General features: G+C 36.8%; 22 protein-coding genes across 57 annotated transcripts; 14 read left to right on the top strand and 8 right to left on the bottom strand.

Moving 5' to 3' along the window:
• The first annotated feature begins 35,585 nt into the window (after window positions 1-35,585).
• Window positions 35,586-91,653, top strand: LOC120778641 (protein Teyrha-meyrha). 3 transcript variants are annotated; one of them, XM_040110542.1, is made up of 9 exons: window positions 35,586-35,862; window positions 65,391-65,630; window positions 66,120-66,270; window positions 86,198-86,817; window positions 86,922-87,083; window positions 87,634-87,997; window positions 88,564-88,816; window positions 88,910-89,216; window positions 89,521-91,653. In XM_040110542.1, exons 1-9 carry the CDS (start codon window positions 35,746-35,748, stop codon window positions 89,728-89,730), a joined length of 2,424 nt encoding a protein of 807 aa, XP_039966476.1. In that variant the 5' UTR covers window positions 35,586-35,745; the 3' UTR covers window positions 89,731-91,653. The 3 variants fall into 3 exon arrangements, with proteins under 3 accessions (XP_039966476.1, XP_039966475.1, XP_039966477.1); XM_040110541.1 differs by having other exon boundaries at window positions 88,910-89,273; XM_040110543.1 differs by having other exon boundaries at window positions 88,910-89,273; window positions 89,525-89,611.
• A 14,982-nt stretch (window positions 91,654-106,635) lies between these two features.
• On the top strand, window positions 106,636-114,571 carry LOC120777950 (ornithine aminotransferase, mitochondrial). Of its 4 annotated transcripts, XM_040109564.1 has the most exons (7): window positions 106,636-106,790; window positions 106,899-107,226; window positions 112,942-113,110; window positions 113,181-113,321; window positions 113,380-113,884; window positions 113,951-114,113; window positions 114,168-114,571. In XM_040109564.1, exons 2-6 carry the CDS (start codon window positions 106,919-106,921, stop codon window positions 114,109-114,111), a joined length of 1,284 nt encoding a protein of 427 aa, XP_039965498.1. In that variant the 5' UTR covers window positions 106,636-106,790; window positions 106,899-106,918; the 3' UTR covers window positions 114,112-114,113; window positions 114,168-114,571. The 4 variants fall into 4 exon arrangements, with proteins under 4 accessions (XP_039965498.1, XP_039965496.1, XP_039965497.1 ...); XM_040109562.1 differs by having other exon boundaries at window positions 106,636-106,764; window positions 113,951-114,571; XM_040109563.1 differs by having other exon boundaries at window positions 106,636-106,786; window positions 113,951-114,571.
• Window positions 114,572-127,653: 13,082 nt separating this feature from the next.
• LOC120776975 (nuclear hormone receptor HR78) lies at window positions 127,654-131,696 on the top strand. 2 transcript variants are annotated; one of them, XM_040108071.1, is made up of 8 exons: window positions 127,654-127,950; window positions 128,016-128,106; window positions 128,174-128,311; window positions 128,397-128,570; window positions 129,100-129,363; window positions 129,422-129,493; window positions 129,553-129,960; window positions 130,175-131,696. In XM_040108071.1, the coding sequence occupies exons 2-8, from the start codon at window positions 128,079-128,081 to the stop codon at window positions 130,975-130,977; spliced, it is 1,887 nt and encodes a 628-aa protein (XP_039964005.1). In that variant the 5' UTR covers window positions 127,654-127,950; window positions 128,016-128,078; the 3' UTR covers window positions 130,978-131,696. The 2 variants fall into 2 exon arrangements, with proteins under 2 accessions (XP_039964005.1, XP_039964004.1); XM_040108070.1 differs by having other exon boundaries at window positions 128,397-128,576.
• Window positions 131,697-131,713: 17 nt separating this feature from the next.
• On the bottom strand, window positions 131,714-133,817 carry LOC120776976 (probable aminoacyl tRNA synthase complex-interacting multifunctional protein 2). 2 transcript variants are annotated; one of them, XM_040108072.1, is made up of 5 exons: window positions 133,554-133,817; window positions 133,356-133,478; window positions 132,517-132,681; window positions 132,225-132,453; window positions 131,714-132,165 (listed from the first exon to the last, which is right to left on the bottom strand). In XM_040108072.1, exons 1-5 carry the CDS (start codon window positions 133,671-133,673, stop codon window positions 131,789-131,791), a joined length of 1,014 nt encoding a protein of 337 aa, XP_039964006.1. In that variant the 5' UTR covers window positions 133,674-133,817; the 3' UTR covers window positions 131,714-131,788. The 2 variants fall into 2 exon arrangements, with proteins under 2 accessions (XP_039964006.1, XP_039964007.1); XM_040108073.1 differs by lacking the exon at window positions 133,356-133,478 and having other exon boundaries at window positions 133,554-133,814.
• An 8,898-nt stretch (window positions 133,818-142,715) lies between these two features.
• Window positions 142,716-145,463, bottom strand: LOC120778108 (U3 small nucleolar RNA-associated protein 14 homolog A). Its single transcript, XM_040109811.1, has 2 exons — window positions 144,994-145,463; window positions 142,716-144,936 (listed from the first exon to the last, which is right to left on the bottom strand). The coding sequence occupies exons 1-2, from the start codon at window positions 145,387-145,389 to the stop codon at window positions 142,879-142,881; spliced, it is 2,454 nt and encodes an 817-aa protein (XP_039965745.1). The 5' UTR covers window positions 145,390-145,463; the 3' UTR covers window positions 142,716-142,878.
• A 10,992-nt stretch (window positions 145,464-156,455) lies between these two features.
• On the top strand, window positions 156,456-158,028 carry LOC120778375 (tigger transposable element-derived protein 6-like). Its single transcript, XM_040110162.1, has 2 exons — window positions 156,456-157,734; window positions 157,808-158,028. Exons 1-2 carry the CDS (start codon window positions 156,849-156,851, stop codon window positions 158,026-158,028), a joined length of 1,107 nt encoding a protein of 368 aa, XP_039966096.1. The 5' UTR covers window positions 156,456-156,848.
• Window positions 158,029-164,170: 6,142 nt separating this feature from the next.
• LOC120778451 lies at window positions 164,171-184,745 on the bottom strand. The gene is made up of 9 exons (XM_040110244.1): window positions 184,011-184,745; window positions 183,789-183,940; window positions 183,581-183,725; window positions 170,516-170,724; window positions 170,264-170,462; window positions 170,072-170,197; window positions 164,767-164,917; window positions 164,591-164,697; window positions 164,171-164,515 (listed from the first exon to the last, which is right to left on the bottom strand). The coding sequence occupies exons 1-9, from the start codon at window positions 184,525-184,527 to the stop codon at window positions 164,220-164,222; spliced, it is 1,902 nt and encodes a 633-aa protein (XP_039966178.1). The 5' UTR covers window positions 184,528-184,745; the 3' UTR covers window positions 164,171-164,219.
• Window positions 174,074-176,271, top strand: LOC120778452. 2 transcript variants are annotated; one of them, XM_040110246.1, is made up of 4 exons: window positions 174,074-174,157; window positions 174,224-174,713; window positions 174,842-175,347; window positions 175,801-176,271. In XM_040110246.1, exons 3-4 carry the CDS (start codon window positions 174,867-174,869, stop codon window positions 176,163-176,165), a joined length of 846 nt encoding a protein of 281 aa, XP_039966180.1. In that variant the 5' UTR covers window positions 174,074-174,157; window positions 174,224-174,713; window positions 174,842-174,866; the 3' UTR covers window positions 176,166-176,271. The 2 variants fall into 2 exon arrangements, with proteins under 2 accessions (XP_039966180.1, XP_039966179.1); XM_040110245.1 differs by having other exon boundaries at window positions 174,224-175,347.
• A 5,056-nt stretch (window positions 184,746-189,801) lies between the features above and the next one.
• LOC120778115 lies at window positions 189,802-193,995 on the top strand. The gene is made up of 7 exons (XM_040109817.1): window positions 189,802-189,867; window positions 189,967-190,140; window positions 190,199-190,757; window positions 190,814-191,058; window positions 191,170-191,347; window positions 191,408-191,811; window positions 193,671-193,995. Exons 1-7 carry the CDS (start codon window positions 189,802-189,804, stop codon window positions 193,776-193,778), a joined length of 1,734 nt encoding a protein of 577 aa, XP_039965751.1. The 3' UTR covers window positions 193,779-193,995.
• Window positions 193,996-194,706: 711 nt separating this feature from the next.
• On the top strand, window positions 194,707-196,047 carry LOC120778721 (phosducin-like protein). The gene has a single exon (XM_040110683.1). It carries the CDS (start codon window positions 194,792-194,794, stop codon window positions 195,626-195,628), a length of 837 nt encoding a protein of 278 aa, XP_039966617.1. The 5' UTR covers window positions 194,707-194,791; the 3' UTR covers window positions 195,629-196,047.
• Window positions 196,048-200,432: 4,385 nt separating this feature from the next.
• LOC120779129 (rho GTPase-activating protein 20) lies at window positions 200,433-254,896 on the bottom strand. 8 transcript variants are annotated; one of them, XM_040111329.1, is made up of 7 exons: window positions 253,632-254,896; window positions 214,784-214,985; window positions 210,648-210,831; window positions 210,508-210,570; window positions 208,960-209,885; window positions 205,261-205,846; window positions 200,433-201,860 (listed from the first exon to the last, which is right to left on the bottom strand). In XM_040111329.1, the coding sequence occupies exons 1-7, from the start codon at window positions 254,069-254,071 to the stop codon at window positions 201,091-201,093; spliced, it is 3,171 nt and encodes a 1,056-aa protein (XP_039967263.1). In that variant the 5' UTR covers window positions 254,072-254,896; the 3' UTR covers window positions 200,433-201,090. The 8 variants fall into 8 exon arrangements, with proteins under 8 accessions (XP_039967263.1, XP_039967265.1, XP_039967264.1 ...); XM_040111327.1 differs by lacking the exon at window positions 200,433-201,860 and having other exon boundaries at window positions 204,059-205,846; window positions 253,632-254,521; window positions 254,820-254,896; XM_040111328.1 differs by lacking the exon at window positions 200,433-201,860 and having other exon boundaries at window positions 204,059-205,846; window positions 253,632-254,485; window positions 254,820-254,896.
• A 12,003-nt stretch (window positions 254,897-266,899) lies between these two features.
• Window positions 266,900-272,243, bottom strand: LOC120778669 (ADP-ribosylation factor 1). Of its 3 annotated transcripts, none has more exons than XM_040110603.1 (5): window positions 272,116-272,243; window positions 268,659-268,987; window positions 268,484-268,593; window positions 268,226-268,351; window positions 266,900-267,443 (listed from the first exon to the last, which is right to left on the bottom strand). In XM_040110603.1, the coding sequence occupies exons 2-5, from the start codon at window positions 268,804-268,806 to the stop codon at window positions 267,279-267,281; spliced, it is 549 nt and encodes a 182-aa protein (XP_039966537.1). In that variant the 5' UTR covers window positions 268,807-268,987; window positions 272,116-272,243; the 3' UTR covers window positions 266,900-267,278. The 3 variants fall into 3 exon arrangements, with proteins under 3 accessions (XP_039966537.1, XP_039966535.1, XP_039966536.1); XM_040110601.1 differs by lacking the exon at window positions 272,116-272,243 and adding an exon at window positions 271,440-271,549; XM_040110602.1 differs by lacking the exon at window positions 272,116-272,243 and adding an exon at window positions 270,430-270,538.
• Window positions 271,789-282,864, top strand: LOC120778668 (tRNA (cytosine(72)-C(5))-methyltransferase NSUN6). 2 transcript variants are annotated; one of them, XM_040110599.1, is made up of 3 exons: window positions 271,789-272,162; window positions 279,759-280,951; window positions 282,644-282,864. In XM_040110599.1, exons 1-3 carry the CDS (start codon window positions 272,100-272,102, stop codon window positions 282,741-282,743), a joined length of 1,356 nt encoding a protein of 451 aa, XP_039966533.1. In that variant the 5' UTR covers window positions 271,789-272,099; the 3' UTR covers window positions 282,744-282,864. The 2 variants fall into 2 exon arrangements, with proteins under 2 accessions (XP_039966533.1, XP_039966534.1); XM_040110600.1 differs by lacking the exon at window positions 271,789-272,162 and adding an exon at window positions 273,323-273,356.
• On the bottom strand, window positions 282,848-287,718 carry LOC120778667. Of its 3 annotated transcripts, none has more exons than XM_040110596.1 (9): window positions 287,634-287,718; window positions 287,165-287,251; window positions 286,696-287,100; window positions 286,431-286,641; window positions 285,606-286,359; window positions 285,383-285,547; window positions 284,387-285,104; window positions 283,639-284,319; window positions 282,848-283,577 (listed from the first exon to the last, which is right to left on the bottom strand). In XM_040110596.1, exons 2-9 carry the CDS (start codon window positions 287,220-287,222, stop codon window positions 283,480-283,482), a joined length of 3,090 nt encoding a protein of 1,029 aa, XP_039966530.1. In that variant the 5' UTR covers window positions 287,223-287,251; window positions 287,634-287,718; the 3' UTR covers window positions 282,848-283,479. The 3 variants fall into 3 exon arrangements, with proteins under 3 accessions (XP_039966530.1, XP_039966532.1, XP_039966529.1); XM_040110598.1 differs by lacking the exon at window positions 287,634-287,718 and adding an exon at window positions 287,458-287,516; XM_040110595.1 differs by lacking the exon at window positions 287,634-287,718 and having other exon boundaries at window positions 287,165-287,399.
• Window positions 287,719-288,338: 620 nt separating this feature from the next.
• Window positions 288,339-289,892, top strand: LOC120778704 (general transcription factor IIH subunit 2). Its single transcript, XM_040110664.1, has 4 exons — window positions 288,339-288,494; window positions 288,563-288,764; window positions 288,814-288,953; window positions 289,020-289,892. The coding sequence occupies exons 1-4, from the start codon at window positions 288,430-288,432 to the stop codon at window positions 289,801-289,803; spliced, it is 1,191 nt and encodes a 396-aa protein (XP_039966598.1). The 5' UTR covers window positions 288,339-288,429; the 3' UTR covers window positions 289,804-289,892.
• Window positions 289,893-328,464: 38,572 nt separating this feature from the next.
• LOC120777699 (cationic amino acid transporter 3) lies at window positions 328,465-344,805 on the top strand. Of its 4 annotated transcripts, none has more exons than XM_040109176.1 (6): window positions 328,465-329,028; window positions 340,847-341,269; window positions 341,325-341,585; window positions 341,646-341,932; window positions 342,202-342,439; window positions 342,863-343,530. In XM_040109176.1, the coding sequence occupies exons 2-6, from the start codon at window positions 340,915-340,917 to the stop codon at window positions 343,528-343,530; spliced, it is 1,809 nt and encodes a 602-aa protein (XP_039965110.1). In that variant the 5' UTR covers window positions 328,465-329,028; window positions 340,847-340,914. The 4 variants fall into 4 exon arrangements, with proteins under 4 accessions (XP_039965110.1, XP_039965108.1, XP_039965111.1 ...); XM_040109174.1 differs by having other exon boundaries at window positions 340,844-341,269; XM_040109177.1 differs by lacking the exon at window positions 328,465-329,028 and adding an exon at window positions 337,221-337,392 and having other exon boundaries at window positions 340,844-341,269.
• Window positions 344,806-365,919: 21,114 nt separating this feature from the next.
• Window positions 365,920-379,830, top strand: LOC120778374. Its single transcript, XM_040110160.1, has 4 exons — window positions 365,920-365,943; window positions 368,779-368,805; window positions 368,942-369,717; window positions 378,837-379,830. The coding sequence occupies exons 1-4, from the start codon at window positions 365,920-365,922 to the stop codon at window positions 379,828-379,830; spliced, it is 1,821 nt and encodes a 606-aa protein (XP_039966094.1).
• A 17,025-nt stretch (window positions 379,831-396,855) lies between these two features.
• On the top strand, window positions 396,856-402,892 carry LOC120778589 (putative uncharacterized protein DDB_G0291608). Of its 2 annotated transcripts, none has more exons than XM_040110456.1 (3): window positions 396,856-397,014; window positions 400,649-401,462; window positions 401,520-402,892. In XM_040110456.1, the coding sequence occupies exons 2-3, from the start codon at window positions 401,158-401,160 to the stop codon at window positions 402,646-402,648; spliced, it is 1,434 nt and encodes a 477-aa protein (XP_039966390.1). In that variant the 5' UTR covers window positions 396,856-397,014; window positions 400,649-401,157; the 3' UTR covers window positions 402,649-402,892. The 2 variants fall into 2 exon arrangements, with proteins under 2 accessions (XP_039966390.1, XP_039966391.1); XM_040110457.1 differs by lacking the exon at window positions 396,856-397,014 and adding an exon at window positions 399,745-399,929.
• Window positions 402,893-536,787: 133,895 nt separating this feature from the next.
• Window positions 536,788-555,994, top strand: LOC120777765. Of its 4 annotated transcripts, none has more exons than XM_040109271.1 (3): window positions 536,788-536,963; window positions 539,172-539,472; window positions 554,852-555,994. In XM_040109271.1, exons 1-3 carry the CDS (start codon window positions 536,894-536,896, stop codon window positions 555,786-555,788), a joined length of 1,308 nt encoding a protein of 435 aa, XP_039965205.1. In that variant the 5' UTR covers window positions 536,788-536,893; the 3' UTR covers window positions 555,789-555,994. The 4 variants fall into 4 exon arrangements, with proteins under 4 accessions (XP_039965205.1, XP_039965203.1, XP_039965206.1 ...); XM_040109272.1 differs by lacking the exon at window positions 536,788-536,963 and adding an exon at window positions 537,811-538,018; XM_040109270.1 differs by lacking the exon at window positions 536,788-536,963 and adding an exon at window positions 537,811-538,670.
• Window positions 555,995-568,137: 12,143 nt separating this feature from the next.
• On the bottom strand, window positions 568,138-569,333 carry LOC120778164. The gene has a single exon (XM_040109898.1). It carries the CDS (start codon window positions 569,185-569,187, stop codon window positions 568,303-568,305), a length of 885 nt encoding a protein of 294 aa, XP_039965832.1. The 5' UTR covers window positions 569,188-569,333; the 3' UTR covers window positions 568,138-568,302.
• Window positions 569,334-570,213: 880 nt separating this feature from the next.
• On the bottom strand, window positions 570,214-571,337 carry LOC120777988. Its single transcript, XM_040109632.1, has one exon. It carries the CDS (start codon window positions 571,225-571,227, stop codon window positions 570,511-570,513), a length of 717 nt encoding a protein of 238 aa, XP_039965566.1. The 5' UTR covers window positions 571,228-571,337; the 3' UTR covers window positions 570,214-570,510.
• An 8,731-nt stretch (window positions 571,338-580,068) lies between these two features.
• Window positions 580,069-1,112,475, top strand: LOC120778691 (hemicentin-1). 9 transcript variants are annotated; one of them, XM_040110639.1, is made up of 26 exons: window positions 900,117-900,233; window positions 940,377-941,407; window positions 1,029,921-1,030,092; window positions 1,035,518-1,035,666; window positions 1,038,418-1,038,588; window positions 1,041,653-1,041,811; window positions 1,043,336-1,043,412; window positions 1,049,050-1,049,148; window positions 1,049,370-1,049,529; window positions 1,049,639-1,049,750; window positions 1,062,408-1,062,589; window positions 1,062,970-1,063,145; window positions 1,063,263-1,063,394; window positions 1,063,533-1,063,648; window positions 1,064,216-1,064,600; window positions 1,065,008-1,065,137; window positions 1,065,336-1,065,431; window positions 1,068,528-1,068,686; window positions 1,074,781-1,074,863; window positions 1,077,156-1,077,342; window positions 1,080,120-1,080,149; window positions 1,085,728-1,085,868; window positions 1,097,033-1,097,127; window positions 1,099,997-1,102,096; window positions 1,104,614-1,105,965; window positions 1,106,005-1,107,072. In XM_040110639.1, exons 2-26 carry the CDS (start codon window positions 941,290-941,292, stop codon window positions 1,106,270-1,106,272), a joined length of 6,849 nt encoding a protein of 2,282 aa, XP_039966573.1. In that variant the 5' UTR covers window positions 900,117-900,233; window positions 940,377-941,289; the 3' UTR covers window positions 1,106,273-1,107,072. The 9 variants fall into 9 exon arrangements, with proteins under 9 accessions (XP_039966571.1, XP_039966573.1, XP_039966570.1 ...); XM_040110637.1 differs by lacking the exon at window positions 900,117-900,233 and adding an exon at window positions 580,069-580,420 and having other exon boundaries at window positions 1,104,614-1,107,072; XM_040110636.1 differs by having other exon boundaries at window positions 1,104,614-1,107,072.
• Window positions 1,112,476-1,116,331: the final 3,856 nt, after the last annotated feature.

The following is a 1,116,331-nucleotide window of genomic DNA, read 5'->3' as shown; positions in this document are numbered from 1 at the left end:
GCATAAAACTTTGTACAAAAAGTAACTGCATATAAAGATATTTCTCTGGTTTTGACTTTGCAAGTGTATAAAATGTTCGGTTGCACGCAAACTTAGCCCTTCCTTACTCGTTTATATATATTTTAAAGCTTTATAAGTATATACAGGGTTTTCCATTAAGAGTGATATGATTTCTTTAAACAAAAATAAACAAGACTAATTACACTGTGATAGCTTTAAAAAAAAAAAAGACAAGACCAAGTTCGACGGTTTCCCCCTATTTCGGGTCCTACAAATCGAACTGCATCATTACTTTTTTGAGTTACAATCATGGTTTCATACAAAAATTTGTGTTGAAGTTTTTCATCAAAGTGACCCATTGTAAGAGAAAGGCACATTTTTCTTCGGTTTCTAACTTTTTTAATGTTGACTTTTTTGGTAAACTTTCTTTGGCAAAGCTTCTCAGAATAAGTCCGTCTTTAAGTTCTTAGATGACTGTAAACCCCAAAATCAATGTTTTTTGTCTCCTTATAGCCAATATGTCGAAAAAACTGAAATTTAATCCATTTTTTAATGTTTTTTCCCTCACGTTTCGTCAATATATTAATTTACCCTTTGATACTTATACATTAAGTGACATCTTGCAATAGTAAGAAAATTAAGCAAAGACAACGTTCTGAGCAAACTAGCCATTAGAAAAAAAACTTTACAAAATTTGTATTTTTTAAAAAAGCTACACTAACTATGTTTGTGTGCTGTTTTATTTTTTTTGTAAATTATTTAAATTTAAATTTTTCCCTTTAAGGGGGTATGCTGGTCTAGATATGTGTACAAGAGGATTTTTCAAAATTTAAATTATTTTCGGAGATATAGGCATTTTTCTGACCCTACGGATGCTGGTTCGGTCGGAACTAATCGAACAAAATACTTTACGCGAAACTTTAAACGCGTTTTTCTCAAAACGATACCCACGATTTCTCAGGTTCTACTGGACCGATTTACTTCAAATTTTTATAGAGTCTTCTTTATAGGCTTGTCAATGGTTGGAACTAGCCCCATCCTCAATTTTTTTTATATATTATTTTTAAAAAAATCGAAATAGTCAGAAAAAAAGATCCAAAAAAACTTTTTTTTCAGGCAGTCGCCATTTTGTGAAAACAAAATTTCCCACTTTTCCGTAGTTCCGGCCATTGCGACATTATTCAAGATTAATAATTTTTTTTTTTTTTGGTTTCAGATAACTAGTAGGGTTGAGATCATGGGTATGGTCCCGAGGAAATTTTTAGAGCCCCCACTTCGTCAACTCATAATTTTTGAAATTGTTTACTTTTTTAGTTTTTATTTTTTTTCTGTACTCGTCTAAAATTAACAAATAACTAATAAAAAAATGGATACTAAAAATATTAATTGCCATTTTTTTACAACACTTTAAAAATTACCTGAAAGTCATCCTTCTAGACCAGAATACCTCCTTCAATTAAGTCGTATTTCACGAAAAGCTGGTTGAATATCGACTTTTATAGCTTGAAGGATGTCTTCGTAATGCTAAAGATCAATGACTTCAAATAACCTCACAAGAAAAGTCTAATGGTGTTAAATCACATCTTCTTGGAGTCCATTTAATGACACAATTTCTTGAAATAATGGAATCTCCAAACTTTTCTCGCAATAATTCAGTTGTTGCACGTGCTGTATGACACGTAGCCCCGTCTTGTTGGAACCAGATGTTGTCAACTTCTTCCAATTTTGGTCATAAAAAGTTGATTATCATCGATGGAGAGTATACCATTGGCAGTAACGATGTCACAAGGCCTAAGTTCGAAAAAAGAACGGACCGATAATTCCACCAGACCAAAAACCACACCAAACTGGCAATTTACGTGAATGTTATGGTTGTTCATGAATAATTTGGGGATTTTCTTCGCACTAGAATCGGCAGTTTTGTTTATTTACCGCACAGCTGAGATGAAAGTGAACCTCATCGGAGAAGATTATATCCTTTAAAAAATCCTTATCGTATTCACGTTGCTTCAAGGCAAAATCTGCGAATTCCCAATGTTAGCGGTGGTCCAATGGCTTCGGTTCTTGAGTGAAAACAATTTTATACGGATGCAAGCTCAAATCTTTTCTCATATCCGCCAGGTTGTGGTTTAAGACAGTCCCAATTCTTTAGATCGTGTTGGAATCAACAAATTGCTGTCTTCAGCAACACTTGCCTGAACGATAGCAGTATTTTCATTACTTCGAGCGGTTCTTTGTCCTATTGGCACATGGACATTATGTAAATAAAACGTACTCTCGAAAATTTCAACAATTGGACGACGAGCAAAGGTGAACGATTATTATGACCATAAAACGGCAACAGAGCGCGAAAAGTTGCAATTGGAGAGCGATTATATTGATAATAAAATTAAATAATTTGTAACCTTTGTTCTTCGTATATCTTCTATTGAAAAAGCCGGTATATTGTATATGGATATTTATGAAGCTCCACGCCATTACAGCTCTATGAAATAATATGATTTTCATAACGGTACGCTTTTTATATTTTTACTAGCTGACCCGGCAGCCGTTGTCCTGCCCTAAATTATGTGTTTTGAAATGAAAAGAAAGTTGAATTTATGTTGTGTTGAAACTCATTTATTTTCGATTTTTCCAAATTTTTTCAATGTAACGAAGCTTGATAAACAATATTTTTTTGTTTCTGTTTCGGTGCGTAAATGTACAGAGAAGATGGTTTTCCAACTCGTGAGCACGCCACGTATGTCCGGCCTTGTGAAAAACATAGCATTTCCAAATTTATGCCACACACTTCTAGCGACTATCCTTGTGTCCTATTGATTCTCATCTCAAATGCAATTTTCACTGGAAATGGAATGCGTTGGAACTGAAATGGCAAATCGTACATACATACTTTTTGGGAATTTTCCAATTTCCCTTAACATTTAGGAGGATAAAAAATAGATGTTGTCCGATTCTCCACCCTAGCCGATATGCACGCTAAGATTCACGAAAATCGGTCGAGCGGTTTCAGAGGAGTTCAATAACGTACACCGTGACACGAGAATTTTATATGTATATTAGAGATATAAAAAATCCAATTTTACTAGGACTTATGTGGTCACATATGAAAGTATTCAAAAAACGCCCACAAAAAATAAAACAGGGTAAGCATAGCGGGAGGAGAAATAGAGGCTTAAGTGCTGAAATTATCATCCACGAAGGTCGGCATTGATTTGGCTGCAACTACAACTGCAGCTGTGGCACTCACTAGCACAGAGGAATTTTTTTTTCAAGATCAGCACAAAACACACCCCCGCCGGTGAGCTACATAGTGTGTTAGATAATGAGTAACTAGTACACCCATAAATGTCTGCTCATACAACCGTTCGAAAAACACTCACTTGCTCTAAGTTTTTGATTTCATGTGCGAGAGGCGGAGAAACATGATTAGCCAACGCATTAACATATCAGAATGTGGTTTTTACTAATTTCTGCTGTTGCATGCTTGCCATTTTTTATTACCCCTCAACCGAGAGCACCGCTTTCCCACCACACTTGGGCATTGCGTGGCAGAAGTGGGTGCGGTGGCGTTGAGACAAGTTGAATCTGCATTTATTATGCGCATTCGAAATCCTCTGCATGTTGGGACCGCATCAAAATGCAGCAATATAAATTACAACAGCTTGTGCGAAGCGTTTAACAAGCACAGTAAAAAGTATAAAACTGGCAGAACTAACAAGTGCTACAAGCTTAGCATGAAGGCATACAGTGGTGGCCTTTTAAATAGAAACGATAGGTTAAGGAACACAAATTCGGCGTTCAGATACTTTTCAATACTTCACTGTATGACCGTTATTCATAGAGTAAGAGCTATAGGGTTTGGTTATTTAAAAATATTAATGTTATTTCCCATTTCTTCAAAATGGCAGTCATATACTACTGTAATCAAATTGAAAGGTGAATTTTTAATTTATACTTTGCGTGTTTTTGGAATCATTAAAATTTTTTTTTGTAAATTGGTAGTACTGTTAGTGACATTTGTGCATTTCACGTCAAAATATTCATTAGTATTTGAGATACGCGTCGTTTTGTGAAGCTCTAAAAGTGAATTCGATTTTTATTATATCTGAAATTATTGAACAAAGAAGTGCGATAATGCACCATCTCATACTGCATTGGTTATTCGTGATCATTTCGCCACATTTTCAACAAATATCGTTCCTCAATCACCGTATTCGCCTGATTTGGCCCAGTGTGACTTCTGGCTATTCAGCAAATTCACATAACTACTCCGAGGACACCCCTTTGACTCAATTGAGGATCAATTTGATCACAGTAGTAAGAGGGTAAATGGAAGAGTGTTACCAAAGTGAAGAGACACAATTGATAACGCTGTGCAACATTGGCTGGGTATTGGACCCAACCAATTTTTTTTCCACAGCTTGAGTCGTAATTGGTAGCAGGAACTGCGAAAAACGCTAGTCCCTTCCTCAGTTGCCTTTCATAGCTAGCAAAATGTGTCAAAAGTTGAGCCCGTAGAAATCAGCCATCCTTGTTTGGTTGCATTTGAACAATGTTGCCATTGCTCAATACGCATATATAGTTTTGTACACATCTAAGTTTTCAATTACAATGTTTCATAATATAAAATATAAAAACTGACAACAAACTATTTAAAATATTTTATATATTTATAAATAATAGCATTGGACTCTGATTTTGAGTTAGTTTAAGAAAATGTCAAACATATTGAAGACAATTTTTATAATTAATACAGTATATCGAGATTGGCAACCCTGCGTTGTGAAAGAGAAATCAGCTGACACGTTTCTACGGCAAAAATCCAAATGCCGTGGAAATCTACGGCATCCTACGGCAAAGCGGAAGGGAGTAACGTTTTTCGCTGATCACTTACATTGCGCTCCCATAAGAGAAGTCGTATCATCTGACACGGGCCACGGGTTTACGTTTTTCGCTGTTTCTGCTATGAGTAACTTCGCCGCTTTTAGAAGTTAGCCATCAAATTCGAAATATTAGCCTTTGAAGTTCCAAATTGAGCTTATTTTAAACATCATTACTAATTTTAGAATACAAGTTTCTAAAAAATTAAAAACGTAGAGATCTAACGTTTCCTCTGATTTCCATGGTGTTTAATATTATTTTGTTAGTCTTAAATATAGGAGCTATAAGCGACCAAGTAGTTATTGCCGCATTAGTGCAGTGGACCAATTTCAATAATAAAAACTTTTTGAAAATGTATTCTAAGTAATCAATTTCTTTTGAGAATATAACGATCAATTTAGGTTTCCAGCATGACTTCAAAGTTTGAAAAAAGTGATATGAAAGACATATTTACATACATATGTGCGTGCAAGCAAGATATAATGAAGCTGAAAGTTTACTGGATAGACTTCCAAAAAGCATCATTTTATATACATACATACATACATATGTATATGCATAATATTAATGAAATACCATAAATACCATCGTTTCTAATTATAAGATCAAACTGATTTGGATTTTCTTTTATGTTCAGTTTTTTTTTAATATTTATGTAGTTTTATGGATTTTTATATGCTTATAATCTGTTACCCTATTTAATCTAAGTTCTAGTTTTAATCGAGTGAATAATTTGTCAGCGTCTGCAAACAGAAATATAAGTAACTTAGTGGTTTCTAATTATGGGACCACTACTGTATTTGCTGATCTGCCGTGTACCCCTGCTGCTTACTTCCTGCACTCTTAACTAGTGAGCAAAGCGCACTGTAACAACTTTTCTTTCGTTTTTGTTGTCGCTGCTTAATTTCACGCAGAGCACAAACATATGCACACATATACATACATATGTGTATGAAACGGGTGTGTACAGCTTGTTGTGGTCATTTGCTGTTAATCCGTCAATGATAAGGTCAATTTGCCTCAACTTGCAATTCAGCTTGTTGACTGCCTGCGCTTTGTGGGCACTGGTGCTCACCGCATCCTATCTGCCGAAAATTCAGCTATTAAAGTTGTATTATAATCCCATAAAGACCAAACTTGTGTGCAGTGTGGGCGTGAGTATTAACTTTATTTTTTTTTGTGTCTCTGCGGAAGAAGGAAGTCAGCGCATGTAATAAGTCAGACAATGTACATAGACAGGATTCATGCGAACAAATCAGCTTGCATAGATTTTGTCATCCGCATGCCACTTTGATTCTTCTAGCCTTTATTAGTATTCTTTGCTAACACAAATTCATCACACATGTTCAATCTTCATGTCCCTCGCCAAAACAACAAACGTACATACATACATACATACAAAAAATGTATATGTCATGTTTAATACTAAGCGCACACATGTGTGTTATTGGCGACTTGTAAACGCCGCATGCAACAAAATGTATGCTTGGAGTAATTTAAACTTTGTTGTCATTCATCATAATCAGCTGGAGGTAAAATCACGGAGCATCAGAGTTGTCAGTCGCTTGTCGACACCATTAAGAGTGGCAAAGCCCGATTAGGCGACAGCAGTTGTTTGGACTTTATTATAAAAGTTTTTGACGCAACTTTAACGCCGACGTGTCCATTGTCTTATTCATTCGTACTAATGTGCATATTCATATTTACTTACAGCGAAAGTTTTAGTACTATGTATTTGGTAACGTTGGCCTATATTAATATATCTGAAGTCTAGAAAGTTACTTAGCAGCTTAACAACTCCTCAATAACGGAAGACGGTATATAGTGTAAGTATATATTTACATTAAAAGGTTATACTGGCCGTAACATTTAATTTCGCATTCTTATTTCAAATTATTGGGAATAACCTATATTTTTGTGTTTCGAAAATCCCTTCAAGATCCATTACCAACATTACTTGCTCAAAACATGAACAATTTGAACCGACTTTTTTTTATCAAAAATTGTTAGCAGTGCTTTCTCCTAAGGGAAATTCGATATCGAAACTGAGCGCTGCTGCTTAATATTAATATATATATATATGTTCATTAGTTCGTTAAAAAGGCCTTGACGATTACTGATTTGAACGAAACAGCGCTCAGTTTTGCGCTCCGAATCAAAATATTTAGTTCTTGCTGGTCGTCAGATGACTAATGATGGCGAATTTAACCGACCACCCTCCTCTAGATTTTTATTCCATTGATAATTTGGGAGGGTTATTTTAAAATAAAAAGGCCCTCTAGACTAGTATAGATGCCTTGGAAAATTATAAATAAGAAAGAAATTCGTTAGGTTGAAACCTATCGGAAACTAAAAAAAACAACAAGCTTTGAAGAAAAATCATCTACAGGCGATCTGATGTCGGAAAAAGGAAGGGCAGAAACGTGGTTAAATTTTTTATGGTTAAAAACGGTTCATCCTGATTTGCGACAAACGTCCCATAGAAAAAAGTTATGTGGCAACGTTGTAGGTAAAAAAAAAGATGTAAAACTCCTGTATATATTACCTCAAAAGTAAAAAATACAATTAACAAATATTATTAAACAGTTAATAATTTAAATTTGTTGATAAAGTTGATATGCAAAAACCTTAGTTGGAAGGAAACTTAACTATCTTTAAAATTTATTTTAATGAATGTAGGAGGATGGAGTCATGTGTAGAAGTTCACGCAAGTGAGGAAAGTTCTCTGATCGCCATTCACCTGGGAGTGGCCAGAAACGATTCTTTTACATATGGCTCAAGCAGCTCACTACTTCCGGTCTTTGACCAAGTATCCTCTGGGTAGCCTATGTACATCCGTTCGAAGGCGAGCTAATGTGAGAAGGCGAAACATCCCATCCGCAGGGTTGTGGGCTGGGTTTGGGACCCGCCACGTAAAAAATCTTAAAAATGAAAACCAACAATCAGCCTCTGATGAGAGACTCTCCTTTTTATGATGACCATGGCAAACGAAATAGGGATTACTATTTGAGGGCATGCACTTGGAGTGTCCAGTCACTTAATTGGGAAGGTGCCACTGCCCAGCCCAGGTGAAAATAAAGGCTGACATCACCGCCGTCCAAGAAATGCGATGGAAGGGACAAGGACAGAGACGAGTAGGTCCTTGTGCCATTTACTACAGTGGCCATATAAAGGAGCGCAAGTTCGGTGTAGGATTCGTGGTGGGAGAGAGACTCTGTCGCCGAGTACTATCATTCACTCCGGTGAATGAGCGTCTAGCCACAATCCGCATCAAAGCGAGGTTCTTCAACATATCGCTGATTTGCGCCCACGCCCCGACGGAAGAGAAGGACGATGTGACCAAAGATGCCTTCTATGAGCGCCTGGAGTGCACTTATGAGAGCTGCCCACGCCACGATGTCAAAATCGTTCTTGGCGACTTTAACGCCAGGGTGGGCAAAGAAGGTATCTTTGGCACTACGGTCGGTAAATTCAGCCTTCCCGACGAAACATCCCCAAATGGGTTGAGGCTGATCGACTTCGCCGGGGCCCGAAATATGGTTATCTGTAGTACTAGATTCCAGCATAAGAAGATTCATCAAGCTACTTAGCTGTCTCCGGATCGAAAATCCACCAACCAGATCGATCATGTTGTGATAGATGGAAGACACGTCTCAAGTGTTCTAGACGTGCGTAAGCTCCGAGGTCCTAACATCGACTCGGACCACTATCTTGTTGCAGCCAAGATTCGCACACAAAGAAAGATGCGTGAGTACGAAGAGCTTGATAAGCTGGCCGACAGGGGTAGTGCTCGAAAATTCTACCGGAGCATACTCTTGTAGAACCCCCAAAGGTGATCTAGTGGCCGATGCCCAGAGCATACTTAAATTATGGAGGGAACACTTCTCCAGCCTGCTGAATGGCAGTGAACGCACAACGCCAGAAGAAGGCGAACCCGATTCCCCAATCGATGACGATGGAGCAGACGTTCCATTACCCGACCAACGATTGGAATTTAAATGTGCTATGCCCAATCCGTAAAATAGGAGACCCCACAATCTGCGCCAACTACCGTGGGATTAGCCTGCTCAACATCGCATATAAGGTTCTATAAGGTATTGTGTGAAGGATTAAAGCCCACCGTAAACAAACTGATTGGACCTTATCAGTGTGGCTTTACACCAGGAAAATCAACAACCGACCAGATATTCACCATCCGCCAAATCTTGGAAAAGACCCGTGAAAGAAGAATCGACACACACCACCTCTTCGTCGATTTCAAAGCTGCTTTCGACAGCACGAAAAGGAGCTGCCTTTATGCCGCGATGTCTGAATTTGGTATCCCCGCAAAACTAATACGGCTGTGTAAACTGACGTTGAGCAACACGAAAAGCTCCGTCAGGATCGGGAAGGACCTCTCCGAGCAGCCTTCTTCAACCTGCTTTTGGAGAAAATAGTTCGAGCTGCAGAACTAAATAGAGAAGGTACCATCTTCTATAAGAGTGTACAGCTGCTGGCGTATGCCGATGATATCGATATCTCACGTCACTGCTGACAGTCATAACTTTGAAGTCGTAGATAATTTCGTCTATCTTGGAACCAGCGTAAACACCACCAACAATGTCAGCCTAGAAATCCAACGCAGGATAACTCTTGCCAACAGGTGCTACTTCGAACTAAGTAGGCAATTGAGAAGCAAAGTCCTCTCTCGACAAACAAAAACCAAACTCTATAAGTCACTCATAATTCCCGTCCTGCTATATGGTGCAGAGGCTTGGACGTTGTCAACAACTGATGAGTCGACGTTGCGAGTTTTCGAGAGGAAAGTTCTGCGAAGGATTTTAGGGTCCTTTGCGTATTGGCCACGGCGAATATCGCATTCGATGGAACGATGAGCTGTACGAGATATACGATGACATTGACATAGTTCAGCGAATTAAAAGACAGCGGCTACGCTGGCTAGGTCATGTTGTCCAAATGGACGAAAACACTCCAGCTCTGAAAGTATTCGACGCTGTACCCGCCGGGGGAAGCAGAGGAAGAGGAAGACCTCCACTCCGTTGGAAGGACCAAGTGGAGAAGGACCTGGCTACGCTTGGAATATCCAATTGGCGCCACGTAGCGAAAAGAAGAAACGACTGGCGCGCTGTTGTTAACTCGGCTATAATCGCGTAAGCGGTGTCTACGCCAATTAAGAAGAAGAATACCTTTTCAAGTATTTCAATAGCTAAACTCTTATTATTATTCGATAATAAATTATAATATCCAATTAATCGAACACTAATGGCCTAATCTCCTAAGTCGGTAAAGACAATCACATTGCCGTAAACTTAAAAACCCCATCACTCCTTCTCAGGGAGTATTAATTGTGCGAAAACTGAATTTATCAGAACCCAAACTCACCACTAAAGCCTGCTAATTGACACACTAATTGACAACAACATCAAAATAAACTGCGACAAGTATTTATGGCACAACTACACATCTATAACCTGAACTTAAATCCTTGCTATTTTGAGATCCTCAAGGTTTCTACACTAACGCCGCTGTGCAAATCGCATTTGGTGCCGGAATCGGCCAGCATATTATCCTTTTGCGGTAATTTATTATCATTTGTGGTCGAAGTGAAAGTTATCGAAGTCATCGTTGCTTAATAAATAGCCTCCTTTAATGTCAACAACAAACACCACACAGCACACATTCGCAATTTGCAAGCCCATTATCTCCTTCCCAACAACAAACCAACTCGCCCGAAACTATGGACTAGTGTCAGGCTCTTTGCAAAGCGTTTACGTAAGTGCCAATACACAAAATATAAGTTAAACTTTGTTTGTGTGTTGCCCCCTAACTTTCTTGAACTTTTAACCTCTGCTGGGCTTAAAATGTCACTTGCCCAAATTGTGGGTTTGCACAAATATTGGTCAAGGAGATGTGCTAACACAGCACTTCACAAAACTACAACCGCTTTACATTCATTGGAAAGCAAGTGAAAAGTTGTTGTAAAGCATATACATATGTACATATATTGCATGTTTGTACATAAGTAGTAAAGTATCCAAATTGTTTATGCAATATACATATCTATGTATAAGCTATAATAATTACATTTAGGTATATGGTATATGTGCTCACTCAGTTATTACTGGAATCAAGTGTTTTATGGAGGATCTTCCAGACTTCCTAATATCTCTCGCCCAGAATAATTTTTATACTCTCGCGACTTGTTGAAACAGAGTATTATATAAAATTTTTGTTCACCTAACGGTTGTTTCTAACACTTAAAACTAATCGAGATAGATACATATAGATTGAAATACATACATACGTACATAATGTAGCAGGATGGCAAAAGTAATTGAATTTCAGGTATTTGTCGGTCCGCCCATTACACATGTTCCTTGGCATCCAAAGGAGGTTGGCATGTAAGAGGGGCGGAATCGGTTATAATACAGAAAATATGTGAATCGTGCTACAAAAACAGCCCGTAATAACTTTATTCTGTGAGAGTAATCGACTTAATTTTTTTTATTTGGCAGGTTATTATTTAATTTTTTTAAAAATTAAAGCTTGGGATACAGGAAAGAGCATTTGGATAGCGCAGCGGTACCTTGCTTTGCAGCCCGTCATTTCCGTCCAAAAGAAATTCAGACGGGATTTTGGTGGCACTCCTCCGAGTAAATGAACCGCCATTAGGTTAGTAAACATGTTTGCCGACTCTGGAAGTATCGCCAAAAGATCATACCATCAATAACCGTATTAATTTTAATGGGATTATGTCAAGTAAGAGGTGCACAATATAAAACCCAGAAATCTGACTGAATTGAAGCAGTTCATTAAATCGATAATTGAGGCAACCCGACTTCAACCCTTCAGGCCGCAATGGACGTTTTTCTAGTAGGTGTCGCATATACTTGCCTGAGCATGGAGATCATTTACGATTCATAATTTTTAAAAATAATTAACGCTATAAAATATAATAAAATTTGCTTTACAAAAAAAAATATGTGTAATGCAAAAAAGGTATTACGGTTTGTTTTTGTAGCATGATTCGTGCACCCTGTATAGTACTTCGTACCAAGTTTTTCGTTAGTCTAGCAGACTTTACGCCCATAACGTGTGTGATTATAAAATTGCGAGAAAGTATGTATTGGTTCGTTTATACTTAAGTAATGAGAAGAGTCATTGCAATCAGTGCTGAACTTCCGCTATACCCAATAAACGTGATATAGTTTTTCCATTTGGGCTTTAAATTTTATTTCCATTCGTTTATGTTGGTCAAATGAAACTAAGAGAAGCTATGACCTATAAGCAAATAAGATATTAAATTTGCTGGCGCCTGAAATTATTTCCCAGGCATTGATCTTTGAAAATTGCCAGAGTACCAAATAATCGGTTAGATAGGAGCAAAGAGAGGCTAAGTTCAGGTCAAGAAATAACATCTTCGATATACGAGTATCCCTATTTTCGATGCTCATTCATTTTCGCCAAAAGGTTATTTATATCCAGATTAAAAGTTCACTTAATTTTGCTAAAAAATATGAAATATTTGTGAATTGTAGTGTATAGGCTACCGGAAATTCGAAAATCTTTATATTAAGTCTATGGGAGGTAGGGAGCACGGCACATTATAGTCAGGAAAAGAAGTAGTCATTGCCCGATTTTGAAATCTTAGACATAATGTGCTACATCTTGACGGCACTATTTGAGCCAGGTTCTATTCTTATTGATGTTTAATTTATGTATTATAAAGCATTAGATTAAATTTTTAATTTTATATGTGCTTAGTAGGCGTTGTCCCAGTACATTTTCACGATGTAATTTTTGGTTTCTTGATACAGATTTCAGCTAAAAGGAGTGTGCAACTTTCACCATTGTGCAATTTTTACAAAGGCCACATTCATTGTAAAATTTAATGGTATTTAGGTTTTGCATTAGATTGTAATCACACTTGTGATAGTTTTTAACATTAAATTTCTATGGATTCTTGAGCTTTTTACATCAGAGACGGGCCTAACTGCCTAACTTTTTAACTATAATTACTTTATATTTTATATGCGACTATCGACTACAGTTAAACTGAGCTCCCTTTACTTGTGTGTTTTTTTCACATTATCGTCTCGGCGATAAAGGGGTTGTTGCTCTCAGACAAAGCCTATAAAATGTCACCATTAATTCAACGCTGTGTACAGTTATATTTTCTAGCGCTGCACTTATAAATATATATGTAAATATAAATAAATGTTCTGTTTCGTGCTCACTAAAGTACTTAATGGCTCATTTAAAATCATATCATTCTAATATTCTAACCCCTTTTTCACTTAACTGTGAATAAATTGGCAATGAATTCTCTACAGTAATTTTATGTAAGTTTTGTTTAGCTAGTTGCAATAACGATACCATACTCCTCATAAAAATTACGAAATAATTTAGAATAATGATAAAATTGCTTTCAGGTTAATTTGGTAAAAAGTTTAAGAAAAAAATGGTGATGAATGCAGAATTTGAAAAAATTTTGATTATAAAATAAAAGTGTGATTATGTTATTTAGTGTGGTAGAAAACTCAACGCTAATTCTGCGATCTTTTATTTACTTGTTGTGCTAGGTACAGGTAGAGCTCACCAAATATCATTATTTAACCTCGGTTCAAAGAAAGCTGGCATTGCCAATTTGTTAGCACATATTTCTTTGTTTTATATTTTGCTTATTTTTGTATATAATCTATATACATATGTATGTATAGGACCATTTTATGGGCATATATAAGAAGCAATTTGCTTTCAGCCACTTATTGCCCGTTTCACATTTGAACAATTATTCAAATATTTAATTTTTGAAAACTTCCTCTTTTCTAACGTAACCACTATATCCATCCCGCATATATGTACATATTATTTTTACCATAAATATCAATTTTTGTTTATTTATTTAATTGAATAATATAAATTAGCATTTCTCTAATTAATAAATTTATGAAATTTTATGGGTTTTACGCTTCACTTAGCGATAACGTTGGTATTTCAATTTTAGGTACATGGGGAGGTTTCTAAATATTCATAGACATGTAAATGCGTAGGCATAAATATTTTGAGCTTCAATTTTGCTGAACTCATAAACTACCCAGTGTCCAAAAATATTCAAATTGCGGAAGCACAAGTGCCACAAATGACACGCAATTAGTTATAATTTCACCACACATCACAGATTTTTAAATAAATTGCAAAATGCCACACCCCATCAAATAATTTTTCAGACCAATGCGTTGACTTTTAACCCATTTGAATTATATTACAACATACATATATGTACACACGTATATTTTACGCATACTCATACAATAGATGAGTACCTCCCCTCTATTAGGTGTGTAGCTAATTAAAAGTAAATTATTCATTTTAATTTTAATGGCAGGCCATTTTAGCTCTGATTTATTTTTTAGTGATATTCGAAGTATGGCTGACGTAAATCGCTTTACAGTATGTTTCACCCACAGAGATGTATTCGTTATCATACGTATTAACCTGGATTCGGGGAGGTCACATAAGAGGTCAACATGTGTTACAAAACGAAAAATTTCAAGTGCGGTGCATTAATACCCCCCAAGCTACCCCAGATTTTTGCCGAGTCATCAAAGATGTGCGTTGTCCTGATGGAAGACGAGCTCTTTCAGTTCTGTGAAGAATCAATCGTTCGACCAGGCTGGAGCTAGTTCATAGTGGATGATTCCTTTTCAATCCCACCAAACACTCAGCAAGGCGTCAATCTTGGCTTTGCGACCATTTGTTGAGTTTCACCACGCTTAGACCATGATCTTTTTCGCACATTATTGTCGTATTTGATCCACTTTTCGTTTCCTGTCACCAATCGCTTCAGAAAATTTTCGATTTCATTTTGTTTCAGCAAAGAATCGCAGAATCGCAGAGGGTTTCAGACCATTAAACTTTTCACAGAAAAGTCATGTGGTACCCAAACATCGAGCTTCTTTTTGTACCCAGGCTTATTTAAATGGTTCAAAACCGTTTGATGATGAATATTAAGTTCCTTAGCGATATCATGGTTGCTAATGTGACGGTCCTGGTCAATCTTTTCCATAATTTCATCAACCTTTTCAACGATAGGCTGACCAGAGCGAAGTGCATCGTTCACATTGTTGTACTACACGAACTGATACAGCATCGTCTCCGTAAAGTACAAAAATTTCTTTTGTGGCTTGCGTGGCTTTCTTCCCTTTTTATACTCTTGCAACCAGTTGCTACAGAGTATTATAGTTTTGTGCACCTAACGGTTGTAGGTATCATCTAAAACTAATCGAGATAGATGTAGGATTATATACATATATGTATATATGTATACACGTACATAGATAAATGATCAGGATGACGAGAAAAGTTGAAATCCGGTTGATCGTCTGTCTGTCTCAGTAAAAATTGAGATATCTTGATGAAACTTGGTATGTGGGTTGCTTAGTACAAAAAAAAGTAGTTCGTAGATGGGCGCAATCGGAGCACTGCCACACCCACAAATCACCATTAACCAAAAACTTATAAAGTGCCATAACTAGTCACTAAATTAAGATATAAAGCTGTAGTTTAATACAGAGTATCGCAGTACAAAGGGCATCTGTGGACAAAAAATTTTGAAAAAGTGTGCGTGGCCTCGCCCTCTAAAAAGTTTAATGTTAATATATCCTAAACTACTTGAGCTACAACAACCACATTTGCCGAGTTTAAATATTGTAAGAACTTCTACCAATAGTGTGAAAATGGATGAAATCGGAGGATAGCTCCTCTCACTTCCCATATAACGGTATGTAAAAAAATACTAAAAGCACGATAAATCAATAACTAAATACGCCAGAGACATTAAATTTTTCCACCGATATGGTTTGAGAGAGTTTTGTCGGAGCTGGTATGAAAATTGGACGGTGGGCATGGCGCCGCTCAGTTTTTGGTAAAATCCAATATCCTGGGACCCGACCAACCGATTTCGCCTAAATTTTGTACGTGGCATTCTTCTTACATTCTAATGTCACATTGGGAAAATGGATGAAATCGGACAAAAACCACGCCTACTTACAATAAAGCACAATTTTAAATTCTACTTGATTCCAGTACACAAATCAAGGAGCAATTAATATAACAGGATAAAAATGTGCACGAATAATGCCTTTAGTATGTGCTACCTTATGACCAAAAATTTTTTAAATCCAACTGTTCAAGCACCTAGGTACCGAATATTTAGACCCCGATACTGTAGTTGATTTTTGATCGAAAACGTGATATACATAACTGAAATTAAGGGATAATCCTTCTCTAACAATGTTAGGTGTGTATGTCAACAATGGGAATCGGATCCCCATATACCTAATATAAAGATTTTCGAACTTCGGGGTGACTTTGTACCGCATATATCGGCCATTATGTGAGTTATCCCAATGCAAATAAGGGAGCGTGTTTTATTCATAACAGTGTACCTTTGTACCTAAAATAGAGCCTATATAGCTAATATCAGGAATGTTGTAAAAGTCGATAACTAAATACGACAGAGACGTTAAATTTTACCACCAAGATGGTATGAGAAGGCTTTATAGGAGCCGGTGTAAAAATTGAACTTTGGGCGCCCAAATTTTGGAGAAAACCCATATCTCGGAAACCAACTGACCGATTTCGACTAAACTTAGTATTTGGAATTTTTCTCACATTTCTATGTCAAAGTGCGAAAGTGGGCGAAATCGGGCTACAACCACCCACATAATACAATTTCAAATACCACTTGATTTTTTCACTTTCCAGTGTGTGTGTGTGTCTTCAAGAAGTAATTAATATAATGGGATACAAATTTGCACTTAAAGTATGCCACCTTATGTCCAAAAAGTTCTCAAATCTAACCAAAATTGTTGAAGCTTTCAAGTACCGAAAATGTGACTCAAGTATCAATTGTTGACTTTTGGCCGAAAATATCGGTTAATGTATCGGATATACAATTGAAATTCAGAAAGAATCTTTTCCTGGCAATAGTATTTTTGTGTATCAAAAATGGGTTGAATAGCGTCAATACTTCCCTGAGCCGGTGGGGCTATATCTTAAGTATATGGATACTTAATATAAAGACTTTCGAATTTCCAAGTGACTTTATACAGCATACATACATATGTATATCGGCCAATATTTGAGTTAACATAACAGGGTATCTTTGTACCTAAAATTAAAATGGCGCATAAACTTGACCTAACCCCATATAAGGAATATCAGGATTTTCGAACATCCGGCTGACCTTGCTCCAAGAGATTGTATGGAATTTACCATAATTAAACCCAGAGAAATGTTTTTTTAGTTGTGACATGGTAATAGTTAATAGATAAAATCTAACAAACCTTATGGGGAATATGTAGGAAAGTGTATGAGTTATACATATTATTCAATCTTGCAGGAGTACAAAATGTTCGGTTGCCCCCGAACTTAGCTCTCCCTTACTTTTTAAATAATGATGTTAAAATTTTTAAGGTATGAGTGATTTCTTGAATAAAATGACAAAAAAAATTTTCCAAAAAGTATGCTTTGTTAAATTTTGTTGTTAAAGTAAAATAGGCTAAGAACAGATGGAGAATTTGCCTATTTGCCTAGGGCACTAAATTGTCTCAGGTGAGCCCTTATTTTTTTTTTGTTGGTCGAATTTTGGTCGAAAGTAACTTACCGATAATGCATCAAGTGCATTTTAGCTATTTCGAGCGTACTTTCGTTTTCTCCCCATTCTGACTTCAGAAATGAAAATTGAAAATTTTTAGAGTAAAATTAAAATGGTTTACAAATCGGCTTTGCAAATGAAAAATATAAGTGTCAAGAAATGGTACATAAAATGAGATTACGTAGGCCTCTTCATTGTCTTGAAGCGTGCATGGTTCGACACTAAATGCGCGATGCAACGAGCACAGTGCTTTTACAGTTCCGTCAACTTCTCCACTGCTATTTGCTTTTAAATGGGTTTACAATTCACCTCGTAAATTTTAATATTTTTTACTACATACAACTTCTCGAAGAGTGCTACAGCCAACCTGACAACCCTCATAATCGAGAGGGGCATCGACACACACGAAACAAAGGTAAACGTAGGGCACGCATTCTTATCAAGAGAAGTATAAATGCATTTCTTTGTCCTAATTACAGCACAGCAGATATCACAGTGGTAAAGGTAGAACAAAATGAAAATCCCTTTTTCTTGGTCTCGGCCTACTTGGCCCATGACGAGGACATACCACCGGCACCGCTCAAAGTGCCCATACACGAGCACACAAGTGCGTTCGATCGGTATGAATTCGTTTGCCCATACCCGACACACAAATCCATTTTGCGTTCGTTCTTCACAGAGTTAACATGTGCGACAGGCAAGCGGAACATTTCTTGGAATTTATTTCTTATGTAGCATTTTTATCTATTTCTTTGCATTTCGTTAATAAGTTACTACAACTTTTATTTTTTTCAGTTTTATTTTTATATTTATCACTTTTCGTTTGCCAAATTGCTAATTCGTTTTTTATAAGATCAATAAATTCTGATACGAAATCTTTATTAAGGGGGGAGCCTGCTTTTGAAGCTTCAAACAATCGATTTTTTTTTGCTTAAGTCTCTTGAAAAATTATCTAAAAATATGTCCCAAAGTTACAGATGGGAATTCGAAATATTATCGAAGCTAGAAGGGAAATAGTGACCGAGCTTCTAGCAGATATATATATGTATGTATGAGCGCTTGGGCAAAAAGTGAAAACTTTGAATTTCTCGGTTTTTTCATTTTTATGATTATTCTTAAAAAAATATTAAGAAAAGTCAAGTTTTAACATATTTTTAAACAGCATAAAGTAAAATTTTTTTGGTCAAAAGCCACTATTTATTCAATTTTTAAAAAAATTTTAAATTTTAACCTTTTTTTGGAATTTTCTTAGTTTAACTAGAAGATAAATTCATAAAAAATATGAATATCTTTGAATTTTTTGTTTCCGATAGAAATTGCGACCTCCATCCGCCCGAAAAATGTACATGCGAGATGCATCGGGCAATTGCTTCCCAAAAGCAGAATGTCAAAGATTTCGTATCCAAAAAAGCCTGAAATTTCGCTTGAATCAATTATTTCTTCCCTCCCAAAAAAATCCTCAAAAAATCGATTTTTTGAAGCCTCGAAAGCAGGCTCTCCCCTTAACACTTGCCATTGTCCGCGATCTTCACTGTTCGGCGACACGAGAGAAATGAGATTTTGTGCGCAGACAACGCCATACACATGTTCGCGCACCAATCGTAAAAAATCAAACAATTTCGCGAACATTAATCGGTATGCGAACAAGCCCATACACGATAAACCGCAAGCGCACACATACCGATCGAATGAACTTGTGTGCTCGTGTATGGGCTCTACCACCAGACTAGTAGAGGAAAACGGGAAGAAAGGTGTCCTAATAGGGTGTGATGCAAACGCAAGGCACACTGTATGGGGTAGCTCGAGTATAAACAACAGAGGTGAGTCACTCGTGCTAAATTCTGAATAGCAATCTAAGTATATGTATGCAACAAGGGCGATAAGCTAACCTTTATTTCCCCAAGCTCTGATAGGTTTCCGGGGTGGGAGGAAGTGCTGGACCTCACGCTATCAACACACACAAACAGTCTCGTTGTGGATAACTGGAGGGTATCCGATGAGCCTTTCATGTCGGATCACTCCTGGATACTCTTCAGCATCCGCGAGAAATATAGTACTCCCCTCATATATCGGAACCCTAGAAGAACAGCGTGGTTTACCAGTATAGCAACAAAATGCCTTGAAAAGGGAGGCAATAAGAGTATTAGCAATCCTCAGGAACTAGATTCAGAAGAAGACAGTTGGAAAAAGTCCTAACCACAACTTTCAATAAATCCACACCGCTAACAGAAATTCTCTTCCTTAGTGGAACAGCGAGCTCGAGAATTTGAGAACACAACTAAGGAAAGCTTTCAATGAGAGTTTTAGAACCAAAATCTGGCAGTCATATAAATTTATAATGAAAAGATACAAAAAAGCAGTCAGGAAAGCTAAAAACGACACATGGCGATCTTTCTGCACAACGATAGAAAGTTGCAGAGGAACCGCAAGGCTGAGCAAAATGCTATCCAAAGATCATACTAATATCGCCTACATTAGGGCGGGGGGAAACGAATGGACCTCCTTGGCAAAAGAGTCTCTGGAGGTACTTATTACAACGCACTTCCCCGGTAGTCAGCAAACACCTTTAACGAGGGTTCAACCAGAACCACCGATAAACGCAGCTGATTACCGAGGCCAGATAGTAGACAAAAGCAAAATCAAATATGCCATAAATAGTTTTGCACAATTCAAAGCGGCAGGTCCTGATTTCATGGGCTTGATGGTTCAAAGGCTTGATGATATATACAAAGCTAGCATTCAACTATGTATCTTACATCCCAAGAAGTTGGAAAAGAATTAAAGTTGTGTTCCTTCCAAAACCAGGCAGAAGAACATACGAGAATGATAAGGATTTTCGACCTACTCGTATAAGCCTCACCTCCTTTATGCTGAAGGTGCTAGAAAGGCCAACAGACTTACATACTTATAAGAACAATAATGGCGGATAAGTTAACGAAGTCCCAACATGCGTACATAACGGCCGATCAACCGAAACTGCTCTTCACGAGGTGATAAGTGTAATTGAAAAATCACTACCCTACAAACATTACACCATGGCTTCTTTTCTAGACATAGAGGGCGCCTTCAATAATATAGAAGTACGTATAAATGCTATAATTAACCCTCTGACACATGGTCGCATAGATGACACTGTATGCAGATGGATACTATCGATGCTTGCGAATAGGAAGATTATAGCTTCAAACGGCGCTGCAGCGCAAACAAGTTATGTGAGTAGAGGGACGCCACAAGGAGGGGTCCTCTCCCCGCTTCTATGGGTAGTAGCGCTGAACGAAATACTGCTCCAACTAAACGGTGGAGGAGTGAAAACAGTGGCATATGCAGACGATATACATATTGTTGTGGTATCAGGCATGTTCCCTTCAACAGTCTGTGAGATTATGGAAAGAACACTAAGAAGGTTCCTATGGGCCAAGAACAATGGACTATGAGTTAACCCGAACAAAACAGAATTGATGCTATTCACAAGCAGAACCAAAATCCCTCAGTTTCAACTTCCGGTACTAAACGGTACAACACTCACTCTATCCCCCACAGCTAAATACTTGGGGGTGGAGATTGACTCCAAACTGTCCTGGAAAATAAATATAGAAAAAAGAAAAGAATCGTCAGCAAGAATTGGGGCTTCAAACCTAGGATAATCATGTGGATGTATACGGCTGTCATAAGGCCTATACTTACATATGGAGCTCTGGTATGGTGGCCAGCGCTAAAGAAACAATACAACATTAGAAATCTAAATGGAATACAAACCGCAGCATGTGCGGGTGTTACTGGTGCAATCAGGTCATGTCGGACTGACACGCTCAAAGAGGTCCTGCATCAACTACTCATGGACATTTTTATTCACAAAACAACAGCATTTGCGGCTATAAGAATAAAAGAACTGGGCGGTTGGAACCAGCAGAACTACGGACATAGTGTAATCTTAAATAAGCTCACCATCAATAAATCAGACTGCATTCTCGCAAAGCTGGATTTCTAGGAGGAGGATACTGTCTCAGTCTATACCGACGGGTCCAAAATCGACTGCGGAGTAGGCCCGGGAGTATTCTCCGCTGATCTAGGTATTTCTCTCTCTATACGTCTACCGAACTCGGCTAGCATCTTCCAAGCGGAAGTACTGGGCATAAAAAAGCCTGCGAAGTTCTATTGGAAAACCACGAGCATATACATGAAGCAACTATGTATATTTACGGATAGCTAGGCGGCGCTCCTGGCTTTGTCTTTGCCCATGACAAATTCCAGTATAGTCGACAACTGCAAGAAAGCACTAAGCTCAATAAAAGACAAGCTCCAACTAGACTTGATCTGGGTTTCCGGTAACAGGAACATTTTCGGTAACGAAAAAGCAGACGAGTTGGCAAAGGCAGGAGCTTTCCTTAACGAATCCGAGGCGGAGCTAATACCAAGAGAGATCAATGGACAATTTTCAACAAGCTGCAAATAACAGATGGAACATTACAAAATGCATCACAGCAAAATATGACAGGAAAAGATCCAACGACTTATTAAATGGGTCAAGGAAAAGTATCTACTGAGTAACAGCTACCACAACAGGGCACACTGGCCATTTGGGGAACATGCGGCCAAAATGGGTATGCCCTGCAATAACATCTGCCGAGGCTGCGGAATAGCAGGTTACAAGGAAACAATTTTCCACTTTCTCTGTGAATACAACACAAAACACTTGGAATCCATCAAGCACCAAACCTTGAATGGATTTCCACTAAAAGCATGTTAGACGTAAGTAGTTTCATCGAAACCTCAAAATGGTTTGAGGGAGAAGGTGAAACGTCATAGTAGATACAGAAGGTTCTTAGAATAGTGCATCAAAATGGCACATCAAGTGCTAATTGAGCCCGATAGACAACAGGGCTGCACTCCTACCTACCTACCTACTATAGCATATATTGCTATTGGTTTTGTAAAAAAATTTGGAAATTATAATCCATTCACTTTACGAAAAATATAATTGCATATGAAATACATTTCTCTGGAACCATATAAAATTTGAAATAATAAAATTACTTTATACATTTTTGTGTAATTGCCAGCTGTCAACTGTTCCGAGTTGTCGATTAAATGTGAACAAACAATAAGTTTACACATTTTTTTTGGTTTTACACGAGTGTAGTTGTACTGCGTGCATCGCGAGCAAACATCATAAATCACAGTGTGCCAGTTGTCGTTTAATAAACACCATTTTTGGTTACTCATCATGTTGTGATCGGTGGTCATTTTGTGTTGTACTTGTATGATGTTGTAAATAAAATAATTTTTTATCCTTTTTTCAAGTTTTTATGCGTGTATTTATATATGTATGCATTGCTTAAGCCATTTTTAATTCATGTCAACTGCGCTTTTGTATTTCGAAGCGAGCAAGCAAGCAAAGCAAGCAATCAGCCAACCATTTATTGTAGCGGTGTACTTTTGGGCATTGCCTGCAATTAAGATGACCAGACTTGTCGGCCAGACTGTGGCTAGCGGTCGATTACTGTCGGTGAACGGCTCTTATATTGTGTTTGTCAATCGAAACCAATGACCGTTTGGCCAGCTGCGTTTTTAATTTGATTCGCAGTAAGTCGCGCACATTTTTCATTTTCATTTCGCAAAAACAAAAAAAAAAGAAAACATTGCAAATAAAAATGGTTGCATGTGTTCCTACATATGAACATAAAGCCATAATTTCTGCAAATGCGCGTGTACACAACGGATTTATCGACTGAGAAAATTTATGTCAACTTAATGAAAATTTCATTGACAGCACACATACGCAAAAGTATTGGACACTTGCTTGTCAGAAGCACGCGAATTTCTGTTTTTGTCATTGGCGAAGACGTGGCTGAGGTATTTATGTATGACGATAGAAAATGAAACTGAAAATAAATTGCACTAATCAGAAATATTGGCTTAACATAAACTATATACATATGTATGTACATAGGCATATATTTGTTGCGCCAATATCCTCATTAAAAGTATTAATTTATAGACGATCAAACCCCAAATACAAATATATTTTTTAAACGGTTAAGCTTCAAACTACTTTAAATGTCGCATGCAGATTTTGGCAGATGATGTAGTGATGCGAAAATAAAGATGTAATATTATTCTTCATTTTTAACAATATTAGCCGTGTTTTATTTGACCAACACAAGCTAATAACTAAATCGTTGATAAATAAAACGCTCTTAGCTTAATTCATATTTTCGCTTAAAAATTAATTGTGTTGGCAATGTGGACAAGAACAATCAGCTGATATTGAATATAGTTTGAAATTTCAAATTTGTAAACGGGATATTAATATACAATACAATATACACATATTATTCATTTGAGGTCTAGAATACAAAAAACTGAAAACAAATGTTCACATTTGTCTTAATTTTAACTCAATACTCATCAAAAAATCTCAAATTTTGGTTTGTTTACATTTTCTTCTGTCAATATGAGGTTTTTCGCTATTGCCAACTACTTTTTTTGGAAGAAACCTAGCTATTGTGAATGAAAAAAGAGATGAACTGGCAATGCCTCTAGTTCAATATACAAGCTATGATAGCTTGATAATTATGTTGGCTAAGTCTTCCATACAAAAGAAGCTAATAGTTTAATTTGCTGGTCAAATAAAACACGCCTATTCCAAACTGTGAAATTTGATATAATGACATAATTGAGGGGTTATATACAGTTAGAAGGCCGAAAAAAGCGAATTTTCCAAATTTGTTTCTTACAAAACTTTTAAATGTATAGATCCAAAGCTTTGTGTACATATTATGGTATCTTTTAACTTAGTATCAGTAAAAATATTTATTTGGAAAGGAACTACAGCTGATCTCCGGAATTCTTAAATTTATGTACATTAAGAAAATAAAATTTAAAGAATTCGGTTTTTTGAAAATTCTAACTGTATATAACTCCTTAAAATTTGAACTATATATAACCACCTAAAACACCGTGACATCACAAAACTATATTAAACTTCTGTCTTTGAAATTTGGTTATTCTTTTTCAAGAGTATTAAGTATTGAATTCTGTTTTCTCTAACAATTAGCAGCGTTGCAATACTCTCAGGAAACAATATGCGAATATTGCTTTTAAATTACTAACCAATCTTCTTCTTCTTCTTCTTAATTGGCGTAGACACCGCTTACGCGATTATAGCCGAGTTAACAACAGCGCGCCAGTTGTTTCTTCTTTTCGCTACGTGGCGCCAATTGGATATTCCAAGCGAAGCCAGGCCCTTCTCCACTTGGTCCTTCCAACGGAGTGGAGGTCTTCCTCTTCCTCTGCTTCCCCGGGCGGGTAATGCGTCGAATACTTTCAGAGCTGGAGTGTTTTCATCCATCCGGACAACATGACCTAGCCAGCGTAGCCGCTGTCTTTTAATTCGCTGAACTATGTCAATGTCGTCGTATATCTCGTACAGCTCATCGTTCCATCGAATGCGATATTCGCCGTGGCCAATACGCAAAGGACCATAAATCTTTCGCAGAATTTTTCTCTCGAAAACTCGTAACGTCGACTCATCGGTTGTTGACAACGTCCAAGCCTCTGCACCATATAGCAGGACGGGAATTATGAGTGACTTATAGAGTTTGGTTTTTGTTTGTCGAGAGAGGACTTTGCTTCTCAATTGCCTACTCAGTCCGAAGTAGCACCTGTTGGCAAAAGTTATCCTGCGTTGGATTTCTAGGCTGACATTGTTGGTGGTGTTTACGCTGGTTCCAAGATAGACGAAATTATCTACGACTTCAAAGTTATGACTGTCAACAGGGACGTGAGAGCCTAGTCGCGAGTGCGACGACTGTTTGTTTGATGACAGGAGATATTTCGTTTTGCCCTCGTTCACTGCCAGACCCGTTTTCTGTGCTTCCTTGTCTAGCCTGGAGAAAGCAGAACTAACGGCGCGGGTGTTGAAGCCGATGACATCAACATCAATACGCCAGCAGCTGAACACTCTTATAGAAGATGGTACCTTCTCTATTTAGTTCTGCAGCTCGAACTATTTTCTCCAGAAGCAGGTTGATGAAGTCGCACGATAGGGAGTCGCCTTGTCTGAAACCTCGTTTGGTATCGAACGGCTCGGAGAGGTCCTTCCCGATTCTGACGGAGCTTTTCGTGTTGCTCAACGTCAGTTTACACAGCCGTATTAGTTTTGCGGGGATACCAAATTCAGACATCGCGGCATAAAGGCAGCTCCTTTTCGTGCTGTCAAAAGCAGCTTTGAAATCGACGAAGAGGTGGTGTGTGTCGATTCTCCTGAAGATTTTGCGCATGGTGAATATCTGGTCGGTTGTTGATTTTCCAGGTCTGAAGCCACACTGATAAGGTCCAATCAGTTTGTTGACGGTGGGCTTTAATCTTTCACACAATACGCTCGATAGAACCTTATATGCGATGTTGAGCAGGCTAATCCTACGGTAGTTGGCGCAGATTGTGCGGTCTCCTTTTTTATGGATTGGGCATAGCACACTTAAATTCCAATCGTTGGGCATGCTTTCGTCCGACCATATTTTACAAAGAAGCTGATGCATGCTCCTTATCAGTTCTTCGCCGCCGTGTTTGAATAGCTCGGCCGGCAATCCGTCGGCCCCTGCCGCTTTGTTGTTCTTCAGGCGGGCAATTGCTATTCGAACTTCTTCATGGTCGGGTAATGGAAGGTCTGCTCCATCGTCATCGATTGGGGAATCGGGTTCGCCTTCTCCTGGCGTTGTGCGTTCACTGCCATTCAGCAGGCTGGAGAAGTGTTCCCTCCATAATTTAAGTATGCTCTGGGCATCGGTCACTAGATCACCTTTGGGAGTTCTACAAGGGTATGCTCCGGTCTTGAAACCTTTTGTAAGCCGCCGCATTTTTTCGTAGAATTTTCGAGCATTACCCCTGTCGGCCAGCTTATCAAGCTCTTCGTACTCACGCATTTCAGCCTCTTTCTTTCTTTTTCTGTCTGCAAATGCCTCTCGCTTCCCTTTTCAACTCGTAACGTTGCGAGGTAGGCAGCCTGTTTTCTCTCCGCTGCGACACGGCACTCCTCGTCGTACCAGCTGTTCTTTTGCACTTTCCGAAAACCAATGGCTTTGGTTGCAGCTGTACGTAAGGAGTTTGAAATGCCGTCCAACAGTTCCCATATACCGAGTTGTTGACGAGTGCTCTCAGAGAGCAGGAGGAAAATCGTTCGGCTGTCTGTTGTGATTGCAGCTTCTCGACGTCGAACCTTCCTTGTGTTTGTTGGCGTGCGTTTTTTGCTGCACAGAGCCGGGTGCGAATCTTGGCTGCAACAAGATAGTGGTCCGAGTCGATTTTAGGACCTCGGAGCGCACGCACATCTAAAACACTGGAGACGTGTCTTCCGTCTATCACAACATGATCGATCTGGTTGGTGGTTTTTCGATCCGGGGACAGCCAGGTAGCTTGATGAATCTTTTTATGCTGGAATCTAGTACTACAGATAACCATATTTCGGGCCCCGGCGAAGTCAATCAGCCTCAACCCATTTGGGGATGTTTCGTCGTGGAGGCTGAATTTACCGTTGGTTGTGCCAAAGATACCTTCTTTGCCCACCCTGGCGTTAAAGTCGCCAAGCACGATTTTGACATCGTGGCGGGGGCAGCTCTCATAGGTGCGCTCCAAGCGCTCATAGAAGGCATCTTTGGTCACATCGTCCTTCTCTTCCGTCGGGGCGTGGGCGCCAATCAGCGATATGTTGAAGAACCTCGCTGTGATGCGGATTGTGGCTTGACGCTCATTCACCGGAGTGAATGATAGTACTCGGCGACAGAGTCTCTCTTCCACCACGAATCCTACACCAAACTTGCGCTCCTTTATATGGCCACTGTAGTAAATGTCACAAGGACCTACCCGTCTCTGTCCTTGTCCCGTCCATCGCATTTCTTGGACGGCGGTGATGTCAGCCTTTATTTTCACGAGGACATCAACCAGCTGGGCAGTGGCACCTTCCCAATTAAGGGTCCGGACATTCCAAGTGCATGCCCTCAAAGCGTAGTCCTTATTTCGTTTTCCATGGTCGTCATCAAAAGGGGGGTCTCTCATCCGAGGCTGATTGTTGGTTTTCATTTTTAAGATTTTTTACGTGGCGGGTCCCAAACCCAGCCCACAACCCTGCGGATGGGATGTTTCGCCTTCTCACATTAGCTCGCCTTCGAACGGATGTACATAGGCTACCCAGAGGATACTTGGTCAAAGACCGGAAGTAGTGAGCTGCTTGAGCCATATGTAAAAGAATCGTTTCTGGCCACTCCCAAGTGAATGGCGATCAGAGAACTTTCCTCACTTGCGTGAACTTCTACACATGACTCCATCCTCCAATCGAGGACCCAACACTTAGCTCCACCCCTTCTCTACATACAAATGTATGAATTTTATTGCTTTCTGCCGCTTTTTATTCAGAAGGTAACTTCAAACAGTTAATTTTGTCTTTCCAGTAATTGTCATTATCTCTGATTTCCAATTGACATGGTGAGGAGTTTCGCAAAGGAAAAGACAGTGATCAACTAATATTTGAAGGTATTTATAGTACGCCTCTTTTTGCAGCAGGTAATTAAGATAGCCTCGCTTTAGTTTGTTAAAATCATACGGTCTATAGTAGCTATTTTTGCGGTTGTGCAAGCCAACGTATTTACCTGAGATATTGTTTGCTTGTGGCTACTATTGAGACGTGAACTTATGTACATACATACATATATACACCAATGGTAGTATATATCGAAAGCAAAGCCCTACATACATATAGTCATATTAAGATTAGTAAATGAAATAATATTTTAAGTTTAAATCCGATTTCTTTATGGAAAAGATTCCCATTTTACCAGAATACAATCAGAAAATCAAATTTTGAGATTGAAGCTTTTCTCAACTGAAATATTTTTATCACAAAAATGCTAATTTTATATTTTTCGTTAACCGGGGAGGCTCTCTGTAGCAAAAGCCTTAAAAATTTAATATTTTACTTCTTCACATTGACATTGACATCACATTGATTTCCAGGGTTCCAGAGAACCTCTACTAATATTGCAGTATTATTTTCCCCGGTGAAATAATTTTAATTTCAAAAATTTATAAAATATTAAAATGTTATTTTCAAATCAAAATATGTTGCATTATAAAAAACTCCAATTAATAAATAAATTATCCCACCATTTAACTCGTACGCTAGTCATAAGTCAACAAAAAATCCGCAATAATCAACTTGCCTTCCTCATATTGCATGAAAAATTATGCAATCACGTTTTTTAAATTTCAAACGCATTATTTCGAGTTCGTTAACTTTCGGAATATCAAATGACGTATCATCCGAAAGTCAAATATAATCGAGAATGCAAAACTCTCAACGCCAATATGAAATGCCATGAGTAGCGGGTGGGATTTTGAGAGCGGTAGGACATTGGTGCCATCAAAGCAAACATAAATCGCAAGTGAAACAAATGCTACTGCCCAATGAGTTTGCAAACAATTCAAACAAGCGCTGACACTCTGCAATTTATGCAAATCTTTGTTGAGGGAAAATTAGTTGAGAATTTGGCTTTACAATTTGTTGCATGCGAACACATTTCGGAAGTGGCGGAAGTGGTTAGCTAAGGGAATCGATATTAATTCGAAGCATTTAGAACCATTTCTGAGAAAAAAGTGTTTATTCACTAAATTTTTTCAATACTTGTTTGAATCTGTTGAATATTAGAAACATTTTAAGCAACAAAAAATATTATCTTAACATTTTTGTTTTTAATATTTGGTTGTTATTTAGGAAATCATTTACAAAAATCAATTTAATATACCATAAGTAATATTCGTCGAAAAATTTCTCCATTGTAATCCTTCTCTTATTCTTCTCAGTCAATACTATCATTTTTAATTAGCCAAAGATCTATGCAATACTTGTATGTTACTGGGTTAGCAAAATTTGCTTAACGATTTCCGCCCAGAACCAGAAATATAGAAATATGATTTATATAGCGGGTGATCCAAGTAGGGGTATCTTTTCCGCTAGCCGTTTTTTTATAGATAACGCGTGAGTCGTGACAAGCTGTCATGTTTCTTTTGTTCAGTATTGTTTGGCATTTTGTCATGGAAACAAAGTTTACAATCATGTTTACGTCGAGATCTTATATTGATAGCGTACAAAAAGCTGTACTTGTGCAAGAACTAAAGCCGCTTGACCTTCTCAAGCGACATCACTCATCTCTATGTGCTCTTGAAAAGTTCCATGAAGATCCGACGTTTTCAGTTCAAACTTTGTTCAGTGATGAGACCCATTTCTGGCTCAGTAGGTAAAAAACAAGCAAAATTTTCCGCATTTGAGACAAAGAGCATTCATGAGCCGCCATTTCATCAAGATGGCGCAACTTCCCATACATCGAATCAATCAATGGATTTTTTGAGATTTGATGGTTAAAATAATTAACTCTTTGTTAAAACTATTCTAACTAATTTGCCAAAAATATAAAAAAAATCAATTATTCGAATATTAGTAGTAAAGCTGACCGACAGTCTTGTCAGAACTTAAGTATGCTCTCTTAATCTACTCGAATTATATTTCACCATTCCAAGGCACAGCGTTACTAAATATTTGGAATCCGAATGTCATTAAATGAATTGAATCTTAACAGTCTGACTGTAGGCCTAAGAAATTTACTACTAATCAAATCTATTCTATCTACAGTTTTTATTAGAGAAAATTGATACAGTTTTGAAAAATGTTTGAAGCAATAGTTCGACTGGCAGAACTAAAAGCAACAATACCTTTCTAAACGCATTCTGTATATAGAAGAAAAAGACGAATGGAAAGTTTGTGTTGGCAAATGAAGACATCAATATTTTAAAATAACTTCAAATACACGACTAAAAGGACTCGTTGCGCGGGTCCCGCTGTTGGGGCTGTTGACAATAATAACTTCGATGATTTAAGCTGTTTTGTCTCTTTCGAATCAACGAAAAACATCGAAAGCAAATATTTTATTGAAATCTAATGCAGAATCACTCTTCGGGACTTCACTAGTTACTTCCAAATAAAATGAAAAATAGTACGATAGCCTATCAGTTAGTGACTTTAGTTTTGTAATATAGTTTTAAATCTGTTTTTAATAAATAAACACTTAAAATAAAAGAAGAAATTTGCTCAAATTTCTCAATCTGCTGAACGAGATTTTGAAACTCAAAAAGAACCGAAGAATTTCTAACACAACTCACTGTTCTTATTAATTTGCCAACGAAATCGATCGATCTACTGTAAGTACTTTCTTCATATTGCCACGTATAGGCATATCTATGAAAGTGTCTACGTATATAAGCGTATACAATTCTTTCTGTACACTTACCGTGCGATTCTGTAACTTGAGACAGTCTCAAGTCTCTAAATTTGAGATTTTAAGTTAGAGACAATTTTTGAGACTTGAGATGATATTGCTATTCTGTAAGTGACAGTCACAAAATCTATTACATTTCATTATTCAGAGATGTTTTTACATTTGAATGAAAATAAATATGTCGGTAACAAATATTAAATTTTCTATAACATAGTCAAAAAACATAATTATCAATAAAAATAAAAATATACTTATGTTCACTTTGTTTCAAAATATTTACGAAATTTACGTAAAATTGATTAATCTTCAACCTTTTCGTGTTTGAGTTGCTTACAAAATATAAAAAAACGACAATCGATTAATATCTATGAAGATCTCTATACAGTACATTCAAAATGGCAGACAAGAGTTCTTTTTAGTTTTGTGATCTGCTAACTACCAGGTCTCAATATTTTGAGACTAACGCTAGAGACTGTTTAGAGAATAGTAACTAGTCTCAAATTGAGACTTTGCCTCAAAATGTCTCAGATAGAGACTAGAGACTGGTTACAGAATCCCGCTATTAATCTTTAAGCTGAGCAGCTGTGCACACAAACTGCCATAACGAACTCGACTTCAAAAGAACTCGGGGAACTTTTGCTCATTTCTTCACTGCGTTTTACTTTATTTTTCATCTTTTATCATTTGGCCAACTACAAGCACTCATGGACACTCCATAAATTAGCTGCCACTTTTTTGACAAACCGCATATGTGTATGTATGTATAAGTACATATGTAGATATGTATATTAGTATATTTGAACTAAGGCTTGTCCAAGGCAAATATAGAAAAGTAGTCAACGAAATAGCAGCAAAATAAATGAATACACAAGCATAAAGCACAAGCACTACAGTAATAACAAAAATATACTGAGCATATAATTTATAAAAAAGAAACTAAACAAAGCGAGTATTTAATTTGCTGATACTTACTATTCTCTGGCTGCCATAGTTACACAACACGTATACGCCATGGTGTGTCATGTACTTTATATGCGCGAGTATCCATGCATGTACAGGCTGCTAAGAATTTGTGTATGTACATTTGTGTGTGCTATTCTACAGTAGGTGGAAGCCACTGTCGGCGCTGTGTGCTTGCAACAACATAAATAAAATGAAAAATCTACTAGGAAAATGCACTGGTACATAAGCGACTTACTACCAGACTGCCTGGACAGTTCGTGAGTTACACGAAGCAAAAGCAAATAGCAAAGAAGCAGGAAGCGGTCGCGTCTACACACAAAAGTAAAGGGAATTGCGTACAGTTCACTATATACGAGCTTAGGTACATTAAAGACAGCATTTGGTGAACGGTAAATATGGAGAGAGAAACTACATATGTATATGTATGTATGTGGCAAAAAAAATAAAAATTGTAGAACTGTAATTTGTGTTGGTCATAGCTATGCAAGAAATACTTTGTAAAATTGTATGTGTGTTCTTGCTACAGAGACTGTTGATATACATATGTATAAGAATACCCGAAATTAGGGAGCATGCGCCACAATGAAAGTCGCTTTGTTTGTGCTAATAAGTAATTGCTGGAATTTGTTGTAAGAGAGAGAAAGGGCGTGAGCGTATCAGCAGGGGAACAACACACTATATACAAAACTATGTATATACATATACATACATATGTATGTATATGCATCCAACTGCAGTTGGAAAAAGTAAAACTGACAGCAAGTTATCTGCAGCGAGGGCGTTTTAAGAACAAGATTGCCACAGATGAAATGCTTTCTTCTCACAAAATTTCTTTCGGTCTTTCTTACGTCGCTACAGCAACAAGAATTATTAAGATGCGCAGTCTGTGCAATGGTTATTTGAGTCTCAGCAGCAAAGTAAACTCAACTAAGCACCACCTGGACTAGACTAGCCTAAACTCGGTCGTCATGCATGCCACAACGAAGAAAATTTACTCACTAAACCTAATTAAAAAGTAAACTGTGGCAGCTAACTAGGCGTTGTTGGCCGCTAGCCAATATTTGCACTTGCTTGTAGATACACACGTACATATGTATGCGTGTATTGTGTATACGCTCACAAGGTGTGGCAGTTGTATCACCACTTTGCTGCACATACTACGCTACATATTTCTAAAATTACTTTGCAGCCATTTTCGTTGCTACAGTTGTTGATTTCATTTAATTTACACTCAAGTATTTTTTCCAATGATCCCACTTTTTTCTTACTTTCGCTCCGCCCAAGCACTAATTTATTTATTTTTCAATATCTGTGTTTAGTAACTTTCTGGCATTCTTTCATTCTGCTTTATCGCATGACTTCCATTATTTTGTGTTTGCTGCCAGCTAAGAATATAATAAGTTGAAGTTGGTTGCATGCCTGAACAAACGTTGACGAATTGTCGCAAGCATCGAAATACTTTATTTAGTATCTTCATGTTAACAAACTTAAGCAGCTACTGAAATCAGTTCTGTGGCAAATAAACGTTATTGTTGTATATGTCGTATATTGTTGTTGGTTTTGTTTTATTGTGCGCCATTATGAATTCCCATCCATTCTTTACTTATTTCTTGCTTGCTACTTACAGTGGCGAAATACAAACTGAGTCCTTCTTCGAAAATGTTATAGCGGAGACTGACCGCGATTTTGTAACTAACGCCAATATAATTTTTATTTGTACACTGAAACACATGGAAAAGGAGAAAACGTCATCTTTAACCTTATATCTAAAATAAATTGTAATGGTAAAGTTAAGGGCTCTAGATTTTGTTCTTATTTTTTGCCAAAACATAATTTTCTTAACATCCTTGCATATAAATCATAACCAATTCCAGAGATGAAATTTTATTTAAGATAAGACGTAATTTTGTTTTCTTTAATTTACAATGCTTCTAAGTCAATAACAATAATAAATTTGTACACATATGTACATGTATATTTATCTATGTAAATAATTTTCAACATAGATACATATATATATACATACATACGTTAATCTACATATGCACATGAACATATTATAGAATAGGGCAATTCACAATCAGGTGCAAATGGTCTTGCATATTTTCTCCAAGTGATAGCAAGGTATCAAGCGAATAGTAGGTATTCAAAGGACAAGCGCTAGACAGCTAAATAAATGAGTTGAACACACTGTCAGAACAAAAGTCGAATATCTCTTCACCAACCATCCACACCTTAGTAGATAAACAGACGTGCAAATTCACATATGGACACATGTAGCTACATCTCGGAATACTGACAAACAAACATTTTGAAGAAACAACTGACAATCGGAATAAACATTAAATGCAAATTGCCAAATTTAGGGGTGAAAGAGGGCAATTTCACATATGTGTGCACGCTTCACTGAATTACAACAGCAGCAGGAACAACAAAACCAACAGCATAATTTGGAGGCAACTACAACGATAATAATAAGAAGTAAACAAACAAAAGTCTCACACATAATGCTCGTAAAATCATGAAAAGTAAATGAAGCGAAACATATGGGAACCCAACTGGTGCCTGGCGGATCTACAATCTAGTACACATGAATAAGCGCACACACCCACAAAATAAGGTCAACCATGCGCTATTAAACTGCCAACACAGCCACATATAAGCATGCATTTTTATTTATTTGTATATATGGCTATATATAAATCAGTACGAGTTGGTGCTTGCTATTGAGTATATTGGTGTGTGTATGTGCACGAAGTGAAAGCGCAATGAGTGTGAGCGAGTCGACGTGCCCAGTTGGCCTCACTGTCGTCACTTGAGCATCTATGCTCAGCCACCACACGGCAGCCAATCAGCAACGTCCGTTTCCCCGCTGCGCGAATAGGCGTTGCCGAACACCCCTGCGTTCGCTTCGCTTAAACGACTTGTAAATGGGCGCAGTGCGCAAGTATGGCCCCGGCCACATAACCAGCTACCACGGCAACAACAATAACAATGTGGCAAGGATTTGAAACAGGTTTGACTGTGCTACTGTGGCAGCAAGTGCTTAGCGGCAATTCAGTTTAGCGTTGAAATCGTGTTCACGCGGGTGTCGCAAACATTCGGAGCATACACGTACGAGCTGACGGTAAAAACGAGTTGAGTTGACAAAAACAAATTGAAATTAAAGAAACGTTAAGTAAATACCTAATATTATAGGTACACGTTAGAGGTGGGGTGAACAAAAAAGTTTGTCATAAATGCATACACACATGTACATGTGCATGAAGATGTATGTACATATATGTGTATATACTCTGGCTTATATGGAGAAAAAAAATAAATACACAAAATGAAATTAATTAACTGCGCTGCAGTAAGTTCGATGCAGTGTTTAGTAGCAGCAGCAGTTGTTCAGAAGTAATTAAATTCATGCACGTCGCCAAACTAAACGTCAACCAGCAGACACCTACGGCGACAGTTCGTTCGTGAGCGCTTCCAATTAACATAGTACGCGAATTCTATGATTGTGCCAATAAAAAATAAACAAAAAATCAAAAAAATAATTTTTAAAACTAATAACACTAAATGCAATATTTTTAGAAATCAAAGAAAAATAAATAAATTAAAATATTAGTGAAATTTTAATTAAGTTTTTATATGTGTTTATGTCAATTACCAATATTCAAATACATAATTCGTTGTGTAACAATAAATTACCAAAATGTTTGTTTACCATTTCGATCATTTTCAATTTGAATTTATGAACGCCGACAATTAATTATTATTCTACAAAATCTAATTCTTTAATTACTTTAAATACTAATTACGCTAATCAGAGTGCAAAAATAAGTGAAATAGTGTGTTTTGTATATTGTATTTGTATTGCTATTTTTGTTCGGTGCGTGCGTTTGCCGACGCCTTTAGGCGCCTAGTATGGAAAGCAACGCATTTGGTAGCAGCCATTTGCCGTCACAAGCTTTAGTCGTACTTTCGGAGGCTGCTTCCGGTTTGCATGAGGCTTTGAGGGGCCAACGGCCTTTCCCACCAAGAGTAAGAGAATGTATAATATAAATTTTAATTTTAAAATTAAACTAACACAAAATTAGGTTATGATTATGGTACATACGAACTTAAAATGACCAAACTCTTTTAGAAGTGATTATTTAATATATGTACATATGTACATAAATATGAATATAAAAACTAAATGTAAATGCGAATTAAAAAAGTAAATAAAAATAGACATTGAGAAGATAAATAAAAATAAAATATTATTAAGGCTTGTTGAAATGAATGTCAATGTTCAATGATAATTTAATGAAAACATCAAAGTTGAATCAAAACATGAAAAAGATACTGATGATAATAGTCAAATCTTTTGGAACAAATTTAAAAAAATATGCATACATATGTTATCTATTCTTGCGGATTTTAGACTTACAAATCGTTAGTAGTTCCGATCGTATTTCTTTTTTCTGAATAGTCTTATTAAGATTTATAACTGTATTACTTGAGAACTTCAGTCATAAAAGCATATAAATATATTTTAAAAGTAAAAAGTTAAATATACAAGATTTTTTGTTTTATTCATGCGGTTTGCCAAGAGATGGCGTAACTTGATTATTATTCCATTGTTCCAATATTCCAAACATGCCTTGGAAATATACTGTCCTTGTGCGCCTTTTTCAATATACATATGTCATTCATTGGAAACATAAAAAACAATATTTTTTAGTTAAATACATACGTATGTATGTATGTCGAATTTTATTGATGAAAACGTGTTATTGCTGGGATTTTTTCTTCATTTCTTTAATTGAAAGAAAATCTCAGGAGAAAATCATCATGTTTTGGTGGAAACGTATAGTGAATTTACTTCAGGCGAGCGAATGTCATATGAATTGAAGCTAAAAAAAAGTCGTGTTCGCATCTGTGACTGATGATGAAAAATTTAACCATTACAATAGCCCTTAATTCAAAAAAACATATTTGAAACATGGCCAATCAGCCAAAGCAACGGAAAGCCGAATATGCATGACCCAAAGGTAATGTTCAGTGTTTGGTAGGATCAGAAGGGCTCGCTATCATCAATGGGGAACGCTGCCGACAGCAACTTATAAATGAAGGGAGCGATTCCCGAGAGACCCCGGAATTAGAAACTAGATACGAAGCAATTTCCATCATGACAAATCTCAACTTCATCGTCAGTGACAGATCGGTTAAAAACTATTTGGAAAACAGAAGCTGGGAAGTTTTGCCTCACTCGCCTTATAGCATAAACCTTGCCTTCTGACTACCATTTATTCTGGATCTGTCTTTTTTTATCCGAACAGAGTATTCAAAATAGGCTTGATTCATTCTCGGTCACCAAGACGGCACAGTACTTTTGGAATGAAATATAAAAAATAGCTTAAAAAAGAATAATCAAACTGAGACAACTGTTAGTAATCGAATCTGGCTAAATAGTGCTTTGCTCCTCTACAACACCAAAATATTATTGTGAATTTCTAAAAACTACCAAAATCTGTTTTTTACATCGGTTAATAAGTTTCTTCGATTTTTCTTAAATCTTTGTAAAGTATGTCTATTATATTCATATGTATACACTTGTGCTCACATAATTAAGCCACTGCATAGCAAAATTACGTTTCAGAAAATAAATTTATCGAATTAGCTTTGATTTTGTTTAACGGTATGGAAAAAAGTTCCGTCATATGTTTGGAATTTACTTAGATCATATTCAGAAAAATAAGTATCGTGGTTGGCGAAAAAATTAAAATAAATTCGCAGGTGATCTAGTTAGGTGTGCTCATATAATTAAGCCAGGGTAACGAAATCTCAGCAATCACCATCTGTGTAAAAAAAAATTATTAAAAAAGTGAAAAGTTTATTGGTTCCATTTAATTTAAAAGCGTTTTTTGAAAGTTTTCTAAACAATGGATAAGAACACGAGTTCAGTTCCATGTGAGAGAAGAGGCATAAGGAAATACCAAAATTCAAAAATATTGCGAGAATAGTGGAATATTTAACATTTTCTAGGGGAAAGGTTAGGAATGCTTTACAATATTAAAAAAAAACGTAAGCCTTTAGAAAATCTGGCCCGTAAAAAACACAGAAAGACAACTCTTAACGACGACAGGCAGATATTCCTTAAATGAGCGAATTGCATGAAGGAAACCGATCGTTACAAAGAAGAACAGCAAGCGAAGGCTTGCGTTTGCTAGGGAGCACCAACAAAAGGACTCAAAATTCAATAATTTTGTGGAATGGAGTGATGAATCCAAATTTAATGTCTTTGGAAATGATGGTAGACCCTATGTCAGGCGACCACCTCTACAAGAACTGAACCCACGGAATACTAAAAAACTGTCAAATATGGTGGATCATTAGTCATGGTATGGGGGTGTTTTACTTCATGCGGAGTAGGACCACTTGTAGAAGTAGAGGGCAAAATGACTGACAGTATGTACAAAGACATTTTAGTAGAACATTTAAAGGGAAATTACGCCGAGGATTTACCAGGAAAGTAATTTTGCAAAAAAGGTTCCTAAAAAAATATTAGTTTAAATAAGGCAAGTTTTTTGATCAAAACATCGAATTCTTTTATCTGACAGTTTATTTTTGCAGGTGGCTTAATTACATATGTATGTACATACATATATGAGCACGAAAAATACATACCAATGAAGAAGAAAACAGATTTTTGATTTTACATTAAAATTTAGCTTTAAAAAACTATGAATACATAAAATGTTAAGTAATTTGTTTTACATTTGTGAAACTTTTTTTTTCTATTTATCAATAAAATTCAACATTTATGAATTTGTACACATTAACGACTGTGTGGCTTAATTATGTGAGCACCAGTATGTACAATGTATATAACTCGATATTTAAAAAGTCGAAATTAAGCCGATTGCAAATTGAAGGGTAACGATACAGCTCTTACAACGTCTTAAAAGTATTTTCCCTGTGCCTCTTATAACTTGTCGCTGGATTATCCGAATTTGAACTGTATTTGGTTCAATCGTTAGTGAATAGTTTTTCCCAGTTAAAACCGGGAGGTATTTGGAAACTTAAATTTTTAATTATTTTGGAACACTTCGATAAGAAAAATGCGACATTTTGAAAAAATCAGCTAAATAGTTATTGTAAATTGAAAGTTATTAACAAAACAGAAAATAACTCTCTGACGGTGTGCAAAGAAATAGTGTAAACAAATTCAGTCAGTGCATTAGCTTTCAAGTTATGATCACCTACTTTGAATACGTGAGTTATGGGAAAAGTTTTGAACACTAAAAAAGCGGATGTAAAACGTTCATAAGGCAGGTAAAAAAAATACTTATAATTTCGTGTTTTTGGATCCAATATTATGCTTTTAATAAAAGAAGGCAGAACAAAAACCATCATTTCAAGACGAAAAATATACAATGTCTAGTTAAGTTGTTTTACGAAATTCCTACAGTTATGCACTTTTCTATGTACATAAATATATCGCTAAAACTGGCCATGCGAACGCGCTAACAAATAATTCACAACAACAAACGGCAATCGTCGAGTTGAACATAAATTATGGCGAATGCCAGTTAACGACAGCTGCAATTCGTGCAAATTGATCGCTGATGGATCACTCCAACAATGAACCGAACATAATTACACATAAGCACACATAATATTTAGCCAACCGATTGACTTGGTAGTTTTTGTGGCCGAGGGTTCATGTGACTATTTTCTCCAGCAAACACATACTTGCAACAAGCATTTCCAAAGGAAATTAAACAGTTAAACTAAATATGGCGAGAAGTGTTGGCAAACTGGTTGATAAATTATTAATACTAATTAATGTAATTACGCGTATGCGGCAACATTTTGCACAAATTTTACCGAGATCTTAAGAAAATGCTCACAGAATACTAAACAAAGGGACAAGTACGGTAAAAAAGGTGGTACACGAAAATTTCAACATATTTATATTTATTTCGGTGCCAAGTTTACATATCACCCGCGCTGATCAGTCAATAAAAGCCTAATCCAAGAGCACGCAACAATTCCAAAGCCTGCCGGCGCGTCTGAAGATGTCTTTGCGCTACTGGACATATTGTTCACATGTTTAACATAACTTCACAAGAACGAAGTCGGAGGCGAACCCAAAACTGCGTAGTCAAAGCTGTCGAACTACTCATTTTCTTAGTATTCTGACATTCGTGTCAATACAACAAACATCAACGGCCAACAACACAGCGACACACCGTGATCAAAGCGAATATTCTTCATCATTTGTAGCATCAGCGTCAAAATCATCGCTCATGTTTACAATGACAGACTAACCGACAAACAAAGTGCACGAAAAAACGACAAACAAGCCTCAACTACCTAATATATTGAATGGAGATCCAAGTGAATATATGCGCGCACCTATCGCACCTTCTTAGCATAACTGCTGATCGAAGAACAACCAGTAGCTGGCAGCAACAACAGTAATCAAACGGCAAGCAGTTCGTAAGCAAACGGCATTGGCATTGCAGCAATCATAAATCGTCAAGCAAATCTGCACACAATGGGTCACAAATACGAAGCGGCGCGATGTGGAGCAGCAGTAGCGTCGAAATAGTAGTGGCAACAGCGTTGTTGCCAGTTGTTCTTTGCGACATCATAACAAACGCACAGTGGTGTGAGGCGTGCTAGTTAAATGGCAAAAATTATTGTTTTATAAGCAAGTCTAAGGAAACACATTAGGGCGCTCAAATCACTTTTTTTTTATAAAATTTTTTGTCAAAGGATGGAATTTAAGTAGGAACGTTACTTTTTGTAAATGTGTTAAATTTTCGGATTTTTGGAAGAACTGGCAGAAAACCGAAATTTGCATTAAAAATAATTTATTTTCAAACGATTTTTTAATATATCTGTACTCTGCAAACAAAACAGCTAGGACGATTTGCAATTGAAGTAGTTAAAATATATTTTATCTGGTTAAATGTAAATATTTTAAAATGCTTGATTTTGTAGATGATTTTAAAGATCAGTTTGACATGATTAAAACATATAGTTTTCTTGAATAATAATACGTAAAAACTATGGGTAGAGTTAAAAAACTTAAGGGAGCAAATCACATTTTAAAAATTAATTATTTTAAAAATATTGACTAAAATAAAAACAAATGATGTAAGTTATAAAAAGCTCTTTTATTCAAAAAATCATAGCTTAGATTTGAGTTAAAAACTCAATGGAAAATTAATTTTTCTTAGCGCTTTTATTCAAAATGATATAAAGTTAAAAGTCTTAACATTCTACAATCTTAGAAGAGATAAGAATGTTATGGGAAGTGCAACCGGTAAAGCTAGAATACACAGATATAATAGAAACAAAAAAACTGGCAAATTAGTGTATGTATTCATATGTAATTAAATATTATTAATAAAATGTAAAAAAATGATCATTAAACCACTGTACAGCGTTGCTAACTCACATATTAGCCCCAACTTACCGATATACGAAAAGTGCTACCAACTAAATTTTGAATTTTTTTGGTTGTGTTTTAAGAAGTACATTGTTATAGTGTTTTAAGTTTTCATCGAACTTGAATACTCAGGCGTTTTAATACATTCAATATTGAAGCGCGCGAGTCGAGCGGCTCATTGAATGGGTGTGGTGATTTATTGGGGCAAATAAACTACTGTACTTGCAACGTCTGAGGCGCATGCTACTCAGTTCGACGGTTTATGATCGCTTCAGATGAATTTATAGAAAAAATTCGACAAAGCAGAAAGCAAAAAATTAACTGTTTTGAAATAAAACTGAACCTAAACATATTTACAAAAGGAGGATTTTATGATCTTATTGCAGTTTTAATTCCTTATTCTGATTCCTATTCTGAGCCATTCAACAGCCTCTTTCGTTCCGAAACGCTCATGATCATCAAATGTGTAAATATTGGTTCCACATAAACTCATTTGTCATATAATATTATAACTCTATTTGGTCTGGGTTCAACATATTGGATACATCAAATTTGTAGATTTGAGAACTTTTAAGTTAGTTTAAATGAAAAATGAAATTAAATACAACAAACAAAAATATCTCTGAATACTCTTTAAAGTTTAGGTCTAAAGACAGACCATCAGGAGCCACATCGCGGCCTGAAGCATGGGTTTAGAAATTACCCTTTGTCGATTCTTATTAAAGTTGCATAGAAATGTTAAACCACAAAGACGAAATGAGCTTAGTCAGAGATAACACAGATCATATACATATGTTCAATATGACCGTCCGTCCATGCAAGCGATAACTTGAGTAAAAATTAAGATATATTAATGAACTAACTAAGGCAGATTTTTTTAACTACTAAAAGTGCGGCAAATCAATAACTATGTACAATGTAATTAAATTCATCGGGAAAATGATATTTCCAAACAAGTAAGGAAGGGCTAAGTTCGGGTGTCACCGAACATTTTATACTCTCGCATGGTAAAGTGATAATCGAGATTTCATAATACGTCATTTACATATTTTTCAAATACGCTATTTGTGTAAAGTTTTATTCCGCTATCATCATTGGTTCCTAATGTATATACATATTATACAGAGAAGGCATCAGATGGAATTCAAAATAGCGTTATATGGGAAGAAGGCGTGGTTGTGAACCGATTTCACCCATATTTCGTACATGTCATCAGGGTGTTAAGAAAATATTATATACCGAATTTCATTGAAATCGGTCTAGTAGCTCCTGAGATATGGTTCTTGGACCATAAGTGGGCGGCGCCCCGCCCATTTTCAATTTAAAAAAAAAAAGCCTGGTTGCAGCTTCCTTCTGCCACTTCTTCCGTAAAATTTAGTGTTTCTGACGTTTTTTATTAGTCGGTTAACGCACTTTTAGTGATTTTGAACATAACCTTTGTATGGGAGGTGGGCGTGGTTATTATCCGATTTCTTTCATTTTTGAACTGTATATGGAAATGCCTGAAGAAAATGACTCTGTAGACTTTGGTTGACATAACTATAGTAGTTTCCGAGATATGTACAAAAAACTTAGTAGGGGGCGGGGCCACGCCCACTTTTCCAAAACAATTACGTCCAAATATGCCCCTCCTTAATGCGATCCTTTGTGCCAAATTTCACTTTAATATCTTTATTTATGGCTTAGTTATGAGACTTTATAGGTTTTCGGTTTCCGCCATTTTGTGGGCGTGGCAGTGGGCCGATTTTGCCCATCTTCGAACTTAACCTTCTTATGGAGCCAAGGAATACGTGTATAAAGTTTCATCATAATATCTCAATTTTTACTCAAGTTACAGCTTGCACGGACGGACGGACGGACAGACAGACATCCGGATTTCGACTCTACTCGTCGCCTTGATCACTTTGGTATATATAACCCTATATCTGACTCTTTTAGTTTTAGGACTTACAAACAACCGTTATGTGAACAAAACTATAATACTCTCGTTAGCAACATTGTTGCGAGAGTATAAAAATATATTTAGCTAAAGTGGTACTTAATTTCTTTGCCAAATATGAGTGCGATCTGTCAATCAGTTTTTTTACAGCATCTGCTTAAGTCGGTACACCTCAGTAGTGCGTTGTGATTTTTACAATGAATAAAAATATCGAACAAAGAATTTGTCCCCATTTTTTTTATTTCTAACTAAATTTCGTGCATGTAACCGTTGTAGTTAAATGTTGAAAGAGGCTTACAGTAATTTAGTTTTATCAAGAACACAAGCCTATGATTGGTACAAAGCCTGCAATGGCGCTCGAGAGATGGTAGAATGCCTTGTTAAAGAACGACCTTCGACCTCTTCAGCTGATGAAAATATTTGATTTTTGGAAATTTTGGGTATGAAACACGTTCTTGCTCGACTCGTCCCGATAACTGAATTTTTTTCAAAAAGAGTACGATTGTGACCGAATTTAAAGCCAAAAACGCATTGAATACCATATATCAGTATTCACCAGATTTGGCTCCGTGTGATTTTTCTCTAGTTCCAAAAACTTAAATTGTCGCTCCGTGGAACCCGTTTTCAGTCGATGGATGAGATAAAACAACATATGCAGAAGGGGCTGAAAGCCATCCCAAGAAGCGCTTATTCCGCTTTGTGTTTCGAGGATTGGAGAAATCCTTCTAATAAGTGATTTACAATTAATGACAATAACTTGTGAATAATAAGGTGATAAAATAAATATTATAAAATAATTAAATATTTTGCGTTTTATTTCCAATTTCCGGGCACTTTTTCTCACCATGTACATGCGGCAGAGACGTTAGGTTTTACATCCATATATACATGGCGCGCGGAAGGGTTTCATAGGAGCAGCTGTCAAAATTGGACTATGGGCGTGACACCGCCCACTTTTAGGTGAAAATTCATATCTCGGGACATATTTCACCGTATTTAACCAAACTTTCACAAAATATAGTCCGAAAATGGATCAAATCGGACCACAGCCACGGCTTGTAACACAGTTTTTTTCCATCTGTTCCTTTCACATTCCAGTATACAAATAATGCACCAACAATTGTAGCGGGAATAAACTTTGATCGAATAGTGTCTTTAAAGTGTGCCACATCATGACTAAAAATTGTCCAATTCGGACAAAAGCTGGTCCAAGCACTAGGTACTGAATTTGAGAACCACAGAGCCATTAGTTAATTTGTTACTGAAAATATCGGAGAGATATATAATTGAACATCAGAGAGAATCATTTCCTGATAAAAGTATGTCTGAAGGGCAAAAATGGGCTGAATCAGGTCAATACTTCCCTTAGCCCCATAAACCTAACCCGCTATTTCTCGCAAAATATAATATAAATAAAAACACTCTAACAACAAGCTATACTGAGAAGAAAGTACACATATTTGCTCTCTTATGTACTCCCTCCCACATATTACCGCCAAATGCCACAAATATAGGCATAATACATATTTACTTTTGTATAAATTGATTTATTCATTTGTAAGTCGAAATAATAAAAATTAATAATAGCAAAAGTGTAACGAATGGCCTCCGACCGCTTGTTAACCGCATCTTACAACTTACACCACAAGCGTACGAAACACAAGACGAGAGGGTGGGAGTTTTGTTATTACTAGCTGTGCAACATATTAAAAATGTCAAATGACTTAATGGTGACGCGAGCATAATGTCGTCATCAATTCTCATATGCAACATGCAACTGTACAAGTAAACAACGGCAACAGCAACGCTCGGTACCTAAGGTTAAGTCAGCAACAACAATTGCGTGTAAGAAAATTCTCATCCCTTTCCGCGACAGTTTCGCAATGCCGCCACATTTGAGCTGATTTAGAGCACTTGCCAATGCTGCATATTATTTAAGCAAACTACTAAACGTGGCAAGACCAGCACTGCCACACATTTCGCAAATTAAATGAAAGTTGTAAATATTTGTGATTTACCTTTCAAGCGCCATTCTTGCCCCGAAATATAAGATGTGCATCATGTGTGTAGTTATACATACATATATACATACATACATATGTGTATGAGTTCGTATGACACTTTCGCCGTCGTCAATGCCCCAGGGGGTATTCGCCAGAAATTATGATGCCTGCGCTTCCCGCTGCACACCTATGTACATACATATGCTGTACATATGCTGTACACACCGCCCCACGCACTCACATACGTATGAAATATATGGTATATGGCAATAGCTTTTATTTTAATTTAATAACGCAACGCCGCAAAAAAAAAAAACTGCAAGTAATATTTAGAAGATTTTTGCGCACATGCAAGTTCACCTATACATACGTACATGTATGTGAAATAATTGCCTTGCTGTGCACAAAAGCATATGCGTGAGCCTCACACCTTTTACTCACACTCTGTGCTTTGTAGCAGCTTTTTGTTAATGTCTATATATGTATGTGTTTGTGTGTGTTCGGATTCCAGAGCAGCGTTTTCTACATTCCACGGCAGTGGCTCAAATTAATGCAATAACTCATTGTAATAACTTAACTCAGCCAACTGACTAACTGGCGCTCACCGAGGCAACTGTGTGTGTGTTGCTGTAAGTTAAGTGTTGCGGACGCGCTTAGTTTGCCGGGTTTAAACGCCGGGGAGTAGTTTGGTGTGGCCGGTGGCTACACTGCTGCCACTTGCTACCGGTATTCGCTGGAATACAGCAATAATATTTTCGATGAATGCGGTTTGTTGTAGTGCTTTTGTGTTATTTTGTTTATGTTACTAACTAAATTGCTCTTACTGGTGATTATTTTTCCATTTAACACACTTAAAAAATTAAATTAGCACCAGCTTGCATTATTATCGCAATTTTATACGCTTGCCAAATGTTGTTACAGAGTATAATAATTTCCCCCTAACCATTATATTTATCACCTAAAACTAATCGAGATAGATATAGGGTTATATACAATGTATAATTGATCAAGTTGATGAGGCGAGTTGAAATTTTTATGACTGTCCATTTGTGATCCTTCCGTTTGTGCAAGCGATTACTTGAGCAGAAATTGAGATCTCCTGATGAAACTTTGTTTATCGTCAAAAACGGAGGACGAGTTCGTAGAGGGGCGTTAGCGGACCGCTGTCACGCCCACAAAATGCCATTAATCGATAACCTATAAAATCCCATGAGTAAGCACTAAATTAGCACGGGCAAGGCAATTGGTTAATTGTTCATATTTCCTAAACCACCAAAGCTACACTAACCAAATTTGCTCAGGACAAATCCCCCTAGCCTTTCTATCGACACTATAAAAATCGGATGATAATCCCACCCACTCCTCATATAACGGTAAACTAAATTCGGTATATGAAATTCTTCTCTTACAGTGTAAAAAATTAGTGAAATCGGGCTACAACGACGCCTACTTCCCACATAACACAATTTTAAATTTCATTTGCTTCTTTCATTTTCCAGTATACAAAACAAGTAGCAATAAATATAACATGATAAAACTTTACACGAATAGTGCATTTGAAGTTTCTCACCTTTTTACTTAAGGTAGTCTTAATCGAGCCAAAACTGTGCAAGCTCCTATGGACCGAATATTTGTACCCCAGTGCCCATAGTTGACTCTTTAAAGAAAATATATGTATAATTGAAATTTGGAGGGAATACTTTCCTCATAATAGTATGACTATGTGTAAAAAATTAGTTGAATCAAATCAATATGGTACCATCCCCAGCCTTCATATACTTATTAGTTATAAAGATTTTCGAATTTCCGGCTGACTTTATACCGCATATATCGGTCAATATGTTAGTTTTGTTAATAGCTTTGTATATTTGTGAATTTATTAGAATGAATGAAATCGGGTGATAAATTGCCCATTTCCCCGGCTTTGAGGTCCAAAACTGAAATTAAATTGTATGTATTTTTTCATTCAACTGTCAAGGATAACAAAATTTTATCAAAGAAATATGTTCAATGGCAAAACTGTTCTGCTTTGGTTAGCTGAATAGGAATAATTGCCTTTAACGAAACAATACATAAACGACCATATAAAACTGTCATTTGTTATAATACAATGCCAGGGAAGCTAAAAGAAGCTAATGGTGCAGCTCAGTGTCAACACCTAGGCACCAAATCGAGAGCGGGAAATCACCATGATTTCGAAAAAAATAATAGTCTCTAGGAAACCAAATTGTTAGATGTTTGATATAGAATATTTTTTGGGCGCAGGATAGCTCACCAATCAACAATATGCTCGGAGGAATTCATTAAAGCTGAAGGATTGTTGCCCTCAATGCGTAAGAGTCATTTCGATCTCATCTAAATATTTTGCCTCAATGAATCACTTGCAGTGCACTTTGAAATGCAATCAACCCCAGGAATACTTGAATATGGCCTCTCTGAATATCTGCGGTGATATGTACTAGTCATCAAGCTCCTCAAATTATGAAGTTAAAAACACAAAGAGTGGTGTCAATTGGCTGTGGCCAATAAAAACAAATAAATATTTTGTGTAGTGAAGTAATTATAATGAAATAATTAATGTTCAGAAAACGTTTTATTCTCTTTTAAAGTTGTTAAATATTTGTATACCGACATAAAAGATGCTGTCCCTTATACTCGTATGTATTTTTCTCGCAATGACAGACACAGAGTATAATCTCAAAATTTTGGTAATGTTTTATTTGGATGAAAATATATCAAAATATGCCGCACTTTTGCATATATCTACATAATTGTAACCTATTATTTATATTCTCTCATTTGAGTTTTTCCAGTATACACCGAAAATATGAAGAATGAATGCGGTCTACGGCTACCCCTTTAACTTTAAGTTAAATAATAAGGCACTACTTATTTCGTTATTATCATCTCTAATATTATTAATTTTTGTATTGTTTTGAAATAGTTTTTTAAGAACAATACTTTAAATGGTCACAAATTGACTGACGCTGCCTGGTTCGCGGTGGTTCAACCGAACCTAATGGGTTAATTGTCATTAATTCACTCATAGCTTGCATTGGCTCGCATTTATTAGTTCAATATAGCTCTGAGTTGCAGCTTCTGACTCAAAAAAAAAACAGCATTTTAAACACTGGTTTTTGACACGCCCCATACATGGACAGCTCCGGGAAAAACAATGCTACGGTGGGTGTCTGGTTATGAGCAATTTCTCTATGTATAGTATTTATGCCGAATTCAAAAAAAAAAATACTACGCAGAAGAAGAAATGTTTGTGGCTAGATCGAGATTTTTCCTACGGGGTACATCTCTACATGGAAGCAAACATTGGCACGTATAACAGGATTCAAAAGTAACTCGAATATATGTATATAAGCAAGTAAATGTTTAGTACAATTGCTTTCCACTGCATTGAGTCACGCGCGTATTTAACAAATGATTTTATTAGAAGGTAATTGGTACTCGTCTCACTATCAGTGCATTGTTTCGCTGTGAATTATGGGCGCAATTATACTATACTTCCAACAGAAGTTTTATTGCTAAGGTTACAAGTGGTTATTGTTATTGGAGCCAATGCCGCCAGCTGTATTGAGAAGCTGTTGCGGAAAGATATTTACTATGTACATTTGTATCGGCTAATTGTAAACACTAGGTTTATATGAGCCTTATTACACACGGCAACTTTTGTTGCGGCAACTCTTAGTTTATAGGCGAGGGGGCGACGAGGAGAGGAGAATCGCGCCGAGTTTCCAGTGTTCAGCAACTCGCTTTGTGTTCTTATTCGTAGCAGTTCGCTGCGACGTTTTTCGGCATTCGTGTTCTTTCTTTCGTAGTACATAGTTGCATTTGCGTATATTTTTTTGAAATTAATATTTTGAATATATTTAAAAAATTTAATTTCATCTTTTGGTAAGTAATTTGCAAATATGTATACAAATATACATAATATAATATAAATATTTTAGAAAATGGAGTATGACGAAAAAATCGAATTAATTAAAGATATTGTGAAATGTATGGAGGAACAAATTGATTCAGACGATAGTAAAAATCTTTGTTTTAATAAATAAAATGTATTTCTTAAATGACAGAGCTGATTAATATATGTGATAGAGTGGCCCAAATACCTATAAGGAAAAAGAAGCGACAATGGGTTAAAGTAAAGAGTAGACAATGGGTTAAAGTAAAGTGAAAGAGAATGAGAAAAAACTCGAGCAGAGTTGCGCAACACAAGTTGCTCGTGTGAAGGTAATGGGCGACAGTAAAAGAGAATCGCCCGAGAATTAGCAACTAAAGTTGCCCCATGTAATCGCAAACTATGTAATTATATGGATGCACGCATTTATTTCTGAACACATAAATTTCGAAAACTGAGAACGTATATATGTGCTTTGTTTAATAAAAATTGCTAGAATATGTACATACATATGTCTAATATATAAGACCATTGATTCCGCATTAAAAAATCATATGTGCATAAGTATGTCCATTAGTATAAAAAAATTTCGATCTCTTCAAATCATTAAAAGCAGGAATAAAATTTAGGCTGTCAACAGATATACCTACTATAAATGACTCAAACTGAAAACTTATGCCAATCATCAGACTTTTTCTAAATCTTCGTGAGTTGTGCTTTGCTGATATACTTTTATACCCTGAACAGGGTATATTAAGATTGCAATATATCTTATAATTTGAACACGTCCTTTTTTCTCCAAGAAGCTGACGTTATCGGACCACCATAGTGACTTGGCTTATTTTCTAAAACAATAGTGAAATCCGTCAAAAAAATTTTTTAGTATGGATCACCAAAGTAGCTATAGCCATACAAACTGACCTATCGAAATCAAGGCCTTGAAAGGAATCTTTTATATTTGTGAAAGGTATTATAGCTTCGGTGCAAAGGAGGTCAACGTTTTTTATACTCTTGCAACCACGAGGTCTGTCTGTCCGTCCGTCCGTGCACGCTGTAACTTGAGTAAAAATTGAGATATTTCGATGAAACTTGGTATATGGGTTGCTTAGTACAAAAAAAGCAGTTCGTAGATGAGCATAAGCGGGCCACTGTCGCACCCACATCGCCATTAACCGAAAACTAATAAAGTGCCATAACTAACCACTAAATTAAGATATAAAGCTGCAGTTTGTTATCGCGGTAGCAAGAGGCACCTGTGGAAAAAAATTTTTCAAAAAGTGGGCATGGCCCGTCCTCTAACAAGTTAAATGTACATATCACATTTACTGAGTGCAAATCTTATAGAACAGTGTGAAAATGGATGAAATCGGAGGATAACCCCGCCCACTCCCCCATATAATGGTACTGCTAAAAACTACTAAAAGCGCGATAAATCAATAATTAAATACGCGAGAGACGATTAATTTTAACACCGAGATGGTATGAGAGAGCATTATTTTTGTTGAAATCCCATATCTTGAGACCCGAGCAACCGATTTCGACAAAATTACAAAATTTGGTGCTTGGCATTTTTTTCATATTTCTGTGTCACGTTGTAAAATGGACGAAATCGGCCAACAAGTACGTCTACTTCCCATATAGCACAATTTTGAATTCCACTTACATAATTCTTTCAGTTTTCAGTACACAAATCAAGAATCATATAATATAACGGGATAAATCTTTGCACGAATAATACCTTTAATATGTGCTACCTTATGACCAAAAATTGTTTAAATCCAATAAAAACTGACCCTAGGTACCGAATATTTAGACCCCGTTACCTATAGTTGACTTTTGATCGAAAATGTGCTATATATGTATGTATGTATAACTGAAATTAAGGGATAATCCTTCTCTAACAATGTTAGGTGTGTATTAGGATGGAGCGATTTTTATTAATTTTTGATTTCTGTTTCTGTATACCTGTAGAAAGTTGCTGTTTTAGGTAAATATTAAACACAAGAAAATCCAGTAATCTCATACTATGTTTAGAGGTGCCCCCACCGACTTGAAATTTTGAAAATTTATGCCAAATACTCTTAAATTCGCAAACATTTTATAAACGTTATTTGATTTCTAAGCGATACTATGTTAGAGTAAGATAGAAATTAATGCTCTTAAAACATAGATATAACTATCTAACCATATAATAATAACATAGCTACGTTCCGCACTTTAATTTCACACTCCAAAACTTCTCCCATTCTATATGTTATGCTAATTTTCCCAGGCACTCACTTTCCACAATACCAGGCCGACAATATCCAAATAACGGTAGATTTAAGTAAGCAACTGACTGCGCTCTGTCAATTCTGTACAGTCTTAAGTTTGAAGTCGAATAAAATGGCTTGATTTAAAAAAAGTAAAAAACCTAATACCTATACTCTTTAGTCGCGCGCTTACAGCAGTTCACTTGTTCGCCTTTCATTTATTTGTTACATCAAATTTTGGGATCGGAATATTTACTGTAAATCGTATTTTCATGTATATTTGATGCTTTTAGCTTGGCTTATAACTGTAATTAGTACTTATTACTTGTCTTGATTGTAGAAATATATCTCAAGTTAAAGCACGACAAACGACTAGATGTCCTGTCTCTGGTTTGCCGGAGAAATTACCTGTTTCTCACTTACCTACGTATAATAATCTGATGAAATGTTATCTGTTCCTAAAACATGAATTGAAGCCCGATAAAACAACAATGGAGCCAACAGTTCTTGAAATATCTGAAAGATTAGCGGATGAAGTTATAAAAATATGGCGAAAATCTTCACTGCCAACTGAAAGTGTAAAAAAAATTTTACAATTGATTCGTTCCTACCACGACATATACAGGAGCTTAATGAAACCATATCAAGGCCGTCAAACCAACATTAAATACCAAGAAAATGTTAGAACATTTATGACAGAGTCCCATACATTATTTAATATCTGCAGCTGCAAGTGCAAAGATATCAGGAATTATTGATGTTTAAAAGGGTGTCGTGTTGCCAAGGAGGAAGTAAGCTTCTTACTCGACCAAAGATCAACCAGAAAAATGATGATAGGCGGTGTCGATATAGTTTCAACTGTGAAGGAAAAGAAAAACATCGGAACCAGGAAACAACTATTTTGGTCATGTCACCTGTAAGACGGGGACTGCTAAAAATCTAAAAGACACTATATTATTATATTTGAAATCTAAGTCGGTAAATCCTTTGTTGGGTGCGTTGGAACTGTAGTGGATACAGGTTTTTAAAGGTGGTGTTATTCCTCTGATGGAGGAGGAATTCAACAGGTCATTAACAGTGGTTTATCTGTCAATTGTATTCAAATGAGTTACCACTACGTCATCTTTTATTACATTTAGACGGAAAAACTATCGGACATAAATGCTTTTAAGGCGCCATCGGATCTCAATTATAAACTTGTCAAACAATGCCAATAGTCGAATTTACCGTTATAACTACATTATTACCTCAAATAACTAGGGAAGAGTTTAATACCCACCAAAAGTATTTATACGACATAATGACCGCTATCAGCACTGGTATATTTTCTCCTGTTTAGCTTATATGGAAGCTGGAGCCCCTAACCATTCTAGATGGCTAACAACAGCTAATCGAATTCTAAAATTGTATTCCACTAAAACTGACCCAGAAGAAAAGCTAGTTGTATTAGCCAAGTACGTTATGAAAGTTTATGGACCAATGTGGTTTACAATAAAATGCAATTCTTCATACATTAACGGAGCCAAAAACATATGGCAAACCATTAATCTAAGTCGTTATTTGAATTCCGATATGAAAGCAATCGTTGACAAGGTAATCCAACGAAATGGATACTTTGGTCACCCAGAAAATCATCTCATTGCCATGCTTGGTGATGACAGAGAGATTTTAAGAGGTGTTGCATATCGAAGAATTGTAAAAGCAAGATTAGAGAAAGCTCGAAGATTTCGAACGTTTAAAGTACCTACATTCAAATTCGATGCCTATGATTACTCTGAGATTATTATGTGGCAAGACTCTGATACAACTGATCCACCTCTAACTTTAAATATGTTTGATGAAACTTTGAAAGCATTGTCAACCGTTCTTGGTACATGTAAGGATATTACAGATTTTCTATGCCACACCCAAGCTGTGGAGCGCTGCATCAAGTTGGTAACAGAAGCATCGAATCCAGTTTGTGGGGAAAATAAACGAGATAGCTTCATTAGAGCAAGACTGCTATCACGTCAACGAATGCCTCATTTTACAAAAAAAAAGAAACAGTTTGATGTTTAAATGGTATTTTAAGTAATGTAATAGAATATTTTTCGTAATAAATGCTTACAATGCCATTTTTTGGTTTTATTTAAATGTTTGACTGTGCTGGGGCACCTCAAAACATTAAGCCAGCTGTTTGATATTTTGCATGTTTGTTTTATATATTAAAAGGCGACTTTTCATAGCTATGCCATTAAAAAACAGAAAAAAATGTTTCTCCATACATTAACGCTCCACCTTAGTGTGTATGTCAAAAATGGGTTGAATCGGACTAATACTTTCCTTAGGGCTCATATACTTAACATAAAGATTTTTGATCTTCGGGTTGACTTTGTATCAGACATATCGGCCAATATGTGAGTTATCTGGAATTTCGAACATCCGGCTGACTTTAGTTTATATGATTGGCTTAACACCTTAAAGTCCACATTTTTACGTATTTCAGCTTCTTAGATGTTTTTGATTTTAGTCAAAAATCGTTGACTATTATAATGATTCTCTGCAAGGAATATTACATGTACACCCAACTCTTTTTTTACACGGTAGATACATCCCTCAGAAATCCGTGTAAAAAAAGAGGCGTTTCCTATAGTAGAAGGGGGATACGTTCCATGTAAGATTAAATAAAGAACTATATTTATTTCGAAAAACCGTGTTAAAAAATGTTGAAAACTATAAAATTTCAGATATGCATAAAAATTGTATAGTAGCTCATATGGTATTTTTTTGAGCATTAAAACTTAAAATACATAATTCATACAGGTGAAAAACTGGTAGAGCAAGCAACAAACAAAAGAAATCTGTTAGCCCAGAATTCAGAACCGAAAAATTAGAATAGGAATAAAGAAAAAATATTTACATAGCTACAATTATACGTCGCTACTTGATAACAAGCGCATTGTTTGCGACGAACTTGACTAAAGTCGGTATCAACACTGGAGATATTCATCGATAGGTCTAACGCCGTCGACTTTTTTATTAAAAAATCTTTTATAGGAAGTTGAACTGTTGCTATTTTAAGTTCTTTATACCTAGCAGTACAATTATTAATATCTCATTCGAATTTCAAGGCACGTTCCATATTAAGATCATTATTTCAGAAATGATTCACCATAATTTTACCAAATGTTAGACCGTCATCAATTAAACTAGCAGTTAGTTGACATATTTCGGTCTCCTCATCGTTTTCGCTATTATTGTTCTCTGTTTTGCCGTCGTCTGTTATTAATTCAAACAGACAATCATCATCTAGAGGTTTATCTATCATTAGTTCGTCGACTTCTTCAATTTGTAGGTCCTCAAATCCTTCTCCTCCGATGTCGTGTGCCAAAGCTATAATTTTAGAAGTCTCCATCGATGCTTGGGGCACTGAGGTACCACTCTTCACACATTCTGGCCAAAGTGCTTTCCACCAGAAACTTAACTTTTCTTTGGTCATTAAAGCATATGTAATGCAATCCAAAATAGAATATTTTTCCCAAATAGAATATTTTTCCCATAGTCCTTCTCTACTGCATCTTAAATATGTTGGAATGCTTGTTGAATATAATAAAGCTTAAACGTAGCAATTATACACTGATCTAATGGTTGAATCAAGGAAGTGGTATTGGGGCAAAATATTATATGAACATTTGGATGCTATAAAACGGGATGACTTGGCACTTTAAAATCAAGACATTGCTGTTAGATATATATTTTAAGTTCAGGAACAAAGCATTCTTCAAACCATTCCGAAACTAGACCTGCTGTCATCCAGGCCTTTTTATTCGCCCTCCAATGGACCGGCAGCTCTAGAATGTTTTGTCCTCTCGAAGCACGTGGCCTTAATGATCGGTTAATTAAAAGAGGCTTTAAAATTTTGTCACCAGAAGAGTTGCTACACTCTAAAAACCACTAGCAATTTTTTCGGATTTTGCTATAAAAGTTCTGGAAGGCATTTTTTTCCAGAACAAACGCATTTCATCGGCATTAAAAATTTGGTCGGGGGCGTAACCACCATCTTCAATAATTTTGGCTAGTTCAGCTGGAAAGGTTTTAGCTGCCTTTTCATCTGCTGATACGATTTCTCCTTTAATTTTTAAATTATGAAATGCGTTTCTTTTAAGAAATCCTGTTAGCTATCCATCACTAGCAGAATATTCCTTTCTCTTATCTTGACGACTTGTTGATGGCTCTGATATCTGCAGTTGCTTATAAATTCGTAGTGATTTCTGCTTTAAAATATTTCCATCTACAGGTATTCTCTTTTGCAATAAATCCTCAATCCAAAACACTACACATTTTTCCATTTTTACTAACACTTCATCTCTAATGTATGACGATGTTTTAGAAGTATGTTCTGATGAACTGATGACAGATTTCCATATTTCATTCTCATTTTTCTTAATGGTCCTGATAGTAGCTTCGTTTAAGCCACAAGCCTTGCCCACAGATGTTGAACCTTCACCACTTGCCAGACAGTCTAAAATTTTTAATTTTACTTCCAAAGAAATGGGTTGCCTTTTACGAATCTTTGAAAATTTGGACATTTTGTTAACTGTAGTAGGGTCAAACATTTTATTTTTTCACTTATTGAGGTCAGAAATGTTCAAATCTAATCGATAGCACGAATAATTGATAAAATATTGCGAGCTAATAAACTTTAAAAACTTTAATTAAGCAATATTTTATGTAAATATCATGCGAACAAAATGTGTAGGTAAAAGTTATCGAATAAGGGGATTTCCCAGTTACTACTATGTATGTTCATTTCAGTAATGGTGCCAAGTGTGGTAAAAACAATGTTGAAATCTTGAAAGGATATTCGAACATGCAGTGTTGCATAATGCTATTTTTGCATGAAGGAATAGGGATATTCCAACAAACAAACATACAAGTAATTACAAGACAGTGATTTTAAAACCGTACTTGATACTGATATCAGTTTCAAACTTCTATCTCTGCTGGTTTTGGCGTTATGAAATGTTGCTTATAAGTACCGTCCGTTGGAAAGAAATATAGAATTTTCAAACGCTTACTGTTTACCTTAAATTGTACTACAAAACTTTATTGAAATAATGCAAAAAATAAAACTGGGAATTGAATTATGTTGTACATTCATTGTATTTTATATTAAAAATTCAAATCTATAGTTGGTATTTCGAGGAAGCCCTTTAATTCCTCTAATGCAATGCAAATAAAGGATTTTTTATGGTTTGTTTAAGAAAAGTCTTACAGCAGATTATGATAAAGCGACAAGTTGAGTGTAAAAAGCAAACAAAGTGTTATGCAAATGCCAACTCCACCAGACGAAGTCAGTGCATCTCCAGCAACACCAACACCCCTACCAGCGCTCACACAGCTGACCCACACAAGTATCGGTTGCAGTCATCACAACGGCAAGAACTAAGTGGGTAGCTGTAAGAGATAATATTCGCTGATCAGGGGTTGGTTTTCGTTTCAATGGATGTGCACAAATCACTTGAATGCCTAATATTAAAATACACAAAGAAAAGTAGCTGATTATACACACCAGGAAAAGTGGCCGGTATTTTTTACAAGAGCAAGCTAACACAGCACGCGGGGTGGTTATCCATACAAAATCGGTGTTTATTGTTACAAATCAAAGCAATGTTCGTGTAATAAAATAAAAATTTATCTTAAACAACAATGTATTGAGCGGTTGTTGTAAGGTGGTGAGGTGGTCGAACACCTGCGTCCGTGCTTTGCGTGATGAATTATGAGTGGAATACATAACGGTAAATGTGGCATTACCACTTGTTTATTGTTAGCAAATAGATAAATGACTCTTTTGCATACATACCTACATGTATGTATTTGCAAATGTGAGCGGCAAAAATGACACTCATGACAAGCCGCGCAGTAATTAATTGTCGATTTATTGTAGAATTGTACAATTAATCAACGAATTAATAAATCACAGTGGGAGAGTGAAATGTGGCAAAAGGAAAAGGAATTGTAGAAACGGTAAAATTAGTTAGCATTATGGCTCCTATAGGTGCATATCAAAAATTTAATATTTGTTTTTACCATTTTCATTTTTCACCATTTTTACCATTTTTTTCACCATTCGAAGTAATTTAATCAAACAAATCTATAGGCAGTTCAGTTTAAAATATGAAATGTTATATAGATTAGCGACAAAATGTATCGTATTCGCACGCTTGCCTGTAGGCTTTTTGATTCAAATCATCACTACATAGTATAACATAAAGTCGATTTTTCTGTCCCATGTCCCCTTGTATGCTTAAATCTTTAAAACAACGCAACGGATTTTGATGCGGTTTTTTTTAATAGATATAGTGATTGAAGAGGAGAGGAAGGTTTATATTATACATATACATCCATGAAATAATGGAGAAATACTGTCATTTTTGAGATTTCTAATGTGAAGTCGTAAATAATTACATTTTTTCCGCTTACATTGCAAACACAGACTGAACCCTACGAGATTTATCAAAATAATTTACTAAGCAGGGTTTGAAAAGCTATGCTTTTGCTTTTAAAGAAATAGTGAATCTGTCATGAACTAACGAACAAGTAGATAAGGTAACTAAATTTATCAAATATTAATGCGCCGACGAAAATATACTACTCGGTCGATACTGTTCTCGATTTGGAACAAGCTGTTAATTTTCCTACAGAATTTCTAAACTCTTTGAACCCGTGTGGACTCCCTCCTCAAAAATGGTGTTGAAAGTAGGTAGTCCTGTTATTTTATCAAGAAAACTGAATCCACCTAAACTTTGCATAGCATGCGTTTGCTGCTAAAATCACTAAAAACTTTCATAATAGAGTGCACAATACTCACAGGATGTGGTACCGGAGAAGATGTATTGCTTCCCCGAATCCTCTGTTACCATCGGATTTACCCTTCCAATTCAAGCGTATACAGTTTCCGGTAAAGACATCTTTTGCAGTGACCATTAAGAAATCGCAGGTCAAACCTTCAATGTTACTGGCTTAGATTTGACCGTTGACTGTTTTTCACATGGCCAACGGTATGTCGCTCTTTCCAGAGTAACCTCTAGAGAAAACATGTTTGTATTGTCTAATGACAAGAAAGCTGTGAACGTTGTATATAAGGATATTCAGTAATATATTAATTGTTGTAAAAATAAAATAAATTGTTAAAAATAAAGTGTATGAGTTTAGTTATTCCAAGACAGTAGAAAATCTTCATGGTAAAGCGAAAGAGGAATTATTTTACTCCAAATTTAACGCGTGTGGTCCACAGGCAGTAAGGGACGAAAGCTCTGTGCAAAGCGGGTCCATGCAAGTTTATAATCTAACAAAAACAAAGAATTGCTCATTTTGCCTCTTTCCAACTTAGCAAATCTCTTTTCAACGGTTGATTTCGCTGGTGCAGAGCCCAAATTCTACAGTATTTTCCCTCCAAAAAGCAATGCTTTATTAACACACGAAATGCTTTATGATCCATTTTTTTGTAAACTAACACAAGTTGCTTTACAAAAATGCTACAATCTAACAAATAGAAATCATATACTCGTAGATGGTAGTAGTAGAGTAGTAGTATTATTTATGTGTCAGCCACAGTAAAGCGTGGACGGGTCCTCTAGTTTGAATATACTTTTTACCTTTCAATCAAAGAATTTCGATTTCAAGAATTCCTAATATTATACATACATATGTATGTACATACATATATAATTTTGAATAAGTGTCAACAATTTAAAAATTGTTTTCGTCTTTTTCCAGGGACAGAAAATGACAGTTATTGCATAAGTTTTGAATAAAAAACATCATTTTGAAAGAAGGGTCGAATATATATTACATAGTAATAGAATTTTTGTTTTTATTTTGAGGACTACACAAATACATATGTCAAAAGCCTTTAAAATTTGATGTTTCGAATGATCGTTATAACTTTACTTTAATTTTTATTTTTTGCTTTCAACAAAAGATATCTAATGTCTTTTTTTATTGCTCACAGAATAATAGTTATGCGGTGAGTTTTATTTCTCAGGGTGCCCACGGAGTAAACGCTCAAGCCGAGCTGTGCATAAATACGCGCATTGCGTAAATGGGAGATTGTAAACGAAAAATAAAATATAACGATTGTTTTGTGATGAAAAAATATAAATTTAAAAATGATTATTAAAGTTAATATTTCGCTCATTTCTCATATCTGTAACGTTCCCTACATTTTCTCGCATTCACCTTTTTAAAGGGTGATCCATTTCGAGGTAGAAATAAAAAAATAAAAGCTTCAAATTAATAAAATTTGTTTTTTGAAGATTATTTCTTTCAAATGTTGGTCGCGTCTACGTCTCAGATGGTTCGGTTTTGCTGGATGAAGTGGCAGCTCTTAAACTCTTCAGGCTGATCTTTTTCCAAATGTGGAAATTTTGCTTGTTTACATACCAATTGAGCCAGAAATGGGTCTCATCACTGAACAAAATTTGGCTAGAAAACGTCAGATCTCCTTGAAAATTTTCAAGAGCACATCGAGTTTTTTTTTATAGAAGGAGCATCGAAAGCCGGAGTGAGGAACTTTAATCTGCTAAACCTAACCTACTCCCAAATCTAGACTTTCCCACGGAACCACCAGATAAGGGGACTGACGCCTATTCTGCTGTAACTGTCTTAATTTAGTCATGATGGAAGTTGCCGCTTCGCGAACAGCTATCCACTTGTCAGAGGACCGACACATAAATGCAGTAAAATTTTCCACCGTTAGGCTACCACCTAGTGCAATTTCCAACTTTTCCCCAACAGGTCCCCTTGTTGTCTAGTTATCCACATATGGATGTCTGGTATAAGTTTGTGGGTCCACCGTCCTTTAGTTGAAGTTTGCCACCGTTGCTGCCATATAATTATGCTCTTGGTTCTCTCCTCTCTTTTTTTTGATTTCTGTGATTGGCGCGGATAGCTCATGTAATCTCGCGAATTCGTATCCCTGGATGTCTATGGGCGGCATACCAGCTAGTACTTCAGCTGCTTCGCTGGAAATAAGTTCGGAAAGCACTTGTTATTCTTATTGCTGTTAGTCTATGCACCGCATTTATTGATTTGGCATACGCTTTTATGTTTAGTGCCTGTATCCATTCTGGAGCTGCATATAATATAACTGAGCTCATCGCTTTTGCTATTAGAAGTCGACGGCTGGAGCGCACGCAGCCTCTGTTTGCCATCATTCTTGATAAGGCATTACGAATCTTATTCTCTTTATTTGCAATGCTCGCCAAGTGCTGCTTAAATTTCAGTTTGGAGTCCAATATTACCCCTAAATACTTCAACTGTGGCTGTGAAGTAATCACGCACTCTCCTATAGAGAGAGTTATTTTTTCTTCTATTTTCCTTTTGCTTATGAGCAATACCTCAGTTTTGTGCTCAGCCAGTGCCAAACTCATGGAAGAGAACCATTGCCACAGACCATTTATGCATTCATTACATATATTTTGGAGGTCATCGAGTTGTTTAGCTACTGCTACCACTACGTACATATGTATATAAGGTCGTCCGCGTATGCGATTAGCTTAACGTTTTTTGGTTGTGGAATTCTTAGCACCCCATCATACACGAGATTCTATAAGAGGGGGCCTAACACTGAACCTTGTGGCACTCCACTTGAAATAGGGTAGCTCTTGATGCCTTCAGTGGTGTCGTAAATCAGTCTTCTATTTTCAAAATAACTCATAACGATATTTATGAGGTACTGAGGGGCGCATATTTCATATAAGGCTTCGAATATATTGCGACGTCGTTTGGGCAGCTCTTGCACAAACTGTATTTTGTATGCTTCCAATTTAAGATCTTTACGTAAAATGCGCCAAGTCCTTCCATACGTCAGTCCAAATGGCAATACTGAAAGAAAATGTCCAAATTCTTAATGCTTTCTCACTCTTTCGGAATTTATTGAAGTTTATAATTAGTTATTTTACTAAAATAGATATATTGCATTAAAATATATTTTATAATGTATTTTTCTATTTTTTTCTTTTCACATTTGTGTTCGCAAGCGACTTCAAACAGTGGTAAGCGGTAAAAATTCAAGATCTTAACCTTCATTTTATTGTATTAATCGAATTATTTGTTATTAGAGATTTAACATACCAATTATAGATGAAGAAGCTATGGCAAAAGCTGTTACTGTTAATTTACCTCTGAAACAAAAGCAAGTTTGAAAAACTCGAGCTAAAATCATAAATGATCTTTGATTTAAAATCTGAATTCGCAGCCTTATCCCAAATTGGCATTACCAGATGTTATCAGGAGCTAACTACGTATAGACTTACACTTGAATGTAAGCAATTCCAATTTCATGAATGATATTATTTTATTGCTGGAACAAACTATTAACCCAATAAATAAGGTTTTTCTTAACTCCAAATAGACGGAATACTGTATTTTCCTTGATTTACAGTTGAATTGAATTGAAACATATACAAGAAAAATTATAAACCATGAAATATTATTTTACATAATTATACCAAAAATTCATTTATCAAGCTTATAAATATGTACAGTAATATATCTTGCTTCTAACTAAATTAAAAGTCCGTAAATAATCACCGACTCACCACGAAGACAAATTCTTGAATAATTCCTCGTTAATTAAAAATAAAACCACGCATGCGATTTAGTTTAAGCCTTTGCCAAGTAGGCGAGCCTCAGCACTTCATTAAGTTTTTGTAAGCTAAAAGTAAATAATTTCCATTGTCTTCTTGAAACTTCGGCAAGAACTTAAGAAGTACATCTTTTAAATAAGAATAGGTATAGGTAAAGTGACATTGAAATACACACCTAGTCTGAGTGCGCACTTAGTTGTAACATGTGTCTTAACGTTTTCAACAAGCGTGTATTTACGACACTGTTCGCCGTTATCTTGCAAAGTTAAGATCGTAATAATGGCAAATTCCCCTTTTTAGTGTGGGCAACACTTTTTTGTGCTGTAAGATTAGTCGCGTGATTTATATACTCGTATGAAAAGTTTTAAAAGGCTGGCTGCATCCAAGAACGATATGTGCAGCTCTTACTTGCATACATTTATTTAAAAAGGAGAGAAGAGGAAGAAGAGTGGTTGTAATCAGCTTCTGGCATTTTAAAATTTCTTACAAATTTTTCTTTGCAATTAAATACTTAGACATGTATGCAAATAGGAGTTTGACACAGAATTAGAGATTTGTATATCGGATTCCGCTCTCCAAAATATGATTTTTATGAGGATTACATTAGTTCCGCCTTTGTCTTAGATTAAGCGTACTTTTATTCACAAATTTTAGCCAGTTATGAAACAAAAAGGAAAGTATCGATATCTCTTTATAGTAAACCACAGGAACATGTTAAATTATCCTATGCGCCATCATCTTCAGTAAACCCTATAACACCTAGCAATTTACATAAAAATAGTATTTCTGGGAGGTTTTATTGAGTTTAGAACATACTTTATTTATCATCAAAAAATACCAACAACTGCATATTACTTTAATACGGTTTACATCGCCTAGAGTTTCTGCCGCAAGAAGTCCAATACGATTTTCGTTCCGAGTAATGCGGTTAATTGCAATTTGATGACACTAGTATTCACATTTTTGGGTACAGAGATTTATTTTATTTACTATACAGACAATTATTATATTGTTATCTATCCCTATCTTTATTTTCGTGAGGTGTTGCTACTACAGAGACCGTCGTATCAATAAAACAGTTACTAAACTTAACTTAGTCTAGTAATTTTTATTACTAATTCATTATCACTACTCAGATTAATTTAAGTCAAGAATAAGTCAGAGTTACTGCAGTACATTAATAAAAAGACCCTTTCCGCTAGTGAAACTTCGAAATTTGATACAATTACAACGCTGATTTCTTTTGAGATGGTTGAAATTTGTTTGTTTTAAAGTTAATTTTTAAAATTAACCGATAATGTTGTTTTTGAGATTATAAGAATAATCACTCTTAAAAAAGTAAAATAATGCGCATACTTCTTTCGTGGTATAAATTTTCAGTTACATACATACATATGAGCAAAGAAGCTGATAAGTATGAATTTGTTTTTAATCAAAGTATTTTGCCTTAGACTTAAGTTTTATCTACTTTTATAATCTATAGAAAATACCATAAAAAACATATTAATTTCTAATTATAATTCCGCATATATAAATATACTAACTGTAAATATATGCGTCATATATGTTTGTGTGTTGGCATATATTTTTGTATATCTTTACGCAAGTCATGTGTCGCGGATTTTCCAATAACCTTTAACCATTTAACGAAGTATAATCTTTGCATAATTTACGGCGCATTTATTCGGCATTTAGTCTAGCAATTTTCAAAAATGTTGTCAATGAACAAGTTTATTTAAATTTTATACTTATCACACATGCATAAATTGCGAAACCTCCGTCGTGGGGCAGTGGAGTGAGTTACAAGAGTATTACACACGTCATTTGTGTAAATGATATGTTGCAAACACACGTCACACATAATATGTACGCATGTGTGCGTGTCACAGAGACACTGCGTTAGGCTGATGACGGCGTCTGGATAACGACATTTATGCTAAATCGAAGTGGCGACAGGATAACATGTGTGGCAACAACCCTCAAGCGTGCGGCGTGAGGCTGGGTGATAGCGAGGGGTGTAAGCTATGGGGTCCACAGCTTTGTTGATTTAGTTTTAAAAGTCAAATATTTTGTTTGTCAAATTATCATACAAATTTTGTGAAAATGTGTGAGATTTGTTGCAATATATGCATTGCTGTGTTTTATACTTCAAGACAAATGAATATGTGAAGTGAAATTTAGTGGAAATATAAACAAGTAAAGCACTTTAAGAAGTAATTGAAGCGCTCAAATATTTAGAGGAATAGAAAATATGAGAGTCTCAATGTAGTATTTGGTTTTTGCTTCTTTCTTTATGGATTTAAGGCAGTCTGGGTTTTTCAAAATATCGAAACATTTTTTTGGTAAAAACTGCACTTTAGGGGCTTAAATACCTTAATAAATTTGTTAAATACTGAAATAAATATTTCCACTATAGTGCGGAACGCTTGGATTAGTTTAGCTTCAAAATATAAACTTTCCTGCCCAGAAACTGCATTTTCCTAGAAATAGTTAATACGAATACTGGCCCAGTTGCCGCCATTTTGTATCCAAGTATCAAAATGTAAATATAAAATTGTTGTCCATCCAAATAGTGTTTAATAAAGCCTTAAGAAAAATCGATTTATTTATCTTTACTACTTAAATAAATTGTCAAAGTTAGGCCCGATTTTAGAGCTCTGAACTGGCGTAAATCGTGAAATTACTTTTTTACTTTTTTTTAATTTTTTCCCTTTTATTTATTTAAACACTTTTATTCAAAACGCAATCAAATTTATTTGAAGACTGCTTGCGTAAAGCCGCAAAAAGCGCATGTATTATCCTTGCCACATTGACAGCTTTTCTACACAATTAGATTCGGCTCATAAAATGCAAAAAAAAAACTCAATTCAACTCATTCACAAGCAATAAAGTTTCCACTTGAAGCATTCACCAATGGACACAACTGGCCCACAACAAATCCTTGGCCGAAATAATAGCAGTGTAATGCTGTGTGAGACGTAGACAAGACGACTGACCCGAGCTTAACGTGTCATTACCCTGCGCAGCAGAAATGCCAATAAACAACAACACTTTATGTCATGCATACAAAAATATTTCGCTCGGATATTGTAAATATTTTCATATTTTTTCGCCAAAAAACCCAAAACATGTGCATCAAAGCTGATAGTTTATTTGCACGCCCGAGTGACCGTAACAAAAGGATAAAACTCTTTCCTCGAAAAAAGTACAACAACTTATTATACGTACATATATTACATTAGAAAGTGGCTTCAATAATACATATGCGCATATACATACATATATAGAACTTGAGCACCTTTTTATGGAGCTTATTACTTTTTCATAACATTTGTCTGCTTAGAAGAAATTTTGCTCATTTTGTGTGTTCGCTTTTCTTGCAGTTACCAGACGCCAAAGATCTACACAATATGTCACTTGTCGGTAGTTACGGCACACACCTGCTGCACAGCTTCCATCCACACCTGCTACAGACGCTCAACCATGGCATGTTGGCGGCGAATGGGGGGCCAGCGAGCTACTTTGCCAGCGACCGCGGACTCGGAAAACCATCGGTATTATCGAATTTTCAACTGCCGTCGGCGTTTTCACCACCCAAATATATAGGCATATCACTGGATCAGGTGCGTTTTGTTACACATATCAAAGCGGTATTCTTACAATGGTCGAGCGTAATGTTAATCATTGAGAAACTTACCATTAAACTCATTCAGAAACTCAAAATCGATCTGTCTTCTACTAGTAAGTAGAAGACAAACACTTATTGAAGGAATAGCATATTGCATTTTCGATTAAACCATTTAGATACCCAGTTCTATATACATAAATAGTAGAGTACGCACAGTGCATAGTGAAGTTAACAAAAGCCTTCTACTACTAAAGAGGGAGGCTATAGCTTCAGATACTTGGTCAAGCGGAAGCGACCAAATGTAATATGTATTCAAGTACATAAAATTGTTCTTCTTGTCTAGCTTAAGACAAAAAACAATAGTACAATTTTTAGCTTCTACATCTAATTATATTACACACAACAACAAGAAACTCCTTAACTTTTGTATATTTGCAAAATAAATTTTCGTCAAACATCTACCCTCTCAACTTCTCTTCGACAGAATCTCTTCAATGGCAACGATTCATTTCGCACAGACTCGGCGAGTCCCACATGCACTTCCCACGAATCGATGGAAGGATCAAACGATTACGACAACGGTGAAAAGGGTGAAAGTCCGCGCAGCAACAACTCCGATCCGAGGGATTTAAGGCGTAAGTTTGTATTACTTTCTACTCAAATGCCTTTCCTCTCACTTTGCTAATGCCCACATGAGAATTTGTGGGCGTATTTGCATTTGATTACTTATTTACTCACTTGTGAGATGAAAATGTTATAAACAGGAAAAAAACAGAAATTTGCATGTGCAAAAAATTGCGACCCAACAGACGCAGTGAGGAGAGATATTTGTAGCTTGATAAAAATCAACAGCTTGTTTGCCGTATTTCGACTTTGATTTTTGACGTTTTCCAAATAGGTACAACGCAAATTTCGAATTTATTTTTTTGATCTCCAGCATACTGAGCAATTTTAACGGTTGAATGCATTTTTAGAGTGATACGTCACTTAACATGCAATTGAGTCGCATCCCTCTGTAATTGAATATATGTACCTAAATACCTATTCTTATGTCACAAGTACGTGCATATGTAAATATATATAAACATTAAGGTATGAACACCTAAGTGAATACGACAAGCATATTTTTACATAATTTTACTAAAATTAAAAAAATAAAAATACTTTTTTTTTATACTTGATGGCACTACTTGTAAATCGGTGTATATATGAATGTATTTTTGAATATTGGAAAAAATAATTTTCCGGATATACAACGTTCTTTCTATTGTTTTTTTCCCAGTTCCTTATTAAGTTTCCGCAAAGTTATTAAAATGGTATTTGCTTGAAAGTACTGCGTAGAATACTTTCAGAGCTGAAATGTTTGCCTTCATACGGACGACATCTCTTAATTAGCTGCACTATGTGAATGTCGTCGTATATCTCGTACAGCTCATCGTTCCGTCGTATGCGATATTCGCCGTTGCCAATAGCAAAGGATCATAAATCTTCCGCAGAATCCATGCCTCTGCACCATATAGCCGGACGGGGATAATGAGTGACTTATAGAGTTTGGCTTTTGTTTTGATTTACTTCTCAATTGCTTACTCCGAAGTTAGTCCGAAGTAGCACCTGTTAGCAAGAGTTATTCTGCGTTGGATTTCGAGGCAGACGTTGTTGTTGGAGTTAATGGTTCCATGATAGACAACTGTTTATTTTATGATAGGAGATATTTTGCCCTCGTTTATTACCAGACTCATTTGCTACGCTTCCTTATCCAGTCTGGAGAAAGCAGAACTAACGGCGCGGATGTTGAGGCCTTCGTGCAGCCAAAAGCAGCTTTCAAATCGACGAAAAGGTGGTGTGTGTCGATTCTCTTTTCACGGGTCTTTTACAAGACTTGGCGCATAGTAAATATCTGGTCAGTTGTTGATTTCCCAGGCTTAAATCCTCTTAATTTCTGATAAGGTTCAATTAGTTTGTTAACGGTGGGCTTTAATCTTTCACACGATACGAACGATAGAACCTTATATGCGATGTTAAGGAGTCTTATTCCACGGTCCCCCGTTTAGTGGATTGGTCAGAGCACACTTAAAATTCAATCGTCGGACATACTTTCGTCTGACCATATTCTACAAAGAAGCTGATGCATGCTCCTTATGAGTTCTCCGCCGCCGTGTTTGAATCCATCGTCATCGATGCTTTCACTGCCATTCTGCAGGCTGGAGAAGTGTTCCTTTGATTGACTTTCCATAATTAAAATTCATTGTTGAAACAGCTGTTTGAAATTTAGATATTTCGGAACTTTTAAAATCTTAAGACTTCCTTGGGAGAAACACATACATATGTACATATGTAATGCTATTGCAAAAAAGATTAGATTCAGTTTTTGGGAAAAATCAAAAGCTTATGAATATAAATACCCACATGACGTTTATGTATAAATACATGTACTTTCTAGATATACAACATGTAATATGCAGTTAATGGCCAGCAAAAGGTTTTTATAAAAATTGAGTCCTCATTCCTGATTTTTGTGCTAATTTTGCTCGTAAATAACCACAAAAGAATCAAATATAATCGTTGTAATGTTTTAACATAAATACAAATACTATGAAATACTATTTTAATTGGCCGAATAAATTTTTTTTGCATTATTACGATTATAAGAAGTTATGACAACTATGATTATTAATTTTAACGGTTCATGCCTAAACGAGCTAAGTTTAATAGTCCTGGACATCGTATAGGAAGCAATATCAATAAATAAATGGCACTATGTATGTACATACATACGTATGTAGTTCCAAAGTCTCGTTTTAGTCAAAGTTGGTGCTTTTACCCAGATAGACGGATCGAGCTAAATTTTTGAAAAAAATTTTGTTCTAATATATTTAACTCTATACTTACATTTACGAGTATTCATATTCGCAAATTTGTGTAGTAAAGTGAGAGTTATGTGCTCTGTGACTATTCAAAAATTTGTTGACTCGTACCAAGCAAAGGACATCTAATGTTGGCAATATATTATGCTTATGTATGTGTAGACTTGAATATTCCAATCCTTTTTCATATAAATAAACATTTCCGCCACTAAAAGAGTCCCCAGTCTGCTCCGATCTCCATATGTTGCCAAATCGCATTATACGAACAGCCGCCATATTGGTTTTCCACCAGCAACCGAAGCGTTATTTTGCATACAACATTTCACTAAGCATTTGGATTATGAAAACCAGTTTGAAATTGTGTAAAAGTCCGCAATTGAATTCGCTTCCGATCAACCGGCATGCCGCGGCAGCCACAATTAGCCACGGCGTGTGCTCTGCCAACGAGCTACGAATATTTTAAATGACCGCCTATTTATTTAAATATAAATGATACGATTTTAATTAGCTTTGGTTTGGCAGCAGCAGTAATACTTTTTGGGCGTACACGACTTTGAACGACAGTTGGTACAAAGTGCCGTGCAATAAAATATTGGAAATACTTATGCATTAGTTATATGTATGCATGTATGTGTATGTAATGTTATAAGTATGTGTGCGTGCGATGAATTATGATTGTAAATGATATAGTGCATTTGCATGTGTGTGTTTGCATTTAAGCCCAAAGATTGAGCACGTTCGCAAATGTTTGGCAAACTTTTCTAATTACTCAAATAATATTTTCTGTAAAAAATGTTAGTTGAAATAAATCTGTGGCGCATGAATTGTGGATTTAACTACTTTGTGTGGAAGCTGGTAAGGTTTGAATAGTTTGGGAGTTTAACGAATTTAGAGTAAGCGAGGGAAGGTTTGGGTATAATATAAAGCTTTAAATGTGCATATGTATATCTTAATTAAGAAAAATTACTGTTTTTGCTTCGTTCCAAAATGACGTATTTAAAAAAAATCAAATGAAATTGTCACTAAGAATGATGAAAATAGAGATTACAAAAGTTTCATCCCTTTGCGTTTTTCGGAATGTATTTGACAGAAAATACATTACTTCGTGACGTCATGAAAACAAGGACGAAACCAATTAATATCAAGTTTTGGCAATGTTTAAGATAATTCAGTTTATCTCTGTTATGACCAGATTAAGCTGAGCGGAGTTGTGGCTTGTTTGGAATCAGGAAACACCTTATTCGTAAGACCATGCATGTGAAGAGGTTACACAAAGATTAAACTACCTCTAAATGGCTCACTTATGGCTTAAGTTTGCCAGAAATCATGTAATTGTAGTGTAATTTAAGGAGCTTTCCCACAATGGTTGTTCCAGCAAAAACACGATCTATTGCAACCATAAAGGTATTAAAACTGTATATGAATGAGGGTCAAACCACGTCAAGTGGTCCAAGATTTCAAATTTTGCAAAATCACCGATATCGAAAATGAGAAGTTCATAAAATGTTTCATCAAAATTATTTTTTGTTAAGTTTTGTTAGTTTTAAGTTGTTGAAGGTTGAAATTTGACCTTGACCAACATTTTGATATTATCGAGTGACCGCTGTTTTTATCAAACCTAAAAAGTAAGAAAAATTTGTGTGTTGTTGTCTAGAAAGTTATACCATTATAGCGATTAAAGCCCTAAAAAGTATAAGCGGTGAAAAATTGCAATCGTTAAAGAAATTAGAACCAAAAGGTACACTGAAGATCCGAGGGCCGTTTGCTTCCATATTTCATTTCCTCTCATTTGAGTGAAATCTTCTACCCGACACAAAAAATCTTACGTTTTAAGAATCTTTTATGATTATTTTCGGTTTTAGCAACCCACATTTAGCAAGAAACAGCATCAACATCTTCTTCTTCTTAATTGGCGAAGACACCGCTTACTCGATTATAGCCGAGTTAACAACAGCGCGCCAGTCGTTTCTTTTTTTCGCTACGTGGCGCCAATTTGATATTCCAAGCGAAGCCAGGTCCTTCTCCACTTGGTCCTTCCAACGGAGTGGAGGTCTTCCTCTTCCTCTGCTTCCCCCGGCGGGTACTGCGTCGAATACTTTCAGAGCTGGAGTGTTTTCATCCATCCGGATAACATGACCTAGCCAGCGTAGCCGCTGTCTTTTAATTCGCTGAACTATGTCAATGTCGTCGTATATCTCGTACAGCTCATCGTTCCATCGAATGCGATATTCGCCGTGGCCAATACGCAAAGGACCATAAATCTTTCGCAGAATTTTTCTCTCGAAAACTCGTAACGTCGACTCATCGGTTGTTGTCATCGCCCAAGCCTCTGCACCATAAGTATAACAGGACGGGAATTATGAGCGACTTATAGAGTTTGGTTTTTGTTCGTCGAGAGAGGACTTTGCTTCTCAATTGCCTACTCAGTCCGAAGTAGCACCTGTTGGCAAGAGTTATCCTGCGTTGGATTTCTAGGCTGACATTGTTGGTGGTGTTTACGCTGGTTCCAAGATAGACGAAATTATCTACAACTTCAAAACTATGACTGTCAACAGGGACGTGAGAGCCAAGTCGCGAGTGCGACGACTGTTTGTTTGATGACAGGAGATATTTCGTCTTGCCCTCGTTCACTGCCAGACCCATTTTCTGTGCTTCCTTGTCCAGCCTGGAGAAAGCAGAACTAACGGCGCGGGTGTTGAGGCCGATGACATCAATATCATCGGCATACGCCAGCAGCTGTACACTCTTATAGAAGATGGTACCTTCTCTATTTAGTTCTGCAGCTCGAACTATTTTCTCCAGAAGCAGGTTGAAGAAGTCGCACGATAGGGAGTCGCCTTGTCTGAAACCTCGTTTGGTATCGAACGGCTCGGAGAGGTCCTTCCCGATTCTGATGGAGCTTTTCGTGTTGCTCAACGTCAGTTTACACAGCCGTATTAGTTTTGCGGGGATACCAAATTCAGACATCGCGGCATAAAGGCAGCTCCTTTTCGTGCTGTCGAAAGCAGTTTTGAAATCGACGAAGAGATGGTGTGTGTCGATCAACATCACAGTCGCAAAATTACTGTAAATTACTGTTATTGCTACTTTTTCTTTGACAAATATCACTTTATCGTCCTTGTATAAAAAGCAGGGATTTCAGTATGATCAAAATGATAACAGGCACGGTTATTACTTTAAATATAATAAAATGATGGTATTGTGCTAGTAAATGTGTAAAATTATATTTGTAAAATTAAATGTGTAAAATTAAATGTATTAATTTATTATATGCTAACTAGAACCGTGTATTTTATAATTTTGTCATGAATGTTCTTGCTCCTCGGAGTAGTCTGTTTGAAATTTTTTTGGATCATAAACACAAAAATATCAAAATCACTGATGTACAATAAATTAACACTTTTTAAAATATCGAATTAAGTGTTATGTTTACGCTATGCCATACCGACGGCAATGTGCGACCATATGGCAACGCTCACTGAAATGAAGCACCGTAAATTATACAAATGCAAGCTGCAAACATACTGCAACTGCAACCTCAGCGCTCACAAATACACAAAGTCACAAAAAGACCACACAAAGCAGTGCCCGCCAATGACTCGGTGCATGCATGCGTGTGTGAGTGTTCGATTGCCGACCAAAAGTGTGCGGGGCGCACAAGTCACAAGTTTCAAAGTGTGGCCACACGCAGAAAGCGTCAGAAGGCAAAAGTTACACCAAAAGGGGAAAAGGTGAATGCGTGCAACTGTACATACATGTACATGTACGTATGTGTCTATGCGTTTATTTAAGCCTTTCAGCAGGCAAGCCCGGGCAACATACAAAAACGGGGGAGCGACTGTGATATACAAGTATCGCAGAGTGAAAGCATACATATTTATCTATGTGAGTGAATGTGTGGCATGAGAATGCTGTGGAAAATGCATGGACTTTTGAAATGCTTTAATTGGCTTGCCACATCAATTTCGTTGAAGGATTTACAAATATTTCACACCAATTTACATACATTTGTAGCTAAATTAGGCCATCAACTGTTTAAATGTCAACATCAAACGATTTACATATAGTAAATCGAACATAGCCATATAATTGTATACGTGCACACACACATACATTTATTATATGTATATACATATGTATGATATAAATATGATTCTGTTGTCGCACGTGCCTGTCATACTTGCATGCCGCTATGCGTCGAGCCGACATAAATAAACACTTCTTCATGGCCATTATGCATTTGGAGTGTCCTCCTGGCAATTATGTTTTGTTATTGTAGCGGCGCTTCATAACGCCACTTGCGCATTTTTGTGCTTTTTGCAAAAAAAAGACACCATGCATAGAACCCTTTGAGCTGCTCACTTTTCTTCTGCCAACCGTCAAAATTAGCCATTCATGCCGACGCTTCCAAGCACTTGACTTTTCTGGTGGATTTTAGTAACATTTAATGTTGCAAGAATAGCGCTTGTTTGAAAGCATGCCGCCAAGCCTTTTATAAAATATGACTTTTCTTTGATATTATAATTGCACTTATGCTTATTATTACAGGGTGTGTAATGTAAAGAATCTCTACAAATAATTTCAAAAATATCTTATTATTACTGCTCGTATTTGCTATCAGATATTTGAAGCTGCGAGAAAAGTAAACAGTTATTTTCATATATGCCGTTCGAAGTAAACAAAACAACAGACTATTATAAGGATTGAACTCCTGTATAGAACTTAACATATGTTTAGTGGTTTAAAAAAAATACTTTACAACTTAGAAGTATCTGTCTGCATGTAAGCCAATAAAGTTGAAGTACTGTCCTGTAATACCTAATATAGAAAAAATGTGTTTCGTACAACGTAAACGATAGGGGATAAGTTTGGGTATACGATCGCGCACAACAGAAGTATATTCTTCTATATTACAGCAATTGTGAGAAGGTGGAACTGTCATCTATAATTTTCAAGGATTTTACTAAAATCAGGAATAACAGAAGAAGTTATTAAAAAAATGTATTTGGAAAAAATATTTTTAAGCGTTACCAGTATCATGAGTGGATTTAAATGTGTTTGTTTGAAAATTTCATTTGCTAATTTTTGATTTTTGCGAATGAAAATTTATCATTTGTGTTGTTGCTTCACTTTTTTAAACGTTCATTCTTTTGTTTCTCGCTAACATATGAAAGTAAGTTAAGGTTAATACTGTTGAACATCCGTAACTCAAACTTCTATAACTCGAAGTTCTCCTTAACTTGAACTATTGAATTGACAATAGCTTTTAGAAGTCAAATTACAGAATACATGTTTCATGGAGATAAGCAAGAAACTTTATGCGAAGTATATAAATAAAACTGTGTGTAAATTTTTATTTTATGTTTTATTAAAAACTTCTATAACTCGAAGTATCCTTAACTCGAAATTTGTTTGTGGATTATGGTGATTCGGTGGTGAAAAACAACTGTATTTCTTTTTTCAATATTTATCATTTCATCAATAAAAGTATCTGTAAACGACATTAGAGATTTAATAGAACTCATCGAGACTTTACTTCTCAATTGCCTACTCAGTCCTAAGTAGCACCCGTTGTCACGAGTGATTTTGCGTTGGATTTCAAGGCTGATATTGTTGTTGGTGTTGATGCTGGTTCCAAGATTTCTTACTAAACCCAAATTATTTGAAAGCAATTGAAACTTTCAGATTCTAAAAAATAATTCCATAAGAACCGGTTCTAATATTTTAGGCAAAATGACATGTTTGACTTTTTATGATAGGACTCCAAACAGGTATGTATGTATGTACTGAAGAATTCAGTAATTTTTTTAAATATTCAAAAATTAATTAATCGTGGTATATTGCGATTAGAAGTACATAGAAATACGCCACATCTTTCTATGACTACGCTCTCAAATATTAAAAATGGGTTTTATAAATCGGTCTTGTATTAAGAAACCTTTTCAAATTTTATATTATAATCTATCAATCATCTATTGTATTGACATAAGCATAATCCACAAACACAAAAATAACATCTACCAAACTAACGAAAGAGAGAAACGGGGGATATGCTTCCTAAGTTCCATTTAACAAAGTAATAAAAATTAATCGTCTGCTCATTCAAGAGGCAAATATGCGGTAAATTTGGCATTAAAAACTTACTCCCCATCTAAGCATTTCGAGCAGCACGCAGCAAAAGCAACAAAAACAGCAATCGGAATGCCAACAAAAGTGTGCCGTTGGAATTTGAAAATTGTTTTCATTACATTTTTGAAAATCTATAAAACTCACACCCAAACTTGCGTCCCCAACGGCAGCGTTAATATGCATCGGTGGTTGCGAATGGTGAGCGATAAATAGCCGATGTGGGTATGGAATTACAGCAGGAGTAACGACTTCAGTCCAGCCATTTTCCGCTATAGAGAAATTTCTTTATTTGATTATGGGGAGAGGTAATCGTTTAGATATTTGAAAACAAAACTGATTCAACAAATATATGTATATACAGGCATATTTGTATATGTGTTCGGTGGTCATAAATTTTCTAGGTTTGACTCGCGGCGGAAAGTATTATAAGTGGCCAAATGGAATCAATGAGGCGCGAGTGATGCCGTCTCAGTCACTTTGAACACGTATTTTACATGTTTGAATTGGTGTAATTAATTGATTTGACTTTGACAATACGAAAAATTTCGCGATTTCTACTCGTGTAGATCTATATAGTTGTGTCTATAAAATGGAAAGGGGGTGTTTTCATATACATGTGTACACATGGGTGTATAATTCGAATTGAATTGAATACCAATAATCTGGATTTATTGGTTCAGCTTAGAGAAAATAAATCTTATGCTCCAATAAATATACTTTTGGTGTTTAATAAACATTTTAATTGAATTGATGAATAAGATGAAAAAAGCGAAATAATGATTACTTAATGATTTCTCTATTTGTATGGATATTTAATTTTTAGCATATATCCTATATATGTATAAGCAGAGATACAATTTGCGTTCCAAAGTAAACAGGACTTTTTGAATCTAGCGCCCCCTGGTGGCGCCATTTATATGTGGACTAGTGCGTTAGAATCTGCTATCTTTATCGATTGTGAGTGAGAAGAATTATGACATTTCATAGATTGGAGTGAAGTTATTGCATTTTAAGTGACAGCTTGTTTGTGTTATCGGTGCGAAAATGAGCTTCGAACAAAGAGAAAACATTAAATTTTGTTTTAAAATTGGTAAAACTTTTACCGAAACGTTTCAATTGATGAAACAAGAAGAGTGCACGACGTTTTCAAAGTGGTCGTGAGGACATAAATGACGATCAACATGTGAGCCAATCAAATTTCGTGATCACCGGAAATTCCATCGAATCTATGCGTGAATTCATCAAAAATTAGTCGAAATCATCATTCATGGAAATGGAGTTGAACATCTCCAAAACATCGATTTATCCCATTTTGACCGAACATTTGGGCTTACGAAAGGTGTGTGCACGGTTTTTTCCGCACAAATTGACTGACGACCAAAAATTGCTCTAATCGATCGACGCTTCGACCGATTATTTGATCAAAAATCATATTTAACCATTAACCACTCCCCGTATTTACCTGATATGGCACCGTGCGACTTCTTCCTTTCCGGAAAAATGCCCATGAAAGGAAAGCGTTATGCAGACGAAGAGGCCATTCAAAAGGCTTGCACCGGCATACTGGCGGCCATACCGGCCAACGAGCTAAACTGTTGTTGTAGTAGTTTTAACGGTTTCTCAAACCCCGTAAGGATGGCAAGGGTTATCTATGTTGTCGTTGACGTCATCTAGCGGGAAGCCCTGGAAACGCGCTGTTTCGACGGGGTCGGACCATAGAGAAAAGGGTGTTAGATGAGTAGGGTTGGCAGGGCATGCAAAGAGGTGGTCAGTGTCATGCGGAGACTCGTTGCACGCAGGACATACATTTGATATGTCAGGGTCTATTCTAGATAAGTAGGAGTTTAACCTGCTACAATATCCAGAACGAAGCTGCGCTAGGATCACTCGCGTTTCTCGCGGCAACTCGAGCTCTTCGTTTGCGATGGGTGGTGGTTTGGCTCCAAGAACGCCATTCACTGGAAGGGAGTCGGTGAAGGTGTTGATAGCTCCACTGTGAATATCGGTCAGTACCAGTCGGAAGTCAGTTGCGTCCGAAGTCCGATCGGCGTACTGTACGATGTCGTCGACGTAGTCAAGGAAAGACCTCATGATGCTCCTAAGAGGCGGTTCCGCTCCAAGCAAATGGCTTCAAGGGTGATTTATGCGAAAACATCCCAGCAGGAACTGCTTGAAGAGGAGTTCATTATGCTCCTTAACTGGGAGTATAAGCGTCACACTATGTAGGTGTTCGATGAGAGACATCAGGAGGAATCCCGTCGTGGCCCGGAGTGCAGTATTCTGACAAGTCTGGAGTTTCCTCATCTGCGTACCACTGCATTCAGGCGACCATATTGGTGCTGCGTAATTGATGACCGGTCGGCCGATTGCCTTGTATGTTGCCAACAACGTTTCTTTGTCTTTTTTCCATGTGCTGCCGGCTAGCGACTTGAGGATTTTGTTGCGGCTCTGTACCTTGGCGATAATCGCGGTCATATGGGGAGTGAAGGAGCATAGACTACCAAAAATTACACCTAAAATCTAAGGGTTATTGACAGTCCGAATTTTAACGCCATCGACTGCAATATTAAGTTCAAGTCTATACTCCTTTGTCCAGTTCGTAAAAATGGTCGCTGTGGATTTGGTGGGGGAAAGTGTGAGGTTCGTCAATATCGTGCAATCATCTGCGTACGAGGTTATGGAAACCCCCTCTGGTGGCTGTTGGAGTTTCGAGATGTAGATGTTAAACAGTAACGGGGAGAGGACACCACCCTGCGGAACCCCCTGTTAAATTCTTCTCAGTTTAGATGTTTCACCTCGAAATAGTACGGATGATTGACGACCGCTCAGGTAGTTCATGGTCCACCTCTTCAGTCTTAGAGGAAGCGTAGTTTTCTCGATGTCCTGCAGTAGCGTTGTGTGGTTGACTGTGTCCAAAGCTTTTGACAAGTCCAACGCTACGAGGATCGTTCTCTCACAGGGGGCTTCTGGTTGAGGCCACGAGGTGGTGCTGTGCACTTTTCGGTATCCATGCTGGTGGCTGGCTATGCTCAGGTGGTGAGTGACTGTCGGGAGTAGCAAGGCCTCAAGTGTCTTCACTACTGGGGAGAAGAGAGTTATCAGACGATAGGACTCCCTTTTGTTGGCGGGTTTCCCAGGTTTCAGTAGTGGGACCACTCTTCCAACTTTCCACACATCGGGTATTTGAAGATAGCTTACTCCCGTCGAGCCTAGATGCTTTAGCATAAGCATGTTGATTCCATCAGGGCCAATGGATTTAGAAGATTTCGATTTGTTGATGGCATTGTGAACCTCGTCATCGGTGAAAGTAAGTGCGCAGTCGTTTGGCATTTTACGCAGCCGTCGGTTAACACATCGCTTGGTTTTGTCTACCGAAGGCCGCAGTGTAAACTGCCGGCTAAAATAGCTCGCGCACTTCTTCGGGTCCAAAGAGGCATGACCATTGAATTGAACTTCAGCACGGTCATCATATCTCTTCGGGTTAGACAAAGCCTTGACAGTAGCCCAAAGCTTACTCATACCGGTGGAGAGGTTGCAGGACTTCAGGTGCTCTATCCATTTCGTCCGCTTATGATGGTTTACCATTCGCCGAATCTCAAAATTGAGATCCCTTATTCGGGGATCCCCGGGATCGACATGGCGAAGGTGTCGCGCTCGTTAGCTAAAACGGTGCTCTCAGTAAATTCGGTGAAGCCGACCCAGTTAGCTTTGTTAAAGTTAACGAAGGTGCGGTTGTCCACAGAAACAAAATCAGGAGGTATCTCGATCGAGAGAAATATGGGCAGATAGTCTGATGCGAGAGGTAGCATAGGTCGCCAGGTTATGCTATTTGTCAGTCCACCACTAGCAATGGTAATATCGGGCGAGCTATTAAAGGTGCCCATAACTCTGGTGGCGGCTTCGTCCTTCATTGTGCAGAATGTCGAATCGTCAATCTGTTCCGTCAGCTCCATCCCCCTACGATCGTTTGACAGGCAGGGATGCCAAAGATCGTGGTGCGCGTTAAAGTCGCCTAGTACCAGACGGTTTTCACCACGAAGTAACACTCCTATATTCGGGTGATATCCTGTAGGCCAACATGTAACTGGGGGGATATTAAATATTTCGAACTCGACATCGCCTGACCGGATAGCTATACCCTGACATTCTAGGGTAGTATCCCTGCGGTCGATGTCCTCATCGATTAGACGATACTGCACGGAGTTGTGCAATATGAAGGCTAGGCCACCACCATTATCTCGCTCGCGATCTTTACGAATTACGTTGAAACCTGCACAACTCAGAAGATCTGAGCGGCTGTTTAGCTTGGTTCCTTGGACCGCAGCTATCGATACGCGTTCCCGATTCATAAGTGCAACTATCTCCTCGATCTTACTCTGGAGTCCGTTGCAGTTAAATTGAAGAACGCGGGTGTCCGAGGGTGATCCTGGTTGGCGACGCCACTGTTGTACGTTGCGGGGGCAGACTCCTGCAGCATGGGGCAACGTACGACTCACTCCACTCACGCGTGGTGCGCAGGCCGGAAAGTGTCACCAGCCAGTGCAGGAGTTGCCCTTAACTGATGTGACGTTCCGACATATGACGGTCTGACACACGGAACAGACTGTGCGAGGAACCAAGAGTTGCTGATTGGTTCTCGCACGAGGAATGGAGCGAGATGAAGGTTGGTGAGGTACAAGTCGGAGTGAGAGCTATGTTGCCTGTTTGAGCTCCTGGGGACCGTGGAGGTCCTGTGTTGGCCACTCGGGGTGAGTGGCGGCGCGGCGCGCAAACTATGTGCAGATTGCACAGCCGTAGAGGCTTGTGTCGCAGTATTGCCTAAGCAACATGGGGTACGTAACTCGTGGTCCACTCCCTGTGGGTCTTAAAGCCTGAGCAAGTCTTAAGATGGCTCCATCCATTGCAAGTGTTACACCAGACCGAGGTGGAGTTTGGATGGAACCTTTTGCGTAAACGCAGCAGTAAAATTCCTCCGGGCCCCGGTTGGACTCAATGCCAGCACGAGTCAGGAGGATACGGAGCAACCCTGCTGCAATGCATTGCTCCAGTGAGATCAAACAAAGATTAACACTTACCGATCCAAACGAGGTTAAATCGCCGAAAAAACAGCCCTTGGTCGGATAAAATCCGAGTTAATTCCGGTGCGTATAACCGCCTGTCGTGGGAACACTCGTGCGACATGCTTTTGGACCGTTCAAAAAGCTGTATTGAAGCAGAAGGAGACTATTTTGAATAAAACAAATTGATTTTGCCAAAAAAAACCATTTATTCTGTTTTTTTTAAGTCTTGTTTACTTTGGAACTCACTTTATATAATTAGAGATTTGTAATAAATCTTGGAAACATTTGTCGTTTTATAAAATTTATTAAGATATATGTACATATTCGTCACATTATTTTACAAACCCGATACCAGATAGCTGACTATCTATCATATTAGAAGAAATTCTAGTCAAATACAAAATTTTGAAGTTTATCTTATTATTCATGTTTTTGTGGGGTAAAAAAGGGGCATGGCCCTCTTATTGGTTTAATGTAGGTCTCCAAAACCACTTAAATGTGGTGCAATAACCAACTTCCATATAACGGTATTAATGAAAACTACTTAAAGTCCGATAAATCGATAACCAAACTCACTCAAGACAAGTAGTTTAAGGATCCCTACCGGCACTGTAAAAATGGATGATTCCGTCCATTTCCGATGGAACGGTAATGTTAAAAACTACTAAAAGCGCGATAAATCAATTACTAAATACGCCAGAGACATAGAATTTTACATCCGAGATGGTATTAGATGGATTTATAGAAGCCGGGATATAAATTAAACGATGGGTGTAGCACCGCCCACTTTTAGGTAAATCCACCTTATAAGCAAAAATTGTCCAAATCCAAAATAAAAAACTGCTCAAGATTTGATGATTCCCGGTACTTATTGTTGACTTTTTACCGCAAATTTCGGTCAATATGTGAGATATATAATGCAAATTCAGGGATAGTCCTTTCCTGGCAATGGCATGTCTGTGTTTGTCAATGGCTATCGGCCGACGTGTGAGTTATCTGAAAGAAAATGAGACAGCGTTGTGCCTAATATGGAAAAACTTGGGCGAAAACTTGACCTAGCCCCCAAATAACAGACATATAACATCCGGGTGACTGTACTCCATATGATGTGATTGTACAGGTACATATGTATGTAAGCTACCTTAATGAATTCATTTTATTAGTATGTGGCATGTTAATAGCATGCATTATAGACAAAATCGAGTCGATACTACCAGCAACTTCCATTTACTACATACAATGTATGTGTAATGATTTTCATTTTGTAACAAATCTTATTTCGAATATATCGGTCAGTGTATGAGTTATATACAAGTATATGGTACTTACATATATATATATATATCTTCCGATTTCATCCATTTTTGAGCGAACTTAGTTTCTCTAGTTTAAGTGGTTGAGAAGACGGACGGACGCACGGACCGACAGGCAGTTACTCGGACTTAAACTCGTTTTTAATCCAGTTTGGAGTGATACAAACAACCGTTAGGTGAACAAAATTATTATACTCTGTAGCAACATGTTGAAAGAGTATAAAAGTGAGTTTGTGTGCTTTATTGTCTTGATTGCTTTTCGAGGAAGTGTTTTACTATGTTCCAAAGGTTCAAGCAAAATTTAAGATTGACTAAAAGACTCTCGATAACATTTCGGTAACATTGATATTGACACAATTTATTATAATGGCTTATCTTGCTATTGACTTCTTATCACACTTTCTCTATTTCTCTCATTGTCAACTCCCGATACCTGAACTATCTATGATTTGATATCTAATCAAATAAGATACTATACTCAAAAATATAAATACTCTGCTCGAAAAATTACATATACCACTTGAGCCGATTACATTTACTAATTTCAGCTAACATTTCTTATTTAAATTTGTTGCATTACATTTCAAATGGACACAATAACACGAAAATGCTATGAAATTATGTTTTGTTCGATAGCACCAAAACGGCGATTTATTTTAATAAATTTAACACCCACAAAAAAGTGTAAACTGTCACAAGCAAAGCACTGCTTTTTTGAGCTGAAAACCGCAAAGTGAAATGTCGCTGTTAAGGGCAACCAACGAGCCTGTTTGCAACTGTTCATAACAGTTGAAGCGGTTGGAAAATAAAAATAAAATAACTTTTGAACAATTATGTTTCGCCACACACACATAAACATAAAATAACAAACACCGTTATTTACTGTTTCACTTTTTGATATGTTACAATGCCATTTCGAGCTTATGAATTAGAATTAAATGCAACTCAGCCGTCAACTGCAATAAAGCGCTCTCATATTAGTTGGCTTAAATGATGAGAAAAACACATTAACCAAATTTATTTATTTTTTGTGTTTATTATTATGGTTTATGCACGACTACACCACAAAGCCTAAAATACAGACTAAGATAATTGGGTACTTACTAGTGCAGTGCTATTCCGGCAACATTGCTGGCGAAACCACAATTATATGTGGTTGTAAGCGATATAAACTCTTTCACAAAAATAATATAAAATAGTTTAATTTGCTACATTAGAGCTATCAAGGCATAAAGTTTTTCTCAAAGTAGAATTTCGAGTCACGATTGTGTTTCAATTTCTTCCATGAAGGGGTTATAAATGTATACAGCTAGAAGGCCGAAAAAAGCTTTTAAATTTATTGGTCCAAAAATTTGTACACATATTATGGTATCTTTTAACTGTATTTGAAGACTTTGTATTAGTAAAAATATTTATTTGGAAAGAAACTAAAGCTGAGCTCCGGAGCTCCTCTAAAAAAGACGATCCTGAACTGGATCCTGTGAAATGAAAAAATCATAAAGATTTCGTTAAGGTAATCTCAAATCTAAAACATCTCAATCTCTACAAAATGGCAGTTTAAAAAAATCGTTTTTTGACCAAAGTTTATCATTAAATTGTTTATAAAAAAAATTTTTTCGGTGAGAAATAGTCATGGTTTAATTACTAAAAAATATATTTAGGAAGCTCGTGTTAGAATTTGAGACTAATCGGTTTAGCCGTTTTCGAGTAATGTTGGTCACTGACTCTGAAAGCGCCCTTTTGAGAAAAACGCGTTTAAAATTTGGAATGCACTTTCAAACACTCTAAAACGCCTTCTCGAATTCGCGTATAACTTAAATATTCACCGGAGTGTGTAAAAATAAAATTTAAAAGAATAAATAAATTTCTTGAAAATTCTAACTGTATCAATCAGGCGTTATTGCCATCTTAATTGAACCAATTCAGATTTTTAGCAGACTTTAGAAAAAGAAAACAGGAGAAATAATTATCTGAATCATACATACAAGTATGTACTATATATGATTTAGTCAAGAAAATTATTAAGCAGTTATACAAAAACTATTGGAACAATTTCTATACTGATATGGTACATGGTCATACATAAGTCAGTTTTTCGAAAAAAAATATAATCATACAATTTTAAAATATAAAAAAAATTCTCTCTCAGATTACAAGAAAATATCGTGTAGATACATATGTATTTCGTGCTGAATTCATTTCGCTATAAAGTGAAATAGGAATCTCCAAAGACCGTGTGATTCTTGTCCTGCTTGGCAAGAAGACAAGCACATCCCTGTCGACCAGTTACCGGTAAGGTATTGACTACCGTTCCCCGGTCTTCAGGGTATGATGTCCACAGGCTGCATCCAGACGGGCAAAACTATCAGGGTTTTACAGTATTGTCTCTTTTATCATTAAAAATAAATAATTATTAGACCGCTGTCGTATGCCAAATGCGATAAATTCATTGCAGTGATCTGCAGTGAATAATTGGCTTATGATTATACTCTCAAATTCATGAATCACCCCCATTGTTCACTCATACTTGCTCTCACTAAAAATATTATCTTCTCACAATCACATGGCTTGCTTGTGTAATAAAGAGTGTGAATATGTGTCACAATCACTTATCGCTCACACTTAGCTTGGCTTTTTTTTTTTTTTTTTTTTTTTATAGTAGGGGGAAGCATCGAAAGCCGAAGTGCGGAACTTTAATCCGCTAAACCTAACCTACTCCCAACTCAGGACTCTCCCACGGAACCACCGGCTAGGTATTACTTAGTGGGAGGGACAAGACATTTAAGTCTCCTCTATTTCGCGGACTGACGGACGCCTAGTCTGTTGAAAAGATCTCAGTTTGGTCATTATGAACGCTGACGCTTCGCTGACAGCTTTCCATTTATCAGTCGACTGACACATGAGTGTGGTCAAGTTATCGACCGTAAACTTGACCACTTAGCTTGGCTTGCTTCTCTGTATACAATTGTTTGAGCTATTCGTTGCATACCATTAGATGAGTTTAAAGGCTTATGAATACATTCACTTATAAGTGGCACATTGTTTATTCATGAATACATTCACAAATTCCGCGCCTATTCAAAATATATTTTATACCTACGCGTGATTGAAGTGACTACAAATTTCAAGCTTCTTTGTTTCTTATCCTTTTATTCAGTTTTCTTTTAAAATAGCACAAGAAATCACATTAAAACATAGTAAAATTACTAAGAGATACTATAAATACAAGAAATGTCGGTGGGTTTTGTGTCAGGCAAGAACATGAGATGTGTGCTGTGCTACATACTTATAGTATATATCGTTGGAGTTAAATCTTATCTATGTCCATAAATCTTGAAGTAAATTTTATGTTTAGTATTTTTATTCTTAATTTTAATTCCATCGAAAGGAACTGAATTATCATTTTATAAAATAAAATGTAATATTATAAGTGATAACATAAATGTGAGTATGTATGTACATACATATATGTGATTTTTTTTAATATAGAGAAAATGAATACAAAATATGAAAACCCCGTTTTTTATTTCATTATATCTAGTTATTATTAGAATCAGTTACAAAATCCTTGTAACTATAATAATGCACTATGTATAATAGTAACTCTTAGTACTTTCTTAATGGATTTTTTAGCCTTTGGTTCATAGCGTTACGGCTCTAAAGGCTCAAGTGGCTTGCGCACAATTGAGCTTCTTCGTATATTCACAAGTGTTTTGTATTCATAATTGTCAGAGAATCCTTAGGAAAGATTCATAAGTATTGCGAACTCATAACCAAAAACTTGTGAATCTGTACATATATGTTTCGTACAAGCTAAGCAGCTCACAAGCCAAAACTCTCTCTCTCATAATTGTAAGTGAGCAGTGATCACACTTGGACTCATTCCGTGAATAATTTGCTCGCTTCATACTCAATTTTTCGCAAGTGGCTCAAAGTGTAAACACAATGGCTACGACAGACTGCAAACTACATCTGTCAAATATTAAAATACACACGTTCTTATGGGCAGTGTTATTTTGACAGCTGCACGACTACACGACTGCAGGCCGACAGTTGTCGTTCTCGCTAACTTCAATATCCTCCTATTTTTGCCAACGACAGTAGGACGACAGTAGAGTTGACAGTAGAATGGAAGATAGAAAGAGGAGGTAGAGTGGTGATGCCACTAATATGTAAAATGTAAAATTATTCACAGCTCTAACAAACTTGATGTTATTTTACAAATAAAAGCATAAAATAGCTATATTATAGCTCTATTATATCATTTGTAATAACAATTGATAGTTTAAAGCAAAAATATTGACCTATTTACTTATTTTTTGCATAAAAATTTCACTTTGAACAAAATATTAAAATTTCATTGAAGTGAAAGGTATTAGTATGGCCACAACGAAATTGTGTACATACAAAATGGACAACTGCGTTGTTTTGTGTACATGCCGGCCATTGTGTTGTTGTTGCTTCTCAAAATGTACATGTAGTAAGATGAACAACGACGTTTTCAGTTCACTGTCGTGCCGCTGCAGTCTGTCGTAGCCATTGTGTTTACACTTTCAATGTTGTGTTTAACTCATTCATTGCAGATCACTGATTCATTGCACAAAGCTCAAATATCGTATTATTGGATAAAGCTAGTTTTCTGAACAATTAATTAAGTGATTAAAAAAATAAGTTATCAAAATTAGTTGCTAGTTATATATAAAGTTTGGAATAATATCTCACTTTATTTCAGACTACATTTATTTAAAATTTAATGGCATTTCCCATTCAAAAGAACTTTTTCATACCGTCACTTATAGTTTAAGTGCCATGTATTTATGTGCATTTAGTGGGAATTTAAACTTTGCTCAGTAATATATTTTATTAAATATGTTTTCATAACTTTGCACCTCAATTTTTTTCCATTTAACTGCACTCATTCAAACATGTCGATTGGCCAATTAAATCAATTTAACACACTTTAATTAAATGCCCACACATTACTGTCCTTGCTGTCGTTTGACATGCCTCACCAACATAGCATACAAACGAGCAACGAAACCACGAAAAAATGTACCAAGTCACGCAATTCATCACTCATTGGCAACAATTCACCTACCCATTTTCCTGCCAACACTTGTAACAGACCACAAAAAAAAAACACTGCGCTGAAAAAAGATTCCTACTGATTTTTTACAAATTCCTCTTTCACCGCAGATGTACACAACAACAATGGCGGTGGTAGCAGCAGCAGTAGCAGTAGCGGTGGCATGGTGGGCATCAAAGCGTCATCAGCAACTACAACAGCAACTTCCATGGCGGCCGCCGCTGCTGCCGTAGCCGCCTCAGTGGCGTCAACCACATCCTCTCCCGCGTCAGTAAGTCATCTCGGCCATCACCATCATCACACACATCACCATCACCATCATCCGAATGGTGGTCTGTTGGCTGCGGCGAGTTTGAGCGGCATGGGCGGTCTCGGTATACCGGTAAGCTGTGCCGGTTTGCGTAGTGTGGCGAGTGGTCTCAGTGGCTTGACCACAGCTGGTGGAGTCGGTGTGGGCATTGGCAGCGGTGGCAGTTCGAGTGGCAGCAATAGTAGCGGCGGTCTGGCGAGTGCGCTCAGTCTACCGCCGGGTCATGTGCCAGATATTTGCCCAATCTGTGGTATCAAAATTTCGGCCGAAGAATGGAATTCACACTTTCTGACCGAACTAGACCGACTCTATAAGTTGAGCTCGGGTATGGAACGTACGAATTTACAGGCATCTTATATGTTTGCACCGCCGTGTCCGGCACAGGAGAACGCCATACGCACCAGCCATAATCGGTGGGAGGTGAGTGTCATGTTGCCGATGTATTAAGAACAAAGATTATGTATTTAAAATGTCTTAAGTCTAGAAAGTTAACGGTTTATTAATATTGTCAATTTTATTTCTAGACTTTTCAGCGAATACGCAATAATAGGCAAAATCGTCTGAGAATAAAGGGACGAAAACGAAAATATGGAAATGATTTATATTTCATGGAAAATCTCTTCTGCAATTCCTGCCCAATATGCAAACGAAAATATGCGATTGAAGCCGGAAAGATGCCACCTGAGGTAAGCTTCTACCAAAATCAAAACAAAATTTATCCTTACCATAGGTTTAAAAAGAATAGAGTGTGCATATTGCGACATAATGAAACGAACTGACAAACTTTCACAGTAACTATAAGAAATAATTCTTTCTCCTTCTATAATGCATGACGTTCCGAACTAATTATTTTGACCAACAAAAAGTTTCAATTCAAAAAATGAGTAAACTTTGATACTGTTGTAATATTTACTTCTAGTTTTTTGGAATAGTTTAGATAGACTTTTATTCCCAGAAGAGATCTCTGAAATTAAGACTTTTGAAAATTGTTACAAATCGGAAACCCTGTCTTAAATACATAAGTATATGTAAATGAAGTACGAAAAATCGTGAATACCTGGGAGCCTGAGGTTATGCTAAAGTACTATTCAAAATTTTGCAAGATTAGAGATGAATCCCTCTTTTTAAGAAAATTACCTATAATTTGTTCTGGTTTTGATTTACTTTGAGAACAGCAAAATATTAACGAGTATTATATTTGGACATATTTTTTACTTGTTTTAAAAATTATTGCAGGAAGATAACAAAATGCAGGAAGAAATCGAAACGGTGGACGTTGAGAGTTGTAATGATGATGTTCCGGACTCGGGCTCCGAATTGACGACGCACTCTCAACTGAGCGTGAATAGCATGAGCCACGGGCATCACAGCAACATTGTCAACACAACATTGAGCAGCAATATGCACAGTAGCAATAGCCAACCAGGAAAGCTGGATGGCATCTTATATAGAACGGCTTGTGTAATGAATAAGGACACGGCAAGTAGTGAGGATGATTTGAATGCAACCAGCACCAGTGGCGGTAATATAACGCAAACGTGGAATCAGGCGCAGCACCACTCAGCGCCCACCAATACAGCGCAACAAGGACATATCAGTGGTAAGCAACTTTTACGGGTTATAACAATTATTGGAGTTTTGTAGGCTTTTAGGATTTTGGATGAAAGCCGATGACCGAATATCTTCAGTAAAACAAATTCGGCTTAAAAGTCTGTTAAAGTAGTAAAGGTCTGCTAAATAGACAAGACTCTGTATAGAAAATGGAAATTCTTGAAGTTAGTTAACCCTGGTCCTTCAATGAGCCTAATAATCTACGTAATTATCAGAAGATGAAAAATAGTTAAAAATGGAACGGCTCAATAATGTACGAAAGTTATCAAGCATTTTGCAAAATCCTTGGTGATAGACATAATCTTTGTAGGGGTTCTCCGCCCAAGTTTTCGATGCAGACTAGAATTAGGAACTATTTCTTAATTAGTATGTCCACATTTCTTACAAACAGAGCATATGTTTACCCTAAGTTTTCAACATCCGGACATGTTTATAAAACAAAAACTTTTAGGAAACAAATAAAATTTTAAGCAAAGCAAATATACGCATCTATGCTCTTTACGTATGTACATATGTATATGATTTATTTTTACTCACTCTCACCACCAATTACAGTGAAAAATGTCAGCGAACTGTCATCGACAACCCATCACTTCTACAACGCGGACTCGTGTGGCGCCGTTGATGAGCGCTCCAGCAGTGGCGCTGCGGCCGGCGGCAATTGTAACGGCAAGGATGTTGCGATGGAAACATGCAATGCCAACGACAGCGATGAGGACGTCATTGTCGATGACGATGATTCTATTAAAATGACGAATCTCTGCAGCGGAAAAAAACGAAAGTTCGATGAAACGGTAGTTAGTAGCAGGTAAGCAGGCAATTAAAAGAATGCGCCAATTTTTTTACGCAAAATATTTACTTTTGCTACATTTATGTGTATCTTTTTGTTTTTAACTTAAAGGACTTCGGATAATCACTCGCCGATGGTCGAACAGGAGCGACCACGTTCGGAGCCGCAAGTGACCAGCACTGAGCCAAACATTGACATTTCTAATAATAATAATAACAACAACAACAATTCCAAATACAGCACCTTCGAGGAGCTGCGAGCTAAACAGCAACAGCACCAACAAGTAGAGGCAGATAATGCGCACAGCATGGGCGGTATTGGTGGAGGGGGCGGCGGTGTTAGTAACGGTGCTAGCGGTGACAATTGTGGCGCTCATACAAATTTAATGGCAACGGCACACAAGCAAATGGACTTAAAGGTGGGATTTAGTTCGGATAATAAACCGGACGATGAAAACAAATGTTTCATTTGTAAGGTACGAATAATTTGAGTTTCTGTCTTCCGTCTTGATAAAAACAAAGATTAAATATAAAAAAAACGCTGCACTAATCTCTAAAATACTCGCTGTCTCTTTACTATATTACTATTTCTATTTGCACATACAAATTCTTATATACTCACCTACATATGTACATATGTTTCTATGTTCGTATGTACATGTTTCGCTCATATTTCTTACGGAAGTAATGCAATCACAAAATTTGTCTGCTCTTCTCTTTAAGACAGGTATAAAGGATTTTGCCACGGAGTCCTTCTTCCGTGGACGGAATTTATACTTCCATCAGAGTTGTGCCAATGTGATGAGCAGCTATAGGTTGAGTAAAGACTTACAGCAGCAACAGCAGAATCTAATACACCAACAACAACAGCAGCAACAGCAACAACAAGAGGTACGCAAGTCGCCATCGCCACAACAATTGGTGAATCTTTAAGAATTTATTCAACAATCACAACACATACATACATAGTATAATATACTATATACCATTATACAAAACACACACGGAACTCGCTCGTATATTTGAAAAACTAAATGTTATTTTAACTGGAAAATACCACTGGTGGGACGAATAATAAGACGCAAAGATGTTCATGCCAACATTAGGGATGTTCTTATTTTAAAATGGATTTTTAATTGGTAGTTGTATTATGGGGCTTAACTGTGGGGAGGATGGTTTGTAAAAAAAAATACAGAAAATATTCATTTTTAACCGACTTACGAGCGTAAATTAAAAAAAATCATTACTTATAACGGAGAATGTTAAATTTAGACAGAGAATGTTATTTATTATTTTTAGCTATGCTGCAACACACTGAATAGCAATCAATATGTTCTATCCGCAAAAATGGGCCTCTTGGTTTACGATTGCAAGAGAAGATGAAGAAGATTATGTGGAATACATGCACTATGAGCCATAAAAACCATATAGAGGCCGTGGACAGAACATAAAAAGACCTTAGAAACTCCTTTGCTCTCATGGGCGGGATAACTTTTGTATTTGCTGGAGATTTCCGACAGACTCTTCCTGTGATTAACAGAGGTATCCGAGCGGATATCATCAAAGCTGCTTAAAATCGTCGCCCTTATGGATTTGGATTGAAAATATAAAATCACAGACGAATATGAGAGCTTATCTTCATGGAATCACTGATGGTGATTTTTCACAGCAACCGCTTAAACTTGGGGAAGGAATTTTTACCACTCTAAATTTAACAGTAATTTTAATATTCTTCTGGATGAGCCTTTAAGGCACATTGTCCATAGTTTAGGAATTTTAATAGATGCAGTATACCCTGACATCGAGAATTTGCATGAAAAGGAATTTTATTGGTTGTGTTCTAGGGCAATAGTGTCACCCAGGAATGATAGTACGATAAACAGTCCATTATCCCCGAAGACACAGTACATTATCCCCAGGAATTTTTAAATTCATTAAACCCTTCTGGATTGCCACCACATAAATTGGAATTCCTATTATGAATAAATTAAGTCCTCCAAGCATGTGCAACGGAACAAGGCTGCTTATTAAGGAATTGAAAGACAATTTAATTGTAGCAACCATTATCACCGGCCCAGCAGCTGGTCAACAAGCTCATATAGCGAGGATTCCGATGATCCCAAGTGATCTTCCAGCCCCATTTAAACGGCTTCAATTTCCGATGAAAACATCTTTCGCTCTAATTATAAACAAGTCCCAAGGCCAGACTTTCTAATTAGTAGGGATTAACCCCCGAAAGGAATGTTTTACTCATGGCCAACTGTATGTTGGTCTATCACAGGCCGGAGGTCCTAAAAATCAATTTATATTGTTGCCATAAAATAAATTAACATTAAATATCGGTCAGCGAAATTTTAAACAGCGAAGCGAAAGCATCTTTTAATGAATCAGTAGTTTTAGTATCCAGCAGTTTTCTAAAATTTTCGATTATTCTGACTTAGCGAGTCGTAGTTACAGAGGAGGTCAATTTCATAGATGGAACATTTAACTGTGGAGAATATTTCGCATTTTTTGGCTAGTTAGTGACCATTCGCAGGTTTAAAATTTCGTCTCTTCATTCATCTGTCCGTATACACGCGAAGTACTCCCTCAATCTTTCTGATATCGATTTAGAATTGAGTAAACGCCCTTTCCTTTGCAAGAAATTTCTAATTTGTCCGAACCAATGACATCGGACTACAATGGGATGTAGCTCAAAAAAGATCAAGACATTGTATGGAAAACTTTTGTAGTTAACAAGATTTCTTCACGAAATTTTGCTTAGCTCTTATAGCAGGAACAGCCAAAAACGCTACTCCCTTCCTTCCTTTGCCTTCCTTAGCGAGCAAAATGTGTCAAAAGTTGAGGCCGTGGTAAAAACGCAAAAATCAGCCATCTTTGTTTGTTTTCATTTGAACAATGTTGCCATTGCTGAATACGCACATATAGTTTTGTACACATCTAAGTTTTCAATAACAATTTTTCATAATATAAAATATCAAAACTGAAATTAAACTATTAAAAATAGTTTATATATTTATAAATAATAGCACTCGACTCTGATTTTGAGTTAGTTTGAGAAAATTTCAAACATATTTATAATTACTACAGTATATCGAGATTGGCAACCCTGCGTTGTGAGAGAGCAATCAGCTGACACGTTTCTACGGCAAAAGTCCAAATGCCGTGGAAATCTACGTCATCCTACGGCAAAGAGAGAAGGGAATAGCGTTTTCGCTGTTCACTTACTATGTTTTAAAAACAATATTTTACAGAGAGGATTATAGCTTTTATACAGTCGAAGTTAACATTTTTTTGTTTTCATTGTTTTCAGGATACTAAGTTACTTCTTTTCGTAAATTTTGATTTAAACAATTTACTTATCGTAAACCACACTTATTTCGAAGAGATTTAAAAATACAAATGTTCCTTCAGGAAATTTAGTATACAGTCATACATTTTTTGGCACTCGTTTTAAAACAATTCCATTGTAAAATATACGAACATCCCTAACAAATGTATGCACATAAATTCAAATAGTATATACAAATACACAGCTGATCAGCAATTCTTATAATTTCGATATTTCATTTTTTCTTAGTATTAAGTATTAATTATTAATTTCACAAATATTATCATTGTAAAAATTAGCCTCATTTTAGTTGAATAAATATTAAATACAATTTTATTTCATACATATTTAATTATAATCTACAAAATTTACTTAGAAAAAGTACGATTAATCCTTTGTTTTTCACTAATAATCTAATATTTAAATAATTGTGTGCTATAGTTGTTATATATATATATATCTGTGTACATTAGGTTAATGCAGACGACATACTTAGTTTTTAAGCAGAGAGTGTATTTAAAGAGAAAGTGTAATTACAATTTAAATTATTGAATAGTACTAAAAAAAATTAAAAAAGTAACTAACACATTAAAAATAAATTATAAATTCAAGGAAAAACGTTGTTTATTTACTCGAATATGGATGGGAAAGGTGAAATAAATACTTTGTTTTATGTACATACATTGTTTTGTATGAAACTTGAGGGTTTGCAATGATTTTTCGAATCATTTTTTTGAAGGTAGTTAACACAAAATACTTCAAAGTGGCGCTAAAATATTTGAAGTAGCCTGCAATGAAAAATTTGGAAAAATTGCGAACTATTTCTAACAATCTACGTTCCGGAGAAAACATGAATTTTGAAACCAGAATGATGTCAACATTCTTCTTAGATGCTCACTGTTTGTGGTTCGATGACAGAAACGACGTTACCAGGCTGATTACACGAACTTGCTCAACTTATTTGCAACAATGTCCAATTAATTCATGTTATTGTGCTTATCACTCTTCGGTATGGCTTTGCAGTCTGATTTTGGTCAAAAGTCATATTCTTTTAAGAAACGTATTTTGCTCCAACGCGATTAGGCCATAAAGCCCATTTTACGATCAGAAAAATATGATCTCAGAATTTCATTAATATATATTTTTAAGATTTACCGAGATTAGTGGTCGAATTTCTACCATTTTTGATTAAAATGTGGTTCCGTGGGAGAGTCTGGAGTTGGGAGTAGGTTAGGTTTAGCGGATATAAGTTCCTCACTTCGGCTTTTGAAGCTTCCCCCTACTTATAAAAACAAAAAAAAATGTGGCATACCTAAATAAAACTGTTTGTGCAAATTTTTGTTCCGATGTCCTCATGATGATTAGTTCCTGAGATATTCAAACTTAACTAAAAATTTTCACACTGAAACCTATGCAGCTCTTACGCTCCACTTCATGTGTGAAATGTAATGCTTCTGCGTATTAATTTAATGAAATATCGTAATTTTCAACACAATCGTTCTTTGAGGAGTGGGCGTGGTGTACCAATGCATAGTATTCTTATCTTAATTTGAAGTTTAGTTATAGGACTTTACGAAAGTATAAAAATAGAATATGATAACACACAATGGAAAAAATGGAGAAATTCGAACAACGCCAAACAATAAAAGAATATTATACCAAGTGGTAAAATCTAAAATCAACACCGCATATATTGAATGAAAAATTAAACAAACTGATTGGACCTTATCAGTGTGGCTTTAGGTCTAGAAAATGAACAACTCAGCAGATATTCACCAAGCGCTAAATCTAGAAAGAGACCCCTGAAAAGGTCGATATTAAAGCTGCTTTTGACAGCACGAACAGGTGCTGCCTCCATGCCGCTATGTCTGAATTTACTGTACCTGCAAAACTAATACTTCGGCGAAAACTGATGTTGAGCAATACAAAAAGGTCCAACAGAAACAGTCGTAGCATTAGTGACTTGGCTAAGATAATTTCGACTATCTTGGAAGCAGGATTAACACCAACAACAATGTCAGCATCGAAATCCAACGCGAAATAACTCTTGCCAACAGGTGCTACTTCGCACTAAGTAGGCAAAGTCCTCTCTCAACGAACAAAGACTAAACTCTCTAAGTCTCTCATTATTCCAGTACTGCTATTTAGTGTAGAGGCATGCACGATGACAACAACTGATGAGTCAACGTTACGAGTTTTCGAGAGAAAAGTTCTGCAGAAGATTTATGGCGATTACCGCAGTCGATGGAACGATGAGATATACGACAACATTGACATAGTCAGCGGATTAAGAGACAACGGCTATGCCGGCTAAGTCATGTCGTCCGAATGGATAAAATCACTCCAACCCTGAGAGTATGGAATGCAGTACCCGGGGGAAGCAGAGGAAGAGAAAGACCTGGCTACACTTGGAACCTCCAATTGACGCCAAAGAGTGAAAAGGAAGAACGACTGGCGCGCTGTTGCAAACTCGGCTATAACCACGTAAGCGCTGTCTACCCCAATAACCTAGAAGAAGAAAACGTAAAATTTGGAAAGCTTGCGTAATAAGCTATGCCTTTTCTAAAGCATTGAAAAGTTAATTATTTTCAATAATATGACGACTAAGAAGTATTATATACATAAATACAAGCTAAATCAATACAGTGATCCAAAGAACCAAGCTTTGTTGGGAAATACTTGGGTCATGTACAATTGCTTAGAAGTTACCCACACGCCGACCCATAACTTCGGCTTTAACCATTTTTAAAAATAATTGCTAAAAGGGATCCAAGAAACAAAACCAATTTGAACAATGGGAAGCGAGAAAGAATATCTCCAATTTATAACATGAGGAACTTAATTCACTCAACGACAGGACATCTACGTAATTGAATCAATCCAAAAAACGGATATGTTTAATATTATGTTATAATAATATTGCAAACTAATGAAATTTCCAAAATGCTACAGGTAGACTTTATAGGAGCCGGTGTCGAAATTGGGAAATCGGACCCCAACCTTCAAATATATATTTTAAATTTAATTTGTTTCTTTCACTTTATAAAAATTTTGAAACCCTATAGTAAATTTTCAAGCCACAATTTATGGAATATCTGGACCTCAATGGCAATCGTTGATTTTTTGCCGCAAATCTGTCTTCAATCTTTGAAATATGTATATAATGCAAATACAAGTATATAATTCAAATTCGAAGAGAAACATTTTCTCACAATAATGTACCCTTGTGTCAAAACTGGATAAAATCGGGTGAATACTTTCGACATATCTAAAATAAAGGTTTCTTTCTGCTAATACTATGTCGTAATGCGAAAAATGGATTCAATCGGGTTAATACTACACAATATAAGAATTTTCAACTTTCGCTTGGCTTTATCGATTCCCGAATTACTTCAACCCCATTTAATACATATAATGATTTTCGTAACTCTAAAAGAATTAATATCCAGTATGTATTTTATGCAATCTGTACAAACCTTGCCAAATATACCCGATTTAGTGATTTCCACCTGTCCACAAATCCGGCCGTTTACGAAGAATTGCTTTACGTAGATGACTCAAAATGCCCAAGTCGTACTCTTTATTAGCCGTTTCGCTAGATTGGTTAACAGTTTGCTGCTTGCATAAATCAAGTTTCCACCGAATGCTTTGTGCGTTTCAAATACATGTGTTCGTGATAAAGAAGACTGCCCAAACCACCTCTACAAACATTTTAGAAACTTCCGCAGCCGTCATTGAATTGAAAACATAAACTCTTCCTGCTGTAAACAAAAAGCTGCCAACCACACACTATTTGACATATGGAAAAAAATTAAAACAAGTAAGGAAGGGCTAAGTTCGGGTGTCACCGAACATTTTATACTCTCGCATGATAAAGTGATAATCGAGATTTCATTATCCGTCATTTGCATATTTTTCAAATACCGTATTCGTGTAAAGTTTTATTCCGCTATCCTCATTGGTTCCTAATGTATATATTATACAGAGAAGGTATCAGATGGAATTCAAAAGAGCGTTATATTGGAAGAAGGCGTAGTTGTGAACCGATTTCACCCATATTTCGTACATGTCATCAGGGTGTTAAGAAAATATCTTATACCGAATTTCATTGAAATCGGTAGAATAGTTCCTGAGATATGGTTTTTGGTCCATAAGTGGGCGACGCCACGCCCATTTTCAATTTAAAAAAAAAGCCGGGTTGCAGCGTTCTTCTGCCATTTCTTCCGTAAAATTTAGTGTTTGTGACGTCTTTTGTTAGTCGGTTAACGCACTTTTAGTGATTTTCAACATAACCTTTGTATGGGAGGTGGGCGTGGTTATTATCCGATTTCTTCCATTTTTGAACTGTATATGGAAATGCCTGAAGGAAACGACTCTATAGAGTTTGGTTGACATAGCTATAGTAGTTTCCGAGATATGTACAAAAAACTTTGTAGGGGGCGGGGCCACGCTCACTTTTCCAAAAAAATTACTTCCAAATATGCCCCCTAATGCGATCCTTTATGCCAAATTTTACTTTAATATCTTTATTTATGGCTTAGTTATGACACTTTATAGGTTTTCCGTTTCCGCCATTTTGTGGGCGTGGCAGTAGGCCGATTTTGACCATCTTCGAACTTAATCTTCTTATGGAGCCAAGAAATACATGTACCAAGTTTCATCATGATGTCTCAATTTTTACTCAAGTTACAGCTTGCACGGACGGAGGGACAGACAGACATCCGGATTTCAACTCTACTCGTCACCCTGATCACTTTGGTATATATAACCCTATATCTGAGTCTTTTAGTTTTAGGACTTACAAACAACCGTTATGTGAAAACTATAATACTCTCCTTAGCAACTTTGTTGCGAGAGTATAAAAACAATGAAAACTCGATATGTGTAATGAATACTTAAACATTTCAATAAATGCTGATTTGTTTATTACAATGTCAAACATTTGTTGTCCTGTCAAATGCTGTAACAAATATTTATGTGTCCGTTCAGAAGTTCGAGAAGGATGCCGCGTTAGTATGAAGCAAAGAAGGGCCTTAATTCGTGCTTCTCAAACACATGAGCAAAGAGATGCAGCCCGTGAAACGGCTAGGTTGGAAACGAAAAATCGTCGAGCTTATCATACAGATGAACAGAGGAATAATCTTCGAAGTGCAAGAAGAAATGGTTCAAGTATTGATTTGAATCGAAGCGTTTCTATATCCATTCTTGCAACCATCGACCCATCGACATGAAACGCCTGGTTTGTGCTGTTTTATTGGTAAATGCTTTGGCCATGCTTTATGGCGAAACACAAGAATCACGACATTTTCTAACGAACACTCAAAAATACAATGTCTGTTTCCAAATGACTTCATTTGGGGCGGAAATTATCGAAGAACACGGATATAATCCGACATTTAAGGTAATTTACGTTGAAACCTTTATTTTCTATTATTGTAAAAAAAAATCTGGAATGTAGTTTGTTAGATTTCTGTATTTTTCTCTGAAATTAAAATGGGATGTTAATATTTGAAAAAAAAAGTGTTTGTAAAGTAAGTTTTATAACTATGGCCTTGACTTTACAGATTCAAGGCCAGAGTTGCCATCGCATTAGATCATTACAACCAATTCTTGCAAATATATTTCATGGGCAATATGGAAAAACAACTCGACCGGCGTCAAGAGATCAACACAGCTACGAAAAGAGCAACTCTCCAAGATCTGCAGCAAATGCTTCATGAACATCATGCATTGGTCAGGCTGTTCAAGACTGCTTTAGAGCGCATGCCAAGTGATGACTTTAAGGTTGTGATCAGAGCAGATAAAAGACCAGCTGGAACACATGAACGCAAATTTAATACTCCAACAATCGATGAAGTGGCAATCCTGGTTGTTGGTGAAAACTTGGAAACACGTGATATTGTACTTACACGAGGCAATACTGGGCAACTACAAAAAGTACTATATGAAACACACCGTTCATATGACGCGTTACAATACCCGCTGATGTTTTGGCAAGGAGACGATGGATATCACTTTAATATCAAAATGATTAATCCATTGAATGGTAAGATCAATATTATTGTTTTCATTTTAACTTGATTACATTTTATTCTGTTTACTTTTGGTAACCAAAAAAGTTGTCATTTCTAATTTAGTAGAGAGTAGCTGTAAGAGTCGTTAACCTATTAGGGGTTCTAAAATACAAATCTTACTGTATTTGTTTCAGGTGAGGAAACTACCAAGAAGGTTAGGTCGATGAATTATTACGCATATCGTTTGATGATTCGTGAAAATTGTGACAATTATTTGTTGGGATTTCGTCGACAGCTTCAACAATATTGCGTTGACATGTACGTTAAAATCGAAACGGAGCGCCTGAATTTCATTCGGCTGAATCAAGCTAAATTGCGTTCGGAAGAGTATATGCATTTACGCGATGCAATTAGCACAGAAGGAGATTCAGAAAATATTGGTCGATTGACCAATTTACCGACATACACAGGTAGCCCGCGTCATTTGCATGAATATGCGCAAGATGCAATGACATATGTTCGTCATTATGGTCGGCCAGAGCTATTCATTACATTTACATGTAATCCAAAATGGACGGAAATTATTCAATTGCTGCTTCCCGGACAAACATCAAGTGATCGACACGACATCACCGCACGTGTTTTCAGGCAAAAAATTCGGTCACTAATGAATTACATTGTTAAGCAACACGTCTTTGGGATTACTCGATGCTGGATGTACTCAGTTGAATGGCAAAAACGAGGCCTACCGCATGCTCACATTCTAATTTGGTTAGTTGAAAGAATTCGGCCAGATCAAATAGATGCCATCATATGTGCGGAGATTCCTGCTCCTGAAACCGTTCCAGACCTACATGATGTTGTAATCACGAATATGATTTATGGACCGTGTGGCACTATCAACCGCCAATCACCGTGCATGGTCGACGGCAAGTGTTCCAAACGGTATCCACGAAAATTTACGGCAGAGACCATTACAGGCAACGATGGTTATCCATTGTATCGGCGTAGATCGCCCGATGATAATGGTAGTACTATCACAACTAAAGTGAAAGGAAACGGTTTCGTAGTTGACAACAGTTGGATTGTTCCATATTCGCCACTTCTTTCCAAAACATTCAAGGCACATTGTAATGTTTAGTATTGCAATTCGGTCAAGTCAATGAAACACATTTGCAAATATGTCCCGAAAGGGAGCGACATGGCGGTTTTTGGTATCCAAACATCCAATATCAACGTTGAAATCACGCGCTATCAAGTTGGTAGATATGTGAACTGCAATGAAGCAATTTGGCGTTTATTTTCATTCCCTATTCACGAACGTCTTCCACTGTTGTACATTTGGGGGTGCATCTAGAGAACGGTCGAATGCTGCTCAACGTGCCGAAACACCTCCAGCGACCAGCTTCTTTGCCATTTGTCAAAGCGATCCGTTCGCACTAACGTTGTTTTACTCAGAAATGCCACGTTATTACACTTGGAACGTTACATAGAAAAAATTTCAACGTCGTAAGCAAGGCGATGCAGTTCCTGGTCATTCAGACATGCGTTCTACTAATGCTCTTGGTGGTATTTACACAGTTAATCCGAAGAATGATGAATGTTTCTATTTGCGATTGGTCGAGAGCCAACATCATTTGAATCACTACGAGCTGTTAATGGTATAGTATGCCCCACATTTCGTGCAGCATGTCAAGAGCTGAATTTGCTTGAAAACGATACTCATTGGGACACGACAATCGCTGAAGCAATTATTTCTGCATCTCCAAGTCAGATACGCACATTATTTGCTATCATCATTTCGACATGCTTCCCATCAAACCCACGTGATCTATGGAACAAATACAAAGATAACATGTCGGAAGATATTTTACATCGAATTCCTGTCAGCTCCGATCTTGAGGTGAATGAGGAAATGCATAACCAGACTTTGCTCTTGATCGAAAATATGTATTACCTCATGTGCGGTAGTTTGTTAGTTAGGTTAGGAATGCCAGCGCCAGATCGCGGAATGAATGGCGCATTTAATACATAAATAGAACGTGAACGTGAATATGATCCACATGAACTAATCCAATCAGTTCAATCGAATGTACCGCTATTGAATCCTAAGCAGAAGGAAGTCTATGATACACTGATTAATGCAATTGATGATGGCAACGGTGGCTTATTTTTTTTAGATGCCCCCGGTGGAACTGGGAAGACGTTCCTCATGTCATTAATTTTGGCCACTGTACATGCGAGATCCGAAATTGCGGTAGCAATTGCTTCTTCTGGAATAGCGGCCACATTGTTAGATGGATGCCGTACGGCTCGCTCAGCGTTAAAATCGCCATTAAACCTTCAAACTACTGAACAGCCGACATGTAACATTTCGAAACACTCCGCAATGGCTAAAGTTTTAGTAGAATCAAAAATAATCATATGGGACGAATGCACAATAGCGCACAAACGCGCATTGGAAGCACTAGACCGAACATTAAAAGATCTGCCCAATGACTCGAGATATTTTGGTGGTGCAATGATTTTGTTATCTGGAGATTACCGACAAACACTACCAGTCATTCCAGGATCTACTGCTGCCGACGAAATAAACGCTTACCTCAAAGCATCAAATCTGTTGCGATATGTAAAGAAACTTCAACTGCCTGTAAATATGAGAGTTGCATTGTTGAACGATCTAGCTGCTGACGATTTCTCGAAACAATTGCTGACTATCGGTAATGGCCGTGTTCCTGTTGACGAATCGGGCGGTTTGATTTCATTTCCTTCAAATTTTTGCAATTTCGTCTCATCAAAGGACGAGCTTATCAACAAGATGTCGTTGCTAACCAAAAAAATACTAAATGGTTAAGTGAGCGAGAAATTTTGGCCAGTAAAAATAAAGATGCAGATGATCTCAATTTTATAATTCAAAATCAAATCGTAGGTACTCTGTATTCATTCAAATCTATCGACTGTGTAACCAACGAAGAAGAAGCCACTAATTATCCAACTGAATTTTTAAACTCCTTCGAAGTGCCTGGTTTACCACCGCACAATTTACAACTGAAGGTTGGCTCGGTAGTTATCATGTTTAGAAATGTAAACCAATCAAAACTGTGCAACGGAACGCGTTTGGTAATAAAAAAACTGATGAGCAATGTGATTCACGCGTCGATACTTAAAGAAAAATTTAAAGATGAGGAAGTTCTTACTCCAAGGATTCCGACGATCCCAACGGATATTCCCTTTGAGTTTAAACGAATTCAATCCCCGATTCGTCTTGCTTTCGCCATGACGATCAACAAATCACAGGGCCAATCCTTGACTCTTTGTGGCCTCAATCTAGAAAATGCATGTTTTTCTCATGGTCAATTGTACGTGGCATGCTCACGTGTCGGCAAACCATCCGCTTTATTTGTTCTTGCGCCTGTTCAAAAAACAAAGAATATCGTTTACCACAAAGTGCAAAATGAATTAATCCGAGTGTATCCCAATCTACACAACATAGTTTTCAATATTTTTTTCTGACATGTGTTTGAAGTACTTTATTATTATTATTTCTTCTGTTGTATTCATCATCATTCATCATAATAAAATACTTTCATATTTCTATCTATATTAAAATTATTTTGTATCATTGTATTACGTTCATCAAAGCCTAAATTAGTTCAACTAAAAGGTAACACGACATTCATTAAGTATTAGGCGGTACGAGCTTCGCCGGGTCAGCTAGTATTGAATATATGTATATATTAAAATAAAATGATAAAATAAAATTACGGATATAATAAAAAAATAATAATTCCTCCGTGTGTGTTGTTACAAAGCCTCTTCTGATTCATCAGAATGTTCAGGCAACCCTGTTTCAGTGTCGACGTGGACCTCTGGTTCCTGTGACTCGAAGAGCTTTATAGTTTCACTCAAGAAGGGTTGGCTTTTGCTTCGTTGACGTTTTCGCTGGCAACTTAAAAATGGATCAGATGTGAGAAGAAGCCTGTTTAAAACATCTTGGTTGCACTGAACCCGTGAAAATTGTCGTGCAAAGTCTTGTCGATATAGACGGTAATGCTTGTTTCGAGCCTCCGCTGGCTCTTCTGATAGCTGACCGATAGGTAAGAAGCGTATTTTATGATTGTTGGGCCATGTGCATGTATTTTATGAAGAGTGGGCGTCATTGGATGCCAGGAGTAATTCTCCACGTACATTTTTGCTGTATCTTTGCAAAATATTTGAAATTTCATTACATCCATTTTATGGCCAGATGACATTGCTTCTAGAATGACCTTAAGTTTGATTATGAAATCGTTTTTTATTCCTGTAATTTCAGCAGCTAAATCTGGATCGCTGAAGAATCTTCGAGATGTGTTACCCGAATTAGAATTTCCGAAACCAGCTTTTGGCAAGTCTATTAATAGTCCAGTCCTTTCCCTGTATGCTTTTTGGATTCTTTCCTTATTTTCTTTCCCAAGTTTTTTCTCTTCTGTGGTTCGGACTTGCCATTTCTTCAAAGGAAGTTTATAAGCAAGGTGTAATATGGTTTCAAATTAATGGATTCTAGCGTGCATAATTGATAAACCAAATTTTAATGACTCGGGATCTTCCTCGTTAGTACTTTCAAAGTTATTGAAACTTTTCGACGTTTTCCTACATATGTAACATCTCATGGTAAAAGTGGTATCGGTAGCCGCATTGCAAACTTTTGCGTCAACCATTTTTGGAAGGAATCTATGTCGCACGAAAATATCTCGTATTGGATTGGGTATTTTGATCACCAGCAATCGTTTTGCCTGATTCTCTACGTATAATATCTCTTCTTTTGTGACATTGACAGTTTCATACAGAAATCGAATTCGAATTGGTCGGCAGAAAGGAATAGATGAAGGTGTAGGATTTTGCCACAGAACTTTTTTGGTGTCACCTATATGTGACTGCAACCTCAAGGGAACCAATGAACTCTGAAATATGTTGGAGTCGCCATCGTCAGGAGAGCTAAAGAGCGAGTATTTTTGTTGATATACAACTTGATGTGAACCATCGCAACCCCATAAATAAGTTCAAGATTCTCTAATTCAGCTACCGTGCAGTTTTGAAGAACGTCCTCAGTTTAAAGACATAGCCTTATTGTAGTATGGTCGAGTAAATCTTGGAGCACGACTTCAGCACATCTCTCTGTAACTCGTATTGAATCTTGTTTTGGATAACAGCTTTTCTTTGCTTCTCTAATAAGCGTATAACAAGGAAAAATATCATTGTTTGATTCGTGTAATAACTCCTAGTGTTTTCTTGTAAAATCACCTTCAACAAAGATTTGTAAGTCTTCAGCAGGTGTGTACTTTTTTATTTCTGGCTTCTGAGGTTCTATTATTTTTTTGTATTTTTTGGCTCTTGTAGGTGTAGAAGTTACATGTATTATAAGTTTAGACGCAGCAGCATTACCTGACATCCTTTGACTAACGCTAGCTGCGTAAGTAAGCTTCTGAACAGGTATCTGCTCGCGAAGGTTTTTAGATCAACTCCTTTCAACGCATTTTTTTTACAGAGGGGGAAAGGCGGGGAAACTGTTTAAACTGATATGTTAAGTAGAAATCCTGTAGTTTACTAAGAAAAAAAGTCATAGCTCGTTCCATCGAATGCGGTATTCGCGGTGGCTAACGCGCAAAAGACCATAAATCTTTCGCAGAACTTTTCTCTCGAAAACTCGCAACGTCGACTCATCATTTGTTGTCATCGTCCAAGCATCTGCACCATATAGCAGGACGGGAATTATGAGTGACTTATAGAGTTTGGTTTTCGTTCGTCGAGAGAGGACTTTGCTTCTCAATTGCCTACTCAGTCCGAAGTATCTACACATGACTCCATCCTCTCCTTTTTATATTATTAATATTAAATACATACCAGGACCACATCCATAAAAAATATTTCCAAGAATTCCGTTCACGCATTAAAAAAACCACTTGCAATCTCAAGAACAATGGAGAGTTTCGCGAATAATCATGTGCGTTCTGAACGAAGTCTAGGATTCGACAACTTGTGTGGCAATATAGCTGCCTGAAGGTCATTCATTTAATCGGTTCATTGTAGACCGGTTATTTAGGTACCAAAAAAATCAATTTTGAGTACCATCGCTGAAGTTTGTTATTTTCACTTTTGTCCTGTTTTTGAGGGTAAATGCTCCTATGTGCGTCGTTTGGTTTTCGTTCGTCGAGAGAGGACTTTGCTTCTCAATTGCCTACTCAGTCCGAAGTAGCAGCTGTTGGCAAGAGTTATCCTGCGTTGGATTTCCAGGCTGACATTGTTGGTGGTGTTTACGCTGGTTCCAAGATAGACGAAATTATCTACAACTTCAAACTTATGACTGACAACAGTGACGTGAGAGCCAAGTCGCGAGTGCGACGACTGTTTGTTTGAAACCAATGGTTTCGGTTGCAGCTGTACGTAAGGAGTTTGAAATGCCGTCCCACAGTACTCTTTTACCGAGTTGTTGACGAGTGCTCTCAGAGAGCAGGAGTGCAAGCCGAGTAGCGAATAGTTCTACTGTCTGTTGTGATTGTAGTTTCTCGAGGTCGAACCTTCCTTGTGTTTGTTGACGCGCGCTTTTTGCTGCACAGAGGCGGGTGCGAATCTTGGCTGCAACAAGATAGTGGTCCGAGTCGATGTTAGGACCTCGGAGCGTACGCACGTCTAGAACACTGGAGACGTGTCTTCCGTCTATCACAACATGATCGATCTGATTGGTGGATTTTCGATCCGGAGACAGCTAGGTAGCTTGATGAATCTTCTTATGCTGAAATCTAATACTACAGATAATAATATTTCGGGCCCCGGCGAAGTCGATCAGCCTCAACCCATTTGGGGATGTTTCTTCGTGGAGGCTGAATTTATCGACCGTAGTGCCAAAGATACCTTCTTTACCCACCCCGGCGTTAAAGAAGCTAAGCACGATTTTGACATCGTGGCGAGGGCAGCCCTCATAAGTGCGCTCCAAGCATTCATAAAAGGCATCTTTGGTTACATCGTCCTTCTCTTCCGTCGGGGCGCAAATCAGCGATATGTTGAAGAACCTCGCTTTGATGCGGATTGTGGCTAGACGTTCATTCACCGCAGTGAATGATAGTACACAGCGACGGAGTTTCTCTCCCACCACGAATCCCACACCAAACTTGCGCTCCTTTATATGGCCGCTGTAGTAAATGCTACAAGGACCTACTCGTATCTATCCTTGTCCCGTCCATCGCATTTCTTGTACGGCGGTGATGTTAGCCTTTATTTTCGTGAGGACATCAACCAGCTGGGCAGTGGCACCTCCCCAATTAAGGGACCGGACATTCCAGGTGCATGACCTCAATTCGTAGTCCTTATTTCGTTTGCCATGGTCGTCATCAAAAGGGGGGTCTCTCATCCGAGGCTGGTTGCTACTTTTCATTGGGGGTGCTTTTTACGTGGCAGGTCCCAAACCCGATCAGAGAACTTTCCTCACTTGCGTGAACTTCTACACATGACTCCATCCTCCCAACTTTATATCTAACTCGATTAAATTTAGGTGAACCAACAAACAATGGTTAGGTGAAAGAAAAAAGTAAATTTGATAGATTAAAAAACTTTCAGATTAAATAAATACTGCCTAATTATATAAGTATCAATCAAAACTTAAAAATTATATATATATATATGTATGTATGAAAGAAACTAATTTTTAATAACAATATGCAGTGTTGTACGCCTTAACTTGTGATAACATTCACTCATCGGATTCTATGTATGTACATATTTAATCGTATATACATATAATATAAACACAACTGATGATTTTCGTTCGGTCAATGGAAAGTTTTCACAAGTTGATTTCAAAATCAACAACTTTAATTGATAACAAAAATTTGCAGCAACTAAGGCGCATAAATTAGAAATGCTCTCAATGGGTCTTGGACTTTCTATTTTTAGCAGAATTGTTGTTATTAATTAGATTTTTGCTTACAGATAAACGAATATTTAAAAAAAAACATATGCCACATAGCAGCGGAAAGAGAAGAAAGTCCCATTCACATACAACTTTCCTCGCTTTGCGTGAGAGTTCATACTGAAAGAACGAAAAGCAGAAAACAAACACACAATGAACGCTTCGCTTGCAGTGCTTTTCTTTAAAAAAATTGGGTTTGCTTGGCTTCGCGTCGAACACTTTTTATGTGAACGTACTCATACCAAAGCTACATACATCCAATTTTTTGTTAAATCTTATGTCTGACGCGAAGTGAAGCAGAAGTTATATGTGAATTGGCTATAAGAAAGTGCTTGAATAACAGCAAATCAAAAGGTTGTGATATTTGGGCGGTAGGACGAAAGAAAAAAGAGGCCCGGCAATATGCCAATGTCAAACAATTTATATTATCAGTTGCCATAAAGCATGCGAAATAAACAAAAAGCATAAATGACAGACACAAACAATAGAACAATACAAAAGAGAGCGCCAAATTGAGACAAAAAGCACAGTCCAGTGGAGAGATATGCGATCGTTCGAATGCTGATCAGTTTCAGTCATATGGTGGAGGCGCTGGCGCAAAGTACGATAATCGGAAAGCTGAAAACTACACCGAAATCTAAAACAAAATAAAGTATACGCAGATACTTACGAAATTTAAGGTACTTTCTTCTTTTATTAAAAGTGGGTAAGAAATATTTCATTTACAACTTTCATCAAATGCAATTGTTGTTTTTAAACACCGAAGTAATTAGTGTCAAATACGATATAAATACTTTTTTTTTCAATTTTACAGAACTTTAATTTGAATCCAATATGTTCTCAAAATTATCCATGAACGTGGCAGTGCGCTACATGAGCGCTCAACAACAAAAGCTCCAACAATCCGCTCAAAAAGTGACATCACAACAAGTGTTCGACCGAGAAAATAAGTACGGCGCACACAATTATCACCCACTACCGGTGGCGTTGACACGTGGCGAGGGTATTTTTGTCTGGGATGTGGAGGGTAAACGATATTTCGACTTTTTAAGTGCCTATTCGGCTGTCAATCAAGGTCATTGTCATCCAAAAATTGTAAATACTCTGACAGAGCAAGCCAAGAAGCTAGCGCTAACTTCCAGGTGAGTAAATATTTGTTTATTGCTGTCAGAAGTGACAACTGAGGCTATAGATTTGGACACGTAAAAGTTAAGTTTGTTTTACACATTTTCGTATGGTGATTATACTAAGGGAAAATTATAGTAACTTAAAAACTTCGCTTTTCCATCGTTCGTGTACCGTTATTAGTAGACATAAAATTACGGTATGTCAACTATTTGGTCAGATTAAATTCCAAATATATTAAATTTTGTTCTTTCTTTGTTAAAATAAACTTTTGAATAAAAAATATAAGTTTACTAAGTACTATACTACTATAACAATACTAATAAGGTGCCAGTTAGTAATAGCGCAATTACCGGAAATTGCCAGATTAAATTTGGCGTGCATGAAAAATTGGGTCAGGGTTGCCGGACAAATAGATGCCATTCCACTTGTTGACATCCTTTAACAAGGTTTATGTAGGAGGCTAGAAGTGTAAGACAATCGAACAAGAGTGAGCGTACGATTTCTGATACGCCAGGTGAGTGTCGAATCTTAACGATTCATGGCAGAAGGCTGAAAATTTCTGGAAAAATATTAGCGGGGGTCTGTGCACGAAGGTGGTCGAGTCCATGCTCAATTGTGGGGTCTGACTTTTTGCGGATTGGGCAGAGCACACTTAAGTTCCAATCGTTGAGCATGCTTTCGTCCGACCATATTCTACAAAGAAGCTGATGCATGCCTCTTATGAGTTCTTCGCCGCTCGACGGGCTATACATCGGCCACCGCCTCTTTGTTGTTCTTCAGACGGGTAATTGCTATTCGAACTTCTTCGTGGTCAGGTAATGGAACGTCTGCTCCATTGTCATCGATTAAGGAATCGGGTTCACCTTCTCCTGACGTTATACTTTCACTGTCATTCAGCGGGCGGGTGAAGTGTTCCCTTTATTATTCTAGTATGCTCTGGGCATCAGTCACTATATCAACTCTGGGGGGTTCTACAAGAGTATGCTGCAGTCTTGAAACCTTATGTTAGTCGATGCATCTTTTCGTAGAACTTTCAAGCATTACCCCAATCGCCCAGCTTATCAAACCACTAAATCTACAATAACTAAGTTTGCCAATATATATGTACATATATGAAAACGCCTATCGACATGATAGGATTGTTAAAAATCGCGATAAACCTATAACTAAATACGCCAGAGATTTTTTACCTTCGAGATGGTATAATAAACTTTTATGGGAGCCGGGGTAAAAATTAGATGATGCGCGTAACATCGCCAACTTTTTGGTGAAATCACATATCTCGTGAACTCACATACCTAACATACAGTGCAAAAATGAGCGAAATCGGACTACAACCAGGCCTACTTTTCACATATAACAATAATAGTAATAATTCCTATAAAATATGTCACCTTATGACGAAAAATTTTCCAAATCCAACCAAAACTGTTCAAGACTTTAGTTACCGAATATTTGCATATGTAGTTGACTTTTGACCGAAAATAACGATCTATGTATGGGATATACAATCGAAATTCAGAGAGAATCCTTTTCTTACAATAGTAATTCAGTGTATCAAAATTAAATTGAATCGGATCAATACTTCCCTAAGCCCCCATATACTTGATATAAAGAGTTTCGAACTTCTGGGTTACTCTATACTGCATATATCGGCTTATGCTTGAGTTATCTGAGGCACCTTAATGAAACACAGGCAAAATTTTTTAAATATGTGGCATGATAATAGTTAATAGATAAAATCGGGTCGATACTATCCCAACTCCCATTTACTACATAGTATGCATGTATGTACATATAATGATTTTCGTTTTTCTAACCAACCTTATGCCGAATATGTCGGTCAGTGTATAAGTTATATACTTACATATAGTATACATACATATATGTAGTTCTACAACGCATCGCATACTTTACTGTTTTGAACGCTTTTTCGGAGAATGGCTACTGAATGAACGATATCTCAAAGCTTACAACTGAAAAATATAGATGCAAGCTTACACAATAAAAGAGACCTTGTAATACAAAAACGGAGCGTCATAAACATTAAAATAACGAGACTTGGAAGCATATATGTATGTACAATATTATATAGGCCTATAGAGCTATAGGCAGTCTATAGAAATTAAATAACAAACGTCATTTGTTTCAATTTGATTGTCACTCAATTTGACGTAATGAATACCAAGCACTATATTGACCACTGCCTTTCATTGGTACTATTAATTGCAGAATTCTAACATTTCAAAACATTGACACCAAAGTTTTCGAGTAATTCAGGAAAGGAAATAATAAAATGTGTATACTTACTAACTGAGTTGTCTGAGTTTGCCAGTCCAAACAGCTCTCTACAATCAATCTTTGACATGGTTTTGATACCCCTTGCAATTGTAATCGAACAGAAGTGCCGCCATAACAAAGATTAGAAGCGCTCTTATCTTCCATTCGTAACATTAATTTTTTCACAGAGAATCGCGATCCGAAAACTATTTTTACCCACCCATTTGTTTCTATTCAATTTAAACACACGATCTATGACTATGATTGTAATAATCATGATGTGTTTGTTTATAGATTGATTAAATTGATGATCAATTAGATTCAGTTATATGTTAGAATTGTTCGGAAGTACATTTCTGCTTACCAATATTATCAGTAAGAATAAACATAAATTTTTAGTAATTTTTATAGAAATAGCGGTTCGAACCAGTTCAAATTAAAATATTCAATATTTATAAAGAGGAATTTTTTAGTTATTACCTTAATACGCTTGTAGTTAAAAAATACTATCACTCTTGCTAGGAGATAACGTGTATATTAACTTACAATAACTCGAATAAACATTTCGATTTTTACTAAAAATATGGTCTTACTTTTATTTCGTCGTCCGTTTGATCCTATAACGCACCGTAATATTGATAAGAAACATTGAAACTTGACATCGATGTTATGCGATGCATCAAAAGTACCACTTTTACCGGAAGTAATAATAAATTGGTTTAAAAATATTAAAACCGCGAATTAAATTTCATTTGTTTATTTGAATATGTTTACGAAATATACTCATGTAAGTGTGTGAAGAATATCATTAGAGAAACTTGCATTTTAACAGTTTTTATTAAAAGATCTAGAAATTATGGTATTCAGTACTTTAAGTTAATAAAAATAATCTATTACAAAGTACATCTACATAAATACATGTTTTTATAAATCCCAATATTCTTTTCCTAGGCTTTGCAAAAATTTAATTTTAGGTTAAATTCAAATTTTTTTTTGCTCACTGTCTGATTTCTGAATCACCGATTTGAAAATTAACAGTTCATAAGGCGACGGACCAGACGCATACCCTGTGATATCAAAATTCGTCAAAATTCATTTTTTTGTTAAAGTTATTGAGGGTTGAAATTTAGATATTGAAAAAATTGTATAATTATTTTCTCATAATGTGAAGTCAAAGAAAAATGTGAAAAGATATTTTAGATATTTTTTCAGAGTCCACTTGTTTAAATAGTAATATTTTACATAATTTTTTGTTAAACAATTGAAATGTTTCAGGTGTTCTTCACGCTAAAAAAAAACAGAAAAGTATGTTACACAACGCGGAAAACATTCACCTTTAATAATCTGCAAAACAATTTTTGTTCATTCCTGCCATTCCAAAGATATTGAATTTTTTATCCCCCCTTCCGCTCTTAAATCGTGCGGCACATTCATCGATGCGCAGTGCGCTACGTAAGCTTCCGACATCTGTGCCTCAAGAAAAGCATGAAATGTATGAAGAACTTCTTTATTGGCATAGACATCGCTTACGCAGTTATAGCCGAGTTTACACTGTCTGACTAACTTTCAAAAATAAACGTTCGGATGGAATTGATATAGCAACAGTTGTTAATTATTTGAAAGCTACTTTAAGTAATTTAAGAAATTGTGTTTGTAAATCATTCCAATTTTCTAACGGACTTTCTGGTAGCCTTCCAATATATATATATATATGTATATAGCTCATCTGGCATTTTCAACACATTGTTTATATTTTTCTTCCAACTTTTTTGGACTAACTTATTATGATATCAGAACTATCTGAATAATCCGTGTTCACCCCTTCGGCTTCTGCAATAGCATTAACTTTCATAATTTCTCTATTTTTTTCTAACTGCATTCACACATGCAATGTCATCAGAAAACTATATACCCTGTAGAGTTCCTAAGATCCCTCGACTTGTGAGCGCCACCCCCCCAAAAGTTAAAACTCAAAGTTGGTGTGCTTGTCATACTGATGTATAACCTGGACGCCCCAGACTATGATACAGGTTTTGTATCATAGAGCTGAGACGGCACATCGTTCAGGCCACCAGTAACAATGGATGATCAAAAAAGAGACAGTATTAATACCAGAATCCATATAATGCCCACAAAGTTACCGTTCCAGTTCAAACGCCTGCAATTTCCTATAAAAGTGGCTTTGTTTACCACAATAAATAAAAGTCAATGACAAACTCTAAAAGTAACCACCACTCACCTGTGCAACCCTTGCTTCTCCCAAGGACAGTGTGGGTTTTTCTTAAACACAATAAATCCCGCAATGTTGATTACTGGAATCAACTGCAGCAAAATAATTTCTTACCAACTCTCCCGTTCTGTCAGACATCAAATTTTGTAAATTGATCTTTCCGATGCTCAAATTTAATGCTTAAAAATGTGAATAGTCATTTTTTTACTGTTAATACTCGTATTCAATTTATTTTCCCTAATAAACCGCGAGTAACATCGCGGGGCGAAGCTAGTGTTCTTATATTATGTTTCAATTTTTAATCCCATTTTGTCAAATTGAAATTTACGCAACATATAAAATATGAATTCACTAGGCACTAGGACCATGCGTCGGAAATAACGTACGGATTTCCGCTCCAATTTTTTTTGTAGAAATGAAAAGTGATCTTTCAAGCCACCAAAATGACAATCTACTGATAGCAACATGGAGTTGTCACTATGCATCGAAATTTTAGTGATATATGTACACATTAAAAAAACAACGATGTTTTGTGCATCTACCATACATAACTCTCAAATCGTCATAGAAACTTGTTCTTGTTGCGTTTGATCAGTACTAGATCGCCCTTTGAATCGATATTCCGTAAACGCAACACCCATCGTGTGTGACAATATATGATGTCAATAACCTTAACTAATTTAGACGCGTTTTCTCACAGTCTGCTTAGCCATCTGTCAGTTAAGTTCTGGTTACTTAACCAAGACTACTTCTTTCTGTAAAGACTTTTAATATTTTTTTTTTAATATTTTTAACCAGAACTCAACTGACTGGATATATTTGTTTTCCATTGCAAACAAAAATAGGAAAGATAGCTTGACTTTGAGAACAACAACTTCAGAAAAATGTAATGAAATAAATGATTATCGGTATGTTAGTTAAGATTACATTACGACAAGAAGAAAGATTTTTTGCTTGTGACACGATCTGATAAAAGATTTTGTCTTTGAATCTTATACATACGTCTATGATTCTGGAATAATGTTATCTGTCCAATAACTAAGTTGTATACGTAACCACCGAGAACCCTGGTAGATAATTTTCGAATATTTCGTACCTCAAAATGTTTCATACAATTTCCTTACTTTCTCTTTTATCTAAAGTATTTGGAAATTTGTATAAAATCCATCAAAATTAAATATTTTTATTAATTGCTATATAATTGTTTATCTATTTTCAGAGCCTTCTACTCCGATGTGCTTGGCGAATATGAAGAATATATAACAAGACTCTTCAATTATGACAAAGTTTTGCCAATGAACACGGGCGTGGAAGGTGGAGAAACCGCTTGTAAAATCGCACGTGCTTGGGCATACATGAAGAAACAAGTGCCAGACAACCAAGCTAAGGTTTTTATTAGAAACGCATAATTAAATTTCAAAAGAACTTATAAAATATGTATGTATATTAAACTTTTAGATTCTATTTGCCGAGAATAATTTCTGGGGACGCACTTTATCTGCTATTTCAGCATCAACTGATCCTCTGAGTTATGAAAATTTTGGTCCTTATATGCCGGGTTTCGAAATCGTCAAATATAACAACTCAGAATCTTTAGAGGTGGCTTCTAATATTTCTCGTTTATAGTTACGAATATTTAATGTTATTAACTTTTCAGAAAGCTCTACAAGATCCCAATGTTTGTGCATTCATGGTTGAGCCCATTCAAGGTGAAGCCGGTGTGGTGGTACCCGATGTTGGGTATTTAAAGAAAGTTCGGGAGCTTTGCACAAAATATAATGTACTGTGGATCGCGGATGAAGTGCAAACCGGTCTGGCGCGTACTGGACGATTGCTAGCCGTCGATTATGAAGAAGTTAAGCCCGATATCTTGATTTTGGGTAAAGCACTTTCTGGTGGTCTATATCCCGTCTCCGCTGTTTTGGCTGACGATCCAGTTATGGAGTGCATACAACCGGGTCGCCATGGCTCTACATATGGTGGCAATCCTTTGGGTTGTAAAGTGGCGCTTAGCGCATTAGAAGTGTTGTTGGAGGAACGTCTGGCGGAGAACGCAGAAAAAATGGGAAATTTACTACGCAGCGAACTCAGCACTTTGCCGAAAGATGTTGTGAGCATCGTGCGCGGCAAAGGTCTGCTCAATGCTATAGTTGTCAATAAAAGTGAGTATTTTAAAATATTTGAATTTCTTACTGTAACACAAATATTTATTACTTATTACTTATCAGAATACGATGCTTGGGACATATGCCTGAAATTACGTGATAACGGTCTACTTGCCAAACCTACACATGGCGACATCATTCGCTTCGCACCTCCACTGGTAATTACTGAGGAACAGACACGCGAGTGCGCTGAAATCATAAAGAACACAATACTGAACTTTTAAATGTATGTAATTTGAGAAATATTCCTCAAAAATGGTATTATATACCCAGTTTTTAGTAGCGTAAAAGCAGCAGTTAAGCTTTTAAGACACGAGAAGTTGTGAGAATTCGTGGATTCTATTAAGATTTAGTTTAATTATTTAACTTAAAAAAATATATATTTAATATTTACTTCATCGCGTTTTCTCAATGTTAATGCCAACTGCCAGTGAAGTTGCGGTTAAAAAAGGTTTTTTTACCGCAAGAAGGAGTCTTGGTTAAGTTAACCAGAACTTTGAGACAAATGGCTGCTCATCAGACATTGAGAAAATGACCTTTAGTCTAAGGTGTCGGGCCAAACACGAATTGTAATTAAATGAAATTTAAAGCAAATATTTGAAATTACTCATGTTGTGAAAATAGTCTGCTCAACCTTTTTTGCGCTTCAATAAATATATAAAATACTAAGTAAAGAAAAAATCATTGACTGTTTTAATCTTTTGATGTTAACCACCCGCCAGGAAGAGCCGACAAACAAATTCAATTGACCAAAGTGTGTCAAATCTCGTGAACGCAATAAAAAATTCTCCCACCAATCTCGCACGTAAAGTGTCAATGTCCGTCAGTGAAAGCAAAGAAAAAATCGTTTGAATGGCAGAAATAACAGTGCGAATGCAAACGGAAGCGAAACATTGACAAAAGATGGAAGATGTCGAGCGCCGGTCCAAACCATTAAGTTAAGCATTAAACGCTCAAGCCATAGACAATCTTCAATAAAAATGTGTAAAAAATGGGTGAAAATGCGGTGACAGAAATTAAATAATCTAATAATGCAAATACTTGAGCGCGACATTATGAAAACACACAAAGCGCTTCCATTGCAATCTGATGCCACACCGCGAAGCAAATAATTAGCGATTTCAACGTTTTAATTAAAAAGTAGAAAAGGCCGAGATATTGAAGGTTACATAAACAAGAAAGTTGCATATACGTACATACATTTATGTTTGTTATGCAGTGAATGCCTTCGCCAAGAATTATTTTGAACATCTTGAGAAGATGAGTGACAGCGAATACAACAGCCTCACAAATACTTAATAAACCACCATCGGGCTAGCATACTACATATAAGAGCATTACAGTGAGCCGTGCCTTCGCTCTTTTGCCAGCAATGTCACACGGCTACTAATAAGTACTTCTCAGACGAAAAAAATTGTTAATTAAATCAATCAAGTCATTCAAAAACAGCAAGCATTGTGATTATTCGACTCTGGTATCAGTCACACCAAGTTCAAAAAAACGTTTAATTGGTATCGAAATTGAAAACAGGTAAGGAAGAAAAGCTTTGAAAATTATTTACATACGTTCACAATGGCATTTGGTATAGGTTCCTATCCTGAGTATACTAGTGATAGGGAATGTAAAGAAACTGGAATTCTGCGAAATCGCGAACAGATCCTTCAAACCAGTTTCAAGGACGCGTGACTTATTTCTTGATAGTAAAGTCAGCTAGAACAAGTTCCTAAAGTTTTATATATAAATAGCAAAGGTGTTCCGATTATTCCGTAAATAAAAGAATATAGAAATTTTGGTTCGAGATGGCAATCACGACAGCAGTGCTCCAAATTTGTCAAAGCATAACTTGGAACAGCTTCACAATTGCATCAGCAACTTCAATTTGCATTACTTTCTACTGGACAGGTACATAGTTGCAGTTCCAAGCCTACACTCAATACAGATCGCTCATGGTTCCTTGGATCACGGTTGAAATAAAGTGTTTCGAACTGACGCCAAATTATGAGGTGGTGACAAAATTGTCGTGCTGTAATGACCTCGGCAATCTTTTAGGCCGTATGAGAATAAAACTGGTCATGACTATCACTGAAAATTGCATCCTTATATAAGTATTCGAATCCGTATAAACAGACACATACAATTTTTTAGTAACATATTTTAATAGCATTTACCTAATTTTGTGCAAATTTTGCCACTTTCACGCCTAGCACGCCAACTACCGGCAATGTTCACATAATGCGCTGACAAGTGAGGCCAAAAATTAACTTTTTCTTCTGCTGAAGTAAAAAACGCCAGCACAATCATTGGAATTTCATCAGCTCAAAACATGCCGTTAAAGTAGAAAATAACGTCTGGCTTCCGGCGCAGGACTTCCTTTTTTAATTTCAACGCTTTATTTAATTATGTTGAAGATGATGATAAGATGACGAAGACGTCGGGTTTACACAGACTAGACTACTTCAAACTGCAACTGTTTAATATAATCAAAGCAAAAAATCTGTCCGCTTTTGGGTGAAAATCTCCACCAAATAAATGGCAAGAAAAAAGAGGACGGCAGCGATTTGTTGGCATTTTCTTTACTTCGTCTTTTTTATATTTTAATAAAGACATCTTGTCGGACAACAAAAGTTCAAACAAGTGGCGATAAAACCATAAGATTATGGCACCCTCCAACCTATGTGCCGCCTCCCCAACCGCTATGCATTGCTAAGCACCTTGTGGGCTTGTAGAGCGTAATGTCCATTTGATGGCTATTTGTGTGCGCACATACAGGGGCACTTTCACACCACTGTACATAACGGCGTGCAATTGGAGGAGTTGGTAAAAGTTGGTGATAATGGCAAAGGGCGATGGCGTATGTTGATAAGCCAAAAACTGTTGAATGAAATAAATTTCTGTTAAAAAACGCTGAATAACATTCCTTTTTCTTTATTTTATTTTATAATTCCGCATTGCACACTCGCCAGCTCTGCATTTGCGCATATAGCGGAACATTTCACACTTCCCGTTCCTATAAAATTGCGGAAAGTGTTAAAAGTTGCATTCGTTACAGATTTATTCTTTTCCAGTTAGCTTTTATAACTTTAAAGATAAGATTGTGAAATATATTGCTTAAAAACTGCATTATTTATTTAGGTCCGCAGCATCAGCTTAATTAAAAGTTAGCCCACTCAGTAAAAGTTAAGTAGAATATTACACAAATAAGCAGAAAAATGTAGAAATTTAAAATACTTTCATAATTTTTTCCATCAAAGGGGCTGCGACACTTTAGAGCCCTCAAAAAACACCTCACTTCAGTTTAGAATTTCCCTCTTTCAGGATTCAGGATTTAAAAATATGTACTATGGGTCGAATCACTCATTCCGCATCGAAATCGAATTCACTACGGAAAGAATTTCCGATTGAAAATTTTCATGCACTCAGTGATACCGTAGTTAACCCGCGTTACCGTAAGTAAACCGTTTTATCAACATCGATTCGGAAAGAATAAGGTGTGTAGGGGAAACATCAGTATCTTCATTAGTTTCCATTGCTTGGTCAGGCATTAAATATAATGATTAATTTTGTATTTGGGCTGGAATGAATGCTATAAATTGATCTCTTATTACTGGTACTTTTAACAGGAATTTCATCTGAGATTTGGGTCCTACCAAAATTTTTAATGTCTTTTACTCCTTTAAAAGATGTATGTATGTACTCTGCTGACCTTCTTTTTCAGCGGACTTAAAGTTACTGTACTGACCTGTAAATGAACCGATAGTAAAAACGTGTGAATTTTTCGTACCTTTTCCATTTCCCATTTTCTCTTAAATGTGTACTTTAAATTAATCAACGAATCAATTTCAACAAAAATTCTCGATTTTACGATTGCATTGATCTCGATATTAGAGCAATTTTATTTTTTACGCGGTTTCAATAATTCATCGTAATTTATTTCGATGGATTCGGCAAGTTTTTCTATCGAAACGGATTCACTGATTAGACCCTATGAATTTCTGTATGTAGTATATATTTCTGTTCTTTTACGCGATGTTAATATAGTACACAAGACTTGCTGGAAATCAATTTCTCGTACAACGGTAAGCCTATAAAGAAAATGTTAAATATTTGAAAAATTTACCGTAAATAGTTTATAAAAAAATATATTTTTTAAGTAACAATAATGAAACAGTTATATACTTTACGAAATAATATTTCTGTGAAGTTACGGTTGAAATTTGAAGTGAATAATATGCAATACACTCCTAGTACCATCCTCGCCCGACTTAAAAAATTCCGTTTCTTGAAAAGCGTGTTTGAAATTTGACACAAACGCTTCGACACTACAGCGCGGTTTAGAAAAACAGTTTTAGAACCCCAGCATGTGTAAGTAAATAAATAATCATAAACAGACCTAACCATTTAATGCAATTTATATTAACCCAAATAGACCTTTTTAAATACTTTCGAATCGTACCAATTTTAATTTGCTTAAAAAATTACTTTTTAAACAATTATTATTATATATTCCAAACACGTTCAACATAATCTACCTCAGATTGAGTGCAGGACTTCCATTTAAATACTCCTACTCTTTCACACCCACCTGACTCAATACGTGTCAACGTGTCTTGACTTTATCACCTTATATTGCCAAATTACTTCCCACGCCATTTCAACAAATTTACTTCCGGCAATTTGTGTCTTCCCCGCAAAATTGCCGTATTGATTTCAATTGATTGTATTTACACAAATACATTACACGAAACAGCAGCAAATCAGGTAGTGATATTCGAAACAGAAAACATCCCCCATTTTTAACTAGTCGAAGAAGTCAGATGGCGAATTATACATACTGAGTATACAAATAAACAGTTCGTTATTAAAATGTTCTTCATACAGAAAGCTCACTGGATATCCAGCAGATGGTATTTAATTTTTTTTTTAATCTTAAAGGACATCCACTAACAGTGGCGTAGCTACAACTTCGGGCGCCCGGGGCCAAGGATGTTCTGCCGCCCCCCTTTATCTACCTACCAACAAGTTTCATGAGGTGGTTCGAACAAAAGTGAATTTTTACAAAATATCTTCGATATTAAGTATATAAAATTTAGGAACTAGAAGCCACGCAAATTCTTAAGTTCCAAAATTCTCACAATACGGTTTTTGAGGAAATTGATAGCAAATTTACAAGACATCTTATTAAAAGCCATAGAAAAAACCAATTTTCGCCCTATATCTTACAGTTTTGACACAATTTGCAGGAATTTTTGCTCGAATTGGAGTTTTTAAATACAATTTTTGAAAATTTGGAGAAATAAAAATATTTGTTACATTCAAAGCATAGGGTAACTGTGAGAGTGACACGTCGCTAGACGAAGCTAGAAAAGTGCATCTTTAAGTTCTATTACTATTTTTAAGAAAGATATAAGCCAAAAGATATAAGACAAATTCAACCACTGAAGAGTATTCGAGTAAAAATTAATATTTTTTATTGTTATTCGGATTATTACATTATGAGTGTACAACTCTTTATAATAAATTTAGTAAAAAAAATGTTGGAAGTATTTTTCTGAATATTAAAAAACAGCGAAGATCGTTTTGCCGTAGAGTAAAAGTAAAAATTGAGATATCTTGATGAAACTTAAAGTACGAGTTCATAAATGGGTAATCGGACCACTGTCACGCCCTCAAGACATTATTAACCGAAAACACCGCTCACTCCCCATATAACTATACTGTTCAAAAGTGATTTGACCTCATAAGCTGAGATCGACTTTAGTGCCTAAGTATAACGATAAGCTGGTTACGATAATTGCGGTGGAGATTGATTTCTGCACACTGACTTATTGCAAAGGCTTCTGCTTGAAAGTTGCTCAGAAAACGTCCCATTGGTATGGATAGTTTGGTATGCGGTCCCACAATGCCTGCTCCAATGCCTTCCGATGTTTTGCAGCCGTAAGTATACCACTGAATGGTGCTGCCCTTCGATCGTGAAATCACTCCACTCCGCCTTATTTGTAAAGTTTAACATCTTCGTATCGCCTTCCCTTTGAAGAAGTGTCAGTGGTGTGGTATGTGGTGTGTCCCATAGGGGCTTCATTTGTTGAGGCGACATTATCTACCCTTTGCCAAAACCCTCTGCTGCCATGAGAAGCATGGTATATTTGATCTCTATTTGCAGCGGTCTGATCTCCAGCATGACTTCAAGTGCTGCGGTTGGACAAGTGCGCAATGCCCCTGAAGTGCAGACACAGGCGAGCCGTTTCAGCTTCGATAGTTGAAGGCCTACCGAAGACTGCGTTGCCTTAGATACCCAAGCAGTAGGCCTTAGGATCATCATCTGCCGGCCAGGTGTCTGCATATCAGTGCATTGATGGCTTTGGACAATGTTAATTTCACATGCCTATTCCATCGTAAAGTTGAGTCTACTGTGAAGCCAAGAGATTTAACCTCTTTAGACACCTCCAACTCCCTGGCCTCAAGCCCGGAGGAGATCTTCGCTTTGTAAAAGGGAAAACGGTTGTTTTTTGACTTAAGCCCCTTTGAAATGTATACCGCAAAGAGTGTTCTGAAATTTACCTCGCGACATTATGACGATGTCATCGGCGTATCCCTGGCACCGAATCCCATTGTTAGTGAGCAACTTATGAATCCCATCTAGTACTAAGCTCCATATCAGGGTGATAGAACTCCACCCTCTGGGCAGCCCCACGTGGTACCAAAACGAATCTTACTCTCTCCCATTGTGGTTTCAGCTCTTCTAGTAGAGGTACAGCCTCTATCCATCTGCATACTGGAGCCGCCACATTCCTTTTCTCCAGTGCCTTCAGGACGCTTGCGTTAGACGCATTATCAAAAGCACCTTCGATGTCAAGAAAAGCGCATAACGCAACCTCGTAATTTACCAGCGAATTCTGAAGTTCAGCCGAAAGTGGGAGCAGTGTTAACGTGCTGACTGGCGTGTAGGGATGCGATTTTCAGTCCCTTCGATCTTATATAGTTGTCCACAATCTTTTCCATTCCATCCCATGAAGGAAATAAGACCAATTGCCCTGAACGATTTGGCCAGAGAGTAATTCTTCCATCCTACTTTGGTGATGAAGATTGCAGTCGCTATTCTCCATGGTTCTGAAATATACGAAATAGCAAGACTATCCCTCAGCGTTACAAAGTAAGCCAAAATCTTGCATACATACCTTGTTGCAAAAAAGCTGGAAAGATGGCGTCCCAACCTGGTGACTTATAGTTCGAGAAGGAGGACAATGGAGGTTAGTTCGAGCTCTATATAAAATAACCATTGTCTAACTAGATTTAGAACTGAGAACGCAACGAGTATGTGCTATAAAAAATATTATTGTAGAAAATAGTATATGATTGTAGAAACTAGTATATACTAAATAAAGGTATTTGCAGTACAAGCACAAGAACAATAATTATCCGTTTTATTGAGTATTATTTGAAGTTTAGTTTCGGGAGAAAAACTCCCTCGTTTCTAGAACACAAATTTATGCAGCAGCTTAGCGCGTGATTACTGCCACCCTTCGCACAGATGGGACCCGCAGTTCTTACTGACATATCCTACTTAGCAAACACTTTGCTTGCAAATGCGAGTAAATCACTTCTGTCGGGTGGTTGAGAATACAGAAGAACCTTATATTACAACGTCCCAATTTATACATACGTACATAAGTACATATGTACATACATTCTTGAATATGGGAAACATAACTTTCTCGGTTCTATTAGTGCACACATGATTTGCGAAAACCCAACACTCTCTTGAACGCATAAATTTAGACCCGAAGACCCCAAAACTCTATTAACATCAAATTGTGCAATGATTGTATGGTTTTAAAAAAGCGCTAGTAACAACCGCATAGTCATAAAAACATATTACAAACGCAGTAATAACAACAACAGCGAAATGATACAAAGTGTTGAATATAAGCTGGCAGCATTACCGCAAGTATTTTTGTCTTAACTGCATACTTAACAGATACCGTGCATAAACAATAAAAAAAAAAAAACATTTTTGTTGTTTTTCATAAGGGATGATCGGGAGTTACGCCATAACACGAGGGGTGGCTAAATAAACTATGTAAGTGGCATTCAGTTTGGCTTTCTTGGAGTCACACTTGCATCCAAAACAGTGATTTTTCCCTTGAATTGTCCGCTTTTTGTTATGCTAATATGCCTGAAGGCGCGGCTGCTGTGGATGGGTGCGAAACGTTTGAAGAATACCACAAAATGCGCAATATCACTGCTTTTTGGTAATTATATTTTTACGAGATACTCAACAAGGTTTACTGAAAGTTATGTTGCGCTACATTCGACTGTTTTTATTTCTAAATAAAGAGAAAGAAATAGCCTTGGTTGGAAGAAAATATTTGTTCTATGGTTGAAGAACCCTAATAGTTAGTGTACTAAACAATAAACTTGTAAGATATTTAAATATTTCCAAATCGTTGTCCTTTGATATCGTAAAATGGTTCTCGTTGAAAAAAAAAGTTTTTAGCTATCAACTATCAATAGTTAGCCAAATTTCTGCTGGAAGAACATTTCTTAATCTAAAAAGCTACTAGAAGAGATCTGGTTCAATCGGTCTTTAAAACAATTTATTCTGCAATTTTTCTTTTAATCTATTTAAATTTTATTTTTTCTCATCCAAACGTTTAAAAATTTATTTTGACGGTGTTGCTTTCTTTGAGAACACGGTAGTTATTAGTTAGCCTACGAAATGAAACCTAATTACTGGACATACATATGTACATTGTACATAAGTATCTATGTATACCAGATTGCAAATAGTATAAGCTTTGTAGTATGTGGTTTTCATATTGCGCAATATCTTTCTAAACAATTAAACTGAAATTTATTAATTATTTTTAATTAAATGATAGATTTTATACACGACAGCGTTTAATGAAGCCAGCTTTTTATAAAAACTATATTTTGTTATCAATGAGAAAATCGTGAGATAGCAAATCCTTAATATAATATAACCTCATATAATTCGACATAAAAGTATTTGAAAGCTCTCCAAAACAATAAATATTCGTTAACTAAATACTGCAAAAAACATACATTTTAATATATTCTCCATTCTCCTCATATATTTTCACGTACCTCCCAACTTACAGATCTCCAATGTCAACATATGTAATTGTAGCTCTATTCTCAAGTCGTTTATGTGCCATCAAATTTTTCATTAATTTCATCAAATGTTCATTTCACGCAAGTGGAACAAAACAGTAAAGGAGAGAGCGCGATATTATTTTTGTAATTTTCAGCAGTTTATGTGGTATAATTTGCGCCCTGAAATCGTCGTGCCACTCGAGCTTATTATAAGATAATATGCTTATGGCGAAATAAATTTGCGAGATGATAAAAAGAAACATCATGAGTATTGCTGTTCGGTTGCACACAACTTGAGCATTTGAATTGCTTGTCTCGCTGTATTTGCTTAGTACTTATAAAGGCGGGAATGTTAAGATAATTTTATTTTATTTTTTAAATTTAGTTATTGAAAAAGATTAAAAATGTTATCAACTGGTTTCAGATCAAATAATATATGAAATATTATATTGTATGTTAAAATATTGTAAACATGTGTGCTCTTCTTTTTCTAAACTATTATTGGAAATCGGAATATTTATTTAATTGTTGTGAGCAAGAGCCCAATATCTATGATAAATATTGTCCTCAAATTTTTTTTACAAAAATTTTCGATTTAATGTAAAATATTGTTTTGTTGCTATAAAGGCTTTTATATTCCTTCCTTACCATATATTTTTGAATTTTGAGTGATTAATTTTGTAATGCATAACTCTAACGTCGATGCAAACAAAGTGTTCAAAATAATATATGTACTTCCCAACTCTTATAATAATTTCCGTTGTTCTAAAAAGTTTTATGCCGAATATGTCAGTCAACGAATATTATTCATTAATAAAATTGTTTCAAAATATGTTCTCTGGTGTACATGAGCAATGTTAAAATTAATGAAATCAGCCCATCCCTTCTTATCCGACAGCATACCCCATAAAACGATTTCCACCTTTCTACCTACTACATACATATGTATGTATATTTAAACCGTTCAGGTTAATCAAAATGTGTGATATTTTAATGAAACTAAATGGCAAAGTTTTCTTAAAAATGATTTGCTTTAGCGCTGAAATATACCCAATATAATTATATCCAATCCTCTGGTCCAGTTAATATCACCATATCTCATTTAAAGATGTTTTTAATATATTTTGAGCTGTCGTTTAATTCTTTCGCAACATTTTTATTCTCTTGCAACATGTTGCCACAGAGTATAATAGTTTTGTTCACCTAACGGTTGTACGTATCACCTAAAACTAATCGTGATAGATATAAAGTTATATGTATATATGTATATAAATGATCAGGATGACGAGACGAGTTGAAATCCTGGTGACTGCCAGACTCTGTGAATATATGTATATGTTCCCTGGCAGAAAAGTGAGGACAAGTTTGAAAATGGGCATAATCTTACCACTGCCACGCCAACAAAACGCCATTAACCGAAAACATATAAATTGCCATAACTAAGCACCAAATTAATACATATGTATGTACATATATAAAACTCTAATTTGGCACAGGGGATCGTAGTGGAAAGGAACGACAGTGGGCAAAAAAGTTTGAAAAAGTATACGTGAGCTCGCCCTATAATAAGCTTCTCCTAAACCACTACAGGTGCGTTGCACCGCCCACTTTGAGGTGAAATCACATATCTCGGTATCCGCTCAACCGATTTCTATGTCACAGTTTTGACATTTCTATGTCACAGTATCAAACTAAGTGAAATAAAGCTAAAAACTTCCCAAACCGAACCAAAACTGTCAAACCCCTAGGTACTGTATACGTGGACCCATTGCATATAGTTGACCTTTTACTGAAAATATCGGTCAATGTGTGATATGTATACTATAATTGAAATTCAAAACGAACTCTTTCCTGCTAGTAGTGTGTACATATGTGTGTTACAAATGGGTTGAATCGTTTCAATACTTCCCCTAGTCCACATATGTATGTATGTACATATATGTATGTACAAGTGCTTAACAGAAAGATATAGACTTTCGAAATTCTGCGTGACTTTATACCGCATATATCGCCCCATATGTGAGATATCTTAATAAAAATGAGATTGCGTGTTTTTCTTATAACGGTAGATTGTTGTGCTTGGAATGAATAAAGCAGGTGAAAACTCTCCCTATACCCCATATAACCAGCAAGCCTTATCTACCCGAAGTACTTCCCTGGCTTTGATTCCTGCAAGTTGCACTTGTCATTTATTTAATACACAGTTTTCCACTAGCTGAAGGAATTTCCAGGACATTGATTCTTGCAAATTGCGAAAGTTTAAAATGTTCGGTTACACCCGAACTTAGCCCCTCCTGACTTGTTTTGAGTCTAGTAGACTTTTTTGTCAAATTTGAACAAAAAATGGAAGGAAAACGATGTCTTTTATTTTTTGTCCAATTAACTAACAAAAGCCAATAAAAACTGCCTCTCTATTTTTGCTTTTCTTTGCATTCTTATTATTCTGCATGACGTGATCATTACTTATCTCAGATTTCGACAGATTTTAATTTACTAAAGCTTTTGATCCAGAGTTCTAATAGCACTATACTTCTCAAGTATTTTCGTAAGTACATACATATAGTATAGCCGATAGCCGATAGCTAAAAATAGTACTTAATTGCATATTTATAACATTTATTTACTTTTTCGACGCACTTTATCTGCAAATACTTAACTAATATTACTTACAAACATTTTATTTATTATTACGTATATATAATTATGGCATATTAATAACAGTTACGAAAAAAGTTTTCAAGCAACGGGGATTTAAGAATTATATAGCGGTCAATCGGGCGGGAAAATATTACTCATATGTATGCCCCAACATGCGCGAACTGCTTCTGAGAATATGGCAGCAAGGAGCAGCATACAAAACACATTACAAATTTTGTAGAATCAAATACATACATAAATCTGCGCAATAGTAACGGCTAGAACCCGAAATTCAGACATATTCGTTAGGAATGAAATCACCTTTTATGAAAATTAATTCTTTATTACCATTATAGTCAATATCGCTATCAAGTATATTCAATTTGTACATATGTATGTATATACATATATAGTATGTATATATAATGTATTTTAGCAAATTTTGTGCCATTAAATATAATCCACTCAGAAATTTAAGTCGTACGTATGTACATACTTATGTATGTACATTAAAAAAATGCAACAGTATACAGCAATTTTATGGTAGCCAACTCGTTCAACATGATATGAATATTAATTCAGTTGGCTTGCATAAAAAAATCATGAAATTGTAATGCACAGTTTTTTCAAAAATTCGCAGTCTTTTTTTGCATAAGTTCTAGGCAGAACCGGAACTGCTCTCACCTCCGCCAATGGCGCCAGCATGTACATATGTACATTCAATATTTTCAATTTATTTACGACCTTCACAACATGAGCGGGTAGGTAAAACTAAATATGCCAAATAATTTGAATAATTAAAAACTGAGTTTTCAGTAAATATGGGGTTGATTAAAGTCCGTTAAAAATATAAATTTAAGTTGTGAAAATTTTAGATACAAACTAAAAATTGTTATTTATTTTTTTAATAATAAAGAAATAATAAATTTTTAAATTATAAGCATTAAATAACTAAATTTTGCAAAATATTTTAACTTCAGTCCTAATATTTAACATTTCAAAAAGTATTGGCATCTCATTTCGTAAAGGGTGTACATTTCTTGTCATTAACGAAATAGCCAAAATAGCGTTACTTTTTTACATTTTTTTATAAATTCATAATTGATAAAAGACGAGTTGGTGAACTCGTTTGTTGCACGTGCAATAAATAGCCAATGAAGCGGACTTCAACTGACGGCCCGTAATTTCAATGTCAATTGTACAATCAAAGAAGCGTTTGGAATATATGTACATATCCATGTACATACACACATACCAGTCATTGGGTGTCCACGGCCAAGTTGACATGTACATAAATGTGCGTATTCTTATGCATGTGTAACTTTGCGGTATATGGAACTCTGATAGGGCAATTAGGCGAAATTTTTTAATATTCAGAGTTCATCGCCAACATGCGTCGCCAGTACTTTGCCGCAGTTTGACATTTGATTGTTGCTATTAACCAATTTTTGTTTATATTTGTTCTTGTTTGCTCTATATGTACATATAAATGTGTATGTACAAAGAGCTGGATTACTCAAAACACTTAGATATTTAAATATGAATTCGTTTTTAAAGTTTCTAAAAATGAATGCCTAATTCTATCTTCATATGCTGATTTGGAGGTTTGGAAAATATATCAGAGTTTTATTGTATTACTAGAAAGAATTATTCACGAGGAAGTTTTTTGATAGATTGTTAGGTATCACAATAAAAAAATAATTGATAATACTTCTTATTCTGTCCCATGTAATCAAATAAAGCTTTTTCTGGCACAAAATAATGTAAAAAGCTTGATTAAATTTACAACAAATATCATAATAGTTGAATTTATAACATATAATACCCGGATTCAAAATGATATTATTACTTTTCCAATTTAAAAAAAATGCTTAATAATAAATTTATAATATTTCGTTAAAATTTTCAAATAATTCATTTCTTAATTAATCACCTCCATCAAATAGTTATTATTATACCTGGCAACATCAACAAGAATTTTTTGCTTTAATTTCCAATACAACCCTGCTATTCAATGACAGCAAGTGCAACAGCGGAAAGAAAAATATGTGCAGGAAGCTTATTTTAGTGATTTTGGTGGAATTATTCACATTTTTGTAATTTTTTTTACGTTCAATAAGTTTCTAATGGTCCAATTGGAAATATGTCGTGACAAAGTTAACCTTTCCTTAAGTGCTTCCATGTAAATGTGTGTTAGTTATGTTAGTATTGACCTCGAATGAACTGAAGTTGAGCGACCTCCCAAGAACATCAATGTAGCAGAAAGCAGCATAAAAGAATACAAATAAATCAGTGAGAATAATCAGTCATAGGTACCTACAGAGCTGATATAATATTAAATATATGTATATATATTAATGACACACTTTGGTTTCAGTTTTATATTAATATATAGACCAAACAAAATCTATAGCGTTAATATTAACGCATATCGTCAGATATGGGAGCAAGTGGTTTCAAAAACGAAGGTAAGCGCATACCGTTTTTCATGTTGTATGTCATTGTTTACTATTTCACTCTCCACCATATTCGTAGATAACAAAACAGCAGCAACAATTGTTCATCACGTTACTGGAAGCGGTAATGGTACAAGTGGTGGTGGAGTAGCGAACACAGCAACAGCGACCAATATGAGCATTGAAACGTGTCTGGTGTGTGGGGATCGTGCTTCAGGTACTTTATCAAAGATAATGTATATGTATAGTTGTAGTAATGTGCAATGTAATGAAATGTAATACAGCTATATGTTATCTAATAGGTCGACATTATGGAGCTATTTCATGTGAAGGTTGTAAAGGCTTTTTCAAGCGTTCAATACGCAAACAATTGGGATATCAGTGTCGAGGATCCATGAACTGTGAAGTTACCAAGCATCATCGCAATCGTTGCCAATTCTGCCGTCTCCAGAAATGTTTAGCCAGCGGAATGCGAAGTGATTGTACATAATTTTCATTTATTTCGACAACACATTTTATTTCCCAATAGATTCCTGCTAAAGATTTACCTAATAGGTCAAAAAGAGGTTTGGCAATTATTTTCTCACTATATATGAAGTCTTTATTTGGATTTTTTAATTACGTTTTTTTCTACTTAAAAATAAAAAAATACATATCTTAACAGGTTGTATATGCCTATTTATTGGGCCAAGCATTGATTTAGTCATTATAACAGTAATAAATGCCCTCCAAACTGTTTTCGGTCTCGTAGTCATTAGCACGCCCTCAATGTTGATATTTATGAAATTTTGATTTTGATGCATTGCTGAATCAGTTAAATATATATGGTATATAAATAATTAGAAAATTGTACGCACAGGAGTAATGGAGTTTGATTAAATGCTCAATATATAAGTAGTACGTTGATAGTTTACGTAGCATTTTCACGCTCATTATCACATTTATTTACAATTATTTCGCCATGTTCAATATTAAACTATTTTTTTTACAATTACTTTAACACAGCTGTTCAACATGAACGTAAGCCGATCGTTGATAAGAAGGAGTTTGCCGGAAGCTCTTCTTCTGGATCATCCAATTCAACAGTGACCAATGCTGCGGCAGCTGCCGCCGTTTTGGGTGCTAACAATGCTGCAACGGGTAGCGGGAGTTTGCTCTTCGGTCACAATCTTACTACAAACGCTGCTACTGTCAACAAGTCTGAGGCACCAACTACTTCAAAGCCTTCTATATTCTCTTATAATATGACTCTGCCGGAAATGAGACAAGGTAACATTATCTTTCTATATGTTTCCTTATTTACAGTGAGATTATTTATTATTTTCAGCATTTGTAAACAACACAGATGTTTCAGTTCCACCTTTACCTTTTCATCTAACATTTGCCGAAATGAGACAAAGTAAAATTAAAGTGTGTAGCATATGCGTAACTAAAACTAACTATTATATTTATTTTTAGTTATAGAAAATGCAAAGAACTTCCAACAAGAAAAACAGGTTCCCATTCAAAATCCACCACCACAGTCACTTTACTTTTCCCCCGACTTGCCGAAAGCTGATGATGAAGAGGACGATGATGATGAGTCCATGGACAATAGCAGCACCACGTGTTTGCAAAATTTAACTACCAATGCAAATAATAACAATACACAAAACTTAAATCTCAATATAGACGCGATACACAGTCCTGCCACAGCAGTCGGGCAAATACAAACTGCTTTGGATAGATGTATCATTGAGAAAGCATTGCAATTGCTGATCCCCATTCAAAATCAGTTGGACCGTTTGTCCTTAGCAGCTGGTAATGGTTGTCCGGGCGGCTCCCCAGCTATCAAAAATGAAATAACTGATGACGACATGGGCGAAGGTTGGTATTTGGATATCGTGCATTGATATTTGTTAACTATTAAAGTGATACAACTAACTTTAAAATTACTTGCCATTCTAAAAACTGAATGAGCATTCCTTAATTATTTCTTTATTCGACTCACGTTTATGTAAGGAACGCTACTTCTATTGTATATATCTCATATTTTCTATTTTTCGTAAAATAATTGGTTTATTTCTTCTCAAACTTGCAGATAGCAGCGCAGACGATGAATATGAAGTAGCTGAAACAATACTTGGTGTGGCAAATACAAAGGAATTCGTTGTAAATGAATGTATCTTCGAAAACGAAATATTGACCAGCGCTCAAGCTGCTTTCAATCTGCAAACCCCCACATTAATGTCCGCCTATCTCAATTTGCACTATATATGCGAAACTGGTTCTCGTGTAATTTTCCTTAGCATATATTGGATGCGTAAAATAGCAGCATTCGATCAACTCGATGGGCGTACGCAAATCAAATTGTTGCGAGCTAGCTGGCCTGGCTTGCTAGCGATAGCATTGGCACAAGTGCGAAGTCTTTCAATTACCACAATTATCACCACACTTGTGGCAAATGTACGACAATTGGCAGAGGTTGACAAAATCGAACCACAAAAAATACGAAAACTCAGTGAGCATATAGCACGCATACATTCCTACATTCAAGAGACGCTAGCATTAGATTTGGATGATATGGAATTTGCTTTTCTTCGTCTCGCTATTTTCTTCAATCCACATATGCTGTTGAGAAAGCGTGAACGCAATGTGCGAGATTTTGTGCGTCGTGTACAACTATATGTACTATCCAGTCTTCGTAAACATATTGCTAGCCAATTGGATGACGAGCAACAAGCAGAGGAACGTTTTAGTACACTAATAATCACACTTTTACCACTAGCTGCCTTGGAGTCGGACGTTATTGAGGAATTATTTTTTTCCAATTTAATAGGGCAAGTGCAAATCGACAATATGATCCCCTATATTTTAACTTTGAGCGCTAACACTTGCCTTTAACTACTACATTTGTTTAAAACCATAAAATATCATCGTGGTTTTGTCAACCATTAGCTATTGAATAATGAGCAGCAAATTTAACTAGTTTGAGTCGGAGAATTCAATCTTATTTATTAATTCAACAAGATGGACAATGCCTTCGTTTAGCTTGTATGTGTTTGGAGCCAAATGGCGTAGTACTTAACTGATTTCAGACAATCTTGGGAAGTCCTCAAATACAAATGTCTCCCTTTGCGCGAGCGCTGCTAATAATCGCCTCTGAATAATTGCGATGTTGTTAGAAAATACGTAAAGTTTAAAAGGCTGCCAGCCTAGCAACGAAATATTAAAGAGTCAAGTCTTCACCTAAGTGCAAGCAGAAATCTTAATTTCTGCTAATGTTTACTTTAAACAATATATATACATATAAGTGACAATAATAATAGACTGAAAGTAAGAAATATGAGAGATGAATATAACGCTTTTGGCTTTTATATTTGTGGGTATTTTCTGCCAATTAGAAGAAAAACCCATGAGAGTGAAATTTAAAATTTCACCTTGTTATTAAAAAAAATTTTAGTGCAAATATCAAAGATCAGATCTTTGCAATTACAATTAAATGTGACTTTTTACATTATTAAGCAACACCCTCTCTGGGTAAAGCTATGTCATAGAATTAAGTGGAACATACAAACAATGCGCATTTTTAATTTGCAATAAAAGTTAACTTTTTTACAAAAGAAAAAAAGCAGTTGAATTCATTTACTACACATACGAGTATATAATTAAGAATGTACCAAGTACAAGAATATTTAATTATTACAATCTTATTTTACAGCTGTGTAACAAGTTGTACGCGTTTTTGCCATTCAGTCAAAGTTGGTGTAAGGTCTTTAGAGGTTATAGCCGGCAAACGCTTCAATGAGCTGTGAACACCAATATCAGCAATAGTTATTTTGTCACCACCAAAATATTTTTGTTTGCCTAGCCGAAGATTAAGTGCACGTAGCATTGAGGCGCGGTTTTTGGAAGTATTACATCGCAACAATTGATAGCATATGTCCAGCACAGCATCGATTTCGTTGCAGTTGGGTAAATCTTCGTAACGGTATTCCTCTGGTCCGACACGACCCAAATACCGAATAATATTAACTTCTCCATAAATGGGAACGTACATAGTGGGTGAACTGATCATTTCCGTATGTTCGCCTTAAAATAAAAAAAGGTGTTTTAAAAAGTATCCGTATAATATCCTATTTCTTGATTACAGTTTTTCCAAATAAGTGACACTTTCACTTTCGGTTTTGATGGGTCTATCTTCACTTGTGCCAATTTCTTTTCGAATTCACTTGCATCTTTTCCAATATCAGGCATGGTTGAATGTTTAAAGGTTCTCACATCAATGGTGAAAAGATCTTTCCAAGCATTCTTCAATGCTAATAGGGCATATGGTATGAAATTAGGGTGTCCATTGATAACAATATCATGTAGAGGTTCCTAACATGTTAAAATTTCATATAAAGTGAAGCGTGTTGGGAAACGATTAAGAATAGTACTAACCTCACGTAAGCCTCCATTCCGCAAACTTGTTTGCCCAGTGTGCTGAGGTCCTTTTTGGCAGAGACCAAGAGAAGCGCGAATATTGGCCATTTGTTGTTTGAGGTCTTGTAATTGTTTTAAAACTTTTTCTTGTCGTGCGCATACGGAACCGAAATCATTAGATGACTATGATTTGAAAAATATGGTCAAATTGTTAGCTTAATGTAAAATATCACATTTGCGTTAATGTGGTGTTAAAAATTAAAAAAATATATTATTATTATAAACTCAACCTAACCTCTTGATATTCTTGCATTGTTGAAAAATACTCGAGCAAATGTGGGATCAAAATAGATTTTTGTGCACATTAGACATACATATGTATGTATTTATTTTCGAAACATGTGGATAGAAACAACAGCTCTTTAGCCACTTTAATCTTTGCAGTTTAGTATGTTAGTAAACGAAAATTTTACTATTTTAATAAAGGCAGCGTTTCACTTAAATATAACATTATGTGAATGAGTAGCATGTCGAATAATAAAATAAATGCCAAAATATATCCTTTAATCCCATAATCTTTAATGCCACGTCCGCCTCTAAATTTTTTTTATAAAAATAATAATATTTAAGAGATAAACGAAATATTAGATTTCAAATAAATGTGTTATTAACTAAGCAGTATAAACAAAATTTAACAAATAATTGAAAATTATGTAAATTGTTCTTATTAGGTGTGCAGCATGAGCATGTTCACTGCGTTTAAAAAAAACTACAAAATATAAATAAATATAAAAATATATGCAAACAAAGACAAATGGAAAATAAATTTAGTTGATAAATCAATTTTGAAAATTAACCTTGAGTAAATTCTGGATTTGTGCACTTAAATTGTCCAAATCAAGCGCACACACATTTTTCTTCGGTCCAAGAGAGTTGACAGCGGACGTGGCAAGAGGATTACCATTGCTGTTGTAAAAACCCTTTAATATGATTATTACATTTTATATCTTCTAAAACACACTTTTATTTAGTTCATCATGAAAAATTACACTTACGCTGCATGCGTCAGCTTTTATCACTTCTGAAGCTACCGAATTGTTGAGCACTTTCATTGGGTACATGCAAGTCGGCAATTGTATATCATACTCCGGTAAAAGTGTTTTAAGCTCATACATTTTGTCGATTTATATACTATCTAATAACTTTAGACAACAACAAACCACTGTTTAATTATTTTTAAGAAATATAAATTTAAAATAATGTCTAATGCTTCGAAATATTTTTCGCCGTCGTTTTCGAATTGAATTTACACAATGCAGAATTCCAATTTGACAGTACAAGGTGTGCACTCAGCAGTGTCACTTTTGGCAGAGTTGCCGTAACACACTTATTATGAAGTACTTTTAAATTATTCAAAAGAATCTTAGAACCGTGACTTGGGACTCTGTACCCAGTAATGTATCGCCTATGGAAATTTAAGCTCTTAAGAAGTTTTTTTTATAAAAAGGCCAACATTTCGCTTGTTTATGCACATAATTTAATGAAACATGTGTTCTTTGCCAGAAAAAGTGGTATTTTTATTGAAAAAAAAATAAATATCCTGACCGCAATATTTTTCTCCACAATTACCCTCAATTAGATTAGATTAGATTGATAGATGAGGAATGCACCGTGAGCTTAGGTCTATTGTGCCCTCTCCTAAATCACAAAGACTCACTTAGCCCCAGCACTGTAATGAAGTCCAATATTCTACGGGGTTCTAGTGAGGCGATGCGATCCCTATCCGGAAACATGGATCCAAGGGCCTTAATCCTGCGTCTACAGACTGCTGTGCAGTCGATCAGCAGGTGTTCCGGTGTTTCAGGCCCCCTGTCGCAGAACCGGCTGTTAGGGCAAGAGGATAGGCCCATGTTATACAAATGCCTATTCAGCTTGCAGTGGCCGGTATAAAATGCGATCAGTAGCCTGAGTTTATTCCTGGGGAGGTTAATTACAACTTTGAACCTTCTCAAGTTGTACCCTCCAATTAGCAACTTGGTGTGTCGCATACCGTGTGCTCGTTGCCAATGCTATTCCCTGCCCACTCCTACCTTGCTGAGTAGCTCCTTTAAGGTATGGGGACCCACCCCAGTAAAGGTTTCGGGTCCTACCATTTTGATGGAGACTGTGGAGCGGGCGAGCTCATCAGCCAGTTACTTACCGGCTATACATTTGTGACCAGGCACCCAGATTAGGTGCACCTGGTTGCGTTCCTGCACTATTGGCGATTTGATCTCGTAGGAGGAGATCGCTTTTAGTGCCGCTTGACTATCGCTGAGTATGGTTATCCGCTCAATGCGATAGTTGTGATGGACGTTTATCTCTATGCACGGACTTATGGCAAAGACTTCTGCCTGGAAAATGCTCGGAAACGCTCCCATAGGTATGGAGAGCTTGGTGCGTGCAGCCTCGATCCCTGCACCGATTCTCTCCGACATTTTCGGGCCGTCGGTGTACCACCTCAACGTACTATACCTCAGCATCAGCTGGAGATTGGAGTCGTTCCACTCATCCTTGCTTCCGAGGGGCCACCACCCCGTACGTGATTATCGGTCGAACAATCATGGTGTACAACCACCTAACGATCCTTGGCTTACAGCGTCAGCACTTTCCCGCCCGCCGATTGCACACCATTAATGCTTTCGTTGCTTTGATCAAGGTCAGGTTTACATGCTGCTTCCACCGCAAAGTAGAATCCAGCGTGAGACCGAGATATTTGACCATGTTGGTCATCTCTATCTCTCTACCCCCAAGTGTAAGGCTCCTGAGACCAGGTAGGGACCTGCGTCTCTTGAACGCCCACCCCTTTGCCAGGTTTAGAACTCTTTGTATTAGGTCGTAGAGAGTGTCCTCAAATTTACCTTTGGCTATAATTACAACGTCGTCCGCATACCCCTGGCAGCGGATCTCATTGTCCGTTAGCAGTGCTAAGAGGTCGTCCACGTCTAGACTCCATAGCAGGGGTAACATCCCCTGTGGAAAGCCTCTTGTTGTGCCAAGACGAATTCCTTTATCTCCTACTGTGGACTCAGCAATTCTGGTGCGCAGTACGGCTTCTATCCATCTACTCACCGGTGCTGCCACATTCCTTTTCCCCAGTGCCCTGGCTACACTCCTGTGAGACGTGTTGTCAAAGGCACCTTCGATAACCAAGAAAGCGCAAAGCATCTCATCACCATTCTCCAGTGAACTCTCTATCTCAGAGGTTAGCTGGTACAGAGCAGTATTGGTAGATCTGCCCGCTCTGTAAGCATGCTGAGCAGCATGCAGGGGTGCACTCTTCAGCGTATTCGACCTTATTTCCTGATCTACGATCTTTTCCATGGTTTTCAGTAGGAAAGAAGTTAGACTGATTGGCCTGAAGGATCTCGCCAGTGAATAGTCCTTCCTTCCGACTTTGGGTGTGAAGATCACCTTAGCCGTCCTCTATAATTCAGGGATGTACGCCATGGCGAGGCTCTCCCTCAGCATCCGAACAAGGGATGGCAGCAGAATCTGCTCCCCCTGTTGTAGTAGCGCTGGAAAGATGCCATCCACTCCCGGAGACTTGAATTTCTCAAACGACGCCATTGCCCACTTGGTCGAATCCGCGGTATACAATTGCTTAGCGATTGTCCAATCCGCGCGGGATGGCTTGTGTTCGATCACGGGTAGACACTAGTCTTCCCGAATTGTCTCCGGGAAGTGCGCTCTGTCTTCTGCACTGGTCATAAATGTCCCATCACTTCTTTTGATTGCTAGAACTGTGTCAGTCGTGCCTCTAGCCAGAGCCTTATGCAGCCGAGCCGCTTCAGGTGTGGAGGTGACATTTTGACAGAATCTCCTGAAGCTTGCCTGCTTTGCAGACCTAATCTCCTTATTATGTAGGGTGAGGTTGCCCCTATATTCTTCCCAGACCCCCGTACGTTTTGCTTTATTAAATAGACTCCGTACTTTTTTCCGGAGATCTGCAAGTTTCTATGACCACCAGGGACAGTTGCGCCTGTCTGTGGGCACTTTTAGGGGGCAACTTCTATGATACGCGTTAATTATAGACCCGTTCAGCGCGATAACCTACTCTCCATTCCTGGGCCTGTAACGCTATTGTCAGTCTGCTCCTCCCTTCTCAATTCCTGACTTAGCATCTCCCTGAAGGTATCTCAGTTTGCCTTCCGAGGGTTGCGTCTTGGGGGGAGTTGTCTGACCTCTACCCTTAGCGCGAACCTTACAATTCTGTGGTCTGACAAGGAGGGTTCCATCGAAACCCTCCATTGTGAGACTAATCCGTTCGCAGGTTCGTTGCTCAAGGTGATGTCCAGCACCTCTCTCCTGCTTATGGTTCACACCCCACATTCTCTATAGCTAAGTTACTACCTAATATGCACTCTAAAAGCGACTCACCTCTTGCGTTGCAGTTTGTACTGTCCCATTCCAAGTGGTGGGCGTTCGCGACACAGCCAATGATCAGAGGCAGCCTGTACCTTCTGCAGTACACCACCAGTCTCTCCACCACCTCTGGGGGTGCTGTGGATGCCTCCCCTGGAAAATAGGCGGATGCCAGAACGAAGTCTTTGCCTTCAAAGTCCCTGGCTTGCAGCGCCACCAGATCCTGCGTCAGGAACTCTGAAATGCAGAAGAATTCAATATTATTCCTGACCACTATGCAAGTTCCAGGTCTCTCGCTTGAGAGATCCCAGATTACCGTATTGAACTCCGTCTTGAGGCCTTTAACCTCTCCTCTGTAGACCCAAGGCTCTTGGATCAGCAGGATGCCCATCTTATCCGCTGTGAACCTGCTCGTTATGACAGCTGAAGCTGCCGCCGCGTGATGCAAGTTCACATAGGCGACTTCCGTGTTGACGGCCACTATAATAGTGGTTCGATGAGGGGCAGATCCTCATACCCGCCGTCAAATGCGCTGCCATCCAGTGGGTTTCCTAGACCATCGAGGAGTTCCTGCGTGAAGGGTAGCTCTGCTCGCTGGCTACAGGACCTCTCACCCCTGCTCTCGCTGGGTTGATTCGCAACCTCATCCTTGCTCCCGGTGGCTGCGAGCTTGTGTAGCCACATGACCACCGTGCTGAACCTGTCGTACAGGCGGAAGCTCGCTGCTCGGACGTACTTGTACCAGAGAACAGCGTGCGACACTTGTTATTATGAATGTATGTACATATGTATGTGGCTCGCATTTGCTTTCGTAAACATACAGACAAATGTGCCAAAGAAATAATATATGTATGTACATATGTATATGCCATAGAAATTCTATTGGTACAAATATGGAAATGATAACGAAATAACGCGAAAATGCATATTTCATGAAGGTCATTAATTTCTTTTAAAGAAATGGAAGGAATGAATGAAAACGACTGAATTCATGCGAGAATGAATAAAGAGAAATGTTTTGAAGAAAAATATACAAAGTCACACAGAGAATAAAAAAAAGCATTCTCTGAGTCACATGTGAGTGATTATTTTGTATCGCATGAACCATTTTTTTCCGAAAAATGGTAAAAATTCTAATTTTTTTTTACAAAATCGGGAAAAAATAAATAAAAAATAATTTTAAATAAATTATTATTTCAAAAATTATATTTATTTCAACTATTACAAAATGAATATGTGCCAAATGAACTTAAATGTGCTCATATAAACACGTCTTGGGTCATTCCTTTCATTTCTTCAAAAAAAATTAATGACCTTCATGAAATATGTATATTCGCATTATTTCGTTATCATTTCCATATTTGTACCAATAGAATTTCTATGGCATATACATACATACATATATTATTTCTTTGGCACATTTGTCTGTATGTTTACGAAAGTAAATGCGAGCCACATACATATGTACATACATTCATAATAACCAGTGTTGCACGCAGAAAATCCAAGCCGTACCGAAAAAAATAAACGAATGGCCGCCGATTGTTACCGCTTCCCTTGCTGCTCGAACAGCTTCGCCAACAAGCTAGCGTAAATATGTATGTTTTTGTATGAGCTTGCATACATATCCACGCTGCATTTTGCGAGCCACGGAAAAATATTTTAGAATTGACAAATATTGCAAATCGACAACAGCTATGTTGCCACTTTTCTCACTTCTTTCTTAGAACAAACACCAGAAAGATGTTCAATTTATGATTTTTAGCTTTTGCCATCGTCGCGAAAAGATGCTTGTTAGCAAAGGCTTGCTCGGGGAGATGTTACGGCGTCAGTTTTTATGAATAAAGCGAGGTCGCTTGTGGAATTTGCGCCTGCGTTTATGAATGAAATCGTTTTTGTTGTAAAATTTACTACATTTGGGCTTCGCCAATTTGGCTGACATATTCAGGGGTGTTGTGGAATCCAAGACAGAATTGCTTAGCTGTCAGAATTGCAAACCAATTCTGATTATCAATGATGTCACAGAATTTGATTGGATTTTCGTCTTTTCGAACATACGCAAAACCAATATTCGAACCAGCTGTTTACTAATTTTACAAAACTTGCAAACGAATACATTAGGAAGCAATCCTATTAAAGTTTTTAATCAATTCCGAATTAAAAAATTTTTAGAATTTTACAATTGTTTTTGAAATTTTCCTAGTTTAACTTGAACATAAGTTATTAACAAATTTGAATCTCTTTTTTGTTTCCGATAGAAATTGCAACCTGCATACTGCCCGCCGTCCGACAAATGCACATGCGAAATGCATCGAACAATTGCTTCCCTAAGGCAGAATATCAAAGAAATCGTATTCAAAAAATGTTTGGATGTTGTTTAAATATATAACTATGAACCCTAGAAATTTCGCTTTAATCAATTAGTTCTTTCCCTCCCAAAAAAAACCTCAAAAAAATCGATTTTTTAAGCCGCTAAAGCAGGCTCCCCCCTTAAATATCCCAATTTTTTTGTTTTTCAAAACTCAATAATTAAAATATTACGTGTTTTATTCTTATGTTTTCGCCTATAAAAATAAAAATAAATTAATTCGTAACAATAAAATAACTTGATTTCTTAACTTGCATTTCAAATCTGTGTGCGATTATCCTCTTGCTTAGTTTCTGACAGCAAAACCGATAAAATTGGTTTCCGTGACACCCAAAACCGATACAAATTCTGTTTCGAATATCAAACCAGTAATGTCTGAATTCATGACACCTACTGCTTTTTTTTGATCGGTTTCAATTCTGATACCGACAACTATCAGATTCCACAACACCCCTGATTGACTTGTGATGCTTCTGCTATTTAGACAATTGTTGTTTTTGTAGAACAATGTTTAAATTTTTTGTTGGTGACATATTCACATGTGTACGCATATGTATCTTTGTATGCTTGTGCATTATTTGTTCGGAAGTGTATGCAAGTATGTACATATAAATATATATGAATGCATGAACACATTACTATATGTAATACATTACTATATTGATAAGTGATAAAATCATGATTTGAATTTCTGAATGCGCACATGCGTATACATAATAAGATTATGATAGAAGATGGGTTTCCAACTCGTCAACACGCCACATATATCTGGAACATAGCATTTCCCGATTTCCTTGTGTCCTGTTGATTGTTAGCGCAAAGGCAATTTTGCCTGGAAATTGAAGACGTTTGAACTGAAATGGCTGTCCCCTGTATTCGCTAACTGCGTCATAATTAGTCGGGTTCCATTACATAGTTTCGGCGCATGAAGATTGTTAAACATTATAATGACAAATCCAACTTTGAGACGCAAATGTTGCTGGGGCATACCAAGCCTCTCCAAAGAATTTGGAAATTCCACTGGATAATTTACGGTTTCGTCTTCCTTGTCAAGACGATCGATCGATTTATATGAGCACAAACCTCCCGGAATTTGACTTTGAATCTTCCAGTTTAAGTTATTAACACCAGTATTTTGGCAGCTAAAATTGTGCGTGCACTTAAGGAATCGTAGTTACGATAATTTGGCCAATGTTCTGATAAATATTCGTGATGAGTTCATCTTCCGTTGAAGTGCATTGACAAAAGGGAGGTGAAATTGATATCAAACCACTGGAAGTATCAACCGGAATTTGCCAATTCTTAGCGAATACAATGTAAAATGTCATCGGCAGTGTCATTTTTTCGTATCCCATAATTAACGCACATTTGAAGGCTGATATGTCGAAATGATCTTCGACAGTTCCAGCAAATCCAATTGCTGGCATGCTTCTCAAAAAGTTGCACACACTGTACCATTCACAATATGATCTGGTGTAATCACCATCCGCATCCAAATAAAAATGTGTGCGTGCGGCAAACCTCTTTTTTGCTACTCAACAGAATACATTCAGCATTTAACAGCACCATATATACCATAGGTTGCTTCAAGATAAAGACCATCAAACATCGCAGCTATTGTTTAAAAAGTCGTGCTGTGATATCGTTACGATCGCTAGCTGATTGACCGCGATCTATAATTCCGCACGTATGTCATCGCATTTGGGAGTACTTCTTGCCTTTCTTTGGGCTGCCATACGTTGATGGCAAAAAGAACGCCGACCAATATTAGCGCGACCTCTTCGTGGCTTCGTAACAAATTTCAATATGCAATTGATCACATTGTGCTAAACACACAAGTTTTCTCTGAATAGTTTTCAATCATTTTTCCTTTGGATAGCCGGAATAAAAAAGCAAGCGACCGCAATTGAACGATTCAAATAATTTACGAATCAAAATATTGAAAAACAAAACAAAGAAAAATTTAAAAAATGTGTATGGAAATGTTACTTTTTGGAATTGTCCAATTTTCCGATATCTCCTCATGAAAAGTATAAGGTATTTTGTTTCTAAAGCTTTCCCGATCCACAACAAACAACCTTTTAAAACTTCATCAAGATTGGTTCAACCGTTCTCTTAGTGTTACTAACAAACAAACATTCATTTTTATATAACGTTTGTATGGGGAAAAGAAAAGTGCTGTTTTTAGGGGTTTTCCGGAAATTATTCGAATTTTTCTGGCCGTAAAAACCATCTTTGAACTTCAACGAACATTTAAGAAAAAGAATTGGCCAAATTGGTCCAGGTGTTATTGAATTATGAGCGTACATACAGTTTGACGATTCATTATACTCTCGCAACAATGTTGCCAAAGAGAGTATTATAGTTTTGTTCACATAACGGTTGTTTGTAAGTCCTAAAACTAAAAGAGTTAGATATAGGGTTATATATGTATACCAAAGTGATCAGGGTGACGAGTAGAGTCGAAATCCGGATGTCTGTCTGTCCGTCCGTCCGTCTGTCTGTCCGTCCGTGCAAGCTGTAACTTGAGTAAAAATTGAGATATCACGATGAAACTTGGTACACGTATTGCTTGGCTCCATAAGAAGGCTAAGTTCGAAGATGGGAAAAATCGGCCAACTGCTACGCCCACAAAATGGCGGAAACCGAAAACCTCTAAAGTATAATAACTAAGCCATAAATAAAGATATTAAAGTGGAATTTGGCACCAAGGATCGCATTAGAGAGGGGCATATTTGGACGTAATTTTTTTTGGAAAAGTGGGCGTGGCCCCGCCCCCTACTAAGTTTTTTGTACGTATCTCGGAAACTACTATAGCTATGTCAACCAAACTCTACAGAGTCGTTTTCTTCAAGCATTTCCATATACAGTTCAAAAATGGAAGAAATCGGATAATAACCACGCCCACCTCCCATACAATAGTTATGTTGAAAATCACTAAAAGTGCGTTAACGGACTAACAAAAAACGTCAGAAACACTAAATTTTACGGAAGAAATTGCAGAAGGAAGCTGCACCCAGGCTTTTTTTAAAAATTGAAAATGGGCGTGGCCTCGCCCACTTATGTACCAAAAACCATATCTCAGGAACTGCTCAACCGATTTCAATGAAATTCGGTATATAATATTTTCTTAACACCCTGATGACATGTACGAAATATAGGTGAAATCGGTTAACAACCACGCCCTCTTCCAATATAACGCTATTTTGAATTCCATCTGATGCCTTCTCTGTATAATATATAGTACATTAGGAACCAATGATGATAGCGGAATAAAAGTTTACAAAAATACGGTATTTGAAAAATATGTAAATGACGTATAATGAAATCTCGATTATCACTTTATCATGCGAGAGTATAAAATGTTCGGTGACACCCGAACTATCTTTCCTTACTTGTTTTTATTTATATACATAGATATGAATGTAAATGTTTACACGATTGCTTATATTCCTGTATTGTAATTTATTTGTATACCAATTATTTTAACAAACGAGTTTTTTCACTCAGCATCAGTTAAGCTGTATAGTCGATATGACAAAACGGCAGTTAAAGACTAAAATTTATATTAATACATACGCATTTTTTAAAATGTTTTTGTAGTATTTTTATTTTGTTTTAACCATTTTTGCTGGACGATTTTCATTCATTCTTGCTATCCTTCTATCAACTACATGTCTTAACCTGCGCTGCGGTTTTGTTATTTCACTTTGATCCATGGGTTCAATTACTTGACCCTTATGTGTTATGATCGCCGGTCGTGTTAGCATACGAAAAGCGGTTTCCGGAACACAATTTCGTCCAATAGTTGCGCGAATACTTCCTTCATAATCAGCTACAGAGGTAAATGGGAATGGCACTTCAGAAACAAGATGAGATCGTAATTGTTTACTCGCAGTTTCGTTGATATAAAGGCCACCTTTATTATCATCACGACGCTTTTCCTTTTTAGCTAACTTAAGAACTAGACGTTTGTTTTTAATAGCAGCTTGTCGCTCAGCGGAAATACCAGCGCCAGCCCATGAACCCCAACCAGGCATAAACAAATCGATTTCTGCGTCTTTTACTTCCGAGTCTTTAGCTTTATCGCGGGTGAAGTCGGCAATAATATCATCGTCTTCAAATGCTTGGCTGATTGTCATTTGTTGATCTAAGTAAACCTTATAATTGTCTTCATCGCCACTTACGTCCACGTCATCGTCTACAGCACCAATAGATTCATTCAAACCAATGAAGTTTTTTACATGTTGTTTAAGTTTCACATCAGCCAATTTGTTTGGATCAATAATTGAGGAAGGTTTTATTTCAATTGTTGGTGGTTCAGTCTGTAGAGACTGACTATCCTTTTTAAATTTTTCCATATTGATTTCAACATTGCTTTTACTCTTTCCTTCAATACCGAGCTCTTCGTCTATTATTGGCCGTTTCAATTCCTTTTTAAAGGATAAATCTTTTAAGTTCTTCAGTTCATCCTTTTTCAGGCGTTTTTTTTGTTTTGTATCCTTCAACTGAGTCTTTTTTAAAAGCTTAGCCTTTTTGGACAATTCTTTCATTTTTTTAGTCACCTTTTGTTTAATTTTGTCCTCTTGCTTATCAAAAATATCATCAATATTGGTATCATTGGAAATATTTTCCGAATTGGAAATGTTAGTCTCTTCAACTAACCATTCACCAGCTCCACTATATTTAATTTCTTTTTCGACCACTGTAGTTTTATTCTTTGCTTTTATGACCTTTTTGCTTATTTTATTAGCTTTTTTCACTTTCTGTTTAGTAGCTTTTTTTCTTGAATCAACCTCATCAACGAACTTTTCATCGTTTTTTGTTGTTTCTTTGATTTCTTGTTGTTCTTCATCAGACATATCTTCTTCAACTAAAAGCTTTTTATATTCATCCAACATTTTTTCATTTTCATTTCGATCCAGCCAATATTTTCTCCAGTTTTCACCTTCAACTTCATTAGTACCTCCGTCTTTTTGAATGCTTTCTAAACGCGTCCATGGATTGAAGGGATCAGATTCATTCAACTCTTTTTGAGTGCTGATGTGGGAAGCCTTTGTGGGATTGTCATCATCAGTGTCATCATCGCTATCGACTTTCTTTTGCGTTAATTGACGACTAATTTGCAATTGTTCAGACAAGTCCTTCCTTACGTCCTTATCATACTTTGCACGTATTTGCAAATTCTTTGCCCATGTCCCAGTGTTCTTATGGCGCAAACTAGCTCTTTCCAAAACCCTGTTCTTTTCTAACTCATTCAATTTCTCTAAAGCTGCCTCAGGATTTGTTTTTTGCAGAATCTCAAATTGTTTGATTTGGTCTTGCATTTTTTGTTTTTTAAGCAATTTGTGATATTTTTTCGATTTTATTTTGTTTTGCTTGCGTGCTTTTAATGACTTTTGGGACTCTCTAATTTTTAAGTATGCTAACTCTTTACGGCGCGCAAAAAGTTCGTCTCTTGTTAGCTTTTTCTTCAATAACTCTGCTTCTCTTTTGGCTAGTTCCTCTACATTTTCTGTGTCACCTGCTGATTCTCGCTTTGCGGCCTTTAGGCGTGCTTGTTCTGCTTCCAACGCGATAGCTAATTCAGACTTAAGCGATCGTTCCAATGGTTTACGGTATAAAGACGTATCAACATAAATAGTTTCGGACCGTAGAGGAAAAACCTTGAGTTATAAAAATAATGTATGTCAATAAAACAATTCAAATATTTATATACATACTTGAGTTTCCGCATTACGATTTTGAGACACAACGGCGTCCCAACGTCCCAAATTTTTCTTCGTTTTATCATAGCCGAGTCCTCGTTTAAGACGATTTGCTTGTGGAGTTTCTAGTGGCTTATCAAGTACTTTTTTTGAAGACTGTACAACTTTCAGTTGTTTTCCGGCTTCTACATGTTTCTTAGTTGTTTGCAATACTTTTACAATATCATGCAAGCCAACTGGATAACGTGCAGCTAATTCGTCTCCAGGTTTTACCAATTGAAACTCATCCTGCTGACGTATAGGTTCATTACGTGTTGTTTTCCTAATATGTTGAGCTTTGCCCAGGCTGCTGATGCCTTGCAATAGTTTCTTATGTGCTTTGGGATTAAATTGCTCCTCCTCGTCACTCATAGTGTTATTTTAAAAAATCTTTGAATTATACGATAAGTTAAATATAAAATAGAAACACATGCGTTCACAGTCTTAATTTTTGACAGATGTTTGTTTTCATTTGTTAGTCAGGGCGACCCTCAAAATTTTTTCGTATTACAGTGTTGTATTTGAAGGTAACTGAAATAAAAACCTTTAAGTGCTTGGGTGGTCCTAAAAAACTAAAAACAGTAAGTTTGCAGCATAGATATTTTTGAAGTTTGGAAAAAAATATAAAACTGTCAGATTGTAGGACAAATATTTTTTAACGGCACATATATTACACCTAATTCTGTTTTTATACGGTTTTGTTTTACACAATTTGACACAATTCCGATTTTTTTGACGCCGCGATCTGAAGGTACCGTTGGAAAGAATCCTCCTGATAAAAAAATGTATAGGGTTATAGGTACCGCAAACGCTTAGTTTACGAGATATTTGACTTCAAAGTTCAAAAATTCCCAAAATTTCCACACGCTATTTCACCACATTAAACACACTTTACGCACATTTTTTACTTCAAATTAATTCACGCAAGTGAGGAAAGTTCTGATCGCCATTCACTTGGGAGTGGCCAGAAACGATTCTGTTTGAACATATGACTCAAGCAGCTCACGACTTCCGGTCTTTGACCAAGTATCCTCTGGGTAGCCTAAGAACATCCGTTCGAAGGTGAGCTAAAGTGAGAAGGCGAAACATCCCCTGCATAGGGGGCCACGTAAAAAGCCTATCCCAATGAAAAGCGACAAACAGCCTCGGATGAGAAACCCCTCTTTTGATGACGACCATGGCAAAGGAAATAAGGACAACGATATCAGGGCATGCACCTGGAATGTCCGGTCCCTTAATTGGGAAGGTGCCCAGCTGGTTGATGTCCTCGTGAAAATAAAGGCTGACATCACCGCCGTCCAAGAAATGCGATGGACGGGACAAGGACAGAGACGAGTAGGTCCTTGTGACATTTACTACAGTGGCCATATAAAGGAGCGCAAGTTTGGTGTGGGATTCGTGGTGGGAGAGAGACTCCGTCGCCGAGTACTATCATTCACTCCGGTGAATGAACGTCTAGCCACAATCCGCATCAAAGCGAGGTTCTTCAACATATCGCTGATCTGCGCCCACGCTCCGACGGATGAGAAGGACGATGTGACCAAAGATGCCTTTTATGAGTGCTTGGAACGCACTTATGAGAGATGCCCCCGCCACGATGTCAAAATCGTGCTTGGCGACTTTAACGCCAGGGTGGGCAAAGAAGGTATCTTTGGCACTACGGTCGGTAAATTCAGCCTCCACGAGGAAACATCCCCAAATGGGTTGAGGCTGATCGACTTCGCCGGGGCCCGAAATATGGTTATCTGTAGTACTAGATTCCAGCACAAAAAAATTCATCAAGCTACCTGGCTGTCTCCGGATCGAAAAACTACCAACCAGATCGATCATGTTGTGATAGACGGAAGACACGTCTCCAGTGTTTTAGATGTGCGTGCGCTCCGAGGTCCTAACATCGACTCGGACCACTATCTTGTTGCAGCCAAGATTCGCACCCGCCTCTGTGCAGCAAAAAACGCACGCCAACAAACACAAGGAAGGTTCGACGTCGAAAAGCTGCAATCACAACAGACTGCCAAACGTTTTTCTACTCGGCTTGCACTCCTGCTCTCTGAGAGCACTCATCAACAACTCGGTATAAGGGAACTGTGGGACGGTATTTCAAACTCCTTACGTACAGCTGCATCCGAAACCCTTGGTTTTCGGAAAGTGCAAAAGAACAACTGGTACGACGAGGAGTGCCGCGCCGCAGCGGAGAGAAAACAGGCTGCCTACCTCGCAACGTTACGATCGACCACAACACGTGCGGGATGGGATAGATAGCGAGAGTTGAAAAGGGAAGCGAGACGCATTTGTAGACAGAAGAAGAAAGAGGCCGAAATGCGTGAGTATGAAGAGCTTGATAAGCTGGCCGACAGGGGTAATCTCGAAAATTCTACGAAAAAATGCGGCGGCTTACAGAAGGTTTCAAGGCCGGAGCATGCTATTGTAGAACCCCCAAAGATGATCTAGTGACCGATGCCCAGAGCATACTTAAATTATGGAGGGAACACTTCTCCAGCCTGCTGAATGGCAGTGAATGCACAACACCAGGAGAAGGCGAACCCGATTCCCCAATCGATGACGATGGAGCAGACGTCCCATTGCCCGACCATGAAGAAGTTCGAATAGCAATTACCCGCCTGAAGAACAAAAAAGCGGCGGGGGCCGATGGATTACCGACCGAGCTATTCAAACACGGCGGCGAAGAACTGATAAGGAGCATGCATCAGCCTCTTTGTAAAATATGGTCGGACGAAGGCATGCCCAACGATTGGAATTTAAGTGTGCTTTGCTCAATCCATAAAAAAGGAGACCCTACAATCTGCGCCAACTACCGTGGGATTAGCCTCCTCAACATCGCATATAAGGTTCTATCGAGCGTATTGTGTGAAAGATTAAAGCCCACCGTCAACAAACTGATTGGACCTTATCAGTGTGGCTTCAGACCTGGAAAATCAACAACCGACCAGATATTCACCATGCGCCAAATCTTGGAAAAGACCCGTGAAAGGAGAATCGACACACACCACCTCTTCGTCGATTTCAAAGCTGCTTTCGACAGCACGAAAAGGAACTGCCTCTATGCCGCGATGTCTGAATTTGGTATCCCCGCAAAACTAATACGGCTGTGTAAACTGACGTTGAGCAACACGAAGAGCTCCGTCAGAATCGGGAAGGACCTCTCCGAGCCGTTCGATACCAAACGAGGTTTCAGACAAGGCGATTCCCTATCGTGTGACTTTTTCAACCTGCTTCTGGAGAAAATAGTTCGAGCTGCAGAACTTAGTAGAGAAGGTACCATCTTTTATAAGAGTGTACAGCTGCTGGCGTATGCTGATGATATTGATATCATCGGCCTTAACACCCGCGCCGTTAGTTCTGCTTTCTCCAGACTAGACAAGGAAGCAAAACAAATGGGTCTGGCAGTGAACGAGGGCAAGACGAAATATCTCCTGTCATCAAACAAACAGTCGTCGCACTCGCGACTTGGCACTCACGTCACTGTTGACAGTCATAACTTTGAAGTTGTAGATAATTTCGTCTATTTAGGAACCAGTATTAACACCACCAACAATGTCAGCCTGGAAATCCAACGCAGGATCGCTCTTGCCAACAGGTGCTACTTCGGACTGAGTAGGCAATTGAAAAGTAAAGTCCTCTCTCGACGAACAAAAGCTAAACTCTATAAGTCGCTCATAATTCCCGTCCTGCTATATGGTGCAGAGGCTTGGACGATGTCAACAACTGTTGAGTCGACGTTGCGAGTTTTCGAGAGAAAAGTTCTGCGAAAGATTTATGGTCCTTTGCGCGTTAGCCACGGCGAATATCGCATTCGATGGAACGATGAGCTGTACGAGATATACGACGACATTGACATAGTTCAGCGAATTAAAAGACAGCGGCTACGCTGGCTAGGTCATGTTGTCCGAATGGACGAAAACACTCCAGCTCTGAAAATATTCGACGCTGTACCCGCCGGGGGAAGCAGAGGAAGAGGAAGATGTCCACTCCGTTGGAAGGAGCAAGTGGAGAAGGACCTGGCTACGCTTGGAATATCCAATTGGCGCCACGTAGCGAAAAGGAGAAACGACTGCCGCGCTGTTGTTAACTCGGCTATAAACGCGTAAGCGGTGTCTACGCCAATTAAGAAGAGGAAGAATTAAATTAAACTATAAACATTTAAATACATCCACATTTTACTCTTTTTGCAGGTGTTTACCTAAGAAATCTTTATTTTAAAAATTACTTTTTACACTCGTAATGAGCATAATTTATGTGCTAATGTGTCGGCTATTACACGAAGCAACTTCTGTTTGCTAATTCTCGGGCGATTCTCTTTTGCTGTCGCCCATTACCTTCACACGAGCAACTTATGTTGCGCAACTTTGTTCGAGTTTTTTTCTCATTCTCTTTTACTTTACTTTGACCCATTGTCTACTCTTTACTTTAACCCATTATCGTTTCTTTTTCCTTATATTTGGGCCACTCTATCACATATGTATATTAATCAGTTCTATCAATTAAGAAATACATTTTATTTATGATTCAAAATTAAAACAAAGAGTATATAACAGACCTTGACATATATCACCCTTTTCACTATCGTCTGAATCAGTATCTTTAATCAATTCGATTTTTTCATCATACTCCATTTTCTAAAATATTTATGTTATATTATGTATATTTGTATACATATTTGCAAATTACTTACCAAAAGATGAAATTAAATTTTTTTAAATATATTCAAAATATTAATTTCAAAAAAAGATACGCAAATGCAACTATGTACGACGAAAGAAAGAACACGAATGCCGAAAAACGTCGCAGCGAACTGTTACGAGTAAGAAGACAAAGTGTGTTGCTGAACACTGGAAACTCGGCACGATTCTCCTCTCCTCGTCGCCCCCTCGCCTATAAACCAAGAGTTGCCGCAACAAAAGTTGCTTCGTGTAATAGCCGACTAACAATTATGAGGAAATGGAGCTCTGCCATATGATAATAAGCAAATATGAGCAATTCGCTTTTTCGTTATAATTCCTCTTTCTTTATTTAGCAATCTTACCGTGCGATTCTGTACTGTGATACAGTCTCAAGTCTCTAAATTTGAGATTTTAAGTTAGAGACAATTTTTGAGACTTGAGACGATTTTGCTACTCTGTAAGTAACAGTCACAAAATCTATTACATTTCATTAATCAGAGATGTTTTTACACTTCAATGAATATATATATAGAATATAACAAATATTAAATTTTCTATAACATAGTCAAAAAACATAATTATCAGTAAAAATAAAAATATATGTTCACTTTGTTTCATAATATTTACGAAGTTTATGTAAAATTGATTTATAGATATTAATCGATTGTCGTTTTTTTATATTTTGTAAGCAACTCAAGCACGAAAGGGTTAACGTGTTTGAGTTGCTTACAAAATATAAAAAAACGACGCTAACCCTTTCGTGCTTGAGTTGCTTACAAAATATAAAAAACGACAATCGATTAATATCTATTCAGTATATTCAAAATAGCAGACAAGAGTTGTTTTTACAGCCCTATTCTCATGCCCTCACAAAAGTCACCAACCTCACTACAGTGATGTTTCTCACTATAGTGAGGGTTACCTTATTCTGGCAAAAATTCAAAAACTCAAATGCTCACTATTATCACAAATATCTGTGACGTGTGAAAGCAGCCATCATAATAAAAAACATCTGTGCTTGTTTGTTTTACATCAATATTTGACATTTTTTAAAAAATATTTGAGTGTTATGGATGTTATGTTATAGCATGGAGGAACTCATCTTTGTGTACATATGCGGAAATTGTTGAGGAGGGGAATCGGGGGTAGGAGGAAAATTTTGAAGGGTTTACGAGACAAAAGCGATCCTTTTACTATGCAAGACACAACAATTATAAATACATTTCGATTCCCAAAATCGCTATGTAAAGTACTTATAGGTGAATTGGTGCCGCATGATGTGCAGAGAGATCAGTAGTATATCTTTTGATCTCACGTTTCCTGGCGTGTTTGTATTTTTACGGGCATGGCTCTTACCAAAAATGCGTTAGTAATAGTTATATACTCTCCTATGGAGCCAGATCCTCTGTGTCTGGAGCTCTGCCGCTATTTCTGAAATTAAGTATGGATAAGGAGCAGTGAAATTTATTTCCCTTCAAGCGCATGTTTCAGCAGATGATAAATAAAAAAAAATAAATATAAATAAATAAATCAATTTTCTCGTCAAAAAGATTTAGCTTACGAAATTTGGGATCAAGGGCACAATCGGCGCAATCGATTGTACCCATATTGGGATTGTTTCACCCTCAAGCACAGACGCATACATATCTTTATTATCCATTTGTGTTTTTGTTTGTTTATTTTTATTAAAACAGCTGTTTGACAGCAAAAAGCTTTTTACCTCACGTGGTGACTTTTTTAAGCTTTTTTCTTATGAGGTTTGAGCGAGAATAGCCTCACAAAATATGCCTCACAAGAAATCTCTCAAATTTTTCCTCTCAACTCAGTTGAGAGGTTTTTTCAGAATAGGGCTGTTAGTTTTGTGACTTGCTAACTATCAGGTCTCAAATTTGAAGCAATAGTTTGAGACTAATGCTAGAGACTGTTTAGTGAATAGTAACTAGTCACAAATTGAGACTTTACCTCAAAATGTCTCAAATAGAGACTAGAGACTGGTTACAGGATCCCGCTATTAGTTCTAATAAAAACAAGCTTTTATAAATTATATTTCAAATTAAAATAAGTGTAAAAAATCTTTCCATGCATATAGATATGTTCTTATTTAAATTTAATAAACAACTTAGTAATATTAAATAATAATATTACCTAATAAAATACGTAGATAATAAAGGAGTACTACGCAAAAGTACTTCAGTCACCCTGAAGTGCTGAACATATTGAGCGCAACAGACTGCAACGACATCTGTCAAATATTAAAATACACACGTTCTTACATAGCTATTTTGACAGCTGCACGACTACACGACTGCAGGCCGACAGTTGTCGCTCTCGCTAACTTCAATATATTTTTATATTTGCCAACGACAGTAGACTTATGATATGAGATATGTAAAATGTAAAATTATTCAAAGATCTAACAAACCTGACATTATTTTACAAATAAAAGCATAAAATAGCCCTATTATATGTATCATTTGTAATAACAATTGATAATTTAAAACAAATAAATTTACCTATTTTCTTAATTTTTGCATAAAAAATTTCACTTTGGAACAAAATACTAAAATTTCATTGAAAAGAAAGGTATTAGTATGCCCACAACGAAATTATGTACCTACAAAATGGACAGCTATGTTGTCTTATGAACATGCTGGCCATTGTTATGTCGCTGCTTCTTACAAATGTTCATGTAGAAAGATTCACGACGCCATTTACAGTTCAGTGTCGTGCTGCCATGTCGTGTCGCGCTCAATGGGTTCAGCACTTCTGTATTGCTCGTGCAGGGTTATTTTTTTAAAGCGCGGCCGAAGGCCGCCAATGCAGAAAGAAATACTCCGCGAAAGTCACTTCGATATGATATAAATTTTATAATATTATCAAAGAGTTTTACTTACTTGTGTATATTAAATACGAGTATAAATCATACACTCGGCGAAAAAAACCCACGCAGTCGAAAATTTTCTAATATTCCTATTTTGAACTGGCACTATTTGCTCAAAATTCACTATTTGTCTTATTTGGCTGTTTTGTCATGTCACTACATTATTTTACCTTTATTGTTAAAACCGTTAGTGTCCGCACGTGTTTATTACAGAATTTGCGGTATTTTCTTTTGAATAAGTTGTGAAAATAAATAAAGTTGATCATGGTGGGGTCAACAAAAAAGAAATAAGAAATCGTAGATTTATACCTATGTAAAAAAAATTTGCCAAAATCCCGCCCTAAGATTTTGGCGCCCTAGGCAATTGTGTAACTTGCCTATATGTTGGTAGGAGCTCTTATAATGTTTGCTCTAGGGAATTTGATTGTTAATGTCTTCATTTTTTCTCAAGTTATCGCTTGCACAGCCTGTCGAGATGCCCCGCAATTATGAGGAAAACGAGCGTGCCACATCTTAAACACCAAATATGTAGGATTTTCTTTGTTTGTATTTTCGCGTGATTCTTTTTTCTATATAACCTATAATAAAAAATACTTTCCAACATTTTTCAATCTATAATTGGGGTGTGAACACTTTTTCCTTCTGCATACATATGTATGTATATGTATAATATACACTCGGCGAAAAAAAAAAACCCACGCACTCTACCGAGTGCTTTTATATAGCGCAAAATTTGGATTCATATTATTCTAAGTTAAACATTTTTCTTTGAGGGTCAACCACTTTTATTTAGTTTATGTTTCAAGCATTTTTATATAAAAAACTTATAGTTTAACACTTGTTATAGTGAAAAATGTAAAAACACACTATAACAAACCACAGAAGTAAATTTTGTTATGAACAATAATGTACTTTTAGAACAAGTTATTTACATATTTTATGTTTTATATGATTTTTATTTAGCATTAGAATACATAACAAATCAAAATAACATATTTTGTATAAAAAAATTCTAAGTATTTTGTAGAACACCCCCTCCTCCTAATTTAGGCATCGATTCAAAAAAGCGTTGAAGATAATTTTTATTGATTTCTTCATTCGGCACAGCTTCAATAATGTTTTCTATTTCTTTTAGACTTTTTGGACGCTTTTCTCTTATCATTTTGCCCATCATTTTGCCCAATTAATGCCAGCAGTTCTCAATAGGAATGAGATCTGGACTGTTTCCTGGCCACGTGAGAGACCCTATTCCATAAAAATCTTTTTGTTTTGAAACCTGTAAGTGTTTGTAATAAATTATTGAGAAATCTATTTAAATGTTTTTATGCTTTGGTTACCGCTTTGACTCTATGGCAAGGGGCTGAAATATCCTGAAAATAAACTTTTTTGCTGGACGTCGCGGTCGGAATCCAAGATTATTCAGCACATTTTGCATAGAACTTGTAGTTAATTTTACCCCAGTGGTTTCATAAAATGTTGCATTGATTGTTCCAGCATATTGAAAGCGATCACTAATGCACATCCGTTTAATTTGTCGTTCTTGACGAGGTTTTAGAGTTTTCGGACGTCCACTGCCCTTTTTTCGAGCTAATCAATTAAAATACGTATAATAATACGCACTTTCCAATCCCTTATGCCCATTTCACGAGCTATTTGACCTTTGGATAATTTATTTTATAGGTATTTTATTCATTTTTTGAAGTTATACTTCTTATGCGAGTTTGGAAAAGGTTGCGTTAAACGTTTAACGCTTACATATTTCGAGCAGCAAGGGAAGCGGTGACAATCGGCGATCGTTTGTTAGTTTCTTTCGGCACAGCTCGGATTTTCTACCAGCAACACAATGTTGTGACGCTTTGTCGTCGTGTCAGTGCTTCGACACATTGACTCTTTGACAAAGTGTGAGTTTCGGCCATGCGAAAGATGCGTGCGACACTTGTTATTATGAATGTATACATATATGTATATGTATGTATGTATGTATGCATATGGCTCGCATTTGCTTTCGCAAACATACAGACAAATGTGCAAAAGAAATAATATATGTATGTACTTACATACATACATATATGCCATACAAATTCTATTGGTATACATACATATATGGAAATGATAACGAATATGCATATTTCATGAAGGTCATCAATTTTCTTTGAAGAAATGAAGTTCATCTGGCACATCTTCACTTTGTAATAGTCGAAATAAATATAATTTATTTGAAATATTAATTTAGAAGTCTTAAATTTAATAAACTTATACAAGCATAAATAAAATATTATTGCTCATTTTAAATTTATCATTTTAATTGGTACAGTGGAACTTCTTTATAGTGAACTTCCCTACAATGAAGCTCTCCTTATAATGAAGTCATTTTGAAGACACAGCTTTTTGGTTCTACTTTCGGTGCATTTTTGTCTCCTTATAATGAATTTCTATATAATGAAGTTTTCTATATAATGAACAAATTTTACTGCTTGAAAATCAAGCTTCATACGTTTTTGTCTCCGTATAGTGAATTTTTTCAAATATGTTTTCGGTTACACTCAATTATTTGTAACTGCGTATTCTCAGAAATAAACGAAATGTAATACGGGGAATCCCAAAATGAAAATACATACATACATATGTACATTGTAGTAGGAGATCAGTTGTGTTAAGAACACAGTATATACAGTAGATAACCTTTTCGTGGTAGCTTTCTGAGGGGTGAATAGCGGCCATCTTGGATTTTCAGAGGTAGTAAATACTTAGCAAATTTATTCTATTAAATAATGAAAACTATAAATATTGTTGCTTAATATAAAAGGAAATAATTTATTAATGACATATATTTACTAATATTTGATTTAAACGCTATAGTGTGTCATGTTTCGCCCATAAAAATATTATTTACTGATAGTAATATATTCTTTATTTAGTGAGTTCTTATTAATAAAAAGCAGCCCTGTTTTTAGATTTCTCGGTGGTGAGTTTTCTTCTGAATGTTTTTGTTTACAATTGACAGACAAAAAACATAAAACGGTTTGTATTCGTAAGCTTTTGAAATATTATTACCAATAATTTTAATTTAGAAAGAAGATATTTAGGCATTTGAAGCTGAATTTTTAATACATCGTTCTAATTCTCATCCGTATACTATTTTTGATCATTTATTTTTGAATATTTAAGTTTTGCATTTTCCACACCTACCCAGAGGTTTGCAATAAAGCGCGTTACCGACGTTTTTTAGGTGTTCGGTTCCCCAGTAGGCCTATTTTCACCTTTACAACTTAAAATAAACATATTATAAAAAGTATTTTAAAACGTCGGGTTGTGAATTTTCGCAGCAATAAAAAGGCTCTAAAATTTTGAATATAAACTTTATTATTAACACTAATATGTATTCTTATTAAAAACTTCGACATATGTTTCATTTCAAACTCAATTTCTAATTGATGTTTTCCTATAACGGCTAACGAGTTGTCAATTTGTATATGTCAAACGACAAATTACCACCCAGGATTGTATCCCACTGCATGCAAAAATTTGGAAATACTTGAAGCGTGTTTAGAAATTGCTTAAAAAAAAACAACTGATTTAACATTAAACAACAACTAATATCGCAATAAAATTGAACATATATGCAAAGTAATTCAATATAATCACTTAAATAACGTAAACACTTGCATTATTTAATATCTTTTAAAGTCGCGGTCATCAAAATTTAAAATTTATATGTAGTTTAAATGCTAACACAACACCCTGATTACCATGAAAGTAGCAAAAAAAAGTGCAATACAACACCCTAAGATTTTCTGGAGGTGAGTATATGTATGTAAACAAAGAAAAGGTTTATTACTGTATATACTGAGGTTAAGAAATTGAAGTAAAAATGACGCATCGAAGCAGCATTTCCCTTGAAAAAAAGTTATTAATTATTAACAAAGTTAAAGAAGGGAAGGTACGAAAAAAGATATTGCTAATCAGTTTGAAATACTTCCCAGCACTTTATCAAATATTCTAAAAAATAAGGAAATGATTGAAGATGCGACAATTAGCGTAAAACGTAAAAGGCTTCGAACTTGCCAGTTTGAAGATATTCCTTTCTTCCTTTATCTGGAACAATATTGAAGCAAAAGGCCAAGGATTTTGCTGAAGCACTAGGACACCATGAATTTGAGGCAAGTACAGGTTGGTTAGATAAGTTCAAAAAACGCCATGGTATTGTTCAAAAAACGTTATGTGGAGAAAGTGCTGACGCCAACCTACAAAATCGCTAAGAATGGGTAATGAACGTTTTACCAAGATTGATTGAAAATTACAACGCAAACGACATCTTAAAGCCCGATGAGACTGGATTGTTTTTCAAATGCCTGCCAAATAAAACACTGACATTCAAAAATGAGCAATGCTTTGAAGGAAAACAAAGCAAGGAGAAAATAACTGTCATGGTGGGAAGCAATATGACTGGATCGGAAAAACTTAAATTGCTTGTAATCGGAAAGGCGAAGAATCCGAGGTGCTTTAAGGGAGTAAAATCGTTAGATGTCGATTATGAGTTTAACAAAAAAGCATGGAAGACCAGTGAGATTTTTACCAAATGGATTCTAAAGCTGGACAAAAAAATTGGTAAACAAGACAGGAAGGTTTTACTTTTTGTTGATAACTGCACTGCGCACCCTAGAGATGTAAAAGACAAGCTAAAAAACATTCAGCTTGCTTATTTTTCTCCCAACATGACTTCGTTACTGCAACCAATGGACCAAGGCATTATCTACAACATGAAACAACATTACAGAAAACGTAATTTAACGAATATATTGGCTCAGCTGGATGGGGGAACTTCTGTTTTTACCATAGACTTACTCCACGCTATTCGAAATTTAAGCTCTGTATGGGATGTCTATGTTAAACCAGAAACAATTCCCAACTGTTTTAGAAAGGCAGAATTTTCAAAAGATGCCATGCAGAATCCATCTGAGCAGTGGGATGAAGAAGACCTTTCAATAGCGGATTTGGTTGCTTTGCAGTCTTCATTTAAAAAAGTGACAAATATCGAGGCATCATTTGAGGACTATGTCAATGTTGATATTGATGTGCCGATCTCGGAAAACCCCTCCGAGGAAGATATCCTTAGCAGCGTTCTAGAAAGTCGCGGAGTTCCAGCTGTACCTGGTGAATATTTATTTTTGTTGTAACCAAACAAATATTTATGTAATAAACATAATTTCTTTTTTTTCCTTTTTAGATATCGATGAAGTCGATTTGGACACTGAAGAAGAAATGGCAGATACTGATGAGGCATTACCTACATTAGGACAAGTTTCTTCTTCCATTAACTGTATTAGAACCTTTGTGGAGATGAAAATTGACGTACCGATTAATGTTTTTAACTGTCTAAATGATTTGGAAGCTTTTGTTGAAAATGAAAAATGGAAGAATGTAATTCAAACCAAACTTAGATATTGATTATTTTAAATAAAATTACGAAAGAAAAAAATTAATTTCTATATAATGAAGTCTCCATATAGAGAAGCGATTTTCAAGTCCCCTGCGAATTCACTATAAGGAAGTTCCACTGTATATAAAATTTATGCCGCAATTATTATACAGTAGTCCAAAAATATGACTTCTTATTTTTCCCAGAAATACATTTGTGAAAAAAAGGATCCTAGGAAAGGAGCCTTGTTGGTGGGGCTGCGCTGCGCACATGCTTTTGTTTTTTTGCTTTATTTCGCATTTATTTGTTATTTTTATTAGTTTAATTTTTTAGTGATTTTTTATGTTTTGATTATCACTTTCGGCGTTATTGCCTAACGCTTGCACTTAATGCACTTTTTAGCTATTTGTTTATTTTGTTTTATTTTTTTTAAGAAATTTTTGAGATTGAAAGCTCAACATTAAATCATGACTTGATTGCACCAGTAACATCTGCACATGTTGCTCTTTGTATTCCATTTAATTTTCTAATGTTGTATTGTTTCTTTAGCGCTGGCCACCATACCAGATCTCCATATGTGAGTATAGGTCTTATGACAGCGGTATACATCCACATGATTATACTAGATTTAAGGCCCCAATTATTGCCGACGATTCTCTTGCAAGTGTAGTAGGCTATATATGCTTTTTTTATTCTTTTTTCTATATTTATTTTCTAGGACAGTTTGGAGTCAATCTCCACCCCCAAGTATTTAGCTGAGGGGGATAGAAAGAGTGTTGTACCATTTAGTACGGTAAGTTGAAACAGGTTTTGTTTGTGAATAGCATCAGTTCTGTTTTATTAGGACTAACACCTGGTCCATTGTTGTAGTGCTCTTTCCATAATCTCACTGACTGTTGAAGGGAACATGCTTGATACCACAACACTATATCGTCTGCATATGCTACTGCCTTCATCCTCCACCGTTTAGTTGGAGTAGTATTTCGTTCAGCGCTACTGCCCATAGAAGCGGGGAAAGGACCCCTCCGTGAGGAGTCCCTTTACTCACATAACTTGTTTGTTTTGCAGCGCCGTTTGATGCTATAATATTCCTATTCTTAAGCATCGATTGTATCCATCTGCACACAATGTCGTCTATGCCGCCATGTGTCAGAGAATTAATTGTAGTGCTTACTTCTATATTATTGAAGGCTCCCTCTATATCTAGAAATGCAGCCATGGTGTATTGAAGGGCAGTTTCGGTTGATCGGTCCTTTATGTATGCATGTTGGGACTTCGATAACGTATCCGCCATGGTACATATATAAGTCCATTAGCTTTTCCAGTACCTTCAGCATAAATGATGTGAGGCTTATAGGTCTAAAATCCTGTGTTCTTCTGCCTGGTTTTGGAAGGAACACCACTTTAATTCCATTCCAACTTCTTGGGATGTAAGACAGTTGAATGCTTGCTTTGTATATATTTTCAAGCCTTAGAACCATTGGTTCTTCTAGCTTTTGCAGCATTATGGGCATAATCCCGTCTGGACCTGCCGCTTTAAATGGTGAGAAACTATTTATGACGTATTTAATTTTACTTTTGTTTACTATATGACCTCGGTAATCAGCTGCGTTAGCCGGTGGTTCTGGTTGAACCCCGTTAAAGGCGTTTGCTGACTCCAGGGAAATGCGTTTTAATAAATACCTCCAGAGATTCTTTTGTAGAGGAGGTCCAAGCATTGCCTTCCGCCCTTATGTAAGCAGTATTGGTATGTTCTTTGGATAGCATTTTACTCAGCCTGGCGGTTTCTCTGCAACTTTTTCAGTTTTAGCTTTCTTGACTGCTGATATCTTTGTATGGTTGTCCGATTTTGGGTCTAAAACTCTCAATGAAAGTAGTTGTAGTTGAATATTCTGCATTTAATTATGAAAAATATTTTAATCAGTTTTTTTGTATAAATACTTAGAAATGTGAAACATTTGCTGAGCCTCTGGAGAAAAATTCCGAATCTGGGCGAGGCAAGCTAGAATTTGCAAACAGCAAATATAATATTAAGGAACTGTGGGAAATGTTTTGCTCCTCTTCAGTCATTTATTTTTTATGTACTACGCATTAAAATGATGTTCATAAAATAATAATTGGGTAGTCGTATAGCTAATCAAACTTTAACTCATTTTTTTCATACCAATAAATAAATAAACAAATATGTACCATTTTGGTCGACCACTTTTTGCCATTTTTCCGCTAGAGACATTATTTCATCAGTGTAAAACTTTCATCAGAGTAAATCGAAATTTCGAAGTGTTCAGATCGGAATCGAGTGAACCATTGTTGTGATACACGAACTGATATAGCGTTGTCTCCGTAGACTTCACAAATTTCATTGGTGGTGGGCGTGGCATTCTTCCCTTTTTTTAATAAAACTTTCAAAGTATAACGAATTTCTTCATTATTTTCACTCATTTTTGAACCGCTGTACATTTTTTCAACTTCCCCGAATTTAATTCTACTGACAAAATAGCAAAAGCCTTTTTCGACTACCTGTATAGTTGAAAATTGTAATAAAGGTGTATGTTAATCATTTAAACTTTGAATTATGAGTGTTTTTTTTTTCAAAAAAATTACCTCAATAATTTTCAAAAGTAATAAAATTTATTGTTGTGGAAGAATAGGCTTAGAAGGGGCGCAAAATTTGGTATTTGCCTATAGCGGTAAATTGTATCGGGCCGGCCCTGTCACTCCTCATCTAACGGTACTGTTAAAAAGTACAAAAAGCGCTATATGTAAATCACTAACTAAATACGCCAGCGACAATGATTTTACCTCCATATGGTATATGAGGGCTTTAAAAAGGCGAGTCAAAATTGAACAATGGGCTTGGCCTCCTACCTTAGGTGAAATCATATATCTCGGGACTTTCTTGACCGATTTCAACTAAATTTGATATACATATAAATCTTTTCAAAAATATCTATGCTACAGCGAATAAGTGAAATTGAACTACAACCACGCCTATTTCCCATGTAACACAATTTTAATTTCACTGGATTCTTTCACTTTCTAGTATACAAGTTAACCCTATTCGTACCACGTAGTGACTTTGAGTCACTTTTTAAATTTATACTGGTGTACTTTTTGTAATATTTTTTTAATTTTGGGCAAGATTTAATGTATTCGTTCAATCATAATTCACCTTTGAAAAAATTCATAATCCATAATAAAATTGTTTTTTTTAGATATTTGTTAAAATAAATTTATGTTTATAGCTGCGCACAGTACCACGTAGTGACTTACAGTCACTGTATGAAAACATTGTTTTGATATAGATATCGGATCAACATGTGCAAAAGTTGAGTTCTTCATAATTTGCAAAGCTGATGTTTTTACTACATATTTATTTCATTTCTTCTTGTATCATTCACAACAGAGAAAAAATCAGTCTTTTGTAGCAGCAGGTTGTATTATTTAGCGCAGTTTATGTTTATGTAAAGAAAATTTGGTATAGTTATATGTTACATACTTGAAATTTTTAATTACTAAAGGTTTGTGTTGCAAACTTATAGTTTGTAGTTTAACTATAAAATTATTGAAATATTTAGAAAAATGGCAAAGAGGAGAGGATTGGCAGAAATGGAAATTCGCGTAGATATATCAAATAGTGATGATGAGAATAGTGATAATAAGACAGAATGTGCAGTAATTGTTGATGATTTGGAAGATGTAGTGTCTTCTGATAGCGAAGAGGACTGCTGTGAAACTGTTTCTGAAGTGGATGATAAATGTGTGTATCAGATACTGAAGAAGTGGAGTCTCTTGTAAATGTTTTTGTTGGTAAAGACGGGACTGAGTGGAGTGAACTTCCAAATATTACCGGGAAGACACCTTCTCATAACATAGTGACAGGAAGCGTAAACAAAGTAATGTTGCCGCCAGGCAAACACATTCAGTCTCCATCGGATGGATTTACCTTATTTTTTAACAATGACGTTCTGAAAATTATTGTTGATTGCACAAATATAAATGCTACTGAACAGCTGTAACAAAAATGGAAGCAAACTGATGAAATTGAGATGCGCGCCTTCATAGGCTTACTGACTGATGCTGGAATCCGAAAAAATGGAATAAGTGACTACAAAGAGTTTTGGGATCTCGGACTTATCGCGCTACTTACGATTTGATGAAAAAGCAACAAGAAATTCTCGTAGAGCGGGTGATAAATTTGCTGCTATACGAGATATTTGGGACATCATTATAAAAAACTTCAGAAAATATTATATGCCTGGTTTTAATTTGACAATCGATGAACAGCTCCGTTCCCTTTCGAGGTCGTGTTTCATTTCGACAATATATGCCTGCAAAGCCAGACAAGTATGGAATGAAAATTTGGTGGATATGCGACAGTGAGACGAGTTATCTATTGCATGGAATACCTTATTTGGGTAAGGAAGGCGCTAATAGACAGAAAAATTTGGCGCAGAATGTCATCAAACAACTTTGCGAATTCTATGAGGGTACAAATCGAAACATTACTTTTGAAAATTTCTCTACCAGTTTTGATTTATTGCTCGATCTTTTATCAAAGCGTCTTACATGTGTTGGAACTCTTCGAAAGAACAAAGCATGTATTCCTTAAAATTTTCTGCCTTCCCGGCAACGAGAAGCAGGAAGCAACCTTTTTGGCTTTCGAAAGACCATGACTCTAGTAAGATTTGTCCCAAAAAAAAACAAATAAAGCTGTTCTCTTGTTCTCGTCGATGCACCACACTGCCGATATTGACGCAGAGACAAAAAATCGGAAATAAATTTATATTAAAATGCCACAAAAGGCGGCGTAGATACGTTTGATCAATTGTGCCATGCTTTTACAAGCAAAAGAAAAATTCGCAGACGACCTGTAGCTCATTTTTACAATTTGATAGACGCCGCTTGTATAGCAACCAAAGTAATTTGGTTGTCCTTACATCCAAAATGGGATGATTCAAAAAAAGGCACTCGCCGCAAATTACTTTTCACAGATTTGTCCCGGGAATTAATTATGCCAAACATCGAAAGAAGAAGTTTAAGCCGATTGTCAAATGCTAATAAAGCAGTTATCACTGACACTATATCAACATCATTATCTACCAATAAGTGTTTACCGCCTCCATCCAAAACAGTTCGCCGCCGACAGTTGCCCCTACAAAAAATGCAGGGTTTCTATGCAATGTTGCCAAATTTGCACCAAAAATGCTTGCAATGAACACTCGCCAAAGGCTATAATATGCGTGAGTTGTGTGCAAAATAATTAGTAGTTTAATATTAATTACGAATTCGTTTCATTTATTTATGTATGGGCCAATTTATTCACTCTCCATTACAACTTAATGCTCCATTAGAGAGAGTGAATAAATTGGCCCTAAATAACTTTGCATTTTATGTTTGTTGTAATAAATTACTTTAACCATTGAAATAAAACCAATTGAATAATACTTAAACCGCTTTATTTATACGAGTGACTCTAAGTCACTACATGGTACTCTACGTCCGCACAAGCACGTGGTACGAATAGGGTTAAGAAGCCATTAATAGAACGAAATAAAACTTTGCAAGAGTAATGCCTTTGAAGTATGTCATCTTATGACCAAAAATTGTTCAAATCGAACCAAAACGGTTAAAGCTTCTAGGTCCCGAATGCCACAGTGGCAATAGTTGACATTTTACCAAAAATATCGGAAATTTTTTTTAATTATTATTTTTTTTGAGCGAGTGTGTGAAAATGTATACCGTCACATGGAAATGCGACTGCATCATATGTCACACACATGACTCAACAACTGAGACCGATATGGTAACCCTACATATGCCTGAGAGTTGCAAATGGGTTGAATCATGTCAATACTTCCTTTAGACCTCATAAACCTAATAAAAAGATTTTCTAACTTCCGGGTCACTTTATACTACATATGTATGTATATCGGGCAATATGTGTAACAACGATCCATATTTGTACTTAGAATGGCTTTAATCCACCAAGTTGAAAGAGTAGAAAGTGTTCGATTACACACGAACTTAGCCCTTCCTTATATATAATTAGTTATTCTCACAGGTTAGATTAATATTGGGATTTGTTCGGCGGTGATATTTTATATACCCTACAGATTTGAAGACTTTTACATTGACATTTGGAAGCTTTTCGTGCTAAAGTAAGTAACGTATTTTTCATCGTTGCCTGAAGCACGATTTTTCATGAGAAATTGTTTATTTACTCTACTAGGAAACAGTAATAGTTCTTAAACATCAATGGTGCTTCCTCATCCGATATAAAGTTCCGCTCTGGCTTCTTAGAAGCAAATGGATTTAGAGTTGGTGGCATAATAACATTAATTCTTCGACTGGATTCTTGAATCAATCGTGAAATGTCGAGTGGCGCCTCATACGCCGTATAGGATGTAACGACAATGGGGCATTTTATATTCGTGGCAATACGTATAGTTTCAGGCCAAGTATCCTCCATTTGAAAACCATTGTAACGATATAAGCCAGCGTTGAAGAAGCAAACTTCAAAGACAAGTTTCAAATCAGTTTGGAAATACTTACATACATATGTATACGTGTAATTTATAGTCGACTTACTTAAATCGGGTGTCATGAATGTTGGCAAGTTGAAGTAATCATGGTACAGTTGGTTTTGAAAACGGTAACTTACCACGCGCTGTATTTTACGACATGACCTGCAACATCTAAATTTTTTGCGAACATTTTTTAAGTATTTACTTTTAAGTAACGGAAGAAATTATTTCTATATTTACTTTGTTTTCGCCAATTGTTCAAAGGGCACATTACTCTGATTTAGCTCCGGACCGACAAAAACCACATTTAATTTTTTGGTATTCGGATTAATATGTAAGAAGAATAGTTCCCACTTGTGTAAAGCATCCACTTCAAACTCGATTTCAGCACCTGTTGAAAGAAAATTAAAGTCAAAATGCCGTTGAAAAGTATTCAACATTTTAAGACGAGTGAAAAAAGCGTAGGATGACACTTAGAAGAAGTCGTGGTAATTAACCAGTTCTGATATTTTTAATGCCAATTCGCTAATAGGTTTCCATCAGAGAACTGCAACGAGTAATAAATTATTGTTTATACTTAAGTTCTGATCCGTTACTCTGTCTGATTCTGTCAGTTCAGTTCATGTACACGAACTTTGAATCACTAGCGATCAGCTTATACGAGTACCTGATTTGTTTATGAACGTTGGTATTTGTAGAAAATACTCGAAGTGACGCAAACTCATGCTTCAATGATTGAAATGATCGATAGAGTTTGGTTTGTATATCATCCCCTAAACACTGATTTACTAGTGCACTTTTGTTCTACTTCAAATACATATGTTTGTATATACATATGTTATATGTGTAATGGAAATAATCTCGTCCCAACGCATGGAAGAGCTAAGTGGCATCATACCACTGGCTCCTCTTCCAAGGGACGGCATTAACAAAAAGCTGAACTTCACTAAGAAGTTTAAGATCACCCTCGGCAGCAAGGCCGAATGGAGCGACTCCGCTCTCGAGCTGCTACTCAGGGATAGCTCGATCAGTAGGTACACCGACGGCTCGAAGACGTCGGAGGGAATTGGCGCAGGGGTCGCAGGACCACGCACGAAACTCTCCATACCTATGGGTAAGTTTCCGAGCATATTCCAAGCGGAGGTATTTGCTATAAGTCGGTGCGTAGAGTTAAACCTCCAACGCGGCTATCGCAACGAACGTATAGCTATACTAAGCGATAGCCAAGCGGCACTCAAGGCGATCTCGTCATACGAGTTAAAATCGCTATTGGTGCAGGAGTATATAGACCGGCTCAATAGTCTTGCAGAATGCAACCAGGTGCACCTTATTTGGGTGCCAGGTCACAGAGGCATCGCCGGTAATGAACTGGCCGATGAGCTTGCCCGCTCTGCAGCATCCACCAGCATGGTAGGACCCGAACCTTTCATAGCGGTGGGTCCCCACACCCTAAAGGAACAGCTCCGCAATGATGAAGCAGTGGGTAGGGAGATACATTGGCAACACCTTCCAGGCTTGCGGCACGCAAAGTTGCTGATGAATGGTTATAACCTCAAAAGGTTTAAAATCATAATCAATCTCCCAAGAGATAAAGTCAGGCTACTGATCGCCTTCTACACCGGCCATTGCAAACTCAAGAAGCACTTATTCAACATGGGCCTAGCTTCTTGTGCGAATTGCCGGTTCTGCGATTTGGAACCCGAAACTCCAGTACACCTGCTAATGGATTGTACAGCAATCTGTAGACGCAGGACCAAGGCCCTTGGATCCATGTTTCTAAATAGGGATCACATCACCTCAATACCACCTAGCAGTATATTGGAATTCATCAATTTGCTGGGGCTAGCTGAGACGCTGTGAGTCAGGAGAGGGTACAATAGACCCTAGATCGCGGTGCAATCCTCATTAATTTATCTAATCTAATGTGTAATAGAGATGGCAAATATTTGAGTACCTGTGACTTTGTCACTGCTACTTAAAAATCACTGGTCACAGCTGTGACAAGTTTCCTAAAGTAGCAGTGACAGGAATTAATGAACAAAGTAGCAGTTACAGTATCACATGAAAAATTGCGACTGTGACAAAATAGCATTCACCGTGGAATATAAAAATATGCGACTGTGATGAATTCATATTCATTAAAGCCATGAATTTTCTTTAATTTCAGATAAGTATAAATTGGTTAACATATAAAAAGTTAATTTATCTTTAAACGGGTAATATTTATGTACAATTGATTACAGAAACCTCAATGCTGTAGTAAAGCCAATTATAAAACTTTTAATCTTAAAATTGCATCAATTTATATAGTAATTTAAAAAAAAAACTTATAAAAAGTATTTTATAAGTAACGAAATATTTTAAAAAGTATGTTTTCGTTTAATTTAAATAGTTTCTATTGAGTATCCTTATATTGAAAAAACCCTTCAGAGAATATATTTATTGTGACTTTAAAAATGTGCGTCTTAAAAAAATAACGGATCATGTACATTAATTTTTGTACGAAACGGTTACAAATCAGTTTGCTTATATTTAATAAAAATTAAAGATGTCTGTGTCAAAAAGAACAAAAACGAGTTATGTGTGGCAATTTTTTAAAGAAGTGGATGCTGTTTTCGCAAAATGTGATATTTGTAAATGCAAAATATCATATAAAACGTCAACATCAAATTTAAAAAAACATATGGAACGGAGGCATCCTACTGTTCGATTGGAAATGGTAATCTAATTTTGAAGTTATTATCAAATTGGTATTGTGAAAATATTTTTGCAGACGGAAATTACGCCAGCGCCGCAAAATACGCCTGTTACTTTTGAAGACGATATTCCATCAACTTCGACTGCATTACCAAAGCCTTTAACACAAACCAAGATTTTAAATGTCGCGCGGCTAAAATCAAAAAGTGAAATAACAAGCAAGTTATTGCAGCTGTTTACGGTGGATTTGCAACCTTTCTCTATAGTTGAGGACAAAGGTTTTCGGGAATTTGTAACAGCTCTAAATCCATCTTATGACATTCCTAGCAGAAGTGTGATTTCAAAATCAATGATTCCTGCGTTGTATGAGGAATGTAAACATAAGGTGCGAGAAATGATTAGGAGCGGGGAAAAGTTTTGTATCACCACTGATTGTTGGACATCGCGGAACACGTCTAGTTTCATTGCTGTAACTGTACATTATGTGTCCGACAATTTTGAACTATCGTCAGTGCTTTTATCGTCATCCCAACTGAGGCAAAATCATAGAGCTGAAAACTTAGGTGAGGCGATACAACAAATCGTAAGTGACTGGAAAATTAACGAAAAAATATTGCTAGTTGTGTCGGATAATGCTAGTAATATAAAAAGTACTACAATTAATAAGTTAGGTTGGAAGCATTTTGGATGTATGGCTCACACAATTAATTTAATTGTAAAAGAAGGATTACGCATTCCTGAAGTAGAACAAGTAACTGATAAAGTTAAAATAACAGTTGCTCACTTCAAGAAAAGTACTTCAGCGAATGAAGCATTTGAAAATTACCAGCGCAACAGCGGTAAAGAACCTCTAAAATTAATTCAACAAGTTGAAACGAGGTGGAACTCTACACTGGCAATGTTGGAGCGTTTTTCGCAGTTGGAGGAAGCGGTGAAATGTACTCTGGTAATTATAAATAAAAATTTACCTATATTAACCAGCGACGAGTGGGCGACTGTTGCTGCTTTGTGCAAAATTTGTAAACCATTTCGAGATGCCACAGTAAGCATTAGTGGTGAAACATATTGCACAGGTTCGCTGATAATACCAATCGCAAATGGTCTATTAGATGTCTATAGACACTTGCGAACCGAAACATTTTCAAACACTGTACAAAAAGTGATAGAAATTTTTTTAAATGGAATTAGGGAACGTTTTAACAGTTTACAACACAGTAATACACTTACGTTAGCTACTTTTCTAGACCCCCGGTTCAAATTAGTGGCGTTGACTGATGAATCAGCAGCTCATAACACAAAAAAACTTATAAAACGTTATCTAATAGAAATGCAAAGAGAAGAAATAAAATTTCAGACTGAAAGAACAGAAGGAAATTTAGAACAATCAGTATCAATATAAAGTTCTTTCGATAAATACGCTAATGAACATAACCACATAGTAGTGTAGAAGCGAAAGCCATTATTGAAATCCAGCGCTATTTGGAAGATGGGTTGGTTTCCCCTAGTCGCGACCCATTTCAATGGTGGCTTGCAAATAAATACAGATACCCTAAAATGGCAGAATTAGCAAAAAAAGTTTTTATGTGTTTTAGCCTCCTCCGTTCCTTGCGAGAGAAGATTTTTCCAAAGCAGGGGCAGAATTGTATGTGATCGTCGGTCCAAGATCGTAAGCGAAAGGAATACTGAAATATTGTTGTTTTTGAATACAAATGGAGAAAATATTTACAAACATAATATTTTGGCCTTCTTTTCCATTTAATGTAAATATTTTTAACACTATTTAATTTTATCTTTTATGTATATACTTTGTATTTGGTGATTTTCTAAAAATGAATTTACTATGTTAATTTCTGTTTATTCTAATAAAATATGTACATTGTACCTAAATGAAAAAAGGAAACAATTACATGTTCTACTTTATTGGCCTATGTCTATTTACAAAGGAATTTTATTTCAGTCACAGGGTACAATAGACCCTAGATCGCGGTGCAATCCTCATTAATTTATCTAATCTAATGTGTAATGGAAATTCCATACATACATACAAGAAATGTATAGTATGTATATATGTATGTATGTAAGTACTCGATGGAATTTCCATTGTTTACGCATCGAAAATTTGTAACATGCGCACATTTTCAAAGCCACACATGATTCAAATCAGTCCAGCAGAAAATTGTTACCCATAAATTTACTCGTAGATTTACTTATAGTTTACCCAAAGTTTCACTTCAATTCAAACAATCGTCGCAACGCTATGAACTGACATGATACGATTGCAACCGAAGCCAGCCATACCGCTTACACGATCGTGATTGCCGAAGAACAGATTGTACGTGTTGCATCAGGTCAGTTGACGCTGGCGGCTACTCGAATTGATTAACAATGTTGTCTATGCTGAACTGAATTGATTTGATTGTGTTTTTGGCACGACTGTTTGTTCTGATTTTATCATACTCGTTGCAGCTCTCTGGTTTACATGTCTTGCAAGTCAACTCTCGGTTAAATCTTACGTTGACTACAAAACCACTTCCAGAGATTTCAGTTACAGTTATTAATCCCGAACTGACAAAATTACTCAATCCATTTCCTTTGTGGCTTATAAGGTGCATCGTGTGTATGTGTTAGTTTCTATGCTCAATGCATTGGAGTTTGGGTAGTCGCGACTTGCTGTGTAGATTAAGTTGTGGTATCTAACTTTAAGTGTAAGTTAAGCGTGGTTATAGTTGTTATAAGACAGTATATCGACATAAAAGGTAAAGATAAATAAAGCTAAAGCCATCAACCACTTTGGCTAAGATAGTCCAAGTAAAATAGAGATATGCATTCCAAAATAATTTATACTTACCGATGAGATGTATAGTAATTTCTTCCGACTTCTTCAAATGCCCACATAACTTCAAAGCATACCAAGCTGTCAAGGGACATGTAGATATTTGACTAAGCGCAGAAAACTCACAATCATCCTGAACGGCTAATAACGGCAATAAAAAGTTAATACTCAACAAAATACATGATTGTAAAACTTCAGTACAGTTACCACAGTCTAATTTGCTCAGAATCTGCTTAGTATTAGAACAAGCTCCCGGTATATCATGCAGTATTTTCATAGGCATTGCCGGATCGATTTTTCCACCTTTGGCCTGCATTAACTCTAGCTTCTTGAACAGTTGGTATGACTTGCACCAATCCTGATGAGATTTGTTAAAATGTTCCGGCTTATCGCGACAGTACGCGATCTTGAAAAATATTAGTAGTAATAATAATTCAAAAAAATTTACATTTCAAATACTTGTCCACAGTTTTCGCAGTCCACTAGCTTTTTGAAATCGTACTCACGGCAGCTTGTATTGCAGCAAATCCGTGGGAACAATACTACCTCCTGTTCGGTGGCTGTCAAAGGGCGATTTATTATGGACTCTATTTGCCGTATAATAACAATGCGATAGGACCGAAATTGTTCAGCGGTGAATTCACCGCACTTACGAAAAATTTGACCACCTTGAACAGAAAAAGAGAAAATTTATTTTTTATAACCGGTAAGAAACTGAAACAGTTATATTTTTTAAAATTATCTCGAAGTTACATACCATTTTATTAAAATAAATGTCTGAATATAAATGAATTCACCTAAACGTAATCGAGATAAATATAGAGTTGTATATACATTATATATGTATATGTACATGCTCAGGATGACAAGAAGGGTTGAAATGCGGGTGACTGTCGATCCGTCGGTCTGTCTGTATCAACTTTCTGAGAAGAATACTTTTTACTACTTCTTCAAACACTGCGAAAATGGATAAAATCAGATAAAAACCATGCCCACTCCCTATATAGGGAAATGTTGAAAACCACTAAATGTGCGATAATTGTATCACATGCTTTAAAGGATTTAAAGTTGGTAGGAGGCTTCACCACCTTGTCTCCAGATTCAACCCAATGAGTGAAAAGAACGTCTCAGTCCACATCAAAGCTAAATTCCATGTTGTTGTTGTTGGATGGTGAGGGTTAGCCTCATCGAGTCGTCGCCGTCATCTAACGGAAGCCCCAAGAAGCGGGGTCGGACCAAAGGGAGAGGGGTGTTAGATGAGTGGAGTTGATGGGGCATGCAAAGAGGTGGCCAATGTCATGCGGCGACTCATTGTATGCAGGACATGTATTGGATATGTCGAGGTCTATTCTGGATAAGTGGGAGTTTAACCTGCTACAGTATCCAGAACTGCGCAAAGGTCACTCGCGTTTCTCGCGACAACTCGAGGTCTTCGTTTGGGATGGGTAGTGAGTACGCCATTCAAAACTTTGTTGCGTCTGAGGTCTGGTCGGCTTACTGTCCAACGTCGTCGACGTAATTGAGGAATGACATCTTAATGTTCGGAGTGGTTCACGCACGAGGATTGGACCGGGATGAAGGAATGGGAGTCATGTTGCCTGTCGGAGCTCCCATGGACCTTAGAGGTCACTCGGGTGGAGTGGCGTCGCAGAACACGAACTATGTCAGGTTGCACAGCCGTAGAGGCTAACATGGGGACACATAACTTGTGGTCTAATCCCTATGTGTCTTAAGGCCTTGGCAGGTCTTGAGATGGCTTCATCCATTGCATGTTTTACACCTGACCGAGGTGGAGTTTGGATGGAGCCTTTTAGCGCAAACGCAGCAGAAACATTCCTCGGAGCCCGACTCAATGGCAACACTAATCAGGAGGATACGGAGAAACCCGGCTGCAAGGCAAGGAAACAAATGGCTTCAAGTCCGTGGCTGGTGGGAAAACCTGATTGCAAATACACAGAGTACACTGGAAATGTGGAGAGAACACTCGAGCCTGCTAAATGGCGGAAGCAATGCTGCGACGGATTAAGAAGAACACGTATCAACGATCTACCGCAACAACATTGTCGTTCCGCCAGTCGACCAAAACGGAGTGAATACAACTCTAAAGCGTCTAGCAACAAAGCCCCAGTGGCCGATGGATTACCGCTGGAGCTGTTTAAAGCCGGTGGCGAGAAGATGGAAAGGCGCATGTTCCAGCTGCTAAGCATGATTTGGTCGGATGAATATATGCTCAATGCTTGGAATATAAGTATACTCTGCCCTATCCACAAGAAGGGAGATCCCGCAGTCTGCACTAACTACCGCGGAATCAGCCTTCTTAATATCGCATATAAAATTCTTTCGACAGAATTGTGTGAACGACTTAAGCCCCTTGTAAATAAACTGATTGGATCTTATCAGTGTGCCTTTGAACCAGGCAAAACTCGTATAGACCAGATTTTCACAATAAGTCAAATCGTGAAAAATAGATCGACTTCCATCATCTTTTTATCGCTTTCAAGACCACTGATAGAAACTGCCTATTATTCGAGGTCATATCTAAATTTGGTGTCCATGGCAAACTCATACGTCTACGCATGACGTGGAGCACAACCAAACTCCGTTAAAATCGGGAAACATCTCTCCGATCCATTCGATACCAAACGAGGTTTTAGACAGGGTGATTCTCTCCCATGCGACTTTTTCAATAAAATGCTAGAAAAAGTGATACCTGCCGTTACTTTGAACCTCAGTGACACTGTCTTCTCTAAAAGTATAATCGGGAATAATGGGATGCCCAACTTATTGCAGTGTGAGAGCGCCTCAAAATAAGCGTTTTTTATAACATTTTCCATTGTGGCCACATCGAACAAAATAAGAATTTTTGGGCATTTAAATTAAAACGCCAAACGTTTATTACGATTGCAAATTATTATACATATATTGGACTTTTAATATATGGCGAAACCACTTAAATCCTTTTTTATGATTTTATGATATATTAAAACAACTGACTTTCGATCTTTCAATACTTAATAAGGTGAATAAAGCCTGTTAGTTGTCAATTAATGAATGTTTTTAATCATTTGTAATAGAAAATGATTTCTATTATGCATCAAATTACAAAACGTTTCATGAAATATGTTTAAATTTCGCATTTTCTTTGATTTTTATTGTTTTAAATTTTTATTAACGATCTTGAACGGCGGCAACAAATTTCTCCGTTCACATATATTTTTGGTATAATTTCAATCTGGCCGTTCCAGTCATTCCAATTGCAAAACGTCAAAACCTACCCAATCCAGTCAACTGTCAAAGTTCGGTAGGTGAGCGGCTCTCACATTTCCAGTGACAGGAGAGTTGGGCATTCCATTATTCCTGGTATAATGATACTGGAATAGACTTTGTATAACTTGGAACCATTATAAATTCCACCCAGCGTTTGAAAAACTACGCTACTCCCGTGGAATTGCATTTTGCTATTGCTACCGCTCTCACTTTGTCGGGAGCCACAGCATAACAATGTAAAAGTTTGTGCTCTGCTCTGCTCCGAGTTTTTTTAGGTAAAAAAGTATAGCTGTAGCGAGAGCAAAAACTGAAGTGCTGTGCTCTGCTCTGGCGTAGCGGTAGCAAAAAATTGGGAGCGGTAGTAGAGCAGAGCTAATGAAAATTTTCACTTGTGTTTGTTGTTTTTTTTTCTTTTTTACTATTTTCTGTCTTCTACGTATGTATATCTAATGAACCGATTTCCTCGGTTTTGCATTCGTTGGAAAGGTCTCGAGCTCCGTGAGGTTTATAGCAAAGAAAATTCAGGAAAAATTTCAACATAAAAGCGGGAAAATCTTTTTTTACATACAGCGCCATCTCTGATACATAGCATGTACTACAAGCAAATATGTATGGTTTTTAAGAAGATGGCGCAGGTGCATGATACATTGTTTATCAGCTACTCATTGTTCTCTGCTCAGTTAATTTCATGTGACAAACCGGTATTGTGTTCACTGTGAAATTGTGAAAAAAAAATAAAAAAATAAGTTATTCGTTTCCATCACTTCAATTGGAAAAAATCAAATTGTGAAAATTTTCATTTAATTTCTACAGCAGGCATTTCTCATTAAGGAGGTAAGTTGGACTGTGTAAATTATGTGGATCGTGCATTTGAGGTTGAATTCACCAATCTGTCCATAGTCCAAAATGCCTAAAGGACGACGTGCGAACATCGGCCGCCGCACAAGACATGCAAGCCAGCAACAAGTTTATTCACAGAACTTAAGCGAAGAAAGACAAAATTCAACAAGAGAAAATGCCCGATTGAGACAACGCGTGAGGACACGAAGATCATTGGCATCATACAATCGCTTGGCATTCCAATATGATCCCACTGCGAACTACAGTGATGATGAAAATTTAGATATTGGACAAATGACGACTGTATGCCGATATTGCAATGCGTTGAAGTTCAAAAGAGAAACGGCTGGATTGTGCTGCGCAAGTGGAAAAGTCAAACCATCCGGATCCATTACTTACACCACCACAGCCACTGAAACCATTGTTTGATGGAAGTGATCCCGATTCTAGCCATTTTCTTCAACACATCCTTGAATACAATAACTGCTTTCGCATGACTTCCTTTGGAGCTAATATCATTCGAAAAGACGGATTCATGCCGACTTGCAAGGTTAGCGATCACTCACACCAACAAAATGAATTGCAACCCATAACAACTACATATACACCACACACTACACCATCATACGATCAGAAGTTACACCGTATTCTTCAACAAATGATGGTTTGCAATTACAGATACAAGGACAAATATATCATTTGCATGGTTCAATGGTGCCAAGACCAGATGAACCGCATCAATTTCTGCAAATATGTATATTTCATTTCGTCGATGGTGGATCAGCTGAATGTGCGGTGCAATATACAGGGAACACAACAGTTAAAGAGGCGAATTATTGAACAGTTACAAGCATTTTTTCACACTAATAATGCTGTGATTAATATGTTCAAAACAGCATTGGAACGAATGCCATCGGATACGCACAAATTTGTCATAAGAGCGGATTGTACCCCAACAGGTGAACATGTGCGAAGATTCAATGCACCAACCGTTAATGATGTTGCTGCAGCTATTGTTAGCGATTCAACTAAATCGCGAGACATTGTCGTTCAGCGAAGAAGCAATATCATGCATCGTGGAAACGAGACACATCGTTTGTACGATGCGTTACAATATCCAATCATTAATTGGCAAGGGCAAGACGGATACGACATCACGTTGAAGATGGTCGATCCAATTACAGGTACAATATTCACACACTTATTATTGTTATTACACAGTACAACAGCGTATCTGGGGGGTGAGAAATTCCAAGGCAGGGTGATGGTACTAGGTCAGTATAGTAAAACCCTCAAAGGGTTTGGCGTTCGTATGTGTACCAAATATAGTGTGTAAAAGCTGCTACAACCGTCTAATGGATTGGAAAAATAGATAATAGTGGTTCGCGAGTTATGTTAAACTACGTTTTTGCCAAAATGTTACAACTAAGCGAAAAAACATCAAGATAAGGAAAAAATTTAAAAGGTCATAAAAAAAAACTGACACATACGAACGCCAAACCCTTTGAGGGTTTTACTATACTGACCTAGTACCATCACCCTGACTTGGAATTTCTCACCCCCCAGACAATAACCCCAAAAATGTTCCACAGTGTTATTGGTTTCCATTAGCAATTCATTTAATTTTGCATTTTCAGGCGTATCAACGAATAAAAATCTAAGCGCAATGAATAACTATGCATATCGTATGATGATTCGTACAAATGAGGAGAATGTCATTCTGGAGTGCCGTCGGCTATTCCAGCAATTCGCTGTCGACATGTATGTCAAAGTCGAGACCGAACGTTTAGCGTTCATCCGATTCAATCAGGCAAAGCTACGATCTGAGGACTATATACACTTGCGTGATGCTACTCATTCAGATGGTGATGTTCAGAATATTAAACTTACGACGATTCTCCCACCATCTTATATCGGAAGCCCACGCCACATGCACGAATACGCTCAAGTCGCTATGACGTACGTGCGAAATTATGGAACTCCGGATTTATTTATTATTTGAGTTGAACCGGGCCAAAAACCGCAAGATCTCCATGACATAAACGCAAGAGTATTTCAGCAAAAGCTAAAGGTTATGATGGATGTGCTGAAATGTAATTTTTCTTTTTCAAATATAAAACAAAAAAAAATGTTCTTTATCATTTAATCGAAACCAAAACGAAATGTTACATAAAATGATGCAATTTGGTGGCGAAATGGAGTTCGCCGGGTTTTCTAGTAGTATATAAAAGAAAGTCGTATTAGTTAAAACATTTATAACTCAAGAACCGATTTTGCTGAATATTGGTGAGGAGGTAGCTTAGAAGCAGGGTAAGGACATAGGATACTTTTTATCTCTTTATGTTAAAATTCAATACAACTCATAAATACAAAAATTATATTTCAAATCATAAGCATTTGTTCAATATTAATGTCATTTGAAAATTTTAGTAATTAAAAAATAGAAAGAAATAAGTAAAAAATTTCATATCCATACATGCTTAGTATATGAGTTATACTGATTTTGCTCCTGAACCAGGCAGTTTTTTTTAGGACGAACAAATTAATTGGGTTACGCGAATCATTGAGAACGTGCCTGTGCCTAAGCGAATTTAAAAGATGCCGGTTAAGAAAACGTCCGTTCGGGATAATGGTTTTTGTACAATAGAATTCTTTATTACCAGAATTTCATGGTTTAGCCTAAAACTTAACCTAACATCTTAAACTAGTGGTAAGTATATGCAGTTCAAATTAATCTCGAAAATTCATAGCAATTGAGTATTGTAATACATTTGTAATAGATGATGTTTTTGGTAATATAAAAATGGTAAATGTTTTACATAATATAAAAAACATTTTATAATTTATTAAATTATTATCTAATTCATTTTATTAATTTATTTCTTAAAATATTTGATTTTAGATTTATAAAGTCAATTGACGCAACAAGTGCTAAAATGATTTGCATAACATTTTTTTTGGTTGAATTATTCCATTAATTGAAATATTATGACAGAAAATTGCATAAAAGAAAAATCAACAAACACATGCGGAGCTGTAGCAAATGAAAATTTTCATTAACTTTGCTCTACTACCGCTCCCAATTTATTGCTACCGCTACGCCAGAGCAGAGCACAGCACTTCTGTTTTTGCTCTCGCTACAGCTATACTTCTTTACCTAAAAAAACTCGGAGCAGAGCAGAGCACAAACTTTTACATTGTTATGCCATGGCTCTGCTGTGGCTCCCGGCAAAGTGAAAACGGTAGCGATAGCATAGCAATAATTCTAGAAATGAAAACCCTGATCCACCAATAATTCAAGCCAGGAGATAAAGCGCAGAATAACTATTGCTAACAGGTGCTACTTAAGAATCGATAGACAGTTGAGAAGCAAATCTCTCTCTCGACGAAGATATATTACGTTCTATGTTCTCGTCCTATTATAGGGCACAGAAACATAGGCGATGACGATCCAAGATGAGAAAGCACTTGGAACATTCGAGAGAACTGTCCTTTGCAAGATCTTTGGAGCCGTCTGCGTGGGCAAAAAGTATCGAAGAAGATAAGACCGCGAACTGTATTGGCAATGCAGCGAATGGACATAATTAAGCGAATAAAAATTAAAGAATGCGCAGGTTCGGCCATGTCTTTCGACTCTAAACCTTTGGGTGAAAAATGGAAGCAAGGGCGCCCACGCATCAAACGGAAGGACCAAGTGCATAGTAATCTGTCTGAACTAGCGTGACTTCGGAAAGGATATAGGCAGTTTCATGGTTTCGGCCCAGATCGACCCACGGTCGTATAGGCTGATTTTTTAGCGAGCATATCGAAGAAGCATTAAATATTGAAATCTATTGAGATTTAGAAATAATCTCGTTTTAATAGCAGTGCGTCCTCCTGCCTAAAATATATTAAATCCGGGCAATAGTTTTTCTAGTTCTCAAATAAGTATAGTACATATAGTAAGTTAATATTCGATTTCATCGAACAATTAATGTTGAATTCTTTCGCAAACAGTTTTTAATATAAAACTGTATATAAAACTGTTAACATCTGAAGGTTTTTCCCATAGTATAAAATGTTCGATTACGCAAGAACATAGCTCTCTCTTCTTGCTTGTATATGATAACCTATAATATACCAAAAAAATAAAGTTTTCTGAAAAGTTTCGGTACATTATATTATTTAGGTGGCAGTTGATAGACTAGCAGTTTTTGAGATACGCTTTTACTTTCAAAGAAGCTTCTTATTTGTCGGAACCGTCGGTATCGGATAACTATAGCATATACATAGCTCTGATGCAAACTTCCCGATGAAAATCAAGTCCTTGTTTTGAAAACTTTTTTATTTGTGAAGGATATTTTAGCTTCGGCGAAGTTAAGGTTTTTTCTTGCTTGAACTAAATTTAGTTGAAATCTTTGAATTAGTTTGTAGGACACGTCAGTGCCACGTCTAGTTTTTAAATTTTAAATAACTCGCGTTCCCAATGAATGAAGGCTATTGTCGCCACGGGCGCAACGTCTTGGGGGGCGGCAAAACGATCTTCGCTGTTCTTTAATATTCAGAAAAATACTTCCACACATTTTTTTACAAAATTTATTATAAAAAATAAAGAGTTGTACACTCACAATGTAATAATCTGAATAACAATGAAAAATATTAATTTTTACTCGAATACTCTTCAGTCTTTGAATTTGTCTTATATCTTTCTTGAAAATAGTGATAGTTACCCTATGCTTTGAATGTAACAAATACTTTTATTTCTCCAAATTTTCAAAAATGGTATTTAAAATCTCTAAATCGGATAAAAATTGTTGCAAATTGTGGAAATGGGTTTTTTCTATGGCTTTTAATAAATGTCTTGTAAATTTACTATCAATTTCCTCAAAAACCGTATTGTGAGAATTTTGGAACTTTAGAATTTGCGTGGCTTCTAGTTCCTAAATTTTATATACTTAATATCGAAGATATTTTGTAAAAATTCACTTTTGTTCGAACCACCTCATGAAACTTGTAGGTAGGTAGATAAAGGGGGGCGGCAGATCATCCTTGGCCCCGGGCGCCCGAAGTTGTAGCTGCGCCACTGGTTTTTATAATACAAGGTTATGACAACTTGGAATTCATATGTTTGATGACGAAGTTGGTTCAAAATATTTGGTTGCTATAGTCTTTTTAATATGTTTGTGTCCTTTTATGTTTGAAACAGCTTAAAATAAGAATCATAGAAACCTATAAACTGTTTCCCAGGAGCGGTCATTTAAGTTTTCTGAATAGCCAGAAGTCGCACGGAGCTAAATCAGGCAAATATGGTGGTTGCGGCACGATAGTGGTTGAAAATTTTACGAAAAACTTACAAAGAATCAAAGCAGTATGCGATGGTAATGCTTAAAATCAAGAGTTGTCGACCCATAATTCCGGCCTATTTTTTTTTTGTTTGGTCGTAAGCATAGATCCAAGACTCTCGCCAGTAATAATACGTAATAATACATCCTGGTAGTAGGAAAGCATCGTTTCACAAACGTTAACGCAACGCTGTTTTTCGAAAAAATTTAGTGGTTTTGGAACCAATCGTGCTTTCACTTTTCTTAGGTCAAAATGATCTTTCAAAATGGTTTTCACTGATCCTTCGAATATTATTTATTGACGTGTATCGGCAAATTTGATTCCGCGCACAAAATTTAATGGAATTTCTTTGTTCAATAAATTCACTGATCGCAAAGATTCCCGAATGTACTTCATGTACTTCAGGGAGACAATATTATACTCGTACTAAACGCTAATGGTTATTTTTATTTGATATTTGGCACAGATGTAACTGAGAGTCATACCAATTTAGTAAAAAATATTTAGACGAATCCGGTTTCGCGCGAAATTTAAATTAAAAAGTTTTACTGCTTTTTGCACAACTTTGACAAACTTACGGCGGAAAAAAAGATTGTAATGTCAACTTTTCATAACACTGTTTTTGTTACAGTGTATCACAGAAATATATACATATGTTTTCCTCTAACATTTCTTAAGATTTCCAAAAACTGAAAGTTTAAAAATGCCTTGGGTTATCCTTTGCAACACAAAGAGGAGTAAAAAATCGGAATTGGGTACATAGTTGTATTTAGGTCTATATTAATAATGCAACGAAGAAGATATATGGCTGATAATGATTCCAACAAAAGCCGCAAAAAGGAAAAACAGTAATATTTATGTATAACTAATTCATCCTTCAGAGGCTATGACGACGGGGGTTTTATGGCGTCAACGGTTGTTTTAACCTTGTATTCTTTGAACGTTGACCTAATATCTTGTGAGTCGAGAACAATCACATTTCTTTAGCCTTTCTATATATATAGTTCTTAATAAGCTACGCAAGATATTAAATAATAACAATTTGATAATACGAGTATTTGGCGCACTAAACATTTTTTTGTAATTTTATGTTTTCGCTAATAAAGAATTATTACTTATAACAAGCTTTGAAAACGTTTAAAGAACCGATAATTGCCAATAAATTAATCTATTTATATTGATTAATTAGCAATACCGTGTAATGTGCATATGCAAGCCGTATATACATACATACATATGTATATGCATGTTCGCATATACATAATATAATCCCAATAGTAAGTTGATTTTAGAATTGGTGTTGTGACTAGTTGCCGTCATATGAGGATATGTACATATTAATTGGTTATTGCCGATTTTGGTGGATTGTCTTGATTAGGTGAAAACTTGAGAATCCATCAAGATTTTCAAGATAACTTGGGAGAACTGTTGGTTTTGTATACTCTTATAATACTTTATAGTGAGCATAGCATAATAGTTTTACTCACATAACAGTCATTTATAATATTCAAAACGTTTTTTGTTTAATGAAAATAGGACTATTCTATTCTTCAGCATAATCGCCAACTAGGGAAGCGTCAAAGATTCAAAATAGGCATTTCCTAGTTTGACTTTATTTAAGTTTAATTTTTTTATAACGAGTCACTTTTTCAGACTGTGAATATAAAATAGCTAAAACTGGCGAATACGGTGGGAAGCTAGTCCTAGTTGACAGCGTAATACCTTCAATTTATCAACATTTACTTGCTGAATGGCTAGAACGAAGGATTGTAGAGAGAGAAAAGCGGCGATCGCTCAAGGCGAATAAGAAACGTCTTGAATAAGGATAAAATTTAACAAGATTATAAAAATTGTATAGGCTTATCCTTTTCGTAACAATATTTTCTCGAGTATGTATAAAAAGAGTGGGCCACCCAAACCATATCTAAACAATTCCATATTTTATTTTGCAATGGATAATTTGCGAAAGATTGACAAATTGAGTTCATATCTTTCTTCCTATCCAATGTTCTTAGTGGGTGCATACCTGGGCCAAATGTGTGCATGAGCCTATGGTGTATGATTAGTTGCAAAATAAAAACAAAAACTATTTGCAGGCATCAGGCAGGTTCAACCTTTGCAGAGCAAAGCATTTGGAAGAATGCCAAGAAATAAATTTGCATGCGAAACTGGCGGCAGACAGTCACAGCATTAGTCCTTAGGTTCATGCTCACATATTCGTATATCATGCATTTGCTGTAACTATACATGGGTATGAACATTATAATTTATCATGGAGGAATAGTGATTAAACGGCTGCTTTTAAATTGAGCGTGCTAAGACTACTAAAAATATCGGCAGCATTAATGACTTTAGGCAATTTTTCTTTTACATATGTACATACATGCGCATAAATGAAATCGAACAACTGTTTACTTTTACATATGTATGTATATGTATGTGGAGAATATGTTTTGATCCAATTTGGGAAGATCAATAATTAGCCACTTCAAGTTAGCATTTTGCGACTAAATTGGATTTTGTTAACTAGATTGGATCACTAAAACAAAAAAATCTGTACATATTACAGATTTTTGTATTATAGATATGTTGTTCAACAGTAAACATGTTAGGAAAAAACTTTCCCAGGAGATAAGTTCGGAAGCCGTACAAATGATTTCAAGTAAGTATATGATAAATGTGGCATAAGGGATTGTCTCAGTGTGAAATTTTCGATATATTTTTTTAAGAAAAATGATAAACATAATGATAAACATTATCTCAAATTTTGAAATCGAAATTCAAGTTATTACGCTCGCTACAGCGTTTCTTGTAGAAAGACAACAGAGCGGGCAACGTAGCGACTCCAATGTTTAAACGAGGCCAAGCCAAAATCGATACTTTTTGTTCAAACCGGCGTCAAATTTCAGAGCAAAAAAAGCTTCAATAAACTCTTCATATGAACGTACGTGAAGTTTAATTTCAATCTATCAATTCATCTTTGTTTAGAAGCCATTTAGTGTCGCCGTGTCACAGTATTTTTTTACAATGGTAAAAATTGAATATCGTGCAGTGATAAAATTTTTATTTTTGGAAGGTGTAGCTCCAAAAGAAATACACGAACGAATGTTAAAAGTGTATAATTGTTGAGAGATTTAGTAGAGGCTCTACACATCTCATTAGTCAGTGCCATATTTTAAGTGAAATTTTGGGTTTTAGAAAGCTGTGTGCACAATGGGTGCCACATTCGGAACAAAAACACATTCGAATGCGTCTACCTCAGCAACATTTGAAGCGTTTTAAAAAGGATACAATGGATTTTGTGCGGCGATTCATCACAAAGATCCTGAATCAAAACAAGATGCTAAAGAGTGGTATGAACCTTGTTATTCGTCTTTGAAACGAGTTCGTGTCCGAAAATCGGCCAAGAAAGTTATGGCACAATTTTTTGGGATGCGAGAGGAATTTCGTTTGTGGATTACTTGCAAACTGGTAAACAATTAATTCTGAATATTATTGCAACCTTTTGGACCAGTTGAAGGAAAAAATTCGTGAAAAAAGACCCGGTGTGTAGAAGAAAAAAATCCTTTTTCATTTGGACGATGCACCGTGTCACAAGAGTATTTTGACAATGGCTACAATCCATGAACTAAAGTTCGAATTCTTGGAGTATCCACCGTATTCACCAGTTTCGGTCCCCCGCGACTTCTATTTGTTTCCAGAACTGAAAAAATTTATGCGTGACAAGTGTTTTTCATCAAATGAAGAGATCATAACGGCTTTTGAAGCGTATTTTGCAGACCTTCCGGTAAAAAATATATACTTTTTTGACAAAATCATCAGCAGCTTATAGTTGTGGCAATAAATAAGTTGTCCCTCCAGATGGCCTATTGCATTTTAAACATTGAGCGAAAATGGTTTGGGTAGTAATAAATATTAAATATAAGGGAATATTGTGTCAGGTTGAAATACTTGTATATTAAAGGCGATAAAATAAAGTTGGAATAGTTAAATGATATTTGTGAGTTTTATTGTATATTTCTGGAAAGTGTGTTTGTATGCATGTTGTATCACTGTGTATTTGTGTTGGATGCTTGTGAAATAATTCTTTTTTACCACAGTTGTCTGCCACCTGTTGCAATGCATAACAAATCTGTCGATGTTGCTGGTCACCCTTCATATGCTGGCCCGAACAGTAATATGCCAATTTGCAACGTTTGCAGACAGTTTTCGTTTCCGCTGTAAGCTCATCTTTACAAAACTGCAAAATGTATAAAGTAAGCAGTGAAACAGAAGTAAATTTATAACTATTATTAATACGTACATTGCAAAGGGCGACCAAAAAATATTGCCGCGGTCTATAAATATACTCGATGTAATCCTCCTCGTCGTCTGAGGACTCTACATCACTTATTGGTCCCTCATGCAGTAATTTTTGTAGGTTTTCCAATAAAGTATTAGGTAAGTCGGTGCTGCCTATAGACAAAAGTTACAAATGCACGACTTTTTATATAAATGGAGGGAGCTGTGAATTCTGATAACTAACCGTTTGCCACTGAACTCTCTAATTTTCTCTGCAAACTCGCAACAAATGCACTTTGCTTTTGTAAATTGTTATCTGGCGGGCTTTTGTTTGCCGCTGCCGCTTTCCCATTTGTAGTTTTACCACTTTCTTTGCCTTTGCTCAAACTAGCACTACTCTTTTGACCCTTTTTATCGATCTTTTCAGTGGCTTTTGTATCAACATTGCCTTTTTCGCTCTTTTTGCCTTGCTGTAAAAGCTTTGTGCGCATCATTTGTTGTAGTAATCTCAAACCATTGTCCGAATCTTGCGGTGTTTGCGTTGGCAATTCACTACCACTCGGCGTGGTTCTTGTTTGCGCTCCGTAATTCTCATTGACACATTCGTTAACAAGTGTTTTTTGTTGACCCACAATATTTAACGCTACGCTCTCAGTGTTATTTAATTCACTATTCGAGCTCTGACCGATGTCCTCCTTTAAACGATTTGCTTTATTTCTTGGCCGATTCCGCTGGCGCGTTTTCTTCCGTTTTCCATCCATAACGGTTAAAATATTGAAAAATATGAGAACTTATGCAATTTCTTTTTTAAATCGGTTAAACGAATGCTCACTCAAATTTCTACGTAAACCGTTCACTTTGAATTTTCGCTATCAAATGCAAATTGTGGCTGCCAAACCCAACGCATTAGGTGCCCTGCCCTCACATCTAATTTAAAATCTCTGCAAACTTCTATTGTTAGTAGGTACAATTTTTTTTAGAGAACTACAAATGCAGCGGCTATTCCTTTGAGATATCTGCTGTTCTTGTTGTTCAATAGTTGGACGTATTTTGCCTTTGTCGCTTTTGTTTATATTCGCATTGACGCAGCTACTTGTTTGCTACGTCTATATTTAAGTTAATGTATTCGTATGTATGCCCATTTATTTTATTCTCATTTCAGAAGCATACGTCTTCGTGGGCTTATGAATACTCTTTATGCTTCGGTTTTGTTGGTTTTCCCGTGATACATAAAAGAAGCTTTCTTTCCTGTTGCCAAAAAACATATTGAATTACGTCAAATATTAAATTTACACTTAACATTTAGATGAGCCCTTACAATATATTAAAGGGTGATCCATTTCGAGGTTCATTCTTTAGCATTTATTTTTTTATAATTATCTCTTCCTAATATTAGCCACGTAAAATTTTTGATGACTCGTTCGAGCATTTCGACTGGTAACTGGCATATGACACGCGTGATGTTTTGCTCCAAGACCTGAAGCGAAGCGTGATTGTCCGCATAGACTTTATATACGTATAATATATCTCCACAGGTATAATATTACATGATTTTGGTGGCCAATCGACTTGCCCAAAACGTGAAATTATCAGCTTCTCTCAATAAATCCATTGATTGATGCGATGTGTGGGAAGTGACGTCATCTTGTTGAAACCAAATTTTCCTGAGATCGTGACCTTCAATTTCAGACATCAAATAGTCGGTTACATGGCGCGATAACGGTCGCTATTGACGGTTACGTTCTCACTGGCATCATTTTTGGAGAAATATGGCCCGATGGCAACTCTTCGTCCCAAATGCGGCAATTTTGCTTGTTTACATACCCATTGAGCCAGAAATGGATATCACGTTGAACAAAATTTGCTGCGAACGGCGCCGAATCGACTCTCCACCAAAACAGTACTGAACAAAAATAGCATGACACAACTCATGCGTGATCTATCAAAAAAAGTCTACTTGGTTAACTCGTTATATACGCTTCTCTAAATCCTACATGCAGCCTGGTTTCACTACGGCCCAAAGATGGTGGTAGAAATAGAGATTACGATTGTTTTATTCTATTGCTTACCAAAAACCAAAGAAGTTCTTTGACACACAGTTCTATAGTACAGTTTGAAAATGAGTGAAATGTCATCTTAACTACGCCTACTCTCATAGAGCTCCCAGAATTATTAATGAAATAATATCCACATTTTTCCTCATTTTAATGTCGCCTGTTGTAAAATCGGTTTGATACTTCTTGCAGCCCCATATGCTTAATGTATTGATCTACAAAATTGAGGTTGAATGTGTTACATATACATCCGCCAATAAATGAGATATCTTAACAAAATTAATATAGCAATTTAGTACTTTGATACATTCACAAGTCTCAAAATTTCAGATTTTATATTAGAGACTCTTCGCTTTCTTATCCAGTCTGGAGAAAGCCAATGATATCGATGTCATCGGAGTATGCAGCTGAACACTCTAATAAAAGATTGTACCTGCTCGATTAAGTTATGCAGCTCGAATTATTTTCTCCAGCAGCAGATTGAAGAAGTCGCATGATAGGGAATGTCCTTGTCCGAAACCTCGTTTGGTATCGAACGGCTCGGAGAGGTCCTTCTTGATTCTGACGGAGCTTTTGGTGTTGCTCAGCGTCAGTTTACACAGCCGCATTAGTTTTGCGAGGATACCAAATTCAGACATCGCGGCATAAAGGCAGCTCCTTTTCGTGCTGTAGACGAAATGTGTGGTGTGTGTCGATTCTCCTTTCACGGGTCTTTTCCAAAATTTGGCGTATGGTGAATATCTGGTCGGTTGTTGATTTTCCAGGTCTAAAGCCACACTAATAAGATCCAATCAGTTTGTTAACGGTGGGCTTTAATCTTTCACACAGTGCGCTCTATATAACTTTATATGCAATGTGGAGGAAGCTTATCCCACGGTAGTTGGCGTGGATTGGGGAGAGCACACTTATTTCCAATCATCGGGCATGCTTTCGTCTGACCATCTTCTGCAAAGAAGCTGATGCATGCTCCTTATTACTTCTTCGCGGCCGTATTTTAATAGTAATAGGTTTTATGCTTTCACTGCAGGCTGGAGAAGTGTTCCCTCTTTAATTACAGTATGGTCTGGGCATTTGTCACTAGTCTGGGGGTTCTACAAGAATATGGTTTGATTTTGAAACATTCTGTTAGTTGCCGCATCTTTTCGTAAAATTTTCGAGCATTACTCCTTTCGGGCAGTTTGTCAAGCTCACGCATTTCGGGCCTATTTATTTTTTTGCCAGCAATTGCGTATTGCTTCCCTCTTCAACTCTCGGTATTTACCCCATTCCGCACGTGTTGTGGTCAATTGTAACGTTGCGAGGTAGGCAGTCTGTTTTCTCTGCACTGCGACACGGCACTCCTCATCGTACCAGCTGTTCTTTCGTCTTTTCCGAAACCAATGGTTTAATTTGCAGCTGTACGTAAGGAGTTTGAAATGCCGTCCCACAGTCCCCTTACACAGAGCAGCTGATGAGTGCTCTCAGAGAGCAGAAGTGCAAGTCGGGGGGAGAAAGGGCTGTCTGCTGTGGTGGCAGCAAAGATACATCATTATTAAAAAAACACACTTTCAATTTCATTAAAATAACTCACAAATTGACCGATATATGCCTCTTAGGTATATGGGGTTTATTGTTATTATATCGATATATGGCATCAATATTGTCGATATTTTTTGTCTTTGCTGTGATATTACCGATGAGATATTGTTTAGAAGTTAATATCACATATGGATATTTGACTCAGAAGTATCGGGAATTCATCATGAAACTTCTCAAAATTTCGAATGGCAAATCATATTGGCTAGGGTCCCCCGTAGTCGAAATTCGAAAAACAGAAAATACAATTACATGATTATTACATGAGGATTACACCGCGACCTTATTTCTATTGTGCCCTATTAACAATGTTAATAAAGAAAGTTGTAGAAAACAATTTACAAGAATAATTAAAAGTAATAATTTTAATTTATAATTCATTCTCATGCAAAATCATTTGTTCTGTTTCTAGTTTTGGCTTAAGTCTTCCTTGAATGAACAATCGAATAAATTTGAGTTTGTAGCCACGTATGCCCTGCGATAGGATGCCAAAATAATTTGTATAAAATACTGATAAATTGTTTGAATGAAATGCCGCGCTACATTTTGAAATCTTTTCAATAAAGAAATTTTCTTTTATTCTGCTGGTACATTTGTTCTTCAGGTGATATCGAAAAGTTATCGGCATAGGAATCAGCAATTTCGTAGAACAGCACCATATTCTGAAAAAATTCAATTGATCGCAGTTATTATTCAATACATCGCGTTCAATTTTCAATTGATGGCGTTCATTCCTTAATGAAGCCACAATTTCGACAATGCGATTTTGCACAATATCTTGCTCCCCTCGTAAATTGTCAAACAAATTTTCATCCTCTGCCATTAAGAAATCAAATAAGTTTTTGCAGTGAAAGCAAGAAACAAAAAACTGAAATTAGGAAATGAACGAATAAAACAATTAAAATAGTGAAAAACATTTAAGCTAAACTAAATCTAAAATGATAATAATGTGCAATAATAATTCTATATTTTATATTACAAAGTTCTCAAAACTTCAGGGTAAACAATATTTTGCGTAAGCACCTTTTTATCATTAGGTATCCTTAACAGTATTCCAACTATAACAAGTATATGCCCTTTGCTTTGCTCTGCCTCGCATTCTCATCCAATTCACTTGCTTCTTATTTAAGTTTCGGATTAACAAAACAAATGCATTAATTTTGAGCACCAACTTATGTATGTATGTATGGTCAAAGTATTCAAAAATTAAACTGGTTAGTTATCCACCTCGCTGTTATTCTCGCAAATAATTGTAAGAAAACTGTCCACGTCCATAATCTTCATTAGTTGAAGCTAGCACAACTGACTTCAACACTCTATTTTATAAAATGGGTTCATTAATATCTCACAAATAGCATGCACTACGTTAGATTCAACACCTAGCAAATTTGCTGGAATTTCATCTAAATCTTTACCAAACTGACTGACATTAGATTCACCATTGCCAATTCTTTTTAGAAATTGATCCAATTCCAACTGTTCAGGGAGTGCTCTCATATTTTGAGTTAACGTTGTATGATTAAACAAGTAAATCTTTCTCATACAATCTCGCTGGTAAAATTTAATATCTCTAATATATCTTATTGATTTATCGCGCTTTTTGTAGTTTTTAACAGTACCGTTATACTTGTATGGGAAGTGAGGGGGGTTATCCTCCGATTTCATCCATTTTCACACTGTCGAGAAAAGCCCTTATAAGATTTGTACTCAGCAAATTTGGTTTTTGTAGCTTAAACTTGTTAGAGGGCGGGGCTGCGCCCACTTTTTTTAAAACTATTTTGCCACAGGTGCCCCTTGCTACTGCAAATATCTGTAGTAAATTCCAGCTTTTATCTTAAATTAGTGCTTAGTTATGGCATTTTATATGTGTTCGGTTAATGCGAACTCGAAATTTTTTTTGTACTAAAGAACCCACATACCAAGTCATCATCAGATATCTCAAATTTTGCTCAAGTTACAGCTTGCACGGACTGACGGACGGACAGACAGACAGTCAACCAGATTTCAACTTTTCTCGTCATTCTGATCATTTATATATACTTGTATTATATATTTATATATATGTATATAACCATGTATCTATATCGCATAGTTTTAGGCGATACATTCAACCGTTAGGTGAACAAAACTATAATACTCAAGGGATCAAGGGAAACAAACGTGTATTTGGAAGGGCTCGAAGCTTCACACTGTCGACACTGTACTGTAGGACCAGTGTTGTAGGAATATAACTTTATTTTCATTCAACAAAACTTTATTTTATTTTTTCAGCCTTTGTGTATCTAGTATTATGTCTAAATACTTAATAAATTGTTATCATTCGCTTGGCAACGAGCAAAGTTTTTACTACAAACAAAATTAGTTTTGAAATTGAGGGAAACAGTTAGTTAGTCATTTGAATCAGCAATGAATACAACAAGCAGGACTGGCTTGGTACCAGCTAAAAAGAGAAACTTCGTAATAAAAGAAAAGGTAAATGAGAAAAATTTCGGTAATATGGCAGGTATTTCTATTCAACCGCCGAATTGCTCGTCATTGTATTCATATAAAATGTATCGTTTAATCAAAAAGCGGAAGAAATCTACAGAAGCTTTACCACTCAAATTTGAAGCTTCCCCTGTAGTTCTATCACTACGACCACTGGGTGGACTGTATAATCCTTTTGCCAAGGGCTGTTCGGTACTATGTAACCATCCAGCGCCACCAGATTTAAAAAATATAATAAGTCAAATGAAAACGTCACTGGTAAGCTGTGTCTTGCTTTTATGTATCTCAAGTCGGATAACTGTTATTCATATTTCAGATAGTGGATGGCAAAAGTGTGCAGCTCCAGAAAGATAAAAACGTTGCGACATCACTCCATGATACCGACAACATACCGGAAGACCTCTTTCGACGTTACACGGACACGGACTCACGTCCGCTGACACCAACTCCGACAGTTACCAGTGTGCATACTAGAAACAGCACAAGTTCATTCTTGAACAATAGACGCTGTATAACACCTGAGTTGGGTAAAAATGAGATAATCAAGAGGAAAAAGATTATATTGGATTTGCGAAGAACGCACTCTCAAGAAACGCTTTATTGGAAACCCTCATCAGATATGTCACAAAGCAACACCGACACCGGTGGGCTTAAGCCGAAAAGTGCCGGTGCAAATGAGGAGCGCAAAAGCAAGCATTTACGTGGCGAAGAACTGCGGCCTAATACCTCTTTGGGTAATGTCCAAGTTGGTGATGGGGTAAAAGATATGGAAAGCGTGGACATAAAGAAAGTAAAAACTTGTATTAATGAGCAACATATAGATGACGAGGACATACGGCGTGGCAAGAAGAGAAAAAAGTTAAAACCCACTACAAGTTTGTTATATTTAGGATTTTGTAAAGAAAACGCTTAATTAAGTACTTATTTTTAGCTACTACAGCTACATTTCACCTTAGCGAAGATCCTGAAACACAAGTTGCTGCGCTCGGTCCGGACTCACTGAACCCGAGCACACGTCCAAGTCTTATACCCAATGCGGCGAGTTTGCTGCCAAGCAAAGAAAAACGCGAGAGTGAACCAATACTTTTGAAAGGCAGTTTTCTAACGGACGAAGCTTTTCAAGCATTAAAATCGGAACTGGATATCGATGTTATCGAAAACACTTTTGGTAAATATGTAAGTCTTAGGGAAGTAGAGATTTAATTATTGCTTTACGTGAGGCTTTTAAATATTTACCAGTAGAGATTTAATTATTGAAGATTTTTATAATTTCTTCCCTAAACTCAGTTGAATCGCGCTTTACGTGAGGCTTTTAAATATTTACCAGAGAAGAAACCAAAACCAAACAAGAGAGCTGTTGAGAAATATGAAAATCCTGCATTCACTTTCAAAGCCAAATTGCCACGGAAGCTTTCAAAGTCAGCAATAAGATTTGATGTACCGTTAGATCCAAAATTACTAAGAGGTTCGCATCTATACATTACATGTCAACAAAACATATGGTTAACTGAGCACTCATTTTCAGATATGACAGTTTTAGGCTATCTAGGCAAATATGTGTGGGTCTCTGACCAACGAAAGCAGCTCTTCAAAAGAGTTTTCCTGCAATATTTGCCGACAGAAATAATTGAACATGATGAAACAACAGACAATATGGTAAAGAATGATGGCAATGCCGAAGACGACTCTTATCAGGTGCTAAACGAGTACGTAGAACGTAAAATACCACTCAGTTGCTTTCCGAAAGCATTAGAAGACGTTCTAGAATTTTATGGCACCGAGCAAAATATATCGAAAATATTACATTTAATAGAATATGAAAATGAAGAATCTTCTAAGGAAATTGATTTTCGTACTTGGTGTGGCGTTGTCTCGTTTGCAGAACGGTTGGCGATGGAAAATTCCAATGGGTCGGACTCATGTGATGAGGTATTTATTATTATTTATTTCTTACTATAATTGCATAAAAAACTTGTGAAATTAACAGAAGACTCTGGGTGTTTTAAAATGGGTTTATTCTCAATCAGCAGCTTAGAGCAATAAATTCCAAAAAACAGTTCGAGCCAATGGATTTAAATTTCTCAAAAATTATTTTGTTACGGTGATGATAAGCTCTGTTATTGAGAATGAACCTGGAGAAACATCTAGTTGTTGTTTGGAGATTTAGTGGACTGAGATATACGTGGAAGAGCATATAGACTAGAGCGGGTCGATTTACAGGGCATAAAAAAAACAGCAAAATCGCGCATTAAAAATCGCTGTGTCCATACCGGTTTTAGTCCCGAAGATCTCTTAGACAATGTTGGTCAGAACGAACGGTAGAATATTTCCCGCATATACGATTTTATAGAAAAAAACCGACTCGGTCAAGTATAGACTCGCTTTTAAGTACCCAAATTAGCTTTTGCTACTGAGGTACCTGGCGATAGGTATAAAACGCTAGGGGTAGAGATCCCCGAATCAAAAAACTCAACATTGATATCGACAACGAAAAGAAGCGGACCAAACGTCGCTGGGAGACGAGCCTGCTACCACTAGCGGGCACAACGATTCTTCAAGCTGTGTTGCCAGCAGCCACATCTCCACTGCAACGGAAGCAGGTTGTAGTGCTACTGCAAAGCCAGCTCTACAGCGCACGGGTGCCACAATCTATTAACACTCGAACCAAGAAAATGCTGCGAGTATAAACGCGGAACAGGAAAAAGAACTTCCTCACTTTCATGAGTAGGTGACCGAAATCTGATAACAAGAAAGGCCCCGATAGAAGGCAAGCAAGGATATGCAACCGACTCGAGGCTGGCGGTTACATCCAGTAGAAAGAAGTGGGCGTTAATGCTAACGCCCATCATATATTTTGGTCATCTCCGACATTATTCAGAGAGATGAGTCCCTACTCAATTTTATTTTATATAGGAGTCTAGTGGCAGCTTATCGAGGTGAGGAACCGAAAGCCAATGGAACGGGTTCAGGTGCTCGCTGCACTCTGCATAATGGAAGCTCTACGAACCACTCCAATGGCGGTTCTTAAACTAATGCTAATGCTGCGCGACAAATCGGCGGGCACCTACTGGCTGTATGAGAATTTACCTACGGAATCTTTAAAACCGGGGGGGGGCAATTGCGGTTTGGCAAGCAGCGATAGCATGCTCCCAATTTCCAATTGGCTTAAAAATGGAGGACGGAGTTGGTAACGGAAATTCTGCCCAGAGTTAGGCATAAGGCAGCCTTTTAACCTGTCGGACCACTGCACTATATTTCAAGCAGATGTCTTTGATATTGGGAAAGCCGCGGGGCTAGCCTATAATGAGTCAATAGACAACTCCGCAGTTAATATCTACAATGGCAGCCAATCAGCAGTCAAGGCAGAAACCTCTACAGTTTTGTAAGGAACAAGCGACTTCACTTCTAATGGGTGCCATGTCACAAAGGCAGCGATAGCAATGAGATGGTTGACGGGGTAACAACTGGAGAAAATATCAAAAGCATCGCACCAGGGAAACAATGGAGCATCTCTTGTGCCCTTGTTTCGCCTTCGTAATGCAATTCTTAAAACATTTTGGGGGGCCCCGTGAGACACTGGACGATGTATCGATAGTGAAACCGCAGACCTTATTGAAATTCGCGTCAAGCGATAGCATCTTGAAGAATGACTACTTCTCAGTAGTGTGTAGTTGTTTTTGATAGGTATTATATTTATTTTGACTTAACTAAATTTATACAATTTAACTGAATTATGGAAATGTAATATTTGAACTATTTTGTTATATTGATGCGTATATCTTTTACAGTTGGAAAAGGCGGACTTCGGTAGCTTAGAAGAAAGGTTACCAAATTTTTCTATTCCAGAAAAGCTATTGGAAATCTTCAGAATAATTCGATCAACACATAATGTATAACGTACGCGAGAGAACAATATGGAATCATTTCTCATGAATTTTAATTAAAAGTGAATTAACTCCATAGTGTAAATATTTTTATAAACTCAACATTCTTACATGTACACAATTGAAGCACACAACTTATATTACAAAATTGCAATAACTATGTAAGTACAAATGTATGTATGTTTCTCGTATTATATAAATAAAAGCAATAATACTAAAGCCTCACCACTTTAAACCACTGATATCATTCGACTTTTTAATTTCCTAATTTTCCTTTTGTGTTTTGGTTTAGGTTTTAAACACACATATTTTTGAAATTTTTATTTCACTAAATTAAGTTAACTACGTAACAGTGACATAAGGGGCGGTGCCGATTGGAAACCATGCGACGTTCATAGAACCCGTATCTATAAAGAGGCCCGGATAGAGATCACTTTTGTTGATATTGCTATGGAGTGCTGTACAAGTGTGAAAAGTGGATGTGCCAAGCAGCAGTCGACATTTTTGTTCGTTGTTTCAGTATACGAAATATCTATCAAAGCGAGAAAAGTTGAATGTGAATGGGTCTTAATGCTGATTTATAGTATTAACAGACGGCAGCGTTAATCCGGATTAAGGACCATATGCAGTTAATCGGGATTAACGCTGCTGTCTGTCAAGGCTATTAGACATTGATTGCGCTTTATTTTGCGTTTTTTCTAAAGTTTTCTTTGTGTATAAGACTTAAAAATCATTATATTAGTCATAATAGAAGTGATTCATAAATACGGTTACACATAACATAGCAAATTATTGAAACGAAAATAGAGCAATACTTGAATCTTTTTGACATTTTGCATGGTAAACGAAAACTAAGAAACACCCTGTACAGAACTATTTTGTGGTTCAAGTTTCACAGCTGATTTACTTAATGCAGTAGTATTGAATTAGAGAAAAAGATATACATATACCAATAAATACAGTAATTAAATTTAGAGATATTAAATTATTGTTATAAATAAAAATAATAAAATAACAAAATAAAAATGGCAACATTAGAAGATAAATTAATGGGAGAAAAGCTGGAGTACTATTGCAGCAGTAGCGAAGGTGAAGACAATGGTGATGATGGTGAAAGTAAAGAAGCGCGTTCCAGTGGTAGTAAACAAGGGGCCGCAGCCTATATCGATCCTGATATCTGTCCGCCTCCGCCAGGAGAAGGTTATCGTTCGCAAGTTTCCACTAACACTGGACCTAAAGGTGTAGTACAAGATTGGCAACGCTTTAAACAACTACAAGCGGAGAAAAGAGAGGAGTCGGAACGTCAGCGCATCGAATTGGCTAAAAAATTATCCATGACAACGGCCACTGCCAAGGAAGAGGAAGAGCGTAAGTGTCAAGAGGAGATTGATGCTGAATTGGATGAACTCATGAGTGAAGATTTCTTGCAACAATATCAAAAGCAACGTATGGCCGAAATGCTAAGACAGTGCGGTCATATAAAACAATTTGGTAAAGTTATAAATTTAACTACGCACGATGAATTTTTAGATTTTGTGGAGAAAGAAAATAAACATACTACCGTTATAATCCATATTTACGATAAGAGCATAAGCGCTTGCTCGACTTTGAATAGTTGCCTCGAGACACTAGCAACAGAGTATCCGTCTATAAAATTTGGAAAAATATGTAGTTCTGTTGCTGGCATGAGTCGAGATTTTCGTGCAAAGGGTTTACCCGCTCTTCTTGTGTATAAGGCTCAAGCATTAATTGGTAATTTTGTACGCGTTACAGATGACTTATCAGATGATTTCTTTCCATCAGACGTGGAAAGCTTTCTAATAGAAAATGGGATAGTTGTTGACAAGACATTGTATAATTAAAAAACCTTTTTTTTAAATAACTAATTAGAGTCTATATAATTAGAGATGATTTGTAATTAAATCAATGTGGAATCAATATAAATCTTGGCTTCGCAAAATGTAATACTTTTTTTTACTATGTAATACATTTTGAGCGATCTAGATCTAAATTAAAATAAATTAAGCCTACAATGTGTTCCTTTCAAATTTGTACTAAAAATTTAAAAACAGGAGGAACAAAGTTTGAAATACAAATCATTAGCTTAGGTATACTTCAGTGTTTGCATTAACGACCACTAAGCGAGCATACGATTATTTGCTCGAATTAGGTACTTAAGTGTATTTAAGTATTCAACTTTAAGTACATATTTGTAATGAGAATTTATGTAAAAGATACAGATAATCATTGTAAATGTGCGCATAAAAAATAGAGCAATCAATTACTCGGTTTTGTTGTTGTAGAATAAGTACTGCGGATCCGATTAATTAATTTTCCCGCTTATTTGAAACACCTGATTGGTCCAAAATATAATGCGTACAATAAACGTGTAAATTTTCCCACTTAGGCACACATAACTTCCAGGGTACAGCCTCTTCATCCTGGGATCGACACGGAATGTGGCGATAAAGTTTGCCATCCCTTTCCATGTAATCCGCGTACTTCTCTGGATTTGCGCGAACTTCCTCTACTCGCTTTCGCCACCATTTACACTGTGGAGCCATCGTCGTCGCTTGCCTTAGCGGCTGTCGGGACAGTGCGTCTGCTACTTGGTTGAGTTTCCCTTTACGATACTCGATGTCGAAGGTATGTTGCTGTAATTCTAAAGCCCATCGTGCTATACGACCTGAAGGGCTTTCTATGGAATTCAACCACTTCAATGACATATGATCGGTTATCACCTTAAACCGATATCCTTCTAGGTAGGGTCTCATTTTCCGAATTCCCCAGACTATGGCGAGGCCCTCCTTTTCGGTAGCTGGATAATTTTTCTCCGCCTCATTTAATTTTCGGCTGGCGTAGGCTATTACGCGTTCGCCTCCTTCTAGATTCTGTGTCAGCACAGCTCTAAGGCCGATGTTGCTAGCGTCCGTCTGCAACGTGAATGTCTGGCTGAAATCCGGACATGCCAGGACGGGAGCTGTGCTGACACAGAATCTAGAAGGAGGCGAACGCGTAATAGGCTACGCCAGCCGAAAATTAAATGAGGCGGAGAAAAATTATTCAGCTACCGAAAAGGAGTCCCTGCTCGGGCACCAATTGTAACGAAGCTTTTTTCTGCCCCTGCTTCTTACAAGTATAAATTGCTGAGGTATACCCGCCGTGTCCAGGGTTCGTAACAATAAATTTGTAAATATTGGGGCTCTTCTGCGAATCGTACTTTATTTCATTCAACTTATATTAATATATAATATATATTAATCTATGTTACAAAATTGTCTCCTGCGTTGTACTGTCGTCGCCCGAGGACGACGCTGTCAAGGTAACGGTTCTGTGTGGCCCGTTAGGGCAATACCGTTTCCCGCTCTGTTGCGCGCCTGGGTGCTAGACGACTTGCTGCTCTGTACCACGACGATCACACTCGGCTACTTCTGCCGGCGCTCGCGTTGGCTTCGCTGACACTATCCTTTGGCGTCAATATGCTGTCCTGGTATACACGTTGACGCTCGCGTCGTTGGAGGATGGAGTCATGTGTAGAAGTTCACGCAAGTGAGGAAAGTTCTCTGATCGCCATTCACTTGGCAGTGGCCAGAAACGATTCTTTTACACATGGCTCAAGCAACTCACTACTTCCGGTCTTTGACCAAGTATCCTCTGGGTAGCCTAAGAACATCCGTTCGAAGGCGAGCTAAAGTGAGAAGGCGAAACATCCCCTACATAGGGTTGTGCGCTGGGTTTGGGACCCGCCACGTAAAAAAACACCCCCAATGAAATGAAGCAACAAGCCTCGGATGAGAGACCCCCCTTTTGATGACGACCATGGCAAAAGAAATAAGGACTACGATTTGAGGGCATGCACCTGGAATGTCGGGATCCTTAATTGGGAAGGTGCCGCTGTCCAGCTGGTTGATGTCCTCGCGAAAATAAAGGCAGACATCTTCGCCGTCCAAGAAATGCGATGGACGGGACAAGGACAGAGACGAGTAGGTCCTTGTGACATTTACTACAGTGGCCATATAAAGGAGCGCAAGTTTGGTGTTGGATTCGTGGTGGGAGAGAGACTCCGTCGCCGAGTACTATCATTCACTCCGGTGAATGAACGTCTAGCCCCAATCCGCATCAAAGCGAGGTTCTACTTCGGACTGAGTAGGCAATTGAAAAGTAAAGTTCCCGTCCTGCTGTATAGTGCAGAGGCTTGGGCGATGACAACAACCGATGAGTCCACGTTACGAGTTTTCGAGAGAAAAATTCTGCGAAAGATTTATGGTCCTTTGCGAATTGGCCACGGCGAATATCGCATTCGATGGAACGATGAGCTGTACGAGATATACGCCGACATTGACATAGTTCAGCGAATTAAAAGACAGCGGCTACGCTGGCTAGGTCATGTTGTCCGGATGGATGAAAACACTCCAGCTCTGAAAGTATTCGACGCAGTACCCGCCGGGGGAAGCAGAGGAAGAGGAAGACCTCCACTCCGTTGGAAGGACCAAGTGGAGAAGGACCTGAATTCGCTTGGAATATCCAATTGGCGCCACGTAGCGAAAAGAAGAAACGACTGGCGCGCTGTTGTTAACTCGGCTATAATCGCGTAAGCGGTCTCTACGCCAATTAAGAAGAAGAAGAATTGAAACGGGTAATTGGTTTCTCCGCATAATTGGTTAAAAATATGTGTTATTGAAAAAATATACCTTTAATTTCCCCCGAACAACCGAACAATGGATGAAGTTTTTGGTTAGTGCTGATGTTGAGAAGAAAGCGAAAGAAGATGGTCCTCCGAAGCCTCCGTCAGTTCTCGAAGTTTTAAAATGCATACAAGAAAATATTTTTATACAGAAACCAAGTTTTTATGTGAACTAGGAACATGGAATCGCACATTATTTCACGTAGATTGAACAATTTAAAAAAGAATACAGAATTCTCCAAATAACATTCCAAAACTGTAAGCACCGATCTCTAGGTAAATATGGGAATGCAAGTGCTGCATATGTACATAAATACTTACTTGTAAAAGCTCACCCCACACAATTTGGTACTTAAGATTCACGCCACACTGTAGGCATTTTTTATTATTATTAAAAACAATAAAAACCTTGGAGATTAAAAGTAGACCGAAGTAGTTTTTTTATAAATGAGATATTATTAAACATATATATTATCTTTATTATCTATTTTCAGCATTTATTATTACATAACATACATTAACTTATGTGATTGATTTATACCCACAGAAATTCAGTTTTTACTGTTAGGCTTTATAACCTTAAAAGCATATATGTATATTTTTTGATATACAACCGACATACTCGTACATAAATGCTTTCATTCGGAATTTTAGATAAACTGGAAATTACAATTGGTAACGAAGTCCTCCGATATACCAAATACGTAAGTATACTATATAAAAGCGAGTATAAAACGACGTTCAAATACACATTTTGAATCTAATAAAAGGTAATGCTTAAATACATAAAAAACAAATTCAATAAATTATTAATGCAAGGTGATTGGGATTGTACATATGCGCATACATATGTATGTAATTGTATATATTTACAAACATTTCATACTAAATCTTAGCATAATATGAACATTTTCAAGTACGTGAATTATTTTATTTGAAAATAAGTAACATTAATTTATGTCTATCATTTTGTTATTATATTACTTAATTGTTTTTTTATTTTAACTATAAACACTTCACTCTTTTAGCTGCCAAAAATTTTAACTTCGATAACTGCAACCTATTACCTCTGCAATAGCTCTTATTTACCTGGCAATTTTTAACCATTAATATTTATTTGCATAAATATGTATTTCCATAGCTAAGAAAATTTATATACAAATTTCATATTTTGAATTGAACTAACATCTTTTGACAAATGTGTGGTTTGGTGGATTTTAAAAACTTATTGAAGGGAATAGGCAATTAATAAATCGTGAAAAATGATATCGGCTTAAAGTCTTTAATAGCTCAAAAGCTCTTTCTTAATGCAGAGTTTCAAGTTAAACTAAATCGTAACCTAATTTGTTTGTATGCGAGAACATGGACAATTACGATAATGCTTTGAATATTAAATATGGGAACCTGGATCGGATTATGGGATTGGACATGAACATTTTATGCTTCTCTGCTGTATTGTTTGGAGGTTCAAGCTCAACAAACACTATTTAATATTAGGTACAAACAAATTGAAAGTAGGTTCGAAAAATATTTGATTTTTCTTTGAAATGTTCGAGTTGGAGGTACATAAAATATTGACCACTTTGTTATTATTGGTTTATTTTCAAAAATTAATTATGTTTATTTACTCTAAACGCCCTATTTTATACAAAAAGAATAAATAAATATATTTCATCAAATTCAAAGCGTAAATAATTTCATATTTTTTACAGTTTCATTTAACCTTTCATTCATTTAACAAGAAACTGGTATGATAATATAGTTTAATATAGTTCGGCAGTAAGTGGCTTAGGATTTTAAACTAATATATTCGATTAATACTGAATTAAACCAACGAATTATAAACCCGTTATAATATACATATGTTATATATGTATATATAATAATGTAAGTAAAATGTCTGTGTATCAATATGCAAGTATGTACATACATACTATATATGTATAAAGTGAATAGTAGAAGACACCAAACACAAATTCGAATTAATACTTTTACACATATATGTAGATGCACACTTTTGTGCACATCAAGTGTAATATATATTATTATGTGAGCTAACGTATACATACAATCATATAAAGTATTGATATTTTATTTTATCTAGCGAATTTATTCCCAATGATTTTCTAATCAACAAAAAACTATGTATTATGTACTAATATGTTCATTTGTACATGTAAACGAATTGTTGTTTGACACAATGTTATGCTTATATATTTTTTTTAATTCTCCAACGAGTTTATGCTAATAATTATTGCTATCACTAACGTTTTTTTGAAATATTGAACCTATTCTAGTGCACGTATAACATGCAAGTTAAGCTTTTCTGTATCCTTCATACGTCAATTCTTTTCAATAGCCGTCTAGAATTTTCAAATTGCTAACATACATATGTACGTTTTTATGTTGCCTCGAAAAGCCGAACCCATATCTATAAAGTTCACATTGCTATTTTTCGACATAAATGTTTTGTACATTTTGAAATTTATAAATACAGTAAAATATGTACATACATAAACACTTCTACCAAAATATCGAAGGATATCTGATTTTCGTCTTATTAACTATACCAGCATTTTGCGATATGCTGATTATTCCTTACTCCTTATATAGTTGGGGATCCATGCTTATTTACTATTTTCATACACGCGGTGCTTTGAAGGTAATTGTCGAAACGGCCTCTTCCGTTTGAACACCATCACTGCTTGGATTTTGTGTGGATATTCTTTCTTGTTGGCCCGCCGTTGATGTACCTACGACGTTTTCCACGTTTCGCGTTGTGATTAGCGTTGGCATATTATTAATGAGACTTGTTGTCGCATATACTAAATTGTTGTTGCCGCTTACATCAACGTATGTTGGTTCCGCATTATCGCAGTCTTTCATAGTATCAGTGGTGTCCATTAGCATAGAGTTAAGGTCATTGATATCACCACTTTTGCTGTCGCACACACTTTCTGGAGCAGTTCGTTCACTACCACCATCCATGTTCAAACGCAACTGCGTTCGCTTGCGTTCCAGCGAACTTGTGCAGTCTTCTAACCGATTAAATGGAAATGCTGGTACCAGAATATGTTGACTATCATGCACGGTGCCGATATTGCTGCAGCACTCTGCAATGGAGTTGCGCACTGATGGCGGTGCTGTACCAACCGGCAACATACCGCCAGCAGCACCGACTGTGCCGACATTTGATGTGAGTAGGCTATTGCTATCCGAAACGCTATTGCCACTGCCGTTGATTGTATTACTACTGCCGACCTGCTTCTCTCTGTTGCGACGCAATGAAGAACGCATTGGATATTGCCGTGGCACGTTTACCCCGATTAATCGTCGGGTGGATGGACGTCGTGCAGTTGTGGCGGGATATTGAATTGACTCTGCGCTGTTACTCAAACGGATGTTGCCAACTATGTGTGTCCGTTGTAAGCGATAAAAATGGGAGTCGTCCCGTTTTGTATTAATAGTCAATTGGTTGGCGTTGGAAAGGTCGGTGGATTATACACAACAGTTGGGCATTTTTTTTATTTTTTGTTGGAACGGTCATTGCACGGGATATTCGCAAAATAGATAAAAATGGTAAGATAGAAGGTATTAGGATTTAATTTAAAAAAGCATGATTACATTTCTTAAAACAATTGTGCATGTTTAATTTCTCCGTTTATTTTTGTTTTTTTTTTTCTATGCAAGTGTGCATTAGCCAATGTAAGAGGTGTGTATGAGTACAAAAAAAACTAAAATAGGGTAGAAGTAAATTTTTGGTCAATGTATTAGTTTTTGACTTAAGAAAGTGTGAGGTTAAAACTTTTGAAGCACAAAAACAAGTTAATAAATTCACATCATTAAAAAATTAAACAAAAGTGGAACAAAACAAAGCTTAGTCAAGACGCCATATAAGAAATTTTAAGCTTTTTCGCAGGCTTAACAGCTTATCAGCAGATTCACTAATTACATAACCAATAAAGAATAATAAAAACACAAAACCAAATCAGGTTAAAGTTATAATTTTTATTTTGAAACAGCACACAAACAAATTATGATAATACACATATAAAAATTATACACTATTTTTAGTATTTATTAAATTTAAATTAAAACCTACTTAATGGAACTACATTTTAATGTTATATATTTGAGATATATTATTTACATGGCTATATTTATTACAAACAAATAGGTTATTATAAAAAAAAAAAACAGAAAAGACTTGGGATTTGAAAGGAAAAAAATTAATATAAAAAAAATAAAAACATAATTAAAATAAATGTACTCTAAAGGGTGTCAGGAGTTTGTTAAGTAATATATTCGCTCTTTCAGCTATTTGTTATAGAAATCCAAATTTTCAGAGAGCATTTTCTCCTATACCGCCAAATGGAAAAAAAGTTCTAAATACTTATGCTTAATTTTTGTGGTCAAAAGATAGCAAGATTTTGAAATCTCTACTTGGCAATTTATTTTGTGACAAAATTGTCTACTTGAGTCTATACAAGTACAAATTCGCACACTGCATATAAGCCCTGATATGCAGTGTGCGAATTTGTCACATCTAAAAATGCTTATTTGATTGGATGTTAGTTAAATGATTTTATAAAAATAATGTAATTGTACGGATATACATATCTCGCAGAATATTCGAATTTCGAAATTGTATCATTTAATATAAGGACACTTTTATTTTTTTTTATTTCCAATTTCAGTGCCTTCACAAAGTTGAGATCAAAGAAAATTTAACTTGCAGATTCTTACAAATATATGGTTCCCAATTAGTATAAAATTTTTTCCTAAAAAAGTAATTTCTAATAATATTAACAAATTTGGCTTCTATTTATAAAATCGAAATTCTGAAGGGGGTTTTCACGTCTACCTATAATCCGTAATTTATTTCTTTGATTTTATTTTAAAAAGGATTAAATCCTTGTATCTAGTAATCGTTCGTTTTACCGCGACAATAGATGAGGTCTAAATACATGGATCAGGGGTATCGAAAATTTAATATAAGCATTATTGTGAAGTTGAAAATGCTTTTGTCCAAAATCAATAATATGTGGAAGAATAAACGAATCTAATCAAAAGGAAGTTTCTTCCGTCGAATAAGATTATTTAGAAAATATCTAGATTCAAAAATTTGGTCTTTGCTGAAAGGTTTCACTAACATATTTTATGTTATGTTGATTTTGACTTGTTTAGGCAATATAGTGAGTTCTGTTCTTTTTTATCTAAAAATGCAAATATTTAAGATTTGAAACGATACTACGAGCTCCTTATTTTTCGATAATGTTATCAAAAAGGGTGTTTTTTAAAGGGCAGTTATTTACCATTTAAATTATATTTACTTCGTATGAAAATCATATAAAATGTTTAAGGACAATAATAACCAAATACAAAAAAACGACATAAATATTTTACACACAAACATAAATTAACACAGATGTACACAATATACATATTTACATATGTATATAAACTGTAATCTAGTAATACAACCGAAAATGTCGTTAATACCAACATATAATGCATTACATTTGAGTAAAATATATAAAATCGCCTTGTATATGGAAAATAAGCGCTAAAAGGTAAGAGTAGAGCAGTTTAATCACTTAATTTAGCATTAAAATAAAAAGTCCAATACATTAAAAATGACTGTAACGAAATTGTTGCCGCTGTCAGTGCGCGTGTTTCTGCCATTGCCACTGTCACTGCCGTTTCCGCCGTCCGCCGTCGTCATCAACAAACTACTAGCATTTGTCGAGTTCATCGAGTGATATTGCGTCGATGTGGAAGCCAAACTTTGCTGTCGTCTCAGCTGTTGCTGACGGCGTTGAACGCGTGGCGTACTCTGTCTATAGCGAGACGTGTGTATAAAATCGACTTCTTCAGCAGCGGCCAGTGGCAAGCCGCTCGTACCAATCATCTCGCTTGTTGTTGAAACAGGCGCTAGGGAGTTATCCAGCAAACTAGCATTGAAAAATTCCGACGAATCAGAGTATACCTCGCAAGACTCGACACGATTCGTGAGTATAGATGGCTCTGTAACTGTATCGAAATCTGCTCGATTTTGGTCGCTCGGTAGCGAGTATGTTAGATAATTATGATCGAGATCGCTGTTAACCTCAACATCGTCGCTCTTAATTTTATAAAGATCGTGTGTGGAATTACAACGTCTGGCAGAGAATACTTGCTTACGCGGACTATAAAATAGGCGAGATGTGTGCATAGTCGGTTCGGTTACTATTTCCACATCTAAGTCTACATCGCAGTATCGCACGGAATCGGTCGAATGGTAGTGACTGGGCAGCTTTGAACCACGTTTATATACCTGATGTTGGCGTATATGATTCGGTGATTGTGAATGTGTATACAAGTATGAAGGCGAATCAATGTTTCTGATTTGTGAGCTAAAGTGTTGATGATTGCGTTGATGAGGTTCATAATTTGTTGACACTGGTTTTGTAGCTGAATGTGAATATTTAGTGTTAGACAATTTGTAGGTATGTTGGAGATTACTTGCTAACAATGTTTGGTTAGTATTATTAATCTCTATATTATTGTTGTTACAGTTAGCATTCTCTATATAGATAGTTTCACTGTTATTGTTAGTATTGTAGTTGTAGTTGTGACTGATATCAATAGAAAATTTGGCAGAAGTAGAAATTGAATTTGTTTGCAAACTTAAAGTAGTAGTTGTTGTTGTAGAAGTAGAATTAAAAGTGGTTGCAATAGAATTTGTTGTGAAAGTAGATGCATTAGTGGTATCATTCGAATCATACAAATAATAATTGTTAGAAGATTTATGTGAGGTAACATAGCTACCGATATTTGTTGTTGTCGTATTCGGATCCAAATACATGCGACGGCCGGAGCTATTAGACGCAATCGCATACGCCGATGATGTTGGCTCCATTACGCGAAGCTCAGATGATTGTGAGTGTACGTTGGACGTATCAACTTGTAAATGCTGCTTACATTGATATGTTGGTGGACCATAGTCATAAGCATTACAGCTGTCATCCGTATCCATATGCTCTGTTTGCATTACCTGTTGAGAATTGGTATTCATTCTTTGTTGCTGTTGCAGCCGTTTCTTGTAATACAAATAGAGCGCATTGGCATTATGGCCACCACTATTGCTAACTATTAAATTGTGTACATTGTCATCCTCGTCGTTATCAAATCCGCTACAATGTGCGCGCATGTCGCGTGTGCTACCGCCTCCAAGATAGCCATGTGTTTGAAAGTGTGGGTGCTGCTGCTGCTGTAACTGTAGCTGCTGCTTTTGAACAGCAGAAAAACAACAGTTGCTGCATGTGGTTGGCAAATTCAATGCCAATTCACTATCTCTAGGACCCAAAAACCATTCTGAACGAGTGCGCATGCGTGCTGTTTGGCGCTCATGGACCTTCATTTGTGATTTTTTTGTTTTCAAATAAATTTATGTACATGTATCGAAGAAATAAGTTGTTTTGGTGATATTAAATATATAATAGACATATAATATATATTGTTTTAAAGTTGCAAATTTGTTGGTGTTCGTAAAGATTGTTGGTTGGTGAACGGTAAACGTGTGTAGCATGACATACAAATAACAATATTTCGTTTTTTTTATAAAAGTGGGGCACAAGACGTTGTCAATGATGTGAAACAAAGTATTCCATTTCCAAGTCGTGATATATCCAATTTGCATTATGATCCAGTTATTGTTGTTGTAGTACGGATATAAAGGGTTTTTGTCGGGAGAAAAAAGGGGAATTGGCAGAAAAAATTACGAGCTTAGTTTTGTAGTCGTATAATGTTTTTGTACTATTGTTTTTTATATTAATTTCATGTTTAAAATAAAAATCTTTTTTTATTTAACAAAAAATACAGCTGCAGCAATGAACCTTTTCACGAAATAAAGCAGGCTTATAAACAGCGTAAAATGTGCATATATCTAAAATTATGTGAAAAACCAAAGAGTTGCGGTGTAACACAAATATGAACTCAAAAAAGCTGTGAAATTTTTCCTGACTCCATTTTTTGGTAACAATTTCGAGCTTTACATTAACAAAATGATGTGCATACATGATTGTTAGATGTGATGGTGCTATGTTTGTGTTATATTATATATGTATATACTATAACATGTATCTGGCACAGATTTGGGCTGTCAAAACAATAAAGTGCAAAAAATAAAATAAAAAAATGCATTTAAATTCTTAAAACATTGGTCTTATAAAAAATTCATGTGTGGAAGAGTGAGAGTAAGCCTGCATGATTTAATTAATAACGGAAAAACTCTTAACGATCATTAAAACTATATAATTACAATTACTCATAAAAATTTCAATAAGATCAATTGATTACATAAAACGTTTACAACATTTTACATAGTGCATTGAAGCAGGCCAAAGAAGTACAGTGTTGCAAAAAGTCTTCGTACACGAAAAACGCAAACGTGATTTTGTAGTTTCTTGTCAAAGACCCACAGTTATAAATATTTTTGCTAAAAAGATCAAATACAATTTTATTTGTATGAATTTCACTATTTTGCTGAAATATCAAAATCATATCTGCAAGAATAGACTTTGTAATATTTTGAAATAAAAAATCTTTTTTGAACGCTTAAGTTTTAAAATTTGAAGTATTTTTTGTTTTGTTATCCAAATGTACATACATATGTATGTATATACGAGTAAAGAAGTTCACATCTTATTTCACTTAGAACTAAAAATTTTACACCCGCAATACCAATATAAATAAAACACAAAATCAAAAAAAAACTATTTTGCAACAAACATGCTGTACAAAAAAAAAAGAAAAAATACAAATTCGCACGGCCAGTATAAAATCAAGGTAAGTTTTATAAAGCTTAGTTGATCTATTTTCACAGTAATAGAGTTAAAAGAATTATAAAGGTACAAACATTAAAAAAAGAAATACACGTTGATTATATAATACAAATCAACATAAAGTAAATTAAAAAATATTTAATTTTTGAACGGAAATTTTTTGATGTATATTTCTAAACACTCTGACAAGGAATTTACAAATGTCAAAGAGCTATTTAATAATCCAATTACAATGTTACCAACAAATAAAAAATATATTTTTAGTTCATAATTTAAAAAATAAAAATATATTTACAAAATTAAAACTAAATGAAAAAGGTAAAACAAGTCAAAATTAATTTAGTAATTAAAATATACATTTATATATGTATGTATGTAAATATTTTTGACAAATCGAGCACTTATAACTAGAAGTTATAACTAGCAATACCAAGCGTTTAAAACTATGTTATGGTATGAAACCTATCTATTTATGTAGAAAGTGTTTTTGTTGTTTTTTTTTTTGCAGCAGCGATTTCCAATATATGTTTTTATGTATGTATTAAAATTGTATGTGAAAATCATTTAATTTATTGGTATTTGTTATAATTATTTGTACTTTTTTGTTGTACATTAACTTTTTCCTTTCACATCATTGATACTTCGGCTATATTTTGTTTACATTTCTTGGCAAATAAATATAGCATGTAAAATATAGAGGCTGTAAGGTCATGCTTGTTTCTATAATTTTGCTAATAAGCGCTATAGTGCAATATCAAGCAAAAATTAATTTAAAAAATTCTAGTTTTCAATCATACATAATTTTAATTAATTATATGTGCACAATTCAAGTATTGAAATTCACAATTTTCACAAAAACAAGATTTATTGACGTATGTCTTTAAGAAGTTTATTGAAATGTCTTTTAAATAATGAAATTATATACTAATACTATAATTAAAAATCTAAATTGAAAGTTATAATTGATATTAATAATATTATGAAAAACAGATATATATATATATATATATATATATAAATACATATATATTAAGGGTTTATTTATACTTCAATAATTCGGTATACTTAAAAAATGTAGTATTGTAGCAATTATGCGTTTTTTCGTGTTTATTAATATGTAGAGTAAATAGTGTTTCATCTAAACAAATTTGTTCTCATTGGCGGTAGATGGACGTTTAATGCATGCTTCACTATACATACCAATCTATTATTTAAAGTATTGTAATTATTTGTTATGGACATGTATTTCTCGTTCCATCGTAATTAAAAGGGAACATGTATGAAGTGATGTAAGCATTCATACTTTAAATGCGTTAAAAGATAAATAATTTCGATGTTGCATATTGGATAATTTACTTTTTAAACAACTATGGATCAGTTGTGAATCGAAAATGGCTATTCGAGGTACTTAACATGTACTAAATAATATGTAGATTACTGAATAATATTTAGTTTATAGAATTCTTGTGTGCGTGTAAAGCTGAGTAGTGCTTTGAAGTTAAAAATTATATTGTATAAGTAAATTCGTATTCTAATAATACAAATGCAAATGAGTTTACACACACAAAAAAAATCGAAACCGAAAATGATAATACAAATGTAAGCCAATCAAGTATGAATTAACTTATTCGTTCGAATTTATTTATACCGAAATCCTTGAACCAAGCAAGAATTCATCCCTCACCTGTGGCAAATAAGAAAGACTCTTTGTACTCTCGGCATAGCGATTGACAGCGCGTAATTCTTCCATAGTCATACCACCGCCATTTCCTACGCTGCCAGCACCTCCTCCAGAAGCTGAGGAACAAGAGGACGAGTGACGTATACCGCGATTACAACGACTGCAAGTACGTGTAGTTGCTTTAATGCCACCACTAGTTCCGCTGCTAATTTGTGTTGTCGTGGTGCTCTGTATTTTGTTGTTCTTCATTTTGTTTCTATTTTCGTTTGTCTCATTATTCAGAGGCGTTTGTGAGGAGCGATCGCCGCCATCAAGGCTCTTAGAGCCGGCTCGCAAACGTCGCTGATGTTGCATTCTAGTTTGAGTTAGTATTTTCTTTTTATTTTGACGATAGCGACGTCTTACAACCGTCACTTCGTCATCGCCATCATCATCATTAGAATCCACAACATCGTCATTGTCAATACTGACAGTGTAAGTGGTATTCAGGGCAGCGTTGCTATGTATTACATGGCGGTTATTGCCTCTGGCAGCTACTGCTCTATGTAAGCCACTTTGCACGGCCATGCGTGATGGAAAGTTGGCTTTCGGATTGTTTTCGAAATCTTCGTCGTTATTTATTTCGAGTTCAGCGGCAAAGTCTCCTACTTCGCCGCCGTCGTTGGCATCTGCATCTTCGTCGCCGAAGTTGTCCTCGTCGACGTCAGCATCATTGTCGGTGTCGCGTTGCAAATCTGGTATGTTTCGCTTCGGTATGGGCGATGATGTCATCGCAAACAGACTTGGTCCTTCTAAAGAGACAGATAGGCGAGCACATGATTCAATAAACGAATGTTCTGGTGTTACGCCCAATGAAAGCACACTGTTGTCTAAAGCTGAGCTTGAGCTTGTTAGCAAGGCAGGAGTTGAGCGGGATTCTTCCTGAGCGACTGTTTAGTTTTAGACGTTTTTGTTTTTATTCATTATCACAAAGCAGGCAGTGTCAATGTACATAAAACACGACACACAGGCAGAGTATGAGTAAGAGTGAAAGAAAAGAGAGATTTACAATTGTTTGGGTGTTTGATTAAATTAGTCTTAACATTTTATTACACTTTCGAGACACTATTGCTCAACTTAAAAAAAAACTAGCTATATAAAACGGGAAAGCGATCTGCATCAGGTACAGGTGTGAAATTAATGAAGAGAAGTTGTGATGAAGATAAAATTTGGAATTGAACAAAATACAATGACAATGATGACGTTAATGATGTTAATAAAGCAAGCTTGATTAGTATGTACAGTAAAACTAAATAATATAAATTGAATGAGAAAAGTAAGTGAAACAATGAATACAGTACGAGTACAAGAGACAAATGTTAGAATTTAGGTTGGCAAAGTACTTGAAGAAGAAAGACTTGTCACAGTTTCGTCTTTTTAAAGTATCAACTATATATTTATAAGATGTTCGTTATTATTTTGATAATTTACACTGATGATGGAAAGCAAGTAAGATACATCTCAAATTCATTAAATTAGGATAGTCTATATATTTGTGAAAAGTATACTTACGCAAACCCCACCGCTCGCACTGGCACTGTAACCATGTCTTTTCTGCCTCAAGGGAGTGTTGTACTATATGGAAAAAATTATACATTTAATAAAAAAATTAAAATATATATACTGCTTTTAAGCAGTATTTTTTAACTTACGTGCATACTTTTGCTGTGCCAATTTACCACGTGGTGGAGGTGGATACTGAAAACTACAAATCCATTCGTCCTGTACTTTGAGTATGCGTCCAGTAACTCGCGCATAGTATTCATAATTTTCACGTCCAAATAAGTCATGTGTGGCAAATTTATCGATTATTTGCTTCATAATTTTTGTAGCCACCTATAATATTTAATTGTTAGAAAGAGAACATTTATTATGTATGTACATTAATCGTAAAATGAAGGCAGCATAAACGACCTTTTGGAAATAAATCGTCGTATAAAAGAAAAAATACGTACGTGAACGTAATGCATTAATACTAAATATTGGTTTTGAATTTTTTATAATGTACCTTAATGATAAGTTCAGAGTTTTACAAAATAATTTATAATTTTCGCAGCAAAGTGCATTTAGAAAACAGCGTAATTACTATCAATGCTTTATTTATAACAAATTATAATTGTATTAATGTTACGAAGTACGATTCAAAGTAGAAGATCACATTAAATTTTATACAAATTTTACAGCAATACATACTCAGCATTTCTAATGTCATTTACTTTGCAAAATCAAGTTTGAATTTCTTTCTGTATTTTATTATAACATATACTCATATACAAGTCTACTTTTACAAAATAGTCAAGCTGAAACTAACTTAACCGTAACTTGATCTTATACTTAGTAGTTAAGTAAAGTTGTTAACGGTAAAATTGTGATCACGTTCACGATCACATCACGAGCTTGTAGCTTGTAATATGTAGCTTTCATTTCAAAAGATATAAGCAAATCTTATTATAAACGTCTATTAATGAAGAGTAAGGATATCATATGGGAGGATGGAGTCATGTGTAGAAGTTCACGCAAGTGAGGAAAGTTCTCTGATCGCCATTCACTTGGGAGTGGCCAGAAACGATTCTTTTACACATGGCTCAAGCAGCTCACTACTTCCGGTCTTTGACCAAGTATCCTCTGGGTAGCCTAAGAACATCCGTTCGAAGGCGAGCTAAAGTGAGAAGGCGAAACATTGCCTACAAGGGTTGTGCGCTGGGTTTGGGACCCGCCACGTAAAAAACACCCCAGTGAAGAGCTACAACCAGCCTCGGATGAGAGACCCCCTTTGATGACGACCATGGCAAACGAAATAAGGACTACGAATGAGGGCATGCACCTGGAATGTCCGGTCCCTTAATTGGGAAGGTGCCGCTGCCCAGCTGGTTGATGTCCTCGTAAAGACAAAGGCTGACATCACCGCCGTCCAAGAAATGCGATGGACGGGACAAGGACAGAGACGAGTAGGTCCCTCGCGCTGACATTTACTACAGTGGCCATATAAAGGAGCGCAAGTTTGGTGTAGGATTCGTGGTGGGAGAGAGACTCCGTCGCCGAGTACTATCATTCACTGCGGTGAACGTCTAGCCACAATCCGCATCAAAGCGAGGTTCTTCAACATATCGCTGATTTGCGCCCACGCCCCGACGGAAGAGAAGGACGATGTGACCAAAGATGCCTTCTATGAGCGCTTGGAGCGCGCTTATGAAGAGCTGCCCCCGCCACGATGTAAAAATCGTGCTTGGCGACTTTAACGCCAGGGTGGGCAAAGAAGGTATATTTGGCACTACGGTCGGTAAATTCAGCCTCCACGACGAAACATCCCCAAATGGGTTGAGGCTGAATGACTTCTTCGCTGGGGCCCGAAATATGGTTATCCCTAATACTAGATTCCAACATAGGAAACTTCATCAACATGGCTATCTTCGGATCGAAAATCCACCAAACCAGATCGATCATGTTGTGATGGACGGAAGACACGTCTCCAGTGTTTTAGATGTGCGTGCGCTCCGAGGTCCTAACATCGACTCGGACCACTATCTTGTTGCAGCTAAGATTCGCACCCGCCTCTGTGCAGCAAAAAACGCGCGCCACCAGACACAAGGAAGGTTCGACGTCAAGAAGCTGCAATCACAACAGACAGCCGAACGATTTTCTACTCGGCTTGCACTCCTGCTCTCTGAGAGCACTCGTCAACAACTCGGTATAAGGGAACTGTGGGACGGCATTTCAAACTCCTTACGTACAGCTGCAACCGAAACCATTGGTTTTCGGAAAGTGCAAAAGAACAGCTGGTACGACGAGGAGTGGCGTGTCGCAGCGGAGAGAAAACAGGCTGCCTACCTCGCAACGTTACGATCGACCACTACACGTGCGGGATGGGATAGATACCGAGAGTTGAAGAGGGAAGCGAGACGCATTTGTAGACAGAAGAAGAAAGAGGCTGAAATGCGTGAGTACGAAGAGCTTGATAAGCTGGCCAACAGGTGTAATGCTCGAAAATTCTACGAAAAATGCGGCGGCTTACGGAAGGTTTCAAGACCGGAGCGTATTCCTGCAGAACCCCCAAAGGTGATCTAGTCACTGATGCCCAAGAGCATACTTAAATTATGGAGGAACACTTCTCCAGCCTGCTGAATGGCAGTGAACGCACAACACCAGGAGAAGGAGAACCCGATTCCCCAATCGATGACGATGGAGCAGACGTTCCATTACCCGACCATGAAGAAGTTCGAATAGCAATTGCCCGCCTCAAGAACAACAAAGCGGCAGGGGCCGACGGATTGCCGGCCGAGCTATTCAAACACGGCGGCGAAGAACTGATAAGGTGCATGCATCAGCTTCTTTGTAAAATATGGTCGGACGAAAGCATGCCCAACGATTGGAATTTAAGTGTGCTATGCCCAATCCATAAAAAAGGAGACCCCACAATCTGCGCCTACTACCGTGGGATTAGCCTCCTCAACATCGCATATAAGGTTCTATCGAGCGTATTGTGTGAAAGATTAAAGCCCACCGTCAACAAACTGATTGGACCTTATCAGTGTGGCTTCAGACCTGGCAAATCAACAGCCGACCAGATATTCACCATGCGCCAAATCTTGGAAAAGACCCGTGAAAGGAGAATCGACACACACCACCTCTTCGTCGATTTCAAAGCTGCTTTCGACAGCACGAAAAGGAGCTGCCTTTATGCCGCGATGTCTGAATTTGGTATCCCCGCAAAACTAATACGGCTTTGTAAACTGACGTTGAGTAACACCAAAAGCTCCGTCAGGATCGGGAAGGACCTCTCCGAGCCGTTCGATACCAAACGAGGTTTCAGACAAGGCGATTCCCTATCGTGCGACTTTTTCAACCTGCTTTTGGAGAAAATAGTTCGAGCCGCAGAACTAAATAGAGAAGGTACCATCTTTTATAAGAGTGTACAGCTGTTGGCGTATGCCGATGATATTGATATCATCGGCCTCAACACCCGCGCCGTTAGTTCTGCTTTCTCCAGGCTGGACAAGGAAGCACAGAAAATGGGTCTGGCAGTGAACGAGGGCAAGACGAAATATCTCCTGTCATCAAACAAACAGTCGTCGCATTCGCGACTTGGCTCTCACGTCACTGTTGACAGTCATAACTTTGAAGTCGTAGATAATTTCGTCTATCTTGGAACCAGCATAAACACCACCAACAATGTCAGCCTAGAAATCCAACGCAGGATAACTCTTGCCAACAGGTGCTACTTCGGACTGAGTAGGCAATTGAGAAGCAAAGTCCTCTCTCGACAAACAAAAACCAAACTCTATAAGTCACTCATAATTCCCGTCCTGCTGTATGGTGCAGAGTCTTGGACGATGGCAACAACGGATGAGTCGACGTTGCGAGTTTTCGAGAGAAAAGTTCTGCGAAAGATTTATGGTCCTTTGCGCGTTAGCCACGGCGAATACCGCATTCGATAGAACGATGAGCTGTACGAGATATACGACGACATCGACATAGTTCAGCGAATTAAAAGACAGCGGCTACGCTGGCTAGGTCATGTTGTCCGGATGGACGAAAACACTCCAGCTCTGAAAATATTCGACGCAGTACCCGCCGGGGGAAGCAGAGGAAGAGGAAGACCTCCACTCCGTTGGAAGGACCAAGTGGAGAAGGACCTGGCTTCGCTTGGAATATCCAATTGGCGCCACGTAGTGAGAAGAAGAAACGACTGGCGCGCTGTTGTTAACTCGGCTATAATCGCTTAAGCGGTTTCTACGCCAATTAAGAAGAAGAAGAAGGATATCATGTACATAAGTATATATAAGCATACCTTGAATTTAAGCACATCTTCCATACGTGCTGTTTTCCCATCACTAACGCAGGATTGAAAGAAACTTGGTGCCACTGAAACTCCCAGGGCTTCGCTGGTCATGCCTGTACTGGCCTGTGTTGCATTGCTGGCAATAACACGGAATGTACCAAAGAGTAAAACTAGTAAACGTTGAGTGTATTTCGGCAGTGATGTAAATAATCTAAAATTTATAAAAAAAAATGGAATAAAATATTTATAATATTAAACAATATGTACATGAACAATTTACTTTAAACATTTAATATGGCAATTTATAAGCAAAATTTAACCTTTTGCACTCCACTGTCCCCTCTCAGGGGCATCGCAATTCTCATACCGCGCAACTTTTTACATATTCATGTTTCGATGAAGCTTGCTCTTAAAATATCACAAGAAATCACATCAAAATAAGAGATATATAGTATAGTACAAGAAATGTCGGCGGATTTTGTGTCAGACCGAGCACTTCTCGTTATCACTTGAAAAGAGTGGTAAGGGAAGTTTGTAGAAGAAATGTCGGTTTGCGAACATAGCGAACATTACACTGTATAGTGTAATTTATATTTATAAATAAACAAGTCTAAGTCTGGAGGAAAATGTTTTCAAAGCCGAACCAGCCAGCAATGCATATTGGAGAGTTTTAAAATTTTTCATACTCTGCAAAATTTTAAACACTAACATATTGACCTTTTAACAAATGAACATTCCTAAATCAATTCATATCAGTCCAATATCGTTATAATACATTACTTAGTTCTAAAATGAAGGTTAAGTTATAGGAGGGTTTGTAAATGTTTGTTTCTGCTGTAAAGTGGCGCTGAGTAGCTGATAGGCAACGTTCAAAATTGTGCGGAATGCATAGGGTTAAGATTCCATTCATTGCCTTATTTGACTACCAGAAATATTTTACGAGTACACGGTTACTTTTCAGAATAGCTCTTCACAATGTTAAATATACAAGCCACTTAAATAAAATATATATGTACATATAAAGGCAAAGTTAAAATATGTTACTGAAATTAATGACTTTGTTGTACATATCACTATGGTTGTAAATTTTTATTAAATTTGGTCTTCGCTTTGCTCACCGTCAGTATCCGATTTGAAAGTTTCTTGTAAGCTTAATCTTGAACTACATAAATAATATATGTACCTAATCTTGGTTCTATTTAATCTTCGTATATTATCGCTGGTGTAACAGTTAATATTCCTACTCATTTTAATTATTCTTAATTGGTCTCTAAGCTAACTTGACCGAAATTCGGTCTCATTGCACTAACATTATAAATAAATACATAGTAACTTCTGTAGTAAGTCATCTCCATCTTGCTTTATCTAGGCATCTTATCACTAATGTAAAATGAAAATGATTCATAAGGTTTGTATGGTATGTACAGATGTACATAAACCTTCAAAAGAAACTTCTGTGAAATTACTAATACATTGGGTATGTATGTAAATTCATATATGACCGGGTGATTCATAAATCATTTCAGTTAAGAAATGTAAAGAAATGAAATGAAGACATCAATTTTTATGATTGTTCATAATTCAACAAAACAAGATATCACATAAAAGAGACAGCATGTGAAAATGAAAAACGACAACTTGTTTCATGGCTTTATTGTTCGGTGTTAATTTGATAGCAGACGCAACGCGTACTGGTTGGATAACATGTTAAATGACATGAAAGTAAAGCAAAAGATCACTGGCTCTTATACAACCAACAGGAACTATTTAAAAATTAAATGACTTACAGTAAAAAACCAACAACAAATGCCACATACATATACGTATAAGTACAGGCTTATAACAGACAATAATTCACTACGTAATAATAAAAAAATTCACAAAAAGTGAAACCGCCATATTTAATCAAAATTATGCATGTATGTGGGTATAATATTTAGAAATCATTATAAATGAAATGAAATAAAAGGGAAACGGTAAATACTAAGTTTCTGAAACCAAATCGATTCAACAAAACATCTTAAATGGAGAATGATTAAAGCGATAGATGAATGTTAAAAGGTTTATTACGAAAATCTATTAGCATGTGAATAGGTACTAAAAACAGATATGTACATACATATCTACCTAAAATAAGTAAACATGTGGCTGTCGACACTGCCGAAAAAGGTAAAAAAGAGATCCTCAAATAATAAAAAAGAAATGATATAGGCAACAAGACAATCGAAACAGATAACAGTATTTATGAATGAACAAGTGAGTCACCCAAAGAGCGTAAATAGGTTCACGTGAATAAATACAGACAATCTGTGCTGAAAATACATTTGCGATCAATATTCGTTACGCTGCTTTCTGACTGATATTTAATCTCAAGTGGAAAAAGTAAAAAACAAATTAAATACAAAATAATTCAATTAATAATTCGAATCAAACTATAAATAAATTAAAGTAAAAAAAAATAAATAAATAAATACGGTCATGCGAGTAATTTTATGTACATCGTAATATTATGCAATATCATCAACTTTTTTACTATCACAAGGAATGAAGCAAATGTTATACAAATTCAAGCAAAGAGGTTAAATTTAATATATACGAAGTTTAGACCAATTTAAATATTTAAGTATACTTGAGAACAAGTTTCCATACAATTTTTGGAGATAATTTAGACATAGACCGACATAATGGGCATAAAGTCTGCTAGACTAGCGAAAATCATTATATGTGGTATATGGAGCTGGGGTAATTCGTAGACCATTTTTACACATGGCATTAAACCAATGGTATATCCAGTGTCATTGGCCGGTATATACTGTATAAAGCCAACCGGCCTTATATAGCATATATGAGGGATAGGGTAATATGGAACCGATTTAATCAATTTTTGGCATCAAGACATATTATTACCAGAAAAAAAATAATCTCGATATATTCGTATATATTCATATATATATACGCGAACTAGTCCCTCAGTTTTGAACAAAAAGTTAACATAAATGTCTTTTAATGTTCTGTATATAGGTTCAATTTTAGAAGTGCTATACCATAACGTCATACCCATAACCAAAATTCAATTGAAATGTATGGTATTGGTTATAACCATGGCTTTATGGTAGGGCACCACTAAAGTTGGTTCGATCAGCTGTTGTACATGTTATAGTTCTGACAATTATAATTGAACCTTATAAAATATATAAAGCTTTTTAATAACTTTATGTAAACTCTTATTGAATGCCTTTAAATGTCAATCAAAACACTTTCAAAAGATATTAAGTAGTCCTAAACAACTAATATTTTTTAGAGTTTTCACATGAATAAACGGAAGGCTTTGTTTACAATTAATATAAAAATTTAATTCAAATTGACTAACATTTTTATAAAATGTAAAATCGGAATTTTGTATCAACAATTTTTGACTTTCCAAACGACTTACCCACCCAGACCTCTGCGAATGGTAGGCACCTTGTCGTGGTGCAGGGGCTTAAGTCGCAAGGCATTCTCGGCACCCCCCAACTGGGGTGGGTGGTGTCAGCTGGGCACTGCCCATGCTAGTTGTCGGGTGCCGCATGCGTGCGGCAACCAAGAGCTACCACCTCCTAATCCAGGGCGTTAAGCGACTCCCGTGACCATTGGATGATTTGCAGCCTGGAGGTAAATTCGGCTGTATTTTAACGGAGCCTTCCCAACACCGGGCCGAATTGGGAAGTAAAGGTGGCCTTACCGCGGCATGGGGCTCTGGCGCGGCGGACCTTTGAGCTCCACTAAAAACCACATAGACCCGACAGCTCACCTCGTTGAGCCAAGAGCCAGGAACAGGATGAAGGAAACAACAACAACAACCACTAATAACACAACGACAACCATGACAAGGCAACGAACAAAGCAGACGACAATGGACAACGGCAACAACAGCGGTACTGTTGCAGACAAGGGAGGCTCAGGGGCTAAACGTAAGTTCAGCTTCCTGGACGCCCTATCGCCTGATGAGCGAGCGCTGTTTGAGGAGCATGCGAGATACGACGATGATGACATGCCCTCATGCAGCGGTACTCAACAGTCGGCATCTACTGCACCCGCCAACAACGCAGCGGACCACTCCGCAACTCCTCAAAGCAGGATCAGCCCAGAAGAGTCGCAACAACCTTGCGCAGCAGGAGGCACGCGAAAAAGGAAAAGGAGGCGCAGGGGAAGACTGCCCCCTCTACCACCATTAGGTCGTCCGGGTGGGAACGCGGGGTATGAGTGGTGCCAGCTTAAAATGGTACCTTAGGCACCTCCAGGAGGGAAGAACTCCTGAGGAGGCCTAAAAACTAGCGAGGAACAGGGTCAGAGGCAACAGTGCCTCCCCGACCTCGAAGGTGCGGAAGGGCGCAAACACCGCATCCAACAGTAAGGGGAGCAGCGGGATTCGGGGCAGCGGTCGTGTCAACACAAATCCTACCGCAAGGACTGGTAGTGTTGGGATGGCAGCCCCGGCGGCCAAACGCAAGTGCAGCCAAATTATGCCACAGGAGCCACCAAACTCCACACCGAATCCGAATCCGGATGGCTGTGCTGCCTCTGAACTACCCCGCGGAGATTCTGGAAGCAGCGGAGCTTACCGCTCTACAAAATCTCCTCATGGAAGAGGTGTACAGGGGCTGCAAGGACCCTGTAGGCTGCCATGGGGTGTACTTCAAGGGCGGATTTATGCAGCTCGACTGCAAGGATGAAGAAAGTGTCAACTGGCTAAGGGAGATCGCTCCCAAGCTGACTGGCCGGAAAGGCCCCATTCTTTGCGTCAGGAGGGGGGAGGACATCCCGATCATGCACAGTATGACGGTACTCCTCCCAAGATGCGAGGGGAAACATTTCGAGTTTGCTCTGGGGCTCCTCAGGAATCAAAACAGAGGGATCAATACCTCGGCCTGGCGAGTTGTCGACAGCAAAATGGAGGGCGCCGGATGGCGGTTGAACCTGTGCGTGGACGACGAGTCCTACAAGGTCATCCGGAAGGAGGGCTTCCGCCTGAGCTATCGGTATAGTATGGTAGTTATGAGACCCTACAAACCGAAGACAACAAGGAAAGAAGTCGAGAAGATGCAGGTGGACGAGGAGCCTACTCGTCCCAGCACCATGACAATCGAGCAGGTTGCAACTGCGAGAATCACAGCGGAAGCCCCAGCAGAGAAGCCGATCACGGAAGAGGGGGTGCTACCCTCTACGTAGGAGCTCCTGGAGGGACTTGAAGACCTTGTGTGTACTGCGGGGGACGGGGCAGATGAGGACCAGTTCCTCATTGAACCGATCCTATAGTGGTCGCAAGCATAGAAGTAGCCCAGGTGAACCTGCATTACGCGGCGTCAGCATCCGCTGTAATCGCGAGCAGGTTCTCGGCGGATAACCTGTGCATCCTGTTAATACAGGAGCCATGGGTTCACAGAGGGAGGAGAGGAGAAGTCAGAGGCCTCAATGTGGACAACAACAAGGTAATCTGGGATCTTTCCAGTGAGAGACCCCGAGCCTGCATAGTAACTAGGAGAAATATTGATGTATTATGTATTTCAGAATTCCTAACACAGGACCTAGTTGCGGTGCAGGTCAGAGATGAGGAGGGAGCGGACTTCATTTTGGCAACGGCCTATCTACCAGGTGACACATCTACTGCTCCCCCGGAGGCGGTGCAGGGCCTGGTAGACTACTGCAGGAGGAAGTACGGACTGCAATGCACGAGGTGAGTCTCTCCTAGAATTTATCATTAGCAATAATCTAAGTATTGAAAATGTTGGGTGTGAACCCACTTTCGTCACAAGCAATAGGAGGGAGGTGTTGGACATCACTCTAAGCAATGAGCTCAAGTCAGGGATGGTCTCGCAGTAGAGAGTATCGTCAGAACCTTCAATGTCAGACCACAGGATCTTGAGATTCGGGCTAGGGGTGGAGGTCATGACAATTCCCCCTAAACGCATTCCCAAAAACACCAATTGGACTGTTTATCGGGATGCGTTAGAACGAAATCTGTTAGGGGAGGGGAAGTCGGTCAGAGGTACATCAGCCCTGGGATTGGAGAGCAGGATATCTGCGCTGAACCAGGCCATCACAAACGCGTATCACTGCAGCTGCCCCCTTAAGACGATCACCAAGGGGCGTAAATGCCCCTGGTGGTCTAGTAAACTCTCGGATCTCCGATCTAATGTACGCAAGCTTTTCAATAAAGCCAAGCGTACTGGGAACTGGGAGGACTACAAAAAGCAGCCTAACTGCTTATAATAAAGAGATTAGGTCTGCAAAACAAGAAAATTTCAGGAATTTCTGTGAGAACGTCTCCTCAGTACCAGAAGCAGCTAGACTGCACAAAGCTCTGGCCAAGGGAAAGACGAACACAGAAGTAGCGATTCAAAAAGGCGATGGCACTTATACGACAAATGCGGAGGAGAGGGCTAAGGTACTCCTACGTGCGCATTTTCCGGAGACGGTTGAGGTGGACCAGTGCCTACCTGTCGTAGAGCACAAGCCGTCTCGCCTGGACTGGGTGCTCGCAAGAAAACTGTTTACTGCGGACTCAGTCAGGTGGGCCACGGCCTCGTTCGCCAAATTCAAGTCTCCGGCCGCGGACGGCATCTTTCCGGCGCTTCTGCAACAAGGTGAGCAGATCCTACTGCCACACCTTGTACAGCTGATGAGGGATAGCCTGGCGCTGGCGTATATCCCTGAACCCTGGAGGACAGCAAAGGTGATCTTTATAACGAAGGTGGAAAGGAAAGACTATTCGCTGGCTAAATCCTTTAGACCGATCAGTCTAACTTCCTTCTTACTGAAAAGTATGGAAAAGATCCTAGACCAGGAAATAAGATCGAAGGCTCTTGTAACTGCACCCCTGCATGCAAATCAGCACGCGTACAGAGCGGGCAGATCGACGAATACCGCCCTGTATCAGCTTACCTCGGAAATACAGAGCTCGCTGGATACTGGGGAGGTGACGTTATGCGCCTTCTTAGACATCATCTCACGCTGGATTCCACGTTAAGATGGAAGCAGCACATTGACCTGTCAAAGCTACTAAGGCACTGACGGTGTGCAACCGGCTGGCTGGTAGCTGAACTTCACTAAGAAGTTTAAGATTACCCTCGGCAGCAAGGCCGAATGGAGCGACTCCGCTCTCGAGCTGCTACTCAGGGATAGCTCGATCAGGTGGTACACCGACGGCTCGAAGACGTCGGAGGGAATTGGCGCAGGGGTCGCAGGACCACGCACGAAACTCTCCTTACCTATGGGTAAGTTTCCGAGCATATTCCAAGCGGAGGTATTTGCTATAAGTCGGTGCGTAGAGTTAAACCTCCAACGCGGCTATCGCAACGAACGTATAGCTATACTAAGCGATAGCCAAGCGGCACTCAAGGCGATCTCGTCATACGAGTTAAAATCGCTATTGGTGCAGGAGTATATAGACCGGCTCAATAGTCTTGCAGAATGCAACCAGGTGCACCTTATTTGGGTGCCAGGTCACAGAGGCATCGCCGGTAATGAACTGGCCGATGAGCTTGCCCGCTCTGCAGCATCCACCAGCATGGTAGGACCGGAACCTTTCATAGCGGTGGGTCCCCACACCCTAAAGGAACAGCTTCGCAATGATGAAGCAGTGGGTAGGGAGATACATTGGCAACACCTTCCAGGCTTGCGGCACGCAAAGTTGCTGATGAATGGCTATAACCTCAAAAGGTTTAAAATCATAATCAATCTCCCAAGAGATAAAGTCAGGCTACTGATCGCCTTCTACACCGGCCATTGCAAAGTCAAGAAGCACTTATTCAACATGGGCCTAGCTTCTTGTGCGAATTGCCGGTTCTACGATTTGGAACCCGAAACTCCAGTACACCTGCTAATGGATTGCACAGCAATCTGTAGACACTGGACCAAGGCCCATGGATCCATGTTTCTAAATAGGGATCACATCACCTCAATACCACCTAGCAGTATATTGGAATTCATCAATTTGCTGGGGCTAGCTGAGACGCTGTGAGTCAGGAGAGGGCACAATAGACCCTAGATCGCGGTGCAATCCTCATTAATTTATCTACTTATATCGGGTGATTTTTTAAGAGCTTGATAACTTTTTAAAAAAAAAAACGCATAAAATTTGCAAAATCTCATCGGTTCTTTATTTGAAACGTTAGATTGGTTCATGACATTTACTTTTTGAAGATAATTTCATTTAAATGTTGACTCATGTGGTTTCAACAAGATGGCGCTACATGCCACACAGCTCGCGATTCTATGGCCATTTTGAGGGAAAACTTCGGAGAACAATTCATCTCAAGAAATGGACCCGTAAGTTGGCCACCAAGATCATGCGATTTAACGCCTTTAGACTATTTTTTGTGGGGCTACGTCAAGTCTAAAGTCTACAGAAATAAGCCAGCAACTATTCCAGCTTTGGAAGACAACATTTCCGAAGAAATTCGGGCTATTCCGGCCGAAATGCTCGAAAAAGTTGCCCAAAATTGGACTTTCCGAATGGACCACCTAAGACGCAGCCGCGGTCAACATTTAAATGAAATTATCTTCAAAAAGTAAATGTCATGAACCAATCTAACGTTTCAAATAAAGAACCGATGAGATTTTGCAAATTTTATGCGTTTTTTTTTTTAAAAAAGTTATCAAGCTCTTAAAAAATCACCCGATATATCTATCTACCCACCCAGACGTAATTTTCACTGCCCCTATCTCTCCAAAGTAGCATAGAATATTGTAGCGTGTAGCATATTTACAAATCAGCACAAACTACACATTTCTGAAAAATGCTCTGTGTAAGTAAAACATTCAATATTGCAAACTTTACGAATTAAATGTAAAATTTGGCACATGTACAGTAGTGTTGCTACCTAACACTAAAATATCAACCCTATTTGTATGTTATTATTTCACCTTTAGTTTAATTTTTATTTTTAAATATATGTATGTAATTCAGTTTTAATTTTGAAAATCATGTTAAAGTAAAAACTAGTTCAATTGAAAATATTAGGTGTACAAGTACTTTTATTTTTACTGTAATTTAGCCACGGACCCAATTTATGTTTGCAGACGTTTTTAGCTAGAGCATATCATATAATGCAATACATGGGGTGAAAATCAAAATTTGCAATGCTTTTCGTTTTTGAGAACATGATAGAATATTGCAATACAAACTAACATTATTTGTATACGGCTGCAGCTTTGGCCGCTAAACACCTTAGAAATTTCCAAACGGTCGATCGATTGCAGCCATAAAGTGTGTCAGTACAGACGTCAATGACATTTGAAAAACAGGTTCAAATGCATACAAATGCTGTGTAAACCACAATATGTGTATGTGTGTAACCGATTCGTACTTCGTACGCAAACCATAATAATTTTCAAGAAAATTTAACCAAACCAAACATGCAAAAGAACAATCTAAATTGCCAATAATTAAATTTACATCCGACCCCACGTTTATTGGACTGTGAGCGAAAAGAAAAACTTGGCGTGGTCACATTAATGGTGTTAAATTTATCGATCTGAGCTTCAAAACTTGTTTACATACTGACGCTAAGATAAATTTACATGTGTAAATATACATATACCTACGTATGTACATACATATGTATATGGTTATATGCGATGTGATGTTGTTTGTCTTGATTGGTTCATTCATGAAGCGGTAAGGTGTGCATATGTGTACTTGGCAGGTTTTTCTATTTTCTTGGCGGTTCACTTATGTACATGCGTGCTGCTAATTGACTCGCAATAACAGTTTTCCGATATTACTTATCAGGTGATAAGCAGCAAAAGTAGTGTGCTATCTGTTTGCCATCCGATTTTCTTAAGTGTTTAGCTCTATTATCATACCCTGAACAGGGTATATTAAGTTTGCCACTCCGAAATGATAAATGATCAGCATAATGAGCTCAGGTGTTTAAGCCATGTCCATCTGTTTGTATATACGAAAACTAGTACCTCAGTTTTTAAGATATCGATCTGAAATGTTGCACACGTTTTTTTCTCTCCTACAAGCTGCTTTTTTGTCGGAACCGTCGATATCAGACTACTATACCATATAGAGGTCATACAAAATGATCTAATACATATCTTTGAATGAATTTTTTTTTATTTGACGAGATAATACACGAAATTTGTAAGAATGAATTAAACCAAAGCGAAGAAATTGTTCAGATCTGACCACTATAGCATATAACTGTCGAACAAAGTGATCCAGTATTTGTAAAGAAAACTTTTTTATTTGACGAGCCATCTTCACGAAACTTGGAATGGATTAATAAGGATAACGGTACAATCTCCGAAGAAATTTTTCATATCGGGCATGTAGCCACTATAAAACTGACCGATCAAAATCAATATTTTTATTATCCTTTATAGTACATACTTATAAGAATTGTAACTGTGAAGGGTACTATAGCTTTGCTTCAGCCGATGTTAACGTTTTTTCCTGTTTATCTTATTATTTGTCATCATACTTAAATAATCCATTTGTTTGTTTGTAGTTAATTATATGCCAGTCTGGTTTATGGGTAATTTTATCGCTGTAAAAACAAAAGTAATACTCTGTTTCTTTTTGCATCCAGTATTTTTAGCTGACAGTGTCTGTTATGTATCTTTAAGTTTGCTACTGTAAACGGAATAATAGCACAAAGGCAAATACAAAGTCAACACATTCTACAATAAACAACATAAACAAAAGACATTGCAAGATAAAGAAATAAGAAACAATTACTTAACACAAACACACATACACACTTACATAAAAATATGGAAGTAAGTAAAGACCGCGTATAAAAAAACTGTTTATTAGAATTTAAAATTATAAAAAAATGCATTTACACAATAAATGAATATCGGGAATTTATATAGCCGTTTTTGACAGGATTATAAAAGTTTCCAAATTTTTTGACCCACTAAGTCGATAATCCCGTTTTTTGGCTTGATTTTGAGGAAATTTGATGTTTTCGAATACGGGTTTCCAAAAAGTTCCAGATATTTTGAATAGGATTAATGTCTGGTGATTACGGGACGTATGGAGTTATTTTAATTCCGTAGCAACCATTCACGTACAAGATAAGACGTGACATTACTCCTACCGTGCTTTACCATTTGCAATACATTTTTTCCTTGCGACTCTTCACTGATCTTTTGCCATACTTTTCGTGATCTATTCGAACAAATATATTAAATTTTGATTCGTCGGTGAACACAATGTTTTCCCAAAACCAATACGGTTTGTTTAAATATTGTGTAGCAACCGCCGACCTCTTATTTATTAACCTTACTTATGTATGTATGTATGTATGTATGGCTTACGACGTGCGATTCGTCTATGAAAACCAGCACTATTCAACACATTCCCTACTGTTTGGGAATTTATTTTTTTGTATACATTTCCAAAATGGTTAAGCATATGTATCTGAACATTTTAATAAAAAAATTAAAATTTAAGCGTGCTTAAATCGGCTGTTAATAGCAGACACTTCTTTTTACAACAGGATAACTACCCAAAACACACGTCCTTTCTGGTACGTGAATGGTTGTTACGGAATTAAAATAAGTCCATAGGTCCCGTAATCACCAGACATTAATCCTATTCAAAATATCTGGAAGTTTTTGGAAAACCGTATTCGAAAACATCGAATTTCCTCAAAATAAAGCCAAAAAACGGGATTATCGACTAAGTGGGTCAAAATATCTGGATATATTACTAGAAATAGGGTGGGGAGCATACGTCGACGTCTAGGGACAATAATTGCAACAAAATGTAGGCCAAAAACCGCTAAAACTATTGTAATTACTTTTGAATTATATAAGCAATCATTGGTGTACGTAAACTTTTTTGATATGAATTAGGCGCATTTTATGCTTTAGCATTAATTTATTTTATTTGTGTAAAAAAAAAAAAATATTTTGATATGCTATATTTAATGTTAAATATATGTACATATCTTGTAATGGATACAAAAAAACCACAAAATTTATTCCTTTTAAAATAAATAAACGTGTCGTAATTGAATAGAACTAGGCCAAACAACAGCCAAAATTAACGTTTCGAAATGTTCTATCAAAATTATTTTAATCGGTATCATTTCGGGTCACTCTTCCAAGCGATAGTATTTTTGATAATTGCCAAAACGCTTACCATAGATGCTGATAAATATCTATAAGTGTAATTTTAATTTACTCTGGCTCTTGATAAATCTTTGTATAATTACTTAAGGATTATAGAATAAAATACATACTTACATATGTACATACTTATGTATATTGCGAACAACTAGTCAACCGTTACTTGATTATTATTGCAAAATGTACACCTTATAAATTTGTGTAATGAAAGCAATATAACGAGGATCGTGAACACAAATACATACATACACACATTTGTATGTTATGAATCAAAGTAAAAGACCACTGAGACCAACGAGTAGTTTTCCCTACATGTTTCATAGGGTAAATTTTAAACAACCGTTTCTTTTAAAGATAACGAAGCGATATATGATTACTAAAGAGATTACAGCTGATAAAACTAAGTGTGCTGATATTGTGAACAAAGGTGTATTACAAATCAACTACATATACTTATATGTACGGATGTATGTATAATGATGTTATGCTAGTACTGCGCAATTTATGTTTGTCAACATATGTAAGTAGGCACACACATACATATACATATGTACATATTTTAATTGGATATGTACGTACATACATAAGTACATATATTGACTAATACGACTAGTGCAATAATGTTCCAAAAAGCTTGTTATACTGTCCAGTATACAAGGAGCGTTCCAAAGTAAACAGGACTTTTTGAATCCCCCTGGTGGCGCCATCTACAATGGGCCAATAAAGTTTTCATACACCTAGTTCTACTAAATTACGACATGTTCATTTGTTTTAATATTAATAAATTTTGTGTTTTTTTTCTATCAATTTCAAAAGATGTATATTTAACATTAAATATAGCATTCCATAACAACAAATAATAGCAACAAAATGTAAACCAAAAACCGCTAAAACTACTGTAATTACTTTCGATTTATATAAATAATCATGAGTGTAGGTAAACTTTTTTGATGTAAATTATGCCCATTTTAAGCTTTAGCATTAATTTCTTTTATTTGTGTAAAAAAAAATATTTTGATATGCTATATTTAATGTTAAGTATACATCTTTCCAAATGTATAGAAAAAACACAAAATTTATTCATTTTAAAACAAATAAACATGTCGTAATTTAATAGAACTAGGTGTATGTAAACTTTATCGGTCCACTGTAGAGACCGACCGATTAATCGGCCTTGGTATCGGCATCGGCCAGTATCGGCCACAAAATTCAGGATCGGCATCGGCCGTATTCGGCCGATTCTTTGCACTGATTTCGAATGCCATTCCATGTTTAAATTTTATCTTTTTTAACTATTTTAAAGTTTAAAATATTAGTTCATGTGACGTCCCCTGTAATGAACTTATTCCATGCATCGTTCTCATTATTCCGCTGTAATAAGATATATAAGTTTTCAATTGAGTTTGAGCTTTAATTCGTTGTTGAACTTTTTTGCAGATTTTGGTAAGTAACAGATTTTAGTTTTGTTTGAAAGTATTTTAAAATAGAGTTTTGTATAGGAGAAATGGTGCGACCAAATCCTATTTGGAAATTTTTTGAAAGAAATGTTAGTACAGCCAAGTGCAACACCTGCCAAAAGACAATTTCATTAGAAAATTCCAGAAAAAAACAACAGACGGCGGTAAAAATAAAAAACATTTGCAAATTGTTCATCAAGAGTAGTGGGTATTGTACGAAAATGAACAAACAAGTTTTAACGCTTCCAACAAGAAGCAAAAGGAAGATGAGCCAAGTTGCAGCTACATTCAAACCACACCAAATCTGTTGAGGAAAAAAAAATGAATCGTTTTACCCAGATGACCATCCTATATATATATAATTAATACTCGAAGAATATAATATTACAACGAAAATCCATATTGCTGTATCTGACAATGCAGCCAACATGACAGCTGCGATGAGATTAGGAAAAGTCAAGTGGTTAGGATGCTGCGCACATACGTTACAACTAGTGATTCAAGATAGTATTTTAAAAATGGCGAACATTAAAGAATTAAATCAGAAATGTCGTAAAATTGTGGGTCATTTCAAAAGAAGTGAACAGGCTTGTCGATATTTATAACAGTTTCAGGACACCATTGGTTTGCCAAACCATACCTTAATCCAGGACATTGTTTGCAGGTGGAACAGCACATATATGATGTTAAATCGTCTATATGAACAGAAAGCTGCCTATACATTGCCGAGGGAGGTTTGGTAGATTTTCTAACAGCAAACGAATGGGATACCGTTTGCAATCTAGTTTCAATTCTAAAGCCTTTTTATCAGGCAACTCAGGATTTGTCCTATGACTCTACAAGTGCGTCTGTAATAATTCCGTTAATTGCAATGTTGCAAAAAAAGCTAGATCATTCTGATGATTATGAGGCAGAAATTTCAATGCTAAAAGATAAGTTAGCAGCCTCTTTACTACCACGATTTGGGTTTATTAAGACAAATCCTGAGTTGCTTGCTTCTACAGTTCTTGATCCTCGCTTTAAAACCAAATATTTCTCAATTGAAGAAATTAATAGGTGCGAGACGATATTGAAAGAACAAGCAGGTTCAATAAATGATGGTAATCACAGCAGAACTTTTCCATCGACTTATCACGCTAAAAGTTCCCATAATAATAACCTTTGGGACTCCCACGACTACGATATGCTAACGCAAGTGGGAGAATTGGAAGAGTTCTGCTCACCTTTTAAAAAACAGTTCGATTCATACCTCACCGAACCAATTATTCCTCGCGATAGCAATATTTTCGAATATTGGCACCAAAGTTCGCATGTGTTACTTAAAGAAATGCCCAAAAATATTTAACTGCACCTGCAACAAGCGTTGCAAGTGAACAGTTGTTTAGTGCTGCAGGATAGCTTTATAGCGATAGGCGTACCAACTTGCTTGGAGAAAACGCAAATAAACTTCTTTTTCTACATTATAACATAAAATTATTTAATTTTGATTATTAAATGTCCATATACATACTATAGTGACTCTCACCTTTGTTCTTACATATGAACTGAATTTTTTTTATGTTAACTTAAGTATTGTTCTAATCAATCATCATTCTTTCAAAATATATGGTTACTAGATATTAAAGAATTGAAAAAACAAATAAATATGTGAATCTAGTCAGCAGAAGTTACTACTATGATTTGTTTTATGTTTTACAAAATAAGAAAACTACTATGTATTAATACGTTAATATGTTTTGGGATAAATAAAAATAAATTTGATTTTGTGATGTTATTTGTTTACTAAATACATATCCTTATGATTTAATATTCAGGTATTTTTTTATGGAATTAGAATCGGCATCGGCCGATTCTTTGCTTTCTGGCCGATTAATCGGCATCGGCTAAAAATTTGGTAACGGTCGGACACTAGTCCACTGTATATGTCTCCTAGTGCGATCTGCTATGTTTATCGATTGTCCAGAGAGAATTTCATGTTATTTCATAGCTTGGAAGTGAAGTTATTGCGTTTTAAGTGTCAGTATTGTGAGAACTAAATATCTATACAGAATTTAGCCCACACAACCCATAAAGGCACACCCTAATGTTTACAACACAACGGGAAAACCACGCCACTTCTAGAAATACAAGAAGATTGAAGAACCAGACATGCAGATGATATAACAACAAGAACGCATACGCAGCGGTAAAAACACGCCACGCAAACAATGCAGCGGGATAACCACGAAGACGGAGAAATCAGACAAGCAGATAGAACAACAACAAGCATGCATACGCAGCGGTAAAACCAAGCCACTGACAGCAACATACGCCGTCCCAACAACACACGCCATCCCAACGCAACATGTTGCGAATGTTTTAGCACGCAGCACAGGCTTGCCGGGGAGTTAGGTGATGGATGATCAGAGAGTCAGCACGGGACTGTGACAGCGTACGCACGTTTGGCATCAGACTACGCAGTGAGTTTATCCTCTGGCTAGTCTTGGTACCCTGACTTGTGAACCCTGTCTGTTAAGGGCGAGCTTGGTAGTGAGTTTATCCTCTGACCAACTCAACCTTTAACATCGCGGTCGCAGTCTTCCGTGATCCGGGATTAACCAAAAGTGGTTAAAAGGACCTCTCCAGCGTAGCAGAGGAGCGTAAACGTGTATACCAGTACAACGTTATTGAAGCCTACACGAGCATCGGCAGAAGTAGCCGAACGTAGTCGTCGTAGCACGCGAGTGTCAACGTGTATATCAGGACAGCGTATTGAAGCCTACATGAGCGCCGGCAGAAGTAGCCGACCGTAGTCGTCGTAGCACGCGAGCGTCAACGTATATGCCCGGACATCATCATCGAAGTTTACAGGAGCGCTGGCAGAAATAGCCGGGCGCAGTCGTCGTAACAGAGGAGTGTCAACGTGTACGCCAGGACACCCTTATTGAAGGCTACACGAGCGCCGGCAGAAGTAGCCGAGTGTGATCGTCGTGGTACAGAGCAGCAAGTCGTCTAGCACCCAAGAGCACAACAGAGCGGGAAACGGTATTGCCCTAACGGGCCACACAGAACCGTTACCCTGACAGCGTCGTCCTCGGGCGACGACGGTACAACGCAGAAGACTATTCTGTAACATAGATTACTATATGTATATTACATTTTACATATTAATATAAGTTGAATGAAATAAAGTACGATTCGCAGAGGAGCCCCAGTATCTACAAATTTATTGTAACGAACCCTGGACACGGCGAGTATACCTCACCAATTTATACTTGTAAGAAGCAGGGGCAGAAAAAAAGCTTCGTTACAGTATGTTTGTGTTATCGGTGCGAAAATGAACGTCGAACAAAGAGCCAACATTAAATTTTGTTTTAAAATTGGTAAAACTTTTACCGAAACGTTTCAATTGATGAAACAAGTTTATGGCGATGATTGCCTATCCCGTAGCAGAGTGCAGGAGTGGTTTTAACGTTTTCAAAGTGGTCGTGCGGACATAAATGACGATCAACATGTGGGCCAATCAAAATATGCAATCACCGGAAATTCCATCGAAACTGTGCGTGAATTCATCAAAAGTCAGCCGAAATAATCATTTAAATTCATGAAAATGAAATTGAACATCTCCAAAACATCGATTTATCGCATTTTGACCGAACATTTGGGCTTACGAAAGGTGTGTGCACGGTTAGTTCCGCACAAATTGACTGACGACCAAAAATTGCCCAGAATCCAACATTCGAAGGACATCATTAAAGAGGTCAAAAAGGACAAAAACGTCTCTTACAATATTTTGACTGGTGACGAAACGTGGTGTTTCCAATATAATCCCGAAACGAAACGCCAGAGTGCTGAATGGAAGGCACTAGACGAGCCGAAATCGCGCATGGAGAAGTCAAAAGTGAAGACAATGCTGATTTGATTTTAAGGTTCCAAGGGTATACATAGTCCATAAAGAATATGTTCCACCCGGCCAAAACATTAATGCGGTATTCTACCTTGGAGTTATGAAGCGTTTGGTGCGCCGTATTCGACGTGTTCCGCCCGAATATCGCGTTTGTTGCACGATAATGCGCCGTCTCATCGATTGACACTTGTGACCGATTATTTGACCAAAAATCACATTTTAACCATTAACCACTCCCCGTATTCTCCTGATATGGCACCGTGCGACTTCTTCCTTTTTGGAAAAATGCATTTGCCCATGAAAGGAAAACGTTATGCAGACGTAGAGGCCATTCAAAAGACTTGCACCAACATACTGACGGCCATACCGGCCAACGAGCTAAAACACTCGTTCGACATGCTGTAAGCTGAATTGAAGCAGAAAGAGACTATTTTGAATAAAATAAATTAATTTTGCCAAAAAAAACCATTTGTTCTGTTTTTTTTTAAGTCCCTTTTACTTTGGAACATACCTTGTAGATGTGTCAAACTATCGATGGGACTATCGATAGTATCGATAGTTTTTTTTTTTTTTTTTGACTATCAATGAGTATTGATAGTTTTTTTTTTTAACTTTTGAAACTATCGATGGTTCGACTATCGATAGTTTGACATCTCGCTCATCACTACTCTGCATTGTGAAATAACGACATCGAGTCAGTTTGCTATTTTTCGTGTTTATTATACATATATACAAATATATTTGACTACAATATTAGTATTAGTTGCAATAAAATACTAAGCTGCAGATTTAAGTGACGGTTCCTTCCAAAATGGAAATCGGGGACAGCAAATCATCAGGTGGGTACATTTCTTAAAAATAATTTCTCATACTAAGCGCCTTTTCGTGCCCAGATGCGCCGGCGAACAAAAAACAAAAAATTTCGGATGTTTGGAAGCATTTCCAACTAAATGCTGACAAAAAATATGCAAAATGCATTAAGTGCCAAAAATTATATAAAACTAGTGGAAATACTTCCAACTTAATGGACAACCTTAAGCGTGCTCATCCTCTGCACGCCGAGCAGGCGAAGCCCGGCAGCACATTGACAAATTTTTTTAAAAAAGATGACATCTACGGCAATAATTCCACGCGGAAAGCAGACATTGATTTGGCGTTGGCAAGAATGGTTGCTATAGATGTACAACCATTTCGCATTGTCGAAGATCAAGGATTTAGAGAGCTCGTTCGGTGTCTTGATTCTCGATATGAACTACCATCTCGAAATACCATTCTGAATGTTCATATACAAAGGCTTTATGAAAATGGTAAAACTAAATTACAGGCCATTCTTAATGAAATTGAAAGCTGTGCTATAACCACTGATTTTTGGTCGTCGAAGGCAAATGAAAGCTATTTGACCGTTACGTGTCATTTCATTGATGGCGATTTCAAAATACGATCGGCAGTTTTAACGACATCAAAGCTCGCTAATGAACTCAACCATTCAGCTGCAAACATTTCAGTATCGTTGCGTGAGTGCCTGCAAAAATGGAACATATTCCAAAAAGTCAACTGCGTGGTTACAGACAACGCTGCATCAATGATTAAAGCCTGTGAGCTGCTTCAGAAGAGGCATCTACCGTGCTTTGCTCATTCCATCAATCCTGTAGTACAAGATCTTTTGTGTACTGAAAAAGTAAAAGCATTATTGTCGAATTGCAAACGCATTGTAGCATATTTCAAAAGCAGCACTATTGCATATGCAAAATTAAAGAAAGAACAGGGTAGGGAAAAACAGTATAGCCTGATTCAAGAAGTTTCAACAAGATGGAATAGCGCGTTTGCTATGGTTCAGCGAATTTTACTTATTAAGGATGCCATCTTTGCACTGCTTTTAAGAACACCAAAAGCGCCACCAGTTCTAACAGCAGGGGAAATAGAGCAACTTCAAGACGTATGTATGTTTATTGTTGGAACCATTCAACACATATATAAGCATTTTATCGGGTAATAAATATGTGACGATTTCGCATGTAATTCCCATTGCATGGGGATTGCACTCAACGTTAATGAAGCTTCAATCAAAATTGAAAACTTTTGTTGGATCGGAAGCACAGTTATACTAAAACTACTTACTTATATAAGTGCTACTAGATTAGCCACCTTGCTAGATCCGAGATTTAAAAAAGAAGGGTTTCAGTCAGGTCAAAATGCGGCCTAAGCGTCTATGTTGCTGGAAAAGGAATTGGTTGAAATCGACAGAATTGCAGCATCGTCATCGAATGACAACAGAGAGGAACCGTCGACATCAAAAAGCGTTAAAATTCCACAGATTTATGAATTTTTGACAGAGAAGCTATCCAGCAAAGTCAAATCCAACAGAGCGGATGCTATCATCACACTACGCGAAGACACTGAAAAACCCAATGAGCCGCTAGATGTAGACCCATTGGAATACTGGAAAGTAGCAATGGCATTTTTTGTAACGCTTATATAAACAAACATTTATCTCAATTTCAGACTAGATCGACTGAAATGAAGTCAATGCAAATCATGGCATGCAAATATTTGTGCATTCCGGCAACTTCAACGGAGTCTGAGCGTATGTTCAGCAAAGCTGGAGAATTAGTCTCAGACAGACGAACAAGACTGAAGGAAAAAAATGTCGATATGTTGTTATTTATCAACAAAAATCACGAAATGTGCTAATATTGATCTCTTTAAAACCACTGAGTGGCTCTTTGATCTCCGTTTTAAGCTTTCAACTTATGTTGTAAATAAATTTATTAATGTTTTTTTTTTTAATATGAAAATAAATATGAGTTATTTTGTTCTTGGAAAGACAGGTTTTTTGTATTGCAATTGATTTTTTTTCAAGATATTTTTTATGAACCTTTGAAGTACCATAGTACTATCGATAGTTTTTTTTTTTGACTATCGATGAGTATTGATAGTTTTTTTTTAACTTTTGAAACTATCGATGGTGCGACTATCGATAGTTTGACACCTCTAATACCTTGTAATATGCATAATGGATTTATGATATAGTAGAACTAAAAATAATTGGTTTAATATAGTTGACAAATGATAACATCTGATAAAATAATTAATTTTTATTTGAAATATTCATAAAAACAAAACAATAGGGAGATTCTCTTCCTGTTGCAAAAGTGAATAAATCTTATACCCAACAAGTAAGAAAGACCTAAGTTCGGGAGTAACCGGAGATTTTTGCAATTTGCAGGAATTAAAGCCGGCGAAATACCTTCAGGTGCTGGCAAAACTTTATATTAAATAAGTACGGAAGGGATAAGTTCGGGTGCACCCGAACAACTCGCAAATTGCAATATTCATATTCCCTCAGTTGCTGACAAAATTTTAAATTAAACAAGTAAGGAAGGGCTAAGTTCGGGTGTCACCGAACATTTTATACTCTCGCATGATAAAGTGACAATTGAGATTTCATTATCCGTCATTTACATATTTTTCAAATACCGTATTTTTGTAAAGTTTTATTCCGCTATCATCATTGGTTCCTAATGTACATATTATACAGAGAAGGCATCAGATGGAATTCAAAATAGCGTTATATTGGAAGAAGGCGTGGTTGTGAACCGATTTCACCCATATTTCGTACATGTCATCAGGGTGTTAAGAAAATATTATATACCGAATTTCATTGAAATCGGTTGAGCAGTTCCTGAGATATAGTTTTTGGTCCATAAGTGGGCGACGCCACGCCTATTTTCAATTTAAAAAAAAAGCCTGGGTGCAGCTTTCTTCGAAGTCAACGCGTTTTATCCAAGTCAACGCACTTTTAGTGATTTTCAACATAACCTTTGTATGGGAGGTGGGCGTGGTTATTATCCGATTTCTTCCATTTTTGAACTGTATATGGAAATGCCTGAAGGAAACGACTCTATAGAGTTTGGTTAACATAGCTATAGTAGTTTCCGAGATATGTACAAAAAACTTAGTAGGGGGCGGGGCCACGTCCACTTTTCCAAAAAAATTACGTCCAAATATGCCCCTCCCTAATGCGATCCTTTGTGCCAAGTTTTACTTTAATATCTTTATTTATGGCTTAGTTATGACACTTTATAGGTTTTCGGTTTTCGCCATTTTGTGGGCGTGGCAGTGGGCCGATTTTGCACATCTTCGAACTTAATCTTCTCATGGAGCCAAGGAATACGTGTACCAAGTTTCATCATGATATCTCAATTTTTACTCAAGTTACAGCTTGCACGGACGGACAGACAGACATCCGGATTTCAACTCTGCTATAACCCTATATCTGACTCTTTTAGTTTTAGGACTTACAAACAACCGTTATGTGAACAAAACAATAATACTCTCCTTAGCAACTTTGTTGCGAGAGTATAAAAATATAGCAGTTGGGTTGATTTTATCTATTCTCCTAATACCACATACCAAGTGAGTAAAGACAGACGGATGTTCGAAAATTCTATTATTCGTTATGTGCATATGTATGTATATACTTTCACTCGATTTTATCCAAGTCAACGATAGGTCCTGGGGTCCAAATATTCGGTACGTAGGGGATTGAAAAGTTTTGGTTGGATTGGGACAATTTTTATTCATAAGGTGGCATATTTCAAAAGCATTATTCGTGTAAAGTTTTATCTCATTATGGAATTGTTTCTTGATTTGTACACTGGAAAGTGAAAGACTCAAATGGTTGTAGTCCGATTTCATCAATTTTGTAACATAGGATTGTCAGAATAATATCACTACCGAACCGAATTTAATTGAAATCAATCATGCGGGTCCCGAAATATGTGATTTCACCTAAAAGTGGGCGGTGCCCCGCCCATCATCCAACTTTTACCCATGTTCCTATAAAACCTTCCCATACTATCTCGAGAGTTAAATTCTATACCTCTGGCTTATTTAGTTATGGTTTATTGAACTTTTAGTAGTTTTTGACTCAAATAAAAGACATTTCAATCAAGTCCAAACAGAATAACCAGTATCCAAACTTATCTTCGGTCAGCAAACACTACAACATAGTTAGTGCCAAACTGCCTGTGCCAAAGTCCCCAAATCGATTAAAAGGGTTTGTATGTCTGAAAGAGAAATTCCCCAAACTCAGCGAGGCTAAAATTAAAGAAGGAATATTTAACGGTCCACAAATACGGCAACTTATAAAGGATAAGAGCTTTGAAGAAAAACTGAATGATTAGGAAAAAATTCACAACAACAGTTTTGTGAACGTTGTCCAAAATTTTCTAGGAAACCATAAATCGGAAAATTACAAATGTTTAATAAATTAATTTATAATGTCATATATAGTAAAGCTTTGGAGTGTAATATTTATTCTTTTTTCCATGCAAAAATTGTTATGAACAAGACGAGAGATTCCATCAGGACATTTCCTATGAAGAAGCGCTATCAACAGAAATGGAGAGGAGGAATACTAGCAGATTATTATTTGCGATTTAAAAAGGCCTTTTAGAAGCCAAATATTTACGAAGATCATAGGAATTCTCTAAACTTAAAGGATGTTTATATTTTTTAAAAAAATACAGTTCAACTTCCGTAACTCAAATTCTTGAATTGGCGTAGCGAAGTTCTAAATTGGCACATGCTTCTCTAAGCGTCGTTTTCACAATGTCTGGTTAAAAGCTTAAACAGAACTTTATCTACAAAATGTTGAAAATGATTTTCCCAATATCTGATTAATAACCGTCTAAAAGTAAAGTTCTATTACAAGTTACCGAAAAAAGGAGTCGAACTTCTAACCAGAACATGAAATGACAGCTGCCAACTGTTTATTCATGACATTTAAACAAAATATAAATGGATTATAACATTTAGATTTCCGTATAAAATGTAAATACTCATTTGCTGTTGCAATCATGAACGAAATTTCAAAATAAGAAAGAATGTCAAATGGCGTAGTAGGTAGCTGCTGCAGAAAAGAACACAAAACGTGCCACCCGAGTACAAAAGGCACAGACTCTTCCAGATTGGGCGACAAAAAGAGTTCTGAATCTGAGCATGGACACGCACACATTCACTATAATCAAATACTATCTGTAGGTACGCTAAGCACAACTTCGTGAAAACGGTTCTGTCGGTTAAAGCCTTCATGCAGTTAAGCTCCCTGTCGTTAAAAATAATATTAACCAGAAATTGCTAAAAAGGCCCTGAGGCGCATTTTTCGGGGAAATACCACTTTGTAAACAGCTGCTCAAGTAGAATTCGCCGCGCGTATTTATCCCTTCAAAGTCCGTTGTGATTTACGTGAGTACCTGCCGGCGACGACCTAACCTCACGGTGCTTTCTATTTCTAGAAGCACGTATACCTTGGAGAATCAAAGTATGAATGCATTCTGCACTTATACCTTGGTTCCAATAGGTTCGGGTGGATAGGGACACCATAGCCGCCTTGGTCGGGTACGAGGCCGACCTAAAACCTCTGCCGTACTCTGGGTCCGGCACCCGGCCGCAATGTGACTCCACATTGGACAAAATGCCCTGCCTGCATTTAGATTTATACCACAGCCACCACAAATCTTCTTAAAGGGCCAAACCCAATGAGAAGATTGGAGTTACCTCCAAGGGCTAACTGCTCCCCGTGGTAACAGGTTAAAGTCTCTGGTGAGACCTTGTAGCTTTTGTTACTACCAGTTGAGTCCCCAAAAACTCAATGACTAGTTGCATTTGTCGCTGTCGCAAATGCTTTATATTATGTGAATAATATGAGGCTTAGAATGTGACTTCAAGCTGAATATTATAGCACTATTCTGACTTAGACCATGCTGACATTTAAAACAAGACCTGTTATGTCAGACACAGCGCAAGTGGATTTTAGTCGCCTCTTACGACAGGCATGCCTTACTACAGGTATATTCTTCCCCCTCCACGCAGGAGCCCCCTACCCGCAGGGCGAATTGAGGTGGACAATGAGATATTAGCCGGATTTATAATATACAAAGTGGGTTCCAAAGTAAACAGGACTTTTTGAATCTAGTGCCCCCTGGTGGTGCCATCTATATGTCAACTGGTGCGTCAGAATCTGCTATCTTTATCGATTGTCCAGAGTGAATTTCATGACATTTCATAGATTGGAAGTGAAGTTATTGCGTTTTAAATGTCAGTATGTTTGTGTTATCGGTGCGAAAATGAACTTCGAACAAAGAGCCAACATGACATTTTTTTTTAGAATTGGTAAAACTTTTACCGAAACGTTTCAATTGCTGAAACAAGTTCATGGCGGTGATTGCCTATCCCGTAGCAGAGTGCACGAGTGGTCTTAACGTTTTCAAAGTGGTCGTGAGGACATAAATGACGATCATCATTTAAATTCATGAAAATTAAATTGAACATCTTCAAAACATCGATTTATCACATTTTGACTGAACATTAGGGCTTACGAAAGGTGTGTTCACGGTTTGTTCCGCACAAATTGACTGACTGAACATTCGAAGGACGATTATTTGACCAAAAATCACATTTTAACCGTTAACGACTTCTCATATTCACCTGATATGGCAACGTGCGACTCTTCCTACAACTAACGATCACTACAAAGCACTAAAATTAGAAAGTAATTCCAACACACTCACTCACATAGTTAAATCAATAATTCTGTCAAAAATTGATTATGGGTTCCCTATATTCAGCAAAACATCAAAAAGAAACTGGTCAAAGATGGCGTCAGCATACCACACTGCAGCCCGACTTGCCATTGGGGCTTTCCGTACTACCCCTATAGAAAACATTCTAGCCGATTCTAGCCGAAGCCGGGTTACCTACCTTAGAAAACAGATTGCTTTACATCACCAAAAGCATGATTACGAAAATCATCAATGCCGAAGGCTCTCCTGTTAAAGCCGCACTAAGAAATAGGCTACACCGGAAAAGAAAAACTAGGAAAACCTCAGCCTTACAAACGCTGATCCATTCTGCAAATGAAATGAACATTCATTTAAATAACCCAGTGATCCCAAGCCTTCGCGCTCCTCCTAGGAGTCTTACAAAAACGTGCGTTATTCTGGATTTGGCTAAATTTAAAAAAGAAATTACACCACCAGACATTTATTTAAAATACTTCGCAGAAATAATAAGTTCTCACAAAAATTGGGATACACTCTACACAGACGGATCAAAGGATTACAATAATGTGGCCTTCAGTGTCGTTAAGGATAACTCAGTAATCATTTCAGCTATACTACCTCCTTTTGCCTCAATTTTCACGGCAGAAGCAACAGCCATCCTGCACGCTTGCCTAATAGCAAAAAAGAGTAGACGTAAGCACCTCATCTTCAGTGATTCATTATCGTCGCTCAAAGCCATACTAAACATCAATTATGCTGATCCAACCGTTTCTCAAATTAGAGATATCCTCATCGACAATATTAGTAAAATCAAGTTATCATGGATACCCAGCCACATTGGTATACAAGGCAATACTCTAGCCGACGCCCAAGCCAAACATGCGACAAGAGCACCCTTAAAACTTATAAATACCAACAATAAAAACGACATTAAAAATTTTGCTAAAAAATCCTATCGTGAGGCAGAAAATGAACACTGGAGCCAATACTCCCACTATTACAAAATAATAAATCCTCAACGAAGATCGCCTCTGTTCCCTACAACCATATCCAGAAGACATTGCATTGTATACACTCGCTTTCGGTTGGGTCACACCAAACTAACACACAAACATATATTGGAAAACTCACAAACACCAGTTTGCCGATATTGTAATACCGAGAATCTCACAACTCAACATCTAATACAAAACTGCACATCATTGGAACACAACCGTCTCAACTTAAACTTAACAGAATTACTAACAAACGTAACACATACTAATATAAAAGAGTTTATTAAATTTATATGTACACTAGATATCTATTTTGAAGTTTGATACTCTTAAATAACGAAACCATTGTATATTCGTTTACCGATATTTAAGAAGCTGATGGCCTTAGTCGCTAATGCTGTAAAATTTTTAGAATGTTAAGGTGTAATTGTATTATCCTTTTCAATAAAATAATAATAATAATAATACAAAGCACCAAACAGATTAGAATCTCTTTTCACCGAAACAAACAAGCAAAAAATTCCATAATACATTTTTTTATGAACATATGTAAGCCAGAAACTCTATGCGAAGTAAATAAAATAAAACTGTGTATTTTTCAATATTTTACAGCTTTTTGAAAAGTTTTTTTGAAGTTCTTTTGTGGATTATGGTGATTCGAGATAAGAAGTTTAACAGTATATGTTTTGATGTCACGAGACCGTCTGATGTTTTATTTTTTTCATTTATTTCAAATATTATTGTTTAGTACATTCAAACTTTGATATTAGTTTCCTTGTGACAAAAAAGTTAAAATTTTGTTAAGCACTTTTATTGACATGCTCTTCAAAAATTTGTCCTTATTTCTTACGAGAATTATGCTGCTTTGTCATGTTGTTTAAATGGAAAGTTGACTTTTTGTAAGGCACCAGCATTGTGAATGTTCTTTATATACACATACACACTCAAGTGTACACTTAAAATATTACGAATTTCGAAAAATATAAACAGTCATCGGCCATTCATTTATAGTTGAGCACATTTTAGTGACAATATGACCAATTTTGATAGTAGCCTACATGAAAATTTCTTTCCAAAAATTTAAACTGCAGATCTGGAAAGTTGAGACTATTTGTATTTATCAAAAAATTTTGTTTTTTTAAATTTCCTGCAGCTTTGTAGATTCTATTTTTCAAACACAAAAGTGATCAGATCTAACTCATATGTGTGACAAGATCAGATCTAACTCATAATGACAATCAACACTAGCCCAGGAATAGAGGCAGCAGAACAGCACAGTAACATGCACACATGACCAAAATTATAAACACGTGGTTAAGTTTTTATTTGATGAAGTAAATGCGATTCTGGTTCAGTTTTATTAAATTCGAAATGAAAAATGGTGAATTCCCTCATTGAAGGAAGTGTGCCAATCAATTGTTACGAGTTCGTTTATCAACTGGTCAAAATAGTAAGTATATTTTTAATTATTCTAAGATCAAATCGGACAATATATTTTAACGGTTAATATTTCCCCCACGCGGAAAAGCATGCTATAGCATATTGCATTTTCAAGGAAAGAAAGAAGAATAAATACCATCATCAGTGATCTACATATATAAAATCGGTTTTATGGATATATGTACTTACATACATATGTAAGTTTCGTACATATTTAATTAACTATTTGGTTGTAAAAAGACGAGTGGAGGTTGTTTCTATTATTTTTTCCAACACTGTATGTAATATTTTTGAATATGCTTGATTGTCTATTGAGAAAACCTTTTCTTTAAAGATTTGAGTTTACCGATCCTAAAAAATTTTAATTAAAACAAAAATTGCATTCATATTGTTGGGCTTTTCCTACAAGGAAAAACTTTTCTATTGACGTCTTAAGTGGCAATGATTACTAAGTATGTATTTACATATACAAATTCTTAAATGTACTTATGTACATATGTATCATTATTTCAACACATCAAATACGTCATTTATGGTATGATTTTTCCACGCGGCAAACGATTCTCATATGTATGTATATTTATGTAGATATGTATGTACCTAGAAAAGTTTGTTCATGAAACATTAACCCAATCTGAGACAGGAAGTCATATATACATACATACATATTTAATTTTAAAAGTTTGTGCACAATTAATTTTTAAAACTCTTTCTAATACATTAAAAGCACATAAAAGATAAATTTTTTCTGGTATATGCCCTCCCTACCCGACTTGTAGAGAGCAGTCCGAACAAGAGCGAAAAACACAATCTAATTGGTACAGTGTAGTAGACATACACTTGGAAACGTCATAAACAAAAAACGTGGCATATTTCAGCGCTCGTGGCGAGCAATAGACAGTTGGAAAGTGTCAGCGGCAAGAGACCAGAAAGCAAATCCATATACGAGCATATTAGTGAGAGCGCAATCCATTTCAAAACTTGAAGTCACTTTCGAAGTGACGTTTTGAAATACAAACAGATTTTTTTAGCATTCGAAAAAGCTATCCATTCAACAAGTTGCAGTGATATATGTACATATGTATGTATGAACATCTGTATGAATGTACATATGTATGTATATTAATTCTTGGCGGATATCGATATTTGGACGTTTCTGTTACGAAGTTTTGTGTACAAAACTATTATAATAGTATGTGTAAAGTAATCAAAACATTAAAAAAATATTCATAATTAAAATTTTCAATTATTAATTTCATGCCAATTTTGTAAAAAATGTTTGAAGACCCTCTTACTGTCGCCTCAACTTTAATAGAAGATTTAAAAACTATTTTTTTTCGTGAACAGGAGTGCATAAATTGTAAGAAAGTATACATAAATGTACTGCGTATTTAGTTGCAGTTTTATTGATATTCGTTAAAAAATTCGTGCATATAAATGTAAGGACAGTTGATACAGTATGCAAGTAAATTTATAGACTATCCAAACTATAACTTCAATAAATTGTATACGTTTGTTATAATACACGAAATTAAATATACATTTTTGGTATGTGGGGGATTATGCAAGTACGCAGGTTGCTTTTTGTGTTTCAAAATTTGACCACCCTAGTGTAACAATCTGGAAATTCATAACTTTATCCTAGAGTTTAACATTTTTGATCTTAACCATACTCAGAACCTTTTGACATACGAGCACTATTTGTGTTATTTACAGTAACTTAAAATATTCATCTCGTTCAAAAAAAGAAATTAAGTCGAGAATATTTTTGCGCGATCAATGTGCATCGATGAACAATTTTTGACGACGAAGCTTCATCAACTATATGTATTTATTGTATGGTGAATTCGAAAAAGACGAATTTCGTTAAGGTCGTTCAAAATCAGTTTTTGTCCGGAAACTATTGATGTTGTGCGCAAACTGATATTGCAATAGCCATTAATGTTACCACCATACATTCAATATTGCGAAACAAGCCTATGACACCTCCCTCTTTACCATGAGAAAGCGAGCTTTCACACTGAAGCAACTTCATTTTTAAGCACTCAAAAAATCGAATTGATGCCTCATCCCTTGTTTACTCCTGACTTGGTACCGAATGACGTCTTTTGATTTCCGAAAGAAAAAATTATGTTTTTCGACACCTGATGAGACGGTTGATGCGTTCAAAACGCATGTTTTGGAGACACATCAATCAATGTGAGTGATCCAAGTGATTCGACAATTAATTCAAAAATATAAAAGGCAACCTAAGAATGTACATACATATTATCAGTAGATATTTCATTACATTGAGGTTAATGTGGCCATCATTCTAAAGCAAAAAGCGGAAATTTTATTAATATCAGTTATGGCGCAATGGCATATGCAACAACAATATTTAATGCAATAACATCATGCATGCTTGCAGCTGGTTTCATTAAAAGCGTTAACTCGGTTCCTCAGCGATTACAAAGGGTTGTAAGCGCAACAGAATAAAGTGAAGTATATGGTATGTGTATGAACACATACATGATGTGAATGCAATAACGAATTTTCGATAAAAGAGGACGTTACGCACAACGAAGCATTTTATTTTTCAACTGCTGCAGGCAACAAATGGCAGTATGTGCATATAAAGACCAATGTTGTACATTACGGCGTTTTGTGTCGAAAAATCGTTGAACATATGTACATACACAAATAAATATTATTGGCGTGAATAAAACACAATAGTAACTTGAATATTCGTATACGATTGTATTGGAGCTGATATATATTCGAATTTGAGATAAAGCTGCGAGAGAAAGTGTTTATAGTGCATTTCTGCTGTCTGTATAGTGCAGGCAGCCCTGTTAATGAGTGTTCAAGACCTAAGGAAAACTGGGATTAAAAAGTTTTCTAACCTACTCATACCAACTTTATAAGTTTGTAATTAAATATATTATACTTATTACTTCAACAGTGATGTACAATGTAATAGAGGTAGCACCATAGATATTTTTTATATCAATAAATCGCTAGTCAGTTTTATTTTAGTTAGTTTAAACAAAGAAACAATGCATGAAGAATATTTTAAGATAATAATTAAAAGTCTTAAATCTAAAAAAATCAACAATTTTAGTGAAATAATCAATAGAAAGTTGACATAATAATAAATGTTACTTTAATATTTATTGCAATATACTTTGTTTTTTTTATAACTGCTGAGCAACGTCTGGGCGCAGAATACTCTAAATTATAGAAAATAACAACTGGAATTTTATCCCATCAGATTATTTTAATTGGATGGATTTTGGCCTCTTAGAGCCACTTTAACCTTTCGCCTTAAATTTTCTATCGGATTAAGGTCTGTCGATTTCGGGGCCAGATAAAACTTCGAAGCCATTTTGCTTATACCATTCCTCTGCTCGCCACCCATCAAAGGGGCATATTAAACTCCGCGTAAGATAACATGGTTTTACTTTTTTAAGGTTATGGATTACATTTTTTTCGTAAGAGGAAGCACTCTCCGAAGTAAAGCAACCTTATATATTTGAATTATGAGTATTAGGGAATTTTGAACAGCTTATATCTAAAAATCTAATATCATAAAAAGAACGAGGGCAAAACGAAATATCTCCTGTCATCAAACAAACAGTCGTCGCACTCGCGACTTGGCTCTCACGTCACTGTTGACAGTCATAACTTTGAAGTTGTATCGGGTGATTTTTTAAGAGCTTGATAACTTTTTTTAAAAAAAAAACGCATAAAATTTGCAAAATCTCATCGGTTCTTTATTTGAAACGTTAGATTGGTTCATGACATTTACTTTTTGAAGATAATTTCATTTAAATGTTGACCGCGGCTGCGTCTTAGGTGGTCCATTCGGAAAGTCCAATTTTGGGCAACTTTTCGAGCATTTCGGCCGGAATAGCCCGAATTTCTTCGGAAATGTTGTCTTCAAAGCTGGAATAGTTGCTGGCTTATTTCTGTAGACTTTAGACTTGACGTAGCCCCACAAAAAATAGTCTAAAGGCGTTAAATCGCATGATCTTGGTGGCCAACTTACGGGTCCATTTCTTGAGATGAATTGTTCTCCGAAGTTTTCCCTCAAAATGGCCATAGAATCGCGAGCTGTGTGGCATGTAGCGCCATCTTGTTGAAACCACATGTCAACCAAGTCGAACGATAGCGATCGCCATTCACCGTAACGGCGACGAATCGACATTTCACGGTCTTCAGCCACACTCTCAGAAACAGACGCAATATTCTCTTCTGTACGCACTGTACGCATTCGTGTGGTTGGTTTAATGTCCAATAAAGTAAACTGAGTGCGAAACTTGGTCACAATCGCATTAATTGTTTGCTCACTTGGTCGATTATGTAGACCATAAATCGGACGTAAAGCGCGAAACACATTTCGAACCGAACACTGATTTTGGTAATAAAATTCAATGATTTGTAAGCGTTGCTCGTTAGTAAGTCTATTCATGATGAAATGTCAAAGCATACTGAGCATCTTTCTCTTTGACACCATGTCTGAAATCCCACGTGATCTGTCAAATACTAATGCATGAAAATCCTAACCTCAAAAAAATCACCCGATAGATAATTTCGTCTATTTAGGAACCAGTATTAACACCACTAATAATGTCAGCCTGGAAATCCAACGCAGGATTGCTCTTGCCAACAGGTGCTACTTCGGACTGAGTAGGCACTTGAAAAGTAAAGTCCTCTCTCGACGAACAAAAACCAAACTCTATAAGTCGCTCATAATTCCCGTCCTGCTATATGGTGCAGAGGCTTGGGCGATGACAGCAACCGATGAGTCGACGTTACGAGTTTTCGAGAGAAAAATTTTGCGAAAGATTTATGGTCCTTTGCGCATTGGCCACGGCGAATATCGCATCCGATGGAACGATGAGCTGTACGAGATATATGACGACATTGACATAGTTCAGCGAATTAAAAGACAGCGGCTACGCTGGCTAGGTCATGTTGTCCGGATGGATGAAAACACTCCAGCTCTGAAAGTAATCGACGCAGTACCCGCCGGGGGAACGGGAAGAGGAAGACCTCCACTCCGTTGGAAGGACCAAGTGGAGAAGGACCTGGCTTCGCTTGGAATATCCAATTGGCGCCACGCAGCGAAAAGAAGAAACGACTGGCGCGCTGTTGTTAACTCGGCTATAACCGCGTAAGCGGTGTCTACGCCCATTAAGAAGAAGAAGAATATCTAAAAAGTCAGTATGCCAGAAATAAACCTGATAAAAGTAGCTGACAACAATGCGAAACGCACTTTCAAGGAAGGTTACTTATAATTTTGAATTGAGTGCAATTAAAGAGTCTTTTGCTACTCCTTTCGCCAGTGGCATGATTCACAAATGTTAAAAGAGGTCATTCCTCAACTTCGTCGACGAAATCAGACAATACGTCAACCAGACTTCGGACGCAGCTAACTTCCGACAAGCACTGACTGCCATTCACAGTGGAGACATCAACACCTTCATCGACTCCCTTCCAGTGAATGGCGTACTCAGAGTCAAACCACCACCCATTGCAGACGATGAGCTCCAGTTGCCGCGGGAAAGAGAGTGGCCCATACGCAGCTTCGTTCTAAATACTGTAGCAGGTTAAACTCCCACTTATCCAGAATAGACCCCGACATATCCAATATACAGTTACGAACAATAAAATAGAATCAAAGGTTTTGCTTTGAAACAATGGCAACATTTTTTTGAAATTTTTCATTTACATATTTAGTAAATTTTCTGCATAATAACAAAGGCAATCATATATACATACTTCAAAAAACAGGAAAGGAAAGCATTGTCGAGTTTTACAGTTAAGGGGGTATTCTCATGGAATCACTTCGAAAAATCGATTTTTTGTATATTTTGACAGTAAAACCTATTGAAAACATGCTGTGAAAAATTCAGACCGAAATTCATAGTATTTAATAAGTTCCAGCTCAGTTTTTTTTATGAAATTGATTATATTTGGTAGGGACGATAGCCGCAGAACTACTGAATAATAACACTGGTAAACACTGTTTTGGTCACATGAACTTTCTTATGACTTTTATTTACATTAAAAATATAATGGGTTGTCAAAAAAGTCTTGCGGTAATTTTATTAAATTTTTTTTTTTACTGAAATTGAAATGAATTTTTGATGACTCATGCCCAGTTCTTGACCGATGCTACGGCTGCTACTATGCCGGTCTCTTTCGACCAATTCAGCGATTTTATCCCAATTTTCGACGACAGGCCTTCCGGAGCGTGGCGCATCTTCGACCACGTCTACACCAGAACGAAAACGTTGAAACCATCGTTGTGCGGTGGAAATGGAAACTGTATCGGGTAGTACTGTAATATATGCCGTATTTTCTCCTTATTTTGCTCCATGTTTGGGACGCTATAACTCATGAACGACTTAAAAGAAACGACAATCAATCAAACACGTGTTAGCGCGTGAAATGAGCTTTCCAAAAAGGTATAGCATGACCCGATGCGACGGGGTTTCAGCGCCAACTAGCGAAAATACCGCAAGACTTTTTTGACAACCTAATATAACAGTTTTGGTTCTATCACATCCAGTTTTCTTGTGACAGCTACATATTCATTTCTGACCTCATATACGTTTCTTTGTTTACATAACTGCATTTAGTCGACTGTGTAACTATTGTGTATGCTAAATTACATTTTATTAACATTAGTTAGATCGTAAATATGCCACGAAAGTGTTTGAACAACCCGGACAATTTTTGTTATGTATGTGGAGAATTAACTTTTACATCTCAGCGTCGAAATTTCACATCACTAATTGAACAGTGCTATTTAGACTATTTTGGTTTTCAGGTGAGGAATCAAGACAAATCCTGGGTTCCACATAAATGTTGTGTAACGTGTGTGAGGCTCCTTTTAGGTTGGGCTAAACAAGAACCTAAACATTTGTCATTTGCTATACCAATGATTTGGACGGAGCCAAAGGATCATGTAAGTGATTGTTATTTTTGTTTGACTCAAACAAAAGGTATTACTACCAAATCCAAACACAATATCCAGTATCCAAACTTGTCTTCGGCCAAGAGACCCATCCTACATAGTGCCGAACTGCCTGTGCCGATGCCTCCAAATCGATCAAAAAGTGAGAATTCTAGTCCGGAATTTGTTCTCAGTCAGCATAATAAAGTATCTGAAGATAGTTACTCAAGTTATGAACCGTCAACTTCAAAAGAACCGCACTTATTGACACAATGTGATTTAAACGATTTAGTACATGATTTAAATCTGTTTAAAAAACTGGCTGAGCTTTTGGGGTCTAGATTAAACGACTGGAATTTACTTTCTCGTGGTACAAAGATTTCTTATTTTCGACGTCGTGACGATGAAATAAAACCTTACTTTTCTGGAGGAGGTGATTTAGTCTATTGTACTCGTAATAGCGTTCCTGTTGTGATGATTTTATTAAATTTCGAATATGATCCAAGTCACTGGCGACTGTTTATTGGCTCTTCAAAAACTAGTTTGAAAGCAGTGTTACTGCATAACGGAAACAAACTTCCTTCAGTGCCGATTGCTCATGGTTCTAATATGAAAGAGACTTACGAAAATATGAGATTTATACTTGAAAAAATTTAATACAGTAAACACGCTTGGAAAATTTGTGGTGATTTTAAAGTCATTGCACTTTTACTTGGACTACAGCTTGGTCATACGAAATTTTGCTGTTTTATTTGTGAATGAGACAGTAGAGACAGAAAAAGTCACTATACAAAGAAAGTGTGGCCCAAGCGTGAATCACTAACTCCAGGCCAAAAAAATATTTAAAATGATCCTCTAGTGAACCCTGATGACATACTTTTACCACCGTTGCACATAAAGCTTGGCCTGATAAAAAATTTTGTAAAAGCTATGCCTAAAGATGGAAATGGATTTTTATATCTAAAAGAGAAATTCCCTAAACTCAGCGAGGCGAAAATCAAAGAGGGAATATTTGTAGGCCCACAAATACGGCAATTGATGAAGGATAAGAGCTTTGAAGAAAAACTGAATGATCAGGAAAAACTCACCTGGAAATGTTTTGTGAAAGTTGTTCAAAATTTTCTAGGTAACTATAAAGTGGAAAATTACAAAGATTTAATAAATGAACTTATGATATCATTTAAAGCTTTGGGGTGAAATATGTCCTTGAAAATACATATGCTGGACTCTCATCTCATCTGGATTTCTTTCCGGCAAAATAGCAGACTATTGTTGGAGACTTAAAAGGGACCTACCGGAAGCCAAATATTCAAGAAAATCATAAGTATCTATTAGATATTAGGAAATAATTCTGTAAGTGTGGCTGAATTTTGTACTTTTTACGAAAATATATGTTTTGATGTCACAAGAAAACATGATGTGTACATATTTTTTCATTGATATATTATTATTTGGTGGCCTAGTATATTAAAAATTTGATATAAATTTTCATGTGACAAAAAAAATTATAAATTTGTTGACCAGTTTTTATTTCAGACAACATGAACAGCCGCTATCACCATGACCAGTGAACTACTTTTTTTGTTGGGGACTACTTTGATTAAAGAAAAATATATATTCAAAATGTAAAAAACAAAAAAAAATTTTTTTGTACATTTCAAAATACAAATAAAAATATATTAAAAAATTAAAATGATTGAATTTTGTTGTCGCATAAAAAAAAATTGTCCTAAAAAGTGGTAAAATGTAAGCGTTCACATGAGAGTACCCCTTAAGTGTAATTCTTAGTGACCAAATAATAGAATCAATAGCGAAATGGTCTCATAAATGAAAAATTTTCAATTTAAAAAACGTAATAAGTTGTTAGCTCTTGTGGAGAAAAATCCCTTTGGCACATTGTCCTGAAAGGTGCCAATGCTGAGAAAACTGCATCTGTGCCAGTCGTATTCAGTTTGCAAAAGGACTGATTAATTGGGGCGGAGCTGAAAATTAAACAAAAAAAAAAATGGTGTAACATTCTATGGTCTGAATGCAAAATTAATATGATAGGAAATGATATTTGGACGAGAGTCGGAATTTCAAAAAACAAAGAAATGTGAGTCCGCTATACGACTAAGTCCTTCAAAACCGTGGCGACAATATAATAATATCGGACTGTTTCTCATATTGGGGTGCGGGGCCTATTTTTAAATTAAAATTTTAGATAAGGTCATATTCTCATATGCTGAATGGATGGAAAAGAGCGACCCGAGACATACTTAAGGTCTTGAAAAAAAATGGTTTTCAGATCATGGTGTGAGCGTTATGACTTGACCAGACCAATCACCAGACCTGAATACAATCAAAAACTTGTGAAAATTGTTAAGGAAAATATTGCACCCGTTAAACCGAAAAATAAAGCAGAACTCTGAGAGAAGGTTTAAAGGTCTGGTATTCTGTTCCCCAGGACACTTTCGGTAGCCTAATTATGTCTATGTCTAGAAGATGTGCATCTGTATTAGACGATAAAGGATACACAACTAAGTACTAACACTATTAGTTCTCTGAAAAAATATATATTTTTTTATGTAAGATATTTTGATTCTATTTTTTTGTCCTCCAGAGTTTTGAATTATGACTTCTTTTTTCCAATATTTTACTGCTACCAATAACACGTGACATGAAGTAAATAATTAAAACATATTTTAGTTAAATTTAAATCAAATTCATACTTTTTTAGAACGGAAAATTAGTACTATGGTTGATTCTATTTTATTGTCGGTAACTGTATGTCCTGCGTGCAACGAGTCTCCGCTGGACACTGGCCACCTCTTTGCATGCCCCCACCAACCCCACTCATCTGACACTCCTCTTCCTTTGGTCCGACCCCTTCGAAATAGCACGTTTCTTGGGCCTTCCGTTAGATGACGTCGACGACAACTTGGCTAACCTTCACCATCCTAACGGGGACTAGGTACCCGCTATAACAACCACAAATGAATTCATAAATAACTGCACAATATTCACAGCCGATGTAATTATTCAACTACAATTATGAAATTTAGTTACAAAAAAATGTTTTTAAACGAAGTAACATCGTCATCGAGTGTGTCTTTATTTTTGTGCACAAACAGCAATCACTTCCATTGCTTCACAACTGCTCCAAACAAGCTAAACTAAACTAAAATCTTCTCCAACCACCTTGTATTATGTAACAACTGTTTTGAAGCTCTGCAATATAAAAAAGTGAATGTAGTAAATATATTATATTTGTACAGTGAAAATTCTTCCTGCGGATATATCCAATAAGCGGATCCCTCCTTTTACAAGGCAAAAATTCAATAACCAAGTTTCTCGTTAGGTTTTCAGAACAAATTTCTCTCTAACAAAATGACCGGACGTTGACATTTTTTTACTACTTTTAATTTTTGTTACCTTTCATAAGCGGACGCGGACATCTCGATACTGCATAAAATTTAAGTATAATATTTATTAAGATTGCAGGTTAACCTAGGAGGACGACATTCCCATAAACGACCTTATCGGTTTTGATAAAGTTTTAAAAAAAAATCGGCAAGATGAACATTCGAACGACTTTTTCATAATCGACGAAATTGACAGAAGATAATAATATTGACATATGTAATCACTGACAACAATATAAATGAGGAATTATCTGATAGAGAAATCGAAGATCTAAATGAAGTACATACTACTATCAGCAAAAAATAGTAAGACTTTATTCATAATTTTAAAATTCTTAATTTATTCTTCAAATCTATGTCGTCCCCCTGAAAGTCGTCTCTTTTGACCCAATGCACTTGTGCCAATGTTTTTTCCAATCCTCGAAACTGTTGTTAAGTTAATTTCCGGTATAAATCGGAGAAACATTTTAAATTGTTGATTTTTTGAACCTTAAATGCAAATATCTCCAAAACCATAAGTAAGCGGCAACTATATATATATATATTCTTGATCTGGCGGACCTCGTCTATCCGCACATACCCATTTTAACCCCGAAATCGGGGGATACTATTATAAATCATAGCCAATTTTACTATTTTTTGCACACAGTAGTATGTGCTCAAAATGCAGGTCAGATGAAATTATATTCTGATGTACTATAACAATTGAAAACTGTTTTATGATAATATAATATATATGTATATATACATATATATATATATATATATATATATTCTTGATCTGGAGAGCCTCTATCCGTATATATCCAATTTAACCACAAAATCGGGGGAAGCTATTCTAGATCCCTCCTCAATTATTGCTATAATATATAAACATCTACATACTTTAATTTAACCAGTTTATAAAAAATAATATATAAGAGGAATTAAGTATAATGACTCCTAATTATATGGCTAACGACATTTAGCTTTTAATATATTAGGGCAATTCACAATCTGGTGCAAATATGCAAGACCATTTGTTATAAAACTCACCTATGCAAGCGATCCGTCTGCTCCGACTCATTCTCCAACTCTATAATGTCAAATAATTCTTTTTCACCCGTTCGCCCAAAGATACCATTTGGTATTTTTCGTAGAAATTTCTTTAGCACACTTGCAATCGTATAAACTGAATAGTTGTCGACATTCACTAAACGACCCGACTGCAGAAAATGTATTAACTTTTTCATAGCTCCCTGGTGTCCAGGGGCACGAAAAACGTCTCTTCTATTTGGTGATTCTTTATTTAATTTAAGTATAAGAACCAAGAGTGGTCCTGGAATGTTTTCATTGTTTTTACAAACTTCCTCAAGTGGTACACCAAACTTAACTTTCTCCAATCTATAAGTATACTCTGGCGCAGAGGCGCCGGGATGCCCACAAGAAGTGACAACACTACTAATATCTGCCGCACGTCGCGCCCAGCTGGACATTTTTATTATTTATACTAGTAAATAATTAGCAATGATTGTCGCAGAACTTCTGCAATTCGAGCAAAAATACTATCTTACTTAATTACACGAAAATGCGAGCACTGCTAAACTTTAATTTTCTGGGGTTATACTATAGTAGTTTGTGGCAGCTGTTATACCGCCCTGCCCGCCACAATACGCCTTCCACTTTTCTTCTTTTCCTTTCTTCCACTTCTAAGCAGCTGCACGTTCCACGTACCACACGTTTTTTTACATATTTTTTTTTTTAATAATCGTAGATTTCCCTTTTTCATTCGCTTTCACTTTATGATAATGATTTGTTGCCTTTTCCTTTGTACAACTTTTAATTTACAGGAAAAATTTCACGCCTTTTCACTACTCTTTACATGTAAGTATATTTTGATTATTGTATGACTAATTATAAAAATGCAACAGTAAGTAACAATATTTCTGCAATATGATTTAAAAAAAAATCAACTAAATCTCTTCCGAAACTGGAAAAATTATAACACTAAATTTAATTTTCGCTTCTCCAGCATTCCATGTTGCCACTCCTGTGTGAATTTTTTTTCGTTTTTCACTACAGCCTTTATGTTTGCACTCCGTCTAACCACGAACACATGCCCCCGCAAAACCACTTTATCTACTATGATCTTTAAAACTATATGTGCATTTTCTAATTAATTTCATGTTAAACACAATTCACACTTCATTTAAATTAATTAAATTTAATCCTCTAAATTTTTACGTTTTATGTCCCGTCCCGTCATTTAACGCTATTGTTGTTGCTTCGTAGTTGTGTCAGAGAACGTATAATGTATGTAAATGTACATTCTCTGGTTGTGTACACGAGAAATGATGTGAAATGGAAGTTTCAGAGTTGTATTTGCGAATGTCTTATAGTTCTTATTAACATTGGAAATAATTGGAGCAGAGTTGCCTCTTCTCTTTCCCATACGTTCTCTGATAATTAACTAAAATATTTGTAAACACTTTCTCTAGATGCGAAAGTTATTGCTTATGTCTCGAAAGAAAACCATGGAAATGATCATATTTAAACACTCATATATACATATCATGAGATGCATATTTTTTCATTTAATAAAAAACTCAAAATATAGGGTGTGTTCAGTCAGAGTATTCGAGCAGTTAAACGCTTAAGTAAACGTTCAAAGCGGAACTGAAATCTTACAACATTTAGTTCTTGCTATTCCAAAAATATAAACTTAAATATATAGGTAACTTTGTTTATGCTATCCACATATGTATTTGATCGATCACATTTGTAGAAAGAAAACTTCCCGGAAAAAAGCCCCTGGACAACTTTAAACTTAGTTTTATTAAGATAATTCATGAAATTTGCATGTTAAGGGGCTATACCAGTGTGACACTTTCAAAAATATTTTTTTTTTTTTTATTCGCTTTTTCAATAGTTTATATTTCCAAAAATATCCTGTGAAATCGGCAAGGTAGTAACTTGAATAGTTTTTGGATGGCAGCGTTCTAAAGAGCGACCGCTCGCAGGTATACATATGTACATAATCCTATATGATGATGATATGTGAAACTTTAAACGCGTTTTTCTCGAAACGACATTTTTCTAAATTGCTGACATCATAACTCAACAAGAAATTATCCGATTGACCTTAAATTAAGTCTGAGTATTGTTGAATGCATTTACTATACAATGACCTACGGACTTTTTGATTGGTTGAAAGTTGTCAATTTGGCATAAAAAACGATCATTTTTTACCTAAAAAACGATCATTTTTTACCTAAAAAACGATAATTTTTTACCTAAAAACGACTTTTTTTTTCAAAATTACGCCTTTTTTGGTTAATTTTTGATATTTTTCAAAGATCGAAGGTCATTGTATAGGAAATATCTTTAAGTTCAATAAACTTTTTGAATTTTTTTGTTTCAGCTACTCATTCGGCCGGAATCATGTCAGCAGTTGGTGCACTTTTATTTTTGTCACCTCCGAAAACAGCCCATAACTCCGTTATTTTTCAACATTTTTGTAAAAAAAAACCTAAAATATATGTAGCTGAAAATATACCTACCTTATTTCGTTCAAAGAAGTTCCACCGCGAGCTTAGGTCTATTGTGCCCTCTCCTAAATCACAACGACTCACTTAGCCCCAGCACATTGATGAAGTCCAATATTCTACCGGGTGCTAGTGAGGCGATGCGATCCCCATCCGGAAACATGGATCCAAGGGCCTTAATCCTGCGTCTACAGACTGCTGTGCAGTCGATTAGCAGGTGTTCCGGTGTTTCAGGCTCACCATGTTATATAAATGCCTATTCAGCTTGCAGTAGACGTTATAAAATGCGACTGAGTTTATCCCTGGGGAGGTTAATTACAACTTTAAACCTGCTCAGGTTGTACCCCCCAATTAGCAACTTGGCATGTCTCATGTACTCGTTGCCCATACTTTTCTCTGCCCACTCCTTCTTCCTTGCGAAGTAGCTCCTTTAAGGTATGGGGACCCACCCCGGTAAAGGGTTCGGGTCCCACCATATTGGTGGAGGCTGCGGAGCGGGCGAACTCTTCAGCCAGTTCTTTACCGGCTATACCTCTGTGACCTGGCACCCAGATTAGGTACACCTGGTTCCGTTCCGCCGATTTGATCTCGTAGGAGGATATCGCTTTTAGTGCCGCTTGACTGTCGCTAAGTATGGTTATCCGCTCATTGCGATAGTTGTGATGGAGGTTTATCTCTATGCACCGACTTATGGCAAAGACTTCTGCCTGGAAAATGCTCGGAAACGCTCCCATAGGTATGGAGAGCTTGGTGCGTGCAGCCTCTATCCCTGCACCGATGCCCTCCGACATTTTCGAGCCGTCGGTGTACCACCTCAACGTACTATACCTCAGCATTAGCTCGAGATTGGAGTCGTTCCACTCATCCTTGCTTCCACGGGTGACCTTAAACTTCTTCGTGAAGTTAACTGTTTTGGTAGTGCTGGAGGTAGGAGGAGGGCTAATGGTATATTGCCACTTATCTTTTCCATCCTCTGGGACTAGATTACCTTGCCTTTGCCACACCCCTCTGCCGTTATTTTCAGAAGTGTGTGCTTGGTTACTTGACCGATCACTAAATGAAGCGGTGTGAGTTCAAGCAGGACCTCCAGTGCTGCCGTTGGACAAGTGCGCATTGCGCCCGTAATGCAGACACGGGCTAGCCGTTGCAGCTTCGATAGTTGGATCCCTACCGAAATCTGCGACGCTATTGAGGCCCAGGCCACCGCCTCGTACGTGATTATCGGTCGCACAATCATGGTGTACAACCACCTAACGATCCTTGGCTTACAGCCCCAGGACTTTCCCGCCAGCCGATTGCACACCATTAATGCTTTCGTTGCTTTGACCAAAGTAGAAATCAATCAGCGTGAGACCGAGATATTTGACCCAAGTGTGAGGTTCCTGAGGCTGGGTAGGGCTAGACGAACTACAGTCGTCTTGGAGGGATTGATATTCAATTCAACCCCACTACATCACCCCTTTGCCAGGTTTAGACCTCTTTGTATTAGGTCACAGAGAGTGTCCTCAAATTTACCTTTGACTATAATTACAACGTCGTCCGCATACCCCTGGCAGCGGATCTCTTTGTCCGTTAGCAGTGCTAACAGGTCGTCCATGACTAGACTCCATAGCAGGGGTAATAGCACACCCCCTGTGGACAGCCTCTTGTTGTGTCAAGACGAATTCCTTTATCTCCTACTGTGGTGTTAGCGATTCTGGTGCGCAGTACGGCTTCTATCCATCTACGCACCGGTGCCTCCACATTCCATTTCTCCAGTGCCCTGGCTACACTCTTGTGCGACGTGTTGTGAAAGGCACCTTCGATATCCAAGAAGGCGCAAAGCATTTCATCCCCACTCTCCAGTGAACTCTCTATCTCTGGTAGATCTGGCCGCTCTGTAAACATGCTGAGCAGCATGCAGGGGTGCACTCTTCAGCGTCTTCGACCTTATTTCGTGATCTACGATCTTTTCCATGGTTTTCAGTAGGAAAGAAGTTAGACTGATTGTCCTGAAGGATTTCGCCAGTGAATAGGCCTCCCTTCCTACTTTGGGTATGAATATCACCTTAGCCGTCCTACATAATTCAGGGATGTACGCCATGGCGAGGCTCTCCCTCAGCAGCCGAACAAGGGATGGCAGCAGAATCTGCTCCCCCTGTTGTAGTAGCGCTGGAAAGATGCCATCCACTCCCGGAGACTTGAATTTCTCAAACGAGGCCATTTCCCACTTGATCGAAACCGCGGTATACAATTGCTTAGCGATTATCCAATCCGCGCGGGATGACCTGTGTTCGATCACGGGTAGACACTGGTCTTCCCGAATTGTCTCCGGGAAGTGCGCCCTGTCTTCTGCGATGGTCGTAAATATCCCGTCACTTCTTTTGATTGCTAGTACTGTGTCAGTCGTGCCTCTAGCCAGAGCCTTATGCAGCCGAGCCGCTTCTGGTGCGGAGGTGACATTTTCACAGAATCTCTTGAAGCTTGCCTGCTTTGCAGACCTAATCTCCTTATTATGTAGGGTGAGGTTGCCCCTATATTCTTCCCAGACCCTCGTACGTTTCGCTTTATTAAATAGACTCCGTACTTTTTTCCGGAGATCTGCAAGTTTCTATGACCACCAGTTTGCCCTCCGAGGGTTGCCTCTAGGGGGGAGTTGTCTGACCCCTACCCTTAGCACGAACCTTACAATTCTGTGGTTTGACAAGGAGGGCTCCATCGAAACCCTCCATTGTGAGACTAATCCGTTCGCAGGCTCGTTGCTCAAGGTGATGTCCAGCACCTCTCTCCTGCTTATAGTTATGAATGTGGGTTCACACCTCACATTCTCTATAGCTAAGTTACTACCTAATATGCACTCTAAAAGAGACTCACCTCTTGCGTTGCAGTTTGTACTGCCACATTCCAAGTGGTGGGCGTTCGCGTCACAGCCAATGATCAGAGGCAGCCTGTACCTTTTGCAGTACACCACCAGTCTCTCCACCACCTCTGGGGGTGCTGTGGATGCCTCCCCTGGAAAATAGGCTGATGCCAGGACGAAGTCTTTGCATTCAAAGTCCCAGGCTTGCACCGCCACCAGATCCTGTGTCAGGAACTCTGAAATGCAGAAGAATTCAATAATATTCCTGACCACTATACAAGTTCTAGGTTTCTCGCTAGAGAGATCCCAGATTACCTTATTGAACTCTGTCTTAAGTCCTTTAACCTCTCCTCTGGATCAGCAGGATGCCCAGTTTATCCGATGTGAACCTGCTCGTTATGACAGCTGAAGCTGCCGCCGCGTGATTTGCAACCTCATCCACCTGCATCCTTTCCACCTCCGAGGCCGGGGGAGGACCATCGTCATGCTGTGCATAATCGTTAAGTCCTCCGCCTTTCTGGCACAGAGGACGGGACCCTTCCAGCTTTGGGACGAACTCCCGTAGCCAGTTGGCGGAAGTCTCGTCCTTGCAGTCTACCTGCAACATGCCTCCTTTAAACTACAAACCAAGGAAGGACGCCGCGTATTCACTCACTCTGAATACCTCAAGGTGCCACAAGTACCATTTCAGGCTGGCACCGCTCATTCCCTTTCTGCGAGGGTCATCGCACCCGCCAGGCTTACCAGCTGCTGGAAGAGGTCTCTGCCCTCTCCTTTTGCGCTTCATCCTCCTTCTGCGAGCGTTCTCTGCCCGAAGTGATTCCCCCGAGTCTGAACCGCTAAGCCTACTGAAGGGGTCTTGCTGGTACTCGTAGCTACATCAGCGGGCACAATCGCTTTCGCCTGGCGAGCGCCGCTGCATGACGGCATGTCGTCGTCATCCTCCCTGGCATGCTCCTCAAACAACACCCGCTCCTCTGGCGAGAGAGCGTTAAGGAAGCTAAACTTCCGCTTAGCTCCTTAACCCCCCTTGCCGTTGTCCGTGGCCGTAGTTCTGGATTGTTGCCTAGCTGTTGGGTTGTTTGATGTTGTTGCTGTCGGGTCTATTTTTCTATTAGGGAACTAGTGGTCCGCCACGTCAGAGCCCCTTGACGCGGTAAGGTCACAGTTACTCCCCAATTCGGCCCGGTGTTGGGGGCTCCATTAGAATACAGCCGAATTTACCTCCTGGCTGCAAATCATCCAATGGGCACGGGAGTGGCGTAACACCCTGGATTAGGAGGTGGTAGCTCTTGGACATCCTGACTGGGCAGTGCCTCTCAGCACCACCCACACCGGTTGGGGGGTGCCGAGTATGTCTTACGCCTAAGCCCCTGCACGACGGCAAGGTGCCTACCATTCGCAGATCGCATACTTTCCCTTAAAAAAATTCTCGAAAATCGCTTAATTTTTCATGCGTTACACTGGCATAGCCCCTTAAGACAGGATCATGATATTCATTCTTTTCCAAACGTCGGATACCACAATGCGGAAGTATTACAAAGGAGAAAGTACATTAGGAGTTTTCTATGTACGAGAGAATGTTTTAATTATAATTCAATGTTTCCGCTCACAATATTTAGCAAGATGCTACGGTTGTATTGACGTCACGTTAAATTGCTGGTATTAAATTATTGTACAAAGTACACTCTATGATGGGTTGTTATACTCTGAACAGAGTATATTAAGTCTGCGCGCAGCTCTTCAACATATCGTTAATTTGCGCCCACGGCGCAATGGAGGAGAAGGACAATATGATCAAAGATGTCCTCTATGAGGGTATGAAGCTATGAGAGCTGTCCCCGCAACGATGTCAAAATCGTGATTGGCGATTTTAAAAATGAGCAAAGAAAGTATCTGTGGCACAACGGTTGGTAAATTCAGTCTTCATGATGAACTATCCCCAAATGGGCTGTAGTACTGGATTCCAGCATAGGAAAATTCATGAAGCCCTGGCTGTCTCCGGATCGAAAAGCCACCAACCAGATCGATCCTGTTGTGATAGAAGGAAGACACGTCTCCAGTGTTTTAGACGTGCGTACACTCCGGTGTCTTAGCATTGTCTCGGACCACTGTCTGGTTGCAGCGAAAGATACACATCCGCCTCTGTGCACCATAAAATGCACGCCAACAAACACAATGAAGGTTCGACGTTAAGAAGCTGCAATCACAACGTACAGCCGAACGATTTTCTACTCGACACTAATGCTGCTCTTCAACAACTCGGTATAAGGGAACGGTGGGACAGCATTTCAAACTCAGCAAACGAAACCATTGGTTTTCGGAAAAGGCAAATAAACAGTTGGTGTGAAGATCACCGTTACAATTGACCACAACCCGTGCGGGATGGGATAGATACCGAGAGTTGAAGAGAAAAGCGTGAGTACGAAGAGCTGACCGACAGGGGAAATGCTCGAAAATTTTACGAAAAGATGCGGCCACTAATAGACTAGTGACAAATGCCTACTGTAATTAAGGAGGGAATACTTCTCCAGCCTTCTGAATGGCAGTGAAAGCATAACACCAGAAGATGGCAAACACGATTCCCCAATCGGGACGATGGAGCAGACGTTCCATTGCCTGACCATGAAGAAATTCGAATAGCAATTACCCGTCTGAAGAACGAAGATGGATTGCAAGCCTATTACTTAATATTCAAATAAGCCGGCGAAGAACTGATAAGGTGCACGCATCAGCTTCTTTACAGAAAATAGTCGAAGAAAAGCATGCCCTATGATTGGAATTTAAGTGTGCTCTGCCTCATCAACATTGCATATAAGGTTTTACTCGTATCGAGCGCATTATGTGAAAGATTAAAGCCCACCATCAACAAACTGATTGGACCTTATCAGTGTGGCTTCAGGCCTGGCTAAATCAAAAACTGACCAGATATTCACCATGCACCAAATCTCGGAAAAGACCCGTGAAAAGAGGATCGACACACACCCCCTTCGTTGGTTTTAAAACTGCTTTTGACACCACGAAAAGAGCTGTCTTTACTTCGCTGTGTTTGAATTTGGTATCCCCGTTAAACTAACGGTGAGAAATACCAAAAATTCCGTAAGGATATCTCCAAGAGGAGGGAGGTTTCAGATTAGGCGACTCCCTATCGTGTGACTGGAGATTTATCTCTACATACCGACTTATAACAAAGGGTTCTAATTGAAAAATTCTCGGAAAATGTCCCATTGGTAAGGTTTGGTACACGAGCTAGCGACGCCCGCACCAAATCCTTCGATGTTTTCGAGCCCTCGATGTAGCAGTTCAAAGTGCTATATCTTAGCAGTAGGTCGAACATGGTGTCACTCTATTCAACCTTACTGCTAAGGGTAACCTTGACCTTCTTAATGAAGTTTAATCTTTTGGCAGCAATGCTGCCCACTGGGAGAATAGGCAATGGTATTTCACCACTGAAAGGATATTACCTTACCTCTGACAAACCTGCTACAGTCATTCGAAGCAGTGTGTGGTTAGCTATCTGACTGATTTTTAGGTGAAGCGGGGTGAGTTCAAGTACTGCCGTCGGGCATGCAAGCAAGTCGTTCCAGCTTCTATAGTTGAAGTCCTACCGAAGTCTGCTCCATATGTGATAATCGGTCGCAAGATCATTGTGGTGTACATATACAGTGGAGGCCAAAACATTTGCAACCATATTAACTATTTTATTTAAAACCACCGAAAAGTTCATCACCATTCCGGATTATTTCACTGCCTATTTTGCGTTTAACCATCATCCACATATTCTCAATCGGGTTGAGATTGCGAGACTGTGCCGACCACACCACAGTCTTCATACGATTTTCTTCTAACCACGATTTCAAGAGCCTAGGAGTGGGTTGTTATCGTGTTGAAAAGTCCATACAAATGGCATTTCCCAATCGGCAAACGGCAGCATAACATTATTTAAAATGTCCCTGTAATTTACAGCGGTCATCGTGTCAGTTATACGATGAATTGGACCAATACCATTACCAGAGAAGCACTCCCACACCAAAATATTACCCTTCCGTGTTATACTGTGGCAGTTGTGTACCTTGTGTTATATTTTTCACCTTGGGGACGCCGAACAAGCTTTGCTATCTGAGCCTCTAATCAATTTAAGTGTGATCGAGTAAGTCCCAGCCTCACTTTTCTATTTTTTGCAGACACAAATGGTTTTACATCTGTAACTACGTAGACCAAACTCCAAGGCCCGTCTTTTGATAGTTGAGAGACTCACGTCGATATGAATTTCGATTTTAGCTTCTCTTGGAACTGCTTTGTGGTATTTTGCAAAGAAATTTTTATTTGCCGGTCTTCTCCTACGGTTGTAGCACCAGGCCTACCTCCTCTGTGAACTGTGTGGATGTTCTCAGTCCGAATAATACGGAAAGTGCATTTCTAAAATCTTCTTTTATTTTTATTTTAAGTTCCGAACTGTATTGTCTCCCATTTTCAATCAAAAATATTACAAAGGTCACAAAATACAGAAAAATAACTTGCCTTTTATTAAGTAGCAAAATAAAAACAAAAATACAACAAATATCAGTTGCAAATGTTTCCAATACTTGCATTTCATATTCTATTATACTTATATACTGGAATATTCCTTTGTTTTTGTTATAGGTTGAAATAAAAATTTTAACAGTACATACATACATACATACTTATGTACATATGTGAAACCACAATAACTAAAGCTAAAAAAAAGAAAAAGAAAGAACACAAAAATTACTTTAGCAACAAAAAATGGTAGAAACAAATATTTGATGTTGGTCGCAAATATTTTGACCACCACTGTAAGTCAACTCTACCTCTCTGCCCCCAAGGGTTAGGTTCCTGAAGCCGGGCATGGACCTAAGTCTCGTAAACCATCCTTCTTCTTAATTGGCGTAGACACCGCTTACGAGATTATAGCCGAGTTAACAACAGCGCGCCAGTCTTTTCTTCTTTTCGCTACGTGGCGCCAATTGGATATTCCAAGCGTAGCTAGGTCCTTCTCCACTTGGTCCTTGCAACGGAGTGGAGGTCTTCCTTTTCCTCTGCTTCCCCCGGCGGGTACTGCGTCGAATACTTTCAGAGCTGGAGTGTTTTCATCCATCCGGACAACATGACCTAGCCAGCGTAGCCGCTGTCTTTTAATTCGCTGAACTATGTCAATGTCGTCATATATCTCGTACAGCTCATCGTTCCATCGAATGCGATATTCGCCGTGGCCAATGCGCAAAGGACCATAAATCTTTCGCAGAATTTTTCTCTCGAAAACTCGTAACGTCGACTCATCGGTTGCTGTCATCGCCCAAGCTTCTGCACCATATAGCAGGACGGGAATTATGAGCGACTTATAGAGTTTGGTTTTTGTTCGTCGAGAGAGGACTTTACTTTTCAATTGCCTACTCAGTCCGAAGTAGCACCTGTTGGCAAGAGCAATCCTGCGTTGGATTTCCAGGCTGACATTATTGGTGGTGTTAATGCTGGTTCCTAAATAGACGAAATTATCTACAACTTCAAAGTTATGACTGTCAACAGTGACGTGAGAGCCAAGTCGCGAGTGCGACGACTGTTTGTTTGATGACAGGAGATATTTCGTTTTGCCCTCGTTCACTACCAGACCCATTTTTTGTGCTTCCTTGTCCAGCCTGGAGAAAGCAGAACTAACGGCGCGGGTGTTGAGGCCGATGATATCAATATCGTCGGCATACGCCAGCAGCTGTACTTTTTCATTGGTATTGTTTTTTACGTGGCGGGTCCCAAGCCCAGCGCACAACCCTATCTAGTGAATGTTTCGCCTTCTCACATTAGCTCGCCTTCGAACGGATGTTCTTAGGCAACCCAGAGGATACTTGGTCAAAGACCGGAAGTAGTGAGCTGCTTGAGCCATGTGTAAAAGAATCGTTTCTGGCCACTCCCAAGTGAATGGCGATCCGAGAACTTTCCTCACTTGCGTGAACTTCTATACATGAATCCTTCAGCCAGGTTAAATCCCATTTCTATTAAATCGCAGAGAGTGTCTTCGAATTTACGATCGAGTTGGTTGCCCATGATAAGGCTCCATAACAGGGAAGGATAGAACTCTATCGTGTGGGCAGCCTGTTATAACGCCAAGACGCATACTGGTATCACCTACTGTGGTTTCAGTAATTCTAGTGCCTGCGCACGGCCTCTATCTATCTGCTCACCGGTGCTACCACATTCGTTTGCTCCAGTGCTCTTGCATCGCTTCCGTGAACCTTGTAGTCACAGCACCTTCGATATCTACGAAGCCTATTGCTCACTATGAGAGCTTTTGTAGTATTGACTGTGGTCAGAACCACATGCTGCTTCCATCGAAAAGTAAAGACCAAACTGACACCAAGAGATTTGACCACATGAATAGTAACTCTCAGCTTCCAAGGGATACACATCTAGGACATGAACCTTAAACGGGGACGGACCCGTTTTCAAAGGGTTGTTATTCCAGGCCTAATCCCATTTGCATGATATCACAGAGAGTGGCAACGGACCCCATTGTTGATTATCAGTTCAGTGAATCCCGAATGTAATAAAGCTCAATTGGACAAAAGAAATATTACGAACGAACAATAATATCCGTCACATATCAACGAACTGTGCTAATTGAAAAATACTCTTTACATATTGTTGACACATTTAGGTGATATACATACATATTTACTTATTAACATACTTTTATTAGATTTTGGAGCAAGAGAAAATAACACAAAATATAACGTATTAAACAAGGAAACAAAAAATTCAAGCTGAATAAGAATGTATGATATGAAATTATTCGGGAGTGAAATAGGGAGATTTAAAATAATTTCCAAATGAACAAAAACTATTAAATATTCGCCAATTGCTTGCTGAACTTAATCGACTATAATAACTCTTAATATGCTCAAATAAGAAAGGACCCTCAACCAATTATCTTAATATTAACCGAAATATATGTAAGTTGTAAATTTCTTGGGGCGGGCATAAGACACCACAAGTCAAGGTTCCTATTTTCCGTTCCAACGACAGTAGGGTCTAAGTAACCAGAACGGCTCGGTTTTTTATCTGGCCAAGGACTGTCAACTCGTCTCCATGCCTCAAAATTACTTCAGAAACATATTCTGCCGCTACAACAAAAACTCGGTTCTTATTTTTCCCTATCACTAATACATATTAACTGCGAAGTCCTTAGCAATATTTGAGAAAGTATGTCAATGATTTGTTTACACCATCTTATTACAAAATTCACTCCGTGTAATCTTCACATGGAAGAAATTTGTGACCGTCATCAGATTTTAACTATTTTTATACTGTGATCTTAAAAAGTAGCAACAGAGTTTAGTTGCGTATGTTGCATGTATAGATTTTCACAAAACTGCACATATTACTTAAAATTTAAACACTTCATGAACGCAATTCATAAGATTGAACACATTCCTCAACTGTGTATCCATATTCATGGAACTCAAAATTGGGCATTGATTAATTTTTATATTTCACTCTTCTTTAATTGTTTCCTTTTTTATTTACGCATCATTATTAGTATTTAGATAATAATAATTTATAATATCCACTTGTCTATAGCCAGAAGAATGGGAGTAGAGCAAATACCGAACTAATCGTCTTTTATCAATCCTTATCAAAATGGTCGAATGTCTTATCTATTTTTCGGTCTTTCCATTTTTGTTACAATTTTTATTTATTTTTAGTTGTTTTTGTTTTTGTATATAAAGAGCTTGTGTGTTGTATGTGTATGTGTTTCGCCTTTGTTTATATTTTGTTGTAATTGTATCAATTAAATTTAATTAATAATCATAGAAATTACAATTAATAAAATAAAGATAGGAAATACTAAAATTATACTTAGAAGTGGATGCCATGTTTGTAGTCCTTTTTGATATTTCTTCCCTTCTTTCACAACTCATCTTATCATTTGGATACACATTGTTGATATTTGTTATTGTTGTCTTAACATTCATATACATACATATATAAGAGAATCGTTTTGAAATTGATAGTTTCATTAAATAGCGGTATTAAATTCCATTCTTTTCTTTTCTCTGTACGCTATGACCTTCTTCTTCCGGTTTCACTATTCTATTTCTTTCAACAGCCGCTAAATGAAATTCGTCGCATGTCGCTTGATTTTGTTGAAGTTGGGATAAGAGGAGAAGAAGGATCAGTAGGATGTCGTTTTTAGTTGATTTTCTTGCTTTCTTTTTCGCTTTTTGTTTGTATTTATTCAAATTTTCATTAACTTTATGTTTAAATCAAAAAGGTGTTTTTTCATTAATATATTATTATGTGTATCTAGCGATTAGCATTCTTAAGTTGGTTAGATAACCAATCCAGACCCTCATAGAGACCATCGCCGCTGGTTGCACACGTCGCCTGAATATACCAATTACGATTTCTGAGTGAGTGCAAACCGAGCTTATCAGTGATTTCGGCTGCATTCATTGCATTGGGCAGATCCTAAAAGAGAAGCATATTTTAATAAGCCGGAGGAATATCGTATCAACATATAATAAACCTAGAAATGCATATATATTGTATATATTACTTATATTGTTAAGTGATTCTTTTATCTTAAACTTGACCTTGCCGTCAACAGAGAACTCTTCATAGCAATAATCAGTTCTTATATATGAGCAAGGTAAAAATTATGGAATATATTACTTATTGGCCAATTTTCTTTTTATTTGTAATGTGCAGAGTTAAAACCTCCGATTACCAACGATACACTTGCTATGTTCTTATCAGTAAAATCTTATCTAAGCATTGAAAGCATTTTGTAGTACTATGACACTCGGTGTGATATAATGTTTATACATATGTATGTGGGTATATGTAGTCTGTACTATGCAATTGTAAATATGTATGTATTGAAACAAATTTAAAAAATAGACCGATTATGCCACAAATGAACTCAAATAAAAATTTATAGATATTTTGTTAATAATTCATCAAGTATTGAGGCAAAAATCATATTTGACACATATTATATTTGATAATTCATAAAATAACAAATGTTAACACAGATTACGTGCATACATACATACACATATGAATTTGAGTTAATAATCGACGAAAAATACATATGACTAAAATAAAAAATTACTTAAGTAGTAGTATTTTAAACACAATTTTCTACTTTTCGCTTTTTAATGTTCACATAGAGATATTAAATATTACATAATACAAATTTGCATATGTTTAATGTTATGAATGTTTATATATATAGCTTAAATACATACCTGTTTGTTAGCGAATATTAATAAAACAGCATCTCTGAGCTCATCTTCAGCCAACATGCGCATCAATTCCTCTCTCGCTTCACCGATACGTTCTCTATCGTTGCTATCAACGACGAATATAAGACCCTGTTTAAAACAGATTTTTTTTTAATAAAATACTTTGTCAATATGCATACATATACAATAACTTAATTAATCTTTTAATTTCGGTTAATAAAAACTTCATCTTTATAAGAGAGCAATATAAGCTCTACTTACTTGTGTATTTTGGAAGTAATGCCTCCACAGTGGACGGATTTTATCTTGGCCGCCCACATCCCATACTGTAAAGCTAATATTCTTGTATTCTACAGTCTCGACGTTGAAACCTAAGGAAGGGGAAAAATTTAAATATTATTATTATTTTTCAATAGCAGCTAACATTAGAACTTACCAATGGTAGGTATCGTTGTAACAATTTCGCCTAATTTGAGTTTGTACAAAATTGTGGTTTTACCAGCGGCATCTAATCCGACCATCAATATTCTCATTTCCTTTTTACCGAAAAGGCCTTTAAAAAGATTTCCAAAAACGTTCCCCATTTTGATACAAGTTATACAATTGTTGTTCTTCTTTCCTTTGTATTATTGTACACTGTATATTATGTTGCAAGTTTTACACTGCAAACTTTGAGATTAATGATACTACTAAATTGGAATTGTTCGGTACGTATAGAGTCGATCCGAGTCTGCACTTTAAAGCTGCAGATTTCAAACAAGTCGGCTATAAAAAAACGAAGACAAAAGAAATTAAATAATTTACACAAAATAGTTTTTAGTTCTATTAAAAAAAATATGAATATTTTTTTGAAGCACTTTTTTGTATGCATTTTAGCTCGTAGTGCTATTCTAAGAATTTGTAACTGACTCAAAAGATTGGTACTGGTAATCATTGGCAATTCCCTCCTATCTCACATCCACAATCTGCAGTATATTCTGAATGTGATTAGTATCAGAAGCTTAGTTAGTGTATTGATAACATTTTTACCTCTTTATGGTATATTGATATTAAAATCAGGGACCGTAATATATTTTTTTCGTCACAAAATAATCGCTATATTTTAATTTCCCTCATTCTGTAGATTTTTTACTAAAATAACGTTAGACCAGGAAACGTTCTGTCTCGACCGGATAGGAAGAGTTGTGTTAGAAGAGTGAGATTCCTTTTCTGCATATAAGTAGGAGTTTAACCTGCAACAACATCACAACGCTAGATTCTCGAGTTAACTCGAGCTCATCGCTATGCTATGGGTAGTGGTTTATCTCGAAGTACGCCATTTACGAGGGAGTGTGTGGAGTGGTTAATGACTCCATTGTGAATGGCGGTCAGTTCCTGTCTGAAGTTGTTGTGTCCGTAGTCTAGTCGGCGTACTGTTAAATGTCGTCGACATTATCAAGGAGTGATTGTGAAAATATCCCAGCAGAATTTTTCGGATAGCACTTTATTGTGTTCCTTGACTTTCCTGCATCACTATGTAGTTGTCCGACAGGAAACATGGACATCCTGTATAGTTCAGAATGCGTTGATCTGACACTTTGGACATTTTTTCGCTGCGTTTCACTACATAACAGGTCAATTTTAAAAAATTACTACTAAGTCAAAAAATATATTAGTTTTTGGAAATATGTTTATACACATTCATACATTCTGAAAGCCGTTTTTATGATATAATATCGTTTAAATATTTTATAACTATATACATTTATTTCCCAATATATAAATAAAAATAAAACTAAAAAAAATTCGATGTAACACATATGGAAAGTTTATATTAGGTATGGATTAGATATCTACTAGCCTTACACCTTTTTAAATTTTTCGAAGAGAGTAGAAAGGAAAGGGAACAAATTTTACGAGTGAGTCAGCGAAGTCACATAGAAACTTTTAACACTTAATTTTGACATTAACTGAGACAAGAAATTAATTTAGGGTACACAAAGCTGTAGAATTTAAATTTATTAACTTTAATACATTTATAAAAATGCAAATATAATTTTATGGAACTGCCATGTCATGGCTTCCACTCCATGTTGTTGTTGGTAAAGTATTCACTTCGCACACAAGTGTCTACAGTCCATTTTTCTAATATTTAAATTTTGAATCTTCACTGGCTTCATAATAAGGAAAAAAAAATCATTATTCAGAGAAGATAATTTCTTTATTACCCTATTTTTTCTTTTTTCTACCAGTACGGCGAAAGCACCACCCTACGTCAAATACGCGACAAAAACGAAAAGAAAAAGCAACTGCGAAACTCCAACAATGTGACGACTATTGAACATACAATTTCCGAAAGAGTAGAAAAGTTAAAACGAACTACAATAAAGAGTAAAAGTATAAAGATAGTAACATCGGCAATAGTAGACAGCGATAGCGATGCCGCTAATACACCACATCATTAATGATGACGGAGACGTATTTTTCCCCCGACATACGGCTTTCAATTCACCATACAAACGCAGATAAACGAGGTGAACAATATACAAAAGTTGTGACTCGACTCGTATTAAGTAAAAAACGTAACTTTTTCAACTGCAGCTATCTCTAGAGTCTAGACCCTTTCTAAACTCCTGAAAACCACAATTGCAAAGAATTTAAAACATTAATTTAAGAACAACTCTAAAAACTTTCAATTAGTAAAATCTACTTCACGCATGTAGATTTTATTTTAGAACATAAATTTAGATTAATGGCCTTTGATATAATAACTATTCCAAAATATTAAGATATCTTTATCTCGGTAAACCCAAGATATTAAACAAATGTTACTCTTAAGAACCCGATTGGGTAGAAATTACGCTTTGCATTCTACGAATGTAACCACGATGTGATAGTAGAAATAATAGGGCTCCAGGTCAAAATGAACTTTAGTTCCTACCATTGCAATTTATTACGTTTACTAAAAGACAAAATATAATCCGCTCAAAACATTTTTCTTACGTTGAATATTTGATACGTCCTATAAAATTTTACAACTTTCTACAGTATTAACTCTAACATCACACTTCATCTAATGAGATACTCAATAATTAAATGAAAAGGATAGCATGTTTTCAATTTAAAATGGAAAAATTAAGATCTAAGGAGCTATGATTACCGATTCCTATATCAAATAAAAGCTCACAGTTTATTCCTCAAACAAAACACTTATATTTTCATTAAACCATATACGCACCAATTAATTGAGATGAGTTCACGCACTTAATTACAGAAATTTTATTAATTTCTGTATGGAAATGTCAGCGAAAATCACAGAGCAATAAAACACACGAACACACCAATTTTAAGTACGCTATTTGACGTATAAAATTATTAGCTCACCACGAATAGTTTGTCACCTCACATACAGAAAGTGTTGTGAAACGAATATATGAATATTGTCTAAAATTGTCTTCCTTTCATGCTGAATATAAGAAGGGTGTAACTAGTGTCAAACAAAGTAGGAAATTACGAAAAGTTGCCACGTCGTGCGTCACCAGTGTCGTAGTCAATGCACAAGTGTGAACGAGACAACACTATTACCATCAGGATCGAAAATTGGAATTTTTGTTGAAGCCGCAAAACAGCGTTGTCATATTATCCTAACTGCTGCATTTAAAAACAAATTTAGATATATGATAGTCCACTTAATGTTGAAATCTTTTTTGATAAATGAACTGATCACCTCACTAAACGAAACCGTAAATGTACATTATAATTTATAGGTGACCAATATGCGATTCTAGATTTTTTAGAAGTTGGGCAGCACTTATATTTTACATTCTTCCACACACTTTTGTCATAGGAATTTTTCGTGATATTTTCTGCCATAAAACGGAAGTTTAATAAAAGAAAAATGTATCCAAAATCACCTTTTCTACGTAATCCTCTTGTGGAGTCACAAATTCTTCAGCGGAATGTAAGTTAACTTGTATTAATATTATATATTAATTTTCGGAGAACACTCGTTTGCAAACAATAATGTTCGAACACGCCAAATGTAGTCATATGGTCTACTCGTGTACACAAATAATGATGACAGAGACAAATAAATGTATAATTATAATTATGGTTGGGTTGCCAATACTGTTTTATTTAGTAAACATATAAGAGTACCCGGTACTCTCTTATATTAGAGAACGTTAATGAATACAGAAGCCGCAAATGTTAAAAGCTTCTAATTTGTAGTTTTCACTAGAGGCAATATCGAAAATTATAACTTCGAAAAAAATTTACCGGTTCTTCACTTTTGCTTCATCCTAGAACGCAAGAATGATAGAATACAAGATTACGACAACCGCCATTATGAAACGTCATAGTTACGTGTTGAGAAGAAGAAGAGTGAAAAAATGTCAAATGGCTTGCAAATTGTAAACAGAAAAGTAAACACTTTTGTAAATTCGCAAAATATTATTCATTCTTTCGATCTTAATAAAAAGTTTTAGTGAAGCGATTGAATATTGTTGAGTGAAAAGATTTGAATCATTTCTAAAGAAATATATCGGCCTATTGATAATAAAATTGTCTATTAAGTTGTGATTCAAATGGAGAAGACGTTTCTTGTGTTGTATATAAATATATACATATATTATAGTTCAGATGTATCAGATGTATGAAATTATGATAAAAGAATTGTGAAATTATTAAGTTAGTATTAAATATATCATTTCTTTTGCAAAATAACACCAATTTTTTGGCAACTTTTAAATCGGCCGAAAAACTGAAAAAACTCGTTTTCGATCCTTTAATTGCATAATAATTATTACAACAAGCCACTACACATTTCATTTTAAAAAATTAATATATTTATGCTTAGAAATTTAAATAAATACAACAGTACACTTACACTGGTTTTCTTCATTTGAACAATTTCCACACATGCTACTCTATTTATTGTGGATGTGCCTGAAACTAATTATATACATATTTTCTCGCAACAATATTCTAAACATTCCACTGAAATTTTTCCTGTAAATACGAATGAATTAATATTATTTTGGGAATTTCAAAAAGTGTTTACTTTTCTGTTTACAATTTGTATGCATTTCTATGCTTGTTCGTCTCAACGCATAAGTGTGACGTCACGAAATTGTTGCACAATGTATTTGTTTTTGTAAGAATTGTCAAGAGCTAAACCGAAAAAAACTAACTGTAAACTAGTGTCGTAATCTTGTATTCTATCATTCTTGCTAGAACGTTTAGAACGAAGAAATTGAACGATTAAAGTCAAGGAGTGGTCAACCTTCTTCTTCTTCTTCTTCTTAATTGGCGTAGACACCGCTTACGCGATTATAGCCGAGTTAACAACAGCGCGCCAGTCGTTTCTTCTTTTCGCTACGTGGCGCCAATTGGATATTCCAAGCGAAGCCAGGTCCTTCTCCACTTGGTCCTTCCAAAGGAGTGGAGGTCTTCCTCTTCCTCTGCTTCCCCCGGCGGGTACTGCGTCGAATACTTTCTGAGCTGGAGTGTTTTCATCCATCCGGACAACATGACCTAGCCAGCGTAGCCGCTGTCTTTTAATTCGCTGAACTATGTCAATGTCGTCGTATATCTCGTACAGCTCATCGTTCCATCGGATGCGATATTCGCCGTGGCCAATGCGCAAAGGACCATAAATCTTTCGCAGAGGAGTGGTCAACCACATAATTATTTTAGCTCTTTTTTGTTTTTTAATAAAATAAATGTTTTACTCATACAATGTGTTACAAAACTCATCTGCACTTAAGCGCAGCAAAACCATTAATCAAATCTTCGCAATCCAATTTGCTTAAAAAATCAGCTTCTTAGTTAAGCAAAACAAGATCATTTAACCTCTGCTCCGTCATTGTTGTGCGTAAATAGTTTTTCACTCTCCGCAAACAAGAAAACGATCTTTCTCCAGTACAGTTACTGGCAGGTGTAGACACACACATACGAAGAGCAATATTCACGTTTGGGTAAATGGTTTGAAGACATTCGGTTCGTAATCATTTCAACAAACTGACTGCACTCTTTCGCTCCTCATTTTTTATGCTGCAGTGAAAACGAAAATGAAGACATTCTTCTGTAAAATCGTCTTCTAAGTCAGTAGAATAAATCATTTGCAATGCCTTGGCCTTATCTTCGACTTCTGAGATGTTTAGATTCGTCAGGTTGGTAATAAAGTAAAATTTATTGTAGAGTAATTTATAAGCATCCCGACGTCTTTTCAGTTCTTCTGACAATGTATCAATTAGTACTTAAAAAGTATTTGTTCTAAAATTTTCACGCCCATTTTTTTGTTGCATCTCTTCACCTGTATTTGTCTTGCCAGGAAGCTGCTTACGCTTTCGATTGCGTCGAAAATCTTTTTCGTATTCCTGTACGAAGAAGAGTTTTTTCGAAATCATCGAAATTCTCTCTTGTTTCGCCAACAAAATGTATTAAAGCCTCGTACAGTTCTATGACAATGGTAATGTCAATTTCCACACTCTGAAGTTTTTTACAGCCATGAAGGCCGTTTCAAAACGTTCCAGTTTCAAACGAATACCTCTTGCTTCACATATAACGGGTCTCTTCTGTTGTGTGTCATGAAATGGGTTTGAAGGAGCTCCCAGGAGCCGTTATAATTGCCTGACATGTTAGCTGCGTTGTCATATGATTGCCCGCGGCAGTTTGAAATGTCAACTCCCAATTCAGTTAAAGTTGAAGTAACAGCATCTGTCATTTGTTGTGATTTGTGACCTGTGTTTGGAATAATCTTGATAAACCGTTCTACAGGTGATCCATTAGGCAGGACATATCTGATTACATAAGTGAGCTGGTCTACGTGAGATATATCCGGTGTCGAGTCAATGATCAGAGAAAAATATTTTGCTGTTAATATTTCCATTACAAGTGTTTCCAAAACTTTGTTTCCCATAAGTCGAATGAACTCTTCGCATGTTGTTAAAGAAAGATAACTCGTAAATCCTGAGCCTGGATTTCCATAACGTGTAATGTGTTCAGGTAAGACCGGATCGAACTCGGCGATAAGCTCTAAGGACATTAAATAATTTCCATTGTGGATTGATCCAAATTTTTCGTCGTGTCCTCTGAAAGGCAAACCACGTGATGCAAGTGCTTTTACGCATGCAACTACTCTTTTCAGAATGTTTTTCCAGTAATTTATTTCTTCGTCTAATTGCATTGTTAATGCGCGGACAATGCGACCTAAAACGTTGCTTCGTTCTTTCATATGCAGAAGAGATAATTTGTGAGTAGGCGAATTCTGACACTCGATGATATGAATTTTTCCAGTCATTGAAACCTTCTTTTTTGACGAACTGACTCTCCCCGCCATTAAAAAGCAAACAAGGATCACAAAAAACACATCCAGTACTTTTGGAATAAATTAGCCATTTTCGCGGAACTTTTTTACCATTTAGAAGCTGACGTTCGAATAAATGTCTCGACAACTGTCGCGCTTTATCTTTGTAAAAGCGCTCACTCTTGGGAAAATCATTCTGGATGTTTTGATTGGCTCCGTTCTTACAAATGTGATCACGCGTGAACTCGTCGATTGTCCATTTAGGTGGATCGTCGTTGATTTCGTAGAGCTCCTGGTCCGGAGGATTGGGCTGCACTCCTACTCCTGCCACTCCTGGTACGAGTGGGATATCTTCGGCTTGTTCTTTTGATATACTTGCCACATTCATCAAAGTATTTTCACTTGAAGACACTTTAGACGCTGCAGAATCATCAGTTGACGGAACGCCACTACTACTTAGAACGTCGAGTGTTGGGTCAATAATAGGATCTTGAATATCAGTATACGGTTTTCCAAAGAAATCGTCTAATTTCCGCGTTTTTTTAATTGTATCCTTTTGTTTATCATCTTTTTCTTTAGCTCGCTTGCGATACTCTGCCCCACTTCACCTTACCCGGGGTCACAGCGGCGCGACGCACCGCACGCTCGTCCGCACGAGCTTGACTGACACGCGTGTAATAACAATAGGTTACCTAAGTACCTATTCTTCCTAGATACTTTATATGTACGATGTACGAAATTATTTATACTTTGATATGCAAAAATAGTGATTTAGGAAGATTATATAAGCATACGGTTAAGATACTTTGCATTTGAGTTATTTCTTGTTAATCTTGTTGTTATCAGTGATTTTTTGGCACGATTTGCCGCCCTTAATATCTGGCCGCCCTAGGTCCGGGCCTACTGGGCCTTAGGGCAAATCCGCCACTGGGTATATGGCAGCCCATTTTTGATTCTATCTGAATCTCAATTATACAATATGTAGTACATTGACCGATATTTTTGGTAAAAAGTTAACTATTGGTTCTGAGGTCCACATATTAAGTACCTAGGGGCTTGAAAAGTTTAAGTTCGACTTGGACAGAGATTATTTTAGATTTAATCTACACCTGATATGGTATGGAGAGCTTTATGGGGGCCGAGGTAAAAATTGGACGGTGGCACCGTCCACGTTTTGGTGAAATCATATTTCGGGACCCGCACCGATTTCGACCAAATTTAGTTCGTGGCATTCTCATCTTAGTATGCTACAGTGCGAAAATGAGCGAAAATTTTAGCGACACTACTCGTCAAGAAGTCCGCGCATTTGATGACCTTGTAACCCCTAAGGGTTTCAGAAAAGTTAAACTGCGGATGCGAACTCGCCGGATTGTTAAGTTCATAGCCTAAAACTTGACTCGAAAATCTGACATCGATCTCTACCCATCTTTTCAGTATGCTTGTTGGAGCGGTGGAGTTGGCATCTATGACAACCACCTGGAGGCTGACTCTGATCACATCGTTAAAGTGCCTTGCTGCACTGCTCTGTTCCCCTCGACTTCATAACTGTGAGAAAATGGACGAAATGCTACCTCGTCTACTTTCCATATGACACAATAAATTCCATCTTCTTCTTTCCTTTCCAGTCCACAAATCAAAAAGCAATTAATATAACGGTATACAATTTTGTAGGAATAATGCCTTTCGAGTATGCCATCTTATGACCAAAAATTGTCCAAACCCCACAAAAACTGTTCAACCCTGGTACCGAATATTTGGACATCAGTACCTAAAGTTGACTCTTTATCTCAAATAACGGTCAAGGCGAGAGATACAATATATGTATAATTGAAATTGAGAGAGAAACTTTTCCTAATAAAAGTATGTAGGTGTATCAAAAATGGGTTGAATCGGGCCAATACTTCCCTTAACCCCCTAATAACTAATCCCTAATCTAATACAAAGATTTTCGAACTTCCGGGTGACTTTATACCGCATGAGATATCTTAATAAAAAAGATATAGCGTGTTTTTCTTAAAACGGTGCGTCTTTGTGCTTAGAATGAATAAAATCGGGTGAAAACTCGGCCTAGGCCCCATATAATTAACAAGCCTCATGTATCTGAAGGTACTTCCCTGGCTTTAATCCTTGCAAGTTGTATGAATATGAAATGTTCAGCTGTACCCAAACTTCCTTACTTGTTATATATATAACCCGTCACAAGCAATCTGACTGTATACTTCTGTGTTAGCACTAAAACTGGCTCAGGGTAAAATACAAGCTGATGGTTAACCAGTTCATAACCCCTAATTTTATACTAATTGATTCTTCATTTGTGTACTGGAAAGTAAAATAATCAAATAACATTTTAAATTGTGTTATATGGGAAGTAGGCGTGGTTGTAGTCCGAATTTGCACTGTAAGATAAAAATGTCAGTGGAATGTCAAATTCGAAGTTAAAAGCAGTGGAGCAGGTCCCGAGATTGTGATTTTACCTAGAAATGGGCGGAGTCACGTCCATTGTCCAATTTTGACATTGGCTCCTATAAATCCCCTTCATACCATCTCGGAATTAAAATTTAATATATTTGGCGTAATCAGTTATTGCACTGACGGATCGACAGGTGGACAGTCAACCGGATTTCAACTTTTCTATATCTATCTCGATTAGTTTTAGGTGATACGTACAACCGTTAGGTGAACAAAACACCATCTGTAGCAACTTTTAATCACCTCAAAGTAAGAAGAGAAGAGTATCGACATACACCACCTCTTCGTCGAATTCAAAGCTGCTCTCGACAGCACGAAAAGGAGCTGAGCCAAAAGCTCCGTCACGTCAACCTCTCCGAGCCGTTCGATACCAAACGAGGTTTCGGACAAGGCGATTCCCTATCGTGCGACTTCTTCAATCTGCTGCTTGAGAAAATAATTCGAGCTGCAGAACTTAATCGAGCAGGTACAATCTTTTATAAGAGTGTACAGTTGCTGGCGTATGCCGATGATATTGATATCATTGGTCTTAACAACCGCGCCGTTAGTTCTGCTTTTTGTAGAATGGATAAGGCAGCGAAGCAAATGGGTCTGGTGGAAAACGAGGGCAAGGCGAAATATCTCCTGCTATCAAACAAACAGTCGTCGCTCTCGCGATTATGCACTCACGTCATTGTTGACTGTCATAACTTCGAAGTCGTAGATAATTTCGTCTATCTTGAAACCAGCATCAACATCAACAACAACGTCAGCCTCGAAATATAACGCAGAATATCTCTTGCCAACAGGTGCTACTTCGCTAAGTGGACAATTGAGGAGTAAAGTCCTCTTTCGACAAACAAAAACCAAACTCTATAAGTCACTCATAATTCCCGTTCTATTATATGGTGCAGAGGCATGGACGATAACAACATCAGCTGTGAAAGTATTCAATGCAGTACCCGCCGGTGGAAGCAGACCTGGCTTTGCTTGGAATCTCCAATTGCCGCCAACTTCCGAAAAGAAGAAACGACTGGCGATCTGTTTTTAACTGGCCTATAACCGCATAAGCGGTTTCTATCCCAGTAGAGAAAAAGAAGAAGAAGAAAACCCCTCTACTCAATGAATGTAGGTCTCCGGATGTTCGTTGCATTACGGCAACAAATATCGTGAATATTTGCTAATATGCAGTCAAACGTTTTTATCTACATTCTTGTATACTCGTGAAAATTAATTTCATTTATTAGCAATTGTGGATACAGATAATGGAATTCGTCTTTATACATACATACATACATACATACATATGTATATTACACATGGTTTTTTTTGTTACTTTCCTTTTAACAATATCGCAATATTCTTAATTTTAATAAACTTTTTTAATTAAAAAAAATGTCTTGCCGAAAACGAGGCCATTCCCCACCGATTAATCGCCTTAACGCATAATCGCGTTGTAATTGTACCCTTCTCGTATTCTACGTTGTCGCAACCCAAAATTGGGCCCGTATTTACGCTGAAAATGCCGAAATCTTGTGGACACTATACATACATATGTATATGCACAGTTAAGGCTTACTAATTATATACATATACTATATAATAAATTTAATGATATCATAACACAATTTATATAACTAATATTATATAGATTATTTTAGGTTAAATTCACTTAGACTTAGATGTTAAGGATCTCATAATACCCTAATTAACCGATCTGTGGACTTACACCACTTTAAACCATTAACTAAAACAGTGCCAATATTGTTCATAAAGAGGATATTAATATTAACTTTCCAGCCTAGTCAGCTAGAAGAATTAATGAGTTGGTTGTGTAAAGTGCCCACAATAACAACATATCGCGTAAATTCGCTCCGAACCACTGTGCCAGCATTCAAACAGAAATTACAAGAAATATTACATGAAAGATATACACAGCCACCCAAAGTGTATGAAATACCCAGTATTCCAGAGGTACTTTGCATTTTACCAACATCATTTGGCGTTGATATGAAGCAGAAACAGTCAGACTTACAACGTGAGGTTGTAGTCGACAGCTGCTGTGGTGCGGCTTTACTACGTGGCGCTCATATCTATGCACCCGGCGTGCTTGCAATGGAGGCAGGTACAAAATTAAATGAGGAGGTTTTAGTTTACGCCGATTTGGCGGGTAAATGTAAACAAGGTACAAATATTCGATATGATTCGCTCGATAAAATTTTTTTGGGCGTGGGTGTCGTACGAATGCAACGTCATCAGATTTTTGGACCTACAATAAGTAGTACTTCTGAGTCTTTGAAAGGAGTTGCAGTAGAAATGATTGAAACTATTTCCGGCGTACCTACCATTGGTGATCTGAGCTGCAAAGAAGCGCTTCTGCAAAACCTGCCGTCTATTGTATGCGTAAGGGTACTGAATCCTCAACCAGGCGAACGTGTATTAGATATGTGTGCGGCGCCCGGAAATAAAACTACTCATATAGCAGAGTTAATGGGTGATAAAGGCGAAGTAATAGCGCTCGATAAGGTAGCCAATAAAATCTCTGGCATGTTGGCAAAAATAACGAATTCAGCCTTGAAAAGCATACGCGCCTATAATTTTGACGCCACGAAAGCTTTTAGCGCAGCTAAGGAAGCAAAAGACAATGAATGCTTGGGCATGCCACCTTTTGCCGCCAATACGTTTGATAAAATCTTACTTGATGCACCTTGTAGCGCTTTGGGCAATAGACCGTTGCTCGTGGGTCCGCCGAATATGTCCCAACGTATGCTCCAATCGTACCCAAAAGTTCAGCGAAAATTATTTTCCGCAGCAGTGCCATTGCTAAAGCCAAACGGTATTTTGGTTTATAGTACTTGCACAGTGACTGAAGAAGAAAATGAAAGCGTGGTTGCTTGGGTACTAGAGAAATTTCCACAGATGAGGCTGGTCCCTGCAACTCCCCATCTTGGCGGCATTGGTCTTGAACAAACAGCTCTTAGCAATGTTGAGAGGTATTCTTGAAATTTACATATTTTTTAAATACATAGCCACATGTAGTGATGTACAGTTGTCCACAAAATAATAGGAGTGCCAATATGTAAAATGAAATATGTGTTTGGCTGCATAAATTTTTCAAATCACATGTAAATGACGCGAAACAATAACGGTACACATAACGGGATATTAGCATCAAAAAACGAAACAAATTTTTATTGCGATGATTGCTATTCTACTTCTGCATTGCTAATTCTCGGAGACACTTGTTATTGCTTTCCACAAAATAATAGGAGTGTTAGATATTTCGTTTTCAAAATAGTCCTTAGCATAAAAAATATTTACAAAATTAGAAAAGTAAGTGTAATTCCATAATCTAGCAGCAATTTTAATTAGTTATTATTTTATTTAATCATTGGGGTTTTCTCCAGTGGGTAGAGCAAATCATTGTACAGAGGAAAAGCGGGAAACGATAAAAAAAATTGAGAAAACTAGGAAAAACTTATAAAGAGATCCAAGAAATCGTAAAATGCTCTCCTCAAATGGTAGCAAATGTCTTAAATTATAAAAACAAAAATGAAACTCGTGGACTCTTTTGTTTCAGCCAGGAGCATCCATGATAACCTAAATTTGTCAGTTAATACTGAAACTGTTCGTAGGCGTTTGGAGCAGAACAAATTATTACCCCAGAAGTCCACGAAAAGTACCGCTACTCAAAAAGAAGCGCGTGAAAGCCCGTATACAATTTGCAAAAGAGCATGGCTCCTGCCCAGTGGCTAAATGGCGAAACATATTGTGGCCAGACGAATCCAAAGTTGAGTTATTTGGTAGTACAGGCTCTAGGAACTTTGTCCGACGTCCTCTTAACTCAGAATATAATCCCTTGTTTACCACAAAAACCGTTAAACATGACGACGCCAAATCATGGTATGGGGTTGTTTTTCACATTGTGGTGTTGGTCCAATTTACTTAATTGAAGGCATCATGGACCAAAGGGGGTATGTCAAAATAATAGATTAGGTAATGTTATCACATGCTTCATGGAATATGCCATTGATAAGGGTATATCAACAGGATAATGACCCTAGACATACCAGCAAGTACACAAAATAAGGGTTTAGGGCCAACGGAGTTGAGGTTATGTGGTGACCTGCTCAGTCTCCTGACCTCAACCCCATGGAAAACCTGTGGACATATATGAAGAAGAAAGTAGCTGAAGAGAAATCAATCAATTCGAGAGATTTATGGCAAGTAGTCAAAGAGGCTTGGAAAGGAATACCAATAAAACGTTGCCAGGATCCCATAGAGTCCATGCCTCGGATATGTGATGCTGTGTTAAAAAATCGAGGTTATTCAACGAAATATTAATTATTTTAATGTTCTGTGAACCTTTGGAGGCATTATATATTAAAATTATAGAACGGTCTCTTATTACATAAAATACTCCTATTTTTTGTGGAACTAGTTTTTTAGTTTACTTTATATAAACTGCGATATAAAATTTTGCTTATGTTTAATTGAGCTGCAATCTGGAAACACTAATAGATCTTTAGCAAATTACATTGTGCAAAAATTTTGAAAAAAAAAACATTTTTGTCAATGAAAATTAACAATTCGTTTTTCTCATGTGGTCACTCCTATTTTTTGTGGACAACTGTACATACATATATGTATAAACCTATATTAATTAATTTTAATAACAATTTCAGGCAATACGTCCAACGGTTTGGTCAACAACCAAAAGAATTCGAAGGAGTTCCCATTGACACCGTCGGATTTTTTATAGCAAAGTTTATAAAGGAATATTAAATGTCATGTGCCTGGAGACTGTAATTTCTGTTTTAAAGACTATGTCTGTATCATATGTAACCTATGCATTTCTTTCACTTTAAGTAAATATTAAAATCATGCAGTACTTGCTCAAAATTAAGTTCTTTATTTTTAGAGTGTAATGACAACTTGGGTCTTTTTTAATTATAATACGTACATATATAACGAATTATTTGCCGATAGCTGTGATAATTATTGATGTCAATGAATATTGGATCTTTTACATGCACATCTCAAGGGAACCGACAATGTATTTGAATAATTTACAAAAATTAATACATTATACGGATGAGGCATTTTGAATGAATTAAATCCATAAAGAAATAAAAATACATTGATGTCTTTTAAAAAACATATTAGAGATATAAATATACTAAGTTCTTAAAGAAAAAATCATAACAAACTTTAAAGTAAACCCAGCTTCGTTATGTGCATGCTTATCGATATTTTTCATAGGTTATATTTATGTTTAGAAGTAAATATTAAACTATCATTATTGGTCTACCTTAGGTTTGCTAAAGCAGAGTGCAGACGTGAAACGATGATATTTATCGTTTAAACTTCTATAATTACAAATAATGTAAAAAATGGATGCGTATGTATCCAAGAATGTTTTTCTCGATGTAATGTTATGTCATGCACACTCCGTGTTATGGTGCAACATATGTGGGCCAGCATTACAAAAATTGTCAAATATCCTATTCAGCTACATGTTTTACGCGGCGATGTTTAATGCTTTGAATTCATCATCATGCATTTCAGTCATCATGTAAGTACCATCTTGCAATAGTAATACTACACGCCGTGTTCCTCCTACATAGAAAATAGTGTATGAAATGAAATGCTCACGTATAAAGTTTTCAATAGTATTTACCTGGAGACGGCATACCAGCCTGTATTACTTCAGCGGGTATATTAGCTTCCTGTCCGTCTGCCCCGTCAGATGTTTGTATACAAAGCTGTCCGGTAGCTCCACTACCGCTAGCGGTAACAGCAACGCCTCCACTGCCGACATCCGCTTGCTGTTGCTGTTGTGCTGCAGCTAATGCTTGGTGTTGTTGCAATTCTGCCTCACTCATTGTAACTACCTGAGTAGTGCCATCTTCGTTTGTTGTTTTGACAATATATTGGGGCTCAGACATAGAGTCTGATTGTTGTAATTCGCTGGGGTTCTGTGCAACTGCTTCTGCAACAGCGTTGTCTAGTGTGAGTACTTGATTTTCATCACCATCGGCAGCAGCAACATAAGCAAATTGCTGTTCTCCGTCAGGACCCTGCGTTACGAGAATAGTTTTTCCTTCGGCATTCTTGCCGGCCACCTGATACACTGTGCCGTCTTCTCCAGTCACTAATAGTGGAGTGCCATCTTCATTAGTAAGCATTTGATCACTTGAAAAAAGCATTCCTGGATCAATATCTTGCAATGCCTGTTGATGATGATCTTGTTGAAGAGTCAATTGCTGCTCACCACCCGTCATTAATTGGGTATGCATCACTCCACTTTGATTTTGCTGCTGCTGCGACATCACCTGGTCGTCTTGTCCCAATATTTTACCTATATTTTTTTTGTATTTGATTAGTTCATAGTAGTTTTCAAGTGCAGTGTGAAATCTTCTGCTTACCTGTTATGGGACATAATTGTGCTTGGTGTTGCTCCTCGTGCGCATATGTGCCGTCCGGTTGCTTACGTACACTAACGGCGCTCACTTGGCTCGTGCGTCCACCACCTGTTGGCGGCGTGATCTGTTGTACTTTCTGGATCTGAATTTGCGACTGTTGTTGTCTAAGGTTCTGACGTTGTGCAATGGCGTCTTCTCTTGTCATTACTTTTTTAGTGACTTTCAAATCGCCCGACTTGGACAGTTGCAGTATTTTTTGTTCCGGTGTAACAGTTTTCGTGCTACTGGCAGCAGTGGTTCGATTTACAAGTCCGGAGCTCCCCTGGCGGGGTATAATCATGCGTCCGGAAGTAGGAGAAGCATGTTGTTGAACAGATGAGCTGGTAGTGTTGGCTATGCCGGTGCGCACATGCATTGATGTGCCACCACGTTGCTGTTGTGTTGTACTAGAATTCATAATAGTTTTTCGTTGTAGCGTGGTTCCGCCCGATGTTCGTTGGATGTGTTGCTGCCGCGAAATTGTATTGATTTGAGTATTGCCCACTGTGGTAGTACCACCAGTTCCAACGCGGATTTGTGTTCGATTTACTGTTACAGAAGATGCCGTTTTGGATTCATTACCGCTATCACTACCACCGCCAACCCGTACTATACCTGTGCTGGATACAGCAGATTCTCCCTTCGAGAGTATACGTATTTGGGCCTCACTTTTTTGTGTTTTCTACAGTAATAAAGAAAGGAGAATAAATAAACAAATACGAAATATAAAGTTTTGCCTTTAGTAAATATGTTCTAAAAACTCAAACAAAAAGTGAGTACAACCAACAAAATTATATTTTATACTTTTTATTAACAAACTGTTAACAAAAAGTAAATTAGTACATTCTTCGTCTCCGAACAATTAAAAATAAATTTCAAATCATTTGTTAAACCAGATACCAGCTTAAATATATGTATATTTATTATATAAGTATATCACTTGCCAGTTAATGAACTTACATTACGGCTAGTGCCATTGAAGCCAGGCTTCTTTACCACACCGGAAGCATTTGCATCTTGGGTTATAATAACCTCTGCTGAATTCGGACCAACTGGTAACGACTCACCGCTAATTGAAGTTGGTGTACGTGTGCTGCTTGTACCATTTACTTTCACGATTTTAGACTAAGAATCATACAAATGATGAACATTTTTTGCTTCAATTTAAAAGTGACAAATTTACCTCAATTGAAATAGCATTGCCATTCTTCATTCTTTTTACTGTGTGTGATGGAATAAGATCCTCTTCTAAGTCTTCTATTGTTGCTGTTGTGCTAGGCAAATCACTTGCATTAGAATCATTAAAGTCTGAATCTTCTAATTTACGCTTTAAACCACCTACACCGACTGCCGAACTATTGCTAGTATTCATAGACCACTCTCTTTCACCATCCTGAGAGTTATTACAACTTCCGGCGACATCACTACCATTAGGAGAAGCTGCACCTGAAGGAATTTGGTTACTTCCAGAAACCCACTGTTTCACCTGATCCATGGCTTTAGTTTTGGACGTTCGAGACGGTCTTGTTGACACGTCCGCACTTGCTGCCCTATTACTTTCGCCATTATCATTGTTACTGCTACTAACACTTTGCAGTTTGCCTATACCACTTCCGTGTTTATTAGTGACTCCGGATTCAGCTTTATTATCTGTTGCAGCAGCTTTACCTGCAGCTGTCAAAGCAGCTTGCTTAGCTTGTAAAGCTGCGCGTGTCTCTTTTTGTCGCGCTAATTGTGTTTCAAATGTCTCCAGTAGGTGAGGGACATTTTCTAAGTGTGATGATGGCTCCCAAGTATTTTGTTCATGAGTTCGAGCCTCCCATTTGACTAAATATTCATGCATCTTTCGACGCGGGTTAAAACGTTTTGCAACAATTTTCTCCACATTTTCCTCAATCACCTCATCAGAGTTGGGAACAGTGCGTTTTGCACGTCGACTAAGGAGAATTTAAATGTAAGTGTTTAAAAATATAATTTATATGTATGTATAAATATTATCTGTACTAACCTTAGAGGTTTTGTTGTATTACCAATGGGAATCTTATTTTGGGTAACCCCTCCTACTGCATCACTACGTATAGTAACTGGTTTTTTTACAATCTTTTGTGCAGATGTTACTGCTCTATGAGTGGAATCATTTTCAATATCTTTATTACCATCTATAATTTTCGTTGGAGGTTTCAAATTAGCTACTTGCGGCTTGGTTTGCGTTAAAAGCTCTAAATAAGGTACGTCATTTAACTATATTAATAGACCAGAAAATATTTACTTACTTCTGCCAGGTGAAACACTTTCATTAGTGTTGTTAACGACAGTTTTAGTTATTTTTACTGGCATTTCTTGTAGACCACCTTGACCTACTTTTGCAAAAGATTGTATTGTTTTACCAGCTACAATCCATGTTTCTCGCAGACTTTCATCCATTTTCACCCATGTTTGATAAAGTGCCCAAGAATTGGGGCTCGCTGTATTTGAGTCCTTATTATTATTTAGTTGTGTGGCTTTCCACAGCAAAAAGGCCCATATTTTTGGTTTAGTGTCATTACATTCACGTACGTTGGTGTTCTCCTTTTGGCAAGGTTTTTGTTTATGATCATCAAAATCTTCAATAAAGTGGTATACATTTAGACAACGGCCACAAACAAGAACATCCATTGAAGCCATTTCCTCTTGTGCCGCTAAAAATATATTACATATAATAATAAACATGCCTCATCATAATCAGGGAAAATAAATACTTACTTTTAATTAATTTGGCATGCTTTCCAATTTCCGTAGGTGTGATATCTCTTCCGACCATGGTGAAAAGTTATAATACTTTACCAACGTCTGCAAAGTATATATTTCAATTTTATATTGCTAGAAGTGTTTATCCCTAGTCTTTGCGCCAAATATATTACAACGATCAATACATTGTTATAAATTGTCACTTGTTGAAACATAAAAATAACAAATTTATGTACTAAGTTTTCTGTTAATATATATATAATTAATTTAGAAATGCTAAAGCTATTTTGTTAGGCTTTTCTTCCTACTTTTTGAAAGTTTTCACTTGAAAATGCAGAATTCTTATACTATAAACTTTGTATTAAGTTATAAAACTATACATTAGATTTACGGTACATCATAACTATTAATTTTCTTTTCAAATTAGATATTTTGAGATCACTTCCACTTTATACTAATTTTTGCTATAAACAATTGAACCTACTGAAATTCGCTATATTGATGCCGCTGCTGTGTCCGAACTAAATGTAAAACAAGCAAACGCAAGATTTTCCGTTCGTTAGTAAAACGTAGCACTCGCGGCATACGCGTTTGACCAATCAAAATGGCGACAGCGGCAGTGCATAGGGTTTTGTTTCGAACGGAAATTTGAAAAGAGTATCAACTCTAAAATTTTCTTTAATTTTAATAAAATTTTTACTAATTGTGTTAAAATTTTGAAGGAGGCTAATGCAATCATAAATAGTGATTAGAAACTTAAACTTGAACGCAAAAAATAATTTCTTCTAAAAGTTAAAATTATTTATATACTATATTTTATATTAATGAAAAAAGGCATGATTACGATTCTTTCGGCGCCGCGATTTGATAGGACGGATGGATAGAGGAAGTCTTCAGGATTAAAAAATGTATACATATATACTGTCCTCAGACTCATAGTTTTCGAGATATTTCACTTTGAAGTTCCACAATTTTATATGCAATTCACTCTTATTTTGATTTGTTTTGTTTTTCTTTATATGTCATGACAAATACCGCCGAAAGAATCGTAATATTGCCGAAAAAAAGTACTTTTTGTTTAACGTTTTCACAGAAAAAATATATTGCAACCATATTGAAAGAACATAAAAAAAAATTCCAAATCTTGTGGCAACATCCCCATCTGAACCAATCAGTAAAATTTATGTTAATTAAACAGCTGTTTCGTTTTATTTACTGAACAGTTTCGTATATTTAATTTTGGCATATCAATTTCCAACTAGGATATCAAAGTATCAACAATGACAGATATAGATGGAGAAGATCCTAAAGAATATCGCTGGGAAACTGGCTACGAAAAAACATGGTATATAAGTAGCTATTTTACCGAGATTATTGCAAATTCCTTAATGTTATCTTATTTGTGGTTCTCAGGGAAGCTATAAAGGAAGATGATGACGGTCTTTTGGATGGCGCGATTGCAGAGATTATACAAAAGGCTAAACGCAAACGACAGGCACAAAAGACCCAGCAAAATCGTTTGGGAATGATGCGGCACCTTTATATTGTTTTAGATTGCTCTGAATCCATGATCGTTCCAGATTTGAAACCCACTCGAATGTTATGCACCATTAAGGTTAGCTTATTATCTTTAAATAAATTTTAAATTCATGTTTTTTTTTTAGCTTCTGGAAATTTTTATCGAGGAGTTCTTTGATCAGAATCCTATCAGCCAGTTGGGTCTAATCGTTCTGAAGGGCAAACGCGCCGAAAAACTCACGGAACTAACCGGCACATCAAAACTTCATTTGAAGGCCCTGGAAGGGTAAATAACTGTTGATTTTTAGATCTTAAACTTAGTATGTTAACAAATATGATTCATTTGTTTTAGCGCTAGCAAAATTCCACTTACAAGTGAGCCTTCGTTGCAAAATGGTCTTGACTTGGCTATGAAAGCGTTAAAAGTCGTGCCCAGTCATGCTTCCCGAGAAATACTCATAATTATGGGTTCCTTGACCACATGCGATCCTGTTGACATTAATAGTACTATAAATGCTCTTAAAGCAGATAACATACGATGCTCAGTGATTTCACTATCTGCTGAAATACATGTCTGCCGGCATTTAACTCAACAAACTCAGGGCTCTTATGGTGCCGTTCTTGATGATGCTCATTTCCGTGACCAGTTATTAGCACATGTAGATCCGCCACCAGCAGCACAAACCCAAGAAAATTCTTTAATAAAGATGGGTTTTCCTCATGCTAAGACGGATGGTGGCAAGGATCCACCACTTTCAATGTGTATGTGTCACATAGAAAATACAGAGGAACCGAGTAAGCTAACTTCAGGTGGTTACCATTGCCCGCAGTGCTTTAGTAAATATTGCGAATTGCCAGTTGAATGTCAGACATGTGGCTTAACATTGGTTTCAGCGCCACATTTGGCTCGATCCTATCATCATCTCTTTCCCGTGCAGCATTTCACCGAGTTGGAATTCAACGGGCAGGCGGCGAATTGTTATGCATGCCAGAAACCTCTAACGGAAGCAATGGATAAAAATGTATATCGATGTGAGAAATGCGCTCAAGTTTATTGTATTGATTGCGATATATTCATTCATGAGACTTTGCACACATGCGTCGGTTGCAACACAGGAAATTCAAATAGAAACTAGAAATTAAGTTGATAAGATACTTAATATACATATATATATGTTCATAAGTAAAATAAAATAAAAAATGGGTGGTACTTTTGATTGCTGAATTTTCTGTGAGCAAAAATTTTAAGACCAAACTTAACATAGGAATCACATTTTTTTCTGATCCTAACGACCTTTGTAGACCTTTTATTAAACATCCCGGAAAGATCCATACCTAACACATTAGGCCCTAAGGAATTAATGCGAGTACTTTGTCGAGCTTTTACTAAGAACTCATATCAATAAATGAGACTTCTCAAATCCTCTAAACTCGTGTATTGCGTAGCTCTACTAAGATTGAACCACTAGATACATATACTGAAGGTCGAGTGTCTTACGCAGTTCATCAAATTATCATTATTCCGTAGGAAGGGAAGAACGGCAAGGGGATCCCAGATGTGAAATTAGTTAAAGCCCCTAAATTAGGAGAGTCCTATTAACCAGTACTTTAGATTTTGAAGCTTGGCACAACTCTGGCTTCGTTTCATGGAATGACCATGACATCCGTCGCTTATTGTTGCATCTGAATGGCAACTGGACGAAAGGAGCGATAATAGAGTTAAATGCTGAGGTTAATTGCACCGAAACACCAAACACCAACGTGTTTAGAATAATGAGATAATATATGTAAGTATATCTGGGGTCTCCAGCGGTCGGTATCGAATAGCCGATCGCTAACGGTCCCCGATGAGGACGATGTATTCGCCTTCAATCAGCAGACGTTCAAGTGTACTACCAAAGTACCCCGGTAGTGACAGCAGCGGAAACCGCCAAATCAGGAACCAAAGTGCACTGGCAGTTAAAGGAGTCATCCAAAGAAAGAAACGCAAAATATCCCAGAATCAACTGGGGAAAAACCGTTACCAGAGGGCAGCCGAAAGATTGCCGAATATCAGGCAGCCGGTACCCCAGTTGATGAGGAGGAAATCAAGCGCCTCAAACAGACAGTGGAGAAATACGAAATCTTCCGGAAAAGGAAGCCATACGAACCTCAAGTCGAAGACACAAACCCGAGCAGTTCCCAAAAGAGGAATGGCTCAATCACCCAACCAGGCACTCTGCCCAAAAAAAGTAGACGGAGTGAAGGAGAAAAAAGCAACTCAACAACAGCAAGACATTTCTGCGATGTAGCCAGAGACAGCCTACAGGTAGCAATAGACGGCAACTCCTCCTCACCAAGCACAATGCAGGAACGATGGGTGGAGATAGACGTCAGATTGTCAAGAATGGTGCTAAGCTATGTACTCGACAGTCCTGCGGGTCCCCACCCAGAGTTTGCTTCTCTAAAACCCTTAGAGGGGCCGCCTTGGGAAGTAACGGTGACTTTACCGCGTCAAAGGGCTCTGGCGCGGCGGACCTTTGCGTTCCCCCTTTAAAAGAATAGACCAGTAGGCCCACTTATACAACATGAATAATGCAGGTAAGAGCGGCCCCAGGGCTAAACGCAAGTGCAGCTTTCTGGACGCTCTTTCGCCGGAGGAACGCGCTCTCTTCGAGGAGCATGGGCGCACACTGCGGCTTTTGCAGCTTTTGCGCACCCCGCCCCCCAAAAATCCCTCGAGCAGGATCGAGGAGAGCGAATTAAAGAGAGTGGAATCGAGGGGCGAACGGAAGAGAAAGAAGAAACGGGGAGGCAATATTCCACACACCCCAGAATCAGGAGGATCGTGACGAGCCACGTAGAGCGGGCATGAGTGGTGTTACTCTCAAGTGGAATTTGAGATACCTACAAGACGGTATGACACCAGAGGTAGCAGAGAAGCGGTCTCTGAGTAGGAGCAGGGGCAGCAACTCTTCTCCTACCACTGCCCGACGCGCAGGTGCTAACTCCGCGTCTGCTACCAGACGTTGAAATCGGAGGCGTCCCCTAGCCATCGCAACCTAGTCGGAGAGACGGAGCAGCGAAAGGTCGACACCTCAGGATGAAACAGGTCGGTCCGGAAAAAGGAAAAGCGGCCAGATAATCCCTCAGTAGCCACCAAGGTCAAAGAGGGTCAAGGAAAACAAACCACAGGCGGTCGGGGGAAGACGCTCCATGAAAATCCGCCGCCGGCGGGATTGTACAGCTCAGGTACTCGGAGGCCTTGAGAAGCATTCGGATGGCGGTGCTGCCCCGCAACTACCCGACGGAGGTCTTAAGGTCTGAAAAGCAGACGGTTCTTCAAGACTGCTTAGTAAATGCACTCTTTATGGGAGACGGATACACCGGCTCCTTCAACAGCATATACTTCAAAGGAGGTCTGCTACTGGTCGTCTGTCAAGACGAGAAGTCTGCCACCTGGCTAGCGGAGATCACTCCGAAGCTGGAGGGTTGAAAAGTTCCGGTCCTGTGAGTGAAGAGAGGTGAAGATATCCACCACTGTACAACATGACGGAGTGCAGACAAACCATACGACTCCGCGCTTGGTTTAGTTAAGAACCAAAACGAGGGCTTAAGTACCTCGGCGAGGAAGGTGGTAGCGAGCAGCGTTGAGAACACAGGGTGGAATCTCAACATCAGGATCGATGATGAGTCATATTAGTTTATTCGGTAGAAGCGGTTCTGGCTGAACTCTACGGTAAGCCAGAACCAGCGATGCGGGCGGGCGGGTTGCCGACTCATTCCGACGCCAACTCAGCTGTGCAGGTTGCGACTGCTGCTGTGGTTGCAGGAGAGCGGAACGAGTCCCCCAACGACACCATCTCGGCTATGCAGATTCGTCTTGATACTACAAGAGGCTACCCACAGGGTGGAGTACTATCCCCCTTGCAATGGAGCCTGATAGTAGATGAGCTCCTTGAGTTGCTCACTTGCAATGGAATCCGTTTGCGGACGACATTGTCATAATGGCGCGAGGTAAATTTGAGAACACTCTCTGCGACATTGTTCAAAGGGGCTTAAACCTAGCAAAGGGATGTTGTAACACGGTAGGGCTAAGTATTAACCCGGCAAAAATTAACGTGACCCCTTTTATAAAGCGAAGATCTCTTCCGAGCTTGAGGCCCCAAATAATTGGAGGCAGGTAGGTGGAGATGTCGAAATAGGTAAAATTCTTTGGCCTCACATTAGACTCATCCTTACGGTGAAGTAGGCATTTGGACTTAACGCTGTCCAAAGCCACTAAGGCACTCATGATATGTAGACGCCTGGCCGGCAGATCCTGGGGATGCAAGCCAGGTATCATTAGATGGCAGTATACCACGATTGTAAGCCCTATTGTCACCTATGGAGCGGTTGCTTGGGCTGCCAAGGCAACGTAGTCTTCGGTAAGCCTTAAACTATCAAAGCTGTAAAGGCTTGCCTGTGTCTGTGCTTCAGGGCAATGCGCACATACCACACTGCGGCGCTTGAAGTCATACTGGAGCTCACACAGCTGAATCTGATGATTAAACAGGTAGCGAAACATACCATGCTGCTATTGTCAGCAGAGGGTTTCACAAAGGGAAACTAATGTCGTCTGAACAGATAAAGGCATCAGTGGAAAGCACACCACTTGCCATTCTCCCAAGGGATGGCGTTACAAAGAAGATTCATTTCACAAAGAAATTTAGAGTTACTTTATGCAATAAGGCAGAGTGATACCAAGCTATCCATACCAATGGGACGCTTTCCAGGTATCTTTCAGGCAGAAGTTTTTACTATAAGTCAGTGCGTAGAAATTAACCTCCACCGCAACTATCGCAACCAGCGCCTCGCCATTCTTAGCGACAATCAATTGGCATTAAAAGCGTTCTCAACATATGAGATCAAATCGCTTTTAGTAGAGGAATGCAAAGGCTGAACCGCCTATCTTTGTGCAACCAGGTGCACCTAATCTGGGTGCCGGGACATAAAGGGGTAGCAGAAAATGAGATAGCCTACGTACTAGCCCACTCTGCGGCAGCGTCTAAGATGATGGGACCAGAACCATGCTTCGCGTTGGGGTTCACATTCTTAAGGAACTGCTCCGAACGGAGGAGAGAGTGGGGAGGGATCAGCACTGGCAGCAGAAATGTGCTATGTCAAGTTGCTTCTAGGAGGGTACAACCTCTCTAGGTTCAAGGAACTAATTAACATCCCCCGTGACAAATTCCGCCTCCTCGTCCCGCTCTATACAGGACTCTGCAGGCTTAGGAAGCATTTGTCGAACATGGGCATATTCTCTTGCGCTAACTGCCGGTTCTGCGACTTGGATCAGGAAACACCAGCACGCCTAATTCTGGATTGTATAGCAATTTGCAGAAGAAGGCTTAAGGCCCTGGGTTCCATCTACATATACAGGGATCACATCACCTCAGTAGCGCCCAGCAGATTCCTGGGATTATTCAGGTTGCTGGACCTTAATGAACATATGTGATAAAGGAGAGGGCACAATATACCCTAGGTCGCGGTGCAATACCTCACTAACAAGTATCTATCTACATATATCTATCTAGGGTCATCAAATGCGCGGACCAGGCCTCTCTGGATTTCCCCTCTGGTTGCCACTCTAAAGGAGCCAGGCGAAAAACTCCACAAGTGCATCAAGTTGCAAAATAAAGCTATACCAGGTATAAGTAGATGAGTGGCAGCTAATAAAGGAGGAGAAGCCAAATGAAGCAAGCAGACCAATACTAGTGGCTATTTGCAATGAGTCCATAGAGGCTCTTACGAAGGCTGACAATAAAATTAGCTTCGGCATTCGCAAGGCAAGGAAAAAGATCTTCCAAGGCGACGATGCGGCTGACGAAGACGACACGGAAGAGGTCGACGACGACAGTCAGCTGCTAAGGAAGGTGGACATCAAGGAACCCCAAGATGAACCATAGATGTGTGCCTTATATAGGAGCTCTGCTAAACAGCAGGAACTACAATAATTTTTACACACATAACGAAGGTAAACCAATGGCAAGCATTCATACAATCCTTTGACCAAATTACCGTACAGCAGATATCACGGTGGTAAAGGTGGAGCAAATTTAAAACCATTTCTTCTTGGTCTCAGCCTACATGGCTCATGACGAGAACATAGCACCGACATCTCTTATAAGGCTAATCGAGGACAACAAAAAGGGTGATGTCCTAATAGGGTGTGATGCCAACGCAAGGCACACCTTATGGGGAAGCTCCAGTATAAACACCAGAGGTGAGTCACTCTATATTTTAAATAGCAATTTAAGTATATGCAACAAGGGCGATAGGCCAACTTTTATTCTCCCAAGCTCTTAAATTTTTCCGTGTTGGGAGGAAGTGCTGGACCTCACGATATCATCAGACACAGATAGTCTCATAGTGGATGATTGGAGGGTGTCCGATGAGGCATCCATGTCGGATCACTTTTGGATACTTTTCAGCATTCGCGAAAAACTTAGTAATCTTCTCAAATATCAAAATCCTAGAAGAACAGCATGGGAAAAATTTACTAGAATAACAACAAAGGGCCTTGAAAAAGGAGGCAATAATAGTATCACCAGTCCTCAAGAACTTCATACTGAGGTAGAGAAGATAGAAATATCTTATCTTAATAAATCCACTCCGCTAACAGTTCTGAAAAAGAGAAAGTCTCCTCTTTGGTAGAGTAGTGATCTTAAGAACCTGAGAATACAACTAAAGAAGGCCTTCAATGAAATTTTCAGGACCGAAATCTGACAACCCTACAAACACGGCGATCTTTCTGAGTAAAATGCTATCCAAAGAGCATACCAATTTTGCTTACATAAAGGCGGATGGACATGCGAGCATTCAACTGTCTTACATCCCAAGAAGTTGGAAAAGAATTAAAGTGGTGTTCCTACCAAAACCAGGCAGAAGAACACGATAATGCTAAGAATTTAAGACCTATACGTCTCACATCTTTTATGCTGAAGGTACTGGAAAGGCTTGGAATGGAAAAGTTACTGGAATGGACTTACATATAAGAATTATCATGGTGGAGACGTTATCAAAGTCCCAAGATGCATCCATAAAGGGCCGATCAACCGAAACCGCCCTTCACGATGTGATAAGTGAATGAAATATTACTCTAACTAAACGGTAGAGGGGTGAAAGCAGTAGCATATGCAGATGATATAGTTTTGTTGGTATCAGTCATGTTTCCTTCAACAGTCAGTGAAATTATGGAAAGAGCACTACGCAGGTTACACCAAGGGCTAACAACAATGGACTAGGTGTTAGTTCTAATAAAACAAAACTGATGCTATTGACAAACAGAACCAGTTTCAACGTACCGCACTAAACGGTACAACACTCTCTTTATCCCACTCAGCTAAATACTTGGGGGTGGAGATTGACACCAAACTGTCCTAGAAAATTAATATAGAAAAAATAATAAATAAAGCATATATGACCTACTACACTTGCAAGAGAATCGTCGGCAATAATTGGGGCCTTAAATCCAGTATAATCATGTGGATGTATACCGCTGTCATAAGACCTATACTTACATGTGGAGCACTGGTATGGTGGTCAGCGCTAAAGGAACAATACAACATTAGAAAATTAAATGGAATACATAGAGCAGCATTGGCAGGTGTTATTGGTTCAATCAGGTCATGCACGACCGACGCGCTTAATGTGGTCCTGCATCAACTTCCCATAGACATCTTTATAAACAAAATAGCAGCATGTGCTGCAATAAGAATAAAAGAATTGGGTGGACATAATGATATCCTAAACCAACTCTGTGTAAATGTCAATAAATCCGACTACATTCTCCCAATGCTGGATTTCAATAGACGCTTCCAGGTGAGGATAACCTCTAGACGTGAATGGAGAAGGGGCATAGTAGGAGAGAAAGATACCATCTCAGTCTATACCGGTCCAAAATGGACTGCGGTGTAGGCACGGGAGTATATTCCGACGATCTGAACAATTTCTCTCTATCCATCTACCGAACTCGGCTAGCATCTTCCAAGCGGAAGTACTGGGCATAGGGAAGGTCTGCGAATTTCTATTGGATAACTAGTAACACGGAAAGCCAGGAGGCTCTGCTGGCCTTGTGTTGTGCCCATGACTAATTCCAACATAGTCCTTAACTGCAAGAAGGCAATGAGTCCACTAGAAGACAAGCTCCACTTAGATTTGATCTGGGTTCCCGGCCACAGGAAAATTTTCGGCAACTAAAAAGCAGGCGAGCTGGCAAAGGCAGGAGTTGATACCAAGTCCGCTAGAATCGATCAGGAGAGAGCTCAATATACAATTTAAACAATTAGCAAATAACAAATGGAAAAATATAAAAAAATACAATATAACTAAACAGATATGGCCAATATATGACAAGAAAATACTAATGACTTATTAAATGGGTCCAGAAAAAGTATCTACAGACTAACTGTTACTATAACAGCGCATTGGCCATTTGGAGAACATGCGTCTAAAATGCCCTACCTACAAAAACTTCTTCCGAGGCTGCGAACAAGTAGGGAAAACAATTTTCCAATTTCTCTGTGAATGCCTACGACTAGTGCCCCAAAATGGCACAGCTAATGCTAATTGAGCCCAAAATACAATTGGGCTGCACTCCTACCTACATATATCTGGATTGAATTGGATAGTGCTTCGGCGAGGTATTTTGAAATATCTTTAGTTGATTGGTATAGTTTGATTTATTGTGTGATTTTATATTAATATGAAGGAAATCTCCCTACCCTTGATGTTTGCGAAATCTTATAACGTCTCGGATGTATAATTATCGCTTTGAATTATCTCACTTCTCCGCTTTTTGCATTGTCCATTGTCCCTAGTTAATATTATACAAGATCAATCATAACCTATTCCTGACGCTATACTACACCTCCTCCGTCTATTAACTCAGACGCAAAGTTTGTGTTATAACTATAGAAGTGGTAGACTCAAACATGCAACTTGATACTTGCAAAATGAATCACTTAATTATTATGTAAATTTCCAATTTGAAAAGTTGACGGAAGTGAAATGATGAAATTTAATTAATTTAATTTCTCCTTGCAGATGCAGATGGTGAAATTAAGTCACATTAATGTCGCTAATTAAACTAATTACAAAATAAAATTTTTGTTAAATCTTCAAACAAAATATAGATTAATGCTAATAAGGTCCGAAAATTGTGGTTACAAATGTGAGCCCATTAATAAACTAAATAAAGCAATTTAATACTTGTATTAATAATTATGCTAATTAATATTCACTCATTTAAATATATAGTACTTGGATATTTAAAATTATATAACTGCAATATGAAATATAGAATGTAAATATTCAAATTTGCTTTAGTAAAAATTAACATATTATTAAATAAAGCTTTAAGTTAGTACAGGACCTAACATGTACTAAACTCTATCTAATTCAGAGTTTTGGTGTGAAGTTCGGTACTTTCTCTTTAAGAAATGTGTATCAGAAGATCTTTTTGGATAGAGATGTTCGCTCAAAGGGCTAAATGCAGGAACAGCTAAACTTTCTTATGGTGAAAGAATTAAATGAATGAAAAACATGTAGAAATATTTTCAAAAAATAGGAAAACTCATAAACAGAATAGCTTCCATTTTTATAACAAACTAGCTGCATATCAAACTAACTGCGGGGTCACAGCCGTTGTCCTGCGTGAAATTATGTGTTTTGAAATGAAAAAAAGTTGAAATTATATTGTGTCGAAAATGATTTATTTTCGATTTTTCTACATTTTCTTTAATGTAGCGCAGCTTAATAAACATAATTTTTTGATTTCTGTTCTGGTGCGTAAATATACAGAGAAGATGGGTTTCCAACTCGTCAACACGCAACATACTATATACCTGGCCGTGTAAAAACATAGTATTTCCCGGTTTCCTTGTGTCCTGTTGATTGTCAACGCAAAGGCAATTTTCCCTGGAAATTGAATACGTTTGAACTGAAATGGCTGTCCCTTGTATTCGATAACTGCGTCATAATCAGTCGGGTTCCATTACACAGTTTCGGCGCATGAAGATTGTGAAACATAATAATGACAGATCCTACTTTGAGACGCAAATAATGCTGGGGCATACCAAGCCTCTCCAAAGAATTTGGAAATTCCACTGGATAATTTACGGTTTCGTCTTCCTTGTCAAGACGATCGATCGATTTATATGAGCGCAAACCTCCCGGAATTTGACTTTGAATATTCCAGTTTAAGTCATTAACATCGGTATTTTTGGCAGCTAAAATTGCGCGTGCACTCAAGCAATTGCAGTTACGATAATTTGGCCAACGTTTGGATAAACATTCGTGATGAGTTCATCTTCCGTTGAAGTGAATTGACAAAAGGGGGGTGAAATTGATATCAAACCACTGGAAGTATCAACCGAAATTTTCCCATTTCCAATTCTTAGCGAATACAATGTAAAATGTCATCGGCAATGTCATTTTTTCGTATCCCATAATTAACGCGAATTTGAAGGCTGATATATCGCATTGTCCATCGTCTGTTTCCAGTGATTATCATGTTCCAGCAAATGCAACTGCTGGCATGCTTCTCAAAAAGTTGCACACACTGTACCATTCACAATACGCAATGACTTAAATGAAGTTGAACCGCGAGACGCACAACAGTCGGAAAACTTTCATGAATTGCAAAAGTAAATATCCTAAAAAGCGCGTTATTGCAGTTCACATATCGACCCATTTGATACTGCTGATCTCATATCGTTCAAGGCCAATAACCTCCATGTTGCTTTCTTTGGTGACGTACTTGCAAACGTATTTGATCGATTTCACCAATCTGCAATATTCAACATTGACATAAGTTTTGAATGTGAATTAGACAAAAGTGGCGAATATGGTACGATCCATGTGTTGTCAACTTCGATGTGTTGTTAACGTCGATATTCACGCCTCTAAATGCTAATTGTTCTGCCATTGTCGTCTGGTGAGCGACGCCGATACTGTGAATATCCATCACTTCCCATTTCCCTTTCCGAAAGAAAAGCACATGAGTAGTGTTTCGTGAATTTATTGTCAGACATACAAACCAAAGTGGGGTGGTAAGGTTCGCAAGGTTCATGAACCATATTGGTTTTCACCACTTCGTATAATTCTGGATCTATCTCTGAATCAGAAATTTCCGTTGAAATGATTTCATCAATTTGATCTGGTTTAATCACCATCCGCATGCAAAGAAGAATGTGTGGGTGCGGCAAACTTCTTTTTTGCTACTCAACAGAATACATTCAGCATCTAACAGCACCATATATATGTACCATATGTTGCTTCAAGATAAAGACCATCAAACCTCGCAGCTATTGTTTAAAAAGTCGTGCTGTGATATCTTTACGATCGCTAGCTGATTGACCGCGATCCATAATTCCGGACGTATGTAATCGCATTTTGGGAGTACTTCTTGCCTTTCCTTGGGCTGCCATACGTTGATGGCAAAAAGAACGCCGACCAATATTAGCGCGACCTCTTCGTGGCTTCGTAACAAATTTCAATCTGTAATTGATCACTTCGTCTGAAACACACATAAAGTTTTCACTGAATAATTTTCAATAATTTTTCCTTTGGATAGCCGGAATGAAAAAGCAAGCGACCGCAATTGAACGATTCAAATAATTTACAAATCAAAATATTGAAAAAACAAAACAAACAAAAATTGAAAAAAATGTGTATGGAAAATGTTACTTTTTGGAATTGTCCAATTTTCCGACTTCTCCTCATGAAAAGTATAAGGTATTTATTTTGTTTCAAAACTTTTCCCGATCCAGAACAAACAACCTTTAAAAATTTCATCAAGATTGGTTCAACCGTTCTCTTAGTGTTACTAACAAACAAACATTCATTTTTATATGTACATACATACATATGTATGTATGTATAACGTTTGTATGGGGAAAAGAAAAGGGCTGTTTTGAGGGGTTTTCCGGAAATTATTCGAAGTTTTCTCGCCGTAGAAACCATCTTTGAACTTCAACAAACATTTAAGAAAAAGAATTGGCCAAATTGGTCCAAGCGTTATTGAGTTATGCGCGTACATACAGTTTGACGATTCATTTTTATTTATATAGAAGATAGTTTGTGTTAATTTAGAACCAACATGCTTACCTAGATTCATTCAAATACATTTAGCTCAGGTATTAAAGAACCAGAAATAATGTTGAATATATAGGGTTTTTCAATAGGGCACTAAAAAGTAGGCCGATAGGGACAGCAAACGACGCCATCCTTTTTCTGCTCTTTTGACATTTCTCTTAAGTAAGGTTTGCCATTTCATCATGGAAAGATATGCGATTCAACAACGAGTCGAAATTGTTAAAATTTACTACCGAAATTCGGAGTTAGTGGCCTCAATTTTAAGAGCGGGTTTTTCAATAAAAGCGCTACAAAAGTTTTTTTTTAATAAAACAAAAATGGTTTGGGATATTAATGAGATTCTTTATTCATGTGAAAGTACATGGTTAAAAAGTAATTTGTTTAATTCCGTACGGACTATATCGGTATTGAAGACGACGAGCGCATTGGACCTCCAAAGAGGTTGTTATGGACGAAAAAACCTAATTTCAGGTGCAACTGAACATTTTATGCTATTGCAGCTTGCAAGGATCGAAGTTAGCAAAACTTTTTATTACACTAGGTAAAATATTTTCCTTATTTCATTAATATTTGGTTAATAAAAAGAAAATATTTCAGAATTTATTAAGATTTCTTACATATTGACCGATATATGCGGTATAAGCTCATCCGGAAGTTCGCTAATATTTATATATATAGGGACTAAGGTATGTATTGACTTGATTTTAATCATTTTTGGAACAAAGAATGCTGTCATTACAAAAATTTTCTTCCTGAATTTGAATACTAAACATTAGAGATTGACCGATATATTCGGTAAAAAATCTGCCATATCCACTGGGGTTCACATATTTTGTGCCTGGTTCGTTGAAAAATGGATGGATGAACGTCTAGCCACAATCCGCATCAAAGCGAAGTTCTTCAACATATCGCTGATCTGCGCTCATGCCCCGACGGAAAAGAAGGAGGATGTGACCAAAGTACTTTCTATGAGCGCTTGCAGCGCTCCTATGAGAGCTGCCTCCGCCACGATATCAAAATCGTGCTTGGCGACTTTAACACTAGAGTGGGCAAAAAAGATACCTTTGGTACTACGGTCGGTAAATTCAGCCTACACGATGAAACATCCCCAAATGGGTTGAGGCCGGGGCCCGAAATATGGTTATTTGTAGTACTAGATTCCAGCTTAAGGAAATTCATCAAGCTACCTGGCTGTCTCCGGATCGAAAAGACTGTGAAAGACGGAAGACACGTCTCCAGTGTTTTAGATGAGCGTGCACTCCGAGGTCCTAACATCGACTCGGACCACTATCTTTTTGCAGCCAAGATTCGCACCTCCCTCTGCGCAGCAAAAAACGCACACCAACAAACACAAGGAAGGTTCGACGTCGAGAAGTGGCAATCACAACAGAAAGCCGGACGATTTTCTACTCGACTAATACTCCTGCTCTCTGAGAGCACTGCAAAAGAACAGCTGGTACGACGAGGAGTGCCGTGTTGCAACGGAGAGAAAACTGGCTGCCTTACGTACAGCTGAAGAAGTTCGAATAGCAATTACCCGTCTGCAGAAGAACAAAGCAGCGGGGGCCGATGGATTGCCGGCCGAGCTATGCAAACACGGCGGCGAAGAACTGATAAGGAGCATGCATCAGCATCTTTGTAAAATATGGTCGGACGAAAGCATGCCCAACGATTGGAATTTAAGTGTGCTCTGCCCAATCCACAAAAAGGGAGACCCCACAATTTGTGCCAACTACCGTGAGATAAGCCTCCTCAACATCGCGTATAAGGTTCTATCGAGCATATTGTGTGAAAGATTAAAGCCCACCGTTAACAAACTGATTGAATCTTATTAGTGTGGCTTTAGACCTGGAAAATCAACAACCGACGCCATATTATATATATATTCACCATACGCCAAATTTTGGAAAAGACCCGTGAAAGGAGAATCGACACACACCACACATTTCGTCTACAGCACGAAAAGGAGCTGCCTTTATGCCGCGATGTCTGAATTTGGTATCCCCGCAAAACTAATGCGGCTGTGTAAACTGACGCTGAGCAACACCAAAAGTTCCGTCAGGATCAAGAAGGACCTCTCCGAGCCGTTCGATACCAAGGCCCTTCCCTATCGTGCGACTTCTTCAATCTGCTGCTGGAGAAAATAATTCGAGCTGCAGAACTTAATCGAGCAGGTACAATCTTTTATAAGAGTGTACAGTTGCTGGCGTATGCCGATGATATTGATATCATCGGCCTCAACACCCGCGCCATTAGTTCTGCTTTCTCTAGACTGCACAAGGAAGCAAAGCAAATGGGTCTGGCAGTGAACGAGGGCAAGACGAAATATCTCCTGTAATCAAACAAGTCGTCGCACTCGCGACTTGGCTCACACGTCACTGTTGACAATCATAACTTTGAAGTCGTAGATAATTTCTTCTATTTTGGAACCAGTGTAAACACCAGTAACAATGGCAGCCAGGAAATCCAACGCAGGATAACTCTTGCTAACAGGTGCTACTTCGGACTGAGTAGGCAATCGAAAAGTAAAGTCCTCTCTCGACGAACAAAAACCAAACTCTATAAGTTACTCACATTTCCCGTCCTGCTATATGGTGCAGAGGTTTGGATAATGACAACAACTGATAAGTCGACGTCGCGAGTCTTCGAGAGAAAAGTTCCGCGAAAGATTTATGGTCCTTTGCGCATTCCGTTGGAAGGACCAAGTGGAGAAGGACCTGGCTTCGCTTGGAAAAATGTTAAGATATCTTCAAGAACCAAGTAGTTTTTGAGATATGTATAGGTTTTCACCTAAAGGTAGCTGGTGCCATGTCCCGTGCCTATTTCTTATATTTGCTCCTAAAAAGCTCTTCCCTACCATCTTGGAAGTGAATTGAATGCTTTAATCGGTGAATTGTCGCACTTTTAGTAGTTTCAAACATAATCGGTATATAGGGAGTAGGCCTGATTATTTTTGGATTTTACACATTTTTACGTGTATGAAGAAATTCTAAAAAGCCTTCTTTGGTTGATTTACCTTCACTAGTTTGGAAGATATATATATATGCCACGCCCATGTTTAAACGTTTTTTGCCCACCACCCTTGCTACTGTGATCTTCTGTACCAAATAACAGTTTCGTATCTTAATTTAGTGCTTAGTTATGACATTTTCTAAGTTTTCGTTTAATGGGGTTTTGTAGATGTGGCCTTGGCCTTATATATAAAACTCAATAAATATTTCGATTAGTTTTAGATTTTATATGAAAAATATACCGAATAACCATAAACTGAAGCTGAAAGAGCTCAAAAGCTTCTGGCCCAACAGTGAAGGAAACTTGGTTTTTAATGTGGGGGAACTTTAAGAACTAAGTATCGGTCATATCACAAATCGAACATCCCACCCATCGTGTGAAAAGTGTTTTCTTTTATAAATATAATAGAAGTACGTACGTTATTCAAAACTATGTATTTCACGAGTTTTCAAGGCGTTATTGCTCTTGTGGCTTTCCGGAACAAAGAGCTGTGTCTTTAAAAGAAATTATCTAACGAGCCTGGTATATACTACACCCACATATTATTATTATGTCCTTGAATTTTTATCAAATTTTATTAACGATTATTGCTTTTGAGAAATATTAAAAAAGTATAATATGCTCATCATATGTCAAATGGATCAAATGTGTAAGCTAATAAAATTCTGTATAACTGCTGCCGACAAATAGTTAACGTTACTGTGATATGAAACCGATATTGTTAGAAATCTCTAATTGCAAGAAACATTGAGTTACAATATCATAAAGCATAAACAGAGTTGTTACTCTATGGTTTTGTTATTTTAAGTTATTGTTGATCATTAGAGCACCGTTTGAGCAACAAGACTCAAAAGTTATCTTTTCTTTTACTATATTCGTACATTTTCAATTTGTAGCCCGCACATAGCACCTCCTCTTTACGGTATGATCTAGTGTTTGCTGAGTTTAAAACCTTTTTCATGCGTTCTACAGTTAACTCGGTCCAGTCAACTTGTGAGCGCGTCAGTTTTTAGACATTGACTAGCTAACAGATCTCTCCGCTTTTGCATATCAGTGATCCCAATTGTTTTAGCGTTGTTCGTTTTTTAGTTTATTTGTGAAGCCTTTGTGCCGAAATTGCCGTTGTGTGTAATAAAATTTGTTCATACAATGTTTAAGTGATGTAATTAAATATTTTGGCGTATCGTTTTTAAATTTAAACAAACAAAAATTTTCGTTTTAATGTGCAAATAATTATTTTTAATAAAAAGCATTTCAATTTGCGAAAGGGTGCAATAAGCTAAAAATAAAATCTTCGGTAAAAGGTAAGCCGAAAAATGTTAAGTACATTAATGGGTGCAACAATAGCGCTAGTTATATTTTAGCGAACATATTACGTCATGACCATTTAATGATAACAAATTATATTTTGATTTCTATATTTTAAACAAAACTCTGATAAAGACGGCGAAGACAAATGTAAAAAGTGGAGAAAAGTGAATACGTTAAACAAAAAGGCGATTTATACGACAGAAAGAGATTTTGACAATTTCCTGCAGTTACCTTTTCAAATTTCGTTTCGAAACAATATACTATGTACATTGGTTCGTGACATCATGAACGAAAGAAGAGAATGCTTCGTTTACAATATATGCAATTTTTCATATCGCTGAGGACGCTGGGTGTCGCAGTCTTGCCTCTATCCTTCTTATTTAATGAAGCTTACGACTTTCCTAGATACTTGCCGAACTTATTTTCCCATTTGCCTCTTGATATTATGCGACTCCGAATGGCTAAGAGGGCTTTATGAAATTAGTTTTCAATACCAAAATACATTTGTAGGTTTGCAGGAGGCGACCGGTACTGAAACACTACTTAAAAAACTTTTCTTGGTATTAGATTAATACCTTAAGTAAAATCTTCAAAGAAAGAAAGGTAGGTCCAAATATGTGGAAAAGAATTTAATAGCCTAATTAGATTCACCAAGGGAGACAAGAATTTCCAATATTCTTAATTCATATAAAATAAAACTCTGTATGATTATTTAAATACATATGTATGTATGAATTACGTTTTAGTCTAATTGTAATTTTCGGATTCATAAGTCTGAAGTACATATTTATGTAATTATTCAATTACGAATTAATATTCTACTCACGACTAAGCTAAAATGGGTTATTGTTTTTTATGGCATTATACAATAATTAATTTAGGTGTAGATTTAGTATTTATGTTACTGGGTTTCTGGGTAGTACCGAACCTCAGTCAATATCAGTTGGAGAATTAATCTAGTTTATATTGAAAATTTAACATCCTAACTTCTGTGCTGGAGGTGACAGCCATATTCTTTTCCAATGATCCACATGTTATTTTAGTTAATTCTTTAATTACACATATGGAAATGACGAGATAAATAAGGAATGCGAATGGGTGGCTTATTACCCACTATAGGTTATGGAGAATTGTTAAGGAAAAGTGTTTTTTTATAGAACATATTTTTCTCGTATTTTTGATGTGAAAAAGAGTCGAAACAAGAATAAACGTTAACTTGTGTTGCACCGCGCTTTTATAAAAAAAAATTATTCAGATATTGTAGTATTTCTTTGGATAACAACCCATGCCAAATTTCCTGAAAAGATATGTCAAATAAAAAAGTTTTCCATAAAAGAACTTGATTTTAAACGTTTTGTTTGTTTAGCAGCCGTAAAGTCTTTCGATCTCAACAATTTGTTCGGGTATTCTAACATAGTAGCTTTGGACATTAACACATGCGAAATTTCGTGAAGATATGTTGTCAGATAAAAGTGTTTTTCATACAAGAATTTGATTCTGATCATTCAGTTCTTATGGTAGCTATATACTTAGTGATCCGATATCGTTTTCCACAAATCAGCAGCTTTTGGGGATAAAATAATGTGCGCAAAATTGCAGAGCGATATTTCGAAAACTGAGTCAGCACAGGTAGTCACGCTTATCATTTATATCTATATATTATAAAGTCTTCGACTGGGCGTTACAAGCTTTAGGATATAAATATGTATATAGTTACATAACCTCGGACAATTTTATTCTAAAATATTATATACCATATAATGAAGTCTATTTCGAGAGTATACTTGGTATTGTAACCAGTTCAGTGAAATTATTGTGTATATTTGCAGTTATGGTCGGAAAATGTTATTAACGTGCTTTTTCTTCCACTTAGTTTCAAAAAATTTTCACACATTTTGAACAAACTAAACGGTTAAAAAAGGTTTGATAGGGTATATTGGGGTAAGAAAAGTCAGGGCTGATTGCACAAACTTTTGATATTACTCAGGTTTTATCGATAACACATTTCCAAGCAATTTTATAAATATACATGTATATCAAACACTGATTGACATATTACCAGCATAAGGTGTGTTATAATAATGAAAATCATTATATTTGAATATATGGGAGCTTTGGTAATTCGTGGATATCGATCAATATATAAACCAACCATTTACCAACCGAAATTTCAAAACCTTATACTAAGTGTATGAGAGATAGGGGTAGAATTGACCCGAATTTACCTATTTTTGGCATTACTACATATTATTAACAGAAAAATATGCTCTCTTTCTTTAAGCTCCCTCCCATACCATCACCAACATTTAAAGGCTAAAGTCAACTAGAAGCTTGAAAATACTGAATATAGTTAATTAGGATGTGGAAAAATTTTTCACTTCTTTTTATCAATTTTAGGCACAAAGATCCACCGTTAGGAGCAAAACATACACTCAATTTAATTAAGAAAACTTAGTTATTTGCTGATAAAGGCGGTATAAAGACAGCTGGAAGTTCGAAAAACATTCTATTAGGTAAATGGGGGATAAGGGATTGATTGTTGATCCGATTCAATCCATTTTTTAGACACAGACATAATCAGAAAGGATTCTCTCGGAATTTTCATAATATATTTCACAGATTCCTCGATATTTTTGATAAAAAATTCGCAATACGCCCTTTGGTCCACATATTCGGTATTTAAGGGTTTGAGCAGTTGTGGTTCGATTTAGATCATTTTTGGTCATAAGATGATACACCTCAAAGGCACAATTCGTGCAGAGTTGTATCCGCATACATTGATTGCTTCCTGATTTCGATGGTGGATGGTGTTATATAGGAAGTAGGCAAGGTTTTTGTCTGATTTCTGCTTTTCGCACCGTAGTGTAGGAATGTCAGGATAATATTACTTACCGAATTTGGTTGAAATCTGTCTAGTAGGTCTTGAGATGTAAGTTTTCCCCTAAATGTGAACTGCTTTGAATTGTAATTACTAAATTATCTGATAGCATCTGATTAATTAATCCTTAGAGTCGAAATGATTTATTTTATTGTATTTTCTCTGTGACTTTTATTAGATATATTATTCACTTCTCCAATCAAACATTCAATTAAAGTGCATTAGGGGTTAGATACCTTTTTGTATTTATCATAGGTAGATGTTAAGATCAAACTGACACCGTGAGGATTTCAAGCATTTAAGTTCCGATGGAGTGTTATAGCAAATTGATAGGCAATAAAGTTAACACGAAATAAAATAAGTCAGTATTTAATCGTTAAATATATTTTATCGTAATATTTATGAAGCTATTGCTTTACAACAACATTCCATTGTAAACAAAAAATATCAGCGTTAGTGTTAATATAAAACTAATAACTTATGTACGAAAGTATAAAATGTGAGAGAACTCTGGTAGTACTCTTGTTAAGGTTGAGGTTCTTTTTCGTGGTGCAATCTTTCCGACATCCTTTGAGCCCATATAATCTTTTATTAAGGTATTTAAGATATTGGCCTATTATACCATATTGTATTGGGACAACTAAAAAACGGATATCTACATATTCTCTAGGTGGAGCGTAGTAGAATTTAACGACTAAATATGCTACCAAAGTACTCTATGTTAGTTATAACGGAAAATCTGTGAAATGTGAGGATTTCATTTTTGTATGGAGAGTAACAAAGTTCATATAAAGGTTATTAGTAATGGTATTAAAAAACAAAGATTGTTCTAAAAACTACTGTTGTTGTATCAGTATAAAAAATAGACATCGGGTTCTGATTCACTATCTGTGCACGTGTATTACGTCTCATGCGTTAAATATGGTCAGGTAAAAGTCAATCAAGTCAATTATTTACTACTTTTTGGAATAGTAAAACAAGTACGTATAGTACAGTGCATTACATTTCGTATAGTTCTCTACGTCCTCAAGTGAAGAGTATTTGAGCTATAAAAGTTATAAAAAAGAAATATTTTTTAAACAGTTTTGCGTATCTTTGAGTGAATAGGCGCGCGTGCGATACCATATATTATATATTGTGAGTAGTAACTAGTTCATACTTATGTATACACACTTCCAAGCACAGAGTGTGAATGTTTGGCGAAATTGTGAATTAGTCTCAGGCGTCATAAGCATGCTGAAATTAGACACTTGCTGTGTATTTGCAATTGCTTTTATTTATGGCAATTGTTTATTTTTTTTTGTTTTTCACTGTCTGCATTTAATTGCAGTTACTTATGAGCACTTTACCTGTTGCTCTTTGTTTTCCGACGGTGTTGATAAAATTATTCTTCACACATATATACATACATACATACATACGAGTAGGTATGGTATGTATGTATAAATAAGTAATTTTATTCTCGACATTGCTACTTTTGCCGCAAGTTATGAGTTAAATAATTAATAATTAAATAATTAAATAATTAATATCAATATACCAGATGTATCGCCGTACGTTCTCCGTTTGATGATAAGCGATGACAGTGTCCTTCTTTGGTGGTATTTCTAGCGAAACCGCTATGTGAGGTCTTATCACGAAATAAGTCGATGCAAATAATTATTAGGCTAAACATTCCTTGACTAGTCGTGCTAACAGCTTTATCATAGTAATTGTAGACAATATAAATTCCCTTCCTTCGATCCGAAAAGAGTGTGTTTAATTACGTAAGGGCCTTACATTGGGCTCGATCATGTTGAAATAAGTTTTGTATTGCATATGCGCTTAGACTAAATGAAAGCCAAATTCTGGAAATAAACTTAAAAAACTTTACTGTCTCGAATAACAAAAAATAAATATTCATTCAATGTGTACATACATACATACATATACATACAACACAAATTCTATTCTCTAGAAAGAATCGCTTTATAGTTAGTGAAAGAAAATAAATGTCAAAAAAATTTGATCTTATGATTAGGACTTATCACCATTTGAAATTTACTAAGGAATGAAAAAATGTCTTCAAAGAACTTGAAAAGTCAAAACCAACACATTTATGGAAAAAGATTTACACAGTCGCACCGCACCCTACTCGTCCCCTGCAAGGCCATTTTCCTTCAACGTTACGATTATTTTTGCTTTATTGACATTTTCATATTGCAACGCGTTGTGTTCACCTTTAAGCTACGAACAAACAAAGTTAAATAAAGATATGCACACATGTAGCATACATTGGGACAAAAAAGCATCCGGAAATTATAATTGCATTCACCAGCTAAATGATATTTCATAAATATTAATTTTGCTAAGTTGGTAGGATTGTACTTAATTACTGTGCGAAATATGAGCGCGATCTGTCAACCAGTTTGTTTGCAGCAGATGCTGAAGTCGGTACACCTCAGTAGTGCGATGCTACAAAGCTTTCAAAGACGATCCAGAGAACGCTGGATTATGTACTTCAACTGATGAAAATATTAAAAAAGTCAAGGATATAGTGCTTGAAAACCGTCAGGCAAGTGCTAGAGAGAGGGCTTGATAGTTCGACATCTCTCGCTAGTCAGTTAGAATGATTTAGAAGGATATTTGGGTTATTAAACGAGTTCTTGCTCGACTCGTCCCGATAAAGCTGAACTTTTTTTTCAAGAGTACGATTGTAACCGATTTTAAGGCCAAAAACGCAATGAATACTATCGATCAACCACCGTATTCACCATATTCGACTCCGTGTGATTATTTCTTGTTCCCCAAACTGAAAATGTCACTCCGTGAAACCCGTTTTCAGTCAATCGATGAGATAAAACAAACTTCGATAAAGAACCTGAAGGCCATCCCAAAAGATGTTTTTAAAAAAGTGTTTAGAGGACTGGAAAAGTCGTTGGCATAAGAGTATTACTTCTGGTGTGGATTAATTTGAAGGTCACAAAATAAATATTGATGAATAATTAAATATTTTGCGTTTTATTTACAATTTCCGGGTTTTTTGACACTATGTGTACTTATAATATTAAACGAGTAAAGTGCTAATTCTAAATATTTTAAAACACACGCCTGAAAATCGTGAAAGTTACTGATAACGAGGTCTATTAACAAATATAGAAGTAATAAATGGCAATGTGATGCAAAATTCTACGAACCTTAAAACAACCGTGTTTAAATATTTAATAATATCCAACGACTTTTTTCTTGTCTCTTCGAGTTTTAAAATAAATGTAAATTACAAATTGTAAAATATTTTCCGAATGCGGGATCAACTTTAAAAATATTTAGGAAAATACACTTTAAATTTATTTTATTTTCTTTTTGAATGGGTGATATATGTTATACATAGTGGTCCGATTTTCTTTATTTTTATAGTCATTGTTAAGTATGTATTAGAAAACATTTGGCAAAATTACGTACTCTCGCCTTTTTAATTAAAGGCAGGCAGCCGGAAAATAAAATAACTGCATAATCGGTTGCATGGGAGATCTGCGATCCGGCCGATTCCGACAAATCATCAATAGAATGTCAAAATGCATCTGTGTGTTAAAACTTAACTAATTAAAAATTAAAAAACACTGGCTCACACATTCTCTTAGGCAAACTTTTTTAAAATGATCAGCAAAATACTTCACGCATGCGCGATTTTTCTGTGTTTTTGGCTTCCTGTAACTCAACCCTCTCTAATAGACGTAAGTATGTGTGTATAAATTAATATAAACATATGTATTTATAGATATGTGTGTTAGATATCATTCTTTAGGCATTAGTCCTTATGTACTCGTACTGTATCTAGGATGTAGTAGCTGACAGCGGGAAAAAGGTTGAAGATATTGCTCAATACGAAAATCGTTAATTAGAAAGAAACTGCTCGTGTGTAGTACACATGTATGTACATTAGGGTATGCCATTTTGAGGCAACCTTTTTTTTCAACTGAAAAACAGGCTCAAAACTTTCGAAATGTGTAAAAAACAAGTCACTCAAAAGATGAGCTCTTAATATTAATATTAAGAGGTGCCTCTTTCAAATTTTCTGTTTTCCATATAAATTACATGAAAAAAATCGTTTTTTTTGTGGTGGTTATTCTGCGGAGTTTATTATATGTGCACGCGATGGTTGCCAGTTGGGATGGTAAACTCGATTCGGATTCTACTCGAGAATCGAGTTTTCTCGAGTTTTCTCGAATCGATTCTTAGTCGACTTCGACTACTGAAGATCAATTCCGAAAAATCGATTATTTTACGAGAAAACTAGATTTTCCAGTAGAATCGGAATCGAGTTTACCATCCCTACTGGCAACCATCGCGAGCACATATAATAACCTCCGCACAATAACCACCACAAAAAAAAATGATTTTTTTTCCATGTAATTTATATGGAAAACAGAAAAATTGAAAGAGGCACCTCTTAATGTTAATATTAAGAGCTCACCTTTTGAGTGACTTGTTTTTTACACATTTCGAAAGTTTTGAGCCTGTTTTTCAGTTAAAAAAAAGGTTGCCTCAAAATGGCACACCCTAATGTACATACATATGTATATGCAGTAAAATGATCCTAAATTATCGGGATCCGATAGAAGTTCGTTTGATCCTTAGCGTTCTTTAAACATTTTTAAACCCGGTACTTGCAAATACGTATGCGTTTAAGTCCAGATGTGTGAATTCGTAATGTAATTCATCAGATATAGCGTATCTACAAATATTTGCACAATATCTTAGCTGGCAATTAACAACAATTTATTCATTCAGACACACACCATTGGACATGTATACAAACACTCAAATATTGCATTGTGAGAATTTGCATTATTTAACCGCTCGGTGATTATAAATGCACAAACATACGCGTACAACAACAATGAACAGATATTGGCGAAACGTTTTAATGCAACAATAATTACTAAAGCAAATGAATGCGAAATGGATAGGGAAGTCAATTACCATTTACACGCACACTAACATTGTCGGTATACATGCATGTACAGAAATAGCCGTCGGCGACAAAAGGAGTTAGTGAGGTCTGAAATTAGCAATGTTTACTCACATCACATTTTTTAAACACGCGAAATTCAAAAGCTTTTAATATTCGTTTTTCATTTCAGTGCCAATCGAATCGAACAAACAGTTGGTATAAATCAAAAAGTTTGTCATAAATAGATATATTTTAAATACAATATGTTCTGTATATACATATGTATGTTCTCTTGTATTGAATCCGATAACTTTCAGATTTAACGCTTAGGGCGAAAATAACCGATATATTGTCGGTTTTATCGGTGGGGCCTTGTTATTTAGCAAAATTATTAAAATCACAAGTTTTCCTATTGACTAACTTGAATGGAATTTTATTATTGATTTCAGGTTGAAAATTGTCGTATTGTCTCTTTTTAGTTTTGGGTACTTCCTGCTTCCAATCTTACATTCTTGATGATCATTGATCACTACAACCTTTTAATTTATCATCAGACCACGTAGATAACACAGCTTTGGGTCAAATGAACGCCAAGAATAGTTCACAAAACTTTTTCATTCGGTGAAATCACTCCCAAAACCACTCCGGTTATTCGGTCCAGTCGGCTTGTATAAACTCACATTCAAAGGTCGTCGGCAGTAAAGCTAACGGATAGATTTCTAAATCAATTACCTTAGGACTTCTTACATAATTCAGCGTAAAATATAGATGCGTTCAAAAATTGCTTTAATAAATAAAAAGAGTCATTAAGTTGTTTTCACTGAATAAAATATACCGATAACAACCTGCGTATAAATTTTTTTTCTTATCCAAACAAATCGCAAAATAAACAAAACAAATTTCAATATCATATTTATTTTTGAAGATTTCCATACAATATGGTATAAAAGGCTCTTAGAATCTAAAGATAACGGTTAGTTTCCTTGGCATAAATTTATTAGAATAGAATATTTTAAGAAGGCCCACAAAATCATTTGTTATGACTCTAAAATGAAGTTGATCGAGACGGCTATCATTCAAAAGTTATTAGAGGAACGGGGCGGTCATATTTGAGCTTGGACGAGTTTCACAAATACCGAATCCTATGAAACTGAAGTGTAGAAACATTTTTCTGTACTCAAAACTCAAGATAATGCTTACTGAAAAAAAAGTTAGCAATAATGAATATCTAATCGATATGAGTTTTTTGAGGCAAAATACAAATCGTACCGCAAAAATGGAATCAAAAAGTTGATGATACATATTATAATAATGAAATATGTCCCGGTTATGTACTCTTATCTGAAATGCTTAAATTATCAGACGTCTGTTTAAGAGATACATATATGTATGTATATAAGCACTTCACTTACTTTATGCTGTAAAAAATATAAAAATAGTCAGCTTTATGTCCTCTAAAGTTATAATGTGAGAACCTTTTATAAATACGTAATTACAACACTAATCTAAAAATACAAAACAATTTGAAGAGCTAAATACTGGAGTGGCCTCAATAACTGTTGTTGCCTTTTTCGATGTCGGAAATTTTTCGTTCATTAATTTCAAGATAGAAAAATATTTTAAACTACGTTTCCGTTTAGATAATCTTAGATTCTTTTCTCTACTTAGCTGATTTTTGAGTTAAACAATGTGCTTCAAAACCGAACTGAACCATAATTCTGCTCTTTTAATTTCCTCCCGATAATTTCTTTCGAAATTACAGCAGAAAAAAAGTATTTCGTATTTCTGCTTAAAGTGATATCGATAATCATGGCAATTTATTGATTTAATAAAATGAGATGGAATCTAGAATCATATGGACAATCCTAACACGTAATAAACGTGAACAACTGTCAAACTTTCATAATAATTGTAAACAAAACCGAATGTCATAATGATAATCGAAATATTAGGTAAGATATCTTGCACTAACATCGTTCAGTCAGTATTAGAATACAAATACCTTAATCCTTTTCCACTTTAATTTTAAAGACTTTAAGAAGTCCTTAAGTGAAAAAAATAATGTTATGAAAATTCTGTAGTGATGTAACATTTTAGGTGTTTAAATTCTTTTCCGAGTTGAATGGTTCTAAAAATATATTACTAACTGGCTCAGAATTCGGAAACAGGAGCTAATTTTGTTTTATTTATCCGCAAGTTGTTAACCCATAATAATAATTTTTTGCACAAATTAAGAATTGCCACAATAATAAGTGTGAGCATTATTAAAGTGTGACACAACAGCTTACGAGTATTTACGTAAATAATGTTTTGTTTTGACGAATAGCACTATACATTTTCATTTATCTAATCTAACTTTGGCGGTGAGTGGCTAGTTAGTCTACATTCTGTGCTTTTCCGCTTCAATAGAACACTTAATAATTACCATGAATCAATTTGTTGCCTCAGTTTGTAATTTCATTTATTCTATTTTAATTATCAATTGTTCTTTACTAAATTTTTAGTGCCAATTAATTAATTATTGCAACGCAATATTTGGTTTAAAGACATGTGAACATACGTATAATAGATGTTCGTGTTATAAAAAAAATCTAAAAAGCACCACTTGTGACAATTTATATGGTCTGTGATAAATCACCAAGTGTCATTTGATAAATATGACTTTACGCATTTTATAAGATGGCAATAAAATGGGGTTTGCGTCTGGCTGCTTTTATAAGATCCTCTAATATATAGTACATGTCTACATATGTGTGTAGGGAAGTTAATATTTTAAAGATAATATTGTAACTATGTGCTTATCACAGTCTCCAGAGAGATTTTTTTTTATTGTAGAAGAGAACTTAAGTAAAGAGCAAAAAAATAAATGACTGAGAATTGAAGAAAAAATAAAAAATATAAGCAAAACATTACAACAAAATGATTTTTGACTTTAGACGCCTTGAGAGGTAGTTATTATTTTGATTATAAATGTAATATCGTATCGTATATCAATTCCAAGTATGAATAATTGAATACATTTACCAAGGGTGATAGCTTTTTGAGAGAGTGAGATAAATAAATTTTTTGTGTAATTTAAGAACAGGACGTTCGTTATTCGAATCCACAAAGCTTCGTTATTATCGGGTGAACCAATTCTTTCTCATGTTCTATGAAATCATAAACCTAACGTATAATTCGTGTTTTTCACAGTAACTGTTAGTTGCCAACCAGAGCCATAACTGTGGATTATGTACCGCATAATGTACAGATATACTTGTAGATACGATCGTAAAGTTGAATCATCGGGGAAATCCGAACAAAATTCATGATTGTGTGGACTTTGTTATACTCCCGCGTAATGTACAAGTATGGATATAATTGAGCTATCGGGAAAACCCCAACAATCAATTTTTCATTAAACTTTAGGCATAATCAACCACAAATACTACATTGAAATATTTACGAACTGAAATACATGCGGATTTAGACGAGTCATGAAAGGCAAGAGAGTTTTTTAATTGTCGAGATCTTAAACTGCTCAGTTAACTGAGCACACTGCTCTAGAAACACAAATTTCAACATCCAATATATAAAATACATTAATTGATAGAAAGCAATATAGTATTTTTAATTTCGAGAAGTGAAGTTAGACAAATCGAATGTGCAGGAATGATAATTAAAATCATGACATACGCGACAGAGTGGTTCGTTAAGTTCAAAATTTGATCAACAAGATTTTAAAAGTAAGAGTCTAAACTGCTTCGAGGAGTGAAGAGGGATATTAAATTTAACTTCAGACATGAGAAAAGAACTGCTAAATGTTCCATTCAGAATTTTTATTAAGAATATAATGCCGAACATTTCTCTACGACTGGTACAAGGGTTTAAGATTTTTAGATTTTAGTTTAACAAAATTGAGAATACCTTTTGCATTCAAGGCTATGACATCAATATTACGACTTATATTAAGCTTAGTGTTCATAGTAAATCCCAAATCAACAAAGTTAAAAATTTGAAATTTGTTGCAGTAATTAGTCTTTTATTACATAAGGAGAGGGCAAACCAGATTTACAAGAAAAGCACCACGTCTTACATTTTTTGAGATTTGAGAGCAACAAAATCGCTTAAGGCTCTTTACAACAGACGTCTTTCATCAATTGAAGTATATGATTTAAAAAGCTATAGAAGGCCGGCATATAATCAAATTTTTGAGAATTATATTACAGAACAGAATCGGATCACCAGAAGAGACATTTGAATCTGAAAGAGTGATTTACTATATCGAAAGCTTTGCTAAAGTCAGTGTATGAAACATCCCTATGCTCCTGTTCCTTAAAACTCAATGCTACATGGTTTAAAAATTTAAGTAAATTTGTTTGGATTACTCTGAATATCGGAACTCTTTTAAGGGTTATCAACGTATATTAAATCTAAGCATTTGCCAAATTTATTCCGAATTAAATTAATTTGGTTCAGGTCCAACTCGGACATTTTGCCAAAAATTCGTTAAATAATGACCGAATGCAAATCGGTACAATATAATATCAAAAGCTTTCCATGAGGAAATAAATATTGGTTTATAAAACAAAATGACATTACAAATAATTTCAAGGTGTTCCGATTTGTGGAAATCTTGTATGAAATGCAAAAAAAAAAGAATAAGAAAGGCAAAAAAGTTAAAATCTAAATAAAGGTAGTATATCAGAAAAGTAGGTCGTGTAGATCTTGCAAAATTTGTCTATTGTAGAGGAGACTTTTTAGGATTTGTAAATCTATTTTAGGGAGGTGGAGTCATGTGTAGAAGTTCACGCAAGTGAGGAGAGTTCTCTGATCGCCATTCACTTGGGAGTGGCCAGAAACGATTCTTTTACATATGACTCAAGCAGCTCACGACTTCCGGTCTTTGACCAAGTATACTCTGGGTAGCCGAAGAACACCCGTTTGAAGACGAGCTAAAGTGAGAAGACAAAATATCCCCTCCGCAGAATTGTGCGCCCGGTTTGGGACCCGACACGTAAAAAACGCACCCAATTAAAAAGAGCAACAAGCCTCGGATGAGAGACTCCCCTTTTGATGACGACCATAGCAAACGAATACTTTCTATGAGCGCTTGGAGCGCACCTAAGAGAGCTGCCCCTGCCACGATGTCAAAATCGTGCTTGGCGACTCGGACCACTATCTTGTTGCAGCCAAGATCTGCACCCGCCTCTGTGCAGCAAAAAACGCACGTCAACAAACACAAGGAAGGTTCGACGTCGAAAAACTGCAATCACAACAGACAGCAGAACGATTTTCTACTCGGCTTGCACTCCTGCTCTCCTTGAGCACTCGTCAACAACTCGGTATAAGGGAACTGTGGGATGCCCTTTCAAACATGTTACGTACAGATGCAACCTAAACCATTGCTTTTCGGAAAATGCAAAAGAACAGCTGGTACGACGAGGAGTGCTGTGTCGCAGCGGAGAGAAAACAGACTGCCTACATCGCAACGTTACGATCGACCACAACACGTGCGGGATGGGATAGTTACCGAGAGTTGAAGAGGGAAGCGAGACGCATTTGCAGACAGAAAAAGAAAGAGGCTGAAATGCGTAAGTATGAAGAGCTTGATAAGCTCGCCGACAAGGGTTATGCTCGAAAATTCTGAAAAAGTGCGGCGACTTACAGAAGGTTTCAAGACCGGAGCATACTCTTGTAGAACCCCCAAAGGTGATCTAGTCACTGATGCGCAGAGCATACTTAAATTATAGAGGGAACACTTCTCCAGCCTGCTGAATGGCAGTGAACGTACAACACCAGGAGAAGGCGAACCCGATTCCCCAATCGATGACGATGGAGCAGACGTTCCATTGCCCGACCATGAAGAAGTTCGAATAGCAATTACACGCCTGAAGAACAACAAAGCGGCGGGGGCCGATGAATTGCCGGCCGAGCTATTCAAATACGGCGGCGAAGAAAATATGGTCGGACGAAAGCATGCCCAACGATTGGAATTTAAGTGTGCTATGCCCAATCCAAAAAAAGGGAGACCCCACAATCTGCGCCAACTACCGTGGGATAAGCCTCCACAACGTCGCGTATAAGGTTCTATCGAGCATATTGTGTGAAAGATTAAAGCCCACCGTCAACAAACTGATTGGACCTTATTAGTGTGGCTTTATTCCTGGCAAATCAACAACCGACCAGATATTCACCATGCGCCAGATCTTGGAAAAGACCCGTGAAAGGAGAATCGACACACACCACCTCTTCGTCGATTTCAAAGCTGCTTTCGACAGCACGAAAAGGAGCTGTCTTTATGCCGCGATGTCTGAATTTGGTATCCCCGCAAAACTAATACGGCTATTGATATCATCGGCCTCAACACCCGCGCCGTTAGTTCTGCTTTCTCTAGACTGGACAAGGAAGCAATGCAAATGGATCTGGCATAAACGAGGGCAAGACGAAATATCTCCTGTCATCAAACAAACAGTCGTCGCACTCGCGACTTGGCTCTCACGTCACTGTTGTCAGTCATAACTTTGAAGTCGTAGATAATTTCGTCTATCTTGGAACCAGCGTAAACACCACCAACAATGTCAGCCTAGAAATCCAATTGAGAAGCAAAGTCCTCTCTCGACGAACAAAAACCAAACTCTATAAGTCACTCATAACTCCCGTCCTGCTATATGGTGAAGTGGTTTGGACAATGATAACAACTGATGAGTCGATGTTGCGAGCCTTCGAGAGAAAAGTTCTGCGAAAGATTTATGGTTCTTTGCGCGAATATCGCATTCGATGGAACGATGAGTTGTACGAGATATACGGCGACATTGACATAGTTCAGCGAATTAAAAGACAGCAGCTACGCTGGCTAGGTCATGTTGTCCGGATGGACGAAAACACTCCAGCTCTGAAAGTATTCGACGCAGTACCCGCCGGGGGAAGCAGAGGAAGGGGAAGACCTCCACTCGGTTGGAAGGACCAAGTGGAAAAGGACCTGGCTTCGCTTGGAATATTCAATTGGCGCCACATAGCGAAAAGAAGAAACGACTGTCGCGCTGTTGTTAATATAATCGCGTAAGCGGTGTCTACGCCAATAAAGAAGAAATCTAATTTATCCCTGGTCGAGACCAACGGTCTGATACACTTAGTCGAGACCAATGGTGCTTGGCTAGGACAAGTGGTGTTAACATACATTTGTATGGAAATACATACGTGTTGTATTTACGCTCATATATATACTACAATATAGATATGTACATTTTTGAAATTTCTTACCTCTCGATTTGGTTGAAATCAAAATGACTGCCTTGTTCACGCTTGGCGTGGCAATAGTGTTCACAAAAAATGTAACATTTTGAGAAAAATTACATTTTTTCTTAACCTTTAAAACGCTCTAAAGTATTTGACCTAGATAAACATACAAACCAATTTGGACATGTAACGAACATGAAAACAGATAAATCAACCGTGCGAAGTGATAGAAACATACCAAAGTTTATATATTTTCTTATATGAGGGTCTAGCCAAGCACCATTGGTGCACTAAGGTGTAATATTATAATATCCTTTTTTCGTCCTTTTCGATACGATATCCTTGAATTTTTTTTCTGAATTCTATAGACAATAAAATTCTAGGAATCTACCTGGATGCGCAAGTCTTTTGCTGCACTCTAAATATATTTGAATAACATTTAAAAACAAAGTATGCCTGGCCAGACCCGAGGGTCTCGATGAGGGTTATATTTTGTTTTTGTAAGAAATAATATATAATACAGATTTTCAGGGATGATGGTATAAAACCTTTGTAAGGGGTTGGACGTAGTTATCGTCAGATTATTTATATTATAGATTTGTTTTTAGCAAATTTGGTCGATATAGCATTATAGGTCAATGCCACCTCCATTTTTTAGGAATTGTCAGTCCACTGATACCTCCTTCTTATGTGATCCTCCATACCAAATTATATCCTTGCATTATTGTTACGCTTTACATAAGTATAATTATCTGAGGAATTTTATTGAGGAATGTGCATACAATTTCTTTTCAAAGTATCACAGTTTTTGCTCGAGTTATCGTTTGTACAAACTGACAGACTGACACGCAGACATCTGGATCTCAACTCTTTTTGTGATCCTGATACTCTGTGCAAAATATTGCCGGAGAATGTGAAATCACTTTGGTTCACTTTTTTCCCCTTCGAGGAAAAATTAAATGTATTATAAAAAAGCTGTTTTTCTAATTGCGGTCGTTCACTCCAAATATGCTTTTTAGTATTGACACAGAATTTCATACACTAGTAATACACTGTTAATAGCGACCCGCCAACTTTTCGATACCACTTTTGCAGTACTATTTGTCAGTTGCGTCAAAATAAGCTTCAGTTTCGGCGATCTCCTCTTCATTCGATAAACATTTCTTCCAAGCGAATATTTTTTTGAGACCTGAGAACCGATCCATTCCGTTTTTCCACGATTCTGAGCGGGTTCATCTTGTGCAGTTCACTTGAATGACTGTCGATTGGACTTCAGAGTGAAATGATGGAGCCACGTTTCATCCATTGTCATATCTCGACGCAAAAATTTGAACATCTCTAAACACTGCTCCGAATCATAAACTCGGCACTATTTTTGGTCACAAGCAAGCTTAGGCTGCACCCACTTGCACAGAACTTTCTGATACCCAAATATTCGTGAATGATATGATGTATGTATATGTACCTGTAGGTTCAGTTTATACCTTTAGAGTGCCTGCTATCTCGAACAACTTCATTGTACGGTCATCCAAAAATATTTTGTCGACATTTATATGGCAGGTCGGTGTTTATTATCATTTAATGCTTCTAATAGAGCCCAACTACTGAAAATGATTCTTTACGTTTTGACTACAATAACATTAAATGCTATGTACGAGTTTGTTGTTTTGATTATTAGCGTTTCGGGTAGCATCAGTCCTATTACATAATAGCCAGGGGTTTAGTGCACAAAAATGCAAATTGCTTTAATGGATATGTAATTATTTACGCGTATTGACAGTTTTGTATTTTTCCATTAGTTGGTTTGTACTATTTTCGCCGGCAAAACAAAATCTACCCGAAACGTCAGTTTTATCGTATTTCGTATCCAACAGTTTCTTATCGTCTTAATGTTATTGCCAAATTTACTCGTTTGTTCGAGTATGAAAGACGCATGACACAGTTTGGTCTACATTTTTTTAATTTTACAGCTGCCGCTTTGCCTCCGGCTAACTTATGCGGCAACACTCTTTAACATCCACACTTACACTCATACGAAGCACCTACCATGTTCACAAACGGTAGTCGCTATCGCGTATTAAGTGTGCAAATGCGGCAATTCATATACTATGTATGTATGTCTATATACATATATAATTTTGTGGCCGCTGTTTTCAAAGTCTAAAGTCAAGTCAACGTTCTTGTTGGAGGTTATTAAACAATTTTGTTGCATGGATTACTATTTTGAATGGTTGTAACTTTAACAGTCAATTAATATACAAATGACGTGAAATTTATGTGGTTAAACCATAGTGGTTAGTTTTCAACAACACGTCATATTTCATATTAATATAGGTGCATTTACATGTGTATGTATGTGTATATGTATATGTATACTATTTTTGGTCATATGATGATATTTTATGAGTATATATAAATGTGTGTTTCTTGGGCTTATAATTAACTTACTACACAAATTAAAACTAATATATATACACTGAGTCTAAAAAGTACTAACTTGTTATTAGATTTGTGCTCATTGAACACTAAATTTGCGAGAGCAATCTTGCGAGTATATAGTAAACAACAAAACAGTACTCATGAAAATAAAGCTATGGTGTTGGTATATACATAAGCGACTTTGAATGTAAAAAGACTCAGAAGATCAACCAAAGAGAGTAGATCATATCTTTGAAAGTTGAAATGTTACCCGTGATCTCTCAGGGATTTTGTTTTAATAATTCGATTTTTTTGCTCCTTTTCGTCACCATTTTGGTATAATGTAATGTATTGGACTCTTAAATATATGAATAATTTTGGAATTATGTATATAAAAACGATAAAAAGTCCCTTAAGCCACATCGATGGTAATTTGCAGTCAAATTTATGCAATTTTGCAAAATGCGTTAGAATAAAGGATGAGGAAAGAATGATTTTAAAAGTATCGGAAATATGTAGATGCACATAGTACCGTCTAATTTAATAACTTTATATCTAGAAATGTTATGTAAGGGCGATCCATTTCGAGGTTCCCTGCTTTTTTAAAGAAAAAACTGCAAGTTTAATGAGAAATGCTTATTATCATTCGAAGAATAGTTCTTTTGCATTTATTTTCTGAAGATTATCTCTTTCAAATGTTGGTCGCGCCTACGTCTCAGATGGTCCATCCGTTGAGTTTAATTATCATATTACATATCTCCACAGAAAAAAGTCTAACGGTGTGATATCACACTTGGTGGCTAATCGATCGGCCCAAAACGTGAAAACGCGAAATTATCTACTCACCGAAGTGTTCCATTAATAAACCCATTGACCAAATGTCGCCGAAATCACTAGCTTCAATTTCAGGCATCAAATAATCCGCGCGATAACGGTTGCCATTGACGCTTACGTTCTTACCGGCATAAATTTTTAAGAAATATGGACCACACCACACCGTTATTTTTTCTGAATGAAATGGCAGCCCTTGAATTTCCTCAGTTTGCTCTACATCCCAAATGGTCGTTCCAAACGTCAATCCGAGTTGCTGCGAACGGCGTCGAATCGACTTTTTACGGTCTTCGAGTACATTTTTAGCTACGGCTGCTTTATTTTCTTCACTGCGTGTTGGACATGGTTTATTTGGTCGAATATTATCCAATAATGAATGCTAACTCTCAAGATGGGTAATGGTGTTGCGAATAGTTTGCTCAGTAGGCCGTTTATGTTGACCATAAGTTGAGCGAAGCACATTCTTTACAGAACGTTACAAAGATGAATGATTTGTAAACGTTGTTCAGGCGTAAGTCTTTGAAAAAAAAATATTGAAAAAAGGCATGACAGTTTGACACGACTCATGCGTGATCTGTCACAAAAAGGTTATTTAAAAAAGTACCTATACTAGGATCAGTAGTTAGTCAAGTATAACAATATCCAGGCTTAATATAGAAATATCGAAGTAATTGTAAGTCTAGATTACGTAATTACTATACTAAACTATTAAATATTAACATTTAAATATTCTACAGCATTTTTAAATCACTCAATTTAACCAAACAAACAGTAAAAGTAATCAAAACTACTTATAAAGTAGTACAAAAATTATGTAACTTACTGTATTAATGTACATTAGCAGAGGAGGCGAAAATATTTCCATTAAAAATATAGCAAAATACAGTTAGTTACAAATATCGAAATGGGCTTAAGATTTTATTGCCTTATAGGTAAATATAATGATATTTTAATTTTGTACAAAAAAATGTAAATAACTGCTTGAAACTCGGATGAAGTTGAATAAATTTAAATATTTGACCTATTTTTGAGTTTTTACTAATTAAGATGAATAACCGATTAATGACCCGAACCTGTTTGTAACGAGGGTATAAGATAAGTCTCCAACCGTTTTAGATATTTTTAAGCTGTAATATATTTTTAAATCAAATATTTTATTTTTCAATACATTTGAAAGTCAACGGTTTTAACTCTTTGTAGGACTATAAAGTGTACTATATAAGTTTGATGAATAGCTCCTCCTTATTATTTAATAAAAAAAATCTTATTTGACATTTATAGTATATATCTATATTATGCAACATTGAATGGCTTGAATTTTCACTACAACTTAGGGTTACTTGGTGCTTCAAAGTTCCAATTGATTTGCATATCAAGAAGTCTTTCTCGTAAGCGCAATCCATCATTTTTGAGTAAAATATTTTTTAAAGGGCAATGAAACATTTATTTGAACTCAGTTATTATTTGTAATGCCAGAGAAGAGTTTAGTTGAACTAAGTTATAAACCATAAAGCGGTATTGGTCCGGATATGTTATTACTTCTTTAAGGCTGGTTCTTGATTTATAATTCGAAACCTCATTTGCGCTTATTCTAAATTTAGTGTTCCCCTTTTAAAGATTGTTATTATGGTTGTTAATTATATATAGACATAAAAAAAACATAAATACAAACATGTTGAATTGAATTCGGAATAAGGTGTCAAGCTTTGAACAATATGCAAATGATGTGTTCGTAAATCCTGATATCAAGATCAGCTATAACTCAAATATTGGCCGATATATGCAGTATAGAGTCACCCGAAGTTCAAAAATCTTTATATTAGATATATGTGGGCTCAGGGAAGTATTAACCCGATTTAACCCATTTTTGTGACAAGGAATTACTATTATAAGGAAAGGGTTCTCTCTGAATTTCAATTGTATATCCCACACATTGACCGATATTTTCGATCAAAAGTCAACTATAAATACTGGTGCCCACATATTCTGTACCTAGAGGCTTGAACAGTTTTGGTTGGATTTGGGAAATTTGGATAAATTTGGTAGAAATCGGTCCAGGGGGCCCGAGATATATGATTTCATCAAAAAGTGGGCGGTGGCAAACTCAACGTTCGATTTTCACACCCGCTCTCATAAAACCTTATCATACAATCTTCGTGGTAAAATTTTATTGCTCTGGCGTATTTAGTTTTTAATTTATTGCTCTTTTAGTAGTTTTGAACTGCACCGTTATATGGGGAGTGAGCGAGGTTATCTTCCGATTTCATCCACGATGGGAGTTCTCATAATATTTGTGCTGGGCAAATTAGGTTATTGTAGCTTTAGTGGTTTAAGAGATATATATGTACATACATATATATAAATTATTAGAGGGCAGGTCACGCCCACTTTTCTAAAAAAAAATTCCACAGGTGCCTCTTGCTACTGCTATCCCATGTGCCCAATTACATTATTATATCTTAATTTAGTGCTTAGTTATGACAGCATAACCTATAAGGTTTTCATTTAATAGCGTTTTGTGGACGTGGCAGTGGTCCGATTACGCTCATATGCGAACTTATATTTTTTTTACTAAAAAACGCGCATGCTATGTATTTAAACTGGTTGGGATTATTCTAAGACGAGAATATTAGTATTACAGACTAATTTAAGAGCACCTTTATTTCGTCGAAGAGGCTTGTGAAATATTTCGATGCTCACTTGTAAATTAAGGTTATGATCAACATATGATTTACGAAATTGAAAAACACTTCAACGTTAAGCTTTTGACTTAGTTACTAACTGTCAATTAAGCACTGGAAATTGTTACCATGAATATTTGAATGATTATGTATCTACAAATCAATGAGTTTATGAGCAAAGCTGTTAAAGCCATGTGACAGCTTTAGTAAGAGGCCTACAATTTAATGTGCCCGCTATCGTATTGTTTTTTTGTATATAGTAGTTCGTATGAACGACTTTAATAGCAAATAATTTATTTATAAAAAAAAGGGTTTATACACTTAAGTATATCAAAAGTTTTTGTTGTTGACACCTATTCCTAAGAATGTACAAGATATTACCAAAGGAAAAAGTAATAAGTCTAGACAACGAGACAGTCATGATATCTTTTTGGAGATACATTCAAGAATTCGCCAGAGTATAAGATGCAGGTCCGTTGCTGACAGTTGTTTATGTCGATTATGTCAAACTGTACAATTATATTCAAAAGTGTGCTGTGGTTTTGTTGTGTATATATAACAGCCATATATTGCTATATAAGTATGTACATATGTATATATTCTCATTATGACGCATTTTATAGCACTCTATTATACTTCTCTGTACCCATTGCAACTGGGTGTTATTCTTAATACGCATAAAAGTAGAGTGCTAACGGTAAGCAAAATATAACCGATAGCTCAACTTCTTGACTGAGTTTTGATCCGGACCCAAACTATGGAATGAAGTATCGAATGAATGTCATTTAATCTATCGGTGAATTAAACAAATGGAAATTTTGTACTAACTTTCTAATTAATAGATCTGATAAAATAATTAGCTGTCAAACATTCATAGCAGCTGTGTACACACCCCGGGCATTTTTTCATTCATGGCGTCACGAAGCAATGTCTTTGCTGTGCTTCCTTTCAATGTCACATGTGATAGAGAACACAAAATCTTGCACTAAAGTCGAAGAAATGTTACTTTTTACTAATTGGTTGTTTTTGCATTTCTCAGTACTTAGTTAATAGATATCATAACTGATAACATATTGAGATGGTACTATATAATTTTTGAACGATAAGAACAATGGTAAATGTGTATAAGCGCGCATTGCCATTATGGGGTTACATGGGATTATGGGTTGCAAAAAATTCATAAAATTTCTTATTAAATTCTACAACACCTATTAAATATTGTCCCATATTTTCTGGTTGATTCGAGTAATGGTTTCGGAGATGCTAGCCTTGTGCGCTCGAGGCTAGCTGGCAAGATTTCTCGAGAACCACTCAACCGATCTTCATGAAATTTTACATAGGTCTTTGAAATACAATTCTTAAAGACTTGGACTAAGGATTTTTTTCGATAACAACTATTTGAAAAAAATGTCGCAAATTTTTCATTGAAATTTAATTTTTTTGTAAAATTGTCTGCCAAAGTCCAATTTTTAGTTTTTTTCCTTCGTGCCAGTTATAAGTTAGGGTTTTAACTAAAACATGTATTTTTTCACTTTAAATGATCCTGTAAGGAGTTATCCTGCCAACGCGGGCGCATCTTTTTTCCGAGGAGTCACCGGAAATGGCGTCGCAATGGCTGACATTTTATTTACGATTTCGTAACAATTGCGCCACCCTTTGTTGGCGATGATGTGTCATTTACCTAATTTCCACGTAACCAACTATATTTTTCAAAGCGTGCGGTTTTACTCACTTTCGACACACTGTACGTACATATGTATGTACGCGCATGTACATATTTGTTTGTGAACCATTAAGAATATCAACGTTGCGTGTGATAACGATCGGCAATTGCGTTTAAATGCGATAATGTTGATGCTGACGCAACGCGCCGATATTGGGCAGCAATAAGATGATGAATAACGCAGCTCATTTAATGCTGCCTCAACTCACTTAAGCGTTATTTTGCTGATTGTTGTTGCTAATGGTTCTTTAACGTGCCGCGTAATCACAGAATGGCCAATTCATAAAAAAACTAAAAAATGGTAAATGAAACAAAAATAAAAGTACAACAACAGCAACAAATCCACAGTAGCTCAACTAATTGTACGTCTCGCCGATCGTTCGGTGCAATCTGGATTTATGGTGACCAAATGTGAAGCGTTAACCAATATCAACCGATAACTACCGCAATACTAATGAGCTTTAGAAGTACAACAAAAGCAACAACACTTGATTTCTTGACCAAGTTGTTGAACTTCGTCGAGAAATAAAAAAAGAGCGCTCGTTACAGCTGCGACGCCGCCAGTTAAGTTGTCGCGTGTGTTTGTGTGTGTTGTTGTTGGCAGCGCAGCTATGCGGCTAAAGCTTTTGTTGGCTTACTCCGGACACGGCGCATTCAGAACGAGTTTGGAGCGTGTCGCGCGTGGAGGTGTAGAGTGCTACATATTGCAGTGATCGTGTTCGACTCTTATTTAGTGGTAAATGTTAGCGAAGATCTGTCTACCTGCCTGTGCCCACGGTGCGGATACGTTACGGCCAAATAGCCAGAGAGTTTACCCAAACGGACTGCGCGTGTGCGATCGCTCAAACGCGGATGCAAGTGCATTGACAATAAAATCGTTGTAATTATTATAATTTTCACGTTGTTCTTAAGACACTTCGGCACATTAATTGTGTGAAAAAAATATTGAAACAGTATACATTGCATGGAACCTACAGCAGTTTCAAAATTTAAATTCGAAATTTCGCGTAAATATTACAAATGCAATTATTTATTGAATTTTAACGAGCCTTTATTGCCGTTATTGATCGTGGAGACGAAGAAAGTTTTCATGGCACGGACGTTTTGAAATAAAATATCGCGTTAATATTATTGTTTCGATTTTGTTGGAGTATTTTTTATAATTACGGCGTAAAATTCAATCCAAACGCTTAAATTAAAGCATTTAAAACAATTGAACAAAACAACCTTCTGAGCAATGTAAGTTATAAGAATACAATTTTATATTTCGAAACATGTTTTGAACGTGCTGAGAAAGTGTGTGTCGATTCGAACACCTCTGTCAATAAATTATGGATTCTTCAGATTTGCTTTAGTCCTACTCAGAATAATTTGAAAGTCCAGTTGAAATATTGATGTTTCGCTTTTGTGGTGTTTTCGTGTCGAGACAAGTGTGAGCCTGTATTTGACTTTCTGGTCAATTTGATGATTTTATATTTTACAATGATTCTTAAAAATGCCGAAAAATGAAGGTAGTCGTGATAACGCTAGTTTTGTTAAAAAATAAATTGCTATTCAAAGCAAATCTGAATATGTTTAGTATAACGCGCATAATTTTCATATTTATTTGAGACTGTAAAAAATTTGTTGTTTAATTTTTAATAATTTTTTTTTAATAAAACAAAAAAAAAAAAATAACTTTCTTAGGCAATAATTTTCTTCACTTGTGTAACCGATTTTTGAACGATTAACGATGTCTAGAAATCATATGCCGTGGACAGTTTTTAAAGCATATATACTTCACATAGGTCACTAATTTCAGATAAAAATCATTTGATCTGGCTCTTCGGTTTACGATTTCTAGGCATCGAAGTATTATTTTATGATTTCTTTTAATGCAGCTTTCTCCCATAGATATAAGCTGAGTTAAAATCTTGAAATGAAATACATACACAAATTTTGTTCATAAAAAATTTACAAAAAAAATTATATAACTTAAATTTTAGTTTTTAACTTAAATGATGCTGAACAGCAATTCGACGCGATTAGCACTTTTTAACACCCTCGGTCATGATTATCCTATACACTTAGGCTTAGAAGGTCTAGTTTGCGAAAACGTTCCCCTTCATAAGCAACTGACCATATTCAACAGCTGTTTTTACCAAGCTAAGCTTATTTATTATTTGAATGTTAATGTTGTTGAAGGTGGACTTCAAGGTAGTAATATATGTATATACTACTATATAATTTATATGCCATTTTTACACATTTCCTACTTCGTTTTAATATTGTTGAACATGCACTTGTAAATTTGCATAATCAGTTTTCAAATTATGAAATGGATTTTGCTATCTACATATGTACATTAGGATGGTTCTTAAATGTGTTTAAAAATGTGTCTTCGATTTCTTATAAACTATAAGGAGTTTCCAGGGTTTACGGGGTTCAAAAAATATAATTTTTTTTTAATCTTATTAAATTCAACAACACATCTAGAATATTGTCCTAAATTTCAAGTCTCCGAAGTCCAAGTAATAGCTTCGGAAATACAGTCTTGAGATTTTTTTTAACCCGAGGATACCTATGTAACCCCTTAACTTAATTCGATATTTATAGGCCTCAGTTAGTCCCCTCATTGCAGACGTACAAGATGTCTCACACGGAGTGTAAAATAATATCACCCTGGTCGTTCATACCCGTTATAGGTAGTATCTTCGGTGTCATCTCAGTAAATTTGCGAAGTAGACATAATCGCTGGTGTTAAGGGTTATTAGTGAAATAATACTAAAATTTTTTGAAAAATCGAACACTTCCTGTTTCACGGTTCACCTTAATGTCCACATATGTTTTAAGTGGGCGCTATACCTAATTGTTATGCTTTGGAGGTTTGCATTTGATTTGGTGTTTTACTCCAACTACAATAGACGAACCAAAAGGGGCATAAAGAAAAAGTAAAAAAATGAAGACGTTGTTATTAATTTTTCAAAGTTATCATGTCATTTAGCAACGTAATAATGTAATGCTTTCGCAAACAATTTCTTTTAAGAGAGCTTAGAGAAGAGAAATGGTAAATCAAAGACAGCTTGCTTATTTTTAGCTATATGCGAGCATATTTCTTAAAGTACTTGTATATCTACAGAAGTAACCATTTTAAATACATATTGAGATTGATAATTTTCTGTTGACATTTAATCTCTGAAATTAGACGTTTTACATTTGTGAAAGTAATAGTTTTAAAAGTTTTAATTATACAAATATACTGACTCTTAACATCGCCAATATAAAAATATTTTTTAGCAAGGATTTAACATTGAATTATTATACTATGAATCTGAAGCTAGTACCAATGAAAATTATGTCGAAATGTTGCCGCATTTACGACAACGGTTATAAGTTCTGTTGATAACTCAATAAAAAGCAGTAAAAATGTGATTATCAATGAAAACTTTACAGCCTCTTGAGTGCCACGCGGCTAATAAAAAAGTTAAAAATTTTTGGTATTTTCTACGTCCAACTCAGTCATAATCGTCAAGCGTCATAAAATGTATAAACAATTTCCTTTTCATATCAGCTGTCAAAATATTTCATACTAAATGAATTTATAACTGTTATTTATTGCTTTTCCACTATCTAAAACGGAACGTTGCTATATTGCTGATAATTGGTTCTAATTATTAGAAAGTTGGTAATGTCGTCTTCGGGACTTTTTGAAAACGTCACTGGTTTAGTTGTGTGTACATAAGTTTAGATAGAGAGCATTTGCGGTCGACGATATATACTAAGTATTAGAGAGGGCCCTATGAGTTCTAAGGCAACGTTGAACAATCTTTTGATTTTTATGAAATGCTTTTTCAAGTCGAAATCAAGTCGGAATTCTTTGAATTACGTATCAAAACAACACTTTAATAACATACTATATATTTAGTTCTGACACTGACAGCTTATTACGAAAGTCAGTAAGTCACAGATCTGCTTTTGTTGACTTTCCTGATTGTGTGTTTTTTAAGTAATATTGGCGCAGTTGTTCAATTTCGATTGAGGTTTAGACGGTGAGAACAGGGCTAATGTCGAGCATACTCTGTGCGATTAGTCAGTAAGCCAATATACTCGTAATATATTTAGCTGGCGGTGTTATTGAACAAAAAGTTAATTACTAAGAGCGCTTTGTGTCTACACATTCACGTGTTTCCTAACAATATTTTCCGTGGCGCATTAATTATATTTTACTTGTATCTGCAATAACATACACACATATGTACAAAGATATACATATATGTTAAATATGTTTTTTATTTCTTTCCAATAATGAAATTAGTAATATTAATTTCAAATGTTATATTGGACGAAAGTTAATGTTTAACAATGACACGCGTATTTTCACTAACAGTTATATTTTACTTGTGGCTAACGTTTATATGCATATTCTCCATTTAAATGAGTATAAAATTGTATGTTTGGTTGCTATTAAGGTTTCTTTATTTTAAATGACATTCCAACTTCAGTCAACAACCTTGAGCGGCTCAAGTGTTCTTCAGCTTTGTTATGGTTTTGTTCAGTTTATTCATATTCTTTCTCGGTTAATTTAGTGTACGTGTTTTATGTATAACAAATGTAGTAACCAAAACAAAACAAAAAAAACACAGTTGGATTTTTTCAACTCGGGAAAGGCATTACATACGTACATGGTATGCACATGAGTAGTTGGCTTTCTGAATTAATTTAATTTCATTGACGTATTTTCGGCTGATTAATTGCACTTGTTGCTTTTTTGATGCTTTTGTTTTAATTTTGTTTGTTTACCTACAAATTTTTTTTAGTTTATACAAGCATTATAACTCAAAAAATGCACTTAATTACTAATAAGCTCACGTTTTTATTATGTCGTAAGGTTATTGTTTCTGGCTCATTTACATTTGATTTTGATTCTTGTTACATACGTATGTACATATAGGACATTTTAAAGAGTTATATAACTTCCCAGAGAGTTAACTGTCCAGGTTGACAAATTCATTTGTCATTTCTGTTATGTTTACTTAATTTTACGGACCAAACCATTCAGAAGAAGCAAGTAAGTCCAATCTCGTATGAATTACGGATATTTTCTATTAAAATATAGTTTTAAAGGTGAGAACTACAAACTTGTTTTCCAAATTGGCCAACTATGTCAAGTGATTTAATTCCTTTAGTCTACTTTTTGGTTCTACGACATTTCAAGATTAACGTTCTTAAACTAGATACGATTGGTTAGTTTTGCAAGCCAACATTTTCTGGATTTCATTTTAAATGAAAGCACAATATTTCAGGGACATATTAGAGTCAGTGTAAACAATGTTGTAATGATATATAAACTTCAAAAGTAAGATGGGATTATAATGAAATCGACATAATTCTCGCCCACTACATATGTATATGTTTTTCTTTCCAGATTATTTTCTCAAATACCATAAGAGTCACGACATTTAATTAAGTAATCGTTTACGTTTTTGTACCATGATTTATGGAGGGGAATTATGATATGATTCACTTGTCAAGTGTTATATATCTTTTGCTTTATTCTCTGAAAGAGAATAATACCAGTGTTAAAGTGATATAAAACTCACAAACAACACAATATTTCGACTTTTAGTCCAAGATTAAAGCAAAGTGCCTTCTCTAAGCTGATCTTAAATGCTGGTTTGAAAAAAAAATCTTGTTCTTTGGTACTTTTTTTCAAATATTTTATATAGTTTTACTCACATATTATTTACTTTATTTAATTTTTTATGTCCTGCAATTTCTATACACACTTATTCGTGTAACTAAATTATAAATTAGTAACAAAGCGAACGTACGCAAATATAGTAATATATAATTTCCGGGGCTTTCCCTCCATAAAAGCTATAGGCACGGGTTATTTATTGTGTGTCTTCCAATTCAAAGGTCAAAAATGCATATAAATAAATATCTTTTTAAAGAAAACCGGTTTCACTTCGGAAACTCCGTGCGCTTGAATACTTGAGTACTTTGCATGATTATTGTACAAAAACGTACTGGGTAAATAATTTAATGTGAGATAATGTAAAAATACTTGGCCAATATACAAACGAAGCTGAATGCAATTAAAATCATTTTATTTGTTATTATCTTACTTGTATTTGCACATTTATTATGCCCTTGTTATATATAATGCTATAAATCTATATATGTACATACGAATAGTATGTATGCCAAGAGCACATATTTATCTATGTAAATATGGATAACTGTCAGTACGTGTGTTTGTGACCTTTTGCAACGAGTTTATCTTCAGAAACGGTAAAAGTTGTTTAAACACACCATACACATACATACATATGTAAATAAATTATAAAATATTATTTAAACAGACATGAGCACAACACCTGTACATATGTGTTGATTTGTAATGCCTAAGTAGGCTTCTTAATAGAATTTACTTTGTTGTTCACATTCCGATAATATAAGACGCAAGAAGTGCTTCTATCTTTGAAAGCACCCGAGTGTGTCTAGGAAAAAGTCTCGAACAATTGATTACCTTGTCGACTCCGTAAAACAATTAAACAATTTATAATTTATCTATAAATTCATAGAATAACTTGTTGCTTAGCAGTTATAAACTCAGGCAGTTATAAATGGTCCAATGAATGAAAGTATGATAGTTATATAACTTTAGGCCACTGAAGAAATAATTCCATTTAAGTCTGATGAAATTTTACATTTCTGACCCGATTCAATAGAACTCTATTTGCTACATAATGTATAAAAAGGTAGACTGAAACAAGGTTGGTTTAATACTCGGTTCCAAGAGTAGTTAGAAACGATTTTTAATGGATAATTAAATAAAAGGAACCTGAGTAAATCTCAGGGATCAACAAAGCATATGGTATGCAGGGTCAATCGTTAGAAATAAACATCATTGCAGCTATTAAACTTGTTGATAAGTGAAATGTAAGTCCAGGATCCAACTATAACATATTCCATAAAAATGTCGGCCAAAAAGATTCCACATTATGTACACCCTTATCCTGAGGAAGTCCAATAATGGTACTACCAATGCCGGAGCTTTAGTTAGGCTCAAGAGGCCACCCTTGCTCAAAAATGGATTTTTTTTTTGCAATATCTTTTTATTTACTGAATCTGCTTTTTGTTTTAAAAGCCTAACAATAAGTTATAAAATCTTAAATCTATTTAAAAATTAGACAAGCTTAACCAAGGGATTGAACTGTTTTGGTGATACGTTGATCCTTAGGCATATCTCTTCTTTTAAGGCGTGTTTGATCGCAGGAATGTACCAAAGCATTAGCCATGGGTTTGGGTGATCTCGGAATTTAGATATATATTTAATTCTGCTGTCTTCTATTTCTTTCTTTACCATAGAAATACCAAGGACTTTATTGATATTTCATTTCGCATGTACCATGGTGAACACGTGATTGTTCTAAGCATTTTTGATTGGAAATCTTGTATTATATCAATATTAGTTGCACAGGTCTTACCCCACAGTTGAATACCATGCATCCAAATCGGCTTATGACCGCATTATAGAAAAGCACTTTGTTGTCTAGGCTGAGTTTGAAGTTTTTATTTAAAAGCCAATTTAAATTTGCAGTTCTTATCTTCATGCGAGTTGTTTTACTAGATATATGTTTTCTCCACGTAAGTCTTCTATCTAGATGAATACCAAGATAAGTTATTTCATTGTTAATTTTTACTGCTGGACACATTTTTGGTCTTGGCGAAAACGTAACATGCTTACAGTTTTGTTCATTCACATTTATACGCCAGTTGGCTAACCATTCTTGGACAGACCTTAAGTGCTCGGCTAATATTCTGGATGTTATTATGTGGCATTTGTTACGGCTCACTAAAGCTATGTCATCCGCAAAAGTTGATGTTAATATATTATAAGCTGTTGGAAGATCTGCTGTATATATGATGTATAAAGTTGGGCCTAAAACACTGCCCTGTGGTACACCAGCCCTTATCTGTCGTTCATCAGATATGAAATCTCCCACTTTTACCATAAATTGTCCATTTTTTAAATAAGACTTCAATGTTTTATATAATTCTAAAGTTAGAATGTTTTTAATCTTATATAAAAGGCTTTCATGCCACACCTTATCAAACGCATGAGCCACGTGTAGAATATAGCTGAACAGTACTCTCTGTGCTCAAATTGTTTTCTTATTTCATAAGTAATTCTATTTACTTGCTCTATCGTGCTATGTTTTTCACGAAACCCGAATTGGTGCGTTGGTATTATATTATTTTCTTGGAGGAAAGGAGTCATCTTTGATAGTAAAACTTTTTAAAATATTTTAGAAAGACAGGGTAGAAGACTGATTGGTCTGTATGAAGACGACTGTGTTATCTTTCCCAGTAAGCTGGACAGCTCAAAGTTGTTCTTTGGGCAATTAAGTTGAAATGCCTTTTCTAGGTGATTTGCAAAACAATGAGCCTTTTCCTCTTCACTTTGAGACCAATTTCCACCCATGTCTCGTATAGGCATGTTGGAGTCAGTTGGTGTCTTCATGGACTTTTGGGCTTTCTAAAGGGAATTTTGCTTGCTTGAATTTGGACACAGCTTCTTTATATACATTTCAGTGTTGAATTCTTCCTCACTTTCAAGCGTTTTTTTAATTTACGTACAGCTGAGTTTAATTGAAGCTGAATGGAAGCGAAGTTGAGCGTGGCGGCCTTGCGAAAGTTTTGAAGCATATTATAAAAAAATAATTAAAATACATACTTAAAAAATAAATTTAAAAAAATATTTACACAGTTTTACGAAAAAATTAGTGAAAGAAAAAAATACAACTGAAAAAATTAGAAAATATTTTTCTATTGTACCGCTAGATTTTTTTGTTTATAAGCAACTTTGGGCGTTTAGGTCATACAAATATTAAAATGAGTAAAGCACGAAAAGGGCTGTGTAATGAAGACATACAGCAGATTTTGAAGATAGACTGGGACAAATCTTCTGACGAAGAGTGTAATGAAGACATACAGCAGATTTGCAAGATAGACTGGGAAAAATCTTCTGTCGAAGAGTGTGATGAAGACGATGAAGAGTTTTTGGAGAAGGATTTGAAAGAGCTTTTAGAAAATGGTGAAGAATTAGAAATCGATATATTAAAAAATACTGCCAACCAAGAAATTTCTAAAAAATCAGAAAATATGGATGACTTTATTATTGAAAAAGTTGATGTTTCCCAATTGAAATGGAGAAAAAGATCAATCGACTTTCAAGATGTTACTTGGAAAGAGTCAGAAGAAAACATTAACATAGTAAATAAGCCGATTCAATATTTCTACACTTGTTTTGATGTTGCTTTAATCAAATTGATTGTGGAACAGACCAATATGTATTCCCTCCAAGGGTCCTTGGAGTTTTGTTTTACACAATAATTCAAATTAACAGGAATAACAGATTCGATTCCGAGAAATAAATTTGAGAAAATAAGAAATTTATTCATTTTTCTGATAAGTCGAAACAACCATCTCAAACCGATAATAATTATGGCAAATTATACAAAAGTCGTCCACTATTATCGTTGCTCAAAGAAAAATTCACCAATCTGTCTTAAGAGGAACACCAAAGCATTGATGAGCAGGTCATAGCATATAAAGGTAAGTTCAGAGGTATGCAAATGCAATAAATAAAAGCTTTCGGTTATCAGGTTAATTGCATATTTTAGGAAGATCATCCTTCAAGCAGTACAACCCAACTAAGTTCCAACAATTGGGACTGATAATGTTCACGCGGGCAGGCTCGTCAGGAATTATTTATGACTTTGCGCTATACGTTGTACCAAAATTTAAAAATTACAAACTGTATTTTGATAATTGGTTCACTTAAGTAACCCTTGAAAAAGTTTGGCAGGGGATCCTATGAAATAAAATGTGAAGCTAATCTTGGCATTGCTGCAGTGCGCTGGCTGGTTATTGTCCACATTTGTGGGAGATAAACCAATCGCAAAACGTGTTGAAGTTCCGGGACCTGCTATTGTTTCAACATATAATAAACAGCTTATAAAGTGAAACATCGCTCTAATAAGTGGTACATGAAAATATTTCACTGGAGCCTAAGCACAGTAGTTATCAATTCCTGGCTTTTGTATCGAAACATCTCAAAATCGTTAATCCAACCATCAAGAATATGCCACTTATAAAATTCCAGATGGATATCGCAACTGAGCTCTTAAGCGCTACGCCGGTGTTTTCCAGTTCTACTCAAAAGAAGAGGGGACGCCTTAGTTAGAAACCGACTCAACTCTGGATTCACTTTCTTTCTCAGAAGCGTCTAGATCGAAACGCCGTCATGTTGTTTAAGAACCCCCCAACTCATAGCGATATGATGAAAATGGTCATTGGATAGTTTGGGGAGAGAAAAGACGATCCCGTCTTTGTAAAACCGGAACACCTCTCTCAAAATGCTTAAAATATGGTGTTCGCAATTCGCACAAGAACTGTTTTTTATCTTATCACGCTTCAAATAAAAAACAAACATACATGTATATGATAAATAAAGAGAAATCTCTTGTATATATATTTTTTCCTTTGCATGTATTTACATATATCACTCAATTACTGCCCTAAACGCCCAAAGTTGCTTATAAGCAACTTTCAATGTCTTTTGATCGGATCACGCTAGAGAGCTAAAACTTTTCATGCCAGTTAGTTGAGCCATTTTAAGTCAGAAAATCAAGAAAAAGTGCGGTCCTGAAGGGTTAAGCTTTCTTCAATATCTCTTCCTGTATTTATTTTGTGCTCAATATTAATTAAATCACGTATTTTTTATATTTTACCCAATTCTTTTTATAAGATGTTAGACCCACTTTTGGATCAACGAATATAGGTTGTTCACATATCTTTATTAGTACAGGAGAGTGATGAGGAGATAAATCAGTACATGTATCAACTGTTATGTGCGATTTATCTATCTATCTGGTATTTTGTTGCGATCACTAGGCCGCAGCGATTTTTTATAGTTATTGTTGTAGCTTGTAATTGAGCTGTGCCATAAGATTTTAATGCGTGGTGATTTAACCGTTTTCTAACCAACACTGCTGTTCCTCCATGTGCCTTTCCATCTGGGTGGTTTGTAACATAGAGTCTAAATCCCGGTATAAAGAAATTGGTTTTGTTCGTAAGATGAGTTTCTGACAAAAGCATAACATCTATATCATTTTCATCAAGAAATCTAATAATATCCAATTTATGTTGGTTAACACCGTTAGCATTCCAGAAACAAATGTTCAATACATATGATATTCAACATTTGGTTACGACGTGCTTGAATGCGCTGTGGCAACTTCGATTTCAAATCTTTATGTACAGGGCAACCCCTGTAGTTAGCAGAGTGATTTCTGCATTTTTTATTTAAATCCTTTTTTTAAAGAGTACTTTTTGAAGTAGGATGTAGATCACCACACACCACAGAGACACTTCGTAGTGTGCAATATGCTTTCGTGTGTCCATACTCTTTGCAGTTTGTACTGGACCATTTCTCTTATGTGGTTCCTCAACAGTGATTCTGCGATGGAGCAGATATTTTAAAATGTAAATCGGGTGTACTTAATTTTTCTTTGGTTGGTTAGAATTTGGCATCACTTCTATTTTGTACATTGGTTCTGGCACTTTGTTCCTGTTAAAAATATTTATTATAGATTTAATGCTAAAACCACCTTCTTCCAGTGCTTATTTAACATCTTTAGCGTCTACCGAAGACTCTATACTTTTTATGACAACAACTAGGCCTTTTGAGCTCTTAAGTTGGTAAGAGTAGTAATTCTTGTTATTTTTTTACAAGTACTTTACAATATCCATGAAACTTTTTTCAGTGTATGTTTGAATTTTTGTTTCATCTATGTTATCTTTTTTCATGGGCACAATATGAAAATTGAGCTACGCTCACGCAAATAGAATGTGGTGATACCCTTTGTATCATCGTTAGGCTCGTTGCTCAGCAAGGCAAATCTGTTGCCATTTAGGATTTTTGGCTTTTTGGGTGCTGTTTGAAATTTTTTGGTATTGACCGCTGATTTAAGTGGACTCGATTTCCTTTGTACATTCACGTAGCGGTTAATACCAATCTGAACAGATGTTCCTTTTTTGCATGGTACATTCTCACCTTGCGTTTTGTTTTCCTTCGCTGTTCATCTCAAATGCATTGCGCAGAAGCTAAGTGTTCTAGTATGCACATCTAGTTACCCTGCCAATCAGATCTTTCTACTTCACTACTGAATAATGTTATTCACCAACATACTTCAATGAAATGGTCTACCTCATCAATTCAGAACTCAAGAAATATTTTTGGAATCAAAAAAGTGATTCTTTCTTGCGGTTCATCAGTTTTTCTGAAAACAAATGTCGAAGTGGATTTCGGAAAAGAGTTCCTTGTTGAACTGCCCTGAAGCTCTTTGTTAAGTAAATATTCTTTAGGCGAACGCGATATTGGTCAATTGAAACCATAAAATGGAAAAATTCGTTATATGGCGTCTAATTTGATGTTTGAAATGAATTTGCTGCACCGGAAGTTAGAAAATATCTTATAAACCATGCAGGTTATATATGTTAGTTAAAAAATATTGACATTTAAAAATAAAAAATAAAAGCGGATAACTGTAATAGCTATATAACTGTATATAATTGAAAATAATTGTTACCATGTTTGATAATCTCTGGCTATCATTCTTTTGTAGTAGACTAATTTGTACCGAACAGGAAAGTCAGTTTCATATAATGAATAAAACTAATCCTTTATGGGCTTCATTCGAAAGATACTACAATTAAATATAACATTTTAACACAACTGGGTATACGTCAATAGCATAGAGATTGTGTTCGCTGATGTTCTTAAAATAATTACACTTAATTATCTTTCCGATAAGGCTTGGATTTGTTGATAACACGTTGCCATTGACAGAAGTGGCCTAAATTAGTTACGCTAATCAGCTAGTACCCAATTCCCAGGCTAAATGATTAGACATACATATAAGTTTTCATTATAAAGTATTCTGTAAACCACACGCGATATATATAGTATGTGTATCTAATGGAAAGCTTTTTTCATTTTTAGCAGCAACACTACCGAATAGAAAATACCAAAAACATTGAGATCAAAGAGGAAAACCGCATTTGATTGCAAAAATGTCGAAATTCTGGGCCGCCTTAACCCGACGAAAAACGGATGATGTCGTAGAAAACGAATCACAATTGGCACGTGTACTCAATCTCCTTGATCTGACTGCACTCGGTGTAGGCAGTACGCTCGGTCTGGGCGTATACGTTCTCGCCGGTTCAGTCGCCTACAACATTGCCGGTCCAGCTGTGACCATATCATTTCTCATCGCTGCGCTTGCTTCCGCTTTTGCCGGCATTTGTTATGCTGAATTTGCAGCACGTGTGCCAAAAGCGGGCTCTGCATACGTTTACAGCTATGTAACAATTGGCGAGTTCGTAGCGTTCACTATTGGTTGGAATCTGATATTGGAATATGTGATCGGTATGAGTACATGCTTATATTTGTGCATTTTTAGCATAATTTCCTTCTCGAACAGGTACCGCCAGTGTAGCTCGCGGTCTAAGCGGCTACTTTGACGCGCTTATCGATAATAGTATGTCGAAGGCGTTGACGGAGGCTATACCTATGCATGTGGACTTCTTAGCAAAGTATCCAGACTTCTTGGCTATGGGTGTAATTTTGCTGCTGGCGGCATTACTTGCCTTTGGTGTGAAAGAGTCCAGTTTCTTGAATAATATTTTCACGGCTGTAAATCTGATCACCATTGCTATAGTGTTAGTTGCTGGTGCTATAAATGGTATGTACACTGTAAATAGTTGAAAACCATCTTTTACAACTTTTTTCGTCTTATTTACAGCTAATCCCGCTAACTGGAGTATATCAAAAGATGATGTACCCGAGACTGATGATAATAAATTCGGCAGTGGCGGTTTTATGCCATTCGGTATCGCCGGTGTTATGACTGGTGCCGCGAAATGTTTTTATGGTTTTGTAGGCTTTGATTGCATAGCCACAACTGGAGAAGAGGCAATAAATCCAAAGCGCAATATTCCACTTGCCATCGTCATTTCGTTGATCATCATATTCTTGTCTTACTTCGGCATTTCGACGGTACTTACTATGATGGTGCCTTACTTCGAACTGGTGAGTTTGAAATAGAAACTTTCAGTGTGCTCTTTGAGAACACCGATAACAAGAGAGCACAAATGTATGTATATAACCTTGTCATTCGAATATGTTTTAATAACCGTGTCTCAAAGTATTTTTGGACAGTTCTCTGAAAGCCTGAAGGGCGTTGAAACTTATTTTCAAAGCTTACAAAATAATCTTTTTACAAATTATAGTTTTTGTCAATTATATTCTTCTGATGTTAATCTCTTCACAAGTCACTATCATTTTTCATTTTCTTTTAGGATAAAGATGCACCATTCCCGAAGGCTTTTGACGACATTGGTTGGTCCGCTATTAAGTGGATCGTTACAATTGGCGCAGTCTTTGCCTTGACCACAAGTTTGTTGGGTGCTATGTTTCCCTTGCCGCGTGTACTTTATGCTATGGGCAACGACGGAATTCTCTTCAAATCGTTTTCAAAAGTACATAACTACACCCAAACGCCCTTGTTGGCAACAATTATCTCGGGAATTTTCGCGGGTAAGCATCAACAAAAAGTTTAGAAACACTGGAATAAAATTAGAGTAAGAATAATATTAATTTATCTAAAAGTTACGACCTAGTTCCAGTATCGTTATGATTTCCTTTATTTGAGACTAAAAGGCAAATTTAAAATTGAATTGGAACTTGATTTTATGTCTCAAGGTGAAAGTTTTATTAATGTGTTTATTGAATAGGGTTATTCCACATAAACTATTCTAATCAAATTTACATTTGAGTCCATATTAGAAAACTTGGACCAAGCTTGCCTTTTAAGGATCAAACTTCAAAATATTGATTATAATAACTTCAAAGAGGGCTTAAGTTTGTAGACGAAGCTCAAACATTTATTTTGACTTTGATATATGTATTAGAAATGTATTGAAATTTCTAATAACAGTTCTTTTATGACGCTTTTTCTAGGTGTTATGGCGCTTATTTTCGATTTGGATCAGCTGATCGACATGATGTCCATCGGTACACTATTGGCCTACACAATTGTAGCGATATGTGTGCTCGTACTGCGCTATCAGGATGAAGATATGGATACGAAGACAATCTCCGTTAGTTGTCCCAAAGTTATACGTCAATTCTTCAATGGCAATTCGTATCGTGAACCAAATTTATTTACATCACGTATTACAAAAATAGCCGTCGTAGTATTTGCGCTGGTGTGCATCGTCTGGGATATAGTTGAGGCGATTTGTGGCTTGACTTCGACAGCCGGTGCAGTGGCGCTAGGCGTTATTGGCGTTCTGTTAATATTTATTGTGGTTATAATCGGCATGCAACCGGTCTCGACAATCGAGTTAACTTTCAAAGTGCCACTAGTGCCGTTCATACCCTGTTTAAGTGTTTTCGTGAATGTTTATTTGATGTTCCAATTGGACTTGAATACTTGGATACGTTTCCTTGTATGGGTTGCCATTGGCTATGTGATTTACTTCAGCTATGGTCTGCGTAATTCTACACAGGTGACGCGGAATCGTAACCATGCCGAAGCAGCGATAAGAATGCAACACACGAATCAGGCATTTGAACCGGACTGGAAGGTGGAGAACGGTGTTAATGGGGTTGTGGAAAAGCAGTAGTAGCACTTTATTTAAAGTAAATGAAAACTGAAATGTTGCCATAAACATTAAGCATGTCTTTTAGGGATTTATGATGTCTTGGCAACCCTTTTTATTACACGAAATTACAAATATCTAGCGTTGTCGAACTTAAATGTAGATTTAAGCGTGGCGTATATACCTCCTGCTGTTCGGAAATGTCTATACTGCAAAATGTCTATATTGTTTCAGGTTGTTTAAGAAATTAGAATTGTCCACATATAAATATTCCTTAGAGTAGTAGAATGACAATAACTTTTTAATCTAAAAATATTTTTTTTTTTAATTTTTTACTATTTTGTTAACTATTTTACAAGTAATTTATTCTATTTTATTTTATTTGTATATTCATTTTCGGGATTTCTTGCCTTTCTTCTAAATTTTACAATATTACTACTACTTGAGAAAAAATCATAATATTTTTTTAAATATTGAACTTACATAAGTGCGAGAGAGATGAATAGATTGCGCATGAAAACTAAACGTTTGCCATTGTTGTCTAGTATTTGAGCTGCAGTTTTTCCACAAAAACTGTGCAAGTGTTTTAACAATTTAAAATTAAAATTTGCATAGTAAATTGTATACAAGTAAGCCAATTTTTTAAATTGGTAACGCTCAAATATCCCTTTTGATTAACGCCTGCCACAGGCAATTACGTTGTTTTTATGTGCCCTTTGCATTGTACTACCATTACTTTCTTTTTGTTTACCTTTTTGTTGTTAACTAACAATGTTTTTAAACAATTTTGATAGAATTTATAGTTCTTCCGACAATTTGTGATATTGTAAAAATACAGTATGTATATACCTAGGTAATTGAGATTTTGGTTTTTAATTACCTGTCACAAAAACAAAAAAACAGTTTTGTAAATGAGTTAAGTCTATTTAATGATAAATGCATGTGTATTATTAGAAAAAAAAACAAGAAGAATTATAAAATTCGAAAGAATAGCTAAACAGTTTTAAACATGTATAAATTGTAATTTATTTTCCAGTAATTTTATTAGTTATGAATGTAAACAAATGTCTGTATATAATGTAAAATAAATCACCAATTTTTAAAATAGTCGAATCGTGATCTTGACGTTCCATCGGTCCAATAACTTATGATTTATCAATAACTATGGCAAGAACCATTCTCCGGGTTGTCGATTGGTTTTAAGTATGTAAAATGTATATTCATTCAACAAGTTTATATTTACAATTACAATTTACATTCAAAAAATTCTAAGCTACCTCAACCTGTGTGTGTGTAAGATCACTAATACATATATATAAAAATATAGACTTTTTATAAGAATTTTTCGACTGAATTCGGACTTCATTTTGTCTCATCATTCTGATAATTTGTATATGGTATTCACATACATATATAACTCCATATAACAGGAGATCCTTTAGAGGTACTTTTTTCAGTAGCTTTTCTTCGACAGATCACGCTGTCATGTTATTTTTGTTCAGTATTAGTTGGCATTTGATCATGGAAAGACTTACTTCTAAACAACGTTTACAAATTGCTTAACTTTATTACGAAAATTCACGTTTTGTAAAGAATGTGCTTCGCTCAACTTATGGTCAACATAATCGGCCTACTGAGCGTACTATTCGCGACACCATCACCCACCTTGAGACCCAGCATTCATTATTGTATAATATTCGACAGAATAAACCACGTCCCGCACGAAGTGAAGAAAATAAAGCAGCCGGAGCTGAGAATGTACATGATGACGTATGCAACGACTTGACGCATTTTACGTCGAGACCTTAAATTGAAAACGTACAAAGAACTGAAGTCGATCGACCTTCCCTAGCGACATCGCTTCGCTCTATGGGCTCTTGAAAAGTTCCAAGAAGATTCTACATTTCGAATGAGATTTTCTTCAACGATGAGGTCCATTTCTGCCTCAATGGGAATGAGCTTTCATTTCACCCAGTACGGTATGGTTTGTGGGCCGGATGATTCCACCGTCCATATTTCTTGAAAAATTATGCCGGCGATAACATGTGTTTGGAAGTGAACCGCGTACCATAAACAGGTGGTGATCTCTGCATAACACTGATAACATAAAAAGATTTGTCAGCCAGGTTTCGGACGTGACCGCATTCAACTACAATCAGAAACTCTTGTGCAATTGCGTTCTGAACATTGTGAAAGGTTAAACTTCGATTCAAATGTGGTTCTGGCATTATCAAAAATTTACTTGTTTGGAAAAGTCCTTCCATGATGCTGATCGCTTCTATTACGAAAACGAATGGGAATGTTTCATATGAAGCATAATCCATTTTACGTGCTACTTATCGTAAATAACATAGTTCGATATATAGTTATGAAATGACAGGTAATTAGAGTTTAAAAAACCTTTCTAATCCCATCAACGGCATTTGCACTATCATATCTTTTTGACTTCCACGTCAATTCAACTTTTCACTTATTAGTACGGGATAAACGTATATATAGCAATATAATAATATTTGTTTAAGGGTTTAGCTGAGCCAGACGTGTCTATGTTTTTATAATATGTGAATTTTCCCGCTTATTTGGTTTAAACTCTAACATCAAACGAACGAAATATATAAAAGCCATACCGACACATATCAAAAGGGCTGACGTTTGCTGTAGACAGGACCTTACAGCTTTATTACATTATGAAAATAAGAATTGTGCAGGACAAAAAGTGTTGATTTAAGTGAAATAAGAACTGAAGTGTGCAGAAAAAGTCCTCTTTTCTAGGAGAGGGGCGGTAATGTCAAATAACTCATACGACATTACATTATTTTTTCAACGGATTGAGTATGAGCTGACTATGCGACGGTGCGGCACTGACGCTAGACTTTAGCATGCGCATGTGTCAAAATTCCCATAGAGTTATTTCCATTTAAAAGACGACAATGATGAAATTATTCAAAGTAAGTAAGGACGGTTGACTTTGAACCGAATCACATATTCTTATTATGGAACTAGGAGTAGGCCAGGTATCATCAGATTTCATCCGTTTCACTCTGTCGGTAGGAGTTTTTACAATATTTTCTCCAGGAGTATTTTGTTTCTGTAGCTTTAGTTGTTTAGGAGCTATGTACATTAAACCTAATAGAGGGCAGGGCTACCCCCACTTTAAAAAAATGTGTAGCCCACAGGTGGCCTTGCTATTATGATCCCCTGTAGCAGTTGCATATCTTAATAAACAAAATTTATAAGTTTTCGTTAACTGCCGTTATCTACAAGCTCGTCTTTAATTTTTTGTCACGGAACACGTGTACCAAGTTGCATTACGATATTTCAGTTTTTACTCAAGTTACAGCTTGTACAGGCAAACAGACATCCGGATTTCAACTGGTCTCATCAATAAGGTTCAAAACTACAAACTCCCATAATCTGTACTCTCAACCAAGTTTTATTAGCAAAGCTCCGTAGGGATGTGTAGTGTTGACGTTTCTTGGACTAATGTTGAACTAGCTTGGTATATACACATTTGGTAATAAACAAACATAGTTATAGTAGGTCAATAGGACTAGAAACCATCCATATGGGTATTCATAAATAAAAAGCGAAGGCAGGCACTGGCTGCAAATCAGGGATAAAGGGATTCCCAACATATTCCAGTGTTAGAGCGCCTCAAAATAAGCGTTTTTTATAACATTTTCGATTATGGCCAGATCGAACAAAAGAAGAATTTTTGGGCATTTAAATTAAAACACCCAACATTTATTACAATTGCAAATTGTTATATATTGGACTTTTAATATATGGCGAAACTACTTAAGTCCTTTTTTAAGATTTTATGGTATATTAAAACAACTAAATTTTGATCTTTCAATACTTAATAAGGTGAATTAAGCCTGTTAGTCCTCAATTAATAAATGTTTTTAATCATTGAAAATTGATTCTACTATGCATCAAATTGCAAAACGTTTCATGAAATATAATTAAATTTCGCATTTTCTTTGATTTTCATTGTTTTAAATTTTTATTAGCGATCTTGAACGGCGGTAACAAATTCCTCTGTTCACATGTACTTTTGGTATAATTTCAATCTGGCCGTTCTAGTCATTTCAATCGAAAAAAAAAAATTGTCGAGACCTACCCAATCCAGTCAACCGTCAAAGTTCGTTAGGTGAGCGGTTCTCACATTTCCAGAGACAGGAGAGTTAGGGATCTCTTTATCTCTGCTGCAAACTAACGGTAAAGAAAAATATTATTGTGAGGCTAAAACTTTCAAGGAAACAAACTAAACAATTAAAGTAACTAAACAAATTCTTAGGGACAAATTAGGATATTTGGTACATAACTGGGTAGATTAAAGACTCAGCAGACATTTGTACTATGTCTGCATAATGGAGGAAGGCGGAAACTCCGGAATACCTTTTTTGGATTACGTAGAACTCAAAAGTAAAATCCATAAAATTCTCAGATTACCAAATCCGAGGAAGTGCCGCCTTAGCTCAATCACATTATAAGCAATACCTAAAAATTGAGCGAAAATAAGTATTGGTTGAATGTAATAAAAACAAGAAAAAACGTTAACTTCGGCTGCACCGAAGCTATTATACCCTTCACAGGTGCATTTCTTTTAGTAACTATGTGTTCAGTTTGTATGGAAGCTATATGCTATAGTAATCCGGTCTGAACAATTATTTCGGCGATTACATTGTTTCCTTAGAAAATAATCTATACCGAATTTGGTGAAGATACATAGTCAAATGTGAAAGTTTTCCATACAAGAACTTGATTCCGATCGTTCAGTTTATATGGCAGCTATATGTTATAGTGGTCCAATATCGGCCGTTCCGACAAATGAGCGGCTTCTTGAAAAGAAAATGACGTTTGCAAAATTTCAAAACGATATCTTAAAACTGAGGGACTAGTTCGTATATATACAGACGGACGGACGGACAGACAGACAGACGGACATGGTTAAATCGACTCAGCTCAACATACTGATCATTAATATATATACTTTATAGGGTCTCCGACGCTTCTTTCTGGGTGTTACAAACATCGTGACAAATTTAATATACCCTGTTCAGGGTATAAAAACAAAAATAAATTTGTTGAGCGACAAATCCCACATTGACAAAAAACAACTAAATTAAGTTTTTACTGTGTATATCTATAATTTGTCGTGCCCATTTGTATGCTTTAGTATTTCTAACAGTTCCTAAATGGTAGACAACAGCCTCACGATATCGTATGGCGCCTAAAATCATGCTAAAACGTGGCAGTCCGGGTATGTGGTATGGTTTGATTTTGTGGTTTGACGTTTGACTCTTTTAATTAAATGCAATGTTGTATATGTATACCGTATTTTGTTGTTGTTGGTCTCATTAAAACAATTATATTCAATTTGAACCTAAACATGAGTTAAAGCCTAGGCATTTAATGTAATATTAGTAAACATAAATGCTTTTCGAAGCGAGTATTACTGCTATTTGACTGTCTGCCAGACATATGGTGGAATTATAATACCAGGCAGCCAGTCGGCACTTTGTTTATAATGGTATATTTATTTTTCGCGTTATGTTGTTATTTTAAACCTTTGCGGGCTTTCATTTTAAAATTGTGGTCGCTCCTCCGTCACTATTTTCTGTTAGTTTTATTGTGGTTTTGTTTAGCTTTGGTAAATATGCAAAAATAAGCAATGACTGCAAGCAAAGTAACGGTGTTCGAATTTTTGACGTTTCGGATGATTTCAACTTTTCTCATCATCTTGATCATTTATATATATTGTATATAACCCTATATCTATCTCGCTTAGTTTACATACAACCGTTAGGTGAATAAAACTATTATACTCTGTAGCAACAGGTTGCAAGAGTATACAAATATTCGTAAAAGAAAAGTTTCCTTATACTACTTCTCCTTCTTTACTGACGTAGTCAGCCGAGTTAACAAGAGCACTCCAGTCGGTTCTCCTTTTCGCAATGTGGCGCCAATTGGAGATTCCAAGCAAAGCCAGGTACTTCTCCACCTAGTCTTTTCAACGGAGTGGAGCCCTTCCTCTTCCTCTAATTCCCCCGGCGAGTACTGCGTCGTACACTTTCAAAGCTGGAGTATAAAGTCGCAAATGCGATCACTGTTCGTTTGATGACAGAAATAATTTATTATTGTCCTTGTTCACAACCAGACCCATACGCTTCGCTTCCTTATCTAATCTGGAAAAAGCAGAGACGGTTGTTGTGGCCGCACGCCAGTAGCTGTACACTCTTATGGAAGATTTTATCCTCTCTTTCCAACTATACGGAACTTTTGCTGTTGCTCAACGTCAGCTTATACAGTCGTATTAGCTTTGTACTAGCACAATTTGTACATCGTCGCGGGGTAGTCGTCATAAGCGCGCTCCATCAACTAATAAAAGGCATCTTTGACCACATCGACCTTCTCTTTCGTTGGGGGTGGGCGCAAATTACTGTTATGTTGAAAAATTTTGCTCTGATGCGGATTATGGGTCATCCACCGGCGTGAATGACAGGACTCGACGACTAAGTCTTTCTCTCTCTACGAATTTGTGCTCCTTTATATGCCCGCTGTTGTAAATGTTACAAGGGCCTACTCGTTTTCGTCCTTGCCAGGTCCATCGTATTTTTTCGACGGCGGTGATATCAGCCTTTACTTTTACGAGGACATATACCAGCTGGGCAACGACAACTTCGCAATTTAGGGACCAGAAGCCGTTGTTACTTTTTTATTCGGAGTGGCTTCTAAATGGCGGCTCCCAAACTCAGCGCCCCATATAATAATAAAATAACATATTACAAAAACAAAATATGTAGCCAAATGTCAAAATTCGTGACGAAAGTTAAGCGTTCGAATAAGATCCAAAAATCTAAAAAGTCGGTCGATGTTATGAGATTTCGGTTGGAAGAGCAATTATTACATTTTCTGGTTTACCTGATCCAGTATCATGACTTTGTGCGCAATATTTCATTGGTCAAGATATCATTGGAAAGTTTAGAAATGAAGAATTCAATTTATTGAACTAAATTCTTTTTCATGGAATAATATTTTTTTGTTTATGCTTATATTGTTTCTTTTGTAAACTTACAGTTTTTGTCCCACTGTACATGCGAGTTTGCTAAACTGTCTGAAGTCTGCCAATATTATTGCCCACATTGGTTTGAGGTTGGTTTGTGGTTGTTGTTGGTATTTTTCGCTCAAAGTTTGTTGACTATTCATTTGTTTTCAAATTCATTAACGTGGTATACGGGAGAATATACTCATAATCAAGCTTACAAAAATTGAATACATATGTATATGCATGTAATTACTTAAATCTTTAGCGTACTGTCATATTTCAGACCGTTCTAACAATTAAGTATTTATATTTTTCTCACATGCTAATAATTTAATGATAAAACACTTTTAGGGGTTGACAAACTTTATTATTATAAAAGCAGAAAAAAAATTGGACTTCGGTTACGAAGCTCTATTATTAGATAGATACTTCGAAGTAATTACTGTCAATAGTGACGTGGAGCCAAATCGCGAGTGCGACGGTTGTTTGTTTGATGACTACTAAACTCATTTGCTTCGCTTCCTTATCCAGTCTGGTAAACGAACGGCGCGGGCGTTGAGGCCAATGATATCAATATCATCAGCGTACGCCAGCACTTGTATACTCTTATAGAAGGTGTATCTCCTCGATTCAGCTCTACAGCTCGAATTATTATCTCAAGCAGTAGATTGAAGAAGTCACGCGATAAGGAATCGCCTTGTCTGAAACGTCGTTTGGTATCGAACAGCTCGTAGAGGTCCTTCCGATCCTGACATAGCTTTTGGTATTGCTCAATGTCAGTTCACACAGCCGTATTAGCATTGCGGCGATACTAAATTCAGACATAAGTGGGCAGCTCCTTTTCGTGCTGTCAAAAGCAGCTCTGAAATCGACGAAGAGGTGGTGTGTGTCGATACCCTTTTCACGAGTCTTTTCTAAGATTTGGCGCATTGTGAATACCTAGTCAGTTGTTTATTTTTCAAGCCTAAAACTGCACTAATAAGGTCCAATCAGTTTGTTGACGATGGGCTTTAATCTTTGACACAAAGGTTCCCCGGTGCAATCGTTTGAATTTGCTGAATAGCCAGAAGTCACACGGCACGATTTTGTAAAAATCAAAAGTTCCCGCCACTTTTTATAAATAGCTTCGCGCAAACGACGCATAACACTCAAATAGTATGCCTTGCTTACAGAATGGCCAGTCGGAAAGAATACGAAGTGCACTACATCTGGATAATCGAAGAAAATTGTAACATAATCTTGATTTTTGACCTGCTTCGACGTAATTTTTTTTCCGTTTCGTCTCACCTTTGCCATGTTATTCATTCGTTCGTCATAAGCAGGGATCTAAGATTCATTGCCAATAAAAATACGTTTCATGACATCGTGGTAGTCAAAAAGGATTGTTTCACAGGCGGTGCTGTTTTTCGAAAAATTTTTTAGATTCTCACTTTTCTTAGGCCCAATTAATCTTTCCAAATGGTTTCATTGAATCTTCTGTAATTCCAAAGAAGATAGTAAAATCCCTGACTATTGATTCTGAAGCTCTAATTCCTTTATTTTATTGACGTAATGATCATCAGTCGCTGAAAGCACTTTATGTACCTTAGAAAGACAAGAGTATACTAAACACCATTGATTATTTTGATGTGACATTGGGCCAGATATCATTGGTAGTCATACATATCAACCTAATCTTTTAATTTAATTAAAATATCCATGCGCTTTTGGTCAACATATTTACTTGTTTGATTTAATAGCGATATGTGCTTTTGAAATATAAACTTTTATAAACTTTACTATAAACCCAAGGAACGATATTTAAAAGTTTGGGTATATTAGAGAGAGCAACTGGACGCGCGGATACCTTTGTATTAGAGTTTTGGGTTTAAATGGGTATGAAAACACTTCATTTCACAAAAATGTTCTACATAGTTAAATTAGTAAGGTAATCAGCTCCATGCTTAAGAGAAAACTACCGATTTTGTAAAAGGCTTATTTCTTTGCCTATTCAGCATAAATATCTTTTAGAACGTGGGTCCATAATCTGTGGTACTCCTTTATAAGGGAAAATTTCAGTTTTAAATTGCAGCATTCTGCCCGCACATAATTTGTTACATATAATAGGTGGCCACATTGCGACTAAAATGGGCACTACTACTATCCCTAAGTCGATATATGTTCCACCGTTGATTTGACGAGTAAATTTGATGTTGGCTTAAATCTAGCTTTACTTCCATTTAAATAACTAACCCGTTTTTGCCATTTATTCCGCACTTTTATAAGGATTTACAAAAATACCGTTATTCTAGTGGTCTGAGTTGGTAAGTGGTTTCCGTTGGATTTACCGTTAATTCATTATGGCGTTGCTAATGCTTCCGTTGCGTTTATTTAACACTCAGTGGCCTTAATGCGCCTTAAAATATGCTACTCAAACCATTCAAGTGGGATGTATGTATATATTCGTGTGAGTGTGTATGTGTGAATGCTCAACCCTGGCTAGGGATTTTCGTATTCAATTTTCATTATATTTAACAGTGTGATGATTGTTTTGTGGTTGTGCTCATAAGCTACACAATATATATTTCATGCACATCCACACATGCATAATTTGCCAAATGTAAGTGCGTGCATTAGTGTTGGCATCTATGGGTAAATATGTTAGCGTTGGGCGCTGATTTGATTTACACTACACTTTTTCGCGCTTCATGTATTATGCATTTGCGCACACATCCACGCATACACATGCATACATGCATATACATACATATATGTATGTAGTTCGGCAACTATTTGCATTTCATAGGTAGTTGCGCTCTGATTGGAGTTTCGGTTAAATTTTTAATGCAACACGATTACTACTCATTTGTGTCAGTATTTTTGTTAAATGAATAAGCTTGTTTCTCGTATTCCATTGAAATTTTATGTCACGGACAGGAAATAAATACGCACAATTGTAACGGGCATTTTAGTGTTGCCACTTTCATTGAAAATGTTGCATGTGTAATTTGTGGTTGGATAACACGATGCCTCTTGTGCGATCCGTTTGCGCGAAGAGCTGCCGATTTAATAATTCCAATGTGCTCGATAAAAGCTGTTGTGTACCGTTATTTGAGGACACTCAATGAGGGTGAACAAGTGAAAACTCACGCACAATCAGAAAATCGCTTCGGAAAATTTTTAAGTACACAAAAGTTGTTTTGTGGAACTAATTTGCTATATATAGTATATGACCGCAAGCCAGAAATAATTACTAGATCTTTTGTTGAGGCATTGTTAAAGCTTGGTCGTAATAAAGAAGCTCCGAGATCCGATACTTAATTTAATCGTTAATGGGTTTTTAAAACGGCCTTCAGGTAGGTAGGTAGCACTTGATGTGCCATTTTGATACACTATTCGTAGAACCTCCTGTATCTGCTATTATGTTTCACCTTCTCTCTCAAACCATTTTGAGGTTTCGATGAAACTACTTATGTCCGATATGCTTTTGGTGGAAATCCATTCAAGGTTTGGTGCTTGGTGGATTCCGAGTGTTTTGTGTCGGATCTGTGCTAGAGCTGGGCATTCGCAGAGAAAGTGGAAGATTGTTTTCTTGTTCCCTGCTACTCCGCAGCCACGGCAGATGTCGTTGTAGGGCAATCCCATTTTGGACGCATGTTCCCCAAATGGCCAGTGCCCTGTTGTGGTAGCTGTTATTCTGTAAATACTTTTTCTTGACCTATTTAATAAGTCATTGGTTCTTTTCCTGTCATATGTCGGCCATAATTGTTTAGTTATGACGCATTTTGTAATGTTTTTCCACCTGTTGTTTGCAATTTGCTGAAATTGTCTATTGATCTCTCCTTTTATCGATCCTAGCGGGCTTGGTATTAGCTCCGCCTTGGATTCATTGAGGAAAGCTCCTGCCTTTGCCAACTCGTCTGCTTTTTCGTTACCGAAAATGTTCCTGTGGCCGGGAACCCAGATCAAGTTTAGCTTGTCTTTTATTGAGCTTAGTGCTCTCTTGCCGTTGTGAACTGTACTGGAATTTGTCATGGGTGAAGACAATGCCAGAAGGGCCGCCTGGCTGTCCGTAAATATAGTTGCTTTATGTATATTCCCGTGGTTTTCTAATAGAACTTCGCAGGCTTTTTCTATGCCTAGTACTTCTGCTTGGAAGATCCTAGCCGAGTTCGGTAGACGTATAGAGAGAGATATGCCTAGATCAGCGGAGAATACCCCCGTGCCTACTCCACAGTCCATTTTGGACCCGTCGGTATAGATTGAGGTGGTATCTTCCTCTACCATTGAACCTCTTCTCCATTCTCGTCTAGATGGTATGCGTAGTTCTGCTGATTCCAACCTCCCAATTCTTTTATTCTTATCGCCGCAATAGCTGCTGTTTTGTGAATAAAAATGTCCATTGATAGTTGATGCAGGATCACATTGAGCGCATCAGTCGGACATGACCTGATTGCACCCGTAACACCCGCACTTGCTGCTCTTTGTATTCCATTTAATTTTCTAATATTGTATTGTTTGTTTAGCGCTGGCCACCATACCAGAGCTCCATATGTAAGTATAGGTCTTATGACAGCCGTATATATCCACATGATTATACTTGGTTTAAGGCCCCAATTCTTGTTGACGATTTTCTTACAAATATAGTCATGTATTCTTTGTTTATTCTTTTTTCTATATTTATTTTCCAGGACAGTTTGGTGTCAATCTCCACCCCCAAGTATTTAGCTGTGGGGGAATGGGTGAGTGTAGTACCGTTTAGTACCGGAAGTTGAAACTGAGGTATTTTGGTTTTGCTAGTGAATAGCATCAATTCTGTTTTGTTCGGGTTAACTCCTAGACCATTGTTTTTAGCCCATAGGTTCAACCTACGAAGTGCTCTTTCCATAATCTCGCTGACTGTTGAAGGAAACATGCCTGAGACCAACAACACTATATCGTCTGCATACGCTACTGCTTTCACTCCTTCACCGTTTAGTTGGAGTAGTATTTCGTTCAGCGCTACAACCCATAGAAGCGGAGAGAGGACCCCCCCTTGAGGCGTTCCTCTACTCACATAGCTTGTTTGTGTTGCAGCGCCGTTTGAAGCTATAATTTTCTCAAGCATCGATAGTATCCATCTGCACACAGTGTCGTCTATCCCACCATGTGCCAGAGAAATAATTATTACATTTACTTCTATGTTGTTGAAGGCGCCCTCTATGTCTAGAAATGCAGCCATGGTGTATTGTTTGTGATGTAGTGATTTTTCAATTACACTTATCACCTCGTGAAGGGCGGTTTCGGTTGATCGGCCCTTCATGTACGCATGTTGGGACTTCGATAACTTCTCCGCCATTATTGTTCTTACGTGTAGATCTATTAGCCTTTCTAGTACCTTCAGCATAAAGGAGGTAAGGCTTATAGGTCTAAAATCCTTGGCATTCTCGTGTGTTCTTCTGCCTGGTTTTGGGAGGAACACAACTTTACTTCTTTTCCAACTTCTTGGGATGTGAGATAGTTGTATGCTTGCTTTGTATATATTTTCTAGCCTTAGAACCATTGGTTCTACCAGTACCTGCCGCTTTATATGGTGCAAAACTATTTATGGCGTATTTGATTTTTCTTTGGTCTACTATTTGGCTTCGATAGTCAGCTGCGTTCAGCGGTGGTTCTGGTTGAACCCTCGTTGAAGGTATTTGCTGACTCCCGGGGAAGTGCGTTGTGATAAGTACCTCCAGAGACTCTTTTGCCGAGGAGGTCCAATCACTTCCCTCCGCCCTAATGTAGGCAGTATTAATATGATCTTTGGATAGCATTTTACTCAGCCTGGCGGCTTCTGTGCAACTTTCTATCGATGTACAGAAAGATCGCCATGAGTCCTTTTTAGCTTTCCTGACTGCTATTTTGTATTCTTTCATACTGTCTTTATATGGCTGCCAGATTTTGGTTCTAAAACTCTCATTGAAAGCCTTCCTTAGTTGTGTTCTCAAATTCTTGAGTTCACTGTTCCACCAAGGAAGAGACTTTCTCTTTTTCAAAACTGTTAGCGGAGTAGATTTATTAAAAGTTGTGGTGAGGATTTTTTCCAACTTCTCTACTTCTGAATCTAATTCCTCAGGATTTCTGATACTCTTATTGCCTCCCTTTTCAAGGCATTTTGTTGCTATACTGGTAAATTTTCCCCAAGCCGTTCTTCTAGGGTTCCGGTAAGTGAGAGGCGCACTGTACTTCTCGCGGATGCTGAAAAGTATCCAGGAGTGATCCGACATTGAAGGCTCATCGGATACCCTCCAGTTATCCACAACGAGACTGTCCGTGTCTGTTGATAGCGTGAGGTCAATCACTTCCTCCCACCCCGGAAACCTATCCGAGCTTGGGAAAATAAAAGTTGGCTTATCGCCCTTGTTGCAAATACTTAGATTACTATTCAAAATATACTGCAAGAGTGACTCACCTCTGGTGTTTATACTGGAGCTACCCCATACGGTGTGCCTTGCGTTTGCATCACACCCTATTAGGACATCTTCCTTTCTGTTCTCCTCTACTAGTCTGGTGAGCGGGGCCGGTGGTATGTCTTCGTCATGGGCCAAGTAGGCCGAGACCAAGAAGAAGGGCTTATCCTTCTGTTCCACCTTTACCACTGTGATATCTGCTGTGCTGTAATTGGGACAAAGAAATGCATTTATACTTTTATTGATAAGAATGCATGCCCTAGGTTTACCTCTGTTCCGTGTGTAAAACAGGTTATGGTTGCTGCTGTTTAGCCCTTTAATGGTATCTTCATTTTCCCAGGGCTCCTGTACTAGGCTGATGTCGATGCCCCCCTCGTTCACGAGGGTTGTCAGATTCGCTGTAGCACTCTTCGAGTGCTGCAGGTTTATCTGCACGCATCTTATGTTATTGGGCATCTCGGATTTCTTCGATGCCCACATTCTTTAGCAACTGGCTGGCGTCGTCGACCTCTTCCGTGTCGTCTTCGTCAGCCGCTTTGTCGCCTTGGAATATTTTTAGTCTGGCTTTGCGGATTCCGAAGCTGATTTTGTAGTCAGTCTTCTTCAGAGCCTCAATGGACTCATCACAAATGGCCGGGAACCCAAATCAAGTTTAGCTTGTCTTTTATTGAGCTTAGTGCTCTCTTGCCGTTGTGAACTGTACTGGAATTTGTCATGGGTGAAGACAATGCCAGGAGGGCCGCCTGGCTGTCCGTAAATATAGTTGCTTTATGTATATTCCCGTGGTTTTCTAATAGAACTTCGCAGGCTTTTTCTATGCCTAGTACTTCTGCTTGGAAGATGCTAGCCGAGTTCGGTAGACGTATGGAGAGAGATATGCCTAGATCAGCGGAGAATACCCCCGTGCCTACTCTAGTAGCCACTAGTATTGGCTTGCTTGCTTTATTCGGTTTTTCCTCCTTGATTAGCTGCCACTCATCTATACTAGGTATATATTTGTTCTGCAGCTTAATGCACCGCAGGAGTTTTTCGCCTGGCTCCTCTAGAGGGGGTAAGCAAATGCGAGCACGAGGTCTCTTCGGAATGTCCTTGGCGGGTATAAGCCTCAAATGGAGGCCAACAAAGGCGTTGCTAATTTTAGCCACACTACCCGTCAGGAAATCCAGCGAGGCCTGGTCCGCGCACTTGATGACCCTGTAGCCCCTGAGTGTCTCAGAAGAGTCAAACTCCGGGTGAGGACCCGCAGGATTGTCGAGTACATAGCTTAGCACCATACTCGACAATCTGACGTCGATCTTCAACCCATCTCTCCTGCATTGTGCTCGGAGAGGAGGAATTTCCGTCTATGATGGCCACCTGCAGGCTATCTCTGGCAACATCGCAAAAATGCCTTGCCGTTGTTGTGCTGCTGTGTTCACCTTCGCTTCGCCTCGGTTTTTTGGGCTGAGTTCCGGGTACTTCTGTGATGGAGCGATTTCTCTTCTGAGAAGTGCTCTCTCGCTTGCTCTCTTCTTGAGGTTGTGATTGGTTCCTTTTCAGGTAGCCTTCATATTCCTCTACGATAGATTTGAGGCGCTTTGTTTCGGCTTCATCAACTGGGGTACCGGCTGCCTGGTCTTTGGCTATCTTCCCTAGTATGAAGACTGCCCTCTGGTACCGGTTTTTCCTCAGCTGATTCTGGGATTTCTTGCGCTTCTTTCTGTTTTCTTCTTTAGCCGCCAGTGCACTTTGGTTGGTGCTCATGGCAGCCTTGGAGGTGGACGCTTCCACCTTTATATCAGGGGCTTTTACTGCTGTATCTACCGGTATACTTTGGTTGGTATGTCCGGTAGTACTCTTACTCGTCTCCTGGCTGGAGGCAAGTAGCTCGTCTTCTTCGGATTCCGTAATAGGATTCCGATAGTTCATGTCCTTAGTCGTTGCTGTTGTCGTCAATTTGGTTGTTGTAGTTGACGTTGTTGTTGTTGTTGCATTATTGTTTTCGTTCATGTTTGGTCACTCGTCCGCAGAGCCGGTATGCGGAGAGAAGGCTTTTATACCTCTGACCTCGCCCGGGCATCGGAGGGGACCGTTCGCGATCAGCTATTTATTACCCCCCGCTGACCATTCAGCCCTCGGCACGGGTACCTCGACACCTTGGCTTAGGGTGGTGTTGGTTCGGGTATCCTCATACTTCCACAATAGGAGATGGGCGTAAAACCTAGGGTTTATTCATCCATATCACTATTGTGGGAATTATGAAGTGTCCCTCTTAGTTCGTAAGATTAGAGTGCGTTTCCTTTGGGATGCACACTTTACTCTTACTTAAGCCCCTTCGCCACGACAAGGCGACCAACTTCAAAGGAGACGGCCTTCAGAGTTTAAATATGTTTCACCTCATGAAAGATATACTGAGCAGTGTTGGCACATATCGAGTAATGTAGAATATATTTTTATTCAGTCAGTGTCAATTTCCGTAGAGATTAGAAAATTAAATGAGGATTGCATCGCGACCTAAGGTCTATTGTGCCATCTTCTAAATCACAATGACTCATTTAGCCCCAGCACATTGATAAATCCAATATACGGTTAGGTGCTTTTGAGGCGATGTGATCCCTATTTGGAAAAATGGATCCAAGGGCCTTTATCCTGCGCATACAGACTGCCGTGTTATGTAAGTGTTTCTTGAGCTTGCCCTTGCAGAAAGCAACAAGTAGCCTGAGTTTGTACCTTGTGAGGTTGATTACATATAAATATTTTAAGGTTGTAACCACCCATTAGCAAAATGCCATGGCGCATGCCAAGGAGTTGTTGCCAATACCCTTCCCTACTCACTCCTTCATCCTTGCGGATCATCTCCTTTATAGTATGGGGACTAACCGCAAAGAACGGTTCGGGACCTTCCATATTGGTGGATACTGTGAAGAGGGCGTGCTCATTAGCCAGTTTATTCCCGGCATATCTTTGTGATTGGGCACCCAGCTAAGATGCACTTGGATACTATCTGATTGACTGTTCAGCCGTACTATACACTTCTGGGGATTTGATCTCATATGCGGAGATCGCATTCAGTGACGCTTGACTGTCGCTAAGTATAACTATATGTTCATTGCGATAGTTGCTTTGAAACCAACGCCAATTCCCTTCCACGTTTTCGAGCGGTTAGTGTACCATTTGATTGTACTCTCCGTAAGAAGAAGCTCGGGAATGGAATCGTTCCAATCAGCCTTAGTGCTGAAGCCCACCTTTAACTTTTTAAAGCAGTTAACACTTTTAGTAATGCCATTTAGTTTCTTTCATGCGATAGGAATAGATTACCTTAACTCTGCCAAACCCTTCTGCTGTAACTTGGAGTAGTGTGTGTTTGGCAACCTGACCGATTACTAGGTGGAGCGGTGTGAGATCCAGCAAGACTTTAAGTGCAGATAATTGAAGTCCTACCGAAGTCTGCGATGCTCTCGAGACCCAAACCATATGTAATAATCGGTCGCACGATTATGCTGTACAACTTGGCTTGCAGGCCTAGGATTTACTAGCTCACCATAAGGCCTTTAGTAGGTCAACATGTTGCTTCAACCGCAGAGTGGAATCCAGCGTGAAACCAGGGTATTTGACCATATTCTATCTCTCTGCCCCTAAGGGTCAGATTCCCGAGGCAAGGAATAGAACATCTCGTAAATGGGACGATGGTCGTCTTCGAGGGGTTGATACTCAGTCCAACGCCTCTGCACCACGCAGAGAGTATCCACAAATTTTCCTCTAGTCCAAGTTCTCCAATCACTTATAACGAATATCTGACAATTATGTGGACATGTTGGTTCATATTATATACCAATTATAATAATTTCCAACTGGTCTATTGACTTTAATATAAAATATTAATTTCCACTGCTTACATACGCGGTGGTCATATACTTGACATTTTGTTAAATCACTAAATACCATACATTTTTTGCGCTAATAAAATCGAAATACTTGCCATTTATTAGTCTGTTTATTGCTCCTTAAATGAGATGTCTCTAATGCTTTAGTTTTACTTAAAAATTTTAATATCTTTTTTGCCACCGTATTAAATTAAAATGAATTAGTTAGATAGATTTACATTTTTACTGAAACTGTTAAAATGCAGTAATTTGTATTCAGAAGCCGAGAATCACACCAATTAATGGAATTTAATTACTGAGATGAACAAAAAATCCTTAAGCAAAAGATACCAAGTACATAGTAATAAGTTACTTTACTATAAGTTAACTGTACACTTTCATTAATTGCTACCTCACTAAAATGTCAGCTGCCTTTATACCTTCGCCCAGAAAAAGTCGAAAGTTCAATGCAAATGTATGCACTTTGCTTGCTGATTATTGCTCGAGAACTCTTTCACAGCGTGTTAAGCGCAACCCTCTACTATCTATGGGAGTAATAACAACAATTTATCCGATATTTATACGCCAATTTTTTGCGCCTCATCAAAGTGACAATTTGTATTCTCTTATTCACAGTTATTTACATTTGCAGGGTTTTCGTCCAGTATTTAAGTGAATTGAGCTTTACAATATTGTAATCAAATAAAAGTAGTTACCCTCGTGGAAAAGCGCGAGATTCTAAATGTGTAAAGCCTAGGAGGATTCTTAATCAAAAAAAGAGCTTAGTATGAGCTTCCTAAATAAAGTTTTCCGAATGATTGCGGAAGTGAGGTGTAATCATATATATGGAACTGACAATGTTAGACCTAACATGGTGTTTCAGAAAGTGAAATTATTGTCTGAATTTATTGGAAAAAATTGATTTTATTATATTATGGTCATCGAGGGCAGCACCCAAATTATACGGACAGTGCAACTTTTCAATGACTTTTTATGAGTCTCATCCTCGATAACTATCCCTTCGTTGTCGACAACTTTCTTTACAGCATTCCGTTGAGATCCAAGGAAAAGGATCTGAAGCTTATGGTGGAGATCTAGTAATTGAAATTGAAATTTCACATTTACTCCCGTTTCATTGATTTGTCTTGAAAAAAACAGAACTCGCTTCTGCAAAAGATTTTGTTTTCTACGACATCGCCCTGTTGCGTGGTGCTTTGAATTCGTTTTATTTCGTACCTCTTATTCCGGTTATTGATTGCATTTTAGATTATTCCGGTTCGTTACGATTATATACAGGCATCCTTAAAGGTAAGGGTTTACTATAAAACAGATGGATTTAATACCGTCCTTTCATGAAATACTTTGATACTTTCATAAAACTTGAAAAAAGTTCAATATATCAATTAATACTGTAGCTACAAGTCTACTTCCCATCGTTATCTTGTAGACTCCCTACTTTTATATATTATAAAGAGTTGCAAGGGTTCTCTATGTTTTGTTGAAAAGCTTCTAATTGGTACAAGTTTAAACTGGAGTTAGTTTCTATTAGCAAAATATCACATAGGGTTCAAAGGCATGTAAAAAGGGTAGACCATTATAAACCAAATATATATTCTTTCTTCTATTCGCCATTGATTAGAAAGTAGCGAATTGAAATGAGAGACATTTCTTTTATGAGCCGTTAGTAATAGCATTAAGAATCTTAAATCTAAAAACATAACTTGGTATCCGCATTTATTCTTATATCGAATTCATTTCAATATAAATACTCCGATAATGACTTTGATGAAAGGCGAGAGGAGATCGATGACGGCTAATAGTAATGTCAAAGTAAATTGGCTACCGAATAAGGTCAGAAAGAATTTTTTTGACGGACGAGGGTTTTTGTTATTAAGTTCCTTGTGGGTATTTTTTTTTTCACTACGTATTTAGTTGCAGGAAATTTCCATGCTTTTCTTCTGGTTATCTACATATGTATGTTTTCTACATTGTATATTTAGTATGTCCAAAGGTACAAAAAATGTACCTGTTAACGGAATATGTAGTATTCATTTAGCAAAGTCTGAAATTGGCCATTGACGTTAATCAGAGCAGATAGGCTTTGTTGGTATTGTAATTGTTATGGTCATTGTTGATGTCACTTTTACAATGTTTGTTATTTATTTTTTATTTCGCTACATTTTTGTTAAACTATGTGTGCAAATTGCAAAATGAATGAATTTCTGATAGACAAACAAGCAATGAAGCGCAGAGGGGCAGAAACAAATAAGTATATCCGGTTAAAAGGTGACTAAGGCGCAGGATTCAGTACCAAATGTGCAGATGCAAGTATATGTAGATGCATACGCACTTGTTAAGCTTTTGAGCGCATTGTAAACAGTAAAAAATTAACAACAAAAAGCCTAACAACAACATATTGTTTAACTTTAAACCAGCCCAATCAGACATTTTTCGAAGGGGAAATAATAGCAAACAAGTTGTGTGTGTCCCGTTGGGAGTTGACTGTTGATTGGGAATTTCAACGCGGCTCTTTTTCACTCTATCTCTCTGTAGACGGCAGCGTTGATTCCCTTCACATGTAAATATGTATAAATGTACGCGTAAAACTATGGTAGATGTTTAAATGTAAATAAAGTTTCCGCAGGACAACCCCATACAAATCTATGTATTTATAAACGCTTAACCACCCATTATTACCCCGACCTTTTGGTGTTTTATTGTATTTATTTAAAGCACCGGCAGGATTTGTGGCATTGAATTGTTTACATGGTCACCACTAGGCCCGTCTGGGCGGTTTATTTGTTTGTAAGGTTCATTGTTGATAAAAATTGCAGTTGGATGGAGCCTGAAGTTTTTACATTTTCCGTATTATGAAGTACATTTCTAGGGTCAGGCCATAAGCGACGTCACAAGGAATGACCTGTTTCCAATTTTTGATTAAACTATTTTTTCTTGGTAGTTAAGTTCTAGGCATAGCCAAACATTTCCGCGTACTTTTGACATGAAAGCAAAAAGTGAAAGTGATTCTCATAAAATACATAAACCGTCCGCATCCAACTTCAAAATGAAGGAGACGTTCAGTCAAGTATCTAGTAGAGTTACCATATATATATGTATGTAATATTTCTGTACTCTCTGATTTTGCTTAAATTTCCATTGCCGCTTTGTCGAAAGGGTGAATAGAGAAATTTTCGAGCTATTAAAATAAAATCAGCAGCGTTCATATATGATATTGCTGTAATCTGCTACTGCTGACAATTGTTACAATGTCGTTTAACTGGGCTTCTCACGTTTATTTTATACTACTCAACAAATCTGAAGGAAAAATTTACGACTAATGCGCCAAGGGGTCTGTCGGATATTTGAGGTGTTCTGATTACGAATTTGAGTTCAAAAATTGCATCACCTCCAGCTATTTTTGTCGTTTTAGTAAATGATGGTGATTCGACCTCTACACATCTTGGCTACATAACAAAAATTGTTTACTATCACTTTCGGTTTTAGCAACCCAAAATTAGCAAAAAACAGGCTCTAACTTAATAGTCGCAAAATGACTATAAGCCAGTTTTATTAGATTTGAATATTTGATTCCACCAGGATCATCTCAGATTTATCTGTATCTTTTATCAATGTAAATGGATTCCCCCTTTTTGCTTTTTATAAGTATTTTAATTAATTTAATTAGTTCTTATGAGCACAGGTTGTCTAGGAGAGTTATGATGATCTCAATACATTTTGATATATCGGGAATTTTGACTCAAAGGAAACGGACCTATCCAAATACTAAGTTTACTTGAGTAAGTTGGCGTATGCTAATATCAGAATGGAAAACTACTAAAGTTTATCATCTGAGTGAAGGTAATGGCAACATTTTTCGAATCACGTACCCTTTTACTTGTATATGTATGTATATACCAAGTGGGGCATTGCTTTGGTGCTGATAGCATTTTCGAATTGTGATGAGTAATGGCATTCCTGGTTGAAAATCGCTAATAACAGCTGAATTGTAACAAAGTATGATATCGGTGCTCTGGCGGTGTTTGCCTTTCCATGCATCCCTATGCACATAACTCATAGGTAGTACACACAGGGGTAATTTACTTGGCTCGTTAACCACCAGCCGCTGGGCACGGCCCGGCCGATCACCTTCAGGTGATTTGCGTGGTTTGTTGTCGGCGAGGTGAAATTAATCTGTGAAAATATTCGCAGTTTATTAATTATGAATCATGTGCGCATTTCCAATCAATTGAACGTTTAAGCATTTGCTGCACTTGCATAAATGCTTGTTCGACATGCTTGCCCTTTTAGTTCCCATGTGTGAATGAGTGTCCACGCAATATCAGAAAATAATGCTGCATGTGGACTTTTGTTATTTTTGCTTTTTTGGCAATTTTATATGGCATAACTTTTGCTTTGATTATTGGGATAACCACAGAACATAAAAAACGCATTTACACTTTGCCGCTGCGGATTTTGTTGGTTTTGTTTGATCCGGTGTGCTTTGCTTTACTGCCCATTAAAGTTTGTTGTTCCAGATTTATGAGCTTACACCAAACGTGCACATACTCGAATATCCACATTACGTTAAGCTTATTCATTGTAATTTGGTGAGATTTGCTTAACTATGGTGGGGTGTAGGTTGATTCTAGTTGCGATGGATGCATAATTACACTTCGCGGGTCATGGGTAGGAAGACATCCAAAAGATTCAAAAATTGCACTTTATAGTTAAAAAGTCTTTTATGCTCTTGAAATATATTGCTACAGAGTACTATATAATAGTTTTGTTCAACGAATGGTTGTACGTATCACCTAAAACTAATTGAGAAAGATATAAGGTTATACTGAATAACTAAATACAACAGAGACATTAAATTTTACCTCTGAGGATGGATTTTCAAATTTCCTGGTGACTTCGTACCGCATATATAGGCCAAAATGTGAGTTATCTCAACGAAAATGAAAGGACGTATTTTAAACTTATCAGTGTATTTTTCTGCTTAAAAATAAAATCGAGAGAAAACTTGACTGGCCCCCATATAACTAACATCAGGTTTTTCGAACATCCTGTTGACTTTACCTATAGGATAGGTGATGGTATTTGAGACATGTTAATGAAACCCAGGGAACAAGTGAGTGTGTGATTTGAAAAAATTTTTGGAAATACGTTTTAAAGTATACCTGAGCAATGTCCAAATTAATTTCTTTCTCTGCTCGCAATACACCCAATCAAATGATTTCCGTTTTTCCAAATAGTCAAATGCGTGATATTTCAATGAAGCTAAGTGAACATGTTTTCCTTAAAAATTATATGGTTTAGCGCTTGGTCTAAACTCATATCCTAAATATAAAAAATTTCGAAACTATGTACGGCGTTTCCCACACTAACTCAATATATAAAATTTATCCTCTTCAGCCGAGTTAGTATCACATGGGTGTCACTCAATTGAAAATGTTTTTAATATAATTTTAGCTGACGCGAACTAAAATATAGCAATAAAACTAAGTCTAATTCTTTCGCAACACACTTTATATATAATATGAAGTTTTGCCGCCACCTGAAGGAATATTCCTTGCTTTGATTCTTGCAAGTTGTAAGAGTCTAAAATATTTGATTGCACACGAACTTAGCTCGTCTTTACTTGTTTTTCCTTATGTTTAACAAATAAATGTTGCGAGTTTTCTGCACAGATACATTGAGAGTGTTTCCAAGCTTTCGAACTTTCCTGCTTTTGAATATATTCTTTAACAGAAATAAGCGAAACTGAATCAAATGGTAGAGTTTAACCGCTTTTCACATCGGATTTGACGATACCAATTAAAGAACATCTTAAAATTTTTCAGTTTTTAAGAGAGAGATATCATTAATTAAAACTATAATACCTCTACGAACGAAACATCATTCTCTGAACGAAGATAGTAGGTCGCCAAAGTAGTATTTAGTATATTCGGTGTTTGCTACCACCTCAATAACGAGGACTAAGTCTAAGCCTTTGCTAAAGCTTTCACTCTTCATGCATTGGTTTAAATAATTTTGGACCAACAATGTCTACAAAACGTGTATTTTTGAGTTCCTAAAGTATCACAGAAAAAAATTTTTACAATTTACAATTTTTTATTGTTTTACCAGCAGTTAGGAGCTTTCTTTGGTATGTTAATTTCTTCATATATTATTTATTTTTAATTAAAAAATTGCTATCGCAGATGATATTGACAATATGTACTGAACATTTTCCATAATTTGGCTAAAATAGGTATTGTTTATTATAATTATCTAATCGAAATTTTAAATTTGTTTTCTTCTTCACGAAAACCAGATAAAACATTTCCTTGCATGAGGACTCATCTATACTTCCCTGATATACAATGCTCGGCAGTAATACACGATAGGAAAAACCTAAAATAATATCAACAAGAATGCAGTAGATTTTGATCCTAATGAGGTTTTGATTCTTTTATAATTTGGTCGGTCTATGCTACTATCTTTATCTCAGAACCCAATAGAAATATTGTGATTTTAGTTTGATCAAGCTGAGACTCACCTAGGATCATAATGAACATATTGATGACTTCAGTGTAGTCGCTTGCGTTCAGGCATTTTTACCACCTCACCTTTCAACCAATCGACTACAAGCCTTAATTTGGATTCCAATTGCGGAATTAGGCATCAAAAAAGTAAATTTGTTTGCAATGTACATGCCAAATATATCATATTTGTAATTAAACTTGATATTATAGAAATGTAATTTTAGAACATTTATGCAAAGAATTGACGGCAGTTGTAGAAGTTTGTACCTTTGCGAGCAATACACTCCAGCCAAGGTCAGTTTAGCGAAATCGAAGTAATTGTTCTTCGCTGATTACATTTCCAATGCTCCACTCTTGATTGAAATATGAATTACGTAATACAATGCCACTTAAGAACTTTGAGATCGCGTTCGCTTTGTTTCCTTTTTTTGCTAATTTATTTTATTATGAAAGCTATAACTCAATAAATAGTGCTTGATGAGCCAAACCATCAAGAAGATCTACCATACATAGAATTTGTCTTAGCAACTACCTATGTTTGTTAAGATTGTAGGGATGAGTTCAAAACAAATAAGCTGATAACATGATTTAGCATTTTATCCTCTTCTTTTTTCTGCTTTAATGCTTAATCGTTCACCAGTTTAGCGTTATTTACGTCAACAAATGATTCGTATGTGTATTCGTGAAACATTAAACCATAATGGTAGAATTCAGATCGATCAATTTGGTGGCCTAAAGTGGCATCAGGTGAACAGTAGCCAATTACAACACACAGCCAGCGGTCCAAATGAATAGCGTCGCTGTGGTTATTACTTACCATACATACTTATGCACATACATAGTAGTTGGACAGCGCTGAACCATGGGCCACTTGAAAAACCGGATCGGAAACTTATGTTTAAATGTTAATAATTCTATCAAATTTGCACAAGTACCCTTCAAAATGATAATAAATAAAGAAATTTTCATGGAGGAGTTGAAAATAGATAAATAAATTTGTAAGCCCCATTGTACTCGTAGTTGCCATAAATTGTTAGCCATAGCGTTAATACATACATACATATGTATATGTGAGTGAATGTACCATATCTACATTTAGTAATTTGGGCAGTTGATGCCCACTTCAAGCTGTTACCATTTTCAGCGCTTCTATTGCCCAACACAGATCCAGGTAAACTTACAGAAGTACCTGGAATGTGGTTATTGTCTTATTTAGGTGTTTTGTTTTTATAAATTCATAATTACTTCAGTAGGTACTTTATTTGTATTGAAGTATATGACTTGACTTGGCAACCACAATCATTTTCACTTCGCTTTGACTGATCTAGCCAACTATAAATATTCTAAATGCCTCGATAGTGTCATCATTGAGTTTAGCAACTGCTGAGTGTTCAGTTCAAAAATTCGGAAAAATATAATAAAAATTTATAACTTGACAGGCTACACATAAGGATAACAAGAAAATGGTGAGTACAAAGTATAAAACTGTTCCAACCTATCCCAATTACTTAATACCACAATACTACTTAACACCCATTCAAATAATAACTATTGTTTAAAGGTCCGTCAACTTTGAAATTTCTTAATGTCCATCATCCACAGAAACTCTTCGCAGTCGCACTCGCTGCGTGCTTTATTGCATGTGCCATCGCCCAATCAGCACCAGCTGAGCCCTCAGCCGAGTATTTGCCACCAGTCGGTGATGAATCGGCACCACTTGCCGATGATGGGTACCGTTATAAGGCAGTGCGCCGTCTGAAGTACCGTCATCGTCGTGAGTTACCTTCAGAGGAATATTTACCGCCAGTAGCTGAACCATCCTCCGAATATATACCACCGGAGGGCGCTGAGACTCGTGTAGCTGAAGACGGTTATAGATACAAAACTGTGAGACGTTTCAAAGTACACCGTCATCGCCGTGAAGCTCCTTCCGTTGAATATTTGCCACCAGTGGTCGAGCCCAGCGCTGAATATTTACCACCAGAGGGTGCTGAAACCCGTGTCGCTGACGATGGTTACCGTTATAAGACAGTACGTCGTTTGAGATTCCGTGCTCGTCATCGTCGTGATGTCTCTGAATTGCCATCTGCTGAATACTTACCTCCTGTAGAAGTTGAGTTGGCACCGGAGTTGAAGACCGTCTTAGGTGACGAGGGTTATCGTTATAAGACTGTGCGTCGTTTGAAGTACCGCCGTCATCGTCGTGAAGCTGAGGCTGCTGAAGAAGTTGCCGCCGCTGAAAGCGTTGATGCCCCCAATGGTGAATACTTGCCACCTAGTAATGATGTTGCTGAAGTACCAGAGGTGAAGAGTGCTGAATTGGCTCAAGATGGTTATCGTTATAAAACAGTGCGTCGCTTGAAGTACCGCCATCGTCAGTAGACTGTACAAACCTAATGAACCCGCATGTTAAATGATGAGTGTCAAGTAAATGGTTGTGATTGCGAAGATATGATGTGAAAATATGATATATTTGAGATATGGAATTTTAAAATGAAATAGTCCCACGTGTACGATTACACTTTACAATTAGTTTGTTATATTAAGAAATAAAATGCAAGAATAATAAAATTTATTCAAACACAAATTGTGTATGACTTATTACTTTTATCTTTACTATTTACTTCATATGAAAGATCTTGAAAGAGATTGGTGTATTTGATGCACATTTTTCAAAAACTTTCCATATGAATATAATGTTTGGGTATTACTGGAAATTACTGACACACTAAACAATCTAAAGAATAAGTAGGTTGTAGGGAATATTGGCAGGAATTGGCATATGTCAGATCATATAAGGCAATGTTAACAGTGTTATTTCAGATAGTCGTACATTAAACTAAATACTACTCAAATCCGGATAAAAAACCGATTTTCCCAACCGAATATTAAGTACTATATATGTATATGTCTGTAGTATTCGGATCAACAGCTAACTCGTATTTTTCGAATATTCGAATAGTCATTACTTATTGTTTTGAAATATATGTACATATACATTGCTCTATCTAAATATACAGAAAGGAGCAGAAATACGAATTATGTTGGTGTTCCTTGACACCCTAATACGTTGGTATTGCTGACGGGAGATCGAATTCTTGTCACATCACTAAATTCATGTTATACAATATAATATAAAGTGTTCAAGTTAGTTAGTAATTAAAAATTTTTTTCTATATGTAGTAACTGTGATATGGGGAAGGACAGAAATCATTTCGCGAACCTGGCATATGATTCGAACATAACCACGTATCACATAAGTAATTTCACTTATTGGCGAAGACTGCTTTATTAACAATTCTATGGACTATAAATATAACCAAACGGATGAAATAATGGCTTACTTATATGTGAATCGGTTCCAAATTTGGTAATGTGTATGGCTCTGATGGTTTTTAGGAGTAATATCGCAAAATGCTTTACCGATTTGAAACGAATTTTGATTGTAACCTTTGGATTGTTCTATGGCTACATATGTTTCCCATATTATTTCGTTTTAACTCCCAATTATTTATTTGCATTTATGGTAGAGAGCTCAGTGATGAACATTTTGCAAGTGTTACAGGGTTTGTCTGAAAAGTAATAGGACTGAGTAGACCTGATTGACCTTTCTTTTGAGTATCTTGAGGACTTCTACGTACAACTTGGCGTTGACGGTTTGTGCATGAGGAAAACATTCATGGTAGACAATGCCTTTGATGTCAAAAAAGACAATGAGCATAATTTTCACTATGGATTAGCTCATTCATAAGCGACCCTTTCCCAGCCCTTCAAGAAGGGCTAAAGCAACATCTGGATAAGCCTGCTTGATCATATCAAACGTTTCTGTCGCAGATTTTCATAGTAGTTAGTTTCACATAGAATTTAGTCGCTTTAACGAACGCTGCATTTTTGGCTTGCACCACTCACAGAAGCACGTCGCGTGAAAATCTTTGTTCTTACTCTCCAGGTGCTCGGAGACAACTGACCAGCCGCTCGTTCGTTAGCTAGGTACGACCTATACAGAATCCAGTCGGTGGGTGCACGCTCCGAAGCAGAGATAAAGAGATGTCACTGGAAGTGAGAGAACAACTGCTAAACTTCAAAACCTCCTGAACTTTGACAGTTGATCGAGTTCAGGGGTCGAATCGTTACATCCGTGCACGGATCGGCAAACATACGAAAGAAAATTACGTGATACGTCAATCGTATGCGGTGATTGGCATTATGACATACGATAGCAAACGGATCGTAATGTATTTTCAATTTACAATAGTTTTTAAATTCCACATTGCTTTGGATCGTATTTTTAGGTCACAATAGATGTGGAACTGTCAAAACTGTTGCGAAATTTTCAATAAACTAACAGAAGTAAATCAGAAATATCAAAATGAATCCAACTTTGTTTTTTTATTTGAGCTCTAGTGAAAGTGATGGGCATAAAAAAATAGTGCGAAGATAGCTAAGAGATCGTAGCAATAGCGTAGGTATAAAAAAAATATATGAATCCTCATTAACAAAATTTTCTTTGTAGATGTATCGTTGAACAAAGCATCGGAATCTTAAAAACACGATGGAGAATTTTAGGATTTTAGGCAAGAGAGGAAGGTATCACCCCACAAAGGTGGAAGTTTTGCCAACGTTTGTGAGGCATTACATAATATCTGCATAAAATTTACAACAAGTTGCGACCCTCAAAATTACGATTCTTATCTCACACAAGAAATGGACACTGGGGTAGCGAACCGCTTCGCCGCAATCGACCAAACGATAAGAGATCAAATAAAGTATTCTTTAATACATTTAACTAAAAAATGTATATGTCCTTAACCTTATAAATAATTTTATTTTTATTGTCAAATAAAATACAAAAATTTTGTTCATATAAATATTTTTTTTTTTAATTTTTAATGAGATATTCCATTCATTGCTTTCCTGTTTATGTCCTTTATTACTAAAAATTATAAAACACTTAAAATTTTAAAAAATTTTGCTCACATTTCCATAAATTTGGCTATTACGATTGGTAGTTCGCGTTCGAGCGACGATTCGAACGAACGGATACGTTTGTATACTCGTTCACGTATGTCATCATGCTAGATCACGATAGAAGCGTTACGACCACGTACGTCATAATACGAAATACAGGCTTTTACGTGACGAGTGATACGTTCACGGATGTAACGATTCGACCCCAGGAGGTTTTGACGTTTAGTAATTGGAAACGAGCGATGGCCAGATTGAAAACTTACCAAAAAGATATGTAAACGGAGGGATTTGTTGCATCGTTCAAGACCACTTATAAAAAATGTAGAACAATGAAAATTAAAACATTTGTGAAATTTAAAGATATTTGATGAAATGTTTCGTAATTTGAAGCATAATAATATTATATTCAATGGAAAATGATTAAAAACATTTAATGATTGAGAGCTAACAAGCTTAAACCCTTTTATTGGATATTGAAAGGTCAAAAATCAGTTGTTCTAATATACTTTAAAAAGATTTAAATAGTTTCTCCATATAATAAATAACCACTATATAGTAATTTTTATTCATACTAAATGTTGGGTGTTTTAATTTAAATGCCCAAAAATTATTATTTTGTTCAATCTGGCCATAATGGAAAATGTTATAAAAAACGCTAATTTTGAGGCGCTCTCACACTGGAATTAGTTGGACATCCCTTTATTCCTGCTCCGAAGTACAGTTACTTTCTGAACAAACCCTGTATTATATATTCTTATATAAACTAAGTACATCTGAGTTTCCAGATTTAAAAACTCTGTAGTGGTATGCAAACGAAGATATGTACTGGTCTTATAAAAACAAATGACCTACTCTATGTAGAATATACCTGTTGTTATCAAACCCAATGTTGTTAATTTTATCCAAAAATTTAAATCCTTGCTTTAGAACAACTAAAAAATACGTCAAGTTTCTAATCCCTAACCCTATGGATGACATTGGAAAATGTATCTACTTTGTATTTCTGTATATTAGATATTTATATGTACTTTGTCAATAAATTGTAAATTTGGTTCTTATAACAATTGATAGTCATTTCTGTTACAAATATATGTTTTCAATTATCAACTAAAGTGCGTGCACTGACATAGGGTTGGGATGTTCTACTTTCAACATGTTGATACAGAGTACTATAGTATAATAGTTTTGTTCACTCAACGATTGTACTTCTTTTTCTTTTTTGGCTTAGATATTGCTTGCGCGGTTATAAACGAGTTTAGAACAGCGCGCCAGTAGTTCTTCCTTCTGTTTGGCTCCAATTGGAGATTCCAAGTGTAGCCAGGTCCTTCTCCAAAAGGTCTTTCTAAGGAAATTAAGGTCTTCCTCTTCCTCTGCTTCCCCCGGCGGGAACTGTGTCGAATACTTTCAGAGCTGGAGTGTTTTCGTCCATTCGGACAACATGACCTAGCCTGCGTAGCCGCTGTCTTTTAATTTGCTGAACTATGTCAATGTCATCGTATATCTCATACAGTTCATCGATCCATCGAAAGCGATATTCGCCGTGGTCAACGCGCAAAGGACCATAAATCCTTCGCTGAACCTTTCTCTCGAAAACTCGCATCGTCGACTCATCAGTTGTTGTCATCGTCCATACCTCTGCTCCATATAGCAGGACGTGAATAATGAGAGTTTGGTTTTTGTTCGTCAAGAGAAGACTTTACTGGACAGCTGGATTTCCAGGCTGACATTGTTGGTGGTGTTTATACTGGTTCCAAGATACACGAAATTATCTACGACTTCAAAGTTATGACTGTCAACAGTGACGTGGGAGCATAGTCGTGAATGCGACGACTGTTTGTTTGATGACAGGAGATATTTCGTCTTGCCCTCTTTCACTGCCAGACCTATTTGCTTTGCTTCCTTGTCCAGTCTGTTGTAAGCAGAACTAACGCCAGCAGCTGTACACTCTTATAAAAGATGGTACCTTTTCTATTTAGTTCTGCAGCTTGAATTATTTTCTCCATGAGTAGATTGAAGAAATCGCACGAAAGGGAGTCGCCTTGTCTGAAACCTCTTTCTCGACGTCGAACTTTCCTTGTGCTTGTTGAAAGCAGAACTAACGCCAGCAGCTGTACACTCTTATAAAAGATGGTACCTTTTCTATTTAGTTCTGCAGCTTGAATTATTTTCTCCATGAGTAGATTGAAGAAATCGCACGAAAGGGAGTCGCCTTGTCTGAAACCTCTTTCTCGACGTCGAACTTTCCTTGTGCTTGCTGACGTGCGTTTTATGCAACGAGATAGTGCTCCGAGTCAATGTCTAAAAGACTGGAGACGTGCCTTCCGTGTATTACAACATTATCGATCAGGTTGGTAGGTTTTCGATCCGGAGACAGCCCGGAAGCTTGATGAATTTCCCTATGCTAGAAATTAGTACTACAAAATAACATATTTCGGGCCCTGGCGAAGCCGATCAGTCTTAACCCATTTAGGAATGTTTTATCATGGAAGCTGAATTTACCAACCGTTTTTTCCAAAGATACGTTCTTCGCTTCCGTTTCTCGTTTATGGCCACTTCCAAGTGAATGGCTCTCAGAGAACTTTCCTAACGGGCGTGAACTTCTACACATGGTTTCATCTTAACGGTTGTTTATATCACCTAAAACTGATATAGACAGATGTCAATTTTCTAATTAAGCAACAAACAACTAGTAAGGGTTTGAAAAAGGTAGATTTCATGTTTAACTTGGTATAAATTAAAAGAAAAATTGTTCATTTCAGGCAGGCATTGGAAAAATTAAAGATGAGATTTCAGCTACTGAAGCCGAAAACTATGAATGGCGCCAACTTGACTACGAATAAATTCAATGTGATAATGAGCCTGGCCTCTTTGGAACCATGTCCGACGAGGATATTGTTGCGGATGTATGACAGTCAATGAAAATTCAACTGAAGATGAGAAAGTGTTCGCGCAATCTGACACATTACAGGCTACACATTACTTTTGAAAATAGTAAAAATATAATCCTAGAAAGTTCTGAAAAACAGCCAGAAGAAAACAACATATTTTTGTAAGTAACTTTGGATGTGTACATGTGTTATTTTCTAAGGAAATGAACTGACACAATTACATACATAATTATATATTTTCTACAATACATCAATATAATATGAACTTGAAGTGAAATATTTTTAATTTTTAGTTGCTTTATGTTCTAACTAAGTTAAACTAAATACATTTTTATATTCTATTTCTTTTATACAATTTTTTGTTCGCATCGAAATAATTGCCCATATGCAGAGAGATTGCAAATACCGCCTGTACTGATTTCTTTGTTTTTATACTCTCGCAACAAAGTTGCTAAGGAGAGTATTATAGTCTTGTTTTACGGAAGAAATGATTGAAGGAAGCTACACCAAGGTTTTCTTTAAAAATTAAAAATTGGCGTGGCGCCGCCTACTTATGGTACACAAATTGATCTAATCTAATCTAATTGATTTTACAGCAAAATAAAAAAATATGTAAATTATTATCACTTTATCATGCGAGAGTATAAAATGTTCGGTGACACCCGAACTCAGCCCTTCCTTACTTGTTACATTATAAAAATTGGATATAACCGATATCTACTGGACCTACTTGGATTCCGATTCTCTGGTTAACGTTTTGCATCCTTAAGTTATTTTACTAGTTTTGACTTTTGCAAGTTGTGAGAGTACAAAATCTTCGGTCTTAACCAAACTTAGCCCTTCCTTACTGGTTAATATTATTATGCATATTACGCTTTACTCCATATTGGTGATTGTAAGTGATGTACCTTAATGAAACCCAGGGAACATTTTTCTAATATGCAGCAAGTTATGTATTACGTAATGGCAAAAATAGATAAAATGGGGTCCCAACTCTCATGTACTACTTAAAATTATTTTAGTTTTTCTAACGAACTTTATACCGAATTTGTGGGTCAGTGTATGAGTTATATATATTATATGTATACATATATAAAATTGCTTGGATTCCGATCCTTTGGTTTACGTTTCACACCTTAAGGTATTTCCCTGACTTTGATTCCTGCAAGTTGCAAGAGTATAAAATGTTCGATTACAGCCGAACTTAGCCCTTCTTTACTTGTTAATTTTGCAATACTAGTAAAAAATGTTATAAAAACAAAATAGAATCAGGGGTTTTAATCAAAAACAACCATTAAGTGGCATATCAAACAAATAGCATATCCACCTAAATTTTCTATTATTAGCGCGGGCGCTAGACCTTGGCCTAAACCTAGAATTATTAACACATAACAGAGAACAAAAGTTTTTTCGATCACAAAATTCAATGAAAAGGATTAAGTTTCAAAGTTGCTTGAGTGATTACTCGGGACAAATGACTCGATAACTAGCATATTTTTTTTACCTGTTCTGCATATAGTTAACAATTACTTGATCTGATAAAAAACCATTTTTGGCTGGGCAAAAATGACAAAATTTTTGGAAAAATGCATTTCTTTTTTAAACGCCACCGATTTGTTAGTATTATGATTTTTTTCACCGTAATTCATTAAACGAACAATATCTTCTAGGTTTCACTCACGGACAAGGTCAGAATTATCTTTATCGATTGTTCAGTGAGAACATGACATTTCATTTATTGGAAGTGAAGTTATCGGTGCGAAAATGAGCTTCGAACAAAGAGCCAACATTGAATTTTGTTTTAAAATTGGTAAAACTTTTACCGAAATGTTTCAATTGATGAAAAAAGTTTATGGCAATGATTGCCTATCCCGTAGCAGAGTGCACGAGTGGTTTGAACGTTTTCAAAGTGGTCGTGAGGACATAAATGACAATCAACATGTGGGCCAATCAAAATCCGTGATCACTGGAAATTCCATCGAAACTATGCTTGAACTCATCAAAAATCAGCCGAACTCATTATTGAAATTCATGAAAATGAAATTGAATATCTCCAAAACATCGATTTATCGCATTTTGAACGCACACTTGGTTTTACGAAAGGTGTGTGCACGGTTTGTTCCGCAGAAATTGACTGACGACCAAAAATTGCGCACCTTGTACATACATATATTTATAATGTACTTATATACAATTTTTGAACTTTAGTCACCCGCTCTGAATCTCCGAAACCATTCCTTCGCAGTTCGAAGTGATAGAGTACCATCCTCCAAAACACCATTAATCTCACGGAATGTTTCTCTAGCGGATTTGCCTTTAACGAAGGAAAACTTTCAAATAGCGCGAATTTCGGCGTTAGTGAACTTCATGTTTACACGTCTATAACTGTTGAACGCAATATCCAAACTAATCATGCATAGCGTCGTTTTGTAGGTTATGTGAAGACGTTTTAAATATGTACAGTATTGCCAGATACGACCTCTGTAGCGCTTTAAACATAGCCGCGAAATTCAAAAGACAAAAAGGTGGAAGGGAGATATTTTCCAACCAAATATAATATTACTGAAGAATTTACTTTTGTATATGTCTCTCTCCCGTGTTAATCTAAGTCAAAAAATAATGATTTTTTGGTCTTTTCAATTTATTATATGTATGTACTATAATATATTTTAAATAAGTTCAAATGGGGCACTATTCTGAAGAAAGGAGCTGAATTCTACAAAAGTCATATCAGGTTTGAAGCGATGGACGCAGTGAACGTCGAGAAATGGCTGTGACTACAAAAACATCAACAAGATTTTTAAATAATTATGGATGTAAAATGAAGTTGATGTATGCTGGTAAATATAGCAAAGGAACATATGGATATATACATATTTTCGGGCAAGTCTTCCATGACCTTACCTAAATTTTCTGGAACTTTTTCCTTCTGGAATCAAACTAAAGCTTTCGAACTAATGATAATTATAATAATTATTGTGAATATGAGGTACGTACACTTTGTAGAGAACATTTTAATATGGAAAAAAATTGGAAATCAGAATTAATTCGTGATGCAATAATTTTTGAAGAATAAGTGTTTCAATGTACAGATTAAAAAGGAGTCAAGCGAATATTTGCGAATTTCCATACATAGTAAACATAAAAACGAAATTGCTCTTAGAGTAAATTTATAAACTTCGCTTAAGTGCCTATGCCGTCATTATGCTCGAAAATGCAAAATGTTTGTGTACTCGCTAACGTCATTTAATAACTTGGACCACTCGAAGAACACTTGAAACCGCTGCCATTATCGACGTTCCTATTTTGTTATAATTTTGTTGGTTGCTTTTCTATAAATGTTCCACATACATAATTTTTTATTTTTTTTTGGTTATATCCATGTCTTCCTCCACAATTGTTGTTGCTTTTGTTCAATTACTCAATATTTTAATTAAATTTCTTACATAATCAGAGCAGCTATAAATAAATATTCTGTACCATCGAGCAACATCCTCATTGAGCTTAGCATCGGCGAAGTGTTAAGTTCTACAACAGTTTCATTTAACGAATTTTCAAATTTGTTAAAAGGGGGTTTATAACAGAAAACATAAAATGGTGAGACCAAATATTACATTACCAATAAAATAATATATCTAAAGATTTAAGTCAAATTTGCAGAAACTCTTTGTGGTGACATTCGCTGTGGGTCTGGCATCGCTGGCCTTTGCTCAATCTCTTCCTATTGACAGTGTCGAGCCGTCCGCTGAGTATTTGTCACCAGTCGGTGAAGAATCGACGCCACTTGCCGATGATGGTTACCGTTATAAGGCAGTGCGTCGTCTGAAGTACCGTCATCGTCGTGAGGTACCTTCAGAGGAATATCTACCGCCAGTAGCTGAACCATCCTCCGAATATATCCCACCGGAGGGCGCTGAGACTCGTGTAGCTGAAGATGGTTATAGATACAAAACTGTGAGACGTTTCAAAGTACACCGTCATCGTCGTGAAGCGCCTTCCGTTGAATATTTGCCACCAGTTGTCGAGCCCAGCGCTGAATATTTACCACCAGAGGGTGCTGAAACTCGAGTCGCTGACGATGGTTACCTTTACAAGACTGTACGTCGTTTGAGATACCGTGCACGTCATCGCCGTGATGTCTCTGAATTAACTTCCCTGCCATCTGCTGAATACTTACCTCCTGTAGAAGTTGAGTTGGCACCGGAGTTAAAGACTATCTTAGGTGATGATGGTTATCGTTATAAGGCCGTGCGTCGCTTGAAGTACCGTCGTCATCGTCGTGAGGCTGAGGCCGCTGAAGAAGTTGCGGCCGCTGAAAGCGTTGATGCCCCAAATGGTGAATACTTACCCCCAAGTAATGATATTGCTGAAGTGCCGGAGGTGAAAAGTACCGAGCTGGCTCAAGATGGCTACCGTTATAAAACTGTGCGTCGTTTAAAGTACCGTCGTAACCGTCGTGAAGTTGAAGCTGCAGAAGACATTGCCGCTGCTAAAAGCGTTGATGCCCCAAATGGTGAATACTTACCTCCCAGTAATGATATTGCAGAAGTGCCAGCGGCGAAAAGTGCCGAGCTAGCTCAAGATGGCTACCGTTATAAGACTGTGCGTCGCATCAGATATCGTTATCGGCACTAAATTTATGCCTTAAGATGCCAGAAGGCCTGATTAGACAAATGGACTCGTGTGTGGTTATGGTGGTTATGATTTCAAGCGACTTTGAGTTATGGGAATCTCCTAATTCTTATACGATTAATTTGGCGCTTATGTGCTTTTTATGATTTTTGTTAAAGTTTAAGTTTTTTAATGCAATGCAAGAATAAAAAATTATTCAACGAAAGAAACATTACTGCGTCAGTGTCACATTTATGGTAGACATGATTGAGCTGCTTATGATAATTGTGCCCAAAGTTCTAACAGTCCTTTACCTCCTTAAAGTGTCTCAAAGGTAAACAAGTTAGTAAAACAATGAGCAGGTCTGGTAATTTAATGGTCCAAGATAAACAAAACAAGTAAGGAGAGATAAATTCGGGTGGAACCGATTGCTTCATACTCTTACATGTTATCTACTCTCTAGGGAGTTAACAATTATAGACGGAAAGATACGATTAAATTCGTTCGGCGGAATGGAAGCTAATAAAGTATATGCAAAATATAGAATAATAGACTGACATCCCTTTTTGCGAAAGAGTTCTTTCATATAATATATGCAGTACTACATATATATTATACTATATGCCTAGTTATTAGACGATTACTTTTTGAAGCCTCACCTTTTAGTGGTTTTTTCATGTAAATTAAGTGTTGACTACTTCGACTGCTACTACATTGTATTCCCCTTAAACAACTAAATTGATAAAATTTCAGCCCAGGTTTGAAGGACTTAATGCGAAAAAAATAAAATCAGGAAACAATCACACTTTTCATTATCGAAAATTTAATTTCATTTCTTTCTTTAATCTATGAATTTACATCTTACATTTCGGATGATTATTCGGCTTCAACGATACTTGTAGGTACTGCTACCCACTTACATACATCCACAAGATATAGATTGCGAGGGATTTCTAAATATGTATCTGCAACCAATATGAATTTGTTATCTTTCTCGTTCTGTTTCAAACCAACATACTATTGCCATCAAATGTAAATACATATGTACATATATGTAGGTTAAATTGGTTACTTTGGGAATAAAATCTTCAGTTCCTTCCTTAACTTATTAAGGTTTATTTAGATCATTAAGAAGTTAACTCGAAAAAATAAGTAATTTGAGAATAATATTGACGAATCTGCAAATTGGAGATCAGTAAAATTTTTTTCGAATTTGCGCAACATTTCCAATTATTATCCACGCATACATATATATGCTTTGTTAAAAATTGTGGAAAACTGCTGGCCTTTGTGTTGAAACGTCAAATCAAATTTACCAAATTGCAGGCGAAAATAAATGTAAATAAAATAATATTATGTAGACGCAGAAAGAACAGAGTAGAGTCCACCAGAATACGCAAAAATGATTGGAAATTTGGCCAGCGGTAATGTGTGGCATGCAGCAATTGGTGCACAATGCGCACGGTGGTCTCGCACACAGTGGGACCTGCCGGGGCGGAAATGCAAATTTTCAATCGAATTTCCAGTAAATTTTCGCGAAAGCGCGAAATCCAATTTCTTCCTATCGGTCTCACAATTTGCGCTGCGAAGCGAAAACTTACGCTGCATGGACACATTGCCGAGAAAGTTTAGGCGCCTTCACTATTGGCATTAGTATTTGACCGCTCTGCCGTTGCAACGGTACGTCTGGCCTTGCCACAGTCGCGGTGGCAAAACTTTTGCAATATTTTTCGGAATTTATTTGCGCTTACTTGGGGAGCGCGCCGAGAGCGGTTGGTGTGCGGTTGGCATTGGTTTGGTTAGCAGCTATTCAAGGATCTGCGTCTCAACTTGGAAAACGGCCTAGGCACGGGCAGCGCCAACATCAATATGGTTAAATTATAATATTGGCCAAATGCGGCCAAAGTAAACAAAAAGTAAGCAAAAAAGACGAAAACTATAAATAATGAAAAAACGGTAAATAGTAAACGTTGAGGCCGAGTATAAATATGCTGAGCGCCTACTTTTTGACTAATAAAGTTAATAAGAATTAGTTCCGGAAAGTGCACTTGTGCGCATTCCAGTTGGAAGTGTTCTCTTTTCCGTTTTTCTAATGCATTTATATGGAGGCTGTTGCATTGTGATATTTAAATAATATTTTTTGGAAGCTCTTTAGTTCACTATTTATAATAAATACATTTAAACAACATTAACCAGAACCCTATTCCCATGAATATTTTAGGCAATACCCGTAATTACCATATACGAGATAATATAGACATGATACTAACAATTTATAGTTGTACTTTTGATAAAGTGGTTGTAAAGTATGGAATTTTAAGGAAATACTTATCTTTTTTTTAATCTTTCCCTAAGGAAGTACTCGTACATATGCTTAAATACTAAATAAATCGGATGAATTGTCATTTCTCAACCGAATTGAAACTGTGCGATATACAGAACACGCTTGATAGAGTCGTATCTACTTTCATAGTTTTCCATGATCTTTCTGCAGCCTCATCAATCTGTACGTTTAATGCACAAGGCCGTCTTTTTTGTGTTTATAGATGACGCTTTCTCCATAAGTTAAGTAGATTGGATCCACGTTAGGTTCATAAACCTAATTAATTGACAGATCTGGCAACTTTTGGCTCTCTGCGTACTAATATGATGATAGGCCGTCGAGAATGCATAACTTCCGGTTGACTGTAGTGCATTATAGTCATAAGGAATATATATAGAGGTAAATGAGAGTGGACTGTTAACTCCGTAGTCACTATTGTGGCTTGAAACCTATAAAGCTACTCAGGATGTTTTGACTTACAGCACTATTTATGTTATTTACAGTAATTTAAAATATTCATCTCTGCAATGATATCTCCATCAAGGAACAGTGTTTATCGATGATTTGGTAAATTCAATCGACAAATTTCAATAAAGTTGCCCAACATCAGTTAATGTTCCGGAAAAATGCAAATTGTAGAAAAATCTGTTTTACGTTGCATCCCACAATGTTAAAAAAACACGATAACGGTCTTCGAAATACGTGTAAGACAACGTGACACGTATAATTTTTACATATCATGGTTGCAGAACGCAGAACAGTAAATTCTGAGTGCTACACAACTATTTTCTTGCAGGTGTGTTTTAAGAAATCAAGAAAACCGCCCAAGATGAATCTCTCTTCACCACGACAATGCGAGCTCTAACACATCGACTGAAACAATTGCCTTTTTTAGCACTTAATCCATCGATTTGGTGAGAAATCCACCGTACTTAGTTCTGACTTGGTACCGATTGACTTATTGTTATTCCCGTACGAAAAAAATAAATGAAAATAAAAGAGGTCAACATTTTCCCAAATCTGAAGAGACGGTTTAGTGACTAAGGTTCTTCGACACTTGGTTGAAAGTGAAGGTTTTAATTGAGAATATTTTGTAAAACAATAAAGTGTTTTAGATGATTAATGCTTGTTTTTGTTTTCCCTCGAAATGTAAAAGGCAACCTAAGTAGGTTTCACAAATGATTGCCAATACTTGTATTGTAGTATCCTCTTAGGAAGTTTTACCGGCTCTACAGATGCAATTGTTTTAAAGCAATTTTGATTTCGTAAATCTCTTTATGTTCTCCATGGGATCGAATGCTACCAAAAACATGCTGATTCTATTGTCGGCACTTAGTGTAATTAATTTTTGTTCTTACATTCATTAGTTATATATTTGGAATGATAAGAATCATGTAAATTAGAATCACTTTAATTATTCTGAAAGCTATACTAAGATATATTCTTGCTAGAAAAATTGGTTTTGATACACTTATGTAGATGTCTACTTCTTTTAAATCAGTTCAGTTTCTCTAGCTAAGCCTTCTTTGTTCGTTTACTTCCTAGGACTGTAGCTTTAGATTTTAAAATTTTATCGCATTTATCTTTAAATAAAGTTTTGTTCCTATTATTTCCATTTCCTAAAGCTTTTTGGCTAATTCTTCAATAAGGTGGATGGTTATAGTGATTTTTGATTGGTATTGCTATTATAAATTGCGTCACGTATTTGAATTAATATTAAATAATGAAAATAATTTGGCAACTTGTGAATAATTATTCATATAAATTAGTAGTATACTTTTAGGCTTCGGTAAATTATCTTATTATCTTGTGCCGCTAAAGTCTTCAAACAGGTGAAGGCTTTCTTCTCTGAGACCAACAAAAGTTTATACTGGCAATTTTGGGTTTGCTCAGTTCAGTGTTGCCAACTATAGTAAAAATTAAAAAAAATGTAAATCGCAAAATCGTTATAAAGAAATTCACCAATCGTGAAAAACAATTTTCAATTTCATTTCAATTTTAAAGTGCCTAATATGAAGTTTAAACAATTATATTAAACAAGAAAGGGTTTGATGGGCATTTCTTATTTATGAGGCAGTCCATGGGCTGTTAAGAAAAAAGTTTCAAGTGAAAATATTTCTACGTGGTTGTAAAGGTTCTACGTCGTAGGGATCGTCGAAATATTTATACGGTGTTACAAATAGGTACAAACTTATTAATTGCCGAAAAGTTTGGTAGACATACCTTTAATCGCTTAATCACTTTCAGATTTTCCTCATATTTATGGTTAATATCTTGATTTTATAAGAATATTAAGAGAATAATAACGACTCTAAGCGGTTTATTTACTTTATAAGTGGTTTTCATCTACGACAGAAATAAACGTGGAGGTATGCAAACCAAAACTTGATATCTTCCACACAAGTTCCTATTGAATATAAGAAAGCGGTAAATGTAGTTACCAGTTCGTACAGGGAAACGGTTTAACAGCGGTTATCTGTGTTTGGAACCCGATTAAAAAATTAATATAAGCTTCCGCTTTTTTGTTAGTGTCAAAAATACAATATTAGGCAAATTCCACAGATGGACTATTGAATCAGAATATAGATAATTCATAAAATATTGCATAAATAAAAAAGTGAGAATTAGGATTCAATCTTAAACTGTATTTGCAATCATAACTAAGTAGGAAAGTATTAATGATTGCATAATGAGTTTGAGTTCTAACGTCAGCTGAAAAGTGAAGTAATCGCGGATGTATTGTAATGAGTTTTGTTTGCAATTGAAGAAAACTTCGAAATGTAATAAGCAACTTCGATGTGCATAATTTACTCTTAATGTAATTTTTCTTTGATTAACGATGACTTTTCTTGTGGCAGTTAGTCACCATATATTATAATGAACATAAACATAATGACATAATAATTCTCGGAAAAGTAAAAAAAAAAACGACCTAACCGGTTTGTAGCCAACTTTGTTATAATACTTTCAAAAAGCCCTCATTATATGGTTTGAATAGCGGACCGCAATTATTTATATTATAAGGTTATCTCTCATATAGATTTTATACATACATACATACATATTACTTATAACAAGTGAAAACATACATAGATCCAAAATAGTTAAAGCTGGTCCACGCTTTCCCTTATCTTGCATATGCCGATTAGGAGGATTTCCTTTATGGATGGACTGCTGATATTCTATAGAATTATGTACATATGTATGTAGTTAGTCTGGATCCAAATATTGTGGAAATTGTGGTGCATACATTGTTTTTATCCTTTGCGTGGGCTTTCGTTAGCTTCTCCAGTACTATGATGATTAACATATTAATAACTGTTAAACTAGTTTGTTTATGTATATTGCGGTTATTAACAGTAACTTATCGATTAATGAAGTCGCTTTTATAGTTGTTGTTATTGTTATCATGGTACATACGTACATATGTATTATTTCGAACAGTAAGCTCGGTACAACACGAAGTGTAGAGCGCCTTTGTGGACTAACTCGGTCTTCCAACAAATGTGGCATTAGCCTTTTCATAACAGTACACAGTGGCGAACGCAGGAAAAAAATTTGGGGGGGGGGAGGGTTTTAGGTAAAAAGACAATGTTTCATTATTTTATTCACAAATTGAAGTCTAATCTTCTTTTATTTTGGGCCATAACATTTAAAATCTCTTCCTCCGTCACGTCTATATCTCTATGGATATTCAAGAGAGCCATTCCGTTCAGGCGTGCTTCTCCAGTTTTATTTCTTAAATGTGTTTTAAGCCTGCGAAGTGAGGAAAACGAGCGTTCACTTGAAGCGACAGATATAGGGATTGTTGCTCCAATCTTTAAAAAACGATGCACTAAAAAAGTTTTGGATCTCTTTGTTTGATTTAACCAGTTCCTGAAAATATATTCCAAATTTTAGTTAGAAAATATAATCTGAAGAAAAGATTTTTAACCTTTTCCACATTCTAAATTCAGCAAATGAAAAACAAATAATAAGTAAAGTTGTGTATCTAATTCAGACCAGTTTTTTCTGGTTGGTTTTATTAAAAATATAGACATTTTAGTTAAGACACTCAAGTATTTTTTTGCAAATAGCATAATTTTTTTTAATTTAAATTTATTTTACGACAGTTTGCTCATGGAACGAAAACTGAAAGTCATAATAAATGAGTTTTTATTTTTCCTGTATTATGATTAACAATAAACTCTAAAAAAAATAATAGAAACCTTCTTGGTGACTTTTCAGTTCAGAACTAATTTTCAAAAGAAGTCCATATTCAATCCCCTTAAATCTAAAAAAATCTAGTTCAGCAGCCACAGAGTTATAAGGCAAGCTCATTACTTTGAAGCAAATTAAAAAAATGTCTCTGTCCAGTTTATATTTTTCTGGGTTTTTTAATTGGCCTAAATTCCCACAACTTTTTAATACTATCCAGATACAATAGGTTTGTTTTTAGTTTAACATGTTCATAGTTTCAAAAAATTAAATTCTATCAGCAGAAAAGTATCAAAATAGGCCGTTTGTGAACAAAAAAGTATCAAATCACAAAATTTAGAAAAAAAAGTTACAATTGTATCAAAACGGCAACGCTGTTAGTGACTAATGTATTCATTTATTTTACATATTCATACATCGTCGGCAGAAAGATTGCTTTGAAAACAACAAATTACAATTTTTCAAATGACTATGTAGAATTAAATTCTATTATTTAAACTTCAATTACTTTAACCCCCCAAAACCCCCCCTGCGTTCGCCCCTGACAGTACACTTTATAGTTTACGAGATATAATTAAAGCACATATTAATTCCTACTCCCATTGCAGCTGCATTTATGATAATTAGGCATTCCACAGTATACTCGAAGGTGAAATGATTATTCAGAGACGCTCCCCCGCTAGGTCGATGGCAGGTATTCAAGAATTTCCGATATCGGTTGCAGCTGTTATGCTCGCATCTTGCGAGCCGCTTTTCTAAAATTGCATTCAGGTGCAATACATTGCAATCAACTTAATTTGTTAGGTGAGCTGGTGCGAAGCTGCCGCTTACAGATCACAGCCCATTGCTCACCGGTCATCTGCCTTCACCGATCACCCCCGTCTCTAGTAAAGTCTTAATGCGATTATTTCCGAATTCAATTTAATGCATTACAGATAAACATAGCGCATAACGATAGCAAGAACAATAACAACAACGACAAAAACAAAGGCAGGAACAATGACAACGTGGTGATGACCAAAAAGCAACCAAATCAAATATGCAAGCGATAACAACTTTGTAAATAAACACATGCATGCGCACATTAACACCTACGCTATTGTTGTTGTTGTTGTAGCAGTTGTTCTCGCTGACGTTTGCTCGGTCATGGCATTGGTTGTATTTACTAAGAGCATACATAAATATATGTATATGTATGTACAAGTAGTTATTAATTATATGTAATTATTGCTCTTACTGTTTTGCTCTGATTGTTATTATCTTTTTCACACATTTGTATAGTTACAATGGAATAAATAGTACTGTAAAGCGTATTTATTTTCTTAAAACGTGGTATATACCTATACAGTTATAATTTGTTGAAATTAGTTCGAATTTCGGCTCCATGTCGATGCGTCAGACATTCAACTTGGTATTCTGGTTGTTATTACCGACAAAACTACAATCTTTCTACCCGTCCTATAATAGGTTTCGTATAGATATTTCCCAAGCCACTAAAGCTATCACAACCAAATTCGCCTAACACAAATATTGTAAGTATCCCTATCAACAGCGTGAGAGGACTTTAAAGGAGCCGGGGTCAAAGTTGGACGATGGGCATGGCACCGACTACCGTCAGGTGAAATCACATATCTCGTGACTTGCTCGTTTGATTTCAACCAAATTCGGCATATTACAGTGTGAAAATGAGAGAGAAGAAATGAGTGATAAAAAGCGTCTCCTGTTTCGATTTCTGTTTTCTAATGTCCTTTGGTTTTGCACTGGGTGTTGACGCAGTTGTTTTAATTGCATCATTTGTTGATGATATGGTTCTAAGATATATTTTGAACTCAATTCTCTGCCTTTTGGCACCAAAAGTATGGTTCTTTTCTATCGAAGCCCTCTTTTCTCTCAGCACTGTTTTATATCTTCCTTCACACTGGGTTGCCGTTTTTCCTCGATGTGGGTTGAAATTTTCTCTTGCCTTTTTTAGAGCCACAAGGAAATGATGAAACTCATCTTGTCATTTACTTGAACGGAAGGCTCACAAGCAAAATAACTAACATTAAATTAAGAGCGCCAAATCAAAACTCGGTTTTAAATAAAACTTCTAAATTTAGCCTTGGCAACAAAGTTTTGTTATACAGCGCGGTAATAAAGTCGATTAGGATGTATGGTATTCAACTATGGGGCACGACCTGTGCTATTAACATTGAGAGGTAAACAGAGGTTTCAGTCAAAAATGGTTTAACAATATACCTTCGTAATTAAAATATTCATAAAGATCTTGCTATTTCTATTATAAAGAAGGAAGTAGATGACAGCAGAAGGAACTGCTTAAGTCTCAGTGTGACCCTCCGAAAAAACACTGATCCTTTACGATGTTCGCGATGGCGGCCGCATTTTTGGCGTAAAATAAAAATTTAAAAAGATTATTAACCCGTAGAAAGTAGAGACTCTATTGCGCTATGGAAGCTTCCTTTGTTTTTTTTGAAATTGGACAAAATGGCGGCAATTTGAACAAAAAGTATAGACAGTTTTTCGTAGAAAAAAATAGGAAGATTTCAATAGCGCGATAACGAATGACGTTAAAAATGTTCTCTCCAAATTGGAATAAAATATCTTCAAAACTCTTCCTTTGAAAGTGGAAACCGATTTGAAAAACACCATTCTGAGAGAAATGCGTTTAAAGATTGGAGTCGCTATGTTCCGCACTCTGTTATCTTTCTACAAAAAACGCCGTAGCGACCATAAAAATTTGAATTTCGATTTCAAGATTTGAGAGAATGTGTATTCCAGCGTATAATACCCGACATTGCAAGAAAAAAATCGATTTCTCGAAAATTTCACATTGACACGATCCTTTAAACTCCATAATCATCCAAATTAATTAGCTAATTAAACTCGCTCCAAAAAGATATCTACCAACTTCCTAAAGAGAAACTTATCCAAACAGGCTCAACTAGAGCCTTGAGCTTGTATATTTTTAAATATATTTTATTACCAATTGTTAGGCTTTGAACAACAAGCAGATTCAATATATAAAAATAATTTATTTAGCACACATATGTACAGTGTACGTTGTCCAATAATATTTTGAAGGTGATTTCATAACGATACTCACACAAAACGCAGCTATTGAAATCATACACCACAACTTGGTGCCAAGCTCGGACTCTATGACGATTTTTTATATAAAGGTATATTTTCACATGGAGGAGGCATACATTAGTAGCAATTTTGGTTCACCGTGCATACACAAAATTAGCCGGTGCCACATACGTTGTGCATTTTCACGAATGAATATGATTTTAGCTTTCATCAATTTTCGACACAGTTTAGTGGATATTTGAAAGTGTGAATCTCACAAGGCGCTTAATAGCCCTGACAGACGACAGCGCTAATATGCATTAGCGGGCTTAATTTACATTTACTTGCGCATTTGACCCATGTTAATGCAAGTTTGTAATGCACAAGAATTTCGTGCATTTAGCTGAATTTACCAAATTTCAGTAGGCAGCACTGCTAAAAAATTACCGATTTTTGCTATTTTTTGACAGATGTCGCTTGAAATCTACCGCCTTGTTTGTGTTTACAGCTTCAGAGGTAAACCCTTTTTATATTGCCAATTAAATTATGTGCAAGTATATTAACAAACCCTAATTTTAATATTTTTAGATGGAAGAAAATAAACAACGCACAGTTTGCTATCCATTTTTCCAATATTCTTAAGTTTTTCGCACACCTTTATTTTACTTTTTTTTTTAATGAATAAACAAATTCCACTTTCAGCTGTCTAAATGCACAAGTCTGCCGTCTGTCACCATAAAATTGCAATGCGAATTAGCTTTGCTTAAGGCGCATTAATTTTACTCGTCTGTCAGGGCTATAAGTCTTTCTTATTTATATAACCATTTTCGGGGGGATGCCGAAGTTAATGTTGTCATGTTTTAACTGCATTTGTCTTGTTCGTGACTGTAGTATAACGAGCTGTTTTTTTTATTAGCACGAATGTGTGTGGAAGCGTAACTCTGTTTAATGGTTAATTCATATGGTGTTGGCATGCAGCTGGAGTTCCATTGCAAGCGATTATTGAAAGGCACATTCATATTTTACGATCATAAATAAATTTAGTTGACTGCTTTTCCAATGTTATTATTTGCCAAACTGATGTGCTGCTGTCAATAATCGTAATGAATACCTGTTTGCTGTTGAATATCCAATATTGATTTGCGTATTTATCTTACGCACCAGGATTTACTATTTTGATATGTTATTAATATTGTATTAATATTCATATTCACATTCGTAACCAAATTGTTATGACTAGTTAGCGTGTGCGTACATATGCATAACGGTTTTCAATATTAAATGCCAAGTTTTAATGGTTCCTGGGTTTCATTTTCGCACTGTGAGATAAGACTGTGAGTGGATTACCACGGATTAAATTTAGTCGTAATCGGTCTGGCGGGTCCCCAGATAAGTAATTTTACTTAAAAGTGAGCGGCGCCACACCCATTGCCCATTTTTACCCCGATTCCCATAAAGACCCCTCATACCATCTCGGGTGTAATTTTATTTTATGTCTCTATCGTATTAAGTTGTTGATTTATCGCACTTTTAGTAGTTTTTATACTAGTTTTAGTACCGTTGGGGATTTTTGTTGCTACACAGTGTAATAGTTTTGTTCACGAACATGTTCAATAAAGTTGTCAGAATGAAACTGTTCAGAAATAGTGCACTCAAGATTTATCAACTTATGCCCAAAACGGACTATAACTTCTCAAGTACCCAGATACAAAATACGTTGATTTATTACAATACATATCGGTCAATCTGTGTGGTCTAGTAATATATTAAGATTCAGGCACAATATTTTTATGATAGGCATACTGTCAAAAGATGCATAAAATTTGGTCGGTATTGCTCTTAGCTCCTATATTATAATATTCTCACTAATAATAGTATACTATTTTACCTAAAATGAATGAAATCAGCGCCTTACTTCCCCAAGTGTTCATATACTTGATATACAATCAATCAGGTTTCACCATGATTTGTCGTGTTCCCTAGCCACCATTTACCATATATAAGAAACATGACAAGACTTATATATGAACTTCAAACTTCCTGTTGGCTTTTTACCATATACATATACCGATCAATATGGAACATATTTTATCAAAAGTAAATGAAAGTATAACATTGAATACCTTTAATTATGCTTTCTTTCACGGTGGATTGGTTCCAGAAAAAAACACCGTGTCAAAATGTCAATCATTATTCCCATAAATTAGTGCTATTTATTATTGCTTTGACCATTAAACTTGGTTGTTTCTACAAAAAAGGAATTCCTCTAAGATTGTGATATGAACATACGATTTCGCAAAAATTAGTTTTAACAAACCAAGCTAAAGTTCAAAACTGTTTGAATAATGCTAAATGGAATAAAATCGTGCAAATAATTAAAAATTCTATTACGAATATTTAATAAACCCCACCGTTTGAAAGATATTAACGGTTGAAGTTCAATTATAATATGGAGACTTTTCAGTAGAGAATTCAATTTTCTACAAAAACTATAAAGCGATATTTGAACTTTTCTATCTGAGAATAGGAACAAAAAGAAAACTGCAGGGGTGCACCTTAAGAGCTCATACTTGGAGAGTCCTTCTTAGAGGTGTGTAAGGACCTAGTTTTCAACTCTAGAGGGTTTCCGACGTTTTCTTCTGGCTGTTATAAACTTCGGGGCAAACTAAATATATCCTGCTCAGGCGATAACTAACATTTTGACACCTTTATTATATAATTTAAGAACTTTATATTAAGACTTTAAAATAAATCGCAAAGCTAACCATGATTTAAGAAATAATAAAAATATTGTTGATTAATACAAAGCCAACGTACAAGTCAAACTTAATAAAAAAGGGAAGCCAAATGTCCTACTACTCTGAGCACGACTAAAATATGTACATACATACATATATACAAACATAGGTTCATATCATATTCAAATTCACAATAACCAGAGAAATAGCAAAATCTAACACCAAAAACCAGGCAAATAAAGTCGTATATACACACACACACACATACTTCAAAGAGGTCCAGGCAATCAGCATTTTCGTCTTCACTTGCACTTAATCAAATTCAATTGTCAACAGCATCTAACAAATAACGCAACAACAAATTAAGTGTGAACTACACAAACCAAATGGCAGCATGAGCAAAATCGAAAACAATTAAACATAAAAACTGTTATCAATAAAACGAATAATAAATATACTTATGTAAGTATACACGGGAAACACACACGACTCTTGTGTATTCGTAGAAAACGAAATTCACTTAGTCCCGAGGTGGATTATCACATTAACAATGGTAGGAATGCACCGCCTTCCGCCTAAATACCATATTATTTTCTCGTATGGATTGATAAAAGAACTACATACGAGTACAATCAGTTCGAACGAAAAGAAACAATACTCGTAGAGTTAAGCAAGTGGACAATTGAGTACAGAGGAAGTATGAGTAACTTATTGACTGAACTTGTATTAGTAAAGGAAGTATTTTTGTATCGCACTCAGAGCATAAATAACATGTTTTCAAATAATTGTACTATTATACATACATACTTCTATAGTATATTTTCGTTCACTCGCTAAATGTTACCAGTATTGTTAAAGACCTTCAAATACGAGCAAAAATATTCAAAACCGCGCGACTACTTTTTAGCCTGTTTTAGGTTCCCTCTAAAGCTCAAAACTCCTTATGCCTGGTGAAAATTAAACAATTAAAGAAAGCGGAGTAAAAATAAGCATATACATACATACATATGTACATATGTATTGCGAAGAATGCAGCGGGATATTGACCCTTTATATTGGTGCCCTATCTCGAAATAAAACTTCTGTATCCTAAATTGTCTAGTTTTAAAGCTTGACGTATTCACAATAGTTTTATTCTCTTTGAACTGTGTTTTTTATACATATTCTTTTGAATTGATATTTTTTACTGCTTTCATTTGTTGAAAAGTTAGTAGAACGGAACTTTACCACGAAACCACTAAAAGTTTAGTCTAAATACTCAATCAATATTTAGCGCTACAACAATAATGAAAATTACCACGTCATTACAATGAAAATTAGTTTGATTAAAACATTTTAATTTCACATACAGAAATCCCTAAATCTTGTAAGAGTACTTTTACTCTACCTCTATTTGCATACATTTAATCAATTTATTTACATCCCGCAATTGGTTTCTACATACATACTGTTGGTGCTATTATTAACCAACCAAGCTATTGCCATCGCTCACCATTTTTATCAGGGGTACCTACTACCAATACAATACTTCCACCGACACACATTCCTATTCAACAGTTTTCTTAATCACTCTCAATGCTCTCCTGAATAAGAGATACACATGTATCTATACGTAAATGTTTATAGGAGATGCTTGTAGGCTTATGGAGTGTTGAACGATAATGATGCTGCAACTTTTGCGCTCTCTTTTATTCTTGACGTCACAGAACTTCAAGATTTGATGCCGTAAGCGTTTTTATTTAATATTTGTAGTATTCTCAATTCGTTATCAATGTAACATTAAAATTTATTCAAACTGCGTTTGGTATGTCATGGAGGAGGTGGCTGTGGTCTAGCGAAGTTTTATCTAAAATACATAGGTAAACCTACTTATATGTATATACAGGAATATACATATGTATGTATGTATATATAGAACGATTTTTTGAAAACAATTGACAGTTTGCGTCAGTGACAAGAATTTACCCCCTCCACTTCAAAATTTGAAATAATACGGATATAATATAGCTAAAAAAGCAAAATAGTCAGTAAACTATTTTTGATCACCTAAATTCCTAAAATCGCCCTACAGGTATCTGCAGCGTATAGTTTATGCCTACTCTCTTGTATTTTTCTTTTTTTATATACAACTTTAAGCCTAGGACGGTCGCGTCTAAAAATTGTAACTCCTATATTGACCGCTTGTTTTAGATTTAAAAACGTTTTTGCTTCAAAGATAGGGTTATTTATTGTTAAATAGAGGCATTATTTGTAAAAATAAATATATTCCTTGTTGTGAACACACTCCTTATCAGCTCCAGAACCCTTTCTTTAATTGTTGTGATTTCCACTTGAATGACACTGCAGTGCTCTGGTAGACGGAATGCGATTTTGGTGTCTAATTTTGCTGAAAAGATACCACCTCCCACTCGATTATCTAGTTTGGACCCATTCGTGTAGATACTTATCCCCACGTCTTTGTCGATCTCGGAATTTTCCCACCCTTCTTTGGTATGGAAGGCAATATTGGGGACCGTATTTAAGTCGGTGGCGTTGGGTAAAAACAGGAACTTACTGAGTATATTAAAATATCGCTTATAATAAGCGACTAATGGGAAGAATTCCCTCAGCCAAAGAGCTGACTTTCCTGACAGATGCTTACAGAATAAGTCTGTTGGCACTAAATGTAAAATGACGTTCAGAGTCTGATTTGTTGTTCTAAAATGTCCATTGATGCAAATACTAGCTGCTTTCTGTATGCTTTCCATACGCCTACGCTTCCTTTTCCTTTATTCGCCACCATACCAGTGTGACATACATATGTCATAATCGGTTTACAACTGCTGTGTAGGGCCAATCAGTTAGTTAATGGTGTTAACCCCATTTTGGCCCCAACATTCTTTAAGGTGTAAAGTTCTGTAGCTGCTTTCTTTACTCTAGCGTCTATGTTTGGTTCTCATGAAAGCATCTTGTCTAAAATTAGCTCCAAGCAGCTTGTCCTATTCCCTATTTTAAGTCTGGTACTATTTATGAATGGCGGCATTATTGTGGAGTTCTGTTTTACCTAGTGAATAGTACTAGCTCTTTCTTGTTAGCATTTCAGTTCAGACCGCACCATACGGCCCTTTGATTTATGTCATTTAATATTGTTTGCATAAGGCTTGCGAGGTTATTTGCTAATTTACCCTCTTCCCATGTATCCTCTTCTTTTATACATCTAATAACATTTTATTCATAGTAAGACCCAGAGAAGTGAAGATAACACATCTCCTTGAGGTGTACCTCTTTGGACAGATCTGTACATCGCTAAAGCTCTCAGCGTTGAAATTATTGATTTGCTTATGAGCATATGTTCAATCAATTTTATCATAAGCATATGTTCAATCAATTTTCCAAAAGGTTAAGATATGCCCAAACTTTTAAGCGCAATATTAAACTTTTAACCGCAATATAAAGTCTGGAGGTCGAACTCATTCATCCGTGAATCGTTTAAATGCTAGTTCATTTTCTTATGATTTCTGAAATCGTTGACTCCGTCCACATTTGTCGTCCGAAAAGAAGTGTTCTTCATAAACTCTCCATTGAATCACCTTACTTAACAGTCCTTCTGAAATAAGTGTGATATCTAATACTCCTTTTCGGTTTCTTGTAATACACATGGGCATACTCCCTCCAGGAGATGCGAACTTCTTTTGTTTCTTATTACTTTAGTTTATATGATTAATGTTTTGGGTCCACGAGTTTAGGGGAAAGTAGGTCCGCTTGCACATAGCCCCCGCTACTCAAGTAACACCACGTTCCAGCTCTTTCATACACCGTTAACCATAGTAATACTTCTTATTTAAATGTTGTGTTACTTAGTATCAGCAAACATACGTCTAAGAAGTCAGACCTTAGCCAAATACCTCCCAACTCCAATAGGGGCGTACTGTCTCCAGTGCGTCTCCCCTATCGACGTGAGACCTGTCGGCGCCCTCAGGGAGGGTTCAGCGGGGGGATTTTTGCTGACCAAATTCTACATACATACATACATATGTGCATGATATAAGCAAATAGTGTGTATAAATTCATATTTGGAGATTAAAAATGCAATTGCCGTACCACCCCCTCCATTTGTTTACCAATCTACAAAAGCTTACTAAATAAATTGGCTTGATTTGACAACAACAACAAGAGAGCAACAAATATATGTCCAGTATACATAACTACACACATATATCTATATTTTAAATATTTATGGCTCTCGCTTGCTCAGAGCGGTCTTTGTTCGCATTGGAGAGCGCCAACGCACAGCATCCGTTGAATGCATTTAAATGCCGTTGATTAACTGTAAAAGTAGTAAAACTACGAAATTCATACGACGTATGAGATTATTTGTTTGCTTTTGTAGTTTTTGTTATTGTTGCAAATGTGATTTTGCCTCAGCTGATTTGGACTGGTGTGCTACTCTACCGTATATTTGCTATTGTTATTGTAATCTGTATCTGCAACTCTCCAACGCTGGTCTCTCCGAGTGTTGACACATCAATATTTATATGTATGTATGTGTGTGTATCCCATTCGTTGATTATGTGTATGCGATTTGTTGGTTGATTGTTTTTGCTTTCGCTTGTTGCTGTTGCTTCGGTGAAATGTTGTTGCTTTTGTTATGAACTCACGTACGTATGTGTTCGTGCATGTGTTTATGCGAATTGTGGTGGCAAATTGTAGTGGTCCCGGCGATAGTAGTTGTTGCAGGGCGTTTGCTGCGAACGAAAGTGGTGGCAGCAAATCTAAACTTACTAACAAATAACACATACTAAGTAAAGTGTGTAGTGCGACAGCCTGGCTGAGAAAGTGCAAAAATTAGTATTTCTCTGGAAGTGCATGATTAAATATTTTGTATTAACAATAAATTCAAAAGTGAGTAAATTCATAGTAATTTCAAAAGGAACTTGCTTGCAACTAAATTGCCCAACCATTCATTCTACGTGCGTTTGTTGTTGACTGTTCATATTGTTATTGTTGGTTTTTCATTTGTGCTGTTTACGGTTCTTGCTAAGCCATTTTTTGCTGGCATTTGTTGTTAATTGAAATAAATTGAATTTTATTGTTGTTAATAAAAACTTGTGGTGTTTCGCTTAGTTGAGTGGCGTCATGCGAACAAGAAAAGCAGCGGCTTATATAGTAAATACATATATTATACAGTTATGTACTACTGATACCAACAGTGGCTCCTACTGTGTTTCATCCAAAATAGAAGGCAACCTTATATAAAACATATACATATATACATAATCCTAAGATACACATATACATATTATATACATACATATATGTATGTGAATGTACGTACATATGGACATATGTATATGTAAGTATGTATACACACATTCATATGTGAAAAACGATAGCGTGCATTAACGTTTGTTAGAATATTGATAACGGTATTATACACGCAATATGATATATTTAAAAAATATTGAAATCCTACCAACATGCAGATATAATATACGTACATACCTACATAAGTATGTCTCACACATACTATCCTAATAAGCAAAAACAATAGAAAATGCACAAAAGCAAATAACAATGCATTTTTTACTTCATATTTATTTCATTCTAACGCCAGTATACATGCTCAATTCTATTTCATTCTAACACTTTCCATATATAATTACGTAATCTCCAAAAAAACCAAAAAAATACCTTTTATTTTTTGTTGCAATTCTATTTTATTCTAACTCTAACGTTAAAAAATTAGTGCAACACTGCAAGCTGAGCCAAAACAAACTTGACACAACAATTTTGCTTCGCGTTGCATTTTAGCGGCAGCTTTCGGGTATTTTTAGTCCGCCGCATTCTTACTTGCAGTTGCTAACAACAATATACCGTTGAGTGGAGCATCACCGCTAGCGTTGCCACAAGCGCAACAGGCCGCGTGCAGCGAAACATCAAATGAATTTGAACCGACACCAAAACAAAGTAGAACTTGCAGACGCAAACGTTTGCTCAGCAGTTTTGTTGGCATAAAAGTGGTAATAAGATATTGACCATTCGGTCTTCAATTCTGTTGTCCGGTTGCATATCCATCCAAAAAGCATTTATTTCATAAAAGTTGACTTATTGGCTTTGCCCAGCTTCCTCAGAATTTTAATGTAGTAATCTCCCGCTACTGGAGTCAGATTTATCAAAAAAAGTCACAGGCCACAGAATGTTGCATTAGCTGTAAGTTGTGTTATAAATAAAGAACCACGCTCCACCTATATAACGGTATTGTTTAAAACAAAATATAGAATAACTCTTCTGGTATATATTTAGAATCTTTAAATTAGTTGTGGAGTATGTTTCAGATTTTTGGGGTCTGACCAGTTTCATATTTGAACATTTCCTGACCATATTCAGGCAACGAGTTCCATGTATTTAGGCTTGCATTAAGTGCGTATTTCTCTCATAGAATGCCATTTTAGTTACTATTATCTTCTCTGCTATAGGTAAATATGTATATCAAAGCTTAGCAAACGAAATTTTCCTTCGGAAATGGGCGAAATCGGTTGAATCTTTGGTAAATTATTCTTTATACATATGTACTATATGATGAACAAGTTGATTTTTGTCTTCTGAGTAACTTTAAGGTAGTTGTTTATGCATAACAACAAATATACTTTAGTGAAATGGAAAAGATGTTACTATGTAGTTATGTAGTAGCTAGCCAATTGTTATGATAAACGTATTTATTTTCACGGTTTTGGTATTTAATTTTTGATTTGAAAATATCTCTTTAACCATTTGCACTCCGCTGCCCCCTCTCAGGGGACATCGTAATTGTAGCATATCATTCGGATATCCATTCTCAGGGACAGAGACATTCAAGTTTATTAGTGATATTAAGTTATTTCCGCGCAACTTTTGAAGACGTGCATGTTTCCCTAAAGCTTTCTCTTAAAATAGCGCAAGAAATTATATCAAAATATTGTATATTTACCAAGAGATATACAAGCATACAAGAAATGTCGGCGGCTTTTTTGTGTCAGACAAGAACATGAGACGCGGGCTTACGCGGAACTGAGCACTTCTCGAAACCACTCGAAAAGAGCAATAAAGGGAGTTTGTAGAAAAAAGGTCGGTATAAGAAAACGAGACTATGTAGTATGTTCTGACAGTAAAACATCTGGTGGCGTCCAAAATTTTCCCGAGTGCAAAGGGTTAAAATCCTTATGGATCTACAATAATAATGAAGACGTTTCTATTGAAACTGGGATTAGTTATAGTAGATTTTAAAATAGGCTTCAATTGGTTTAAAAAGCAAGAAAATACTTTTAGTATTGAGATAAGCACTTTTGAAGTTAAAAATGTTTGTGTCAATCAAAATTTAGGACGAAAATTAATCAGATTTCGATTATTTTGATTTGAATATACATATGTATTTGCAGAAAAGTCAGCTTATTTCGACCGTATGCCCTTTGCTAAGATAATCTCAGGGCGGATATATTCTTTAAGTTAATAAAATATATAAAAAAGTGTGTATAACGACTTAATATATTGATTAACTCCACCATTCGAAGTTTTCGTAATATAAATACTGAACATAATTCCACCTCTATTGGCCAAGGGATATTAAGATTTTTTCCCGCAGAGGTGCAACTTGTAGTAAGTAGATGGTGGCAAACCGCGATGGGACCAAGACCGTTTTCGCGATCTTGCGTTAATTGCGAACACCCTGTACAACGCGGGATGCATATTACCAAAAATTGGAAAAATAGAATTTTTTATAAGACCTTATAAATGATCAAAAACAATCCAGATGCAATTTACAAATATGTCTTGGATATGAGGTGAGTTGTTATAACAACATCATGATCTCTTTAAATATATGTTTAATAGCTTTTACTGAAATGTATTTCTAGAAATATTTTTTTACCTTTCACTCTTAAAATGAGTAATACCTATATATCTTGAGCCCTGGGAATGATTTTGATCCATTCAGTAAATATAAAATTTAAATTTTAGGCCAGCATTCTGTTTTAGTGGACGTAGTAACTGAGCTATAGTAGGTGAAAGTCCCATTTGCCTTCAGAGACAACTGTCACATATCATTGTCATTGCATAAGCTGGTAATAAGCTCTGTTATAATAATTTTAACAGTAGAAGCAGTAATAATACTTGTAAGGGGCTAATTTTGAATTCTTCTTCCCATGCAGGTCAATAACCCCATTATACTTATATTCAGCTGCATTGAAGCGTTTGAGGCATGTGTAGCACCTTATTTGGGTGGCATCACAAGTTAGGAGTCCTTTAGTGGTATGTGTCAAAGATGAAATGGGATATGGAATGCAAATTGGAATTCATGCTCATAAAATCACGCTGCGGCTTTGATGAATAGGAAATATTTCGAAACTATTTTGTGTGTATTAGCTTTTATTTAATTTATTTTAATCAAAAATGTGCTGTGATTATATAAATAAATGAAACTATTTTAATTTAGTTAAATAACTTGCCATCAATTGATCCCTACAATATTGTAAAACTAATTTTCGTTGCTCTCACATTGCAGCATCCACCACTGAGCAGCGCTTGCGCACTACTGCTATTGGTAGAGGTACTGCCACACTAATACCACTACAAAGTGCTTAACGGCCGCAACACCCAAAAGCTGTTACAAAAGTTAACTGCACTCATACCAAAAACGTTAAGTGAGAGAGCAGTTAGGAGAGAGCGTACAACTAGTGTTGCCAAATCGCAATACATTGAGACAATCGCATATCTGAGCATACACTTACATATATACACACATATCTAATTGCAGGTAATTGTGCTTTTGTATGCGCAAGAGTAGTGACTGAAGTATTGAAAAGGTCGCATGCAAAGCAAACAGTAAGAAATAATAAAATAGAAGCCTGATAACGGAAGTGATGCCCTTTGGTGCATTACCAGAACGGATTAATTATACATACAAGAGTGTTCTAGTTCCAGTTAGTGGAACTTTTTCTAGCCCATAATCAAAAGCTAAATAACCTCAAGATAGCAGCGGTTGAGTGTGAACCCGCAGGAAATGTGGGTGACATGGCGTTCTCACGCCACAACATCGAGAAGCGACGTCTCATCGAGTTGGTGCGCTTGAATGCGATACTGTGGGACTGTCGCCTGCCGCACTACAAGCGCTCGGATAAGAAAAAGGCGCTGAAATGGAACGAGTTGGGCCGAGTTTTTGGTGTTAGTGGCGAGCGAGTGCAGCGCACATTCACCTCGCTGCGTGAGATATTTCGCCGTGAGTTGAATCATGAGAAAATGCTGGGTACACGCTTCAAGTCCAAGTGGGAGTATTATGACGCAATGGCTTTCCTAAAGGAAGTCATAAGGGAACGCAAGTAAGTAAAACTTTCTGTCATAAATTCTTTATTTAATATTTCGAATTTGTTTCACAGATCACGTGAGCGCAATAAAATGTCGGCCGATGCACAGGCGCAACAACAAACGCAGCAACATCATAGCAATAACAATAGTAGCGCAATCGATGAGTATCAGTATTTCGCGCCGAATGATCCCAATAATCCCAACAACCAACAGCCAGCGCAGGCCAACGACCCGAAACAACAGAAACTACAACAACCACAATACCAAACATTGCCGCAGCAGCAACAACAGCAGCTCCCAGTTGGCTTGTCCTTTCCAACACAGCTACACTTGCAACAATTGGCGCCGTTAAATGAGACACCACATTCGCAGCCGCTACCAACTGCGCATGCCACGGCGCTGACTGCCGCGTCTCAACTGCCACAACTACCACAACAGCCCTTGCAGAACATGCAACCCGACGTGATCCTTAGCCTGAATACGAACGCGATCTCAACATTACAAAACTTCGGAAACGGAAATTCATCTTTCACTTGTAATTCCAGACCTCCTTCTCAGCCGCAGCAACAACCACAATTAGCATTACAACCGGCGCAGCCACAGCTGCAGATGCAGTCACAGCCGGCGCCACCGGGCACGCAATCGCTCGTAGCTATTTCGAGTTCTCGCTCGTCGGCCTCAAGTTCGCCCTCGATTTACATTAAAGAGGAGCCAGATTCGCCCGACACACTCTCACTCACCACTATCACCATTAATGAACACAACTCAGCGTATTCACCACGGCACAATGCAATACTAACCCCAGCCACAAAAAGCAAACATGCTCAACATTTAAATACTCATCCTAAAGTTGGCTTGCCACACAATAACGTCACAAACAGCAATGTCGTTTTTAAAGCTCAATCTAAAACCCATATACCCGGCTCTTCTGCCAGTCTAATAATCGACGAAGACTTCGCTGAGCCCGATGTTGAGTTAGACGATCTCGATGATCCGGACGTGGATATGCTCGACGATGGTCGGCTCTCGCCTGCGAGCACTTATACACTCGGCATGGCGGAAAAACCAAGTCACCCAACGGCGCGTGAAATACTCTATACCAAGTTCGGTGACTTTCTGGCTGCACGTCTTAATACTCTTAATGAGACTGTCGCAAATGATCTGATGAATCGCATACTGCTGCTAATCGCTGAAAAGTAGAGAGAAATTGATGTTACTGTTCCTCATTACATGGATTTTTAAAGACTCTATGAGCACTAAATGTGCTACTAACTCATATACCAAATATAGATTCCGATTCTCGTATTAGTTTATAATAAATAATTTACTATATATGTACATATATACATAGATCTGTAAAAAGTACTCTCTGATATACTGTATTTCTATAAGAAAATTCAATCTGTATGAGTCTGAATATAAATCTCTAAGTCATATCAACTGACCATAATCATAGAGTAAGAATAAAACTAAATAAATGTACCTACATATAGTATATCATATGAAACTTGCTTGAAATGCTCTCTGGATATATAAATTTTGCACAAATTGCAAGTTAGGGTCAAAATGAAATAAATGTTTATGAGTTTATCGAATTTTACAAAATGTTTTTACAAAAATTCGGATCTACATATTTAGGATACAGAAGGATTTGAAGGCATTTTACCCTCTTAATATTCAAAAACCTGTAGAGAAATTGTCCAGTGCTATACATGGTATGATATTCCATAAATAATGGATAATTACATACTATATATCGCTATTAAGTATACTACAGATCGTAATTCGAGATTGCTATATATGGCAATGGACAACTTTTGGATTGGAAATCCATTACTCAGCAGCTAAGTAAGCTCTAAGCACAGCTGTTTGTATAAACATATTTATTTTTGCAGAAACCTAATGCGGAACTAGGAGAATGGGTGTTTCATTAAAGCTGTTAAAAAATGGTTGACGTGCTGTCAAACTTCAATTTTTTGTGGTATTACGGATTTCAACTTTGTGCCAATGGAGTTGACTAGAAGCAAACAAAATGTAGTTGAAAATTGCTGTGTTTATTTAGGAAAAATATTAATGGAAAATAGAAAACGGTCAAACAAACTACTTTATATATGTATGTACATATATGGTAACTTTAAACTATTTCAAAGAGTAAATAAAATCTTTTCGGTCATTTGTATTTTCACACTGCGTCAAATGCGGTATTGATAATGTTTGAAACCCCTTTAACAACCATTGACATACTACGATTGTCTGCCTTAGCCTAAAGTTAAAACTATTTAAAACGCATTGCTGGTAACTAACCATAAGCAATGCAACCATGAAAGTTTGTGATAATGTTCCTTCATCTCATTTAATAAGACTTTACTTAAACGGAAATTACTTATGAATCTACAACACTCATTTTTAATAGCCATTTATTTGTGAATAAAACTTTTCTAGCTTGCTTGGTGTCAGAAAGTTCCACTGGATTTGAGTGATCACGAAGACTTTTTCGTATATGCAGTTTTGGTTCCAAGTTTTTTTGTAAGCCTATCCTAATCGAAACTAATGTCTATTTTAATAATTAACATATTCACCATTTCGTGATTAACTGATTTGAATTGTTTGATTTTCAGCTTTTTAAATATATATCAAATCTTCATTATTAGGTTGGCAAACCAACCAAACTTCGACGGGAAATAGTTGAAAATCGTGATACCAGAAAAGTGTTGGTTGATCTGAAGCTGAAGTGCTTGAATTTCCATTCAACTGAGTGGAGTTGAAAACCATTATAGGGGTATATATTGTGGATAGCCTTCACAAACGGCAGCGTTAAACTCCATTAACTTAATTAATCGGGATTATTTCAGGAGATTCTACAACTATCTCCGTTGCTGTATCCAAACATAACTCTCAGAACTTCAAGCTATAAGGCTGCTGGTGTGTTGTTGCCGGTCTATTTGTCCTCGCTACTGTATCAGGAGTCTAGATTGTGTATGGTTACTGATAACAGCATACTTGAAATTACAAATAAAATCACAGAGTTTACATTTAATTGGCAGCATTGCTCAAATTACTTCATGAAGTTGTAAACCGAAACTTAAAGAAATGGAAAATTTTGACTTTCGTTGAATATTAATATTGTTGCGAGTCGTTAATTGGTTTTGAGCAACTGAATGCAGATTCAGCGCCATTACGGACACGTCATTAAACTGGTTTTTGACTATCTTTCTTGCGAATAGCTAAGTGTATTTAAAGTTGCCCAAATGCGTCAGCAAGAGTTCTCACTATGTAAGGATAAAGGTGATGCAATTAGGCAATTAATAGACTTTCTATGAGGACCTCGAAGAATGTCGTTTGGGAATATAAGTTGATAGATAAACGATGTGTAATAGAATAATTGAGCTATTTTTATAAACGTGGATTTTGTTGACGAACATTAAACTAATCTTAAGGGCACATAGGTGTTATGTATTTTATTTTCTAATCTTGGCTTCAACTTCGCTACAATACACGAGTCTCAGTAAATGCCGCTTTTGCCAGAATATGTCAATTACCAGAACCACTGTCTCGCCCTCTCTACAACAACTCCAGACAATTGTGCCATAGCCAGACTCCACGCTCTGAACGTTATCTTTGAGGTAGTTCGCAGTCGGTGCACCGCAGACACAAGTGGCATTCGTTACCGGCGCCATTACGCGCTGCACGCTCCATCAGCGTCAATCAGCGTCACTCATACGCCCCAGCAAGCCAACTCTGCTCACCACTCTGTGTTTGTTTGCTATGATGCAAATCACTTCTAATTTCTTTTATGTGGCGCTATGTTTTCCCTTTGCGTCGCTGCACTCATTACACCGCTATTCTTCAGGTGCGCTATTTGCATTGTTGCAATGTATGCTGCCGCTATGCACATGCAGTTTGTTGCAAATATGGTAAATGTGCGCGGGTATCTGTATGTGTGTTGGATTTGTGGTGAATTCTCATCTATTTGCGTGCTGCCACAACGCATCAGCGTTCGCCAATTATCTCAGCGTTGAAAGACAGAGCAACAACCATATTAACAAGGGAGTTTCGCAAAGAACCCTCGCTGGCTGACTTATGTAGTTCAAGCTGGCAACTAACAACAAGCCTCGCTCTTCCCCGTACACATACCATAAGAATAGTAAATCAATGACACAGCCAAAGTTATCGACTTCGCCGCCGCTCTTGTTGCCACTTTAGTCAATAGCCATTTGCCGCGCGCTCATCTTACTGTTGTTGGGATGCAGAAGCTCGCGGAAAACTGCATCAAGCAAAACATACAAACTCTCGGGTTTTATAGGCGGCGTTATGAATGCAACGTTGCCATTAGCCGCAACTATGGCTAGTCTATAGCTCATTTAAAACAGTGGCATGCCTCGCGTGCCATGGTAGAGCTCATTAAAAGTTCACTGTCTGTTTGGATTATTGTTGGTGAGTGAGTGGGTGCGTAAAGTATCGGCAGACAGACCACAAAACCTTTGCAACACCTCAACAATTCCACCGCAATTCTACGCTGCGAATAACGGTCAACGACTAATCACTGCGCATGGTAACGGAAAGTTTTCCATAGTCAGTGACGTTGAGGTAGCTGCTTTTGATTTAGCAGCGCTGATTGTGGCTTACGGACGAAAATATTCGACTTCAAATCGACGATGAGCGCTCAAAGCGTTTGCACTTCATCACCATCAATTGTTGATAGCCGATACCGATGTATGTGTAGTATATATTTTCGCTTATAATCACAGCGAAACAGTTTTGTAATTAGCAGTAGTTTCGTGTATAGACCGGTTAACTACTTATGCATACATATGTATATAGGCTATGGCAGCCGATTAACCCTTTCAGGACTGTGAGGTAACCGACATTACGTGTATTGGCGCAGTCTACACATTTCATTAACTTTCCAGCCTTCTATCACGCACATATATTTTTGTTATTTTAGTAACTGGTGGTGATTCGAGCCCTATTCTCCTTGACTACAACACAAAAAATCCTAAGCCTTAGGAAATTTACTTATCATTTTGGGTTTCATCAACCCAAGATTAGCAAAAACATCACTGTCGCAAAATGAATGTAAACCAGTGTTTTCAAACATATTATATTTATCTCAGCCATTAAGTTTTAAACAATTATTTTTATACAATTAAAATTGTCAAGTATGTGAAATATATTATTCTAGAGGAAAGTAACATTTACTTACTGCTCGTGTTGTGCGCCTATAGAATCTTTCAAAAAGGTATATTTATGCAGTACTTGAAGGCGTTATCTTCTGGGTGATTTGTGTGTAGTCGGAGTAATCGGAGCACCGTTACGCCTACAAAACGCCATTAACCAAAAACATAAAAAGTACCACAACTAAGCACTAAATTAAGATATATAGTAGAACTGTAATTTGGCAAGAGGGATCGCAGTAGTAAGGGACACCTATGAGCAAAAAATGTAAATAAAGGGGGCGTTGGCCCCGTCCTTAAACCACTTAAGCCACAGCAACTAAATTCACTTTTTTCAATATTAGTTTCATATTGTTTACAATCTGTCATGTGGCAATAAGCAAATGTAATTATATCTAAAGATTGACATTGATGCTAATTTGATTGCAATTTGTCCATTAAATACATTAACGGAATTTGAAGTATAAGTTTTGACTATATATCACTATTCACTCAAATTAATATCATATAGTATATACTTTACAATTCAATTAATTTAGTTAAACTTTTGATCTAAATGGAAAGTCTAAGTGATGGAGCGTTTGTGGTCAACCTGAGTGTTTTCGAGAGATATCTTTGAATTAGCTCTACGTTCGATTTACTTCCAGTTCCCCATATTTGTATTCCATATGGTCAACTCGGTTTTAAAATGCTTTTATATATGTAGGATCACCTTGTTTTTAAGACTAAGTTTCGATTTAGAACCCAGAAACCAGTAATTTTTCTAGTCTTGATTTTAAGCTGATCTCGTTTAATTTTTATGTGTTGCTGCCATGTTAGTCTTCTGTCTAAGGGCATCCCCTTGGGCATTGCATTTTGGGATAATTTTTAATTAAGATTGATGCCGGGAAAATTCCCTGTATTAAATTCACTTGGCGCAAATATTATAGGAACTTCTATCGGCAGTGTGAAAATTGATGAAATCGGCCAATAAACCCACTCACTCCCCATATAACCATACTGTTAAAAACTACTTAAAGCGCGATAAATCAACAACTAAATATGCCAGAAACATAAAATTTTATTTGCGAGATGGTATGACAGGGCGTTAATGAAGTCGGTGTCAAAATTTTACGATTTACGTGGCTAATATGTGAGTTATCTTAATTAAATTGTGAGAACGTGTTAGGCATACGAGGCAATTTGCTACCAGTTTTCATCGCTAGCTATCATTTTTGCTATTACATTTTCCGTATGTAGTGGACCAAGTTTGTTTCCCAATGCTCTCTGTGTTCTTCTCATCGGTGGCATTTAAAAAAGGTATGGTTGGCGTAGCCGAGTGGTTCGACTCCGTAAATATGTACTATATATGCTGCATTTGCTGTTTACCCCATATTGTGTAGATATTTTGGAAATGCCCGTGACTGGAAAGCATGTGTTTTAGGTAGTAGTTCACCGCTCCGTGTTTTATACTATGTAAGCCACACCTCTCTTTGGTCAACTTGGTGGTCAGTTTCTGCCTTTGCCCTCCCTTGTTCACCGATCTTGCCAGAGTTCAAGGTTTGCTTCCTCGCCTGTTGTCTTGTGAACTAATGTATTTTTTTCTTCCATAATCAGAGCTTTCTTCTCTTCTTTGCGAGTAGATCTATTGGGATTGCGTCGCTTATTACTAGCACTCAGGGCTGCTGTTCTCTCCACCTTAGCGAACATCTTCCGTTTGAGTTTCACGTTCAATGTATAGGCCCATATTTCGCAGTCATATCATAACGCTGACTGTGTTGTGTCCATTGGTAACTTCCTTCTGCTTGCGAGCGGGCCCTCGGTGTTTGCGATAAGTCTTGATAGCGACATGGTTATATTTACTGACTTTTTAGTTTGTTATCCATCCTTATACCTAGATATTTTAAGGGTTTCGTCGTTTTGAGAGTTTCTGAGTGAACTTGCTTGTTGACCTCCAGCGGTATGTGCTTCCTAGTACGCAGGATCGACTCAGGTATTTCCGCGGCTACGTTAAGGTCAGGAAATAGCTCCGTATTGATTTCATTAAGTAGGGTGACATTTAATTTTTAATTCGATCATTTTGTCCTATTTCGCGCAAATGCGTTTCATATGCCAGTTGTTGCAAGGAAGACTACATGCATTATTAGCAATAAGTGTGGCCGTTCCGTGACGATTAATTTTAGTACTTCCGCTGGCATCTCGTTGGGGTCAGGGGGTTTTTCCACATCGTAGCTCTTCCCATTTACCCTTTTTTCTGTTTGTAATAGCACCTTTCAGCTAAGTTTTAGTAGCTTAATATTCCTCATGCTCTTCCGTTCCATTTCTTCCCCTTCTTCTAGCTCTTTTGTATCGTTTCCTTTTATGCAGGCATCTCTGTCACATCTGACCATCAGTAAACTGTTTCTTTTACAATAATCCTGGATGTGCTGTTTGCGCGATATTTTGGTGGGTTTTCGTCTATCACTGCAAGGAGCTTTGCTGAGTTTAGTTTCGAAGCGTCTCATTTATGTGTGCCCTTTTTTCTGTTTTGGACTTTTAACTGGGCCCACCAGGTAGGATATTTATTGGTGATCGCAACATGTGTAGTCTTCTAGACCCCGGAATGTGATCCGTTTGACTATGCTTCTACTCCGCATAGAGATAGCAGATCGGTGGGTTTTTGCAGTCTTTCAGCTTGTGTAGGCGGTGGTGAAGGAGTCAAAGACTCGGTTCTCTATTTTAGCTTTCTGCTTAGATCGCTCAGAGACGCTATACCGCGTAAATTGTTCTTACGTGTATTTTGGAGCTCTCGTTTTTGATTTTTGGTTCACCTTGACTCAGGATTTAAATCAACTGGTAGATACGTTCCTCAGAAATCCGTGTAAAAAAAGAGGCGTTTCCTATAGTAAAATGGGGGATACGACTCATTTCATCTGAAAACCGTGTAAGATGAAATAAAGAAATATATTTACTTCGAAAAACCGTATAAAAAATGTTGAAAACAATAAAATTTCAGATATACATATAAATTGTATGTTCACATGGCATTTTATTGAATCCAGAATTAAGAACAGAAAAATTAGAATAGAAATAAAAAAAAAAATCTACAAAGCTAATTATTCGTCGCTCCATCGATGCTTGGGGCACTGAGGTACCACTCTCGACGCATTCTGGTCAAGGTGCTTTCCAGCAGGATTTTAATGTTGACACCCTTTACTTTTCTTTGACCATTTTTTTAAGGGTTTTAAGATAAAATCTTGCAAAACCTGAAAATTTGTCCCTGCCATTTGAAGATTATTTATTTGAACGACATAAAAATGGCGAGACAAGTTCGGAGGCATATATTTTTCTAATCACCTGCAATTAAATACAAAATGGTGAGACTTCACTTCGGCATTACTGAAGAAACCTGTAAGAAGTCATAACGCGTTAAGCTTTTGCCTCGACAATTAGTCAGCGGAGCGTGTGTGCAACATTTAATTATCATAGTTTCACTGAAGAAATTTGCAATTTGCGATTGACACTAAACTTATTTAGTTAATGAAATAAAAATATTTGAATTTCTAACAACTTTCTTTTCAATATACACAGCAACTTGTTAGCGCACTGAAAACTTCTTGGACATGATTTTCAATCTGCGCAGGACCCCTCAAATGCCGCATCGCCATATCGCGTGTCAATTTTAACACGGCGATAACCAACCAACCTTGGCAGCCAGGCAAGGCAGCAAGAAAAATTAATAAGAAGCGGAATCATTTCAGTGCGCTGCCCCAACTTACCAGCAGCAAATACCTTGGATTTCTTCATGCACCCAACCGTTTCGAATGCGGAAGTGATGCATGAAATTTGAGTTCAGCATACCGAACCGAAGGCGTCGAACATCGCTGCTGAGCGGGTGCAAGTCCAAGTGCAACTTGATTACAACCGGGGCTTCATCTGCCACGGCAACTCTGCTGCAGCTTCCGGTGCCTGCTTGTTGGCGCTTTGTCTGCTCGTAGCTGTTGCTTGCATCTCGAATTGAATTTCTTAAATGAAACACCAGCCAGCTCAACTGTGCGCCTCTTCATTTGCACAACGAACTTCTTGTATTTGCTCAGGCTTGTTTTCTGGCCTGCATGCCGCCTGCCGGCCTGTCTATCTCTTCGCCTGTCTGCCTGTGCGTTCGTCCAACTGTTTGTGCGCTCGTGGCTCTGCTGTCACTTGCTTGTTGATACAAATATTAAATTGCAAAACATTCGCAAATAAATATTGTGCTCGCTTCTTAGTGCTCAAATCTTGGTCCTAAGTGTACAATTTGAAGTAAATCTCCAAGTTACTTCTGTTCCGTTAATATTTTGAGTTGTTGTGGAAATTGTTGTGTTGCATTTTAATTTTGCTGACATTTCAGTATATTTGCTTTTATTATACTTTGCAGATTTTATTTAATTCTCGTATTTGTCCAAGAATAATATTGCTTCAGTTTTCGGTTATTACATAGTTACTTAATGAATTGAAATACTAACTGGCAGCTGCTGAGGTTTGCTTCTTGTACAGTTAAGTGCAAGAATTTGCTATAATTTACATCCATTGAAAGGGACATATTTCCGGTAAACGGTAGATTATATTTAACTTCCTTATCCTAGATAAAACAAGCATTCTGAAAAGGACAAATTGAAAAGGACGAAAGTGGTCTACTACCCAAGATGGTGGAAACAAGTGATTGCAGGAACGAAAAAGTCTGGATTACTGGCGTTATGAAAGCTATCTCACCAAAGGTAAACACAAGGCTTTTCTTCCCTAGGAAAGAAAAATTGTCCAATAGTTATCTGTAGGACAGTTGTAATGGGAAATCTATTTATTCCCCTATGGGAAGAGTCAATCAGGAATAGGAGCAGGCTTCTTAAGTGGAAATCCATACACAAAAGACAACCTCAAACTAAACGATTACAATTCAATAAAAAGATGTGAAAAGGTATACGAGTTGGCGCGCTCGGTCATATACAATAATCAGCTCCTTCGAAGGTTGCTTGAAGCAATAAACTCAAGAGGAACATCTCATATATTGGAAGACTATCAACACGGTGGCATAGTTCAAAACACTTTCAAGATGTGTTGATAAAGGATAGACCAAAAAGCTTTTACTTTTTGGGTAGAGGGAATTTTAATACATCGGAAACCAAATCCACTGAGCTGCTGTATAATTCTTAATTGGTTACCACTTGAAGGTATTATGTTATGAATAGCCACCAAATTTGTGAATATATTTGTGGGGTATAAGCTTAACAAGTCAATTGAAAAGTTCCCGGTCTACTATAGTAAACTCATGTTTTTTGCAAGATTCGTGTTTTGTACACCACACAGTTCTCTTCAAGGGTGATACTTTGATTATAATGACCCTCCGATTTTCCGATACATTTTGTATACTCTTGCAACATGTTGCTACAGAGTATTATAGTTTTGTTCACCTAAAACTAAGCGAAATAGATATAGGGTTATATAAATTAGTAAAAATGCTTTTTTTTACTTTCACAACGATGATATTCGCTTTATTATTTATTGTTTAATGATTTCTAGCATTCGACTTCGACCTGACTTGACTTCCTTTTTACGTCCACGGAGAAACTATTCTTTGTTGTTCTTTCGAGCTGCAGATCTTGGCGGGAAAACCGAGCTATGCGGGAGTTGTTGTTTATTGGTATGACTGCACATATTCAAAATTGAGTGCAAGAATAGGCTTAGCTCAGATTATAGCATTAACTTTTGTGTTAGATTGTATTAACCCTCGTGTTTGACAACAGGTATACCTTGATTTATACATATAAACGGATAAAGAGACGTGTTGAAATCGTGGTGACTGCCTGTCTGTCCGTCCTTTCGTCCATGCAAGCTGTAATTTGAGTAAAAATTTAGATATCTTGATGAAACATGGCTCCTTAGCAAAACAAAAACAAGAGTTCGCCCACTACGCACTATATTAAGATATGGAACTTTAATTTGTCATAGGGGATCGCAGTAGCAAGGCAAAAAATTTGGAAAACTGGTGCGTGGCCATGCATTGTAACAAGTTTAATGTATATATCACCTAAACCGCTTAAAAACAACAACTAAATTAAAATTTATCACCGATATGGTATGAGAGATCTTTATGGGAGCCAGCATGAAAATTGAACGATGGGCGATTTCATGAGTCGGGACCCGACTGACCGCTTTTGGCAAAATTTAGTACGTGTCATTTCTTTTGCATTCTTACGTCACATTATGAAAATGGATTAAATTGGACAAAGGAATAAAATTTTGCGCGAATAATATCTTCAGTATGTCCCACTATAGGAAAAAAATTATGTAAATCCAATAATAATATAATATTTGAATCGCGGTACCTATAGTTGACTTTTGGTCGAAAATGTCGGTCAATGTGTGATATATTCTTGTTCTTTAATGGCGTAGACACTGCTTACTCGATTAGAGCCGAGTTTACAACAGCGCGCTTGTCGTTTCTTATTTTCGCAGCGTGGCGCCAATTGGAGATTCCAAGCGAATCCAGGTCCTCCTCCACCTGGTCTTTCCAGTGGATTGTGGGTCTTCCTCCTCTGCTTCCACCGACGAGTACTCCGTCAAATACTTTCTGAGCTGGAGTGTTTTCGTCCATTCGGACAACATGACCTGGCCAGCGTAGCCGCTGTCTTTTAATACACTGAGTTATGTCAATGACGTCTGTATATCTCGTACAGCTCAACGGTCCATCGAATGCGCCGTGGCCAACGCGCAAAGGACCATAAATCTTTCGCAGAACTTTTCTATCGAAAACTCGCAACGTCCACTCATCAGATGTTATCCTCGTCCTTGGCTCTGCACCATATAGCATGACGGGAATAATGAACGACTTATAGAGTTTGCTTTCTGTTTGTCGAGAGAGGGCTTTACTTCTCAATTGCCTAATCAGACCAAAGTAGCACCTGTTGGTAAGAGTTATTCTGTGTTGGATTTCGAGGCTGACATTGTCGTTGCTGTAAATGCTGGTTCCAAGATAGACGAAATTATCTCTATCTTCGAAGTTATGACTGTCAACAGTGACGTTTCTTCGCGTCGGTGACACTTTGTTAACGTCGTGGAGAGAGTGTGCGGGGGTTCTGTTAGGTGCGTTCTTTCCTAGGTCGGAGGTGCAGGTACCTCAAGCACAAGAGGTGCCTGTCCCTCCATTAGATGATGGGGAGTTGGGGTACGCCTTTGGCCTGGTTAGGTCTAAACGGTCCCTAGGTTTTGATGGTTTGAACGGAGAGATGTGTAAATGCTTATGGAAGTTCATTCCGGAATACCTGGAGGCCATTTATAATAAGTGCGTCCGGGAGGGATACTTTCCACGCTAGTGGAAAAGTGCAAGGGTTGTTCCTCTCCTGAAGTCCCCTGATAAGGTCAGGAGCGATCCTCGATCTTATCGGGGCATCAGTCTCCTTCCAGTATTTGGAAAAGTGTTGGAAAGAGTCATGGTGGAACGGCTTCAGAAGCTAACGCGGGGTATGTGGTCGGATAGGCAGTTTGGGTTCAGGAAAGGACGCAGTATAGTGGATGCGTGGTTCTGTGTTCAGAATGTCGTTAGGGAGAATGTCAACAAGTATGTCCTTGGCATATTTGTTGACTTCAATAGGGCGTTTGACTACCTAAGCTGGGATCGAGTGGTGCAACGGCTGGAGGAGCTTGGCTGTCCGGAAATTACTCTTTGGCGGAGTTATTTTTCAGATAGAAAGGCCTGTCTTGTCGGCATGAATGGGAGTGTGGAGACTGGAGTGGTTCGTGGCTGCCCGCAGGGTTCCATCTGTCGTCCATATATTTAGAACCTTATGATGGACACTCTGCTTGGGCAGCGCGAGCCACTCTGTAAGTGTTGTGCGTATGCGGACGACCTTCTCCTTATGGTTGAAGGTCGCTCGAGGTCTGAGTTAGAGCGGGCGGGAGGAGATCTCTTCTTCTTCTTCTTTTTCTTCTCAATTGGCGTAGACACCGCTAACGCGATTATAGCCGAGTTAACAACAGCGCGCCAGTCGTTTCTTCTTTTCGCTACGTGGCGCCAGTTGGATATTCCAAGCGAAGCCAGGTCCATCTCCACTTGGTCCTTCCAACGGAGTGGAGGTCTTCCTCTTCCTCTGCCTCCCCCGGCGGGTACTGCGTCGAATACTTTCAGAGCTGGAGTGTTTTCATCCATCCGGACAACATGACCTAGCCAGCGAAGCCGCTGCCTTTTAATTCGCTGAACTATGTCAATGTCGTCGTATATCTCGTACAGCTCATCGTTCCATCGAATGCGATATTCGCCGTGGCCAACGCGCAAAGGACCATAAATCTTTCGCAGAATTTTTCTCTCGAAAACTCGTAACGTCGACTCATCGGTTGCTGTAATCGCCCAAGCCTCTGCACCATATAGCAGGACGGGAATTATGAGCGACTTATAGAGTTTAGCTTTTGTTCGTCGAGAGAGGACTTTACTTTTCAATTGCCTACTCAGTCCGAAGTAGCACCTGTTGGCGGAATTTGTTGGTGGTGTTAATGCTGGTTCCTAAATAGACGAAATTATCTACAACTTCAAAGCTATGACTGTCAACAGTGACGTGAGAGCCAAGTCGCGAGTGCGACGACTGTTTGTTTGATGGCAGGATATTTCGTATTGCCCTCGTTCACTGCCAGACCCATTGGTTTCGCTTCCTTGTCCAGCGTGGAGAAAGCAGAACTAACGGCGCGGGTGTTGAGGCCGATGATATCAATATCGTCGGCATACGCCAGCAGCTGTACACTCTTATAGAAGATGGTACCTTCTCTGTTTAGTTCTGCAGCTCAAACTATTTTCTCCAGAAGCAGGTTGAAGAAGTCGCACGATAGGGAGTCGCCTTGTCCGAAACCTCGTTTGGTATCGAACGGCTCGGAGAGGTCCTTCCCGATCCTGACGGAGCTTTTCGTGTTGCTCAACGTCAGTTTACACAGCCGTATTAGTTTTGCGGGGATACCAAATTCAGACATCGCGGCATAAAGGCAGCTCTTTTTCGTGCTGTCGAAAGCAGCTTTGAAATCGACGAAGAGGTGGTGTGTGTCGATTCTCCTTTCACGGGTCTTTTCCAAGATTTGGCGCATGGTGAATATCTGGTCGGTTGTTGATTTTCCAGGTCTGAAGCCACACTGATAAGGTCTAATCAGTTTGTTGACGGTGGGCTTTAAACTTTCACACAATATGCTCGATAGAACCTTATATGCGATGTTGAGGAGACTAATCCCACGGTAGTTGGCGCAGATTGTGGGGTCTCCTTTTTTATGGATTGGGCATAGCACACTTAATTCCAATCGTTGGGGATGCTTTCGTCTGACGATATTTTACAAAGAAGCTGATGCATGCTCCTTACCAGTTCTTCGCCGCCGTGTTTTAATAGCTCGGCCGGCAGTCCGTCGGCCCCTGCCGCTTTGTTGTTCTTGAGGCGGGCAATTGCTATTCGAACTTCTTCATGATCAAGTAATGGAACGTCTGCTCCATCGTCATCGATTGGGGAATCGGGTTCTCCTTCTCGTGGTGTTGTGCGTTCACTGCCATTCAGCAGGCTGGAGAAGTGTTCCCTCCATAATTTAAGTATGCTCTGGGCACAGTGACTAGATCCCCTTTGGGGGTTCTACAAGAGTATGCTCCGGTCTTGAAACCTTCTGTAAGCCGCCGCATTTTTTCGTAGAATTTTTGAGCATTACCAGCTTATCAAGCTCTTCACACTCACGCATTTCAGCCTCTTTCTTTTTCTGTCTGCAAATGCGTCTCGCTTCCCTCTTCAACTCTCGGTATCTATCCCTTCCCGCACGTGTAGTGGTCGATCGTAACGTTGCGAGGTAGGCAGCCTGTTTTCTCTCCGCTGCGACACGGCACTCCTCGTCGTACTAGCTGTTCTTTTGCACTTTCCGAAAACCAATGGTTTCGGTTGCAGCTGTACGTAAGGAATTTGAAATGCCGTCCCACAGTTCCCTTATACCGAGTTGCTGACGAATGTTTTCAGAGAGCAGGAGGCAAGTCACGTAGAAAATCATTCGGCTGTCTGTTGTGATTGCAGCTTCTCGAGGCCAATCCTTCCTTGTGTTTGTTGAAGTGGCTTTTTTGCTGCACAGATGCGGGTGCGAGTTTTGGCTGCAACAAGGTAGTGTTTTGAGTCGATGTTAGGACATCGGAGTTTACGCACGTTTAAAACACTGGAGACGTGTCTTCCGTCTATCAAAACATAAACGATTTGGTTGGTGGCTTTTCCATCTGGAGACAGCCAGGTAGCTTGGTGAATTTTTCTGTGCTGGAATCTAGTACTACAAACCATATTTCGGTCCCCGGCGAAATCGACTAGCCTCAACTCATTTGGGAACGTTACCTCGTGGAAGCTGAATTTATCGACGGTTGTGCCAAATACACCTTCTTTGCCCACCCTGGCGTTAAAGTCTCCAAGCACGATTTTGATATCGTGGCGGGGGCAGCTATCATAGGGGCACTCCAAGCGCTTATAAAAGGCGTCTTTGGTCACATCGTACTTCTCTTTCGTCGGGGCGTGGCGCAAAGCAGCGATATGTTGAAGAACTTTGCTTTGATGCGGATTGTGGCCAGACGTTCATCCACCGGGGTGAATGATAGTAACCGGCGACGCAGTCTCTCTCCCACCACGAATCCCACACCGACTTTGCGTTTCTTTATATGGCCACTGTAGTAAATGCCACAAGGATCTATTTGCCTCAGTTCTTGTCCCGTCCATCGCATTTCTTGGACGGCAGTGATGTCAGCCTTTATTTTCACGAGATCATCAACCAGCTGGGCAGCGGCACCTTTCCAATTAAGGGACCGGACGTTCCAGGTGCTTGCCCTCAAATCGTAATCCGTAGTTTGTTTGCCACGGTTGTCATCAAAAGAGGGGTCTCTCATCGATTAATTTTCATTGGTAGTGTTTTTTACGTGGCGAGTTCCAAACCCAGCGCGCAACCCTATGCAGGGGATGTTTCGCTAGGCTACCCAGAGGATACTGGGTCACAGATCGGAAGTCGTGAGCTGCTTGAGCCATATGTAAAAGAATCGTTTCTGGCCACTCTCATGTAAATAGCAATCAGAGAACTTTCCTCACTTGCGTGAACTTCTACACACGACTCCATCCTCCCTGTAAGTGATATACAAAATATTACTGAAATTAACGGATAATTCTTGTCTTGGTATGTCTGTGCGTCAAAAATGGGATGAATACCATGACCAATGACCAATATATCCCTTAGCCCCCATATACTTACTATAAAGATTCACGAATTTCCGGGTGATTTTGTACAGCATATATGGGTCAATATGTAAGTTATCCCAATGGAAATAAGAGAGCGTGAAGGAGCGGAAAAGTTGCCTTAGTACCTGATTCCAATGCAACTTTTTGTTTTGAGATCGGATTGCATCTTCAACCCCAACTCCGGCCTTGAAATTTCGGAAATTCGCCTAAAATCGAGAAATTGTCTACCTAGCGCCTGAAATACGCATCTCATGGCAAAATGTATAAAACAAAAGTTATATGTGATCATGACCGTAGGTATATGTGATCATGACCGTAGGACGAACCGTTCCCGAGATACGAGCGAAAAGGTGGCGAAAATTGTTGCAGCTCTTAGCTAACCTGTATTGGTCACCCAGAATCCACCGCGTGGAGGTGGCTGCTCTTCGGGTTCCTCCCAAGCCCAACCCAACCAACCAACCATAGTATGTCAGGCTTGTTTTAGTCTGAATCTGTGTCAAATTTATTGATAAAATCAGATTTTGTACTAAACTTTGGCACTTGTTGCCTACATTTCAGTGTAAATTTCCATATCTTTTATGTGTCCCTTCCATTTACAGTGTCAGACTCTGCTTCTCTGGCTTCCAGAAGACGGTCAAGGGCCAACTTTCTGACTTCTATCCGTTCGTCAGTCATCATATTAAGGAGAATGTTTTCTGGAAGAGCAAATAAAGCATTCTGTTGAATGGATGAATCGACAATCTTGCGCAGTTTAGCAGGTAGGTATCTCGACCTTTGAATTGCAGCGCGAGCCATCTTTGATTGAACTGTTGAATCTTATTGATAACCACAGAGGTGAGTAAACTGTAAGTATGTACTTGACCAAAATCTTTATTTCCTTTGTTGGTTTGTCAGTAGAAATGTATAATCTCTGAATTCTATTTGCACAGGTGAGCCAGCGAGATTTGCACATGTTACCTGGATGCATCGACGCTAAATCTGAGGAACATTGACCGGAATTAACAGCTTCTGATATTTTATAGAGATAAGCTTGGTCTGTGCTAAGTTGGGTCGGATTAATAACCTCAGAAGGTAATTGGCAGGATGGAAAACTTTCAAATTTGACAACAGGCAACTTCTCACAACCAAGGAGCAGTTTACCCTTTGGACTCTTTGAGACACCATCTATGTGTTCGAAAAGAGCACGAAATGGAAGTTCGTTGAAATGAAGAAGACAAACAACCCACTGTAATGGCCTACCTATTCTTTCTTCTAGTTTCCGAATGATTCCACCTTTCCAACCTGTGTTCGTGTTGGTGCCATCAGCACCGACAACATCTAGATGTTCCACATCAACTGAATTGTCTTGTAAATGTTTCCATATAGCTTGCGTCTCATCCTCAGCTGACCCGGAAAGAGAGGTGACGTGGCCAAAGTAATGACAACCAGGTTCTGCTTTAAGAGAAATATGTTCCTCTTTGACAATGTCGCGGTAGTACTTTTCACCTTCGCTGACTTGTGTAAGTGTATTGTCTTTGCGGCCGTCAAAATATAGCCCATATACAGAGTCAATACTTTCGGTGTTTTGGAGCTTAACTCCAACACTTTTTTTTGCCCGACTAATCTTGCATTTGTCAGTGACAAAGCTAGCCTGATCCTCTGTTATCAAACCTGCTGTTTTGGCATCCAGAAAAGCAGATGAAACAATCAAGGCCGCTGCTCTATCACTTACTCCAAATCTTTGGGCAGCTAAAGCAGTGTGTCCTAATACTAGTGTGTTTTGTTTGGTTTCAAAGGATGGAAGAGAAAATTCATCATCAGCATCGTTTTTGGAAGAATCCATGTGCGACGCACCTACATTGTTGTCGTCTGTATGAGAGTCTGGCTGATCTGGCTGATCTGAATGGTCACGTGTTCTAGCTGATACTTTTCTGGTAAGTGTTGATGTTGAATGACGTTTTGAAAGCTTTTCTTTACTTTCATTTTTCTTTGTAATCTTTTTTGTTTCAGGTAAATCAACACTTCCAAAAAAATGGTTGTTCATTGATAGGAACTTTCCTTTCCTTTGGACAAGTGCAAGAAGAAAAATAAATGCATTTACAAGTAGCGATGTCAAATAATTTTCCGGCAGAAGAGACAAAGTCGTCTCTTTTAGAGCTCAAACCTATTGGGTTCCTTAAAAACATTTGTTTAAGAGTCAGAAATTTCTTATGGTATGTGGTGAGCATTTGTACAACTCTGATGTGTGAAACTATCGGAATAGATGACTTTTTGAAAGTATTTTCAACCTTTTTATACCCTGAACAGGGAATATTAAGTTTGTCACAAAGTTTGTAACACCCAGAAGGAATCGTCGGAGACCCTATAAAGTATATATATAAATGATCAGTATGTCGAGCTGAGTCGATTTAGCCATGTCCGTCTGTCCGTCTGTCTGTCTGTATATATACGAACTAGTCCCTCAGTTTTTAAGATATCGTTTTGCAAACGTCATTTTCTCTTCAAGAAGCTGCTCATTTGTCGGAATGGACGATATCGGAATCGGAATCAAATGCTTGTATGGTAAACTTTCACATTTGACAAGATATATTCACGAAATTTGGTATATATTATTTTCTAAGGCAACAATGTAATCTCCGAAGAAATTGATCAGATCGGTTAACTAAAGCATATAGCTTCCATACGAACTGAACACATAGTTATTAACAGAAATGCACCTGTGAAGGGTATTTAGCTTCGGTGCAATCGAAGTTAACGTTTTTTCTTGTTTGCAACTATTTCTGCAACCTCTTTACTCCTAGGTTCATAGTTGTCGCCTCGGAGTCGCCCTATACGAAATCTTTCAAACTGATAACACAAACGAACATCCTGGTAAGTAGGTAACTGGGTCTCAGAGAGATTGTACGGATATATGCCAAACACAGGACATTTCTGTCTAAATTTAAATTTAGATACAGACATTTTGAGTTCTGTGTTCTGTTGAGAGAATATAAGTAATAGCACTCGGCGAAATCAACGACAAGAGTGAAGGAACTCGATGAAAAAATATTTATGTGGAGACCAGTCCGAACGTGTCGTATGTCGCAGGGAAATGAATGTGAGTGATAGCACTCGGCGAAATCAACGTCAAGAAGTGTGGCCGCAAGCCGATTTTCACCTTGAGCTGTGGCGCGCCGCATTTTCGCTCGTATATCGGGAACAGTTCGCCCTACGGCCATGATCACATATACCATTTGTAAATGAATGTTAGAAACATCAACGAGAAGAAGAGTAGTCAGCAATCGTCGACCGACGCTGTGAAACGTACACCACGAGATAACATAATATTTTCCGTTTCTTAAAAATCAATTCTTAGAATAACATGAAAGATGTATTTATTTTTAATTTAACAATCACACACACAAACAAACATTGTTATTGAATATACTATTGAAAAATCCTGACAAACGCGTTTTTTATTTAATGTACGGCACGATACGATACGTTAAGAATACGATACGTTAAGAGTAAGTATCTCATTAACACATTTCGGTAGCAAATGACGTGACAAATAACTTTTGTTTCATACAATTTGACATGAGATGCGTATTTCAGGCGCTAGGTAGACAATTTCACGATTTTAGGCGAGTTTCCGAAATTGCAAGGCCGGAGTTGGGGGTGAAGATTCATTCCGATCTCAAAACAAAAAGTTGCATTGGAATCAGGAAGTACTAAGGCAACTTTTCCGCACTATTAGAAATCCCGAATCGAAAAAAGTCCGGAATCGACCACACCTACTATATGATTGGTTTTGCACCTTAAAATATTTCCCTGGCTTTGATTCTTGCAAGTTGAAGGAGTATAAAATGTTCGGTTGCACCCAAACTTAGCCCTTCCTTACCTTATGAGGTCAGACATTAATATGTATCTGTCACAAAAAAACCTGGACGTAATTGAAACAAAATTATTATTTTTTATTAGTGAGGGTACACCAACGCAAACATAAATCATCACAAAGTTCGTTTAGTAGGGGATTTTATGATGTTTTAGGTCAAATATCAAATACACCCTACTCTTTTTTTACACGGTTTCTGTTTACAAGGATTTGACGTTACAGGGTTGAAAAAAAAAATTTGTAAACAATTTTTAATCTAGTACAGTTTAAAAATCACTCTCTTGTAGCATTCCTACATACATATTTTAGATGCAGTCTCTACTAATCTGTCTAAAGACAACCTTTCGATCGTTGATGCATGGAAAAAGTATTATATTTTGGATTGTATTACATATGCTTCAATGGTCAAAGAAAAGTAAAGGGTATCAACATTAAAATCCTGCTGGAAAGCACCATGTCCAGAATGCGTCAAGAGTGGTACCTCAGTGTCCCAATCATCGATGGAGACTTCTGAAATTATAGGCTTGGCACACGAAATCGGAGAAGAAGGATTTGAATTGAAGATGTCGACGAATTAATGATAGATAAACCTCTAGATGATGATTGTCTGATTAAATTAATAACAGATGACGGCAAAACTGAGAACCATAATAGCGATAACGATGAGGAGACCGAAATGTGTCAGCTAAGTGTTAGTTTAATTGATGACGGTCTTACGTTTGGAAGATGTATGTTGAATCATTTCTTAAAAAATGATCCTAATATGGAACGTGCCCGGAAATTCGAAAGAGATATTATTAATTGTATTTCTGGGTATAAAGGAGTTGTATAAAGAACTTATAAAGCCAATAGTTTAACTTTCTAAAAAAGTTAAAAAAAAAATGACGGCGCAAGACCTTTCGGAAAGTAGTCCGACAGTTCAAAACTCTATTAACGGACGAAAGTCCAGTTCATCGCAAACAATTGCGTTTATTATTAAGTAGCTACAAATAATTATGTAGCTATGTAAATATTTTTTCTTTATTTCTATTCTAATTTGTCTGTTCTTAATTTTGGATTAACAGATTTCTTTTGTGCTTTGTTTGCTCTATAAATTTTTCACCTGTATGGTTTTATGTATTTTAAATTTTAATGCTCAATAAGATGCCATATGAACATACAATTTGTATGCATATCTGAAATTTTATAGTTTTCAACATTTTTTACACGGTTGTTCGTAGTAAATATAATTCTTTATTTCAATTTTAAATAAAGTATTTTTTATAATTCTTAATTATATGCTTGGAACTAAAAATTTTAATTTTAATTTTTAATCGGGTAGATGGGAGATTGTAGATGGATTATTATTATTTTTGTAAAACAAAAAAAAGTTTAAATGTTAATTGAATTATTGTTTTGATGTATTAATTGCAACCCTGGTTGTATATTTTCACACTGTGACATAAGGATGAATGTGTTAGCCTTGCCCCAAATATGGTTGAAATTTGATAAGTAATTTCAGACCTATATGACTTCACTTGGAGATGAGTACTGCCGCGACCACTGTTCTCGACCGTCTTTGAATAATTTGTACCAATCAAAAATACTTGATCGCGACAAACAATTATCCCCTTTCAACATTCTGAACGTTTCGGCACCAGAAATTTGAGTCCGCACACAAAATTTAATGAAACTTCTTTGTTGAATAATTTCACTAATCGTAGAAATCGCCGAATGCACTTTAAGTACTTCAGTAAGACATGCGTATACTCAACAATAATGATTATTTTGTTGTGACATGTGGCACAGATATCACTGATAGTCATACCAACCTAGAAAAGAAATATTTTCATGAATAGGTTTTTGCGTGAGGTTTAAATTTCATAGTCTTACTATCTTTTGCCCATAGTAGTATATGTAAAATGTAAAACTTAAATTAAAATTTGGAAAAATTTTTATGTACAAGTATCTTAGTTCTATTAGTATTTTACGTAACATCAGATACATGAATTTTGAATGAAAGCTTTTAACCACTGCCGCAATGATGGATGAGCTCAGGAACACTTTTATGCGCTGTCGTTCATAACTGACAGATAAAATTCATACACACATAAACTTACTGAAGACATTACTAATGTTTGTGCATATAGTACATTTCACTGAGTGTGTGTGTGTTCTCAGAATGGCATTGAATGTGTACTGAATACTGAAAGTGTAGGCGTTTCTAAACCGAAGCAAGACTTGTCTGCGCTGTGTAGTTGTTGCCAAAAAAGCTTTGCCACAAAATGCGCACCACAAACTAAGAAAAAAATTGACCGGAGCAAATGCTTTACTGCCGTGCCACCTGAATGACTGACCGAACTATCGGCTTAAAATTTACATGTTTTACTGGTCATCCTTATAAAATCGACGATGAGTTCTTTTCGTTTCAACACTTTGTGGCGCCACAAACAAGCCGTACGGCCGTAATGCGGTCTGGCCCATGACACTTGCTGTCAAAAGGAGCACTCTGCGGCATTTTCATCTGCACTAGTCTCGATCTGGAGTGAGTCACGTTCGAGCGTGTACGGTCGAGCCGAAAAATTAATTTGCGAAGCGCTCTAGCGTTATAAGTGGCAATTTATAGATTTTTTGGCATTTAATTTCCAATGCCTACAGCATCAGAGCTAAATGCCGACATGTGAGGCATGTAGCGTGTGTGTGGCGCCATAAAGCAGGCAAAGGAAAATTCATAAAAATTGCACAACATGTTAGAAATAAGATTGGGTCATGTTTTTGTGAAGTTTTATTGTTGTGCTGAACTGCATTGCCACATACAAAAAGGAATGTATAAACGTGCTTGAGCAGCAAACAAGGAACTTCACTTATGATGCTTAAATGAATAGAGACAAAGTGTGTGTGCCTTTATTATTAAAACTGACTGATTATGCCTATTTTCAAATGTCTAAAGAATATTTTCTTCATACTTGTTTATAAAAATAGAATTTTATTATTGTACATGGTTTCCCTCAAGATCGATGCAACAGCATGTCTTAATCGCGATAGATATAGAGTTATATATATGTATGTATACACATAGAAATGATCTGAATGACGAGACGTGCTCAATTCCGGATGGCGGTCTGTTTATTTGCCCGTCTGCACCTACGAACCTCGGATGGAATCCTATATCTCAGGATTTAGTCCACCCATTTTAGACATATTAGTGAATAATATTATCCTGACACCCATATTAAAAATGCATACTTCCCAAAAATCACTATTTTAAATTTCATATGATTGATTCACTTCGGTCTCTCGTCTTAATATTATCGAAGTTGGCTCATAAATTTTTAAACCGCCAGATGCCGGATATGTGAACTTCTGTGAATATGGATACGTTTTTATCGAGAATAACGGCAAATATTTGTGTTATAATGTTATAATTCAGAGAGAATTTTTTCCCAATAACAGAGTGGAAAATGGATCAAATCAAGTCAATACTTCCTTTAGTCCAACATATATTGGAGTAAAAAAGCAATCGAAAATTGTAATTAAATTCCACCAGGTAAATGATATTTCAAATAAAAGTATTTTGTTAGGTTGGTAGGACTGTCTACAGTGTTACTACGCTGAGTATGAGCGAGATCTGTCAACCAGTTTGCTTACAGCAGCTGCTTAAGTCGATACACCTCAATAGTGTGTTGTGGTTTTTACAATGGATAAAAAAACGAACAAGCAATTTGTCTAAAATGTTGATTTGTTAAGCAGGTTCCATGGCGTAATCGTTGCGAATGTTGAAAGAGGTTTACGGTGATTCAGTTTTATCAAGAACACAACCCTGGTGCAAATGTTCATGGTGTTCGATGTTCACTTTTTTATAAATTCGTCGCTATGACAATTCAGCCCAATCAAAAAATCGTAATACTTTTAAAGAGCATAAGTCAATTTTCAATAATAAAGCACTGCAAAATAAACAAGAGTGTCAACATTGATATCGAGAGATGTCGTTGATTCATGGAAATTTTGTCAAATTCGCGACGACGGGCACAATTCAGCGCCAATATGTATGTCTGTCGGCAAAGTTGTTCTTTGGTTTTTTGTAATGTTTTGTCATAACCGAATTTCGCCGGTACTTGAATGTACAGGGGCTTTTCGGCGGACAAGCTTTATCCTTTGCTATGTTGCTTAATTTCTGTTGAGAAATACTGATTCGTTAGATCTTTTTTTCGTAATACTTATAATAATATTCACACAAAAATGTTAACTTAAATTTATATTAATTGTAAAGTTTTTCAAATGAAATCGATTAATAAAAAAATAACTATAATAATTATGTGGCATTCCATCCCCTGATCCCATCTTGCCTACGAACGTTCAACTGCCTTTGTTTCTACTTATGGAAAGCAAAAATTTCATTAAAATTGGTCCAACGTTTTCGGAGTCTATGAGTAAAATACATTCAAAATTTCTCTTTCTTTTTATACTTTTCTAGCATGTTGCTACAGAGTATAATACTTTTGCTCACCTATCGGTTGTACGTATCACCCAAAAACAATCGAAATAGATATAGGGATCAGGCAATAAGAGATCAAATTCGTGCAAGTTGTAATTGAAGTAAAAATTGAGATATCCTTATGAAGCTTGGTATGCGCGTTCCTTGGTAACAAGAAAGGTATGAGCTCGATGATGGGCGTAATTGGACATCTGCCACAACCACAAAACGCCATTAACCGTAAACCTATAAAGTGCCACAACATCCTATCGCAGCGGCTGAGGGCACCTGTGGGATAAAACTTTTGAAACAAAGGGCGTTATCCCCTAAAGCTGCAATAGCAAAATTCGCTCCCTATATTTGACGTTCGTAAAACTTTTACCGGTTCTTTGGTCCGTAACTACTTCCACTGGGTTACTGACCTTCGGAGCTCGTGTCTCCCGTAAGTTAGAAGTAATATGTAGGATTCTTAATACATTTAGTTCTTATAATTAATTTACCAATTTGATAACATAACTGAGTAGGCGGCAGAAGCCACATTTGTATTTTCGAATACTACCGATTAAGAAATGGTTATTTCTTATTTCGAATGCATAAGAATAACATCTATTATTTTCTGACTAAGCGAAACCGTTCGCGACGGAGGTAATGCGAATCTTACTTCAGTACGGTTGACACAACGGTCGTTTGGGATGAGGAACAAAATTCTTTCGATGTATCGAAGAAATTCCTTAAACCGTTGTTGCTTAAAAATTGCTTTTTGTTTTTGACGTACTTTTTTTTTAGTAAATTCTCTGCTACATTCACTTTTCCACCCGAAACTAAATTTCTTTCAATCGAGTTGTGTTAATTGGTACGTGAATTGCTTCCAGGCAAAGGAAAATTCTAAACCGCAAAACAACGTAGAAGTTACCAATTATCTTTTGCAAAAAATATATATATTTCATGCGTCTTTATATAGTATATCTGACAAGACCGATGTAGGTGTTCTAAGCCAACAATTTCACGGGCGACTTTCTTCATACCGACAAATTCACACCTTTCGCTTGACTAGGCAAGTGCCGAACAATGATGACACATAGCCGATAGAAGAAGAAACATTAACCAAAAATAAAAAGACGAACGCAAAGAAAATCAATTTACATGCAACACTGCAAGGATAATTGCATTTAACGTTGGCTTTGCATTTTTACCTTTTTTTGCTCATCATTGTTGTTGCTTGCAACTTTGCAAATATTCTCACTTCCTATGCATTCTCAATTGCGTTGCCGGTATCTTCCCTGTCTTGCACCGTATTCGGCTTCTTCATGCAACATTTTTGTTGTTCATCCTTTAGTTGACACCAACTAACCACGTTGTTATCCTTGTTGTTATCCTTTCGGTATTTGACTTTTGTCCGCTAGCTGATGTGCTGTATTGTTATTGTTGTATTATTGGTTTGGACATTTTGCAAATTGCTTATCCAGCAGTGCGTGAAATCCACTGAGCTTGACAACTTTCGTTCACCACGAATACGCATACGAACACGAAAAGCAAATACAAGTGTGTGTATGTGTATGTATGTCTGACCAAAAAATGTTGATTGGCCTTTTGGCCTACACATGCAGGGACAGTATTTACTTTCTGCACACTTCTTATGCAACAAAATATGCCGCAAATTTCAAACCACAACGAAACTTTCAATTTTCATGGCGGCAATAACATTTTCATACATTCGTTTATGTGCGGCTGTATGCGCATCTGTGACCACAACCGAACTGCCAGCTGGTGATGTCCACCGCCGTCGTCCCACGCCATCTTTATTCCTGTCCATCTCTATCCTTCGTCCGTCCATCCTTTCGGTGTACTCCGTCTTCTGGGACCACAGGTGCAGGTGCGTCTGTCGTGACATTAACACGTTACCTGCCAGCAATTCCGCTCTCAGTCTTCCATCCTTGCGCCTAGATTTTCGCGTGAGTTGTGCGAAGCTCGAGTGTCGCCTAGTCGACCGGACAATTTGCTTACTTCACTGACTTTGTGTCATCAGCTGGCTGTAGTTGCCCACTTTTACCTTCGTCACTTTTTCCCCGCATTTGTCAGCATTTCTTACGAGTTGCCGTGCTCGCTCCCTGCTTGGCATTTAAATTGTCTATCTGGCTAACTGGTGGACTGGCTGGTGAGCTGCCCAAACCCACGACATCTGCTGGGCTCTGCTACTTCTTGCTGCCTCGCCTTCTCTTGCACAGGTTACCAAACCGAGCTGTCAGTTCGGTCGATTGTTTCATTCTGCAGAGCGCAGTGGAAGGCTTTTAATCAAGCGGTTAGTGCTGCTGGTTCATCTTGCAACTTGTCACCATCATTGCTGCAGTAAACCAACCCACTGGTCTGTCGATCATAGTACAAGGTGTAGGTGGAAAATTTATTGATTGCTTTGTCGCACTTAACCCATAAAAGTGGTTCTAATGAAAAGCGGCAGGAACCGGTGACATTTAATGACAAACAAATAAACATTTCTGAATAGAAGCATAACGTCAAAAAGTATGTTTCAAACGAAGGTATGATTAATAGTTTTATTTGAGAGTTGCGATTGGGAGGCGTCCCGTAGTGTAAAAATATAAATATACCATTGCTAAGAATTTATTTATAAGTACATTCGGACGTTTTAAAATTTGTTTTCTTAATTGAGATATCTATTGTGCATGGGTACATTAGTATAGCATAGGAATGGTATTGCAAAAAACTGTAGCCCTGGTATTTTAAACCCTTCATTTACTTCCTTGTGTTCTCTTATAATAGTACAAGTATATTTAGTCAAGAGCTCTATGTAATTGCCCCCAGATAAATTCGAAGAAGTGAACTTCTATCAGGATGTTAGGTTCAACAAGGTTTTTCTGTTACTCTCGGTTCTGTTCTGCTGTCTTTGAACGAAACCATGTGATGTTTTCAGTGTCTGATATTCGTATAACATCGCCGACTTCACGAATGACGTGCAAATGTATCCTTGTGGTTTTGAAAAGTATGTAAGTGGCCATCGCATTAAAGCATATAGTTGTGATCCTGTTACCCAAAGCTTTCGGCAAACTCAATCTTGAGATTCTGAATCCTTAAATCGGTTGTGTTGTTGCGATCGACGTTTATATTCTTCGATTTTGAGTTGGTTATCTAAAGAACATGTCAACTTGATTAAAAAGAAAAGAAATGCCATCAGTAGAGCCCAAATCATAGACTTGTCATAGGTAGTCCCATAGTATAACTGCGTAAGTCATAGTCAATTTGAAATAGTGTTATGCCATAGTTGAAAAAATTTATTAATTTTTTATTAAAAAAAGGCTGGCTTAATGCAGACCTCCCTTAATGGAGTAAAGCTGGCTTCAAGAGAAGCCTGTGAAAATTAATTGTCGCAGTTTTTCGTCGAGAAACCAGAAAGGTTTCACATTGATGGAATAATGTCTCTAGCGGAAAAATTGCAAAAAGTGGTCGATCAAAGTGGTACAATTTGGTTTATTATGATTCATTATAAATATAAAACAAAATAAGTTGAAGTTTGTTTAGAAATACGAAAATACTTTTTCGTAGCCCATATATATTGATAAGGTTTAACAAGTAATCTATGTTTTGCGTGGTATAAAAACAATCGGGTATATTGAATTAAAAGGAAAAAATATCGTAATATAAACAACTACCAATGGTCGAAAATAACGATAAAGTTAGAGAAATCTTCGAAAGCGATCAATTTTTAAGGACTATTTCGATTACCCAGCGGCTGAAGATTTCACAAAAAACGTTTTGAATTACATATATAAGTAAGACGTGATGCAAAGAAGATAGAAGCCCACGAGTTAACGCAAAAAAAATGTCATGTACCGAATTCCTATATACGAACCGCTGTTGAGTCGTTAATTTTATGAAGCAAATGGTACTTGTTCAAATAAAGTGAAGTCCAAACGTAATCGTTTGAAGATGAGGACGAAGCTGAAGATATCGACCACATTTTGGAAAGTAATGCTGAACCATATAAGAAGGAAGAGGAAGTTCAGTTAACATACAAACCAACACAATTACCGAAAAAGAGCAAGGATGTTTCAGTTGAGCCAAATCCTAAACTTACCAAAAAAGGAAAAGATTTCGTAAATTATGGAAAGCAGCCAACAGCTAGCGAAACTGCTAAAATGCAGAATCAAGCGGATCATGACTCGAATAATTTTACAACCACAACCAAACGGAAAGAACCTCAACGTTGGATTGGTGATAGACGAAGTAGATGCAGACCAACCAACGACTGCAGCAATATTGGGCACCAAAGTGAAGAAATGGATGCATCGATATTACAAGCGCAAAGGACTAAATTTAAGAAAGTTTAGTTTAAGTATCATACATATAAATATTCATATCCAGTCCACTAATTTTAAATAATCATTTCTTTCCCTCGGCAATATGTTCAAATATCATTGAACATGTTTACTTATCAGCAAAGCCGAAATTCTACTAAATATAAATATCTATTTATATATTAATATACATACATATATATATATACATAATGCATTTACATGCAATGCACACCTAATAATAATAAAAATGCATGGGGACATAAGTCATAAATTTACAGATGAAATAAGATTAAAGACACACACACACATGTATTAAATTGTACACTTGAAAACAACCCCATGTAGCATAAAACATATCAAGCGGCATAAACAATATGCTGCAATAAATACAAACATATACACCTACACATACATTTAATTATTTAAGATAGTTTTAAAAATTGTATATAAGCCAGGAAAATATCAAAATCAAATTAGAATGAAAAAAATTCTCCCTCGATATAAGACTTTTTATCTCCCCCCACCAGTGGTAAGGAATGACAAACTCGTTTTTGAGGTCAATGTTTGATGATAGATACAAATCAAACAGTACTTGTGATAAAAGTTGGTTACCCTTAACGTCCAGCGGTCTTATTGCGGTGAGCAGGTGCAGATGGTGGTAAGCAAGAACTGACGAGCACGAAGGTTTTTCTGTGTTTGGTGGGTCTGTACTGTCAACAATTGACCGTTCGAGCAAACAACTGCCCAGAAGCGACAAGTTTTGGCCAATACGAAAGGAATTGTGGTCCATAATCCATCTATAGTGGCTTGCCAAAAGCTTCAGGTCCTTATTTTGGAGGTTCTTAGGCAGGTTGACTTTTTAACAACCTTTCATTGCCATCAAAATGGCAACAAGTTGTGTATATTTGACTTACTATAAATGGATCATTCTAACTACATATTCTCAATTTAATCTTAATCTTATATATAACAAGTAAGGAAGGGCTAAGCTCGGGTGTCACCGAACATTTTATACTCTCGCATGATAAAGTGATAATCGAGATTTCATTATCCGTCATTTACATATTTTTCAAATACCGTATTTGTGTAAAGTTTTATTCCGCTATCATCATTTTTTCCTAATGTACATATATATTATACAGAGAAGGCATCAGATGGAATTCAAAATAGCGTTATATTAGAAGAAGGCTTGGTTGTCAACCATATTTCACCCATATTTCGTACATGTTATCAGGGTGTTAAGAATATATTATGTACCAAACTTCATTGAAATCGGTTGAGTAGTTCCTGAGATATGGTTTTTGGTCCATAAGTGGTCGAGGCCACGCCCATTTTCAATTTTTAAAAAAAGCCTATGTGCAGCTTCCTTCTGCAATTTCTTCCGTAAAATTTAGGGTTTCTGACGTTTTTTGTTAGTCCGTTAACGCACTTTTAGTGATTTTCACCATAACCTTTGTATGGAAGGTGGGCGTGGTTATTATCCAATTTCTTCCATTTTTGAAGTGATTATGGAAATGCCTGAAGGAAACGACTCTATAGAGTTTGGTTGACATAGCTATAGTAGTTTCTGAGATATATACAAAAAACTTAGTAGGGGGCGGGGCCACGCCCACTTTTCCAAAAAAATTACGTCCAAATATGCCCCTCCCTAATGCGATACTTTGTGCCAAATTTCACTTTAATATCTTTATTTATGGCTTAGTTATGACACTTTATAGGTTTTCGGTTTCCGCCATTTTGTGATCGTGGCAGTAGGCCGATTTTGCCCATCTGCGAACTTAACCTTCTTATGCAGCCAAGAAATACGTGTACCAAGTTTCATTATGATATCTCAATTTTTACTCAAGCTACAGCTTGCACGGACGGACGGACAGACACACATCCGGATTTCAACTCTACTCGTCACCCTGATCACTTTGGTATATATAACCCTATATCTGACTCTTTTAGTTTTAGGACTTACAAACAACCGTTATGTGAACAAAACTATAATACTCTCCTTAGCAACTTTGTTGCGAGAGTATAAAAATGAATCGCAAAATGTGTTGCTAAACGCATAACTCAACAATGCCTGGACCAATCTTGCCAATTCTTTTTTTAAATGTTCTTGGGTTTTTACGGCCCATTTCTTTTTCTGATACAAACGTTATATAAAAATGAATGTTTGTTTGTTGGTAACGCTAAGGGAATTCTTCATGAAATTTTCAGAGGTTGTTCGTTGTGGATCGAGAAATGTTTAGAAATAAAAATACCTTAAACTTTTCATGAGGAAAAGTCGGAAAATTGGATAATTCCAAAAAGTAACTTTTTTCCATACAAATTTTTTACAATTTTTGTTTCTTTTGTTTTTCAATATTTTGATTTGTAAATTATTTGAATCGTCCAATTTCGGTCGCTTGCTTTTTTATTCCGGCTATCCAAAGGAAAAATTATTGAAAATTATTCAGTGAAAACTTTACGTGTGTTTCACACAAAGAGATCAATTGCAGATTGAAATTTTTTATGAAGCCACGAAGAGGTCGCCCTAATATCGGTCGGCGTTCTTTTTAACATCAACATACATTGGCAGCCTAAGGCACATGACCGAGTACTCCCAGGTTGCGATGACATACGTGCGGAATTATAGATCGCGGTCAATCAGCAAGCGATCGTCACGATGTCATAGCACGACTTTTGAAACAACAGTTACGATATTTGATGGACTTTATCTTGAAGCAACGTAGTATATGTGGTGCTGTTAGATGCTAGATGTACTCTGTTGAGTGGCAAAAGAGAGGTTTTCCGCATTCTTCTTTTGATGATGGTTACACCAGGTCAAATTGATGAAATCACTTCTGCGGAAATTCCTGATGCAAAGAAAGATTTAGTATTATTCGAAGTGGCGAAAACCAATATGGTTCATGGACCTTGCGGACACTACAATCCCACTTCGGTTTGTATATCTGACAATAAATGCACGAAACACTACCCACGTTTTGAGAATTGCAGTTTGGTGTAATCGATGTAATTACGTCATCAAAGGAAGCAACATGACGGTTATTAGCCGTGATGAGATCAGGAAGTATCAAATGGGTCGATCGTGAACTGCAATAAAGCGCTTTGTAGGATATTTACTGTTGCAATTCAAGAACGTTTTCCGACTGTTGTGCGTCTCGCAGTTAATTTGGAGAATGCCCAAAGACTGTATTTCAACACAGGGAATACAGTACAGCCAGTGGAAACACCGCCAGCAACAAAATTAACAATTACGAGTTTTTTCTCAACTTTCGTCAGTGATCCGTTTGCGAGAACATTGCTCTATGCGGAAATACCTTGATATTATACATGGAATGCATGGTCGAAGAAATAGTTGCGTAGAAAGCAAGACCAACCAGTAGATTGACATCCAGGTGTGTACTCAACTAATGCCTTCGGACGAATTTACACAATCCACCCGAAAAACGACGATTGTTTCTACCTTCGGTTGCTATTGATTAATATACGAGGTTCAACTTTATTTGAATCATTGCTTAGTGTGAATGGTACGGGGTGTGCAACTTTTTGAGTAGCAAGCCAGCTATTACAATTGCTGGAACATGATAATCACTGGAATAAAAATGAAGTTCGCACACTTTCGCGATAATCATTTCGACATATTAGCCTTCAAATCCGCGTCAATTATGGGATACGAACAAAAATGACATTGCATTAGACATTTTACATCGCCTTCGCTAAAAATTGGAAATGGTACAATCCCGGTTGATTCTTCCGGTGGTTCGATATCAATTCCATCCGCCGTTTATCAATTCACGAAAGGTGAACTCATCACGAATGTTCGGACATTGGCCTAATTATCGTAACTACGATTCCTTAAGTGCACGCGCAATGTTAGCTGCCACAAATACCGATGTTGTTGACTTAAACTGGAAGATTCAAAGTCAAATTCCGGTAGGTTTGCGCTCATACAAATCGATCGATCGTCTTGACAATGAAGACGACATCGGGAATTATCCAGTGGAATTTCTGAATTCTTTGGAGTGGCTTGGTATGCCACCGCATCATTTGCGTCTCAAAGTAGGATCGGTCGTTATTATGTTTCGCAATCATCATGCCTCGAAACTGTGTTATGGAACCCGACTGATTGTGACGCACCTATCGAATACAACGGCAGAATGCTTGATTCTACGAATTCCTTTGAGTTCTAACGATTTGCCATTTGAGTTGAAACGTATTTAATCTTTAGTGAAAATTGCATTTGAGATGACAATCAACAGGACCGAAAGATAGTCGCATAGTGTGAGGAATAAATTTGGAAATGCTATGTTTTTCACACGGCCGTGGCGTGCTCACGAGTTGGAAAACCATCTTTTCTGAACACCGGAACAGAAACCAAAAAATGTTGTATGTCAAGCTGCGTTACATTGACAAAAAAATGAAATGATAAATTTAACTTTCTTCTCATTTCAAAACACATAATTTCACGCAGGAAAACGGCTGCGGGGTCCGCTAGTTTTATATAAAAATAATTAATTTTTTTACTCCACCTACGAATAGTACTGTTTGGAATACTTCTGGAAGAACCACTCTATTCAAGAAAATAATTTTTATTTCTCCCTTATATTTGGTCATATAATTTGAAATCTTCACTCTTCCAATCAAACAGAAATATAGAGTATAATGAATTACATATCGCGAACAACTAAAATACCAAAAATTTGGTAGCTAACTTACAACGGTAAAGACACAAAAATTAATTCAATTACCCAGCTTAAAACAATGTACAAAAGTGCAGTTAATTCGTAACGGTATTCAAATGATCACTTTTAAAATAATCCCTTTCCATTGAAACCATTACTTCCAAATAAAAGGATCTGGTAATGAGGAATTCCACTCTTTTAAAGTTGGTTAAAAGCTTCTACCGTTTAATTCATCTAAACTACCGTTATTAGATTTAAAGTGTGGTCAACGCACTTGGTCGTCAAAGACGAAAAGCCATCAGTGCGCAGAAATGGGCAGAGAGTGTAATGCATTCCTTTGAAAATACAATAATTGGCATTTGTTTTTGTTGGCTCTGTAGTCTGCACATCTCAGTCTATCCACATTGGTGCGCTGTACAAATGTTTTGTGTCTAGCCTCGCCTGGTCTGGTCTGGACTGCTCTGCTCTGCTCAGTTTTGGTCTGACGCAGTCTCGGTTTGCCCATTAAATTGCACTTTTCTCGCAAATTGACATAATGGTGTTTGTTAGCAATTCACTACTACTGGTGCTACAACAACAAAACCGAACTGTACGATGACTGCGACAAAAAAGCAGATTGTTGCTGTTAATGTTGTCAAGTGTATTGTGTGCCATTTGCATGCGGATTCGAGAGCCGTCGGGCACTGATCGTCGTTCCCTGCGGTCTCGTAATGATGTGGTAATGTGCACCACTAATGCCTGCCAGCGTTTCAGCTATTTTCTTAACAAGACGTTAGCTGTTGAATGTAATGATTAATATGTGATATATACAAATTTATTGGAATTTACGAATATTTTTATTGAAGTTGAATAACACGTAGTTTGGAAAATATTACAACTCCTACATATAATTGATATAAAGACATTAAAATCTTAGTGTGCTCTCTCTTTAGTTCAAGCGAGAAATTAAAATAAAAAAAATATACATATATTATATTAAAACTATTCTGAAGTAGTTCACTTCTCTTTATAAAAAAATTATCATCATAAACTTCTGTCGAGAGACATTTTCAAGTAAATACGATGAATTTCTGATAAAGTTGTTTTTTTTTTACAAATATAAGGTAAAATAAGAATAAGTCCATTATTTTTGCATCAAATTGAAGGTTTTATTTAGCAGAGTTAAAATTGTCAGATTTAGGCGAATAAACACCGGTTTGTTCGATAACTTGGTATATTGAAGTTAGTCTACAATGCCATTATCGTAGAACCCTTTGCCCCTACCTTTTTCCGTTAACTTCGAAGCCTACACTTCAAACTTTTTATATTCAGCCTTATTTAATGGGATATAGTCGTGCTTCTTGGTAAGCAGTTATAGTCGTAGGGTTATATCCAATTCCTTTTCTTGCGTCTTCACTGCGCACCCTGGAGCAGCTCGTTATAAAAATCTGTACAAAACAGTTTACTACTCGCCTAGCTAGGTTGTGCGCTGAGTTCGGGACCCGCCACGTAGAAATCACTCCCAATGGAAAGGAAACTACTGCTACGGATGAAAGACCTCACTATTGATGACGATCTTCTTCTTCTTAATTGGCGTAGACACCGCTTACGCGATTATAGCCGAGTTAACAACAGCGCGCCAGTCATTTCTTCTTTTCGCTACGTGGCGCCAATTGGATATTCCAAGCGTAGCCAGGTCCTTCTCCACTTGGTCTTCCAATGGAGTGGAGGTCTTCCTCTGCTTCCCCCGGCGGGTACTGCGTCGAATACTTTCAGAGCTGGAGTGTTTTCATCCATCCGGACAACATGACCTAGCCAGCGTAGCCGCTGTCTTTTAATTCGCTGAACTATGTCGATGTCGTCGTATATCTCGTACAGCTCATCGTTCCATCGAATACGATATTCACCGTGGCCAATGCGAAAGGACCATAAATCTTTCGCAGAATTTTTCTCTCGAAAACTCGTAACGTCGACTAATCGGTTGTTGTTATCGCCCAAGCCTCTGCACCATACAGCAGGACGGGAATTATGAGCGACTTATAGAGTTTAGCTTTTGTTCGTCGAGAGAGGACTTTACTTTTCAATTGCCTACTCAGTCCGAAGTAGCACCTGTTGGCAAGAGCAATCCTGCGTTGGGTTTCCAGGCTGACATTGTTGGTGGTGTTAATGCTGGTTCCGAAATAGACGAGGATGGAGTCATGTGTAGAAGTTCACGCAAGTGAGGAAAGTTCTCTGATCGCCATTCACTTGGGAGTGGCCAGAAACGATTCTTTTACACATGGCTCAAGCAGCTCACTACTTCCAGTCTTTGACCAAGTATCCTCTGGGTAGCCTAAGAACATCCGTTCGAAGGCGAGCTAATGTGAGAAGGCGAAACATCCCCTACATAGGGTTGTGCGCTGGGTTTGGGACCCGCCACGTAAAAAAACACCCCCAGTGAAAGGAATTGATGACGATCATGCAAACGTAATAAGAACTATGATTTAAGGGTATGCACCTGGAATGGCCGTTACTTAAACTGGAACTGCCCCCGTCACGATTTAAAAATTTTGCTTGGCGATTTTTTCGATTTTAACGGCAGGGTGGGTAATCTTTGGTACAACAGTCGGTAAATTCGGCCTCAATGGCGAAACTTTACTAAATGGGTTGAAGCTGATCGTCTTCGCCGCGGCTCGAAACATGGTTGTCTGGAATTCCAGTACAAGAAAATACATCAAACAACTTGGCTGTCCCCGGCTCGAAAAATTTTAAATCAGATCGAATGTGATAGATCTCCTTGTCGTGAGTAAGCTCTAAGGTCCTAATATCGATTCGGACCACTATCTTGTTGTGGCAAAGATACTCGCCCGTATATGTACAGCTAAGCACACCCATCAAAAAATACAGGGAAGGTACGATGTCGAGAAGCTACAATAACAACCGACAGCGAAACGATTTTCTACTCAACTTGCATTCCTGCTTTCTGAGAGTACTCATCAACAACTCGGTATAAGGGAACTAACTTCATTTCAAGCTCCTTACTTAAAACTGCAAACGTAGAGGTCGAAAGAAGAGCTGATACCATGAGGACTGTCGTCTTCCAGTGGAGAGAAGCGAAGAAGAGGGAAACGAAACGCATTTGGGGACAAATAAAGCAAGACACCGAAATGCGTGAGTATGAAGAGGACTGGCCCCAATGGGTAATAATTATACCCTACGATTAACCTCCTCCCTCCCAACTGACGCGAGGGAGGCATTCCGCAAAGGAAATGGCGACTAACGGAAGGTTTCAAGACCGAAGCATACACTTGAAGGATCCAAAGTGGTGATCTAGTGGCTGATGTTCAGAGCATACTGAAATTATGGAGGGAACACTTCTCCAGCCTGCTGAAATAAGCACGAAAAGGAAGTGCGTGCCTCTATGCTGCTTTGTCTTAACTTGGTATTCCCCTAAAGCTGATACTGTAATTGACGTCTAGCAACACCAAAAGATCGGTCAGGATCGGGAAAGACCTATTCCAAGGATATTCCCTAAAGTGTTACTTATTTAATCTTTTGCTGGAGAAAATCATACGAGCTGCTGAGGTAAATAGTGTAGGTACAATCTTCTAAAAGAGAGCCAAATAGAGAAGGCACAATCTTCTATAAGAGTGTACAGTTGCTTGCGCTTTCATCCTACTCCAGACTGGATAAGAAGCGAGGCAAATGGGTTTGGTTGTGAAGAAGATAAGATGTCATCAAAGAAACAGTCATATCATTCACTACTTGGCTCACACGTTACTATTGACTGTCATAACTTTGATGTCGCAGATAATTTCAACTTTCTTGGAACCAGTTTTTATACAAACAACAATATCAACCTTAAAATCCAACGCAGAATCACTATTGCAAACAGCTGCTTCTTTGAACTGAGCAGGCAATTGAAATGAAACTTCACCTTTGAATGTTTGCGATTCAGTACCCGCCGATGGAAACATATTAAGAGCTCCACCTCGTTGGGGAGATCAGGTAGAGAAGGACCTGGCTGCACTCGGTATCTCGAATTGGCACCAAATAGCGAAAAAAGGAAATGACTGGCGCGCTGTTGTTAGCTCGGTTATAACCGCGTCACACGTTTACACCATTAAAGAAGAAAAATAAACGGTTTTTGCCATCATACAAGTTCAGTAAATAATTGTTGACTTCTGTATTAGGGATATACGCGAATTAATACAACAACACTATTATTATACACTATTGTTAGTTTTTAGTCACCTTGTGCGCCTGTTTTTCTAAATACTTCCATATATATGAAGTTTAACATTGAAAATGTTGTTGTTAGAATCGTATTACGTCTACTTTTACTTTAAAACAGAAAGCTAAAATAAGGAGTTTACAATATCTCGATAATTTGCGATGGAATTCCGAATACGAAAATTGGTAAACCCTGTAATCAATTTAAAAGTTGTAACTCTTCAGTGTTGTTGTCAATATAAGGCAATATGATGATGAAACCTGTACACGAAATTATCGTCGTCACAACAAAATGTATATGTATAATATCTGAAGCTTGCGCACAGATTTAAATCAAATTCGGCTTGATTACATTTCATTAGTAGACTTTCAATGCACTAATATTAGAAACAAGATTCACAAATGATTGTCACCAATAAGAGATTTTTAAGCGCTGAATTTTAATATCAGATTTGGAGGAGTTACTGTCTGCATTTACTTTTTCGAGCTACCTCGCCTTAGGAAAAACATTGTCCTGAACTGTAAGGTGCGCGTTAGCAGAGCCATCGGGTATAACTCTTATTGTACTTTTCTTTGGATTAAAGAGCTATTTTTCAGGGATGGTATTTTTAAAGCTGATATTTGTTAGACTATCAAGGTATGCAGACTAACCAGCTCTCTGTGGTCATTCCAGAGAGCAAATGAGAATATTTAAAGAGCTGTTTTGTTGCATGTTACATATTCATTGTTGGGCTACACTAATGACATTTACCCGTGCATATCGTGGAGTCTTAGTTATTCGATTGGTCAACGGAAAATGTTAGTCCAGCTTTACTCTTGTTCTTTTGCACGCTTCTTGCTCCAACAATCACTGTAAAAATATAAATTTTTTTTATACAATTTGGAAGCTTAAAGACTTAAAGATCGACGGATGTTTACTTGAAAATTAGCGGCAAATTTCCGAATAGCTCAGTGATGCATTTCAATACCATTCCACGCCTTTAAGTTATTTGTAAATTGTTCCAACACTTTGTTGTCAACATTTTTCCGCAACGAAATTCGACGAAGCATTGTGCAAAAGGAATTTAAAGAATAATCATTTAATTACAATTAAACTGAAACGTTCCACGGAGCGTATAATGAAAGAGCAGCGCAAAGGGGTGGATCAGGTGAAATGCCAACTGATGGATGCGATTCAGTTGAGCGTTATGTATATATATGTATATTTACATACATATAAGTATAGAACATATGTATATACATTGTGGTGCATATTTTCGTGGTCGTCGCAGCTCAAGGGAATAGTTTAAGACTATGCAGCTGCTCAAGCAAAGACAATGGTAAAAGTTTCAACGTACAGCAACGCTGGGAAAAATATAAAGCAAAAATACCAACAGCTATAGTAAGCGCTTACAGAGAGTCGTCAGTGTTATTAATTTTTATTATTATTATTATTGCACGCTTCCTCCTCAGCGCACAGCTTCCGCGGCAAGGCCAACCCTTTCAAGCTAGTTTCCACCGCTTTCGCCTTCTCTCTTTGCAAGTTTCTTTCGTACACTTTCTGGCGACTTCATAAGCTGCCATGTGGTGGAATGGTTATAACCAGCAAATTAGCATAACTTTAGGCGCTGTAACCATGCCAGCTAACGATTGTAATACCGACTTTTGAGGCAACGAAATGGCTACGTTAAGAAGAATAAGCACAAGCTAAATGCAAGATACTGTAAGCACTCTTGTTGCAGAAGTTAAATGGCTGCTGTTGCCGTCCGCGTTGGGGGCGAGGCAGGTGAAAACCATTGAAGTTGGCTGATTGTTTCAAGTTGTGTTAATGAAAATCGCTGGACAGCAAATGAAATTTTAATTAACCAGCCGAATGATGGGACACAGGGGCTGCATGGCAGAGATCTACATGCGCGCACTGGTAAGGTGTATTGTCTTTCTTAGATAATATCTGAAGATTCGGCTAAGGACCATTATCTGCAACAGTCTCTTATTCAGCGACTGGTGTAAAATGATTCTAAATTGACTTGACTATTGATTTAAATTGCAATAATTCTTCTACCAAATACTTTTTGTATGATTCGGGAAAAACAATATTAACCATCGCAGCTTCAGAGAAAATGAATAATTGTTTTAATCGCAACGAATTTTATACATTTCAGTTTGGGGTAATACTTTTAATAAATATAGTCACACAGACAAATAGTTTATTTAGCAGTCTCTCTTCAACTATTTAAATACACGTCTGCCTAGCCGACCATTTGAGAAGAATTTTGTTATTTACAGGCATACCTGTTCCAATACCATCACAAAATCTTCTAAATTGGAACCTATATATGTACGTGCATAGCTAGGAATGACTACGAATCGATGGTATTTACTGAATTTGGCTTTGGATTGCTAAGATTCGGAAAGCGTCACATCGGACAAACCACTCGTATAAATAATAAATACTTCTTCTTCTTAATTGGCGTAGACACCGCTTACGCGATTATAGCCGAGTTAACAACAGCGCGCCAGTCGTTTCTCCTTTTCGCTACGTGGCGCAAATTGGATATTCCAAGCGTAGCCAGGTCCTTCTCCACTTGGTCCTTCCAACGGAGTGGAGGTCTTCCTCTTCCTCTGCTTCCCCCGGCCGGTACAGCGTCGAATACTTTCAGAGCTGGAGTGTTTTCGTCCATTCGGACAACATGACCTAGCCAGCGTAGCCGCTGTCTTTTAATTCGCTGAACTATGTCATCATGTCGTCGTATATCTCGTACAGCTCATCGTTCCATCGAATGCGATATTCGCCGTGGCCAACGCGCAAAGGACCATAAATCTTTCGCAGAACTTTTCTCTCGAAAACTCGCAACGTCGACTCATCAGTTGTTGACAACGTCCAAGCCTCTGCACCATATAGCAGGACGGGAATTATGAGCGACTTATAGAGTTTGGCTTTTGTTCGTCGAGAGAGGACTTTACTTTTCAATTGCCTACTCAGTCCGAAGTAGCATCTGTTGGCAAGAGTTATCCTGCGTTGGATTTCTAGGCTGACATTGTTGGTGGTGTTTACGCTGGTTCCAAGATATTATTATTAAGAAATTATCTACGACTTCAAAGTTATGACTGTCAACAGTGACGTGAGAGCCAAGTCGCGAGTGCGACGACTGTTTGTTTGATGACAGGAGATATTTCGTCTTGCCCTCGTTCACTGCCAGACCCATTTTCTGTGCTTCCTTGTCCAGCCTGGAGAAAGCAGAACTAACGGCGCGGGTGTTGAGGCCGATGATATCAATATCGTCGGCATACGCCAGCAGCTGTACACTCTTATAGAAGATGGTACCTTCTCTGTTTAGTTCTGCAGCTCGTACTATTTTCTCCAGAAGCAGGTTGAAGAAGTCGCACGATAGGGAGTCGCCTTGTCTGAAACCTCGTTTGGTATCGAACGGCTCGGAGAGGTCCTTCTCGATCCTGACGGAGCTTTTGGTGTTGCTCAACGTCAGCTTACACAGATGTATTAGTTTTGCGGGGATACCAAATTCAGACATCGCGGCATAAAGGCAGCTCCTTTTCGTGCTGTCGAAAGCAGCTTTGAAATCGACGAAGAGGTGGTGTGTGTCGATTCTCCTTTCACGGGTCTTTTCCAAGATTTGGCGCATGGTGAATATCTGGTCGGTTGTCGATTTTCCAGGTCTGAAGCCACACTGATAAGGTCCAATCAGTTTGTTGACGGTGGGCTTTAATCTTTCACACAATACGCTCGATAGAACCTTATATGCGATGTTGAGGAGGCTAATCCCACGGTAGTTGGCGCAGATTGTGGGGTCTCCTTTTTTATGGATTGGGCATAGCACACTTAAATTCCAATCGTTGGGCATGCTTTCGTCCGACCATATTTTACAAAGAAGCTGATGCATGCTCCTTATCAGTTCCTCGCCACCGTGTTTGAATAGCTCGTCCGGCAAGCCATCGGCCCCTGCCGCTTTGTTGTTCTTCAGGCGGGCAATTGCTATTCAAACTTCTTCATGGTGTTGTGCGTTCACTGCCATTCAGCAGGCTGGAGAAGTGTTCCCTCCATAATTTAAGTATACTCTGGGCATCAGTGACTAGATCACCTTTGGGGGTTCTACAAGGGTATGCTCCGGTCTTGAAACCTTCTGTAAGCCGCCGCATTTTTTCGTAGAATTTTCGAGCATTACCCCTGTCGGCCAGCTTATCAAGCTCTTCATACTCACGCATTTCGGCCTCTTTCTTTTTCTGTCTGCAGATGCGTCTCGCTTCCTTCTTCAATTCTCGGTATCTATCCCATCCCACACGTGTTGTGGTCGATCGTAACGTTGCGAGGTTGGCAGCCTGTTTTCTCTCCGCTGCGGCGCGGCACTCCTCGTCGTACCAGTTGTTCTTTTGCACTTTCCGAAAACCAAGGGTTTCGGATGCAGCTGTACGTAAGGAGTTTGAAATGCCGTCCCACAGTTCCCTTATACCGAGTTGTTGATGAGTGCTCTCAGAGAGCAGGAGTGCAAGCCGAGTAGAAAATCGTTCGGCTGTCTGTTGTGATTGCAGCTTTTTTTTTTGCTGCACAGAGGCGGGTGCGAATCTTGGCTGCAACATATTAGGACGCACGCACATCTAAAACACTGGAGACGTGTCTTCCGTCTATGACAACATGATCGATCTGGTTGGTAGTTTTTCGATCCAGAGACAGGCAGGTAGCTTGATGATTTTTTTGTGCTGGAATCTAGTACTACAGATAACCATATTTCGGGCCCGGCGAAGTCGATCAGCCTCAACCCATTTGGGGATGTTTCCTCGTGGAGGCTGAATTTACCGACCGTAGTGCCAAAGATACCTTCTTTTGCGTTAAAGTCGCCAAGCACGATTTTGACATCGTGGCGGGGGCATCTCTCATAAGTGCGTTCCAAGCACTCATAAAAGGCATCTTTGGTCACATCGTCCTTCTCATCCGTCGGAGCGTGGGCGCAGATCAGCGATATGTTGAAGAACCTCGCTTTGATGCGGATTGTGGCTAGACGTTCATTCACCGGAGTGAATGATAGTACTCGGCGACGGAGTCTCTCTCCCACCACGAATCCACACCAAACTTGCGCTCCTTTATATGGCCACTGTAGTAAATGTCACAAGGACCTACTCGTCTCTGTCCTTGTCCCGTCCATCGCATTTCTTGGACGGCGGTGATGTCAGCCTTTGTTTTTACGAGGACATCAACCAGCTGGGCAGCGGCACCTTCCCAATTAAGGGACCGGACATTCCAGGTGCATGCCCTTAATTCGTAGTCTTACTTTCGTTTGCCATGGTCGTCATCAAAAGGGGGGTCTCTCATCCGAGGCTGCTGTTGGTTTTTCATTGGGGTGAGCTTTTTACGTGGCGGGTCCCAAACCCAGCGCACAACCCTATGCAGGGGTGTTTCGCCTTCTCACTTTAGCTCACCATCGAACGGATGTTCTAAGGCTACCCAGAGGATACTTGGTCAAAGACCGGAAGTAGTGAGCTGCTTGAGTCATATGTAAAAGAATCGTTTCTGGCCACTCCCAAGTGAATGGCGATCAGAGAACTTTCCTCACTTGCGTGAACTTCAACACATGACCCCATCCTCCAATAATAAATACCCTCTTGTAAATATTTGAAGTTGACGTAGGTTGCTTTTTATATTTCGAGATATGGGAACTCACAACATCATCGTAAAGTTTAACATTTTTGATATTATATAGTACATACTGAGGAGATTTTGACTTAAGAGCACTGTTCTACTGCTGTTTACAGTAACTTAACAAATACATCTCGCCTTATTTAAACAATTCGTAAGCTTATTCACACGACGTGAAATCGATTCTATGGTGAATTCAATTAATGACGTAGATCACTCCAAGATGAATTTCGAAAAGGTCGTTTGTCCACGAATTCAATTCCAGGCAAATGGTTTTCTGTTTTCTTAAACAACTGAGCATGTCGTAACTGCATCATTAGAATAAAGCAGAACAGCAAATTTTTAGTGGTACATAATAATTTGTTTTCCAATTGTATGTCAGGAAATCAGAATAACCACTCTCCAAAGATGGATCACTTTTCACCACGACAAAGAGCTCTCCCACATTGACTGAAACAACTGCATTTTCATCCACCGTAAAGTCCTGACTTGACACCGAATGACTTCTTTTTATTCCCGTACGTAAATAATAAATTAAACGGTCAATGTTGTTGACACCTGTAGGAGCGCTTGATGCATTCAGAACGCATCTTTTGGAGATATCTTAAGCCGAGGGGCAAAAGTGCTTTGATAATTGATTCAAACGCATTCAAAAGTGAATTCAAATCTATACACTAGAGAATATTTTGGAAAAAAACTATAGCGACCTTCATTGATTAATATTTGTTTTTGTTCTACCATCCCGAAATATATGAGGTAACCTTTTTTTTGATAACAATAACCTTCTTTACACACGTAATATTATTTTTAAAATAGAACCACGTCAAACGAAACCTAATCTCTTCAAAAATATTTCTTTGTTCACACAGCTGTCATTGTGCTTGTTTTCAATGAAATTTAACCATATTTTACTCTGAATGGTAGCATTTAGATAGACTTATTTTCACAAAACTTATGAACATCATTGGCGTTGAAACGATATAATAATAAATAATCCACCCCCTTTTCATTCAGAAAGGCATAAATTTAGATTTTTTTTGTAAAAAACACTCTATAATTGTAGTAGTAAGAACTAGACATCAACATTTCTATAATTTTTGCGATATAAGAACTAGTTTAGGAATAAATATTTCTGATGATGGGGAAGTTTTTACTTCTTAGTGGATTTCCGAGTTCAAAACCATGTGTTTAATGTTTACATTTTGGATCTATGGTAGATATGAAAACCAGGCTGACTAGACTATGCTTGTATTAATTAATGTTCTTTCCTTAGTCTCAACCTTCCGACATCCATTTCCACTTCCATTTGATACAATCCTTCACTTTGAAAACATTTAAGCGAAATTCGTGTGAATTCAAACTTTTTGCAAAATCCGACTGCAGTTTAGATAACAAAAACACATGTGTGTATGTGAGAGTGTGCTAGTATTAACGCATTGAAGAGTGTTAAGGTGTGCAAATCAGCAGGGTTCGCTGGCTGGTGAGGTTAGGTTCGTTCCTAATAGAAAAGTTTTGCAAAATCGTTGCAAGCAGCGGGTGTTTTTACGAGCTCGAACTGCTTAGCTGGTGGCAGCGCGTCGAATGACGCATGACGAGTCATGCGATGCCGAGAGGCAAAAATGCATTGAATAAAGTGAAACGATGAGCATTTATGTAATGAAAGTTTCACCGTTTCAGCGTCTAAGGGCGTACCAACGCCGGCAGCCGGTCTGAAGATGGGTGGTATTTAGGTTAACTGCCGAGCGTTTAAAAAAACTTCTATGAACTGTTAAAATGCCAATTAGCGTAAATGAAGTATGCGAACTAATGCTGGTAATAATGACGGGTGAGTGAAACAAAAAGTTTGCAGTTTACAGTTACCATGAGTTGCTATGAGTTAAGCAGCATGGAAAAGATGCGCTGGTGTCGGCGTTGATGAGAATGTTTGTCATAATATTGTTGGTGTTGTTGATGAGCTGTTAGTTAAGCGATTAAAAGGGTTTAGCGTTTGGTTGAGGAACGCTTACGAGTGCTGAAAGTATTGAATATTGGTATATGTAAGAGTTCTTAGAGCGGAAAGATCCGTTAGCTCAAAGCGTTTTTGTTAGCTTTGAGCCAAAACTTAAAGAAAATTTATATTATATTTGAATCAAGAAGAGCTATTGAAAGTTGTACACAAGCTGTGGAGGACGATTCTTTACTGATTATTTGACATGATAACTCTTAGTCAAACTGAAAACCAACTCTTCATTTGATTATATTGATTGTATATAGAAGTGTAATTCATATCTCGGACACATCGAAAGAAAAAGTGATTAAATCCTCAGGAACATTCGTATTTGTTGCATTTATCCGTATCAGACCATAGCCCAACAGAATACAATAAATTGTACATTTCATGGGTAATCGCAATTAAAAAAATTTCAGCGTTATTATTTTCAGTGATTTTAAAAGAGATTTCAACTCTTCCAATAATACCTTCAGGCGTTTGCAAAACATTATATTAAACAAGTAAGGAAAGGCTTAGTCTGGGTGTAACCGAATATTTCAAACTGCTTCAAGTGTTTCAGTATTGGAAAATGTAGAGAAAGTGTTCAACTTCATTGTTCGGTGAAATGTGAAATTTTCGCAAAATTTAGTCACTGTTATGTTAATAGGGCCTCACATTTTCATTGAGATAACTCACACATCGGCCGATATATGCCATTGGAAATTCGAAAATATCAGGTACATATATGGGGCTAAGACAGAGCTTGAATAGTTTCGGTTCGAGTTGGAACATTTTCGGTGAGAATACGTCACACCTCAAAGGCGTTATTTATGCAAAGTTTCTTTCCGTTATATTAATTAGCGCTTTATTTGTATACGGAATATGAAATAATCAGGAGGAATTAAAAATTCTGTTATTTGGGAATTTTTTTCACTGTGACATGGCAATATCAGAAAAATCTTATGTATGGAATTTGAATGAAATCAATTGAATGTATCTGGCGTATTTAGTTTTTAATTTATTGCGATTTTAGAAGTTTTAAATAGTACCGTTATATGGCGGTGGGCGGTGTTATCATCCCATATCAATCATTTTCGCACTGTCGCACAGTGGTCGGTCTTGTATGAAATCAGCGGCCAAAAATACTTCCACTGCCTATATAAAAGTGAAACTTTTGCCAAAGCTTTCTAAAATGTCCCTCCCCCGTTTCCCACTCCGCCACCGACCGATGGTAACGAATTTTAATTAATTTGAAAAAAGTTGATAAACGAAAAAAGGAATTTTTTGAAATATATAAATATATTATATATATTATACATATATATATTATATATATTATAATATGTAGATAGAAGTTTGTCATTTCAGCTTAGTGGTTTAGGAAACATATACATATACTGAGCTTATTAGAAGGCGGATACGCCAATTTATTCAAAATTTTAAGTCCACAGGTTCCCCTTGCTACTGCGATCCCAATTTACAGTTCTCTTTCTTGTTTTAGTGCTTAGCACTTTATGAATTTCGTTTAATGGCGTTTTGTTGGCGTGACTGTGGTTCGGTTACGCTCATCTGTGAGCTCGTTCTCCAATTCTTGCAAAGGTACTCGTTTACCAAGTTTCATTAATATATCTTAATATATACTCAAGTTACATCAAGAGCATTCAGATGGACGGGCGGAGGGGCAGACAGACATACACATCTCCGGATTTCAACACGTCTCTTTATCCTAAACATTTATATAACGGGTGATCCAAGCACAAATACTTTTTTCAATAGCCATTTTTGACAGATCACGCGCGAGTCGTGTCAAACTGTCATATTATTTTTCTTCAGTATTGTTCATTTTATATTTAAACTTTATTATAAAAGTTCACGTTCTGCAAAGAATGTGTTTCGCGCGCTTCGCTCAACTTATGGTCAACATGCTCGACCTACTGAGACTCAGTATTCATTAATAGAGAATATTCGACCGAATAGACAAGGTCCAGCACGCAGGGTAAAAAATATAGCAGCCGTAACTGAGATTGTACACGAAGACCGTGGAGAGCCATTCGCAGCAACTCGGACTGCCGTATAGAACGGCTTGGCGCATTTTTCGAGATCTTAAATTGAAAGCGTACAAAATACGGCTTGAGCAAGAACTGAAGCCCTAACCAAGTTTTTTCAGTGATGGGACCCATTTCTGGCTCAATAGATATGAAAAGCAAATTTGCCGAAGAGCAACTTGTTAATTCATATAGAAAAACAATGGTTTGGTGTGGTTTGTAGACCGGTGTAATCATCGGTCCATATTTCTTCAAAAATGATGCTGGGGGGTAACCGCAAATAGCGACCGTTATCGCGCCATTATTGGCTTCCCAGGTTGTGTGATATCACACCGTTAGTATTTTTCCTGTGGGGATATGTAAAATCTAAAGTCTATGCAGACAATTCCTCTTCGATTAAGGTCTTGAAGTAAAACATTACGCGTGTAATTTGCCAGTTATCAGTCGAAATGCTCGAACGATTCATCGAATATCGGACTCAACGTATGGACCATCTGAGACGTAGCCGCGGCCAAAGTGTGAAAGAGATAATCTTTAAAAACAGAATGCCAAAAAATGTTCTTTCGGATATTAATAAACATTCCCCATTAAATTTGAAGTTTCTGTGTTTTTTCTTTACAAAAAAGTAAGTCTCGACACGAATCAGCCTGGGTTATATACCCTATATCTGTGTCGACGAGTTTTGAGTGATACAAACATGAGTTAGGTGAGAGAGCATACATATATTGCGAAAGAGTTCAACATTCATTGTTGGTCAAAATCACGAATGGCTTGCAACCAAATTTGATATCTTAATAAATTATTTTTAAAGTAATAGAGTCATTTAGTTTTATTCCATTTCATGAAATCGTCGATAGCATATTCCCGTCAAAAAAAAAAAGCATTTCATAAAGCATTGGTTTTTGGGGGGAAATACTGTTAAATTAGGGCTGTGCACCAGTGAAATAAATCGAGTCCAATCGATAGTCAGCCTAGTGGACTACATATAATGAAACGGTTCTCAAGCGTGGAAAGACAAAAAATCGGCTATCAAGTTTATGGCATCAGTCTTTTGGGATGCACGTGGTATATTATTCATCGAATGATTACTGAGTCAATTTTAATCCATTGCACTGTGTATTTGGTTGCAGTCTACTTCTGCTATTCCCAATATTTAGCAAAGTATCCGCAATGCCTTGACGACGAAAATGTCAATGCAATTTTTAGTTGTGATATTAAATACAGCTGACGGGTTCGCCCTAAAAAAACTGCCTGTTTTAGGAGCAAAATCAGTATAACTCATATTATAAGCATGTATGGATATACACATTTTTACTAATTTTTTTCTATTTTTGAATTACTAAAATTTTCAAATGATTCTTACGTGAATTTTGAACAAATGTTTATGGTTTCAAATATAATTTTTGTATTTATGAATTGTATTGAATTTTAACCACCAATTTTCAGCCAATTTAGCCGTTCTTGAGTTATAAATATATAACTAACACGAATTTCTTTTTATATATAGATTTTGGGTAACATAAATGGTTTAAAACGAGAAATCATTATATAGGGTTCAATGGGGGCACGGAAATGGATCGCATTAATTTTTGACATTGCTCAGGTATTCTTGAGAACCTATTTTTAAGCAATTTTATAAATATATAATTTAAACAGTGACCGACCTATTCGGCTTATGGTATGCTATAATAACGAATACTATTATTTGAAGCTTATGGGAGTAGGGGTAATACGTAGACCAAATTCACATATTTATTTAATTTATTTTGATAAGATACAATATATGTATTACATAGTGACCGAAATATAAAATAAACCGAAACCGAAATTTATTAAGAGAAAAATATGCTCCCTTAGTTTCATTAATGTACTGGCGTAGACACCGCTTGCGCGATTATAGCCGAGTTAACAACAGCGCGCCAGTCGTTTCTTCTTTTCGCTACGTGGCGCCAATTGGATATTCCAAGCGAAGCCAGGTCCTTCTCCACTTGGTCCTTCCACCGGAGTGGAGGTCTTTCTCTTCCTCTGCTTCCCCCGGCGGGTACTGCGTCGAATACTTTCAGAGCTGGAGTGTTTTCCTTCATCCGGACAAAATGACCTAGCCAGCGTAGCCGCTTCGTATATCGAATGCAATATTGGCCAATGCGAAAAGGACCATAAATCTTTCGCAGAACCTTTCTCTCGAAAACTCGTAACGTCGACTCATCGGTTGCTGTCATCGTCCAAGACTCTGCACCATATAGCAGGATGGGAATTATGAGCGGCTTATAGAGTTTGGCTTTTGTTCGTCGAGAGAGGACTTTACTTTTCAATTGCCTACTCAGTCCGAAGTAGCACCTGTTGGCAAGAGCAATCCTGCCTTGGATTTGCAGGCTGACATTGTTGATGGTGTTAATACTGGTTCCTAAATAGACGAAATTATCTACAACTTCAAAGTTATGACTGTCAACAGTGACGTGAGAGCCAAGCTGGGAGTGCGACGACTGTTTGTTTGATGACAGGAGATATTTCGTCTTGTCCTCGTTCACTGAAAGACCAATTTGCTTTGCTTCCTTGTCCAGTCTGGAGAAAGCAGAACTAACGGCGCGGGTGTTGAGGCCGATGATATCAATATCATCTCGGAGAGGTCCTTCCCGATCCTGACGGAGCTTTTCGTGTTGTTCAACGTCAGTTTACACAGCCGTATTAGATTTGCGGGGATATCAAATTCAGACATCGGGGCATAAAGGCAGCTCCTTTTCGTTCTGTCGAAAGCAGCTTTGAAATCGACGAAGAGGTGGTGTGTGTCGATTCTCATTTCACGTGTCTTTTCCAATATTGGGCGAATATCTGGTTGGTTGTTGATTTGCCAGGTCTAAAGCCACACTGATAAGGTTCAATCAGTTTGTTGACGGTGGGCTTTAATCTTTCACACAATACGCTCGATAGAACCTTATATGCGATGTTGAGGAGGCTAATCCCACGGTAGTTGGCGCAGATTGTGGGGTCTCCTTTTTTATGGATTGGGCATAGCACACTTAAATTCCAATCGTTGGGCATGCTTTCGTCCGACCATATTTTGCAAAGAAGCTGATGCATGCTCCTTATCAGTTCTTCGCCGCCGTGTTTGAATAGCTCGGCCGGCAATCCGTCGGCCCTTGCTGTTTTGTTGTTCTTCAGGTGGGCAATTGCTATTCAAACTTCTTCATTGTCGGGTAATGGAACGTCTTCTCCATCGTCATCGATTGCGAAATCGGGTTCTCCTTCTCCTGGTGTTGTGCGTTCACTGCCATTCAGCAGGCTGGAGAAGTGTTCCCTCCATAATTTAAGTATGCTCTGGGCATCAGTGACTAGATCACCTTTGGGGGTTCTACAAGAGTATGCTCCGGTCTTGAAACCTTCTGTAAGCCGCCGCATTCTTTCGAAGAATTTTCGAGCGTTACCTCTGTCGGCCAGCTTACCAAGCTCTTCGTACTCACGCATTTCGGCCTCTTTCCTTTTCTGTCGGCAAATGCGTCTCGCTTCTCTCTTCAACTCTCGGTATCTATCCCATCCCGCACGTATTGTGGTCGATCGTAACGTTGCGAGGTAGGCAGTCTGTTTTCTCTCCGCTGCGACACGGCACTCCTCTTCGTACCAGCTGTTCTTTTGCACCTTCCCAAAACCAATGCTTTCTGTTGCAGCTGTACGTAAGGAGTTTGAAATGCCGTCCCACAGTTCCTTTATACTGAGTCGTTGACGAGTGCTCTCAGAGAGCAGGAGTGCAAGCCGAGTAGAAAATCGTTCGGCTGTCTGGTGTGCTTGCAACTTCTCGACGTCGAACCTTCCTTGTGTTTGTTGACGTGCGTTTTTTGCTGCACAGAGGCGGGTGCGAATCTTGGCTGCAACAAGATAGTGGTCCGAGACGATGTTAGAGCGTACGCACGGCTAGAACACTGGTCTTCCGTCTATCACAACATGATCGATCTGGTTTGTGGCTTTTCGATCCGGAGACAGCCAGGTAGCTTGATGAATCTTCTTGTGCTGGAATCTAGTACCACAGATAACCATATTTCGGGCCCCGGCGAAGTCGATCAGCCTCAACCCATTTGTGGATGTTTCGGCGTGGAGGCTAAATTTACCGACCGTAGTGCCAAATATACCTTCTTTGCCCACCCTGCCGTTAAAGTCGCCAAGTAGGATTTTGACATCGTGGCGGGACAGCTCTCATAAGCGCGCTCCAAGCGCTTATAGAAGACATCTTTGGTCAATCGTCCTTCTCTTCCGTCGGGGCGTGGACTCAAATCAGCGATATGTTGAAGAACCTCACTGAGCTGAGCAGCGGCACCTTCCCAATTAAAGGTCCGGACATTCCAGGTGCATGCCCTAATATCGTAGTCCTTATTTCGTTTGCCATGGTCGTCATCAAAAGGGGGGTCTCTCATCCGAGGCAGTTTGTAATCATTCATTGGGGGGGGGGGGTTGAGGTGCTTTTTACGTGGCGGGCGCCAAACCCAGCGCACAACCCTATGTAGGGGATGTTTCGCCTTCTCACTTTAGCTTGCCTTCGAACGGATGTTCTTAGGCTACCCAGAGGATACTTGGTCAAAGACCGGAAGTTGTGAGCTGCTTGAACTCCCAAGTGAATGGCGATCAGAGAACTTTCCTCACTTGCGTCTACACATGACCTCATCCTCCTCATTAATGTACATGTGGTATCATAATCAATATATGTAACAGGTCAATTAGAAAGTAACCTTCCTGACACTTACATAAATGGCGCAACTAGAATTAATCCACTTGCTAGCCCTAAGGCGTGTGCATAAATTTAACATAATTTTGAGTGATGTTACTTTTGTTATTGTGACAAAAATGGAAAAAAAGGAATTTTGTGTGTTGATATAACTCTTCATTTCAACCATCAAGGCTTGGTATGCTAAGTTTAGACTTGGTGAATTGAGCACCGAAGACAGTGAATGCAGTGGACGAGATAGCAGGCATTCCAAAGATATCAACCAAATGAGGATGTATCTAGTACATCATATCATTCACGAAAAATTGAGATCGTTCTGTGTAAAGTTTGTGCTGCCATACCGTATTCTCCAGATCTAGTCCCAGCGAATATTTCCTGTTCTGAGATCTTAAAAGAATGCCGCTAGCAACAGAATTTCGTCGAATGAAGAGGTGATCGTGCTAAAAAATGGTATCGAAAAGTTGGAGGGCTGCTATAATCAGTGTGTTTGAAGATAAATCCTGATAATAGTTATAAAGCGACTTGGGAAACCTTTCACCCGATTATAAGCACAAAGATGAACCGGTATTAGGAAAATTCGCTTGTTAAATTTGATAAAGGTAACTCGCTAGTCCAGGGTAAATAATCTTTGAAACAAGAAAAAACGTTAACTTCGGCTACAGGTGCATTTCTTTTAGTAACTATGTGTTCAGTTTGTATGGAAGCTATATGCTATAGTAATCCGATCTGAACAATTTCTTCGGAGTTTGCATTCTTACCTTAGAAAATATCCTGTGCCAACTTTTGTGAAAATACATTGGCAAATGGGAAAGTTTTCCATAAAAGAACTTGATTCCGATCGTTCAGTTTGTATGGCAGGTATATGTTATAGTGGTACTATATCTGCAGTTCCGACAAATGAGCAGCTTCTTGAAGAGAAAATGACGTTTGCAAAATTTCAAAACGGTATCTTAAAAACTGAGGGACTAGTTCGCATATATACAGACGGACAGACAGAAGGACAGTCAGAACTATTAAGTTTTGCACCCGAGATCGTAAGAGAAATTTGAAAATGGGCGAGGCTCTGCTCGTCCTATACCTCAGGAACTACTTGACCAGTTCAAACCAAATTATGTGCAAAACACTATTTTGACTTTCCTATGTTAAATTGTGAAAATCGGATTACAACCACGCCTACTCTCATACATGTATCTCAATTTTAAATACCGCATAACTCGTTCACTTTACGGTATATAAATCGAAACGTTATCGAAATAAAACTTTGCACGCAGAATGTATTTAACATATGCAATCTTACACAAATAAATATGCGAAATCGGATTATAATTTGTAAGGGATACCTATAACCTATTCCTAAAATCCCCATGGCTGAAAATAATGGTCAATCTCTAAGGTACCTCAAAGAAAGGCCGAAAACATTTTTTTCCAGAAATAACAACCGGTTTTGATCCTTGAAAATTGCGTGAGTGTAATTATTCGTTTACACCCGAACTTTTGCCTTCCTTACTTGTTATATGAGTTGCTTTAAAAATCCTTATGTGACCTTTTTGCAACCAAAGTAATCTCACTTTACAGAAGGATTAGGGACATAGGTATATTATCAATTATTTATTAACACAACTTGTTCAAACGCAAATAATATCGTCATATGATCTGCCCAAGGTTTTTACTTGCTATGCTTGGGCAAGCTAATACCCCCAAAACTTCAAATGTTATGTTTTTTTTAATTTTTTTCCACTATAATAAGGTAGTAAGCATATCGCTAGTTAAGTGGTCTTTGTAGTGCAGTTGGTAGGAACAAATTATCCAATATGTTTTATTAGCCAAGTTCAGACAAAAATATTACGCAAAACTATCTTGAAACACCATAACATTTTACAAGTAGTTTGTATTTTCTCTTCAGTCAGCACTCTCAGCGGATTGCCACTAAAACTCGGCGTAATATTCAAGTGTATCCGATTCACAGCACAATCAAGTCCCAAACTCAATCTTATATTCCTTGCATACTTCCATACTCTCATTCGCTTGTAAAATGCTAGATAGCACATTTACCTTGAGTTAATGTGACTCTCTAAGCATAAAGTTGTCATTTGCTTAACACAGTGTGTATAGCTTTGAAAAAAAGTACTTCTTGTTATTCTTGTGCACCTGCACACCTTCTCTTCACCATTGGAACTGCCGCTGCACACACTGCTCATCCATTTATTAGCTCGCTGCAGCACACTTTTAGGCGTGCTTTGTAACAGTGATCATGCAAGTAAAAGCGACAAGCAATCGACGCTAGAGAAACACAAGTCGTCGCTAAAACAATAGCAACGGATGCTGCTGCACAATCGCACTGACGATATGGTTATGTTAGCGCAAAGTCACTGCGCCTACGGCCAATTCGCTTTTTGCCGCCTGAGTTCACTCTGCAAGTAGCGTAAATTTTATTTACGAGTATTTTAGCGTTCTACGCGCGCCTCGAAGCACCTCTTTGTTATTATTTCTTTGAACAGCACACCTTTAAAGCGAGAAAAAACGTGAAGCGAAGTAAAATTTTGTTCAAATGCGAAATGCGCAGCGGGGGATTTGCGCTTGTTGTCCTATCGCCGCACGCGAATACGCTGCTTGAATCTACTTATATGTATCTACATAAGGCTGCAGCGACGGCGGGGTCTACCTTTGTAGTTTCTCCTGATTTCCAGGGCCATTTTGTCGTGTTCTCTTCACATACCTAATAAGTTTAGTACCGTTAGCTGTAGTTGCACTTGTCTGCCGTGTGTCTCTTTGTGTCACTTATCCGACGCGTTAGTTTGTAAAATTATTACTTGCCGTCGGCGCAGCTCCTAAAATGGCGAATGAAATCAAAGCAGGCATTTTTTGTTGGCACCACTTCCTCGCCACTTCCAATTGCACTTCCTATTGCTCGGTTGACGTTAAGTGCACTTGTGCGCCATTTCTGTATTATCCTGTTTTCTACCGTTTTCTATTGTTTTCATTCAGGAGCATATTTCCGTTACCAGTTTCCTCAAGTAACTGTTAATTTTTTTCACTTTCTATTGCTTCTACGAAGGTTTTTGCGTCATCCCATTGTTTCTAAGCTCACTCGCTCGCTCGGCTAACTAAAACGTTTGTCCATTTCTACACTGTTATTTTCACCGAATCATTGGCGGCATCCTGCCGTTGTCCTTTAGGCTTCCTTCCATGTAAGATTCTTTTGTTGTGTTTAAGAAAATTTTAATTAAAAATTCTCCTGAACTGGCGCACACAGCTGTGCAAATAAGCGTAAGCAAATTGTAATAATGCTTCATAAGGAAAAGTACAAAATATTAACAAAAAACTAAATCTACGAATGAGCCAATCTGAATTCATATTCATCGCTTTGAGCGCATATCTCTAAGCAAAATGTTTGTAGTAGCTCAATAGCCAACTGCTTTAAATAATTTGGTTTACAATTTTGTGCGTCTACCTTAACCTTTAAGTTCGCGGTTGTGGTAGCGATACAATAGAAGTAAGTTTTCCTCCACATATTTTTCAACCGTTTGGGGTTAAGCTCAGACAAGCTCGTTGAAAATTATCAATCAGATAAGAATCGTATCGAGATAACTTACTTTCCGATTGTCGACCAGTTCGTACATGTGATAAATTGAGTTAAAATTTGTACAAGTGTTTTTTGGAATTCTTAGAGGTTAGTATTTCATTTGTCCCATATGCTTCACCGAAAAATTGTATATGTATATCCTTAACACATGAGGAATAATGTCAATAGTTTTACCTTTTTAGTCATTTACGTTTAATGAATGAATGATGTTTGATAAGCTCATTTTTTTTAATCCCTAGACCAGAATTTCAGATTTGGAAGATAGCTTTCGAAAATGGAGAAATTCCTCTTTTACTGACGGCTAATCTCTCACTAAAATTTGTTGAAGACAATAGCTAACCGAGTGTTACTCCTTTCATAGACAAAACAATCCGATGTTAAAAATTGATATAATGGGTTACATACTTCCCCTACCTCCATAAACCTAATTTAATGATATTTGTTTTCCCGATTGACTTTATATCCTGAGGTTAGCAGTTTGGTGTAAAATTTCTGTGTTATCATAATAGGTCTATATCTAGCCTTTTGGCACTTATTAAATCAGTTTTGGCTCTTAAATAAGGAAAAAACATTTAGAAGAAATCCTTAAAACAAAATGTAGCTACAGAGGAAAGTTCCGCAAATAGGCCTCAAGGTTCATAATAATGTATCATAAGTTATTTTGCATAATAATGGCTTTATGTGAACGGAGGAGCCTTGATGCGTCGGTCAGTGCCAAGGGCTGTTTGAATTCAAGTAAAGACAATAAATCAAACTTAATTACCATATTAAAGCGATTGAAATCAACAGATGCAAATAGGTACAATTTTTATGCATATAGTACTTCATACGTGTGTATTAAGGTGGAGCGTTAATGTATGGAGAAAATTTGTTTTTTCTGTTTTTTAACGGCATAGCTATTGTAATATTCTGCGATATCACGATTTATTATAATTTATATATATAACTAACAATTATAATATTATATTAATAACTATCGGACTTTCCGTCCGGCACAGCCGGCGTCAAATATAAATCTAATATTAAATGTCGTATTCACAGACACGTTACATCAAAGCCTCTCTTGTTGCTAAATTACGAAAGCGTATTGCCACTTTCTTTAGCAGGTACAGATCTCCAAATTCCTTCCTTTTTCTCCAGACGTAGTTTGAGGTTCTCGCTTAGCTTCTGCTGATCCTTAGATGTTGAGGTTGTTCTGGAAGTCTCGGCGTCGAGGAAAACTGGCGCTGCAGGACTCAATGTGTTTGTGGTTACAATCCTTTTCAAATGACCAACATTCCTGGTGTATGTTTTACCACCAGCGGAAATCTGCGCAACATTTCCTTCTCGCTTTACTACCTTGTACGTGGTAGTATCAAATGTGGGTGTCAACTTATGCGGAAATATTACATTCTTTAAGAGTACTGCATCTCCAACTTAGATGTCAACATCTCCCGCACTCTTGGCCTTGTCAGTCAACTGTTTCCCTTTATCTTTTTCCCGTATATCCTTATCTCTCTCTTCTGAATCTGCCATTTCCCCCACAAGGTCCTGAATGCAGGGAATTTTGTCTCTTATTACCCTGTTAAACATTAGTTCTGTCGGTAGAGCGCCCGTGGTACCATGCGGAGTAACATTGTACATCAAAACGAACTTCTGAATTTCTTTCTTGTAGTTGTCGTTATTTGCATGAGCTATCTTTAAAAGTTTCACTAAGGACCTGTTCATATTTTCTACTTCGCCGTTAGCCTGAGGCCAGTATGGGGACGTAGTCATTAGCCGAATGCCGTTGGTACTGCAAAAACTTTTAAACTCAACGCTTACAAATTGCCTTCCATTGTCAGACGTTAGTGTCTCTGGAAATCCTAATCTTGAAAAGGCAATCTTGACAAGTCTTTACGTATTTTTCAGCATCATTACATCTTGTATCTCTTCGTCTAATATAGACATCTCGGTAATCTGTGATATGGAGAGCGACTTCGGTATCAGAGTAGACACTACTCGAAAAATATGCTGCTCTCCGGCCCAATCATATGGATCAGCGTTGTTTTCTTGGGAAAGCCTTGATAGCGAATCCGCAATATTTTATTTCCCTGATTTATATATCACTCGGAAACGATATGACTGTAACCTTAGCAACCATCTTTCGATCCTCGCTGGGGGTCGTGAGGTTGGCTTAAAAATGGTTTCTAGTGGCTTGTGATCGGTTATTAGATCAAAGCGTAGCCCTGCCAAATAATAATAAAATTTTTCCACAGCCCACACCAAGGCCAAACTTTCTTTTTCGGTTTGTGAATATCTCTTTTCCACCGGTGAGAGACTCTTACTGGCAAATGAAATGATCCGCGAAATATTTGCCTTATCAAATTGCGCTAATACGGCACCCAGGGCCACCTTACTAGCATCTGCAATTAAACACGTTTTGTCCTGTGGGTTAAAGTATGAGAGTTTCGATACCGCAGCAATTTTCGCCTTTATTCCCTGAAATGCGTCGTCCTGCTCTTTGCCCCAAACAAATTTTTCCTTGCTCCTCATTAGTTTCCTTAGAGGCTCGGTGCTGCCTGCCAAGTCAATTACACACTTACCCACATATGTAGCTAAACCAAGAAAACTACGTACTTCTTCTTTATTTTTCGGCGCTCTGAATGCTGTGATCACTTTTACTTTTTCGGCTAAATTTTTCCTCATGACCTTCTTGCTACACATAAAGAAAAACAAATGAATCATTTTACCCTTGTTTCCAACATTATTAAATTTGGAATATAGTTTCTTAATACAATACCATTTCGTCCCTTTCTATTTCATTTGAAATATACAAATATGCACATATTTTCAATCATTCATTTCGCTCTTACATTTGCCTCATTCCATTTGGAATAGACTGTTTACTTATTTTTCTTTTTCGTGTTTTTTTTAAATTATTTTCCAATTTTTTTTAATTTCTCCAATCATTATCAAATTTCAATTTTTTCTTTGGAATATCTCACTCCATTTGCAAATTTCAAATTTTTCAATTTCTCAATTCATTTCAAACATTTTTATTTTCACCTTGAAATTTCCAATTTATTCCAATCTCATTCCATTTGGAATGAATTCCGTTATTCAGATAACGCTGAATAAAATTTTCTTCTTACATTTCCCTACACGCATATTCAACCAAAATACCTGTATGAATCTGTGCGTGTGTGTGTGCGCTTAACGTCGCTACTGCCGTTTGAATTCAAAATCCTATACGGCCTTTCTGATTTTATGTAAAATACTTCCCAATTATCCTCGTCGCCAATGTAATATTCTGCGATATCACGATTTATTATAATTTATATATATAACTAACAATTGTAATATTATATTAATAACTATCGGACTTTCCGTCCAGCACAGCCGGCGTCAAATATAAATCTAATATTAAATGTCGTATTCACAGACACGTTACATCAAAGCCTCCCTTGTTGCTAAATTATGAAAGCGTATTGTCACTTTCTTTAACAGGTACAGATCTCCACAGCTATGAAAAGTTGTATTTTAATAGATAAAACAAACATGAAAAATATCAAACAGCTGGCTTAATGTTTTGAGGTGCCCCAGTACAGTTAAATATTTAAATAAAACAAAAAATGGCATTCTAAGCATTTATTACGAAAAATATTCTCTTACAGTACTTAGAATACCATTTAAACATCAAACGGTTTGTTTTGTCTTGAGGCATTCGTTGACGTGATAGCAGTCTTGCTCTCATGAAACCAGCTCGTTTATTTTCCCCACAAATTGCACTCAATGCTTCTATTGCCAACTTGATGCAGCGCTCCACAGCTTGGATGTGGCATAGAAAATCTGTAATATCCTGGCATGTACCAAGAACGGTTGACAATGTCTTTCAAGGTTTCATCAAACATAATTAAAGTTAGAGGTGGATCAGTTATATCAGAGTCTTGCCATATAATAATCTCAGTGTAATCTTTGGCATCGAAGTTGAATATAGGTACTTTAAACGTTCGAAGTCTTCGAGCTTTCTTTGATCTTGCTTTTACAATTCTTCGATATACAAAATCTCTTATAATCTCTCTGTCATCACCAAGCATGCCAATGAGAAGATTTTCTGGGTGACCAAAGTATCCATTTCGTTGGATTACCTTGTCAACGATTGCTTCCATATCGGAATTCAAATAACGACTTATATTAACGGTTTGCTCCAGCTTTCATATTAGCTAAACAGGTGAAAATATACCAGTACTGATAGCGGTCATTTTGTCGTATAAATACTTTTGGTCGGTATTAAGCTTTTTCTAGTTATTTCAGGTAATAAGATAGGTATGACGGTAAATTCGACTATCGGCATTGTTTGACAAGTTTATAATTGAGATCCGATGGCGCCTTAAAAGCATTTAGGTCTTATAGTTTTTCCGTCTAAAAGTAATACAAGATGACGTAGTGGTAACTCATTTGAATGCAATTGACAGGTAAATCACTGTAATGGCCTATTGAATTCCTCCTCCATCTGACGAATAACACCACCTTTGAAACCGGTATCCACTACTGTTCCAACGCAGCCAACAAAGCTAACTCACTCACATGTACCGACTTAGATTTCAAATATAATAATATAGTGTCTTTTATATTTTTGGCAGTCCCCGACTCACATGTGACATGACCAAAATAGTTGCTTCCTGGTTCCGATGTTTTTTCTTATTATTCACCGTTGAAACTATGTTGACACCGCCTATCATGATTTTTCTGGTTGATCTTTGGTCGAGTAAGAAACTTACTGCCTCCTTGGCAACACGACACCCTTTTACGAGTAAACAGCAATAATTTCTGATATCTTTGCAGTTGCAGCTGCAGATATTAAATAATCTATGGGACTCTGTTATAAATGTTCTAATGTTTCCTTGGTATTTAATGTTAGTTTGACGGCCTTGATATGGTTTTATTAAGCTCCTGTATGTGTCGTGGTAGGAACGAATCAATTGTAAAATTTTGTTTACACTTACAGTTGGCAGTGAAGATTTTTGCCATATTTTTGGAACTTCTCCCGCTAATATTTCAGATATTTCAAGAACTGTTGGCTCCATTGCTGTTTTATCGGGCTTCAATTCAAGTTTTATGAACAGATAACATTTCATCAGATCATCATACGTAGGTAAGTGAGAAACAGGTAACTTCTTTGGAAAACCAGAGACAGGACACCTCGTCGTTTATCATGCTTTAACTTGAGCCATTATTTTACAATCAAGACAAGTAATAAGTACAAATTACAGTTATAAACTAAGTAATCCGATTCCAACTGTAAAATTTGATGTAAATGAAAGGTGAACAAGTGAACTGCTGTAAGCGCGCGACTAAAGAATATAGGTATCAATTATTTTGATTTTGTTCGCCTGGGATTATGGAAAGTGAGTGCCTGGGAAAGTTAGCATAACACATAGAATGGGGGAAGTTTTGGAGTAAGTGGGGAATTAGGAATGTGAAATTAAAGTGCGGGACGTAGCTATGTTATTATAATATGGTTAGATAGTGATATATACATATGTTGTAAGATCATAACATCGCTTAGAACATCATATAACGTTTATAAAATGTTTGCGATTTTATGAGTATTTGGCTTAAATTTTCAAAATTTCAAGTCGATGGGGGCACCTCTAAACATAGCATGAGGTTACTGATTTTTCTTGTGTTTTACATTTACCTAAAACAGCAACTTTCTACAGGTATACCGAAACAGAAATCAAAAATTAATAAAATCGCTCCACCCTAGTGTGTATATATGCTTAACCGAACGATGTCGTGACCACCGTTATTTCAGATCTGCAACGAGTTTAAGTGGTTAAGGCCACATCAGATACGAAACGAAAATCAAGTTAATTTAATGATGGAGAGTATTTGGAAAGAAGTGAAGATATCAAACGGTTAAGATGACGTGAGGTAACAGCAAAATACATTTTAATTACACTCTTGGTGAAAGGTTGGTTGAGCTGGAATTGCTGATAAATGAAAAGAAAGAAACGTTTCGGAAAGCTTCTGGATAAAATGCGATATCTTCGTTTGGGGTCTTTCATATATGTCGAATAACACCAAAGCATCCATAAAGCATAGACAAAAAAAATTAAAGACAAGCTCAAAAATTTTCGGCCAGTTTCTGCGCTGATAAATACTATATTGTACTAGATCAGATTCTGCTAAGTGAAATATTTTTGGGTAAAGCCCGTACGGTGAAGATTCAAATACACAATATACTCCTATGGACGTTAGCGGAAATTATAAACTTAGTTTTGGACTAATACACATTGACTTCAACAATATATGACCATTTATCTTATTAAGACATGTTGCACATTGAACTATAGTTACGAGTAAAACTCATTCGGTAGGATAGAGATCGTTTCATTCGGTTTACGAGAAATAGTTAGTATTGGGCCATTGATACTACTTTTTTTCGGAGTGGCTTCAAAGAAGACATTAATAAAGTGATTCTTATTTGATTTATATCGCTAAAGCTAGTACGACGGGCTTGTGAGTTATAAAATTTAAAAGTAGGTGGTCACACGCCCAGTTTTTAGGTTTTGAACTAATCTAATTTGTGAATGGAAAATTATCGTATTCTTAATAATTTTGATCTTAACGGTGGTGGGCATAGTTATTAAAGAATTTCCTTCTCTTTTATATAATTTGGTGCAAGGATGAGCTTTATAAGTTTTTAAGCATTTCAAAGTATTCTCACTTCCATTAAGCATCCTAGATGGCAGTATAACTTATACACACACTACTAAGTACCTAGGCACTTATCCCCAAACATATGCAGGCTGTAAACTTTGGTCTTGCCTTGCATGGCAAAATGAAGTAACAGGCCCAGAAGTGGAAAGCAGTTTAGTGTAACTTTCAAGAATCTGGTTCAGTTGCATCACACATAAATTGCTAGATTGCACTGCATAATTTAAATAAATATTAAGTGAATGCACTCATTGCACCCAAATGCCCATACAGGCGAAAAATGGCAACTAAAACAAAATTACAGAAATATTTCTTGAAACTTTCGCAAAGTGCTACCGACAATATGTCGCACTCGAAGAGAGGTCGAAGATCACAAATTGCTTCTAGACTCTATTAGACATAACACACTACATAATATTGCATGCCTCAGCCATTAGATCTTAGTTCTTGGCGGCCGATTGACGTACACACATGCGAGTGTGAAAGAGTGCATCCAATATTAGGGATAAGCACTATGCAACAAAATTATTGGGCTGCAGTTTCAGAAATGAATATGTGACAACAGCATTTAGAAATAGTAAATGTATATACATATATTGCATTTTAGTTAGATCATTAAAAATAAATCAAAATAATTGACAATGGATGCATGTTTCAGATATCCATCAATTCGTAGTACAAAATATTACGAGTTTTTAAATCGCAATTAATAATTAATAAATTAAGATATAAGGCTATAATTTGTTACAGGGGATTGCAGTAGCAAGGGGTACTTGTGAGCAAATTTTTTTTTAAAAAGTGGCCATAATGTTTCATGTTCTCCGCTCACTCCCCCTACACCGGTACAGTTCAAAACTACTAAAAGCGCAATAAATCAGTAACTAATTGCGCCAGAGACATTAAATTTTACCCCCGAGATGGTGTGAGAAGGCTTTATGGGAGCCGGGGTGAAAATTGGCCATGGGCGTGGCATCGCTTACTTTTCGTTGAAATAACCGCATAATTCTTATTAAATTTTAAATTTAATTTTATTTTCTTTCCTTCCAGGTCTCAAATCAAGAAGTAATTAATATAACGGTATACAATTTCGCACTAATAATTCCTTTAAGGTATGCCACCTTATGACCAAAAATTGTTCAAATCCAAGCAAAATTGTTCAAGCCCCTAAGTATATCTAATGCTGACTTTTGACCGAAAATATCGGTCAATCCCATACATTAAAATTCAGAGGGAATCTATTCCTGACAATAGTAATTTTATGTATCAAAAATGGGTTAAATAGGATCAATATTTCCCTGAGTTCCCATGTACCTAATATCAATATTATCGAACTAAGTAAATATATATCTATTATCAGTGAGTGAATGAAACCCAAGGAACATTTTTTAATATATGTGTGTGACTACTTGTTTTTTTAACAAACCTTATGCCGAATATGTTGGTCAGTGTATGAGTTATATATTTTATATTTACATATATTTACATATAAAATATATAACTAAATTCGTCAGAGATATTAAATTTTACATGCGCAATGATACAAGGGGGCTTTATCCGAGCCGATGTCAAAACTGGACGATGCGCGCGGCACCGTCCACCTTTAGATGAAATCATATGCACCTCCGGACCTACTACACCAACACTTGTTTTCGCATGGTTTAGTGCGAATAGGTGAAATCGGATAAAAACCACACCTACTCCCCACGTAACACAATTTAAATTCTTCTGATTTTTTATCTTTCTACATAGTATACAAAATAAGAACCAAATATTATATCCCGATAAAACTTTACATGAATAGAGCCTTATTCCCCCAAATCCAGAAAAGTGAGAGAGAAGAAGTGGGAGAAAATATTTTCCTAATAATAGAGGGAAGGAGTTGTAGAGAATACTTTCCTGGTAATAGTGTGTCTGTATGTCGAAAATTGAATGAATTGGGTCAATGCGTCCCTTATTTTGATCTTCGAACGATTATATCCCATATTTCTTTCCTAATGGTACACCTCTGTGCCTAAATGGATAAAATCGAGTAAAAACTCGTCCTAGCTCCCACATAACCAATATCACTATTTTCAAACTTCTTCTTGAATTTTGCCTTTATATATTTGTGGTGGTTTGGGAAATAACTTAGGGGAACTCAGAGAGCATCTGTCTCTCTTAATAATATGTACTGCATAATGGAGGATGGAGTCATGTGTAGAAATACACGCAAGTGAGGAAAGTTCTCTGATCGCCATTAACTTGAGAGTGGCCAGAAACGATTCTTTTATACATGGCACAAGCAGCTCACAACTTCCGGTCTTTGAACAAGTATCCTCTGGGTAGCCTAAGAACATCCGTTTGAAGGCGAGCTAAAGTGAGAAGGCGAAATATGCCCTCCACAGGGTTGAGCGCTGTGTTTGGGATCCGCCAGGAAAAAAACAGTACCAATGAAAACTAATCGACAGCCTCGGATGAGAGACCCTCCTTTCGATGCCGACCATGGCAACCGAAGTAAGGACTACGATTTAAGGTCATGCACCTGGAATGCCCGGTCCCATAATTGGGGAGGTGCCGCTGCTCAGCTGGTTGATGTTCTCGTTAGAATGAAGGCTGACATCACCGCCGGCCTGGAAATGCGATGGACGGGACAAGGACTGAGGCGAGTAGGTCCGTGTTGCATTTACTACAGTGGCCATATAAAGGAGCGCAAATTTGGTGTGGGATTCGTGGTGGGAGAGAGACTCCGTCTCCGAGTACTATCATTTACCCCAGTGGATGAACGTCTAGCAACAATCCGCATCAAAACGAAGAAACGACGGAAGGTAAGGACGATGTGACCAAAGATGCCTTCTATGAGCGCTTGGAGCGCGCTTATGAGAGCTGCCCCCGCCACGATATCAAAATCGTGCTTGGCGACTTTAACGCCAGGGTGGGCAAGGAATATATCATTGGCACAACCGTCGGTAAATTCAGCCTCCACGAGGAAACGTCCACAAATGAGTTAAGGGTGGTCGACTTCGCCGGGGCCCGAAATATGGTTTTTTGTAGTATTAGATTCCAGCACAAAAAATCACCAAGCTACCTGGCTGTCTCCGGATCGAAAAGCCGTGAATCAAATCAATCATGTTGCAATAGACGGAAGACACGTCTCCAGTGTTTTAGATGTGCGTACGCTCCGAGGTCCTAACATCGACTCAGACCACTATCTTTTTGCAGCCAAGACTCGCACTCGCATCTGTGCAGCAAAAAACGCACGTCAGCAAACACAAGGAAGGTTCGGCGTCGAAAAGTTACAATCAAAACAGATAACCGAAACCATTGGTTTTCGATAACTGCAAAAGAAAAGCTCGTACGTCGAGGAATGTGGAGAGAAAACAGACTACCTACCTCGCGACGATATGATCGACCTCAACACGTGCGGGATGGGACAGACAGAAAAAGAGAGAGGCCGAAATGCGTGAGTATGAAGAGCTTGACAAGCTAGCCGACAGGGGTAATGCTCGAAAATTCTACGAAAAAACGCGGCGGCTAACAGAATCGATCGATGCCGATGGAGCAGACGTTCCATTGCCCGACCATGAAGAAGTCCGAATAGCAATTACGCGTCTGAAGAACAACAAAGCGGCGGGGGACGATGGATTGCTGGACGAGCTATTCAAACACGGCGGCGAAGATCTGATAAGGATCCGCTTCTTTTAAAATATTGTCGGTTGGAATTTACGTGTGCTCTGCTCAATCCACAATCTGCGCCAACTACCGTGGGATAAGTCTATTAAACATCGCGTATAAGGTTCTATAGAGCGTATTGTGTGAAAGATTAAAACCCACCGTCAAGAAACTGATTGTAGTAGTAAAACCCTCAAAGGGTTTGGCGTTCGTAAGTGTCAGTTTTTTTTATGAACTTTTAAATTTTTTCTTATGTTATAGTGAACGCAAATTGGGTACCAAATATAGCGTGTAAAAGCTGCTACAACCGTCTAATGGATTGGGAAAAATAGATAATAGTGGTTTACGAGTTATGTTAAACTACGTTTTTGCCAAAATGTTACAACCAAGCGAAAAAACATCAAGATAAGGAAAACATTTAAAAGGTCATAAAAAAAAACTGACTTATACGAACGCCAAACCCTTTGAGGGTTTTACTATACTGACCTAGTACCATCACCCTGACTTGGAATTTCTCACCCCCCAGACAATAATCCCAAAAATGTTCCACAGTGTTATTAGAAGAGGTTACATCTACCGTTGAAACATTTTTATACTCTAAATGTCATTTTTTACACTGGTTCAGTTATAGAATTTAATACTTTGTGAATGAAGACAAATGAATATACTATATAAACAGTCAGACATTCGGAATACAATTCAAATCATCATCCTGAACAAATTAATATACCAACTGTTAGGTGAACAAAACTTTATGAATACAAAAAAATATATGAACGTATATAAAAAATATATGAACGCTCATAATAAAAAATTTGTATAATTTGTATAAAATTTGAACCGCTTGTGGTCATTTTGTGTTCGGTTCTGTAAAAACTTAGCCTTGTCCTATTTTACTAGTCGTGACATAAATTTATAAATTTAACTTCCACTCACTGACATTTTAATAAATATTGATGTGTGATTTGTTTTTGTTGCAATATCTGGGTATTATTTGTTGAAGTCAAACGGAAAATTGCTAAAAAATGTTGCCAGCTCAACTTACAACACATATACAAACCCTCACAATGCTGTGAGCGACATTCAACTTTAATATTCATGAATATCATTTGCCAGTGCTGCCATGCTGCAATTCACATACACTGTGGTATATACAAACAGGAAATTGCAAATATGCCACTTTTTCCACCAACAATATCCGGCAGCGGTGGAGCAACCGGAAAAAATTACAAACACGCCCGAAGAAGTGGGCCAAGAAAAAAGCCGCACAAATTGAAAATAGTAGCCACAAAAAAGTAGTAAAGAGTACTAAAATAGCGGTAATGGCAGACGTGGTCGTACTTGCTGAAACTGTAAATACAAGGTAAGTGATAATGAAAAATTGTACAAAAATAACAATGACTAACAATAAGATCAAGGCAGCAAAGAAAAGCACACAAGAAAGTGATACGAAGACTAAAAAGTTCGCTAAAAAAGAGTCCAAAAGTTGGAAGAAAGTGCCGTGAAAATAATAGCTGAATTTGAACTCATCAATGACACCAAAGCGCGCCTGGAGCAGAGCAGCTTGCATAGCTGGCTGCAGCAGGTGTCCCAGCGCTGGTACGTCCGTCCGACCGTTTCGAGAATTGCAGAATTGCTGGCATTCGAGGCATGCGACGTGCCACACGTGCAGCAATCCTTAGCGAACAGCAGCCGGAAATGAAGAAAAACTCAAGCCAAATTGTGAGAAAAGGCAGAGAAGGGGAGAGAAAGAGGCGAAGCAACAGACTGCGTGGCAGACAACATACCGAACCAGCACCGACGTCAGCACAAGCAGCGCGGGAGGGTTGCACTAATAGACGGCAAACTTTGGGTTAAAAACTTAAATTGTCCGCGCCGTACATCTCGTCTTAGGCTAATATGCAGCAGAGATGTTGAAGGGATGACATTTTGAGTATGGCACGAAGGTATTTATGTATCGTGTGCACTCGTACTCACAAGCCAGCATAACTTTCTGCCAGGAAAACACACACACAGCCAAGTTTTCTTTCCAAGTCTCCTATTTGCAGGAGTGTGTGTGTGTGCTGATTGTTGCATCAATTGCGCATTTTTGCGGCACACCTGATGCACTTGGAAAATGTCAGCAGGCAGCAGGCATTAGATGCACACACTGTCTTCGGTGCTATGAAATGCTACGTAGGTGGCAAGACCATGCCACAAAGTTGGGCGCATACATAAAGTGACGAGTGCGAGGCTGTGTGGCAGTGGAAACTTTTAAATTGCCAGGTTTGCGTACACGCAAAAGCAATCTTAGCCATAAAAACTGATTGGGGTGAACCACAAGAGGAAAAAAAAGCGCGGGTTGTCGCTGGCAGATCTCGCGTATGACACAGGTATCGTAATCTTCAATGTAGTCATATTTAAACGAAGTTCAACAGTGTCGGGAAATCTAAATATTAATGCATCGTAAACTTTTATGGCGCCCTTACTTGTGTGGCAGCCGAAGTTATCTTTCAAACAAACTTACGTATGAAAATGTAAATGAAATAATATTAAATCAAATACACACATATTCCTAAGGAAGTATTAGGTATATAGTATATCGTGACACTTTTTCAAGTAATTCTAAGATAAATCAACCGTTTTTGGAGAAGGCTGCCTATATACATACCAAACTACAAGGATACTAAGTTAGCGAGGTATTGTTAAAGATGTGGAACTTTCGTTTCAGTCCGGAAAATGGAAGGGCAATTAAGGCTTTTAGTGTTTTAACTGAAATTCTGTCAAAGGATTGTCTCGACTACCGGTCCGTTTATGGAGACGTATTGAGAAAAAAGTCAGTTCGAAACTAGACGCCAAAACTTATGAATAACGAAAATAAATGATGTAAAACATCTTACTTGAAGAACCGAGTTCAAATCTTCCGTGTTTACTTGCGCTCTGGGCAAAAAATAGTAAGACTTTGCACATGGTTAAATAGCTTTGTTCAAAATACAGTTAAAAACTACTAAAAGCGTAATAAATTAATAACTAATTACGTTATACGTGGCATTTTTCTTATACTCCTGCGTCACAGTGTGAAAATTAGCGAAATCCGAATACAACTACGCCTACTTCCCATAGAACACAATTTCAAATTCCATTTCATCATTTCACTTTCTAGTACCCAAATCACCATGTAATAAAAACTTTGCAATTATAATCCCTTTAAAGAATGCCACTTTATCACCAAAAATTGTCTAAATCCAAACAAAACTGTTCAAGCTCCTAGTAGTTGAATCGGGTTAATACTTCTCTGAGCCTCAATATGCCTAATATAAAGACTTTCGAACTTTTTAGTGACTTTATGCTGGTTATATCGGCCAATATTTGAGTTATCTCAATGAAAATGACAGAACATATTTTACACATAACATTTTATCTTTGTGCCTAAAATATATAGAATTGGACGAAAACTTGACCTACCCTCCATATAACTAATGTTACCAGGATTTTTGAACATACGGCCGCCTTTGTTCTATATGGTTGGCAATTGCCCCCAATTCCGATATACTACATTTGTATAATGATTTTCGTTTTTCTGACAAATCTTATGCCGAATTTGTCAGTTAGTGTATTAGTTATATAGAGTATAAGTATATGTATATAAAATTGCTTAGGTTCCGATCTTCTGGTTGACGTTTTACATCTTAAGGCATTTTCCTGGCGTTGATTCTCGAAAATTGCAGGAGCATAAAATATTCGGTTGCATCCGAACTTAGCCCTTTCTTACTTTTTACGAATAGCTTCACGCAAATGATACATAACACTCAAATAGCATTCCTTGTTGACAGTTTGGCCGGCCGGAAGGAATTCAGAGTGCACCACACCTCTATGATTGAATAAACCTTTGCCACGATATGCGTTTAGGCCCAAAATAAAAGTCGAAGAAACAAAATTTAAATTAAGGAGTATCACTATATTTTACCCATGTCAGTACTAAAATGCCACAACTACTTTAAAACGTAAGTACATCGATAAGAGAACTTTGGTAAGGAGTGCCGCTACGGAAATGTCCACAGATTCCTCGTTATTTTAAGAACTTCAATACCGAACATTTCCACCTACATAAATATTGTGGACTAACTGCAACATCCGCGACTGTTAATTCGAATTGACGTTGCAACGTATCAATTAGAGATTTGGAGTACATTCTTTCGTGTTCCTAAAAAGAAGAAACAAATCGCTCATAATTTTATGAAGGATTTTAAGGCAAGGTTGACAACATGATACATTAAGGCATTTTGTATAAATAGAAGGATTTGGGGAATGGAATCGTTTATAAGTTATGCCCTCTGCAACCAGCTTTGATTGACAGCAAATCATTTTTTTTTTAAATAAAAGGGCTTTTGTTCGCCTATAGAAAGTACAGAAAAGGTTAGCATCGTATCGGCTATTAAACTCGAATACGTTTCATACAAAGATAGGAAATTATAATAATAAAAATCAAATTTTATTTATCAGAATGCTTAAAACTCATTAAGCTCGCGTTTATTGTCCAAATATTGGGATAACATCACTAAAATAAGCATACAGTTATTTATATTACATAACTTATATTACGTAACTAATAGATATATAGCGATTAATAAGCGCTCTGAACCATATTTCCTACTAAAAATTATCCGTTTAAAGGTACGAATACATTACGGACAGAACTTGTCATGAAAAGTTAAGAAAGTTTTGAAAAATTGTAGGTGAGCTTGAGTCTTCAATCTAAAGACCACTTAGGTCGGAATAATCAAGTCTGATTGACTAATTAGTTGATAACTTTGCATGTTCCTTTGAAATACGTGATAATCCTTATATCCATTGACTTCTTTCACTGAAATGAAAAATTAAAGTACTTTGAGTAAAAAAAAATTGCGAAGTTAAGTTTTTTTGGAAACTACTAAAATTTGTCAGCCTCCTAAGTATTTGTAACTGTCTCTAATGACGACGATATATTTAAATTTATATTCCCTAGCTTCTTTACATTAGCTCCTTGTCCCACATTGACAATAATAAATGCATGAAGAAGCAGTTAGAAGACAAAAAGGCAAGTAAAAAAGTGAAAAATTGTATTTCCCAGCTTCTCGTCAATACCTTTGAGCGTATTGGTACGCCACCATTTTAGTCTTGCACCAGTTTGAAAGAGTGTTAGACACTAGTCGCAGCAGAGCTATGTCTGCCCTGATTTGTTATGCACTGAAATGCGTCACGTTTTGTCGTCTACGTTACATACATACATACTCCTTTGCGCTTCTTCACCTCTCTTATTTGCCTCATCATGTGGCAGTCACTTTGAAAGGGAATGGAGAAGGGCAAAAATTTACACTTGGCGTTTCAAAGCTCTCGTCGATTCACTTCCGTTTTCTTTTCCCAACAGACGCAGCACATGGTGACACCGAATTGCATATATTCAGGCATCTTTGTTGTCAGCTTTATCTCTTGCAATCCCCTCTCAAAAAAGCTGGTGCTTAACACCGCTTTTTAATTCGAATGCGCTGCAGAGTTTTAGGCGTTTCAGCGCATCAGTTGCTCAACTGCGCGACTGCTCAACTCGTGTCTGTGCGGTGTAGTGAATCGTATGCTCCAAGTAATTTTGCATTGCAAATTTCTGACAACGTCAGTTTTGACAGTAGTTGTGGGTTTGGCTGTCGTCGGTTAAAGGCAGCTGCTGTCAGCTGGTGCGAGCTTAAGATTTAACCATGTAAATGGTACTATATCTGACAAAATCATTTTTCGGCGTTTTGGTAAGGAGTGATTGAAAATAATTTTCGGACTCAATTTTAAGCGATGACTTGTTGGATACACTCTTCGAGGTTTACGTAATTTAAATGCAGATGAAAATGAAATTGATTTCTCTTTGTGATTCTGCGAAAGTGAATAAAACTCATTTGGTTATGGAAATTTCAGCAGAGATTTCATAAAAAGCATTTCTACGGCATGATAAATTAAATTTTTAAATTCTAAAAATGACTAATGGTAAAATAAAAATTTTTTTACAAGTTTAATAAAAAGATATAACTTTTCTTAAAGGGTTAAATACAGTTAGAAGGCCGAAAACTTTTAATTGGATTTTAAGACTTAGTAATACTTGTTCTGAACTGGATCCTCTGAGAGTAAAAACCAAACAGATTTCGTTAATGTAATGCTAAATCTAGTCAAGAAAATAGAAGGAATAAGCAAAATAAATATTTTTTGGCAAAATGGGGGTTTCCTAAAATAAAAAAAAATTGATTTTTGATCAAAATGTCAGTGAAAATTCTAACTGTGTATAACCCCTTAAATCTATGCTCGTTAATTTGCTTCCGCATTCGAGGGTTCCCTTGTCTTATATTTTCAAGCGGAGATTTTAATTAATCGGATAAAATTGTCAGTAATTGAAAATTTCAAAGTTATTCAATTCTCACGTAACGTTTGGACACTATTATGTTGATCATTTTTGTGTTAACAGTTTATAATTCATTTGGTTTGTTTTTGTTGTAATACTAGTCTTCATCGGTTCACCTTTTAAAATATGATACTATTATTTTCTCTTGACAACAGACTTATCAGTCAGGTCTCAATTTCTGGAGCATTATAAAAGACTTCTTTTAGAAAGTCGCTGTGATTTGGTAATGCAATGTCTTCACACTCAGACAGAGTTATTCCTTTGTCTCCACCTTCAATTTAATTTTTTTTCATTACTAAATGAATTTAGCTGAGTGGCTTGAGGGCCTCATGCTAGAAATGATCATGAATTCGGCAAAGCCGCTCAACTTACAAAGCTATTGGATATTCCTTCTTTAGCGCTCTGTTTCTTAATGTTGGATTTAGCTGAAACTGCCAGAGTTTTGGTTTCGGGTCTAGTTGTTTTGACTTTGGTCATGACAGCATATTTTTCCATAATTTAATGAAAATGCACGGGGACTTTTCCAGACCATCCGGGAATTTGATCTAGGCACAGTGTTGTTTCATGATGTGATTAATGGTAGTCTTTGTTGATTATATTATTCCTAACTTCTTGTTTTTGTAGCAGCTTTTAATAAGTTGATTCCCAATCCGAAGATACACTTGGGAAGCTAAAAATAAGTTCGTTATCAAGTCAAATAAGTTCGAAAGGTGGATATAAATATTCATGTGTCTCCTTTCACCCGAATAACTAAAATTCTAAAATCCCATATCTTTCAACCATGATCTTAGTAACAGTAGACGGTTGACCAGGAAATGTTGAGACGATTCGACAAAATGCTGCTATTGAAATGAATATCTATCTATCCGAACGAAGGTGTATTTCGAAGTCCATCCAGTATAATTTTGATTGTCTTGATTTAGTTGTGAGTTCAACAGTGATAAATGAATTCACTGGTCCAAACAAAGTATTCCAGTATTACGCAGTAGCAAAAATAAAGCTGCTGGACCATTCTAATAGATTTCTAAATAAATGCAAGCAGGTAGCGGTTGTTTAGAAAAATTCGACTTATCGCTAATGAGGCGAATAAAATTTAAAGTAGACTTTCACCGGTTTAATTAACTTCTAACTATTTTTGCTAATCTTGAATCACCAAACCAACGAATGTCTTGATGGGTGTTATAAAAAATGGGTTGCGAGCCAAAAGAGTGAACAGGCGACTTGCGTACAACCACCTTTAACAACTAAATAAAAGAGCAATGAAACGAAGCGGTGGAAATGGAGGCCTTTGTCTGGCCGCTTTAACACAGACGCCGCACACTCCAGCTTCCGTGATTCCACACATGGCCGTCCTCTTAATGTTTGCCAGCAGACTTGCTTGCGTTTTTCGTAGCTTTTCGTTGTTAGTACGTACTACATATGCTAATTTAATGTCATGCACAAGCACACACGTACTTATTTACATAGCTTGCGTGTAAACTAGTTAGCCAACCCTACTGTGACATTTGCCATTCGCCCGCTTCGTTCCACAGCGTCAAGTCAAGTTCAGTGTCGGCTACTTGCCTCTGTGGCAAGCTGCTGCTTTCTTTGTCCTTGTGGTTCTATTTTGGCCTTTATTGTTTGCTTGGCCTGATGTTTGTCTTTGGCATACATACATATGAAGTTGTGTGCTGGTGTGCGTCTGTGGTTTCGTATGTGACCGCCTTGTCAACCGCATGTCAAGGTTAATTGGTTCGTCCTTGAGCGAACAGCTGTAAAAGAAAATGAAATCACAAAGCGCCACACAAAATAAGAAATTGCTGACACATTGTTGGATCCCCCTTCTTATACGATTATATGAATATATCAAACGTGACCGCACTTTCTTCCAGGATATTAGAATCTAGAGAGATCACATAATTTACTTCCAATTTGTCAAAGTTAAGATAACACAGTTCTAATTGCCCGCAAGCAGCGCTGTAAAAATGGGATTACTTATACGGTTTACCCTGCGGCTCAGTTCCCTTTCAATATACGAAAGGACGAAAGGCTAGGAATATTTGTATCCAATCTATAATTTGACAATCTTCTAAAAAACTGTCATTAAACCACAAGGGTCTTATTATTATCATTGCGGGTACAGCTTGGCTTTAAGAATCCAAAGTGTGTTTTTAATTGGTTCACTTTTGTTATTCTAGCAGTTAAAACCGCAATACATATAAGTTATTTCAGCCTTTGCACCGGCCACCTTCTGGTGAAATCACATACCTCCGAACCTACTCGACCAATTTCAGCCAAATTTGGGTACATAAAACTATACTGACAATTATGTTACGTTGTAAAAATATAACACAATTTCAAATTATACAAATGAGTATATCGGGATACAACTTTGCCTGTATGATATGCCATCTCTAAAATTTCCCAAAATCGCACCATAACTCTTCCAGCTTTCAGTCACCGAAAATCTGAATCTATGGATGATTTTTTACGGAAAAGATCGGTCGGTATGTGAGATATACAATTAAAATTCGGAGAAATCTTGATAATAGTATGTCTGTGTATCAAAAATGGGTTGAATCGGGTCAATATTACCCTTAGCCCTCATTTGCCTAATAGAAAGTTTTTCAAACTTCCGGCTAACTTTATGTCTCCTCTCATGTTAACCGAGTGAATCTACAATAATTAGCCACAACCTTTGCGGTGAATTGAATTACAGATGAAACAAATCAACAGCCGAATAAGAAGACTAACTAAACTACATCTATGTTATTCAGAGGACAGAAATGCTTATGTTGGTTGTATTGTGTACGAGAGAACCGTAGAGAATGGCCAATCGAACAAACAATTAGAATAAATCACATAAATATTGCAATGCAAATTGAATATACTATAAATATGAAATGAAAAGCAAGCTATTACACGAGTAGAGTATAACGCAAACAATTTCACCTTATAATATTTTCAATTGAATAATCTTGTTGTATTTGTCTTCTTAGGGCACTTTTTTGCCAAGACAGCAAAGCTCAGATTATGTAGGTTATCAAGCGTATCCACATAATAGAAACAGAGAACGAAAGTGTTTTCAGAGACACCTAGCGCATCTAATTAGCTGCACTAGCAGGTAACGGTACACATAAACGTACGTACATATACATTGAGGTAAAAGAGATGATGACAATTTTCAACATATGCAATAAATATAACTGTAAATATGATTATACTAGTATATTAAATGAATATAAATGCGAATCCTTTGTTCCCTCTGGTGAAATGGCATGTGAATAATAATAATTAATATGCGAGCAGCAGCAAACTTTGCAGGTGGCCGCCCGCACACACCGCGACGTGACGTAATACGCGTGTGCGCAGATACCGCCAGGTCGACAGACAGGTTAACCGTGACGTTTGCACAAAAATCACTTTGCAAAGCAAACCGAGCAGAAATATGCGAAATTCCAGTGCAACAACAAAAAAAGCTCTAAAAGAATTAAAAAGGAAAACAAAATTAAATGCTTGAAAAAGGCAGCGAAATGCAATTAAAGATATTGCAACAGCAACAAAAACACGCGCCGCTTAAAACTGTTTGCGAATGCAACAATTGCAATTGTGAAGCACAAACGCACAAATGCTGATGATATCAGGTGGCAGCACCAAAGCTGTGGCGGCGCAACAATGTGCATTAACGGTAAATTATGTCAATATTATTGACAGCATTTGGCTGATTAAAGAATCGGCGTGCGAGCGGGCGGCATTTCCAAATTGCGCCGGAAGTGCATATTTTTCATATTTTTAATGTTTTCAGCGAATTCGCCATTTTTATTTACTGCCACTGACACTTATTACGTCTGCGTTTACCTCGCTTTTAATGGCTCCTGTTCGGCTGTAATTTAAAACATGCGAACATGCGTCTGTGCGCCCTTACTTTGGCAATTACATCTCTTTGAGATACACAAGCGTATGAGTTACTTAAATAAATTATTTAAATATAAATGCGCTGCACTTTTGCAGTAGTTGTATTTATTTTAACCAAGTGGTTTTACTTTAAAACATTTTGATTCAGCGAGGTATCTTTTTACACATTCACAACATTCTTCAATGAGTATTACCCAAACAACGTTGTTGTTGCACCAATTGTCGACATCGATTACCTATTACCCATATAAGCCGATCGAAATACGCTAAGGTACATGAAGTATTCTCTGGTAATTTTATCGATATATCTAACAATCGAACTAACTTGATCTACTTCAGGGAAGCGCACGCGATGGCTCACTTGGCTCCAGCGTAACTTATACTCGTAATAAGCACAAAAGTATGTATACTACAATACCCTTTACAAATACAAAAGATTTCTTACAAGAACTTGATTCCGATCGTTCAGTTTGTATGACAGCTGTATGCTACTTATAGTGATCTGGCATCGGCTATTTCGGTAAATGAGGAATTTCTTAGGGAGAAGAGAACGTGTTCCAAATTTGAGAGCGATATCTCAAAAACTGAAGCACTAGTTCGCGTGTAGTATATAGACAGACGATTGGATGGACAGGCATATGAAAATGGCTAAATTGACTCAGCTTACCACGCTTTCCTTTCCTAAAACAAATCGAGTTACACATATGTATATATGCTCAATTTCGGTTGTCTGTCTACTCGTCTGGGATGTAAATTGGGTGCAGTAGTTACTATGGATTCGCGTCGATCACCCCGGGCAACGTGAGTAACTTTGTGTGAGATGCGGTAACCACCTCGTGTGGAACTCAGAGCCACGTCTAAGAGAAAGGTGTTCGCTATACAAACGTGACCAAAAAACTTTCTCCCTAGCTGGGGTTGTGCCGCTGGACTTGGGACCCGTCATGTAAAATGTAATTCTAATGAAGGATACACGAAAGTCTCAGCTATAACCCTCTATAGGGAAGGTACCGCTATTCAGCTGGTGAATATCCTTGAATAATACAAAATCGACTTCAACGTATGCAATGAAATACGCTGGACAAGTCATAGCTGCACGAAATATGGTCGGAAGCTTCGCTACTTTGTCTCACAGTCTATATCAAGACCAAATATTATTACTTTATCACATAAGTCTAATTTGTGCGCAAGCACTGACACAAGAAAAGGACAACGGTACCAAAGAGCAATTCTAAAATCGCTTGAAGGAATCACATAACGAACTGGGTTTTGAATCTTCTAGAAAAATTCTAGATTAAAAACTCAATATTTGGTTTTTAATTCCGATGTTGTGATTAAAAATCGAATTATAAATTTAATTTTTATTGTGAGATGTTTGGGTTAAACATTGAAAATTATATTTTTTAATTTGAATGTGCGAGTTTGTCGATCCGTGCTCGAGAGTATTGAAGTTGATGGCTCTGTGCAAACTCTAATTGAAAAAAGTAGGATTATTGTGAAAGAACGATGCCGCAAGAAGACAAAGGAAGAGAAACTTCTTTTCAACAAAATGAATAGAGGCGCAAAAAGACATGAGAACAATAAGGTTCGGAATTCTGAATTCAGAATTCGGTCCGAAATGTTACCAGAAATTCAGGCAGCAAACAAATGGATTCAAGCCCGGGGATCGGCTTCTGTAAAGACAGGAATTCAAACTTGCAAAGAGACGAACAGATAACACTGAAAATTTAAAGGGAACATTTCTCGACACTGCTAAATAGTGAAAGCAGTGCTGTGACCGATGAAGAATGACTAACATCAACAATCTACCATGGCAACGTTATCGTCCCGCACATAAACCAAAACAAGGTGAAATAGCAGGGAAATCCCGCAGTGTACACTAATTACCGCGTGGTCAGACTTCTTAATATTGCATATGAGATTTTTTTGACAATATTGATCATAACAGTATGGTTTTAGACCTAGAAAATCTACAATAGGCCACATTTTTACATTACTTCAAATCCTGGAGAAAATTGGCCGACACTTTTTTGTTTTGGTCCGAGTTGGACAATTTGAGGTCATACGGTGGCCTACTTTAACCCATATGTTAGCAACCGCAGTGTATTTAATAATAATACCCAACGATTACCCTCCTCCCGCCCAACCGACGCGAGGGGCGCAATCCGCGAACGAGCGGAATTAGCCGAGTCATAAAAGGCAAGAGAGTTTTAAGCGTTGCGATCTTAAGCTGCTCAGCTACAGAAACAAAAATTTCAACAGCCGAAATTAAGAACTAGATTAAAGTTTATAATTATTAAATGCTACTTGTTAAGAGTAGATAAAATAATTTTTTTAATGGTAAAGAGTGAGTCTGTTAGATCAAATGTGCTGGAATGAAAATTGAAATCATGACATATACGGCGGAATGGTTCGTTTAACTCAAAATTTGTTCTAGAAAATTTTAAAAGTAAGGGTCTAAACTGCCTGGTAGGGCGAGCGGGAACGTTAAAATTAATATCAGATAAGAGAGATGGGCTACAGACTGACCCATTCATGAGTTTTACCAGAAATATTATACCAAGCATCTCCCTACGACTAGCGAGTGTCGGGAGATTTATAAGTTTTAAACGGTTAATGTAAGGGGGAAGATTTAAACTGGAATCCCAATGCAAATTATTTAAGGCAAAAAGTAAAAAATGTTTTTGAACGGACTCTAACTTATCCGAATGGACTTGGTAACTAGGGTTCCAAACCACAGAAGCATACTCCAATATAGGCCTCACCAGAGATGTAAAAAGAATTTTTGTGGTAAGCGGATCTCTAAATTCTTTAGACCAACGTTTAACAAAACTAAGAGCGCCTTTAGCTTTAAAAACCGTGGAAGATACGTGAAGATTAAAATTGAGTTTGTGGGTCCATAGTTACTCCCAGATCAACAAAACTGCATACTTGCTCCAACCTAAAGTTTTGTATTGCGTATGAGGTAGGGTCTACAGCTCTACGTGAAAAGCACATCGTTTTACATTTTTTAAGGTTCAATGGCATGTCATTTCTAACACACTAAGAAATTAGGTTGTTTAAGTCTGTTTGCAACTGACATCTTTCGCTGTTTGAAGTATATGTTTTAAAAAGTTTTACATCGTCAGCATATAATAAAACTTTTGAAAACTTAACAACAGATGATATGTCGTTAATAAATAACAAGAACAGAATTGGACCAAGATGGCTACCTTGAGGAACGCCTGAAGGAACATTGATTATGTCAAAAAAGGTAAAATATGATTAAATATGACTTATTGAATTCTATTACTAAGATAAGAAGCAACCCATTTTAGAAATATTGGTTGAAAACCAAGAAGATCAAGTTTATTCAAAAGAATTGAATGGTTTACTTTATCAAAAGCTTTACTAAAATCTGTATATATAACATCAGTATTCTTATTCTCCCTAAAGCCCGTTGATACACGTGATTCAAATTCAAGCAAATTAGGTGTGGTAGATTTCCCTTTACGAAAACCGTGCTGAGAACAAGAAATTAGTGGAGAGATCCGGAAGGTTATGTCGTCTGTTATAATTGCTTCAAAAAGTTTAGGTATTGCAGACAACTTTGCTATTCCCCTATAGTTTTCAATAGATGACCGAAATCCACTCTTATGTAAAGGAATTATAAATGAATTTTTCCATATGGATGGAAATAAGCCTTGCATAAGAGATGAGTTAAATAGTTTTGTTAGGGGTTGGTATATATATTTGGCACATTTCTTAAGAAAACATGAGGGAATCATATCTGGGCCGTAATTGTATGATTGTTCTACCATATTTAAGTGATTTAAGACGTCTGCTTTGGAAATGGTAGGTGCGTTAATGACAGAAATCGGACATAACTTGTGCTGATGCGGGACATTTTGTGGAGGTTTTGAAGAGTAATTGGACCTAAAGAATTCAGCGAACATATTAGAAATGGTGTGATTGTCACTGGACATACTAGACTTATATTTCATAGTGGACGGAAAATTAGAAATCCTGCGTTTGGAGTTGACGAAACCATAAAACAATTTTGGATTACGTATAATATTATTTTTTACTTTATTTATATAATTACTATAACATATTTTGTTAAGTTCAGCAAATTGTCGACGCAATTTAGAATATTTTGAATAGTTAGCAACTAAACCAGTTTTTTTAAAAAGTTTAAAAGCACGAGATCTTCTATTTTTTAATTTACATAATTCTTTCGAAAACCATAAATTAGAACTAATTTTTTGAGTAACAACACACTTCGGAACATATTTTTCAAATAAGTTTACAATAGTTTCATTAAAGTGGGAAGCACTAAATTCAATATTGCTACTGTAATCTGGCCAAGTTATTTTAGAAAGTTCGTAATTAATCTTCTTAAAATTAGCTTTCGCAAAGTTGAACCGAAAACAAAGGTCTTGTGAATTATTATAAGCAAAGTTGGCTATGATTTCGATGTTAATTTCCAAAGCAGGATGATACGTGTCCTCTGGCCGAACTAAAGGATCACATCGGACAACAGAGAACATTGAAGCGTTATCGACGTAAACTAGATCTAGGAGCTTACCAAATTCATTTGAAATTAAATTAATTTGGTTAAGACCCAACTCCGACATTTCATCTAGGAACTTGTTAAAACATGAACGAGCACTAATAGGGATGGTGTGATCGTCAATAGATTTCCATGATACGCACGGTAAGTTGAAATCTCCCAAAACAATCATGGAATCAGTATCATTAACCATTGAGAAAACATTACTTATTAATGAATTTGTGTGAATAGCTTTAAGAAATTTCAATATTTCACTTTAAACCTTCAAATCGTCGTTGAAAGATAGAAAGTTGTGAGTGAATTAAATTAATTAAGTTTTTTTTTTTTTTTTTGAAATAAGTTTAAAATTCAGTCATCGCCCCATTAGCAACCGGGTACCCGGGTATACCGTGAAAAGCATGAGAAATAAATTAAAGATAATTTCTATAAATGTATGCAATTAAATATTATTAAATAACTTCACTTGGGAGTGGCCAGAAACGATTCTTTTACACATGGCTCAAGCAGCTCACTACTTCCGGTCTTTGACCAAGTATCCTCTGGGTAGCCTAAGAACAACCGTTCGAAGGCGAGCTAATGTGAGAAGGCGAAACATCCCCTGCATAGGGTTGTGCGCTGGGTTTGGGACCTGCCACGTAAAAAACACCCCCAATGAAAAAGAAAACACAGCCTCGGATGAGAGACCCCCCTTTTGATGACGACCATGGCAAACGAAATAAGGACTACGAATTGAGGGCATGCACCTGGAATGTCCGGACCCTTAATTGGGAAGGTGCCGCTGCCCAGCTGGTTGATGTCCTCGCAAAAAAAAAGGCTGACATCACCGCCATCCAAGAAATGCGATGAACGGGACAAGGACAGAGACGAGTAGGTCCTTGTGACATTTACTACAGTAGCCATATAAAGGAGCGCAAGTTTGGTGTTGGATTCGTGGCGGGGGACAGACTCCGTCACCGAGTACTATCATTCACTCCGGTGAATGAACGTCTAGCCACAATCCGCATCAAAGCGAGGTTCTTCAACATATCGCTGATTTGCGCCCACGCCCCGACGGAAGAGAAGGACGATATGACCCAAGATGCCTTCTATGAGCGCTTGGAGCGCGCTTATGAGAGCTGCCCCCGCCACGATGTCAAAATCGTGCTTGACGACTTTAACGCCAGGGTGGGCAAAGAAGGTATATTTGGCACTACGGTCGGTAAATTCGGCCTCCACGAAGAAACATCCCCAAATGGGTTGAGGCTGATTGACTTCGCCGGGGCCCGAAATATGGTTATCTGTAGTACTAGATTCCAGCATAAGAAGATTCATCAAGCTACCTGGCTGTCTCCGGATCGAAAAACTACCAACCAGATCGATCATGTTGTGATAGACGGAAGACACGTCTCCAGTGTTTTAGATGTGCGTGCGCTCCGAGGTCCTAACATCGACTCGGACCACTATCTTGTTGCAGCCAAGATTCGCAACCGCCTCTGTGCAGCAAAAAACACACGGCAACAAACACAAGGAAGGTTCGACGTCGAGAAGCTGCAATCACAACAGACAGCCGAACGATGTTCTACTCGGCTTGCACTCCTGCTCTCTGAGAGCACTCGTCAATAACTCGGTACAAAGGAACTGTGGGACGGCATTTCAAATTCCTTACGTACAGCTGCAACCGAAACCATTGGTTTTCGGAAAGTGCAAAAGAACAGCTGGTACGACGAGGAGTGCCGTGTCGCAGCGGAGAGAAAACAGGCTGCCTACCTCGCAACGTTACGATCGACCACTACACGTGCGGGATGGGATAGATACCGAGAGTTGAAGAGGGAAGCGAGATGCATTTGCAGACAGAAGAAGAAAGAGGCCGAAATGCGTGAGTACGAAGAGCTTGATAAGCTGGCCTACAGGGGTAATGCTCAAAAATTCTACGAAAAAATGCGGCGGCTTACAGAAGGTTTCAAGACCGGAGCATACTCTTGTTGAACCCCCAAAGGTGATCTAGTCACTGATGCCCAGAGCATACTTAAATTATAGAGGAAACACTTCTCCAGCCTGCTGAATGGCAGTGAACGCACAACACCAGGAGAAGGAGAACCCGATTCCCCAATCGATGACGATGGTGCAGACGTTCCATTACCCGACCATGAAGAAGTTCGAAAAGCAATTGCCCGCCTCAAGAACAACAAAGCGGCAGGGACCGACGGATTGCCGGCCGAGCTATTCAAACACGGCGGCGAAGAACTAATAAGGAGCATGCATCAGCTTCTTTGTAAAATATGGTCGGACGAAAGCATACCCAACGATTGAAATTTAAGTGTGATATGCCCAATCCATAAAAATCTGCGCCAACTACCGTGGGATCAGCCTCCTCAACATCGCATATAAGGTTCTATCGAGCGTAATGTGTGAAAGATTAAAGCCCACCGTCAACAAACTGATTGGACCTTATCAGTGTGGCTTCAGACCTGGAAAATCAACAACCGACCAAATATTCACCATGCGCCAAATCTCGGAAAAGACCCGTGAAAGGAGAATCGATACACACCACCTCTTCGTCGATTTCAAAGCTGCTTTCGAAAGCACGAAAAGGTGCTGCCTTTATGCCGCGATGTCTGAATTTGGTATCCCCGCAAAACTAATACGGCTGTGTAAACTGACGTTGAGCAACACGAAAAGCTAAGTCAGGATCGGGAAGGACCTCTCTGAGCCGTTCGATACCAAACGAGGTTTCGGACAAAGCGACTCCCTATCGTGCGACTTTTTCAACCTGCTTCTGGAGAAAATAGTTCGAGCAGCAGAACTAAATAGAGAAGGTACCATCTTCTATAAGAGTTGCTGGCGTATGTCGATGATATTGATATCATCGGCCTCAGCACCCGCGCCGTTAGTTATGCTTTCTCCAGGCTGGACAAGGAAGCACAGAAAATGGGTCTGGCAGTGAACGAGGGCGAAACGAAATATCTCCTGTCATCAAACAATCAGTCGTCGCACTCGCGACTTGGCTCTCACGTCACTGTTGACAGTCATAACTTTGAAGTTGTAGATAATTTCGTCTATTTAGGAATCAGCATTAACACCACCAACAATGTCAGCCTGGAAATCCAACGCAGGATTGCTCTTGCCAACAGGTGCTACTTCGGACTAAGTAGGCAATTGAAAAGTAAAGTCCTCTCTCGACGAACAAAAGCTAAACTCTATAAGTCGCTCATAATTCCCGTCCTGCTATATGGTGCAGAGGCTTGGGCGATGACAGCAACCGAATGTCGACGTTACCGATGAGTCGACGTTACGAGTTTTCGAGAGCAAAATTCTGCGAAAGATTTTTGGTCCTTGGCGCATTGGCCACGGCGAATATCGCATTCGATGGAACGATGAGCTGTACGAGATATACGACGACATTGACGTAGTTCAGCGAATTAAAAGACAGCGGCTACGCTGGCTAGGTCATGTTGTCCGGATGGATGAAAACACTCCAGCTCTGAGAGTATTATAAAAATTATAACTTCTAGTTTTTGTTTAGCGTCATCACCAACTGATGTATCTGAATGCATTGTCGATAACAGAATGACAGCTTAATTTTTTTTAGGGACGTAGGAACACATGGTAACCTTTTCGTGAAATCCAAAAACTGCCGAACACTGCTCCCATGTCTTATTTGCTGCCATAACACTAGGAATGTAAGGTTTATTTTTTTACCTTGTCAACAATGGTAATATTCCACTATAACACATGTTTAGCAAGGAGTAGAGTAGTAAAGAAGTTATTCAAGCAGATGTTTCTACCACTACTTCGGAACGGAGCCGCCAATTCTTTCACTACTCTTTCACCCTGATTTTTTCTCGATTGTTTTTAGTTTTACCAGTGTACATAATCCTTTGCCAAAGGATATGCGTTTTCCGCATTACAAATCCGCCAGATTTTTATACCTGGTTTCGATGTTACATATTAGGTAAATCCAGCACGACCACGGTATTGGAATTAAACATTGTCCATACATCGCGAATTGAAGCTGCCTTGTCTACTTTTTATACCCTGAACAGGGTATATTAAGTTTGTCACGAAGTTTGGTACACCCAAAAGGAAGCGTCGGATACCCTATAAAGTACACCCAACTCTTTTTTTACACGGATTTGAAGTTACACGGTTGAGAAAATTTTTTTTTTGTAAAAAAGTTTTAATCTACTACGGTTTTAAAATCACTGTCAAGTAATTATGTTTGTTTTTACTACACTTAGCACCATTGCTGATATGAACATATATATGTACAATAGGGTGATTCAAAAAATTTTTTTTTTTTTTTTTCAATTGGTACTCGCAAAAATAGGTTCCTAGACACCTCTAAGAAAGCCTCTCCAAATATGAGTTTTTAATTGTAACGGGAAGGTCCTCCGCCTAACGGTTTTCTATTTTTGCTTATTATCAGATAGAAAAATTTATATCTCGCTTCCAACTACTTGAAAAAATATTTTGTTAATTAGGTTTTGTAGGAAATTGAATGCTCTAAAATATGGTCTCTTATGATTTTTTCGTAAACCCAACCGTTTAAAAGATATTAACGGTTGAAATTTGACTATTTTTGGAAAAATTCTTTATTTCTTATTAATTTTATAAGTCAATAAAAAAAAATTATTATGAATGATGAAACACATAGTTTTGTAGGAAATTTACTGCTCTATAAAAATGGTCTACTATGATTTTTCGATTAAGTTAAGCGTTTTCGAGATATTCATCGTCAAACATCAATGCATATTAGGGTGGATCAAATAAAATTTATTTTTTTTCCGTTTGGTACTCGGAAAAATAGGTTCCTAGACACCTCTAAGAAAACCTCTCCAAAAATCTATTCATAATAATTTTTTTTATTGAGTTATAAAATTAATAAGAAATAAAGAATTTTTCCAAAAATAGTCAAATTTCAACCGTTAATATCTTTTAAACGGTTGGGTTTACGAAAAATCATAAGAGACCATATTTTAGAGCATTCAATTTCCTACAAAACCTAATTAACAAAATATTTTTTCAAGTAGTTGGAAGCGAGATATAAATTTTTCTATCTGATAATAAGAAAAAATAGAAAACCGTTAGGCGGAGGACCTTCCCGTTACAATTAAAAACTCATATTTGGAGAGGCTTTCTTAGAGGTGTCTAGGAACCTATTTTTGCGAGTACCAATTGAAAAAAAAAAAAAAAATTTTTTTGAATCACCCTAATGAACATAGTAGTAACTGGGAAATCCCCTTATTCGATAACTCTTACCTACACATTTTGTTCGCATGATATCTACATTTCTGAAATGGTGATATCCAGCGATGAACCGGCTTTAGTCCAGTTCGTCCCACATAATTGCGCTTGTTATCAAGTAGCGACGAATAATTATGTAGCTATGTAAATATTTTTTACTTAATTTTTTCCAGTTTTTCTGTTTTTAGTTCTGGATTAACAGATTTATTTGGTTTTTTGCTTAATCTACCAATTTTTCACCTGTATGAATTATGTATTTTAAGTTTTAATGCTCAATAAAGTGCCATATGAACATACAATTTGTATGCATATCTGAAACTTTACAATTTTAAAGATTTTTTACACGGTTTTTCGAAGTAAATATACATAAGGAGTTCTTTATTTAATCTTACACGGTTTTCAGATTACATGGAACGTATCCCTCCTTTTTCTATAGGAAACGCCTCTTTTTTACACGGTTTTCATACTCTCAAAGTTGCTAAGGAGAGTATCATAGTTTTGTTCACATAACGGTTGTTTGTAAGTTCTAAAACTAAAAGAGTCAGATATAGGGTTATATATACCAAAGTGATCAGGGTGACGAGTAGAGTTGAAATCCGGATGTCTGTCTGTCCGTCCGTCCATGCAAGCTGTAACTTGAGTAAAAATTGAGATATCATGATGAAACTTGGTACACGTATTTCTTGGCACCATAAGAAGGTTAAGCTCGAAGATGGGCAAAATCGGCCTACTGCCACGCCCACAAAATGGCGGAAACCGAAAACCTATAAAGTGTCACAACTAAGCCATAAATAAAGATATTAAAGTGAAATTTGGTAATTGAACGTAATTGTTTTGGAAAAGTGGGCGTGGCCCCGCCTCTACTAAGTTTTTTGCACATATCTCGGAAACTGCTATAGCTATGTCAACCAACCTCTACAGAGTCGTTTCCTTCAAGCATTTCCATACACAGTTCAAAAATGGAAGAAATCGGATAATAACCACGCCCACCTCCCATACAAAGGTTATGTTGAAAATCACTAAAAGAGCGTTAACCGACTGAGAAAAAACGTCAGAAACACTAAATTTTACGGAAGAAACTGCAGAAGGAAGCTGCACCCAGGATTTTTTTAAAAATTGAAAATGGGTGTGGCGTCGCCCACTTATGGACCAAAAACCATATCTCAGGAACTACTAGACCGATTTCAATGAAATTCGGTATATAATATTTTCTTAACACCCTACTTATATGTACGAAATATGGGTTCACAACCACGCCTTCTTCCAATATAACGCAATTTTGAATTCCATCTGATGCCTTCTCTGTATAATATATATGTACATTAGGAAATGAAAATACAATTCAATACTCAAAGTACACAAATTGATCTAATCTAATTAATTTTACAGCAAAATAAAAAAATATGTAAATTATTATCACTTTATCAATGGAGAGTATAAAATGTTCGGTGACACCCGAACTTAGCCCTTCCCTACTTGTTTTAGACATAGCCTCATCAACAAAGGCTTTCTGCACCATCCTCAACGTATCCACAGCAGAAAATTGATTCCGTAAACAAAATTTAATGCAAATTCTTTGCTCAACAAATTTCGACATCGCAAAAAACGAAAAACTCACTTTTAGCAGCTCACAAAACGACACGTATCTCAAACATTAATGAATATTTAGACATGAAATTTGACATAAATGTGATTGACAGTACTACCAACCTAAAAAAAATAATAATTCTCCAAATCCTTCGACGCGCGCAGTTTAAATTCAAATGTCACCTTATTTTTTGGGCACAGTATAAATGATCAGTATGTTGAGCTTAGTCGATTTAGCCATGTCCGTCTGTCTGTCTGTCTGACCGTCTGTCTGTATATATACGAACTGCTGATAGCTGCCATACATACAAACTGAACGATCGGAATCAAGTTCTTGTATGGAAAACTTTCACATTTGAAAATGTATCTTCACGAAATTTGGTATAGATAATTTTCTAAGTCAACAATGTAATCTCCGAAGAAATTGCTCAGATCGGTTAACTATAGCATATAGCTGCTATACAAACCGAACGAGCGGAATCAAGAGTTTGTATGGAAAACTTTCGCATTTGACGTGATATCTTCTCGAAATTTGACATGGATTACTGCTTAAGGTAATATTATAATCTCCGAAAAAATTGTTCAGATCGGATTTCTATAACGTATAGCTTCTATACAAACTGAACACATAATCTTAAAAAACACAAAATATTATGGAATCTCCTCAATCCCATCGTCGCGCGATACAGCCGATGAATTGGAGTGCCACATATTAAAGCATGACCTATATTTGATTTATTTGCGCCAGCACAAATCAATATACCGAAGAATGAATAAATTTCGGATGTTGTAACGGGCTTTAATTGATGCTGAGAGCTTGGATGTTCAGAATTATATTCTTGAAAAATAGTTTCGGCTTTCTTGTTTGTGTGACGGACGATTATATCAACAATTTGTTTGTGCGTACCCGAGCAACCGGGTCTGAAAGACGTCGGTAAATTTGGTTATTAACATAAGGGTTAAGCGCACTATTTGTTTAATTGCGATACATTTATTGTTGCTTGATCTGCATACTGGAAAGTTAAAGAATCAGATGGAATTAAAAATTCGGTTATATCGGAAATAAGATCGATTGTACTTGTAGTCTGTTTTCATTTATTTTCGCACTAGAATAATATAGGAATGTCAACATAACATTATGTACCAAATTTACTCGATATCGGGTAAGTTCCGAGGTACGTCAGGTGTAAAATTTTATGCCTCTTGCGTATTTATTTTAACCGAGCCGTTCTATAGATTTCACCCGTTTTTACAGTGTCGGTTATTTGTCCTGAACGAATTTGGTATTGTATCTGAATTGATTTAAGAGATATGTGCACTATACCTTTTAGGGGCCCACAAGTGCAAGGAGCTGCGCACCCATTTGACAAATCTCGGGTTTATATGTTAATTTAGTGCTTAGTTATGGCATTTTTTATGTTGAATGTAGAAGTAATAACCCAGAAAATTTCGCTTACAAAGCTATATTTATATATTTATAGTCGATTCGCATGTACAATTTAAACTTACTCCCTCCTGTAGTTTAAATAGTGTACTACCTTCCGAGTGGGGCACACATTCAATTTTACATACAACTCCTTAATAAATTGCCGCAGTTTCTTTCCAGGCTCGTAATCGAAATTTAACTCGAACACAAGAACAGTAACAATATGTTCACTCATCGCGTGCTATGAGCTTTTCATTACAAAACTTTTTAAATGTGCAGACAGATTTACAACCATATATATATGTATCTTCGAAGGATAGTACATGTGTACAAGTAAGGTGTACATATACACGCTACGCATTTACGCAATCAGCCTTCCACACATGAATTTTCCCCGAAGGCCCCAAAAGTTAGAAAGTAAAAACTTTATGCGGGGCAAAAACACACATGTGTGCACGCGTATCCACAGTTATGGGTCCGAACAAGTGCAGTCGCGTACGACTAACGAAACGTATACGATTTTGAACTTCATAAATACGCAATTTAGCTGGTGGATATCATATGAATGAAGTTGGTGACACACGAGGGCAGCTATCTTAGCTTTTCGATCTTTTCTTTTTCGTTTTTTTTTTGGAATTTAGTAGTGGAAAGATTTGGTCGGTGGGAAAAGTTTCGCTTTAGCCTCGGGCGAGTTGTAGTGAAACTTATCAAATATTAGCAGCAGCTGAGTGCAAAAAGGGGTAAAGTAAATCTTTTAGCATTTTAGTGCAAGATTTTCGAAACGGAAAACATTTATGACTACACATCTACATAGACACAGACATACTTACGCATGTATTCTAGTCATAAGTTCCATATGTATCCCTGGATGTGTGTACCTTTGAATGTGCGACTTCACATCTGGGAGCTATCAAAAATCCTTTTCAATGGCTCGTGACAACTGCAAAGTTTGCAATATATTTGCTAAGTGACGGGCTGAAAACAAGCGGTGAACATTATCGCTGCAAATTTCTCCGAGTTTTTCCCAATTGTATTCAACGAAAGTGCAAAATGATTGCATTTAAAGTGGACGTAACTGACCCTACGCAAAGAGCGTTTGAGAACGGTTTACTTGTGTGTCCATTCATTTACTTTTTATATGATCAAAAAGCAAAGTTTCTTTTGCAATATTGAAGTTTGAGGTACTTCCCCTTTCGGCATATTTCAGTCAAATAATACGTGTATTCATGCCATTTCCAATCTATTTCCTTTTCCAATGTCAATCTATCCTATTTTATATTATCTGACTGCAAGACTTTTAGTTGTTCATGCCTAACATCTAAACCTATTTCATAACCTTGCAGGTGAGTACTGATTGCTCAGGGAGCATACATGTACTAAGTAATATACGCGAATCTTTTCGAATGCATGCATGTTATGAAAAAAATCGGCATTTACTAAAATATAGCGTGGGTGAGACATTTATCGGCGAGAAAATGTAAATGATGATATTGAAAGTAGCTGCTTGATTGTTATACTCTCGCAACAAAGTTGCCAAGGAGAGTATTATAGTTTTGTTCACATAACGGTTGTTTGTAAGTCCTAAAACTAAAAGAGTCAGAAATAGGGTTATATATACCAAAGTGATCAGGGTGACGAGTAGAGTTGAAATCCGGATGTCTGTCTGTCCGTCCGTCCGTCCGTCCGTGCAAGCTGTAACTTGAGTAAAAATTGAGATATCATGATGAAACCTGGTACACGTATTTCTTAGCTCCATAAGAAGGTTAAGTTCGAAGATGGGCAAAATCGGCTTCCTGCCACGCCCACAAAATGGCGGAAACCGAAAACCTATAAAGTGTCACAACTAAACCATAAATAAAGATATTAAAGTGAAATTTGGCACAAAGTATCGCATTAGGGAGGGACATATTTTGACGTAATTTCTTTGGAAAAAGGGGCGGGGCCTCGCCCACCACTAGCTATGTCAACCAATCTCTACAGAGTCGTTTCCTTCAGGCATTTCCATACACAGTTCAAAAATGGAAGAAATCGGATAATAACCGCGGTCGCCTCCCATACCAAGGTTATGTTGAAAATCACTAAAAGTGCGTTAACCGACTAACAAAAAACGTCAGAAACACTATGTTTTACGGAAGAAATGGCAGAAGGAAGCTGCACCCAGGCTTTTCTTAAAAATTGAAAATGGGTGTGGCGTCGCCCACTTATGGACCAAAAACCATATCTCAGGACTTACTCAACCGATTTCAATGAAATTCGGTATATAATATTTTCTTAACACCCTGATGACATGTACGAAATATGGGTGAAATCGGTTCACAACCACGCCTTCTTCCAATATAACGCTATTTTTAATTCCATCTGATGCCTTCTCTGTATAATATATACATTAGGAACCAAAGATGATAGCGGAATAAAACTTTACACAAATACGGTATTTGAAAGATATGTAAATGACGGATAATGTAATCTCGATTATCACTTTATCATGCGAGAGTATAAAATGTTCGGTGACAGCCGAACTTAGCCCTTCCTTACTTGTTTTATCTTAACATCAATCTGAAGGCGTAATAAGAAAATGTCTGCCGCTTGAAACGCCATTGTATGACATACATGAAAGTGCTCCATCACCATCACTGGGCCCTATAAGAAAGAAATAGTTATTGAAAATTGATATTCGACTCTCAAAATGACTTATTTTGTTTGTGCAGCTGTGACAGACTCGACTACATGTCAGTTACTAATTAACAACAATAGTTGGAAAAGTAATTTAATTAGCTAATTAATTTCAGAAGAAGAGAAAGGAAAAACTATGGCATATCACGAATAGGGTTTGTCAAACCGAGAAAATTCAACACGATTGAATAGGAACAATTTTGGAAAAAATAATAGTAGTAATAAAAGTGGTAGGCCTCTAAAAAGTAAATGAAATGCAGAAACATATCACTAAACGGATTATTCTTCTTCTTATTTACTGGCTTAGGCACCGCTTACGCCGTCATAGCCGAGTTTACTACAGTGCGCCAGTCGTTTCTTATTTTCGCAAGGTGGCGCTAATTGGAGATTCCAAGCGGAACCAGGTCCTTCTCCACCTAGTCTTTCCAACGGAGTGGATGTCTTATTTTTCCTCTGCTTCCCCCGGCGGATACTAAGTCGAGTATTTTAAGAGCGAGCGTGAGTGTTTTCGTCCATACGTATGACATGACCTAGCCAGCGCAGCCGCTTTGTTGTTGTTCTTGTTTTAACGGATTTACTAATCCCCGTTAGGGTGGGAGGGTTATCTATGTTGTCATCGACGTCTTCTAACGGGAGGCGCAGAACGGAGTCGGACCAAAAGGAAAAGGGTGTCAGATGAATGGGGTTGGCGGGGCATGCAAAGGTGGCCAGTGTCATGCGGAGAGTCATTGCACACAGAACATATGTTGGATATGTCGGGGTCCATTCTGGACAAGTGGGAATTTAACCTGCTACAGTATCTAGAACGAAAGACAGCGGCCTTTTAATTCGCTTAACTATGTCAATGTCCTCGTATATCTCGTACAGCTTATTGCTCCATCATCTGCGGTATTGCCTCTGCACCATATAGCAAGACGGGAATAATGAGTGTCTTATAGAATTTGGTTTTTGTTCGTCGAGAGAGGACTTTACTTCTCAATTTCCTACTTAGTTCAAAGCAGTACCTTTTGGAAAGCGTTAATCTGCGTCGGATTTCGAGGCTGACATTGTCCTTGGTGATCAGGATAGACGAAATTATAGACGACTTTAAAGTTAGACTGTCAACATTCTAACTTGAGGGCCATGTCGCGAGTGCGATGACTGTTTGATTGATGACAGACGATATTCTGCTGGTTCTTCCCTACCCGAACGAAGCTTTTGGAATTGCCTAGCGTTAGTTTGCACAGTCAGACATTCAGACATCGCGACATAAAATCAGCTCCTTTTCGTGATATCAAAAGCAGCTTTGAAATCGACGAAGAGATGGTGTGTGTCAATTCTCTTTTCACGGATCTTGTCCAAGATTTGGCGCATTGCGAGTATCCGGTCAGCTCTTGATTTCCCAGGTCTAAAACCAATCTAATCGCCGGGCATGCTTTCTTTCGACCATATTTTACAAAGAAGCTGATGCATGCCCCTTTCAGTTCTTCGCTGTCGTATTTGTATAGCTCGGTCGGCAATTCATGGGCCCCGCCGCTTTGTTGTTCTTCAAACGCATTATTGTAACTCATTATTGGAACGACTGCTCCATTGGCATCGTTTGGGGAACCGGGTTCGCCATCTCCTGGTGTTATGTTTTCATTGCCATTCAGAAGTCTGAAGAAGTGTTCCCTCCATAATTTTAGTATGCTCTGGGCCTCAGTCACTAGATCCTCTTTGGGGTTCTGCAAAAGTACGCACTGGTTTTGAAACCTTCTGTTAGTCGCCGCATATTTTCGTAGAATTTTCGAGTATAACACCTGTCGGCCAGCTTGTTAACCATACTCACGCATTTCGGTCTCTCTCATTTTTTGTCTGCAAATGCGTCACGCATTGCGAGGTAGGCAGTCTGTTTTCTCTCAGTTGCGACACGGCAATCCCCATCGTACCAGCTGATTTTTTGCATTTTCCGAAAACTAATAGTTTCCGACAATTCCCTTATACCGAGTTGCTGATGAATGCTTTCAGAGAGCAGGAGGCAAGTCACGTAGAAAACTCTGCAGTCTGTTGTGATTGCAGCTTCTCAACGTCGAATCTTCCTTGTGCTTGTTGACGTGTATTTTTTGTATTTTTTATACCGAGGCGGGTGCGTATCTTGGCTGCAACAAGAAAGTGGTCCGAATAGATGTTATTACTTCGGAGCGCATGCACGTCTAAAACATTGGATATGTGTCTTCCGACCATTGTGTCAAAGGTACTTTCTTTGCCCATCCTAGCGTTAAAGTCGCCAAGCACGATCTTGTCATCGTGGGCGGGCAGCTCTCATAGGTGCGCTCCAAGCGCTTATAGAAGGCATCTTTGGTCACATCCACCTTGGATCGTGGGAGCAAATCAGCGATGTGTTGAAGAACTTCGCTTTGATGAATTGTAGCAAGACATTCATACATCGGTAGTAAATGCCACAAGGACCTACTCGTTTCATTCCTTGTCCCGTCCATCGCATTTTTTGCACGGCGGTGATATCAGCCTTTATTTTCACGATTGCGTCAACCAGCTGGGCACACGCATCTTCTCAATCAGAAATCTTTCCTTACTTCTGCAAACTTTCCTTACTTCTGGAGTCTACACATGACTCCATCTTATTATGCAGCAAAAAAAAAAAATTGCTAGACAAAGGAAACTATAAGTTCATTTGGCGATAGGAGTACAACGAGTGCAACAAATGCCTAGATGCGAATTAGATAATACCTATTATGAGAAAAGGTGCGCCAAACCATCATTTGCCGACAAAAACAAATTGCCCAGGCTTCACTTCGCCTAAAAATATCGCTTTTAGTATGACGAGTGGAAAACTGTTGTTTTCAAGATGAAAAAAATGTAATTTAGATGGCCCAGATAGTTTTCAGAAATATTAGAGGCATAAAGCGTTACAATTGCAGAAATGTAAGCAACGAAATTTTGGAGGCGGATCACTCATGGTTTTTCTTCGATTCCACATGTCACTCATCATACCCGTCCTGTTATACGATGCAGAGGCATGGACGATTTCAATATATGATGAATCGGCGTTACGAGTTTTCGAGAGAAAGGTTCCGAGGATGATTTATGATCCTTTGCGCATTGGCAACGGCGAATACTGGCGAATATGGAGCGATGAGTTGGGCGAGATATATTACGACATTGACATAGTTCAAAGAATTAAGAGACAGCGACTACGCTGGCTTGGTCATGTCGTCCGAATAGACGAAAACACTCCAGCTCTTAAAGTATTCGACGCAGTACCCGTCGAGGAAAGCTGAGGAAGAGGAGAGGAAGACTTCAAGCCGTTGGAAAGACCAGATGAAGAAGGACCTGGCTACACTGGGAATCTCCAATTGTCGCCAAACAGCTAAAAGGAAGAACGATTGGCGCGCTGTTGCAAGCTCGACTATAACCGCGTAACGGTGACTATGAAAATAAAGAATAAGAGGAGTAAAATTTTTTTCACGACAAGCGAAACTTTTTGGAAAGGGTTGCCTGTGTTCATCTATAATAATAGTACCCTTTTAAGTTTTTGGATTTCAGCAAATTTTAAGCAAGGAAATCTCCCTCCGAGGTCCTCCTGGAGATCGGCTATGGCCACAAGGGAATCCAAAATAAAAAAAATTCTGAGTATTAATGTCAATGAAATTCTGTAAATACATTTTTTTAATTAGTAGGTTTTGACTTGTAAGTAGATACAAGTATAACCGTTTAATTTAATATCAGCTACATTTTTGTTTCATTATATGATTCATTATTTCCTCTTTAATGTAAGCAAAATATAAAATTTAATTTTGCTTTCGGCAGGAAACATGATTACATATATTGATGTATATTACTTGATTGCCTAAGAAATCTCATAAAAATTACATTGATTTGAATCAGAAAATTACATGGCATTTACGACACTTTACTGAATAGCAAATAATAATGGTTGTTAAAATTTATAGCGATTGCATTATTTATTCGACAACGTATATTGATAGTTACGCAAAGGGAAAACCAGACAGGAAATAAACAAGCAGTAAAAATTTGACTTTAAAGGATTGTACTTATCAAACTTAATAGTAAAAGAAGAGAAAATAAAAATTAACTTTGGCTGCACCGAAGCTATAATACTCTTCACAAAAACAAAATATTTCTTACAGGAACTGTTGTAATTCGATCTAAATACTTTCTTTGGAAATTGCACCATTGCCTTAGCAATAATCCGTGCCAATGCCGTGCCGTTTTTAAGATATCTCGTCAAATGAGACATCTTTTCATATTCCATATGTACAGTTTGTGTGGCAGCTATATGCTATAATTTCCCGTTTGGGTATTAAAAATACCATGGGAATCTTAATATACTCGATTCAGGATAAAGTTATTATAAGTGTACACCCGAACATTGAGCGAGTTGCAAAGGCGAACCTTGGACTTTAAAAAAATAAAATTATCTGAATAACAGTTTAAGTAAAATTGTTCTTGCCAACAGGTTTTACTTCGTTCTGAGAAGGCCACGTAGAATATACTCTTTTATGAAAAGAATTGCTAAAATATTCCATTCCAAAAATGACCAAAAAATTTAACACTTCGGGCACACGATAGCAAGTACCGAAGAACTAAATTTCAATGTTACCGAGTACTTCATGCACTTGTAACTCGCAATGATCAAAGCTTTCAAATATTGACAACATTTTAAATAAGTAAGGAGAACAAAGTTCGCATCTTGCAAGGATCAAAGTCAGGAAAATACTTTCAGGTGTTGACAAAATTTTATATTAAATACCATATGTTGCGAAAGAATCAAGCATCCATTATTCGATAAAATCATAAATAAATTACGATCAAATTAGGTATCGTCTTGAGCAAAAGGCCATAAACTTAGACTTCGTTTTTTTATCTATATTTTAGTTTGCGTCAGCTAAAATTATATTAAAAACATCTTCAAATGAGCATAGTTATAATGTGATATCAACTCGACTGAAGAGGCCAAGTTTAATATATTGAGTTAATGTAGAAAACGTCAACCAGAAGATCGGAAGTTGTGTATAATTGACTCTATTTTGCCTGGTGCCTCACATACAATCAATAAGACAGGTCAACACGATTTTTGGGTCTGACATCTACATGTTAAATTTTAGTTTCTCCTATGACAAAAATAAGGAAACAATTTTTTTTCCAGTTAAAGTTTGCTTTTGTAGAAATTAGAGCAATTTTTCGATTTTTAAGCAGAAATGACTGATTTTTATATTTTTTCTACAATTTCACTATAAATTATAATTAGAAAACTTTTTTTTTAGATACAAGAGTCGTTTTTATTCAAGATGTGTGAAAAAAAAAATAATATATAGAAACGATGTTGAACTTTTACTCCTTTCAAGTGTCTTTATTCAACAAACTTTTTACAAAAATTCTTATTAGCTAAAACCTTAACTATTTTAAAGTAATATTAATGAGTGTAGGAGAGAGTAGAGGTAATAATGTATGTTCGGGAATATGTTGTATGTATGTTTAGTGTGGGGGCGAACGTGTGAGTGTAGAGTGGGAGAAAGTATGTAAAGTGTGAGTGGGAGTAGTTTAAATAAGAGCAAGCATAGGTAATTAAATATAAGAGTAAGACTACGTTAGAATCAAGAGTACGATTAGAATAAGAATAGGTAAAGTATATAGGGCTATTATATAACTATATAAATGTAAAATAACAAGAAATTACTGTCTAAAAGTGAATATTTTTTGTATTTCTTTTATGCGAATATGAGTTCTCTCGTATTAAACCCCAAATATACTTATCGATGCAGATCAGCCCAAAGCAATCTTAAAGAACTAAAGATTAATATTGAAGTGTTTTTCAATGTCTAGGATCAGAATTCAAACATGAGAACAGAAACCCAAAAAAAATATTTTTTTTTGTTGACCTGTGTAATCATATGGGGCAAAGTCAGTCGGATATTCGAAAATCCTAATATTAGGTTGTCAAATATCCTTTCCTCCTTTTTGTGTTTTGAATTCGCGGCTATGTATAATATCAATCCATATACATAGGAGATTGCGTCAAGTTTTCGTGCAATTTTATTCACTTTAAGCACAAAGATACACTGTTAAGTTTCATTTTCATCTCTCTGAATTTCAATTATATTTGTATATCTCACGCATTAACCGATATTTTCGGTAAAAAAGTAAATATAGGTACTGAGATATATTCAGTACCTAGGGGGTTGAACAAGTTTTGTTAGATTTGGACAGTTTTTGGTCAAAATGTAGCATATTTCAAAGGCAGTATTCGAGCAAAATTGTATCGTTATATTAATTGCTTCTTTATTTGTGTTATATATGATATTTAAATTAATGGTGTTACATGGGAAGAAGACGGGCTTGTAGTACGATTTCACCAATTTTCACACTGTAAGATAAGAATTGGAGGATGGAGTCACGTGTAGAAGTTCACGCAAGTGAGGAAAGTTCTCTGACCGCCATTCACTTGGGAATGGCCAGAAACGATTCTTTTACACATGGCTCAAGCAGCTCACTACTTCCGGTCTTTGACCAAGTATCCTCTGGGCAGCCTAAGAACATCCGTTCGAAGGCGAGCTAAAGTGAGAAGGCTAACCTTCCCTACAAGGGTTGTGCGCTGGGTTTGGGACCCGCCACGTAAAAAAAAACACCCCCAGTGAAGAGCTATAACCCGCCTCGGATGAGAGACCCCCCTTTTGATGACGACCATGGCAAACGAAATAAGGACTACAAATTGAGGGCATGCACCTGGAATGTCCGGTCCCTTAATTGAGAAGGTGCCGCTGCCCAGCTGGTTGATGTCCTCGTAAAAACAAAGGCTGACATCACCGCCGTCCAAGAAATGCGATGGACGGGACAAGGACAGAGACGAGTAGGTCCTTGTGACATTTACTACAGTGGCCATATAAAGGAGCGCAAGTTTGGTGTAGGATTCGTGGTGGGAGAGAGACTCCGTCGCCGAGTACTATCATTCACTGCGGTGAATGAACGTCTAGCCACAATCCGCATCAAAGCGAGGTTCTTCAACATATCGCCGATCTGCGCCCACGCCCCGACGGAAGAGAAGGACGATGTGACCAAAGATGCCTTTTATGAGTGCTTGGAGCGCACTTATGAAGGCTGCCCCCGCCACGATGTCAAAATCGTGCTTGGCGACTTTAACGCCAGGGTGGGCAAAGAAGGTGTCTTTGGCACTACGGTCGGTAAATTCGGCCTCCACGACGAAACATCCCCTAATGGGTTGCGGCTGATTGACTTCGCCGGGGCCCGAAATATGGTTATCTGTAGTACTAGATTCCAGCATAAGAAGATTCATCAAGCTACCTGGCTGTCTCCGGATCGAAAAACTACCAACCAGATCGATCATGTTGTGATAGACGAAAGACACGTCTCCAGTGTTTTAGATGTGCTCCGAGGTCCTAACATCGACTCGGACCACTATCTTGTTGCAGCTAAGATTCGCACCCGCCTCTGTGCAGCAAAAAACGCACGCCACCAAACACAAGGAAGGTTCGACGTCGAGAAGCTGCAATCACAACAGACAGCCGAACGATTTTCTACTCGGCTTGCACTCCTGCTCTCTGAGAGCACTCGTCAACAACTCGGTATAAGGGAACTGTGGGACGGAATTTCAAACTCCTTACGTGCAGCTGCAACCGAAACCATTGGTTTTCGGAAAGTGCAAAAGAACAGCTGGTACGACGAGGAGTGCCGTGTCGCAGCGGAGAGAAAACAGGCTGTCTACCTCGCAACGTTACGATCGACCACTACACGTGCGGGATGGGATAGATACCGAGAGTTGAAGAGGGAAGCGAGATGCATTTGCAGACAGAAGAAGAAAGAGGCTGAAATGCGTGAGTACGAAGAGCTCGATAAGCTGGCCGACAGGGGTAATGCTCGAAAATTCTACGGAAAAATGCGGCGACTTACAGAAGGTTTCAAGACCGGAGCATACTCTTGTAGAACACTCAAAGGTGATCTAGTCACTGATGCCCAGAGCATACTTAAATTATAGAGGGAACACTTCTCCAGCCTGCTGAATGGCAGTGAACGCACAACACCAGGAGAAGGAGAACCCGATTCCCTAATCGATGACGATGGAGCAGACGTTCCATTACCCGACCATGAAGAAGTTCGGATAGCAATTGCCCGCCTGAAGAACAACAAAGCGACAGGGGCCGACGGATTGCCGGCCGAGCTATTCAAACACGGCGGCGAAGAACTGATAAGGTGCATGCATCAGCTTCTTTTTAAAATATGGTCGGACGAAAGCATGCCCAACGATTGGAATTTAAGTGTGCTATGCCCAATCCATAAAAAAGGAGACCCCACAATCTGCGCCAACTACCGTGGGATTAGCCTCCTCAACATCGCATATAAGGTTCTATCGAGCGTATTGTGTGAAAGATTAAAGCCCACCGTCAACAAACTGATTGGACCTTATCAGTGTGGCTTTAGACCTGGCAAATCAACAACCGACCAGATATTCACCATGCGCCAAATCTCGGAAAAGTCCCGTGAAAGGAGAATCGAAACACAACACCTCTTCGTCGATTTCAAAGCTGCTTTCGACAGCACGAAAAGGAGCTGCCTTTATGCCGCGATGTCTGAATTTGGTATCCCCGCAAAACTAATACGGCTGTGTAAACTGACGTTGAGTAACACCAAAAGCTCCGTCAGGATCGGGAAGGACCTCTCCGAGCCGTTCGATACCAAACGAGGTTTCAGACAAGGCGATTCCCTATCGTGCGACTTTTTCAACCTGCTTTTGGAGAAAATAGCTCGAGCCGCAGAACTCGTCAGCCTAGAAATTCAACGCAGGATAACTCTTGCCAATAGGTGCTACTTTGGACTGAGTAGGCAATTGAGAAGCAAAGTCGTCTCTCGACAAACAAAAACCAAACTCTATAAGTTACTCATAATTCCCGTCCTGCTGTATGGTGCAGAGTCTTGGACGATGTCAACAACGGATGAGTCGACGTGGCGAGTTTTCGAGAGAAAAGTTCTGCGAAAGATTTATGGTCCTTTGCGCGTTAGCCACGGCGAATACCGCATTCGATGGAACGATGAGCTGTACGAGATATATGACGACATCGACATAGTTCAGCGAATTAAAAGACAGCGGCTTCGCTGGCTAGGTCATGTTGTCCGGATGGACGAAAACACTCCAGCTCTGAAAGTATTCGACGCAGTACCCGCCGGGGGAAGCAGAGGAAGAGGAAGACCTCCACTCCGTTGGAAGGACCAAGTGGAGAAGGACCTGGCTTCGCTTGGAATATCCAATTGGCGCCAGGTAGCGAGAAGAAGAAACGACTGGCGCGCTGTTGTTAACTCGGCAATAATCGCTTAAGCGGTTTCTACGCCAATTAAGAAGAAGAAGAAGAAGATAAGAATTTTAATAAAATCGGCTCATAAAAATTTGATGGATTATACATAGTTTTATTACTACATTTTGCAGGTCCGAAATATTAATATATATGTATATCACATAGGTGATATAAATTGATACAAAAGTAAATTTTATATATAGCGTATGTGAAGAAAACCTTAAGCAAATCCCAATTTCATTCTTGACTATCGAAAAGTATTTTATGCAGTATATAGAGCGGAGGTTCGAAAATATTTATATTGGATATGTAGGGGCTAGGGGAAATATTGACCCAATTTTTTCTTATTTTCGGTAAAAATTATTCTTGTACTTTGGTACTAAGATTAAACAGCTTCAGAGCACTATTTCTGTAAAGTTTTGCCTTGATAACTTCATGGATGTTTCATTTGAATACTGTAAAATGAAAGAGTCAGATGGAATTTAGAAGTTTGTTATATAGTAAGCGTGGTGTCAACCGATCACCAGCCACAGTGTATGATAGGAATATTTGTATATAACGCACCATTTGGTTCATATTGATCAAGTAGTACCCGACTTAGGCGACCTCACCCACTGAAAAAAGAAAATTTAACTTTAAATTGTTCCTTGCTACTGCAGTTTTCTATCTTACATGTATTAGTGCTTAGATGTGACACTTGTGACAGTGGTCCGATTACGCCTATCTACGAGCTCGTCCTTACTTTTTTGGCACGGAACATATTTACCTAGTTTTTTCAAGATATCTAAATTTTTACTCAAGTTAACGCTTGCACGGTGAAATGAACGGGCAGACAGTAAATCGGATTTCAACTCATCTTGTAAACATAGTTATTATACTTGGACGGCGGTGATGACAATCTTTTCTCTCACGAGGTGCCAGCTGGGCTGCGGCACCTTCCCAATTAAAGGACCAGGTGCATATCCTTGAATCGTAATCCCTAATATGTTTGCAGTGATCGTCATCAAAAGGGGGGTCCCTCCTCCGAGGCTGGTTTCTTCTTTTCATTGAGGGAGTTTTTTCGTGGCGGGTCCAAACTCAGCCCAAAACCTTGTGGGGGGATGAGTCGTCTTCTCACTTTAGCTCGCCTTCAAACGGATGCTTTTTGGCTACCCAGACGATATTTGCTCTAAGACCGAAAGTAGTGAGCTGCTTGAGCCATATGTAAAATAATCGTTTTTGACCACTCCCAAGTGAATGACGCTCATAGAACTTTCCTCACTTTCGCGAACTTCTACACTTGACTCCATCCAGCATCACACAAACGTTAGGAAAACAAAACTATTAATCTACTATAATCTGTATGTTGCGAGAGTATAAAAAGTATCAAACCTGCCTTGCTATTACGTATGTAAGTACCAAATTGTGTGCACATTTTTAATTAGCAAAATTAGGTGCACCGCTGCTTTAATTATATCCTTGCCAATTTACCACGCGCTGAGGTCGAGTAAAGGTCAGTTGAGGATGTAAAAATAGAAATGTAAAAAATTCAACAACGACTATATAAAAGCTGAACAGTTATGCTTATACATCAAGACAACGCGTTCCAAGCTTATTGCAAGTTGTTGGATGAGTTGATCTTTTTGTTCGGAAAATTGTTGATACAAAATCTAAATCCCTAATTTTCTTTATATTTACAAATATACGTACGTACTGCGGTGCAGGTCATTAATTAAAATACATTAATTCATATAAAAAACAGTAAATATATACAAGGTAGAGACAAAAAAATTCTATCCATAGATGGTTTTATACTTTCACCTTAATGTAAAGCGGACGAAGTAACAGATACCCCTACCGTCAACTTTCTTTCGATTCCTCCTTTCGTATCCCTGAACAGCTTTATAACGTTCATCCGAAAATAAGAAAATTTATTTTTATTAACAATAAGAGAGTACAGTGACACTCTTGTTCAGCAGTTATATTTAATTTAATGTCCGATTTATAAGGTCATTACTGCGTGTTCTGTTCTACACATTTCTTGCATAAACTATTTCGCAGTGAATACCCTGTTCAGCTAAAACGGCAGACAAATGGATTCTTGACAATTTATACCGCTATTTTTGTAGCATCTATAATAGCTCTGGAAACCTATTGCCACATTGAATTAAAAGCTATTAATTTTAAGCATGACCATCTTTAGTTTCATATAGATATATTCTTCCGGTTTTGTCGTAAATTAAATTTCGGATTCAGGAGGCTTTCAGAAGGTAAATTAGCGCCTGGAAGAGCAGTTCTTCTTCTTTAAATTAGGGAATTATCTAATGGTGGATGGGGTCATGTGTAGAAGTTCACGTAAGTGAGGAAAGTTCTCTGATCGCCATTCATTTGGGAGTGGCCAGAAACGATTCTTTTACATATGGCTCAAGCAGCTCACGACTTCCGATCTTTGACCAAGTATCCTCTGGGTAGCCTCAGAATATCCGTTTGAAGGCGAGCTAAAGTGAGAAGGCGAAACATCCCCTACATAGGCTTGTGCGCTGGGTTTGGGACCCGCCACGTAAAAATCCACGCCCAATGAAAAGAAACAACAAGCCTCGGATGAGAGACCCGCTTTTGATGACGAATATGGCAAACAAAAAAAGGACTACGAATTGAGGGCATGCACCTTTAATGTCCGGTCCCTTAATTGGGAAGGTGCCGCTGGCCAGCTGGTTGATGTCCTCGTTAGAGTGAAGGCTGACATCATCGCCGTTCAAGAAATGCGAAGGAGGGGTCAAGGGCTGAGGCGAGTAGGTCCTTGCGGCATTTACTACAGTGTCCATATAAAGGAGCGCAAATTTGGTGTGGGATTCGTGGTGGGAGAGAGACTCCGTCTCCGAATACTGTCATTCACCCTAGTGGATGAACGTCTAGCAACAATCCGCATCAAAACGAAGTCTTCAACATATCACTAATTCGCGCCCACACCCCGACGGAAGAGAAGAACGATGTGACCAAAGATGCCTTCTATGAGCGCTTGGAGCGCACCTATGAGAGCTGCCAAGCTACCTGGCTGTCTCCGGATCGAAAAGCCACCACCAAATAGATCATGTTGTGAGAGACGGAAGACATGTCTCCAGTGATTTAGTTGTGCGTACGCTCCGAGGTCCTAACATCGACTCAGACCACCATCTTGTTGCAGTCAAGAGTCGCACTCGCATCTATGCAGCACACAAGGCACGTCAACAAACACAAAGAAGGTTCGGCCGAATAATTTTCTACGTGACTTGTCTCTTATTCTATTAAATCCTTCTTCAGCAACTTCTTATAAGGGAACTGTCGGACGGTAACCGAAATATTGGCTTTTGATAAATGCAAAAGAAAAGCTCGTATGACGAGGAGTGCCATTTAGCAGTGGAACGATATGATCGACTACAACACGTGCGGGATGGGACAGACAGAAAAAGAGAGAGGCCGAATTGCGTGAGTATGAAGAGCTTGACAAGCTAGCCGAATGCTCGAAAAATTCTACGAAAAAACGCGGCGACTAACAGAATCGATCGATGCCGATGGAGCAGATGTTCCATTGCCCGGCCATGAAGAAGTTCGAATAGCAATTGGCCGTCTGAAGAACAACAAAGCGGGGGGGGACGATGGATTGCCGGACGAACTATTCAGACACGGCGGCGAAGATCTGATAAGGAGCATGCATCCGCTTCTTTGTAAAATATTGTCGGATGAAAGCATGACCAACGATTGGAATTTACGTGTGCTCTACCCAATTCACAAAAAGGGAGATCCCACAGTCTACGCCAACCACCGGGATAATGGGATAAGTCTAGTAAACATCGCATATAAGTTTCTATCGTGCGTATTGTGAAAGATTAGTACCCACCGCCAACAAACTGATTAGACTTTATCAGTGTGGCTTTAGACCTGAAAAATCAACAACCGACCAGATATTCACCATGCGCCAAATATTGGAAAAGACCCGTGAAAAGAGAATCAACACACATCACCTCTTCGTCGATTTCAAAGATGCTTTCGACAGCACAAAAAGGAGCTGTCTTTATGCCGCGATGTCTGAATTTGATATCCCCGTAAAACTAATACGCCTGTGTAAACTGACGTTGAGCAACACTAAAATCTCCATTAGGATCGGGAAGGATCCCTCCGAGCCGTTCGATACCAAACGAGGTTTCAGACAAGGCGACTCCCTGTCGTTCGACTGCTTCAATCTTTTGCTGGAGAAAATAATTCGAGCTGCAGAACTTAATCGAGCAGGTACAATCTTTTATAAGAGTGTACAGCTGCTGGCGTTTGCCGATGATATTGATATCATTATCATAAAATTAAGTAGAGAAGTGGGATAATTTATGGAATCAGGGACATATTACTTAGATCGGGATCATATTTAGACTTACTATATAAATGGTAACATTAGTTCGGAGTATAAAAAGTGGAAAGAATTCTTGGAACTTCAAAATTTTTTTTTTTTATCTTTATGGGTTCAGCGAGTTCTGTAATGTTTGTCTTTACAACAGGTCTTCAGATTCGAGAATTCATTAGATTTCCTACACAGAACACACAAACATTCTGAAAGGTTTATACCCAATTTCCTGCCATGAATTATCACAAAAAGAGAGAGCGTTGAAATAAACTCGATGAAAAAGTGAGCGGCTATGTTAATCTTGTTTGGATTTTTATTTATTTATTTTTGTTATTTTTGCTACTTTGCAACATTGTAGCAGCAAAAAGTTGCTTTTGTTGGGACCGGGGGAGAATAGTGAAAGCGAAACTTAATTAGCTCTGTTTTTTGTTGCTGTCTTATATTTATCTTTTTTGTTTGGCGGATATCGCAAAGCCGAAATGTAATTGTGCTCCAAAAAAGGCAACATTTTCAAAAACACAAAAACTCGCGAAACGAAATAAAGCAAATAGCAGGGTAACAGCGTCTATTTTATAAAAATACCGTAATGCTACAAACAAGCTGCCAGCATTTTTATAAGCATTTGGCGGCGCTGGCACAGAACAATGCGCTCCTGCTTTGCTCCTAATGAGTTTTATGTTTTTGCGTTTGCTTTGTAATTCTCAAAAGATTTCCTCTTGCTATTTGTTAATGACTTGATTGTTATTGCTGTTGTTGTCCATGTTTTTGTAATCTCAAGAAAGCAACTACCGAAGTTAGTATAAAGCCAATGCGAGCACAACAATGCAACGCTGAATCCTGTGGCTTCTCAATTGCGTTTCAAAAGAGTCAGGCGTTGCTCGGGAGATGTAATATATACACGTTCATACAAACGGAGTCCCCAAGGATTATGCATCTTCAGCGCCAGCACTTCACTGCGTTCTCATCACTCATCCACATGCTCCTTTATAGAATGCGCTTAACTCTTGCTGTCATTTCATTATGAGCTGACCGCAGGAGTAGAGGAACAGTACAGTTAACACTCCGCTTTTTTTAACACCCTCACACATGCACAATTTTAATTGGCAATTACATTTGAGATAAGCGTGTGTGCGTTTGTGTGGTGGTGTGTGGCGGTTACAAGTCAAAATCGCCTGCAGAAACAACATTCGCCAGCAGCATTCCCATGTTGCATGTTGCATGTTTACTCTAAATTCCATTTTATATTTTAACCAAAACAATTTAGACACATAGGAATTACAAATGCCACCCACACACATATCCACCGCTGCTGCTGTGGTGCATGTGTTGGAAATGAAATAATTAAATTTTATTTTCTATTCGTTTTTACTCTAATTTAGTTCTCACATTTTGTTGCCACCGCTTAAATGTGTGTGCATGTGGTATATGACACTGCAAATTGCTGAAAGTACCAGCGATCATGTCTTGGCTACACTGTCAAAACTGACCGCATTCATTTGCCCTAACATTTTATGCTTATATGTATCTATACACTAGGGTGAGGCTTTTGTTAAATAATTTAAAGACATATGTATGTAACTTTGTGTAATTTGAAAATTTCTTTATTAGGTCCTTAAGAATGCAAAACACATATGCATAAAATCTCCGATAAAAAGTATATCATTTCTAATTCCTCATAAATGTATTAGAAACAAGTAAGGAAGGGCTAAGTTTGGGTGCAACCGAACATTTTATACTCTCACAAATTGAAAAGATCAAATCCGCGAAATACATTCAGCTGTTGTATATTATAACTTAGATACTATATATTGAAGGTTGACCCACTTTGTCTTATTATTTTACTTTTCTCGCATCAGTTTCGCATAAGTTTCGTCATGTTACGATCGTCCTTAAATTAGAAATATTTTCTAAATACTTTTAAGCCCTCAAGTGTACCTAATTACAGTTTTTTATCTACAATACCAAACATTTTATAAAACCATGTACTAAGTTTCATGAAAATATCTTAATTTTTACTGAAGTTACAGCCTACACGGACGGAAAGACACAGGATCGAAAAGCCACCAACCAGATCGATCATATTGTGATAAACGGAAGACACGTCTCCAGTGTTTCAGACGAGCGTACGCTCTGATATCCTAACATCGACTCGGACTGCCATCTTGTTGCCGCCAAGATACGCACCCGCGTCTGTGCAGCAAAAAACGCTCGTCAACAAACACAAAGAAGATTCGACGTCGAGAAGCTGCAATCGCAACAGACTAGCCGAACGATTTTCGGCTCGCCTTGCACTCCTACTCTCTGAGAGCACTCGTCAACAACTCGGTATAAGGGAACTGTGGGATGACATTTCAAGCTCCTTACGTACAGCAGCAACCAGAACCATTGGTTTTCGGAAAATGCAAAAAACCAGCTGATACGATGAGGAATGTCGCAGCGGAGAGAAAGCAGACTGCCTACCTCGCAATGTTACAATCGACCAAAACACGCGCGGGAGGATGGGATAAATACCGAGAGTTGAAGAGGGAAGCAAGATGCATTTGGAGACAAAAAACGAGAGAGACCGAAATTTGTGAGTACGAAGAGCTTGACAAGCTGGCCGACAGGGGTAATGATCGAAAATTCTACGAAAAGATGCGGCGACTAACATAATGTTTCCAGACCGGAGTATACTTTTGTAGAACGCCTAGAGGTGGTTTAGTGAATGATGCCCAGAGAATACTAAAACTATGGAGGGAACATTTCTCCAGCCTGCTGAATGGCAGTGGAAGTATAAGGCCAGGAGAACGCGAACCCGATTCCCCAATCGATGACGATGGATCAGATGTTCCATTACCCGACCATGAAGAAGTTCGATTAGCAATTACCCGTCTGAAGAACAACAAAGCGGTGGGGTCCGTTGGATTGCCGGCCGAGCTATTCAAATACGGATAAGGACCATGCAACAGTTTCTTTGTAGAATATGATCGGACGAAAACATGCGGAACGGTTGGAATTTAAGTAAGCTCTGCCCAATTCACAAAAAGGGAGATCCCACAATCTGCGCCTACTTCCGGGATAATGGGATAAGTCTCTTAAACATCACATATAAGGTTCTATCGAGCATATTGTATGAAAGATTAAAGCCCACGTCAACAAACTGATTGGACCTTATCAGTGTGGCTTTAGACCTGGAAAATCAACAACCGACCAGATATTTATCATGCGCCAAACGTTCCGAGCTGCATGCTCTGCAAAGGGGAGCACTCAGTATTGAGCACGATTTGCCCAAAGTATCTCGAGATGATGAAGTCTCTAAGTAAATGAGGATACTACAGTTAAACCTTAACCATTGTGCAGCGGCCCAGGATTTGCTAGAACAGACAGTCATAGAAGAGAACATTGATGTCGCCATACTAAGTGAACAATACTCCTAGCGTCCGGAAAGCACTTGGATTGCAGGCAAATCTGGCAAAGCATCGATATGGTCCTGCAGAGGTCAACCTTTTAAGACCTGCTCCAGAGAAGCTCATAACTGCTTCACATGGGCGAATATACATGGGATATATGTATTTTGTAAGTTGTTATGCTCGTCCCAGCGTAGCAATCACCGAATTCCAAGATTTCCTTTTAAGACTTCCATAAGAAACCAGAGGCAAAACCCCGAAAATAATAGCGGGTGATTTTAATGCTTGGTCAACTGCATGGGGCAGCAGATGCACAAACCATCGAGGGCGGTTAATTCAAGAATACCTGAGTCAAACGCACCTAACAATCTTGAACACCGGAACACAAAATTCGTACCAAAAATGGAATAAAGGATCAATTATTGACATTATGTTTGCAAATGCTTCGCTTAGTAGGCACATTAAGTGGGCGGTGTCAAATATATACACAAACAGCGATCTTATGGCAATTATAGCACAAATCTCGTACTCCCGAGAGCCGGAACTTCTTAGCAGAAACACTTTCCGAAAGCGAAGCTGGAAGCTACAGGAGTTCGATTCAGACTTGTTTGAGCTAGTCTGGAGAGCATCAAAAGCATCAGGTGACGACGCCACCCACTTGGTATCGACAGTGCGAAAGGAACTGGTCGCAGCATGTGATGCAACAATGCGTAGAACATCACATCACAATAAGCGGCGGCCTGTGTATTGGTGGAATGAGGAAATTTCCACGCTGAGAAAGCTTTGTCACTCAGCCATACGGCGTCTACAGCGTAACCGGAGTGAAACGAACGAAAATCGCCTTAGAGATGAATATAAAAGCTACAAGAAGCTCCTAAAGTCGGCAATTACCCGGAGCAAAATATCATGTTTTGAGAAGCTCTGTGAGGAAGCAAACATTGACCCTTGGGGAACTGCTTACAAAATCTGTATGTCGAAATTAAAAAATAAGCAGCAGCAACCTAAAGATGCCTCTTTTATGGGAAAAGTCGTCAAATCACTGTTCCCGAGACACGACCGGATTTCCTATGCTAAGCGACGGAACGAAGCTGCAGTTTCACCCCCGTTAGTCACGGAAGAAGAGCTATTGGCCATAGCTAAGAAAATCAAAAACACCAAAGCGCCTGGGTTGGATGGGATACTCAACAGGGCCCTGAAGGAAGCTATAAGCTCCAAACGTCAACTATTCGCTAAAATGTACAACGCGTGCATAAAGGAAGAGGTGTCCCCCGACACGGAGAAAGTACAGCGATTGGTTCTGCTCCCAAAACCAAAGAAACCACCTGAAGAGCCCTCATCGTACTGACCACTGTGTATGCTCGACACAATGGGTAAAGTGTACGAAAATATAATAAGAAACTGCTTGGAGTTAGAATCCAGAAAGCCGGCGGATTATCAGAGAGACAATACGGCTTTATAACAAAGTGATCCACAATTAACGCACTACGAGAAGTCGTTGATACTGCGAAGTGTGCAGCAAGTGGCAAAAGATGGAAAGGCGGCTCAAAAAAGGACTGCGCGCTGATTACTCTGGATGTCAAGAATGCGTTGAACTCGGCAAAATGGGCACACATAATCAAAGCCGTGGATGAAATACGCGCCCCTGAATACCTCATAAACATTATATTGAGCTATTTTAAAAACAGAAGGCTGATACAGACGAAGTTACTAAGAGCTACTCTATCTTGAGTGGAGTACCCCAAGGGTCAGTGTTAGGCCCACTACTATGGAACCTCATGTATGACGGGGTGCTAAAAAGACAGCAATCAACAGACGTGAAACTAATAGCGTATGCGGACGATCTCATGATGGTATCAGTGGCCAAACCACCTGAATTAGCTGACCTAAGAAACGAATGCAATGAGTGCTTAAATGGTCTACGGCCTTGGTTCTTTTCTGTGAGTCTGGAACTTCTTCTTCTTAATTGGCGTAGACACCGCTTACGCGATTATAGCCGAGTTAACAACAGCGCGCCAGTCGTTTCTTCTTTTCGCTACGTGGCGCCAATTGGATATTCCAAGCGAAGCCAGGTCCTTCTCCACTTGGTCCTTCCAACGGAGTGGAGGTCTTCCTCTTCCTCTGCTTCCCCCGGCGGGTACTGCGTCGAATACTTTCAGAGCTGGAGTGTTTTCATCCATCCGGACAACATGACCTAGCCAGCGTAGCCGCTGTCTTTTCATTCGCTGAACTATGTCAATGTCGTCATATATCTCGTACAGCTCATCGTTCCATCGAATGCGATATTCGCCGTGGCCAATGCGCAAAGGACCATAAATCTTTCGCAGAATTTTTCTCTCGAAAACTTGTAACGTCGACTCATCGGTTGCTGTCATCGCCAAAGCCTCTGCACCATATAGCAGGACGGGAATTATGAGCGACTTATAGAGTTTAGCTTTTGTTCGTCGAGAGAGGACTTTACAGGACCTACTCAGTCCGAAGTAGCACCTGTTGGCAAGAGCAATCCTGCGTTGGATTTCCAGGCTGACATTATTGATGGTGTTAATGCTGGTTCCTAAATAGACGAAATTATCTACAACTTCAAAGTTATGACTGTCAACAGTGACGTGAGAGCCAAGTCGCGAGTGCGACGACTGTTTGTTTGATGACAGGAGATATTTCGTTTTGCCCTCGTTCACTACCAGACCCATTTTCTGTGCTTCCTTGTTCAGCCTGGAGAAAGCAGAACTAGAACTGGCAGAGCAAAAAACTGAAGTTTTGCTCATAAGCACCAGAAAGGTACAAGAACAAATAGAGCTCACTATAGGGGAGTGCGAGATTACTTCGCAGCCGCAGCTAAAGTATTTGGGAGTAATATTAGATTCTAAATTAAAATTTAAAGAACACCTGTAGCATTCCTCCAGTAAAGCAAACAAAATTTACAATGCTGTATCGAGAATGATGACCAATACAGGCTGTGTGCGTTCCAGCCTGCGATTCTTAATAGTGAAAGCAATGAGTTCCGTAATACTGTACGCAGTACCAGTATGGATACAGGCAATGGATATAAAAGCGTATGCTAAACAAATAATTGCAGTGCATAGGCTTTCTGCATTTCGAGTAATAAGTGCTTTCCGGACTATATCAACCGACGCTGCTGAAGTATTAGCCAGCATGCCGCCCATTGACATCCAGGGAGATGAACTCGAGCGTTTATATCATCTATCAGCGCCTAAAACAGTATCGGCAAAGACAGAGGAGAGGAACAAAAGCATTAAAATGTGGCAGGAGCGGTGGAATTCCTCATCCAAAGGGTGTTAGACCCACCGACTGATACCGGACATCCACTCGTGGATAGACAGACGACATGGGGACCTAGACTTTTATCAGACCTTTTCAGATTCCACAATGACATTAGTCCGAACTGTCCGACAGGTACAGAGCATATAGAGGACTCTGAGCATGTATCATTTTATTGCCCTCGATTTCTAAATACAAGGGAAAAACTAAAAACCACACTAGGTGGTAGTTTTACGGTCGATAATTTAACGACATTCATGTGTCAGTCGACTGATAATTGGAACGCTGTCAGCGAAGCGTCAGCATCCATAATGACAAAACTGAGACTTTTTGAACAAATTAGACGTCCGTCAGCCCGCTCAAGAGGAGACCGAAATGTTACTTCGTGGGAGGGACAACGAAGTAATACTTAATCGGTGGTTCCGTGGGAGAGCCTTGAGTTGGGAGTAGGTTAGGTTTAGCGGATTAAAGTTCCGCACTCCGGCTTTCGATGCTTCCCCCTACGATACCTAAAAAAAAACAACAAAACACATGCGCCAAATTTTGGAAAATACCCACCACACAGAACCCACACACCACCTCTTCGTCGATTTCAAAGCTGCTTTCGACAGCACTGCCTTTGAGCTGCCTTTATGCCGCGATGTCTGAATTTGGTATCCCCGCAAAACTAATAAGGCTGTGTAAACTGACGTTGAGCAAACACCAAAGGCTCCGTCAGGATCGGGAAGGACCTCTCCGAGCCGTTCAATACCGAATGAGGTTTTAGACAAGGCGACTTTCTATCGTGTAACTTCTTTAACCTAATTCTAGAGAAAATAATTCGAGCTGCAGAACTAAACAGAGAAGGTACCATCTTCTTTAAGAGTGTACAACTGCTGGCGTACGCCGATGATATTGATATCAATGGCCTTAACAAGCGAAGCAAATGGGTCTGGTGGTTAACGAAGACAAGACGAAATATCTCCTGTCATCAAACAAACAGTCGTCGCATTCGCGACTATGCTCCCGCGTCACTGTTCATAGTCATAACTTTGAAGTAGCAGTTAATTTCGTCTATCTTGGAACCAGCATCAACATCAACAACAATGTCAGCCTCAAAATCCAACGTTTAATAACTCTTGGCAATAGGTGCTACTTCGGACTAATTAGGCAATTGAGAAGTGAAATCCCCTCTCGACGAACAGAACTCTATAAGTCACTAATTATTTCCGTTCTGCTATACGGTGCAGAGGTGTGGACGATGACAACATCTGATGAGTCGACGTTACGAGTTTTCGAGAGAAAAGTTCCGCGAAAAATTCTTTGAAAGAAAGACCTTTGCGCGTTGGCCAAGGAGAGTATCGCATTCGATGGAAAAGCTCATCGTTCTATCTTATGAGATATACGACATTGACATAGTAAGCTTTTTGGTCATGTCGTCCGAATGGACGAAAACACTCCAGCCCTGAAAGTATTCGGCGCAATACCCGCAGGGGGAAGCAGAGGAAGAGGAGATCTCCAGTCTGTTGGAGGGACCAGGTGGAGAAGGACCTGGCTTCGCTTGGAAGCCTTGCTTCGAGACCTTGCGAAAATAAGAAACGACTGACGCGCTCTTTTTAACTCGGCTATAACTGCGAAAGCGGTTTCTACTAAAGAATAACTATCAAGTTTCAAGTGAATGTCAATAGGAATTTTTAAATCAAGTTTCCTTTTAAATAGTATTATAATTTTTTTTGTCAACTCTATAAACTCTATCAACTTTGAAAACTTATTCTGTTGTTTATCGTTATACTATATATAACTACTTCAATTTCTAGTATACTAGGAAACTCTGACTAACCTAATAAATTAGCATGGGTATAAATGTTGAATCAATGCGTGAAATATATGTACATTCACTGCATCTAAAACTAGGGCTGCAGCCACATTTGTTATTGAGGCTTATGTCGTAGGAGTATGGGAAAGGAAAAATGAATGTGATTCACACATAGCAGATACGCTGAACATCGTGTGAATTTTTTAAGATGGCATCACTAGAATTAAATCTATCGATTTATTTGAAAACCTTGTAAATTAACACCTTAACATCTACAGCTCGGAATGGAGCATTTATAACAAATATACGGTTATACAACGGGTAGCTGGTAGAATAATGTCAATGGACACCTTCCGTATAATTTCATATCGTATCGAGCCAAAAATAGTTTCGTTAAAAGTTCTACAGATGAGAAACCCAAAAGAGAGTGTGGATTAGCCCCTACAAACGCAGCCACGTATTACTAGTAAACGTTTCCCTGCAGGGTCACCTCCGGTCCAATAAAAGTACCAAGAGAATTATACAATTTTGGTTTTCTTCTTTTCATTAAACTACCTCGGAAACATCCGCACTCAAAAGAATACCACGTATATATATATGTACATACATATATGGTACACAAATATACTCGCATTTGTCTGTTCATGTTTAAGCCTCGTTTACATTTATCTCTAAAACGCTGAACAAAACGCAATCGCTTAGCGTCCGACAATTGTTGAGCTAACACAAAAACTCAAAAAAAGTATTAATGATAACAGTAGTTAGGAGTATGAACGCATAGCATTTGTTGCACGCCACAATGTTAACCAAATAGTGTGATAAGTAATGCCACGATAATGTTGGTATCAGCAGTTTGTGGCTGCTCCTGGGCGCAGAAAAATAAAACAAATACATGCATAGGTAGCAAAAATAGAATTGAACACTTTTATGTCATGTCAAGACACAACCGCATATTATATGAGTATATACTTACATATGTATATACATATATCTTCGTAATTGTACATACGATTTTTTGATTCTTTACGATGATACGTATATTTAGCCCTTAGATTTTAATTGGAATTAATAGATATATAGGATATTCTGCCGCCCCCCTTTATCTACCTACCTACAAGTTTCATGAGGTGGTTCGAACAAAAGTAAATTTTTACAAAATATCTTCGATATTAAGTATATAAAATTTAGGAACTAGAAGCCACGCAAATTCTGAAGTTCCAAAATTCTCACAATACGGTTTTTGAGGAAATTGATAGTAAATTTACAAGACATCTTATTAAAAGACATAGAAAAAACCCATTTTCGCCCTATATCTTGTACACTTTTGACACAATTTTCAGGAATTTTTGCCTGAATTGGAGGTTTTAAATGTCATTTTTGAAAATTTGGAGAAATAAAAGTATTTGTTACATTCAAAGCATAGGGTAACTGTGAGAGTGACACGTCGCTAGACAAAGCTAGAAAAGTGCATCTTTAAATTCTATCACTATTTTTAAGAAAGATGTAAGCCAAAAGATATAAGACAAATTCAAAGACTGAAGAGTATTCGAGTAAAAATTAATATTTTTCATTGTTATTCAGATTATTTCATTGTGAGTGTACAACTCTTTATCTTTTATAATAAATTTTGTAAAAAAATTTGTTGAAGTTTTTTTCTGAATATTAAAAAACAGCGGAGATCGTTTTGCCGCCCTCCAAAACGTTGCGCCCGGGGCGACGGCCCCCTTCGCCCCCCATAGCTACGCCACTGGCTTTGCCTTTCGAAACCACTTAGGGACATTTTCGTTCATTACACTGTCAAACATCTTGTATGTCTTCGCTGAATCAGACGAATTGTCTTGAATTAATATCAGCGGAGTCAGCATATTTTTAACAGGTTCAAAGCTCTTTTTCTATACAAGGGGGTCTCTTGATCCATACCTAGAAGTTTTAATAATCAAATTTAACAAAATTCACGTTTTAAGGGTAAATCGGATTACCGGCATCATTTTTGCAAACTGTATGTAGTACGCTTTCAATTAACGATCTCGACGTAAAATGCGCCAAGTTGTTCCATACGTCAGTCCGAGTTGCTGTGAACTGCGCCGAGGCGATTCTTCACGGTTTTCGTGTACACTCTCAGCTATGGCTGCTATATTCTCTGCACGTGGTCTATTCGGTGAAATATTATCCAATAATGAAGTATGAAGTAGTATGCTCAGTAGGCCGATTATGTTGACCATAAGTTGGGCGAAGCGCGCGAAACACATTCTTTATAGAACGTGAATTTTCGTAATAAAGTTGAACGGTTTGTAAACGCTGTTCAGACGTAAGTCTTTCCATGCTGAAATGCCACGCAATACTGAACAAAAATAACATGACGCAAATCACGCCGGATCTGTCAAAAAAAGGTTATTATAAAAAGTACCTCTACTTTGATCCCCCGTTTCCGATGTGACAAGTTATCGAGCAATATGAGTAATGAAGACAAGTTTTACACAATGTAATACTCGTTTTTGCCAGGCACGAACGATTGGTGAAAACTTAATGATAACGTTTGGTTGAGAACGAGTGAACGAGGGTACCAAATCACATTCCTACTTACGTAAGTGCATTTTGAATGAGTCAAAAACTCCTTACAAAAAAACTAAGAACTGTTTTACACGTGTAGTTAGAAAGCTGGAATATCAATTAGGCGATGTACTTTGCTCTTTCTACTCATAATACTGGCAAAATAAAAGGCAAATTCGGATTCCAAAGCATTAAATTACCCACAGACAATTATTTTAACCTGAAAACGGGGCTGGGATTGTCTAGCCATATGTCAACAGAATACTTAGATAAATGAGCCTATATTCATACACACGTTGGTTGAAAAACGCCAGACACACCGCGTAGACAATTGTGTAAGAACATTGCAAGCGTCCAAAGCGCTTCTAAATGGTGAAATTCAACGGTTCCAATACACTATTATCTTTATTTGTATTTTTTCAGTTGCCACATTTGGTGTTATGATGATTTTGACCTAAAATATTTGGGTTGGGTCAAAATTTGAATTTGATGTTTACTCGCTTCTTTTTTGCTGTTTCTTGCTGCTGGCGTTCAATAATTGAACATTTTTTTGCTGTTGTTGTTACATTTCTTGTCAACATATGGCGGCCGTTGTCGCATTTGCTTTTGCTTCTGTTTCTCAGAAATTCACAAACACACACACAAATGTTACACTCATATCTGAGAATATATTGACACATCGTTTATATAAACCAAAGGTGAATTATTGCGTTTATTTGCTTATTGACGACTGACGATTTGATTTGCATGCGATTTTGCCCGTTTCAGCGGGAATACGAAGCGTGTGACATTATTTTATGTTACACCTCAGTTGTGATGCCACCACATATGCTAATACACACACACATTCAGGGCATATGGAGCAATGGGTTTAACAAACAAACCTTCGGTTCGCCCATCGGGTGCGTTGTTGTGTGAAAAGAATTAAACAGTTACGCATGTTGACCGTTTCGCTTGCCAACGCTGAGGCGTTCGGTTTTGAAGTGAGCTGGCCGTGGATATGATCACTTCACTCGCTGTAGTTGAACGATTGTTGCCTGCGTGTGTGAGAGCTTTTAAGTCATTGAGTTATGTAAGAATTCTACATTCGAACAAAAGCAGACAGAAATATGTGACACAAGTTATGACGAAAGAGAAACATTTTATTTTGATGCTTTTAAGAAACGTGAAGGTAGACAACGATCCCCACTTTCTAGATAGCTTTTGTCAAAATTTAAACTGTTAAGATCTCGTAGCTTTATTTTTACTGTATGTAGAATCAGGAGTTTCGCGGTAGATGATGTATGCGTTCCAAGCCGATTTTTGATGAGCCACGTGACAAAATTCCAGCATCTCGGATTGACAAACTGCCGATAGTTGAAGCAGTAGTCCTATCAAAACCCCGGATAACAAGCACAAACGTTAGACCACAGCAGTGGGTTACGCAATTAAATGTCGGGCAGAAATATAAATCGAATGAGAAAGTATTGCCGCCACAGAGACAGAAAAATATAAGTCACCTTCATTTCAAAATTTTGTTTTTCCTTTCTAGACAATATTCTAGACTAAACTAGTCTCCCAGAGGCTAAACTACTTTCAAACTGTAATATAAGGTATAAAGGGTTTCAGAGAATGCTAATGAGAAACATTGACTGAAGTTAATTTACTAGTTCCTGAAGATTTCATAAATTCTTAAATTATTTTACCTACTATTCAGGGTAATAAATTTTTCCCCATGATGATATTCCAAGAGTTTATAAAAAATAGTCAAGAATTGCTTCTTGTTCGAAAGCATATGACTGAGTGCTAAATACTGACTGCCCTGCATCATACTTATTCATTCACGGGTGTTCTCATTTGTCCATCGTTTCCAATATCATCTCAATGTCATCGCATACATACATATTTGACTGTTACTTCTTGTTTACCAACAATGATCAAATTATATCACGGTAGTGATGACACCCTTGCATTTGATCGATGAGAACGAAAATTATCATGAGAATGTGCTATATTCTTATCACTATATGATTGTTGGTTTTCTATTGTTGTTATTTTCGTTAGAAACAAACAACACTTTTACTTATTACCATTTACCTAGAATCCGATAATCTGGTAATTGAGTAAATACATACTTCCATTGCTTGTCTTCACGCATTTCGTTAAGACCGTGACTGCCTTGCAATGGTTCATCGCGCATTCGTCATAACCCGCTCCGCTTCTTTAGCCTCGGTTTATAGTTCTTAGCTTATTCTGTGCTGGCTGTCCGCTGCTTTCAGTTCAATTGATTTCTTATCGCTTTTCTCATGTTTCCCTTAAAACGTTGAAGTTTATTCAGCTGAAAAAATATGGCAATAAAAATGAATAAAATCAGATAACATTAAGTAATGCTGCTATTGATATACGTTATGACGGTTTAATGAGCTCCCAAATACGTTTGTTTCCATATACTATTATGGGTTCATAGTAAAGATTTAAACATATTGGGCGGCCAAAAGGAGAGATTTTTAAGCTCTCCATTAATGAGTTGCTTAAAAAATTCTAAGTTCTAAGTCTGTTTTATACAAATAGCCGATTTAAGCTAAGGAAAACGTAGGAAAATTACTTTCTCTTATTAATAAAGGCTTAAACACTTTTCAAATGATCGCCAGCATACTTCGCTAATCTTAAAGTTACCAAATTGTCATGCTTTCCTTGGCTTTTGAAAAGTTCCATACCACACTCACTTTATCCACATTTTTAACCAAGTCGCTGACATTTAATAGCTGTATTTTATTATAAAAGTTTTTCAATTGCTTACTGATTCAATTGATACTCATTTTAGTATTTCAAAAATCTACTGTAGAACAAATTTGTTCGATAGATTTTGCTTCACAAAACTAAAGCCCTCAAATTATGTACTATTCTTCTGCCAATTCATTACTGAAACATGTTTTCTTATATTACGAGGGTTCTTGGTCGTTTGCTTGCAAAATAACCTTGCTAGACTGTAAAGAGAGGATGAAAGAAGCACTATTTGAATACCTCACATTTGTATCTACATATTTCTAAGTCTTCATTGCAGAAGTATATTATTATATTTTAGTATATTTTATAATTATGAAGATGTGCCCTGTTTATAATATGCTTGGAATATGTTGCTAGAGAGTATAATAGTTTTGTTGTTGGTATCACCTCAAACTAATCGAGATAGATATATTGTTATATACATATACATTAGTATGTGAAAGATCAGGATTACGTGCAACTTGAATTTCGAGTGACTGCCTGTCAGTCAATCCGTCCGTCCATCTGTGCAAAAGATAACTGAGAAAAAATTGAGATATCTTGATGAAACTTGGTACCCAAGAAGGGTTAGCAGATGGGCGGAATCGAATCATTGCCAAGCCCACAAAACGTAATTAATTTAAAGTGCCATTACAAAGCTCCACAATAAAATTAAAAATTGTTATTTAGGCCAACGAATTGCATTTGAAAGGAATATTTATGGCAGAACCTCATTTTTCCTTAAGGGGGCAATGACCACCGTACGTTTAATGTACATATCTCCTAAGCCATTCAAGCAAGCTATAATATCATTCCAACTCACTCTGTAAAATGGGTGAATTCGGATTATAATCCCGTCCAATCAATTTTGTTAAAAACTTCTAAAAAGGCGATAAATCTACAACTGAATGCGCCAGAGACAAACAATTTTACACCTAAAATTAATCAACAGGCCTTTCTAGAAGCCGGTGTCAAATCTGGACGACGGGCGTGACACCGCCCACATTTAGGTGAACGTGGTAGGTCCCCATATCTCGGGACCTACTGGACGGATTTAAACCAAATTAGCTGGGTATTATTATCCTGACAGACCCACATTACATATGCTGTAAAAATGGACGAAATCGAAAAAAATCACGCCTACTTCCTTTATAACATAATTTTAAATCCCTTCTGATACTTTCACTTTTCAGTATACAAATCAAGTACAAATGAATATATCAAGATAAAACTTTACACCAATAGTGCCTTTAAGGTATGCCACCTGATGACCAAATCTATATAAATATATAAAACTTTTCAAGCCCCCAAATACCGAACGACCCCAGTTCCTATTGCGGGGTTAATGGGGTGTAGTTACGCTTCTGAGTATACAATTTCAGTCGTAAGACTCAATAGTATACCCTTTTCTTACTCTTGCGTCCTCTCCGCGCACCCAGGAAACGTGAGCAACCCTTGTGTAAGGTGCGGAGCCTACGGTTATGACTTAAAGAGAGGGAGCTTCAGCGCAGTCACTCCGAGAAATGTGGTTTAAGGGATCGCTAGTGTCTAATTGCAGCGTCTGTTCACCAGAGGGACGGCTGCGAGCGGGTATCGGTCTTGAAAGAAGAAGCTCAATATACAAGTGTGTACAAAACACTATACACTTTGCCTAGCAAGGTTGCCCGCCACGCAGAAACCCCTTCCAATGAAAATTCTTTCGCAACATTTTAAAAAATGTGTTTGCGACTCAAACTATTTCTCCGTCTTTGCTCCTTGGAAGTTGGAATAGTATGAAAAGTTCGGTAACACGTGAACTTAAGTCTTCTTTACTTGTTTTTAGACTTTTTTTTCCAAATATGACTCACAATCCCTGACTGCGAGTTCCAACCTCGGCTTGGTAAATAATTCTAAACACAGACAATAACATTGCCAATGAGTAATTCGTACACATACACATGCTTACAAATAATATCAAAAAATTCTAATAAAAAAATACTGTCTCATTTTATTATTTACTCATTTGATTCAGTTTCACAATTATACTATGTTAAACACATGATAGCGATAAGAAAATAATTTGCTCACTTTTGAGAGCGAGAAATATAGGAACATTGAGAGGGAAAGTAATGCTCGCATTGTAATAGTTTAAATCGTTGACAGGTCTACCTGTACATTAAATTCTTAAAGACAGGAATCGACAAATAAACTGTTTGTTTTTTATTAGTTTTGAAACAGAGTAGGTTACTCTAATGAGAGGTAAGGTATTACTTTAAAAGTAGTACAGTAAGGGCGGTTGACATCACATTATTTTTTATCGGACAAATGCTCCAATTACCACTGAACGCAATACTTACTACTAATATATATGTACATATATAGTATCCTATCGCTGCCTTGTGAATTCCAGCGTGATTGTCTCTACGTCTCGTCGCAGAACTTGATCGAATTGAAGATATTTTCGGGTTCCGCCTTCACTTTGGTATACTTTGGTGTCGAACCATTACCGCAAAATTGAGCGCCAGGCTTTCTAAACTGAATTTGGAGTACTCTATTAAAGTAGATTCTTTTAGCTATTATATAGAGTATGTAAAATATGAAATCTACAGAATAGATTAGTAAGGCTTCCTATTCTAATGTGCGGTTCAATAACTGAATATCCCTTACTAAAAGGTATCTGAGTCTCTTGAGGGACATCTATTATTTACAAAGTCGTTATTTTGCGTTGCTAATCTTACCTATAGAATATAGACTATTTTCATTTTTAAGGCATAATCTGTATTGATAAATAAATTCTTTTATATTCTTGGAGAAACATGTTTTCGAAGAAAAAACATTCTTCGGCATTTAATCTTTAATTATCTCTTTAAAATGTTGGCCGCGCCTACGTCTCAGGTGGCCCATTCGTAGAGTTCAATTTTCGATGACTCTTTCGAGCATTTCGACTGGTAACTGGCGAAATCACGCATGATGTTTTGCTTCATGGCCTGAATAGAAGCGGAATTGCCCACAAACCACAAACTGTGGTTGTTTTCTGGATGAAATATCGGCCTTTGAATCTCCTCAAATTGCTTTTAGTCCCAAATGAACCAGAAATGGGCCTCACCGCTAAATAAAATTTGGTTCGAAAGCGTTGGAAATTTTTGGAACTTTTCAATGGCCCATAGAGCGAAGTGATGCCGATTGGGATGGTCGAGCCGCTTAGGTTCTCGCACAAGCTGTGTTTTCTTTCAATTTAAGATCTCGACGTAAAATGCGCCAAGTTGTTGCATACGTCAGTCCGAGTGGCTGCGAACGGCGCGGAATCGATTCTCCACGCTTTTCGCGTACACCATCAGCTACCGCTATTATATTTTCTTCACTGCATGCTAGAAGTGGCATATTCGGTCTAACATTATCCAATAGTAGGCCGATGTTGAAAAAAGTACCTCTACTTGGAACACCAGTTAGGTGTTTTTTGTAGTCACGAAACAATTATAAGTACTAAGTTAACGAAATTAAGACAATTGCTTGTTGTTGTCTTTTTGCACTTTTCATTCCAGTGAAAAAATGTACGTGTCTTATTATAAAGGTCTATTTTGAAAATTATTCATTGACCTCTAAAATTAGCTGCAAATCGAATTCGTCATTACGGTACCGAAGTGCAGCTGCACTTCAATATTGACTAAAATGCATTAACACAATACGTACATTCATACGTTAAAACATACATACACATATATTTATATGTACATGAAAATTTGATTCTTGGAGGTATTGACTCATCCGCGCACAAACACACCAGCACACAATTGCCACTGCGATAAGAAAATAATATGATGGCAATGGGGCGGTCAACGCTTGTAGCCAATATGCATGCATAAAGTACTTACAGCAATGTGTTCATATGTATGCAATTTTATTCAATTGGATTCAAGAAACATTTATTGACTACGGAAATGTGGCTCGAAACGGAAATCTTATCTACAGAAAATGCAAAATACGAAAACAAAACATACACATGTGTGTGGAAAAATCTTAATAGGAGACATGTACACGCATGCATATGTATGTATACATGACCAGGCCAGTAATTACTCAGAGGAACATGACATCTTTTTCCTGATTCCCTTCTGCTCAGCCATAAAAACATTTATTTGTAGTCCCGGCAATCGACCGTGTGTGCTCCAAAATTGTAACCGTTCCGCACTTCATAAATGGTCTTCTCTATCAGCGGCTTTCATTGCCAAAGTTTAACTTTTACATATTAATATGCATTCACGAATATTTACATACGCTGTCGGAACGTACCCGCTGGGGAAATTTTCACCAACGCGGTTTTCAATAATCATAGTAAAAATAATATTGTATATACATACATATGTACATATGCTTTCGTATACATACGTAAAGCAGAAAATAATAAGTAATTTAACTAAAGTAGTCAATCTTATTTTAGCCGCTGAAAATTTATTTTATTCAATTATGTGTTCTACTATTATAAAATATAATATAAATAATTTTGGTGCCATTTATAAGATTAAATAGTGGAGTATGGTAACTTTGTGACAAATACAATGTGAAATCTCTAGAAAATTTAAAATTTTGTTAAAAAAAATTTCTTCGAAATAAAAATAAACTCGTTTTTTTTATTATTTTTGTATTATTTAAGACTAAACCCTATTTTTTTAATAAGTTAATAAACCGCTTAAATTAAAAAAAATTACACCTTCTAGTAGTGAAATGCTGGTAGAGGTTAAAAAATCGAATATACGAATATACATACATAAGTGTTAACCTTTCTTTTGGCAATAGTAATTTTGACAAAATTTCTTACAGGGCAACTACCCATTAGCCAGTTAGCGTCGCTATCGCCAACGCCTTTTGACATCGCTGCCGTTCGTTTGATTTTGCTCATTTGGTTTTTAATGCATATTTACGAGTATGTAAATGCATAAATAGCAACAACAACAACGCCATACATAGTAAATGTAATAACAAACTGCAGCTATAGATAATGCCAACGGCAATACGGTGGTGACAACAATAACAAACTAAGAAGCAACAAGAGAGCGATCGATCGCGAATACGCCAGCAGTGACGGCAGGCGAAGGCAATGGCAACGACAGTGGCAAGAGTCCAACGAACGCCGCACAAATTGTATTGAATGCAGTCAACAACAACCGTATCAAGAACACGACAACGCGAGCACAACAATAGCCAAGCAACAACAATTATGCTTTGTAGACGGCCATAGACGGCGTCTCAATGAGCTGACGCACAAAAAAAGAATGCATACGACGCCTCATTTTCATGGCAGTGCATCGCAAATGACGATAATAAATGAACTTTGACATTAATTTCCAAAGCAGCAATAACAAAAAACAACAACTACAACTAATATGCATACGAATGGTGGCAATAAGCGCATGAGAATGAAGACGCTTCCATTTAGCCATTAAAGGGCGAAAAATAATTTTAATGTGATTTTTTACAAAAGTTATGCTACAAATCAATATGAAACCTTTCAGAAGTGAGGAATTTCTTAAGTTTACTGCACGCAAGTACTAGATTATAATGTAAATCTTTTAGCAAACTTTAAACGATATAATAATTCTTAATATATTTAATCAAATTTGGAATATTATTAAAAATGAGGGATAATATTGGAGAACATATTTGGCAGATGTAATATTACAGGGTTCTCGTTAGTGGCGTGTAGAGAGGAAATTGGTACGACGTGCAAATTAGCAATCGTCTTTAGGAGGTTATATTCGCATAGAATTTTCAAAAAAATGATTTTTTTATTTTATTAATGTACATATGTATACTTAAGATACAGAAAATTCCAATTCGTTCCTCTGAATATTTTCAAAGTTACAAGCAAATTTGAAAATACGTTTCAGAGTGTTTGGAAGTGCATTCCAAAATTTAAACGCTTTTTTTTCAAAATGGTGTTTTCAAAGTTGGTGTCCAAAAATTACTAGGAAACGGCTAAACCAAATAGTCTCAAATTTTAACAAGAGCTTCTTAAACATATTTTCTAGTAATTAATATAAATTTTTTATTTAATAAATAAATATTTTTTTATAAGCTATTTAAGTACGAAATCTTGGTTAAAAATCATTTTTTTAGAAACCACCATTATGTCAAAAAAATTTTATTTTGCTTATTCCTCCAATTATCTACTAGATTTAACATTACTTTAACGAAAACAGTTTTTTTTAATTTGAGAGAATAGAGTCCAGAGATACATATAGCTGTCACCGCAAATGTCTTTTTTGAGAGGAGATCTCGGAGATCAGCTGAAATTCCTTTCCAAATAAATATTTTTTCTAATACTAAGTCTTAAAATACAGTGACACGTATACAAGTTTTTCGAAAAAATTACATCTTTCGCATGCAAACGAGTTCAAATTCAAAAACAAAGATATTTTACAACTTATTTTCTAACATATAGCCGACAATTAAAATCTGCAACTCACATTCGTTACAATGTCTCATCCAGACATTGCACCTTTATAAATAGGAGGTTTGCGCTTGAGGTTAAAGGGGGTCTTTTTCAAAAATGTGATTTTGAGAACTTTACTTCTTCTATAAAAAAAGGCTATGACCATAGCTGTCTTCGATTCGCTATTTCCCTGCACGATAACCTTATGTGCTGCTCTCTTGTCAAAAAAGTACATTTAATAACAAAAATGAAGTGGTCGAGCTGAATTTTTACTAGAGATACCTTAGATACCTCATCAAAGTGGTTTAACCTCTATCTTCAATGCTAAATGCTATCAACTTTTGTTTCGCATATTTTAGATATTTTCTATTGTGTATGGCTTAAATGACAAATTATTCTCAAAAATGAAAATCGAAGATTATGTTTTTTATTTTTAGAAACTTTAGGCTAAATAAATTATAATTGTTTATAGTAAACAAAACTAAAGAGTTACTAAAACGCTTTCTGATGCTTAAAGAAAGATGGCTTCACTAAAGAGAGGAGCACAGCTGCGCATGCGTCAGAGCGTTTGTTTGAGCATCTAGTATAGTTTGTTCGATTCGTTTCTGTTCAAAATTTGTTTGTACAAATGCCTCCCAAGTCTGCATGCCCCTGTCGCCTTCGCAACAATAGTTTAGTCTGACGCTGATCTCTAGTTTCTTTCTACCTTTTCTTCATTTCAGAAGTTTTCATATATGATATCCATTGCATAGCAGGGTTCTGGCTCTAGCAGCCTAGTGGTCACAACAGAGCGGACTAATTCGTTGACCGTTTCTATCGACTAAAGTGTCAACATTTATTTAACAACGTAAAAGACTTTACTCATAATGCTTTAGTTATAGCAACTTTCCTTTTTTACATTCTTTTCAACACCATATTTATTCCAATGCTTATTGAAACTCCGATAGAGAAGTTTTCCCTTAGCAAAAATTATAACCAAATGATATATGTATACCCAGAGCGTCTGTGCTTTAAGCGTATATCTACTACGTCTTGTCACATATATTGAATATACTCTCCTCTATAACATCTGTAGAATGTCGTATATTCTAAGTTCGATCGCAGTCTTTGTCGTTATTGTATTGGAACTTTACACATTTTGGTATGTGATTTTATGTACGACTACTTTGAGATGGTTCAATGCTCATAATTATATATCAATACATATACATACATATGTATATGTATGACAATTACTGTACGTGACTCGGTATAGAAAACATTTTACTCTCTACTTTTAGTATACAGTTTCATAGACATACATACATATAAAAATACTAAAAATGATCTCGTTTAGTATAGATGTACTTATGAATTAATTATAATTAGCAGTGATATCTTTAAAAATATGGTTATTAAGCCTGCTTTTCCGTTATATACTTTTATTTAATTAGCCACACCTAACTTGGTGAACAGACGTTGACCAGAAACCGACCATTATGGGTCCGTCCCGCCTGGATTTTTTCATTATTTTATTACACAACATGTCCTTGCATTTTACGGGAGACACATATTTCAGAGGGGTGGTGTCGATTCGCCCATTTTCGCAGTAGTTTCAACGGTCATGCTGACTGTTATACCGCAACCTCCACTCCCTCCGCTTATCGTCGAGGGTTGCTTATTCGTTTAAACTTATTTCGCAACTAATCTGCTACTATAGTGCGTCCGGTTATCCCGGCCGCTCAACGACGGTGACTATTCCCACTGGGAATTTAAAGTTCCTCCGTGTGTTTTTTTAATTTTTTATGAGTTTTATATTTTTATACTCTCGCAACAAAGTTGCTAAGGAGAGTATTATAGTTTTGTTCACATAACGGTTGTTTGTAAGTCCTAAAACTAAAAGAGTCAGATATAGGGTTATATATGTATTCCAAAGTGATCAGGGTGACGAGTAGAGTTGAAATCCGGATGTCTGTCTTTCCGTCCGTCTGTCCGTCCTTCGGCTCCATAAGAAGGTTAAGTTCGAAGATGGGCAAAATCGGCCTACTACCACGCCCACAAAATGGCGAAAACCGAAAACCTATAAAGTGTCATAACTAAGCCATAAATAAAGATATTAAAGTGAAATTTGGCACAAAGGATCGCATTAGAAAGGGGCATATTTGGACGTAATTTTTTTGGAAAAGTGGGCATGGCCCCGCCCCCTACTAAGTTTTTTGTACATATCTCGGAAACTACTATAGCTATGTCAACCAAACTCTATTGAGTCGTTTCCTTCAGACATTTCCATATACAGTTCAAAAATGGAAGAAATCGGATAATAACCACGCTCGCCTCCCATACAAAGGTTATGTTGAAAATCACTAAAAGTGCGTTAACCGACTAACAAAAAACGTCAGAAACACTAAATTTTACGGAAGAAATGGCAGAAGGAAGCTGCACCCAGGCTGCTTTTTTTGAAAATTGAAAATGGGCGTGGCGTCGCCCACTTATGGACCAAAAACCATATCTCAGGAACTACCAGACCGATTTCAATGAAGTTCGGTATATAATATTTTCTCAACACCCTGATGATATGTACGAAATATGGGAGAAATCGGTTTACAACCACGCCTTCTTCCAATATAACGCAATTTTGAATTCCATCTGATGCCTTCTCTGTATAATATATGTATACATTAGGATCCAATGATGATAGCGGAATAAAACTTTACACAAATACGGTATTTGAAAAATATGTAAATGACGGATAATGAAATCTCGATTATCACTTTATCATGCGAGAGTATAAAATGTTCGGTGACACTCGAACTTAGCCCTTCCTTACTTGATTGTTTACAGTTCAAACAAATATATTTTACCCATTAAGAAAAAGGTTTACGATCTTGGACTTTCCTTCTTCTCCTTTTACAATGCAAGTAAGGAAATATCACCGACGGCGTGACCTTTACGACCGAAGCCGCAACTGGAAATGTGTCGTTCTCTTCAATGTATGTAGTTCAAGCTACCGTCACGGTGTAGGAAAGCGGTAATTTTTTTGCCGTTCTTGATCAGTTGCACTCTCACTTGCGATTAGCAGAGTTAGGCAGTTTAGCTTCAACGCCAACTTTTCCAAGTACGGTGCTCTACGCATGTGATGTTGCTCCAAAAGTATTGGCCTTACATCTGGTTCTCAAATTAGATTTTTTATAGTCAGCACAGCACAACGCTGATCATGGAGGAGTGCGGAGACCTCTTGGCTTGCTCATAATTTCCTAACTTTCTTAAACAGTGGCGGAAATAAAAGTTCTATCATTCTTTATCTGTACATATAAAATAAAAGCTAAAGCTACCCCTAAGTCAACACGCATACAAATGTTAAGCCAATTGAGAACTCTCCACCGTCGCTGCCTGTTGGATCGGGGCTCTTTGAACCAAAATGCCAACACAATAGTTACGCGACACCGTGGCTCCGCTAACTTAGCCTGGCGTGACGTGCCATTTGTGTCAATTTTAATAAAATAATTCTAACATACAAGTACATACATACATATATCACATATGTATGTACATGTGTATAAAAACCTTCATTAGTTGCATGGTATGTGCTATTGAACGGGCAGGAAAATGCGGGAATAATGGACGCAAACGAAATTCCATAAAACCATGTTAGTTGTTGATCACTCCGCTACTGCTGTACTTTATAGGTTTTGTTCTTGTAACAGTTGTTGTTCCACATAATTGTTGCTTTAGCTAATTCAGAATCTGGTTGCTTGTGAGTAGGTTTCCCCACATTTGTGCCACTCTGAGTAATTCACCACATCAAAACTGTGGCAAATGCCATCAATGTTGTTGCTTTTGGCATTGTTGCCGTTCTTGCCATTTTTTACTGAACGAAACAATCCACAAGATCCCCCCCTGCTGCCGTTGTTCAACTCTCTTCGCCTACTGACATTACACGGATGTATACACACACCCTTACCCACACGCACATGCAACGGATTTTATAATGATAATGCCAAATGTACTAAATTATAAGAATGCTGGCACTACTAAATAACAATAACAACAACAATAAGCTCACATAACAATTGCTGTACGCGCTGGCACTTAAGAAGCCACTTCCGTTAGCAATTTACAAACGACTACATCCACACACACACACAGATGTGCAGTGCGGTCGAGAATGTAGAACAAAAGCGGCTGCGGCTGTGGCAGTGGCAACGTCAACAATAAAAGCGTACAGTGAGCGAATCATCTGTCCATCAGCTCGGCCGCATTAGATGCATGGATGTGGCTTATGGGCACGAAATTTTTAGCGGTCGTTGCGAAGATGAACGACGAAGGTGGTGGCGGCAATGACGCGACCGTTTCTGCCACATTAAGATCTCTTCAATTGGCTTGATTAAACGTCGGAGGGCTGACGACTCATTCAAAAATAATTGTTAGAACTATTCGTGAACTCATTTCATTGTGGAGATTGCATTTAAATTGATGAAGCATACATTGGAATTTTATTAGCCTAAAAATATTATTGCAAAAGAGAGAATAGTAATAGTATCCATATGTACTTGTATGTATGAATATTCGGTAGTAAAAATGCATTTTCTACTTAATAATTTGATGAGAAATGGCTTGGTTGTTTCCATCATTTTATTTTCGTAGATAAACAGAGTCTCCCAAAATCAACGCAAGACTTAAAAATGCCGCCATTTCCATTAATCTTCTCAGTTAAAACACTATTCCGACCATATTTTGTTTGAAATTTCCGAACTTGGCGGTCGCTTTCATTATTTTTGAAATATTGTTAATAATGAAGATATGTTGTTCTATAGTGTAACGCTAAATTTTCTCTAAGCCTACATTGTCAGCTGTCGATTTGTTTTTTTATACTCGCGCAACAAAGTTGCTAAGGAGGGTATTATAGTTTTGTTCACATAACGGTTGTTTGTAAGTCCTAAAACTAAAAGATTCAGATATAGGGTTATATATATAAATCCGGATATCTGTCTGTCCGTCCGTCCGTCTGTCCTTCCGTCCGTTCAAACTGTAACTTAAGTAAAAATTGAGATATCATTATGAAACTTGGTACACGTCTTTCTTGGCTTCATAAGAAGGTTAAGTTCGAAGATGGGCAAAATCGGCCTACTACCACGCCCACAAAATGGCGAAAACCGAAAACCTATAAAGTGTCATAACTAAGCCATAAATAAAGATATTAAAGTGAAATTTGGTACAAAGGATCGCATTAGAAAGGGGCATATTTGGACGTAATTTTCTTGGAAAAATGGGCGTGGCCCCGCCCCCTACTAAGTTTTTTGTACATATCTCGGAAACTACTACAGCTATGTCAAAAAAACTCTACAGAGTCGTTTCCTTTAGGCATTTCCATATACAATTCAAAAATGGAAGAAATCATATAATAACCACGCCCACCTCCCATACAAAGGTTATGTTGAAAATCACTAAAAGTGCGTTAACCGACTAACAAAAAACGTCAGAAACACTAAATTTTACGGAAGAAATGGCAGAAGGAAGCTGCACCCAGGCTGCTTTTTTTAAAAATTGAAAATGGGCGTGGCGTCGCCCACTTATGGACCAAAAACCATATCTCAGGAACTACTCAACCGATTTCAATAAAATTGTACATGTACAAAATATGGGTGAAATCGGTTTACAACCACGCCTTCTTCCAATATAACGCTATTTTGAATTCCATCTGATGCGTTCTCTGTATAATATATACATACATTAGGAACAAATGATGATAGCGGAATAAAACTTTACAAAAATACGGTATTTGAAAAATATGTAAATGACGGATAATGAAATCTCGATTATCACTTTATCATGCGAGAGTATAAAATGTTCGGTGACACCCGAACTTAGCCCTTCCTTACTTGTTTTATATGATTTCATCTAACGGTGAGCAGTGCTGCGCCCACTGTTACTTTCATACCCGATCCTATAAAGCTCTTTCCCACCATTTCGGTTGTGAAGTTTAATGCTCGTGGCGCTTTTATTCAGTGAGTTATCGTACTTTTAGCAGTTATGCACATAACAGTTATATGGGGCGTGTTCCTGGATATTATCTGATTATACCCATTTTCACTGCATATGAAGAGGTGCCAAAAAAACTTCTCAGCAAGTTTGGTTAAGTTGGCTTCACCGGTTTGGAAGATACATATGTACATAAGTAAGTACATATGTACATTAAATCATTGATGGCGGGCCGACTTCTCTTGAGAGATGGGAATATGTATGTAGACAGCTGTATGTAGATTTGCAGACAGCAGTTACATACATTTATGTGTAAATCTAACAAAAATTGCGATTTTCTATAAAATAATAAATACTGAAGAAATAATCCTAGAACTATTATTAAAAACTAGCAGTTCCTTAATATTCAATGTATGGATTTAATTTTCCTGAACTTGTTAACAACATTTTTTTTCTGTTGAAATTAACGATTCCGCACAAGCGAAAAAAATTGCTAGCTCTCTTTCGCATTTTTTCGCCGCGGCTATCAAACTAGCATCAACCCTCGACTTTATGCGCTCTTCGTTTAACGTCAGCAGCTAAATTCCTCGTTTCGCAGTATGAAATTAGGCCGGTCGATTGAAAATTCTCTACCATAAATGAAATGAGAGCAACAGCGCCAACAAGCACCAAGTTATAACTGTACATGGCAATGGAAATGAGTTTTAAATATTTACTGCAGAACATTGGACCCTCTTGCGCACAAGGCTCACAACACGTTCGTACACAGTTCAGCAATGTGTATACGAAGACGACAGAAATGGTTTTCTGTATATACATATTTATGTTAAATGTATGCGTTTTTCAGTACGTACGAAGTACTTTATATGGTTAGTTGACTGAGACGCTGCGCAGCCAAGCCAGCTATAGTGATGGCTAAGCACACATGCGCAGCAAATGTTCCGCACGAATGAGGGTTGAGAGGGCTGCAATTGCAGTAAGCCGTTGGTAATTTGGCATGTCGACAGATATGAATGTGGTGGCTTCAGAAAATTTGGTTCGCTTCTTTTAATTTATCTCCGGAGGTTTCTGGGCGCGAGAAATTCATATTCAATGCTTACTAATACTCGCGTAAATATGTACATATGTATGTATGTTTGTCTGTATAAAAAAATGGTTATATGTATGTAAGTACGGCCATATATAGTACATATTTATCTCGGTTGCAGGGATTCACTGAGTTTTTAATTTTTGTTGCTGCGAGAGAGCAGCAAGAATTGTTATTTCTGAAGTCTCATAATGAAGACTTACATACATAGATTGTCAACAAACAAATTTGTAATTTTGAATACAGCTAGTTACTTGAAGAAAAATTTATTCAAACAAATCTTTCCATAATTTTTTGAGTTACGGACAGAATGAGAGGACGAGAGAAAGATTTACTTAAAATACAATTCCAGAACAAAACAGATGCAATTGGCTTGATTTACAATTTTGAATATAAACAGTGGTTTATATTTGTAAGACATACGTATGTATGTACATACATATGTATGTATGTACATATGTACACATGTACATACATACATATATCCATCGAAGGAATTTGCATTGACAATTAGTGAAATCTGGGAAATCAATTTAGAAAGAGTCTCTTTGAGCTTTTCGAATATGTGTACGTATTCAAAGGGTATAATATTTAAGTATATCAACAGTAATACATTTTAATCGTCCTTTGGTTTTATTACACAGGGCTAACAAAAACGGTTTGGTTTGGTGCAGCTCCTTCTCCATCCTGCCTTAGATACTATAAACTTAATTGCTATTATTAGATTTTTGCTCACAGCTACAATTCTTATTTGCATTTTTTCTGGTTTTACGGTTTAATTCAAAATCCGATAATCACTTTTATTACAGAAATAGTAAAAATTAAATGTCGTAATGAAAGATCAACACACGGTATGTTAGTTCGTTTGCTTACTTTCGTATTGAAATTGGCAATCAAGATTTCTTATAAACGAGAGTTGTTGTGAAAAATATGGTTGATATTTTCATACCAACTCACAAAGATCTAAAATTTGCGGTACCAAAATGAGTCTAACGTTACTGGTATTTATTGCTTTCTAAGTCAACTTTGATGTATTATTTATATACATACATATGAACATATGTATGTAAATTCTATGAATACTTACAGGGAAGCTCATTTCGTCACTTTAATTTTATTGATTGAGATTAACTACACTATGTTAACCAGCTGGTACTTTTGGCAAACGCTTAATTCATTTGTCAAAAAAGTTATTTTTTTCTTATTCTTATCTTTATCTTAATTTAGTGTGCCACTTTATACATAAAGCCAAAATTTTTTAAAAATTTTAGCTACTTATATTGATCTGACAGTCGTGAGCCTCCCCTCTTTTTTAAGCATTTAAATCGCTACTATGTATTTACAAATGCTCTCAGATCCACAAAATGCTCAGTACATTCTCACTTTTCCTCACGCTTAGTTGAAAAGAGCCGAATGTACAGACGGCGTACTTGAAAATAACCGCACTCAGATGAACAACCCAATCAACAAATAAGCGATGTCATACGATTATTAAATTAAATGGACGAATGACGGTGTTAAAGTCGAGGTAGAAGTTTAGATTAAGGCAGCAAAGGACTTCAAAAGAACTTCAAGAGGAGAAATGACGTAAGTATCTTTTCGACGATATGTCTATCACCGATGGGATCAAGTGGATAGTAAAAGTATTACTAAAAGAAAGCTATTGTTTTGTATTTGGGATTTGATAGAAGACATTCTTTTTAAGATGCTATCAAAATATGCTTTGCGGACTTGAAAGAGAAATTTAGAATATACATACATATTTCTCTTTTTAAGGAATGCCTGTATATTCATTAGAATAGTTATATATGTACGTATATTTATAATTTGAGTAAGCAGACAATATGTTCGGATATATCCGACATAGAAAAGATATCAAGTTAAGTTATATTCGATCAACTGGGATAGTTACGGTACAACATATCTAAAATAAAAATAAAAATAAAATACAATTGAACCTTAGATGTCTTTGATTGGGCGACCGTGGAGAGTAGTGAATCGAACAAAAAATTAGCATAAATCAGTGGTTATTTCACAAAGTAAAGTTTTCACACTTTAATTTTTCTGCTAAATAGCGCACCTTAAATGAAGTGATTATATAAATTTCTGGCAGATCGGAGAAATCTGTTCATAAAGGAAATTTTGGTAAACTTTTGCAATTTTCGAACATCGATCGCAATTTTTGAAAGTTTTTGACAATAAGTTTCATAATTTGGGTTATTTTTCTTAAGCTTCGACTATTTTGTTCTTTTTTTTTATTTTAACTAATTTTTATATCACAAGTAGTTCACACTATGTAGAAAAACTTGCCTTACGTTACCTTTTAAATATTAAAATTGAAAAGTATTCATATTAATTCGAAAAATTTTAAAAATTGTTTAAATGTTCTTTTGATGTGCCATTTTTTGGTTCCTAACTACCTTTACCTTTTATGGGACTTTGTTTTTCATATTTTTAATAGTTTTGCTAACTGGGTTTTATTTCAGTGAGGGTTGCAGTAGGCGCACTCTCGCTTACACAATCGCGTTTATTCGTTTTCGCGGAGATGCGGCCAGTGACGAGCCAGCCAGCCAGCCAAGCCAGCAAGGCAGCTAAGAAATCAGTCAGCCAACGGAACTAGTGAGCCGAGTCGACGCCGTTATAGTGTGCAAAAACCGGAGCAGGCAATAAGGTGCTGAAATCGTATACGAATTGAATTGCGAGTATAACGAGCAAGATGGAACATCGCAAAAGGCGAGCCGCTGTAAGGCGACGACAGCAGCAACAACAGCGAACGCAAAGAAAATGTAAACAGGCAACACAAAAGCGATCTAGAGCCGTGTTATTTGATTGTGTTGGTAACAATTTTCGCGGTGCTATCTTTGGCCGTTTTTTTGTTTTTGGTGCTTGTATAACGTTTTTGCTATGTTTGTGTTTGTGAGCGTGAGCGTGAACGGCACTGCGACGGACGTGCACTATCGGCTGTTGTCGTGTCGGTGTACCGCGCTGCAAAGCTACGCTCTGCTGTAGATTTGCGACTTACCCAAGTCTTTCGGTCTTTGGAGACTTGACCATGATTCATTCTATTCTCCTCTGCTTGCTCCTTTGCAAATAAAGTCGAACGTTGAGTAGCGCAGCGCAAGGGAAATTAACTGCTAACAAAGATGGGGGTTTTCCGACGTCGCGAGGTCACTGCGAACGAAATTTTTTTTCTTTGTGTGCATAGAAATATACATATTTATACTTATGTATGTACAAATATATAAAGGTATGTACGCATGCATGTGCAAGCGCCGAGTATTTTTCTACGAATGTACGAGTGTGTGCGTATTTGGTGAGCGATCGTTTATGGCTGACTGGCTGGCCGTATGCTTATCCGCATGCCCTCTCTTTCTGCTCCTTGTTTTTGCTATTGTTATTATGGGTTCTTCTCTGTGCGACTTGGGATCGACTGCTGCTTCGGTTTGAAGCGTGATTTGTTGTTATTACAATGACGATTGTCGCGCTCAGCCCTAGTATTCAGTGTATTAAACGAATGCGCCTGATGTTATTGTAGTTGTAATTCTCATATATCGCAAACATTTGGTTAGCATTGCTGTTGTATTTATTGTAGTCGACACGCTGATTTTGGCTTTGACGTTGTCGTAGCCGTAGCCGCAGCCGCAGCCGCAGCCTCGGCTTGGGCTCGGGTGGATGGTTGGTTTATTAGTGTTTTGACTGGATTTTATTAGTTGGTTTTTAAACTTGGTCGTGAGAGGGTAGTGAAAAGTGAAAATCGGACAATATAAACAGAACAGTTGGAACGCATAAAGAAAGCAGCAACCCAGCAAATAAGAAAGCATTGAACTGCGCAGCGTGAAAAGTGAGTGAATGAGGAAGAATTTGTGAGACAGACGTTGAAGTGGAGTGGGGTAACAATTGAAAGTGCGTAGACAATTACTTGGAGTGGTCCACATAAAAAAGTTAACTGAGTTTATAAGAAAAAAACTTAAACTGTTGAACAGTGCACTACACTTGCGCGCCAACTTACAAAAAGTGAAATATTTCGTGAAAAGCTTTGTGAATGGATGCGCTAAGAGCTAGCATCGGTTTTGCTAATCCACTGGACGCATACTCAGCTAACAGCGCTACAAATACAAGAACGCCCAAAAAGTTGAACACTTCGGAATCCTCATTGCGATCGTCGCCAGGTTCCTCACCAAGTACTTCACCGAAAGCTGTGGCTACAGCAGCAAACATTGCGCCGCCTTCGCCTGCACACTCTTCAGGCGCTTCGTCGTGCTCTTCGCGGTCCAGACTGCGCGTAGCAACCCCCGACTCGGATACGCCTGGCGCTGGTGCTGGTGGTGGTGAAATGAGTGTGAGTGGTGGAAGTCAACTTGGCGCAGCGTTGGATATGAAGACGAAGGGCTCAGCAGTTACCTCTGTGGCTGCCGTCACCGCCGCCGCCGCCGTTAAGCTATTGCATGCGGGGGCGCCAACTTCTCAGATGCAGTCGCAGAAAATCAAAAAATGTGCGTTTAATAAACAAAATAAACCTTTTACTGAAATTGTAGATGTAAATATAAAATTCTCGAAAATTACTCGAGGCACAGCACGAGCTGTCGATGCTGCCGAAAACAATACCAACAACCATGATAAAAATAATAGCAATTTGACGGCAATTGTTGATAGTAACTTTGTGGAGCAAAATCTTTTGTCAACAACGACGATGTCTGCCCCGAAGTTACTACGAAGTTGTCGCAGCAAAAGTAGTCCTAGACTGCAGCAACTCTATCAACAACAACAACAGCTGCAACGACAACAAAAATCTATGTCATTGCAGCGGCAACAACAACTAGAAAAACATACCAAATGTTACGTACAGAAACCGAAAAACCAAAAGTATTTCAAAAAGAAATTTAGACTTGAACAAGAACGCCAATTTGCTGAAGCTGAACAGCTACAACAACAGCAACAGCAACTTTATTCGTCGACAAAAGAAAATTTTTTACTTACCCTCGATTTACTTGCAGTGGTTCGCCGTAATGCCTCCGACAAGTTGCGCCTCATCCAAATGGTTCATGACAATCCGATACTTTGGGATTCGCGTCTGCCCAATTTTAAGGGCGCCGAAGAAGAGAAGAATCGCGCTTGGGAAATGATTGGCAAGGAGTTCAATGCGCCGGGGCGGCGAGTGGCGCGCGCCTTTAAATCTCTGCGTGAATCGTATCGACGCGAGTTGGCGCATGTCAAATTAATGGGCAACGGTTTTAAGCCAAAATGGAGTCTCTATGAAGCAATGGATTTCTTGCGCGATGTCATCAGAGAGAGAAAGTGAGTATATAAATTAAATATTTACATAAAAGAGTAAATATGTTTCAATATAAGAGAGCAAATGTGTGGCATACGCACTATGGGGAAGAAAAAGTGACTCAACGCAAATTTAGTATTGAAGTTGTTAAGCGTCTTTTAAATGTAAACAACTACACCACAAATTATGGACTCACTTTTAGCGATGAAGGTTGTTAGCGAATATCCTAGAAGGTACCTAAATCATTTGATGTAAATTTTCGTGATTTTATTTCACATTGTTGCTTTCATATAACATTCTAACAAGAAATATGACGCCCCAATACAGTGCCTCCATGTTGTTACTCTCAACTCTTAGTGGGACTGGCAAAGAACTAGTAGGATAGAGTTTGGTTCAATACAATCAACGGGCTGAGTACCGTCAACTCCACTAAAATCTACAAAACAATGTGGGTAATGTTTTATGCTCCTGCAACAAACTGTAAACAATTAAGGAACATATGACTTTATACTCCTTCTGAGTTCATGTTATAACAAATCTCGCTCATCCTCGTTGTGTTTACCCCAACACCCAGGATTTGTTAAGTGCCAAAGCATATTTTTGACATACATATGTACATATACAAGGTGCGTTCCCAAGTAAACTTTTTGAATCTAGCGCCCCCTGGTGGCGCCATCAATATGTCGACTATCATCATTGCATCTCTAACATGTCTTGAACATATTGCATTTTTTAGTGTTTTGGAGCGTTTGGTGCGCCGTATTCGATGTGTTCGACCCAAATATCGCGAAGATGAAAGTTGGCGTTTGTTGCACGATAATGCGTCGTCTCATTGATCGAAGCTTGTGACCGATAATTCCACCAAAAATCACATTTTAAACATTAATCACTCCCCATATTCACCTGATATGGCACCGTGCGACTTCTTCCTTTTCAGAAAAAAGAATTTTCTCTCATGAAAGGAAAGCGATATGCAGACGTAGAGGCCATTCAAAAGGCCAACGAGCTAAAACACTTGTTCGACATGCTTTTGGACCGGTCAAAAAGCTATATTAAAGCAGAAGGAGACAATTTTGAATAAAATAAATTGATTTTGCGGAAAAAACCATTTATTCCGTTTTTTATAAAGTCCGGTTTATATGTGCTAACATGAGAATGGGGGTCGTTTGAAAGGTCGTCGGTATGAAAGAGTTCGGAGTTCTGTTCTAAACGGGTTTCTAAGTTTATCACTACATCTACAAAATCCGCATTTATTAACGGTAAATCCACATTTACAAAAATTCGCACTATGGTATATAAAGCAGATAGTCGGTTTCGTTCTTAATAGCCTTGAAGATGTTTTTGTACTTCAGGTTCACTGTATGAGAATGTCTGCATTACATTCGGGGCTAACTTTGAGTCCGATGGATTTTAGGTGCTCTTAATGATTATTGGAACCAACCCCAAGTCGGAAGTAATTTCCTTCTGAGAAGAACTAAATAACAGCTCTCTCTCTCTCTCATGTCCGGTGTACTTGCTAGGTTTTATGCGACCTCCGTGCGTTTACAGTTAGTTGTGTCTCTCTGCCTTTCTTTCCGTGAGCTTTTGATATTTTAAACAGGTTGTTAGAGGAATCCTGTCTCTATGCGATAAACTAAAGCCTCTATGGAAAACTTACCTACAGCTCTCACTTGCGGAGCATCTCGACATGCAATTTAAGATTGGTAAAAATCTGTATTGGTTGCAATATTGCTGAAACATTTTCTATATCAGCTCGAACCTACCTACCCAACGCCATTTCGAGAATGATTATTTCATGATATTAAATCCCCACACAAGAACATGGGCAACCTTAATGGCAACGCATTAGAAAGATCGTTAACAATATATGTACATTGCTTGTGGAGATGCGGGGTTATGTTCTGAATGTTGGTCGGTTTGACCGCCTTGCCTTCGGCACTCATTCCGTTTACTTCCTTATTACCTTGCGTTGAATTCGTAAAGATATGTCAACAAGGAATAATCGTCTCCAAAATTAATATGATCATGGTATGGTAGGTCATAAAGTCGGTGTACCAATTTTTTTTTTATTTTTATGAAAATTATTTTCAGAAAAACTAAAACAAAATTGACGGTTTGCCAACTCGCTGACACGACTATGGTAAAAGTTGGGAGTAAAAATTATTAAATAACAAATATGGTTGTATACAAAATATAGGATATTAAGAAAATTGCTTTATTATATGCAAACTGTTTTAAGTTATGATTGTTTGTGTTACAACATTATGAAATTCTTAGCCTGAAACTCAATATTTGCGGGTCGTATAAATATACTATTCTTGAAGCCCACACAAACAAACTCACGAACTATTTTCTCGGCAATCAGCATCATGAGGCCATTACGGCAATGAATCTGTCACGACAGAAGAACAATCTACCCCCGCAACTAACTATATGCATATACGTACGTACTCACATCTATGTACATATGTTCATATATGTATGTATGTATATGAGTATATCTCTCAATTGAGGCATAAAAAATATGAAATGAAAGCTCAGAGGCACTCCACAAGTAGCAATCACAAAGTAGAGCAAACTTGGCTCACATAGCACGCAAGATATATGAAAATAATCGAGCTTATAATATATACTAACATGTACATATGTATAATTACTTGTATGTGTTGGCAAGCACACATATACATATAAGATTTGTGTATACATATGTGGTGCTTATAAAATTCTTATGTTGCTTGATTACGTTGGCAGCGACGTGCAACAACATGCGACATCTTAAAAACAACAACGAATGATAATAAAATTAAAATATCAAGCAATTTTTTAATAAAAGCAAATTTTATGAACATTCGCGCTTATGTCGCTCGAGACGGCCCAAGTTGGAAGTATCGTTGTCAATGGAATGTGGACCAATTATGACGCGGTGCGATCCTATGTTGCTGAAATCTAAATAGCCCATATTCACATAATACATAAGGATGTATGTACATATATGTATGTATACGAGTATGTACCCTGCCAACCACGAGCGGTTAAAAAACCAGTGAAACAGTAGGTAGTAAAGTAGTAAAAATGTGGGTAGATTGCCATAGAGCGCGTGAAGATTCTACCTACTTTTCCCCTACATCCTACATCTATCTCTGTTGCGCTCATTTAGCAGTGTCAGATAAAAAAGTATATCTGTCCTGCTCTAATATCCCCTATCGACGGCTGATACAGGATTGCATTTTTTGATTCTTACTTTTAAAATTTCAATTTTTATTTTATTTAATTTTTTACATATTTACATTATTATTTTTTTTTATAATTTATATAAATAAATTTATTATAATTTATATAAATAAAAATATATTCGATTTAAAAAAATAATTAATATCTGAAAAAAGATTGAATCAAAATAAAGGTATAATTAATACCTGAAAATAAATAATAATTACATAGAGTTTGCAATATCTAAAAGAAAAGATTGATATTATCTGGAAAAATAAAATATATTAAATACAAATATAATTTACTCTGAAAGCAAAGATTAATTAAATAAAAATAGTGATAAAATCTGAAAAGAAAGAATAATTAAATAAAAATAATAATAACATCTGAAAGAAAAGATAAAGATTATTTGATCATTTAAAATATAAAACAAACATTTGTTTTCACATACTATATTGGATTGTGCAGCCCGCCTTAAACGCATAAAATACATACTTACGTACATATGTAATTATTTTTGCGTATTATATTATTACTTTTTATACCCTGAACAGGGTACATTAAGTTTGTCACGATGTTTGTAATACCCAGAAGGAAGTGTCGGAGACCCTCTAAAGTGTATATAGAAATGATCAGTATGTTGAGCTGAGTCGATTTAACCATGTCCGTCTATTGGTTTGTCCGTCAGTCTGTCCGTCTGTGTATATACGAACTAGTCCCTCAGTTTTTAAAATATCCTTTTGAAATTTTGCAAACGTCATTTTCTCTTCAAGAAGCTGCTCGTTTGTAGGAACTGCCGATATTGGACCACTTTAACATATAGCTGCCATACAAACCGAACGATCGGAATCCAGTTCTTGTATGGAAAACTTTCACATTTGACAATGTATCTTCACCAAATTTGGTATAGATTATTTTCTAAGGCAATAATGTAATCTCCGAAGAAATTGTTCAGGTCGGATTACTATAGCATATAGCTTCCATACAAACTGAACACATAGTTACTAAAAGAAATGCACCTGTGAAGGGTATATTAGCTTCGGTGCAGCCGAAGTTAACGTTTTTTCTTGTTTTCACATACTTACTTAACAATTGATATTTGCTGCTTCTGATGATATTGCTGCTGCTGCTATTTCCAATTCGTTCTGATTTCCAATGCTATAAAAACAAATGAAGTAATTATTTGCAAATTATTAAAGACAAAATCACGTAAAATTCATTTACTTACCTTCTTGTTGTACGAGCCTCCTTTACGATGGTACGATCACAAATGACATGCGTCTTTCAATCGAAAACAATTATGTTTTCTCCTTCGCACTCCTTCAAATGAATCAAGAAATAAAAGAAACTTTTTTTCATCGCATTTAGGTAAACAAAAAATAACCCGAAAATAGTTGTATTGAAATATGTGACAAAAGTGGGTAGCCGTGGCTGGCAAGGTATATGTACATATGCCTCATAATTGTTTTTGTAGGTGTGATGCATTTGTTTTGGTTACAGAGAATATGTGGTTTTGCAGCAAACGCTCGTTGAGTGCGATTGACGACTCCCAAATCGTTGTGCTACAATTCTTTGATCACTAACGTTCGGAAATCATTCTAGCATATGATGCGTGAAAAGTGGCGGTTTTATGGTCTACAAGCGTACCAATGGTGGCAACATCAACCCTTTGTCTCTCGAGATTTCTTGTATTGGTTTTATCGCTCTTGATCACTGATCGCTGTTTCTCAAATGCTTTTGATATCTCTAAGCCAGTATATACATACATAGTTGCACATTTAACGCTTAACGGTTCTGTATCTTCATGGCTTTTGTGCGACACAAGTTTCAGCTCATTTGTTTGTGAAATCGTTATTGGATCGCATCGCATACCCAAGATTGATGTACACACAGAATTTACAGAGGTTGCTTAGAAATAACTAAGATCATATAGCCTTGACGGTAGCGTTAATCCGGATTAACTGTGCACTTAATCAGATCCAAATTTGTAGGTGACAGACGGCAGCTATGCGAGTTTGAAACTCTCGTAAACAGCTGATTGTCAGTTTTATATTTTTTTCCATGAAAATGGATAGAAGATAAACATTTTCGGTTGTTAGCCGACCAATTTTTACAAAAACATATCAACACGTTAATTTTAAAACTGCATCATAACATAACATCATTACATAAAACTTCTTGTTTTATTATTGAAAATTTGAAAAAAAAAACAGCTGTCAGTGTTGCTTGTTTTTCACTCGCAATAGATTAAAATTGGCCATTTTTAACAATGATTGCCAATGAAAATGCAGCTAACTCTCTAAAATTTTGAGGATTAAATGGGAGTTAGCAACGGAGTTATCTTCAATAACTCCTGAACAAATCCGGATTAATGCTGCCGTCTGTCAATGCTTGCTTTGCACTCGGGAGCCTTTTCCCGCGGCGCACCAGCAAGCGTAGCGTATTTGGAGAATTTCTTACCTCTAACTTAATATCTAACTTAAAATGATTACACACATATAATAACACATTAGACTTTTACTCTTTGTAATTTTGAATTGTATGGTATTTGAGATAACAACTGCCGGATGCAAGGGTCACAATAATATGTTGTTTAGCTGTTTAGTCGAGGCTCGGTCGTGCGGTTGGTGGAAATCTCCAGTCAATTGCTTGATTAATATCTTCAAATATCGTAAGTGACTAAGCGGTCATTCACTTCTCTCTTCTTCAATGGTTTTATATAAAATATATAATATATAAACAAATCTCCAAACTCCCAAAAAACAGTTAACGCCACCATTTTCTTAGGAAACAGTAAATAAAAATATTAACGTAGATCTTTAAGTGAGCATTCAACTAAATTTCATTGCTATTTTTTGATTTTTAAACCCAGTAGAAAACTTTCCCTTTCACAAATTTACTACTTCAGTATTGCAACAACTTCGTCTCGGTACTACTTATGTGTAGAGTACATTTGACAGAAAAATTCCTTGAATTGTGACTTTGATGTACGAATAAAGACACAAATAAACAGTTTCTAAGCAAAACTTTTTATACCCTGAACAGGGTATATTAAGTTTGTCACGAAGTTTGTAATACCCAGAAGGAAGTGTTGGAGACCCTATAAAGTGTATATAGAAATGATCAGTATGTTGAGCTGAGTCGATTTAACCATGTCCGTCTATTGGTTTGTCCGTCAGTCTGTCCGTCTGTGTATATACGAACTAGTCCCTCAGTTTTTAAGATATCGTTTTGAAATTTTGCAAACGTCATTTTCTTTTCAAGAAGCTGCTCGTTTCCCGCAACGGCCGATATTGGACCACTTTAACATATAGCTGCCATACAAACCGAACGATCGGAATCCAGTTCTTGTATGGAAAACTTTCACATTTGACAATGTATCTTCACAAAAGTTGGCAGAAGTTATTTTCTAAGATAATAATTTAATATACGAAGAAATTGTTCAGATCGGCTTACTATAGCATATAATTGCCATACAAACCGAACGATCGCAACCAAGGGTTTGTATGAAAAATTTTCGCATTTGACGTGGTATCTTCACGAAATTTGACATGGATTACTGCTTAAGGTAATAATATAATCTCCGAAAAAAATGTTCAGATCGGATTACTATAGCATATAGCTTCCATACAAACTGAACACATAGTTACTAAAAGAAATGCATCTGTGAAGGGTATATTAGCTTCGGTGCAGCCGAAGTTAACGTTTTTTTTCTTCTTTTCAGTCAGTTTGTGTGGCAATTTTATGTTATAGTAGTGATGTACATATGTATACCCTGAATAATAATTCATGGCGAATTTCGTGAAGACATTAGTCAAATAAAGAGGTTTTTTATACAAAAACTTGATGATCGTTTAGTTTGTATGGCATATAAGTATATTCTGTAGTGGTCTGATATCGGAGGATTCGACAAGTGAGCAGCTTCTTTGAAAGAAAAGGATGAGTGAAGAATTTCAGAATGACATCTCAAAAACTGACATTGAACATTCGTAATGTGATTCAATTTAAACATTAGGTTAGGCATGACAAAACAAGTACAGTAGAGGCCCGCTAATTCGGATCAATTAAAACCGGTCCCTATCCGGAATATAAGTAAATCCGGGTTACCAAAGACATATCAGAACTATGTATTATGAAAAAATATTTATAAATTTCTGTTTGTTTATTATAACAAATAACACACATGTTCCAAAAAACAAAAAAAACTTAAACCAATAAAGCATAAAAGCGAATGTAGTGAATAATAAACATGTGATCCGGATTAGAGAATATGGATAGAGAATTTCGGTCCGGATTACAAGGGACATAATAGGAATTTTGAGTTTTTTTAACCCTCTCAAGATTACAGTGGAATCCGGATTAGGCCATGTCCAGATTAGCGCGCCTCAACTGTATACTGATATCATCAAAAACATGCAGCGAACACTCTTTAGAACAGTCAACTCAAGCTTATCAGCGTGCTAGCAATGTGTGTTCCGGATTCTGATAGCTATTATGATAGATAGATTGATAGATATACACGTATTTCAATATAAGTCTTAGTCAAAGCACTAATTTAGGACTTCTGAAATGCTAAATTAGCATTTCTGACTTTCTCGAAAAGTAAATTTTTATTGGTCCTATACTTACCAATTTGTGAACAAGCAAATTTTAGAAAAAAACTCATTCGCGTCAGCAATTCGTAAACAGTTAATCGCATGAGTACCTAGACGTAGAGTTCGCCGTTTCTCGAATTTCTACCTAGTATATTTTATTGGGGTATGTATTGAGTGTAAAATTTCACTTTCTGAATGAGCATTTGTCTGAAAATAATCTTTCTTTGATAAACATACGTTTCCAGGTATTCCCAGGAAGCACTTTAAAAACAGCTTAGGGTAATTTTGGTTCATTCGATTGAATCTGAAATAGCGGAAAGGGTAAGCTTAAGCATGAGCTTGCAGGCATTGAAAATTTATTTAGTTACTATGTCAACGTCTTTTCAAAGGTGGTGCGAATACTTCTTCAAGGTACTGTATATACGTAAACTTTAAAGTGTTTCGTTATACACGCACAATAACAATGATTGTATATAGAAATATGTATTTATACGTATGCATGTAAATGAGTTGACTTAATTTATACGTTTGATTCACTGATTTGTCGTTTTGTTCTGTTTGTGTTGTTGTTAGCCTTTTACGATCGCGTCAATGAAAGGTATGTGTTGGCTCGATGCTTTGCTCAATTCGTCAGTACAAGCAATCGCTCGAGCCATTTTTAACCCTGGCTCTTTTACTTAGCATGTCACTATACATACATACACATCCACGCGCACACGCCCATACATACGACAATACATATTGTGTATGTAAGTCTATTTCGCTTGTATGTATTTTAATTTCACTTTGCATTTCAGTCCACCATTCTGTGCGAGTGCCTTTATTCTATGTGAATGCGCGTTTATTATTGTTGTTTGAGTTGTTGCTGTTCATGTAGATATGTATTTGCCGTTTAATCGGCGTTTTTATTTCATGCTGCCACAGCGTTCATTTAAACTTGGTCCATTTTGATTGAATTGAAAAACGCATAACTGCCTCGGCGATGGCCCCAACAATACTCTACTTGAACTACGTCCATTACTTGCTTCGCCAACCGCTGATCGTGCCAGTCTTGAGTTCGCTTCGTGTGCTTTTGCCCTCACATCTGTCATGGGCATGTGTGTGTGCATGTACTTTGGGGTTTTCAAAGTTGATTGGAGACTTTATTGGCATCAGCGTAGAGGCGGTGACAATAACAAACCGCCGGGAATATCGGCTGAAAAGCATTTTATTCGAGAATGCCAAACACAATCAGGGGCTCACTACTCATCATATCAAGTATAACAACAACAAAAATAAAATTATGAAATTAAATTGCTGGCGAGTTTTATCAAGAGCCATTACGCCATTTCAGAGCCAGACTCGCACTCGATCTGGCGTCAAAGCCTGATCGCGGCCAACCACTCGGCCGCCATATGTGCGCCGGGCTCTTTCGAGGCATCGTTATCAGCTTAAATACATAAATGGTCGTAAATGTGATGACACACAGATATAAATACACACACACATCCAAATGAATTTAAGCAAGTAAAGCGTTTGCTTTAGGGTGGCAACGGCTGAGGTGGCGCTGGTGTTGGGGTACTTTCATGCCAAGCCAACTGTAATGCACGAGCACTCGGCATCAGTTTGTTCAAATGCCTTAGCACACACGCAAGAGTATGTGTGTGTATGTATTTAGAGTGCCCGCTGTTCGCAATAAGCACAATACCGTCGGTTGTAGTACAGTCAATTAAGTTAGCTGCATGGCTGGAATGTTTTGCTACTTATTGTTGTTTTTAATCTCGTCTTCCTGTGGTACTTTTCCCATTTAGACATTTAAAGCGTATTTAAATCGATTTAATTTGCGCTTCGGGTGTGTATGTACATATGTACATACATATGTAGATTATGTGAGCTCAAACTCATTGTATGAATGCTAGCGATCTCATGGAATTTTTCACCGTTAAGTAGCGGTTTAATTAGCGGTATGGTAGAATTTTCGTATTCGAACTGTACTAGAGGGCAATTCAGCTTTCCACCTAAGGCTTAAGCCCCTGTTCTGTGTACTTGTCTAATTCTACATCTTGCTAATTTGTCAATATTGACAATTTATCAAAGTTTTTCTGCGCTGTGTCGCATTTGAAAAGCTCTTTTCTTGATAAATTGATTATTGATTCATTGAGCGATAATACTTTTTTGGAAATTTTTCATTGAGGAACTGGTCCCAAATGACAACAAGAAAACTGCAAGAAACTGCTTGGCAGCTTTAAACTTCTGTGGATACGACACATTTTGGGTAGTGAAGGCAACAACAAACAAGCAGAAATCGGCTGTTTCTGTTTACAAAATTTAGTTCACCACACGTGTTGAGAAAAGCCGTGAGTTTTGAAGCTGTATACTTTATAAAGATTGCCACAGAATAACAAAAGCTTTTTACTTAACAAAAGTTTTGATAATTTGTCAAGTGTGCAGAATATAGGGGTTAGTCCAACAGTTTCACATATTGTGGAGAGGAATATGTCTCCTCGTTGTTTTGACTTTCTATGCGAAAGTATATTAATTAATTATTTCATAAGATACTTTAAAACAACCGAACATTGTGTAAATAGCAGATTTTTATGTATGTACATATGTCAAATCAATGTGAGTTCTGTACAGTCTATGGATGAAAATCGTGTTTTCTAATCAAAAGTAAATAAGAAACAATATTTTAAATAATAGACTGAAGACTTCGGTATTCACTTAAACTTCACATTCTCTAAACGCAATACCGTTATCATAATATTTGACTTTTCTTCCTGTGTCGTATAAAATATGCATTAAATGCTAAGCTCAACAGCAGTTTAGTAAAAAACATTTTTCGCCACCGCATAAAACTCATTTCCGGTTGCATCCATTAACTATTTTCGAGACCTACATAAATTAGGTAATCCGAATTGCGTTGCCTAGCTTTGTGACAGAAATGCGGCAGTTACATACATAAATGCCTTAGCATTCTTCAAAAACAACAGAATTCTATTTCCAAACGTGCATTAGAATAGTTTCTGCAGATTTGCTACACAATTCGTAATATAAAAAATAAATAAAAAATGCGGGCAGTTGGCAGAGAGTAAAAAGTGTCGCCGGAAATATGTTGCGTTGATAACATGGCAGAAACAGCAGCAAGAGCAGAGTGTCAAATAACAAATGCAAGAACAAGAATCTTAAAAAATCGTACACATAAATATATAGAAACGTCGGAAAGCGTCCGTCCAACCGCACTTACGAAGTACACACACTTTCGTCAATACATCTACAAGGGCATTTACTCGCACTTCACAAAAATGTATGTATGTAGATAAAAAAATTAGTTTAAGCAGGGTCGATTTATGACTCCGCAATCAGGCGATAAAGCATACTCTGAAGATATAAAATAAGAATAATTTCGAATACCTTTCAATTAGGGTTCCGATTGACACGATTTTATTGGTTTGATTTTGAGTTTGAGGAGCCAAAATGATCATAGTATAAAGGAAATCCGATCTTAGATCATATATTGTAAACAAGCCTAATCTCGGTCTAAGAGAAGTTAGAGGATATATTCAGATGCTGCTTGTGTGGTTGTACATTTGAACCGATTGATCGAAATGATTATTTAGTTTTGAGTTATTGCTGAGATTTGTCAGTAAAAAGTTCTTCTTTATTAGCGTAGACACCACTTATGCGGTTATAGCCGAGTTTACAACAGCGCGACTCCTTTTCCCTGTTTGGCGCCAATTGGAGATTCCAATTGTAGCCAGGTCCTTCTCTAGCTAGTCTTTTTAATGGAGTGAAAATCTTTTCATTGTTTTTTTTACTTGCCGGGTCCAAAGAGTTAGTTAGGATATGAATATAACAATTATCGATTAGTAAATTATCTGATCGGAGAATCGTTGGCAAATGAAAACTTATATTGCTTAGAATTGCAATTACTCATTTGATACCGTTAAATCAAAAACAAGTTGTGAATGGACTTTGGAACCGTAATTAACTGGATTGAAGAACTAGATAGAACTATTCATCTCAAGGTGATCGAATTGTTTTTTCGTCATCATAGACTATTTCCAGACATTTTTCTTTAACTGAGTAATTTTTTTTTTTTAGTATCGGAAAAACATCAACGAAACAAGCAAATCTTGCCTACTATGAACACTGGCAAAAGTTTCATCTGCTGAGAAGAACCTCCTTAATGTATGTATATGTATACCTTTGTGTGTGTACATGTCTAAAGTGGTAAGGCGTTTCGCGTTTTTATCACTGCACAGGCAGCCTTGCAGCGTGGTCCAGAACAGGCAGACCAAGCCAAGTTGGAAGAGATACTTGTGACGGACCGACAGTTCTTATTTGTGTATGTTTGTTGTGGTAACCGTATGCATGAATAGCTATGTATTTATATACATATGTATGTGTGTACGCCTCACACTACTAAAAATTTATGCGCATGCACTCAAGTACATCACTCCACTTGAACGCTGTAAATACAAGGCGAGAGGGCGTGCGTCAGCGCGAGCAAAATGCCACTTGGCCGAGATTAAAAATTGACAATCCCGGCAACAGCAGAAACGAATGAGCACAAGGAGAAGGGCGCAACATTTCCCTATGTCGGAGAGTATAAAGGAAATGCTGTAAAAGAGCAACGATACAAAGCACAAAGATCAGGGTGAATAGTGGCACGACAGCTTACACAATAGACGTGAGAGTACGAGATTTAAACCTTAAAAAAAGTTCCAGCGTTACAATGTATGGCTAGAATTGTGTAAAACTAATACTACGGAGTTAGGGATATATTCTTGTAAAAAGTACCCAACGACTTTCGTGGTATCTTCGACCACTCATCCTGTTTTTAAATATCATTAAATTCCAAACTTTATGTATGTCAATATTTATATCAGAATAATTTATGCAACATTAATTTCGCAGTTAGTTTATGATATTTTGTTATCCCTAATTTTATGTTTCCAAAAACTTCGAGATCGAATAAATTTTATTTCACTTTGCGTCCTTAGTAAACACAAGGACTTCAAGTTTGAAGTTCCAACTGATATTTCGGAATGAAAAACAAAACTATTTCGATTGTATTCTTCGTAAATACTTGACTGAATCGACTACAGCTACATGAATTGTACTTAACAATACGTTACTTTTGTGTTTTGAAATCACAACTTGCGCTCATTTATCAGTTATTACCACGAAATATACATATACATATATCTGTAGGTACGGATATACCGTTTTCTTGGTCTAAAAATAGAAAAAAAAATGCAGCTGTGGCAGAAGAAGGAAATTCAGTCAATATCAAAGGCAAACAGAGACGTCAACAGATAACGAACTTTAACACATGTACAACAACTGATTTGTATATATTTACATATTATACATACATATATGTTTGTACATACATATATATATACATATAGCCGTATGGCTGCTTGTGGATTCGTTTTTCAACACATGTTGTAGGACTAATGCCTGCCAGCATAGATCCTTGTATTCTGCCATTCTATCACGGGTTTCCTTGCCCAATCGATTTTCCTTAAAGGAATTTAAAGTTCACAAAAAAAACATTTGTAATATGATATTTTTCCTCGACTACATACATACAAACATTCACTCCAAACATGTCATGCCTGATTTTTAAGTGCTCCACCAAGTTCGAATTGAATATGCCCTGTAACGGCAGTTGAAAGAGGAAGTATTTGAAAATTTTCCTATTTTTAAGACCAATGCGCGAGTGGCAAGCCAGTTTGCTGACAGCTGATAGGAAATTTAAAGTCATAAACACATCTGTGAATCCATACATGTAAAATATATTTACTAATAAATAGAATAACATGCTGATATACGTATATTATATATATCTATAACAATTATTACATGGGCTTACCGCTATCTCGTGGGAATTTTCTAAACTTTTTGATAAAACTGAAGTTCCGTGGTTCTTGTGGTTTTCTAGACGCAATTGCATGTTAATACTTTCGAACTGCAATTTTTTTTTTTTCAAGTCAATGTAAATTCTTATCATTTGTGGTATGAGAACTGAGAACCAGGAATCCATGGGAACCAAAATATTTAAATGTATCTATACAAAAATTATATATATCGGGTGATTTTTTAAGAGCTTGATAACTTTTTTTAAAAAAAAAACGCATAAAATTTGCAAAATCTCATCGGTTCTTTATTTGAAACGTTAGACAATTCATCTCAAGAAATGGACCCGTAAGTTGGCCACCAAGATCATGCGATTTAACGCCTTTAGACTATTTTTTGTGGGGCTACGTCAAGTCTAAAGTCTACAGAAATAACCAGCAACTATTCCAGCTTTGGAAGACAACATTTCCGAAGAAATTCGGGCTATTCCGGCCGAAATGCTCGAAAAAGTTGCCCAAAATTGGACTTTCCGAATGGACCACCTAAGACGCAGCCGCGGTCAACATTTAAATGAAATTATCTTCAAAAAGTAAATGTCAAGAACCAATCTAACGTTTCAAATAAAGAACCGATGAGATTTTGCAAATTTTATGCGTTTTTTTTTAAAAAAAAGTTATCAAGCTCTTAAAAAATCACCCGATACATATGTATATATCATCGAAAATTGCTTTATTGTTTTTAAAAATATTCTGCCTCTCTGTTTTAGGTGTCTCCGAAATATGGGTTCTGAACTTCCTCTTACTTTAGTTTTTCTCACCGGAATGAAAAGAAGCCAGGACTTTACGGTGGATGACTCGTCAAATCGATGTTTCAGTATATGTATGAGAGCTAGCATTGTCACGGTGAAGAGTGATCCGTCTTCGGTGGTTGGTTTTCCTGATTTCTTGAAAGATAACTGGAAAAATAATGGTTGTGTATCACTCAAAAGTTACTGATATGAGTTTTCCTAGTGGTATGGTTTCGACATGTTCAGTTTTTCCATGATAAGAGACATTGCTTGGAATGCAGCTTATTTTGAAACACCCATTCAGTCGGCTGCCATTTTCTTTCGGACTCATACTCGTAAATCCACGATTCATCACCTTTCACGATGTTACAGACATGTTTCGAATCACTGTTATCGTATTTTTTAATATTTGTCTCGACCAACCGACACAAGCATTTTTATGATCAGTTGACAAATTATTTGGAAGAGATGAATATTTTAGGTTACTGTAAACAACACAAATAGCGCTCGCTAGTATGTATAGCATCACAAATGTCGAACTTTATGATAAAGTTGTGAGTTGTTAGCTTACAACGATAGGGTTTTCCAATCCCGTAATATATATTGGTTGTTTTCCCTACCGCTGATTGAGATTTCAATGCACAGGATTGCTTCTTCGACAACCCAACTACTTACCTATTTTTTTATATTCTATGGGATATAAAGGTGCCATTGAAGTTTCTCAAGATATTTTACTAAGTTCGGCCAAAGTCTTACGTCTCCCATGACTTAAGTTTATTATAAACCCTTAAACATTTTATTAAGCTCTACACATACACATATACATATGTACATACATATATACAAATTTTATGGATACATATTACGTAGTTTAAGTGGACTCTCCAAAAATGAAATTTCTAATCTTTTTTCTCCCTTTCTTCTTTTTTTCCACTTTTCTCCCACATTTTCTTCACATCTTTGCAGAGGCGGTTCGCACGCAGCTGAACAGGCGGCCATTGGCCTTAATTTGAGCGCATTCTCGCAGCACTTAAATAATAATAACAACAACAAATCGGCACTGAAACTCAACGCATTGCACTCGTCTTTCAACGAGAGTGCACTGAATTTGTCGAAATGCGCACCGGGCCTGAATATGAGCCATGAAGACTACTATTACTATGTGAAATCGGAAATGGATCTGTCAGCAGCGCATGCGGGTAGCAACGGCATTGGTGGTGGTGGCAATGTAGCTGTGCCCATACATCCACTGCCGGCGCATCAAACACAGCAACAGCAGCAACAACAATCACACAGCGCTGCGCATGACAGCCGCGTTTCGTCCACGCGCAATGACAGCACCACGCAGCACAGCAACACTTTCGACGATCTTGACGCATCATCGGTACGCAGCGGCGACGAAGCCTCCATGCGTAATGCGGACATGAGCAATCAGGGTTCCGACGAGGTGGAGGAGCTGGAAGCCATAGATGCCGATTTTCCCTATCCCCTCATACTCGACGCCAATTCCCCGCGTTCCATGAGCGCAGCAGGCGGCAATGGCAACATTGGTGGCAATGCTGTTGGTTGCAGTGGCGCTTTGAAACGTAAACGACGTGACCTCAACGGTGACGGCATGGACGATGGTGCTGCGGATGACGAGGATGACTACGAGGGCCAGATGATGCAACAGCATCGTCATTTGCGCCAACAAAATGGCGGTATGGGCGGCGGTGGTGGCGGTGGCATGAATGGCTGTATGCTGGATATGCCGCTGCCGCAGACGGTGCGTGAGGTGTTGAACTCCAAATTTTGCGGCTTCATTTCGGCGAAACTCAATAGCATGGAAGACACGGAGGCGGATAATTTAATGAACAAAATACTCATGTTGTTGGTGCAGACGCAAACGAGCGAAGTCAAATAGGCGCTGGAGTGTGATACAAGTATTGGGTAGCAGCGTGTAGCAAATGCGATGCCAACTGCTTTCCATAAATGTATGTGTGTGTGAGTATGCAGTTACTTTTACGGGAAACGTGGTGTCAGACATTTCTATAAGATATTTTTTCAAACAAGTATTGAAATTATTCAAAAGCCATATTTTTTAGTTTTATATATAAAAGTTAGCTCTCACATACAAGTATATTCTACTTTGCTGGATGTGGTTTTTTTGTAAAAATGTTGTATATTATTTAATAATGCTTCTAGGTTTAAGTTTATCCCGTTATTAGCACATTAGCTCTCTAATTAAATGCTCAAAATGAAGAAATTAAAAGCGATCGACATGCCTAACTTCGTCAGTGGGTTGAAATACAATTTGCTCAAAATGAAATTTGTGTTTATTATTTTATTCAAATAAATAAACTATATTAAATAATAATAATATGCTTAAGTTTATTATAATTTGTTCGAAACACTAAAGCAATTTCAAACTTATATCGAAATATTAGTTAAAGGTCTGAATAAATAAAATATTAAATTTTCAGTTCGTCTTCTTATTATTTATTTATTTTTAGAGAAATAGGAATATTTTATAATTTTTTAATATTTTACTTCTATTTTGAGTTCGGTTCGATTACTAATTCTCAAAATCTACCTGATCAAATGGTAATTGACAAATAAATAAATTTCGCTTTTCAAACACTTTTGTAAACATCATCGATTTCATTATGAGCTTTACTGAAAAAATTATGGTTCCTACCTCCTTTATCCGTAAAGAAGTCGAAAAATAAAACAAAATAGCAGATTTCATAAATTATTTATTGTTAAATAAAGCAACTATTGTAAGAAGCGATCAAAAATATAGTTTTAAATTAAAACTGTATCTGAATTTCAGTTCTTATTCTAGATATTTTAAAACTCAATGTCACACAAATTGTTTTCTTGAAATGATATTAAGACAATAATTTTTATCAATTAGTTACTCATTGTTTATTTAAAGATTTTAATATAAATTTCTTGGAATCATTTAAATTTCGTTTTCGATAATTTTTACTTTTTCAATTGGTAATATTTTTTTTAATTTACGGGCGAAATAGCGTACGGAGAACAATTATAGAAAAAATTATTTCTGAACAATAAGAAAATGTGGACAAAATACTAAAAAAGGAAATTATAAAACACATAACGAAACAGTAATATTAAAACAAAAACCAACTTAAAACAATAAAATTTTAAAAATTTAATGCTTTAAATTTTCAGAAAAAATTATAGTAGCTACAGTTTAAAACAAAAATCTGAATTATTAAAACTGAAATACAATTTAGTTTAATAAAAAGTAATTATGAAAAATTAACAAATTTAAACAACAACAATAAAAATGCTGTTTACAAAAATTAATAATTTGAAGTTGAGGTAAACATTTATAGTAATTATTTTTTCGAATAAGTCATTAAATCTGAAGCATTTATTTTTGTCAAAAATTATATTTATTATCATAACAAATGTGTATAAATAATTTTGCAGATTAACGAAATTGCAAGTTATACAAGTTTGAATATTTTTATAATCAAGAGATTTTCGAAATACCAAAACGAAACTTAAAAGCATTTTTTAACTCATCAATTTACAAAATATTATAAAAAAACCCATATTCCTATATGAAAAGTTATATAATTTACAAAAGTAAAATATAAAAGTAAAGAATAAATGAAACAAAATTATTAAAATATGATATACAAACATAGAGCTTCATAATTCTAAGTTCCAATAGTTATGAAACAAAAGCTATCTTTCAGAGAATGTTCATAGCATCTTAAAACAATAGAATGCTGAAAATATCAACTAAGTGTTTGAAAAGTAGAAAAGTTTAAAGTATTAGTTATAATGCTTAATTTTCTAATTAAAAAAATAAAAATCCTGTTAATATTACGGTTGTATTGAGCTTGCCATATATAATATTTACATAGTTTATTTATAAAAAAATCGTACACAAATTTACTTTGACTGTACTTTGAAACAGCGCTTGCGCCAAAGAGAGACTTCAGAAAATGTGAACTGCAATTCAATGTTGCACTGTTTTCTACAAAAATTGAGGTTTTGTATGCTCTAATGCCAAAAACTTGCCATACCAAATTGAACAACAAAACAAAAACACAAACAAAAAAAATATGACGTTAATTAATATAATTACTCTTTAAAATTTTGAAACTGAAGTAACAGTTGATTAACATTGAAATTAATTTGTTTACAGTATAAAGACCTATAAGAAATCAACTCAGCTCTTACTGCAAATATTAATTGTTAAAATTGGCTCGAGTTAGGAGAGTCATTTTGTTTTTATCAACCTGCTTTCTCTTAGAATAAAGTTATTTTAATTAAACTAATTTGAGAACATAGCTTTCTAAACTATTAAAGACATAATTAAAACAAATCTTAATATATTTTCCAACTTTTTCATTAATTCCGAAAGGAAAAAAATCCGTAAGAGAACGAAATGTGAACGAAATTGTTAATGTCTACAATCGTAACCTTAGACATGAAAATATATGTATATGTAAGCCACTATGACATTAAAAATTATAAACAAATGCCAAGTTAATTGCCATAACTATTCTAGAAAAACGACATATCAATACATTTAAAATATATTTTCTAAAATATCTAATTATGATAAAATAAAAGTTGAAATATTTTCTTTTCTAAGTTTTGTATGTTGAACAACTTTACACATAATACATATGTTATGTTATTAGTGTATAATCCCAGTAATCAAAAGTTGATAACTACTCATACATATAAGTGAAACTATTATTATATAATATGAAAATATATTAATTATTATACATTTTATAAATCTAAAAAATGCTGTTTCTATATCTGGTGAATGTGAATATGCCACATGCGGTTTCCAACTCACTTCAGTTGAAATTTTGCAATCTGATCTAACAACAGCACAAGCCAAAAATGGAAAAGTTGAGTTAATACAGTTTTACAACTTTTTGATGAGTAAACAAATACTCTAATACCAAATCGCATATTGTTGTTAAAAATAGTCTTCTTGTCGTCTTTGACTATGTGACTGCTTATGAGACTGCAAAAGAAATAGTTTTTATTGAAAAGTGTTAGTATTCTGAAAGTTTAAATTAGTTTCCCACTTATTTTATAATGCAATGAAAACTTAAACGGACGCTGCATTAAGCGGACATCTCCATTAACAGTGCACGTTGACCGCTCCTAACATTTTTTGGTGGTTATTAAGGATAATCTTTTAAGCGTACAACGATATTAACCGGATTGAAAGGCTGGTCTTGCCAGTGTCCGCTTATGGGCGAGTTTGCGATATTTGTATACAGGTATCGATAGCAAGGCGGCGTTCTTGCGCCTATGTTATAAATCTTCTACACAGCTGACCTCCCAGTGATTAATTCGGACTCCATAACCTATGAAGATGACACTGCAATACTGTTGGCGTCGAGTAGCAATTCTACTGCCGTCCCCAGAAAACTGTAAAGGTAACTGCCCGCTCTAGAACCGTGGCTCACCAATTGGAATATTGGTGTCAGGCATGAAAAATAATTTTTTCAAACAGTCATATCCATAATTCAATTAACTATACGTTTTGTTACTGTGTAGAACTGGAAAGACACTTTGCTGACTAATATTTTTGTTGAAGTTAAACACAATAACGTTTATTTAGCAAAAATATTAACAGTAAAGGATAAAAAACTATATATTTTTAATTTTAATTTATTTTAATCAGATATTTTGTATAAATACATACAAAGGAGAAATATTTGTTGAGCTTGTAGAGAAGAAGCCAGAGACTGGTCGAGGTTATGAGCAATTTGGCGCCGTAAAAATAAAATTAAAGTACCGTGGAAAGTGTTTCGTGTAAAGAGCCAATATAATCTTTGTTTCCTAGACATATATTTTTTAAGTAAAATACAATTTTTTAAAGGTTTTAGCAAAAAATAGTTGAACATCATAATACCAAAAAAGATTTGGGTTCATCTGAAGTTCAACTGATTTAATTTCAATTTTACTGAGTGGACCTGAAAACCGTAACGGTAGTATAATACATTGATGGTTTTATAATAAAACTGGGGCTCTCAAGGCGCTAGGTCAAGCTAAGTATTAAAGGAAGTAAAGGGCCATTCTCATTAAGTAAATCTAAAGACTGTCAAGACGTGGGGTCTTGTTAAAAAAAACTTATTTACTCGGAATACCAATGGGTTATATGTGTCTACTCAAAAATGGTTAACTTTACTTTAGGTAAACTACGTGGGCACGCAAAATTTCCGTCTTTCATTAATTTATAAGACATCAGAGCAAAACCAACCACTGGATAACGAAAAATCCAGATCTTTGAGAAGCATCATGACGTTTGACAATATATTATAAACCCGCCTTCACTTTTTTGAAATAAGGTTAAATTACCTCCATTGCACATCGAACTGCGAAATAGCAAGGCATTAGATAAAAACAGGTCCGTGTTTAGTAAATCTTTCAAGAAAGTTTCCCGGTTTAAGTAATGAAACACTAATAGCTGGTGTTTTTAATTACCCGTGCGAGATCTCGAAAACTATATAAGTCTAAAGTAGACTTTTTTGTTTGATCCCCATATTGTAATGATTTTTTTATCCTATCAATTTCATTTAAACATTGGGTTTTTGAAATAACATATACTTTCCCAATCTTGTTTTATATTTTTATTAATATTAAACAATTTAATAATTTTTCGACGAACATCTAAATTTTTACAACGAATTTGTTTTTACCTTTTCATGCAATGTTATTCGGCACGGCAGTTTTAGTACTGGTAGGCACCGAATTTGCGGACTTACACGATGTTTTTTCCGAAAAGAATCGGGTATGAAGTGTGATTAGATTTGAATTATTATACGAAAGAACATTCTTTGGCATTTATTTTTTGAAGATTATCTCTTTCAAATGTTGGTCGCGGCTACGTCTCAGATGTTATACCCATTGAGTCCAATTTTTGAAGTCTCGTTCGACCATTTCGATTCATAAAGAGATGCTGCTGTAATCTCTACAACGTTAATATACAAATTCTAAAGACAACAGTCTTCAAATTTCCGATAGAATGTCTGACGATTTCTTTGAATTAGGACTTCTACGATCTAAGTACTTGAAGTACGGAGTATGCGTACATATGTACATATCGTCACCTGAAATGCAAAATAACGTAACATCACTTTTCGTAGGTTTACAGGAGAAGCAAAAAAACGTATAAAAAGAAAACCACTTGAGATATTGAAACAAAATTTTCAAATCTGAATTAACATGAACCTATAAGTATATTTTAGAAAAAAAATAATGAAAAAATTAAAAAAAAATTATAGTAGGAGTCTTACGTTATTTTGAATTTTCATTTCTGAAAAAAATAACATATGATCAATCTAAATTTGTATAAAAATTAAAAATTTGAATATTAATACTTTTTTTTTAATTTTAAATAAAAACAGTTGCAAGTTTTTAATATTTCATGTTATTTTTATTATTATTATGTACATAAGTACCAGAAAAATTTAAATATTTCAAGCTAAAAAATGAGGATAATGTTTAATTATTATTTATTTAATAACTAATTATTCAAAAGGTATATTATCATAAAAGTAATAACAGTCTACTGAAATTAAAGCTTCTAGGTCCTGCAGATGTTGCCATTTCTTCTTAGTTATTGTTAAACTTTGCAATAGAATAGGCTGCTGAATTCCTAAAAAAAGCACGGGTCTGATTACTTGGATCCTGGAGTCCCTAAACCGAACTCTGGCGGCTCCTTCTCTATCCATATTCCGAGGGAGTTGTGAGTGGGAAGAAGCCGTAACGAAATCAAGCACTTGATGATACGTTTTTTTTGAATTTTTAATATAGCTTGGGTATTTTTGATCGCTGAAGCTTAAAATTTGCGACACATATGTAATATGATGTGGTGAATCGTAATCAGTAAAAAACTCAATTTTGAATTTTTTGATGATACGTTATTTTGCATTTCAGGTGACGATATATTAGAAAAGAATAAATATACTATACCCTATAAGAATAAGAGAAAATGGTAGATTACATCCGTATTTTTACAATTTGCAAAATTGCTTAAACTGGATCATAAGACCCTTAAAGATCGACAAAACTCTCTAAGCCTGTCACAAATCTGTTGAAACAGCTAATATTAGTTTCGGGAATGGTCTTTGGTTCGCCGAAGGTAAGAATCTTACAGGTTTCAGCCTCAGTCTTTCAAAATCTGGAGAATAGCGGAGAATATGCCTGAATGTTTTCGCCTTACCCTCCTCCATACAACTTTGCCAACTATCGTCTGGCAATATTTTAAGCCTTACCGCAGAATGGCTATGGGATAGTGTCCAGTAAAAACTTTGCTCAAGCGAGTAGTTTAGTATATCTTTTGCGTTTTACTCTGGGCCAGATTGACATAGCAGTCGCACAGGAACTGGTCGTCAACCAGCGCTTGCTAAGCGGGCGCGACGTCAGTGTTAGCACCCAAGACTTAACTTATTATGCAATCTGTCGAAAAAATTGGTTTTCTAATTTATTTTTTTATATAAAAACGTAATTAAAATGAAGTCCATTGAAAATCTGCGAATTTATAGAACAAATGCAACATGTTCGCCAAAAACCAATTAGATTTTGAACTAGCAAAGATTTCTGTGAATATACATACGTACATATGTATGTATACATATATGAAGACATTCAGGTTAATACACACCTTGAAGGTTCGTTGAACTCTATTGACGAAATGAAAAGGTGCAACGCTTTCAGAACTACTGTCTGAAATATTCAGGATTCACACCTGTACATCAGCAATCATTCTCGAAACCGCAAATTATTGCTGGTCATTGATTTATTGCGTATCCCAACTGCCACTGGCGTTTACCGTAATGAAGAGCGTGACAAAATCTAAATCAAGTAGTCGCCAGATGTGGCACGCAGCAAGCAGGTAGGCCACTCTTCAGCTACTCGCGCGCACACACACAGACACCAGCGATGGAGATGTTTACCCAACTAACGTCGGCGCATCAGCCAGGCAGACCGAACTGAGGACGGAATGTGACGCCTGCGCCAAAAATAGAAAAGGAACCAGGCCTACATACACCAACTTATTTCTTAAATGAAAACAAACAATGCAAACATAATGAATTGTTGTGTACAGATAAGCACTCGAAGGATGTAGGAAATGATGAAAGAGAGCGAGAAGAATACAGATGTGCGGCAAATGTGCGCCCTTTGTTTAGCCCTTGGCTGGCAGAAACAAACCACGACTAAACAAATGTTGGTAAAAATAAATTCACAAGCAGCAAAACACACTCACACAGCAACTTACAACAAAAAAGTAGCAGCCGCATTTTGACGACTGACTGCCTTGGCTCTGACTGAGTCCCTAGTGCGCGTTGGATGAGTGCACGAAGACGAGGTTAATGAATGAAGCGATAGGCAGCAGCAGAGATCCATTGATTTCAAAATAGCCACGATTGAGCGTGCAGCTGCGAAGCCACCACCAACAGCCGCAGCCAGCATCCGTGCCACATCTACCCTTAGCTCATCCGGCTGCCGCTGCACTTTATGCCGCCGTACAACTCTACACACCGCGAAGTAGTGTTTTAGCTGTATTTAATATTTGATTTTTTTTTTAATTCATCGCTGCGCACACGGCTGGCAACAGGAAATCGGGGTAGCGAAATTACTGGCTTGATCGCCGAGTATGTTAGGGGAGACGCTAAGCGCTCACCGCGCTTCACAAACTAGTTTTTCTGCCAGCTTGCCTATCCTTGCCAGCGAATATAATAATTTAGGCGTATAAAAATTTGCTTTACACAGTCGTAGCGCTTTGTGTCTGCCTTGCTTGCTTTGTTAGCGCATAAATTCGGATAAATAAAGTAGCTATTGGCCATTTGGAACAATACGATTTTCGGTTCTGGCTGCATACGCATTTTCTCAGACTCATTCTGCTCATTTTTGCCATCGTTGAGTGTTTGTATTTTTCTTGATTGGGATAGTTTGCTTTGGGGTCTACGAACTTCTTGGAGAAGGAATGTGCAAATTTGGAGTTGAGGCTAGCTGATAAAAATAAAGTTTTACTGCCGCTCGAAAATTGTTTGAAACCGATTATATAAAATAATGGCACAACGCACCGGATATTGGAGGAAGAGAGATTTTAACTTATCAAAGTTATGGACTGTATTTAGTATTGTCAAACTTAAAAAATTATGGATTTTCTCCCAGAGAAGCTGTTCATTTGTCGAAACCCCCGCTATCTAACCACAATAGCATAGAGTTGTCATACGGAACGATCGGAATCAAGCTCTTGGAAGGCATGTTTTGCATTTGTGAAGGGTGTTATAGCTTCGGTCAAACCGAAGTTAAGGATGTTAACTATGAACAGGCAAATAATTCGATATCGGGATGTGTATCTATTCATTTAGACAACGTTGTTGTTAATACTTTGAACCCATTAATGGCTAAACCAATATTACATCGCACAGTTGGCCTACAAATATTGTAACTGTAGAACGCTATTTTGCCTTCCTCTTTAACCAAAGCAGTCTGACCTACTTATATCCATCATTACTACGTCCCTAATGGGTGAGTGTAATCAGATTAAGGACAATTCTCATACTTTGATCATAATAATAATAATATACCGAACGATTACCCTTCTTCTGCCCAAAAGAGCGGAATTAGCTGAGCCATAAAAGGAAAGAGTTTTAAGCTCTGCAATCTTAAGCCGCTCAGGCTACAGGAACAAAAATTTCACCAGCCAAAATTAAGAATTAGGTTAACGAAAGTTTATTATTTCTAAATGTTACTTGTTAAAAGTAGATAAAATAATTTTTGATGGTAAATAGTGAGTCTGTTTGATCAAACGTGCTCGAATGAGTTTTGAAATTGTGACATATACGGCGGAATGGTTCGTTTAATTCAAAATTTGTTCTAGAAAATTTTAAAAGTAAAGGTATTTAAAATTAATACCAGACAACAGCGAAGGCATACAGACTGACCCATTACAAAAAATATTATAACAAGCATTTCCCTGCGATTAGCGAGTGTAGGTAGATTAATTATTTTTATACGATTAGTATATGAGATTTAACCTGGAATCCCAATTAAAATGATTTAGGGTAAAAGTAAAAATTATTTTAACTTCTCCGAATGGCTATTCATAACTAGGGTTCCAAACCACATAAGCATACTCTAGAGAATAGATCTCACCAAATATGTATAAAAATTTGTAGTAAGCGGATACCTAAATTCTTTAGACCAACGTTTAACAAAACAAGAGCGCCATTAGCTTTAAAAACCATGGAAGATGCGTGAAGATTATAATTGAGTTTGGAGTCGATAGTTACTAACAGGTCAACAAACTTACATACTTGCTCCAACCAAAGTTTTGTATTGCGTATGAAGTAGGGTCTACAGCTCTACGTGAAAAGCACATCGTTTTGCATTTTTTAAGGTTCAATGGCATGTCATTTCTAACACACTAAGAAATTAGGTTGTTTAAGTCTGTTTGCAACTGACATCTTTCGCTATTTGAAGTATATGATTTAAAAAGTTTTACATCGTCAGCGTATAATAAGACTTTTGAATACTCAATAACAGATGATATGCTATTAATAAATAACAAGAGCAGAATTGGACCAAGAGGAACGCCCGAATGAACATTGACTAAATCAGAAAAAGTATCGTTAATAAAACTTGCTGAGTTTTATTACTAAGGTAAGAAGCAACCCATTTTAGAAATATTGGTTGTAGACCAAGAAGATTTAGTTTATTTAAAATAATTGAGTGGTTTATTTTATCAAAAGCTTTACTAAAATCTTCGTACACATATAACATCAGTGTGCTTAATCCCCCTAAAGCTCGTTGATATATGTGTTACAAATTTTAGCAAATTAGTTACTCCAGATTTCTCTTTACGAAACCCGTATTGACAACAAGAAATTAGTGGAGAAATCCAGAAAGTTGTTTACTTTGTTATAATTGCTTCAAAAAGTTTAGGTATTGCTGACAACTTTGCTATTTCCCTATACTTTTCAATGGATAACCCAAATCCACTTTAATGTAAAGGATACAAATGATTTTTTCCCTATTTATGGAAATAAGCCTTGCTTAAGAGAAGAGATTAATTTGTTTGGTGTGAAAATTGGACGATGGGCGTGGCACCGCCCAATTTTTGGTGAAACCCCATATCTCGGGACCCGACTGGCCGATTTTGACACAATTTGGTATGTAATTCTACTTATATCACAGTGTGAAAATTGACGAAATCGGATAATAACCACGCCTACTGCTAATAGGTACAATTTTAAATTCCACTTGATTCGTTCAGTTTCAAGTACAGAAAGCAAGAAGCAATTAATATAACGGGATAAAAATGTGCATAAATAATATCTTTAGTGTATGCCACCTTATGACCACAAATTGTTTAAGTCCAATGAAAACTGTTCTAATCGCTAGGTACCGAATATTTAGACTCCGGTACCTATAGTTGACTTTTGATCAAAAATGTCGGTCAATATGTGATATATGTAACTGAAGTTAAGGGCTAATCTTTCTCTTATAATGGTATGTCTGTATGTCAAAAATGGGTTGAATCGGGCCAATATGTGAGTGTATCTTTGCGCCTAAAATAAATAACCTATATAACTAATATCATGTTTTTCGAACATCATCTGTTAAAGTATTTCCCTGGCTTTGATTCTTGCAAGTTGCAAGAGTGTAACATGTTCGGTTGCTCCCTTCTTTACTTGTTTACTTTGTTTATGTAATTTTTAAAACATGTGTATTTTGTTAAGTTCAGCCAATTGTCGACGAAATTTAGAATATTTTGAATAGTCAACAACTAAACCAGTTTTTTTTTAAGTTTGAAATAACGAGATTTTTAATTTTTTGATTTATTTAAATAAATTTAAAATCGTTTAATTAAAATGGGAGACACTAGATTCAATATTGCCACTGTAATCTGTTCGCAATTAATCTTCTTAAAATTAACTTTCGCAAAGTTGAACCGAGAACAAAAGTTTTGTGTATTATTATGAAGCAAGTTGGTTATTATTTCGATATTATTTTCCAAAGCAGGATGGGGACCAGAGGACTCTTGGCGGAACCGAAGGATCACATCGGACAGCAGAAAATGTTGTAGCGTTATTAACGTAAACCAGATCTAAAGACTTACCAAACTTGTTTGAAATATCAAAAATAATCAATAGATTTCCATGATACACACGGTAATTTGAAATCTCACATAACAATCATGGAATCAGTATTATTAGCCATGGAGAAAACATTATTTATTAAAGAAGCATGCAGCATATATACAGATAAGGGCGATTCAGGCGATAAATAAAAAAAAAGTTAAGTAAATATGGCCACCATTAACGTAAATTCGAACGCACTTAAATTCAATGAAGTTTGCATGAGGAAAATCAACTTCTTCAGATGCAATTGATGAATGACACCACTTCCTAACCTGCTTAGCACCTCCTATCATGCCGAATTTCTGCGCATTATAAATGACCTAAATGATTTGTGGTTAAATTTGAGTTGGACTTTAGAAAATAATATAATGGGTTGCAGTACTTCAGACGTCACTCATCGCCGCACATAATATGCGATAGCACTTACGGAAATTAGATCTGTGAACTAAAAGTAAATCTGCATTACAGTTCGATGTATTTGCTCGATTATTTGAACAAATAACAATACCAAGATCCGGAATTTTTTTTTGACTCTCATCCCATTCTCCTTTATGTCAATAACTCATTTAATAAAACACTGTTACAACATTTGACGTTCGTTATTGGCACTTCTGATATTTACAAGTAAGAATTGTCCGAAAACTATAACAGAAAACATAAGCTTATTAAAGATTATTTCCAGCCCCCTCTCGGAATGACCATATTATATCATTGTATTATACACTCAATACATACATATCTAAAGCAACTCTCACAATTGCCCACATTAATGATGTAAATGGGCTCCCAACAGAGCAGCTGAGAGAGCAGTTGACGCTTTTTTTCAAACGATTTGAACATTTCATACCATGCTTAAAGAGTATTAATTTCAGGGACATGGGGCAAAGCGTCCACGTTTTCTGATAGTCACTCAGATCCGTTATTTTTCTGGAACCCCATTGAAAGCATGAATTTGTATCTCTAAAAAACGAGTAAGTTAAAGGCGTGTCAGTTCTGAAGCAAAGGAGTTGTATAGACAAGTAAGCCCATAAATCAGTTAATTGTACTTTTATTATGACCGCCGACTGTTTTAAAATATATATTATAAATGCTTCTGAAATAAAATATTACTAAATAAAGTATATTGTTGTTATGTTAATCAAAAGAGTATAAGAATGACGACGAGAAAAGCAAAAGTCAGGCGTAAAAAATAAATTGAAATCATTTGGGTGAAATTCATGTTTCAAGAAGCATATGCCATTAGAACGTGTATGAGGATTGAATAGTTTAGCGATCCTGTCTTTGACTGATTTTTCTACACGTGCATGGCCGGGCCTGCTTAGCATTTTCATCGTTCTCCGGGCAAATGCTGACACGGGTAGTTGAAGCTCTAATGGAATAGGAAGGATCAGTATTGCATGCAAAGGCTAAGGCCTCTTCCTTAGAGATCGAGACTCTCTGTTTTGCACTTGAATTTCGCGATGGTTCCATCTCAATATCTCTATCAGTTCCCATTCCCATTTCCGTTTCACTTTGTTTTTTGCTCGAGCTTGAATACCTGGATTCTTCATTATTTACGTGTGCATTATCATTCATATCGAGAGTTTGCGGCTGTTGTGGTTGTAGCGGCGGTGGTGGTGGTTTTCGTTTCTTTCTAATACAGCAGCAAACTACTTCGTCCACAGAGCCTGGTGCCGGTGGTTCTGCATTCAATTCAGGTTCGGGTTTCCAATTCTGGGCTTCGGCCAGAGTGCAAAGTTGCCGACGCAATTGCTCGAGAATGTAATGCTGTTTGTGTCGCACTTCACCCATACTTAGGGAATCCCTTTTTATTGGCGGCATTTCGTCTTTTTCTTCGTCGGGATTAAATGCCAGATGTTCGAGTTCGAGAAGCAGATCATGGCGTTCACTAGGTTCGGCTTGAACTATTTGTCGTATGCGGAATTGCAAACGCGCAAATTGTGTGGTTAGTGTTAGGAATGCGCGTTGGAGACATGTAAACTCGCACTCCAGTCGACGGATATACTCGAGGTGATTCACACTCTCCTGATTCGGATACCAAAGATATAGTAGCTCAAACGGCTTTAGTCCGAAGTTACAGCCTTCTACGTCAGCTTGTTGAGAATCGGTCGGACTGCTACCACCCGAATTTTTGCCATCTTTGTTTTTCATTACTCTAAATAAACAACGTTATTTTCCCCTTGTTTATCTACAACAAAGAAGCAGTTAAGATCTTCTAAGTTGCCGGTCAATAACGTGGCTTAGGGTTTTTTATTGCGAAAATTAGTTGGTTTTTATGTATCGGCCAAGTATGTATAGTAAACAAACGTTTTATCCAAAAAATGAAATTTTTTTAATTTTGAATTTTGATTGAGAATAAAATTTCTCATTTTGACATCTTTTCTTAATACGTGTTTCTACACACAGTTGAAATACTTCGCAATCGATGTTGTTGAATGAGTAATTGTAGGTGATTAATTTAAATAAAATTTTTATAACTGTTATAAATTGGAGGAATAAAGAAAAACTATGGAAGTGCACCGCGTAACTCTAGCCTAGTGAAATTCCCACAAACTGTCCACATGTCACTATAAATACAAATTTTCCAGGTCCATTTTGACCCCATAGTATCCGTGTTTGAAATACCTGTGCGAGTCTCAGAATAGCCGACGTGTGTAAGAGGGATAATTCTTTAATTAAATAAATTTTTGACGGTCGCTGGGTCACTATTGATAGCTTCACAGCGCTCTCTGCTTTTGATGTTCGATTTCTTTTCCGAAAAGAATTGAATTACCAACTGATATGAAAACAAAACGATGATTTGATTCGGCTGCGATATTACTCTGTTTACGAAAATGTACTAAATGATAATAAATTTCTCTTGCAATAGTGGCATTGTTCGGGTCGCCTTCATAGTATGATCAGTACGGTAGTTTCAATATTGAGGAAAATATCAAAACTGTCCTTGTTTAAATTTTTGTAACAATTATATCCGTCCAATATCCGGAAAATCCCTCCTTATATTCTTTCGAACTGAATAGCAGTTTTCAGGCATCCTGTGTTTTACTAAATTATGGTCATGCTTCATAATAATTCCAAATGGGTAAGGGACTTCAATTATAGAGCTAAAATTCACAAAAGTTATTTTAAATTCTTTATTATATGTATACAAATAATTCAATGTTTCAATATTCTATTTTTGTTTCTTTTTGCGCTACTAAATAAAAATATTTACGGTTATATAATTCTGAACTATTGCGCAGTCTAGCTCCAATACACACAAGTTAAAATTAAAACTATATATAAGTATGTGTTTACAACTAACCCCGATTATCTGCCAATACACACTCAACTGGGTTGTTCTGCTGCTGTTTGCATAGTTTCGGATTTCAACACCCCAATACTCGTATTTTTCTTGAATAAAGTCAAAATATACAGCTGTAGCCTCCTTTGGAAAAGTACACTCAGCATTCGTGCGTTTGTATATATCAAATATTATAAGCAAAGCTCTATAAGCCCTTTGCGACTGTGACTTGAACTTCTCGTGTGATGTTTGTTACTTTCACCTTCAGTTTCTCCCCACTGGTCAGCTTTATTTCTACTCGAGTCCGAGTACTCCGAATTGGCTCCACTCGTGAATGCATTATAATCCGGCTCGGAGAAATGTGTAGTATCCGATTCTGTCGCAGAACTTCTTGTGCCTCCACGGTCGTTACGGGCAGCCTGTGCATCATCACCGAATTTCAGTACATATTTGGAACTCCGCTCATCAGCCAGGGTGGCTAGTTGTTGATGGAGGTGATCGAGTATGAAATGTTGTTTGCGGCGCACATCGCCCATATCTATAGAATCACGCTGTATGTGTGCCACCTCATCGTTTCCTCCATTTGTAGTATTGGATGCTAAATTTTCAAGATCAAGTAGCATAGCATCGCGTTCAAAGGGTTCAGCGTGGACTATTTGTCGTATGCGAAATTGCAATCGTGCGAATTGTGTGGTTAGAGTAAGCACAGCGCGTTGTAGAGATGTAAACTCGGATTCCATTCGACGCACATATTCCAGCTCTTTAATACTTACTTGTTTCGGATACCAGACATAAGTCTGATCATAGGGATTTTGTTCAGGGTTGCAACAGCACATGCCGTCGGGATTGTAGTCATTATTTGAGTTTCGCTTGCTACTCTCGGAGTCCTTCTCTTCATTGACCTTCATTGTTTTCGTAAAGTGATTTTGTAGTAAAAAGTGATTGAATCCAGATAATTGTAATCAAAAAAATGTTAATTTTTATTAAATTTTGAATTTTGACTGAAAAATAAAAATATAATTTGTTATTTATAAAAATGTTAGTTACGATGATAGTGAAGGCTATGAATGGTACTCATTTAATGTGCCATTTGACAGATGACAACTTGGGTTAAATGAGCGCTCCGGGCAAATAATGCTATACTATAAGTTAGCTGTTCTTGATTTATTTGTGATCGTTTTTAACATGTTGTTACAGATAAATTTTCGGCCAAAGTCAGCTATAGGTACCGGTGTTCACATAGTCGGCACTTAGGAGTTTGAACAGTTTTGTTTCGATTTGGACAATTGTTGATCATTAGACGTTTCAAAAGTACACGTTATATTACCATAAATACTTCTTCATTTGTGTACTGGAAAGTGAAATAATCAAATGGAGTTTACTATTGTGCTATATGGGAAATAGGCGTGGTTGTAGTCCGATTTCGCCCATTTTCGCACTGTAACATAAAAATGTCAGAATGTTACACACAGAATTTGGATTAAATCGGTCGTTTAGGTTTCGAAACATGTGATTTCACCTAAAAAAGGCGGTGTCATGCCTAATGTTCAATTTCAACTGCGGCTCTTATAAAGCCATAACGTACCGTCTCGGTACTAGTTTTTAGCAAATGTGGCTATTTTAGCTTTCATGGTTTAGGAGAGATGTACATTAAACCTTTTAGATTGCGGGACCAAACCTATTTTTCAATATTTTTAGCCTACAGGTACCGCTGGCTATTGCGATCCCCCATTCCAAATTACAGGTTTCTATCTTAAGTTATTGCTTGGTTAAGGTATCTTTTTGGTTTTCAATTACAAACGTTTTGTGAGCGTGGCAGTGATCCGATTACAGCGATATACGTTATTGGTAACTTCTACGTGTTTGCTTTTATCAAGCCGTAGAACATTAGTAGTTTTGTTTCTTTGTTGAGCTAGCCCATCCGGGGTTTTGTCGGTTTCTGGCGATTGCCAAAGTCTCAAACATAGGAATATGTCTTTGTAAGAAAGTTATGTCTCTGAGTCTAGAAGTTTTAAAGAGTAGAGGATAACTGCTCCCAGAAATTTTAAAGGACCTTATATTCAATTATAGGGATAAGATATGAAATAGAAATTTAACCTCTCTCCTTGGTAGGCAAGGGAAAGCTAGGATTTTTAGTAGACTTATGTAAATATTACTTTTTATTGTACTTTTGTTCCAAATAATCTGATTGAACTGATTGTTCAAAATAATCTTCCATACAATATTTTAGTTCACCGTATTTTGAGTAAGTCCGGCTTGTTGCATAATGCTACCAATAGTGATATCGTATTTGACAGCTCGTGACGGCGTGGTGTGTTCAGTAAGGTTTGCAATTTCAACATGATACGCTTCATTTTGGTACAACGCTTCGAAGTTGGCCAAACTTTCTACGCAAATTCAATTTGCCAAAAATTCATAAATTCGCGTTTATCGATGTCATCTTTTTAGTGAGGCTCATTTCTTGTTAATGGCTTCGTCGACGAATAAAATTGTCGCTATTGGGGAAAGTCAAATCCTTCTGTGGTTCAGGAAACGCAATTCCAATCGCGCAATTGACCGTTTGGTGCAGATTGTTGTATGGCGACATCATCGGGCCTTATATCCTTCGAAATGAGGTTTGAACAAGGACACTTTGCGTGCGTTAATTTCAAGAAATGAGGCAGTAAAATGGTCGTCAAGATCATCTGATTTAAAGGGTTGATACTGTTTTCTCTGGATCTGTGTTTACGAGAATCACCAGCAACGCTCAATGAGCTAGAAGACAACATTCAGCGCATAATAGTCGACCATTTGGCCGACATTTTGTTCAAATCGTCATTTTCTTCTTTATTGGCGTAGTCACGGCATACGCGGTTATAGCCAAGCGCCAATTGAAGATTCCAAGTGTAGTCAAGTCTTTCCCCAACTCGTCATTCACAACAAGACCCATTTGCTTTGCTTTTTTGTCCAACCTGGAGAAAGAAGAACTAACGGCGCTGTTGTTATGGCCAATGATGTCGATGTCTTCGGCGTACGCCAGATGCTCTTCTTCTTAATTTGCGTAGACACCGCTTACGCGATTATAGCCGAGTTAACAACCGCGCGCCAGTCGTTTCTTCTTTTCGCTACGTGGCGCCAATTGGAGATTCCAACTGAAGTCAGGTCCTTCTCCACTTGGTCCTTCCAACGGAGTTGAGGTCTTCCTCTTCCTCTGCTTTCCCCGGCGGGTCCTGCGTCGAATACTTTCAGAGCTGGAGAGTTTTCGTCCATCCGGACAACATGACCTAGCCAGCGTAGCCGCTGTCTTTTAATTCGCTGAACTATGTCGATGTCGTCGTATATCGAATGCGATATTCGCCGTGGCCAATGCGCAAAGGACCATAAATCTTTTGCAGAATTTTTTTCTCAAAAACTCGTAACGTCGACTCATCGGTTGCTGTTATCGCCCAAGCCTCTGCACCATATAGCAGAGGAATTATGAGTGATTTATAGAGTTTGGTTTTTGTTTGTCGAGAGAGGACCTTGCTTCTCAATTTCCTACTCAGTCCGAAGTAGCACCTGTTGGCCAGAGTTATCCTGCGTTGGATTTGAAGACTGACATTGTTGTTGTTTACGCTGGTTCCAAGATAGACGAAATTGTCTACGACTTCAAAGTTATGACTGTCAACAGTGACGTGAGTGCCAAGTCGCGAGTGCGACGACTGTTTTTTTGATGACAGGAGATATTTCGTCTTGCCCTCGTTCACTGCCAGACCCATTTGTTTCGCTTCCTTGTCCAGTCTGGCGAAAGCAGAACGTACGGCGCGGGTGTTGAGGCCGATGATATCAATATCATCGGCAGACGCCAGCAGCTGTACACTCTTATAAAAGATGGTACCTTCTCTATTTAGTTCTGCAGCTCGAACTATTTTCTCCAGAAGCAGGTTGAAGAAGTCGCACGATAGGGAATCGCCTTGTCTGAAACCTCGTTTGGTATCGAACGGCTCGGAGAGGTCCTTCCCGATCCTGACGGAGCTTTTGATGTTGCTCAACGTCAGCTTACATAGGCGTATTAGTTTTGCGGGGATACCAAATTCAGACATCGCGGCATAAAGGCAGCTCCTTTTCGTGCTGTCGAAAGCAGCTTTGAAATCGACGAAGAGTGTGTGTCGATTCTCCTTTCACGGGTCTTTTCCAAGATTTGGCGCATGGTGAATATCTGGTCGGTTGTTGATTTGTCAGGTCTAAAGCCACACTGATAAGGTCCAATCAGTTTGTTGACGGTGGGCTTTAATATTTCACACAATACGCTCGATAGAACCTTATATGCGACGTTAAGGAGGCTTATGTCACGGTAGTTGGCGCAGATTGTGGGGTCTCCTTTTTTATGGATTGGGCAGAGCACACTTAAATTCCAATCGTTGGGCGCGCTTTCATCCTACCATATTTTACAAAGAAGCTGATGCATGCTCCTTATCAGTTCTGCGCCATCGTGTTTGAATAGCTCGGCCGGCAATCCGTCGGCCTCTGCCGCTTTGTTGTTCTTCAGGCGGGCAATTGCTATTCGAACTTCTTCATGGTCGGGTAATGGAACGTCTGCTCCATCGTCATCCATTGGGGAATCGGGTTCGCCTTTTCCTGGTGTTGTGCGTTCACTGCCATGCAGCAGGCTGGAGAAATGTTTCCTCCATAATCTAAGTATGCTCTGGGCATCGGCGACTAGATCACCTTTGGGGGTTCTACAAGAGTACGCTCCGGTCTTGAAACTTTCTGTAAGCCGCCGCATTTTGTCGTAGAAGTTTCGAGCATTACCCTTGTCGGCCAGCTTATCAAGCGCTCCGTACTCACGCATTTCGGCTTCTTTCTTCTTCTGTCTGCAAATGCCTCTCGCTTCCCTCTTCAACTCTCGGAATCTATCCCATTCGGCACGTGTTGTGGTCGATCGTAACGTTGCGAGGTAGGCAGTCTGTTTTCTCTCCGCTGCGACACGGTACTCCTCGTCGTACCAGCTGTTCTTTTGCACTTTCCGAAAACCAATGGTTTCGGTTGCAGCTGTACGTAAGGAGTTTGAAATGCCGTCCCACAGTTCCCTTATACCGAGTTGTTGACGAGTGCTCTCAAAGAGCAGGAGTGCAAGCCGAGTAGAAAATCGTTCGGCTGACTGTTGTGATTGCAGATGCTCTACACTCTTATTTAATATTGTAGTTTCTCGATTAAGCTCTGAATCTCGAATTGGTTTCTCCAGCAGCAGGTTGAAAAAGTAATACGATAAGAATTCTCCTTATAAGAAACTTCTTTTGGTTCGAACAGCTCCCTTTCCCGATCCTGACGAAGTTTTTAGTGTTGTTTAACGTCAGCTTACCCAGCCTTATTAGCTTTGCGGGGATACTACGTTGAGACATAGCGGCATAAAGGCAGCTCTTTTTCGTGCTGTCAAAACCAGCTTTAAAATCGTCGAAGTGGTGGTTGGTTGTGGATTCTCTTTTCACGTGTCTTTTCCAAGATTTGGCGCATGGTGTACGGTATGTTGATTTTCCAGGCCTAAAGCCATACTGATAAGGTCCAATCAGTTTGTTGACAGGGGCTTTAATCTTTCATATAATACGCTCGATAGAACCTTATATGTGATGTTTAGGAGACTTATCCCACGGTAGTTGCCGCAGATTGTGGTGTCTCCCTTTTTGTGGATTGGCAGTGTACATTTAAATTCCAATCGTTGCGCATGCTTTCGTCCGACCATATTTTACAAAGAAGCTGCTGCATGCTTCTTATTAGTTCTCCGTTGCTGTATTTGAATAGCTCGGCCGTTAGTCCATCGCCTCCGTCGCTTTGTTGTTCTTCAGATGGGTAATTGCTATTCGAACTTCTTACATCGTCATCGATATGAAATCGGGTTCATCATCTCCTAGTGTTGTGTTACCCCTGCTAGCCAGCTTGTCTACCTCTTCGTACTCATGCAGTTGGGCCTCTCTTTTTTTTTGTCTGAAAATGCGTCTATTGGCAGCGACGCCGCACTCCTCATCGTACCAGCTTTTCTTTTGCATTTTCCGAAAACCAATGGTCGTTTGCAGCTGTACGCAAGGAACCTGAAATGTCGTTTCACAGTTCAATTATACCGAGTTGGTGGCGAACGCTCTCAGAGGGCATTAGTGCAAGACGATTAGAAAATCGTTCACCTGCCTGTCGTGGTTGGAGCTTCTCGACGTCGAACCTTCCTTGTGTTTGTTGACGTGCGTTTTTTATTACATAGAGGCAGGTGCGTACCTTTGCTGCAACAAGATAGTGGTCCGAGTCGATGTGAGGACCTCGGAGCGTAGGCACGCTTAAAACGGAGATGTGTCTTCCGTCTATCACAACAAAGATACCTTCTTTGCCAATGCTATGGTGTAAAGTCTCCAAGCACGATTTTGACATAGTGGAGGGGCAGCTCCCAGGTGCGCCCATAGATACGTTCCAAAAGCTCATAGATGGCATCGTTGGGGTGTGGACGCAAATCAGCGATGTGTAAAAGAACTTCGCTTTAATGCGGATTGTGGCTAGACGTTCATCTATCGGGGTGAACGCCAGGCGATGGCGTCTCTCTCCCACCACGAATCCCACACCGAATGTGCGGTACTTAATGGTGCCAATGTAGTAAATGCCACAAGGACCTACTCGCCTCAGTCCTTGTCCCGTTCATCGCACTTTTTGGACGACGGTGATGTGAGCCTTTATTTTTACGAAGACATCAACTAGCTGGGCAGCGGCAACTTCCAAATTAACGGGTCGGACATTCCAGGTGCAGGCTCTTAAAACGTAATCCTTAATATATTTGCACTGGTCGTCATCAAAAGGGGGTCTCTCAACCGATTTCTTTGTGATCCTATTATTTGTGGTGTTTTTGTACGTACCGGGTCCCAAACCCAGCATACAACTCTGGGGAGTGATGATTTGCCTTCTCACTCGCCTTTAACGGATGTTTTTTGGCTACCCAGAGAATATTTGGTCTAAGATCCGAACTCGTGAACTGTTTGGGCCTTATATAAAAGAATCGTTTCTGACCACTCTAAAGTGAATGGCGAGTTCCTTCCTTACTTACGTGAACTTCTACACATGGCTCCAAATATTGTTCGCATCAGAAAAATTTGTTAGTTTTATTTTTGGCCGTCAAAACTGCGCATCTCTTTTGGAATGGAATCCCCAAATTGACAGAAAGATATAACTTTACATTTGGGTACGTCATATTTTAATAGCGGTGTAAGAGCGAAAAAAAACAGTCTCAAAGAAATGAAAAATAAGGTCAGAGGAATACCTTAAAGACGTAGTTTGGAAGTAAAATTGTCAAAACAAACATCTGGCTACTTGGAGACATAAAAGTAGTCCATGGTTTCGCGTTTTCTTAAATATCCTGCAGCGCAGTTCACATTGTATTTTCACATACAGTGGTCTCGCAGACAAAAGGCAAATACAAACCAAGCATAAAGTACACACTAACATTCTCAAGCAATTTGTACAGTCATGTGCCCGCATGTGGCAAGGCAAAGCAGCATTTAGTAAATTTGTGTGGCATTCAAGGCGCCGGCCGGCATGTTAAGGTAGGTTCGTACAAAACGCTAAGCCACAAGACTCTCTTGCCCCACAATTCAAATGCTTTGTTCAACAGTGGCATTCCTCCACACGCCAAAATATGTGCGGTTGTGCATTGCATTTGACATTTAAAACGTCAGTGCTCGCGTTATTGTCGGTCAATAAATGGAGCAGCACAAAACGTGATTGTCGTGTGCGACCTGCTATCAGTGGGAGCGCTGGAAGTTAAAGTGAGCATTGGAAATTATGGCAATATGTTTTGGCTTAGAGTTTGAGCATAAAATGAATGGTAAGATAAGAATAAAAATGGGTGGAATAGAAACAGGAGATTAATATTTTTTCAAAGAGCATGCTGTAGATGTAAGAGAAATCCTGCTTACAGAATGTTTCGTGGTGCAGAGACTGTAAAAATGAATTAGTTTTGTATTTCTGGGCATAAAAACAATATATGTATTTAAAACAAAAAAGATAATTGCTTCAAAATTCAGAGCTTTGTGTTTGCATTGGTACTAGCGCATTATAATGATATATGTATTCCTATTTAGATTGAAGATGAAATTTTCAGATTTTTAATAAGGAAAATACCATTTTATAGTACTCATTGAGGGAAACCAACTGTTATGGTACATATTCCATCTAGTAATGGCTTATCAATTTAATCAACTATTATTACTACTATTTATTGATGGTGGGAGTCGAAGAATCATAATTCCATGTTAATTCCTATACTGGCTAAAACTTTGAGGGTTGATTTCTGTGTTTTCGGGCGTTTTGGACGATTTTCAGATATTAATGTGCTTTACCCCATGTTAAGAAATATTTTGGATAACTATTACAAATGTCATACCAGAGAAATCATGTCTCTTGTACTATCCGTACAGGGTCCGTAACGACTTTCTGCTAAGAGACTTTAAGACGTTACTTATCCTTAGCCATTTATTAATGAATTTTCCTATAAATCTAAGCTCATTCCATTACATTTAAATCATTTGCTAAAAACCCTAGATGTGATTACAGTTGGAAGAAATATAATAGAGGGATAATCGAAGCATTAGGTGAATCCATCGCACAGTTCAGTTAACAGGCAAAAGTAAATGCATAAGCTTTTAAAATATTTTACAATTTAAATAAATCAGAAATGTAACGGTTTTCATAAAAAAAAAAAAAAACACTATACATGCAGTGTATTAGTGCACTAATGAGTAAAAGCTTGCTTTCCAAAGCTTTTAAAGCCGACGCTCTGAGACTGTGGTTGGGAGAGAGTAATTTTCCGCTCTCAGATTATTTGCTCTACGCCAGGAGAGGATGAAATTGTTTCATTCCTTTCGCTGTAGTATTGCCATAATCGGTTGCCATATAAAGTTCTACCGAAAACGAAAACCACAGATGCAATTACGTTGTTTTGCTTCGAGAGCAGCTGATTTGCACACATGCGAGTACGTACATATAAACAAGTCAGTAAGGCAAATTTCTTTGCAATTACATTGAAGCGCTAGTGTCTCTGGAATTTAATTGTGTTCCTGTTTGGATGTATGTGTTTGGATATTTGGACCGATATACCTTATAGGACCTTACGAGCCAGGGAATACTTTAATGTTTGCCTAGATCTAGGCGTAAATCAGTGTCGTGAATTTCACTGGCTGTGCGGTGTTAAAACTTGCATTTGTATTTCCGTTCTATTTTCACTGTCTCAGCTCCTGCATTCCCAGAGGTTTACTAATCGTTTCACTTCACTACACAGTCGGGTCACTTTGGGTTGGTGCTTCAATCTCAGCCTGTCCTATTTGTTTAAGCATCGTACGAGTCCCCGAGCGCGGACTGAATGAAATGCAACAAACACCGCGTTACAGGAACCCAACTACAGCTACCGCTTCTCCACCTCTGCAAAGAGTGTTTTGGCTGTCTAACGGTAACGGAACGTCGCACTACAACAACAACTCTGCAATGCGTAGTAGTCGGGCCGTACGCGATGCGTTTTGCAACAGTGAACAAATAGTAGAAATGTTTGGCAAAAGCTCAATGTATCGGTCCACATACGACTCGTTGTCGGCACGAGCTACTGACTTTGTTGGTAGGCGGCTGGGCGGCAATGCAATTTTCGCACCGACGACGAAGCGCAGCAGTAACAGCGGCATCAGGCACTAATATTACTGATGCTTGGCGGTGTGTAGTTCTGTGCAGTTTCAGTTTCTGTTTCAGTTGCGAATAAACGACTCGAGCGTTCAGGTGTGTCGAGAAACGCAGCGCTAGCGTTCGCCTTTCGTTGCTTTCGGTTCAACCAAAACTAACAAAAAGTTGTTGTGCAAATTTCCAAATCGGTGGCTGCTAGCACCGTTGCGACGTCTAGTGCTAAGCGGCTAACTAATGTGCGATCTTTAAATTACATTTGGTTAATACTACATATTCGGGCGCGCCAAACACAATCGAACTTTCGTGCAAATCCAAACGTAGTGAAAGTAGTGAGCGGTCAAGTCAAAGCGGCGCTCGGAAAGTGCACGTATCCTCTGCCGTTTGATTAAAAGCTTTATGAAATTTGTAAAATAAAATATTGTACTGCATTGGCGAAGTGGCGAAAAGGTGCGATTGCATTGCCAACCGAGCGCTCAGGTTTTAGCTTTGCATATAGTAATGTAAATTTTGCGTGAAAATATTTATGCAAATGAAATTTTGGTTTATGCGAAGCGTAAAGTGTGCCTGAGTTTCACAGTCATTGAGTGTTCAGGTGATTATGTTTCACATGAGGTTGATTGTTTACGTTTTCCTGAACGCCTAGCATGTTGGCATTATCAGTGAACTTATTGTAGAAATATTTGTAGGTTTTCGTATCGATGCCAAGAGTACCTGAGGTAGCGCAGGATAAAAAGGGAGGGAAGAGTAATGAATGCGAAATCTAGGAAAAATTTCGTTATTTCATTATTTTGTATCACTTAAAGCAAACTCATAACTGAAGAGCGAGCTCTCAGTGAGGAACTATACTTTTAGCAAGTGAAGTTTTTCTGCTTTAAGATTATGTATCTGAAATCACATTAAAAATATAATATCGGTGCGTAATATTATAAAAAATTTGTTTGATAAATTCAGTGAACAAGGAGTATTCAAAGTATTTATTTTCATGCCTCAAACTATACACCAATGACGGAGTGAATAGACCGAAACGTGAACTTACAATTAATGCAACTAGCGCCACAGATATTTTTAATTTTCAAATTAATTAAAAATTCATAATTTTAAGTTTTAATAAAAGAAATGCATTAAAAAAAACTAATGATTCTTTATATTAATTTGTAAAAAGTTTTTGGATAATTACTTTATTTTAACACACTTTTTGAAGACCCGAACCTGCTTGTTTGTGTTTTCCTACTTCGAAAAATAATAAAATTTAATATGGTGCGCATAAAAGTATGTAACAGCTGCTGTCCATAATTTTAGAGGTGCTTAGTTTTCCAAGCAGTTCCTGCACTTTTTAGTCAGAAAAGTTAAAACTCGAGTAAAGATGTCGCAGCTACTTTGAAAAATAATAATAAAAAACAGCCCAGGTAGATTTCTTAAAGTCGTGGTGTTTCTTGAATATAATTGCATACTTTAAGACTTTTTGTTTAGTTTCCTCTTTTTCATAAAGTGAAAGTTTTTCAATTACTTAACATACACATTTTTTCCTTTAAAAGTCTGGCAATTTGTATGCAGAAATCTTTAACCGATCAATGGATTTAGACAACACTTGATACAAACCCAAGTTACTAGAAAAAAGTTTTTATATAGAGCAATTGATGCTGAATGATTTTTTTTCATTTCTGTAGTTATAGCTGAAGCGATTTAACACATCTATAAGTTGTTGTTTTTGGGCTTAGTCAAACTTTGTACATCTTTATGAAGGTATTACAATTATATAAAGTATGTAGTTCTTAGGTGCACTAATTGTGAGACAATTCGTTGGCAATTAAAATTTATTTTTATATTGTACTTTCTGGAAAATAATAATTATGTCACTTGAAATATTTTAGATTAAAAAATTTTCTGTATTTATAAAGTATTAATTAGACGAAGAGGTAAATCTATTTAATAACTAAACTCTATGTAATAGCGGAGAGGACTATCTAATTCTTTCTCGAACTAACGCTAATATAAACGAGATCATATCAGAATTTGTTGTTGGAGCAAGTTTTACGTTTGGATTTTAAGTTCTTAAATACGTTTTTTAATGTCTGTTATAAACAATTTAAGGGAACAAGACGATACCTAGAAATTATAGATATTCGGAACATACATTAATTTTAATGATTGTTTTTTACTTAAAAGAGTTTTTACTGAAACGCAATCTTAACAAGCGTGATAAAAAATATTGGGATATGTTGGTGATATTCTGTCGCCGACAGACGTAGGAGTTTCTCACAGTGTAGTCGAAAAGCAAGCTTTAATTATAAGAGTAATATAAACTTAACTACTGTGACTGTGTGACTAAAATGAAGAATTTATAAACTGCACATGCATAAATATCAACAAATCTGCGAAATTTCTAAGTGTATTTTTTAATGTGTTGGAGTGAGCGTTGGTGTTATTGCAGGTATAAATTCCGAATGAAATATGAAGGTAAGTGTCATAAAATATTTAAAATTTATTATTTTATACTTAGTTAAACAACTAATTGAGAATAAATCATAAATAATAATTATAAAAAATAATGTATTTCAAAAATATATAATATATATAATATATAATAAAAATAAATCAATTTTTGATATTCGCGTATTTTCAGTTTTGAAATTTTTTTCAAATATGATAAACTGTATGTCTCGGCAAACTTTATACCTTCTAATTAAGCTTAAAACCAACTGGTCCGACCGTTGTTGACATGCTCCTCCATTTAATATTAGCACTTTCTTTGGAGTATTTGCGATGTACTTGAATGTCCTTCCAGATTAGTCCTTTATGTAAATTTTTGTAATATTTAGAAGTTTTTGCTATTCGGCGGTGAGACAAAGTCAACAAATTTTCACAAGCGCTGCATCCCTTTGTTTCATTTAGATGACATTGCTTTGGAAAATGTTTCAAATTAATTTAAAAAATGTTTGCTAATATTAAATGTGGCTTTCTTTTTATATTCATATACTCGTATCTCTGCTTCACAGCATTCGCAAATTACTTTTTTGGTTAAGGGTACAAGTATGTCTAGTTACTTTTGTATTAAAACTTGATAAAACGTGTCTAATACTATAACGAAAATTGAAAAAAAAACGAGTACTTGCAATGTGTCTTATTTGTAGTAAATGGTGTGGTTAAGGCGCTTATGACCTTGTAAGTACGATTAACGGCAGTTTCAACAGAAAGAAAGAGCTGTGGCCGGAAAATAATTGCTAGCAAATGTTAACTAGTCAAACGACTTTTCAAATAATCAATTTAGAGCAATTTAGTTTATAATTTAATTGTTTTATACTATTTTCTCATCTTCATTGAAAAAGAAAAAAAATATTGTTAGCCTTTCATGACCAATTTTGCCATTGTATATATAATACATTGGTGGGAATTACTTTGAACGCGAATAATTTTATAAAAGATATTTTGCGTTTTATTTGCAATTTGTATGTAGTCTCGTTTATGGTGAAAGCTTGCATCAGTGTTTTCTATTGTAAGCTATTGTAAGCTTTGATATATCGTTCATTGAGTAGCCAAAAAATATAATTTCGTGAAAACAGTGTCGACAAAGAAGTGTTCAAAACATTGTAGAACCAAGTGACTAATATAAATAATAAATACAAAATTAGAAATAATAAAAAAGTAAAGAGTTTTTTATGATGAATACGTAAAGTTGCGTCCTGTATCTAGCCAAGGCCAAGGTATCTAACCAGGTTACCAATGACTTTCAAGTTTTTACCAATTAATATTTACTTCATAACTAACACGCATCAGTCCTCAAATATTTCTTAACTGCTGTCGGGCATGAGAGGGTTAAAAAATCGTTACGCTCATAAACATACGGAGCACTTAAGCTTAATTATAACGTGTAAGAACCGTTATTCCACTAGCAAATTTTAGTAATTTAAACTATTTCAATAACAATGAATGTATATCGATTAATTAAATTCTTTGGGTGGAATAAATTTGACTAGGATAAGATATTAACTTTTTAATGAAATTTAAAAAACTAGAATCACATGTTAAAGACGAAATGTAAATAGAATAGTATGCCAAGCCATAAACTAAATATAAACTTTTTAATACAAATTTAAAAATAAATTTAAAGTAGCACTTGGAAAAAGTTAACACACTCGGCTTTGTAATATTAGACCGACTGCTGTTTATTCGATTTTTGTTATATTTTTCACATTTCCATTATCTTTATTTACACAACTCCCTGCCGCCCGAACAAGCGAATTCAATGTCAGCCGGTGATAAAAGAAACTTTTCACCATAGGAAAATAATAACAAGATGTAATACAATGCGGAGGAAACACGCACACACACAAGCACACGCAAAATCAACGACCCATTTAAGTTTTAATATCAACTTTCTAATGATTTTTTTCATTTTCTGCTTTTGTGCAAGTCGATGTTGCCCCCTCCACCCCATGCGGCCATGAGGCAGAAGTATTTGTGATTTATTTTTATTTTCCGAAATCAGAGATCAATAGTATCGTCGGTTGCGGGGCATCCAGCAGCGCAAACGTGTCGAAAATAGCGCAAATGTAAACGCGGCGAACTTGCTCAGCGGGCCACGTCGACACTCTGGGGCATTTGCTTTGTGCCTCCATTTCGACACCTTTGTTTTCGGTTCGGATAGGTCGGGGTTGAAACCTTTTAATTTTCTTTTCACTTCGCTTTGTGGCGCAGGTTGGGATTCATAATATTTTTGCAACTTTTTTCAAAATTTCAGTTTTAGCTTGTGTTTTGTTTTTTTGCTGTTATATTTGTATGTTTATGAATACGTCATACTTAGTAGGAGAACAATGTTTGTGTTTAATAAAATGTTGTAATAAACCCGAAGTTTTCATGGCTATTAAACAAATGGATGAGTGTAAGTGGAACACCATTTCAACAAAACACAAAACAAAGTCATAACATGATTACTTTTAATATCATTATTAATGGTTCAATCTAATACTGGATAATTTGCACAGCAAAAAAAAAATATTATTCAAACTATAAATGTGCGTTTGTGGCCCTGAGAGAATCTGACTTAACGACAACTAACTTTTAATTTGTAGTGGATATAAACCTACAATTGACCCAGGCTAGGATTTGTCGTCTGTAGATACTCGTTTACCACCTAGCCTAGCTGCAGAAATAATTTCTACTATTCGATTAGAGCCCAGGTCAACAGTATTTTATGGAGTTTTAAATAAAAATTTAGGTACAGTTTCATTAATCGGCAATTGACAAACTTTCGTTCGTAGAGCAAGTATTATGCTGCAATGCTCTTGGTACATCATCTACCCATTTCTTGTACTCTCATGTCTTCCGCAAGTAAGTATTTTGTGATCGTTACTTTTTGATTTTGTTGATTTTATTAACATTTTGTTTTTCTTTTCCTCAGTTTTTACATTTTGTTAACCTGAATGTGACTCCTGAAATCGAGTCTCTTGTTGAAATTCTCTTTCTCGTAAGACGTATACAAAAGTATACAACACATTTTTTACAAATAATACATTAATAACATATAATTCAAATATTTCAAGAATATGCTGCTACTTTATGAGAATGACTCTGTGTCGGCGAGGTTCCACTAAACCATATACCAATATACTTGTTGGTATAATAATACTATATAAGATTACTTTATACATCAATTAATATACAGCTAGAATATTTTTCTGTCATTTCATTTGAAATACTTTCCCGTTACAAATTTCTATTGTCGCTTAATATTTTTTTTTTTTATGTTAACTACATTTTATTTGCAATCTATTTCAGTAAATAATAAGTAAATTTGATAACAAAACCATAATTTGACTTATATTTTTGGTCTCCCATGAGATCAAAAATAATATACAATATAACAATATGTTCTAAATACAAATCTTTATATAAAAAATTTAATTATACATTTAATTTCGTTGTAACATATATAATTAAACATTTACTTAATTCCTAAATGGGAGATCTAGAACATGATGTTTTTTAATTCTAATAGTTTCATTACTATCATCTAATAACATGACTGCCAAAGGATTGTCATAATAACTTATCCTGTGAAAATATGCTGGACTAAATCTTTTAATTTCATCTTTAACAAAAGGTATATTCAGATCTGAATGAATGGATTTATTTGTTATGAACCAAGGCGCGTTTGTAATTAATCTTAGAGTTTTCGATTGGTATCTTTGTAGAATTTCAATATTTGAATTACAAGCAGTGCCCCAAAGTTGCACACCGTATGTCCATATAGGTTTTAATATAGATTTATATAATAGTAATTTATTTTCAAGATATAACTGCGATGTATGCCCAAGTAGCCAATAAAGTTGTTTGGTTTTTATTTTTAATTGTTTATTTTTGGCTTGAATGTGCTGTTTCCAAGTTAATCGTTAGTCCAAGTGCATGCCGAGGTATTTAACGCAATCACTTTTAGGAATAGTATTACCATTTAAAAGCAAAGGAGGGCAGTCGCTTCGCCTTAATGTAAATAAAACGTGTACGGATTTACTCACGTTTGCTTTAATTTTCCAGCAATCTAACCAAGTCTGAATCTTGTTCAATTCTCTTTGCACTAAATTAGTTGCTTCAATTGGCGACAGGCTTGACGACAATAGAGCAGTGTCATTAGCATAAGTAGCAATTAATACATTTTCAGTTTCTGGAATGTCAGATGTAAAGATGGTGTATAGTACAGGGCCAAGAACGCTTCCCTGTGGTACTCCTGCATTAATGTATTTTATGTCAAACGTATCGTCATTTATCTTTACATAAAACGACCTGCTTGTTAAATAGGACTTGAGAATTAGATATACTTGAGAGGAGAATACTTTTTTTAATTTGTATAGTAGACCATGATGCCAAACTTTATCAAATGCTTGTTGTATGTCTAAAAACGCAACTGAACAATATTCTTTACGTTCTAAAGCATCAATAATGTGATTAATTACACGATGGCATTGTTCGGGAGTACCATGATATCGACGAAACCCAAATTGGTGTTCAGGTATCACCTTATTCTCTTTTAGTACTGGCAATAATCTTTTCAAATATTTTTCAAATATTTTGGAGAATAAAGACAACAAACTGATTGGTCTATATGAAGTGATTTCGTTCTCAGATTTAGCTGGTTTAGGCACCATCACAATTTCAGCACATTTCCACTGGGTAGGGAAACGGTTAAGCCTTAAAATAGAATTAAATATAAGTGTTAGCAACATAATTCCTTTTTTAGGTAAGCATTTAGCTACTTTGGCATCAATTTTGTCATATCCTGGGGCTTTCTTGTTAGACAATTTTTCTATTTCAGTTCGTATTTCAGCGGGTGTAATATGCTTCAGTGGTAAAGACATTTGACATACTATGTCAAGGAATTCCAATATTTCAGCATCATTGTTCCTGCCACTGTTATCAAAAGGAGAAAAAGTTGTTTCAAGGTATTTACTAAATGCATTTGCTTTACTTTTATCTGTTCCACACCAAACGTTGTTACTGTCTTTGATAGGTACATTTCTTTTTTTAGGCCGTTTTATGTATTTTGTAGCATTCCGTATCCTATGGTCTTCATTATTTCTATAATTTAAACTCGCAATATATTCGGATATCGATTTATTTTTGAAATCAGCTAAATCTTCTTTCAGCTCCTTTGTGGCTTTGTTTAGAATAGTTTTGTCAGTTGGATTTCTGCTGGTTTGCCATTTTTTTCGTAAACGTCTTTTATTCTGTATTAGTTCAGCTGAAGTTTTAATAGAGGTGTTAAGTACTATATTTTGAGTTAACCAGTTTTGAAATATGCAAATATTACTTTTGTTGCTTAAAGCAGAATATTTTCGTGGTTTAACATTGATTAATGTGTTGTAGCCGACAATAATTGGCGAGTGATCAGAGCTTAATTCTTCTGAGCTAACCGCATCTAAAAGCTGAGTTGGGATACCTTTATATACAGCAAAATCTAAGAGGTCAGGAATTTTCAATGGATCACTTGGCCAATAGGTTGGCTCACCGCTTGACAGAGTTTTTAAATTATTCTTTATAATGCATTTGTAAAGCTCTCTACCCTTTGGGTTTAGAATACGTGAGCCCCACCAGGGATGCTTAGCATTGCAATCTCCTCCTACAAAAAATCTTGGACCGAGACCACTAAAGAAGCTTTCGTACTCAGAAGCTGATATATTGTGTCTTGGTGGTGAGTACAAAGCATAAATATATACATCATTATTGTTGGTTTTAACTTTTATTCCAGCAGCTTGTATTGAAGGTGTCTGAATTGGTTCAAGAGCAACATAATTGATAGAAGTTTTAATTAAAACAGCACAACCAGCATGAGCCCTGTTACTGGGATGATTTGAAGTGACTTTATCATAATTTTTAATTCGTAAAAACGTTTTATTTGTGAAATGTCTTTCTGACACTAGCATAATGTCAATATAATTCTCATTCAAAAATATTTCAATTTCGTGAGCGTGACGGGATAAGCCATTGGCATTCCATATTGCTAATCATAACTTATTAATAAGTAGAGACATCATGTTAAGTAGAGTGTTTGTTAATTCTATTTGTTTTGCTAGTAGCTCTTCAATTTTTTTCATCGTAGTGTGTTCATTTTTCTCATTTTGTTTATCTGTAACATTACCTTTTAATACATTAGCATAAGTCTGCTCAGTGTTGTTATTTGTCACTATGTTAGTGTAATTTGGTTTAGGTAACCCTTACCTAAGCTAGGGAAGTTTTGTTGATCTATATATGTGATCTCTTTTCTAATGCTTGCAGAAAGCGGTTTATTTCGAACGAGTTGTTGGTATTCAGCGCAGGCTTTGTAATTTGCTGTATGGTTTTGTAAGCAATGTACACATATAGGTAATGTGTCTTTGGATTTAGTACATTGACTAGTAGGATGCATTAAATTACACTTAACGCATTTATACGGTTTTTTACAATAAGTTTTGGTATGCCCAAAACATAATTTTAAGTTTCATTAATTGGAAATCAGTTTTTATTTACCAATTGTGGCATTCGGTGTGTGGCTTGTGGCGCTGTCTTCATGGAATCCCATATTGTCTAAGGCTTTATCATCCAATTCGGGCCAAAAATATTCGGTTATCATTGAGCGGTAACGATTCCCATTCACAGTAAAGTGGCGGTCTTGATCATCACGGAAGAAGTACGTCCAAATGACACCGCCGGCCCACAAACAGCACCAAACCGTATTTTTTTCGGGATGAAATACTGACTTATAAATAACGTTTGGATTGCTGCCAGACCAATAACGCACATTTTGCTTATTGACGAAGCCATTCATCCAGAAACGAGCCTCGAGAACGACGTATGAGAGATTGATTTGGGTCTTCCTCAATTGATGCGCTTGTGGCAGCAATATTCTCGACACTACAGGAATTTATTTGTCTCACTGGCACAAGAACAATTTGTACTGTGCCTAAAGTCTGTCGTTTAAAGTCCCTATTGAAAACCTCTATTAAAGGGTTCATTTCTAGATTCCCTCCTTTTTTTTTTTAAGAAACACAGAAACTTCAAAATTAATTGGGAAATTTATTATCATACGAGAGAACATTCTTTGGTTTTATTTTTGAAGATTATCTTTTTTAAATGTTGGTAGCGCCATCGCCCCAGTTGACTCGTTCGAACATTTCGACTGGTAACTGTCGAATGCCATGAATGACGTTTTGCTATAAGGTCTGAATCGGTGCAATATTATCTGCATAGACCTCAAACTTTACATTTTCCCATAGAAAAATTCTTACGGTGTGATATAACAACATCCATGCGGCCAATCGACTGAACCCTGCTCACCTAAGGGTTCTCTCAATAAATCCATTGATTGAAGCGATGTGCAGGAAGTGGCGCCGTCTTGTATAAACCAAATGTCGCCTAGATCACGAGCTTAAATTTAAGGTATCAAATAGTCGTTTATCATGACGCGATAATATGTAGTCGCCATTGACGGCATCATTTTTGAAGAAATATGAACCGATGATTCCACAAGCGCACAAACCTCACCAAACCGTTTTTTTTTCTGAATGAAAAGGCAGCTCTTGAATCTTTTCAGGTTGCTATTCGTCCCAAAAATGATATGGGCCTCATTGCTGAATTAAGTCAGTTCTTCTTGAAATTTCCAAGAGCTCATAGAGCGAAGCGATGTCGCTTGTGAAGGTTGAGCGGCTTTAGTTCTTGAACAAGCTGTATTTTGTACGCTTTCAATTCTCTCGACGTCAAATGCGCCAAGTTGTTCCTTAGGTCAGTCCGAATCGCTGTGAACGGGCCGAATCGACCTTACTCCTTGTACACTTTCAGCTACGGCTGCTATATTTTTTTCACTGCGTGCTGGACGTCGACTATTCGGTCGATTATTATCTAATAATGAATGCTGGGTCTCAAAGTGGTTGATGGTGTTGCGAATAGTACATTCAGTAGGTCGATTATATTGACTATAGGTTGGGCGATGGCAAGCAATTAATAAAGCGATAGGTATGCCAATAAGTGATAATAATCGAAATATTTGTTTGTTGGATCCCGTCAGATTTACTTTTAATATTATTAATTATTTTCTAAGATTTCGAACTTCTTATTTCATTTCGCTCTACTCAAATCTGTGAAGAATGTGAAGGTTTCGACTTATTGCCGCAATGTGCAGAATGTAGGAAGGTTCTTTCAGTAATTTCTTTATCGTTAAGTTTTATAAAATATGTTTATTTCGAAATTGAATGAAGTTGAATATTTGAAGTTTTTCGAAATGCAAAATATGTAGCAGAAGAAGTGGCTTTAAATGCTATACTCCAGAAAATCTTCTGGAAAAAACATATTTCAACAATAATCATGTGTGTGTGCAAATATAAAGAAAAAACGTGAGAGATTTCTACACAAATTGGAAAAGTGCAAAAGTGGAAAAGAATGCAATGCACTTAAATTGAATAGGAAAATGGCTTAAAGCTATTTCACTCCGTAACGGTGAACAACACACATGCAAAAGCCGAGCCGATAAATTTGCAAGCGCACGCTCATTCTTTTCCTCAAATATTCATACAAACATATGTACTTATTCGAACGTGCGGCACAGCGTAAGACTCCTATGGACTTATTTACCGTTTACATTTCTTTACAGTCAGTTATTTATATTTGCACGAATACTTGGCGAAATTGATGTAGTCACAGCTTGAAACTTTGTGTGATATATTTATGTAAGAAATTAAAATTAAATGGAAATTATATAGTAGTTTTTTATATTTGCTAATTATTTACTAAAAATTATCTAATTCCAAATGAAGCGTAAGATTTGATACTTTACACCTTCTGACGAAAATACTCTTATGTCGAAACCGCCGATAGTGTATCACTCCAGCATATCGGAATCAAGTCCTTGTATGTCAAAGTTTCTTATTTGTTGAAATATCTTCCCAAATTTAGGCTCGAAATATTGCCCAAATCACTAGAGAAAATAACTTCCATTCAAACTGATCAAAACTAAGTTTTTACATGAAATCTTTTGTAATTTTGAATGGTATTATAGCTTCGGTGCAAACGAAGCTACCGTTTTTTCTTGTTGGAATCTAAGTTTTAGAATTTTTTTTAGAAATGTTATTATCTATCATATGCTAATTATAGAGAGATACGCTTATTTTGGTTTATAAAATAATACACAAAACTTATCAACTTGAAATATAAAACTGGTATACGTGCATGCTAATTATTTTACTTCAAATCTGCCAAAAAATAATTGTTATTTTTAACAATATTACGAGGTGTCAATAAGAAAGAAAAGTCATTCATACCCAGTAGAGTAGTTAATATGAATAGTGAGAGTATACTTTTTTTGGATATGTCAAAAAACTTTTAGCAATTTTATGGAATACTAATTTTTGGGGCAAAACATAATTTGTAAATATATATATATTATAGGTATATAATTAAAAAAATAATATTACTTTGCTTTCATTGATATAATTTTATCTGCATTTAGTTTCGTAGACTAATTAATTTATGAATATACAAGATGCGTTCCAAAGTAAACAGGACTTAAAAAAAAACAGAAAAAATGGTTTTTCGGCAAAATCAATTTATTTTATATAAAATAGTCTCCTTCTGTTTCAATGCAGCTTTTTGCACGGTCCAAAAGCATGTCGAACGAGTGTTTCAACTCGTTGGCCGGTATGGCCGCCAGTATGGCGGTGCAAGCCTGTTGAATGGTCCCTACGTCTGCATAACGCTTTCCTTTCATGGGCAAATGCATTTTTCCGAAAAGAACGAAGTCGCACGGTGTCATATCAGGTGAATACGGGTAATGGTTAATGGTTAAAATGTGGTTTTTGGTCAAATAATCGACCTTCGAATGTAGGATTCTGAGCAGTTTTTGGTCGTCAGTCAATTTATGCGGAACAAACCGTGCACACACCTTTCGTAAGCCCAAATGTTCGGTCAAAATGCGATAAATCGATGTTTTGGAGACATTCAGTTCTATTTCCATGAATTTCAAGTACAGTTTCGATGGAATTTCCGGTGATCACGGATTTTGATTGGCCCACATGTTGATAGTCATTTATGTCCTCACGACCACTTTGAAAACGTTGAAATCACTCGTGCACTCTGCTACGGGATAGGCAATCATCGCCATAAACTTTTTTCATCAATTGAAACGTTTCGGTAAAAGTTTTACCAATTTGAAAACAAAATTTAATGTTGGCTCTTTGTTCGAAGCTCACACCGATAACACACACGTACTGACACTTAGAACGCAATAACTTCACTTCTAATCTATGAAATGTCATGAAATTCTCACAGGAAAGTCGATAAAGATAGCAGATTCTAACGCACCAGTGGACATTTACATATATGGCTCCACCAGGGGCGCTAGATTCCAAAAGTCCTGTTTACTTTGGGAAGCTCCTTGTATATCTCGGATAGGCTCTACCTAGCTTAGCAAAGCTGATTCGGAATATAGTAATCAATTTTCATCATATATAGCCTAAGCTATTCGCAGTGCATTTAAAAAGAATGCCACTATAAAAGTCTAAAAAATTTCTTCAAATGTTATAATCGCATTGCTTAAAAAAATAATTTGGAAACTTAAATTAACTGTAGAAATACTATTTTTATAACGCGTTTGCTTTGACGATTGATCTTTCAATTTTCTTTCCGTTTTCTTGTGAAGTGAGATCTGGATGATGGTCAGATTTGGAGGATGCGGTAGAAGCAATTCAAAAACGGAAGCAGTTTGAAGACCAATGCATTTAATTTGCTATTGTTTACCCTGGGTTGTAACCGGTGAATTAGTTCGATGGGATGTCGTATGAAACTCTTTTTCCTAGGGCTTTCGCAAATTTTATATATTTTTAGAGAGTCAACTTTGAAAATCAACCTCATAACCATAAATTGTCCAAAGCTATTTTGTGGATATTTTTTTAACATTTTATTGATAGCATACAATGAATATTGACCGTAATGTGATGCTTAGGCTTATGAAATAATTAAAATTCTCAGCTAAAAGGCTTTTAAAATTAAAAAAAAACGACATTTTATAAATCACCAATAACTACTTGCAGATAAATTTTTATAAAGTATACTTTCCATAAATAAAGTGCGAGTAAGCTCATTCCTCTCACTGTATGGTATGTAACAACAACATCAAGGCAAAAATTTGCATTCCACAAAAGTATAATAAGAAAAGATGTGAACTACAATAAAGCAGACGAAAACCAACAAAGCAAACAGGTAGCAGCTAAGTAATAATAGAAAACGAGCTTAAAAAGCAAAGCAACAAGAAAAAGCGCAAAGAAAAATCTCTTGAGTTGGAATTTTTCGCTCTCCACCATACGGTACTTACCTATTTACTTGAAAAGTTATTGGCAAAAGATGGTGAGTGAAGCAGCTGCTCAAGCATTTGAAGAACATAACTGGGTATATATCGCTTCACTCCACCCAATCTCAACTACACTTACAAGAGTGCTGCTGCTGTTGTTGTTGCTGTTGCTTTGTATGCGCCGCACACCTGGTGCCGCAGGTGCTACTGATTGTCATTTATGGCATATGAGAGTGGGAGGGTGGCATAAGTTGGAAAAGAAGCGCCGCGAAGATGGATGCCGGTGCGCTGATATTGAACAGGCGCCCGTTAGCCTAGAAGCACATTCTTCAACGACTGTTTCTGAAGTGTGAATTGAAGCGCCACTTAAGCAATGCTACTGGAGCAGCAGCTGCTACGACAATAAATTTAGCGTGTGTGTGTGTTGCTGATATTGGTGGCTGCATTACTATGCGTTGTTGTTGCCATTGCAATCGATTCAGCGCTGCTCAGTTGCCTGCCACTTTCTGTTGCGTTGTCTTCTGCATTGTAAATCGTAGTAGAAACACATACACACACATACCTGCTTAGCGCCGAGCATTTTGCAAAACATTATTGTTGCTCATACGCAGTGTTGCTCTAAATCACTTTCGCTTATTGTGTGATTTAAGTGCGAATTATTGCCATGCAATTGTACATAATTTATAACAATCAATGTAATTTATTCGACATTTTTAATTAGTAGTTTTTCCCAAATCTGGTATGAACACATTTAGTTAATTCAGTGAATAGCCGTCTACTTCTCGCCAACTCAATTAAATATTCAAGTGCTTTATGAATGCTGGCAACGCGTTGGTTACAAGCTATGCAAAACACTGCAAACAGAACAAAAACATGGAAAAGGCGTACACTTTGCAAAACTGTTGGCGCATTTACCTGAAGTTATTAAAATTGATGGTACAGTGATACCTTGGTATAGAGAACATATTTCTGCAGATGATTTTGGAATTCTTAATGATTTGTTTCGAAATATTAGAGTAAAATATAATTTACTTAACGGTTGTTTGTAGCACTGGTATAAGAGATATATATATATCATATTTTCCGAGCAGTGGGTAACTTCACAATTTCATGAAACTTGACAAAAATGACATTTTCCAAAAGTTTCTAAAAAATGTATAGTTCTGTAAAATTTATGATCCCATGATAGTAATCACCGAGATATTGTGCTGAACCGAAAAAGAAGAGCCAATGTAAAGAATTTACACCAATCAATCCAAAGATCCTATCGGAAGCTCTCTTTTATGCTCAAATAGCTAAAAATCAAAAATAAGGAGTTTTGTGTTCAATCGATAAATATTATAGTGATTACTACAACTACTTGGACAGCCTACTTTAATCATAATCTCGCATTATTGTATTAATACTTTTTGGCCATTCATTTTTCTTCATACTCAATAGTGCGGTTGTGCTGATTCCTTACTTGATTTCTGAAGACTTATAGTCTTGTTCTCGACTTTCTTTAATCATGCTGAGCTTAATATTGGTCAAGAGCGAGATAGTAGAAAACAAATTTCGAAATTTTCCTCAGTATGTTATTCTTAGCGAGATTCTTGTTTTAAAGCAGTCAAAGCTAGCTGTTTTCAAAAGTGTAGAAATCGCTTTGAACGAAGTACACTATAAATTGAAATTTATTTGACACTCAGTAAGTGCTTTACTCAGATGTTGAGAGTATATCTTTTCCTCCAATTTTTAATATCCATAGGTTTTTATTAAACTTTCTACTCGTATGTATGAGGTTCCAGATTTCATAGCAGTTGCCAGCGTGGACTAGAGATTAAGTATGAAGCTTATAATACCAGAAAATCGCATACAGTGTGGCTATGGATTAATCGTACTTACTATCTATCTATCGATAAGTTCCGTTATAAACAAATTTGCTACATAACGGAGATAAATTTCAGCTTAATGGCCGCCTTTTTGTTGACGAATCTGATAGTAATCAGTACTATAGGTTCCCACTGCACTACACACTGCCACTGCACTAGCACAATGCGCTTCTATTGGTTAAGCGCAAAGCCAATATTGTTCGAGATTGAATTTATTTAAAATTCTTTTTTATATATTTCGCCGAAGTGCGCATGGTTAAATAGCCGCATATTAAATACTCGTAAGTTGGAAATGAAAGTGTAATTGTTTAATCATGAAAATGCCTTTATAATATTGCAGAATTAAGCAGCAACGCTTTGTCGCTCGGCGGAATGCACCAGTCCTGCTTAAAGCACTTGCCGCACCATTTCATTGCGACTTTAACTGCTGGTACGCTGATGATGCTCATATACACATCCACAGTATGTCCGTCTCGAAGCGTAATTATGCCACACGCATACACATATGGGTATACATATGGATGTGTATGCGTGTGTTCCAACGCCTGCGCCAGTGTGGGTGCAACGCTAACCGCAGAGTATTTATTGCTCGCAGTTTCCACCGCACTACACTGCAATTGTCCCTGAATTGCCTCTACTTGCCGCATACACGCTTTCGTTCACCAGCGGCGGATAGGCAAATTCATTAAAATCGCCTATGGAGCCGTTGCCGCCAGCGGTGACGGCGCACCGACAATGCAACCAGGTGATAGAGCTGTGCTGGGTGAGGAGGCGGCTGTTGGGGCGGTGCTGATGCATCCGTCGACTTCAGTTAAATTACTGCCTTCGTTGTGGCTGCTGTTGCTGTTGCTTTTAATCTTGCCATTGTTGTTGTTGCTCAACTGTAGAGCAGCACAAAGCACATAAGCGCATTATTACAATAACAACGCGTCGAACGTTGCGTTGCGGCTTCCACTGTGCACATATAGTGTGTGCAGGTGTGGGTGGGGCAGCAAGCCTTGTACGCTTCATATGAGTCCCGCCATTATGTGCTGAGGTGAAGCCTACTGGTTGCGCATGTGTGCTTATGTCTGCTTGTGTGCTCTGCTGCTCGACTGTTGCTGCCAATATTTACTGCTGTGGCACGCATTTTCCTCATTTCGTTGAAAACCTCAGAGATATGTACTCGCTCCTCGCGCGCATTTCACTGTCGATTATGCTAGCATACTTTTCGGCACACAATTAATTTTAAAGCACTTTAACGAATTATTTGTCGGTGTAAGTGGTTGCGTGCATGTGCGTGCTTATGCGTGTGTGGGGATGCTAATTTCTCACACAATCGGTTGAATTTTGAAAATTGTTAGCGGCTTACTGCGGATTTTCATATTTACAAAAGAAGCCGCTCATTGCCAGTTAGTTGGGAAACAAAAACGACGCGAAATCTATTTAAACAAACACATACGAATATGTGTATAGTAATGACGGAATGATTATTTGATATGCGTGAGTATATACATATATCGCACAAGCTATAGGCGCGAGAATAGGGCGCATCCCGTCCTGTAGGATATACCATATATGAATTTGTATATTTATACCCAGTGCTAATTTTTTTGCAATAGACATTCTATTAAATGTTTTTCAGAATTAGAAGACTCGCTAATTAGTAAAGTCTTTATTTGAACCAAACTGGTGTGCTTTTATTCCGCGTCTTCGGTTTCATTCATAATTTTTTAAATCGAAAGATAAAAAGTGCTTAGAGATATTTTTGCAGGAATTAGCTCATTTTTGTATGATGCAATCAGAAAAGTATTAAAGTTTTATTTAATAGTTGTTCGCGACATCTAAAACTAAAACTTGTTCATGAGCATCAACATGATCGTCAGCATTATCGGGTTATACCCATCTCCAACTTCAAGTTAGCAAAATTAAACAGTGGGCGTCGAAGTGCTCTCTTTCAATAAACATTTCAATAGCACATATTTAAGTTAGATATCACAATTTCATTACATCTAAGACATGCGACGAAATTAGATATGTGTTCTATAGTGATTTAGAAATTAATATTTAAAATAGGAAACACCGTTGAGAAAACTCTTATGACTTTTAACCTTATAACCGAAGATGTGGGTGACCAATTGCAGCGCTTCACCAGCTGCAGCACTCCAAAAACTTACTCAAAATATTAATGATATGTCATAAAAGTAGTCAAAAACTACATTTTTGAATATTTTTCTTCTTCCCTACTGTCGTAGACACCGCTTACGCGATTATAGCCGAGTTAACAACAGCGCGCCACTCGTTTCATCTAATTGGACATTGCAAGCGAAGCCAGGTTCCTAAATAGAGGAAATTATCTACAACTTCAAAGTTATGACTGTCAACAGTGACGTGAGCCAAGTCGCGAGTGCCACGACTGTTTGTTTGATGACAGGAGATATTTCGTCTTGCCCTCGTTCAATGCCCGACCCATTTTCTTTGCTTCTTTGTCCAGTCTGAAGAAAGCAGAACTAACGGCGCGGGTGTTGAGGCCGATTATATCAATATCATCGGCATACGCCAGCAGCTGTACACTCTTATAAAAGATTGTACCTGCTCGATTAATTTCTGCAGCTCGAATTATTTTCTCCTGCAGCAGATTGAAGAAGGACGATAGGGAGTCGCCTTGTCTGAAACCTCGTTGGGTATGGAACGGCTCGGGGAGGTCCTTCCCGATCCTGACGGAGCTTTTGATGTTGCTCAACTTCACTTTACACAACTGTATTACTTTTGCGGGGATACCAAATTCAAATATCGCGGCATAAAGGCAGCTCCTTTTCGTGCTGTCAAAAGCAGCTTTGAAATCGACGAAAAGGTGGTGCGTGTCTATTTTCCAAGATTTGGCTCATAGTGAAGATCTGGTCAGCTGTTGATTTGCCAGGCCAAAAGTCACACTAATAAGGTTCAATCAGTTTGTTGACGGTGGGCTTTAATCTTTCACACAATACACTCGATAGAACCTTATAGGCGATGTTAAGGAGTCTTAAGCCACGGTAGTTGGCGCAGATTGTGGGGTCTCCCTGTTTGTGGATTGCCAGAGCACACTTAAATTCCAATCGTTGGCCATGCTTTCGCCCGACCATATTTTACAAAGAAGCTGATCAGTTCTTCGCCGCCGTGTTTGAATAGCTCGGCCGGAAATCCATCGGCCTCACTGCTTTGCTGTTTTTCAGAGGGGTAATTGCTATTCGAACTTCTTCATGGTCGGGCAATGGAACAGCTACTCCATCGTCGTTGATTGGGGAATCGGGTTCGCCTTCTCCTAACGTTGTACTTTCACTGCCGTTCAGCAGGGTGGAGAAGTGTTCCCTCCACAATTTTAAAACGCTCTGGGCATCGGTCGCTAGATCACCTTTGAGGGTTCTGAGAGTATGCTTAGGTCTTGAAACATTCTGTTAGTCGCCGCATCTTTTCGTAGAATTTTCGAGCATTACCCTTGTCGGCCAGCTTATCAAGATCTTCATACTCACGCATTTCGGCTTCTTTCTTTTTCTGTTTGCAAATGCGTTTCGCTTTCCTCTTCCACGCTTGGTATCTATCCCACCCCGCACGTGTTGAGGTCGATCGTAACGTTGCGAGGTAGGCAGTCTGTTTTCTTTCCGCTGCGACACGGCACTCCTCGTCGTACCAGCTGTTCTTTTGCATTTTTCGAAAACCAATGGTGTCGGTTGCAACTGTACGTAAGGAGTTTGAAATGCCGTCCCACAGTTCCCTTATACCCGGATACCCGGAAGCCCGGAAGTCGTGAGCTGCTTGAGCCATATGTAAAAGAATCGTTTCCGACCACTTCCAAGGGAATGGCGATCATGACTCCATTGTTATTTGCAGATATAATGATAAAAAATATAACGTCGCGCACATTTTATGTTGTCCACAAAAAGCAATGCTGTCTTTAACTGCCTTTGTTCGAAAATAAATAAATAAGTTGGGCTAAAAGAGTGTCTTTATTGATAAACTCAATTCAAATTATTTAAAATAAAAAAATTAGTTAAGTCAAAATAAACAGGGCTATTCAACGTACACCGAACATAAAATAATAATCATAAGGCATTTGTTATATTCCAATCTAAAAAAAAGTAATCCAAATTTCCCACGTTTACATATGAGTCGTTGGAAATTCAGATTGCAGAGTGCCAATAACCGCAAAAATTATTAAAGACAAAATGGAAAAATATTAATTGATGGGTTTCTTATTTAGAAATGTTGCAAGAAATATTCTATAATCCTTAAAGCTGCTCTAATATGTTTCAGTATACTGTTATCGCAAAGAAGGATGTAGGATCTTAAATAATGGTTTGACGCCGTTCTTTTTATTGAAGTAATAACAAATAGTCTCTTTAGTACATAGGGGAAGAAATTTTGTAAAAGTTGGTTTTGAAGAATACGAATGGCAAAACATATATGAGAAGATGTGTGAATAACTTCTCTAAGCACACCAATATTGATGAAGATATTGAGTAACAAGCTTTTGAAAAATATGACCAAATAAAAACTTCTTGTGGCGTGTGTATTGGCAACTAATCAGTGTGATAGGTACCGATACCCGAATATAATAATTGTATATAATGATCTCATTTATTTGTGTAATGATTCAGTTCTTTTACGTTCGATTTACACTTTTGTTTCAGAATTTATATTACAGTTGTATTCGAATTCTTGTAACTAGCGGTTGCTCGATCAACGTCCGTATTAAAAATTCAAAGCCATCCAGTCCGCACGGTCGCATTTCTCCGTTCCACAACTTGGTCATTGCCGACTATTCGCCTATTCGCCTAGAAAAACACTACCACCTTTGGATTTAATTCGCAGATGTCGAAGTTACGTTAGGTTGCTCTTTCTACTCCATTTCGACCATTTCTATTTTTTATAACTATGTCTGGACTTAAGAGTTTGGGTCGTAAGTTTATCCCGGTTCCAAATTATGTCCGTCTAAATTCATCCAAGTCAAGTCAAAGAGACATCGCACGATTTGTTTATTTTAAATTAATTGAGAAAAATAAATGTTTCATTAGTTCTGTGAAAAAATGATTATATCAGGAAGAAAAATTAAGTAGAGATGTCGTTCACCACAAACTTAAATATAAATTGAAATTCAATGTAAATGTGTGCAAGAGCTTATTTAAATAAATTGAGTTAGCAATGGTCTGATTTAATTTAACAAAGTTATACTGAAAATGGTTTTTTAGTTTCGCAGCATGTTGCTAAATAGTTTTATAGTTCTGTTCAGCTTGGGGTTGTTTGTAATACCTAAAACTAATCGAGAAATAGATAGGGTTATACATATATATAAATGATTTGAATGTTGGGTGAGTGTCTGTTCCTTCGGTCATCTCAGTAAATACCATTAATAGAAATCATATAAAGTGCCATGATTGTGCTCCACATTAAGATACAAAACTGTAATTCAGCGCGATCAATCGGATTGAGCTTCTTAAATTTTCTTAGTAGTTTATTGAAAATTTTTTTCATACACATACATATACATTAATATGTGTACAAATTTTTCGATCAATAAATTTAAGAGTCTTTTCAGAAAAAAATCTGGAAATTTCGCTTTTTTACGGCCTTCTAAGTGTATATGACCCCTTAAGATTACATACTCCGAAAACCACTAAAGCTGTATAAACAAAATTTTTTCGGAGCAAATCCTTCTTTTGCCAATGTGAAAAACGGATAATAACCCCACTTCTAATAGCGGTATCATATATCGGAGATGTTGAAAGCTACTTAATAGGCAATAATTGGTCAGATGAATACGCAGAAGAACAGGGGCTTCATATGAGCTCATAACGAAATTGGACTATGACCTTGTCCCTGCCCATCTCCGTGTAAAATGCAATATCTCAGGAAGCATTGAACCAATTCCAAACAAATATTCTCGTTGGATTTCTATATAACGGTATGGAAGCGAATGAAATCTAAACGAAATTGAAGTACTTAAATCAAGCTACAAAGAAAAAATGTGGATGATAATTTTCACGTTTCTTATTAATAGTATGCTTGTCTATCTTACGACAATCGGACAGAATTATCTTAAGGGGCTATACCAGTGTGACGCATGAAAAATTAGGCGATTTTCGTGAATTTTTTTAAAAGAAAGTACTAGATTAAATATATTTTCTATACAATGGACTGCGATCTTTGAAAAATATCAAAAATTAAGAAAATGGCGCCATTTTGAAAAAAAAAATCGTTTTTTTACGAAAAAAATTTTCGTTTTTTTAGTGCCAAATTGACAATTTTCAGCCAATCAAAAAGATCGTAGTCTATTGTATAGCAAATATATTCTACTATATCCAGTTTTAATTTGAAGTCGATCGGTTAATTTCTCGTTGAGTTATAATGTCAGCAAATTTGAAAAATGTCGTTTCGAGAAAAACGCGTTTAAAGTTTCACTTATATATGTTTGCACCTCTGAGCGGTCGCTATTTAGAACGCTGCCATTCAAAAACTATTTAAAATACGACCTCGCCGATTTCACAGGATATTTTTGAATATATAAGCTATCGCAAAAAGCAAAAAAAAAAAAAATTTTTTTTTGAAAGTGTCACACTGGTATAGCCCCTTAAAGTTAATTAAAATTATGTAAGATATCTTAATAAAATTAAGTGATGCTATTATACTGGATATGCTATAGAAAACGTGTGTAATCGATCCACGAATTACAGAAATATACTGCTTATAATGATCTTGGTTATTATAGTAGACTTTTTACCCAATACGTCGGTCTATATGTATGTATGTTATTTTCATAAAATTACTTAGAAACATATACTTGAGTATACTTTAGTAATGAAAAAGATTTATACAATCAGTCCGGACTATCCCTTATCCTATTATACTTGATATAGTGAGTTTGATTCATTGACGCGTTTATTTTGGTTAAAATGATATTTCAAATGAATTTCAAGAAATGAAAATGTATTGAAAATTATAATGTTTAGCGTTTAATATCAAAGAAACTGGTCTAGATCTTGGTCCAAAGTACATATTACTAATATTCTGATTACTGCTTTCTGGTTGATGTTTTCTTCATAAACCCTATATACCAAATTCGTTAGTTGAGTTGACATCACATATATCTCATTTGATTTATATTTTAATATAAATATCTTGGACATAAAGATATAAAGATAAATGTATACAATTGTAATGAAACTGAGTGAGCTTACGACCTATAGATACCAAATACGATTGCAACACATTGATAGTCTAAGTAGTCGTTAATATAAAATTTTGACGTTAGTAATGTTTTGTTTAATTGAGAGATGTAAAACAATCACAGTTTTGTTAAAAACATTAATTTTTTAGTTATTATTGACGTTAGACTGTGTGAGTTGAGGACAGCACCGATATCAAGGTTGGTGCACGCTGCATTAATTTTTGAGTCAGCACTACATTATCCTTATTAGGTAATTCCTAGTCTAAGATTACCTGCCAAATCCTTATTTTAGAACTATGTAATTAGAACTATGTAATTCTTATTTTTTTTTTAATTTTAAAATATATGAAGGACTGTATAAGTTTCGGTTTCTTCTTGAATGGGAGCCACGGAAATTTCAAGGATACATTTATAGCAACGCTTAAAAGCAGTGTAGTATTGATTGGTGAAAAGCTTTCACTAGTTCTTAATTTATTAATGCAAGCTTGAACAACTTGCGTTTCCGCCTGAAAATATGCAAATTTCATACGCGTTCGCTAAAATCTACTAGCAAATAAATAACTTTAAGGGCGGAAGACGAAAAGCAAAAAAAAAAAAAAATACCAACAAAAAGCTAAAAACTTGGACAAGTGGTTTAAACCAAATTCATGTCGGTGTATGCAGTTGTAAAGTCTGTATGTGCGCACCAATTCATTTTAGGGTAATCGTTTAAGCGCTTAAAAGTATGCTATAACATTGTTGTCAGAGGCAAGTTTGTTAAAGAGGCGAAACAGAATAGGATGGGAAAAGGGGAGCACGTGCAGTTGTCGATCGGCGAGCGCTATAAGCACAAAGCCGACGCACATTTGAGGCTTTCACGCGTGATTAAGCGCACAAATTCGTAAATATTGTATACAAACAACAACAAAAACAAAAAAGCTCAATGCAACAACAAAGACAATGGTCACAATAACAAATGATGTAAAGGAAAAAACATTGCAACAAAAATATAATGGCATTGTATGCCGGTGCTGGCGGGGCACCGGCCAGAAAGCGCGCTAAAGGCATTTAATTATATTGAAAGCACTCGAACTGCGCCGCAAAGCTGTCTCGCCGCCAAAAATAACAAAAACAAAGACTGGCACTGGTGTTGGAAGTTTGCTTGCAGCAAAAAAATTTATAAAACTTAAATACACTCCGCCACTTAAATACGTATAAACATATATACACACATATAAATGCATATATGCATACCGTTATACGCCCACTATTACCGCGCTGGAACGCCCATGAGTTTAAACACAAACAAGCGCAAAAGGCAAGCCGATTTCTGCGCTTACAAAAACATTAATAACAACAACAACAACAATTGTCCCACACGCTTTGGCACAAGTAATGCAAATAACCGCAGCCGACAAACAAAAACAAAAGCATTCGCACACACACTCGCAAAAACGTGTATGGAAAAGTGCTTCACAAATACACACACAAACGTGCATAAGCACTTCAAAGGACATACACAAATATCCACACATATATACATACATACATATATATACGTAGATAAGCAGCGCCGAGTTTTGTGTACAAATTAGAGCGGCAGCAAAAGTTTTTCCACAAAGCTAAATTGCATTGCATGCCAATGCAAAATATTCAAAGCTAAAAGTTTTATTTACTCGAAAAATACACGGTACAGCAATAGCAACAACAGCAACACTAAACATCGAGGTAATCAAAAAGGGGGAAAAAAAACAGAAACACCGCAAGAAAACACGAAGTGAAATAAACAGAAAACACCTAAAAAGTAAAAACAACAAAGATGGGCAACAAAAACAAAATAGCGGTGAACAAAACTGGAAAATAAAAACTTATCGAACTAACGAATGAACAGAACTGCAATTGAATTGAAAAACGAACGAGTGAGTTAAATTGCTTCAAATTGTCGAAACGAAGCCGCGACGCGGAGTGGGTTAAGTACAACTGGAGCATGGAATGGACGTAGCGGAACGAACATGCAAAGTTTTTGTCGATTGTTGGCAACCGCAGTTAATTGAACCAACCGACAGGTCGGCCACCCCCCGCCAACCCCCACCAGTCTGGGACGCTCATCATACTCAACCGTTTTGACTATACGGTAGTTGCAACGCCTACGAAATGGGAACAATCGAATAATTAGGGATTAGGCAATAAATATTTCCAGACAAATAAGCTCAGAGTTCTTCAAAGGAATGTGAAAGATATCATGTAAATTTGAAGCGGTACGAAAGGCTAATCTGCGGATAAAGGACGGAGATGAATATCTAAGCATACTTAGGTATATTTTCAGTTAAAAACTTCTGTTACTCAATTAAAAAATTATAATATTTAAAAATTGAATGAATGTTTACAAATATGTAGATAAATATTAGAATGAGTTATCAATTTTAATTATTCTACAATAAAGAAATTGTTGAGCTCAAACCTGGTGTATAACGCCTACGAAAAATATGTGATAAGCAATGCAATTTTATATTTTTTTTGACATGATCCGTTGTAAAATTTCAACTGAAGAATCGAAGTAAGGGAAAGTTGTAAAGAGTTTACTTATTTGTTAAAATTTGTGGTATTCATGCCTTTCTGTAAATCGTTTTTTTAATATTATTTTATTTTAAGTAGTGTAAACCCATTAAGTTCTAAGTCTTTTAAGCATTCCGAATGTTGTTCCAGCTATATTTCAGAAACTTGAATTTAATTTAAAAATACGCCTTCGCCTTACAGAAATTCAAAATACTAATGTGCTTTCTTACAGCTCCTTGTTAGGTGCTTGGTAATTGTACCTTAAATAAAATATAAAACTTTTTTTGTCATTTAGCCAATAAAATATCCGCCGTGTGGCACCCTTTAGAAAATATTTGACTGGATTTTATAACATCATTTGGAAGCGACTAAAACTCCAGCCAAGTAAAGAGCTAGCAAATCTAACAACAAGTGACAAGTAATTGGTGAAATCGATGCCGCAAAATTGCCGCCAGCATGCGAGACAACAAACCATCGCTAGCTTTTAGGTACTTGAAACAGTGTGCGAAGTCAACTATGCATTGAATCCAAGTACTACATAATCCATTCAAATAATCATAATAATTGACTATCAACATAAGTGTATACGAGGCCAGACAAATGTTTAGGTATTGGAAACGATGACGTCTGCACAAATGAAAATGCTCCTTTCCAATCACATTAAAATGTACATACACTTGGCAACAAAAAAACCTGCTACTGTGGCAAAACGAGTAATGATGTCGAGTGGAATGATAGAACATTTATTTATCGAAAATTGCAACGATTATTATCGAATTGTCGTGCCTTTGTCGCATTCACGTTGCATACATTTAGGCACACCGCATGCATGTGGGCGAAAACATACATACATAAACAGTCCTTGTTGTGTCACAATGTGGAGAGAAACATAATAGAAATAAAGGTCGTTTTGAGTGGTTAATAAAACCATCAATTGCATCAAGTGCCACAAAGTCGGTGAAGGGGTTACGTATCCCATACTCACGTATTGTTTTTTGTGTTGTTTGGTTCCTAGAGGTATTGTATTTGACATCAGTGATGTATCCGTAAAAAATATCATTATGCTTGCCGTCTACATGCAAACAACTCATCTGAGCGGTGAACATCATATACGTGCAAGTTAATGCTAATTTGGAGGACTTGCTAATTTGAGAATTTAAGTTGATCTGTATGACAAGTTAAATAAACATTAAAAAAGGAGGAACGTATTTTCCAAAACGAAAAGATTATTATACCACCGCCATTTGCCAGAAGCTCTCACTAAAATATTATAAACGAGAAGCACAAAAGTTGGCCTCAGTTCAGCCCCATTTTCTTAAATTTGGAAGGAGGCAGAGGCCTCCCGCTCCTTTTGAATATCTTCCTTTTGGCGTTAGTCTCAGTTAAATTGAGTTTCAACTTGTTCTTCTAAAAGAATATATAAATAAAAAGGATAAAGCGGATTTTTATTCAATTCTGTTAAAAATGATGCCCTCTGATTGCAAGTAAAGTGGAGACCACAAACACGTCTCTTTCCTTTATTATGGCAGCAACTAGCAGTTAACTTGATTTTTTAATATATAACTTTAAAATGAAACAAGTAACGAAAGGAATGGTCCGGGTACAACCGAGCATTAAGTATATACTCCGGCAACATGCAAGGTTGCCGCCAACATGAATTTGGTCATTTTGGACATCTGAAAAACAATTTTAATATGTAAACAATTTCTTTAACGTGTATATCATAGAAACATTCACTGCAAATAACTTAACCCCTAAAAGATGGATCGTATTATTTCTGTCAACTGATATTATTATGTAACCAACCAAAATTTCAAATTGAAAACCTGTATATCTAACTATCTCTGGTAACATTTTCGAGAGATATTTATTCCAATTACTTCGGTGGAAATCGTAGTTAGATATCTGTTGCCATATATTATATTGATATTTCACACCTGATTAAAATTTGTTTGTTGAAATGAAAAGTTAGCTTTTTCACCATATGTTAGATTTAATAAAAAAATTCCAATAGATGGCTTTAGTGATCAATATCTTGTGCTGAACAAGTGAGATCAGGTTACGTTCCTGGTGTTAGAAAGATGAGTTGTCGTGCTAAAAACTTTTCAGACAGCTTTGAGATTCCTTAACTCTTTATTGTTTGAGCATGCCTAAAAGATGGATAGAATATTTTAGATTTTTGGGCGATACAGATAAAAGAGTAAGCAACCCTCCTAAAAATATTATTAATATGTGTGATCCTAATACTGAAACAGCCAATTCGTTTCGAAATTTGTAATGTCAAAGATTCATCGCGCTCTAGAAGCCAAGTTATGCTCCGGTCTTGAAACCTTCTGTAAGTCGCCGCATTTGTTCATAGAATTTTCCAGCATTACCCCTGTCGGCCAGCTTATCAAGCTCTTCGTACGCACGCATTTCGGCCTCTTTCTTCTTCTGTCTGCAAATGCGTCTCGCTTCCCTCTTAAACTCTCGGTATCAATCCCATCCCGCACGTGTAGTGGTCGATCGTAACGTTGCGAAGTAGGCAGCCTGTTTTCTTTCCGCTGCGACACGGTACTCCTCATCGTCCCAGCTGTTCTTTTGCATTTTAAGAAAACTAATGGCTTCGGTTCCAGCTGCACGTAAAGAGTTTGAAATGCCGTCCCACAGTTCCCTTATACCGAGTTGTTGAGAGAGAGCAGGAGTGCAAGTCGGGTCGAAAATCGTTCGGCTGTCTGTTGTGATTGATTGCAGCTTCTCGACGTCGAACCTTTCGTGTGTTTGTTGACGTGCGTATTTTGCTGCACAGAGGCAGGTGCGTATCTTGGCTGCAATACGTTTGTGGTCCGAGTCGATGTTAGGACCTCGGAGCGCACGCACATCTAAAACACTGGAGACGTGTCTTCCGTCTATCACAACATGTTCGATCTGGTTGGTAGTTTTTCGATCCGGAGACAGCCAGGTGGCTTGATGTATCTTCTTATGCTGGAATCTAGTACTACAGATAACCATATTTCGGGCCCTGGCGAAGTCGATCAGCCTCAACCCATTTGGGGATGTTTCCTCGTGGAGGCTGAATGTACCGACCGTAGTGCCAAAGATACCTTCTTTACCCACCCTGGCGTTAAAGTCGCCAAGCACGATTTTGACATCGTGGCGGGGGCAGCATTCATAAGTGCGCTCTAAGCACTCATAAAAGGCATTTTTGGTCACATCGTCCTTCTCTTCCATCGGGGAGTGAAACTTCGCTTTGATGCGGATTGTGGCTAGACGTTCATTCACCGCAGTGAATGATAGTACTCGGCGACGGAGTCTCTCTCCCACCACGAATCCCACACCAAACTTAAGCTCCTTTATATGGGCACTGTAGTAAATGCCACAAGGACCTACTCGTCTCTGTCCCTGTCCCGTCCATCGCATTTCTTGGACGGCGGTAATGTCAGCCTTTATTTTTACGAGTACAGCGGCACCTTCCCAATTAAGGGACCGGACATTCCAGGTGCATGCCCTCAATTCGTAGTCCTTATTTCGTTTGCCATGCTCGTCATCAAAAGGGGGGTCTCTCATCCGAGGCTTGTTGCTTCCTTTCATTGGGGGTGCTGTTTCGCCTTCTCACTTTAGCTCGCCTTCAAACGGATGTTCTTAGGCTACCCAGAGGATACTTGGTCAAAGACCGGAAGTTGTGAGCTGCTTGAGCCATATGTAAAAGAATCGTTTCTGGCCACTTCCAAGTGAATGGTGATCAGAGAACTTTCCTCACTTGCGTGAACTTCTACACATGACTCCATCCTCCTATATATCTACAAGTATAATATAGCATGAACATTTTTTTTGACTTCATAAAATTTCATCAATTTATTTCCAGTAGTTTATGAAAAAATAATTTTACAATTTTATCGAACTCTAAATTTCAACCCACAATAACTTTCACAAAAAAAAAAGAAGAATTTTGACGAAATATTTATATCATAGGGTATGCGTCTGCTCCCCCTCCAAAGAACTGCTAATTTTCAAAACCGGTGATTTTGCGAAATTTCCCTGTATCACTTGACGTGGTTTGACCCACATACATATTTGTGGCTTATATATGGTACTTAAATAAATTATGTATCTAACTCCATTTGCATAAAATCCAGCGAAACCAGTAACACCGATCGCAATTGATTTGCGGTTTATGTTGGTTTGGATGCCGTTATTGTGGCAGTGGTAAAAATTGTCATTTATTGCCAATAATAAACTAGCAGCAACAACATTAGTGTCACTCTCCTCACGTTGGTGTTGTGATAGAAATAAAAACACGTTTTGCAGTTGGATTTGAAAATTGGTCGAAGTGTAATATATTAACTGACAATTTTTCCATGTAAGCATACCAAAGTCCACTTATATACTTACACACATTCATTTGTATTTATATATACAACAAGTAAGAAAGGGTTAAGTGCGGGTGTAACCGAACAATGCTTTCAGATATTACAAAAATTTATATAATAAATGTTACGACACAATTAAAAATTCATTATTCGAAGGAACCGAAAGGATTACAATCAAATTTTGTATCTTATTAAACTATGTAAGTATATTATAAGTTGTACACTCACTTAGTTGGATTATTATATGTATGTTGCATGTTCGAAATATTAGTTTTAAAATATTTTTAGTAGATGGGAGTTGGGCTGACTCGTAGAGCAATTTCACATATTTTTGGCACTACTAGGGTATATCTTATATTATACTTTCACTTAATTTTGCTAAGATACCAGGTTGTTCAATAAGTTTTGTCGTTTAATAAGAAAAACACAATTTTATGATTCAAAATACACTTTATTTTTCAGTATAATCTCCCTGAACATTAATACACTTGCTCCAACGATCCTCTAATCTGTGGATCCCATCCCTGATGTGAGAATCCGGAAGGTTTGCAAAATCTTCACTTGATGAAATACTCTTGCCACGCATAAATGGAAGTCGCTGGAGTCCAAATCTAGAGAATACGGTGGATGCTCCAACAATTCGAACTTTAGATCATGGATTTTAGAAAATTTCAAAATGCTCTTGTGACACGGTGCATTGTCCCGATGAAAAAGGATTTTTTTCTTCTGCAAACCGGGTCTTTGTTCAAGAATTTTTTCCTTCAATTGGGCCAAAAGGTTGCAATAATATGCAGAACTAATTGTTTTACCAGCTTGCAAGTAATCCACAAACAAAACTCCTCTCGCATCCCAAAAAACAGATTCCATATCCTTCTTGGTCGATTTCCGCACACGAAATCGTTTTGAAGCCGAACAACCAGGTTCACACCACTCTTCAGCCTTTTGTTTCTATTCAGAATGATGGTGATAGACTCAAGTCTCAGCCATAGTGATGAATCGACGCATAAAATCCACTTCCTTCTCCAAATCCTCATCTTCAAGGGTTGTACGACCACGTTGTATCACTGCACGATATTAAGTTTTTCCATTGTAAAAAAATACTATGACACGGCGACACTAAATGGCTTGTAAACAAAGATTGAATTGAATAGATTGAACTGCACATATGTACGGTCATATGAATATACGGTAGAGGGCGATCCTAGCTAACGAACGAGCGGCTGGTCAGCTGTCTCCGAGTACCTGGAGAGTCAGGACAAACATTTGAAGTGTTCGTTAGAGCATAAATACAAGATTAAATTCTGTGTGAAACCCGGTAAATCTGCAACAGATACGTTTGATATGATCAGGCAGGCTTACCCAGATGTTCCTTTAGCAAGAAGTGGTGTGTTTCAGTGGCACCAGGCTTTTTGGAGAGCCGGGAAGAGGTCATTGATGAAGACCATGCTGGGAGACCTACGACTTCGACAAACACCGACAATGTGACTCGTGTGCGCAAAGCTTTGACCTCAGTCCGTCGCCTAAGTATTAGCTTAATTGCTCAGATGTTAAATTTATCAAAATATTTTGTTCATGACATTGTGACGGAGCACTTGAACATGCAAAACGTGTGCGCGAAGGTGGTTCCAAAAGTGCTCACTGACGACCAAAAATTGCGGTGAGTGGAAGTGTGCCAAGAAAGTTTGAACGTGTCTGAAAGTGACCCCCAATTTTAGAATAATGTAATCACAGGTGACGAGTCATGAATTTTTGAGTATGAAGATGAAAGGAAAGCATTTTAAGACGACAGAGGGGATCCAAGGTGCATGCACCTCGGCTCTCAAGACTATTCTGGCGAATGGTTTCCGTGACACCTTCAATGCTTGGAAATCTCGCTGCAGCGCTGCATCGACGCGTAATGATTGGTTCAATAATTTTTTTAAATCGCTCAGTCCTATTACTCTCCGGACAAACCCTGTATATATAACTCTATGTACATATATCTATCTCGATTCAGTTTGAGTGTTATAAACCACAGTTGGTTGAACTATACTATAATACTACTATGTACCAACATGTTGCGAGAGTATAAAAATGCCTGTATTTTTGGTAAATATAATTACAAAATAATATGAATTTGTTAATTTCCAAGAATTTATTTGCATGCTTTCATGGCCAATGTACATAGATATGTATATACAATATACGAGTTTATAATGTAAAAATATATATGTTTGTGTTTATGTATGAGTTAGTATCTATTAGCTAGTAATAAAAGTGTCAATTATTGCATGGAAAGTAATGCTTATTTTATATTAGTGACTTTTCAAATTAACGTTACACCGAAATGCCAACATAAATGCACACACATGCATTAATACTATATAAACTTGTACATATGATGCTTTTGAAAGCCAAGCCAAGCTTATTAGTTTGCCTGGTGTATAAAATTTTCAATTTGCTCATTACTTTATATATTTGTATATTAACAAAATAACTGTATAAATGGAAATGTGTGTGTATGGTAATTTAAATTTTTGTACGCCCGTGTAATTAGCGAAAATGTATGTGATTGTATTTGCACTAATTACAGTTATTATTACTACTATTTTGCCCTGAAGTGTGCTTTATAAAATGTGGCAATGTTTTCTCTGTTTTAATTGGATTTTACGAGACGCAAAGCTTTATACAGCACTTGCGCGCCTTTGTAGGAATATATTTTTCGTGAAATCGTTTAACGGAAATATTTTACTAATTACAATTTGGTGTTTACATCTCCATTAGAGCCTTGTGGCTGGGCCTAATTTGTGTTCCCATGTGGTGTACGCTTCGATGTTTTCCAACCAGTTTCGAATTGTACCTGGATTGTGTAATTCCTGATTGCGGTTGCAGAGTTAAAAAAATCACATTTTCTAAGGAATGTTCTGTTCATTTTGGTCAATGATGGATATAAGTCCGTTACTCACTTAATAGCTCTCATTAATGCTCACACAACCTGGTCACTGTAAGTTATTGAATCCCGATTTCTAAACAGGTTTAGTCCGCAATGATGCCATCTGGCCAATAAAAGGAAGCGAGAAGAAGAAGAGTGTATTAACAAATTTTTTTGGAATTTTTTGATGACATTTGTCGGAGAAATGGCTGTGTGAATGAGATTTGTTTCACAATTTTTGTGACAAAAATCTAATTTATTCTTAAAAAGTACGTGAATGGTTATCGTAAAAGTAATTAACGTTTTTTTTTTTCATTTTTCCCCATGGTTTTTTTTTTCATAAATTTTGTCATAACATTGTCAATAAATTATAAAAAAAATTATGAATCTAATAGGGATGATATCAAGACGTTTTGTGAACATTTAAAAAAAAAAAATTAAGCAAAGAGGTTGAGTAATGCGAACGGAATCATGTCCGCCAGTTTAAAAAGTATGTGTTTGAGAAAAACGCGTTTAAAGTGCTAGGTGTGCACTCCGAACGCTCCGAACGTCGAGCGGTAATATTATTTTTCGAAACATTCCAATGGTAAAGTAGGTTTCAACATTAATTCTAAGGGTATTAGGGAACAGAAAATGCAAACAAAACAAATTTTGAAAAAAGACCCTACTGACTCCTTCATTGAAACTTTCAAAACTCCTTAGACGGTGTGTTTTGATGACGATTACAGTTGAAAGTAGTGGGGAAATTCACACTACCCAGCTGATTGATGCCCACAAAGAGAAAATGGGGACAGCCATAAACAGGAATAAAAGGAACCTCATTTTTGGATCGTGTATGAAAAACTATTTTTTCAAAAGATTTTTTATCCGAATTAAATTTCCGTTACTAGGTGAAACTTCGAATCAAACCAATTTAACTCTTTTTGCACTTGTCCTTTCAGATTTATTAAGATTTCTTACTTACTTCAATATAATAGACTTTGTTTCATTCCAATAAAGACATTATATTTCTGCGAAATACTGAACAAATTCCGAAATGAATGCTGCCTTTTACAGCTCTAGCTCTAACAATTTCATAACAACATTCTTTTTCCAACGCTACTTTTCATATTATTGTAGGTAATAAGCGGAATGCACTGACAAGTGTATTTCATTGCTATAAAGACACTCATGCCGATCGGTGCCATTTAGAGTTATTAATTAATTTTATCAAATTGTGTTAGCTAATCGAAGAATGTCGCGCAAAAGTATACTTAACGATAAACGAAAGAGAGTACCAAATTTCTGCAACCGTTTCTACAATTTTGAGGGCCATTATACCAAGTCAATGCAAAATCGAGTATTCGTACTTATTAATAATAATGGTAGCACAATAAACTCTTAGAAAAAAGTAAAAATGTGTTTCTTTCCTTACATCGTGGTGGAAGGGATGTCTTTATAGCAATAAAACAACGTTTTCAGTGCATTCCGCTTACTACCTACAATAATGGAAAAAGTAGTGTTAAAAAAAGAATGTTTGTACTGAATTGTTAGAGTTAACATAGAGCTTTAAAATGACATCATTCGTTTTTCCAATGGAAACAAATTTGTTAGTACTTCACAAAATTATAATGTCTTTATAGGAATAATACAAAGTGTATAGGGAGGCTAGAGGAAAGTGTGGATAGATTTCAGTTTTTCAGATTGTTGTATATAATAATTTACCTCATAGTTTTATAAATATATATATATATACAATATTATGGTATAATGTCGACCGAAAAAGTTTGGAGGCTTAACACTTTTTAGTGGTTTGAAAGATAACCGTTATTCTATAGTATATTTCAACTCGATTACTTAGTATATTTAAATGAAATAAGGAGAATATAACTACTCACTTAAATTAAGTTTTTTTTATGTTTAACACTTCTGAATCAGCTATTTAAGGTTGAGGGTCCCCCAACATAAACACGGGTTAGTAACTTTTCAGTCTGCGCCGGCGAAAACGGCAGACAATCAACACCAACATGATTTCCGCTTAATTAATGAACGTTAAAATATTTCTAGCTAACACAGCTGTCTCAATAAGGAGTTCTAATAATGTGAGTGAAGGTCGCCCTCACGGCATATACTAATGTAAAGATGAATATGTATTCCGCATATACAAATTTATGCCATACTCGTATGTAAGTATAATCATATGCTGTTCCTTTATTCCATATGCATAACTCTTGCTGCAGATACATACACATATATAAATATATATATACATATATCAGATTCTTTGTGTGTATAGTCATGGCGAAAAGGCCCATAAATGTCAAAAATCAATCACGATCCCCCATTAACGAGGGTAAGGAAGGAAATTTGCCAAGTAGAAAGCAGAAAGGTTCGCGTGCACAATTTGCACAACTGTTTTTTGCTTCAGTAATTCGGTGGATTGATGGTGTATGTGTAGACAAGCATATTATATCAGTTGATGTTGCTAAAAAGGGCAGAATGAAGTTCGCCGACAGGAAACAAGCGAAAAGTTTCACCAACTACTTTAGAACTGGTTAAAAGTAGTTGAAAGCGCATTTTTGGCTTAATAAATTACTTGCAAAGGTAAAGACATACTCCATAGAGTATGCTTTAGGATCGCATATGTGATTTTATGAAATGGAAAAAATACCATAAATTAAATCTATAGAATATATATGTATGTTTCAAAATGTGATTTCATAATAACTAGTTGTTTTGTTTTCACGCCATATTCACAAAAAGTGAAAACCGGATTTATTTAAGCGAACATTCATGCTATGTCAAAATTTTTAAAATTTTCAATAAAAATATATTATGTATATGTAAATTCTATTCAAAATTTAGATATCTTGATGAAACTTGGTATGCCGGTTTATTAGTACAAAAAAAAAACGAGTTCGTAGATGGGCGTAATCGGACCACTGCCGAAAATTTTTAAAAGTGGGCATGGCTTCGCCCTCTAATAAGTTTAAGGGGTTAGTTGAGTTTCAGAGATACAAAAAAAAGGTATTTTTACGATTTTTTAGTTAGCACATATGTATATAAAACTCGTTTTTGAACGAAAGAAATAAAGACACGTTAAAATTTTTTTTTTTTCAGACCTTGAATAAAAAATCTCATTCCAGAGTTGTTAAATAAAAAAAATCCTTTTTCAATGACGTTTAAAGACGGCGCACTTAGCCTAGCTAGCCTCGAGCGCACAAGTTCTCAAAAAGCTGTATCTCCGAAACTATCACTTGGCTCAACTTGAAAATTTGAGAAAATATTCTAGAGGTTTTGCAAAATTTAATGAGACAATCAAAAAAATCTTGAAAACACATTTGTGGGTTGTGGAATCTAAGTCGTTCGGACCGATAATGTGTATTTTCGATGAGTTTTCACTGACAACTCACAAATTTATTTGTTTGTTTACATTTTGAGCAACGAGAATGGTAAGTTTTTGAAGCCTTAATATTGGCCCGCGCAGAGTACTAATTTTGTTGTGCCACAATTCAATGAGTAGGGCTTCTCCCCTATCACTCCACAATCTTTTTTTTTTTTTTTTTTTGCTTTTCCATTTTTCAATATCAATAGGGGGATTCTCTTGCTCATGCAAGATTGTACGATGACACAAAATGCAAAAATCCTATACCGAAATATGCAAGGCCAAGTGAGCACCCTTTGCAGAATCTAGTGATATATGAGCGGCTTATTCGGACAATTTATTGAAACTTACTATTATGCATGACTATTGTGAATTAGCGCACCTTCTGCATACATTCTTTACAAAAAACTGTTACAAATCTTTATAATTTAAGTAGAAATTACAAAATCTATTTAAAACTTACCTTCCTCAACAATTTAACGACGAAATAAGTCTTTATGTAAAATGGCAGGTAAAACAGGGGTGCAATTATATTTGTACGTCCATTCCATGAAAATAAATATGGGTTTTGGTCTGACTTATTTTACAGCCATTGCAAATAATTTTCTGCGTGTGTTTGTTGTTGTGCCGTTGCACCAAGAGGAAAATTCTGCAATTCGTGCATCGTGCAAGGGTTTTACAAGAGCAAGAGAATCCCCCTAATATGACAATATCAAGTGACAGCTATGTTTGTATATGGAATGTAAACAAATATCTAGTGACAATTTAGGGCCGGCAAAATATGCCTTCCAATAAAATCGATTAAACTAGAGCAGGCACCGATTAAATTGAGTGGAATATAAGTTTTCAAGTAGGTTTCAGTGAAAACTGGGTTTCAATGTGTTTTCGTTTGACAGATTTTACATGGACGAAAACACAAGTTTTAGGGCGAAAACCAGTTTTGTTAATGTACTTATTTCCTGAACTAATAAAGCTACAAAAACCAAATTCGCCCATCGCAAATATTATAAGAACTCGTACCGATAGTGTGAAAATAGATGAAATCGGATGATAATTTCGGTCACGATTTGGGACAACGGTACTGTTCAAAACTAATAAAAGCACAATAAATCAGTAACTAAAAACTAATATTTTTATTTTTATGGTACCAGACGGCTTTATTGGAACATGGGCGTGGCACCGCCCACTTATTGGTGAAATCACATATCTGGGGACCCGAAAGACCAATTTCGTTTAAATTTAGTATGTAGCATTCTTTTCATATTCCCACGTTAGGTCAATACTTCTCTGAGCCCCCATATACCTAATTAAAAGATTTTCGAACTTCCGGGTGACTTTATAGTGCAGATATCTGTCAATATTTGAATTATCTCAGTAAAAATTACGGAAAATGTTTTATTCATAACAGTATATCTTTAAACCTAAAATAGGAACACTTGACCCAGCCCCCATATAACTATTACCAGGCTTTTCGAACATCCGGCTGAATTTGTTTCATATGATTGCTGATTGTATTTGAGGTACCTTTATGAAACACAGAGAAAATTTTTTAGTATGTGCCATGACAATAGCTAATAGATTAAATCGGGTCGATACCACTTCAACTCCTATATACTACGTATAATAATATGTACGAGTATATATAAAATTGCTTAGATTCCGATTCTATGTTTGACCTTCTACATCTTAAGGTATATCCCTGGAATTTCTGAAAGTTGCAAGAAATAAAATGTTCGGTTGCCCCCGAATTTACCCCTTCCTTACTTGTTTGAATTATTTTATGTTTTAAATGCATTAAATGCCCATAATGACGGGCCGGCTCTGATTCTGCCGTATTCTTAGACTTCAAGGGAATACTGTTGGAAATTAATACTGTGACATATAGTTCATATAGTAATGGTGGAGTAAACTGAGGATATAGGGGTCGTCAATATGCCTCACTTAGAAAAAAAAGCAAATTAATTTTGTATATTAGAAGTTAAAATCACTCCTTAAGTACAATATAAATCCCATTTTTCATAATCATTCCTTTTGTGAATGTAAAGTGAATACCTAGCGGCTTGCTTATATTTATAAAAGTGTGTACCTTTGTTTCTGATAATAGAAAAATATTAAATCACATTTGCAAAAGAATTTTGACAAATCTAGATATCCAAGTTCTTCAAGAAATATTTATTATCATATCGTGGAGACAATGATTTCATTCGGTATGGGAAGTTACAGCAAAATACTACAATAAAATTAATGTTAATTACTTTTATCGGAAGAGATCTACAATTATGTTTGTTTCGTCATTCTGCTCATTTTTTGATTTTATTTTTTGTTTAATTTTTATTTGAATATAACTCTGCCCTTATCTCCAACACAATTACTAACAAATCACCATTAGATGAATGAACCGTTCTGCTCTGTTGTATTAGTATAAAATTATTATTTATTTCGAACTCCGTTCTTCTCACTTGAAGTGTGAAGCGAAAAACAATACTTTCATTAAAGATGGCTTCGTTGGAAGCAGTTTTAATTTTTAAATTTTCAGTTATTTAAACTACCAAAACAATTGAAAATGTAACATTTCTGCATTCGTGACGTGTTTATAACAGTTGTTGTTGTAATTTTGCCATTTCATTCAATTAAGATAAAAATATTTGTGCAAATATATTTGCTTTGAAACAACCAATCATCTTCGGTGCAAATAAAGAGTTTCTTCTGCCTTTGGTACGCACACATGCCTACATTTACATAGATTTATTTTTCTATGGAATATTTAAATATTTCCCAAGAACACTCTTATCGGCTACGCATTTCTATTATTCAATTAAATATATTGTTGAGTGTAGCCCAAAGAGGGCCTTTGTCCGTTTGGGCGCTGATCTTAAGCACAAATCAATGTTGGTCCGATCTCGATGAATTATTTACAACATACTTTCTTACTTTGTAGCTTCAGCACGCTTTTGGGCAATTTAATTAAAAGTTTCACTTCACTGCTATATTATTGGGCAATATCGAAAGCGGCCGGCGTTCACCAATGGTGGTGATAATTTGCAACATTTCCAATGAGTGCAGAGTGTATTTACATTCAATTAGTTGAAAGTTTATCGTAGCTTTCAAGAGGCGTTGCCACTCGGTATGTGTGTGTTTGCACATACATATATACTTCATGTTGATGTCGAAGTTCGAGAGTTTCAATAAAATTTCAAATTTCCGAATTGATTTCGCAAAAACCAACAATAGTGAGGCAAGTGCGAGTGTGTGTCTTCGAATTGAGAAATCAAATCAAATTTCATTTCAATTTCGGTTTGAAAACCCTAACTAACCGGTCAGTAACTAACCAGTGCTCAAACCCACTGCATCAATTATGCATTGCACTTATACAATTGTTAAATGTAAGTGTGTGTGCTGATAAGTGTTTTTTTCTTCGGCTTGGCTTCCAAAAGTTCATTGGCAATTTATATTCAGTGCCCACACTTGTCAGTAACATTGCGGAAAATGTGTTTTTCTGGGCTCTCTGATGCCGCTCGGGGACAGTCGACAGTCTAAGCGCCGTAGACGAGCATGTACTCTCACGCCGAGTGACTGAATATCATCGAAGAATAATAACAATGAACGAAAAAGTTGTAAATAACCAAACTTGTTTATTTAGGATACCGATAAAGTGAAGTGATGTGTGTCTGTTTGATTTTTTCCTGCTTCAGACGTCGATTTTTGCAAAAGTTTGAACCTTTGGCCTTTAAAATACCATAATATACAAATATAAACACTTACGCCCACATGAAACTACCGTTATATGCATGAAACTCTACATGTCCTTCCCATGAAGCATGCACACTCGCACATTGTTGTTGACCAGTCTGCAGCGCAGTATTCCCTCGTTGTTGATATTTTGCTTATGTTTGTCGGGCTATTTTCTGTTGTTGTTGGACTGCTGTTGCTGCTTCTGTGTTCACTCAAATATTCAATTCATATTTGATGACATTTAAATGACAATTTAAGCATTGCAAAATATTTTCACATTGTCGAAGACAGACAGTTTATCCGGCCACAGAGAAGAACACGTAGAGCGGACAAGAGAGTGCAGAGCGAAAGAGAGAGGGAGAGAGACAAGCGCTGCAACATGGGTTAACTCCGATCGGAAATTCAATGCTTTGTGCACTGCATAACGGTTATTCGTGGTTTTTTCGTCGCCTTTCTGATGAAATCAATAAGCTTTTAACATGCCAACACCAGGCAGAATGTTAATAACGCACACTTACTACATATATGTATATGTACACACAAACATATGGCTGCAACTGTTAATATATGTGTTTTACAAATGAGTAATGTGCTTATGTATTTCTTTTTGCCTTTTGAATAACCCAAATTGATTTCATTTATTGTATTAATAAATTATTAATTACTTTATTAATGACGCGCTGCTACAAACATACATACATACATACACACAGATAAATATGGTTTATTACACAAATTGGCTGCAGAATTGTGAACATGAGTATATTTTATGGCAATGGCGAAATTAATTGGAAACATCCATGGTTTAATTTTGATTTTCGTGCTATACAAAGATCTTCAGTAATTTGATGAAAAAACAGAAAAGTTGAGCTAAATTTATTACTTGCGATACTTATACCCTGAACACAGGGTATATTAAGTTTGCCATGAAGTTTGTAACACCCAAAAGGAAGCGTCGGAGACCCTATAAAGTATATATGCCGATATCAGACCACTATAACATATAGCTGCCATACAAACTGAACGATCGGAATCAAGTTCTTGTATGGAAAAGATATATCTTCACGAAATTTGGTATGAGTTATTGTTCATAGAAATATTGTAATATCGGAAGAAATTGTTCAGATCGGCTCACTATAGCATATATCTGCCATACAAACCGAACGATCGGAATCAAGGACTTGTATGGAAAACTTTTGCATTTGACGTGGTATCTTCACGAAATTTTACATGTATTACTGCTTAAGGTAATAATATAATCTCCGAAAAATTGTTCATATATAAAAGAACATATAAGCATGTTTAAAGTTGATAATTTATTACGAAAAAAGACGGATAAATTTTTATTAGAAAGCTATAAATAACTTTTGTGTCGATAACCTTATAAAAATTTTAAATTTCAACCAAATATAATTCCAAGTCAAAATTATAGGCTTTGTATAAAAATTAAGGTAAAAACTCTCAACATTTTTATATTCTTGCAGCATATTTCTACAAAATATAATATTTCGATTCCCTTAACGGTTGTTTGTATCACTTAAAAGTAATCCAGATAGTTGTAGGGTTATATACCATATATACAAATGATCAGGATGATGATATATCTATCTATAGGAATTAAACTTTGAACGAATAGTGCGCCTAAAGTAGGCTACTTTATGTTTAAAAACTTGTCAGAGTCGTAATACAACTGTTCAAGCCCCAGATAAAAAATATTTTAACCCATTTTTAAATTGTTGTAATACCACATATCTCACAGATAGACCGATATTCTCAATAAAAAGTTCACATTTGGACCTTTGATTCACATATTCAGTATCTAGGGACTTGACTAATTTAGAACCGAGTTGGGTAGTTTAGTCATAAGGTCGCCAACTTCAAGCGCACTATTCGGATAAAGTTTAATCCCGATACATTCATTGTATACAATTTAAAATTAGCCTATGTAAGTAGTAGGCGTGGTTGTAGTCCGATTTCGTCTGAAACGTAGAACTATCAAGGTCCAGTGGGTTGTGAGATATGGCTTTTCATCGAAATGTGAACGCTTTTAGTAGTTTTTCACGGAACACATATACTGGACGTGGGCGGAGTTATCACCCGATCTTATGCAATATTACAATGTCGGTGGTTCGGGTTCTGAAATGATTTGTTCTGGTTACGCCCGCTTACTAACTAATTCTTACTGTTTTGTCCAAAAAACAAGCGAACCAATTCATTCGATATCTTAATTATTACTCGTCGCGTCATTCTGATCATTTACATACCATATATAACACTACAGGGTTTGTCCGGAAAGTAATAGGACTGAGAGAATTAAAAAAAATTTATTGAACCAGCGCGATTTCCAAGCATTGAAGGGGCCACAGAAGGCATTCTCCGTAATAGCTTTGAGAGCCGAGCCAAGTTGTATGTTGCTTGGATCCCCTCTGTCGTCTCAAAATGCTTGCCTTTCGAAAGCCTTTTCAGGCAAAGGAACAAAAAGTCTGGAAGGCCACATCTTTGCTATAGGGCGGCTCAGAAAGCGTTGGGATGCCGGCCTTGATAAGGTACATAGCTGTTTACAAGAAAGGCGGTGTGAGCCGGGGTGTTGTCGTGGTGCAAATTCCAATCTGTTGCGCAATCTTGTCGGACCAGATTTTGATAAATTTAACATCTGGGCAATTAAACGAATACTTAGTCGACGGTCTGAGTTCTGCGCACATAAGTCACATTGTCGGTGTTTGTCGAAGTCGCAGGTCTCTCAGCATAATCTTCATCAGCGACCTTTTCCCGTCTCCTCCAAAAAGGCCTGGTGCCACCAAAACACACCACTTCTTGTTAAAGCAACGTCTGGGTAATAGTGCCCATACGCGAGCACACAAGTGCGTTCGATCGGTATGAATTCAAATCCATTTTGCGTTCGTTCTTCATAGAGTTAACATGAGCGACAGGTAAGCGGAACATTTCTTGGAATTGATTTCTAATGTAGCATTTTTATCTATTTCATTGTAGTTTGTTAATAAGTTATTCCAACTTTTATTTTACTTACACTATGTATATGTATGAGCGCTTAGGCAAAAAGCGAAAACTTTGAAGAGTGATTTCTCGGTTTTTCATTTTTACGATTATTCTTAATTGGCGGGCAGGATAGAAAAAAACTAAACGTCGTATGGAATTAGGGTCAAAGTTTATTATCATTGACATAAAATTATCTTATATTTAAACTAAAAAAAATATTAAGAAAAGTCAAGTTTTAACATATTTTTAAACAGCATAAAGTAAAATTCTTTTGATCAAAAGCCACTACTTATTCAATTTTTAATAAAATTTTAAATTTTAAACTTTTTTTTGGAATTTTCTTAGTTTAACTAGAAGATAAATTAATAAAAAATATGAATCTCTTTGAATTTTTTGTTTCCGATAGAAATTGCGACCTGCATCCTGCCCGCCGTCCGAAAAATGTTCATGCGAGATGCATCGGGTAATTGCTTCCCAAAGGCAGAATATCAAAGATTTCGTATCCAAAAAATTTGTGAAATATGTTCAAATATAGTACTATAAAGCATAGAAATTTCGCTTGAATCAATCATTTCTTTCCCTCCAAAAAAAATAGATTTTTTGCAGCCTCGAAAGCAGGCTCTCCCCTTAACACTTGCCATTGTCCGCGATCTTCACTCTTCGGCGACACGAGAGAAATGAGATTTTGTGCGCCGACAACGCCATACACGATAAACATGTTCGCGCACCGATCGTAAAAAATCAAACATTTTCGCGAACATGGATCGGTACGCGACCAAGCCCATACACGATAAACCGCAAGAGCACACATACCGATCGAACGCACTTGTGTGCTCGTGAATGGGCGCTTTAAGCGTGCTTGATCATATCAAACGTCTTTGTCGCATATTTACCCAGAACGCTATATTTTCGGCTTGCACCACACACAGAAACACGTCGCGCGAAAATGTTTGTCCTGACTCTCCAGGTGTTCGGAGTCAACTGACCAGCTACTCGTTCGTTAGTAAGGAACGGCCTCTACCTAATCCAGTTGGTGCGCGCACGTTCCGAAGTACGGTCGCGGCGAAAGAAAATCAGTCCTATTACTTTCACGACAAACGCTGTATTGGAATAGAATATACAAAAACTTATATACTCATATACATATGTACAGGAATACGTACATTTGTACTTACTCTGCTTAGTTGACCGTCGTAAATCATTTAAATTCAACACATCAATTTGGTTTTAATCTAAATTAATAACTGAAATTTAGTTGTTGTTTACTGCTAAAAGTGGTACAATAAAACGAAATCGTATCCCATAAATGTATATATAAAGTATACTATGCACGTTATTTTTGAAATGGTAAACAATATTTAATTCTAAGAGTAATAAAAACGTTTTCAATGCGATATATTATTTTATAGTCTGAATTGAAATTTGGAAATTCATTATAATTGCAAGGGAAAAATATAATTTCATAATCCTTCAAAACAAACAATCTTACACATATTTGATAGTAAGATTGCAAGTTTTAATTGTGTCGTAAATGCTTTGAAACAATTTAAGACTAGCTTGAAGGGAAGACTCTTGGACAACATACAACATCTATGGTCTGGATAGCTACGTGATTAGTGTGACTCCGTCAAGAGTTCAAGAAGAAGCTATGAAACGTATGTTGGCGCTGGTAAAGTTTTTACTAGCACAAAATGGCAGCTGTCAATTGAGGACAAGTGCCAATACAATGTGTAATCAAGCGATCATAGGAGCAATAATTTGATCAATTTTATGAATTTTAATATTTTTGGAATTTTTCCAGATTTTGTAAATAAATAATAATAATATACTCAATATTTTATTATAAGCGTTTGTTGAAACATTAAACTTTTAACAGGAATTTCTTTGTTTAATAATCAAGCCATGATAACCAGGAAATGCTAATTTCTGTTAGTCTTTTATATGTATATGTATACATCACACTTTCTTGTGGTGTGTTCGTTTTGTGGGCCATCTTCTTCCTTCTGCTAGTTAGTTGGCTGAACTCAAGAAACAAAGCTATTCATAACTTTCGATCACTGAATCACTCTCACTGGAATGCTCGTAGTTGAAAGAGAGAGATAGGAATTATGTATGTGGGTGTATTAGTTGAACTGTTTGAAGTGGTAATAGCGCCTATCGTACATATATACATATGTTAATTATGTTCTTCGTAATAAACTATTTTTTTCCAAACAATCAAAGCAATATAAAATCTGAGATAGAAGAAATGCGCCTGCATCCGTGAAACTAGAGTTTGAAGCAAATAATACCAAATAATTTCGGCGCTGAACTAGCTCGGAGTGCTTAGATAATTGATTTCAAAAAATTCCACTTATATTTTAGACGAACATAGGACACTGCCACGCAGCATATGCGGCAGTTCAGCGACCATTTATTAATTGTTTAATTTTTAATTTTTGTTTTTGCATTTTGTAGACTTTAAATTTTCAATTTACCGATTATTTGCGGCATTCATACGTTACGTATGCGGTTCGCAATGATCGTTGCTGCGTCATGGGTATGCTGTTATTGGTTTTAACACAGACAAGGATTAATATCATTTATATTTGCTGCGCGAATGCTCGTATGTTTTTATTTATAATTTAAATGCTTGTGCTCACGTAAGCATGGAAATGTTGGCGGTTTAATGTGCATTTTAATGCCATAATTAAATATAGGCACCATTCACAATGAAATAAAATAACACAAGCCGGATTGTGTTACAACGGTAATGCAATGGTTTACAACAAACTTATTTAAGTGCGCTAAAAAATTACAATTAAAATGATGCAAAAAATAGTATCACAAATTGCATTTAATTTTTTCCGGATTTTAATTGCTTTTTTGTTTACCCTATTTCTGTTGTTTTTTGTTGCTTCCCCTCTTTAATTACTCATTAATGATATCGGCAAGCAATATTAAAGCTCGTTTTTTCGCTTACACTTATGCGAATTCGAGGGCAATTTACGGTAGTGTTTGGTACCCCGTTGCGTATACGCAACCTATAATTTATATTGTTTTCAATGCCGACAGCGCCGGCAGTGGTGGTTAGCATTGCAGTTGTTGCTGTTTGGGCAGAATACAAATTAATTAATTTTTCTGTTTGCAAGCGGGGGTGGCGGGTCAGCTCTTGGCAGGTTCATGGTTTATATGTTTGGCGATAATTAAGCAAATTACTTGGCGCAGGTTTTACGGTAATGAAATGTGTTTAAAGGCATTATTTATGCACTAAATTATCACAACAATCTGTGTACAAAGATTGAAATACAAGAATTAAAATAATACCTTCGGACGCTTTCCATCTTACTATTTCCTATGTCATTTAGCTTGCTTGCTGTGGCTATTAATAAAAATGCTAAGTGATCCAGAAAAGTTGCGCGCACTTGACTTCATTATCCATAAAAAGAGCTTAAGCACATACTTAAATTGTTCGAAATATTCATATCCTTTCACTCCACCGCCTACAAATCATTGATGCTAGTCGCCGCCTAAATGACCCAATTTGTTACTTTACATAATTTTCCATTTGACTACTTTCATAATTTTTCTAATAAATGACAGGCCATCGCTCATGTCGGCGTGTCGGTGATTAATCAGTGGAAATAAATTTTCAACTTAGGAAATTAGTTATCAAAGGAATTCTACTACATTTCATTAACTCAAAATTGTAAGTATCAGTTTATTTGGTCTAAAATGTGGCGGATCTTGGAAGGCTAAAATTAAGCTGAATAATTTCGATTGCATGGATACTGTCTGTAAGGTTTGCCATTAAATCTGCTTTGGCGTGCAGTAATTTCCGGCACTTAACTGAAATGTATCTAAGTTCACTTAATTTTGCAAGAATATCTCACAAATTTACCGATTTTTTCAGTATAAAATCAGCCATATATAGTCATGTGTCGGCATCTGGGTTTATGAAAATTTATAGTCTAATTCCCAAAATTTTTAGAAATGATTTGCATATTGTTATGATACAAAACTCGCGTATCATATTTGTGATTAAGTTATAGAAATTTATACTTTTTCGATTAGGGAATCTTTATTAATTTGCTGCCTTGTTTTTCCAAGTACAGGCATACTTACAGGTGACACCATAAACTCGTACACTCTTACAGAATTGCTTCGAGACCAGCTTCGTCGCCGCTTGCTATTGCCGGTCGGTCGCGTATCATTGCGTACTTGTATGCTCATTAAGAGCACTTACAGTTACGATATCCATGTTGCCACATTTTAAGTGTTGCCTAATTTACTTCAATTTAGCGGGCGAGTGCCGAGTGGCGAGTAGCGTGAATGGACGCACTTCTTTCTGTCGCTTGCTGCCAGCCACTTCCTTTTGCGCTTGTCAAGCTAAATGTTTGTGGGTTTACTTAACGTTCGTTTACGTTGTAGTTTGTGTGTTTATTGTTGATTGTCTTTTTGTTGCGTTGTATGTGTTTGTTCGTGTGGCGTATTTAACTGTAATTCCTTTTTTGACCAGCGCATACTGTGTGTGGTTGTTGTTCTTGGCTGATTGCGTGCAAAGCAGATATATATGCCTGTATGTGTGTATGTGCGTTTGTATATATAGAGTAAGTACGTTGTTCTATCATTCATGGCGCACGCTTTCGAATCATTAAAAAGGCATGAAAAAAATGAGTAAACAAAAAGCAAGCGTACACTGTTGTTGTGTTTGTTGTTGTTGGGTGGTTGGGGCTATTAAAGTCGCTAGTAGAGGACATTAAATGTTCATTATTCATTTGTTGGCGTCTGGGCAAACATGCTTGCGGTTTTAGTAGGTGTGTCGCCGGAGGAAAGAGCAATGATGACTTGCCTGGAATTGAGAAAAATTGTGAAAGACATAAACGAAAGTAAGAGCCGAAAAGCCCAAAAAAATTTGGACGAATAGTAAAATCAGCTAACACACATTTATACGGCTATAAAAAATTAGTGCGGTGTTGTCGTACCGTTTTGAAAAATCGCAATAGGCTGTATGGTTAGGATCCTAAGGGGGGTCAGCATATGGCAATTGAATTGCAGATATACTATATGTGAATGATTATGGCATTGTTTATCTGTTGGTTTAGTGGTGACATACAAAATTTTAAGATTAAGGAGTTCTCTAGATTTCTTTTTTTTTAATATTTTGATGAAAATTGGGTTTCCAGCCTATGGCAGTTGAGTTATTTGTACATATAAAATATTTTTAGTAGATGTCTAGTGGTGGGTGTTTCTTTCCATGATACATAAATTTATAAGTTAAGGTTTCTTCGAAAAGGTTCGCGTGGATTCGAAAGAATTTCGAAAACATCTATTCTTTCTATTCTTCTAAAGTTCGAATTATTTATTAGGAGGGCTTGGACCGCTTGACTTTTACAGTTGAGAGCGTCTCTGTTTTTCACTACAGACTGGGAAGAACTTCTTCCTCTAATATTGCGCGTACTCCGCTGACGTCATTATCGTCCATCGCCACCCACTTTTAATGCGTACAAATTTGCGTCGATTTTTTATACTTTACCCACACCCTCATTATTTTAAAGCGAAAGACTACGTATGAACACTTGACGACTCGGTTTACTGGCATCACGTGACTCTGTTAGGTTATGCTCTCATTTTGAAGTATTTGCCAGCTGTAGTGGCAGTCGGGACCATTGTGCCGGCCTCCATTTGTTTTCCTTTACAATGCCGGGTAAAATGAGTAATTGGCAACATGTTTCGCAGCATTTATTCAGTTTATTTTTTTGTCTGCCACAAAAGGCCATTTTGCTTCCAAATTTCTGTAGTAAATACACATTATGTACATTTTTATATATTATTACGTCTATATTTCGTTGTGTATATGTTGCAGTTTGCACACTAATAATGGGTAATATTAAAGAAGTGTTTGTTGAACAAATTCATACATACACATAAACAATCATAGTTTTATATGAATGTGTGAGCATATATTCGTACATGTGCTTGGAATGCGATAAAAGGATCATTTCTTGAAACAGCAAACCAGCCTATAAAAGATAATGCTTTAATAGAAGAAAAACAGCTGGCATGTTAAGAAGCTTGTCTTTAGTCTCGGCAGTTTGTTGCAAAGGAAGACATAAGCCAGTCGTTTAGTAGAAGATATTAAGGTATAGAGAGAGGATTGTAGAAAGAAAACTCCAATATTTATAGTTACTAAGAAAAGTTTGCGGAAGTTTGAAATTTTGTTTAGTTCCAAGCTGGGATTAATTAGTTATATTATGCTTTTAAAAAATTTTATACTTGGAAAAGCAACTTATGGATTTTATTCTTTTACTCGTATATTCAAAAAAAAATTAAATTCTTTTGTGATGTAAAAATTCTGAGTTTTCTCGGATCTTTTATTTTTGTCCATATCACGCAAATACATATCAGATGATAATCGGTCATAAATCGACCAGGGCTTGCTCATTAAAATTTATATACATATACGAACTAAAAGACACTAGTTCAGAAAACCTTCCACCAAACCTCTTCAACTAAAGTTTTCAATTTTTTGAGTTCGTAGATGGGCGTAATCGGATCACTGCCACGCCCACAAATCGCCATTAACCGAAAACCTATAAAAAGCCATAACTAAGCACCTAATTAAAATATAAAATCCTTTTTTGGCACCGGGGATCGCAGTAGAAAGGGACACCTGTGAGAAAAAAATTTCAAAAAGTGGGCGTACACCCGCCCTCTAATAAGTTTAAACTGCTTAAGCTACTACAACCAAATTCGCTCAGCGCTAATACTGCAAGAAGTCCTACCTATAGTGTGAAAACGGACGAAATCGGATGAAAATACCCTTCATTCCGCGTATAACGGTACTGTTCAAAAACACCAAAAGCGCGATTATCAATAACTAAATGCGTCAGAGACGTAAAAACTTGTCGCCTGAATGGTATAAGAAAGCTTTACGGGAGCCGGTGTGAAAATTTAACGATAGGCGTGGCACCGCCCACTTTTTGGTGAAATCCCATATCTCAAAACCTGACTGACCGATTTCGACAAAATTTCGTACGTAACATTTTTTTCATATTCTTATGTCATCTTGTGAAAATGAAACGAAATCGGAGAACAACCACGCCCACTTCCCATACAGCACAATTTTAAATTCCATTTGATTCGTTCAGCTTCCAGTACGCAAATCAAGAAGCAATTAATATAACAGGACTAAACTTTGCAGAAATAATGCCCTTACTGTATGCCACCCTACGATCAAAAATTGCTCGAATCCAAGAAAAACTGTTCACGTCCCTAGGTACCGAATATTTAGACCCGGTACCTATAGCTGACTATTGTTAGAAAATATCAGTCAAAGTCTAAGATATGTAATTGAAATTCAGGGATAGTACTTCTCTGACAATGATATGTAAATTTGACCGAAAACTTCACTTAGCCTCCATATAACTAATATCAAGATTTTCGAACATTCGGTTCACTTTATTCTATAGATTAGTTTTTAGTATGTGACATGTTAACAGTATTGGTTATTCGGAAAAATAGATAAAATTTGATTGATACTACCTCAACTTCCATATACTGCATATAATGGTTTACGTTTTTCTAACAAACCTTATGTGTCTGTCATTATATGAGTTATATCTATATACTTGTAAGTATATAAAATTCCTTGGATTTCGATCCTCAGGTTGATGTTTTATATCTTAAGGTATTTCCCAAGTTTTGATTCCTGAATGTTGCAAGAGTATAAAATGTGCGGTCGCACCCGAACTTAGCCCTTCCTTATTTGTTGAACATGTTTTTATCGTACTCTGTAATTGGCAGAATCGGATTATTTCTACGCTGCAAAATCTGAGTTGTTCGAAAAATGTTTGCGAGACCCTGCCTTATCTTTAACACCCCTACACTAGGCAAACTTGACGGAGATGTTGTTCTTCTAAGTTTCCCATGAGAAGAGATGTAATTAAGTAGGTTTTAGTTTCAGTTTTAGAACTTCCCTATCTCATAAATGATCGACTGATTTGAACCAAACTTGACTGATAAAAATAGGAAATGGTATTACAATCGTATCCATTTCCCATAAAATGCCACATCGAAACCAGCTGATTTTACCTTTTAAAACATAAGTGAAACATCGAAGAGGATATCAAAAGAAAATTTTTAGTGCACTCCAATCACATGGTAACCTCAATCAAAAAAAGCGTGTACGAAATGTAAGGGGCTCAATCTTTCGATTATATCCTTCAATATCTGCTCAAATGTTCTTTTGAATATTATGTGACTTGCTATAAAAATTAATGAAAACGGTTTAAAACATGGTTTAGCCCCCATATATTCCATTGTGAACTATGAACATGTGGTTTTAAATATAACGATTTCCACCCTTTTGGGTGATTTCAAATTTCTTAGAAAAATGAATGTTTATTTCATATAAAATTTATTTTGTCTGTAATATTAAGCCAGCATTCCATTGGAAAGTGGAAGAGTACAGAATTTTCGGTCATTTCAGCTTTATTACTTGTTTATGGTGTATTCTATAATATTATTACTTATAAGTACAAGCTCGTTTGTTATCTAAGCATTGGTCATAGCTGAAAAATGGGGATCGTTTCTTTTGTGTTATGAAGTACTTTCTTTATGTCAACAACTGCTCCCTTTAGCTCAGCTTGTTCGGAAAACGGTGCCGAATTCTGATCCTGCGGAAGCATTTTCCATTTTCCATTCTCTAATCTTTAGTACATTGACCACTAAATTTTTCAGAACTGTTCAGAACTTATCTACAAAAATTAGGAGATTATATCAACTATATATTAATAAATTAACAGCTTCAGGAAAAGTGCTCACTTGCTTGAAAGCTTCCGTATGTTCAAGATAATGTCCCACGGCGATAATATAGCAGCAACCCCATATGGATTTAAAATTTTAGACCAAGGTCTTTTTGGCTGTGCATTATCCCAAGAGTTGTTCGCATAGTTCACTCTCAATTAGGACCATCCATGTCGTTTATTCATAATTTGAATAAATTCTGTGTAAAGTTGATGAAGATTGATTGGTTGGTAGTCATATACGATAAGTTGTAAATAGTGAACGGATAGGCAATTGGTTGCCGTTCGACTAAGGGAACGATCTAATATGTACGTTCTAGTCAGTGTATCTAGTAGTATGCTATCCATAAAACATTTCGATGCAATACTTTTTTTTTCTGGAAGTTTGTAAATTATTTATGTATAAAGAAATACATATGTATCAGGCTATTATTGCCAACAAAGCCTGTCAAATGAGAATCCAGAAATTAGTTTTAGCTAAAGTATACACCGCGCACTCTCATTTATGTGTCCTTCTCACCGAGTGGTTAACTGCACCTAACTGAGAATATTAACATAATAGTTTTTGAGCATTTCTCATGTCCTGCGGCGCTTTAATGGACAATACAAAGTGCTGCTAGCCGCTACCTGTTATTAATAAAGAAACGGCAGGGTTGCCAGCAACTGCTTAAACAGTCGACGGCAAGCGAACGTAATGGACGATAAAGCATAACAGGAGCAGAGCTCGCAAATACTCCAATTCCATGAAAGTTTGTGCGAATTTTATGTTTAATCATTTTGATTTGCCCCACCACCGCTACCATTGTGTTGCCACTGCGGGTGCTTACACGCATACCTATACATACGTTTGAGCTGTGCGGAGAAAAAGGGTATAGAATGGGTTCGCGTCGGCTTTCATCTCATTTCAGCAGGGCTCGCAAATAAACCAAGGTAAATGGCAAATAAAAAAACGAGACTGAACTAGATGAAACGTTGAAATGAGCGGGGAAATTGCCACAAATTGCAAAATCGTGACTGGCGTAATTTTCACAGGTTGCAAATGGTACTAGTATATAGAGTAGTGGTAACAAAGGCAGGACAAGCAGGCCATGAGCATCATAAATATTGCATTAGAGCGGATTTTATGCCGCCTGCGCCACACCCACCCACGCTGAAAGCTGGGAGAATTCTTTTGTTGAAAGAATGCTTGCAAAACGGCATTGGCGAGCAGTAATTTCAATTTAGGCACATGAAAAGGTTTAACGCCTATAGCTATGCAACAGACAATAAGAAATGCTGAAACAATAAGCATCGAAAATTAGACACTTAACCCAAAAGTTTTATTATGCCGCACACAAACACACTTACATAGCATTGTAAATGTACAAATATATAATACATGATACTTAATATCTATTTTATTGCCTCTTCAAACTGTTAATAATTTTATGCGCGAGTTTCGGTTTTCTGCTTCATTTGTTGACCCTAATTTCAACAAATATTGTGAACTTTTTAAGCTCAGTTTTCTACATTCTTTGCTGTGTATACCCGGGCATAATTAAGAAATAATGGCCCTTACAAGCTTCCGGCGACCTGCACGCTTAATTACGTGGCATGTGCATACTTTTAGGCGCACACTTTATTCGTTGGCCACCACAGGAATTCTTCTTTTTAAAAGAAACAGCTAAGAAAGAAGGTTTAGTTATATCTGCAAAAGGAAAGATTTTCATAGGGGAGACGGAGGTTAGCGGTAAGAGTTTCTAAGATTTCGTTATGCGGCACTTTAATCAATGGCATCCAGCTCAGAAATAAGCAAATATTTACACATAACTTAGTCATGCCAGCAATTTTTCTTATCCCTTTTTGTTGATGCTGATGTGAAAGCAGGTAGTTCATTCCATCCTTTATTATGTGTGATTTTTTTTCTTTTGAACAGCACCCTAATTAGCTTGAAATATTTTCTAAGTAAATAAAGTAGGCAGAAAGACTTCGATTGGTATTTAATTAAGACATGGTTTGGTGCAAATCAGTACCACCGTCTGCTTCGATAAAAAGGCGCTTGTCAAATATCTCCAATTCTTGTTTCGATTGCTTGGAATTTAAATATTTGATGATAAAGAGTAAAATCTAAAGCCTGATTGATTTTCATGGTCCGTATGGTATATTACACCAAACTTGAAGATATGGCAGTAGTTCCTTTATCAAGAGCACTTCTGAAAAGAAACGATATGTCAAAGTTTCATAATAGTTGTAAACAAAGTTTGAATTAAAAAATATAGAGAATAAAAGTATAAACGCTCCCAGTTGACAGTTGGGCCTTTTCCCGCTTTGAGTTCATTTCATCGCGCATAGTTGGAGTAACTCTCGATTTGAGACCTTGGTGGAATAATTGAGTTATTGGCTTCGTCAGGACGATTGTACAGTTTCAAACACCGCTCCGTAGCAATAATTCGTTGTTTTTGCCGATCTGAGTGTTCGCGCGGCACCTATTTGAAACAGGGCTTAATGAAGCACATACATATATTTAATTAACCCTCCCATGCCCGAAATAAAATGAGATATGCTAAAAAATATTTGAATACAGATATGTTTTAATAGCGTCCTTGATATGAACCGACCAAAATTTCAGAGTTACAATGTCGTGTTTGACAAAGAACTAAGGTCAAATTTGAATTAAGTTTTTGCCTATTTTTGTTTTATTGTAATCCCTTATCTGTATTTAGTTTCAAAAAGCACTTACTATACAACACAAATACTGTTTTATAAAACTCTTTATTTTATTAAAAAATAATTATTTTCTTTAAAAAAAAAATTTGTGATCACGTGAATTGAACAATCACAAGACTTTTTCGTTGATACTTGGTATATGCATACATAAAACCTTAGTCTACTGCACAAAAAACCGATATCGAAAATAATAAGAATAACGGAAGTTATAAACAGCATAAGTACAATGTTGCCTATAGGCAGCGTCGGCCATGAGAGGGTTAATAAACGGTATGCCCATGTACAAGCCCTATCTACAAAACAGAGGGTCATTTCCGAATTTTTCTTCTCAGTACATGCATAACCATCATTGAAATTCGAATGAAACAATTTTGATAACATAAGCCTATTTTTCACGCAACAATGGATATTCTTTCTCAATTACGAAACCATCAACTGTTTCTTTGCATAAGTACCTTATTGCTGAGAGAGAAGGAACTAATGATAAATTAAGATCATTTATCCAGGTATTGGTTAAATTGGTTAATATAATCTCTCTCTCTATCTACAGGTTCATTTTGTCATAAATCAAAGACAACTATTGCAAAATTGTTTGAATTGGACTTCAAATTGCTCCCGTATACTTTATATAATATTATTAGAGTCTGGAACCCAGTAACTTTTCAATTATCTGCATAACAAAAAGGATAGAACCTGTTTTGAGCAAATTTTAGTGCTTTGTTTAATCTTATTGACATCACGTCGTTCTTGTTGGTAGACCCTTTACGTATACATATATGCATATGTATTCCTGTTATTTCTTCAAGGAGAACAGGGCCAAAGTTTCTTATTACTTATTCTAAATGCAGACAAATTTATCAAGTAGTCACTGAGATATTGAATTTTGACTACTATGTCGGCTTATTAACTTTTGTCAAACGTTTATAACCCTCTACATATAACTATTCCCTGCCTCTTTACAGTAAAATCTATTGTGCGACTTTGTTATCAATTTCACTTATTTTCACTCATCCTCCTTTCTTGTAAATTTGGTTGATACAGCAGTAGCTTATTTGATATTTACATTAAACCTATTAGGAACTTAGTTACGTCTTTCCTCTTTAAATTATTATGCCACAGATACCCCTCCTTAGTAAGATCCATTTTATCAAACTGCAGATTTGTGTCATATGTAATCTGTGGCTTACTTAGAGCAGTTAGAGCTTATGTAACTTTATTTTATTATACTTATGTAAACATTGCAATGGATCAGTTAGGTACCCACTGTGAAATGGTGTGAGAGTATAGAAAAAGAGAGTGTATTATTCGTTCTAAAAAGGTTCAAGAATAATTATAAAAATTAATAAGCATAAAGTTGAGACCAAGCTGTGCAAATATTCACAAGTTTCCTTATGAGCGGTTGGAATATTTGTGCCTGACGTGACATATCGGGCACATAGCAGTGTCTACCGACCTGCCTTTGCTGTAGGAATGCTGTGCAGATCTATAATACCCTCCGGCTTCTTCAAGTAAACCGAAGAGAGACCTATTAACCTAGGAATGTGGTCTGCATCAAAGCCCAGGAAATGTGTGTTAGTTCGCGTAGATTGGGGCCAACCAGTTCCATGACTGCGATAAACATAATTTTATAACCTTTAAGGAACCGTGCACACATAATTTCATTAAAATTGCACATATTTTGACCAGCCTAAACGGTTTAAGCGAGGTGGACAATATTTAGGGCAAAAAGTCAGACAGGCGCACCTCTGGTCCATATATTCGGTATGAAGGGGTTTGAACAGTTAAGGTCGGTTTTGGCAATCGACTCGAGATGGCATATCTCAAAGGAACTATTTGTGCAAAGCTTTATCTGAATATATTCGTGTTAGCTTGATTTGTGCACTGTAACTTCAGGGCATACAATCGCTCAGATCAATTAGAGCTATTATGTTAATTTGAGATCTCTTTGTATCCAGAGCAACCTTGTAATTCGTATTCAGATTATCTTGTACGATATTCCGGGGAAATTTCAATTAAAGATAACTTTTTAAACATTATTAAAGCTTTCAGTTGTTTAAAATTTTACCAGGTTAACTTATCTTCTCCTTCAATTTTGCGTTTATATGCGCATTTTAATTTTAATTTACAAATCCTTTAATTTTAATTTTATTTATGATTTTGACCTGAATTAACTTTGATAAAGTTCTGACACTGTTTGCAAAGTTTTCGCTGTTGAAGTTAGTTAATGCAACTACTATATTTTAGACTAATAGAAAAATTTACTTTACAAAATTGTGCGTAAAGCAGCGGATAGCGACGATAGTGACTGTTGACTAATGATTACGACCAAGTGACGCCACAAACTAAAAGTAAAATGCAATTTAAATCGCAACCAACCACAAAAACGGAAATAAATTCGGTAGTTAGTAGCTGAAAAAGCGGAAGTTTTTGAGGTCAAATCAACCACTTCAGAAGCGGTAAAAAGGATATGTACTCCTAAGCTGTGAATTGTAGCAATGTCACTATCACTTAAGTGCATTGCATACATTTAGGGGCGTATGATTAAAAAGCAAAAACTTTGTGAAATTCATTTTTCGCGTCAAGAATTAAAGGATCGAGTGAGGTTTGAGATTGCACACAAAAGCGCTGAAGGAAATCCGGGTGTGATATAGTGTTGAAATGTATTGCGTTAAATTTAGATTTAGTGCCTTTTAATATAAAGATGACGATTGCAGCGCGACCTAAGGTCTATTGTGCCCTCACCCAAGTCACGAACTTAACCAGCATGCTGATAACTTCCAATATACTTCTAGGAGCTAATGAGGCTATGTTATCCCTATTTGAAAACATGGATCCAAGGGAATTAATCCTGCGTCTGGTGGCAGTGTAAAAGGCGACAAGTAGCCTGAGTTTGTCCCTTCGGAGGTTGATTATATTTTTAAACCGGCTGAGGTTGTAACCGCCCATTAGCAACTTCGCATAGTTCCTTGGAGTCGTTCTCAATATCTCCACCTTCCTACTCGTTCTTTCTTGTGGAGCAGCGTTTTTATGTTATGAGGACCCACCGCGATAAAGAGTTCAGGTCCTACCATGTCAGTGGGTGCTGCGGAGCGGGCGAGCTCATCAGCCAGTTCGTTTCCGGCTATACCATTCTGACTGATCACGCAGATAAGGTGCACTTGGTTATATTCTGATAGACTGTTCAGCCATTATCTACTCTCCTGAACCAGTAGCGGTTTGATCTCGTATGCAGAAATCGATTTGAGTGCCGCTTGACTGTCGCTAAGTATGGTTATACGTTCGTTGCGATAGTTGCATTGGAAGTTTGTCTTTACGCATCGATTTATGGCAGAGAAAACTCGGATGGCTCGGAAAACTTCCCATAGGTAAAGATAGTTTGGTGCGTGGTGCTACGACTCCTGCACATCACCTCTGCTAAACCCTTCTGCTGCTTTTGAAGCGGTGTATGTTTGGCTAACTGACTTCAAATGCTGCAGTTGCGCATGGCACCCGATACGCAGATGAATACAGGTCGTTGCAGTTTCGATAGTTGGAGCCCTACCGAAGTCTACGATGCTTTTGAAACTCCAGCCGCCGTTCCATACATGATAATCGGAGGCCCAAACATGGTGTACAAGTACCTGAAAATGCTGTCTCAGGATTTACCAGCTAATCGATTGCACTCCATTAGAGTTTTAGGCGCTTTAACCATGATCAGGTCAACAATCTGTTTGTATCGCAGAGTGGAATCCTGCGTGAAACCAAGATATTTGACCATATTAGTAATCTTTACCTCTCTGCAGGGACCTACGTCTGGTAAATGGGACGATAGTAGTCTTCGAGGGGTTGATATTCAGTTTAACCTCACTGCACTATCCCTTAGCCAGGCCTAATCCTTATTGTATGATATCGTAGAGAATGTTGTGGAATTTGCCTCTAGCTATAACAATAACAATATCATCGGCATATCCTTGACAGCGGATCTCATTGTTAGTTAGCAGAACTAGTAGGTCGTCCACGACAAGGCTCCATATCAGGGGACATACCATTCCACTCTGTCGGCATCCTCTTGTAGTGCCGAAACGAATCTTGGTATCTCTTACTTTGGCTTCAACTATTCTGGTGCGCTTTACGGTTCTTATCTGTCTGCTATGCTCCCGTGAGACGAGTTGTCAAAAGCACCATCAATGTCTAGTCAGGTCCCCTCCTTAAAGTAAACTCTTTCTCTCCGAAGTTAACTGGTACAGAGCAGTATTGGTTGATCTGCCTGCTCTTTAAGCATGCTGGTTAGCATGCAGGGGTGCGATTTTCAGCGCTTTCGACTTTACTTCATAACACCGGTCAACACGATTTTTGGGTCTGACATCTACATGTTAAATTTTAGTTTCTCTATGACAAAAATAAGGAAACAATTTTTTTTCCGGTTAAAGTTTGCTTTCGTAGAAATTAGAGCAATTTTTCGATTTTTAAGCAGAAATTACTGATTTTTACATTTTTTCTACAATTTCACTATAGATTATAATTAGAAAACTTTTTTTTAGACACAAGAGTTGTTTTTATTCAAGATGTGTGATAAACAATAATATACTCGTACAAATGTAAAATAACAAGAAATTACTGTCTAAAACTGAAAATTTTTTGTATTTCTTTTATGCTCATATGAGCTCTCTCGTATTAAACCCTAACATAATTTTTACACTGACTTGATGCCATTTTATATCTGCAATACCGCTGTAACTAAACTAGTAAAATCAAAAAACATTTTTATTATTTTTATTAAGTTTTACTATTAAAATAACTTACAAAAAAGTTAAAAAATTTAAAAGTGTACACTTTTACTTTTTCTTTTACGTTCATAGGTACTATCTCTTAATCTTCTCCTTCTTAATTGGCGTAGACACCGCTTACGCGATTATAGCCGAGTTAACAACAGCGCGCCAGTCGTTTCTTCTTTTCGCTACGTGGCGCCAATTGGATATTCCAAGCGAAGCCAGGTCCTTCTCCACTTGGTCCTTCCAACGGAGTGGAGGTCTTCCTCTTCCTCTGCTTCCCCCGGCGGGTACTGCGTCGAATACTTTCTGAGCTGGAGTGTTTTCATCCATCCGGACAACATGACCTAGCCAGCGTAGCCGCTGTCTTTTAATTCGCTGAACTATGTCAATGTCGTCGTATATCTCGTACAGCTCTTCGTTCCATCGAATGCGATATTCGCCGTGGCCAATACGCAAAGGAACATAAATCTTTCGCAGAATTTTTCTCTCGTAAACTCGTAACGTCGACTCATCGGTTGTTGTCATCGCCCAAGCCTCTGCACCATATAGCAGGACGGGAATCATGAGCGACTTATAGAGTTTGGTTTTTGTTCGTCGAGAGAGGACTTTGCTTCTCAATTGCCTACTCAGTCCGAAGTAGCACCTGTTGGCAAGAGTTATCCTGCGTTGGATTTCTAGGCTGACCCCCTCCGCAGGGATGTGCGCTGGGTTTGCGACCCGCCACGTAAAAAATCTTACCAATGAAAATCAACTATCTCTTAATAAACCCCAAATATAGTATTATTACTATAATTTTTTCAAAAGCAAACTTTATACGAAAAGAAGGTATTTTCTTATCGTTTTTGTTCATAATTAATCAGAAAATCATAAAATAAACTTAAGGACAAAGAACGAAAATTTTTTTGTAGAGTCGTGTAATCCATGATCTTTTCTATAATTTTTAGTAAGAAGAACATAGATTAATTGGCCTGAATGATTTTGTTGTGAATAGTCCTTCTTTCCTGCCTTGGGTATAAAGATAACCCTCGCGGTTCTCATAGCTCAGGGATATACGACAGTGCAAGGTTAGCCCCCATCAGTGGAACAAGGTGTGAAAGTAGAATCTGTTCTCCCTGTTGTAAATGTTCTAGAAGGATACCGTCCGCCCCCGGTAGACTTGAATTTTGCGAAGGAACCATATCCCACATGATTGTGTCCGTAGTAAACAGTTGTCTTGCGAATATCCAATCTGAGCGAGGTGTATTGTGTTCGTTTACGGCTAGACACTGGTCTTCCCGAATTGTTTCCTAGAAATGCGTCCGCAGAAGTTCCGTTGCTATGTCTTCCGCGCTGGTCGTATATGTTCAGCCTAGCTTTTGGTGTATGTAGAAGTGACGTTTTCACAGAAGTTCGTAAATCTTTTCTGTTTTGCAGACTTAATCTAAGTATTATACGAGGTTAGGTTGCATTAATATTCCTTCAAGATCCCCGTACATTTCGCCTTATTGAAGAGGCTACCTACTCTTTCCTAAGGTCTGAGAGTTTCCTTGACCACCAAAGACAGCTGCGTCTATAAGTGATCGTCTTTAGGGGGCAAATCAGTGGTACGCGTCTATGATGGGCTGGTTCAGTGCAGACAATCTGCTATCCAGTTCTGAAGCTGTAGCAACTCTATCAGGGAAATACGCTGCAGGCAGGACGAAGTCCGCTCCTTCGCTGTCTTTGGCTTGCACAGTAGCTAGGTCCTGTGTTAGGATAAGGGCTAAGTCTGCTAATAACAACAATCGACGGAGTGATAATATCAGTGTTTTTGTTTTTTTCAAATACCTCCTGGTAAATTTTGTCGGGATTACTTATTCCTTATAAAGAAACCCAGCTTTATAAGAATCGTTCTTTTCTTACAAGACAACCTCTACTGTATAGTATACCTAGCCAAATCTGCCAAAATCTTGGTGGAAAAGTATCTTCTCAAGAAATTAAACTTCTGCTTCGAAATAATAGACAAGGTTGAGTTTTGATGTCCTATATCAATTATATATGGACCGATGTACTCTTAGTCCCTATATTCATGCACGTAGTAAAGGCTGTCTTTATAGTAGATGGGAGAATTTTTACTTAAAATAACTTGAGAATAAGATTATCTTGTCGGTCCAATTTTGCACCACTTTTTCCAATATAGTCGGATTTATCTCGCTAATAACGCATCGAATAAAAATTTTTCCTGGCCAGACGATGCATAGATCATTAGCTTGATGTATCTCTAAGCCAAATTACCATGATTTTTTAACAAAAAAATTACTCAGCCTTCTTTCATGAACGTTTTGGAAAGATGAAGAATATAAGAGAAAGCACCATTCCTTAAAATTTTCATTGCCCATTTGGCTAAATGAGCCTCAACGCAGCAAACTACCGCTTAACACACTGCATTTCACGATTTACTTTTTATATGTCTGAGACACTACCACATTCAGCATTATATCACCAATTGTAGACATTCCAAATCACCCACAAACAAAAAGCGATTGAATCATCGCCTCAACAATTCATTCTACACAATACCGATCATGCCCACTACTCTACCTAATAAAACTACATATTTGGTTTTGTTGTTGTTTACAGCAATAATAATAACTATCATAAATCTCAGTTTTATATGCTTTTTAACGTGAAGTGAAGATATAGTATCTCAATAGTTTGTGCTTCCCAATAAAGTGGGTCCCTATTTGTTCAACATACAATTCTTCAAATTTTCAAAAAACATTTGAGATTGGATTAGAAGTTGGAATAATGTCAATAGCTAGCTTTTGAATCATTTTAGCAGTTATACATATTTTGTACATCTTCAGAACATTTTAGATCGGTTTCTTTAAAACGTGGCTGCCAAGGTTAATTCGTCAAAAACTTCGAGCCGTTATCACTCGTAGTCCAATCCGATAACTCTTAACTTGAAGTGCTTGCTTTGGGTGGTTTTCATGAAACATCAAACAACATGCAGTTACTGTTGTTAGTTTCTGGTTACGAAAGCCATTTGTCATAGTTAATGGTTCAGTCTTCTTAATAAAGTCGAGTTCGAGTAGTGATTTGAATTTTGATCATAGTTGGAGTTGTAATTTCAATGACAGCCGTAAATATGGTGCAGTCATCGTTCTATGAGGGTAGCGAAAAATAATCTGGTGGTCGATTAGACACACATATTGTTTGAAAAGGAATTTCAAAGATCATAATGAGAGAACCGTTTGAGCACATCAAGGGTAGTGAGTTCATTTGACTTTCGCGATTCCATTACAAATGGGTAGTAAGATACGGATGTCGTTTGCAGGTAATTCCGTGAATTTGCCCAATTAGGATTGTTAAAATGAGAACGATCATATGGTTATCCGTCTATAAAATTTTGTTTACTTTAGTATTAAACATTATTATGGTTTCGTTACCTGGATTTGCAGTGACTCAGAAATTATTCTCTTTATTAAGTCCATCCGGTTTCTTTAAGCTCTACAAATACATAAACTACACTACAGTTTGTTAATTGAATTTAATTGAAAGCTCTTAATTTATTGCTTTAGAAGAAAGGTAAGAAGTTTTGTATTTATTTTCAATAAAGTTCAATAATGAATATTGAAGTCAAAAAGTAAGAAATTGTTACTTCAAAATGTACTTTGAAGTTTTCAAACCCAGCGCACCATACATCATATGGTTTCATATCTTAAAAACTTCTCGTATACAACCAAAATTATTTTCCGTACAACATCACCTTTTGTGTCGGATTTAAAATCTATGCTTAAGTCACCCAGACAATATCTACGACCTGTGCCGTTTCGTACGTCTGACTGACTTTATTACTTTTTTAATGGACAATATTTTAGAAATTTCTGTGAGTAATGCATACATATAAGATAGTGGACCTGGTGATTTGGTGCCAAATGTGGATGAAATCGGTCAAGTCCATATTTAAGTCTTTTTATACCTCTCGCTATGGCTGGTTTGCCAAAGGAGGATATCATGATTTCAGAGCAATCGGCTTACCTTCAAATTACGACTGTTCAAGTACAACTTTTTATAATAACATTTCGCAGACACCTCGAAATATTTTACACTCCGCCGAACTTAGCCCTGCCCTACTTGCTCAACTTATATTTCTTGTTTGCTTTGCTGCCGCAAAATCAAAAGCAAACTTACACGCCTTCCATTGACACTTATGGTGTGCAGGTATGTGTGTGTACCATAAACAGATAAATATTATTTTGTTGAGTGTGTTTATATGCCCACAAGTTTGAAAATAACCAAATGCAATGGTAAACATTTGCGTTGCGCTTTAAAAGTCAACCTGTCAGTAGGGTTTGCCATTACAGCCGTTCGCACCTACACCTATATATGCCACACTGCAGCGCACACGGCACGAAGGACACACATGCAATTATGAAATACATGTGTGTACAAAACACCAACACCATCACACATAAAGGCACAAGCTCATTCAACAAGCGCAACCAAGCGCTTCCGTTGGCTGTCAAATTGAAAGTGGATTTGAGGCCAATGGATGTGGCCAATGATGTCCGCCCGGTGAGCAATGTCCGCCGACGACGACGACCGCTGCTGCAGTACCTGTTGACCTGATAACGCCAAGGTAAAAAATGCAATAAATCTTGGCCAAACTTGAGAAGCCGCGCAGAGTGGGTGAAAAGAACACAAAGCGGGTTAGGCGAGCGAGTTGCCGAGTGCCTCAAAAGCCACTTCAGTGTTGATTTTCATTCGAGCGGCAAGGCACACACACGAACATACATACATATACACATATATGGCACTCTTGAATGAGCATACTGTTGCAAGCTCGTATAAACCTAAACCAACTGAAGGGCGCAAAATCGGAAGGTGGGCCTGAAAGTGCGCCACAGTGTAGCTCACTTGAGAAAATGAATAATTCGCGTGGTAAAGGCGTCTCGTGTGGAGATGACGGTCAGTAAGAAGAAATGAACGTGAAATGTGTGTACGCATATGTATATGTGGAGAGTCTAAGAACCAGAATAGAGATGAGAGGAAAAGCGAAAGACGTAACTACTTTGAAAGCTGCAGTTTGCGGTTTTTTACTAATAGAAGAAAGGCGAGTTTTGCCAAGCTAAGCGAACTGAATTTGTGCAAAACGAAGTTTCTTGCTTTCGAATCGTCCCCTCCACCCAATTTCAGTGATTGCTCCAGCTAACGATTGGCGAAATAGACCAGCAGACTTAAATTCGTATCGTTTCGAAAAGAGATTTTCGACTAGGATTTATTACATATTACTATCAAATCTTCAAGATACGCGTATATCTGGCGCTCTAGGGGTATTATAGCAGCATGTGCCTCTCACATTCATGAAAATTTGGGTAAGCTTTCGCTAAGCGCGGATGCAATGGGAGGTCACAATTAATGAAAACTATGTTGAAATTGCATTAATTACGTTGAGAATAGCTTCGACATCCCCTATATTCTTCGAATATAATACTCAGCGTTTTTGTGCTATTGTTAGATCTTTACATGGTTAGTAATTGGTTTCGTCGAAGAAAGACCTTTTTTCGTCAATTTTTTTAGAAAAAATTATTGATGTTGGTTTATTTTACTTATTATTATATGAAAGTACAACACTTGAAGGAAAAAAGTTTTATCGAAAAATAGCGAGGAATAACGGATTTATAGTCGATCTCTGCAGGCACCTCGAAAAAAAGTTGTTGTGCGGTGACCAGCCTACAGCATCACTGGATCATTCGAAACCAAAAAATCAAAATGCTTTCTTTAGTTTAATAGTTTATCTTTCAATTGACGTCGAGTTTTTTTTTTTTGAATTTTTGAATTTTTCAATTTTGGTACCATTTTCAAGCAATTTTGTAAAATTCTTAGATATTAAAATTTTTGGAAAAAATCGACGTCACTCGAGAGCTATATATGTATATGTAGAATATTTGTACAAAATTTCAAAACGATCGATGCAGAAGTTTTTTCTGTAAGCTGGTCACCGACTTTAAAAATGGCATATTTGGGAAAATCGATTCAAAGTTTTGTACACTCAGCGCAGGTAGCTGGAGGTACCGTTATTCAACCTGCTGTAACTTCGTTAGTTTTTCTCCGAATGACCTAAAACACAGGCAGATTTTCTAGGTTGGTACAACTGTCCTTAATTAAGATGCCAAAAATTAGCGCGATCTGTCAACCAGTGTTTTAATAGCGGCGGTTTATGTCAGTCGACCTCAGTAGTGTTTGTCGAATTTTAAAATGACCGAAAATATTGATCAACGTATTTGTGTTGCGAACGAATTTTCGTGTGCCGATACATTAACAATATTACAGAAGACTTTTGATGAATCTGTTCTATCAAAAATGCGCACTGACGAGTGGCACAGGGCATTCAAGGAGGGTTGGGAGACCGTCGAAGACATGCCTCGTTCTGGACGGCCTTCAACGAGTATGACCGATGATAACGTTGGAACACTGAAGGAAATTGTTGCCGAAAATAACCATATGAGGTTGATAGAGAATACCCATAAATTGGAGATGTCGCACGAGAGCGTACGTACAATTATGCATGAAAAATTGGGCATGCAACGCGTTGCTGCAAGACTTGTACCGATAGAGCTGAATTTTTCATTTAATGTAATACAAGCCACCGTTATGTGAACAAAACTCAAAACTATTATAATCTGTCACAACATATTGCCAGAGGAATAATGTGCCTTTGTTCCTTATAAGTTTTCACTCACACAGATCAAGGCAAATATATATTTCAGTAATATATATATAAAATGAAATTATTGGATTATTGGACTTCATAATGCATATTTATCATTGAGCAAAAGCAATGGCTAAGTTCCACCTCTTCCACGAACTTTTCGCCGCCTTCCTTTCATTGTCCTACAAACTTTTACTACGATTTAACCACAACAAAGTCTTAAAGTCCTCGCTTGTGCGATTTCGAATTTCATTATTCATTGTTCAATAGTAATCAGCTGAAAGAAGCTGCCATGAAAATCCTTGAATTGAAATCCACAGCCAAGGCTTTGTCCATATGCAGGAGCACAAAATAAATCGGTCAAGGCACAAAAGATAGGGTAACGTATCAATACCAGAAATACGAGTGTGCGATAACAAGTAGGAAAATGATGAGCACGCATAAATTGCAAACAAAGGGAAAATTTTAAATTAAACCCTGCATACAGACAGACCATACATACATAGAAGAAGTTGAGCTTACATAGGTATGTAAATACTTGTATATGTATAAGAGCTGAATAAGTGCAAAAAGTGGAATAACAAGCTGCAGATGGAAAATGTCATCCGGCATAATCGGCAATGGCAGAACCAAGCGTGTGCGAAAGAGGGCGGCGTAAGGGGCAAAAGCAGCAACAGGGTCGGCGCCGCAAAACGGGTGTCAGATTTAAATAGATGAATGCAAGCGGAGAACTGCGGTATGATTAGTGACTGCGAGCTGCTGGGTGGCTTCGTCTTTCCTTGAGTAGTGATTGGACCGCCTCAAAGCTTATGGCTTTCATTACAGTGAAAGTGAAGCGTTGTTGGAAGTGTGCATTTGTGGCAGCACATAATTGCAATCGATTATTCGCAAGAATCGCTTTTCAAAGTATGTGGAGAACAAATGAGAATTGTGCGGGTGAAGGTTTTCAAAACGCCATTAGACGGTTTAAATGAATTCTAAATACACACATTTCGGAGTGCATATATGCGCTCACCTATATATCAGATATGTATATACATGTACATATCTCGTTTTCTAGTTTTCTTTCTTAACCGTTCGAAGTCGTTGCTCTGTGGTCTGGGGGGTGTGGAAATTTCTCGTGCTTTTGTGGACAATCAAGTATGCAGATCTCGCCACACTTTCGTATTGATTTGAAATTTGTGAAAAGTTTCTGGGAACAGTAGTTAGTGATCAGAAATTGCAATTACAAAGAAAAGTGAAAACAAAAATGAGGTGATTGCTGCGAAGCCAAATATGTTTTTATACATACACATTTAGGATTGTAGATTGCTTGTGTGTTGACATCCTTGTAATATTCCCTTATCTCGTTCGATGAGCTATTTGAATCCTAAAGTCGTTTGATTTCAAAACAATGGATTACTAGTGAATCTTTAAGTCAAACAATCAGAAGCAGAGGAAACTAAAATCATTTGTAAATTTTTATTAGAACTATAATAACAGTCTTTGTTTATTCCACCTTGTCTGTTCGAAGAAAGTGCCAAGTGTGAAAGTACAGTTTCCATAAAGTATCATCTACAGAATATAAGTATGCAACCCTTCTGGGATTGATTAGTTGGTTGAACAGATAAGTCGAAAGAACATCTGACGGTAAACGATATGGTGAACGATGTAAGCCATAATTTCGCCCACTGTGAAAGAAACCCTTGAAAAATCTGAACGGCCTTATAGTTAGTGGCATTGTTGCGTCATTAGAGAGCAAACCTAACGCTTAATGTTAAGCAAGGAGACTTTATGAGGACTTCAACAATTCACGCTTTTCTCTCTCATTGAAATTCCTTTGAACTGCCTTTCCATTAATTAATTAGTTGATATTTACCATCATTATCGGCTTACTTTTGACTTCAAAAGTATATCGAACCGTTGTAATGCATAAATAGAAGAAGGTCTAATCTTTAACTTGGTTACAGAAGCAATTATCAATAATGAGAGAATGTGGAATTATACAACTTTCGGGCGAGGACAAATTTGGTCCTAGCTTTCAACCGTAATGATAAAACCACTGATTTCGACTAAAAAGGAAAGATAATAAATAAGGTGGGGCTAAGCTCGGGTGTAACCGAACATTTTACATTCTCGAAAATAAATTAAACTTTAAATATATTGACCGATAGACCGATAGATGCGGTATAAAGTGAAGCGACAGTTTGAAAATATTTATGTTATGTAAATGAGAAGTTCAGAAATTCGGCTGTGGCTCATTTATTCAGTGAAGTTTTACATTTTTAGTAATTTTCAATATAACTGTTATATGGAGAGTGGACTGATTCTATCCATTTTAACAGTGTATGAAAGAGAGAAAGAGAAAAATACTTCTTGCACTCATCCTCACTATTTTACCAGGAAACACGTGTATCAAGTTTCTTCTTCTCAATTTTTACTCAAGTTACAGCTAGCACGGATGGACGGACAGACAGACAGTTTCAACTTTTCTCGTCATCCTGATCATATATATATATATATATATATGTATATATAACTTTATCTCGATTAGTTTTAGGTAATACAATAAACCGTTAGGTGAACAAAACTATTATACTCTGTAGTTCTGAAGCAACATGTTGCAAGAGTATTAAAATACACTCTACCCTCCTTACCCACTGCCGCCAAAGCACTTAAGTATACACTTCCTTCCAATTTAATAAGTATTTAGCAAGTCTTGCCTGCGGTTTCTCTTGGCACCATAATTGCTTCATTCTTTGGCTTCGCCTCTAGAATTTTATCATCATTGCCGTTGGAAGAACAGTTTCTTATCCAATTGCAATATAATTCACTGCCATCTAACTTTCCTCTCTTTCACCGACTTAAAGTGTATCTGTGAATGTGTGTGTGCCTCTCCTGCATTTTAGTTTTGTGATCTTAGGTTTAGCGTCTACACTTTGCACATATTATTTTTCGTCTTTTTCGCCCCGTTCTGTTGCGGCTTTCATAATTTCGCTTGTTGCAAGTCCGTAACATTTATTGCGTCAAGAAGAATGCGCTGTCGGAAAGGCGGTTACTTGGGATGTGGCGCGAAAGCATTTAAGATACCAATAATTGTATAAAATGGAGAAAAGTTAAACGATAGGGCGACTATATGTTGAGAAGGAAAAGGCGTGAAGTGAAGGAAGTTTTGGGATTTCCACCAGTTCCAATAGATGCTTCACTTCGCTAGCGGTGAAATTCGGGGTTCTTTTGTTGTTTTCATTCATTTTCGGTATAACTTTTCTAGCAAATTTATGTGAATTTTTTGGCCGAGATGAATATTTCAAGTAACTGTAAACAACATAACTAATGGCTGTATAACAAAACGTTCTGAGTATGCATTCCATCAAAAATGTCAAACTTTACGATGAATCTGTGAGCCTTGGCCATTGCAGAAAGGGACTAAGGCCTTCCTGGTCGTAAGCATGTTTCTTACTAATTCTTGAAGTGAATTAAAATCCTTTAGGAAATATGTATGTATAGTATATCGAGGGCTTATTGTTTATTTAATTTAGTTAATCTCAAAAAATTAATCTATTATGAATGACTTAGTTGGATGTAATAACAAAAAAATAAATTTAATTCAGTTTAAGTTAATTTGTACAAAAAGTTAAATGCCATATAAAAAGTGTATCACAACTAAGTATTGCAAATTTTTAATTTCTCATAACTAATTCTAAATTCAAGTTTGATAAAGCATGCAAAATCTCTTTCAAATGTTTATATGTGTTACATATATACATACGTTATATATGTATATATATACATACATAATATGTTTAAGTAAATCAAAAAGTGAATTCCCTAATGCACCCGCGTACGAACACCATTATTTACTCTTGTGTTTTGACGTCACTGATTTGTACACAAATACAAAATACTGCAAAAAAATATCAATCCAATCTCATATTTTAATGTTCACTTCATTCTCTGGGGCATACAAATCGGATGTAAGCGACATGATTAAGCCCAGGGAAATTCAGTCCATCATCTAAGTAAACGCAGCACTGAACAGCATATCCGTTTCCGTTGAACGACCAGTAATGCCTAATAACATTAGCAGTCATTCAATTGTTGGCTAAGCCAACACAATAGTCATACTAATTAACTGTACATACAATACACGATTACATGCCTAACTAAATATACAGATTCGTATATAGTACATATATGGTATACTCGTGAAATCGCCTGCAAACATATGTATCTTGGGATGCTTGCACTAGCGCAAACGGGCGTCTCCTGCTGATCTGTGGGGAATTGTGGCGATGAAATTCTGTGAACTATCAATTATGCACATTTAATGCCGGATTGACGGCTGAGGTGACGATGTAGCTGTCCCATCAGTTATCCAGGCGGTGTAGCGACGCTGAAGAGCAATTATCTCCGGTATACGAGTCAATTGGACAAAATGGCAAACGAACAAGGTGAGAAAGCGAAACGATTGCCGAAGGCTCGAATTACTAACTACTGTACTTAATATACCCATCTACTTTGGCAATTGCATACTAATTACGAGCTTTTGTTGGCCTAAAAGGTAATTGTTTGCACCGCGCGCAATGTACGTATAATTTACAGAAATATTATTTCTTTTGAAACTATCAAAAGTTGCCTGAGATAAAAAGCGGAGAGAGTAATTATGGCATTTTTTATTAAAAGAACTCATGGTAAAGTATTATTCAAGAATAAATTGAAGTAGATTAAGGAAGAATGAACCGAAAGCTATTGTATCTATAGCGATGGGTCCACAAATATATCGGGGTAATAATTGGGATATATTTTCTAGAATCTTAACATGCAACCCATTGGTAAAAGAAAAGAGCGTGTAACAAAGCAATGGTCAAGGATTCAATGCGATGGCTTAATTTGGCCCGCAAAAAAAAAAAATTAAATTTTTTTATTGATGTCACTGTGGAAAATTTTTGGGATTATTGTCTGGGGGGTGAGAAATTCCAAGTCAGGGTGATGGTACTAGGTCGGTATAGTAAAACCCTCAAAGGGTTTGGCTTTCGTATGTGTCAGTTTTTTTATGACCTTTTAAATTTTTTCCTTATCTTGATGTTTTTTCGCTTAGTTGTAACATTTTGGCAAAAACGTAGTTTAACATAACTCGATATGTTTCAACATATAAAACAAACTAAATTTCAGTACTGATTTTGTTCAAACATACGAGATGTACTTCAACCAAAATGTTATAGTGACCGAAAATTGGGTACCAAATATAGTGTGTAAAAGCTGCTACAACCGTCTAATGGATTGGAAAAATAGAAGACGTGAAAGTATGCCATTCGGTATCCCAATGACTTGGACTAATCCTGGCGAAGGTCATACTCCATTGAATTGCTATGCATGTGCGAATAAAGGAGCCGCAAAAAGGATAAGAAAAAAACTGACACATACGAACGCCAAACCCTTTGAGGGTTTTACTATACTGATCTAGTACCATCACCCTGACTTGGAATATCTTCACCCCCCCCCAGATTAGCTGTTGTACTGTGTATTAAGGGAAGATGTTGACAAACGAAAAATGCGACATGCTAGCTGAGACCAGACCTGGATTTGGACTAAGATGAAATTGAATATAAATTTCAAGAATAGCAGAATCTTAACAACGTAAAGACTGATGATATTTTGGACAAATTGTTAAGTAACCTAGAAAGGCTCACTGCCGATATTGGAAAACATTAGATCGTTCCGTCATAAAGGCATTGTTGCTGTTGTTGTAGCGATTATAATTACCCCCATTAGGAGCAAAGTTAGCGTAATTGTCATTAGAATCAATTAACGGCAGGTCAAAAAAGCAAGTTCCTTCGACGGGTTAGGATCATAAAGAAATCGGTGTTGGATGAGTGGCTTGAGCAGGAGTTGGTTTTTAGTACGTTTGTTCACCTAGGGATATTTGTATTTCCAAGAATTAATCGAGAATTGTAATTATTACTATTATAATTATTATAATTAAAAAAAATGAATTTTTCTAAGTTGGTAGGACTGTCTGTCCATACCAATGTAATTTCCATGCCAAATATGACCGCGATGTGTCAATCAGTTTGTTTACAGCAGCTACTTAAGTCGGTACACCTTAGTAGTGCGTTGCGATTTTTACTATGGATAAAAATATCGAACAAAGAATTTGTCACAAATTTTGTATTTCTAACCAAATTTTGTGTGCGGTATCCTTGCGGATGTCGACTTGATGAAGGCTTTCAGTTTTATCAAAATGATGGAAATATTATAAAAGTGAAGGATATGGTACTTGAAAATCGTCAGGCATGTGATTTAGGGATAGCAAGAGAGCTCGAAATTTTTCCCGAGTTCGTTCAAAAGATTTTTGTTGACATTTTAGGTACAAAATGCGTTCTTGCTCAACTCGTCCCGGTTAAGCAGAGTGTTTTTTCAGAAAAAGTACTGTAAACAGGTCTCTTTGGACATGCTTAATTGAGCGAATTCCGATCCCACATTTACGGAGAGCTACCGATGAGACACGGACTTATGAGTTTGACATCCAAAAAGTCAACAATGAAGGAGAAAAAGGAGCCGAAACCAAAAAAAACACGACAAAGTCGCTCAAACAGACGGTCAATGGGGAGCTCTATTTGGCCGTATTTGACGTTTGCGTGAGAACTTTCGTCGAAAACGGCCGGAATTGTGGAAGAAGAATTCTTGGATTTTACACGATGATAATTCACCATCTGACGGAATTTAAAGCCAAAAACGCAATGAATACCATCGATCAAATACAGTATTTACCAGATTTGGCTTCTTGTGACTTTTTCTTGTTCCCCAAACTGAAATTGCTGCTCAGTGGAACCCGATCGAAGGGATAAAACAAAATTCGGTAAAGGAGCTGAAGGCCATCCCAAAAAGTGCTTATGAAAAGTGTTTCGAAGACCGGAAAAATCGTTGGCGTAAGTGTATTAGATCTGGTGGGAATCGCTTTGAATAATTAAATATTTTGTGCTTTATTTACATTTTCCGGGCACTTTTTTGTCAAAATTTAAATATATTGATGAAACTAATACACATGTTGCTTGGCACCCAAGGAGGGTTGATAATGGAGATGGGCGAATTCGGACCATTGGATCGCTCAAAAAACGCCATTAATCAAACAACTATAAAAAACCATATGTAAGCTCCACAATAAGATAAGAAGCTGGTATTCAGTACAAGGAATTGCATTAGAAAGGGTTCATTTTCGAAATCAATTTCAATGTGGGAGTGGTATCGCCCTCTATTAAATTTAATGTAGACGTCTCCAAAAATATTTAAGCTATGGCAACCAAATTCCCAACTTATCCCTGAAAATGGGTTATGTCACCGCCCAAGGTTTTATAAAAAAATTACTAAAAGTGCGATAAATCGATAAATAGGTGCGCCAGAGATGTAAAATTACTCACCTTTAGGTGAAATTCCATATCTTTGGAACTTCCAATCAATTTCGGTAGGTAATATACATATGTATATATCCTAAATTTCATACATTACAAGACATTCTTACTTTTCATCAGACTCTTTTACTTTCCAGTTCACAAATCAAGGACCAATAATTATATACTGATAATACTTTGCACTACGACATATGCCACCTTGTGGCGCAAAATTTTCCAAATCGGACAATATTTAATTGTGTACCCATTTTATTGGGCTATGCAAACCCCTGTGGTATTCTCGCGTTAATTGCTTAAATCGAAATGTGCTTTAGTTCGTGGCCACGATTTTTTTTACAAAACACCAAATTGAACCTAATATGTTGAATTATGATCGAGTAACACTTACGAGAGCTGAGTCCGAATATACTTTGATTTTAAATTAAGAATAAATTAATTTTACCACGCTTAGTTATCAGGTATCTCGATGTTGCAACCGTGTTTGGTTCAATTAGGTAGAATAACTGGGTTACGAGGTCCAATTTAGGGACTATTATTAGGACACCAACAAGTTTCTTGCTATCGACTTAAGACATAGCTGAAAGCCGATGACAAACTTCTGCGTGTATCGAAGACTTTGAGAAAGTTGTAAAACGGACTCATCAACCGTTACACTGCATCTATAAGGTCAGTCTTCCGTTTAATATATGCGTAAGAAAAATCATTAACTTCGACTGTACCGAAGTTATGGTACAATACCATTCGTATAGCAATCGATCTTTTTATCAAACGATGTTGAATCAATACGTTGGAGCAGCTCAGCAGCAAAATTAATATAAAATTTTATAAGCGGTATACGGAATAGCTGCGTGTACTTTTAATTCGGAGTTTTCAAATATAAAAGCTTTCTGTACAGTAGCTGCGCATTTGCCATTGATTCTTCCAAGTATCACCATACATTAATTATAAGAAGGCACAATTGCAGACTTTGCTACCTTAACTGTTTATTTTGTACTCCAGTGTTTCTATAGCTCAATTGGTCGATGGGATTCACACGAAGATAAAAGTTGAACTAACTTATTGTCAAACCATTTTAAAAGTACACGAACTAGTTATCAAAAGATCCGAATACTCCAGTACGTAATGATTTGTTCATCAACGTTCAAATCACAGTTCAGTTCGAATTTTGTATTTTGGATTTTTATCGTTGAAGTGTACATATGTAAATATTGTTTGTTTTCTTCAAACTTTCCTCGTGCCACAGAATCTGATATAGCAGTAAGCTTTAAATCTTTTTGCCAATTTAATTTCAGTGCCAAACTATTATAAAATTCTTACATATATGCCTATTGATATGGTCATCAGCCCATGCAGCTCATACATACATATTAGTTTGTTGTCAAATTAAATATGTACATACTTTGAGATAAAAAAGGTGCAGAAAAACTCTATAAGTGTTATCACCTTATCGTTCTGGAGTTTTTAGTTTTCTTCGGAACACCTTTTGGAGTTACAAATGGCCCTTTTCTCCATTGCAGTATTAGAAGGCTCCAATCGACTTTGATGGTACCTGCAATGCTCCAAGGTTGCCCACAAGCAACTTTACAACTATAAAAATGTGTCACCTTTTTACTTAAAACAAAAAAAGAAATTTTATTTAAAGTTTGGCGTAGTTTAGCTAAATCAACGACTAACTGTTGTCTCAATTATTCTTTTAGACTTTTTATATTTATTTTATAATAAGTTTAGGACTGCCATCCTATCTATATTGCGTTGCGTTGCGTCAAGAATATCATGCTCCCATCTCAAATTACGATTGAACTTTTTCTTACTATATTTTATATAAATATGTATATCGGGATGATGAGACGAATTGAAATTCGAGTGACTGTCTGTTGCCCGGCCATCTGTGCAAGCGAGAGTTCATTGAGATATTTCAATGATCTTAGTACACGTGTTAATTGGCAAAAGAGCGAGGACGAGTTCATAGATGGACGTAATCGGACCACTGCCACGTCCACGAAACGCCATTAATCTTAAATCAATAAATTGTTATAGCTTAGCTCCGCAATAAGATCAAAGGAAGAAAGGGTCACAGGGAGTTTTGAAAATTTTTCGAAAAGTTGGTGAGGCTTTTAAAGGTTTAATGTGGATATGATGAAGCTATATAACCTAATTTCTTCAGGACAATTCATTTTAACACCTCCATCGACGGTGTAAAAATCGGTGAATCGGAAAATAATTCTGCCAACTCCCATATTTAGATTTATTTAAAAACTATGTATTAAAGTGCGATAAATACAAAAACAAATTCGTCAGACTCTTATAATTTTACACGCGAGATGATAGGATGAAGCTTCGTAGGCGTCGTTATTAAAATTGGACGATGGGCGTATCCCCAGCAACATTTAGTTGAAAATCCATATTTTGAGACCTGTTGGACCGATTTCAACGAAATTCTGCACTGCACATTACACTGACATTATTATGCTAAATCCGATTATAGCCGCGTCCATTTCCCATATAACACAATTATGAATTCATTCTGATTCTTTTACTTTTCCATATACAAATCAAATACCAATCTGAACCTGATAAAACTTTGCACGACTAGTATCTACAGCCTGTGCCACCTTACTACCAAAGTTACCCAAATCGAACCAAAACCATTCAGGCCCCCAGATGACGACTATGTGGATCAGAGTGCCAAAGTGCGAACTTTTTATCGAAAATACCGCTCAACCTGTTAGTTGTATAATAGAAATTGTCTGTATATAAAAATGTGTTCTTTAGCCCCATACACCTTATAAAAAGTTTTTAGAAGTTCCAGTTGACTTTATACCGCATATATCGACAAAAATCGGGTAAAAACTTGCTTTGGACCTTACAAACCTTTGTACGTGAAGGTTTTTCCTTTGCTTTGAACCTAGTAAGTTGCAGGAGTATAAAATGTTCTGTTACACCCGAACTTAAACCTTACTTAGTTGTTATATGTAGGAAGAATACACGTCTATTGAAAATAATTTCGTCAAATGATGTTCAAACCATAATTTGACAACTAGCACCGTACTCTCGAGGAATAAGCAAATAATAATATAGTAATACCGTTAGTCGTTAAACATTTAAAATTATCTTTAGTTAACGTTAGTGTCATCGCTTAACGATACGTAATAAGGAAAAACATTTGTTATGATAGTCTAGTCTTTCTCATCATTTTGATTGGTTAGTTTCAGTGGCTTATGCTTTACCATAGTGAACAGAACAATTTATTCGAAGATTATAGCATTTCCGTTGATAATAATCTATGCTATATTTCGTGAAGATATTTTGTCAAATAAAAAAATTAAGATTTGATTTTGATAGATAAGTTTGTATTCCGGCAAATGAGCAGTTTGTTGGTGAGAAAAGGGTGTTGGCAAAAATTTAGATCTGTCACAAAAACGGAGGGACTAGTTAATATACATATATATGGCATATGTATAAAAATTCGAATGACGGGGTCGACGTTTCCTTCTGGGTGATATGAACCTCGTGGCAAACATAAAATTCCTTTCCTAAAAAAGGGGCGACAATGGACGGTTTAGGCGTTATTTCCATACAGTATAATAAGGGTTATGCAATCGCATTTCTTGTTTTCCCATATATACGTAGGGAATGTAGTAAAATTCCTGTATATTTTTGAGCATATTTATTTATATAGAGTAAACAATGTTACATTAGTCGCATTTACAGGTAACCCCAAAAATATATGGAATTGGATTAACAATGATTAAACTATGTGCTTTGCTCTTAATAAATTCGCCAACAAATATCGGTACATGTGAGTGTATGTGTGTGGGCACCTATGCAATCACACATGTGGATATTTGTGATTTTGTATTCACAGCCGGCATGTGAATTTCAATTTCGTTCCCCACTTTTGTGGCGCAGTTTTGAATATTTCATGAGGCAAATACATGGCTGTGCCTCAAACCACAATTAGATGTTGGTGGGATTTTTAATTGTTCGCTCGGGTATTTGCCAAAGGTGAAAGGACACAACTTTCATTTGTTAAACTCGTACGTATTTGCATCTGCCTGCTTGTATATGCGTGCGTGCATGTGTCTGCATAAGCTTAATTTGAATTTACAATATTATTGTGCGCATTTGAAATTTGTGAAATTTATTTTAACCGGAAATTTAAAAGTTGCCGCTGGACAGCGTTGCCCCGGTTAGCTGTGAATTAAATGCGGCTAAAATGTATATGGCTGGCTGTGTATGCGTTTGTGTATGAGAGTGTGTGCGCAGAGTGGAAAATTGTTCAATTTTTACCGTTGGCATGTGTGAGTGCATGAGTGTCTCATATATATTTTGCAGTGCGGAGTATTTCTCCATGTCTGTTTCGAAAGTGCTGGCACACTTAATTAATTTATTACAACCAACATCCCTGTATCCGCTTGTATATGCATTTTTGACCTCGCCAAATCCCACTATGCAATTTGAACTTTGCCTTAATGTGTTTTTTATGCTTTTAGTTTTAGCCTGTTTGCAATTTTTGAGGATGTGAGAGTAAATTGGATGCCATGAGTACACTGACCAACGCTAAGTTCCGCATTGTTGTTGGAGCATATGCATATGTTTAATTTTATATTATATATTCGGAGTGAATGTTGGCACAATTTTGTTACATTATAATTTACATGGACAATTCGCCATTTAAAGCATAGTTTGTGTGAAATATGAAATAAAATTGAGTTGGACTTTCCAAAACTATTTCTCTCTTTCACAAAATTAACTAATTTTCTTTATTTAACAAGCTTTTCGATTCCATTAGAAGTTATGTGGAGCAGTTTCGGGGTGTTCGAACAATGGATAAGCAAAATATTTAAAGTTCAAAAGAGAGAATTATTCAAATTACTACAGATACTCTTTAAAGTAATAATGAATTTGACAGGTATATACTCATTTAGCTTAAGCTTATGAAATTCACTATAAGTTGAATTGGGCAAAAAGTGTTCTAAACGAAGCCGAGCCGGAAACCAAGCCAAGCAGTTGTATACTACGATTAATGTGTGAACGGAATAAGAATCTTCGAGTCTTATCGTTATTAATACGCTGTTTCGATTGCCTACGTACTAAACAATACTCGTCGTTCGGAATGAAAGAAACCTTTTGAACCGAACACTAATCTGCAAATCTCGACTGACAACAAAACCCGTACTATCGCCTTACCTCTATTGTCAAAGACTCGACTGTTTGAAGAAATCAAGCGACAGAGACTTTGGCCAAAAGGTGATAAATTCCGTTTCAACAGAACAACGCCAGGCCAGACCCATCGTTAGTGACTCCGCGAACTTGGTTGGAAGGTTCTCATGCTTCTACCTTATAGTCTGGGCCTGAACTAGGACTTTGCTGGTAAAAATTCGCCTCAAGGGAAAATTCGCTTGTATGTAAATATCAATCATCATCATTTGTTACCAATATGGGCCAGGGTTTCTATGGCAGTAGCATTGTGAAAATGGAGAGTAAAAATGACCGCAACCTATCGAAAAAATGGTGCATATTTGATCTGAAATAATGCTCAAGCAATTTTGAGGTGATATATTGTCTTTGCATGCCGATTTATTAAAGCTCCTCCATAGGAAGATCGGTTAAGTTATGAGGGGCTGGACTCATCTGGACGACTATATGTCGCTGTTTGAATAGTTTCAACATTCTATCTAATCTAAGCGTTATTTTAAAATTTTTTTAGTAGTGACGGAACGCGTTGCCGGAATCTAAATAGAACTATGAGAGAATTAGGACGATTCCTTCAACAGTTTGGTTAGATAGTAATACTTTGATCTTGATTTAAAGATTAGCGTCACATAAGAGGTGCGCGACTAAAATAAATACTAATTTTTACCCAGGACTAGTGGTTTATATAAACAATAACTTAGACCCATCTGTATGTTCGTCTTTTGCAATAAGGCCGAACGTCGTGCTATTATTATTGCGCCCGTTACTGTTGACCTGTCTTCGAAGACGCACTCCAACATGCAATGCCACATTTATAAAGATTTCTATTTGTGTAAATAAGTTTGTGGTTATGTTTGCGGAAGCGGAAGTGCGCACTTCAGATGATGTAACAAACAAGCAGAGCGCTCCATCCTAGCAATGACATTTAAAAAGTGTTTGCCAAGAGTGTGCCAAAGACGACACCAACACAACAGCATGCACTTACGCACAAGTATGCTCGCATGCAATCGTTGGACTGATGGTAGTAAACAATGGCATTGTTGCAATAGACAATGGATAAAAGCAAAGCTCTGTAGTATATAGTATATAAAACAGACGTTGGAATACACATATACAGTTAGTATATACATATACATTTTTTAATATTTAGTTAGTATAATGACTATTGCGTAATTTGCACCATCGTTTCACGATTATGTGCTTGTATAGCTGAGTCATGAGTATTTGGAAGAATGTGTGGGTTGTCGGGAACATATTCAAATTCATAATCTTTTTTTGTGACGTTAAATACTTCAAATTAGAATAGTATATACATAGATAATTGACATCTAACCAACAAATTATATATTATATAAATTATTTTAAATTTAAGTTAAATGTAGTTGAGAGTATACTCGTTTAAACAGCATTACTTTAGCTTCGGCTGAAGCAAGAGCATCCAGCCTTTTCTAAGAGTGCTGAATTAACTAATATTATTGATGGTTGTGATAAGACATTGTTTTCTGATTGGAAAATTGCCATCGATGTAAGCGATTTCTTAAAGATCTAGTACTGGCTTTCTGAATTCCATCGTTGCAGCAAAATTTATGCACCTTATTCAGAATGTCCATCAAGGGCAGCAACGCCAAAAAACACTGGGAATATTCATGACATTTTATTGGGTGTTCGTGCATCCTTAGGCTGGTCACTCATTCGGCTTGTTATATCATCGGTAAATTGAAGAAATTACACCCTCACTCATATTATTTGCCATTATTGGTCCCCAACGACAATTTCCTCTTTGCCAAACTCAAACATTGACTTAAGGGGCTATACCAGTGTAACGCATGAAAAATTATGAATTTTATAACGAAGTTATGTGCTGTCTTCGGAGGTGCCAAAAAAAAGGTGTCCCAACTGCTGACATGATTCCGGCCGAATGAATAGCTGAAACAAAAAAATTCAAAAAGTTTATTTAACCTAAAGATATTTCATATATAATGACTTACGATCTTTGAAAAATATTAAAAATTAACAAAATGGACAGATTAACTTATGTATATAATTTTATGTTTGGATCTCCGAGCGGTCGCTCTGTAGGACGCTGCCATCCAAAAACTATTTAAGATACGACCTTGCCGATTTCACAGTATATTAAATATAAACTATCGAAAAAGCAAAAAAAAAATTTTTTTTGAAAGTGTCGCACTGGTATAGCCACTTAATGGTAATAGAAAATACAACAAATACATTACTCTAGATGGAGATTAAGTGGAAGAATAAAACCATACTTTCATTCCAAAATACGTAATTTCATTGTTATAGTCTTCAGCTTTTAAAATCAATCTAAAAACTTGAACCTGAACTATACATTACTTTTTTCAGTTTTGGAAGAAGAAGAAACTCATATTTAAAGCAACTTCCGCAAATCATTTGCAAGCATTCACAAATATATACTTATATTCGTTTTCAATATTTTGGCTATATCGGTGCACCCTTGTGCACATTATGTTTGAAATTTTGTTTGATTTGGCAGGAATTGATGCGCTTCGCATTTCTATTGTTTGCGTCCTATTTGAGGGCTTGTGCTGAAGGTGCGAGTCAAGTTTTCGCTTTCATTTCAAGCTTGCCGACGGGCGTTTACACTGGCGCTTGTCTGTCAATAAGGGAGCCAAGCGCGGCTGTGTGCTACTGACAGTGCTCTTACACTTGTATACTTGCACATAAATATGTATGCTCGTGTATGCGTGTGGCGAAATTGAAAAGTACAAAATTAAAAGCACTCTAAGAAAATAGCGGGCAAGTTCTTGCATCCTTACACAATAGAAACCTGTCAAGTCGTCATACGCTGGCGCACATTGTTTGCTGCGCCTTCTCTTGGCAAACAGCGCCTGTGGCTGCCATTGACAATTTGTTGATTTTGCGCCAATACAAAGCTAGAACATGAACAATGCAGTGAAGCGATGTGGTTAAGAGATGCTCCGGCTCCAAACCGTGTGAAATTTCTGGATGTGTTGGGCGTAATATTGATATGTGCAGATATCATTCAATTCAGTGGAATTTTCATTTTTACAAATTTTTTTAATTTTAAATAAGTGTTCTTTGAATTGCTGAATGCAATTGATTTTTTTTTTTATACTTGCAATGCATATAAGTGCACTAATGTGGTTTTGATTAAGAACTGGCAAAGAGCAATCAATTTTGTTTGAATGGATGGTGTGTACACTACATTTACTCACAAAAAATTTTAGTATACGGTCAATATAAAAAGTTTAATTATCTTTTTTAAAGAAAAACAAAATATAAATCGTATATTTTAAAAACATTCTTTTAAGACGAATGACGAGTTAGTATGCATTTATTTTTGCAAAATAAATTCCGAAAAATTTGTTTTGGTGGTGCGGATGAAAAGAACAGAATATTTGAAGTTTGCCATGAAGTTTGTAACCGTTCCAGTTTGTAACAGCCAGAACGCTCTAATCTGCTAACAAATTGCTTAGATTGGATCAATCTAGTATAATCGTATAACTGCCATACAAACTTACTGTTTAAAATCAATATAAAAATCTCCAAAAAGTTTTTAATAGAGTCTTCCAAGAATTGGTCTTAAAGTTTCTTCTTCTTTATTGGCGTATTCACTGTTTGGCTCCAATTAGAGATTACAGTGCAGCCAGGTCCTTCGCTATCTGGTGTGTTTTCATTCATTCGAACGACATTATCTCCCTGGCTAGGTCTCACTGTCTCTTGATTCGCTGTACTATGTCAATGTAATCATATACCTCCATCAAATACGGTATTCGATATTGCCAAATGACCATACATAAATCTTCCGCAGAACTTTTCTCAAAAACTCCAATTCTCTTTTTATATTCAGATGTTCGAACTATTTTCCCCAGGACTAGATTGAAATAGTCGGAAAATAATGAGTCGGCTTGTCTGAAACCTCGTTTGGTATCGAACGGCACGGAGAGGTCTTTCCCGATCCTGACGGAGCTTTTGGTATTGCTCAACGTCAGTTTTCACAGCCGTATTAGCTTAAGGGGGATAACAATGATATAGGGGCATTGAAAGCAGCTTTGAAATCGACGAAGAGGTGGTGTATGTCTATTCTCTTTTCACCGGTCTTTTCCGAGATTTGGCGCATGGTGAATATGTGGACAGTAGTTGATTTTTCAGGCCTAAATTCACACTGGTAACGCGCAATTAGTTTTGTTCAGGCTTATCTTACGGTAGTTGGCGCGGATTGCTGGGTCTCCCCCTTTTGTGGACAGGGCAGAGCATACTTAAATTCCAATCATTGGGCATGCTTTCATTCGACCATATTTTACAAAGAATCTGAAGCATGCTCCTTATCAGTTCTTCGCCGCCGTATTTGAATAGCTCGGCCGGCAATCCATTTGCTCCCGCCGATTTGTTGTTCCTCAGACGGGTAATTGCTATTCGAACTTCTTCATGGTCGGGCAATGGAACGTCTGCTCCATCGTCATTGATTGGGAAATCACTGCCATTCAGTAGGTTGGGGAAGTGTTCCTTCCATAATTTTAGTATGCTCTGGGCATCAGTCACTAGATCATCTCTGGGGTTCTATAACAGTATGTTCCGGTCCTGAAACCTTCTGTTATTCGCTGCATTTTTTCGTAGAATTTTCAAGCATTATCGCTGTCGGTCAGCTTGTCATGCTCTTCGTAGTCACGAATTTAGGCCTCTCTCTATTTTTGTCCGCAAATGTGTATCACTCCTCTTCAACTCTCGGTATCTATCCCATCCTGCACGTGTTGTGGTCCCTCATCCGAGGCTGTCTGTTTTATCTCCGCTGTGACATGGTACTCCTCATCGTACCAGCTGTTCTTTTGCATTTTAAGAAAGGATCTCGAAATGCCGTCGCACAGTTCCATTATGCCGAGTTGTTGACGAGTGCTCTCAGAGAGCAGTAGTGCAAGTCGAGTCGAAAATCGTTCGGCTGTCTGTTGTGATTGATTGCAGCTTCTCGACGTCGAACCTTTCGTGTGTTTGTTGGCGTGCGTATTTTGCTGCACAGAGGCAGGTGCGTATCTTGCCTGCTATACGATTGTTGTGTGGTGTGTTTTCAACATCTAAAATACCTGAGACGTGTCTTCCGTCTATCATAACATGATCGATCTGGTTGGTGGCTTTTCGAGCCGGAGACAGTCAGGTGGCTTGATGAAGTTTCTTATGTTGGATAGTTCTACAGATACCCATATTTCAGGCTCCGGCGAAGTCGGTTAGCCTCAACCCATTTGAGGATGTTTCCTCGTGGAGGCTGTACTTACAGACCGTTTTGCTAAAGATACCTTCTTTGCCCACCCTGGCGTTAAAGTCAAGCACGATTTTGACATCGTGGTGGGAGCAGCTCTGATAGCTGCACTCCAAGCGCTCATAAACGGCATCTTTGCTCACATCGTCTTCCTCTTCCGTTGAGGCGTGGGCGCAAATCAGAGATATGTTTAAGAACTTCATTCTGATTGTGGCTAGACGTTTATTTACCGGGATGTATGACAGTACTTCGCGACGGTTTCTCTCTCGCACCACGAATGCAACACCAAATTTGCGCTCCTTTATATGGCCACTCTCGTAGATACTACAAGGACCTACTCGCCTCAGTCCTTGTCCCGTCCATGGCATTTCTTGGCTGACGGTCATGTCAGCTTTCACTCTAAGGAGGACATCAACCAGCTGAGCAGCGGCACCTTCCCAATTAAGGGATCGGACATTCTAGGTGCATGCCCTTAAAGCGGAATTCTTAATATGTGTGCCATGGTCGTCATCAAAAGCGGGGTCCTTCATCCGAGGCTGTTGTTTGGTTGTCATTCGGAAGGTTTTTTCCATGGCAGGTCCCAAACTCAGGGCACAACCCTTAGGAGAGATGGTTCGCCTTCTCGCTTTAGCTCACCTTCAAATGGATGTTCTTTGTCTACCCAGAGAATACTTGGTCTAATACCGGAAGTCGTGAGCTGATTGAGTCATATGCAAAATAATCGTTTCTGGCCATTTAGTAGTAGTAAGTGGCGCTCAGAAGACTTCTACACAGGGCTCAAAGATCCACTGGACTTAAAGTTTATATTACCATTATATTAGGAACGAGTTATTTGTAGATTGAAAAGTACTTACACAGGAATATCATCAGGCTAGCTTCTTCCTTCGAATTCTTATTGACTTTCGATCAATTACTATTCAAGTGAGTTTATACTAAACGGGACCAGTCACTAAAATTTAGCTAGCTCGATTTCAGAACTCAGGCAAAATTATATAAGAAGGAAAATATAATGTACATATTCCCTTAGCTTTCTTTTGAATAAAGACTGGCTATGCAATACAGCTAGCTAATTAAGCTTAGCTTCCGTGGCGTCCAAATATTTAAAAGCAAAATGGGTTCTCTAGTGGAAATCATCTGAACGAAAGAACAATGCTAAGTAATTCTTAATCCATCATAGCCCATCAATAATTTCTCAATTGGACTGGACTTAAGCAAGATGACTAATAATGCACTTTGTCGAAAAAGCATAGTTCGTTCGCTTTTCAATCTTACTCAATACCCAGTTGTTTTTGTTAACCCGAATATGTAACAACAAAGTTGCAGACCACCATACCCTCTTCGGAACGCGCGCTTAAATATTCCTCCGCTAAATTTGAGAAACTTTAAATATTCTGCATTCCGTTTTCGAGTGTGCAGCGGAATAATTTAAAGGACTTTGTATGCAAATTACAAAATTGCTTTGGAGATATCCACGATATTGCAAAGCAAGGGGGGGATCTAGTTGCAAAGTGCAGATAGTCAGTGACAAGAAATCGCTCGTAAGCAAGTATTAACTGTGACGCCGAAGAAACTTGGTAAAATATATTTAACTCCTTGTTGTTATTGCGCCAAGTTGAAGAAAATTTCAGTTTTCCATTTCCTAATAGCCAACAAGAAGCATAGCAACAAATTTGTGGAGCTCGGAGCTGTGGGGGCTCACTAAGTTGCTCGCGAAACTTTTAAAGTCAGTCAAAGAGTCAACGTGTCAGCCAGTTAGTCAGTTAATGAATTCGACATTTAGTCAGTCAGTGTGCTAGTTTCTTTGGTGTGTGACGGTGTGACTCGTTTGCCCCGCTTGTTGATCCCTTAAATGGTAGTTGGTCCCAGCAAAACTAAAATTGCTTTTGCTCTTACATAAGCGTGCCCGGTTTGGTTGGGTAGGCTGCTCTCTCTGAGAAATGCAGAGTGTTTCGCAATTTACATTTAATTAGTGGATTTCTTCGGGCTGTTGTTTTCTTTGCATTGAATTGCAACAAAAAAATGTCTTTACTTAATGTGCAAAAGGTGGAAAGATTAAGCGGAAAATTTGCAAGAATCAGGATGTTTAAGACGTGGAAAATGGCAAGGACGCGCAATAACTTTGTTGCAGTTGCCTAGCAAAGTATGTAATATATTTGGTTATAATTCTGCTTTATTTTATGAACATTTCGGTAGATAAGGCTATATAAATTGAATTTGACCAATTTTAAACAAATAAATTGATATTTTAGGTATTAAGTAATTGATTGCTCGACGACTAAATGCTTTTATGTACTTTGCAATAACAAATCAGGAATTTCGACATTTAAATAAATCAATATTTCTTAATACCATAATTAAATATCGATTTATTCATCGAGTTTTTGCAATATATTTATGTTCGAGATATACGACAATGTGATAAGGAAAAATACCAATTAGGTTCGATTATGTTAGTTTGTATGCTCATATGCTCATGCTCGCAATAAGTGTGAGCAACACGTAGACTGCAAAGGTCTGTCCTTTTTGTGAAAAGGTTAACACCAGGCTAGTGCCACAGCAACACGGGGATTCCAGTAACCCGAATTGACGCCTTATGATGAGAGTCGCGTTTTGAACACACTGAAGCCTCTTAGATTTTTCTAACTTTTATCTGCCCTCGCCATCATTGAAAAATCTCTAAAGAGTAATAAATAACCAAAAAATTCGTTTTGGTGATAAAGGTCATAAGGTCTCATATTTCACCAATAGCTCCTCTGTAGCAGGTATTAACAATAAAGTTAAGTTACCGTTTTTGCAGTCGGTAAGGTGCTGAGATCAGATACTCCGAAAACGGCTACCACGTAGGAAAGCGTGACAACTGTACATGATCTCGTATTCGTGAGATGACTCAGACAAAGGGTATTTCAAAAGATCATGCAGCTCATATCCCGCATGGAATACTAGGTCGTATGAAAGTTGTCGGCGCGATGAATGCCGTATATGGTAGTAATGACATTGTTTAATCGCAATTTGAAGAAATATCTTCATGGTGGTCAAGTAACAACGAAACAGTGAACTTCAGACATAAGCTGTAAAAGGAGAGATGACGATCACCGATTTCTGGAATTAACAAGGTTGGTTTAATTTCTGGGAAAAGCAGCTAGAACTATTCTTAATTACTATGCCAAATATGAGCGCGATCTGTCAACCAGTTAGTTAGTTTAAGTTGGTACGCCGTTGTGATTTTCACATTAAAAATTTAAAAATATCGTTTATAGATTTATTCTAAACTTTGCATCTCTAACCAAGTTTCGTTTGGTAAAAACGGTAAAAAGCTTTCAAAACAGTCGAGAGATCGTTGAACACATATTTACCTCATTCTGGACAATCTTCGACCTCTTCAATTGATGAAAATATTGAGAAAGTGAAGGATATGGTGCATGAATGTCGTCAGACAAGTATTAGAGAAATGGCGAGGGAGCTCAACATCTCTCGCGAGTCCGGACATTGGTGGATATTTTGGGTATGATGCGTTCTTGCTCGACAAAGATAAAGCTGATTTTTTTTTCAAAAAGAGTACCCTAAACAGGAATCTTTGGAAATGTTTTATAGTACGAATTCCGATCCCACATTCGTGAAGAGCATTACAATTGCCAAAGAGACATGGGTTTATGAGTTTGACATGCAAAAAAGTCAACAATCGTCGGAATGGAATCCGTTTTCAATCGCTCGAAAAGATAAAGCAAAATTACCTGAAGACGTTGAAGGTCATCTCAAAAAGTGCTTATGAAAAGTGTTAAGTAGACTGGAAGATTTATTGGCATAAGTGTTACATGTGGTGAGAATTATTTTGAAGGCGACGAAATAAATATTGATGAATAATTAAATATTTAGCGTTTTAATTAGAACTTCCGGGTACATTTTTGTCATTATATACACTTGCTTCCCCCTTTATGGTCATTTAGCAAAGTTATATTTGAAAATCGTCTAACAGAATATTGCTGGCACAGTTCGCTTTGAAGTGTATGTATTTAATAGCAATTAAGGGCAAAATTCAACAAAGAGTGTGTTCGTTGTAAATATTTTACAATGCACCTATGACTTGGCTGTTCCCAATTAATTGTTTTAAAATACGCGTAATAAACAAATGAAGCGGCATGGAAAGTTTTAGTCTCAAAGGAAAAGCTAGGCGACTTCACAAAATTCGAAATTAAAACCCACTTAAACGTTGAGACAAAATAAAATAATTGCGCAGAGCGTGCCGCAACAACAACAAGAAAAAAGTCATATACATTTACCAGTTAAGACAAGCCGCTGAGGCGCACTGCCAGAGACATGGCCACAAACAAGTGGTAACTTGCCGCTAAACGAGTGGAATAGTGAAATTTTCGCAACGACAAACAAAAATCGAATTTAGATTAGAGAGGTGCGCGGCGTGAAGTGGGCGGGATAATGCGCGTGCCAAACAGTTTTGACTTTGTGCGCAGACAAGAATTCGTTTATGGCGAATAAGTGAAGGTTTAGAGCATAAAGGCAAAGTGGGACACGAAAAGTTCCATAGTGGAGTGGCAGCGGGTGCACAGAGTGTAGCGACGCAAAAGCTTGGCATGCGCCAGTTCCAATTTATCTACTAAATACATAAAATGCTACTGAAAACACATAAATAAACATGAAAAGGAAAAGTTCCGTGGGAATAATGAGCATTTCGCGCTAGAGTCTCTGTATATGCGAGTACGTGGCTGTGTCAGTTGTTAAGTAGAAAATGGCATCAAAGCAATGAGTGGCAACAATACTGCCAGCAACAATGACTTTCCGGCATTTCGTGGCATGCACCCACTCGACGCTTGGCTTGTACCCCAAAGCTTTGCTTACCAAGCTGGTTCATGTTGGCGTATCTTTCACCAAACGTCACTGTGTGTGTTTGTGTGTGTGTTTTGAACTTCACGCGCGTGCTTTGGCTTACAACACGCGCCGCAAAGCTCCACGATTGCGAAGAGTCAAATGCCGAACAATTTTAAATCAAGCGCATAAGCAACATAACGGCGCACACATACATATATACATATGTGCATATGTATGCCCGCAGCGATATATGCACTTTTGTGCGCCCAAACTCCATAATTAATGTATGTACATGCATGCATAAGGTATGTTTTGCCGCCGCCAAGGCAAGTGCAGGAATGTTACTCATACGCCGTGGCCAAGCGCCGGCACAAAGAAGTCGAGTACGGCTATTGTTGCATGCCGTTGTAAACAAAGCGGAAATAACAGAAATACTAGCAACGAAAAATTTTCTGCACGCTTTCACGTACCGCTTAAATTCACCGTTACTTACCTTTGAAGATAAAGTTTCTTAGCCGCAAATGCTGGCTGTCGGAAAATAAAGAAGCAAATAAGTGGTGTTTAAAAAGCAGTAGAGTGGAAATTCATCAACTTTTGATACGGTGGTGTAAGCAGTCGTCGACCTTAGCATATAAGAGAATGCCTCGACCCTAAATTTATGTAGTGCGAGTATTCTAGTGATAGTAACTACTTGAATATGGGTATATATAAGCGTTAAGATACTGCACATACATTTATTTAATTTACTTTCTATTTAAATTTTGTAGATAAAAAATTAAATTGTAAAACCTTGAAGGAGTGTGACTGGACACCAAGTTTATTATTTATCTCTAAAAGAAATCAGTTAACCTAATTTACTGAAACGCGATATAGCACACATAAAATCAAACAAAAACTATTTGGTGTATGAGGAAAAACATTAAACAAAAAATTGGGAATCATTTTATTCATTAGGGATATGGGATTAAGATCGAGATTTAGACTAATTTCATTTATATTAAGAGGATATCTAATTGAGATTATTCCATCTCGCCGTCTTGCAGACGACTAGCGGGAATCAGACAAAATTTAATCCATTACCGCTGATATATCTTTTGCACAATAACGGTTCAGCATCTTCTATAACTAAAGTTAACGCACTTACTGAGCACTAAAAGGTTTTTGGGTGTCATGCAAAGCATACAGGCGAGAAGGACTTTGCCACCGCGAATATCTTGGATTTTGATCGACACTCACCGAACGTAAGGCAGACCCGATTGTAGCTTTAAAGAAGCCTGATCCGATTCAAAGGGTTGAAATCAGGCAACAGCTCATATTTGTTGCTTACTGTTTTAATGAAAATTCCAATTAAATATGAAAAACAAGAAAAAACGTTAGCTTCTGCTGCACCGAAGCTAATGTACTCTTCACAGGTACATTTTTTATAATAACTATGTGTTCAGTTTGTATGACAGCTTTATGCTATAGTAATTCGATCTGAACAATTTTTTCGGAGATTATATCGTTGCCTTAGAAAATAATCTATACCAAATATAAAATATATCTTGTCAAATGTAAAAGTTTTCCATAAAAGCATTTGATTGCGATCGTTAAGTTTGTATGGCAGCTATATGTTTTGGTGGTCCCTTATTGGCGCTTCCAACAAATGAGCAGCTTCTTGAAGAGAAAATGACGTTTTCAAAATTTCAACGCTATCTTAAAAACTGAGGGACTAGTTCGTATATAAGTATATGGACAGACGGACATGGCTAAATCGACTCAGCTCAACATACTGATCATTTATATACACACTTTATAGGGTCTCCGACGCTTCCTTATGTGTGTAACAAACTTCGTGACAAACCCAGTATACCCTGTTCAGGGTATAATAATTTAAGTTTTATAGTATGTAAAAGCATTCCTTTCACACCTTTTTTATACTCTCGCAACAATGTTGCTAACGAGAGTATTATAGTTTTGTTCACATAACGGTTGTTTGTAAGTCCTAAAACTAAAAGAGTCAGATATAGGGTTATATATACCAAAGTGATCAGGGTGACGAGTAGAGTCGAAATCTTGTCTGTCTGTCCGTCTGTCCGTCCGTCTGTCCGTCCGTCCGTCTGTCCGTCCGTCCGTGCAAGCTGTAACTTGAGTAAAAATTGAGATATCATGATGAAACTTGGTACACGTATTCCTTGGCTCCATAAGAAGGTTAAGTTCGAAGATGGGCCAAATCGGCCCACTGCCACGCCCACAAAATGGCGGAAACCGAAAACCTATAAAGTGTCATAACTAAGCCATAAATAAAGATATTACATTGAAATTTGGCACAAAGGATCGCATTAGGTAGGGGCATATTTGGACCTAATTGTTTTGGAAAAGTGGGCGTGGCCCCGCCCCCTACTAAGTTTTTTGTACATATCTCGGAAACTACTATAGCTATGTCAACCAAACTCTACAGAGCCGTTTTCTTCAGGCATTTCCATATACAGTTCAAAAATGGAAGAAATCGGATAATAACCACGCCCACCTCCCATACAAAGGTTATGTTCAAAATCACTAAAGTGCGATAACCGACTCATAAAAAAACGTCAGAAACACTAAATTTTACGGAAGAAGTGGCAGAAGGAAGCTGCACCCAGGCTTTTTTTAAAATTGAAAATGGGCGTGGCGCCGCCCACTTATGGACCAAGAACCATATCTCAGGAACTACTAGACTGGATTTCAATGAAATTCGGTATATAATATTTTCTTAGCACCCTGATGACATGTACGAAATATGGGTGAAATCGGTTCACAACCACGCCTTCTTCCAATATAAAGCTATTTGAATTCCATCTGATGCCTTCTCTGTATAATACGAGTATAAACATTAGGAACCAATGATGATATGGAATAAAACTTTACAAAAATACGGTATTTGAAAATATTTAAATGACGGATAATGAAATCTCGATTATCACTTTATCATGCGAGAGTATAAAATGTTCGGTGACACCCGAACTTAGCCCTTCCTTACTTGTTCATTTTGATTTTTGTTTTTAATATTTGCAGTTTCATCTGTGCGTGGCTACGGCTTTGACGATGTCTAACCCAGAACTTGAAATAAATAAAAGGTAAGCAACAAGGAAGTATTTTAAGCAATGTCAATAAAATATTTAAACGGAAATGCAAGTGTGCACATGTGTGCGTACGTATGTATGTATTCACTCGTTCTAACAAGCATAAGTAAAAACTGAAATAACGGTACGATGAAGTTGACACACTTTCAATGACAACCAATAGTAATGCAGTTCGCCCTACAATCAAAAGTGGCGCCTCGGACAAAATATTTATAAGACCTGTTGTCCCTGAGATAGTAACGGTATAAGCAGCTAGAATGCTGCGACATAAAGTTTGCACCCCCTATTCCCCCTCTACGTCTAACTAACAATGCTGCTTCCGAGTGCTGGTTGTTTGCCGTTCGGCTAAAAGCAACACAAGCACATGCTAAGCAAGTGCAGTGTGGGCGGAAAGATCGAAATCAGGAAAATGTAGTTGAAAATGTTGCACAATTTCACTCGTGTAATCAAATAACATCAAGTGCATGGGTGTGGGTGTGCATGGGGCACGCTTGTATTGAGCTAGTTTTGAATTGGAAGTGACTTTGTGTAGACATATTTGTGAATGTGTATGTATATACCGTATAAGTGTGTGTGAACTTATTCCAACTGGAATCAACTTATTTTCAATTTTAAATTAGAACTTTGTTGAAGTGCTTGGCACAAAGGCATAGACAGAATTTCACATATTCATATGTTTATATTGGTTATACATATAACTATATGAATGTATGTGTGTGTATAGCTTTTAAGTGTAGTAGCTCTATTTGTACACTCGCACACGCTTATGACCTGCTGCAAAATTCTAAGTGACCGTAAATGCAACTCGGCAAGCACACACACAAGCACGCCCTATGTTATAGCGGCAGCTGTAAAAATATTGCCCTTTCTTTGTGTGAGTGTGTTAGTGCAGCACAGCATTTGCCGCATAAACTTGAAATCGGAAGTAGGAAGCACGCCAAGCTAAAGTAACAAGTGCACTGTATTCATGCATCAGCACATACATGCATGCTGTATATATATACATATATATCTGTATATACCTGCACACGATATACAGGCACAGCAAAGCCAGAGATCTCAAGTATCTGTTTACAAGCACCTTGATGCCTTACATACACACAAATATACTTTCATCTTAACACACATGCATAGTCTATGAGTGCAATGTATAAGTATGTATGTATGCATTTTTCATATGAATAGCACATGAATAAAATGTGAAATGTGCTTGCGCTCAATTGGAATTTTCTATTAAAGAACTAAGCAAACTTTCTGCATGAAGACCAAACTACAAAAAGATAAACGCCAGGGTACAGCAACAAAAAATATGCATATTTTGTAGGTCGCTCCGCTCGAAAGTTTCCTTTCTGTAGGAAATTGCTCTTTAAGCCTGTTCGTTGTTGCTTTAATTGTTGCATGTAAAACAAATTCTTTTTAAAGTCACTTTTGTTTTCTCCTCCTTTTCTTTGCTAAGCTCAGTAGTAACCCTGTTTCTTAACAATAAGACTATTACGTTGGCATTAGGAAAAAAAACATTTAGTTAAAAGCTTTAATAGTTGAGTGAGAAGTCGAACAAAGCTAATATCGTTATCATACTAGAGTATAAGAATGAAAAGTTAAGCTCGAGAGAGAAGCAAAACACGCTAAGAATATTCCACCTTAAAATATTCTCTGATAAGGACTTAAGACACAACTTATTGCTTTTTTATACTCTCGCAACAATGTTGCTAAGGAGAGTATTATAGTTTTGTTCACATAACGGTTGTTTGTAAGTCCTAAAATTAAAAGAGTCAGATATAGGGTTATATATACCAAAGTGATCAGGGTGACGAGTAGAGTCGAAATCCGGATGTCTGTCTGTCCGTCCGTCCGTCCGTGCAAGCTGTAACTTGAGTAAAAATTGAGATATCATGATGAAACTTGGTACACGTATTCCTTGGCTCCATAAGAAGGTTAAGTTCGAAGATGGGCAAAATCGGCGTACTGCCACGCCCACAAAATGGCGGAAACCGAAAAGCTATAAAGTGTCATAACTAAGCCATAAATAAAGATATTAAAGTGAAATTTGGCACAAGGGGTCGCATTAGGGAGGGGCATATTTCGACGCATTTTTTTTGGAAAAGTGGGCGTGGCCCCGCCCCCTACTAAGTTTTTTGTACATATCTCGGAAACTACCATATCTATGTCAACCAAACTCTACAGACTCGTTTTCTTTAGGCATTCCCATATAAATTTCAAAAATGGAAGAAATCGGATAATAACCACGCCCACCTCCCATACAAAGGTTATGTTGAAAATCACTAAAAGTGCGTTAACCGACTAACAAAAAACGTCAGAAACACTAAATTTTACGGAAGAAATTGCAGAAGGAAGCTGCACCCAGGCTTTTTTTAAAAATTGAAAATGGGCGTGGTCTCGCCCACTTATGGACCAAAAACCATATCTCAGGAACTACTCAACCGATTTCAATGAAATTCGGTATATAATATTTTCTTAACACCCTGATAACATGTACGAAATATGGGTGAAATCGGTTTACAACCACGCCTTCTTCCAATATAACGCTATTTTGAATTCCATCTGATGCCTTCTCTGTATAATATATACATTAGGATCCAATGATGATAGCGGAATAAAACTTTACACAAATACGGTATTTGAAAAATATTTAAAGGACGGATAATGAGATCTCGATTATTACTTTATCATGCGAGAGTATAAAATGTTCGGTGACACCCGAACTTAGCCCTTCCTTACTTGTTAAACACTCTTTTTCATCAAAAGAATTTTTATAGTTAAAACATTATATTTCAAGCTTCAACATTCACTCCCTAATTGACTTCTTCAACATTTTTAGAAATCGAGTTACGCATCTCAAGGGGTTAGGCTAGTCTTAGACTTAATTAAGACAAGTATGAGAGATCTAAGTTTGGGTGCAGTCCCACCTTTTATACTATTGCAACTTGCTGGGATCAACGTCAGGGAAATACCTTCTGTTGTGGCAAAACTTAAGTGGTTATTCATATACAGTTAGAAAGCCGAAAAAAAGAAAAAATTTCAGAATTTTTCTGAGAAATCTTTTAAAATTATTGATCCAAAAATTTGTACACATATTACTTTTTAACTGTATTTTAAGACATAGCATTAGTGAAAATATTTATTTGGATAGGAATTACAGCCGATCTCCGGGGGCTCCTCTCAAAAAAGGCGTTTTGCGGTGACCACTATATCTCTGAACTGAATCCTCTGAAATTAAAAAAATAAACAGATTTCATTAACATAATGTTAAATCTAGTAATTAATCGAGGAATATAAAAAATAATTTTTTTTGACAAAGTGGCAGTTTCTAAAAAACAAGTTGATTTTGGACCAAAATTTCGGCCTTAAAGTTTTGTGAAAAAAATATTTAACGAGGAGAAAAAATCTTCGATTAATTATTAAAAAATATATTTAAAAAGCTTGTGTTAAAATTTAAGAGTAATCGGCTTATTCGTTTTTGAGCTATGTTGGTCACCGACTTTGGGAACATAATTTTGAGAAAAAGGCGTTTAAAGTAACTTCGAGAATATTTAATTGAACGATATGAAATTTTCTGTGTGTAGCTTTTAATATATGTATGTACATTAAGCAAATAAAATAAAAAAAAACCGATTTTTTGAAAATTTTAACAGTATACTTATTATTACTAACAAGTAAGGAAGGGTTAAGCTCGGGTGCAACCGAACATGCACCTTAAGGTGCAAAACGTCAACCCGATATAATATGTATAGGCTGTCAAAAAAGTCTTGCGGTATTTTTATTGAATTTTCAATTGTTCATAAAATTGGTTACAATAATGCGATTCAAGTTAAATATGCGCCGTTTTGTTCGATGACGCGTTCCCAACGAGATGCCAACTTCATAATGCCCCTCTCATAGAAGCTCGCTTTTGCTTTTGTCAAAAAACTCGGAGAGCCAATTTTCACAGGACTCTCTTGTGGCCAACTTCAGACTACCAAGCGCGTTCGCCATGGACAGAAACAGGTGGTAATCACTTGGTGCGAGATCCGGGCTATACGGTGGATGCAAAAGAACCTCCCATCCGAGCTCCCGGAGCTTCTGGCGCGTCACCAAAGATGTATGAGGCCTGGCGTTGTCCTGAAGGAAGACATTCGGCCTCTGTTGATCAAAGATGGCTCCTTCTGCATGAGTGCTGCCTTCAAGCGGTCCAGTTGTTGGCAGTACAGGTCCGAATTGAGCGTTTGACCATAGGGGAGCAGCTCATAGCGGATTATTCCCTGCCAATACCACCAGACACACAGAAGAACCTTCCTGGCTTCACCGCTTTTCGACCACGATCGTTTGCGCCTTACGCTTCAAAAACGGGTCGATTTTGTTGCGATTCAGAAGCGATTCGCATGCGTCGATACGGTCAAAGATGTTTTTTTGCGCAAATTCGTGTGGCACCCATACATCGAGCTTCTTAGTGACTCCAAGCTTCTTCAAATGGTTTATAATGGTTTGATGACTTATGCCCAGCTCTTGACCGATGCTACGGCTGCGACTATGCCGGTCTCTGTCGACCAATTCAGGGATTTATCGCAATTTTCGACGACAGGCCTTCCAGAGCGTGCCGCATCTTCGACCACCTCTACACCAGAACGAAAACGTTGAAACCATCGTTGTGCGGTGGAAATGGAAACTGTATCGGGTCCATAAACTGCACAAATTTTATTGGCGGCTTGAGGTGCATTTTTGCCTTTATCGTAGTAGTACTGTAAAATATGCCGTATTTTCTCTTTATTTTGCTCCATGCTCCAGCGGCGCTATAACTCACGAACGACTTAAAAGAAACGACAATCAATCAAACGCGTGTTAGCGCGTGAAATGAGCTTTCCAAACAGGTATAGCATGACCCGATGCGACGAATAAAACTAGAACTACGCGATTCCAGCGCCAACTAACGAAAATACCGCAAGACTTTTTTGACAACCCCATAAATCATACACTGAATTTCTTGTTATTCGCCACTCTCTCTCTCTCAAAAACAGAGGGAGTGCGAATAACCGCCCCACCACCCTTAATTGGTCGCACTTCGTGGATCCTCACTCTAAGTGAAGGTCCCACCTCTTTGACCACCTTATTTTTATCTTCCTTAGAGGAAGTTGCGGGTCCCTTACTCCTGACCACTACCGACCAGGTCTCCACAGGCTTCGGTGTCACCGGTGTTATTGCTTCGAGCACAGGTGCTAGAGGCGCAGACATCGGTGCCGACGGAGCCGGCATTGACCTGCTCGGCGTCGAGGAGTGTCTCCCACAACTCCCTTTAAGGGCATCGACTTGACCGCGAATATGGGCATTCGCGGTTATAACCGTCATCAAGAGCGCCTCATATTTTGAGGCAAGCTCCAGCAGCCCCTTCGCAGTCCCTACATCAAAGTTCTTCGCATCGAACACGAGCCCGTTTAATTCCCCCGTAATCTTCTTGGCAGCCTCCACATGGCTGACTGCCCCACCCCCAACAACAACCGCTCCCCGCGAAATATCCCGCTTTATCTCGCCCCTTTCCTGCCGCCTTCTTTAGCGCGCCCGACGACCGTTTCTTTACCAACCGTTTTAGACGGCTGGACAACCGCTTTCTCAGCGGTGGCCACACTGGCACTTCCACCACGACTACCGCTCCCTTCCTCTTCCACACATTACGCGGCGACCCCACACGCGCAACCGCTTTCTCGGCGGTGGCAACACTGGCACTCCCACCACAGCTCTACAGCTCTCGCTCCCTCCCTCGCTTCCGCCCTCTTGACGCGGCGACCCCAACCGCGCCCTGCTCCGCGGTGGAGACCTAACCGTCGGTCCCGTTACTTTACCCTCGCCGCCCGACGTGGAGTCATCCAAGATTGTAGAAGCGGCGGATTCTCCGCTTCCAGCGAGGGTCTTCGTCCTCCTCTTCCGTCCAGTAGGCATCTCGCTTCCCGACTCACCGTTCAGTCGAACTGATCCGCTGCGTACCATTAGCGTAGAAGGCTCACAGACAAGAAGACTCTGGAGCAGCTGCTCTACAGGTACGTGCGTCTGAACGTGCTGAAAAGTGCACCCCACGCAAAGGCCCGCTCAATAACAGCGACCACCCAAGCAGTCGATTATAGCGTGCTCGCAGTGGCACAGCCCACAACCCCAACCAGTGGTCGGATTAAGGCCACTCAATTGGCCGCCGGCCGGAAAAAGTCCCCGTAACGGTCCAGAGTCGACCGATGTGGCGCTGTACCGAATCGCACCGTGGGCTAAACGGTAACGCTGTTACGACCGTTGGTCCTTACAGGAGTCGCAATCACCTACGCTGGACAGACGCTTCCACACTTTGGGCAATCCTGTCCAGACTCTTCTGACACCGAACCAACTAACCGCCAGATGCTCAGCACAGAACTACTGGCAGGCAGTCCAGTCAGCAAGAGTGCCAACAACACGTAATGTAGTGTTGTGTAATTCTCACCCTTTTCTTTAGAGAAACATTTCTCACCTGCACGACTACTGATAAATATGTGCGGTGGCAACAGCTGAAACCCTTTCCTTAATTCTTGGGTATCCTTAGCTCGAAAGCGGCATTAATTTCTTAGAACGTCGTGCTTGCTTTGGCCATTGGACAGAAATAAGCAAACGTGTTTGTTTTCATTTTCATTCAATTATTTATGTCTGCTTATCGCATCTTTCCAATTTTTTAGTTGCTGTTGTCACCTCAAAAACACAAAACTACAAAACAGCAGCAACCACAAAAACAATGACAACAATTGAGAATAAATTGTTGTATTCATTCGGTTCATATCCAACTAGGGATCATAGCTTTGTGCTGGTGTGTTTGTGTGTGTTCGGTTGATGTTATTTTTGTCGACAACATTTTTCACTTGTCGCTTGCAACAATTGCTGGCGATAAAATGTGCTAACAACAATAAAACCAACGAAACAATCCAAAATGAAAACTACACCAATGAAGAAGCAGCCGCACAATGCCAATGAAGATGCGAACCAGCGAGGGCAAACGGGCCACCACACACAAACACACACATGCATACACACCGCAATTCTACAGAAAGAAAAACTATTAGCGTCTGCAGATGCCAACACAAGGAATGTGTGCACATTTCCTGCACCAACAGCGGCAACGACAACTACAATTACAGCAACAACAAAATAAAGTAAACAGCTGACAAAAAGTACAAAACTCTGCAACAAGACGCAATATAGCACAACATATCCTGCAGTTGTTATCCTTTAGGAATATTTTTTGGATCTTACTTAAAACAACAAAATAACCAAAAAATAAGAAAAAAGAGGTTATCTAACCTGTAGCGGATTGGTTTAATCACTGGGTGGAGCTGATTCTGTAGAATCATGTAGTTTTTGCCGCAATGGCAAAGGGCTGAACAACAACAATGACGACGACGACGTTTTCCCAATTGGCTGTCATCAACTACACTGGGCAAAAAGAAGAAAAGGGGAGCTGAAAAGAATGTAGAGGAGCTACAAGCAGACACGAGTAATAACAGCTGATGACACAGAGCACAAAAATGCTTTAATCACATCACAGCAGCAGCGACAGCAGCAATTGCGGGAAATCCATTACAACATGTGCCAACAGAGCACCACCTTGCTTTTGCTTTGCTCGAACAGCTATGCATTTTTGTAGCTTCCTCTCCTGTGGGCGCTAGAAATGGAAGGATGTGAGATTACTTATCGGTGGAATGGCTATAAAAAGCAATGCATTCTATTCTGATCGCAATGGAAGGAAGTGCGCCAATGCATTTGTAGTTACCTGAATACTTGAAATAAAAGTATTCTTTCTATTTTTTAATGAACTTATTTTTAAATGACTTTAATAATTATAAATATTTATTCATATATCTGTATCCATTTTCAGTTTAATAAGATAAGGTTCGTCTATAAATATTTTAAGGTTTCTAAAACAGAAGCATGATATGTCATGTGATTATAACTCCTTGTTTAAAAACTTTCTTTGGGAAATGTATAAAATATATGTATATGAATGTATATGTACAGATATGTATATGTAGATCTTGCAACAGTTTCTAGCAAATTTTTGTGAAGTGTATTTGATAGAAAAATACATTTGTTCGTGATTTTGAAGTTTGACTGATCGTTTCGGTCTTGTGCTACTTCTATCATTCACGGAAACAAATGAGAGTGGCAAGATAATTCTTCTCATATGTTCAAAACAGCGAGCATAGTGTATTTTGAAGTGAGGAAATTTCAACAAAACATCTTAATGGCGAAAAGCCTCAATCTTCCCGCTTAGTTTCAAAACTTGGAAAAATTTCTCTCACCTATTACATCATCACCACCAACAGACTGTATTCAGCACGTTGCATGAATTAAGCAATATATAAAAAGATAACTCTCTTTAATTTATTCCTTATTTAAGCAAAAAGAAAAATATTTCAAACTCGCCTTATCTTTTGATGGATTTTCAAATAAAATAATTGCTTATTGTACAAACAAATATTCATACACATGCAGGTGAGTATTGGAAGTAATTGAATAACTATTACTTAATGATGAGCTAAATTTAGAAATGATAATAACTAAAATTATTAGCTTTAAATTAGAAATATGACGAGAATTAAAATCCTAAGGCGTAGATGTATATAATTTTGATAGATGAGGAGCTGGAAGCATTAATGAATAAAATTGTCGCCAAACACAAGAAAAGAAGGTAAAACTGAGCATCACTCAAGTAGCTATTTCAATACGTTCAAGAGCAACCGCATACATTAAGCAAGGATACCATTTGAAGTGGAAGCCAAGAAAAGTTGAAAGACAATATAGCATGTCAGAAATCCTGCTGGACGGATACAAAAATAATTAATTTTTGCACCGGATTGTAACAATGGATGAAAAATGGATCAATTGCATAAACATTGTAAAACATTGCTCTGTATTTGTGGGATCGAAAGGGATGTTGTTATGCATTAATGGGGAATGCTACTGACAACATCATCAAATTGAAGCGAGGGGTTTGCCGGAAATTATCCGGAATTTGTGACTACACATGGGGTATCATAACAACCCTAATTCTCATGTTGCAAAACCGGTTAAAACTATATTGAAACCAGTGGTAAATTTTTACTCTTTCTGACCGCTATTTGTCCTATCGCTGAAGACACTGGAATACGATTTACATCTGGTTGCCGAGCAGTTCGGACAATTCTTTCGGATAGGAATCCACAAATTGACAGCAAGATGAGAAATATCAGATCAATTTCAATATAAGACCGAGTATTCAACTTCATGACTTTTGCAAACGGTAGAAAATCAGTTTTGTTTTACTTTAACCAACTTTACTCTTCACCAGGATAGATAATTCAAGCATCAGTGAAGATAACAAAACAAAATATCCTGGACTAATTAAAGCACATTTTAAGCAAGTGAATGAACACCTGAGTAATATATTTGACCTCTTCAATGTGGGCTCTTTAGTCGCTGGATTGTAGCATAAAGAAAGACCTAGCACTTTATAGGTCGAAAAAAATTATAATTGCTCTTATATCATATGCGGCTACATCTCAGAAAGTCGGTTAAACCTAACCGAAGATACCATATATATACGTATGTACTTATGTGAGTGTAAATTGTTTTCAAAGCAAGTCTAAAATGTGTTAGTAACGTCCTCCGGCGTTCTTTTTTAAGCAGTTTATTAACAATTTATTTTACTTGACCGCTAATCCTTTGATCTCAAATAAGGCACATACACATGCAGGATAGAGATGTATCCGTAATGCAACTTTCTTGACTTCGTGCCTTGCTTAAGTGGACAAAGAGGCAAACCGAGCACCCAACAAGCGTTGGAAGTGCAAGTGATCGGATGTGTGTTGCACACATGTTTTGTGTCTGTACAATGTCACATTTACTTGCTAAAAGTTTCTACTTTTTCTACTAGCCAAAACGGATAATATTGAGGAAGGATTGGAAAAAAGAAAGCCGAGAAAACTTTTGCCGCATTGCAAGCCACAGCAGATCTAAAGATCTATGACTTTCAGTGAATATATACTCACACAAATAAACATACACATGCGTGTGTGAGCGTTTAGTGCAAAAGATATTCATAGAGGATGGCGGGGCAAAAGGAACTACTCAAGCGACGCTGAATTAAATCGAGGAAAGCTCGGCGTAAATGCAGACACCAAGTGGGGACGATTGTTGGCGCGCAAGTGTTGTAAGTGTGTTGTAAGTGCATGACAGGCGACACATGCTGAGCTGAACTTCGTGAACTGCGTTGCAACAACTACGTGCAACACTACGGGTGCCAACAATGAAAGCGACATTAGATATGGCAAAAGCAACAATGTTCTGAACTTTTGTTATGGCTAAGTCACATCGAGAGAGGAGAGAAGAGAGAGTATGAGTAAGGCAACTAACAAAGCACATGCACCAAACAACAGCAAACACCACACCACAAACACACAGACACTAATATATAGCTGACTAACCGAAGTTGATGCGGATGAATAAAAATGCATTGACAATAGATGAATTGACTTTGAGTGGCTGGAAGTAAGAGTGTGAGAGCAAAACTTTACTCTAGAACAACCAAAAGAACAATCAAAAGAAACGAGTGGCAAAACAGAAGCAAAAATTATTCGTTCGAGAGCAATCAAGAACAACAATGCTTTTTTTTTAAATAAATTAAGTAATCAAAGTAGTAATGCCTGCTGTAACAAGCAATTATTTTCATTGATCAAATAAAATTACTAATAGGGACATTCCGCTCTATTTTGTAGAGGGTTTTTTAGTAAGAGATGTTGAAACTGAAAGTTCGCTTTCAAATACAAATACACATATTCAACATTTAAGATTGGTAGGCTTTGTCATAATTTTAAAATCCTGCAAAAGTTGTCCCAAAACTTAAGTTCTGTGCGATGAACTTTCATTTTCATTCCTTCCGTCAAATTATATTTATTGATGAGGCAAAGGCTTGGCTTGATCATAATTACAATAAGCAATATTTTCATATTGGGAGTGCAAAAGGTTCTCAAGAGACTCTTTTTCTGTAGATCGAGAAAACGTTAAAATCTTTATAGTTTGTATTACTTACTTATCAAGAACGAAAATGGAAAATTTTTTGCGGCTTGAAATTATTATTTTACATATGGCTCAAGCAGTTCACGATTTCTGGTCAAGTATCCTCTGGGTAGCCAAAGAATATCTGTTTGAAGGCGAACAATCCCTTCCCAAGGTTGTGCGCTGGATTTCGGACCCGCAACATAAAAAACGCTCCCAATGAAAGTGAAACAACAGCCCTTTTTATGACGACCACAGCAAACGTAGCAAGGACTATGATTTGAGGGTATGCGCCTGGAATGTCCAGTCTCTTAATTGGGAAGGTGCCCAGCTGGTTGATATTCTCGTTAGAGTGAAGGCTGACATCACCGCCGTCCAAGAAATGCGATAGACCTGACAAGAACTGAGGCGAGTAGGTCTTTGCAGTATTTACTACAGTGGCCATATAAAACTCGGTGTGGGATTCGTAGTGGAGGAGAGACTCCGTCGCCGTGTCCTGGCATTTACCGCGGTGGATGAACGTCAAGCCACAATCCGCATCAAGGCGAAGTTATTTAACATATCGCTGATTTGTGTCCATGCCCCGACGGAAGAGAAGGACGATGTGACCAAAGATACCTTTTATGAGCGCTTGGAGCGCTAGGAAAGCTGCCCCCGCCACGATCTCAAAGTCGTACTCGGCGACGTTAACGCCAGGGTGGGCAAGGAAGGTATCTTTGGCACAACGGTCGCTAAATACAGCCTCCATGATGAAACATCCATGGGTTTAGGCTAATTGATCGAGATAATCATTATGATTATCTATAGTACTAGATTCTAGCGAAGGAAAACTCACCAAGTTATTTGACTGTCTCGGAAACGAAAAGCCACCAATCATGTTGTGATAGACGGAAAACACGTCTCCAGTGTTTTAGATGTGCGTACGCTCCGAAGTCGTAAAATCGACTCGAAACACTATCTCGTTGCAATCAAGATACGCATCCGCCTCTGTTCAGCAAAAACGAACGTCAACAAACACAAAGAAGGTTTCACGTCGAGAAGCTGCAATCACACCAGACAGCCGAACGATTCTTTACTCGACTTGCACTCATTCTCTCTGAGAGAACTCGTCAGCAACTGACGGCATTAAAAGATCCTTACGTAAAGCTGCAACCGAAACCATTGATTTTTGGAAAAGGTAAAACAGCTGGTACGAAGAGGAGTGCCGTCTAACGGCGTATAGAAAACAAACTGCTTACATGCAATGTTTCAACCGACCACAACACGTGCGGGATGGGATAGACATCAAGAGTTGAAGAGGGAAGCGAGACGCATTTGCAGACAGAAAACGAGAGAGGCCGAAATGTGTTAGCTGGGCAAACTGGCCGACAGGGGTAATTCTAAGATTGGTGCGGCAACTAACAGTAGGTTTCAAGACCGGACCGCACTCTTTTAGAATCCCCAAAGTGATCTTGTGACATCAGCTCAGAGCATACTAAAATTATGGAAGGAACACTACTCCAGCTTGCTGAATGGCAGTGAAAACATAACACCAGGAGATGGCGAACCCGATTCCCCAATCGATGTCGATGGAGCAGTCGCTCCATTGCCCGACCATGAAGAAGTTCGAATAGCAATAGTTCGTTAGATTGGACGTTGTCAGTGTGGCTTTCTTGGAAATAACCCGTGAAAATAGTATCGACACTCACAACCTCTTTGTCGATTTCAAAACTGCTTTTGACAGCACAACAAGGAGCTCACTTTATGCCGCTGCGTCTGAATTTGGTATCCCCACAAAACGAGTACGGCTGTGTAAACTGACGTTGAGTAATAACAAAATCTCCGTCAGGATCGGAAAGACCTCTCCGAGCCGTTCGATGCCAAGCGAGGTTTTAGACAAGGTGTGCGACTTCTCCAATCTACTCCTGGAAAAAATAATTCGAACTGCAGAGCTTATACGATTCTTATTTAAGACTGTGTAATGGTGCTGGCGTGCCAATGATCTCTCAGCAAACAAACAGTTGTCGCACTCGCAACTTGGTTCCTTGTTGACAGTCATAACTTCGAATTAGTTGAAGATTCTAACTTGGAAACAGCATTAACACAACCACAACGTCAGCCTTGAAATCCGACGCAGAGTAACTCTTTCCAACATATTCTACTGACTGAGTAGGTACCTGATAAGTAAAGTTCCCTCTTGGCGAACGTATACCAACCTCTACAAGCCACTCATCATTCCCGTCCTGCCCTATGGTACAGAGGAACGGGCGTTGACAACTTCTGATGAGTCGGTGCTGCGAGTTTTTGAGAGAAAGGTTCTGCGGAAGATATATGGTCTTTTGCGCAATGGCAACGGCGAATGCCGCAGTCGATGGAACGATGAGATGTGCGAGATATACGACAACATTAACATAGTTCGGCGAATGGAGAGACAGCGGCTGTGCTAGCTTGGTCAGCATGTTCGGATGGATGAAAACACTCCGGTTCTGGGCGTGTACAATACAGTACCCGCCGGGGGGAAGCAGACGATGAGGAATACCTTCACTGCATTGGAAAGACTATTTGGAATATTTAGTTGGCGCCAAACAGCGAAGAGAAATAATGACTGGCGCGCTGTTGGAGACTTGGCTATAACCGCGAAAGCAGTGCTTACACCAATAAAGATGATAATACTTATTAGATATGAATATATTTTAAGACCGGGATTTTATTTATATACAATTATAACTATCAAATTATTTCCCTTTAAAAAGTCAGGGTATCGACATGAGTTAGTTGAATTTATATCAAAAAGCTTCCGACTTTTTAACAACCATAGACAAAGTAGTCTGCACAAGCCAAATGTTAAAGTTACTTAGGATGCTTTCTCGATACCTATCGACTGCAAGGAAACGGAAAGTTTATTGTAATGTTCCTGTTAAAATAAAATCTGAACCCTTCCTAACTTAAAGGAAAATAACCTATGAATCCGGTACAATCGTTATTTAAAAGCAATTTAACCGTCAGCAAAACTTCGGCTTAGTTGATTTTAGGGAGTTGGAATGGATTTGACTGATCATAAAGTCTTTTTCTAAACACAGCATCAGCCGCAAAATTTTAAAAAATAATGTAAGTTAAAAGTAATGACCATTTTAATAATTATTCACCTTTTCATAACAATAACTGAACTGAATTGTTTTCATTTCTCGTTTACAAATTTGAAGCTGTTTATTTAGTTGTTAAAGCAAAATGGGCTTAGAAGCGCCGCAGAATTTGATGTTTGCCTAGGACGATAAATTGTCTCGGGTCGGCTCTGCCTATTTTATATACTAAATGTGATTTAATCATGTTAGACTACTCTTTGTGGAGTTCTTTTAACGCAGAGCCCGAAATGCATATATCTTTTTGTTACATGAAGTTATAGATTATTATCCCTAAAAACACCAGTTATGTCGTAACTACCTTATTCGAATCTTTTAATAAAGCATGGATTGTTAAGCAGCTGGAACGTGTTCAAAGAACTGCAATAAGAACCATCCCAGACACGGGAGACCTATGACGGACAAGTGGGTGAGGAATCAGCATTATCTAACTCGATAGTAGATTTCAGATTCTACTCGAATTTGAAAAAATCGTGCAGCAAATATCAAATATAATCAAACTTAACCAGTACTACCAAATAATATTTTATGGTCACACCTTTGGCAAAGTTATTAAGTTTTATTACTGTGATCAAATGAAGGTGAATTTTGTTCATTTCATTACCTTCAAGGGTATACCTACAATATGTAGGTTTTGAGACAGCTTTAGGGTGTCAATATACAAGTATTTACAGACATATAAATGGGGATATCGAATCCAGTTATCATAGCACTTGGAAAAATCCTCCGTCGTCGGCCATCAGAGCCTTCTTTGATTCAGCTGTTATATCCTCACTTGAGTCAAAACGGTGTCCTTGGAGTGGTTATGTGAATTTGATGAATAGCCAGAAGTTACACGAAGGTAAATCAGGCGAATGCGGTGCTTGCGGCACGATATTATTTGAAAATGTGGCGAAATGATCACGAATAACCAATGCAGTATGAGATGGTGCATTATCGCACTTCTTTGTTCAATAAATTCAGACATAGTAAAAGTCGACTTTTCGAGCCTCACAAAACGACGCGTATCTCAAATACTAATGAATATTTTGACGAGAAACAGTACCACCAACTTACAGAAAAAAAAATTACCGATTGAAAAAACACGCAAAGTATAAATTAAAAATTCACCTTTCACTTAATCACAGTAGTAGTGTATTTGGTAGTGGAATTCATGTATTTCTAAATTTGCAGGGCTCCTAAGTGCAGCTCAAACTATTTGGTTGAATATTGAGACTTTTTGATAGCGATGCATTTTTGGCGAAGGAAAAATCGCTATTATATTTATGGCAGTTGTCACTTATTTGAATTTGAATTTGACAATAACATATAACTAGTAATGCCATGTTTTGATAGGTCAGAGCTTTTTGAGATGAATTCAACTAATTCATGTCGATACCACTGCCTTTTTATAGGGAAATAATTTGATACTTATATTAATTATAAATTAATTTCTTTGTTTTAAAATAGTATATGCATATATTATAAGTATATATATGTATGTATTAAGTTTGCCACGATGTTAGCAACACCCAAAGTAATCTTCAGAGACCCTATAAAATAGATATAGAAATGGTCAGTGTGACGAGCTAAATAGATGTAGTTATGTCAGTCTGCCTTTATATACACGAACTAGGCCCTCCTAACATTTTGCACTCTTCATTTTCTCAGCAGGAAAAATCGGATCACTATGGCAAATAGCTGGCATACAAACTGAACCATGGAAATCAAGTGATTGCATGGATACGTTTTTTTGTGCCGAGATATCTTTACGATATTAGGCATGGTATTATCCAAAGCAACGACGTAATCTCCGAAGAAATTGTTCAGATCCGATAATTATGTATTAAACCTGCCAACAAAGTAACCGATTAAAATCGAAGTGTGCGTTTATCGTGCTTTCTTTTTATTGACTTTATCTAAGATTATTTGAAATCAAATATTACCACGCGAGAATATTTTAGCAGTATTCTCCTAGTATTTAATAAAATGGTTGTTTTAAGCATTAATTTATTCACGATAAATTTGATGAAGTTTAAAGAGTTTATGTATTTTAAGGAAAAAATAAAAGAGAATTAATACTACAAATAAGATCATGTATGCAAGCATATATGTAATGTTGTGCCTGACGCTTTATCCGGTATGCCAAGAAGAAGAGAAATGAAAGTAAATATCCTGCTATCATTGGCATCCTGCTGCATTTTATCTGTCTAAATACTAAATAAATAAATAAATATGTGTATTACGTTTTTATGTGCTGTCAAAATAGGATCCAGCAATAATGCCAGAAAATTGCATACCACAAGTGCATGCAAGTTTGCATAATGGCGTCGAAAAAATGTAAAATGCCAAAACATATGCCAAAATTCACGTTGGAGCAAATGCAAACAAGAAATAATGAAAATGAAATTTCATTTCAATTTTCGAGCTTGCATGAAGCTTCTCTGGGGCCTTGCTTAGCTCGCACACACAGGCATAACCCTTACTCGGCCGCCCTCTATATTCACATCTTCACATTTATTGTTTTCGTTTACTTTTCTATTCCCATGTGTTTTTAGGATTCCGTGTGGATTTTGCGAGTTTTCTACTTAAAGGATTTCATTTTACTGTTTGCTTACTACAAAGTCGCAATTTACTTGTGGCTTTACTTCGGTTGCTGTTTTTCTGAACGTACATAAGTAGTATTAGTTTTCTTCCGAAGAGTTGTAATAATTTCTTTTAAATTATATTATTAGTGAAATTTTTATTAAAAATCTTATTGGAAGTACATAATATAATTCGGAATTGGAATTATTATACAACAATGATCAGAAATAAAAAATGTAATCTCTTCCGCAATAAAAATTTCAGAAGAAGTAAGGAGGCGCTAAGTTCGAGTATAACTGAATATGTGTATTTGAGAACTTATTTTTTACGGAGTAAATCATTTGGACGTTTCAAAATATATAGGGGCTGAAGCAAGTTTTCCCCCAATTTGATCCCCTTTATGGACTAAGAAATATTGTTATTAGTTAAATACGCAATCTCGTTTTCACTAAGCCATTCACATATTGGCTGATATATGCGGTATAAAGAAGTCGAAAATCTTTATATGGAATTTTGGCAAAATAGTATATTGTTTTCAAATAAGCATTCTCCCAAATTTTAATAACATATATCGCAGATTGACCGATATATTCGGCAAAACGTCAGTCATGCGCACAGTGGTTCATATATTCGGTATATGGGGCTTGAACAGTTATGGTTCGATTTTCATAGACTCAAGGTAGCTTACCCCAAAGGAACTATTTGTGCAAAGATTTATCCAGATATAATCTTTCGTTCTTGATTTGTGTACTGGAATTTGAATTACTTATATGGAATTCAAAATTGAGCTATGGGAAGTAGGCGTGGTTTTTTTTGACTTCGTCTGTTTTTAAACCGTTATGTCGGGATGTCAGGATATTACTACATACCAAAATTGGTTAAATTAGATTATATTAGATAAATCAATAATTAAATACATCAGAAACATAAACATTTACACCCGAGATCATAAGATTCCTATAGAAAACTGTTTATCAAAAATGCAAGTCAATTTGTGATATATGCATATTATAAAAGTTCATAGACAATGCTCACCTGGTAATATGCCCTTCCCTTATATAACTAATATCAACATTTTCAAACGACCGATTAACATTTACCCGCGTATAGTGATGATGGCAGTATACTACAACTATTATACATAAGGTACCTTAACGAATCTCGGCGCTCATCTGTTTCTGTGAATGATAACTGGCAATGGCACAAATGAATAAAAGTACCCCTATCTCTCGTACATCTAATAGTTTTAATCTTCCGGTTGGTTTTATACTCTATAAATCGGTCAATATGCAAGATATCTTATTGGATATAATATATTTTAATTTCGAAAATTTGTGAGATTACGAATTACCCAAAACCCACGTACTACATATAATTTTCGTTTTTTTAACAAACCGTATGCTGAAAATGTCGGTCAGTGACTTAGTTATATATTTATAAAATTGCTTGAAAATATTTTCTTGAATATATTTGAGCAATGTCAAAAGTCAATAAAATCAGGTCATTCCTTTCTCTGCCTCAATTGCATATACTACTGTGATAAAATTGAAAGGTGAATTTTGTCCATTTCATCTCCTTCAAAGAAATCCCCTCCCGCTGCAATACACTTATGGGCTCTTTAGGAGCCGGTGTCGATATTGGACGATGGGTGAGGCACTGCCCATATTTAGGAAAACTCATATTTTGGGACCTACTCGACCAATATACTAAACGTATAGACCAAATTTCGGAGGTAATATTATCTGGACATTCTTGTATTCTGGTGCGAAAATTGGCAAAAGTGGCACAACCACGCATACTTCCCATTAGCACAAATAAAATTCCATATTATTCTTTCACTTTTCAGTATGAAAATCATGACTCAATTAATGTATTCGTATACATTTTTGCACGAATGTTATTTTTAAGGTTTGCAAGTTGGAACCGAACTAATCAAACCCTCATATACCACATATGTGGCAGCCAGTTCCTATTGCGAACTTTTGATCGAAAATATCGATCAATCTTTCCGATATATTATTGAGAAAAAATTTTATTTGAAAAGAACTTTCCATGATTCTAAACTTTGCAGGTTGCGATAGTGTAAAATGATCGGATCCACCCGAACTTAGCCCTTACTTACTTTTTAGGGATATGTTTCTTAAACTTCTTGAAGTCCCAATTTACTTCTTAAGTTATATAAATAGGCGCGCTTTTTCGAAAAAGTTCTCATCCCGATCTTATTGACTTGTATAAAGGTTCAAATAGTGAAGTAGTAAAGAAGCTAATTACTTTATGCTATTATTTACAAAGTCATTTGAATTTTGTAAGAATTTTTTTGCATTAACTCCGTGCATAATTTAAGTGAAGATTAGACATTCCAGGGCTGAGCCTATATTTTATGTGATAGTCCTATTTTTGGCATAAGGACTCATACTTTTAGGTTCAGCTAGGACTCCTTTAGTTGGGATAAAAATTAGTTCAATAATTTTGCAAGCAACGCTCAATAAGCTTACGTGGAGCTCAGCCGTCTAATATTAATCGGATACAACGGAGGTCTGACCTATTCCTATTCTGATTATGTTGACTATTGACAGTTCATAATAATTCTGTTCAATAATGCGATGCAATGTCCTCAACACTTCGCTATAGGAGTGAATCTTCAGTTCTCTTAAAGAGGGTGAATTCCGGTGCAGTAGATCTACTACTACCTTGATCATAAAAAGTATAGATCAACAGTGGTCTGGAAGCCGGCAATACAGTTGAACTTTCGAAAGGAGACGCCAATTGATAACTAAAGACTCTATTTAAAAAGAATAGAAGCAAAATTTAAATAAGCAAAATCTTGTGACCACAATATCTAGAGTTGAAATCACTAAGAACTTTAATACAAATATACATACATATATTTCAAAGAATTCAAGGGCAAACGTGCCAAAAATTAAACAATAAATCTTCTTCACACATAGTGTAAAGAGTAGAGAATGTACTACGATTAGAGAAACAAGAAGACAGGCCATGAGCGAACACAAATTACTCAAATTTCATATGCTCTGTTTGTGGCTGACAATGTCGTTCCTCAAGTAAGGGAGACACAAAATAAATGACGGCAAAATACAAAAAAACTATGGCCAAGACTTTCATCTTTCACGCTAAGATGATTTACCCTAAAGTGTTGTAATGAAAACAAAAACAAGCGAAAAACGGAAAATCACAGAATATATGGACGGGGATGGAAGCCAGCCAAAACATCAATTTATAGTAGCGCGCTAAGCCGGGGTTATAAATGCATATGCCCACAGTGGTGTGGGCCCACGAAAACTCAAACATACACATTTTCATTTGTTTTTGTATGGGTTTTGTGATGCTTGTCAACGCTTTATATCGAATCCCTGCCTCTGTTACTTAGATTTGTATGCCTGAACATAATTTGATTTTCGCTTTTTCCCTTTACTGGGTTCGTCCGCCGAACCCGCTCCCACTCGAAAGCGCGGAAATCGAAAGCCGAATGCAGCATCATTTTTTATGTAGCTTCCAACTCTTCTTTTTGCTGTTTTTGGTTGCCTCAACCGCAGTCAAGTTGCAGACACAGCGCAAGGGTCTTTGGCGAAAGCCAAGGACTTACGCAGCGCATCCCAATTGAGAAAAAATGGTTTGTCGAATAAAAAGCGCCGAAAAAATGCGAAGGCAAATGAATATGGTTTCAATGTATCCACATACCGCTATTGCCTGCATTAAGGCGCGGGGGTGGAATGTGGAAAATTCGGAATCCTATGTAACAGCGCCCACTAAAGTCGTATTAGAGTAATAAATTAGTTTATTATGTGGAGCGTGGTGTGCTAAAATGATAGTCGTGTGCTTGAATGTGGAGCTCATTGTGTCAAATCCATATTTATGCGCTTCTTACAGCGCTCGAGAGTATACATGAATACATGGCAACTCCGCATGAGTGGGCCAATACACAAATGCATACATATGTAAGTATATCCATTCCATCATCCGTGTATGCCTCCATATACATATGTATGTATTTGGGGTCTATACTTTCCGCACTTTCATCTTGACATTTGATTGTCTCCTTGATTTTTTTAATTTTTCCGGTTTTCTTAACACTTCGTGGCATAGACGCTTGTCACTTCTCTCAGCTGAAAGATTTTGCACAGTGTATGTTTTCAGAGAATATAACAAAACGAAGCTAATGGAATGTATTTGGTATAACAAATACCGTGTTATTCAAAATGGTTCTAATTAAAGAACTAATAAATCTGAGTTATTGATAAAAAATTGCTGAAAGACTTGATCCAGTAATTTTGTAAGAATATCATATGAATCTGTCATGCCGCACCACAGTAATTTCGAATATGTCGTAACGGTATACAAATTCCCTGATTATAAGATCGAAATGGATTAGATCATACATAATGAGCGCATGGTAAATTAAGGAAGTAAATAAAGCAGGGAACTGCTGTTTGATACAAATAAGAGGATAGAGATTATCTACTTATATAAATGGTAAATTAATGAAGAAAATTTGCTGTACAAACATATAACCGCTCAAAGAATAAGGAAAATTGCCTTTATTTCTACTATACATACGACACTCACATGCTCATCTTTGTTTATCTTAATCCCCTTGCTTCTGTATTAATAAGAGACTTAAAGGCTCTAGAGCAAATGACTTATGATTCCTCGGTTTTATAAAACTTTCTCTCGTTTATTGATATTTCGTTTAAAAAATGTATCGGAGAATTCAGTAAAAAAAGTCAATAAAGTTAGCGCTCCTCTCCCTCCCCGGTTTTTCTGACAACCTCGTTCGCCACCTCCCCAGCATTCGTCTCACATTTTACAATTGTTTGTTAGTAATTTTTTACTTGCATCTTGTGGTGCCGCGCCTTCGTTACTCGTCGATGTTTATCGACCATATTTTCACTGCTTTACAGCAGCATAATTTTTGGCTTGACAGCTAATTTATTGAATATGTCTAAGAGATATTTGTGGCTGACGTCTGTCTTTGTTGCTGGCTTGCTTTTGAATAATCCGAAATTTCTTTTTGTCATTACTTTACTTTGTTTTTGTTGTTGTTGCTGATTGCTCTTGATAAAATATGGTAGATTGGAAATACTTGTCGGCTCAGCCGTTTTACATTAAGTATTTGAATTATTTGCGGTTGTGGTTGAAATTTATAGCATACTTATAGGCTTATTGAGTAAATGTTTGAGACGCGTCGCCTAATAATTTTATGATTTTATGGAAATTAGGGAGAAGCTTTAGTTCAAGTATTTTGCTTGTTGTGGTTGTGTTGTGGCAGGACTTAAAGTATTTTGTGGGGATAAAATTATACAAAATTGAAAATCCATTGGTTTTTGCTTGCATTCTTTGGAATTTTTTCACTGTTTTATATTTGCATTCCAGACAGTTTAAATTTTAAAGGTTTCCGTGACATTTAAATGCAAATATTGAAAGCTTGCGGGCGGAGCTTTTTTTTTGCAAACGCGCTAGAAATGCAAATTCGCTTGACAGCCAAATGCGACAAACAAAAGTTCATTTGGATTGCTGTCAATCTCTGCGGATATGTACAATTTTTGTTGACGCATCGAGTTTAAAATATTTGACAACGAATTTTCAACTAAACACATATACATATGCATGCGGAATAATATATGAAAATCCGAAGTGCAACTGCTCTGAAATATGCCTATGAGCGCATCAATAATAAATTTCCAATTTTATTTCATTTGGCGCGCAGATCTAACGCAATATTGCCTAGAAGCTGGAAAATACATGAAAATAATTGTTGCCAGACCCAAAAGCGAATTATTCAAAATATTTTATATTTTTAGACAATTATTTTTGGAGATACGGTAATTGCAGCAGGGATGAGAATCGGAGATTCAATGTGAATTACCTTGGACTCTATACCCGTAGTAATTTGAGGTGTGTTGAGAAAATAATAAAAAATTTGAAGTTAAGTTTTTTCTGGCTTGGATGGTTTAATTATCAAAATTTTGTTGTTGATATATATGCTCCTGAATTACTATAAAATTTAATGTTGTATTCGTTACCTAGAGCTTGGCGATTTTCGTTTATTAAAACTAATGGATCAAGTAATTTGTTGGTGAGTTCTTGGCCAAAAACAATATTTGATTACATATATGCTTCCATTGTCGCCAGACATGAGTCGTGTAACGTGTTTCTATTTCCAAACATAAAGCGAACCTCAAAAGGCTGTCTTTTTACAGGTATGGATTCCATTAAAAGCACATCGCTGAGAGAGCTAAGCCTACATACATATGTACCACAAAAAGTTTGAGATTCGGCGATTGGAAAATTTGGTGGGCTAAATGTATAATATCAAATGTGGACTATTTTATAGGCGATTGATGTAGATGTAATGTAGAAAACTAAAACTACATTATTTCTTAACCATTTCTCGTCTTAATTTAACGCGTTTCGTGAAGTTTAATGTAATTCATATTACAATCACAATGCTTCTTCTGTCACCTCTTCAATATGCATTTTATCTGTGTGACACTAGTCTCTCACAGTAGTTATAAAACAGCCCCATATGCTCTCGCAAAGCTAAAAAAAAGGGGAAAATATTTTCAGATGCTTAAATATTCGCCTTTTGATGAAACCGTGACTGGATTTCACCCTTACATATGGTTATTTGATATCATACAAACTTTTACTTTTGGTCTTAAATAAACCTATTTATATGTTGCTTTTTATTAATTTATAATTGTTATTTATATCAAAACCAATCTATATGCGATATAGACTTAACCAAAATTACGATCTCTAAGGGTTCTATCCTTTAATAAAATAATTGGCGATTCAGTTTTAAAAATTTGAATTCTTTCGTTTCCTTAGCCGCTATGAAAGGGAATCTCCGAAAAATGACGTCTGGCAGGAGACAAGTATTTCTGCATAAAATTAAGTTTTTTTTCAGAAATTTCAATTTCAGAGTTAAAAATCAAAATTTTTTTTTATTCTTTCGATAGTTATCTGACAAATATATCTAACGGAACGATAGGAAATCGATTATGTACTGTTATACTGGAAAAAGTCAATCAGAGGGTCGTATATCATCATACCCTCATAACACTGTGGAACTTTTTTGGGATTCTTGTCTCGGGGGTGAGAAATTCCAAATCAGGATGATGGGGTCATAAGGTCATAAAAAAAAACTGACACATACGAACGCCAAACCCTTTGAGGGTTTTACTATACTGACCTAGTACCATCACCCTGACTTGGAACTTCTCACGCCCCAGATTAGCTGTTGTACTGTGTAATGGGAGTCGGAAATCATTATATCGTCTATATTCGTTAAGAGAAGGTCCTAGTACATACAATCTATGACTACTTATGACCAATATATTGGGTAGTCGGAAAAGTCTTTTCGTATTTCTAATCAAAGTTCAAATAATTTTTTTATATTTATAATGAATTTTAATGAACCAAATATGTACCATTTTGGTCGACCACCTTTTGCCATTTTCCGCTAGGGACATTTTTCCATCAGTGTAAAACTTTTCTCCATTAAGAGAGGCAACTTTGCTCCATTAAAAGAGTTCTGCATTGGCCGAAACAAATGATAGTCCGATGATGCAAAATCAGGGCTATATGGTGGTGCATCAAAACTTCCCAGCTAAGTTCTTCAGTTTTTGCCGAGTCATTAAAGATGTGTGTGGTCTAGCGTTATCTTGAATCGTTCGGCCAGTCTGGGTGAGCTCACTTAGGATGATTCCTTTCCAGTCCCACCAAACACTCAGCATAACCTTTCGAGGCGTCAATCCGATAGGTCGACCAGAGCGAGGTTCATCTTTCACATCGAAATTTCCAAAACGGAATTGTTGTGCTACACGAACTGATATTGATCGTTTCCGTAAACTTCACAAATTTTATTGGTGGCATTTTTCCCTTTTTAATACAAGAATTTCAAAATATAACTAATTTCTTCTTTATTTTCACTCATTATACCCTGAACAGGGTATATTAAGTTTGCCACGAAGTTTATAACACCCAGAAGGGGAGGTCGATTTAGCCATATCCGTCTGTCTGTCTGTCCGTCCGTCCGTCTGTTTGTATATATACGAACTAGTCCCTAAGTTTTTAAGTTATCGTTTTGAAATTTGGCAAACGTCATTCTTTCTTCAAGAAGCTGCTCATTTGCCGATATCCGACCACTATATCATATAGCTGCCATATAAACAGAAAGATCTGAACTAACTTGTTGTATGGAAAGCTTTCACATTTGACAATGTACATATCTTCACAAAAGTTGGCACAGGTTATTTTCTAAGGCAACAACTTAATTTCCTAAGAAATTGTTCAGATCGGCTCACTATAGCATATAGCTGCCATACAAACCGAACGGTCGGAATCAAGAGCTTGTATGGAAAACTTTCGCATTTGACGTGGTATCTTCACGAAATTTGACATGGATTACTGCTTAAGGTAATAACATATTCTCCGAAGAAATTGTTCAGATCGGATTACTATAGTATATAGCTTCCATGTAAACTGAACACATAGTTACTAAACGAAATGCACCTGTGAAGGGTATATCAGCTTCGGTGCAGCCGAAGTCAACGTTTTTTCTTGTTTTTGAACAGCTTTAACTTTTTTCAACTTCCCCGAATTTAATTTTTTCTAACACTATATGGTATTACACAATGTGATTGGTAGCTTTTCCGACTACCCAATATTTGGCATATACTAGTCCTCGATAATGATAAACAGTATATCGTCACTTTAAATGCAAAAAACGTAACATGAATTTTCAGATGAGAAGCAGAAAACCGTATAAAAAGAAAACCACTTGAGATATTGAAACAAAATTTTCAAATCTGAATCAACATGAAATTATAAGTATATTTTAGATAAAAAATAAAGCAAATTTTATAGTAGGTGTCTTACGTTATTTTGAATTTTCATTTCTGAAACAAAATAACGTATGATCAATCTAACTGTGTTTAAAATAAAAAAAATTGATTATTTATATTTTTTTTTTGATTTTAAAATAAAAACAATTATAAGTTTTTCATATTCCATGTTATTTTTGTGTACAGAAATACTAGAAAACTATATATTCTTTCAAGCCAAAAATGAAAATAATGCTTACTTATTACTTATTAAAAACATAATTATTCAAAAGATGTGTTATCATAAAAGTAATGACAGTCTACTGAAATCAAAGCTTTTAGATCCTGCAAATGCAACATCATTTCGTTTGCCATGGTCGTCATCAAAAGGAGAATCTCTTATCCAAGGCTGTCGATTAGTTTTCATAGCAAGTCCCAAGCCCAGCGCATAACCCTGTGGAGGGGACGTTTCGCCTTCTCGCTTCAGTTTCTGGCCACTCCCAAGTGAATGGCAATCAGAGAACTTTCCTTACTTGCGTGAATTTCTACACATGACTCCATCCTCCATGCAGCAAGAAACGCACGTCAACAAACACAAGGAAGAATCGATGTCGAGAAGCTGCAATCACAACAGATAGCTGAACGATTTTCTACTCGACTTGCCAACTCGGTATAAGGAAACTGTGGGACAGTATTTCAAGCTCCTTACGTACAGTTGAAAACAAAACCATTGGTTTTCGGAATAACCAAAAGAGCAGCTAATACGATGAGGAGTGCCGTGTCGCAACGGAAAGAAAATAGACTGCCTACCTCGCAACGTTACGATCGATCACAACACGTGTCGGATGGAATAGATACCGAGAGGCCGAAATGCGTGAATAGGAAGAGGTTGACCAGCTGGCCGACAGGGGTAATGGTCGGATGGAAGCATGCCCAAAGATTGGAATTTAAGTGTAATCTGACTAATCCACAAAAAGGGAAACCTCCAATCTGCTCCAACTACTGTGGGATAAGCCTCCTCAACGTCACATATAAGGTTCCATCGAGCATATTGTGTGAAAGATTAAAATCCACCGTCAACAAACTGATTGGACCTTATCAGTGTGGCTTTGGACCTGGAAAATCCACCACCGACCAGATATTCACCATGCGCCAAATCTTGGAAAAGAACCATGAGAAGAGAATCGACACACACCATTTGCTGCCTTTATGCCGCGATGTCTGAATTTGGTATCCCCGCAAAACAAATACGGCTGTGTAAACTCACGTTGAGCAATAGCAAAAGCTCCGTCAAGATCGGGAAAGACCTTTTCTAGCCGTTCGATACCAAACGAGGTTTCAGACAAAGCGATTCCCTGCCGTGCGACCTCTTCAATCTGTTGCTGGAGAAAATAGTTCAAGTTGCAGAAATTAATAGAGCAGATACATTCTTCTGTAAAAGTGTACAGCTGCTGGCTTATGCCGATGATATTGATATCATTGGCCTCAACACCCGCGTCATTAGTTATGCTTTCTCCAGACTGGATAAGTAAGCAAATCAGATGGCTCTGGCAGTGAACGAGGGCAAGACGAAATATCTCCTGTTATCAAACAAACAGTCGTCGCACTCGCGACTTGGCTCTCGCGGCAGTGTGACAGTCATAACTTTGAAGTCGTAGATAATTTCGTCTATCTTGGAACCAGCGTAAACAATGTCAGCCTAGAAATCCAACGCAGAATAACTCTTGTCAACAGGTGCTACTTCGGACTGAGTAGGCAATTGGGAACAAAAACCAAACTCTATAAGTCACTCATAATTCCCGTCCTGCTATATGGTGCAGAGGCTTGGGCGATGACAGCAACCGATGAGTCGACGTTACGAGTTTTCGAGAGAAAAATTCTGCGAAAGATTTATGATCCTTTGCGCGTTGGCCAGGGCGAATATCGCATTCGATGGAACGATGAGCTGTATGAGATATATGACGACATTGACATAGTTCAGCGAATTAAAAGACTAGGTCATGTTGTCCGAATGGTAGAGAACACTCCAGCTCTGAAAGTATTGGACGCAGTACCCGCAGTACGCTGTTGTTAACTCGGCTATAATCGCGTAAGCGGTGTCTATAGCCAATTAAGAAGAAGAAGATGATTTTGTTTAACGAAACCAACCATTTGATGATACGATATTTCGAATTTTCAATATAACTTGGGTATTTCCGATCGCAGAAGCTTAAATTTGGGACACATGTGTAATATGATGTGGTGAATCGTAATAAATAAAAAACTCAATTTTGAATTTTTTGATGATATGTTATTTTATATTTTAGGTAAAGCTACAAATGTAGTATAAGGGAACTATGATATTCTGTACGTAATTTTCATTACTACACTGTAATTTTACGTTCCTTAAACTTTGTTAAGATCATGGCGTAGCTAGGGGAGGGCGGCAGGGGCGGCCCGCCCCGGGTGTCACCCCTAACCGGAGACCGACTATGACAATCAGGTCTACCTATAAAAAATCGTAAATCTGATGCAGAGAGCATAACCGTCACTAATCAAATAATCTAGGTAACTATAATATCGTACCACGAGCATAATAAATTGATATTTAAAAACAAAACAATGTGCACACTGTCAATCGGTTAGGAATTCCCTTGATATAGAGCTCATCAGTTGTATTATGGATTGGGCAATTTCTTTTGTTTCCGACCACATTTATTTTAATATTCTTTTACGTGAACGTGTGAAAGTTTAGTGCAAAGTGTTTGTTAATTGTTAGATATTAAAAACAACAATTTTTGTATAAAACCGAGTTAATAGTCGATTCTTGAAGAAAATAAACAAGGTAGGTAAAGTATTTTTGCTATTATTTTCTAGTCATACCTACTTAAATACATATTTACACCCAGATGCAGGATCATTAATTAATATAAAAATATATTTCACAAAGCTAGTTACGTAACGTGTACACTGAGAAAAATATATAATAAAATTTATTATAATATTCCAGAAAAATTACTATATTTAGTTAGTAATCTCAAAACAGGATTAAATTTAAGAATATTTATTAGGCCTAAACGAAAATTTATTTCCTCGGTTAAATAAATTATAATAACTAAGGTTTCGAAAAATTACTAACCAGTTTATAAAAATCAAAAACTGTATCGCAAACTGTGTTATCTGTATTTTAAATAATAATAGAATATCATTTAGTATTTTGTGTAACAAATATATAAAACCTCTTCTACGAAAATTTATATTCTTGCATAGTAAAAATTACTAACAGCGGATAGTAAAAATTAAAATAAAGCTTAGAGACATACGTCATCGGTGTAGTTTGATACCTTGTTTACAAATTTTCTTGTGGAAGCATACCGATGTGTGTTTTGATATTTGTTTTTATTTGATTATGCGTATGCTACGGACACAGCGTGTGAGTAGCTTCTTATTTCAGATAAATAAAAATGTAGAACAAGATATTGCTCTACATTCCAAAACAATTCGTCTTACGATGTTTGCAGGTTGACCTATCGCTACCGTTGAATAAGTACATATGCTCCGCAAGGGAACATGGAGTACCACGGATATTGCTAAATTGACTTATAAAATTATTTTATAACAATTCGGTTTTGAGAGATTTTTCCAATTTGGCCATATATCGAACGTTATTATACGAGAAATCGGCATTACAAAAAAATTACAGTATTGTTTATAAAAATGTTTGAATATATTATATAACAAATGCTTAACTCAAATTAAATTTTCCAAACCGTATAGTAAAATTTCGAGTTTGTATATTATTCTTTTCAGTAGAATAGATACCAATCTTTATACATAATAAAATAAAAATATTTAGAAAAACAAGAAAGTATTTTTTACTATACATATATTAAAAATTAGTATAAGTATTCTTACAGATAGTATCTGTAATATTTGTAAAGAGAATAGCAATTATTTATAAAGTGTGTAGTTATTATTAGAATTGATTAAAAAGAAATAACTATATTTGTTAGTAAAAATTTCAATGCTCACATAGCACTTATTGTATTACAGTTCATAGAATGTCTTTTTATACTTTTTAAATTCTCGTAATCAAATGGTAATAAATTAAATCGAGTCAGTACTTTTTGATGTTGTAAAATTTACTATCTCAGTTATTAATTTATTATGTCTGCTTTTAATTTTTTATAAAAAAAAATTTTATTTTTAAGAACAGATATTATTTTTTTGTATTTAGATTTTAAAATTTAATTTTTTAAATTTATTAATTCACCGCTGTTTTCTCCGTGTAGGTGTTTATTTACTGCTACAATTTCTTTATGAAATCAACGTATCACTTACTAAATAAAAATATTTTTAGGATACCCAGAACGAAATATGCCGCAGAGAATTCATACTTCGAAAAGACAAAGCGGGTTTCAGCAGAAAAAAGCCAAAAAAGCTAAAATGGATGAAATTCAGAGCATGTCTGGATCTCTTTTCAAATATGTCACAAAAGCAGATAGCGGTCAAAGTTCAAGTAAAGTACCCGAGTCTCCTGCTGACGAAAGTAATGATTCACATCTTGAAGAATCACATTCAGATAGCAACATCGACAATACAGAGTAAATGAGGACGACCGATCAAGCGCAACACTTGAGAGATGTTTCACATTGGAGTTTACCGGTTCCCAAAAATGTTCGCATTGACATAGTAAAAAAGGGCAGTGAACATTTCCAGAACAAAGAAGGACCGTTTTCTGCTGTATCTCGTCATGGTTCAAAGATTAAAGGTGATTCTCGTCATCTTTCACAGGAATGGTTTTATAAAGAAATGCCTAGTGGTGAAAAATTCTACGATCATGGATGGTATTTTCTCTTATATCAAATAACCTGTACTGTTTTTGCTATCGTTTATTTGCTGTCAGTAACATACAAAGAACATTTACAACTGGATTTCAGAAGTGCAGGAAACTAAATCCTAAAGTATTGGACCATGAACATTTAGAAAATTTCGAAAAGTGGAAAACATAGGAATTAAAATGAAAATCTCCCTCCACAATAGATGACGCAACTTTGCAATTAATGAATACGGAAAAACAGAAGTGGAAAAATCGTTTATCTAGATCAGGCCTGTCCAACATACGGCCCCCGGGCCATCATCCGGCCCGCATAGGCCCTTCATCCGGCCCGCCATCTCTTAGAGGCTTTGGGCATCCCAGTTGTATAGGCCTGAAACACGTGATGGATAAAGTAGTGCAGGCAGTTAATTTTATACGCGCAAGAGGGCTTAACCACAGACAGTTCCAGACTTTTCTGGCTGATGTCGGTTCAGATCACGAAGACATTGTATACTTCAGTCGCGTTCGCTGGCTCAGCAGAGCAGCTACACTAAAACGATTCTATTCCCTGCTGGACGACTTAAAGATTTTTCTTGACAACAAAGACCAAGAAATTACTTTCCTTACTGATGAGCAGTGGTTGGCTGATCTGGCTTTCGTGGTTGATATAACTAAATATCTTTCTGAGCTTAACTTGAAACTGCAAGGGAAAGACCAACTATGCACACAGTTATACGAACAGGTTCTAGCTTTCACAAAAAAGCTTTTGTTGTTGGAAAAGCAGCTGGAACAAAAGCAGTTGATTCATTGGGAGACCTTATCTACAAGAAAGCAAGATACCTTGGATTTTGACAAGTACGTGTTGATGATACAAAGATTAAGGAACGAGTTTGACGCAAAGCAAATCAGCTCTCATCTAAAAACAGCATATAATAATTGTCTTCCAAACTTAATTAAATTTTACAAAAAGTATATTACACCCAGTCAATAACCAAACCTTACTAAGCTGGCTATTCAACAAATTTCTTTATTTGGTAGTACATATGTTTGCGAGCAGCTGTTTTCTCGCATGAAATTTAACAAATCCAAAACCAGATCATCTTTATTAGATAGCCATCTTAGAGGCATTTTGCGCATAGCCACTTCTAAAACTCCAGCTGACATAGATGCGCTGTGCAAACAGAAAAAATGTCAGACAACTCATTAATTAGATTTTAAGAATAAGAATATCTTTATATGCTAAGGCCATGGTTACATTAATAATAATATATTAAGATTTATGTGATGTTGCTTTTTATAAATAAATAAATATACCAAAACTGAAGGTCATTTTATTTTTTTGGCCCGCTACGGTTATGAAAATGCTGAACCTGGCCCTTCACAAAATTATGTTGGACGGGCCTGATCTAGATTATTGGATATATCTTTGTTTTTGGCTAAACAAAACCTAGCATTTCGTGGTCATGATGAAACCCAAGGGTCTTCCAATAAAGGTAATTTCTTAGAACTAGTCAAAGTATGATGCTGTACTCAAAGAACATATATTATAATTGGATCAGGAAAAATCACCTAAAGTAACATATTTATCGCCAGAAATACAAAATGAGTTCATAAATGTTTTAGCTAATCACGTAAAATGTCAGCTTGTCAACGAAATTAAATCGGCCAAATATTTCGGAATCATGTTCGATAGCACACCTGACGTTTCACATGTCGATAAAATGTTTGAAGTAATTCGTTATGTAAAAATTAATAATAGAAAAGTAAAAGTCATAGAAGTATTCTTAGGATTTTTTCCCTTACATCGAAAAAAAGCAGCTGATTCAAGCGCTGAAATACTAAAGAAGCTTGAAAACGATGGCTTAGATATTATATGTCGTTCTCAAGGCTATGATAATGCTGCAGTTATGAGTGGTGTACACGGGAGAGTGCAAGCTATTATAAAAGAAAAAAACAATAAAGCAATTTTTATTGGTTGTATAGATCATTCAATTAATTTATGCGGCCAACATTCGTTTGCACAAAATGTGACTTGTGTTACATTTTTCGGAGCAGTGGAGACAATATTTAACTTTTTTTCAACTTCCACAAGTCGCTGGGAAGTGCTCCTCAATCACTGCAAAGCATCTGTTAAAAGACTTTCGACAACGCGCTGGAGTGCTCATTATGGTGCAGTAAAAGTATTGGCTGAAAATTTTAATGGGATAATATCTGCAATTGAGGAACTATGTGACCAAGACGTAAATTTAGAAACTGGAGGTGCTGCACAAAATCTTATCTCTGCTGTGTGCAATTTCTCATTTCTTTGATTTCTTTTCTTTTGGAATGATGTGCTAAGAGAAGTGAACAATGCTCAGATTGCATTGCAAAGTAAAGGTTAATGTGTTGATGAAATAATCATAAAACTAGAAGCACTTCGTCTATTCGTTGGAGAGAAACGGTTGCATCTAGCAGGAGAGGCAATAGATTTTGCTGTACAAAAATCGGAAGAATACAACATTTCGATGGAACGACGAATTCGTCGCAAGAAACGCATGCCCGGTGAGTTAGCCACCGATACTGGACTTACACTTAGAGCGGAACTTCAAAAGGACATGTTAGAATGTCTTGACAGATTCAATATTGAACTCGAAACACGAGTAAAGCCCATTAAAGACGTAGCTTCATTGTTTGAGGTTGTGCAGTCAAAATCCTTGATTTTGGCAAACACTGAACAGTTGAAATTTGCTATATCAAAATTTACTAACCTTTACGATGAAGTATCAGAAACAGAACTACTTTTAGAAATACCAAGATTGAGAAGACATTGAAGAGCGGTTAATATTACTGTCTCTAATTGCGTGACGCTGGACTATTTGAAATTCATTATGGAATGGGATTTTACAGCATCTCTTCCGAATCTACCGGTCGCACTAAAGTTATTTATGACAATATGTGCATCAGTCGCTTCATGTGAGAGAAGTTTCAGCAAATTAAAATTTATTAAAAATTACTTGCGGTCTACAATGACTGAAACCAGATTAAACAATCTTGATATTTTAACGATAGAACATGAAACAACACAAAATATAAATTTTGAAGACGTGATTTCGGAGTTTGCAAGTGTCAAAGCTAGAAGGAAGAAATTGTAATTTTTTCACATAATATACTAATATTTGTAATACTCGTGTTTTAATAAAATGTAAATGATTATTACTTTTTTTATTTTAAAAGTTTTGATTGAGTTTTGGGGTGACACCTATGCTAGCTACGCCACTGGTTAAGATATCTTATTCATCAGTCGATTAGGCCCCCTTGGCTAGGGGAAATACTGTATTCATTTTATGCATGCGGTCTTAAGTTAGTAAATTCGAATCGATCACATGCAGTTATAGGTTACCATCACCACTCTGACGGCTTTCTTTAGCAAGTTAACGTCCTATCATATTATGTGCAACATGTTGAGAGAGTATAACGGTATATGATTTTACTTATGTACGCAGAAAATATCACCAAGCTCATACAAAAGGACATTTTTGGAGGAAAACAATAACAATTTGCTTTGTGACTAAGCTTGTTAAAATAGTTCTAAAACCACTGCGTCTCTATGGCAGTTTTTCAATAAAATGCAACTAAAATTTATCATGCACCTTCACAAACAAATAATGCAAAAAGTGAATTTGAGGAATTTATAATTTTGAACTTGTTGCACACAAAATATGTCGCACACGATTTTTTATACCAGAGGGATACACTTTGACAGCGGTGTAGAAATTTTGTGCATTTAACGGTTGCTTCAAACTTTCGTAGTAAGTGGTGTTGAGTGAATACGTAGAGAAACTCGTGGAACTCTCCAACGGCATAAACTTACCACTTTGCATATATTTCAAATATCTCGCAAAATATTTCTCTATATTAATTAATATTGGGTTCTATCTGATATCGGGTCTGCCTTACTTGTTTATGTGTTGTTTATGCACACAGCATGAATTTTAATTTCAGAACTCTGTTGCACATTTTAGACTTGCCAATACACTATGCACATGCGAAATAATTTAAATATTTAAAAAATTATGCATGCATGTACGTATTTGATAAATTTGCTCTCCAGGGGATTCGTTTTTGGAAATTTTCACAGAGTTGAATATTCGGGGTGAAATATGTTTTAATTTGCGCTGCCAAATATTCAATAAGTTTTCGTGCATGTGCAACAACTTTCCCTCTCGCCACTCTATTTTGCAAATTTTCTCATTCATCATTGACATTCTGCATGTGTGGTAATGTTGTTGTATTTGTGTGCGTTGTTTCCAGCGCTGAGGTTAGAGCGTTTTTCACACATTTTTGAGGCTTTTGATAATTGGAAAAGCAAAACCAAAACAGTAGTTGACGAAGTTGAGTATGACCCACAGACTTGCGTTCCGAACATGAAGTGTTTAAATATATATTGTGTTTAAAAAATAAATATTTTTCTATTAGTTGAAGTACCATGAACCTACTTACACACATATACATATAAGAGAATATGCTATCTCAGGTTATCAACTTGATAGACTGAGTAGTTCCTCAGATTGATTAAAGTAATTTTGCAAAGAGATATATATGGATAAGTTTGGAGAAGACTTAAAAAGCACCCGCAGATTCATATTATCCCTTGGTACTTAAATGATAGGCAGAGCAATAATCCGACAGATTTCACTAAATAACTTAATTCTAGGTCATATATGGTAGATTCCAGAACACCTTGCGTTGCTTAAATATTGTGTGATACTTCAGTTTTGAAGTTAACTCAAAGAACTCGAATCAATGCACCCATTACATAGGCTATGGATTGATTCACTTCTATCATACAGTATACTGAGGCCGTACTACTCAAAACATACCTCCCAAAAAGTTCGAAGAGCTACAAAGTGCTTAGAAGTTTCGATTTTAATTTTGCATACTGCGGCTCCATCTGTGTAACATGTAACTGCAAAAGTGCAAAATTATTTTAAAATACATCTACAAACGTATTTACAATACATGTACACAAGACAGTAAGTAAGGGCTAAGCTCGGAGACTTCAAGTGTTGGAAAACTTTAGACTAAAAATTTTGCGTAAAAATCAACATTCTTGGTTCGCTGAAATCGTGGATTATAAGTAGGTCACTTTTATTTTTGTTTTGTTTCGTCCTCGAGATATTGGTATTAAAATCAACCTCGTTAACAGAAATGAGTTATAAGCTATGTGACGTACCAGGTGTACCAGTATGGAGTGCTTTTTGTGCAAATGAAATATTAATTTTGAATTGGGAAAGTAAAAAAATGTTCAAAGTATTAAATGTTGCTTTTTACACATTTTTGCCACCTTTCTGACAATCTGTGCTTACCATGCTGATAGAAATGTTCGTTTTTTAAAGCAAACAAATCAGTCAGCCAATTTTCGACTTCTGTGTAAGAATCTTAGTGTTGCTCAGGAAAGTGTGTCCTGTCGATGAAAACTAATGGTAATCGGAAGGGCCAAGTCTGGTGAATACGGAGCTCCCAGCCAAGTACTTTGATTGCAGCTTGAACCGATTTTGCCTTTTGTGCAGGTGTCGTGTATAAAAATTATTTTGCCGTATCTTCTTACCCATTGCTCAAATTGATCATTTGTTGGCTGTAGCAAGTAGTAAGAAGAGTTTCACCTGGCTTTAGAAGTTCATGATATACCACACCCACACAGAGCTTTCTTTCAATTCATGTGGCACCCATTTTCCACACTTTTGGATCTTTCCCATAGTTTTTAAACAGTCTGAAATTGTTTATTGTGCAACATTGAACATCGCTGTCATTCGTTTTTACTCAAAGTATCATCTTCATTCAATATTGCTTCCATTTCTTCAAAATTTTTTGGTGGTTTTTCACATTCTTCATTTCTCACATCAACATCGTTATCTCTGAACCGTTGAAACCATCATTTGCTTCTGATAGAGCATGATCACCATATGCCTCGACAAGCATTCGATGCGACTCTGCAGCACTTTTCAATTGGAAAGAAAAAGTAAGTAAGGGAGGGCTAAGTTCGGGTGTAACCAAACATTTTATAATATTACATCTTACAGGAATCAGAGCCAGGAAAATATCTTAAAGTGTAAAAGTTAGACGGATGTTCGAAAATCCTGATATTATTTATATGGTGTAGATAAAATTTTCCTCCAAATTTCATTTATTTTAGGCACGAAAATACACTGTTATGAGTAAAACACGTTTTGAAAGTTTCATTGAGATAACTCAAATATTGGCCGATATACATATGCAGCATCAAGTCACCCGAAAATTCGAAAATGTTTATACTAAGTATATGGGGCCTCAGGGAAGTATTGACCCGATTCCCCCAATTTTGATACACGGAATTGCTATTGTCGGGAACGCATTCTGTCTGAATTTCAATTGTATATCTCACACATATTCGATACCAATGGTCTTAAATAGTTTGGCTTGGATTTGGACAATTTTTGGTCATAAGGCTGCACACTTTAAGGGAATTATTACTGCAAAATTTTATTCCGTTATATAAATTACTTCTTAATTTGTGTACTGGAAAGTGAAGGAAACCACTGGTATTTCAAATTGTGTTTTATGTGAAGTCGCCCATTTGCTCACTGTGACCCAGGAATATTCTTGTTATTAAATTTCTTCGAAATCGGTCAGTGGTTCCCGAGATATGTGATTTCACCAAGAAGTGGGCTGGGCAACGCCCATCGCCCAATTTTTACACGTGCTCCAATAAAGTCCTGTCATACTATCTCGGAAGTAAATTTTAACATTTTGGCTTATTTACTTATTGATTCATCGGGCTTTTAGTAGTTTTTAACCGTATCGTTATATGGGGAGTGAGCGGGATTATTCACCAATTTCTTACAGTTTCACACTGTAGATAACGGTTCTTATGATATTTGAGCCGGGTATATTTGGTAGTTGTAACTTTAGTGGTTTAGGAGATGTGTACATTAAATCTATTAGGAGCGGGTGGCCACGTCCCGTTTTCCAAATTTTCAGCCCACATCGTTAACTTAATTTAGTGCTTAGTTATGGCACTTTATATGTTTTCGGTTAATGGTGTTTGTGGGCGTGGCAGTGTTCCGGTTACGCCCATCTACGAACTCGTAATTTTTTTTATACTAAGAAACTGGCATAAGAAGCTTCATAAAGATATTTAAATTTTTACTCAAGTTACATCTTCAACGGACGGAAATACAGGCAGTTACCAACAAGTTTTAACTTTTCTTGTCATCCTGATCATTTTATGACGAAAACTCATATTCTCGCTGACTTATTCGGATTAAAGTCTGCCACCTTAACGAAAACTAATATATGTATCCTATGGATAATTCTTCAACCGATTTTGTCATCGATATGTTTTGATCCGATTGCGTCCATGCTTCGACATCAAAACAAAATAACAAAATAATGTTTTTTGTGACCTAATTCAATTTGCCCATACTCAAGATACATATACCGCACTCTTAAATATTTCTTTTAGAAATGTATCAAGTTCATTTTCTTACTAGTCTTCAGTTGGAAACTAATAGCCCTGACAGACGAGCAAAATTAATGCGCCTTAAGCAACGCTAATGCGTGTTGAAATTTTATGGTGACAGACGGCAGACTTGTGCATTTAGACAGCTGATAGTGAAATTTGTTAATTTATTAAAAAAAAGTGCAATAAAAGTGTGCGCAAAAGTTAAGAATATTGGAAAAATGGATAGTAAAGTGTGCGTTGTTTATTTTCTAAAAATATTAAAATTTGTTTTTTTTTTTTATGTATACTTGCACATAATTTAATTAGCAATATAAAAACTGTTTACCTCTGAAGCTGTAAATACAAACAAGGCGGCAGATTTCAAGCGACATCTGTCAAAAAATAGCAAAAATCGGCCATTTTTGAGCGGTGTTGCCTACTCAAATTTGGTAAATTCAGCTAAATGCACGAAATTCTTGTGCATTACAAACTTGCATTAACATGGGTCAAATGCACAAGTAAATGTTAATTAAGCCCGCTAATGCATATTAGCGCTGTCGTCTGTCAGGGCTATAAAATACAACCGGTACAACACATCAAAAAACATTTCACTCATTTGCTTAAGACTCCCTTTCAGATTCATTTCTTTGTAAGTATTTTTCTGCTTTGCCCTTTTCCGTTTTACTCGGAGGCTTTCGTGCCAACATACACTATAGTTTTCACGCCCACCATTTCTTAGTTTCTCCTTACTAATTTGGTCTCGCCAGGAAAATTTGCCGCGTGACTTGGGTTACAGTTAAAAATGTAGTTTTTTCTCGTTTCCATTTTCCATTTTCCATCACATTCCACTTATTTAGGCAGCGTAGTGGCAGTACAATTTCCGTGGTCTAGGCTCAAGAGGGCTGAAAGCGGTTGAGTGTCGGCTGGCTGCAGGAGGAAGCGCATATGGAAAGCTTAACCGCATATTTTTGACGGTCTTTTTAACACAAAACCGCCGTCAAGACGTCGCCGGAGCGTGTAAGCGATAAACTGAATATGAATTGAGCGAAAGAGTGAAGAAATACTTGCGGCAAGTGCTTGATAAAAAGGCACTATAAAAGAGAGCACGAATTTAATTTCATGCGATATTAGCAAAATTATAAAACCGGCTAATTGTTCGTTTCTTTCAAACGAAGTCTTAAATTTATTAATATTTTCTACAAAATAAAATTTTCTACTTAAAAAAATTTTTGAAGAAATATGAGCAGAATGGTTTTAATCAAATAGACCGAATTATTCTAACGGGAAAAACTTATTCTATTCATTAGGGTTAGGCTTGATTTCTTCCGTAAGTGAAAAACATATTTTTTTCGCGCATGTAATAACATCTTACAAAATCAATGTTATTGCTTTCACATTTAAATTGTTTGAATCAATCCCTTTGAATTCAACTGCATCAATTTAGTTCTGTTTTCGTGGTTTTTTCTATGAGCTGAGTTTTTATTAATCCTTTCACTAAGAAAATTAGTCACTCATAAGAGTTGCTATGCTCCTGACTAAACTGGTATAAAATTTAAATTAAAATAAAAACTAACCAAAGCATTTGTATATTCTCAAAATATATTCAAAATTTAGTCAAGTGCTCATAAAAATGGTCTTATGTAAAATTTTCTTCTAATTATGTGCAATAACCCAGTCGACTTGTTTCTTGATTTGATTTATTTATAATTCCTTTATATACATATATGTATGTATTGTAGAATATCTTTACGCAGCCAAACCAAAAAGCTTTGAGTCTCACTAAAAATTGTAAGCACTGAAGAAAAAATCCAACAAGAATAGTAGAGTAGTGTAGAAAGCGCCATAGAAAAGTTAATGAATTTGCCTGAATGCATTTGTGAAAGGTAATTCGTAGCACCTTTTTATTCAAATTGCCATAAACATTTCTCCTTTCGCAGTTTTGCTTTCTCTTGTGCACTTTTAGCTTTTTGCAAGCCGTGCCAAATGAGGGAGAGCTGCTGAATTACCACATTTTGCTGGAATAAAATGGATGAATATTTAAAAAGCGAGAAAAACCTATTTACAAAACGAAAAAAAAGAATCATATAATAAATTGGTTTTAGAAAGAATTGCTGGCAATATAAATCTTTGAATAATAAATATGAAATAATACATTTATACTTTTCGCAATCCTTCCAGGTAATTATTTCTACTTAAAACAGGGAGTAAGAGTTGAATGGAATTGCTTTCAAAATTTGTCTGTCTCTCGTTACACGGTACATACATATATAAGAACAATTCGAATCAGAACAAGTAAGGAAGGGCTAAGTTCGGGTGTCACCGAACATTTTATACTCTCGCATGATAAAGTGATAATCGAGATTTCATTATCCGTCATTTACATATTTTTCAAATACCGTATTTTTGTAAAGTTTTATTCCGCTATCATCATTGGTTCCTAATGTATACATATATTATACAGAGAAGGCATCAGATGGAATTCGAAATAACGTTATATTGGAAGAAGGCGTGGTTGTAAACCGATTTCACCCATATTTCGTACGTGTCATCAGGGTGTTAAGAAAATATTATATACCGAATTTCATTGAAATCGGTCTAGTAGTTCCTGATATATGGTTTTTGGTCCATAAGTGGGCGAGGCCACGCCGATTTTCAATTTTTAAACAAATCCTGGGTGCAGCTTTCTTCTGCCATTTCTTCCGTAAAATTTAGTGTTTCTGACGTTTTTTGTTAGTCGGTTAACGGACTTTTAGTGATTTTCAACATAACCTTTGTATGGGAGGTGGGCGTGGTTATTATCCGATTTCTTCCATTTTACTGTACATATATAGAAATGCCTGAAGAAAACGACTCTGTAGAGTTTGGTTGACATAGCTAAAGTAGTTTCTGAGATATGTACAAAAATATTAGTAGGGGGCGGGGCCACGCCCACTTTTCCAAAAATACTGCGTCCAAATATGCCCCTCCCTAATGCGATTCTTTGTGCCAAATTTCACTTTAACATCTTTATTTATGGCTTAGTTATGACACTTTATAGGTTTTCGGTTTCCGCCATTTTGTGGGCGTGGCAGTTGGCCGATTTTGCCCATCTTCGAACTTAACCTTCTTATGGAGCCAAGGAATACGTGTACCAAGTTTCATCATGATATCTCAATTTTTACTCAAGCTACAGCTTGCACGGACGGACGGACAGACGGATGGACGGACGGGACAGACGGACAGACAGACAAGATTTCGACTCTACTCGTCACCCTGATCACTTTGGTATATATAACCCTATATCTGACTCTTTTAGTTTTAGGACTAACAAACAACCGTTATGTGAACAAAACTATAATACTCTCCTTAGCAACATTGTTGCGAGAGTATAAAAATATTAAAGATATTCTTGAATGCACTCACCCGACTACAGGAGTATTAGTTTAGGTTAGCTTATGTTAGCAATTTGTAAAAGTCTTGTATGATAATTTCATTCTTCATTTATTGTCAAAAAAGTAAAAGTAAATTCTCCTTGATCGGTCAGTTTGACAGAAATCGCTTTTGCTCTTCTTTTGCAATGATCAAACTATTAAAATCTTGCATACGTTTTACAGATCTTTCAGCTGTATCATTAACTGCCGTTAAAGAAAGCACTTTCCTTTTCGCCTGTGAATAGAATTTATTACTATACAAATAATCAGACATATCTTCTTTAGATGAAATATATTTAATCATACAAACAAATTCACTACAATGTTCGCTTTGGTTTGTTCATTAGCTTCATCATCAAAGAGTGATAAACCAAGCTATGGTTTTACATATAAAACCGCATTGAATAAACATTAATTTTGAACGGAGATTGCAACAAACATATCTTTAAAAAGTAAATAGCTCCAGTCATCCACCTTGCTTGATGCATCACTCCAAGAGGTCTAATTTTAAGTTTTTTTTTACTGTCTCCTCCTAAGAAAATAATAGATAGTTCAATCAGTTCTCGATAATCGTCACATATAATGGTTTTCTCAGTTCTTGATTAAAAAATTCTCTATTGTTGTATCACAAAAAGGTCGTGTGACGATATCGGTATTTGTTTAAATTTCAACAGGATTAATGGAATTAAATAATTATTTCCAGTTGTCTCCAAACTTTTTAACAGTGGGATATCAGGGCTACTTGTGACTTGGTGGACTTTTGTTTCGAAGACACATTTTAAACCAGTTCGTAAACGTGATGGCGGCAAGCAAAGATCAGTAAATCCCTGTATAGTTTTTGTTCCAAAAATACATAAGCTCCTTTCAATCGTTCTGTATTGTGTCACAGCACATTACTGTGTTCTGCATCGAGGTTCCACTCGTAAAGTGCGTTCAACACTTCTTTAGCTTGATCCTGGCCGGAAGAGCTATGTAGTTTGGGTACAGTCAGAAGTTGTTCCTTTTCTCCAAATGAAATTAGAATTGGTAGGCACTCATCTTTAGAATTTCTCTCGTCAAGTTCAGACAATAATTTATCTGATTTAATAGATTCCGCTCTATCTTGTCGACTCTGTGTGCGAATACGTTGAATAGACGATTTGTTGATCGGAAAATCATGTCAGCTAAGATCTAGTGCTTCTGCTACAGTCTGAAGTATATTGACAGAAGCCCTTATGTTTAATTGACATCTACCTAAAGCTTCAACTAACTTTGTGTGATAAAGTTTTTCCTTCCTCTTTTTGTAGTAGTTTCAGAACTTACCATTTGAGAGGTGGAGGCTAAGGGTTCCTCAAGGCTTTCACCAGAGCTGGTTAGTTGATCGTGATATCCTTGCATTTGAATAGAATCTTGCGCAGTAACATATGGCGATAAGCCTCCGAAACACATTTACTCACATCTTGTTTTCTCTTCCTTTAATTTCCCTTGTCTTGCCATTTCTTCTTTTTCGGCTAACCTTTTGTCTACACCCGCTAAACAGCCTGGACGCCCTGTTTTTTGGTTTTTGTAAAAACTTCTTCAATTTTCATCAGTTCAAACCATGAGCATGTGCTATATCAACTAAATTTTCTAAATTGTTCTTAAAATTCTTTTCACGGCGTTAGTAAATGTCTCATATTTTTTAGAATTTTTTTGCAACTCTCTCCAAGCCTAATGAAAATCCACAAGTTTTTTTTAGCTTCAGTATAGTTTCTTAATTCCACTGCCATCTTTTAAATGTATAACAATACGTGTTAATCGCGAGAATAATTGAGAAGAAATGACAAATGCCGTGGATACGCATCGCTACTGCCGCACAGCTTGTATAAACATGATTCGATGCAAGTCGGCAAATGTATTTTCGAATGTTTTAGGGACAAATTAACAAAATTAAGACCTCTGCGATAGAAATTTAAAACTGTGGAAAATAAAGGACACCCTAATGTACATACATACATAGATATATCATCATCTAAAATGCAAAATAACTTAACATTACTTTTAAAAAGCTTACAGGTGAAGGAAAACAATATAACAGAAACCACTCATATTAAAACAAAATTTGAGTTTTGGGCTTAAAATGGTTATAGAATAGTTACATCTGAGAGCTAAAGCTTAAAATTTTATGCTATGTAGTGAGTAGCACATATGTGTATGTCCATCAAAAACGGAAAACGTTCCACTAACCATGCTTATCTTTCCAAGCTCGGTACAGTTTTTGAAACAAATAGGAGATGTACATATATATTAAGAATGGAACATTCCTTTCCTATTTCATTCAGGCCGAAAACTTTACAGATATACTTCTTATTTAAGTGGAGTATTCTGAAAGTGGACAGTTTTCATAGATGAAGAAAACAAATGCAGTGATCAACTGTCACGTGATAGTATGGAAGTTAGAAGAAGCGTCTTTATATTAATTATTGTACATATATGTATATAAAGACTTCCGTCGACGCTCACACATTTATGAACACTAACCAGTAACGAATATTTACGAAAATGTCAAAACTTTCTGCTTGACTTGTTCGTTTTACTTTCCGACACTTCATATTTCATCAATTGTTATAGTCCTTGAATCCAAGCTGCACCGAATTATGCAAAGCCTGAATATATAAGGGTTAATCTTAATTTGCAGGCTACTTTTTTCGTAGCATATTTTGTTTTTAAAATTATTCAGAATTGTTAGGAAAAATTTTAGTTTACTAATTTAGGTTTAGTAACTGTGCGGGAAACTCAAAATTTGTTTTAAGAAAGAAGTCAGGGGCCTTGGAAATTTTCTCCCCAACAATTATATCTGCTAAACAGGCTTCGTATTTTTTAAGATTCGGATCGGAACTTCATTTTAACTATATGAGCGCACTAATTCAATATGGTCGATCCAGCTCACACTTGGGGTTCGCTCAAAGTAGTTAGCCATGTTACAGAATATTAGATTTCTTCACGTTTTTGGCGGTGATCTCCTGCATTTTATGCCACAAATTTGGCAGAGGCTGTTACGCTTAACCATCCTCCATTTTGAAACCCTTTCTGAGCCAGCCATATACCTATACACCAGCAAATAAAATATTGCATCCGCCCAATATAAAATATGGTGGCAGCTTTTTCGCACGTCAAGCGATGCAAACCGTTAAATGCCCACAACTTAGCTAACCTAAATCCAGCGATTGCTAATACGTGCTTTACAACGCTCAACACGCCAGTCCACGCCACAAAACACCAACCCACAAGAGGAGTGCGAGGTCCGAGTAAAACCAAAATGCCAGCAAAAGCCACTGAAGCGTGAAAATAAAATAAATATATTGCAAATTCCTCGCGCAAAAAGTGCCAACAAAAACAACAATTAGCATGCATGTTGTGCAAAGCGTTGCTATACTTTCATATCGAAATATGAAGAGTAAAAATAAAACATGGGCGCTCAGTGAGGGGTTAGGGATGGGGCCGGTTACGAACGCTAGCAAAAGCAAAAATGACAAAAACGTTAAATTCAAAGAAAAATATGATATAAAATATTTTCTTGCCAAAAATCCAGCTCACTGCCACAACAATAACCAACCGACAGCGTAGCTGCTGGCCGCAACAATAAAAACTGGGATTACAAAAGTCAACAAGGTGGCAAGTGGGCCCTGGGCGGCGGGTGTGGGCGACGTAAATGCAAGCGAAAATTGCTGTGATGGACGCAAAGCTACAACAATAGATGCAAAGAAATTATGCCATCCTCCCGGTGTTTGTTGTAGAACGCCCAGCTGTTGGCTAGTTGAAAAACATCAGAAAGTTAAAAGCGCATATTTAGTAAAATGAACAATGCAGCCGCTGAACCCCTCCCCCGACAGTGCACGGGCAAACGCTCTGCCGCCCTCTACCACTAGTCAACCGATATGAATGTAAATATATATATATACATATACGCGGCTATATATGTGGATATGACTGTGACATTTTTTCGCGCCTTTGTCCACGGTACTCTATCGCTCCAATGAATATTTATGCTTGACACTACAACAGTGCCGTTAAGCCCAACCACAAGCCAGATATGGGTAAATATATAAGTATATCTACGAAATATATATATATTCATATATAATAGAAAAATGGAGTATATAAGCATGAAAATGCATAGGCAATAAGCAAAATTCGGTTAATACCAAATATGATAATAAAATATGGCAACGAAGTGGCTTCAGCAAAGAGTAAGTTGCCAGCAACGAGAGCAAAAAATATTATTTAACTTGTGGAATGAGATTTGCTGCATTGAGTTAAAATTTTAGAAAAGATTTTTTAATTTGACCAAATTTCCAAGGAATTATGAAAAGAACTTCTAAAGAGAATTTGACCAAAGAGTACGAACCTAACAGAGCGTCCTAAAGGAACTTTCTTAAGAACCGCTTAAACGCAATAATGTTATATTGCACTGCCTAACTACCATTCTCAATATCAAATGCCATTGCCTACAGAACAGACTGAGTTATGAATTACAATAACCCGTTCACACTCGAAATGTTGAACCGAAGAACCGAACATTTTTATTTGTTAATGGTTATGTTTCGTATTCGTATTCCAAATTATTTACATTTTCATTGGAAATAATAGTAGTGTTTCAAAGGTTTAGAAACAAAACCTAAACGGTATTGGATAGATAATCAAAATAAGACTCTAGTCTATCAAGGCCTCTGAGATTAAATTGGCATTATACCCAAGAACCAATGAGAAAGATTGCGGAGTCGGGTAAGCGACAAGTTTCACTTGTGGTTTTGCCTTCTACAGTACCGTTGCTTCCTGTATTTCTTTGTAATACTAATTTATTTTTTGTATATAATTATTATATCTAAATAATAAATGGTTCTATTTTTTCCGGAATTTTGTAACTGTAGTCCTTACGAAATGAAGTGGAACCATCATTTGGAGTATTTGGAAGGCAAATAATATAAGTGAAAATTGTGATAAGGCTTTCATTAACTACAAATGCTGTTAGCAAAGGTTTTTTTATAGGAAGAATCTCAGCTTTTCTATAATATTTGATCGGCCTGTGAGTACTTGCTGCAGATAAAATTGTACATCTAAGATCCCTACGACAGTCAAAATAAAGTTCTTCAAACTCACTAGCTTTCCAAACAAATGGAACTCTGGGGGTGATGGCGAAGGGGGCCGTCGCCCCGGGCGCAACGTCTTGTGGGCGGCAAAACGATCTTCGCTGTTTTTTAATATTCAGGAAAACACTTCAACAAATTTTTTTACAAAATTTATTATTAAAGATAAAGAGTTGTATACTCACAATGTAATAATCGGAATAACAATGAAAAATATGTATTAATTTTTACTCGAATACTCTTCAGTCTTTGATTTTGTCTTATATCTTTTGGTTTATATCTTTCTTAAAAATAGTGATAGAACTTAAAGCTTCACTTTTTTAGCTTTGTCTAGCGACGAGTCACTCTCACAGTTACGCTATGCTTTGAATGTAACAAATACTTTTATTTCTCCAAATTTTCAAAAATGGTATTTAAAAACTCCAATTCGGGCAAAAATTCCTGCAAATTGTGTCAAAAGTGTACAAGATATAGGGCGAAAATGGGTTTTTTCTATAGCTTTTAATAAGATGTCTTGTAAATTTACTATCAATTTCCTCAAAAACCGTATTGTGAGAATTTGGGAACTTCAGAATTTGCGTGGCTTCTAGTTCCTAAATTTTATATACTTAATATCGAAGATATTTTGTAAAAATTCAATTTTGTTCGAACCACCTAATGAAACTGAAGGAGGGCGGCAGAACATCCTTGGCCCCGGGCGCCCGAAGTTGTAGCTACGCCATTGGTTAAGGTGCCATGTCTGTATACATATAGCAAAAACTTCGTTGGCCGGACAAAATCCTAGCTCGTTCGTGTTTTGTAGCCCCAACTGTCTGTGACTACTGACAATACTGAAAATGACAATTTGCGTATAAATATCAGATTCCGAAAATCATAGCGTTTTAAATCACTGACTTGAAATAAATAATGGATGGATTCGCATTCTAGTTAATGAACCCTTACTTAAAATCACTTTTGTCGTTAATAATTCACTCCGGTACACATTCCGCACACATGAATGCATAAAAGCTAAGGGCGTCAGCTTATTGCATGCCATAATGCTTACACATATACAGAGGGTACAATCGTAGATGGCCAGCACTGCGTATGAGTGATATATACAGTTCACTATGACAAAATAGAAAGGGCTGGACAACTATTTGAATGAATGCAAGCAATGGAGCGGAACACTGTCAAAACATGAAGGTCCACACACCGACACACACATACGTACACAATCAAATGTGCATACTTTTAAGTAGAAGCTTCACTATTTATGAAGGCCGCATTGATTTGGTGAACAGTGGGTGTTAGAGCGCACAACTTGGCTCGGACACAAGCACGCCAGCGGGTGTCGACGGCAGTGGGTCAGCAGCTGTTGTCAGTGCAACCGACAATTATACACCCACAACAATTTTGTTGCATTTTGCATGGCATATGCCTCTGCGGATTCATGCGGGCGCGGTGTAGGTGCAGTTGGTAGGACCAGGAAACGCTGCAATCCACATGTGCCTATAAGTGTGTGCGTGTGCTTGTGTATTGCTACTGCTCGCCTTCGGCAATGCTGTTTTGGTCACTCTAATAGCCGACAATTACAGTGCATTTTGTAAAACGAACCTCCACAAAAACGCACAAAAGCGATTGACGATAGTAACGCTGATGGCGATACACAAACGTGCAGCAGCAACAAAACAACAGCAGCGGACAGGGGTGGTCGGCTGTGACGATGATGGAGTGAACGGTGACGATGCCAATAACTATGGACATTGTTGATGATGGTGTCGATAAGCGCGCCATGGAGCACAAAGATGATCGCAAGTCATGCAAACTTGTGACTACAAATGCAACAACAACAACAGCAAGAAACTAGAGCTCATATGTAAGTAAGCATTCAGCAAAGTGCACTGCCAAATTGACGGGCAGTGAATCGCGTGTGACGTTTTTGCTTTTTTGTTCTATTTGTCTCCAAAGTGTGCTTGTAGGCGGCAGGGGTGCAAGGCGCTTGCCGTTGTTGTTGCAGCAACATGCCAACGTGCACAACGGATGCCATCAATGAAATTCCGACAGTAAAAGCTACAAGTTGACGCCGCACGAAATAGTGGCACTGGCACGCACGCTCACACACACCCACATGCAACCATTGAAGTTCACACACATGACTAGCACTTTTACTGACACTGTTGTTGCTATCGTGTGGCATACAATGTTTGTATGCTTAGCCTGGAGCCAATGTGGCAGCAGCATTCCTCCACCGAGCGAGGGGCTGAGGTGTGCCACTGACACTGGCTGCAACGACTAACTGACCTCCGTCACCTTGTGCTTTCTGGCAATCATTCTTCATTTCGCCTGCGCTAGTGCTGCTGTTGCTGTTGCTGTTGATGAAATTTATTTGCTTTTATTAATTGATCACCATTACATGCATGAGGGTGCAGCACTTACTTGCGAGTTGTTGCCATTTCCGTCATTGTTCTTGTTCAATCGCTTTTTGTGTTTCATTTTAATGACTTTGCGGCATTCCATTCGTTGGTACTCAGCTGCATAGTTCTTGTTGTTGCGGGTTTTGTTGCTATTGCAGCAGTTTGAGCGATTGTTGCGTTTATCGTAATAGCAGTGCCATGCATGTTGTTATTGCACTAAATTGTGCAAAGTTGTCGCTTTTATGGCCAATCATTTAATTCAATAAATGCAGCACAGATTTGCCGTTTCATTCATTGTGGCCCCAAATAGTTACCATAGCCTTACAGTGCTTTATATACAATTTTTAATTTACATGGAGGTGCCGACATTTGTCGAGTTAGTGGAAGGGGTGCGGAAAATTTATGTATTTTCGGATCGAAATTTTTTAGCAAATGAATTAAGTTTAAAGAGAATGTCATAAGTTCATGGCATGTGTGAGCTTTAAATGTTTTTAAAAGGGGGACGGACCGCACTTGAATAATTTTTCTGTAGATTACCCATTATAATTCTGTTCTCACGGTTATTTTCGGAACATTCATAGAATGTATTTCTTATTTCAGTTACTAATTGGTCGATTTCAATACACATAAGTTGTATATATGTAACAATCTCATTTCGACAAGTTGGAAATGTTTGAAAATGTATATAATTTGATAATTCGAATACCATTAGCTTGCTTTCTTAGAAATCAACCGAAATGCCAAATCAAAACTTAGCGCCATCGAACATTTGGTAACCAATGGTAGAAGGCGGTTCACATTTTCACGTCATTCTATTCGAATTTACATAAGAAATTTCCATATACCATTTACTCCGGTTGAAGCTTATGATATTTTAAAAAAGTTGTAAGAGGTTTATTATGATTTTCACTTTATAAGTTGGCAGTAAAAATAGCAAAAGTGCTGAGGGTATAAACGAACACTTGTTCTTAAAACAGATATGACCGATAGTAGCAAGATATGTATGTCGTCTGAAGCCAAATGTGGAGCACTAGGTCGCAACGAAATGTTGACTGCTCGCTTAACGCTTCTTGCTGGTTTAACGTTGAGAGATCCAGAACTTAAGTTTCCAATTAGATAACATTGTGATGTAAAATCAATCTTCTGTTATTGGTCTAAGCAGAAGTTGTCGTTTTTATATTATATACCTTTAGACAATATTTCCTTTCATTGCGGGCGTTTTTTACGTGGCGGGTCCCAAACCCAGCACACAACCCTGTGTTGGGGATATTTCGCCTTCTCACTTTAGCTCGCCTTCGAACGGATGTTCTTAGGCTACCCAGAAGATACTTGGTCTAAAACTGAAAGTCGTGAGCTGCTTGAGCCATATGTGAAAGAATCGTTTCTGGCCACTGCCAAGTGAATGGCGATGAGAGAACTTTCCTCACTTGCGTGAACTTCTACACATGACTCCATCTTCCATTTTCCATTCCATGTCTGAACTTGGTATCCCCGCAAAACTAATACGGCTGTGTAAACTGACGTTGAGCAACACCAAAAGCACCGTCAGGGATACCAAACGAGGTTTCAGACAGGGCGACTCCCTATCATGCGACTTCCTCAATCTTCTGCTGGAGAAAATAACTCGAGCTGCAGAACTTAATCGAGCAGATACACTCTTTTATAAGATGATATTGATATCATCGGCTTCAACACCCGCGCCGTTAGTTCTGCTTTCTCCAGACTGACAAGGAAGCAAAGCAAATGGGTCTGGCAGTGAACGAGGGCGAGACTAAATATCTCCTGTCATCAAACAAACAGTCGTCGCACTCCCGACTTGGCTCTCACGTCACTGTTGACAGTCATAACTTTGAAGTCGTAGATAGTTGCGTACACCTTGGAACCAGCGTAAACACCACCAACAATGTCAGCCTGGAAATCTAACGCAGGATAACTCTTGCCAACAGGTGCTACTACTGAGTAGGCAATTGAGAAGTAAAGTCCTCTCTCGACGAACAAAAACCAAACTCTATAAGTCACTCATAATTCCCGTCCTGCTATATGGTGCAAGGGCTTGAAAGATGACAACAACTGATGAGTCGACGTTTCGAAAGAAAAGTTATGCGAAAGATTTATGGTCCTTTGCGCGTTGGCCACGGCGAGTATCGCATTCGATGGAACGATGAGCTGTATGAGATATATGACGACATTGACATTAAAAGACAGCGGCTACGCTGGCTAGGTCATGTTGTCCGAATGGACGAGAACACTCCAGCTCTGAAAGTATTTGACGCAGTATCTGCCGGCGGTAAGCAGAGGAAGAGGAAGACCTCCACTCTGTTAAAAGGACCAGGACCAGGACCTGGCTTCGCTTGGAATACCCAATTGGCGCCACGTTGCGAAAAGCAGAAACGACTGGCGCGCTGTTGTTAACTCGGCTATAATCGCGTGAGCGGTGTCTACGCCAATAAAGAATAAGAAGAAGACAATATTTGCCTCTTCAAAACCGGTGTTGAACGATCGTACTGATTACTAGCCATTTGCAGTTAATATTTGAAATTTGTAAAAACTGTAATTATTAAAGATCTTCTCCCTTTGCTTAGGATTAAACTTCCCTTTAGTAATTCATCAAAAAATTTTCTGTGGTTTGGAAACAATTTGAAATCACCCTGAGGAATCCTTACGAATACAGTGGTCGACTAATAAACAAAAAGAACTTAAGACTTTGGAGCTGACTTTTCTTCGATCGATGTAGATATCAACATATTTAACCCTTAAAACTGTGGTCACCACGTATCCCGATTAGACAGTAATCGCTGTCCATCACACCATTGTTCCGTTATCTCCGTGGTAGCCGTTTAGGAGTATCTCATCAAAGCTGATATGCGACAACGGTGAAACTCGTTAAATTAAGTTCTAAGATACCTTGGCCTTCACTCAATTTTTCACCTAAAAGTAATAATAAATCAAAATAAAATCAGCGATCACATCTTTTCTTCAAAATAAAGTGAAAACTAAAAAAGGAGTCAATAGCCGTCTACGAGAAAGTACTGCATGAAACATTAATCAACCTCAGATAAGAGTTTTCTATCATGTTTGTTGTGCGAGCTACCTAAACGTTCGGTAACAAACACCCGAACAATTGCAGAAATCAATGAACTTGCGATAAATGGTTTCATTTCTTAATTTCTAAACTTTGTTCGGACGGTATTCCCTAATCCGGTAAGGATTCCAGATTCATCCTTTTGTCGGAAAGCTGGGACAAAAAGTAGAAATCTCAAACACATGTTATACAATACACATACAATCGGTAATAGTGAGTAAAATATTCTTACCTCTTACCTTTTACCCATTTTACGCAAGCCTTTCTTTATTTATAACTCCAGATTTTGCATTTTGTCCCATTATATCATTTTCCCAAATATTTAGCTGCAAACACATATGTACATACAAATATATTGCATTAATAGATTTTGAAATGAAGAGCATTATAAATACATCACCTCAGTATTTACTTATATACTAGTATTGGTTTATTACAAAATTAATACAAATTTTTTTACCAAATATGAAACTCTTTATAAAATGACAAATACGTGCTCATTTCACGATGTGTTGGATCCCCTTACCAGTGAATTATATTCCTTGTGGAAGTTTAAATAATAAATTTTACATAATCGCATTAACAACCCTCCACCTCGACCTAGACGGAAGAGACGAGGAAGGACCACATTACATCCGACTTTATTTCAAGCGCAATAACCTACATATGTACATACATATACATATTGCTCGCTTTGGTAAACAAATCTTACTGAACAATAAATTCCACATCGCTTTTAGTGTCATTCCAAATATTACTTACAATTCAGGTGATATTCGTACACTTTTACATTCGCCGTAAATTCATGCAATTATTTTCGAATTTTCCACAAATGGCGTTCAAAGAATTTATTGACGATTCTCACATTGCCGTTAAAACTCACCGGAGACGATTTCAATTGCATTGCACGCGCCGACTGCTTCCCTGTGTTGCGGGTCCAGCAGTGACACACCGATAAAAGGAAACCTAAACCGGCTTCAAAACACCACATACACATATTCACACACAGTGGCAACATTAAAATGTTAGAAGTTAGTCGGATTGTGTCAACGTTGAGCTGAATGCCAAAAACAAAAGCAGAAAGCACACAAATGCCTTTATTATCCATTCGTATAAAGTGCGAACGTGATTTGGGCGCATAGAGTTCCAATCTGTGACAGTTCGCGTACCGACGATTGTCGTTCATTCTAGACGTGGAACTCCGTTCGAATTCGGAACTTGTATAATTTACACAGTCAGGGCACTCTGGGTGTGCATTTGTATTTGGTGTCTGTGTGCGTGTCGTGTTACAGAGACCCAGGTGAGCTTAACGACAATACGTATTATTAAAATGCGGCTAACGTTGCATGCCACATAGATATTTATACAAATACATACACATATATTAATACGACATATATGTGGCACAAATATTAAGGACATTCAACCAGGCGGTGCTACGTCAGCCTGCACATTAAATTTGTTTATTGTAAATATGTTAGCTCTATTAACGCTTGGAGCTGAGCTGTCACTTGGCGGCGAAAAGTGTCTGCAAACACCATTATTCCATTATATATGCATTTATGTGTGTGGCGGCGTGAGTGTGTCTGTGCGTGCACGAGTGCAGCTCCATAAGTAGGTTATCTATAAGCAAATGGCATTCGATAGACCAAAAGATATGGGCTACTGAAAATTCGTGTGAATACAAAAGAGTAAAAATCCATTTGCCATGCTCTCACCTCGTTCAAGCCGTCACCGCTTTATCGCTTCTTTGTCGCCGCCACCATTGTATTTGTCTCATATAGCTTTTGTTGTTGTCTCAGTTGTTTTTGTTGTTGTAACTCATCCATTAACACGGATTATGCTGTGTTTAGCGTAAATCTTCTCAGGTCTTTTCTCTTAAACTTTTGCTCGATTTTACCCCATTCTCCATGCATCTCTGGAATGACGTGTGTGCTACACACATTATTTGTGTTGTTAGCTTCAAGGTACCAGTATATGGACGACAATATTTTTGTGCGGCCGGAATCGATATACTATTCAGTAACGAGAATATCCGTTTTTACTGGTTCTGGTCGAACTTTTGATTGTTCAAAGTAGCTTTGTTTGAAGCGTTATACGAACCGAACGTTGCACGAAATGACCAATTCGACACGAATTAATTAATAACTTTAGAAAGAATAATCTCCGTTCTGTTTTTTTTAATAGTTAAAAATAAGAGCAAATCTTAGTTAACCTTAAAAAAACAACAATATTATTAAAAAATAGAAAAATTAAGTAAATGTAAAAAGGTGAAAGACACACGCTGGAATCAATGTCCGAAAGTAATTGGGAGGCACTTCTCTTTACAGTCTTGTATAGACTGACGATGGCGCCATCATCAACCCTTTACAGGAATCAATAATTGCGCCTACTTTTCGGACAGCGGGCCCGTCATTTGCAGTTTTAATTTATTCATATCATCGGTTTGGTATATACGAATACCTTGACCAATAAATTCATTCAAAACATAGTTTTCAATTGCAGAAAAATTCTTTGTTGATACTTTTTCACTGCTCAAGATTAACCAAAGACAATAACTAAAGAGAGCAAAATCTTTAAATATGGAGAAAACTAGAAATTTATATTACACATTTAACATTCATAAAAGATAATATTTACAAAACAAACAATCAATAGCCCGAATCCGCTCAGAATGAGATACGAGGTGTGTTCAAAAAGTATCGCGAATTTTGTGTTTTTTTTTAATTATTTATTTATTTATTCAAGAATATCTATTTTGTCCCCTTCAAAGTAATCCCCATGAGATATTATACACTTGTGCCAACGGTTTTTCCAATCTTCGAAGCACTTCAAAAAATCAATTTTTTTATCTTCTTCAGCTCCTCCTTCGATGCCGTCTTTATCTCGTCAAGAGAAGCGTAAAGTCGTCTTTTCATGGGCCTCTTCAGTTTAGGGAACGAGAAAAAGTCACAGGGGGTCAGATCTGGGAAATACGGTGGCTGCGGCATCATTAGTGTGTTGTTTTTGGCCAAAAAGTCGCCCACAAGCAACGATGTGTGAGCAGGGGCGTTATCGTGGTGCAAAAGCTAATTTTTGTTCTTCCACAAATCCGGGCGTTTCTGGCGGATTGCTTCGCGCAAATTGCGCATAACTTGCCGATCGATATGTTTAGGTCCTCAGCAACTTCTCTAACGGTGATTCGACGATTGGCCAATACCATTATCTCCACTTCATTTTCTCGTCTGTTGTTGAAGTGCTCGGACGTCCGGCACGCTCTTCGTCGTTCACATCTTCTCGGCCTTCTGAGAACATTTTGTACCACCGATAAACGTTGCTTCGGTCCAAGGTAGCTTCTCCGTATGCCACAGTCAACATTCGGAATGCATCCGCGCACTTAATTTCGTTTTTCACACATAATTTGATACAGGTTCTTTGATCCATTCCAATCGAAGACGATCCAAAACACGTGCAAGCAATGCAGCTGTCAACAATTAAATCAACATTCAAAATGGCCGAGCTTGTCGGCATAAGTGAGAGACATGACTACCAACATAACGCCACAAAAAAATCGAAATTCGAATGTACGTAACCCGCGAAAATTCAAAATTCGCGAAACTTTTTGAACACACCTCGTATATAGTAATAGTAGTGGAAAAATTTTTCTAAGCTGAAGCATTATGGGCCAAGGAAATTTACTTATGATATACTTATGCTTATACTTATAATTATACTTATACTTATACTTATACTTATACTTATACTTATACTTATACTTATACTTATACTTATACTTATACTTATACTTATACTTATACTTATACTTATACTTATACTTATACTTATACTTATACTTATACTTATACTTATACTTATACTTATACTTATACTTATACTTATACTTATACTTATACTTATACTTTACTTATACTTATACTTATACTTATACTTATACTTATACTTTATACTTATACTTATACTTATACTTATACTTATACTTATTTATACTTATACTTCTATATTCAATTATATTATACTTATACTTATAGCTTATACTTAGCTTATACTTATACTTATACTTATACTTATACTTATACTTATACTTATTATACTTATACTTATACTTATACTTATACTTATACTTATACTTATACTTATACTTATACTTATACTTATACTTATACTTATACTTATACTTATACTTATACTTATACTTATACTTATACTTAGAGTTATACTTATACTCATACTGGAATCGGAAATACTCACATGGCATGTGGCGAAATAACTTCCGAATCCTTATTGTGATTATGCCAGGATAAAAAGCTGTTGGCCATCAATCAGTGGTGCCATTAGAAAAATAAATATTTAACCAATTGACTCTCTATTACGCCTAGTTGTAATTTTTACTCTTTTCTCGAGTCTTCTTTGTCAATGCATTTTTTAAAGGTCTTTAAGATGTTTCCAATTCTGTACGGCATATTCTCATTCACTCTACATTAAACCTATTATAAGCTTCTGAGTCCAAAACTCTGAAAATAATCTCATATATCATACACTTGTTAGAAGTGCTCAGGATGCGTCTTCAGCAAATTATAAGCATTATATACAATAATCAATCAGTCAGTCAGTCAGACCCTCCGAAACTAGTTTATGGTTATCTTAACTTGTCGAAATATTTGAGATGGGCTATTTTTAAACACACCACTAAGTAGATAAATAAGAAGGTGCAGGTGATTGACTTGTTGTAGGGATAATAAAATTAATATTTCCGTGTTTATTTTGGATGGTATATATAATACCCCCGCCGGGGGAAGCAGAGGAAGAGGAAGACCTCCACTCCGTTGGAAGGACCAAGTGGATAAGGACCTGGGTTCGCTTGGAATAGCTAATTGGTGCCACGTAGCGAAAAGAAGAAACGACTGGCGCGCTGTTGTTAACTCGGCTATAATCGCGTAAGCGGTGTCTACGCCAATTAAGAAGAAGAAGGAGATATATAATACCTCAAAGAAATAGAAAAAAACTATAAAATAAATAAAGAAATTGTAAAACCTAACGAAATTCTATAACCGTATTTGTTTTTTCTTATGGTCTGACTCACCTCCTAAATACGTTAAGCAAAATATATTGATTTGTAAAAAGTAAAATTTCTCAGCCCTAATCGTAAATGATTTTTTCAGTGTATAATTAAATAAAAGATGAAAATTATTACAAGCGCGGAAGTGGGTCGAAAGGTCGTCAGCACTAACATATACATATAAGTAACATAGCTTGGTGTGTGTGGCATTTGTGCACACAAAAGCGCCTTAGTTCAAAGTTGCGTATTAAAACATCAGATGATGTCGACGTTGACATAAGTTTGTGCGACAACGTCCTTACTTACATATTTGTATATACATAGTGTACGGCAAGCCACATTATCGATTAAGGATTATGATAATGATTGTGTGCTTAAGTTGTAATTGCACAATGCCAGTCAGACAGTCATAGAGTTAAGCATCTAGAGTTACCAGCATGAGGTCTGTTTCTCTGGCTGACTGTACACACATACAGCCATACATACTTGTATGTACGGATATAAAATACATGTGTGATTGATTTAAAGGACCGCAGATATTCCTTTATACACATCTGTGTATATTGATGTTGGATTTTTCTTACAAGTTAACAGTGAATATATGTACTATATATGTATAGTATATATAAGTATGTGTGCTAGTATTTTTGTAACACACTGATTCGTTTCTTTTTTCATGGTATTCAATGCGTGGTTTCCGAATCTTTTATCAGTAGTTATCAGGTTCAGCTTCCGAAATATCAATGTCGGTTCCACATCCGAGGCACGCGGATAAGTCGATATCATGGCTTATTAACAATAAATCCAGATTTTTTTTGAAGGCCGTGTACAATTGCTCTGAATGCTTTTATCACAGTAGTCAAATCTTATATATATTACTGTCGTGAAAAAGTTTAAATGAAAACTCGAAAAGCAATTTTTTTGTGTACATACCTTGTGCACTATTATAAGAAATAAATTTTTATATCTTGAACAGAGTATGTTTGCCACGAAGTTTCTAACACGTCGAAAAAAAATTTAAGACACAATAAAGTTTATATATAAATGACAGCAAATATGAACTGAGTACATTAATCCACGTCCCTCTGTATATGGTATATGGAAACTATCCCCACAGTTTTTGAGATATACATATTTTGCAGAAAAAGAAATTTTTTGAGTTTGTAAGGGACTTCACTGTAACCGAAGTTAACGCTTTCTTTGTTTTTTTATTAATGGAGGTCTAAGAGATTGGTATATGGAAACTATCCCCACAGTTTTTGAGATATACATATTTTGCAGAAAAAGAAATTTTTTGAGTTTGTAAGGGCCTTCACTGTAACCGAAGTTAACGCTTTCTTTGTTTTTTTATTAATGGAGGTCTAAGAGATTGAATGCGTTTTCAGTGAGAGTTATTTGTATAAGTAAACATACAAGGTCCGTTCCAAAGTAAACAGGACTTAAAAAAAACAGAACAAATGGTTTTTTCAGAAAAATCAATTTCCTTTATTCAAAATAGTCTGCTTCTGCTTCAATACAGCTTTTTGCTTTTTTCAAAAGCATGTCGAACGAGTGTTTTAGCTCGTTGGCCGGTATGGCCGCCAGTATACCGGTGCAAGCCTTTTGAATGACCTCTACGTCTGCATAACGCTTTCCTTTCATGGACAAAGGCATTTTTCCAAAAAGAAAGAAGTCGCACGGTGCCATATCAGTTGAACACGGGGAGTGATTAATATTTAAAATGTGATTTGTGGTCAAATAATCGTCCTTCGAATGTTGGATTCTGAGCAATTTTTGGTCCTCAGTCAATTTCACCTTTCGTAAGCCTAAATATTCGGTCAAAATACGATAAATCGATGTCTTGGAGATGTTCAATTCCATTTCCATGAATTATGCGACTATCCTTGTGTCCTGTTGATTGTCATCTCAAATGCAATTTTCACTGGAAACGGAATACTTTGGAACTGAAATGGTAAATCGTTAGAACTCAAAGGAATTCGTAGAATCAAGCATTCTGCCCCTTTTATTCGATAGCTGCGTCACAATCAGTCGGGTTCCATTACACAGTTTCGGCGCATGAAGATTGCGAAGCATAATAACGACCGATCCTATTTTGAGATGCAAATGATCCAATGGCATACCAAGCCTCTCCAAAGAATTAAGAAATTCCACTGGATAACTCACGGTGTAGTCTTCATTGTCAAGACGATCGATCGATTTGTATGAGCGCAGGTTTCCTGTAATTTGACTTTGAATCTTCCAGGTTAAGTCAACATCGGCATTTTTGGTGGCGTGCACTTAAATGCATGAAACACTATCCACGTGCTTTTCTTTCGGAAACACAAACTGGAAATGATGGATATCAACTCTATCGGCGTCGTTCACCAGATAACAGAACATTCAGCAATCAACTTACAAGAGTTAATATCGAAGTTGACAACACATGGATCGTACTATATTCACCATTATTGTCTAATTCACATTCAAAACTCATATCAATGTTTAATATTGCAGTTTGGTGAAATCGATAAAATACGTTTGTAATTACCAGTAGATTGACATCCAGATGTGTTCTCAACTAATGCATTAGGACGAATTTACACAATCGACCCGAAAAACGACGAGTGTTTCTACCTTCGGTTGCTATTGATTAATGTACGCGGTTCAACTTTATTTGAGTCATTGCTTACTGTGAATGGTACGGTGTGTGCAAGTTTTGGAGAAGTAAGCCAGCAATTACAATTGCTGGAACACGTTAATCCCTGGAATGAAAATGAAGTTCGCACACTTTTCGCGATAATCATTTCGACATATCAGCCTTCAAATCCGCGTTAATTATGGGATACGAACAAAAATGACATTGCCGAGGACATTTTACATCGTCTTCGCTAAAAATTGGAAATGGTAGAATTTCAGTTGATACTTCCGGTGGTTCGATATCAATTCCATCTTCCCTTTATCAATTCACGAAAGATGAACTCATCACCAATGTTCGGACATTGGCCAAATTATCGTAACTACGATTCCTTAAGTGCACGCGCAATGTTAACTGACAAAAATACCGATCTTGTTGACTTAAGACTTTAAGATTCAAAGTCAAATTCCGGGAGACTTGCGCTCATACAAATCGATCGATCGTCTTGACAATGAAGACGACATCGTGAATTATCCAGTGGAATTTCTGAATTCTTTGGAGAGGCTTGGTATGCCACCGCATCATTTGCGTCTCAAAGTAGGATCGGTCGTTACTATGTTTCGCAATCATCATGCCCCGAAACTGTGTAATGGAACCCGACTGATTGTGACGCACCTATCGAATACAACGGCAGAATGCTTGATTCTACGAATTTCTTTGACTTCTAACGATTTCCCATTTCAGTTCAAACGTATTTCGTTTCCAGTGAAAATTGCATTTGAGATGACAATCAACAGGACACCAGGATAATCGCATAGTGTGAGGCATAAATTTGGAAATGCTATGTTTATCACACGGCCAGATATACGTGGCGCGCTCACGAGTTGGAAAACCATCTTTTCTGTACACCGGAACAGAAACCCAAAAAATGCTGTTTATCAAGCTGCGTTACATTGAAAAAAAAAACAAGAATGAAATGATAGATTCAACTTTCTTTTCATTTCAAAACAAGTAATTTCACGCAGGACAACGGCTGCGGGGTCAGCTAATTTTGAACAAATTAATTTTTTTGATTAGCCGGAATAAAGAAAGCAAACGACAAATTTGAACGATTCAAATAATTAAAAACCAAAACAAAAAAATTTAAAAAGAAAATTTTGTATAAAAGATATGTAGTTACTTTTTGGAACTGTCCAATTTTCCGACTTTTACTCACGAAAATCATACGGTTTTTTTTATTTCTAAACCTTCCCCGATCCACAGCAAACAATCTCTGAAAATGTCATCAAGATTGGTTCAGCCGTTCTCGAGTCGTTACTAATAAACAAACATTCAATCGTTTGTATGGGAAAAAGAAAAGGGCTGTTTTTAGCCTCAGCGAACATTAAGAAAAAAGAATTGGCCAAATTGGTCCAGGCATTGTTGAGTTATGCGCTTAGCAACATATTTTGCGATTCATTTTTATATAAAAAATTATAGGAATTTGAAAATGGTACAATATGAACCTTAGAAGTCATGGGTTATTATTCATTTTTGACCTGTTGTGTAGGCCGTTTCGGGCTCTTATTGACGTATGAAAACTGCTATTGAGGCTCTCCGCGGCGTCGTTGTTATATATAGTTTTGTAGACTGCTGCAATGAATACATATATGTATTTAAATGAGCTACATATTACACGTAAATTTATGAGATTATTCACAAAATTAAATCTCTACAAAATTGCAACCGGAAAAAGTAAAATGACAAACGTTAAAACCGTCTGGTACTCTTTGAACAAGAGCAACACCGACTAATTCTTACCACTTGAACGAAAACGATGCTTACTTGGGACGTTACCGTCTATAATCCTCAACGCAGTAAGGAACTAAGTGCTCCAGTTAGCAATCTATTACCTTCAGAATCTCTGCAACCAAAACCAAAAAAATATTTTATTAGAAAACATTTCCTGAAACACCTAGCGTGGGTACTTAAATTAACAATTAAAATTTTTCTTTTTTTAATCCGGTAATTCGCCAACCAACTGTTTGGACGTTATCAGTGTGGCTTTAGGCCTGGAAAATCAACAACCAGCCAGATTCTCACCAATCCTTGGAAAATATCCATAAGAAGAGAATTTACACTCACCACCTCTTCGTTGATTTCAAAGCTGCTTTTGACAAAGCGAAACGAGCTGCCTTTATGCCGCGATGTCTGATTTTGGTATCCCCGCAAAACTAATACGGCTGTATAGACCGACGTTGAGCAATACCAAAAGCTCCGTCAGGATCTCTCCGAGCCCCCCAATACTAAAGAAGGTTTCAGACAAGGCGACTCCCTATCGTGGAACTTCTTCAATCTGCTGAAAACAAGAAAGCAAAGCAAGTGGGTCTGGTGGTGAACGTTGGCAAAACGAGATATCTCCTGTCATCAAACAAACAGTCGTCGCGCTCGCGACTAGGCTCCCACGCCACTGTCAAAACGAATAAAAGTTGTAGATAATTTCGTCTATCTTGGAACCAGTATTAACAGCAACAACAATGCCAGCAGTGAAATCCAACGCAGAATATGTCTTGCCAACAGGTGCTACTTTTGACTGAGTAGGCAACTGAGAAGTAAAATCCTCTCTCGAAAAACAAAGACCAAACTTTACAAGTCCCTTCTTATACTCGTCCTGCTATGTGGTTCGGAGCCATGAACAATGACATCATCTGATGAGTGGGTGTAGAAAAGGTTCTGCGGAATATTTATGGTACTTTACGCATTTGCAACGACGAATAAAGTAGTCGATGAAACGATAAACTGTACGAGATATACGGCGACATTGAAATAGTTCAAGGAATTAAAAGACAGTGGCTACGCCGGCTCGGTCATGTTATCCGAATGAAAGAAAAAGTAAAAGTATTCGATACAGTACCTGCCGGGGGAAGCAAAGGAAGACGAAGACCTTCACTCCGTTGGAAGGACCAGGTAGAGAAGGCTTCGCTTCGGACTTCCAATTGGCGCCACTTTGCGAAAAGAGAAACGATTGGCGCGCTGCTGTTAACTCGGCTATAATTGCATAAGCAGTGTCTCGATTGAGTTCTGCTCGATTAAGTTCTGCAGCTCGAATTATTTTCTCCGGCAGCAAATTGAAGGAGTCGCACGATAGAGAGTCGCCTTGCCTGAAATCTCGGTTGGTGTCGAACTGCTCGGAGAGGTCCTTCCTGATCCTGACCGAGCTTTTGGTATTGCTCAACGTCAGTCTACAATGCCGTTTTAGTTTTTCGGGGATACCAAATTTAGACATCGCCGCATAAAGGCAGCTACTTTTCACGTTGTCAAAAGCAGCTTTGAAATCGGCAAAGATTCTTTTCCAACGGGTCTTTTCCAAGAATTGGCGCATGGTGAAAATCTGGTCGGTTGCTAATGTTCATTCCTTTCCTGTCCTTAATTACTATGCCAAACATGGTGCTTGAAAATCGTCAGGAAAGTGTTAGAGAGATTGCAAGAGAGCTCGACATCTCGTCCGTTGGAAAGAGTTTGAGGGGCATTAAGGTTATTTTATTGACCTAAATTGAGTTACGATTTGGCTAGAGCCATTCTTTTAAAATTTAAGTGTATTATACATACGAAAAATGTGATTACGTTAATGAATCAGCGTAAAGTTAATTTCGTGCACATCGCCTTGCCAATTGCGGACAAAATAAGGAATCGGAATATTGTTAAGCGTTTCACAAGGATTTCCTCTATTTATGTACATTGAGTAGAGGCTACTTCTGTGAGTGCATGGGTGAACGTGCGGGCGATTTCAGTTGTTGTTAATGTGCGAAGCGTCAAATACGCCCTTCTAGCCACTACAAACAGTGCACAATGCGGGCAACAATCACGCCCATTATCATTGCCCACTTGCGTTCATTGGTGCTGCTGCAGCTCTCACTCTCTCTTTGGCATGTCCGTCCGTCTGTTTGTCTTTGAAATCGTCTATTCGACGACTGTTTGTTTATTCAACCGTTTGTCTGCTTGTTTGTCCGTCCGCCCGTCCGTCCGCGTCTGGTTGGTTGGTTAAGTCAATAATGCGGCATATGTGGCATGCAGCATGCAGTATGCACCAAGTGGCTAGTGGCAAGTGCGAGTGCCAGTGCAGAAAATAAATAAACACACGCTCGCACGGCTAGACATTTAGACATGCAATGCGCCTCGTTTAGAATTTCAAAACTATTAAAGCACCAAGCCAAACAAACAAATATTCGCCAATAGTCAGGGGCGTCAAGAGAAAAGTGTGCGGCATTGAATGAAATGTGAAAGCAAAGCGGATATGCCGTTTTAAAAGGATATGCTATGTATGTAAGGCGCTTTGCAATGCGGCCAAACATAGAATATTGCGCCTCGCGCTTCAAACAGGCACACCAATATATATGTATGTACATATAGTATATCACAAGCAAGAGCATAATTTGTGTACATGTGTCTGTAAATACTTTTGTTGGTGATTTTTTGTCTTTATTTGGAAGCTGTCCATTTTACTTTATTTCTGCTCAGCATAATATTTTTGACGCTTGTCTGACTGAGCGCTGTCTGCTGTCATTTTTAAAAGTTTTCTCTGCTCTTTTGCTGGCCTTTGTGCTCTAGTGCAAGAGGCGGTTTGTTGGTGAAGTCCTTCGCCAAAAAAGAATAAATTAGAACCGTAAATCTACTTTGAAGTTTCTTTACATAACCTTTTACTATTTTGCAAAATTTTTTTATCTTGCGTGAAATTTTTAAAATTCTTCTGTATAAGGAAACACGGGAAAAAGTCCCAGTATTATTAGTCGAATGAAAATTAGATCTTAAGATGCCTACAAGAGCAACATATAATTGTTAAACATTTTAAAGCAAAGATTTGTAATATTAATTCCGAAGACAGGTTAGGTTAATCTGGTTGGGCAATGAGCCACACATATTCCAATATTGGTTCTTTGCGATACCAGATGGAGTTCAGTTACTAGATCCTTGAGGAGTAGTCATCCCTTAGGATGCCTTCGCTTGATGCCAATTTCAACAGACTCTGTGGCCTCACTATCAATGTCACTTCCAGTGTTCCCAGGAGTCCCCAGATGCTTTCAGCGTCGTCTTCCCAATGCGGGACAAGTGCCCAAGATATGATCCATTGTTTCCCTGGTGCTTGCTTTTGACATTTTCTGCAGTCTCCTCAATGTGTCAACCCCTTTCTGCAGGCATGGGCCACCACAAAACAGTGGCCACTTGTATTCCTATCATGTTCCTTATATCGAGTGCCAGTATGAATTTGGTGTACTTCTGACATGTTTCACACATGACTTTTGCAGTGTTGCACCCAGGTAGCTCCTGTCATCGTGCTTTGAATTTCTTCACCATGTTTCTGACAATGCATAGGTTTCCCAATGTTGATCACGTGTTAGCCGTACTCCATTCTTGGTAATCTCGTCCTCGATGCCTTTTTGACGTGGCTTATCAAGACACTTCTGGCTGATATGCGATACGAGGTTACTGCTTTGATTGTTGCTTAGCTGCTTACGTAGATGTTGACTCTGGAATTGCTTCCAGGTACATTAGAGGCCAGATCTGAAGCTTTCGCAATAGCAAGGACCTCAGCTTTAAATATACTGCAGTGCAGTACTAACGGCATAATGTTTTGAATTAGTAATTGCATTAATTTTGTCCGATTTCTCAATAAAGTTTTAGCCGTCCCGCTACGCTGTTTCATATACATATGTATGTAACTACTTGAAGAGGGAATCTAAATTATGTTAAATACTTTTTTAAGAATATTATTCGAGGTAATTTATATAAATTTTTTTAAACTAAATTTCAGTAGACAGCTGCAATTGCAAAGCATCCGTCGAGTTATCCGCTTGAATAGCGATTCTTTGATGGAATCTGAGTGCAAAACGTTCGCGCTGCATTGCTATTCAGACTTTCTCTAAATTATTTCGTAAATTCGGTGAATTGGTGCGAACATACATGGTGCGTTCATACAAGGTGCGTGCACTTCCAATCGATGAAATGTCATGAAATTCAATTTGGTTCAATCGATGCAGATCTAACGCACCAGTCGACACATAGATGGCTCCACCAAGGGGCAATAGATTCAAAAAGTTCAGTTTACTTTGGAACGCACCATGTATTTCGATTTAATTCACTTTTCCGGAGATTTTATCAATCAGATTTAATAAATTCTCGACCGATATTAAACAAATCTTGTATATAAAATAGATTTTTGGCTAAGGTAATTTTAAAGTTATCTGAGTTTCCTCAAAGCAATGAATGATTTTCTTAGTTCGTAAAATCAAATTTTTCATCCACCGAACTTTTCAGAGAGTACCAATGATAATATTAAATTTAGATTATGAAGTAGTCTATCAGGATTCTTCGGATGTTCAATGATCAAAATATAAGTGTTTTGTTCGCCGAACGGCGATATCTAAATAGTCAGACATTACCCGAATTAATAAAGTGAAAAAAACCCAATGGCACCATAATCACGTCTAGTTTCAACCAAACGCTATTTTTAATCATCTCAACTTCTTTTGCCTTCTTCTCTTTTATTGGCGTAGACACCGCTTACGCGATTATAGCCGAGTTAACAACAGCGCGCCAGTCGTTTCTTCTTTTCGCTACGTGTGGCCAATTGGATATTCCAAACGAAGCCAGGTTCTTCTCCACTTGGTCCTTCCAACAGAGTGGAGGTCTTCGCCTTTCTTTGCTTCCGCCGCAGGTACTGATTCGAAAACCTTCAAAGCTTGAGTGTTCTCTACCATTCGGACAACATTACCTTACCACAGCCACTGTCTCTTGATTCGCTGAACTATTTCAATGTCGCTGTATACCTCGTACAGCTCATCGTTCCACCGAATGCGATATTCGCCGTGGCCAATGCGGAAAGGACCATAAATCTTTCGCAGAACTTTTCCCTCGAAAACTCGCAACGTCGACTCATCAGCTGTTGTCATCGTCCAAGCCTCTGCACCATATAGCAGGACGGGAATTATGAGTGACTTATAGAGTTTGGTTTTTGTTCGTCGAGAGAGGACTTTACTTTTCAATTGCGTACTCAATCCGAAGTAGCACCTGTTGGCAAGAGTTATCCAGCGTTGGATTTCCAGGCTGACATTGTTGGTGGCGTTTACGCTGGTTCCAAGATAGACGAAATTATCTAAGACTTCAATACCAAATTCAGACATCGCGACATAAAGGCAGCTCCTGTCGAAAGCAGATTTGAAATCTACGAAGAGGTGGTGTGTGTCGATTCTCCTTTCCCGGGTCTTTTCCAAAATTTGACGCATGGTGAACATCTGGTCGGTTGTTGATTTTAAAGGTCTAAAGCCAAACTAATAAGGTCCAATCAGTTTGTTGACGGTGGGCTTTAATCTTAGAACGTCTGCTCCATCGTCATCGATTGGGGAATCGGGTTCGCCCTCTCCTGGCGTTGTTCTTTCACTGCCATTCAGCAGGCTGGAGAAGTGTTCCCTCCATAATTTTCGTATGCTCTGGGCATCGGTCGCTAGATCACCTTTGAGGGTTCTACAAGAGTATTCTCCGGTCTTGAAACGTTCTGTTAGTCGGCGCATTTGAGAGCATTACCCCTGTCGGTCAGCTAGTCATGCTCTTCGTAGTCACGCATTTGGGCCTCTCTCTGTTTCTGTCTGCAAACGCGTATCGCTTCCTCTTCAACTCTCGGTATCTATCCCATCCAGCGCGTGTTGTGGTCCCTCATCCGAGGCTGTCTGTTTTCTCTCCGCTGTGACACGGTACTATTCATCGTACCAGCTGTTCTTTTGCATTTTAAGAAAACTAATGGTTTCGGTTCCAGCTGCACGTAAAGAGTTTGAAATGCCGTCCCACAGTTCCCTTGTACCGAGTTGTTGACGAGTGCTCTCAGAGAGCAGGAGTGCAAAACGAGTAGAAAAGCGTTCTGCTGTCTGTTGTGATTGCAGCTTCTCGACGTCGAACCTTCCTTGTGTTTGTTGACGTGCGTTTTTTGCTGCACAGAGGCAGGTGCGAATCTTGGCTGCAACAAGATAGTGGCCCGAGTCAATGTTAGGACCTCGGAAAGTACGCACGTCTAGAACACTGGAGACGTGTCTTCCGTCTATCACAGCATGATCGATGTGGTTGGTGGCTTTTCGATCCGAAGACAGCCAGGTAGCTTGATGTATCTTCTTGTGCTGGAATCTAGTACCACAGATAACCATATTTCGGGCCCCGGCGAAGTCGATCAGCCTCAACCCATTTGGGGATGTTTCGTCGTGGAGGCTGAATTTACCAACCGTAGTGCCAAAGATACCTTCTTTGCCCACCGTGGCGTTAAAGTCGCCAAGCACAATTTTGATATCGTGGTGGGGGCAGTTCTCATAGGTGCGCTCCAAGCGCTCATAGAGTGCATCTTTGATCACATCGTCATTCTCCTCAGTTGGTGCAAATCAGCGGTATGTTGAAGAACCTCGCTTTGATGCGGATTGTGACTAGACGTTCATCCACCGGGGTGAATGAAAGTACTCGGTGACGGAGTCTCTCTCCCACCACGAATCCCATACCAAATTTGCGCTCCTTTATATGGCCACAGTAGTAAATGCCACAGGGACCTACTCGCCTCCGTCCTTGTCCCATCCATCGCATTTCTGGGACGACGGTGATGTCAGCCTTTATTTTTACTGTGATATCAACCAGCTGGGCAGTGACACCTTCCCAATTAAGGGACCGGACATTCCAGGTGCATGTCCCCAATTCGAAGACCTTATTTCGTTTGCCATGGTCGTCATCAAAAGGGGGTCTCTCATCCGAGACTGTTGTTATTTTTCATTGGGGGTGCTTTTTTACGTGGCGAGTCCCAAACCCAGCGCACAACGCTATGTAGGGGATGTTTCGCCTTCTCACTTTAGCTCGCCTTCAAACGGATGTTCTTAGGCTACCCAGAGAATACTTGGTCAAAGACCGGAATCGTGAGCTGCGTAAGTCATATGTAAATGAATCGTTTCTGGCCACTCCCAACTGAATGGCGATCAAAAACTTTCCTCACTTGCGTGAACTTTTACACATGACTCCATTCTCATTCTTTTGCCTTACATAAGAGAATTGAACCATTCTCGAAATTATTGACAAATAAAAAATTAATTTTACTGCAACTAATTGGCAGTGAACGGCCACTGTGGTGTCTGCTGCGGTTATTTGTCAGGCGCGCTAACACGCCATTACAAATAGGCCCTTTCGCATTTGAGAAGTTAGGCTAAAGGATGAAATAGTTGGCTGACATTGTCAGCCTTAAAAAATACAATATAAATATAATAAAATTGATGCTTTACAATTCTACATACTTTGTAGTTGTTCGTGAGCTGTCATGTGAAGCGTTTAGCGAGAATTCGAAATGAACTAAAAAACTTGGAAATATGAATAATACATACCATATAATAACAAGGAATGAGTTTGCTTAAATTTGTATAGAAAATGTGCGTTAAACTTCTATTATGTCATCACAACTTCCTTACTCGACTGCAGTTTTATCTTCAAACTTTAAAAAAAAATTCTTAAACAATAAGAACGAAATATTTATCGTATAATAGTTAAAACATTTACGAGTACCTTTTGAGAAAAAAGTACCGAAACTGAAAAATTATATGTCACTTCAGAAATTTATGTACATATATTCATCGCTCAAACTAAACTAAAATTTTTCCGTTGGCGCACTTTTTACAGATGACGGGTCCCTCAAGGTGCACATTTTCTACAAACATATTTTGTACATGTAGAACAAATGTTTATCGTTTTATGTTTTTTGCAATATCCAATTTGACACGTTTTCGTCTTTCAGAAATTGTAGTGGAATCTTCAATTTTTTCTTGTTCACGTATATGGCGGTATTCGATGGGAAGTTCTCTGACAATTGAAAATAAAAATTCTTGTCGCGACATTCTTTCTCCATTGGTTTGCTTTATAAGATCCAAGTATTTATAGCAGCTAAGTCCACAATGTTGAAAAACAATTGGTCAAGCGATCTATTAGATTTAGATATTGTGTTCTGTACTTTCCAGCCATTTGATCCGTCATATTCACGTGAAATTTGGTATTATTACAAAAGCAATAGTTGCAGATCTTCATCATCTAAATGTTTAAATTTTTACATATTTATGCTTCGAGCTTAGTAAGAGAACTTTTTTGTTCGGTTAGCTCAGGCCTGTCCAACATACGGCCCCCGGGCCACCATCCGGCCCGCATAGGCCCTTCATCCGGCCCGCCATCTCTTATAGCCTTTGGGCATCCCAGTTGTATAGGCCTGAAACACGTGATGGATAAAGTAGTGCAGACAGTTAATTTTATACGCGCAAGAGGGCTTAACCACAGACAGTTCCAGGCTTTTCTGGCTGATGTCGGTTCAGATCACGAAGATATTGTATCTTCAGTCGCGTTCGCTGGCTCAGCAGAGCAGCCACACTAAAACGATTCTATTCCCTGCTGGACGACTTAAAGATTTTTCTTGGCAACAAAGACCAAGAAATTACTTTCCTTACTGATGAGGAGTGGTTGGCTGATCTGGCTTTCCTGGTTGATATAACTAAACAAAAGCAGTTGATTCATTGGGAGACCTTATCTACAAAAAAGCAAGATACCCTGGATTTTGACAAGTACGTGTTGATGTTACAAAGATTAAGGAACGTGTTTGACGACAGATTCGCAGACTTCAAATCACAAACTCCCTGCATGAAAGTACATATTTCAAAATCCTTTTGATGTTGAAATTGAAGGCGCTGCGCAGAGTTTACAGCTGGAGTTAATAGAATTGCAAAGCAGCTCTCATCTAAAAACAGCATATAATAATTGTCTTCCAAACTTAATTGAATTTTACAAAAAGTATATTACACCCAGTCAATACCCAAACCTTACTAAGCTGGCTATTCAACATATTTCTTTATTTGGTAGTACATATGTTTGCGAGCAGCTGTTTTCTTGCATGAAATTTAACAAAACAAAAACCAGATCATCTTTATTAGATAGCCATCTTAAATGCATTTTGCGCATAGACACTTCTAAAACTCCAGCTCACATAGATGCGCTGTGCAAACAGAAAAAATTTCAGACATCACATTAATTAGATTTTAAGAATAAGAATATCTTTATATGCTAAGGCCATAGTTACATTAATAATAATATATTAAGATTTATGTGATGTTGCTTATTATAAATAAATATACCAAAACTGAAGGTCATTTTATTTTTTTTTTTGGCCCGCTACGGTTATGAAAATGCTAAACCTGGCCCTTCACAAAATTATGTTGGACGGGCCTGCTAACCGTTAGCTATTTTAAATTGTTAGAGTACTATTATTTGATTTGTTTGAGTTTGTCTTTCTTTTCTTTTGCAGGGGTTTTCGCCCGAATAGTTCCCACTAAGTTAGTTTTTCCTTATAATAGATTAATTGCTAAAGATGTGCACGTTAACATTAGCGCTGGTTATGTTTCGTCCGCACCTTATGAATGGTTCAGTGAGTTTGAGAATAACAATTTCACTTAGTGGTATTGCTAATGGCCTCGTCTCATCTTTTCGCAAATACCATTTCCATTCTCAATAAATTTACTTTCAACGTCCGATGCCAAACAGAACTTGATTCCGAACTTATTAGGGTTATTGAACATATATTGTTTAAATCGGCATCTTGATTTTGTCGCAAATAGCTGTTCACCAACATAATATTTGCTCTTAGTTTACATTTTTATACTCTCGCAACAATGTTTCTAAGGAGAGTATTATAGTTTTGTTCACATAACGGTTGTTTGTTAGTCCTAAAACTAAAAGAGTCAGATATAGGGTTATATATACCAAAGTGATCAGGGTGACAAGTAGAGTCGAAATACGGATGTCTGTCCGTCCGTCTTCCCGTCCGTCTGTCCGTCCGTCCGTCCGCGCAAGCTGTAACTTGAGTAAAAATTGAGATATCATGATGAAACTTGGTACACGTATTTCTTGGCTCCATAAGAAGGTTAAGTTCGAAGATGGGCAAAATCGGCCTACTGCCACGCCCACAAAATGGCGGAAACCGAAAACCTATAAAGTGTCATAACTAAGCCATAAATAAAGATATTAAAGTGAAATTTGGCACAAAGGATCGCATTAGGGAGGGGCATATTTGTACGCAATTTTTTTGGAAAAGTGAGCGTGGCCCCGCCCCCTACTAAGTTTTTTGTACATATCTCGGAAACTACTATAGCTATGTCAACCAAACTCTACAGAATCGTTTTCTTCAGGCATTTCCATATACAGTTCGAAAATGGAATAAATCGGATAATAACCACGCTCACCTCCCATACAAAGGTTATGTTGAAAATCACTAAAAGTGCGTTAACCAACTAAAAAAAAACGTCAGAAACACTAAATTTTACGGAAGAAATGGCAGAAGGAAGCTGCACCCAGGCTTTTTTTATAAATTGAAAATAGGCGTGGCCTCGCCCACTTATGGACCAAAAACCATATCTCAGGAACTACTCAACCGATTTCAATGAAATTCGGTATATAATATTTTCTTAACACCACGCCTTCTTCCAATATAACGCTATTTTGAATTCCGTTTGATGCCTTCTCTGTATAATATATGTACATTAGGAACCAATGATGATAGCGGAATAAAACTTTACAAAAATACGGTATTTGAAAAATATGTAAATGACGTATAATGAAATCTCGATTATCACTTTATCATGCGAGAGTACAAAATGTTCGGTGACACCCGAACTTAGCCCTTCCTTACTTGTTTATAAATACATTCCTTACCTTGGAGATGAGAGCCAGTCTGCACTCGCTTCTTCTATCAAAACGAGTAAATTGCATAATTATTTCTCTTCATAAGATAGAATGGGGAACAATCTCATTATTTTTCGTTACCTTCGCGTATTTACAATGCTCTCATCCTCTATATAATTTGAATAATCCTTGCTTGCCTGAGGCAAAGGTGAGGTAACTTCGTGAATTACCAGTATCCCGTAGCTCTGTAGCTAGCATAAAGCAAACTGTAAGTACGTGGCGTTTTCCTAGAACTCGATCGGATGACATTTTCTTGGAAAACTACCGGTAGACAACGGTAGAGTACATATTATTATGAAGAAAAACGAAAGAAGAAGAGAAATACACATATATATTATAGAAAAATCCGTGCAGTAAGTTTAAGAAAAATCAATACCTAGAATTTGACAATTTTGTTTAAAGTCTAATAAAAGCTTCTAAGCACGATTTTCAGTGCTTAGTTCGTAAAAAGATAGCGGATTTAAAGCCACTGAAATACCCTTTTTTACACGGTAGAGTGTGAAAACACTTTGAACACTTCAACAACTATGTATGTGTCTCTCAGGCAAAATTAGCAGCGCCTGGTCTCTTTAAACTGAAAATAGAATTTAAAAAGCTTATTAACCGTTGTAATAGCAAAACAATAGCTTAGTGACACACCAGTCCAGCGACCTTTAAGAGCAGCAGTGTGGAAAGGGGTAAGATTTTCAAAAGTTGTTCATCATTTTTTGTGTGTTGCAAAAAGTTTTTGCAAGTTTTCACTAGTCCCGCTGTTGCTGTCAAAATGCTGTTATTGCATGTGTGGTGCACGTTTTTCTATTTTCATTTCAAGTTGCAGCTGTTGGCACGAGAGTGAGTGACAAAAGGAGCTGTCAGACTGTTAACGTTACTTCTTTGTTTTAGTTATGCACACGTACGCTGCTGAAACACTACTTTTTCTATGTATGTATATGTGTAAAATGAAGAACTTGTATAATATGAGCCGTTGTATGTGACTAATCTAAGCTGCTTGCCAACTTTTGTGATGCTGCTGCTGAGCTGAATATGTATGCTACTTATACATATGTGCATATGTATACGTGTCAGTGTTGAAGTCCTTTTTAAGTTGCCGCTACTAATGTCAGAAAAATGACAGACAACAACCCAGCAACGCAAGTGGATCCGCAGACAGATGAGCTTCACATCCAACTGAGATCCAGCTGAGCACCGACAGCCAGTCGAGTTTAAAGTTCTCTCCGCTCTCAGACGTATACCCGCATAATCCGCTTGCTGTAATGCCGCTAATTTTTTTGCACTTTAAATTTAGTTTTTGTTTGCCACTAAATGTCAAAGTGGGGTCGGTAATTAAAAGCGAACCTACAAAAGCACCAACTTGCTTCAAACTAACTAGTTTGCTGGTTATTAAGCGAAAAAATATTTGTGTGCGGCGCTTTTATGCGCTCACATGCGGTTTGAAAGGCAGCGGTGCGGCTTCGTTTGGCATGTGGCTAAAAGGCGTTGAAAAGCAATGAATTGCATGGTGGAAAAATACAAGTTTTTAATGAATTATTTTTCATTTACATATTAACTTTTCGCTTTTTTCTTTTAGCGCGTAGTAAAAGCCGATGAATTTAATTTTGAAATTACATTAAAATAACGACTGAATCAAAAGACACTTATGTGTGTTAATTTAATTTTTTCTACCTATTACTTTTTGTAAATTGCATTAAAATTGTATATTAATAGTTAAAATTTTATACATTAATTAGTGTTTTGTAAGAATTCCATTACCAGACAGTAATTTAAATTGTTCTCTTTGGAATAAAAATAAAACTCTCTAAAAACAATCTAGTTTTGACCACAAAGTTCTGTGAGCAAAAAATATTAAGGGATTCACTTTTGATGTCTTCAATTGACCCAAAACAGTTACAGCAATTCTAAAGGTAGAATGCTTTTTATCCTATATAAAAGGCCTCCATGCCACACCTTTTCAAATACCTGAACCATGTCTGGAAATATAGCTGAACGGTACTCCCTGTGCTTAAATGCTTTTCTTATTTCGTTAGTAATTCTATTTATTTGCTCTATCGTGCTATGTTTTTCACGAAACCCCAATCGGTGCGTTAGTATTATATTATTTTCGTGGACGAAAGGAGACATCTTTGATAGTAACACTTTTTCAAATATTTTAGAAAGAAACTAAGAATTGCATTGAAGAAATAATACTAAGAGAGTATCTCTACAGCTATATTTGCTAACTCAATTATCAGTTTTATATACGTTTCGGTGTTGAATTCTTCCTCGCGTTTAAAAGATCGTCTCAGTGTGAAATTTTCACAAAATATATTTTTTTGTTACATTATTGGATAGTATTCGGTGTAATAAACATTCTCTCAAATTTTTAAATTGAATTTCGAATTATTGCGGTCGCGACAGCGTTTCTTATAGAGCGGGAACAGAGTGGGGTGCGGAACGGAGTGACACCAATCTTTGAAGACGTTTTTTTTTAGAATGGTGTTTTTCAAAACGGGTTTCTCTCTCAAAGGAAGACTTTTGAAGATATCTAGTTCCACTTTGGAGGAAACATTCTCATTCATTCTTTATCGCGCTATGGAAGCTTTTTTTTTTGAAATCTTCCTATTCGTTTCTACGAAAAACTGTCGCCGCCATTTTGTCAAATTTCAAGAAAAAAAACTCTCCATAGTGCGATAGCGACATTCCTACAGATTAATAATTTTTTTGGAATTTTTTCAGAGGGCCACACTGTAACGATCCATTAAGCGCTTTTTTAATTTACGTACAGCTGATTTTAATTGAACTGAGTGGAAAAGGAGCGGTTTATCTGCCATTATCGTCTTGTACGTCTTTTTCATTTGCAAGTTTTTCTATTTCTCCATTAGTGATTTTTCTGGGATCAAGCGGCTTATAGTTTTGATTTGGTGTTGCTAATACAGATTATTATATCATTGAGTTCTCTAATGCTTTTGCCTATATCTCTTGCCGTATTTATTTTGTACTCAATATTAATATGGCTACTCGCGTTTAACCAGTTCGTTTTAAAAGCTGTTAGACTCACTTTTGGATCAATGAATATGGGTTGATCACATATCTTTATTAGTACAGGAGAGTGATCAGAAGATAGATCAGTACATGGTAGTCGGGAAGCATTGTTTCACAGACGTTAGCGCGACCGTTTTTGTCGATGTTTGGAGCAGTCAAATGTTCGTTCACGGTGTTAATGTCTTAGATCTTACACTGTTTTCCGAAACGCTCCTTTTGTTCTTTTAAGGTATTTTAGCAAATACGTATGGCTGTCATAACGTTCAAATCCTTTAAAATTACATTCATTCTGATCGCATGATGTTGTTGTTGTATTGCTGCAGCAACATTCTACGCGAGTTGTGGGGATATGATGGCCGATCCAACTATCGTGGTCAAAACCATTAATTGAATTTGAATCACTTTAGAACACTCAGGTTGTCAGTTGCGTAAAGCGATGATAACTAGAAGATTTACAGATTTTCACTAGCAACAGTTTTTTTTCTAGTACCTATGAATACAATCCCCGTGCACTTTTTACATTTTGAGTTCTCGAATAAGACCACCCTGTTATTGCCAATAGTTAGATGAATTCGAGCAGAGCATACGTTTTTTCTGGCTCAACAAATTACTAAGAGTTCTTAATGTTGGATGTAGCCCGTCATAAATTATTTCTTATTTATGTGCTTCGATTGTTCTTTTGCCGCAAAATACGCCTCATTATCGCTATACTTCCATCATTTATTCAGGAAATTTCATCATCGGTGAGCAGTTCTGAAAGATATGGTGCGGAAGATTGTTTTGACATGGTAAATCTACCGAATGTTAGCTCGTGCAGCATTCGCCTTGCACCGAACTTCCTCGAATTCCAATGTTAATCATACAACTGTTTCTTTGTTTCTGTATAATGTTCGGTCTTTCATATACCATTTATGGTACGTATTCGTCTGAAGCAGTCTCTATTAGTTTTCTTCGTCAGCAGCTGTTTCGTTACTTACACTCAGCGTATCAATTTACACTCTTCGTAAATTACCTAAGTAAATATCCTACATTACTTAAATGATATCGAAAGGAACGTAATGTAGGAAACGAAACACTTCAAATTACTAGACGCCGGTCTGGCGATATTGAGCAACCTGTCGCTGTTTCGAGGGCTCGGAGTTGACTATGAATTGATCTTGCGGATATATAGAACTTTAAGAATAGAAGCATATATGTACATATATCTAAAGTCATAAATACCTAAGACAAAGGCCGAAGGCTTAAGCGGACTCTCGAAGTGACTGAAGAAGTGATTCGTTTCCCAAAAAATATTTTTATTTTATTTTTCCTTCTTAGCTTCGCCAATACAAAGTATCCACATGCGAATATTCATATAATTTCATTTAATATCAGTCAATCATTGCACTTTATATCATGTAGATATACGACAATGTGTGTATGTGTTTACATATGTACAGCATATACTCATATATGGATATCAAAATAAATGTGAGAATTCAATTAAAAGCCGCAAATTTTTTCGTGCAATCAGTCACAGCCAAATCGCAAATGTCACGCCTCGTTAGAAAGCGGACGGCAACTACAACTACAATAAAAACACCATTGACACACAAACAGCTCAGCACTGTGTTGGAAGAAAGAGCACCCAGCTATGAAAAGTGCATAAATGACATAAATGGTATTAGCACGCACACACTCACACTCACACATGCACTAAAATGGAACGGCCCCGGCGCACAGGCATTAAACGCCTTTTGAATGTTGCATGCAACATGCGCGCTTGCACAGCCGCACTCATTTGAGGCACGTTTCCTTAATTAGCACTTCATGGCGTATGAACGGAATTTTTTTCCATTCTCCGACTTTTTGCCGTTAGTTCATTACTTTTGCACAGACGTGCCTAATGCTCGCTCAACTTTTCGATTCTGCTGCGCTGCCCTCTGCACTAAGCTGTGCTCTGTTGTTCAAACATTTAGTTTGTTTCTTCGCTAGTTTCGAGGCAACAGCTGAGTCCATTGTTTTTGTGGCTGTTGGCGTTTGCGGTGGTGCCGGCCGTTGTTGTTTGGATGCGTTCTAAATGTGCAACTACTCCGGCATGCTGCTGCTGTCACTGCCACTGATTATGATGAGCTGCCGGCGCCTTTGCCAAGTGACACGAAAACTTCGGCAACAATGGCAACAACAATTGGGGCACGGGTCGACTGCAGCAAGCCAATGCAAAGGTTGCACACTTAAACAAATGCCCGAGCAATATTCGGAGTAGTCGAGAAAAAGTAGGTAATAGGGGTGCAAGGTAGAAGTGTGAGCGCCTGCTGCTCTTGCTGTTGGCAAGATTTGGCATTGTTATGCTGCAGCAGCTTTTGCTGGCGCTTTCATTGTTGCTGTCGCGCGGTGACACTCACTGCCAGTCTGCAACAAAGTTGGCGGATATTGACAAGTGTTGCTGATTTCTTGTTGTTGCTGCCGCCTGCTGCCTGCAGGTTGCATTGTCATTTAAGGCTGCTCTTAGCCGGCATCTTGTTGTTGTTATTAAACTTGCGCGTACGTGTCATTGCGTGAGTCTCGCAGATTTCAACTTTGCGCTGCAGCAATTTAACGGTCATAAACGTCGCCTCTGCTCAGGCAGCTGCACCATTCACTGTTTACATTTTGATTTTCACGATCAGACGCGCTAACGGTAGTGTAGTTAGTAGCAACCCACTCCCCAACTTTGTTCCACACCCACCCGGTAATTCCTTTTTCACTCCTCCCTCTCTGTTCCCTCTTGTTTCCAGGCTCATTTGGCCGGCATAAAATGTAAATACCTTCACTTGACATCGTTTTATCTCCTTCATCTGTGCTGCAGTTATTTTTCACCCATTTTACGGCAGTTGGTTATGCACTTAGTTAGGCAAATGAAGGCTATGAGGGGGCGTGTGAGTCAATGTTTGGAGAAGTGTACTCGGTCAACGTCATTGAGCGCTTAAGTTGTGGCGCGTCATGACAGCCGTTGCTTTTATTACTCCAGTCTCTGCCGCGTCAACCACAATTTTCAGTGCCACTCTTCTCCGGGCTATTAGTGGCGAATAGTTGGTCCATGTCGCGTACGCTGCTGCCCTCATTAAATTTGTCTCCCATTCTTGTCAGCTTTCTGTCAGTACTTAGAATAGAATGAAATAGGCGAGTGATTTTTCACATTATTTAAAAGCGGTGCCGTGATTTGTGCAGTGTATGCTTGCCTACATACCCAGTGATTTTTTATCACATTCAACGAACACAATCTTCATTGTTCACGGTGGACCACATTTTAAATAATTACTTTTAAATTATAAATATTTCAAACTGTGCCTACTCTTACATGTTGAGTAAGGTTTACTTAAGATATTTTCCAGATTTGATAGGGAAAAGAACAAAATCCAAACTAGAAGGAAGGATCTAAATTCGGCTGTATCTATTACAGTTTCCAAGATTTAAAGATGTGAGCATTGTGCTATATGGACGGTATAAATTGAATTTATTTTGTCATTCCGAATTTCGATTTTGAAACCTTTGTACCGTTATGCACTTGTAGGCGCGGATATACTTTAATTTTCACCGTGTTCATAGATAGTATGATTTTCTCAGCTTTAGAAGTATTGGAAACACTCAAAAGTCGGAACCATACCCACTTTTCCTGATTTCTAAACATGAACATCCTTTCTCACTGTAACTCCCTTTCCCATATTTGAGTTTATGTACCTTAATTAGCACTCCAATTTTTCGTTCATTACGCCATAAGTGATATATGTATGTATTTTTCTGTCAAACGCACTCCGAAAATGATAACGGGACGAAACTCTCTTTCAGATCATTATTTCTTCATTTCCACGAACTACATTTTATGAAAGAGTTTCTAAAGTTATTGCTATAAATTAATTGTGCTATTTAAAAGCTTATCTGCTTTATAATCGGTTAAAAGTTTATCATCATTACAACGCTTATTTGAGCCGGAGAGTTTTCTTAATATTCTCTATTTTCTAATTTTTTTTCGGTATTCTTCTGATTATGTTTCTATACTCTCGCCACAAAGTTGCTAAGGAGAGTATTATAGTTTTGTTCACATAACGGTTGTTTGTAAGTCCTAAAACTAAAAGAGTCAGATAGAGGATTATATATACCAAAGTGATCAGGGTGACGAGTAGAGTTGAAATCCGGATGTCTGTCTGTCCGTCCGTCTGACCGTCCGTCCGTCTGACCGTCCGTCCGTGCAAGCTGTAACTTGAGTAAAAATTGAGATATCATGATGAAACTTGGTACACGTATTCCTTGGCTCCATAAGAAGGTTAAGTTCGAAGATGGGCAAAATCGGCCTACTGCCGCGCCCACAAAATGGCGGAAACCGAAAACCTATAAAGTGTCATAACTAAGCCATAAATAAAGATATTAAAGTGAAATTTGGCACAAAGGATCGCACTAGGGAGGGGCATATTTGGACGCAATTGTTTTGGAAAAGTGGGCGTGGCCCCGCCCCCTACTAAGTTTTTTGTACATATCTCGGAAACTACTATAGCTATGTCAACCAAAGTCTACAAGGTCGTTTTCTTCAGGCATTTCCATATACAGTTCAAAAATCGAAGAAATCGGATAATAACCACGCCCACCTCCCATGCAAAGGTTATGTTGAAAATCACTAAAAGTGCGTTAACCGACTAACAAAAAACGTCAGAAACACTAAATTTTACGGAAGATGTGGCAGAAGGAAGCTGCACCCAGCCTTTTTTTAAAAATTGAAAATGGGCGTGGCGCCGCCCACTTATGGACCAAGAACCATATCTCAGGAACTACTAAAGCGATTTCAATTAAATTCGGTATATAATATTTTCTTAACGCCCTGATTATATGTACAAAATATGGGTGAAATCGGTTCACAACCACGCCTTCTTCCAATATAACGCTATTTTGAATTCCATCTGATGCCTTCCCTAAATAATAATGTATACATTAAGAACCGGAATAAAACTTTACACAAATACGGTATTTGAAAAATATGTAAATGACGGATAATGAAATCTCGATTATCACTTTATCATGCGAGAGTACAAAATGTTAGGTCACACCCGCACTTAGCCCTTCCTTACTTGTTAGATACATATATACTATGATAAGAGCTCACCTTTGAAAGACAGCAAATAGAAGAAGTGCTTTAAGCGCAAGAGAATGTCGAGGCAAATGTGCTAAAAAAGTTTTTATATGCAGTGTGTTTGTGGATTAAACGTTAAACATTTCACATCTGCAATTTCATTCAGGATTTTGAATTCTTCAATTTCTTCTGACATTGTTGTTGGTGTTTACGCTGGTTCCAAGATAGACGAAATTATATACAGCTTCGAAGTTATGACTGTCCACAGTGACGCGGGAGCCAAGTCGCGAATGCGACGATTGTTTGTTTGATGGCAGGAGATGTTTCGTGTTGCGCTTGTTCACTACCAGACCAATTTACTTCGCTTCTGGGGAAAACAGAACTAACGACGCGGTTGTTATGGTCAATAATATCGATGTCATCGGTGTGCTCCAGCAGTTGTACACTATTGTGGAAGATTGTACCTTCTCTACTCAGCTCAACAGCTCGAATTATTTTCTCTAACGACAGAGGGTGTTATAGTTTCACGTCCATTCAGCAGGCTGGAGAAATGTTCCCTTCATAATCAAGTCACTAGGTCACCTATGGGTGTTCTACAAGAGTATGCTTCGGTTTTGTAACCTTCGTATATTCCATCTAGGGGCTTTGAAAGTCTCTAAAATGATTTTTGTTCAAAAGTTCTCTTTTTTATTCAAGGGAAATTATAAATTAAGCGAAATGAAAAATGTTCTTTTACTCCATTGCTGTAAACATAAATAATTGCTTGAAATTAGCGAAAAGGCTTCCAGATATTTGGCAGTGCTGTTTGTCATTTGCATTTTCATCTAGTCGAATCACTGAAATGTTTAAAAAACAAACAACAATTGAAAGGCGGAACAAATGGGTAACAACAAAAATCTGAGAAAAGGTGAAATAATATTTGGCGGCGACGGGGAAAAAATAACAAGGCAAGGTTTTTATTGATTTTCAATTGAAATTCATTGCCCAACTTATGCAAAACGCCAGAGCATTTTTTTTACCCCGACAACAGACTTTCATGCATTTTATGCATTCCCTTTGCAAAAATAAAAAAAAAGAAAACATGAATAAATTTACCACTGCTCAGTTGGTGGAAAAAATTAAAACGCCAATAAATAAATGGAAAATCATCGACTGAATTTGCTGAGTATTTAGTGAAATTTTATGAGGTGCACAGCCAGCATTTTCGTGGGTTAATAACAACAGGAGGCTGGCAAAATAAATATGATAAAAAAATTTGTGTTTATTTTCGTTTGTGAAGCGAATTGAAATGAGTTAGTGCAATAAATGGCAGCAGAATTCATGATTAGTTGGCCTTGGGGGGGTAGCTTTAAGGATGCGAATAATATTACAAGGCAGTAAGGATGAACCTATTTTTGCAGATTCGAATTTCGTTTTCTGCACGTGTTGACAAAGATTTCATAATATTCCAAGTAGTAAAGGTGGGTTATTTGATTGGCAAATTATTGTCGCTAATCAATCTCAGGGCAAGTTATTTTTTAAAGAGACCGTGTCATTTTTCACAATGCATTATGCGTGGTATTGGGTTGACCTAATTTAGGGGTAAGCTGAGATTTCAGTTAACTATTACATAACATCTAAACGCTCAGCTTCATAGAAATCCACGTCATTGCAGTACACTTGCTTCAGGTACGTGGTCCTAAGAAATATGCACAGTTTTCAGTCTTATCTTAGGCAGTTTTCGGTGTTTTCCTTAAAATGAATATCTTAGAAAATGACGCCTCCAAAAAAGCACCCTTTGTAAAATCATATTTATTATGGGGAGTGCGCTGACGCCTAGTTTTCTAAAGGAATGAGGAAATATACATCTGGCTTATTAAAAATTGACAGTGATGGATTGCAGAAAAGCAACATAATACTATTCTGCGTAACGCACTTGCCTAACTGGGTCATGAAGGAAAGCAATAACGTTTCATATTCATTTCTGGGGGGAAAGCTTCGTATTTCGATAAGTTATAAATTTGCCAAATATGTTGCTTCTAAAACTGACAACTTCAAGTTGTGAGGTTAAGAAATGATAAATTAAGCAATTTCATTATTAATTTTAAGAACTGAACGGTATGCTTATTTTTGAACAAGGATATCTCCGTTTGTAATTATCAGTGTAAAATGTTCTTACATGAGATGTAAACTTTATTCTAAGCTAAGCTAAGGTGACAATGATAAGAGTATTGAGTGCTTGTTTTGAGAAGTATGTAAGAACCCTTATATGTGGGGTATATCTATAGCGTATTATTTTTGCTTATTCAATCGTAGAATTCTATTATAATATTTTTATAGAAAATATTTTTATTGTTTATAGCATGGTTTGTGCTGGGTACCAAAATTCTGATTTGAACATCTTTTTTGGGACAATTTCAATTTCCATTAAAATGGTAATCTAGTACTTTTTACCGGTTTAATACAATATCTGTGGGGTAAGCACTTCCTGAATTACGAATTATATTATATTATTTTAAATAGGTTTGTGCAGGAAAAAACGCACGTCAACAAACGCAAGGAAGGTTCGACGTCGAGAAGCTGCAATCACAACAGAAAGCAGAACGATTTTCTACTCGACATGCACTCCTGCTCTCTGAGAGCATAGATACCGAGAGTTGCAGAGGGATGCGAAACACATTTGCAGACAGAAAAATAAAGAGGCAGAAATGCGTGAGTATGAAAAGCTTGACATGCTGGTCGACAGGGGTAATGCTCGAAAATTCTACGAAAAGATGCGGCAACTAACAGAAGGTTTCAAGACAGGAGCATACTCTTATAGAACCCAAGGAGCTGACCTAGTAAGCAATGCCGAAAGCATATTAAAATTGTGGAGGAAACACTTCTCCAGCCTGCTGAATGGCAGTAAATGCAAAATGCCAGGCGAAGCGAACCCGATTCCCCAATCGATTACGATGGAGCAGACGTTCCACTGCCCGACCATGAAGAAGTTCGAATAGCAATCACCCGTCTGAAGAACAATAAAGCGGCTTGGGCCGACGGATCGCCGCGCCGCCCGAACTATTCAAACACTGCGGCGAAGAACTGATAAGAAACATGCATTAAGCCTCCTCAACATCAAAAGAGAATCGATACACACCACCTCTTCGTCGATTTTAAAGCTGCTTTCGACAGCACTAAAGGAGCTGCCTTCATACCGCGATGTCTGAATTTGGTATCTCCGCAGTGTAAACTGACGATGAGCAACACCAAAAGCTCCGTCAGACCACTCCGAGACGTTCGATACCAAACGAGGTTTCAGACAAGGCGACCCTCTTTTGTGGACTTCTTCAACCTTCTTCTAGAGAAAATAATTTGAGCTGCAGAACTAAACCGAGAAGGTACAATCTTTTATAAGAGCTGTTGGCGTATGTCGATGATATTGATATCATTGGCTTCAACACCCGCGCCGTTAGTTCTGTTTTCTCCAGACTGGACAAGGAAGCAAAGCAAATGGGTCCAGCAGTAATGAAGGCAAGGCGAAATATCTTCTGTAATCCAACACGTCACTGTTGACAGAGTCCGTTGTGATTTACGTGAGTACCTGCCTGCGAAGGCCTAACCTCACGGTGCTTTCTATTTCTAGAAGCACGTAGATCAATACAATGCGTTGATCACCGCCCCAAAGCATAAATGCATTCAGCACTTATACCCTGGTAAACCAGGGCATAAATGCATTCTGCACTTATACCTTGGTTTCAATTGGTTTAGGTGGATAGGGACACCTTAGCCGCCTTGTCCGGGTACGAGGCCTACCCAAAATCTCTGCCGTACTATGCGTCCGGCACCCGGCCGCAATGCAATTCCATATTGGACTGAAATTTTTCAACCCTGCCTGCATTTAGGTTCAAACCACAGCCACCAAGAATCTCCGCAAAGGGCCAAACCCAATGAGCAGATTGGAGTTACCTCCAAGGGCTAACTGCTCCCCGTGGTTCAAGGTTAAAGTCTCTGGTGAGACTTTGTAGCTTTTGCCACTACCAGTTGAGTCCCCAAAAACTCAATGACTGGTTGCATTTGTCGCTGTCGCAAATGCTTTATATTATATGAATAATATGAAGCTTAGAATGTAACTTCAAGCTAAATATTATAGCACTATTCTGACTTAGACCATGCCGACATTTAAAACAAGACCTGTTATGTCAGACAAAGTGCATGTGGATTTTAGTCGCCTATTACGACAGACATGCCTTACCATGGGTATATTCTTTCCCCTCCATGCTGGGGCCCCCCTACCCGCAGGGGGACGTCACTGTTGACAGTTATAACTTTGAAGTCATAGACAATTTGGCCAACAATGTTAGCCTGGAAAACCAGCGCAGAAAAACTCTTGCCAACAGGCCTATTGAGAAGTAAAGTCCTCTCTCGACGAACAAAAACCAAACTCTATAAGTCACTCATTATTCCCGTCCTGCTATATGGTGCAGGGGTATGGATGATGACAACAACTGATGAGTCGACGCTGCGAGTTTTCTTTGCGCTGTTGTTAACTCGGCTATAACCACGTAAGCGGTTTCTACGCCAGTAAAGAAGAAGAAGATATTAAGCAGGATTTTAAACTTTTCGAGAAAATAAGTCTTTAATATGAAAATTTTTTAATTGAGTCTACTTAACAAAATATTGTGAAAAGCTATCTCCTTAGTCAAGAAATATTAAATATAGATTCTGTTCTTTGATGTGATTAACATAATCCATAAAGCAGTGATACAAAGTGTGCATGTTAACTTTAAGCGCATAAAAAGATTGAAAAGTTCAGACTCGGAAATACTTCAGTATTTCCGAAGAGTGAGTGCGGGTTTATCTCGTAAATATTCCGCCAAATATTTTCTATATAGTTCATGATTATTTGCATAAAAACTCAAAATATTAAATGATATAAATATTTCTATGAAGCTCAATTTGAATTTCAATTACAGAGTGGGTAGTTGGTTGTCAAGGAATTTGATACATAAGACATTAGGATATTAGCCAAGAAAGATAACGAAATTTTCCAATTTTTATCAAGTACCCGTATTTCACAAACAAATTAAGACCTTTTTAAAATAAAAAATAATAACCGATATACTACCCTAAACTACGTACATGCAATGATAATTAAATTTTTATTTATACTTGTTTAGTAGTTGGTTGACGAAAAGCTCAAAGGCTTTATGAAAACAAACAGCAGCATAACACATGTTTTTAATCTCAAAGTAACGTGATTAATTATGGTTCGTACACTCAAAAAAACTCGAACAGTGAAAAATGGCAAAAAAATATTAAATGTTTGCCTTATATGCAGATTTATGTAAAATAAAAGCAGTTGCGAAATCGCAAAATGGAATTAATTAATGGCAGCAAAAACTTTTATTTGCAGCTGAAATAGGCGCTACTTTAAAAATGTTATTTCACATTTAATTAAAAGCGATGTTTTGGCAAAATAAAAGAAAAAACAGATCGCCTATGCAAAGTACCGTGTCACAAAGTTATTAGCAAGCGATAATTAAAGTCGTTGTTGTAATATTTATACTGTCGCAACAAAGTTGCTAAGTTTTGTTCACATAACGGTTGTTTGTAAGTCCTAAACCTAAAAGGGTCTGATAAAGGGTTATATATACCAAAGTGATGAGGGTGACGAGTAGAGTTGAAATCTGGATGTCTGTCTGTCCGTCCGTCCGTCCGTCCGTGCAAGCTGTAACTTGAGTAAAAATTGAGATATCATAATGAAACTTGGTACACGTATTTCTTGGCTCCATAAGAAGGTTAAGTTCGAAGATGGGCAAAATCGGCCTACTGCCACGCTCACAAAATGGCGGAAACCGAAAACCTATAAAGTGTCATAACTAAGCCATAAATAAATATACTAAAATGAAATTTGGCTCAAAGTATCGCATTAGGGAGAGGCATATTTGGGCGTAATTTTTTTGGAAAAGTGGGCGCGGCTCCGCCCCCTACTAAGTTTTTTGTACATATTTCGGAAACTACTATAGCTATGTTAACCAAACTCCATAGAGTCGTTTCCTTCAGGCATTTCCATATACAGTTCAAAAATGGAAGAAATCGGATAATAACCACGCCCATCTCTCATACAAAGGTTATGTTGAAAATCACTAAAAGTGCGTTGACTGACTAACAAAAACGTCAGAAACACTAAATTTTACGGAAGAAATGGCAGAAGGAAGCTGCACCCAGACTTTTTTTAAAAACCCAAACCAAAAACCATATCTCAGGAACTACTCGACCGATTTCAATGAATATATAATATTTTCTTAACACCCTGATGACATGTACGAAATATGTGTGAAATTGGTTCACAACCACGCCTTCTTCCAATATAACGCTATTTTGAATTCCATCTGATGCCTTCTCTGTATAATATATACATTAGGAACCAATGATGATAGCGGAATAAAACTTTACAAAAATACGGTATTTGAAAAATATGTAAATGACGGATAAAGAAATCTCGATTATCACTTTATCATGCGAGAGTATAAAATGTTCGGTGACACCCGAACTTAGCCCTTCCTTGCTTGTTTCAAAATAGCTTTAATCGTATGCTAGGAAAATTCTATAAAATATTTTATGATCTTCTCATATCATAATTTCAATACCGGACTATTTTAGCAGCAGAAAATTCTAATTCGATTCAATATCGCAAAACGAGTTTTATACAATTGAGTACAAAATTGAAAAAATAAGTTTTTAAAAAAGAGCAATGGAAAATCGTTAATTATATCAGGGGAAGGCCTGACCTATATAACTATACTTTATGCTTAAGGGGTTATATGTATACAGTTAGAAGGCAGAAAAAACGAATTTTCCAAATTTTGTTGCTGAGAAAACTTTTAAATTTATTGATCCAAAGATCGAGGTATCTTTTGGCTGTATTTTAAGACTTAGTATTAGTAAAAATATTTATTTGGAAAGAAACTACAGCTGATCTCCGGGAGCTCTTCTCAAAAACGACGTTTTGCGGTGACCACTATAACTCTGAACTCAATCCTCTGAAATAAAAAAGCAAATGATTTCATTAAAGTAATGTTCAATCTAGTAAAGCAAATCGAAGGAATAAGCAAAATAAAATATTTGCCAAAATGGCGGCTTATAAAAAAAAATATTTTTTGACCAAAATTTCGGCTTTGTTTATAAAAAAAAAAATATTTATATTTAAGAAGCTTGTGTTAAAATTTGAGACTAATCGGTTTAGCAGTTACCGACTTTGAAAACTCCATTTGGAGAAGAACGCGTTTAAAGTTTGGTCTTGTACTTCCAAACGCTTTGGAACGCTTTTTCATATATGTGTGTAACTTCGCCAATAACCGGAACGATATCAAATTTTTGGTGTGTATTCTTAAATGCGTACTTATGTATATATTAAGAAAATAAAATAAAAATATCGATTCTTTTAAATTTCTAAATGTGTATAACCTCTTAAGAAAATACGCGAAGATAATTTCACTATATGACTAATATTATTAATCGATATAATCTTCACCGAAATTAGGAAGATCTTCAATATTAGCTTACAACATCAGCATCTGATATATTGATCAACATATATCGTTAAAAGCCTATCGGTAAGTCGAATATCCTCTCATTTGATATTGTAGGCTAGGGTGATGTAGGAACCCTTTTCAACTATTATTATATCAATGTCAAATGGTCATTATTTATGCCTAGTGTATGCTTTGTTTACTATATTTCTTTAACTTCATTGATGCTTGATGTAACTATACAGACGTGATTATAGCCAGAATTTGACCATTGTTCTGCATAAGTAGTTAATTAGATATACCCATATGTCTTATTTGAAGGATTGCCAAGGACACCAACTAGGTTCTAGTGTAACGGAATATTTTAAACTCTTATATCTTTAAAAGTTCCCAGCAGTGGAATTATTTTCATGTTTTAGTAAAAAGTCGTTAATTTTTCATGTCAGATGTATTATATTTTACATCTAATAAGCTAAATTTGTTCTATTGGATATTATAAGGAAAGATCAAAAAGATCACCAGAGCACAGGAAAAAATTGTATTATTTAAGCCTTATAAACTAAAGTCCAGAACGTTTTCAATGATAGTGTAGGGAACCAATTTCGGCATTAAGTACACCATAACTCCAATATTATAGGTTGAATTTATTTTTCTAAGCTATTGACCGATATTTACAGAATGAAGTATATATATTTTAAAGGGTAGTTAGTGTTAGTGTTAACCTAATTTTATAATATTTTGGCATCATCACTAACATAAAAAAATACTTACTGAGTTTTAATAAGATACTTCTGAGATTGACTGATGTATACGGTATAAAATCAGTGGTGTGGTATCTTACAAAAGTGTACTCGATATTTCTCACAAATCGACAATTTCGTAAACGGAGAGGACCTCCGTAAATGACGTCATTATTAGTTCAATTGAAATTGAAGAATAAGTCAAACAGTTTCTTGGACGTTATCAACAAATGGTTGGAAGACTTTATTTATAATTTCTATGCAAATTTGGCCATTATTTTGGTTTATACTGGGGCGCCTCACAAGATGCCTGTATCATTTTTCATGTACACTCAATCAATGTTCCTTTATTTCCTGATTTCTCTTCATAGGCAATTTCATACTTTACGGTCGAGTACATTCTAGAAAGAACGCTTCTTTAATGTATTGTATTACATTTTATTTAACAATCTATCTGAGCACTCAAGTTTTCATTTCATTTATTATTTTAAGAGTTTAATTTAAACAATTATCTTTTTATCTCTCTAAGCTCGGTTAGATGAATCATCAAGTCCAAATTTAGGTGTTAATTCAGTTTATTTACATACAAGAAAGCCAAGAATAAATGACTAAAATTTGTATGCCCTCTTCTACCACAGCATACAAAATTTATACTCATATTTATTTTACATAATTATTTGCCACTGTCTGGATAATTGGCAATTTCTTTTTATCAGTCGTAATTTTACAAGGTAATTAACATTTAATTGCCCCAAAATTATTTCTTGCAACACTTTACTTTTCAGTTACTTAGTATCAGCGCCAGGATGAAGGCAATAAAATCTGAGCGTTGGCAGAACGCCACAATTTTTTCGACAAACACGCTCACAGGCGCCCCAAAAGGTATGCTATTAAAAGTGTTATAAGCCTTTCATTGTTGCAACACCGACAGCGGCGGCGGCAGCATTTAAAGCCGGAATCACTGAGTGGCAATAAGAAAGCGAGGCGGCATAAAGCGTGAGTAGGGTAAGATTTACGGCTTTTGTTGATGTCAAAAAAGCGTTAAGCATCATTAAACAAGTAGACGACGAAAATAGATTTCCGAAAGCAGAAAGCAGATAAGCGCAAAAAAGTGTGAGCACAAGCGCGAATGTAATTTCAGGCATGTAGAAAAAGAAAAATGGCAAAAAAAACTTCTCAAGGTGTCTCAAGCCAGCTGCAAAGGCGACACATAAAGCGACTGACTAACAAACGCCGCCTTTCAGGGTGCCAACTGGCCTCGCTGGGAATTTTTGTGCGCGGCGTGTGTGAACGGACGCGCTGTGCAAAAGTTTGCGCAATTAAAGCGCATTTTTTATTGTCACATGGCGATTGCGCCACTGCTTTTCAATATAACATTGCTCTTTTGCTGTTTGCGCCACCAGGACACCAATGATTTCACCAAGTTCTTTGACATTTATTGTCACCGGCGTGTACGTCAGGCTTTTATTTGTTTTCACTGGTTGGCAGAAGTAAGTCCTCAATGTTATATACTAGTACATGTAAGAGTGTGGGTGCTACTCTAGCTTCAACTCGCCGCAACTTTTCTTTTGTATTTTTTCTTTTATTTCACAAGCCGGACATGTCGCCTTCATCAGCGCTTTGACACTCGCTGTGCGTTTTCCTCTCACTCCACAAATTACTTGCCTTCCATACGCTTTAACAAAAGTAATGACAACTACTACAACAACCACTGTTTACATATAGAACGGTCTTCTGTGCGCGAACCTAGAGCTGGCTTCAGCTAAGACACCTTAGCTTTCTTCCACCAGCTTCAACCTTTACTGCCAACAATGTTGATGGGTTCAGCGCCGTTTGTGTTGTTATTTGCTCGTTACTGTAGCTTGACAATGTCCATGTAAGCAATTAATTTCATTTAAGTGCTCGTTAAATGCGTCTTTGGGGCATTGTTGAGTAGAAACTTTATTAATTAAATTAGTTATATGAGTTACGAACGAGTGTAAATCGAAGCGGCTAAGTGTGATTAGCAGTATTAATAACAATGCTTGTATGCTTAGCAGAGAATGCTGAAAAGATTTGCTCCGATTAGTTGCAGCGTCCAATTTCCGGCTTTAAAACAATATAGACTTATGCTAATTAATGCGATCAAAAGGCAGCGTTTCGACATGCCCTCAGGCGTTGAAACTTCACTTTAAGCTGGTGCTCGCTCCATTTAGAGCTTTGTTTTATTGCAGTAAAAGCCCAAAAGCTTGCACAGTGTATTGTATTTATTTACATATATACGTATTGGAAGTCCCACATTACCATTTAAGGTTAGTTGAAAAGTCTCCGGCCTACCATAGTAAAACACGTTTTCTTGACTAAAAGAGTTTTTTTTATTGAACATACATGTATGTAGTTCCATTCAACGGTGATACACCGGATTATTGCGACCCTTGGACTTTTCGTCTCGTGTCGTTTCCTTAAATTAGGCCTCAGATTCTGCGATCAACTCTTCATTCGCCGAAAATTTCACCGCGAACATTCTTTAGAGATCTAAAGACAGGATATAGTCGCTAGGGGAAGATTTGGAGAATACGATGGATGCGAAAGTAATTCGAAGCCCAATTCATGTATTTCTTCCATAGTTTTTACTGATTTGTGACACGGGGCTTTGTCTCAGTGAAACAGCATTTTCTTTTTTCCACATATGGTAATTTTCGACAATTTCTCCTTTCAAATGGTCCAATAACACTAGTATTAGTCGCTGTTGACGGTCCTTCCTTTTCCAAGGTCGTCAATACAAATTTTTCCATGCGCATTCCAGAATACAGACGCCGTAATGTTGTCAGCCGAATGATGCGTTTTTTCAAGCTTTGGAGATGATTCGATTGGAATTTAGAGTAAAATGATGGAGCCGCGTTACATGCATCATTACATATCGACGCAACAACTCAGGTACGAAATTGCCATAACTACTGTTGCTATTACTTTTGTGCTCCCTTTAACATATGAGCTAAAATATTCAAACATTTCCCTGGCAGAGAGAGCTCTTAGATTTGAATAACGTTGCTACTCGCATGTGCAAAAGCAGTGTGTTCCAAGTACACAGAACTTTATGAATCTAGCGCCCCCGATGGCGCCATCTATATGTCGACTGGTGTGTTAGAATCTGCTATCTTTATCGGTTGTCCATGGCAATTCCAATTTCATGACATTTCATCTATTGGAAGTGAAGTTATTGCGTTTTAAGTGACAGTATGTTTGTGTTATCGGTGCGAAAATGAGCTTCGAATAAATACTCAACATTAAATTTTGTTTTAAAATTGTAGCAGAGTGCACGAGTGATTTCAACATTTTCAAAGTGGTCGTGAGGACATAAATGATGAGCAACATGTGGGCCAATCAAAATCCGTGATCACCGAAAACTTCATCGAAACTGTGCGCGAAATTCATGGAAATGGAATTGAACATCTCCAAAACATCGATTTATCGCATTTTGACCGAATATTTGGGCTTACCGAAGGTGTGTGCTTGGTTTGTTCCGCACAAATTGATTGATCAGAATATAACATTCGAAGGGCATCATTAAAGAGGTCAAAAAGGACAAAACGTTCCTTTACAATATTGTGACTGGTGACGAAACGTGGTGTTTCTAATATGATCCCGAAACGATCATCCGCATCGCCTCTATCTATCTATCGTTTATGGCACCAGCGTCATTTTCCTCTTCTCAGACCTCAGGTAAATTATTATTATTACGTTTCTTGAGCATATGAAACTTACTTTTTGTCAAGATCTTTCCTGTAAGAGGTTAGGCCAGTCCACGGTTTCTTAGAAATCGATTTTTTTGCTAAAATTATACTTTAAAATCTCCATTAAATCCTTTGCAAAATCGATGAGGGCGGACCATTTAATTTTAAGAGCTTTCAGCTGTACATACTTATAGAAAATGGTACCTTCTCGATTGAGTTCTGCAACTCGAATTATTTTCTCTAGTAGTAGATTGACGAAGTCTCACGATAGGGAGACGCATTGTGTGAAAACTCGTTTTGTTTCAGCTCGTAGAGGTCCTTCGCCATCTTGATGTAGTTTTTGATTTTACCCAACGTCAGCTTATACAACAGTTTAAATTTTGCCTGGAAACCAAATTCTGACATAGCAGTGCAAAGGCCGCTCCTTTACGTGCTGTCAAAAGCAGTTTTGAAATTGACGAAGAGGTAGTGTGTGTCAAGGTGAGTATCTGGTCAGTTCTTGATTGTTAGGTCTGAAGCCACACTAATAAGATCCAATCAGTTTGTTGACGGTAGGTTTTAATCTTTCACACAATACGCTCGATAGAACCTTATATGCGATGAGGAGGCATATTCTACGGTAGTTGGCGCAGCTTGTGGGTTCTACCTTTTTCGGAGTTGAACAGAGAACACTTAAATTCCAATCGTTAGGCATGATTTCGTCCGACTATATTTTACAAAGAAGCTGATGCATGCTCCTTATCAGCTCTTCGCCCTTGTATTTAAATAGTTCGGCCGGCAATCTATCGGCTCCTGCCGCTTTGTTGTTTTCAGACGGGTGATTGCTATTCGAACTTCTTCATGGTCGGGCAATGGAACGTCCGCCACATAGTAATGTCGATTGGGGAATCGGATTTACCATCTTCTGGTGTTCAGCTTTCACTGTCATTCAACAGGTTGGAGGAGTGTTCCCTCCATAATTTCAGTATGCTCTGGGCATCAGTCACTAGATCACCTCTGGGGGTTCTACAAAAGCAAGCTCTTGTCTTGAAACCTTCTGTTAGTCGCCGTATCTTTTCATAGATTTTTCGAGCATAACCTGTTGTCATGGCAGATTCTCAACGTCGAACCTTCCTTGTGTTTGTTGGCGTGAGTTTTTTGTGAACAGAGGCGGCTGCAACAAGATGGTGATCCGAGTCAATGCTAGGATCTTGGAGCGCACGCTCATCTAAACCACTACCGACAGAGTGAAATATGTCTTCCGTCGATCACACCTTGATCTAATGAATTGGTTTTGAACTGCATTTTTTAATTCAGCGACGGAGATATTAACATCCAATTCGATATTTTCTTACAAATCCGTCAATTTGCGAAAAATTTATCTGAGGCTAAAAGTTTTTCGGTTTTTGTACAAACTCTCCAATGAGCGTCTAGTTCTTGAAGCATTAAGCTTGACGTCGATTCGATATTTTTAAGAACTTAGTCGCATTTCTCGACAACACAGGATGCTCTGCATGAAATCAGGAACTTGTTGTTAGTTGTTCACTAAGAAACTTTACAAATTAGCTTGCAAATTGTGGTAATATTTTGCAAGCTATAAACTATTGAATGGACTCTGAGAAATAAAAAATCAGAAATGAGAGTTTTTCTTAATTTAAACAGATGCTCCTATACTATTAGTCCTATATAAAAACTCTAAATTTAACCGAAATTATAAGGAAGTTGTCTTCAATTCGAAATTTCTCTCCGCATCATGTCTAACTTCCTGATAACAATATCTGTAAGGGGCATGTATGAGTGGCTTATTGAGTTGGAATATACACTTCATTTTTTATCTCTATTTGGTTATACTAGTTTTGAGAATATATTAACTTTTTTAACAATTTCGAGTAAGTGTAAAATTTCGCAATGTTATAAATTCAGGGAGAGGATATGGAGTTGACCTCTTGAAATATATCTCTAATCTTTCATATAATATTTGACACAATTGTTTATATTTATGTTCAATATTTTCTCACTGTTTCTCATTATAAGAATTTTTGTATCAAGCAAGTTAACTCTTGACCCAGTGTAAACATTAAACTCTGAAACTTCCATATGTACGTATATTTAGGGACACGTGTACATACAAACACTTCGATAGTTTGAAACCCTCCAACAATGTGTACCATAAGTTAGAGTGCACACACAAATTTTCATACAATCGCTTTGGCTTCATTTGCTTATGTCAATGCAGCAATGCAATCAGCCAAACTACAATTTTCCAAACGTTTCTTTGCCTTCTGTCGATGGCGCTGTTCCATAGTCGGTCCTTGCTACTTCTGCACTATCAAAATGCATTACAAACACAAATAAATCAGTCGCGTGCCACAATGTCTTGTTATTTACATTTTGCGATAGAATTTTATAATTTATTGCAACAAAAGGTTAGGCAAATACACCGTAGGCCAAATGGCGACGCATACCGAATGGGACAGCAGTGGGCTGGGTAAATGCACATGCAATAATTGAATTTATAATTAGGTTCGTTTGATGGACGATGGCGTGTGCGGAAACGCTGCTACTCGCATGTGTGTGTGTGTGGAGAAAAAGAAATGCGGTGGAGGGCACTATTGGCATTGTGTAAATGCAGAGTTAAAAGTGCACGATTTTCAAGATTAGCTAAATTAGAGAAAAATTGCATAGGTTTAAAATGGAAACGGATATGACTGAATTATGCACTTTTGCGCAATGGGTGTTGCAGTAATAAATATGTATTGTAAGACAAGTGAAGGGGCGGATATTTCAAAGTGTATTTGTAAAAAATAAGGATAATAGCAAAAGAAATATTTTAATTTTAAAACTAAACACATCGACTACGAAAAAGTGCTCGAAATTGGGACTTCTAGACTAGAATGCCCCCTTAAATTTAAAATATGTAAGATCTGGAAGACTTCATCTTACTGAAATATTTTACAAATTCTTCAAAATATTTTACAAAGCTTCATGGTATCAATGGAATTGAACATCTCCAAAACAACGATTTATCGCAATTTGACCGAACAGTTGGGCTTACGAAAGGTATGTGCACGGTGTGTTCCGCACAAATTGACTGACGACCAAAAATTGCTCAGAATCCAACATTCGAAGGAGTATTAATATATTGCCAAAAATTACATTTATACCATTAACCGCTTCTTCCTTTTCGGAAAAATGCATTTGCCCATGAAAGGAAAGCGTTATGCAGACGTAGAGGCACCGGCATACTGGCGGCCATACCGGCCAACGAGCTAAAACACTCGTTCGACATGCTTTTGAAAAAAGCAAAAGGTTGTATTGAAGCAGAAGGAGACTATTTTGAATAAAATAAATTGATTTTGCCGAAAAAACCATTTATTCTGTTTTTTTTTAAGTCATATTTACTTTGGAAGGCACCTTGTAGTATGAAGGGTGAAAAAATGTGTGTTGTGCAAATTTGGGTAATATGCAAGGTCTGTCGCAAAAGAAACGGAACTTTTTAAATATAACTGTTTCTGGTGGCGCCACCTATTGGTGGGTATATGAAATAAAAAGTTTGATTTTTTGTTGACGTTTCGTAAAAATTTTAAGACAATTGGATGACTACAATCGATGTTATCGATCAAAAATTGACAGCAGCTTTTGGTTATCGGTCGTAAAATGCATATATGTAAATGCATATAAAGACAATGCTGATTTGTTTTTACGATTCCGAGAGTATTGTACACCGAGAGTTCGTCCCACCTGGCCAAACGATTAATGCTGTGTTTTACCTTGGTATTATGAAGCGTGTTTTGTCGCGCATTCGTCGTGCTCGACCACAATACCGTGAGGCAGGGTCCTGGCGCCTGTTACACGATAATGCACCGATCGACGCTTGTCACTGATTTTTTGACAAAAAACTCCATATTAACCATTAATCACTCACCCTACTCATCTGATCTGGCACCCTGTGATTTTTACCTATTTGGAAAACTTCATTTGCCCATGAAAGGACACTGGTTTCAGGACATTTCAGCTATCCAAGAGGCGACGACCGATATTCTCAAGAGCATTCCGAAAAATGACCTAAACACTCATTTGAAATGCTAATTGACCGGACTAAACGCTGTATCAAAGCACAAGGAAACAACTTTGAATAAAAAAATATAACTTTTGAAAAATATTAATTTTTTGTTTTTTTTTTTTTTAACAGTCCTGTCTCTTTTGCGACAGACCTTGTATATATATCAAACTTATTAGGGGGTAAGACCACGGCCACTTTTTAAATATTTCCTCATCCAAGATGCCGCTTCTTGGTATGTTACGTTGCGCCAAATTGGAGCTCTGTGTTAATTTACAACTTAGTTATGGCACTTTATACATTTTCAATGAATGTCATTTTGTGGGCGTGGCAGTGCTGCGATTACGCACATCTACAATTTACAATAGAAAACTTCTTATGGTGTAAGGAAACATGCCTACCAAGTTTCAAGACAGAAATTTCATTTATATATACAAATAAAAGTTTCTTATAGTACGTAACATTTTCAACTTTGGAAATAATTTTACTATGGAGAATATCTATAAGAAATGGTTGGTTGATATTTTAGGGATTTAAAAAAGTTTATCGCAATTTATGGGTCTATAGAAACAAGTTATGCGTCAAAGTTATAGGTAATAAGAAGATCCAAAACTTTTGCTTTTCACTTTTGAGGTTATAACTTAAGTGAAAATTAGATGTTCAAGTTTTTTGGTTTTTTATTTTTATCTTGTTGAAAATAATTTCTTTCGCGAAATTAAGATTAAACTTACTTTTTCTACCATAATATTATCGACATATTAGTAAAATCGTAAAAACCCAAACTTTGAATAAAAAACTCTCTAGTAAAAATATCATATAAAAAGTCGGTGGGCTTTATGTTTCTTGAAATTTCTATTATTTGTTGGTATAAAAAATGTATACATGTATATGTGGAAAATGCAAAAACCACCTCGCTTTGAATATGCTTTTGGGTAGTCTGATAGACCAGCTACCAGCTTTTTCATGATTCTATGCAGTGCTATTTGCATCTACGCTCACCCACAGCTAGAATAGCGGAAATAGTCCAAAATATTCCAAAGTTTCTTCTCATTTCCATGGAGTTCATCCAGTAGTTTGCATATTTTGAATAACTTTATTACAGAAAATATTAAAAATGATGAAAACTGAGCTCTTGTGGAATTACCCAGCTGCCCTTCCTCTTTTCAGCCCCGTCAACCTGCCAATAAAATAATGATTGTGCAACGTGCAAAAAATAGAAAAATTAATTAATTTCTGGTATCATACATACCATATGTAAGCATAATCATAATTTAATAGATATATAAGCTATAAAGTATAGTATAAAGAGGAGTAGAGTTGTTAACAGTAATTTTTATAGATTTATTTATGTAAACCAATTTACTGTATCAAAAGCTAATGTTGATTTCATTTACTTATTCTTACAGGTAATGCTTTAAAGTGCAGTTCATTCAAAGAAGGTAAAAAAGTAGCTAAAGTTAATAAGTATATTCTATATACATACAACTTAAGTAACATTTGAAGGTCATTTACACGAACAGTCATTTCACAAAAAACTATGTGGATTCGTAAAAAAATACAGTAAATATATTCAATGGATTATTGAATGTTGAATGGTGGAACACTAACACGCCAACGGATGGCGACGATGCTGGTGTGCGGCATCAATAATGGAGACGGGGTAATCGTCCACTGACTGTCGCCTGCAATCAGGTGAAAAATTTGATGTTTCCGTATTGTAATAAAACAAAAACGCAAAGGGGAGAAAATAATTTTTCCAGAGAAAAGTTTTCTGTTCGTTTCGCAATGCCATTGTTCCATTGTTTTTGGTTTGTTGGTTGCGTGTGTTCGATATTTCCCTTTTCTTTCCGGCAAACGCCAACGACATGCCATTAAAAGTTGTCATACACATTGACGTTTTACATAAAATGCCCAAATAAGTGGAGGAAAATACGCGAGGTCAAAGAAGCATTAACAAAAATACCATCAAGAGCCTGTCCCCGGCATCACAATGAAAAATTACTAAAATAATGGCAACAACAACTAACAACAAAAGTTGGTAAGAAACTATTTGGAAGGGCTGGTTGGTGGTAGCTATTTGAGTGACCATTATGTAATTAATAACAATAAAATAATAATGAGTACAATAAGCTATTATCGAATAAAGCGAAAACGCCGCCGTGAAAAGGAAACTCTCATGCCCATACACCCGAAGCCATTTTTTTCGGTAACGTTACACACTCACTCACATAATAAAAACTAACAGTGAACAAGTTATAGGAATAACAAGAAAAAAAGTTAATAAAGAAAGTACTTCGCCTTAGGCACTAGATAAATAAGCTTAAAAAAGCAGAAAGGTTCCGTCCAAAGCTTTATATTTAATGATATTTTGTAACATTTCATAAATTGGCTGTTTCCCAAAAGCTATCTGCTTTTATGAGCTATACAATGAAAGTTTTTTTATAACTTTTCTATACTTACGTTTCGTAAATTTTTCCCGACAATAGAATTGGAAACACCTTACGAGATAGATATTTTTGCCGACTGTTCGAATCCGATTAGTAACAAGATATCACCGAATTACAATTTAACTTTATTACTTTTTTTACCCTTTTACTTTGTAGAATTTCAACTATGGAAAATTGGAATTATTCCGTAGACCCGAGCTTTACCAAGACCTGAACCAATGTCATTTTCTCTAAACCACATTATGGTCTTTATTACCACATTTTTATTGGTGCTTGATTTATATGGTATAATACAAAAACAAAAATCTGGTGTAATATTGTGTTACATAAAAAGTGATCGTAAGTTTAGTCTGATTTGCCCCGTATTTTGCTTTTGGAAACTTTGTAACACGTCCACCTTTATTTTGTCTACAGGTGACACTCCCTACTGAAATCACCTAAATAAAATTATCCAGTCCTTAATAATTTCTAGATTAGGCTAAGATCTGGAACCCAGCATCTTATAATATCTGTTTATAATAAAATACGGAGAAATATTTCTTAATCTTGGCAAAACTTTATAAAATTAAATTAAAATCATCCTTAAGGAGATATGTGTGATATAACCTCAACCGAAGAGGCTAAATTTATAATATTGAGCTAATGCGTAAAACGTCAATCAGAGAATCGAAATTCATTATATTAGAGATAAGTATGAGGTTAAGCCAAGTTCTCAGGTATACTCGAAATACCTTCTTATATGTAGTATATGGGAGTGGAAGTAATTCGTTTGTAACATTTAGACAATAAAAAGTAAAAATAAAATTGTATATTAAAGGAAGTATTAACCAAATTGAACTATTTTTAGCAATACCACATATGCACTACTAACAGCCGCATTTTAATAATTAGCTCCCCGAGTTTCATTAAGGTACACTTATCATCAGCAATTTATATGGAATAACGTCAGCCGGTTGGTCGAAAATCATGATATTAGTCATCTGGAGGCCAGAGCAAATTTTCACCCGATTTCATCCTTTTTAAGCACAAAGATACACAGTTATTAGGAAAATAATAATAATATTGCTCGATATAACATGCCAAAGGCGGAGTCAACGGCATACCATAGAAAAACACACTTTTTGGCAAAATTTGTTGTATTTTTGTTCAGAATAGTTGCCTTCAATAAAAATATGTATGGAACATATCAAAAAATACAGACGCCGTAATCTTGCCAGCCGATTGCTGCGTTTTTCACCGTCTAGGAGCGGATTTATTGTGTGCAGTCCACTCAAATGACTGTGGATTGGACTTCCGAATAAGGTGATGGAGTAATGTTTCATACATTGTCACATATCGGCGTGGTCAAAAGTGAACTTGCGCAGCACCCACTTTACACAGGGTTTTCTTATACCCAAATATTCGTGAATGCTGCTCTCTTCAACAACTTCACTTAACGGTCATCCCAAATTATTTTGTGGGCTTTTTTGATGTTTTCATTGGTAACAACCCCTTTTGGGTGTTCATTGCTTTAACCGTCTTCGGTGCTATTCGGCCTCTAAACTTAGCAATCAGTTCTTGATAGTTTATTTTCCTGCTGCAGTGTTCAGATACTATTTATCAAACCAAGTTTTTGCTTAAGCTATAGTTTTTCCTTCAAAAAGCACTATGTTATGTTGTCAACACGCGAAATTCGTTTTTACCCATTTTTTTACATTGACAAAAGTTGCTTCACATAAATTAATGACCCGACAGCTTTCAAAATTATACACACATCTTTTGAAAGTCAGAGTAACTAACAATCATATAGATTTAATTCTAGTAGAGCCGGCTTGAAAAGTGGGAGTCCGATCTTGGCAATTGTTGGTCGCACGGTGACCTATTTTCAACGCACTATTCAGTAAAATTTTTACCCGTTATTTTGATTGTTGTTTTATTTGCATACCGAAAAATTAAAGAATCAAAATGTATATTCAATTCGTCTTGTCATTTGTCTGGATTTCAAAGAATATCAAAAATTGGAAAAACTTTAGTTTCGGCTGCACCAAAACTAATATACCCTTCACAGGTGCATTTCTTTTAGTAACTATGTGTTCAGTTTGTATGGAAGCAAACTGAACACATAGTAATGCTATAGTTAACCGATCTGAACAATTTCTTTGGAAATTACATTGTTGCCTTAGAAAATAATCTATACCAAATTTTGTGAATATATCTTGCCAAAAGCAAAAGTATTCCTTACCAGCACTAAATTCCGATTGTTCAGTTTGTATAGCAGCTATATGCTGTAGTAAGCCGATCTGAACAATTTTTTCGGATATTATAGTATTATCTTAGAAAATGACCTGTGCCAACTTTTGTGAAGATACATTGCCAAATGTGAAAGTTTTCCCTACAAGAATTTGATTCCGATTGTTCAGTTTGAATGGCAGCTATATGTTATAGTGGTCCGACATCGGCAGTTCCGACAAATGAGCAGCTTCTTGAAGAGAAAATGACGTTTGCAAAATTTCAAAACGATATCTTAAAAACTGAGGGATTAGTTCGTATATATACAGACAGACAGACAGACGGACGCACAGGCAGACGGACGGACATGGCTAAATCGACTCAGATCAACATACTGATCTTTTATATATATACTTTATAGGGTCTCCGACGCTTCCTTCTGGGTGTTACAAACTTCGCGACAAACTTAATATACCCTGTTCAGGGTATACAAATAATTGGCTAAAATTACTTATTGTGTAAATTATTTTTAGGCACTAGTGCGCTTTATTCAGGCTCGATCAGAACAAAACTCTAAAACATTCTTACTCTTAAGTCTAAGCCTAAGCCGTCCTCACTGCCGCTGCCGTCGTCGCTGCCGTCGTCACTGTCATTGCTATGTTTTGTCAGATGCAGTGTCAGCGAATACCACGATTACGCCGACTTGCGTGTAGTGTAAGTCGTCGCTTGTTTGCGCTATATTTGTGCTGCGCCAGCGGATCCCACGGCTACGGTAGCTTGTGAGTATCGTTTGCTGTTGCTTGTTGTTGGATCATAACTCGGGCCGTTGGTCATGGACTGGGGTGGTGTTAATCTTCAGCATTGCCTGAAACGGATATTAGGTAGACAATACTGACTTAGTATTTTGGTGGTTTGCGTTTCGAGTTAACTTGTACTGGAATACTTAATAGTCAGAACTGCGCAAAAGTAATTAGACGTAACTGCTTTTCAAACTATCAAAAGTCTCAGTAAATCTAGGAGCCGTTTTAGGATTATAAATTTTCCAGTTCCAAGTATTTCTTTTTCTTAGCTGCTCTGTAATTATCTACACAATTATTATTACATCTTACTTGCATTGGAAAAACAGATCCTAAAGTAAAATTAGCAACAGCAATATGGGAAAAATTTCTCAAATTAAAAAAACGCTCAATATGAATTTGAAACCATATTTGTGGCATTAAACATGTTGAAGCTAGCCTCGAAGCGCTGAGCTAAATTTTTCCGCAGTTTGCATTTCCCCTCATTACCGCAGCTGCATGTAAATATGTTTGGCACACGTACGACGCCCGCACCAATTTCATAGTCCAGCATATTTCCGCCAGCGTTGAGCTGAATACATAGTATGTATTTTGTCGAGTATACGCCCCGCCATCCAAGTTCAACCCCTCTTGGATGTTGGTGAACTGCGAATGGGTCGCACTTTGAGCGACGCTACCGCAAGCGGTAAATTGTTGAGCTCGCTCGTCGAACGGCGGCGCGTGCTGCGCCACAGTCTCCGGTGACAATGCAGCGGTATCCATTACGTTGCTTTCACTCTAATTTTCAAGCATTCACGCGCGACTAACATAATCACCGTCGAGCGATAAACGTGCAGCGGTGACCGCGAATAAGGAAACACCAACAACAATGGCCAACCGGAAGAGCTGTGGGAATAAGCGAAACAGAATGGCCGTAAAATAATGGAAGTGACGCAACTTTTTTGCAGCCACAACATCTTCTCACATTCCCGCAGCGCCTCCTCCTTCTCTCCGCCCCTTCCTGTCTGCCAGTTTGCAGTTGACCCTTAGTTAGTTAGTTTCTTTTCTGCGTTTTGTTTCCTGTTGTGCGCAAAAGTTTTAATGCTTTTTGGGCTACACAACATATTGCGCTCTTGCTGCTGTTGTTGCAGTTGTTGGTTTGCGCTAATGCACGTGATTTTCATGCTAAATGCAGAAAGCCGCGTCGTCGAAGCTTGTCGTCAGTTATGCGCCAGTCAACTTTGGCCCCGAAAGCGTCTCCACAGTGTTGGGTTTGTGCAAACAGGTATACAAATATACACCGTTATATACAAATAATATGTTTATGTGTGCCTCGGCTGACTTTTGTTTTTGTGTCTGCTTTGGTGGTGTGTTCCCGGTCATGCGGTTTTGCACATCATTAAGGATATTAAAATGAGTGCAGGAAATTTAAAAATGTAATGGCTCGTATTCATTATTGTTATAGTTGTTGTGCTTCTAACAGCAATATTATTTACCAAATTTGCACCAGGCGCACTAACTTTTCATTCTCGCACATTTAGTTCTGGTGAATAGCATAAAATTTACACGAGTTGAAGTGATGCAATCTTGTAATTCGCCTGTTGTTGTGGAGTTCGTTAAGTACTTAGGTGTTTGTTTACCTTGAATTTTGGTCGAGTTGAAATGTAAGTACGTAGGCTGCCTTTTATATTTCGGGATTCGAGAACAAAAACAAATTTTAATCATCGAAAATCGCTTTACTGTTTTTCAGAATATTCTTCATTAAGATCTAGAGCCTTTTGAATGTGTTTGAACCTATTGTCGAAGCCTGGCCCTTGATGAAGTTTCATCATAAAAAATTTTATCAGGTTCATCTATGCATTCTTGATAAGTAAATCCATGTCGTAAAATATAAAAAATAATCGCACGAAAATGTTTGCGATTCAATTTTTGGGTGAGAAAATGTTTTAAGTTACTGTAAACAACACAAATAGCCCTTGTAAGTCAAAACGTTCTGGGTATGTATACCATCAAAAATATTAAACTTTACGATAAAAATGTGAGCATTCAGCAATACCAGGGTTGTCAAACCCCGAAATATAAAAGGTAACTCACGTATAGCTGTACTTAAAAAAAGTTTATTTTAAAACTCGGTTGAGTCGCTGACAATCTCACTTTTAAACCAGATCTTTATGTATATATGTATAAACTTGAATAAAATTTGCTAAGATGGTCGTAGTTGTTATTCCAATAGACAACAAAAAAGAAAGCAGACTTTTATATTTCTTCTTTGTGGGAATGCATATTGGATTTTGATGTAAAATTAGAGAGGTATATTTAACTCATTGTTAAGTATCGAGGCAAAATTTAACTTCTTTTGCGATTGAACAGTTCCATGCAAGATATCATGTTGCTTTCGGTTGCCAAATACTATATATATGAGCATGAACAAATAATGCAATTTTTAGAGCTCTAAATTTCGACTCTTATACACAATATTATTTATATATTTAAGTGTCGAAAGAATAATTTTCTATCATAATCTGCTTAATGACTTTGGATACTTTAACGCTGAGCTTAAGCAATACGTTTTTCCTCCACTGTACACGTATGTATGCATGAAAATATGGAACACAGAAGCCTCTTACTCAGCTGGACTCGGTTTCAAGCGCATTGAAACTCATTACCATGCATTGTCAATTCTACCAATAATCTGGAATGCCGATCATGTTCGCGATGTGCCGCGTTTAGCTGAGTAGGAACGTTCTGCATATGCCCTCAGAGATTCGGCAAAGTGCGATAATAGAATGGAGGCCAAATGGAATACGAAATCACAGCGGCGCGCGGCATTAACCAACGCCTTGCTGATGAAAATGTTGATTTGCGCTTTGTTGTTCTGTTCCTTTGCTTTCATTGTTTTGTTTCGATGAAATATTTTTCTGAATTTAAGCCGCTAAGTGATTAGTATTTGGCAGGTGTTTTGGTCAACATTAGCATTGCCTCTGTCGAGGACTCTGTGCTTTCTGTTGCTTCTTTTCGTTGTAGTATGTTCACTACATATGCTTACTATATGAAAAAAGTTACCAACAATATTTTATCGTGTAAGTAATCGATTTCAGTGAAAGCATGGTTCTTTATTGTAGTCTTAACAATGCAGCAGCTTCTGTTAGCACATGTTTGTCGCGCTTAAGCTTTCTCATAAATATGAATCGTTTCTAGTGAAAAATTATGTAAGATTTATTTTCTCATTATTTTCTTGTTGTCGCTTACCAAACAAGAGATTGCGGGCATAATTCGGACAGTATTTAATTTGATGAAATGCAAATATAGTAACTTTTCTTGGAAAACGGAAGAATTGTAGTCTAGCGTATCGATTTGAGTTTGTTACTTTATTATTGGCATATTTGTTTGAAATTTCCTTTCATGGGCACAAGATACACGCAGATAATCCCTCGTAAAGGCAGAGTTCTCGAGACTACCTTAGATTTCCAATACGATTAAATGAAATTGAACGCGTGTGATGAAATGTTAGTTTTGTTATCATATACCAAGAGACCAATGTCCACTGTGAGTCACTGTGATAATTACTTGATTAAAATTACCCAGAGTTAGGACACTGTTGACATTAACTGATACGTATATATGCATTTATCTCAAATCACTTTAATTAACTTTGTTTAGTGGTAACAATCACTGCTTTCACCATTTGCTAGGTGGTTAGGAAACCGAACCACCACATCGATATACATAGACGGTTTTTAGTTACTGATCCAAGCTTCTGTTTAGAGCAAAAATGCTTCTTTTAGTGTATGCTTTTTTAATTTTGCAGCCATTACGGCTGATTTATAGTAAGCATCATAGAGTTTTTCAAAGTTCTGAGTGTAACTTTTTATTTGAATTTATAATTTATTTGGGTTTCAGTCAGTTCTCCAGAAGGTCTATGTATTTCTTAATTGCACTTTTTCACAGAGGAAGAAGTAGTGTTATTTCAAGATAGTTTTATCTTCATATTTGGAAAGTATTGAAACAAAATATTTTATTTCAGTCAATTTATCAGCTTCATATAAGCTTAAATATTTATTTTTCCGACGACGCTGGTGCTTGATTACTTAATTGAAACCAGTAGGAGCGATTAAATTGCACTTCATTAGATTGTCCTTCAAATGCTCGACGATTCCATAGCGTAGTGTGTACGCCTGAAATTATGCAAAGAAAATCCTTCTGCCTTGTATTATTCATGAGAAAACGTGCCGACACTCTGCAAACGAGGATCTAGCAAATACAAGCATCAATTCGCTTATCAGCTAGGTACTCTTGCACCCAGGTGTGTTCAATATTAGTAATTGTTTAGCAACTCTTGTACAGCTTGATAAAGGGAAAAAACGAAATTAACAAATAGCAAAAATTTTAAGAGTAGCAGTAGATCCATGCCGCACTGACGACTCACAATTAAGCGGTAAATATGCACAACAACAAAACAAGTCTGTGAAGGTGTCAACAAATAAGTGTGAATGTAGAGCTTGTAAGGAGGCCTGTGACGCATTCCCCACCTTACGTAGTCGAATTAGTACTGCCGCATCGGATTGTCATAATAACAGCACAGTTTTGTGTAAGACGGGTAAAGTGACACCAACATCTGGCCTGAAACCAATTTGAACTCCAAATTCACTACAGACACTGGAATAAAAAAATCCAAATAAAACAGAAAAAGTGATGGAGTATAATCTTTTCGTTGCATATTTTTCTGGGCTCTGTTTAATAATAGCAAGGTAAACGAGATTTGACGAAATCTCAAATGTTTCTTTACAATTCATTTGGCGCTTAAGCAAACATGGGCTCGGTCTGTGGATGAGGCGCATACACACGATTACCTCCCATCGAAAACCGTAGCTGCATCAAAAAGCGGCATAATTTTCAACGACATATTGGCATGATGTTAGCAATGTTGTGCAAAGCAAGCGAATTGGAGCATGGTGAAGCGCTGGCATTTACGCTTAAGTGTGTAGGTAGTTGAGCGGTGGCCAGGTGATGGGTGCAAGAGGAAGTGGAAGACGCCATCATAGCGCTGTGAATAATTTTTTGTAAAGCTTCAGTCTTCAGTCTAGACAGGCAATTGGGCTCTGAAGTACCTACTATGGTTGCTGTTGTTGTTGGGCAGCTGATGAGTGTAAGCGCAAATATGCAATTTGTATACTTGTGTATCCGTAAATACAATGTTTTTGAAAATTATGTTGCCTACATGCAGGCGGGTAAGAAGGAGCTAAAGAGAAAAATGCTAGTCGAAATTAATTTCGCTGCACAGCCCGACCAAGTGGAAAAACGAGTGCAAGCAAAAAAGCGAAAGCACTTTCAACGAATTAATGATAAGTGAGCATGCAATAAAAATTGCTTATTTTTATGAAAGTGACTGAGTTTAGCATGCGAATATTTTTTACGAGAAATAATTACTTATTACTATCAACCAAATAAATTGTGATAAATTAGGAACAAGCGCTGAGCACTTCCAGCCTATTAAAAGCTTATGAAAGATTGTTAAGCAACTAAAAAGTAATTTGCTAATTTGCTAATCTGCATATCTGAAACAATTGTTAAGTTGCTAATGAATGCGCTGGAGGTTAAGTTTTATAGGACAAGAAGTAATATTATTAAATTAATGAAAAGAAAGTTTTGTAGATCCTTTATGTTGCACTAACTAAGGATTGAAATTTTGACGACTGATGACTTGTTTAATAAGATCGTCTAATGTAATGCGTAATTATGCCATAACATGGCTGAAATCAATAATACTTGTATAGGTCTCGTGACAGATCAATTTCTTCTGTAGAAATAATATAAATATAACAGAAAATAATCACTTTACTCAAAATGAGCATTTCTTTTGGGTATACAAATTCTGCATCATAACCAGGTATGTATATATTGGTAACCTCTTCGAACCTATTAAAGTTTTAATCTGCTAGGGTTATAAGGTTCTAGTAAGAGTATTTTCTACTATTCTTTCTCTTCTATGTTAACCTAATCCAAAAGCTGTCGCTAATCCTTTAAGTTTAGTGCCGCCTTTGTGTCCAAGCGTACATAATAGTTGGACGTAATGTCTTTTCGTTATGTTGTTAAGGCTGAGTATGAGCTAAAAGCTATTTGCTGATTTCGTCTCTTACGTTCAGATCATCAATAAAGATGAAATATTTCACGAATAGTTGTAAAAATATTACAACCTTTTTATAGACCTTGGTTCAGAATCTGGGAGTCTCTGGACGCACATGCATTTGTAATTAATACCTAGGTGGTTAGTTTGGTTGACAAATAATACTTTAGGATGCCTTCGCTGGAAGCCTAATTTAACAGACTCTGTGACCGCACTTTCGATACTTCCCCCAGTGTATCATACCGGGGGGACCACAGATGCTTACAACCTAGTCTTGCCAATGCGAGGGAAGTGCACAAGAGATGATTCATTGTTTCTGTGGTGCTCTGCTCTAGACATTTCCTGCAGTCTTTTTTATGTGTCTCTGCGGGCGTGTGTCGCCACCAGACAGTGACCGGTTAGTGTTCTGATCGTCTTCCTACAGTCTCTTCTATGGAGTGTCAACAGGCATTTTGTGTACTTTCGATCTACCGTTTTGCATATGACTTTTGCAATCTTGCACCCAGGTGGCTCATTCCATCGTGTTTTGATTTTATTCACCATGCTTCTGTTCAAATCGTGGTATAGACAATGCATGGGTTTCCCAAAATCACGTTTTCGTGTTTTTGGCGTTCTTGGCTATCAACTCCGCTATTACATTGCCCTCAATACCTTTGTGGCAACACTTTCTACTGCTGCCCTATTTCCCAAGACACTTCTAGGCGATATGCCTTGATTGTTGTTTGGCTGTCTACATAGATATTTACTCTAGAATTGCCTGCAGGTGCTATAGTACTCCGAGTTTATGATATACACTTATTTTCATACATATTGCATACGATTCCAAGGAATTTGCAGACGGACGCTTGTACTATTATTGCTTTGTTTGCTTTTAGTATTGTATAGTTCATTCGATCCCTCCACCACAGTCCCTAAACTAATAGGTCTAGAAACTTGACCTCGTATATCGATGCTACTTACGTTTTGCCAAGATAACTACTAAGTTCACACTAGCCTATAACCCATTATCATAATGATAGCCTCACTTGTTTGTATATTATTATACAATAATATGTAGATCCAAAAACTCATCCGTCCTCCGCGCATAGTTCAAGGTGAAACTTTTCCCTGCTACCTTTAAAACCTCTGTTTTATATGAGGCAATTGAAGGAAACTGTTTGCCAAGACTGCCTATAGAAAGGGTGTTCAGTAGAGCTCTGTCCTTTAAGCTGATTTTTGGAGTTGGTAGTAGATGAATAGTCTCTTTTGTCGTTTCGACAAGAAGTGCTTAGTGCGATTTCATAGCAAGGCAGTGGTCTTTGCTATAGACCGGAACATATTGGGAAGTCGAAAAAGTCTTTTCGTATTTATAATCAAATTTCAACTTATTTATTGTATATTTATGCTAATAAATAAACAAATATGCAACATTTTGGTCGACCACTTTATGCCATTTTTCTGCTAGCGACATTATTCCATCAGTGTAAAACTTTCGTCAGTGTAAATCGAAATTTCGAAATTTCCGGAACCGAAGCGGGCGAACCATTGTTGTGCAAAATATAGGGTGTTTCTTCATTAGTCTCACTCATTTTCGAACAGATGTAACTTTTTTCAAACTTTCCCGAATTTAATTAAGACTTTTGGTTAAATAAAGATTAAAATCTCACCTTTCCACAACTATATGGTGTGACACAATGTGATTGGTAGGATTGGTAGCACTGGAGATATACGACTGCAACGACACCTATTGACAAAATACGACTTTTTCGACTAAATCATTAATCATCAAATAAAAAAATAATTTTTAAAATTTAAATTTAAATTTGGATCTTCGAATAAATAAAAACTTCCGAGCTTCAACATTAAATTTTAAGTTTACGTATTTACATTATAACTATGACGGGTTAAAAACTGTCATTGTTAGGTTTTTGAGGAATAACTGATCATGTTTTTGTATTATTTAATATTCCAGTAAATTTTTCCTCTATTCTAAATATACAATTTGCTTTAAATTTAGTTATAAAGTCTGTACCATTTGACGTCTAGTCACATATTGCTAAACACTGCTTTTATTAAATTTTCCACACAAAATTATGCCCTAAATTAAGCGCTATAAATTCCTTCTAGTAATTAATATTAATGCTAATGACATAAGTTTAGTGCTTCTGATCTAATCGAATAATAGCATTAGACGCGCCTTCATCAAGTTAGCACAGCTGAAAGACGACATTCTATTGCACAATCGTGGCGCTCACAATAAATAATTTTAATGGCTAAAATATAATGCCAACTAAGAAAGTATTAAATTTTGTACAGCTTAACTTCACCAAAAGCGTTTAGCGGTGAAGTACCCTTGCGTGCTGGCCATACATAAATAATGACTATTGAAATATGAACTTCAAGCGACACTACACGCAGGCATACTTTTAGGCGTCGGTGTAGGTAAAATTAAAAACTAAAAACGCAAATGTGTCACTCAAATTTGGACGGATGGGGAGGGCGTGCGTGTTTCATAGTATATGGTAAACATATATACATGCATCCCAATTTACATACATATACATACTACAAAACTGGAAATGTCAGAAGCGGCTAACTTTCTAAGCGCCGACGTTGACAACACTGAAAACTTTTACCACCACAGGCGATTTTCTTTCACTGTTCCCACGCTTTTAAGGCTCGCCTTTGACTTGACTTCGTTCAACATGCGGACGGTGCGCTTTTATTGAAACGAACTCGTTGCTTTTGACTCGCCTCGGGCTGCTTCAGTTGTTTTGAATGGCTTTGACGTGGCGCGACTAAATGAAGGCCCTCACTGCCACACGGCTGTTTGCCGCTTGCCTGCCTGCCAGCAAACGTAATTGGCGACGGCTATAATTTTTGATAATTCAATTAAGATAACTTTCTGATTAAACCGCAGTCAAGGCAAGTCCTTTGCGCTTCCCATCACTCTTTGACCCAAACGCTTTGATACCGATTAGTGCTCCCACCGCCTAGTGTCTCTGCAACAATCACATCTTTATACTTAATTTAACTGTTTTCTTTGTTGACTATAGCTTTCCTCAACGTCTGGACACATTTTATTCAATTAACATTCCACCAATCAATGCGTTCCACAAAACAAGAGAAACACTCAAATGGTCTAAAGTAGAATCACTGTTGTGCAGTATTTGCTAGACAAAATGCCATTCATGTTTGTTGTTGTGTTTATGTGTTGTGTGCTTCAATAGCAATTCAAATCGTCTTTGTAGAATTCGCCGAAAATATAAAATTATTTTAAAGTGTTAGCAGTTTGCTCTTTCGAAACTTCGCCTAATAAAATTTTATATAGTTTGAGTTAATAATAAAGTGCATATTGATTGACAGAACCTGGAGGTAATTGTTATTGTTGTGCAATTTTTTCATTTTTTTCCATTAACGTCTTGTTAAGAATAGACAAACGAAATTTTCAAGTTGCTTTAATGGGTTTTTAGAGCATGAAGAAATAATTAAATAATATTTTTATGTGTTAGTGTATGTGCTGGAAAATATTTGCTTTACGGTTTATAATTTTTAAAGCAAATTAGGATTATAACGATTTGTATGTAATTAAAATTATACGACAAATATTTCTCTGTTTCTTATTCATAGTTAATACACTTCAGTAGACTTCGCAAAAAAGTTGGTAACGTTTATTTTAAACTTTACCGTTGAGAACGTTAACGTTAACGTTAATTGGAATTGAGATTTTGTGACAGGTTTGGTTGTAAACATTACGGCAGGCCAGGCCATTATAAGCGAATATCACTGCAGCTGCCCCTAAAGACGATCACCAAAGGCCGCAACTGTCCTTGGTGGACGAGTAGACTATAGACCCAGGGCAAATGTGTGTAAGCTCTTTAACAAGGCCAAACATACTAGGAACTGGTACAAATTCAACCTAACTGCTTATGACAAGAAGATTAGGTCTACGAAACAGCAGAATTTCACGAATTACTGTAGAAACGTCGCGTCGACACCAGAGGCAGCAAGACTGCACAGGGCTTTGCACAGGGGCTCAGCCATTTAAAGATGTGATTCGCCCCGCGCGGAAGTGAGAGCTACGGCACTTCTTCGGGCGTACTTCCCGGAAAAAATTACGGAGGACCATTGCCTACTTGTGTTCAAATACAAACTATCTCGATTAAAATTGGTAGTCGCAAGGCAACTGTTTACTGCGGACTAAATCAAGTGGTCTGCGGCTTCGTTCGCGAAATTTTAGTCTCCGGAGGCGGACGATATGGACGGTTTCCAGTACTTTTGTAACAAGCAGAGCAGGTTCTACTACTTGATCAGAGATAGCCTTGCGGTGGCGTATATCCCTGAACTTTCCAAGAGCACTTAATCTAACTTCCTTACTAAAGAGTATGGAAGAGATCGTGAACTATGAAATAAGGTCGAAGGTGCTGAAAACGGAACCCTGCATGCTAACCAGCATACTTACAGAGTGCTCTGTACCAGTTAACCTAATAATGTGATGCGTCTTCCTAGACATCGAAGGGGCCTTTGACAATACATTGCACGTGAGCGTAATAAGAGCACTGGTGAAAAGGAATTTGACGGCACTGATGCGCAGATTGATAGAGGTAATACTGCGCAGATTATAAACAAGTGCATCTTATCTGGGTGCCCGGTCACAAAGGTATAGCCGAAAATGAAATGGATGATGAGCTCGCCTGCTCCGCAGCATCCACCAACATGGTAGGACTCGAACCTTTCGTAGCGGTTGGTCCCCATTCGGTAAAGGAGCTACTCCGTAGGGATGAAGGAGTGAGTAGGAAGGGGTGTTGGCAACATTCCAAGGCATGCGCCATGCCAAGTTGCCAATGGGCGGTTTCAACCTTAAAGGGCTTAAATATGTAATCAACATCCCAAGAGACAAATTCAGTTGCTTTATAAGCTCAATATGCACTTTTATAACATGGGCCTAGCTTGTCGTGAGAATTTCTGGCCTGGAGCTGAAACTCCAAAACACTTGCTAATTGACTGTACAGCAGTCTGTAAAAGCAAGATAAAAGCCATTGGGTTCATGCTTCCGAATAGGGCTTATGTCGACTCAATAGCTCCTAGCAGTATCTAGTCTATTTTAGGAAATGTGATAACATAAAATCCTTAGCATAATACTGAACAATTCACCTAAAAGACCTAACGTCTATCTACTATATATACTAAGTATGAAAGTAGTATAGAAGATGCTTACGAATCTATTTGTAAACACGCAAATGAATACGAGCTTTGAACTACATTACCAACTAACTACTACTGAACTTTGAGACTACAAACTACAATTTAATTTTAATTTTCATTACATTTGTGTGAGTAAAATGTATTTGCTTAAGTAAATCGGTAATTTACTAAGGCTACTGGTTACAAAAGCTCCCTATCATACTATATTCTATGAGCCGAATAACCGATGTTATGCAAACAAAGCTAATAAGTTAATTAATTAGTTTGCAAAATCTAAGGCACATTCTTCATTCAAAACAGTTTACAGTTACTTAGTATTTTATTAATATTTTCGTTATTTTACTAAAACTAATTAAAAATTCGAGACTGCACTTTGTTTGGATTTCATAAAATTAAACAAAACTATTACCATTCGGCTATTTCATAACAAACATTTCAAATTTTATACTTGAAATGCATAAACACATACTTTCAAGTTAAGACAACCGGTTTAGCACCTCAACATAGCCAAAATATCCCAAGGATATTTCACTAGCACAAACACCCACACAAAGCAAACAAATAAAGCACACATCTCGCTCTTTTCACCTGCCGCTTGCATATTTAATACCCATTTTCTATGCTCGATTAATTTTCTGAGTTTGTGTTTGCTAATTTCATTATGCTAATTACATATGCAAATTCTTAGACCGGCGACGGGGAGATTTCTCATATTAATAACCTTAATATGAGAAATACTCTCACTTTTTTTTGAGAATACTAAAAGCTTCAAATTAAAACAGTTTGAAGGATTACCGCACAAGTACGTGGATTATTTTTGAAAGCTGGAAACTAAACTAAAAACCTGCACATACCCCACTCACATATAATGTGTGTGCCGTATGCATCCGGCATGATAAGTTAATCAGGTGCAAATAAAGCGATTTTGGAAATTTCCCAGCATATGCAAAGTTTATATTTCATTACTTGTTTTACTCAAAGTGAAATACCATAATAAACCGAAATAGAAAGAGTGCTTTCAGAGTTTGCGGGCTTGAAAAATGCTCGAATATATATGTAAGCATGTTATTTAATTAATATTTTATGCATAGGAGGGGTTTTAATACCTCAGTAAAATGTTTAATACCGGTTTAATCTTTAGGGTTATGGGTTATTGTACCGTCGAAAGGCCATTGAATAAAAGCTTTACGGTTTCTAAGAAAAAATATTTTCATAATTACAATTACATTCCTACTGCTTGGAACCCCTCCTTAGTTCAATTTGAAAGCATCATTGTAATGAACGCCCATTGCCGTTGCTAGAGTTTACCGATGGTCGATCAAAGTTTTTGACCGCTCGACCGTTAAGTATATTCCCGATTCTCTCCCTCACTGCTTCTCTGCCACTTCTTATGCTCATTTAGATACTTAAGACTTTATGGGGTTATAAGTATACAGTTAGAAGACAGAAGAAAACGAATTTTCCAGAATTTATTCGGAGAAAGCTTGCACATCCAATATCATGGTATTTTTTAACTGTATTTTAAAATCTAGTATTAGTAAAAGTATTTATTTGGAAAGGAACTTTAGCTGATCTCCAGGAGATCCTCTCAAAAAAGACGTTATGCTGTGAATACTATATTTTTGAACTGAATCCTCTGAAATAAAAAAAAAAACAGATTCCATTAAAGTAATGTTAAACCTAGTAATTAATTTTTGACAAAACGGCGGACTCTAAGAAATGTTGAACCAAATTTCGGACTTAAATTGTTTATAAAAAATATTTATTAATTACAAAACAGTTATATTAATTACTAAAAAATACATTAAAGAAGATCGTGTTAAAATTTGTGACTAATCGACCTAGCCGTTTTCGACTTTAAAAACACAATCTTGTTAAAAACGCGTTTAAAGCTTGGAATGCGCTCCAAGCTCTTTGAAACGCGTTTTCAAATTAGCGTGTAACTTCGGTAATGTGCACCGGAACGATATGAAACTTTCTGTATTATTAAGTATATCGTCACCTAATATTCAAAACAACATATTGTCAAAACATTCGAAGTCTTAGTCTTTTATTGATTAGGATTCACTACTTCAAATTACATACATACAAGTAGAGTTTAAACCAGTATTTAAATTTTTTTCACTCATGTTCAATTTTATATCGTGTTTCATTTCTTCCCCTGTAAATTTCCGTAAATGTTGTTACGTTATTTTGCATTTTGGGTGGCGATATGTACATTAAGAAAAAAAAGAAAAAAACCGATTTTTGGAAAATTCTAACTGTAAGTCCTTAAAGCTTTAAACGGAGCTCTAAGCAATTTATTATAATTTTTCAAAAAATATGGTTTTGTGGTATCGTTGTAATGACATATGATTCGTCTTTTGAGTGAGATCCGAAATTATTTCAAGGATAAGGACGGCAAGGAAGCCGATAAAAATCCGGATAAATCCATTTGATATTAGCTACATTTTCCAAAACTTTTCTTTAAGCCCAATGATGTAACCGAAATTGTTTGGTAGGTCCGAGTTGCAAAGTCTTCTATCCGGAACTCCCGCTATGCTGTACAGAAATTATTGTTCATGGTGTACGACCTTCTTCAAACGAACTTATAACACAATTAATATCTAGGGTGACTGCCCAACAGTTGCAATTGTTGCGAATTTCTCCAAAATTAATTTCATCTCCCAATTTTGTATTGATATCATTGGTAGTTGCATAGCCGGCGAGCATTCAAAGAAGATCGTTCTTGATCAAAATCGCTCCTGAATTTCAGCACATCTGCAGTTTCTCTCTTTAAAAGATCTCGTAGCTTGCTTGCTGTGGAACTCATTGCAATTTCACCCAGCAAAAGTGTAAAGCGATATTTGATAAAAAAATTAAAATGAATTTTCAATTTAAGCGCTTATAAATTTTCAACACTGTGTTACAGATATTCATAGTTTATTCGCGCTTGACCTTAAGCGTTCTTACTTAATAAAGAATGAGTTAACTAAGCATTCAAGTTCATTAGACAGTTCAGTTGGTTGTGGTGCCGTCAAAAGGTCTGACGCTGGTCCTGTTTGTCTGTAATTAATGCGGCTAGCTACTCCGTTATTACGGTAAATGTGAGAATGTAATGAAGCATTCACTTTCTACGTGTCAAAAGAGTTTAGGTATTATAAATATAATGTATGCATATTTCCACCGTGTGTAGGGTTTGTTCACAAAGTTTTTGTTTATGCTTTTAGGCGTTTTAACCACACAAATCCGCACATCAAAGGCGAAGAGAGCAAAGCGTGCCGCTCCACCATCATTTATATCCATTACATAAGTAGTTGGTTATAATTATTTTTAATTACACAGCATTTACAACACATCTATAAGTACAGTTACTGGGAATATGTATTCGTCGTTGGGCTTGGGAGAATATGTCTAACTTAAGTGGAAAATTCTGGCCCAATTTATATTTTAATGAAAGTAATTTTGAATTTTATGGAATTATTTTTTAGCTTATTCGCTTCATCGTAATTATTATTTGCGCAACTAAGATGTCTTGTAACCTGATATTTTATTTGTATGTAGGTTAGCAGAAATATATGGGTGTATGCCCAAAAAATAAGGTGACATTGTATTTATTTTGAAAATTCTTTATTTATTCTTCCAAATCAATTTCATCCCCTTCAAAGTAATCCCCTCCCAATGCAATGCACTTATGCCAACGGATTTTCCAATCTTCGAAACACTGGTTGTAGTCACTTTCCGGGATGGCCTTCAGTTCCGTCTTCGCTGCGGCTTGAATCTCCTCTATCGTATAAAAACGGTGTCCCCGGAGCGGTCTTTTGAGCTTGGTGAACAGCCAGAAGTCGCACGGCGCCAGATCAGGTGAATATGGTGGTTGCGGAACGATATGGGTTGAGTTTTTGGCGAAATGATCACGAATTACGAGGGCAGTATGGGATGGTGCATTATCGTGGTGTTAAAACCAAAAATTGTCTTTCCACAATTCCGGCCTTTTTAGGCGGATAGCGTTACACAAACGACGCATAACGTCCAAATAATATTCCTTGTTGACTGTTTGACCGGTTGGAAGGAATTCATAATGCACAACACCACGATAATCGAAGAAAACAGTCAACCTGACCTTGATTTTTGAACGACTTTGGCGCGATTTTTTTGGTCTCGGCTTTCTTTTGACACGATATTCGTTCGATCGATCGGTTGTTTCGGGGTCGTAAACATAGATCCAAATCTCATCGCCAGTTATAATGCGTTTCATGACACCCTGGTAGTCGGAAAGCATCGTTCCACACACTTCAAAGCGACGCCTTTTTTCAAAAAAATTCAATGTTTTCGGTACCAGTCGAGATTTGACGCGCTTGAGGCCCAAAACATCCTTCAAAATGGTATATATGCCAACTTCATCATAATTGTTAATCTACGGTTTTCCAACACCAAATCTTTGGTTTGTTGAACGTGAGCTTCGTCGGTTGAGGTTGATAGTCGCCCTGAACGCTCTTCGTCTTCGACACGTTCACGGCCGGCTTGGAACTCACTATACCACTTGTAAACATTTTTTTTAGACATAGCCTCATCACCAAAGGCTTTCTGCACCATCCTCAACGTATCCGCAGCAGAAAATTGATTCCGTAAACAAAATTTAATGCAAACTCTTTGCTCAATAAATTTCGACATCGCAAAAAACGAAAAACTCACTTTTAGCAGCTCACAAAACGACACGTATCTCAAACACTAATGAATATTTTGACATGAAATTTGACATAAATGTGACTGACAGTACTACCAAACTAAAAAAAAAACAAGTAAGGAAGGGCTAAGTTCGAGTCTCACCGAACATTTTATACTCTCGCACGATAAAGTGATAATCGAGATTTCATTATCCGTCATTTACATATTTTTCAAATACCGTATTTGTGTAAAGTTTCATTCCGCTATCATCATTGGTTCCTAATGTATATATTATACAGAGAAGGCATCAGATGGAATTCAAAATAGCGTTATATTGGAAGAAGGCGTGGTTGTGAACCGATTTCACCCATATTTCTTACATGTCATCAGGGTGTTAAGAAAATATTATATACCTAATTTAATTGAAATCGGTTGAGTAGTTCCTGAGATATGGTTTTTGGTCCATAAGTGGGCGGCGCCACGCCAATTTTCAATTTTTAAACAAATCCTGGGTGCAGCTTTCTTCTGCCATTTCTTCCGTAAAATTTAGTGTTTCTGACGTTTTTTGTTAGTCGGTTAACGCACTTTTAGTGATTTTCAACATAACCTTTGTATGGGAGGTGGGCGTGGTTATTATCCGATTTCTTCTATTTTTGAACTTTGTATGGAAATGCCTGAAGGAAACGACTTTATAGAGCATGGTTAACATAGCTATAGTAGTTTCCGAAATATGTACAAAAAACTTAGTAGGGGGCGGGGCCACGCCCACTTTTCCAAAAAAATTACTTCCAAATATGCCCCTACCTAATGCGATCCTTTGTGCCAAATTTCACTTTAATATCTTTATTTATGGCTTAGTTATGACACTTTATAGGTTTTCGGTTTTCGCCATTTTGTGGGCGAGGCAGTAGGCCGATTTTGCCCATCTTCGAACTTAACCTTCTTATGGATCCAAGAAATACGTATACCAAGTTTCATCATGATATCTCAGTTTTTACTCAAGTTACAGCTTTCACGGGCGGACGGACGGACGGACGGACAGACAGACATCCGGATTTCAACTCTACTCGTCACCCTGATCACTTTGGTATATACATATAACCCTATATCTGACTCTTTTAGTTTTAGGACTTACAAACAACCGTTATGTGAACAAAACTATAATACTCTCCTTAGCAACTTTGTTGCGAGAGTATAAAAACGGGTCGATAAAACCCCAACTGCCATATATTACATATAATGATTTTCGTTTTTCGAACCAAAGTATGTATATATAAAATTGCTTGGATTTCAATCCTCTGATTGACGTTTTACACCTTTAGGCTTTTATTCCTCCATCTTTCAAAAATTTAAAATGTCCGATTGCACCCGATTTTAGCCCTTCCTCACTTGTTTCCTTTGTAAACAGCGTCTGATCGTTTGATCATCCCACTTCGTAAACATCTTGCAATAATTCACGGTACATTTTTGAAATTCGCTTTACATAAATCTTTTGCTATAGCTGCTATAGGTTTTACACCAATTCTATATTTTTACTTTTATGTGAGTAATTACGTAAATGGAAGAAGAAATATAAATGAATATCTCATTCGTCAAAAAGAATGTATATATTCTTCAAGAAGTTATGAAATGTATTTGAAATATTTTCTCTATTTGCTCACAAAGGTTTATTACACTGCACTGTGGCCGATTATTCTGAAAAGCTGGCCAAAATGAGATTTTTTTTTTAAATTATCAAGTTAAAGCTTAAAAATCTTCAAGGGGGCACTGTCGTGTACTGTCAAGAAAGCTGAATGAGTTTTCATGAGTATCTTCTGGGTTAGAGTCGGTCGAATTGCCGCGTCTCGGAGTTACACCGGTCTATTGTCTCGAGTCTCTAATTGCGCGCAGCTAAAAAACTGTATATCCAGTGATTAAGAAAAGATTTTTCTATATTATGTGAATCATTGCTCTGAATAAAACAAATGACTGTCAGAATCATACGTCAAATAATTGCATGTATAACCAAATTTTTTCGTTGGTATTTTTCCATTGCAGACGTTAAAAGTTATGAGATTAATGGAGATGGGACGTCACCAATGTTTTTCGTGTCGGCTACAGTATCATTTATATTTCGCAAAATCTCGTGCCACGACGCATCATTCAAAACCCAAAACCAATGAAAATTTTAAAGATACGTCTGATTCTCATAGTAGGTACTCAAATTTGATTATATTCATCTACATTCTAAATTACATTTGTGTAAATCTTGAAAGTCTGATGATTTTGTGACAAATTTAAAACAGTCTATCAATCTTTAAGAGCCTCTGATAAGGAAGCTCGAGGAAAACTGCTTTGCTTGTTTTTATAAACAAAAAAAATTAGTGTATGTAATTGAATTGCAGACGTTTTAGGACTATGATGGAAAGGATAATCTTTTTTGTAAACGACTTGAATTATTCCAGACGCCATCAATGCTTACAGTACAGTACTATATACATTGTAGCAACGGTAATTTACAACTTACATACTATTTTGTAAAATAAAAATATTTACATGAACCACATGATTTTTTTTCTCCACTTCCTTTTACCACTTACTCATGCAAATAAATTAAGCTTTAATTAAATAGCTCTTTTTATTGCGAAGCAAGATATAATAGAAATTCCCTATGGTTCATTTTATATTTTGAGAAGATATCATTTTCTTCAAATAGTCTTACGAAAAAATCACGTACGTGATGTTTGGCTTCAATTGCAACACGTACTTCAAATTTGAAGAGTACACGTCAGCCATTTTGAATTACGAAAAAATAATATCATATTTGAAATTAGCAACCAAAAAACTACTATACACGAGTTTCGAAGTGTGATCGGAGGACTTTTCGAGTTTTGGCCACCTGTTTTGGAAAATCGGCCACTGTGCACTGGTCTACTGTGGTTTTGTTGTCCTAGATATAAGATTGAGTTTGAAACCACCGTTCATCATCCCACTATCAATGGTTTTTTTAAGATTTACTCTCGTTTATTTTCAAAGCTGTATCTTCTCTTTACAACTCAAAAATTAGAAAACATGAAACTAAATATTATCTATCATGTCAATTTTGTTTCGAAAACACTACAGTACATGTAAGTAAATAGAGGGAAAGAACGTCGAAACATGTGCTACGTTTCAATAAAATGCCTTTCGATGTTTCAACCTTTTATTCACATCCATTAGTTGACTGTAACCATATTTTTATTGATTGCCCACATTTGTGTTTCTGAGTAGTTCATGCGAATTGCTATTGAAACGAAAGCGATATTACCATTGAGTAAAACTGGTCATTTTGAAGACAACAGTTCTAGATCACTCCACGTGTAATTTTTGCTAAACCGTTAAAACTTTCCGATAAGTGCAAACAAGGGGCGCAGAACCCTAATCATGACTGGAAAGATAAATTTGTATTACTAACAAGCCTATATTTATAAATATATTAGAATAGAATAAACACAAGATATTTTCTTGGATGAGATCGTAATCTGGACACTTGAAAGCAGCAAAATTGCGTAAGATAACTAAGGCAACAAAAAATGCTTGTCTTTGTAAAGCTGTTTTCCATATTTTATGATTTGTAAAATCTGTATTAATCATTTAATCGACATTTAAATCCCTCCAATGAAATCGAAAACGCACTTTAAGAGAGAGCAGAAGACGCTCATATATACAAATATGCATGAGTGTTAGTTAGTACTTACGTACTAAATTCAAATAACAGAGACATTTTTCCTAAGTAGCAGTAGTCAGTCTAAACTTCCATCATATCAGCTTATGCTTACGAGACACATACATATACCGTTCACTATATATAAGTATATGTGCCTAGATATCGGATTTCAAAGGCAATGCATACCTCGTTCAACCATTATGTAGAAATATGTACATATATATTTGCTTACACATCAGCATTTTTATAATTTTTGCATGGAAATCAGTTTTAAGGGATAAAATACAGGTATACAGCTGTTGTCTTAAGTTGCCGTCATATTTTTTTTTAAGTAAATTTGAAAAATATAATTTACTTTCGAATCGCTTGTTTGTTCATTTTAGAATAGTATTTTCTCACTGTTAAAATTTTACAACTCTCTTTCCCTTAATTACATACAAAAAGAACTCAGGTATATAATGCAGTTTTCAACTTCTGGTATCTTTAAAGGACCTAATACTTCTGGATACTGAAATTCTAGAACAATTTTTTTTACTCTCTAATTTTGACTATTTTTAAGTGAAGATCTACAGCTCATATAGGTATATATATGTATGTATATAATGGGTTGTCAAAAAAGTCTTGCAGTATATTTATTGATTTTTTTTTATTGAAATTTAAATGAATTTTTGATGACTCATGCCCAGCTCTTGACCGATGCTACGGCTGCTACTGTGCCGGCCTCTTTCGACCAATTCAGCGATTTTATCGCAATTTTCGACGACAGGCTTTCCGGAGCGTGGCGCATATTCGAGCACCTCTACACCAGAACGAAAACGTTTAAACCATCGTTGTGCGGTGGAAATGGAAACTGTATCGGGTCCATAAACTGCACAAATTTTATTGGCGGATTGAGATGCATTTTTGCCTTTATCGTAGTAGTACTGTAAAATATGCCGTATTTTCTGTTTATTTTGCTACATGTTTGCGACGCTATAACTCACGAACGACTTAAAGGAAACGACAATCAATCAAACACGTAGCGCCAACTAGCGAGAATACCGCAAGATTTTTTTGACAACCTAATATTTGAAATTTGACTTAAGATATTAAAACTAATTCGCTTTGCTTCAAAGAAAATGTGATGTAGTAAGCTTAACGAGCTATCGAAACCTATTTAGTATTGAAGAATTTCTTAACGCTACTTATTTAAAGCAAAATATTCAATATTGAATGAAAAGCATGAATAATTTTAGGGTGGGATTTCTATGAAGCGTCATTTTGAGTTAAAGACAATTTGTTATTCGAAAAAGCTGTCGAACAGAAAAATTCCTAAACGGAGTTTAGTAACTGTGAGTAAGCATCAGTTTGATAGGAACCACAATAACAAAAATATTAATTAAAATCTGTTATGAACCAACAATTACCTCGTTTAAATAATTTTGACACTCGAAAAGCTCGGTTGATAACAGTCATATCTTTCACATTTTCCCCTCCGTTTGAATATATGTCGTGCAGCGGATAATCTCAGTTAAACTCTAAGAATTCATTTCCGTTAACTGCGAAAATCCCAACATTATGCAAAATTTTTCGTACTCTTTGCTCAAATATTTTAATACGCGCAAATACTTTTAATATCAGCTAGTTTTGGTAAATGCCGTCGCTTGTAAAAACATTTCTTTGCACAATTTAACTTCGTACTTACGAAAGCGCCTAAAAGCATGCAAGCGACATATGCACGTACAATTACCGTCTGCTTCTTCTTGTTCTTTATATGCATATAAAATGCAAGCTGCAAGCCCGCACAATGTTTTGACACAGCAAAGAAAACAACGTCTGGCTGGGCACAAATTTAGAAAGACAACACCGACTTAGAAGGGGTTAAGTGCGCAGCTACTCAGCAGATGCACTGCTGTTATTTTCTTCAGTTCCTTCGGAATTGCAGTAGAGAAGCTGCAAAGAAGTTGCAGCTGTAATGCTGTGCAACAGCTTACATGGCGAACTTGTGGCATATGTTTAAACTACTTGTTATCCTTTAAGGATAAGGCGCATTACCAGCAGCGCTAACAAGTTACTTATGTGGATGTAGCAGCGAGTATATTTATGCGCCTTTGAAGAGAGAGGATGGATATATAGGATGAATATATGTATATATACGTGTGTAGTTTATGGGGGTTTGCACTCGTTAGTATCGTGTCTGCCTGGCGGCAATTTCAACACACACAATGTACATACCAAACATACGCCAGCATTAAGAGACACCGACTCACATCCATACACATAATGTTACACATACTTAGAAGCATATGTCGGTGTGTGGCACGCACGTGAGGCGTGTAAACTGACGAAGAAATGTCGAAAGATTCAAACATGCAAATGTGGAAGGACATAAACTTGTGACTATTCACTTACAAGCCAATGCAACAGGAGAATGAAATGTATAATCCGGTGGATAAGAGCGGAGTATAAGGATAGGTCCTGCGGACAAAAGGATACAACGGATTCGCTGGTTATTTGTATGCGGAAGAAAATATTTTCCTAGCGGTATTTACAGAAAAACAACGGCATGCCTGCGAACAAAACTGCAAATGTGTGTAGAATGTCAGGGTTGCCCCAAATAAGTAGACAAACAAATGTGCGGGTGTACTCGTACCAAATTCAATGTATGTTGCATACCTGCAGGCGTTTGAGTACTTTTGTAACTTGTGTGCTTTGAACTAGCTAAGAAATTTGGTTAAGATGAAGAGAACTACGAGCTACACACCATATATATATGTTATACCGATTAGAGGGGTAAGTAGGGGTGTAAGTAAATTTGCAAGAAATTTGTTATTGGAGGAAGATTGTTGCCCAAAAGTTTGTTTGAAAACAAGCAAAAGAGTTGAGCATGTATGTATCTATAAATGTATATATCGATGGATTTACATTTCCGTGTATATGGGGGCATATGTCCATTGTTTTTATGCAAATTTACAAGCGACTTTCTTTTGAGGTTAGGTATAGATATGCAAAGTTTAAGCTGAAGATTAAGCCGCCCGCTGGCAACTATAACGTCCCTTAAAAGAAGATCAAAACAAACTTGTTTGAGAGACTGAAGTTCTCGTAGACCGTGGAAAACTTTTCTCGTGCACTTTTTCTATTTTAAAGTGTTCTCCAACTTAAAGTGCACATTGTATGCCATTGCTTTGAGCAAGGAAGTACCACAAACTCTATGAAGGCTGCCAACCCGAGTATTTATATGCTTTTGATTATGTATTATAAATGTACTTGCATTACATAGACTTACATACATATATGCAAACATTAAGTGCTTCGGGAGACTGAGAAGAGATGGGGGTTGCCAGAAAGGGTAGAAAAGCAAGCAAAGCGAAACTCCAGCAATGAAACACTTAAGTGCGCGCTTCAAGTAAACTATTGCCAACTCCTCGCCAAAGCCAAGGTAAACAGCACTCGTAAAAAAATTTACAATTATGCAGCTGCATCCACGCCACAACTGAGCGTAATTTACGAGTTCAAGCTAACTGCTATTGACGAGTCTTCACACTGTAGGCGGTCATTGACTCTTTAGCCGTCAAAAATGCGTCGCGGATACTAAACCTGCGAACGAAAAATTACTCAGTTGCAAACTAAATCAAATTAAATTAGGTGTGTAATTTTTTTTTAATTATGTGATTGCATAAACATCGGAAATCATATTTCATTTGAGTGTGAGTCTTATGTGGTTTAACTTGTGTGGATGTAGGTTTTTAATTTTCTACTTTTATATTTCTGCGTTCTTAAAGCCAAATTTGATTTTCAAAGGACACAAAAACTTGGGTTACTTCATAGCTTCAATTGATAATTTTGTTATGTAATTTGCACTAAGAGTTCTATTCAGACAGACATTGTGTCTTGTAAAAACAAAAATTATAGTCAAATACTGCCATCATATTTAGGTACCAGGACCAAAAAAGTAAAAGCAAATTCCAGAGGAAGGTCTATTACCGTTTACTGAAAAAATTAGGCGATTCTCGTGAATTTTTTTAAAAGAAAGTACTAGATTGAATGTTTCGACGTTCTATGGACGTAGTAAAGTATATCATTAGCTATATTAAATTTTTTTTTTTTTACAAAAATATTGAAAAATAAGGGAGTTATGTGCTGTCTGCGGAAGTTCCGAAAAAAAGTGTCTCAACTGCTGGCATGATTCCGGTCGAATGAGTAGCTGAAACAAAAAAATTCAAAATGTTTATTAAACTTAAATATATTTTCTATACAATGTACTGCGATCTTTGAAAAATATTAAGAATTGAGAAAATGCCGTAATTTACGAAAAAAAGGTCGTTTTTTTAATGCCAAATTGACAATTTTCAACCAATCAAAGAGGTCGTAGTCCATTGTATAGCAAATGTATTCAACTATACCCAGTTTTATTTTGAAATCGATCGGTCAGTTTCTCGTTGAGTTATGATGTCAGCAATTTTGAAAATGTCGTTTAGAAAAAAACACGTTTAAAGTTTCACTTATATATGTTTGCACCTCTGAGCGGTCGCTCTTCAGAAGACTGCCATCCAAAAGCTATTCAAGATACGATCTTGCCGATTTCACAGTATATTAAATATAAACTATCGAAAAAGCAAAAAAAAAATTTATTTTGAAAGTGTCACACTGGTATAGCCCCTTGACATGTTATAACCGATTTCTAATATTTATAACTTTCAGTTATGTCACAGTCCTTTTCTTTTGATACCTCTGCAGACCATTTTTAAGCAATTGGATATTTTTTGATGATATGAGAAGGTAGTATGTCCACCTGTAATAGTTATTCTGTGACTTTCACTCCAAGAAATGTATTACGAAATTTATAAAATATCTATTTACATATATATGTGTGACAATACTTTCAAACAGCTTAAGTTCATTTGGGCCGGTCTGAGTCATTCTGGTCAGCTTATTTAAAATTATACGACAGCATATTACAATGAAATAGATGCGATAACCTTTTTCACTAATAAAAGAAACGGTTTTATTTTATATAAATTCACAAACAAATTCACTACAAACATGCGAGTTTGCAAGAAAATTCAGGATAGCTTTATTGATGGGTACAGAAAGAAACTTCGAAGATTATTTGCCTATTTTCCTATCCAAAAAAGTGTAAGTATTGAAAACTGTCTATTGAAGTAACGATTGTGTCTCAGATATTCGAAAGAAAAATTTAAAAAATCTTAAAATTCCATTCAATTCAATTTATATCATTAAATTCAAACGGTTTCTTAAAAGTAGCAATACATTTAATATTACACTACTATTGATTAGCCGAGTCCCCATCCTCCCCACATTTTTAAGACGCAATTAATTAAATTCACCACTAAACCACATCAATAAAATGAAACGATGTCACACCGCATGTCTAATATGTATTAGTAAATGTAAACAACAGTTATTATAGGCGCATTGATGCATAAGAATCTATTTAGCATAATGTTAGGTGTTAATTTACAAATTAACGCTTCAATAATATTGAGGAATTACGAAAGCCGGTGTTCAACTTTCAAGTGTCATTTGATTTAACGTATACGAATGACTGTATTAAACCATTAATTACATGACACATAAATACGCATACAAATACAACAGTATACTTTTCTTTAAAGAGATACATGTCTCATCGATACACATGAATTCATATATGTAAGTGCTTAAAAGCAAAATACCCTTAACAGTGCGGGTTTTAGATCTTTGTTTTCGCTACAAGTTAGTGTTATATAGTTTTACATTTACATATAGACAAAGTGGAGGTGTCGAGTATCTTGGCACATGAACTAACGGTGCAAAGTTATACTTATGTAATGCTGGTAGAGTTCTTGCTTAGGTTAAAGTACAGTATGTATGTTCACACGGTTACGGAAACCACTTAGCTTATGATAAAATTTAATCATACTTGTGATTTTTACCTTGTAAACTTTCTGAAAACTACTTTGTATACATCTGTTATTGCCATTAGGATTATGCGATAAGATTCGAACTTCCAAATGAGTGTATAAGAAATAGAGTTCTAGGTATATCCAAATCTAAAATTACACAATTTTGGCTGAAATCATCTAACTAACTTGCTTTAATTTAACCAAGTTCTAATTTCATTAATTTTCTTTTAATCCAAAAAAATATATTAACGGTTTAATCGGTTTATTTTGTCCTGTACTTCCGTTATCTAGAACCTCTCGAAAATCCAAAAGAAATTTGCTTACAGGCTTACATCATTTTTTCACTGAGTATATCACTTTTCACTTGGCAAATCAGGCATTAACTTCTTGCCTCATCCTCTCCACCGCTACTTATGCAACTACACACTAAGTGGTAAATTTATGTCATTGTACGTGTAAAATTTATGCTTCAAATATCTTCTCCTATCGCGCGAAATTACTGATTACATGGATAGACACGTTAATGAAGCTTTGCGAAAGGAAGCGAAAAATGCTTTAAGATGGAAAAATCAACACGTCATCGAGTGGCTGGGAGTAAGCGGCAAATGGGAGGGCGAGCGGTGCGGACAAGGTGCTCGCTGCCAATCATTACCGAAGTGTAAAACACGTGTGAACCTGGCGACAAGTGCTTTAAGCTGAGTGCCACGCGGTGAGGGTGGGGCGGAAATGAAGTTGTGAAAATACAGCTGTAGCAGACACAGAGTAAGTGACAGCACATCTGTGCTTTCCTTGAGATATCAGATATGTATGCAAGAACTCGGGAGCCAAAGTAAATAGCGCGGATTAAAAAGAAATCACACTTAAGTAGCGTTTTAGCAGTTTCTGCTTGGCTTACGTGCATGTCTCATTATCTGCGCTGCTGATGATATACCAGCAACTCAAGCAATTTCAATAAAAACTATATGTACCTGGTAGTAAAACATAAAACTAGACGGAGAACATATTAGTTTGTAACTAGTACCACATGACTAGACGTGAACTAGTCCGTAAATAGTCACAATGATATTAGAGAGTTGCTGCAAAAAAGAGACCTATGACAGGGAAAAAAAGTTTTTCAGCATAAACAAAACAAATAATCAGAACTGAATTGAATTTAAGGGGTTATACATATACAACTGTGTTGGAAATAATAGCAGTGGCATAACCCAGAATTCAAATGATAAATAAAAAAGTTTGTAAATGAAAATTTCAGCTGTGATTAATAATAGCAGTATTGTGGATTTTACATCAAAAATCAATTAATTCATTATAATAAAATAAAATAAAGTTTAAACAATTAGCTTTTCGTCGAATGACCGTTGTTGGATAGCACAGCTGCGCATCTCCTACGCATGGAGTTCACCAAACTCTTGCATTTCTCGATAGGAATGGTCTTCCACGCCTTCTTCACAGCAATCCATAATTGCTTCGTATTTGACGGATTCTCTTTCCCTATAGCTTCTTTGACCTTTGCCCAAACATTCTCAATTAGATCAAGGTCCGGTGGCTGAGCCGGCCAACCCATAACCTCGTTATCTTGTTGATAGACCCATTTTCCATTCAGCGTGTGGTAGCATAGTCGATTCCATTATTTCAACGTACAATTTGACATCCATGTTGTCTTTAATCCAAAATAACGGACCTGTACCATACTAAGAGAAGCACTCCCATACATTTATTTTGGCACCTCCATGTTTTACCGTCAATGAAACATATTTAGGATCAAATGAAGCGTTTATTTGCGGGAACCAAATAAAACATTTTTTGTTTCATCGGACCAAAATATGTTGCGCCATTTTTCGACTGACCAATCCAGGTGCTCTTCAAGCCACTGCTATTATTCACAAACCACTGCTATTATTTCGAACACAGTTGTACAGTTAGTAGGCCGAAAAAACCGAATTTTTAATAATTTTTTCTGAGAAAACTTTCAAATTTATTCATCCAAAAATTTTTACACATAGCGCCAAACGATATCTTTTAATTGTATTTTAAGACTAAGTATTAGTAAAAATATTTATTTGATCTCAAGCCATTTAGCGGTGACCACTATAACTCTGAACTGAATTCTCTGAAATAAAAAAAGCAAACTGATTTCATTAAAGTAATGTTTAAGCTAGTAATAATTTGGAGGAATAAGCAAAATACAAATTTTTGACAAAACGGCAGTTTCCTAGAGAAAAAAATCGATATTGACCAAAATTTCAGCTTTAAATTGTTTATAAAAAATATTTATCGGTATTAAAAACTCTTCGATTAATGAAAAATATATTTAAAAAGCTCGTGTTTAAATTTGAGACAAATCGGTGTTTTCGAGTAATGTTTGTCACCGACTTTGAAAACACCTTTTTGAGAAAAACGCGTTTGAAATTTGGAATGCGCTTCCAAGCACTCAGAAGGGCCTTTTCAAATAACTTCGAAAATATTCACCGGACTGATATGCAATTTTCTGTAGATATTCTTAAATATATCTGCATTAAGAACATAAAACTGGAAAACATAAAAATGGATTTTTTGAAAATTTTAACTGTATATGGTATATCCATTAAAATTTTATTTACTGAACCAGACAGTTATGGATCCGTTTTGATTGAGTACTCGTATGGGACCAGTGTTTTTATTGCCAAACTTGAGCTTAATATTTTGTAACTATTAAGCATCATGGTTCATATTAGTTGTAAAGTAACATTATGTAGTAACTAGTTGACTTCAGTGTTTACCTTTGTACTTCCTTGTAATGCAATTATAAGGAAATGCGAAGACATTTTATGAAAACATTGAAATTTATTTGTTTGGGCACATGTCTCTGTGTATGTATGTATGTACAGTGTTTGGGCTGCTGCATATTCAATCAGTTGCTGTCAATTATGCACTCATAAGGCTTATTTTTTATACTCTCGCAACAAAGTTGCTAAGGAGAGTATTATAGTTTTGTTCACATAACGGTTGTTTGTAAGTCCTAAAACTACAAGAGTCAGATATAGAGTTATATATACCAAAGTGATGAGGGTGACGAGTAGAGTTGAAATCCGGATGTCTGTCTGTCCGTCCGTCCGTCTGTCCGTGCAAGCTGTAACTTGAGTAAAAATTGAGATATCATCATGAAACTTGGTACACGTATTCCTTGGCTCCATAAGAAGGTTAAGTTCGAAGACGGGCAAAATCGGCCCACTGCCACGCCCACAAAATGGCGGAAACCGAAAACCTATAAAGTGTCATAACTAAGCCATAAATAAAGATATTAAAGTGAAATTTGGCACAAAGGATCGCATTAGGTAGGGGCATATTTGGACGTAATTTTTTTTGAAAAATTTTTTTGGCCGTGGCCCCGCCCCCTACTAAGTTTTTTGTACATATCTCGGAAACAACTATGGCTACATGTGTCAACCAAACTCTATAGAGTCGTTTCCTTCAGGCATTTCCATATACAGTTCAAAAATGGAAGAAATCGGTTAATAACCACGCCCACCTCCCATGCAAAGGTCGTGTTGAAAATCAGTAAAAGTGCGTGAACCGACTAACAAAAAACGTCAGAAACACTAAATTTTACGGCAGAAATGGCAGAAGGAAGAAGCACCCAGGATTTTTTTAAAAATTGAAAATAAGCGTGGCGTCGCCCACTTATGGACCAAAAACCATATCTCAGGAATTACTATACCGATTTCAATGAAATTCGGTATATGATATTTTCTTAACACCCTGATGACATGTACAAAATATGGGTGAAATCGGTTTACAACCACGCCTTCTTTCAATATAACGCTATTTTGAATTCCATCTGATGCCTTCTCTGTATAATATATACATTAGGAACCAATGACGGTAGCGGAATAAAATTTTACACAAATACGGTATTTGAAAAATATGTAAATGACGGATAATGAAATCTCGATTGTCACTTTATCATGCGAGAGTATAAAATGTACGATGACACCCGAACTTTGCCCTTCCTTACTTGTTTATAACTGAATCTATACATCACGTCAAGTGTTTGAATCTCTTCGAGCGTTTATTTGTTGGTGATTAATTTGCATGCCTGTAATCATTATACCTCAGAAAAAAGTGTGAAAGATAACCGTTAATGGTAAAGATGACGATTCGAATTTTTATCTCTTTTTTTATATTATACTACACCATAAAAAAGTGAATTTTTAATGACTCTAACATACGAGGAGAGTATGTAGAGCAAAAGTAGATGTTCATATGTATGTTCGAATTAATATAATATGTAAAACCCTGTAGACAAATATTATAAGCACGTAAGGAAGGGCTGGTTTGGGTGTAACCGAACGTTTTATACTCTTCCCACTTGTAAGACTCAAAGCCAGGGAAATACCTTATGGTGCAAGACGTCAACCAGAGGATCGAAATGCAAGTAATTTTCTATATATATTACTTATACATGCTATGATATGTTGAAGTAATGAGAATATTTATATGGTACTATTTGGGAATTTGGATAATTCGTAGACCAATTTTACATATTTGTAATGTTAAACTACATATAATATATTCTATTTTAAAAGTTCAGTTAATTTTGACGATAGCTTGAAGATCTTATTTTAGGAATATAGGAGAATTTGTCCATTTCTTACAATACTGCATGTAATTAACAGGCCACGGGCTAATAAAATACTCTCACGATTTCACCAGGTTCGTCATATACAATCACCAAATATATGGAGTAAAGTCACTGGGTGTTCGAAAATCTTTATATTAATCATATGGGGGCCAGGTCAAGTTTTCGCCAAATTTTATCCATGTTAGGCACACAAATATACCGTTATAAGAAAAATAAAAAATCAATTTCATTAAGATAACTAACATATTGTCCGACATATTCGGTATAAAGAAACCCGGAAGCTCGAAAATATTTATATTTGGTATATGGGGGCTAAGGGAAGTATTGACTCGACTCAACCCAGTTTTAACACACGGACATAATACTATCAGAATAAGATTCAAGATTCAGGCATTTCAATTATATATCTCAAATTTTGAACTATATTTTCGGTCAAAAGTCAACATGAGCATATTCACTGGAAGTTTCAAATGGAATTTAAAATTGTGTTTTATGGGAAGTAGGCATTGCTGTAGCCCGATTTCGCCTATTTTCACACTTTTACATATAAATGTCGGAGGCAGGTCTCTAACCAGGTTTGGTAAAAATGGGTAGGGCGGGTCCTGATATATTATGCGAGTTCTTACAATATTTTTCTAGTAAAAATTGGAATTCTACTTTCCTATCTATTTCTTTGTAATTTGATGTCTCTGCTCCGGAATAAGTACTTCAAAGTAACTGAAATGATATAAATTATTTGAAAACGACTTAAGCTACTTTAGAAATATTTTATTTTAATATTTTAAATTTGGTGTTATATTATTATGTTTATTTCATTTGATATTTAATTTCGTAATTTTGCTTATTAACTTCCTTGCACTTTTTTTTTATTTAATTTAATTTCCTTTTTTTGTTAGAGTATTATATGTGATTTCTCACAAGGATCTTCGTTTTCGTTCCATTTTCTGGCTTGTGTAATTATGTGATTTATTTAAGTGCATAAGTCTGCGTGCATACATATATCCGCAAAGCTTTATTCAATCGACGAGTTGATTTTGATGCCTGTCAGTAATGCCTGCCACCCTTCAGTTATTCGCACGCGTATATATTTTTCTGTAACTGACAGATCTCACGCCCAAAAACATGCATAATTAGCAGAAATTGAATTGCTGGGAAACTTTTTTCTTTGCGCTCATATGTAACGCGTGGGTTGAGAGCTTGCTTTCAGGTTAATTAAATTTACAATTGCTAGGAATTCTAATTAAAGCATATTTTCATTCGTGGAATAATTCCACTTCCGATTTGTGTACTTGTGGTATATGCATGAAATAAAACGTAAGAAGTGGTATAATAAATACCAAATCATATTTTCTTTCGTATATTAAAATTGGTCAGCAAATTCTATTAGTGATAACATTCCTTCTAAAGTATTTAAATTTGATTTTACTTCCATTTACCGTCGTAAATCATATTAACTATAGTTTCCAACAAATATTACTGGCACGGAATTCAGTATAGAGTAAAATATTATAATCTTAAGTAATATTATGAATAAACAAGTAAGGAAGGGCTAAGTTAGGGTGTCACCGAACATTTTATACTCTCACATGATAAAGTGATAATCGAGATTTCATTATCCATCATTTACATAGTTTTCAAATACCGTATTTGTGTAAAGTTTTATTTCGCTATGAGCATTGGTTCCTAATGTATATATTATACAGAGAAGGCACCAGATGGAATTCAAAATAGCGTTATATTGGAAGAAGGCGTGGTTGTGAACCGATTTCACCCATATTTCGTACCTAATTTAATTGAAATCGGTCTAGTAATTCCTGAGATATGGTTTTTGGTCCATAAGTGGGCGACGCCACGCTTATTTTCAATTTTTAAAAAAATCCTGGGTGCAGCTTCCTTCTGCCATTTCTTCCGTAAAATTTAGTGTTTCTGACGTTTTTTGTTAGTCGGTTAACGCACTTTTAGTGATTTTCAACATAACCTTTGTATGGGAGGTGGGCGTGGTTATTATCCGATTTCCTCCATTTTTGAACTGTATATGGAAATGCCTGAAGGAAACGACTCTACAGAGTTTGGTTGACATATGTAGCTATAGTAGTTTCCGAGATATGTACAAAAAACTTAGTAAGGGGCGGGGCCACGCCCAAAAAAATTTTTCAAAAAAAATTACTTCCAAATATGCCCCTACCTAATGCGATCCTTTGTGCCAAATTTCACTTTAATATCTTTATTTATGGCTTAGTTATGACACTTTATAGGTTTTCGGTTTTCGCCATTTTGTGGGCGAGGCAGTGGGCCGATTTTTCCCATCTTCGAGCTTAACCTTCTTATGGAAAAGAAATACGTGTACCAAGTTTCATGATGATATCTCAATTTTTACTCAAGTTACAGCTTGCACGGACAGACGGACGGACGGACAGACAGACATCCGGATTTCAACTCTACTCCCCTCATCACTTTGGTATTAATAACCCTATATCTGACTCTTTTAGTTTTAGGACTTACAAACAACCGTTATGTGAACAAAACTATATTACTCTCCTTTGCAACTTCGTTGCGAGAGTATAAAAATAACCATAGGACATTTGAATGAAATCTATGAAAGGAGTGTTTAAGGGTGGAGCTAAATTAACTGTAATATTAAGGAATTTCCTTCCTTCCTCCAACAGGTGGTTGAAGAAATCTCTTGTCTAGTAATTTAAATAGCCACTCCTTGGACGCGAGCATTCTATGCAAGTATTGATCAACATGATTATCATTGGTTTTAGCAATCGAGAATCGTGAAATGAAGTGATTTTGATACCAGCATTGCAATCAATTCCGTTTCCTATGAATAAAAGCAGTAACATAGTCGAATGCCTGTGAAAGTATTGCAAATACATTATATGTTTATCGTTTTCAAGCATAGACTACACATTGCTTGCGTCGATTCTTTATACATATACTAGCAGACCCCGCAGCCGTTGTCCTGCGTGAAATTATGTGTTTTCAAATGAAAATAAAGTTAAATTTATCATTTAATTTTTTTTCAATGTAACACTGCTTGATATACAACATTTTTTGGTTTCTGTTCCGGTGTAGAGAACATATGGTTTTCCAACTCGTGAGCACGCCACATATATCTGGCCGTGTGATAAACATAGCATTTCCAAATTTATGCCACACAATAAGCGACTATCCTTGTGTCCTGTTGATTGTTATGTCAAATGCATTTTTTACTGGAAACGGAATACGTTTGAACTGAAATGACAAATCTTTAGAACTCAAAGGAATTCGTAGAAATTCCACTGTAATAATTCACGGCGTCGTCTTCATTGTTAAGGATCGATTTGTATGAGCGCAAGTCTTGCGGAATTTAACTTTGAATCCTCCAGTTTAAGTCAACAACATCGGCATTTTTGGTAGCTTACATTGCGCGTACACTTAAGGAATCGTAGTTACGATAATTTGTCCAATGTCCGAACATTCGTGATGAGTTCATTCTTCGTGAATTGATAAAGGGAAGATGGAATTGATATCAAACCACCGGAATTGACCCATTTCCGATTCTTAGCGAATACGATACAAAATGTCTTTGGCAATGTCGTTTTTGTTCGGATCCCATAATTGACCATCGCGAAAAGTGTGCGAAGTTCATTTGCATTTGAAGTAGCTATCGCATCGTCCATCGTTTGACTACAGTAATCATCATGTTCCAGCAATTGCAATTGCTGGTATGCTTCTCAAAAAGTTGTACACACCGTGTTGCATAGCAACCGAAGGTAGAAACAATCTTCCTTTTTCGGGTGGATTGTGTAAATTCGTATTAATGCATTAGGATAACACACCTGAATTTCCATCTACTGGTTGACCTTGTTTTATGCGTAACTCTTTCTTCCACGATGCATTCCATGTATAATATCAGGGTATTTCCGAATAGAGCAATTCTTTCGCAAGCGCATCACTGACGAAAATTGAGAAAAATCTCGTCCATGTTAATTTTGTTGCTGGTGGTTTTCCACTGTATTCTTTGGTTGAAATACATTCTTTGGACATTCTCCAAATTAACTGCGAGACGTACAACAGTCGGAAAACGGTCATGAATTGCAAAAGTAAATATCTAACATAACGCATCATTGCAGTACACGTATCGACCCATTTGATATTTGCTGATCTCATTTCATTCAAGGCCAATAACCCCCATGTTGCTTCCTTTGGGGACGGACTTACAAACGTATTTGATCGATTTCCCCAAACTGCAATACTCAACATTGATATGAGTTTTGAATGTGAATTAGACAATAGTGGTGAATATATTACGATCCATGAGTTATCAACTTCGATTTTCACTCTTCTAAATTGAATGCTAAATGTTCTGCCATTGTCGTCTGGTGAGCGAAGCCGATAGAGTGGATATCCGTCGTTTCCAGTTTGTGTTTCCGAAAGAAAAGCACGTGGATAGTGTTTCGTGCATTGATTGTCAGACTTACAAACCGAAGTGGTATTGTGATGTCGGCAAGGTACATGAACCAAATTGGTTTTCACCATTTCGTACAATTCTGGATCTTTCTGCGTCAGCAATTTCCACAGAAATGATTTCATCAATTTGATCTGGTGTAACCACCATCCACCATCCAAAGAAGAATGTGTGCGTGCGGCAAACCTCTCTTTTGTCACTCAACAGAGTACATCCAGCATCTAACAGCACCATATATACCATACGTTACTTCAAGATAAAGTCCATCAAACATTGTAGGTGTTGAAAAGTCGTTCTGTGACATCATGACGATCGCTTGCTGATTGACCACGATCCATAATTCCGCACGTATGTCATCGCAACCTGGGAGTACTCGGTCATGCGCCTTAGGCTGCCAATGTATGTTGATGCCAATTTCAGTCTGTAATTGATCACTTTCTGTGAAACACACATAAAGTTCTCACTGAATAATTTTCAATAATTTTTTTTTTTTTTGATTAGCCGGAATGAAGAAAGTAAACGACAAATTTGAACGATTCAAATAATTAAAAACCAAAACAAAAATGTCAAAAAAAAAAAAAATTATGAAAAACGGTTACTTTTTTGAACTGTCCAATTTTCCGACTTTTTCTCACGAAAAGCATACGGTTTTTTATTTCTAAACCTTCCCCGATCCAGAGCGAATAACCTCTGAAAATGTCATCAAGATCGGTTCAGCTGTTCTCGAGCGTTACTAACAAACAAACATTCATTCGTTTCGTCTTTGAGCCTCAGCGAACATTAAGAAAAAAGAATTAGCCAAATTGGTGCAGGCGTTGTTGAGTTATGCGCTTAGGAACATATTTTGCGATTCATTTTTATACATATATAAGATAAGATTAGTATTTATTCGAAGATTTATTGCTTCGGAGCAAAAGAAAGCAGGCTTAACTTTTGTTGTTGGTATTTTGTAAAAATTAGTAACATCAAATAAAAGAAGAAATTTTTACTCAAAATCGGACTGAATATATGCGCAATAGGTTCGCTCTGTTAAGAGAAAATAAATATTTAGTAAGATCGGCTAAAAAATATTAATAACTATAGCTTTCGAGAATTTACGAAGTTCGAAAAATCGTCAAAATTGTATTTAATATTTATAGCTTAGAACCGATTATTGTACGATATTGACTCAACGACTTGGGAGATTTTGTCTCATATACTATATAATTTTATTTAATATATTTTCCCAATATAACAAATTTAGTCTCTTTGGTTGATATACTATATATGTATTAAGGTATTTTTTTTTAACTATTAATTTTTTTCAGTCCCATCATGAAATTTCCTTGGAAATACCCTAAAAAAATTCCCTGAAAATTTGAGCCCTTAATATTAACATTAAGGAGTGGACCAAGGTATGAAAAAATTTTTCCTTGAAAATACACGACATTCTTGATTTTTTATTTTTAAATTTCTTTAGTTTAGAGGAATTTTATGGCATCGCTTCGACTTTAGACACATATTCCCATTGCGACAAAGTCGAAACTCACACCGGCGAGGTAGTGCGGGGCTCTAAACCTGATTTTTCCACGTAATTCGCATTTTCTTTGTATAGATCTCGTAAATGACAAGATGTTCATGCCAAACTTGTAGGAAATTTTATTTGCTACAAAAGAGGCCCGAGGTCAAAACCGCTATCATTAATACTTCTCGAGATATTCGGCTTTTTAAGTAAAGCTGTGTGGAATTTTCATAGCTTTTTTATCACCTACCATTTATGAAAATTCTATAAAGCCTTACTTTAAAAGCCGATCAAATAGGGTATTTCCGAGGAAATTTCATGATGGGACTGAAAAAATGAATAGTTCAAAAAAAAAAACACCTTAATATGTACATATGCATATTTCATTTGAGTTAACTAGATTTATTTGAACTGCAATATTTCGAGTATGAACATAAATAAAATATTAAAACCGTGAGCTTACGACCTATGATATAAGTTAATAAGATACCGAACATGATTGTTATCCTTTCACTTTTCGAGAGAGTATATTGATGAAACTTGGTACGCTTGTTCCTTGGCACCCAAGGAGATGATAAAAAATGCCATTAATCGAAAACATAAAAAGTACCATAACTAAGCTCCACAATAAGATATTAGTATATGTAGTTAATATTTTCTTGACATTCCTTCATTCTAGTGCAAAAATGGGCGAAATTACACAAACTTAAGTTGTATCTGATGCTTTCACTTACCGAAAACATTTCGGACTAGATATCAAATACGTGGCCGCCAGTTCTTATTATGAAATTTTTATCGAAAATTTCGGTCATCCTGTCAGATTTATTATTCAAATTCGAAAATAATTTTCTCCGACTTTGATCCTTGCAAGTTGCCAGAGTGTAAAACTTAGGCCTGCCTTGATTGTTCTCTTTTAAGGTCATCTAATAATGATCTAAAGTAAGGGAGCATATGCCTCGGTTCTGTTTATTATTTGATTATTTGACCCCCAACAGTTTAGATTATTTAGTTCCCGAAAGCTTTTATGAGGAATAAACCAAATTTACCAAATATTATTACCTATGCCATTCATCCGTCATTAATAATCCCATATATATAATTCACCATAGCGAAATAACAACATTATCCATACATAAAGCCGTGGATAAGCTAAGCGCCTTAATGAAGACACGTCTACAATTTGTTCGCTGCTAAGCTCAGCGCTATTTACTCATTATTTATACACTGATTTGACTTGCGTGTGTGGCTCGACATATTCGCTAATTTCTAAAAGAATATATTATTTTCTCTTCAGCCGCGAACAGGCACACACGCATGTATGTATGTACCGCTGTTACTCATCGCATTTTGATGAAAGGCATTATCCTTTTAACTTTGCCAATTAACATATTCAGCAAAGCCATGTCTCACACGACGCCACACGAAAACTGACGCACGACCGCACCTCTCAACACCTGTAATGAGCTCACCGCCCAGCGTACTAATACCGGTGCAAAGGTGTTAGTAAACGCATGTATGGTATATGTGTGTGTGTCATACGTGTTTATGGCGACCGCAATGTTAGCGTTGATAGAGTGGCTATGATGACACATTTGCACATACATGCAAACATGTGCCACTGGTGCATATACACGTACATGCATACAATTGTGGAAGTATGTGTGTGTATGGCGTAAATAGTAGTAATAACAATAAATAAACAAAATTTCCTGTCACGTACGCGACCGCAAAGCCAATGCCGCCACCACCGCCACCGCCGCAACCGATTCCACTATCGTTGGCCAGCGTCAATATCACCGACACAAGTTCGCGGTCGTGTGTGCAAATTTATTGTAATACATACGTTTGTATGTATTTGTATAAGTTTGTGCATTGCTGTTGGGTTGTGGCAACTGTCAACACAAAGGTGTTGGCTAACAGAAAGGATTTGCCACAAAGTGGCAGCAATTGTGTGGCACGCCGCATGCAAGTGTCGAATGGGGAATACCCCGCCAATCGCCTAACCGACAAACCCAATGAACGACCCAGTGAACTGAAATAAACTGAGGTGACTTGACAGTTTGCAGTGAATTATTGCATTTTAATTATGTGACATTTGCGGAGCACGTACTTTGAAGGTCTCAACACATCAAAGTCTATTTGTATTTACATTTATTATGAGACAAATACATACAAACATACTCAGATGATGGCTAAATCACCAACCTTGTGCCCTTCAGTTACCCGAAAAACCGAAAGTGTGAGTTTAATAAATTAATTAGCTGTCTTCACGAAAAAATTGATGTAAAGGGAGAGCCATTTCGAGGTTCCCTAATTTTTAAGGAAAAAATAATATTTATTATCACTCGAAAAAACACTGTTTGGAATTTACTTTTTTGATTATCTCTATCAAATTTTGACCGTTGCTACGACTCAGATGGTCCATCCGTTGAGGTTAATTGTCGAGATCACGAGCAGCAATCTCAGGCATCAAATAGTTGGTTATCACAGCGCGTTAGCGGTCGCCATTGATGGTTACATTCTTCCATGTAACATTTTTGAATGAATGTGGACGGATAATTCTACTGGTCCACAAACCACACAAAACCGTTGTTTTTATGGATGAAATGACAGCTTTTGAACCCCCTCAGGTTGCTCTTCGTCCCAAATGCGGCAATGTTGCTTATTTACATACCCATTGAGCTAGAAATGGGCCTCTTCGCTGAACAAAATTTGGCTCGTCGGATCTTCTTTGAACTTTTCAAGAGCCTATAGCGTGTTCGCACAAGGTGTATTTTGTAGGCTTCCAATTCAAGATCTCGACATAAAATGCGCCAAGTCGTTCCATACGGCTGGGCGTGGTCTTTTCCGTCGAATTTTATTCAACAATGAATGCTGATCTCAAAATGGGCGATGGTTTTGCGAATAGTACACTCAGTAGCCCTATAATTTTGACCATAAGCTGAGCGTATCGTGCAAAACACATTCTTTAACGTGAATTTTCGTAATAATGTTGACCGATTTGTTAACGTTGTTTAGGCATAAGTATTTCCAAGATGAAATACCAAATAATAATTAACAAAAAGAACATGTCAGCTTGACATATCAACATCTTTAATAGATGGAATGGAGAATTTACATATCGTCACCTGAAATGCAAAATAACGTATCATCGAAAAATTCGAAATTGAGTGTCTTATTGATTACGCTTCATTACTTCAAATTACATACATAATATTACATATGTTCAACAGTTTCAGGTTCTGCACTCAGATATAAACCAGTTTTAACCAATATTAATTTTTTTTCACTCATGTTCCATTTTATTTCGTGCTTTATTCACGCCATTGTAAATTTCCGAAAATGTTGTTACGTTATTTTGCATTTTAGGTGACGATATATCGCTCATTTGCTGCAAGACCGGCATAAGTCAAAAAAATCGATTTGCCAGAAAACGCGTTAAAAGTTTTCAACTGACTCCAACCTTACACGGAAAACAGGAATCGTATTCTCTTCTAAAGCGGAGCACATAAGAGGTAATCATATGAATTTTTCACTCAACATGAAGTATGATATAACGAACAATTCTGCATCATTAACTCGTTTTTTGATTTATGCCGGTCTTGCAGCAAATGAGCGATATATAAATTGTTGTCATATAATGAGGCGATATTTTTATCGAGAGGAAAAACATTATTAGTTCATTAAAAAAATAAAACTGAGCTTTCAATTATGTTAATGTGAACACAGCCTTTTATTTCAACAGTTCATTTATTTAATGTGAATCCCATCACTGTTAAAGAGATTATCAGATCCTTAATTAGAGGCACGTGATATTTGCCATGGGATTCTAGGTTACGTTTTTGTCAATATAGAAGTGGTTTAAAAGATCTAAATCAACCTACAGTCACTAGTCGTAGTGAAAGGCTTAGTATAATATTTTTAGTTAAACCCCTGAAAGGACGAGTTTTTAGTTATTTTCTCTTGTCTAATGATAAATTTAATATTGCGGCTCACTCATTAAGACAGTTTCGAGCCTTACTGGTATGGCTTTTATAGATAAAATTTTGAACTTTAGATCTCGGCGCTGAATAAACTCTCTTGCCTTTCATGACTAGGCTAAATTCGCATATATGTATGCGGATCTCGCCCCTCTTATGATATTAATACATTGATATTGTCTTTCTGTATTAAATAGAAAAGGATTTCATCATTTATATAATCACAATGTAATGAAAATTTTAACAAAATTACAGTAGAGAATGAAGCTTACCCTAATTTAGACTCTGGAATTAAAATACCAAAAAAATAAATATTAGCTTAAGATTCTAAACGCACGAAAAATACTTCGGAATTGTATTAAATTACTTTAAAAAATGAAACAAGAAGAAATTGGTCCGATTATGCTAAAATATATTCCCATTCTCTAAATAATGCTCTACTGTTCATTCAAAAGAGCTAGTGCTCGGAAAATAATTTGTTAAAACTTTTGCGTTTTTCTTATTTTTTCCGAGCAGCATGCCTTAGCCAACGCAGGTGCTGTCTCTTGATTCGCTGAAGTATGTCAATGCCGTCGTACGAGATAGCTCATCGTTACATTGACTGCGATATTCGCCTAAGGACCATAAATCGTCCGCAAACCCTTTCTTTCGAATGCTCCTAAAGCTGACTCATCAGATGATGTTATTGGTCATGCCTCCGCACTATATAACAGGACCGGAATAATGAGGGTCTTGTAGAGTTTAGTATTTGTTCGTCGAGAGAGGACTTTATTTCTCAATTGCTTACTTAGTCCAAAATAGCACCTGTTGGCAAGAAAGATTCTGCGTGAGATTTCAAGGCTGATATTGTTTTTGGATTTGATACTGGTGCAAAAATATGAAAAATTTGATATATATGTTTGATGACACGATATATTCCGTCTTGTCTTCGTTCACAATCAGACTCACATGCTTCGCTTTCTTATTCAGTACGAAGAAAGCATAACTAACGCCGCGGTTGCTGAGTCCATCAATATCATCGGCTACGCAGGTAGTTTTACACTCTTGAAGAAGATTGCACCTTCTCTATTCAGATATGCAGTTGAAAATATTTTCTCCAGGAGTTCGATAGGGAGCCGTCTTGTCTGAAACCTTGGTTGGTATCGAACGGGTCGTAGGGGTCCTTCCCGGTCCTGACGGAGCTTTTGGTATTGCTCAACGCCAGTCACAGCCGTATTAGTTTTGCGGGGATACCAAATTCAGACATAGTGGCATACCGGAAGTTCCTTTTCTAACTGTCGAAGGCGGCTTTGGAATCGACTAAGAGGTACTGTGTGTCGATTTTCATTTCATGGGTCGTTTCCAAAAGTTGGCGCTTGATGAATTTAGATTAGACATACGATTTTTCAGTTCTAAAGCCACACTGATAAGGTCCAAATAATTTGTTGACGGTGGGCTTCAGTCTTTCACACACTAAGAGATCTCCCTGTTTGTGAATTTGGTAGAGCATAGTTAGATTGATATCATCGGCCTTGCTCTCATAAGACATTATCTCGCAAAGAAACTGATGCATGTCCTTATCAGTTCTTCGCCGACGTATTTGAATAGTTCGACCGGTAATCTTTAGACCCCTGACTTTTGGGCGGGTAATTGATATTCGAACTTCATCATAGTCAGGCAAGGAATTGGTAGAGACCAACGACTGTGACTGCTTACTCAGAAGCAAGACCATACCCTATTTTGTTCTTATCACTATAATACTAACGGTATACTAACAAGAGCTTAACAATAAATCCCTTTACAAATGCTACTAGACCAATTTAGTAATAGGAGTTGGAAACAAAACATTCTCGAAGAGTGTTGCCTTAATTTACATTTGTTTTAAACACCGAAAATTTTTCGGATCTATTAATCATCGCATAATTGTTCTGAAATAGTCTCTAAACTAACAAAACGTGTGAAATATGCTGTCGCCTTTGCACTCTTTAGAGCTTTAATATAATATTTAGGATACTATTTGATACATAGCTTCATATTCTACTGTAATCAAATTGAAAGGTGCATTTTTAATTTATACTTCGCGTGATTTTCGAATCGGTAAATTTTTTTTCTGTTAGTTGGTAGTACTTTTAGTAACACGTCACGTCAAAATATTCATTAGTATTTGAGATACGCGTCGTTATGTGAGGCTCTAAAAGTGAATGAAAATTCACATGACCACCGTTTTGACTCGATTGAGGATATAAAAGCTGAATCGAAGAAGGCGTGATGGCCATCACAAAGAAGGAGTTTTCCAATTGCTATGATGATTGGAAAATTCGTCGGCATTAGTGTATTGCAGTGGGAGAGGATTACTTTGAAGGTAATGAAATGGACAAAATTCACCTTTCAATTTGATCACAGTAGAATATGAAGCTATGTATTCAAATCCTTAAGTCGGCAAAAGTGTTAACTTTATAAAAACAATTCGGCGGCGAAAAAAATCACTTTGCAAATAAATTGAAATGTGGCCTTTGTACTCGCTCGCAGATGCCATAGTCGACGCATTAAATTTAAAATTTTCTCCATATTTCAAGCCACAAAATATTTGATATTTCAAAATGTTTGCGTTATTTATGTACTTGGCTCTCGGCTCTGTTCCGCAGCTATTTTCTATTTGCGAATTTTGCTAGAATTACAACAATTCCGTGGCATGCAACATATTCAGTGGTTGCAATATTTTTCTTAACGCTTCTTTTTGTTTTCTCTGCCTCTTTAGTTGTATGTTTTCTGTTGTTGTTTTTACTGCAGCAAAATCCAAACAAATGCCATAAGGAAATTCAACTTGAATTTATTGCGCTTTCCACTAAATATTCAGTGGCAGAATACACGAATGGCGGCAACGCAAACTTTGCTGTGCAAAATAAATAACGCAATGAACGAACACCACGCTGGTCTAGAGCGCATAAATACTGACACTAGTATGGGCTATCAAAGCAAACGTTGCCAGAATGCATGTAACAACAAAAATTCAAAACCAAAACAAACAAAAATGGCGGCAAATTCCTGTTATTGCAACAGATAGTTCGTTGTACAATCGCAAGCTACTTACCAAAGGAGGGGAGCGCGGCATAAACGGCATTTATTGACCACTTGATGTTGGTTGCGGTATACCAACGAGCTGTTAGGACCAAAGTGTCATAGCGCTGTAACCGACAGATGGTAATAAATACCCGTTTCTTAGTTATTTTGAGAGCAAACTTTTCTAGGCTTCCTAGTATAAATATTTTTACTAACGCGTGTAAAACGACAGACATGACTTTAAATTCTGAAATATATATAGACTATTTAGGATTAATGGAGCAATGAAGACTGGTTCTTTGGTCGTTATTAAAACAGCCATCATATTTTGTTATTAATATCCTGGTAAGATCATATAAGTATTTCAGAGTCCTCAAAAGAAGTAACCGTATTAGACAGATACTTATATATGTAATCGTTATGTTTTTGAGGTCTCTGAAATACGGGCATTGTAATCAAGTGCATCAGCTGACTCATCGACATGAAACAGGTTGCTAACGGCTACCAAATTGAATTAGACTATCGAATCTCACTTGGCTGCTTACGATTTATATAGTGAAAATACGTAGATCTTGGTAATAACAACTCCCATAGTCTCGTGATGAACCACAAACTTATTAAATTTAACTAATCGATATAGTTATTAGACTCCTTTTTATTTTGCATCCGTCATACAAACAACCCTAATGCCTACATATATACACTCTAGTCGGTATTCCTTAACTCGCATATAATTTAATGTGTGCTCCGTGTTCTATCAAAAAATTATATTTGAACAGTTCGTGGAGTAGAGGTTTGGAGATGGTTTGTGAATGGGGATCGTCGATTACGGTTGCTGGCTGAAGCCTCCATGACATATGTTCGGAATTTTCTTATCTGAAATTAACGTGATTTCACCGTTATTCGCTTGGTTGAGTAGACAGCTGCTGTGTGGTTCATCGGCTCAGCTTTGCCTGCTACAACATCTTGGTTATGGTGTTTATATAGATACAAATGGTTTTATCCCTGCTTTGAGTGTAGTGGTAGTTGGATGGTCGATTGCCTACCATGTTTGATTTCTTTCAAATAAATATTTCATCTATTTCATTCTATTACACATTAAAAAGTTCTGCTTCTGCGGGTTTTTAAGAAATTTTGTTTCGTTGGGACAAGTTACGAAAACTTATAGAAATATGTGAAGGATGGTGAAACTGACATCAGATTAAAAAAATTTAATTTTCAATGACTTATCATGTGACAATATTTGTTTCCAATTTAATTTGAAAACACACTATCTTACAGAAATCATTAAAAAGAAGCACAGCTTTGTAATGCAATAATTATTGGCTGATACACATAGCATGTGAATTATTAATATTAATACTATACAGTAACGTAGACACAAGTAAGTTAATCTCTGCCCCAGTTACATAAAACATATTTATATAGATATTGATTTTTTCTTAATTATTGCACTCTAAAGGAGAATGCAATAAATTAAGAATGCTGAATTAAAATACATTATCGAGTGAAATGGATTTATTGAGCAAAAAATTGTAACAGTACTGTGTGAGGCACTTACAAAGATAACTATGTGTGAACATGGAACCCTGTTAATATGCATAAATTTGTTGTCATCGATGTAAGCTTAAATAAATGTACTCATAGACATTGGATGAAACATATATGAAGCTTTTAAAGTTTAAAATTGTGTAGCGGAAAAATCACAAGCTCAACACAAATATTGCTCAATAATAATACATGGAAAGACCGAAAAAAACTGTATGCATAATAAAATGTTTCTGTTGTTGCCTTTTGAACAGTTGAAGGGCGGAAAATCAGTAAAAACGCTTTTTAGTGCCAGTCATACAATGAATTATTGGTGTGACCCTAAAAGTAGGCAACAGCGATGATAAATGCCAGCAAGCAAGTGCACAATGAATGCAAAATGCAAAAGCATTCAAAATGCATGTGTGTGCGCATATTCACAAACACTTGTATACATAGATAAACATATACAATTCACATAAATCCATACATACATATATAACGACGGAGGCGCATATGAGAATCCGGGCCACAAAACTTCACTATGTTCTCTAGAATAATGCGTTGCATATAGTATAATACAAATAAGGACAAACAATCGCCAAACCAATGTAAAAATATATAAACACTGTGACAAAAATGTACCAATAACCCATAAATGCTGATATATGATATATATATAAATTGTATATTATATGCAAGCAGGTTGGCCCGGTAGAAAAATATTGCAGCCGGTGAAAATTAATTAATAAAATTGTGTAACTATTTGTGAGCGGCCTTGATGGAAAATTAAAGAAATGTATAAATACATATTTTTTAAAACGATTCTTCTAACAAAATTTGTCCTCTAAGTATTTTGATTATCAAACATACGTTGTTCGGTATGGTCTACATTACTTTGTCCTTTCGTTATTTTAAATATTGATGAATGGCTGAACTAAATTTTAACTGCAGTTAAAGTGAATACAGTTGAGTGTTATAAAATTTCTCTTGAGGTCGCAGTTACTCATTTGCGTATGTGGAAAACACTTCCAGCCTAAAAGTGAACTGCGACTGTACAGCGAACCACAAACCTCTGCTGCACTTGTCGGATAAAAGATGTGAACCACTGCAAGTATAAATAACATATGTATGTATTTTATGTCGCGGTTTCGTTAAAACACTTGTGCGTTGCCTACTTGCCGGTCAATAAAACGCCGACTTGAAATTAAGTTCATGTAACTTTTGAACTAGTGCCCTGGAATAACAGAACCGGTTTGGAGTTCAGTGAAATTGATTTCTTTAAATATATCCATTTTGTTGTATATATGTGAAGTTAAACCTGACATGTTTACATATTTACACTTCTACCTGTAGAGCGTCTGGGCGCCTATTTGAGATGGTAAAGTCTTTATTTTCCGCACAGCCATAAAATCATATTTAATCCAACACCCACATTTCGCTTCTTTTGTTGTCAACAATATCATAATCTTCCTGTTAGGCAAAATTAATCACAGAAACATCCGTGTAAAGGTTAAAAAAGTGACCATGAAGGTCTAGCATAAAAATAATTTCCTGCAGAATGTCATGATATGACAGTGACAAGTTGACAGCCTTACGGTTGTTTTGTTTCATAGAGGTGTTCTGATTGTATTCATCCCATGACAAGTTCTACTGAAAGAGACAACATGGTCTGTCGGTTAAAAAATCTAGCTGACAAAATTGTCATTATTTAAAATGTGATCGAATTGTATTAAAATTATAAAAAAAGCAAAAAGATCTGCTGAAAATCAGGTTTGCGAAATTATGAACTCAAAAATTTTGCACTAAAAATTCAATTTTATTTTTTAATCCCGATCTTGAGATTAAAAATTAAAAACTAATTTTTAAGCCAGTATTTGGGATTACAAAATAAAAATAATTAATTCGAATGTCAATTCAATTATAATACTGTAAATACACTTCCGTAGAGTAGTTATTGCTATGATCTTGTTAAACTGATTTCGGGACTTTTTTGAAAATACTGACAATTTCCACACTTATTCCTTTCATAAAATACACCGATATTATTTCCAGTTCGGTTCTTACAAAGAGAAGATGTCATTAAAAATTGATCCAAGCCTTCCAAACTGATTTGGCAATTTTTTGTGCCGCTTTTTCTCATATATGATGCCTACAATAATTTATAACAAACAAACAAGCAGAAAGTGCTTGTAAGACTTCACGGAACTAAGACCGTTTTCAGCAAAGTATGTCAAGTTGGGAGATTTCTTCATATCAATATCTCAATCTTAGCCCAAACGCCACACTCAAGAGAAGACACTATACAAATACTGTAGTTATAGTACATTGAATAGGTAAAGGTAGGTATCCAGCTCTTAAGAAAAAATACATTATTTCTTCAAGTAATTTTGACAGTTAGTTACGCATTGTGAATGATCCACATTAGAAGAGCAAGAGAGAATAAACAAAGAAAATAAACTTTGTGTGTAATATATATGTATATATGTGTGTAGTATCATAAATACTTTCATTGCGATTTAAGGAATGTTGTTGATGATTGGTAAATTTCATACAACATTTCAAAATTAACTATACTTCATAATAATGATTTTGACTAAATTAGGATGAATTTAATGATTACTTTGAATTTCCTTCAAGAAACAATTGTTGATTAATTGTTTCTTGGCAAAACCAGGATTGCCAAAATAGGCGTTTCATTGAAAAAATTTATCAAAAATTAGTAGTACGTTTTTTCAGAGCTGCATACTAGCAAAAGAACATTTACCGCAGGAAATTTTCTTGACCATTTCTTAAGCGTTTTTTTATATGAAGTTTTTACAATACTAGAGAGCTGGATACTAAGCTTAAATGCTATAAAAGGTTTGGTTTAAATTGCATTAAGGCATATTATGCTTCAAATATGGGTTATTTTCCAACTTTTATCGCTGGTCTACTATTTAGTTAAAAAAGGAAAATGAGGTATAAACAATACCAAAGCATTTAGTATAGAAGTTGCTGATTACTTTTTACACTCTCTTAAATTTACACAAAAAATTTCCAGTAATCTTTTAAAACGGAGGATGGAGTCATGTGTAGAAGTTCACGCAAGTGAGGAAAGTTCTCTGATCGCCATTCACTTGGGAGTGGCTAGAAACGATTCTTTTACATATGGCACAAGCAGCTCACAACTTCCGGTCTTTGACCAAGTATCCTCTGGGTAGCCTAAGAACATCCGTTCGAAGGCGAGCTAAAGTGAGAAGGCGAAACATCCCCTACATAGGGTTGTGCGCTGGATTTGGGACCCGCCACGTAAAAGGCCCCCCCAATAAAAGATTACCAACTGCCTCGGATGAGAGACCCCCCTTTTGATGACGACCATGGCAAACGAAATAAGGACTACGATATGAGGGCATGCACCTGGAATGTCCGGACCCTTAATTGGGAAGGGGCCGCTGCCCAGTTGGTTGATGTCCTCGCGAAAATAAAGGCTGACATCACCGCCGTCCAAGAAATGCGATGGACGGGACAAGGACAGAGACGAGTAGGTCCTTGTGACATTTACTACAGTGGCCATATAAAGGAGCGCAAGTTTGGTGTGGATTCGTGGTGGGAGAGAGACTCCGTCGCCGAGTACTATCATTCACTCCGGTGAATGAACGTCTAGCCACAATCCGCATCAAAGCGAGGTTCTTCAACATATCGCTGATTTGCGCCCACGCCCCGACGGAAGAGAACGACGATGTGACCAAAGATGCCTTCTATGAGCGCTTGGAGCGCGGTTATGAGAGCTGTCCCCACCACGATGTCAAAATCGTGCTTGGCGACTTTAACGGCAGGGTGGGCAAAGAAGGTATCTTTGGCACAACGGTCGGTAAATTCAGCCTCCACGACGAAACATCCCCAAATGGGTTGAGGCTGATTGACTACGCCGGGGCCCGAAATATGGTTATCTGTAGTACTAGATTCCAGCACAAGAAGATACATCAAGCTACCTGGCTGTCTCCGGATCGAAAAGCCACCACCCAGATCGATCACGTTGTGATAGACGGAAGACACGTCTCCAGTGTTCTAGACGTGCGTACGTTCCGAGGTCCTAACATCGACTCGGACTACTATCTTGTTGCAGCCAAGATTCGCACCCGCCTCTGTGCAGCAAAAAACGCACGTCAACAAACACAAGGAAGGTTCGACGTCGAGAAGCTGCAATCACAACAGACAGCCGATCGATTTACTACTCGACTTGCACTCCTGCTCTCTGAGAACACTCGTCAACAACTCGGTATAAAGGAACTGTGGGACCGCATTTCAAACTCCTTACGTACAGTTGCAACCGACACCATTGGTTTTCGAAAAATGCAAAAGAACAGCTGGTACGACGAGGAGTGCCGTGTCGCAGCGGAAAGAAAACAGACTGCCTACCTCGCAACGTTACGATCGACCACAACACGTGCGGGGTGGGATAGATACCAAGCGTGAAAGAGGGAAGCGAAACGCATTTGCAGACAGGAAAAGAAAGAGGCCGAAATGCGTGAGTATGAAGAGCTTGATAAGCTGGCCGACGAGGGTAATGCTCGAAAATTCTACGAAAAAATGCGGCGGCTAACTGAAGATTTCAAGACCGAAGCATACTCTTGTAGAACCCCCAAAGGTGATCTAGTGACCGATGCCCAGATTCTCCAGCCTGCTGAATGGCAGTGAACGCACAACGCCAGGAAAAGGCGAACCCGATTCCCCAATCCATGATGATGGAGCAGACGTTCCATTGTCCGACCATGTAGAAGTTCGAATAGCAATTACCCGTCTGAAGAACAACAAAAGGCGGGGGCCGATGGATTACCGGCCGAGCTATTCAAACACGGCGGCGAAGAACTGATAAGGAGCATGCATCAGCTTATTTGTAAAATATTATCGGACGAAAGCATGCCCAACGATTGGAATTTAAGTGTGCTATGCCCAATCCATAAAAAAGGAGACCACACAATCTGCGCCAACTACCGTGGGATTAGCCTAATAAACATCGCATATAAAGTTCTATCGAGCGTATTGTGTGAAATATTAAGGCCAACCGTCAAAAAACTGATTGGACCTTATCAGTGTGGCTTTAGACCTGGAAAATCAACAACCGACCAGATATTCACCATACGTCAAATCTTGGAAAAGACCCGTGAAAGGAGAATCGACACACACAACCTCTTCGTCGATTTCAAAGCTGCTTTCGACAGAACGAAAAGGAACTGCCTCTATGCCGCGATGTCTGAATTTGGTATCCTCGCAAAACTAATACGGCTGTGTAAACTGACGTTGAGCAACACGAAAAGCTCCGTCAGGATCGGGAAGGACCTCACCGAGCCGTTCGATACCAAACGAGGTTTCAGACAAGGCAACTCCCTATCGTGCGACTTCTTCAACCTGCTTCTGGAGAAAAAAGTTCGAGCTGCAGAACAAAATAAAAAAGGTACCATCTTCTATAAGAGTGTACAGTTGCTGGCGTATGCCGATGATATTGATATCACTGTTGACAATCATAACTTTGAAGTTGTAGATAATTTCGTCTATTTAGGAACCAGTATTAACACCAGCAACAATGTCTGCCTGGAAATCCAACGCAGGATTGCTCTTGCCAACAGGTGCTACTTCGGACTGAGTAGGCAATTGAAAAGTAAAGTCTTCTCCCGACGAACGAAAGCCAAACTCTATAAGTCGCTCATAATTCCCGTCCAGCTATATGGTACAGAGGCTTGGACGATGACAGCAACCGATGAGTCGACGTTACGGGTTTTCAAGAGAAAAGTTCTGCGAAAGATTTATGGTCCTTTGCGCATTGGCCACGGCGAATATCGCATTCGATGGAACGATGAGCTGTACGAGATATACGACGACATTGACATAGTTCAGCGAATTAAAGGACAGCGGCTAGAAAGGTTGCAATGCCTAACCGGTAAACCTTTTACTCATACTTGTACATGTAACGTTTTCTTTTCAACTATTTTATTTAGTACACATTAGTTTTCTTCGATTCGCCAGTTTTCTGTTCGCTATCCCTATTTAGTCTAAAAGAGTGCTTGTGAGAGCAACAACGAAAATAGCGAACTGCATTTGACACAATTGACTACAAGGATACTTCATCACATTATAGTATAATCGCTTATCGATTTACTCAAAGCTACAAAATTTTGTTATTGTGGTATTGTGGATGGTCCAGGAGTCAAATATGACAATAGACAATTATATATTATTACAAATATAATGCTTTTCCTCTCGAAGAAAAGAGCGGAACGAAAATACACATGCGTAAGTGCAGGGAGCCCGTACTTTGGTTTGTTAGGCCCAACGTTTGATGAATGAAAAGTAGTTTTTGAACACAGCAGAATGCATAAGCTCTACGAGTATAAGTCCATTTTGCTCAACGTCTTCAATTTTTACAAAGTGCAGAGTATATATTATTCGACTATGGTGATGAGTGTTTTGTGCTTTTTTCTTCTTTGTTACGCGTTCATATGTATGTCTATAAAGAATGTTTTGCGCTCTCAGTAAATTTTAATTGCAGTCACAATGCATTTAGCGTTTGTCGGTAATTAAAGTTTTACCCAATGTACGTATATAATAGCAAATATGCACTTAGAATAAATGTATCGTAAAGTTTTAACAATAACTGTCAATGGTCTCAACCTTGTCCTTTTCAATTTATTTGTTCCGAACACTTCCATTTCGGCAGACAGCAAAATTTTACGTATGAAAACAAAGTCGTTGACATTGACTTGTTGACGTTTCGCTGTTCGCTTGACTTTGGTGCTATGTATCTAAGCGGTAGCTACCTTGCCTCTTTATTTACATAAGTTTTTATAAGTGCTTCTTGGCAAGTGGCCAATACAAGTGTCTCATTGTACAAGTAGTATATTTTCACTTAGAGTTTAGGCTTTTGACTTGATTTTTTTCTTAAATTTAGTTCTTTCCGCTATAACATTAAGAAACATTAGATTTGTAAATTTTTGCTTCGGCTTGCTCTCAGATTTATAGTCAATATAAATATTTTTTGTTTCAGTTCAACATAAAGTGCTTTGGGGCTTTATACTTCACTAAAATTTCTCAAATTATTTTCTGCTAATAAGGATAACTCAGAGCCGGGTACATACAAACGTAAAGTAAATGAATTCGAAAACGGAGAATACGAAATAAGTCACCAAGGACACAATAAGAAATTGTTGCGGTTCATAACTGACTCTATAAGGATCTTTACGAATCTCTATTCGTAAAGTTGACTTATTGTATAAGCCACTGACGGTGTATAATGTCCTAATGAAATGAGATAGGCTTATATATATTATAGAGCAGAGTTATCATTAGATCGTTTTTCCAACAGACGTGATTGCCAATACCTTCGAGGTCCTTCTGAACCAGTTCGAAAAGTAGGAGATACACCAAAATACTCGCTCGAAACAAGGCCGTTTAAGCAAATTTGTTACCGATCAATAGTTAGGAGTACTTAGTGGGATTCCTTTTTAATCGACCCTTTAACCTTACCTAACCTTTATTGACTTCTAACAGCAATTTCTATGACTGGGATATATAGAAAAATATAATAATTCAACTGACCTAGTACTGACATAGTAAACACGTTGCCTGAAATAAGGAAAATCATTCTTTAACAGAGTTTTTGGAGTGGTTGAATAAACTGAATCTGCTCTCAAATGTAAGCAAACTTTCTCTTATCGGTTTGTACCTCAGTGGAATTTAACATGACCTAAGTGGGTTAGAATCATACAAACCTTTAAGTAATGCTTCGAAGTACAGTTAAGATATGAAAGTAAACTCTGTCTATCATCTACACATTTCTTTAGTTTACTTAGTCTTCCTCTTAAACAGTCGCTAAAGTTGGTTTTTATTTAATATACAAAATAATTTTCGTCATTGCAGAATAACACTTAATAATAAAAATTGCTGAGTACACAATTTTCCTCCCACAATTTCTACACGCTTCCAATCACTGTGCTTCAACATAATTTTGCATACCTCCCTTTTACTGTTACTTATTTATTATACTAATTATAAATCACAAACGCATTTAATCTGCTTCTCTTATTTGCCTTTTCTCTTCCGAGCGTCTGCCGCGCGCTGAAAAGTAGGCTAACATATTTCAACACCTGTCTTGAATTGCCTGAAACGCGCACGCCAAATCACATACTCTCTCACGCGCTTTCAACACGCATATGCCCCACCGTCACTCTGCGTTTATTTTGCATGTTAAATGGCCGTCACATTGCGCACCTCATCCGCGCCCTTACAAGTAGAAAGTACATCAGCGCTTCCGCCACAAAACATCGCGATTCCTCCCACTGAGTCTCTAATGTTTCCGCTGCTGTGTTTTTACTGTTGTAATTCTCAATGGTTTTTCGACTCGCCCATCAGCTGCGGCCATAAGGCTGGTTCGTTTTTTGCTCAGCTGCTTCACCGGCGCTTCGGTGGTGTGTTTTTGCATCTTCAACTTTGTTTTGTTTTTCTATATAACGGTTCTTTCTTAAATGTTGCTGAAAATTCTGAACAAATTGTTGTACATTTATGTTCATTACTATAGTTGATTTTATTTTTCTGCTTTATGTTCATGCGTGTGGTTGTGGTTGTTGTGGCACATCGCTTTGTCGACGCCTCTAATGAGTTTTATGTTGTACTAAATTTTTACGTGACCAGGGAAAACAGATTCTGCCCTCTGCCGTTTTTCTACAAGTGTAAACATGTGCAAATTTCTTAAATGCGATTTAAAATATCGCATTTATGTTGTTTGGCCTTGGGTAATTTTTATTCAAATGAATTTTGAGGAGACATTAAAGTTTTGGTCTATAGCTTTGTTCACTTAACTTTTATTTGTAACATCTAAAACTAATTAGATAGATACAGAGTTAACATATACCTATATAAAAGTTTAGAATGACGTGACAAGTTGAATTCTGCGTGAGTCTCTCTCCGTCTCTGGCTGCTATAACTTATAGTAAACAAAACGTAATATCGGTCTTCCAAACCTACACAAAGACATAACTAAATCTATAATTAAGGTAGAAAAATGAAATCTGGTACAGACGATCGTCGTATGAAAGGCGATATCTAGGAAAATGGGAGTGGTTTCGCCCGCTAGTAATCTTAGTGTACATATACCAAAAATCAGTAAGGCAATTCAACCAAATGCGCCCTGGACGAAATCCTCTGGCACCTCTTTCTACACAGAAAATTGGTAAAATCAGCATATAGGCCCGCTCACTTGTATTGAAAACTAAATAAGTCAGAAACATTAAATTTCCCAATAATAGCAGTTGGTATCTCAATTGGACAACGGGAATGTTACCTCTCACTTTATGGGAAGCCCGTTACCGTCATTGGAATCAACTAGTTCATTTAAAGTGGGTCATTTCACACAGTTTCTTTTCAAGGCCCCAGTTATGAATATGTGGACCCAAGAGTTTATGGCTGACTCTTTACTGAAATCTTCTGTGAAATCTGTTATTGAAATTCGAAGAGAATACTTTTAGGACAATGAAATGGAAAAATCGGAGTAATACGTGTGCTGGCCCTATAATAATGGGTTTGTCAATAGATGTCGTTGCAGTCGTATATCTCCAGTGCTACCAATCACATTGTGCCATACCATATAGTATTGGAAAGGTGAGAACTTGATTTTAATTTAATTAAAACAAATTCAATTCTGTGAAGTTGAAAAAAGGTTACCGCTGTTCAAAAATGAGTGAAAACAATGAAGAAATTCGCTATATTTTGAAATTTTTGTACAAAAAAGGGAAGAATTCCACGCAAATCATCAATGAAATTTATGAAGTTTTTGGAGCCGATGCTGTATCAGTTCGTGTAGCACAACGATTCTGGAAATTTCGGTGTGACAGTTGCACCTCGCTCTGGTCCACCTATCGCTGAAAAAGTCGATGAATTGCCGTGACAACGCAAAGGAACTTAACACTCATCATCAAAGGGTTGTGAACCAATTAAAAAAGACTGGCTATAAAAAGAAGCTCGATGTTTGGGTACCACATGAATTGTCTGTGAATAATTTAATGGCCCGAATTAACATCTGCGATTCTTCGCTGAAACGAAATGAAATCGAACCATTTCTGAAGCGAATGGTAACTGGAGACAAAAAGTGGATCAAATACGACAATAATGTGCGAAAGAGGTCATGGTCCAAACATGGTGAAGCTCAAACAATGGTCGCAAAGCCATGATTGACGCCTCGAAAGGTTATGCTGAGTGTTTGGTAGGATTGGTAAAAAGTCATTTACTAACGGCCAGAACTGATCAACAGTAAGGGCTTCGTCTTCCATCAGGACAACGCTAGACCACACACATCTTTGATAACTCGGCAAAAACTGGGAAACCATATAGCCATGTACCATGCACCATCGGACTACCATTTGTTTCAGTCAATGCAGAACTCCCTTAATGGGTTAAAGTAGGCTTCAAGAGAAGCCTGTGAAAATTACTTCTCACAGTTTTTCGCCGAAAAACCAGAAAAGTTATAACAATTTGAAGTTTTCAAAAACTAAAACAAGTGGTTTTAAAGCACTTAAATAAAGAAGAAGTTAACTAATTCTCAACGTAATCTAACAATAATAATGAACGAAATATACTTTATTTCTTATGAGCAAAGGGTAGGGTACTTTGTGTCGTATTTTTCCTATATCGACCACTCTCACGCGCATAGAATCCAATGCTTTTCTCATGATAAAACAAGTGCTCTTCGTGTGCTATTACTATAAGTGTATATTTTAGATTTTTATCCTCTTCCATCATATTGCTATAGAGTATAATAGTTTTGTTTGCCTAAAACTAATCGAGGGTTATATACATAATAATGATCAGAATGACGAGACGAGTTGAAATCCAGGTGACTGTCTGCCTGTCCGTCCGTTCATCTGTGCAAGCTGTAACTTGAGTAAAAATTAAGTTACTTAATCTTTCTAAACTAATTTTCAAAACCTCTGAAGCTAATTCAACCAGAATTGCTGAGAAGAAGTCTTATTAGCATTCTTTTATACGCTGTGAAAAGGAAAATGAGACAATAACCACGATCTCTCGATAACGGTTATGTTGAAAATTGCTGAAACTATAAATGAACCCGAAGCATTAAATTTCAGAACTAGGATGTCAGGGAAGGACTTTATTGGAGATGATGTACAAATTGGACAATAGGCGTACCAGCGCCCTGTTCTTAGTAAAATTCTGTATCTCAGGAACTACTGCATTAAATTTGGTGTGGGTAAAGTCCTACTTCCCATATATGTAATAAACTTTTAAATTTCGTCTGATTCTTTCACTTTGTAGTACATCAAACTTCAATGAAGTTGTTCGAGTGAAATTTTCGTATGGCTGATTTTTCGATCACTCTATGAGTTCTTATAATGAAATTCGGGCAGAATATTTTAGTGATAACAGCGTGTCCTTATATCAAAAATGGGTATAATCGGGACAGTACTTAGTCTTAGCTCCCATATACCTAATTTAAGTATTATCGAACTTCCGGTTGCCTTTTTATCGCATCTTTCGGTCAATATGTAAAAAATCTTTCCGAAAGAATCTCTTTATAACATCGGTGTGTCTCTTGCCTGCAATTGCAAATAATGGATGCAACTCTTATACTTTTAATTAAAAAATATTCGAAATTTATTATTATAACTCTATACTTTCTATGTAAATGGCTTTACATCTTTTTGGTACACAAGAGCGTATACGCAACCACTAATACAATTTCGCATATCGACTAAACAGGCAAAATCCAAAAATGCAAGTCACAATTTAGTACGCAACTGACAGCAAAAATAAGTTATGTATATGTGCCCTGGTCTACGGAAAGAGGGCTTAGGTGTCAAAAAAATGAGATAACGAGAAACTGACGAAACGAGTTGTTTATTTTTAACAGCTGTTTCCCAGAGAACTAGTTTTCGCACGTTAGCTCCCTCTTCATAGACCAGGTCACATATGTATGATGAAAAGTTTTGGTTTCTAGAAACAAACGGGTTTTCCAAGTGGAAAGCATAGTTCCGAGTTGTCGATGTCTTATTAGATCAAGTGTAGCATATTTCGTTCAAAATTCAAACGAATTAATAAGCTTAATGAACCTTTCGTCCCCAATGTTTTTTCTTTCATTATTGGACCACAGATATTACCCAGATATTACAGAGCACATTAATAACAAGAAAAACAGTTAAATTTGGTTGCACCAATGCTATGAGACCCTCCAATAATTCAAATCAAAATACAAAAAATTCCTTACAAAGGCTTTGATGGGTCAGTTGGAATGAACTAATGTCTCGATCGAAACAATCATTTCCTCAATCAATAATCCTTTGGGATTTTCGTGAAAATATCTCGTCAAAATAGTCAAAAAATAGTTCGGAGATTGCATCACTGCCTCAGGCAGTAGTGTAATGGCTCATTCCGCCAAATGAGCAGATTTTTGATGAGAAAAGATTATTTTAATATAGGGTCCTCAGCCCTTCTTGCAAACTTAATGACAAACTTAATATATCCTGCTCAGAATATAAAGAGGGTTATGTCTTAATAGTGCTACCCGTTTGTAACTTATCAAAAAAGTATACTAAAAGCACAAAGGTCCTAATTGTTAAAAGAAATGAAGAAGTCCCAACAAGTTTACTAACAAGAATATATGTACATACATAAGTTTGGTTTCTGATGCATGGATGCTATGGTGCTGAGATAAAAAGAAACATATTTTTTGGACAAAATGCACATAATAGCGATATCCCAATTATAGCGGTGTTTCAAATTTTCGAAGCAATTTTTATGGCGTAATTTATATGCTCATTCAATGTGAAATTTATCTCAGTGATTGTAGCTTCATTCGGGTTTTTGGACAGGAAAAATTCGTTGAGCTGACAGTGATAGTGAACCAGTGCAAGTGCGCTCGAGAGGCACCCACTTTGGACAAATGCCTCGAAAGACATGTTCAATACATTGCTTTAATATCTCAGAAAACTTAGCTTTCTTTATTTTAGTTAATTTGAGTTTTTGAGGTTTTCATAGCAGTGTCTTGGACGTTCGTAGAATTCTTATTGGGACGTTCATAGAATACTTGTCTTACGCTGTAGATATATACATCTTGAAAGAAAAGTTTCGACTTAAGAAGCCATTCATAGGAAATTGTAACTTAAAACTCGTAGGCATCCTAGTATTATTAATCCTACTTCAGCAAGTATTAAAAGTTTTAAACATTTAAGGACAATAGTTTCTAGGAAATCTAGAATTGGTGCGCTTCGCGAACCAAAAGGGAAACTTTTCACTCATTAGGGCAAAGGGAAAATGTTGCTTTTAATTAGCGTGAGTTGCAATTGCCAGCGACCTCAAGAGCAACGTCATAAACAACCACATTAACAAGTTCACAAACAGTGACAGTAAACTAAAAAAACAACAAAAAATAGACAAAGAAACAACAATTGCTGAAATAACAGTGCCAACTTCCGGCGAGAAAAGCATGTGAAGGCAAAAAAACTGAAATTGAAGCAGCTCAAGCGGCATAAACTGCGCGACAACCGCGACGATGCCCCAGCGATTGTCAAAGCCCAGTCCAAAGACCGAGGACGAACGCGTCAAATGCCGAGTGAAACGAACGAGGCGAAAGCGCGAGCGCGCAATGCAAATATCCTTAAATGAATTTACGAGCAGCCACAAAGTGGCAACGGTTGCATTAAAAAATAAAAGGCACATAATGAAATACAACAAAAACGTTGGGAAAAACATTTGCATTGAGGCGAGTGGCTACGCAATGTTCTTTTGTCTTTGGCGAAAACAGAAAATTGAGAACTTGCGATGTGAAATGACTGCTGCAGGCGCAACAAAAGCAAAAATAACAGCGCGGATAACTGCGCCGAATTGCCACTGACTTTCCGCTGATGCGCTGTGCAGTGCAATAACAACAACAGCAAAGCCATCTATAAATAACACCTTTGTTGCCAGCAGAGAAATTTTCTTTTACGCTGTCAATATATTTCGATTTGTTGTTGCTGCTGTCCTGCAGCGCTTACCAGTTTATTTTGATGTTGTTGTGCGAGAGATGTGAGATCCGCAAAAAATGACTGCGACCACAAGTTAACCCGCAGCAAGCGCAATTTTAAATAACGCTCCGTTGGCAACTTTTTGCAACACTCACCAGGCGTTGCCGACGGCGCACTTCCTCTGATACGCTTTGAAGTGCGCGCAAAAAAGTGCAACACAAACTGGCGTTATATGAAAGGAAATATTAAAAAAGCACAACAGCCAAAGTAAAAAAAACTATCAAGCGCGTGTTGCTTACAGCGCGTGGCACGTTTCCTCTAAACTGACAAAGCCTGCAACGGAAACATTGCGGCCACAAAGCGCCAAGCAACGGAAGCGACTGCAGTCCGCTGGTCCAGTTGTATGGTCAAAGTGGTCGCTAGAGCTGTGCTTTCGCGGTAGCATATTAGTTGCGTTGATGTCTCATGTGCAAATGTGTCCGTCTTGCATGTTCCTCGGAGTGATATATGCTCGTTTTTCTAACTCTGGAAAGGACCAATGCTAACGGGCTAGCAGGCAGATTAAACTAAATATACATACAAGGTGGTACATATGGTGGAAGTTGTTAAGGCAAAACACATAAATCAATTTTGCGGTTATTTATTCTCATTCTCTATGAAGCACAAACACAATTATATAGCTGCATCGACTAATTCCGTTAAGCTGTCTGTTATTAAACCAATTCTTCAAAGATTTTAAGTGTTTGGCACTGTCTAACTTCCTTCAATCTTTAGTCCTACTGAAAACAATATATCGTATCATATTTGAAAAGATAATCGACTAAATATTAGAATACTTGTTAAGGAATTTTAGTCAGATGTGCACTTAACCCATAAGTGTTACCAGGGTTCTGCGTCAAGCAAGCAAGTCATTCATTAGCGAGGAACACCGGTCGGACCGGTTTTTGAAAAAAATTGCCCAATAATTTGGGATAGTAGAGCCTTTTGACCGTTTTTCCTTTATCCCGGTAATACAAACAAATTACATCTTGTGAATCCCAGAAAACAATGAACCTTAACTTTCCGGACGATAGAACATCGCTGGGTGTAGTCCACTATTTCCAATATTCTTTGGAATCTGGCAATTGAGTTGACCACTATGGTGGTTGAATTGTAGATCGAAGTAAAGGAGAGGAGGGCGATGAGTTGTGTTGTCATGTTTTAGTGTGGTGTTCTGAGGTGTGATTTGTTGTAATACGGTGGGGCGGTTTTCCATCGGTAGAGTGATGTAGGGAGGCTTAGCTTATTTACACAATTCGAGACAAATGTCAGTGAAACTATATAGTATTTATAATCCGAGCTCTCTTTTACTTTCTCTACGTGTTACGTCTTTTCGAAATTAAATTACCCGTGAATGTATTATGTTATGAACAAAGATAAAAAGCAGCAAATTGACTTAAGATAACTGGGAAATGATATTATTCAAGATAGCTGAAACATTAAATATGGATGTTTTAAAATCTCCTAATCAAGAAAGTGTAGAATTGCTCTAGCATACCCTGTATGTTGTACCAAGTGTCTGGTGTCTGGTGTCAACTATGTCAGATAAGAAAATCGCATTTGTAAAAAACATACTTTATCTATAAAAATATTTGATTAATTCGTAGCACAAAGATGGCTTGAACTGCTTTCAGTATTTTCAGCAAGAGAGACCGCCAAAATGACCAGTGAACCACCTTTTACATATGTGCATGTGTATTTCGGCGCAATGATGAACGACTCGCTCATTGTGCTAAGGTCTGGCCTATGTGACAACGCCACTGTTTGGGTTAGGGGCGAGATCTCTTCAGCCGCCAGCCTTAATTCGGGCATTCGGACAAGGACCCCGTGCAAGTGCACAATATTTTATACTTATTTAGTGTCGTTTCCATTGTTCCCATAGCAATTGGCTGGCGTGGCAACCGGCAACTTCATTCATGCTATTATATGCACAGAAAAACGCACAAACACATGCGAACAAAATGACAATGACACCACACACATACGTACAATAGGGTGTATGTAGTTGTGGTTGAGCTTACATACAAACGACATGAATTTGTATAAAGTTTCCAGCGGTAAACTTTGCTAATTACAAGGCGAAATTTTTGTGATAATTAATTTTCGCAATTTTTGTTGAATTTCCGCCTTCCACCAACCCCGCTGAGATGTAGATATTGGGGCCTCTGACTCCAGCATGCAGCTGTTGTTACATTTAAATTTGCATTTCCTCTCCGCTGGCTTGCTTTCACGCTCCAGTCGTAGATATTCCAGTTTTGCATTATCTTTTATTATTTTGATTGTTCGCATTTAATTTCGTTGTACCCTTTCTCTTCGCCTTCTTGGAAGCATTAGGTCCATTCTGATCGCTTGGCGGGTTTGGTGGGGGTTGTTCAGAACTCGGCTGTATAATTATAATAAACAGTGAGATGTATATGTGTGGAACATTATAGTTTGGCGGCATTGTCTCTGCAGTGAACTTTGTTGGATAAATTCAATTTGAATATGATATGCGAAGCTGTGTAAGAGTTTAGGGAGCGATTGTGGTGAGCCACTTTATGTAGAAAACACTTAAATTTAATTTACTGACATAAAGTACTGAAATTAACACACTAGGGTGACTCATAATATAAATGTTGTGAATACAACCTCGTTTTTGCCATAGAGGATTTAAGTGAGTTTTCGCTGAAACTATCATAACGTTTAGACACCTTTTATTGGAGATTATAAATATTAAATTTCACTTTCAGGGCTTAATTTCTTTATTTAAATTCTTACAGAAATGCTTACGTTTAGGGAGACATGTTTTGAAATTAATTATTTTTCCGACAATTTTTGTTTTTACTGAAACATAATTGAATTTATGTTAAATTTTCTATATCACGATACATCAAACAAGACAAAAAATAATATTTCGAGCTAAATCGAACCAGCAACTGGTAGAGATACCTGCAAAAATAATGTAACTACGGAGTCTCTTGTCTTCAAATAAATTGGCAAATTTGTCGACTCTTCGGAAAGCTACCTCTTAGTGCACTACCCCTTTATTTTTCTTCTTCGCCAGTTGCCTCTATTCTTCGCGAGTTTACGGCAGTTGTGCATACTAAATGTAGACAGGTCGCTACGAACTTGTTCCTTCCATTAGATGCGTGGGCGCCCTTGCTGCCGTTGTCCATCCATGGGTGTAAAATTGTTAATTTTGTTGCGCTTAACTATATCTATGTCGCCTTAGGTCATACAATTCGTGGTTCCATCTTCTTCGATACTCATCGTTCACGCGGATGGCACCAAAGGTCTTGCGAAAAACAGTTCTTTCGAATGCTTCAAGTGATTTCTCATCTCGGTCGTTATCATCCATGCTTCTTCGCTGTATAATAGGACTGAAAGACTTATGAAGCGTAATTTTTGTTGGTCGAGAGAGAGAGATCTACTTCCTAATTGCCTACCTATCCCAAAGTAGCACCTGTTGGCAAGAGTTTTTCTGCGCTTGATCTCCAGGCTTAGATTATTGGTGGAATTTATGGTGGTACATAAAGTTCTTAACTTTTCAAAATTATAGACTGCGTTTGCGGCTGTTGTTAAGCCTTATGCTGTCAATATCATCTGAGGTCCCAGTAGCATTGTAGACTAGAATAGACTGCGGTTCAGATTGGGTAATATTTTTTCCATCGTTATATAGAAAAAGACGTACAAGAGAAAATCACTATGTTATGTATTAAATATCTATAACCTCATTTGGTATCGAACGGCTCTGAGATATCCTGTCCTATAGCCGTATGAGTTTCGTAGGGACCCCAAATTTAGACATGTCAGCCTCTATCGGCTTTGAAATCGACAAAAGGGTGATGGGTGTCGATCTGTTGTCAAGAGTCTTCTCCAGGATTTAACATATTGTGAAAATTTGCTATGTCTAAAGCCACACTAATAAGTCCAATAAGATTATTTATAATGGACTTAAGTCTTTCGCACAAAACTGTCGAAATGACCTTACACGCGAAATTAATAAGAATTAAAAAGTCGACCATTCGACTAGATCATGCTTAGTAGCTGGAACATACGCTTTTCCAGCACCTCGCCACCGGCTTTAATCAGCTCCGCCGGTAAACCATCAGTCCCAGGGACTTTGTTATTCCTAAGCAGCTGTATGGCTGTGTGTCTATTATCAGGTTTCTATTCCACTCTTTACAGAAGCCGGCCCGGACTTAAAATCATTTGTTTACTGCTTTCACCTGTCATAAACTCTCGAACTCTTGCTAGTCAACATTTCATCCCGTACTCATGTCTCTCTTTTCTTTATGTTAAAAGGTCTCTTCTTATCGCACTAGTCATCTGAAGTATTGTAGCATTATTTCCTCTGAAAATAACAAGTTATCTTAGTAAACATATTGCTGGAAGTGAATTGTACAGACTTGGCTAATATGCTAATTATTCTTTCCGAATTCCAATAACATATCTCGGAGATTCTCCTCCATTTTTTATATTTTTCACATTTTTTTTTTGTGCAAAAAATTAATTAAAATCACTAACTTTGATTTTAAGTAGATTCTAATTAATATTTTATAGAGTAATTGAAACAAATTATTAAAAAAAAATTATATTAAATCATTGAAATAAGTTTTAGATACATAAATTTCATTATTAACTATATTATTTTTATTTTAATTATTAAATGAATTAAAAATAAAAATTATTTTAGAAATTTACTTTCCTACAAGTTTTTTTTAGAAGATTTTGTACAGTATAAAAAAGGCTGTTCACTACATTATTTCAAAATTATGTGAAAAGCGGGAAAAATCAGAAAGGGAGAACTTGGAATTAAAATCAATTCCCGAGAGGAAATAAAAAAAGTTGTAAATGAGACAACCTAATATGTACCAAGTTCCACCAATGTATCTCAATTTTTATTCAAGTTACCGCTTGCATGGATGGACGGACAGACAGTTAACCGGAATTCAACTCTTTTTGCCGTCCTGAACCATAAGTAGTTCAATATCTTCCTGTAATAATTTTAGGTGTTACAAGCAACCGTTAAAGTAACAAAACTAACATTTTCAGTAGCAACAAGTGGCCGGGGTATAAAAACTAAAAGACAAGGTTAAGGCGGCTCAGCTCATCACACTGATCAATTATATATATTTTTAATTTGGTCTCCGATATTTCTTTCTGAGTGTAACAAACTTCGTAGCAAAGTTAATTTTCCCTGTTCAGAGTATAATTGTCCAATGTGACTAAACTTTTGTAATACTTGTTCGCATTAAAACATGATGTTGCTATTAATACCTACAATAATATAGCTTAAAACTATTTGTTAGCAACTTATTATAACATAACTTCTGAAATCTCCAGAATTCTACTATATTTCTATGTCATCTTGCAAAGTATTATCAGATTACCATACACAAATTTCTTCATACAACTTTTAACTTTAACAAAACGTTTTCTATTTCTCTTTCAGGTAAATGTGCACATTTATATACATACATATATATATACATATATGTATATATATATAGAAATCAAGTGATCACCGCATCTTAAGTCCATGTAAGTCTTCACTTAATTACACAAATCTGGCCATCGCCATTCACTTATTGAATTGAAAATTGGATTAAGTGGCGGATTTCAAATAAAATTGCGGAGTTAGCAAACAATGCAGTTAAGTTACGGACTTCTCAATTTACTCTAGGCGGAATAAATATCGATTATTTTGGGACTTTTATGAAATATTTTGGGATGAAATGACAGATTCAAAGTTAACATTATGAAATGCAAACTAAGCTCATAAGAATTATAAACATAGAAAGTGCTGGACAAATATTTGTATAAAGATATTCGCAAGACGTACATTGTTTCACCCAGAGAGCAGACAAAGAGAAGTAGCGTCCCGAACGCAAAGGGAGCTGTCTTCAGACATGTTGCATCTCAGTTGCGACTCGAGTAGCTAAGAGTTAATATCAGGAAAGAAGTACAAGTGGAAAATTCAACCCGTTGGAGCTAATGCCATAGGGTTAAGTCTGATAAAAAAAGTAGCACAAAGTTTATTGTAAACCCTCTGTGAAGAGCGGCAAAAATGAGGAAGTAAAAAATAAAATCAGTGCCTCAATTTCTTTTTTCTGCTTACCTTCTTATGGACATGATATCTTCACCAGTTGATTCTTGTGATTTCCCACTCTTAAGATCCGTTTCACTGCGTGCCATCCACTCCGATAAATGTTGATTTGACTGTAAAGGGAGATTATGGACCTAAGTATGTTTCATCTACTAGTTACAAAAAATAAATCCCTACAAACACTGTGCCGAGCCATTAATGTGTAGCTGAGCACATATCTTTCGACTAACCAAATAGTCATGAGCAATATATCCAAGAGGTACTTTTGAGTGAGTGAGTTTAGAGAGTCAGCTATCTCGTAGTCTTTCGCAATCGTTTTAGGCATTTCAAATTCCAAAAATAATTTAATCACAAATAAATTTCATTTGAGCAAGCTGCAATGTACCGTAAAATATATTTCAATTGGAACCTTAAACTATCCCGTTTAATAGTGTAGTGTTGTTTTTCTGTAAAAGCTTCACGCGCTACCCGAAAAAAGCTTCGTTTGTGGCAATTAAAGGATAGGTGAAAAACCCTTATAATAAACACATTGTTTGCGAAAAAATTACCAAATATTGGCGATTCACGGATGATTGAATGTGTAAGTGGTAATTAATCAAATTAAATGCGTGTGTGTCGGTGGGCGTGTATGTGGGGGCCCTATCAGAGTGTGTGCTATTGACACGCTGTGATTTGGTGCGGTATGCGTGCACAATACAACAAGCAAAGCGCCGGTTACTATGTATAAGCGAGAAATCAAGCATAATTGATGGAGCAAACAGGAACAACAACAGTAAAAACAGCAATTACCACTGCAATATCAATAGTGTTAAGTGGAGAAAAAGTCAGAAATCAGCTAAACGAGTGAAAACCGTTGAAAAAGTATGAGCAAAAAGGGTATCGGCAACAATAACAACAAATTGTGCACGACGATGAAATTAAATACGGGAAGAGATTATGCTCCGAAAGGGATTTTCAACTTTTCCACAGCTTTTAAAGTTTTTTCTAGTGCTACCAGTATTTGTTGTTTGGCCGCACATTCATATATATACACACACACTCTTCTGTGCATGCGAGCACAATAACAAACCCTTTCAGTTGCTTTATTGGATTTCAGTGGGCTCTCATCCTCTCAACGAAAGGGGATTATCGCTGGCAATTAATGTCTGCTTTTGAATGGGGTTAAATTGAAATCAATTTCATTTAATTAAATTAAAATGCTTTGCATACAACTTTGCGCGTTATTCCGCCGAAGCGAAATGGGAACAATCGTTGGCGAAACGGGTGAACGCACGAATGCTTTGGCTACTCATCAATTGCTCCAATTTTTGTTGGTTTCTGTGTTTTGCAATTTCTCTTCCATGTTGCTATGTAAACGGTTTGCAATGAGCTATTTCTCTTTGTTGTTGTGTTTTATGTGCATATCTGTGCAGTTTTGCTACAAACTTAACTAAACAATTTGAAAAGCTAACAATTCGGCCGATTTTGTTTATTGGTTAAGCAAAATACCCACATCCATTGTGATCAATTATTAGGTGTTAGTTAGTTCCATTGTAATGAAAATTCTTGCAACGCGCTCACATCTGCCCTTATATGTATTTGTAATACTGTAACAGGTGTAAATACCGCTATTTACTGCTGGAACGATTGCTCCAAATATGTTGTTAGATTTTCTGAAGGCACAGGGACTGAATATAGTAATGGTAATGACACAGATTAAACCATCATAATCTCTTTATTTGTAGATTAAAAATTTGAACTCAGCTTCTGAGCATGGTATTATTAAAAGCAGAGCTAGCTTTAGAAATCATTTATCAGTTTAACGTATAATACATTACAGTTTCTCCCAAACAGTAAATTACGGAGCAACAGTTTGCGGAATCAAATTTTAGTATTAATCCCATAGAAACCCTTATTATTTAAAACGCATTTCTCCGCCAATACAAAGCGATATTTGAATAGCGGTTTGAAGCACATAGTGAAAATAAATATTATATGTTTCACCATTTCTAAGTCAATCTCGATATGTCTGCTTTTAGTTGGGACAATTAAAGTACATGCCACGCTGAAGTAAACCTCATTGAAAGCATCAGATAATAAATAATATTTGAAGTTACCTTTTTTAGAAGCCAATATTTACGTCCAAAGTCAAGTCTGACCTATTTGACCGCGAACACACAAAGAGAGGGAATTCAAAAGAAATGTTTTGTTTGAAATGAAAACAAATATCCTCATGTTAAGTATGAAATTTAGCAGTTTTAGAAAAACCATAATGCCCGAAACCAATTTTCATGAACTCCAAGAATATGTTTTAAGGATATTGAAAAATTTCCTTGGCGATCTTACGAAGTATTCCACATTGCAGCAATTAAAATAATTTTTGTCTCGATGTACCACTTCGAATTCAGGGGGTCTAGCTCTAAGTGTGTACGAAGACTCACGCTCACTTTTAAAACTTTTGAAATAAACGTATCACTTTTTGTTTGGAGTAGCATTCCTTATTTTTTACGGCTTTACTGGTTGCTGACTAGAAGACTTTTGCGCGAACAGATGATCAGACGGACAAACTTCCGTAAAAGGCTAATTTTAAGTACTTACTACAAAGCAAACCTATGGTGATCAAGAAATTTCTGATGTTTCCAAACACAACCTAATCGCGTTATACATGGTATGTATGTATGTAAGGATATAAAAACAGACGGTCAGTCAGTTAAATTAATTTTTTCCTTCATACCAACTATTTCATAACATATACCATTTTCTTGAAGGAAATGTACGAGAAAAAAAATATAATACCCTGGAAAAAGATTTTCTCTGGTTAAAATCCCATTCTGTTGTGGTATTATCAGATAATTGAATGTATACTCAAAATATAAGCGTTTATATTGTAGGTATGTCAAGGGATGTTATTGTCTTCTCTTATTTGCTGCCTCACTGACATTTGGCTGCTTTGAATGACGCAATTTCCGTGATGAAACCATAAACGCACATATTTGTACCGATACTATGTACGTCAACACCGCACCAGTGACCTCCCAGCCACTGCAACTATTCTCTGCCCTTGCACTGCCGCCAGCCGCGCGTTTTCTTCACGCTCCACATATTTTTCACCGCCGAAAAGGCGTCATCATGCCGGCGCGTTCAATCGTACCCAAAAAATAAATGAAATTTATTTATCTCTGTGTGCGAATGTGCAAGAAATTAAAAAAAAATAAACAACATTTATACATACATATTTGCCGACAAAAAAGGCAGAGCGTGCAGTTTGCACTGGCGGATAAATAAAATCTGCATTTACCTACGCTCTGCAAATAGCCACCAACGCATACACCTTGACATATGTATGTATGTATGTGTGATTGTGCGGATGTGTCAATGTGTGCAGTGACAACAGTTTGCATGTGAAAACAGGATAACAGCTGTCAAGGTGCCGGCGGGCAGGATGGCGAGGTGCTGATTGGTAGCACCCAAAATGGCAGGCTGCAGCTCACAGCCTCACACACAGACACTAATAAAAAATGAATAAACGCAAAGTGATGAGCCTTGCAGTCAGCAGAGCGGAACCCACAATTTTTGCGCTGGAAACGTGTAATAAAAATAAACAGTCTGCCATATACCTATGTATGTATGTATATGAGCTTTATGTGCTTATGCATATATGTTTGCAAATATATACTTATGAAACCAACTATGAAAAGCTGAAAATGTCAAACACGCGCATGCAAATATTCCACTTGTCTGTCTGTTTTAGATATACTCTTGTCCAAGAATGCAGGAAATTGGTTGCGGTCCGCTACGCTGGCACTGCTTCAGCTCTGCTAACGTGGTCGCCATTTCGTTATATTTTCACGTGCAAAAAATATTATCGACTACTTTTGCACAATGACAAACATCTGCGGCGGTGATATTTTCACGTATACGAGTACCTACAAGCACAGTCGCAAGAACGAAACCTATTTCGGTTTTCCTATTGTATTTATGTATGTAATAAAATATGCCATTAGTATGAAATGGACGTGCGAAAAGCATCACCTCTAGCGGACGAGTTTTTGAAAACCTTGGAAATATTTTATTATATTTATGTTATAAACGATATACTAAATTAAAGGAAGGCTTTTCAATTGCCAATCTTGTTTTTGAAGGATTAAAAACTATATAATTTTTTGGTTAATGTAAATTTACAAAACTCAAATAAAATATAAAAATAAAACGTGCAATGAAACGTTGATTGCAGCTATCTAAAAATTGTATCTCTGAAATATGAATATGTATGCACATATATGTATGTAATCTAATAAATTTAATTTTTACGAAAAGCCCTTTGAATTTTCACTTACATTTCACGTATTTCTACGCACACATTCTACTTTTTATGATCCTTAATTTTATCTAAGATTGTTATATGTAATATAGCTTTTTTTTTGATAAATAATAATTCTACAAGATTACTTTTCTAAAGTATAATGAAAGAAAAATTTTTATATGGTAGGAGCGTCATGACCAAAGCAAAAAATTATAAGGAGCTTAGCTACAGAAATTTTATTAATTTTACATTCGAAAACAATAAATTGGTAATATAATCCTGTTTAAAAATCTGGGCTATCATTAACGCCAAGTGATGACGTGAATGTAAATCGAGATATCTTGAGGGAACTTTCAACATATGAGGTTTGTACAAAAAGTTTCACGAATTTTGAATTTTCGATCGACTACGTGTATTGCTGACAAGGTCGGCCATTTGACAGCCACTAGACGGCTGCTTTTCTTGGGTGCGTTTTGGTTGGTTTCTTATTTCAAAAAATGGATCAATAGACGCTACCAAATGTTGGCTGTAATGGAACTACGATGAACTAAACTAACGTTTATCGGTGGTACAAATTGTTCTTTCAGAGTTGAGAAGATGTGAGCGACGAAGAGCATGTCGGACGCCCAAGCATGTCTAGAAAATACGAAATCATTAATGGAGTGAAGAAAAAGTATTGGCCAATCGTCAAATCCTCATTAAAGAAATTGCTGGGGAACATATCGATTGGCTCATGCCATTTGATTTTATCCAATGATTTTAATAAAATCGCGTTGACATTGTTTAGCGTTGACATTGTTTAGGAGATGTTGCACTCAGTCCACGATGACACAAATCTGCTCTAAATGGTCATAACTGGTGACGATTCATGGATTTATGGTTATGATGTAAAAACCAAAACTCAATCAACCTAATGGAAGCTATTGCACTAGCCAAGACCTAAAAAGTAAGGTTAGATATGAAGGTTTTGCAAACAATTCTCTTTGATTGCAGGGGCGTCGTATATCTTGAGTTCTTGCCAAAGGGTCGTACCAGAGAATGCAAATTAATAGATGATAATAATAATAATTCACGCTTACGACCAAAGCTAACTACTGTACCCACTGTTTTATAGTTTTTCTTGGTCTATTAGATATTGCTAAAACAAGGCACGTACTAAAATGTGTTAACAAATTTACTATGTACGTAAAAGTACTTTTTAACAGTTGCATCTTCTCTATTTATTAACACTAGTAATAACCCCCGATAATCGGGGGACTCCGTTAAAATGAAAAAAGTAAAAAACAAGATTTTTATAAAAACTCAATTTATTCAAGTACTTCATGGGAAACTACATTCGTAGTGGTTTTATTTTGGTCGTAAGTCTTAACTTTGATATCTTGAGAAGATCGTACTCGACTCAATGCGACATACAGCTGGCCATGCGTAAAACAATCCTCCTTGAGGAAAACACCAACTCTTGCTAGAGTCTGCCCTTGAGATTTGTTTATTGTTATTGCGAATGCTACAATTATTGGAAATTGGCGACGCTTTAAAATAAAAGGAAGTGTTGATTCGCTGGGCTGTAAATTTATACGGGGCAATAAAATTTGTTTCCCTTGTGATTCACCGGTTAAAATTCCGACCTCCAAACAATTACAATGTAGTGCTTTTACTATCAAGCGAGTCCCATTGACCAACCCTTCGTATGTATTAAGATTGCGGATTAACATCACAACTGTTCCAACCTTTAGCCTTAACTCATGAGGTGCTACTCCACTGAAATTAAGGGAGTTTAGAAATTCAGTAGGGAATCCGATATGCTCTTTAGGATCTTCAGAAACGACAGTATCCACGCTATAATATACCCTTTCTTCACCGGGCAACATATTAACTATTTCGCTATTTATTATCGTACAGTGATCATTTTTTGGACACAAAATTGCCCGATCCTTCAAATGGTTTTGACTAATAACACCAGACTGAGGCTGAAATACCCAATCCACTAAATTTTCATTTAGCAAAATTATCTCTTCTGGCATATTGATTTTCGACTCTGGAGAGAGCTCTCGACCTTCTCCAACACGCAAAAAAAAACTGTTGTATAAGGATTCTTTAGAACGCATATTCGTTGAGAGTTTGAGACACCTAAAAAATTTCCAAAGTGAGCACCGTTTCAAACAATTACCAACTATAGCGGCGCGTGAGCTATTGGGCACCACAGGAAGAACTTGCCTGAAATCACCACCTAATAAAATAACCTTTCCACCAAAAGGTATTTCATTTTGGGGAATATCACGTAATAATCGATCTAAGCAAAAGTAGCATGCTAATTCGGCGAGCATTGCGATTTTTTTCTCTGGCCCTCTGTTCCTCTTCGCGTTCAACCTGCGCCATATGCTTATACTCATTTGCCAAGGGGTTAATATTTGAAAGCATTTCGTGGATTTCTCTCAGCAAATACCTATCGCAGTTTGAATTATGTTGTGCCCTTATATCAGTTGCTTGATCCGTGTCAAGAAAAAACAGCTGGGCGTAGGAGGATTCTGAAGGATGATCTGCATGCAATGGACCTAACCTATGATATATTGATCCATGTAATCGGAAGCAATATGGTCCGCGCCCTGTAGGCTCCGCAATTTTCGCTTCGAATGATGCAAAAGCAAACGAACTATTTAGCTGCCGAATATTCTCCAAATAGTGTCCCCGCCAAGAGCTCAAATCCTTTTCTAACACAGCTTTCAAAAACTCAGGTACACGTAATTCTTGAAGTTTAACTTTTCCGCCATGACAACATGTCGTAAAGCCATTTCTTACCTAGTAGCAATTTCAACCAAATATAAAGACAATAAGTATGTATATACATATATTACGAATATAAAACAATGAAAAGTACAGGTACCTTTTCACTTCCGAAATGTTTTGCTTTACAGTGTAAACATATATTAGTCAAACCCCCAAGAACTATACTCCAGAAGAACTACGGAGTTTAGGGCAGCTTTGAAATAACTTGCCATAGATCCTGCATGACTACGGCTCTAATAAAACAGGCCAATTCATATACATACATACATTAACAATTAAAAATTCCTTTTTATCCATAACATTCACCTCTTCTGTTCGACCTGTTAAACTCCTTTTTCGTCTAATTCGCCTTTGGTTTGGCATTTTATTTTTAATAATTAATCTGAATCTGAACTGAAATTCGATTTAGTATATATGTATTCGCTGGTAATAGCCGCCTTGACTTTTGGAAGAAAACTGAACTGACTCAAAGCTTACCTAACGCAATAACACTTCTAATCAAAATAACGCCGACAACAATATTTCTGTTAGATTTTGCACTTGCGTCTTCGCGCATACATGTGTATATACATACATATGTTTGTAAGTATGTATGTGTGAATATAAAACAAAGTAGAGTGCGCATGTCAAGGCGCAATGTTCCTTAGCTCGTACATACATATTCGTGCAACATAAAAGAGAGCGCATGTCAAATCGTAGATAGCGCCTTAGCGCATGCATATGTATGTATGTACCAGTGCACATGCCAAAGCAAACATTTGTAATTTGAAATATTCGTCATTCTCTTATTGTCATAGATAACTTGATTAGAATCTCTTTTCTTGCTCTCTCGCTTGCAGCTGATCTGTTTTCTGAGCTGGCAACAAAACACAATCAGGGTGCCGTCAACCAGCAGTTAGTGAAAAAGGCGGGATGCCAGAAAAGCAGTGCTATAATTACTTGACGAAATTAGTGTGAACTGAAACTGTGCGAACATATTTTGGCAAAATAAATGTTTATGTAAATTAATTAATGATTTTGCAATTTAGCATTTATGCATTTTCAAAGTGTTTAATTTAGTGTTTCGTATAATTTATTGAATACCCAAGTTAATATTTTTCAGCAGTGGCATCATTGGCAAATGTTATAAAAAATGCGAGTTTTGACAGCTCTCTCTCGAACCAAAGAGTCTCGTATCAAGTTATCTATTCTTATTGTCATTTTGCTACCGAGCAGACAACATTGTTGTTGTTAGATTTCGCACTTGCGCCTTCGCGTATGTGGGTATGTGTGTAACGAAAGCAAATGACAGAAACATTTTTAATTATTCATTCTCTTACACATATGCTCTTTTCTGTAGAAGCGCTGCTTATATTAGCTTAATGTAAAAATTGAAGAACTTAAACGCAAATATATCAAAAGTGGTTCAATGAATTTAAAATCTGTAAAATTTGTGCAAAGTTTCAGATCGCACACTTTAATTTGATGTATTATTTGTCTCTGTACGTTTTGTAGATCTCTGGAAATAAGCGCCTTGTCTTGGAATAATATATAGCTTATATAGTCCTACGGTCAATTAAGCATATTACCTCGAAGTTATGCGAAATTCACGCGAAGCAATCAGCCAGAAACAAAATATTAACGGTACCGCAGGCACCGTATTCCTCGCCCCTTTCGAGTATTTTGTTCCCAAAACTGAAGTGACCTATGAAAGGACGACTATGATTGAGGAGATAAAAACTTTATCGGAGGAGGAGCTTTGAGGATTAGAAAAATGTTGGCAGAAGTGTAATATATCTAGGAGTGATTTCTTTGAAGAGGACAAATAGATAACACTCGTAAACAAAAATCCACTTGTTTTTTTGTGGCATAAACAGAACAAAGTGTTTATTATGTAAAAATAGGTACAAATTTTTTTATCACCTATAGTTTTTTTACTATAAGGATTTTTGTTGAAAAAACAAATAACAACAGAGATAGATATATTATTGTTATATTATTCGATAGTACCTTAAAATGTTACTGTCGATATTTTTCGGCGATATTTTGTTTTTGGAATGTCCCTTAACAATACCCAGCAGTAATCGGCAAGCAAACTGGCACTCCACTTGCTTTGGTATCGTTTCTCCATAGCAGAAATGTCTTGGTGGAACCGTTCCCCATGTTCACCAATTACGGCCCCTAAATTTTCGGGGAAAAATGCGGATGGGACTCCAGAAATTAAATTTTAAGGGACATGTTGCAACCCATTTTTTTATAGACAGCAAGTAGTTCAGTCACAAGACTCTTGAAATTTTTGTTTCAGATACAGGAACCCTCTTCCATTTCTGTTCATTGCCTTAACAAAATTCTTCATTAACCCCAATTTAATATGCACAGCTGGTAGTAATACCTTTTTGGGATCATTGATAACGTTTTTTAGTTCCGGAGTGAGTACCTGACATACGGCCACTGCTCGGAGTGGTCATGTGATTTGCTGAATAGCCGGAAGATACACGAACGTAAATCAGGCGAATGCGGTGATTGCGGTACGATATTAATTGAAAATGTGGCAAAATGATGACGAATAACCAATGCAGTATGAGATGGTGCATTATCGCACTTCTTTGCTCAATAAATTAAGACAGAGTAAGAATCGAAGAATTCACTTTTAGAGCCTCACAGAACGACGCGTATCTCAAATACTAATCAATATTTTGACGTGAAATTTAGCATAGATGTCATTAACAGTACTATCAACTTACAAGAAAAAAATACGCGAAGTATAAATTATTTTAAATTAACTCACCTTTCAATTTGACAGTAGGAGTATTGTAAAATCTAAAGCCGCAGGTTACAGAATATCTGTGGGTGATAGAAAAATTCTGTTTTCAGATTTGACTTCAGGGTATCAAACTGCATTAGAGGCACCTAAAAATTTTCATGTCACAAATTATGTGTCTACCAGTGTAATCATTAATAAATAAACACTTTCTAAACAAATACAAAATTCGCTGCACTCTTTGAACAAATCTCGTATACCTCAGCATCCAGAGGAGGTTGATATTGGACATCACAGCGTTAATTGAAAAATTATCCAGAAATGAAGCAATATGGTTAAAATTTAATACAAGGATAAAATAGCATGTCTGATTTTAAAATAATTCTGAATTGGGAAGGTCAGGTCTCTGCAGTATCTGCAATTGAAACATTACGATTTAATTAATAACGAAACAATCCGTCAAATTGTCAATTTTTTATGTTGGCGTCGTCGATACAAATGGAAGTGAAATTTTAAATGCAACAGAGATGTTTGTTATTTTAAAGTTAAGTTCAATTAATATCGTGTTTAGTAGTAAATCGTAAGAGGAATTTGTTTTTCTTTTTATTTCCAAATTTAATTGGACAGATAAAAAAGCAGAAATATAAGAAAGCTGAAAAGTAAAAAAAGAAGCTTTCGAAACACTTCCGAAATGTTGTGAAGTGGTCATTTAAATGCTCTATTTACGGGCAATTTATTGAATCTGGCAATCAAGTATTCAACTGGCTTTCTTTTCATTAATTTTGTAAATCCCCTCTTCACAGTTATTAGTGACATGCGTCAGCCATGCCTCTTGTGGTCACCGAATTGCCGTCATCCGTTGCCATAGCAAATTCTTCTTTACTTAATTTTCATTTCCACTTTGCCTACCAATCTGCGATTTCACTGCAATCATTTATAATTTTTTCCATTTACAGCGAAAATAACTGCGATTTCTTTTTCGATTTTCTTATTGCCATCGAGTTGCTCATTTGGTTTTACTCTCTGTTTTTCCAAAATTTCGAGCTTGTTACAACTATAAATTTTATATGGTCGGCCTTCTTCGATTGCTTGGCAGACCTGGAAGCGACAATTTCGAGGTTGTTTGATGGCTAGTGTTGCCACCATTTTTAAACTAACTCTAAACTATCATCATTCCTCTGATATTTGTAAGTTTTTGCTCATTTTATATTTATATTATTGATAAAGTTTTTTCTTTGTCTTCTTATTTATTTTATAGCTCTATTGTACTTATTGTGTGAACCAAAAAATAACGGCCACTTATGAAAAATTTGATTTAAAACCTGTAATTTACATTTAACAATGTTGAGTATTAAAATTTGAATTCCAAAGCTTTAATATGTGACCAATCATTTTACTAAGAGCTTTGAGTACTAAGAACATCTGTACTAAAAAATTTATATTTTTTTTGATTGAAAGTTTTGAAAATGCAGTTGGAAATAATACCTTAGAAGACATTTATCAAAGAGAAGAGCAGATGATGACAATAAACTAAATTGTTGATGGATTCACTTTCACAAAAGGATTAACAGTTTCTGAATAGAAATCAGTTGACGCTCATCGGAAGTGGTTAGAAACTGAATGCTGTAATCGAATTCTTAGGGCAAAACCTTCAGGACTCAAACTACGAGGGATCTGTAATCCATTCAAGAATGACTGTAATTTTTTAAAGAAAATCATCTGAAATATTAGTAGGTCTCCTAAGAAAGTTTTACCCAATTTTACAGCGAGTTACAGACATGATTCTCAGAACTTTAAGGCAGTCGGTTGTAACAGTTATGAACTTGTATTTCCTGGTATTATTTTTAATACCTCTTGCGGTCTTAAGAATTTTGAACATAACCTTTATATATGAAAAATTACAATGACTTCAGTATGAGCTTGTTTTTGAATATTAGATTGTTTATAGTTAAATGATATGATTAAATGAGTTAGAATGATGGAAATTTACCATCGTATCGCTCTGTAAATCTTTTGAAGTGAGTATGATGAACAAATCTATTAAATTGATACAACATAAATTCTCGTTTATTTATTGTCGCAATCCTGGAATCCATCATTCTTGCGCACAACACATTGAATGAAATACTAAACTAAACAAAACTAGTGCAACCCTGTATTGTTGCAATAGCTGAAAACTGCTGCATAATTTGGATTTCCTGAAAATAATTAACAAGATACATATATCTACAAATTACTAAAGATTTTAGATATTCTCGTAAAATAAAGTACACAATTTATTATTTTTGAAAAATATTATTTATTCAAAATAGGTTCCACTAGACTCAATACAATGCTTTGGTTTTTTATGCCATTTATAAGAATGTACTTCAGTACCTTATTTACGACTGCTTGGATGGTTTATCATCACAAAATGCTCCTTTGAGGTTTGTTTTCATTTTTGGTAATGGAAAATAGTCACATGATGATAGATTGCGCATATTGAGCGAGGTTGGTAAAGAAAATCCGTATTTTTATTATAATCCAGTTCACTTTTATTAAACACCAATAATTTCAAGGAAACTTTTCACCAATCTTTCTCATTTGCTACAATGGCTGTCACTTTAACATCTGTTTGAAGGAGAATGAATGTGTACAAGTATATTTAATGCTGCTAACTTTCAAAAGAAAAAGCTGTATGTTGTTTATGTACACTAAATGTTTATTTCCAGCTGTGAAAACTACAAAATCTAATATTTCTAAAATTGAAAAATTATTAACAACATGGAAGGAAAATATTTTCGCAGGCATTTTCAATTAAGAAAAACAACATACTGACCATTTGTATGACCATTTTCTGCACTCAGCTGAACTTTGTCCACAAAGCATTGCCTAGAGCTAATTTTGCAAAGCTTCGCCCAGTCCACGTTTTATATTTCTTTGCTGCGAGCGAAGACTAAAAAGAAAATCCCAAGAGCCCCACGCAAACTGAAAGCAAAACAGGGGAAGTCGGTATCCAAAGTCGCCGCTGCTCTCCCGACACTGACGGTCACCAGCGTTTTTTTCTGCTAAAAGCCTTCGAGCGAAAATGAAACTGCGCGCAAAAGTATGCCCAAAAGAGAAATATAAATAAAAGCGATGTGACGAAAGAAGCAGAAATAAAAAGCTGCGAGGAAAATTGTGCGAAGCGTGCAGCGACGCCCACAAAAGAGCACGCGGAGTTGTTTTAATGTAATTAAGCATCATCATAATTCCCCAGGGCTGATTAACAACAACAACAACAATAAAAATAACGGTAAAAGCAATAAAAACAACGACTTGCAACAAACACAATGGTCATTGCCCATTAACACGCTTTTACAACAACAATAACAAAAACAACACGACCGATGGAAAAAAATGTAAGAGTATCCACAACAATAGCTGACGGTAGAACAAAATGCCAACTCAACGGGATTACCAACAAGGCAAAAGATGCAACACAAAGTAAGAAAGCAAATCGCACAAAAAACGTGAAAATATCGAAGCGAACAAAAGATAGCGTGGAGCGTGCAGCGTTGACGTCAGAGAGGTGGAAACTGTGCGAAAGCTGTGAAAAGCACAACAAAAACGTGGAAAAATGTTAATCAAAGCGTTCATTCGGTCGCTCATTGTGTGTAGCTTGCTTTTGGGCGCTCCAATTGAAGTATGCGGGAGAAGAAGTACGGAAGGTTTAGCGAAATGATGGAAGTGCGGAGGAAGCTATCAGCAGATTGAACACTGACCTCTTCACAGTGCTAAAAGTTCTGCAATGTGGCGAAAAAGCAAAATAGAGAGATTGGAGGCGATGTAAAGCGATTTTACAGAACCGTTTGCTCGCTTTTTCGAAATTTAAATAAAAAATATCAACAATACGCAAGTATTAGTAAGTTAAATAATTCTTCGCGTGATGCACTGTACTTTGCTGAAGACAGCGCTTTGTGAAATCCAAAAAACAAATGTTTAGTTCGATCCCATGTATTGACAAAACCTACACAAATTTGCCTACTTTACTTGGATATCTGAAGGTGCTTAGCTTTATTCACGTAAAGACGAGGCAGCCAAGAAAGAAGCCTTAAGCAGCTTGATCCAATTCGAGGATCCTTACTATTTTAAAGAAAAAACAAAGAAATTTCAAATTTTATTGGGAATGTTTATTATCATTCGAAAGATCATTCTTCGGCATTTATTTTTTGAATATTCTCTTTTTCAAATATTAGCCGCGGCTAACGGGCTTCAATTTCAAGTAGACGGTTATCACGGCGCGATAACGGTCGGGTTAAGTTCTCACTGACATCACACACCATACTAAACCGTTGTTTTTTTCTGGACAAAATGGCAGTTCGTCCCAAACGCGGAAATTATGCTTATTTACATAGCCATTGAGCCAGAAATGCGCCTTCTCCGCTGAAAAAATTTGGCTCGAAATCGTCGGATCCTTTTGGAACTTTTCGGTCATGGTCCAAAAGCATGTCGAACGAGTGTTTTAGCTCGTTCTCCGGGATGGCGGCCAGTATGCCGGTGGAAGCTTTTTGAATGGCCTCTACGTCTGCATAACGCTTTCCTTTCAAGGGCAAATGCATTTTTCGAAAAGGAAGAAGTCGCACGGTTGTAGTTAATGGTCAAAATGTGATTTTTGGTCAAATAATCGTCCTTCGAATGTTGGATTCAGAGCAATTATTGGTTATCAGTTCATTTGTGCGGAACAAACCGGGCACAAACCTTTCGTAAGCCCAAATGTTCGGTCAAAATGCGATAAATCGATGTTTTGGAGTTGTTCAATTCCATTTCCATGAATTCCAATGATGATTTCGGCTGATTTTTGATGAATTCAAGCATAGTTTCGATGGAATTTCTGGTGATCACGGATTTTGATTGGCCCACATATTGATCGTCATATATGTCTTCACGACCACTTTGAAAAGTTTGAAACCACTCGTGCTACGGAATAGGCAATCATCATCGCCATAAACTTATTTCATCAATTGAAACGTGTCGGTAAAAGTTTCCCAATTTTAAAACAAAATTTAATGTTGGGTCTTTGTTTGAAGCTCATTTTCGCACCGATAACACAAACATACTGACACTTAAAACGCAATATCTTCACTTCCAATCAATGAAATGTCATGAAATTCTCACTGGACTATCGATAAAAACAGCAGATTCTAACGCACCGATCCACATATAGATGGCGCCACCAGGGGGCGCTAGACTCAAAAAGTCCTGTTTACTTTGGAAAACACCTTGTATAATGAATGCTGGGTCACAAAATGGGTGATGCGAATAATACGGATAGTTCCCTACAGTAGTCTTTCATCAACCATCATTGGCACGTGGCGTGGTCTTCGAAATTAATCTTTATACACCCGGTTGAATGTTTGGCCAAAATTTAAAACAAATATGTTAAAAAATTTTCTAAAATTCGACAAACACCACTGAGATCGACTGACATATACAGCTGCTGTAAATACATTGGTTTACAGATCGCACTAATTTTTGTCATCATAATTAAGGACAGTTGTACAAGCCAAGCAAAGCTCTAGCTAGACCGATCTGGCTAATTTTAATCTTGAATTATTTGTGAAAGTCCAGAAAAGGTTTAAACGGTGAATGCATATGAAATGTTCGGATGCTTTTGTTTTTCCTCTGTGGTTCAGAAATCATATTGAAATTGTAGCTTAATAGAATTGTTCTATCTTTCACACTACATACATATGTATTCTCAACTAGCTGACTCCGCAGCCATTGTCCTGCCTGAAATTATGTGTTTTGAGATGAAAAGAAAGTTAAATTTATCATTTCATTTATTTTTTCAATGTAACGCAACATTTTTGGTTTCTGTTCCGGTGTACAGAAAAGATGGTTTTCTAACTCATGAGCACGCCACGTATATCTGGCCGTGTGAAAAACATACCATTTCCAAATTTATGCCACACGCGATGCGACTATCCTTGTGTCCTGTTGATTGTCATCTCAAATGCAATTTTCGCTGGAAACGGAATACGTTTGAACTGAAATGACAAATCGTTAGAACTCAAAGGAATTCTTAGAATCAAGCAATCTACCCCCTTGTATTCGATAGCGCAGATTGCGGAACATAATAACGACAGATCCAACTTTGACACGCAAATGATGCGGTGGCATTCCAAGCCTGTCCAAAGAATTTAGAAATTCCGCTAGATAATTCGCGGCTCGTCTTCATTGTCAAGACGATCGATCGATTTGTATGAGCGTAAGTCCCCCGGAATTTGACTTTGAATCTTCCAGTTTAAGTCAACAACATCGGTATTTTTGGCAGCTAAGATTGCGCGTGCACTTAAGGATCCGATCATTCGTGATGAGTTCACCTTGATTGATAATGGGAAGATGGAATTGATATGAAACCACCGCAATTGACCCATTTCCAATTTTTAGCGAAGACGATGTAAAATGTCTTCGGAAATGTTTTTTTTTGTTCGTATCCCATAAATGACGTGGATTTGAAGGCTGATATGTCGAAATGTTTATTGCGAAAAGTGTGCGAACTATATTTTCTTTCCAGTGATTAACATGTTCCAGCAAATGTAATTGCTGGCTCACTTCTCCAAAACTTGCACACACCGTACCGTATTCACATTAAGCAATGACTCAAACAAAGTTGAATCGCGTACATTAATCAATAGCAACCGAAGGTAGAAACAATCGTAGTTTTTCGGGTGGATTGTGTGGCCTTGCTTTCTGCGTAACTATTTTTCGACGATGCATTCCATGTATAATATCAAGGCATTTCCGAATAGAGCAATGTCTCGCAAATTTCGTTCTTGAATTGCAAATGTAAATATCCTACAAAGCGCTTTATTGCAGTTCATGTGTCGACCGTATCGCTCAAGACCGTATTTTATCGATTTCACTAAACTGCACTACTCAACATTGATATGAGTTTTGAATGTGAATGTACAATAATGGTGAGTATAGTACGATCCATGTGTTGTCAACTTCGATATTCACTCTTCTAAATTGAATGCTAAATGTTCTGCCATTGTCGTCTGGTGAGTGACGCCGATAGAGTGGATACCCATCATTTTCAGTTTGTGTTTCCGAAAGAAAAGCACCTGGATAATGTTTCGTGCATTTATTGTCAGACATAAAAACCTAAGTGGGATTGTGATGTCCGCAAGGCCCATGAACCATATTAGTTTTCATCACATCGTATTAGACTGGATCTTTCTCTGCATCAGGAATTTCCGCAGAAATGATTTCATCAATGTGATCAGGTGTAACCACCATCCAAAAAGGAATGTGTGCGTGCGGCGAAACTCTCTTTTGCCACTCAATAGAGAACATCTAGCAACTAACAGCACCACATATACGTTGCTTCAAGATAAAGTCTATCAAACGTTGGAGGTGTTGTTTGAAAAGTCGTGTTGTGACATCGTGACGATCGCTTGCTGATTGACCGCGATCCATAATTCCACACGTATGACATCGCATCCTGGGAGTACTCATTCATGCGTCTTGGGCTGCAATACGTCGATGGCAAAAAGAAAGTCGACCGATATTAGTGCGACCTCTTTGTGGCTTCGTAACAAATTTCAACCTGTAACTGATCACTTTGTGTGAAGCACACATAAAGTTTTCACTGAATAATTTTCAATAATTTGAAAAACAAATCAAACAAAAATTTAAAAAAAATTTGTATGGAAAAAAGTTACTTTTTAGAATAATCCAAATTTCCGACTTTTCCTCATGAAAAGTGTAATATTCTACGATTTCCACGATTTATTATTATATAATTTCATATAAATAACTAACAATTATAATATTATATTAATAACTGCCGGACTTCCCGTCCGGCACGGTCAGCGTCAAATATACATATATCTAATATCTTCTTCTTTTTGATTGGCGTAGACACCGCTTACGCGATTATAGCCGAGTTAACAACAGCGCGCCAGTCGTTTCTTCTTTTCGCTACGTGGCACCAATTGGCTATTCCAAGCGAAGCCAGGTCCTTCTCCACTTGGTCCTTCCAACGGAGTGGAGGTCTTCCTCTTTCTCTGCTTCTATGTCGATATCGTCGTATATCTCGTACAGCTCATCGTTCCATCGAATGCGGTATTCGCCGTGGCTAACGCGCAAAGGACCATAAATCTTTCACAGAACTTTTCTCTCGAAAACTCGCAACGTCAACTCGATTCGGACGGAGCTTTTGGTGTTGCTCAACGTCAGCTTACACAGTCGTATTAGTTTTTCGGGAATACCAAATTCAGACATCGCGGCATAAAGCAGCTCCTTTGCTGTCGAAAGCAGCTTTGAAATCGACGAAGAGGTGGTGTGTGTCGATTCTCCTTTCACGGGTCTTTTCCAAGATTTGGCGCATGGTGAATATCTGGTCGGTTGTTGATCTGCCAGGTCTAAAGCCACACTGATAAGATCCAATCAGTTTGTTGACGGTGGGCTTTAATATTTCACACAACACGCTCGATAGAACCTTATATGCGATGTTGAGGAGGCTAATCCCAAGGTAGTTGGCGCAGATTGTGGGGTATCCTTTTTTATGGATTGGGCAGAGCACACTTAAATTCCAATCGTTGGGCATGCTTTCGTCCAATAATATTTTACAAAGAAGCTGATGCATGCTCCTTATCAGTTCTTTGCCGCCGTGTTTGAATAGCTCGGCCGGTAATCCATCGGCCCCTGCCGCTTTGTTGCTCTTCAGGCGGGCAATTGCTATTCGAACTTCTTCATGGTCGGGTAATGGAACATCTGCTCCATCGTCATCGATTGGGGAATCGGGTTCTCCTTTTCCTGGTGTTGTGCGTTCACTGCCATTCAGCAGGCTGGAGAAGTGTTCCCTCCATAATTTAAGTATGTTCTGGGCATCAGTGACTAGATTACCTTTGGGGGTTCTACAAGAGTATGCTCCGGTCTTGAAACCTTCTGTAAACCGTCGCATTTTTTCGTAGAATTTTCGAGCATTACCCCTGTCGGCCAGCTTATCAAGCTCTTCGTACTCTCGTATTTATGCCTCTTTCTTTTTCTGCCTACAAATGCGTCTCGCTTCCCTCTTCAACTCTCGGTATCTATCCCATCCCGTACGTGTAGTGGTCGATCGTAACGTTGCGAGGTAGGCAGCCTGTTTTCTCTCCGCTGCGACACGGCGCTCCTCGTCGTACCAGCTGTTCTCTTGCACTTTCCGAAAACCAATGGTTGCGGTTGCAGCTGTGCGTAAGGAGTTTGAAATGCCGTCCCACAGTTCCCTTATACCGAGTTGTTGACGAGTGCTCTCAGAGAGCAGGAGTGCAAGCCGAGTAGAAAATCGTTCGGCTGTCTAATATCAAATGTCATATTTACAGACACGTTACATCAAAGCCTTCCTTGTTGCCAAATTATGAGAGCGTATTGTCACTTTCTTTAACAGGTACAGATCTCGACATCCCTTCCTTTTTTTCCAGACGTAGTGTGAGGTTTTCGCTTAGCTTCTGCTGATCCTCAGATGTTGAGGTAGTTCGGGAAAAGACTCGGCATCGAGGAAAACTGGCGCTGCAGGACTCAATGGGTTTGTGGTTACAATCTTTTTCAAATGACCGACATTCCTGGTGTATGTTTTACCACCAGCGGAAATCTGCGCAACATTTCTTTCTCACTTTACTACCTTATACGTGGTAGTATCAAATGTGGGTGTCAACCTATGCGGAAATATTATGTTCTTTAAGAGTACTGTATCTACAACTTGGATGTCAACATCTCCCTCACTCCTGGCCTTGTCAGTCAACTGTTTCCCTTTATCTTTTTCCCGCCAATCGTTATCTTTCTCTTCTGAGTCTGCAATTTCCCCCACAAGATTCTGAGCGCAGGGAATTTTGTCTCTTACCATTACTCTGTTAAACATTAGTTCTGTCGGTGGAGCGCCCGAGGTACCATGCGGAGTAACATTGTAAATCAAAACGAAATTCTGAATTTCTTTTTTGTAGTTTTCATTGTTTGCATGAGCTATTTTTAAACGTTTCACTAGGGACCTGTTCATATTTTTTTACTTCGCCGTTAGCCTGAAGCCAGTAAGGGGGCGTAGTCATTAGCGAAATGCCGTTGGTACTGCAAAAACTTTTAAACTCAACGCTTACGAATTGCCTTTCATTGTCAGACGTTAGTGTCTCTGGAAATCCCAATCTCGAAAATAGCTCTTTCATTTCATCAATAATGATTTTAGATGTTATAGACTTAAACACTTTGATCTCCATATATCTGGAGTAGTAATCAATTAGTACCAATATAATATGACCATTAGGTAAAGAACTCAAAATATCGGTTGCTATTTTTGTAGGGTCCATTCGGGAAAAGGGTGCCTCTCCATCGGAGCTGGTTTTGGTGGCATTGACACTACAAGGCAATCTTGACAAGTCTTGAAGTATTTTTCAGCATCTTTGTCCACACAAGGCCACCAAACTTTGGAGCATCACCTCCGTTTGCACTTCCGTTTTCACTTATTCCTGGATGTCTCTCATGTGCGAGGTCCAGAATTTTTTCTAGCAACTTTCATGGGATTAGTAATTTCAAACGAAATGGATAATATGGGCTTACATATTCGCTTTCCAGGAGTTCTGACTATATAGTCCTAATATAGATATCTCGGTAATCTGTGATATGGAGAGCGACTTCAGTATCAAAGTAGACACTACTCGAAAAATATGCTGCTCTCCGGCCCAATCATATGGATCAGCGTTGTTTTCTTGGGAAAAGCCTTGATAGCGAATCCGCAATATTTTCTTACCCTGGTTTATATATCACTCGGAAACGATATGACTGTAACCTTAGCAACCATCTTTCGATCCTCGCTGGGGGTCGTGAGGTTGGCTTAAATATGGTTTCTAGTGGCTTGTGATCGGTTATTGGATCAAAGTGTAGCCCTGCCAAGTAATAATAAAACTTTTTCACAGCCCACACCAAGGCCAGACTTTTTTTTCGGTTTGGGAATATCTCTTTTACACCGGTGAGATACTTACTGGCAAATGAAATGATCCGCGAAGTTTTTGCCTTATCATATTGCACTGATACGGCACCCAGGGTCATCGGACTAGCATCTGCAATTATACACGTTTTGTCCTGCGGGTTAAAGTATGAGAGTTTCGATAGCGCGGCAATACTTAGCTCCCCTTAGTTTGGTCATAAAGTTGCCAAAAATCGGTAAAGGGTAATTTTCTCTGCGTATTGCTTTATTTGTCCGGCGCATATTCATACATACCCGAATATCGCCATAATTTTTAAAGGCAATCTCCACCGGCGATATCCAGGCACTTGGGCCAGTTACTGGTTCGATAATGTCCAACTTTAAAGCCTCTTCTAGTTTCTCAGTTATTTTGCCCTCCAACGCCGTCGGCACACGTCTCATGGGTTGTCGCACGGGGACCACAGATTCGTTAATTGACAGCTTGACAGAAACATCACGCCACACATTGGTATTTCCGTGGCTGAAATTCAAAAATGGCATGTTGTCTGATTTGAATGAAAATTTCACAGTTTGTTACCAACTATCTATACATTATTTTCCTAAAGTATTAGGATTCTATCTGCATTAGTTTTTTGTCCAGAACTGCCCAAAGTTGGTGAATGTGGAAAACATCAAAATTAGCAAAAAATTTACTCAAAAGTCAAATCATTGATACAATAAAACAACTATTGAAATTCAACTTTATTATTATTTTTCATTTATAATATGTATCAAAGAAAAAATTTGCATCAAAATCCATTAAAAAAATAATGCATAAAAAATATTATGGAACAACATAATTTGGACGTCAAAATTTCAATGTTCTTCAAATTCAAAGTGGTGCATCTTTTTAGCGCTGTCTACCGCTGTCGACATACATACACCGAATTAAAGCCTGAAGTCTCAGCTAAATGATAAAAAAAAAGAAATTCAGCTGCCCCAAATTGCCCCCTTTGAAAAAAACAATGAGATACTCTAAAATGGCAAGTTACCGCCCAAAAGTATGCAATATATACATAACAAGGATTACAGGAACTATAGGATGTATCATTCCAGAAGAATTGGACGCATATCCACTAACGAAGATGTGATGCATCACTTATTAATGTCTTCGGGTCCGTACATAAACATTTTTCTACTACTAAAATAAAATTAAAAAAATTAGAATGTCACGAAGATGTAAAAAAGTTGCTAAAAGAGAATTTAGTTTGTATGGGAGGTGGGCGTAAAAGTGGGCGGATATTATAGAAATTTAACACCAACATATATATTGTCATAAAAATGCTATGTACCAAAAATCAGTGCTGTAGGTCAAAAATTAAGTTTCACCTTATATGGGAGGTGGGCGTAAAAAGGGGGGCGTGATTTTGATTTTTTCATTTTTTTCTTGATTGGAATCCAAAACAATGATGTACCAAATGTCATTGTCCTGCGACAACTCCTTATATTTTTAGCCGCAGTATGCACTAGCAGAAACCTATGTGCGCCATTTGGCAAACGGTTCCGCTTCCTCAACTCTACGCACGTCCAAACCCACTCTTTAAACGTTGAGTTCGATAGCTGTGTCCCGTCCTAATAGAAATTGTTTACCATTTTCGATTACATAAAATGTATTAATCAGTTCCGGATCGTTTTGTACCGAAATTGGAGCCTCAAAAACTTGTAATGCCTTGAGTAGACGATCTGAAGCATATGACCGAAAATGATACGCTGATACAGCACGTGAGTTAAACATAACAACCTTTTCCTCGCATAACCATTGCCAATCTGAATGGCTGATCAGGTTCAATTTAGAGCCCGAATCGATGATCATAGTAATTATGTAATCTCATATTTTACACGGGATCTCCCCCTCTTGTGACGACTCATCCTCCACTCTAAATAACCCAGTTCCCTTCGAACCGTCGAGTACATTTCCAATTTCGCTACTTATGGACTGTACCACCGTATCTCTTCGTCTCCAGCGTTTTCTATCCGGTTCATCAACTTTGAAGTTGGGCTTCCGATAAAAATGTCCAATTCTATCGCATTTCCTGCATTTCATATTTCTGGCAGGATACTCCATACTATTTTCGCGATGTCCTCTTTTACCACATCTGCCACACTCGCTTTCTATACTTTGCTGTACAATTTTGTTGATGCCGCTTGGATTACCTTGGGGTGTCATAGACTGTGTTTGTTTGTTGACTTGTTCATCAATACTACATGTTTTCATGATCTCACCCAAAGTTAGCTCGTTTTCAAGTAACCTTTTTTTAAACCTAACGGTGCCCAGACATCGATGATTTTATCTTTTAAACATATTTCTTCAATCTGTTTTTTGGTCTCGCCAAACGAACATTTTGCTATCTGGCGGCGTAATCTCATCAAAAACTCCGTAAAACATTCTCCTTCCAGTGGTGTTATAGAACGAAACAAGTGCCTCTCAAAACCGGAATTCCGTTGTGGTGAAAAATACTCATTGAGTTTTGATATCAAAGGTGTAAACACATCGTTTTCGCTTGCTCATCATATGGTACTAAACCACCATGCATGCTATATACCACTGCCTGGAGCTGGGATCCTCCCAAATGTAGGAGTTTATTTATTTTCTTATATATAAATGTTATCTCCTCTGCATATATATATATATATATAAAACGAACGCAACCACGTCTCCCACTCCGTACGCCATAACGCCTTGTCCATTCCCTGATATAGAAATAGTTTCAGTTCCGTCATGTCTATTTCTTGCTGAAAAGATTACCATAAAACAACATTTTATTTTATAAAAAAAACAAAAATCATATCAATTAATTTCGATTACATTTGTAAAACTGTGTTTTCTTATCTTTCATTGATTGAGAAAAAAACTCATCAGCTAAAATTTTCCTCATGGCCTTGTTGTTACACATAAAGAAAAACAAATGAATCACTTTACCCTTGTTTTCAACGTTATTAAATTTGGAATATACAGCCCTATTCTGAAAAAACCTCTCAACTGAGTTGAGAGGAAAAATTTGAGAGAGATTTCTTGTGAGGCATATATTGTGAGGCTATTCTTGCTCAAACCTCATAAGAAAAAAGCTTAAAAAAGTCACCACGTGAGGTAAAAAGCTTTTTGCTGTCAAACAGCTGTTTTAATAATAATAAACAAACAAAAACACAAATGGATAATAAAGATATGTATGCGTCTGTGCTTGAGGGTGAAACATTCCCAATATGGGTACAATCGATTGCGCCGATTGTGCCCTTGATCCCAAATTTCGTGCAAAATCTTTAAGAGAAAATTTGTTTATTTATTTGTATTTATTTTTATTTATTTATCTTACCCCTTCTTTGTATCTGAAACATCCTGCGCGCTTGAAGGGAAATAAATTTCACTGCCATAATTAATTTCGAAATAAAGTGCAAAACTCTGGACACAGAGAACTGGCTCATAGAGAGCAGATAACTATTACCAACGAATTTTTGGTAAGAGCCATGCCCGTAAAATTACAAACACGCCAGGAAACGCAGATCAAAAGATATACTCGACTTCTGCACATCATGCGGCACCAATTCACCTATAAGTACTTTACATAGCGATTTTGGGAATCGAAATGTATTTACAATTGTTGTGTCTTGCATAGTAAAAGGATCGCTTTTGTCTCGTAAACCCTTCAAAATTTTCTTCCTACCCCCCGAATCCCCCTCCTCAACAATTGCCGCATACACAAAGAACAGTTCCTCCATGCTAGTTATAACACTCAAATATTTAAAAAAAATGTCAAATATTGATGTAAAACAAAACAAACACAGATGTTTTGTATTATGATGCCTGCTTTCACACGTCACAGATATTTGTGATAATAGTGAGCATTTGGGCTTTTGAATTTTCGCCAGAATAACGTAACCCTCACTATAGTGAGAAACATCACTGTAGTGAGGTTGGTGACTTTTGTGAGGGCATGAGAATAGGGCTGATAGTCTCTTAATGCAATACCTAATTACATTTCGTCCCTTTCTGTATTTCATCTGAAATATACAAATATACACATATTCTCAATCATTCATTTCCCTCTAACATTTGTCTCATTCCATTTGGAATAACTCTTTACATATTTTTTCTTTTCGTGTTTTTTTTTAATTATTTTTCAATTTTTTAAATTTCTGGATTCATTATCAAATTTTTCATCTTTTTTTTTGTTTTTTTTGGAATATCCCACTCCATTTGCAAATTTCAAATTCTTTTTTTCAAATTCTCAATTCATTTTAAACATTTTTATTTTCACCTTGAAATTTCCAATTTATTTCAATCTCATTCCATTTGAAACGAATTCCGTTATTCAGGTAACGCTGAATAAAACTTTCTTCTTACATTCCCCTACACGCATATTCAACCAAAATACCTGTATAAATCTGTGCGTGTGTGTATGCGCTTAGCGTCGCTATTCCCGTTCGAATTCAAAATCGTATACGGTCTTTCTGATTTTATGTAAAATACTTCCCAATTATCCTCGTCGCCAATTTAATATTCTGCGATTTCTACGATTTATTATAATTTATATAATTTTATATAAATAATTAACAATTATAATATTATATTAATAACTATCGGACTTCCCGTCCGGCACGGTCGGCGTCAAATATGTACATATGTATGTATCTAATATCAAATGCCATATTTACAGACACGTTACAGCAAAGCCTTCCTTTTGTTAAATTATGACAGCGTATTGTCACTTTCTTCAACAGGTACAGATCTCCACAAAAAGTATAAGATATTTTTATTTCTAAACCTTTCCCGATCCACAACCAACAACGTCTGAAAATTTCATCAAGATTGGTGCAGCCGTTCTCTTAGCGTTACCAATAAACATTCATTCGTTTGTATGGGAAAAACAAATTGTCTGTTTTTAGAAGTTTTCCGGTAATTATTCGAAAAAATTGGCAAAATTGGTCCAGGCGTTGTTGAGTTATGCGCTTAGCAACACATTTGCGATTCATTTTATGTATACTTAAGCTTATGTAGATTCATAAAGTTAAAGTTTTGTCACAAATGAAGAACGCAACCATAATATTTATGATTCGACATCCTTCGAATCAGTAGGTTATTGTGTGGACAAATGGATAACAATTGGGAAAATGGCAATAATTTGTAAATATCGTAAAGCGTTAAAGTACCTAAAGATTATGTTGTGCTGAAGGCAAAGTAAAATTGCTACAATTGGTCTGCCCACCTGAACTTTTAGGCTCTCAAAGAGTGCCAAGATTGCGAAACGTTTAAACGCCTATTTATCTAGATACTCAGATTCACCTAAAGATCGATCGAGAACGATGCTAAGTACGTTTGCCTTTTTTTATACCGACTTTAACAAAACCTGTCAGTATCATCTCGGGTGTAAAATTGAATTTCTCTGACACAATTATTTTTTAAGTTGTCGTCCATAAGGTCATATACATTCTGTAAGTGGAGATACATTTTTATTCATTTGCAACATGTTGCTACAGAGTATAATAGTTTTGTTAACCTAACTTGTACGTATCACCTAAAAATAATCGAGATAGATATAGTTATGTATATACTATATATAAATGATTAAGATGACGAGAAAAGTTGAAATCCGGGTCGGTCTGTCTGTCCGACCGTGCACGCTGTAACTTGAGTAAACTTCAGATATTTTGTTGAAACTTGGTATGCGAGTTCTTTAGTACAGAAACAATCACAATCGCCTAGCACAGGGTATCACGGATCGCTAAATCACCGATTTTGAAAATTAGCACATCATTAGGTGAGGAATCATGAGCATACCTCGTTATATAAATATTTCGTCAAAATTCAGTTTTTTGTTGATGTTATTGAATATTGAATTTTAGAGCACGATAAAACTGTAAAATTATTTTTTCATAAACTATTGCAGCTAAATCGGCGAATCAGTCAATTTGTTTAAAATAATACAAGGTGCGTTCCAAAGTAAACAGGACTTTTTGAATCTAGCGACCCCTGGTAACGCCATCTATATGTGGCCTGGTGTTAGAATCTGCTATCTTCTCCGATTGTGTGGTGAGAATTTCGTCCATTGGAAGTGAAGTTATTGTGTTTTAAGTGTCAGTATGTTTGTGTTACCGGTGCGAAAATGAGCTTCGAACAAGGAGCCAACATTAAATTTTGTTTCAAAATTGGTAAAACTTTTACCGAAACATTTCAATTGATTAAACAAGCTTATGGCGATGATTGGCTATTCCGTAGCAGAGTGCAAGAGTGGTTGTAACGTTTTCAAAGCGGTCGTGAGAACATAAATGACGATCAGCATTTGGGCCAATCAAAATCTGTGATCACCGGAAATTCCATCGAAACTGTGCGTGAATTCATCAAAAATCAGCCGAAATCATCATTGAAATTCATGGAAATGAAATTGAACATCTCCAATACATCGTTTTATCGCATTTTGACCGAAGGACAAAAACTTATTTTACAATATTGTGACTGGTAACGAAACATGGTGCTTCCAATATGATCTCGAAACGAAACGCCAGAGTGCTGAATGGGAGGCAGCGGACGAGCCGAAACCCAAACAAGAAGAACCGTTAACTCCGGCTGCACCGAAGCTAATATACCCTTCACAGGTGCATTCCTTTTAGTAACTATGTGTCCTGTTTGTATGGAAGCATATGCTATAGTAATCCGATTTGAACAATTTTTTCGGAGATTGTGTTATTATCTTAAGATAACAAATGCAAAAGTTTTCCATACAAGAACTTGATTCCGATCGTTCGGTTTGTATGGCAGGTACATCTATTCTATTGTAAGCCGATCTGAACAATTTCTTCGGAGATTAAATTGTTGTCTTAGAAAATAATCTATTCCAAATTTCGTGAATACATCTTGTCAAATGTGAAAGTTTTCCATAAAAGAACTTGATTCCGATCGTTCAGTTTGTATGGCAGCTTTATGTTATAGTGGTTCGATATCGGTAGTTCCGACAAGTGAGCAGCTTCTTGAAGAGAAATGACGTTTACAAAATTTCAAAACGATATCTTAAAAACTGATGGATTAGTTCATATATATACAGACAGACGAACGGACAGACGGACGGAAAGACGAACAGACAGACAGACGGACATGGCTAAATCGACTAAGTTCAACATACTGATCATATATATATACCTAATAGGGTCTCCGACGGTTCCTTCTCGGTGTTACAAATTTCGTGACAAACTTAATATACCCTGTTAAGCCCTGTTAATGCATTTTCCCATGAAAGGAAAGCGTTATGCAGACGTAGAGGCCATTCAAAAGGCTTGCACCAGCATACTGGCTGCCATAGCCGCCGTTCGACATGCTTTTGGACCGTGCAAAAAGCTGTATTGAAGCAGAAGGTGACTATTTTGAATAAAATAAATTGGTTTGCCAAAAAAACCATTTGTTCTGTTTTTTTTTTAAAGTCTTATTTACTTTGGAACACTACTTGTATTTTACATAAATTCTTTTAACCAATTGAAAATGTGTATGCCTTCTTCACGTTAAAAAAATTGGAAACAATGTGACTCAATGCGGAAAACGTTCACCTTTAATAATCTAAAAAAAAAAATTGTTCAGTCTCGCCATTCCGAAGATATTGAATTTTTGTCCCCGTTGCGCTATCAGTGCAGCCCGACCGACGCCCGGTGCTGAAGGACAGTTCGCGTACATTGGTACATTTGTCATTCATGTCGTATGAAGGTGTATAGAGATTCAAATATTCACCAAAGTATAGATATTTATATTTCGTTATCATATTATATTAACTTTCATAGTTTTATGTTTGAAAACAACTATGTTTATATTTGTTTTTAAGCCTAAAAGACTACGAAAGAAGGACGCAGTTGTCTTAACTTTTTCAAACGCTTTAAGTTTCAAGAAGAATCTAGGCATATGAAAAAAAAATGCAGGACAAAAAGTTTAAGACAACTACAAAAACAACAGAAAAGTTAATAAAATCACAAGCTGCCAACTGCCTGTTGACGTTCATTTGCTGCCTGCCAGCCAGCCTTCAAATGGCGCGCCAGTATTTCTGCAACCAATTTGCCGTTATCCATTTTATTTCCGTTGCACACGAACACATACACACTAACATAGCTATTTTTGTGTATAAAATGTTTGCAACTTGTCTATAAGCTTTGCCGGCAGCACACGACCATATATATAATTGTCGAGAAGAGGTTCGGAGCTTTGAGTGAGCTCTTGTTAAGGGTTTCTGTTTTTTGTTTTCAATTGCAGTTTCCCAATTACATACAAATAAATTTACTTGTGCACTTGGTGCCCTCCAAAGCTACCATCGACCACTTGGCTATTAAGAGCAACGCAACGGCAGCTCATGTAAACAACGCTTACGGATATGAGCAGACAACAAGAAACCACTTAAAGTCGAAACGCAAACACAAACGCACACATGCACGCTGCTTTGCATTTACTTGCAGCGAAATGCTTTTGACTGTGTGTGTGCTGTGCTTGTTTGGGTATAATTGCAAAATAATAAAAAGCAGACAGACACCCTTGTCTTAAAACACAATGATACCGCCATCATGGTGTGTAAATACATATATTATTGATTCATACATAAAGACATTTAAGGAATTATATGCATTGCTACTCACTTAAATTCGAGTTATAAGTACACATCTTATGCTAATATTTGAATTTATAGCGTGTTATTTTCTGATGTATGGAGCTTTTATTTTAAACAGAAGGCAGAAAATTTAAGGAATTGGTGAATTTAAGGCGCTGATTGGTTCGAAATTGCCCTTTTTGTCAGTTTTACAACACAATCGTTACGTCTACAAATTTCCTCCGCCAAACACAACTACTAGAATCAAGTTAGACAAAGTAAAAAAGTTTTGTTCTAATAGATTAGTGCAGATGCCTTTAAAAAAGAAATAGTAGATTAAAACTTATTGGAAACAATATATGTGACCTGGCCTACGGAAAGGAGGCTTAGATGTCAAAAAATCAATTTTCACTTTTTAGTTGATTCGGATGGAAGATGAGATGCTTTTTCACGTGATAAAATCCAAAAAGTCATAACTTGTTTGAAAGTTCCCTAAAAATGTAGAGAAAGAAGAGTAAAAATACGAAAAAGTATACTTTTTTTGTAATGAACAAAATAGTACATTGAATTATAAGCTATAAAGACATGATTATACACTAGAAAAACGTATTATGGGCCAAAAATAATAATGCTGAGTAGCTTATGTATTTTTCTTTGTTGTCGTTTTCCTTAAGATCTTTTTACGTTTTGATCCTGAGGAAGATGGACCTGGTTCCTCGTCTGGTTTGAGAACATCTTCACTAGTTTTTGCCTTCCGTTTCTTCGATGGCAAATCTTTCAGCAATGGAGCCACAATATCTACTTTAGATATATCCGAAACTAAGCTGCGAAGATTGTGATATATGTATCACTGACGTTCCAAAGATAAGCCGACTGGTTGTATAACTTTCGGCATTTCAGGATCGATAGGTTTTAACAGAAGCTTAAAGGACTGCACTTCTTCACGGTCTTCTGCCTGAGATACACATACTTCGTCTTCATCATAATCGTTCTCTTCGAGTATACGGCACTGAAGTCCTTATCAACACTCATGTTTCATTTCATGCGAAATGCGAAGACGATAATCAACAGAAACACTTACACAAATGTGATAACAGAACATCCGGAAAGAGAGACGAATGAAAACAAGACAACAGCAGCTGCGCGGTATTAGAGTAAACGTCACTTCTTCAGTGTTACTTTTTTAAATGTTCCACACTAGCAACTTACACGATGAACTATAATAATATTCCGACTAAAAACAACACTTACTGGACGTCCTTGAAGCCTCTGGAAAGGAGAACAATTAATGAGATAACGAGAAACTGACGAAACGTGTTGTTTATTTTTAACAGCTGTTTCCCAGAAAACTAGTTTTCGCGTGATAGTGGCTGAAGCTATCGGGGAGGACCTGTCCGATCCGTTCGATACCAAACGAGGTTTCAGACAAGGCGACTCCATTTTGTGCGACTTCTTCAATCTACTCTTGCAGAAAATGATTTGATCTGCGGAACAAAATAGAGAAGGTACCATCTTAGAGTGTACATCTGCTGGCGTACGCCGTTGATATTGATGCCATTGGACTCAATAACCGCGTCATTAGTTCTGCTTTCTTCAGAATGGAAGAAGCGAAGCAAATGGTTCTGTTAGTGAACGAGGACAAGACTAAATATCTCATGTCAACAAACAAACAGTCATCGCTTCGCGACTTGGCTCCCACGCCACTGTTGGCAGTCATAACTTCGAAGTCGTAGATAATTTCGTCTATCCTGGAACCAGTATTAACACTAACAATAATGCCAGTATCGAAGTATATTGCAGAATAACTCTTGCCAACAGGTGTTACTTGGGACTGGGTAGGCAATTGAAAAGAAAAGTCCTCTCTCGACAAACAAAGGCCAAAATTTATAAGTCCCTTTTTATACTTGTCCTGCTATGTGGTGCGGAGCCATGGACAATGACTTCTTCTGATGGTGTTACGAATTTTCGAAAAGGTTCAGCGGAAGATTTATGATACTTTACGCATTGGCAACGACGAATAAAGCAGTCGATGGAACGATGAGCTGTACGAGGTATACAGCGACATTGAAATAGTTCAGCGAATCAAGAGACAGCGGCTGTGCTAACTAGGAAATGTTGTCCGAATGGTAGAGAACACTCCAGCTTTGAAGGTTTTCGAATTAGTACCCGCGGTGGAAGCAGAGGAAGGGGAACACCTCCAATCATTTGGAGAGCGCAGATAGAGAAGACATGGCTGCATTTGGTACCTCGAATTAGCACCTAATAGCGAAAATAAGAAACGACTGGCGCACTGTTGTTAACTCTGCTGTGTTTGTTACTAAGTAAGTGTGTTTGTTCATTTACGGAAACATTTCGAAAAGTAAATACAAAAATAATAACAACAATAAAACATCGGCAATGACAATCGCACGGCGCAAGTGCATTGCTGTCTTGTTGTTCTTGTTGATATTGTTTTTATTGTTTCAGTTGATGATGTGAAACTTTCAATGTTAGCAACATTGCGTTATTTTCATTTTTAATTAAATAAACAACCTCGGAGTCGGGGGACATAGAGCAGAGGGCTCTCCGGCGCAAAGACAATACCCTGTTGTGGCTTGGCGGATTTGCTTGTTTCCGCGCATTTTTCCGTCACTGTTATTTCATTTTATTAAAAACAAATGTGAAGTTATGTTTGAGTTGTAAAAGCAGCATCAACAACCGTAGTGCAAAAACAACAACCGTAAAGCAGCATTAACATTTAAAAAAATACCGGAAAACTTCCTGTGTTCGCAAAGTCACAAAGCAGGAAAGTTGGTGAAATATAATGTGGATAGAAAACAAAACGACACAGAGAGCAGCCAACGAACGGAGCGGGAAAACAACGATGAATGAGATTCAATGCTGTAATACGACAATAGCAAGTTCAAATAATGGGAGATGTATAATTATCTGAAATCCAAATAAGTAGCAATAAAAAAACTACCACAGATTTCATTAATTAAGAGAATTCTTCTTGATATACATATGTACATAAGAGTAGAAAAATCTTGTTTTCAATTCGGCAAAGCTCAACAATAGATTAAACTCTCATTTAATGCTTTGTGAAGTTACTAATTTTTCAGAATAATGGATATATCTTTTAAGTATCTCTCTTTCTTATTTTCCGAGATATCTAATTTAAAGTCAAACGAATAGCCTGGAAAGTATTTTTTATATTGCGCAAAACGATTTCTCCCAAAGTACTGCAGACTTAATTTTATAATTTTCAATTTTTTTTCGGAAGATACATACCTTCAGACAATTAGGGGTTTCACATAGTCTCATAAAACTATAACGATCCGAAAACATTGCGTTCAGAGTTGTATTTGCGTAAACGTATTTTAGTATGCAATCCAACAAAAAATTTTTGAAACTAGTATAAAAATTTATTATTTTAGGATGCTTTATGACACGTTGTGAGTACCCCAAATGTGATTTTTTACACTGTACCGTGGAGTAACCCCATGTTAATACTGAATTTCATATTCTGTGTTGTTATATTCCGCATCTATACTTCGTTTGTCCTATTGAGATCAACGAGAATTACTTAGCTACGTATTACAACATTAATTCCATTGCTTTCGAATCGCTGCAAAAGTGTGTGAAGTCCCTCGAGAAAAGTAAATAAATATTTCTGCTTACGTCCTGTCAGCTGTTGAAGGCTTAAGCCGGGTAGATGAGGAAAAATGCTTAATTGACAAGCTGTTACGTTTTGTACAATTATTACTGTGTGTTGTTCTCACGTGGATAATTTATAATATAAGTAGTTGTTGTTATTGTTTCGTTTATCTTTTTAATTGTAATTTATTTATTTATAGAAACTTATAGATTTCTGCTAGAAATATAGTATATTCCTGTATATGTGCCGCTTCGCACACGCGCTAGTTCATTTTTACATGCAGTAAAAATTAGTCAAAAGAATATACATATATTCCTCTTTTATGTTCCTTTTCATAACACATTCCCAAAATCTTGAGCGCGATGCGAAAAGAATGTTCATTACATAATTCTTAACTTTATTCACATTTTTCTAAAATATTTATGTTATAATACATAAAAAAATAAATAATGAAATTAAAATTTTCGAACATATTGTAACTATTGATTTTAAACCGGAACGAATTTTAAAATGAAAGATAATGTCGAATTACGTAGCTACAAGCAATTAAGAACAAGAACACAGAACTACACCTTTCGTCATTGGCCTCCCACCTAAGTAAAATCGATTTGGAAAACAAAAGAGTTGTACCCAGTGCTTATAGTTGTATTTTTTACCGAAAATGTGTGAGATACACTATAAGTATAAATATAATTGAAATTCAGAGATAATAGTTTTCAGATGACTTTATACCGCATATATCGGCCAATATGTGAGTTATGTTACCTGATTTTATCTTTTGTTATACCCGAACTTAGCTCTTCCTTACTTGTTACCATATTCGAAGGTCAGTATGTGATACAAATAAATGAATTAAAGATTTTTAAATGATCTCTTACGATCTGTTATCTAATGCTTCTGTACACGCTCTCTGCTTACAAATGCATCTATATTTTTATTTTAGTCCATATAGCCTAACTTAACGTCAATTCTTGTTTGTACGACTTTTCAATAACTCACTCGCAGCATTTCCGCTATCATTAGTCTTTCCATTGAATTTAAATAAATTGAATTCAACTCAGTTTGACTTAACGCCGCGTGACTCAATTGAAACTGACACTGAATGGCAGTGGAAGCTAACGTGAACTCGAATCCAAGTGTGAGAATGCGAGTTGAACGGAATTGCATTAAGAGGAATTGAGTTGTTTTAAATTGTTTCGACATTCCGCTGCCTGCTCACTCACTCGCTCTCCGTGGGTTGCTGGCGGTCGTTATGTCGCAGCACCGCATTAATGTGACGGCGCATAACGGAGGCGATGACAGCGCTGCAAAATGGACGATATAATGCAAATAAATACACAGCCTGACATACATATATTCGCGCCAAATACACAAACACACATGCGCACAGATAGTCAAATCGCTGAACCGATGAAGCGCATTCAAATGGCGCATTCAATTGCTGTGCTTTATCCTTTCTGCAGTGCACATTAACCTCCTCGTGATTACCGTTTCGGTAGCTTTATGTCCCTCCACACACACACACACACACACACACACAAAAAAAAAAAAACACACACACACACACAAGTTCTCCCTGTCAACGCGCAGCGATCATTTCATATTGATTGCACGAATGTATGTGTTTGCGGCATTGTTTTATATTCAACGGACTTGCTCCTTTTTGCAAAAGCAGCTTTTATTTGCGCTTTTCCATTTCAATTAGTTGAGTTCTTTACGCTTGTCTGTCTGTCTGAATGCCATTCTCTTGTAGCCATTCTTTTTTTTTGTTTTTGCATTCTTGTTTTTGTCAATGTGTAACAATGCGCTCATTTGTTTTACCATATAAATGAGTGAAAGAATTGAATTGAAATTTGACGAAGAAAGAAGGCAAGCAGGCAGACAGACAGACAGTCTAACGGTGCAGACAGTGGCACAATGGAGTCGCATGTGTGCAAGTTCATTTCTAAATATTTGCTCACCCACAAACACACATACAAGCGCTGAAAATCGTATCATTGTGCCGCACTCTTTTCTATAATTAAACCCGTTCTTTACCGTTAGTCTGGGGTTTCACCCACTACTTTATACTACTTTTCTTTTACTAACTTCTGCCTGCTCTTCTCTCCTCTTTCATTTGCATATGTCATCCAGTGCCCTCTTCAGCACTTCCTGCACGCCAGCAAGGATGTGCATATATATGTACATACATATGTATATGTATATACGTATGTGGTAGTATTCTTTTACATATGCGCTGTCAATTAATTTGACATTTCAATAAGAAAAAAAAACGGCAAAAATTCTTGGAATTTTTCATGATTTGGCTACTTGACTTAGCACAAATACTCCTAAACATACAATGTACACATACACCCATATAAGCATTCATATATGTACATATGTATATATGCAAATAAGTCTTGTCTCTTCAATAACTAATGAATTTGTTTGTTACTGTGTTAATTTGCCGGAATTTTTCAGATAAGTTCTCATTAATCATGCACAGCTCGAAACAAAAATAACAATGCCGTTTTTTGATGAAACGAGGTCATATTACACGGATATATATACATATGGACAAACATTTATGTAAGTATTTGTGCACGTAGGTTGTAGGTGGGCGCTTAATAGGGAACATATGTATGTAATCGAATGCTCATCGAAATGTGTTCATCTAAATCTACAATAGGAATTAGACGCAAAGGCGCAAACAAAACGAAGAAATATTTTTCAATATTGCAATCAAAAACTTGTGTTCAAAGCTTTATTTTTATACTCTTGCATACTTATTGCTACAGAGTATAATAGTTTTGCTAACCTAACGGTTTTTGGTATTACCTAAAACTAATTGAAATATATATAGAATAATATACATACATGCAAATGATAAGGATGACGAGATGAGTTAAACTCCGAGGGACTGTCTGTCCGTCCGCGCATGCAATAACTGGAGTAGAAATTATAATAAATTGATGAGACTTCATTCACATGTACTTTGGCACCCAAAGAGGTTGCAGATGCTCGGAATCGGACCATTGCCACCCAACTAAAAAGCAATAATCGAAAAGATATAAAGCGCCTTAACTAAGTGAGCGTCCCTCAAATAAGTTTAATGTACTTATCTCTTAAACCCTTCCAGATTTATAATGGAAATCACTGAAGTCAAATCTCTTTTGAATTCAAACCCCGTCAACTCCCCATATGCCGGTTTTGTCAAAAACTACTAAAATTACCATAAATAAATACGCCAGAGATATAAAATTTTACACTAGAGATGAAATGAAAGGGCTTGAAGATCAAATGTAGACGATGAAAACCTCTATCTCGGGATCTACTCGACTAATTTTAACCAAATTCCGTAAGTAATATTATCCTTACATTCATCCATTACATTGTGAAAATAGGTCAGGCTTCAACCACGTCTACTTTTCTTATAGTACAAATTTAAATTCCATCTGATTCTTTCACTTTCCAGTTTATAAACACAAAGCAATCAATGTATCCAGATGTGTATATTCTCATGACCAAACATTTTCCAGTCAAGCCTCTAGGTACCGAACGTGGACGTCAGTTCCTATTGCGAAATTTTTATCCAAAATATCGATCAACCGGTCTGATATATTATTGAAATTTTAATAAAATTTTTCCCGAATTTAATTCTTGCAGGTTACAAGAAAATAAAAAGGTGTTACACCAAACTTACCCTTCTCTACTTTTTTAAAGATATGTACATATATCGCTTAAGAGCAAGGATATTATAGTCGGGTCTATGTAAATGAAGCGGAAACGCAGTTTTATCCATCTAAGGACTGTTGAAAGATAAATTATGATATGTATACTTATGAAAATCAGAGAGAGAGACTTCTTCTAGCCTTCATAAATCAAATATAAGTAAATATCTTCAAAACCAAGAATTATACGACATCACTGTCTGATTACCGTCTGACAACTAGAAACTAGCTTGAAGTCAATAGATACAAACGACTTTTTCACGCGGTACGCAGTCAACGGCCAAGAAAGTATTATTCTTATGGCTGAAGAAATTTTCAACGTTGAAGAAGTTGTAAACCAGCAAAACAACAGAATCTACGCCAAAACTTCCAATGACGCCAAAAATGTTATTTCTAGAGTTCAAAGGCGGTCACCATCCAGCTGCTGTAATGGTTTGTGGGGAGTATACTGTAAAGGCGTTAGACCTTTTCACTTCTGTAGGAAATGTGCTAAAATTGAGTATTACAACAGCATGCTCTAAAAAGAAGACGTGGTAAGTCACTTTAGCAATACTCTCTTCGATGGAGAGCATTTGATTTTCCGGATTTTCATCCACCATACACAGCAATATTCCTGGTTCCGTAGTTGCAAATGATTGGCCGTCAGGTAGTCGAGATATGAATCCATTGAACTACATCATCGCTCAGTGCTGGAGAAAGTGGCCTGTTGAATGCCTCACAGAAATTTGGAGAGCCTGAGAAATTCTTTGGAACAGTGTCCCCAATAACAATAGGTTGCCGTTTCGACTAAAAGTTTGTACATACTTCATTTAATATATGTATGTACTGTTAAATAAAATTACGTATATGTTGTTGGTTATCCATGTATATGTACATATAACTATGGGTCTTTTAAGCAATGGTTTTATGCCACAATTTCTTACTAACTATGTAAAGAAATTTTCTGATTTACTATTATTATAATCTTCAAACAACGAGCCATTAGATTAAATCCACCGTGTAAGCGTGCCGCCTTTTCCTACAAAAGGATTCAAGTTGTTACATATGGTTCAACAAGTAGCACAATTAATTATATCTTCGATTAAATGTTTTTATAAGGGTATGGACACCTCCACAGACTTGACATTGGGAAGACATACCCCTAATATTATGAAATTGCTTGTATCTTCTTCCATACCTAGAACTCCTATCTGATGTATGAAAAAAAAATGTCGTCAAAGCTTAAAAATTCAATAAATTTCCTTTCAAATGTCATCAAAGTCATCACTGAAGCCTTATAAAGGCAGCCATTTAAGGTTCTTCCCACTTCTATTGAAGCGTGTGACGTTACTAAACGTCCTTTTAAAAAGCTTTGGATATTTAATAGAGCAGTAAAATTTTTACAAAGTATCATTGGGTCACATGGGCAAATAAATATGGAATCTGGATCCTTAGTCTCCGTTTTTAGAAACGCCATGCTAGCTCTTCAACGGCGATTTCACAGAATCTCATATTTATGCGAATTGGTGCCATTCGTTCGTCGATGATTGAGGCCCTCTTACAAACCATCAAATTTGCTATCCATTACTTGCCTGGTGGTGGTGAACTTTATCTTCTTTATATAATATTCGGTTCATACTTTTCGCATTTTTGTACTTTTGTAGGTTTTGCCTGACGGTTCAATTTTAAAGCTCTACACATTAATAATGAAAATCTTGCATTTGATACTTGGTATTAATGGTTTTATGATTGAGGTTTGGATGCTGATTTAGGAATTACACAGGTTTACATGAGAGATAAAACAAGAAATTGTAAGCGAAACAATCAAAGCGCAGAAAACGAATAACTCGCCGCTTAACCTTGTAATTTCCATAGAAAACTCATTTCGCCGTAAAAACACTCAAACCACAATGCGCGGCTCAGGCTCGCGCAGGAAATGCAGTTTAACCGAAACTTCAACTTCCCACATCAGTACATTAAAACCAATTCAGGACGAATTGACATCAGTATAAATGGCAGTGAAATGTATAGCAGTTGTGTGTGTGCCATTGGGAAAAAAGCACGAGTAAAATAGCGGTAGAGTGAACGGGAATGAGCTTTAGGCGGCAGAGCCACGTGGAAGGAGGTATTCAAATATGCAAATCATACATATATATGTACAACTGAACACTGACTAATGACACGCAACACACATACATTCCTATATACAAGCATATGTAACAGTCAAAGCCACACACACCACCACACACACACGTACGTACGTCAAAGCATATGCGGCTTAAATATGCACTTGCTGAACATGATGAACGCGTGTTTCCACCACACAGCGCGCTCGCATTTATTTGCCGGCATAACAGTGTCTATTTATCCCACCGACACTCCTTTTATCCTTTTTGCTTGTCTGTCTGGCTGGCGGTCGGTCTGTCAACGCGCGCATTTGCGTTTGCAAATATGAAAATCTCACTGAATGCGCACACATTTGCCAAAACGGCGAATAGAAAAATGCGTTGGTGCACCCATACACGCGCAAAAACGCACCGTTGCTCACACACACACACACAACCTTACTGACTGGTAACGTTTTTACTCTATTTTACCCGATTTAATCCTTTTTACGCGCATAAAAGGATTTGAAATTGAAATTGTGTTGGTGTTGTTGTTTTTGTTTGTCATCAGTACGCCATAAGCGATTTATGCGCTGCTATCTCAGCGCTTACCGCTCGCTCGGCAAGCCCTCAAGTTGATGTTTTTGCCCCATCGCTCGGTTGCAGCGTTCACATCATTTTCCTCACTCTTTGAGTCTGCTCTTGTTTTCGCTTTAATTTTAAGTTGTTGATTTTTCAGCCGTGCGCTGCTGTTGTATATTTCTTCGTATATCCGTTATTTTTCTCATATGCGAGTTTGTGTCCGTCTCGCAAGCTGCCGAGTTCCCCTTGGGAACTCAACTCATCAGACCGGCATTAGACCTAACATACTCTAATGTGGCTTGAGCAGCAAATACGCTGTCATACATACAAATACTATGTAAATGAGTACACAAATTGAGACTGATTTCTCTGATTTGTTCGGTTCAGCGGCGACACAGTTGATTTGGTGACAAAACTTTCGAATGCGGATCGGCGAACATTCTGGTTTTCAGCGCTCTATATAGTATGAAATGACATGCGTGGGTTATTGCGCCACAGCGGAGAATTCAATTATAATAGGATTACGTAATGGAAATTTGGGTGTAATTACGCTTGTCAAACTGTTTGTTAGCTCTGCAAAGAAGGTTGGCTTATTACAATAATTTTCTGCCTCGGGGTGTGTACAAATGTTTTATATATGTGTATAAATATATGTTCTGGCTAAGGTCGATTTTGGATCAGAATCCGTTATAGTCATAAAGTTATAACGACACAAATATTTATTTATTTGCACAATTAATAAATATAACAAGCTTTACAGAAAGAAATTTACAAGGACTCTACAAAGACTGGCTCGAGACAAATATATATAAAGATGTTTTAAAGATAATTAACTATATGTAACCGTACATCTAAACTTATTTTATGCATGACAACCTGCTGCTTATAGGAACCTCAATAACCGATCACCTTTTATAATACTACATTTTGTTACGCTAAAAGTGTCAAGTTCTGGAGGTCAGTTTCCGTTCGCAAGTTTTGGAGTATGAAAAATGCAGTATAAGCTTATCTTCAACAATATCTGTCTAAGGATTTCCCTTTACAAAAAAAAAAACTGCTTTTCGGATCTGACTCAGTCTAGGGCTTATAGCTATTAGAAAGGTAATATGCGAAGCGGTTTCAATGCAAAGATAGTCTGGTGATGGCTTAGCTCGAAGGCAATTATTTAATTTGTAATAGAGCTCGGGCCTAATCGTTTGGGAGTTTTATGGTTAATTAGTTGAATCCGTTGACTTATTGGAATGAGATGGTTAAGCAGATGTTAATATTTCTGCATAACGAATGCACGCTATTTAACTGTTAATAACACCATTAATTCTGTTATAATATAAAAGGCGATATGCTATAACGCTAATATTTTGGCAAAAGTTGAATATTAGGTTTAAAGGTAAAAGTGACTACCGTATATCGAGCATATGTGAGGACTACTTTCGAAAGTGTGTGGTTCTTCGCCAACTTTTACTTTGTACGATTATAATTGGGAATTATTGTTGTACCAACCCTTGCTATTCCAGTCCTCCATGCCGTTTATTGTCTTGTCATTATTACAAGACGGGTAGTGGTTAAATTCGTAGCTTTTTCATTGCTAACATTTGCGGTACAGTTGACTTAAGTTGATGCTCAGTTGGATTTCTTTGAATAACCTGTTACTTCTGCCTCGGCAATGTGCAAAGGCTAAGCCTGTGCAAAGTCAATTTGCATCGTGTTTGAGCGCCAAAACCGATTTAGAAGTGAGTTTGTGTGTAATGCTCACTCGTACCGGAAAGATTATCCACGCAGGAAATCATTAAATTATGATTGGTACAGAAATCATAACAAATTATGCCGCTCAATGCGGGCATATTTGCAAAAAGAATTTTTCTGGGCAAATACAAACGGCGAGGGTCTGGGTAAGTATGCGTCATGGAACTTTCTGCGAATTTTGAAGGAAAAATGAGACAGAGGAGAGATTAAAAACAAGAATACTGTGGCGAAGGTAACGTGGCTTCACTGACTCATTACAAAGTAAGTACCACGGTGCGTATGATAAACAAATTTGCTGTCAACTCAACAGGGGAAGCTGCATTGAATTGACTGAAGCCTGGCAGGGCGCAACAAACGTGAATGGGGTGAAAGTGGCAGCGAAGGCAGCAAAGGTGAGTGGAGAATAACGAAGCGGAAACCAGGAGACGATTACTGAAAGGAATGCAGCGGGGAGTGCGCAGCACAAGTAAAAAAAGTATGGAAATAAATGAAATTTCGTGGTGATTGATAAAAGAAAAGAAAGAGTGGAGCAGAAATACAAAAGAAAAGCAAAAATGTAAATAAAAAAAGCACGAAATACTCTCACACACGTGTGTGAATTTCACCTATGTATGTGTATGCACCCACACGCACACACGGAGAGCAGCAGGCAAATCATTTGTTTGTTTTGAACTCACCCTTAGGAAAGGTTGGAGAAATATTTTTTACGGCATAACAAAATTAGATAAATTAGTAATTTGGAGCGCTTGCACTGGAATTTCAATGTAACAAATGATGGACTAAGGTCGTGCTGCCGCCTGCTTAGGGCTCATTTGCGTAATTATATTTTTGCAACTTTTCTATTTCAAAGCAAATTTTATTTTTATAATTCATGAGGAAAATTTTCTAGTAATGACATCTTTGACGTGTGTATATGAACAAGAACAATGGAAGAAACCGTTAAGTGAAATAATAACAATTTTGAAACATAAAGGAGATGCTTCATGAAATCAGGCGTGTTATATGTGTTTCAATATACGAAATATATTAGCGGTATTCAGTTGACTCTAATTCTTGGAAATTTGACATACGACAAAAAGAGAGAAAAAGCATACGCCCCATTTTGGGACATGCCGAGATCAATATAAACTAAAATTTAGAACAATATATGTATAATCAATTCTGCTGAAACAGTAACAATGTTCGATATGTATATATGCAAATATTTTCACATAGATGTTTGCCAAGCTAATATACTAGTTGATCTCGGTTTAGTTTATAATATTGGATTTACTTTTGTAAGTTCTATTGGTATCAACTGAGCGAAATTGTCGCAAGAAGCAAATTTATAGAGTATTCTTTGATTTAGAAAAGTAGCGGTGAATATGCAGAAAAAATAAAATGACAATTGGTAAAGAAAATATCCGTTAATACGTAAAATATCAAAAGCTACCCAGATATAACTGTTCATAATAAGACCCACTATTAGAAACTCATTATACATAATCTTACTAATCACACTTGGGCCATATCTGGACATAAAAAATCGTTTAAATGATATCTGTATGAACATATGTGTATGACAAAAGATACTGTTATTGAAAAAAATGGAAAAAGGGAATTCCGAGTATTTCTTTTTGATGAAGAAAATACAGTGGAAACCAAAAAAATTGATCCGGACCTTGCTTCATCATGCTTCCACTTCTTAATGTCAGTCCTAATTAAACGTGGTCGTACCAGCACAAATGATGCAGAGCGCAGTCGACGCTGAAATAAGGCTGTTATTCCAGAAAACATGAAATAAATACGCAATTTTGTTTTGAACGATTGCAAATTGAAGTTGCGCCAGTAAGCTAACATAGTGAATCTCATGAACTCACTGCCAAGGCAATGCACGGTGTCGCAAATCGATGAAAACGATGGCAAAATTTAAAGAATTCGGCTTCGCATTTTTTTCTGCCTTCAAAGGCAACCATGTTAAATAATAAAATCAAGATTTGTAAACAATTTATTTTTTTTCTTACTTATCCCAAGGCCGTATTGAACAAGGTGTTTAACAAATTAAACGTGTAATTGGTTCAAAAAGATGTTTGAAATTGTGAATTCCGGAAAATCATAATAAGAGAATAGCGAAAATTGAAACTTGATGTGTTAGGCCAGACCAGGATTTTCTAAAAATCCTTATATGCGTCCATGTCAAAAGTACCCACTTGAAATTTTAACTTACTTTTATCTACGTTTTTCATTCTCATTGCCACTTTTTAATAATTTTTTAGGTAACAAAATTTAACTGTACAGTACGACTTTTTTTTAATCAAAATGTGAATATAGTTTCCTCTCATACACGAAAATAGATGTATAATAAAGAAAAAAGCAGGAATATGACTCCTTTCCCCTTACTTCGAAAACAAATTGCTAAAACAAGAACGTCTAGACTGACTTGACAACTTATTGCATAAATTCTGACCAGTGCTCGCCTGGTCACCAGCACTGTAACGATAAAATATTTCTTTGTAGTAACTAAAACTGTAAACACAATAAATCCGCATTTTATTTCTTCACTATCACTTATATCGTTTTACACCTACTGCGAAAGCAAAATATTTTTTTGAAATTTGAATGTTTCAACCAAAAATGCACAGTAAAAATGTTTTCACTTTTATATGAAGAAATCTTTTATTGGAAGAAATCTCAAGCTGAGTTTTTCGCTGATCTCTTTTGATACTTTAGCAATGAGAGTTTAATAAATATATTTTGCGATGGCTAGGGTTATCAAGTACTATCTAATGGGACCCGGAAGCGGAATAATACAAATGCTAAAGTGTAAGGTCTTCCACCCTAATGAAGAAATACTTTATGTATACGTTCACATTAAATTAAATACAAACAGGGCGTGCAACAAATCTAGTCAAACGCACAACTGGCACCGATTTAGAGAAAGTGAGCTTCCGACGTGTCGCAAAAAGTTGTCCAACTTGTAATGAGATGCAAACAAAGTGACAGCTTAAAGTGACGCATATACTCGAACGAGTACTTGCGCGGCTGTGAATGAACTATGAAGTGGAGTACATTCCCACACCACCATGTGGCAAGCTTTATACGTCCTTAAAAGCCCCTATGCGTATATGGATATATTAATCTCTAGAAGTACCCTTGAAAACTGATAACTTGAATAAAAACTGGGGAATCTTTATGAAACTTGCTTTATATGTTTCTTGGCACACAGGGTCGGAATTGCAGATGGGCGTAATCGCCCATAAATTGCCTTTAAACGAAAATCTATAAAGTCCCATAAATAAGCAATATATATATATATATATATATATATAACTGTAATTTGATACAGGCAATCGCAGTAATAAGGGACACCTGACATGCGCATCGATAAATCATAAAAGAATATTCTTTGTACCTATTTACAGGTATACCCTTTCCGCATTTCACTCAATGCGTGGCGTATTTCCAAAGTTTCGAGGTTGTGTTTTTCGATGGTCTTTCTTGTGAAAACTAAAAATTTGTAAACTGTAACTTTTGTGCCTATGATATGCGGAAGAAAACGGTTGCATCACGCATTATTGTTTGCGCGCGAACATTTTGCCGAAAAGGAAATATTAACGGCACTGCAGCCTCCGTATTCCCCAGACTTTTGTCTCCAAACTGAAGAGACACGTGAAAGGACGACACTACGCTATGAGGAGATAAAAACTGCATCGAAGGAGAAGCTAAACAAGATCACAAACAATGTCTTTTTTAAGTACTTTAAGGATTGAAACAACGCTGGCGGAAGTACAATATACCTGAGAGCGATTACTTTGAAGAGGACAAAGTAGATATTCCTGAATAAATAAATAAACACTATAAAAATACATATATAATTCGCGATACTTTTTGAAAAAACAATTTCATATTAGTTTACGGTGTTACAAAAAACTATTAGGTAACTAGCTAAGACTAACACTATTTTTTCAAAAATAATTTCGTCATCTCTATTTAAAGTCCAAATACTGAAAGCGATTCTCCCTTGAGTGTTTAGGTCGTTTCTCTTTTTGTTGCTATTTCAGCACACAATTATTTTTCGCAGTTACTTTATTTCTTTGAAACATTCACCCATTTTCCCGTTTGCACCCTGTTGAAGGCCACTGCGTAGTTTAGTCCGGTTATTTTACGGTGAAACTTGTTTATCGTTTGCGATTTATATTTTCAGCGTTTCCCAGTTTCGCTTTGAAATTTCTTAGCAGCTCTCGCGATTTATAATATGCACTTGCAAATATTTGTTCAGACAAAAATGCGTTTTTATGATGAAAGCGAACAGCGAAAAGCTCTTCAAATATTTAACGAAGTTTCGCAGCATTCCGTTCGTTTTTTGTTTTTGGAAAATAAATTGATTTCAAATTGAGATTCCTCCAAGTGAATGCAGGTTTGAATAGTTTACTGTTCCCACTGTTGATATTATTACTGTTCTAACTTTGCTTCTCATTTCATACTTCTTTTTTTACCGAACTGTTGGCAACTTTTGCTGTTTGTTTGCTTAAATTGCATTACGAATAAAGAATCTCATTTTACAGTTAGATTTATTTGTTTGCACTACAAATTCTTGTTGACTTTCCTTTGTTAATAATTTGACTGTACTCTTTGCTTCTGATTAAATTTGAAAATCCGATGAATCGCACGTTACTACATCCGCTCCCCTATAAATTTGAAGGAAGGAAACCGTTTGTAAGTGGACAAAGGTTAGTTGTTGGGACGATTATCAAAGAACTTTTCGCTGTATTTCAAAAATAATGTATTGTGTATCTAGTGTTAATTGGTTATTTTGGTTCACAGGTGATGAATAAAGCTTTAGATCGAAGTGATTCTCATTTACTCACAAGAATATATATTGCATTGATATGAGATTATTTTTTAGAGTTTAAACAATAATACATACATACGTAATATATCGACAATATTCAACAAAAAAGTTTTAATTTCTAAATGGTTTCAGGATAATATGTTGATACTTTTTAAGGGATATCTTCATTTAATCAGTAAAAAAACGTGAGTACACAAGGGATCACTTAAAATTTATTCTTTCATAATATAAGTCGAATATGTACAAGGTTTGTCCGGAAGGTAATAGGACTGAGTCGATTTAAAAAAAATTTATTGAACCAATCGTTTCAATTCTTTTAAAATAGGCTCCTTTCTTCGATGCAGCGTTGCCAGCATTGTCAAAAATGCGCTTAATAATATGCGAAAGGTTCGAAAAAATCATTTAGTCTATATTTAAGGAATAAATTCGCAATAAATAGTAATTTTTTATCTTGAAACCCTAACCCCTCACTTAAAATCGGTTTCCATAATTAATGAGTGAAATATATTCTATTCAGGAAGAATTTAAAATATCTTTAAACATTTTGCTAAAGCCGCTATAAGTCGAACTAAATTAAGACTTGTCTGATTCACGTATAATTAGGGTGAGTATCCAATTTGATGCGGTGCATGACAGCAAGATATTCGCGCTTCGTTACACCGAATTGCCACAACTTTTTTGGCAGCATTTGACTACTTCAAAACACGACGAGGAAGCTGGTTCACTTAAGACATCTACAGTATTACAAATGTTACTCATTTAATACTGGCAATAAAAAGGTAGACAGTGGCAAGGGTGTGGGTCCAAAGCAAACAGAAGCCAATACTTTCGGCTAGAGCCAGACAGTTGAGGAAACAATGATGATAATGATGTTCTTGGTATTGATAAGGAAGATATTGGTGTTATCCATGATTATAATGGTGTTAATACGCATAACATTGAGTGTAATGCCGAGAAAATACAATAATTGCAACATAATTTAAATCTTCCACACGAATTTAAAATGACGCTACGCGCTTCCAAATCATGGCTCTCATCACTTCTGTGCTCTCGCACACACACACACGTGCGGATCCAATCCATTTGTGTGCTCGTTTGTTCATTTCCGCCGTAATGGCACCCACTTGGCGACTCACCAACGCCCGCGCGGGTGCCCGCCTGTCTTGCAATATAAAATGAAATGAAATGAAATTTTCGGAATAAACGATGCGTATAGCAGGCAACTGGCAGCCTGCACGTCTTGCTCCTTGCGCCCATGTGAAGAAATACCTGTTCAGTTTAATATTTAATGACCGACTCAAGGCAAGTGTAATTGCAAATGTTTCCTCGTTGAATGATCCCTCCCCACGCCGGCACTGTGCTGTGCCACCCCTAGCTTGTGACTTCATCTAAAATTCGTGCTGTGTCTTTATTTTCATATTTTATTTGAATTCCGTCTTGCATGTCGGTGCAAGTGGGGCAATCTTCGGCAATTCTGCAAATGGAACCCAATTGAATTTAGCTGATATATCGGAATTACTGATAAGATTTGCAAGCGTGAGCATTGAACGGACTTTCGCTCTAAATGGAGCCTGAAATTTTATTTCAATTGATTTTACGGCGTACACACGTATTTACATATGCAATATAAGGACCTATTAAGCAATTTTGACTGATTTTATAGAGCAATGAAATTGAAAATGTTTTATAGCGGAGAAGAGAGCATAAGTATGTAGGTTATATGATGATTTAAAGTGCTTGCGGAAATTTGATTAGTGAATTCAAATTTTTAAATGTAGTTTGCCAGATTTTAGAATTCAAGGAAATAAATGGAAGAACTGTGACGACTATTCAGTTTACAACGCAATATATATAATGTATATGGAATGATGGAGTCATGTGTAGAAGTTCACGCAAGTGAGGAAAGTTCTCTGATCGCCATTCACTTGGGAGTGGCCAGAAACGATTCTTTTACATTTGGCTCAAGCAGCTCACGACTTCCGGTCTTTGACCAAGTATCCTCTGGGTCGCCTATGAACATCCGTTTGAAAGCGAGCTAAAGTGAGGAGGCGAAATCACCTACATAGGGTTGTGCGCTGGGTTTGGGATCCGCCGACTTCACCGGGGCCCGAAATATGGTTAACTGTATTACTAGATTCCAGCATAAGAAAATTCGTCAAGCCACCTGGCTGTCTCCGGATCGAAAAACCACCCACCAGATCGTTCATGTTGTCCTAGGCGGAAGACACGTCTCCACTATTTTAGATATGCGTGCGGTCTGAGGTCCTAACAGACTGTCTACCTCGCAACGTTACGATCGAATAGAATATGTGCGAGATGGGATAGATACCGAGAGCTGAGAAGGGAAGCGATACGCATTTGCAGACAGAAAATGAAAGAGGCCGAAATGCGTGCTTGTAGAACCCCCAAAAGGGGCCCTAGTGACCGGTGCCCAGAGCATACTTAAATCATAGATGGAAGACTTCTCCAGCCTGCTGCATTGCAGTGAAAGTACAACGCCAAAAGAAGGCGAACCCGATTCCCCAATCGATGGCGATGGAGCAGACGTTCCATTGTCCGACCAAGAAGAAGTTCAAAAGCAATTACCCGTCTGAAGAGCAACCAAGCCGCGGGGCTGATGAATTGCCGGCCGAGCTATTCAAACACGGCGGCGAATAACTGATAAGGAGCATGCATCAGCTTCTTTGTAAAATACGGTCGAACGAAAGCATGCCCAATGACTGAAATTGAAGTGTGCTCTGCTCAATCCACAAAAAGGGACACCCCACAATCTGCGAAACTACCGTGGGATAAGCCTCCTTAACATCGCGTATAAGGTTCTAACGAGCGTATTGTGTTAAAGATTAAATCCCACCGTCAACAAACTGATTGGACCTTATCAGTGTGGCTTTAGATCTGGAAAATCAACAACCGACCAGATATTCACCATGCGCCAAATCTTGGAAAAGACCCGTGAAAGGAGAATCGACACACACAACCTCTTCGTCGATTTCAAAGCTGCTTTCGACAGCACGAAAAGGAGCTGCCTCTATCCCGCGATGTCTGAATTTGGTATCCCCGCAAAACTAATACGGCTGTGTAAACTGACGTTGAGCAACACCAAAAGCTCCGCCAGGATCAGGAAGGACCTCTCCGAGCTGTTCGTTACCAAACGAGGTTTCAGACAAGGCGACCCCCTATCGTGCGACTTCTTCAACCTATTACTGGAGGAAATAATTCGAGCTGCAGAACTTAATGGAACTGGTACAATCTTTTATAGGAGTGTACAGCTGCTGGCGTATGCCGATGATATTGATATCATCGGCCTCAACACCCGCGTCATTAGTTCTGCTTTCTCCTGGATGGGCAATGAAGCAAAACAAATGGGTCTGGCAGTGAACGAGGGCAAGACGAAATATATCCTGTCATCAAACAAACTGTCGTCGCACTCGCGACTTGGAACTCACGTCACTGTTGACAATCATATCTTTGAAGTCGCAGATAATTTCGTCTATCTTGGAATCAGTATAAACACCACCAACAATGTCAGCCTGAAAATCCAACGTACGATAACTCTTGCCAACAGGTCTACTTCGGGCTGAGTAGGCAATTTAGAATAAGGACCTGGCCTCGCTTGGAATATCAAATTGGCGCCACTTAGCGAAAAGAAGAAACGACTGGCGCGCTGTTGTTAACTCCACTATAATCGCCACAGGGGATCGCAGTATTAAAGGGCACCTGTGTGTAAAAAATTTTGAAAAGTGGATGTGGTTCCGCCTTCTAATTAATTTAATAAATATATCTCCTAAACCACTAAAACTACAACAACAAAATTTGCTAGGCTCGAATACTATAAGAGCTCCTACCGACAGTGTGAAAATTGATGAAATCGGAAGATAACCCCACTTTTACTCCCATATGACGGTACTGTAAAAAACTACTGAAAGCGCAATAAATCAATAATTAGATATGCCAAAGACATTAAATTTACCTTCGATATAGTACGGAGGGGCTTCTTCAGAGCCGGTATGAAAATTAGACGATGGGCGATACGACCGACCGATTTCGACTAAATTTAGTACGTGCCATTCTTTTAATATTCCTATGTCACAATGTGAAAATCGGACCACAACCACGCTTACTTTCCATATAACAATCAACAACCTTAAAATTCCATTTTGTTTTGACCAAAAATTGTCAAATCTAACCGAAACTGTTCAAGAGCCTAGCTACCGAGTATGTGGACCCCAGTATCTATAGTTGCTTTTTGACGGAAAATATCGGTCAATGTGTGAGATATACAATTTAAATTCAGACAAAATCCTTTCCTGACTATAATATTTCTGTGCATCAAAAATGATTTGAACCAGGTCGATACTCTCCTGAGCCCCCGTATACCAAATTTAAAGATTTTCGAACATCCAGCTGACTTTATGCTGGATATATCGGCCAATATATCAGTTATCTCAATGAAAATTACAGAACATATTTCGCTCATAACAGTACATCCTTGCAGATGCAATTGACCGAAAACTTGACCTAGCCACCATATAACCATTATGTTTTTCTAACACTCCTTATGCCGAATATGTAGGCTAGTGCATAAGTTATATATAGTGTATATATTATATATAAAAAATTGCTTGGACTACGATCCTCTGGTTGACGTTTTGCATCGTTAGATATTTCCCTGGCTTTGATTCCTGCAAGTTGTGATAGTATAAAGTGTTCGGTTGCACCCGAACTTAGCCCTTTGTGGTGAAGTTTTTGTGACCCCTCAGAAAAAATTTCTTTATTAACACCAATTATACTAAGGTACAACATTCGAAGACTGTTGTATGAAATTCTCGCGAAAATTTTTATTTAAATACGACAAAAGAAGCAATTATTCGAACGGGTCTCGAAAAAAGCTAAGTTTGTGGTGCCTTAGTGCTGAATCATCTCAAATAAAAAAAATCTAAAACCATTCGCTAGATAATAATTTTCCCCACGTTATCCCGAAATTCTTATTTTAAAAGTTTTTAGAACACTATGAAAGAAGAAGCATAAAATTTGTTAATTTGTTTTTTTTTTTAATAAAAGGTACCAACAAATTTTATAAAAGTTCTCCGGCGTTACTTTGAAAATTATGAAATAGTGTTAAAAATTTCAATAAAATGCAGTAGTTTTAAAGTTATAAGGGAAGCCGACTTTGAAATTTGGTACTTTTGCTCCAATCGACTTTGGACAAATTTGGAAATTTTTGACTTCGGACAATTTTTGGTCCATGGTTGGGCGTCATACTCTTAAGGCATTATCCGTGCAAAGCTTAGTACTGATATATCAATCGGTCGGGCGGGTCTCGAGATATGTGTTTTCACCTAAAAGTGAAAATTGAAATTGTCCAATTTTGACCCGGCTTCTTTAATGTCATGTCATAACATCTCGCGATTTAAATTTAATGTTTTTGGTGTATTTAGTTATATATTTATGGCGCTTTAAGTAGTTTTCAACAGTATCATTATATGTGGAATGAGCGGGATTATCATACGATTAATTAATCAACTTTCTTTCCGTCTGCAGGAGTTTGCATTATTTTTACGCCAGGTGAATTTGATTCTTTTATCTTTAGTGGTTTATGCGACATGTACATTGAACTTATTAGAGAGCAGGTCGTGTTCACTTTTTCAACATTTTTTTCCCCACATGTGTCTCTATTGCAATTGCTATTGCAAATAATTTTTTTTATCTCACGAAACTCGCGCAAAAGGTCACACCTAATCAATTGCAGTGGCTCTAAGAATATTTGTGTAATTCGTAGCTTTGATTTCGGTTAAATTTTCTCCTTTGTTATCAATGACACTGTTATTAATATTTATATTTATTTAAAGTCAAATAGGGTTTCTAAAGTCGAGAATATTTGAAAACTCTTGGAGATCACGAGTTGATGTTTGAGACATATACAAATTATTACCCAGGCAAGGTTGTAGGGATTTCTGACCGAAAATAATTACTAGTAAGAATACTTGCTGGCTACTATCTTTATGGAAATTTCATCATAATGAATCATCTAAGAATTCATTTCATTACCCTAATAAAGAATTGTTGCTCTCTTGTTTTTTGTTACTTAACGGACTACACTGGAAACAAGTCTTATAATGTTACAAAGGAACCAATTCAAAACGTACCAATAAATGTAACTATGTATATTCTTTTATGCACCGGGCGAATCGTAAATTGAGTTATGAAGTTCTTAATTTTTCATTGCAACTCACTTATTATCTCTCAAACCCCATATCAAATAAAGCTGAGGTCTAGGATCATCAGCTTTAATATTGTGAAGTGAGTTGAAATAGTGAAATTGTGTGCGTATCTAAAGTTAATTTAAGCATAAATATACATATATACACATATTTTATCCGATGGCCTCCCATGCGCAGCCAGCATAAGTATAGTAAGAAAGAATAATAATAACATAGATAATTGCAAAATACATAAGTTAGCGAAACCATAAAAATCCATAACAGCTCAAATGAATGTGTAAGCAATAACAACATAAAAAGGAAACAATAACCAAATCATTAACGGAATGATATTTGAGCAACTGTAATACAATAACAGCAATGTAAGCAACAGCCACCACTGCTCTTCTTCATGTTGTCATTTATTCTACAACTACCGCATGTTGCGAACAGCAGAACAAGAATCCATACAATTAGCAGCCGAAAGGCTCGTTGCAGACAGACATTTGTGGCGCGTAGAATCAGGTGTAATACTCACCTGCCCGGTTAGTTGCACCAGTACATGCGTTGTTTTATATATAGATCGCTCTTCTGCACATCCTACAACTCACCCTTACCCTCCAAAAATAATGAAATAGACAAAGGTCAGTGTGTCGATATAGAAATACTTATGTATATATATATATAAGTCTAGATATGTATGCGAATGAGTTTGTGTACGGAATTATGAATAACTAGCAACTGCAAGAAAAAGGGTATATGCTAGTAAAGATACACTTGTCGCAGGAGGCAACTTGCCGCATAATTATACAATGCAGTTATTATATTACAGAGAAAATTCCCATTACGGACAGTCCTCATAGCCGGACATCTCTCATAACTGGACGGATTTCATGAACACAACGTTTTCATTGTTAATTCCATAAAAACGAAATTCCTATAACCAGAAATGAGTACCTTCCAATGACCGAACACGGACACCATTCTGATAATATTTCTTAATTCTTATTATTTTTTGTGTTTTGAGAGAGTTTTTTTTTATGAACAATACGTAAAACGGTTACAGCAGATCTATTATCTTGCGCTGGTGCCATCTGGTTCGCGGTGATGAAAACTAATGGAATAATTTGCTTCACTCCTGGCTACCATTGTCTCGCATTTATTAGTTCAATAGAAATATAGTTCTGAGTTGCAGCTTTTGATTCTAATATGTGGACATCCCTTTCAGCCGGACAAAAATACTGCGATGAAGAGTGTATATGTATATGTGTATATGCTGCAGTGATCTGATCCGACCAATGTGTTCGAGAAGTGTATCATTACGTGGGAGAGTAATCCAAGTATGAAAATATTATGCCAAATAAAAAGAACTTAACCGATCAAAAGCCATTTTGTATGGCAGCTATATTCTTTAGTGGTTCCGACAAATTATCAGTTTCTTTGAAAAACTGAGTGACTAAATCGCGTATACATATTTTATAGGATCTCCAAAGTTTCATTCTGTGTGTCACTAACTGTTGGGGGTATAAAAGGGAATGTTTGGAAATGAATCTGTTTAATACAGAATGCTTAGGTTGAGGCTTGTTTTCCAACTATAATAAGTTCCTCGAACTTGTTGCAATTTTCACTCAGGCATACATATAAAACATTTCTTGTTTTAAATATTTTTTGTCACATCGTTTTTATTAAAAAAAATCATTTCTCAGAGGGTATGTCCTCTTTCTTTTCCGCCTTTCTCTGGTTTGATCCTTGCTGATATGAAAATGCATCATGATTATATCGCCTGAGCGGTGTCTGAAAGAATCAGCTACACCTGTTCGAAGGAGCATCATAACATTTGTATTATTTTTTCTTCACTTTAACCACTCGTTTCTTACCTACGTTGTCTGTTGCATAATTAACCGACGTAGAGCACTTAAAAAATTAAGGCACGAGCGAACAGCTGTTAAGCTACTATTGTCCGAATGGGCAGCTGTTGTGGTATTTCTAAGCAGCAGGTGAAAGAGTTTGAAGAGATGAATTTATAATAAGAGAGAATTATAATAGGTTATATGAAATATGCTTTACATGCACATAAAAGTATACGTATTTTTATATAACATCTTATAGATAAAATATATAACAACTTATACCATATACCAATAATAACACTTTGAACAAATGACTTAACATTATCGGTATGTTTGTTTTGCTAAGCTGATTCGTCTTTTTGACCCGCAACTGCTACCGTATATTCCCTTTAACAGCTGGCTCGAAGTATGTCTATGTTTGTGTGTGTATGTGGATTTAGCGCAACCAAACAGCAGCTGCCGCTCAGCAGATTTCCGGCATTATGCTCTCACTCTCAATTATGTTCTCATTTTATTCCACACAAGCAGAGTTTGCTATAATTTTTCCGCCTTTGTGGAGACTTTTCTTTCAACGGATGATTTCGTGGTATTTTCCTAGCTGTAAGCCGTAAGCGTTTTCAGCAGCGGACTTCTACTTTTAGCGACTATTTTCTTATTTATTTTTGTCGTTTTTGCTCTCGCTTCTTTTTGCTTCTACGTTAGACGCGCGTTTGTTTTGGCTTTGGGCCAAATGGCCAGCGAAACGGCAAAATATTCAGGTTGTCCGTCAAACAAACAACCACCGCACCGAATTCACTGGCAGCTCGCACGAACGGGCAAAACATTCGGTGTGGCAGTTAGTCAGCTTTCCATGAGAATGGCGAATGTCGCGGCAGTTGTCTTCTTGGTCAGCGCCTCTGACGCTTTTAACGATTTCCACGTTTGCGGTGGTTGATATTTATTTGCCTTCCAATATTGCTAAAAATAAGAATGAGATCGCACATAAATTAAAACAAAATACTCAATAAGTCTCTAGTTTATTTTAATTTTATTTCGCAGAATGTTTCAGTGAATGCTCTTAGTTTTCATTTTAGTTCAGTTACTTTTTGAAATGGCTTTGCCATATGTTTCAGTGTTTTCCCTGTCTACATGTTTATATATATGTGTATGTATGTAACATAAACAATATGTGCATGTAGTCTCTCTAACTATATGAATAGGCAAACGATAGTGGTAGCTGCATATGTTAACTGTATTTATTTAAAGCTTTCGCGCATGCGAAATATTTGTAAGACCAAACAGGGTTATGTAACGTTAAAACCTTGAAAATCTGACTTCCGTAAAATTTTTTTTTTCATTTGCTTGTATACAATTATAATTAATATCTTAGATAAAATATACAATGCAATAATCGGTTTTTGTGTGAAATATTTGTAAAAATCATTCCGGTACCTCTTTAAACGAATGAGAGCAAGGAAGAATTTTAGTGTTAAAAAAGAAAGGTGTCCTATTTCCGAAGAGCGTCTAAATTGCGTATTGAAGAAAACCCCCAACTTGATGCAGGGAAGTCCAATTGTATTCCTTATTGACAGCCTGGCCGGTCCGAAAGAATTAGGAGTTCATCACACTTCTACAATCGCAGATAACTGTCAACATAACCTCGACGTTTGACCTGCTTGTACGTGGTTTATTCTGCACTTTTTTCGAACAACTTGAATGATTTTGAAACTTAGAGTGCTTTCACTATTCTTAGACCCAAATGATCTTTCAAAATGGTTTTAACTAATCCGTGCGATATTCCAACGAATCAGTAATATCATCTATTCTCAAGCACCAATTCCTCTGTTGTATTGACATGTTGATCATCAGTTGATGTTGATGGTGAAATTTAAATTAAAATGCCTTACTATTTTTTACCTACAGTATATAAATATGTAGATAAGGAGAACACTGAGTTCCACAAGAATAATAACGGTATACAGATTTTTGGTTAAAAAATTGTCATTGTACTTTTCGCTCTTTCTAATAAATCTAATCTAATTAGAAACAAGTAAGAAAGAGCTAAGTTCGGGAGCGACCGAAAATTTTGTACTCTTGCAACTTGCAAGGCGTTATCAAGAGAATCGGAATCTAATAAATTTATTGAATATTTATACCCTATATAACTCATACATTGACCGACAAATTCGGCATAAGATTTGTTCGAAAACCGAAAATCATTACAGAATATGGAAGTTGGAGTAGTATCGACTCGATTTTATCTACTAACCATGTATTAAAAAATGTTCCCTGAATTCAATTAAGGTTCCCCGCATAGAATTACAATTCATATGGAAAAAATTGCGAAAATCCTAGTAATAGTCATAAGAGGAGTAGGTCAAGTTTTCGCCCAATTACACTTATTTAAGGCACAAAGATATACTGTTATGGGTAAAACTCGCTCTGTAAATTTCAGTGAGATAGCTCAAATACTGGCTGATATAACTGGCATAAAGTAATCTAGAAGTTTGAAGATCTTTATATTAGGTATTGACCTGATTCAAGCCATTTCGACACACAGAAATACTGTTGTCAAGAAAGGATTCGATCTGAATTCCAATCTCCCACATTGACCGATATTTTCGGTCAAAAGTCATCTGTAGAGACTGAGGTCCACATATTCGGAGCCTAAAATAGCCAGTTTAGTTCGGTTTGGACAATTTTTGGTCATAAGAAAGCTAACTTTAAAGAAATTATGAGTGCAAAGTGTAAGCCCATTATGTCAATTACTTCCCGATTTATGTATTGGAAAGTAAAATAATCAAATGCAATTTAAAAATTGTATTATATGGGAAGTAGGCGTGTTTGAAGTCCGATTTCGCCCATTTTCATACTCTTACATAGAAATATGAGAAAAACGCCACGTACTAAGTTCAGTCGGGTCCCGACATAAGTGATTTCACCAAAAAGTGGGCGGTGTCCATCGTTCAATTTTCACACCACATTCACACCATTTCTCATACCATCTCCGAGGTATGTATAATTAAATTTCTCTGGCGTAATTAGTTATCGATTTATTATTAATTATAACGGACGGGGCCACGTCCACTTTTCCAAAATTTGTTTTCCACACCTGCTCCTATCTACTGCGATCAAAACTATGAGTGATGATTTATGGCCGTGGCAGTGGTCCGATTACGCCCATCGCGTATTTCTTTATACTAAGCAACTCGCATACCAAGTTTCATCAAGATATCTCAATTTTTACATAAGTTACAGCTTGCACGGACGGACAGACAGACAGTCACACGAATTTCAACTTTTCTGTCATGCGGATCATTTATATACTCGTATATATATAACCCTATATCTATCTCGGTTAGTTTTAGGTCATACATACAACCGTTGAAGGTGAACAAAACTATTCCACTCTGTGACAATTAGTTACAAAAATACAAAAACATAATTTCAAGGAATTATATTTTCACAAAATATTGGAAATTATAGTAAGTTATTAAAACCTGGCTCTGATTTCGTTTTATTATTTGTATACAAAATTTATAGATAGTATTGGAAAATGAGGAAGAATAAATATGAAAACAAGTATGAGAAAGCTTGTGGCTGAACAAAACTAAAACTGACGTCAACTGAAGGTTGAAATTAAATATAGTGATGTAACCCACTACGGTCAGTCCTAATAGCCGGACACCTCCAACCACAGGACAAATTTCATGAACAGAATGTGTTCATTAATATTTTTATACAAAAAACCAATTCTTTAACCGACAAATGAACGGCAATATTTCAGAAAGTGTGTCAAGAAAAGTGTTAAATTCTTAAATTATTTTGGTGTTTTACGACAATTCAGCGATTTTATCGCAATTTTCGACGACAGGCCTTCCGGAGCGTGGCGCATCTACGAACACCTCTACACCAGAACGTAATCGTTGAAACCATCGTTGTGCGGTGGAAATGGAAACTGTATCGGGTCCATAAACTGCACAAATTTTATTGGCGGCTTGAGATGGATTTTTGCCTTTATCGTAGTAGTACTGTAAAATATGCCGTATTTTCTCTTTATTTGCTCCATGTTTGCGACGCCTTAACTCACGAACGACTTAAAAGAAACGACAATCAATCAAACACGTGTTAGCGCGTGAAATGAGCTTTCCAAAAAGGTATAGCATGACCGCAGGACTTTTTTGACAACCTAATATTAAGGAGAAATATACGATTTATTCCACTACATTCTTCACTGACTCATGTAATGGTTAGATGTAAGTATGTATAAGTAAATGATAAACCTACTATAAAATAATATGCAAGATATAAAAATATTAGATAAAGAGTGTTTATTTCATTGGAGCAACTTGTTTATTTTGTTCTGTGTGATCCACTTTCGCATGGTTAGAACTGGATATATGAAAAGTACTCACATTAGACTCTCAACTAAAGATTGCTCTATGTAATTATTCCGTACATTTGACTTACCCAAATTCAAGTGCTATAAATTATCGTTAAGTGGCAGACTTATTACTCGATTCGTTCATTTTCCCAATAACAACATATTACATTCATCTAAAGTGACAGTTTGGTTTTTGATCTGGTGGAATCATCGGTCCGCATTTCTTTCGTAATGAAGCTGGTGACACCGGTACTGTCAATGCAGAGCGGTATAAATCGATGATAACCATGGCCGCAATTCCAAGAAATTGATTTTGATAAAAGCTGGTACGAACAAGACGGGGCTATGCGCAACAACCAAATTACTGCGACAAAAGTTTGGAGATTCGATTATAACAATGAATGGTAACATTTCAAGAAGTTTTGAGTTAACAACATTAGACTACTTCTTGTGCGGTTATTTGAAGTCATTGGTCTTTAACAAAATAAACCAGACTACCTTTAAGTTTTGGAAGTCAATATTGATCTTGTTGTTCATGGCATACAACTTGATTTAGTGGGAAAAGGACTCGAAAATTATTTTCTTAGAATGCATTCGTTCAAAAGAAGTCGTGGAGGTCATTTGCATGACGTGATATTCCAAACTTAATTCCATCGACTGTATTTCGCGTTTAATAAAAAGAAATTTAAATTTTTTTCTGAAAAAAATCATATCGCTCTTATTGGAAAACCTTGTGTGTTAGTAGTATGTGATAGTAAGAATCAATATTGGCTGAATAATGTATTTTGGGTTTGCTCTCATTTATGTTACTTAAAAAAATTCTTCATATCATTTACGTTAATAAATCATCAATATTTACGCAGTTTATTGTAGAACATGTTAGAGATTTATCAAAAGACGTAAAATTGCGACGTGACAACTGAAAGCTGTAAATTATCCAAAGTAATTTGGCATATTTTTCTAGTTTTAATTGCATATGTGCCTACAGCATACATACATATATAAATATGTATACCATGAACAACCACGAATATAAGTCCACGTTCTTGTTTATTTCGTCTCGTATGCATGGTAAACATTTACCGTGTCTTTCTTCTAGCGAGTAGGTTGTAGTAAGCATTCCAGTGCACAGTGCACTCGAAAAATGTGGGTCCCGTCTGCACTACATCTATGCGCGATCTTGAATTTGTGTTAGTTGTTGACCGTTTGCGTGCGCTATTTTGAGATGCGTTCGTGTAAATACTACATACACGAGTTCATACCTTCGAGAGCGCACGTATGTATGTATGTGTGTACATGTTATTTATATACCATGTGAACTTGAACTTTTTAATGCGCTGGAAATTTCTGGCTGAACGGAAAGTCATTTATTTTCGTTTTGAGTTTTTGGAGGCATACGTGAAGAATCAAGCTAGCAGTTGTGCCATTTTAAAAGCAGCTATTGTTTATAGAAAATACAATAAGTCATTAGAAAATTCATTAGCCAAGATCTACGACGTATATATCATACACAAGTATATACATACATATATATTAAAAATAAATTGATATACTGCTGTTTTGACGAGAGTGCAGAGTGATGAAAACGAAGCGGTATTATTTCAAGGTAGAGAACCTATGAATACTAGGTATTAACTAGACTGAAAATCTCATATTATTTTTAAGAGGAGGCGTCCCTAGAATTAAATCCATAGACTTAATATTCATAAGATTTGTTTTTCAATTACGCAGTTGTCGGAAAGTATTTTTCGGGAAATATACCGCTTTGAATAACGTAAGGGCTGTATGTGTGAAAATATATTTTGGAAAAAAATACACTAAAATAACTTTACTTTTATTGTCACTTTTAAAAATAAGCTTCTTTGGAACCAAACAATAAAACTATGGGCACACTATTTCATTGACATTTAATAGGGCTTAAGCAAAGTTTTTTTCATCTTACACGGTCTAGAGCTATTGTTTTTGTGTCATCCCGATTTATATTTTATGTTAATGTTCAGCTTTAGATCTTAGGGACTTAATCGTTCCATGTCACGAAAGAAGTCGGAAAAACTCTATAATGTAATATGTTTGGTGACGAATGCTTCGTAACCGTAATATATGGTGTTAATCCCAAATACAAGTTGGGAGCATGTGTCAAGTTTTCACAACCTCACATTTTGCACTAACTTATTAAATTTATCTTAGGTAACAAAAGGTCTTACCAACCGAGCATAGAGTTTAGCAAGTGAAACTTGACATGTGATATATGCTTCATTCCCATCCAAAGATAATATTACTTGTATATTGTGAAAAAAAGGATAAACATACTTTTGTATAAAGAAACGTAGTGCTCGAACTTTGATGACTTTAGCAGACATACATACGTCCAACGATAAATCGGGGACAATTGATGCCTTGGAACAGAATATACGGCTCATTATTTCTGGCATATGGCCCAAATTGCTGAAAAAGTGGTCGAAAATTGGGCCCCTCATCTCGAATATATTTGAGCCAGCCACAGCAGTCATATGCCCCAAATCTTCCTAAAAATGCTGGCATCATAAAGCTAAATTCATGCACGTAACATTAAATTATAAGCGTTTTATTCCTTCCTAAAAACCGCATGCCTAAAAATCACCTTCTATATTCGATTGCATCCTTTTTATAGCAAAAAATCAAAAATCAAATTATAGCGAAAAATGGAGAGACTACTGATTCGTTATTTGAAATACAGACTCCTCTTAAACATAGAAGCAATTTCATTCGAATAAATATATTTACGAATGAACGAAATGAGAATTGAAATTCACAGTCAAACACAAATGGATCGTTTGCTCTAGCTGTTTTGACGCTCGTTGGAGAGTGCGGCTTGAAATTCGATTTGCTCTCATCACAAATATTTGCTGTTATTTATATTTTTGCTACTGTTGGCCACTTGTCGCACAATTGCGTTCACATTGTCTTTGGCATGTCGGCCAATTTCTGTTTGCGACAGCGCTCCGTTGATTTTGCCATCATGGCTTTTACACATATGTATATACATACATACCAGTGCGTTTGTCACTTGGCTGCGTTGCGGCAGCAAACAGCATACATAAGTGGCAAGAGCAATGAAGCGGCAACATTTACACTAATAATTTATGAGCACGGCAGAGGCGCTTTCTCTCTGGGCCATTAGGGCGCTTGAGGCAAACACTCAGAGAGAGCGCGTTTCAAAGGCGGGTGTGTGTGGCATTTGTTTAGGGGTTGCTGACTGTTTGTTGTCGCCTTTGCTTTTGACTGTTTCTCTTCGCATGGCTTGCCATTATTTATTCTACAGTTTTGAAGCGTTTTTCGCTTAACCCTCGTCCGTTGTCGTCTTGCCACACACTCATTCATGTTGCCAACAGTCAGTGACTTGTACAATAAAAGCAACAAACGGCAGCGAACAATTCACAGCGAGTGTCAGCAGCCACTTGCCACCAATTCTCGACGGCCGTCTGCTGACACACCGTCGCACATACGTCGACGTCGACCTGCCGTTCGTCTGTCCAGCCATTCAACTACGGTTGACGACTATCGGCGACGGCAGGCGAGCTGTATCTTATTGTGCTGGGTTGTGTTTCGTTTTGGCCAACTGTTGTGCGCGCTCCTTTTGCCGTGTTGTGCTTCCGCTGTCGCTTGTGTTATGCTCCGACAGCGAAGCGTGTTTGTGGCAGCCGCCAGCCAACAGGCAGTGCAAAGGCAGCCAGCCAACGTCAAGTGGATTTCATTTCAGTTTCATTTCAAACGTCGTGCGGTGTTCAAGTATGTTGCGGCGCGTCTCTACCGCTTCTTCGAGTTGAATTTCATTTTAAACGCGTCCGTTTTCAATTCTCTTGCATATACATACATATGAACACACACTCATAAACTTTTGAAAAGCATTTCATTTTCAAAAATAAAAAATACCGTTATTGTACGTATATTGCTGTGTGTATAACGACAACAGCCGGAAACCGTTGCGGTCAAAAGGAAACGAGAAGCAACAATAAAAAAGTAAATTAAACACAAAATATAAAGCTTTTACAAAAATAAAATTTGATTTTCACGAATCTCCGAATTTTATGCGACACAAGTGGAAAAGTAAATCGTAAATTTTGAAATCTTCTGGTAAACCCACACATTTCTGCACTCCCTGATTTGGATTCGAAGACGGAATATACCAAAAGTGTGTTCAGTTTTATGTGAAAAGAATATTGTGCAAAATATGCTCGGCGTAAAAAATTGGGGCCAAAGTTAATTTAAGAATATACATTTGTGAGCAACAAAAAAAAAAAAAGAAACAAAAACAAATTAGTACATGTGACATAATTTCAGCGAAATAGCAACAAAAACATAATATTTGAATCCAAGAGGATGTATTTTTAATCCATATGTTTTAAACAAAATATTTATTAATTTAAATAAATTAAAAATTAAATGGTGTTTACAATAAATAAGCATTCGGCAGAAAACGGATGACTGTTAAATAAAAAAAAAATTATATAAATAATTCCAATCGCATAACCAAGTTTATAAGTTTTACAATTTTATTGCTTCTGGCACTTTTTTATTTCGCTGAGATCAAGCTACTTAATTAAGTGTTTTATTTGTGAAATAGTATTTGATGAACGAACGAAATGTTCTGATTAAGGATCACCTACTTAGGTTGGGTCCAATAAGGATATTTAATTGATTAGAGACTTTAAAATCCTATATCAATACCTATAGGAAGGATCGAATATAAAAAATTGTTATAATAGTTTATTTCTTCCTATCTAGATTAAAATTTTATTCAACTTACTAAAAACAAGAAAAAACGCTAAAGCGTATACTCAGATGAATCAGTTTGTATGTCAGCCATATGCTATAGTTGTCATGTCATGGAGAGAAGGACGTAGGCAAAATCTCAGATCGATATCTGAGAACGTGAGGATCAGCTCGTTTACAAACAAATCTAGTATCAGGTTGTCAGGTTGTAATATATCCCCTTCAGGGTACAACAAATAATAAATTTAATAATTATTAATTAAGGAAAATAAAACACTTTCTGTCTTCAATTTTAAATTGATATAAATATTGGTTGTCAAAAAACTCTTGCGGTATTTTCGCTATTTGGCGTTGAAAGCGCGTAGTTCTAGTCGCATCGGGTCATGCTATACCTTTTTGGAAAGCACATTTCACGCGCTAACACGTGTTTGATTGATTGTCGTTTCTTTTAAGTCGTTCGTGAGTTATAGCGTCGCAAACATGGAGCAAAATAAAGAGAAACTACGGCATATTTTACAGTACTACTACGATAAAGGCAAAAATGCATCTCAAGCCGCCAATAAAATTTGTGCAGTTTATGGACCCGATACAGTTTCCATTTCCACCGCACAACGATGGTTTCAACGGTGTAGAGGTGGTCGTAGATGCGCCACGCTCCGGAAGGCCTGTCGTCGAAAATTGCGATAAAATCGCTGAATTGGTCGAAAGAGACAGGCACAGTAGCAGCCGTAGCATCGGTCAAGAGCTGGGCATGAGTCATCAAAAATTCATTTCAATTGCAATAAAAAAAAATGCAATAAATATACTGCAAGACTTTTTTGACAAACCATTATATATCCTGCTCAAAGAGACGTGAATTTGACTTGATTTAACCAAGTGTGTGGTATGGTAATCACATACTTTTCGCTTCTTACAATATGCACGATATACATAAGTATATTGAAGTGAGTATATATACACTGCTGGTCAATAGGTCAACCATTTGGACGGTCTTTAATCGATTGCGTCCTTCCATGCCGCGTATGACGTAAAACTGTGTGAGCATATATAGCGATCATAAATCTGAAATAGACGTAAACGCCAACTATAAAGCAAAATAAATTATAATTGAAACAAGCTGTGCTAAAACACCGTAATAGATTTCAAAATAAAATACAAATAATAACGCATTCCTTTGACTTAAGTGACTGAGACAACTGGGGAGAATACAATTCTGAGAGAATTTTATTTCTAACCATTTTGTGTGTGATTTTAAAATATGAAAAAAATATTAAGATATAATTATAAAGAATGTAAATCAGCTATTCCTTTCAAAAACTTCCTGTTCAAGAAATTATTGCACTGAAATTTTCGACGCAGATACTGCGTTATAAGGATCAAAAAAATAATACCAACAAAAATTATATGTTCATGGTCTTCATACCATAACGGTGAATAATCGAGTTTTTAAGTTAACCTAATTTCTAAATCACATTTTGTTGTTAGCTATCATAATTTTGGGAGTAGCTACAAAGGATTACAGATGAAAATCCATATAAGATAGTATTTTGTAGCTTTCGAAAGCGGTATTACCGTACAATATTCGGCCTCAATTAAAATACAAATTATATTAATTGTTTGTTCGATTTGAAGTTCTCTACTTCCGCTTCGGTGACCCTAATACAGCCTGCTGATGTGCCTACTTGTTTAAAAGCTTTTACGGGCAATTGACGTATTTTAATGGCATGTCTCCTCCCAACAAAAATTCATTCGAAGAAAAAACCAACGAACCTACGGATGAAAATCACGCACTTAGCCCACTTGTAAATTTGCCTACAAGGAAAAGCGAAAAATCTAATGAAATAAAAAATTATAGCATAAAAAAGAAATATCTAAATTAAACAAGCAACAACACCTACACAAAGAAAATCCAAGTGACCTCATAGTGAAACCGTCAAGTTGGCAGAAACAACAAAAGCAAGCGGAAAAGTGCACGCCAATCGAAAATGAAAAGCGACGACGATAATATTTTTGCTAAATATAAAATATTTCGTATAAAGAGAACAACTTTGCGTATTTCGATTATTTAATTTCTGTATTTTGATTTTTCGCTGAGCGGCTGTGAACTACACAGAGGACATATATTTAATTTGGCTGTCGAGTTTTATTTTCAAAAGTGTGTCATGCCTACACTCTTATTACTCATGCCTCCGCTATCTACTTTTAGTAGGCGGGCATTGAATATGTAGAAGTTGGAATTTGGATTTCGAAATTGTTGGCGATATTTACTGTTATAACTGAAAATATTAATTAATATTATTAACTGTATAGAATAAATAAATAATTCTGTTAACAAAATTAAATAAATTTTCTTAAATATATTACACTTCGCATTGTTTATAAAGGGCGTTTCAAAATTAACGCAAAATTGAAATTAAATAGAAGACACGGTCTCTAGTATTTCGATGATAATTTTTAATTGAATCTTAAAGTACGTCTTATCTTTCTTGGCGTATACACCGCTTACGCGGTTTTAACGGAAAAGGGCCCAACAGCTTAAAATATATACGATAGGGTTTATGGACGAACATATCGGACTAATGGTCTCCACGACTTTCTATATACACACGGACTAGTTTTCTGCATAAATGTAGCTGAATTTCATTGATGCAACGTTGAACCTTGTCGTAACAGACTTGAGATTTTAAACAACGCTATAACAAAACAACTAATGATTACCAAAAATAGAGGCGTTTCACGACCTTTTTGTTAAAATGACATATGTATAGGCCATATCACCCAATTTCGGCAAAAAGAACTGGGAACGACAATTTTGCGGATTTAAAAACCCATCAAAATGAAAATTTGCTTCATCCCTTAGGATGATTTTTCTCGAAAAATCAGCATACATTATTTCCTTAAATTTAAAATATTGTTCAATAATGAAGATATGTTGCTTTATCGTGAATGAGCTTAAACTCTCAGCTGTCACTTTTTTTTGTCAAGACTTTACCACACTCGACGCCCGCAAATTTAAATCTATCGTCAATTTTGGAACATTTATTTAATGTTCAGGAATATAGTACGATATTGTTGGAAGAGAGTCCTGAGTTCATTATTGAATCCACGATTCGATGTGAATTCTTTCTTTCTCTTTGTATCTCTTCCATACACTCTATACTGATTTATGACTTTTGGATGAATTGCTGAGATTTAGAAAATTCTTTTCGTTACAAATTTTCGTTCTCCAATTAAATATATGGTATTTATGAGTCAAGACTACAAAGATAGACCATATTCAAATATCTGCTAGGACCTAGATATATGATAACATATAAGCATTCATAAGACAAAAGTTTTCATTCCTGATGTCAATAGTCTATACTCCTCTAACTCGATATAAAAATATATATGGTAGGCAGTGAACTTATAGTAGAAATCAAGATAAAAAAGAGAACACCTGTGAGAATTTGAGAAACAGTTACAAATTGAAGCGAGTGTCAGCACATTGTCGGATCAAAATGATGGACTTCACTTATAAATTATCAAGGCTATGATTTTATCCACTTTGAAGACCAAGAAGTTTTTCTTTGCCGAGACGAATTGTGGCTAAATGGTTGGATATGGAACGCAACAGGAAGAAATGTAAAATTGGCAAAAATTAGCCTCTCTAGATAACCAGTTGTTAGGAAACATCTCGGAATCTGTCGAATAAGCATCGAAATATGCATTTTCGACAAGAAAAGCTAAAAATTAGAATCAAATTTAGAACTCCACCATGTGTATGCAAATCCGTTTTTAATTAAAATTTCTCTTCTGCTTAGATCCAAGATAGTATATTTCTTGGTAGAAAGATCTTGCCAAAGTTGTTTAGATAATAAAATACTATCCCATATGTGCCACAGAGATACTTAAAATATTTTAGGTCCTTGTGTCACTGATGCAACTGTACTCAAGTTACTTAAGAATCCGCTAATATTGGAAAGTCATCATGGTCATTGCGAGGGCAGTTATGCAAAGCCCCTAAACTTTTATTTTATACTTTATATTTTTTCAGTTTATTAAGTCATTAAGTTTTCCCTTCGTGCTAATACTAAAGAATCAACGTGCATAAATTTCACTTAAACGCAACAAAGCTACAGAAGTTCAGAGTTTCTAACAATACACATATACCTACATGCACGTATGCTTGAGTGTTCTTATAATTCGCCATTAATGCCAGAACTTGCAACTGTCGAGTCTGGCTTACCTAGCGAACAGTAAAAATTGAAGCCGAACGCATTCTTCATACAATTTAATTGTAAGTACACTTTGTTTGCTGATTTCCTAAACTCACTGACTAACTGTCTGACTGCTTGTCGGCTAAAGAGAAAGGGGAACTTTTAATTTACGCTTCGCTGGCCACCGGAAATTCCTTTAATGACCAAACAATACCATACCAGAATGAAAAAAACCAAGTAAAACGAAACAAGTATTGCTTCCTACCACACAGTCTGGCGTGGTACGCACTGGAAGGGTGAGAACTAATAAAAAAGAACGCAAATGGTTGTAAAGCTGTAAGGCACGTAACGGCCAAAATGTTTCGTTCACGCTCAGAAGTTTAGGCTGTTTTGCCTCTACTAATACAAAAGCAGCTTACAGCGCGTGTAATGAAAAAGTTCGTACGCTTAGGAAGAGAGTGAAGACAGCGCAACGAGCCAGAAGCCTGAGCGTAGAGAGTGAGTGCGGAAAAGCTGATTGTGCTTGTGACGCGTTGCCGGGGGAGATTTCGATGCGGTTTTTGTGGCGCCTAAGTCAAGTGCGTTCTTTTTTTGTTGCTGAGTGTGCGTGTGCATGTGAGCAGGCTCATGCATATGTGGTGCTGTTTGGGCTGTGGTGGCACGTCTCGTAAATTTGCAACGCAACGTTGCATTTTATTATTCTATAGGCCATTTTACACAGCCGACTTTCTCGCAAACATACATATGTATATGTGAAGTGTACGTATGTATGCGTCTGTTGCTGCCAGAACTACTATTATGACTAATTCTAATGTTGTTTTATTTATTTTTTCGGTTGATATACTTTTGTTGCTCTCGTGCTCCTTCTGCGACGCGAGCTGTTGCCTCTCGGCATCAACGGCACTTAGGCAGAGGCGAGAGTTGCATGTACGATATGCGAACTCGGCTTTTGCTGTTGTTTTATTGCGCTTCAGCGGCAGCAATATACACATTGTTGCGTAATTATCGCGAGTAAAGATGATATGAGTGCGTGTGTCTGTGGTGGTCCGCCAGACAGCGGCCCTAAGCCCTACCAAATCGCTATTAGTTGAAGACAATTTTACAGCGTTTAAATGAAAATCCAATAAAATTCAGCTTAGCATTTTTGAAATTGTGAATTATGCGCATGAGCGCACTTGTAAATGCCGCGGATGAAGCATGCTTGTGGGCGCACGGATTGAAGCATGACATGCACGCGGCAAATTAGGGATCCAAATTTACAAATGCGGATTTCGAGCATAAAGAGGATATTGGCTAAAATAAAAGTACCACCAGCAAAAACTGAAATAAGAATAATAACAACAACATTAAGGACAGTTGTAGCTAAGTGCGCACGAATGCGATTATTGAGCATAAATTACCACTGACAGCTGACAAAAGTTAAGATGACAAGCGAGCATTTGGCGAAAAGTCAGCGAACCAAATAACCAGCTAACAAACCAAGTCGATGCGAAAAGTTTGAGTTCGGAGGAAATGTGAAATGGCAGCCATAAAATTGGAATTATACCGCCTGCTACTCGTTTGTAATTTAAACGAGCAACCAATTATCTTCATGATAACAAATAGTATTTACTTTTTAAATGCATGCATGCCTTTATATGTCCATCAAGCAGAGATGACTCCCATAAAAGTAGTAGTTGATATTCATCTCGAAAGTACAGCCTCCCGCAGAGAGGTAGGCATCCATCCGATGGCAGAGCGGCAATAGAAAACGACAATTCGTTTTTTGATTTGTTGCTGTAATAGCTCATATCAAAAGCAAAGAAAACTTGAATACCTTAGAGCTTTTAACAAAGTTCACTCTCGCGATAACATCATCTGACGGCTCAGAAGCCGGAGCTCCGTCATCTACAAGTGTCCAGCTCTCAAAAAATTTTTGACTGCCTCAAAAAGCTCAGGCGCCGCAAGAGATTTTTATCATCAAAGTTTTGGCACCAAAAATAACCGTTGTTCCGACTGTGTAAATCAGATCCTCTAATTAACTTATTCAAATAATTTCTGTGTCAAGCATTGCAGCAAGTAGGCGTCACAAGTTACACATCACGACTGATCTCCCGCAACTAACTACTGTGTGAATACAAAAGCTAAAAAATATCTGCAATAACTTATAACCCTTCTATTTAAAAAAAATGTGTGGTGAACAAAAAATTTTTAATAATTTTTATTTCTGATCTAAAGTTCTATAAAAATTTCGAAAACCATCTCGCTATAAGAGCTTTTTTTATCAGTTCTGCATGTTGTTGTTGTACACATGGTATTCACCAAAGTTAATTTTATTATTTTGGAAATTCTATTATAATTATATATGTATGTATATATATATAGCTGGTGGCATATATGTGAAAATAAATTCAAAATATTCACAAGAATATCAACCAACTAGCACATGTACACACTTTTGTACATATGTAAGTGTGCATACACAAGCATGTGTTACAAAAATGTTTTTTTTATTTAGTGCCATTAGTCGCCAACAAATGCGTGACATTGAAAAAAGTTTTGTAGGTTTGTACAATGTATTTATGAGGCACCGAAAGCAGCGACTACCGTTAGTTTATATGTGAATTTCTTTCATTCGGCCGCGACCACATGAAAGGTGTCTAAATTTAAAAGCATTACAAAATCGTTTTGTGATTTGGAAAAACAGTCTAATGAACGCATAAATTTCACACATCGCTGTTGTTGCTGCTGTTTTTGTTGTATTTGAAAAATATTTATATGCAAGCATTAAAGAAATGGAAATGTGCGCGTAAACAAACAGCTTGAAAAACAAATAATGAATAATTGATTTGGGCATTGTTGCTCTGCTGGCGATGTGTTTAACAAATGCCGTTAACAACGCATACAAGGTTTAGCTGGAGCTGCGTTCAATTTATTTCTGGTAACATTTTTGGATACTTTGCCCGAAACACATTCCTTTGGTAAGTAATGCGAATAATATCAGAAATATTTTTTTAATTGTAAATTATTTATAAAAAATAATTTATTTTTTCTAGTAATTGTTGGTAATAGTCTCTGCTGCAGAATAAAGAAGTATTTTTTTTTAATTTAACTTTCACACTCTTTTTTTTATAAATTTAATAAAATAGTTTTTCGGGAATAAAGTTATGTAAAATAATTTAGAATGGTTCCGGCGGCTAACAACTCTAATGTGCGTCTGGAAAAATTGAGAATATACTAGGTGTGAATCGAAAAATGTTTGCAAATTTGTATTTAATGCGACTCACAATTCGGCACAGTTGAAATGACATTGAAACCATCCAACTATAAAAAACTAGGTAGAAATATTTTAAAAGAGTTTCTGTGTATGTTTTTTATTTTTGTTTGGTTTTCAATAATATTTTCTTTCGAATGTAATTTCAAGAGCTCCTCATGATAATTGCTAGTAAAGAGCTTTTAATTGACGATGTTCTGCTTTAACTTACACATATACATAGGTACATATTAATTAAACAGTAACATTTAAGACGATGACAAGTAAACTTAAATTTTTGAAATGGTGATTTGTCGATAACAGCAAGGAAAATTTAGTCGAATTGGAGTTAACATGGTAGCTATAATTTTATGAATAAGTAAAATATTTAGAAGTGTTTGCCACTTAGCAAAATGTTAAATTAAATAAAAAAGTTATTAGAATAAAGTACATACATATATCCACAGAGCGGCAATTTCATTTTGGGGAAAAAGAAAAAATCGCACGGAACCAAATCTGGTGAATTTATTGCGCTTTTGGCTTTTAATTCGGTCATAATGATGGCTCGATGCGATGGTGCATTGGGTAAAATTTATGAATTGTCTTTACACAATTCCAGTCGTTTTCGATGGATGTTCTCACGCAAACGTGTCAATACGGCCAATTAGAACTCCTTATTAACCGTCTATCTCTTTGTAAAAAATTCATGATGCACCAAACCACGAATATAGAAAAAAACCAATGAGTATCACCTTGAATTTTGTTCGGCTTTTACGTGGCTTTTTTGGGTTTGGCCGTTTTTCCCCTCAATTCCGAAGATTGTTGACTTTCCACTTCAAACTCATAAGCCCATGTCTTGTCGGCAGTTATAATAATCTCCGTAAATGTAGGATCTGAATTAGTTCGATCATGCATGTATAAAGAGACCTGTTTATGGCATTATTTCGAAGAAACTTCAGCTTTATCGGGAAAAGCCGAGCTAGAACGCGTTTCATACCCAAAAAATCCACCAAAATCATTCGAACGGACTCGCGAGAGACGTTGAACTCGCAACGCACTACTGAGGTGTACCGACTTAAGCTTAAGGTGCTTTTTTGTAGCAATGTACATTAGTTTTGCATTGCAATTTGAACTGTTGGTCATTATCGGCATCTTTTCTTTCTATGTTATCTACTGCGTTCACATAGAGTAATTTCAATTTTCGGTAATTCGGTTAAATTCAATGTCCTCAAATTTGTATACAGGTCTTTTACGATGTTTTTTATCAACATACAATAAGTGGTAACTTATAGTTATACTAGCATTAGATTCGGTCACGCCTTGCTGTGGCTATGGTACTAATACTACTACAATAAACTATTTTATTGCCGGTATAAGAGTCCAAAGGATTGTTTTCTTAATAATATTTTTTGCATTTTGAATACATTATGTTTAAAAAAAATATATTTTTGAAATATTTTGACTTCAAACATTATATAAAAACGTATAAACTCTCTTATCTTTCTAGTAAGTAACATTATAAAAAACGCTTAAGAGTCTGTTAACAAAAAAGAGAAGAGAAAGACCAAATTTGAGCAAATCATAATAACTTTTAATATTAACAAAATATGTTCGTAAATATGTATGCCTTCAGGTCATAAAAATGTACTGCATATTTCGAATGCCTTTATCACTGTCTTTAGATGACCCAAAAATTCAATTATTCTAATCGCCTTAAAATATGCTGCGCTTGAAATTGAGTTTTAAATATTCAAAAGAAATTGTATTTAGTTTTAACTGTAGTTTCTTCAGCATGTGCAATGGAAAGTAAAGCGGAAATGTGAGTTGTCATTTTTAGCGAAACAAGAGAATCGTTTAGTGCAATTTGTAGCAAAGCAGTTGAAGTTGGAGAGTTGGTGGATTGGTGAATCGGTGTTGCTGCTGGGCAGTTGGCTAACTCCAACGGTACTTTAAACAATTGTCAACGATGATTGTGAGCTTCAATTTCTTTTTTCTTCTTTTTTTGGCTTTCTTCTATGCTTTTTCGCTTGTTCTATTTAATTCTTTTGTTTTCAACTGCCAAGAATGAAGTGATTCTAAAGCATACTCAGGAGGGAGGGGTTAACTTGACGTCGAATGCAAGGCCGCAAAAGACAGCAAAATAATAACACAACAGAAGAGGAAATAGAGACGGAAAAGCATTTAGCTTATAACAATGGAAAAATTAAGGCGAATTTTTAGCAAAAACGAAAACAAAATAGACAGAAATGCAGCAAAATGAAATGAAAAATTTAGACAATAGCCACAACAGCTAAAATTATTCCCAAGCTGCGACCAATGACCAAGACCGGTGGCGCTGACCGCGCTGTGAATCGTTTATTTTCTAAACAGTTGGTTTGACAATGGTCGGCTTCAGGGGAATGAATGCGCGTGTGAAGCGCTGCGGCATTTGTAATTTCGCTAAAATGAAGTTTACTTGGTACTGACATTAAATAAATCGTTTTTGATGAATCGTGGATTGAGTGTGCGGCGGTGAGAAAGAAAAAAGTGCGTTTCCCTTCACGCTCAATTGTTGGAAAATTTTAACTTTCATTAGTGTCAATAGCTTTCTGTAATTCTAACTGTGTTTTTGTTCATTTTTTTTTTTGTTTTGGTTACACTTTTTCAATAATCTTATTATAAACGAATATGCCCAAGTTATAAAAATAATAATAAATTACAAACAAAAATTAGCTTCCATCTTGGAGTTGAGAACCCATAACAATTATGTGCAATAAACTGTCAATATGTCATCGTAAAAGCAAAAAAAACGACTTCGTTCATTCACGTCAACACCAGCCATTACACTTTCCGTCGAATACGTTGCAAAAAATAACAGATTCATATAATTCTCATATAATTCAGAGCCCTATTTTTTAGATAAACTTTCTTTTGTGATTTTCGTTCCTGTAGAAGAGCAAAGAAACGGGCATAAACACAAAATTATTTTCAAACTAATATCTGTACGCATTGATAATTTTTTAATGTAATAAAATAAACAGGCATAAACAGAAAAGGAGAAAAAGAAAACTATTTTTGAGGAAGGTGAAATGCTGTCGATTAGCGATGGTCAAGAATTGGCCCTTGTTTTCGCTTAAGTTTTACTGTTATTTCATTTTGTTAGCTGCAAGCGATTTCTGCAACCAAATCAAATGTGAAATATTTCAGTAGCTATTCAATATACTAGAAATTGGAAATCACCCAAACTAAATGTTAGGGTTCAAAGGCGAAAACTATGCGCTGAATGGCGAATTCATTCGCTGAAGACAATAAAGGATTCAAAGCCGTAATACAAATAAACTATTTGGAAAAATATTTAAATTGCTCAAAAGTTAGCAACCCGTTAGACAAACATATCTACATATATATACACTTGTATATACAAATGTTCGTATCTTTTTTAACCGCTTTACGATTTTCTCGCTGAAAAGCGCCTAAAACCAAAGAACGGCAACATTTCACGCTTTCGGTTGATTTTTGAAACTTTTTAACATTTTTGAAGGCCCTTTGTATAGATAAATTTACTTTGTATATGCGTATGTATGACGAGAGAGCAAGCGATTGGACAGCTTGACTGAGACAGAAGAGTGCGACGCCAGTGGCGTATCGAGACAAACGATCGTTGGCGTATTTTCAATTAATTGTGCGCCGACTGTGCTCATTCTTATATTCGTGCGTTTATTTTATTTCGCTGTCGGTTCTCAATAAACTATTTTTCAATTTAGAAAGTTTTTTGCGCCCATTGAAAGTTTTCTTTTTAAGGTTTGTGCTATAGGCACACGCGCACGCGAAGGAAGTTAGATGCCGAAGCCATGAGAAGCGGATTAAAACATTTTTTAAATATTTACAAAAGTATGTTGTATATATTTATAATTAATTGCATAGTTTAAGGTACTTAGGTACTGTCTTAGATGTGCGAACAAAAGTTTTACGGCCTTAAATTCGTGGTAGCCAAGTAGAACGGAGGATTGTTTGCTTTCCTAGACTGGAGTGTTGACTAAAAAGTTGGTTGACCTTGACAATATGACGAAAATACTGGCGAACAGAGCCAGACAGAGGCTGCGAAGCAAATGTCTAAAAGATTAGGATAAGGTGGTGAACTGCTAAGGACAGGTTTGAAATATTTCGGTATTATGTTAGTATATAGTAGGCCACTCTGGTGCATTTATAGCTCGCTTCAATAAGATCTTTTATTAGAATCATGCCTCCACTGTTGGTTAAAAATATTCGCAAGCTGGACTAGACAAACAGCTAGCACACTAATTATTGAATTGTCGTATATTAAAAGATTTTTTTTGAAGTCTAATTACAACTGGTCATTCCAAAGTTGTAAACAAAACGATCTTCAGAATTTCGGCTAGATTAGACATATAAAAAAACTAGTAATATTGATGACCGTGAAACAAGAAAATAATATTGCAGATGAGTAAAACTCCACCTAGTGAGAGTAATTACTAAGTAATTATTCCCAAATAATAATAGTTCCTAAAATATTAAAACATTATGTTGACGAGTGCTTTCATGATTGAGCCCATAAGCCTTAAAAAGATTTGAGAGCTTTAGTTTTGCAGCAGATACAAAGCGAATATTTTTTTGATGCTAACCAAGTAGAAGCAGCAAACGATGTCTCGATAGTTCTAGTTTGCGTATGCACTATGACTTGAAAACGTAGCCTTTCATGCATAAATTTAAAGAGCCATACTTATCTTTTAATAAGCTTAACTTAACGCGTCAGTGCTCGGCATGTCTGCGTTTTCATCATAAAATATGAGTAAATGTCATGTCCAACGCTATATATGTATAAACTCAATATAACGCGCACTTCATAGGACGAGGCCTTTAATTATTTGTATTGACCCAAGCAAAAACGCATGAAACTATGCAACATGTGAACATGATTTATATGCAGTACCTCTACAAAAAAAATCAACAAAAAATGGTGTTCACAATACTTTTTTGTTGGCTTCTAGCTGTGTAGAAGTGACACAATGGAAACCTTTCTGCTCGCCATATCGAAAAAGAGTTTTAGTGGCGACCGCAACAAAAGTTTACGCTGAAATATTAATAATAAAAGCAATAAAGAGCGATTTGTTATCTGCAGCGTTGCGGCATGTTTTTAGGCGCTTTTTCCATGTCCCGTCTATTATTTTTTCTATTTGTTTTGGTGAGTCGCGGTGGTCAGCAGTGTTGATGAAATGAAAATCTCACATTGTTTGCCCACTGTCTGTTCGCGCTTTGTCGTGTCGCCGTCTGTGTTCCCATACCCACTAGTTCTTTACATGAAAATTAATGTTTTTTATCAATATTTGACTTACTATTGCTTGCTTTTCGACCGCTAGGTCGAGACTTGCCATATTCCATTTACATAAAAATACATGAGTCCTCACATATGACTCAAGGTACAATATGACTATTGGTGGTGGTGGGTGTATGAGTAAATTGTCTGTCTGTCCTCGGAATATTGTGCTATTGTAACATAAGTTCAAATATTTAATTTCTCACTGCATTCTGCTACAGTCGCTGTCTGCGCTTTAGTCTCCATATATGCTTGAATTTCCATTTTGCGATGGATCTAGGAAGATATACATATAAACCGCTGTTAGGGTATTATAGTATCAGCGCCACCTTGAGTATTTCTGCATATACACACATGGTCAAAATAATAAGTACATACGCCCGTGGAACATTCAATGACTAATGAATTTTATTTTATTCATGTTTAAAGTGAAATAATATCATATTTCATTTCATATATGACTTAAATAATAAAAATAAAGACATTTGTAATAATAGTTGAAATAGAAACTTAAATTTCTAGCAAATAATAAAAAGACTAAAAAAATGGCTGGACAAAATAATAAGTACATCAGGTAACTGTGAATGAAAAAATGTATTAGTTTGAGTTTTCTGTCTTCTTTTTGACTTTTATTTAGTTCTTTCATCAGTATCTAATACATCTGCCATTATTTTCAATTCCTTTTGAGATTCGTTTTGGCATACTGGAGATAAGTTTGCGGCACGTATCAATTGTAATCTCATACCAGGTTTTTTCAACAAAATTCTCTGATTTGATCCTTATTTTGGAACGATTGCTACCCAATCTGTTTCTTTAGCTCCCCCCAAAGGTTTTCAATTGGATTCAAGTCGGGAATTGACACAGTCATATAAGAGAACTCACACCATTGTCCTGGAACCAATCTTTTATCAACGTCGAAGTATGATTAGGATCATTATCCTGCTGAAATTTCCATATTAGTGGCAAACTTTCCTCAGTATACGGCAACATCGAAGATATGAAGATTTCGAAGACATCTTTTTATTGAAACCTAATCATGGTGCCTGATATACGATGTATTGGTCCTACACCATACCACGAAACGCAGCCCCAGACCATTATGCTGCCGCCACCATGTTTAACGGTCTTTGTTGTAGACTGTGAATGCAATTCTTTGCCTTTCGGACGACGAACATTCCGTCAGGCATCATTCCCGAACAAATTAATTTTTGTTTCGTCGATCCACTTTTTTTGACCACTTGGGCCGGACGAATTTGCATGATTTTTGGCGAATTTTAATCTTATCTGTAATTTAGTTTTTTGCAATAATGGTATTCTTTTGGCTATCCGGGCAGGTAAATTCGGGGGTCATTCGGGAAGATATTATGCTACCAAATTCGGCTAATATTATCCTCGAAGATACCAATGGGTCCTTTTTACCAAGAGTGACGATACGGTTTTCCTATGTCTGTTTTGGGCATCCGCGAGTTTCAACATTCTTTTTTATCCTTAGGGCATTCCGCACGAAATATAATGAACGGCCTAATGTTTTAGCGATATTCCTAAGACTTTGGCCCTCTTTTATTAGGACTAAGGCGATGTCCTTTTCCTCCGCCCCATATATACATTTTTTTATTTTTTAATGAGTCTTAAACATAGAGCTATACAACCTAAAGAGCAAACCATTAAAATAAATCACCCGATTTGATGAAAATCTGAAAATAATTAACAATGTACTTATTATTTTGACCACTTAGAAAACGAACATCAACAATCAATTGCCACGCCCACTACAAAGAATTGATTCAGCATTTTCTTTTCACAATAAAAAGTACTACCATATCGACCCATAGTTGGCTATTTTGACCATATGTGTACCTTTCGAAATGGACGCAAAGTGGAGAGTGCGACATTTGCGTGGCTCTGCAGGCTTTCATCACGCGGGTCTCGAGAACAAGAACCTTTCCAGATCTGATACTGAAAAAACGTTATCTATGCTCGTAATATTTGTATATTTTTCTGGTTTTAATTTCACATAATCTATATTTAAACTATGGTAGAGCCTGCCTTTTTCAAAGCTTTCATACCTTCGCAATAGTTTTGGTTAACTTGAGAACGCTCATCGCGGCATATTTGCATTTGATACTGTTAGTGAGAAAATAAAAATTTTGCTACGGAATGGAAATAGAATATTTTTATATTATTTAACACACGCCATTTTGTTTCTTATTTCTTATTTAACACCGCTCAATTACAACACTGGGCGTGTATATCCCTAGACATTTTTAACAAAATATAGAAATGTGCACGAATGCAGGCAAAAAAAAGCCGGAATTCACAATTAAAAAAAATATTTTGAAAAACTTGTGTAAATATTCGGATGACTCGTTCTATTCGGCGCTGCATTAACCTCAAATCATCTAGTACACACGTTGCAAACATATCTATGTATGTGCGCTTATTGCATAAAAAATTTTGTCGTTCCAACATTCGAATTCGAAATATGCTAGCTACGTAAAGTAAAAAATTGGATTAAGCAATGTTGGAAATTTCGTAATCGCTGAAAAGTATGCAAAGCGATTTCCGTGTGCAAAAAATAGCGAGCGCTTAGTACGACAAAAAGAAAAAATACGATGATGCAACTATGGAATTCAGCGCCGGATAAATCGTTTAACGGTGTGCAAAACGATGATGTTATACCGATGCCGCGCTGTAAAATATGCAAACATTTTTAGGGCGAATTTTTTAGAACCCCATATTCGATTCGGAGTGAACCTTTTTATACTCTTGCAACATGTTTCTACAAAGTATATTAGGTTTGTTCACCCAACGGTAGCTGTAGACATAGATTATTGTTATATAGTATATACTTATATAAATGATTAGTATGACGAGATGAGTTGAAATCGACATGTCGGTCTGTCTGTCCGACCGGTTGCCTGTTTAAGCTCTAACTTGAGTGAATATCGAGATATCTTAATGAGACTTGGTACTGGTGTTCCTTGCGAAAGAAAGTAGAACTAGTTCGCGGAGAGGCGTAATCGGACCTCTGAGCTAGTAATCTCCTAAACCACTAAACCTACAACAACCAAATTCACCCAGAGTAAAAACTAAGAACTCCTACCGACAGCGTGAAAGTGGATAAAATCGGATGATAACCCCGAACATTCCTTATATAACGGTACTTCCTGGAGACGTTGTAGCACATATATCAGCCAACGTGTGAGTTGTTGTAATAAAATTGAGAGAGCGTGTTTTTCTACTAATGGTGCATCTCATGCTTGCAAGCTGCGAGATGTATGGAATGTTCGGGTATACCCGAACTTAGCTTTTCCTTACGTATGTTTGATTGCTCATATCGTCAGGTAAACTTAAAAACGAAATAACTTTGTTGGGCTGGAACAAGAAATTAGTGACTATTAGAACATTTAAAGTTTTCACGGCAAATCAAATTTCCACTTAGCCAAAATTTAGTAAGCCTTAGGAGCATCTGCCTGAATTTGCTTGTCATAAAACTTTATGCTCGCAGTTGATACATAAATATATAGCAAATCGTTCATAATGCTAAATGTTAACCGTATTGAGTGCCGACATTGGCTTTTTCTTCCCACCCCCCAAATATATGCTGTAAGCCAAGTCGTAGCGCCTAAGAGCTTTATCATTACCCCGTGATGCCTTCTCGCAATTCAGCTCCTACCAACCGCTGTGAAGAGTCGTAAAAAACTTGCTGAGTAACCACAAGAATGCGTGAGCCTTCGACAGGCAGTAATAATATATGAGCTGCTAATGCGCCTAAAAATAGGCGAACGCACGCACAAATCGCATATATTGCTTTGAATATGTGTGTGCGAGCGATTGTTTCGCAAATTACATTAAAATCCGTAGTGGCAATGAATTTTCGCCTTAGCAATAAAGTGATTTTACGTTTATAACTTTTTCTACGACACAAGAAAGCGAGTCAGTGGCTTGGCAGTGGCACACATTAAGGCGCAAACACAAACACTATATGGTCGTGTGAGTTCACCTGTGAGCAGCGCAAAGTAAAAGTGGCGCACATGTACTTTGAGTATGAGTCAATATTGTCGCCACTAACACCGCAAAGAATTGAGCTGCTCCTACAAATGGCTGTCCTCCCCTGATTTGCGAGTGAGATATGTAGTGTTTACAAACTTAATAAGACTAGGCTGAAGTCAACTTTTCGGGTTTGTATTAAAGTTTTCTGTTTGCAACATACTCCCAAATAAATATCACTCATATATGTTTGCGTGTGCTTTCTATGTCAAATAGCTTGACAGCAGTGCGTGACTTTTGCCAACGTCAAGTGTGAATTATAGACGCTTGTAGTACACATGCCACCAAATGACAGTATATTAAATACATATACATACACAAACACCCTGTATATGCTAAACCTATATTTAAGGGGAAGGAGAGGGAAGTGAAGAGCGAGCATTACGGAGGCAAATCAAGTTGGCGTTTGCCTTCGAGTTTGACATTTGACACTGCTGACACAGCTGCACAAGCGTCCAATAAATACAATATGTGGTGTCATTTTAGGCGCTCAGCCTCATCAGGCGCTGAGTAATTACACGACAAAGCAAAGCAAGTAAGCGCATTAAGCTAATTTGATTATGCCAGCGCATTAAAAGCACAAAGTCGTATTGTTTAATTAAAATTTGACAAGCGCAGTAATGCTCCATATTAAATCAAAATTGTCAGGGTAAATTTATTAAACAAGCATTGTGTCGCGCTAAATTGTGCAGATGTATTCTAAAATGAGTATAACTTTGAATATAATCCTTTGACCTACTCAGAAGCATAACACGGTAGTAAATTGTGTTTATCAGTGATATATTTAAGCGCAGAAGCTTCGTGAAACAATTACTGTGACTAATCTGTTGAGTCTTCCCCTCTTCGCAAAAGCAATGTATCCAACGAGCCTTGTTAAATTCTAAGATTGTGCTGGAAAACAGAGACAATGCATTTCCTGCATGAATATTCATATCCGAGAGTATGACTATTTCCACTGTTGATAGCTATGCATTGTAAATGTTTCGTTTCCCTGTCGCAGAAACTAAAGTTCTCGGAACAGTCTACATATATGTACCTATCCACGTTAAGTAGATGCCACTTAAGTTTAAAGGCGTTGAAGCAATTTTGAGAAGGGCTCATAAAGTCAAGCTGATAAACTGCATTAACCACGACTTAACTCTTAGAAATCTAAAGCTTAATTCGACGAATACTCCCAAAACTTTCTAGTGTTGCAAACATTGAAATCAAAGGTCTGCATGGTCAACCCCATTCCTTTCAACACATAATTCAGTGCGCTACTTTTTGTAATTGCGTTGCTGGCGTTATCAATGTGACGTGCAATTACACTATTTGCATTACTATAAATTTATCTGTTACGTCGATCTGCGAACACAATTGTCTACCTATCGATCGAAGCGGCGCATTGTTCGTGCTCACTTTGTTGCAACAAACGCCAAGCGTTCGCTTGCGTATGTATGATGAATTGCTTATGCGTTTTAATTCAGATGAATATTTAATAATCAAAATTTGTTTTTTTTCAATACATTTGGTTTACTAATTTTGAACTTCCTTGAATATTTACACTCACCAAAATGATAGTCCTAATTTTTATCTAAAAACTCTTGTTTCCACTTTTCCACCGGATTTCTTCACTTTACACCGCCATTTAAATATTAAAGGTTTGCGTTTATACGAGTATATACCTCTGTGTGAGATGATACATATATGAATTCTAAGTCATTTGATTTTTAAACACTTTTATTTGCTACTTTGTGGTTATTAAAATAAGTGGTTAAATTAATATATGTAATTGGTTATTATGCTAATTTAAAGCAGCGCGCGAGTCATGCGTTAATTAAATTAGGAATTTGTAATTCACAGTATGCATGATAAAATAAATAAATTGCTTTATTATTAGTAGATTATTGGCAAGGATTTAATATTCTTCTACCAATAGTAATAAAACCAAAGCGGAATATGAATTAATTGTGGAGTACAGCGCTTGGATTTTAAACGTAAGTATTATAGAAAGAGCAGTTCATAGATACAATTCAAAAACTCAGTTCAATCTGGTCTACTAATGATTACCAAGCGTGTTTCTTGGTAAATTTGTAAGAATGTTGTTGAACAAATATTTTCCACAGCACAAAATATGGGCTTCTAATAATTTTGAAATTACATATTAATTTTTTGGATCTAAAATTAAGTTTCAGGTAATGAATATCAGTATTCCGACTAATCATACTTACCCGTAGATAACCAGGACACTGATTTGTCCCTTTCACACTTATATGCAGGAAACGAAAATTGCTCGAACGGTATTCTGCTATCAGATAAGCTGCTCCAAATTTAAAAGTCCCCGGCATACCATAGTTTAACTTATAATCTCCCAAATTATTCAAAAACTACCATCGACAATGTGAAAATGAAAGAAATAGGACCTCAATCCCGCTCACTCTCCATATAAAGGTAGTGTTAAGCACTACTAAAAGTGCGATAATTCAATATCTAAATATGCCACAGACACTGTAAAAATGGACGAAATCGAACTGCAACGACGACAATTCAATCTAAATTTTTCCTTTTCAGTGTAAAAATCAAGAATTGATGAGTATAATGGGATGAAATTTTACCCAAATAATGCCTTTAGGATACACCAATTTCGCACCAAAAATTGTTCAAATCCAACAAAAACTGCTCAAGCCCCTAGGTACCGAATATTTGGACCGCAGAAAATATGTAATCGACTTCGGTCAATGTGTGAGATATATAATTGAAATTCAGGGACAATCCTTCCCTAACAATGGTATGACTGTGGGTCAAAAATATCATTAGCCCTAGGTGACTTTAGACCGCATATATCGGCCAACATGTGAGTTATCTCTAAGAAAATCAGAGAGTGTGTTTTGTTGGTACCATTGAATATTTTTGCTTAAAATGCATAATATTGGCGAAAACTTTACCTAGCCCCCATATAACAAACATATAACATCCGTGTGATTTTCCTCCATATGAATGGTAATATTATATGAGGTACTTTAACGAACCTCAGGGAACATTTTATTAGTATGTGGCTTGTTTATTGTATATAGATTGGCAAAAATAAATAAATCTGGTCGATTTACCTCTAACTCCCTGTTTTTTGGCCATTTCGTTCTTAGAACGATCGCTGTTGCAAACATTCAGACTTATTACGATTTAACATCTCTCAACACTGCTCCGAATCATCAAATCGTCGTTGTTTTTGGTCAAGAGTGAGCACGCGCGGCACCCCTTTTGCACAGAGTTTTCTGATACCAAAATATTCGCGAATGAGGGAATTTTTAATTGATCAGTTATGTGAATTCTCTGACAAGGGAACTGCATTTGAGGCGAACAAGCAGAGAAATGATGAATCGACACTTCAATTAATACGTTTAGTTGTTGGTTGAAGGTGAAGCTTCAAAAATTTTGAAATTACATATTGGCGAGTTATTGGCTGAGCACAAATTTGTTGTTGTTATTCCAACAAGAACTAGTTTTTACGAAGTGTTGTTTTTAAATTTGATTAAATCTTGCAAAAACCCCAAAAAAGAAAACGAAAAAGACTTTCAACAATCAACTGTATTTAAAATTCTTTGAAGATATTTCATCGCTTTAAACAACTATTAAATACCATCAAAGGTTTTACTAAGTATGCGTAACTACAAGTTGCAACAACAAAGGCCATATAAATTTTAACAGCAGTAACAAAATGTTGACAACACAATGACAATGATATTAACTATCAGACAAGGGCATTGCCACGGCAGCAGCATCGGCTACATAATGGCCAGAACACCCCAGCAGGCAGACATTTAAACATGTGTAGGCGATTGCAGACACTTTCGGTTAAATGCTTTCACACTCATTATATGCTTCTATGGTACATAACGGCACTTTCACATATTTACAGTGCAGCAGCAGTTATAAATGCAGTTACGGCAGCTGTTACTTTAATGTTATTGCCAGAGTGGCGTAGATAGTTGGCGATTATTATGATGCTGTTGCCATTGTGACATGGGAAATAGTGGGATTTTAATTGTTGCAACAATTTAAGAGGCAACCGCAACATTTTAACACCGCAACAATGCCGTGGCAATGGTAAAAAGTATAACCTCAAATTATTTATGTGCGACCAACTGCTGAACAACGGAACGGCGCTGCACTTGCGCCGGTGACCGCGGAAAAATGTGTGGAAAATCGCTATTTATTATTACAACGTGGCTATAGATAATTTGCAATAAAAATACAGATTTTTAAGGGATTAAAATGACGCTACTGAAAACAACAACAACAATAACGCGTCGAAAACTTTTTAGTTAGAGCGTAGTGAAAGGCTGATTAAAAAGTTGGTGAAGTGAAACTCACTTGGGCATATTAACAATTTCCCAGGAAATCTTCGACTATAAAAACATAAAACAGCCAATCAAAAATGCATTATACTCGTATGTCGGGCTCATATTTGCATGAAAAATAGTTGCAACTGAAAGCATTGCTGTTTAAGTGCCTGTAAATAGGCTTTAATTTATGGCGAGCGGTGACAGCAGACTGTGCAGGAGAATAAATTGTTATAAGTGCTGATTGTGCCTTTATATATGTATATAATATGTATATGTATATATCAGGTGTGTGTGTAAATTACCATTTTCACTATCTAATTATGAGTTTTTCTTTTCATTTCCAAATATTATTGTCGTTTACGATGCCACAACTTGTCGTAATTACCTGCGCTTGCCACCCTCTCGCAGCTGCATAACACGCCACCGGGTCCACCGCGTCCTTCAGCGTGTGATATTTTAGTGGAATCTTATCGCCATACAAACGCGCAGTTTTATATCAGTCACTCCGCATGACTATGAATGTTGTTGTGGGCACAAATAGCTCACAGCGTGCCGCAGGGTCGGTTAGATGCTTCATCATCCTCAATAAGCGCGCAGCTGTGTTGGTGCAAGAGCAGCCCATTATAATTGCTATGGCTAAACAAAAACTACAGTTACTCGTGTACTGAGCGTCATAACACACACTGGGAAAGTAGGGAGCGTTGTCGCTTGTAAAATATGCTTGATGTTGGGACAAACCCATAAAAATGTCACATTTATCATCAGCTCAGCCGCTTCACCTATTGTTGCTATTGTATTTTGTTTATTACATCGGTTTTAGTGTGCAATATTTTGAAGCTTTTTATGTGTTTGTGGTTTCGCTGAAATCAAGATTTTAATGCGAAACTAAAATTTGCATAACTATTGAAATTAAAAAAAAATAACGAAAAAACGTTCTTTAAGTCGGCGGGAAACTGTTTCCTAGATATTTGCCGTCGTTGTTTTTGTAACAAAATAACGGTATTTTTGCAAATTAAGTTGAACAAATGGGATGTTAATTGTAGACTCAGTCTTCAGAAATCTTAAGAATCTGGTGACAACTCTGTGTAAGAAAGAAAATTGAAAATGTTACTAAAAAGTTTTTCTTTACTGAGAATAAGCTTTAGCATAGCACTCGGAAAAAATATGTCGAAATAAGCACTATAAAAATTCAGAAATATCAACTGGAATTATGTCGATAAACTTGGACTTGAAATGCTGAATTATCGGGTCTACGTAGCCGAAAAGTTTCCGCGTTTATATCTTGGCAGGGGCCTCTAAAGTAATATTTAACTTAATATTAGCTAACTTAGAAATTTGAAGATATTTATATATAATAGCAAGATATCTCTCCTCTATTTTTTTCAGAAAGGAATATTATTATAAATTCAAAAGTGGAATGCTCTTAACACTGTAATGAAAATGAAGGAATTTTGATTAAGTATTTAATTGTAATGTTGATTTTAAGAGAAGTTTCACTATGCCCAAAATACATCATTAGATTTGAAATTGCTTGCCGCAGAACGATGACTGCAAAGGAAAAAAATTCGTAAATTGTACTCGAAAATGGCGAGAACGGAGTATTGAAAATGATTCCGAAGCAATAAATGAACTTAATTCAAATCCCATCTAAGTGAGTCTAAATATAAAAAACAAACAAATTATTAAAATTAAAGAAAATTTCTTCGACTTTGATAAAGTCTTATTGACTCGTTTTGAATAACTGCTTTTATTGTTTTCTCACTTGAACTTTTATTCGGGTAAGCGGCCATCGGCAGTGCTTCAGAACATCCTTAACTTCCTAAACCTTGTCTCTCTTGTACTTAGCCCTCCCGAACGTTAGAGGGCACGATGTGGGCTAGTAGATGTAAAATTTCTTCTAGTCCGGGCAGTGTAACCATAAGGTTAAATTAAGAAAATGGTTTGTCTTAACAAAATCATGCCAAATTTCGTGATTATCGGGGGTGTTGTGGAATCTGATAGTTGTGGAATCGGAATTGAAACCGATCAAAAAAGCAGTAGGTGTCATGTATTCAGATATTATTGGTTTGATATTCGAAACAGAATTTGTATCGGTTTTGGGTGTCATCGAAACTAATTTTATCAGTTTTACTATCAGAATTAAAACAAGAAGATAATCGCCAACAGATTTGAATATTCAATTTATATTTCTGTGTGTTGTTAGACGGTTGAGAAAATGTAAGTTAAGGAATTTATTTATTTTATTCTTACGAAGTAAATAAAAGGAAAGCTAGTGTTGCTGAACTCATTTCAAATTTTATTCAAATTGCATTCACAATATTTGTCACATTAGTAAACAGCTGATTCGAATATTGGTTTTCTGTATGTTCGAAAAGACGAAAATCCAATCAGATTCTGTGACACCATTTAAAATCAGAATTGGTTTTTAATTCTGACAGCTAGGCAATTCTGTCTTGGATTTCACAACACCTCTGTATATCTTCTCAAATCAAAAAATTGTTCATACAAAAACTTGATTTTGATTATTCAGTTTTATGGCAGCTATATGTTATAACGGCTTCAGTAAACGAGCAGCTTCATAGAATGGAAAGGTCATTTAGACAATTTTGCGATATTCTGACAGACTGACAGACAAAGAGTCAGACAGACGGACATATCTAAATCGATTCAGCTCGTCAGGCTGATCATTTACATATGTTTTCTATAGGACTTTCGACGTTTCCATTTAGGTTTTACAAAGTTCTTATCAAACCTTATACACCCTGTTCAGAGTATAAAAAATTTGGGAGTAAGTAAAATATTTTAAATTATGTTCCGAGACAGAGAGAGAGATCATATGTAGAAATTTCACAGATATAATTACTGACGAGGTATGTAATACATTCACAAATTATACACGTACATATTTTACAATTTGTTTCGATAATGTTTAGCAACATGTTCACATACAACTCAGACACTTTAGGTATCTCTGCAACTTTCCTCCGTCTACAAATATATGTAATAAATACAATAAGAATAACATTTTTTTGGCATATATAATTATCAAAATCTGTTCTTGAAATTATAAACTGAATATCATCAAATAAGTAGAAAGCCAAAATATTTGTTTTAAAAAATATTTTGAAATTTTAATTACGAAACAATATTTTTAACAATTACCTACAATGTATTTTATTTGCTGTTTTGCGAGTCGCAGCATCCAAGCGAGGCAAGGACGCTAAAAAATTAAGGGATTTAAATTTTACCTCACACGTTAGGGCTGAGGTCGAGGTGAAAATGTGCGTGGCAGCCGCAAAGGCGCTAAGCCAATAAATTAAATCAAACAACAGCGATAAACAATCTTCCACCACCACTCACACACATAAACATGCAGACTCTTTAAAAAGCATATCATATCAGTTTGCATATATTAATTCACACATAAATACGTACAAACCATATACTACGAGTATACTGGCACACGTACCTATACATTCATACATATGTATATATACTTGTGTTTTAAATTTTTTTTCTTTTTGATATTCAGCAACGCATAAGCGTTTATCGTTGCCAAAGCGTTCGCGGCAGTTGATTATTGTTTTGTTGTTGCACTTTAATTCTACAACACAGTTCGAGCAGCAAGTCCCAACACAATCAGGCGTGCTACATGCATGACAACCAAGCTATTCTGCGACACTTCTATGGATGTGTGTATGTGCACACCAGTACGAAAAAGAGCATTAAAAAATAAAAATTTGTTTTTCGTGGCTCCGGCAACTCCACAACTCTTTCCACTGCATCAACCAAAATAGCAATCAAGCCCCCCGCTTTCGCTCACGCCTGCAGTTGACAGTCGCTGCAAACGTTACAAGCGCCACATCGCTTCCCACCACACAACGCCCAATGTAGCTCCTTCCAATTTTCTCCACCAGTATGTCAATCTCTCCTGCCCCAAAGCTCTTGCACGTGCGCTCACGTCGCAGCATTCTAGCGTTGCCGCGTTGCGCCAGCGTTGCTCGTTTGGCTGTGTCCGTACGCACATTTGTTACCGCCATTGTCTTTTCTACTTCTATTGTGCGGGAATTCGTCGTTGCTGTTACCGCAGTCGCCTCTGCTCATTTTGGAGCTACCCTCTTCGTTGCGTGTAAGTCGGCTTGCCTGCTTATTTGTTTGTGTTTGCATAATTTCGTTAATTCCTGACACTTCATTTATGAATATATTTGACACTTTGCAAAATAAATCACCAAACAATTGTGGGCGCGCTGCAGTGAAAAAAGTAAATGTTGTGTATCGAAAGATAATTGAAGCCATTCATCAAAATGCGAAACATATTGAAATGGAGGCGGCAATATATGGGCTTACATACTTATTTACAATACGTAAAGGCTCCGTAGATACACTTCATAGAGAAATAAAATGTAGATATCACATATTATTAAAGCGTTGCCGAAATTTATGCAATATTTTGTTTGAAATGGCATTTAGACGGAACTGTATTTAATGTTCGTAATGGAAGTATTCTTTAATATTGATCCATTCCATTTTCATTGTTTCATGATGCCTTTGCTCTATGCACAATTCACAGACCCAGAGAGCCATATCTGGCGAATACCGTACCCAAAGTAATTGAATCGTTTCATAAAAGATGTTGGGGTCCACTGCAACACTATGATGCCAACACGACATTTTTTAATCACTGTTTTTATACCCTGAGCAGGGTATATTAATTTTGTCACGAAGTTTGTAACACCCAGAAGGAAGCGTCGGAGACCCTATAAAGTATATATATAAAAGATCAGTATGTTGAGCTAAGTCGATTTAGCCTTGTCCGTCTGTCTGTCTGTCCGTCTGTCCGTCTGTCTGTCTATATATACGAACTAGTCCCTAAGTTTGTAAGATATCGTTTGGACATCGTTTGAAATTTCGCAAACGTCATTTTCTCTTCAAGAAGCTGCTCATTTGTCGGAACTGCCGATATCGGACCACATTTGACAATGTATCTTCACAAAAGTTAGCACAGTTTATTTTATAAGATAATAATGTACTATACGAAGAAATTGTTGAGATCGCTTAACTATAGCATATAGTTGCCATACAAACCCAACGATCAGAATCAAGGGCTTGTATGGAAAACTTTCGCATTTGAAGTGGTATCTTCACGAAATTTGAGATGGAATACTGCTTAAGGTAATAAAACTATCTCCGACAAAATTGTTCAGATCGGAGTACTAAAGCACATAGCTTCCGTACAAACTAAATACATAGTTACTAAAAGAAATGCACCTGTAAAGGGAATATTAGCTTCGGCGCAGCCGAAGTTAATGTTTTTTCTTGTTTTATTTTAACTTACACATTTCAAGAAGGAGGAGAATTTCGCACTATTTTAAATCTAAAAAAATATCAATATAATGTTCGATTAAATTTATATATGGTTTTTTTGCTCTTGCAACATGTTACTACAGAGCCTAAATTACATATTGTACAATTTTAAATTCCACATTATTCTTTCATTTTACTCTACACAAAACAAGCACCAAAAAATATATTCGAATAAAACTTTGCACAAAAAGTGCCTTTAAGATATGTCATCTCGAGTCCAAAAATAAACGAACTGTGGACAGGTTATTAAAATTCATGGAAAAAATTTCTTGACAATAATATACTCTTATCAAAAGAGGATTGAATACTTCCTTATACTTAACACAAGGTGCTTTCCAAAGTAAACAGGACTTAAAAAAAAACAGAACAAATGGTTTGTTCGGCAAATTCAACTCATTTTATTCAAAATAGTCTCCTTCTGCTTCAATACTGCTTTTTGCACGGTCCAAAAGCATGACGAACGAGTATTTTAGCACGTTGGCCGGAATGGCCGCCAGTATGCCGGTACAAGTCTTTTGAATGGCCTTTACGTCTGCGTAACGTGTCCTTTCATGGGCAAATGAATTTTTCCTAAAAGGAAGAATTCGCACGTTGCCATATCAAGTGAATACGGGGAGTGGTTAATGGTTCAAATGTTTTTTTTTGGTCAAATACTCGATCACAAGCGTTGATTAGAAGGTTGGATTCTGAGCAATTTTTGGTCGTCAGTCAATTTGTGCGGAAGAAATGCCGTGCACACACCTTTCGTAAGCCCAAATGTTCGGTCAAAATGCGATAAATCGATGTTTTGGAGATGTCCAATTCCATTTTCATGAATTTCAATGATGATTTCGGCTGATTTTTGAAGAATTCAATCTTAGTTTCGATGGAATTTCCGGTGATCACGAATTTTGATTGGCCCACATGTTGATCCTCATTTATGTCCTCACGACCACTTTGAAAACGTTGAAACCACTCGTGCACTCTGCAACGGGATTGGCAATCATCGCCATAAACTGGTTTCATCAATTGAAACGTTTCAGTAAAAGTTTTACCAAATTTTAAAACAAAACAAAATTTAATGTTGGCTCTTTGTTCGAAGTTCATTTTCGCACCGATAACACAAAGATATTGACACTTAAAACGCAATAACTTCACTTCCAATCAATGAAATGTCATGAACTCATTCACTGGGCAATTGGCAAAGATAGCATATTCTAACGCACCAGTCGACATATAGATTGCAACACCAGGAGGCGCTAGATTCAAAAAGTCCTGTTTACTTTCGAAAATACCTCGTGTAAAGATTTTCAAACTTTTAGTTGACTTCATACCCCGCATCAGTCACAATGAAATTGAGCGAGCATTTTCTTCCTATAACAATGCATGTTTGTACTTAAAATGGATAATATCAGGCAAACACTTTCTTTTTCCACATTAAACTGATATTCAAGATTTTGAAACATTCAGCTCAATTTACTCCATCTATGTGTCTATATGTTTATATTTGTAAAATGGCTTGAAGATAAGTTCAGAAGTATGCCTGAAGAATGTCAAAAATTAGTGCAATCAACCAACACCTGTGAGTACTTCTCCGGCTGTATTCTTTGCAAGTTGCTTGAGCATAAATTGTTGGGTTACACCAAAACTGTTATTATGTTTCTTTTCAAAAACAATAAATTATCCGAAAATGATATTCAAAAATCTAATTCAGTAACATATGATATTCTACATGCAACAGATCGATAACACTGACTACATAACCGTTAGTTTCATAGATGCAGAGAAGTGTACATTTAGGGGAAGGAGTTCGGATACTCTTTGAAGAATTTAAAATTTTGAGGCTTCTGATGTAATCTTCATTTTCTTTATTTGACTCTGGTCTGACTGCTTCTAGACAAATATTTTTCTATAAACTTGATAACGATATTTTGGACATACTTGTATTCTTAATTTGCCCTCACTACATAATTCATTTTGTTTTCATTGATGTCCACTAAATCGTGATTATTATGTATACTTATCCTAATAAACCTTACTTTTAATTGAGGTCGAATTATTACGTAAAATTAAAAGTATTTAGAGAGCCACATGCTAGGATACTTTTATGATCTGCTCTCTGGCTTTTCAATAGCAAATGCAAAATTGCTATATGTTGCTGTCAATCCAGTCAGCCATATTTTTATTGCATACAAACCAAAAACTGCCAAGTAATAAAGCGAGCAAACGCATTATATGGCTACCATATAAAACAAATCGCCTTAAATATGTTTATGCCTAATTTCGCAGGCTTATGCATACAATATACACAACAAGATACGGTATACTTTTATTAACAGAGGCATATAATACTATGCGCTTATATGTATTGGGTCAAGTAGAGGGTGACGGTCCAATGGACTGGCCAGCCACACATGAATATAAAAGCAATTTTCTGCTTGAAAAAGCGTACGAGTATAAATACATTGTCGAGAATTGGCAACAGATGGAAATAGCCGAATTAAATGAACAAGAAATTGGTGAACATTTTCGCCAATAAAATCGGCAGCAACAACAAGAAGGCAACAAAAATAGTGTGGAAAATTAAACGTAAGATGTCATGGATATAAAACAAGTTAGATGAACTTAGAACATATACTATATATTTAGCTGTATTTGTATCTGTAAGAGCGAGAACTTGAGAATATAATGCGTTCGGTTGAAATTTGAGGCGCAATCGCATACAGCAGATGTCCAACAGCATTAAATTATGAGAAATTCAAAATTCAAAATTTTTAAATGAGTTTTCCTAGTTAGGGATATTATATACTTTCATATATATCCATCAATGTACGATAATCGGTATATATAACTTCTCTATGACCGACTTATAGCTAATATTCACATTTCTTCCTACTTATCTTTTCAGTTGATTCTGCTTACCGTTGAACAAGCTTATAAAGAAGCGGAAACTGAGAAGTAAGCACAAAATGAAGAAAAAAGACGCGACTCCCAAAAAGTCCAAGTCAAAGCAATCAAGCTGACACTGAAATTAAACTCACTAAACGTGGAACAAAAGCAGCTCAGATTCTGCACAGCAAAAAAAAACTCTCTCGAAGGCAACTGTGTAAGCAAATACACGAAAAAAGCAATATGTACGACTTTCGGACTCGCATTTAAGCTAATGAAGGCAACAAGCATGTGATGACCTCCAGACAATTTGTTCAATACGCAAACACCAACGCTTACAGCAACAACAATAAGTGCGCAAATAATAATAGAAAGGACTAGTGAATAGCAAACAAAGTGATGGAAGAAACCGAAGAACGTTTGAATAAAATTCACGAAAAAATAGAAACATGTAATCAAATGAACTCTGAAAGCGGACAAAAGCAATAAACAAGCGCAAAATGTAATGAAATAAGAATTCAAAAGACTTATGAGTGTTGTTCGAAGTGAAGTAGTAAAAAAATATAAGGAAGAATATTCATTAAAATATCTTAGAGGCAATATAAGACTAAAATAACACAAGTTTCGATGAAAGAATGAAACAGAAATAGCAGAATTGTTAAGTTCTACGAAATATTTTTCAAATAAGCTTTAAAGGTCTTTATAGTTGAACAGGAGTGGTATATGATGATTATTGTTGCGATTTTTAAATGAAAAAATCAAATACGTAAATCATTTTTTGACGATAACAGCATTTCGATGATGATTTTTTAAATTAATTTTTTTTCGGTGTACTTGTATTCCACTATTTGCAAGTTTATTAGCGTGAGTAACTTCAATTCGAATGAATAAGTGTCAATCTTAAAGATTTGCCACAACTCCATATCAAATAATTCTAAATATGAGCAAGTTTCAATTATTCTATTAGGGTTCATTCTTGTCATTTTCTAAGTAAATTCCTGACGTCAAAAACATTTGAACACATTTTGAACTGAGTCAACATTCATTTCGCATTTTCAGCCTCCACACCATACTGCGCACCATCAAGCAGGTGTGTCCATTCGACAAATCCTCCACTCCCTTAATGTCCGATTAAGTAACATTAGAGTCACCCTCATAACAGCATATTTCCTTTTGGCAGGAACAGCCTTTTCAAGCAAGTACTTTACTCCCACAAAGCAGCGCCAGTACTACTCGTAGTAAATAGAAAAATTATAAATTAAGTATGCACCGACAAATGCTAAGCTCACACACAGAAAAAGTGTACATGCCTACATACCTCGTTTCCTTAGTTTCGCAAGGGCAGGGAATATGAGGTGCTGTGGGGGCGTCGAAGTGGAGTGGTGCAGATTAAAGCGCCCAAAAGTCGACTTCATTAAGCGCAAACTGCTACGAAACAAGTAAATAATTTATAAGCTTTATAGTGCACACATGCGACCACAGCCGCAAAAAATTACAACAAAAACAATCAACAACAGCAGCAGTTACGTTCCAAACCTGAAGAAAAGACAAAAATAAGTAGTGCTGAGGACATCGAGCAAATGATACCGTGTGTGGCTCGCAAATGAACTATTGTAAATGACTGGCTAGTTGGTGTTTTCACTCCTTCATATGGTGTTTCCTCGGACAAACGGCATGGAGGCAACAAAAGTTGGATTTATTTTTTCGCAGCACTTGTTTTGATGTCTGGCCACCAGCTAAACCTTTGTCTGCTGTGCAAGTTTGTATGAGTGTGTAGAAGTTCGTTAAATTTTTTTCACAACTGAAGTGATTGAGCTGTTATACACATACAGCGCTTGCACACAACGACATATTCAGTACTCATATGTCGAGTATGGGTTTACTTGCCACCGTATAAGGCATGTTACTAACTGAAGCCGCTCACATGCAGAGTTATGCGTTACTGTGTAGACAAATACTCGTAAATTCCTAAAGCGATGTCGCTGCTGCCGGGGCGTATGAGTGACATTGATGTGTGTTTATTTGCCCACCGACATGTGTCCGCTCGCCTTTCATCCACAAGTATGGTCAGAACTTTTATTTTATTCATGCCTGACGCTGCCAGCTGAAGTTCCGTCACAAAAGCATACTCCCTCACACACGCCGTAAGACTAATACACTGGCATTTCAGCTTCCTTGCAAGTTATTTTCAGCCTTCTTCTACACAACTTTACTTTCTTCGCCCCCAACCTAGGCACCGCTCCTAACATTCAATCAAACGAGTCAAGTCTAAGTTTGCCGTTTTCTTCCACATTTCATTTTTGTTTGAGTATACTCGTCATATACACACACGCACACATTCATGCGAGTGTAAGTGGTAGTTGCTTTGGCGTATTTTAAAGCTTTTATGTCTGTAAAATTGAAGGGTAGTTATGTTGGTTAATATGGAGGGAATTTATTTTGAGTTGGTAAGCTTGTGGAATAAGGAGCAATGACTGCACGAAGATGACACGCAAGAATGGTAATAAAACACTGGACAGAATAAAAGCATGACGGATTACTGAGACTTTTTATTCTCATGCAATTTTTTATTAAAAAAGCGAATGACTAACTGAAAATATATCAAAGCAGAAAATTGATTGAGGATTATGTTGTTGGCTTACTACGAGTGCAGAAAACCCAAATAAATCCCAAGCAAAGCTTTTTATGCGAAATTTCTTCATAAGGGCTGTAACACTAAGCTGATTTCATATTCACACACACATATATGGTTAAGGTTTCTCCGCGAGGCTTCGTATGTTATATTTTCATATGTAATTTTAATAAAGTATAAACAGCTTAGTCATGTGTGATATAATTGCTTGCGAAATGAGGAGAGGTTAGCTGCTTAAGCTACTTAAAAGAAAAATTTCAAAATAAGTATTTCTGTCACTTCAATCCGGTTATGTACTACTGTAATAAAACATAACAATTTTGAAAATCCCAAAAAAAAAATCGTTTTTGGGCAATTTTTCGACTTAGTTAATTAAGAAACTGCAAAACAAGGGAAACAATTTAAGGGGTTAGGTGTGATTCAGAGGTACCAAAAAAGGTATTTTTAAGATTTCTTTGTTAATATAAAGAGTCACATTAGAAAATATAATATGTGATATCAAAGGTACATATTTGAACAATGGCTCCTGGAACTTTGATATACAAATATTGAAAATTAGCCGTTGAGACCTCATCTCCTTGGGTGTCTCACAAAAAAAGTGCCTTTGCCGTGGACAGCAGAACTTATTATTGGTTCTTCTTAAATTAAAAATGCAGCATATTCTATTAGTGCATATATAATTCTCGTTTTTAAACGAAGGAAATAAAAAAACAATAAAATTTTTATTTTCCTCAGACTTTGAACAAAAAATCTCATTTTTTTGGTCAAATTTTCGCCATTTATTGGTTAAAACAAAAAGATGTAGTGAAACAAAAAAATCCTGTGTTCAATAACTAGATAATGTTATTTTAATGAATGTGTACACGTTTTTTGTTAGTAGGTTAACGCACTTTTAGTGATTTTCAACATAACCTTTGTATGGGGGGTGGGCGTGGTTATTAATCGATTTTTCAACTGTATATGAAAATGTCTGAAGGAAATGATTCTATAGAGTTTGGTTGACATAGCTATAGTAGTTTCCGAGATATGTACAAAAAACTTAGGGGCCACGCCCACTTTTCCAAAAAAATTTCGTTCAAATATGCCCCTCCCTAATGCGATCCTTTGTGCCAAATTTCACTTTAATATCTTTATTTATGGCTTAGTTGCAGTGGGCCGATTTTGCCCATCTTCGAACTTAACCTTCTTATGGAGCCAAGAAATACGTGTACCAAGTTTCATCATGATATCTCAATTTTTACTCAAGTTACAGCTTGCACGGACGGCCGGACAGACGGACGGACAGACGGACAGACAGACATCCGGATTTCAACTCCACTCGTCACCCTGATCACTTTGGTATATATAACCCTATATCTTTAGTTTTAGGACTTACAAACAACCGTTATGTGAACAAAACTATAATACTCTCCTTGGCAACTTTGTTGCGAGAGTATAAATATCTATATTAATGATTTACTCGATAATGCCATCTGCGGCTTCCATTATCTTAGGTTTCGCTCTATTTTATGTTTGATTTTATAGATAATTATGTTTAAAATAAACTTTTTTAATTATTTCCTAATAATTTTTCACATACTTTCGGTAAATAGTCCGAGTGTGGAGCTTACGTGATGTTTGTAGGCGCGAAAAAAGTGCGCAGAACTTTAACACTAGAAAGACGGGAGCTTAGTATATACCTACATATATAGCCTGAAAGCAGTCAAATTGACAGCTTGTCGACAATATATGTAGGTATAACATATAGTATGTATATTAGGTTGTCAAAGAAGTCTTGCGGTATTTTCGCTAGTTGGCGCTGAAAGCGCGTAGTTCAAGTTTTATTCGTCGCATCGGGTCATGCACGTTTCTTTTCGTCGTTCGTGAGTTATAGCGTCGCAAACATGGAGCAAAATAAAGAGTAAATACGGCATATTTTACAGTACTACTACGATAAAGGCAAAAATGCATGTCAAGCCGCCAGTAAAATTTGTGCAGTTTATGGACCCAATACAGTTTCCATTTCCACCGCACAACGATGGTTTCAACGTTTTCGTTCTTATATATATATATATTGGAAGTGAAGGAGGGGGACAACAACAATCATTAATTTAACCATTTATATATTGTAGAAAAAGTCACAAAGTTATAAGAAGCTATGCCATTATTTAAATAACAATTTTTTTAATTGAAATTCAAAGCAGTCAAAATGACTTGCTTAGGCATTCTAGTGTTAAACATGACTGGTAAGCTTAATTTTTGTTTCAGTTTTTTGTTTTTGTAGAGCTTTATTATTATTATGTCAAATTCTCAAACGATCCGCTGGAAAGAGTTGAAATTTTTGATTCACGAAAATCTTTAATTTCTAGTATTTCTGGTCAGCATGACTTAAAAAATTCTGTAGGACTTCTGTTATAGTTATTTATATCGGCATCTTAAAAAAATTCATACCAACCATAAACTGCTAACTCTGTTACAATTTTAAAATTAAAATTTCGTAAAATGCTTTTTGACTTCACAACAACAACTTGCTCTTATGACAAGTACAACGCAACCCAAAAGTTTCTTAACCTCGGATACAATTTATAAAAGCTTAAAAACTACAAAGTATTTTTTAACACTAATTAGCATGATAAGCAATTTTCTCAAACTTTTTGCAAGAAAAAAATATTTATTATGTGTCATAAGAACAATAAGCCTAAAAAATCCAATTTATTATTCTCTCAGAAATGAAATATATACGCAATTAAAAAGGCAAACTTTTTGTTGGCACATTTATGGCTTTCATATAACCGTCGTTTAATAGGCTATACATATACACACTAAAATAACATTATTTATTAAGTAGCGCGTGAAGCAAAGGTTCCACACTCACTGAGGATGTGCGTATACACCCATAAATGCATGCAACATGTGTAACAATGGTGTGACTTGCCACGTATACACAACCTAATTGCGTGTAATGGTGCGTAAGATATAAATATCGTAAGAAAATAGGAAAAGGAATCAAACCGTTATTGATTCTTTCACTTTTGGAACTGAAATTCCGGGTAAAGGGATTGTGGCAAGAGACTGATATTTTTCAGTTTTTTTTCCACCCATCATTTGCCCTTCATGTTCATGATTACAGTTTATTATGCCTGCGTACACGGCTTTGTGCGCCAACACATACAGCTACATTAGTACCTTGTGACTCTTCGGCCTTCTTTTAAGTATCTTAGGCCACAAGCCGCACATTATTAGTGTCTTTTGACCCAGGCATCGCTCCTGGCAACATAATCCAACTAAATAAGAATGCGAAATTCCAATCAGCCAACGCTGAGCGTCTTGAGTATTCTGCCCGCAGGTCAATGATTGTGTATGCTACAAAGAGGATTCAGTATTTCGTATGTGAAAACTTGAGCGCCTACTAATCTGCAACATGTGCAAGAGTTCTTATGAAAAAATGCTTGTATGTATATGTATGTATATACAAATGTCTCTGAAATTCGTATTAGATTAAGATTTGGTGAAGATATTCCTCCGTCCCATTATTGCATTCTTCCGATATTCACCTCCGTTAAATATTTGACCTTTTTATACTGTCAATATTTTGGTCTCTTCACTGCTGTTTCCACCTCTTCCTAGGCATAAATTGAGTTATAATTGTTTAATCTACTGCCAGTATTGTTTGTCGCCTTGACGACGCTTTGACTGTTTATCCATTGGGCTTTGCCAACTTTTTTCGTGAAGATACGAATCTTCTCATTAGAATTCTAAAGCTCGAGGCGCTGGCTAACCAAATACAAACCATTTTGCACCATCGCACATCTTCTGCAGTTTGTTGTTGTAGCGGCAACTTAGCAAAATGATTTTCTTGTTTGACATATCTGCATATGCATATGTAATTTTTTTTGTTTAATCTCTCATTTATTGCATACTAACCAAAAACATCTAAGTTACTCAAATCCTCTCGACCATACGAGTCGAATATATTTTGCCCTGAGCAATCAAAATTTATTTCTTTTTAGCATTTTCCAAACAAGCGCCAGATGCACATTTTTCTCACAAACATACTTGATTATATTCTGCCAAGAATCACAAAAATGTTAAATATTTGTTATTCTTTTTTCGATAACGTTATCTGCTAGGCAAATAAATGAAGACAACAAAAGAAACAACTACACAAAATCTAACAATATATGATAAGCATGGCTCAACCAGAGCTGTCTACGTATGTATGTTTTGTATATAAATATGCTATAGTTATTATTTAGGAATGCAAATATTGATTCTTCATAACAGTAACAACAACAACACTAACAAGCATTCAGACAAGCAAGCCGGTCTTGTTGACGATTCATAATGTTTATCATTTTAGTTTCAGCCTATCTGGCTCAATGAATCGTAGGCAAGGCAATCAACAGCGCAAACAAACAAAAAAACTGAAGAGTGGAATAAAATTTTGGTCAAGCGCTCGTATGATTTCCTTGTTTCTTGTTTACTATATTAAAGCTTTCGTAGATCTTTTCGTCTCGATGAGAATATTTAAACACCATGCATCGAAGCAAAAATACCCTTCACGAATAAATAGTTTGTATGGTAGCTATATTGGTTAAAAATATTAAAATAATGATAATTATTATAATTAAATAGTTAAAAACAGGTTTCTTCGAATCTTTGCTGTAAAAGTTTGTATGCAAAACTAACTGTTGGACTTAGAAGTTAAAACTGAGCTCATAGCTGCTTTTTTAGTCTAAAAAACGCTAAAGGCTTTGAATTAAATCCAGTTTTACAGAATAAAATGTCTAGATTTGGGTTGATATTTTTGAGGGCTTACTTTAGAGTATGAGGCTGATCTCCGTAATCTTCGTCACAATCATTCGCCTAACAGTACAAACTGAATTTCTTTCAAAACATAGTACTAACGTAGTTTCGGGATTTAAAGTACCTTAAAGAAGCAAAACATTTTTAATTTTTTAGAGTTTTTCTTTAATTTTATTGGTTTTTGACTTCAAGCTTTCTACTTATTTTTGTGAAATACAAAGATTTGATGAACTGATTTGACATTTTTTGACAATTTTTAATTTAAATAAAAATATATAACGAAAAATATTCGCTTCACCACACATTGTTTGCAAGAGTCAAAGCACCCATGCGAAGGCTCTTCAAATTTGGTAATCACAAGTCAATTGGGCCTGAAAACATTCGACAAACGAATGCACAGCATGTTATGTAATAATGTGCATAACTTTTGAATAATATAAATAAGGACAAATCAGTGGAGTCACAAAAATATGAGCACATTGTGCGAAACAAATGTACACTCCGGCATAACCATTAAATATGATTTATATATTCCGCACACACACGTGCAGAGGCATACTATTTTGCGTGTGTTGGCAAACGTCCTTCGAATATGAGTATTCTCTTATTTATGTGAAAATATTTGATTATGTGCGATTGATCATCAATTCTTAGCTGCTCCTTTGATTGTTGGTTTATTTATTTGCGCATAACAATATGCCATCTGTATGCATGTGAACAAATGTGAGTGCGCATGTATATATGTGGATATGTGTTCTTATCCATGCATGAATATACAATAACAGAATTGTCAGTCAATCGACAACTCTTCAACAAAATCATAGCATACTTCTATGCGCAAATCATAGCTATGTATATGTATAAATAAAATCGATGTGGCAGCGGCAGGCAGCTACTGCCTACAAGTACATATGCAGCAGCTCAGAAGTTTACAACAACTCGTAGTTTGATTGAATTGAAAGTTTCAGCTTCAGCGATTGCTTCGATTGAGTACATTCTCATCTTTGCATATCAGCTCTGCCACATAACGGTAGTAGTGCGCAAGTAGCAGATTATATTGCATAGCAAAATATTCAGATATTAAATAATTTCGAAACTTTGTTGAAAAGATCAATCATTTTATCTAATTAAGTACAAAACTATACTTTTCTGTCAATGACGGGTATCTAACCTAATAGAGTTACATTTTATCTACAATAAAAATGATTACAGTGCTAGCCTTATAATTGGAGTTTATTGCGTATTTTGTTCTATTTTATGTGCTTGTGAGTTTAAGCTTCCCAGACGAGGGAAACAATTTCCATAGATTTGAAACACTTTTAGTCATCTTTCTCAGTTAAACCCCATTTTTATGAAATTGCAGTAAAATAATAAAATGAACAAACGATGGTTATCTACTAAAGACAATGAGATAACTGGTCCCAGTAATCATGCAAAAAAAAAAAAAAACATTCCAGTCTAGTTCAGTATGCTTGCTGTTTAGGAAACAGGAAACAGTAACTGATCGGAAATTCACTAATATATTTAATAATTTTCAATTTTGACTAATAGCCTTTGCTTTGAGACATCTCTTAGGTCAGTGTTATTAATATTACTAATCAGAAGGAAAATAAAATGTGAAGGCAAAATGCTGCCAAAAAATATTGTTCAACTGGACCTGCAGTGCTGTATTGTCTGAAATCGCTAAAATAAAAGCAGGAAATTAAGCTCCATCCATTTACTTTTTAATTTAAAAGTTCATTATCAAAGCAGTTTATACTGTTTTTGAGATGATTATCGTGTGGGGGTGCACTATGAACTCCTTCCGTCAGGCAAACTGTGAACAAAGAATAGAATTCTTGCGTTACGCGTCGTTTGTCTCATGCTATTTGCCTGAAATGGCCGGAATTATGAGCACATATCTTGGCTCCTTCATTACAATAGTACAGCATATCATACTATATTAGTTCTTCGCGACTTTCATGGCAAAATCTCGACTCCTACCAGCGCATTCTCCTTATTTGGCTCCGTGCGACTTCTGGCTATTCAACAAACTCAAAAGATCAATGCGCGGTGACGGCGTTTTTCCGTGATTGAGGAGATGAAAACCGAGTAAAAAAAGGCTCTTAGAGTATACCGGAAAAATATTATTCCAACTGATTCGAGAACTGAAAAAAAAACGTTGACAAAATTGGATTTTATCGGACGGGGATTATTTTAAAAGAGATGAAACTAATTTGGAGGAATAAATTATGTATTCATATTTAATAAACAAATTCACCTAACAATTGAATTGGGTCTAAATGTATGACGTTTATTCAAAAATGTCTTCATCTTTGTTTTACTTGTCTAGAGTCACAAAGGACTTGTGTCTCAGCTCAATATACATATGTAGGTCAATTCAATTTTTCTACGATCCCAAAGCTTATTACATATTTTAAAACCCAAAATTTTAAATTTTTCTAACAGTATTTAATTGGAAAAATGTTTATTTTTTACTAAATATTTCCTTACAACTTTTAGGATTAAACAATAGCTGACTTGTGAAGAAAAAATCGTTCGTGGCTGTCCTAGACATTTTTACTATTATTATTTATGGTAGATAGCTGAGTTTTAATTCACAGTTTTTTTTATTTTCTTTCCAGGCTTAATTCGAAATTATGGAAATGTAATTGCTACTAGAAATTTCATCATCATCATTTTTGAAGACTCATTGCAAGCAAATAAAAATATGAAGTGAGAATTAAAAACAAAAGTAAAGATAAAAGTGAAAATTATTTTTAAAAAATTTAAAGTTATAAAATTTGTATTCGGTGCGCTAGGTCTTCAGTATCATATAGGAAATAATAATTAAACGCTATTACAGTAAAACGAATTCAGTGAATTAATAATCAACTGTTCCATGCATAAACACAAAAACATAAAAACATATCTGAAAAGAAAATACTCTCCATCGTATTGACTAATCGAATACAAAAAAATTCAAAATTCACTTCATTGATCACAATCAAAACGATTTGAAACAAGAACAACATGCAAACACAATTCAATCGACCGACAGGCATACACACACACGCAAAGTAAAACAAAACACTAAAGAATATACTTGCGATCAGACGCCGGCGGCGGAGCCGCGGAAACGACCCTGAAGGAGTAAAAGGAGCACTAGATCCTACGATAACGGAGACGACGACGATAAAGTCAGTGACGAAGCCGAAGGCGAGTGTGTAAATACACCAACAAATCCTTGTATATAACGAGCAATGTCAATGCGAGTGCTTAATACAACAACAAAACTTAAAACAACACGAGTTTAGATAATGTGACCAAGAGCACAAACAACCTGATAAATAAAAAACTAAAATTGTTAAAAACAAATTCATAGCTTCTTGAATATCGAAAAAGGAGCAACACCTTGGTTGCAAATTGAAGCATTCTCAAAGATATCGGAATTCAACATTATCAAAATATTTTAATATTCAACCAATCTAGTCGTTTAAAACAACAAAATTTACCTACATAATTTAACAAACAGTTGACGCAACATTTGCCTGCAACATGTTGCTAGCCAAACGAAGAACACCATCTAGGATGGTGGTCCACACCAGAGTTATCGGCATGCTGTTGGCAGTGTTGCTGACTTTGGTGTGCAGCACACCCGCGGAAGCAGCGATAGGTAAGTCACAATATTTTTATTCAGTGTTGTATTGTATTTTAAACTTGGTAACCATTTTCATAATGGGAGAAAGAAATTATGTATGAAAAGATACTGTTATGATACATTATTTTGATTACCTGCTAATAAACCAGTTAATTTTTGTATATTTTAAAAAGAAAAATTGAATTATGTCGCTCCTATAGTAATTTAGGTAAATAATAAAAGCCTAGAAAATAATAATTTTTACGACAGCTTATTCCACCATGAACCGGGTTATATCCAATCAAGAACAGTTATTTTCACTGTTTTGAATTAGCAATATTTAACACGTTGTCATTTTTTTGGGCGATTTCGAATTACGTTCTGTTATGACGTTCATTTGGCAACAGAATTTTGAGACGCCATGAGCGTATGAATGTTACCAATCAAAAAGTCAGTTTTCGCCTAAGTCGTGGTTTATATGATTTCTTCTAGTCACTATGTTTCAACCGGAGTTTGAAGAAATACTATATATAGAGTCAAGTTCTGAAAATCGCGCGACTTCATGTAGTTTAGAATTTAAGTTCGAAAAATCAGATTTCTTTTCTTGACATAGTTTCTTGTTGCTTGAGGTTTGTTCCAAGCGCATATAAAGAGAAACAGCCATACTTAGTTCAATAAAATTGGCAGCAAGTCATAGGTTTTTCACAGAATGTTCGTATCAACGTTGAGTTTTAAAAGATACCGAAATTACTCTGCGTGGAAGCACAGTATCAAACAATTTATCAGAAGTGGATTCCAGAAAATCAAAACTTCCTTTGTACAAAAATTGTGAATCTCATTAGTGATGGTACTCATGTAGTGCTGGTAAAACACTTTGTGTGTTTTCAAATCAAATTTTATCTCTCTAATTTCACTGCCTTAAATTTAAAGTTTTGTGATTTTATTATGAAAATGCGAGCGGTGATTTGTACACAGGAGACAATATTAGACCTAGGATACTCGTGGTCTTTTCCCAATTATCCTTTGTGAAAAATCTGCAAACTTGAATTTTTGAGTTTTCCTCTTAAAGTTTCTTTTAAATCGTTCACATATAAACACAAGTGCAGAAATTTGTTTATTTTTGTTTTATTTTAATACATACTAATATTAAGACAAATATTAAGTAAATTATTGCTGAATACGAAACCTATTTTCATATATATATATATACATATATATATATATACAACTCCAATAAGAAAAATTTAATTTGTTTACGAAATCATTTCTTCTTTGTCAGTTTCTTAGAATAATATATTATTTATATGTATTATATGGCATTATAGGCATTCCCCAACTAACTAAAGAATATCTAGAGTTGTGGTTGTTAAGCCAGTTGTCGAAAAGTACTCGTATGCATATACTTTTGAATTCAAACTATACATAGAGTATTCGGATTTAGTGGTCTACAAAGTACTCTGATAAAGCCAAATATGAGTGAAAAGCACACGAGGGCTCGACCTAACTTCACGTATTTTCATCAATAAATAATACTATTTTCCTCCGCCGTTTAGAAAGCTCAACCACTCGAGTGTACACACAATTACATATGTAGTTATTAATTACTGTTCTCTGATCTGTGTATGCAAGTGGATACGTCTAGATAAACATACACAAGTAAATGTAGAAATGCTCTGCAAAGAAGACAAAAATTAAAAGGTTTGTTTCATAACTGCTAACTATTATTAGCTATCATAGCTTCAGCTAGAAAGGCGTTTCTTAACCGAAAAAAACCAATAGAAACTAGCAGAGAAGAGCACAAGTGGAGAGCGTAAAAAGCTGAGAGAACAGATAGTTTCTGCGAATGAAATTTCTACTAGCAGAAACCAGCTGTTAAAGCACCTGTATATAAAAGCGATATTTGACGCATTGTTTTGGTTTTGTTGATATGAAGTGTTTGTGAAAACCAAGATTTTGATATATTCCTGCTATTTTCTGCAGATTTTTCGTTTCTCTACTTTTTCGTTATTTCGTTCGTTGGGAGAGTAACTGTCAATCTTCTGCTTCCAGATAGCAAGCAGCTTCTTGCAGTTAAGAGACAAAGTTAGAGATATATTTCGAAACTAATAATATTTACTCTGCAACTGTTCAGATAGAACATGTGTATTATCACTTAGATTAGGTAAGCAGGTCTATGCACCTTTTACGTATGAATTCATGAAAGAATTCGGTCAGCTAATGAGCTCAGCAGCAAGAAAATTAAAATTGCAGAAAACATGCAACACGGTCACTGTCAACGGCTGCGTGCTCCGCCTTGCTCGTATTAGATCATAGGCAACTTTTGTAACATATATGTACGAGTATGCAATTGTATATATTTTCAAAATTATTAGATCATAAAATTTCGTAGAATTCTACATGACTGGCGAGCTAGCAACTGCATACTTTGCCATATAAATTTAAATGCATACACGCAGCTAAAAATAAATATTAAACAATTTGAAATTAGAAAAGGTCCAAAAGAAAGAGCGAGTGCAGAAACATACTGACGCTGCAAACACAAATATGCAACTCAAGGGACTTTTTTTAATATTTTAAAAGCAGTGTTTAATTTTTAAGCATACATATAGTATTCACTCTCAGCTAAATTAGTATTTACTTTCATGTACTTCTGTCAATTGGAACACATGTATCTGGCATTCCCTAGCATGGGGGAGCGGCGGGTGGTGAGCGCCTGTTTGGCAAAGCGGCCAATTCGCGACTATTAATGTTTCTATTTCAAGCGAAATGCCAACAGAAACAAACAGGGTAAATAAAGAATAACAATTACAAACACACACTTCTCTATGGCTACCCGGCAAAAAATTCGCAAGTTCGGGATTAGTTAGCGATTAGTCGCAAGAGAACATGCCATCATTTTGATATATTTCTTTGGAACAAACTGTGCTTTTTGTTCGAACATAAAGAGAATAACTATACCATTTTGCGTTCGAAAGGCTCTGAGGGACTAGTAGACTCTTTTGGTTCTAGTTTTAGCATTGTTCAACTCCCATATAAGATATTCGCTTCGACCTAATTAATACCTGAATGTATCCTAAATGTATGAGTTGATGAATTCATACATACCCAATTTTTATAGAGAATAATGCAGGTATACTCTCGTTGAGATCACGCACACAATATTTGGCCGGGTTGGATTTGTAGGTGTGTTTTTACACATTTGTTCACTCGCAACGTTGCGTATTTAGCTATCCGCAATTAGATGATGCATTTCATTAGCGCATTATCTTAAGCATATTGGCAAAAAGCAAAAGCGCGAAATGAGCATTGCTGGTGAAGAAGGGAATAATCGACAAATTGGAAACGGGAAATATATTTTACTGCAAGTATTTATTATAAATAGATTGGAGAATTTCGTATCTCTGAGTTGGCTTACCCGCGGCGAAGGATTATGTTTAATCACAGAAATGTGCAAGGATTTGGGAAAACAAAATCAAAACGAGAAATTATAATTATAGCTTCTGAGTGAAGATATAAAATATGCTTACCTCTTTGAAGCTTTTGAAATCGAGGTCGAAAGCTCAATATCACACTTTTATAACGTTACCACTTTTAAGTATTATATTTGGTTACTGATTAAAATATTTCACATTTTTTAACCGAACTCAAAAATTGTATTCCTAAAAATAAAAAAACACGTCACTCATCAAAATTCATTTCACTGATATGGTTAAAAATGAACGCAAATGAAGCTTAAACAGACTGACTGAAAATGAAGTTTAAAGTATTTTCAGTCTCCACCCATCTTCCTAATGCGAAATTTTGTTGCATGAGTCTTTTGAACGCATAAGTTTTCATTATTTCCATGTAAATATTAGCCTGCAAAATAACGAGTAACACATACATACGCCCCAAAGTAGCAGTAATTACAGTGGAAAATAACGAAAAAACGAAATCTTCTTTTCCATAATAACTAGTCAAGAAAAAAGCCGGCATTAGTGCCACATAAAAATAAAGCAAGAGAATTGTTAAAGGAAGTAGCTCAAAAAGTGTCCTTCAAGCTCGTAATTTCTGGCATTTATTTTTGTAGTGAAGACCTTTTGTTGTTGCAGTAAAGACTTTTTTCTAGTGCAGACTTTATTTCATCCAACAGAGCTCTCCCGCTTGTCGCTTAACCGGCTGTCGTGCAGTTTTTCTACACTTGTAGCAGCAAGTGTTCACTGATTTTTTGCTTTTCTCGTTCATTAGCATTTTTACATGCCACCCTTTATGCAACTTTCACACACCCTACCTTAACGCATGCACTGTTTTGCTGTCCAACGCTGTATGGCAACAACATTTGCTGCTATGCGCATGTTAGCTATACTTTTTAATATCTTTTTAGGTTTTTTTGTGAATTTACTGTTGTGGTCTTAATTTGGCTTGTCTAACAACAGCCATAGTTGCCAGCGCCGCCCTGACGACAGCACGAAGGCGTCGAAAAAATCGCCGCAACGCTCTTCCAGCCTGCTCCCTTAGTATATACTTTGAACATGCACCTCGTCACTTGCGACTTTCGTGTCTTTTCGTTCTTTTTGAACAGAACTTTGTCAACATTTACCGTAGCATTTTTTACAAACATTTTCTGTGTCAAACACACATATAAATACCTAACACAAGTGGGCTTATGTGCAGGTTTATATAGTGTGGTCTTACTATCGTTGTTCGCGAGCACGTTTTTTTTTGTTGTGTTTTGTTTTGTGGTCAGTTTATTTTTCTGCGTTTTCACTCTGTGTCTGTCATTGTCAACTTCAGCAGCAGTCGCAAAGCGACAGCAACAATAAAGCACGCGACAACTAGCCTAGCAAATAACAGCAACCATTTCGTGCACTACATTGGTGTGAACAATTTTTGGAACAACAACAAAAGTGCATAAATAAAATATGTTTTAAGACCGCGGGCCATCCACTGCAGCAAACAAAAAAGTATTACTCATACGCCATGGCTGACCACATCTGTTCGTGTACCCAAACTCACACGCATATACATATAAACTGGTTTGCTTTTCAGTAACGGCCGTACGCCATTAACTGTGCTTTTCGCTCCGCTCCCCCGCCTCTCACTCGTTTCTCTATTTTTCCGCATTCTCCTGGCTGCACTTCATTTTTCTTCTCTGCTTTTTCGTGATTTCGCAAGCGTGCTGCTCAGCGCGGCTTTAAGCGCAGATTACGCCATTGCACTCTGTCGGCATTAATGTGCGGTTGGCAGCCACATCGGCAGTGCGCGACGCGTGCAAGTAAATTAATTTGCAGACGAAATTCTGCTCATTTGTTGCACTGACGTCAACAAAGGCTGCAACAGCAACATCAGCTACTTTTGGGTGCTGTTACCGCCGACGCAGCAGCTGCGCTCAATTGACTCGCGTGTGTGTTATGGTGTGGTGGCTTAAGAAAGCCCGTGTTGAATGCTGCGGCGTGGAGTGAAGATTTTGCAACATTTTCACGCTGTGACCCAAGCAAAAGCTTTTAAAAAATTCGCGCTAAAGTAGTGCAATTGCTCAACGAGCGCGAGGCGTGCGAAAAGTAAATGCACACATTTCAAAAATGTATACGCTTGTGCAACATCCAAGCAAATAGCTGCGCGGAAAGCTTTTTAAAATAAATAGGAAAACTTTCTCTTATATTAAAGGCATTATTAATTTGCGCGTATTTGCTTGGAGAATGCAAAACCAAACGTTTCAACTTTCCCAACATAAATACAAACTGAAATAAATGAGTAAATGACGATGTGAAGAAACTGTGGATGTTGTTGCTTACTTAAAATACGCCTGGTGACTAAAGATCCTCTGGTAGGGCAATGGCTAGATCAATGTGCAATTTTTTATGTCTTTTCCTAACAGAATTTTATTTTTATAAATCTGATAAAGTAATTTGCTATCGCCCCTACTAAGAAGTAGATTTTCAATAAGTTTCTACATACTCTGTATAGTGAAAGGAGAAGAGAAGGAAGGATCCCACTTTAAAGAAGTATCAAAGATGACGCACTGCAAAAGGAAGCCGGTCTGGGAGAATCAAAGATTAGAATTTAACAGTTGCAAATATTTTATAAAACTCACAGAAGTTAATACAAGGTGCGTTCCATAGTAAACAGGACTTTTTGAATCTTACAAGGACGATTAATTGACCAAAAAACCCATTTTAACCATTAACCACTCCGTTTTCACCTTATATGGCACAGAGTTCGATGTTATTTACGTGAGTACCCGCCTGGGAAGGCCTAACCTCACGGTGCTTTCTATTTCTAGAAGCACGTAGATCAATCCAATGCGTTGATCAGCGCCCCAAAGCATAAATACATTTAGCACTCATACCTTGGAGAACCAAAGTATGAATGCATTCAGCACTTATACCTTGGTTCCAATTGGTTCGGGTGGGTAGGGACACCCTAGCCGCCTTGGTCGGGTAAGAGGTCGACCAAAAACCTCTGCCGTACTCTGGGTCCGGCACCCGGCCGCAATGCGACTCCACATTGGACTAAATGCCCTGCCTGCATTTAGGTACAAACCACAGCCACCACGAATCTCCACAAAGGGCCAAACCCAAGGAGCAAATTGGAGCTTTGCTACTACCAGTTGAGTCCCCAAAAACTCAATGACTGGTTGCATTTGTCGCTGTCGCAAATGCTTCATATTATTTGAATCATATGAAGCTTAGGATTTGACTTCAAGCTGAATATTAAAGCACTATTCTGACTTTTGACCCACAGTGCATGTGGATTTTAGTCGCCTCTTACGACAGACATGCTTTACCACGAGTATATTCTACCCGCAGGGCCCCCCTACCCGCAGGGACGACCTGATATGTCACAGTGCGACTTTTTCGTTTTCGGAAAAATGCATTTGTCCATGAAAGGAAAGCGTTAAGCAGACGTAGAGGTCATTCCATACCGGCCAACGAGCTAAAATACTCGTTCGACATGCTTTTGGACCGTGCAAAAAGCTGTATTGAAGTAAAATAAATTGCTTCTGCCTAAAAAACCATTTGTTCTGTTGCTGTTCTGCAGCAGTTTTTTAAGTCCTGTTTACTGTGGAACGCACCTTGTATAAGATCCGTAATCGGGCTTTCGTTTGCGAGCTTAGCATGGGAACTATAACCAATTACAATAACCAATTTGCTTAACGATCTTTCATTTTCTCAATTCGATGAAAAATTCCACCTTCATAGACCAGAAGATTTTAGAATTTTTAAATGACATCTAAAATATTTAAAAAAATTAAATTGCTCAAACAACGAAAACATTTAGTTGATGAGAGTCTATGAAATGAGAGTGTCAAAGAGAGTGCTATATCAATCAAAACAATTCAATATTTCATTATAGAATCCCTAACTATGTAAAGTATATAAATATATTTATTTATGCTTACGAAAGATTACTATCTTGAGTTCCTATCCAAATAATTATTACAGGTTGCTACATAATATAATATTACTAGGGGATCCGGACACGCGTTGTTGTTTACATTTTATACTATTATTCATATAATAAACTATTCAATAAAGTGAAAATTTGATTTTCGAATAAAGACGAAAAAGTTTTTGTCGGTATAAGAATCCAAGGGATTGTACTTGAGATTTAATTTTGAATATGTTCATACAAATAAATTTCATTTGAAAAAATAACGAATTTAAGGCTGCTTTCTCAATGTCTGGTTACCAGTCTTTCTGTCCAGTTAATAGAGTTTTCCGCTTAATAGATTGTACTTAATAAACATCTACAATGTGCATGGTTAATGGAGATGTCCGCTTAATAGGGCGTCCCATTTAATAGAGCTTTCACTATATTCTTTATTTATGATATGTTTTTACTATCCTGTCTTCTAAGTTGGTTTGAACTGGGCACATTGTGTTAAATTTTACTAAAATCGGTTCACTAGTTTAGGGATCCATCGCGGACAACCAACGTGACATATATATATAAAGATATATTCTTAAGTAGAGAGAGAGAGGCTGGAAACTACTCGTACTAGAAAATTTCAGGAGGAATTGAACATGGTTAGTTATACTCCTCCGTGAGACATCATTTTTTTTATTATTTATCGACTACCAAGCTCGAGAATTCAGCAAATTTAAGACTGTTCACACGGACCCACGGTGACGTTTAAGAAATACTGCTTCATACATTTTTGTACAATTTCGCAATGCTTTCGAAGCTTTCGAAGCTGGTAGATAATTAATTTCTTAAAGATATGCAACATAACACAAATTGCATGTCCAAAGAGAAAAATTTACTTACATACATATAAATTGATGTATATAAGTATGTATTTATACTGCCACGGCATTCCTGAGCATCGATACCCTTCTGCGGAATGGAAAATATTTCAAATAATATTATATTAATTACCTAAAACCAGACTTTAGAGGCCGTACAAATAGTCGTGCAGCAGAGTCATCACGTGACCATTAACACAGAAACATTTATAGGAGGCACATATACGTAGGTAATTCAACACTTGAAAATTTAACGCCTCATAACAAATTCATCATAATTCATGCGCAAAATCGGCTTCAATTTTAATGGCGGCGTTCACAAACCGCTCCTGCATCACCCTTCACCATTTTTGTCTTTCATTAGTTAGCAGTTTAGGTGAACAAATTCGTGAATTTGTCTCAACTCATAAATAGCTGAGCATGCATAAATTATGCATTAATTTTAAATGGTTAGACATTTTTGCCGCCGAAACACGTGCGTCCACTCACAACGCATCATTTATATTTTTACCGCTCTGGACCTCTGCAGGGCGCTAAGCAGGAAGCGGCCCTAATGTTTACACATTTTCATAATTATATAATCTGTAATCGCATTTTTGTTGCTTGATTGGCAGTTGGATTTTCAATTTGCTAAAGTGTGAATTTTAGTGGAACATTTGACTTTAATTGCAGGAGATAAATATCTACGGTTGTGGTGTGGTTTGCAAAATGTATGGTATGAATGTGCACTGTATAAGCTAATGTTATTTTGTCCAAATGGGAGTTTGACTGGTTTGCAACTAATTTATTTTGACCAACTTTCACCAATACTTTATTTTGCTTTGTTATACACTTGCAACATGTTGCTACAGACTATAATAGAAAACTTATAAGATGCCATAACTAAGCAGTTAAGCCTGTAATTTAGTACAAAGGATTGCATTTGAAAGGATAATCTTTGAAAAAAGAAGCGTGGTCTCGCCCTCTAATTGGTTTAAGATACATATCTTCTAAACTACTAAAACTACAATCACCAAAATCGCTTAGAAAAAATCTTTTAAGAACTACCACCGACAGTTTGTTAAAAGCTACTGAAGATAATATGTGATAAGATAGTCCAGTAACTAAATAAATACAATTTTCCATCGCTTTATATACGCCCAGGTGTCAAAGTTGGACCGGAAGGAAAATTTACATTGTTATAAAACTAATTGAGTCTACAACATATAATATAACTTAATGAAATCAAGGAGTGGCATATGTGGTCTGAACATTTTGAAAAAGTGGGCATCGCTCCGTCCCCCAATAAGTTTGATGTATATATATTCACCCAATATTACACAAAACACATTTTTGTAACTGTTTTAATGATAGTGTGAAAATAGGCGAAGTCGTATGATAACCCTACTCATTCCTGATAAAACGCTTTTCTTAAAAACTACTAAAAAATGCGATCAACCAATGATTTAATGTAAATGTGGATTGGTGAATATGTGAGTTACTTTAATGAAACCCAAAGCGCATATAAAAAGTTTTTAGGTACTGACTTAAGGACATAAAATTGGTGAATTGGTATAATTTTCACTTTGATTGTGATCGCTTCACAATGGGTGAACATGAACCCTGTCGCAGCATTTTCCAATATTGCCAACATCTGAAGGTAGTTAGCCGTATGAAATCTTCCGTTACAGCCGAACTTGACCCTTCCTGACATCTCTTTATTTATGTTTATGTGCACATACGTAGGTTGACTTTCACATTTCGGGATTTTGCAACCCTAGTACTATTAAATAAAATAATCGGTTGCCGGTAGCCGAAATAACTCTGCTCGAAAAAAGTTTCCTTCGAATCAGTTGTTATTTTATTTTTAGCTATTTTTTTAGTTTAACCATTTTTATATAACAGATCTACGAAGGCAGTACTGGAATAACAGTTTAAAGAAACAATATAGTGTTATTCTCCACTATATACTTTCCCAAATATGTTTCATTCACTAAACCCGTTCGACGGTACAATAAAATTTCATAGTTTTTTTGTGATACTATAGATTTTTCCATTGCAGCAAATATGGACTTCAAGTCTTATTAAAAGCGACCTCTGGACTATGAACGATTGTCCACATTGCTTTCGCAACGTTTTAGACTGCCAATCTGGAATATACAAACAAGAGGCCTTACTCTCGTTCCGCTTTTCATCATTCTTTATTACAAGGTGCGTTCCAAAGTAAACAGGACAAATGGTTTTTTCGGCAAAATCAATTTACTTTATTCAAAATAGTCTCCTTCTGCTTCAATAGCTCAGCTTTTTGCACGGTCCAAAAGCGTGTCGAACGAGTGTTTAGCTCGTTGGCCGGTATGGCGGCCAGTATGCCGATGCCTTTTGAATGGCCTCTACGTCTGCATAACGCTTTCCTTTCATGAACAAATGCATATTTTCGAAAAAAAAGTCGCACTGCGCCATATCAGGTGAATACGGTGAGTAGTTAATGTTTAAAATGTGATTTTTGGTCAATTAATCGTGCTTCGAATGTTGGATTCTGAGCAATTTTTGGTCGTCAGTCAATTTGTGCGGAACAAACCGTGCACACACCTTTCGTAAGGTGTAAATGTTCGGTCAAAATGCGATAAATCGATGGTTTGGAGATGTTCAATTCCATTTCCATGAATTTCAATGATGATGTCGGCTGATTTTTGATGAATTCAATCACAGTTTCGATGGAATTTCCGGTGATCACAGATTTTGATTGTCCTATATGTTGATCGTCATTTATGTCTCCACGACCACTTTATAAACGTTGAAACCACTCGTGCACTCTGCAATGGGATAGGCAATCATCGCCATAAAATTGCTTCATCAATTGAAACGTTTCAGTAAAAGTTTCACCAATTTTAAAATAAAATTTAATGTTGGCTCTTTGTTCGAAGCTCATTTTCGCACCGATAACACAAACATACTGACACTTAAAATGCAATAACTTCACTTCCAATAGACGAAATGTCATGAAATTCTCACTACACAATCGATAAGGATAGCAGATTCAAGCGCACCTGTCGACATATAGATGGCGCCACCAGGGGGCGCTAAATTCAAGAAGTCCTGTTTACTCTGGAAGGCACTTTGTATATAGAATGCTGATTGTAGCTCAGAAAGTTGATTCTAACCGTTATTTTATCTTGTATAATGATTGCAAATATTATTTTTTGGTTAAAGAAACATTTTACATTAAAGAAACATACAGATCTGTCATTTACAGAAGTATTAAAAAAACATAAAGTCTTATAAGAATTCACCAAACTATAATCCAATTTTAACGTTCATGAAATGGAAGTATCTGAACGGACTAGTTATGGTCGCCAACTTATGAGAATGACGCCAGTTTCGAAACATGGAACCCGCTACATGCATAATACACGAACTAGCCACATTTACAGAAAATTAAAATTTTGCATATTCACACTATAGATCATATCCTGTCAAGCGTGTTTAGCGCATTATTTACAATTTATTCATTGTTTGCTAAATGTTTTCCACTTTACGTCATCTGTTTTCGTTTCTCTTGTTGTTGCTGTTGTTGCGCTGTAAAACAGCTGCATTCCTGATGAGTTTGTGGTGGAGTTGTGAAATTCTGTTTTGCGGTTGCCGTTAAATGTAAACGCTTGCATTGTTGCAAATTTGGCCAATGATGCAAAATTAAATAGCAATGAATTTTAATTATTGGTTTTATAATGAATGTAAATTTTAATGAGACCTGAAAATTTCGCGCCACCAACGGACGCAATTATGTTGCATAGAAAATAAATTATGGGTGAGCACATGTATTAGTGGTGTACTGGGTTGAGCCTATTTGCTTTAATTGATGACATATGGGAGATATAAAGTAATGGTGTAGAACGCTACATATAGCATATATTAATGATAAATTTATAAGAATAAATTAGAAATGGAATTTTTCATATTTTATTAGTTCTAGTATTGTGTTGCATTAATGTGAAACACGCAAATTATAAAATATTTGTCTAAAGCCGTTTTTAATCCATACTAAAATTTCAAATTGACCGTCTGCCTACACAATGCTTTGAAGGGGTATGCTCTCTTTACTTCAAACTTATAATAGGTATCAAATAGCTACCGCTTCTCGGTCCAGAAACTATTTTTACATTCCTGAAAGTTTGTTTTATCATTTCAATCATGACATACTATACTATAAAATCCAATTTAATTTTCATTGCATAAATATTTATCTAACAATCTAAATGTGGCCACAGGGGAAAAGCATCATTAATCCTTTATTATTCTAAATCCTATTCTGAAAAGTCATTTCACTCAGCCGGAGTTTCCGCAGAACTCAAACACTAGAATTATACAGCACAAATACTATGTACAATAAAAAAATACTTTTAATGAATTCGATATGCAATACTTTTCTAGCAGACTGTAGTCGCATGAGTTCACTTCCATTTCGATCGTCTTTATCTTCACAATGTAGCGCAAAATTCCCACGGCATCGTCAGCAGCCACCATTAAATCACTGACCCTTAAAAAATCATCATAAAAATGAAAATAATAAAAGCGGGAATACGATAAAAAATTATGTAGCAAGTAGTTATGCTTACACACACACACTCACTGTTATATGTATATTCACAGTAATATTACTATTATATAATCATTACAAGGTATGCACACAACGCCAACGCCAATGATAACTCGGGGGTCCCAGCGAAGCTGACCACCGATTGCGTCCGATGAAAGCATAAGCAAATGAAAGGGCGCCAAAGAAAAATAAATATCCGCAATGAGTAAAAGTCAAGCAGTCAAGTAGCAAACATATTTAATGCATACTTATGTACTTACATGCTTACTTACTTATGTGTTTTGCTACTTACATACTTATTTATTTGCGTATATACTTCCATAGTTTCGTACTTCAATACTAACAAACTTAGTTACTTGTGTACCTATCAACTTACATACTTTCAAAGTTTTCTAACCACATATTAACATCCATACATACATAGCTATGTTTTACACATTACCTGTATCCATTAGCATAGCTTAACTTTTACATTCCCAGCAACTTAATACATAGGTAGATAGTGGAGCATCCAAGAATCAACCATGCTCCCCCAAATAGCCAGCTATAACAACAACAACATTAGTTTTAAGCTGGCTCTGCTAGTTAGGCCAGTTGACAGGAAATGCTGAACTTATTAAATCACAATGAACTAACATCAAGTGCAGAGAAACAAATGCACGCGAAGCCAAAGCCACTACCAAATCGACTCAAACACATACACATGCACATACACCCACCAAGTGGAGAAAAAGCCGAACGAAACGCCAGCACGCAATCTTGCGCTCAGCTCTGCGCTGGAAGTCGCTGAAGAATTGCACCGCAGTGGCCAGCAGCGAAGCTCACGCTGTACGTGTCAGTGCGTGTGACTACAGCAGCTGGCTACTGTTGTCGGCAGTCGGTTGGAGCCGCTTTTTTGCGCGTCGTCATCAGCTTCGCTGTAATTGCGATTATGTTAATTAAATTAAAGTTACTCTGCGACTATAATGATAATGTAAGCTGCACCCACACACAGACACAAACACAAATACATGTACATGTATTTATGTTTCTGCTGTTCTTCTGAGCTGCGCTGTGCCGAGCATGGGCGAGTGCATTAGCGGTAATGGAAACTTGTGTGCTGTTGTACTTAGCGGCTTGTTTGTGATTACTCCACACACAAAAAAATTGCATTGTTGCCGTGGGTCCACACACTTGTACAAGTAGTTGCGCACACATTTTTATGCGTTTGCTCGTAAGCGTATTATCAAATGTGGAAATGATATGCGCATAAAGGAAGAGGACTGCAGCAAATTAAAGAAATAATTACAAACGAGCGGACCTGGCGGTGCTTTGGTGTAAGTGAAAGCAAGGGTAAAGTGGTCACCTGTGCATAAGTTGGGTTCTTAGTATGGAAAATACCTTATCAAGTAGTAAGAAATTTTAGAAGAACTATTAAACTAATTTTCAGCTTAAGATATGTCTATAAAACTTTTACGCAAAATCTCAAATAGTCTCCACAAGTTCAAAATCTGGCACCAGCTATGGAAGACAGCTGCCAAAACACAACTTCAAATCCCTACCTTTTGAGGAAATAACGATATCTTTGCTTAGAATTAATTGCTAATTAAAATAATGAAGACACTCATAAACAATGGGAGAGAGATTCGGCCAAGTCAAGCTAGTCTCTTTTGTATATCTAGATTCTTTCGTCTCAAAACACCACATCCATACTTATAATGCTTTGCCAAAATGAGACTCCTATCTTTGATATAACTATGGTAACCATAGCCGAGAAAACCGCTAAATAGTAATTATTTTGAAAAAATTTTCTATTTGGCGTTTATTACCCTTTTTCTTTGTTGGCGTAGACACTGCTTACGCCAATTGGAGATTCCAAGTATGTCAGGTCCTTCTCAACCTGGTCTTTCCAACGGAGTGGTGGTCTTCCTCTTCTTCTGCTTCCGCGACGGGTACTTCGTCGAATACTTTAAGAGCTGTAGTAATATTTTCCATTCGGACGTCATAACCTAGCCGAAGCCGCTGTCTCTTAATTCGCTGTACAATGTACCATATAACAGGACGGGGACGATGAGTGACTTGTAGAGTTTGACCTTTGTTCGTCGAGAGAGAACTTAACTTTTCAATTGCCTACTCAGTCCGAAATAGCACTTGTTGGCAAGAGCGATTCTGCTTGTGATTTCGAGGCATACGCTGTTGTTGGTGTTAATTTTGGTTCCAAGATAGACGAAATTATCTACGACGTGAAAGTTATGACTGTCAGTGACGTATGAGCCAAGTCCCGAGTGCGATGAGTGCTTGTTTGATGACAGGAGATATTTCGTCTTGCCCTCGTTCACTACAAGACCCATTTGCTTCGCTCTCTTATACAGTCTGAACACAGCAAAATTCACGACGCGGTTGTTGACGCCAATGAAGTCAATATCATCGGCGTACGGCAGCATCTGTACACTATTATAGAAGATTGTACCTTCTCTATTTAGTTCCTCAGCTCTAATTATTTTCTCCAGGAGTTGATTAAAGAAGACCGGAAGTCGTGAGCTACTTGAGCTGTACTTATGTAAAAGAATCGTTTTTGGCCACTCCCAAGTGAATAGCGCTCAGAGAACTTTACTCGCTTGCGAAAGCTACACATGACTCCATCCTCCTTATTTATGCCTAGTTAATCACGTTTGATTTTTCTATCTTTTTTAAGATACTCTTGTCGCGTTTTCACTGGACTTTTATTATGTTAACAATATTTAGTTATTTTTTAATTGAAGATGAAATGAAAGATAAAAGACGAAGAAATTTTTTAATTAAGCCATTTTTTTTAAATGAAGACCCTGCTTTTAGGATGTTATAAATTACACTGAGAATTTATATTTTCCTTATTGATATTTCATTTTCTACTTCAAACCACATAAGATGCCATGATGTACAAGTTCAGAAATTTATTCTCTTAAGCTCCATCGGAGGCAAGTCATTTTTCCACAGAAAATATGCTTTCCTCAAAACTTAGACTTATATGAGCATATTCATTTAAACTTCATAGACAGTTGTTTCGTAGTTTGATATGTAAAAGAAGACTCTATGAAGTATATACTCCTATATAAATGACCAGCATGGCAAGCTGAGGGTATTTAGCCATGTACATCTAGCTGTCGGAGCTAGTCTTTTCATGCTTTTCATGAAAGTTATTTTATTTGAAGCAATATCTCAAACAAATTTAGGATCTTACTCCTACCTGAATTTCATACTTAAAATTTCCCAGTTTTCAGAATTTATTTTCCATTTCAGTTAATTTTCTAATTTTCTACTTTAGATTAAGTTATCGCTCTCAAACTATTCGAATAACAATATAAAATTGATAAGAGAATGGAAATATGAAAACTTACCGGACAAGAAGTTCACGCCCTTTGGTGTGGAACCGCTCTTGAATCTAAAAAAATATTTTAAAGCGTCTTATTCCTGTACTCTTCTATGAAAAATATTGCTAAAACCGCGACGCCAATTAAAAATGCCAAACTCACTTACAATTTCCCACTCGTGTATACTTGCCGCGGACGTGGAATGCACTTTAAATACTGCCAAATAAATTACGGCGATGACAATGTGCTTCTGCTACTTAGGCTTCCGCTTGCGCAGAGCGCCGAGCACCTTCTCCCAGACGCTTACGCCGCCAGCTGAACAAGTAAAAGCATTCTAACGGTGCTGTGATTAAACGAACGAAAGTGAGTCTGTGTGTGCATTTCTACAACGTTTGGCGCTTAAGTGCGCGCCAGTGTGTTGGTGCGTTTAGTGCAAATGTGTGCACTAATTGTGCATTTCCCTAATTATGCGAAGCGGCGCACCGACACACACAGACACGTATACTTATATATGTGAATAGGGCCGCCAAAGGGGAAAAGTGCGAAGCCTTTGCATGCAAGCAAGCGAAATTAAGCAGAGTAAACGTGTATGAGTGTGTTTGTATGTGCTGACATTCTTAGTGCAGCACTTTGTGGCGCGCTGGTTGTGGCAATGTTAATGGTGCCATGGGAAATGCGTTTGTGGAATTTCCAATTTCTTCATTCGCGCGAATCGCAAGAAGAGCGGCTCAACCGAGTAACAAGTGTGTGCGTGTATAGTCAACTTTACATGTATATGTGTATGGGGCTGGAACTAATATGGCTGAGAGCATACGACAATACTTGCCAATTTTTATTTGCTTACTCCTCCGCCATCCTGCGACGTCTCTGCCGGCACAATTCACAGCATTGTTTTGTTGTTACAGCTACAAAAAACACAACAGCATTCAAATCAAAGCAAGTTATGTATGACAGTAAGTGGTAGGAAAGGCAAGAAAGCAAGGAATGTTAAGCAACACATAATTTTGCTCTGCTTTGCTTTGTGATCTTTCCACACTTGGTTGCATTTGTGAAATTGGCAGAGTATTTATATTTTTTGTTTGCCGATTTGTTACTTTCACACCAACATAATGGCATGTACTATATACATATAGATATGTGTGTTTGTTTGTAAATTCGTGCGGCTTTTCCACTGCTTAATGTGTTGCATATCCGTTCTCACTCAATTTCACCGAAAGCAGAAGCGCAAAAATGCTGTGTCCGTAAAAGTTAGTGTGTATTTGTAAAACAATGTGTGTGTGTGTTACTAAATAGCAGAGAATTGAAAAGGAAATTCTTATGGCAGGCACAAATCGCCGGCAGCAATTAAAAGTGGCTTGCTTATATTTTTTATTGTAGTTGTTGTCTCCCAAAGATAGAGCAGAGAGGAAGGTTTTTTCATGTGTTTAAGCAAATGTGTATGTTATTATTTTTTGGTCAAGCCTTCACTGATTAATGCAGCAATGCATATATAAATTCTCAAGTGAAGTCAAGCATTGTTGATTCGCCTGCAACAGTGCCCTCGCAATACAACACGGTATATGCAACAACGAGTACATGCAATGATAGCAATCAAGACAGATATATTCATATGAGAGCTAGAAACTAGTATGCATTAATAAGCTGATAACGGAATAAGTTGGATGAGGAGCCTGACAAACGCTCGTTTGAAATGAGAAGATTTGTTTATTGCAGTTCTATTAACGGTTGTTTTTATAGTAACAAAGGGGAATAAATTCTATAATTATATTTTCAAATAGAGATCTAAATAATGTTTTTTAGCCAACTAAAAGCAATTTAAGTAGTCTAATATATTTTAAGATTTATGTTCAGACTTGTTGAGTTTCCAGAGTTTTTTCGTTACAGATTTGAAGTATCAGCGGCCCTTCTACAAAACTTTTTTCGAATTTCACTAATTGAAACGCCGGACAATTTATTTGACTTTCCGCCTGTGTCTCTTTCTATGTATAAGCAGAAAATCTCTGATAACTCCATTAGTTATATAATTTTAATAAATTTAGTTAGTTATATAATTTAAATTTTTCATTAATATTTAATAATGTACTATATGGAATGCAAGGTCGTTGGTTAACAACTTGCCATACATTTGATCTCGGCGTCGACAAGTTGCTTTTGTTTACGGGCCTTGAATGGCTTGCATGGCTTTTACGGAACAATAACCATTCAGCGGACTGCTGATTGAATACAGGTGTGTAATAATGTATCCATGCTTCATCCAATGTCAGAAACTCGTTCGTGATGCGTTTGATCAGTGGCAGATTTTTTTGTGAATCACATTTTTCTTTTATAAATGTTTAAATTAGTGACACCTATCCGACGAAAAATTGTTTTCAATGATTTTAAGTATGGTAACTTGCTGGTTTTCCGCCGCTACCGTCTCTTGTGATCCTCCTAAAGAAGGTCCTTCATTTGTGCTATTTTATTATTATACTATGAGCACAGCTCATGCCATTGCCTGACGAGAAACGACTTCAATACATAGTTTTGGGTGTGCTATTTGCTTATAGAACTGTTAAATATTGTATAAAATATAATTGAAATTTTTTCTTCGTAATAGTTTTTATGGTTAAGTTTAGTTCAAACTCGAACTCAGAATTCACGAATTAGAATACAAAAAATTTAAGACTACCAAATCACTTGAGCTGTATCAATGCACACTTTTAAATCCTTTAATGCGGGTGTAGTAAATTCTTACACAACCACTTACTCAAGTTCATATTTGTTCCAATCGGCTCTTCTATCACAGATATAGTACATACTACCGGCGGTGTTCATTACAAAAGACAAACAAGTATCTTTGTATGTAGTAAACATTTTGTATTCTACAAAAACAATATATAGAAACAAAATGTCTCCGAGTGGCATTTGCTAGTAAACATTCATTTACCATTACTATTTGTTATTTCCATCCACAAAGTTGTGAGGTATTTTTGCCTTGATTTGCAGAGCATTTGGTAAGCGTTGATTGCTTTGTACATAGATTCACACCCGCAAAATCTAAAGTATGCATCTAGGAAGTTGTTAGCAAAGTGCGAAAAAGCAAAAAAGGCAAAACAGATGTTGAAAGTTTGTAAAGTGTTTAGTTAATAGGGGGCTTGAGGATTAAGTAACTCTAAGACCTGAAAAGCTCCGTCAACAAAAATTCAGTCATCAGCTCAAGCCTTATTTTGAAGAGGCTTCTGCAAATGTTGCGCACAAGTTTTCAAGAATGTACACCGTAGTCGGTATTGCAGCAGACTGTGCTAATGGCTGTTACGTTCAGGCTCAGTAATAGCTTGATCAGCGAATCCCGATCCTCCCTTCCTCAGTTGCCGACCGTAGCGAGCAAAATTTGTCAAAAATTGAGCCCGTAGAAATCAGCCATCTTGTTTTGTATTGTTTTTATTTGAACGACGTTGCCATTGCTCAATACGCATATATAGTTTTGTACACATCTAAGTTTTCAATTACAATTTTTCATAATATAAAATATCAAAACTGAAATCAAACTATTAATATATTTGTATTTATAAATAATAGAATTCGACTCTGATTTTGAGTTAGTTTAATAAAATTTCAAACATATTGAATACAATTTTTATATTTACTACAGTATATCGAGAGTGGTATCTCTGTGTTGTGGGAGAGCAATCAGCTGACACGTTTTTACGGAAAAAATCCAAATACCGTGGAATTCTACGGTATCCTACGGTAAAGCGGGCGGTAGAAGCGGTGTTGGCTGATCATGTGCATTTCGCTCCCGTAAAATAGGTCGGATCAGCTGATTCGGGCCACGGTTTTGCGGAATTCGCTGTTTGCGCTCTAAGAAAGTTGATGAAGACATTATGCTAGAGACTTCCGACTAGTGGATACTTCCTATTCTATTCCAGAAACTATGTTTTGAACGGACTTCTTTCTCTCGTTTATGTAATGTAACCACCCTTTTGAATATATTCGCTGTAAGCCTCTGGCTCTTTAACATCCGCATATTTCAATGTATATTCCTATGTATGTGTACGTGTATTTATAAATTTTGTTTTTACAAAGTAATATTTGCATATATATGTGTATATACAATGTATATATATAGGTATGGGTTAGTATGTGTTAACCATTCATATGCTACTATGGACACACATTTATTTATCATTTTCTGCATGCGACACTTACAGCAGCCGCAGTTGCAACACACTACCCATGTGACATTCAGCATAGCATGTTGTTGTTGTTGGGTTGTTGGCGCATGGTGTTGCAACCATTGTTTGTATGCCTCCAGTGGTTTTGTCCTGGCGATGGGTTCTCCCCACTATTTGGATGTAAGTGTGTGTGTGTGCATTGTATATAAACAACACTCTGTACAGTATTTTGCTGCACTTCCTGCCATTTCAAACTCAACTTGTCCAACCATTTATGTAGAATTGTAGTTATTTAGCTGCTGGTGATTGCATTTGCAACATGTCATACAATCGTGCGGTGCTCACGCATTGACGCACACATGTAAGTATTGGAAAACACAATAATGCACGAGAATATGTTTGCTTCCAGCGCCGCAACTGTGCCGAGTGGCAAATACTTTTGTTTCGTTTTGCTATTGAAAATACATGAACACGTATGCGTGTGTATATGTGTGTACTTCCTGCTTCTGGCAACTTCAACTTACAACATACAAGCACACACACACATTGCCATGCCTGCAGACGAGTAGAGCGCGAAAGAGCTCTGCTAATATTTGCTAATACCGACTGTCGTCTGATAAAATGTTGACAGTGATTAAATGTGGCTCCGGCAACATTTCGCTTTGAGCAGCAACCTGACAAGCAACTAAATCAAAGAGAAAAGCACGCAGAGGAGACGGTGGCAAGTGTGCAGTAAAGCAGCCATCTGCATGAATAAGAGATGAAATTATGAGAACATGATAAAATATGCAAACGGAGGGAGTTAAAGGAATATGCTAAAAGAAAGCTTCTGCGGCAGTGCAAGCTGTAAAACAAGCATATTTAGCTTATGTGTGTTGGTTTAATGAATGCATTTGCCACATGCAACACATGACACAGTTATTTTGAAGCTTAGTGTACCGGCTTCCACTGGTGAATTATGCATTAAATACAGATTTATGAATTACTGACAACAAATTCGGGCTATTACTAAAGACAATGCCTGAAGGAACGTAACGGTATTTTGGAGTAGAGAAGCGAGAAATTTAGCTTTTTTAAGCGAAGGTGGTCGTTGAACTTCTATTCTCCAAATTATATGAAGTTTTGTTTTGGCTTGCTTACTAAAGTGCGGTTAGAACTTGACACTGCGATGTCTCCACTTCTGCTTTTCAACAGGGCAAGTGTGACATTCACATTTTTGGAGATTAGCAGGGTGAAATTCACTGTTTGTTGATTGTTCCTTAATCTCTAGTGTACTAGCGGATTGATGTATCATAGACCAAATCGCGCTGAAACCCTTATCGATTTCACTTAGACGGCCTTTATGCAAAGCTGTAAATTGGTCTCACGGTTGTCCGGAGCGAGCCACTCATCACGTTGTCAGCCTTCTTATGCCCAATATTTCATACAGGATAATACCCACACATAGTTACTAACTTAGCTATTTCGCAGATCTTAAATTGGTCTGACAATGCTATAAATTTCTCCATAGGAACCCCTATTTTTATAATCGAGTGACTAAACTGCCTTAAGCATTTCATACTTCTGAAAGTATTTAATGGGCAAACCGCGAAAGGAATTGATCACGCTTAAACACAACGACTATACCATTCGAAAATATACGTAATATTGGCTTTCGAAGTTGTTTACATTTCATGAATAAATTTTTTAAACTATCATTATTCCATACACTGTGAGACTCTCACTATAAGAATCTTATGTGTCAAAAAATCGTAGATGTAAAATAATAAAATAATATTACTCAAACAAAAACAACAAATTTTTGAACGAGCGTCTGCCTGACAAAGTCCACATGCTCAATTTCCCGAAAGGAATGCAAAAACCTGAATTCAAAGCAATCACATTGAAATGTGTTGCGTTGAAAGAACAGATGAGCATCAAATGTCACAAAGTCAATGACAGTTTATACAGTGCACCGTAGCGCTGATAGTACCAACAACAAACAACACGCCGAGGACTTCAAGTTTCTTTTAAATTATTCCTTAACACAAAATTTTCCAAATTTTGAATTTTTTTCGAGAGCAAATTCTTTAAAAGGATTTTATCAGTAGTAAGCCCTTAAGTACTTTTTGAATTTTGCTTTAGACAATTCTATTTCTACTGTAATTACAGCTGTTTTGTAGTTTCTTTCGAGTCTTTTCTTAGAATTGACAACTTATGGACAAATAACTTGTTATAAAAGTTAATCAATTTAAGACGCACTATTTTTCGTCAATATCATACAAGCAAAAATTTCCATTTGGAAAGAAATTTCTTACCAAAATAAACCCTGGTACGTAGTGCCCCATTGTTGCTGCACTAAGTGGTTTACTCACTGAGTGAGTGAATGTCTAAGTAGAAGAGCCATAGTGCTTGCTGTCTGTCACTGCCTTTATAAGCTCGAACACATATACATGCTCACCTGTGTGGCAGCTACTCCCGCCACTCAGGCCGACAATGCAATTTAGTCAGCTGTCAAAGGCGTCCGCGTACTTCGTTGTTCGTCGACAAAATATGGTATTAGACCTTAAGCGGGTTTCGCATGGCGCCTCAGGCTTATTTTCTACATTCAATGGACTCTTTGTGTGAGCATTTGTGCGCGAGTGTCATGTCAAAGCTTAGCAACATAACGGAGAGCCAGTGAAATAAAAGATAAAAAAGGCAAACTGTAGCGAAAGTAGATGACAAAAATGAAATGCAAAATTATCAGAAATGAAAAGCATTGAATGCAGCACAAGCTTATGAAGTTGGATTTGTCAGTGCAAAAGAACGGTTGAAGGAAATCGAGGGAGTTGCGCAAATTGACACTGAACAAGACAACAACAAATCCGGTTCATATTCATAGTGAAACTGCCTAGAGATGCACAACATTATTGCTGCTATCTTGTGCTGCCGTGCGGGTTATGATAAAAATTGATATAAATAGTTTTATAACTAGAAGCTTTAAAGAGTTAACAATAATAGAAGATTAAAAATAATTAATATAACTGCAGGTGAACAAAATTTATTCAGTTTCAAAATTATTAAAGTGGTTCAGTGACCTTAGCCTAGCAATTTTGAAATTTATGACCTTAATATTTAACTTAATATCTAAGCTCAAAATCTGAAGTTGCCAATTACAAGGCTCAAAATTTTTTTAATGGTTCAGCCAAAGATTGAATTTATAATGTTATCATTCACAACATCATTTAAAATGATTAACGATTTTGGAAAATGTTTCGATCGTTTTCTAAACATAAAATTAAATAAATGAGAAGTTCCGCTTTAAATTGAGTTTGAAAGTAAAAGATAAAATCTTCATTAATAAAATAGTCAAAAACAAGTAAGGAAGGGCTAAGTTCGGGTGTCACCGAACACTTTATACTCTCGCAAGATAAAGTGATAATCGAGATTTCATTATACGTCATTTACATATTTTTCAAATACCGTATTTTTGTAAAGTTTTATTCCGCTATCATCATTGGTTCCTAAAGTACATACATACACCTATACTCGTATTATACAGAAAAGGCATCATATGGAATTCAAAATAGCGTTATATTGGAAGAGGGCGTGGTTGCTAACCGATTTCACCCATATTTCGTACATGTCATCAGGGTGTTAAGAAAATATTATGTACCGAATTTCATTGAAATCGGTCTAGCAGTTCCTGAGATATGGTTTTTGGTCCATAAGTGGGCGATGCCACGCCCATTTTCAATTTTTAAAAAAAGCCTGGGTGCAGCTTCCTTCTGCCACATCTTCCGTAAAATTTAGTGTTTCTGACGTTTTTTGTTAGTCGGTTAACGCACTTTTAGTGATTTTCAACATAACCTTTGTATGGGAGGTGGGCGTGGTTATTATCCGATTTCATCCATTTTTTAACTGTATATGGAAATGCCTGAAGAAAACGACTCTGTAGAGTTTGACAATGCGATCCTTTGTGCCAAAATTCACTTTAATATCTTAACTTATGGCTTAGTTATGACACTTTATAGGTTTTTGGTTACCGCCATTTTGTGGGCGTGGCAGTGGGCCGATTTTGCCCATCTTCGAACTTAACCTTCTAATGGAGCCAAGGAATACATGTACCAAGTTTCATCATGATATCTCAATTTTTACTCAAGTTACAGCTTGCACGGACGGACGGACGGACAGACGGACGGACGGACAGACAGACATCCGGATTTCGACTCTACTCGTCACCCTGATCACTTTGGTATATATAACCCTACATCTGACTCTTTTAGTTTTAGGACTTACAAACAACCGTTATGTGAACAAAACTATAATACTCTCCAACATTGTTGCGAGAGTATAAAAATACAATTCCTCAAGTAAAATGCTCTATATATATAATATAAGAGTAATATTACGCCACGAAAATATTTTTACCATCCAACGTAAAGACAGACTTCCTAATCAATTGTCAATCATGCTGAAGACTGAATAGAATTTTAATCAAATTTCGAATCGAAAAGATTCGTTAAATAAAGAAAAAATCGGAAAACTATGTTGAAAACGGATGTTAAAATTTGACTATTTACTATAAAAGAGGGGGTAGTAGTAGATAATACACCCGAAATTTTAACTGGTCGAAGATTAGTAGCAAGTTGCCTGTATAATGAGAATTTAGGTTAATGGTAAATTGGAATTAACAACGTTATAGGCATCGTAGAATTTAACTCCAAAATTAAAGTGAATTTTCAAAGCATGGAAAATGTTACTGAGAGAAAAAAAAAGTTGACTGTTCAAGTCAAAAATCATAGTACCCTAAAATTATACCAGCCATACAACTCGAACTTGAAAAACCTAAATGCATTCATATTAATTAAGTTTTTTATGACCAATGCATTATAGTTCTAAGCGAGTAAGAGTGGAAAACTACACAACGATGACTAGATTTATTTCTTATGAATGCAATAAACTCAAGGACTTATTAATGGATGCATTATTTTATTGCTTTCAATTCAATCCACTTGAGATTTGTATATATTTATGAATATCTCGACAAGTATTAAATATACAATCACTTTTCAGTCACAGTCACAGATGCGCAAAAGCCGCTTAAATGTTAAATTTCAATCATCTTGGGAGCAAATTAATTGTATCATCTGTTTGGAAATTTAAAAAGGCCGTTATAAGTGTGGCATATTGTACAGACACATATTTTTCAATCACTTTAACAGGTGTAATGGTGAGAATTTTGATATTTATCACGTTCGCGACACACTTTCAAGCGATTTAGTCGACTTCAGCCACGATTGCCACCCAACGTTAAGCGACTAAGCGCAAATACTGCAACAAAAATCAACCAAGAAGTCACCGCATTCTTCTCGTACGCCTGAAATTGGCGGTAGGTGAAAATAGAAAAATCGCTGATGCGATAGAGAAAAATTGCGCGTGAATAATTTCGAGCAGCTGCGCGCTTTGCGAAGGCGCTCAACCGCCTGTCGCGTACTTTAATTTGCCTTTGGCGAATACAAACAATAAATAGGTGTCGTCGACACCATTAAGAAGTTGCGTGTGTATATGTATATACTGTAGATACAGTACAGTATGGCATACAGCTTGCGCTTTTTTAAGTATGTATGTGTATACATAAGCGCGTAACTGCTTTAGCGAGTAAATATTGTAACAAGGGTCGTTTTTCTCTGCACTCGTTTCGTATTGCCACTCAACGCGTTTCTATCGCATTTTCAATCAAATCAATAATAATCAAAGTAAACGCCAAAAACAACATCGCGTGACAACGCCCAAATGAATAATGTTACAAATTTAAAACACCTGTTTCTTACATTCCAAAGCTTTCTCAGGAGCGCAAGTAATCAGAGCGTTCAGTCTCCTTGCCACACGAGCTTCCAGCAGTAAAATGTGTCGCTAAGTTTTCCTCTTGTTGTTACGCCAAATGCATAAAATATTAGTATAGCACGCCAGATTGAAAAACCGGCATCGAAAAGGTGTGAAAATTTAAATTAAAAATGTTTATACGCTGCACCATTTTGTCTTTTTTATAAACGCTTTAGGCTTTTTGCTCAGCTACTGTACTTGTGAAATGATTATGGCCTCCAACTTGTAACGTTAATAGTGTTTATTTGTTTTATTGCTTAGATTTTTTGATATTTTTTGCCTGGAGTGTAATGACTACTTCAGCACTTCTCACGCCAACTCGACGAGTTTGTGGAAGAAACAATTTGGGTATATCACACGTGCGATCTCTGCTAACTCAGATAAGCATGCAAGGAAAGAAAATGGTCTATGTGTCTATGTAGTACATGTTTCATTGTACTTACTGCTGGTACTTTAACATGGTCATGCATAGCTATAAAGGAGACCAAATTGTATTCCGCAAGCATTTCTATGGACAAATAAATGTATTTCGTGTCTTTCTCGCAGTGAAAAAGATAAAAAAATAGTCTACAAAGGGACACTCTCATCGAAATTAGATATTTCTTTAACTAAGCTATTTTGGTCATATATATTAATTTATAATTTGTAATGAATAGCAGATTTTATAATATATAAAACTGGAAGATCATATACTAACATTTACAATTACTACCACTATAGAGATATACCGGATGCAACATTGCGAGATTGTCAAAAGATTTCCAAAGATTTTTTTCATATAGAATCATTAAATGACGAGCCTGCTCTCTTCTCACCTTGAGAAATGTTGGCATCGGTCGTACTCCAGTATGCTATACTAGAATAGGCACGATGACAGACATTAATAAAATATTGTTTTCAATGCGTAAGTAAAGTGTTCTCGATTACACTTTATTATAAATAGTTTTGCCGATCGGTCCAAAAAGGCACTTATTGAAAGTTTTATTCAAGTCTCGTATTTGAATTCACATACCCCAAGGGGTTATGATATTTTAATGGCAACGTCAAAAATATGACAGTAAAAATATCGGTGTCAATATACGACAGTAGTTCTATTACATCGTCGATAAATTTAAATTAACGTAATTGCTATGCAAAACTTTTCAAACTGAAAAGAAATATTAGATGCAGGACTGGTTTACTTACACGAGTTCCATAATAATTTTTCATTGAGACCAGCTGACAACTTAAAAAGTAATAAAACTCTCAGGGTATTACATGAGCCCTACTTTAAAGGATTTTATTAAATTATTAATCTCATATTACCATTAGTAAAATAAAGCTCTGTTTAGACTAAACAAAATCAGGGTTCTGACGTTTCAATGACTTAATTTGCTTAAACTTGCAAATATTTTAATGGCTTTCTTTTCAGGGTATTATTAAGACTAAATTCTAATCACTTGTTCCCGTTGGTTTTATATTTATGTAACTTGAAAATGAAGTAATTAAAGAAAGTTGTGGTCAGGACAGACTAGTGCAACGAATGCCAAACCGTAAACCAACAGCGCAAAAGGAATGAAATACTGTGTATCATATACAAATTTATTGTTAAATTTATAAAGTTCATTGCAAAATCCAATAATCGCTTAATGAGTGTCTGAAAATTCATAGAAACCTTAACTTGTTGAGTTATGTCAATATTCAAGACTAAAATCTAAACGGAAATGTATTTCATTCCAAAAAGTAGATTTTAGCCAATTTGTCAGCCTTAATATTGACCTGTTTGTTTGTTAAATATTAGATCGAGCATTTAGGTAATGCAAAAGCAATTTCATTAGCTTTCCGTTAATCCTTTGTCTTTGTCATTCTTTCGGGTATTCAAGAGTTCCAGGTGTTTTCTGTGATCTTATCGCCATTTGCAAGTCAAGCACATTTCTTTAGAATTCAATTGCAGCAATTTGTTAGGCTTAGCGCAATCTTGAAATAAATTACTTTGTTGCTTCTTTTTCCCACGGCATTATTCATTTCATTTACTAACCATTTAGTATACAACAAATTGTCGGCCTTTTGTTGTAGCCTTCTTGCAAAGCTAGTCTGTATTAAAGGAATTAAGCAATTAAAAGTTAACTGTAAACGGAGATTATTGACGCTAGAGTACATTTTATTTATACACTTACACATATACAATTCTTCGTGCATCCATTTAATCGACAATTTTCTTTTATCAACAGTTACATTGTGTTTCCATTTTCGCAGTGTGTAGGCCATATACAGTCTTATGTATATATATATATATCTTATTCACATATAAATTGCCGATTAAATGGATGCACGATTAATTGCTAGAGTGCCGACGCTATGCTAATTGCTCGATTCAATTAAAAAATTTGTTTATTGCTGCTGTTGCCTTTTTTACGTAAAAAGATTTGGAGATAATGCAAAATTATTTGTGGAATTCTTCCTTCTTAACCTGCCATTGAGCATCCTATGTATGCCTTCAAGTCACAATCGGCTTTGAAGTAATTTCATTAATTGAGGAATATTTTAATAAATATTTCCTATCGGGAATTTTGTCGCCAAAAATTGAAACAATTGGATTTCGGATAACGAAATCTTCACAGATCTGTTTTCAAATAGTTAAGCAGTCGAAGAGTTCGCCGAAGCGTACTGGTAAATTCTATAACCTTTGAACCGACTGTTAGAGAATTTAACCGTATCTTTGCATTTCCATTTAAGTCTATTTTTCTAATAACCTATTCCTCAGACCCTTCCTGGTCGGAACAGCTCGTTTTCTGAATTTACTATTAGATGACTTCGCTGGCAATTAATCTACTTGCACACCAGACTGTGTGGCAGATAACCGCTTCAAGACCAACAGCAGCCTCAACCGTTTTTAACAGCATTGCTAGATTACTGAACGTCACATTAAATTACCAAATTAGGCTTTGTCATACATTTCCATTCACTATCATGGTTTAACAGTACCGACAAATAATTTTGAGAAAAACTGGTATGTTCAAAGATCTTGGCCGGATATAATTCCAGATCCATTCGCTTAGATGAATTCCACTGTCAAAATGTAGAAGGAATTGAAAACAAGCCTAGTAAGAGATAATTATTTATATGAAGATTATTCACTACTGTTTATAACCAAACAAAAAACTTTTCGTGGAAGTTAATTTATCTTAACTTTTTTAAAAAGCAAAATAAACTCTGAAGTTCAAATCAAATGAGATCATTAGGCAGCACTATTATTCTTGCACATTATTTTGAGTTTTTGAGATTTCGATCTGAAACACAGCTTTGCCTCCTTTTCTCCCCATGGTCATCTGTTTGAACAGCTGTCAACGGACAGGTGCCATACAAACTGTACAATCAAAACTGAAAAAGTCTTTGCATGGGCATTTTTTGTTTATTCGACAAGATAAATTCTCCTGGATGGATTATTGTAAGTCCTTGTATTTCTGAACGGATAATGCTCCTAGGAGTATAAGTACAGACAAGCCTATTTCCATTTCTTTCTAGAAACGACTCTACTGGATACTCTCATCGATTTACTGGCTCTTCAAGCTCATTTTACATTGCATTCCACCTGCTAACTCTCTTTCTATTTATTCTTATCACATTGCATTTACTTAGATTTTAATTGATTTAGCGCTGTTTACTACGGTCCCTCCACGCCTTCAACAACGCTAACATAGCCCGCTATCACAACAAATATCAGCGTTGCGCATCCTCGGCGACCATCAACAATACGATCAGTGACCACTTAATTGTCGCTAATTCCAATTTGAGTGGAAAATTTAATTGCGGATTGATTGAGAGCGCAAAAGAGGTGGTCTGGCTGTCGCTTCACCGCAACACACGCCAACACGCCTCTGCCACTACAGTCGCATGCAACAATGCTGGAGTCTTGACAGCGCCACATCCTTGTAGATTCGAAGGCGGATAATTTGCTTTTGAGCTAGCGTCAGCCGCGCGTATTTGTCAGCTAATTGGCAGAGCGACTTGGTCAAAGGTCGCATACTCAATTGAAATGCCAGCGCTTAGCCAGTCGACTACTTACCTGGACTTCGTTGTCCTGTCACTTCATTTGACTGACACGGCGATTTCCATTAAATCGCATTCACTGCAATTACAAGCACCGCTGTGTTTGTAAACAGAATTAGTATGAGCAGCTAGCCAAGTACACACACATATGTACATGTGTTTGTGAGTGTGTGAGCATGTGGCGTGTTTACCTTTGTGTTGGTGAATTATTGGTTGTATTTGTGTAAACGTGATCAATTCAATTAGACCGTTAATTGTCGCACAAATTACCTATATCCAATCACCGCATTTCAGAGAGAGAGAGAGAGAGATAGAGAGCGGCAACATCACCAAAACGACAACAGCGAGGAGAGGTCAAATTTATTTGTGGTGCTTGAGTTCGGTGTTTGGTCTGAAGATTTGGTATTGATTTGAAATGCTTATAATATTTTGCCACAATACAATTACACGATTATTTCTTTGTCATAAAGCTCCGATCAAGTAGCGCGATAAATAGCTAACACAGCCTTCCTCGGCAGTTTTAATGCTTTCCATGAATGTCGGATCAGAATTCGCACGATCAAGTATATCCAAAGAGACCTGTTCACGGTACTCTTTTAGAAAAAATGTCAGCTTTATCGGGGTGAGTCAAGCATGAATGAGTTTCATCCCCAAAATATCCACCGAAATATTTCAAACGATCTCACTAGAGATATCGAGCTCTCTTTTTTTGAACAATAAAATCTGAGTATAAAAAGATAATGAAGAAGTCCCTAAATGACGATTGTGATTCCAGATTCACAGAGAATTGCTATGCCAAAGTTTATAGCAAAAGTATCTACAAACACTATGCCTTCATACATCTCATAAATCATAGTGCATATTTGGTCCCTGCGGAAAATTGGCCATTGAATCTATAACATAAAATTTTTGAATGTATGGTTGTAATTGTTTGTATGTAACTTCAATGACAGTTACTCTCAATATTTTCACTACTGTTTGGAATTAGTTCCCCACAAACAATTTTCAAACTGCTGTTTGTTGAGAAATTTGGTACTTGCTTGCCATAGCGAAACTATTGGCTGCACTTCAAGCTTCGATGTCACGATTAATTTCAGTATGCTTTAGCGAAATCGGTTTCTATATCATATCTCACATAATTATTGTTAATAGATATGCAGCATGTCATGAAATCAATGAGCATAAAGAATTTCGAAAGTTTCCTCATGCTATATATCAGAAAACGGCTGAGTAAAAAAAGAAGAAGGTATGAAAAAGTGACCGCTGAAGAAGTTCAATCAGTCTTAAGCGCGTCTTGTGTGTTACTTGATACCTTGTCACATTGAGTGGCAACATGAACAGCAACCACAAAAGCATAAAAAAGTCCAGCGCTTGCTGTACTAATTGAAGGGAAATATATGAGCTTAAGCATATATGTAATTGACAGTGCAACTACGACCAAAGGTGCACCTGTGCCACAGCAACAGCCTGAACAGCCGTTCGGCAGCTTGCTATGGCTTCCTCGCTACGCTTTCAAATACATACATACATATTTACCTTAGAGAAATACAGCATTTTGTATAAATATTGCACAGAAGAGCATGTGTGTGGCAGGTATGTGTAAAATGGCAATGGTGTGGCTGTGACAGGAAGCAGGCAATGAAGTGCAAGAAAATCGAAATTGTGGCATGAAAAAATCAAAAGCGCACTAACAAATCCCCAAAGAGCTAAGTCAGCAACAAAGCGGCAGCGTAGTGAATAGAGGAAGTCCGTTTTGAGGCCCTGAATACCATGCCACAAACAATATACCGGACAAGAGTGGACAGTAGGTATACCATTAAGGCACTCAAGAGTTGTCAACACCTGCTTGCTAAGAAGGCATGAGTGTGTGAGCGTATAGTGAGTCAGAGCTGAAACAAGCAGCTGGTGCATTATTGGAAATACTTTTTCACACTTTTGCGCGCTTTGATCCATATTTACAATAACGTTACGCGGTATAAAAAACTAAAAAAACACAAATTTAAATTTTTTTCTTTTCATTATGCGTGTATTTGTCACTACTTCGCAATTTACTGCAAAAATCATACTTGCGTGTAGCATTTTTGTGCCACACAGGCGGATATGATATTTTTATTAATTTCCGTTTGTCGGTTTTAATTAAAAAGTATAAACAATTAAGCGAAAACATGTTGGGGGATATATGGAAACATCAAAGGTCATAATGATGATTTTAATTTCCCCTTGGCGTGCGAGGCATGCATTCGTTGGCTCCGCGGTGGCCACATACCATCAGCTCCGACAGCCGAGACGGTATTGCAACCCTGCTGCAGCGGGGGTGGCGAGTATTTTCAATTGCACAAGTGTTTTAAATCTTTTAAATAGGAAGCATTTTTTTTGAAATACTTAATAAATTAATTAAAGGTTGATGGGGAGTATGCGATAAAGGATAAAATGAGTTAAAAGTGAAAGAATTCTCTAAAAATTTGAAATTTTGACTTCTTGTGTTTTCTCATCTTTATCAAAGATTATTTGTGCCTATTTTGCTAGTGTTTCTTTAATTTTTATTTTCTTATTACTTAAAGATCACATGATACGTCGCGTAAGCTATCATATTAAGCCGTGTTTTATAAAAAGTTCGAATAATTAGAGTGTAAGCGAAAGTTTTAATCATTTCATAAGGCTTGTAAGTTACCAGATCCATTTTAGGCACAAAGTAGGCCTAGTTTAACCGCATTATTCGGATAAAATTTAATCCCGATATATTCATTGGTGCTTGATTTGCATTCTGTAAAGCAAAAATCGGATATAATTTAAAATTGAGTTATAAGGGATGTAGGCGTGGTTGTAGTCCGATTTCGTTTGTTTTCGCGCTGGAACATAAAAATGTCAGCGTAACATTAAACGCTAAATTTGGTGGATATCGATTGGTCAAGTCCAGAGCTATGGTGATGCCACGCCCATCATGCCATTTGGACAACGACTCCTAAAACATCATCTTGTAATATTCTAAAACCGCCTAAAATTGATTAACTTTGGCGTATTTATTTATTGACTTATCACGCTTTTATTAGTTTTTAACGGAACCGATATATGGGCACAGGGCGGAGTTATCACCCGTTTTTATTTCCATACCTTTTTACAGGGTTCTTGAGGTTTATAAGTAATTTGTCCACTTTATGTTGACGTTCAAGTTTTGTATAAGTTTGCGGCTACTTGTTGTTGAGAACAGTTAATTTTTTTTCTCTTTAAGATTATATTGGACATGAGACTTAAAATTACAGCTCCTGGACCAATCTTTGGAATCAACATATTCCAGAGGCCACTTAATGACCGACAGTGATTTTGGGAAGTCGTATTATCTGAAATTAAATTAAACCAGAATCTTAAACTAACTAAGACTTCCTAGTAAAGTACGAAGGGCTTCAGATTTACATAAATTTTACGCTGAATGATAACTTTGCAAAAAGTTTTCTAATAAGAAATGAGAATATTTCTCAACTAAATCTTATATACAAAACTATCGACAATGTACTAAGCTCAATCCACAAATCCACTTTTATTACACCCGTCCATGTTCCACCTCAATGAATTTATCCCCCTTTAAGCTTGGGATTTATTTTATTTGCCTTATAAATCTAAGGTCGACTACAACTAAAGACTTTATGATTCACATGCTATTTACCATTCTAAATTAATTTATAACCACCAGTTTTGTACATTTTACTACCTTTTACAATTTCCATTTATTGACCACACACGCAGGCAAACATTTTATTATAATAGCAAAGCTGGAACTACATGCATTTCGTGACATCTCTTTTGCTAAATTTTTTTTTTATTTATTCTTGTATTTAGCTCCATCATTTTTTGCTTGGTGCGGCTGCTTTGAACCCATAAAACCAGCAGCTTTTACTATCCAAATTTACTACTGCCAACGACTAGCTGCTTTTACAACTCGCATAGTTTATGGCCGCAGTTTTAGAAATGTTTAACGGCACATTTAGCTGCTTAGGTAGCGTATGAGTTGGAAAATATATAGATATTAATTCATTAACTGGACTATATACATCCATTTTGCAGGTGCTATAAACATTTTTAATGAATCAGCTGTATGCATGGGTAGATTTCAGGTGTATTTGTGCACAACCTCGGCGTAATAAAATTGAATTTGTAGTCTGCACTAAATCCAATTCACTAGAATTTGTTATCTCCGGTATATTGGCGTTTTTATTAGCTGCCTCATCCCAAAATCCAATCTATTTCAAATTCGTATTTTTCCGAACGAATCCCAGTTTCAATTTAATTTGCCTGAAATCTACGAAATCCATAAAATGCGTTCAACATACGGTTTTGGACATTAACTTTGGTCACTGACCTAGCCCAACCCGAACATTTTTGATGAGATTCCGTCTACGGTAAATTTCTTTGCTTATGACTGTGCGTCTCTGGCACTTTTTTCGTTTCGTGCAAAATGAGAGAAGCTTACCTCACCCACATACCAACAATACATGCGATTATGACACCCTCTTTTTTGCCTTTCAATGAGACCCTTACAAAGTCGCAATTTTATTTGCGTACCTTTTTCCTAACCGCTTATGAGCCCTGTCTCCCGCCGCGCTTGCGACCACCACGCACGCACTTCACACGCTTTCCGAACTCTCTCAGTGCTTCTTGCACCTTTTGCTGTGTTTTTCTGTTTTACGGAATTTTACGCTTCCACTACAAAGTTAAGTGAAAATTTTCCCATATAATTGGATTTGTTAGCTAAAAAGGGCTGAACGGTTCCGAGCACGCTGAGGAGGTGAGGAGAAGCTACTGGAACGGCGCGAAGATTGCAAGAAGCGAGCGACAAACGTGACAGCAATAAAGTTCTATGCATACCCTCCACACATACACACATGTAGACATACTCATCGGCGCGCGCGCATTGAAATGGGCTTCAAAAAAAAAAAATTCAACCATAAAAGAAAATGCGAAAAAATAAACAAGTAGCAAAAATTATTTCTAGTAAAGAAGGAAAACGAAAAAAGGCACTTAGCAAAGTAGCATAAAGTGTGGCGCGCGAAAAGCGTAGTGTTACATTTTGCACAACCGACAGCGACACAAGCACCAACAGCATAGGCAAAGCAGAAATCTCAACAATCAGGCAGCTTTATCGCTGTCGGCTTTGCACAACAGCCCGTCGTCAGCAAGTCACATTTCTATGCAATTCTGCAACTAGTGCGGCGCTCAGCAGTCGGCGTTCGTCGGTCGGCTGTCGCCACGGCAGGTTCGCTGCCTTGTTAACTAACAAGCCTGCAAAATACAAACTACTTGCATTAAAAAGCTTCACGTATTTAACTTTTTTAGAGCATACATTATTAAAAGGTTACAAAGTTGAACGCCAAAGCGTATTAAAATTTTGTTCAAACGCACCAAAGTGAGGGCGAACAAGGCGCAAGGAGCGCTGAAAACTTTCTATAATAGTTTACAGCCCGACAACAACTGCCACTATATACTACTACCACAAAATAAGTATACGGGCAGCGCAAAGGAGGAGCAGGGTGATTAATCGAAAAGAGAAAAAGGGAGGCTGATTCCTTTAAAACACCTAATTTTAGGGGTTAAATTTAGGGTTTATGAGACCCCCTACATTCCTAATTAGGAAATATTAGACTTAAAAAGTAGTCACCGAAAACAGATTTAAAGAATTTTGTTTTGATTGCCTGAATGCATAATGAACCACATCAAACTTTCACTTTCTTGGGATAGTTCAGATTAACACAAAAAGTTAAGTATAAACTCATTCAGTCTCAAATCAGCACGTTCCGTACCAAGGAGATATAATAAAGCGTTTTTCTACGAAAAGGAGACGTCAAAATGTATTAAATTTTCGACAATATTTCAACAAAAGCTTCTACAGAGCTTCAGAACTTTCATTCTTGTTTGTACACAGACTACTCTTTCACTTTGAAATTGGTTTTTGCTCATTGCTTTCTGATAATAAACAGTTGAAGCTCCTTAATTAACGGAAATTTGTTCAAAATATCGAGCTGAAGAAGTTTAAAATAAGTACTGTCAACACGATCTACTCGAATTTTCGAGCTGGGTGTGCCTCAAATTAATATCATTTAAGCTTAACATGTATGTGTTTCTAGTATAAACTCACTGAAAGCGACTTTCTTTCACGAAAATAATCAAAACCTCACGCTTGGCTTTTAACTCCACCTAAAGTTGAATGAAAAAGCACAAAGTTTAAGTTTACCCTTTACTTGCGACAAGTGATACATTTTTCTCCGAAGTTATAATATTTAAGTGTATATATTAAAGAGTCAACTCAATCCTACTTAAACCCTTGCGTTTTCCGTTATTAACCGAGAAATAGCGCAAATATAGCACACATACCTAGACATTTGCAGCTTTCGTTAGCTTGAGGCACAAGCCTAAGGCTGCAAAAGTTAAGTTTATGAGAACGTCACATGAAGCGACAAAAAAAAAAACAAAATGATTTACTCGTAATCGTTGGTTATTTATATCCATACATGCACACAAATGTATATTTGAATGTATGTGCGTGCACGTTTTCATAACTCTAAACGGTTGCAGTTGGTATGTCTACATTTTTGGCTAGAAATATTGTGAATATCTAAAAACTTTTTAAGTTAAACTTTTCGGAAAAATATGAAATCTTTGTCAAACATAATCCAAGGCGAAAATTGTGTATTTTGTGTGTTCACATACACTCCCGAAAATTTAGTATCACATGCACTGCCACACACTCACACAAATTAATGGCAAAAGTTTCAAAATGCCACATACAAAATAAAATGAAATTGAGAAAACTTTGCAGTGTAAAATGTGCGTTCTCCTATATTTTTTTTTGTTTGTTTGTTGCCAAATAAATGTTACGCACAGCAGTTCATCAACGTATAAATTAGAATCATCAAACTCGTGCGCGTGAAAGCATTGCGAAGACAACAACACAGACACGCTCCAATCCTGCTATATTGCGACCTTCATTCAAAAGTAAATAATTCCGAACGAAATCCATGCGGCAAACTTCATCTTTCGCTATGACCTAGCGCTAACTGCTCCACAGGCAACAACATCAATTGCCAAAACACAGTCAACGCGCTCTTCGCACTTCATTGTTGGGATTTTTTTCGTCGTGTGCTTGTATACAACTCTGTTCCTGTCGCACAGCTATTTATGTGCGCTTTTGGGAAGCTGTCAGACATCAGCGGTGGTGTTACGAGCATTTGTGAGCGATTCGTAATTTTCGTCGGCAACTTTTCATTTGTTTGAGCGCAACTTAAGAACTTTTAATATTTTTCGTGCAATTGCACGTTTTGTTACCACCGTGCCACTCCCCGTTGAACTAACTTTACAAGTGTGTCGCATTTTGTCACATTACAATTTCACAGTTTTCAACTATTTTTCGCTAGTAAATTCCAAAGTCAGGTTCTTGTTTTCTGCGCCTTTCATATTGTTTCTCATTATAAATGCTCAGATGTTTGTCGGCATTGTTGAGTTCTCATTTGTAGTTTCGAAAGTGGATTTATAATATAAAGTTTCATAAACAAGTTTGTTAAGTTTAATATTTGATGTTTGTCACACTTCTGCATAAATATGTCACATTTTAAATGCGACAGAATAAACTGATGTCAAACTCAAATGGCGGAATGCCAAAACTATTTAGGGGGAGGTTGTGCGAGCGAAGTGAGGTATGTAAGGCCCAACTTTTCGGTGCTTCGAATATAAATTGCGTTGAGACCATAATTATTTTAAAAGAAAAGCTTCTCCAATCTTTCAATGTTCTCTTTCCCTCTGTCTCTCTCTCTCCATATAAAGTTCTTCATAAAGCCTTGCAAGTCTGCATATATACTGAAGCTATGGATTGAACCTTGAAACTATCTCAAAACCTGATCTTTTCAATATTTTTTTAATGAAGCTTACAGTTATAATTGATGGCACTAATTTCCCAATTTCGGAGAATATATTTCAAGTTACCACTACACTTGTCAGAGCATTTCGCTAATCTATAATATAAAAATGAATCTCAAAATGTGTTGTTAAGCGCATAACTCAACAACGCCTGGACCAATTTGATCAATTCTTGTTTTTTAAATGTTCGTTGAAGTTCAAAGATGGTTTTTACGGCGAGAAAAATTCAAATAATTGCCGGAAAAACCATAAAAACAGCCCTTTTCTTAAATGTTTGTTGGTTAGTAACGTTAAGGTTCGAGAACGCCTGAACCAATCTTAACGAAATTTTCAGAGGTTGTTCGTTGTGGATTGGGGAAGGTTTAGAATTTAAAAAAAAACCATATATTTTTCATCACGAAAAGTCGAAAGAGTGGGCAGTTCCAAAAGGTAACTTTTTGCCATACAAATTTTTTTTGTTTTGTTTTTCAATATTTTGATTTTTAAATAATTTCAATCATTCAATTTCGGTCGCTATAATAAAATCCGGCTATTGAAAAGAAAAATTATTGAAAGTTATTCAGTTAAAGCTTTATGTGTTTCACACAAAGTGATCAATTACAGATTGAAATTTGTAACGAAGCCACGAAGTAGTCACGCTAATATCGGTTGGCATTCTTTTTGCCATCAGTGGATAGTGGTGGATGAAATCATTACTGAAATACTGAAGTTCGCATACTTTTCGAGATGATCATTTCGACATATCAGCCTTCAAATTCGCGTCAATTATGGGATACGAACAAAAGTTACATTGCCGAAGACATTTTACATCGTCTTCGATAGGAATTGGAAATAGGAAAATTCCGGTTGATACTTCCAGTAGTTTGATTTCACCTGCCTTTTGTCGATTCACTTCAACGAAACATGAACTCATCACGAATGTTTATGCCAACATTGGTTAAATTATCGTAACTGCGATTGCTTGAGTGCACGCGCAATTTTAGCTGTCAAAAATACGAAGCCATGAATTATGCAGTGGTGTTTCTAAAATATTTAGAAAGGCTTGTTAAGCCGCCGTATTATTTGCGTCTCAACGTTAGATCTGTCGTTATTATGTTTGGCAATCTTCATGCGCCGAAATGTTGTAATGGAACCCTACTGATTGTGCCGCAACTATCAAATAGAAGTGGCAGAATGCTTAATTCTACGAATTTTTTTGAAATCCAATGATTTCCCATTTCAGTTCGAACGTATTTCGTTTCCAGTGAAAATTTCATTTGAGCTGACAATCAACAGGACATAAGGATAGTCGCATAGTGTGAGGCATAAATTTAGAAATGCTATGTTTTTCACACGGCCGTGGCGTGCTCACGAGTTGGAAAACCATCTTTTCTGTACACCGGAACAGAAACCAAAAAATTTTGTTTATCAAGCTGCGTTACATTGAAAAAAATTTCGAAAAATCGAAAATAAATGGCTTTCAATACAATATATGTAAATTCAACTTTCTTCTTAATTCAAAACACATTATTTCACGCAGGACAACGCTTGCGGGGTCAGCTAGTATTTATATTATAAATTCACCATGATTGAACTTAGTATCCAGAGGTGGTCTTAATGTTTTCACCTTTCAATTATAACTTCAAGAGCTCCAAGCGATTGTTGCGTCACTCTCTACAGCAGTCCTTTCGACTATCAATCGAAATTGATCAAAAATTCGCTGACTTCCTTATTATTTATTTCACTGATAACCTTATTTCACTTTCGTGTCCCATTTAGATCTTTTAAAATAATGAATGACCAGACCAAGTTTTATTACACCACCTCCGGTAGTAACCTTTTAGAATCGGCAATCAAACATGGAAATGTGGAAATATTAATTCAATGTTTTCGAAGGATGACGCATTTTGTAATGTTTTTCCACCTGTTGTTTGCAATTTGTTGGAATTGTCTATTGATCTCTCCTTTTATCGATCCTAGCGGGCTTGGTATTTGCTCCGCTTCGGATTCATTGAGGAAAGCTCCTGCCTTTGACAACTCGTCTGCTTTTTCGTTACCGAAAATGTTCCTGTGGCCGGGAACCCAGATTAAGTTTAGTTGGAGCTTGTCTTTTATTGAGCTTAGTGCTCTCTTGCAGTTGTGAACTATACTGGAATTTGTCATAGGTGAAGACAATGCCAGGAGGGCCGCCTGGCTATCCGTAAATATAGTTGCTTTTATGTATATTCCCGTGGTTTCTAATAGAACTTCGCAGGCTTTTTCTATGCCTAGTACTTCTGCTTGGAAGATGCTAGCCGAGTTCGGTAGACGTATAGAGAGAGATATGCCTAGATCAGCGGAGAATACCCCGTGCCTACTCCGCAGTCCATTTTGGACCCGTCGGTATAGACTGAGATGGTATCTTCCTCTACTATTGAACCTCTTCTCCATTCTCGTCTAGATGGTATCCTCACCTGGAAGTGTCTATTGAAATCCAGCTTTGGGAGAATGTAGTCTGATTTGTTAGTGGTGAGCTTGTTTAGAATTACACTGTGTCCGTAGTTCTTCTGATTCCAACCTCCCAATTCTTTTATTCTTATCGCCGCAATAGCTGCTGTTTTGTGAATAAAAATGGCCATTGGTAGTTGATGCAGGATCACATTGAGCGCATCAGCCGTAACACCCGCACATGCTGCTCTTTGTATTCCATTTAATTTTCTAATGTTGTATTGTTTGTTTAGCGCTGGCCACCACACCAGAGCTCTATATGTAAGTATAGGTCTTATGACAGCCGTAAACATCCACATAATTATACTTGGTTTATGGCCCCAATTCCTGTTGGCGATTTTCTTACAAGTATAGTAGGCCATGTAAGCTTTGTTTATTCTTTTTTCTATATTTATTTTCCAGGACAGTTTGGTGTCAATCTCCACCCCCAAGTATTTAGCTGTGGGGGATAGAGTGAGTGTTAGTACCGTTTATTACTAGAAGTTGAAACTGAGGTATTTTGGTTCTGCTTGTGAATAGCTCATCAGTTCTGCTTTTGTTCGGGTTAACTCCTAGTACCATTGTTCTTAGCCCATAAGTTTAACCTACGAAGTGCTCTTTCCATAATCTCGCTAACTGTTGAAGGAAACATGCCTGATAACCAACAACACTACATCGTATGCATACGCTACTGCTTTCACTCCTCTCCACCGTTTTGAAGTTGGAGCAGTATTTCGTTCAGCGCTTTGCAACCCTATAGAAGCGGAGAGAGGACCCCCCTTGAGGCGTTCCTCTACTCACATAGCTTGTTTGTGTTGCAGCGTCGTTTGAAGCTATAATCTTCCTATTCTCAAACATCGATAGTATCCATCTGCACACAGTGTCGCCTATACCACCATGTGCCAGAGAATTAATTCTCGCATTTACTTCTATGTTGTTGAAGGCGCCTTCTATGTCTAGAAATGCAGCCATGGTGTATTGTTTGTGGTGAAGTGATTTTTCAATTATACTTATCACCTCGTGAAGGGCGGTTTCGGTTGATCGGGCCTTCATGTACGCATGTTGGGACTTCGATAACTTCTCCGCCCTTGTTGTTCTTACGTGTAGATCTATTAGCCTTTCTAGTACCTTCAGCATAAAGGAGGCAAGGCTTATAGGTCTAAAATCCTTGGCATTCTCGTGTGTTCTTCTGCCTGGTTTTGGAAGGAACACAACTTTACTCCTTTTCCAACTTCGTGGGATGTAAGATAGTTGAATGCTAGCCTTGTATATATATTCAAGCCTTAGAACCATTGGTTCTACCAGTTTTTGCAGTATTATGGGCATAATCCCGTCAGGACCTGCCGCTTTAAATGGTGCAAAACTATTTATGGTATATTTGATTTTTCTTTTGTCTACTATTTGGCTTCGATAGTCTTCGTTCAGCGGTGGTCCTGGTTGAACCCTCGTTGAAGGTGTTTGCTGACTCCCGGGGAAGTGCGTTGTGATTAGTACCTCCATAGACTCTTTTGCCGAGGAGGTCCCATCACTTCCCTCAGCCCTAATGTAGGCAGTATTAATATGATCTTTGGATAGCATTTTACTCAGCCTAGTGGCTTCTCTGCAACTTTCTATCGATGTGCAGAAAGATTGCCATGAGTCCTTTTTAGCTTTCCTGACTGCTTTCTTGTATTCTTTCATAATGTCTTTATATGGGTGCCAGATTTTGGTTCTAAAACTCTCATTGAAAGTTTTCCTTAGTTGTGTTCTCAAACTCTTGAGTTCACTGTTCCACCAAGGAAGAGACTTTCTCTTTTTCAAAACTGTTAGCGGAGTAGATTTATTAAAAGTTGTGGTTAAGATTTTTTCCAACTTCTCTACTTCTGAATCTAATTCCTCAGAATTTCTGATACTCTTGTTGCCTCCCTTTTCAAGGCATTTTGTTGCTATACTGGTAAATTTTCCCCATTCCGTTCTTCTAGGGTTCCGGTATGTGAGAGGCGCACTGTACTTCTCGCGGATGCTGAAGAGTATCCAAGAGTGATCCGACATGGAAGGCTCATCGGATACCCTCCAGTTATCCACAACGAGACTGTCTGTGTCTGTTGTTAGCGTGAGGTCAAGCACTTCCTCCCACACCGGAAACCTATCCGAGCTTGGGAAAATAAATGTTGGCTTATCGCCCTTTGTTGCAAATACTTATGTAGATTACTATTCAAAATATACTGCAAGAGTGACTCACCTCTGGTGTTTATATTGGAGCTACCCCATACGGTGTGCCTTGCGTTTGCATCACACCCTATTAGGATATCATCCTTCCTGTTCTCCTCTACTAGTCTGGCGAGCGGGGCCGGTGGTAAGTCTTCGTCATGGGCCAAGTAGGCCGAGACCAAGAAGAAGGGCCTTTCCTTCTGTTCCACCTTTACCACTATGATATCTGCTGTGCTGTAATTAGGACAAAGAAATGCATTCATACTTTTATTGATAAGAATGCATGCCCTAGGTTTACCTCTGTTAAACAGGTTATAGTTGCTGCTGTTTAGCCCTTTAATGGTATCATCATTGACCGATGCCCCTCTCGTTCACGAGGGTTGTCAGATTCGCTGTAGCACTATTCGAGTGCTGCAGGTTTATCTGTACGCATCTTATGTTATTGAGCATCTCGGGTTTCTTCGATGCCCACATTCCTTAGCAACTGGGTGGCGTCGTCGACCTCTTCCGTGTCGTCTTCGCCAGCCGCTTTGTCGCCTTGGATGATTTTTAGTCTGGCCTTGCGGATTCCGAAGCTGATTTTGTAGTCAGTCTTCTTCAGAGCCTCAATGGACTCATCACAAATGGCCACTAGTATTGGCTTTCTTGCTTTATTAGGTTTTTCCTCTTTGATTAGCTGCCACTCATCTATACCTGGTACAGATTTGTTCTGCAGCTTAATGCATTTCAGGAGTTTTTCGCGTGGCTCCTCTAGAGGGGGTAACCAAATGCGAGCACGAGGTCTCTTTGGAATGTCCTTGGCGGGTATAAGCCTCAATTGGAGGCCTACGAAGGCGTTGCTAATTTTAGCAACACTACCCGTCAGGAAATCTAGCGAGGCCTGGTCCGCGCACTTGATGACCCTGTAGCCCCTGATGGTCTCAGAGGAGTCAAACTCCGGGTGAGGACCCGCAGGATTGTTGAGTACATAGCTCAGCACCATACTCGACAAACTGACGTCGATCTCCACCCATCTCTCCTGTATGCTCGGAGAGGACGAATTTCCATCTATAATGGCCACCTGCAGGCTATCCCTGGCTACATCGCAGAAATTCCTTGCCGTTGTTGTGCTGCTGTGTTCACCTGCACTCCGCCTCGGTTTTTAGGGCTGAGTTCCGGGCACCTCTGTGATGGAGCGATTTCTCTTCTGAAAAGTGCTCTCTCGTTTGCTCTTCTCTAAGATGGATTTGAGGCGCTTTGTTTCAGCCTCATCAACTGGGGTACCGGCTGCCTGGCCTTTGGCTATCTTCCCTAGTATGAAGACTGCCCTCTGGTACCGGTTTTTCCTCATCTGATTTTGGGATTTCTTGCGCTTCTTTTTGTTCTCTCCTTTACCCGCCAGTGCACTTTGGTTGGTGCTCATGGCAGCTTTGGAGGTGGACGCTTCCTCCCTTACATCTGTGGTTTTCACTGCTGTATCTACCGGTATACTTTGGTTGGTATGTCCGGTAGTACTCTTACTCGTCTCCTGGCTGGAGGCAAGTAGTTCGTCTTCATCGGATTCCGTAATAGGATTCCGATAGCTCATGTCCTTAGTCGTTCCTCTTGTCGTCAATTTGGTTGTTGTAGTTGGTGTTGTTGTTGTTGTTGTCGTATTGTTTACGTTCATATTTGGCCCCACGAGTAATCCGGAAAGGGACTCGTCCGCAGAGCCGGTATGCGGAGAGAAGGCTTTTATACCTCGGACCTCGCTCGGGCGTCGGAAGGGACCGTTCGCCATCAGCTATTTATTTCCCCCCGCTGACCATTCAGCCCTCGGCACGGGTACCTCGACACCTTGGCTTAGGGTGGTGTTGGTTCGGGTATCCTCATACTTCCACAATAGGAGATGAGCGTAAAACCTGGGGTTTATTCATCCGTATCACTATTGTGGGAATTATGAAGTGTCCCTCTTAGTTCGTAAGATTAGAGTGCGTTTCCTTTGGGATGCACACTTTACTCTTACTTAAGCCCCTTCATCACGACAAGGCGACCAACTTCAAACGAGTCATTTATATAACTAAATTAACTTTTAGACTAGTGCAAAAGCCTTTGAAAGTGGTGACAAATAAAGAAATTCGTAGTAGGTTGAAAAATCTTGGAAACGAAGGATACAATGACAAATATTAAAATAAAATAATTTACCGCCGATCTGAGGTGGGGAAAAGAAGCGGAGGGGTGTGACTGAGTGTTAAGGGTTAATTTACACTTAGGCGTTTTGATTTACTTAAAAGATTGAAGTTATGTAATTTTCTAGGATTTAATTATAGGCTAATGATAAATAAAAAAAATATTCGATTCATTTAACATAAAGATGAAAACTTATTATAGTTTGTCAAACGACACACATTTCTTAAAGTTATATAAATGACTGCTGCCCTGTCGGATATATCTCTGGCTATTTTAGAAGTAAATATAAATTTCTGTTTAGCCTCTCCTTCCATTTATTCAAACTCTTTTAAATTACGAAATATTTCTTTCTCTTTCTTTATTTTTGCACTTTAAATATATTTTAGTTTACCACATGTGTGACTGGTTCTGCAACCATATCTACCGAAAAAGTTGAATTCAATGTTCAAATAGCGCGCATTTCCTTATCAGCTGACACTTGCAGTGACACCTGCCACACCAAATGGCCGCACATGCTAGTTTGGCTTGGCCGCGTGCACGTTCAACAATATGTGGCACGTTGTTGGCCCTTTGGCGCATGCCACGACAGACTAAAATATGGCAAAGTGGGATAAAAGGGCTGAGATGGCACAAGCGGATATAATTTAACACTGCCACACCGGAAAAAAACAATCTGGGTTTTCGACATTATCAGATTATTATTTTTTGTTGTTGTTGATTTTTCTGCCTTTTGTAGAGCTTGTTACGGGTTTTCGCAAAATTAAATTTTCCTTTTTCATATACCATATTAGAGATCGAATGCAACATAATTTAATTTTGAAGTTTTGGGATTCCGCAAGTTTTTTAAATAATCCGTTCGAGTTTTTCGACTCGTCAGCTTTTTCGACGTAAATTCATTTGATATTATGACAAGAGATCGAATAAAAACGTCGGTAGGCCTAAGATTTTCGACTTTTGAAATTACCACATCGTGGCGTTACATTTCCGAAAATGAGTAACTTAAGAGAAATTACCTTTAGGAAGAATCGAAAGCATTAGACAGGACCTTCGGTTTACGTAACCGCAACGCACCTGCAATGTCCCTCGAAAGTATTCCTCACAATTATTTTTTTATGGCTACTACAGCAACTTGTGTTATTCTCCATCTATAAATAAGAAAGATATTTCGAAATGTATGGGGATGCTTGAGTCTCAGCTGAGTATCTGAAGAAAGACAACAGGGTCGCAATATTGGTACAGTTATTTGCTTGTTGAAACATTGCCTTTCTCTCTAAACTGAGAATATATATGCATAATATACATATACACAAGGTCTATCGCAAAAGAAACAGAACTTTTTAAATATAACTGTTTCTGATGGCGCCACCTATTGGTGGGTATACAAAATGAAAAGTTTGATCCCTTGACATTTCGGAAAAATTTTAAGACAATTGGATAACTACAATCGATGTTATCGATCAAAAAGTGACAGCAGCTTTTGGTCATCGGTCGTAAAATGCATATAAATGCAAATAAAAACAATGCTGATTTGTTTTTACGATTCCGAGGGTATTGTATTGAGTTCGTCCCACCTGGCCAAACGATTAATGCTGTGTTTTACCTTGGTATTATGAAGCGCCTTTTGTCACGCATTCGTCGTGCTCGACCACAATACCGTGAGGCAGGGTCCATATTAACCATTAATCACTCACCCCACTGACCTGATCTGGCACCCTGTGATTTTTACCTATTTGGAAAACTTCATTTGCCCATGAAAGGACACTGGTTTCAGGACATTTCAGCTATCCAAAAGGCGACGACCAATATTCTCAAGAGCATTCCGTAAAATGACTTTAAACACTCATTTGAAATGCTAACTGACCGTTCTAAACGCTGTATCGAAGCACAAGGAAACTACTTTGAATAAAAAAAAATAACTTTTGAAAAATATTAATTTTTTGTTGTTTTTTTTAACAGTCCTGTTTCTTTTGCGACAGACCCTTGTATATATATATCATCAACACATTTCCTAGGATTTTATTATTATTATATTTTTTGATTCTTCTTCAGTTTCCATTAATTCATATTTTCCTCTTTGCCCTGCACATAAAGTGAAATTAAAACTATAAAACGGAGTTTAATGCAAAATAAAGTCAAATAATTTGTATGGCAAACTCTGATTTTGTAAGTATTGTATAATTCTAAACACCGAATGTATTGTTAAACTCGAATAAGATTGCAGGTACTTTCCATTTCGATATTGATAAACCCCCCAAATTTCGTACGGTAAATTTAGAATTTGGCGAGTAGTATTGCTAAATACCGAAATAAGTTTTTGACGCAGCTTGTAGACATTTTCGTTTCGGTTTTAATAACTATGTAAGGTTTTTAATAAGAACTAAAGTCATTAACATTAGACATATTGTACGGTACACCCTAAGTTTATGAGTAATGTCTAATGTTCTAAAAACCTAGACAATTGTTAAACTCGAGTTTGCGGAGGAGCTACCAACTGGTTTCATCTCTGCATATAAAGAGAAATAAAGTCTGTGATTTTGTGTGTCCATTAACTTAGAAATCCAGCAAACCGCATTAATCGCTATCAGCAAATAGGAAATATATCAATTGCTCAAAATCATTCCCATTCTTACACAAATCGGCTCCAAGCGAATTAAAAATCAGTAAAAAGAACATATGAATAGCAAAGCAAATTCATTCATTATTCATTTTGCCTGCGCAATCAGACTTAGCAATAAGTGTGGCAGCCATTTGCATACAACTTCATTAACTTTTGCCTTTTACGTTTCCTGTTCCTTATCATTGATTTGGCTGGTTGTTTGTTAGTCGCCCAAAAGGCCGGTCAGCAGCGCAGGACAAGTGAAAAACAAACAGACACATATATTCACAAGCGAAACAAGGACGCAGGCAAGCCGGAATTATCAGCACAAAAGTAAAATCTAATAAAACAGAAACTTTAACAATAACAGAGTTGGCCGCCTCTGCCAACAACCACACAGCAGTGCCGAGCACCCCGTGCCACAACAGACCCGAAAAATGGCACACTTTACTTCACCTGAAATCGTATTTGCGGCGCGCACAGGAGTCATCACGATTGACCTTTCTGCATATTTTTAGCTAGTCGAATATATATATGTATGCCCTACGAAATGCCATTGCTGCCCACTACCGTCCGAAGAGTACGACAGTAAATGCAAATGGAAATGTTACAACAACCGCTCGTACTCGTGCCACATGTCAGCGCGTGATTTTCGTACATAAAAGTTCGCATTAAGTTCAGCACATATTTTTTCCGTGGTAGCCCATGGTCCTAAGCCGAAGGTCCTTGCCGCCAACAAACAAAAATTCCCAGGTACCGTATATACCATGAATTACGGCACATACGTGTGTGGGCAACACCAGCTTGCGTGTCGGTATGTCCAACGATTCGGACGATAAGTAAGGTGGAAATCGCTTTGGATTTACCTTTTCGTCTGGTGTTACTGTTTCTAGCTGGTTTTTGCCCAAATTGCGCCATTTTAATGCCTTTTAAGTATGCAGATGCGGGCAGTGGGTGAGCGCTGGCGTTCTTTTGCCACCGTATGCAAAGCTAACTTTTTAGTGTCATGCTAGTCCAGTCATTTCACTATGGTTTACATACGTTTAGCGCGTGGGCCGGGAACATTTTACGAATGAACTAGTTACGGCACGATGCGGCAGCACCGTTCTTAATAATCGAGGATAACATGATTTTTGACGCAATTAAACTTTGAGCTTTGCCAGTAAAAGAAGTAACATATTGAGCTTTCGTGTTATAAATTGTCAAAAAATTGTGATATACTAACGACCATTTACTTTCTTGCTGAAAATAGGCTATTTTTATGGTAATCTGCTACGACTATATAAACATCATCCGAACACTACTTGGAACTTGGGACGATTTCTTAAATTCGTTTGATGGAAGACTATACTCGTACAAGATCGTGACCTCATGAATACAAGAAGGGGAAGGCTTTGCTTACAACTAGGGAAGTTGGACACATTGTTTCATTTATAATAAAGGGTATAGTACTTGCCACTATATTTGTTTAATAAATTGAAAATTTTAATGTTTGGTAACGACTTTCATATTAGTCAAGGTATTCATTATGGCGCTCACTAAGATACATCTAGTCGACTCCTTATATGAGGACCGTATTTTCAGTCAGATAATCGTTGAGAGATTTTACTTAAGAACTACCGTTAATTAATAATAATTTAAGTGATTTGACTTTTTAAGACTCTCCATTACTTTTCATTATCTGCAGCGTTTTGCAAGGGTTGATTTACTAATAAATTGAAAATATTAGCATAACTGAGACCACAAACTGGTTCATCTGTCGGATGCTGCCTCAAATAATACACCATTTTCAGAAAGGGGTTTATGAATTTATATCTTAGCACTTTTTAGAGATCGATTACAGCATAGCCAGATCATCGATGTGTCGATTTGCTAGAGTCAATCAAAAAAGCATTAGGAGAATAATGTAAAAAGAAGATCTCTAAAAGCCCGACCCCTTCGAGTGTGTTCACAACATTTTTTATACGTTGAAATTTCTAATCCTATCAAGTTCACATCCTCCATCAATACCAGCAAATTTTGATCAGAGCAAATACACAAACTTTTTTACTTCGTCTTTTTACACATAGCGGCTGCCATATTTTTGCGCTACTGTTGATGGTCGAAAAGTTTTTTAATAAAAATATTAAATTTGCATATGTTTCATTGCCAGCGTCGCAGCAACAACATCCGCCCTCTCTCTGCCTTGCTACAATTTGCGGCTAAGGTGAGTGAAGAAAGTCTGCCTGATGATTTCTTTGTGGTGGCTTGACTGTGTTACCTGAGCGCACCCAATTGCCAGTCAGAGCGCTCAATTCGGTCCCAGCCTGTATGGTATTTTGGTGGTGCCCCAGAAATTCACGTATGTGTGAGTAGGTTATGTAGGAAACAGGAAGCGCCACTGTCGAACTTTAAGTGCTCAACTTCGTAGCAGTGAACATTCTGCAACCCTACCACCACCGCCAACAACTGCTTGTGGCATGCAACAAAAACACGTCTGACGAATTGTGCTTCATCTTGCTTGGCGGAAGTTGAGCTCAAGCAGTGCACATAAAGCTGAAGCTGCGGCTTGCGGCTGCCTGTGTATGGAGCAAAGTGGCTGGCAAGCAAAAGTTTGTTGGCGCTTTGTTGTTGTTTCGTTATTGCCTCGTCCAAATTAACTTCGCTTAAAGTTTGTTCTTGTTTATTTTTAAAGATTGAAACTTGCTTTCTTATGATTTTTCTCCATATTTATTCCACTTTTCTCACTACTTTGGGAATTTATGTTGCTTTGGCATTGTTATTTTAAGTAGGCGCACGAAAGCGGCATTAAATTTTTGGACTTTATAAGCGCTGGTGCGTCGGTGCACGCCGGTGTTGTTGGGTTCCTGGATGGGTGGGTGGTAGTTAGCTTGTTTGCGTAATCAAAAATATTACAAATTCCGTTTCAGGTTGAAGGAAGTTTCTTGAAAATTTGATTTTCTATTTATTCAATTTCTTGGCAACTTTTGCAGTAGATATTTGTACCGTTGTAATTAACTGCCGTGCAATGTTCATAAAAAACGAGAAAGCGTTCTTTGTTTACATTAAAAGTTATCAGTAAAATTGTGCTATATTTATCAAGAAAATCGAGAAGAAGTGAATGTTGATAAAAATGTAGGGATGAGAGAGGTGCAAAGTAATTAAAATTAAAATAAATATCCATATAGTATGTACTATATATATATCTCTATATATGCTTGTCGCATACAAGTCTCCTACTGGAAAACCGAACATATTTATGAATTAAAAATATTATAAGAATATATTAATACAAAGTAATGAAAATATAATTACGGCATTTCTTCTTAATGAATAATATTTTATCGCCACGGAAACGCGAGTCGAATTTGAGGCTTTTCAGTTCGGTAAATAACGGTGCACAAGTGTGTGTAATTCAAAATTTTGTTTGAAAGATTTGAACACTTTCTCAATTATATTTCAAAAGAAGTAGTCAAAGTAAATTACATGCCTTTGTACTAAAAATTAAAAGCGATAACAATACGAGTAGTCTTCTTCGGATGACCATTTCGTATTTTGATCGGTCAGTTTGACCGGCAGATACTTATATGCCATTCGATTTGAATAATTTCTTCGCAGATGAACCCAGTCTTGGACAATAATCCGTGCCAAATTTCATGTAGATGTTACAGCTTAACTTGTCTGTGTATATATGGAGTTTTTCAATAGGGCACTACAAAAGTAGACCAACAGGGACAGCAAACGACGTCATATTTTTTCCCACTCTTTTGACATTTCTCAATAGTAAAGCTTGCCATTTCATCATTGAAAAATATACGATCCAAGAACGAGTCGAAATTACTAAAATCTACTACAACCAAATTCGAAGTCAGTGGCCTCAACTTTTAGAGCGAGGTTTTCATAAGAGCGCTACAAAAGTTTTTTTAAATAAAACAAAAACGGTTTGGGGTATCAATGAAATTCTATATTCCTGTGAAAGTATATTCATACGTATTCCATGAATCTCCATTGCATCCCGACAAAATTACGGTTTGGGGCGGTTTATGGGCCGGCAGCGTCATTGGGCCGGCAGCGTCATTGGGCCGGCAGCGTCATTGGGCCGTACTTCTTCCGTGATGATCAAGACCGGAACGTTACTGTGAATGGAATCGCTTCCGCTCAATGATAACCGAATAGTTTTGAATATTCATCCGAATTGGATGATATGGACTTGGACAATATGTGAACATGTTATCTCACGAAATGGCCCAGTCAATTGGCCGACTCGGTCGTGCGATTTGACGCCGTATACAATTTCATGTGGAGCAACGTCAAGACTATGGTCTATGCTAACAAGCCAGCAACGAATTCACAGGAATAGAGAATTGATATCCCGTTAGTTTGCCTGCATATAAGTTTGCGATTACATGAAGCAACTTTAGTTGCTAATTCTCGGGCGATTCTCTTTTGCTGTCGCCCATTACCTTCACAAGAGCAACTTGTGTTGCGCAACTCTGCTCGAGTTTTTTTCTCATTCTCTTTCACTTTACTTTAACCCATTGTCTACTCTTTACTTTAACCCATTGTCGCTTCTTTTTCCTTATAGGTATTTGGGCCACTCTATCACATATATTAATCAGTTCTGTCAATTAAGAAATACATTTTATTTATTAAAACAAACATATATCACCCTTTATACTATCGTCTAAATCAATTTGTATGGCTTCCTCCATACATTTCACAATATCTTTAATTAATTCGATTTTTCGTCATACTCCATTTTCTAAAATATTTATATTATATTATGTATATTTGTATACATATTTGCAAATTACTTACCAAAAGATGAAATTAAATTTTTTAAACACAAAGCGAGTTGCTGAACACTGGAAACTCGGCGCGATTCCCCTCTCCTCGTCGCCCCCTCGCCTATAAACCAAGAGTTGCCGCAACAAAAGTTGCTTCGTGTGATAAGGCTCTAAGCAAACTAGTACTTCAGTGTTTGAGTTTGAGTCTGAAATTTTACACACGATGAATACAGCTGCAGATACTTATGTACATATAGTTCGACTCAGCTCGTCACGCTGATCAGAAATATATGTATGTCTTTTTTATAGGAGCTCCAACATTTACTTCTGAGTATTTGAAACTTTGTGGCAGTATTGTCCTATTTTCGATGTTTTATTTTGCAATACGAACTGAAATGTTTCTATTTTCCAATGCGACCATTGAATAAGTAGTTGAAATTAGTTTGTTTATCAATTTTTATTAATATTAAACATATCTACTCTGTATGTTTGCTTATATTGATGCACTCACCAAATTTGATAAACATTTAATGCAGAGCGCTTACCTCAAAACCCATTTAAGTAATTGTTCAAATCAACACAACAACAATTTCTGCTCACTCATACCAGGCAAGCCTAAACAAAGCCCATTTGTTGCTGGTATCCCAATCTAAGCCATGACAATGCAACACCCCCATTCTCTCCTTGAACACCTGCGTCACAGCACTGCTGCCAACAATCGCCACGCTGCTGGTGCTGTCCAGTTGTTGTTGCTGTTTTCGCAGCTGTTTTTGTGTTTACAAGAACATAATATTTGCCACAGTTGTTACGTTGGCTGAGTATATAAAAACACGCATTTACATAAGTATATTAGGTTAGGTATCTACTGGCACTAAGTTCGCCGCTGTTGCTGTTATTTTCACTTCGTCTACTGCATTTCGGCGTACGATTGTTGCATTAACGCTTCACGCATCGTTAGTTGGGGAGATTCGACGACTGCCGCCAGCTTGGACGTGGCATGCAACATAGATATCCATACATGTGATATGCAACTAAATGTTGAAATGCAGCGTAGGTATGACAAAGTCGATAGGGTGAGGGTCCAATATTCGCATTGCATCATGCATACATAAACACGCCATGCTCATAGAAACATTTAAAAAGTTTATGTCTAATTTTTTTCTTTTTTGCTACCCGGGAGTAAATTCAACTGCTTATAGAATATTGCGAAATTGGCCTATACAGGGAAGCTACCTGGCTTGTTTAAAGTCAGTCACCTCACAACAAAAGTTCGTTTCTATTCTTCAGAATTCTTCAAAAGGGAAAATGAAATTTTAATTTGGTAAAAGGTGGCAATTTTATGCTCTTAGACTAATAATAACTTTAATCAAGTTTCGGCTCTCTGAAATAAAAAAAAAATATTTCAGATCATAAACAATAAGTGTAATCTTATATGTACTTAAACAATAAAGAGCTGTTTTTTTAACGTCATTTACATATACATACAAGTATAAATACGAGTTTCATAATGGCATATTTATAGTTTTTCTGTCGGACTGTTTCATCCATAACCAAAATTTTCTCTGGTAAAATTGTTTCCTACTTCATAAATTAATTTTGTTTATTTGTAATATGTAAAACATCTATACAAAATAAGCGTTGAACTTTTCATTGAGAACAGGAAAAGGAAAACAGGGGCACGTTCCACCTTGTGCGCCTAATTGTATGCACGTGCGATAACAACTTACAGTTTGAAGCATATAGCACAGTGCCATCACAGCATTTACACACTTCTCATCTTTTTGGCTTGAATTCATGTTGTAGTTTTTTTTGTATTTCCTGTTTACCTGCATTTTTCCATTACAAATAATTATATTTTCCTGTGTTGCTTATCACCTGGTCTTCAATATCACACATGCAAGTATATATCTATGCAACTAATATTTGGTATTATTTTATGAAAAGAAATATTAATTCTAATTGTGGTTGTATTTTTGGAATTGGTCGTTAACTTTGTGTTGCTTTTGGAGAGCCATCTGCTATAAATATTTTTAATTTTTGGTGTTCTTTCACAAACATAACATTTGATTACACCGTCAAATCTCTCCCACAGCAGCATTTACTCTATTTATCCTTCATAATATCAGTTCATTATCCTCAAACTCCGATACATAATACATAATAGAGAAAAAATTCCACTTTTCCAACAGTTCGCACCTGTCCTTTGCCACGTCTATGGCTCGGTGGGTATGTAAATATCTAATAAAGAGAGGGAAGTTTCTTGCCACATGTTTCGTATAAGTTCAAGCAGAAAGTGAACTTTGTGTATTTTTATCGCTTAATTATACAGAGACATGCAAAAACACATGTACATGTGTGACCCTACATTGCAGCATTAAACTTGTGCCCAAAATATTAGCTTACAATTAGTATTCTCTAACCAAAACTGCTCTAGTTCCGAAGTGATCAAACTTAGACAGCATTTTTGGAAAGTTGAGAGTTTTGCTTCGTCGAACAAGCAATACTTTTTCAACAAAAAGATTAAAAAGCTGAGTAAACTCTTTTGTTATTGTTTCTGTAGTATAAAGTGAATCGAATTGAACTAGTAAAAAGCTGCTATATTTCTGATGAAAATATGGCAATGGTCTGACTAGTTGCACATTCGGCTTATATCAGGTGCCAGAAAGTTTCCAACTACTTAATTTGACTGTAGGGTAGTTAATAAATGAAAAATATTCGAAGTAATTACACAAAAGCCGACATCAATTTTACTTATTCTCAGAAACTTTTTCTCGCTATTTAACGAAACTTCTCGCAAAAAAACTTTATTTAATCTCATGTAAATATGAAAATGTAAATACAGCCTAATCGAGAACCTATGGAAATATGCCCAGGTATTAGAAAGTTCCTTTATGCGAAAATTGGAGCAAATCTTAAACTTAATTTACTTTTGTCTTTTAAAGAAAGTTTATTTATTTATTCAACACAAACACAGAGTTTCTAAAAAAATTATGAATAATTCCAAATCCTCATAAAATGTTGTCCAAATCTAGACATCCTGACCTTAAAAATAACTACTACTACTGTAAAATATTGCAAGAAGCTACGTTGGAAATGAAAGGAGCTATCAAATTTTTATAGCAATTGCAAACAAATCTTATTTTCTCGTTTTTATTTTTACAGCGACAGAAATTTAGGTGTTTTTCTGTGAAACGCACTCCAACAAAGTAACGGTACAAAACTGTCCTAATATCAAAAGATTTCCTCAAAGAAAGAAATAGGGGAAAGAGGGAGAGAGAAAGAGAGTGACAGAAAAAAGATACCATTTCAGAGGAGATTTCATTAATAGACGAAATTTCTATCTCAATTAACTTCCCCTTGTAGCTTGTTAATTCATGCCTGTAAATAATGTAATAATTGCAGGTGACATTTTTAAAACCAAAAAACATTAAATCCATAAGTGGAAAGTACTGCGTGCCAGCCGAAAAAGGGAACCCTTAAATATTGCAATGACAACCCTAACTGGTTTTATGTTGCATAAATGAATAAATAAAATCGACCGTCTCCCTGTTCACCTGAGTCACTACACTTAACGTTTTATTTAACCCTCCCAAAGGACAAGTATAAGAAAATTTAAAAACTTTACAGCAAATACTCGTTTATGTAAATACTTTATTTGTCTGCATGTGTGTGTGTTTATATCTGTGCGACGCAGAAAAACACACTTGTCAGGATTTATTTCTATTTTTCTCCAAGCAGCGCAGAGCTGTAGAACTAAACGGCAGTACATCGAAAAGTGTCTCGGCAGCAGTAGTTGGTTTTGACATTGAGTATGTCTGGTGGAAAACTTACCTACATATGGTATGTACATGTGGGAGTCGCTATATGAAAGGGTGTGGTTAACAGTCACATGCGTCTGGCGCGACACGTCGTCCTGCGGCACTGACAAGCACATCGCATGGCGTGCACATATATATTGGCCGCAACAAGTTCCACTCGAAAGCAGCCGCCAACGCACGCATTTGTACACACACGTAACTGGAAATGTCCGTACGTACCTATGTATGTGCTGCCACTTCGTTGAACGATTGCATCCAGTGTGGCGAAACGACGTGTAAAGAAGCATGAAATCTTACAGCCAACAATACGTACGTGCAATTTTTTTCTTTTGAGCGGCGCTCTCCACCTCCCTCCAAAGGCATCCTCTTGACAAAGGCCTACTGTGTAAGTAGTCTTTGCTGTTGGAGTTTTTCTGCCACTTGCGCGTTCAGCATGAAAATTACAGTTTATGATTGGAATAGAAGACCGAAATATACTCTGGCCAAAAAATCATAATAAGCAAAGGATTTGTTAGCTTGAAGGACGAAGTCTGGTGAGAAAAATTAAACTCAGGCTGTAAAAATTTTACGAAGTTCATAAAAGTTTAAACGTGTGGACGTAAAGTTTTTGATGAAAGGTGGACAAATAGTCAAGCGTAGTCGGACGTCGGATAGTTTTATATGCGCTTTCTTCGTTCAACATACTTGTATATGTTTCTCTTTCAACATTTTTGTTGTTGAAACATCGCTACTTATCTCAAAATTGATTCGAGGCTATTTGTTCGATCTTATACTATACTCCTGCTCCATAAATTTTGTCATCTTCAAACACTTAAACCTGGAATGTGTATTATAAATTATAAGATCAGAACATCGCGGACTAAAACATATAACTGCTTCTAATTAATTAAGAAGCCTTTCCGTAAAAAAATAATTTCTGCTAACGTTAATTCATATAGGCTAGAAGAAGTGGCCACTTAACCTTTTTCCATCACCTATTTGTAACATTTTGGTTCTGGTGGATTTCCACATATTTGAAAACAACTTCAACTTTAACTTTTGATATATGTATATAGATATAAGAGAGATGAAAATAATGTGAGTTTACTTTTTTTAGTTTAAATATATTTATTTTCTCTGTCAAAGCGTTGAGTTTGGCTCCCTCGATATTGCTTTGAAATATAAATTCCACTACAATTTATGTTATTTACGAGTGAAATGCATTTATTTTGTAACTTTCTTCATTAAGACTGCACACATTGCCGGTTATATAACTGGTGTACCCAGAGGTGCCACTCGTTTCGTTATTGCTTGCTAAGCAGCAGTCCAGAGCTTGCTTTGAGGTGCTTATTTTCAGCAATGCATTTCAAATTATGTATACAAATGCATATGCAAGAATAGAAAATATTTTTTCCATTAATTTTTCAGCAAAGTTCATTTAACATGCACCGCAGCTTTGCACCGTTGCCGTCAGTACTAAGTTCATGAGAAACTGGGAATGTGTGGCAATATTCATAAAAATTGCGATTTCATGCCCTCAACGAGCTAACAGCGACTGCAGCTTGACACCTGTGAATGTGGGGGGGCAACAGTGGCAACCGAGTTACCTGGAGTGGTGAATGTGCAACACTTCAATTCTCAATTAAAATGGAATGCAACAAAATTTACATTTCGTAAAAATGCACCGCAGAGAAATAAAAATTTTTAACGAATATTTGAATTTTCGCACGGACCAGCAACCCAATGCGCTGCGGGCCAACGAACCGGTGGACTGGTCGACTCGAAAACTAAGCGCTACCACCGCACCAATGTGCTGAGGTCGGTGTGTGGCAAACAAATCACTTATATTACTATTTATTTCACATTCCTGGAAACATAAAAGAAAATGGTCGCAATGCTACAAGTGGTCGAGGGCGCTCTCTTCCATTTGGCACATGTTTAAATAGTAATGCAAATATGTACTTACATTTATATGAAATACTTAATTTGAATTACTCTCGCTTGCATTGCTCCCTCTCTCCCTCCTTCGTTACGTATGGTATATTCTTTTGCTTCTCTACACTTTTTGACTTCGCGTTTTAAATTACATTTTTATTACTACTCTTTGCTGACAGGAACTCGGTTTTAACTGGCCACCACGCGCTCGGCACAATGCTAAATTGCAGCCAGGTGCCCTGCTGCAATTTTCAGCGTTTGTAAGAACAATGAAGACATGTTGCTGCAGGCCAAAGTGGTCGCTTGTGGAGCATAAAGCTGCCAAAGTAATGCTTGTGCCGCTGAATGAAAATTGTTGCGGTCAAATCTGTGCGAATGTGTTTGTGTAGCATATAAGTAGCATATTTTTCGTATTTAAAACATGCCAAACGGACGCATTTGTTGCTATCAAATGCTTTTCAATTCCGAGAATTGAGATTTCGACCAAATGGAGTCTAACAACTTCTGATTCTGATTTATACGGACAAGTACTATATATGTATATGTAAATACTTTAAGCTCTGCTGGCGTACACTTTTTTGAAACCACACGAAATGACGTCAAGGAAGTCAAAACACACGTCATCTGCAGAAGCTGTCTGGAAAAAGATGAGGGGAAACAACTCAACACTTCCTTTTTGACTCACCCGCGCTTGGAAGATCACGACTTAAACACTTGGGAGCGCATACCTTCAAACATCCCACCGAACTGGCCGCAGAAATTAAACGCCTGTGCAAATCTAATCCCCAATAAAAAAAAGAGGGTGATTTCGTAAATATTACTCATTCTTTATTTTAAGCGTCTTTATTTTTGTGTCTTGTTTAGGTGTAAAAAAATTTTTGCCAAATTGAGGTTTCTAAAACCTGTCGAATGAACTTCATTGTTTAGGTAATTTGAAAGTTAATGATCGTTTATATAACTATATTAAAGGTATCACACCCTGTATATTTAAACACATATTAGTTAATATGTATTTGGTTATGAAATAATATCGTAATTATTTTTAAAATTATAGTCATTTACGTTAAAAAATCTTCATAAAATAAATAGTTATATTTTTATATACAACAAAAAAATATTAATAACTTTTACCCTTTATCGTTACAGGTATGTAAATTATACAAATAAAATTGTGTTCATTAGGAAATCAAGTAAGACAAATTTCGTAAGTGAGTAATTATTAATCAGTGCATTTGTACTTTAACTCAAATATGTATGTACATCATCTGGAAAAAACTAAACATTTATGGATTCTGAGTTGAGAGGTGTTCATGATATTGAAATACACTATGATAATAATATACAATTCAATCAAGTTTTTTAGAAACATAGATTGGTCAATATGTTCAGTAAAAAATCTGCCATATGCACCGAGATCCACACATTTGATGTCTGAAGTACCTTGAGGACACCCTTTCTACAAAGTTTTATTCTGATATCTTCATTGATGTTTGATTTGTATACTGTACAGCGAAAGAATAAGATGCATGATTGAAATTGAAGGTGGGCGGTGATACGTCCTTTGTCCAATTCTTATACCAGCTCCAATAAATGGCTTTCATACCATCTTGGCTGTGAAATTTACTGTTTGTTGCACATCTATTCAGTGAATAATCGCACTTTGAATCGTTATATTGGAATTGGGCTAGGTTATTATTTGACTTTACCTACTTTCACAGCGCATGAAAAGGTGCTAAAAGATATTTTTTCCAGCATGTTTAATGGATTTAGCTTAAGCTATTTGGACCGCATACATATTAAACCATTTAGGGGGTGGTGTCACGCTTACCTTTTTAGCACACAGGTTTGATACTCCGATTTCCTGTACTAAATTAGTCGCGTCTTGTGGGCCTGTCACTGGTTTGCTTACGCCCATCTACAAAACCGACAATATATGTATGTTGTAGGCTTCATCAATATATCTTAATTTTACAGCTTGTACAGATGGACAGGCATTATTTCGACTCGTATCTTCATTCTTATCATTTATATAAAGGGTTTTTTTATTTATTTAATTTAATCAATTTATTTTATTCAAAATAGTCTCCTTCTGCTTCAATACAGCTTTTTGCACGGTCCAAAAGCGTGTAGGACGAGTGGTTTAGCTCGTTGGTTGCTATGGCCGCCAATATGCCGGTGCAAGCCTTTTGAATGGCCCCTACGTCTGCATAACGCATTCCTTTCATGGGCAAATGCATTTTTCCGAAAAGAAAGAAGTCGCACGATGCCATATCAGGTGAATACGGGGATTGGTTAATGGTTAAAATGTGATTTTTGGTCAAATGATCGGTCACGAGCGTTGATTCGAAGGTTGGATTCTGAGCAATTTTTGGTCGTCAGTCAATTTGTGCGGAAGAAACCGTGCACACACCTTTCGTAAGCCCAAATGTTCGGTCAAAATGCGATAAATCGATGTCTTGGAGATGTTAAATTCCATTTCCATGAATTTCATTTTTCATTTCATTTTTGATTAATTCACGCACAGTTTCGATGGATTTTCCGGTGATCACAGATTTTGATTGGCCCACATGTTGATCGTCACTTAAGTCCTCACGACCACTTTGAAAACGTTGAAACCCCTCGTGCACTCTGCTATGGGATAGGCAATCACCGCCATAAACTTGTTTCATCAATTGAAACGTTTCGGTAAAAGTTTTACCAATTTTAAAACAAAATTTAATGTTGGCTATTTGTTCGAAGCTTATTTTCAAATAACACAAAAATACTGACCCTTAAAAGGCAATAACTTCACTTCAAATCTATGAAATGTCATGAAATTCTCACTGGACAACCGATAAAGATAGTAGATTCAAACGCACCAGTCCACATATGGCGTCACCAGGGGGCGCTAGATTCAAAAAGTCCGGTTTACTTTGGAACCCACCTTGTATATATATAGACATACAACTCCATATTTACTTTGGTTAATGTTGGGTTTTACAAACAACCGTTAGCTGAGCAAAACTGTTACACTTTCTGTTGCAACATGTTGCGGGAGTATAATAAAGGCTTTTTGTAAGATCTTAGTTACACTTTTAATTTAATGAGGTATGAAATCTTATTTGTGAAACATAATTATTTTGAACCAACTTATTTAACACTGCTAATATTGATCAATAACTGTTGTTCTTTCTCAACGGTTAATCGAATTTCGAAGCCTGACGTATAAAATGTGTATTACTGTACATAGTTAAAAAGTTAGAACCTTCTTTTCCAAAATGCGATAAGCGGAGAGTGTAATCAGTGTCTTTTAAAAATGTACATTAATGAAATTGAATTTTAAAGTATAGTACAATAGATAAATTTAGATCTTCAATAATACTGATCAACAATTTTAATTTGAATTAAACGAAAATTCACCTTTATTCTTTAAACTTTTAGCATTATTTAGGTTAGGTTAGGATTATCTGGTAGGCCAATAAGCCAGGCATGGACCAGTTTGGTCCTTTTCAATACCAGTTGGAGTTCACTTGCTAAGTCCAAGAGGAGTAGTCATCGTTTAGGATGTGAGGACCTCAGATGCTCACAACGCACTATTGCCAATGCGGGCCAAGTGCACAAGAGATGCTCCATTGTTTCCTTGGTGCCCTGCTACAAACATTTCTTGCATTCTTCTCGATCTGTCAGCCCCATCCCTTTATGCCAGCCATCTTTTTCTATGTTTACTTTGAAACTTCTTTTCCAATAGAAAAGTGAGGTCATGTAGTCGGTCTTTGCCCCACCGCCATTGCACACCGAACCATGCCCGAAGGTTCTATTTATATGCAAATTCTCTCGCAGCCAGTAGTCGCTCTCCCGATGTTGCTGCTCATTTTCAGCGAAGAGGTCTATTGGTGGCAGTTTTAGTGCAAGCTCAAGAGCCGTCGTGTGACTTGTTATTAAAGCGCCCGTTATGCACATCACAGCAAGCCTCTGAATCCTTTCCATTGGCTTCCGGTATTCCATACGCCTGTCCACCATAATACTGCACCGTTGAGCAGAATTTGTTTAACTATAGCTGTGTAGCACCAGTGCATGAGAGAGGTTGTGGCGGGGATCTTCCTACACGAATAAAAAGCATTTTTGGCTTTCCCCATTTTTTCCTTCACGTTGCGCTTCAACAACAGTTTGCTGTCCAAGACTATCCCGAGGTACTTGGTGCGGTCCTTGAGAAAGAGATATAGACGGGGACCTTCAAAGAGGAATTTGTGCTTTCTTATGAACACCAGCAGATCCGTTCATTATTCACAATTTTGAAAAATATTTTATGGAACTTCTGAGGGTTTAATAAAACCTGTGACGTCAAAAACTATTGTCAGTTTATATTAATGCACAGTGCTGACTGCTTGGCGAACCGGAAATATTTTATCTGTTTTGAAATGAACTTTAAATAGTGATATTGAAAGTGAACTTGCCTCGATATTTTTGCACTAATTAAGGATATATTATAAATAAGAATTTAATAACTTTCTACTCACATTGTGAATTTCAATATTTATATTTAGAATGTCTTTGAAAAGCACTTAGCGCTGATAATACAGTTTCACTGAGTGCCCAACTGACAGGGCCACAAAATTTTGTTACAAAAGCAAATATTTTCTCTTCCACTCAGCGTGGCGTAAAAACTAAGCGAATATGCCCCGCTTAGGCTTAAAGCTTTAGCGCACAATAAAGCAGTTGTGTCATAAAGCTGCGCCCACTTATTGCGCCACAAAACGAAAGCTGACGGCACCCCAACAATGCGCCGAGTTGTATAAATATTTATTCGCTCCTCTATACAAACGCCGTGGAGTCCATCATTTCTATTAAATATTTCAGCAAATCTTGTTCATGAATAAACAACGCCATATTGTTGAAATAAATATGGCGAAGAAGGCAGGAAAGAAGACATAAAAAAGTCGTAGCACATAAATAGCAGGGCGAGGTGGCAGTAAATATTACCACATGCTGCCGTTACACACGCGCACACACAACGTTGGCGGCAGACGAAGTGGGGATACCTTTGCGCGACCCTCAAATGTCCTCGGACGTGTGGCAAAGTCGAATCATAAACAACTTTACATTTCCCACCAACTGGAAATTTCTCCTCGCATTTACATACAAATGCGCAAATAAACGTGCTCGCATCTTACATGGTGACATAAAATATTTTTACATCAAAGTTTTGGATTTTCATCAATTTTGAAAATGAGCTTTTTTTCTCGAAACACCCAAAGCAAACAAAACTCATTCGAAAGCGACGACCGCTTGACAGTTATGTATTGTAACTGTGGTTGTTGGGGAACCCATCTTCACGTACAGCACAACAACAACAACAACCTGTAGATTTTAAGCTGAGCAAATAGCGTAAGGTGAAAAGGTGAATATGACGGTGGTCGCTTGGCAGTGGGATTGTGGGAAGCTGTCAACAGTCACCGCTGGACACCATATTTGCCACTTGAGTCTGTATTTGCCTACTTTACGAACCTTTTTCGCTGTTTACACTTGCAACAATGTTGAAAATGGCAGATCCTTAATTCACTTTAAGCCAAATAAATGTACGCTATTACTGCCGCTTGCTTTTACTGTTGTTGCTGTCATTAAATACTATTGTCGCCATGTCCTCTGTGTAGTTAATTTTCATTTTAATGTTGTTTTTGCGCACTTCATTTGTGCAACAACGCTCACAAATTGGTCACATGCTGCTCAGGCTGTTTATGTGGGTGTGGTTTCTTATATACCAAGCGCTTTCCTTCATTGCTTTACTTTGTTGGGTATCACAGCAGCGATTTCGTATATAGGCAAGCGTAGTTTTAGGCCTTTTGTGTGTTTTACGTATTACAAAAGCTACAATTCGTGGTCTCCTGCTCTGTCGGCCGTTTCGTGTAATTTGCATAAAAATTAAAGGTTAAAATTTTTCTTGTTCTCAAGAATTTAATTACAATTACAATTAGCATTTGTTGTCATGCTTTTTGTGTGTAGACGTGTTTGTTGTGTGTAAGCATAATGTATTTCGGTTATTTCTACTTTTTGTTGATTTTCTATCATTATCATCTGCACTAATTAAGTGTGGCATACCTTTAGGATTGCTCACTTGCGTTCGTTAAGGACCACCTTCAAAGCAACTAAGCCACCTGAGAACATAGTGCTTATGTATATGCTAGTTTGAAGTAGATAGCGCTATTTTTTCTCATTTTTCGGGTATACAATGAAGCTCATTAGTATAAATTAATTTATTCCTAAAATTGCAATTTCATGTCTAAATAATTGCTATAATGAATAAATTAAATACTTTTGCTATTGGATATTAGTGCAGATTTCCTTATGTTCTCTAAACTGTGTACAAGTAAATAGAATGAATGATTTCTTTAGAAACTGTACTTCATATTATAATTAAGTCAGATAAAAATTTCAGCATAAGATACTTTTAGAAGAGAATTGTAATCACTCATTATTTGTTGCTGTTTTTACCAACAATTTAATTATTTTTATGGTTTAACTATTCCAGCCAATGAGATATCAAGCAACTTTTTGTTATGCAATGCTACATGACTTTTCTGCTAATAACAGCTTATATTTTTAGGAGTTTTGGGACTTAATGAATATTTATTCAAGCAGTTGTCGCTCTTATTGTCAAAATTGAACCGACGCTAAAAAGGTTCGTTAGTTGTCTTGTTGATAGTGTTTGGTAGTATATAAGGTGGTGTCCCTTTCGGTTTCGGTTACTCATACTCTTCCGTCGTTGGTATGTTGGTTGATGGTATGTCTTTATAAAGATTTGATTTCTCAATTCCGTACTCAGTTCTAACAACTTCAAAGTTTTGACAGTATACGGTAACCATTGAATATCTATTTGGCCAAAAACTGCTTTCTTCGTAAAACCGAGTGATTCTGAGGTAGGCAATCAAGTAACAGGTGTCGTTCTGTTGCTCATATCCAAGACTAACAACTGACATGATAGCATATTTATCGGGTCCAGCTCATTTCTTTAATACTCAGTGAATAAAATTTTGTTTGTTTGATATGCTGATTACAAGATGGCATTGGTAATTAAAGAATCTTCTTCTTCTTTATTGGCGTTAACACCGCTTATGCGGTTATAGCCGAGTTTACAACAACCCGCCAGTCGTTCTTCCTTTTCATTGTTTGGCACCAATTGGAGATTCCAAGTGCAGTAGCACTTATTGGCAAGAGTCATACAGCGATGGATTTCGAGACTCGATTCGAGATCTCGTTCCAAGAGACATGACAAGAGAAATGTCAGCATAGTCTATGTCAGAAATAATGCTATAATACTCATCTGAAAGTCTGCATTATTATAAGTTTTATATTTATTTCCGGTATAAGGCATTTGTTTCACGAGACACATGTCACCAGTCATTGAGTTCTAGGGGCTCAACTGGTATTAGCAAAAGCTGCAAGGTCTTACCAGAGACTTTAACCTGGTAGCACGGAGAGCAGTTAGCCCTTTGAGTTTACTCCAATCTGCTCATTGGCTTTGGCTCTTTGTAGAGATTCATAGTGGCTGTGGTTTAAACCTAAAAGCAGGCAGGGTTTAAAAATTCAGTCCAATGTGGAGTCGCATTGTAGCCGGGAGCCGGACCCAAAGTACGGCAGAGGTTTTAGGTCGGCCTCGTACCCGACCAAGGCGGCTAAGATGTCCCAATCCACCTGAACCAATTGGAACCAAAGTGTACGTGCAAATGCATTTATACTTGGAGGCGCCTGTCTGAAACTTCGTTTAATATCGAAAGGCTCGGAGAGGTCACTTTATAGGATCAATGATTTTGAAATTATTCAAATTACATTTGAAATTCTATCAGAAATGGTGCATTAACTTCAACAATTTTTTGTAGACAAAGTTATTAAGCTCCACTCCACTTAACTCAGCGAACCCCATACTTTTACGGTGGTGTTGGATATTCCAAAGCTTCTTTAAGAAATTCGTCCTCTCCCGAAATTATTTACTTCTCAAGAACTTAAGACATAAGTTGATTCCTTTTACTGGCTCTCAGAACAAATTGTCAAAATTAGGACTTTTTGGAGCCTCTTAGATTGACTTAATCTCTTAATAACCAATTCTTGAATTATGGTGCATTACTATAAATTCTAATACTTTTAAAATTTCGGCATGCATTCTCTCTGTCTTATGTTAAAATATAAAATTAACCTAATTCTCTCTTAATATTTAATGCTAATTTCCACCATATGGATAGGCAAGGTCACATACTCACGTTTGCAACTACAATTTTGTTTATATTCAAGTCATCGTGTCAATCTGTTGCCATTTTTTCTTTACTTGCTCAATTATGCCTACATGGCGATCGCTGTGGCACGCATCTGCTGTATGTATGATTGTACCTTTTAATATGTATGTATGTGCGTGCATGTTACTGCATATCTCAATGCAAAATTACATTTTTCATGTGAGAGCACATTAATTGTGAAACTGCCAAACATGAACATCGAACAGCTGAGGGAGTGTGTGTAAAGTATGAGCGTACACAGTGGAGCCCATTGAAGCACTTTGCGGTTAAGGAACGCTGTCATTTACTATTTAATTCTTTCTTTTTCATTTGCTCTGCATACACACATGCGCACATACTTAAATACATGCCATTAGCGGCAAGTAGTCTGTGCAGTCAGCAACAAAAACGTTAGGCATGTATATGTGTGTGTATGTGGCCTGAAACTAAAAGCGAAAAGCCGCAAGTGTAATTTAGACTTTGTCAAATGTAACTAACTGCGTTTGCTGTGCCGCTCCTTCGCTCCATAGCCATATGCGCTCCAACTATGATATTTATAGCACACCGTAGGGCTGACGCAGTAACTGCCGTTACAGACTAAACAACCAACTGTTTGAATGTGTCGCTGCATAGTTGTTGGTGCGCCTGGGTGACTGACTGCTTGACTGTCGGGCCGTCTAACTCGTTTCGAAATAGATCTTCTGCGCTCGGAGCACCTCGAAGCCTTTGTGTGTTGGCCTGGTTGACTAGTTGGTCTTAGTGGGTTTGTTTATGGTGCAAAATGTAATTAAATTAAATTATGAGACACACCGAAGTAGCGGAACTTGGGGCTGTGTGTGTGCGAACGCAGACAAATTAAGCAAAAATGTCTACCGCCATAAAATGTCATTTAACGAAGAATATACGAGTTATATACATACATACGTATACACCAATACCAATAAATAAATTATATTCAGTGACTCGGTATGTCTGTGTGTCAGGATTGCTGCATTTAGCGCTTTAGAATTTTACTTTAAAAGGAAAGAATTTGCTTAAATAACACTAATATTATATTACATAATCGAAATGTGAGGCCCAGTTATAGAACATATTTTTGGAATTCCTGACTATTTCATTTTTGAGAGACATTTCTTCCCTCTGCCCTAATACACAGGTGTTATATAGTAAACTAAATATATTTAACTCACGACTCTCTGCTTAGCAGTGCTGGACTCATTCGACTACGGTGGTAAAGTTCTTGATTGGAGTTGGATTTGAAAATGTATCCTTCTTTCCCAGTTTTGGTGTCAAAAACTGAAACAATGAATGAAAGTCAAAAGGGAGCATTCCAACTCAATGAACATCTTCCTTATATAAAGAGAATCGCAATGCACATTGTAATTTAATTCAATCAAAAAGCTGGTCGTACCAATGTTTGAGTCAACATCTTTCGTAAACGGTGTTCTTTATTTTCCATTACTGAGACTTGCATTTTATTTCATCGGGAAGGATTATACTTCTCAGCTGTTTACTATTATTATTATTTAGTAAGTTAGGAGGTCGGACTTTCCATATTGAAATGTGACCTCACGTGCAAATGTTTATTTGATTGAAAGATGCATGACATAATTTCATTGGTTTCTGAACTCATTTGCAGCAACGAAACTTGTTTTATAATATGAGCTGAAATTTTAGGCTCCAAAATACTTTGTATTAGCTGCCTTTTATCTGCCTTTTATCTGCCAAGCACTGGGGAGTAGCGATTCGAAACGAGCAGCACTTTTGGTGAAACCCTATGCTAACATGTCTTCCAACGTATGCGCAATTCGTACGGAAAAATTATTTCTTCCCGTTAAATAACGTTGCAGTAACGTTGTTTTCCATGAAGTACTATTATTGATTTGAAGTTTTAAATTTTAAAACTACAGTTAAAAAAAAGAAATTTGTATTTTAATTTGTCATATAAACTTTCTACAATAGTAAAATTGGTAAGAGATAAACTTGGAAAAACTTGGTAGCATTGCAAATAGCGGCTATACCACCACAGAGCTATCGACATATTACCTTTCATTTGAGTGGCATAAAGCATTCAGGGAAAGTATCTGAAGTTATCGAAATTTTACTTCAAGAGGGTCATCCATCCATCTCTGTAAATCACGATAACATTGAAAAGTTGAAACAAACAGTGCTTGAAGATCTCGTATTGGCAACAGACATAACAGGAAATCTCAACACAAAACGAAATTCCTTCACCGTATTCACCAAATTTGGTTCACTGCCACTTTTTTTCTGGTCTCGAAGCTGAAAACTATGCTTCGAGGAACGCGCCATCGGCCTATTGGCCCGATATATCAAAATCGTTATACAAGCTTATCGCCAATTTGAAATTAAACTTCAAACTAACATAAAAAGATTGTACCAATCGAATAGTAAAATGTTGATTCAGTTTGAGTGCGTTTAATAGACCAGTCTGTGTCAAATTTGATCTTATGTGTATATATTTTTAGGCTAGTGAACTTCAATTAGTTAATCATTTGGAGTACTAAACTCAAGTGTTCTTTAACGAAATGTTGAATTTAAAAACTCGTAGAAAATAACAAAGATCTGCTTTTCGGTTCTTTAAACACATTCGGTCACCATATTTAAAACTATTTTCGTTATAAAATTTTAACCTCTTAAATAAACATACTCAAATTGCAAAAGTTGCTGAAAAATACAAGTTTAAAAGCCCACACACTTCAGAATTTTGCAAATTCCCACAGTTTAAAAGAATGTTTACGTTCGAACTGCGCACAAGTACTTCTCCCTAGTGTCAACAGCGTTTCAAGTTGAGAATAATTTTTGCAATTTTTCAAACTGTCGCAGAAAACAGTATTTTCCCTGGCCTCTTCGAGCCTTGACACTTGTGGCCAAAACGAGCATTTGCAGAAGCTGCGGTGAAATGTGTTCAGGCATGGTCATTGCTAAGTATTTACGTTATGTACAACTCACGAAATACTCATGTATGTGTTTGTAAGGGTGTGTGATATGCAACCTTACAGAGTTGCTAACACAGGAGACACACGTTTATGCGTTTGTCGATAATTTTACAAGTTTGAAATGAGTCCCTTGTGCGCAATTAAAGTACACCACAATCAACAGCAACAATAAACATAGGTATAGGTATATAAACGTCTAAATGTTGTTAGCAACGCAAGTAACAAATAGCACAATCAAAATGTTGTAAACAACAACAGCAGTGATATTAAATGCGTATATACATACACACGCTAGCTGCGTTTAAAACCATCATGGACCCTTTGCCATTATGGCCGCTTATCTAAATCACGCTCTATTACAAACACACTCACCCCTGATGTTCCAAACAGCATAACGGTCCAACTTGCACCTTTAATATACTCTTCAAAATCCAAATGCTTTACCACCTTACTTTCCCTACACTCCGTTAGATAATAATATTCAGTTTTCGTTTCCGTTCTTCGTACATTCATGGAACTCTGACACTTTCTGGAAATGTTTACAATTTGGAGCATTAGCTGACGCTTAGATAAATGCGCGTTGTGAGTCTCAAATATTTTGCCTTCATGCCTCAGATTTAAAGCGCAAAAGATGGAATCATGTGCCCCCAATTGCCATTCACATGTCCAACGCACGTCCATTAATAAGTTTCTGTCAACACCGGGCAGCGTACAGTCTTACATCGGTCCCGGTGAGCCCTCCAATGGCTCTTGTGACGACTGTGTATGGGTATGTGGCATCAAGCTTTAAATGCCACCTTCACTTTTCACAAAGCACATCATGTGTCCATCTCTATATCTGCCTGTGTGGCCTTCTAACGCGCTTATCATGTCTGATGAAGTTGTCGATTGAAATCAGTTGACATTTTTTGCGGCGCCTGCCCACAATTCGTTGCCTTAATGCCTTTCGCGCTTGTGGCGAATATCTTTTTTACACTCGTTGCTTGTGCTTTTACGGGCATTTTTTGCGGTCAGTGGTGGTAATGTAATGTCTGTTGTTGGCCAGATAATTATCACTTTGCCCCAAAAAGGTAAAATTGATTTGAATTGCTCAAAAACTGGGGTTTATTGATTTTAAATGGCGGACTTTAACATTTCAAGCATTAAGTCATTTTGTGGTGAAGTGCTCGAAATGGCAGGCGGATTAAAGATTTTTTGTTAATTTGTCCATTTATTGAAATGTTCAACATCAAACATCAACTAGTAGTTTATTTTGACTCAAATTTTGTAATACTTTATAATATCTTAAATTACCAATAAATTATTTTTTACTCAGAATTTGTAAGATTTTCTTCAGTTTTAAATTTTTTGGTGAGTGGTGACTATATTCTAAGGTTTTATATCTTTAACATAGTCAAATTAAATTGTTTTTAATTTTACACTACACTCAAAGTCTACTATATACTACTTGTAAGCTCATATTAAATTACAGAATAACACAAACACTGCCAATAATTAGGTTTTATTTTGAAAACAATAAGCAACTATGTATAGCTATCTTTGATTCAACAAATGGAAGAGATCAAACAAATTATAAAAACTTCTTTAAAAGACTAGAAACCTTTAGTAAAAAGTCTAAATGAAATACTAATACGAATCGAAGTTTGGAAAATTCCTTCCGGTCCTGGTAAAATTTTATATTAAAATATGGGAGCTGGGAATAGCATCGAAATGCTTTGTAATAAGTATATGGAAGCTAAGGGATTAATGGATTTTACTCACGTAAATACTTTACAAGAGTGCAATGCACCAAACGAGCATGCAGAGAAACCGCAATTCGAAGAAAGCAATATCAGAGAAGTTTCTGTAATGCATTTGTATATTACTTAGCAATAGCTTTTGTTTTTTTTAAACCATTTCTTTTCTTTTTCCTAGACTTATATATTTTTCTCCACCTTGATTCGATTGATGTGGTTTTCTTCGAAACCAATTGCTGTAAAGAAAAGGTCTTTTCATTTATTGCTATTTGCAGGCGCTCTCATAAATTCACTTATATAGGAGTACCATTATTTGCCAACCACATTACACGTGACGCACACTGGTTTAATTAATTCGCACCCAAAGCTCTTACTAAAATTTTAATATCTCAATTAATTTTGGGCCCAAATTTAAATACAAAGGTAACAGCTTGGTGAAAGCATTAAAATTATATGCGCATGTCACAAGTCATAGCTAGGATACCAACGGAGCAGCTTTTAAATGCCAAGTATTAAATTACATTTGCCAAATGTTGAAGAGGAGATTAAAGCGAAACCTGAGATTTATTGTATGCATATGCCTACCTCTATTTTAATATAAAAAATTATAAAATAAAATCTTACAAAAAATTTAATATCAGCGTTATGATAGCCTAGTCAATTTTCATGTGAAGGTTTCAAGTGGGCTGATGTAGTGGTTTTACTGAGCCAGGATTAGGCCGGAAGAAGAAGAAGAAGAAGAAGAAAGATTAGGCCGGTAACACTGGCAGCTACGAAAGTAGGACTGCTTTATAGAATATCTTTCAATCAGATAATCAAATTCCCATACTGACTTTGAATTCAATAAGTTTTGAGCCCAATAAGTAATGGATTTTATCTGAAAATTTGCGTGTCAAATATCAAAGAGATCGTACTTCCGATGGCTGCGAAACGGCAGCAAATAAAATGTCATTATAAATCCCTTTATTTGTAGATACTTAAACAAAAATTGATATATTAAAATATACATTTCATATATTCTGTACACTGATGCATATTTAATAAAGCAAGTTGATTTAGTTCTGGGTCAAACCACGTCAAGTGCTCCATGAAAATTTCGAAAAATCTCCCATTTTGAAAACTATCACTTCATTAGGAAAGGGACCAGACGCATACCTCGTGGTATAAATATTTCGTCAAAATTCTTTTTTTTTGTTAAAGTTATTTAAAGTATTAAACTCCCGACATTTGTGCCGCAAGAAAAGCATAAGCGCATTGCCCAACGATGGATGTGCCATACGTTTTAAGAGTGGTAGGGGGACAAAAAATTTAATATCTTTGGATCATACTTTTCGATTTTTTTAGCGTGAAGAACACTTAAAAAATTTCAATTGTTTATCAAAAAATTATGTAAAATATTATTATTTGAAGAAAAAGACCATGGAAAAATATTTATAATATAGCACGAATATTTTTCTTTGACTTCACAAAATTTCATCGATTTATCTGCAATAATTTATGAAAAAATAATTTTACAATTTTATCGTGCTCTAAATGCAACCTTCAATAACTTTAACAAAAAATAGAATTTTAACGAAATATTTATACCACGTGGTATGCGTCTTGTCGCCTTCCTAATGAACTGCTAATTTTCAAAATCGGAGATTTTTCAGAATTTTCATGGACCACTTGACGTGGTTTGACCCTTCTTCATCATTTAGGAAGAACACCTTCTATATGTATTATATATGTATATCTACAAATATCTAAAAAAGTATTGTTCTTGTAGTTAGCTTCATACCTAAAAGATACTAAATCAAATTAAAGAACAACATAACAACGCAAGTGAGGAAGGGTTAATTTCGGATGCGACCGAACATTTTATACTCTTACAACTTGCAAAAATCAAAGCCAGAGAAATACATATAGTTATCAAACATCAGCCAGAGGTTGGAAATCCAAGAAATTTTATACACATATAACTCATACACTTAACGACATATTCGGCACAAGGTTTGTTAGAATAACGAAAATCGTTATACGCAGTACTATATGGAAGTTTGGTTAATTCGTAGACGAAATTAACATATTTTCGGCATTAAACAATAGCATGGCCAATGTTATACGTGCGGTTAATTCTGCCAGGAGTTTGAGGGTCTTACATTAGGTATGTGGGAAATAGTCTTCACCCGAATTTTTATATTATTTTTGCATTACGTTGTATTATTTAAAAAGAAAAGATGCTCTCTGAAGGTGTCTTACATACTATCACCAATATAAGGAGTAAAATCAAGTATATGTACCGATTTTATCCATTTCATCAATTATTATTATAAAGTCGACCGAAATTTCGAAAATCTTTCTATTAAGAATATGAAGACTAGAACCAGTTGATTTATATCTTTCTGCACAAATGCTCTCAAAAGAATAGTGGTCTAAACTGGTCGAGGTAGTTATAAAAATTTCTTCATCAGCTGTTGAGATATGCGAAGAAAATTTAATAGATACGTGCGGCCAGATCGGACTATATCACATACATATATGTATATCTCCCATATAACCGCTTATTAAATTCTTTTTCCGGCACCCTGCCTTAAGTTAAAAAGATAAAAGCACGAAATTTCGCAGAACTGTTCTCCAGTACATATTTAAAATAACAGTGAAAATTAAGAAAATTGGCCAACTGTAGCACATTATATTCCTTACAATCCATTATGTTTATTATATCCTGAACAGGATATGTTAAATTTGCCACGAAGTTTGTAACACCCAGGAGGAAGCGTCGGAGACCCCATAAAGTATATATATAAATTATCAGTATGTTGAGCTGAGTCGATTTAGCCATGTCCATCTGTCTGTCTGTCCATCTGTCCGTCTGTCTGTATATACATTATACGAACTGGTACCTCAGTTTTTAAGATATCGTAATGAAATTTCGCAAACGTCATTTTCTCTTCAAGAAGCTGCTCATTTGTCGAAACTTCCGATATCGGATTACTATAACATATAGCTGCCATACAAACTGAACGACCGGAATCAAGTTCTTGTATGGAAAACTTTCACATTTGACGTGGTATCTTCACGAAATTTGATATGGATTACTGCTTAAGGTAATACAAGTAATATAGTCTCCGAAAAAGTTGTTCAGATCGGATTACTATAGCATATAGCTTCCATACAAACTGAGCACATAGTTACTAAAAGAAATGCACCTGTGAAGTTAACGTTTTTTCTTGTTTTTTGCTGGAATATTCCCTTCTAGTCAAAGGTTAGGAGCTTGTGATTTTGCGGAAATGTTTTCTAATATGTATTTAACAGAGAAAGAGAAAATGAAAAAACAGACAACTTTAAGAGGCATGGACATTAAACTTATTGGAGGGCGGGGTCTCGTTTATGCAATTCGTTGTACAAAATTACAGCTTTTTATCTTATTGTGGAGTTTTGTTACGGCACTTTATGTGTATTCGATTAATGGCGTTTGGTGGGCGTGGCAATGGTCCGATTCCGCCCACCTGCAATACCAGCTACCTTCGTTTTTTTTTTTGTTTGTTTTTTATAGCAGGAGGAAGCATCGAAAGCCGGAGTGCGGGACTTTAATCCGCTAAACCTAACCTACTCCCAACTCAAGACTCTCCCACGGAACCACCAGATAAGGTATTACTTCATGGCTGTGAGAAGACATTTTACGTCGCCTCTATAGCACAGACGGACTGACGCCTATTCTGCTGTATCTGTCTTAATATTGTCATGATGGAAGTTGCCGCGAACAGCTTTCCACTTCTCAGAGAACTGACACATAAGTGCAGTCCAACTTTCCACCTTTAAACTACCACCAAGTGCTGTTTCTAACTTTTCCCTTATGTTTAGAAACCGAGGACAATGGAAGAACACGTGCTCAGAGTCTTCTATTGACTCCGTACACATCAAACGATACGGACTGACGTCGTTTTGAAATTTATATAGATAGCCTCTGAAGCACCCATGCCCGCTTAATATTTGGGTCAGGTGGAAATCCAGGTCCCCATGTTTTCTACTTATCCACGTATGGATGTCAGGTATAAATCTGTGTGTCCACCGTCCTTTAGTTGAGGTTTGCCACCGTTGCTGCCACAAATTTGTGCTCTTCTTTCTCTCTTCTCTCTTTTGGATTTCTGTAATTGGCGCTGATAGCTCATATAATCTCGCGAGCTCGTCACCCTGGATGTCTATGGGCGGCATACCAGCTAGTACTTCAGATGCTTCGCTGGAAATAGTTCGGAAAGCACTTGTTACTCTTATTGCTGTGAGTCTGTGCACCGCATTTATTGGTTTGGCATACGCTTTTATGTTTAGCGCCTGTATCCATACTGGAGCTGCATATAGTATAACTGAGCTCATAGCTTTTGCGATTAGAAGTCGGCGGCTGGAGCGCACACAGCCTCTATTTGCCATCATTCTTGATAACGCGTTATAAATCCTATTTGCTTAATTTGCTATGTTTGCCAAGTGCTGCTTGAATTTCAGTTTGGAGTCCAATATTACCGCTAAATACTTCAACTGTGGTTGTGAAGTAATCATACACTCTCCTATAGTGAGAGTTATTTTTTCCTCAATTTTTCTGGTGCTTATGAGCAGTACCTCTGTTTTGTGCTCAGCCAGTTCCAAACTCTTGGAAGAAAACCATTGGCGTAGACCATTTATGCATTAACTACATTTATTTTCTAGGTCTTCAAGTTGTTTACCTACTGCTACCACTATAAGGTCGTCCGCGTATGCGATTAGCTTAACGTCTTTAGGCTGTGGAATTCTTAGCACCCCATCATAAACTAGATTCCATAAGAGAGGGCCTAAAACAGATCCTTGTGGTACTCCGCTTGTAATAGGGTAGCTCTTGTAGCCTTCGGTGGTGTCGTAGATCAGCCTTCTATTTTTAAAATAACTCATAATGATATTTATGAGGTACAGAGGGGCGCGTATTCCATATAAGGCTTCGAATATATTTTCCCATTTAGAAGAGTTGAATGCATTCTTCACATCCAGGGTGATCAGCGCACAATATTTTTTTGTACCACCTTTCCATCTTTTGCCACTTGCTGCTCTTTTCGCCGTGTCGACAACTTCTTTCAGTGCATCGATAGTAGACCTCTGTTTTCTGAAGCCGTATTGTCTTTCTGATATTCCGCCGGCCTCCTGGATTGCAATCTCCAAGCGGTTTCTTATTATGCTTTCGTACACTTTGCCCATTGTGTCGAGCATACACAGAGGTCGATACGAAGAAGGTTCATCTGGTGGTTTTTTGGTTTTGGGATTAAAACCAGGCGCTGGATTTTCCAGGGATCGGGAAACATCCCTTCTTTTAAACATGCGTTGTACATTTTTGCGAAAAGAGTGGGCTTTGAGATTATGGCTACCTTTAGAGCTCTGTTTGGTATGCCATCGATACCAGGCGCTTTGTTGTTTTTGATTCTTTTAGCTATGGCCAATAGTTCTTCTTCCGTAACCAGTGGGGGTGATTCAGCAGCTTCGTTTCGTCGCACAGCGCTAGTAATCGGGGCATGCGTCGGAAATAATGCCTCGACGACTTTCTTCAGCTACCTTCGGGTGTCAGAGAGCATGTGTACCAAGTTCCATCAAGATATCACAATTTTACTCAAATTATCGCTTGTCCTAACGAATGAACAGACAAACGGATCGGCAGACACTTTTATACTTTATAGCAACATGTTGCAAGAGTATGCAAAAGACGGAGCAGTAGGTGTCACAGAGGCCAAAGTTTCATTAAATTAAATTACAAAATAACAAAAAACTTTATTTAAACACCATTAAATGTTATTTACAAAAAATGCGCGCCTGAATATATGCTACATATTTATCAACTTAATGCATTTTCAATTGCCATTTTTATCTACGCGCTTTTTTGTGATCTATCGTTAAAGGAATTTATGCTCTTGCATATATAGAAAGAAATTATGTGCACACCATTAACGCTTGATTTCCACACATACATATGTATATTATATGTATGTGCGAGTAAAGGGAGTAATAACTTCATTACTTGTTTGTCGGGCGTCTTATAATCTTTGTAGCTGCTCATGTGCAAATATTTTCATTTATCACGAAATTCAAATATTTTTCACACTGACGCCATATTGTTTTCGCATTTCTTTTCGACGGCTAATATACATATATATATTTTATCAGCAAACATGGGTTGTTCGATGTTTTGTTGTTGCTGAAACTCGAAGTATAAATATTAAAAGTATATTGCCATAAATCCCTATAAATGCGGGCTACATTGTGGCTTATCGCTTTAAGCGCCTCAAATTATGCTTTAATATTTGTGTACACACCTCCGATTCGGCGTGCTCTTTCTAGCTGTGCTAAATCACCATTTTATGCATCCCTGAAGTATGCATCACTTTTTATTATTTTCGAATGCTTCACTTTTTCATCTCGTTGCATATCAAAATGGCATACTCAACGGTAAATAAATGTGTGTAAGTGTATGCGTGTGTTCAAACACGAAATTCTATTAAAACTGCTGATGGCATGTTTTACACCTCAGCGATTTATGCATATATGCTGGCGCAGACCAACACACACACGCACACATGCATTACACATCGTGCGGGTGGTTGTGTGTGTTGCCGGCGAACTGAGTATTGCTGACATGCTGGCGCGCACTTTACCCAGTCAAGCAGCAAAAAAGTATGCAATACAATCAATTTGTTATCCCCCAACAACGTTCGAACGGCGTTATGCTGTTGCTGTTGCTGTAGAGCGTTTGCGCTTTGCGTTATTCCCTTTACGAATATATTTATTCATGTAATACATACTTAAATTTATGCTCGTGTTTGTAGTTGTAAGCGTGTACATAAGTAAGTGATTGCTTCGCAAGTAATTTTGCTTGTTTTCCCTTTGGCACACACACCTATTCCATCTTCTTTTACCTATCCATTCTGCATCTTGAACTTCGCCAACGCCGCCGTTGCACGTTCAATCAATTCGCTTAACGAAAATAAACACACGCACACAAATGTACCTACATGAATTGGAATACACATTCGTGTATTTGCATTTATGTGTGTGGGTGTGAGTCAGCGCTGTTATTTCCCTGAGCTCTCTTCAGGCGCGCACTTTCTTGCTTCGCGCGTGGTTGCGGTGCTACGGAAAAGAAGAAACGCACGAAGCGCTGCCAATCAACCGGCCGTGCTAGGGCTCCTACGCCAACCGGAAGCAATGTCGGCAGCAAAAGAACAAAAAAAATATGGAGAAATTCGCATAAGTGTATAAGCGCATAAAAAATCGTCGAAAAGAAATAAAATTAACAGACCAGTCGCACCTTCATCTCGTATTTATGGTTTGCTCCATCAATCAATTAATCGATATAAAATTTGGTTAATAAAAGTCGACTGTAATGCCGGAAGCCACTGTGTTGAATAAGTATAGGAATTGTTGCCATAGACTTAAATTAGCTTTGTACAGTATTTTTAAAGTATGTTGCCCATCAGGTGGGGATGATGTCAATACATATTATGGTGGTTGGCTGTGGATTTGCCAGAAAAAAATAGATAAGTTGTTCTGAAGCAAATCTGGCTACGCTTCTCAAATATCTGTTCTTTCTTTTCAATGTTTTCTAAGTTGTAATGGATCCTGTAAGCTTTGTGACGTCTCCGATTGGTTTTGAGATTTTTCTGTAAGAGTTATTCGCAAATATATCCTAAGATAGACTTTAAGATGCATTTATGACGAGAAAATCACATGGTCTTAATATAAATGTATGTTTTTAGAAGGTTTTACTTATATTGAATTTAGATCATTGCTTCTGATTTGTCAATTCAATATATTTATTCCAATCTGATCCAAACTCTTTACAACTTAAAAAATAAAAGTTGATGGAAAAGCACTAAGAGCTTGACCACATTTTATATAATTTCTGAGGAAAGTGAGGTAAATCTGTCTTATAGTTCTTGGATGCTGGCAAGAAGCTGAAATATCATGAAATATGTTACTTGTAAACTGTTATCTATGGATAATGTAAGATAACAATCATTAGACTAACGTGGAGAAAACATATATCAAATGCAAATTTACATTGGCTTTTAAATATAAACACTAAACTTAGCCTAAAGAACCCAGTGATTTTATATAATGCGGCCATAAATATTGATATAATACAACGGTTCTAATCAAAATTGCTTAGAACAATCACATGTTCACCATGGTACAAGCGTAATAAAAATATCCATAAAGACCTTGGTATTTCTATGGTAAAGAAAGGAGTACAAGATAGCAGAATTAAATATACTATATATCTAAACTCCTAGATAACCCAAACCCATTGGCTAATGCTTTGGTACATTCCTGAAAAGATACGCCTGCGTACTAAAGGACAACGTGTCACCAAAACTTGCTTGAGCTTGTCTAGTTTAATACTATTAGATTTAAGATTTTATATATAACTTATTGTTAGGATTTTAAAACAGAAGGCAGATCCAATAAATAAATAAAAATTGAAAAAAAATATATTTAAATTTGTTAGATTAAATTCAAAACATTTGAGATATTTCGCGATCCTCCTTAATTTCTGAACCGTTCTCCAACTCTACTTAGCACGTGTACGAAGCATCATCCAAACTTAAAAAAAAATATTTTAAAAACGATATTTGAGTTCATTAGCCCATTGTAAACTTTTCTGTCTTATATAAAATGTAAAAGGATTGTTTGCAATTTAATTTGTGCTTAGATGCTCAAGACTAGAATCTTTCTGGTCCTTAGACTTCCTCTTGCTCATATCGCCGAGGTTTTGAATAAGTATCAATATCCCAACTAAGCTACGGAGGATTATTGATTCAACAACAGATTTTAATACTTTTGCTGTTTTTCGTTTTTGTTATTTTCTCTTTTTAAGGTATTCCAATTCCAGAAAAAAAATCTCAAAGGTTTGAATGATTTGGAAGCTTTCCTACAGGAGCTTTTAAACCCAAAAATTAGATTCACGTTTAAAACTTTTCAACTGACACACCTTCTTATTACTACAAGAATTTTGTCACTCACACACCAAGCGTTTCTAATATTTTTTAATTCCAACTTAATACCAAGTCGTTTCAATCTCAATCAGCACGTCGCTGCACAATCATTAGCACAGCTTTCCACATGGATTCAAGTCTATATGTACCGTTCGTCATTGAAGCAACAAAATCTTTGTATTTGGCTCTAATGGCCACCACATATAAATTATGCGAGCTACTTTCAATATGATTGTTTGTGCAACGTGTATTTATATTTGACACACAGAGAACTCTTGCGCAAATCCGCAAATATTACTTTACTAAATTAAGCTCAGGAACGATTATCCTTTTATCCTTGACAACGACGTGAGCGAAAATAACTAATTTTGCCAAAATATATGTTTATCCACGTATGTATGCACAATATTTGTGGGATATTTATGAGAGCTTGTGCGCGCGCGCCTCTCTGTGCAACACTTAAGGCGCTTTACTGGCGTTCATCTGTGGTATATATAGCCACTGTCTCTTCAGACATTCATTCAATTTCACTCGTTTATCTAAGCGCCATCAGCTGCGTCCCTCTGCTTCAATCCAGGCAGACAGCTATTTTGGCCGCTTATCCACTCAAATCACCTTACTACAAACACATACATTTGTCGTTGCCGTTTGCTGCGAGAATTTATCACCTCATTTTTCATTTTCGCACATTTTAACTAATTTGTACAACCGCTTGTGCAGCGCCACATCCGGCTGCTGCCACCAAGTCCACTCGAAGATCACAACCACACTACCACCACTGCACAAGTACTCAAGTACATATATCAAAGGCACGAATCAACTTTGTGTGCCACTAATTTGGGCACTCTTATGCGAGCAAAGGAAAGCGCTTACATAATGCCCAGAAGCTTCGCCTTTTCTATTAAGAAAATATTCACCAAATTATAGTGAAAATGTTATCAACGGCTTAACTGTATTCCCTGACGCGCGCCTCAATTTATTCGTGCTTTGCTTGACATACGAGTACAAACACAAATGCACATTCATATATATGTATGAGAGTGTGTTTGCATGCTTTTCGCAATAATATATCCAAAATTTCTCTGGGCGAAGCAGCCACACCCGCACACTTTGCACACACACATTAATACACAATCTGACCGCTTGTCCGTCTCCACGCAAGCAATCAACTCAAGCAACACTAAACTTTGATTTCAATGGCCGTAAATCGCACTTCATTTCTGATTCCTTTTCATTTCGCCCAACTGCAGTGCTCGCCAAAAGTTTTCGCACACCGCTTTCGTACTGGCACTGGTGTCACTCTGTGGGGCCAAAGTATGTACAAACCACTCACATAGATTCACGTGTATTACAGCAGCTGATGGTGGCGGTAAGTGGGTGCGGTTTCCTGTTCATAAATTTCCAATTTTTCCTTATGAAATAAACACTCACAGCGTCTCGCCGAGTCAAGTTCTTCGACAAACATTTGCGCCCACTTTTTGGCGCACGAAATCAAAATTCAAGCAACTCTGCTCACTACGAGTATTTCGGAGCCACTTCAGACCCTCTTGCCTTGCCTCTCAGCTATATTACAAATGTGTGTGTCTGAATGCGGAGGTTTCTGTGGTATTTAAGCCATTTACAAACATTTTCTTATCTTTGCCATTTCCTACATTTTCAGTTGTGGTTTGCCCTTTTGTAGAGTTGTATGAGTGTGCTCGCGTATTTATTTTAGTGTTTTATTTGGCTTTGTGTATTTTTTAGTTGCAATCTCTGGCCAATTGGTTAGCTGAAGAGCTTTAGCTTTATAATTCTATTTCCGTTTCCGGTTGCTAAAGTAGAAAAGCTTTCCAGCCGTCTTTTAGTAAACATAGTTTTATTTGCTTGCTGGAGCAGTTTGCTTATTCGCGAGTGGCTCATTTAAAACGCAATCGAAATCGTCGTGCTAAGCTGCAAAAAATCTATATTAAACCAAAAAATTGTTTCATGGAAAACCTAACAAAACTTGATCTCGGATTGGTTGGATCATTTTGGATTAAAAATTTAGATCTAATATGTCCTTGACGGATCATGATATGCTAGTGCATGTAGCTGAAAGAACTACAAGTTTATTACGACGAGCTGTCATGGAAAAACTTTTATCTAGCGGCGTTATAATAAACAATTGATGCGAGACTTGGTAGACATCTAGTCGGTATCAAATTAAGCAAAAGTTAAGAATTTCACTATAGTAATCATTGTAAAGCATGCATGTGACGTAATAGCTACAAAGCGACAGTCTCGGGAGTTTAAATGTCAGGTTGGTGTGTTTGTTATGTATTCGTTTTGATTTCTATGTCATAGAGCTTTCGCCTTATAAGAATTTCCCTTAAAAAACTATAACTTATTTAGTGGTTTCATTACCCCCATAAATTACTTTATCCCTAAAAACAATTTTTGACAAAGATTAAATATGACAACAGGAGCTTTGATTTTTGTGTACGCAATTTTTTCCTTATGAGAATCTATATTTGGGATGTAACTTTAATAATACCTGAACTTTAAATGATATTTTCCTACATTTTATATAGTTTGAGTTATGTGTGTTTTGCTTTTCTGTAAATAATCACTAACGAGCTAAATATATGAAAGCTCTATCCATTTATTTACTGAAATGCTGTAATAAAACTTATCAAAACTATTTCAGCTAAGCAAGTGTGATTTAGGATATGAAACTTGTGTTTATTTGTGCTATATGTATATGTCTAAGTATGTGTGCAGTTCGAAAAGACTGCCAGTAAGATCTTCAAGCCACATCTACAACCATAACTGTGTACGCTTAACCACATAAGAGAGTTGTTCACCATAAAACTGTCCATTCACTTAACCGAAATCATTCAGTTTGAGCAAACGTCGTCCTTCGCTGGTCGGGCGTTGGCTGGGCGCAGTTGCAATACTGATAATCGTTTGGAGCTATAGAAGCAAACGTCTGGGCTTCCAACTGTCCATGTATTCATTTATCTACTAGCATTGCGGGATATATATTTGGTGTGTGTGTGCAAGTGAGTGTGTGTTAGCCTTTGAAGTGGTTGTCTCGACGTTGATTCTTAACTGCTGCTTACTTCAAGAACCATATTAGATTATCTTGTGGTTCGCTCTTTGTTGTTGCCAACTCAAATCTCTCTTACATGCCGGTCTTCTGCTTCCTTTTCATCTTATTTGACAAATGTAATGCGTTGTGCGTCCTTGCACACAATATTTTTCAATTTTTACAACCGACCATTCAACTTAGACATGATTGCTATTATTTTATTTTTGATTTTATCTCCGCTGGATCCTTGCTATGGCAACTGATGGATATGTGTGTGGTGCACTTCGTAAATTTGGAAAATGAAAATTATATCATTGCGCATGTGAAATATTAGCTCGCTCTTCCGGATCTAGTTGGATGTATATGTATGTATAATGCATATATTATTGCTTTTCGATTGAACGACCAGAATTTTGGTTGGAAAATATTCTATTGACTGCAATGGCATCATTACGAAATTACTAGATGATTACAAGCATATTTACCCGACATATATACATATTACATATGTAGGTACATAGACAGATAAATAAATATGTATGTATGTCAATGTATATGTCCTGATTTACTTTTCGAATACAAAGAAATGTAAGAAATACAAAAATTTCTGTTGCATCGAATAATGCACTAGAACTCGACATTTATCGGCCAGTTTTTGTGTCATCTATATGCTATATTCTTTCGACTTGAACAATGGTATGGTGATTGTTCCGTTATTTTGGACAATAATCCATGCAAAGTCTCATGAATATGGTTCGTTAAATAAAAAGGACTTCATACTGATCGGCCAGCTATATAGTGGCCCGAAAACGGCTGTTCCGAAAAATCGGTAGCTTCTTGACGAAAAAATTACATGTGTAACATTTCAGAATAATATCTTAAAAACTTGTTCACGTATATACAAACATGCTCGATGATCATGTATTTATATATATTTTTTGTTTGAGGGTCGGCACCCTTTCCTTCAGAATGTTTCATACTTCTTGTCAAACTTATTACAGTGTTCAGGTTATAATAAAATAGATCCTCCGCGTGAGCTTTTTAATCTAAATAATGATTGGTAAGCAAGAGCATTTGTGTACAAAATAAAAAATCCAATTAAAATATCTAAAGCCAAAATACAAAGCTTAATTGGAATTGAAAATAGAATTTGCAAAGGTTCAAAAAATTTATTTCGTTCATTGTAAGCAGCACAAAAGTACAATTATTGACCTACTTGTATGATTTTCATCTCGTTAAAATATAAATCCAATAATAAAGTTGGTATGTGTATGTACATATGTAGATTGATGTGTTAGACCATTTGTGGACTTTGTTGGCACAATTGGTATTGACGATTTAGTAAGAGGAATGAATAAGAAGTCGGTACATTTTACAAGGACGTTTGGAGTGTAAATATTATTGTTTATATTTTCAAATTAAAATGTATGCTTTTAGGGGAGGCAAGAGTGAAGACTATGCGGAAGTGATTAGAGCAGTGTTCTTTTCATGAAGATTAGTTTGTTGTACTAAAAAGTGCTTTGATCAGATTGTTCAGAAATCTCAATGTGATTTGAAAAATCTTGGGCAGATAAGGTGTTTTGTCCAAATTTTTATTTATAGAATAAACGCACATGGCACATATTCATAAATTTGGTTCAATATTGCAAAGAAATTTTTAGGTTTAGGTACACTATAATATTTTTCAAGCTGAATACATACCCATTACACCTTTTCGAGGAAATGATCGATGGTACACTCGACAGAGGTGCAACCAGATCCCTTGCGTGACTCTCCGAGATCGATTTTCACTGGAAAATACTCTGTTGAACTTATATTGGATTTAGGTTATTCCTTTTTTCCACTAATACTACTTGACAATAAGCTACAAAAAATATAAAATGTTAGTCTGCATTTGATTAAAAATCAATATTCATAGAAAAAAAGACCCTGCCACTAAAAGAAAGAAAAATATTGAGTTCTTTGGAAACAATCCGAATTACATTGTGACACAAATTGTAAGTCAAAGCAAAATATTTAATTATATTAATTATGAATTTTTATTGTGTCGCCTTTAAAGAAATGCCCACCTGATGTAATATACGTATGCCAACGATTTTTCCAGCCCTCGAAAAACTTTTCATAAGTACTTTTTAGAATAGAATTCAGCCCTTTCATCGAATTTTGCTTTATCTCCTCGAACGGCTGATCGATGATATTTATTGCATTTTTGGCTTTAAATTATGCCATCTCTTTAACGATGACGATTTTCAAACACCTTATTCTTCACTTTTTTGGTATTTTCATGATTTGAAGAGATTGAAGGTCGTTCAGAACGAAGCGTGTCGTCCTCGATCTCTCGACCGTCCTTGAAGGCTTTGCATCATTCATAGGCTTGTGTTATTGAATAAGCTGAATTACCATAAGCCTTTTCCAACATTCACATCGATTTCGCAACCGAAATTTGGTTAGAAATAGACAATTTGAGAGAAATTCTTTGTTCGATATTTTTATCCATTATAAAAATCGCAATCGCTTAAGCAGCTGCTGTAAACAAACTGGTTGACAGATCATATTTAGAATTGTAATTAAGGACAGTCCTATCAACTTAGCAAATTATTTTTTGTTGAAATATCATTTACCCGCATAATTTTATTACAATTTCCGAGTGCGTTTTCTCACGATGCAGATTAGCATCTGAATCATAAGGAGGTAAATGGTGGAACATAACATGACATGAAACGGGACAGTAAATGATATATTCAGCATATCCTAGATGATCAATAGACCGCATGGTATCAACTAGTATCAGTACCATAGTCATAAGTTACTATTATGCATGGCAACCGACTAATTGGCAACTGAGTAGCTCGTCGCCATTTTAGATGTACTGGGTAGTCTTTTCGTATTTCGAATCAAACTTCAATCTATTTTTTTATATTTAAAATGAACTTTAATGAACCAAATATGTACCATTTCGGTCGACCACTTTTTGCCATTTTTCCGCTAGAGACATTATTCTATCAGTGTAAAACTTTTCTCCTTCGCTCTTGAAGCCAAGTTTACTCCATTAAGGGACTTCTACATTGACCGGAACAAATGATAGTCCGATGGTGCAAGGTCAGGGCTAGATGGTGGATGCATCAAAACTTCCCAGCCAAGCTCTCCCAGTTTTTGCCGAGTCATCAATGATATGTGTGGTCAAGCGTTGTTCTGATGGAAGACGAAGCCCTTTCTGTTGATCAGTTCTGGCCGTTTTTTTCTATTGCTTGCTTCTCATCAGTTGTTGGCAGTTAAATGTGGAATCAATCGCTCAATCAGGCTTGATCAGCTCATAGTGGATGATACCTTTTCAATTCCATCAAACACTCAGCACAACCTTTTAAGGCGTCAAGCCTGGCTTTGCGACCATTTGTTGAGCTTAACTACGCTTGAACCATGACCTTTTTCGAACATTATTGTCGTATTTCATCTACTTTTGGTCTACCATTCGTGTTACCATTCGTTTCAAAAATGGTTCGATTTCATTTCGTTTCAGCAAAGAATCGCAGATGTTAATTCGGTACATTAAATTTTTCACAGACAATTCATGTGGTACCCAAACATCGAGCTTCCTTTTTAAGCCAGTCGTTTTTAAATGGCTCAAAAGCATTTGATGATGAATGATGAGTTCCGGTCTTGATCAAGCTTTTCTATAATTTCATTGACTTTTTGAACGATAGGTCGACCACAGCGAGGTGCATCGTTCACATCGCAATTTCCAGAACTGGAGCGAGAGAGCCATTCTTGTGCTACACGAACTGATACAGTGTCGCCTTCGTAAACTTCACAAATTTCTTCCCTTTTTATACAAAAATTTCAAAATATAACGAATTTCTTCATTATTTTACATAGTGATTTTGAGCAGCTGTAACTTTTTTTCAACTTTCCCGAATTTAATTTTTTTGGTTAAATGAAGCTTAAAATCTCACTATATGGTATGACAGAATACGACTTTTTCGACTACCCAAATGACAAAATCAGGCTAGTTGCTTGAGGCTAGCTGAACATACAGTACTATTCGTTTTAGGGTAATGGATAAATTTCAAGCAATTGCGAGCATATTTAAATAAGAAATCGTCGTAGCAACGAACATGCAAAATAATTTAATTTTACTAAAGAAAATTCAGCGTTGCTATCTGTATTTTCTAGAACAGTGCCATCAGTAGCAATATATGATGCTGTAGTAGTCTTACATGATAGGGCTGAAAATGGAATGTTACTAAGGCACAAAATATGAAAGGAAAAATTATAAATAATAATTTTTAATTGCGATGATGCTATATCTATCGAAAAAAATTTATATTTGTGTTAAACAAAATTTCAGAATCTTAGTTTGGAATATAAATTCACTAGTAAATATTTTTTTTATGGAAAACTCAAAACTTTTTCCTACTCTTTAAAGGATAGTACTCGACATAAGCGCTGTTTTATGTTAATTTAAAAATTAGCTCCGAAATTGCAATCGAATTATGCGAAATTTACTAACTTTATACCCATGCAGCTGTGATTTTAGGTTTTAGAAATTTTATCCAAATTAATGAACTTTAAATAATCTTACAAATCTGGCAAAATATTGGTTTGCAACACAACTACATAGATTATCCCTGTAGAAGTATATAATTCGTAACACTTAGTCAACTGTATGTGTATTGTATTGGCCCGAGATGCTCTTTTGAATTTATGACTAACGGCATTTTACGCAATCACTTCGTTCAACGGGACACATTGATACAAAAGACGCAGGAAACGGAAAAAATACACAAACGAATCAAAAGAAAATAAAATAACATTAGCGACAGTTGCTCGCCAGAAGCAGCTGATGCTGGCAACAATAACAAGAAACAAGTTTACAAACTTCTGTTGCTCTTTGGCAACAATTCCGCTTAATTCGCATGTCGCATACATACATACTCGTACATCCTCACCGATGTCGGTCCGCGCTGCCAGCTTTATCTGGCCATTTGAGTTGTATGAATTTCATGCATGCATATAATCAAAAGTAAATTATTCGCAGCTTATCTGTGTCATGCGGGAGACGCAATCTCTGATAACCGCAACTCATACGAAAGGAAAAAGAGTGCAAACCAGAAAAATATGTAAAACTTTGCTCCTTTTGAGTCGGGGAGAAAAGAACTTTATTTCCTGTGTGACCGTAGTCAGTTAAGCGTGACAAGGATATGTTTGATTTGCCACATATTTTCCCTTTTATTATCATCTCTATTCGATTGTGTAGGTGTGCCCACATAAGAACCTTAAATGTTAGTTTTTCGCTAAGATTTATTTATTTCTTTTTCGTGTTTTAGTAAGCGGAATTTCATTCATTCGTGTGCTAAAGGTTTGCAGCTCACATATTTATTTCTAAATTTGAATCTCTAAATAACTTCATCAAGTGATTTGGCATATTTATAAAAGCCCAAAGGTAAATTTTGTCTTGTTGTTGTTTTATATCTAAAAGGCTAAATAAGCGATACAAATCAATTCATAAACAAGGGAATTTTTTAATAACCTATTAAAGCTAAATTTTTGAATTCCGAGCAAATTTATGTTATGAAAATCAATTGCAATTGAGAATTACCAATAATAATAACTAAAAAATCTTTCTAAACATTTGCAGATGAAACACTGAGCGAACACGAAGGCAAATCGGTGGTGATACCCTGTCCGGTCAACAAAGCCAAATGCGGTGATCTGCACTCGATAAACTGGTTTAAGGGCGATGATCGCATTGCGGCGATGCTATTGGGCGACAGCAATGTGACGAGCGTATCAGACGAGTATGCGAACAGGTAACGTGAAATTATAATAAAAAGAATATAATAGAGATATCTAACAAAAAGATTTAAGAGGTTTTCCGTTTTTCTCAGTTTGCATAAATTAATGTGTGGGCTAAAACCAATAGTTATAAGAAAAGTTTTATTGACAATTACCAGAAGCTGGCCTCTAATATGGCAAGGAACTCGAAATTGTGTTCATAACACTAATATCTGTTAGCTGTTGGTTTTAACCAATACTTGGAATGAAATAATTTTAATAGGTGTCCAAAAATAATATATTTTTATCTCATATTTATTACTGCTGGAAAAGTCTTGTGAAATTTTAAAAGCCGTAAAGGGCTAGTCCTCTACATTTCATTCACGAATTCTGCGATCAATCCGAACAAAAAAATATTACATTTGAAACAAATGTTTGCCTTGCTCTCAGAAGTGTTCCAAGGACTTTCTCTCCAAATAACCACACTAAAGAGCCTGCAGTAATAACGTCCGAATATGTGGGTGGACAGTTAGTTTCAGCGTAAGCCATTCAACCCATTTTTAGACAATATTGCTTCAATAAAAGTCTGGACCCGTTTCCGCAATACTTCACTTAATATTGTTTAATAGTTTATTATTTTATTACACTAGTTTTTATCAGTTGTTCATACATAGAATATATACAATATGATAGTAAAAAGCGAAAATTCTTGAAAAACTTCTATGTATTAAGGAACTTTCAGCAAACCATGAGTATTAAGGGTAGACTGCATTCGCATTCTTCATCGCGCCTGTTAAAGTGATCTATAATTACTAAAAACAAGTAAGGAAGGGAATTTTATACTCTCGCATGATAAAGATCAAGATTTCATTATACGTCATTTACATATTTTTCAAATACCGTATTTTTGTAAAGTTTTATTCCGCTATCATCATTGGTTCCTAATGTATATACTCGTATTATACAGAAAAGGCATCAGCGTTATATTGGAAGAAGGCGTGGTTGTGAACCGATTTCACCCATATTTCGTACATGTCAACAGGGTGTTAAAAAAATATTATATACCGAATTTCATTGAAATCGGTTGAGTAGTTCCTGAGATATGGTTTTTGGTCCATAAGTGGGCGAGGCCACGCCCATTTTCAATTTTTAAAAAAAGCCTGAGTGCAGCTTTTTTCTGCGATTTCTTCCGTAAAATTTAGTGTTTCTGACGTTTTTTGTTAGTCGGTTAACGCACTTTTAGTGATTTTCAACATAACCTTTGTATGGGAGGTGGGCGTGGTTATTATCCGATTTCTTCCATTTTTGAACTGTATACGGAAATGTTTGAAGGAAACGACTCTATAGAGTTTGGTTGACATAGCTATATTAGTTTCCGAAATATGTACAAAAAACTTAGTAGGGGGCGGGGCCACGCCCACTTTTCCAAAAAAATTGCGTCCGAATATGCCCCGCCCTTATGCGATCCTTTGTGCTAAATTTCACTTTAATATCTTTATTTATGGCTTAGTTATGACACTTTATAGGTTTTCGGTTTTCGCCATTTTGAGGGCGTGGCAGTGGGGCGATTTTGCCCATCTTCGAACTTAACCTTCTTATGGAGCCAAGAAATACGTGTACCAAGTTTCATCAAGATATCACAATTTTACTCAAGTTACAGCTTGCACGGACAGACATACATCCGGATTTCAACTCTACTCGTCACCCTGATCACTTTGGTATATATAACCCTATATCTGACTCTTTTAGTTTTAGGACTTACAAACAACCGTTATGTGAACAAAACTACAGTAGAATCCGGTTATAACGACATTCAAGGGACCGATGAAAATACGTCGTTGTAACCGGTCGACGTTCAAACAGAATTTAGAGATTTTTTTTTTTTGCTTTTACGCTTCCCCTAGTGTTTTCATACTAACTGTAGTACGCTGGAATATTTTTTTTTTTGCTGTTAAAAAACCGTTTTCAGTAAAAATAAAATTTATTCCAATTCAAATTATGTATACATACATATATATCAACATATGTACTCGTACGTAATATACATACGTACAATTATACAAATTTACTTCAAAAAGTCTGTAATTTTATCTTGTTTTTTCTTGTTATGGTGAAAATAAGAATCGCGTACAGCATTATGAAGAATAGACATCATATTTTTTGCAGATTCATCAACGAAATTGGCATGTACAAATTGATTTAAAATTTCTGCAGATTTTAGAGCTTCAGATACGCTTGGAGATGAAGAAATCTGGTCATTTTCATCAGCGCTGTCATCACTATCACTCTTGTCGACAATTACATTTTGCACAATTGCTTCATCGGTTAGTTCTCCACATATTGCAAGATTATTGTCAATACTAGAAAATTCCTCGATTTCTTCTGTTGATATGGGTAGGCTACTTTCAAAAGCACTTGCCCAAACTGAGAGCGGAACATCATCTTCATCATCAAAATCAGATGATATTGAGGTGCTGGTAACGCCTATATTCGCGATAGAAAATCCAGCATGCTTGAAACAGTTGGAAATCGTTATTTCAGAAACCTTGTTCCTAGCATCATACATCATAAGAATGGAATCAAGTATTGTAATCTTCACTTGCCCAACCTTGTTATTTTTAATGTTATCGTGGACGTTGATTAGTTTTAGAACAAAGAATTTTCGAAAATATGATTTAAACGCACGAATTACTCCTTGATCCATAGGTTGCAATATGGATGTAGCATTCGGTGGTAGAAAAACTAGAGTAATGCTTCTCAAGTCATCGATTTGAGGGTGTGCTGGACAATTATCAACCAAAAGTAGGATTTTTTTTTCGTTTTCTTGAGTTCACGACCCCAATCACGCACTTATTTCGTAAAAATATCAGATGTCATCCAGGCTCTGCTATTACTAACATAATCGACAGGTAACGACCGTGCATTTTTGAAACATCTTGGACGCTTTGAATTTCCAATTACAAGCAATTTTCTTTTTATTGTACCACTCATGTTTGCTGCAATTAGCACAGTTAGTCTTTCTTTCGACAGCTTTCCGCCTAAACATTTTTCTCCTCTAAATTTTAAAGTTTGATTTGGTGTCAACTTATAAAATAATCCCGCTTCATCAGCGTTAAAAATCTCATCATCGCTAAATTGGGCTTTCAAATTTGGACAAACTTTTGCTAACCAGTCGCTCACATCACTCTTTTGGACTGACAGAGATTCACCAGCAACTTTGCCTGCAATAATATTGTGTCTTACTTTGAATCGGCTGATCCAACTTGTTGAGCATTCGAATGCAGAAATGTTAAACTTCTTGGCAAAATCATTTGCTTTTTCTTGTAGTATAGGCCCATTTATAGGTATACCCTTATTACGCTGCACTTTAAACCACTGCAATAATGCTTTATCTACATCATCTTGACTCGAAACTCTCACACGTTTAATTTTAAGAACATTTTCATTGAATAGAGGTTCAATTTTGCTTTTATTTTTCTTGATTGTAGATATTGTGGAATGACTAACACCGAACTCTTTTGCAAGAAGTGCATTTGATTCGCCAGCTTCTAAGCGATGTACATATAATTGTAGCTTTTTCTTCAATAGAAAAACATTTTCTCTTCAGAGCGCTCATTGCGGCGCATCTTCTTATTGTCTGACCGCGAAAAAATAACTAACTAACTGACATTTATACATTGAAGACGAGACTGATCTAGAAAAATTTACGAAATACATACATAAGTAAATAGCTATGTGCTAGCGAAAGACATAAAAACAGTGTACCGTACTTTACCGTTATTGATTCCGCAACTGATCGGCGACCTTCATTTTTAATAAAAACGCATGCGTCGTCGTTATAACCAGTAAACTTATCTTAAAATTTCGTGAAATTACGTCGCTAAAGCCGGTATGTCAGTTACCCACTCGAAGTGTTACCAAATTCAAACTGCTATAACTACCACACTATTAATGACAGCGCGCTTAAATTTACACCAATAACAAATCATTCCATTGTTTACAAGTGTACAAAAACATTTTAGTCTGTGTCGTGTGAAAAAAAAGTTATACGTGATGGAATTTAAACGTAATAGTGTGATTGCTTTATATTTGGCTGGAAAATCACAAGCAGCAATTGTTCGTCAGCTAAAACATCTCGAACAAAATGTTTGTGTATCGCACTATAAATCGTTACAATGATACTGGCAGCATCGCAAAACGCCATGGAGGTGGTCATAAGAAAACAGCAACATCACCTGAGATGATTCGAAAAGTGAAGGCTCGACTTGAACGAAATCCACGTCGAAGTGGCAATCAAATGGCTAAAGAGCTGAAAATTTCGCAAAGTTCAATGCAACGACTGTTGAAAAATGAGCTAAAGGTCAAGCCTTACAAGTTCCAAAAAGGACACAATCTTACACCGCAGCAAAAAAAAGTTAGACTCGAAAGAGCGAAGGAGTTGTTACACTTGCACGAACGTGGCGAATTTCCGAACATTGTGTTTTCTGATGAGAAGAATTTCCCTATTGAGCAATTCATAAACTCTCAAAATGACCGTGTTTACTTGACCGAACGCACGTACGAGAATTTAAGCCTACGAATGGCCACCCGAAGTAATTTCCCATCGCAAGTGATGGTATGGGCTGCCGTGACCGCTGATGGGCGCTCTCCAGTCGTTTTCATCGAGCCTGGTGTCAAAGTAAATGCGACTTATTATCGTGAAAATATTTTGGAAGGTGCTTTAGAGCAGTGGGCACGTAAACACTTCGGCCGGAAAGAATGGACGTTCCAACAAGACTCGGCGCCGTCACATAAAGCGAGAATTAACCAAGAGTGGTTAAAAAATCATGTTCCACGCTTCATTTCGTCGACACAATGGCTTTCGAATTCACCAGACGCAAATCCGATGGACTTTTCCATCTGCTCCATTTTAGAGAGCAAGGTGCGGACTAAAAAATACACCAGTATGGATGCGCTCAAGAAAGCGATTGTACGTGAATGGGCCAAAATACCACAAGCTCACATTCGTGCAGCATGCAACTCGTTTTTTGACCGTTTGAGGGCCATAGTCAAGGCAAAAGGTGGCCATATCGAGCTAAAGTGAATGGATTCTAAATTTTTGATTATTTTCATACATTTTTGTCATTGGAATCAATAAAAATATTATCAAACTAAAAAATTATAGTCGTTTGAATAGGTAACACTTCGAGTGGGTAACCCTGTATTATACTCTCCTTAGCAACATTGTTGCGAGAGTATAAAAAAGCTGGCAAATTTTGGGTGCATTACTTTTGTACTTAAAACTCTTATAGAGTAGAATTTATGTCTACTATAATTATAAATTTACAGTTTTCAAAAATCGCCCTGACTAAATATTTAGTTGTTGACTTTACATTAATAATGAAACACCAATTTATTCTTTCGAAACTATGTTAAAATAATTTTATAAATTTTTTAAACATTTCTTAATATTTTTTGCAGAGTCACAGTGGAGCAAAATCCATTTAGATTAGTAATAAAGGACTTAAAAATATCTGATGAGGATATCTATCTTTGTGATACAACATTTCTTATACCAATCGAAACGTGTGATAATTTCAACGGATATCGTGTCGAGTTGAATGTCTTAGGTAAGCTAAATAATTTCCACTTTTCTAAATTTTTTTCGAAATTTGTATGGTTTATACTTTAACTACTTATATACTGTATAAATTTATTTCCTGAAAGAGCTTAATTTGTTGCATTAATTGCATTTTGCATGTAAAAATTTTTTTCTTTTTGTTTAAGTTGCGAAATTGGATGATTATATTCTTATGTAATCTACTTTGTGCTTTATTTAATATATTTTTACTTGCCACTTATTATTTTTTGTCTTTTTGGCTTTTATCTCTTTAAGTTTGCTGTCAAATAAATGAATAAAGAAAAAATGTTGCCATCTCTGCTTAAAATATTAAACATTTGCAAAATGTTTGTCATTTTTCTCGCATGTATTTTGCGCTTTGCATGCCAACTGCTGTATGTGTTGTTGTTTTTTGCATAGAGTTGTCATTACATGTAGGATTACCAATTTTTGTTATACCCTATTTGCACTAACACACATGCGACATGAAACAATTTTCGGTTTTTAGTTGTTTAAGTCATTTGCACATTAATGAAGTGAACCCTAGTCTAAATGTTTTGATAAATGTAACCTCTAAACTTAAAAGAAGAAGCTGTCTTCGATTCATCAAGCCACCGAATCGAACAAGCTATACCAGTTGTTCATACCGACTACCAGAATTTACGATGCTACCAGATCTTCTGATGAATGCGCAAATGTGCTCCGCTTGTTCAAGAAAAAATAAAACTGCCGTAAAGTATATAAAAAAAGCTGGTAGCGTTTAAAAAACCGATAAATCATTTTGTGTGGTATCCATGTATTCTTTTGTATAGAGCAGCGCTCAAAAGTAAACATAGAATTGGCGAACCGTAGGCGGTTTATATTATATAATAGAAATTTTAAATGCTTGTCGTTCTGACAATTTCCTTTGAGAATATTCTAATCGTGAACGTATTTCCCTCGATTTCAACTACTGCTACATTTTACAGTTGCTTCGCCTCTCAGAATCAAATGTGTTAGGTTTTGACCCTCTAGGCAAAAAAAAATCGTAAACTTCTGCACGGATCATTGTAAGAACCCTTTTCTTTTTTCCATATCCATATTTCTACCTAACTCTCAAAAAAACTTTCCGTTTTTGTCAAAGCAAGCTCATAAAAATATAAATTGATGAAAAATACTCAAACCGAGTGCGTTTTTTCGCGCAAGAGGTATCCCAAAAATTCATTCACTCATTTATTTTATTCTGCGCTCATTTATTACCTACTAACGCAATTAAAATTACATACTAACACTATTAAAATTGTTTTACGCTTTTTTATAGTCTCCAATAATGATCGCAACACAAAAACTTATCAAATGTGAATGTCATCTCAGCGTTGCATAAAGTTTTAATATTTTACTACAATTTTCATTGCTCAATAAAAACAGTGAATGCTCTTTCATTCCCGATATTGTGTTACTATACATCACTTACTAACTCACTGTCCGCTTTTCATGCGCTTAAAATTTATTATTCATAAAATTTTGAATGCAATTTTATTTTGTAAATAATATTTTATTTTTTTTTGTATTTCATGTTGGATTTCATAATTCATTGAACAAAAATAAAATATCATGCGATTTTTTTAACTGATTGTACTTTTGATAAACCCCATTCCCACCGCTCTCTTCTACTACTACTCGTACTCGTACTACTACTACTACAAAACCAAACCAAAAACGCTCGTCAACATCATCATCATGGATTTGTATATGCAAAATGCAAATGAAATGTTTTACATATATGCAAAATAAATTAAATATAAATATATGCCTGTATGAATACCAAATAATAAAAAAAAAACCAAAAATACAAAAAAACTCGCCTTTAACACCCGCCAAACCCAATTAAATCGGATTGAATCAATGAATGTCAAATTGAAATGTGTGCATACAACATAACCTTAAATTCGTTTACTTTGTGATCTTTCGTTACATTTTATTATGTTACTGCTAAAAACTCACACGAAAAATTAAATCAAAATGCAAATTAACCTTTTTTTCAAAAACAAAAACGTAGAAAATATTGGTAAATTACTAAACAAAAACAATTTTTATAAAACTCACAATTTTTTATATAGTTCAAATGGAATAAACTAGTTTCAGTTTTAGTTGTTATTGTTTCGTTTCATTTTCATTTCATTTGGCACATGTAATTTCGTTTTATGCTTCCGTTTTTGACTTTTCATTTTGATTTGAGTGGAAAATCGTTTAAATCTAATTTAAAATTAGTCGAATTTTAGTTCAAAATTTATTTTGTTTAAAAAATTTATTTAAAAAAAATAACCTAAAAACCTTGTGTTATTTAGAGAATTATTTTCTCTTTTTCAAAGAATTATTAATTTTTTATAGTTTAGAAATGAAATTCCGTAAGATTTACTCAATTATTAATTTTGCCTCTACAAACTCACGAATTCTTCTTGAATGTATCAACACAATAAATCAACTACTACTACAACAACAACTACCGCAAATACCAATCCCTAAAACACTTGCTGTATTGTCAACGCAACGTTAAACACAACAACACTACATTCACATAAATGTATCTGTCCTATTGTCAACCAACAACACACACAACCTGATAACCGTTATACTTCTGTAACATCTATACAACACTCAAACGACGAATGTATCACCTACACACCCACCCACACACATGCATACATATGTACACCCGACAACGTGGCGATTGGCGTAATTTGTGCATACGACTATTTGGTTGTTGTTGTTGACTGAGCAGTGCCACCAACGGAGGTTGTGATTCTGGATGAGAAGGGCGATCGCATTGAGAATGGTTCCGTCATTGGACCCATGCAGGAGCGGCAGTCACTAAAAGTGTCGTGTGTCGTACAGAATACACGACCGCAACCACAGGTCGGCTGGTGGCGGGGGAATAAGCGACTATTGACGCGTAAGTAGATGAACATTTTCACACTAACAATCAACAATATTAGTTAGATAATTAACTCAAAATAGGTAAAGTTTGCTTAAAGCTCAGAAACTGAAATGGAAATAAAAGAAAAGAAAAGCTACGAATAACATGATTTCAAATTTTTATAAAAACTTTAAGTATTTTATGTTAATGTTCTATATGTTAGTGCGGTCGGAAGTGAAATTTTTTGACCCCAAGCCAGTTAAAAGCCATCAAGCTTTTCTAATAATCAGGGAACTTTCTGTTTAGAGTTCTGCATACCTTCAAGACAAACACCTTCAGGCAGGACGTCATGTTACCTTTATTTGCAAGTAATATTATCATAACTTGTGTTTTCTTGGGTTATCGAGTTCAGGGCTGTCAATGAATTTTAGTTTATAGCAACCAAGTTGACATCATTCTCTGTAGATGCTCTCAATTACTTATTTTTCAGTATCAGCAAATTATAAGTTGTAAACGCAGCTCTACTGGAGTGAGTCTGTTCAAAATAAAAATCCATTCGCTTAAAATTTAAACGTTTATATTATTTTTGTATGTGTGTGTGCGTGTATTTCTTTTTTCAACTTTTATGTGCTGCACCAACTTGTGATGGTGCAGGTCAACCACTTGAGCTGCCACTTAAGGCTAATCTCAGTCAAAAGTCCTGCTGAAACATTACGCACGACAGAAATTTACGACCATACACGCCCAGCGTAAGCCGAGGAAACTTCGATGGCGGACTTAACACTTTGAATGTACCGTATTCCACTCTGCTTATTGCACCAAACGATGCGGCTTCATTCGAGCAAGACGAATGCGTGTCTGCTGTGAAATTTATTAGCAAACGAAAAAAATGCTTTGAGCGCATAAAAAACTTGTGGATTTTAGCAGCGTCTTATCAGACAACGCTCAATAGAGGTACACATGCAGAGAGCTGCGAAGAAAAAAAAAGTGTGAAAGGATCAGACTAAGTCCGCTTTTAAGGATGAACAGTGGTGCGCACAAGTTACGAAAAAACACCCGTTAAAAGGCATCGAACGCTCACCAGGAGTTCACGCACACACACTGGCACGACCGAGTGTTGTTGTAAAATCACTGAGAGCGTTGCTAATAAAATCTTTTTTATTGCCATGCATAAAAAAGCAATTGCATTAAATTTCTCAGCTTACTCGCTGGCGTAGCATAAAAATGGCGCACACTCACTCTTCTTGGATGTCCCTTTTGCCTCCTTCACACCGCTGGTAACCTTTTTAACGATGATTGTGCCACCAAATTAATTGGTTGTTTTAAGGAGTAAGCAAAGATAATAAAACAAAAACAACCTCTAAATGGAAGGTGCAAAGAATCCGAACAAAAGTGTAATGCAAAGCACGTTAGCCACCGCTTGACCGGACGTAGAGCAGGACCTACACATACACCTACAACACTCACTGAGGCTCTTGCGTGAGGTATATATGCTTATAGCAAAAATTAATGCGCCAAAGAGACAAGCCATTACTTCAACGGAATTCCGGGCGAAATACTTACGCGTATCGCAGCAAAAGCAAGAAGCCTGATTCAAAGCAAATTCCACTCGCGCGTACACCTAAGCATGCTTCTTGGTACAATTTCTTGCATAAAACGAGCTGCTTTTTAATTCTCCAACGCTTTTTATGGCTCTGTGAAGTTTCTGATTTCGCTAATAATTTCCGGCGAGGTTTGTTTTTTCCAGCAACATAAATCTCAAAAGATATTCTTTCTTTTCTGTTGGCCATTTACTCAATTTATTTCATCCGACTTGGGGTGTACTGCGAATTTTAGAAATTTATTTACGCTTTCACAAAGTATAATCTCTTTTCGCTCACTTTTTAACCGTTATCTAAATTCGTCCTTTTCTACGTGCGACCTTTTAAGTGATTTGCTCAATTACATTTTTATACGTTCATGCGTCCGTCTTAATTGTTGTTGCTGTAGTTAAGGTGTCTTGTATACGTCACTTTGACTCAACTGTTAATGATGGCAGCTACAAGAGGTGGAAATCGGAAGAAGTGTAATTGAAAAGTTACTTGAGTTGATAAAAGGCTTGATTGCAGTACAAACCTTTTATGAAACTTTTGGCGCGGAGTATATGTAAAGGATAAAATTTATGGACAAAACTCAACATTTTATTTTGGGCCTAAAGCTTTTAAAATATTCAAAAACATTCTTCAGTACAATTTCTAATAAATCGCAATTAATTTGACCTCCAATCCTTAGCGCAAGTTGTTTACGATCGAAGTAAGCATAACTTTCTGTTGACACAAGTCTAATCTTTCAAATCAAATCAGTTATACCATTCAAGAAGTATAAAACGTAACTTTGAGTTGGACTGTCCATCTGACTTTTTAATTTTTTAATTTTTTGAAATAACGCTTCTCAGTCGGATTATATAGTAACTAATATCTCTTAAAAATGATATTTCTGTATGTACTTGTAGTGTGTCAGAACATGTAACTCCAGTTCTTATATCTTTTGAATTTACTTCCCCCCAGATCGTTAGAGAAAGAAGTTAAGTTTCCTTCAAGCTATCGAAGAAGAGAATCGAATCGAATCAAACAGCTTAGGAAGCTGCACCATCAAGAAATAACTCCCTTTTTCAGCCTTTATTGTTTGAAATAATCACTAATTATTATTATAAAATTCCTCTGAAGATTCTGTAATAAAGAAGAACTAACTTCTAATGAAAAATTCACACGTGAGAATGTCCTACATAATATTAATTCAACTTTATTTAGTTTTCAATTAAAAATAGTTGTAAATTTCATGACTGCTGTATCTCACTCACACCCCTAAAGCTGTTTGGAATTTAAAATGCAACCTTTATCTCGGAATCACAGTAAAGATAAAAAGACACTAGGTGCTATTAATAAAAAATGTCAATAAAGAGTCTTAAGATGACATAAAAATTACTAACACTTTTCAACCATATCTGATGAGTTTTTTTCAAATGAATTCATAAAAAACAATTTTGTCAAAAAAACATATATGTAAATTTAATTTTAAATAATTATATTTTTAGTATAAATTTCTGTTTTATTTTGCACAGATTCCGCCTCCTATGTTGAGACGGATGGCCTGTTTACTGCCACGCTGGAGTTGAATTTGGAGTTGTCACGTGACGATCTGGCGAGAGATATTGAATGTCGCGTCGAGTCCGCAGCTCTGCCAAATAAGCTAATCAATAAGTTTCGTGTCGATTTACAAGGTAATTACAGAAAATATATTGCACCATCAGTAGTGTTGCTATGTTAAGTTTCTTTTTTTAAATACCATAAAAATAGAATGTCATTAGTGAAAAACGAAAAAAAGTGTTGTAAAACTTTTTATTGGGAAAATTTGTGTACACTGCTTAGTACTCGTTGCAGGGCTGCTTCGAAAAACAATTTAACACTTATTAACTCTAAAAATTTTAGTAAAGTGGCAACACTGTTTATGAATATTGTAACATGCAGTTAAAACTTAAGGAAATTGCATAATCTGATGTGAGATCGCAAGTTTATTTGCAAATTGAAAAGGTCACGCTACTCAAATTAAAGTAATTAATTAAATTCAGACACAAAATATCACACCAACTTACGCAACACGTCAACATAATTTTGATGGAAGAAATTGAAATGAAACAACAACTAAAGCCATATGGAAATTTATTTAATTAAGGTCGCGACTAAGCCTTTAGTAGAGAGTTTTGATTTTTTAAACAGAAGAATTGTAACATAATCATTAATTCCAAAGAAAGGGTAGTGAATATTGTTAGACGGGAAGAACCAAAGACGGAAAAGAACATACACTCGCGTCCAAATATACTGCTATACTGAAGTTTATGTCAAACCCAATAAGTAGACATGCATTTTTTAAATACTTAAAACCATAACTTACTCCACTCTATTCAATACCAAAGAATAATACGGTATATTTTGATACAAACATATTTACATAATAACTATAAACATAATACACGTGTCAGAATATATGTAAGTGTTTAAGTGTAAGAGGAAAATTAATGAAAGCCACATTTAAGAGACGGAGGCGTCACTTAATTAAGCACTTTAGTCGCAGGAAAACTAAAACTCGCGTACACTTCAATATGCAAAACCACTTAATTATAACAAAAAAAATATGCCTGTACCCGTAAAAAAGTTTGAGAAATGGTGCGAGGAAGTTAGAACAATAGCATTAAATACTTAAGTGTAATTGGACAAAGGCAAAAAGCAAAACATAAAAAAAATAAAACTAAGCTGACAGCAAAATTGATTGATGCCCTCTCTCATTGTATGGAATAGAATGAAAATGACAGTGGGCGCGTGTGTGAGCTACGTGCCACAGGAATGCTTTGCTATGCTTTAGGCTTTTTCTTTTCCCCTTCGTCCTTTCTTGCCATTCGCACATGCTTCGGGAGCGATTTGAAAAGGGTAGCTAAAAGTTAGATGCCATCTAAATTGCTGTTATTAATTATGTAGGCAGAGAAAGAATACTGAAGCAACAAAACACAAAATAAAAGTTATTTGTGCCTTAAAAGCTTGCGTCAAGTTGGTGTGGCGAATGCTTACGGTGACACAATGGCATAATTGCCAACAATACCGACCATTTATTTATCAATTTTTCATTGCAACGTAGAGAAATTGGCCGTTTTTCACCTGGCTGACTATTGTCTAATGCAATTTTAGAATTCCTTACTTCATCCCTTTTATTGATTCTGATTTATTTACCTTTCCTTTTATGTCATTTGCAGTGCGTCCGACGAGCATATCCATCAATGGTGTGGAGCATCATACAGTGCAGGGCAGCAAAGTGGTGCTGACATGTGATGTAAGTGTTGTGGTTTGAATATTACTAACTAATTAAGCTAAAATAGTCTAAGTTTTTACATTTTCTCACTTTTTCTTATAAAAATAATAATGGAAATTTTTTAAGGAACAAAACTCTGAATAATTTAAGGAAATTTACGTGGAAAGTTAAAACTTTCTATAAACTTCTTTTTCAATGAGTTATGAACACTGACAGCATCTCTGAATGACCATGACCAAATAAAATCCAATCAAACTGAATATTTTATTCTAATATACTCGTATGCGGACTATCCACGCCTACAAATAGACTGTTCTTAAAACGATTCGGTTCAAGAAGAGTGTATTTTAACTTGCATGATATAAGAACGAATGTATGTAGTATTTTGAAGCTGAACCATCAACAAGTAATTGTGACCGCTACGAAATTTCAAAACATATGTCTAAATATAAAAAATAACTTAACAACTCTTAAAATGAGTAAATTGTCCTAAGAATTAGTTGTTCTTTTATATCCGAGAAAAAAACTAAAAAGTGAAGTAATGTCTTACAAGATAACCGACTAAGATAATTCATTCTTGAAACATAATTCACATTTGAAGATAAGGGAAGGATAAAACAAAGATTTACCAGACCGACTAGAAGAACCTAACCTAATAGTTTCGGCAAATTTAACGCTTCCTGTTTGCCGACGTATATTCTTTAAAATTTTCCGCAAACAGCCGTGATTTATGGAACAAACTAAGGCTAGCCTAGAGCATTAAGGCTTTTCAGACAGCCCCTTAAATAAACGAATTACAAAATGCTCATTATAAAGTTTTCATCTCAGTTCGTTAGTTATTTAAAATAGCAATTTTTATTTTTTTTTTTAAAGAGTTAAATGTTTCTAAATTTTCACTATTTTGATATCCAAAATGTAGATATTTAGAGTTTTATTTTCCATTTTCAAATATTCAAATCACTTACATATTCTTTGCCATATTTCTTCATACAAATGTTCCATCTATTGCCTCAGATATTGTAAATTAGCCTCCATTATTGACGTTGTTATAAGGCACTATTTAATCAATAACCATGAGCCTTTCCAATAAAGGCTTCCCTACATGCAAGTTGACAACTAGCTAGTTCGTAACAACTATCTACATTTGCATATACTCGTATGATACGTGTGGACATGGTGCAAGAGCACACGATGCCGTGGGGTAATTGCCAATAATTAACTGTCAATTATTACTTTGATTTTTCTTCATGAAAATTTTAACAAGCATAAATGAAAATGTCGGAGTGGAGGGATATATGTATGTATACACATATGTGTATAGGTGTTTACGTCAGTGTGTTTACGGGTCGACAATTTGATGCTTTAATAGAATTGTAACGTTTAAAATTGTTACAATGAGGCGTTTTGCAAGCGCTAACCAGTTTTGAGTAGCAAATTCGATATTACATAGTGTTTAAAGGGTGGTACAAATGCATTGGTAATAGTTGTCTTCAAACCGCCAAGCGTTAGAGAATGGTCAAACAACAAACTATACCAAATAAACAAACACACAGTAATTACTAGTACAAGGTTATACCTTGTCCTCAAGCCCAATTCCATAAACGTTGTCTTTCTTTGCCGAAAAATTCTTCTTTCTTATAGCAGTGGCGCTGCCTTATGCTTTACAATCAAATTTTATTCTAAATCAAGTATTAATTTAACTAAAATAAACTAATTTTAGTGTCATGTAAAACACTTATTTCATATTGGACTCATTCACGATACAAAAAATTTTTCTAATATCTGCTAAACGAAAAGAAAGCCTTTATGCATATATATGTTGATTTAATGAGGCAATTACATACTTTCTTCTATCGAAGTTAACTCTTTTGCTCTCTTATTGCTCTTAAAAGGACATTTTAGGAGAGTAGTGCCTAAAGGTAGGGAGCAGAAAAATCCCGAATAGATGCCTAATGCTTCCGATAAATATTAACCGAAAAAGTGTGGTATCCAGTAATTTCATTGATAATTTGAAAAATTCTTTCAGAATTCCACATCGAAGTTGCATTTTCTTCTTCATTCGAGTTTACTAGTATCATTAGATCATACGGGTGAATACACTTTTTCATTCTCACTTCTGTCAATAGCACAAATGAGAGTTTAGTGCTGAGCGAAAATTTCCAAACACAGACGATATTATATTGGAAGAAATGCTTAGAAACGAATTCTGAACAATAATAATGAAATCCAAAAATTTCAGAAACGCTCTTGTATAATAAATATAAAAGAGTTTTTGATGAGGACTTCTAAACTGACACTTCAAACAACAAACCCAATAAGAAGAAATTTTCCGTTCCATATATGAACCACCCTGTATATCAGATATACACGTAAACTTATGCACGTATGCATCAAATTAACAAGCAAGGAAGAGCTAAGTTCGGGCGTAACCGAACATTTTATTCTCTTACAAGTTGCAAGGATAACAGCCGGCTAAATAACTTCAGGTGTTGGCAATATTGCAAAATGTAGCATAAAAGTTCAACTTCATTGTTCGATGAAATCTTGAATGGATTATAATCAAGGCGAAAATTACACTAAGTCATCCTCAATCGATTTTATCTATTTTAGCCAATAACACATACAAGTAATATTAAAATGCCACATATCAATTAAAAGCTCTTTGGGTTTCATTAGTCAGCCGAATTTTCGAAAATTTAATTTTAAGCAGAAAGATACAATTTTATTATTAAAATATTTTCATTTTCATTAAGATAATTCACATATTGGCCGATATACGCGATATAAAGTCATCCGGAAGTTCGAAAATCTTTATTATAGGTATATGGCGTCTCAGGGAATTATTGACGTGATTGAACCCATTTTTGATAAACAGAATTACTATTATCAGGAAAGCGCTATCTTCAAAATTATATTATATCTCTCACATATTGACCGATATTTTTGGTAAAAATACAACTAAAGGCACTGGGTCCACATATTCGGGAGGGTTAAACCATTTCGGTTCGATTTGGAAATTTTTTGTTATATTAATTGGTGCTTTATTTGTATAGTGGAATTGGTATTTAAATTGTATTATATGGGGAATATCGATATCCTGAATTTGGTTGATAGCGGAAGAATAGGTCCCGGGAAATGGATTTTCAACTAAATATGGGGGGTATTACGACCTTCGGCCGAATTTTAATTTATGTAAGCCCCATGTTCCATCCTGAGTGTAAATTTAGGGCTCTATCGTTTAATTTCGATTTTGCGTGGCAGTAGTTCGGTTACAATACCAAACTTCTTAAGGTGCCATGTCTACCAAGTTTCATCAAGATTCACCGTTAGATGAACGAAACTATTATACTCTGTAGGAACATGTTGCAAGTGTATAAAACTTAACACTTAATATGCACATATGTATAAATCAATACGTGCCTGTATGTATGTATGTCAAAACTCTAGTTTTTTCATGTAAATCCTTTCGCATAAACAGGCTCACAAATACACATACATACCTGACGGCATAATGGTATTTGCTCTATGAATGTGTATTGTTCGCTGGCATTCGTGTCAAGTTATGTATATGCGGCAAATTGCTTTTTATTGTAATTTTAATAGCTTTTTGTATAATTCGTTACATCGATTGTGCCGTTACAGCTGTTGTTTGCTGAAGCGAGCGGGCAAACATACACACATGTAGCATTTTGCCTTCAGACAGTTATTTAGATCAATGCATAATAGGCGTTTAATTGATAGTTTATTGTTCTTGGTTCAGCTTCTGCAACGGAAAATTGTATTCTTCATCATAAGTCAAAGGCAAATGATCATGTGCGTGTGTATTGGCGTTGAAAACTGTGTTAATTAATTTTACTTTCAATCAATGGCAATAAATTCAATTTGCAGCCAATGGCACAATGGCAAGTTATCATCTTTAGCTGTGAACTTAATTATTAGAGAATTACTAAAAGAAATGTGCGCATATATTCTCAGAAAATTATAGTATGTAAATACTGCATAATTGCAGTTGACTTATTTTGACAAGTTTGTTCACACATGAATGTCCTTTAAAAGATTTCCATTTTAAAGTTCATATACTTAGATATATTTACTGAAAGCATACCTATCAGTAAAAAAAAAATCCCGTAAGTAATCATACTAGCTTACAGTCATTTTGCGACGGTGATGTTAGTGGCTGTATTTTTACTACTTTTGGGCTCCTAAAACCGAAAATGATAGTAAAAATTGTATAACACGTTCGACGTTTTGCGATTTTAACTACTTGTATAGTCAAGGGGCTGTACGTGATGGAAAATTTGGATAATTTTGCAACATATTGCTACAGAGTATAATAGTTTTTTCACCTAAGGGTTGTTTGTATCAGCTAAAAATAAGGTCGTTGGAAATAGGGTTATGCATATATAAATGATCCAGATAACGAGACGAGTTGAAATCTGAGTGACTGTCTCTCTGTCCCTCCGTCCGTCTGTCCGTGTGCGTACGCGCCTTAAATCGATAAATAGTCCAAAGGCATTAAATTTTATATCTAGGTTGACACAAGAGGACTGTGTTGGAGACGTTTTTAAAAATGAAAGATGAAAAGCCATATGTCAGGACCAACTCCTTGACATTCCTGAAATTGGACTACAACCAATGCACCTATATATCACCTTATGACCAAAAAGTGTCCAAATCGGACAAAAAATATTCAAGACCACAGGTACCGAATATGTGGATTAGAGTTCCGATTGCGAACTTTTCATCGAAAATATCGGTCAGTCCGTGAGATATATTATACAAATGCGGAAAAATTTCTTTCCAAATAATAGTGTGCCTATATATCAAAAATGGGTTGAATCGGGCCATTAAATTATCTAGCCTTAATAGAACGATTTTCATACTTCCAGTTGAAAATACCTCATATATTATAACGGCAAAATCGTGAATTATTTTAATAAAATTGAGGGAGCGTGTTTTTCTAAAAAGGGTTTGGTCTTGGCAAGTTGCGGGGGTATACAATATTCGGTTACATCCGAACACAACCCTTCTTTACTTGTTTTAATTGTTATTAAAACTTTAGAGTTGCAATTAGATATAACTATTTATAGAAACCGTAGGCTTCGGAACTGTTTTATCGCAAAAAGAAGGACTCCTCCATCAAAGGAAGAAGTGAAACACATTGCAGCCTTACTACGTGAGTTCTGCCAATTCGGTTGAAAACTGGTTAGTTAGTTCGACTTAGTACTCTCCACCGTTCGTCTTAAGACAGCTGTTTTCTTACGTAATGAATATTAGTTCAAGTCCATCATTACTCTTGGTGCTCGTATGACCTATATTAATGATAGCAAAGCACTTATGAATGGTTGCTTCACTTGGCCCAGTCACCTGCTAAAAATTTCTATATGTTTAATTTATGGAAATAGGTTAACTAATCTGCCTCTTCTTATCATATTAAATGGCATGAGATAAGACCGGCTCAATATTTGGAAAGAAAAACGTTCAGCGAGGATCAAAGTAATTATATAATAAAATATTGAATCAAAATATGATAAAATATGTTCGCGTTTAAAACTAGTGAAATTTTGCACAAATTCCAAATTTTCTAATTTCAGCAGTTCCCACCATTAAATATTTCATTACTGAAGTTTTAATTTCTCGTACTTTAAATAATTTCAGATTCATGGCGCTCGACCAGCAGTGAATTTGACGTGGTTCAATTCCTCAACAGTCATAAGTCCCGAAGAGAACGATTTAACCGAAATTAGAACGAAGGCGGTAAGTGAACTCAAGTATTTAAAATTAATTATGAATTTCTTTAACAAGTTAACTCAGAAATTTGTTCCTAAAAATACCAAATGAAATATATTATAACTGCACTTTTTGAGTTGACCCACCTTCAAGCTCATACAAATACACTGAGTAGAACTTTAAACTTTTCCAATGCATTTCATAACTATACTTCATATATATTCGTCCTTTCATAACGCAATCGTCAGTTCGAGAAGGACGACGGCACGTATCACACGCAGTCGGAGCTTATCTTCAACGCGACACGCTTCGAGAATGACATGATTTTCCGGTGCGATGCGGACAACGTGGTGCTGCAGATAAACCGCGAAAAACCATTCACATCTTCGCTGACGCTGGAAGTCTTGTGTAAGTTGCACGCTATCGAAAACTACAAAATCAACAGCAACAAAAAAGCTAAAGCAAACAAGTGTTACATAAAGCCCTTTCCGTGCATTTCTACATTTTCTATATATAGATCCGCCAGTGGTTAAGGTCAGCCCACCCGAGATTACGGTAAACACCAGCGACACCGTGCTGCTCAACTGCGAATATGTCGCAAATCCGGCGTCGCTGACGCAAGTCATGTGGTAAGTAGAAGGATTATATAATTTTTTTGCAAACAAAGAAAAATAAAAAGTTTTGAAAATAGAATTACGCACACACAACCTCTTATTGACTTTCAATTTCTAATTGTCTTAAGTTACTTGTGTGCTCAACAAAAATAAATAAATTTAATTGCATTCAAGTCCATTAATGGGTAGCAAATGACAGCGATTACCCGCTGTTGCACCAAGTCACAATGCAATAACCGCTCACACACACACAAATACCATCGACAAATAGTTGCAAAATCAGACGCGCAGAGATTTTCACACCCACTCACATGCACATGTACTTACGACTGATGCTAAAGAAAAAGCCAGCACTGGAGTCGCCTCCAGTGGGGGGCAATGACACACTCCGCACGAAGGCAAATATCGATACAGTAAAGTGCAAGCCAATTAAACTAAATTTCCAAATGTAAACAAAAAACTAATTAAAAACAAATACAAAGGCAGCGTTCGCAGGAAGGCATTGTGCAAGCGTGGAGATAGCAGTGCAAATAAAGCAAATGGCAAATCGAAGCGCAAAGCAAATGGCGACAATCAGTGAATGAAATATGCACGCATTCACACAGGCGCAGGCGCTGTGGCAGGGTTGCATGTGTTGGTTACACGACCGATATTGCGTAAATGCACTAATGCAGCCGCCAATATCGTGTGCAAATAGCTCAACAACTCAACAATGTTTAGCATCGTAGGGCTAAACAAGCAGCGCGCAGCGGAGAATTTGTGCAGTGACAGTCACAGAAACATATACTTGCAATATGGGTGTGTAATGTGGCATCACAAGCACCGACTTAGCATATTCGTGCCAAATCCCTATTGATACTTAGTTAATGCATAAGCCGAACTCTGCTTAAATCATGAGTATTTCTATTGGGTAATTTAAATTTACGACGAGAGAGCGCTTCTATTCCCAATGACCGATTCATTTATATCGGTCCAAATATTTGCAGTAGTTCTTTAAGAATTGTTCCGAGTCTTCTATGAGTTTAAGACTAAAGCTCTTGAGGCAATGAAATCGGTCAAATATTTAAACCGAGGAAACCGATGTTTTGACAAACATTTATTTGTTTTTTTTTTTTAGTAAGATTGAGCTTTTTGACTGCATAAGCATATTGGCGATAGAAGCTAAATTTATTTTCATCGATCATTTGCTGGAGATTTGAGAACAGGCAAAAATTCGCTAGTAAATGTATTCATTAAAATCAAAATGTATACCTTTAAAATATCATCAGCCCAAAATGGTAGATACTAAATTACACACACTTATGCACTTGTAAACATCAATCAAGTGCCCTTATGACAATTCAAAATCGTGTGTGTCTACTAAGAACCTCGATACTTCAAAATAATTTAGTTTTTTGCCGATTTTTTTAAATAATTTGCTAAATAAAAATTGCTGTATTTCAACCAGAGTTTTCTTTTACTACTCCGTAGCAGCAAAATTCCTAGAATTATTGCTATGCTATAGCTACCGCTCTCATTTTGTCGGGAGTCATAGCAGAGCCATAGCATAACAATGTAAAAGTACGTCCTCTGCTCTGCTCGGAGTTTTGTTAGGTAAAAAACTATAGCTGTAGCAATAGCCAAAAATGAAGTGCTGTGCTATGCTCTGGCGTAAATTGGTAGCGGTAGTAGAGCAGAGCTAATAAAAATTTTCATGTGCTACAGTTACACATCGCCTCACTAGCACCCAGTAGGATATTGGACTTTATCAATATACTGGGGCTTAGTTCGTCCATGTGAGTTAGGAGAGGGCACAATAGACCTAAGGTCGCGGTGCATTGCTCAATTATTTATCTATCTATCTATCTACAGTTACACATGGGATGCTATGGCTCCCGACAAAGTGAGAGCGGTAGCAATAGCAAAATTAAATGCTACGGGAGTAGCGTAGTTTTTTAAACGCTGATTTCAACCAATAGAACCTTCATCACAACACGAGACTCACTAAATGTAAATTGATATTGATATATGTAAATCAGGGAGAATATTTTAGATTAGGGCAACACAGTTAATTACAAGTATATAGCGTTAGTATAGAACATCCGCAAAATTCGTAAATACTTCTTATGGCTTATGGACAATTGCTAGTTAAGCTATACAAAGGCGATTAGCTGTGGAATGGAGAAGAAAACATCATTGCATTTATATCTAAATCGGAATCTTTTTATTTAATTAAGATTTTAAGCGATACATATCGTATTTTAACTGCAAATATGAATGATTTTGATTAATTATAGTTTAAATTGAAAAAAATATTACTTGGTACACTGCTGTGCATAAAAAATTGTAAGACTTTTTAGTTTAGATTTCGCGCGACAACACATTCGTTGAAATATTTATTTTTGGTTGGTTAGACTGTCAGTGACAGCTGTCCCAAATATCACATCGAAATAATCATTGGTGTTTAGTATACGCTTGTCTTTCTGAAGTACATAAAATGGATTCGGCGATTTTTACGATGAGTGGAATTATTCAACAGAAAAGTACCATTAAATGTTGTGTGCGGAATCAAATTTCTGGTGCCGAAACGTTCAGACGATCAATTAGTCGGATGTCGTGGCAAAGGTGAGCCGAAGCCGAAAAAACCACGTCAAAGCTAGTCAAAATACAAGGTGATGTCGACAGTTTTCGTCGATTATCGAGATGTGATGCCCTTTCGGACCGGCCAAACTGTCAACAAGGAATACTCTTTGAGTGTTATGCATCGTTTGCGCAAAGCTATTTGTATAAAGATACCGGGATTATGGGTCGAGAACTCTTGGTTTTCCACCACGCTATTGCACCGTCGCATACTGCAATAATTATCGGTGAGTTTTTCTCCAATATTTCAACCAATATTGTGCCGCAACCACAGTATTCGGCTGATTTAACTCCGCGTGATTTGTGGCTATTCAGCAAACTCAAACGACCGCTCCGTTGAAACTGTTTTGAGTCAATTGAAGACATTAAACGTGAACCGCTAATCACATTGAAAGCTTTTCCGGAAATTGACTTTAACAAGTACTTCGAGATTGGAAAAAACGTTGTTACAAATATATTGGGGTCAAGGGGGACTACTTTGATGGGAACGACATAGACTTTAAAGAATAAATAAAGAATTTTAAAATTGTAAGCAAAGTCTTTGTCTACCTTTGCTCATAGTCACTTAATTCAGAAAGATTGTCTTCGTGTCTTACAATTTGTATAGTGAATATATGATACTCTCGGGATTTAAATAATTTAACAAACTGTTGATATAACTTAATTTGAAAAAGTTTCATTATCTCTCTTTATTACAATTCTAATGTTAATTCTCTCATTTTATGGTTTTATAAAATCCACTAAACAGTTGAAAGTCAGGTAACTTTCAGGGTACACCACAGTTTGTTACAGAAAATCACCCTTGCAACTAATATGGATGCAAAGTGCTTCCCGCCACAAGCAAACAACTTATAAGTCCTTAACAATTACTCATCTTTATATTTTCCAAGTCCAAATTGTACTTTGTAAAGTGTTGCACAATTAGTGTGCTTATGAGTTTGGTGATTTTTAAATTCCAATCAGAGTACGAAAAACGTGCCGAAAGAAAATTATTCCTTGTAAAAGTATGTGACTGCCACACATGGACTTTTCGTGACCAAGAAGAAGAACATACAGCCATCCATAAATGCAAAGCTCACTACTAGATTTATGCAAACACACATACATATATGAATGTAAGTGAATACATTAGATGTCATGTGTTGTGAAATGCGTTGCATGTTGCACATATATGGAGTAAATTCAAAGAGATGTATTTACGCAATTGTGGCACGACAGACCAAAATAAGATATTCAAAGATATCAGAGAATATATCTGGAAACCAAGCGACACTGACACGGAGCGCTTAAGAGGCGTAAGTGAAGAGGGTGTGTGCAACGCTGCACTTGAAAACTGGAAAACAAATGGGACGCCTGCATTTGTTTGCAGTCCGCAGTTGTTCGGGAGCACACATGCCTTTCTTACTCGCTTCCGCAGTGCTCCAGCTGTCAACTTGAGTGCATTTCTTCATTTCGGTATTTTCTCTATTTCAAGCGCCAATTCATAAGTCAAGTCCTGAGGGCACATCCTTCCTGCTGTTGCTCTGACACAACTGCTCTGCCTGCCGCAATAGCGGGGAGATGAAGAGACAGGAGCCTGATTGAAGCACAACAACAACAACGATATATGTAACAACAAGTAAATATGCAGCTTGCCACAGTGGCAGCAACAGCCCAAAGACTGTCAGCCGCTTCAAATGCGCTTCTTCGCACGCTGATTGTACGTTTGCTCGGTTGGCTGCCTCGTCGGATGGTGTGACTTCATATTTGTTGCATGTTTTTTGTTTTTTCTTTTTTGTTGCACTCTGCAATGTGGCAGGAGCGCACTGCAACGTTTTGCTGTGTTGATATTTTGCTTGTTTACAGTTGACAGTTCGGCTAACTAGCAAGTGCGGCATGCAACATCAGCTATAGCAAAAACAAGCCACTCTAAAAGTCATCTAAAGCATGTGTATGTGTGTATTTGCGAAGCCTTGTGGTAAATATGCGCCGATTTATGCACATGTGCCACACTGTGAATGCGTGCATATGCGACGTTAGAATGTTGCATAAATTGCAATTGCCACAAAAGCGCAAATTCCGTATTCAAAAAGCATAAAATTCAACAACAGCAGCATGAACAACAACAATGACTGCAGCACCGCCAACTCATAACAAACTTGCGAATAAGCCAGCAATGTTACATTTACAACACCCACTATTTCATCGGCACTCGGGCTCTCTACGCTCCCGATGGCGGCATGTGGCGCACAAATCCTGCCGCAATAAAACAAACAGATTCTGTAGCTGCCACTTGGATTGCAGCAATTTCGTTGCAAGACTGCTTATACTCTTGAGCTGCGTATGTAAGCGTGTGTAAGTGACTGGTTGGCCCCGCTTCGCGCGAGCGCCTTACTTTTGCAACTGCAATCTTTGCGCAAAATTTACAATATCCACACACCCACTAGCCAGACCCCACTAGTACATGACACACATGTGTCTCTGTGTTTGTAGGTGACGTGCGATTTCTTTACGTGGCACCGACGCATAGTTTTTATGTATGCCTGCAACAAATTGTGGCACAAATATGTCGCAGGCATTCTCTTCACATAACTTGAGTTGTCGAACAAATCCAAACACCTCTCCAGCAGCAGTTGTACCCCTTCTTCACCACGCCTGTGCACCCCTGCAAAGTGTAACGCTCTTGTCTCGTTGACTGACTGTCTCTGAGAATGCGTAAAAGGTCATATTTGGAAAACAATAACAACGTTTGATATAACGACTTTTTAGTCAAGAGTCGGAATTACTTGACTGTTGCTAGTACGGATCGGATTTCGAAACTGCACACATACATACATACAAGTATGTACATTTATAACAGTTTGCCGTTACAACTAGCGGCAGTTCCTTTTAAAATGTTAACCGTTGAACTCGCGTTGATATACACATATGCCACAAGCGCAAACGACTCATAGCGAGGTATAGTGATCCAAAAAGATATTAGTAGTACAAAAACGAATATTATATATATATATATATAAACTCGAAAATCTGGTTTTGGTTTTTTTATTAGAACGTGGCAAAATATGTATATATGTATATATATAAACCATATTTTCGAGTTTTTTGATTTTTAATTACGATATTTTTCGATTCCTTGAAGGCAACCAAATAGAACTATTTTTTATTAAAGAAATTTGAAATGGACTGATAAAAACAAGTCTCTAATTTTAGCACAATTACAATAACTTACAGACTCTGCTGTTGTTATTGCAGCAATATTCCCAGCGAGCGAAAACATTCGTCCACTACTTTAGAGAAACTCCATCTAGTTTCCGTAATCCTCTGGTTCGATAAAGTCTTTTCTGTACCGATTATACAGGCCCGACTTTCAACTGAACGTTTACCGCCAATTTAAATTTTTTTAGTTTTCTTCCTATTTGCCTAGAACGTTCACTTCGTCACTCACGCTATTGTTCGTGAAGCCGAGTTTCAATAGACTTTCTATTTCAGAACATACACCAAAAAACTTGTTTGGGACTTAAAATATGAAACTTATATTGTAACAAAAGTTGTCATAGAACTTCTAATCTGTAAATCTTCCAAAAAATTTTGCTCACCTCCATGCATATTTTAGCCGACAGTATTCTTACTTACCACCGAGCTCTCGACTGCCACTCTACTAACTATGTATATCCGCCACAGTCTTTCCCAACAACAGACTGCGTCTCTTAATTCCTTTCAACTATTTTGTTCTACAATGTGTCAACGGCATTGCCACATTCGCATCCACCTATTGTTTATGCGAGCAATTTCGTTTTCCAGCCGCACTATCCACAACGCAGCAGGTTGGCACGTGTCATTTACCGTTTTCCGCGTTCATTTTTCGTTGTGTGTCTGCACATTCGCGCGAACTTTTGTTGTCAGCCACCTATATATCCTACTATATACTACTACTTCAGCAACTACTTCTACGTTACAGCGCACAATCACATTTCCAGTTATTCAGTGACCCCGAAGTTTACTCGCTGTAACATCTGCGGCACTTGCTCTGTGGATGTGTGCGCGTTTATGGGTCACCACACTGTGCGTGCGTTCGAATTAAGAGCGTGGAAACAAGACTTGCACCGACTCCACTTCTATGCATTTTCTCGCAGATATGTCTTCTTCTTCTGGATCCACCTCTTATTCATGAGTGCGCCTGACACATTCCTCGAGTGTCACGCGCTTTTATCGAAATTTTAATACAATTTCAAAAATGTTCGCTCTTTGACCCACTGATCCGCATCCTGACGCGTTGAAAGTGCACTTGTCAAGCGGTTGTTCTGATTAAAACACATAAAGTGTCAACTGAGAGCAAGTGCGTGTATGTAACCTAGCGCCTGTGTAAATATCGGAATATTCTTGATACGAAGTTATGGTATATAAACAGTATATGAAATTTCTTTCTTGGTAAATTGCTGAAAGAAAAAGATATGATTAGCGCCGATTGCGGCTGAAAAATTAAATACTTAGATATTACTTCAAAAAGGCTGATTTAAATTTCATCTACATCTTTTACTTGATTGGTAATGTAATCGTATAAATGACTTTACAGAGGTAACACCTGATCAAAAATATACATTAAACTATGAACAGGTTTATGATTTAGTCAATGGCATGACTACAAGTAGAATATCTATTAGTTCCAACCGACAAACCTACTTTCATCGGATGTTCGACATATAAATTCACACACACCCTCTACCGATTTCTCGACACTTGTTAGACATAGGCCAGCAGCTTCATAATTAATATACGCTCTTTGAAACTCACACATTGTTAAGTATGGGGACATAAATTTAATTGACTTCAAGATTTCGTTATGTTCATCGCAGACATATTTTGATGTTGTATTTGTTTGGCAGCTTAATGAAGAGCTGTTTCCGTATTTTAAGTTTATTTTGTCCATCTCTTCCAAAGCTATATTTTAATCCTTAAAGAAAATTGCACTTTGTATGAATATTTAAATCTAAGGATAAGAAAAGTTACTTAGACTGTGTTCAAGCGAGGGAAATTTTGATGATAATTATTCTCAACATCTTCTGCAAAATGTTGTCTTTCGCACTACCTCGTTCCTCCGGCTTCCAAAACTTTGATAAGGCAACAAACGTTGGAGTGTTTGAACGCAGTAGTAAACTAGCTTATCTCAGCAAAACGAAGGAGCGCGATAAATTTCATACGATGGCATATGTGGAACGTTTTCAGTAAAAGCCAAAACTGACTTCTTAAATGTGAATACTAGGCGATGTGATGAGATGCTTGGGATTATAAATTTTTTTATTAAACAATAGTCAGCTTAAGCATATATCATTAAAATATAAACGAGATTCCAATGAAATGCTATATGACTTAAACTTTCAGAGATGTGTTTATTTTCACATTTTAAAACCCGCATTGAATGCCTTAACATACAGTCACAACTGCAATCCAATTAAAAATACGAATTAATTGTAAATCCACGGTCACTACCCATTAAAATTCATTACTCGCAATTAAGCAATTTTTTAGTCAAGCAATTAAGCGAGCACCGCCTACAGAAAAACGACGCCATTCTTTCCACAAAGACTTTAAATTTTGTTGCAAGTATGTATGTGGAATGACGCCGTGTAATATTTTAAAGTGCGAAACGCTTCGCTTACAGATTGACTCTCAGAGTGTTCTGGCAACTCATTTGCGCTTTCTTCATTCTATCTGCATATATCTTTATATATACTCATACATATGTATAGAGATAAAATGGCGCATTAAAAGTGCAGTCTGAGATGCACACAGCAGGGCCTTTCCATGGGCAGCCGTCCATCCTGTCGCATTGAGGCCAACTGCGCTCGAGCGTTCTTAACTTTTCCGACATGTTGGCTTATTGCGCCATTTGCCATTGTTGCTACGACCGATAATTACAATAAAATTAATTACGCCCTACAGTTGGTCGAATACCGTTGCCGCCCGAAAACGACGAGCAGATTTATAACGCGCGACGCATTGCTCGTTTCTTAATGCCCTGCAGATGTGGTTTTAAGTGTATGCGTGTGTGTCAGTATGTGCTCGGACACTTGTGCTTGGGCAGGTGATGCAAGGACTCCTGAAAAGTACGCAGAAATATTATCTTTCTCTGCTTCCGCAGGCAATGCCGTCATTGCAATTACTTTTTGCGCACCAATTGCATATTGTTTAAAATTCTGTCTTTATACCCGAGATAAACCTATAACAAATGGGTATATCAGATTTGTTCATAAAAATTAAGGTAAGCAGGCATAAACAATGTTGAAACACGCTACACAGACATAATTATATGTTAGATATAGGGTGGTTCATATAGTGTTCTTTTCTTTCTAAAATTGAGAATGTAAAAAAATAGCATTAACGGTTTAGTCGAGATTAGTTGATAGTAGTTTTGTTAGATTTCGGAAAAATTGATTACGGTGTTTAGTCGACCTTTTAATTTCCATGATATTTGACAGTCAGCCTCGCAGAAACGGAGCAGCCATTTAACAGTGTCAAATCCTTGTGCTTAATTGCGTGGCATAACGCACCAACCAGCTTAACTTTTATTTCGTTCACGGAATCAAGAAGTAATAAAATTCTCTCTCAAACGTACTCTAAAGAAGTTAAATAGACGAAACTGTCATAACCCCTATTTCTTACATGCTAAAAAATGCTTTCTAATTTAGGTTTTGAATAAAAATTTTATTCCAATAACCCGATAATGTGGGATAGCTTAAATTTTTTATGGAACATAATCCTAAAGCTAGGTTGAATCCTTTACCCAGCTTGCCTTATCCATCCAGCCTCCAACCAGTCTCCTTCTTATTTGCTTACGCATTTCTTTCAGCGGTGTCTGCTTTTCTTCTGGTAAATCAATTAAATTTTATGGCACACCTTCTGTCATTCGGTTGCATTACGGTCAAAAATTTATCGCCACAATCGGAAAAAGCAACAAAACATTGTATTAATGCTCAGACAGGCTGATAAGCAACACACATACGAAGTTTTGAAGTATTTTGCAAAATTTATTCCCTCAGAAATTTACTTCCATAAAATCTAGGCCTTGACGGTTTAATGGCATTGGCATTTTGCCGTTCGCAACATCATTTTTAGCTGCGAAATCCATTGCGATCGAAAGCTTTCTTTTCCCCAAAAATATGCAATGCAGCAGAATTGATACTCGTTAGCTTGAACAGTAAGAATTGGCTATTCGATATTGTTTTTGTAGCGTCAAGCTTTAATGTAATGAGAGTCAATTGTAATTCAAGCAACATATTGTTCGAGTTGCTCAGTCATGATATCGAAATTTCAAGGAATAAGTAAAACTTGCGCCTAAAAGGCTGCAGCAAACTGCTAACTGCTTGAGGCCACTGTGAAAACGCCTTACGGTTTGATGCAAGGAAAATATTCCTCTTCAGTTATGCCATTGCATTTCCGATGAGCACAAATTGAATACAACCCATGATTATCGTCTATGTTACGCTTCAATAGTTAATGCCACGCTTAATTCATTTTAAATCGCTTCCAAGTAAATGACTTTCCATCCTACGATTGATTTCATCGAACCAGCTGGGTATATAAATGGCGCATACCGACAAATAATTTAACCCCAGCCGACGCACATTGTTAATCTTCCGGCTAATGCAGGAGCATTCAATTTGCATGCAGTGGGCAGGTTGCCGGGGTAATGTTACATTTCAAGTTCCCTTATTTTGCCTTCCGCTACGCTTATGCAAGCGCGGCAATTGCAAGGCCATATCTTAGCGTGCTGCAAGTCAAAGGCAAACGTGCCAAGTTGGACGGAACCTTGAAACATGTCGCTAACGACATTCGACATGCATAACTAATTTATTAGCTCTGATCAACAAATGCTTATGTAATGCTATAATAAATTAACTTCTATTGCTATATACTTGTATTAGAAATCTACCTCTATGCTTATTTATTATTAAAAATATAAAGTCTGAAGCTTTAAAAGCGTTTTATTGCCACAAAAGTTGGAATTCCTCAAATAAATCAAATAATTATATTACATATATACGCTTTACTGGGGGTGACGCTACTACTACCTTAGTTAATGAGATATAGCATTTTTGTGAGGCAACTTGAGTTAGTTTCCAAAAAAATGGATCATAAAAGCATTTCTCGTGTTAATAAAGCATTGCTTTTTGGGGAAAAATACTGTTGAATTTGGGCTTTGCACCAGAGAGATCAACCGTTGAAAAGAGATTTGCTAAGTTGGTAAGAGGCGAAATGAGCACCGAGGAAAATGAAGGTAGTGGTAGCCCTGAAGAGGCGAAAGCTCTGTGCAAAGTGGACTACACGTGATGAAGCGGGCTTCAAGCGCGGAAATACGAAAAAGTCAGCTGGCAAGGTTATGACATCAGTCTTTTGGGATGCACGTGGTATAATACTCATCGACTGATTACTGAGCCAGTTATAATCCATTGCACTATGTATTTGGTTGCAGTTCTATTCTACTATTCGAAATATTTAGCAACTGTATTATTTTTTTAGAAGGATTAGTTTGAAAAATGCGCATATACTTCATCGTTTCCAATTAAATTTTCCTTGCTAGAGAGCTCCGATAATAAACGCGTCCTAGTTTATAGTACCGCCGACCCCGGCCGAGAATTAGCCATGAATTGTCATAAAAAGTACATGACAAAAAAATTTTCTGTAAACCTTTTCAATGGGTACAAGTAGTAGTAGCAGTAGTAGATGTCACCTTGCGTTTGCAACGTAAGCGGAAAAAATTTGATTATTTACGACATCGCATTAGAAACTCAGAAACAGGAAAAAACGTACCTGGGAAGGGTATATTAGCTTCGGTGCAGCCGAAGTTAAGGCTACACCGAAGCTAATATACCCTTCCCAGGTACATTTCTTTTAGTAACTATGTTTCCAGTTTGTATGGAAGCTATAGTAATCCGATATGAACAATTTTGTCGCAGATTATGTTTTTACGTCAAGCAGTAATCCATGTCGAATTTCGTGAAGATATCACGTCAAATGCAAAAGTTTTCCATACCAGCACTAGATTCCGATCGTGATGTGAACAATTTCTTCGTATATTAGATTGTTATCTTAGAAAATAACCTGTGTGAAAGTTTTCCATACAAGAACTTGATTCCGATCGTTCAGTTTGTATGGCAGCTATATGTTATAGTGGTCCGATATCGGAATTTGCGACAAATGAGCAGCTTCTTGAAGAGAAAATGACGTTTACGAAATTTCAAAACGATATCTTAAAAACTGAGAGAATAGTTCGTATATATACACACAGACAGACGGACAGATTATACATATACATATATCTTTCTCTTCAATCCCTCTATATATCAAAAAAACCGCATCAATATCCGTTTCGTAGTTCTAGAGATTTAAGCATACAAAGGGACATAGGGACAGGAAAATCGAGTTCCTTTTATCTATGTATTGATGATATAAGTTTTTCTTTTGACATACATAAATATGTATATATATTTTCGCTTCACGCAGCAGTCCACTCAACTGACTATAAATTGATCTTTGTAGCGAAATGAAGAACCAAGATTCGTCCATTGTCATATGTCGAGGCAAAAATTGTATAACCGCTGCTCAGATTAAACGAGTCTTTGTCATTTTGAGCCGGCGTGGCTTCTCATCTGCCATGGTTCACCATCGTCTTCAGAATTGTATCCAAATTCCAAAATTTACGACAGCCCGGTTAATGAAGTTCAGGTTTTCATCTAGTATTTTGTGACAGGTTTCTTCTGGTTGTTATGGATTTCTGTAAACTCACAGTATTATATCGGTATAGATTGGTACAGAGTTATTTGAAAAATATAAGAAAGTTTTTGCAAAAATTTGAATAACAACTTTAATATCAATTGTGCCATTGTCTTAAAAAGTCTCCATTTAAAAATATTATGCGGCAGTTTGCTTTTTGCTTTACACCAATGCACATATTACCTTTAAGAAATACACTTACCAAGTAACTATCTACACCTATTATAACCTTCCACATCTTCCTTTTGTCATGACTTAAACTACATGAATTACTTTTTTTCGTTTTGCATCCATTTCCAGGTATCGGAACGGTGATTCAGTCAATGTCAACGACACGGAACGCTACGAGGGTGGCAACTCCGAGAACGTTGCACTAGTTATACGTTCTACTGACAAGGAGGATGTCGGCAACTACACCTGTCAACTATCAAATGCCATCGGCAAGGGTATCTCCGAGCAGCAAATCGACCTGGATGTACAGTGTAAGTGTCGAAGAGTCATACTGCATAGATACATATATACAGCAAACAATGTTTATTGCTCTGTGACAGCAGCCAGGTCCCAAATATGTATATCTGAAATTCCGCTCTCCCTTCTCTTCTCCTTGAAGTATACGAGTACTTTTACTTAATTTTGTTGTTATTATTATCTATAAGTGTTTTACTGTTATTGTTATTATTGCATAAGTGCTATTGTCATTGTCGTTTACCCATGTTGTAACTACCGTTCAAGTAAACGCTGCTAATGTCCTTTACCGGTGTCTTCTCCTCTCTTTCGCAGCTTTATCCCTCGCATATTATATGAATCTCTTTGTACATATCTATAGACACCACTAATGTGCTTGCGTTCGTATTCATTTCAGTTGTGCCAATTGTAGAAGTGCTGATGATACCCGAGGGTCCCGTTAAGGAGAGTGACGAATCGAATGTGACACTCTACTGCAACATCTTAGAGGCCAATCCGGCACTGCTAACAAAAGTGCGTTGGTATGCCAACTCGACGTTGCTCAAAGAGCTGCCCGATTGTGAGGAGACAAAAGTAAGTAGGAGACACTTGTGTCAGGTGTGAAGTTGCTGTAGGTTGATAATTGTTCATTTCGAAGTATGCCACTTTAGTATTTAATATTTATTGATTTTTTTCATCCCGAATTTTCAGGAGGACTTATGCCATATCGATCCAAGTAAATTGCTGTTGGAGAGCATTGGACGCGGCTTCTTCTACAATTACTCTTGTGAGGGCTACAATGCCGCCGGTTGGGGACCACGTAGCGAAGATAAAGAGTTAATGGTGAGTGGAGCTAAACGCAATATTTGGTATTTCATTCATCTTTTGGACTAGACTGGCGTTTATCTTTATAAATTTTCCACACAATATTTTAGCTATTCGTTTTTAGTAAAACTCTCTTATTTTATATTACACTCACAGGTACATTATGAGCCCGGTCCAGCCACGCTCACACACTTTCCGTTGATTGCTGTGAAGAAGAAGAGTGTGACATTTTCTTGTTCCGTAGACGACCCTGGATATCCAGAATCGAATAGGTCTGTAAAGCAGCATGACAAAGTCACCAAATTTGCATCCTCATACAATTCCATTTATCCCATAACCAAATTATCAACTACATCAACAATCAAATCACAAACATCACTTGTCTCCACCACACCCCATACGGGTGATCAATTCCATATACATTTCCATACTGTTCAAGTGTTAAACCCCTCTGAGGCTGAGGCAGCTTATGAGGCGTTGATACAACAAAATTATCCATTGCTTGACAAACACCAACAACAACATAGCAATCAAACAATTCAAAAAGAAACGCATACACTAATTGGCCTGAACAGTCATACACCCCTATGTACATTGCTCACACTCACCACATTCTCACCAAAATCACAAATTCTAACACTCTACAATGTGGCGAAACCGTATGCGGTGGACAACACTTCATCACAATTATCATCAACATCAACATCAACATCAACCTCATATGATTCATCTGCAATATTTACCGACATCAATTCTTCACTACAACAACAACAACTTTCGTTATATCGCAAAATGGGCTCCTTTACTTATCGTGCCCAAATGTTAATGCATCCACATAGATTCCGTTGGCAGCGTGGAGGACTTGGACCCTTGCAGGATATCGTCACCAAAGATTGGACTGTGGAGCCGGTGGGTTTGGACAGCCGCACCAACTACTCTTGCTACGCATACAATGAGGGCGGTAAGGGCGCCATGGCTAGCGTTAATCTAGAAGTGCATGCACCACCATTCTTCATCAAGAATCTGGTGCCATATACGGGCATGTTGCACACATCGCGCACAGCAAATCTGACATGTCGTATCGAATGTGTGCCACGCTGTGAAATCACCTGGTTGAAGGGCACAGAGCCCATTGAAAAGAACGACACGCGGTACTTCATCAAGGAGAAGTACGTGGACGCTTCACCGGCGACGGGCGACTTTGAGAGCATGCTCTCAGTGCTGGTGAGTACGGAAATCATTTCTTAAGAAGTTATTTGGAAACAGGTTGATATAATATGATAAAAAAAGACATTTAAATAGTCTACTAGAAAAAGAATCCTGGGCGGATTATATACGTTGAAGACTAAATTTTATGAAAGAAGTGAATTCAAAATTTAAGTATGAAATTGAGTTTTGCCAAACTTGAGGATTGAAGAAAATTCGACCAAGTAATAATGGCTGGCTATTACAAGCACTGAAATTAAGTTTTTGTCTTTTGTTGTCTCCTTTCTCATATTTTGCGACTCATAACATTTTTTTTTAACAAAAACTAGATGAGATCTTGAAATAAAATATCTTTTTAAAATATTCTATATTTTATTTAAGCAATAAAAAAACATTTCCTTTTTTCCCACTGTGTTCGTACATAGCACTTCAATATGTCAAATTGGCCCAATCAAAAGTTCGACATCGAGTCGGATAGCGCGAACTACACTTGCGTATCTACAGGAAACACCGTTGGACCCGGCATCAAAAGCGCCACTTACTTTTCCATTGAATGTGAGTTCTAAGAAAAATTATGAACAAATATCTAAGGTTTGACAAGTGATACAATCTCTCAAACCTTTGAACAGCAAAACGAAAAACATTAAATATTTGTAGAATTGTATAGTATTTTTGAATAATATCCATACATATTCTTAGCTTATTTCATTTGCTTCATTTTGTAATCCTCTGCTACCACTTTCTCACTAACAGATGCGCCGGAGAACTCAACCGTTTCGGAGGAGAAGGTTTACGTGCAGGAAGGCACTATACCCGGTCGTGTTATTTGCAATGCCAAAGCTAACCCGAGTAAGTATCCATTGCAGATTACAAATATATCTATTTTACATCTGACAGTTATGCAAATAATACGCACAAACACACGTCATGTCAGCTCGATTGTTATTGTGTTACAGTGTATTGACGGTTGTAGTAAATGTCAAGTTGAAAATGTCAGCAATTTCTGTCAGCGTTGACATAAATGACAAGAGTGACATGGCAACACACAGTAGCCTCAACTTCTGCCTCAGTCTTAGCTGCCCAACTCGCACACACTTAGCCAGTGGATTGTGAGACGCGCCGATGGAGCGTGTTGACTGGCGTGCGGTCTCAAGTGGCGCAACGGTACCGTTATATTATGCGCTTATGTCAGCAGCGCGTCAAGGCGTTTGCGAAAATCGAGGTTGAGTCATGTGGAAATTGACATTTTTGAAGGGTTCCCATGCGTGCTATGGGAAGTCTTAAGACCGCGTCAACATATTTTTGTAAACACTTGCTGCAAATTGTAAATCAACAGGATTTAAATATGTCGCAACATGCAAAACACATACACTTCCACGTTAAGGAAGGTTGTCTTGTCGAGATTTATACAAAATCATTGTTGGCAGCCGGATTATTTAGGGAAATACAATTAATTTTTTAAGCTCTGTGTAGATGCTACTAAGGAAGAACAGATTATTCAACTTGCTGAAGCTTACGCTTACCGTTTCATGTAACTTTTCCCAACCAGTCTACAAGAAGTTGTAAAAAATTCAGAATTTCGAAGATGTTTCAGTGTGAATTGGTTCAAATATTGTGTTCAAAAAAGCTTCAACTAAGCTTCCATCATCTTGCTTCATTTACTTCATAGTTTGTAATATTTAATATTTGGCTCCAGAGTCTCTGTGGTGTCACTCACTTCTGGCGAGTTGACCCAGCTAATGAAAAAGATAGTAATACTAAATTAAAAGAGTGATACTGATACTGTTAGCTATTTATCAACGGAAGCGCTGGAACTAAAAATACGTCAGCCTCTTCGAGATTGGCAGTGCGAATTGATGCTTATTATACTTATATCATATATACATTTTTATGTATATGACATACATAGGTACTACACGAAGCTGCAACAACTCTCCCAAAAAGAAACTGAGTCCATAATATTTGTAAAACTCTTAAAAAAAGAATATATGTGGGATGGCAACTCTATCCTGAGCGAGCTGGCTCAGTGAACTGTTGCATCATCTCACTGATTGGACGACGAGTAATAGACGAGACGGCGAGCGCGACGGATCGAGCGTTAAAATTACTAGTTTACATTGTTACTTTTGAACTTTTAATTAAAATACATTTTCGTGTTAAAAATAAACTTAAAGCCACTTTTGAATAAATTAAAAGCTATATTTAACAAGTAAGGAAGGGGTAAGTTCGGGTGTCACCGAACATTTTATACTCTCGCATGATAAAGTGATAATCGAGATTTCATTATACGTCATTTACATATTTTTCAAATACCGTATTTTTGTAAAGTTTTGTTCCGCTATCATCATTGGTTCCTAATGTATGTATATATTATACAGAGAAGGCATCAGATGGAATTCAAAATAGCGTTATATTGGAAGAAGGCGTGGTTGTGAACCGATTTCACCTATATTTCGTACATGTCATCAGGGTGTTAAGAAAATATTATATACCGAATTTCATTGAAATCGGTAGAGTAGTCCGTTAACGCACTTTTAGTGATTTTCAACATAACCTTTGTATGGGAGGTGGGCGTGGTTATTATCCGATTTCTTCCATTTTTGAACTGTATATGGAAATGCCTGAAGAAACCGACTCTGTAGAGTTTGGTTGACATAGCTATAGTAGTTTCCGAAATACGTACAAAAAACTTAGTAGGGGCGGGGCCACGCCCACTTTTCCAAAAAAATTACATCCAAATATGCCCCTCTCTAATGCGATCCTTTGTGCCAAATTTCACTTTAATATCTTTGTTTATGGCTTAGTTATGACACTTTATAGGTTTTCGGTTTCCGCCATTTTGTGGGCGTGGCAGTGGGCCGATTTTGCCCATCTTCGAACCTAACCTTCTTATGGAGCCAAGGAATACGTGTACCAAGTTTCATCATGATATCTCAATTCTTACTCAAGTTACAGCTTGCACAGACGGACGGGACGGACGGACGGACGGACAGACAGAACAGACGGACGGACGGACAGACGGACAGACATCCGGAGGACGGACGGACGGACGGACAGACGGACGGACGGACGGACAGACGACATCCGATTTCTACTCGTCACCCTGATCACTTTGGTATATATAACCCTATATCTGACTCTTTTAGTTTTAGGACTTACAAACAACCGTTATGTGAACAAAACTATAATACTCTCCTTAGCAACATTGTTGCGAGAGTATAAAAATAAACTTAAAAGCTATATTGAAATAAATTAAAATCTACATATATATATATAGATGTATATATTGGCAGTTATTATTTGGAATATTCGACATGGTAAAATTTGCTATATACATATATATATATGTACATATATTGATTAGAAGAGAGAGAAGGGAAGGCACAGAATTAAATAGAAAGATATATAGAATGAAAGAAAGAGCAAATTTTACCCTTAAATGAGAGGAAAATATTACAAATAATAACTGCCAACTCTTGTTCCTAAATAAGTCTCTGAATTACTGGGTTTTTTTATTTTTTGATATTCCATAAATCAGTCCCAAATGATTGACTTTCGGATATATACACTTTATTCAATTTGTTGATTTTAATTTTATAATTCACTATCCGTACCAATTTGAGTTCAAAAGGGAACACTTCTCTTCTATTTAACACTTAAAAAGAAATGCAAAGTAACATTTCTCCTTAATTCTATGAGAGAACAAGTTATCAGCTTAGCTTATCTAGCCTATAATTTCCACTCCAACCACTCTAACGGTAGTTTAGATGTACCCATAAAAATAAACGGCTTGCTAGCTGAAAAGTACAAATCTTTTTTAGTCAGTTGAATGGGAAGTAAATTGCTGGATATACACTTCTACATTATTTTACTATCCATACATTTTGCAGAGAACAAAATCAATTCAAATACACATATAATTCAATTTGTATTTCTCAATTGCAGGCGCTCACTACAGTTGGTACTTCAACAATACGAAACTGGGGCAGGATCAGGCTTTAATCATCAACACGCCAATGACACGCAATGACTCCGGCGTCTACACATGTGTTGCCTCCAATAAGCACGGCAAGAGCACAGTCGAAACAATCATCGATGTACAATGTAAGTTGAAACACTTCTCTTCGAACAGTTTTCGAATTTTTATTCTTCAACTTTGTCGCTAAAATAAGAATTATAGGTATTACACTTTGCAATAAAGAAAAGGGACGCTTTTGAAATTACGACCGTTATGAAATTGTCACATGTCATTTCTAAGCGACCTTTTTCTCTAGAATTACAATTACAAACAAAAATCCTAGCGTTTCAAAATATTTCAAATTACATTCTGTAAAGAGGGGAAGCTGTCAACACAGCGGAATTTGTATTACAAGAGCACAGACACATATGCATTTCACTTGTTTAGTACGTATAACTGCATGTCTGTGATGTTTGAAAGTGTCCTTTCATGCGCTTTGTTTGGCGGCTTGTCAGGCGTGTACTGAGCCATTGACGCAAGTGTTTGAAATTGTCCGAATAATTTTACGAATTTTTATGATTATTTCCATTTTGATACTTTGCCTTTCAGCGCCGTGTCGGGCATTTTATTGGAACCTTTTTCTACAATTGTTGCCAAGTCACAGCCACAAAATTGTTATGTCTTTTGTAATGTCATACGTTCAAATACACATCCATAAGAGTGTTTGAGCCCCTTGTTGAATGCCCGTCGCGTTTTTTAATATTTCTATTATTTGCGTTCGTTCACAATCGTTTGCCTCATTCGTATTATGTAGAATTATTTAGCAAAAAATATGCGGTAAATGGTTCGAAGCCATAAATTTCTGCATTTTAACCACACTCACTCAGACACCTCCGCCCATATCCATCCACAAAGTGTGGATGCGTGTGGCTAAGCTCGCTGCGGTGTGTGGTGCGGGCGGGTGCTTCGGATTTCACAGCTGGTCACGCTTTGATAAGCCTATTTAATATTTATTATTGAAAAGTTTCAACGCCATTCACATACCGTTAATACTATTTATGCTGAGTTCGGCTGTTTTGTAGCATTAAATGACCGCTATTCAATTGAAATTGACCGGAAGTGTCGCCAACAGCGCCGCATTGATCCTTTTGACCTTTCGGCGGCAACTATGCGCTTGAATTAAATTTTCGACACAATTTCAATTATGTGACCAAGATGCGGTATTGCATATGTGTTAGTCGGTCAGTAGGAGTTTTGTATCCGATATTTGAGCTCGTGGTTACAGAACAGATTACGTTTTATTACAAAATAGCTTTGCAAAATTGCAAGCAATAAAAAATATAATACATGAAATGCCGATGTAACACTTTGCGTCTTCGAAATGAATTTCATAAAGTATGCGATTTAGAACTTTGCATAAAGTGTGATTAGGTGAAACAAAGTTCTATAAAACGATATTTCTTATTTATATTATCTTATTCACTTAAGAAATAACTAAACTATATAACGAAGATTAACACTATGGAGTCTGCTGCTAAATTTCTGCTTGAAGGTTGTATATACAGTTCTGGAGAAGTTTAGAAATTTATATATTAATCTGATCAAATGATAAGGTTCAAATAAATCAAACGTACCTACATGTATGAAGAAAATATGTCGTGTTAAGGAACGGAACCAAATTCATAGACGATTTAAAATGTTTCGCAAAAGGCACTTCCAATAAAAACGCTAGGTGATCCGAAAAGCATTTGAGAGTAGATAATCCAACAACTTATACCAGCTGTCTGAAAAGGCTTCCATCAGTTAGGGTGCAATATGTCGTTATATTTCAGATTGTATGGAGGCAACTCGATAAGATTTCAATTGCTTTTATATGAATTTAAAAAAAAAACAGTGCTCGAAGTTAACGAGTAAAAATTGGCGATTCGATTATGGCTGCTATATATTTTTCTAGCAATTATAGTGCCTCGTTTTTCGGCATAATTGCAGCACAAATGTGAATATTTGCTTCTACTGATAGATTTTTGTGAAAATAAAAAGGAGGATGTAGCCCTTCCGTCTTAGTTCCTACGTGTACCAAAATTATATACTTTCGCAACTTGCATGTATTGCCATTGTTTCATCCATTTCTTCCAAATTTCATTAAAATTTCTATCATATTGACCGTAGTTGTTCTAAAAAGAGAACCGAAAGTTAAAAAATATTTATGTTATATACATAAGAAGTGTTGACCAGTTTCTATCAATTTTTGGAATCCGATTGGCAAAATTAACTATATTGATATTTGTTTCGCGTACTATAAAGTGAAAGAATCAGATGGAATTTGAAATCGTGTTATATGGGAAGTAGGCGTGGTTGTAGTCCGTTTTGACCCATTTTCACAACATAACATAGGCTGCTCAGAATAATGTTATATACCGAATTCAGTGGGAGTTGGTCGAGCAAATCCAAAAATATGTGATTCCACCTAAATGTGAGCCGAACCATGCCCGTATTCTAATTCTGACTCCGGCTTCTTTAAAGCTATATTGCATCATCCTACGTGTGAATCTAAAAGTCTCTGGTGCATTTAGTTATTGATCAAAAAGTTTTATATCTTAAATATGGCTTTGTTAGGATTTCGATTAATGCTATTTTTTGCCCGGGAAGTTGTTCAATTACGCCAATCTACAAACTCGTCTTCATTATTTTTTAAAGGAATATGTGAAAAAGTTTAATTAAGATGTCTAAATTTTAGCTCAAGTTACCGCTTGAACTGATGGGCAGAAAGGCCCTCACTCGGTTTCAATTAATTAGGTATCGATCTCGGTTATTTTTAGGTGATACAAAAAACCGTTAGGTGAACAAAATTATTGTACTCTATGACGACATGTTGCAAGAGTATAAAAATGTTGCAACATTCATTATTTGACGAAATGGTGAAAGGATCGATTACATGTTCGGCACCTTATTAAATTATATTCTAGGCCATTTTTTTATTTATTCTTCAAAACCTATTTTCTCCTCCTCAAACTAATTCCCTTTGACCCGAATACACTTGTGCTAAATTTTTTTCCAATCCTCGAAAAAGTTCTTGAAGTCAATTTTAGGAATAGCATTCAATGCGGCTAGATTCACACGGAGCTAGATCAAGTGAAGATGGTGGTTTCGGCACGATATTGGTTGAAAATTTGCAACGGTGCATTATCGTAGAGCAAAAATCAAAAGTTTTCGTCTCATAATTTCGGCCTCGTCTTACGAATAAATCGACTTTGGAAGAAAACTTTCAACATAGCCTTGATTTTTGACCTGATCTCCCGTGGTTTTTTCGTCTTCGGCTCACCTTTCAGCGGATTAATTATCTGTTTTTTGGTCATAATCATAGATCCATGACTCAACGCCAGTAATAATAATTTTCATGAAATTATAGTAGTCGGAAAGTATTGTTTCACAGATGCTAACGCGACTCTGTTTTTCGAAAAAATGTATTGATTTTGGAACCAATCCTGTTTTAACTTTTTTTAGGCCCAAATGATGTTTCAAAATTTTTTTCACTGCACTTTCCGATATTCCAACGGTACCAGTAAGAAATCTGACTGTTAATCGTCGATTCTCAAGCACCAATTTCTTTATTTCATTGAGTGTTGATCACTAGTTGATGCTGATTGCCTTCCTGGACTTGGTTCGTTGTTAACGCGTTCTCGACTCTCTTTGAATAATTTGCACCAATCAAACCCACTCGCTCCCTACAAACAATTATCACCCTAGACCTTTTGCAACATTCTGAATGATTCGGCAACATAAATTTAAATCCGCCCACAAAATTTAATGGAGCTTCTGCTTTGAATAATTTCACTAATCGTAAAAATCGCCGAATGCACTTTTCGATGTGAAAGTTGCCACATATGTCACCGACAGTCGTACCAACCTGAGAAAAAAAAAAACATTTTGACGAATGTGCTTTCGCGCGAAATTTAAAATAATAAAGATTACTGTTTTTTGCTGACACTAAAATGAACCTAGTTGAGTCAAATGAGAAACGTATCATATAAACTCAATCAAAGAGAAATATAAATTTAGTTTAAGTAGTATAAACAAAATAAACCAGTGAAACGGAGTTCTTTGTAATAATAATTAAGGTATTAGACGCTGGTCTAAATCAATTTTATTCATAATTAGCGCTTTGACAATTTTATCAATATAACTCCCACTCTGAACTAAAATAAATAAATTAATATATGTAGTATATGGAAGCTGGAGCAATTCGCTGCCCCTCTTCGTTCGATATTTTGGACATTTTCTGCATTAAACTATATTATATCCAATAATATACATATGTGCATTCGCTTACTATTGATAAGATATCTTTTTCCCTTATTTCACAATTATACACTCTAATACAATAGGGGGATTCTCTTGCTCTTGCAAGATTACACGATGACACAAAATGCAGAAATCCTATACTGAAATATGCAAGGCCAAGATAGCACCCATTGCAGAATCTAGTGATATATGAACGGATGATTCGGTCAATTTATTGAGAATGACTATTGTGAATTGGATCACGTTCTGTATTCATTCTTAACAAAAAAACTATAGCAAATTTTTATAACTAAAGTAGAAATTCTAAAATCTTATTAAAATTTACCTTCCTCAACAATTTAACAGCGTAATATGTCTTTATGTAAAATGACAGCTAAGACAGGGTTGCAATTATATTTTTAAGTATTAGTCTGACATATTTTGCAGCCATTGCAAATAATTTTCAGAGTTCGTTTGCTGTTGTGCCGTTGCACCAAGTGGAAAACTCTGCAATTCGTGCACCGTGCAAGGATTTTGCAAGAGCAAGAGAATACCCCTAATGAAGTTTAAAAATTTTTATATAAGGTGAATGATAATTTTTTTCCATTTTTGACACAAGTGTAGATCATTATTAGAAAAAGAGTCTCTCCGAATTACTATAATATGTGGCATCATTGACCGTTGTTTTCGGTAAAAAGACAGCTTTGTCAGTGGGGTCCGCATCTCCGGTTCTGGGGCCATAAACAGTTATAGTCCGATTTCGACAATTTTTGGAGTTGAAATGGCAAACCTTTTGACAGAGGTTTATCCCGATATGTTCGTTGGTGCTTTATTATATACTGAGAAGTAACAGAATCTGATGGAATTTAAAATATTTAAAATTTTGTGTCTGTTGTTCTGTTATGTCACTAATTTTCACATTGTAATATTGAAATATAAAGTATTGTACCTACAATATGAATATTGATTTTAATTTTAATTTGCAATTGCCAAACCAGATTAATTATGACTGGGGAGAACGTACTCTGAGCCTGACGGGGTTTTAGCGGGACGGAGGCAGCCTTGGTATTAACTCATTATTTTAACTCGTTTGAATTGCAAGTACGAAATTATATAGTATACATTCTACTCTAGATCCGTCCCTGATTAACGTTGATTAAATGATTGGGTCTGGATAATCCAGTTCAACGTAGAAAAAACAGGACTATATATGCAAAGCCGAGAAGCGGCCAAAACTTAATATAAGTTCTTGACTAACCAAAGTCGTTTCCTTATTTGTCCTAGCCTTATTGTGGAAACCAGCCCTCAGTATGCGACTGATGTCTGAAGTTGGTGAAGTTGGAGATAATATGTGTGTTTTAGGGTGGCGAAAAACGCTTTAAAATTGTGAAATCGGATGCAAAATATGCCTGAGGCAGGTATACGAGTAGAAATTCTCAAAACTTCGTTAATTTTGCAAGAATTGACGAGAAATTCAGACACAAAATTCTACTCGTAAAAATTTAGAGTCGAAATAGAGAATTTTATATATACCTAAACTTCGGGATAAAGGATATACAAGTTTTAAATACTTTGTTATGTTTTAAACTTTCTCTAGGAAATTTTTAATTATTTAGTATCACATAGGATTATTCACCACACTAAAGTCAAAAACACTATGAAACAGCAAACAAGTACATTTTTAAGTAATTTCCATTAAATTAATTACATGATAAGGTCAAACAAAAATTTCTAAATTATTCAGCACTGACTTTCTGTTGTTTCTGTCCATTTTTCATGAACCCTTCGGCGGCCGTGCGGACATTTCGGACTTCTGCTGAAAACCAAACAACACATTGATGTGACGCTGTACGCTTATTTTGTTGCTGTTATTACTGTTACCAATACTGTCGATATTTCTGGAGCTGACTTTTTTGCTGTTCGGATTTTTGGCATTGCTGATTGCATGTCTGCCTGCAGTTAAACCACGTTGCGATATTGAAAGGCACGAGATCGATGACCAGGATACACTAATTTGCACAGCATTCGGAAATCCTGTAGAGGTAAGCACTCAAACATATAAAACTACACACATCTAACTGTACACAGTGGCTAGCGTATAACCACACATTGGGGTATTTGCGAAATATACTCACTTACAGACTCACACGTACATACAATTCGAGGGCTGCTCGAAGCTCCTCTTCGCAAAACGAGAATGCAGCCGAAAGTCTGCATGTTGATGTGTGATGTGTGTGCGTTACATCGCAACTTTCAATGTTACCGGAGTGGGTGCTGCATACACCACATACACCAACAGATCAACAAACACGCCGCACGCCGTAAAGTATGCAATGCATGCGATTTTTTGATTTTGTTTTTGCTTCTTCTGGTTAGTGATGCTGATTGCTGCGTAAAAGCGACAGCAAGCAGCTCAGTGACTGCCGTAGCATAGTTGAACTGCGAATAGTTTGAGTTCGAAGCGCTCGGAAATCGGATATGTGTGTGCGCATGAGTGCAGTGATGTGCGCGCCGAAAGTGCTGGCGAGGGAAAACAGTGCGCTTCACACCGTTTGCTGTTACTATGCATATGTATGCTCACGTCTATGTCGGTGCATGTGTGGATTTCATGTGGCTTACTGGTTGAATGGTTGTACGCCTGAATAACTGACCCCAACCTGCAGCCCGCCGCCCGCTGATGTGTGCTTCAACTGCATGTTATTGCAACAGTTGCCCGAGCTGGTATTCAGGTTGTTGTTGTTTATGGGTTTGTTGCTGCTGCCAGTATTGTTGTTGTTGTAGCAATGGCAATAAAACAATAGCATTTCAATTGCAGGCACCAACGCACTAACGCGCGATCGCTATTTCAGAAGCACTCAAAATACATACCAACAGACGGACATTTACATACATAAATACAGGAGCTGTGCGATTATGCAAAGACGCGTTCGAAGCTTTAAGAACACACAGACAGGCATATGATATGTTTTGTTTGTTTGGAAAAAATCGAAAAGTCTAGAGTTGGCTTCATTTCAGTCTTCCAGTGCTGCCTCCACACCGTCCTTTTCTCATACTACATATATATGTGTATGTACACGCACTGGGTCACCAGTTAGTATATATTTAAGTATTGGTATTTTGACATTCTTTCGCATCTGGGGCGTTACTTGGGTCTTCGCACAGAGTAAAAATGCACAGGAAGTGTAAACCGAAAAGATGTTGTCATAGTTATCAATAACAGTTCTTAATTTCTGCCTGTGCATTATTGACGTCTAAAAGCCGAAGTGACGCAAGCTCAAGTACCGATGAGGTTACTCTTTGGTCATTCCTGTATGACGGAAAATAATAAAAGTTGTCCAAACATTTGGAAGGCTTTTAGAAATGTTTCCAAAAGTATACTCTTGCAATATCCGGTCTTAAATAGTCTCGTCATGTAATTTCGAAAATTCACTCAACTTTGTTTCTGTTTGATATCCCAAAAATTCATCGATGTGTTTTACAGATTACAGTGTTCAACATTATGAGACTAACACAAAAGACCATCTTAGCAATAGATTTTTGAAAAATTTTATATTCCTTTCATTCCCATACCCATGTCTTCACGCTAACTTAAATATTTTCAAGGTTCTGCGAATATTCGTACAAACTGGATTTTTGAATGCCTTTATGCCAATTTCCAAAACTCGAGGCGCGTATACATTTTACTATATACTATAATACACTTTGATCTTTGTCCGTATGTACATCAACGATATATGAGGAATGAGTCAAGACGGCACATAAAGGCGCATTTAGTATATAAATGCTAAAAGAGCAGGTTATCCAAACTCATTGTTTGGCTTTTATATCGCAATCGCCAGTAAATTTATTTGTCAACAGCTGTTTAAACCAATTCTCCATGCGGCATGCAATGGATTGCTATCAAATATGCTTGTACATACATACTTATATGCTGAACTGTATTTGACATTTTTATGTGTGTGTATATCGTTTAATTGACTTCCTTGTCTGCAAGAAATTGCTTGGATGCTCACATACTCACATACATTAAATTGCATAAAAATATTTATGTTTTTCGCACGGCTTACTCTTAATCAAACAATCGAGTATTTATAACCAGCGCCACAAAAAGCGGCATGCACAATGCAAATAGTAATAAAAAGCACGGCGATAACAGCGACAAAAACATTTAAATGTAAATATGGTATTGCCCACACTCCCAAACACACCGACACCCGCACACGCTTGCAATCATCCAAGCGCAATTACGGATTTTATTGGTTTATTTGCTTGTTTGCATTTGTATTTGTATTTATTATTATTATCATTGTTGTTGCACGTTTTTGTCGTTGCAGGCTGATTTTTCATGGTCAATTAAAGCGGAAAATGACAGCGCCGAATGGCTGGGCAGCGGCGAGCGGCAGGGCTTTACGGACAAGAGTTTTTATGTGCTGGACGATGACTATGCGATCGCTCGCACTTACCGTTGCGTTGCCAATAACACCGTCGGCCCGGGGTCATTCTGCGAAATCGAAGTAGCCGGTAAGTAACGGGTGAAGCGAATATACAATAAGTATATGTTGCAATTGAAGGTGTTCACTTAAACATACAAATTCTTTATATAAAGTATATAATATGTGGTATGTACTATATGCTATCCTGACCACTTTATATATAGAATTCAGAATTTTGTGTGGGTTGACAGCAATTTCGTTTTCGGTATGGGAATTATGAAAGCGTTTATCACCATAAAAGCCGCATTAAGTATACTTTCCGCTGTTTGCAAATGTTAGACCTGCGGAACTTATGGTGAACTCATATGTGAGGGACGATATTTTCAAAAGTTATTGAATTGATATAATTTGTTCACTTCTCATGTAAAAAAATGTATTACACCTTTTTAAATCGTGACTGAGAGCTAACCTGTCAAAGAAGAGTCCTAAGGGTCACCATCGCTGTAATCAGTTTCTTGCTTTGTCTTAATTTATTTCGCTTTATTTAATGCTTTTAGACTTACTGACAAAACGTAAAACGTAATATTAACGTCCCATAAGTACACACGCAAATAAATTTGGCAAAATGGCTCGGTTGCGTTTTACTTTATGTCACTATCTATGGCGCTGGAATGGCATTTCTACCCCAAAATTTGTTATTGAAATAAGTTAAGTAAAATGTGCTGTTTAGTATTGTGTTAATAACGATGCAAAAGCGACTAGGACCAGAGAATATAGTCGAATGTAGAGACATGGCTTTTTAAAGACCCCCCTGGCGCGATCTCTATAACCTGCAAGATTGCCTTTCCATTAGATATGGAAAGCTTCTTAATTGATTGATTTACTTAAAATGTGTCTGCATATTACCAATTATTGGACAGATAAAAAATGCGTGGTTTCTATGACCAATATGGCTTCCGCATGTTATAATTTGCAAGAAAGTGTCAAGCATCACCAAAGGCTAATAAAGTCTGAACAGGGTATTTGGAGAAAATTAAAACCAAATTATGGATTTAACTTTTACAACAAAAAGTGCTTAAATTATATAATTTTTTTAATTTATTTGTATTTCCTGGCAGTTTGCATGGAAATAAAGAAAGAGCTGACAAACTGCCAACGTTCAGAATGTGCCGTTTATGCAATTATCAATTATTTCTTCGGAAGACAATAAGTAAATACGGATATGTGTGAAAGAAACAAATGTAAAATTAACAGCAAATAAGAAATAATTTCTTAAACAAGGTTATTGCCCGGAAGTTTGATCTCATCAACTTAGTTTAATTTTAAAGTCTGAATCAACCAGATTAAATGTATATTAAAAGTAGAATACTTAGCTCCCAAACTAAAATATTTATCGATTCAATTCCACTTCTTGGCTGCAACATAAAAACCAGCAATAGTCAAGTTAAATTCAACTTCTGTAACTTGCAACCTGCCAATGTAAATTGAAGTTCATGGCAAGCTGGCATCACTAAAGCAAATGAAACACAGCACATCTTGGGAAACAAGCATTATAACTGTACATTGCCGTTCTTTGCCATTCCCTACACGCCCAGCTTATTTACAGTTATGGCTTTTAAATACTTGCTGCATTGCAATACATTTTCACCATTTGAGTGTTACAACAACAACTGTAGCTAGTACAATAAAAATATATGCTCGTATATTTGTATCTGTTTAACTAGTGTTAGAGAAGAAGCTTCCATCCGTTCGCCTCAGCTGTAGTGGTTGGCGCTGATTGCTGTCAATATTTGTTTCAGGTGGCGCCGTTGCCACGCTGGACGCGGTCACTCGCGGTTAACAGTCAAGAGCTTTGCCAAAGCTTCCGCATCACTGCGAGCAACAGCAAAAGGGGGTTCAGATGGTGGTTGAAAATGCTAATACAACAACAAAACCAAAAGATACGAAATGCTATACCGCTTGTAGAAAAATAAGCAATAACTAAGTTTTATTTGCGCTAAGCCAAACCAGCAGCAGCGGCAAACCGCTAACAAACAAGCCAGTTGATGTTGCAGCCCATGGCTTGATATTCAATGCACCATCCACATTCGGGTATGCCGACATTAGCAATTAGGGAATTCAGATTCTTACTATGCAGCTGACGTACCACAACCGTGAAGTCAATAATCTGCCGCCTGCCACCTCTCCGAATGCTCTCGTGCCGGCTCTCCTTCAGCTTTTTTAACCAACTCGGCAACGAGCACGTTCTCTTCTCTACCCGTATACTATAATCCAGTGTTGGTCAAGAACGCTGCACTTATTTCGAAATTCTTTGTATTTGCACCGCAGCGGAAACGGAAATTGGATTTGTTTGCTTACAACACCAACCGCTCACCCCAACTCACTGCCAGTTCCGCAGCGCTTCTTCTCTTCGCATTTGAGCTTTGTTTAACATTTCCTTTACGGTGAATCAATTTTTTAACAGCACATTTTAAAGCCGATTAAATTGTGATATTTTAACCAGATTTTGACCAAACTCTAACCCATTCGGCTGTGGCGCCTTAGCGCAGAGAAAATGTGGCGAAGAGTATCTGCAAAGTGCTCTGCAAAAACAATGGTGGTTGTGTCGGCGGCAGATGGTGAAATAATCGTCTAAATTTTCATTTTTATTGGTTTTAGTTAGTGGCATCGTGGACGCAGCCTTTCAACAACTGCAGCTGGCACTTTAAGCGGATTAAAAAAAAATTTCAAAAGGTTTTCTTATTTTCATTATAATTTGCATTTGGATTTTTATTCATACTCTTATTTGATTTCGTTTCCTCTCTTTCATTAAGCTTTTTATTAAATAATATTTTGTGCTTTTTATGATTTCTTCTCTTTAAATAGCGGGTTCACCACTTTATGTCTGGTGGCGAGGTAATGATAATTTTGATTTAAATATATTTTTTGGTGTTAGTTGTTAGTCCCTTTCTCCTTGTCAGCTTCGTATTTTTTGCTTTAATTGTATTTTGCCCTCCCCCTACACGTGAGCTTTTAACACAAACTGGACTTATGGACTACTTAGGACAATTCAAAATGTATGAACTATTTCGACTGCAGCCTCGGAACCGTTGAAGATTTAGAAATCTGCACACGTTTAATACTTCATACGCAATTATTGAACAAAAGGCAAACCATGTATGGTCAATACTAAATTCATCTTCAATATAATTGATTAACATACATAATATATTTCTCTTGTTTTTCTTTTTTTGTCTTACCAGGTTGTTCAAAAAGTATGGTAGTTTGACAAGAAAAACACAATTTTATGATTCAAAATACACTTTTTTATTTAGTGCAATCTCCGTGAAGATTAATACACTTGCTCCAATGATCCTCCAATCTGTGGATCCCATCCCTGAAGTGAGAATCCGGAAGGTCTACAAAATACGCTTCAACAGCCTTTAAGACCTTTTCATTTGATGAAAAACGCATACGTTTTTTAAGTTCTTAAAATAAATGGTAGTCGCTGGGGCTCAAATCTGGTGAATACAATAATTCGAACTTTAATTCATGGATTTTAACCATTGTCAAAATGCTCTTGTGACGCGGTGCATTGTTCTAATAAAAAAGATTTTTTTCTTCTGCAAACCGGGTCTTTTTTCATGAATTTGTTCACTTCAACTGGTCCAAAAGGTTATATCAATATTCAGAACTAATTGTTTCACCAGTTTGCAAGTGATCCACAAACAAAATTTCTCTCGCATCCCTAAAAACCGGGCTCACACCACATTTTAGCCTCCTGTTTTGATTCAGGATCATAGCGATCATGGTGATAGACCCAAGCCTCACCCATAATGATGAATCGACGCACAAAATCCACTTTATCCTTTTTAAAAGGCTCCAAATGTTGCTGAGAAAGCCGCATTCGAATGTGTTTTTGTTCCATTGTTACCGAATACGGCACCCATTGTGCTCACAGCTTTCTAAAACCCAAATTTTTACTTAAAATATGGCTCACACTGGCTAATGAGATGTGTAGAGCCTCTACTAAATCTCTCTCAGTCAATCGACGGTCTTCCAAAACCATATCTTTCATTTTGGCAATTATTTCTGATGTTGATGCGCTTTTTGGACGTCCTTCACGTGGATCGTGTTCAAGGCTTGTACGCCCACGTTTTAATTCAGCAACCGATCTTTCTACTGTTCTAATTGTAGGTGAATAATCATTATACACTTTTACCATTCATTCGTGAACTTCTTTTGGTGCTACACCTTCCAAAAATAAGAATTTTAACACTGCACGATATTCCATTTCTCCGTTGTAAAAAATACTGTGACACGGTGACTCTATATGCCTTGTAAGCAAAGAATGAATTGACAGATTGAAATAAAACGTATTTGAACGTTCATATGAAAAGCATACCAACAAAACAAAAAAATGTTTGGCTAATAGCAACGCCCTCTCTTATCGAAGGACCAAACTTATTGAACAACCGGGTATAGTTCATTAGTAAACTTTCAGTAATATTAATCAATATATATGTAATTGAAGTAAGGACGTTGTGGATTTCAAAGATTAGTTTATCGTATCAACTGTCACAATGGGATCATACTTATAAATACTTATCATCCAGGATTCTGGCAGGATGGATGTACTTTACACTTTCATGCTTTAGAATTAAATTACTCCTGGTGAGGTCACACTAGGGCAAATGGTCTTGCATCTTTGCAATTGCAAATTAGCGAGCATATTTTTGCTTTTAGAAACGCCATTGTATTATTTGCAACACTGGTTTGCAAATTATCAGCTGCTGTCAAAAATTAAAACATTGTAAACAAAGAGAAGAAATGGAACAAACCAGTTTGACTAAAATAAGGCTAAAACGTGAAAATCAGAATAAAAAGTGGAGCGAAAAAGAAATCCAGAGTAAACTGGATTTTCTGCAGGAAGGCCCAGAAGTAAAAGTGAAATTAGTGCTATATGCCGCATAAAAATATTTGTTACCTTCAATGTCCATAACTTCTTCTGCAGCTTCATCAAATAAAGCGTCAGCTAATTATACCCTGAGCAGGGTATATTAAGTTTGTCACGAAGTTTGTAACACCCAGAAGGAATCGTCGGAGACCCTATAAAGTATATATATAAATGATCAATATGTCGAGCTGAATCGATTTAGCCATGTCCGTCTGTCTGTCCGTCTGTCTGTCTGTATATATACAAACTAATCCCTCAGTTTTTAAGATATCGTTTTGAAAATTTGTTTCTCTTCAAGGAGCTGCACATTTGTCGGAACGGCCGATATCGGACCACTATAACCTATAGCTGCCATACAAACTGAACGATCGGAATCAAATGCTTGTATGGAAAACTTTCACATTTGACAAGATGTATTCACGAAATTTGGTATATATTATTTTCTAAGGCAACAATGTAATCTCCGAGGAAATTGATCAGATCGGTTAACTATAGCACATAGCTTCCATACAAACTGAACACATAGTTACTAACAGAAATGCACCTGTGAAGGGTATTTAGCTTCGGTGCAACCGAAGTTAACGTTTTTTCTTGTTTTTCCCTAAAATTTTTTTCGACGTGTTTTCCAATTTGTGCGAAAATTTTGTTTTCAAACCATGTTTTTCTTCACCAATCAGCTGTGAATTAATGGTCTTTGCAAGGGTTGCATAGAAACCTCAAAAAAGACGTTCATTGTTGATGGTAAATATTTGCAATTGCATAATTTTGCAAACTCAGATGCACAAGATTCTGAATTGCCCTACTAAAGTATTAATCTTGCAAGTAAAGTTAGCTTCAATGCTGACTAAATTCTAACAATGGCATAATTCAAAACTTATCATAACAAAATTTACATTTAACTTTCTTATAAGCTTATACTGTGATTAGTTTTACACACCGCATATCACACATACTTGTATTTGTACACATCATATATTCTCCAAAATTAAAAGCCATATTTAATTCCGTTATCTATATTTTCATCTTTTTGCTGCTCTTGTCTCTTCTTCGTCACTCATAAAAAATTTGTAAATATTTTCACAATAATGCTTCATTAAATCAAAAATGTAAAAAACAACATATTACCGCTAACTACAACCACTAACTAACAAACAGTGCGACCGAAAAGTAAGTAGACGCAAATGTGCTATAATCCGCTATAATTACTTGCAAGCATTCACTATTATTTAAATATGGTAATGTAGATGCCTACTATATATAGTATATACATATATACCTGTTTATAAAGACCCATACTTATGTAGTTTTGTCATATTTGTAATATTGTGTGAAAATTTTTAATAAATTTTTGTTATTATTTTTCCCCCTAAATTTTGTTATATGTGTCCCATTTTTGAGGTTATTCTCTATAATATAAAGCACTAATGGAGGTAAACGTTGTAAAGCATACACTGAAATTCACTTTTGTTTTTCAGGGAGATTTGCTTTGTAATTTTCAGGTTTATATATGTTTATTTTGTTTTTGTAATGGTTGCATTGCAAGCACAAAATTTTTCTGAAAATAAAAATAGTAGATAATTATTTGCGGCTTATATGCTTTTGTCTGCCAGAAAAGAGTACACACAAAATGGTAACAACGGATTATATAATAAAAAGAGTGCTCTTAACCACTAATGTATGTATGTCTGCTAATAGTGGTTCACTATATTAAGATCCTTCGTATGTGCCTGTGAGTGCATGTAAATTCTAAACAGCTGGTGTGAGCAGAAATTTTAACCTAGCAAACAAATCTGAAGCAACGGGTCACAAAAAGTCTAACACTAATTTATCGGATTGGCTTTGGTCAATAGTTTACGATACATGTGAATCACTTGTCGAGACCAATATATATTTTAAATGACCTAAAAATTTAACATTTTATGCCTAAGGGACAATAGTTTTGATATTATCGTTATATTGCATTGAACTCGGATTATTAATTTATTGTAATTTAACAGAAATTGTGAATTAAAAGAGGGATACCATAAAAAAATGCCTAGACATAGTAAGGATATATGGTTTGTGAAAATATTATTAAAAATGAGAGTCATAATTCTAATAATTCATTTTAGGGACTCCAGCCTCGACTAACTGCATTAGTGAACCGCTAGGAACTTCAACTAGGTTCTAGATGCCCCGAAACATCCGTTATTTTTCGTTTGCAAAAAACTATTGAAGCCCCCTAATCAAAGTTAATAACCTATGAATATCTTGACTTAACTTTAGATTTAATTCATCAAGTGAAAATTTAAGTAATCTAGTCGAAATTGCTAACATCTTCTATGTCGAGTCCAATGGAATGTATATTTACCCATTCACTGACGAATTTGTGCGCTCTACAATGTATCTATAGGTAATCCTATGTGCAGACCACCTATGCGCCGTAAAGTATGCAATGAATATTTATCAACTTGTGAACACATGTATCCAGCTACAAATGTTACCCAAGTGTGTTGATATATACATATATACACGCATTTCGCACACAATTACTTAGGAAAGCTCACTGACAGAAATGGATTACTGATTACTCTGCATAACGGTGTGTAGGGGCATACAATTCATTTGTTTAATAAACACATATTTCAGCTGACAAGTAAATATTCCGTGAATTTCACTTTATGCTGTTTGCAAATGTTTTCAAGAATATATCTAAAAAATAATAATTCAGGAAATATTTAAAGTGAGTTGCTATGAGCTACTATGCGGTGCTCACTGTCATATGTGATATGAATTGCGTAAATATGTGTGTATGGCGTATGCACGTTCCACACAAAAGAGAGTGAAAATGTTAAGCTATAATATTATGTTCCTTTAATATTTTCCTAGAGAATTAACTGCTTAAAAAATCTTAGTCTTTTGTTTGAATTCTCCACAAAAGTTTTAAGAATGAATATTTTCTCATTTCTAGTTGCACAATTTGGCTCAGTATTCATATAAAAATACAGAAAAAAAGAAATGTAAATTACGATTTTTTTAAATCGGTACAAAAGACTTTTTGCTTTATTTTTAATACCAAAAAATTACAAAATGGCAATTCATGAAAAGAAAACTGGCAAATAATAAATCAATCATACGTAAAGACATTCTGAAATAACCGCAACCGAAAAACACTTTTTAAAAATAATTTTAAATCTGCAATTTTATATTCGTCGTCATTAACTAACAACCGATTTTTTAATTATTTAATGACTTTTTAAATGTTTTATATTTTTTCCAATATTCATTAATAATATTATCTATTTTTGAAATACTTAAACTATAAAAAACTAAGAAAAAACAATTATCCATTATATGGATAATGAAAATTTGTCTGAGTGTTTTTCCGTAACTTTTATGTTCGAAAATAGTATTATCCATATAATGAAGTTTATATGTTTTCTCCCAGCACATTACCACCACCAAGTGTTTATTCGTTTGTCTTTATTTCCAATTAAGTGTTGCTAAGTAAAAGAATTATCGCTAAATAGTTTTTGTATTTTCTCATCAAACACGCAGAACAACTAGCATGGTGGCAACGCTGGGATAAAACCACACTCATCATATTGGTTGCCTCGATATTGGCGCTACTTTTGGCCGTGATTATAATCTGTTGCATTATCATTTGTATATGCCGCCGACGCAGACGTCAAGATAAATGTAAGTACAAGCAAGAATGTATTTTTGAAAGTATTATGAAGGAGCCTCAACTTTAGTGGCAAAAAATAAATTTTTATTTCGAGTATTTTAAAGTATAAGCGAAACAAATTACAACAATTTTGAGGTAGTATTCAAATCTTGAATTTTCAATATTTTGAAGTAGTATTCGAGTTTTGAAATTACATTATGCATTCCTATTATTAAGAAGTTTTTATATTATACAAACATATTTATTTAAATGTTATTATTTTAAACCTACAAATTATTTATATTTTATTTATTTTGTTTACAATAGTTTTAATTTCATTTTCACCAAGACCAACTAGTAAATATTATTATAGAACTGTATATACCTAGTATTTGTTTAATAATAATTTTTATTTATTTATTAAAAAACAAAACCATTTGGTGCAATTTTCTCAGCATATTTAGCTCACTTGTCACCTCTTCCTTTCGAGATATTTGATTCGCTTGACTCAGCATATTCATTTTGCATTTTCCAACGGCTTTTCATGTTTACATTTCCACACATGAAGAAATAGTTGGTTTCATAACTCAGAATTTTACAATATTTATCACTTCATTTAATTCTAAGGTAATCCATTAATGGTTTTAACATATATTTCCTACAGAAAGTAATTTACATAGTTTGAAAAATTTTACTGGAAACTACCACTTTCAATACCCTTTCCAATTTAAATATCTTCAACTGGCAAAACAAATGAAAAGCCAATGCAATTCGCGTCAATAAGCCCTGTATTTGTTTATTTATTTAATCGTAATTAATAACAACACATCCTCACACCATGCACGTGTTGGCTATTCTTTATTTACCAGCCCCTCCAGCGTCCATTTTCTAATGCATGGCAAATAATTTAATTGTGTGCGATTCCATTACATTGCGCCTGCAGCTATGCTACGGATTTGTTTGAATTTATGATTATACCGCACACACATATGTATATTTTCGCTCGCTTGTTTACATCTACTATTTGCTTAATATAATATTATGTGTAAGTGTGTGCATTTGAAGCAAAAACTAAGAGTTTATAAAAAAATTGGAAAAACAAACGTAAATCAACATGCATTCCACTAATGAATTATTGTACTTAACGAAGAAACTAATTAAATTATATGGTAATGTTGTTATAATGAATTATTTATTTTACTTTTTATGTTGTATATACATATAAGTTTGTTTGAAATTAACTCCTGTTGACGATGCAGGGTGTTGCAAAAAACTTAAAATAAACAATTAAGAAATCACCCGGAATCTTTGTATTAGGTATAAGGGGTCTAAGGGAAGAGTTGATCTGATTATACCCATTTGCAACACACAGACATACTGCTATCAGGAAAGGACTATCTATTAATTTCAATTATATCTCGCACATTGGCCGATATTTTCGGTAAAAAGTCAACTTACTTACAGTACTTAGGGGCTTGAACTGATTTATATCGATTTTCTCGATTTTTAGTCATAAGGTGGAACACCTCAACGGCAGTATTTGTGTAAAGTTTTATCCTGATTTATTGATTGATTCTTGTATACTGGAAAGTGAAAGTTTCAAATGGAATTTAAAATCGTGTTATACGAGTATGAGAATTAGGTGTGGTTGTAATACGCTTTCGCCTATTTTGCCACTGTAGCAGAGGAATGTAACGCACCAATTTGGTTGAAATCGGTAGGTCAGGTCTTCAGATATGTCATTTTCATCTTTTCACATACCATCTTGTGGGTAAAAATTAATATCTCTGGCGTATTTAGTTACTGATTTATCGTGCTTTAAGTAGTTTTTAACAGACAGTACCCTACACTACCAGTGAGCGGAGTTATCCATTTTCCCACTGCCTGTAAGAGGTCTTAAAATATTTGTACTAGCAGAATTTGGTTGTGGTAGCTCTAGTGGATTGGGAGATATGTACATTAGAAGTCGGGTTACGACCACTTTTTCAAAATTTTGACCCACAGGTCAAAACGGTTACTACCGTGATTTCGGTTTATGGTATTTTGCGATCGTAACAGTAATCTGTTTACGCCCATCTACGAACATGTCCTTACGCTTTTGCCAAGGAACTCGCATATCAAGTTTCATCAAAATATCCCAATTGTTACTAAAATTACGCACGGACGTATAAACGCACAGTAAGTCAGATTTCAATTCGTCTCGTCGTTTATACAGGGTGTGTTCCGAAGTAAACAGGACTTAAAAACAGAACAAATGTGTTTTTCGGCAAACTCAATTTATTTTATTCAAAATAGTCTCCTTCTGCTTCAATATAGTTTTTTTTCCAAAAGCAAGTCCAACGAGAGTTTTAGCTCGTTGGCCGGTATGGCCGCCAGTATGCCGGTGCAAGCCTTTTGAATGGCCTCTACGTCTGCATTTATTCTTTCCTTTCATGGGCAAATGCATTTTTCCGAAAAGGAAGAAATGGCACGGTGCCATATCAGGTGAATGCGGGGAGTGGTTAATATATAAAATATGACTTTTGGTCAAATAATCGGTCACAAGCGTCGATTGATGAGACGGCGCATTTCAACAAACGCCAACTTTCGTCTTCGCGATATTCGGGCCGAGCACATCGAATACGGCGCAACAAACGCGATAAATCGATGTTTTGGAGTTGTTCAATTCCATTTCCTTGAATTTCAATGATGATTTCTGATTTTTGATGAAATCACGAACAGTTTAAATGGTATTTCCGGTAAACACGGATTTTGATTGGCCCACTTGTTGATCACTTATGTCCTCACGACCACTTTCAAAACGTTGAAACCACTCGTGCACTCTGCTACGGGATAGGCAATCATCGCCATAAACGTGTTTCATCAATTGAAACGTTTCGGTAAAAGTTTTACCAAATTTTAAAACAAAATTTAATGTTGGCTTTTTGTTCGAAGCTCATTTTCGCACCGATAACACAAACAAATTGACACTTAAAACACAATAACTTCACTTCCAATCTATGAAATGTCGTGAAATTCTCACTGGAGAGCAGATTCTAACGCACCAGTCCACATATGGCGTCACCAGGGGGCGCTAGATTCAAAAAGTCCTGTTTGCTTTGGAACGTACCTTGTATAACCCTATATTTACCTCTATACTCTGAAGCAACATGTTGCAAGAGTATAAAAATAATGATATTAGTATTGGGTAGAAAAGCTGTGTAATAATGACGATGACAAACACAACAAACAAAGTCCTGAACTTTGGAATTTTGGTGTTGAAGACTCAGCATTTTTTATTGGTGAACTGGAAAATAATTATAATTTCCACTGAAATCGGCATACCCCTTTATCAAAAGGGTCAACTCTTTTTTTTTTTTGGAGGGTCAATTCAAAAAGATTTGGTGCTTGGTATTATTCTAAATACTACGAAAAATTGTAAAAAAATTTTAATAAAATTTAGCAGCTGGTAACAGTTAATACTAAGTTACTTTGACAGCAGAGTGTTGGTCATACATTCCGAAGTCATAAATTTGTACCAAGTGACTTTATATATTCGCTATCTCGGTAAAATGGTAACATCGTGACCACCATTTGAAAAACAGGCCTTCGAGAAAAACTCATTTAAAGTTTTATTTGCGAAGCTGACTGATTTGATTCTTGAATCTTTGAACGTCACCATAATGCATATTGAACAGGGAAACGATTTTTTCGTGACTAAATTATACTTTATATTTTTTTTATAATTCCACAGTAGCTGATTTCCACAATGTAGCGAATCTCAGCTTAGCCCTAACCAGTTTAATATATAATAATTGTAATATGTAACACCCTGTATCTGTAACTTATAATACCACACATATTTGCATTATGAATTTTGTGTAAGTTAACCATATTTATTTGCTTAATTTATTTTGACAAGCGACTTAACTGCAAATTTATGTTCTCTCTTCTCTTCTTATATTTTGCGCTTTTATGTGTTTTGTGCTTCAACAAAAACTTAACAAAAACAACCAACACCGAATTGATGAAAACTGCATTATACAATAATATTAAATACAACAACACCAACCACAAAAAAACTAACATTATCATAACTGCATATACACACCTACACACATGCATGATGTGCAAAATAAATCGGTTTAAAATTTATGTGTATGAAAAAATCGACAAATGCACTATGAAATATTGCAAATCGTGCATTGAATGCAAAATTGCCTGGAAAATTGGTAAACAATGCGATATTCATACGAAACGCAAACATGGAGACCGAAAATTATTTATTACCGAAAAACATAAATAAATAAATACAATAACATCCGCACATACACAACATGGCTTTAACTTACGTGCGTAATAAAAATTATATTTATTAACACAAAAAAAACCACAAAAACTCAACACTTTACTCAAATATACGGACCTCAACAAATAACGTATGAAAAACACAAAAATTATTGAATATTATTTATTTGTACGCTTAAATGCTTTCAAAACTGTTTTTGTTGCTTTTGCTCGGCAAACACAACGCATCGCATTTGCTTGGAATGGCTTGAATGAACAATAATTACCTATACGTTAACTGAAATTCATCGAACTATGCGTCCGTATTTTATTTGCCCTCACTGTACTTTCTGTAATTGTTGTTGTTGTACTTTGGTGTTAATTACGTTGCCGAAATAAAATTAACACAAAATATATTTAATTGTATGGCAATACTTGTGTGCATACGCATAACTTGAAAACAACATAACACAATACAACAACATTGAATAAATATACTAAAACACATACAAACAAAACAATGTGAAATCAATAAACACTTGCTGCTTTCCGTCATTAACTAATTTGCTACGGCTATGCACACAATCACATATACATACAAACACACATACACACACATATGGCATATACTTAACTGGATTCCAAACAAAATCATCCATCACTGTCACGACAATCAACCGTCATTTAACTACGCAATTATATAATTGTTACACACACAAACTCACTCACACGCACACGCGCGCATTTGCGTTAAATTTATTAATCGTCACAAAAATGAATTATTCGTTTGTGCAATCAAAATTTAAATGGAAATATTTATTGGTAAATTGTGACTGCAATTATGCCCGCGCATGCACATACACCAACACACACACACATACACAAATGCAACAACCAATACTTGTGCTGTCGATTAAACCATGCATTCTCATCCATAAAACAACAACTAAAACACTGTGCTGAAAATAAAAACATGAAATACAATTCGAATTCGAATTCGAATTTTACGCGAAACCCCTAAAGACCGCACCGATGTCTCAATCAGCGCCACGCACAGGTAAGCTTTAATAAGAGTACTAATTAAAGAATCACTAGAATTTTACCGAATTCGCCAAGTAAAAAGTATTCGCTAAACTATTTTCACTTAAAAGTACTGTTTCTGTTTTATTTTTTATGTTTAACGCCCCGTTCGAAAAGTATTAGGCAAACTTCTTGAGCGAACATATAAAGCCAAAATTACTAGGTCAACAAAACAATATAAGTATGTTGTATCATGCATATAAAACTGATCATTCGGTTCGTAAACATGCATTACTTACGTAGTATTTCATTACTTTCCTTCCCTGAATAGCATAAAGGTGTTTTTGAACAGCTTTCTGCTCAATATCTCTTCTGCACCGACATGGCTGGCTATATCATCGAATGGCTACCAATTTCGGCAATAACTGTCTGACGCATATGAATGACCCACTCTCGTAAATTGTTCTAAAGCATGAGCATTAAAGAATTATATACAGTTATGTGTTACTGATGTCCGATACTAGGTAAACTGAAAAGTTTGATTAAAAAAACTTTTTGGGAAAAGCTTTGTTTTGCAATTAAAAATGTTAGTTTCCACCGTAAGTGATGCTCAAATTTTCGGTTTATTTCGACAACATTTTTGTATAATGATTTGCTTTTTGTGCCAAAATAAGCTTCTCTCTGCGATTACCTTGTGTCGATAAATTTCTTTCGAATGTTTAATCTTGAGGTCGAGATCATCGTATAGACAATGCATGGGTTTCCCAATGTTGATCACGTTCGGATGTTAACCGTACACCATTCTTGGCAATCTCGTCCACTATTTCATTGCCCTCGATGTCTTTGTGGCCTGACACCCAGTAGAAGTGAAGTTGCGTGCTACGGGAAATATCTGGAAAGTATGGTCGTCGCAGAAACAATACGGTTGATACAATTCATAAAAGTGATATCTTCATATTTTCAAACAAGACAATGTGTCTTCTTTTTATAGAAAAACAACTTTTAAAAGTTCTTAAGTTTAATTTCCCTGTTCATACGTTCTAAATCAACAGAGTTAGATGAGATTTTCCTTTTCTGGATACTTCCCTGAAAATTCTTCCAGTTAACTTTGATCCTTTCCTTTGATATCTTTAAAGTGCCAGTTCTCCTGATCAACTTCATTCTTCGGTTCCCTTTTATCCACATTTTTTTATGAAAATATTATATTAATACTTACAGAACTCAATATGGTCCACTCATGAACTTATAATTCCATCAGTGACAGCCCGTTTTGCCTCGCACCGAGTAATGTATGTAGCATATTCTTCTAAATAAAAACATGCGAATAAACACAAAGCGGATCTACATAGAGCAAATGGTTCTAACCTCAAAGAAATATATTCGCCTTTCATTGAAAAACCGATGTGTTCCTTCCGAAATTGCTTTAAAAAAAAAAGGTTCCAGCTTATACTCTATATACTAGTTCCCTAGTGTTTCGGTCACAAATGTATATTCGGTTAAATACGAATGCTGACCTCAAATGGTTTTACTGGCATATATCGGTACGAACTCAGAGTTTGCCTAATACTATTTTTTGTTAATTTAATTTAATGTTTTCATTTAAATACTTTATGCAAATCAATTTTCGTAAATTTTAGTGCAAATCCACCTTAATGATTTTTAATAAGGCATAATTTATTTGATGTTATTAATTTGAATTAATTTTTTTTTTTCCTTTTCGTTGCATATTTATGATGTGTGCACCATTTTTTGCGCCACAAAAACTGTACCATGTTTTACAACACTAATATTTGGTTGCTTGTGTCAAATAAATGTTGTTGTTGTCACATTTTTCTTTTAAAAAAATGCTTTTCATAAACTAAAATAAATAAAAATTAAACTAAATTGAACACAATCATCGCCACAACAACTGCATCTGAACATCAATGCGCCGTCACATCATACACACACATTCATATAATTATATCACACGAATCGGATAAACAGTGTACTGTCGTATCAATCGAACGCACGGCAAGTGGGCGTGGCTACGCCGGCGCTTGCGGCTGTTTGTCCGCAACCAGTGACAACAGGTTGTCTAATACCTAATTTAGCCGCACAAGAATTACCGCAACTACCCGGACCGAAGCTGCCACCCAAGTCACCGCCACCCAAACCCCCCACCAAACCCACGTCCGCACCAACACTCACACCCACAATTGTCACGACACCAAGTCGCACACCCAGTCTGCGTGTACGACATGCCGCACAAGCACCGAAATCACCGCCGCGCTGGCCGTTGCGTCCCGGTGTCATGGTGCATGTGAGCAGTGACACCAAACAAAATCTGGCAACTAATCGTATGACACTGCGCCCGCACACACATACAGCGCAACTGTCGAATTTGACAGCGATGACACCGGTGACAGCGGCTGAGAGCAGCACTATTTCAAGCGACACACTAAATGTATCTGGCTTCTCAGCGGCCACCGCACTGACAACACTACTAAACGCATCCACACAGACGGCGAATTCCGTCGCCACCAATGACGCTCCTATAGATGTGGTTAGCAATGACGACGATAGTGCTGGTGGACATGACAATGCCAAGCAAACGTCAACGCTTGGTCGTTTTAGCGCAAAACGCCCGGCTGGCGTTGGTAGCGACGACCACAGCGGCAGTGCTTTCACACAAACATTGCCACATAAATTTAACAAATTAACGCAACTGCCCACGATGGCTTACACCAGCCACGAAGTTCAACTGAATAATCAAATTTCCCCAGCGCACATGGCGCAACCACAAACAGAGAGCGGATGCATACCATACGTTGGCGCGCTTGCGGAGGACACACCAACTGCGGCAAATGCGATTGAAACGGAAACTACAGCGCAGTTGGAAGTTGACAGCGCGGAGCGGAATGCCGAAGGCGGGGAGGTCTGCGGCAGCATGCAGAAACGTGTTGGAGCGCGGCGCTTAGGACGCGTCGAAAAGTTTTTGACAGGTATCTTCAAACGTAGCGGCGCTGGCGTCGATACTACGCGCGATAGCCAGCGCAGCCATGTCGGCCTGCTTGGCGGCATGTGGCAGGCGGGTGCGGGCGTGCTGTGGCAACGCCGCCCAGATGGCGCAGAAACGGCGGAAAAGACGCCATTCGCCGCGAAGCATCGTCTTAAGGGCATTCGTTGCAGTGGCAGTGGTAATTAATGAAATCTCACTTTTTCTTTACGTTCTAGTCTTCAGTTAATGTGCATTTATTTTCATTTTGCTTTGCATTCTTATTATGTTTTTCTTTTTTTATTATTTTGTATGGCTTGATAAAACACACTCATCACTCAACAACAACAACAACACAAATCCACAACAAACGCACTAACCACTTGTAGTCACGTACAAAAAGTCGCCAGTACGCACTTCGCCAGGTGAAAATGCTGTCGCCACGTGTAGCCGTAGCGGTAATTGTAACATCAACAACAATAATAATAATAGTATCAGCAATCACACTTGCATGACGCTTAACACAGTTACGACTGCAAACGCTAGTGCCGCTGAGCTTAATGTAAACACCAGCGCACCAACTGCTTCTAATATAACTACTACAGTCACACCAACAGCCATAGTCGCAGCGACAGTACTGCCACCACAATCGCCTCCAGCTATGCGGCCGCTTATGCAGCCTCCAGCCAACAGTCCCCGATCACCTGCTTATGTGACATTTCAAGTGCCTTCATACGACAAGACGGCAGTGAACACCCCCAGCATGGTGACGGCCACCAGCGGCGCGAATGGGATCGCCAGCGGAAACAACAGCAACAGCAGCAATACTACGACGCCAACACGTGGACCACCGCAACAGCTAGACCGTTCCATATTGAAGGGTCCTACGCCGCCGCCACGGCCACCACCGCCTTTCAAAGCGGTGCCGCCGCCCTTGCAGAAACGCAATGTGGCAACAGTGACGCCGACGAAGGTAGAGCGTGTACAAAGTAAGAACAAATTCATACCATATACACATCCACTCACATATCATATTTCATACGCATAACGCATTAGTCATACACACATATTTACATAAAAATTAATATTTGCATATTTTTAATAAAAAAAAATTAGCTATTTTCTTATGAATATATTAATTTTCGTAAGTATTCAAGGTTATGTGTGTTGCGCGCACCGTATCCGAGCTTGCTTGAGCGAGCTCGTTTATAGAAAAGTTAGATCGGTTCAGTTTCGACTTAAATTGAGAAGTAAAATAACTAATGATGTAGTAAAAACCAATCAAAGAAATCAAAGAAATCAAAGAAAGAAGAAGAAGATCGAATAGGACCCAAGATTACTATTATTTGAAAGTTCCGAAGAATATACATGCATAAAAATTAATGAAAGAAATTTGAAAATATTAATAAATAACTGAAATCTCTAATCCTCTTTTGGCTATTGTCGCCTTTCTGTGAGACATTTTCTAAAAACATGAAAATAAAACAGTTCAAAAGCTTTAATAAGCTTCTAATTTCATGTGCTGTATGAAGTAAAACTAGTAGTCAGTTAGTTTCTACGCGGAGCAGTGTTTTTGTATTCATTTCTTTAAACACATTGGCTGCAAAGGGAGTTTGTTCAAGTCCTTCACAGGGTGACAAGCTTAAATCGTCATAAAACAGATTTAAATTAATTACTCGTCGTCGTCGTCAAAAAAAAGATGACAATAATACATGCATTTTCATGTGCCGCTCGAAAGCATGTGACATGGCAGTCAATATATTAAATTGAAGCTTCTTAAGTTTCAGCCTCGATTCATCAAATCGAACACGATACGTTGCTACCAATATCAGCATCCAAAAAATTAATAACAATCTAATTTAACAACCCTAAGTAACCCTTTTCATAATACTATCATTGATTTTAACCCTTGAAAATAATAAAAACAGTGTAATTAATCAGGTTTATAGATCAGAAGAACATTTCACATACAGTAGGCGAAGCACCGAATAACGAGTTTTTAGTAGCTTTTAAGAAAAGTTTCTCTCTCATTCCAAATTCATTCGAATTTCATACATTGCATAGCAATATCAACTTCGAAATAATCAGCATACCACTTTAATAAGCAAACTTTTTCTTAACGCAAACTTTAATTTCGAACTAACTTAAAATCTTTCAATTTCAATATTATTATACATAATTAAGTAATACTAAATGCTTCATCGTGTGAAGTCCTTATTTAACAACTGTTCACAAGTAAGCAAACAACGATTTTTTATTAAATAAAATGTGCTATATTTTCCATGCTAATTTGAATATTCGTCATTGTTCTCAATGTTGTGACACTTTATTTGTCCCCTAACATTTAATACTTCAGTTTATGGCCAATCCTGCCAATTAATGGTTTTTGACTTTTAATGCCGTGCAACAATATTATTTGCCTGCCATTTTTGTTAGCTATAAATGTTGCGCATGCCACTTTATGGTTTTAATCTTGTGTCGTATTATTGTCCTTAACTGTTTCACACTTTGCCACATCAAATTTTTTACGTTAGTACCCTCATTAGTAAGTTAATAAGTATTTTCATATTTTTATTTTTTATAACACTTTGAAATTCTGATTACATATAATTATATATATACTTTATAAAGCTTAAGTAATCCTAATTTAAGTTAACTTAAGTCTTTTATTCAAAACAATTTGAAAACTTTTTTTTATATCTTTAAACCGTTTTTACCCTGTAAATCCAGTTAAATTAAAACGTTCAATTTAATTTCTTTCTTATAATTTACTTCCAATTTTTAATCGTCTGCGTTCATCTTTTATTTTATGAAATTCTCAAATCTGCTGCGTCCAAAATTATACTACGAATTCGAATAAACAAATGCAACACTGTGATTGCATATTACTACGACGTGTAAAAATTAAAAATAAATTGAAAAAATAAAAATAGTACAAGACAAGTCATCTTCACTGGGGGATCCATTGACGGAACCTGGCGAGTATGAGAATCTACCGTTTCATGGTCTGCAAACGGCTCCTAACAAGGTACTTGTATATTAAACATTGCAACATATATAATTAGATGTATTTACGTAAACAATGCTCATCACATGACATTACATCACATCACACAATATCAAATCGCTTCAATCACGCATTTTAGGCACAGACCACACATACATACATACTTGCACATTGAAAATCAATAAAAATTCACAGTTCACAGCGCACACTTCATAAATTAACGCCATCACGAACTTCACATACAAACAAATATATGTGGCAAACCTGCCACGTTAGCCGATTTATCGGTCGTAGTAACCATTTCGATTTTCGGATATGAATTTAAAAATTCATTAGTTGTGTCACACGTGTTTAACTATAAAACTAAGTAAAAATCCATATTTGTTAATTTGTAATAAGCTGTAGTGAAATGTGTTTGTTGTAATGCATCTGTTCACATTTGGTATTTGTATATTATTGTGAAATTTGTTTGCCACTTTAGCTATTAAATTCATATTTTCATCGTATTTCTCATATTTTCACACTTTCTAGTTTCAAACAAAGAAAATCAAGAATTTGGTTTAATTTCCGAAAAAATACGATTTTTGCCATTTTGCGAATCATTTTTGAATGCTGTGATATTTTTTTGTACTCCGATGTATTTATTATTTAAGCTCTTATTCTATATATGTACATATGTATTTCTCTCAGTATTTATAAAAATATAAACCACATTTTATAATTTTTTCGTATGAACCTTCGAGCTTTAAATTCCTAATAATGAATGATTTGCAAAATAGAATTACCTTTAGTTCTTACACAATATATTATTTATTTATTCCCTACTAGTATTTTTAAGTTTACATATTTTATATTATATTATTTTAAGTTGATTTTATATGAGCAAATACACTTATATTCATCATATTGAATTTGTTTCTTTTACTATATAACCAGTTAACACATATTTTCAATAAATATTTAAATAGGTTTCATGCTCTACACACCATCTTTTATCCTTTAATATTTGTGATTTATCCATAAATATTTTTGTAAGTTTTCTATTAGAAATAACTGACATGACAACTAAAATTTAAAAGTGGTGCTATTTAATGTCTTACTCATTATTAATTGATATTAGAAACCAGTGCAAGTCATTGACTTGAAATTTAGTACTGATCGAAAAAGCTACTTCTATTCACCAAGCGTTTGAAAGTAGTGAGTCGCATAAACTATTCCAGCTGTGGGGAAACATATTTTTAACTTCTCGGCGTATTGTCATTAACACATGTCATTAACTATATTTAATACCCTGTTCGCATACTCCCTTGAGCTCAGCTTACTAAATTTTTTGTTGCTTTTAAACGGAATTTTCTACAAGATAGCAAGTCCAAAATAACGAGAAGAGAATTGACGATTATGTCGCTTTGAGATTTTCATGTAACAAAACAATTTATTCTTAATTCATAATTTATGCTTTTAATAATTATAGTATTTTATGTTATAAAGGGTGATCCATTTCTAGGTTTCCTACTTTTTTAAAGAAAAAACATAGGAATTTCAAATCTAATGGGGAATGTTTATTATAAGAACCATTTTTGGCATTGGTTTTTTGAAGATTATATCTTTCAAATGTTGGCCGCAGATACGTATTAGATGGTCCATCCGTTGAATCCAATTTTCGATTACTCGTTCGAGCATTTCGACTGGTGACTGGCAATGTCGCCATTGACGGTTACGTTCTCTCCGATGCCACCACCTGCCCCGTTGCTTTTTTCTGGATAAAATGGCAGCTCTTGAATCTCTTCAAGTTGATCTTTGCCCCAAACGCAGCAATTTTGCTTTTTTCATACCTCTGAGTCAGAAATGGTCCTCACCACTGAATAAAATTTGCACAAAATATTAACTAATGTCGCTTAACTCGCTATCAAAACCTATTCATGCCTTAATTTTAATCACTCAGTATTCGTTCATGTTTTATAGTTTATTATCTACTAATTCTTTTATGAAGATGAAACCATTGCAAACTATATTATCTGAAGCCCTCATATCATAAATTCTACCTTGAGAACGTTTCAGAATCCAATAGTCATTGAAATTTTTTAAAGCCATAGCTTTTGCCATTAGTAAGGACAATTTCAAACCACAGTCTTTTCGATAATTTTCCTACGAACTGTCCTGAAAATAGATCAATGTCCAGCCAATGCAAGGTTCTGACCTCTGCTCGTTAAATGATATTTCAATAGCTCCATAGCACCAACAGCATCTATAGATGTAAGAACCTCCAAATACTCTAAATTCATTAACTGTACCTACCACTTACATATGCATAGAAACACAAAGACTTAGTCCTTTGGATGAAAAATCTTGAAAATATCTTGAGGAACTTTCAAGGCATTTCCAAAATCATTTCATGTTATAAAATAATAGAATTCCACCAAAAATTTTTCACTTTCATTAAACTGTCGATTTTCAATACAATCATGTATATGGAAGACCGCTAAATCAAAGGCTCTAACACGATAATTAAGCACTTCCTTAACGTCTATATGTTGTCAAACTTTTTTTAACGCCATAAGCATATACACGCCCTTTTATATTTCATTAAGAAAATATATGTAAATGTCTTAGCAAACTGTTATAGTTTATCACAATACTAAATTTTAGTGCTGTAACTAATTCTCAATTTATATGCTAACATAACTGGCTAATAACACTCGAAATTCAATGCATAACAAAAACTAATCCAAACATTTGTGTGATTTCTTTTCACCCTCCCATATGTAACACGCCTCCGCTTCCATGAATGTAATGCATACCGAAAACAAACAACAACAACTAAAACATGCAATCAACCGACTAAACCACCACTAACCACCAACACCCCGCGCCTTTCCGCACACACGCGCAGTTATCTACGACTCTTACAAATTTTAATAACAACACCAATGTGGTGCGCGTCGCTCCACGACCCAAGAGACTCAATGGAAATATTGGCCCGCAACAGCACCAGCTGCAGCAGCAGTACGAGCAGGACCAGTACGACCAGCAGTTTCAATATCATCAACACCAACAGCATCATCAACAACAACAACAGCATCAATACAATACCATGCAATATGTCGGTGCCGGTGGACGGGTGATAACAACGAATCCCCAGCACCAGCAATCGCACACAATGAATTCCCACAACAAAGGCATGCTGCCACATCACCAACAACATCAACAACAGCAGCAGCAGCATATGCTGATATCAGCAGCAGATGGGGCCAGCGGCAGCGTCGCCGGCGGCACGGTTGGCGCAGGCAATACAGATCCTGGTGGCAGCGCTTATATGAACGGCAGTGTCGGCGGCGGCGGTGCACCCCATCAAATTACATACAATCTGAATAATTGCTTTCCGAAAAGCTACACAGAATATTATCACCAGCAGCAACAGCAGAAGCACAAAAATGGCGCCTCGAATAACACTTCCAGTGCGCAATTGTTGAATGCCATCGAACATGACTACCCCACCTATGCGGTGGTTGAACGTAACACCGCCTCTGCTAGCGCTACCGATATGGGCGGAATTGATGGTCATAGTCCGCGTGCTGGCCCAGCGCCTCTCCCAGCAGCGGTCAGCACCAACCCCTTCTTGGCCATCAGCAATTTTAAAAAATATGACACTAGCGGTAGCACGACGGATAATGCGTATCAACCGCACATACTGGACATAACTGGCAGTAGTTCGATGCAGCGCAGTGGAAAGCGGAAACCCATGCTGGATGGCAAAATGGAGGATAAGAAATTCTACTCGCTGAAATTCACCGGCGGTGGCGGTAAGCATAAACCACCGCATGTGGTGCACAAGTCACCGGCGAGTGGTTTGTTGAACGCGTCTGTGATTTTGCACGGTGGCAGCAGCAGTAATGGTGGCAAGTGTAAGCGACATCATTCTTTTGCTGGTGGTAGCATTGGCGATATTGACTCCGCCGGCCCGGGCGCCCAACACAACGCCCACCAGGTGAAATCTTCGGCTTTGATGCGCTTCTACGATCCGCCCGCTTATGAGAACTTGGCTGGCGACAGTACGGCCGCAGTGCAGGTGCACGAGTGCGCCGTAGAGGCGCATCCATCGCCCGCCGCTGGCGGTGTGAGTGGCACGGCCACCATATTGCTACATCCGCAGCCTACGGCTAGCGGCAGCGGCGGAAGCAGTAGTCATGCAACGGCTGGACAAACGGGCCACAAGAAAAAACATCACCATCGCCAACACCAGCAGAAGGATGATTTCAATTTGATCGAACCGGAACGGCTGAGCATCTATCGCAGCGACTCGGGCATTTCGAATAGTTCATATGAGTGTGTTACGCCGGTGCCGCCACCGCCGGGCAACACGCGCACCGCAGCTGCGCTGAGTGGCACGCCGCCACCAAAAACACCGAAAGGCAACAAATTAGCGAAACACGCGTCCTCTGCTGGTAGCGGTCCCAGCGCTATTAGTCTCGTCAATGGAGTTAATTATAAGAAGTCTCTACGTCAACTTGGCGGCAGTAAATGCAACATTGCGAATGCTACAGCCTGTGGTACCTCACTGCCTGTTTATATGAATGTGGATGGTCAGCCTGCAAGCGCGTTCGAACGCTCATGTTCGCCCAGTTCCAACCTAGTCAATTCCTCGTATGAGTCGGCTTCGTCTTCACAAAATGACGGCCATGGCGGGCAGGGCTCAACGGATCCGACGTCCTTGTCCTCATGCAATTCATTGTACAGTAGCGGTACTGGTACTCTAATAGGCGTGGCTCCACTTATGAAGACGGGTGTGGGCCTAACGGCGCCCCGTTGTGGTCTGCATCAAAAACCCGCCGAAATTACAACGCCGGAGGAGTATGAACAATATCAGCTGGGTCACCACCGTCACTCTGCCTCCTCGCTTAGTGTGGCAAGTACGGTGAGTGCCAGTGGAACGCGTCGTTGTAAAAAACAACAAGGCGTGTTAGCGCCAGCGGGATCCGTTACAGGAATTGAGGTTTGTAGTTTTATTGTACTAATGCTCTAGATTGTGCTTGAAAGACGCTATATAGCTGTAGTTTGTGAACCTGTATTCAAAAGTTATTATTTTTTTATTGTTTTGATGAACTCATGTATTTCATAAGAGTTAACAATTTTACTACTTGTACATATACTATATACTGGTGAATATAAATTTTTTCGCTAGGATGACGACCATATGTAAAAGAAAGCATTTATTATTGACCCATGTCTTATTGGTCGTTTATAGTTTTTCATCTGGAGTGGATATACTCTTAGCTTGGTTTTTTTAATATTTAGTTGCTCTAAACGAAATTTTTTAATTGATCACTATGTTTCTTAAAGTTACTAAAATGATTTAAGCAACCCGAACTTACCAAAACGAGCAATTGCATGATCTTGAAATTTAGAATTTACTGATAACTCTCGAACCTATAAACAGATAAAAGTTTCAGTTCTCACGACCAATGAAAGTATGGCTTAGTCTTTGCACTTAAGTTAAATAAGATAATTATACATATCGTTCCGTTTTAAAGATTGTCAAATTCCGTTGAAGTAGGAATATTTTTACTCAAAAAGCAATTCCGGTAACGAAGTTTTACATGCCTAATAGGTTTGATCCATCGGTTCAATCAATGGTCGTACATAAAAATTGTCCAAATCGGTCCGTCATCGGTAGCCTTAACCAGTTCGTTTTTTTGTTGGATGACTCGGAGTGTTATAAAGTGATCGAAAAAACATATTTTAAATATGAAAATATTCATTTCTTTGGTGTTGTTTAAAACAGGACCTGCTCCAGTTTAGGAAATTCACTTTGTTTGAGAGAGTTACGTATAAATTTCATACGATACCCTTTTGAATATATTCCTCGATTTATGATAGTATTTAATTTTTATATATGTATACAAACGACGACACTATATTTGACAAATATGGTCTTTACTGAAAGCCCCATTGTGAAATCTTTGAAAATCTTTAGTTTAAGATAGTTTTTAAGAGAGTTCCCTGTCGTTCACGCTTTTAGTAGGGTTACCACCTGTTTGGAAAACTTAATACAATCAAATTTAAAATCTTTTCTAGGCATCGTCAACAACTGGGCACTGTCCTGTTTGTTATTATTAGTATAAATAGTTAACTCCCAATTAGCCTGACATCTTCTAATGGCTTCTTTTATAGTATTAGCTTTGCATTTGCACTGAACTAAAGTGATTTCCGTAGAAATTTAAAATTTTCTATAGATTCGTCACAGAAATTCTAAAATGTTGGACTATTATTAAGTCAAAATTATCCTATGCTATTTCAATTTTGTACCTAAAATCAAATATTCTATTGCATTGCTGCCTTAGGAAATTATTATTGCTAAACTCGATGACTAAGCTCATCACGCCAATCGCTTAGATATACTTACATATACTTTAGAGGGTCTCTGACATTTCTTTTTGAGTGTTACAAATATCGTAGCAAACTTAATATACCCTTTAAAGGTACAAAGTATAGTGAAAGTGTTCAACTTCATTCTTTGATAAAGTTGAAATTGGTAGAGTTGGTTCGGAGAAATGCGCTTTCACCTAAAATGTCAATTTTGACCCCAATAAAACTTTCCTGAATCATGCTGGGTGTAAAATTAAATGTCTGTGTCACATTGTGTTATTGATTATTGGCTTTTTAGTAGTTTCTAACAATAAAATTTTCCAATTAATGCATTTTTACACTGTCGATAGGGGTTCATATAGGATTTATTCTAAGCGACTTTAGTTATTGTAGCTTTAGTTGTTTAGGAGATATGTGCATTAAATCTACTAAAGGGCGGGCCACACCCATTTTTTCAAAGTTCTTAGCCCTCAGGTCGCCCTGCTTCTGCAATCCTCTGTACCAAATTACAGTTTTATATGTTAATTTAGAGCTTAGTTATGGCGTTTTTAGGTTATCGATTAAATACGTTTTGTAGGCGTGACATCTACGAATTCGTTTTCACTGTTTTGCAAGGGAACACATGTTCTAAGTTTCATTAAAAAATTTTAATTATTACTGAAGTTATCGCTATCGCAAGCGGACAGACGGACGGACAGACATACTTCCAGATTTCAACTTGTCTTGTCGTCCTGATCACTTATATATATAACCCTATATCTAACTCGATTATTTAGGTGATACAAACAACCGTTTGGTAAACAAATCTATTATACTCTTTAGCAATTGTTTTAAACATTTTTATAATAATTTTATAAATACCCCATTCCGTGAAGCTTATGTGTATACATTTTATTTTTACTTATTTTGATTTTTGCTTTTCCTTTTCATATTTCATTGTTTATTTGCGCAAATCATCAACATCATCTTTAATACTGGTTCTTGCAACACCCACCGACTCATATGTTTTTTGCGACCTTATATTCCCAAACAACCGCCTTCATTACTCATATGGGCGCGTGTGTAAATGTGTTGCATGCTACAATTAACCTGACAATTATGCCTTTACTTGAAACCTCAATAATCCTAAAACACCAACTAACAGCATTATGCTATTGGCGTCACTAATCCATTTCTAGCAAGCGAACGCGGTGCAACAGCGACCGGCTGCGTTGCCAACGCCGCCGCCTCCGCCGACGGGTACAGTGCCCACGGCAGAGATAAGAAACTACGACGAAAGACTATCAGCGACCCCTACGCACATATCCGCTATATCACCTACAGCAGGCGCGCCGCCAACAACAGCGCTACCGATTGCCAAGCACACGCCCACAATTATCGTGCCAAATGTGCGAGCAATGCGCCCGAGGCAACCACAGCAGCAGCACATCATCAGCAACACCAAGTTAAATTACAACAACAACATGACAACAACAATAGCCGCAAACATCAACAGCATCAACAATCGTTGCTAATCCCGCGAAAATTGCACAACAACAACAAAGATCAAGGCGACAACGACGATGAGGATGTTGATGAGCACAACAACAAGGAAGTTGCAATGTTCCAACAGCAACGACGCAGATTAGTACCTGTGGGTGGTAATGTTGATGAGGGAAATATTGTTGTTGTTACTAAGGAGACTGCCACCACAGAAAACCGCACGTGTGACGCGAAAGTTGCAGGCGAGGCCGATGTCAGCGCGGAAGCAATGCTGCCACATGTCGAAGATGTTCAAAGTGCAAAAATAACAACCACCGCATATGCCGCACACGGCGATTATCTAGGACGGCGACCAGTTAAGTTGCCGCTACGCAAATATCATACTTTCCACTTCCAGCCTTCGCAAACGGTGGCCGGCACACTGCGTCACTGCCAATTGCAGCAATTACGTATTCAAATGCAACACAGACAACAACTACAATACGATGCACTATCAGCGACTCAAGCCGAACATGGTGAGCTTACGGCTTTTCGCCAGTCACCAACCACTATACCTGCCGAAGCTGCAGTTGCAGCACGTCCAACCAGACGATATGCAACCGAAGGTGGACCGCTAGTCTTTCGCCCGCTCTCCTGGCACGAGCAGCGCACCTTCAAGCCAATATCATCGCCAGTTGATGCTGTCGAAGCGGCAATCGACATCCCCACGTCAACAGAAGCATCGTTAAGTGAGAAAAGCCGCGCAGAGGAGGAAGAAGAAAAGTCTGAATTGAGCGAGGAACTCTCAGACGAAATCAAACAAATCACTAGAAGTGCACAATTACCGCATGTAAGTCTTAATCCTGCCGCTTCGCTGGAGGCGCTCGAAGCGCTCACCAAACACCATCCTGAGTTAATTTATGCCACCAAACCGGGTACACGCCAAAATTTGCACAAACAACTTGCGATGCCAGAACAGTGGACACACCATTTGGACGTTAAAAATCGCCCAACCGCCAGCCAAACTCTATCACAGGACTCCACCGCACCTCGAAGTGATAGTGACGCTAGAGTGGAGGAAGTCGCGGCAAATACTACGCTCGAAGCTCAGTGCGACGATGAGGAAGATCTCGGCTATTCCTTCTGCGAGGACGACGATGAAGATGAAGGCGTTGAGGAGCTGGTGGGCGAGCCTGTTAAAAGCGGAGGAAATGAACCCGCTAAAGAGCAACGCACAATCACACATACGTCGGAGTCGCCACGCGTGGTGCTCTCTGCGGGGCGCAATGGTGGCCACGTGAAATACATGCTGCGGCAAAGTTACCGCGAAGTGCACATTTAAATGCCACAAACAGCGTAAGCCTCTTGATATGCTACAATTTGGCGTAGAATTTTATTAGGATTATAAGGCGCCACCAACCATCCAACATTATACATACAGACAACAAAAATAACACAGCTTGGCCAGTAATAACTGTAAATAAATACCAAAAATTACAATTTAGTTTGAAGTGCACCTTGTCCAGCTCGGACAACAAGCGCCCATACATATGTATAAGTTAAATCGAGTAAGTACGTACATTTAGTTATAGTTATAGACTCATAGTTATGTATAGATTACTTAGTTGTAAGTGCAAATATATGCATACATACATAGATGTAGGTAAATGACTGTAAACGTGTTAAGTTTGTTGGTACTTTTCAATCCAAATAATGATAAAATTAAAAAAAGAAAATTAAATACAATTAAGGTCAGTTTGTTTAGATATTGAATTTATGAATGTATAGCAGTTTAGTCTTAGCATAAAATCAAATCAACATAGTATACATACATATGTACTTAAGTTTATTGTGTAAAATATTAATTTACCAAATTCCAGCCCTGATTTAACTAGGATTTCTTTATGCTTATGTAACATGAGTAAGTCCAGTTCGATAGTTTTAGTGTAAGCAGCAGACTTATGGCTTATTAAATTGTATGTGAAATTTCAAAAGTGCACATGCAAATATATTCATGTGTACTTTTGTATACGCAAACTACAGTTTCATATAATTTTAATGGAGGAAGTGACAATTTAGTCAATGTTATACCGTTATTTGCTTAGTAAATTTAATATTAAATTAACTATTTATTTAATTAAATAAAAGATAAGTTAAGTTCAAATAGTTAGTATATTACTTTTATTTAATTATTTATTAATTTATTGTATATTTAGTTATCAACTTTTAAAATGCTTTTGAACTTAATACATTTTATTGTATACCTCAAATCAATATTACATTTAAAAAATATTAATTTATTTGCAATTATCCCAAAAATTTTGAATAAGTTGAACTGACATTATTTATATATTGAACTTTTTAGAATAAATTATTTTTGAATTTAATTTTTAATTAATTTATTTAAGTTATTTTGTTAAATTAGTAATTTCAGCTCTTTATAAAATTTAAAAAATAATTATCCAATTTAAAATAAACATAGTGAATTTCCAAGTAAATTTTATAAATTATATTTTCTAATACTTGAATTAAATAATTTATATTGTTTTGCAAATCGACCCTTTTTTCAAATAAAACATCATTACTTATAGAAGTAATTTTTTAATAAGCATTATTTAATGAAAAACTATATTCCTATTTATCATTCTACTACTTCTTAGGAATAATATTACTACCCAATTAAGCTCCGCCACTTGAAGCAATTTATATTATATTTATGTTTTGAAGAAAAAAATTAAATATCAATATCGAACACCTCAACCTCTTGCAAATTTGTTGAAGATAGGTGAAAACGGACTGTTATATAACTACTTTAAACAGCTGATGAAGAAATAAAAAACTTTTGAAGAGTTCGCCCCTCTTTCGGCATGCAAGCAATTAAATTGATTTGGAAATTCCAATGCTTTAGTCGGCAGAAATATTTCATTATTCCAAAAGCTCACTTTGCAGCTAAAGCTCTCCAAAAGGTTTCCCCGTAATGTTTAGAGGATTGACAAATTGTTTACAAATTGTTTTAAATATGATGGTAATAGGCAAGTAATGGAAATAAATGGACTTAATTAAGCCAATTAGAAATTACTCACTAAATTTAATACTTTATAAATTTATAATATTAAGACAGTCTGAAAAGGTCATATTTAGCATGGTAAGATATTAAAGTTTTTAATAAATGAAATCCCCCAGAGGCCTTTGAAGATAAGAAAACTTGACGTATTTAACTAGTAAGTTAACCTTAATTTTTATTAAACTGTTATTTACCATTACCGTGCAATTATAGTTTTAATAAGTTAGTTCATTAGTTTTCAGCTTTCCATCAAAGAACACGTTCAGAAATAATTAAACGAAGATTCACGCGAGAAAGTTAGTTACTTTTAAGGAAAAAATGATTGAAATTTTCAATATTGTTCTCACTTACCACTACAAAATGATTTTTATGCAAATATTTCAGCATTCAGATTTCTGTTGCTCACTTGAGTCGCCTCAAAGAGAAAAGTTTGCCCAATCAACCGAAGTTTAAAATTGCCAACATTATTACAAACAATTTCATACATACACATCTTCACATCACATTAATATTTCGAAACTTTAATTTTTGTTTAAAAAAAAAAAACAAATCAAAACTAAAACCTAAGAAAATACTGAATATTAATTTATGTTCGTATCTCATTATAGCAAGTGTCCGATTTTGAAGATCCCTATAAAGGCAGTAACACGTACATTTTCTAACACAAAGACGAAAAGTATTTTTGCAAGATACAATACAAAAACGCAAAAAAATAAATAAATATTGCACTTGAACAACAAAACTTTCATATAAATGTACATAATTGTCTTCTTACTACAAATATACCTGTATAACTGTAAACTAAGGTGCATTGAAATGTTGAGATATTTTCGGAGAGGTAAATCGAAATCAAATATTTCTTAGCTTGCAAATAACGTAAACAGTTAAAAATTAGTAGAATTTGAGATGTTTTGTTTAGCATTAAAAGTTGTGGGAACTCCAATTTCATTTAAAAACTCGTTTGTTTTTCTGTCGTGAGCTTGCTGTTTTGCATTATTGTATACTTGTATGTACAGTTATACGTACTCTATACAATTTATTGTTTTATATGCTTTTTGAGATTTATGAAATTATTTGTTGTAATTCAGTTGAATTTCTGGATTTATGTCTTTATTTTTCAAAGAAAATCAAATTCTTGATGTTTTTTCTTGTGCATTTCGTTTCGGTTTCATATTTCACCTATCACATTCATATTCTCTCGTTAAATACTTTCACCACACATTTCATTGCTCATATATACATTTGTTGCGTTTTAACTAATCCGATGGTATACATAAAATATCTATTTACAATTACTTTGGATTTAAAAAATAGATTCTCAAAATCTCATTCTAAGTTATTAAAAGCGCACTGCCCGACAGAAAAATAAATTACTTTCGATAGCTTTCAAAATCTTTGAATATAATAAAAAATTTGCCAATACTAACACACACACAGCGCTTCGATTGCTTTAATGTAATTTGCAGTTTCACTTGATTTGTGGGCTTTAGTGAGAGCTTTCTATGAAAGCTTTATATGTATGTATTCGCAAAATATCTTGTTGAAAATAACTTCCTATTTCTAAGGAACAGCGAAAATATGCTTAGAACCGCATGAATTATGTGGTAATTTATATTTAAAAATATGTATAGTTCCACCTGTCCTTATTTCCCGCATCGCACAAGAAAAGAGTCAATTAGAAATTTGAAACTGCGAAGATCTTCTAAGTTCAAATCATCGTTCAAAAACGTTGTATGGAACTATTCACCGTTTGTAGAAATCAAGTTTTCAATCGAATTTGAATTGATCATGATGTCACTGCCCAAAATATTCGCACCTAACTCTTACTCTCTGAAGATACATTTTTCTTAATGATCACTTGTATCTTATCCGATTCACAAAAGACATGTTTTTTGTAATACTATGCATTGCCGAGGTGATTAAGATGCATTTTTACGAAGTAGAAGAAATTCCTGTCCGAACTTTCTCACTAGATAATGTTGCGGCTGACCCTGGACATAAGTTCGCAATATTTCCATTTGTTATTCGAATGTAAAATGGTTAAGTAACGGAAATATAGTTTTTCGGACAAAGAGCAATTGACAGAAAACTGCTCTGTGGACCACCCTTCCCATATCATTATAATGCGTTAATTGGACCAGTTTCAAAAGTTCTGGGATATCTTTATAATAGGTTGTCAAAAAAGTCTTGCGGTATTTTCGCTAGTTGGCGCTGAAAGAGCGTAGTTCTAGTTTTATTCGTCGCATCGGGTCATGCTATACCTTTTTGGAAAGCGATACAGTTTCCATTTCCACCGCACAACGATGGTTTCAACGTTTTCGTTCTGGTGTAGAGGTGGTCGAAAAGGCGCCACGCTCCGGAAGGCCTGTCGTCGAAAATTGCGATAAAATCGCTGAATTGGTCGAAAGAGACCGGCATAGTAACAGCCGTAGCATCGGTCAAGAGCTGGGCATGAGTTATCAAAAACTCATTTCAATTTCAACAAAAAAAAAAAATTCATAAAAATACCGCAAGATTTTTTTGACAACCCATTATATCTAGGTACTTCGTGAAATCAGAAAAAAAATAGTGTAGCTTTTGAGGAGAATTTGGCTTGAAATATTTATACTCTTCTATAATTTGGAGTGTTTACAATACCATTTATTTGTCTGCCGATAATACCTGTTACAACTAACAACCTTCCAGAAACTGTGAATGCCAATTTAATTTGCTGCTTGCTAACCAAATACTGCTGCAAGATCCCAGAAAATAAAATGGCATATTGGAAAATAAATTTTAAAATGATAATACAAATTACTTTTCTCACAAAATGGTACACTTTAGCCTCTGAGTGCTGCGGAGTTCGATGATGAGCTAATCTACGCTGATTTAGAGAGTCAACATTATGGACCAATCAACTACAAGGCCGCCTCGATTTATGCGCTAGTGAAAAAGGATAAGAAAAATGGTGCTTTGAATGAGGTGAAAAACTGAAGGAGTTGAGAAGTAAAAGTTGAACTCAAAAGTAATAGCAAAAGTGAATTCATTTGTTGTTGTAGTGGGAGAATGTATACCAAGCGGGCGCTCGGTACATACTTATGTATATTCACCACTGTACATGCTCCGTTGAATTCCTTTTTTTTTTTTGGTTTCCGCTCAAACAGTGCATTTTATATTCTCTTTTCGTAACAATGAGTTGCTAAATTTAATTAGTTTTTGACAGGTAAAAAGTAATAATTTCTTTATTAGCTTTAATTTTGTAAAATATGTATAATATGTTGGAAATTGTCAAATATGAGCTTCTGTGCTAGAATTAACCTTAATAATAGTTGGAAATCTATAAATAAATATGTGGACAAAAAATTATATGAAACTAGTATATTTATTGATGAATAAACAATGAGTAAACGAATTTCATACTTTTTAAAGCAACTAAAACTAATGTAAGACTAAAATGATTAAAATCATATATAAACCAAAAAAATTTATAATGATGTTGTTTTTATTGTAAATCAAACTAGTTTAAGGAACCTAAAAAAATTGAAGTGAAATGTAAAACAAAACTTAAATGAACATATGTAAATGTTAATTTCGCCAGCCACTATAACATATGTACATGTTTTGGCGCAACATCATATGTCCATTTCACCACGGAGAAATTTTTGTAAAAATACCTTTCACTTACTTAATCTAAAATTAGATACATACATACATATATGCCAAATTCAACGACTCAAAATATGAATACCACTACATACAGAAACCGTAATTCACATCACTTCTACAGTGTCCTTTATTCTCCCGCGTATCTAGCCGACTAATTCAAACAGGAATTGTACATAAACACAATTTCATATTTACATACACTATATAGCATAAGATCACAAACAAAATAAAAAAGATTAAAGCAAATTTGTACGCAAACTCACTACTCCATAGGCATTAAGGATCACCATCAAGAAATTGGATTGTGGAATTGAGAGAGCGCTCTTAAACGCTGTGCTCAATTTTGAAATGTGCATGATTTGAAACGAATAAAATTAGGCAACTAAGTCACAAGGTCTTAAAATCTTAATCTGTATGTAAATTTATGCTCGCATTAATAATAAATATACGATTAGCATGAAGCGAAAGGAATTTTTCTACTCAAGAGCAAATTACGAACAAATATTAATATACATACATATTTACATATATAAAATGTAGCTACTAAATATTATAGGCAAATTAAAGAACAACAACTACCACAGCACTCATAGTTTTGTACATACACAAACAACAAAAACAAAAATATAAGTCTAATTCAATAAGAATCACCATTGCAATTGTATGCATCAATGGCATAACGGTAAATAGGCTAAGAAAAAAGTATCAGTGGAGTGGCGTTCTGAATTAAAAGTACAGACACTAAAACCCATTAATGATGAGTGTAATTAATAAAATCAAGGTGAAATTAAAGGTTCAAAATGTAAAATTATTTTTGTGAAAAACAGATAAGTGAAATTAAATATTAAAAAACAAATTACTAATTTGTATAACATTATAATTTACATAAAACTTAAATAAAAATAATAATTTTTTTCTTATGAATTTGAAACAGAAAATATTTATATCAAATTAACAAATAAGTATTTATTTGAAAAATATTTTATATGAAAAAAATTATACCAAAAATATGTAGCTAAAAAAATTTTACTCATTTGAATATTTTGTTCTGACTGCGAGCTATAAGTATCGAAAGATTATTATCCTTATTTTCGAATTAACAACAAACCGAAAAGTTCTCTTGAAATCGCAAAGTAAGCTATGAATTTATGCATTTATGAAATGTTAATGCCACAGCAAATGGAAATAAATAAAATTTATTAAAGAGTAATATTTGATAAATTAATCAATAAAATATAGACTTCATTAAAGTAAACAATGAATTGCAATTTGTAGCTACTGCAATGGTAAATCATTATGCGGATTATGGTTTTTGGTTATGCAAGAAGATTAAACACGATTATTAGGCTGACGATATTGATAACAAATTTAGACTTCAGTATATAAAAGTGAATACAAATAAATGATGAAAATAAAAGGAAAATCAAAAATTTGAAAACAAAAATATTTCATTTCAATACATATACATACATGCATGTACATAATTGTATGAGAGGCATTTAATGGAAAAATTGAGGTAAGTTTTGAAAACAAAATGCTCTGAAGAATTATTTGGCCACACAGTTTTCCGAATATTTAATGTAAGATCATTCTATGGTAATAAAACTCGAACGAGGGTAAAAATATTGAAAATGGAGATTGGAATCCTAAGAAACCAGTGCATTCCTTTTTAGGAGAGGCTTTTGGATGAAAATGAATTCATACTGGTGACTACAACACTCCGTCTATTATTAAGTATCGCAATAAAACTAGAGCGTCTATACTTCAGATTTATAATTTATTTTTAATGCATTGCAGGAACTCACTGCACGGTAGTTTCTTAATAATAAAGCAGTTTTTTTCAGGAAATCTTTCGGGTCTTTCTGAAAATATCATAGAAGTTGTAAACACTTCTTCATTTTTTAAGAGCAGGTGCAAGCACCGTGAATATTTCACAACTAAAGCGAATTTCAAAGTGGTAAGGCGATTCAATACACTCATTTAAATTCCTTTTTAAAGTTTTTGAAGTCAAAGGTATTTATTTTACTATATGTTGCAATAAGCTAGCGTTGAAAACGATAACATTGAAATGTTATGGAAAATATTGGAATTGTGGAAATGAAAAAATACATGATTTTGGGAAGATATCCACATACATATCTTCTTCTTTACTGGCGTAGACACCGCCTACGTGGTTATAGCCGAGTTTACAGTGGAGATCTTCCATTTCCTTTGCTTCCTCCAGCGGGTACTGCGCCGGGTATCAATCCATTCGGAAGACATGACCTAGACAGCGTAGCCACTGTCTCTTAATTCGCTGAACTATGTCAATGTCGTCGTATATCTCGTACACCTCATCGTTCCATCGACTGCGGTATAAATCTTCCGCAGAGCTCTTCTCTCGAAATCTCGTAACACCGACTCATCAGATGTTGTCATCGTCCATGTCTCTGCATCTCGTACCATACAGTAGGACGGGGATGATAAGAGACTTGTAGAATTTGGTTTTTGTTCTTCGAAAGAGGACTTTACTTCTCAATTGTCTATTCAGTCCGAAGTAGCACCCATTGGAAAAAATTATTTTGCGTTGGCTTTCGAGGTTGATGTTAATACTGGTTCCAAGGTAAATGAAATGATCTACGACATCGCAGTTATGACTATGGGAGCCAATTCGCGAGTGTGACAGGAGACATTATTCCATCAGTGTTAAACTTTTCTGGTTTCTCGGCGAAAACGTGCGACAAGTAATTTTCACAAACTTCTCTTGAAGCCTATTCTACTCCATTAAGGGAGTTCTGCATTGACCGAAATATATGGTAGTCCGATGATGCAAGGTCAGGGCTAAATGGGGGATACATCAAATGTTCCGAGTCATTAAAGAAGTCCTTTCTGTTGATCAGTTTTGGCATTTTTTTCGATTGCTTGCTTCAGTCTCATCAGTTTTTGATAGTAAAATGTAAAATCAATCGTTCGACTAGGCTGGAACAGCTCATAGTGGATGCTTTCTTTCCAATCCCACCAAACACTCAGCATAACGTTTTGAGGTGGCAATCCTGGCTTTGCGACCATTTGTTGAGCTTAACCACGCTTGGACCATGATCTTTTTCACACATTATTGTCGTATTTGGTCCACTTTCCGTCTCCTGTAACGGTTTAGAAATGGTTCGATTTCATTTCGTTTTAGCAAAGAATCGCAGTTGTTAATTCGGTCCATTAAATTTTTCATAGAAAATTTATGTGGTATACAAACATAGAGCTTCTTTTTGTAGCCGGCCTTTTTTAAATGGTTCAAAACCGTTTGATGGTTAATGTTAAGTTCCTTAGCGATATCATAGCTGCTAATGTGACGGTCCTGGTCAACCTTTTCCATAATTTCATCGAAGCGACCGAACCGTTTAAGGTAGTCCAATGGCTTCAGTTCTTGAGTGACATCCATTTTATACGGACGCAAGCCCAAATCTCTTTTTCAAATCCACCAAATTGGGATTTAAGACAGTCCCAATTCTTGAGAATGTCTTAAAATAGACAGATTGCGGTCTTGAACAACACCTGCTTGGACGGCAGCAATACTATCTTTAGATCATGTGCTTATTTATCTTGTTGGCACACGAACATTAGGTAAAGAATATGTAAATTTTCAACAGTTCAACAATAGCGAGAAGAAGTAGACGCACGAAAAGTTGCAATTGGGGAATGATTATTTTGATAATAAAAAGATCAAGTTGTAAACGCAGTGTCTCCAAATTAAATGTTAGTAAAAATGAAGGAGGGTGGAGTCGTGTGTAGAAGTTCACGCTAGTGAGGAAAGTTCTCAGATCGCCATTCACTTGGGAGTGACCAAAAACGATTATTTTATTCTTTTACATATGGCTCAAGCAGCTCAAGACATCCGGTTTTAGACCAAGTATCCTCTGGGTAGCCTAAGAACATCCGTTCGAAGGCGAGCTAAAGTTAGAAGGCGAAATATTCCCTACACACGGTTGTGCGCTTGGGATGGGACCCGCCACGCAAACGTCCCCAATGAAAAGATACTAACTGCCTCGGATCAGAGACTCCCTGTTTGCTGACGACCAGAGCAAACGAAACCAGGATTATGATTTGGAGGCATGCACCTGGAATGTTCGGTCCCTTAATTGAGGCGCAAGTTTGGTGTGGGATTCGTAGCGGGAGAGAGACTCCGTCGACGAGTACTATCATTCACTGCGGTGGATGAACGTCTAGCCACAATCCGCACCAAGGCTAGGTTCTTCAACAGCAACAGTCGCTAAATTCAGCCTCCACGAGGAAACCCATATGGGTTGAAACTGATCGATTTCGCCGGGGGCCGAAATATGGTTATCTGTAGTACTAGATTCCTGCACAAAAAATTCATCAAGCTACCTGGCTGTCTCCGGATCGAAAATCCACCAACCAAATCGATTATGTTGTGATAGACGGAAGACACGTCTCCAGGGTTCTAGACGTGCGTACGGTCTGAGGTCCTAACATTGACTCGGACCACAATCTCGTTGCAACCAAGATTCGCACCCGCCTCTGTGCAGTAAAAAACGCACGTTAACAAACACAAGAAAGGTTCGACGTCGAGAAGCTGCAATCACAACAGACAGCGACCTCTTCCAAAAAGGTCTGATGCCACCGATTCTTGCTAAAGCAACATCTGGGTAAGACTGCCTGATCACATCAAACGTCTCTGTGGCAGATTTACCAAGTTTC

The sequence above is a fragment of the Bactrocera tryoni genome, chromosome 5, assembly GCF_016617805.1.
Source record: "Bactrocera tryoni isolate S06 chromosome 5, CSIRO_BtryS06_freeze2, whole genome shotgun sequence".
Lineage (NCBI taxonomy): Eukaryota > Metazoa > Arthropoda > Insecta > Diptera > Tephritidae > Bactrocera > Bactrocera tryoni.
This window is presented reverse-complemented; position numbering and strand designations above follow the sequence as displayed.

Bases quoted from the DNA above. Each gene is read 5' to 3' on its own strand.
- LOC120778641 (XM_040110541.1), top strand. From the start codon at position 35,746: ATGGAAAGCAACGCATTTGGTAGCAGCCATTTGCCGTCACAAGCTTTA. The intron at 87,084-87,633 runs GTAAGCTTCTAC...AAATTATTGCAG, and splicing joins CCGGAAAGATGCCACCTGAG to GAAGATAACAAAATGCAGGA. The intron at 89,274-89,520 runs GTACGAATAATT...CTTCTCTTTAAG, and splicing joins ACAAATGTTTCATTTGTAAG to ACAGGTATAAAGGATTTTGC.
- LOC120777950 (XM_040109562.1), top strand. From the start codon at position 106,919: ATGTTCTCAAAATTATCCATGAACGTGGCAGTGCGCTACATGAGCGCT. The intron at 107,227-112,941 runs GTGAGTAAATAT...ATCTATTTTCAG, and splicing joins AAGCTAGCGCTAACTTCCAG to AGCCTTCTACTCCGATGTGC. The intron at 113,322-113,379 runs GTGGCTTCTAAT...TTAACTTTTCAG, and splicing joins ACAACTCAGAATCTTTAGAG to AAAGCTCTACAAGATCCCAA.
- LOC120776975 (XM_040108070.1), top strand. From the start codon at position 128,079: ATGGGAGCAAGTGGTTTCAAAAACGAAG. The intron at 128,312-128,396 runs GTACTTTATCAA...GTTATCTAATAG, and splicing joins GTGTGGGGATCGTGCTTCAG to GTCGACATTATGGAGCTATT. The intron at 129,494-129,552 runs GTAAAATTAAAG...ATTTATTTTTAG, and splicing joins ATTTGCCGAAATGAGACAAA to TTATAGAAAATGCAAAGAAC.
- LOC120776976 (XM_040108072.1), bottom strand. From the start codon at position 133,673: ATGTATGAGCTTAAAACACTTTTACCGGAGTATGATATACAATTGCCG. The intron at 133,479-133,553 runs GTAAGTGTAATT...ATCATATTAAAG, and splicing joins TAAAAGCTGACGCATGCAGC to GGTTTTTACAACAGCAATGG. The intron at 132,166-132,224 runs GTAATCAAGAAA...TTTTATTTTAAG, and splicing joins GTCACTTATTTGGAAAAACT to GCGAACATACGGAAATGATC.
- LOC120778108 (XM_040109811.1), bottom strand. From the start codon at position 145,389: ATGAGTGACGAGGAGGAGCAATTTAATCCCAAAGCACATAAGAAACTA. The intron at 144,937-144,993 runs GTATGTATATAA...TTATAACTCAAG, and splicing joins ATCGTAATGCGGAAACTCAA to GTTTTTCCTCTACGGTCCGA.
- LOC120778375 (XM_040110162.1), top strand. From the start codon at position 156,849: ATGAACGTTTTACCAAGATTGATTGAAAATTACAACGCAAACGACATC. The intron at 157,735-157,807 runs GTGAATATTTAT...TTTCCTTTTTAG, and splicing joins CGGAGTTCCAGCTGTACCTG to ATATCGATGAAGTCGATTTG.
- LOC120778452 (XM_040110245.1), top strand. From the start codon at position 174,657: ATGACTTCCTTTGGAGCTAATATCATTCGAAAAGACGGATTCATGCCG. The intron at 175,348-175,800 runs GTACAATATTCA...TTGCATTTTCAG, and splicing joins GATGGTCGATCCAATTACAG to GCGTATCAACGAATAAAAAT.
- LOC120778451 (XM_040110244.1), bottom strand. From the start codon at position 184,527: ATGGATGGAAAACGGAAGAAAACGCGCCAGCGGAATCGGCCAAGAAAT. The intron at 170,725-183,580 runs GTAAAAAAGAAT...TTTCTGTTCAAG, and splicing joins ACAGGTGGCAGACAACTGTG to GTGGTCAAATTTTTCGTAAG. The intron at 170,198-170,263 runs GTAACTGTACTG...TGCCGTTATTAG, and splicing joins TCTGAGCAAATTAGACTGTG to CCGTTCAGGATGATTGTGAG.
- LOC120778115 (XM_040109817.1), top strand. From the start codon at position 189,802: ATGAATACAACAAGCAGGACTGGCTTGGTACCAGCTAAAAAGAGAAAC. The intron at 190,758-190,813 runs GTTTGTTATATT...ACTTATTTTTAG, and splicing joins AAAGTTAAAACCCACTACAA to CTACTACAGCTACATTTCAC. The intron at 191,348-191,407 runs GTTCGCATCTAT...ACTCATTTTCAG, and splicing joins AGATCCAAAATTACTAAGAG to ATATGACAGTTTTAGGCTAT.
- LOC120778721 (XM_040110683.1), top strand. From the start codon at position 194,792: ATGGCAACATTAGAAGATAAATTAATGGGAGAAAAGCTGGAGTACTAT.
- LOC120779129 (XM_040111333.1), bottom strand. From the start codon at position 254,071: ATGTCCAGCTGGGCGCGACGTGCGGCAGATATTAGTAGTGTTGTCACT. The intron at 214,986-253,631 runs GTGAGTTTTATA...TATAAATTTTAG, and splicing joins CAGACGGATCGCTTGCATAG to ATTATTTACATCACTGCCGA. The intron at 209,886-210,507 runs GTAAGTATACTT...AAAACTAAACAG, and splicing joins GTGCGAGCGGTGGGGTTTGC to TCGCTCAGGAAGAATCCCGC.
- LOC120778669 (XM_040110603.1), bottom strand. From the start codon at position 268,806: ATGGGGAACGTTTTTGGAAATCTTTTTAAAGGCCTTTTCGGTAAAAAG. The intron at 268,594-268,658 runs GTAAGTTCTAAT...CCCCTTCCTTAG, and splicing joins TACAACGATACCTACCATTG to GTTTCAACGTCGAGACTGTA. The intron at 267,444-268,225 runs GTATGTATTTAA...CTTCTCTTTTAG, and splicing joins TAATATTCGCTAACAAACAG to GATCTGCCCAATGCAATGAA.
- LOC120778668 (XM_040110599.1), top strand. From the start codon at position 272,100: ATGTATCCAAAATCACCTTTTCTACGTAATCCTCTTGTGGAGTCACAA. The intron at 272,163-279,758 runs GTAAGTTAACTT...TTAACTTTCCAG, and splicing joins CACAAATTCTTCAGCGGAAT to CCTAGTCAGCTAGAAGAATT. The intron at 280,952-282,643 runs GTATTCTTGAAA...TAACAATTTCAG, and splicing joins GCTCTTAGCAATGTTGAGAG to GCAATACGTCCAACGGTTTG.
- LOC120778667 (XM_040110596.1), bottom strand. From the start codon at position 287,222: ATGGTCGGAAGAGATATCACACCTACGGAAATTGGAAAGCATGCCAAA. The intron at 286,642-286,695 runs GTAAGTAAATAT...TACCTTATTTAG, and splicing joins AAGTGTTTCACCTGGCAGAA to AGCTTTTAACGCAAACCAAG. The intron at 286,360-286,430 runs GTTAGTACAGAT...AATTCTCCTTAG, and splicing joins AATACAACAAAACCTCTAAG to TCGACGTGCAAAACGCACTG.
- LOC120778704 (XM_040110664.1), top strand. From the start codon at position 288,430: ATGACAGATATAGATGGAGAAGATCCTAAAGAATATCGCTGGGAAACT. The intron at 288,495-288,562 runs GTATATAAGTAG...TGTGGTTCTCAG, and splicing joins ACTGGCTACGAAAAAACATG to GGAAGCTATAAAGGAAGATG. The intron at 288,954-289,019 runs GTAAATAACTGT...CATTTGTTTTAG, and splicing joins CATTTGAAGGCCCTGGAAGG to CGCTAGCAAAATTCCACTTA.
- LOC120777699 (XM_040109178.1), top strand. From the start codon at position 340,915: ATGTCGAAATTCTGGGCCGCCTTAACCCGACGAAAAACGGATGATGTC. The intron at 341,270-341,324 runs GTATGAGTACAT...CTTCTCGAACAG, and splicing joins GATATTGGAATATGTGATCG to GTACCGCCAGTGTAGCTCGC. The intron at 341,933-342,201 runs GTGAGTTTGAAA...ATTTTCTTTTAG, and splicing joins TGGTGCCTTACTTCGAACTG to GATAAAGATGCACCATTCCC.
- LOC120778374 (XM_040110160.1), top strand. From the start codon at position 365,920: ATGTTAATGAAACCCAGGGAACAA. The intron at 365,944-368,778 runs GTGAGTGTGTGA...ATAACTTGACAG, and splicing joins TAATGAAACCCAGGGAACAA to GCTACACATAAGGATAACAA. The intron at 369,718-378,836 runs GTAGACTGTACA...ATATATCTAAAG, and splicing joins TTGAAGTACCGCCATCGTCA to ATTTAAGTCAAATTTGCAGA.
- LOC120778589 (XM_040110456.1), top strand. From the start codon at position 401,158: ATGGCGTTCTCACGCCACAACATCGAGAAGCGACGTCTCATCGAGTTG. The intron at 401,463-401,519 runs GTAAGTAAAACT...TTTGTTTCACAG, and splicing joins GAAGTCATAAGGGAACGCAA to ATCACGTGAGCGCAATAAAA.
- LOC120777765 (XM_040109269.1), top strand. From the start codon at position 538,220: ATGGATGCGCTAAGAGCTAGCATCGGTTTTGCTAATCCACTGGACGCA. The intron at 539,473-554,851 runs GTGAGTATATAA...ACATCTTTGCAG, and splicing joins GATGTCATCAGAGAGAGAAA to AGGCGGTTCGCACGCAGCTG.
- LOC120778164 (XM_040109898.1), bottom strand. From the start codon at position 569,187: ATGAAAAACAAAGATGGCAAAAATTCGGGTGGTAGCAGTCCGACCGAT.
- LOC120777988 (XM_040109632.1), bottom strand. From the start codon at position 571,227: ATGAAGGTCAATGAAGAGAAGGACTCCGAGAGTAGCAAGCGAAACTCA.
- LOC120778691 (XM_040110637.1), top strand. From the start codon at position 941,290: ATGTTGCTAGCCAAACGAAGAACACCATCTAGGATGGTGGTCCACACC. The intron at 1,062,590-1,062,969 runs GTAAGTGTCGAA...TATTCATTTCAG, and splicing joins AATCGACCTGGATGTACAGT to TTGTGCCAATTGTAGAAGTG. The intron at 1,064,601-1,065,007 runs GTGAGTACGGAA...GTTCGTACATAG, and splicing joins AGAGCATGCTCTCAGTGCTG to CACTTCAATATGTCAAATTG.